Below are 993,019 nucleotides of genomic sequence, written 5' to 3' on the forward strand. Positions count from 1 at the left end.
CAGTTGAGTTTTATAAGTGCTTACTTAGCATTCTTATTACACATTCCCTGAGAGCCTTGTGTTAAGTTTCCTTGTTCAATGCTGTATCCTACTTAGTTTATCTTTTCTTATTTAAAACAAAAATTCAGTTTGGGCTCATTCATTGTTTGCAGTCTTTTTTCAAGTATTTCTTTCAGATTAAGCCTGTGTATGATACGCTTTCTTAGTTACTGCATGGCCTGGATTTTCTCTCTTTCATCCTGATTGGTTACCTTCGCTGGTAGAAGGTTCTTGAGTTGCAGAATTTATGTGAAAGTAGTCTGTAGACACTTTGGCTTCCAGTATTGCAGGTGAGAAGTCTGATGTCTGTCTGATTTTGGTTTTCTTTGAAAGTGAAAAATTCAAGGGCGCTTTGAATTTTTATGTTCAGATCTTTGCTCAGTTCAGTGAAGTTTGTTTTAATTTTTTTCCTCGTTTGTTTTCTAGGCCATAATTTCTATTACTTCATCTGTTCCTTTTTCTCCTTTTGCATTATGTTGTGCCTGTCATCTAAGCCTCTTAGTGTTTTCCATTTGCTTTTTTGTTTCCTTTTTGTTTTATGATTTGAGATACTTCCTATACTTGATCCGCCAGGTCACTAACTGTAATTACATCAATCAACTCATTCTCATTTTTAATTCTTTTACTGAATTTTATAGATCAAAAAATCATGTGTTTAAGTTCCATAAGCCTTTTGAGAATTGCACTTGAATCTCTATAAGTGCCTTTTTTATTTTGCCGTTCAGGTGCTCATCTCTCTGTTCCAGGAGCGCAGGTTTACGTGGCCCACTTCTCTGGCTGCTTGGCTTCCCAGGAAGGAAGGTATTTTTCTCTCTGGACTCATTGGGACTCAGGTTTCCTTGTTGGAATATTCTTAATTGTAGAAATCCTGTATGGGGTAAAAAGAGATTTCTCGCCTTGTGGGTGTGGGATTTAGGGACAGGCGGTTACATCTCTCTTACCGCAATCGTGAGAAGCTGTTTTACAGCCTAGTTTCCCTTCGTGCTGCAAGTCATGAGAGTAAAGGAGACGTATCGCCTTCACGTAGCCCTGTCCTGGACATTTAGAGCTCAGGGAGACTCAGCATTCTCAAAAGGGTGAAGTTGAACTCGCCTCAGCCTGCTCTGCTGGATTCTGTAGATCTGGAACACCACGCTTTACATAGGGCTCTGAAGCTCTCTGGTCCTTGCACAGAATTTGTTTCAAGTTCTCTCCATAGGGATTTCACTGATTCTGAGTCTTACTAGACATTTGATGGCAGCTGCCGGCTTAGAGAGGTAGATAGATGGATGAACGGAGGTAGGAAGACAAATAGTATATAGGTTGTGTTTTTGGAACACTTTCTAAGTTCCTTTATAATAATAATAGTAGTAATAATAATAATATTTAATAAGCTGTAATTTACCACATTCTGCCAGTCATATATTCCATTATATAGGTGCTAACTTAGAATTAAGGAGAAAGAATTCTGGAGACTCGGATTCAAGTCATGTTTCTGACATTAATCATCTGTGAGATACTGGACAGGTGATTCAACCCCTCTGTGCCTGGAAGATTAGAACAACTGTAATAATGCCCTTTTGGAGTTTTTACACTCCAAGGTAGGGGCATCTACCTTGCCCACTACTCTCCCTTCTCCCAGCCTCGTTTCGTAGAACTGCTTTGCCAATAAGGCTGTGTAGGCAGTCCTGCTTGTACCGTCTGATCTTGTTTCCCCAGGTACAGCTGACAGGGTCAGGTGTAGATGGTTGACCGTGACTGGGTTAGATGGAAGACCTTTGCTCAGAATTGAGAACTTAGAGACTCTTTTCAGTCCCAATAGGCCACTTGAACCGAGGGCAGGCTAATATAGATGCTAAGGATGCTATTGTGGGTAGCCAGCCATCTCAGCCCTCTGTGAAGAGAAGTCAGAAGAAGCCCGTTGGCACAGAGATGAGAGCAGGTAAATCTGAGATTGAGAGAGAGTGACGTAGGGAGAGGATTTCCTTGGTTCCTGACGGATTTCTAGTTTCTACTTTCAGTCTGGCTCCTTAGGTTTGACCGAATTTTCTCTTCTTGGGATTTATGAGTTTGCTTTGAGATTAGTAACAAATTCTGCCTATTTCCTGTGTACTTAAGTTAGTTTGAGTGAGTTTCTATTGTTAGCAACCAGAGTATTCCTAAGACCTTATCATTATAGCTGGCTAAGTGAGTATACAGAGAAAATGAGAAAGTAAAAATGTCTCAGAAGATAAGCAGAATCACGCTGACACATATGCTTTACGTATCTGTAGTTTAGGTATTTTCTTGTGTGTGTGTGTGTGTGTGTGTGTGTGTGTGTGTGTTTTGCTCTCTCTCTCATCTATCTTTGTATGTATTATTTTAAAGAAGTATAATAACTTCTATACTTTAAACCAGGGCTATTAGTACTGTATCTAAGTAATTCCAGTCAGAAGTTGGAGAATCTTTTTTTTTTTTTTTTTTTTTTTGCGGTACGCGGGCCTCTCACTGCTGTGGTCTCTCCCGTTGCGGAGCACAGGCTCCGGACGCGCAGGCTCAGCGGCCATGGCTCACGGGTCCAGCCGCTCCGCAGCATATGGGATCTTCCTGGACCGGGTCACGAACCCATGTCCCCTACATCGGCAGGCGGACTCTCAACCACTGCGCCACCAGGGAAGCCCTGGAGAATCTTTTAGCAACTATTTGAGATGGACTTCAGCCACATTTTGGAATCAGTCTCCTTTTTTTCACCCTATATTTCTAGAATTATAGCAAAGCTGGGGAAAAGACGTCAACATGCTGGCCCTTTGAAGTCCAGCCTGCATCTCTATTGCTCGTCAATGTTTTCTTTCTAAGGAAAATGAGTCTCCTTTGGGTGACTAGTGTATTTTTCCATAAAGGAAAGCATGTCCATGGGGGAAAAGGTAGTTTCAGCTTTGGCAGTTTCTTCTAACTTACATCCCTAGGAAAGGAAAGATGAAACAATTCATGTTTCCTCAAAAGTCACTACATTAGGTGACTTAAGCTACTACCAGCAGTGAAAAAACAATCCCTTCTTCTAGCTACTCTTTTCAGTCATTCATCCAAGATGAAGATAGGAAAAAACATCATCTCCCAGTTTGTGTTTGTCAGTGTCCAATCATGAGAACAGAAATTGTTCAATATATTTTAACAGAAGGGATTTAATGATACAGAAAATTCATTACATAGGGGATGAAAAAGCTAACAGAGCAGCTGGGGGCATGAGATCACCCAGGGATTAATAGGAAGCTGGGAGAGACAACATGAGGAGGGGGTATCATCAAAGCCCAGAGGCCAGAGTCATCAGAAAGCTATGAGACCATGAGCAGGGCTGTCCTGGCAGGAGTTGGGACCATGGAGAAAAGGGCTCTTGGACCATGAAGGACATGTGCCTCTGCCAGAGAGGAGATATTGCACAAGGTAGAAGGAGAGAGGAATAAATACTCTGACTTCTCCCCTTCTTGCATATTCTAGTGCCTCTTATTGGATGAACCCACCTAGAAGGCAGTTGGCAAAGGATCCTGGGAGATGTAATTCCCTGAGATGCAGAGCAGAGGAAGGAAGGAATGGGAAATGGATATGAGAGCTAGCAGGCAAACTCTACCATACAGCCCATGGAACTCTTGAAATTGCCCTCATCTCTGAACATCCGTATTTACTCTTTCTCAAGCTCAAATCCAGGAGGAATATTTTAGTTTGGGCAATGGTTTTTATCAGGTGATGGTACTGCCCCTACAGGGAACATGGGAAATATATGAGGGCATTTGTTTATTTGTTTTTGTTTGTTTCCATAGTGATTGGGGATTGTATGTGCTACTGGTATTTAGGGGGCTAGAGACAGATGCTCCGTGTCCTGTAAGGCATGAGGTGGCCCAATACAGTAAAGAACTACCACATCCAAATGCCAGTAGTGCCCCCTGGAGAAGCATGGTGATTTTCTATTACAAAGTCATCTGAAATGGAAAGAGCTGCCTTTAGAAGCAGTAAGTTCATGGTAGAGGCTGGATGAGCCTTGTCAGGGATATGGTAGCGAGTATAACAAACTCAGTTAGTGAGAACAGAAGATAGGGTTGAGGTTGGACTTAATGTCTTGGTCTCTGCTCTCCTTAAGATTTTGTAATACCTTTGATAATTATGAAAATAGCAATATTTTTTCTGTGCCTGTTATGTATCAGTCTCTGTGTTGAATGTGTAAAACGTTATCTCATTTATTTTACTATAGTAAAATAGTGAGGAAGATAATACTGTTGTTTACATTTTGTGGATAAGGAAACTGAAGCTCAAGGGGGTCAACTAACCTGCCTAAATTACCCTATTAGAAAGTGACAGAGGAGGAACAGGAACCCAAATCTGTCTTACTCTTAAACCCGTGTCCCTAGGTAGTATGTACTGAGGCTTCCTTGTTCCAGTTCCTACGCCCGCCTTGTCTCTCCAGGTTTGAATCTTCCCGTTGGGTTCTGTGTTACGCATTATAATTGTATCATCTGTGTGCCTTTCTTGCTACGGTTGCTGGTGCTCAGGCCTCAGCAGTTCCAGGAAGCCATTCAGGATAGACTCAGGCTGTACAACTCTCCCTTGGTCTCTGGAATGTTAATTCCTGACATATGACCCTGCTGTTTCTCCTGATGTGCTGGAGTTTATTACTCACTCTGAACATACTCATGACTGAGAGCCCTCTGTGCTGACCAATAGCAAAGCAGGAATTTTCTGATAGTCTCTGTCTTAGCGCTGTTATTTCTCATACCAATAGACTAAATCGAAGTTAGCACACCCTGGATCTCTGTACCTTTGTTCGTTGACACAAAGGTATATGGAACACCCACTGTGTAGCAGGCATGCATATGAACACAGATAGGACCCTTAACTCGCATGGAGTTTATAGTCTAGATGCTATGCTGCCCCGTAGAACTTCCTGCGCTGTACAGTAGAGTAGCCATTAGCCACACATGTCTCTTGAGCTCTTGCAATGTGGTAGTGCAAATAAAGAACAGGGTTTTCAATTTTATTTGATTTTAATTAATTACAATTTTGATTTAAATACCATACTTGAATAGTGGCTACTGAATTGAATAGTGCAGGTCTGGAGGGAAGAATAGAAAATTGTGACAAAGGATGTACAGTCATTTAACATTTATGAAGTATCTACAATGGGTAGATCAAGGGACAGAAGAAGATGACTTGGCGTGTTGGAGTTCACAGTCTAGGGAAGATGCAAACACTTAGATAGATATGTGTCTTTTGTATAGGTTGGAATATAATCTCAAGAGAATGTGGGAGGAAGAAAGTGAGGGAGTGACTGACAGCATGGAAAATCAGGAGCTGATTTAAGGAAGAGGAAACTTCTGAGCTGGACCTTGAGGGATAGAGGAGTGGGCCAGATGGAGAGCCAGCATTCCGGGTAGAGTGGGCCACTATTGGGGGCTAGATCATATTTTAACAATATATAGGTATTTTGGTCAGATAATTGTTTACCGTGGGGGGCTCTCCTATGTATTGTAGAATGTTGAACGACATCCCTGCCCCCTCCCCACTAGGGGCCATACCTAGCATCACAACCCTCATCTGTGACAAACAGAAATGGCTCCAGTCATTGCAAAATTGTCTCTGCGGAACAAAAGAGACTCTGGTTGAGAATCTCTGATGTAGAGGAGATGGTCTGCGAAAGCCACAGGGGTTTTGTATCGGGGAGTGGGTCACTTAGGGTGGGAGCACGGGCCGGGAGGATGTTGCCGGCAAGAATGAGCAGATGAGTGTGGGACCGGATATCAAAGAACTTCAAATACCATCTGTGGAGTGCAAACTCTCCTGTAAGCAGCAGAAAGCGGGTAGGGATTTTTGCCAAAGGAGGGTGACAGGATTGGTTTTGTTATTTTGGAAGGCAAACCTGAAGTGGGGTGTTCTCCAGCACATTGTGCCAGGTGGGAAACAAACCAGGTTGGGGAGCAATGGGAAGCAGACCGTATCGGGGCTGGTGCCGTGGCTATGCCAGGCAGATGGTGCTTGCTTGATCACAGGCTGTGACGGTGGAGATGGGGACCAGCATAGCTATTCAGCAATGCTTAAACAAATCGGATCTTTCCATTGATGTCTTGACTGGATATACTGACAAACACATCCTTGGAGTAACAGACTTTAAGATATTTACATAACTTTTTAAAAACTTCATATTCTACACTTTACTATTTTATTGGAAATAGGACTGTGTTCTAGAGTTTAGATTTTTATGTGTAGACTTATTGAATTAACAGTGCCAGAAAATATTGTGTTCCTACTTCTATGTGTATTGCTATATCGAGACAGGGAAGGTAAGAATATGATTTTTACCTTCATTTATTATATATCATCATGTGAATTTGAATATATGTACGTGTGATATACATGTATTTATCTGTCATGATGTTTGGGTATAGTAAGAAAAATGTTAGCTCTTTTCATGAGCAGAGTATTGGGGAGTAATGATTACGATTGCTTGCTATACACATCTTGAATCAGAAAAAACAGTAATGAAGAAATAGAAACGCTGTGGTTTTTAGGTCAGTGCCTCTTTTAGAAAACATTTTGCTGTTGTGTGACTTACAGGTCATTTGATTAGTTCATTTAAACAGGCTCCTGTAATTCAGAACATAGAATAGTTAGTGCAGAAGAGTTTATAAATTGAGGTTCTGAATATTCAGGACTAGATTGACCTCTAGGGCACAGGCTATGTCAGGATTCAAACTGCAGCAGTGAATGAGCAAGTGGATGGATAAATAATAACATATGCCTAGTACATAGATACATTCTATACACAAATAACAATGGTTGGTTTTTGAAGGTTATTTTAAGTGTAGGAAAGAAGTGTCCCTGGAGATGTTTCTTTTTTCTGAGACTTAAAGGTTTATTGGAACGAAGAGCAGCCTTCCCTGACTGAATTCCTATCACTAGCCCACTGGTCCTGGTGGTTTAGCTCTTTTAATTTTATTCTATCTTGTCCATTTAAGTCCTTGTAAAGTAAAACATGTACTGTATATATCAGTACACAAGAAATTGTGTTGGGGATCATTGTTTCCTTTAGTTGGTTTTTATTTCTACAGTAAGAGAGTAAGGTCCTTGAAGGCAGGGGCCATCTCCAGTATGTTTTTCTATGAGTTTTCTAGAAAAAATAATTGGGATTCACTTGCATTTGAATGCTTCAGTTTGTGGTTGGCATGCTTGAATGTTGGGCTGGCCAACAGGCTGTGTGTGTAAAAATTAAAACAAACCCCAAATGCCAAACTGGCGGAGAATTGTGTTTCTTATGATAGAACTATGATTCATTGCTTGAGATCAGTCCATAAATCTTAGAAAACTCTCCGTCCCAGATTTCTTAGGTTATTTTTCCTAGTGCAGTCTATAAACTCTGTCTTTGTCATTTCAAATATTTTTGTGCAAAAGAAAGTTTCTATTGTTTTATGATACAAACCATTTGGTGTATTCTTAGGGGGAACGGGTTCTTGTCTATTTGTTTACTATTTTTGTTTACAGTGGAAGGTGTTATTTCTGAACATATAGAATACCACATGCCACTCCAAGAGACCCTTTTCATGGAAAGAGGATAGTCTTATTTTCTTCCTGTTAGGCTTATCTTAGGGGTGAAGTAGAGAGGGTGTCATGTGTCAAAGATAGATAATTAGGAAAGGAAACTGCATTTATTACAAGAGACAAAATAGTACCTTATAGTAGCAGTAATAAGTTGGCTCTTTGGATGTATATTAATTGAAATTGTTAGGTCAGCAACCTGGTAAAAAATCATATTTCGATGAAATGAACCTGCCTTTGGCACTTGAGACCTCTTTTAGGTGTTCTGAGGGCTGTGTCTTGCCTTTATAATTTCATCTCCCTGACTTGTTTACAATCAGGCCACATATTCTGTGGGGTTCAGTATTTTCTACTCAGAGCAAGAACTAACAGTTGGCATCTTGACTCTGTGATTTATCCTTTTTTATTGCCCTGTTTTTGGCATTTAAAAGTTTTTCATTTATTTCCAAATCCTGTTACTTCTGACCATTGGAAAGCAACACCCACCAGCATGCTATTTTAAAAGGTGCTCGTATAACATAAGCAGGTGTTGGACAGTGAATCAATCTGGTTGCATTTTGTTCTCATTCAAACTTTGCACCCATCCCTATACGTAGAGTGGAGAGGAAGGCTAATGATGGCAGGCAGACGGAGGCACCGACACTCTGCCGTTGGGAAGAATCTGCAGTCTTCATATGGTAGCTACCAAGTAATTCTCTATCCTGTATTTTCTTCCTGTTTAAGAAAATCCAGTGGAGATTGGATGGTGCTGGGCAATCTGTCCTGTTTGTGAGAAATAGATGAAAACAGTGACTTCTACTTGACAAATGAAAGAAACGTTAGAGATTATCTAGCCAATGGGTTATCATTTTGATTTTGTTAGAACTCGAGCAAGTAAAATCTTTCACAAAATAGTAGTGTTTAAAACAGTAATTGCGATAGAAAACTTATGAGTGTTTTCCAGTGCTATTCTTGTTCATGTAAGAAACTGGAGGGTAGGAGAAGTAATGTATTTGCTAAAGTCACACAGTTATTGAGACAGATCAGGGTCCTTGATGGCATCATAGAGCCAACTTCACCAACCCTGAAACCTTCTACTTCTAAATTTCTTTATATACTAGGTCATTACAGGTTTTTATTACATTAGCTACTGCCAGTCAGGTGTCTTGTGTGAGCTGAACACCCTCTTAAGTACCTTGTAGGAGAACTGAGCTACTCAGTATAGCTGGTAATTGGCCAATTACCTTCAAGTCTCTGAACTGTTTCTGAGAGCCAGCCAGGCACAAGGCTAGGAGGTAGGGTGTAGGGTCTCTGCCATTCTCAATAAGTGTGTAGACTGGCGCCAGAAATGATGTGACACATTTTGGGATGAGAGTGGTTACACCAAGAAATGAAAGAGAAAAACCATGTTGAAGCATTTTTCTCCATGTCACTGTATTTTAGGCTGTTGAGGCTGCCATAACAAAGTAGTATAGAGTGGATGACTTACAAGCAACAAACATTTATTTCACACAGTCCTGGAGGCTGTGAACTTAAAGATCAAGGTGCTGGCCTAGTCGGTGTCTGTGAGGGCCTGCTACTGGTTCACAGATAGCTGTCTCCTCGCTGTGTCCTCATGTGGCAGAAGGGATGAGGGAGCCCTCTGGGATCTCTTTTGTAAGGGCACTAATCCCATTCATGAGGGCTCCACCTTCATCACCTACCTAATCACCTCCAAAAGGTCCCACCTCCTAATACCATCACATCAGGGATTAAGTTCAACATTTGAATTTTGGGGGAACACAATCATTTAGTTTATAGCACACTCTTAACTCTAACAGGAAAAGGACAGAACCTATCCTGGTTGTGTGCTTAAAATTATTAAGATGAACCAAGGAGATCGTCAATATAATGGGTTAATAAGGAAACTAGTCTGTTTGGAGATATCCCTGGCTAAACTTTGAGGTTTATCAGCAGTCATTTTCAGCAAGGATCGTAATATCACTGATTCTTGGAGTAACTGAACAAACTTGCTGATTTTCTCATCTTCCCAATGCCTGAATGTATATCATCAGTTCTAGGTTGACAGACAAGGAGAAAGAAAGAGAGTGAGGAGTGAGAGCAAACAGCGAAATGGAGGCAGGGAGAAAAAAAAAGTGACGAGAAGCAAGGAAGGAGGAGGATGGAGAAAAGGGCCCAGCATCTCCAACAGGGATAAGCATGTTGTGGAGAGTTCAACGAGGGATTGAAGAAATGAATGAAAATCTTGGGCCCTGAATAAATATCAAGTGTGCATAAACATGACAGCATATATTGATGGTTATTTCATGAAAGCATTATCTTTAATTCCTGAAGACTTTATAAATGAAAATATCACTCAGTCATCTGAGGGAAGACTTTCTGGAATGTGTCATCCTGGCAAGTCAATGGGCATCTTTTTTTTTTTTTTTTTTTTTTTTTTTTGCGGTACGCAGGCCTCTCACTGTTGTGGCCTCTCCCGTCGTGGAGCACAGGCTCCGGACGAGTAGGCTCAGCAGCCTTGGCTCACGGGCCCAGCCGCTCCGCGGCATGTGGGATCCTCCCAGACCGGGGCACGAACCTGTGTCCCCTGCATCGGCAGGCAGACTCTCAACCACTGAGCCACCAGGGATGCCCCAATGGGCATCTTTGAGCCTCGGTTGGCTCCTGTGTAAAATGAAAGGGTATCGTAAAATGGGCCTCCTTGTTTAGTGCTAAAATTCTCTTCTCATCTTTTTCTTTCACATTGGCTTAAATATTGGTCATTTATTGCCGTAACAATTATTTATCCACAGTTGTTACTTTCCTTAGATGTAATTAAAGAATGCATATGCTTTGATGTTTTTATTGTCACTAAAGAAAATGGGGATGTTAACTTAAGATTATACAATCTCCAGTAAAATAACCATTATAAATTTTAATGTTATTGCTTTAACTAAACCTTGTGTTCCCGTACTTTTGTTCCTTTTTTTTTTTAATCAGGTGGTCTTTCCTCAACTTACATTGTTCCTATGCAGAAGCAAATATTTACATACCTTTTAATAGTTTGGGCTTTTGTCTTTCTTTTTAAAAGTAAAGCAGAAGTGGGATTCCCTGGTGGCACAGTGGTTAAGAATCCGCCTGCCAATGCAGGGGACATGGGTCCCAGGAAGATGCCACAGAGCAACTAAGCCTGTGCACCAAAACTACTGAGCCCGTGTGCCACAACTACTGAAACCCGTGCACCTAGAGCCCGTGCTCCGCAACAAGAGAAGCCACCACAACGAGAAGCATGTGCACTGCAACAAAGAGTAGCCCCTGCTCGCCACAACAAAGACCCAACACAGCCAAAAATAAATAAATAAATAAATTTATAAAACAAAACAAAAGTAAAGCAGAAGCTTTGTAACATATTCCGCTTTTAGATGGTTGTATGTGCTGTTTCAGTGTTGTTTTCCTCCTTCTTCCAAACGCCAAGTCCGTTTTTTAGAAAAGCTTAAAGGGTTATAGATGGCATTTTATTTTATATTTATTTATTTATTTCATAGTAGCATAGGTATCTTCCTTTGACTGTTGTATCAATTATGTTAGTTGCCTTTAATACAGTTACAGTTAACCTTCCTGAGTTAAATAAAGATGAAATGAAGAACCAAATATTGATAAAATCCATCAGAAATGTTTCGTGGGAAAACATTAACCCGATGAAAAGTAGATGTCTGAAAATATTTGCAGTAAAGAGTAGATAAAAAGATTTGGCTTAAAAATATCAATTGTGGTTTTATGGGGCAGAGAGGTTTTCTCTGAGTAATTTTCCTTTAATGTCTGCTTTTCACTGATAAACTCCGTTCAGTGCTAGATTACAGGTACCAAGGAGCTACCAATAAATCATGTTTTCCAAAAATGCTCTTTCCTGTTTGTCATTTAACTGCTGCTGGATGTAATCATCATATGTAAAAGTATGGCATAGAGGTGTCTATTTCACAGAACAAAAACAATGTTTTTTTAATTAATTTATTTATTTGTTTTTATTTTTGGCTGTTTTGGGTCTTTGTTGCTGTGTGTGGGCTTCCCCTAGTTGCAGGGAGCGGGGGCTACTCTTTGTTGCGGTGCCTGGGCTTCTCATTGTCGTGGCTTCTCTTGTTTCGGAGCACAGCCTCTAGGCATGTGGGCTCGGTAGTTGTGGCTCGCAGGCTCTAGAGCGCAGGCTTAGTAGTTGCGGCACACGGGCTTAGCTGCTCCATGGCATGTGGGATCTTCCTGGACCAGGGATCGAACCCGTGTACCCTGCACGGGCAGGCGGACTCTCAACCCCTGCGCCATCCGGGAAGCTCTGAAGTTGGGTTTTTAAAACTAGCACCCAGTTCCTTGCCTGGCTATTGGAAGACACTTAAAAGATATTTGTGGAATTAACCTGGATTCTTATGAAGAAGCTTGTTCTTTAGAGTATAAACTGGGCCAAGAAAGAAGTACTGATCCATGGTCTCTTGTTCAGAGCTGCTCCAATGTCAATCTGACCTGCCCATGATAATTTCTTATTGAAGACATTATGCTGGAGACGAGCATCCTCAGACCATGTAAAACAAAGTAAACCACCATAGAGCTATACTCCAAAGTTATTGTCACTTCTTAATTTCCTCAAAAAATTTCCAGTCACCAAAAACAGTTATGCAGCTGAATTCTGCCTTCAGCATGTCCATAGAGAAATATAATTAATTAGAAGAGGAGTCTGTTTGAAACACAGGGTGTCCACTCAACACTGCAGACCAGTGTTTCTCGAAGTATCATCTTTGGACCATTTAAATTACAACAGGTGTAATGCTAATTATGCATCCAATTCCCAGGCTTTGCCACACTGTTTCATCACAATATTTGGGAGCGAGCTCAGAAATCTACATTTTTAACTGGTTCTCCCAGGATGTCTTTAATTGCATAAAGTTAAATAATTATCTTTATGGAGTACCATTTCTGTGGTTTTAGTTGTGCAGCCATTCTGGGAACAAACCAGGCATCATCAGAGTTGTACTTTGTGCAAGAAAATAACACTTTCAATGAGAGACCTGGAAGGTGTTTTTAGACTCCTATGACTCCTGTGTCTTTAGGTTTCTTGATGTTAAGTTATAGAGATAATTGATGGTAAGAATAAAAAGAAAATGAGAGGGAGAACAGAAGGAAGGAAAAAAGAATATATGAAAATGGTTGTCTTTGTCATTGCATCGAATAAGCAAAACAATGGCTTGATCACAGTGAGTATGTGGAGGGGGAGTGAGAAGAGGTTAGGCAAGCATGTTGGGCAGATGGAAGGTACAGACATTATGTGACAAGCTTAGAAGTTTTTATTTTATTCTCCTGGCAATGCTGAGCTACTGAAGGTGGAGCAGGGGAGTGAGATGATCAAAGCTCATATTCAAAAAGTAAAGAAAGAAAGGCAAACTACCAAGTGGACTGCAAAGGAGAGGGCACTGTGTTTGAAACTGCAAGAGATTTTTGTTTGCATACTTGAAAAGGTCTGTGCATACCTGAATTCAACTGAGAGCAAAAGACCAGGTAGAGAATAGAAACAAAAGTGATCAGAACACCCTGTGAGCAGGTCCTAGTCAAAGCCCTAAATCTCATCACATCTCATCACACTCCCAGGACACTGTTGGACACGAACACTTTTCTTCTAGATGTTTTTTTGTGTTGTTAAGCTGACACCCTGTTTCAGATTCTTTTGAAGCCTTGTTGGTTGACTCTGTAACCTCGAAACATTTGCTGGTGACCTGATAGTTTTCCAGGGAGATTTCATTGGAATCCTGCCCTGGCCAGACGGTTGCTTTGATTATGGAATAGTTCACTTGCCTGGGAGCCTCTTAATGTGCTCCTTTGGTCATCAGTTGCAATATATATATTTTTAAATAGGTAGTAAAAAGTAGTGCCTGGAATCTTTCCTCTCCTCTCTCCATTAAATCAGAGTCCTCAATAATTCAGAATCTCTTTATTCTTTGGATGGAGAGATGAGGGGTCATTCATTCTTTTAGTCAGTCATCCAACAAGCATTGAGCACTGGGCATCAGGTGCTCCCCAAGATCTTGGGACTGGGATTTTCTTGGGACTGTCTAATATTTAGAGACAAGCACCTACCTGGCTAATTAATGGTCGCGCTTGTTCTTGGATAAAAGCACAAATTCTTCATCTGGACTCTTGGGCCCCACGCCTCCTGCCCCTCTGTAGTTTCCAGCTTCATCCTGCTTCCCTCTCTTTGTATTAGTCATGCCAGCCACACTGCTCTTGGTTCTAACAGTGCCTCGCACATGCCAAGATCCTCTCCATCTCAGAGTTCTCCTGTTTGCTCTTTCTGTTTCCAGGAATGTCCTTCCGTCTCCCATTTTTCTGGCTAGCCCCTACTCATTTACCTTAAATTCTCACTTCTCCAAGGATGCCTACTTTGTCTTCTGAGATGAGATTTCTACCTTTTGTTATATGTTCTCACCACTCCCTGTATTTTCCCTTCCTATCATGTATCAGTAGTGTGATTGATTGTTTTTATATATGTTGCTTAATTTCTGTTTCCCGTTCTAGACTCTAAGCTTCATGGGAATAGGGAATAGAGGCTGAGTCATTGGTTGCGGTAACCTTAACACACTGCCTGGGCCATAAATGACACTCAGTAAGCATTGGTTGGACAATTGAATGAATGAATATAAAGTCGTAAGTAATTAAACATACATGGGAAAAAATACCATATTTAATTCGGAAGGATCAGGGTGGGCCCTGATACCAGTATTTTAAAAACTAATATCAACTTAGCACACAAAATAATGACCTGTATATCTTCAAGATCTTAAATCATCAACCACAAACTGAACCTCACTGACTGTATTTACTAAGATGGTAAATGCTACTAGTATTTTAGAAAGAGTTTCAACAAAAGTCAAAACAGAGTGGCTTTGTTTATAAATCTTAATTATGAATCAGTGGAATTTTCCTAGAGAGTAGGTAGAATAATAAATGATCATTTCTTATGATTCATCAGTTTACTCGATTTATGATTTTGAGTAAACCTCTACTACCTGATTTCATAACTTTAACACATTTCTTAGATTCTAGTGCTATTATTTGTTTCAGTTAGTCTTAACTTTGTATTAGTACACGTGCTGTAAGTTACTTATCTCACTTATTTTTTAGTTTATTTCAAACATATCTGTGTTATTGTCCACCAGCTCAAATCATATTCTAACCAGACTATATATTTAGGTTTCCGTGTTCTCTTGCCCTTTAGATTGGTAATGATCTTTGTCATTTTTGTTCTTTACCAGTTTTTGCCTGTTTGTTATACATCCTTTAAGGTAGTTCATAGAGAAAATTATAATCCACATTCATGAAGCTGAGACACATTTGGTGCTCTGCTTTCAACATAAAGTTAAAATCCATGGAGTCTATCTAGAGTATTAGTTGAACAGTGCATGAAACCATATACATGATGCATCGTAAAAACAGATTTGTTTGAGCCATTACTCCTCGTTATCACCGTTAGGTCAGTAATTAATAAATATTGGCAGCAAATAAAAACTGAGAAGCAGAAATAGAAGCCAAATGTAGACACATTTAGTGCCTTGGAAAACACTTATTGGTGGTTGTATTTACAAGCAAACGGACTAGAAATTCTGAAGTTAGAAAATTTAGGATTCAGTCCATTGAGCAAATTTACTGAGTATTCCCTGTGTGAAAACCTTTGTACTGGTCTTAATTGGAAATGATGAAAGAAAATTAAAAAAAAAAAGATGACTGGTCTTTTGAGAATTTGAAATTTGTTTAGAAAGACAAAAACACATATAATCTAACAATCGAATCATGCTTAGCACATGATGCATTAACTACTAGAAATAATTAGTTATTGAGCCAATAGTGAATAAAGGAGTCTGTGAGAATCACTGAAGGAGAGCTGCTTAGAGATGAGTTTGAGCAAAATGTTGAAGATGTAAGAGCTTATGAGTTTGCAGGGACCAGGCAAGGCTGTGACTTACTTACACTTACTTTCAATGGAGTAAGTTACATACAGGTCCCAATAAGCATATTAGCTTAGCTAATAAGGTAATGGTGGAAAATCAGGGAGAAATCATATGGGTTTGTGAGCAAATGGCTGGTGTAAAAGTAGCTTGGGTAGTAAAAATTCCTAATTTTTAAGAAGTTTTGAGGATTTATACATTTAAAAAGTAAATCCCTTATTAGCTTGGTGCTGGAACACAACTACTGGGCAACTGTTTTCATTTTTATATATTGCTCTCCAGATCTTCACTACATATGTATATTTTACACTGTTGCAATCATAGTGTATGTAGCATTTTGTATTTTGCATTTCTCATTTAACTGTATACCATACACATTTTCTGCATTTCTTTATAGTTACAGTAATTTAACAGTACGAATTCCATCATGATGATCTATTGCGATTTACTAAATCATTGCCTTATTGTTGCATATTTAGATCGCTTCCTGGTTTTATTTTATTCTTTGTAATGCTGCAGTGAATACTGCTGCTGTACATATGCTAGTTTTCCTTCAATTCTATTATTTTTAGAGTACATATTCACAAAAATAGATTTATTGGGTCTGAGGGTTAGAACATTTTTATAGTTCTTTTTTTTGCCATTCTCATTTTAGAAGGATTCTACCAATTTTACTCTGCCACTAGCAGTGCATATGGGAACTGCTGTTCTCATATCTGTGCCAACAACAGATTTAATTATTAGAAATGTTCTTGTTAATTTTACAGGCTTAAAATGACACTTTCATATTAATTTAATTAGGGGTTTCTTCCTAGGGAAGATGATCATTTTCTTAATTTGTTTGCTGATTATTTTTATTCTCACTCATGTAAATTATGTATTCCTCTCATTTGGCTTTTCAGCTAATGAACCCTTTTCTTTACCAAATATAAAAATTATTTAAAGAACATGAGATTTTATGTAGAGCCAAGGGAAATTATTAGCTCAAGAGCAAAACAGGAGAACATTTCTGTTCTTCCCAGATGAAGTCTGAGCGTATCTTAATACATACAAAATAGGTATATACGCTGTTGCCATGCCTGGTTGAATTAGCTGGCAGTGGGTTCACTCTTGGGGGCTTCTCACTCTCCTGGCTGCTGAAGCAACTCACAAGAATGAGCATGAACATTATCTTACTGTAGGAGATATGTGTCCTTGAAAAGCATAGCCTATGACCGACATTCAAATCGTAAGTTAGAGAAAAGCAAAGATGTTTTAGAATAGAGACACTATTAGGAAAGTTTCCCTGTAGATCGTCTAAAGAACCAGGCACACAGAATATGTTTTCCTTATTCAGTTCAGTAAACACTTTAAAAAGAGATGTTGATTGCTAGGAAGGACACAAAAATGAACCAGGTATGATTTAGCTGCAAACACGCTTTCAGTATAGCGGGCGAGATAAGATAATGTACACAAATAGCAATAAGATGTGGGATTAGGAGAAAATTCTCTACTGGAAAACAAGCAAATTTTATTTATGTATAAAGAGCAAGAGAATTACTCTATTGGGAGGGGGCAGAGATTATCTCAAAATATTAACAAGATTCCAACAGGCAGAACTTGGAGTTGGGAGGGAGATATTCCAAGAATAAACAAAGAGGCGAGAGGCAGGTCATGGCAACACGTGTGAGGAGGGACCATGGAAGGAATGGACAGAGTGCAGGTTAGGCTGGACCATCCTCAAGTGAGAGGGTCAAGGCTGCAACAGTCCTAGGAGGGCAGAGGGAGAGGTGTGTGGCTTAGGAATTTTAGACTTCTTGCTTTGGGAATGGAGATATTTGAGGGGGAGTGCGCCAAGATCAAAGCTATCTTTATGCTACTTCCAGCATATTTTTTTAAAGAGGTAATGCATTGTTTTGCAGCTTACATCTTTATACAGTTTTTCAACAATGTTCTATAAATTGTTTGTGGATATGAGAAAGAATCACATGATACGGTGGAAAGAGAGCTAGACTGAGAGTCAGGAAACTGGATTATAGTCACGGCATACTGGGTTATTTGGGGATGACTTCGTCTCTTTGGGGTTCATCTTTTCTACATGTAAAATGAGAATAATGGACTGGATTTTCAAAGCTCCTTCTAGCTTGAACCTTCTAAAATCTGAAGTGCGCTTCAAGAAACCTTAAAAACCTGTTTTTTTTTAAAATCTATCTATCTGTCTAATCTCCCCCCACCCCCCGGTATATATATCTCCTGAAATTTTATCTTGAGAGTTTAATTTCTTTGTATTTCAGCTTTTCAGTATTCAGTAGTCCTCTCCCCAGACGGAAATCACCCAGGGGTAATGTGCCAAAGCAGTTGGCTTTTGTAAGTTCAGCAGGATTTAAGTGTGTTAACTATCCTCACACTTGACAGCTGGAGGAGTAGGACCGTGTCATGTGAAAAGTGACTGTTCATAGGAGGGGATAACAATAATGGTATAACAATAGCGCTTACTGTGTGCTTTCCAATATATTAAGTCACTTAATTCTCACAATAACCCTACAAAATCTGTACTGTTATAATCCCCACTTCACAGATGAAGATGCTGGGCATAAAGACCTAATTACTTCCTTAAAGGCACACAGCTCATTAGTGGCAGAGCCAGGATTTGAGCCCAGGATTCCCGAGTGAGAGTCCATGCTTTTATCCACCACACAACATCTGTACAAGTGGGTTCTGTCCACAGAAAACACACAGATCTCAGTCTCCATGGGGAACGGGTAGAAGACCTTTGAAAGGGAAGATACCAATATGCCTGTGATACTCTTGTGACTTCACATTTTGCTTAGAATGTCACTATCAGAATTATACATTGTCTTGATAAAGACAATGTAAGCCTTTCCCTTACCTGAACAGTATTTTAAAGTGTAGAATTATAGTCATGCAGCTGTAGCCTGTGTTGATTTCACTTAGAGGGATTTGTGAGTGGATGGATTTGGTTGGTATTTTGAACAAGACCAGAATGCCCAAACACCATGGCTGTGAAGATGAACAGCGTCAGATGGTTTTTCAGTCCCTGGGATTTCCCAACACTGCTGTTCCAAAGGTCAAGCTGTAATCAAAGTCCTCATCTTTTGCCGGTTGCCTGTGAGTAACACTTTTCCCATAAATTCGTTAGGACTACTACTTTGCTTTTGTTTTCTTTGAGTTTGGATCTTTGACCTATTGCAAACAGGCAACAATGGAAAGAAGGATCTGTCCAACGATGGACAGAAGTGATTTGGTGATCAATTAAACTAATGTATGTGCATGTGCTTTGTGACCAAGAAAGTGCTATCCAGATAAAAGGGTTATAGTTATGCTGACCTTATAATTTTTTTACTTCAAGTAACCACTACTTGAGAGATTCCTCTACTAAAAGATAGCTGGTTGAGTGGTCAAGATCACACCTTTTGATAACAAAGGGAACAGGGCTTCAATGACTAGCTTTATTGTTAACATTTGTATGTCATGGACCAAATGGGATTAACAGCCACACTGGCCCCAGAGCTTGTTGTAGAGTTTAAATGGGATAGTGCATCCAAATTGCTGAACTCAGCCCCACAGTATTTGATAAATCTTAGCTTCTAGTGGTCATGGTAGTGATAGTAATAGAAATGTCATTCTAAGGAAAAAGCCAGAAAAAGCAATAAAACAACTCTGAGTAAATTACTCAACACATACCTGAAACCTAAACCTGTCACTTTGAAGCAGAAAAAAAACCATACAAGGTGAATTTGAAGAAAACACGTGTATCTTGAGTTTTTAAAAGCTCATTCTCTTTAACCCTTTTTTCCCCGCATCTAGGAATCTATTCGAAGTTAATGATCACAGATTAAGGCAAAGGCTTATATATAAGAACAGTCATTGAAAAATTTTTTAATGGTGACAATTAGAAAGAGTCTGAATGTCCAGCATAGGAGAATGCTTTAATACATTAGAGCACAATTTTAATATGATAGGATATTTATTTTGCAGAATATAAAAAATACGTTTCAAAATAATATATAATGACAAAACAATATTTGTTTAATATTTCAGAGAAAAGGCAAGATCATATTATGATTTTAATGCTATTAAATATATTAATATTATATTTCCTTAGATAAAATGGGATAAAAATAATAATGGTTATGCCTATTAACAGAGATTTTGTGAGGATTATATGATGATTACTACATGCCTGACATACAGCACATATTAGGTCTATAATTGGACGTAGGCTAAGTTTTTCTAAAATTTACTTATATGTCATCATACACTCACCATCCTTTAGTGAGAATCCGTTATCTTCCATATTAATATTTCCTTAGATAAAGTGGGATAAAAATAATAATGGTTATGCCCATTAATAGAGATTTTGTGAGGATTATATGATGATTACTACATGCCTGACATACAGCACATATTAGGTCTATAATTGGACGTAGGCTAAGTTTTTCTAAAATTTACTTATATGTCATCATACACTAACCATCCTTTAGTGAGAATCCGTTATCTTCCAGGCACTAAACAAGATGCTGGGAATACAGAAATGATTAAATAGGGCCCCTGAGCATACATTCCAAAGAGAAGGTATATAAAAATGAACAATTGGCTTAGGTCTAATTATGTAAATTCTAAAGTCATTCCTAAAATGATACCTCTCTGGACAAATGAATTGTAAAAAGGCACCTCTTCCTCCCAGGTGAATCAGCTAAACAGTAAGGCACAGGATGGATTTCTGCCCCTGTTGCCCTCTCAGCCAGACATGTCTGTGCTGGGTTCAACTTGCTCAAGTTTACCCAGAGGACCTGAAAATACCCTTGAAATGTCCTGAAATTGACCATGAAGCACAGTTAATAAGATTTGGTATCTATAACCCTGGACAGTGATTATTTTGTACACTGAGGTTTGAGAAATACTGAACTAGATTAAATGATGGAACGAAAGAAAAATCTATAGGCAGTTGTCTGGATAATCCCTAGCACTGAGTGAGAGATGGATGGAGAATTCTCAAGTGTTTCTGCTCAACTGCAGGGTTTTCTCCATTATGTTTGAATATTAAGTCTCTGTGACATGACTGCACATAGATATTTTTGTCCTTTTGGGCATTACGTAAAATAATATACAGGAAAGCGTCTAGCCCAGGGAGTGGCACATAGTAGATATTTACTATTAATCGATCTGGATCTCAACCTTGCTTGGTCAAATCCACAACACATTTTGCTTTGAAAAGTTAGTATAGAGAGGGGATTGCCTCTTGTGCTCAGTCTCTCCTTGTTGAGGTCCTGCTAAGTAACCAAGTAGCTGTCACTCCCAAGCTCTTGACCATCTGTCTCCTCCTTTTCCAGAGTTAGGGAATCAGCCCATGAGTTACATGGCATATGATGTAGCGCCATTGGGATACAGTGCATGTTAGCACAGGATTCCGGGCAAGCCAACTATAAGGTGCCCAGAGGAGAGGCAGAATCGTTTCTGGTAACTAGCTCACATTCACTCTTTTGCTATAAATTAAAAAAAAAGTAAGCAACTGCTGTAAATGCTGGCTTCAGTATGCTGGAAAAAGCATGGCCTGGCTCTTTGTTCCTGATGCTGTCATTATTCCTGGTTTGTCTGTATCTAACCCTCTCCTCCTGGGAGTTCAGAACTCTTCAGTGGTAAATTCATATTTGATGTTCTTGTTCTAATCCCAGATTAGTACACCAGTACAGCTGGAACAGATGGAAAGGGTGAAACTCTTAGGGGGAAGAAAATCATTAGCCTGTCCTGTGTCACCAGGACCTGATGAAAAGTCAGATTAGGAAGGGCTTAATCTGCTATGGAAAGCCAGTGATACCCTGCCCTCCCTCCGGAGCGTTAATCTTGAATACTTCCACTCCGCTAAACTCGCTTGGAAGTATTTTAACATTCACAAGAGATAGGCATCCCCCCTTCAAGAAATGATACCTTTCTGTAAAAAGAATGATGAATTGTTTGAGCACTGATAGTCAGTATGGACTGTAGTCCTGCATAGTAATTAAATATGTGGGGTGGTGAGCAGGGCGCTCTGGATTCCCATCCCAACATTTCACTTGACAAGTCACTTTACTTCTCTGTGCCCTGTTCCCTCAGCTGTGAAATGGGGACTATAGTAATTCCTACCTCCCCTGGGTTTTTTGAGAATGAATGGGTTACCACGTAAAATAGAATCTGGCGAAGGCTAAGCACTCAATAAATGTGAGAAACTTTTATTATTGTCATTAGTATGATGGTAGATAAAAGTTGGTAGGCATTGGTGGATATAATCATTATCAAATTATCCCCACTTATTAAAGTCTTTATATTACTAAATACTTGATAAAATACTTTATTCTTAAGGAGTCGTTGCCTGTAGGGAAGATAAATTTCATTTATTTTATATACACCATGATTTTGTTGTTTGAATTTTATTTTATTTTCTAAATTTTATAATGATCTGTCATAAGTTTACAGTTTATAGAATACCTCCACTTGCATTATCCTCTCCAAATTGTATAAGGATGTGATGCCAAGGCCCTGGGAAATTAGGTTATTTAATCCAGGATTCCTGAACTGGTGAGTGGTTGACTGAAGACTTGAAAGCGCATCTTCAGACCCCATGTTGATCACTGTAATTGCTATGCTGTGCAGAGGGGAGTCGAGGTAGTGAAAATGCACAGGCTTTGGAGTTGTTAGAATTTCAATTTGAATTGCATTGCTAACCTGTACTACAGCTGACAAATTGCCTGATTTCACTGAGCCTCAGTTTCCTTATCTGTAAAAGTGAGAGGACATTTGTTTTTCCCTTTCTAACTTATTTCACTCTGTATGACAGGCTCTAGGTCCATCCACCTCACTACAAATAACTCAATTTCGTTTCTTTTTATGGCTGAGTAATATTCCATTGTATATATGTGCCACATCTTCTTTATCCATTCATCTGTCGATGGACACTTAGGTTGCTTCCATGTCCTGGCTATTGTAAATAGAGCTGCAATGAACATAGTGGTACACGACTCTTTTTGAATTATGGTTTTTCTCAGGGTATATGCCCAGTAGTGGGATTGCTGGATTATATGGTAGTTCTATTTTTAATTTTTTAAGGAAACTCCATACTGTTCTCCATAGTGGCTGTATCAATTTACATTCCCACCAACAGTGCAAGAAGGTTCCATTTTCTCCACACCCTCTGCAGCATTTACTGTTCGTAGATTTTTTTTTTTTTTTTGCTGTATGCGGGCCTCTCACTGCTGTGGCCTCTCGCATTGCGGAGCACAGGCTCCGGATGCGCAGGCTCAGCGGCCATGGCTCACGGGCCCAGCCACTCCGCGGCATGTGGGATCCTCCCGGACCAGGGCACGAACCTGTGTCCCCTTCATCAGCAGGCAGACTGTTAACCACTGCACCACCAGGGAAGCCCGTTTGTAGATTTTCTGATGATAGCCATTCTGACCGGTGTGAGGTGATACCTCATTGTGGTTTTGATTTAACACATATATATGGAATCTAAAAATCCCATATATATGGTTCTGATGAGCCTAGGGGCAGGAGAGGAATAAAGAAACAGACATAGAGAATGGACTTGAGGACACAGAGTGGGGGGACAGGTAAGCTGGGACGAAGTGAGAGAGTAGCATTGACATATATACACTACCTAATGTAAAATAGATCGCTAGTGGGAAGCAGCCGCATAGCACAGGGAGATCAGCTCGGTGCTTTGTGACCACCTAGAGGGGTGGGATAGGGAGCGTGGGAGGGAGACGCAAGCGCGAGTGGATATGGGGATATATGTATATGTATAGCTGATTCACTTTGTTATACAGCAGAAACTAACACACCATTGTAAAGCAATTATACTCCAATAAAGGTGAAAGATGTCAAAAAAAACAAATGAGAGGACAATACCTTCTCTAGACTTGCTGTGTAGATTAAAAACCAACCAGATCTCCTGTAGGAGAGGTGTTAGCCCAGTTTCAGGTCCGTGGCCATGACACAGTCAAAGAGTTTCTTCCTTTATTTCTTTGGCATTGATGATGTGACAGGCACAGTGCCAAACTCATTTTTTTTTTTTTTTTTACCAATCAAATATTTCATCTATGAAAGCCTGAGTTTGATTCCTGTTGCCCCAAGGAAGACCCCCTGTAATCCATATGATTCCATCTCCAGCCATTCGTAATGATTCTGGTACTTCTGTGAAAAAAGAAGAGGCAAATTGGGGAATGAGGTAATAAGGAGCAGAAAAGAAAAGCCAACCTCCTCCAGCCTTAGATAATTTGTAGAATTCATTAGCCGCTAAGCAGCAAGGGGAAAGCTTCCCGACGATTTCATCTCTTTGCTCCTGTAAACTAGGTGTTCCAGACATAAAAACAGAGGGAAGGTGAGAACAAGTGCTCAGTGGGCAAATGGCTCACTAGTGATACCATCCTGGTGATGTTCTCTAATTTATTCAGTTAACAATTTGATTGTGAAACAACTGCTTGGTCTGGGGAGGGGTCTTTGGAGTAGACTCTATGCTCCTGCTGCTTCATGAATATATGGTGCTAGGATTTTAAGGTAAAATGATAGAAAAGGCAGGAGAATGTTCAAGTGGCTAGAAACAAGTCAGAGAGGTGCAAGAATTTGCCTGTTCTCACAAGGGGGATTATTTTGTACATTGAGTTGTTTGTTTGTTTGGTCTATCCGGGATGAGGGAATGCAAGTGAGACACTTCTCAACCACTTGACTTTTTAAATCACACAGTGAGCTTTAAAGGAAGCTGCACTGAAAAAGCTGAGTCCTCTTCCTGATATAAAATGCAATCCCTTAACCAGTCAAGCCACTGTAGCTCTAAAATATATCCCAGATCTGCCTATTGCTCTCCACCCAGTGCTGCGCCACCGTGCCAGCCACCTTTGTTTCTCATCTGGATCTCAGCTTTGGGCTCCCAACTGGGCTTCCTATAGCTACTCATTCAGCCTCATATTCCACTTTTTTTTTTTTTTTAACCCAGAAGTTAGAGGGATTTTTAAAAAACATAGATCAGATCTTCTTACTTCTCTGATTTAGGATCTTCCAATGCCTTCCCTTTTAACTTACCGCACTTGAGTAAAATCTAAATTTACTGTCACAATCTACAGGACCTCACAGACTCTGACCCTCCAATGTCTCTGACCTCTCCCTTCCCATCCCCACCCTGGCTCCATCGAGTCCACTCTCCTTCAGCTTTCTCTCTGATCCTAGGATCGACTAGACTTCCTTCTGGTTCACGTCTTAGCGTTTGCTGTTCTCTCTGCCTGAACGATTTGGTCCTTCTTGGCATACAGCTCTCAGTCCAAATGTCACCTCTTTAGATAGATCTTCCGCTCTGCCCAGGGTAAGGAACTTTATCTGAACAACCCTAAATGAAGTTAGGTTGTGCATTTATTCCCTTGTCTATTATCTATCTCTCTCTCAACTACACTAATGCAAGTTCCATGAAAGCAGGAATGATGCTTATTTTTTTTTCTGTTGCCATACTTGGTATTTAAAAGGTACTTAATCTTCGCTGAATGAACAGATGAATTAATATAACTAGACTGCAAGGATTCATGAATGAATGAATAGAACTAGTTTGCAGGACCAATGAATGAATGAATGAATGAATAAGTGAATGAATGAATGGACTGTGGCCAGGCTGCAGGACCCTCAGGTCTGGAACTGGGCCTTTTCTTGGCTTCCTCTCTCCTACTTTGCATATAGGTGCCCAGGCAGTATCTCTTGAGTTGGATGTAACTGAAAAATTTATTTTCCTGTTCAAGGTGAAAAAGTATTCCTTATGTAAGATGAAATGTAAAAATATGTTTTGATAATACTCCCCTGAGCGTGCTTTTGGGTAACCATTCCGGTTTGCCTGGAAGTGAGGGATTTCCCAGGATGTGAGGTTAGAAGGTTTCCTGGTTTTAGAGTCAGAAAGACCTAACCTGTCAGTTAGGAATTGTCTTTACCTGCTAGTATCAGAAGCCAGACATAACATTTTTAAACACTAAGAGCTTATTCTTTGACATAAAATGAGTTCAGAGGTGGACGCACGAGGGCAACATGGCAGCTTTAGGTCCTTCAGCGACCCGGGTTCCTTGTATCTACGTGCTCTTCGATCCTTAGTGCGTGACTTTCATCCTTAGAGCTACCTCGTGTTCTAATAAGATTGCTGGGGCTCCTTCAGCCATCACACCTACTATCTCAGCAGGATCTGTCTCTAAGAAAAAACGACTGGGTGATGAATAATAGACACTTAGCAGCATCTGCACCAGCTGGGTTCACCACTTACTGACTCAGTGACCCGTGAGGGTTGCTTCATTTCTCTGTCCCTGTTTCTAAATCTGTACTATGGTTATGAAAACAACAATAGCAGTGGCTCCCTGTATATCGAGTCCCACTATTTGTCAGGTGTTTTATACACATTGGGTCAACCTCACAATAATTCTGCAAGGGGTGTGTTAGTGTCCCCTTTTAGATGAGAAGAGTGAGGCTTTGCTAGCGAAGGTAAAGCCAGAACTTACGCCCAGAGTGGTTTCACTTAATACCCACTCTCTCCATTACTCTTTGCTTTCTACCTCATGGCTGTAAAGATTAAATGAGAAAATGAATGTAAACTGCTTGACATGTAGATTTTTTTCAATAAACCAAAGCAATATCTCTGTAAAGAAAATATTTTTGAGTTTTCTACAACAGCAGCCAAAAGTCCTTGGTAGATGCATATGGGAAGTGTTTTAGGATGTCATCTTGAAGTCACTTGAATCTGATGAGCAACCCTCACCCTTGCCAACCCCCATTGTCCCCACCCCAGCCTCTTACGGTATAGAAGAATTCTCCCTGCCAGGAAGTTCTCCTGTTCATCTGACACAAACCACTTCTGTCTTGTCCTTTTTTATTGGTTCTGTGCCCCATGGAGAGCTGGAAGACCTGGCCATTCTCTTTGAAATGCCACTTGAAGGCCATGATCAAGTCATTTATCATTCTTTTCTCTCTCAAGCCAATTTACAGGCGAAAAAAGTTGCCCTTGAATTGTTCAAAGGAGATGAAAATTCCCTAGAACTGGAGGCAGGTTGACCCATAGACCTTCCTTGGCATTTGCAATAGACATTCCAGGTAGTGTAGCCCATTCTTGGCATTCATGTGTCTCTGAGCCTATAGCGTAGCAGAACGTCTCTGCATCGCTCCATGTTCAAGGAGGTCAAGTTCTTTGAAAATTCATGATGTTTTAAAATACCTCCTTTTCTGAAACGTGCTACGGGCGTTCTTATCCGTCATGTCTTATAAATAGCTGATGCCAGACTCCTGTAAGTTACAGTAGACTTTTGTCTACTCTTGTCTCATCCCAAAGCCTTTACAATAGCTTTCCGCCCCCAGGACACAATGAATTCCTTTTCAGAGAGTGATGGCTGTATTTATTTCCAGGGAAGAATAAATAAGAAGAAAGCAGGGAGAATATTTACATCCTTGGGCCTTGAAAGAGGCTGCTAAGAGCCGACTTTGAGACACTTGGTTTTGTTAAAGTAACTCATGGCCTGTTTGGGAATCCACTTTGGAGGAAATTGAGTCAAGAAGCTAGAGTTGCAATTTCTATTTATCTTTTCATTGATCATTATTTTCCTTTTTTAAAAACTTTATGGTTTGGGAAAAAAATGTGGATGATACATAATCTTAGGGGATAAAATTTCATCCCCAAATATTACAGCATTGAGTGGGAAGAGCCATGGAATGGAGAGTCTGAGGTTGTATTACTGATACCGAACCATACCAATCATAAAGTTAACACTTACCGAGGGCTTCTTGTGTATCTAACATTGTGCTAAGATCTTTAAATACATTCTCTCACTTAATCCTCCAAATACCCAAAATAACAATCCATAGTAGACAGGGACATCATCTCTAGTCATAGATGAGGGAACGGAGGCCCAAAGTGGCTTACTATTTTGCCCCAAGGCACCCCAATAGTGAGTGGTTGAGACCCAATTTAGATTCACTTGTGTCTGCCAGGGAATTGCAGCATATTGGTCTGCTAGGGCTGTCATAACAAAGTGCCACAGACTGGGTCTCTTGGCAAACAAAAATTTATTTTTTCACAGTTCTGGGGGCTAGGAGTCCAAGATCAAGGTGCTGGCAGGGTGAGCCTCTCTGAGGCCTCACTCCTTGACTTACAGATGGCCACCTTCCCGCTGGGTCCTTACATGACCTTTTCTCTGGGCATGCACACTTGTGGAGTCTCTTCCTCTTTTTATTAAGAATACCAGTCCTGTTAGATAAGGGCCCACTGTAATGCCCTCATTTAACCTGAATTACCCCCTTGAAGGCCCTGTTTCCACATATAGTCATGCTGGGGGTTAGGGCTTCAACATACACATTTGGAAAGGGGGGCACAATTCAATGAAACAGTGAACTTAACCAGTGTACTAAGGTCTTGCTCTGATAACAGGAGTTTGATCAATATCATTATAACTTCTCTGGCCTTAAGTCTCTCATGGATTAAAAAAAAAGTTTCGGTTTAAAAATTTTTTTAATAGTTTTATTGAGGTACTATTGATATTCATTCATTTAGTTTTTAAAGACTTTTCCTCCTCTATAAAACTTACGAAATAAACACTGCATAATTCATCAACAGATTCATCATTATTGGTATAAAATCAAGATAGGGTCATTCTGTTACTCCTTCCTGTGAAGACCATGTGAAGTTCTTAAGCCACTGAGATGACCTGTTACTTGTGCTTTCACAAAGATTCTCTCATGCCTTCATGTGCTCTTGTGGTTTTGATTTTTTTTTTTCCCCATTGGCTTCCTCTCCTTGGTATCTGTGCTTCTCCTTTTCCCCTCCCTTCCCTTTCATTCTCTCTTGTACGCTATACACAATATGAAAGAGGGAGATCTGCCTCTGTTTTTACTCTCAAGCTTAATTGCATTGCCTCCTCTAACCTCTTGCCGATTAAATAGTGGCAAATGGAGAAATTATTGTTAGGTTTACAGGAGAAAACAGGTTGAGAAGTGCACTTGCTTATTGAAGCATGCTTTCCTTTTCACTGACATTACCTAGACTTTTGTATGCACTTGCTTTGTGCCTTCCATGATTATTATTTTTTTCATCTTTTCATGGGATGTCAACAGCTGTCAACAGGATATCAGTATTTTTAATTAATTAATTAACTTATGGTTGTGTTGGGTCTTTGTTTCTGTGCGAGGGCTTTCTCCAGTTGTGGCAAGCGGGGGCCACTTTTCATCGCGGTGCACGGGCCTCTCACTGTCGCGGCCTCTCTTGTTGCAGAGCACAGGCTCCAGATGCGCAGGCTCGGTAGTTGTGGCTCACAGGCCCAGTTGCTCCGCGGCATGTGGGATCTTCCCAGACCAGGGCTCGAACCCGTGTCCCCTGCATTGGCAGGCAGATTCTCAACCACTGCGCCACCAGGGAAGCCCTTGCCTTCCATTATTTTTAATTTCAGCTTACAATTAGAGTCTGCAAATTGAATTGCTTTCTCTGAGGAGGTATATTTGGCAGGTACCACTGTCCCCCATCCCCCATTGCTCAGCTGAAATTAACGTGGTTAATTTTGTTCCTTGTATTTCAAACTGGCCTGATGAGTAGAATCATGATTGCACTTAGTAATTGCTTCCCCAGAATCTGTAGGGAGAACAGATATGAGTGGTGCTTGGTCTGATGAGGAAGAGAATGGAGGTTCTCCCGGGAAGTACATGGGAGCTTTAGGCCATGATCTTGGGGATTAGGGAGCTGTCCTCTTTAGGTGCACTCAAAAGTCTTATGGTGTTTACAGAAGCCGTGAAGGGCACTGCTGCTGGAAGTGTCCAGTTTGGACTCAGGGTAAAATTGGAGACCTGGTTATTTGTTATGGCTCACAGATGCTGCAAAGGGAACCATATTAACCCTGGATCTTCTAGCTCAATGCCAGCTCAGTTCTGATTATCTTTTATTAGTGAAAAACTTAACATCTAGTTAGTCTTCAGCAGTTCCATCTCAAAAAAGTTGAATTGATTTTAGTTCCACAAATGAAAGAGGGATTAACCGCATATTCAGAGACCCCAGGGTGCAAAGTGGAAGCCAGTGTAACATCATGGGTGGCAAGTGTCAGACCACTGAAAGTGTTTGAGAATCCAGACCTCTAACATCCTTTCGAATCCTGAGATGCACCATCCACCGCACTCCCAGCCTCAGCTCTCAGTGTTCTTCACATGGTTGTACCCTATGCCCGTATGAACCTGGTGACACCGCCGTACCTCAGTGTCTTTTATGTCTGTATGCCTTTGTACCTCCTCTTCCCTATTTCTGGGAAACTGTTTTCTCTGGGCTTCTGAGTTGTTGATTCCTACCTAGTATCCTTCAGCATACAGCATGAGCATTACTACCCTTCTAAACACCAACCCCTCTATCTTGAGGACTGAGTTAGGGGCTCTACTCTTCTCCAAGTGCTTACCTCTATGAAAGTACCTATCACATAGTATCAGAATTGTTGGCTGCCTTGTCCTTTACCTCTTATATGAGATCCATATCACTGCCATATTTATTTTTGAAATCATGCGTCAAGGATATAGTAAGCGTACCAAAAAATGATGTTGAATAAGTCAGTGAAACAAAATAACAATTGATATACTTTTTGTGTGTGTACAACTGTAGAGTTGTTAAATATTTTTATTAGCACTTAAAGTTTCAATAATAATATTTTTTAAGCTTTACAGTACCTAATTTTTTATGTACCTTCCCAGCTATGCTCTTTCTAGGAATCATACATACTTTTCATAGACTACTGTCAATGAACATGTAGGTAAGTTTTTTTTTTTTCTTCACGGTACGCGGGCCTGTCACTGTTGTGGCCTCTCCCGTTGCAGAACACAGGCTCCGGACGCACAGGCTCAGCGGCTATGGCTCACAGGCCCAGCCGCTCTGCGGCATGTGGGATCTTCGCGGACCGGGGCACGAATCCGTGTCCCTTGCATCGGCAGGCGGACTCTCAACCACTGCGCCACCAGGGAAGCCCTAGATAAGTTTTTAAGAAAGCCAGAAGGTATTGAACTAAAATTTAATGGTTAATATAAAAAAGTAATGCAACAGTTATTTCTGTAGAAAAAGCAGATTTTGTATTATATCAAATACAATGGATAGGAAAATCTCTTCACTGGTGAATAGTCTACTGAATCATACAGAGCAATTACCCCTTTTATTTATAAATTGTGAAGATTTTTCTGGCAGCCATGGGTATTCAAGAGACCTCCTTTCCAATAGAGGGTGCTTGTACTCCATAAGCTATGATGGATACCAACAGATGAAGACACCAAAAGACTTGTTCTAAATGCATCACAGCTGGCTACATGAAATAATTATTTATGTTCAGCTGCAGCCCAATATGAAGAATTTTAAGCCAAGGGGGCAAAAGTCTATCTTCTCATTTTGCAAGCCCCGGTCTTGTTACATGCTGTTTTAGCACTTTTCAGGTTAAACGAGGAAACCATAGTTAGCCCAGAGAAGTGTTTAGAGAGACGCCCAAGTTACCCCCTGCATGATGTGTGAGTATCTTTGCCTTTCACGGAACCCACATTTGATAAGTGCAAATTTATTTCATTTTCACTTATAGAGAATTATTTCACTATTTCACTTTCTCTTTCTAATAATTTTAGATTAGGTCTACCTAATTGACCTCTGGCTACTTGAAAAGAGTGAATATGGAATGTAAGATGATTAATCGTTCCAGTGAATGGTCTGGAGAACTTGGTTTCTTAGAGAACTGATGCTGGGGTGTGGAAGGACCTCAGTCTTCCTTTCATGCCTCCTTGCTTTTGATCTCGGTGTTCTCTTTGCTGTGATTGCCTTTACTGTTTCTCTACTGATTAAACCCTCCTCATTCTCTAAAAGCCAGCCCAAACACGCATGTAGAATTAAATACTCGTTCCCTTTTACTCCCCCAGCTACATTTCTTGGAATTATTAATGGCACTCGCTTTATTTTGTCTTGTATAATTATTAGCTGTTTACATATTTGTCTCTCCTCGGAGACTGTAAATACCCCATGGCAGGAACTGGGTTGTATTAATCTTTGTGCTCCTCCAATACCAATAGGCTGCACATAAAAGGTGCCCAGTAAACATTTATGGATTTGAAGTGAGTGTTTCTTAGACCCATACTACATGTAAATATTGAACTTAAAGTAACAATCACAGCTCCCTGGGCTTTTTAGAAATGCAGTTGTCTATATGTGTTGGTAAGCATGAAGAGGATAAAAAGTATATGATAGGTGAAATATGATTAATTTTGTGGTGGGGATAGAGGGCAGGGTCCTGCTGAGGAGCTGGTCTTTTGTAGACTTGCCATAGAATGGTACTTAAGTGTTTTACTTGTTAATGTTTCTTCCTGTCTTTGTCAAAAATTAGTGTTTAGATGATTGTAGAATAGGCAGTACTGTGACATGTTTTATACACTATATAGCTCATGTCAGATACCTTTGACAATTCTTTAATTTTTTTTATAGTTACATCTTTTCTTCTTTGTGACAAGAAATGTCACCAGGGCTCCCGTGTTACTGTTTTCTCTGACACCACGTTTACGATGAAGACGTAGTGTCACATGGTAAACACACCGGGGCAGGTGCCCCACCAGTGGCCCATAGAACTGTTTCTGAGAAACTTGGGCTTTCATCATTGTTTCTTAAACAGAAAACCTTTATCACTAAAGTGATATGGGCTCAGTGTGAAAAACGGAAACAATTTACAGGAGTATAAATGCTGGTACAAGTGAGATTGTTCCTTCCTTCTCTGCCCTCCCCACCCAGAGAACCACTGTTTCTTTTTTAGCAATGTTTACACACACGCACATACACACACCATTTCTCTTTATAATTACTATTTTGATTGCCCTTTTGTGAAATGGCAGAAAACACAATTATCGTCAATCCCAGCAAAACTCTTCTTCAAGTTAAAGTCCTGACAATTAAGTTTCCCCTTGCTTGTCCTTCTTCCTGGTGGCTTATATAAATGCTGGGAATTTAAGGAGGGTCGTGGTTTCTGGAGTGAGGCGACAGCTGGACCCCATGAGGGCTGTTCACTCTAGAATTTTCTAGGGCGTGCATCGTCCAACCCACTTTAGCTATGCCCCCCTCCCTGGGCATCCAGTTAGGTACTGGCAGTCCCATTTGGTCCTTGGCCATAGTGTTTATGTTGCTATCTGCTGGTCCATGTGCGACCCTTCAGGTGTGTGGACTTTCTTCCTCCTCTGCTAATGAGGAACAATTCTTCAAGGACATGGAAGCTGGGGGGAGGGTACCTGGGAACTTCTGTACCTCTCATCTCCCCTCATCCCCCACATCCAGCTATCCCTCTTCTTTTTTTTTTTTTGCGGTACGCAGGCCTCTCACTTTTGTGGCCCTCCCGTTGCGGAGCACAGGCTCCGGACGCGCAGGCTCAGAGGCCATGGCTCACGGGCCCAGCCGCTCCGCGGCATGTGGGATCTTCCCGGACCGGGGCATGAACCCGTGTCCCCTGCATCGGCAGGCGAACTCTCAACCACTGCGCCACCAGGGAAGCCCTATCCCTCTTCTTGATAGAGTGAAATCCTCCTTTGGAAATGCTCACTGCCATTGTTCACAGGGCATTTCTGCTCTCAAACCTTGTGCTTATCAGAGAGCTCTCATTCTCCCATCCCCTTAAAGTGAACCTTGGGGGAGAGGGCACGGTAGAAAGCCCTCAGAGATTAAGACTAGTATGTCATACTGTTGTTTCCTTTTCTCTTGTTCTCCTATCCAGGGAGAGGTGTTCCCCTATACCCTCTTCTAGGACAGAAGACAACAAACAGGAAGTGTTTTGCAAGGATTTTACATGTGGATCTCAGCTTTTAAAAACTGAAATGTCCAGAATTAGACATCTTTTTCTGTCCCCAGTTCTGCTGTGACATCTTTACCTTAAGGGGAATGATGTACCTGAGGTGAGGTTAGAGCAGAAAAAGGAGTTTGGGGGAAAGCATACTCATTTACTGTTCACAGAATCATCCAGAACCATGTAATGCACATATGCACACATAGGTATTGTTTTTATTGCTTTGTTTCTGTTTTGTTTGGTCTTTGCATAAATGGGATCATATTTAGCATATTGTTTGTGACATGCTATGTTTTTCCTTAGCAATACGTGACAAACATATTTTCATTACTACATAGTGTTTCTTAGTGTATTAGTCTGCTTGGGCTGCCATAACAGAACACTATAGACTGGGTGGTTTAAACCACAAAAATTTATCTGTCATAGTCCTGAGGCTGGAATTCCAGCGTCCAAGTCTTGCAGGGTGGTTTCTCGTGGGAGCTTGCTTCCTGGCTTGCAGAGAGCTGCTTTCTAGCTACAATCCTCACATGGCCTTTCCTCTGAGTGTACATAGAGAGGGAGCTCTCCGGTGTCTTTTCTTATAAGTGCAAGAATTGTATCAGATAAGGCGCCCCCCCCTTATGACCTCATTTAACTGTAATAAAGTCCATATACGCCCTTCCTCCAAATATGGTCACATTGTGGGTTAGGTCTTCTCCATATTAGTTTTAGGCAGGACACATTTTAGTCCATAGCGTGTAGTATGGAGCATGATAAATGCTATTTATATTACAAATATCAACTGTTTATTACAGATGTTATACATACACTCTTATGTTACTTGATTAAATGTATTTATGGTATTTTTCACTATATAGGAGCTTTACATATGTAATTTCTTATTTGGCATGAACATGATAAAATGTGTTTATAATGCAGTGCCTCCCCAAATTTACCCAGAGATGAGTATCAGTCATGGCATCCAGTAGCCCCGCTTCTTTCCATGAACCTCTCATACCGACAGCCCCTTTCAGGTCCCAACTCCTGTATTGTAGCACAGAACAGAAAAGCTTAGAAGGCCTGTTGTCATAAAAACAATCAGAATAAAAGCTCACTTAACATAATTCAGCCTGCTTTCCTTATGCAGAAATCAGCAAAAACCCTTTCATGTCTCCTTGAATAGTCGTTTCTGAGTCAGTGGCTATCCTGTGGTGTGTTGTACTGGCCTCAGCTCTCATGTTCAGAGTGCATGTGGGGACTTCAGAAAGGCATTTGGCCTGCTGGGCACTGAGTTCCCCTGCACCTATCTGGAGACCTCAGCTTTTTTTTTCTTTCCTTTTTTTATTATGAAAAACTTGGAACATTACAAAATTAGAGAAAATAGTGCAGTCAAGTGTGTGAACTCATTACCCAACCTCATCTCTTATCCACATTCTCTCCTCTGTTCTGTGGATTATTCTGAAGCGTCTCGAATATTGTATCATTTATCTGTAACTATTTCAGCAAACTAGGCTTATATTTTAAAAGGTAAGCATTTTTTGTAAAAGTAAACAGAATGTCGGTGTCCCACTTAAAAGATCTGAACAATTCTTAAGTATTATAAAATATCTAATTAGTGTTTAAATTTCACCAATTGTCCCATAAATCCTTTTTAAAATAATGTTTGTTCAAATCAGGATTTAAACAAGATCTTCACTTTGCACTTGGTGAATAAGTCTCTTAAGTGTCTATCTATTCTGTTTTCTCATAATTTACTTGTTGAAGAAACTAGGTCATAGTCCTGCAGTTTTCCATAATCTGTATTTGGCCATTGGTCTGCCTATGGTGTCATTAATTATGTTCCTCTGCGTATCTTGTAAATTGGTAGTTCTAGACTAGCAGTTCTCAAAGTGTGGTCTGGGGACACATGACAGGGCATCTCTGAGACACTCTCAAGGGATCCATGAGATCAAGACTGTTTTCATAATAATACTAAGATGTGAGTTGCCTTTTTCATCCTCATTCTCTTATATACAGTGGAGTTTTCCGGAATCTGTTTGACAAGTGGTATCACCACAGATTGCATGCAGAAGCTTATAAGAGAATCAAGTTCTCTTCTATTAAGCCAGCTATTAAAGAGATTTGCAGAAATGCAAAACAACCCAGTCTTTTCATTACTGTTTTTTAGTTTTGGAAAAATAGCTATTTTTCATAACAATATTTGTGTTAATGCATAATGGGTTCATTATTATTTTTAAATGAATTGTTAAATAAATATTCAAAATGTTTCTCTTTCTGCTTCCAATTATTAATTTATTCAATTATTTTTATATCAGTATGGACTCATGGATATTTATTTCATATTTTGCATTATAATCCACTACTATTTTATATATTTTGGTTGTTCAAATTTTTCCAGCTTTTGAGAGTTCTTTCAGTTGGCTCCTATGTCCCCTTGGCATATCCCCATTAAGTTAATTTTTTCAGCACTTCCTTACCATGGATTCTTTAGTCTCATGTGTTTCCTGACCTAGCGCTAGAATCAGCCATTTCACTAAAGAGTCCCAGTTCCTTTGATTGAGGATTGATATTAAAAACCAAGATCTGGGGCTTCCCTGGTGGCGCAGTGGTTGAGAGTCCGCCTGCCGATGCAGGGGACACTGGTTCGTGCCCCGGTCCTGGAAGATCCCACATGCCGCGGAGCGGCTGGGCCTGTGAGCCATGGCCGCTGGGCCTGCGTGTCCGGAGCCTGTGCTCCACGGCGGGAGAGGCCACAACAGTGAGAGGCCCGCATACTGCAAAAAAAAAAAAAAGATCTGGGTTCTAGGTGTGCTCATTGCTATTTGGGTGTTGTTTCTTTTAGGCCTCTCAGCTAACAGAAGAAAGAGATGCATACTAACCTGTGTATATACACATAACTATAAATACTTCTACATGTAACCATCTGTATCTGTATTAAGCTAAACCTGAGTTTATACTTATGTCTCCAACTCTAATCTATTCCACATGGATCATTCTAACCGCTGCCCCTTGCTTATCTGTAGATTTCTACTCTAACAGTGAGAAACTTGTTTCCTAACATCCACCATCCATTTACTTAATTGTTCAATTCTAGTAAACATGTATAGCAGTACCATAATTGTTTGCTCATATCCTCTTGAGAATCAACTTTGTCAACTACAGTATAGTGTACTCCATTTCCAAAATTGCTCACATCAGCACCCTTTTCCCCAACTACCTTCAGTGACGTTGTTTCATATATTTGTATTATGGTTAGATTCTCTTGTTATAGAATGCATTGTTTCTTGGGATCCCCCAATTTCCTCTGTGATTTTTGAAAATGTACATACATTAAGGTTCACTCTTTGTGCTGTTCGTTCTGATAAATGGATAGCATATATCCGTCATCATAGTATCACACAGAATAGTTTCACTACTCTAAAAATCCCCTGTGCTTTAATTATTCAACTTTCCCATCTCTTGTTTATCAGATACATAGTTTGCAAATATTTTCGCCAAGTCTGTAACCTGTTCTTTGATATTTTGACAGTTTTTCACAGACCAGTAGATTTTAATTTTAATAGAATGGAAGTTATTAATTTTTTCTTTCATGCATTGTGCTTTTGGTGTTGTATCTTTATTTTTTTTTACATCTTTATTGTAGTATAATTGCTTTACAATGGTGTGTTAGTTTCTGCTTTTTAACAAAGTGAATCAGTTATACATATACATATGTTCCCATATCTCTTCCCTCTTGCATCTCCCTCCCTCCCACCCTCCCTATCCCACCCGTCTAGGTGGTCACAAAGCACTGAGCTGATCTCCCTGTGCTATGTGGCTGCTTCCCACTCACTATATATTTTACGTTTGGTAGTGTATATATGTCCATGCAACTCTCTCACTTTCTCACAGCTTACCCTTCCCCCTCCCCATATCCTCAAGTCCATTCTCTAGTAGGTCTGTGTTTTTATTCCTGTCTTACCCCTAGGTTCCTCATGACATTTTTTTCCCTTAAATTCCGTATATATGTGTTAGAATACGGTATTTGTCTTTCTCTTTCTGACTTACTTCACTCTGTATGACAGACTCTAGATCCATCCATCTTATTACAAATAGCTCAATTGGTTTCTTTTTATGGCTGAGTAATATTCCATTGTATATATGTGCCACATCTTCTTTATCCATTCATCCGATGATGGACACTTAGGTTGTTTCCATCTCCTGGCTATTGTAAATAGAGCTGCAATGAACATTTTGGTACATGACTCTTTTTGAATTACGGTTTTCTCAGGGTATATGCCCAGTAGTGGGATTGCTGGGTCATATGGTAGTTCTATTTGTAGTTTTTTAAGGAACCTCCATACTGTTCTCCATAGTGGCTGTACCAGTTCACATTCCCACCAGCAGTGCAACAGTGTTCCCTTTTCTCCACACCCTCTCCAGCATTTATTGTGTGTAGATTTTTTGATGATGGCCGTTCTGACTGGTGTGAGATGATATCTCATTGTAGTTTTGATTTGCATTTCTCTAATGATTAATGATGTTGAGCATTCTTTCATGTGTTTGTTGGCAGTCTGTATATCTTCTTTGGAGAAATGTCTGTTTAGGTCTTCTGCCCATTTTTGGATTGGGTTGTTTGTTTTTTTGTTATTGAGCTGCATGAGCTGCTTGTAAATTTTGGAGATTAATCCTCTGTCGGTTGCTTCATTTGCAAATATTTTCTCCCATTCTGAGGGTTGTCTTTTGGTCTTGTTTATGGTTTCCTTTGGCATGCAAAAGCTTTGAAGTTTCATTATGTCCCATTTGTTTATTTTTGTTTTTATTTCCATTTCTCTAGGAGGTGGGTCAAAAAGGATCTTGCTGTGATTTATGTCATAGAGTGTTCTGCCTATGTTTTCCTCTAAGAGTTTGAAAGTTTCTGGCCTTTCATTTAGGTCTTTAATCCATTTTGAGCTTATTTTTGTGTATGGTGTTAGGGAGTGATCTAACCTGACACTTTTACATATACCTGTCCAATTTTCCCAGCACCACTTATTGAAGAGGCTGTTCTTTCTCCACTGTACATTCCTGACTCCTTTATCAAAGATAAGGTGACCATATGTGTGTGGGTTTATCTGTGGCCTTTCTATCCTGTTCCATTGATCTATCTTTCTGTTTTTGTTTCAGTACCGTACTGTCTTGAGTACTGTATCTTTGTAGTATAGTCTGAAGTCAGGAAGCCTGATTCCTCCAGCTGCGTTTTTTGTTCTCAAGATTGCTTTGGCTATTCGGGGTCTTTTGTGTTTCCATACAAATTGTGAAATTTTTTGTTCTAGTTTTGTGAAAAATGCCAGTGGTAGTTTGATAGGGATTGCATTGAATCTGTAGATTGCTTTGGGTAGTAGAGTCATTTTCACAATGTTGATTCTTCCAATCCAAGGACATGGTATATCTCTCCATCTATTTGTATCACCTTTAATTTCTTTCATCAGTGTCTTATAATTTTCTGCATACAGGTCTTTTGTCTCCTTAGGTAGGTTTATTCCTAGATAGTTTATTCTTTTTGTTGCAATGGTAAATGGGAGTGTTTTCTTGATTTCACTTTCAGATTTTTCATCATTAGTGTCTAGGAATGCCAGAGATTTCTGTGCATTAATTTTGTATCCTGTTACTTTACCAAATTCATTGATTAGCTTTAGTAGTTTTCTGGTGTGTATGATCCTTTTAATATGCTGTTGGATTCTGTTTGATAGTATTTTGGTGAGGATTTTTGCATCTATGTTCATCAGTGATATTGGCCTGTAGTTTTCTTTCCTTGTGATATCCTTGTCTGGTTTTGGTATCAGGGTGATGGTGGCCTCGTAGAGTGAGTTTGGGAGTGTTCCTCCCTCTGCTATATTTTGGAAGAGTTTGAGAAGGATAGGTGTTAGCTCTTCTCTAAATGTTTGATAGAATTCGCCTGTGAAGCCATGTGGTCCTGGGCTTTTGTTTGTTGGAAGATTTTTAATCACAGTTTCAATTTCAGTGCTTGTGATTGGTCTGTTCATATTTTCTGTTTCTTCCTGATTCAGTCTTGGCAGGTTGTGCATTTCTAAGAATTTGTCCATTTCTTCCAGGTTGTCCTTTTTGTTGGCATAGAGTTGCTTGTAGTAATCTCTCATGATCTTTTGTATTTCTGCAGTGTTAGTTGTTACTACTCCTTTTTTGTTTCTAATTGTATTGATTTGAGTCTTCTCCCTTTTTTCTTGATGAGTCTGGCTAATGGTTTATCAATTTTGTTTATCTTCTCAAAGAACCAGCTTTTAGTTTTATTGTTCTTAGCTATCATTTCATTCATTTCTTTTTCATTTATTTCTGATCTGATCTTTATGATTTCTTTCCTTCTGCTAACTTTGGGGTTTTCTTCTTCTTCTTTCCCTAATTGCTTTAGGTGCAAGGTTAGGTTGTTTATTCGAGATGTTTCCTGTTTCTTAAGGTAGGATTGTATTGCTATAAACTTCCCTCTTAGAACTGCTTTTGTTGCATCCCATAGGTTTTGGGTCGTCGTATCTCCATTGTCATTTGTTTCTAGGTATTTTTTGATTTCCTCTTTGATTTCTTCAGTGATCACTTCGTTATTAAATAGTGTATTGTTTAGCCTCCATGTGTTTGTATTTTTTACAGATATTTTCCTGTAATTGATATCTAGTCTCGTAGCGTTGTGGTTGGAAAAGATACGTGATACAATTTCAGATTTTCTTAAATTTACCAAGGCTTGATTTGTGACCCAAGATATGATCTATCCTGGAGAATGTTCCATGAGCACTTGAGAAAAATGTGTATTCTGTTGTTTTTGGATGGAATGTCTTATAAATATCAATTAAGTCCATGTTGTTTAATGTATCATTTAAAGCTTGTGTTTCCTTATTTATTTTCATTTTGGATGATCTGTCCATTGGTGAAAATGGGGTGTTAAAGTCCCCTACTATGAATGTGTTACTGTTGATTTCCCCTTTTATGGCTGTTAGTATTTGCCTTATATATTGAGGTGCGCTTATGTTGGGTGCATAAATATTTACAATTGTTCTATCTTCTTCTTGCATCGGTCCCTTGATCATTATGTAGTGTCCTTCTTTGTCTCTTCTAATAGTCTTTATTTTAAAGTCTGTTTTGTCTGATATGAGAATTGCTACTCCAGCTTTCTTTTGGTTTCCATTTGCATGGAATATCTTTCTCCATCCCATCACTTTCAGTCTGTATGTGTCTCTAGGTCTGAAGTGGGTCTGTTGTAGACAGCATATATATGGGTCTTGTTTTTGATCCATTCGGCCAGTCTGTGTCTTTTGGTGGGAGTATTTATTTATTTATTTTTTTTTAAACATCTTTATTGGAGCATAATTGCTTTACAATGGTATGTTAGTTTCAGCTTCACAACAAAATGAATCAGTTATATATATACATATGTTCCCATATCTCTTCCCGCTTGCGTCACCCTCCCTCCCACCCTCCCTATCCCACCCCTCCAGGCGGTCACACAGCACCGAGCTGATCTCCCTGTGCTATGCGGCTGCTTCCCACTAGCTATCTACCTTACGTTTGGTAGTGTATACATGTCCATGCCTCTTTATTGCTTTGTCACCGTTTACCCTTCCCCCTCCCCATAGCCTCAAGTCCATTCTCTAGTAAGTCTGTGTCTTTATTCCTGTTTCACCCCTAGGTTTTTCATGACATTTTTTTTTTCTTAAATTCCATATATATGTGTTAGCATACGGGTCTCTTGCAGACAGCAAATATATGGGTCTTGTTTTTGTATCCATTCAGCCAATCTGTGTCTTTTGGTGGGAGCATTTAGTCCATTTACATTTAAGGTAATTATCGATATGTGTGTTCCCATTCCCATTTTCTTAATTGTTTTGGGTTTGTTATTGTAGGTCTTTTCCTTCTTTTGTGTTTCTTGCCTAGAGAAGTTCCTTTAGCAGTTGTTGTAGAGCTGGTTTGGTGGTGCTGAACTCTCTCAGCTTTTGCTTGTCTCTAAAGGTTTTAATTTCTCCATCAAATCTGAATGAGATCCTTGCTGGGTAGAGTAATCTTGGTTGCAGGTTTTTCTCCTTCAACACTTTCAATATGTCCTGCCACTCCCTTCTGGCTTGCAGAGTTTCTGCTGAAAGATCAGCTGTTAACCTTATGGGGATTCCCTTGTGTGTTATTTGTTGTTTTTCCCTTGCTGCTTTTAATATGTTTTCTTTGTATTTAATTTTTGACAGTTTGATTAATATGTGTCTTGGCGTATTTCTCCTTGGATTTATCCTGTATGGGACTCTCTGTGCTTCCTGGACTTGATTAACTATTTCCTTTCCCATATTAGGGAAGTTTTCAACTATAATCTCTTCAAATATTTTCTCAGTCCCTTTCTTTTTCTCTTCTTCTTCTGGAACCCCTATAATTCGAATGTTGGTACGTTTAATGTTGTCCCAGAGATCTCTGAGACTGTCCTCAGTTCTTTTCATTCTTTTTTCTTTATTCTGCTCTGCAGTAGTTATTTCCACTATTTTATCTTCCAGGTCACTTATCCGTTCTTCTGCCTCAGTTATTCTGCTATTGATCCCATCTAGGGTACTTTTAATTTCATTTATTGTGTTGTTCATCGTTGCTTGTTTCATCTTTAGTTCTTCTAGGTCCTTGTTAACTGATTCTTGCATTTTGTCCATTCTATTGTCCATTCTATCTCCAAGATTTCGGATCAACCTTACTATCATTATTTTGAATTCTTTTTCAGGTAGACTGCCTATTTCCTCTTCATTTGTTAGGTCTGATGGGTTTTTATCTTGCTCCTTCATCTGCGGTGTGTTTTTCTGTCTTTTCATTTTGCTTATCCTACTGTGTTTGGGGTCTCCTTTTTTGCAGGCTGAAGGTTCGTAGTTCCTGTTGTTTTTTGTGTCTGTCCCCAGTGGCTAAGGTTGGTTCAGTGGGTTGTGTAGGCTTCCTGGTGGAGGGTACTAGTGCCTGTGTTCTGGTGGATGAGGCTAGATCTTGTCTTTCTGGTGTGCAGGTCCACGTCTGGTGGTGTGTTTTGGGGTGTCTGTAGACTTATTATGATTTTGGGCTGCCTCTCTGCTAACGGGTGGGGTTGTGTTCCTGTCTTGCTAGTTGTTTGGCATAGGATGTCCAGCACTGTAGGTTGCTGGTCGTTGAGTGAAGCTGGGTGCTGGCGTTGAGATGGAGATCTCTCGGAAATTTTTGCTGTTTGATATTATGTGCAGCTGGGAGGTCTCTTGTGGATCAGTGTCCTGAAGTTGGCTCTCCCACCTCAGAGGCACAGCACTGACTCCTGGCTGCAGCACCAAGAGCCTTTCATCCACAGGGCTCCTTAATTTGGGATGATTGGTTGTCTATTCAGGTATTCCACAGATGCAGGGTACATCAAGTTGATTGTGGAGCTTTAATCCGCTGCTTCTGAGGCTGCTGGGAGAGATTTCCCTTTCTCTTCTTTGTTCTCACAGCTCCCAGGGGCTCAGCTTTGGATTTAGCCCCGCCTGTGCGTGTAGGTCGCCGGAGGGCGTCTGTTCTTTGCTCAGACAGGACGGGGTTAAAGGAGCCGCTGATTCGGAGGCTCTGGGTCACTCAGGCCCGGGGGTAGTGAGGGGCACGGAGTGTGGGGCGGGCCTGCGGCGGCAGAGGCCGGCGAGAAGTTGCAGCCTGAGGCGCGCCTGTGCGTTCTCCCGGGGGAGTTGTCCCTGGATCCCGGGACCCTGGCAGTGGTGGGCTGCACAGGCTCCCCGGAAGGGCGTGTGGCTAGTGACCTGTGTTCGCACACAGGCCTCCCGGTGGCGGCAGCAGCGGCCCTAGCGTCTCATGTCTGTCTCTGGGCTCCGCACTTTTAACCGCGGCTCGCGCCCGTCCCTGGAGCTCTCTCAAGCAGCGTTCTTAATCCCCTCTCCTCGTGCACCAGGAAACAAAGAGGGACGTAAAAGTCTCTTGCCTCTTCGGCAGTTCCAGACTTCTCCCCGGACTCTCTCCCGGCCAGCCGCGGCGCACTAACGCCCTGCAGGCTGTGTTCACGCCGCCAACCTCAGTCCTCTCCCGGCGCTCCGACAAAAGCCGGAGCCTCAGCTCCCAGTCCCGCCCGCCCCGGCGGGCGAGCAGACAAGCCTCTCGGCTGGCGAGTTCCGGTCGGCCCGATCCTCTGCGCTGGAATCTGTCCGCTTTGTCCTCCGCACCCCTGTTGCTGTGCTCTCCTCCGCGGCTCCCAAGCTCCCCCACTCCGCCTCCCGAAGCCTCCACCCGCGAAGGGGCTTCCTAGTGTGTGGACACTTTTCCTCCTTCACAGCTCTCTCCCGCTGGTGCAGGACCCGTCCCTATCCTTTTGTCTCTGTTTAGTTTTTTCTTTTGCCCTACCCAGGTACGTGGGGGGTTTCTTGCCTTTTGGGAGGTCTGAGGTCTTCTGCCAGCGTTCAGTAGATGCTCTGTAGGAGTTGTTCCATGCGTAGATGTATTTCTGGTGTATCTGTGGGGAGGAACGTGATCTCCGCGTCTTACTCTTCTGCCATCTTCCCGGAAGTCCCCTGGTGGGAGTATTTAATCCATTTACCTTTAAGGTAATTATCGATATGTATGTTTCTATTCCCATTTTCCTAATTGTTTTGGGTTTGTTATTGTAGGTGTTTTCCTTCTCTTGTGTTTCTTGCCTAGAGAAGTTCCTTTAGCATTTGTTGTAAAGCTGGTTTGGTGGTGCTGAACTCTCTCAGCTTTTGATTCTTTGTAAAGGTTTTAATTTCTCCATCAAATCTGAATGAGATCCTTGCTGGGTAGAGTAATCTTGGTTGTAGGTTTTTCTCCTTCATCCCTTTAAATATGTCCTGCCAGTCCCTTCTGGCTTGCAGAGTTTCTGCTGAAAGTTCAGCTGTTAACCTTATGGGGATTCCCTTGTGTGTTATTTGTTGTTTTTCCCTTGCTGATTTTAATATGCTTTCTTTGTATTTAATTTTTGACAGTTTGATTAATATGTGTCTTGGCGTATTTCTCCTTGGATTTATCCTGTATGGGACTCTCTGTGCTTCCTGGACTTGATTATCTATTTCCTTTCCCATATTAGGGAAGTTTTCAACTATAATCTCTTCAAATATTTTCTCAGTCCCTTTCTTTTTCTCTTCTTCTTCTGGAACCCCTATAATTCGAATGTTGGTGCATTTAATGTTGTCCCAGAGGTCTCTGAGACTGTCCTCAGTTCTTTTCATTCTTTTTTCTTTATTCTGCTCTGCAGTAGTTATTTCCCGTATTTTATCTTCCAGGTCACTTTTCCGTTCTTTTGCCTCAGTTATTCTGCTGTTGATCCCATTTAGGTTATCTTTAATTTCATTTATTGTATTGTTCATTGTTGCTTGTTTCATCTTTAGTTCTTCTAGGTCCTTTTTAAATGCTTCTTGCATTTTCTCTATTCTATTTTCAAGATTTTGGATTATCTTTACTTTATCATTATTCTGAATTCTTTTTCAGGTAGACTGCCTATTTCCTCTTCATTTGTTGGGTCTGGTGGGTTTTTATCTTGCTCCTTCATCTGCTGTGTGTTTTTCTGTCTTCTCATTTTGCTCATCTTACTGTGTTTGTGGTCTCCTTTTTGCATGCTGCAGGTTCGTAGTTCCTGTTGTTTTTGGTGTCTGTCCCCAGTGGCTAACGTTGGTTTAGTGTGTTGTGTAGGCTTGCTGGTGGAGGGGACTAGTGCCTGTGTTCTGGTGGATGAGGCTGGATCTTGTCTTTCTGGTGATCAGGTCCACGTCTGGTGGTGTGTTTTGTGGTGTCTGTGGACTTATTATGATTTTAGGCAGCCTCTCTGCTAATGGCTGGGGTTGTGTTCCTGTCTTGCTAGTTGTTTGGCATAGGGTGTCCAGCACTGTAGCTTGCTGGTCGTTGAGTGAAGCTGGGTGCTGGTGTTGAGATGGAGATCTCTGGGAGATATTCACCATTTGATATTATGTGGAGCTGGGAGGTCTCTTGTGGACCGGTGTCCTGAAGTTGGCTCCCCCACCTCAGAGGCACAGCACTGACTCCTGGCTGTAGCACCAAGATCCTTTCATCCACACGACTCAGAATAAAAGGGAGAAAAAGAAGGAAGGAAGGAAGGGAGGGAGGGAGGGATGAGGGAGGGAGAAAGGAAGGAAGGAAGAAAGAAAGGAAGGAAGGAAGGAAGGAGATAAAATAAAATAAAGTTATTAAAATAAAAAATAATATTAAGAAAAAAATTTTTTTAAAAAGAAAAAAAACAACGGATGGATAGAACCCTAGGACAAATGGTGAAAGCAAAGCTATACAGACAAAATCTCACACAGAAGCATACACATACATACTCACAAAAAGAGGAAAAGGGGAAAAAATCATAAATCTTGCTCTCAAAGTCCACCTCCTCAATTTGCGATGATTTGTTGTCTATTCAGGTATTCCACAGATGCAGGGTACATCAAGTTGATTGTGGAGCTTTAATCCGCTGCTTCTGACGCTGCTGGGAGAGATTTCCTTTTCTCTTCTTTGTTCACGCACCTCCCAGGGGCTCAGCTTTGGATTTGGCCCTGCCTCTGCGTGTAGGTCGCCTGAGGGCGTCTGTTCTTCGCTCAGACAGGACGGGGTTAAAGGAGCCACTGATTCGGGGGCTCTGGGTCACTCAGGCCAGGGGAAGGGAGGGGTGCGGATGCGGGGCGAGCCTGCGGCGGCAGAGGCCAGCGTGATGTTGCACCAGCCTGAGGAGTACTGTGCGTTATCCTGTGGAAGTTGTCCCTGGATCCCGGTACCCTGGCAGTGGTGGGCTGCTCAGACTTCCCGGAAGGGAGGTGTGGATAGTGACCTATTCTCTCACACAGGCTTCTTAGTGGCAGCAGCAGCAGCCTTAGCATCTCCTGCCCATCTCTGGGGTCCGCGCTTTTAGCCGCAGCTCGCACCCGTCTCTGGGGTCCGTGCTTTTAGCCGCGGCTTGCGCCCGTCTCTGGGGTTCGCGCTTTTAGCCGCGGCTCGCACACGTCTCTGGAGCTCCTTTAAGCAGCGCTCTTAATCCCCTCTCCTCGCGCACCATGAACAAAGAGGGAAGAAAAAGTCTCTTGCCTCTTCGGCAGGTGCAGACTTTTTCCCGTACTCCCTCCCGGCTAGCCGTGGTGCACTAACCCCCTGCAGGCTGCGTTCACGCCACCAACCCCAGTCCTCTCCTGGTGTTGTATCTTAAAACTCATTGTCAAACCTAAGTTCATCTAGACTTTCTCATGTTTTCTTATAGAAGTTTTACATTATTACATTTTATATTTAGGTCTATGATCCATTTTAAGTTAACTTTTTTGTGAAAGGTGTGAGTTCTGAGTATAGATTCAGACCTTTGTATATGCACATCCAGTGTATCCAGAACGATTTGTTGAAAAGACTATTCTTTCTCCGTTGCCTTCGCTCCTTTGTCAAAAATCAGTTGACTATATTTGGTGTATCTATTTCTGGGCTCTCTTTTTTGTTCCATTGACCTATGTGTCTATTCTTTCACCAGTACCATCCTGTCTAGATTACTGTGGCTTTATAGTAAGTATAAGTAGTTGAAGTTGAGTAGTATCTGGCTTCCAACTTTTTTCTTCTTCTCATTGTTTTTCCATGTAAACTTTAGAATCAATTTGTTGATATCCACAGAATAGCTTGCTATTTTGAGGTGATGTTTTTGTAGTTAAAAAATAACAATTTGTACAGTCACATGATGCAAAAGTCAGATCTAGAGAACACCCATTTTTGTCCATTTCATTCTTTTTTCTCCCTGCCCTGAGAAGATAAATTTCAGTACACACATACATACATGTATATTTGTGTGTGTGTGTGTGTGTCTGTGCACGTACGTGGAGGTCAGTGGCTGTTTCCCTACAACTTTGCCAATAGCCTTTTCAAACTTCTGAATTTTTTGCAATTTGATAGGTGAGAAAACAGCATCTCAGTGCAGTTTTTTTAAAATATAAATTTATTCACATTTTTTAAAATTTTTGTCTGTGTTGGGTCTTTGTTGCTGTGTTTGGGGTTTCTGTAGTTGCTGCTCTCGGGGTTTCTCTAGTTGCTGCGAGCTACTCTTCGTTGTGGTGCACATGCTTCTCACTGCAGTGGCTTCTCTTGTGGTGGAGCACAGGCTGTAGAGCACAGGCTCAGTAGTTGTGGCACGTGGGCTCAGTTGTTGTGCCTCGCGGGCTCTAGAGCACAGGCTCAGTAGCTGTGGCACACAGGCTTAGTTGCTCCGCGGCATGTGTGATCTTACCAGATCAGGGATCAAATCCATGTCCCCTGCGTTGGCAGCTGGATTCTTAACCACTGCGCCACCAGGGAAGTACTCTCAGTGCAGTTTTAACTCACATCTCTCTTATTAGCAAAGTTGAACATATTTACAAGTGTTTAAATGCTACTTGCATTTTATTTTTTTGTGATTTTTCTGTTCACATCTCTACCCATTTTTCTATGTTGATGGCTTTTTCTTCTGTATTTCATGACTCTTTATATATTAGGGATGTTAACCACTTGTCAGTCAGATGTACTGCAAATATTTTTTCCCATTGTGTCAGAAAGTTCAGAAACTTCAGAAAGTTTATGTTGAAACTTATATAGCAAATATGATTTTTTCATATTTCATGTAAGTCCTGTGGGAGAGCTATCCCTTTATCATTTCTTAATAATCATGTGTAGTCCATGTGTTTTGGGAGTATGAGACTCCTCTTTATTCCTCAAAGCTTGGGGTTGGGGGGAAGAAAGAAACCCCAGAAATCATGGTTACATGAGCCAGAAAATGCCTTACTTTTGCTTAAATTAGTTTGAGCGTTTTTTAAATAACCAGAAGATCACTGACTAAAGCAAAGTTACATGTTTTCAAAGGATGCTTGTTAGTGTCTAGCAGTGGTGGGTGTTATCAGTTCAGATAAGCAATTATATAATCGTGAAAATGGACTAACACATAGAATTTTAATAAAATTAGTACAGCATCACAGAAGAATCTTCCAATTAATTAATGGGTAAAAGTATCTGATTGTGTTTGGCGTTAATTCAGTTTTTTTTTTTTTTTTTTTCACGGTATGCGGGCCTCTCACTGTTGTGGCCTCTCCCGTTGCGGAGCACAGGCTCCGGACGCGCAGGCTCAGCGGCCATGGCTCACGGGCCTAGCCGCTCTGCGGCATGTGGGATCTTCCCGGACCGGGGCACGAGCCTGTGTCCCCTGCATCGGCAGGCGGACTCTCAACCACTGCGCCACCTGGGAAGCCCTGTGTTGTTCCTTTTGACTTTGCATTCCTGCTTTGCATGCAGCCCCTGTCCCTTCAACTGGCAGCTTCCCACCTTTCTGCCTTTCTAAAGTCTTGTATTTTTTTTTAAACTTATGTTGTGCTATATTTCCCCTCCTCTCTGTACATCCTCCATTTTCCGTAATTAAGTTCTTCCTACAATTAGTGAGTCAAAACCAGTCTTAAGCAAGTTTGTTAATTGCCAGAGGGCGTTGCTAAGGCTTAGTGTGTGGTTTTATTTTTATAAACAAGGCTGTTTATAACATATTAGAAGAAAGTTGTGACTCAAGGATACTGGAAGGAGGTGTCATGCATTAACAAAAGCCTTCTTACAGTGATGGAGGGAAAGTAGATTCTTTAGTAATGAGAGAGAGAGAGGGAAATAACCTTACAGCCATTGCATCCAGTCACTTCTTAATTGCCTTCTACCAAAACGTCATTGAGGAAGTTCGGTGCCTCCATCCCTTACATTATAAATGCTGCCAACAGCACAGCATATAAGCTAAAGAAGGGCAGTGACTAACCTAAGTTCACATACTCAGTTAAAAACATTATCCTAAGATAAATTAAGCTTTGCTTCTATAAGTAAACTGTTTTTTTTCTGCTCAGGGCATTTTAAAAAGATCATCCTAGGAGCATTTTTTATATATTACAGGAGTATTACAGAACTCCTGGTTAATTCTGGGTTATCCATTCTATGCTGCTTGATGACAGCAGTTATTTTACCATCCAGTGCCTTCATCTTTAAAGTGGAGTTAACTTGCTTTGACTTCAGTGAGATGAGGCATAGGAAGCACTTGGCATGTTCATTTCACAATTTATAATAACTATTACCAGATTTTTATCCACAAATTCCACATACCTGCTGCCTTTTATGTAATCTTTGTAGTTTAGTAATTTAATGACTGTAGTAGAAAGGTGTGGGGTATATGCCTTCTCAGTGGATTGAGAAGAAAAATTAAGGGGTCAAGTTATAAGGCCCATGACTGGTTTTACAGATGACCTTCCCTTTCATTTTCATTTTGACCAAAATGAAGTTATAACAATGAACAATATTATTACCATCCCTTTCCTCCATGAATGTTTAGGCTTTCACCCTACTTAACCTTAGACTAGAAAATAGAGAAATAGAGCTTATAGAAATTTCATAGTTGTAACCATCCTGATGATAAGATGGGAAACTTTTAGGAAGATATCAGATGACTTTTTGTATTTCATACAACCCCCTGGGAGATAGAGGCTAAAAGATCCTAGCAAAACTAATTCATTATCTGCAGACCCATCTTTCATGCCAAGCCAGGGTTCATAGAGGACCAGGAAAGACTCTCATCTGAATTATGGCGACTCTTCAGGGCATTGCTGTCTGTCTCTTATCTTTGATGTCCTTCTGTCCTAAGGGCTCACTTTTCTTGGCTTCTTGCCCATGTGCTTTCGTCTGAATAAGTTTGCCTTTTTAAAATTTCACATATAAACCTGGGAAGAATGGAACTTGGAGTTTTCTTGGTTGGTAAAGTAATTAGTTCTGTGGCCAGCCATGAAAGATAATGCCTGAGGGTGAAGTCCACATTCTGGGGGTCATCCCCAGCATGAAGTCATAACTACAACTTTTGAACCTCCCTTAAGAATGTTACTGATGGTAACTTTCAGAAATTGGAGGAAAACTTAAGAGTGTTTAACCGTATCATGATGTTTTTCATGAATGTAGAAATTTAGTGATGTTAATTTTATTATAATTTCTAACTCAATTGGAGTACATACTAGATAATCTATTGACCTATTGCCCAGATAAGTCAGTATAAAATCAGAAATCAGCCACTTTGTAGTGGTTTCCTTTAGATTTTTGTTAAACAGATTTTTAAAAGTGAGTAAAATTCTAAAAAGAAGGGAATATTCTTTTCTCACTCTTTGAAACTTGTATGTGTTTATTGTGCTAACGTATGCACTTGTAGGTTGGTGGAGACTTTTCCGGCTCTATCTTCTTTATGTTTTACCCATCCTTATCCCTTGTGGTTTGTGAAGGACTTTCATACACATCCTGTTATGTTCTGATTCTCTATAAAATTTTCAGGTGATTTTTAAAAGTCATTGGTCTTGAATCACCAATTTTCTCTTTGGTTCTAAGAGTTTACACTCAAACTTTGCCCACAGACCCACCACTGCTATCTTATCATGCCATTTCTTTATCTCTAAGGGAATTCGCTCAGAATTCTCTGTGTAACACAGAATAAAGAGATATGAAAATAATATTCTCCTAAAGCTACTGCCTGCTTAGATCTATTCTGTTTCTTCTAGGACCCTATCATGTAGGTAATTATTTTCTTGCCTCATTTCTTTTTCTTTTCTGTTCAACCTTTTAACCTCTCCTTCTTGAGCAGCTGATAACTCAGTTTGATTTTTTTTGCTCAAGAAGAATTTCCATTGTTCCCAATCATCTTTGTAGATGTGGTTACTTCAAAGGCACATATTTGAAAATACGAAGAAAAAAATTATGGAGACATGAAAAAGTCATTTTTATGTACTTTATTTATGGTACAAACAACTAACATTCTTTGAGTGTTTGCCATTTCCTAATGTTTGGACGGTGTGTGTGCTCTGTGTGTGTGTGCTTGTGGGTAGGTGTGTGTACATGTGTGTCTGCAAGTTCAGGTGTTTGTGAGTGCATGTGTGTATGTGTATGAGTGAAATCTCATTTCATTTTCAAAACAGCTCTATGAAGTTGGATATAGTTATTATCCCCTTTTTATAGATGAGGAAACAAAAATTCAGAGTGGTTAACTAATTTATCCAGTGTCACATACCTAGTATGCAGTGGAATCAGGACTCAAATCATGTCTGTCAGACAACCAAGACTTGCTTTTGATGATGACATTGCTGCCTTATCGGTGCTTTCCATTTTGCTTCATGACACAGTTGTTTGGGGACAGGTTTATCTCACTGTGGTGGATTAAAGATGCTTTAAATTCTTTGACACTCATCCCATTGAGAGGTTGGATTTATGTCCCCTTTCCTCCACTCTGGACTTGCCTGTGACTATGGAAATGATGCTAGGGCACTTCTGGGCCTCACCATTAAAAGGACTGGCAGCTTCCACTTTGATCTCTAGGAGTTTAGGGCCAGTGTGTTGAGGTCCAAGGACCCTGAGGCATCCTCGCTGTGAGGAGACTTCAACTAGCCACATAGGAAGGCCATGTGAAGAGAGAGAAAGCTGACCAGTCAGTCCTCAGTTGTTTCAGACCCCAGACTTCATGGAGCGGAAATGAGCTTATCCTTCTACGGTTTGTCCTAATTCTTGACCAGTAGAATTGCAAAATATAATAATAATAATAACAACGTGTTGTGTCCAGCCACTAAGTTGTGGAGTAGATTGTTATAGAGGAATAGATAACCAAAACACTCACCTTTGTGAATGACATACTCTTTAAAAATAGGGATGCTGTCTCATTATTTTGTATATTTCTAGCTTCTAACACAGTATCATTCCTGCAGTTGCAGCTTGATTCATTTTAATTGATTGAATGAGTAAATGAATGAATGGAAGGAAGCTATTGAGAAGACAAGTACACCAGTTTCATGGAGCTCTGTTCTAGGTGGAGCTGGTGGAGACAGACAGTAAAGAAATACTCAGGTGGTCGTGAGTGCAGTGAAGCAAAGTAAGGTAGGAAAAGAAGACATTTGTGCAGAGACTGTGTGAGGTAACTTGAGTGAGTCGTGCAATACCTGGATGCCATGTGGACTGTGGTTTTGATGCTTAAAAACCAAGAATTTGGCATCTTTGTTCTGTGTTTCCATATACCCCTGGATCAATGGCAGTATTCCATTGAAAAGGAATGGTACCAGAACAAAAGGGAAGTCTGGGTGGAAAAGGCATTGGTTAGGATATCACTCAACAAAATCATTCCCTGAACATGGACATTCTCACACTTGCAGGTACTTGCAAGTGAAGTCCCCTCTACCTTGAATGTTCTTTGCTACTGAAAGCTCTCTTATCTTTTTCTTGTCAAGTTAAATGTTCCATTTCCAGACACATAAATCTCTTCCTCTACTGTGTTACAGATCTTTGCTTTAACAGTACCTCTCTCTAATGCTTGCTCATCCTCCCTAATATAAAAGCTGTTTATATAGTTTTCCCCCAGCTATTTGAGAAATCAGTGGAAGTGAGGAATGTGTGTCTTACCATCATTTCCAATATAACACTTACTGTAGTGTTTTGCAGTAGAAATGCTTAATACATGCTCGTTCAAAGCAAGAAGCAGAGGAAAGAAATAAGGAAGGAAAAGGCTTCCTTAACTCTATTTGTGTAGATCTGGCACATAGAACATACCCAATAAATAAATGATGAATGGGTGAATGAGTGTGTGAATGAATTAATTAATGCATGGCTAGCATAGCACCATTTTCAGTATTTTGAGCACGAACAAATTCATTTTTTTGGTCATAAAATCCCATATTAAATTCCTAAAGGCAAATATATTTCTGCAAGTAGTGAGTAGTCCACATGAAAAATCTGGGCATCATATTTTTCATAATTTATGAAAAAGACCCAATTACCCAGTGTTGTAAAAAATGGTCACCAGATCATGTCCTCAAGTTTTGTACATTCAGTTTAGTTAATGTTATTTTTTTTAGCATCTTTATTGGAGCATAATTGCTTTACATGTTGTGTTAGTTGCTGTTGTATAACAAAGTGAATCAGCTATACGCATACGTATATCCCCATATCCCCTCCCTCTTGAGTCTCCCTCCCACCCTCCCTATCCCACCCCTCTAGGTGGTCACAAAGCACCGAGCTGATCTCCCTGTGCTATGCAGCTGCTTCCCACTAGCTATCTATTTTACATTTGGTAGTGTGTATATGTCAATTAATGTTTTGATGGAAACAGGTTCTTCCAGTGTGAGAGCTGCTCCTGGGGAGTAACTGAGGGGTTTTGAGAAGCTGATTTTTATTCTCTCATTTCTTCTCCTTCTCTTCCTCCCCTTTTCTCTCTCTCTTCCTTCCTCCCTCTCTCTCTGTCTCTCTCTCACATGCACCATCAAGACACAGCCTATTACTATTTAAGTGCATTGACTACTGACCTGAAAGTGCTCGTTTTTAACATTGAAATTTTTAACACTGAAAGTGCCCAATTTATATCTAGGAAGCAATTTATGCAGTGAGATGCCTTAATGTGAAACTCTCTATCTTTCTTTCATATCTGTCTGGCCCTATATCTATCCATCTATCATTTCTCTGCATGTCTGTCTTTCGATCTGTCGATCTATCTATCTAACTTATTTAGGTACAGTCTAAATAAAGAATTGCAAAAACACATTTTTGTGACACATGCCTGTGGTCTCTTTATAGGTAGCAGCTTACTTAAAACTTTGCTTTCTCCTGTAAGTTTCTGGAAAGTATTGATTAATTAGGAGGATGTAATGGCATTAACTGTGCAGTTCTTATTTGAATAGCAATTTAGATTACATGGTGTGAGATGTAGAGTATGCTAAAAAGACATCAGATATGTTGTCCTTGACTTACAATGGAAATGGATTCTATTCTGTTTATGTCATTCTGTTATGTCAGACGGCACTGAATAGTGTAGATATATTAATAGATACCCCAAATGTCCCCTCTCCCTTTTGAATATCATAACTGGCAGAAGTACACGTTAGTAAAGGTACAAAGCTAATTTCTGATTGAATGGAAAAAATGACCTTGCATGAGTTGACACAGTTAAAAAAATTAATGATTCTGATTCAATGAATTTGAAGAATTAAGCCGGAGACTTTAAGCTGGGACATTAGAATGAATGACCATTATCTTTTGCTATGTAAGTATCAGGAATTGAATGCTTGTTTGTTGTTTGTTTAATTGGTTGGTTTCTGGCTGTAAAGAGGACATTGTGCTCATCCTAACTGATTAAGTACCTTGTTTCCCCATATTCTTTAATTTTTGATTCAAGGCTTGCGTGTAATCCATTTGATGGTTTTATTTGCTTTTTTCAGTAATGCAACTTTGCTGACTAGGAATTGGTTTACTCTTTCATGTCTGAAGGCTCTGATAAATTGAGGAGCTTAGGCAGACAGCTCTTTTATCCAAGAGCCCTTACTGAGCTGGTGATATTGCTGAAAACTGCCTAGACTCAAAAAAAAGGCTCAGGGAGGGATAAGAGTCTTGCAGGGAGGAAGAAACAAGGGAAATTTTTTGCAATGACCTCAAGGAAAAAAAATGAATTTACTCACGGAGAAGTGTGTGCCAAAATAAGAGGATGAGAGTAGGCCGGTTCCGCCTTGGCTGGTGAAAGGATGGTGAATTGAAAAAATGATCAAAAGTGACATTGTGGGCCACCTAAGAAATATCAAAGGAGACTGTACTGCCCATCAGTCACGGAATTCATTGTCCACTGGGGAGCGGTTCTATGAATATTTGCTGAATGATTATGTGGAAACTGTAGTAGGTGGCGTGGCAGCTGCAGCGGTGACACTTGCTGGGCACATCTTCCCCTTGCTGTTCTCTTTGCCTTTGCCTTTGTGCTTGTCCTTCTTTTCCATGGATGGAGCCATGTCAGGCACATTCTAAGGGATACAGAGATGCCGAAGATACACCTCCGGACTTCGAGGAAGTCTCAATCTGATGGAAGACACAGAAGTAGAGTTGGAAATGTTCTACTTCTGTATTTTTCCTTTGCTTGAAAGCAGATTCTGATAAAATCATAGGAAATCCATGGGGTGGGGATGCCTTGTGACATTAATAAATGAGCTGTGATTTTTATTATTGTCAAAAGATATCTGTTCTAACTGATTTCTTCTATTTTTAGAGCGCCAGTGAAAGCTTTGCTACTTTCAGTTACAAGCGACTAGTATCTTTCTCTTCCTGAGAAATTCATTTTGCACCCTGCCTTTGCCTTAAGTTGATACGTGTGACTAAGGCATTGACTTACAAATCTGACATGAATATGGCAAAACACAGTCTGTTCTTCGGGATTAATCTGTAATATTTTTAGGATCCACATCAGTTAAATGATCTGGGCTTGTGAAGAGACGGTATCATCAGCTTTCTGGAGGAACACAAGTGTACCTGGGGAGTTCATTGGGTTCTTGGATGAAAGAGATGAAAGAGAAAGGGGTTTGTTGTGGGGTTAAAAAAAGGCAGTTTCATTTGTGAGCTGACATCTTGGTGTTTTCTTTTCCTGCTGGATGCTTTGAGCAGTTTATTATTAGAGGGTCCCGTCAGTGCTTTTGGCCTTTTATATGTCAAGACATATCAACCAGTGGAGGAATACAATGTTAATGACCAGTGCTAATGGTCAGTGGTGACTTCTGATGGTTTTGGGGTTCTGGTCCTGGCAGCCTGCCTACATGTCACTGAGAAGTGGCCCCAATGCTACTGGTGCACAGGGACAATTCATTATAAGGCACTGTCTCTTTGCTTGGAAAGCTCTTCCCTACATTTTCCCCATGAATAAATCCTTTTGGCCTCACAGATATCTGCTGATTTTGCCTGCCTAGCCTCCATTTCTCCTTCTTTCTTTACCATCTTCATTTTGCTTCGGAAAGTCACTTCTCCCTCAGTGTGAACCTGGGAGGAAACAGGGTCATGTGGTGTTGAACTTGGATGGTGTCTAGAGGCAGATTTCTTAGGTTTGAATCCTTGTTCCATCAACGCTAATCCCATAGCATCCTGTACTCTTGCCCATCATCTGTAGTGACCATACTCATTTGTTCTTATCGCTCTCCCTGTGTCTGCTCCCAATCGACAGAGCTCCTTGGGAGCTCCTTAGGTTGTCATTTTCATCTGGCCAACCTCAGCTTCTAGCCCAGGCTCCGGAACAGGATAGAAGCTCAGAGGATTAAGTGAAAGGGCCCCTGTCCTGTATAATCACACAAATTGCTGCAGAAAAGGTGTGGCATCGTTCGTGCTCCATCTGTATTTTTCCAAAGTTGAGTGAAAAAATATTTTGATAGTGTGATGTTTGGAGAACTGTGTCTGCTTCCACCTAAAAATTATCTTAATCCTTTCTCAAGCTGCTTTTTCCTTGTAATATTTTTTTCCCCAATGGTGCTATACCTTGGCATTCAGATCATTAAATGAATGGAGGGGGTTTCAGGAAGTGCAATCCTTTGGAGATGGTTAATAGGTTTGAAACTGTGGTGGTGCTACCTTATTAGTAGTAATCGAATGTTTTGTTTGGTGTAGATACGGTCTTTTCGACAAGTTGAAAACTCATGAACTCATATCCTTCATGTTTTTTGGCATTTGCATTTGTGATGAGGACTTCTTGAAGGTATTAGTGGAACAGTTATCATTACTTGTCTACTGTAAGTAAGATTATCTTAAAGAAGTCGTTTTTCCTTTCCCTATTAAGCACTAATGTCAAAGAGGAAGGAGAATGGGACAGATATGTATATGAATTTTTCTTACACTAGGAAAGTTAAAATATAGTTAATTGAAAGCTGTCCTGGTAAAGTGAATGAATATTGACTTCAGGGAAAAAGAAAAGTGAAGGTGAAAGGAATTTAGAAGAAGTATAATTTATCCCTTTAATGTGGAGGGCTGATAAACTTTCTGCATACTTCTTTTCGTCGTTGGTTATAGGCCTTGATCTACTGTTGTTTTACATCATAGACACTGAATCATGGCCCTGCATTTTTAAGTGCTTGAGGCAGAGTTGTCCATGTAAAAGAGGAAAAGTGCCGGCTCATACGGTCTGAATCTTGATTTCAGAATAACAGTTTTCTTCTCGCTGTTGTATACATTTTGCATGAATTGACAGATACTCCTAATAATTCTTTCTTCTCTGACTTGAGTGAGGTGATTTCATCTTGGATTTGGTTATGTTAAATGTCCAAGAGTTAAGACTGAAAGGATTCCTTTTATAGTATAATGGATAGAAACATCAAGGAAATGAAAACAATATTAGTACTGTTAGCCAAGAGTTTATTATTAGCATGCATTAATAGATATTTAATAAATTGAAAACTCAACGGTTAGATGCTTGAATCTCATCTTATTTAGCTTTTATAGAGAAGAAAATGTGTTTTGAACTCTTCAGTCTTGCTACAACTGTGCTGTAACAAAGCAATTTTAGTAGAAAAAATGGATTTGGAGCACAGTTTCTTGTTGAGTTTTACAGAATTTGTTGGCTAGAGAAAAAATTGCCTTGCTGAAAATGTGTTTGCTTCTCTGCTTACAAGTTCTCATCTCGGTTCTGATGTTATTTGAACAGTTGTCGACATGCCTCTTTACCTTCCAATAGTTAGGAGTAAAAATGTTCATTCTCAATTTTTGTTTTGTTCTTTTGCCTTTAAAACTTGATTAAAAGTTGGCAGATTGCTCAGAGGTCTAAGTGAATAGACATTGTCATTAGCTCTTCGGTAATGTTCTCTGTGTTCCATAAACCAAGTAATCAGGTTTAGCTTGTACTTGTTGTGTCAAAGTTCCCAGAGGGTTTACTAACGAAAAGCAAAAAGGCAATATATGTTGTTATAAGAATCCAGCGTTCTGTCTAAAATAATTTGAGAATGAAAAATTTAGCCCCATGTGCCTCTGACCTTAGAATCCCTGGGTTACTCTCTGTCATCATTTCAGCTATTCCAAGTCAGGGTGAATTAACCAAGGTCATGTCTATATCAACATTTTAATTACCTGGCTTTGTTGTTGACTTGTTGAAATTGCTTTCATCTGGCAGGTTGAAACACAGCAAATTTATAGTAGGGATAGCAACCCAACACTCAACAACTTATTGATGTACACTTCTTGTCATAGGAAGACCTTTTTTTTAACATGTATAAAAATACATTATATTTTATAATTAAAAAACACTGACACATCAGAAGGAGTTTTTATTGTTTGGAAACTTCAGTGGTTTAAGGCATTATAACATATTCTCCAAATCAGGGTTCCTTAATTTAGGCCCAGCCCCAGTTGTGGGAGGCTGTTCTGTGTACTGCAGGATTTTTAGCAGCGTCTCTGGTCTTTACTCACTAGATGCCAGTAGCGCATGCTCTCCCTGCCACACCCCAACTGTGACGATCGAAGTGTCTCCAGACATTGCTAAATGTCCCCTGGGGACGTGGGGGGAGAATCACCCTGGGTTGAGAACCACAGCTCTAAATTTTATCCAGATTTTATTTTATTATTTTGTGTCATTTTTGTTACCCTTTGTTATGATATAGATAGTCAAGTTTCATATAGTTTTCCCCTAAGAAGTTATTCTTTCTCTTGGATGCAAAAATAAGTTTTAATCCCTACTGATGGTTTGTCTCATAGCTCTCAGCTTCCCATATTTATTTAAGCTGGTTTGATTGTAGGTAGATTATGCTGACTCAGCTTTTTTGGACAGATGTTTAAGCTGTTAAGAACAGAACACTAAATTCTATATGGATGGTGAAAATTTTTATGTAGTGCATTTATTAATATTTGAACTGGGACCCAGAATAAAGGTGCCCTAGTGAGGACCTTCCCATACTGACCTCTCCTTATCTCCTAATATGAATATCATGTACCACAAAATGTCATGATTTTAAATATAGCAGTAAGGTTCATTATTATAATGATGGCAGATATTCACCAAGCACTGATTGTGCCAGGCAACACGGCAAAACTCTACCTATACTGAGTCATTGAATTCTTGTAAGTACCCCGAGGCAGGTATTATTGTTGTCACTATTTTATGTAGAGAGAATAAAGAAGCTTTAGAAAAGTTCAGTCACTTACCTGAAGTCAACTACTGTTCAAGGAGGGCGCTAGGACTTGAATCAACGGTTTCCTACTCTTGAAGATTCTGCCGTCAACTTCTGTACTGTTCTCCGGGCCACTTTCTGTTCTTCACTGTAGCTTTCCCTCAGGCTTACCGTTCTGGTACATTCTAGAACACCTTTAACTGCCAGTGTGTACATGTCTGCCTGAGGGTTCTCTCCTGAACCCTCTGAGAGAGCCCTACCCACATTCAAGGCAAGAAATTTCAGAGAATTAACACCCACTGCTCCTTCAGCAACTTCCAACTGATGACTGATGGGCGTGGTTGATATGTACGTTCCCTGGGTCCCCCAAGCCGAAGGAAAGATAGCTCTGAGGCTTTTACACTGGATCCCACAGTTTCCCAGGAGGCTTAAACCCATGATGATAGTGTGTTCACTTAATACAATACCCTTTATTAGCTGCCTTCCCTTTCCTCTCTCACTCCCCTACCAGTATTTCACTTCCCAAGTCAACTACTTTCACTGAAAACCTTATCTCAGGGTCAGCTTCTGGAGGAATCCAAGCTATGCTGGTTATCTTGCCAAAACTTTACTTGGATGGAGAAAGTATTATATGGTTGATTTTGAACCCCTACTAGAGTTCTACATTAATGGAAAAAAACCTTAAAAATTTTTTTTTCTTAACGTTTTTATTGGAGTATTTGCTTTACAATGGTGTGTTAGTTTCTGCTTTATAACAAAGTGAATCAGTTATACATATACATATATCCCATACCTCTTCCCTCTTGCGTCTCCCTCCCACCTTCCCTATCCCACCCCTCTAGGTGGTCACAAAGCACCGAGCTGATCTCCCTGTGCCATGCGACTGCTTCCCGTTAGCTATCTATTTTACATTTGGTAGTGTATATGTGTCCATATATACAGACATATATACACTACCACTCTCTCACGTTGTCCCAGCTTACCCTTCCCCCTCCCCGTGTCCTCAAGTCCATTCTCTAGTAGGTCTGCGTCTTTATTCCTGTCTTGCCCCTAGGTTCTTCATGACCATTTTTTTTTTTTTAAGATTCCATATATATGTGTTAGCATACGGTATTTGTTTTTCTCCTTCTGACTTACTTCACTCTGTATGACAGACTCTAGGTCCATCCACCTCACTACCAATAATTCAATTCCGTTTCTTTTTATGGCTGAGTAATATTCCATTGTATATATGTGCCACATCTTCTTTATCCATTCATCTGTCGATGGACACTTAGGTTGCTTCCATGTCCTGGCTATTGTAAATAGAGCCACAGTGAACTTTGTGGTACACGACTCTTTTTGAATTATGGTTTTCTCAGGGTATATGCCCAGTAGTGGGATTGCTGGGTTATATGGTAGTTCTATTTTTCGTTTTTTAAGGAACCTCCATACTGTTCTCCATAGTGGCTGAACCAATTCACATTCCCACCAGCAGTGCAAGAGTGTTCCCATTTCTCCACACCCTCTCTCCAGCATTTATTGTTTCTAGATTTTTTGATGATGGCCATTCTGACCGGTGTGAGGTGATACCTCATTGTAGTTTTGATTTGCATTTCTCTAATGATTAATGATGTTGAGCATTCTTTCATGTGTTTGTTGACATTCTGTATATCTTCTTTGGAGAAATGTCTATTTAGGTCTTCTGCCCATTTTTGGATTGGGTTGTTTAAAACCTTAAAATTTTACATTTACGTACAGCAGTGGAACAGTAGTTCAGATATTTTCAGCTAATATATTGCAATATGTTTCTATTGTTGTAATATATTTATATATTACATTGAAATGTAATCTGTGAAAGTGTATGGCCATATGTTGAACCTAAATAAACAGCCGTATGGAGACTCAGTCTTGTTAACAGTCACTTCCTCAAATTCCAGAAGGTCTTTGGTGACTTTGACATTTTTTAATGGAGCTTTGTTTGTATATTCTTTCAGCCCATAGTATCTGAATAGATACTATATTTTCTTCTATTGATACTTCCTTAAAGGACTCTGCTGGATATCGTGGGCTCCTTACTCTTGAGATGATTAAAACCAATTACAGGAAACAAAACATGTACTCTTGAAGCAAATTGAAGAACAATATAAATAATAATAACATGATTTTTCAAAGTTTTACATTTTACAAAGCTTATATATTGTGTTAGAGAAGCTGACAGTATAATGGAAAGATTGTTAGGCAGAAAACCTGGTCTGTTAGTTTCCTAGGGTTGTCATAACAAAATACCACAAATTGGGTGGTTTGAAACAACAGAAATGTATTGTCTCACAGTTTTGGAGGCTAGAAGTCCAAAATGAAGGTGTTGGCAGGGATGCCTTCTCTTTGAAGCCTCTAGGGGAGGATCCTTTCCTGCCTTTTCCTACTGCTGGTGGTTTGCCAGTAATCCTTGGTGTTGCTTGGCTTGTAGCCACTCCCATTTTTATCTTCACATGGCCTTCTCCCTGTGTCCCTGTCTTCACCTGACCCTCTTATATGGACACTAGTTTTATTGGAGTAGAGACTCATCCTACTCCATAGATACCATCTTAACTAATTTTATCTGCAACACTTTTCTCAGTAAGGTCACTCTTTGAAATACTGGGGGTTAGGACTTCAACCCCTCTCTTCTTTTGTGGGGGACACAATTCAACCTATACTACCTGGTTTGTGGTTCTATGTTTGTTTTTAACTGGCCACAGATTGTCTTGGGCAGATCCATTAGCCTCTCTGGGCCTCAGTTTCCTCATCTATAAAAGAAGAGACATGGTTAGAGTTTCCAGCTCAGAGATTTTTTTCTTATTTCTCCTAACCGCCTTGAGCTATAGGCAGAAAAATTATTATTATTATTATTGTTTTGCTGTCTTACACATTCAGATCTAATAATGTCAACGGACTTGGCCAAGGCCACACTATTTCTCGATTGTAAATGGTGGATTAGAGCCCACTAGTACTCTTTCCCTATGTCAAGTAGTTTCTCTATGTGACACTCTGCTCAAGTAATTTCTCTACGTGACAGTCTTCTTTTAAGTGTAAATGATACAAATAGGAACAGCTCTCATTCACTGAGCACCTACTAAAATCTAGATCTATGCATCTTGATTTTCGACGTGTGGCTAAATCACCTGGGGACCTTTAAAAAGTACAAGCCCCAGGCCCGGCCGTAGAGATTGTGATTCATGTGGTTTGAGGTAGGGCTGAGGCATTAAAACATTTTTTTAAAGTTCTCCTGGGGACACTAATGTGCACCTAGAACCGTTGAGCTAGGTGCTGTGCTAGACGCTTTTTATATGAATTAGATATAATCTTTGCAAAAATCTTGAAATATGTTTGTTTAAAATCTTTTATCTCAGTGGTCCCCAACCTTTTTGGCACCAGGGACTGGTTTCGTGGCAGACAGTTTTTCCATGGACCGGGGCAGTGAGAGGGGCGGGATGGGATATGATGGTTCAGGTGGTAATGGGAGCAATGGGGAGCGGCAGATGAAACTTTGCTCACTCGCCTGCCGCTCACCTTCTGCTGTGCGGCCCAGTTCCTAACAGGCCATAGACCAGTACTGGTGTGCGGCCCAGGCGTTGGGGACCCCCGTTTTATCTGATATAATCAGATTGATGAATTAAATAATCAAACATGCTATATGGATAAATAAGCATTTAATTTAACTTAAACCATATACATGTACAAACACTCACCATTCTTTAGTTATACAATTAAAGCCTTTTCTTTGAGGATATATCTGCTTATCGGGACACAGTGTTCTTTCTTGCATCTACCATATCCAAAATGAATCATCTGTGATGTTCGGCTTTGGTTTCTTAAAGTGGAGCAAGAAATTAAGACAATTGCAAAGAGTTCTACTACCAGCCAAGGTGGGGTAATAGGACTGGGATTTACTCTCACACTTGAGACAGCTAAGAAACATATAAAATATATGAAACAGGGGTTTTCAAGACACTAGATATTAGGCAATAAATGATGATGATTCCTAAGAAACAGGAAACAAGTTAGCAAGCCCTACCATTGTTCCACTTGTCCCAAAGTACTACCTGGAGTGTTTCCAGGCTGAAGTTCAGGGAGGGAGAAACCAGGTAGAGTCAGCAGTCTACCAGATTTGAGGAGATAGAACAGGGTGTCCGGTGAGGCCATCGTAGCTAGAATTTGTAGGGTAGAGCACTGGACAGAAGAGAGCTGCATAGAGAGGGAAAATCTCCAGGGATCTTCAGTAGACCATGAGGTACATTAAAACAGTTGTAACTGTACTTTATATTTTCAAGAAACAAGAGAAAAAATTGATCATGTTAAGACATGGAAAAGATTTTATATATATAATATACATCTGTAAAATATATCCAAAACTTGTAGACATAGAAATTGAAATGGTGATAGTAAAAAATATAATGGATGCAGTTAACTTACACATTGCAGAAGAAAATATTAATGAACTTAAAAATATAGCAATAAAAATTCTATCAAAAATGAAATAAATATACTAAGAAATCAAAATACATGCACACATATACATATACTATACATTCTAAAGAAACCACTAAAATATCAAAGAGTTAGAGTTAATAGGCAATACAAGAGATAAAATAGAATCATGAAAAGTTTTCAATCCAAAAAGAAAGCCAAAAAAAGGAAAAGAATAATAAAGAACAGATGGCACAAACAGTAAGATGTTAGATTTAAACTCAACCATATTAATAGTCACATTAAATGTAAGTTGTCTAAAAACTCCAGAGACTAATTTGAATTAAAAACGATCCAGCTTCGTGTTGCCTACAGGAAAACCACTTTAAATATAAATACACAAAAGGGCAATACAAAAAAGAAAAACAATGATAAACTAAGCTTTATCAAAATTAGGAACTCTGCTCTTTGAAAGACACGGTTAAGAGAGTGTAAAACAAGCCTGAGAGGGAGAAAATATTTGTAGATCATTTATGTAATAAAGGTTCTGTATCCAGAATTTATAAAAATTTCTTAAATCTTAATACTAAGAAAACAAAACACAGTTAAAAACTGGGCAAAAGATTTGAACAGATGATTCACCAAAAAACATGTAAAGAAGACAAATAAGGACGTGAAAAAATTTTAATTTAGTCATTAGAGAATCACAAATTAAGAGATACCACTACACACCTATTAGAGTGACTGAAATGTAAAGAAGAATGACCATACCAGTTATCGGCAGTGACCTATAGGAATAGAACTCACAATAGAACTCTGATATATTGAAAATGTAAAATGGTCCAAACTTTGGAAAACAGTTTGGCAGTTTTGAAAGAACTTATGACTCTGTCATTGTTTACTCAAAGGGAATCAAAATATATGTTCAGACAAAGAGTTGTACACAAATGTTCATGCCATCTTTATTTGTTACAGACAAAAATTGAAAAAGAACTCAAATGCCCAGCAGTACGTGAATAAATAAAAAAAGTGTGGTGTAGCCTTAAAATGGAATACAATTAGCAATAAAGGAAATGAATTATTATACAGAAAAACATAGATGAATTGCAAAATGATTATGCTGAATGAAAGCAGTCGAAAAATAAGTATATATTTTATGATTCCATTTATTAAAAAAAAAAAAAAAAACCCTAGAAGATGCAATCTGTCGTAACTGAAAGCAACCCACTGGATTGCTAGGAAATGGAAGAGATGGGGAGGGGTCCTGGGAGGTGGAGGCGGGAAGGAGAGATTACAAAGGGACACAAGGAAAGTTTGGAGTGCGATGGATAGGTTCATTGTGTTGCTTCTGGTGATGGTCATGCATTGATCCATATGTCTAACTTATCAAATTGCACTGTTTAAATATCTGTAATTTGTCTTATGTCAATTATACTTCAGTAAACCTGTTTTTAAAAACACAATTTTGAAGCAATCTGTGTGCAGAAGCCTCCTAAATTTATAGTCTTTTATAGTTGTCTACATCTAATTCAAGAGTACCATTTTTTAAACTCACCTTGATTGAGTCTTTACGAAATATTCAACTTAGTTTTTGGCAAATCAGCTCTTTTCACACTCGAAATACATTGCTTCATGCAATAGTTACATTTTCTAATTAAGATAGCAAGCAAAATTTAACATACGCTAGCAAAACTGGCATAATCTATGTTGAGAACAAACACAGTCAATACATGGGAAGCAGTCAAAGCTTCTGATAGCAGGAGAGGCTGTGGGTCTATTAGAGCCTTGTTCAGAGTGTCTATCTATGGACCAGGAACATTAGCATCCCCTGGGACTTTTTAGAGACGCAGAATCTCAAGCCCGACCCCAGACTGAATCAGATTTCTTAGGTGATTCCTGTGCCCATGAAAGTGTGCGAAGTGTTGCATTTAAGTATAACCTATTAGCTTTGAGAATTCAACATGTCATGGCCATCTGGCGATACATTATTTTCTCATTGAAATGGAGGGTTTTAATTCCAAGTATTAGTTTAAATAGAAAGTGATGCACTTATTTTCTACTGTTATAATATTTACTTTTCTCAGATCAGGCCTTATTAAGGTATAATCCACATTTATTAATAGTCACCAGTTTTATGTGAACAAGTTAATGAGTTTTGAAATACATATATATAGTCCTGTAACTGCCGTTTCCACAGTCAGGATGCAGAATATTTCCATCCCTTCGTAATGTCCCCTTGTGCCCCTTTGAAGTCAGTCCGTTTCCCCTACCCTTTGGCCTTTGCGATCACCGATCTGCTTTCTACCACTACAGTTTTGCTTTCTCTAGAATTTCATATAAATGGAATTATTATACCTTGTATGTGGTGTTTTGTATTTTTTCACTTTTGAGATTTATTCATGCTGCTGGATCAGTAGTTTGTCCCTTTTATTGCTGAGTAATTTTCCATTGTGTGGATGTACCTTAGAATTGGTGGTAGGAGGTAAGCCCGAGCCTAGTGTTTAGGGGATCCGTAGATCACCGTGAGACCCTACGTGGCTACAGAGGCTACCATGGTTGTGACTTTAAAAATGGTCCCCAAAGGGGTTTCCCTGGTAGCGCAGTGGTTGAGAGTCCGCCTGCCCATGGAGGGGACACGGGTTCGTGCCCCGGTCTGGGAAGATCCCACATGCCGCGCAGCAGCTGGGCCCGTGAGCCATGGCCGCTGAGCCTGCGCGTCCGGAGCCTGTGCTCCGCAACGGGAGAGGCCACAACAGTGAGAGGCCCGCGTACCGCAAAAAAAAAAAAAAAGGTCCCTAAAGTTAGAAACATGGATCCTGGTGGTGGTTATAAACATTTGCCCCTACCCCCCAAATCCAGGTGCTAGTCACACCTTACAAGAGGGAGCCGACCAGATCATCCACTTATCCCAGGGCCCTGAGCCTCCAGAAGGTTCCCTGAAATTATCAAAATCCCCATATTCCTGGCCACTATGAGATCACTTGAGGCCCCCCACCATACATACAGTGCTCTTTGGAGAGGAATATGAGGAGGGAGAGACAGAACAATTTACTTGTAATGCTGAATATTTACCTAAAGTTCTTTAAAGATTATTACATGGGGCAAAACCAGTGGTTTTCCTTCTCCCTGGTACCCTGTGTGTAGATGTATGTGAGAAGGATCAGGACAATCAGTAGGAAGACAGAGATGTGACATTTTCTCAGGAATCCTGTCACACAATGTCAATTTTGGACTAATTTGCTTCTAATAAAATTTATTTTAGAAGGTTATCTGAAAACTCCAAATGGTTATTTCTTGCATTTAACTGACAATCCCAACCTTTAAACTTTTTTAACCTATTGGTACATTTCATCATTTTAGAAAGGTTGCGTCTTGGTTTCTTCATGATTTTTAGTTGAGAAAATTAGTCAAACCTCATTTCAAGTCTGAATACGTTCTTATTTATAGTTACTTTTCCTAAACCCTCTCTTGCAGTGATTATAATTAGCCACTGGACAACCATATCAGAGCTAGCAGTTCAGTACCAAATAAAGATAAAAGTAATCCGAGGATTTGCAAACAATTAGGATACTGCATTTCAGGTGTGTCTTTGAAAGGTTCCCTTTTTTGTAAGTCACTGAAATCTCATTTCACTAGGTACTTTGCAAAGTATTCTTGATGAAATGAGTGCTTCATGGGAATCATTCTTTTCCATGTATTTGGGTGTACTGAGAGGCTCTCAAGAGATTCACTTAAGATGTTCAAGATTTCTACATTAGATATTTTTAAAGAGTAAAATAAAATCCAGGAAATATATCTTCAGAAGTGGAAAGTCTGAAACAAAAACAATTTGATGACTGTCACAGACAAAGCAACTAGAGCCCTGAAGTATAATTCAAGGTTTTTATAAACTCCAAGTTGTAGGTTACTCTTTGGCAAATAAAAAATGAGTTCTGAGTCTAGAAGTGGTTTAATGTGAAAACTTAAGCTGAGGAAAAGGGCAGAGAATCTGAAGGTGTGGAATAGCTAATATATGTATACATTTTTGGGTATACACATATAACTACGCATGCAAAGATAGATAGATAGATAGATAGATAGATAGATAGACAGACAGACAGATAGATAGTCATTGCCCTTACTGAACTTACAGTGTAGTGGGCAAGACTTATAATAAGCAAGTAACTAAAACAATTTTCTTCAGTATTAGGATCGCAGTGGTACCTGCTAGTACAGGAATATATATCAGGAGGAAAGAGTTTAGGGGGTCAACGAAGACCTCCCTGAAGAAATGATGTTTAAATATATTATTCCTGCATAATATATTCATTTCATTTAATGTTCAACCTTTTGGGGGGCAATGGGGAGGGTAGTTCAGGGCTCCATTTCCTGCTCCTGTGCGGTCTGTAGGCCATGTGGAAGTCCCAAGCCCTCCCTCTTTTTTGTCAGGGTCTTGCTGCCTGACTTTGAATTCCATGGGAAAAAGATCTGAGAACCAGAAGATTTTACCCGCGGATGGGGGTTTCTTAAGTTCCTGGATGGAATGCATGATTTCCTCTTTTCTCCTGGGTGCCCCCTGCTGATTGTTTTTCCACTAGCCAGAGAGTCACTTCCAGGCTCCCACAGATTCCGTGAGTCCTTATGTGGCACCCCGTCATCCCCACCCCAGCCTCATGTTAAGTAGTTAAATAACCAGAAACAGTAATGAATAACAATGGCTAACATATGGAGTGTTTGCTTTATACCAGCCACTATGCTGTGTGCTTTACAGAAGAGTACCATGGTGTATGCATTTCACGCTATGGACTTGCTGCTCTCCCTCAGCTCTTCCCTCTGAAGAAAAGGAGACACAGAGAAATAAAAATGTAAGCCTCATGGGTGATGCTGCTAGCAGTTCCTCTCAGTGAGTCTTGGCCCCAAGAGAGACGTGTCTTAGGAGGCTTGACACAATTCCTCTGGCACTTGCAAAGTTTAAGCAACTTGCTGAGAACCGTGTGTGGTTTCTAGGGTGCAAATGACATTTTGAGCTTATGCAAGTTTTCACTTGATTAACTAACTTTTGAACATAGCCCTTGATGTTCACACCCCACATACTTGCCTTATTTCTGGTAATTCTTCCAGAATTTCTCTAAGATGGAGATATGTTATGATCTCTCTTTTAAGGGGCAACGGTACTGTGGCAGAGAGGTTAAAGAACTTGTCTGTATATCTAGTAAGTGGCAGGGGGAAGAAATGTACCCCACAGATGTCCATGGTGTGCTCCATGTGATACCGCCTTCTTGCTGTCAGCAGTTCGTTAAGGAGCCCGGAGATTTTGGGTTGGAACCCGAGCTAACACTGCTTTTCAACTAATGGAGAGAGAAAAATCCACAGGGGAGGCGCCCTTTGGTACCATTTTAGGAAATGTTATCAGGGAAGCAATGAGCTCTGTCTCTGTTGTAGAGAAGGTTTGAAAGAACCTTGGCGAGATCTGAGCGTATCTTGGAGCGGAGTATTGGAATACTCTGGCTTGACTGAGGGGGGCTTTGCCAGCTGAAGCCAGGAGCCAGATAAAATATAACAATATTAAGCCCGAGTCATTCCCCCAGGGCATGGGGGCTCCGTCCAGACACAAAGCTGTTGTCAAGGCCACTCGGTGCAGCCTGGCCTCCCACCTGGCTGCAGTTTGAGGCGGCAGGTTCTCATTATGCTTTACTCGCCCTCTCTCTTTTTTAGTGTGTTCTCGAAATTGAATTAAATTTGCTTCCTTCGTGGTGCGTGTTGATTTTTAAATGACTTCCTGGTGGGTTTTCTCCAAGCTCTTCAGCCACAGCGCAGAGGTTCTCAGGGTAAAATGAGGGATCTAATCTAATGAGAAAACAATGTATTATTTTCTTACCTTCAAGTTTAACTCAAAGATGCTGCATTTTGACCAATCATAGTCTTTATTTCCCCAAGTGGTTTTGCTTTCCCTGCTGGGAGGGCCTAAGTCAATTACCCTCCTCTCCCTGAGGTGTTGTTAGTCTTTTCTTGGAACAAAAAATTCATACTCTCCTTCAACAAAATTGTCAATCTTTTCGAAATGATTGCGTTTTCCATGGATACTGAAATACACTCTCCATGGGAGAGTTGGAGATGAGGTCAAGATCCCCTGTAAATGTTTCCCAGGGATCTGCTCAGAAAAATACCTTCTTCCCTTAAGTTCTTGAGAAGGGATTAGAATCGGTAAGGTCTTAATAGTTATTTGTTTATTCATTCACTTATCCATTCAACAAATATATATTGAGCATCTACTATGGGTCAGGAACATAATAGAACAAAGAGACAAAAATCCTATCCTCACCGAAATTGCAGCGTCAGTAGGGCAGACAGACCACAAACAAATAATAAAACAAGATGTATGTTAGATATTGGTAACTGCTAAGGAGAATACGCACAGAGGGAGTGGGGGGTGGAGGCGGTCAGGTGGCATCTGCGTGTGTGGGTATCTGGACTACTGGCTGCTAGAAATTTTAAATAAGTTTCCAGGGAAAGTTTCCCTCCTGAAAGAAATGAGGGCTCTCTGGAGCAACCTTTTCCAGAGATGAAAATAATAAATGCGAAAGGTCTAGTGTGTCAGGAGAATAGCTCGGAGACCAGGATGGGTGGCACAGAGTGGCCTGATCAGGAGGGAGAACAGTGGGAGGTGAGTTCAGAGGGGTGATGGGAGCAAGATGCGGTGGTCACGGCAAGGATGCTGGCTCTGCTCGGAGCTAGGTACAAAGCGAGAGGAAAGTTCTGTGCAGGGTAGAGACATGATCTCCATTATTATTTAACACGGTGACTCTGGCTGCTGTGTTGAGTGCTGAAGAGTGGCAAGGGTGGTGGCAGGGAGGTTGTTTAGCAGATGGTTGAAATAATCCAGGCAAGAGATGGTATCGGTTTGGATTAATAAGCTGAAAAAGTGGTTTCCAGGGCTGGGTTATCGGAGTGATTTAAAGTATCACCTTTAAAGTTAAATGCAAATGTCTCTGTATTTGAAATTTACTGTTGCATCTTGACAACTGAAGCTTTTAAAAATGGAATTTGTGTACATATTTAACTGCATAAATCATTACTTAAGCACCTATTAAATACCCAGCTAAGTGATTGGATGCTAGAAGATCTTCTCCTGAACAAGTTATTTTAATCTCATTGGGTGAGCTACAAAAACATGTGAACATATATTCTGGAACACATTATGCTTAAATGTTTGTAAGAAACCTATTTATGAAGCATCCATTAGCCACCAGAGTTTGTGCTGGGCGTTTTATATAAGGAAGCACACTTAACCTTCAAAACAATTCTGTGACAGCAGTTTTCAAAATTCTTGGTTTCAGGACCCCTTGAGACTTTTCAGATTCCTTGAGGATCCTAAAAAGCTTTTGTTTGTGTGGGTTATGGATATATATATGTGTGTATGTGTATCTATATATACATGTATAGCTAGGTAGGTAGATGTAGATATATACATATTTACTATATTCAGAATTAAAATAAAACACTTAAAAATTATTAATTCATTTAAAATAATAAACTCCTCAGGTTAACAAATAACATATATTTAATGAAAATATCATAATTTATAAAATTTTAAAATGCAGTAACAATAGCACTGATTTACATTTCTGCCAATCTCTTTCATGTCCAGCTTAACAAAAGATATTTGGATTCTCGTATTTGCTTCTACATTGAATCTGTTGTAATATATTGTTGTGGTTGAAATTTATGAAGAAAATCTGATCTTGTACAGATATGTAGTGGAAAAGGAGGAAATATTTTAATATCCTTTTCAAATAATTGTGGGTATTGCTCTTCGATGCTAAACTAAAACTCAACAAGTGGAGGTGTCTAGAAAGTTAATTGTAATGTGGAATCTGAGGTATATTGTTTAACAGTTTTACTGTATTAACTTAAAATCCATTGATTGCCTTTCACATACCCATGCATGATACTGTCACATCATACGTTGGTCATTTGGAAAACGTCGACTTATGAATGATGCAGATCTCCAAATGTGGACACATTTCACTATATAATATTTTTTTAAATGCCACATGTGCTCCTCTATCACCAGTCTCCTTAGAAGAGCCTTTATGTTTTAGGAAGCTATCAGACTCAGAGTGGAAGATGCAGGTTTTCCAAAATTTTAACTTGATCAAATTTTATCATTGGTAATGAACGTTGTCAGTCATTTTTCTTGAAGTGACAGGCTTGCTTCTCTGAGTTTCAGGCAAATGCCTACCACCTATGCAAGTCCCAGTAACCATAGTTTATCTCCGTCGCCATTTCTAGGAAAAATGGTGCCCCTTGAAAAAGACTTCTAGTTCAGCACACGACTCAAACAATGGAACGAACATGTTTCCTTGAGACAACCATGCACTTCAGCGAGCAGCACAAGTGCTTTATGTGGACCACCCATTTTGTCACAGAGAATATTAAAAAGGTGAGCATTCAAGAGTCAAGATTTAATATTATCAATCATACTGCTTCGTTCAGGGCATTCTTATGCGAGACAGACCTTTTCTTCTTCTTTCTTCTCCCTGTCAGCGCTGAGTGAGGAAGAAAACAATGACTACAACGACAATTTGGGGCCAATGCTTCGATTCACGCCGAGGCATGAGCACTTTTACCCCCCATTACTTTTGCGCCATTGGTGCACATGTCAACACAATGACAGAGGCAGACAACATCTTAGTGTTATTATAAAATAGTTTTGTCATTGTAAACGCGTTAATAGGATCTGAGGATACTGTGCACATTCCACCCCCAACACCCTCACCCCCATCCTAGCCTCATGGGTCTGTAGACCGCAGTTTGAGAATCGCTGCTCTGTGCAATAGGTGTTTTAGGAATGAAGAAACTGAGCCTGTGACAGGCTAGGCACCTTGTCTCAGTTCACATGGCTCGTCCGAAGCAGAATCAAGACTCGAACCTGGACTCTCAGACCCAAAGTTAGTCTCCCCTGCTCCCCTCCCCTTCCAGTCACATACAAAATGGCAGACTTTATGTAGGACCTTGAAGGAAGTGTAAACTTGATTATTCAAAAGGATGCAGGGGGGCTTCCCTGGTGGCGCAGTGGTTGAGAGTCCGCCTGCCGATGCAGGGGACCATGGGTTCGTGCCCCGGTCCGGGAGGATCCCACATGCCGTGGAGCGGCTAGGTCCGTGAGCCATGGCCACTGAGCCTGTGCATCCGGAGCCTGTGCTCCATAACGGGAGAGGCCACAGCGGTGAGAGGCCCGCGTACCACAAAAAAAAAAAAGGATGCAGGGATCTGGATGATGAGAATAAAATAAGCTCAACTATGAGGACTGAAATGGGCACAGTTTATGATGCAGGGAGATAAAAGATGCAGACTGAAGTGGAGTATCCCTTTGGCCATTTCTAAACACGACGTTGGGTAGAGAGGGTGGCATGAACTGATCAAGGACTTGAATGTCAGAGTAAGGACGCTGACCTTAATTTTAAAAAAATCAATTTTAAGTTCCAAAACATAGCACATGTGATGAAAATAGCACTAAACTGGCACTGGTTGTGGATTTATCATCAAAGAAAAGAGAATAGGGGCAGAAAAAATCTTGGAGGTCATTGTGGTTATTCAGCATGTTGTAATGGCTTAAAGCACAGCAAAAGGGGGAGAAGAATCAGAAAAATAAAGCAAAGGTAAGGCACCCAGAGTATGGTAATTGGTAATGAGGGATGCAAAGGAAAAGGATCCCCGAGAGCGGGTGGCTGAGGGCTTATCATGGAAGGTACCTACTGTTAGGATAGAATGAAGAAGAAGAACCAATTTAGGAAAAAGAGGAGTGGCTTAAGAGGTGGGTGCACATTAGTAATAGCAGCAGCAGCAGTTGTAGTTGTAGTCATCCTCATAGTGGTAGTAATAGGAATCATGATAATGGCTGGCCCTTACTGAGATCTTATTCTGTGTCTGGCTTGACATGCAATAATAGGTCATTGAATTCTCAGAACAATTTTATGGATGAGAACAGGTTTTAGTCCCCCAGTGTTTGAAGTGAAGAAAACACAATTTAGAAACATGAAATAATTCGTCCAGGGTCATTCAGCTAGCACGTTGCCTGAGCCAGTCCTGGGTCCCCAGTCTCTCTGACTCCAACAGCTCTCCTCCATCTTATTGCAGTCTTAGGAAAACCAAGGAGTTGAGTGTGTTCAAAATGTGCTATGTCAAATTCACAAGTGAAGCTGGGGGTTCTGGGAACAGAGGAAGACCGTCTTAATAGGGCTTCATGTGAAGATTCAGCAGAGAGATAGTGTTGGAAGCAGGAGGCAAAAAGTGGTGACTGTGTCTAAGGCCATGAAGGGGCTTAGCAAAAGGACTGCTTGTGGGAGAGATTTGTGAATAAAAGGGGGGAAAAAACCTAAAATAACTTTCGGTTAGCATGGATTATTAACTGAATTGGTTTAGAATTTAGGTGAAAGGAGGCTTTAGTTAGTTGAAAGTGGTTAGGAGTGGTGTGTCAGGTGACAGAAAGGAAAGCATTTCCATGTGGATGTGGTGGGTGATGGATATCAGAGAAACAGGCAAGGGCAAACAGGATTCAGGGTTTGGTAGAGGAGCAACTTGGGCGCAAAACAGTGACCTTTCTGAAACAGCAGGGAACGTGAAGAATAATTATTATAGAGATTGAACTTTGCTCAGATGGATAGCAAAGTGGCTGGTAATCCTAGGCTGGTGGTCGCAGTGAATTAAGGAAAAATAGAGGTTATCTCTTGTTATGAAGCTAAAAACTTTTAAGTTGTAGACTCTCAGGGTTGAAGAGGTCTTTGGATTCCAACACTTTAGATTATCCCACTATATTGTAATGAATTATTTCATCATATACTTTGAAAAGATCTGCTCATTAATGAATGTGACTTTCATGTCCTTTGCTTTCTTGTCTTTCCTTTGTTTGCCAGGAGCCCTACTTGAAGGCAGGGACCCTCCTAATTGTTTCTGAGAACTATTGGGTGCCTAGCACCTAGGCTGTTATACCTGATACATAGCAAGGGCTCAAAAATAATTGTTGCATGAATGAATGAATTTAGTCTATCTTAGTCATCAGATGCTTACTTTCCCTTGGTTACTCCACTGTCTCCTTACATTTGTATAAAGCTTTGCAATTTGTAAAACGATTTAATTTTTTTTTTTTTGCGGTACGCGGGCCTCTCACTGTTGTGGCCTCTCCCATTGCGAAGCACAGGCTCCGGACGCGCAGGCTCAGAGGCCATGGCTCACGGGCCCGGCTGCTCTGCGGCATGTGGGATCTTCTCGGACTGGGGCACGAACCCGTGTCCCCTGCATCGGCAGGCAGATTCTCAACCACTGCGCCGCCAGGGAAGCCCTGGGCTGCTAATTTCTTCTTGACCATCATTGGTGAATCACCAGTTAACTCCCCAAATCTTATTTACATTATCAGTTTTTGCCTCATCCCTCACCAGATACTTTACAGAGAGATCTGTTAGTTAATACACATAACTTTCATGTCCCTTTCTGTCTTGTTTTTTCTTTGTTTGCCAGAAGAAACCCCAAATGTCTAGTGATGGGCAGAAAAGGAGAAGAATCAAGGATCTTAATATTCTGATGATGGTACCATATGCTCCATCCTTATAAAGGATACCTTAAAATGAAGTTTTCCCTTCAATACCACTTCATTAGACTTCTTCTCCACCTGCCCCGAACTCTTAATACTAAGAAATCTACCACGGAGGTATACTGCTCCCATGTCAAAAACAAAAAACAAAAATGATTTCGGAGTAGCCATGTGAAAATGTCCTCTTGAAGTGCTCTCAAGACGATGTCTTTTTGCAGGTGACCCTTGTTCCATCTCTGCTGGTTCTGCTAAGAGGTCACTGAACTTGATTATTATTCTAGCTTATCACTATCAGCAGAATGAATAGAGTCCATTTTCACAGTCGTTGCTTTCAAAGCAAATTACTTGGGATGAACATCTTTGCAGGCTCAGAAAATAGATAAGTAGTCTCGGCAGGGGTAAAGGTGGGGATGGAGCGTATTGCACAGTTGGTTTAGCTTTCTCCTTCGGCAGAGCGACTTGTAAGGAAAAGTTTTGGAGTTAAGGAGAGAACCCAACAGAGGCATTTGCTGTCAAATCCCACTATAAAGTATGAGGGGCTGTTTGTGCTAATCAGCGTGACATTCCTCTTGATATTTGAGGCCCTAGCTTACAGATTTATAACATTTTGGAGTAAAACTATTTTAATGTAATGATTCCCCCCTGTATTGATGAGATGTCCATTGTTAAAGACCGTTGATGAAACTGCAGGGCTCTGCAGGTACTTCCAGAATGTGGTCCAAGAGATCTAGAGCCTGCTCCTTGTGTCTTTAGGATGTGCTGCCTCTCTGCCAAAGTCCTTATTTATTCAGAAAACCTTCACTGGGGACTGTTATATGCCAGACCTTATGCCAGGCAATGAGATATCAAGAAATGCGTGGATGGGGATCTCTGCCCGGGGAGCTGGGTGAGAGAACTAACGGTGGTTAAAAGGAATGTCAGTGCCATAAACAAAATGCTGCAGGACCACAAGCAAGGAAGATGAAAAGAAGAGGCATTGCTATATTTTGAGCATCTACTGTGAGCCAGGCATTGTGCTGTGGAGTGGGGGACTGAGGGGAAAACAGGAAAGTAGAGAATCGCGCCTTTGGTAGGTAGATGGGTTATGATAAAAATTTCATACCTGGAAGTGAACATGTTTAAAGAATGGCTGATCAGGGCATAGACTGTCAAGGGAGGAATGGTAGCAAAGGGATGGGAAGGAATCTGAAGAGTTTGGTCATTGTGGTGCCTGTAAGTGGGAACCACCCAAGTCTCAGCCACAGAAGAAGTAGATCATTAGATTTGCCATGTCGAAACTCTGAGCGTAGCATGAAGGATGAGTTGGAGAGGGGAATCAGGAGAGTTAGAAAATCTGGTTAGGAGAAAATGACAGTTGCCAAAGAAAGTAATATTAAGAGCTGGACAGTTGTGTTAGAGGAGAGAAGAGGCAAGTGGACAGTTGATTGAAGCAGTGGGAGTTGCTAGTCCTTGAGGAAGGCTGAGGGCAGTCTGCCTTCTCTGGCACCCATAACTCTGTGCATGTGATGACACAGCTGCTTATGAAAGATCAGGCTGGGGAAGGAGAAGGGAAGTTAATGAGTTACTATTTCCCCAGGGGGAGTAGGTACCTGCAGCCTTAGTTTCCATCTGTACAAGAAGAATGAGAACATCTCCAGTCAGATTGAATGAGAGAATTTATATGAAACTCCAGCACAATGCCCAGGACGTCACACACACACACACACACACACACGCACACACACCACACACACACCACACACACACACACACCACACACCACACACACACACACACACACACACACAGAGAAAACTCTATAGCCTATTGACATCTTTAAAATCCTGCCCCACATTTAATCATATTTTTAATGCTAGGAGCATAATTTTAAAAGTCCAATAACTCTGTGGTTAAAATAGAGAGGCAGCCAACAGAGAAAAGACTTTGAATAGAATTCTTTCCCAGAATTGTAGATGAATGTTAAAGGCTGCTATGCGTTTGTGAGGAAATGGTAATGTACATCGTGTACATTTCTTTTGCCAACTATTGAGTAGTTTGGCTCTCTTCCTGTTTGTCCTAAATTTTTTATTAAGTACTTCTCTGAGTACCATGTAATGCCAGATGCTATACTGAGAGGATTAACTGCCATAACTGTGAAATACTTTCCCTGGTCTGTTAGTAGACCACCATTAACATTGAAAACATGGCTGGTCTGGTATGGGCAAGATTTAGGTTTATAATGTAGTCTAGGAAAATGTTGATATCCAGCACTTGTTGTTATTTGAAATGTTCTTATAATCGGAGCAACAAATCTATATCAAAACTTTACAGGTAAAAAAATCTGTCCTGAAAAGAGCTTGGACATCTTTTTCCAAACCAAGCAGATACCCCCTTCACAGAAGCCAGACTCTGGGAAGATCTCTAAGAGCTTGCAGCTTCATCAGAGCCTGTCGTTATCCAGGACAAAGTGACGATGATGATACCCTGAATACTCCTTCAGGTGCCTGAGCAAAGGCTATGGTGCCTCTAGGGCATTTTCTGTGGTTTCAGCTGTTGGAGGCTGAGTTCTCCTTCTGCAGGAGAAGTTGAAGCCTCACTTGGTAGCTGTCCAAGAGAGTTACCACCATGCGAGCAGACCTCAGTTAGCCAAACTTTCCGTTAGCAGCCTTGCTTCGCCACGCAGGAATGTTAATGCCTACCCTCTCTTCCCTTGGGACTTCTCTCTCAGCACCCCATATTGCCTGGGTATTCAGGATTTTGTCGAAATGAAAATTAGAGTAGTATAATGGCAAAAAATTCTTTAAGAGTCATAAAACCTGAATCCTAATGAGACTCATTAGCTGTGTGACCTTTGCAAGGCAAACTCCTCTGAGTCTCAGTTTTATTACCTCTACAATGTGGGTAATGATGCCAAGTACTCAAGGTTGTTGGGAAATTTAAATGAGATGACTGTATGTAGGAGCTCGTAGAAAAATCCTGGTACACGTAGTTGCTCAAGAAATGTCGATCCACAGAGACTTAAAAATTCTTATCAAAGGATTTGCATGTTAGAGAATCAAGGTGAAAATCCATTCCGAGTCTTCTGTGTGATGAATGTAGATTTCTTTGGAAAGAAGGCTAAATTCAGAGTTCATGCGTCATTTGAGTTGGAGACTTCTAAATATTCATTCAGTTGTCCTTTGGGCCTCAAGAATTTTCACTTCGTAAAATGCCATGCTGGTGAGGCAAAAATGCCTTTTATGACAGCAAATTCAGTAGTGGAAATACCTTGCTGATTTTTGGCAATTTATCCATCAATAAATGTACTTGAAAATAACATGCACAAGAGTCATAGCAACTGCCATTTTTGAGAGGCTTTTCTGCTCCAGGCACCATGCTAAACAACTCTTTACATACTACTTGTCACTTGTTCCTCTCTGCAACACCGTGAGATGGGTTTTCCTCTCCCAGTTTCGCAGAGAAGGAACCTGAGGCTCAGAGCGGCTGAGTAAATTATTCAAAGGGATACAGGTAACAAAAGTAAGACTTGAACATCAGTGTGTGTGATCCTTTTCCACCTGTTGAGCCTCTGCCTCGTATCCGTAGGATAGGGGATGCTCAGCCTGGGATTTCAGCCTGTTAGGTTATAGATGCTAGCAGGGTCAGGGTAGCAGCTGAATGGAACCAGATGCTTATAAAGGGTTTGTGAAGGATGGCTGAATGGAAGACAGATTAGGTTGGCGATCACCCCCCAACACCTTCGTGGAGGCTGAGCATTTGCTCTGCCGAAGGGCCCTTAGTTGATTGAGGGGGGTGACAGGTATTGAGTCCTGCCGTCACTCTGCCCACTAGGCTGGGCACCTGCAGGGCTGTGGCTGCTGCTGGGAAAGGTGCTGGCACCGTATGGGCTGACAGCAGCCCAGGCCTCCTTTATTTCACAGCCAGGCCTGCCATACTCCTCAGCACAAAGAACCACAAGGGGTGGGAGGGAAGGATGTCAGAGAGGAAGCACAGACCCATTCCTTAGCAAGTGGAGTTCAAAGGAAGGTCATGATCAAACAAGATATTTGGAAAAGAAGAATCAAAGGCAATTAGGTGTCTTCAAAACCCCACTGAGTGAATATTGATCTACTTTTTGAAAGGCCCATGAAAAGCTAGGGAAAAAATTGCCCCGTACAGTAGAAACATGCTTAGATAGCCAATAAGTAGCCACCAGCATAAGAGAAAATGTAAATATTAATGAAGTGACAGGGCAAGGCATTTTAAAAAGGAGGTTTTTTTCTTTGAGTATCTTTTGTAGAGGGGAAAAAAGTCTTTCAACTTTAAAAGGATGTATTTTTTTTCTACTGTATACTGGAATTTTATAAAGCACTGCCTCCTGTCAGACTCCATGCAATGGACTTTATATTCTTTTGGAGAGAAGCATTTGAGAATCTATTAAGGCGGGTCAGGCCTAAGGTGTTATGAATTTATAATAACAAAGGAAGGAGAAAAAGACAGAGACAAACTGAGACAATAGAAGATGAGTTAAGACTGCCTTATTTTATGACATGATGAAATTATCAGGGGAAAAAAATGGAAGAGTGGTGAGCTGATGAAGCTGTGGTTTGGGGACTCAATGATTGTAAAGCCTGGACTTGTAAATGAAGAGATGCTTAAAGGAAAATGTGAATTCATGTTTTGTATTCTAACGCTTACTCAAAATAATCTGCCTGTGAGTGATTTCTGACTCTTTAAAATCAATTCTTAAGACAACATTCTAGGTAATCCGCTAAGTGAATCTTTCTTTCTATGTCTATTTATTTCTCTGTATCTTTGAAAAGTACTTCTGTATCTTGACCATTGTTTTGGCTGCCACAGTACATATTTTTAACCGTAGGATTGTCCAGAAATCAGCTTGCACTGTAAATGCATGATTTCCGTATATTCATTGACTAAATGTAACATCCAAGATTTTGAGCTTCAGAAAAACATTGTTCAAACAAACATGTTAAATGACAACAATTATATGATCATTTAAGCCTGCTTTCTCCTTGGAGTTGTGAGATCAGATGGCATTGTAAACTCATAAAATTTTACAGCTGAAAGAGACCTTTTGGTTCTATACTGTAAGCATGACAAATGTGAGGTACTCTTAATTATCTTCATCAATATGACATGGCCATACTTCTACATATTTGCAAATTAAAATAGTGAGTGGTAAATGGCTGTTAGCCAGGGCTCACTGAGACATGCAGAAATCTACACTTGTTTCTGAGCTCTGTTCCTCGGGCATTTCCTGGTAGCAGTTCTTTTGCAAAACTTGTCACTAGGAGATGAGTGAAAACAGGCAAATCTACCTAAAGTATAAGTCCCTATGCGGGGAGTAAAAACCAAATTCTTCCTGCTAACAATGTTTGATTACTTTGAAAAAAGTGTAACAGATTAAGATATAACTCATATACCCAATACAGTTCACTCATTTAAAAAGCATACATTTCAGTGGTTTTTTAGTATATTCACTGTTGTACAACCATTGCCACAATCAATTTTAGAACATTTTCATTACCCCAAAAAAGAAACCCCAAATCTATTAGCAATCACTCCCCATTACCCTCCTCCTCCCAGCCTCTGACAACCACTAATCTACTTTATATCTCTGTAGATTTGCCTGTTCTAGATATTTTACATAAATGGAGTCATACAATGTGAGGTCTCTTGTAACTAGCTTCTTCCACTTAGCATGATGTTTTCAAGGTTCAAATGTGTTTTAACAGATATCAGTACTGCATTCATCTCCATGGCTGAATAATACTCCATTGTGTGGATAGAACACTTTTTATATGTACATTCATGAGTTGATTGACATTTGAGTTGTTTCTCGCTTTGCCTACTGTGAATAATACTGTTATGAACATCTGTATACAAGCTTTTGTGTGGACGTACGTTTTTGTTTCCTAGGAGTTTAGTTGCAGAGTCAAATGATAACTCCATGTTCAACACTGTTTTCCAAACTGGCTGCACCATTTAATACTCTTGCCAGCAATATAGGGTCCCATTCTCCATATCCTTGTCAACACTTAATATTATCTGTCTTTTGGATTATAGCCATCCTAGTGCATGTGAAGTGGGATCTCGTTGTGGTTTTGTTTGCATTTCCCCGGTGGCTAATATTGTTGAGCATATTTTATGTGTTTATTGACCATTGAATTACTTTTAAACTTTCAGAGCTCGGTGAAAGAATACCAAGGGTTCTCAAGAATACCTTTGTAGTTTGTTAAGACTTACTGAAAAAATGACCAGAAAGATTCAGAAAGAGAATCAGGGGAGTAAAATTCTGGTAGAGATGTAGAAGAGTGTTATTAGCACAGTGATAAGTCAGGAAGGATGGGCAAGGGCTACGTTCTTCTCCATAAGAATATGGGAAGCGTATCTGTAAGTATCTTCCTGCAAATACAGCCTGACAAACAGTGAAATTAACATTTAAGCTGTGTTGTTCTCATATTAGTAGCATCGGATAGAGAAGTGGTGACTGGCATTGATTTAGCTGCTTGTCAGAGTCAGGGGATGGTCGCTACACTTCCAGACACCATGTGTAGCTTCAAAGTAGAAGCAAGAGTTGGAGTGAGGGACTGTCCTAGTTGGATATATTTCAGTTTTATTTGTAAAGTAAGGGCTTTCCCCAGAACCCAAGATACTCTACTCACATCTCACTAGCCACAACTGTTTCACATGATCACATGAATTCTCTAGAAAATAAAAAAGCTATATGAGGATTTAACATTTTTAGTTGGTACTAAGACGTGATATGAAATATAAGGCATTTGAGACCTTTATTAAGACAATACTTCTTTCTTTTTTTAAAGCTTTATTGAGGCGTATAATTGACACAATAAGATACATGTATTTAAAGTGTATAATTTGTTAAGTTCTGACATATATCTGTATGCACTCATGAAACCATCACCACAATCAAGATAATAAACTATCTGTCATCCCTTTGTTTTCTTCGTCAGTCTAGTTAGGGATTTTTCAATTTTACTCATGTTCTTAACAAACCAGTTTTGATTTTCTTATGTCTATTTCTTTCTTTTTTCTGCTTTATTAATTTCTGCCCTTTTAAAATTTATTTTATTATTTCCCTTCTTCTGCTGACTTTGGGTATTATTTGCTATTATTTTCTCTAGTTTATTATGATGAAACCTGAGGTCATTGATTTAAGACCTTTCTTGTTTGCTGATATAGGTGTTCAGTGTTAGATTTCCCTCTCAGTTATATTTCAGATGCATCCCACAAATTTTGATATATGTTTTTATTTTCATCCAGTTAAAACTACTTTTTAAATTTCTTTTTTGATTTCTTTTTTAACCAAAAGTTATTTAGAAGTATGTTATTTAGTTTCCAAATATTTGAAGGAATTTTCAGTTATCTTTCTGTTATTGCTTTCTCATCGAATTCTGTCTTGGTCAGAAAATAACCTTTGTATCATTTAAATACCTTTAACTTCATTCAGACATTTTTATGGCCCATATATAGCCAATCTTGGTACATATTTTGTCTGCAGTTGAGTGTATGTATTCTGCTATCGTTGTGTGGGGTATTCTATAAATATCAATTAGGTCAGGTTGGTTGATAGTGTTATTCATGTCTTCTGTAGCATTACCAATTTTCTGTCTACCTGTTCTATCAGTTATTAAGAGGGGAATGTTGAACTCTATGACTGTAATTGTGGATTAAGAACAATAGTGTTCTTAAGGTAGAGATAATATTCATTTATTCATTACTTCATAGTACCAACTTCTGGGAATGTAAGGACGAATAAGGAAAATGTGGCTCCTAATAATCATGGAACATATAGTGAAGCAGAGTGCATCATTCCTTAAAATAGCTCTGATTCGCCCTTTTTTTTTTAAATTTCCACTGGACCTTCCTACCTAGCCTGGTCACCCTCCATGCAAAATATATACATGCAAGTGTATTTTTTTCTTTATTCCTTCTTCTCTCTGAGCCATTCTTCTTACTATTGTTTGGCTAATCTTCTAAGGACAGTTTTTAATTGTATTCCTCCATCCTTCTCAATCCAGGCTCTAGCACAGTGACTCACGGAGTTGCCATGCATACTTGTCATTCACGCTTTGCATCTGATAAAAGAACTCTTTATTTGACCTCCTTGTCTTCTTAGAGTTTCTTTTGAGATAATCCCTAAACTAACCATGCTCTGTTAATCCTTATTCTCTACCACTTCTTGATATAAATGATTTTTTTCTGTTCCCTCCAGGCACAAATCATCTCTGCATATCCTGACCTCTTCATTAGGTGTGGATTACATGAGGTTATACATCTTTTCAACTAATAGGACACCCGTAAGTAGTTAATATTTTAAATGACAGATTTCATTTATTATTCCACTTTCTGTCTCTTCATGGCCAACATTGGTACTTTGTTTGGTTATACACATAGTAGGAAACCAACATTTTGTTGAATTTAATTGAAGTACTATTCTTTCCTATTTTAAATCATTTGCCTCCATTTTGCTTTGAAAAATTATTATGAAAAGAATAAACACATAATATTTATATTTCAGTAAGTGCATACCTCTTAAAAAGTTAAGAAAGCACACCACTTTGCAGTTATAATGTCATAACTCACCAGGGGAAAAATACTTCTTAAAGGAAGGCAGGAAGCAACTTATCCAAAGTTTTAAAGTATTTAGTCTTCAGTTGTAAATACTGTCTCAGAAGATTGAAAATGGCATCTTTTTTTTTTTTTTTTTGCGGTACGCGGGCCTCCTACTGTTGTGGCCTCTCTCGTTGTGGAGCACAGGCTCTGGACGCGCAGGCTCAGCGGCCATGTCTCACGGGCCCAGCCGCTCTGCGGCATGTGGGATCTTCCCGGACCGGGGCACGAACCCGTGTCCCCTGAATCGGCAGGCGGACTCTCAACCACTGTGCCACCAGGGAAGCCCCCATGACATCTATTTTTAATCTTTGAAATCTTCTTTCTTTTCAGCCAGGATCAATTTTTATATAGTCCCAACACACTTTAAGGAAACAATGCACTATACCCTAGACTTCTTTGAACGTTTACACCATCGCTTATATCAGCAGGAGGTTTCTTGGAATTCAACAGTAATTTTTATGACCGTACACGCTTTATACAGTGTTGCACACTTTTTTCTTATTCTGAATTAGTTTTTCAAAAGAAGGGGATAAGCGCACTCCTCATGTAATAAAAAGTGAACAACACCTTCTGGCCTTACTCAGTTGTAGGGAATGGGTGTTCATGAAGATATGAAAGAAAGGAAAGAGCAGTTTTTACCGTAGTGTGAGGACATATATATATTAAAAATAACAGCAGCAACAACAAAAACTATTGGATTTGTAGCAACTTCTTGAAGAATAGGAGAAAAAGCTTAGTGATTTGGGGTTTGTCAAAGATTTTTAACAAGACACAAAAAGCAAAAAAACTTTAAAGGAAAAAATTGTTTTTGCTCTTTTAGAAGCACAGTTAAAAAAACCGAAAATGCAGGATGCAGACTGGGATAAAATACTTGCCAAACAGATAGCAAACAAAGGACTGTATCTAGACTATGTAAAGAACTTATGTAATTCAATAAGAAGAAAAGTAACCCAATGGAAATGGGGTACAGATTTAAACAGATGTTCCACCAAAGAACATACACAAATGGAAGATAAGCACATGAAAAGATGCTCAACATCATTTTCATTGCGGAAATGTGCATTTAAACCACACGGAGATAGGCACATCCCCTAGAAAACTTAAATTAAAAAAACCTGAAAATACCAAGTGCTTTTGCGTATATGGAACAACTGGGTCTCATATATAACTGGTGGGAATGCAAAATGGTACTGCTGCTTTGGAAAACAGTTTAATAGTTTCCTAAGAAATTAAACATACATTCCTTAACCTATGGCCCAGCCACTGTATTTCTAGGTGTTTACCCAAGAATAAAGAAAGCAGCGTATGTCCACACAAAAGAACTATACATGACTGTTCCCTGGAGCTTTATTTGTAATAGCCCCAAAACGGAAACAACAAAGATGCCTGGCAACAGATAAATGGATAAACAAATTGTGATATATCCATACAATGGAAAACTACTTGACAGTAAAACAGCCGATGCATGTAGCATCATGGATGAATCTCAAAATGGTTATGCTGAGTGAAGGAAGCCAGACGGAAAATGAGTACATACTATATGTACTCATTTTCATGTATGTAAAATCCCAGAAAATACAAGTTAACTTTCTAGCAGTGTATAGTTCATGTCAGTGGTGTCTGGGTTGGAAGAGGGTGATTGGAGAGGCATAGGAGAAAGAGATTAGAGAGCGATATAAGGAAACTATTGGGTCTGATGGATTTATTCATCATCCTCATTGTGGAGATTCTGTAGGTGTGAACATATGTCGAAAGTTATCAAACCATACCCTTGAAATATATGCTGTTTAATGTATGTCGATTATAACTCAACAGATCTTTAAAAAAAAGAAAATAATATAAATAAGGTTGATAGAAAAGAGCAGTTTGCAGAGCATTTGTCTTGGGAAACTTATCTCAAACTTAACCTGGTACATGTGCTCTTAAGGGCTCTTGCAAAACTTGTGATATTTCTCTAGGTCTCCAGCTGCCTACCGCCAAGCTGCAACACCTTAAAGGTGTTTCTGTTTCTCAGACACCAGTATGTTATTTTTAAGCAGAATTTGGATTTTCAAGTTGGCTTGACTTTTTTTTTTTTAAAGTGGTATGGCTTTTTTACTTTTCAAAGCTGTAATGGCAGCTGTCCAGCCCAGAGGCAAGGATGTCTGGTGGTCCAGTGACAGTTCTGTCATAGCCTTCTGAGGAGTGGGCAAAATGTCCTAACACTGACTTCTGTGAGCAACACTTGTGTTATACATTGATAGTTGTGTTATACATTGATGATACTTCAGGGGGCCTGCTAGGATTGTAGAGATGTAGCTGTGAAGGAATGCACATCATTTTAATGTTTTGAGGATTGATAAGCAAATAAAAGTTGAAGACATATCAGATATCATCTGCAAATTGGATCTGATAACCTCTACCCCTTCCCTAGCCTCCAGCTTAATTCTGAAAGATGTTTTGAGGCTTTCCAAAACATCTCCCTCTATATTTAGAATGACATCAGTACAAGAACATCTGTATGTCTTCCCATTTTAGCAGCAGTATCATACTTTTTAAAAACAAAAAAGATGCAAAACACATTGAAAAGAAAAAGGCGTCAATGGAGGTGATTGTTATATTTATGTGCTATTTACCTGCCTCCTAAAGTACCTTAATACAATATTTTGTGTGAAGGAGAACATTAGAATTTAACTTGAAACATAATACACTTTTAAGCCAAGCGTTTTGACCTAGAATAAAATTTATATATTTGTTGTTGAGTTACAATTATGGTTTCTTCATCTAAAACTTAACTGTCTTTCTTCCTTGACAACGTCTATTTATGTTAATGGAAGTACATGGGGAAATGTACTTATAGCTCCATCAAACTCCATCGTGGTGTTTGGCTGTGTAGGTTTGCTTAGGGTATTAAAGGACATTTCATCACTTGATTGCTAGTCAAATGACAATACTTTAAGGCATTGTAAGGACATAGATATTCTACCTTTATTTGATGATCTTCACTGTACTTAACTAAGATGTATTTCTGAGGCAATGGATTTACTGGTTAGAAAGACTATTGAAAAATATGGAGCAGTAGAAGCCAGCTGACAAATGTTTATCTTTATGCCCACTGTGTACTCAGCATTTTGGAATACTTCCGAATCTTCAAGAAACACACTGTGTTGAGATGCTTAGAAACCTTTTAAACTTCAACTATCTTTTCTTTTATTCATGAAAGATGTGTCAAGGTCCTTGTGGGCTTTAAAAAATTAAAACCTAAACAACTCCAAAGGATTTCTACAAATGCAAATGCTGTTAAGAGGAAGACTGTAGCTGTTTGTGTCAGGATTAAGTAACTACAACTGTGTTTTTAATTAGAAGTGTCTTCAGATCATATCAACACTGCCACATCCTGGAGCCATCAGCCCAAGTTTTCAGATGCTAGTTGACACTGAATTCCCACATGGTATTCTAAGAGGGTTTACCAAGTTACCAGTAGCCAATGTCAATCAGTGCAAGGAACACATTTCTAGCAATAGGATTTTGCTCATAAGTGTTAAGTGTAAGATAAAGTTCTTCCTTTTCTGGAACTGTGAAGAGTGTGAGTGTTATAAGTCAAAGGATAATAGGGCCTCTTGTCTTTCTGTGCCTCTTTTTCTTCATGGGTTAAATGAGGTTCTGCAACCGAGTATCTGCAATTCGTGAGTTAAAGTGACTCTGACAAGTGCCCCATCCAGAGTAAGCATTCAATAGTTGTTAGTTATTCTCACTTAAAAACATTTTACTACAGCTAGGGAAACTTAAATGATGAATTTTTTCAATATATTTTGTTCCGTTGTATTGAAGTAAAATCTCTTAGTGTAAATTAATGCTTCTCGAGGTTGTTTTGAGAAGCATTCATTCTGCTGGATCACTTAATATGTTTAATGTAAAGACAAGGGGATTCTACAATTAAATAAGGTTGGGAAACAAACCCGTGATTAAGTACTCTAAAGTTAATGTGGTTTTATTGCTTAAAGACTTCTCATAATATGCATTATGACTATACAAAAGGGTTATTATGGAGAACTTACATGTTAAGAGCAAACTCTTTCCGATACCATTTGTCTTTCCTGATATCTTAATAAAGTAAAAATCACCTTTTGTTTAGCAGACAAGGTAAAATTCCCCAAAACACTATATCTCTTATGATACAAAAATGTTTCTCTAACCATATGACACAGAGGAAGCCGTTAATGTGGGTGACTGAATTATTTTAAGACTGTATATGTTCATCCGTGGGCTTATGGCAGAACTGGAATTTTTAGTGTTGGGGGTGGACTTTTATAGTAGTCAGAGTGCTTTGGGTGGCAAGTAACAGGAAAAAAAAATTTAAATGACAGCTGCAAGAATATTTGTTGTCTCATTCTATAAGAAATCTAGAGATAGATTCCCAAGTTGGTTGATTCAGCAGTTTAGTGACTTGTCGTGGACCCAGATTTTTTTCCATTTTCCTGTCCTCTTATGTGGGCTGCCAAATTCAAAGCAGTTCAAAGCGTCACAACCACAAAACAGTGACCAGTTAGAAAATTGGAACATCCAGTTTTTTTCCTTTATTCAGAATGGGAATATATTTCTGGAAGTCCCCAAACAGATGTTGCTTTATATTTCACTGGTCAACATTACATCACAAGTCCACGCCTGAAGCAATTTTTTGCAAGGAAAATAAAACCACTCTGCCTGGATTAGAGTAATGAAGATTTCCCCCTGCAGCTAGAGAGTAATCCAGCATCCCTGAAGGATGTTTCCACCTGGTGGAGGGTAAACAAATTGGGATTTTCTTAGCAAGAAAGAAAGGGAGAAATGGCTGTTAAATTTGCCAACCAATGGTGTCTGTCACACGTTGCATAGGACTCAGATTCTTGTTAACCCATATAACATTGTGGGTGCTATTTTCAGATCAAATACAATTAAAATAGTCACATATAAGAAAAATATATATAGGACTTCCCTGGTGGCGCAGTGGTTAAGAATGTGCCTGCCAATGCAGGGGACACGGGTTCAAGCCCTGGTCCGGGAAGATCCCACATGCCATGGAGTAACTAAGCCCGTGCACCACAACTACTGAGCCTGCGCTCTAGAGCCCACGAGCCACAACTGCTGAAGCCCATGTGCCTGAGCCTGTGCTCCACAATAATAGAAGCCACCGCAATGAGAAGCCCCTGCACCACAACGAAGAGTAGCCCCCGCTTACCGCAACTAGAGAAAGCCCACACACAGCAACGAACACCCAATGCAGACAAAAATAAATAAATAAAATAAATAAATTTATATATAAAATATATATATAAAACTGGACTCTGTTACATTTGGAGAGGCAAGAAGCAAGTTCAAAACTCAGCCTTATTTTATATCTTAAGCTGAAGAACATGTTAAGTTTTGTTACTTCTAGCAAGTTTGACTTGGTTTTGGTTTGTGACCACTAACAAATATAATTGAGTTTGCATTTTTATAGCTAAGTTTTTAAGAATAGTAAATTTTGCATTTCACACCCAAACAGTCAGTACTCAAAACGAAGCAACTATGATCATGTACCACATATGTAAAACTTAGAAATAAATAACCAAATACTTTTTCTAAGTATTTGGTACTGGAGGCTAGCCAGATTGAATTGACCAATCTTTTCCTACCTGCTCTAGAAATTACCCAGGTTTTAGACAAAATCTAGCCTTTTTTTTTTTCATTCTGAGGATCAACTTTCCTATTATGTATAAACTTCAAAGTTAAAACTCATCACACGTATTTAATGAAATATGTCAGACAGCAAACTGTATTTCTAAAAGTGTCAACTGCTTATTTTGTACACCAGAGTGATTTCTCTTTTTCTGTAGCCAGATTCTTCATGCTTCCCATCTGGGAGGTGGGCGCTAATGGGTGCTAATGCTCACTGCTTTGTGAATTAGGCATTGCTGGTTGTACCATTGACAGGGTCAAAATGATGCTGATAAAAAACATTCTTGACAACTTCTGTTGATAGTGTTGTCCCCTCCAAGATGGGTGATTAGAACAACTGAGTAATCATAGAATTTCCTTTGGATGCAAATGTCCCTTCTGGCAAAGTAATCTTTCAGGCTTGTAAAGTCCGTCATCATATGAGATAGTTGTAAAGGAAGATATTTTTAAAATAAAATATAGGGAGTAAAGGATTTTTTTTATCTTTTCCAACTACTACACTTTATCTTATTATGTTCAAATGATGTTGAAAATAGTGCAAACAGATTGTATATACCTTTGCAATTTTCCAGGGAATTTTTACATTTAAAAAAGTCACCCTCAACACATCTCTGTAGAATCAGGCAGTTGTTTTAACAAATTGATGGATTGGAAAACTCAGGCATGAAAATGGAAACTGGCTTGCCTGTACTCTCATAGGCATTGCAGAGTTTGGTTTAATTTATATTTTTATATTTTATGTTGTCCTTTATAGTAAGAAACACAGAGATTTTATTATTGTATTTGTTTCCATTTTCTAGCTGGAAAAGCTGAATTGGGGAGTTTTGCATAACACATTCATGTTTGTATAGCAAGTAAATAGAACTACAGGAGCTCTGAGAGACCAGCAGGTATGCAAGATTTAAGAGCTCTGAAGTTAGCTGCGCCTCAGTTCAGAAGCCAGCCCTGCTGCTGAATGTATGTATGACCTGAGGCAAAGAACTTAACCTCTGCGTTTCAGTTTTCTTACCTTTAAAATGGGAGCAAGTTCATATTTACCCTGTAGACGGTTGTGAGGATTTAATGAGAACATGCCTAAGAAGTGCTTAGCATCCTGCCTGGCTGGCCCATGGAAGTATCTATAAACGCTAGTACCGCTAAAGTTTCCAGTGATACCATTGCTTTCAAAATTCTTAGAAAGAATGTTCTTGAAATCAGAATTGTCTTAGTAGCTTGTACTCTGACTTCAGTATTGAGTGGATGGAGTTTCCCACAGATGTGGAGATGGTGGTGTGTGCATCAATCTTGAATTTTGCTATTTAATAGGCTGTTTGAAAATTCACTTCGATCCTTTAACACGTATCTCCCTTGGCATGTGTCACAGGGCACTGCCAAAACCCGTCAGTCAGAGATATCTAGGTATGTTTTAAACACATCAATACACACACACGCTATTTCAAGGCACCGTGTTATGGGAGAGGAGATGGTAGGATAAAGAAATGTTATGATTTACATTGTCAGTATGCCTGAGTTTGCACCCACACAATTGTACCAGCAGTTCTGACCTTGTGACTCCACACAGCTGAACTCCAGCTAGCAAACCTGCATTTGCATTTGTATTCTCACCAGGAAAGTTTTGGAAATGTTCTTTCTGTTTCTGCCTGTAAAAATCTAGCCCGTACATTTCCCCTGCGGTTAAGGACATAGATTTGTTAGTGTTGTCAGAGCCTGACGTATCCTTCTACTGTTTTTATTTCAGAATTTTACTTGTATTTGACTCCTGGGTGAGCAGAAAGTATTCCTTCCTCTTAGAGGCAAAAAGATCACCTTTGTTATTTCCTAAAGTTAGTATTGTGAGATTAAAAAAATACAGATTCAAAGACCTCTATAGCTCAAAGAAGCTTTGGAGACCATTGAATAAAATGTTTTAGAGATGGGGAAACTGAGGCTCAGAGAGGGGAAGGGAATTTTTCAACTGGGCAGCCAGCCTGGAACCCAAGTGTCCTGACTTCTTTAAAATTAATTTTTATCAGAGTATAGTTGATTTACAATGTTGTGTTAGTTTCTGCTGTACAGCAAAGTGAGTCAGTTATACATATATCCACTCTTTTTTAGATTCTGTTCCCACACAGGTCATTACAAAGTATTGAGTAGAGTTCCCTGTGCTATACAGTAGGTTCTTATTAGTTATCTATTTTATATATAGTAGTGTGTATATGTCAATCCCAATCTCCCAATTTATCCCTCCTCCGCCTTACCCCATGGGAACCATATTTTTTTTTTTTTCATCTGTGACTCTATTTCTGTTTTGTCAATAGGTTCATTTGTACCATTTTTTAGATTTCACATATAAGCGATATCATATGATATCAGTATTTGTCTTTGTCTGACTTCACTGATTTTCAACCTACACAATTTCCATAAATGACATTTCCACCTGTAATCAATACCAGTTAAAAAAATTAAGAACTAAAGTGTTCATCAGCCAACCACTTATTTAATAAATAGGGAACTGAAGGCTCAGAGCATTTCAACAAAATCCTATGGGATAATTCGTGGCAGAACTGAGAGTAGAATTCAGATTTCTCAGCTCTCGATTCAGCACTCTCTCCAATGACATGATGTAAACGTGCCCATTAAGGGAATTCACTCTCATTAATCCTTTTTGGATGTTGTTATTGCCCTGTTCTTCTTGGCTTCTTCCTTTTGTATCTCTGATATAAGCCGTCTTGCAAACAGCTTAACACTTCTGTTATGACCCAGGTGACACCTAAAGATGATGAATCCTTTACCAAGGTGATTCATAGCTCTCCCGTGCGGGATGCGGGAGCTTGAGAGACTCTGCTTCCGTTTACTTTCAAGCCACTTGTTTGTCCTTCTGTGTGTCTAGAAGAGTCAACAGTAATCACTCCGCTGATGTATGATCTGATTAGTGGTGCCGGGGCTTCTGCTCTCCGCAGGAACAATAAATCCCACACAAGGCCTGCCCCATTCTCTGCCATGATGCCTGGGAGCCTTCCAATTTAACCTTTGGCAGTAAATTTGGGTCATCATCAAGCTTTCAACTTCTATAGAAACTGTTGTGTACCATTACTTAAGGGCTTTTCTTAAGAGAGATTACTTAGAAGTTCTGCAGTTTTACAATACGCCTAAGTCCAAATAAGGATGCTCAGGTTGAAAGATTCTGAGATCTATGAAGGGTTGTTTTTTTAAAATCCTGCTTCATCCCACTCTCCCTTCTCTGTACTCTTTATACCGTTAGAGTTGGTGTAGTTCTTTCTGGCATCTAGTTAGGTATTAACTCTAAAGATAGGCAGACTTGAGTTCACAGTTCTAGTCTGTCACGTATTGTGATCTTGAGCAAATAACTTAAAACTTTGTGAGCCTCAGTTTCTTAATCTGTATAGTGGGCTTGGTAATAGCACTTCTTGTATAAGGGCTTGTGATAATTAAATGAAATAATGCATGTAAAGAACTTAACAGAATGCCTGATATATAATAAATGATCGATAAATAAGTTGATGATGACAGAAGTCGTGACATGTTTCAAAGGGTACAGGCTTTCATTTATAAGATGAATACGTTCTGGAGACCTAATGTGCAGCATGGGGACTATTGTGAATAGTAATGTGTACTTGGAATTTGCTAAGACAGTAAATCGCAGATGTTCTCACCACATACACGTACACACAAGAGTAATTGTGTGAAGTGATAGATATGTTGATTAGCTTGATGGTGGTAATCATTTCACAGTGTATATCTTTATCAAAATATCACATTGTAGGCCTTTAAGTTTATACATTTTTTATTTGTCAGTCATAGCTCAGTAGAGCTGGAAAAAATAGTCATGACGTTTTGTATAAGTACTTTCTCTGTAACCTTTATTGCAGTAAGAATAATGTTGTATGCTTTTTCCTCCACTTTCTCCTCCCCATAGCATTTAGCATAAATGCATGTCATGAGGGAAAGAGTATGTGCTTAGTTAATAAACATGAATTGATACCCACAGAGTCTAAAGTGACATACTCTTTGTCCTTGAGATATATGCTCACTTAACATCCATCAAATAGTTAATAATTGCTCATGAACTAGATGTTGTACTAGGGGCTGAGAATACAGAGACAAAGGATAAATTCCCTACCTTCAACAAGTTCCCAGCCTAGTAGAGCTGAATGGATATTAATGCAATATGATATTTGTTGCAATATAAGCAAGCATCAAAAATCAGGTGTTACAAGGACTTCCCTGGTGGTCCACTGGGTAAGACTCTGCAGTCCCAATTCAGGGGGCCCGGGTTCGATCCCTGGTCAGGGAACTAGATCCCGCATGCATGCCTCAGGGAAGATCTTGCGTGTCACAACTAAGACCTGGCACAGCCCAAATAAATAAATATTTTTTTAAAAAATCAGGTGTTACAGAAGTCCAGAGAAGTGAGTGGGGAGAGGGGAAGGGCAGTTGATAGGTGGAGAGAAACTACTTGAAAACATAACAGATTATCGAGTTAGGAGGTGCAGTATTGTGTCTAGACATGATCAAAGTAAAAAAAGATAGTGATAACACGATGCATACATTCTTGTGCTCTTGCAGGTATGTTATGAACAGAATGCTTATTTTTCATACTTTGAACTTTGTACAGCCAGTAATCTTGCATATTAAATACCAACTCTGGTGTTTAACAGCATAAACAGCCACTCTCCAAAAGGTAAAGTTGAATATGTTATTTTCACTGTAAGTAGGTTCAGAGGACTTTAGCTATATTACTTTTAAAAAAGAAAAGATCAAGTGGTGATGAGCCTTTCATAATCAGTGATCGATCCATCTCAAATATCGACCTCAAATAACACTATAAAGTTTCAAACCAATTATTCCAAACATGACTACATGGAAGATCCAGGAATGCAAAACAAGTTGGGTGAATGAGGGTATTTTTCTGTGCTTCAGTTTCACCATCTACTAGCAGAGTCTGAAATGCCATACCAACGGTCCTGATTAAATAACATAAACTAGTACACACACTTGGAAAAGTATAAAGAATTCTGGTTTTCGTCATCATTGTTATTTTTGCCTAAAAATTTGTTGCAGAGAGAGAGGGCTCACTTCTGCCTTATCTTGCGTTTCTGGAGAGTGAAATTTCCAGCAATATTGCATTTATATCAATTTCTTTATTGCGTATCTTAGTGGCGGCTGTTTAGGTTACAAGTAACAGATACTGATCCCAACTAATTTAATCCAAAAAAAGTAATTTATTGGAAAAATACAGGGTTATTTCATAAAATTTTAAAGCAGGAAGCTCAGCTAGGCCTTGGAAGGGACTGGAAGGAGGGTCTGGAGCTCTCTGTGTGTCTGCTTTCTGCATCAATCATTCTACAGCAAAAAGAGGCTCCCCCCAATGGTGTCCTTAGCTCCCAGACAGTATTAGCTCAAACCATTCAGAGATTCTAAATTCTCAGATGAGAGAAGCTGATTGATAGACCTTGGGTCACATGTCTACCCCTTGTCCAATCAGAACCAGAGAATTGGGTTGATTTGGCACAAACTAGACTAGAGAGGGGCGTGTGTGCACTAGCATGCAGCTTCAGAGAGGGTCAGGCAGATTACCCAGATGTTATCTTCTCTAGAGGAAAACATTCCAGGAACACAGGGTAGTTAGAAAAGGATGCTGTCATGCACAGGATGGAAGGAAAGTGCGTGGGCATTCAAGCTTAGTGATACATGTAGGATGGGGAGGGATTTATAAGGCAAGCTTCAGGCACTAGCAGCTGATTCCACCTTCCCTGCAGCCTTCTGTCAGGGAGTGTTCATTAGAAGGACTCACTGGTTCAGGTTCTTCCCCTCAGAAGCGACTGTCAAGTGAGCTCTCTCATTCAGAACCCTACCAGGCATGCTGGCTGTAGATCTCCCTGAAGCCCTTGGTGGGGAAGCCACATTCTTCCTTTCTCTGCCATCTGAGATCTCCTGATGGGCAGCCTCAACAGGAAAAGTCGTGGTTTCCCTTTTATTTCATTGAGACAGCACTGTTCGAGAAGCCACACAAGCCATGTGAATCTCACAGCTGACATTGGGGATGTAAATGCTGGGAGAATGGCGTAACACATATGCCTCTCTCCTTCACACATGGATCGCTTCCTGAGAAGTGTGCACAGAAATCAAGCTTGTATTATTCCAGTCGTATTTTCTCTCTGCCTTGCAAAGTCATTTTCCAGGCACTTCTGCCTTTCTGATTAATCTTCTGCTAGCAATAGCGCTTCATGCTTTACTATCTCAAGTTCTCTGTTCCTTGGTCTTTCTTTTGAGTAGAAAAATGATTTATGAACACACCTGCCTTTCCAACTTTACTACTACGTTATTCCATTTCAGTGTATCTGAGCATGTTAAAGACTCCAGCTAGCTAATACTACCTCTCTCTCTTCACCAAGGTCCCTTTACCCCATCCCAGAACTTCCCTTGCCTTCTCCGTGCACAATCAGGCTCTTGAATCAAAGTGTCTACGTTCCTTTACTTATTAGCTGTGTGACTCCAGCTACTCAACTTCTCTGTGCTTCAGTTTTTGCCTCTGTAAAGGACGGGCGGATAATAATAGCCGGGATTCTTGTAAGGATTGAAGGAGATTTGTGTATGTGAACCTCTTAGAACACTGCCAGGCATATGTTAAATTCGCAGTAAATGCTTGCTCTTATAGTTATTGCCTAGCTCTGTTAATGGTTAATGACATTTTTATTTACCAGACTTCCAGGTGTGATAGTGATTTCTGATGCCCTCCTCTGCCATCTCTCTCAATCAGTTATTCATTAGAATATTTGTTATAATAATGATAGTAATCGTACCGGCATTCAGTGAATGTGAAGCATTTATTCTATGCTAGGCTTTCATTTATACCAAGTGCGTTACACCATTAGCTTGTTTAATCCTCTCAGTAACACGATCTTCATTTTAAAGATGAGGAAAGTGACGCTCAGAGAGATGAGATGACTGGTGTCACGTTACACAGTTAGTGGGTGGCTGAGCCCCAGTTTATCTTCAGGTTCATCTGACGCCAAAGCTTATGCTGCTAACAGCTGTGAAACTCTGTAAGCAAATTCAGTCCATTGTGTCTCTGGAATAGTTCCCTCCTCTCCATCCCCGTTCCTGCAGATCTCTCTTGTGATCCTAAGGCAATTTTCTCTCTGGTCCTGTGCCCCCAGCTTCTCCCTACTCAACCCATCCACTCTCCTCCTCTCAAAGTTACTTTTCTAAAACTTTCAGTGGATGACAAACTTTCAGTGGTTCTCCATTTATTAAACATATCTGTCCTTCACAACAAATCTTCCCAATTCCACCCTTGTCGTCCAGTCTTAAGACCTTGATTCTCTCCTTCATTTCTGTACCTTTGCACAGACTCTTGAGTCTATCTTAATCAGCCTCCACTCTCCTCATCTAGTTACCTTGCTGATCCTCTCAGACCCTATTCAGACGCCTGTCTTTTCTCTTTCCCAACTCCTCTAATCACAGAACGACTGGTTTCTTTATAATACAGTCTCATAACACTGTATTCATACATTGGTTCATTAATTCTCCTTGTGTATTATCTATTCTTTTTTTATATCTGTCTCCACCGCTAAGCTGTCGGTTCCTGAAAGGCAAGGAACGTATCTTAGGCATCTTGTGTTCCTAGCTGAGTACCTGGCCCATTAGATGCAGAAAGAAGCTAGTAAATGAGCTCACCTACCTAGAGACTGTTTAAATAAATTCCCAAAGTAGATATTTTTTGGTCTTAATTTCTTAAAATGAGAATGATTCCTTTCTCATATGTAATTTTTGGAAGTTTGGGCATTGTTGGTCATATGTTTCCTTAAAAATGAGACTTACTCTAGTACGCTAAGACCTAGTTTTCTAGAAAGAAGTTTAGGGCTCCACAGGAAAGCGTTACCATTCTCTGAAGAGGTAGGGTTCTTTGAGTTTTTGCTGCATAGAAGATTCAGAAGGTGGTAATTAAAGTGATTAGCAAGAGAATATGGATGTTTAAGGAATCAGCCTTCCAGTTATTCATTAGAGGTCTGTACCTCCTGGGTAGGTGAATTGTTCATTTAAACACATTTCTTTAAACCTTGGATCTTATTTTCAAAGGATGAATCAAGTCAGAAAGGCCTTCTAAATGGTGGGTGGCTGGAGGAAGGAGTACTGGAAAGGTAGTCAGGAACCTGCTTTCTCGCTCAGGGATCTTGTAGCATCAAATGCATTGCCTGTCACTCATAGCCTCTGGTGAGGAAAACTGCACCACAGACCCTACTTCAGGGCCAGCTTGGTGTGAACTGCTTGACTCTGTTCCTCACTCCCCCCCCCAAATCTCATGGCCAGTGCACAGAGAGTGGTCACCTGAACCATTCCACAGACTGGTTGGACCTGGCACGTGAAGAGGACTGGGGCCAAACGACTTTTTCTCTCACAAATGTGAGCTACGAAATACTGAGAGAAGAAGGTAGTCATCCAAGTGGGAGCAAATGTTGAGAGTTTTTGATATAGAACAGCATATTTTAGGGACAACCGACATCAGAATCAGTTGGAATTCATATTAAAATGCACATTCTTGGGCCCCATCTCCTGATTTCGGATTCATGGATGACACAGATGGAAAGGCATGTTTAAGAAACACTCCCTCTTACTCACATTAAGATCTCCTAATCGTGGCTATGTAGTGAAGGCTCAGAAAACCACGATGAGCCATGGGCAAGCTAAAGCTATCAGAGAACAAGCGCCGTGAATGAGCGGAAGCTCTGTGGAGACAGACAAACCTCCAACACAATTGACTGGCGTAGGTTCTTTGGATTCGGGAAACCTGGTGTGGCCAAGCTTAAAAAGACAAGTGATTTGTTGGAGGGATGTAAAAGTTCACAAAATAGAAGGATGGAGAACCAGGCTCGAAAGAGGAAAGGACACAGGGAAACTGTGGAGTAGCCGTGGGATAGCAAGAACTAATGGTCTTACCAAGGCTGTCTTCGCTGTGGGTAGGAATGAGCCCCAACCTATGGTTTCCCATCTTTGCATCACTCAGGTCAAGATGTATCATCTGGGTGGTGTTGATGGTAGAGAAAGAGTCCAGGTGGCCTAGCTTAAGTCATATATCCATACCACTGGCAGAACAACATGATTATCAGCCTCGTATGTCTGCTCACCGTGCAGGAGGGGAATTCCCAAAAGGCTAGGGTGTCCCAAAAGCATGAGAAAAGGTTGCTAGATATCACCCCAAACAACAAATATCCTGTGGAGGATTAAGACTCATGTTGGAAGAGAAAAGAGAAAAGTTAATATGTGGGGAATAATATTGGTGAGCAGAGGTCTTCAAACCCTTACTGCTGATGGCCCTAGATGGACTCTGGATATAAAACCAGTTCTTGGAGCCTTCTATTCTGGAAGCCCAGCTCAGTTTTTCTTTATTTCTCATGTATGCATCTCAGTCTGGTCACCACTCACTCAGCCCAAGTCTGTCCTTTCTGTTCCTTGTGGCTAAAAGTGAAATAGAACTTTTGAGCTCTGTCTCAAAGAGCTGAGTGGTCTTGGCTAGTAAATGTCTATCTCCTTGGGCCTCAGTGTTTCTTCTTTGTAAAATGAGGGGGTGGGCTTATTAAACTGCCTATACTCCAATGTATGCAAAAATAGTACTCATGTCCCCCCTTTTTTTCATCCTGCTAGTGATGATAACTATAAACGCAGTAAAGGAGTTGCCAAATTCCAGAAGAAAATAATTTTAAGAGTGTTTTGTTTTCAATATTAGTTTGCTGAGCTATTATCTGGTCACCCTCTTATTTTGTCCAGCAAAATAGACATGAAAACAATTATGACAGTGCTCCTAGCTAACCTTAGGTTCTTTGGCCTACATGCTCTGTGTCTAGCAGATAAATGATGTTTCGGTTGACTGCCGATGCAGAATTCCCATATTGGAGAAGTGCTAAGAACTATAACCCCTTTAGTCACCCCAGTGGTACGGCTTGATCCACTTCATGCAAGGCCCACCTGTGTTTTTCTAGTTAACAAGAGAAAACTCCTCAAACGTGTTTTCCCCTGCTTTTAATAACTGAGAAGCTGTGGTGACAGAATTGGGACCTACATCTGCTTCTTGTGTTTCTCTTGAGAATTATAGAAGTAATCTATGAAAAGAGGTAATACCCTAATGTGTATTATTTCCCCTATAAGAGATACATTTGCTTAGGGGACTCTAAGATGAGTCAGCTCACTTACGTTTGCATATGGGTCATTGCTTCTTTTGAGTTGTATTTTGAGTTTATTGGAAGAATGAGGTAGACATAGAATCTGTCTTGGGTCTAGGCCACAATGACAAACTTGGATGCTTCCAGGGGCTAGGCAGGTCAGGAAAGAGTGAAGTAGTTGGTGTTCCAGGGAGTGGACAGGTGGGTGGAGGACACCTGCAGCATGTAAAGACTAGAGATTCAGCTCCAGGCAATCGTTGCCCTTTGGGAATGCAGGTTTTGTATAGCCCCACCTTCTGATTTGTCAAGATGGCCTAGAATGTGGGATATTTGTATAAATTCTTTTGATTTTTTAAGTCTTAGCAACTAGTTCACTTTGAAAAAGGAAAATATTTAGGTCAAATAATACATATTTATGGTCTGGATGTCACCAACTGTAAACTAAAGTGTCCCTAACATATGGAATAAAACAATGAAAAAAAAATTCAGTCTTCCAGATGTTGAGATAAATGATGCTGAAACCTTAACTCTATGATTCTCTGGCTACTCAGCATGATGGAGTTGAATTATAAGAACAGTTGACTCCATTTTTTTTTTTTTTTTTTGCATTTGATTACTAGGATCATTTATCAGAGAGAGGAATAATGAAAGAGAGGCATAGATTGGTCTCCGTCATTCAGAAAGCTTGGATTTGAGTCCCAGCAGACCACACATTAGCCAGAGGAATAAGGGCAACTTAACATGACTTCATTAATTTTTTCTTTATCTGCAAAATGGGACACTAGTTCAAACATCATAGACACAGGTGAGTATTAAATAAGATAATGTACGTGGAACTGGTATACCGTGTGAGCCTCCTTGCCCTTGGCCTGACTCCATTTCAAGGCCTGGGCCAGCTCAAACCCTATCCCCAACCCAGTTCCACCTGGGATTGTCAGACTTCACTTGCGCTTCTTTTATTCCAATAGTTCTGCGTCCTTATGGCCTTTTCCCTCTTAGACATACATTATGGCCAGACAGAATCTGACATTTCTACAATTTCCATTAAAAAGTTCATTCATACTGAACATTCTGTATACTGATAAGTTTCATATAGATTCTTAGAGGTTCCAGGCCAGAGATCACTCATATTTCCCTATTCCTCTGTCTCTCCCTTACTCCCGTCTCATCCACCTCCCTAAGACTTGCTCCTTTCCCTTGATTCACCCAACCATGTGCAAATCCTGGGAAGTATGATGCTCTCTTCCCTTCTATTTCTTATACATGAGGGGCCTCACTTGGCCAATCTGCCTTCCCCAAGCCCCTGTGGATCTCTGGTAAGTAAAACGTTTCTGCAGGGCTTCCCTGGTGGCGCAGTGGTTGGGAGTCCGCCTGCTGATGCAGGGGAGGCGGGTTCATGCCCCGGTCCGGGAGGATCCCACATGCCACAGAGTGGCTGGGCCCGTGAGCCATGGCCGCTGGACCTGCGCGTCCGGGGCCTCTGCTCCGCAACAGGAGAGGCCACAGCGGTGAGAGGCCCGCGTACCACAAAAAAAAAACAAAAAAAAAAACAAAAAACGTTTCTGCATCTGACCCTTGATTGACTTCCCAAAGTTCTCACCATTCCTACAAGGCTCTGCAGAGTCTCCTTTCCCATTATGTCCACATGTTTTTGAGCTGTGGATTACTGGGTTGTCTGACTACTCCCTTTTCCCCTGAGCCATGCTTGGATTTTTGCTCACTTCCTTAGTGCTCTCATCAGTTTCATGGTTTTTATCACAGGTCTACATGCTGATGACTCCCTCCTTCTGATCTCCAGCCTGGACCCATCCCCTGAACTCTAGACTGCTTACGTAATGTCTCCCCTTGGCTGTCTAATCGTATACATCTGAAATGTTACTTGTCCAAAATTGAACTGAACTTCTGATCTTTCACACAAAACCCTTCCAGTGTTTCAGTAAGACAGGATGTCAGTTAGTGTCAAACTGCTGCTAATAGGTCAAGTTTTATGGTGACTGAGAATTGACTTTAGGATTCCTGAATGTGGGAGGCATTAACCAATAGGGAAAGAATTGAAAGCTTGATGGGATTTAAGAGAAAATGGGAGGGCAAGAATTGGAGACAACAGTAGAGACAACTTTTAAGAGTTTTGCTGGAAAGGGAAGTAGTAGCTGGAAAGGGAAGTGGTAGCTGGAAAGGGAAGTGGGCTTAAGCGATTAAAAGAAAGCATTACTGATATAACAGCATGTTTTCGTATGCTGATGGAATTGATCCAACAAAGAGGAAGAAATTGAAATCAGAAGGAAGAATTGCTGGAGTTGTGTCCTTGAGTAGGTGGGAGGAGATTGGATCTAGTACACAAGTGTAATGCATTGACCTTAGAAATACAAGCAGTTTTTCTCTTGCAGCAGGAGGGGAGGTAAAGGATATGATTATGTCCTTGTAGAATGAGGATAGAATTTGAGGGAAAAGTGAGATGGCTTTCTGTGGAAATTCTCTTCCAATTATTCCAGTTGTTTCAGGGTTCTTTTTTTTGTTTGGTTTTTCAGGGACATAGTAGGCAAGGTCTATCAGCTACGAGTGAGGATGGAAAAGGAAGTGTTGACGGTTTTAAGAGTGAAACATGTTGAGAAATAAATCACTGTCCAGGAAGGTTAGCGAGTTATCATGAAGGGAAATATAGAATGTTTGCCTTGCTGTGCTGAGGGTCCTTGAGATTTCTACAGTAGAATTTACTGAGATCATGGTTGTATGCTTTTCTCCATCCATGACAACCTGGGACATATGTCCACACTACTTCTGGGGATTAATTAGGAGACGAAGGGAGGACTTGAGAGTAGGGGGCTTCTTATGGTGACAGATGTAAACAGGGATAAAGGCATAGTGAGATGTAAACAGAGATTCATGCTGCTGGACTTGGGTCAGATGGAAGTAGGTGAAAGCATGAGTATTGAGAGTTTGAGGATTTGGTTGCCCTTTTGAACCCTAAAGATGGAGGCAAGGCAGCCTGAGTCAGGGCACTTTGAGAATAAGGGGCTTCCCTCCTGCCTCCTATTCAGGATATAAAGGGCCTGGGGAGGTACGATCTCAGGTGCTGAGGTCACTACATAGAGGCAAGAGTCAGTGGAAGCCGAGTCTTATCCAAGCTCATGGATTCCCTCCTGTCTGTCTACTGCCATTGGAGGCATAAAGGGGCTACAAGACCTTTGAAGCTTTACAGGAACATAGTCTTCCTACCCCTACAGAATAAGGTGCAAGAGCAGTGTCCACATGAGTGGACACTTTTCCCAAGTAGGATTGACATTCTATGTTCAGTTCACAGGTAGCAACGCTCTGAGGGCAGTTTTGAGATCTGATTGATTAAGTGCTGCCTGATTGGGTCCTCTGTCTTCAAATACATTTTCAAAACCTGTTCTTAGCAAAAGTTTCTCTTTCATTCTGAAATGTGATTACTAAGGGAATTAAATGGACTTCTTTGAATAACTGGAGGGAGAGATAGTATTTGAAAGTTCTCTTTAATGGGCTTATTGTTTGAATTTAAAATATTTGAGCTTGGCGATCCGTGGTTGGGGGTTCATGAAATAACAATAGTGCAGACATCCGAATCTGCTGTCATCTTTCAGTCTGCACAGATGTCCTGGTGGTAAGTGAAACCTTGCATTTTTATAAATACATTTGGACCTAATTTCTCCCTTTCTTGCTGTGAAAGAACTGTCAAATTTGAAGTGTAATGACTATATGATTTCTTGTAATGGCACCAAAAAAACCTGAAAAACAGATTTGAATGTCATCTAAGTGAATGCTCTGTGGGATGCAGACCCATTTAGAGATTACTTCCCCTTTCGGCTTTTATACAGCAAAGCAGGAGCACGTTGCAAGGAAGCGAGTATAAAGTGGTATATCTCAGGGAGTAATAGGCAGCGTGAGGCCTCACAGAGCCCAGAAAATGAAAAACATTGACATCGCTCTAGTTAAACTTCCCCACTTCCATGAGAGAACTGACCTACAGCCATTGTCTGAGAGGTATGGCCTTTGACCTAAACACACTGTTTCTCTCACACTTTGCCTTATCTGGTGAGACAAAATGAACCCTCTGTTTTCCCCAAGCTGATGGGTTTTCCTTCATTCCACTCCTTTTTTCCTGTGATACATTAATATGTTCCAGAAAAACATCTAGATCCTTAGTCCTTTACCAAATTTCTCTTGGCTTTCAGTATAGGTCAGTTGATCATGGGATAGGAGAGAATGTGCTGGAAAGGAGAGGCAAAGCATCTGGGTTCTAGTTCCAGCTCTGTTGCCGGTTAGGGGTATTCACTTGAACATTCTAGACTTTGGGACTTTCCTGTCCTGCTTTTGAAATTAAGGAATTGGAATAAATTTGTCATTTTCAACCTATGGTCCTTTGAGTCCCAGGGTCTTCGGAGATGCCTCAAGGGTCACTGTGGGGTTTGCCAGCCTAGGAGGCAGGATCTGTCCTCCCATCCATCACATAAAGTCATGTTTGGGGAAAAAAAATAACCCCCAAACCTAACATGTGGGATGCAGACAGTATCAGTATTTTTGATAATCTAGAAGAATTTTTTTTCTGGGTTCAATATCCTATCACATGTGTGACTCTTTGTTTCCTCTTGAAAGCAATTTTTAGCAAAACTACATATTGTTATTCAAATATGCATTTGAACAAAATGCTGATAATGATGTATGGTGCCTTTCCTAGTTCTGTGAGGGCAAGGTTCATATCTATCTGAATCGTGCAGAATCACTAGCAGCTAGCCCATAACATAATACACAATACATAGCAGATGCTCAATAAATTCTGGATAGACGAATTGGTAGGTCGATAAAAGAACACAAATCCCATCTTGATACTATTGCTTTGGACTCTTAAAATTCAATTCTGAAACCTGTTCCATTGAAACTTTATATCATCACCTTTTCCTCCTGTTCTCTTCTCAGTTGCTAATGTTTAAGAAATTTGTGCCAGGGATACTTTTGAGCAGTTAACCTGTGGGTGAATAGTCCCTGATGTTCCAGGTGAATATCAGAAGATGCCGGAACCACTGTAAGCTACAACTTGGAGAACATTTTTCTTTAATAGAGAATCTGAAAAAAAGAAAAAAAAAGAATAGAGTAGTAAAAGTGATATGAACAGCATCTGGTTCTTTTCTTATGCCTCTGTATTTGCTTGTTGATTCGTCTATTTGTTTATTCATCCATTTATTTATTCAACAGACTTTTATTTTCTGCTCTTTGGTTGATCTGATGATCCTAGGGGATGGGGAGTTTACAGTCTTTATTTTTTAATTTATTTTTATTGAGATATAATTGGCATATAACATTGTATTGGGTTGGCCAAAAAGTCTGTTCGGGTTTTTCCATAGGATGTTGTGGAAAAACTCGAACGAACTTTTTGGCCAACCCAATATAAGTTTAAGGTGTACAGTATGTTGATTTGATCCATATATTGCAATATGATTACCACTGTAGTGTAGTGGTAACACCTCTATATCTCCACATAATTTTCTTTTTCTTTTTTTGTGGTGTGAACAATTAAGATCTAGGCTCCTGGCAACTTTGATGTTTATAATACAAATATAGTACATTATTGTTGTCTTTGATCACTATGCTGTGCGTTATATCTCCAGGACTTACATATCTACTAGTTGCAAGTTTTTACCCTTGCAAGAACACTGTCTTCCCAATTCTCCCACCACCCCCTGCCCAGCCCCCAGCCTCTGGTAACCATTATTCTACTCTCTGTTTTTATGAGTTCAGCTTTTTAAGATTCCATGTAAAAGTGATATCATACAATATTTGACTTTCTCTGTCTGACTTACTTCACTTAACGTAACGCCCTCAAAGTCCATCCATGTTGTCACAAATAGCAGGATTTCCTTCTTTCTTGTGGCTGAATAATAGTGCATTACGCATACATGTATATTACGTATGTTTGTTGATGGACACTTAGGTTGTTTCTATTTCTAACCTATTGTGAATAATGTTGCAGTGAACATAGGAGTGCAGATATCTCTTCAGTATTCTCTTTTTATTTCCTTTGGATGTATATCCATAAGTGAAATTGCTGGATCATATGGTAGTTCTAGTTTTAATTTTTTGAGGAACCTCTATACTGTTTTCCAGAGTGAATGAGCCCATTTACATTCCCAAAAACAGTTCACAAGGTTTCTTTTACCTCTACATTCTTGCCAGTGCTTGTTATCTCTTTACAGTCTTTTAAATGAGGCACACATTTGAAAAGATGTTATACCAACACAATATGCATAGATGCCGTGAGAGAGAGATCGTAAGAATGCTTTGGGAGCCATACCAGGGAGTATTGCCCCTGGTTAGGCCTATCCGTTAGATTCTCTAAGAAGCAGATAACCAATAATGCTTAGATAATTCAGGCCTTGTAGATAGACGATCTCAGGGTTGGTACTGTATTCAACATGGTATCATCAAGATGCATTCTTCCCATACTTCGTCTCTGCCACCCTCACCATTTTAGCAATCTCTTCTCAGAGTTGCAGAACGGCACCTCGGGCTCAGAAATCACAGGCTCATAAGGTTGCTTTCAAAGAAGACAAGCAACCAGGGTGGTCAGTGAAGGAGTTCTCTTAACACTTTTTCTTAGGATGGAAAATTGCCCCTAGATGCCTCTACGCAGGTACTGTTCATGTCTCATTGGCTAGAACTGGGTCACATGACTACCTCAAGCTGCAGAGGAAACTGGGAAGATAAGTATCTAATTTTTAGCTTCTGAAATGGGAGGCTGGCAGGGAAGAGAGAGATTGGAAACGGCTGTTGCGGAGACAACCAAATTAGGGGAGACAGGAAAGATATTACCAGAAAAGGTGATATTTGATCTATGCTTTGAATGACTTGCTAGAGCTTGCCTGAGGGAGAATTGAGGGACATTCTAGGCAGAGAAACATGGAGAGACAAGCAAGGACATGGGGTTATGGAAAAGCTCCATGCGTTTGAGGACCAGACCAAAGCTTAGTGTGCTTATGGGAACGTGGCGTTAGACAACACTGAAAAAAGAGATATAGGTAGATTTGTATGTTATGCTAACGATTGTATACACCATTTTGATTATAACTTCAGAGTGAAATCTGTTCCTGTTGATAACACTAGAAGATCTTTGGGGGGAATTATGTGAAGGAGAAAACCCATCACAGCTTGCCTACTAAGAAATCAGTTTTGATGAGAAGTAAATGATTGCACTAGTTGACACAGAAGTACATGTAAATAATATCTGTGTAACAGGTGATTTTATTTTAACCAATCAACGTATCTTAGCAGGAATCCTAGGGCTTTGAGAAAGTTAACTAACATGACAAAGCGTTGTTTCAAAAACCCTCTATTTTTAGAAATGCTATTAGCGGAAGCCTCAGCTCTAACCTTTTTCTTGTTCTGTGTCACCCACATTAATTGACACTTCCACCCTAAAAGAATGTGTTTCTTCCCATGCACTGGGAATGACCTTTTAGTAACATTAGAATCCTTGAGAAAAATAAATAAGGATGATTTAAAACTGCTTTTTGCTGTGAGTAATTTCCTGTTTAGACTTTTCTTTTCAGATCACAATGAGTTAGAATTTATGATATGCTTTATGAAGGGCAATGAGGTTGAAACTTACCTTTGCAGGATCTTCCGAAAATAATTTGATGACCAATTAAATGGTACATGAAGACTGAAGGAGAGCTATTACAAATGCTAAGGAAAATAAAGTTTAAACACTTTGGAAATTCCCTTTTGCAGGCAGTTCACATGGAACTTAGAAGGAATTCTTAACTATTCACTAAATCAGGATTATCCAAAAAAGAGCTCTAACAAGGAAAGCACAGCATGGTAAAACTGCTATTCATACTTGAATTGATGAAACGATGCCTCTTTATAAAATTTATGACCTATCTTTTACTAATTTAGGCTGCCTTTCCCTATCTCAACAAAAACTGTTTCTTTGGTTACCCACATGTAATCTGCTAAAGGTAAATTTGCATTGTTCATTTGGGTCTTCCATGATATTAGAGATTTTCATTTGGTATTAATATTCCAGAATAATCTGTCTTCCCCAGTCTTTGAAAGCCAGTAATTAAATTTTTCTACAAGATTCTTGCAGTTTGAGGCCTTGTGGACACTCCCTTTCCATATCAATTTATAAAAACACCATAAAATAGAGTACAGGGAAAGCTGATTAAAAACAATAGGAGGAAGAAGATAACAATTGCTTCCCCACCACCAACCGCACACACATGTTTTATCTTTTTGCAAGTAGTCTTTCAGTAGATGTTGGAACCTGTCCTAGTAAAAATTTCAGTTCCAAGTATAAAAAATAAGGATTTTGATAGGGCATTTTACAAGGGTATACAAAACCCTTTGCAAATGTGACTAGTAGGTAAATTATGTTTTCTCTATTCAGTAAAGGATTGAACGATGTATTTATAATTGTACTTTATCATCTAATGCTGGAGTTTCGGGATACATCCCATGTTTCAAAAGTTGGTATAAAATACAAAGGAAACACAAAAATTGAGTTAGTTTTTTACATCTAGCTAGATATGCTAATCAAGAAGTGACAGTGTGAATTAAAGTACTGGGTTTCTGGAGCCCCTGAAACTGAGATTCAGAAGTGGAATCAGAAACTCTTTGGGCTGGGAGGAGACTAGGCTCTCAGCTCTGACCTGGGAAAGTAGTGCCTTGAGAAGGTCAATGATTTGCCTGAGTTCCTTGAATAGTAAATGCAAGTCTGGATCAAGGACCAAGCAAGTCTGAATTTCCTGAGAAAGTTAACTAAGTCCTGTGCTCATTTTATAAAAACACCTGGTAAGGGAATACATTCCCATTTCGTTTTTAAAACAGTCCTCACCTCACAAGTCTGAAAGCTTCAGGAGCCTCTTACTTGGCGGCTCTCGAGGATGACGAACCTCTTAAAACATTCAAAAAGATACCTTTGCATGTGTATTGCACTATGACTCTCAAATAGCTTCCATCTCTACTTTACATTTAACCTTTTTACTTAGGAACCTTATTACCTACCTGTATGCTGAGAGTCTGTCCCCACTTTATGGATCAGGACCAGAAATGAGACAGTCATGACTTAGTGGAATTTTACCCTGAATAACAGATTTCCTATTCATAACTGTAGATTTCCTGAAATCTATCCTGTCTCTCTATTTGTTCATGGGTTGGTATAAAAATTTTTAAACAATCCTATACCAAAGATCAAACCAACTTGAAATTGTAGACTCCTGCAGTTTTTATCTTTTCAGTCAAGTTCCAACATTTTGATTTGAGGCTTCTTGTGTTGAAGCTACTTTGTATCACTTACTGTGTGCCTTGTAAGCAAGTCACTTTTTCCTCTCTAAGGCTCAACTCCTGCATTTGTAAAAAAAGGAATAGTAGTGATAACTCAGTCTTAAAGATGTGAAGATATAATAATATGTTTAATAAGGCTAGTGTATGTTTCTTATTCACTCAGCTAACCTTTATTGGTCGCCTACTATGTGTCAGACTTTGCTCATAACGAGGACTCATATAAATGTTAGTTGGTGTTGGTAATAATTGTGTCCTCTTTAAACTCAAAAGTTACTTATCCATACTTTTGGCATTTTCAAGCCAAATGTAATTATGGTCGTTATCTATGCCAATATTCTTTTTTTTTAATTTCAATCTTACACCTTTATTGCTGTCTTATTTTTTTCAATTTAATTTTATTTATTTTTACAGCAGATTCTTCTTAGTCATCAATTTTATACACATCAGTGTATACATGTCAATCCCAATCGCCCAGTTCAGCACACAATATTCTTGTTTTACAGATGAGGAAGCACAGGGTAGTTAATTGGTTTCTCAGAGTCATACAGTAAATTATTGGCAGACGAATGTAACCATTAAAATACAGTCCTTATAGATGTACAAACCAGGTCAGGATCCCCTCATTGGCTTCTTAGTTGCTCTGTGACCTGGGCTGCTGACTTTACCTCTTGACCCTCAGTATATTTATCTGCAATTTGGAGATGAGAATGATACCCAGTGGGATTATCATCAAGATTAAATGTGGCAATTTCGCATAGTTCTTGGCATATACTATGTGCTCCATAAGCATTTACTGCTTTTCTGCTATACCTTTGTTTTCTCAAAATTAAACATATTACCATTGTTCATGTTGCAGTAGAATTCTCCAGGTAGGTGCTCAAGTCTGCTTTGTTCTACATACCTAATGCATAAGAAAGCTTCCCTTAATGCTGGGCTCTTTGCTAGCATTTTGGAGAAAGGAGTTAATATACAGACAATTTTGTTTCTCCCCAGCCGTATATCTATAGTTCAGGTATTTTCAACCAAGTCTTTGGACTATGATTATGTATGTAGTTGGACGAGCTAAGCATTACTAGTACATGAAACATAAAGATTAGAATTTTTCTCACAGTCTAATTTTGTTTATTATGTGAGTTCATGTGTTCTATGTTGCACAAAACAGAGAAGGGGTTTCTATAAGGACGTCATGCCAACTCTTCCCAAGCAAGCTGCAAGCTGTGTTTATCTGTGCTTTCCCTGGGCTTTGCTGCGTTTTTAGCCAGACACTCACTCACTCTTTCTTTCTTTCTCTCTCCCCTTTAATTTCTTTAGTTTCTCGTTTTATTATCAACTGGCTGGTTCCTTCCATATATTTTTATACAGACTCCAAAGGAGAAAATCTTTTTGGACCAGCTAATTACCATTGTTTTCATGGGACAGAGTTTTTGTTGTTGTTTGTTTGTTTTGTTTTGTTTTCAACAAGTTCTCCTTGTAGGTCTCTAAACTACCTGTCCACTGGTTGACCTTGTGTGAGTGGGTTAAACTCCATTGGTTTGTCCACGGTCCAGCCATTGCTCAAAAAGAAGCCTGAGTGCTTCTTCACTAAAGCAGGAGCCTCTGGGTGCAGCAGCTTCCCACCCCAGGGACAAGGAATAATGCAGGGCCTCTGATAGGCATGGATTACATACTTACAAGTTAAAAACAAAACTTTTGGACTAGCCAATGGATTATAAATTTGTTTCTAATTGTCAGTAATGGTAGAATAAAATTTAGTTTAATAGGTAGCTGATAAAACACCTACTAGTATGAGCTTCAGGGCTACAAAGAAGGTGTGGAGAAATATAAATCCTAGGCACAGTGTGTTTGTTTCTCTCACTTAATTCAGCTTCAGTTAAATATCTAGTTTCTCCCTGGCTTGCACAGAAAACAACTTTCGACTCACTGGGGATGTTCTCTTAGAATCAAAGGCGTTTGAGAGCACAAAGACCCCAGCAGAGCTTCAGAGTTTCAGCTTTGTGTCAGGAGGTTTTTTGCAGTTGACTTCATGCCAGCCTTGACTCATCAGCTATCAGAGAGAAGGTGTCCTGAGTGATCTCGGTGAATTTCTCACTCTGCCTCACGTGCGTGCTAAATGTGTGACGGTGCACGTGTGTAAGAAGGTGTGAAAATGTGTATATGTATGTGCCTTTGGAAAGAATAGCTTTCTTTGTCTCTCATGACTTGGCTTAAATCACAAGAAGGAAGCATTTGGGGAAGTGTGCGTGATATATTTCTACAGCTGTTGGATGTCTTCTTCAATGAGGAGCCTATTTCTCTGGCAACCGTATTGTAAGTCACTCCCTCATGGCCTTGCCCAATCTTGATAGAATAGAACTCATCACTAAGATGTGGAATAGGCTGCTTTTCAGAATTTCAACCGCCCTTTTATTGTAGTAAAATCCGCATAACATAAAATTAGCCATTTGACTAACCATTAGCCATTTGAATAGCATCTTATCTTTTGATCTAATGTGCATCACTTATGTGTTGAGCACCATTCTTCATTTTAATTAGTTATAAATTACGTTTAATCTTGTGCAAAGAGCACCCACTCACAGGTTAGGAAACTCTGTCACTTACTAATTGGACAGCCTTGAACATGAAAGTTTCGTTCTCTGAGTTTCAGTCTCCTCATGTATAAAATGAATGGGATTTAGCCATTCAACGAGGATCCTGTTGTGTGCCTGGCATTGTCCTATAATGGAGATACTCTGAAAATAACAGCATCTTCATTGTCTTTCTTGAAGGATCATGGAGAAAATAGTATATTATAATGAATGAATTTCTTCATATAGCATCGTGTCAATACAAACTATACTGATCATCATTGTTATTATTACCTCTGTAAGTTTCAAGGTAAAAAAGAAAAACATAACAACAAAAAACTTTGCCCTAAGACAATACAGATGACACTCTTCAGTCTAGCCACCTATTAAAAGAGAGGATAGACATAATCAGATGACTGTCACACCCACTTGGGTGGCTATAATCAAAGACAGATAATCAATCACAAGAGTTGGTGAAGATGTAGAAATAGGGCAACTCTCGGGCACTGCTGCTGAGAATGTAAAATGGTGCAGCCACTTTGCAAAACATTTTGGTAATTCCTCAACGTGTTAAGCATAGTGTTACCATAAAACCCAGCAGTGTCCCTCCTGAGTATATATACTCAAAAGAATTAAAAACGTACGTTCACATAAAAATTTGTACATGAATGTTCACAGCAGCATTATTCATAATAGCCAACATTAGAAATAGTCCGGATGTCCATCAGTTGAGGAATGAGTAAATAAAATGTACATTTAGGGCTTCCCTGGTGGCACAGTGGTTGAGAGTCCGCCTGCTGATGCAGGGGACATGGGTTCGTGCCCCGGTCCGGGAAGATCCCACATGCTGCGGAGCGGCTGGGCCCGTGAGCCATGGCCGCTGGGCCTGTGCGTCCGGAGCCTGTGCTCCAGAACGGGAGAGGCCACGACAGTGAGAGGCCTGCGTACCGCAAAAATAAATAAATAAATAATGTACATTTATACAATGGAATGTTATTCAGTAATAAAAAGAAGTGACTGCTGATACGTGCTACAGCTGGATGAACTTTGAAAATATTATGCTGAATGAAAGAAACCAGACAGAAAAGGCCATATACCGTGTCATTTCATTTATATCCAGAATAGGCAAATTTATAGAGACAGAAAGCAGATTGGTGGTAGCCATGGGCTGAGGGGAGGGAGAAATGGGGAGTTCTGCTAATGGGGATGAGGTTTTGGGGGGGTGATGAAAATATGCTGAGGTTAGATTGTGGTGACGATTGTATAACTTGGTGAATATGTTAAATACCACCAAATTGTATACTTTAAAGGTAATTCTATGGTGTGTGAATTATATCTCAATAAAGTGTTTTTTAAAAAAACATTAAAGGATAGAGATTCATCAAAGTGGCTTTTTCCTTAGTCTCAGGAACTTTGAAAGGAGGACAACTGCCCTTAGAGAAATAAGGTTTGAAATGAGCATTGTATCAGTCAGAGAAGCAGAAGCTCTAGATGACATATGTAGGATTTATATAGAGATTCAACTTTCACAATAGTGGGAGCTGTAGCTTTGGTGTCTTGAGCTGGAGTTTGAAGTCAGCCAAGCATGTAGTGTCAGGAAGGAAAAATGGATGTGAAGTGGAGGAAGAAAGGGCAAGCTGGAACCTGCAAGAATGGGCCCGAGTCCTTGGGGACAGATGAACCCACACAGGTGTCACTGCTTTTAAGCTTCCAACTGCATTGTTAGAAGTAACCTGCAGGAGAAGCTGGTGACCTTCATCCAGCAACTAAACACAGGAGCTGTAACACTGCCTCGTGCCCCGTGCACCTACCTTTCAAGTTTAAAAAGATGGCAGCTGTTTCACTTTTGTCTTCCAGCTCTCAGGCGAGATGTCTCATGTAGACAATGCTGCAGGGATGGGAATTCTGGAAAGTGTAGTTCCTGTTTAGCTAACTTGGCACATTAACAAATATGCTACACATACTAACTGGATTAAAATAAAACAGATGGAAAAATCATGTTAGGGAGAGGACCAGATCCCTAGCCAGAGTAGAAATAATTTTAAGCACAGAGTATGTACTCAGTTATTATTAGTTAGTATTAGCTTTCTGGAGCTCTATGTTGAGTGCAGCTGTCAGTCATAAGGGACTTTGGACAACCAAGGAAGCCTGGAAAAAGGATTATAGAGGGAACCTAGGCAGAACCCACACTGCTCACCTGACAGGTAATGCCCACTCTGACTACACCTGGCGCTAAAGCATGTGGCTAACTCTCCTTGTACTGGTGGGCATCAACCTTCTCTTCTACTCTTTTGCCTCCCAAAGCCCTTGGAGCCATTGTTTGATTCACTCACTGCTGTGTTCACAGTGTTTGGTATGATGTCTGGTACACAGTAGGTGCTCAGAAAATATTTTTTGAATTAATCTGTGATAGGTACTGCATAAAGGTTCTTCACTTAATAGCAACAATTTTGTGGAATAAGGTATGATTGCCCTTTTATAGATGGGGACATTGAGGGTCTAAAGAGTTTGCTAAACTTGTATAAAGTCAGACAGCAAGTGACAGAGTTTGAACTTATTTCTACGTAATTCTAAAGAATGTATTGGTTGGGATACACTGTGTAGATCCCTGGTCGGCGTTGCAATTATTTTTCTCACTGGTTTAGCCATCCGTTTCTTATGAGCTTTGTTTCTGTAACTCAGCATGGACAAGGGCAGATAAACCTAGGAATTAGGCAGCATCGTTTGTGAACTCCTTTGGGCTGAGAGCCACAAATTCTATCTTGTGACAAATTCACCAAACTGATCTTCTTATTGGTGTCTGCCTACATTGTCAGATGGCAGCTCTCTGTCTACAAACTTCAAAAGATGCAGTCTGCCTTACAGCGTAGTAGGGGCTCCATAAATACTTGCGAAATGAAGGAAGGAAGGCTAGATAACTGACTTTGTACATGTGTTAGAACACGTGCCCTCCTGATGATAAGTCATTAGTAGCCTCTTCATTCGTGAGGAACACAGGAAACATGATTTCAGGTTTTAAATCATTGATTAGCTTGAGGACAATCATCTAGTGAATGTTAGGCTCTAAGAAGGTGGGGTATAATCTGTCTGCAGTTGTCTGCAAATCTCCTCCAGATGCTCTACACAGGTCCCCTGCTGAACCCTTTAAAGGAACAAAGTGCATTTTCTACTCTCCTTTCTTTTTTTTTTTTTTCGGTACACGGGCCTCTCCCGTGGCGGAGCGCAGGCTCCGGACGCGCAGGCCCAGCGGCCATGGCTCACGGGCCCAGCCGCTCCGCGGCACGTGGGATCCTCGCGGACCGGGGCACGAACCCGCGTGCCCCGCATCGGCAGGCGGACTCTCAACCACTGCGCCACGAGGGAAGCCCACCTCCTCTCCTTTCTTAAGGGAAGTATAGTTTCAGGCTGTGAATCATTAAGTGCCAGTAATACCCATAGCTATTTTATTCCAGTAAACCTTAAAAACAGTTGGTTTGCTTAGCAAACATTCAGCAGATAGAAAGCGCGCATTTTCCAAAGGGATCTTCTTTAGTACTTGATGATAAGTGAGGTCCTGATGGAACAGTGCTGTAAGTATAAATGACCGTCATTTTCTTCTTTATTCACCTGCTCTTCTACAGCGCCTTTATGCAGAGAGCATTTTCATGTTATTGAGGAAGAGCTTTATCTGGTGACTAAGTGTCTGTCTGCAGATCACAAGAATGTCACTTCTAGGATGGCATGCATTTGAAAAATAAGATTATAGGAACCAAAGCAGAGAGTATAGAGCCTTTTTGACTGGGATGAAAAAATAATAGCAGTTGCTTCCAAGGGCAAGAAAAGAGTGTCTCTTTTTAGAGAGATCACAGATGCTTCAGCTTCTAAGAATCGCTGCACAATTCTTCCAGGTTTCTCCAGACCCTTAACAATGTGAGAGGCACTTGAACTTTGCCTTGAATCTTTCATGGTAGACCTTAGCCAAAAATATTATCATTCTTACCAGTACCGGACATATAAAGTTCTCCAAACAGTTTAGCAGATGAAGGCAAATTTTTGAACTTTTTCCCGGAATTCAAGATAAAATCTTAGAATTTACAAATTGTTACTAGAGAATGAGTGTTTTTAGGATTAAATCACACTATAATGTTTTAATAGTCTGGGAGTCAAAGGTAAGTGATAGCCATACTTAGAATAGGTTGATGATATCATGTATGTTCATTTTTTTTAATGGAAAATGTCTCAGCATTCTTTAAAACAGGAATCTCCATAGTATTATGAATTAGTCATTTTCAAATTTTGTATTCTAGAAGATACAGAGTGGGTCGTTGGGTGAAGATGGGAAATAACTGTGGATGGGGGTCTAGCTCCAAACTCTTTAGCTGCCCAGCCTCTCTCTCCAGGATACTCAGCTAACCTAGTGTCCCTTTTTACCCATTTTTAGATTGAGGTTCTGCCTAATATGTCATTTTATCAAAAGGTTCCTCTACTCAATAAGGAAGTTTAAGAATTAGTGACTGAGAGAAAAATGCAAAAGACTTAAATCTTCTTTCTTTCTCTTTTTTAAAATACTAGGATTGCAGAATTCTAGTGACAGATTTTAGTGAAAGAAGCAGTGTAAGAAATCCAGCAGACAGAAGTTAGATGACAGCCAAGTGGAATTAGGGAAGAAAGCCGGTCTTGGGCTTTGGTCCCAAGAAGGTCATTAGATCTCCCAGCTCAGGGACTTTTAGCCACGATAGTAGCTTGGTGGTTGCATATCATGTCAATTCTGATAGTAAAACATATCCACAAAGGGCCATGAAAAAGCACAACACCAGGATGACAGATTTGATTGAGTCAGTGCAGAAGAACTGACTAAAAGACAGACCATACTCTTGCCTATGGATAGAATGATTTTTCCTCCTCGAGGGAAAAAGGAATAAATGGTAGCTAATTCGTCACTTCGCAGGGAAAGAGAAAATGAATCATGTACACAAAATATTTCCCAGTTTTAGGGGAGTGTGCTGTCAAAATGGAAGATACCTCCTCAGCCGGATGATTCATTTGCATTCTGTTTCTTCAGTTGCTTTATAACCTGCTGTATAAATATTTGGTCTTTGTTGCTCAGAAAGGGGAGCTGTACATCTTCTGCATGAAAACTGTGAGAGGATGATTCGAGGTTCTAATTTGGTATTTAGCTGCTTATTCCATCGCAGAGCTGACTTCAGTGGCTCTCATATCAAAGATGAGTAGGATGAATGTTAGCTGAATAGCAATGCATTATATGCCCTACCTGTATGATCGCAAACGTGATGTTGCCATTTTTAGAAGGGCCATGCCCCATATCAGTCTACGAAATCCAGGATTTCTAGGGTCTCAGAAAGTCCAGCTTCTTGAATTTTGACCACCATTTTGAAATATTGCTTATTGCATGTGAATTTAAAAACCTTTTCCACCAGCTTTATATCTCTATTTTATTCTTTAAGTTTATAGAAGGTAATCTTTCATGAGTGTGCTAAATATATTCCCCCAGGAGAGTCCTTTACCAGGGCCTGCCTAAGATGACCAAATCATAAGCAAAGATAAGTGGAATGAATCTAGACAGCCTCTTGACTTCAGTAGCCTCTGGGTACAGATAAGTTCCCAGTGGTATTTGTATTTCCCACACTCTGATTCACCAGCTCAGACCTGCTGGTGTCCAGCATCGCACCCACTGGACAGTCTTCCAGAGAGTACTGAAAGTGTTGAAGCGGCTTCTCTGCCAGCCATATTCACGATGTAGTAGCCACCGTGATTTTCTTCTCTTGCTCCTACTCCTGTGTTGATGTCTTCTGCTTATGAATTCATTTGTTAGTGCCGCCCCGCTCCACTGCTGCCAGCACCCACCATAAGAACACTAAATGTTAAAAAAGTGATACGTCCTGAAACTCTGAAAGTATCTTGTCAAGGGATTCGATCAGAGATGTGTGACGTTAAAAAAATAGAGAGGATGGCCCTGCTCTCCAATCGGTGTCACTTTTGTCTCGTAGGCTGCAGCTCTGTTGTGCTCTGCATCTCACAGGGTCTCATATGAGATCAGCCTCTTCTGCTGCTTCCTGCAACCTCTTCTCTGAAGGAGTGGCCCCAGTTTTCGGAGGTGGGTAGCCTTCCGCACACTAACCACTCAGTCTCTGGCCCAAGGAATTTGTGCATAAAACCTTCCTCTTTCCAAGTGCCTGTCCTCTCCATAACTGGACTTAGATGGAAACTGTGATCGGTGATTTCACTTATTCTCAGCTTTGACAGAGCAGATACCTCCCTTGGTTCCAGAATTTCAGAAATATGTGATTTGAGGGCTCTTGAGCTCACCATATTAGAGGGCTGAAAGACACCATACTTGGGTAAAACCCCAGGTGTGTTGAAGCATCGTGTTATCGCTACAGAGGGGGTTTAGAGGAATTAGAATTAACTTGGGAAGCTTCAGAAAGGTAGTAACAAGTACCACTGGTGTTTATTGCAGTGCTTCATATTAGCTTTTGTTCACCTTCAAAGCATTTCTCCGTGCTGGCAATAACATTGAGAAATTACACACCGACGTGGAAACTGCTTTCCACGTTTTTCTTTTAACGATTTGTGCTTCTCATTGGGGCATGAACACCTTGGGTTCTGTCCAAATGGTGCTTCGGACAAGTTTCTTCAAACAGTGCCAGGATGAAGTGTACAGCCTGCTCAGCTGTGCACAATAACCACACAGTGAGTCATTTTGTTCCAACTCACATGGCTTTTGTGGCTGTATTTAAAGCACAACTTGGAAGCCAGATTGTTGTGCTGAATATATTTTATCTCATTACATGGCCTTCATTTGTTCACACTAATTTCCTTTGGAAGGGGGTATGATAACCAATTCATCTTAGTCTTGACTGGCCTCTTTTGAACAGGAATAAGGGTGGTGAGGAGAGATGGGATGGGTCCAGACCAGACTGGTTCATGTAAGAGAAATGGTAGAAGGAACTGGGAATGATTACCCAGGTGGAGGGACCAGTCCAGTATGAGCCCTGTCTGTAAAGGACTGAAGAGATTTCATTTGGAAGACAGATTCCACCTAATCTGTGGAACTCTAGAGAGCAGGATATGGAACAGGAGATTAGAAGAAAATGAAGAAGAGTCAACTTGAGGTCAACATAAGGCAAACTTTGTATATTAAGGGTTGATTGAAAAATAAATGGACTATCTAATGAAGTGTTTGCTGCTCCATCAGTAGGAACATTTATCTAGCAGCTAGATGGTAAAGGGAGATGAAGTGCTACAGGAAGAATGGTTTAAGTTACCTCTAAGGTAACTTAGTTGCGTTAGTCCAGGATGCTATCATTCCGAGGCACCACCTGCTTCACTGAACCTTTCAGAAATTCTGTTAACATCGATCCCTTCCCAGTTTGACCACTCTTCACACTGATTAGTACCTTATATCTTTGCTGTTGAGCACATTCGATTAAAATTTTTAATACATATTATACCTTCTTGTTATTTGATTGTTTTATATGCCTAGTATTTGTTTCTTCAATAATTATAAGCACCTTGAAAGTCAGGAAATTGTCATTCCTTTCTTTAGGCAAAATTTGTACTTGTTACATTGCATTACATTTGAAGTATTATTCCTTTTTTTTTTTTTAAGATCTAAGGCCATAATATTGTAAAAATGTGGTTGAATTTAGCACACATGCCATGAGTGGACAATTTTTGCATAGTCTCTGTTCGCCATGCAAAATTCAGAAGCAAAGATACTAGGACCGTTAAAACAGCTTCCTTGGGGCTAATCTTTGTTGGGCTCAGGAATATAGGTTGGAAATTCAAATCCAGGACAGATTCCGAGACATTGCTGATAAGCTTTTAATGAGCATAAACCTCACAAAATTTCACAGTTAAAATGTTGGTCTTTTAGGATCACTTATCCAGTGCCCTCATTTTATTAGGAAATCAAGGTCCAGAGACATAAGCGGCTTGCCCCAAGTCTCAGTGATAGTGAGTGGAAGGAAACCTGAACTTGGATCTTCTCATGCCTTTCCCAGAGTTGTGCCTTGTATTACTGTTGTGGGAGCCCGTCACAGGCTTGGCATCGTGAAGCTGTAAATGTATGTCTGTAATAAATGGGGATATATACTGTCATCACAATAGGTATTTGGTTGCCTTTCAGCATCCAGTGTTATTGCACTGCTGTGACCAAGATTTTATATCCATTTAACAGATAATTCATTTTCATTTCTACTGTGTGCCAAGCACTAGGCCAGGTGCTGAGATCCAGTGTTCTCGATGGCATTAAGGCGTGCTTCTTGGCTGTTACTTCTGCTGACTGTTCCCAGTGCTACATGTATCATGAAGTCTAGTCAAATCACTATCCCACATGACAGGTAGCTCTGCCACAGTGATAGCCGTATCCTTAATTACAGGCAATAAAGAAAAATGAAGATGATAATTTAATGGCCAAAACAGACTCTGCTGTATAACTTTATGTGTAATAGTTACACAGATGTTTTCAAACATCTCCATACTTACTTTTTATATATGTATAATTTATATAATTGTAAATCATATATAATTATATATACATATATAATCATTGTAGTTATGTATTGAGTTCTTGCAAGTATTCTTCAATAGATTCTGATATGACAGTTCATTTTATTGGAGAGAAGTGTTCCTCTCCTTCACATAATTTGTTCCCTACAAAAGATGGAAGGAATTTCTATGCCTACAGTGCTACCACCTGGCCGTCAATTCAATTACCTATTCGTGTGGCTTACCAGCTTTGAAACCCAGGCAATTCTTGGGAAATGTTTAGTTTGAAGGAATGTGCATTATTTCACATTTTGAACCCTGGGTATTTATTATGACATTCTTTCAAATTTGCATAATTCAAAGTTCCATAAAATTAGACTACAATGTTTTCTCAGGAGGGTGGAAAACAAAAAAAAGTTGGAACCTTTGAGCAGGTGGTGTAAACATTCAGGAAAAGTAGAAGATGTAATCCTTGTTCTTAAACCGCTTCAACTCTGTTAGGAAAATCAGACAGATGCGTGTAAAGTACATGAGTACAATCCAAAGCAGTGTCAGCCTTTTTGCCATTATTCTCCCCAAGAGCTTTTTTAGAAAGTTTTTCTCATTGCCCCCCACTCCATGGAAATTTTATACCACAGATCTGCTGTATATCTGCCTATGTACTGTCTGTGTATCTGTGCTCCATACACAATTAGAGTAAGATTTTTCATTCCCCAAGAACCAGTTTTCATCCCCTTAGGGGTATTATTTCCCCCATTGAGAATGCATGATTTAACATAATACATGTCTAAATATATGGTAATAAAATAAAACAGGGATTAACTACATCTAAGGCCCTGAAAGATCAGAGTAGTAGACATAGGACCTGGATGAAAATATATAAATCCGTGGCTACAGATGAAATCTGCAAAATCGAAATTAACCAATATTTAATTAAATATCTACGAAACAAAATAGTACCAATTTCATGTGTTGTTCCCTGTTAAGCTCTGAAAAATTGGATTACATTTGAAAACAATTTGTAAGTTAGATTTTCTCACTCACTTCTTAATAATCCCTGAGCCTGAATCAGATTCTCAAGGAATGAGTCAATCTTGTATCAAATGAGTTACTCATAACCAAAGTTCAAAAGCTGAATTATTTACACCATTGCAAAAACTTCATAGCAAAAAAAAAAAAAAATATATATATATATATATATACACACACACATATTTAAAATGGGGCATGGGTGCATTTAATATGTGTGACATAATGTCGGGTGGCACTTCTAAAAATAGGCTTGGGAAGGCTTCCTGATGAGAGTGAAAGCTGAGTCACGCCTCGACTGCGCTGTGGGTACGATGCACCAAAATTGGTCCATGGAAGAGAGAGAGAAACAGGAGAAAAAGCAAAGAGGAGGCAGCTCGGCTTGGGCATAAGTGGTTGGTATCTTTATATATACGTTAAAGAAAAATACTTGACAGAATTAATTATCTTCAGTTAAGTAGCCCTTTTTACAAAGTCCCAAAGGCCATATGTCATTGTACAAACTGAGTTCTTAGCAAGTGTGGAACATACAGAGATGCACACATGGACCCACCCTGGAAGCAAAGTGCCAGCTTTTGCTGTTTCCCGACAGCATCCTGTTACTTCCCTTGAGCCCTTGTTTAAGGATATTTTTAATTAGGGGAGTTTTGGGAAGAAGTGAAAAATCTTATGATCGATAACAAAAGATAAAACAGAAGTTGAGTGTGATATAATTTCTTTCAGAAATAACTCTTGAGTTTATTCTGCTTATGTTTTAGTAGATTAGTGTTTGTTTTAAAGTTCCTAAAATCTTAAGTTATGATTTTTAGTATAGCTGGACATGAGGTCTCTGATCTTCACTTTTAACCGTAGGTTGCCCCAGTTCCCTGGTTATCATGGGTGGTGATAATCTTCTTTTTGACAGATGGAGTGTAGGAGTTGTCCCAAGTTGAACTTGGTTTTATTATGAATATCAGGTCTGTATTGATCTTCATTTTTCCAACCTCATTTCTTATTTCAAGTTGCCTCTGGGAGATCTGTAATATTAGAGCTAAGGTACAAAGGATGCATTGTTGTTGAGAAAAGTCTGGAAAGTTTACTGTGGTTATGTTTCAGTTTACATTCATGGAATTTCAGGGAAAGGAACTTAAACTGAATTAGAGCATTGGTACAGTAACACCTTGCACTTAAGGGACATTCAGACTTTTTCAGATTTCACTGTTTTCGCCTCATAGGCTTCTTACAAAGGCCCACAGGAGTAATTTGTACGTTCTAGAATCATTGAAAGGTAAGCAGGAAACTGAAATGACTTGCCTACAATTACCTAGCTAGCCTATCACTTGGCTTCCTTCTATTTTCTTTTGCTTAAACTGTGATCTCCTGCTCTTTTATAACTTCTCTTAGTGCTTTTGTCTAGGGGGAAGGGGGGGCATTGTTGTTATTTTATTTTATTTAATTAATTTATTTACTTTTTACTTTTCTCCTTGTCTTTTTAAAAAGTACATATATATATATATATATATATATATTTTGGGACACAAATCAAGCCTTGGTAAATTTAAGAAAATTGAAATCATATCAAGTATCTTTTCCGACCATAAAGCTATGAGACTAGATATCAATTACAGGAAAAAAACTGTAAAAGATAGAAACACATGGAGGCTAAAAAATATGCTACTGAATAACGGAGAGATCACTGAAGAAATCAAAGAGGAAACCAAAAAACACCTAGAAACAAATGACAATGAAAACATGACAACCCAAAACCTATGGGATGCAGCAAAAGCAGTTCTAAAAAGGAAGTTTATAGCAATACAATCCTACTTCAAGAAACATCTCAAATAAACAACCTAACTGTACACCTAAAGCAATTAGAAAAGGAAGAACAAAAAACCGCCAAAGTTAGCAGAAGGAAGGAAATCATAAAAATCAGATTAGAAGTAAATGAAAAAGAAATGAAGGAAACAGTAGCAAAGATCAATAAAACTAAACGCTGGTTCTTTGAGAAGATAAACAAAATTGATAAACCATTAGCCAGGCTTATCAAGAAAAAAGGGGAGAAGACTCAGATCAACAGAGTTATGAAATGACATGAAAAAGGAGAAGTAACAACTGACACTGCAGAAATACAAAGGATCATGAGAGATTACTACAAGCAACTCTATGCCAATAAAATGGACAACCTGGAAGAAATGGACAAACTCTTAGAAGTGCACAACCTGCCAAGACTGAACCAGGAGGAAATAGAAAATATGGACAGACCAATCACAAGCACTGAAATTGAAACTGTGATTTAAAATCTTTCAAAAAACAAAAGCCCAGGACCAGATGGCTTCACAGGCAAATTCTATCAAACATTTAGAGAAGAGCTAACACCTATCCTTCTCAAACTTCCAAAACATAGCAGAGGGAGGAACACTGCCAAACTCATTCTATGAGGCCACCATCACCCTGACACCAAAACCAGACAAAGATGGCACAAAAAAAGAAAACTACAGGCCAATATCACTGATGAACATAGATGCAAAATTCCTCAACAAAATACTAGCAAACAGGATCCAGCAGCACAATAAAAGGATCATACACCATGATCAAGTGGGATTTATCCCAGGGATGCAAGGATTCTTCAATATATGCAAATCAATCAATGTGATACACCATATTAACAAATTGAAGGAGAAAAACCATATGATCATCTCAATAGATGCAGAAAAAGCTTTCAAGAAAATTCAACACCCATTTATGATAAAAACTCTCCAGAAAGTAGGCATCGAGGGAACCTACCTCAACATAATAAAGGCCATATATGACAAACCCACAGCCAACATTGTTCTCAGTGGTGAAAAACTGAAACTATTTCCGCTAAGATCAGGAACAAGACAAGGTTACCAACTCTCACGACCATTATTCAACATAGTTTGCAAGTTTTAGCCACAGCAATCAGAGAAGGAAAAGAAATAAAAGGAATCCAAATAGGAAAGGAAGAAGTAAAACTGTCACTGTTTGCAGATAACATGATACTATACATAGAGAATCCTAAAGACGCTACCAGAAAACTACTAGAGCTAATGAATGAATTTGGTAAAGTAGCAGGAGACAAAATTAATGCACAGAAATCTCTTGCATTCCTATACACTAATGATGAAAAATCTGAAAGTGAAATCAAGAAAACACTCCCATTTACAATTGCAACAAAAAGAATAAAGTACCTAGGAATAAACCTACCTAAGGAGATGAAAGACCTGTATGCAGAAAGCTGTAAGACCTGATGAAAGAAATTAAAGATAATACAAACAGATGGAGAGATATTCCATGTTCTTGGATTGGAAGAATCAACATTGTGAAACTGACTGTACTACCCAAAGCAATCTACAGATTCAATGCAATCCCTATCAAACTACCACTGGCATTTTTCACAGAACTAGAACAGAGAATTTCACAATTCGTATGGAAACACAAAAGACCCCAAATATCCAAGGCAATCTTGAGAAAGAAAAACGGAGCTGGAGGAATCAGCCTCCCTGACTTCAGACTATACTACAGTTCTACAGTAATCAAGACAGTATGGTACTGGCACAAAAACAGAAGTATAGGTCAATGGAACAGGATAGAAAGCCCAGAGATAAACCCATGCACATATGGTCACTTTATTTTTGATACAGGAGGCAAGAATATACAATGTAGAAAAGACAGCCTCTTCAATAAGTGGTGCTGGGAAAACTGGACAGGTACATATAAAAAAATGAAATTAGAGCACTTCTTAACACCATACACAAAAATAAGCTCAAAATGGATTAAAGACCTAAATGTAAGGCCAGACACTATAAAACTCTTAGAGGAAAATATAGAAAGAACACTCTATGACATAAATCACAGCAAGATCCTTTTTGACCCACCTCCTAGAGAAATGGAAATAAAAACAAAAATAAACAAAGTGAACCTAATGAAACTTAAAATCTTTTGCACAGCAAAGGAAACCATAAACAAGATAGAAAGACATCCCTCAGAATGGGACAAAATATTTGCAAATGAAGGAACTGACAAAGGTTTAATCTCCAAAATATACAAGCAGCTCATGCAGCTTGATATCAAAAAAAAACAAACAACCCAATCCAAAAATGGGCAGAAGACCTAAATAGATATTTCTCCAAAGAAGATACAGAGATTGCCAACAAACACATGAAAGGATGGTCAACATCACTAATCATTAGAGAAATGTAAATCAAAATGACAATGAGATGTCACCTCACACCAGTCAGAATGGCCATCGTCAAAAAATCTACACACAATAAATGCTGTAGAGGGTGGAGAAAAGGAAACCCTCTTGCACTGTTGGTGGTAATGTAAATTGATACAGCCACTATGGAGAACAGTATGGAGGTTCCTTAAAAATCAAAACTACCATACGACCCAGCAATCCCACTACTGGGCATATACCCTGAGAAAACCATAATTCAAAAAGAGACATGTACCACTATGTTTATTGCAGCACCATTTATAATAGCTCCGACATAGAAGCAACCTAAGTGTCCATCGACAGATGAATGGATAAAGAAGATGTGGCACATATATACAATGGAATATTACTCAGCCATAAAAAGAAATGAAATTGAATTATTTGTAGTGAGGTGGATGGACCTAGAGCCTGTCATACAGAGTGAAGGAAGTCAGAAAGAGTAAGACAAATACCATATGCTAACACATATATATGGAGTCTAATAAAAAGAAAAAAAGCATTCTGATGAACCTAGGGGCAGGATAGGAATAAAGACGGAGATTTAGAGAATGGACCTGAGGACATGGGGATGGGGAAGGGTAAGATGGGATGGAGTGATAGAGTTGCACTGACATATTTACGCTACCAAATGTAAGGTAGATAGCTAGTAGGAGGCAGCTGCATAGCACAGCTCAGTGCTTTGTGACCACCTAGAGGGGTGCGATAGGGAGGGTGGGAGGGAGATGGAAGCAGGAGGGGATATGGGAACATATGTATATGTGTAGCTGATTCACTTTGTTATAAAGCAGAAACTAACACACCATTGTAAAGCAATTATACTCCAATAAATATGTGAAAAAAATAGTGCAGACATTTTGAGCAGTTCCAGTTCTCATATAATGAATGGAAAATCAGTCATTATACATAAAAGGCTGCTTGCATTTGAATTTTACATTTTGGCCATAACTTTCTCTTTTAACCCCTAGACATGCACCCCTGTTATTTGCAGTGATCTTTGGTTGGTTACACATCTCACCTCTAAACTCCGTTTGATCATGGCCAATTGGAGAACTTTTTACCCATTACTACTTGAGAGGGATTACCTTGTCTTCCTCCGGGGAATAGGGCCACGTGAGGGGCTGCCTTTGTTGTCCCCTTTTGTTAAATGAAGTTGCTGGTGGTATAGACCCACCTCGCCGTACTGGTGAGGAGAGAATGGAAGTTGGTTGCATGTGAAACATTGAACATAGGGTCTTGCCCATAGTAAGTAAACGATTTAATGCTAACTCTTCTCATTAGACTTAGATTTTTGGTACTTAGAATAATGTTATCAAGCAAAGTTGAGGATTGAGATTTGAGAATTAAGGGATGTATTTTTAATGGAAACATCACCTGCTGCCTAGGCAAGTGGAAAGTAAACTTTTCTAGATAGTAAATAAAATGTCCCTGGGAACTTTGCTCCTAGAAATACTGAGATACCAGGCTGAAAGATAGCACCTCAGGAGAGGACTCACCCTTCTCACACAGCAGAGAGCCTGTTCTGGTGGAAAGATGGCCAAAAGTGTGTGCCTCTGTGAAGGTTGGCTGTGAGATGCGTCTATTCCCAAAGGAGGCCTATTTTTTTTAAAGGGTCGAGCTGTTCTAACGTCCCCACTAATAGACTTTTTCAAAGAGCCCATGGGCTTTTTTCAGTGTGTCGGGTTGCAGAGGAGAATTCTCTTGAAGTAGGAATTAATGGTGTTATTTACTTTGTTAGGAATATCGTATGTTTGCGTTATATTTTTTGTCTACCTTTCTCTTGATCTCTAATGCATAGCTGATCTCTAATGCCTCAGGGGCATTTGCCAGGTGGCCACATGTTACAAATTGTCCAAATTTTTATTCAGGTGATTCTCTTTCATATTTCACCCCCCCTCAAAAGAATCAAAAATATATTAGCTCAGGAGATACACATTCTGACATGAATGTGCCTCTCTTTTAAACAAAAGAAAGAAAATAGTAATAATGGTCTTCTGAAAACTCACCAATAAGTATAGATGACCAGAATAGAGTTTAAAAGTGGATGAAGTGATATGATATAGTATATCCAGGAAATTGTGAGGCCACATACTTCTAGAACATCAAACTTGCCTTTTCTACCTCATCTCTACCTAATAGGAACAAAGTAGTGGAAGAGGGAGGTGAATTAATCCTTGGTTAGATCCAGTTAGTGCCTGCCAATAACCATTGGATTTCCATTTCTGATCTAGTTTCTGTCTCAGGCTTCCCTTCTGTGTGATGCCTAGAGTCAACAGTTGCCTAAGTTTCCACGTTTTATTTTCTCCCTTCTCCTCCATAGACTGGCTTGGTTAGTAAGTATATATGTTCTCTCATTATCTTTCCTGTTTGAAGCACATGCTTTAAGAGGTGAAGAAGAATAAGACTGAAGTTGGTTCCTGTAAAAAGCTTCTAGCTTGCTGACATGCATTGCTTCCACAGAGTAGCCTCCTGGTCACTGTTTTGAAGTTTATTTTTAGATAACGTTAATAAAACACTAGCCAGTTTGAATTCATTTTCTACTTTGCAAAAGAAACCACTGGGTTGGCAGGCATTGAGAGAGCTAAAAAGAACATAGGACAGATCAGAATAGAATTTTGGAGCTGGAAGTGGACCTAAACATCATCCAATCTAATCCTTTCTTACTGAAGGTGAAGACATGTAAGTTCAAAAAAGTTAAGTACCTCCCTCAAGGTCACATCACTAGTATATGGTTGAGCTGGGACATGAACACCTATTTTTCCACTTGTTGACCTGTGTTTTTCCACTGTCAAAAAGAATTATAATGCAACAGGCAGGACCAAGTGTATAAAACTTCCATTCCAGAGAGAGATTTGCCTCAGATGAAGTTTACTTAGCAATTCTAGTCTGTCCTCCTTAATTATTGTCATTAATTTGTATTTATTGATTCCTCTTTTGGGTAAACTGTTTCACTGCACAAGCTGGTATTATAAGCCCTCTTAGAGATTACACACTGAAAAGCGCAAAATGACAAAATGTGGCTATAATTTAAAACCCTGTTTTCCAGAACTTTACCAACATTCCTCTTACCTTCTAAAATAGATCATTCATTGTGGCAGTCAATGCAACACCAGGAACAAGAGTGTTGGAAGGATGAGAAACTGGTTTCTTTTCCTTTCCCTTTTTTCTTTTCATTATTACCTCCTTACCCTTTCAGACTCTGCTTCGTTACTTCTTTCGAAGGATGGATTGACTAGGTTACTGATTTATTCAACAAATATTTGGTGAGTGACTACTATGTGCCGGTCTTAGGCTGAACTCTGGGAAACAGAGAGAAATACTGAGTTCCTGCCTGTAAGGGACTTATCATCTAGCATAGGGAAAGGGAGACCCAAGGCAAAGTGACCAACTAGGACCAAGTGGCAATAGCAGTTTCCTGTCTTTTTCACAGCGTGACATACACAGAAAGTGATAATATTGTATGACAAATGGCAGGACCCTGTTGGTAATTTGGAAGCCTGGAGGAGTTATTCTTGGATAGATACAAATGAGTGGTATGTCCTGGCTACCTCACGCCAGCCCAAGGGTGAGATGATCAACTTCTAGCTCTGGCTTGCTGGTTGGGATGCACTGCAACAGTCTTGGGAGAGGAGTTGTTTTCCTGAACTGAGGAAGTTATAGTAAAAATGGAGGAAAAAAGGTGAACCTGAAAGATATTTGGGAAGTAGAATTGACATGACTTGGTGAGTGGCTGAGATATGGGGAAGAAGCCAAGGATGATTCGTAACTCTCTGACCTGGTCACCTGGGTGTATGTTGGTACCGTATACTAAGATGGGGAATATTGCAGGAGGTGGAAAAGGAGAAGGAAGAAGCCACGAAGAGCCTTGCATTAGGCCCTTGGATGAAGTGCAGCCAGGTTCCAACCAACGTGACTGGGACCAGAGCGTAGAGAGCAGGCTGTAGCCGGAGCTGGGATGAGTCTGGCCTGGTGTAAACTCTGCTCAAGCCTGACAAATTAAGGAAAAAACAGTCTTGACATGTCTATTTTTTATATGGTTTCTAATTAAAGAGTAAAGTTTTAAATAACGAAAAAATCGTTTTTATAAGTTTATAGGAGGTTATGGTGAGTTTTCTTTTGATGGTTCCTTGAGATAGAGACTCTGAGATGGAGAGTTGAGTGCAGAAGATTTATTGGGAGTTCCCATAGGAGATAATCCAGTAGAGAAGTGATGGGAGGAGGAATGGACAAAGGGAAGAGCAGATGTGAAATGAGAAGTCAGTCGATTCAGTCAGGAGCTCTGGAAGGCACTTTGTAGTACTGAACATTGAGGCAGGAGGGCCTGGTCTTTTTATCTGCACATTAACCAGTCCTTTTCTGTGGCTGCCTTCAAGAGGGCATAACCTTGAATGATGCAGTTCTCTGAGCAGGAGAGCAAGGTCCAGTGAGGGACACAGCTGTGAGCCGTCAGCAGCCGGTATTCTGAGTAGCTAAGGAGAGTGGGATAAAAAAAAAAAAAAATCCCGCAAGGACTCAGAGGCAAAAAATATACAAATCAATTATCACTGCAAAGTAAAGGAGCTGTTGCAGTGGAGGATTCCTGGACTTAATGTCAATATTATGACACAGTATGAGTGTGTTTTGTGTTTGGTAATTGCAATCATTGTTGCTTTTGGTGTGGTCATCCATTTACAATGCTTGCTGTCAGTTTATTTATCTCTTGTAAAAATAAAATACAGTCTGTGTGTGTGTGAAAAAAAAAAAAAAGGAGAGTGGGATAGCTAGGCCAACACTTATGAAGGGATCTGGGTGGAGCCCTGGAGTATCCACTACTCTGGTAAGGGAAACTTTCTGGGACGCAATCTATGGGTCTGAAGGTAAGAAGAGAAGTCTGGATTGGAGAGGTGAGCTTGGCGTTCACTACTGTGGAGAAGATAGTTGAGGTCATGGGTATGGTAACAGTGTAAAAAGAAGAATTAGAACAGAACCTTGGGCAATACCAAAACTTAACAGGTAAGCTGAAAAAGGGAGCCCAGGACATGAAGAAAGAATGTCTGAGGAGGTTGGAAACTCAAGGGATATTGGTCATTGGAGCCAGGGAAAAAAGGGCACATCCACAGTATACGGTATTGCAAATGAACCTATCTATGAAACAGAAACAGAATCACGGACATAGAGAACAGACTGGTGGTTGCCACTGGGGAGGGGCTTGGGGGAGGGATGGAGTGGGAGTTTGGGATTAGCAGATATAGGCTTTTATATGGAATGAATAAGCAGCAAGGTCCTACTGTATAGTACAGGCAACTATATTCAATATCCTATGATAAACCATAATGAAGAAATGTAAAAAAAGAATGTGTATATATATGTATACATATACATACATATATATATATATAACTGAATCACTTTGCTGTACAGCAGAAATTAACAAAACATTGTAAATCAACTATACTTCAATAAAACAAATATTGATTAAAAAAAATAGTGTTGCAGGAAGGCCTTGAAAATGTCAGGTGGATTTAACAACTAAGGACCCGTTGTGATTTGAGGGAAAGCAGTTTCTCTGGAGTTCTGGAGGCAGAAGCCAGATTGTAGTAGGTGAAGGTAAGAGCAGAAACTGAGAATGAGTGACGCAGTATGTGCAGACAGCTTTATTAAGAAGTTTATCTCTTGGGCTTCCCTGGTGGCACAGTGGTTGAGAGTCTGCCTGCTGATGCAGGGGACACGGGTTCGTGCCCCGGTCCAGGAAGATCCCACCAAAAAAAAAAAAAAAAAAAAAAGTTTATCTCTTAAGGAAGGAGGGTGGGGTGCAGCAGAGGGAGAGCACAGGAGGGAAAATGTTTCACCTTGTTTTACTTTATTTTAGGAAGGGAGAGATTTGAGCATGTGTGTGTTGATTGGGGAGTAGCAGTAGGGGGCTAGTGGGCTGAGAATCTGAAAAGAGATGGAGGCGAAATGAGGAGGTTGAAGAGCAGGCGGGAGTCAGGCTCAGAACGCAAACGGAGTGTGAAGCCTCAGAGTATTTTAGCAGCTTAAGTTAGAAAGAAAACTCACAGAGAGAGCAGCCCTTTTGAGAAAGATAATAAATGTTGGTTATATCAACAGATGGAATTTGATTCAAACGCCCCATAATCAGAGACATTGCTGAAAAGTATCCACACATGTATAAACCTTCTCTGAAGCCACTGGAAAATACTTAGAAAATTCACTAAGCTTAAAGGGGCAGGGATGAGAATGCAACCTATAGTAGCTTCTCAGTCGCCCTTCAGCTAGAACGATTGAGCTCATTTTAACACGTATGCTTTGAGCACCTAGCATGTGTAAAGACTACAGACAAAGACGTATACTGTGGAAAGATCAGTGGACTTGTAGTTGGGACACGAGGTACACTCCTAATTTTCCCTGAAAGTCCTCAATAAATTAATTTCTTTTGTGAAACAGTTTTCCTCCTTAAATCAAAACTCTCATTTCTAGTGTTTGAAAATACTAGCTCTATGAGTTTGGCAAGTAGTCAACCTTTCTGGTCCTCTGTTTCCTTATCTTTAATATGTTGTTTGATGACTGCTAGGCCTCCTTTGAGTTCTCATGCTTTCAGTTTATAAGAGGAGGTCTTTGAGGTATGACCTGGAAAGAAGACTGCTGCTAGACGTGAATTGTCCCCACTTCTCATTACATGAATTGATACCATTTGATGAGGTTTACAGAAGTTAAGTGGCCTGCAAAGGTCCCACTGTTGGACCTTGAGCGACATAGCAGGAACTTGGCTGAATTCCCATCTCCCATTTGAGTCCTTATCCGTTATTCTCAAGTTTCTGTACCTAGGTGAGCAAAATCCTGGGAATGCTGAGAATACCCACAGCAATAGAGTAAGCATGGGCTATCTCCCTAAGGGCAATTCATTTATGTGGTGTTCATGGTTTTAAAACATTATTTTTGTATTAAAATTTAAAATGGCTTAATAAAGAACAGAATATAAAATTCAAGTAAAAATGAAGTTGCCAAGGAATTTGGTAGTTTACAAAATTACACGTGGTAAGTACTTTCTGAAGTTTATATGTACATGGGTATTTTTCAGCACTGCCTTTCGGGTTACAGTCCCAGACTCTGGGTTTACCTCTTTCTCCCTTGCTAGTGAAAATATTTTGCTGCAAAAGCTTGCAAGTATTTTCAACCAAACTGCAGTATTTTCAGCCCCCAAGGAAAAGTAAGTTGTAGACAAGGAGGGCATGCGAGGTTGACTATTTCATCTGGAAAGACAGATAAATCACCAGAGGCTGCAGCCCAATCAATGCCCACTGAGAAATTTGGCCATGAGACAATGCCCCAGTGCTCCAGTGGGTAATGAACAAATGTGTACAGCGGTGACGAGATCGATTTCTTGATGATTCCTATTAGCATAAGCATACAGCATGAAACATAGTTATTATTTGGGACAAGACAGGGCACGGGTAGGTGATAAGACAACTCTAATGTGGGTTCTCACACTGGATGGAGGTAACACTATTCAGGTGCTCTTCAGTAAGGGCTTTGTATTTATATACTTTTATTTCATCCTTTGAACTTTTTGTATGTATGTATGTATGTATTTATTTATTTATGGTTGTGCTGGGTCTTAGTTGCGGCATGTGGGATCTTCGTTGTGGCATGTGGACTCTTAGCTGCGACGTGCAAACCCTTAGTTACGGCATGCATGCGAGATCTAGTTCCCCGGCCAGGGATCGAACCTGGGCCCCCTGCACTGGGAGTGCAGAGTCTTACCCACTGGACCATCAGGGAAGTCCCTTGTATGTTTTCTAAAGTGCATAATATAAAAATATAATAGTCCATGTGTAATTTACCACCAAGTGTGCATATTAGGGGTATATACTCAAATTTATTTTATTAATGGGATGCATTATCCAAAAGGTTTAAAGACAGATCTCTGAAATACCTTTCTGGGCTTTGACAGGAAATTAGTGGAGCCTCAATCTTTTGTCCAGTACTAATGATTAAGATCAGAAGTTGTTGGAATTTGAACCACAAAAACTGATTTCTTACTTCAGCAAACAGGGCTGGAGAATGGCAAAGCTGACCATTCATATTTATTTATTTCATGCTCTTTACATAATAAGCTCCTTGTGAATGGACATTTCCATTCACAGGCCCTTGGCAAAACCATCACTGGATTGGTATGTTAACGTGACAGGCCCTGCAAACTGAGGAATGTCATTGCTCTTTCAATTAAAGTTCCAGAGAAGCAAGAAAAGGCATCAAGGAAATTGGACAAACGGAGTTGGCTAATGCAAGCAATATCTCGTTACCAGGAGCACTTAGTATTTGTTTAGTACCTTTTATTTTAGCCATTTGCTTTTTTTCCCCCCTAGTAGGGAGTTATTTACCTGTTTTCACTAGTAAGCTGATCATTATTTTCTTTATGCAGCACCTTATAGGTTATAGAACAATTTTATGATATTTGATACTCACAAACACCCTTTTAGATAAATAGGATCAATTTAGAATCCCATCACTACGGGTGTGGAAACTGAGTCGTAGAGAAATTAAGGGCCTCATTTAAATTTAAACCTAAGTCCTTAGAGCCCTTGACTGGGGTGTTTCCCAGTGTATCACACACAGGGAAAGAGCAGTGCAGGTTAGATGATTAAGAAAGTATTCTCTGGTGAGACAAAAACAGCAACAACAGCAAAAAAACCCTCAGCTTTTATCCCATAGTCCATCCCTTCCTTTCCCTTGCTCTTCTTGTAAATTGTCTTCCTTTGGATATAGAAAGAAAACAGTATAGTTTAAAGCAGTCCGGAAAAACTTTCCCATTTTTATCCAACCCAATCATATATAGCCATAGCACACCTGGGAGGAAATATGAATCACTGATGCACAAAGGAAGATAAAACAAGAGTGAGGCTGCTGACAGAGGACAAGAGCCTGGGGTGTGAGGAAAGGACCTGATTTAGCTAAAGAGAGTTTTGGAAAGATGAAGGAAGGGACTTGCTACTTGCGGCAGAAGAACTTTGATCACAGCTGATCATCAGCCTCTTTATACCTGTTTCTTCTCTTCCACGTCTTTTAAACAGGTACTGAGTGCTTAGCCAGAAAGAGGCACATGGAGGGATACCCAAGAAGAGGTCTTAGACTTTCAAGAGAAGGACATTGAGTTGGGGAGATAAAACATGAAAAATGTGAAGTAGGCAGAAAACCAACAAAGGCAAAGTAGAGTAGTAGAGGAAAGAACCATAAGTCTGGAGTTAAAATATATGGTTTCAAACAGTACTAACTATGTTAAGCACTAGTTGAGTAGCTGGTCCTACGTCCTTCTGAGTAACTGAGCCTCTCTTTAGGTTAAGGAACAAATTGAATTAGGCTCTCCAGAATTTATTTTAGTTCCAAATGTTCATGATTTATTCTTCAATAAACCGAAATCAGTTGTACATGTAAAAATATTGAGAAAATGCAAGAGAGTACGTTTGATTTCTAGAAGGTTTGTAAAATGCTGGTATGTTTTGTGGGTCCCTTCCTATGTATGTGGCAATGACCCTCTGTAAGGAAGACTTTGAGGATGGTTAAACTTGCGAATAGGCTGGAGTTAGCAAGGATTTAATGAACCGGGAGTAGAGTTGTGCCGATCCCTGACTGAATTTTTACCAGTCCTTAGCAAAATGAAGAAATTATAAAAAATATATTTAAATTTTAATCATATTCTAAGTTTATTTCCAACCTACACTGGTGCTACAATATTCTTTCCTTTATAAAATGATGGTGAGAGTAATAAAACACACACACACACACACAACAGACATATAATTATTATTTCCTAGAAAATAAAAGAGGCATCTGTTCCCCGTCCCCCACTTTGAGATTACTGAGCTCCCTTAGGCTACTAACATCTTCCTGCTGAACTCGCTTCAGTGGTTTTTCATTGACAAAGTAAAGGCCAAACCCTCATGGAGTGTGTAAGTTTCATCAAGCTGCTGTAACAAAGTATCACACACGGAAGTGGCTTAAAACAGTAGAAATTTATTCCCTCACAGTTCTGGAGGCGGGAAGACTGAAATCAAGGAGTCAGCAGGGTCATGCTGTCTCCGAAGGCTCTAGGGGAGGATCCTTCCTTCCTTCTTCCTAACCTCTGGTGGTTGCTGACAGTCCTTGGCAAGCTTTGGCTTGTGGAAGCAGCACTCAATCTCTGCCTCCGTTTTCACCTGGCCTTGCGTGTGTGTATCTGTGTCTTCATTTTCATTTTCCCTCTGTGTCCAAATTTCTCTCTTCTTATAAGGATACCAGTCATTGGATTATATGCCCGTTCCCCCATCCAGTATGAGCTTACCTGAACTAGTTACATCTGCAGAGATACTGTTTTCAAATAAGTTCACATTTCAAAGTGCTGGGTAGACATGAACTGTGAGGAACATCATTCAACCCAGTGTATCTGGCATGAAAGATTCTTCGCAAGTTTGTGCATAGTCTCTTAGGCCTCATCTTCCAACCACTTCATCCGATTCATCATATATTTTTGCCACCTATTGCTGCTTCAGGGTGGATGCTAGACCTGGTTCCAAATGAAGTATTCCCTGAATACAGCAAATATTGAGATAACACATATTTCAGCAAAAGAATAGTCTTGAAACATGTTGTTCAGGGAGTTGGAAGAGAGACATATATTTTGTTTAATTATTTTAGTGGAACAAATTGGTGAGTAAAATGAAAGTAAAGGATATACCTTTTTTTCCTGAAGAAAATAAAGATACCCTGAGGCCTCATAATTCCTTTTCCTAATAAATGAGTCTAAGGAGAAAAGTCAGAGAAATAGAAAATAATTTGTGTGCTAAGGTGTTCTGTAGGGAATTATTTTCAATAACAAAAAATGGAAAACAAAGGAAATAGTCCATGGTAGGGAATGTGTAAATAAATAGGAGTGTATACATTTCTGTACCCATTAAAATTTATGCCTTTAAAATTTTGTTTTTAAAAAACAAGTCAGAAATAGTTACAATAAAATTTTAAATAAAAACCTAGAAACCTAGGATTAAATCCCAATCATTTAAGGCAGAGGTTCTCAACCAAGGGTGATTTTGTCTCCAGTGCACACGTGTGGTGTCTGGAGACACTTTTGTTATTACCGCTGGGGAGAGGAGGACCTGCTTCTGGCATCTAGTGGACAGAGGTCAGGGATGGTGCTAAACGTTCTGTAACGCACATGACAACTTCCCCAAACAACAAAAAATTATCCAGCCCAAAATGTCAATATTGCCATGGTTGAGAATCCTTGATTTAAAACATATAACTGCCTTACCTTTGCCTTTCTGTCCCTCTTCTTTAAAACAGAAATAATAATATCTACTTCATAGGGTTGTGGTAAGAATGAAGTTAGGTAATATAAGTAAAACACTTAGAACAGTGACTGGAGCATGGTTAATCATGCAGTAAGTGTTACTTATTGTTAGCTATTATCTGTCACAGTGCAAAGAAAGAGAGGAAATATACCAGAATATTGCAGTGATAACATTACAGGTGCTGTCACTCAAAGACCATTGGGATCACATCAGTAGCGGAACAAGTCACAGGCAAGGAGGACAGACACCATGGAGGATCATGGGGTGTCTTAGCAAGAGTGTTGTAGAAAGGATTATTGTAGAGTTTGGGTTTTGGTTGGGTGACTTGTGGGAGATTCTAGAGAACCAAAGGTGCTGTCAGAAAGTGCGGGCAGTACTATGAGCATCTTAATAACTCTTATCTGTAGGGAGGGCAGACGAGAGGGAGGATAGACATGTAATTGATAAAGAAGTAGCAGGCATACCTTTTGGCTGGGAGGGGGTGTTTGACATTTTGTGGGAGGCAGAGGGACCTTGTAATCATCTATGCTGGGGCAAAACGATGAAGTGGCCTTGCTTTGTCTCATTTTATTATGATCTCAGAGTGGTCTTGTCTGTTGGTCTTTTGTAAGATGGTTTATATCCAAAAGGAGAATAATATGGCCAGCAGTAAGTGGCAGGTCAGTTTCTGAGTGTCGCAGGCTACTTTTTCTTCCTTCCTTCCTCCCTCCCTCCCTCCCTCTCTCCTTCCTTCCTTCCTTCCTTCCTTCCTTCCTATCTTCCTTCCTTCCTTCCTTTCTTAGTACTTAACATTTTCATCACACTTTAAAGATATTTTCTAACCTTTCTACTTTCAGCTTACTTTACTTTTGTAATTAGGGCAAATACCTGTTAATTACAAAGTAATAAAAGGCATGCTCATGAAAAAAGGAGTCAGGTCTGCAGTATTCTAGAATAAAGTCTCAAGTCTGTAAAATACGCATAAGGAGACAATTGTGAATAGCTTGCGCTCTCGCCCCAGTAATATTTCATGACCCTTGCTGTTGAGGAGCTTGGGAAAGAAAAAGAAGGAATGTAGCTCTTTTTTGATCCCCCACTCCCTAGGTGATTCTCTTTAATATGGAAGTTGTAGGGAAAGGTTCTTTGTGGTAATGGCTTTTTAAATGAATTACACATAGAGAAATTGAGTTGATATCCTCCTTCTTCACAGGAGGATATCAAGTTTGGATGGCATTATGTATCAATCAATTGGATCTTGATTAATGGAAAACAAAATGTGGTTTGTCTGTACTGTTTAAAAGAAAAGAAAAAAAATATACGGTGCATGTGAAAGAAAATATGAATGTCTTCAGGATCTCAAATTCAATAACAAGCAAAGAAAATAACAAAAGCTTAGATTTTCTCTCCTTCAAATTTGCTAGTAACTTTCAGGACAAATAAATGTATCTTATACAACAACTTAAAGCAAGCATCTTCAAGGACATCTTTAAAATATACATGAATTCTCTTTATATTCTGAATCATTTTGAGATTGGGTTTGGGGGCATCTGTTGAAGTGTGAATGGATTTTTAGTTATTTTAAAAATTTTATTCAATTTTTAAAAGTTAAAAATAATATTTCCTCATTATAATAATTTCAAACAATACAGCAGGGTATAAAATGAAGAGTAATATATTATTTCTTTTCTAATTCTAATCCCCTAGTGATCTTCCAATTCATTTTTTTTTAACATCTTTTTTGGAGTATAATTGCTTTACAGTGGTGTGTTACGTTCTGCTGTATGACAAAGTGAATCAGCTATACATTCATATATATCCCCATATGCCCTCCTTCTTGCATCTCCCTCCCACTCTCCCTATCCCACCCCTCTAGGTGGTCACAAATCACCGAGCTATTCACAATTGTCTCCTAACTTTCAGTCTGTAGGTGTCCCTAGGTCTGATGTGGGTCTCTTGTAGACAGTATATATATGGGTCTTGTTTTGGCATCTACACTAATTATGATGACCTGAAATTAACATGCTTCCTGAATATCATTATTTAGGAAGCTGAGATAGATGTTCTGAAAAGTCCCTTTCCACTCACACATTTTGGAATTTCAGAGACTATTCTTATCCCGAACTATTGGGAGGCACTGAAAAGTTTAGGGTTAAGATACTCTTGCTCTCATTACTTGGAATGATTTTGAGGTGAAAGGTTACATTCAAATGAGAACCATCATAGTAATCATAATGTCTGACATTTGTATCAGATTTTTTGATAAGCCTTTTAAAATCTTGTTTTTGAGGCTATGAGTCTAGAGTTACTCATTCTTATTTTTCTCCTTTTTTCTCAGTTATTGTTGCCAAGGTATTCTCATTTTCCATGATGGTTAGAATAGCTTAACATTTGCAAATGGTTTCATGTGGAGTTTTTTTGTGTACTGATGGAATATGTTTCTAAACTGAATAATCATATAGTATTTGAAACAAGTCACATGAAAGGTAAAATTACTAAACAGCAACTAAAAGCTCTTCTTATTCTTTCTAGCTTTCTTAAAGGTTTTTAAGGGCAGAAGGCTTTTTTTGGTTATTTGCAACAGATAAAACTTATTATAACCCTCTATAGTCTGAGTTCCATGGGAGGTTATAAGAAAGTAGAAAGATGTAGAAAACGACTATTTTGTTCAAAATTGCTTCAACTCCTTAATGGTTTATTTTTTCTACTTTTATTGTAATATTATAAATACTTGTGTATGAATATATTTCAGTCAATCTAAACAGGCTCATTTACACATGCACCAGAAATATTCTGTTACCTTTGTAAATAGTTACCTTCCTTTAATGTCACTTACACAGTTGTTTCCATAGGAGACATAAAAGTTGTGGGGTTTTGGGTTTTTTTTTTTGGTATGCAGGCCTCTCACTGTTGTGGCTTCTCCCATTGCGGGGCACGGGCTCCGGACGCGCAGGCTCAGCGGCCATGGCTCACGGGCCCAGCCGCTCCGCGGCATGTGGGATCTTCCCGGACCGGGGCACGAACCCGTGTCCCCTGCATCGGCAGGCGGACTCTCAACCACTGCGCCACCAAGGAAGCCCAGGGGTTTTTGTTTTTTAATTTTATAGGAGCTCTTGAAGAAATGAAGCTAAATGATCCAGTTTTGTTGAACAGGTGTTTCTGGTATCCTGCTAAAGAATACATTCTCTTAATTAAACATAAGCAAGTATTGTTAGCTTTTTGGCACTGAATAAATTACAGGTTCATATTAAGTCTGGGAATAGTGTTAGCTATTCTTAGCATTTCATTTGGCAAGATGATGTGTAGCTTCAAAATCAGGAGACCTGGGTTCAGATTTGCTTTTAGACACTTACTATTTGTGTTTTGGCCATTCACTTCCTCTCTAGCTTGACACCAATGGAATAGTTTTGTCATCCTATCATGTACTCCCATGACACAATACTATTTCATTATAGCACTTTTCACACTTTTGATTTATATATTTAATTATTTCCTGACCGTAGGTTTTCTCTAGAGTGTAAGTTTCTTGAGGGAATGAATACATTTTCTTGAACTTGGACACCTAGCTTGACTCTGGGCATTATCTGTGCCTATACCTGTCAGGTAGCTACCATTGAAAGGCATTTTCCTAGGCAAAGTTTGTATCACTAGGAATAATCAGAAGAAATATATTGACGTTAGCTTTATATTCTGCATGGGACAAAATTTCATGGATTATTTTGATTCATTTTAATTCAAAGATGATTTGACTTACTTCTAAAATGGTCAGTCCTAGGTGCTATTTTTTTTTCCTGGAAAAATTCAATTCAATAAACGTATCCAATATCTATCTCACACTGAACCTTCATCAGATCAAAATAATTTCACCAGAGTGGTAGGGCATTGCACTGATTTTCCAAATGTTTTTAATTTCCTTGATTTAAATGTCAGGGGCATTTGGCTTATCTCTTTATATTTAATGAATCATGAAACAAACATGTTTATCAGATGAACCTACAGTATTTGGAAAGAATAGCTTTATTTATAAACCCTCACACTAACTCATATGCAAAAAAGATGGAGACGTTCGAGGTGACCACCCTCCCTCAGTGACTCAATTCATTATTCACTTTTTACCTTTTCCTTGTCATCCAGCATATTCTCTGTCTCACTACAGAATGTCAAGGCTAGAAAGGATCTTTCAGGTCCCCTGCTCCTACCTCTGTTATGTTCTCATTTTATAAGTAAGGAAATAGCCCAGAGAGCCTCCTAAGGATAAACCACTGTTAGAGATAGGACTGTAAGTGGCAACCAGACTCTAAAGTTCCCATATCATCTGGCCTTGATCTATCAGCCAGACTTTACTTCCTACTCCTTGTATCATCTCTCAGTTTATTCTAGCCACGCACATCTTCTTGTGGCTCAGCACACATCAGGCTCACCCCTATCCCAGGGATGATAACACTTGATATTTGTGTCTGTCTCAAATGCTCTGTCCCAGATGATTGCATGGCTTCTCGCTCTTTTACCAAATGTTAATACCACCCCTGTCTCACTGTATTTCCTTAGGCTTCTTTAGGCTCTGCTTTGTATTTATCATCAGCAAGTATAATGCTTATTTATTCGGTGTTTACTATTGTTGTTTGTCTCTACCATTGGAATGTAACTCCACAAGCACAGAGAATGTTGTTTATCTTTCACCATTTCTAGAACAGAACCTAGTACATTATAAATGTCCAGTAAATAATTATTAAATGAATGAGTGAGTGAATGAATGAATGAATCCCGTTCTTACAGTCTTGTGCATAGTGGTCAAGTGTATGGGCTTTGGCTTAAGATGGAACTGAGAGCTATGCCACTTCCATGAGTGCATCCTTGGGTGGGCAGTTAACCATTCTAAGCTGCAGCTTTCTCAGTTGCAAAATGGATAAAAAAATGAATACTTATCTTGAAAGTTTTGGGAAGGTTAAAATAATATGATGCCCATAAAGCATTTGCGCCAGAGCCTATGTTTTGTGTGTTTAATTAAACTTTGACCATTAATATTATTCTATCAGTTATCCTCAGATTATTTCCAGAGGAGGCTGTACCAGTTAAAACTCATTGTGGGAGTGACATCAGCAAAATGGTGGGATAGGAGTTTTCTACCTTCCCCCCCACCAAAGAACACCAATTTTGACAACCATCCATGGATAAGAATGACTTTGGGGAAGTCTGGGAGTCCTGCAGAGAAGGTCTAGCATACTGTTAGAGCAAAAACAATCCAAGATTAGACACATGGAAGAGGGTCAGAGGAACTTTTTCACTTTACCAGTGTCACCTCCCTCTCAAAGAGGCAGAGCTCAGTGTCAAGAGAGACCTGTTTGACTGGCGACTTCTTTCATGGGTTAAACTGAGAGTTTGTGTGTGAGCTTCTGGCTTCGCAGCCGTGAGATGCTGCCAAAGCGGCTCACTTTGTTCTTTCCCCATCCAGAATGCTAAGGTGTGCTGCATGCCTGGGGGCAGTGAGGGGCTAGGAGAACAGCAGCCAGAACCCTCAGAGGTCATCAAAGGGATGCGGGTCCTACTAACCACTTCACAGATTCCATCAGGGAGCCTGCCCGTGAGCAGCTGGGGAAAGCTGACCTGTGCATTCCCCCCACTGGCAGATGGTCATCCCCTATGCTCCACATGGCCCCCCATCCTGTGGCCAGCTCCTGTGTGTGCCCCAGAGGGTGGCAAGTGCAATCCTTTGCAAACTACTAGCCAGCACTGGCCCAAAGCTGCCCAGACTCTGTGGGATGGGGAGAAAGCACAGTGACCTCAGCATTAAGCACCACCCTAGGGAAAGCAAATGGGAGGGAGGCTATCAGCACCCAGCCTGGCTTTGAAGGATAGAGAGAAGGCAAATGATCATAAGGATTCCCACCTAAGTCCTCTCAGGGAACAAGAACTATGGAATAGGTGTATCCGTAGAAGAGGTCTGAGAAATCCTCAGAATCCCCAGCAGGGCTGATAGAAGATTTTTCTATACTAAAGCCTACATTAAGAAAAGAAGAAAACACTCAAATAAACAATGTAATTTTACACCTCAGGGAATGAGAAGAAGAACAAATTAGCCCAAAGTCAGCAGAAGGAAGGAGATAACGATGATCAGAGCAGAAATAAATGAAATCGAGAATAAGAAAACAATAGAAAAACCCTGTGAAACTAAGAATTGGTGTTTTAAAAGGATAAACACAATTGATGCACCTTTAGCTAGTCTTACCAAGAGGAAAAGAGAGAGGACTCAAATAGATAAAACTGTAAATGAAAGAGGAGACATTACAAGTGATACCACAGAAATGCAAAGGACCATAAGAGACTACTATGAACAATTATGTGCCAACAAATTGGATAGCCTAATATGGATAAATTTCTAGAATCATATAATCTACCAAGACTGAATCATGAAGAAATGGAAAGTAAGAACAGACCAACAATGTGTAAGCAGATTGAATCAGTAATAAAAAAAGAAAACCTGCCAACAACAACAAAACTGAGGACCAGATGGCTTCCCTGGTAAATTTAAATGGTAAACGCTGATAGGCTTAATGCCACCCCTTGTAAAACTGTTGCCAAAGATTTAAGAGGAGGCAACACTCCCACACTCATTCTGGGAGGCTGGCATCACCCTGATACCAAAGCCAGACAAGGACACTATAAGAAAAAAAATACAGACCAATATCCCTGATGAACATAGATGCAAAAATTCCCAACAAAATATTAGCAAAATAATTTCAACAGTACATTAAAAGGATCATACACCATGATCAAGTGAAATATATCCCCAAGGATTGTTCAGCATCCACGGCTCAATAATACACCACATGAATAGAATAAAATAGAACTATCATATGATCATAGCAATAGATGCTCAGTTAGTATTTATTAAAAATCAACATCCTTTCATGATAAAAACTCAATGAATTGAATATAGAACAATGTATCTCCACATAATAAAGGCCATATATGACAAGCCCACAGCTAACATCATACTCAAAGGCGAAAGGCTGAAAGCTTTTCCTCTGAGATCAGGAACAAGACAAGGGTGTCCATTATGACCACTTTTAGTAAACATAGTACTGGAAGCCCTAGCCACAGCAACTAAGAAACAAAAAGAAATAAAAGGCATCTAAATCAGAAGCGAAGAGGTAAAATTGTCTCTGTTTGCAGATGACATGATCTTATATTGATATACAGAAAATCTTAGACTCCACCAAAAAACTCTTGGAATGAATAAAAGATTCAGTAAAGGTGCAGAATACAAAATCAACATACAAAAATCAGTTGTATTCTACACAATAACAATGAATTATCTGAAGAACAAATAAAGAAAACAGTTTCATTTACAATAGCATTAAAACAATAAAATGCTCAGGAATAAATTTAGCCAAGGAGATGAAAGACTTATACACTGAAAACTGTAAGAGAAGATGTTGGTGAAAGAAATTGAAGATGGAAATATATGGAAAGAGATCCTGTGCCATGGATTGGAAGAATTAGTTTTTTTAAGATGTCCCAAAGCTCTCTCTAGGTTCAGTGCAATCCCTTTCAAAATTCCAGTGGCTTTTTTTTTTTTTTTCACAGAAGAGGCAGTCCTAAAATTCATATGAAACTGCAAAATTTCCTGAATAGCTAAAGGAATACTGAGAAAGAATAAGAGAGCTGGAGGTATCAAACATCCTAATTTCAAACTATATTACAAATCTATAATAATCAAAACAGTATGATACTGGCATTAAAAACAGACACATAGACCAGTGGAATAGAATTAAGAGCTCAGAAATATACCCATGCATGTATGGTCAACCAGTCTTTGACAAGGGAGCCAAGGGTACTCAATGGAGAAGAGATATTCTCTTCAATAAATTGTGCTGGGAAAATGATATTCACATTGAAAAGAAAAAAATGGACCCATCTTTTATATTACTCACAAAAATTAACTAGAAATGGACTAAAGACTTAAAAGTAAGGCTTGAAACCATAAACCTCTTAGAAGAAAACAAAGGAAAAACGCTCCTTGCTACTGGCATTGACAATGATTTTTTTGGATGTTATACCAAAAGAATAAGCACAAAATGCCAAAATAAACAAATGGGACCACATCCAACTAAAAAGCTTTTACACAGAGGAAAAAAAAATAACAAAATGAAAAAGCAACCTATGGAATGGGAGAAAATATTTGCAAACCATATATTTGATAAGGGATTAATGTCCAAAATACATAAAGAATGTATACAACTCAATAGCAAAATTACAAATAATCTGATTTTAAAATGGGCAAAGGACCTGGATAGACTTTTTTCCAGGGAAGTCATAGAAATGGACAAAGATGAAATGGTACCCAACATCACTAATTATCAGGGAAATGCAAATCAAAACCGAAATGAGATATTAAATCCCATCTATTAGTATGGATATCATCAAGAAGACAAGAGATAACAACTGTTCATAAGGGTGTGGAGAAAGGAGAACCCTTGTGCGCTTTCTGGGAATGTAAATTGGTGCAGCCACTATGGAAAACAGTATGGAGTGTACTCAAAAAATTAAAAATAGAACTACCATATGGTTCATCAGTCCCACTTTTGGGTATATATGCAAAATAAATGAAATTGCTATGTCAAACAGGTATCTGCACCCCCATGTTCATTTCAGCATTATTCACAATAGTCAAGACATGGAAATAACATTGTGTCCATCAGAGTTACAAGGATAAAAAGTGTAGTATAAAATGAAATATTATTTAGCCATAAAAATAGTAAAGTTCTGCCATGTTGCAACAACATGGATGAAGCTTAGGGCATTATACTAATTGAAATGTTAGATGGAGAAAGACAAACACTGTATGATCTCACTTATATGTGGAATCTAAAAAAGCCAAATTCATAGATACAGAGAACAGATTGATGGTTGCCAGGGACTTGGGGGTGGCTGGGAGATATTGGGAGGTGTTGGTTAAAGAGTACTAACTTCCACTTATAAGAGGTATACATTCTAGGAATCAAATGTTCAGTAAGGTGACTATCATTAAGTATACTATATTATATGCTTGACGGTTGCTAAGAGAATAGATTTTAAATGCTCTCACCACACACACACACACACACACACACACACACGATAAAGCTCATTGTTTAAAAGTAAAAGAATCTGACCCTGTCTATTTATTATTATTTATTTTCTATTTGAAAAGTTCACAGAATTAAGGAAAAGCTAAGATCCAAGCTCAAAAAGAGGAATTTGAGTGAAACCACGATCTAGGCACCAGGAACTTTAGGACACTAACATTGGGGGATATCATCTCTCTCTCTCTCCCCTCTCTCCTCTCTCCCCTCTCTCCCTCTCTTTTTTTTCTGTCCTGTATGACTCCTGTCAAGATTCATATTTCATTGAATGTATCTCTGATCAAACAAGTTTGCTTAGGAGTAGATGGGCATCTTGATTCTTAAATCCTATCAACGCTTCCTCAGATGGGATGGTGTGGGTCCAAACCAAATCACTAACTCATGTTAGAGAATGTTGCACAGTGCAGACACAAAGTCAGCAGCTGCCTCAGTAAAAAGTATTCGATTTCTGCATTTTTGTAAAGCAGTTGAGGATTTCTTTTCCTAGGTGAGCAGCAAGCCATGAAAATGCAGGCCATGAAAATGGCCTGGCTTATTTGGCAGTAAACTCACATCCCCAGAGTTGTGTTGGTGAGATACCTTGTTAACGATTTTTTTTTTTTTTTTTTTTTTTTTGCATAGCACTGAACTATGCAGGACAAGAGTTCCCTCAAATCAATACTCAAGCACATTTAATATCCAGCTAGTTGACAAACTGAATAACTCATGAAAAAGTTGTAAAATGTGTGTTTTCAACTCGATACAGCTTTAAAGAATTAAGCAGTAGTTTTCTGCGTGTCTTCCCTTTCCAAAAAATTGTCAGTTGTTTTATAAAAGAGAAGCTCGGTCATTGGATTGTTTTGTGGTTAATATTTATTGAGCACTGTAGTGGAAATTTGTCATTATTTTTGACTGTTCAGCATCTGAACCTTATTCCCATGTTTGGAGAATGCCTCACTCTATGACTCACGGTGGACATCACAGCCTTTTTCCCATTTATAGAAACTGAAAATGTTGGGCTGCTTGCTTTCCCCATACTCTTACAATACGCTGGGCATCTGGCTTACAGTCCTTCAGTTGGTTATACCTGCCCCAGACTTGCACTTTAACTAATTACTTGGTAAAGCTGGGTGCCTGGAAAACTGTTGGAGGTGCAAGATTCTTGATGTATTGATAAAATTTCTGAGCTACCAGTGTTCACTGCTGCTACTGTCCCTAAGCGTTAGACATGGTCGTTGTGCCAGCTGCTATGTCTAATGCTTGAGAACAGTAGTAGCAGTGATGTCCTCACATCATTCTGTGACTTGATTTGGGTAATATATTTGGTCCAAAGCCCCTACAGTTTTTGAATTCTTCCTGTAATTATTTGAGTTAACTAATTCTTTGAGTTAACTAATACCCTTTGATCAAATTCTTTTTATGCTTAAATCAACCAGAATTTGTTTCTGTTGCTTGCAACTAAGAATCCTGGCAACTAAGAAACGCAAGGCATTTTTACATGTTTTTGACACTTAGACTTTACCATACTTCAGTGACTTTTGTTTATTCATTCATTTACTCATGAAATAGTTGGATATTTATTCAGTTCATTTATTCAAAATATATTTGTTGAAAGGCCAATCTTTGCCAGAAATTGTCCTCGGGACTGGGCTACTGTGTTTAAAGAGATAGGAGAGGTTACTATCCTTATGGATCTTCATTGTTGTGGGAAAAGACTGATACTAAACAAGTACACAAACTAGATGGTATCAGCCAGCGATAAATGCTATGGAAGAAAATTAAAAGAATAATGAGTTAGAGAGTGATGGGTGTGGGCTTAGGGAAAGCCATTCTGAGGAGTCCTGTTTGACTTGAACCTTGAAAAGGAGGCAGCCAGGAAAGGGTCAGGTGAAGACCGTTCCAGGCAGGGGAACAGCAATTGCAAACTAGCTTAGTGCTAGGATTAGAGACAGGGTTAATGTGTCCACCACCTTGCCCAAGGTCATACCTCTAGGAAATGCTGGAGCCAAGGTTTGAATCCAGATAATGTCTTTACCAAGCTTATTTTCTCAAAAACTATACAGGCATCCCTTGTTTCATTGTGCTTTGCTTTTTGCACTTTGCTTTGTAAAAAGCAATTTGTAAAAAATGCTTTTTGCATTTTTCACAAATTGAAGATCTGTGGCAACCCTGCATCTAGCAAGTCTGTCAGTGCCATTTTTCTGACAGCATTTTCTAAGTCTTTCTCTGTATCACAATTTGGTAATGATTGCAATATTTCAAGCTTTTTCATTATTATTATGTTTGTTATGGTCATCTGTGATCTGTGATCTTTGATGTCGCTACTATGACTTGCTGAAGGTTCAGATGATGGTTAGAATTTTTCAGCAATAATGTATTTGTTAAATACTGTAAGTACATTGTTTTTTAAGACAATGCTATTGTACACTTAATAGACTACAGTATAGTGGAATCAGCTGCTGTATATACTTTTATATGCTCTAGGAAACCAAAAAATTTGTGTGACTTGCTTTGTGGCAATATTTGCTTTATTGCAGTGGTCTCGAACTGAACCCACAATATCTCTGGGATATGGCTGTAATTTGGAAAGTAAAGAAACAGAACCAGGGAAGCGAAAAGGTTAAACTGATTTACACTAAAAGAGGCAGAGGGATACTTGATGGAGAAGAGCCTGGATCTCTAAAAGAAGAGGAGAGAAAAAGGGAAGGAAAAAACCAGAAAGGGATGAGTTTTGAAGAAAGGACTTGGAGTAGTCTGGAGCAATCGAAATGAGATGTTTGTGGTGGCTGCTGTGCTGGGATGAGCAGATTGGGGAAGGTGAACGTGCAGGGCACTGGGGCTCAGCCTGATAATCAAGATGCAGTCTCTGCCCTCATGGAGCTTACAACGCGGTATTGAAGATGGACCTTAAGTCGATAAGCAGCCAACACCTGTCTAATTACAGATGTGATATGAACACCGTGTGAGGTGATATGAACACCGTGTGAGGTGTTACTCGCGTTGATTACAAGGAGAGTGCAATTTGTCTGGGAGTGGGAGTGATCAGGGAAGGGTTATCTGAGGAAGTGGCATTTAACTGCTGAGAATATAGAGAGGAGATGAGAAGGATGCCAGCTGAGGTTCACGGGTTTCTAACTTACCCTTGGCCCTATAGCAGTAATGGCCAAGTCAGGATTTGAACCCAGCTTTCCTGCACTCCAGGTCCAGTGCTCTTTCTTTAAACTGCAGTGATAGGAACTGTCTCTTTCCTCTTGCAAACACACACATCTGCATATACAGACACTCAAGGGCTACATTCTCTGTTGCCTTCTTGGCCTGTAGGGTGCTTTCTGCGGGGGAAGCAGTGATCGCTAATGACATCCTTGGTGCCTGTGATACTTAGATCACTTTATCAATCAAATGTGGCATTTGGTGGCAGCCCTGCCACCTGTCTCTTTCTATCAGTGTCAGAGAGTATTTCGCTGCAAGCCACAGGTGCCAGCTGTCAGCCTGAAATAAACCGGGGTTTGCCCCAGGATAAGTGTGTTTAGGGAATCACTTCAGATTGAATTTCTCATCTGACAGCCCCTTCTGAGTTTGGGACTCAAAAAAGTAAAAATAAACAAATTATAGATGAGTAAACAGACATGTGGCTGTTTATGTGGCATCAGGCTGGCTGTTCCCAGGGCTTCATTTATCACTCTGCCTTTTTCTTCCCCTCTCTTGGCCTGAGTATCATGTATGGTCCATTTGAAGTATACATGAATTTCATAGGCGTTTACTTAATTGGGCCACTAACCGAAGTGCTGATACTACAGCAATGATTTTTTCTCATAAGGTAGTAACTGTTCTCGGCAGGGAGTGTTTTGATTCCAGAGTTTGAGAAAGAAGGGAAAGGGGAAGGAAATTGAACTAACAGTTTTCGATTTCCCACAATGCCAGGCATTATATCCAGTACTTTACACGTACTATCTCATTTAGTCCTACCAATATACCTGTGAAGTAGACATTATTCTTCTCATTTCACAGATGAGACAACTGTCACACTGAGAGTTTAAATAATTGGTCTAAGGGCCCAACTAGTAAGAGTCAAAGTTGGGATTTTTACATCAAATCCTATTATTTTCTCCTCTTAATCACTGACCTCATGACCCTCACTGTCAGTCTTAGAGTCAGTATCACCATTATCACCCAGCTGAAGCCACACTGTTTGAGAACAAAAGAAGGTCAGTATGGTGTCACATTTAACAGAGGCAAAAATATTCCATGCCGCCAAACCACAAAGAATTTAAAAGCAATTTACATCTTTATCTCAGGTCTTGAAACTTGCCTGGAAGGAATACAAAACATGTTGTGTAACAACCAATCTAAAGAGCTTTGTTTTTCTATCCATCTTCCCCAAGTTTGCTCCTTCCCAAATGTCTCACCTTAAGTGCTGCTTGCTCCCCAAAGATCTTCCCCCCAAATTCATCCCTTTGTGTACTTTACTTTCTCCTCTTCTTTTACAGATCCAGCTTTTTCTCCATCACGTATCCCCCTCCCACCTCTTTTAGTGTAAATCCATTTAACCTGTTTACTTACCCAGTTCTGTTTCTTTACCTTCCAAATTATAGTTGTTGAGAAAGCAGACCCTGGTAACAGATCACCTGACTCAAACCTTGTCTCCAGCCCTGCCGAGGTGTCTAATCTTGGGTAAGTGATTCTACCAAGCTGAATCTCAGTTTTCTCTTTGGTAAAGAAGGTGTAATAGTATCTGTGTTATTGGACTGATTTGAAGACTAAATAAGTTTATGCACATAAACCACTTAGAGCAGTACCTGAGAAGCACTAAAAAATTAACTAGTGCTACTTTAATTCTTATTGCTTGATAAGTTCATGAGGAGTCCAGTACAGGAACCCAGCAAGGAGGCGCAGGATCCTTACAAGGTGGAGGGGAGGGGAAACTATGCATATTCTCATGTAGTTTGGGGGTGGGGCTCCTGTCACAGTTATGTTACCAGTAATAATCATTGATATTATTTAAGTCAATAAAAATTATAGTTACATTGGCATCAATAATTGTTGATAATTTTTGTCAACAATAGTAATATAATAATAAGATTTTTCTGAATGCCTGTATGTTCAGTGTCTCACACATTACCTGTATTGTGTTCTTTAATCCTTACAGGAACTCTTTGGGATGGATATAATTATTAGCCCTTTTGACTTACAGAACAAGTCAGACTCCAAGAGGTGAAATAACTTTGTTTAAGACAGTGTTTCTCAATCTTTTTTTTATGTTCCAGCACACTTAGAAAATGAAAATACTGTACATTGGGGTGAACTGTGGTGGAGGTAAAAGACCTTAAGGGCTGAGAAGTCACTTGTAACCTGTAATTAACACAATGGCTAGAATGCTCTGGTCTAGGGGAGAGTCAGGGCGGGGACTTAAATCTGCCTGACCTCAAAGTCCATGCTGTTGGTGGACTGGCTCCCACTGGATCACCCTCCTACAGATCATTAGAAATAATGGGGATGTGTGTGTGTGTGCGTGTGTCTCTATATGTAGATATATAATGAAAACAGTGGGAAGTGACATAAAGCAGACAGAAAATTGGAGGGGAGTCGATACTTGAAAGAAGGGAATGGTACTGGGTGGGTTTCCTAGTTATTTATGTTTTTTTTACTGCTGTGAGAGCTAACACCTGTAATCTTACTGGCATGAGGAATCTGAAGAAAGAATTTGGGGCTACTTGAGAGGCTGGAAAGTGTAGTAGAAAATTCTAGAAAGGAGAGCACCATAAAGGGAAGCCCCTAATTTTTCACATAAACTCTGCCCAAATCTCTAAATGACCTCCAAACTATACAAGTGTGAAAGCTAAGAGAATTAACGGAGATTTCCGCTGATACCGACTGCAGTAGAGGCAGAATTTGCACTTAAGTCAAGTTAAATGTCTGCTGAAATAAGCAAGTGACAACAACAAACGCACCTATTCAGAGGAACGTAACAGAATGCAGCCACAAACTGTCATGTACAATATCCAGGATTCTATCCCAAATTACTAGATTTATATAAATAAAAACATGTGAGCATATACAAGTCAATAAACAGAGATCACTCCATTAGCAGACAAGGATTTTAAAACAAGTGTTACAATTCTGTTCAAAGTGTCGAATAAAATTTGCTCATAATGAATAAGCACGATCCATGCCCTTCGTCATCATAATATGTTACCTTCCAGATTTTGCTTAGTATACTGTTTCCCACATAACAGATTTGAAAAATAAAGGACAGAGAAGCACCTTGCCTAAATTCTTCACACAGCTATGACAATGTTAAGACCAGAGTCCAGGTGACTATATACTTGCTCAGTAGAATTTAACATTGGGGTTAAGAGCTCACATGCTATAGTTGATTTGAATCACTTATTAGCTACATAACCTTGGTAAGTTATTTAATTAATCTAAGCCTCATTTTCTTTAAATAGTTGCTGTAAGCATTACTCATGCTATTACAAATAAAATGCTTAAAGTGCTTGACACACAGTAAGTGCTTAATAACATTTTCATTATCATCATCATCATCATCATCATCATTATCATCATTGTACCACCACCAATTCCTATATGGAATTCTACTTTTCTGATGTAATCGCTGTATCAAGCAGTGAAAAGGGAAAAATCTACCATAGGAGTTTGTGCATGTATTGCTCCATATACTTATTCAACGTTTATTAAGCACCTACTTTGTGCAAGAAGCTGTGCTTGATACAGAGGAAATAGAGCCATATAAGACATAGTCTTTGCCCTCCATGAACTATAATACCTAATTTTGAAAAGTAAATATTTTGCCTAGAGGGGGAACCGAAAAACTCCAGAACTGCATTTTTTTTTCTACTTTTTGATCTTTGGTATAGATGAGAGTATTAAAATTTCAAGAGTGTATGAATCCCCTTGATGTCAATGATGATAAATAGTCATTCAGTCTCTACTGGTTCCCCTTTATTTGGGGGTCACTGAGTCCTACAGGAAGTTGAAGCAGGTTATGGATCCACTTCTCCAAAAAAATATACACACCAACAAAGTTTGAACCTAATCTTAGGGGCCTACTGACCCCTGAAATCTATTCACAGATTCTCTGTTGCAGAAATCTCTCCTTCTAGGGATGTAGCACTGGCTGCTTCAAAGCAGCCCATTTTACTGTCAAAAAGCTCAAAGGAGGGAAAGAACTTTGAGCTGAAATTTACATCCTTGAGCCTTCCATCGTTCAGTGGTCCTCATTTTGCCCTGCAGAGGGCAGCCTGCTCCCTTCTGCATGACCACAGCTCTGTAAGTATTTGAAGACGGTTATTGTGTTCTGCCTTGGGCTTCTCTAGGCTGAATGTCTCCATTCTTTCCGTGGTTATTCATTTCTCATGGGATCCAGTCCCTTTAGCAGCCTGTTACTTTCCTCTAACTGTGCGATAGCTCTGTAAGTTGTTTCCTTTAATCACAAAAGGGACATATGCTTACTGTAAATTTTGGTAATACCAAATCAAAACCCAAACAAACCCCAAACTACACAGTTTTGTATGAAATAAAAAAGTGTGTCTATATACCCCCTTAGGCAAATTACATTCCTACAAACGACTGTTAAAATGAGTCTGTGGATGCCTTATGAGATGGTATCTAGGCATAGGCTGTACGTTTATCTGTAGACACATACATGTTTAACTTTTTCTTACTCAAATAGAATCACATGTGTACTGTTTTACAACTTTAAAAAAGTGAATCTGTTATAGACCTTGTTCTCTCTAAAACTATTGATTACCTCATTCTACCAAATGGCATCAAAAATGAGAGTCCAGAATAGGACATGGAGTTTTTATTATTTAACTTAGAGTCAGGGCTATCATGGTAATCATCATTGTCTCATTAGTTCAATAAAATTGTATTGAAGGCCTAAGTGCTGGGATTAAAGACTACACTGTGAAGATGTGAACTTACCCTCAAGAAACTTGTGGTCTCGTGGCAAAGATAGATAATCTGACAAAAAAATTATAAGGGAGTGTGATGAATCTATGAGTGCACTGAATTTGTCCCTAAATTTCTGTTACATTTGCCTCTCCTTCTGTCTTAGTAAACTCATATGTAACATATCTTTTTGAAGTTAGATACATTTTTAGACAGAGTTCATTTTATCTGCCCTTAAACATGCTATTGTAGGAACCATGCAAACTGAGTATGAATCTCACCATATTGACGGAAGCTCAGTTAACAAAGACGTATCACGAGTTTTTGTGACTATCATTGGGTTTATTCTCTGTGATTTTGAGAGCAAAATATAAGCCACATATACAAAGGGATAGAAGTTACAGAGAGATAAATTTCATAAAGTTCAAGTTCTTGTTTTGAAAAAGAATTCGTATCAGAACTATCTGCAAATGAAGATTTGTGGAAGTAATGAGTTCCATGTTATTGAAAATGTTCAAGCAGAGGTTGGGAAAGATTGTTAATACTCTCAAAGGGAGTAACTGGCATAAAGTAGACATCCAATAAATATCTGTGGAAGAGAGAGAGAGGAGGGACGAGAGGACAGGGAGAGAACTTCTATTCATTTGTTCAAGAATATCTATTGACCACCTACTCTAGGCCTGGCTCTGTGTTAGTTACCAGGAAATAGTAGCAAGAACAACAGAAATGATCCTTCCTGCCCATTGAATTTACAGTGTAGGGAGGGACGTGGGCAGTAAGCAAAGAATTACACAAACATCTAACTACAAGCCGTCGTAGGTTCTGAAAGAGAAGCCGTGAAGCCATGAAAGCGTGTGCAGAGGGCTGAACTAGCCTGAGCTATCAGGGATGACTTCTCTTACGATTTGAGGTGCATGTGGGAGCTGATAAATGGAGTGCTCAAGTATAAGTCCAGATCATGTGGCTGGAGAGTGCTGGGGACCCTCAGGCATACAAAAAAAGGCCAGTGTTAATGAAACCCAGAGAGTGAGGTGGGTGGTTTGGTCAGATGGGCTGGAGAAGTGGCCAGGAGGCAAGTTCAGGGAGAGCCTTGAAGGCCGTGTTGAAGAGTTTGGTCTCATCCTAGGAGTATCAGGGAAGCCAGAAGGGCTTAAAGGCAAGGAGGGATGTGCTGAGACTGTCTTTTTTTAAAAATCACATCGGCTGCTTTGTGGAGAATCATGTTGAGGGGAACAGGGGGAGATGTGGAGAGGCCAGTTCAGGTGGGGATAGTATAGTTCAGACATGAGAGCGTGGGAGCATGAAGGGAGATGGGGACAGGGGAGTGAAGTGAGGCGGGTGGATTGGAGAGATTTAAGAGACCCAGTGGGGAGGTCATGCTGTTGAAGGGAATGAGAAGGGGAAGCTATAAGCAGTAGGAAGGTGACAAGGATAACTCTTAGGTTTCTTGCTAGTGTGGGTGGGTGAGTGGTGGTGTCCATAAAGGCAGGAAGCACTGGATTGCAAGCAACAGGTTTTTAGGGAAAAAAATCCCGATTCCTGTTGAAGGTGTGTTCCTTTTGAGGTACTTTGAGTCATAAGGCACTGCTAGATGCTTTACATATTTTATTTCATTAATTCTCTTAATCATCTTACAAGTTAGATATTATTTTATGCATGTTCTAGTTAAAGATATAAAAGTACTAAAATTAGATTAATTAGCTTAAAGTTATATAGCTAATTAGGGCAGAGCCTGGATTTGAAGCCAGATCAAGCCAACTTCCAAGTCTCTGCTATTTCTACTCTATTTTTCTAGCTGAGAGTTTAGTCAAATGTTTGCCAAACAGTTATATTGTTGATAAATATAAAGACCCTTTCTCTGATGGTATTTTGAAACCTTAAAAAACCCTGTTTTATTTCAAATAGGGATATGCCCTTCCTGATTTCTTCTTTCTCAGTCTTTCTAGAGATTTAAATAGTCAGAGATTGCTACCTTCAGCTTAATCAAAGCAGGCCTTCATACCAAAACAACCTAGAGTCCCAGTAGTTTGAGAGATACTGTTTATATAACCATGCTAAAAATCATCTTGTGAAATTCATCAGCCACTACACAGACTAGTTATAGTTTTCTCCAAAATGTGTGGCTAGCCAAACCAGCTGGATCGTTAAGACAGAACTGCACATCATTTCATCCTCTGACCTATTGCTCTGGGAAACTGAACGTAGTTGTCACATAGGGTAGCGGTGTACTCTAACGATGATGCGCTTGTATGGATTCTGAGAATACTGGGCATTTTAGGGGTGATCCAGTAAAGCCCCTCATTTTTCAGATGGGGGTCACAGAACCTGGCAGAGAAGATAACTAGAGCAGCAGAGCTGGTAGCAGAGTTGGGCCAGGAATCCAGCTTTCCAGCTCATTACTCTTATTCTATCAGCAAACATGTGGTGGACAGAAGGAGAGATGAAGAGGTGGATATGTGGAGGGATGGATGGATGGATATAGAAAGATAGACAGGTAGGAATGTCTTCCCTTTAATAGTTGCTAGAGTGCTGATGCTTTACTTGCATTTTGTTTTGTTTTGTTTTTTGTTTTGCGGTACACGGGCCTCTCACTGCTGTGGCCTCTCCTGCTGCGGAGCACAGGCTCCGGACGCGCAGGCTCAGCGGCCATGGCTCACGGGCCCAGCCGCTCCGCGGCATGTGGGATTCTCCCGGACCGGGGCCCAAACCCTTGTCGCCTGCATCGGCAGGTGGACTCTCAACCACTGCGCCATCAGGGAAGCCCTTTACTTGCATTTAAAAAAAAAATTTAATTCTTATAAAAAATGTAGTGATACAGTATTATTACCCCCACTTAGCAGATGAACTGAGAAAGCAGAAGAAACTTAGCAGAAGAAACTGAGGCTTGAATTATTAGCTTAATATTAGCATTAATGCCTAAGTTGTATATGTAGATTATAGATGTATACAGGTTTTAAGGATCTTGGAAATTACTGATAATTTGTGTTTATTTTATACAGTTGTCTCAAGAAAAGATGGAACTTTCTATATAAGAAATGGGACTAGGGAAGGAACCTTAATGACTATCGTCAAAGTGTCTTAGAAACACTGTGATGTTTGGACCCAGATCTGGGTAAGAATAGGACTCACATATCCACTGGTTTTGGATCTTGAGCAAGTTACTTTACTTCTCCCAGGCTCAGTTTCTTTATCTGTAAAATGGATATAAAAGTATTAATCTTCCAGAGAGAGAGAAATACCCTGAAGATGTACTTTTGAAAATGAATGCAATCACGATTAAGTTAAAGAACCAGCACAGCAGAGGTGCGAGATGGGAAGGAGCATGAAGGACCCATATTTAGCTCTTCACCCACTGCCCCCCAGCAGGTGTCTGCAGGTTGGTGCTGAGCAAAGAGCGGTCCTTTGTTCACTGTTACTCAGTGATGGGCAAAGAGAGAGACTGAAGAAAGAGGGGGTGTTGAGAGCACAGGCCTTCAAGCTCTGTGAGCTTGGGTGAGAGCATGATTTCTCTAAGCCTCACTTTTCTCTTCTGTAAAACTGCAAAAATGGGTCACTGTAAAGATTTCATAAGATAATACCTTTAAAGACCTTAGTGCAGTGCCTGACATACAGTAGCTACTCAATAAATACACGTTGCTTATTAAGTGACTACCCAAGACAGAGGCAGGAGCAGAGAAAAATACACATCTGTTGCCCATGTTTATTGCTATTAATGTGGATCCCGATCTCTGACCTTAACAGATCTATTCAACCAAATTATAATGCTTTTTGTTTGCATCATTCAAGCAAAAGCAAACTCTCATTGGTTTCCCTGTAGCATGGACCAGAGAAATCACACTGGCTTGGTGTCGTCATATACAATGAGCTACAAACCTTCTGTAAGTCATCTCATTAGCTCCCCTGTGATATTTATGAAGCCTGGGATTTGCTAATGATCTTAAATGGGGTTAAGATCTTTAGTATGTGTTGGAGAGAGGAGTGGTGGAGAGAATCAGAGAACCTTAAGAGACCTTAAATGCAAATCTTTACTGAACCATTTTTTTGGGGTTATCAGTTACCCAGTGGGGTGTCTGACAAATACAGTATGGGGTCTTATTCCCCATCATCTGTGTGATGGGATACCGTCTGGGCTTGTAGAAAGAGACATAGTCTATAAGATTTGGTTGAACTAATTATTCAGTGAATAAATTATCAAAATCAACAAATGCAGTTCAAACCAGAAGTGACCGTGGGTTTTAAAATTTTTATTAGCTCAGCTGAGTCTCTGAAAAAACATTCATTTCTAAAGAAATTCATTACATGGGACTGGGAGCATGATTTCCCAAAAACAACAACAAAAATACCTGACTCCTTTTTTTGTTTTTTAAAACACTGAGTGCTGCACTGAAATGAAAAGCAAGATGCTAATAAACAACTGAGTGTCCTGAGCTAGGTAGATGGTACACATTAGGTCAATTTAAATAGGTACTCCTTTTTCAGATCTATCCTTGCGACAAATGCCTTTGTTAAGTTCCAAAGGCACAGCTCTGTATAAATTTTCTGCTCAGAAAACATTGATGGCTTTCTCTTATTAAGATATGAAGCCTAATATCCAAGGACCTTCCTAATCAATCATAAGAAAGATGGCTAGTCTTTATTGGGTGCTGTGTATCAGATACTTTGCTAAACATTTCTATATGGATTAGATCATTTAATTCTTGGAACAAAATTGTGAGTTAGGCACTATAATGATCCTTAGTCTCTCAGTGGAGTAACTGATGTTTAGAGAGATGAAGTCGTAATTTGTCCAATGGGTTGTAGCTAGCACGTGGTGGAGGAAGAGTATGAACGTAGATATTTTGTGTACGCTCTGCCTCAGGGGTCAGCAAATTACGGCACATCAGCTAAGAATGCTTTTTCCACTTTTAAATGATTGAGAAAATCAAAATGAGTACAGTATTTTGTGGTACATGGCAGTTATGTGAAATTCAAATCTCCGTGTCCGTAAATGAAGTTTTATTGGAACATAGCCATGCTTATTTGTCTACGTATTGTCTATGGCTGATTTCATGTTACAGCAGCAGAGCTGAGTAGTTGTGACAGAAATCATCTGGCTTGCAAAACTGAAAATATTTACTATCTGGTTCTTTACAGAAAAAGTTTGTTGATCCCTGATCTGCCTTAAGCCCTGCTTAATCCTGCCTCTCAGTCTGCTGTGATGCTCTTCTAGTCTGGGTGCTTGACCACAGATGCTCCTTGACTTCCTTCATTCCTACTGTGCTCGCTCTGGGAACAGAATTTAATGTCACCTCTACCTGTCGAATGCCTCATATATTTTCAGGTCCAGATCAAACATCACTTATTTCACTTTTTAAAGTTTTGCTTGGAGCACTAGAAAACCCAGTTCAAATTGGATGTTTTAGAAAGAGAATCCATTAGCTTATATAAGAAACATCGAGAAATTTGTCTCACTTTAGATACAGTTTCATCTGGGACAAAAATGATATTATCAGAACCTGTCTCTCTACTATATGTCCTATGAATTAACCCAGTCCTTGAGGTCTACATAATTCATGCCCCTCTGGCCATATCCTGCTTTTTTCTCCAAACCTCCTTTTTCACAGCACCTAGTCCAGAATGGACAAGTTAATAAAGTCTATGTTTCAGCCTTCTCAAAAAAGAATGATTCTCACAATGATTGAACTGTCTTAGGTCATATATCCTAAAGTCCTCAACCTAATGTCCGAGACCAAAAGAAGGAATTATACTGATTGGCTCAGAAGTGGATTAAAACTATCCCTGAACCGATCACTGTGGCTTAAAAAAAAAAAAAAAAAAAAAAAAGGACCACTTTGCTTGGATTAAATCAGTCAGTGTCTACCCCTAAAGCCACGGGTTGGTTCAGCAGCACTGCAGTCACATAGATGAGAAATTTGGGATACAGTTAAGAAGCAATGGGAAAATCATTCCTAGGTAGGCCTCCCCAAATACCCACTACATCTCCCTGCCCCAAAGCCTTCCAGACTTCCATCCACATGAGCCCACACCTGGCAGACAGAATTTTTCTTTCCTTTCTACTCCCATAGCCTTTCCCATCTGAAGCTTGAATTATAGTGAGTTTTATATATTCTCTCTCTCTCTCTCTCACTCACTCACTCACTCACTCACTCACTCAACAATTGCTGCTACTTGATACTCTTCAAATAGAGTCTGTTGTAATTATTGATTCCTGTGCTGGAGGCAAGAAGACCTCTCACCTAAAAATTTTTCTTTAAGGAATCCTTATGTGGTTTTAAAAGCATATGTTGTTGTCTCTTTTAGGAGGGCGATGAATATTGCATGTGAACTGTCGGGCTCCTTGAATGTTCATTTCTGTTCATATCTCCCCAATCTCAGCCTCTTGAACTAGATAGGATGGTGAGGGACAGGGGCAGAGTTGAAGAGGATGGTGGGAGGGTCAGAGACAGGATGTGAATCAGGAGTGTCTCCTGCATTCCTGACTCCAAGCGAAAGATGGGGATTTCACATTTTAACATGACAACTTTGACACAACCATGGCAAAATGCCACACCACCATTTTCTTTCACATCAGAGCGGCGAGATCAAAATCCGCCATGCTCACCAAAACAAATGTGTGGAGTGGAGTCTTCGTGGACGCATTGTTCTTGATAGCCCAGAACAGGAAATAATGTAAGCAACCGTCAATAGTGAAATAGATACATAAGTTGTAGTATATTCATGTAATGGAAATCTCTACAGCGATGAGAATCAACAGGCCACAACCAGACCTCATGATATGAATGAATCTCACATATTGAATATGGGCCCAGATCATCCAGACATAGTAGAATCTACTATATGATTCCATTTATACAAAATACAAACCATGCAAAACTACCCTATGTTGTTAGAAGTCAGGACAGTGGTTATTCTAAAAGAGGGTATGAGGGTAATTTCTGTGTGCTGGTAATGTTATGTTTTTTGCCTAATTATTGGCTACACAGGTGTGTTCATGTGACAGTCCATCAAGGTATACATTTATGATACGTACACTTTTCCATATATATTCTATTTCAATGTAATTGAAATTAAATGGAAAAAAAAATGTCAGGCAGGCTATCTCAAAAGTCCTACTGTGCTCTGGTTTTTCCCCATGTCTCCAAGGTGGAGCGCTACTCTCAACTGAATGCCTGAATCTGTAGGCGGCCTGGCCAGGGATGGGCATCCTTTCTGTATAAGGAATAGAATGAGGTCTTTAGTTTACTCTTGACTGGGGCTTTGGCTGAGCTAACCAGCCATGATTCAAGTAGTAGTGAACTTCCCTGGTCAGAAGCTCTTGTTTGGAATACCCACATGTACTCTGGTCATGAAACACAATAGTCTGCATCCTTGAACTTTGTTCAGACTCTCGACCTCGCAAGGGATGCTGCCGTTCCAGCTGCTGGCGGCTCTTTCATGGGATGAAGGGGTCTGTCTGGCAGCCTGAAGTTAAGCTTTCCTTCTCTCCTTGATGGTAACGAATGAATTAACAGGCATTCATTTTTTTACCACTCTCTCTCCTTTGAACTAATTGCTTCTCACTTTAGGGTCGGTGGATTCATAAAATGTGTGCTGCAGCTTCGTTTTTCAAGGTAAAAGACACAGTATTTGGGGAGCAGTGCTTCCGAGAGTTTCCAAGAACCGAGGGGAGAAGATGCTAATTTATTTGTTAAGGTCGCTTTCATTCCTTTATTGTGAATACCACCAGTATGCATTATACTGCCTCAAAGTGGGTGTTTTCTTACTCCTGATAACTTTTTTGAATGTACTTGAATTTGTCCATTGATGCTTTATGTTAAGTGGCCTTTAAGTGTTCCTATTCCTGTCTTCGGACAGGTCAGTTCCTCCTAGCTTTTCATCATTTTCTTGGCCACACTATCAATGTCCTCCATGTATCAATGCCTTCCTTGGTCTTAGCGGTCCAAAGGATGCATCCTGTTTCAAAATGTGGTTTCAGTGATGCTGAAAAAGGAGACGGGATGGCTGTTTGCTTTCTGATATTTGGTATTTCACTTCCGAGTGCATCCTGGTGCTGTAATGAAATATCATGTCGAGTTCCTACAGGGCTGTTAATCCACCCTCAGCCCCTAAAGATAGCTGTGTCTGTGCATTGCTGCTTTCCAAGAAAATCTGTCACTATGCAGAGTGTTATGCATTTCCTTTCAAACCTAGTCATTTGCATTTTTTGCCTTGGAAAAGGCAAATTTGCTTTGAAAAGTGTAATGAAATGTGCCCAGATGAAAAATGGGCCCTGAGCATGGCTGGTGCCAGCATTGGGCCTTTAATTAAATGATTAGATGGCAATTTGATATGACCGGCTTTTGAACTGCATCCTGTTATCATTTAGCTTTGGGAGGGGAAGCGCAGCTCGACCTTTAGACGCGCTGAAAGATAATACGAACTTTGCTTCTAACCACACAGAACTGTATGTACAAAAAGGCTTTTTCTAATTTTCTGTTCCTTTTTCTCCGACCCTGGTCTCCCAGTTCTCATTGTTCCTCACTTTTTCCTGAATAAACCGTGTCCTTTAGTGCTTCCATGACTTTGCACAGTCTGTTCCTGCTGCCCGGAGTTCCCTTTCCACTTCTTGTCTTTCTAGGGAGCCTAGTGTTTCTTCAAAGCACAGCTCACTTAGCCCCCCTGCCCCCTTCTTTATTGAAACCCTTCTTAATTCCCCTGGACTGGGAGTTAGTTGCTTTTTCTGCTATCCAGTGATCTGCAGACTACAGCCGGCTTGCCTCCTGCTTTTAGTAGAACAGAGCAATGCTCATTTATTTGCACACTGTTCAGCGCTGCCTTTGTGTTAAAATGGAAAATAGAATAGTTGCAAGAGACCACTACCTACAAAGCCTAAAATGTTTACTATCTGGCCCTTTGCAGAAAAATTTTGCCCAGATAAGCACTTCACACACTCAGGTGTCACCAGCTAGTTAGTGACTACAACCTCCGTGAGGCTGGGAACTCCTAATTTTGCTCAGCACTGTCTTCCTAGCACCAAACACAGGCCTGCCACACAGAAGCTGCTTAGGAAATATCAGCTGCATATAGTGGCTGTGAGAATTCAGTGGGCTGATGGAGCTGTGTTGTCTTTTAAGTGCCTGGTACAAACTAGGCACTTAGTAAATGCTCATTTCCTGGACCTCTGTGCTCCTATTCTAATACCTGCCTGCCAGGTCATCTTGTATTTCTCCCAACAAATTCATCTTTTTCTTGCCTGCCAGATTCAATATTAATTTTGCACATCTGCATTAAAGTACTAAATTGATGGTAAAGTTTAACCTCGGTATCTCTAGTCATCATTTTTACCTAATACCTAGTGAACATTTAAACTATCCTAGGAACTGTGCTCAGAGCTTTATATTTGTTGCCTCATCGAATGGTGGTGCCCTTTAGTGGTAGATATTCTTTTTAACCCCCCGCAAAGCCTTAATTTAACATTTATTTTTATTTTCATTTTTTATTGAAGTATAGTTGACGTACAATGTTGTGTTAGTTTCTGCTGTACAGCAAAGTGATTCAATTATACACATATATTCTTTTTCGTATTCTTTTCCATTGTGGTTTATTACAGGATATTGAATACAGTTCCCTGTGCTATACAGTAGGACCTTGCTGTTTTTCCATTCTCTATATACTAGTTTGCATCTGCCAACCACAAACTCCCAATCCAACCCTCCTGTTGCTGCCCCCCCCACCCCCGCCGGCAATAGAGGTAGATATTCTTATTATCCTTGTTTTACAGGTCAGAAATGGAGGTTAGGTTAAGCAGATAGGCCAATGTTGTAAATCTGGTCAAACCAAGACTTAAAACTATGTTTGTTGACTCCTAAACTTCTCTACCATATTGATTAAAGACCTCCTGTACCATTATTCTCTTTGTGAAGGAAAACAAAACATTATTTCAAAGAGTATCTGAAAGTATCTGTCTCATCAGTAATTATAGACAGGTTTTTGGAGAAGTTTATTGTTTCTTGAACTTTGACTCCTGAATACAAGGCACACTTTTCCTGCTCACCTCATAAATCAGTTTTCAGCTGAATTAATTGCAGAAGTATGCATACTTTACACAACACAACGTGGCACAGCACAACACGTGCCTACACATATAGATGTGCAGGGAGCATGTTGTAGCTAAACTGATGAGACCTGAATCAATGAAATCAAAGATAAAATTAACACTGGTAAGATGTACTAGATCTATGCAACAGCAACAGAAATCCATTTGGTTAGTGACCCAGGCTTAGGGTTAAAGCAAGGACCTATTTGTAGAATAGGTCTTAAGGACCTATTTGTAGAATAGGGCTACAAAACTGTTAGTAGGGGTACCTTACGTGTTTCTCTTCAGATTAAATGACTAGAACGTAAAACCTCCAAAACATGGATTTTTGGTCTGTTCTGTTTGCAGTGGTAGTCCCAGGACCTACCTTTACCAAGTTTGCACTCTGTATTAGTCAGGGTCCTCCAGAGAAACAGAACAATGGGAGATGTGTGTGTGTGTGTGTATATATATTCATATACAATCCCTATATAATAATCCCTGTATAAATATAGAAAGACATTTATTGTAAGGAATTGACTTCCATGATTCTGAAAGCTGAAAGTACCAAGATCTGCAGTTGGCTAACTGGAAAACCAGGAGAGCTTATGTGTAGTTCATTCTGAGTCTGAAGTCCTGAGAACGAGTAGAGCCAATGGTGTATTTCCTAGTCTAACAGGTAGCAGGCTTGAGACCCAAGAATAGCTGATGTTTTAGTCTGAGTCCAGAGACTGAAAAAGACTAATGTCCTCGCTCAAACAGTCAGGCAGGAGGAGTTTCCGCTTACTCCCTTTTGTTCTGTTCAGGTCTTCAAGTAATAGGATGACCCACCTGCATTAGGGAAGGTGATCTGCTTACCTCAGGCCACCAATTCAAATGTTAGTCTCATCCAAAAACACTCTCACACAACACCCAGAGTAAAGTTTGATCAAATGTCTAGACACCCCTTGGCCCACTCAGGTTGACACATAAAATTAACTGTCACTCCATAAGTATTTGATGATTTAATAAGTAAGCGAATTCAATGAATGTTAAGTTTTTAGAATAATGGCTAGACCAGAATAAATGCTAAATTAACATTATTAGTATGAATTTTCCCAGAAGTATTTGAAGTATTCTTGAACCAGGGTAGACTTATAGCTAATTATATACAATGCAACATGTACTATTTCAGATTTGGACATTTGACAGGAACCTTTTAGTTCTAATATTATTTATGCAAACAGTCCATTATAGGCTGCATGGGAGATACTTTCATCTTTCTCGTTGTCCTTTGTGAAAAATAATATCTAACCTATTACTAGAACACCTAGATGTGATGATAGTTCTTTCCAGAATAGATGTAGGATCAAATATTTCTGCGGCGTGTTTGTGTGTGTGTGAGGGGGTGTAGACACACATAGATGAGTATGCTGCCTATTTTTTAGATATACTCATACACTGACATACCAAAGTGTTGGTATTCATTAGTCAAAATAGTTATAATATTAGAACAGAAACTTATAACAGGAATATAAAGATAGATCAATTAGTAATTATCTCTTAATGCTCTCCTCTTTACTTGGCCCTGAAAAGAAACTGGGGTATAAGAGAAGAAAAATAGGAGATCATCTCTACCCTCAAAAGGCTTACTGAATTAGCTATAAAGACAGTTGTGTAAGAGTTAACTGGCATTGCAGAACTATAGGGAATCAAGTGTAAAATATGTAATATTGACGCTGAGCACCTTTGCAATTCAAAGAAGAAAAAGGAATAAGTATTACTTGTAACAGTCGGAGGAGGTGAACATTGAAATAATTGCATTTCCACTTTAAAAATTTGGAATATTCTTTTCAGCGTCCTCTTGAAATTGCCTCCTTGCTCTTCCTGTTTTGCCTCTCCCACCTTCCACAGCTGTGACATTCCCTCTGGTGCCTCTGGGGTGGACGTGCCACGGGCTGAAGGATTCCTGCACGTGATTTACTTCCTTCTTGCTGTTTCTTGTAAATCTTTCACAGATATTACTCGCTTGCAGGAGGTGATTTTATTGACTTGGCAGCTGGCTTGTTTAAAACTAGATTATTTTTGAAGTTAGGAATGTCTATGACCAATGAAACACTGAGTTTAAAACAACATCAGACTAGATTTAATCAGCTCTGAGGAGAAGAAATCAAAACTACAAATGCATGGAGATTCTTCTCTGACAGATGATGACTGCTCAGACTTTGAGCTTTCATGAAAGATAATGAAGGCGCTGGAGTTCACTTTCATCGTCCCGGGAACGCTTGCCATATTAGTTCCTTAGGGCTGCCATAACAAATTACTGCAGGCTTGGTGGATTAAAACAACAGAACTGTATTCCTCCACGGTTCTGGAGGCCAGAAGTCCAAAATCAAGGTGTTCACAAGGCCATGCTCCCTCTAAAGGCTCTAGAGGTGAATCATTCCTTGTCTCTTTCTGCTTCTGGTGGCTCCAAGTGTTCCTTGGCTTGTGGTAGTGCAACTCCTCTCTGCCTCTGTCTTCCCATGGCTGTCTCTTTGTGTCACTGTTTCTCCTCCTGTCTTCTCTTTTGAGGACATTTGTCATGGATTTAAGGTCTGTCTTGTTACTCTAAGGCGAACTCATCCTTCCCTTTATTATATCTTGCAAAGACCCTTTTTCCAAATAAGGTTATATTCACAGGTTAGAACTTAGGCACACCTTTTGAGGGGGCTACAATTCAACCTGGTTCACTTACCTTCCCTGTTTTTTGGTCCATTCAGATGTAGAGAGGAGCTACAATGTCAGATTACTAGCTTGGCATGGCTAAGACCCAGCGGTTAAAGGACATATTGGGGATAAAATGCGAGTGACTTGACAGAGTAATTTTCAGAGTATATTTTAAAATGTGTTATGTTAGTTGCTCCTCTATTGTTAGGGAAACCTCCATGTGAGGATTACACTGAACATGAGAAGCAAAAGTGTTTTCCGGTCTTTATAATTCAAATCATTCCTGTTAAATGAACATTTTATCAAGATATTCAGTGATTTTTTTCTACTTTTAGCTAGCATCTGGCCCAAATACTAGCTCTCTTCGTTACTTCAGATACCATCTAGAACGTGAGTTATGAAATCTGTACTTTTTTTCACTAGATATCGATCTTAAGAGGAAGTTTGATTTCAGATGAGTAGTAGCATTTTTCCACTTTGATACACATATATCTTATTGCCTGAATATATTTTACAGGATAAGGCTTTCAGAAGTCCAGGGGGTGACAGACATGTCTATGTTGTTTCAACAACTTTATTCCCAGAGCCTAGTAGAGTGCCTGTCAGGTAATGGATACTAAATACTTTTGCTGCATGAATAATGTTCTATAAAGGTCATATTTTCACATGGATTAAATGATGTATTTTGAGTCAAAATATGGCCACTTATTACTGATTATATTCTAATATTGTCTCTCCCTGCCCACCTAATTTTTTCTTCATTTGGGGATCAATAGTGCCATTTTGATCATTTCTTCATATTTAGTTATAACATATGAAGAGTGGTCAGGGAGGATACCCTGACTGTTCAAGGAGATTTTGGAGCACTAAACTTTGAGTGCAGAAGCTTGGATTTACATCCATAATCTCACTAGTTTCTCACACTTGGTATATGACCTTGGGTAAGTATGCATTTTCTCTAATTCTCTGCTTTCTCATCTGTTTATTCATTCAGCAAATATTTATTGATTATCTCTAGAGGCTCAGTGCCGTTCTGAGTGCTGGATGTGAGGCAGTGAACAATACAGACCAGAGTCCTCACCTTCAGAGGTTTCAGCCTAGTGTAGGGAGAGACATTATAATACAAAATAATAAAGTATTAACGTGTATCAGATAAGTGCTATGGGGGAAAAATAGATCTGGAAAGGGATAGAGAACGCTGAGGGTGGGGAAGTAATGCAGTTTTGATTAGGGTGATCAAGGAAGGTGTCACTGAGAAGTGACATTTGATAAAGGTCTGAAGGAGTTGAAGCAGAGAGGCTTGCCTGTATCTGGGGGGAAAGCATTTCAGATGGAGGAAGGAAGAGGTGGAAAGTCCTTGTAGTGGATGCTGTGGTGTGCTGCTCAGATTCCCCCGTCAGTACTGACATGTTCATTCCCTCAGCTGCTGGGAACTCAGCTGAATCCCTCTTTGGAAATTGCTTGCAACTGAAGAAAGCTACCTTCTCCAAGGTCACGTCTCCCTTGCGGCAGACTGCATCTAACCGTATCTAATGACCACTCTGTATGGTGGTATAAAGCCTGGCTCCCTGCCTCAAGGCAAGATTACAGTTCTGGAGGTCAGATGTCTGAAATGGGATTCACTGGGCTAAAAATCAAGGTGTGAGCAGGGCTGCATTCCTTTCTGGAGGCTCTAGGGGAGAATCCATGTCTTTTCCTTTTCCAGCTTTAATGGCTACTCTCATCTGCTTGCTTGCGGCCATCTTCTTTCACCTTCACAGACAGCAACAGTGGGGTCAAGTTCTCCTCCCATCAAATCACTCTGACCTGGCTCTTCTCCATCCCTCTTTCCCACTTTAAGGTCTCATGCAATTACATCGGATCCCCCCAAATAATCCAAATGAATCTCCCTATTCGTTTGAATAACAGCCTTCACTCTGTCTACTACCTTCTTTCCCCTTTGTCATATAAGGTTCTGAGGGTTAGGCTATGGGCATCTTTGTGGGGGGACAGTATTCCGCCAACCGCAGATGGGAACATGAACACTTCATCATAACATGGAAGGGAAGAACCAGCACAGCTGCAGACTGGTAGGTAGATTCCATGTTGGGAACTTGTGGAAGGTTTTCTTGTTTTTGTTTTTTCTGATTAATTCACTCTTCTCAGTGAAGTAAGAAGGAAGGTCAACAGCTGAGAGGTACCAAGGGCTTGAGAAGAGAGAAGAAGTTATGGAAGTCTCCTAAGAGAGTGGGGGATGAGTTTGCCAGGACAACATCATAGTATTGCTAGGTGATACTGAAGGCTCTCATCTCTCCTACCTGCCTCATAGAATTGTCATGAGGGTTGCAATGAATTATGTGTATATATATAATTTTATATATATATATATATGTGTGTGTGCAGATTTTTAAACTCTGACGCACTATATTAATAAAAGTTAATTTCCATTCGTTGCTCATCCTGTGCTAGTTCCCATTCTTTGTATTTGACATGTATGAACTAAATTAATCCTCGCAACAAGACAAGGAAATTGGTATTATTAGTATTGTCATCTCCATGTTACAGATGAAATAAGTGAGGCCTTAAAGGGGTGAACTGCCCAAGGTCCCACAGCTGGGGAAAGGCAGAGATGGGAAATAAACCAGGCACACACTCAGAGATGCCACTGTTCACCACTACTCTCTTCTGCCATTAACTTCATGCATCGCATTCCCAGCCAGATTTTGTGTTCCTTGAGGAGCAAGACCAGTGCCTTCTACTTAAAAGGAAATAGTGTTACTTATTGCATCTAATACAAACAGGCAGTGAATATCTCTGAATGAATTAAGCATGGTGACAATTTAAAAAATAGTTAAAAAACATAAATCTTGACTCAGAGCATCATTTGAGTCCTAGTTTAATCATTTACTAGGAATATTGTGCAGTTTGCAAGTCCAAGCCTCCATTTCTTCACCTGTGAGATGGAGGTAATAATGCGCTCCTCCTATGGAATCTAAAAAAAAAAAAAAAGGTTCTGAAGAACCTAAGGGCAGGACAGGAATAAAGATGCGTACGTAGAGAATGGACTTGAGGACACAGGGAGGGGGAAGGTTAAGCTGGGACGAAGTGAGAGAGTGGCATGCACATATATACGCTACCTAATGTAAAATAGATAGCTAGTGGGAAGCAGCCGCGTAGCACAGGGAGATCATCTCTGTGCTTTGTGACCACCTAGAAGGGTGGGATAGGTTTTGCTGTGAGGACTTGAAATCCTCTAGGCAGGCTTCCCCGTGCCTGTCACAAGAAGGCACACAGTAAGCATGAGTTGCTATTTTGATAAATAATTTTTTTGTTGAGAAGTAGGAAGGATTTCTCATCCTAACCCCAAGTAAAACTCTTCACATATCCTGCATCAGGACTTTGTTGTCGCCAATGCCCCCCAAATTCGGGAGTCTAATCTCCAAAGACCACATGCGTCACCCTTTTCTTCTCTCTGTGCCTCGTTTTCCACAATAGAACTTCCATGAACATAATCTAAGGTCAGCCAAAATACAAGTTCACTACCAACTGTGGAAATCTTACTGTACCACTTAGCTACAGGGAGGTCATGTATGGGTACCTACCTCATTTCTCAATTTAATGTGACATAGCTGAGCACGTTAATTAGCCTTTCACAGTCACCTGTAGTTTTTCTTCCTATTTCTTCATTCACTCGTTTATTTCACTCATATTTATGAGCCAGGCCTTTACCAGGTGCCCTGGGCCAGTGCTGAACTGTCTTCTCTTTCATCCTCTCTTCAGTTCCTTCCCTATGGTTTCTCCAGGTCTTAATCCTGAGTCCGGGCTGGAGAGCACGCTAAATGACATTGTTTAATATGTCCCCGATTTCATACAGCTTATAAAAGAAGGAGTCTGCATACTTAGTTTCCTTGGTGGAATCTTTCTCTTGGAATAATCTTTACTGTCCTAAGACCATCCAGCTTCACGGTTTAGAAAGATTTTATGTTTTGTTTCCTTGCTTTTTGAGCCTATTTTGTTGAGCTGCTTTTGGAGTGACTTTGAGTTGCTAGGATTTAAGTAAATGCTGAATTACATTTTATACTTAAAATCAATGTTTTAGGAGGTATTTTTTAAAAATATGATTTGAAATTGTTAGTAGTACCCGTATTATAGAGATATTTTATATTTTGCATGATGTACCACCCATGTGTCAGACAGTACACCGAACACCATACATATGTACTTATTTGATTCTCACAGCAGCTCCAAGAAAGGTGGATTTATTATCTCACTTGTTTCCATTTGAGGAAACTGAAATGCAGAGGGATTAACTGATCTTCTCAAGGTCACAGACTAGTACTGGGTTTTAGAAGGCTCTCATCTGGGCTTTCAAACTGTGACATTTGACTCCAAAGCCCTCATCCTAACCCCAGAGCTAGAGAGAGAAAAACATATTTTAGTAAACAAACAAACAAAAGTCACCAGTTGTGGATCAGAAACAGAGATTTTGCTGTACTTAGAGTTTCCCAGGGCATAATACAAAAGACTTGACTTCCTGTTTCTCTCCCCTCCCATCCTCTTTTCTATTCTTCCTTTCCCTCATCTATGCTCCCCTTCCCTTCCCTTCCTTCCTTCCCCTTCTCTCTTCTTCTTTTCCTTCTCCTCCTCTTCTTTCTTCCTCCTCCTTCCCTTCTCCCTCCTCTTCTCTCTCCCTCCCTCTCTCCCCTTTTTCCTCCACCTCTCCTTTGTTGCCCTGAGATAACTGATAGTGATAACATCCATTTCCTTCATGAGAAGCCCAGCCCCTGCCAGGGCCCAGGGGAGGCACTTCTAGGAGCTGACAGAATGCTGACTCACATCTGAGTTGCTCACTCGTATCAGAGGTAGAACACCAATATCCTGGCCCTAGCCCAGGACCAAGCCCAGGCCAGGTGTGCTTTGTGACTTTTACCCAGCATGGGGTGGAGAGTTCAGGTCTGCATCTCTCTCCTGGCAGGCTCCAGCTCTATCGTCTCTGAGCACATCCTTGGACAAAAATAGTTAAAAGCCTATATTATCCCCCCATCTCACCCAAAACAATAATTTTCAAGATAGTATAGTTAAAATTCATGTTCCAGAAGAAAATTAAATACAGCTAAAAGGAAAGAGTCCTGATAGAGATGAACCCGTTTTTACCTCGCCAAGCCAAACGCCTAACGTCTAGAAGTACATGTATTATGGGTGTTTTACAGATTTAAGACTTCCACAAGAATTGTCAGTAGGCACTCGCTTTATAATCTGCATATCTAAATGGACTCATACAAGAGATTCCTTACACGACAAAATTATAACTTACGCAAGGCTGCAGCTTCTCTCCCAGGACGCTGAAATAGACACACACAGAACAGCTAGTAGTTTTCAGTTTCTACTCTGAGTCCACTCTGAGTCTGAGTAATGTTATTCCATTACTGTAACCAGAAATTCCACATTTCACTTTGGAGAACTCAAGCATTATGATTATATGATGATGTGATATGGTGATGTGATTATGTGATAATTTTCCTTGACTGATGAATATTTACATTTCTCATTTTAATTCAACTGCAGCTTTAATTTGTACTTTATATGGGAAATAATTTAAAATGTTTCCCTGAAAACCAAGTATGAATCACTACAGACATCCAGGTAAGCAGTTGTTCCCTTTGGCATTTAATGGGCTGACAATTGAACATTGCAGCCAACAAATAAACATTGTGGGTATTCGTTGCTAAAGACTAGTGAAGATTAAAAATCCAATTAGCCTTGTTATCTGTTGCTCACCTGCTATCACCTGGCAAGGTTTAATCTCCACTGGACAGAAATTAAGACCAAGAGTTATCAGTTACTTCAGAAAGTAGGAAAGTAAGGCACTTATTAGACCAAGTGTGGGATGTTTTTGTTTTCGGTTTTTTGTCTGTTGCAGAATAATTTGTTAAATCCTTATTTAATCCAAGCCTTTATAGAATAATGCAGATGCTCGATGAAAAGAGGAATGTTTTTTAAACACACGAAAGCAGAATGGGATTTGGTATGGTAGAGACTTTCTGCACGTTTCTTAAGAAGAAAAACTCATGGAGTTGTTTGACAGGTTGATAGACGGCGTTAAGCAAATAGTTATGGTCTGAAGACTTTCTAAATAATAATCATCATCGTAACTACAAATAATTGTTAAGTGCTTACTATGTGTCAAATGCTTTATTGCATTTAATCACTGTAATATCTAATGAGGTGGGAACTATTAGAATCCCTGTATTACAGATGAGAAAACTGAGGCTTTGAGAGGTGACATGATGTGTACCTGGTCCCGTAGCAATCAGGGGTAGAGTCAGAATTTAAACTCGTCTGTCTAAGAGCTTATGTTCTTAATCACTATATTTGAATGATTATAAACCCCTGATGCCTTACTGAACGTAGGAAAATTGTCCTATCAGGTGTCTGTGAGAACTTTTCACGCGTCTGTTTATCTTTGGAAATGGTTCTGAGTCATTCCCTCCAGAGCCCTCACCTTAATTACTGGTCTCTGGTGTATGGGGGCTTTGGCATGCAAATGGCACCGACAGGACTCTTCCACGGCAGTGACAGGACTCTTCCTGTCCCTCCGCTCAACTGGATCGTAGTAAGGACTCCCAGTACCCTCTAGACACTGTTCCAGCAGTTTCTTTGCAGCTCCTGGGCCTCCTAGGAGCCCTGTGAACTTGCACGCTAGGGAGCTTTCCAAGGTAGGATCAAGAGGATGTACGGTAGCAGCAGAAGGCCATGGGTTGTGCTTCATTTGAGTGTGGCAAGACTGAAATAAAAAAGTGCCCGGAACCATTTAGAGAAATTAGGGGGGGCAAAGGCATGGGTCACCACCTGTGGGCCTCTTTCACAGTTGGTAGAATGGTAGAATAGGTGCTTGATTGGGCTTGGCCTGTGTGCGCAGAACACAGGACTAAGTGGCCTGGGAAGACACAAAGGGAGTAGAAAATCTGGGCCCTGCTGCAGCTCTTTTAAGAGAACTGGTTCCTGATGAAACCACCAGCCCTTAAATATTGAAATCTTAATGCTGTCTTTTTAAAATAGTCACCTGAGTGATACATGCACTAATTTCAGCAGTGCTGCCAATGCTCATTTGCAAAGAGCCCTTTGAAAAATTACTTTCAGAATGATTTTGAGGCACATGGGAGAACCTGACTCCAGAGCAGGCCAGAGTTTTATTACTCAGTTTAGTCACCTGCCGGCTCTTGGCCGTGCACTAATTTGAACTGTTTCCGATAATCAATGCTGACGTTCAAGGACAAAGCTTTTCTGTCATCGTGGGTATTGAAAAAAGTACGTTACGCAGCATTAAGGCAATTCCTAAGCTTGTCTTTTTATCCTCCATAGTGACCAGCTTATCAGCCTGCTCATCGTGGATGTTCAACAAAAATTTATTGACTTTAATTGAAAAGGAAAACAAACAAACAAACAAAAGTTCCACACACTGGCAGTATTGCTGGAATAATATAGCATCTTAAGGCACATACTCTCCATCAACAAGCTTTGAAATTGATATTCATAATTTTATTAAATCAATTATTTGATATCTCCCTGAAACACTTATCTAGTTATAACTGTGTCTGATTGAAATGAGTCGAAAAGTCATTAAATCTGCCATACCATGTATCAGTTTCCCTGAGTTTCTTTGTTTTGCTTGGGAGTTGCCCTCTTGGCTCACAAAATGATCTAGAAGAATAACGGTGGTGATGACATTTCTTGAGTGCTAACTCCATTTTAAACGTTCTAATTATATTTCGTGTGTTGTCTTATTTAATCCTCACACCCTCCCCGTAAGAAAAAAAACATCATTATTCTTATATTTCCATCCTGGAGGTGAGAAAACTGAGACTCAGGGAATCACAAAATTCTGTGATTGATAAAGGTGACTCGTTACTCAGGAAGAGCCCCAGCCTTCTTTATTCTCCTTTCCGCTCTTGCAGTGATATATTCAGTAGGTGCTCTGTTAAAATATAAAAGTTTAGTGTTTTGTTGTATTTTTCACAACTGATTCATCTTTTTCATATTAAATGAAAGTGATCCGAAGAAGTCAGAAAACTAAAAATCACCTGAAATCAAAGCACCAAAAAATTGATGCTTTGGTGCATGTCATTGCAGATATTCAGATTTTGTTCCTATTTCATAGCCCCATGGCACTCATTGCACTTGAACTCATTTCCATGGAGGCTTTTTGTGAAGATACCGGCACGTATGAATGACTACTTTCTTTTACAGTCACTTAATGCTGTAGTCAGAGTAAATCCCTCTACGTACATACTAGATCTGTTTTGCTTTTCTGTGATTTTATGACCAGGGTGGTGTTTTCCCTTAAGACAGTTGGGTATTTCCTTTTGGCTTAAACATCCTTCATCATTTTCCTTTCTGCCATGAAGGTAGGAAGGGAAGGAAAGAAGAGAAACACATTTTTCATGGGTATCTATGATGGGCTATCTTTTGTGTTCAGCACTGAATATAGATTTGCTAATTTCATCTATAAACACTGTATTAAAGTTCCTTGTTGCATAGATAAGGATGCTGGGCCTCTAAGAAGGGACTAGGAATGCACAGCCAGTCTGTGACAGAGCTAGGATTGGACTCCAAAATTATGACTCCAAAGGCCATGCAGTTCCCCTGTATCATGTGACCAGAACTCCTGCATCTCTACTGATGGGCCAGCAGCTGGTATATCTGCCCAGCTCTGCTAAGGAAAGGTCATTCAACTCCTGCCTATGCTTAACTTACCCCAGCTACTCACACAGATGAATGTCAGTGTAGATTCAGCGTTCCTTCTGAGCCCTGGGACAACCAACCCTGGAGCATAGTAGCGACCCTCTCTGTCCAAACAGGGAGATTCTTGAATTGTTCATGGCTGCCTGAGTGCAAGATGGTAAAGAAGGTTAAAGGCAAATTTCAGAGCATGGGGTCAGAATCCCCAGTGGTTACTTTAACAATATTCAGACAGTCTATGCAGTCTTGTCCTATACAAAAGAAGTTGAGTGTAGTGATCCTAAATATTTTCCCTGGTGTCTGTGAACCTGAGGCTACATCTTGTTGCAGAATCCTTTCCTTTGTTTTAAGTAGACTTTCACGGTACATGATGCTGTACCGATGTTTCAGAGCTCTCTCCTCTGATGCATCCTATCCCTCAGTCTACTTCATCAGTAGCAGAGGCATCTGCTTCATGACCTTGGTCCCCTCCCAGAAGAAGAGGAAGCTCCCCTGCTAGGGATGGTTTTCACCTCCATGTCCGTCATAGCTCAGATCCTGCCTGCAGTTAATGATGCACAATTGATAAATTTCTAGCCATTAAAATAGAGAAGTTCTTTCTTATATCTCACTGCGATTCTTTCTGTTGCTACATCTCTCGGCTAATTTTAATAAATATGGGTAGGAGGACTGGAAGAAAATGGAATTTCCCTGCCTAGTGCTCTCTTCCTGAAATTATAGTTTTGCTTCTTTGAGTTAAACCACTTTTTAAATCACGGGTAAATGTTTGCAAATCTGCTCAACCTTTTAAAACAGCACACGCTCACTTAAAACACAAACCTCGAGAAACTTCTTGATGAAAAGAGAAGTATCTGGACGTCTTGCATTGTATATACTCTTATCAAATCCAAATCGAACCGCCACCCTTTTAATAAATGCCCACCGGGGCTTCCCTGGTGGCGCAGTGGTGGAGAGTCCGCCTGCCGATGCAGGGGACGCGGGTTCGTGTCCCGGTCCGGGAAGATCCCACATGCCGCGGAGCGGCTGGGCCCGTGAGCCATGGCCGCTGAGCCTGCGCGTCCGGAGCCTGTGCTCCGCAACGGGAGAGGCCACAACAGTGAGAGGCCCGCGTACCGCAAAAAAATAAAAAATAAAAAAAAAAAATAAATGCCCACCCAGACATTGTGAGTTCACACCAACTTGACTTTAGCATCTTGAACGTCAACATGTATTCCAATCTCAGACCTACAGAGAAGGCAAATTTTGGTATCAAGCTCTGGGATCAGGTTCTGTGTCTTCCCTTGCCACTTGTGAAACTTTGGGCAAGTCCCTTGGCTTTATCTGAGTCTCAGTGTCCTCAACTGTAAATTGAGGGTAATCATACCCTTTCTTACGATTACAAGAGATTAGTAAGGCACTGTGCGGGGTAGCGCTTTACAAACACTAGCCAGAAGTCAGAAGTTTTCATGACAGCATTTTGAAAACATTCCCTTCAGCCACATCAGCAAGTTGCAGAACACCGTGGGATGCATCTAGGTGTGGATCACTGCCACGGTTTGAATCGCCTGCTTAGCCTCTTACAGGCTGTGTGACTTTGGGTGAGTATGAAACCTCTCTGGGCTTCATTTCTCTCATTTTTAAAATGGGAGTGACAGTAGTGGTCCTAAATTCTTGGAGTTGTTTTAGAGAATTCACTGACGTTGGTTAGCACAAGGGTACCTGCTCACTCAGTATTACTATTAATACTGCTTTGCTTCGGGTAGCAGACAGTCACCAAATGTTCATTAACCTCTTAAGGTTTCATTCCACCCATCAGATTTTAACCAGCTGTTGCTATTAGCTGCCTTGTGTTTTATTTATAGTTCTTTTACAAAGGATAGTTTAGTTTTCTAAATATGTACATATGTATACATACAAACACACACATATATTTTGTGCAGCTCCTTCTTTATTGTCTTGCATAGTGGAGATGTGTTGTGATAATTGGTGAGGTTTTTTTTTTTTTCCGGAGCGCTTCTTCTAGAATCCTTCTTTGTTTCACTCTTGTAGTTGAGAGAGTTTAATAATTCCATGCTAGCCTCAGCGCCTCGTGGATGTCAAGCTGCCCGGGGAACCGAAGCTGAGTTATCCCTTGGCTGTGATGAGTGTCTCTGTCCGTTTAAGGTCCATTTATCGCCTTGAGCTCTCAGCTTAGCGAGAGAAGAGTTGTTACACTTGGAGGGAAGTTTCCTGTGTCATAAGCGGAGGTAGAGGAGCATGTGTGAAACCAGCTGCCATGGAATTGAATTACGGGTGTATTCTTGCAGCCTTAAATGGCTCCATTTTACCATGGGCCTCTCTATTTGTTTGGAACAAATAACTGCAATTTACTAGGATGCTAAAAGATGACGGTGTAAGCAGTCAGAGGTGGTTTAAGGTTTCCATAATGATGGAAAATTACTCCTATCCATTTCAAGTACAGTTGCTCTCCCCAGCCACCACATTTAACTGTGAAGAGAGGAAATACCTCACTTTTTAATACTCTTCTCTCGGCACAATGCTCTTTAAAGGCGCTCCATGTTCCTTTAAGGCTCTTAACCACACACCAAATCACTTTTATTTATTAACCTCTGGAATATGTTCAGTAATGACTTCTGAGGCGGCCAGGAGTGAATGGACAATTTGCTTTCACTGCCTTGATCTCCTTAACCCATTTCCTCTTAATTTGGTGGAGATGGTGTGGAGCTTCTGGAAATAGGAGTCACAGAGATCCTTTAAGGAGGAAAGCTCCCAGACACCTTGTTTCTTCCTTATAAATGAACATTGTTGGAAGTGATTTCTGTGTCTCACCTTCTTCCTTCAATGTATTGTAGCTTTCCAAGGAGCATTCTTGTTTTCTTTTCAAGAAGGAATGTAAATAATTATAAAGTTTTTTGGTTTTTTTCCCCTGGGACTATTCACAAACAGATAAGCTGCTTCAGCCTGTGGTTGGGATGCGATGGTGGTGGTGGTGGTCGCCGTTTTTATGTGAAACAGGGGTTAAAGTGATCATCATTTTGTCAGAGCCAAGCCAAGGTAGCGTAGGATCAAAATGTGTATTTTCGGGCTTCCCTGGTGGCGCAGTGGTTGAGAGTCCGCCTGCCGATGCAGGGGACACGGGTTCGTGCCCCGGTCCGGGAAGATCCCACATGCCACGGAGAGGCTGGGCCCGTGAGCCATGGCCGCTGAGCCTGCGCGTCCAGAGCCTGTGCTCCGCAACGGGAGAGGCCACAACAGTGAGAGGCCCGCATACCGCAAAAAAAAAAAAAAAAGAAAAAGTGTATTTTCTGTGGATGTTCTAAATTTAAAAAGAAATTGCTTAGTTTCCTAAATGATAACTTTCTAATATTTGAGACATTTCTCATGAAAGGAAACTTGGAATTAGGTGGGAGATTTGCTTATATGTTGCACATGGCACATTGGTAGTTTCAGGCTCCACTCCTCATAGTTATGGTTTTAGTCATTTTTTACTATACAAATATAAATTAATAATTTTGGGGGGTAAAATGCCTATAATGAACAGAGGAATTTTACACTTCCATCCCCACCCTTCAACCTATTCCTTACCCCATTAACACTAGTTAGGTGTGTGTGTCTTGCAGATGTTTTGGCATGAATGCACACGTATAAATTGGGGCAGAGAACAATATATATGTTTTGCTTTGTGATTATTTTAAGTAAATGGGATCATATTTTATTATTATTTCTGTGGTTTTTGCTTTATTTTTCACTTAACACTCTACTGTGTAGATTGTCCACATCAATACACGTAGATCTAGGTCATTCTTTTTAAGTGCTGATTGGCATTCCATGATAATGGATGTACTACAACTTATTTAACGTATTGATGGACATTCAAATTGCACTATTTAGCTTTTACGAAAAAGCTGTAGCTGTGCACATCTGTGTCTAATGTCTTTTTATGCATACATGTGCTAGATCTCAGGATAGACATCTAGTTTTTATTGCAACCTTACATTATTAGAACCTCTTGACTGGTCATCCTAATGATGGACTGAAGATGGTTTATGTAGAGACTGCTAACTGATACAGATTTGCAAGAGCGTGTGAATTTCGGCCCATGGAGTTGTGTTGGGCAAAATTGATAAACCAGAATTAAAACCTAATGGTGATGTGTGTTTGTTTGCCTGTAAGAAACCCCGCAGAGGTGAACATGCATACTTCAAGATGGTGTTTTGCTGAAAGCCTCCTTTCGGTTTTAAGGTTCGTTGGATTCGCTGTCAAAATAACCACTCGTTTCACACAAATAAACAGCTTTAATCAATTCTTTAATGAAAGGTGATTTAACTTAATTTTAATATATAGTCATTAGAAGGAAAGGCATAAGAATATTAGAGAAACAAAACAGGGTATACATCACCAAATTGGGCTGACACCTACTTCCAGATCCAGACAGCAGCTGGGAAGTCCTGAGTGACAGCACTCTGGAGCCCCAGTTGGGAAGGGTCCCAGGCGGTGCGTCCATCCCACGGGTGAGACTTCAGGTTGGAGTTCTGGCTTCCGTTTATAATTCCAGGCCGTAAAAGGATATCATCAGTCTGCGTGCCGAAATGCAGCTCTGGATTTATTTTAACAATGCTGTTGGTTTCACCATGTGGGTCACAAGATTTTCCAGACCCTGGGGGACCGGCCAGGTCCCCAGGGCTCAAGAAATTCCAAGACCCACTCCCTTTCTGATCATAAGTGCTACTTCACTTGCTAGCAGCAATTGTTAGGTGTGCAAGCAGGTACGCCGTCCAGGCAGAGTCACAGGTCAGTCAGAGGCCTGCTTCTGTCTCTGAAGCCTGAACAAGATTAGTTTATTAATTTTCCCAACAGATGGAGAGGACTGTGAATTTTTTTTTTTTAAGTAAATTAAAGAATTCATGGTAATCAACTTTTGGATCATCTCCCATAAAAGTGAAAATGAATGTGTTCAAGAATGGCCAAGGGCTATTGAGTTTGGATTGTTTCGCTGTACTGTGCAGAAGACATGTGGGGTGAGGATAGCACACATGATGTATGGGATGATATTTGGAGTCAGACCAGCCTGGGTTTGAACCCTGGGCTTCTGACATAGGAGCCTTTGAGATCTCCGGTAGTGGGCTGTTCCTAAGCTTCCTTACAGCAGGGTTGACCATAACATATCTCTTGGAGTGGTCATGAGGATGAAAGGAGCTAGTGTGTGTGAGATGTCTAGGTCAGCACCTGCCACCCAGTGGTCCATCAAGAGTGTATTGTTCAGAAAGTATTATTACTCTCAGCAGTATCATTCAATATCTTTATGACCACCAAGTTTACTTATAATCTCACGAAGCCTGCTATTTGCTCCATAAAAGGGGAAGCCAAATATGATAATCTCAAAGGTCCTTTGCAGTATTTTCATTTCAACAAGTGGTTCTTCCTTTTGAAAAATGAAAGTTTGTGCATTGTCTTTGTAAGCCTTTTAGTTAACAAGACACACGCGCACACACACATATACAGTATATAGATTTGGTGGACAGCACCACAGGACACAGACTCTTCCAAGGCAGAGCCTCAAAACAGTCGAGGAGTGTCAGTCCCAATCTAGAGCAATGCAGGTGTGAAAGATCTCCTTTACCTAAGACAAGAGTTGATCCACAGAAAGAGCCTTCCCGTTCTGCTCTCCTAGACTTCACTGCATTCTGTCCATCCCCTGACTTATCCTCTGTCAGGATGAACACGTTATTCCATGATACGGATGTACCACAATTTATTTAGCACATCTGTGGACATTTAAATTGCGTTATTTTGCTTTTACAGAAGATGTGTTGCTGTGAACATCTGTGTACATGTCTTTATATACATGTGTGTGCTACATCTCCAAGGTAGATGGAATGACCTCTTGCCCTCAGGCTCTGTCTCTCCCAGTGGGTGTTGCTTGTGCAATAACCATTACTCACTATTTAGCTGTTTTAACAACAGCTAAACCACTGTCATTTATTAAGGCATTTATATGCTAAACATTTTACATACATTAATTTGTTCATTCAGTAGTTGATAAATATTTATTGAATATGATTTATGTGCTAAACACTATTCTAAGTGCTGGAGTAACAGCAATAAACTCAGTTTCTGGTCTCATGGAAGATTCATTTTAGTGGAGAGTCTCAGACAACAAGTAGAGAAACAAAAACTGATATTTTTTTTCTTCATACAAATTTGTATGAAGAAAAATAAAGCAGATAATGATGAGAGATGCTAATTACATAGAGTTTTCAGCTAGAGCCTCTCTGAGGACTATTGCTTGAGCAATGATTTGAATATGTGTGAATATATCACAGATTTTATCATATATGTTTACACAGATGTTGTGTATGTGTGTGTATATCACTGCAATGTAATCATTACTCTCCCCATTTTACAGATGTGTAAACTGACACTAAGTATGCATTAAAATGGTTTAGTATGCATTAGAAATGCTTTTCAGTAGCAAGTAACAGAACAGCCATCTAACAGTCACCTAAACAAATAGATGATTTTTTTCTAAAGTGAGAAGAACTCTGGGGAAGTCGGCAGCTCCTCACTCTGATTAAGCAACTAGGTGATGTTAACGCACTCATCTCTGTGATATTCTCAGCCTTCTCCTCTTAGACTTGGCATGGCTTCTGCAGGAGGCATGTCTGCATTCCAGGTAGGAGCAAGGAAGGAGGAGAGGCACCTGTTCCATCCCATCTATCTCTTATCAGGGAAGAAAATAGCCTCGACAGATTGCCTCTGTAGTCTTGTTGGGAAGATCAGTGTCCCCTGGCCATGCCTTTCTGTGAGGAAGACTGAGGAAGTGGGTATTTAGTTTTTGCCTTTTCTGTAGAGGAAGAAAGTAAGGGAGAAAGTGGACATGAGTGTTGGCTTGCTGTTGGCTTTGCCATGAGTTACGAACCCAACAGCCCATGTAAGCTGGGTCTATCTGGCAGCAAAGTTCTACTCTTCTAGTCTGTCTTTAGCGGATTCGTTTTGGATAGTTGTCGTCTCTTACAGGATCTGGAGGAGGTGACTAATGTCAGGACAGCTCCTACTAAAATTATAGCACCCCAACATGGGAGGTTACAACAAAGTTTTGAATGAGGTATGACTAATATGGGTAATATCACTCTCTGCTCTTTTAAGTTTAATGCCCAGACATTGGAATTTTTCTGGCCCATCTTTTCCTCTGATCAACCTATTGTTTCATAAGAGTTTGCCTATGATTGATGGATGATGTTGCAAATCCGGAGACCACAAGCATGCTTGCAGATGCAATTTAGATACTGGGTCACAGGGACAATACTAAAGTAAGTGATGTATCTTTTGAAGAAACACTCATATAGTATTACTTGGGAGTTGTCCATAGTTAAAGAATTCATCATACCCATTGAGTGTCCTTCAATTTACAGCTGTTTTTACCTATACGGACTCATTGGCTTTACACCGCTATCCTAAGAAGTGATGCAGGAATCATTATTGCCCTCTTATATGGCTAAACTGACACCTAGAAGAAATGAAATGACTTAAAATATTAAAATAAACATAATGTTTTCTCATCAGGTGTTCCTCAGTCTTACAGAAAAAACCCACTCTGTTAAAGTAGATTCAATTAAACCCCTTCAAACAGATGACTGCCTTGAATTCTGAACTGTCATTAGTTAGATACAGAATGATCATTCCTAGAATACACGTCTATTCACTTGCTCTAGTATATTCTAGAAGCCTTTCAAAGTGAAATGATTAAATCATCAAATCTTTAAAAAATATTTTCTGGCCATTTTCTAACTGAAGGAGAGAATAATACATGCTAATTGTCAAAGGGACAAACAATATGAAATGTTTACACTACACAGTGAAATTTTTCTTTAGTCACAACTTTATCTTTAAGATAAACACCATTAGCAGATTAGTTTATATCCTTTCAGACATTTTTCAATAACCATTTGCAGTGGTTATTATTTTGTAATAATTATTATTATCACTACTAATGGAATATAATAGTGTTTTACTTTTGTTGCCTAAACTATATTATGAACAGTATATTATGGTCTTTCCATACCAGTGTATCTACATCTACCTAATTATTTTTAATGGCTACATAGTAGTTTATTTAAGGATGAATTATGATTATTGCATCCCATCCTAAATGGCTAATAGTAGCCATTTCGTTTTTTCCCCAAATTTTAATATCCTATTAAGCATTATTGAAAATATATATGTATCTTTAAGCAGATATCTAGTATTTTCATAGCAAAACTACCCAGAAATGATGTTGATTTGTTAGAAGGTAGGTGTGTTTAAGATTTTGTAGATATTACAAAATTACCCTCCACAGTAGTGTAAAAGGTGCCTATTTCCCTACATTCTTACCAGCACAAGGTATTGTGCATTTTTAGTCATTGTTAATCTGAAAGTTAAAACAATTACATGTCTGTTTTACTTTTCATTTATTTTGCATTTCCTTAATTAACGGTGATCTCAATTATATTTTCACATGATTGTTTGTCACTAATGCTTTTGTCATTACATCTTTGTGCTCTTTGATCATTTTTTAATTCGGTTGTTTTGTTTTTTGATGAAATTCTTTAGATTTTATAAATATTTACCCTATTTATGTTACATATGTTGTCAATCCTTTTTCCCTCACTCTTAACTTGTGTTTATGGTATCTTTTGCCATACCAATTTAAACTGTTTTATATATTCAAATATGTCAGTCTTCTTTCTTAGTTTATGAACTTATTGCAATGAAAAGTCAGAAACTGATTATACAGTAGTTCAAGTTGGAAATCCACTCAGGGTGGAGCTTTGGCAATATGGGAGTTCTCGGACTTGAGTAGTTATCATTCTTTTTTTTTAATATAAATTTATGTATTTGTTTGTTTATTTATTTATTTATTTTGGGCTGCGTTGGGTCTTTGTTGCTGCACGTGGGCTTTCTCTACTTGTGGCGAGTGGGGGCTTCTCTTGTTGCGGAGCACGGGCTCTAGGCACACGGGCTTCAGTAGTTGTGGCTCGCGGGCTCAGTAGTTGTGGCTCGTGGGCTCTAGAGTGCAGGCTCAGTAGTTGTGGCACACGGGCTTAGTTGCTCTGCAGCATGTGGGATCTTCCCAGACCAGGGCTCAAATCTGTGTCCCCTGCTCTGGCAGGCTGATTCTCAACCACTGCACCAGCAGGGAAGTCCCAGAGTAATTATCATTCTATGGGTGATATTTACCCACACCCATTTTTAGTGTAGTCCAAACCAGAATTTAATAACCCATAGCATATTTGCACAGACTTTCTCATTTTCTAACCATTTAACATTAGCTCTGAAAGATGAATGACTCATTTTTTAATACAGTCCCCTTTGAATTTAGCTCTACTCTGAGAAGGGGAGAGTCAGGGGCTCAGTTACAAAAGAACAGGAGTAACTTAAATTCTTAGAAAGTTTCATGCTTTTGTTTTGCTCCAGTGTTCTCTCTAATGTATGAAATTGTAGGCTCAACCCAAACTTGTAAATGGTGATGGGTTTTCCAAATGAAAGTGATCTGAATAAAAATGATCAGGTGAGAGAAGAAAGAAAAGCCACGGTATTTGGCCATTCGACTAAATCTGCAACTTAGTGAGACAGTATGAATATAAATGACACATGGAAGAAAATGTGCAGAATCTGTACCTGAGTATTCTCTGGTTATGAGTGTGGAGTTTGAAATCTGGCCAGCCTGGCCTTGAATTCTGACTTCTCCACTTAATAATTATGTGAGACCAGTTGCTTAACTTTTCAAAGCCTTAGTTTTCTTACCTATAAGAGAGGGGGGTAGTGCCTGCAACTGCCGTTACCTAAAGATCACTTATTTTCTCATTTCTGACGTTCATTTCACTGTTGATTCTGAAGTGTGGGTGATCTGTTTTAACGTCAGTACACTCTGGCCCCAGGTGCGGGCACTATTTAAAAATCATAGCAGATGAAAGTGAGGGAGGTGAATAAAAACTGAGTAAAACTGCCATTAATTTGACGTTTTATAAGCAAGTTCTCTCTGGCAGTCAATTCACGCTGTCTGTTAAAGTAGCCCAACTTTTCATTTTTATTTTATTTTTTACATCTCAGTCTTTCATGACTTAAAACTGGTGACATCTGAATATTTCTCAAGCAGTTACTACATATTTATGGAGAACAGTTAACCTGTGGAAAAGTCGAGAGAGAGAAATCATAAAATTTTAGAGCTGAGGGATTTCGGGCTCACGTATAGTGGAGGAAATTGAGACTTAGGCAAGTTTTGTTACTTGCCCAGCAACAAATATTAGTCATCATGATAAAAAGCAACCACTACAAAATTGTAATGCAGCAATGTGGGTCTTGGGCTGGTTCTGTTGTATCCCGTGTAAGGGTGAGGTACGGGTACAAGGTGACTTTCTCATCCTCACATCCGCCTTCTCCAGGGTGTCAAGGGCCATCTAGATGTCCAGGAAGGCTGTTTTCCCAGGTCATGAAACATGAGGTATCCATCAGTGTCCAGGGCATGGATAGGTGTGACTCTCCCTGGACAGATAGCAGCACTGAGAATGTTGTCGAACCCAGTTCGTGTGCCAAACAGACTGACACGTCATAGTTTGGAGCAGAGAAAGGCTTATTGCAAGGAGAATGGGGCTGTTCGTGTTCAAAAGACCTGAACTCCTCGATGGTCTTCCAGGAAGAGTTTTCATAGGCAACCTTTGGGGGTAGGGCTGCAGGGTGTAAGACCTTCCTCTGATGGTTGGCGGGAAGGTAACTGGGTGGTGTCTCAGGAATCTCAGTCATCAGCCTTCTGGTTCCAACCAGTCTGGGGTCCACTGCTTGTGCTCAGCCTGGAGTTACCATCCCCCACCTGGGCTGGGGTGTTAGTTCCTGCAGAATAGCTCAGAGATACGTATGCACATCCCCCGAGGAGGAACCAGGCCCAGGCCCACGTCACCGCACTCTTGTTTCTTTCTGTATTCCCTCACCCCCCTAATTAGTAACTGTTTGAATCTGCCCTTTGCAAGTCACGGAAGGTCTGGGAGGCTGAAACCTTGTTCCTACAAACAAGAAATGGGGAACACAGAAAGGCTTTAGTACTTGGGAGGGCCCCTCAGGGTCCTGCTAGGTTTCAAGTGCACAGTGTGCTGGTGGTAGGTGTGGAGTTCCCTGATGGACAGAGCCTGCAGGTCAGCTATTGGCAGCCTCAGTGGGATGATAAGCACTGTTCATGTAAACACAGTAAATGGGGTGTAGGAGCTTGCCTCATTCCCAGGGATGTGGAAGATGGATAGTGGACCCTGACGCGATGCCCCACAGAAGATGAGGTGGCCTTGTCTGCCTTTGACGGGCCCTCCAGGTCTGACCCTCGTCTCAGGGACCCCTCTGACCTCTGATCCTCTTGGCAGCACTCTTTTTTTTTTTTTTTTTGCGGTGCGCGGGCCTCTCACTGTTGTGGCCTCTCCCGTTGCGGAGCACAGGCTCCGGACGCGCAGGCTCAGCGGCCATGGCTCACGGGCCCAGGCGCTGCGCGGCACGTGGGATCTTCCCGGACGGGGGCACGAGCCCGTGTCCCCTGCATCGGCAGGTGGACTCTCAACCAGTGCGCCACCAGGGAAGCCCTCTTTGCAGCACTCTTATCCCTCCTTTTCCCCTCAGCCCAGGACATTTGCTCTAGACCAGGTATAAAAACTTTCCACCATCACATCTTTCCCCCAAATCTATTCTGTTTGCCAGTGAGGCCACGTTTATTCCCCGAGGCTGGTAATTAGCTCTTCTGCATCATCTGTCCTGGAGGATATGACTGCAGAGGGCCTCTCTGACGAGTGAAGAGCAGCTGAGAGAGAAGGAAACCCTTAGAACAAAACCAAAAACATGCCTGTTATATTTCAACAATATTATCCTGCCCTTGTCCACATGGATATCACCATCAGCACCATCACCACGGCCACCATCAAGCAAGTACATTTATTGACGGCTTATTGGGAAACTGCCAGCACACATCATAAATATATCATGTTATTTTATTGCACAGATTCCTTATAGTGTTAGTCCTATTATTTTCTCCATTTTGTAAGTGAGAAAACTGAGTCTCATAGGGACTAAATAATTGCCTAACACTGTGGTTCTCAACCAAGTGCTATTTTGTCCCTAGGGGACATTTGGCAATGTCTGGAGACATTTTTGTTTTCTTAAAATTTATTTATTATTTCTTTATTGGCTGCCTTGGGTCTTTGTTGCTGTGCGCGAGCTCTCTCTAGTTGCGGGAGCAGGGGCTGCTCTTCCTTGCGGTGCACGGGCTTCTTATGGCGGTGACTTCTCTTGTTGTGGAGCACGGGCTCTAGGCGTGTGGGCTTTGGTAGTTGTGGTGCATGGGCTCAGTAGTTGTGGCTCGCGGGCTCTAGAGCGCAGGCTCAGTCGTTGTGGCGCACGGGCTTAGTTGCTCCGTGCGCGGCATGTGGGATCTTCCCGGACCAGAGCTCGAACCCGTGTCCCCTGCATTGGCAGGCGGATCCTTAACCATTGCGCCACTGGGGAAGCCCCTGAGACATTTTTGATCGTCATGCACAGGAGGCTACACATCCTACAATGTACATGTAGCCCCCACAACAAAGAATCTTCTGGACCAAAATGTCAGTAATGCCCAGGTTAAGAAATTTTGCTGTGACATGATACATTAGCAAGTTGAAGAGCATTTTATCATGAATGGGTATTGAATATGTGTCAAACGCTTGTAATATATTCAGGTAATTGTGTTATTTCCTTATTAATCTGTGTTACAATAAATTCTAGCAATAGATTTTCAAATGTTAAAACCATTCTTTCTTCCTGGGAAAAAAATCTGCTTAGCCCCAGTAGGATACCATTTATATGAAAATTTTAAGCATACCAAACAATACTATATATTATGATGAACATATACATATGTTGTAAAAGTATTTTAAGAACCTGTAGGAGAGAGATACACACCAATTTCAGAATAACGGTTACTTCCGTGAAGGGAAGAAATGGAAGTCCATGGAGAGAGTTCTTTAACAGGGTCTCACACCACTTTATTTCTTTAAAGGTAGGTGTGATGCATAATGCAAACATTTGTTAAATTTGAGAGTGTGTACGGGGTGCCTGATACATTATTTTCCATCGTTTTGGACATTTGAAAAAGTTTAGATTTGGAAAAAGAAATAAAAAAACAAACATAGGCCTAAAGAGAAATTTTAAAATTTCTTTTATTAATTATCAATACAAAGAAAATAGAGCTAAAATGATATAATGGCTAAATAGTACATAGCTAAAATTCCAGATCTGGGATTCAGAGTGAGGTATAACTGTTTCTAGAGCCCAGGCTCTTAACTAACACACCTTGTTACTTCTTCCACACGAGCCAAGGCAGGAAGAGGTAATAGTGACGGGAGCTTATGGGGTGCCAGACGCTGACCTCAGCAGCTGACGTGTATTAACTCATTTACCCTTCCCAGTGATGCCAGGCAGTAATTACTCTCATTTTCTTCGTGTTGTAGATGAAGGCATTGAGGGGTATGCAGAGCGCCTGTCATTTGGAATCTGTTCTCTTAGTGTCTGCCCCTCCTCCCCAGAGGAGAGACCATGAATGAGGGTTCACAAGGGAAAAGCAACGCGTCCATTCCCTGGGCATCACCCTTGACACCACCTTCTTCCTCATCCCATATTTTCATCAATTACCAAATTTTCCTAAATCCCCAAACTGCACGCTTCTTCCCACCTCCACTGCCCGCCGCTGTCCTCTCAGTTACTCTTGTCTTCCACCTGCCATAGCCTCTTGAAAGCTCTCCCTGCTGCCCCTACTTTCATCTTCTACATCTGAGCAGAGGGATTGACATGCAGATTGCATCCCATAAATCCCCTTCCCAGGGCTTCACATGGTTCTTAAAATAAGAAGAGAATCTTTAGTGTAAAGATCAGGCATGATCTAGGGTATCAGCCTCCTTTCTTACCAGTCTCTCCTTAGCTTTCCAGCCACTTGGTCCAGCACCTTTGCACCTGGGGTGTTGGCACACACTGCTTCCTGTGCAGGGAAAACCTTAGCATCACCCCAACCCCACGTTCACCCACCTCTCACACTCCTAGCCAAGTTGTTGACTCCTGCCCGCTGTGGAGTGTTTACATCAAATATTACTCCCCCAGAGACTTTCCTGTCTCTTCTATACTTAGGTAGATCCACTGCTGTATACCCCTCATAGAACTCCATAATCACTCTTTTTTTTGAATTGAAGTATAGTTGATTTACAATATTATGTTAATTTGGGGTATACAGCATAGTGAGTCAGTGTTTCTGCAGATTGTACTCCATTATAGGTTATTACAAGATAATGGGTCTAATTCCCTGTGCCATACACTATATCCATGTTGCTTATATCTTTTATACATAGTAGTTTGTATCTGTTAATCCCATACCCCTAACTTGTCCCTCTCTCCCTCTGTCCCACTTCTCTCTCCCTGTTGGTAACCACAGGTTTGTTTTCTATATCTGTGAGTCTGTTTCTGTTTTGCATGTACACTCATTTGTATTATTTTTTAGATTTCACATACAGCTGATATCATCTAGTGTTTGCCTTGCTCTGTCTGACTTATTTCACTAAGCATAATATTCTCTATAGTACTCACAAGTTTAATTAAACAGTTAACTAATTATTTTAAAGCTTGCTGAAATATAAACACCATAATGACTGCCAAGCCTGTTTTCTCTATGGCTGTATCTTCAGGGTGTAGTAAAGTGTCTGATGGGTAATGGGTGTTCAATAAATGTATATTGAATAAATGAAGGAATAAATGAATAAGTGAATGCATTTTTCTCTATTGATGTGGTGACTGGACAGGAAGAGAGCTCAGCTAGTCCACCAACTGTGGCCTTATTTTGTCTCTTCCTATGTCATGTTGCCTGGATCTGAAGGGCAAAAAGTTCACCCAGAGTGGCCATCAGAAAGAAAGGGAAATGTCAGGTTACTATTATGAGTCAAGGTGTGGAGGCCAAAAGACCAGGAAACCAAGGAAGTAAAGAGTGAAGAGCTGAAGGTCATGGTGGATGTTTTCATGGGGTGGGGGGCAGCCCCATATAAGTGGTCGGAATACGTACATCTGTGAAAGGACCAGAATATGGCATAGTTCATTTGTATTTGGGGGTTCCAATTGTGGTTTCACTTGTCAAAAGATTAGTTTCAAAACACTATTATGCATAACAATCACATTGGGCTTCCTAAAAACGCAGATTCCAGAGCATCTCTAGAAAACAATTCTGAATCAGTAAGTTCACCTACTGGTGTCCTACATCAAAATATTGTAGTGTCTGCATCAAAATAGTAAATAAGAGAGTGGGGGTAGGGTGGGGCACTGGAGGAAAGGAAAAACAATTTTAAAAATCCCTGGCCAATTACAACATTTTGATTTAATGAAGACACAAGTCATGGTGTATGTCTTCATGACATTATGGCAACTGTGATACTGGCTTCCCTTTAAGCAAGAAGGATGATGCAGAGTTATTACACCGATGAAATGTGCTAAATTATCTGTAGTACATGGTGGATTCTGCTTTTAACTCATACATGACAAAGATTCGTGTTGATTTTGCTTCCCTTATCTAGACTCAGCCTTCACCAGGTATAAATATCAACCCAGCCCTTTCATGCCTACGCCTTCTTAATTGAGCTCTAAAACAATACACATTGTTAGTCCTCAACCCTATAAATACAGGCATTTCATGTTATTTTTACAAAATTCATCTTCAGGAGCAGAACTATTTCTTTGGAGAGAATGGGGCAGGGGGGTGTTGGAGTTAAAAAAAAAAAAAGAAGAGTCAAAGTGGAAAGTGTTGGAGCTACAAAGCTGCCTTTAAAAGAGTATTTACAGCAAAGAAATCTCTATTTAAAGACCTGGTTAAAAAATCGGCCTCTCGGATGACCGATTAGATCATAAAGCTGGCCTCGTCCTGATTTCATTATCATGTAGCACAGTGTGTCTTCTTGGGGACTTGTATTTTCTTAGTCGTGCAGCGCTTCACAGCTGGGCTGAAAATGCTGCCACATTATTTGTGAATGCAGAAAACTTGCGATTCCATGCTCTCCTAGGATTTTAACTCTCTTGCCTGCACAGATTGACAGCAACAGATGGTCCACATTGGATCACTGCAGCTACATTGGATATTAAGGGTCAAACTCTTTGGAATAACAACTAGTGCGTTACGTTTTGTAGACAAGTTTCTAATGGATGGATATACAGCTGTGGGGAAAAAAAGGCTCCAAGTTCTATAGTAGAGCTATAAGCTTTTTCTAATTTTTGTTTTATATTGGAGTAAAGTTGATTAGCAACGTTGTGTTAGTTTCAGATGTACAGCAAAATGATTCGGTCATACATCTACATGTATCTATCCTTTTCAGATTATTTTCCCATTTAGGTTATTACAGGATATTGAGCAGAGTTCCATGTGCTATCGAGTAGGTCCTAGTTGGTTATCTGTTTTACATATAGTAGTGTGTACATGTCAATCCCACTCCCAATTTATCCCTACCCACCACCTTTCACCTTTGGTAACCATAAGTTTGTTTTCTAAGTTTGTGAGTCTGTTTCTGTTTTGTAAATGAGTTCATTTGTATCATTTTTTTTAGATTCCACATATAAGTGATATCATATGATATTTGTCTTTCTCTGTCTGACTTACTTCACTTAGTATGATAATCTCCAGGTCCATGTTACTGCAAATGGTATTATTTCATTCTTTTTAATGGCTGAGTAATATTCCATTGTATATATGTAACCACATCTTTATCCATTCATCTGTCAGTGGACATTTAGGTTCCTTCCATATCTTGGCTATTCTAAACAGCACTGCAGTGAACATTGGGGTGCATGTATCCTTTCGAACCATGGTTCTCTCTGGATATATATATGCCCAGGAGTGGGATTGCTGGATCATATGGTAGCTCTATTTTTAGTTTTTTAAGGAACCTCCATACTGTTCTCCATAGTCACTATACCAATTTACATTCCCACCAACAGTGTAGGAGGTTCTTCCCTTTTCTCCACACCCTCTCCAGCATTTACTGTTTGTAGACTTTTTGACGATGGCCATTCTGGCTGGTGCGAGGTGATACCTCATTGTAGTTTTGATTTGCATTTCTCTAATAATTAGCAATGTTGAGCATCTTTTCACGTGCCTCTTGGCCATCTGTATGTCTTCTGTGGAGAAATGTCTAGGTCTTCTGCCCATTTTCTTTTTTTTTTTATTGGGGTATGGTTGTTTTACCATGTTGTGTTAGTTTCTACCTTACAACGAAGTGGAGTTCCCTGTGCTATACAGCAGGTTCTTATTAGTTATCTCTTTTATACATATTAGTGTTTATATGTCAATCCCAATCTCCTAATTCATCCCACCCCCCATCCCCGCTTTCCCCCCTTGGTGTCCGTATATTTGTTCTCTATATCCATGTCTCTATTTCTGCCTTGCAAACAAGTTCATCTGTACCATTTTTCTAGATTCCACATACATGTGTTAATATACGATATTTTTCTCTTTCTGACTTACTTCACTCTGTATGACAGTCTCAAGTCCATCCATGTCTCTACAAATGACTCAATTGTGTTCCTTTATATGGCTGAGTAATATTCCATTGTATATATGTACCACATCTTCTTTATCCATTTGTCTGTTGATGGACATTTAGGTTGCTTCCATGTCTTGGCTATTGTAAATAGTGCTGCAATGAATATTGGGGTACATGTGTCTTTTTGAATTATGGTTTTCTCTGGGTATATGCCCAGTAGTGGGATTTCTGGGTCATATGGTAATTCTATTTTTAGTTTTTTAAGGAACCTCCATACTGTTCTCCATAGTGGCTGTATCAATTTACATTCCCACCAACAGTGCAAGAGGGTTCCATTTTCTCCACACCCTCTCCAGCATTTGTTCTTTGTAGATTTTCTGATGATGCCCATTCTAACTGGTGTGAGGTGATACCTCATTGTAGTTTTGATTTGCATTTCTCTAATAATTAGTGATATTGAGCAGCTTTTCATGTGCCTCTTGGCCATCGGTATGTCTTCTTTGGAGAAATGTCTATTTAGGTCTTCTGCTCGTTTTTTGATTGGGTTGTTTGTTTTTTTGATATTGAGCTGCATGAGCTGTTTACATATTTTGGATATTAATCCTTTTGTCCATTGATTTGTTTGCAAATATTTTCTGAAATTAGAACACTCCCTGACACCATACACAAAAATAAAGTCAAAATCGATTAAAGACCTAAACGTAATACTGGACACTATAAAACTCTTAGAGGAAAACATAGGAAGAACACTCTTTGACATAAATCACAAGATCTTTTTCAACCCACCTACTAGAGAAATGGAAATAAAAACAAAAATAAATAAATGGGACCTAATGAAACTTAAAAGCTTTTTGCACAGCAAAGAAAACTATAAACAATATGAAAAGATAACCCTCAGAATGGGAGGAAATATTTGCCCATTTTTTTAAACTTTTTATTTTATATTGGAGTATAGTTGATTAAGAATGTTGTGATAGTTTCAGGCATACAGTGAAGTGATTCATTTATACATATACATGTATCTATTCTTTTTCAAATTATTTTCCCATTTAGGTTGTTACATAATATTGAGTAGAGTTCACTGTGCTATACAGTAGGTCTTTGTTGGTTATCCATTATTTATTTTTTTATGTTGTATCTTATTTTAATTTAATTTAATTTTTTTATTGGAGTATAATTACTTTACAATGTTGTGTTAGTTTCTGCTGTACAGTGAAGTGAATCAGCTATATGTATACATATATTCCCTCCCTCTTATAGCTCCTTAACTACCCCTACCCCCTACCCTTACCCCCTGGTAACCACAAGTTCGTTCTCTAAGTCTGTGAGTCTGTAAATAAGTTCATTTGTATTATTTCTTTTTCAATTCCACAATATAAGCGATATCATACGATATTTCTCTCTGTCTGACTTATTTCACTCAGTATGACAATCTCTAGGTCCATACATGTTGCTGCAAATAGCATTATTTCATTCTTTTTAATGGTTGAGTAGTATTCCATTGTATATATGTACCACATTGTTTTTATCCATTCGTCTGTTGATGGACATTTTTTTTTTTTTTGCGGTACGCGGGCCTCTCACTGTTGTGGCCTCTCCTGTTGCGGAGCACAGGCTCTGGACACGCAGGCTCAGCGGCCATGGCTCATGGGCCCAGCTGCTCCACGGCATGTGGGATCTTCCCAGACTGGGGCACGAACCTGTGTCCCCTGCATCGACAGGCAGACTCTCAACCACTGGGCCACCAGGGAAGCCCCTGTTGATGGACATTTATGTTCCTTCCATGTCTCAGCTACTGTAAACAGTGCTGCAGTGAATATTGGGGAGCTGCCCATTTTTTGACTGGTTTTTTTTTTTTGATATTGAGCTGCATGAGCTGTTTGTATATTTTGGAGATTGAACCCTTGTCAGTTACATCATTTGCAAATATTTTGTCTCATTCTGTGGGTTGTCTTTTTGTTTTGTTTATGGTTTCCTTTGCTGTACAAAAGCTTTTGAGTTTAATTAGGTCCCATTTGTGTATTTTTGTTTTTATTTCCATTATTCTAGGAGATGGATCGAAAAAGATATTGCTGCAATTTATGTCAGAGAGTGTTCTTCCTGTGTTTTTCTCTAAGAGTTTTAATGTATCAGGTCTTACATTTAATTCTTTAATACATTTTGAGTTTATTTTTATGTATGATGTTAAAGAATCTTCTAATTCTTTTGCATGTAGCTGTCCAGTTTTCCCAGTGCCAATTACTGAAGAGATCATCTTTTCTCCATTGTATAGTCTTGCCTCCTTTGTTGTAGATTAATTGACCATAAGTGCATGGGCTAATTTCTGGGCTTACTGTCTTGTTCCATTGATCTATATTTCTGTTTTTGTGCCAGTACCATACTGTTTTGATGACAGTATAGCTTTGTAGTATAGTCTGAAGTCAGGGAGCTGATTCCTCCAGCTCCATTTTTCTTTCTCAAGATTGCTTTGATTATTTGGGATCTTTTGTGTCTCCAGACAAATTAAAATTTTTTTTGTTCCAGTTCTGTGAAAAATGCCCTTGGTAATTTGATAGGTATTGGCAGAGCTATAAGCTTCTTAAGGGAACACAATACCTGGCACACGGCAGTGTTCAGTAAGTGCTGGAGGTGTAAGGTGAATTCACTGGGAGAATCCACACAACTGTTTCTCCATTCTCTGGTTGGGGTAGATTAGGTCCCCAGGAACTGGACTCTGAGATTAATATGTATTACTTTAATTAGAGAGGGCTGTTGTGTTCAATACTTGTGGAAGGAAAGGGAAGGAAAGATTGAGCGGATGGAGAAGTTAGAATGCGATACAGTTTCAGAGAAGCCTCTGCCAACCCCTTGGGGAGTCCTGAAGCTGCGATGGCTCTCTGCCGTTGTCCCTAGGTGAGGTGAGGGAACTGAGCCCTGATGCCCCTGCTTGGACCAGTCATTGGATGTAGGAAGGCTCACAAGGGTAATTCTCAGAGAGGGTTTACAGTTGAGGGCTGTAATGGGCTCTGGGTAATGCCCATCCTGGTATTCCGTGCGCTGGTGCTTGGGGTGCCCACGGGGGCTGGCTCAGATGAGAGTTCTGTGAGCATGACGGGGACTCCTGGTGATGATGACTGATGTGGACTACTGAAGATTTCTTATCAGCTGCACAGACACCTGTCAAAGATCACTTAGTGCATGGACTGCGAATGTGATCACTAGTTCCATAACTCCTTTTTTTGTGTATAATAAAATATTGACCTTATTCATATTTGAAAAGAAAGCATTCATATGTGGTGGGAGGATGCAAAGATAATTCACCCCCCAAAATACACACGCAAACAGAATCATTGCCTCAGAAGATATCAGTACCATGTGCTGTGCATACTGGGGTACAGATGGCTTCTAAACTGAGAAAGAATGGTCAGTGGCGGGGACCCAGCAGTTAAGGATGGGACCGTGTGAAAATCCAGTGGTCCAGTTCACAAAATCCAAAGGGACACAGCAAACTCAGGCTCAGTCTGGATCCTCGTTCACTTTCGAAGGATTCCATCTGGCTCATAGGAGGTGTGTGACAGCAGGCGGACGTGGTCTCCGTGGTCCAGGGGATGGAGGAGAGGGAACCCAGCGGGGAAAAACCCTCCAGCCCAGTGACGAGAGGGTGGGGTGTCAGTACGGAGATTGACAGCAGCCAGGGGAGGGCTGCGTGGCCTGGAGACTGAGCCGCAGGCTGCTTGGTTTGGGTCTCTCCCATGCACTCTTCGGCACTGCTTACCATTTGTTTCACATACACAGAAGCTTTGCTGCACCCAACGAGATGAAAGCTCTTAAAAGGCAAGGACAACATGTCCCTGATTTTATTATCCTCCTTTTATCTCGAACAGTACATGGGCTGTTCTAAATCAACACTCTGAGGTCTGGTTGGAAGGAAGGAAGGAAGGAAGGAAGAATAGAAGAGACCTAAAGGAAACAGAGGACCCTGAAACCCTCTGTTCTCCTGGAACACCGTTCTGCTCATTCTTAGTATACTGAATGCCTCTTTTGCTTCCAGTCCAAAATGTAAATATCACTCCCTTCCACTTTCTTTGCCAATTAAAATTATTCACTCTGCCCCGAACCTACCTTTCATAGTACCCTGTTCTTTTCCTCTGAGGCACCTATCCATTTGTGGTTTGCTGTTTGATTCCCGTTTCCCCTCAGACTGTCAGTGGCACAAAGGGAGGGCTTTGCCTGTCTTTCCACGTCAAGGTTTGTGTCTGATGCATGCCCATTCTTAGTAAATATTGTTTGAACAAATGAATGAAATGAAAGAAGAATGTAAAGAACTTTTTGCACTGGTGAGGAAGTAAATCAGACGCTAGAAAGTTCCAGGTTCTTGGTTTTGTAGTATATTTCAGCTTTCTGGGAATGAACCCAACATAAATCTGTTTGGACACTGAAAACACGGTTTTCCAATCCCAGTAGACCCATTTGTACTTGTGGGGCTGGTATGGTTTCATATTCATAGAGGCCACATGAACATGGCCTCTTGCTGCCCTTCCTCTGGCCTTCTCTCTCTCCAGGTTACCGTTTATCTCCCAGCGTGTCTGCTCTGTCATTGTATGTGTAATTAACTCTGCCCATGATAAGAGTTCCTTTGACAGGTTTCCCAGCCAGTGGAGTAAATTTAGAGACCTAATTACCACATGCCTGGACTCTGAGCTTGCTTTGAGCCCTCAGCTGTGTTCCCGCAGATGAATGACTTGGTCTAGCTGCTTTCTGAGGGGAAGGCTTTTTTGAAATTTTGATGACTCCTATCTCCAAAGTATTTCAAATGCCAGCAGCTGAGATTGGGCTCTGAAGTAAGGATGTACTGGTTTCTGTACTTGACACAACCCTGAATTTTTGCAGTTTTCATTTCTGCCTTGAACAGACAACCCCCGGTGAAGACAAAGAGCTCAGCTAGGAAACCTTTTGTAGGCAGGTTTCAGTTTTTTTGTTTTTTTCTTTGTTTAGTAGTAGGGACAAAAGAAATAGACTGCTGAATAATTAGCAAGATACAGCTTGTTTTCTCAACATTTGTTTTCTGTCTTAAAAGAATTCACGCTTTAAGGCTCTCACACGCGATGTGGATCAGTAATAGCAATGATGATAATATATAGTATTTGCCAAGTATTTTTCTGTGCTGGCCACTGCGCAAAGCACAGCCATGTGTGTTAGGTCCTCTCACTCTTTTACTGATGGGGAAACTGTCTTAGCAATTAAGTGACTTTCCTACTAGCTGGCAGAGCTGTGACTCAAACACAGTTGTCTTGGACTCCACAGCTCATGCTTTTAGCAGTACTGTTTCCTCTCTGTGATGTGAAACTACTTAGGCTGAAAGTCTTGGCCAGAATGAAGATTTCAGAGAGCCCCCATAGAAACAACATTTTCTCAGGTTTCCAAGGAAGGGTTTAGGCGAACCTACAAACATTATGTTTTAAAAGAATGTCAAACTTGTACTGATGGCAATTTTGGGCAGATTTTTACTTTAATGATAACCGTGTGTGACATTAATAACCCCCAGGGTTACTGGGGCATTTCAATTGTTCTAGTTAGAGCAAGTTTACATAGAAACCTGGGGCCTTATCCAGAATGACTGCTTGTCCCTCTGCTGACACCCTCCTAATCTGTCCATGGCAGGTGACTGCTGTCCCAGGCATAAGTGGATGAAAATTCCATGACCTTTTTCACTGACCTGTTCCAGTCCATTTGTCAGCGTCATTAACAGAACTCTTATTTCTCTCTTTAGAAACATTAAGCAGTCTCTTGTATGAAGACATTGTCGCTTAATAATAATTATTATTCATATTTGTAAAATATATTCTGCTTTACAAAGCACGTTCACATACTTGGTTTTCATTTGATCCTGCGTCAGACAGGGCAGGAATTCATTCACTTATTTACTCAGCAAGTTTTTGGTGTGTCTTCTATTTGCATGAAAGTATCATTTCCATTTTGCTGATGAGTAAACTGAATCTCAGAGAGATTAAATCACCTTCTATGCATCTCTCAGTCTTTGAATGCCAAATTTGGGGCTTTCTCTAAACCTCTGGGTGAGCTGATGTTTGAAGGGCAGGCTCTGTACTTCATTTTTCATTTCCTAAGCTGTGGATTAAAATTTTGTAAGCCTGCAGCTCACAGGGGACAGCCTGAGTATCAGTTCATGAATACAACACTTTCTAGAATTATTAATCAACAAAGAATTCCTTTGCATTAATCAGTAAACGGTCCCTTTCCTTTTGAAGCATGGTGCATGTTTATATTTTCTTTATGGAAAATCCTTAGGATGGCTTATAACACCCTCCTGATCTAGCCATTGCATCCCTCTTCAGCCTAATCCTGCGACCCCAGCATTTTCACTTTCCATTCCCTCTTGCTTCAAAGTCTTCACTGCTCTTTCTCCCCCCAGATCTCTGCACCTTCACATCCTTCCTACATATACTGCCCATCTCAGCCTGTCAGTTTGTCAGGGAAGTCTTAGCTGACACACGCGTACCAGAGCCTCTGATAGAGACTCTCAGCGCCAAGCACCTCCCCTCCAATTGACTTATCACAGTCTACTATTGCATATGTATTTATGTAAATGTTGTTTATTTAATGTTTCTGTCCCCGAATGGACTGAAAGCAGTGGAGGAGATGCCTGCTTTTGTTCATCACTGTGAGCTTAATTCACGTACAGCGTACCACCAGGTGCCTGAGCAGAGTAGGTGAGACGCTCCCACAATAGATAGTTGGATGGATCCCACGTTGTACGGATCCAGTGTTGGATCGTTAATGTTCCTGGGTTGCTTGCACACAAATCCTCTATTAGTTTTCTATTGCCGCAGTGACAAATTACCCAAAATTTGATGGCTTACAACAGTACCTATTTATTGTCTTGCTCTTTCCGTGGGTCAGAAACCTAGGCATGGGGTGGCTCAGTTTGATCCTCTGCATAGGATCTCACAAGGTCAAAGTGAAGGTGTCGATAGGCCTGGGCTGTTATCTGGGGGACAATCTGCTTTTAGGCTTATTCAGGTTGTTGGGAGAATTCTGTGTGGTTCCTGGCTGTGGGCCAGGGGCTGCTCTTAGCTCCTGGAACCAACATCTCTCAGCCCATGGTCATGAATTCTCTTTGTGCTTATAATCCTTTGCCTCCCCCTTCTGCCTCATCTCTCTGATTCCTGGTTTTCCTGTTTCTTCTGCTTTTCAGGCTCTTCAGTAGCCTATCGGGATGCTCTAGGATAATCTCATCATATTGATGTATCCTAGGGATTAGGACATGCGCATATTTGGGGGACCATTTTCCTGCCTACCATAAGACAAATACCTATCGGTGTGTGTGTGACTTACCTTAATGCAGAGAATGGCATTTGTGATAGAGTGGCATTGGTGTGGATTTCTTCCACTTCTGCAGATGCCACAGAATCTGGTAGATAGGTTTCCTAGAAATGGAGCTAATGAAGTTGGGACTGCATGGCCTCAAACAATTTCAAATAATGGCATTCTCAGTCCATTACTTTCGAGTGGTAGCAGTTCACGTTAGTGCACTGGCTCCTTACAGAGCAGGAGTGCTGACTGAATCAGGTTCACAAAATGGACAAAGGAGAGAAGTGTGTTTCGTGGCAGACAGCTGCCAGCTTCAATAGATGGCTGTCCCTTTGGAGTTACCCCTCACTTACTTGTGAATGCTTTTCCTCTTTCACAGGAATGCCTCCTCTTGGGTGTTTGCCCAAGGTAATAGTCTTTCTGTAAAGGGGAGTTTCCTAAATTTGGGCACTTCAGAATTTCCTCCTGTGTTTTCAGACCCCTGATGTTCTTCCTCTTCTCTTGATGCAGTCAGGAATGGAGGGGAGATAATTATTTCAGAGAAAAAAAAATACAGGTAACTTTTTCCATCATTCCATTGACTTACTTTCTTCCTTTTTCCCCTCCCTCCCTTCCTCCCTTCCCTCCTTCCTTCCTTCCTTCCCTCTGTCTCTTTCTTTCTCATTCATTCATTCCTTCCCTGTATCTTATGACCAAAGATTTTTTAAAAAATTATTATTTATTTAGTTTTGGCTGCGTTGAGGACTTTGTTGCTGCGCTCGGGCTTTCTCTAGATGCAGCGAGCGGGGGCTACTCTTCGTTGTGGTGTGCAGGCTTCTCATTGTGGTGACTTCTCTTGTTGCGGAGCATGGGCTCTAGGTACGCGGGCTTCAGTAGTTGTGGCATGTGGGCTCAGTAGTTGTGACTCGTGGGCTCTATAGTGCAGGCTCAGTAGTTGTGGTGCCCGGGCTTAGTTGCTCCGCAGCGTGTGGGATCTTCCCGGACCAGGTATCAAACCCGTGTCCTCTTCATTGGCAGGCGGATTCTTAACCACTGCGCCACCAGGGAAGTCCATGAGCAAATACTCTTTGGTAATTGTGCTTAGGTCAGTTTACCTTTTCGTTTATCCATCCTGGAGATGTACACTCACTTAAAACATCCATTATCAGGTCAGTGTGGGAAATATTATGAAGGGTTTTCTGTTTCTGAACATTTTCAGTGCATATTAGCATAGTAAAAGGATCCATTATTTACCAGACTTATTTCACTGTGCCCATATTCCCCCAGCCTATGTGATGAATGTGCATGGAACCATGGTTCTAGAGAGCACATGGGAAATGTGAGTGAGAACACAGAACAAGAGAAGTTTGGGATGCGAAAAAGTACAAGAAGACTCCCATGGCCTGTGATGAGCATGGCATCAAGCTCGCCAGGATTAATGCAGGGAGCATGTGCACTGGAACAGCTTGTGACTCTGATGTACCATTTTGAACGGTGGGAGGGATGCATATTGAGACGAGCATGCAAAGCTGGGTCAAAGGTTGAGAACTGATCATGCATAGAAGCCCAGGGAAGTGTTTGGAACTCAGGCCACAGAATGCCATATTTTGTCTCTGGAGGAGTAGACAGATCACTGAGAGCCTAGATTCATGCTGACAGCTCCATGTTCTTTCCTTCTGAGACCTGCTTCCGCAGTTGTCTCTTCAGAGTTTTCACTGTGATCACTGAAGACTTTAAAGTTGACACTTAAGAAGTGTGATTTTCCATCAAATCAAAGTAACAACGCTTTGTTGAGCACTTACCGTTTGCAAGGCCCCACACTAGGCATGGCAGCAGCACGGTGGATAATAGGGTGTATGAGTCATGTTTCTTGACTGCGGAATCCTTTTAAAATTATCAGTAGAGGAGCTGGAAATCATCTTTCTCATTAAGGTGCCTTCACAAGCGTTCGTAACGGTTTGTTAAGAACGGAATGTGGCCAGTCCTTATTCCCATGCACTGATGTCACAAGACAAAGCAGGCTTGGGTGGCATTCAAGAAGAATTAGGTTGACTCTTGAGTGAGGACTTGACAGAAATATCTAACTTCCCAAAAAGACCATGTTCTTATAATTTGAACTTTCATTCATTAATATCCTTCCTGAACATTCCTGTCTTAGCTAATAGCATTTAATAGCCCCTCAACCCCACAATCAAGACAGCACAGAGTCAGTTTTGAGTCTTCAATTTTCTTAACCTTCTAAAACGCACTGGTCTCTAAATTTTGTCTTTCTACCCCCCAAATATTTCTAAAACCCACCCTCTTCCACCTGCTCCCTGCTCCAGTATCACTGTCCTAGCTTGGTCCCTCATTACCCTTTGGCTGGTTTGTACAAATAACCTTCTAATGGTTCTTGTTACTCAGGTTTCTACCCACTCCAGTCCACCTCCCATTCTGCTGCTAATTATCCATCTAGAACAGAGATCCGATTATGTCACATTTTTGCTTACAGTCCTTCAGAGTTTGCTCCTTGCTTATGGGATAAAGCACCAGACTCAGCCTGGTATCTATAAGGCTTCTCACCATCTGGCTGCAACCTGGCCTTTCAGTGTCGTTGCCTGCCAGTTCTCAGGGCTCATGCCTTTCCTCCATCTGCCCTCTCTGCCAAACACTGTCCCCCTAAGGCAGTTATCCGTGCTCAAAAGATTCCACTCTCCCTCTTACTTCTCTCCAGCCAACTCCTATTCATCTTTCCATTTCTAGCTGAAATGTCCCTCTCTCCAGACTGCCTTCTCTGGTTCATATCTGCCTTCTCCCATCCCAGCCGTTTTCCTCATCAACACTTAAATGTGTGTTGTTCATATCCTGGTATGCTGCTAACAGTAATAATGGCAACTTCCATTAACTGACTCTGTGGCAGGCTGTGCTGGGTACCACAGCTGCACAGTCTCACTTAATCGCCCACCGACCTTATCAGTGGAGATTATGATTCCCACATTAGAGGTGAAGAGACAGGCTCAGGAGCAAGTTAAGTAACTCTTCTAAGTGCTGCAGCTTGTAAGTGGCAGCATATGATTTCAAACCTGGATCTTTTTGACTCAAGAGACTGGATTGTTTATGGTTGCTTCGCATGGCTATCCAGAGTACGGTAACAGAAATGATCCCTGGCAATTAGACTTTCTGGTACCAAAGCCTTTCTCCTTTTCTGTGAGTTCTGAGGCCTTCTTTTCCTTAGTGTCTATAGATAACTGTGCCTGACCTGTAGTAATATGTTGTGTTAGTTTCAGGTGTACAGCAAAGTGAATCAGATAGATAGATGATAATCTCCATTCTTTTTCAGACTCTCTTCCCATGTAGGTTATTGAAGAACGTTGAGTAGAGTTCCCTGTGCTGTACAGTAGGTCCTTATTAGTTATCTAGTTGGTATATAATAGTGTGTATATGTTAATCCCATTCTCCCAACTTATGCCATCCCCCCCATCATTTCCCCTTTGGTAGCCCTAAGTTTGATTTAGAAATCTGTGCGTCAGTTTCTGTTTTGTAAATAAGTTCATTTGTATCATTTTTTTATTAGATTCCACATATATGTGATATCATATGATATTTGTCTTTCTCTTTCTGACTTACTTCACTTAGTATGATAATCTCCAGGTCCATCCACGTGTCTACAAGTGACCCAATTTCATTCCTTTTTATGGCTGAGTAATATTCCACTGTATATATGTACCACATCTTCTTTATCCATTCTTCTGTCGATGGACATTTAGGTTGCTTCCATGTCTTGGCTATTGTAAATAGTGCTGCTGTGAACACTGGGGTGCATGTATCTTTTTGAATTATGGTTTTCTTTGAATATATGCCCAGGAGTGGGATTGCTAGATTATATGGTAGTTCTATTTTTAGCTTTTATGGAACCTCCACACTGTTCTCCATAATGGTTGTACCAATTTACATTCCCACCAACAGTGTAGGAGGGTTCCCTTTTTTCCACACCTTCTCCAGCATTTATTGTTTGTAGATTTTTTGATGATGGCCATTCTGACTGGTGTGAGGTGATACCTCATTGTAGTTTTGATTTGCACTTCTCATTAATAATTAGTGATGTTGAGCATCTTTTCATGCGCTTTTTGGCCATCCCTATGCCTTCTTTGCAGAAACGTCTATTTAGATCTTCCACCCATTTTTTTGATTGGGTTGTTAGTTTTTTTGGTATTGAGCTGCATGAACCATTTGTGCAGAAGCTTTTAAGTTTAATTAGGTGCCATTTGTTTATTTTTGTTTTTATCTTCATTACTCTAGGAGGCGGATCAAAAAAGGCATTGTAGCAGTTTATGTCAGAGAGTGTTCTGACACTCCCTAACAACAAACACAAACTCAAAATGGATTAAAGACCTAAATGTAAGGACAGATGCTCTAAAACTCTTAGAGGAAAAAAATGTAGTAATAGATTCTTAAAAGGTATTTTTTGAGTGAGAGAATGAAAGATCAAATGAATGAATGTTGTGTTTTAATAAAGGCCTAGCTGGGATAAGTATAGAGCGTTTGTTTGTTTGTTTATTTAGAAATATCATAAGCATTTGAAATTTATTGTGTTGGGGACAGTTCATCCAGGAAGCAGGAAGGACTGAATGTAGAGATGAGTTAGATTTGTATGCTCTGCTGTGTAGCTCTATCAGTTAGGAATGGCTGCAGGTAATGACCTAAATGACCTAAAGAAATCTGGAGGTGGCAGCTGCTCTCATTGGTTCAGAAGCAGCATCTCTACAGCTCTTTGTTTTACTTCTGTGCATGTTGCCTCATGATCACAAGATGACTGCTGTAATTCAAGACACCACATCCACTTTTAAAGCCTAGAGAAGAAGAAAACAGGAGTGGTTCCGATCGTAAATTTTCCTTTTATTAGAACAAAATATTTTCCAAGAGCCCCCAACAGACCTCCACCTGCATCTCCTTGGCCCAGACCATGTCCAGGGTCACTCTGGCTGTCAGGGAGACTTGGAAAGGAATAAGTACAGATCCACCTTGAATGGAATCAGGGTCTTTTAACAGAAAAGAGGGAGCTAGGTAATAGATAGACAACTAATAGTGCCAACCCTCACATGTATGCTTTTCACCTTCATTGGTCAAACTGACTTTATGTTTTAGTCTCCATCATATTGTCCTTCCCAGTTTTTTATTGTCCAAAAAGAAAGGTAGATACTCAAAATTATTAGAAATGGAGTTAGTGATATTTTGAAGGTTAAATGATGTTTGCAGGGAGTAAAAAATAAGCCTTAATCATTAACCAGGCAAGTTTAAGCTTTTTAAGCTCCAGTTTCCTCCTCTGTAAAATGGGAATAATAATAATGACATCACAAGACTGATGTGAGGATTCAGTGAGATAATGCATGTTTCATTTCCCCAGAACACTGGAAGCATTGAGTAGATGTGGCTGTCCCTGTTCTTGTAATTATTATAGTTTCTCAAGAGCGCATGTTTCTTTGCAATTGGCAAGAAAGTATAAGAGTGAAAGATAGAACCAGTAGACCCATCTCCACTTTTGCTCTTTGTTGAACTCAAGCATGGGCAAATTTTTTTCTATAAAGAGCAGGTGGTAAGTATTTTAGGCTTCATAGGCTATACTGTCTCTGTTGTTGTCACATCAAAATAGCCACAGACAATATGTATACAGTCCAATAAAACTTTATTTATGGGCACTGAAATTGGGATTTCACATAAATTTCATGAGTTATGAAATGTTATTTTTAGATTATTTTTTCAACCATTTAAAGATGAGAAAATGTCTCTTAGCTCATGGTGGCTGGCTCGACTTGACCTGTGGGCCGTTGCTTGCCAACCCCTTGTTTCACTTAATACCAATGGCATATTTTCTGTCATACTAGGTTACAGTTATCACTCCCTCGCTCACCCCTGGAATCTACTTTCTAATCGAATATGGTGGATCTCAGTATTGGCAAGCGGAATTTTAATGCGCAAATTACCAGTTCCTCTTACTGGAATGACAGCACAGGATTCAAAAGCAATGAATTTTAGTTTGCATCCTGTAAGTAGACAATGTAGCTTTAAATAAATTTAGTTCAGTGTAATGAGAATGTTCTTAATTTATGAGGAAGCAAGAAATAGTATCACACCCTCAACAGGTGGTGAGTAAGATTCTTCTCATCAGCCACCCTCGTGTGTCCACCTCATCTCTTTGTGTCGCTAGGCTGGGCATGTATAATACAGGACGAATATATCCTTGCATATTTTGCACTATGAAGAATCATGGTTTGACTTGCAGAATTCCACCAGGAGTAAAGAAATTCCAGACTGATAGCTCAAGAGTAGGAATGAGACCATGTTTGTTCCTTCTTTCCTTTTGTTCAGTTTCTTCACTCTTCCAAACCAATTACTCAGGCCTCACCACCACTTCTGGGCAGCAGCCTTGAAGTCTTAAAACTCATTATGTCAGGTTGAAAATGAGAGACAACAGCTGTCAGAGTCAGCATTTGATGCCTTTGACTTGTTTCCACGTAGCAAAAAAGCATGCGTGCAAGCTGTGCAATTGGGAGGATTCGCCGTTTCTTAAACTAAGGGCTCTGAGCAGCTCTGAGATAGTGTTGCTTCCCTCTAAGCTGTTTTGCACAAAAACATACCTGTTTTATTTTTTCTGGAGCCACAGCAGCATGTTTAATATCAATAATGGTACTGAAACAAGGCAGCCATAGAATTTCTGGATGTAACATAATAAAGACTTGAAAAATAGCAGTACTATAATAAAATTGTAAAGATATGTCAATCTTTGCTTATTCTTCCTCCATCTGTTTTAGATAAGGAAAGCACATGGGTGATCTTATATGATGTTATCAGACTTTTTAAAAATTTATTTATTCATTTATTTTTGGGTACATTGGGTCTTTGTTGCTGCACGTGGGCTTTCTCTAGCTGTGGCGAACAGGGGCTACTCTTTGTTGCGGTACGCGGCCTTCTCCCTGTGGTGGCTTCTCTTGTTGCAGAGCACGGGTTCTAGGCCCGTGGGCTCCGTAGTTGCAGTTCGCGGGCTCTAGAGCGCAGGCTCAGTAGTTGTGGCTCACGGGCTTAGTTGCTCTGTGGCATGTGGGATCTTCCCAGACCAGGGACTGAACCCATGTCCCCTGCACTGGCAGGCAGATTCTTATCCACTGCACCACCAGGGAAGTCCCATCAGATACTTTTGTGATGCTTGTGGGGTAGGCTGGGATTTCCACAAGAATCAAGTATAAAAATAAGACTTAACCTTGCAGTGAATGCACGCATTTTCATTTTATTTATTTATTTATTTTTATTTTCTTTTAAAGTATAGTTTATGTAAAATATTATATAAATTACAGGTGTACAATATAGTGAGTCACAATTTTTAAACGTTACACTCCATTTATAGTTATTATAAAACATTGGCTGTATTCCCCATGTTGTACAATATATCTTTATAGCTTATTTTATACGTAATAATTTGCACCTCTTAATCCCCTACCCCTATATTGTCCCTCTCATTTCCCTCTCCCCCCTGGTAACTGCTAGTTTGTTCTCTATATCTTTGAGTTGGCTTCTTTTTTGTTATATTCACTAGTTTGTTTTATTTTTTTAGATTCCACATATAAGTGATATCATACAGTATTTGTCTTTCTCTGACTTATTTCCCTTAGCATAATACCCTCCAAGTCCATCTATTTTGCTGCGAATGGCAAAATTTCATTCTTTTTATGGCTGAGTAATATTCCTTTGTATATATGTATACCACATCTTCTTAATCCATTCATCATTTAGGTTGCTTCCATATCTTGGCCACTATAAATAATGCTGCTATGACCATTGGGGTACATTGTCATTTTATTTATTTCTTGGCTTCTACTCTTTTTAGTCATAGATAATTTTAGAATTTTCCTACCCTCTTGGCCTCAAGGCTTTCCCAACTTCCAGTCTCTCTATTTAATGGATCTGACCCATTCAATAATTGCTAATATTTATTGGATGCTATCCCAAGCACTTCATGCATCTTACCATTTAATTTTTGCAGCAACTCTTTGTGGTAAGTATTATTATTACTCCAGTTTTTGAGATGGGGGTTCTGAGACCGTGTCAGTGAACAAGTTGTTGAAGTAAGTGGAGGAGCCAGGTTTCAGCCCTAACACTTGGTGAGCATTTTCTGTGCTCTTCACCAGCACTGTACAAAATCTCCTATGCATCTTTCTCCAAGCCAGCAGTTGTCAAAGTTGAGCATGTCTCACAATCACTTGGAGGACATGTAAAACCCATCTCCAAAGTTAGGGAATCAGTAGTTCTGGGGAGGGCCCAGGATTCCGCATTTCTAACAAGCTCCCGGGTGATGCTGATGCTTCTGCTTCCAGGCCCATGTGAACTGTGAGAACCTCAATGTAAATCACTTCCCAAGTCAAGGATCGTATCCTCTTTGTCTAATTGTTTACTATCTGCACAAAGGCTTTGAAGGTATAAAATGCTACCTAAATGTAAAGCACTATGCTTTTTAGAGCTTTATCTGAGCAAAACAAATCTCATTTCATGAGTAAACACAGTATATACACAGTTATAACATACACACACACACACACACACACACGGGAATAAATGGTTGGATAGTTCAAAGTTCCATTTAAAGGCTTTCACTGCTTTGTATAGCTTGCCTGTGCCTGGCGGCTATGAGGCATCTTCCTGTGATTGGCAGGTTAATCTCTTAAGGACCAAGCTGTTTTTTCTTAAACAGCATACTGAGGTACATGGCACCGAGTTTGAATTCAGACTCAAAGGGATCACACTGAATGGAGTTCACAGCCAACAGCAGGTAGCTGCCAGCCAAGGTTGCTATTTCACAGGTGTAACCCCAAGCTCAGGAGGGAGCAGGTGGTGTGATCAAGAGACTTTAAAGAGATTGCTGAAGGGGAAAGGAAGCAGTGCCTAGGAAGAAACTCTTTTGAATAAAGATTATTTTTCGCAGAAAGAATGTGATGATATGCATTCTTTTGAACTCTCTGTTCATTTATAACTATCGTCTCCCTTCCTTCAGAAACTTTATTTTCTATATCTAGTTACAGAATGCTGGAAATACCTCTGAGATGGTTAGAAAAAGATGATTATATGCTTCACTGCTATTCTTTGTCTTTATTCTTGCTGCATACGTTAAAAATGTTAAGTGAAAGCCAAGACAGACAACTGTTTTGACTTTTTGACACTTTACATGTTTATGTTAAAACATGAAATGAGGTTCCTCATTTCCTACAGAAAATTAAAACCAAACTACTCAGTTTGGTGTACCAAATATTTATTGAGTGCTTACCAAAGTGTTTGAGATCCTGGCAGGCACTGCCCTTAGATAGACAGGCATACCCGGTTTTAGCACGCCTCACTTTATTGTACTTTCAGATATTGTGGGGTTTTATTTTTAAAAACTGAAAGTTTGTGGCAATCCTGCATTAAGCAAGTCTATCAGCACCATTTTTTCCCAACAACATTTGCTCACATTTTATCTCTGTGTCATATTTTTGTACTTCTTGCAATATTTCAGACTTTTTCGTTGTTATATTTGTTACGACGATCTGTGATCAGTGGTCTTTGATGTTACTATTGCCTAAAGATCACAACACACTGAAGGCTCAGATTATGGTGAATATTTTTTAACCATAAGTATTTTTCATGAGATATATACATTTTTTAGACGTAATGCTGTTGCACAATTTATAGACTAAAGTATAATGTAAACATTACTTTTATATGCACAGGGAAATCAGAAAATTTGTGACTCTCTTTACTGCATTGGTCTGGAACTGAACCCATGCTGTCTCTGAGGTTTGCCTCTATTAGATTCTTTTCCTACACTCAAAGGACTTGATCTCATGTAGAGGATTGTTAAGCAAAGCTTTCTAGAACCTGGGTAGCCACATGTAAATCAATGAAATTAGAACACTCCCTCATACCTACACAAAAATAAACTGAAAATGGCTTAAAGACTTAAATATAAGACACAGCACCATAAAACTCCTAGAAGAGAACATAGGTAAAACATTTTCTGACATGAATCATAGCATTGTTTTCTTTTTTTTTTTTTTTTTTTTTTTTTGCGGGGAACATGAGGCTCAGAGAAATTAAACTTTAACTTAGGAGCCATTATTGAGATCCATTTTAAACGATTTCACGCACAGTTTGCTTCTTGGATTGGAAAAGATTCTGGAATAACTGAAGTCATTGCAAGAGTGAATTCTGTAGTACAGCTCGCTGGGTTCCAGCTGTGGCTGCTCTGGGATTAGAACAACGAGCTGGGTGACCTCAGGTCCCAATCCAATGAGCAAAATGTGTGTGAAATCATTTAAAACCGCAAAACATTGGTTGTTAAAAGTTATTTACTGTAAATGAGCAACAGCTGCAGGATCCCAGGGACGGAGTGATTATTTCTAGTAGAGCAATTGGGAAAGACCTCGCAGAAGAGATGGCGTCATTTTCTTTTTTTTTTTCTTTTTTTTTTTTATACTTTTTTTTTTTTTTAAACATCTTTATTGGAGCATAATTGCTTTACAATGGTATGTTAGTTTCAGCTTCACAACAAAATGAATCAGTTATATATATACATATGTTCCCATATCTCTTCCCGCTTGCATCACCCTCCCTCCCACCCTCCCTATCCCACCCCTCCAGGCGGTCACACAGCACCGAGCTGATCTCCCTGTGCTATGCGGCTGCTTCCCACTAGCTATCTACCTTACGTTTGGTAGTGTATATATGTCCATGCCTCTTTATTGCTTTGTCACCGTTTACCCTTCCCCCTCCCCATAGCCTCAAGTCCATTCTCTAGTAAGTCTGTGTCTTTATTCCTGTTTCACCCCTAGGTTTTTCATGACATTTTTTTTTTTCTTAAATTCCATATATATGTGTTAGCATACGGTATTTGTCTCTCTCTTTCTGACTTACTTCACTCTGTATGACAGACTCTAGGTCTATCCACCTCATTACAAATAGCTCAATTTCGTCTCTTTTTATGGCTGAGTAATACTCCATTGTATATATGTGCCACATCTTCTTTATCCATTCATCCGATGATGGACACTTAGGTTGTTTCCATCTCTGGGCTATTGTAAATAGAGCTGCAATGAACATTTTGGTACATGACTCTTTTTGAATTATGGTTTTCTCAGGGTATATGCCCAGTAGTGGGATTGCTGGGTCATATGGTAGTTCTATTTGTAGCTTTTTAAGGAACCTCCATACTGTTCTCCACAGTGGCTGTATCAATTTACATTCCCACCAACAGTGTAAGAGGGTTCCCTTTTCTCCACACCCTCTCCAGCATTTATTGTTTCTAGATTTTTTGATGATGGCCATTCTGACTGGTGTGAGATGATATCTCATTGTAGTTTTGATTTGCATTTCTCTAATGATTAGTGATGTTGAGCATTCTTTCATGTGTTTGTTGGCACTCTGTATATCTTCTTTGGAGAAATGTCTATTTAGGTCTTCTGCCCATTTTTGGATTGGGTTGTTTGTTCTTTTGTTATTAAGCTGCATGAGCTGCTTATAAATTTTGGAGATTAATCCTTTGTCAGTTGCTTCATTTGCAAATATTTTCTCCCATTCTGAGGGTTGTCTTTTGGTCTTCTTTATGGTTTCCTTTGCTGCGCAAAAGCTTTTAAGTTTCATTAGGTCCCATTTGTTTACTTTTGTTTTTATTTCCATTTCTCTAGGAGGTGGGTCAAAAAGGATCTTGCTGTGATTTATGTCATAGAGTGTTCTGCCTATGTTTTCCTCTAAGAGTTTGATAGTTTCTGGCCTTACATTTAGGTCTTTAATCCATTTTGAGCTTATTTTTGTGTATGGTGTTAGGGAGTGATCTAATCTCATACTTTTACATGTAGCTGTCCAATTTTCCCAGCACCACTTATTGAATAGGCTGTCCTTTCTCCACTGTACATTTCTGCCTCCTTTGTCAAAGATAAGGTGACCATATGTGCGTGGGTTTATCTCTGGGCTTTCTATCCTGTTCCATTGATCTATATTTCTGTTTTTGTGCCAGTACCATACTGTCTTGATTACTGTAGCTTTGTAGTATAGTCTGAAGTCAGGAAGCCTGATTCCTCCAGCTCCATTTTTCGTTCTCAAAATTGCTTTGGCTATTCGGGGTCTTTTGTGTTTCCATACAAATTGTGAGATTTTTTGTTCTAGTTCTGTGAAAAATGCCAGTGGTAGTTTGATAGGGATTGCATTGAATCTGTAGATTGCTTTGGGTAGTAGAGTCATTTTCACAATGTTGATTCTTCCAATCCAAGAACATGGTATATCTCTCCATCTATTTGTATCATTTTTAATTTCTTTCATCAGTGTCTTATAATTTTCTGCATACAGGTCTTTTGTCTCCTTAGGTAGGTTTATTCCTAGGTATTTTATTCTTTTTGTTGCAATGGTAAATGGGAGTGTTTTCTTGATTTCACTTTCAGATTTTTCATCCTTAGTGTATAGGAATGCCAGAGATTTCTGTGCATTAATTTTGTATCCTGCTACTTTACCAAATTCATTGATTAGCTCTAGTAGTTTTCTGGTAGCATCTTTAGGGTTCTGTATGTATAGTATCATGTCATCTGCAAACAGTGACAGCTTTACTTCTTCTTTTCCGATTTGGATTCCTTTTATTTCCTTTTCTTCTCTGATTGCTGTGGCTAAAACTTCCAAAACTATGTTGAATAAGAGTGGTGAGAGTGGGCAACCTTGTCTTGTTCCTGATCTTAGTGGAAATGCTTTCAGTTTTTCACCATTGAGGACGATGTTGGCTGTGGGTTTGTCATATATGGCCTTTATTATGTTGAGGAAAGTTCCCTCTATGCCTACTTTCTGCAGGGTTTTTATCATAAATGGGTGTTGAATTTTGTCAAAAGCTTTCTCTGCATCAATTGAGATGATCATATGGTTTTTCTCCTTCAATTTGTTAATATGGTGTATCACGTTGATTGATTTGCGTATATTGAAGAATCCTTGCATTCCTGGAATAAACCCCACTTGATCATGGTGTATGATCCTTTTAATGTGCTGTTGGACTCTGTTTGCTAGTATTTTGTTGAGGATTTTTGCATCTATGTTCATCAGTGATATTGGCCTGTAGTTTTCTTTCTTTGTGACATCCTTGTCTGGTTTTGGTATCAGGGTGATGGTGGCCTCGTAGAATGAGTTGGGGAGTGTTCCTCCCTCTGCTATATTTTGGAAGAGTCTGAGAAGGATAGGTGATAGCTATTCTCTAAATGTTTGATAGAATTCGCCTGTGAAGCCATCTGGTCCTGGGCTTTTGCTTGTTGGAAGATTTTTAATCACAGTTTCAATTTCAGTGCTTGTGATTGGTCTGTTCATATTTTCTATTTCTTCCTGATTCAGTCTTCGCAGGTTGTGCCTTTCTAAGAATTTGTCCATTTCTTCCAGGTTGTCCATTTTATTGGCATAGAGTTGCTTGTAGTAATCTCTCATGATCTTTTGTATTTCTGCAGTGTCAGTCGTTACTTCTCCTTTTCCATTTCTAATTCTATTGATTTGAGTCTTCTCCCTTTTTTTCTTGATGAGTCTGGCTAATGGTTTATCAATTTTGTTTATCCTTTCAAAGAACCAGCTTTTAGTTTTATTGATCTTTGCTATCGTTTCCTTCATTTCTTTTTCATTTATTTCTGATCTGATTTTTATGATTTCTTTCCTCCTGCTAACTTTGGGGTTTTTTTGTTCTTCTTTCTCTAATTGCTTTAGGTGCAAGGTTAGGTTGTTTATTCGAGATGTTTCCTGTTTCTTAAGGTAAGATTGTATTGCTATAAACTTCCCTCTTAGAACTGCTTTTGCTGCATCCCATAGATTTTGAGTCGTCGTGTCTCCATTGTCATTTGTTTCTAGGTATTTTTTGATTTCCCCTTTGATTTCTTCAGTGATCACTTCGTTATTAAGTAGTGTATTGTTTAGCCTCCATGTGTTTGTATTTTTTACAGATCTTCTCCTGTGATTGATATCGAGTCTCATAGCGTTGTGGTCGGAAAAGATACTTGATACAATTTCAATTTTCTTAAATTTACCAAGGCTTGATTTGTGACCCAAGATATGATCTATCCTGGAGAATGTTCCATGAGCACTTGAGAAAAATGTGTATTCTGTTGTTTTTGGATGGAATGTCCTATAAATATCAATTAACTCCATCTCATTTAATGTATCATTTAAAGCTTGTGTTTCCTTATTTATTTTCATTTTGGGTGATCTGTCCATTGGTGACAGTGGGGTGTTAAAGTCCCCTACTATGAATGTGTTACTGTCGATTTCCCCTTTTATGGTTGTCAGTATTTGCCTTATGTATTGAGGTGCACCTATGTTGGGTGCATAAATATTTACAATTGTTATATCTTCCTCTTGGATCGATCCCTTGATCATTATGTAGTGTCCTTCTTTGTCTCTTCTAATAGTCTTTGTTTTAAAGTCTATTTTGTCTGATATGAGAATTGCTACTCCAGCTTTCTTTTGGTTTCCATTTGCATGAAATACCTTTTTCCATCCCCTTACTTTCAGTCTGTATGTGTCTCTAGGTCTGAAGTGGGTCTCTTGTAGACAGCAAATATATGGGTCTTGTTTTTGTATCCATTCAGCCAATCTGTGTCTTTTGGTGGGAGCATTTAGTCCATTTACATTTAAGGTAATTATCGATATGTGTGTTCCCATTCCCATTTTCTTAATTGTTTTGGGTTTGTTATTGTAGGTCTTTTCCTTCTTTTGTGTTTCTTGCCTAGAGAAGTTCCTTTAGCAGTTGTTGTAGAGCTGGTTTGGTGGTGCTGAACTCTCTCAGCTTTTGCTTGTCTCTAAAGGTTTTAATTTCTCCATCAAATCTGAATGAGATCCTTGCTGGGTAGAGTAATCTTGGTTGCAGGTTTTTCTCCTTCAACACTTTCAATATGTCCTGCCACTCCCTTCTGGCTTGCAGAGTTTCTGCTGAAAGATCAGCTGTTAACCTTATGGGGATTCCCTTGTGTGTTATTTGTTGTTTTTCCCTTGCTGCTTTTAATATGTTTTCTTTGTATTTAATTTTTGACAGTTTGATTAATATGTGTCTTGGCGTATTTCTCCTTGGATTTATCCTGTATGGGACTCTCTGTGCTTCCTGGACTTGATTAACTATTTCCTTTCCCATATTAGGGAAGTTTTCAACTATAATCTCTTCAAATATTTTCTCAGTCCCTTTCTTTTTCTCTTCTTCTTCTGGAACCCCTATAATTCGAATGTTGGTGTGTTTAATGTTGTCCCAGAGGTCTCTGAGACTGTCCTCAGTTCTTTTCATTCTTTTTTCTTTATTCTGCTCTGCAGTAGTTATTTCCACTATTTTATCTTCCAGGTCACTTATCCATTCTTCTGCCTCAGTTATTCTGCTATTGATCCCATCTAGAGTACTTTTAATTTCATTTATTGTGTTGTTCATTGTTGCTTGTTTCATCTTTAGTTCTTCTAGGTCCTTGTTAACTGATTCTTGCATTTTGTCCATTCTATTGTCCATTCTATCTCCAAGATTTCGGATCAACCTTACTATCATTATTCTGAATTCTTTTTCAGGTAGACTGCCTATTTCCTCTTCATTTGTTAGGTCTGATGGGTTTTTATCTTGCTCCTTCATCTGCGGTGTGTTTTTCTGTCTTTTCATTTTGCTTATCTTACTGTGTTTGGGGTCTCCTTTTTTGCAGGCTGAAGGTTCGTAGTTCCTGTTGTTTTTTGTGTCTGTCCCCAGTGGCTAAGGTTGGTTCAGTGGGTTGTGTAGGCTTCCTGGTGGAGGGTACTAGTGCCTGTGTTCTGGTGGATGAGGCTAGATCTTGTCTTTCTGGTGGGCAGGTCCACGTCTGGTGGTGTGTTTTGGGGTGTCTGTAGACTTATTATGATTTTGGGCCGCCTCTCTGCTAATGGGTGGGGTTGTGTTCCTGTCTTGCTAGTTGTTTGGCATAGGATGTCCAGCACTGTAGCTTGCTGGTTGTTGAGTGAAGCTGGGTGCTGGCGTTGAGATGGAGATCTCTCGGAAATTTTTGCTGTTTGATATTATGTGCAGCTGGGAGGTCTCTTGTGGATCAGTGTCCTGAAGTTGGCTCTCCCACCTCAGAGGCACAGCACTGACTCCTGGCTGCAGCCCCAAGAGCCTTTCATCCACAGGGCTCCTTAATTTGGGATGATTGGTTGTCTATTCAGGTATTCCACAGATGCAGGGTATATCAAGTTGATTGTGGAGCTTTAATCCGCTGCTTCTGAGGCTGCTGGGAGAGATTTCCCTTTCTCTTCTTTGTTCTCACAGCTCCCAGGGGCTCAGCTTTGGATTTAGCCCCGCCTGTGCGTGTAGGTCGCCGGAGGGCGTCTGTTCTTTGCTCAGAAAGGACGGGGTTAAAGGAGCTGCTGATTCGGAGGCTCTGGCTCACTCAGGCCCGGGGGTAGGGAGCATAGCATTGTTTTCTTAGGTCAGTCTCCCAAGGCAATAGAAATAAAAGCAAAAATAAACAAATGGGACCTAATCATACTTATAAGCTTTTGCACAGCAAAGGAAGCCATAAACAAAATGAAAAGACAACCCACAGAATGGGAGAAAATATTTGCAAACAATGCAACAAACAGGGGCCTAATTTCCAAAGTATACAAGCAGCTCACATGACTCAATAACAAAAAAACAAATAACCCAATCAAAAAATGGGCAGAAGACCTAAATAGACATTTCTCCAAAGAAGGCATAGAGATGGCCAATAGGCACATGAAAAGATTCTCAACATCGCTAATTATTAGAGAAACACATATCAAAACTACAATGAGGTATCACCTCACACTGGTCAGAAAGCCATCATTCAAAAGTCTACAAGTAATAAATACTGGAGAAGAGACCTTCAAGATGTCGGAAGAGTAAGAGGTGGAGATCACCTTCCTACCCACAAATACATCAGAAATGCATCTACATGTGGAACAACTCCTACAGAACACCTACTGAATGCTGGCAGAGGACCTCAGACCTCCCAAAAGGCAAGAAACTCCCCACGTACCTGGGTAGGGCAAAAGAAAAAAGGAAAAACAGAGACAAAAGAATAGGGACAGGACCTGCACCTCTGGGAGGGAGCTGTGAAGGAGGAAAAGTCTCCACACACTGGGAAGCCCCTTCACTGGTGGAGAGGGGTGGTGGACGGGGGGAATCTTCGGAGCCATGGAGTAGAGCGCAGCAACAGGGGTGCGGAGGGTAAAGCGGAGAGATTCCCTCACAGAGGATCGGTGCCGACCAGCACTCACCAGCCCAAGAGGCTTGTCTGCTCACCTGCTGGGGTGCGTGGGGACTGGGGGCTGGGAGCTGAGGCTTGGGCTTCAGAGGTCAGATCCCAGGGAGAGGACTGGGGTTAGCTGCGTGAACACAGCCTGAAGGGGGCTAGTGCGCCACAGGTAGCTGGGAGGGAGTCCGGGAAAACGTCTGGAACTGCCTAAGAGGCAAGAGACCATTGTTACGGGGTGCGGGAGGAGAGGGGATTCAAATCACCGCCTAAAGGAGCTCCGGAGATGGGCCCAGGCTGTGGCTATCAGCGCGGACAACACAGACGGGCATGAAACGCTAAGGCTGCTGCTGCAGCAACCAAGAAGCCTGTGTCCAAGCACAGGTCACTGTCCACACCTCCCCTCCCTGGAGACTGCGCAGCCTGCCACTGCCAGGATCCCATGATCCAGGGCCAACTTCCCTGGGAGAGCACACAGCATGCCTCAGGCAGTTGCAACGTCACGCTGGCTCGCCCTGCATTCTGTACCCCTCCCCCCGCCCTGGGTGAGCCAGAGCCCCATAATCAGGTGCTACTTTAACCGCGTCCTGTCTGAGTGAAGAACAGACACCCTCAGGCGACCTACACGCAGAGGCAGGGCCAAATCCAAAGCTGAGCCCCAGGAGCTATGTGAACAAAGAAGAGAAAGGGAAATTTCTCCCAGCAGCCTCAGGAGCAGTGGATTAAATCTCCACAATCAACTTGCTGTACCCTGCATCTGTGGAATACATGAATAGACAATGAATAATCCCATAATTGAGGCGGTGGACTTTGGGAGCAACTATACCCTTGGGGTTTGCTTTCTGCATCTCATTTGTTTCTGGTTTCATGTTTATCTTAGTTTAGTATTTAGAGTTTATTATCATTGGTAGATTTGTTTATTGATTTGGTTGCTCTTTTCCTTTATTTTAATATATATATATTTTTTTTCCTTTTTCTCTTTTTGTGAGTGTGTATGTGTATGCTTCTTTGTGTGATTCTGTCTGTATAGCTTTGCTTTTACCATTTGTCCTAGGCTTCTGTCTGTCTGGTTTTTTGTTTGTTTGTTTGTTTTTTAGTATCATTTTTATCTCATGTTACCATTGGTGGATTTGGTTTTGGCTGCTCTCTTTTTTCTATTCCTTTTTTTATTTTTAATTTTTTTTATTATTAATAATTTCTTATTTTAATAACTTTATTTCATTTTTTCCTTTCTTTCTTTCTTTTTTCCCCTCCCTTTTCTTTTTTTTTGTGGTACATGGGCCTCTCACTGTTGTGGCCTCTCCCGTTGTGGAGCACAGGCTCCGGATGCGCAGGCTCAGCGACCATGGCTCATGGGCCCAGCTGCTCCGCGGCATGTGGGATCTTCCCAGACCGGGGCATGAACCCGTGTCCCCTGCATTGGCAGGCAGACTCTCAACCACTGCCCCACCAGGGAAGCCCTCCCCTCCCTTTTCTTATGAGCCGTGTGACTGACAGGGTCTTCGTGCTCCAGCCGGGTGTCAGGCCTGTGCCTCTGAGGTTGGAGAGCTCAGTTCAGGACATTGGTCCACCAAAGACCTCCCGGCTCCACATAATATCAAATGGTGAAAGCTCTCCCAGAGATCTCCATCTCTGTGCTGAGACCCAGCTCCACTCAATGACCAGCAAGCTACAGTGCTGGACACCCTATGCCAAACAACTAGCAAGACAGGAACACAACCCCACCCATTAGCAGAGGCTGCCTAAAATCATAAGGGCACAGACACCCCAGAACACACCACCGGACATGGCCTGCCCAAAAGAAAGACAAGATCCAGCCTCATCCACCAGAACACAGGCACCAGTCCCCTCCACCAGGAAGCCTACACAAGCTACTGAACCAACCTTCGCCATTGGGGCCAGACACCAAAAACAACGGGAGCTACGAACCTGCAGCCTGTGAAAAGGAGACCCCAAACACAGTGAGTTAAGGAAAATGAGAAGACAGAGAAACACATAGCAGATGAAGGAGCAAGGTAAAAACCCATCAGGCCAAACAAATGAAGAGGAAATAGGCAGTCTACCTGAAAAAGAATGCAGAGTAATGATAGTAAAGATGATCCAAAATCTTGGAACTAGAATGGAGAAAATAAAAGAAACATTTAACAAGGGCCTAGAAGAACTAAAGAGCAAACAAACAATGATGAACAACACAATAAATGAAATTAAAAATTATCCAGAAGGAATCAATAGCAGAATAACTGAGGCAGAAGAACGGATAAGTGGCTGGGAAGATAAAATAGTGGAAATAACTACCACAGAGTAGAATAAGAAAAAACTGAATGAAAAGAATTGAGGACAGTCTCAGAGACCTCTGGGACAACATTAAATGCACCCATATTCGAATTATAGAGGTCCCAGAAGAAGAGAAAAAGAACGGGACTGAGAAAATATTTGAAGTGATTACAGTTGAAAACTCCCTAATATGGGAAAGGAAATAGTCAATCAAGTCCAGGAAGCGCAGAGAGTCCATACAGGACAAATCCAAGGAGAAACACACCAAGACACATATTAATCAAACTATCAAAAATTAAATACAGGGCTTTCCTGGTGGCACAGTGATTGAGAGTCTGCCTGCCAATGCAGGGGATGCGGGTTCGTGCCCCGGTCTGGGAGGATCCCACATGCCGCGGAGTGGCTGGGCCTGTGAGCCATGGCCGCTGAGCCTGCACATCTGGAGCCTGTGCTCCGCAATGGGAGAGGCCACAACTGTGAGAGGCCCACATACCACAAAAAAAAAAAAAAATTAAATGCAAAGAAAAATATTAAAAGCAGCAAGGGAATAAGAACAGATAACATACAAGGGAATTCCCATAAGGTTAACAGCTGATCTTTCAGCAGAAACTCTGCAAGCCAGAAGGGAGTGGCAGGAGATATTTAAAGTGATGAAAGGGAAAGGCCTACAACCAAGATTACTCTACCCAGCAAGGATCTCATTCGATTTGATGGAGAAATTAAAACCTTTACAGACAAGCAAAAGCTAACAGAATTCAGCACCACCAAACCAGCTTTACAACAAATGCTAAAGGAACTTCTCTGGGCAGGAAACATAAGAGAAGGAAAAGACCTACAATAACAAACCCAAAATAATTAAGAAAATGGTAATAGGAACATACATATCGATAACTACCTTAAATGTAAATGGATTAAATGCTCCCACCAAAAGACATAGACTGGCTGAATGGATACAAAACCAAGAACCGTTTATATGCTGTCTACAAGAGACCCACTTCAGACCTAGGGACACATACAGACTGAAAGTGAGGGGATGGAAAAAGATATTCCATGCACATGGAAATCAAAGGAAAGCTGGAGTAGCAATTCTCATATCAGACAAAATAGACTTTAAAGTAAAGACTATTACAAGAGACAAAGAAGGACACTACATAATGATCAAGGGATCAATCCAACAAGAAGATACAACAATTTTAAACATTTATGCACCCAACATAGGAGCACCTCAATTTATAAGGCAAATCCTAACAGCCATAAAAGGGGAATTCCACAGTAACACAATCATCGTAGGGGACTTTAACACCACCCTTTTACTAATGGACAGATCATCCCAAATGACAATAGATAAGGAAACACAAGCTTTACATGATACATTAAACACGATGGACTTAATTGATATTTAAAGGACATTTCATCCAAAAACAGCAGAATACACTTTCTTCTCAAGTGCTCATGGAACATTCTCCAGGATAGATCATATCTTGGGTCACAAATCAAGCCTTGGTAAACTTAAGAAAATTGAGATCATTATCACGTATCTTTTCCGACCACAGCACTCTGAGACTAGATATCAATTACAGGAAAAAACCTGTAAAAAACGCAAACACATGGAGGCTAAACAAAACACTACTAAATAACCAAGAGATTACTGAAGAAATCAAAGAGGAAATCAAAAAATACCTAGAAACAAAGGACAATGAAAACACAGTGACCCAAAACGTATGGGATGCAGCAAAAGCAGTTCTAAGAGGGAAGTTTATAGCAATACAATCCTACCTTAAAAAACAAGAATCATCTTAAGTAAACAACCTAACCTTGTACCTAAAGCAATTAGAGAAAGAAGAACAGAAAAACCCCCAGAGTTAGCAGAAGGACAGAAATCATGAAGATCAGATCAGAAATAAATGAAAAAGAAATGAAGGAAACAATAGCAAAGATCAATAAAAGTAAAAGGTGGTTCTTTGAGAAGATAAACAAAATTGATAAACCATTAGACTGACTCATCAAGAAAAAAAGGGAGAAGACTCACATCAATAGAATTAGAAATGAAGAAGGAGAGTAAAATACAAAGGATCATGGGAGATTACTACAGGCAACTCTATGCCAATAAAATGGACAACCTGGAAGAAATGGACAGACTCTTAGAACAGCACAACCTTCAGAGAGTGAACCAGGAAGAAATAGAAAATATAAACAAACCAGTCACAAGCACTGAAATTGAGACTGTGATTAAAAATCTTCTAACAAACTAAAGCCCAGGACCAGATGGCTTCACAGGCGAATTCTATCAAACATTTAGAGAAGAGCTAACACCTATCCTTCTCAAACTCTTCCAAAATAGCAGAGGGAGGAACACTCCCAAACTCATTCTACGAGGCCACCATCACCCTCAAGACAAAAAAATATCATATGGTATCACTTATATGTGGAATCTAAAATATGATACCAATGAACTTATTTTCAAAACAGAAACAGACTCATAACCATAGAAAACAAATTTAGGGTTACCAAAGGGGAAAGGGGGAGGGGGAGGAATAAATTAGGAGTTTGGGATTAGTGGATACAAACTACTATATGGGTGAGGGAAGAGGTTCCAGGATGAGGAAAGCCTCAAGACTTGAAAGAGCTTAGTGCTTCAGAGAAAGTCAGAGGAGGTCCATCCTGTCATAGGAGGAGTGGGATGAGGCTGAAGGGCAGGCAGGGACAAACTGGGCACCGGGGCCAAATAAAGCCAGATAATAATGTTAGGGAGGGTGAAGAATGAATGTCGGTTTGCAATCCTCAAGGGCCTTTTAGGTATGTGATAAAAGTTCCATTTAAAAAAAAATTTTATTTTTCCAGCTTTACTGAGATATAATTGACATATCACTTTGAGTAAGTTTAAGGTGTACAGCGTGTTGATTTGATCCACTTCTGTATTGCAAAATGATCACCACTGTAGCGTTAGCCAACACCTCTGTCCTGTCACATAATTACCATTTTTTTTCTTGTATTGAGAACATTTAAGATCTACTCTCTTAGCAGCACTGAGGTATATAATATGGTATCATTAGCTATAATCACCATCACTCCTTTTCCTTCCTAAAGCTTTAATGAAATATATCCTTCCTTGCTTTCATAGGGCTAACATTTTTATTGGGAGCAAAGATCTTGAAGTTGAATTGATATACATGTGTGTGTACTGACCACAGGCATTCTCTTCTGAAGGATCAGTATGAAGTTCTAACAGTAAAATAGTTATCAGATGTGTTGAAGTTAATGTTTGTGCTTTTAAAACTGCAATTTAAGATTTTTGAGAGCTCAAGTCTTTTAAAAATGATCAAATATAGTCCTTTATTCCTAAAAGTGCCTCTGAGGGTGAAGAGGGTCCCCAGTAAGACCCAGAAACCTTTGACCCTCAGCCGTGAACTTCACCACAGGTGCAGTATCTTGTGATTTAAAGATGTGTTGACAGTGAGATATCACCTCACATTTGTTAGAATGGCTATTATCACAAAGACAAAAAAATGACAAATGTTAGCAAGGATGTGGAGAAAAGGGAACCTTGTGCATTGTTAGTGGGAATGTAAACTGGTGCAGCCACTGTGGAAAACAGTATGGAGTTTCCACAGAAAATTAAAAAAAAGAACTACTATCTTATCCAGCACCCACTTCTGGATATTCATCTGAAGAAAATGAAATCACTGTCTTGAGAAGATATCTGCAGCCCCATGTTAATTGCAGTATTTGCCATACACACACACACACACACACACACACACACACACACACACTGGAATATAATTCAACCATAAAAGACAAAGAAATCCTGCCATCGGAGACGACATAGATGGACCTTGAGGGCATTATGTTACGTGAAATAAGTCAGAAAGACAAATACTGTATAATCTCACATGTGGAACCTTAAAACACACACACAGGACTCATACGTGCAGAGAACAGATTGGTAGTTGGCAGAGGCAGGTGGTGGAGTGGGAGGGCTGGGCGAAATGGGTGAAGTTGGTCAAAAGGTACAAACTTCCAGTTATAAGATAATTTGTGGTAATGTAATGTACAGTGTGGTGACTGTCGTTACAGATAACATGTTGTATATTTGAAAGCTGCTCAGAGAGTACATCTTTGAAAGTTCTCATCACAAGGAAAACATTTCTAACTATGTGTGGTGATGGATGTTAACTAAACTTATTGCGGTGATCACTTCACAGTGTATACATATAACAAATCATTATGTCCTACACCTGAATCATATGTCAATTATATCTCAGGTAAAAAATGTATTGAGGGCTTCCCTGGTGGCGCAGTGGTTGAGAGTCCGCCTGCCAATGCAGGGGACATGGGTTCGTGCCCCGGTCCGGGAAGATCCCACATGCCGCAGAGTGGCTGGGCCCGTGAGCCATGGCCGCTGAGCCTGTGCCTCCAGAGCCTGTGCTCTGCAACGGGAGAGGCCACAACCGTGAGAGGCCCGCGTATCACAAAAAAAGAAAAAAAAAACTATGTATTGAGCCAGCTGTCCCTGTAAGAAATGGGTCTCTCACCTTAAAGAGGGCAATATTTTTGTGATCGTTTTTCATATTTTTCCTTCACATTTTACTCTGTATCCCCACTACTGTGAGCAGTTCTACTCTTCACAGCAAGTTTTAAATACACATTTTTAAAATCTGATTAAGTAATGAGATAATTTACCACAGGGTCTCACATCCCGGTTAGTGGCACAGTCCAAAATATTTACGTTTTAAAAGGTCACAGATTCCATCATGGCTGTTCATTTCCAAGCTGTGATATAAACAACAGAAACCGATACATCTAGGTCAAAAGCACCTAAAGCACTGCATGCAGCCTCCACGTGGTACACAGAACCTCTCGGAGAGCAGTACAAAGCTGGTTGAAAGCCAACATTGAAGCCCAGTAACCTGGTCCCATCCCATCCAATTGTGTGAACAGCTTCCCCGCCCTATAAAACCCTATAAAAACAGGCTCAGGTGTTCAAGGAAAGATATCTGGTAATTTTCCAACTGACTTTTGCCTTTCAGTGCTTGGTTAACAGAGTGTCCCCGACAGACACGAAACTGGGCACCCAGAATTTGGACAATCAAGCTGGTGGCATTTAATAGCCAGAATGACTTGAAATCTGGAGGAACGTCACATCAGTCATACAAAGAACTTTCACAAACAGCTTTTGGCAACAATTTAGAACAGTGTTCATTGATTCCACACACAAAAAATCTACTGTCTTAGCAACATTCATGTGCACAATGCAGTGTTATTAGGTATAATCACCATGCTAGAAAGTTCTATTTTTAATCTAGGCTTTTGAATCCTACTATTTTTTTTACTAGTATTGTTACTGCTGCTGCTACTGTTGTTGTTGTCATTATTATTATTATTATGGTTTCCTCTTGATATTGAGGAAAGGTTTTTTGAAAATTGCCTCTCGTCTCATGTGTACTGAAGGAAACCACCATCTTTGCATAGATCTCTTTCAGGAAGACCTCCTGTTGATTCAGATGCTCAACCACAGTTTGAGAATGTCTGGACCTAAATAGTTTGGGCATACAGCAGGGTCTTCTTTCGTGGTTGTGAAGAAACAAATCAATGGATTCTTTTGGGATGAATTAGTTCCCTTAGTTCAAGAGAATAGCGTATACCCTGGGAAGTGTGCCTATGTTGTCTGAAGTGAACATCATACCACAGTGCCACGTGTATAGTAGGTTTCTATAAAAATTTGTTGAGTGACTATTTTAAGTATGAACAGAAATAGAAACACTTTGCAGTCATCTTTGACTCATCCTTTCCTTTTCTGAACCCAAAACAACTTCTAGATTTTATGACCAAAAATGATTATTAAATATAAAGTAACATATTATTGGGATAAAATGGAAGATGCATATTATCATGCATTTGTAATTACTTTCTGATGGGAGCTGCCTCACATGGTATAGATTTAGAAATTGCAGCTTGTCTCTTTGCTTTTTTTAAAAATTTTTTTTATACAGCAGGTTATTAGTTATCAGTTTTATACATATTAGTGTATACGTGTCAATCCCAATTTCCCAATTCATCCCACCACCACCACCACCACCCCTGCTTTCCCTCCTTGGTGTCCATACATTTGTTCTCTACATCTGTGTCTCTATTTCTGCTCTGCAAACCGGTTCATCGGTACCATTTTTCTAGATTCCACATATATGCGTTAATGTATGATATTTCTTTTTCTGACTTACTCCAATCTGCATGACAGTCCCTAGGTCCATCCACATCTCTATAAATAATGCAATTTTGTTCCTTTTTATGGCTGAGTAATATTCCATTGTATATATATACCATATCTTTTTTATCCATTCATCTGTTGACAGGCATTTAGGTTGCTTCCATGACCTGGCTATTGTAAATAGTGCTGCAGTGAACATTGGGGTGCATGAGTCCTTTTGAATTATGGTTTTCTCTGTGTATATGCCCATTAGTGGGATTCCTGGGTCATATGGTAATTCTATTTTTAGTTTTTTAAGGAACTTCCATATTGTTCTCCATAGTCACTGTACCAATTTACATTCCCACCAACAATGCAAGAGGGTTCTCTTTTCTCCACACCCTCTTCAGTATTTGTTGTTTGTAGATTTTCTGATGATGCCCATTCTAACTGGTGTGAGGTGGTACCTCATTGTAGTTTTGATTTGCATTTCTTTAATAATTAGTGATGTTGAGCAGCTTTTCATGTGCATCTGTATGTCTTCTTTGGAGAAATGTCTAATTAGGTCTTCTGCCCGTTTATTGATTGGTTTGTTTGTTTTTTTAATATTGAGCTGCATGAGCTGTTTATATGTTTTGGAGATTAATCCTTTGTCTGTTGAATTGTTTGCAAATATTTTCTCCCATTCTGAGTGTTGTCTTTTTGTTTTGTTTGTAGTTTCCTTTGCTGTGCAAAAGCTTTTAGGTTTCATTAGGTCATATTTGCTTATTTTTGTTTTTATTTCCATTACTCTAGGAGGTGGGTCAAAAAAAAATCTTGCTGTGATTTATGTCAAAGATGTGTTCTTCCTGTGTTTTCCTCTAAGAGTTTCATAGTGTCTGGTCTTACATTTAGGTCTTTAATCCATTTTGAGTTTATTTTTGTGTATGGTGTTAGGGAGTGTTCTAATTTCATTCTTTTACATGCAGCTGTCCAGTTTTCCCAGCACTGCTTACTGAAGAGACTCTCTTTTCTCCATTGTATAACCTTGCCTCCTTTGTCTTGGATTAGTTGACCATAGTTGTGTGGGTTTTCTCTGGGTATTCTATCCTGTTCCATTGATCTATACTTCTGTTTTGGTGCCAATACCATATTGTCTGGCTTACTGTAGCTTTGTAGTATGGTCTGAAGTCAGGGAGTCTGATTCCTCCAGCTCCATTTTTTCACTCAAGATTCCTTTGGCTATTCGAGGTCTTTTGTGTTTCCATACAAAGTTTTAGATATTTTGTTCTAGTTCTGTAAAAAATGCCACTGGTAATTTGATAGGGATTGCATTGAATCTGTAGATTGCTTTGGGTAGTATAGTCATTTTCACTATATTGATTCTTCCAATCCAGAAACATGGTATATCTCTCCATCTGTTTGTGTCATCTTTGATTTCTTTCATCAGTGTCTTATAGTTTTCTGACTAAAGGTCTTTTACCTCCTTAGGTAGGTTTATACCTAGGTATTTTTTTTCTTTTTTTTTGCAGTGGTCAATGTGACTGTTTCCTTAATTTCTATTTCTGATCTTTCATTGTTAGTGAACAGGAATGCAAGAGATTTCTGTGCATTAATTTTGTATTCTGCAACTTTACCAAATTCATTGATTAGCTGTACAAGTTTTCTGGTGGCATCTTTAGGATTCTCTATGTATAGTGTCATGTCATCTGCAAACAGTGACAGTTTTACTTCTTCTTTTCAAATTTGGATTCCTTTCATTTCTTTTTCTTCTCGGATTGCCATGGCTAGGACTTCCAAAACTATGTTGAATAATAGTGGCGAGAGTGGACATCCTTGTCTTGTTCCTGATTTTAGAGGAAATGCTTTCAGTTTTTCACCATTGAGAATGATGTTTGCTGTGGGTTTGTCGTATATGGCCTTTATTATGTTGAGGTAGGTTCCCTCTATGTCCACTTGCTGGAGATTTTCTATCATAAAAGGGTGTTGAATTTTGTCAAAAGCTTTTTCTGCATCTATTGAGATGATCATATGGTTTTTCTTCTTTAATTTGTTAATATGGTGTATCACACTGATTGATTAGCATATATTGAAGAATCCTTGCATCCCTGGGATAAATCCCACTTGATCATGGTGTATGATCCTTTTAATGTGTTGTTGCATTCTGTTTGTTCGTATTTTGTTGAAGATTTTTGCATCAATATTTATCAGTGATATTGGTCTGCAATTTTCTTTTTTTGTAGTATCTTTGTCTGGTTTTGGTATCAGGTTGATGGTGGCCTTATAGAATGAGTTTGGGAGTGTTCCTTCCTCTGCCATTTTTTGGAGGAATTTGAGAAGGATGGGTGTTAGCTATTCTCTAAATGTTTGATAGATTTCACCTGTGAAGCCATCTGGTCCTGGACTTTTGTTTGTTGGAAGACTTTGACACAGTTTCAATTTCATTACTTGTGATGGTCTGTTCATATTTTCTATTTCTTCCTCATTCAGTCTTGGAAAGTAATAGCTTTCTAAGAATTTGTCCATTTCTTCCGGGTTGTCTAGCTTATTGGCATAGAGTTGCTTGTAGTAGTCTCTTATGATGCTTTGTATTTCTGCAGTGTTCTTTGTAACTTCTCCTTTTTCATTTCTAATTTTATTGATTTGAGTCCTCTCCCTCTTTTTCTTGATGAGGCTGGCTAAAGCTTTATCAATTTTGTTTATCTTCTCAAAGGACCAGCTTTTAGTTTTATTGATCTTTGCTATTGTTTTCTTTCTTTCTATTTCATTTATTTCTGCTCTGATATTTATGATTTTCTTCCTTCTACTGACTTTGGGGTTTTTTGTTCTTCTTTCTCTAGTTCCTTTAGGTGTAAAGTTGGATTGTTTATTTGAGATTTTTCTTGTGTCTTGAGGTAGGATTGTATAGCTATAAAGTTCCCTCTTAGAACTGCTTTTGCTGCATCCCATAGGTTTTGGATCGTCATGTTTTCATTGTCATTTTTCTCAAGGTATTTTCTGATTTCCTCTTTGCTTTCTTCAGTGATCTCTTGCTTATTTAGTAATGTATTGTTTAGCCTCCACGTGTTTATGTTTTATACATATTTTCCCCTGTGATTTCTTTCTAATTTCATAGCATTGTGGTCAGAAAAGATGCTTGATATGATTTCAATTTTCTTAAATTTACCAAGGCTTGATTTGTGACGCAAGATGTGATCTATCGTGGAGAACGTTCTTGTGCAGTTGAAAAGACAGCGTAATCTGCTGTTTTCGGATAGAATATCCTGTAAATATCAATTAAATCTATCTGGTCTGTTGTGTCATTTAAAGCTTGTGTTTCCTTATTCATTTTCTGTCTGGATAATCTGTCCATTTGTGTAACTGAGGTGTTAAAGTCCCCCATTATTATTGTGTTACTGTCAATTTCTCTTTTACAGCTGTTAGGATTTGCCTTATGAATTGAGGTGCTTCTATGTTGGGTGCATAAATATTGACAATTGTTCTATCTTCTTCTTGGATTGATCCCTTGATCATTATGTAGTGTCCTTCTTTGTCTCTTGTAATAGTCTTTATTTTAAAGTCTATTTTGTCTGATATGAGAATTGCTACTCCAGCTTTCCTTTGATTTCCATGTGCATGGAATATCTTTTTCCATGCCCTCACTTTCAGTCTGTATGTGTCCCTAGGTCTGAGGTGGGTCTCTTGTAGACAGCATATAAACGGTTCTTGTGTTTATATCCATTCAGCCAGTCTATGTCTTTTGGTTGGAGCATTTACTCCATTTACATTTAAGGTAATTATTGATATGTATGGTCCTATTACCATTTTCTTAATTGTTTTGGGTTTGTTTTTGTAGGTCCTTTTCTTCTCTTGTGTTTCCCACTTTGAGAAATTCCTTTAGCATTTGTTGTAGAGCTGGTTTGGTGCTGCTGAATTCTCTTAGCTTTTGCTTGTCTGTATAGCTTTTGATTTCTCCATCGAATCTGAATGCAGTCCTTGCTGGGTACAGTAATCTTGGTTGTAGGTTCTTCTCTTTCATCGCTTTAAATATATCATGCCACTCCCTTCTGGCTTGTAAAGTTTCTGCTGAGAAATGAGCTGTTATACTTAAAGGAGTTCCCTTGTATATTATTTGTCATTTTTCCCTTGCTGCTTTCAATACTTTTTCTTTGTCTTTAATTCTTGTCCGTTTGATTACTATGTGTCTCAGTGTGTTTCTCCTTGGGTTTATCCTGCCTGGGACTCTCTACACTTCCTGGACTTGGGTGGCTCTTTCCTTTCCCATGTTAGGGAAGTTTTCGACTATAATCTCTTCAGTTATTTTCTAGCGTTCTTTCTCTCTCTCTTCTCCTTCCGGGACCCCTATAACGTGAATGTTGGTGCATCTAATGTTGTCCCAGAAATCTTTTATGCTGTCTTCATTTCTTTTCATTCTTTTTTCTTTATTCTGTTCCTTGGCAGTAAATTCCACCATTCTGTCTTCCAGGTCACTTATCTGTTCTTCTGCCTCAGTTATTCTTCTCTTGATTCCTTCTAGTGTATTTTTCATTTCAGTTATTGTATTGTTCATCTCTGTTTGTTTGTTCTTTAGTTCTTCTAGGTGTTTGTTCTTTAATTCTTCTAGGTCTTTTTAAACATTTCTTGTATCCTCTCGATCTTTGCCTCCATTATTTTTCCAAGGTCCTGGATCACCTTCACTATCATTATTCTGAATTCTTTTTCTGGAAGGTATCTCCACTTCATTTAGTTGTTTTTCTGGGGTTTTATTTCGTTCCTTCATCTGGTACATAGTCCTCTGCCTTTTCATTTTTTCTGTCTTTCTGTGAATGTGGTTTTCATTCCATAGGCTGCAGGATTGTAATTCTTCTTGCTTCTACTGTCTACCCTCTGGTGGATGAGGCTATCTTAGAGGCTTGCACAAGCTTCCTCATGGGAGGGGAGTAGTGGTGGGTAGAGCTGGGTGTTGCTGTGGTGGGCAGAGCTCAGTAAAACTTTAATCTGCTTGTCTGCTGATGGGTGGGGCTGCGTTCCCTCCCTGTTGGTTGTTTGGCCTGATGTGACCCAGCACTGGAGCCTACAGGCTCTTTGGTGGGGCTAATGTCAGACTCCAGGAGGGCTTACGCCGAGGAGTACTTCCCAGAAATTCTCCTGCCAGTGTCCTTGTCTCTTCTGTGAGCCACAGCCACCCCCCGCCTCTACAGGGACCCTCCAACACTAGCAGGTAGGTCTGGTTCAGTCTCCTATGGGGTCAGTGCTCCTTCCTCCTGGGTCCTGATGCACAACTACTTTGTTTGCGCCCTGCAAGAGTGGAGTTTCTGTTTCCCCCAGTCCTGTTGAAGTCCTGCGATCGAATCCCACTAGCCTTCAAAGTCTGATTCTCTAGGAATTCCTCCTCCTGTTGCCGGACCCCCAGGTTGGGAAGCCTGATGTGGGGCTCAGAACCTTCACTCCAGTGGGTGGACTTCTGTGGTAAAAGTGTTCTCCAGTTTGTGAATCACCCAATGCAGCAGTGATGGGATTTGATTTTATTGTGATTGCGCCCCTCCTACCATCTCACTGCAGCTTCTCCTTTGTCTTTGGATGTGGGGTATCTTTTTTGGTGAGTTCCAGTGTCTTTCTTTTGATAATAGTTCAACAGTTAGTTGTGATTCTGGTGCTCTCACAAGGGGGAGTGAGCACATGTCCTTCTACTCCGCCATTGTCTCTCCTCTTTTTAATAAGGGAAAATTTCATGAGAACACTGAAAAATTAGCATCACTGATCTGTGAGAACTCTTCCTGCAGGCAGAGGTAAAAATAACTTAAACACATTTTCATATCATTCATGAGCACTAATGGGTGAAAATATAATGCCAAGAGAAACGGCGTACTGAGGAATTCCCCCTTCCACAAGGCAAAATGAATGAGAGTTGACTGAAATTATCATCACTCAAGCCAAAACTTTGTATTGATTATCTACCACTACATAACATACTATTCTAAAACGTAGTGGTGTAAAACAGCCAACTCACTATGTTCATGGTTCTTTTGGTCAGAGATTCAGACAGGGCACACCCAGAATAGATTTTCTCTGCCATGAGATGTCTGGAGCCTCAGCTGGGAAGATCTTAAGTCTGGAATTAAGTTGGTGGCTGGGGCTGGAATCATCTGTGGAATCTGCCCTTTTATTTTCTGTATTTCTGATGATTTGACGTCTGGACCCTTTCTGATGCTGGAGAGACTGTGCTCTAAGGGTTAGCTAATTTTTAGAGATAGCGGACACATGCCCTTTCCTATGCAAAGCAACCAATCTACAGCCCATACCCCAACCGCCTCCTTTATCAAGTTCACATTGAAAAAAGGAGCATGTGGAATGAGAGATATTATAGTGATCGTCCTTGGAAAATACAGTCTGCCCTAAGGTTTTCACTCTGTGCATCTCTCCTGAGAGGTAAAGGAGACCATTCCAGAGGGAAAAAAACCAGAAAACACCACCACCACACACTAGAGTCATGCTAGACCCAGTTCGTTTTGGTTAAGAACTCTGGAGTCCAGAGAGACTTGGATTTAAATTTTGGCTCTCTGGCTGTGTGACATTGGGGAACTCATTAACCTCCCCAGTCCTCAGTGTTCTCATCTAGAAAATGGGCCTATTAGCAGTATCCATGTCATTGAGGTGTTGTGAAAATTAAATGAGGTCTCACAAAAAAGCATTTAATGTAACAACATATGTAAGTGCATGCTGTTCTTATGGTGCTTGTTGGTGCTGCATTCAAGTCCTCTTCTAGGACTTGACTTTGAAGAACAGTGAGACATCACTCTCTCCACTAATGGCAGGAAGCAAGGTCATATTTGGTGTAGACACAGTGTTATAGGTTTTATTAAGTAAAAGTTACTCTGAGTGAAAAGTTCTGGTTACATTCCTTGGAATTATGTTCTAGCCTTCCTTCTTTCTAGCTTTGGGGTTTCAGAAAATCAAACACCTGGCTTTTCTTATTTGGAAGACATAATCAATAATCGCTTTCCTGTCTTCTTATCTTCAGATGAACTGTGAATTTAGAAACATTTTGTGACTGGTTCCACAGTTGTTTTATAATTATGCTAATACAGATTGTCATGGGAATCTTGGTACAATAAGGACAACAAGCCTGCAGCAGTGTAGGTGAAACACAGGAATTCATATGGACACTGACTTAGTGCCAGGAGTTGTGCTGAGCACTTGACTTGATTCAGGTTGAACCCTTGTGATATACCTATGGGTACCATTTTCATTCACAGCCATGTGGGAGATCCTTGGGCATAGAGAATAACTTATCAAAGGCTGAACATCCCTTGGGAGATAGAGCCTGGATTTGAACCCAAGCCATTTGACCCTACAGCCCAACCTTCATCCTCTTCCCTGAAGCCTCTGATCCTGAAAATCCACACTGACGCTGGTCCTCAGCCAGACTTCTTAATGATAAATGCACTGGTAAGAGTTGGGCTCTGTAGCTGTAGTCCATCCCTGTTACTTAAAAGCCATCTGTCAGCACTCAGAAGAATGAGAATTCCCTCTGTTCCACAAGGCAGGTCAGGAGCACATTTCCGCAGCCTGATAAGGGTGTGGGATCTGCTGATTTCTTAACTGGCTTTATTTGTGTGGCAGCAAGCCATGCTCTGTCCCTCTATATCAGCGTTCAGTGATGAAATGGGTTCAAAACCAGCAGTGTCCTGTCTTCTGTCTGTATGTTTGTTTAATGTGTAAGTGGGGTTTGTTTTAATTTTATTTATTAGGCATTTGAAAATCAAAAGCTGACAAAAGATAAATTTTATATAGATATATAAAATTTATATATACTATATAATATATATAATAATATGGTATATATATAAATTTTGTATACATAAAATTTATCTTTTGGTAGCCTTTGAATATATACATATATATTTTTACATATATGCCTTTGTGTTATATTTCTGTATTTTTATTACTGTATTTTTTTTTGGCGGTACGCAGACCTTTCACTGTCGTGGCCTCTCCCATTGCGGGGCACAGGCTCTGGACGTGCAGGCTCAGCGGCCATGGCTCATGGGCCCAGCCGCTCCATGGCATGTGGGATCTTCCCGGACCGGGCACAAACCCGCGTCCCCTGCATTGGCAGGCGGACTCTCAACCACTGCGCCACCAGGGAAGCCCTCTGTATTTTTAATAGCAAGTTATTATATCCATGTTTTTGGAAGAAGTTAAAATTTGTCACTTCTCAAGTCTATTTTTCTTATTGAGAGGTTGTGTGAGGAGATTGATTATGTGGGAAAGTGGTCCTACTGAATGTAGTAATCACTGTTGAGCTATTATTGAGTGTTGGCTATGTGATACTCTAAGAATACTGCAGGTAATAACTAATTTAATTTTTGCAACAACCTAAGGGAGTGAACACTACTATTAATCCCATTTCACAGAAAGAAAGCTCAAGGTCACCCAGCTAATAAGGGGTGGAATTGGAGTCCCTGTTCTCTGTCACTATGTTATACTGACTCCCAGTACAGAGAGAAAGCCAGGCTACTGATCTATCAAACCCTGAGAGTTAGGAATATTCTGCATTTCATTGTTAAGCTTGGAAGACCTACATAAGTACTTCAGTGTTCCTCAATTTTTTATCCTAAGCCTGTTACGGAATACAGGAGTTAGAATAATGATCTTGGAAGTGAATATTTCATTGTGGATAACACTGTTCAACATGGAGCCCACTTCAACAACAAAGACAAAAAGTAGAACATAAGGGAATGCATTCCTCTCTCCATTTTAAGTGAACCCTTCAATCTTACCAGAGATTTTGCTTCCTGCCTGAAAAGCAGTTGTCTGTACTTCATGAGGAAGTCTTAACACTACCAGAGCTTGTCTTCAGCCTCCAAATGCATTGTGTTCCAAAAGATATGTCATTTGTTTGAATCTCAGAAGGCATTTCCCCATAGGGAGAATGCTATAATTTAAAATTAGAATATCAAGGATGCATACCTCCCCTAGTGCCCTCCAAAGACACTGTGGAGGGGTGCTCTTCGAAACTACCAACTTGTTATTGACTTTTAAGTTTGTGTTACAGGGAGTCCCTTTTTAGGTTAATAGTTGCACAAGTCTTACATTGAATTTGAACTTCCCCATCGTCTATGCACAAGATTTTAAAATGCACAAGATTTTAAAATGCACAACCTTGGGATATGAGGTTTGGAAGGAAACTTGTATGCACTGAGTGTTCATGTATCAGGGGCTGCCTATATCTAGGTAAGACTGGGTTATCTTGTGTGTTAAGAAGACAGCCTTGCCTTGGGCATGGGAGATGCTTCTCATAAGTATGAAGATCTGTGTAGCATAATAATTTTACAGTGATGAAGTTATTGCAGTTTAACATAATCATCAAACTTCATAAAAATAATTTCCTCTATCTAAAAAAAATAACAGGGGTTGGCCAAATGTAGAATTTTAAAGTCAGCGAATCAGCTCTGTGATCTGCAGTGACAGATCTGGTCATGTTACCTACACATGAGTTAAAACTAATTTCTAAAATATCTTTTATGATCAGGCAAGAAAATAACTTAGGAAAAGGCAATTTTTAGTTCAATTCAAAGCTTATTTAAAATTCCATGGAGGTGTTTCCTGAGAAAATTGCTGACTAGCAATTACCTCTGCTCTCTGGCTTCTCGTATTGGCTTACATTGTAGTCAGAAAAATGTGAAGAATTTTCACTGATGGCATCACCTTAAAAGATAATCCACTCATTTCATTGTCCCTTGGCGGCACATTTTCCTCTGTGGTGTAGATCTTTCTTGTCAGCCTTGAATTGTAGGTCTGGCCATTTGGATAACTGCACCTTGCAGGGCTTCATGTGGAAAAATACCTGTAATGTACAAATCAATGTATGTCAAATGTCTTTCTAATCTATAAAGCTTGCTAAGTCCTGGAATTTTGCAGGAAGCTTAGTAAAAACACTGGCCTATATTGTTTATGACTTATCTGCTGGGCTCCCCTGATGACAGGTCGTACAGTGGAGGGTGGCTGCAAAGTGGACAAAATGCAGACTTTGTTAGTTTTTCTTTGATGGTCTCATTGGAAGTGAATGTTCAAGCAGTGACCCTGTCTTATTTGCAGCTGTGGGATCACACACTTCTGAAAATACTAAGAGAACCAAATAAATCTAGTATGTAGAATTGGTGTATCTGAATTTCTGATACCTTCATCTGCAACTAATACCCCCCTCCTACTGCCATCCCACACTCAGAATGAGCATTGATCCCAGACTTGTGCTGGATAAAGAAACCTTAGTGTCTATGATGAGTTTGCCAACATTTAGGACCCTGCCCTTTTAATCCCTTTGGGAATGTTACCCCAGGGTTTTCAGTAAATTTTAGAGACAAAGACTGATAAACAATTGCCTTGGACAAACAGGATAAACAGCTGTGCCTTCACCAGCTCCCGTAGAAATCACTGGTTCATGTTTTTGTCTCTTCTGCTAAATAGTAAATGCTTCAAGGATGGTTTTGGTGTCCTCTCCATCTTGGGGTGCCCTGCCCAGCAGAGAGGTAATACGTGATTGTTAAGGTGGACGTAATGTAATTTGGTCCTTTTGAACTGGTTCTTCTGCGATTTGTTTTTCTTTCATTTATTTAAGAAACATTTATCAAGAACATCGCTAATCATCAGGAAAATGCAAATCAAAACCACAATAAGCTATCACCTCACATCTGTTAGGATGACTTAACTAGTCATCCTAACATCCTAGAGTTAAGAAGTGTTGGCAAGGGTGTAGAGAAAAGGGAACCCTGTGCACTGTTGGTAGGAATGTAAATTGGTGCAGCTGCTATGGGAAACAGTATGAAAGGTCCTCAAAAAATTAAAAATAGAACTAACATATGACCCAGAAATTCCACTTCTGAGTATTTATCCAAAGGAATTGAAATCAGGATCTTGAAGAGATCGCTGCAGTCCCATGTTCGTTGCAGGATTATTCATAATAGCCAAGATACAGAAACAACTTAAGTGCCCATCACTGGATGAATGGATAAAGAAAATGTGGTCTATACATAGCATGAGATATTATTCAACCTTAAAAAAGGAGGAAATTTTGCCATTTGTAACAACATGAGTTACCGGGAGAGCGTTATGCAAAGACACATGAAGCCAGACACAGTAAGACAAATACTTTATGATCTCACTTATATGTAGAATCTAAAATAGTCCCATCATAGAAACAGAGAGTACAATGGTAGTTGCCAGGGCCAGGAAGAAGGGGGAAAATGGGTAGAAGTGACGGTCAAAAGATACAAAGTTTTAGTTATATAAAATAAATAAGAGATCCACTCTACCGCATAGCATAGAGATATACTATACAGCATATAGCTAACAGTACTGTATTGTATACTTAAATTTTACTAAAACAGTAGCTCTTATGTTAGGTGTTCTTACCACACACACAAACAGTATAATAATATGAGGGGGTGACAGACAATGCTGGGAAATGATGGATATGTTTATGGCCTTGATAGTGGTGATGGTCTCATGGGTACGGGGGTATACTTATCCTCAAACTCAGTGAGTTGTATACGTACAGCTTTTTACATGCCAATCACATCTCAATAATGGTTTAAAAATGATGCTGAGAATGGATCAGGAGCAAGAACAACAGAAAAGATCTTATTCTGTGCCAGGCTCCTGGCTGGGCTCTTAGGATCTAGTGATAAATAAGACAAAATCCCTACCCCAGTGACAGAGTTTCATAGGTCCTCTGAAAAGCAGAATGCTTTATTGGAGCTTGACTTCAAAGCCTTGGCAACAGAAAAGTGTTTTTCTTCTTCCTTAAAGGTACCTTGGTACAGACTGAATGCAGAAGTGTTCCCATTTCTTCTAGATACTCACCCTTCCTGAAGGTAGGTGGGAGAACTTTCCACTACTTCATAAAAAAATGCAATACAATACAATTCAATACAGTACAATACTACTACAAGCAACCCACCTAAACACAATGACTTTTCCTACCCTCTAACCGGGCTCTCTCCTAAACTTTGTGGTAGCTGAGGCAGGAGTACAAATGGACGCCCACCTACTAGGGGTATAAGTTATAAATCAAGTGAACAAACTGTTAATTAGAGTAGGTTTTATCTCCCTACCTTGACAAATACACCTTCATAATGACTTGAATTTAGGTCTGAATTTAGGATCCTTGGAGCCCGAACATGGACTTGTTGCTTCAGCCCTGGGCTTCAGGCTGCTCTTTCCAACTTGGGTGCGTATCATACTGTGAGGGGCCTTGTGTGCTATGGAAGGAAGAAGTTAATTATACTTTCATGTGCCAGAGAGGGAGTCACCACATGCCCCTTAGGGTCACAGGGGAAAACACTATGGTGGTCAAGAGGCAGAAGGAAGGAGTGATAAATAGAGGCCATGGCCTTTATTGAGGTTTCCACTGGAAAGGCAAAGCAGGACAAGGTAAATGTTTAGAATTCACTGGTTTGAAAATTTCCGAGGTGTCTAAGCTATAGAAGTTGTCTCTGATCACCCAGTACCTGACCCTGGGATGATTTAGGGCATCGTGTGCAAGAGTTAGATAAGGCAGTGGTTGGGGTATAATCTCAGGATCGGGTGGCTTGCATGTCAAAGGCATACACCTGGCTGGGTCCTTTGCTGTTGAAGAAGCAGCTAGCCCCAGGAGGCACAGGCCGTCTCCAGCCAGAAAGTTGTGTGTTGTTGTTTAAGATGTTAAAACATCACAAGCTACCGAAAATTTAAAAAGTAAAAAATAAGATATAATACATGACCTCTTGGGCCTAGAGTACACACACATGGCATAGTCTACCCTCGAGATGGCTCCGGACAAGAGGCCATCAGCACAGGCCCGGGAAGCAGACGTGGGCATGTATGGGCTGGCAGTTCTGGTACCCCAAATGCAGAACAGAGTCTGGAAGGTCCTAGGCCCTAGTTGGGCATGTTCCCTTGTCCTTGTGGTCAGAGGAGGGCTGAGCAGAGGATTTTTAAAGCTCAAGGCAGTTCTTTCCCTATTCTAAGAGATGTACTGCCTGTAACAGCAGGTTTTTAAATTAAAAAACAATAACAGAAAAATGATTTCTTTTTAATGAAGCCATATATGAAGCCCTGATTTATGAAACAGGTAAAAGAAAGGTACTCATATTGATGTCAGTGCCAGAGCCTAAGGTGTGCCATGATTGGTTTTGCTCTTGGGTCCACATTCTGCCACTCCACTCCCCTGACATCATCTTCCCCCCACTCTCCTCGCCCCTCACTCCATCCCCATACTCAATGCAGGATGCACCTAGAGGAAACTTAGGACTCTGCCTTTGGACTAGACCAGTGGTTCTCAAACTTTAGCAGGAATCAGAATTGACTGGAGGACTTATTAAAACATAAATGGCTCCCTCGCCCCATGCCTAGAGTTTCCATTTCAGTGGATCTGGGGTGAAGCCTGAGAATTTAATTTGCATTTCTAATAAGTTCCCAGTCAATGATACTGCTGCTGATCCAGAGACCACATGTTAAAGATTACTGGATCAGAGGATGATGGCTGAGAATCCAACCGCTGCCAATTCCCATGCAAGCTTTTGGAGCTTGTTGTCTTTCACTGGAACCATCCATGTGACACATATCATTTAGATGCCATGGAGAAATCATAAGATAGGAAAGGGCTTTGTTGGCCAAGCTGCAAGGTCTACTGCTTGCTTGGTATTTGACATAACTTCCTTCTCATAAACTTTTTTGTGTGTGCCAGAGATGTGCTCTGGGAGCTTTTGTTTAAATGGTTACGTCTGGCAGTGAGGAAAGGCCACGGCATTATCCCACATTCTCCATGGGAGAATGAATGAATGGATGAGAGCTGAAACAGCTGTATAAATAAATTATTTTAAGATTAGAAAAAACTTTTCAAAACAAAATGCAGTTGAAATGGGTGGAAAGATTTTTGTCACTACTTTCTTAAAAATTATTTATTTATTTATTTTAATTTTATGTTATTATTTTTTTATACAGCAGGTTCTTATTAGTTACCCATTTTATACATATTGGTGTATATATGTCAATCCCAATCAGAAATTGGGCACGTTTGTTTTATCGGTAACTGGCTAAATTTCAGAACATTGTCAGTGATTCATTACATTTGGTTTTTCGTTAGAAAAAAGTGTTTTCTATTCCATTGATTAACTGAAAAATGATATAATCACATTTTACTCTCGTATTGAGAATAGCTTTGGGTCGGAATAGCATCTTTCTACCTCATATTCTCAATTTTGAACAGTTAATGTTTTCCATATAAACAATATTCTTGTTAATTAACAATTCAATCTCCAAATACTTATATTCTGTAAGAGGTATTACTGAACATCTAATTGGCTTGGGCTGAGTATTAATTTGCTATTAGATACATGTATGATCTTGAGCAGCAATTATATATATATATATTTTTTGTGTGTGTGTGGTACGCGGGCCTCTCACTGTTGTGGCCTCTCCCGTTGCAGAGCACAGGCTCCGGACGCGCAGGCTCAGCGGCCATGGGTCACGGGCCTAGCCGCTCTGCGGCATGTGGGATCTTCCCGGACCGGGGCACGAACCCGTGTCCCCCGAATCGGCAGGCAGACTCTCAACCGCTGCGCCACCAGGGAAGCCCAGCAGCAATTACATTTTTAAGTGAAATATATTAAGATGAGGACTAGATGATTATGAGTAAAGAAACAGTAGGAGTGACTGATCTATTTGAATTAAAATTTAAAAATAGCATGCCAGCACTCAGGCAGAGCCCCGCCCTCAATGACTGACCCAGAAGGACCAGTGAGGATGAAGGGACTATGAGAAAAGTCCCCCTCGGCAGTCTGTCAGGCCACGTAAAAATAGGTACTTCTGAGGAGCTTTAGTTAGGTCAGAAGATACGATTGGTTTGACTGACCGTGAGACCCAGAATTGAAAGAGGTGCCGAAAGATTATCCTGATATACGGGGTCTAAGCTTGAAATTCAGCAAAAGAAGTGTCAGATGGTGTTATGGGCTAAATTGTGTCCCTCCCAAATTCATATTTTGAAGTTCTAACCCCAGTACCTCAGAATGTGGCTGCCTTTGGAGACAGGGTCTTAAAAGAAGTAATTTATTATAGTTAAAGCGAGGTGATTAGGGGTGACTCCTGATCCAATAAGAGTGGTGCTCTTATAAGAAGAGATTAGGACACAGACAGGCACAGAGGAGAGACCATGTGAAGACACAGAGAGAAGATGGCCATCTATAAACCAAGGAACGAGGCCACAGAAGAATTCAACTCTGCTGACACCTTGATCTTGGACTTCTAGCTTCCAGAACCATGAGAAAATTAATTTCTACTGTTTAAGCCACCCAGTCGGGTGGTACTTGGTTATGGCAGCCGCAGCAAACTAATACAGATGGGTAGCCTAGCTGTTGTGTTTTGAGGATGAAATGTCCCGTGGGCATGCACCTTCTGTGCTCCTGGAGGAGAGCTGCACCACCCCGTCAGGTCCCACCTGGAGTCTTTATCTGCTTGTGCCCCCCTGGCTTCTGTTATATCATCCTTGTGATGCCAGCCTGCCCTGAATATGCTTTGCTTCTCAGTGAATCTTCTCTGTCCAACCCGTGGTGTAACTGCTGGATCCAGTACCTCTGGGTCCATGCCAATTTAGAGTATGCTGAAATTGTTCAGAGGGCTCCTTTACAGAGCAGATTTTTAGACTCCATAACCAAAAGATTCTGGTTCAAGGAGGTCTGCAGAAGACTTCTGCATTTCTAACAACTACCTTGGCTGATTCTTTTGCAGGAGATCTGGGACAAGGAACCACTCTTGATCAAACATTGCCTTATACCATCCAGCAAGAGGAAAAGCTGCACTCTAGAAATTTTCCAGGGCGGGGTGGGGGTGGGAATCAAATGAAACACTCTAGTATATCTAATATTCTAGAAAACTCTAGTCGATTTTTACCGTCTGTTTATTTTATTCATGTCACCTCCCTGCTTAAAATTATTCCCTTTTTACTTAGAATCAGCTCTGCAATCTTTGCTGTGATCCAAGGGAGCTTTGCAGAAGAGTCTGCACCAAAACACACTCATACTGGGATAGTGTCATCCCTCAGGAATCGCTCACGCCACCTGCTAATCGCTCATCACTAATCGCTCCTGACTTCTCCTGACTTCCAGTTTCCTGCCATACAGCTTCCCTCTGCCTGGACTGCTGCTCCTTTCTGGCTAAATCCCACTTACCCCCATAACTTAGCTTAAATGTCATTTCCTCTGTAGAGTCCCGCCCCATCTAATCAATTTCCCTATTACTCCTTCTCAGAGCATGCTATTATGATTTTCCTCCATAGTAGGTATCATAACTTGCAGTTATGTATTTATTTGTACAATCAGTTGTTTACTTTCTGCCTTCCCCAATAGCATTTAAGCTCTCTAAGGCTTTCTTTTGTATTGGTTCATCACCATAATCCCAGTACCTAGCAGCATGCTGGCACAAGGTAAAAGCTAGATACGTATTTGTTGAATGAAGAAAGGAAGAGGTATGTGTTGAAAAACGCTGGGAGTGTGAACAAGGGTTTTAGAGGTCATTACATCAATTGTAAGGAAATTTAATTCACACTCCCGCACCCCTAACCTCCACCTTGAAAGGTCCTTCTCGTCAGTTCTAATGATGTGTATTTTCAAATTCCTTTCCCTCCTCCTCAGAGCTGTCTGACCTGGGCTGAGACTGACTGAAGGGTTTATGAGAAGTCAGTTGGTTACCCAGTGGAAATGGGAACTCAAAGTAGCTTCATCTAGTATTTGATACATCTGGGCACGTTGCCAAGATTTTTGACAAGATAAATGACTTTATTTCCACCCATCCTCATTCCAAGTCAGGAGGATTGATATGGAGATGGTCAAAGCAGCTTTTGAATTGAAATCAATACTATTCAGTATCTAAATTTCATTTCTAAATGTGACTAAGGATAAGCCAGTGGATTTTTGTTAGTGGTAGAGTTATTTTTAAAGTAATGATCCTCAGGGCCCCCATAGATTTTCCAGTTACTGCTATAAGAGGGGAAAAAAACCTGCTGCAGATGACCCCGCAAGCTCTTGCCTTGATTTGCATATTAAAGATGTTTTGACATTTTTCAAGTGGAAGATCAAAGCATTAGGGTTCCATTAGTCACTATATTAGGAACAAAGATAGAAACATAGATTTTGTTTTCATTTGAAAGCAAGTGGCCTTATCTTATATTTCATATTATTAGGGTCTCAGGGAAATGCATTTATGTTTTGCATGCTTAAATAGATTGAGAAAGAAGAAGATTAAGCAATTCTCTTGAATTAGTATCTTCCAAGAATAAATAACTGGAAAGCATCTTAATTAGTTATGCTAGTCTTTATTTCAGGGTAAGATGCTATTTGATATTCATAGCTAGAGGCAATGCTTATTTAAAAATATACAAATATATGTAGTTTTTAAATATAATATTTGCATTTGGGGGGTAACTCTCATTCAAAATATAGCCAACACTTGTAACTTGCTCCTTTCTGTAACAGTACCGCTGCTGTTACTAATACTATTAATGATAATGATAATGATGACCCCTCCAATTTACTGAATGACCACAGTGTTCGTAGTATTATATGAGGTGCTTTTCATATGTTATCTCATTGTATAATCACAGCCACCCAGAAGATATAAGTACTAGTATTGTCTCCATCACCGACCTGGAGAGGGACAGAAGGCAGTAGTCATTTGCCCAAGATTACCCAGCGGGTTAGTGGTGGAACCTCAGCTCAAACGCAGATCAACTTCCCTAGAGAGTTTGAGCTCTTTCAACCCTTCTAAGCTTCGTCTTGATTAGGAAAGAAAAAATCACGCTTAGATAAAGCAAAGTTTGAAGTTGATCTTCTTTCATACCTTTCTGTCATGTGACCTGTTCAAAGAATTTTAAACCATTATGATGCAGTACAAATGTTCTGTAAGCTGGGGGAATGAGCCCACCTCCTTTATTTTTATTTATTTATTTATTTACATTGAAGTATAGTTGATTTATAATATTTTAGTTTCAGATATACAGCATGGTGATTCAGCTTTTTTTTTTTTGAAAATTATATTCCATGATAGGTTATTACAAGATATTGAGCATAATCCCCTGTGCAATACAGTAAATCCTTGTTGGAGTCCACCTCTTAAAATAAATAAATACAGGGCTTCCCTGGTGGTGCAGTGGTTGAGAGTCCGCCTGCCGATGCAGGGGACACGGGTTCATGCCCCAGTCCGGGAAGATCCCACATGCTGCAGAGCGGCTGGGCCCGTGAGCCATGGCTGCTGAGCCTGTGCGTCCAGAGCCTGTGCTCTGCAACGGGAGAGGCCACAACAGTGAGAGGCCTGCGTACCGCAAAAAAATAATAATAATAAAATAAATAAATACATACGTATTTCTTGGCTCCAGCCAAAATGAATTAATCCTCCTTTCCCAGATTGTACCCCTTCCTGTCTCTGGTTCTGTGACCACACAGGGCTGGGAGAGCAGTCATGGCACAGACCTAAATACAGATGAAAGAAAAGCCATTGCTTCCCAGTAGGGAAGGGACTAGGGAGTTAGAGGAACCACATAGCCTGGTCAGATGGCCTTCCATTGAGAGGTGAGCACTAACTAGCTGGAGGGCCCGGAGTCAGCGACATGAGGATAGGAGCCACTTTTGGCATAAACCTTCAAAGCCTTCAGGATAAAGCTGCAGAGAGGGGGATTCACAGGTGGACAGGGAAACTCAGTCTAGAGTCCCAGCATTTCAGGAAGCACCTGACACTGAAGACATCGGAAACACCTGAGAAGCATCCCGATAGTCTCTTGGCGTTGGCAGCGTTCAGCCACTTCCCCTTCATCCTTCTCCTAATGGACTTCTGAATGGTCTTGCTTTCCAGTTTGCATTTGGACAGTTTGGGCCAAGTCTGTATTTCACTGAGGGTATTCTAGCAGAATTAAGAAAGATCTCAAGGAGGGAAATCAAATCACACTAAAATAAAAATTAGGTAGCTTTCAAGAGCAGTCTTCAATTTTGGGTTGTTTGTTTTTTAATGTCAGGGGTAGCTTCTTGGGCTTACTCATTCTCTTGGACTTACAGTCCAGGATGCATCATTAGGTGGCGCCCCACAGATTTTTTTTGAGCTATTAAGTAATAGTCTGGCATAATCAATGTTTGAGATCCTGGGCTTTGTTATCAGATGGGCCTGAGTTTGAACTCCAGCTGCTCCATTTATTAATGGCAAGTTACATAACCTGTCATATCTGTACCTTCTTCATCTGTAAAATCAGGGAAGAATAAGTACTTCGGGTGGCTTGAGATCAATTGAGAGAATGCAGATTTAGCCCTTAGCACCATCTCTAGCAGAATAAACATTCAATCAGTGGGAACTGCTACTATTATTATCATTATATTGTTGTTGTTGGAATGAAGAACCCCTACTGATTGTGTGTAGGACCCGAATTCCTCCAGTGACTGCTAATATTTCACCCCATTTGCTAAAGAAGGTCACTGACAGCGTTTATATGCATCATGGCATTTTCTATCTTGGCATTGATTTTGAATTCAGAACCAAAGTCAAAATGACAAATCCCTTTTTTTTTTTTTTCCTTTGAGGTCAAAAGCTTTTCTTTCCTTCACTGACTTGTTCAAGCAGGGTGGATAGTTACTGCATTCTTGCAAGCAGTTGTAAGCTTGTTACAAATGAATTGTCTGGTGGATTTAAACCTCTCTTCCTACCAGGCAATGAAAACTCCACCACTATACTGAGCTTTGCTATGTATCTAATCATTTACCATAGCTGAAAGCCAGAAAAATTTGGTTCCCTTCACTTGACACTTGAAAGGAGAAATCATTCTCCCTAACTTCCACAACCTCAAGATAAAATATAAAAATGTACCCCTAGATTTTCATCCTTTATTTGGGCTGCCTTGCCTAGTAGGGAAAAATAAAAGATAAATTAATGGATTCTATTTTATTTTAAGCTTTAAAATGGAAATCGACTGTACTAGGGTGTCATGGATCATTCTTCCAGCTGAGGGGTTCTCAAACTTGTGCTCTCCAACCACCAGAAATACCTGTGTTCTGGAGAGTTCTGACACCCACTCCCCAAAAGCCAAGGACCCTAATAGCCTTCTCTTGGATTCTTGGTTGTCCTGGGATATCTGGGAAGTCCATCCTTTTCCCGTCTTCATTTTACCAAACTATTTCCTGTTCTGTTTCTGCTCAACCTTTATAATTTTTCAGGACCGATACTTAGCAGGTGCATGCTGATGCAGCTGTACCTTTTTAGAATTTATTGAAACAGTTTCATGGTGCTTAATCAGTGGCCTCTAAGAATCCCTCTCCAAGTGCCCCTCCCACTGCCCGCCCTGATCTGTTTCCCAGGATCCCTCAGTTCCCCTCACCAACCCCCAATTACTTAAGATGTTGACCCCGGGCATGGCTGGAGACCTCCAGACCCCCGCTTGTGTTTTGCATCACCAGCTTTCATGCTGCTTGCTAAGTTCTCTTGCCGCACTGCGTGTTAAATATGCTGAACAGACCCCCACCCAGGTTCCTTTTTCTTTCACACCAGACCTTGCTGGCCCATTCAACCTTGAGTCTAAATCCTTAGCAAGGTGGGATCTCTGTGTCCTTCCTTGGAAGGCAGGGTGGCCTTATTCTTCACACCCTCCTGGTAGATGAGAGAGAGTATTTCATTTCACCTTCTTCGTGCATCAAAGAAAAAGCAGTTACATTTTCACATTAAAATGGGCTGTACTTCCTCCCAGATTCTGTCACGAGGTCTTGCTGTTTGTTTCCTACTGAAATAAGCTACATCTCACTAAGCCTCCTGTCCACCTGAGAAGTGGACTAGAATTGGTAAAGAGCTAATTATATTAAAGGGGAGGAGCTTGATCATTATCGGGATTGGGACGAGAATAGAGTTCTGCGGGTGGTGGGCAGGGAGACAAGCTTCATCTGCAAGCAGTCAGCAGGTAGGTGAGTGGTGGCCAGGGTAGCATGCTAGTAAAACCCCAGATTCAAGGGGGGCAGGCATGTGAATAAGGGACTTGTCAAGAAAAATGGTGCAAATCTTGGGAATTATGTAAAAAGACTGGTGGGAGGAGGGGTGGGAGTAACTCCTTTTGAGGTCATATTGGAGCATTTTCAAATGGGCACACCAGTGGGTTTTCTAATTATCTAAGGGGGTATTACTTGTTTGGCTTGCCATATGCCATTGATTAAAGTCTCAGGCTTGGTGAAGTTACATGGTAACTTGTAGAACTTCATCCCGGAGAGAAAGTTTGTCTCCACCAAGGTAATGATTTTACTGCCCTCTAGAACGTAAACCAGTTTTGTTTCTTTGACAATGTTATTCCAAGATTCTTTTTTTTCCCCCAAATGGTGATAAATACCCAGTTTCTCAAATGCTCTTCAGGCCAGCTCTACCCAGGATATCACTTTTCTAGAGCTACCCTAACAGATTGCCACATTTGGGGGAGGTTAACACAACAGAACTTTATTGTCTTATGGTTCTGGAGTCCAAACTCACATTCTCATGGTCCAAAATAAAGGTGTCGGAAGGCGTGCTCCCTCTGAAACCTGTAGAGAAATCCATCCTTGCCTCTTCCTAGCTTCTGGGGTTGCCTGGCAACCCTTGGTGTTTCTTGGCTTGCAGCTACATCATTCCAGTCTTCGCTTCTGTGTCACTTGGTATTCTCTCTGGACCTTCAGGATGTTTTCTTATAAGAATGCCAGTCAGAGTGGATTTAGAGCCCACCTTACTCCAGCACAGCCTCACTTTAACTCATCACATCTGCAAAGACCCTATTTCCCAATAAGGTTACTTTGGAGGTACTGGGGGCTTGGATCTCAACATATCATCTTGGGGGACACAGTTCAACCCATACAAACCAACTTGCTTGTTCTCTCAAGAATGAGCTAAAGAAAACAGTATGTGTTCGCTGTGTATTTATATGAGAGTCATGGTTTTAACCCTTTGGAAATTACACTGGACCATCTTTAGAGGTATCTGAGGTTAATAAAGAAGTTGGAATGGAGGGCAGGTGTGAGATCAGCCTGAAACTTTTCATGGACATTGAATGTGTGGCCAATGACTGGAGAGAGGGAAGAAGTGTCTCTAATTTCACTACCAGGTCGGTCCAGCAGGTGGTGGAAGATGTGTCCCCTGATGTCACATACACCTTCCCCCCTATGAAACACTTAAAAATGCAGGGAAGGTTCTTTAACACCACCACTAGATTAGTACGTGAGATTTTCATGAAATATATGTTTGTGGACTTTTTCACAGGACAAATGACCCTGTGGGTTCCAAACAACCAAGTTCACAAATTATAATGCCTCACTCAGTTGCCCTGCCGTTCAATTCTCCAATCCCCACAGCAATGGATGCTAATTTAGCTTGATCTTTGCCATTATATACACCTGCATCTATGCAGGACCTTGGCCATGTGACTCAGATAATTTCCATGCTACTGGACTGCACTTCTGACAATTCTGAGTTTAGTCCTTAGCTTCCTCGCTCAGATCTTTGGGGATGTTTTAGTCCTTGGCTTCTGTGTTTGGCACCCATATTCTCTGCTCCCAGACCTCCTGGATATTCATTGCTAGTACAGTGTCCAGCACACATTAGATACACAATAACTATTTGATTAAAGGAAGAAACAAACAAGTAGGTTATATCCGGCCCAAATGCTGCCAACAAATCCACTTGCTTCTTCAAACTCTTTATCTTTGTCACAGATAATTAAGAATTGCCAGTTTCTCCTCTGCAGGCTTTTACAGCTCTCTTGAACTGTCTATCTCAGTGTGTCCTCTGAGTTACAGCTGACACCTTTTGAACCTTTGAATCACAGTCTATTCATAGGCTAACAACTGTCTATAATGTTAATCTACTACCTTTGAAATGAGGATTCCTCAGGCTTCTCTAAATGGGGATCTGTATTTTCAGAAAGCCAAGACTCAGCACGGACAAAAAGGCCAGTGTTCCAACAAATAGACTCCAACAAATTTTGACAAATTTTCTTCTTTAATGATCTTGCTTTGCATGAGTTCAAATATTTTACTCTTTGGTCCACTTAGAAGCTTGATGAGTTAGTTAATTAGATCCACATATATTATTATAGACTCTGAGAGATTTAATTAAAATGTGCTAATGTGTAAAATCAAATGTGTGTCTTTGGTTTCTTAATTTTTCCCAAGTTTAGATAGAGTGAGTAAATGGTACTTCCCATAACTTTGGGGTTGTTGTAGAAAATCTACGCAAAGTAGCAATTCGATTCTCTGCGTATTACATAATATCTTAATCTTCAGGTGAAGATTTAGCAGTTGGAAGTACAGTACAGTAATTACTTTGTGGCTTTTGGCAGACAAAATATTTACAAAATTATAATTTAGTGTGAGAATATGCCCAGTAGCTGTTAGGATGTCAACACATGTTAGGCAGCTCTCACAACCTGTTCGTTAGTGTAAAAACCCAATTAATGTATAAATTAACTTTATAAATATATTTTTACTCAGTGCATAATCAGATGTGGAACTGAAATGCTTTTTCATGCAGTTGATGCCTAATGAATCAAGGTGATTATAGTATCTAGTTGGCTGAAACTTTAATCTGTAAGAATAACAGCTTCAATTATTAAGTTGTTACTGTTACCACACAGTAAGATGACAAGCATTGTGCTAAGTGCTCTACATACATCATCTCATTTAATCTTTGGCACAAACTTGGGTTGGGGGCAACTTTAAATGCCTGTTTTATAGTTTAGAAAACTGAGGCTCGGTGAATTAACTTGCTTATCTAAGTAACTTACTACCTGTCATGCAGATGGTCGGAAGCAAAGCCTGGACTTGAACCCAGAGAGGCTTGATACCAAACCTCACGTTGTTAACTACATACGACTCATGACTGCCTTTCCCAGAAAATGTTGTTAGTGATATATATTGTTATGGCTTGTTTCATGTTTATAGCTCATTCACATAGTTTCATTATGCTCAGTTGCATTTCTTTACCAAACAGAATTGTGATTAGCTTGCATATCTTAGAGAAAGACATTAAAAGTTTAATGATTAAAAATATGCATTTTTATGAATCTTTACCATGGTGGCTTTCTTTTTAAGTGAGAGATTTAGGGATGAAGAAAGAGAGAGGAGGAAATGAATTTATTTTAGGCATCTACTCTGTTGTAGATGTTGAATTAGACACTTCATTTATTAAATCCTTGTAGTGATTTGCAGTCTTCAATCCCTTATCCAAACCCTACAAGCCAGATGTGTTTTAGAATTTAGAACTTTTTTTTTTAATTCTAGAAAGGCTATACAATGTACATATTCTGCTGGGATCTTGGGCAGAACACTGTCATCAAATCACGTATTTTTTTTTCTAACAATTAGACGTTGGATTTTATTTTATTTTATTTGGCCATGCCAGCACAGCATGTGGGATCTTAGTTCCCCGACCAGGGATCGAACCCGCGCTCCCTGCAGTGGAAGTGCAGAGTCCTGACCCCTGGACCGCCAGGGAAGTCCCCATGTGCTTTTCTGATGTCAGAAAAACATGTGGAATGCATACAGCATCATCCTAAATGGAATAAGTAAAGACTATCCATGGTCCTATGTTGGTTCAGGTCACACTTTACCACCAGTGAGTTCATGTCAGGTCAGGTTTGCTACCAAATAAGTTCTGAAAACCTTTCATTTTCAGATCTTTTGATTCAGAATTGTGGATTATGGATTGTGGATGCGTATTATCCACACACCATAGATCAGGAAACTGTGGCTCAGAGAGTTTAAGTGACTTATGGTTCAGTTACATAACTTACAAATAGTGGAACAATATTCACTAGTTTGCTTTATAGTTTAGATTCTACCTATAAATGATATCATACAGTATTTGTCTGTCTTTGTCTGACTTTCACTTAGCATAGTACCCTCTAAGTCCAACCATGTTGTTGCAAATGACAGAATTTCATTCTTTTTTATGGCTGAGTAGTATTCCTTTGTATATATAAAGCACATCTTCTTTTTCCATTCATCTGTAGATGGACACACAACATAGATTCACAGATACAGAAAACAAAGTAGTGGTCACCAGTGGAGAGAGGCTTGGTGGAGGGGAAATTTATGGGTAAAGGGTTAAGAGGTACAAACTACTGTGTATAAAATAAATAAGCTACGAGGATCTATTGTACAGCACAGGGAATATAGGCAATATTTTACAATAACTATAAATGGACCATAACCTTTAAAATTTTTGAATCAGTGTTGTACACCTGAAACTTATATAATATTATACATCAACTATACCTCAATTAAAAAAAATAAGTAGTGGAGCAAGAATTTGAACCTAGACCTTGATCAACTGAGAAAGTCCCCATTTGATTTCCACTGATGTCTTTTTGTAAACATCTTTCAGGATGAGAAGGGAAAGTGAATAGTTTCCTCCAACTATTAATGCCATTTTGGCCCTGCAGGAGCTTGAGAAGGAAATCCAGTCCTCACTCCAGCATGTGCAGTGGATTCAGTGATTTGAGCACAAGATCAATGATATTCAAATCCCTGCTTATCTCCTCTGGTCCTGCTCACCACCTTTAATAATCACCCATGGCCTGCTTGTGCCTCACCATGCTCTGTGCCTTTCTTGCTGTCAGGTCAATCCTGCAAGAACACCCAGGTGCATGGGCACAAATTAGATTCTTTAAATTATGGTCCAAACTTTAAATTAGATTGGACATTTAGTTAATAATTTTCCCCAGCTAAACAGTAAGGGCTCTGATCTCTGGTCAAGGTATTCTGTATCTCAAACACCCTCTCCCCCATTTCTCTTTCTGAGATAGTGCCTGGATATAGGAGTTGAGGGTGTGGCCTCATTCAGTACTTAAATTTTAAGATGCTTATGAATCATCTGGGATCCTGTTAAAATGCATTAAATAAGTCAGTAGGTGTGGAGCAGACCTGAGATGTTACATTTCTCACAAGCTCCTAGGTGATGCTGCAGGCCTATGGACCATACTTGCAGTAGCAATGACTTGGGTGACTGAATGCAGGTTGGGACAAGTAGGAGTCCTCTGTCCCCTTGATCTCCAAGGCAGAATTCCTCACTTAGCAGTTTGCTGTGATGCAGTCCTATCACTTATCTGGGGTTGGTGTTGGAGTCTTTGATTAGTGTAACTTGTATCCTGGTCTCCCTTGACTTGGTAAAAATTCCATGAAGCTCTGTGGCTGGATGGACCCTTATTGGCTCTTATTTGCTAAAGACCCCCAAGTCTCTGTGCTGTCAACTCATTCATGCCTTACAGAGCAGGCATTTCGCTCTACCACTGGCTCTCAACTTAGAGTTCATGCCACTTGACCAATGAGTATATCATTATTGGTTAAACTTTTATTTGCCATAACTGATATGAATATTTTTTTGAATTTTTTATGTGCTCTTAATTTCATTTATGGTTACATTTTTACATACAGCCATCTTTTATTTCTATATCAGAATAATTAACATTTTCCTTAATTTTATAATTTGTCTCATTCTTTAAAAGACATTCCTAATTCTTAAGTTAGATCTTTATTCTTCAGTATTTTTCTTTTATTGCATGTGTGTGTGTATTTTCATTTGTTTATACTCACTTATTTGTACCTGATATGTTTTCCTTATTTTATGAGATAAGGATCTAGCTTAATTTTTTCTCAAATCATTATAAAATTGTACCAGCATTACTTATTGAAGACATGAATTTTTTGCCAAGAGATAGAAATTTCAACTTTGACATATGTAATGATAGTGTCTTTGGGCGGGGGGTGGGGTGAGGGGAGCTTTAGTTTTTAGTTTTTTTTTTTTTGCGGTACGCGGGCCTCCCACTGCTGTGGCCTCTCCCGTTGCGGAGCACAGGCTCCGGATGCGCAGGCCCAGCGGCCATGGCTCACGGGCCCAGCCGCTCCACATGTGGGATCTTCCCAGACCGGGGCATGAACCCGTGTCCCCTGCATCGGCAGGCGGACTCTCAACCACTGCGCCACCAGGGAAGCCCCGGAGCTTTAGTTTTCTTTCTTTGATCTGTTCATCAATCCTTGAAGTGTAGTACACCTCTGTAATTTTTTAAAACTTTATTATGAGCTTTAATATCTGGTAGAGCATGACTATCCTTCTTAGTCTGTTCTTTCAGTTTCCTTGTCTTGTCTTACTGTTTATTTCTTCCAATGAAATATAGAGTCTTTCTTTTCTTACTTTTATTTGAAATAATTTTAAATCTATAGGAAGTTGCAAGAATAGCCCAAACAACTCCTATATATGCTTTGCCCAGATTCAGTTTTCTTGAACATTTACTGCGTGGCTTTATCATCCCTATGTGTGTACTATTATTTATTTTGAGAAACTGATGTTATGATTTATTTTTATTATTATTTTTCACATGAATGGATTGCATACATCACATCCCTTAATATTTCAGTATTTAACTTCTAAGAACAAGGATATTCTCTTATATAGTCACACTATATATTGAATAATTGATCAATTTCAGGAAAATTTATAGTTATACAATATTTTTATCTCCTCTACATTCCGTATTTCAATTTTGTTCCTATTTGTCCAATATTGTCTCAATAATATCCTTTATAGCATTTTTTTCCTCTAGTAGAGGATCTAGTCTAAGATTATTATATTTGTCCTGTTTAGTCTCCTTTAGTTTAGAACAGTGTTTCAACCTTTCTTGGCTTTCATGATAATGAAATTTTGACAAATACAGGCCAGTCATTCTCTGTAGTGTTCTGCAAACATGGTTCCTCATAAGAAAGATTCAGGTTGTGCATTTTCAGTCAGACCTTATGTAAGTAATGTTGTGTCCTTCCCAGGATATCGCATCCGGGGGCACACGATGTCTACCTGTTGTTCATGGATAATGTTAGTTGTGGTACCAGTCAGGGTGCTGTGCAGTTTCTTCCCTGCATTTTGAGTACTTTTTCCCTTGCAGCTACGAAACAGTCCTTGAGGAGATCATTATTTTTGATGATTCTGGTCTGAACCCACCTCACTTGGTTGCAAAATGGTGATTTTTCTAATTCCCCTACTCCCTCCGCATTCATCAGTTGGTTTTCTAAGATAAGGAAGAACCCTGACTTTTCTCTTATTTGTTTATTATTTTGTCCATTTATTTTTCAGTATGGATCCGTGGATTCTTATTTATTCAATAGGTTAAAATACCTTAGTGATCTTAGTTATTGTGATGCTAAATTGGTACCAGATGTGGCCAGTACAAGCCAGCTGAAAGTGATTCTTACGTCCTTTTGATATACCCATCATCCTTCGAGCGTGTATTTTCTTACTTTCTGACAAAAGATGTTCCAGCTCTGGAGACAGACATTTCTTCAAAGAGCCCTGGTTCTCTTAGTGGGGAATGGTATTTAGTAGCCTGAACCTGGGTTCTGAGTGGCTCATTACTACTGAGGCAATATTGCTTATAAGCCTGTTTAGCAGATGGAAAAAGGAAATACATATATTTCAAAACCAATTCAGTCCCAAAGGTTTCTTCCTTAACTTTGACAATTCACTGATGTCTTCTAGTACAATAACCTGATTTTTGAAACAAAGCAGAGAACTTACAACATGTTCTTATTTCACATACATTAATCTCCCTTCCTTCACACTGAGACCCTGATCCCAACATCAACACATTTACTTCTTTGCTTACTTCAGCAGTGCCCATAAAATAGTTTCAGAACCTTACCTCTATGAAAAACAAACCTCCCACAAAGAGCTCAATATTTCATTGCAGTTCTTTTTTTCACAGACTGAAGATATATGTCAAAGTACTGTGTTTAACATTTCCCTGGATTTGTTTTCTTTGCTCCCCTCAGTATTGCTGTTATTCACTTAAAACGTAGTTGAGTTCATTTGCTTCTGTTTGTATTTAGTTTTAGGTTTTATCCTTATCCTTGCTGTTTTCATTTTATTTTCTGCATACATAGAATATTGACGTGACTCTAAGTCAAAACTATATCAAAGAAGGTATAGTTTTGAAGGGTCACTCTATCCCTTAAAACTCATAACTCCTCCCAAGCCCTTGATTGGTTTCTGATTTACTTTTTCTGTATTTCTTTATGCAAAATAAGCAGATTTGTGTATGTTTTCTTAGTTTCCTTTGTTTCTCACACAAGGTAACATGTTATTTATAATCTCTTTTGTTTTGCTGTGTTTACTGAAATGTGTCTTGAACATGACTCTGCATGCAGTTCATAGAGATCTCCCTTAGCCTTCCTTATGGATGCTGGGTTCCCCACTTGTGTATATACCGTAGTTTTTTCAACTAATGGCCTGCATTTGGAAACTTAAGATAATTGCCAATATTTTGCAATTGCACATAGTACTTTAATGCATGACTTTGTGGATTTATATATTTTTTTATATCATTGGAGGTATATGTTCAGGTGTATTCTCATGTGATTTCTGGATCAAATAATCAAAACATATGGAGTTTATAATACACGTGCATATTCTGCTCCACTGGGGTGGTATTTTTGAATTTCCACTATAAATATATGAGAGTGACTGTTTTCCCATGGCCTTACCAATAAATTAGATAGTCAAGCTTTGAATTTTTGCCAATCCTATGGTTGAGAAATTTGCATTTCTTTTATTAAACGTGAAAATGAACACATTTTCATATGTTTAAAAACCATTCTGAAAACTTTTTATAAAATACCTTTTGCCTTCTTTTCTATAACTTTTTTGTGTTTTTATTTCCCCAATGTTTAAAAATTAAAAATGTTAAAAAATATTAGGGGTATTATTGCAAATATCTTCTCTTAATTTTTTATTTGTGTTTTGACTTTGCTTATAGTGTTGTTTTCTGTGCAAAAACTTTGTTTTCCAGCTTTATTCAGATATAATTGACACATTAAAATTTTTATTATTTTTATGTACTCAAATGCACTGATCTCTTATTTTTTTTTACTGCAACTGACTTTTGACTCATAAATAGGAAGCTGTTCTCTATTCCTAGGTTATAGAGGAAATAATCTACATTTTCTTCCAGAATTTGTATTGTTTCATTTTTTAATAGTTATTCATGTTTTCTAATTTTTTCCATAATATTTCTACCTATTTCTTTTGAGGACATTGCTAAATATTTTGTACTTTTAATTGTTATTATAATTAGAATATTTCCCATCAATTTTTTATAATTAGAATATTTATAATTTTATAATTAGAATATTATATATAATTAGAATATTTTCCCATCAATTTTTCTTATTTCTTCAATTCTGATATATAAGAAAACTATTGATTTTTATAGTTATTGGTATCCATCCAACTTGTCACATTCTCTTTGAGTAACATGTCAAAAACTGAATGCATCCATTTTGTTTTTCTTATTTTTATGCCCTCTATATCTTTTCTTGATTTATTGCATTAGCCATAATATAATTATATAGCATTTATGGTATTGAAGAAAACAAAACAACAAAAAAGAATCATAATTTCCTATCTTATGATTCATGTTGCAATTTAAATTAAGATACTAGTTGTGACAGTGGAAAGTTTCATCTTCTTTGTGACTTTCCTGGGAATGCCTATATTACTCCATCGTTAAAATAAATTTTATACCTATACTACCTATAGTATACCCCAGAATTAGCATTTATATATTTTTAAAAGATGATCTCTAACTCAGTGTTTTTTAAAGTAAATGTAGAAATAACTATATCTGAGGTGTTTTAATATGTGTGTCTTTAAAGAAAGATAGATGTATAGATAGATATATAGATAGATAAACAGGTGTTAGATACAAATATCTTATGAGCTTAATAGATAGTGTTTATTTTTTAAGCATCGTATTTTTATATTATATGTTTATGTACATGTATATTGGTGAATTCTTCTTGATGGGATGAAGGCCATAGAATGGAGTAGTACTCATTCCTCAATCCGTTATCCATCTCTGCATCGTCCATCTATCCATACATCCAGTGCGTAGCTCTCATTCACCTAGTGGTATTGAGCATAAAGCTAAGTTCTGGGAAACAAAGATTTTAAAACTCTTTAACCCACAGAATGGTAGAGTATGTGTAATTTTGTCAAATTCCCTTTTTATGGACCTAGGTCAGCATTCATACACAGACATGTACTTTTTTCCTCACCAAAGCACTGATGGCAATTTCTCAAGTGGTAATTGATAAATAGAAAACTTAAATCTCAGCAGTTGATGCTGTCTCATTTTTCTTAGAGTTTCATTGAGTTTTAACCATGTAATTTCATTTACCTATAATTCAAAAGGTTCATTGTCTTTTTTATGAAAACAATCTGTCAGACAGGGAAGTACGTAATGTCCACAGAGAGACATTACATTTGTCGCTGTAAAGACAAAATTGCTGCATATTAAGCCATCACTTATTTCCTAGCTCAACCTCATTTGACACATTTCATGAAAATCACTGATGGCTTCTAGTATAATAAACCTATTTCTAAAACAAAACAGAGAAGTTATAACACTTGCATATTTCACACTGAAAGAGTGATGAAAACTTCAGTCGTGACATTTCTTTTGTGATTTCAACAAAAGTAGTTAAAATTATAGCTAGGGAGCCGTAAATCACCATATGCTCTGTTACTTCTAGGTTTGGGCTCAGAACCTTGAATGTTGACAGAATTAACATACTAATTTGAGCTTTCCCTGGATGTTTCAGTTTAACTTTTGATATTTTTTTCCCAAAGACTCAAAAGAGCCTTTCATTTAAAATGCATTACTTAGGGAACTGTTTTAATGATCTCACTTCCTTTCATTTAACAGGCAGAATAACATTTCTTTGAAAAATGATATCTGCCGAGAATTTGATTACTGAATGGAGATCAGTAATTTTAGGTTGTGTAGAACATCTATGGGGAATTTTGGAAAGGAATCACTGACTCCCTTAATGTGGCTTTTTTCATGTGAAAGCAGCACATACATTATATTAGGAAGTAAAACTGAAGCTTCATCAACATGGCAGTTGTAAAATGCAGAGGGAGAAACCAGGCAACTTGTAGTTGCATCCTAAATGCATTACTTCATTCTTTGTTCTCCACTCCTTTCTACATACCCCTCCACGTGGGCATCGCTAATGTGCAACTCTGATCATATTATTCCCACTTTACAAGTCTACCATAACTTCCCAGTACCTACCTGACAAAGTCCAGATGCCCAGATCTGCCATTGAAAGTCTTACACAATCAGCCTAACTCTTGTCTCAAAGCTCAAATCTTGTTACCTGTGTACCTTCCCTGACCCTTTGCCTCTGGAATCTGCACACTCTTGCCTCTCTCTCCCTGTGCATGTCTACCTCCAAGTCTTTGTGCCCACACTTTTCTCAGCCTGGAAGTACCTTCTCAAGTTTTCCATCTCCAGTTGCCCGAATCCACTGTAAAACAGTTCTTGATTCTTCCAACTAGATGTGACCTACTATATATGCCTATTTTTGTATATTTTCATATACACAAGAGAGTTTATGTTATACCTATTATTTTATTGTTTCTTTTTTTCACTTAATAATGCATCTGAAGTATCTCTTTTTTTTTTTTTTTTTTTTGCGGTACGCGGGCCTCTCACTGTTGTGGCCTCTCCCGTTGCGGAGCACAGGCTCCAGACGTGCAGGCTCAGCGGCCATGGCTCACGGGCCTAGCCGCTCCGCAGCATGTGGGATCTTCCCAGACCGGGGCACGAACCCGAGTCCCCTGCATCGGCAGGCAGACTCTCAACCACTGCGCCACCAGGGAAGCCCCTGAAGTATCTTTAAATACTGAGCATGTATACATACCTCCTCTTCATTTTTTCATAGCAATGTCTTTATTGAATGATTTTGAAGAATAAATGAGGAATGCCATTGTTTCTTTCTCCTTAATTAAAGTTGAAACTAGAAGCGTTAGAAAAAATTGAGGGCGCTAAGAACAGGGCTGTACCCTTCCTCAGTTTTTAAACAGCTTGCTTTGTATTTTTAACAGCTACACTCTATCACATCATATGGGCACACCATAATTTAATTAACTGATCCTGTCTTAATGGATAGTTTAGTTGTTTTCAGTTGTTGCTTTTTAAAAGTCTATTGTAAACAATGCTGTTTGTTATAGAAAACTCTCAAATATTTATATTGGAGAACTTTTGCAAAGATTATTAGTAGAATTTATCCTGGCAAAGTGATTTTTTTTATCTTGAATTATATTATAATTATTTTAATGGTGTCTCTTCATCGCTATCCCCTCCCTCAAAGGCCTGCAGGCTTCTTGATAGCAGGGGTCATTGTCGTTATCATCATTAGCATGTATTCCTCAAGCTCTATGCTAACTGCTTTATAGATGTATCTCATTTTTTTTTATTTTTTAAATTTATTGAAGTATAGTTGATTTACAATGTTGTGTTTAACTTCTGCTGTACAGCAAAGTGACTCGGTTATACATATATTCTTTTTCACATTCTTCTAGATTATGGTTTATCACAGGATATTGAGTATAGTTCCCTGTGCTATACAGTAGGACCTTGTTGTTTATCCATCCTATATATTAGATGTATCTCATTTAGTCCTCAGAACAACCCCATGGAGTTGGGTATTATTATTGTCATCGTATTGATGAGGAAATTGAAGCTTAAAGAGGTCAAGTAGCTTGCAGAAGAAGGCGGTTATATTTGAATTCAATTTATGAGGCTGCATTTGAACTCATTCCTAACTGCTGTGCTCTCCTCTGCGCCCAGCTGGCCCTCTGGAGATACTTGCTGAGTGATTATGCCTAGAACAAAGCAAAGGGCAAACTTTCACAGAAAATAAAACAAACATTGGTCATATAAAGAAAAGACATTTCTTCTTTCAGCCACAAATTATCTTAACAACCCTGTTAGATATTTTCCTTGAGGAGATCTATCTTCTGGAAGAGGACATCTATCTTCTGGGAAAAAATAGATCTGTTTTGTATTTGGTTAATACCCATAGATCCATTAGTACATCCCTGAATACACAGTTTATTTGCAAGTTTTTAAGAGAAATTCTAACTACATTTCTTTGATAGGAAAACAAACAGGAGGAGAGGAAGGCCTTTTATGATTAAAAAAAAAGTTTAAATAAGAAGTCATTCATTTCTGAAATATTTACTGAGCATGTATTATATGCCAGGTGTTGTGCTACCCTCTGGAGGAAGCAGCAAGAGTAGAAACACCTTGAACAATACTGAAACCCTAAATAAATGTGTGGGTGCACAAAGAGATCATGAGTGCTCTGCAGGGATGATTCTGGAGAATCAGGGAAGGCTTCCTGTGGTCACATGAGAGTAGCAATGTGATGTTCCAGGGTGAGAGTTGACCCAGGTGTGGGCACCGGGTGATGGGTTAGAGGTAGCAGCAGAGGTGGAAGGGTGCAGGCTGAGTGGTGGGAATGGCAAGACTGGCCGGGCGTGGGTGCGATCCCCAGGAGCTGGAGGAAGGCGTGTGATCTCAGCACCAAGGATGAGAAAAGTGGTTCAAGGGGAGGCTGCCATTGGGCACTGTGGGTAATGATTTTTAATTATAATAGCTTTACTGGCATGTAACTCACATACCATACAATTCACCCATTTAAGTGTACAATTCCGTGGTTCTTAGTATACTCACAGAGTTGTACCACTATCACCTCAGTCAGTTGCAGAATATTTTCATCACCCCAAAAGGAAACCCAGTACCCATCACCTGTCATTCCTCATTTCCAGCTACTCACTCCCCCCATCCCTTCAAAGCCACTAATATACTTCCTGGCTCTATGGCTTTGCCTATTTCGGACATTTCATATAAATGGAATCATACAAGATGTGACCTTTGTGTCTGGATTCTTTCACGAAGTGTAATGTTTTCAAGATTTATCCACGTAACATGTGTCAGTACTTCTTTCCTTTTTTATTGCCAAATAATTGCTGAAGTTTATTGCCGAGTAAATGCTGGTAATGTTTTATCTTTGTCGTTGTGTAGTGATTTCAGCAGCTTCTAAAAATACCTCAGAGACTTTAAGTCCCCAAATAAGCTCACCTTTAGGCCAGTAGAAACGTGAAATTATATCCTGGTTATTGTTCTTCTTAGAACATTTAAATATCATGCAACAGAATTATTGTCGATGGCCAACTGTGACCTCTAAAATAAGATAATACATATTTTCTCCTTTGAAGGAATAATAACTCTAGAATTTCTCAAGGTTTAATTTTTTGCAATATTATCAGAGTATATAAACATGACACATTTTATAACTTCAATTATAGAATAAGTGGGTTTACATAGATTTGTTATACTTTCCCAGTAATGGATAGAAATTGGTTTTCAGGACGGGAGGTAGGGTAGGGATTTCTTTTGTGGTAAACATTTGGACCTATTCTTTTGAAAGAAATAAATGGGACAAAATTACCTTCCAGTCAGTATTTTTAATTGTTTTAAAACGTAATACTCAGTGCAATCTTGCCTTTTCTTTTTTTCTTTCTTCCTTGTTTTGTCATGCCAAAATAAAAAGATAGAGGTAGAATCAGATAGTAATTACTTTTTTCCTTACTATGAGAAACTCACTCTGGAAAATAATCTTTTGCTGTCAGATTACTATGAATTGCACAGTGAAAATATGGTACAGCAGTGTGCTTTTCTACCCCAGCTGTCACTGCTTTGTTCCCTGGCTTAAAAAGCTCATCGTTTTCCCCTAAGTGGAGCACAGTGGAAGGAGCACAGACTTAGAAAGAGCTAGGGAAAAACAGAATTTGAATTATGACTCTGTGACTCACATACTTTGGGCAAATTACTTAAACTCTCTGAGCCTGTATTTCCTCACCTGTGAATTAGGGATGATGACATCTCTGACCTGGGATTCTTAGAAAGATTGAATTAGAAAGCATATGTAAGCACCCACTAGTGTACCTGGCATACTAAATGGTAGTTATTAAAGAAGGAAGAGTTTGACTCCACGTGACACACATGGTTCTTTAGTTGTTTTATGCCTTGCTTTCCCCGTTAAAACAGTGTCCCAGTGTTGCCAAGAACCGTGCTTAATATTCCTCTCACCCAACCAATCAAATAGTAGAGTTATATTTTTAAAATTTCATTATTATTTTATATTTACATACAATTATACTTTATTTTATATTATTCTTATTTTATAAGACTATGAGCTCCCAAAGGTCAGAAACATTTCTAGCTCATTAAAAGCTGTCTGCAGCTGAGATTGAATAGGTATCTCTGTAACATTTCTAAAATTAACGAGTTGTGCATCTACTATGTGCTGAGCACAAGGGAGGACTTAGTAAGAGGACCAGCACCCAGTCACCAGGCTCAAGCAACTTGGAATATGAGTTTGGTAAGTACTGGCTAGGCTCCTTTAGGTGCCCAGGGATTGAGATGGGCTCAGTTACCTAGAGGACTTGTGAGAACATTTAGGCATCTGTTGCCACAGCAGGGATGCCACAGCAGGGAGCGGTGGAGCTCTGGAGCAGAATGACCAGCAGTGTTATTGACTCAGTACATCGTTGGCTGTCTAATAAGCTTGGCTTTTCCTTATGCATGTCTCCTGTCTTCATCTCAGCTTCCACTTGAATTGCAGTTGCTTCTTCTGTGGCTACCACTTGCCTGGCTATCTTTCTGACTTCGCAAGAGAGGAGGTCTAGCTGGGTTTCTGGTTGGAATACAGTGTCGAACATCCCAGTAGAAAAGGCTCTTAGCACAGGTCACCACGTGGATCTAGTTCCCCTGTGGTTTCCTGCTGCTACCATTGGCTCCCATAGTGATAATGTTTTAAGCAGCTGTGGCCACGGCCGGGCTTTCTGGGGTTCCCGATGTGGCAGCCTCAGTATTGGGAGGGGTAGGAAGCTATGACATTTCTAGCCTTTCCTCTGTAGAAGTGAATGGATGGCTATCAAGACAGGGCAGTTTGAGGTAAATGCCAAGAGACAGACAGACAATGCAATTTCAGTGGAGAAGATAGCCCACCAGAGTGAGTAATCAGGGAAGGCAGAGGTAAAGTGTCAATCACAAATTGTGTCTCAGACCATGCAGTGCCCTCAGGATGTATACAATGAATACTTGCTAAATGGATTGTTGAAAGAAGAAACATTGGGTCTGCAACACTGAGAAAGTTTGCAGGGAGGCAGAACTCTGGTTTTGGCATTTCCAACCCACGTGTCTGGCCTAGTACCTCTCCTCCACTTTTGAATTGCCTCTCTGAATTCTCCCTCTGTCTCTCTTTCAGGTTGGACTATATTTGCTCAAAATGCTATAGCCGTGGTTCCTGGGGAAAACAAAAACAAAAACTCTCTTTTAGGTATCATCGTGATTCCCAAAGTATTTCCCTGTAATAATTTTTCTTTGTGATATTATTTCTTTTTGTGAGAATAAAGCATTCTGTGGACAAATCAATTTAAGAAATGCTTGGTAAATTGGGATAGGCTATGCTGTGGTAACAAATGAATTCCCAAGTATCAGTGGCTTCATTGGGAAAAGGATTTTTTCTTGCTTTTTCAAAGTCCTGTGGTACCTGGGGAACTTTCCAGGGCAGCTGGCTTCCACGTGGTGACTTAGTGACCCGTGGTATTTCCATCAAATGGCTCTGCCTTTGGAATAACATGATGCTCATGGTTTTCTCGTAGGAAATAATAGAGCTGGAAGTTCACACAGAAGCTTTTCTTAGGCTCGACTTGAAAGTGACGCTAGTCACACACACTCACATTTCATCGACTGGAACTAGCCATAGGGTGCCGCCAGATGGCAAGGGGCTGAGACTCTTCCTTTGCTTAGGAAAGGTAGGAAAAACCCAGATATGGGTGAGCACTATCAATCTCTACTACTTGAGTCCAATTGTGTCACCTTCTAATAACTGTAGGAAATTTTTTGACGCTTTGAACATGGTCACACACTTTGCCCATCTTCAGAATGGGCCCATTCTTTGCAGTTTCCCCCAAATTCACTTGCTCATAGAGCAACTTACAGCATGACTATTCCATGGAACATATTTTGATAAACACTGAGATAGATAATTTCTACACTTCCTTTCTCACTGCTGCTACTAGCATCATTTTTTCTCATCTCCCTTGTGGTAGTCTTACTGGTAAACCTTTATTATCATGGAAATTGCTAAAAGCGTGCTGCTTGCCACTACCATTCCTAGCCGAATTCCAGTGTCTGCAAAGAGCACATTCAGAAAAGGCAAAGCAAACTGTTGGAAGATCGCAGAAGTGATTACTGGGTGACAAGGAAAGAACTGCTGTCTCATGGTAGTATGGTTCCTGCTGTTTAAACAGTCTACTAGCCCTTGATTTTAGAAGGCTAGGAGATGAAAATATTATCACTCATGTGAAATAACAGATAGGTTCATTTATGTTATATTTTAGATTTCACATATAAGTGATATCATATGGCAGTTGTCTTTCTCTTTCTGACTTACTTCACTTAGTATGATAATCTCTAGTTGCATCCGTGTTGCTGCAAACGGCATTATTTTGTTCTTTTTTATGACTGAGTAGTATTCCATTGTATATGTGTACCACATCTACTTTATCCCTTCATCTGTTGATGGACATTTAGGTTGTTTCCATGTTTTGGCTATTGCGAATAGTGCTGCTATGAACATAGGGGTGCATGTATCTTTTTGAACTATAGTTTTGTCCGGGTGTACTCCCAAGAGTGGGATTGCTGGATCATATGCTAATTCTATTTTTAGTTTTCTGAGGAACCTCCATACTGGTCTCCATAGTGGTTGCACCAACTTACATTGCCACCAGCAGTGCAGGAGGGTTCCCTTTTCTCCACACCCTCTCCAGCATTTGTTGTTTGTAGATTTTCTGATGATGCCCATTCTGACTGGTGTGAGGTGATACCTCATTGTAGTTTTGATTTGCATTTCTCTAATAATTATTGATGTTGAGCATCTTTTCATGTGCCTACTGGCCATTTGTATGTCTTCCACAAAGACAAGTATTTTTACTTCAGTTTTTTTTCTGAATCTTATATAATTTCTGGGTTAAGTGATTGTTGATGGCCACCATGGGAGTATAGAAGATGGAGTTGAATCTGTACTCACCCCAGAACTAGCCCTTGAACGTAGATAATATGTAAATGAATTAGTGTGGCTGTGTTCCAATAAAACTTTATTTATAAAATCAAGTGGCAGGCTGGATTTGCCCATGGGGATCATAGTTTGCAGACCCTTAGCTTAATTCACAGTCCCTGAATACCTGGTTTTATCTACTGTCAACCAGCCCATTTTGTTTCTCAGATGAAGAAAGGCATTTTGGTGACATCCTTTGGTATTTCAAACGGGCTCAGCAAATGCAATGCAATTATAAAAATATCAGAAAAGCATTTTGGCCCTTTCCATCAAAAGCAATCCTTATTCATTCCCATGTGATTTTTCAAACTCTCCTTCTGGTGCATAATCTGTTTTAAGTATTCAGATCCAAGTTGGATACCAAGCTTTCTAGAAAGGCAGGTACTTTATTTCAGCTTTAACACCTTAGTGTGAAGAAAGGCTTTAAGAATGTGTTTTGAATGAATGGAAAGGTTCTCTGAAGACCTGTCCACCTGGGGGCAAATGAAACAGAATGCTGCCAATAGGAGTATGCCTCCTGTCCCACAACTTTTATGGGTCTGATACTGATTCTAATTTTACTGGAATATGATGACAATTGAATAGCAGATATCATGATGATAACTATTTCAGTCTCTCCCTTAGATGGGAGGGATCACATTTTTAAATGTTACATGTTCTCCTTAAAACATCATATGTGATAGGTACTCAATATGCTGAGTATATATTTTAAAAATGAATAAATGAGTGAATTATTTAGAGCTAAGATTGTGCTACTTTTGTATTTTTGTATAATACATCAGTCAAGATTCATGTAAAAAAATAGTTGTACAGCTGACCAGCTATCTATCATCTATCTATCTGTCTATCTATCTAGTAGCAAATAAACTTGGTTGGCCACGAAGACAAGTAGTTGTGGCCCTCAGTCTCAGTAGTTTGTGGTGCACGGGCTTAGTTGCTCCGTGGCATGTGGGATCTTCCCGGGCCAGGGCTCGAACCTGTGTCCCCTGCATTGGCAGGAGGATTCTTAACCCCTGCACCACCAGGCAAGTCCCAAAAATCAGTTGATTTTCTTATGGCTTAACTTTTTCTGTTAAAAAATGAGTAAAATAATAATTCAGCAAATAGCACATAGGTTCTAGAGTCAGCCAGACCTGAATTGAAACCTGACTCCTTGAATTACTACCTATGTGCCGTTGGGCAAGTTATTTATCCTCTCATACCTCAGTTTCATCCTGTGTAAAACGATAGTAATCATAATTTTTAGCTCATAACATTATCATGATGATTAAATTAGGGAACTGAATGCTCTGCCTTAATGAGTATGGAAAACTCTGTCTAGTATATAGGAATTCTTCAACAAATACTTGCTGTGATGATAATGATGGTGAGTTCTATCAATCAGAATATTATTTTTGATTTTCTTAAGCTTCTCTGCATAACGAAGGTGGTGGTACTAGACGAGTCATTAAAACGTAGGTACCATACATTATGAGATCTGAGAAGGTTGGGGGGAATTTCTTTTCCTTGAAAGAGATTCAATATTTTGTCTAAATCACAAAATAAAAATTTAATACTCCTCCTTCCCAAGGAAGAGAATAAAGCATGATGCTGTCCCAAACCTACTGTTGCTTGTCAAAGAAAGACTGTCAGTGTTAATGCTACCCATTAGGAGGACATACGACTCAGCACAAAATCACAAACCGTATGTACTGCTTGTCTAATACACTTCAAGTGTGTATCCTGGAGGAAATTCAGGGGGAAACTAATATGCAAAATATCATACATTTTCCATTCATCTTTTAGGCTTTTGTGATCTTTTTACACCACAATTTAAGAATTCAATTTAAGAATTCATTCAAAAAGGTCACCATTTTCGACCTCATCATCTGCTTTGAATTTGAATACAAGCAGATTCTGCATTAGTGTTCTTTGGTGTATTTAATGTTGATCAAACAAAGCTATATTCAACTGATTATAAAACAGAAATAGAGCTTCCGTGGTGGCGCAGTGGTTGAGAATCTGCCTGCCAATGCAGGGGACACGGGTTCGAACCCTGGTCTGGGAAGATCCCACATGCCACGGAGAAACTAGGTCCGTGGGCCACAACTACTGAGCCTGCGCGTCTGGAGCCTGTGCTCCACAACAAGAGAGGCCGCAATAGTGAGAGGCCCGCGCACTGCAATGAAGAGGGGCCCCCGCCTGCCACAACTAGAGAAAGCCCTCGCACAGAAATGAAGACCCAACACAGCAAAAATAAATAAAATAATAAATCAACTATATTAAAAAAATAAATAAATAAATGCAAGTCCCGTCTAATGGATTAATAATGTAAACAAGTTTGGGGACTAAGCAACAAAAAATTGAGTCAAATAAGCAATTAACATTGCCTAGGAACCCAAGGCAATAATGGTTACTTTCCGGTCATCAGGAAGCTATAGTTAATGGAATGAAGTAACCACCGATAAATACACATACACATGTACACACACACATGCATGTATTGATACATGCAGACATTCTTATAGTTATCTTGTCATTCATTCAAGATACGTGTATTAAGCCTATTTATATGGCAGGCATTGGAGATACTACAGTAATGTAACCAGACCTGGTCTTTATCCTCACTCTCTAGCTTGCCCTCTAGCACAGGAAGATAATTAGTGTCAGGAGAATGAAGTCCAGGGTTCCACGGGCACATGTGGCTGCCAACTCAATTATCTTCTCTCAGAAATGGAATTTAGAATCCAGCTAGGGTATAATAAACAAGCAGGAGAAACAGAGGAGAAATCAAACAGTGATCACTGAACTAACAAGAACAAGCAATGGATTGTTTCGCATTTCTGCCTAGTGTCCACCTTTCATTCCAGATCTGCTTGCCAGGGCTCTGTTTCTATTGATACAGGAAAAAAAAAATAATTTCATTTTCCACAATCTTTTGTTCATACTGTTTTCCTATTGGAAATTTATACTCTTTTCTGTCTTTCCCCAAATCCTATCCATTCATTAAGAAGCCCCTCTGCTTCCAAGAAGCCTTTATTAAGCACTCCATCCCTCATAGACCCACTTCTCTGACTTCCCAATTCTCCGCAACTGAATAGACCACATCACACAATTTAGTGTTTAGTTACTAGTTAATGTAACTAATGCTTAGTTACCTTCTGCCTCCTGTCTTTAGTTTTCCATCCATTCAACCATAATATGCTAAAGGAGTTCTTTTTCAGAACAAGGTCCCACGGGGAGATTTGATGCAAGAGTTGGGGAGGATGCATAGGGAAGGGAAAATAGGAATGAGCTAGAGTACCTGCCTTCAAGGAGCCTACTATGAATGAGGGGCGCTATGTCATATATGCACCTTACTATGGGTTGAATTGTGTTCCCCCGTACGTTGGGGAGAATGTTGAAATCCTGTCAGTATCAAAGAACGTGACCTTATTTATAAATAGGGTCTTTGCAGATGTATCCAAGTTGAGATGAGGTCAATCCTAATCCAATATAACTGGAGTCCTTACAGGACGAGGAGAATGGACACCGAAACCCAGGGGAAGTACCATTTTGACTCCAGAGGCTGAGAGTGGAGTGGTGTGTCTGTGACCCAAGGAACTCTGATTACCAGAAACACCGCACCCCGAGAGAAAAGGCATGGCCCTGATAACACCTTAATTTCAGACTTCTAGTCTGCAGAACTGTGAGAGAATGCAGTTCTAATGTTTTAAGTAACCCAGTTTGTGGTAGTTTGTTATGGTACCCCTAGGAAACTAATGCATCATGATGATTCCAAGGGAAGAAATGAGGCAAGATTGGGCCAGTTTAATGCTTTGGATGTTCTGAGGAGAAAGCAGTCATCTCTGTAGGGGATTGGTTGTATAGTGGGGGAAGTTTCATGGGTGGGCACTGTGTCTTAAGGTTTAGTGGGGTTTAAACATCAAAGATGGGAAGGAAGAAGAAATTACATTACACTTTTAGGAATTCACATGAGTAAAGGCATAACATATATGAATAGAATCCTAACATAGATTGTGTCCAGGGAGAGTTAGGTGCTTTAGTTTTCTAGAGCATTTTGTGAGTGTTAAAAGTAGCTGAAGATGAGCTTGGAGAAGTAGACTGGGGCAAGATCATAGAAGGAAAACCTTCAGCAGCAGGGTAAGAAAATCTATCGCCATTTACTCAATGGGCAGAGAGAACTGGAGAGTAGAGAGTGACAGGAGTATGTATCCTTTGGGAAAACTGATCTGACAGTATCATATCCAGAAAAGGCTCTACAACACAGGTTACTGGGCTCCATCCTTACAGTTTCTGATTCAGTAGCTCTTTGGTGGAGCCCAAGAATGTGCATTTCTAACAAGTTCTCAGGTGATACTAGTGCTATTATTACTCTGGGAACCTCCCCTTTGAGGGCCTCTGGCATAGAGAGATGGGAATTTGAAGAGACATTAAGCCAAGAAACCCTTTGGAGCTTAATGCAATGAACAGACAAAAGATAAAAAAGAGCTGGAGGAGTGGTGGTGGGCGTGAAGATGAGGCAAAAGATTTCTACCACGTGGTCTTGGCATCTCATCACCTGTAAAGATTCAGGGAGAGAGAGGCAATAGTTAGTCCACATCTTTTGCTCTGGGTGGTTATTGTAATGCTTTCTTTTTGTTTCTTGTGTGTTAGTCTTATTATTCTCACCAAATTAAAAACTCTCTGAGGACAATGTCTATGTCATTTGGCAGGTGTATAAAAAAAAACCTCTCTTTGTATTTGGTGTAATAATAACTAACATTTATCAAATGTATAAGGTATGCCAGGCACTTTGCATAGATTACCAATTTTGAACTTCAGCACCAATCTGTGAGTTGGGTGTTACTGTTTGTTTTATATAAGAGGAAAGTGAAGCTAAGAGAGGTTGAGTAACTTACCTGAGGTCACACAGTAACTAAGGGGCTTAACCAGGATTTGAACCAGGCTGTCCAATTCCAGACCCCATGTCCTAACTCCTATATTACACTACCTCACCAGTGAAGATCTAGGAGCTTAATAGGTGCTAGGTCATTATATCTGTTTATATTATATGACAACAACATAATCATAGAGGAAAATTAGGTGATACAAATAATCATAAAAAAATAAACTCATCGATAAATCCACTACCCAGTGATAGGCACTGCTAACATGTTAGTATATATCTTTTCAGATTTCTCTCTAAGCCTGCACATTTGTACACATATGGATTACACTGTACTGCTTATGGTGTTTTATAACTCTTTAAAACATTAACAGTACCATGAGCAATTTCCTTGTCAATAAATATACTTCTATTGTATCAATGTCAGTGGTAATTTATTTTTCTATTTTATGAGTATGCCATAATATATTGTTTTTTTTTTAATTTTATTTTATTTTATTTTATTTTTATTTTTTAACATCTTTATTGGAGTATAATTGCTTTACAATGGTGTGTTAGTTTCTGCTTTATAACAAAGTGAATCAGTTATACATATACATATGTTCCCATATCTCTTCCCTCTTGCGTCTCCCTCCCTCCAACCCTCCCTATCCCACCCCTCTAGTTAGTCAAACCAACGAGCTGATCTCCCTGTGCTATGCGGCTGCTTCCCACTAGCTATCTATTTTACGTTTGGTAGTGTATATATGTCCATGCCACTCTCTCATTTCGTCCCAGCTTACCCTTCCCCCTCCCCATATCCTCAAGTCCATTCTTTAGTAGGTCTGTGTCTTTATTACTGTCTTGCTCCTAGGTTCTTCATGACCTTTTTTTTTTTTTCCCCCTTAGAGTCCACATATATGTGTTAGCATACAGTATTTCTTTTTCTCTTTCTGATTTACTTCACTCTGTATGACACACTCTAGGTCCATCGACCTCACTACAAATAACTCAATTTTGTTTCTTTTATGGCTGAGTAATATTCCATTGTATATATGTGCCACATCTTCTTTACCCATTCATCTGATGATGGACACTTAGGTTTTTTCCATCTCCGGCCTATTGTAAATAGAGCTGCAATGAACATTTTGGTACATGACTCTTTCTGAATTATGGTTTTCTTAGGGTATATGCCCAGTAGTGGGATTGTTGGGTCCTATGGTAGTTCTATATTTAGTTTTTTAAGAAAACTCCACACTGTTCTCCATAGTGGCTGTATCAATTTACATTCCCACCAACAGTGCAAGAGGGTTCCCTTTTCTCCACACCCTCTCCAGCATTTTTTGTTTCTAGATATTTTGATGATGCCCATTCTGACCAGTGTGAGATGATATCTAATTGTAGTGGTGATTTGCATTTCTCTAATGATTAATGATGTTGCAGATTCTTTCATATATTTGTTGGCAATCTGTATATCTTCTTTGGAGAAATGTCTATTTAGGTCTATTTAGGTCTATTTATTGGATTGGGTTGTTTGTTTTTCTGACATTGAACTGCATGAGCTGCTTGTAAATTTTGTATCCATTCAGCCAATCTGTGTCTTTTGGTGGGAGCATTTAGTCCATTTACATTTAAGGTAATTATCGATATGTGTGTTCCCATTCCCATTTTCTTAATTGTTTTGGGTTTGTTATTGTAGGTCTTTTCCTTCTTTTGTGTTTCTTGCCTAGAGAAGTTCCTTTAGCAGTTGTTGTAGAGCTGGTTTGGTGGTGCTGAACTCTCTCAGCTTTTGCTTGTCTCTAAAGGTTTTAATTTCTCCATCAAATCTGAATGAGATCCTTGCTGGGTAGAGTAATCTTGGTTGCAGGTTTTTCTCCTTCAACACTTTCAATATGTCCTGCCACTCCCTTCTGGCTTGCAGAGTTTCTGCTGAAAGATCAGCTGTTAACCTTATGGGGATTCCCTTGTGTGTTATTTGTTGTTTTTCCCTTGCTGCTTTTAATATGTTTTCTTTGTATTTAATTTTTGACAGTTTGATTAATATGTGTCTTGGCGTATTTCTCCTTGGATTTATCCTGTATGGGACTCTCTGTACTTCCTGGACTTGATTAACTATTTCCTTTCCCATATTAGGGAAGTTTTCAACTATAATCTCTTCAAATATTTTCTCAGTCCCTTTCTTTTTCTCTTCTTCTTCTGGAACCCCTATAATTCGAATGTTGGTACGTTTAATGTTGTCCCAGAGGTCTCTGAGACTGTCCTCAGTTCTTTTCATTCTTTTTTCTTTATTCTGCTCTGCAGTAGTTATTTCCACTATTTTATCTTCCAGGTCACTTATCCGTTCTTCTGCCTCAGTTATTCTGCTATTGATCCCATCTAGAGTACTTTTAATTTCATTTATTGTGTTGTTCATCGTTGCTTGTTTCATCTTTAGTTCTTCTAGGTCCTTGTTAACTGATTCTTGCATTTTGTCCATTCTATTGTCCATTCTATCTCCAAGATTTCGGATCAACCTTACTATCATTATTCTGAATTCTTTTTCAGGTAGACTGCCTATTTCCTCTTCATTTGTTAGGTCTGATGGGTTTTTATCTTGCTCCTTCATCTGCGGTGTGTTTTTCTGTCTTTTCATTTTGCTTATCTTACTGTGTTTGGGGTCTCCTTTTTTGCAGGCTGAAGGTTCGTAGTTCCTGTTGTTTTTTGTGTCTGTCCCCAGTGGCTAAGGTTGGTTCAGTGGGTTGTGTAGGCTTCCTGGTGGAGGGTACTAGTGCCTGTGTTCTGGTGGATGAGGCTAGATCTTGTCTTTCTGGTGGGCAGGTCCACGTCTGGTGGTGTGTTTTGGGGTGTCTGTAGACTTATTATGATTTTGGGCCGCCTCTCTGCTAATGGGTGGGGTTGTGTTCCTGTCTTGCTAGTTGTTTGGCATAGGATGTCCAGCACTGTAGCTTGCTGGTCGTTGAGTGAAGCTGGGTGCTGGCGTTGAGATGGAGATCTCTCGGAAATTTTTGCTGTTTGATATTATGTGCAGCTGGGAGGTCTCTTGTGGATCAGTGTCCTGAAGTTGGCTCTCCCACCTCAGAGGCACAGCACTGACTCCTGGCTGCAGCCCCAAGAGCCTTTCATCCACAGGGCTCCTTAATTTGGGATGACTGGTTGTCTATTCAGGTATTCCACAGATGCAGGGTATATCAAGTTGATTGTGGAGCTTTAATCCGCTGCTTCTGAGGCTGGTGGGAGAGATTTCCCTTTCTCTTCTTTGTTCTCACAGCTCCCAGGGGCTCAGCTTTGGATTTAGCCCCGCCTGTGCATGTAGGTCGCCGGAGGGCGTCTGTTCTTTGCTCAGACAGGACGGGGTTAAAGGAGCCGCTGATTCGGAGGCTCTGGCTCACTCAGGCCCTGGGGTAGGGAGGGGCACGGAGTGTGGGGTGGGTCTGCGGCTGCAGAGGCCGGCGAGACGTTGCAGCCTGAGGCGCGCCTGTGCGTTCTCCCGGGGGAGTTGTCCCTGGATCCCAGGACCCCGGCAGTGGCGGGCTGCACAGGCTCCCCGGAAGGGCGCGTGGCCAGTGACCTGTGTTCGCACACAGGCCTCCCGGTGGCGGCAGCAGCGGCCCTAGCCGCTCTGGGCGGCCCTAGCCACGTCCGTCTCTGGACTCCGCACCCCTAGCCGCGGCTCGCGCCCGTCCCTGGAGCTCTCTCAAGCAGCGTTCTTAATCCCCTCTCCTCGTGAACCAGGAAACAAAGAGGGACGTAAAAGTCTCTTGCCTCTTCGGCAGTTCCAGACTTCTCCCCGGACTCTCTCCCGGCCAGCCGCGGTGCACTAACGCCCTGCAGGCTGTGTTCACGCTGCCAACCTCAGTCCTCTCCCGGCGCTCCGACAAAAGCCGGAGCCTCAGCTCCCAGTCCCGCCCGCCCCGGCGGGCGAGCAGACAAGCCTCTCGGCTGGCAAGTTCCGGTCGGCCCGATCCTCTGCGCTGGAATCTGTCCGCTTTGCCCTCCGCACCCCTGTTTCTGTGCTCTCCTCCGCGGCTCCCAAGCTCCCCCACTCCGCCTCCCGAAGTCTCCACCCGCGAAGGGGCTTCCTAGTGTGTGGACACTTTTCCTCCTTCACAGCTCTCTCCCGCTGGTGCAGGACCCGTCCCTATCCTTTTGTCTCTGTTTAGTTTTTTCTTTTGCCCTACCCAGGTACGTGGGGGGTTTCTTGCCTTTTGGGAGGTCTGAGGTCTTCTCCCAGCGTTCAGTAGATGCTCTGTAGGAGTTGTTCCACGCGTAGATGTATTTCTGGTGTATCTGTGGGGAGGAACGTGATCTCCGCGTCTTACTCTTCCGCCATCTTCCCGGAAGTCTGCCATAATATATTGAACTATTCTTCTGTAGTTGGGCATCTAGAAATATATCCTGATACTGAGAATTATCTTATCTACAGATGGATTCTTAACCTGAAGTATACACCTTGGAGCATAAACTCTGAACTTTGGTGGAAGGTATAAAAGTCATGCAGTTAAATTCTCCCATTTAATAGATGAGAAAGCTAAGGTCCAGGGAGGTAAAGTAGCTGTCCTACACTCACAAATTAGAAACTAGGACTGTTATCTCCTTATCCATCCACTCATTTATCTCTTCATCCATCCATCCATCCATCCATCCATCCATCCATCCATCCAATATTAGTGAGTGCCTACTTTGTGTAAGATATAGTTCTGTGTACTGCAGTGACCAAAACAGTCCAAAGACCCTGCCGTCATTGGAGCTAACGTGATGGGGGAATTCGTAACCCAGTCTCTTTTTACTGCCCCACCTTGCGAATTTTGTAGACCACTTGGTTTTGTGTCTCCTGTAAAGGATGCCAGCGAAATAGAACTGCTCAGTGCAAGACACAGTCCTTCCCTCACTGGGTTTATACCAAGGGAAAACTGCATCTTTCTAATGGAAACAAGCTGGTGCAGTCTGCTGAAACCCCCTGCAGGGGCATTTTCCTCCACTGCCCAGAGGTATTTAGGTATGCCTTGCTAATTTTTAACAGTCACCCTCTCCTACCCTACTCCTTACCCCTGAAGAAACACAATTTGTCTCCCACAAAAGACTGCAGTCAAGCTGAAAAATGCTTTCCTTTGTTCCTGAGCCACCCACAGCTGCAAGGTGGGGATGGCAGAGGGTATGCAGTTGTTTCTTTTTCATGCATTTCCGATAGGGATGGAGTTGCATTCAGGATCCAGACCCAAGGGATTTGCTGTGAATTCTTTCTTTCCTTGCTCTGATGACTATTCCTCCACCAAACCTTTTGGAAGCATTTCATTAATTAGTGCAAGTCTAGATTTGTACTCTCAAGTTTAAAGTATCAGAAGATATTTCTTTGACTCAGACATGGAATCAGGCCATGTAATTGGGAGTCAGAACAACTGGGCTTCATATCCCTACTTTCTGTATGGGCATATTAACTTTTGTAAAGCTCAGTTTCTTCAACTGTCAAAGAGAGCTAATCATTCATCGTTCATAAACCCTGCAGTTCTTTATAATAGTGCTTACTATATTTAATTATATCTTTTGTCATTTTGCTAGGTGACCAACTCTCCTCCTATGCCCAGAACTGAGGGTGTATTCCAAGGATACAGATCTTTCAGTCTTGAAACCGAAAGTCCCAGGCAAACTGGGATGTGTTGATCACCCTAAGTTATGCAGTAAACATTAAGAAACTGTTTAATGTATGTCTTCCCTCCTAGATGCATGCTTTGTGCAGGCAGGTATCTTGTCTGTCTTGTTCTAAGCATAGTGGCTGATGCATTGCAAGCACTTGATAAATATTTGTTGAATAAATATGTCACAGGGCACAATGAAAATAAAATCAGTTAAAATGTCTGGTTCAGAGCCTAGCATGTCGTAAATGCTTAATAAATGTAAGCAAGTTTTGTTATTTTCTGTCTGTGAGCACTCCTTAGTCTCACATATTTTATTGGCAGTTTTATTTTTCATGACTTCTACATGTTTCCAGCATAAATTTCATAAGGTAATTAGGAGGACATAATGGATACCACTAGATAACCATTCTGTTATTTTGGGAATTGAGGTATTTCAAAGGAATGTCTAAGGTGTTTTTTACACTTTTTCTTTGTGAGTCTTCCTGTTTGCTTTCCTACTTTGAAATGCTGATATCATGAGGCTCTTTCATCTCCTGCATCTTTTAATTTGGGATTCAATTCTGCCATCTATCAGTACAACTTCCACCTGCTACCAAAACTTTAATAAAGTGGTTAAAGCAGGTGAGTTTATAAACCAGAAAAGTAGGATGGGGTGACTATTTGGGTGGTTCTGCAAGAGTGGAACAGAATGCAGTTTGCCTCTTTAGAAACCAATAAAATAGATTGTAAAATGATGATTTCCTGTCAGTTTCCACTGGACATGTGTTCCCCCGAACATTAATAAACCCATCTTCATTCTTGAAATAACATCATAGAAGGAACCCAAAGTCATTATCCCGAAGCATAGCATTTGGTGAGCAAAGTATCCAAATGAACTAAGGTACTGACAGGATAGCATGGCTAATTGTGTGAAGAACTGTTAGAACACTAAGAAATATTTTTTCAAAGGAGTAACGAAGCCATCTAGTTCATGCAGAGCATGACTGTATGCTTTCAGCTATGTTATTTAATCCCCTTGAAGGCTTTTGTAGTGAGGTCCCATTACCTCAAATGGATGAGGACTCTTAAGACTTACAGAAACTAAGTACTTTGTCTAAGTTTATAGAGCTAGCCAATCATAGAATTGAGATTTGAAACTGGATGTGTTTGACTCTGAAGCGTGTGTTTTTCCTGCTACCTCATGCTGCAGGCATGTGTTTAATAAATGCATACCAAGCATCTTTTTTCCTGCCAGGCTCTTTGCCAGACACCAGTGATTTAGGGTAGAGCAAAACAAACACTGAACCTGCCCTCCTGTCACCTGCAGTTTACTGGCGTGCCAGACATTGATCTAGTTGTAGCTCAGTCTCCTCAGAGTTTTATTTTGGAGACTGAATGAGAGGTACAGCACTTGGCACGTGGAGAGAGTGCCCAGAAATTGTTAGCTGACGTTATGGTTATTAATTTACAACACACATGTGTAATTATAAACTGTGTTCAAAGTCTATGAAGGAGAAGCACGTGGAATTGTGAAAGCATATGAAGGAGGACCTGACCTAGTCTGGTGGATGAAGGCTTTCCCAAGGAAGACAAAAAAGGAAGATGAGGAGGAGAGCTATCTAGGTGGAAGGAGCAGCATGTGCAAAGGCCCTGAGGCAGAGGAAAGCACCATGTGTTCAAGAAAGTGAAAGCAAGTGTGATGGAACTTTTAAAGCAGTACAACTGCAATAATTTTCTCTTCAGTGTTTCCCCTGACACCCAGCATTTCTCCAAGTCTTTGAGTTCACCTAATGACACCTTCACAGTTCTCAGATCCTAATTTCCTAACTCTGAAAGCAGGCAATTCTGCCCATCAAATTTACCTAAAGTCAAAGTTACCTGTACAAACTGAAAGAGACTTATCTTAAGGCACAAAGAAATCTTGCTTCTATTGTGTTCCAACTTTACAGATTTCCATCCACAGATTAGGTAGCACACTGATGGGTGCGATTTAAATCCAGGGAGACAATTCTGTCTTCAAGAGAAAAGATAATTGGGAATGAGTCATTGTCTTTTTAAAGAGCAAACAGTGAGGTCTAGAAAATTTGCAGGCACAGGTCTTGCACGTGCTAATTCCCTGCCAGTGTAGATAGACTAGGCTACCTTGAAAGAGATTTCCTGGGGGTATTAGAGACCAAAAATAATCACATTAAAAAGAAAACTCTTCTACAGAACATAATACTTACCTTGTCATTGTAGACATATTGCATCTGTAGTGGCTTCAAGGTACAGAGAGAAGGGAAAAATACAAGAAATGAAGAGGATAAATAATGTTTAAGGAGGGTTAAAGATTAATGAGGCTCCTAAAAGGCAAACTAGGTAGGACAGAGGACTTCCTGTGACTGTCTATCTTAAGCTTCCTTCAGGTCTGATGTGCAGATGATTCTGCACCTGGTAGAATGAAGACGAGGGTAGAGACCAGGGGAAAATGACTTTCTTATAAGTCCAGAGCTGTGCAAAACTCAAAATCATATGGCCAAGGAGAGAGTATTCTACCCCAAAATCCACATCCTCACTTTATCCGTGGGAAAACATGGGGAGAGGCATTCTACAAAATACCTAGCCACTGCTTTTCAAAGGTGTCAGGGTCATGAAAGACAAAGGAAGATGGAGAAACAGTCATAGATTGGGGAAGGCTAAGGAGATACGATGACTAAATGCAGTGAGGTGGCCTGAGCTGAGTCCTGGTACAGAAAAGAGGTGTTAATGGAAAAACTGATGAAATCTAATTAAAGTCTGCAGTGTAGTGAAAAGTATTACACCCATGTTGATTTCTCAGTTTTCATAAATATACCATGCTTCTGTAAGATGTTGATATTAGGGGAAGCAGGGTGAGGTATATACAGGGATTCTGTATTGTATCAATATTTACAACTTTTCTACACATCTAAAATTATTTCAAAATAAAAAGTTTAAAAAAATGGGGCCACACACACACACAAACCAATGGCGAAGGTTTCACTTTACAGATAAGGAAACCGAAATTTACAGAGGCAACATGCCCACCCCGAGTCTTACTTTTATTTTTTTTTTTATTTTTTTTTTTTGGGCTCTGCTACTGTTGGAGGGTGTGCGAGCGCCCCCTGCTGGTTTCCTGGCTCTATTTAATGCAGGTGTCTTTATTAATTTTTTACAAGCTCAACTCTTTTTTTTTTTTTTAACATCTTTATTGGGGTATAATTGCTTTACAATGGTGTGTTAGTTTCTGCTTTATAACAAAGTGAATCAGTCATACATAAACATATGTTCCCATATGTCTTCCCTGTTGCGTCTCCCTCCCTCCCACCCTCCCCATCCCACCCCTCCAGGCTGTCACAAAGCACCGAGCCAATATCCCTGTGCCATGCGGCTGCTTCCCACTAGCTATCTACCTTACTGCGTTTGTTAGTGTGTATATGCCCATGACTCTCTCTCGCCCTGTCACAGCTCACCCTTCCCCCTCCCCATAACCTCAAGTCCGTTCTCTAAGAGGTCTGCGTCTTTATTCCTGCTTTACCCCTAGGTTCTTCATGACATTTTTTTCTTAAATTCCATATATATGTGTTAGCATACTGTATTTGTATTTTTCTTTCTGACTTACTTCACTCTGTATGACAGACTCTAGGTCTATCCACCTCATTACAAATAGCTCAATTTCGTTTCTTTTTATGGCTGAGTAATATTCCATTGTATATATGTGCCACATCTTCTTTATCCATTCATCTGGTGATGGGCACTTAGGTTGTTTCCATCTCCGGGCTATTGTAAATAGAGCTGCAATGAACATTTTGGTACATGACTCTTTTTGAATTTTGGTTTTCTCAGGGTATATGCCCAGTAGTGGGATTGCTGGGTCATATGGTAGTTCTATTTGTAGTTTTTTAAGGAACCTCCATACTGTTCTCCATAGTGGCTGAACCAATTCACATTCCCACCAGCAGTGCAAGAGTGTTCCCTTTTCTCCACACCCTCTCCAGCATTTATTGTTTCTAGATTTTTTGATGATGGCCATTCTGACTGGTGTGAGATGATATCTCATTGTAGTTTTGATTTGCATTTCTCTAATGATTAATGATGCTGAGCATTCTTTCATGTGTTTGTTGGCAGTCTGTATATGTTCTTTGGAGAAATGTCTATTTAGGTCTTCTGCCCATTTTTGGATTGAGTTGTTTGTTTTCTTGTTATTGAGCTGCATGAGCTGCTTGTAAATTTTGGAGATTAATCCTTTGTCGGTTGCTTCATTTGCAAATATTTTCTCCCATTCTGAGGGTTGTCTTTTGGTCTTGTTTACGGTTTCCTTTGCTGTGCAAAAGCTTTGAAGTTTCATTAGGTCCCATTTGTTTATTTTTGTTTTTATTTCCATTACTCTAGGAGGTGGGTCAGAAAGGATCTTGCTTTGATTTATGTCATAGAGTGTTCTGCCTATGTTTTCCTCTAAGAGTTTGATAGTTTCTGGCCTTACATTTAGGTCTTTAATCCATTTTGAGCTTATTTTTGTGTATGGTGTTAGGGAGTGATCTAATCTCATACTTTTACATGTACCTGTCCAGTTTTCCCAGCACCACTTATTGAAGAGGCTGTCCTTTCTCCATTGTACATTACTGCCACCTTTATCAAAGATAAGGTGTCCATATGTGCATGGGTTTATCTCTGGGCTTTCTATCCTGTTCCATTGATCTATCTTTCTGTTTTTGTGCCAGTACCATACCGTCTTGATGACTGTAGCTTTGTAGTATTGTCTGAAGTCAGGGAGCCTGATTCCTCCAGTTCCTTCTTTCGTTCTCAAGATTGCTTTGGCTATTCGGGGTCTTTTGTGTTTCCATACAAATTGTGAAAGTTTTTGTTCTAGTTCTGTGAAAAATGTCAGTGGTAGTTTGATAGGGATTGCATTGAATCTGTAGATTGCTTTGGGTAGCAGAGTCATTTTCACAATGTTGATTCTTCCAATCCAAGAACATGGTATATCTCTCCATCTATTTATATCATCTTTAATTTCTTTCATCAGTGTCTTATAATTTTCTGCATACAGGTCTTTTGTCTCCTTAGGTAGGTTTATTCCTAGATATTTTATTCTTTTTGTTGCAATGGTAAATGGGAGTGTTTTCTTGATTTCACTTTCAGATTTTTCATCCTTAGTGTATAGGAATGCCAGAGATTTCTGTGCATTAATTTTGTATCCTGCCACTTTACCAAATTCATTGATTAGCTCTAGTAGTTTTCTGGTAGCAACTTTAGGGTTCTCTATGTATAGGATCATGTCATCTGCAAACAGTGACAGCTTTACTTCTTCTTTTCCAATTTGGATTCCTTTTATTTCCTTTTCTTCTCTGATTGCTGTGGCTAAAACTTCCAAAACAATGTTGAATAATAGTGGTGAGAGTGGGCAACCTTGTCTTGTTCCTGATCTTAGTGGAAATGCTTTCAGTTTTTCACCATTGAGGATGATGTTTGCTGTGGGCTTGTCATATATGGCCTTTATTATGTTGAGGAAAGTTCCCTCTATGCCTACTTTCTGCAGGGTTTTTATCATAAATGGGTGTTGAATTTTGTCAAAAGCTTTCTCTGCATCTATTGAGATGATCATATGGTTTTTCTCCTTCAATTTGTTAATATGGTTTATCACATTGATAGATTTGCGTATATTGAAGAATCCTTGCATTCCTGGAATAAACCCCACTTGATCATGGTGTATGATCCTTTTAATGTGCTGTTGGATTCTGTTTGCTAGTATTTTGTTGAGGATTTTTGCATCTATGTTCATCAGTGATATTGGCCTGTAGTTTTCTTTCTTTGTGACATTCTTGTCTGGTTTTGGTATCAAGGTGATGGTGGCCTCGTAGAAGGAGTTTGGGAGTGGTCCTCCCTCTGCTATATTTTGGAAGAGTTTGAGAAGGATAGGTGTTAGCTCTTCTCTAAATGTTTGATAGAATTCGCCTGTGAAGCCATCTGGTCCTGGGCTTTTCTTTGTTGGAAGATTTTTAATCACAGTTTCAATTTCAGTGCTTGTGATTGGTCTGTTCATATTTTCTATTTCTTCCTGATTCAGTCTTGGCAGGTTGTGCATTTCTAAGAATTTGTCCATTTCTTCCAGATTGTCCATTTTATTGGCATAGAGTTGCTTGTAGTAATCTCTCATGATCTCTTTTATCTCTGCAGTGTCAGTTGTTACCTCTCCTTTTTCATTTCTAATTCTATTGATTTGAGTCTTCTCCCTTTTTTTCTTGATGAGTCTGGCTAGTGGTTTATCTATTTTGTTTATCTTCTCAAAGAACCAGCTTTTAGTTTTATTGATCTTTGCTATTGTTTCCTTCATTTCTTTTTCATTTATTTCTGATCTGATTTTTATGATTTCTTTCCTTCTGCTAGCTTTGGGGTTTTTTTGTTCTTCTTTCTCTAATTGCTTGAGGTGCAAGGTTAGGTTGTTTATTCGAGATGTTTCCTGCTTCTTAAGGTGGGCTTGTATTGCTATAAACTTCCCCCTTAGAACTGCTTTTGCTGCATCCCACAGGTTTTGGGTCGTTGTGTCTCCATTGTCATTTGTTTCTAGGTATTTTTTGATTTCCTCTTTGATTTCTTCAGTGATCTCTTCATTATTAAGTAGTGTATTGTTTAGCCTCCATGTGTTTGTATTTTTTACAGATCTTTTCCTGTAATTGATATCTAGTCTCATGGCGTTGTGGTCAGAAAAGATACTTGATACAATTTCAATTTTCTTAAATTTACCAAGGCTTGATTTGTGACCTAAGATATGATCTATCCTGGAGAATGTTCCATGAGCACTTGAGAAAAATGTGTATTCTGTTGTTTTTGGATGGAGTGTCCTATAAATATCAATTAAGTCCATCTTGTTTAATGTATCATTTAAAGCTTGTGTTTCCTTATTTATTTTCATTTTGGATGATCTGTCCATGGGTGAAAGTGGGGTGTTTAAGTCCCCTACTATGAATGTGTTACTGTCGATTTCCCCTTTTATGGCTGTTAGTATTTGCCTTATGTATTGAGGTGCTCCTATGTTGGGTGCATAAATATTTACAATTGTTATATCTTCTTCTTGGATCGATCCCTTGATCATTATGTAGTGTCCTTCTTTGTCTCTTTTAATAGTCCTTATTTTAAAGTCTATTTTGTCTGATATGAGAATTGCTACTCCAGCTTTCTTTTGGCTTCCATTTGCATGGAATATCTTTTTCCATCCCCTTACTTTCAGTCTGTATGTGTCTCTAGGTCTGAAGTGGGTCTCTTGTAGACAGCATATATAAGGGTCTTGTTTTTGTATCCATTCAGCTAATCTGTGTCTTTTGGTGGGAGCATTTAGTCCATTTACATTTAAGGTAATTATCGATATGTATGTTCCTATTCCCATTTTCTAAATTGTTTTGGGTTCGTTATTATAGGTCTTTTCCTTCTCTTGTGTTTCTTGCCTAGAGAAGATCCTTTAGCATTTGTTGTAAAGCTGGTTTGGTGGTGCTGAACTCTCTCAGCTTTTGCTTGTCTGTAAAGGTTTTAATTTCTCCATCAAATCTGAATGAGATCCTTGCCGGGTAGAGTAGTCTTGGCTGCATGTTTTTCTCCTTCATCACTTTCAGTATGTCCTGCCACTCCCTTCTGGCTTGTAGGGTTTCTGCTGAGAGATCAGCTGTTAACCTTATGGGGATTCCCTTATGTGTTATTTGTTGTTTTTCCCTTGCTGCTTTTAATATGCTTTCTTTGTATTTAATTTTTGACAGTTTGATTAATATGTGTCTTGGCATATTTCTCCTTGTATTTATCTTGTATGGGACTCTCTGTGCTTCCTGGACTTGATTAACTATTTCCTTTCCCATATTAGGGAAGTTTTCAACTATAATCTCTTCAAATATTTTCTCAGTCCCTTTCTTTTTCTCTTCTTCTTCTGGAACCCCTATAATTCGAATGTTGGTGCGTTTAATGTTGTCCCAGAGGTCTCTGAGACTGTCCTCAGTTCTTTTCATTCTTTTTTCTTTATTCTGCTCTGCAGTAGTTATTTCCACTATTTTATCTTCCAGGTCACTTATCCGTTCTTCTGCCTCAGTTATTCTGCTATTGATCCCATCTAGAGTACTTTTAATTTCATTTATTGTGTTGTTCATCGTTGCTTGTTTCATCTTTAGTTCTTCTAGGTCCTTGTTAACTGATTCTTGCATTTTGTCCAATCTATTGTCCATTCTATCTCCAAGATTTCGGATCAACCTTACTATCATTATTCTGAATTCTCTTTCAGGTAGACTGCCTATTTCCTCTTCATTTGTTAGGTCTGGTGCATTTTTATCTTGCTCCTTTATCTGCTGTGTGTTTTTCTGTCTTCTCATTTTGCTTATCTTACTGTGTTTGGGGTCTCCTTTTTGCAGGCTGCAGGTTTGTGGTTCCTCCTGTTTTTGATGTCTGTCTCTAGTGGCTAAGGTTGGTTCAGTGGGTTGTGTAGGCTTCCTGGTGGAGGGGGCTAGTGCCTGTGTTGTGGTGGATGAGGCTGGATCTTGTCTCTCTAGTGGTCAGGTTCACGTCTGGTGGTGTGTTTGGGGGTGTCTGTGGCCTTATTATGATTTTAGGCAGCCTCTCTGCTAATGGGTGGGGTTGTGTTCCTGTTTTGTTAGTTGTTTGGCATAGGTTTTCCAGCACTGTGGCTTGCTGGTCGTTGAGTGAAGCTGGGTGCTGGTGTTAAGATGGAGGTCTCTGGGAGATTTTCGCTGTTTGATATTATGTGGAGCTGGGAGGTCTCTTGTTGATCAGTGTCCGGAAGTTGGCTGTCCTACCTCAGAGGCAGAGCCCTGCCTCCTGGCTGGAGCACCAAAAGCTTTTCATCCACAGGCTCAGGATAAAAGGGAGAAAAAGTAGAGGGAATTAGTAGAAGTATGAGGAAAGAAAGAAGGAAAGGAGGGTAGGAAGGAAGGAAGAAAGAAAGAAGCAAAGAAGGAAAGAAGGCAAGAAGGAAAGAAGGGAGGGAGGGAGGGAGGAGGGAAGGAAGGAGGGAAAGAAGGAAAAAAGACAGAAAGAAAGAAGATACAGTAAAAATAAAATACAGTATAATAAAGTTATTGAATTAAAAACTTCTTATTTAGAAAAAAAAAAAAAAAAAAAGGGACGGAAAGAACCTAGGACAAATGTTGGCAGCAAAGCTATACAGACAAAATCTTACACAGAAGCATACACATACACCCTCACTAAAAGAGGTAAATGGGGAAAAATCCTAAATCTTGCTGTCAGAGACCACCTCCTCAATTTGGGATGATTCGTTGTCTAAAGGAGGGAAGGAAGGACGGAAAGAAAGAAAGAAAGAACGAAGGTAAAGTATAATAAGGTTATTAAAATTAATTATTAAGAAAAAAATTTTAAAAAAAAACATGGACGGATAGAACCCTAGGACAAATGGTGGAAGCAAGACTATACAGACAAGATCTCACACAGAACCATACACATACACGTTCGCAAAAAGAGGAAAGGGGAAAAAATCATAGATCTTGCTCCTAAAGTCCACTTCCTTAATTTGGGATGATTGGTTGTCTATTCAGGTATTCCACAGATGCAGGGTACATCAAGTTGATTGTGGAGCTTTAATCCGCTGCTTCTGAGGCTGCTGGGGGGGATTTCCCTTTCTCTTCTTTGTTCTCACAGCTCCCAGGGCTAAGCTTTGGATTTGGCCCTGCCACTGCGTGTAGATCGCTGGAGGGCGTCTGTTTTTTGCTCAGACAGGATGGGGTTAAAAGAGCCGCTGATTGGGGGCTCTGGCGCACTCAGGCCGGCGGGGACGGAGGGGCACAGAGTGCGGGGCGGGCCTGCGGTGGCAAAGGCCGGCGTGACTTTGCACCAGCCTGAGGCGCGCTGTGCGCTCTCCCGGGGAAGTTGTCCCTGGATCCCGGGAACCCGGCAGTGGCGGGCTGCACAGCCTCCGCGGAAGAGGGGTGTGGAGAGTGACCTGTGCTCGCACACAGGCCCCTCGGTGGCGGCAGCAGCAGCCTTAACGTCTCCCGCCCGCCTCTGGGGTCCGCGCTTTTAGCCGCGGCTTGCGCCCGTCTCTGGATTCCGCGCTTTCAGCCGCGGCTCGCGCCCGTCTCTGGATTCCGCGCTTTCAGCCGCGGCTCGCGCCCGTCTCTGGATTCCGCGCTTTCAGCCGCGGCTCGTGCCCGTCTCTGGGGTTCGCGCTTTTAGCCGCGGCTCGCGCCCGTCTCTGGAGTTCCTTTAAGCAGCGTTCTTAAACCCCTCTCCTCACGCCCCAGGAAACAAAGAGGGAAGGAAAAGTCTCCTGCCTCTTCTGCGGGTGCAGGCTTTTCCCCGGACTCCCTCCCGGCTAGCTGTGGTGCACTAACCCCTTCAGGCTATGTTCAAGCCGCCAACCCCAGTCCTCTCCCTGCGCTCCGGCCTCAGCTCTCAGCCCCGCCCGCCCCGGCGGGTGAGCACACAAGCCTCTCGGGCTGGTGAGTGCCGGTCGGCACCGATCCTCTGTGCGGGAATCTCCCCGATTTGCCCTCCGCCTTACTTTTATTTTTTAAATAAATTTATTAATTTAATTATTTATTTTTGGCTCCATTGGGTCTTTGTTGCTGCTCGCGGGCTTTCTCTAGTTGCCATGAGCGGGGGCTGCTCTTCGTTGCGGTGCGCGGGCTTCTCATTGCAGTGGCTTTTCTTGTTGCGGAGCACCGGCTCTAGGTGCGCAAGCTTCAGTAATTGTGGCTCGCGGGCTCTAGAGCGCAGGCTCAATAGTTGTGGTGCACGGGCTTAGTTGCTGCGCGGCATATAGGATCCTTCCAGACCAGGGATCAAACCTGTGTCCCCTGCATTGGCAGGCGGATTCTTAACCACTGCACCACCAGGGAAGCCCCCAGAGTCTTACTTTTTTACTTACCTTGTTAGACTTGGGGAATATGGAGGTAAGAAACATTTTCCACCCTCGGGGATCTTTTCTCTGGGTTTGTACCAAAGACTTGGAAGATCCTAACAAGATCTCTTTCCATCCACCATACTACATGTAGAGGCTGTTTTAGTCTTTTTTTCTATCTGTTTTCACAAATGTGCAAAATGGCATATATTAGGTAAAAGGCTAAATCCTTGGTATGGGCTATAAAATTCTGCAAGACTTGGCCTCTGCCCACCTTCCCAGGCTCACCTTCTCTCTACAGTTCAGCTATCCTCTTCTTTCCCCAAATGCATCATGCACTTTCCTGCCACAGGACCTGTTTATCTGCCTGGAGAGTGGCATTCTTGCCCCCATACACACATAGTACTGGGATGCCATCTTTAGGTCATATGTACTCTTCCATTATGTCTTCCCCACCACCTACCCGTAAGAACTAATTAGTCCATCTATTTCCGCCCCCCCCCCGTAGTACCCTGTGCCTGTCTACTGAAACAACCAGCACACTTAGCCTTTCATGTTCATTTTTTCCCTACAACACACTAATATATAGATGCGTAACTGCCAAACTTTATTGCCCATTTTAAAAGAGCCTCTCAAATACTATTGTTATTTTTTTTTTTTTTTTTTTTTTTTGCTGTACGCGGGCCTCTCACTGCTGTGGCCTCTCCCACTGCGGAGCACAGGCTCCGGACGCGCAGGCTCAGCGGCCATGGCTCACGGGCCCAGCCGCTCTGCGGCATGTGGGATCTTCCCGGACCAGGGCACGAACCCGTGTCCCCTGCATTGGCAGGCGGACTCCCAACCACTGCGCCACCAGGGAAGCCCCTATTTGTTATTTTTAATCTCTGTATGCGCACCCCTCAGCATCCTAGTACCAAAAGTAGATGCAATATACCCACACTGATAAGGTGAGTGGTATGTTTCTTGGGGGAGGGTTTCTTTTTGCATGATGTTTAGGCATGTGCCTTTTCTTACAAATTCATGGCTAGATCACCTGCATCTAACAGACTACAAGCACATGGTACACATTTAAACTACCTATTGAATAAATAAATCATGAGATGAAAACTAGGTAGTTAAAGTATTTCTCTGAAAACCAACTAAGGAAAAGCAACATTTGGAAACCTAACTTAACTAGATTGAAATAATCATATGTTTTCTCCTTTCAGCCTTTACACCTGGGTATCTACTGAACCTCCTTTTACTATAGAGAAAATTGTCTTCCTTTTCTGTTTCACAATCATGAAAGAAAGAGAAGTAACATATCACAGGAGATATATTTGCAGAAAAACTTCAGTTGGCTTTTGTCATGACTCTTGTATAAAAGAAAAAGAAATCCTCTAAACTACTGTAGAAATGAAAGAGATTGATGTACAGGCCCCTCAGATTCTTCTGAATGGTGCACTGTGAAGATAAGTTATAGTGAATGTCAGGCCATTTGTTGGGGCCGCAGGCTCCAGACAAGGGGTTGTGTGTGGAAGAGAGTAGCAGAGCTGCTACAAGACAGTTGAGTCAGGAGAGCGCCGTCTTCTAGGCTTCTGATACGGAGTTCCACCGGCCAGTGGCAAGAGCAAGAAGCGATACGGAGATATGCTGTGTGTATAAATCTTCTTCTCTTCCTTCCCCTCCTTCTTTTGGATCATCATTTCATCATCATTATCATATTCATCATCTTCACCATATCTTCGTCATTATTATCATATTCATCATCATCTTCACCATCATTTGTGTTTCATCACTTGCAGAGTCTTTTTGGCAAGTATCGACCATACCATTAGCTAGAGGATTTTATTGGGACAAGGACTAAGTGCTATAACCGGAGGAGGATTTACTGAAAAGCTAATGCATCTTAAGCCTCAGTGTCTTGGCTTGCAAGAACCCCTTCCAAGAATGTCCACTTGATTTTGTGTTTATAATTTTGTATTCTTTTTCTTAAAGAGCATACTCTCCAATTGTATAAGCTTCAGGCCCCATAAAATCTGGATCTGCCCCTGATTATAATTATCCAGTAGAGGAATTCAAACAAAAATACCAGTATGGAGTACACAACAAGCTAGATGACATGTGTTTTGATGCCTAGGGGGATCCTGCTCTGCTAGCATACTGCATACCAAGCAGAAACTCATTAGATCCTTGTTGAATTAAAATTGGTGTCTGTGAAAAGCCACCACTTTACACTCTTCTGCATTTGCTATTGCGGTAAATGAATTCAAAGATGTGTTGTGTTGTGGTCAGGATCTGTCATCTAGTTGTGTGTAAACCTCCTATGAGTGTAGGAAGATGCATGCCTTTCTTTCCATTTAGATGACGTTTTTAATCTTTTATGGCGGGGCACCTACTATTAAGCCTTACGTCAAATTATTTTAGGACTTTTAACATCCTCTACTGAATATAGTGCCATCCTGGTGGAGCTTGTTCCAATGATGTGTAAGCCTCTAATTTAAGAATGCACTGGCTGGAGGCCCATTTTGATTTTGTAGTAGCCTATTAATGAAACATCATATTTAGAATTTCAGTTCAAAGAAGGGTTACAGCTTCTTGGGGTTTTTCTTTCATCCCTCTGATGTATAAACTGCAGAATATTCTGTTTTCCTTTAGAAATGCCATATTTTGAAATATTATTTCTTCCTGGTACCCTTCCCAGCATTAGCTCAATGTCAGGACTTGGAAAAGTATTATCAGATGTCTATATAGAGGCAGGTCATGCCCTTATCCCTCTATAAGTTGTGAACTAAGTGAAAAGTCCACACAGGACTCATGGGCAAGCTGGGTTAGCACTGATGGCCTAGACCAATAGTGCCTCTGAATCAGGCTGACTTACCCATATGGTGGCACGCTGAGCCTCTGGAATGGGTTGGTTGCCTGATACTTGGGCCCCTTTCTTTCTTTTTTATTTTAAATTTATTTATTTAATTTATTTATTTTTTGTCTGTATTGGGTCTCCATTGCTGCACGCGGGCTTTCTCTAGTTGTGGCAAGTGGGGGCTACTCTTCATCGCGGTGCATGGGCTTCTCATTGCGGTGGCTTCTCTTGTTGTGGAGCATGGGCTCTAGGCTCGTGGGCATCAGTACTTGTGGCACGCGAGCTCAGTAGTTGTGGCTCGCGGGCTCTAGAGCGCGGGCTCTAGAGCGCAAGCTCAGTAGTTGTGGCGCACGGGCTTAGTTCCGTGGCATGTGGGATCTTCCCTGACCAGGGCTCGAACCCGTGTCCCCTGCATTGGCAGGAGGATTCTTAACCACTGCACCACGAGGGAAGCCCTTGGGCCCCTTTCTTACCTTACTGGTGAGATATTTCCTTCTTCCTCATTTGGGCAGGAATGAGTGAGACAGGGTGGGAGGACAGACGGAAGTGTTCTTACCAATACTTCCAAAAGAGCAGATGTTGCTGTTTTATGGGGAAAAGTAGAAATACCAGAAGAAGTATGGTGGAAATTAGGAGGGGGGAGGATGGATGTTCCTCCTACAGAATAGATCAGGTTCTTTAATTGATTCAAAAATAGGCTGGAAGCTCTTCATCTATTTATTTATTCATCAGCCGTTTATTAAGCACCAATTATGTAAAAAGATCTAGACCCATGTATCTTTTTTTTTTTTTTTTTGTGGTACGTGGGCCTCTCACTGCTGTGGCCCCTCCCACTGCGGAGCACAGACTCCAGACGTGCAGGCCCAGCGGCCATGGCCCACGGGCCCAGCCACTCCGCGGCATGTGGGATCCTCCCGGACCGGGGCACGTACCCGCGTCCCCTGCATCGGCAGGCGGACTCTCAACCGCTGCGCCACCAGGGAAGCCCCCAGACCCGTGTATCTTTTTGCACTTTCTAGGTGTGAAATATACACATTTGCAGAGGGTGTACTCTCTGTAAAAAGATACATCCTTGAGAAATGAGGCATTTGCTGCTGGGGATGCAAAAAAGCTTGCCTGTTAAATAGATAATCAAATGGAAAATGGAATGAAATAAACGTGGAAGGGAAGTAATAGCAAAGTACTGTATGGAGAGGTTCTAGGAAAAAAACGGTAGCTTCTGTCTGTGGCTTACAGTTCCACAAAGACAGTGACTTGGACTAAGCCTTGAAGGGTGATGGGACTTGGCTATATATAGAGAATGGCAGCCAAGGACATGCTAGGAATAGGCAATAAATAGGTGACAAGGCAAAGGTATAAAGCGCTTGATCAACATGAGGAACAGCATAGCAACCAGTCTAGAGACTTGGAAAACTGAAGTGAGGTAACACTGAGAGCCTTGGGTGCAACTATTCCAATATACTCTGTTCTATACAGAATTCTAATATACTCTGATCTTCTGTAGAACTGCCTCGGGTAGACCGTTTCCTCCAAGGCTGGAAGTTCAGTAGACTAAGGATTTTGAATTTATAAGGATTTAAGAGTGTCCTTGGTGATAGTATAGAATAATAATAGAAACTCCATTTTTAAAGAAGTGTATGTCAGATGCCCTGAAAATTACTTGCCTTAGCCAATCATTGTGATGTGTGTGTACGTATGTGTATTATATGAGAGTGTCTGTTTCACAGATCACAAAATTAAGGAACAAAGAGAAATACTTGTCCAAGGCCACAGAGCTAATAAATTGCAGTTATTTAACACAAATCTGTGTAACTCCACAGCCCGTGTCTTATGGGATCAGCTTCTGCTGCATAGAAGAGTAGGTTCAAAATGTAACATACTCTAAGTGTCTTTCTGGAAGAACCAGAGTCAAGACATGAAGCTTCCCGTGTTTCTAATTGCGTCCTCAGAGTGTGGAACAGAGCCATCTCGTTGCTAAGATCCATTGCCTTCAACTAGATGGAAAATTGGGCAATTCCTCAATTAAATATCACCAACCCTCTCGCATCCCCAGTAGCAAATGCCTTATTTCTCAGGGGTTTGGCAACATGTCACGTCTTCAGTATTTCATTTTCCTGGCTCAGCACTGGAAAAGTGGGGGCAAAGACACAACTTTCAGCCTGGCTGTTTCTTGCTTCTTAAGATGCTCTCTTAGCAGAGAAAGAGCAGTTTTACTCCTTTGAAAAAGCTTCTTTCTTGTCACCTGGTGCATGACTGTGGAAACCTCCAGTTCTCATTCAGTTTTTCAACGCATCTGGCACAGACTGGAAGGAAGAGATTTCTTCTTTGTCTTGTAACTTAACACACCAGCCCTGCCCTTTGTAGAGCCAGTTAGAAAACAGGGTAAAATCCTAGACTCTTTAGAAAGGGATCACTGCTGTGTTTCGAGACCAAGAATTGGCATCTATTTCAACAGATATTAACTGTACTCTATCAGTTTTGTACTACAGTTTTGGACCAAGAGAAAGGCAAATCTCAGATCTGTCAGTTAATCAACAAGCATTTATTCAGTGTCTACCGAGTATAAAATGCTGTGGAAAACATTGATGATTTTTAAAAAGGACTCTACCCCACAGGGCCCTACAGTCTACAGGCCCTACAGGGAGAGAAGTTAAAAATATATTTAAATAACTGAGGGTTGAAGGCTTATATGGGCTCAAAGAGATATTATGCATCCTGCATTTTCAGACAAGTGGGATATTTGCTCTGGCCTGGAGAAATCAGATAAGACTTCTTGGAGAAATCTGGGTTAGGTGTTTTAGAAGAGGTGAAATTCAGATAAGCGGTGAGGAAGAAAGACTAAAACATTTCAGGTAAGAGGGAGTGGAGTGTTCCAGCCTAGAGCTTTGAGCACATTAGATACTCAGTAAAGGCTGTTGAATGGAATAAAATTAAAACTTTGTATTTCAGTTATGTCCCTCTACTGCCATGTCTAATGGTTTCCTGAATACTTCCATGTCAGAACAGAAGATGGTATTTACATACCTTTTTAATGTAAATACTACATTATTTAGAGGACTACGTTCTTAGGGAGAATGGGTTAATTCACCCAGCAGGTCTTGTTTGAATTAGATTGAATCATGAGTTGCCTCAACTATAAATGAATGGAAGCTTGGACCCAGTAGACAAACGACGCTTGTTGCTTTTCCTTTTTTATGCGGCAGGGTATCTATTAGCAGCTCTCCTTACTGACAGCTATTTGATCATAATTGTGGCTGGTCTGCTGGGAGAAAGATGGGACAGTGAAAATGGTTCCGTGTAAGGCATGAAGAAGATCAGAAACATTCCATAAATTGACAAGATTTTTTTTTTCCTAAAGAAGGACTTGGCATCAGTTTTTTAAATGGTATTTCATTTTGTATGGAAGTAGTACATATATATGGAAGAAAATTAGTGAATACAGACAAATCAACTTAAAAATTACTCACATTCCCACCACTGAGAGCTCCAAACTGTAATACTTTAATGTGTATCTTTCCAGATATATATGTATATATACATATATACACACACACACATACATATCTATATATAGACATATATATACACATACACACATTTTTGTATTGTTTCACAGCATGAGATAATACTATACATATTATTTTGTAATCTGTATATTTTCAGTTCATAAACTTTACTTTTCCATTTCTGTAACTTTTCATCTCATCTAATACCCAGACCTCATTCGGAATTCCCCAATTGAGTCAAATATGCCCTTTAAGGCTGGTTTGCCTAAATCAGTATCCAATTCAGGACCACACATGCATCTGGTTATTATGGTCCTGTCTTATTCAGCTCAGGCTGGCATAACAAAATACCAGAGACTGGGTGGCTTAACCAGTAGGAATTTATTTTCTCACAGTTGTAGAAGCTGGAAGTCCCAGATCGAGGTCCGACAGGGTCAGTTTCTGGTGAGAGCTTTCTTCCTGGCTTGTGGATGGCCACTTTCTCCCTGTCTGCTCACATGGCCATTCCATGTGTACTTACACAGAGAGAGAACCCAGGCACAAGCTTGCTGGCATCTCTTCTTCTGAGGACACTAACCCCATCCTTATAACATCATTAAACCTTGATTACTTCTTCAGAGGTCCCATCTCCAAATACAGTCCCCCTGGGGTTAGGGCTTCAATATATGAATTTGGGGGGGCGGGCAACACGTTCCGGCAGTAATAGGTCCTTAAGACTCTTTAATCTAACATAGTCCCCTCCCACTTTTATGTATGACCTGATATGTTGAAACATCTTAATCTTTAAAAAAACATAAAATTATGCTCTAATCCCTTTAAATCGTTTGTAAGGCCCTTTCATGATCAGTATAAAATCTCAGTGTGGAACAGTAATCTTGGAGCTATAGGTTGAGGGTCAGAGTTTTGCTCTTGACCAGCTAACGACTATCCTTGCAGCCTTGGGAACATCATTTCACTTTCTTGGGCTTCATTTCCTGTATTGGACCAGAATTCTTGACCAGTGTGTGGAAGGAAGGAGTCCTGGGTGTCGTGTTCACAACAAATGCCCCACATGACTCTGATCCCTAGGCAGGTTTAGGAGACAGCAGGGTAGATCATATGTCCTGGCTTTTTTTCACCTATGCTTCTGCTCTACACTCTATGTAAAAGCATAAACTATATAACTGTCCTTAATCAGAAGCCATATTAGTTTCCTATGGCTGCTGCAACAAAGACCGCAAATTTGCTGGCTTAAAATAACACAAGTGTACTATCCTACAGTTCTGCAGTGTAGAGGTCCTAAAATTAAGTATCAGCAAGGCTGCATTCCTTCTGGAGGCTCTAGGGGAAAATCCATTTTCTTGCCTTTTCTAACTTCCAGAGACTACCTCTGCATTCCTCGCTCCTGTTCCCATCCTCCGTCTTCAAAACCAGCAAGGTAACATTTTCCAGTCTCTTGTTTCTGGCCCTCTTGCCTCCCTCTTATAAGGATCTGTTTGATTACACCGGTCCAAACTGGATAATCTCCCCATCCCAAGATCCTTCACTTAATCACCTCGCAAAGGCCCTTTTGCCTTGTGAGGTGAAATATTCTCAGTCCCAGGGTTGGGATGTGGACATCTTTGGAGGACCGTTATTCAGCTTACCACATAAACCTTTACCAGAAACTAAAATAATAGCTGAAATAAATAGTGAACATTTTACTTAAAAAGCAATTTTATTTGCTTTCTTAAACTTTGTAATGAAATTTGAGGGATGGATATTCTGGACTATTATTAAAAACAAAGGAAAGATGGCAAGAAGGAAGGAAGGAAGGAAAAAGGGAGGGAGGGAGAGAGAAAGCTTGTTTGATTTTGAGTTTATCCCTCTAGGTAATTTCTGATTCATCTCAAAATTTAGCTTACTCTTTCCAAAGTAACACTGTGTTTCCCTTCTTCCGTGAAAACATGACTCATAGATACCCTAGTCAACAGTTCAATGATTGGGTTGAGACATAAAAATTAATGTGCAAATTTGAATTTGACTATATAGGGAGAGACAGGAGTTGTCTCCTTTGTGGTAAACTTAATAACTACACATAATATACCCAGGTTTCCAACTTCCGAAATGAATACACCAAATACTATAACTGTAATGAGTTTTTATTAATTTAATAGCTAATTGCTGAGTGCTATGCTCAAGTCCTCTGCTAGGTTCCTGGATAGAGATTGGTTGAGAAGACAGACATATTGTCTTCATGAAGCTGTCAGGAGGCAGGCAGACAGAAACTAGTTAAGAAATAGACAAACAAACGCCTCAATCAGCACACTTGACCTGAAGGGAACAGCATAGTGTAGGAGGAAGACTGAGGAACGACATCTGGGAGGTTCTGTCTGAGGATTGGCCTGTAGGCTGGAAGCAGCCAGCCCTGCCTGCACGCCCTAGTGCCTGCACCGTGTATAGGGTGGAGTTGGGAAAGGGCTGTGGTTCTGAGCAGAAGGAATGGGATGTGAGATGCTATGAGAGGAGGAAGGGGTCCTGGGTGGGAGGGGGGCAGGGGGTGCAGGCTGATGTGTTCAGGTGGTGGGAAGGAAGCAGAGTGGCTGGAATATTATGGAAGAGCGGGGAGATTTGGCAGGAACCAGATCAGGTAGGACATTGTAGGTCTTGAGTAGGACTTTGGACCTCCTACTAAGTATGATGGGAAGCCTTTGAGCCTTTAAAGTGACTTTAAGTTTTTAAAAGATCACTCTGGGTGTTGTGAGGAGACGTTAGAGGCCAGGCCTCGTTGGAAGGTTTAATGACATAGTGGAGGGGAGAGGTGCAGATGGAGAGATGTGAACATGGAATCTATTTTGGTCATGGAAACAGCAGGGTTGTAGACAGAAAATATGGACTTACAAATGATGACTCCTTGTAGGGCTGGGTGTATAATATGTGTGGCCCAGTGCAAAATGAAAATGTGGGGTTCCTTGTTCAAAGAGCAGGAAAAAAAGTGTCATTAAAAGTTCTAAAATGTAAAACTGTTGCCTTTCATCCATGGTCTCTCTCTTCATCTGTCATGATGCTTTTTTATTTGCTATTGAATGTCACTCTCCCTCGGGCATGGGGATACTTGCAGGACAAAGTCCACAACCTCACAGGCACCCCCGGTTTCTGCCCCACAGCTCGGTATGGGCTCAATCAACCAACTGCTGGGTTTACTGTCTCGCCAACGAGGAGCGGACGTGTTGTGCCCCCCACTGGGGACTGGGAAGTTAATCCCCCCTTCCACAGGCCTGCTGCCTCAACCATGGCCAACAGGCAACCCCCGAGGTGTTGTAGCCTCTGCGCCAGGATGCATTTGGTACCTGGATGCGAGGGTGGGCAAGAGGTGTCCCCGTGCCAGGTAGCCCGCAAATGCATTATGGCACTGCCAGCCCTGAGCAGTGATGGCCACTACTGTGCCCTGTTGAGACACCACTGGCTGAGTGTGCTTAACCTTGACTCTCCATATACCTTCCCTCAGGTCCCCACTGCAAAATGCAATGCCCCTGCCGGCCACCAACATGATCTGGTCACCGTCACGGGCAGAGGACAGCTGGGCGGTAACAGGAAGGGGGAGTCTGGGGGAGACTCAGGATGCCAGGGAACAAGAAACAGAAGACTGACAACCTGTCCTGGGATGCAGGGAGGTGGCGAGAGGCAGCTCCACATGTGAGTCAAAGCTCCAAGCCCTTGGGGTGCTTCACTGTTCCATCAGATTTCACTTACAAAATGCAAATTAGAAGATCAAATTAGAAGAAATGCCAGACAGCAACCACAGGGCATTAAACTTCAAGTGCAGGACCTTTCTGAGCGTGTGGCTCCGTGTGATTGCGCTGGTCACACGCCGCTGAAGCTGGCCTGACTCCTGGGTTTTTGACTTAAGCCTCTTGGTAAATATTGGGGCCATTTACTGAGATGAGGGAAGAGTGAAAACTATCCAGTTTGCGAGGGGAAATCAGGTCTTCGGTTTGACGATGCTAAATTCCAGATGCCTTTGATGTATCGGGGGAAGATGTCAAGGAAGAAATTGGAAATGTTGATATGAGTGTAGAGCTTTTAAGTTCTGGAGGCTTTGCAGTGTTCAGGCTCATAACCTGATTATCCTATTAACTCTTTCTCACAAAAATGAAGTGCAACTCCAGACATCTGGATGTTTGGATTCTAGGTAAACAAGGATTTTGTGTAGTGGTGTATCTCACACATCTTTTAGCATACCTTCGTATTTGTTTGACCAGGACATTCATGAATTTCCAAAGGCCTTTCTTTTTCATGTACTTGCCTATATTCATGATTCCGTTTCTTCTCACTTTTCTAATTTCCAAATAGTATTTTTGTTTCTCAAGTAAAAATTAGCTCTCAAATTATTCTGATTTGCAGTGTATGCAATTCTATATTATGTTAGAAATACAGAAAAAGAGGGACACTAGACTTCTTTTTCTTAAAATATAATCAAAATGTGCAGCTGGGCCAGATCCTCTTGCCTCAAATATAGTTTAAACTAGAAAACTCTGGCTAACATGCTTGTTATTATTTGTTTTTTTTCACACAGAGTTCATAAGTACGTTTCCAAATGAAGCTATTTTGACCACTCTCCCCCTTACCCTGTGAGGAAAGAGAAGGAGTCAAGAATAATTTAAAACCAGAGTTCTGTGCTCAGAGGAGTTACAAGATGTTTGCCTGCTGGTGGTATGTGAGAAAAACCTTTTTCCAGTGCTTTGCCTGTAGCAGTGCCAGCTTCCATTTGTCTGTTTTTCTCCCTAAGATGGATTCAGACCCTAGGCTAGTTCTGTTTTTCCCTTTTTTCTTTTCTTTTAAAGGACAAAGTAGAGTAGTGTCTGATAGACCCAGCAGAGATGTGTTATAACCGTAGCTCCCCTTTAAGGTGTGACTTGTGTCTTTGACTTCTACGCAGGACACTTCTAAATTGGGTCTCTTCCAAATGACGTCAGAGAAAACTAGAAACATGTTTATAAAAAGCTCTGGATTAAAAAGAAAAACAAAACTCTGTATTTTATTCGGTCTCCCCTTCCAGTTAATGCTCAAGCATCCCATTGAGAGCAGGGAGGGCTTCCCTGGTGGTGCAGTGGTTGAGAGTACGCCTGCCGATGCAGGGGACACGGGTTCGTGCCCCGGTCCGGGAAGATCCCACATGCTCTGGAGCGGCTAGGCCCGTGAGCCATGGCCGCTGAGCCTGCGCGTCCGGATCATGTGCTCCACAACGGGAGAGGCCACAACAGTGAGAGGCCTGTGTACCGCAAAAAAAAAAAAAAAAAAAAAAAAGCAGGGACATTATTAGAAATTATGTTAAAAAGAAATCGTTTCTTATACATGAATATGGATCTGAAGATTGTTACTTATGATCAACCAGTCACAGTGGCCCAGTTTTAAAGGAATACATCTCCAATTCTGAGGGTTGTCTTTTGGTCTTGTTTATGGTTTCCTTTGCTGTGCAAAAGCTTTTAAGTTTCATTAGGTCCTATTTGTTTATTTTTGTTTTTATTTCCATTTCTCTAGGAGGTGGGTCAAAAAGGATCTTGCTGTGATTTATGTCATACTGTGTTCTGCCTATGTTTTCCTCTAAAAGTTGTATAGTGTCTGGCCTTACATGTAGATCTTTAATCCATCTTGTTTATTTTTGTGTATGGTGTTACGGAGTGTTCTAAGTTCATTATTTTACATGTACCTGTCCAGTTTTCCCAGCACCACTTATTGAAGAGGCAGTCTTTTCTCCACTGTATATTCTTGCCTCCTTAATCAAAAATAAGGTGACCATATGTGCATGGGTTTATCTCTGGGCTTTCTATGCTGTTCCATTGATCTACATTTCTGTACTGTTTCTGACAGTGCCATACTGTTTCGATTACTGTAGCTTTGTCGTATTATCCGAAATCAGGGAGCCTGATTCCTCCAGCTTTGTTTTTCTTTCTCAAGACTGCTTTGGCTATTCAGCGTCTTTTGTGTTTCCATACAAATTGTGAAATTTTTGTTCTAGTTCTGTGGTAGTTTGATAGGGATTGCATGGAATCTGTAGATTGCTTTGGGTAGTATAGTCATTTTCAAGGATTCTCCTAATCCAAGAACATGGTATATCTCTCCATCTGTTTGTATTGTCCTTAATTTCTTTCATCAGTGTCTTATAGTTTTCTGCATACAGGTCTTTTGTCTCCTTAGGTAGATTTATTCCTAGGTATTTTATCCTTTTTGATGCAATGGTAAATGGAAGTGTTTTCTTAATTTCACTTTCAGATTTTTCATCATTAGTTTATAGAAATGCAAGAGATTTCTGTGCATTAATTTTGTATCCTGCTACTTTACAAAATTCATTGATTACCTCTACTAATTTTCTGGTAGCATCTTTAGGACTCTCTATGTATAGTATCATGTCATCTGCAAGCAGTGACAGCTTTACTTCTTCTTTTCTGATTTGGATTCCTTTTATTTCTCCTTCTTCTCTGATTGCTGTGGCTAAAACTTCCAAAACTATGTTGAATAATAGTGGTGAGAGTGGGCAACCTTGTCTTATTAGTGATCTTAGAGGAAATGGTTTCAGTTTTTCACCATTGAGGATGATGTTGGCTATGGGTTTGTCATATATGGCCTTTATTTTATTTTATTTTATTTTTTGCGGTACAAGGACCTCTTACTGTTGTGGCCTCTCCCGCTGCAGAGCACAGGCTTCTGACACGCAGGCTCAGCGGCCATAGCTCATGGGTCCAGCTGCTCCGCAGCATGTGTGATCTTCCTGGACCGGGGCATGAACCCGCGTCCCCTGCATCGGCAGGCTGACTCTCAACCACTGCGCCACCAGGGAAGCCCTGGCCTTTATTATTTTGAGGTAAGTTCCCTCTATGCCTACTTTCTGGAGATTTTTTATCATAAATGGGTGTTGAATTTTGTCAAAAGCTTTTTCTGCATCTATTGAGATGATCTTATGCTTTTTTTTCCCCTAAATATCTTTATTGGAGTATAATTGCTTTACAATGGTGTGTTAGTTTCTGCTTTATAACAAAGTGAATCATTTAGACACATACATATATCACCATCTCTCTTCCCTCTTGGTCTCCCTCCCTCCCACCCTCCCTATCCCACCCCTCTAGGTGGTCACAAAGCACCAAGCTGATCTCCCTGTGCTATGCAGCTGCTTCCCACTAGCTATCTAGTTTACATTTGGTAGTATATATATGTTCATGCCACTGTCTCACTTTGTCCCAGCTTACCCTTCCCTGATCATATGTTTTTTATTCTTCAATTTGATAATATGGTGTATCACACTAATTGATTTGCATATATTGAAGAATCCTTGCATTACTGGGATGAACCCCACTTGATCATGGTGTATGATCCTCTTAATATGCTATTGATTCTGTTTGCTAATATTTTGTTGAGGATTTTTGCATCTATGTTCATCAGTGATATTGGCCTGTAGTATTCTTTCTTTGTGGCTTATTTGTCTGGTTTTGGTATCAGGGTGATGGTGGCCTCATAGAATGAGTTGGCAGTATTCCTCCCTCTGCTATATTTTGGAAGAGTTTGAGAAGGATAGGTGTTAGTTCCTCTCTAAATGTTTGATAGAATTGGCTTGTGAAGCCATCTGGTCCTGGGCTTTTGTTTGTTGGAAGATTTTTAATCACAGTTTCAATTTCAGTGCTTGTGATGGGTCTGTTTATATTTTCTATTTCTTCCTGGTTCAGTCTCAGAAGGTTGTGCTTTTCTACGAATTTGTGCATTTCTTCCAGGTTGTCCATTTTATTAGCATATAGTTGCTTATAGTAATCTATCATGATCCTTTGTATTTCTGCAGTGTCAGTTGTTACTTCTCCTTTTTTCATTTCTAATTCTATTAATTTGTCTTCCTCCTTCTTTTCTTGATGAGTCTGTCTAACGGTTTATCAAGTTTGTTTATCTTCTGAACGAACCATCTTTTAGTTTTATTGATCTTTGCTATTGTTTCCTTCATTTATTTTTCATTTATTTCTGATCTGATCTTTATGATTTTTTTCCTTCTGCTAAATGTGGGGATTTTTTGTCCTTTTTTCTCTAATTGCTTTAGGTATAAGGTTAGGTTGTTTATTTGAGATGTTTGTTTCTTGAGGTAGCATTTTATTGCTATAGACTTTCCTCTTAGAACTGCTTTTGCTGCATCCCATAGGTTTTGGGTCATCGTGTTTTCATTGTCATTTGTTTATAGGTATTTTTTGATTTCCTCTTTGATTTCTTCAGTGATCTCTTGGTATATTCAGTAGTGTATTGTTTAGCCTCCATGTGTTCTTATTTTTTACAGATTTTTTCCTGTAATTGATATCTAGTCTCATAGTGTTGTGGTCAGAAAATATACTTGATATGATTTCAATTTTCTTAAATTTACAAAGGCTTGATCTGTGACCCAAGATATGATCTATCCTGGAGAATGTTCCATGAGCACTTGAGAAGAAACTGTATTCTGTTGTTTTTGTATGGAATGTACTATAAATATCAATTAAGTCCATCTTGTTTAATGTATCATTTAAAACTTGTGTTTCGTTATTTTCTTTTGGATGATCTGTCCCTTGGTGAAAGTGGGGTGTTAAAGTCCCCTACTATGAATGTGTTACTGTTGATTTCCCCTTTCCTGGCTGTTAGTATTTGCCTTATGTATTGAGGTGCTCCTCTGTTGGGTACATAGATATTTACAATTGTTCTATCTTCTTCTTGGATTGATCCCTTGATCATTATGTAGTGTCCTTGTCTCTTGTAATAGTCTTTATTTTGAAGTCTATTTTGTCTGATATGAGAATTGCCACTCCAGCTTTCCTTTGATTTCCATTTGCATGGAATATCTTTTTCCATGCCCTCACTTTCAGTCTGTATGTATCCCTAGGTCTGAAGTGGGTCTCTTGTAGACAGCATATATATGGGTCTTGTTTTTGTACCCATTCAGCCAGTCTGTGTCTTTTTGTTGGAGCATTTAATCCATTGACATTTAAGGTAGTTATCTATATGTATGTTCCTATTACCATTTTCTTAATTGTTTTGGGTTTGTTATAGTAGATCTTTTCCTTCTTTTGTGTTTCCTGCCTAGAGATGTTCCTTTAGCATTTGTTGTAAAGCTGGTTTGGTGGTGCTGAATTCTGTTAGCTTTTGCTTGTCTGTAAGGGTTTTAATTTCTCCATCGAATCTGAATAAGATCCTTGCTGGGTAGAGTAATCTTGGTTGTAGGTTTTTCCCTTTCATCACTTTAAATATGTCCTGCCACTCCCTTCTGGCTTGCAGAGTTTCTGCTGATAGATCAGCTGTTAACCTTATGGGGATTCCCTTGTATGTTATTTGTGGTTTTTCCCTTGCTGCTTTTAATATTTTTTTCTTTTACTTAACTTTTGATAGTTTGAGTGATATGTGTCTTGTCATGTTGCTCCTTGGGTTTGTCCTGCCTGGGACTCTCTGCGCTTCCTGGACTTGCCTGACTATTTCCTTTCCCACGTTAGGGAAATTTCAGCTGTAATCTCTTCAAATATTTTCTCAGATGCTTTCTTTTTCTCTTCTTCTTCTGGTACCCCTATAATTTGAATGTTGATGTGTTTAATGTTTTCCCAGAAGTCTCTGAAACTGTCTTCAATTCTTTTCATTCTTTTTTCTTTATTGTGCTCTGCAGTAGTTATTTCCACTATTTTATCTTCCAGGTCACTTATCCGTTCTTCTGCCTCAGTTATTCTGCTATTGAGTCCTTCTGGATAATTTTTAATTTCATTTATTGTGTTGTTTACCATGTTTGTTTGCTCTTTAGTTCTTCTAGGTCCTTGTTGAACGTTTCTTGTATTTTCTTCATTCTATTTCCAAGATTTTGGATCATCTTTGCTATCATTATTCTGAATTCTTTTTCAGGTAGACTGCCTATTTCCTCTTCATTTGTTTGGTCTGGTGGGTTTTTACCTTGCTCCTTCATCTTCTGTGTGTTTCTCTGTGTTCTCTTTTTGCTTAACTTACTGTGTTTGGGGTCTCCTTTTCTCAGGCTGTGGCTTCGTAGGTTCCGTTGTTTTTGGTGTCTGCCCCCAGTGGCTAAGGTTGGTTCAGTGGGTTGTGTAGGCTTCCTGGTGGAGGGGACTAGTGCCTGTGTTCTGGTGGATGAGCCTGGATCTTGTCTTTCTGGTGGGCAGGTCCACGTCTGGGGGGGGTGTTTTGGGGTGTCTGTGACCTTATTATGATTTTAGGCAGCCTCTCTGCTAATGGGTGGGGTTGTGTTCCTGTCTTGCTAGTTGTTTAGCATAGGGTGTCCAGCACTGTAACTTGCTGGTTGTTGAGTGGAGATGGGTCTTGGTGTTGAGATGGAGATCCTTGGGAGATTTTCTTCGTTTGATATTATGTGGAGCTGGGTGGTCTTTGGTGGACCAATGTCCTGAACTTGGCTCTCCCACCTCAGAGGCAGAGCCCTGATGCCCAGACAGAGCACCAAGATCCTGTCATCCACATGGGTCAGAATAAAATGGAGAAAGAAAGAAGGAAAATAAATAAATAAATGTTATTAAAATAAAAAATATTAAAAAAAGTTTTAAGTAATAAAAAAAGGAAGAAAGAGAGCCACCAAACCAAAAAACATATTCACCAATGATAACAAGCGCTAAAAAGTATACTAAAAAAACACAAATGGGCACGGCTTCCCTGGTGGCGCAGTGGTTGAGAGTCCGCCTGCCGATGCAGGGGACACGGGTTCGTGCCCCGGTCCAGGAAGATCCCACATGCCGCGGAGTGGCTGGGCCCGTGAGCCATGGCTGCTGAGCCTGCGCGTCCGGAGCCTGTGCTCCGCAACGGGAGAGGCCGCGGAAGTGAGAGGCCCGTGTACCGCAAAAAAAAAAAAAAAAAAAACGGGCAGACCGAACCCTAGGACAAATGGTAAAAACAAAGCTATACAAGCAAAATCACACACAGACGCATATACATACACACTCATAAAAAGAGAAAAAGGAAAAAAAAAAATATAGTTGCTCCCAAAGTCCTCTGCCTCAATTTGGGATGATTCGTTGCCTATTCAGGTATTTCACAGATGCAGGGTACAGCAAGTTGATTGTGGATCTTTAATCTGCTGCTCCTGAGGCTGCTGGGAGAAATTTCCCTTTCTCTTCTTTGTTCTCACAGCTCCCGGGGTTCAGCTTTGGATTTGGCCCCGCCTCTGCGTGTAGGTCGCCTGAGCGCATCTGTTCTTTGCTCAGACAGGACGGGGTTAATTAAAGGAGCAGCTGCTTCGTGGGCTCCGGCTCACTCAGGCCGGGGGGGGGGGGGGGGGGGGGGAGGGAGGGGTATGGATATTGGGCGAGCCTGCGGAGGCGGCAGACGCCGGCGTGACGTTGCAATAGCCTGAGGCGTGCTGTGCGTTCTCCCGGGGAAATTGTCCTTGGTTCACGGGACCCTGGCAGTGGCGGGCCGCACAGGCTCCCGGGAGGGGAAGCGTGGATAGTGACCTGTGCTCGCACACAGGCTTCTTGGTGGCGGCAGCAGCAGCCTTAGCGTCTCATGCATGCTTCTGGGGTCTGCGCTGATAGCCGCGGCTCACGCCAGTCTCTGGAGCTCCTCTAAGTGGCGCTCGTAATCCCCTCTCCTCGCGCACCAGGAAACAAAGGCAACAAAAAGGCTCCGGCGTCGTTGGCAGCTCCAGACCGTTTCCCGGACTCCCTCCCGGCTAGCTGTGGCGCACTAGTCCCTTCAGGCTGTGTTCATGCCGCCAGTCCTCTTCCTGCGATCCGACCGAAGCCCGAGCCTCAACTCCCAGCCCCGCCCGCCCCGGCGGGTGAGCAGACAAGCCTCTCGGCCTGGTGAGTGCTGGTCGGCCCCGATCCTCTGTGCGGGAATCTCTCCGCTTTGCCCTCTGCACCCCTGTTGCTGCGCTCTCCTCCACAGCTCTGAAGCTTCCCCTCTCTGCCCCCAGCAGTCTCTGCCCGCAAAGGGGCTCCTAGTGTGTGGAAATCTTTCCTCCTTCACAGCTCCCTCCCACTGGGGCAGGTCCCGTCCCTATTCTTTTGTCTTTTTTCTTTTGCCCTCCCCAGGTACATGGGGAGTTTCTTGCCTTTTGGGAGGTCTGAGTTCTTCTGCCATCGTTCAGTAGGTGTTCTGTAGGGGTCGTTCCACATGTAGATGTATTTCTGACGTGTTTGTGGGGAGGAAGGTGATCTCCACGTCTTACTCTTCCGCCATCTTGAAACTCCTTCGATGCGTGGCCTTCTCATTGCTGTGGCTTCTTGTTGCAGAGCACGGGCTCTAGAAGCACGGGCTTCAGTAGCTGTGGCACTCAGGCTCAGTAGTTGTGGTTCGCAGGCTCTAGAGCGCAGGCTCAGTATTTGTGGTGCACGGGCTTAGTTGTTCTGCGGCATGTGGGATCTTCCCGGACCAGGAACTTGTGTCCCCTGAATTGACAGGCGGATTCTTAACCACTGCGCCACCAGGGAAGTCCGAATGAACTACTAAACTTGTAGGTGAAATAATGGTATTAGATTATTACTATTGAAAAGCTCTTTTATTTTATAAAAATACATAATGGGCTTTTTCCAGTTGAAATGCTCTAACGTCCAGGATGGCTTCAAAATATCGTGGAGGAAGGGGGAAAGTGGGTAGGCTTATGGATGAAATAAGTTTAGCCATGAATTATTAATTGTGCAGAGTGATGTATGCATTGGATTCTTAACACTAGGCTGCCTACTTTTGTATATTTTTGCAATTTTCCATGAGAAAAATTATTTTATAAATATCTATCAGCCTTGCCTAGAAAAAACGATGAGCAGTGTATTCTACAAAATGTAACAGTGGTTATAGGTGATTTTTATTTTCTTCTTTGTGCTGCCCCATAGTTTCCAAATTTCTACAAGTGTGGGTGTTCTTTTTAAAATCAATAAATTTGTTGTTTTCAGGGAGATGCCACTGATTACTGACTCAGCTGAAAGTAACCAGGCTTAGCAATCAAAACCAAGCCTAAGCTAGAGGAACACAGGTTAATTAAATTAAGGTAGTTTCACGGTAGATAGAAGAGAGAAACCAGGAAAGGGAAGGCCCATTTATTTAGCTTCTTCCTCTGCTAAAGGAAATTTACCCTGTGGGAAGAGGCTTTGTGGTCCACCGCAAGAATGCAGCCTTAGAGCTAAGGACTTGAGGGGTGCGGGAGAAAAGTCTGGGAAATCTTGAGTCAAGCTATTTTAAACTTCTGTCAGAAAAGTACTTTAGATATCCACGCTTGCAGCAGACATCAGACTTTGCGAGATTGGAGCACCACCTGGATTTGGCTTTCTTCATACGTGTGTGTTGCCAGTGGCTGGCAAGGTAAAAGACTGTAATGATTTTCAGCCCCACAGGCTTCAGAGGCAACATGATTGGGTTTCCAATCTCAGCTTTGCCACTTAGCTGCTCTGAAGCATTGACAAAGCGGTTTGCGTTCTTTAAGCCTGGATTTCTCCATTTGTAAAACAAGGAAACAATAATACCACTTCACAGGCTTAGAAGTGTAGTGCCTAGAAAGAGTACATAGGTAATAAGTAGAAGTTATTCTTGTGGTTCTTGCCAGTAGAAAATAAAATATCCACGGCTGCCATTTAAACTAATCTATGAATGGTTTCCCACTTCGCTTTCTTTTTATCTTTTACTTTCTCCTTTTTAGCTGTTAATGGACCTCAGACTCGACTCTTTTTCCCAAAGGAGTGCTGACGTGTTCTCAGACTATCAGTTATCTTTATGCGTATAGTTGTCACTGATACAGTTCTTTAAAAATAGCATTGATAGATGGATATCGAATCATTATGTTGTACCCCTGAAATTAATAAAATGTTATGTCAATTATACCTCAATTAAAAAAAAAGAAATCTCATTGAAACCATTGTCTGACCAAGAACCTTCCTTTCTTAATGTTCCTCTCCACCTGCAGTGGTCTGAAATGCCTCTTCAACTGCAAAATTCCATAGGATATGGCCATAATGCCCCCACATTCCCTTTTTCTAATTTCATAAATGAGATTCAAGAGACTGGCTTGTAGAAAATTTCAGGAGGGTATAGATGGTAAAGTTAGGATGAGATGGCCTATCTCCTGTATCTCATCAGACCTCGCCTCCATTACATCACTTTACAGCCCAAGGACTCTATTCTACTGATACTGTGCAATGATAATATGACAGAAGAATTTCTGATTAATTTTGGTGGGTAGAAAGAAAAATGGTGATCAAGGGAGCCTTATTAAGAGCCTTTGTATTATTCCAAATATGAGGTAATTAAGATGGGTATTGGAGTGACAGTGGTATGAACAGTACAAAATGTTTGATAGAGCAAATCTCACAGAGGCCAAGTTAGTGAGATCTCATGGCTGGCCAGAATAATTTGAAGAGTCCATTGGATCATCTTCATTTTCATCATGCAACTCATCTCCAGATTTAAGCTGGTGACTGTGATGACAATCTGAATAGCAATTCAGAAGCTGTTGTAGGCTTTGGGGCTTCTAGGCAGACAGAATTCTATACTGATCGGTTTCATCTTTCAAATCTGAAATCTCCTCCAGATTTGTCCTTTTGCTGTGCAAAATATCATAGACCAGTAGGATTTATTTTGGCTTTGGGTGCTCGCTTTAAAATGAAACAAGCTTGTTTAGAAGCTCCAAGGATGGACAGAACTCTTTTGTGGTCAGTGTGCTGAAACATAGAGAGATTTAGGTCTCTTGGAAAATTAAAGAGGTTGTTCTGTGCCATCTGTGTTTTGTTGAGGTTGCTTCAAAACTCACAGGTTTCTTTTTGTATGCTTTTTCCTTCCTCCATGTATCTTCACTTCGATATAGGAGGAGGATTTTTTCCTCCCCTTTCACTGCCTTTTTTTTTTTTTTTTTTTCCTTCCCAAGAGCTTCTGGGAATAACCTTCATTTTCACTCTTCCAAATAGGTGTTTCATTTACCATAATTTTACGTAGTGTATAGCATAAAGCTTTACTGCCTTCTTCGGTTCAAAATAAACCTCCCAACACAACAGGGGGATTCAAAAGAATGCCTAAGAAATCTGGGGAGGATGGCGGTGAGAAAAACAGGCATTCTGCTGAAGCAGTGTCAAAGACTGAAACCAGTCCCCAGACTTTTTAGAATTGCTAGCTAGCTATGTGACAAAGTTTGGTTTATTTGGCATTTCTTGTTGATTTAATGTAGGTATTAACATCAGCAGTAAATAATCCTACTCTTCCGCAATTCCTTCTTACCTTTCGAATATTTTAATTTTATTCAAACTTTTGTAGGTTTTACAATAATGGAGCACTCTAAGCTTGGGCACTATGTATCTGGGTAATAAACTTCAAAATATTTTTAAAAAATAGGGTATGTCATAGCTCGCATTTGGGCATTTGCTGGAGACGCTCTGGGATGTATGTCCTGGGCTTCCATATAAGATGTCCAGTGACTTTACAGAGGAACCAGGGAATAAAATAACTGTCATCTATTGACTGTTTACCATGAGCTCAACATCAGGCCAAATGCTTTACATGTAATATCTCTTTTAAAACTTATAAGACTGTAGGGAAAATATAATTATTAATTCCACTTTATGTTTGGAGCAGATATGTTTCACGTAGGTAAAGGAAGTTGCTCAAGTTATATAGCTAGTTTCTTGGGCTGGGTTCTGAAAGCAGCACTGAGACAAAGGTAGTCTCCCAGGAAATGATTGCCTGGAGTGGAGTGACAAGGAGTGAAGGAAAGAACCAGTATGTGACTTGTTACTGAGTTGAACACCACGAGGAAGTCTGTTCTTTGAACTTGCTGGAAGGATAGTCTGAGGAGCTTTAGGAAATGTATCTTAAAACCATCCACCTCGGCGATGAAGGGGAAACATCTATTCATTGGTTGTTGTCCTACACTGACTTATAGATTATACATTTCTCAGTGCCAGGGGAGTTCCCACTGGGTTTTCCCACCACACTGTCAGTGAAGTCCTGGGACAGGTACTTGTACCAGATATATGTCAAGGGCCCAAGGTAAGATGCTGTCAGTTTGCATCACTGTGAAGGTTGATAAAGCCTGCTTGAAACTGATTGTTCCAGCAGTGGATGGAATAAGGGGTGAGCAGAGGTTGAGTAGTGGTTCAGAGCAGGAACCTGGTGCAGCTGGTTCCCAAAGGAACCAGGTTTCAAACCCAAGCCAATCTGATTCCAAAACCTGCTCACTTTACCACCATACATTGCTATCTTCAAACGTAATATTGGACTCAATATTGGATTTGCTCTTCTGGGGTCTCCTGTAAACATTTGATAATCTTTCTTGATGGAAAAGAGTGCCTTGACTGAAATGTGGCAGAGGTGAAGTTCGTCTTCAGCAATTCTCAGTGTGTTTGCCTCCTTTTCCCCTTTCTGCTGCTCCTGAGGCCCTGACGATGCACTATTTCAGTACACATTTGGCCCACTCTTGTTGTATAACTTGCATCACACCTGTAACCCATCCCTTCATATAATTAACATATCTTTTGCAGTCACAATATGATGGTGGTGGAAGAAGCCTGGAGTTTGGGGTCCAATCTGCATGTTAAATATTCTTCTACCTCAGAGGGTGTGGCCTTGGCCAACTCAGTTTCCCTCCTTTGAGTCTGAATTTTTTATTTGCCCAAGGGGAGATATAGTATCTACATGATAGGGTTATATATGAAAGGGAAAAGGTGGAAGGAGGAAATAATGTCTATGAAAACACCTGGATAACTGCCCTACTCTGTCCTCTCCCTCACTGCTTCTGTCCCGTTCTGGATCTTGAGGGAACTGAAGCCAATTAAGCAAATTTCAAGTAAGATCTATGGCTTACTGTGACTTCTCTCTGATAATATTTGGCTCCAGTCTCCTGAGCTGAAAAGATTATTAAAAATAAATCACAGTTGGCAAACTCCTTCCTATTCTTTTTTTTCTTATAAATTTATTTTATTTATTTTTGGCTGCGTTGGGTCTTCGTTGCTGCGCGTGGGCTTTCTCTAGTTGCGGCGAATGGGGGCTATTCTTGTTTGTGGTGCTCGGGCTTCTCACTGCCATGGATTCTCTTGTTGTGGAGCATGGGCTCTAGGTGCCTGGACTTCAGTAGTTGTGGCACACGGGACCGGTAGTTGTGGCCTGTGGGCTCCAGAGCGCAGGCTCAGTAGTTGTGGTGCACGGTTTTAGTTGCTCCACGGCATGTGGGATCTTCCTGGACCAGGGCTTAAACCCGTGTCCCCTGCATTGGCAGGCGGATTCTTAACCACTGTGCCACCAGGGAAGCCCCCTACTTCCTATTGTTTAAGACCCATCTCAGATGTCAGGGCTCTGTGATGCCCTCCCACCCCTGATTGATACCTCAGAGCATGATCAATTGCCCACTTCCTTCTTTTCCCAGTAACTTACTTTTCTAATCCCAGCCCTCTTTTCTTATGGGGCTGGAAGGAGGACAATTCAGCAATAAAATATTCCTGCAGTTAGCAGTAAGGCCCTAATAAATCCCAGTGGATACTCTGTTCATTCTTTTCTTTAAGATTAAAATTTCTCTCCAGACTCCGAGTCCAGAGCAGTAGGAATATGGAAGTGTTGTCTCTGGCCTAGTCAACTTGTCCCCACGTGCCATTCACTGCTGTGGAACCTTCATCTTCCACTCTTGGGCTTTATCATCTAGTGCTTCCTGCCTTTACACACACAGACAAGAAGGGCAGAGATTCTTCCTCTCACCTTCCCCAAAACATTCTTTAAATCTTCATTTGCTTTCCTGACTGCTCACTCCCCCTCCCCCCAGCCACTTCTACTTTCTAAGAATTGGCCTCTCTTGAAATCCCATCTCCCTTTGTGTCTTAGCCCTACTGTGCGCTTACAGTCCTTCTCAGCCAGGTCAGTTTCTGCTCCTAGACAGAGGGGCATAAAGGGAGATGGTTTGTGTTTTGACATGATGTCTAAGAATTCTGTGGTTTGACCTCAGAGTAAAGCATCTAAAAGACAACCAATATCTCAAAGTTATAAAGATTAATTTCTCACTGTCATTTTAACTATACCTTCTTATATGTAAACATCTGGTTATGTTTTCCAGCCTTGAGTGATGTTACCAAAAAAAAAAAAATACTCAAACCCTCCGAAATCCTCCTTTCTGTTATCTTATTCTAGGAACGTGCTAAACTCTAGGGAAAGCATTAGAAGAGAAAATTTTCTGGCCTTGTCTCTCTTTGAGCACCTTCCTATACTATTATCATTTACTTTTTTCCTTTAATTGAAAAATTTATTAAGATAACTATGAATTCACATACAGATGTAAGAAATAATGCAGAAAGATCCCATATGTACTTTTCCCAGTTTCACTCAATAGTAATATTTTGCAAAATTATAGTATTCATGTAATACACAAGAAGGATATTGACATTGATATACTCCAACAATCTTATTCAGATTTCTGCAATTTTACTTGTCCTCATGTACACCTGTGTGTGTGTCTGTGTGTGTGTACGTGTGCTAAGTTCTATACAGTTTCATCACCTAGTTCATGTATCACGTTTATAGGCAAGATACTTAACATTTTCAATCTCACGGTAGCTCTCATGTTGCCCTTTTATAACCACACCCATCTCTTTCCTCCACATGCTCTGCATCTCACACCTGCCAACCACTATCCTGTCCTCCATTTTCAAAAATTTTGTCATTTCAGCAGTGTCCTATAGATGGAATGATTCAGTATATGACCTTTTGTGATTAGCCTTAATTCAGCATAATTTCCTGCAGACTCATCCAAGTTGTTGCATGTATCAGGTGGTTCTTTTTTATTACTGAGTTATATTCCATGGTATGCATGTACCACAGTTTGTTTAACCATTCGTCCCTTGAAGGACAACTAGGCTGATTCCAGTTTTTAGCTATTACAAATACAACCATTATGAATATTCATGCACCAGTGTTTTCTGTGAACATAAGTTTACATTTGTTTGGAATATGCAAGGAGTGTGTAAATGGAATAAATGCCCAGGAGTAAAGTTGTTGGATCATATGATAGTTGCATGTTTAATATTTTTTTAAAAAAACTGCAGAGCTGTTTTTCCAAAGCAGCTGTGCCAATTTAAAATCCCACCAGCAATGTATGAGTCACCCACATCCTCAGCATCCTTGCCAACAGTTGCTGTTGTCACTGTTTTTTTTTAATTTTACAAATCTGTTAGGTGTACAGTGTTATGTCATTGTGGTTTTATCTGTATTTCCCTAATGGATAATGATGTTGAACATCTTTTCATTTGCTTGTTTGCCATCTGTATATCCTCTTTGGTGAAATCGTTTATCTCTTTTGCACTTTTTCTAATTGTACTGTCTTTATCTTACTGTTGAGCGATGAGACTTTTGTATATATTCAAGACACTAGTCTTTCAATGGATATGTGGTTTGCAAATATTTTCTCTCAGTCTGTAGTTTGTCCTTCAATCCTCTTCACGTGGAATTTCCAAGAACTAAAGTGGTTAATTTTAATGAGGCCCATTTGACCAGTTTTTCCTTTTGGGCTTGTGCTTTTGGTATAAAATTTAAGAAACTCCTGTGCTAGTCCTATTCAAAGATTTTCTCCTTTTTTTCCTAAAAGTTTTACAGGTTTGGTTTACGTTTCAGTCATTTTGAGTTAATGCTGGCATAAGGTGTGAGGTTTAGGTCATGATTATCTTTTTGCCTGTAGGTGTTCAGTTGTTCCAGCAAGATTTGTTGAAAAGACTGTCTTTCCTCCATTGAATTGATGTTGTATCTTTGTCAATAATCAGTTGAGGCAGTCTCTGTGGATCTATTTCTGTGTCTTGTATTCTATGCTGGTAATCTTTGTGTCTATCCCCCCAACAATACTACATAGTCATGATTACTGTAGCTTTCTCATAAGCCTTAATATCAGGTGGAATAACTCCTCCTACTTCTACTTCATTTTTCTTTGTAAGTATTACTTTAGATGCTCAAGAGCCTGTGTCTTTTCAATTCAGTTTTAGAATAAACGTGTCTGTGTTTACAAAACAAAAACAAACCAAAAAAAAAACAAAACAAAACACTTTGTGTTTGATAGGCATTGCCTTAAATCTATAGATAAATTGGGGGAGCAATGACACCTTTCCTATGTTGAATATTGCAATCCACGAATACAGTATATTTTTCCATTTATCTTAGACCTCTTTAATTTCTTCATCAACACTTTGTAGTTTTTAGTATATAGATACAGTACATAACAGTTTTGCCTATGTATGTCTTTCTCTAGAGGGATTGTGGGTGGTAATGTGTGTTTCATTTCAGTTTCTGTATGTAATTTGTTAGTATATAGACATGTCATTGATTTTTCTGTGTAGATCTTATAATCTATGACCTTTTGAACTCATTTATTACTTCTGTGGGTTTTTTTTGTAGATTCCTTGAGATTTTCTGTGTTGACAGTGCTGCCATCTGTAAATACAGATAGTTTTATCTCTTGCTTTACAACCTGTCTGCTCTTTATTTCTTCTACCTGCATTGTTGCAATATCTACAACTTCCAGTACTGTGTTCAACCTTTCAGGGAAGCATTCAGTCTTTACCATTCAGTCTTTACCATTAAGTATGATGTCATATATAGTTTTTTTGTAGATGTTCTTTATCAGGTTGAAGTGATTTCCCTTTATTCCTAACTTTCTGAGAGTTTTTAAAATCAGAAATGGATGCTGGATTTTGTCAAATGCTTTTCATCTGTCATTTGGTATGATCATGCCATTTTTCTTCTTTAGCTTGTCCATATACTTGATTACATTGATTTTTTTTTTTTTTTTTTGGAAAGTTGAACCTGCCCTGCATTTTTGAAATAAATCTCACTTGGTCATGGTATGTTAATTCTTTTTACATATTGTTAGAGTTGGTTTGTTAATATTTTATTTAGAATTTTTGCATCTAAGTTTATATTTTTGCATCTAAGTTTATGAGAGTTATTGGTCTGTAGTTTTGATTCTTTTATTCTTTTTTTGGACTGTCTGATTTTGGTATCACGGTGACAGTAGCCTCATAAAACGAGTTGAGAAGTATTCTCACATCTCTTTTATGGAAGAGATTGTGTAAAATTGATATTCCTCTTTAAATATGTGGTAGAATTCTCAAGTGAAACCGTCTGGGCCTGGAGATACCTTTACAGGAGCATTTAAATTATGTATTCAATTCATATGGTTTCGGGCTGTGCAGATAGTCTAGTCCATCTTGATTGTTTTGGTAGTGTATTAGTTTTCTATTCTGCTGTAACCAATTACAATAAACAGTGGTTTAAAACAGTAAAAATATATTATCTTATATTTCTGTACTTCAGAAGTGTGATGTGTGTCTCACTGGGCTCAGATAAAGGTGCTGCCAGGGCTACATTCCTTTCTGGAAGTCTAGGGAAGAATGTATTACCTTGCGTTTCCCAACTTCTAGGGAATGCCAGCTTTCATTGGCTTATGGCCCCCTGCAAAACTAGCAACACTAGGCTGAATCTTTCTCACACTGCCATATTTGTGGTTCTCTGACGACAGCTGGGAAGGGTTTTCCACTTTTTATAAGTTGATGTGATTAGATTGAGCCCACGTGGATAATTCATGGATCAATTCATGATACCCTCTCCATCTCAAGATTGGTCACCGTAATCATCAGAGCTAGTTCCCTTTTGGCATATAACATAACATACTCATAGTTTCCCAGGGATTAGGATGTTGACATTTTGGGGGTCCATTATTCTGCCTACCCTAGGTAGTCTGTGGTTTTCCACATATTGATCCATTTCTTCTAAGTCATCAAATTTTTGAGTATGAAGTTGTTTGTAGTATACTCTTTTTAATTGCCACAGGATTTGTAATGATATCCATTACTTCATTTTTCATATTGGTGATTTGTGTTTTCTCCATTTTTACTTGTATCAGTTTTTCTAGTGGTTTATCAGTTATACCGACTTACTTGAAGAAACAGCTTTTTGTTTCCTTCATTTCTTTATTGCTTTCCAGTCTTCAGTTTCATTGACTTTTTGCTCTTGTCTTTATTGTTTCCTTCCTTCTGTTTATTTTGAGGTTTTTTGCTCTTCTTTTTCTAGGTTCTTGAAATGAGAAGTTATGTTATTGACCTGAAACCTTCCATCTTTTTTTTTTTTTTTTTTTTTTTTTTTGCGGTACGTGGGCCTCTCACTGTTGTGGCCTCTCCCGTTGCGGAGCACAGGCTCTGGACGCACAGGCTCAGCGGCCATGGCTCACGGGCCCAGCCGCTCCGTGGCATGTGGGACCTTCTCGGACCAGGGCACGAACCCGTGTCCCCTGCATCGGCAGGCGGACTCTCAACCACTGTGCCACCAGGGAAGCCCCCTTCCATCATTTTTAATGTAAGCATTAATTGCTATAAATTTCCTTCTTAGCACTGCCTTAGCTATACCCCACATTTTGATATGCAGTGTTTTGCTTTCATTTAGCTCTGTTTTTTAAATTCCTTTGAATTCTTTCACTCATAGATTCTTCAGAAATGTATTATTTAATTTTCACCTTTTTGAGATTTTTATGTTATCTTTCTATTACTGATTTCTAGTTTGATTCCATATAGTCAGAAAATAAAGTCTATACATAATCAGTTATTTAAAATTTGTTGAGGTTTGTTTTATTGTCCGTTAAATGTTACATCTTGGCCAATGTTCCATGGTCACTTGAAGAAAAATTATATTCTACTATTGTTGGGTGGAGTGTTCTATATACATCAATTAAAGTCTATTTGATTGCATTGTTCAGATCACCCGTATCCTTGCTGGTTTTCTGTACAGTAGTTCTGTAAGTTATTGAGAGGGAGGTGTAGAGTGCCATAATTGTGGATTTGTCAACTTCTCTTTTTAATTCTATCAGTTTTGTTTTATGTATTCTGAGGCTCTATTGTTTGGTGCATACTCATTTTTAATTGATATTAAAATCTTCCTGGTAGATATTTTTCAAAAGGTATTTTCCCTTTGGCCTCTAGTAATTTTCTTTGCTCTGAAATTTACTTTATCAGATGTTGACATAGCCACTGTTACTTTTTTAGATTAATGTTGACACATTATATCTTTTTTCCATCCTTTCCTTTTAGTTTATCTTTGCCATTGGATTAGAAGTGAATTTCTTATAAGCAGTGTATAATTGTGCTGTGAACTTTTCTTTTATTCTACTCTACAAATCTGTTTAGACTGATGTATTTATGTCATTTCATTTTAGGGTAAATATTTACAAGAAGCAAAATGCTCTGTGTTACAAAAAATATTGATAAAGGATAAGAAAGTTGGAAGAAACAAATTTTCTGATTTCAAAATTTAGTACAAGCCATGGCAATCGAGAAAGTGTTCTTCAGGCTTAAGTATACACATCTAGATCTATAGAATTGAGAGTCTCAAAATGAACTTGCACATTTATGGGCAACTGATCTTTGATAGGGATGCCAAGGTAATTTAGTGGAGAAAGAATAGTCTTTTCAACAGATTATGCTGGGACAACTGGTTATCCATATGAGAAGAATGAAGTTTGAACCAAACCTTACACCATATACAAAAGTTAACACAAAATGCGTATAAATAGAGGTGAAACTATAAACATCTTAGGAGACAACATTGGCATAAATTTTCAAGACCTTTAATTAGGAATAGTTTCTTGGATATAACACCAACAACACAACAGTTAAAAAAATAGATAAACCATACTTAATTAAAATTTAAAATTTTGTGCTTCAAAAGATACTATCAAGAAAATCAGAAGGCAATCCCAGATTGGAAAAAAAATATATTGTAAATCATATATCTGAAAAGGAACTTGTATCTAGACTATATAAGGAACTGTAACAACTAAATAATGAAAATAATGTAAATGGATAAATTATTTAAATACATTTTTCAAAGAACATATAAACAAGACCCATAAGCACGTGAAAAGATGTGTATGAGATGATATATCATTGTGGTTTTTATTGCATTTCCCTGATGATCAATGATGTTGAGCAAATTTTCATGTACCTGATAGCTATGTGTATGTCTTCTTTAGAAAAATGTCTGTTCAGTTCTTTTGCCCATTTTTTAATCAGGTTGTTGGGTTTCTTGTTATTGATTTGTATGAGCGGTTTATATACTTTGGATATTAACCCCTTATCAGTCATATTATTTGTGAATATAATCTTCTCCCATTCAGTAGGTTGTCTTTTTTGTTTTTTATCAATGGTTTCCTTTGGTGTGTAAAAGCTTTTAAATTTAATTAGGTTCCATTTGTTTATTTTTGCTTTTCTTTCCTTTGCCTTAGGAGACACAGCCAAAAAAAAAAAATATTGCTACAATTTATGTCAAAGGGTGTTCTATGTTTTCTTCTAAGAGTTTTATGGTTTCTGGTCTTACATTTAAATATTTAATGCACTTTGAGTTTATTTTTTGTACAAGGTATGAGAAATGTTCTAATTTCATCATTTTACATATAGCTGTCCAGTTTTCCCAGCACCACTTATTGAAGAGAGTATCTTTTCTCCATTGTATAGCCTTGCCTCCTTTGTCATAGATTAGTTGATCATAAGTGTGTGGGTGTATCTCTGGGCTCTCTGTCCTGTTCCATTGATCTATGTGTCTGTTTTTATGCCAGTACCATGTTGTTCTGGCATAAGAGAGTCCGCCAGCCGATGCAGGGGACACGGGTTCATGCCCCGGTCTGGGAGAATCCCACATGCTGTGGAGCAGCTGGGCCTGTGAGCCATGGCCGCTGAGCCTGTGCGTCCAGGGCCTGTGCTGTGCAATGGGAGAGGCCACAGCAGTGAGAGGCCTGCGTACCACAAAACAACAAAACAAAACAAACAAAAAAATAATAAAATTGACTGTAGTAATGGATGTACAACTCTGAATATACTAGTGGTCATTGATTGTACAATTTCAATGGGTAAAGTTAATTGTATGTGACTTATATTTTAATAAGGCTGTTTTAAAATGTATGGAAACTACCCTCATACTATGCACAAAAATAAATTCAAAATGGCTTAGAGACTTAAATATAGGACATGACACCATAAAACTCCTAAAAGAAATCATAGGTAAAACATTCTCTGACATAAATTTTATCAATGTTTTCTTAGGTCAGTCTCCTAAGGCAATAGAAATAACAACAAAAATAAACAAATGGGACCTAGTTAAACTTAAAAGCTTCTGCACAGCAAAGGAAACCGTAAACAAAACTAAAAGACAACCTACAGAATGGGAGAAAATATTTGCAAATGATGTAACCAATAAGGGCTTGATCTCCAAAATATACAAACAGCTCATACAACTCAATAACAAAAAAACAAACAACCCAATCAAAAAATGAGCAGAAGACCTAAATAGATATTTCTCCAAAGAAGACATACAGGCACATGTGCCAATAGGCACATGAAAATATTCTCAACATCACTAATTATTAGAGAAACACAAATCAAAACTACAATGAGGTACCACCTCACACTGGTCAGAATGACCATCATTAAAAAGTCTATAGATAACAAATGCTGAAGAGGGTGTTAAGAAAAAGGAACCCTCCTACACTGTTGGTGGCAATGTAAGTTGGTGCAGCCACTGTGGAAAATAGTATGGAAGTTCCTCAGAAAACTGAAAATATAATTGCCATATGATCCAGCAATCTCACTCCTGCGCATATATCTGGACAAAACTAATTCAAAAAGATACATACACCCCTATGTTTATAGCAGCACTATTCACAATAGCCAAGACATGGAAATAACCTAAATGTCCATGGCTAGATGAATGGATAAAGAAGATGTGATACATATATACAATGGAATACTACTCAGTCATAAAAAAGAACAATATCATGCCATTTGCAGCAATATGGATGCAACTATAGATTATCATACTAAGTGAAGTAAGTCAGAAGGAAAATGACAAATACCATATGATATCACTTATATATGGAATCTAAAATATGACACAAATGAACCTATCTATGAAACAGAAACAGACTTGCAGACATAGAGAACAGACTTGTGGTTTCCAAGGCGGAGGGAGGGTGGGGAAGGGATTGACTGGGAGTTTGGGGTTAGTAGATGCAAACTATTACATATAAAATGGATAAACAACAAGGTTCCACTGTATAGCACAGGGAACTATATTCAATATCTTGGGATAAACCATAATGGAAAAGAATATAAAAATGAATGTATATATGTATATAAATGGGTCACTTTGCTGTACAGCAGAAATTAATACAACACTGTAAATCAACTATACTTCAATTTAAAAAAATATAAAGAATGTATGGAAACTTAAAAAAATGAATACATTAATGCTTAAGTATGCCATTTTATTACTTTTCACTTGGCTTCCATGTTTCCCTGTTTTTTTTTCTCACCTTACTACAGGTTGGTTCAACGTTTTATAAATTTCATCATGATTTATTTATATTGTTTTGAGTGTATGCTTTTTCCTTATTTTTTTGAAGTATAGTTGACCTATGAGTTTCAGGTTTACAACATAGTTGTTCGACATTTGTATACATTATGAATTGATTACAATGATGTGTAATAACCATGTCACCATACAAGATTATAACAGAATCATTGACTATAATCCTTATGCTGTGCTATATCCCCATGACTTATTTATTTTATATCTGGAAGTTTGTACCTCTTAATCCTCTTTACCTATTTTGTCAGAACACCTTACTTCTTCCTCTGTGGCTATCATATGTTGTTCTTTATACTTAAGAGTCATTTGTTTGGTCGTTTGTTCATTTGTCTTTTTTATAGATTCTACATATGTTCATTTGTCTCTTTTTTAGATTCTACATATAAGTGAAATAGTATGGTATATGTCTTTCTCTCTGTGACTTATTTCACTTAGCATAATACCCTCTAGGTCCATTCATGTTGTTGCAAATGGCAAGGTTTCATCCTTTTTAATGGCTGAATAATATTTGTATATACATATACACACATATATATACATGTGTATATATATATACATACATATATATATTCACATAAAAGTATATATATACACAAACACACACACACACACATCTCATATTCCTATCCATTCATCTGTTGATAGACACATCAATTGATTCCATATCTTGTCTATCGTAAACAGTGCTGCAATAAACATAAGGGTGTATATGTCTTTAGAATTAGTGTTTTTGTTTTCTTCAGATAAATACCCAGGAGTGGAATTGCTGGGTCGTATGGTAGATTTATTTTAAATTTTTTGAGGAACCTCTATATAATGTTTCCATAGTAGCTGTACCAGTGCACCAGGGGTGCACAAGGGTTCCCTTTTCTTCACATCCTCACCAGCTTGTCATTTGTGGTCTTTTTGATGATAGCAATTCTGACAGGTGTGAGGTGATATCTCATTGTGGTTTTGATTTGCATTTATCTGATGATGTTGGGTATCTTTTCATGTGTCTGTTGGCCATCTATATGTCTTTCTTGGAAAAATGTCTATTTAGGTCCTCTGCTCATTTTTAAAAAATTTTTATTGGGGTATAATTGATTTACAATGTTGTGTTTGTTTCAGGTGTACAGCAAAGTGAATCTGTTGTACAAATACATATATCCACTCTTTTTTAGGTCTTTTCCCATATAGGCCATTACAGAGTATTGAGTAGAGTTCCCTGTGCTATACACTAGGTCCTTATTAGTTATCTATTTTATATATAGTAGTGTATATGTGTCAATCCCAATCTTCTAATTTGTCCCTCCCCTCCACCCCTTATCCCCCGGTGACCATAAGTTTATTTTGTGCATCTGTAACTCTGTTTTGGTATTGTAGATAAGTTCATTTGGAGCCTTTTCTTAGATTCTGCATATAAGCAATATTATATGATATTTGTCTTTGTCTGACTGACTTCACTCCATATAAGAATCTCTACATCCATCCACGTTGTTGCAAATGGCATTATTTTTTTCTTTTTTATGTCTGACTAATGTTCCATTGCATATATGTACCACATCTTCTTTATCCATTCCTCTGTTGATGGACATTTAGGTTGCTTCCATGTCCTGGCTATTGTAAATAGTGTTGCAGTGAACGTTGCAGTGCATGTTTGTTTTCAAATTATGGTTTCTTCTGGATATATGCCCAGAAGTGGAATTGCTGGATCATATGGTAGCTCTATTTTCTGCTCTTTTTTTTTTTTTTTTTTTTTTTTTTGCGGTACGCGGGGCTCTCACTGTTGTGGCCTCTCCTGTTGTGGAGCACAGGCTCCGGACGCGCAGGCCCAGCAGCCATGGCTCACGGGCCCAGCCGCTCCGCGGCATGTGGGATCTTCCCAGACCGGGGCACGAACCCACGTCCCCTGCATCGGCAGGCGGACTCTCAACCACTGCGCCACCAGGGAAGCCCTCTGCTCATTTTTTAATAAGATTTTGTTGTTGTTTTGTTATTGAGTTGTGTGAGTTCTTTATATATTTTAGATATTAACCTCTTATCTGATATATTATTTATAAATATTTTGTCCCATTTATTATGTTGCCTTTTGCTTTTGTTGATGATTTTCTTCACTGTGCAAAAGCTTTTTAGCCTGATGTAATCACACTTGTTTATTGTTGTTTTGTTGCCCTGCCTGAAGAGACAGAGCCAATACAATACTGCTACAACCAGTGTCAAAATATAGCTCATTTACTGCCTATATTTTCTTCTAGGAGTTTCAGGTTTTAAGTCTTACATTTAAATTTTTAATCCATTTTGAGTTTATTTTTGTATATGATGTAAGAAAGTGGTTCAGTTTCATTCTTTTGCATGTAGCTGTCCAGTTTTCCCAATATCATTTATTGAAGAGACTGTCTTTTCCCCCACTGATATTTTTGACTCTTTTGTCCTAAATTAATTGAGCATATAAGCATGGGTTTATTTCTAGGATCTCTATTCTGTTCCATTTATTTATGTGTCTGTTTTTGTGTCGGTACCATACACTTTTGATTGCTATAGCTTTGTAATATAGTTTGAAGTCAGGGACCATGATACCTACAGCTTTGTTCTTCTTTCTTAATATTGCTTTGGTTATTTGGTTTTGTGTGTGTGTGTGTGTGTGATTCTAAACAAATTTTAGATTATTTTTTCTAGTTGTGTAAAAATGCCATTGGTTTTTCATGGGGATTACATTGAATCTGTAGATTGCTTTGGGTAGTTTGGACATTTTAAGACATTTTAAAACTAGTAATTCTTCCAATCCATGAGCATGCTATATCTTTCCATTTATTTGTGTTATATTCACTGTCTTTCATGACTGTCGTATAGCTTTTAGAGTAGAAGTCTTTCACCTCCTTAGTTAAATTTATTCCTAAGTATTTTGGGGATTTTTTTTGATGTGATTGTAAATGGGATTGTTTTCTTTATTTATCTTTCTGATAGTTTGTGATTAGTGTACAGAAATGCAACAAATTTCTGTTTATTGTATCTTGCAACTTTACTAAATTCAATTATTGGTTCTAATAGTTTTTTGGCGTCTTTAGGGTTCATATATATATATATATATATATATATATACACACATACATATGCACACATACACACACACACATATATATAATTGTATATATACACACACACGCACATATATGGTGTCATGTCATCTACAAATAGTGACAGTTTTACTTCTTTCTTTCCAATTTGGATGCCTTTTATCTCCTTTTCTTATCTGATGGCTGTGGCTAAAACTTCCGGTACTGTGTTGAATAAAATGATAAAATGGCAAGTGTGGGCATTCTTGTCTTGTTCCCAATATTAAAGGTAAAGCTTTAAGCTTTTCACTATTGAGTATTATGTTAGTTGTGGTTTGTCACATGTAGCCTTTATTATGTTAAAGTATGTTCCCTCTATGTCCACTCTTTTGAGAGTTTTTATCAAAATTGGATGTTGAATTTTTTCAAATGCTTTTTATGCATCTGAGATAATCATATGATTTTTATTCCTCAGTTTGTTAATGTGATGCATCACACTGATGGATTTTTGGATACTGAACCTTCCTTGTATTCATTTGATCATTATTTATGATACTTCTAATGCACTGTTGAATTTGTTTTGCTAATATTTTGTTGAGAATTGTTGCATCTATGCTCATCAGGGATATTAATTCGTAACTGTGTGTGTGTGGTGTCTCTGTCTGCTTTTCTTTTCAGGTTGATGCTGGCCTCATAGAATGAGTTTGAAGTATTATTTCCTCTTTAATTTTTGGAATAGTTCTAGATAGATAAGTATTAAACTCTTATTTAAATATTTGGTAGAATTACCCTGTGAAGCCACCTAGTCATGGACTTTTGTTGGGATTTCTTTGACCTCTGATTCAGTTTTATTACTAGTTATTGACCTGTTTAGATTTTCTATTTCTTATTGATTCAGTCTTGGAAGATTGTATATTTCCAGGAATTTATTTATTTCTTCTAGGTGGTCCAATTTGTTGGTTAATGTCTTATGATCCTTTTTATTTCTGTGATGCTAATTGTAAATTCTCATTAATTTCCTCTTTTATTTGGGCCCTTTCTCTTTTTTCTTGATTAGTCTGGCTAAAGATTTATCAGTTTTGTTTATCTTTTCAAAGAACGAGTTCATAGTTTCATTTATCTTTTATATTTTTTAAAATTCTCTGTTTCATTCATTTCTACTCTAATCTTTATTATTTCCTTCTACTAAATTTGGGCTTTGTTTTCTTTTCCTTTGTTCCTTTTATTCTAGTTTCTTTAGGGGCAAGTTTAGATTGTTTATTTGAGGTTTTTCTTGTTTCCTGAGGTAGACCTGTATCACTATAAATTTCATTCTTAGAACTGCCTTTTCTGTGTCCCATAGGTTTTGGAATATTATAATTTCATTTTTATTTTTCTCAACGTGTATTTTTTAAATTTCCCCTTTGATTTCTTCATTGACCCACTGGTTGTTTAGAAGCATGTTGTTTAGCCTTCACGTATTTGTGGGGTTTTTTAATTTTTAACTTGTAATTGATTTCTAGTTTTATACCATTGTGGTCAAAAAAGGTGTTTGATATGATTTAAGTCTTTTTAAATATTTTGAGACCTGTTTTGTGGCCTAATATGTAATCTGTCCTGGAGAATATTCCATTCTCGTAAAGAATGTGTATTCTTCTGTTTTGGGGTGTAATATTGAGTACAGTTAAGTCCATCTGGTCTAATATCTCATTTATGGCTAATGTTTCCTTATTGATTTTCTGTCTGGGTGATTCATCCATTATTGTAATTGGGTTGTTAAAGACCCCTACTATTACTGTGTTGCTGTCAGTTTCTCCCTTTAAGTCTGTTAATATTTGCTTTATTTGCTCCTGTGTTGGGTGCACAGATATTTACAAGCATTATCCTCCTGTTGGTTTGATCCCTTTATCATTATATAATGCCCTTTTTGTCTCTTGTTAGAGTCTTTGTTTTAGATTCTATTTTGCCTGATACAAGTATTGCTACCCCTGCTTTCTTTTTGTTTTCATTTGTATGTAGTATCTTTTTCCATCTCTTCACTTTCAGTCTGTGTATGTTTTTAGATCTGAAGTGAGTTTCTTGTGAGCTGCATATATATACGGGTCTTGTTTTTTAATCCATTTAGCCACCCTATGTATTTTTATTGGGGCATTTAGTCCATTTACATTTAAAAGAATTACTGATAAGTATGTACTTGGGGCCATTTTGTTAATTTTTTTCTGGTTGTTTTTGTAGTTCTTCTCTGTTCCCTTCTTTTGTTCTCTTAGCTTGTGATTTGATGATCTCATTTACTGTTATATTTGTATGCATTTTTCTTTTTTTATGTGTGTATCTGTTACAGGTTTTTGGTTTATTGGTTACCATGAGTTTCTTGTATTACAATCTATGTATACAGCATTCTAAGTTGTCTCTTAATTTTTAGCACTACATTTTTACTTCCTCCCTTTTTTTTTTTTTTTTTTTTTTTTTTGCGGTACGCAGGCCTCTCACTATTGTGGCCTCTCCCGTTGTGGAGCACAGGCTCCGGACACGCAGGCTCAGCGGCCATGGCTAATGGGCCCAGCCGCTCCGCAGCATGTGGGATCTTCCCGGACCAGGACATGAACCTGTGTCCCCTGCATTGGCAGGCGGACTCTCAACCACTGTGCCACCAGGGAAGCCCTCATTTTGTTTTTAATGTCATATTTTTACATGTTTTTATTTTGCATATTGCTTAACTATGTGTTTTAGATATGGATGATTTTACTACTTTTGTCTTTTAACCTTCATACTAGTTTTATAGTTAGTTGATCCAGTACTTTCACCATATGTTGGCCTTTATCAGTGAGATTTCTTTCTGTCCTAATTGTCTTATTTCTAGTTATGGTCTTTTAATTTAAAGAATTCCAGTAAACATCTCTTGTAAGGCTAGTTTAGTGGTAATGAACTCCTTTAGCTTCTGTTTATCTGGGAAACCCTTTATATATCCTTCAGTTCTGATAACCTTTGACATGTAGAGCACTCTTGGTTTTAATTTTTTTGTTTCTTTTGGTGATGTGAATATTTTGTGCTACTTCCGTCTGGCCTGTAAAATTCCTGCTGAAAAATCAGCTTATCGTTTTATGGGGCTCCCTTGTGTGTAACGAGTTGTTTTTCTCTTGCTGCTTTTCACATTTTCTTTTTATCTTTACCTTTTGACATTTTAATTATAATGTTTCTTGGTTTTGGCCTCTTAAATTCATGTTGTTTGTGGCTCTCTGTGCTTCCTGGACTTGGATATTATATTTCTCAACAGGTTAGAAAAGTTTTCAGACAAATAGATTTTCTGCTACTTTCTCCCTTTTCTTCATCTGGGACCCTATAATGCAATTGTTAGTATGCTATCCTCATTTTTAAATTTTTTATTCTTTTTTTTTCTTTTGTTCTTCTGTTTGGTTGATTTCCACTGTCCTCTCTTGCAGATTGCTGATCTGTTCTTATGCATCCTCTAATTTGCTATTGATTCCCTCTAGTATATTTTTTATTTGATATTGTATTCTTCAGTTTTGATTGGTTCTCTTTTATATTTTGTAACTCTTTGTTATAGTTCTCACTGAATTCATCGATTCTTCTGAGTTCAGGTAGCGTTTTTTGATGATTACTTTGAACTCTTTATCTGGTAAATTGCTTATATCTGTTTTGTTCAGTTCATTTTCTGAAGTTTTGTCTTGTTCTTTTGTTTGGAAGGTAGTCCTTTGTCTCTTCATTTTGCCTAATTCTCTGTGTTTGTGTCTGTGTTTTAGTTATGTCATCTATATCTCCCAGTCTTGAAAGAGTGTCGTTATGTAGATGGTGTCCTGTTGGGCCCAATGGCACAGTCCCTGCTGGTCAACACAGCAGGTGCTCCAGGTTTGTTTCCAGTGTGGGCTGTGTATGTCCTCTTGTTGTGTTTGTGCCACAATTGCTGCTGATGCCCTGGTGGTCAGGGCTGGTTCCAGCCTCGCTGTCTGTGAGGCCTGGCCATGTAATGTTTCTCTCTGGCTACTCTTAAGATTTTATTTTTAGTTTACACAAGTTTAATTATGGTGTATCATCTTCTAGATTTCTCTGTTTACCCTGTTTAAAATTCACTTAGCTTTGTACATAAGTAGTTTTGTGTTTTTTTACCAGGTTTGATTAGTTTTGAGCTACATTCAAAAAAATACTCTCCCTACCCTTTTTTCTTCTCCTTTTAGGAGAAGAAAATGATACAAATGTTAGATCTTTTATCATTACTCTTCTGTTATGGGTCTCTGAGGCACTGTTCTTTGTTATTGTTGTTGTTATTTAGTCTATTCTTTGTGTGGTTTTAAGATGAGTGAATTCTATTACTCTGGCCTCAAGTTCACAGATTTTTAATCCTTTGTTATCTCCATTTGGCTTTTGAGCCCATGAAGAAAGTTTTTCAGTTTTATTAGTGTATTTTTTCAGTTCTGTAGTTTCCATTTGGTTCTGCTTTTGTAAGTTGATTTCTTTGCTAAGATTCTGTTTTTTTCATTTGTAATTGATTGTTGAAGCTTATTTATGACAACTGCTTTAAAATCTTTGTCAAATAGTTACAATCCTGATTCACCTTGGTGTTAGCATCAGTTGATGGTCTTTCCTCATTCAAGTTCTGATTTCCTTGGGTCTTGTTTGATGGGTAATCTTTTATTTTATCCTGAACATTCTGTCTGTTATGTCAGAATCTAGGTCCTATTTAAATCTTTTACTTCAGTAGGCAGTCACCTTGTTTGGTTTTGGCGCGTAGGTCTTGGTCAAATTTTATGGGCTGTGTTTCCAATGGCAGTTTAGTTTTCAGATCCTTTCTGTTATTATTTTGATCTGCTTGGTTTATCTGGTGCCACAGGAATCCCCATGTGTCCCAACTCTTAGTGCCAACTGGGGCAGAGAGAGTTTCCCCAGATCAGGCTGCTTTACTACAGAGACTTATTGTGTCTTGGGGAGATAAGGGTTTTTGGTATTCCATTACTGGTACACCGACTCCAGTGTTTTTAGGAAGGGTAGGAGTGTCTTGGGTCCACAGTAGTAAAGCAGCTACTTAGTATGGCCCTCTTCCAGTGATGATTTCCCTTTATCCAGTTCTGACCACCCATCCTGGTGTTTCTGAGTAGGAGAGAGGTTTTCTGGACCAGGCTGCTTTCTAGAGAGGAGTCTCTCCTGCCTGCTCTGCATACCACCTATGTATATCTTGCTAGGAAGGGGATCTCAGGTCCATACCTCCCTTGGCTGCTTTTTTCTGGCTGGGCTCCCAATTTATCCTCCTTGCTTTTTGCTTTGAGTTCACCTCATGTTGTCATAAGAACTCCCACTCAATTCCAGGGAGGAATGAGCCTACCTGGGCTGCCTTTCTCCCCTCTCCACCCCCAAGTCGGTAGTTGTTGTAAATGCCAGATTCGGCTTGCTTTCCTCCTTTGGCTAAAGAGGAAACAAAACATCTGGCCACTGTGCTGTTCCTCTCGTCCTGGGGTCCAGTTTCCCACCTTCTTTTTACCTATTAGAGTTATCCTTCGGTTGTCTCTCATACCATTTCCAAGGTTTCTAGCTATGCTTAGTATGATTGGAGAGTGTAGAAATGGATCTATGTCATCTTGTCCTAATCAGAAATGTGTACTACAGTTTTTTTTTTTACATTTTTATTGGAGTGTAATTGCTTTACAGTGGTGTGCTAGTTTGTGCTTTATAACAAAGTGAATCAGTTATACATATACATATAGCCCCATATCTCTTCCTTCTTGCGTCTCCCTCCCTCCCACCCTCCCTATCCCACCCTTCTAGCTGGTCACAAAGCACTGAGCTGATCTCCCTGTGCTATGAGACTGCTTCCGATTAGCTATGTATTTTACATTTGGTAGTGTATATATGTCCATATATACACTACCACTCTCTCACTTTGTCCCAACTTACCCTTCCCCCTCCCTGTGTCTTTAAGTCCATTTTATACTAGGTCTGAGTCTTTATTGCTGTCTTGCCCCTAGATTCTTCATGACCATTTTTTTTTTTTTAGATTCCATATATATGTGTTAGCATACGTTATTTGTTTTTCTCTTTCTGACTTACTTCACTCTGTATGACAGACTCTAGGTCCATCCACCTCACTACAGATAGTTCAATTTCGTTCCTTTTAATGGCTGGGTAATATTCCATTGTATATATGTGCCACATCTTCTTTATCCATTCATCTGTCGATGGACATTTAGGTTGCTTCCATGTCCTTGCTAAATAGAGCTGCAATGAACATTGTGGTACGTGACACTTTTTGAATTATCGTTTTCTCAGGATATATGCCCAGTAGTGGGATTGCTGGGTCATATGGTAGTTCTATTTTTAGTCTTTTAAGGAACCTCCATACTGTTCTCCATAGTGGCTGTATCAATTTACATTCCCACCAACAGTGTATGAGGGTTCCCTTTTCTCCACACCCTCTCCAGCATTTATTGTGTGTAGATTTTTTGATGATGGCCATTCTGACTGGTGTGAGATGATATCACATTGTAGTTTTGATTTGCATTTCTCTAATGAGTAATGATGTTGAGCATTCTTTTATGTGTTTGTTGGCAATCTGTATATCTTCTTTGGAGAAATGTCTATTTAGGTCTTCTGCCCATTTTTAGATTGGTTGTTTTTTTTTGATATTGAGCTACATGAGCTGCTTGTAAATTTTGGAGATTAATCCTTTGTCAGTTGCTTCCTTTTGCAAATATTTTCTCCCATTCTGAGGGTTGTCTTTTGGTTGTGTTTATGGTTTCCTTTGCTGTGCAAAAGCTTTTAAGTTTCATTAGGTCCCATTTTTTAATTTTTGTTTGTATTTCCATTTCTTTAGGAGGTGGGTCAAAAAGGATTTTGTGGTGATTTATGTCTTAGAATGTTCTGCCTATGTTTTCCTCTAAGAGTTTAATAGTGTCTGGTCTTACATTTAGGTCTTTAATCCATTTTGAGCTTATTTTTGTGTATGGTGTTAAGGAGTGTTCTAATTTCATTCTTTTACATGTAGCTGTCCAGTTTTCCCAGTACCATGTATTTAAGAGGCTGTCTTTTCTCCATTGTATATTCTTGCCTCCTTTATCAAAGACAAGGTGACCATATGTGTGTGGGTTTATCTCTGCACTTTCTATCCTCTTCCATTGATCTGTATTTCTGTTATTGTGCCACTACCATGTTGTCTTGATTACTGTAGCTTTGTAGTATAGCCTGAAGTCAAGGAGTCTGATTCCTCCAGCTCCATTTTTTCTTTCTCAAGATTGCTTTGACTATTCAGGGTCTTTTGTGTTTCCCTACAAATTCTGAAATTTTTTGTTCTAGTTGTGTGAAAAATGCCAGTGGTAGTTTGATAGGGATTGCATGGAATCTGTAGATTGCTTTGGGTAGTAGAGTCATTTTCACAGTGTTGATTCTTCCAATCCAAGAACATGGTATATCTCTCCATCTATTTGTATCATCGTTAATTTCTTTCATCAGTGTCTTATAATTTTCTGCATACAGGTCTTTTGTTTCCTTAGGTAGGTGTATTCCTAGGTATTTTATTCTTTTTGTTGCAGTGGTAAATGGGAGTGTTTTCTTGATTTCACTTTCAGATTTTTCATCATTAGTGTATAGGAATGCCAGAGATTTCTGTGCATTAATTTTGTCTCCTGCTACTTTACCAAATGCATTGATTAGCTCTAGTAGTTTTCTGGTAGCATCTTTAGGATTCTCTATGTATAGTATCATGTCATCTGCAAACAGTGACAACTTTACTTTTTCTTTTCCGATTTGGATTCCTTTTATTTCTTTTTCTTCTGTGATTGCTGTGGTTAAAACTTCCAAAACTATGTTGAATAATAGTGGTGAGAGCAGGCAACCTTGTCTTGTTCTTGATCTTGGTGGAAATGGTTTCAGTTTTTCACCACTGAGGACGAAGTTGGCTATGGGTTTGTCATATATGGTCTTTATTATGTTGCGGTAAGTTCCCTCTATGCCTACTTTCTGGAGGGTTTTTATCATAAATGGGTGTTGAATTTTGTGGAAAGCTTTGTCTGCATCTATTGAGATTCTCCTTTGGTTGTGTCTCATACCATTTCCAGGGTTTCTGGCTATGCTTAGCATGAATGGAGAATGTAGAAATGGATCTTTGCCATTCTGTCCTAACCAGAAATGTGTTCTGTAGTTTTTCATTGTATAATTGTTGATGTGTCAGATTTTTCATCTAAATATATTTCTCCATATCTCACAAACGGATATTTTTTTATTATAACTCATCTTGTCATCCAGCCCTTTGCTAGTACCTAATATACTCTGGACTCACAGTTATTAGTAAAAACCTTTATAGAAGAAATTAGGAACACTTATGGTGTCAGTATCAGGCTTATAATTAGACATTTTTATGTATGGTGATGGGCAAACGGGGCCTCTTGAACCTATCTATCATTTTACCAGATTAACAAGTGCCTTCATCACATGGGTAGAACACTATCTACATTCTGTGTTGTGTAAAGTCTAAAATTCTTAGAAACAACAAGAAATGCCATCACTTCCCCAAGAGGAATGGGTGGCTTCCTCCTCATTTTTCTAAAGTTTTTTAAAATGTATGCTAGAATTACATAAAATAGATTTGTGGAATCACTGACTCTCTATCTCTTTCATGCTGCTTTTGTCACTCCTATAAAACTTTTAAAGAAATTAAACTTGACAAATGTTTGTACCTTTTTGTGATGTTTGGAGCCACACTATGTGTGTCTTCTAAATCATTAGTAAGTTGAAATAGTAATATCAACCCTTTTAAGCTTCCGGCTAGAACTAATCTTCTATAATCTGAAGGTATTAGACTATCTCCATTTTCTAGGGGCTGGAGATGAAAAGCCAAGGAAAAATGAAGAGGTCTGAAAAGATATGGCATAGGAAACTAATTAAATATATGAAATAAATAGTATATGACTATTTAAAAGAAAAAAGTAAATCTGTCTATGCTGGAATAGGAAGATGACCATGATATAGTAAGTGAATAAAACAGAGTCGCCAAAGTGCATATAGAAAATGAACTTCCATATTTGTTCACATATCCACTAAGATCTAAGACAACCCCTAATGATCCTACATTGTGTTTATAATTCCCACCCCTTAGGTATGGGCTGGCCTAGTGACCTGCTTCTAACCAACAGTATATGTCTAAGACAATGGAATGTCCCCACTATGATTAAGATACAAGAAATTGTTACTTTTGTTTTGCTAGCAGACTTTCTCTATTGATTGCCCTTTAATGGCTTTGATAAAGCAAACTGGTCTATGTAGAGATGCACATGGGAAGGAAGTCAAATAGCCTGCAAGAAACTGAATCCTGCCAATAACCACAAGAGCTTGGAAGTGGATTATTAACTCAGTTAAATTTCAGATGAGACCCCAATCCTGACCAACATCTTAATTACATTACAACCTTGTAAAAGATGATTAAACAGAGGAACCCAGTTAAGCTGTGCCTAGATCTCTGCCCAATTACAATTGTGAGATAATGAAAGTGTGTTGTTTTTAAACCACTGAGTTCGTAGTCATTTGTTATATAGTGATAGATAACTAATACACCCACCTGTTTTTTATATTAGTATGTACAGTGAGAAAGTTGTCAATTTTTACTTTATACTTTTCTATGTGGTAAAGATTTTCATAAGAATATTACTTCTGTGTCACAGTACATTTACATATGGCCTATTCCATGTATGTGTGTATTCTCCACTTGCCTCTAATCTGCATAGCCCTGTATTGAAGCAAAACAATCTACAAATGATGCCTTAACATAGTACTGCAGAATAATGGCAAATAAATGGGGGGGGGAGAATCTAAAAGAACAATTCTTTTTGCGAAGTTGTTTACATGAGAGTGTTCCTACCTTAAGTAATGGGACAACTTAGCGTGCTGACCAATCTAGAACCAAAGAAAAGATATTTATTGTTTTAATGCCTTAGGAAGCCAACAAAGAATAGAATTGGCTTAAAACAGAAAAAGCATGAAAATACATTTTGTTTGTTATACTTTATCCTAGTGTTATGTCCTGGGATTGTCAAAACATTAATCATTATATGACGTCTCTAGTATGTGTATATGTGAATGTTTGTATTTTTAAATTTATTTCTTTACCATAAATAGGTAGCATTAGGCATCTGTATATCTCATAGAATCTCTTCCTCTTGTCATCAGAAATCCAAGAATAACGATTATTCTGGTATCTAATTATTTAGCCTCTTCATTTTTCCTATTACAAAAATGATATTTATTTATCATATTTATTGAGCAACCTATAAGGGAGGGGTGATAGAAAGATGGGCTCTGCTGGGAATTGAGATTTTTTTCAAGAAATTCTTTAAATACCTTTGTTTTTTCCAAAGTGATGCATACACTAGTAGATAGGGCAAAGACTGCAACAGTCTACCTTGATTTTAGAGGCAAAACACTGGACGTCTAATTGCATTCAGAAAAATGATGATAGGTGGGTCCCTTGAGGCTTCAGCTGGACATTTTGCTATGATGCAGCATGCGTCATTTCCAGGTAATCAGTATAAGGCACACAGGATGAAATCTTTATATGTCCTTACAGTGAAATCTCTAATTTCGTGTAGGTCTTACCTCACAGCTGTGCCGTGAGTGGAACAGGAATATGTTCGAAGCTAGGGAAGGCTGTGGGTCTGGAGGAGGGAATCTTGTTTTAGCACAGAGATGTACAGAGTATAGGAATGTACCTGTTCCTGAACTAGAGAAGTTCTCCTTTGCTGAATCCTTATTTCTCCTTTGAGTTACTATAAATGTCTGTATCTTTTATATTTGAAAGTGAAAGTAAGTCTACCATTGTGCCATTTCAGTAAACGTACTTTAATTACTTAAATTGCACAGCAGTATTTTTTACCAGTTTGTCTCCTTCTTTGGCACATTTACCGAAAGACATTGTAGGTTGTAGCTGAAATTCAAACTGTAAAGTCCGATATTTTAGAGACGTTTTGAAAATCAGATACAAAATGTAATGGATAAAAAAGATTCAAAGATAATCTTAGAGTAGAACCATAATTTCTTTGATTAAGTTACAGTTTCTACAAATGTGCAGTATGATCTACCCTCTATGGTGCCTCCAACTTTCTCTCTCTTTTTCTTTCTCTGTCTCTCTCTCTGCCTCTTTCTCTCTCTGTATAAAAAAAACTGTGTGTATGAGTTGGTGTTGCCTATAGTGTAAGCAATGAGAGCTTATAACCTCACAGAATTTTTAGTTCTCTTCATCATATTCATAGCTCTATTACTACTAGGGCTTTGAACAGTCCTAGCCCATGTTCAATAACTATTTGTGGAATAAATGTTACAGAAATAGTTAAGTTTCTTTGAAAAAAATTTCTGTGGCCAAAATTAAAAAAAAAAATGTTGAGTGTCTTTCCTTGGTAGTCTAAGGTAGAAGAAAATTAGAATGTTGCTAATATATCAGAATGTTTACGACACCTTCCAGTTTACCCCAACTTCCATTGACTACGCTGTTATAACTCTATCCAGTGATGAATTTGCTCTCCAGATACAAATAAAGATTTCTTGATTGTTCGTTCATGTGAGAGAATGTGTGATATGCTGGAAAGGGCATGGTTTAGTTGATTGCCTGGAATTTGTCAACATTTTAGAAGGATTCTTTCATTTTTTTTTCATATTTTAAGCTGATATATATATATTTTAACATCTTTATTGGTCTTTCATGGTTTTTGATTTTTCCTAACTTGAGGAGGCTATTGTCTAGATGTCTTTTTTCAGTGAGATTGTTCTACATGTTGTGAGATGTTGGGTGGCTCAAGCCTGCCGATGTGTACATCCAGATCCTAGCAGTTTCTGAGATATTTTTCAGAAGTCACACGTGTAAAATAATGTTGATGTTTGTTTGCTCAGCAGTATTACGTCCAATTCTGTGGTCCCCTGCAATGCTGGTGCTTTGTCTAATAAAATAGACCGTTTGTTTTATTTGTTTTTCATAAAGCAGTTATAGTTTATATGGAGTAATACATAAGCTTTTAAATAACATTTCTTTCAGAAACTCAGTGAGAGCCCACTATTGTATATGTTTAATTTTTTCCCCTCTATCACAGTCTTCTCTTTTAAACATTTATAGTTCAAAAAAGAAAAGAACCATGTTGGATTAAATGGTATTTTTCCAACAGTGTTCAACATGTTTTACCAAGCAAAATGTGGATTATTAGTTCATACAAAGGCCATATCTATGCTTTAATTTGTTATAAGGTTTGTGTGCAATTCCTATTAGTAATCACTATAAAAGATTCATTAATTAGATTGGGTTCTCTAGATTTGGTAAATTTTAGCTACTTCTAGATAAATCTCAAGGTCTGACTGCTACTACAAATCTAGTTTCCCATGATGTCAGAATAATTAGCCGAGTTGGATAGAAAGTAATGTGTAAGCCTCCACTTCTATCCTAGCCTCCATAAATGAAAATGAAAGATTGGTCCATAGGATGTCATGACCAGTTCTGATGCTGAATAGTATTATTCTGCTGTGGGTGGTGGAAAGTTATTTTGATATTACAGAGAACTGTTTCGTTTGTAATCTCAGGGTTTGAAAATCCTTTTAATACTTAGCAGGCCATAAGTAAATGCTGTACACATTGATTCATGTCTTTATGTCTTAGTTTAACACAATAAAAAATTAAATGTTTTCATTTTAGTGATGGGATATAAAAATCTATATGGTCTCTTTCTCCTATGTAGAAATAGCCTCTGTCTTTTCATAGACAAATAATATAACATTGCTTTAATATTGAATAAAAAAGAACCAAAGTGTAATTTAAACCTAATCTGATGGTTTTAGACCCCATCCCTCAGCAAAACTCCATCATAATGAATGATATATGAAGTATTCCACAGCAGTCTTAGAAGATGAATTTATGATGATATATTAGGTTTGAAATTACTGCAGAAAATCTCTAAGATCATCCAGCCCATTTGGAAATGTTTCAGGGAATCAGCTAAGGTGGAATATTGTTTTACTTTCCGGAAGACTTGTAGACATTCACAGAATAATTTAAATCTCTCTTAGAAAGTGCACAGACTCGCTTTTCATTACATATTAATATGGCCCTAATTGCTTTATAACCATTAACAATTAAATTCTATTATTTAAAGTGTGCGTGCATAAATACATGCTTAATATTTTGATTTTTTTTCCTGTGTATAAAAACACTTGCTTAAAATATTAACAAATACAATGACCCAAGCCCTTTTGAAGGCATTCTTATTTTATAATGCATTATTGAGTATTAATTAAAGACTGTTTGCTAGTCATCCCTCGTTAGGTCACAAATTAATGGAATTTTTCTCTGGACAAGATACTGGTTAAACTTACTCCGTATTAGAGAAATTTTATAAGCCTTTCACGTTACATGAGAATACAGCTAAATTGTAGTCTGCACGAAAACTCAGAGTAAATTCCATGGGAATTCTTTAGGTGCAAATCAGTCTCATACTAATTGTACTAACTTGGATTTGCATAATGCTTGATCATTTTCATAGCTCTTTCTTATCCCAGTTTCGCATCTGATCTTCACACTATGCCCAAGAGGGTAGTAGCATGGGTAGTATAATCTTTAATTTGTAAGCCCCCTTGTTCAGTTGCAGTCTAAGAGGAATCTGCCTAATACTGAATCCCATTTCAGAGACAAGGTTCAAGTGTACTGGCTGGACTTTTTCCTTGTATTATTCTGGTTTTATGTCACACACTCATTGGTGACCTCTGTGCTTTTGATTGTGTTCTGTGGTTATTTTTATGCCAATATCTAAATGGAGTTATGAATAAATTTTTCATTGAAGAATTTGATTTTTACATTGAAGCAAGTCTTCTCTTTAAAGAATTGTATTGAGTCATCAAGTGTCCAATTTGCTGTGAATAACAGGTATTATTATAAAATAGTAAGGCATAAATGGTAACGTCTTGGTTCTTTCCAGAGCAAGTCCTGGATTTGATTGTTTTGCTCTGTGGCTTAGCAAATTTTCTATCTTTCTGAAAGTTGGTTTCTTCATCTTTAAAAAGGAGATAATGCTCATTCATGTTTTATTCAGTTCTGAGATTAAATGAGGTAATGCATATAACTATGATACAGAATAAACATTAAATAAATGTTAGCCGACTCTAATCCTTCCTTTTTTAAAATTAATTAAATAATTAATTTATTTTTGGCTGCATTGGGTCTTCGTTGCTGCGCATGGGCTTTCTCTAGCTGCGGCGAGCGGGGGCTACTCTTCGTTACAGTGCGCGTTGTGGTGGCTTCTCTTGTTGCAGAGCGCGGGCTCTAGGCACACGGGCTTAGCTGCTCCACAGCATGTGGGATCCTCCTGGACCAGGGATCGATCCTGTGCCCCCTGCATTGGCAGGAGGATTCCTAACTACTGCACCACCAGGGAAGCCCTAATCCTTCCCTTTTTAAAATGCATTTTAACCTAGGAAGGAAGAAGTAATGTGGAATATTGTACAGATAGAGAAAGTATTTTACACATTTTCATGTAGTACAATAAAAACAAGTAACCTGCCGAGAATATGTGTACCTTTCTAATATAAAGCAGTGAACAAACTTGTTTTTAATTTTTGGGCAGAGTTATGAAACCAATTAGCTTTGTAATATATATTCAGCTTTAATGGGCACATAAATAATTAATGTTATTGCCTTTGTAAATTTAGCTTTTCAGTTATAAATTAACGTAATTAAAACAGTAGTGTTTCAGTATGCATTCTAATAGCCAAATTTAAATCAAGCAATTAAACTGTAGGTTTTCCTCACCAAATGAGCTCAGCTCAAAATGAAATAGATGACAGACATAAATTTGTTTTTTCATGGTCAGGTTCATTACAACAACATGAAAGAAAATACTTGCAGTACGTGTAATCAAGTAAATTACTCTGAGCAGCACTTATATATTTTAAATTGTTTTTCTGGGTCTTCTACCTTACATTCAGAACTTAAACACTATCGTTTCTTGTTCTCTTCCTGAGGAATGATCTCTCCTTGTGAAGGATCACATAGGATTTCGTCAGAATGTTATTGTGCTGGTAACTACGTGTACTGATCCAAATCTCTGAAGATGATCTACTTGTGTGTAGGGACAGGACCTCAAAACCAGAGTTGAGATCATTTAAATGAAAGGTTAGCCATTTCTCGTGACTTGGACTTGAAAGGCTAGCTGTGTGAAAATTGAGATTGTGTGCAAGTGATGATGGAGAAAAAGGGCCGAGGGGAGCATGGCTGTTCTCTAGAATCTAGAATCTGTTCTCTAGAATCATTTAGAATTCTCTAAAATGAATGCAGAAAGGTATAAAGCAGTAGCTAGTATTCTCCCTGAGATGTGAAACAGGTGTATTTTTTTCCTCTTTGAAATCAGCTCTGTGGAGCACTATCAAACAGATTTTAATCTAAAACAATACGTTTTGCGACTACATTGTTCCAAACTGAATGAGTAGAAAATGGGACCTCCTATGTGGGAATAATTGAACTACAGATATTTTTAATCTTTGAGAAATACTGGTATGTAATTAAACACGCACTGACTAATGATCCATATTGAACTGTTCACCACTTAGAAAAGCAGTACTAAAAGTATTACAATTCTGGAACATATTAGAAGGGACACATGTATCCCATAAATCCCTTTTTTGGGGACAGATACTGCTGCTTCTCTTTCTTGCCCACTGACATGTCTGTAAAGTGAATCCCCCTTTTAGTGATGTTGAATACGTGAAAACACGATATTTTGGCATTTTTCTTTAATTTGTTCAGTCTTTCCTAATGCATTATTTTAGTGTATCCAATATCTTAAGGTGAAGAGACTTAAGTTATTTTTTAATAATTTTTAGAAAACGTGTATCCTATTGCTTATGCTTTTGGGGGGTGGTTTACAGCATGTATTTCTTAACCTTGACGTTTGATCTCTGAAGAAAGGGTTCTTGTTGGCCTACATAGAATTGAGAGTTTTTCTGAGATACGTGATCACCCCACTTCATTTTTCTGCCCAGAATTATTTTTTGTCTTTTCAAAGTCACTGCCCATTACTTGTGGTGTCTGTTATGAATACTTAAAAGCAAATAAAGCTGGTAGTTACAACTAACTTAGAATACTTATCATTCTAGGAGACAGGCAGTAGCTACCTCACTAGCCTAAGTAGCCTATCGGTTCACTTTGGAATAAGACTTATGGCTAGTGGTTCTAAATCTCTTTTTGTATTAGAAGCTGTAGGCCCTCTTCCTTAGGGAAAATGCAAATAACAACACATTTTTCATCAAGTGAACGGAGTCCATGGAACCCCTAGCAGCCCATCCATGGTTTCAGTTTGAAACCTCTGAATAATGAGTTGCCAAGACTGGCAGTTCTCACTTTATTATTCTGTTCTAATTCAGTAGTCCTCTGTCAAAATACGCTTCTAAATTAGATTCTGCCATTGGTCCCTATTTGGTCATATTAATTGAAATTTGTGTAATATCCACTTTCCAAAATGTAGTCATTCTTCAAAGTTAAGCCGATTACCCCCTCTTCCATGAAGCGCTCTGTCTTCCACGTAACCTCAAGTCAACCAAAAGTGGTTAACCTTTGCCTCTGTCATGCCCACTCTCGATCCCACTTTATGGATTATGGATGTGTCTTTTGTGCAAGTTAATATCTTCTGCCATATTATAGTGGTATTTGCACCACTATTTTTATGCCTTCCTGCCTTCGTCCCTCCCTCCTTCCTTTCCTCTTTACCCCCCTTCCTTCCTTCCTTCCTTCCTTCTTTCCTTCCTCCCTCCCTTCCTTCCTTCCACTCCTTCCTCTCTTTTCTTTTCTTTTTCTTTTTCTTTGTGGCCGCACCATGTGGCTTGCGGGACCTTAGTTCCCAGACCAGGGATTGAACACATGCCCTTGGCAGTGAAAGCACAGAGTCCTAACCACTGGACTGCCAGGGAATTCCTTGCACCACTATTTTTCAACTTACTCTATGAAAACAGCAAGTCCAGTTTTTCCACATATTTTTATTGATTTACATGGTGTTTATAATATTGTAGAAACAAGCACTTTTGTAAGCAAGAATAACTGAGATAAACAGGTTTGGGAACAAACATAGTTGCCTCTTGGTATGTGTACCGCTCAACTGATTGGGCTAGAAATGTACGAGATGTAAGAAAGTAGGCCATTAGCTTCAATTGACGTGGACGCTCATTATATATCTTGTAAAAAGTATGAAGAATGTTGTCTAATTTGGTAAATGGGTGTATTGTAGGCCACATGTTTCATTTTAATAATGTTAGTTTCAAAATTGTAACAATTACTTTGTACTGTCTGCATCCCATAACATCTAATAATGTTAAAATATCTTTGTGAGGCACTTATTGTAGGTTTTAAAAGTTTTTGCTATGGATTCAGTGGTTGAGAACTCTTGTCTCTTAATAATAATACAACTTTGGACAAGCTGTTTAACTTTTAAGGCTGAATTTTCTCAACTGTAAAATGGGACTAATACTTGTAACCAGGTGTAGTTTTTTATGTGATTGGATGCCTTACACATATAGCAAGCATTCAATAAATGTGATCAATTATAAATAATGAAAGTTCTTAGGTATTTACTTTTCATATACTGTCTGGAATATATCTTTATGGTATGTTCTTTTCTGTCTTTGGAACAGCCTTGTAAAACTCCTAATCTTACTTACTTTAAGGATATTGAGGCCACTGATGGGATCTTTGGCAGTGTTGAGATCCATAGATGGAATTTCTACCAAGCCTTGTTGCCTTTCTTAAGCAAAGGTAATGCTTTTATTCAAGAAATTTTGTAACGCTTTATAGCTACAAACATGGATAGAAACTCATGGATACGAGGGTTGATCATGTTCAGTATTTAGCTTCACTGAGAGTGAGACAAGCCAACACAGAAGCCCTTAAAATGCACCACACTTTACTTTGGGTTTGTGTTACCTTTTCCAATGCATGAAGAGTGCATGGAGAAATGGGAAACTTCAAAAATGGCTCCTCTGTACTGTTCTACTTACCTCCCTCCAATAACAGCAATAACGCTGCTAAATCCTCTGTGAGTATGGGCAACAGTGCGCTGGTAACCAGCTCTCAGAAAGGAAAACCCTTATTTGAAAGCATTTGCTGGTGTTCAGGGAAAAAGTATTCCCAACCTGCCTGATTTCAAGTTACCAACGATTTAACACCCAGCTCACAAAATTCCTGAAAATGGAACATGTAGCTCTCGCTAGCTGGCTTCGACATACCGCTGGAAAATCCTTTGATCTCATCGCTCAGAGGAGTCTCATCACTGTAGTTGCTTGCTTTCTTGGGAAGTAAAAAACTCCATTTTTTGGACACGTGCTTTCTTCCCTCTTCTCCCTTCACGTCTTACCTTCTGGCTTCATCTTCTTTTCAGCCCCTGTGCAGATCTCAGTCATTCAGTTTTGTTTAGTTCTTCTCTGATTTCTCTCTAGTGGGGGTGTTACAGTAGGCACGTGGACTGGGAGGGTAGGTGGGAGCCATGCCAGCTAGAAGTCTTGCTCTCTCCTTAATTCTAAAACTAGCTTTATCTGTTTAACTCTTTCATATAGCTTGCACAGCTCTGTGTAGTCTCATCCCAGTTGATTTTCCACTGTGATTGCTTATAATGTTCCATCCTAAAAACGTATATCTCATCCATTCATATGAGACTTCCTTAGGTTCCTTGAAAACGTAGCATTCTCTCTTCCAGGCTCTCCTGTGCAGTGTCTTCTGTGTAGAAATATCTTCACATCTCTTTCTCTCTTCTTATGCTTTATTCAGCTATATACTCTTCAACCTCAGATAGCAGCCCCTCTTTCTCTAACACCCCAGGTGGAGGTTATCCCTCCCTGATAACCCATAGGGCCTATATTTACTCTGCTAAATCACTTATCACCCACTGTCTGACTTATTGTCAACACAGTGACATGTGTTTCAAAGGCACTCCAAATGGGGAACCTTGGTTTGGGGGAATGCCTATGGGTTAGGAACTAGGAGATCTTGCATCATTTGGTACACGCCAGATCTCTAAGATTCAGTTTTCCTCTTTACACAACCTTGTGTGTGTCTATTTCTGCATTATCTGGAGCTACTAACTCCAGGGTGTTGGGGGGGGGTCAGTGGCACAATGTAATATTGAACATATCCCTTTGTGTCTGATTTAATACATGAGAAGCAGTTCAGTGCCGTGGTTATGAGGGTGGCTTCTAGAGCCTAATCGCCTTGATTGAAATCCAGCACTGCTACTTTGGGCAAGTTCCTTGTTTTCCCCACTTGTGAAGTGGAGGTTATAATAGAACCTTCCTAATAAGCTAGTTAAGAAGAAATGAGTCAATGCATATGAATGGGACTTTGATTTGATCATTACTTTGACTGATACTTCCTTTTTCCTATTCACAGACTTCTATAAGGCTTTATTTCTTCCCTTGCAGTTGTATATAATGGCCATATTTCCACGTTAACTTATTTGTCTCAGTTCCTATCCAAAAAAAATCTGAAATATCATCTCCAACAAGAATTAAGAAAATACTTTTCACTCACCTATAATGTCTGTTCATTACAGCACACTTTGTGTAATTCTTTCCCAGGGTTCTGGGAGACTGTACACCGTTGGGCTGGTTATTAGCATCAGCATAATGAATTTCAGAAAGCATGAAGCAGTTTCTTGTTCTCCTATTTCCTCCCCCAAATGAGCTTTTTTTCATGTACATTGGCAATTTTTTTTCAAATAAGTACTCTTTCCTCCATATCCAAGATAACTTTTCAACTTATTATAATGATTTGTTCCATTCTAAGAGATAATTATAAGTAATGTTTTATTTTTAGAGTAATATCCAGTCATTTTCAGAAGCTGGAACTTGTCATAAAATCATTGAAAGATAAGTAATGTTCTTCTGACTACTCCAGGAGAGGGGCTCAATTGATTCCAGCTCTGCTTGAGAAGTGAGTTAAGCATCCAGGTTGCCAGCTTGTATATGGGGTGAGGATAAATATATTGTGAACAGTCTTGAGATTTTGGGTGGGTGGTGGGGGCAGAATGAGAGAGAGAAAATTGAAATGAGAAAAAAGTATTAGAAAATATGATCCCAGCAAAGAGGATATATTTCCACTGTTAAAGGAAGGAAGGGAGTTAATATCCATGGAACATCTGGAACATTCCTGGACCAGTGAACCCAACTTCCGCATGAATGAGAAAAAAGAGGAGACTCCAAGTCATCCAGAAAATCTCTTTCTGAGGGTTTGTGGGGTAAAGATCGTACTTTGTATTTCCAATATGCTTAAGACCCTGAGGCCAGAAGGAACATGGCTCTTCACGGTAAAGGGAAGGCGGCCAGTATGGCTGGTGCACATTGAGTAGGTGGAAGTGTATGATCTGAGATGAGACTGGTGAAATAAGGGCCAGGTCTCAGAAAATCTTCTAAACCACGGTAAGGATTTGGTATTTTTTCCTAAGGGCAGTGGGAAGTCTTTGAAACATTTTAGGCTGAGTAATAGAAATGGTTTATCTTGAGAAGCTCATTCATGCTACAGGGTAGAGAACGGCTTGAGGTCAGCCAGAGATGAATTGATTAGAGACCAGGTAGAAGTCTGTTATCATCAGGCAAGTGAGAACTGTTTTCAGTGGCTTAGTCTGGAAGAGGTGAGTGGCTCATGGCAGATGGAGAGCTCTCCTTCCACGTGAGAGGCATTGTAGGTAAGCTTCTTGGTGGTAGCTTTGCTTGTTTCTTAGCAAGTTGATGTGTTGCTGTTCATGTGAAAGGACGTAGAAAGGAAGGCAACCACATTTTACCCTTTCCCAAGTGTGTATTATGTGTGTATACACCTGGGTGCATGCGTGGATGGGTAAAGTGTATAATTTGCCTTAAGTTTATTCATTAAAACTGGACGCTAGAGGTAGAAATTTCTTTAAGCTTTCCTGTGAGATTGCGAACGAGTTCAAGGATTTACCCATTTGTTTTCCTTTTGAATAAACCCTTTTCTCCTCTTAGAAATTTCGCAACTTAGAACCTTCAGTAAGTGAAATGTAAAGTTAAGATAGACTTTTTTTAATTTTTACCAAATGGTTCATGGCAGTTTGTGAGCAGCACTTGGTGCCAGACGGCTAAGAACTATCAGGCATTTCTTTAGACTTTAATGTTTTCAGAGAACCTTATGATAAGTGACTAATTTAGCTTCACATTTGCCTGGGAAGAAGGGTGAGGGAAAGCTAATAGCCTGCCATCTAAGGCATGTTTATGTAATTCATAGGGCTCCGTGGATTCTTAATAAATATTAAATAGTAGCTTAGCTTGCGCTGTGGTGGGAAGTACTGTGTTTGGGATGGCTTAGGATCAGCAAACCTGTATTTCCCAGAACTTCATATTAGATTTAAGGACTTGTTACTATGATTTTTTTGTGAGTTTGTTTTGAAAATTGAAAACCAGTGTGCTAGACCTGTCACGTATAGTTTTTCTCCTTTCAGTACCCATAGGTATTATTGTACCTCTTTTATGTCATGGGAAACTGAGGCCAGATGAGTAGGTGAATTGCTTAAATTTGAAGAGCAGGGGTTTCGTTCAAAGGTTTGATTGACTCCCTAGTCATTGTTTTGAAGTTAGATCACATCTTTCCTTTCCTGGTTTAGGTAACGAGGCTGTTTCCTTTCCTAGCCAGGTACTTTACTGGCCTGTGATGTGTATCTGTATTGTTTTATAAACTTTCTGTAATCTATTTCTTTTTTCTTTTCTTTTTAAAATTTATTTATTTTATTTTTGGCTCAGTTGGGTCTTCGTTGCAGTGCTTCTCATTGCGGTGGCTTCCCTTGTTGCAGAGCACGGGCTCTAGGTGCATGGGCTCCAGTAGTGGCGCGTGGGCTCAGTAGTTGTGGCTCGCGCGCTCTAGAGCGCAGGCTCAGTAGTTGTGGCGCACGGGCTTAGTTGCTCTGCAACACGTGGGATCTTCCTGGACCAGGGCTTGAACCCGTGTCCCCTGCATTGGCAGGCGATTCTTAACCGCTGCACCACCAGGGAAGTCCCCGTAATCTATTTCTTGATGGGGCCAAATATGTTTCTAAATCTAATTTAATCTTTCTGGTTTCTAATGTGATTTCAATGAAAGCTTATTTCCAATGCAATGGTTTTGCAATTATAGTGGAGCCTCAGCTTATGTGCATTTAATTTACGTAAATTCAACTGTACATGCATGTCAAGTGAAGAGAGAACTATTTAAATAATGCAGAAGATTCTGTCCCCCATTTCATGCAACAAGCACATGCCCCAGAGTAAGAGGCAAGGCTTCATTCTACTTTTTTCTCTGTCTGTTCCAGACTTTCACATCTCTTATAGGGTGAAGACTTGATCTGAGTGATAATCCATTGTTTAAAAATACTTATTTTTCACACTACCAGGCCCCTAAGATGAGTCTTCACTACACTTGTTTAACAAACAAACAACTGTGTGCTGTAAAACTGAAAGAAATATCTTTTTCCTTTGGATTCATCTATTCATTTAACAAACATTTTATTAGAACTTATTATGTACCATCACTCTTCTAGGTACTAGGAATACTATTGGGAATACAGTGACCTACTAAAAAATTCCCTTCCCTCACAGAACTTACAGCTTAGAGGCTTTTGAAATCTGTAATTTCAGCCTCAACATGCTGCCTTTCTAAGATATTTTTAGAATAACATTGGATATGCATGATTTTCACTTGAGGAGCTGATTTGTTAAACCCATTTGAAGACAGTCTGGCAGTTTCTTACTAAATGCACTCTTGCCTTACGATCCTGCCATCCATCGTGCCCCTCCTTGGTATTTGCCCAAAGGAGTTGAAAGCTTAAGTTCGCATGAAAACCTGCACGCAGATGTTTACAGCAGATTTATTCATAACTGCCCAAACTTGGAAGCAACCAAGATGCCCTTTAGTAGGTGACTGGATCAATAAAGTATGGTACATCCAGACAATGTAATATTACTTAGTGCTGAAAAGAAACGAGCTATCAAGCCATAAGAAGACATGGAAAAAACTTAAATGCATATTTCTAAGTGACAGAAGCCAATTTGAAAAGGCTACATACTGTATGAATCCAACTATATGACATTCTGGAAAAGGAAAACTTATGGAAAAAGTAAAAAGATCAGTGGTTGCCAGGGGGTGGTGCGAGGGAGGGATGGATAGATAGAGAACAGAGGATTTCTAGGGCAGGAAACCATTCTGTATGATACTATTATAGTGGATACATTTGTCAAAGTCCATAAAATGTACAACTTCAAGAGTGAACCCTAAGGTACACTCTGGACTTTGGGTGATTTTGATGTGTCAGTGTAGGTTCGTCAGTTGTAACCATTATACCAGTGTGGTGCAGGATGTTGATGGTGGAGGTGGCTGCGCATGTGTGGGGCAGGGCATGTATGGGAACTCTCTATACCTTCTCTTCAATTTTGCTGTCAACCTAAAACTGCTATAATAAAGTCTATATAAAAATAAACTCCTCCTACCCATCTCAAGCTCCCTCACACGAGGCACAACTCCTCCTGTGTCCTATATATTCTTACCAGTTTTCTGATACTAGATAGAAGGCAAGTTGTAGTTTTACCAGGATCATGGAAGTATTTAAGATGCCACATGGTGTGGCTTGGTCTTGAATTCTGGGAACTGAGCATTAGAGACCTGGGTGCTTATTAGCCACCGGACCCCACCCACTTCTGTGTCTCAAGCCACTCTCCTCTCATCTGCAAAATAATATGATTTAATTGGCTGATCCCTATGGCCCTCTCCAATTCTTTTCTTTGTATTCATCTCTAAATATTTCAGTATTCATCGCTAAAAGGTGACATCCTTTTTATCAATAGGACAATACCATTAGTACACTGAAGATATTCATGGTTATTTAGTATTATCAAATATCTAGTCACTTATAAAATTACCGATTTTATTTTTTCTTTGTAAAAAATAGATCCAAATAAAGTTTGTAAATCAAGATCCAAATAAGTTCCATCCTTTAGAATTGACTTGCATGTCTCCTAAGCCTCTTAATCCATGGGTTCCTCATCACTCTCCTCTATTTTCCTTGCACTTTACTTATTGACGACAACCGGGCTGTTTGTCCCGTAGACAGTCCCACAGTCTGGATGTTCTTGATCGTGTCCCTGTGATGTGTATAGCAAAGTTTGTAGTCACCCATATTTCCCATAAGCTAGCAGATCGAATTCAGGTTTTTCTGTTTTTGGCTAGACTACTTCACAAGTGAGACTATGTGCTTCCAGCACGAGGCATGTAAAATTTCTTTCGTTTGTGACCGTAGCAGCCACTGATAATTATTACCGATATCTACTGTTTCATTAGGGCTTACGAACTGTTGGTATTCAAATTTTGTTTTTATTTTTGCTACAAATGGAAATTTCTTTTTATCGGTATTTGATTATAGGTCACAAGGAAAGGCAGGACAAAAGCATGATTTTATTTTATTTGCCATTTTCAAAATATTGATTTGGTTCTCTATTACCCTCCACTTGTGACCCATGGGGTCCTTTTTTTTTTTCTTAGTATCACTATAAACTCATAGGTTTAAGTATATCTGAAGTGTTTTATTCCTTTGCAGTTATTATTCTCATTAATGTTCTAATTTTCCCATCTATAATTGGCATTTATTTTATGAGTGTTGATGAGTTCATAGGCTATTTGCATTTAACTTTCTTTAAATTTCCTATTGATATCCCCTGCCTATTTTTCTAGACAATTAATAGTGTTTTTCTTTTCTCTCTTCGGAAGATCTTTATATATTAGGAATATTAACTCTTTGCTCTTATGAAATGAAAAGATTACCCCTAAGAGAATTACATAAGCAGTGTAAGAATATAAATAACAAACTGGAAAAATCAGACTCTCAAAGGTTCCAGTCAACACTCTGTGATGCTGCACAAGTTACTTTAATACTCTGAGCCATCATCTTCCCCATACGCGATATGGCAATCCTAATAACATTATCTTATTCGTTTATTGGGAGTATTTCATGAGCAAATACAAGCTCAGCACAGTGCTGGCACATACAAGCTCAATAAATAATATCACTGAGACTCTTCTTGTTGATTACCAGTAATGATGGTAATCCGTTCTTTCGTTAATAGGATGGGTGTTGGGCTGTAATTCCCCCTCTCTTATTCGCAAATTATTTGGGTTTACCCAATACATTAGCGTGGGATAAGACCTGGTCATTCCCTAGGCCAGGCTTTCCTTTTGACCACCACAGTGGCAGCAAAGAAATGGAGTAGCTTTGTTTGGAAATCAGCCAGCAAAGAGTGTCATAAATGATTAATTTATGTCCACAGATGGATATGTCTCTGCATTGACTCTATATTGCATTCTTACTCTGTGCCTAAGAGAAATAAACAACACCCACAATGGAGTTCATGTTCTCAACGACTTGGTCCAGTAGGCAAGACATTAAATGTATTGTCACACATATTACTCTTTTTTACTATCCCAAATTCCTTTTAAGGGATGATGATCGAGGTATTATTTTATGTAATAAAATTCATAGCACCATGAATTAATAACGTACATACCTTGTATCAATTCAAATAGAGCATTAGTGTGTTAAAATTACTCCTCACCAAGAACCGTTTGAGGTAGGTATTGCGATTTGTCTTGCAGATGAAGCACTGAGAGGTTAAATAACATGTCCAAAGATACAGATAGTAGGTAGCTGAGCCAGGAAACAAACCTGAGCAGGGATCTGATACAGTATTACCTTTGGAGTTGATTGTATCAAGGCACAACTGTGTCCTGGTTGACAGCCTCCTTGTACACGTTTTTGCTGAGCAGCCTTCCATGGTGTTCACAGTGCTGTAATCCAGTGGATCTAACATGTGTGTGACCAAGAATAGGAGGTCAGGGGCCAGTGTTCTGGGGTTGAGGCAATGCTTTTTAATACTTTTCTTTATTGTATTACTATCTGGAGCTGTACGGAAAGCTGTTACTTAAAATGGCCCCTGGTCATTTTATCATTGATCCATCTAAGCGTGTGGTCCAGTTGTATCTCCAGGCTAACAGATAAGGAGGGTGTGATGAACTCAGCTGTTATCCGGGTTTAAGGCAGCACAGAACTCCCACTGTTTGGATTTGAGGTCATGTGGGGTAGCATGCTGCCACTGTAAATTTTGTTAGTATCTAAGTGGGATGTTGGTCCACAGGCAAGTGTGGAAATTTATGGGTAGTTGTGACCGAACAGGTGAATCATGCAAAGAGTGGATGTATTTAGGGATTTTATATGTATACTTGCTCTTAGACTGGGAGCAAAGATGGCTTCTCTGGCACCAAAGACCTATTTCCTAAAGCAGAGGGAGATCTGTATTTCTAGATATCTGAAAGAGCAAATGTCAGACTTGGAGGGCTAGTGGGCAGGTGCCAGTGGAGAGGGGTGAGGGTAGGCATAATGTCTTCTATGAACACTAACTATTAAGAAGTACATCTTGTGAGCCACTGCTGTTACTACCTACAAACCATCGGTGTTTGACCCACTTTATGAAGTTGGAGATAAATATTTTATTAACTAGCAAAGAAGAATACAGACCAGCAGTTAGCCCCGATGCTAAGAAATTCCCTGAAATTCCATGGTAATGTTTAGTGACTTTTCTTCAGACTACTTTTGGTTTCACCATTCAATTTAAAAGGCTGACCAGGTAAGGAGGTGAGGTGCTAATGCACTGGTAAGAGATCAGGTATCTAAAAGTCACTCGATGTGTTCTATACTCCTTAAAACCCAGGACACAGATTTTATTTTGCTATTCCCTAGCAGTTTTATTGTTTGGTGTCCAAACTACGGATGAATAGCAGGCAAGGTCTTCAATACGTAGCCAGCAGGGGGTGATTACAGTTACAGGGGAGCACCTAGATCCCCTAAGTGTATTACGTTGCATGGGCCCGACACTGTTTCAGTAATGTCAACTCGTAGAAAATATAATTAATATTTTACAAATTGATTTGGTCCCCTATCTCTGCTGCTCAGGAAGCAACTGTTCCAGTATGTGGTGGGGCCTCCTCTGACTTTGGAAGAAACGTGCCCTCTCCTGTACGTGTGCCTTTGCTGTCCTCGGCAGAGACTGAGCTGGGCCAGTTTTCACAGTTACATTCTTAGGAGACTGCATTCTTCCTTTGGGGTTCAAAATGGGGCATTTCCAAGTGTCAGAACTAGGTTTAATTGGAAAGAAAATCTAGGAAAGAATCGACTGTGATTGTCAGCATGCTTGGGGAATACCACTAAGCATCAGGGTTTGTTCTGAATTTGAATCCTGTCCCTTTCTAGTTGAGTGATTTCAAGCGAATTGCTTAATCCAAATGCCAACTTCCTTATATGCAAATGGAAGTCAGGGACATATTGCAAAGCATTGCTGGCAACGAGAATGCCGTGTGTGGATATGTGAGGCGCAGCCTTGGATGTGTGTGTGGTGTATGTGTAATCACAGTTCTCTCGGAAAGGTAAGTCTCTACAGCACTGCTTCTCTGATTTCCAGCAGGACCCAACCCTGCTGGTGTAGGTAGATTTAAATTCATAATTCATCCCTTCTCCGGCACCCTTCCGCTCTGAAGTCTTAATCAAGATCCATTTTAGAGTTGTCAGTACCCTTATGTCCCCCTCCTGCTTTCCCTGGCCCTGCCCTCTCTGGTTGCCTGCCTCTCTTGGAGTGTGTTTGGGTGCATTTGTGGATCGGTGCCCATGTGTATTCTGTACTCAAATTAGTCATTTTTAATGCACGCCCAACCATTAGGTGTGGTTCCCACTCTGCCACCGGAACAGCTACTAATTGATACCTCTTGAAAAATGAGATATTCCCTGAAGCGTTCAAGGCTGCCCGACAGGCAAACATGCCACCTGCCTCTATGATTCGCGTTCTAACCACGCAGACATTGGTGATTTAAGCATGTTGTTCTATCTTGACGTTTTTCCCTTTGACCATATTTCCAGTATATATACTTTCTCAGTTTATTTTTGCCATATAACAGCATTAATTTCATCACAGTTTCCAAAGATTTCAAAAAAGCTAATTTCTGAAGCTGTGTCGTCTGAGCTCAGTGTCCTGTATACCCTACCACCCACGTAGCATCTCGTTAATGAATTGTGTACTTGTGGATTTGGTGAACAGTTTTTTTTTTTTTTTTTTTTTTTTTGCGGTACGTGGGCCTCTCACTGCTGTGGCCTCTCCCGTTGCGGAGCACAGGCTCCGGACGCACAGGCTCAGCGGCCATGGCTCACGGGCCCAGCCGCTCCGCGGCATGTGGGATCTTCCCGGACTGGGACACGAACCCACGTCCCCTGCATCGGCAGGCAGACTCTCAACCACTGCACCACCAGGGAAGCCCTTGGTGAACAATTTTTGTTTCTTTGTTGAAGGAGGTAAATAAACCAGGATCAATTCAGAAGAGGGGTGTGTTGGGCGAGGAATGGGGAGCAAACTAAGGAAATGACATTGTCTCCTAAGAAAACCAAGAATTATAGAATTCTCTCTCTATATCAAGCAGAAATTAGGCTCCTTAAATCAGTACACTCTATCACTATGTCGGTGAATCATCAACTTTGTAGAGGGTTGCCATGTCTTACCACATCTGGGCAGAAGTTAGGAAATTGCAAAAGACAAAGAAAAGCTGCCGGAGTGAAAACTTTACAAGGGTAGCAGTAAAGTCTTTAATATTCCCTACCAAATCTCCAGTCCTTAACAAAACGATGGCAAATATTGTGCACTCAGTAAATATTTGTTAGTAAATGCATTTCCGAGCAAGCACTTCAATGACTTAGAATGGAATGTAAGTAACTTTTCCCTGCAGCATCTTAACTTTTTATTAGGTTGTGGTATAATGAAATCTGAAAGGTAGGTGACATTTTTATGTTGTTACCACCCAAACATAGACAGTTTCTTAGTATCAGGAAGAAAGTAAGTTGCATTTGGATAGACTGGAGACTTGAATTCTCAAAGCAGTCAGCACAATTTCTTTAATAACTCCATAAATCATTGTGCTGAATTATAGCATTGTTTGCTTTCATAGTTGTGTTTCTTGGCTTTGGAATGCAGAAATAATTGTAGACTGGGGCTGGACGATTATCAGCCCATTATCATACTAGGGCCAAGATGATCGTCAAAGTACTAGGCATCAGCAAGAGGACAAGAAGCGAACCAGAAAACTTGAGTTTCTCATGTTACAAAATTCTGTCATCTGCCCCCAGACTGTGAGGGCAGTTGGAACAATGATATCCACCTGAGCCTGAGGATAGTCCAGAGAAAGCTGCCCAAAGTCACATCCGGGGCCACAAAAGCAACCTCATGTGATCAAGGCAGGAAAGACTCAAACTCTGAGGGGCAGTGAGATAACAGGTAGATAAAATCATGAAATGTTCAGTATGTAAACCTGCAACCATAAAAATAAAACATTAAGAGCAGCAACCTTTTATTGAGTACTTATGTCATACGCAGTAATGAATGATTTATCTATGTTACCCTGTTTCATTTTCATAAACATTCTAAGGGGATGGGTATTTCTATCATTTCACTTTTACATAAAAATATGATCCTTAGAGAGATTGAATTTCTTAGTCAGGGTTTCATTCTGGTGGAACCAGGAGATGAGTTTTCTGATTAGCCCAAAGCCTCGTTCTTAAATGCTATACTCTATATTTCCTGACCAATCTTAGACTATGCAGAATAAGGGAGCCTTTTATTAATCAAAAAGGAAAATAATCATTTTTTAAAGTTGGAAAATCTCTGTACGCCATGTATTTTTGCCCAGTGAGCAACGGACTCCTAGGGAGGTAAAGGGATCACCCTAAAAGCACAAGGTGAATTGGTGACCAGTTAAACTCAGATCCAAAGTCCTTTGATTCCTGCCCCACACCTTTTCCCTAAACACAGATCTTCACATTTCTTTGTCTAACCTTGGATTCCTGTCCTCATATTTCCTCAAATAAGGCAGGGACTTAGATTTTAGGGAGGGACAAGAGATAAAGTCTTGGAGGAAAGGGCAGGGGAGACTGAGAAAGACAGGGAGAAAGTTACAGTGAAATTGCAGTGTTCGGATGTAAGCAGCTTCATCCCAGTGCATGCAGCATGTACTCTTCAGCTGTTTCTAGAAATAATTTGGGGCATTTCATCTGCTTAATCCACAAATACCTGTAATAATACATGTCAGACTCTACTGAATCTATTTCTGACACCAGCACCAGAAGTCATTAGCATAGTCACAGTTACATAGCATCAAGTCCACTGGAGACAGAATGCTTTCGGTTCAGATTTAGCTGGAGCCAGTGTTCATCTGAGTGACCTTGACAAGGTTTACTTAACCTTCCTGTTTGTTCATTCATTCATTCAAAAATATATAGTGAGCTCCTTCTTTGTGCCATGCTGTGGGGGAAGTGCTGGAAGATATAAAAGGATACTAGAGATTAAATTCCCTGCCAATATAGAGCTTATGTTTTACTGGGGAAGGCAGGTAGTAAATAAGTATAAACCATGTAGTATATCAGAAAGTCTTTTGCAAGTTTTAAACAGAGAAGAGGGAATGAGGAGATGCGGTCAGGTTTTAGAGTTTTATTTTGTTTTGTTTTTTTAGGAGTTTTATTAATTAATTAATTTTTGCTGTGTTGGGTCGTCGTTTCTGTGCGAGGGCTTTCTCCAGTTGTGGCAAGCGGGGCCACTCTTTATCGCGGTACGCGGGCCTCTCACTATCGTGGCCTCTCTTGTTGCGGAGCACAGGTTCCAGACGCGCAGGCTCAGTAGTTGTGGCTCACGGACCCAGTTGCTCCGCGGCATGTGGGATCCTCCCAGACCAGGGCTTGAACCCGTGTCCCCTGCATTAGCAGGCATATTCTCAACCACTGCGCCACCAGGGAAGCCCTAGAGTTTTAAATAGGGTGATTACAAGAGGCCTCACTGAAAAGGTACCATTGAAACAAAGATGTGAAATAGTGAGGCGAAAAAGAACACTCCAGGTGAAGGGAACTATGAAAGCCTAAGTCTCAAGCAGAGTTACAGGAAGGTTGGAGGAAGCGAATGGAGACCAGCATGGCTGGAGATGAATAACTGGGATAAGTGGGAGAAAGACAGTGATAACAGTGATGACTTTTTGTGATGACTTGACTCTTAGTGCGGTGGAAGGTTTTGAGCAGGGGAGTGTCAGTCACTCTCTTACTCAAGGGTCCATTTGAGAGTGACAGCCGTGGTTTGAGCACACCTGCTATGCAGCCCCGTAGGTCCATAATGCTGCCTTGGATCAGGGTGGCGATGTAAAGGAGGTGGCAAGGGTGATCAGCTGCTGGATTTGTTCTGAAGATAAAGCCACGGGAATTTGCTGATGTCGTGGAGGACATGGGGTGTGTATGAGAGAGGAGTCAAGGTTGACTGGAAGGGTTTGGGGCTGACAAACGGGTGAATGATATTGCCACTGACTGAGAAGAGTGTGGACCTTTCTTGTCTTCAGAAGGGTGACAGAATTATGACTTCAGTTTGGGCATACGATATCTGACATATCTATTCTAAGTAGAGTTTTTGGACAGTCCGTCGATAGGGGAATCTGGAGTTCAAGGAAGTATCTGGGCCTGGAGACACATTTCACAGTTGTGAATGTATAACAGTACCTTAAGCCACAGAACTGGAAGATGCCCCCTGGTGGCCGAGTGTGCTTCGACAGGAGGCCCAGGGTTGAGTCACAGGATGCTCTTCTGTTGCAAATTGGGAGACTGAGCAGATCTAGCTAACAGACATAGCCAACAGGGACTGGCCCTCTTAATAACAGGCAAGTTCGGTATCTCAGAAGCCAAGGATTTCAAGATGAAGAAGTGATGTATTTTCCCCTTGTCTCATTTTCATATCGACCACAGGGTTAAGTAACTTGCTTGTGTTTACTAAGATTTGCTTACTTCACTGGTTGAAATATGCCACAGGTAATGAATCACCACTGGAAAATGACGTTTCCTCTCTGATCGTTAGCTTCCCTATATGTTAAATGAGGAAATTTGGCTAGTCTTGTCTTCAGAAAACTTCCAGCCTTGATATACTATGACCTTTTCTGATCTTGTATGATTCTGTATGATCAAGACTGAATCCATTCCAGTACTATGCATTTTATGTCAGTCAGAATACAATGTGTCTTTTGTTTAATTTCCTCAAAGCAAATGATCTGGAATCTAATATCACTGTTGTATGTTTGTTGTTGTTATTGTTTTGAATATCTTCTTTCACTTGTGATTTTGTAGATCTGGAAGAAACCTCCGTCCTCAGGGGCTTAGAGAAGGCTATCCTGTAACTCACGTGGAGGTGAAGAAAACCATCCCTTTGGTGGTGGCCTGAGCAGATTATCTGAACCCCAATGTTGCTCTGAACTTTGTGTTCAAGACTCGAGAAGATTAGGACTGCTAAGGTATGGACTTGTGACTTTATCTTTTTGGAAGGCAAATACATTTTGCCTTCTGTTCTCCTCATCTACTCTTTTCTTTTTCTCTTTCCGTTTTCCCTTTCTCCTTTTAAGCAAAGATCTGCTCTTTTGTTACCAGCTTGTTGGATGTGGTGAGATGGATAAAAATACAATGGAAGAAACTGAGGGCTGCACTGTCGCAGTAATAGAGACACCTCAGTATGCCACCTCAGTCATAGAGGTGACCAGAGGAGAGTCAGTCTAAGGATGAGGAGACATTTGTGCAGGTGTCTCTGATAGAAAGAAAAGAGAAATTGAGGTTGTGCCTATGTGATAAGACTCCAGGTCGAGAGATAAGTAAAGAAGTGGTGCGTGTAATACACTGTATATTTCCATTTTCTACATCCACAGGAAACTTTTGGCAAAACCTTGTATTATATCTTAAGGTTTTTGGGGGGGTTGTCTTTATATATCTTTTGGATACATACCTAGGCTGGGATTAGACTCTTCTAAGTTGAGTCAAGAGGTCCCATTTGTTTTCTGGTTACAGTGATAATCATTCTGTATGTGTGTAGTGTATATATGTACACACATACTTACATGCATATGTATTATTTGTGTGTATATATATACACACACACACACAATTTGTTGAGTGGTGTATATGTGTGTGTATACATGTATATACACATCATATATATGTTACGTAGGTCATATATATATGATATGTAGATCATATATATATGATGTGTATATATGATCTATATATGTGGAGGGTGGTGGGGAGAGAGGGACAGATGGAGGGAGGAGACAGAGAATCCTCCAGAAACTACCACTCATGGTTATTGTGAGTCAGGCATTGTGCTATAAGGTTTGAAAAAAGAAGTCACAAGTACAACTGATAACAACCATCTGAAATAGATACTTCTGTTCTGGAAAACCAGAAGAGAGATAAGTAGAAAGGTTTTCTAAGGTTGTGTAGCAAGGAAGGGTTAGGAGCCAGACTCTTTACCAGACTTACTAGAATTTAAGTCTGTGCTCACCTATTGTGTAGAATAGTGGGATTGTGTATGTTGCTGGTTAAAAGCACTGGAGAAATATGGTTGAATAGCCTAGGACCACAGGGCATGTCCAAGAGAAAATGGAGAATGTCTCTGACAATTCAGCTGACAGCTCATTTGCTGTCATTTTAATTTCCTTAAAAAACAAAACGAACAAACAAACAGAAAAAACCCACTCGTAATCCAAAGGCTTTTGGCAACTGGGAGAGCAAGGTAGCTAAGGTGTTGCCCTGGGTCCCTTCTTGTGGCACCATAGACCTCCTATATGTCATCATGTGTACAAGGTGGTGGTCCAGAGCTGATGAAAGTCAAATGAGTTATAGTCACAGGCTTGCTTTTATCGTATCTCTGAATTACTCACTGCTGGAATAAGTGTGGTATATACTTCTAGTTGATCATGAACAGGCCTTCCTATGAGGATGAAGCACACATACTTTCTGTGTGGTTTATGGAAAAGCCTCCAGTGCCCATGCGTTGCATGTTCACGTTGCTCCTAGTACCTCTGACAGAGTGCTGACAGACAGGTGAAAATGTGAGGGTGGCATTTCAAACAAACTCTTCTCTGCCTTTTAATCAGGGAATTTTTATTTTTATTTTTTGTAAAGGAGGTCAATTATTTTTCACTCTTGGAATCAAAGGGCATCTTTAAAGCAGCTTAGGTATAAATACTATTTATGGATTGATTTTCCATTGACATGCTTTCAAAGGCCAAATAGGTAATTTAACAATCAGAAACAAAAATACCTACAGTGTACCTTTTTTGAGTCCTTGCGCCAAGTGTAAACATTCTACATAATAGATGTATCGCTGCAGTGCCTTTCTCTGCCTACACGTCCTTGATCTGTTGGAGAGGAAAGCTACAAAAGCTCTTCTCTGCTTGCCCTAAAAACCTACAGCAGTTGAGGGGTTTGGATTGGGATTTTGATGACTGAGTTCTTTGCTTTGAGAGTGTTGATCTTTAATTGAGAATGCCTGTGTTCTGTCAGGAATATTCACGTAGATGCTGGGTACTTAAAATATAAATTCAGCGGAGAAAGTTTTAAAGGACTTGGTCATAAAAATGTTCCTGGTTTAGAGGCCAATCAACCCTAAAGGGGAAAATAAAACTATCTGATTGTTGACAGAGTATAAGGGGAGAAGAAATTCTACTTTGCAGTGTGTGTTCATCACACGTCTGGATTCAGCTATAGTGTGTACATGCCCCAGATCACAGACCAGCACCCAAATTCCAGTAAGGAAGAAGGAAGTGAGGCAGTGTTGGTTCATCAGTTGACCATGATACTTCCTGGCTGCCGTGCTCCTGTGCACTGAACAGATTTTTCAGATGTCTTTTCAAGTGAAGACAGTATAAATTAGTGGTTATGGGCTCAGACTTTAGAAAGGCCAATAAGACTTCTGCCTGAATATTAGAAAAACCATTTAATTTTCCTAAGCCAATGATGTTCGGAGTGTGGTCTATAAGCCAGCAGCTTCAACATCACATAAGCTTGTTAGACATGCAGATTTTCAGGCCCTTCATCCCACTTATTAAATCAGAACCTCTTAGAGAGTGAGGTTCAGGAATCTGTTTTTAAACAGGCTCTCCAGGTAATTTAGATGCGTTGTTGAAATTTGAAGATCACTGCTAGGCCTGTTCCCTGATCGCTGAAAAAGTAGGGAGATTTTAAAAATAACTCCTGTCCAGAAACTAGGAAACGTTAAGAATATTAATGATTAATATATCTAAGTGTGGGTGTTTATATGTCCGTATAACCACATACACATGTATTTGTGAATATATATGGCATTGAAAGGGGGGAAAAACTTCTCAAATACCAGAAGTAAAGTTACTGAAGTTATTTTATTTTTATTTATTTTTAATTTTTTAGCATCTTTATTGGAGTATAAACGCTTTACAATGTTGTGTTAGTTTCTGCTGTATAACAAAGTGAATCAGCTATATGTATACATATATCCCCATATCCCCTCCCACTTGCGTCTCCCTCCCACCCTCCCTATCCCACCCCTCTAGGAGGTCACGAAGCACCAAGCTGATCTCCCTGGGCCATGCGGCTGCTTCCCACTAGCTATCTATTTTACATTTGGTAGTGTTTATATGTCCATGCCACTTTCTCACTTCGTCTCAGCTTACCCTTCCCCCTCCTCGTGTCCTCAAGTCCATTCTCTATGTCTGTGTCTTTGTTCCTGTCCTGCCCCTAGGTTCTTCAGAACCATTTTTTTTTCTTTCTTAGATCCCATATATATGTGTTAGAATACTGTATTTGTATTTCTCTTTCTGACTTACTTCACTCTTTATGACAGACTCTAGGTCCATCCATCTCCCTATAAATAACTCAATTTCGTTTCTTTTTATGGCTGAGTAATATTCCATTGTATATATGTGCCACATCTTCTTTATCCATTCATCTGTCAGTGGACACTTAGTTTGCTTCCATGTCCTGGCTATTGTAAATAGAACTGCAGTGAACATTGTGGTACATGACTCTGTTTGAATTATGGTTTTCTCAGGGTATATGCCCAGTAGTGGGATTGCCGGGTCGTATGGTAGTTCTATTTTTAGTTTTTTAAGGAACCTCTATACTGTTCTCCATAGTGGCTGTATCAATTTACATTTCCATCAACAGTGGAAGAGAGTTCTCTTTTCTCCACACCCTCTCCAGCATTTATTGTTTCTAGATTTTTTGATGATGGCCATTCTGACTGGAGTGAGGTGATACCTCATTGTAGTTTTGATTTGCATTTCTCTAATGATTAGTAATGTTGAGCATCCATTAATGTGTTTGTTGGCAATCTGTATATCTTCTTTGGAGAAATGTCTATTTAGGTTTTCTGCCCATTTTTGGATTGGGTTGTTTGCTTTTTTGATATTGAGCTGCATGAGCTGCTTGTAAATTTTGGAGATTAATCCTTTGTCAGTGGCTTTGTTGGCAAATATTTTCTCCCATTCTGAGGGTTCTCTTTTCATCTTGTGTATGGTTTCCTTTGCTGTGCAAAAGCTTTTAAGTTTCATTAGGTCCCATTTGTTTATTTTTATTTCCATTTCTCTGGGAGGTGGGTCAAAAAGGATCTTGCTGTGATTTATGTCAAAGAGTGTTCTCCCTATGTTTTCCTCTAAGAGTTTTATAGTGTCTGGCCTTACATTTAGATCTTTAATCCATTTTGAGTTTATTTTTGTGAATGGTGTTAGGAAGTGCTCTAATTTCACTTTTATACACGTAGCTGTCCAGTTTTCCCAGTACCACTTATTGAAGAGGCTGTCTTTTCTCCACTGTATATTCTTGCCTCCTTTATCAAAGATAAGGTGACCATATGTGCATGGGTTTATCTCTGGGCTTTCTATCCTGTTCCATTGATCTATATTTCTGTTTTTGTGTCAGTACCATACTGTCTTCATTACTGTAGCTTTGTAATATAGTCTGAGGTCAGGGAGGCTGATTCCTTCAGCTCCGTTTTTCTTTCTCAAGATTGCTTTGGCAATTTGTATCTGTGTTTCCATAGAAATTGTGAATTTTTTTGTTCTAGTTCCGTGAAAAATGCCATTGGTAGTTTGATAGGGATTGCATGGAATCTGTAGATTGCTTTGGGTACTATAGTCATTTTCACAATGTTGACTCTTCCAATCCAAGAACATGGTATATATGTCCATCTGTTTCTATCATCTTTAATTTCTTTCATCACTGTCTTACAGTGTTCTGCATACAGGTCTTTTGCCTCCTTAGGTAGATTTATTCCTAGGTATTTTATTCTTTTTGTTGCAGTGGTAAATGGGAGTGTTTCCTTAATTTCTCTTTCAGATTTTTCATCATTAGTGTATAGGAACACAGATTTCTGTGCATTAGTTCTGTATCCTGCTACTTTACAAAATTCATTGATTAGCTCTAGTAGTTTTCTGGTAGCATGTTTAGGATTCTCTATGTATAGTATCATGTCATCTGCAAACAGTGACAGTTTTACTTCTTCTTTTCTGATTTGGATTCCTTTTATTTCTTTTTGTTCTCTGATTGCTGTGGCTAAAAATTCCCAAACTATGTTGAGTGATACTGGTGAGAGTGGACAACCTTGTCTTGTTCCTGATCTTATAGGAAATGGTTTCAGTTTTTCAACACTGAGAATGATTTTGGCTGTGGGTTTGTCATATATGGCCTTTACTATGTTGAGGTAAGTTCCCTTGTGCCTACTCTCTGGAGGGTTTTTATCATAAACGGGTGTTGAATTTTGTCAAACGCTTTTTCTGCATCTATTGAGATGATCATATGGTATTTATTCTTCAATTTGTTAACATGGTGTATCACATTGATTGATTTGCATATATTGAAAATCAATCCTTGCATTCCCAGGATAAACCCTACTTGATCCTGGTGTATGATCCTTTTAATGTGCTGTTGGATTCTGTTTGCTAACATTTTGTTGAGGATGTTTGCATCTATGTTCATCAGTGATATTGGCCTGTAGTTTTCTTTTTTTTGTGCCATCTTTGTCTGGTTTCAGCATCAGGGTGATGTTGGCCGCATAGAATGACTTTGGGAGTGTTCCTTCCTCTGCTGTATTTTGGAAGAGTGTGAGAACGATGGGTGTTAGCTCTTTTCTAAATATTTGATAGAATTCTCCTGTGAGGCCATTTGGTCTGGGCTTTTGTTTGTTGGAAGATATTTAATCACAGTTTTAATTTCAGTGCTTGTGATTGGTCTGTTTATATTTTCTATTTCTTCCTGGTTCAGTCTTGTAAGGTTGTGTTTTTCTAAGAATTTGTCCATTTCTTCCAGGTTGTCCATTTTATTGGCATAGAGTTGCTTGTAGTAATCTCTCGTCATCCTTTGTATTTCTGCAGTGTCAGTTGTTACGTCTCCTTTTTCATTTCTAATTCTGTTCATTTGAGTCTTCTCCCTTTTTTTCTTGATGAGTCTGGCTAATGGTTTATCAGTTTTGTTTATTTTCTCAAAGAACCAGCTTTTAGTTGTATTGATCTTTGCTATTGTTTCCTTCATTTCTTTTCATTAATTTCTTATCTGATATTTATGATTTCTTAGCTACTGCTAACTTTGGGTTTTTTTGGTTCTTCCTTCTCTAATTGCTTTAGGTGTAAGGTTAGGTTGTTTATTTGAGGTATTTCTAGTTTCTTGAGGTAGGACTGTATTGCTATAAACTTCCCTTTTAGAACTGCTTTTGCTGTATCCCATAGGTTTTGGATTGTCGTGTTTTCATTGTCATTTGTTTCTAGGTATTTTTAAATTTCCTCTTTGATTTCTTAAGTGACCTCTGGGTTATTTAGTAGCATATTGTTTAGCCTTCATGTGTTTGTATTTTTTACAGTTTTTTTTTCCTGTAAATGATATCTAGTTCTATAGCATTGGAGTCAGAAAAGATACTTGATACAATGTTAATTTTCTTAAATTTACCAAGGCTTGATTCGTGACCCAAGATATGGCTTATCCAGTAGAATGTGCCATGAGCACTTGAGAAGAAAGTATATTCTGTTGTTTTTGGATGGAATGCCCTATAAACAGCAGTTAAGTCTGTCTTGTTTAATTTGTCATTTAAAGCTTGTGTTTCCTTATTTATTTTCATTTTGGATGATCTGTCCGTTGGTGAAAGTAGGGTGTTAAAGTCCCCTACTATAGTTGTGTTACTGTCGATTTCCCCTTTTATGGCTGTTAGCATTGGCCTTATGTATTGAGGTGCTCTTATGTTGGGTGAATAAATATTTACAATTGTTATATCTTCTACTTGGATTGATCCCTTGATCATTATGTAGTGTCCTTCTTTGTCTCTTGTCATAGTCTTTATTTTAAAGTCTGTTTTGTCTCATATGAGCATTGCTACTCCAGCTTTCCATTTGCATGGAATATCTTTTTCCATCCCCTCACTTTCAGTCTGTTTGTGTCCCTAGGTCTAAAGTGGGTCTCTTGTAGATAGCATATATACGGGTCTTGTTTTTGTATCCATTCAGCCAGTCTGTGTCTTTTGGTTGGAGCATTTAATCCATTTACATTTAAGGTAGTTATCAATATGTATGTTCCTATTACCATTTTCTTAATTGTTTTTGGTTTGTTTTTGTAGGTCTTTTCCTTCTCTTGTGTTTCCTGCTTAGAGAAGTTCCTTTAGCATTTGTTGTAAAGCCGGCTTGGTGGTGCTAAATTTTCTTAACTTTTACTTATCTGTAAAGGTTTTAATTTCTCCATGGAATCTGAAAGAGATCCTTGCTGGGTAATCTTGTTTGCAGTTTTTTCCCTTTCATCACTTTAAGTATGTTCTGCCACACCCTTCTGGCTTGCAGACTTTCTGGTGAAAGATCAGCTGTTAACCTTATGGGGATTCCCTTGTATATTATTTGTTGCTTTTCCTTTGCTGCTTTTAATATTTTTTCCTTGTATTTAATTTTCGATAGTTGGATTAATATGTGTCTTGGTGTGCTTCTCCTTGGACTTATCCTGTATAGGACTCTCTGCCCCTCCTGGACTTGATTATTTTCTTTCCATGTTAGGGAAGTTTCCAACTATAATATCTTCAAACATTTTCTCAGACCCTTTCATTTTCTCTTCTTATTCTGGGGCCCTATAATTCAAATGTTGTTGCGTTTAGTGTTTTCCTAGAGGTTTCTGAGACTGTCCTCAATTCTTTTCATTCTGTTTTCTTTATTGTGCTCTGTGGTAGTTATTTCCACTATTTTATCTTCCAGATCACTTATCCGTTCTTCTGCCTCAGTTATTCTGCTATTGATCCCTTCTAGAGAATTTTTAATTTCATTTAGTGTGTTGTTCTTCATTCTTTGCTCTTTAGTTCTTCTAGGTCTTTGTTAAACTTTTCTTGTGTTTTCTCCATTCTGTTTCCAAGATTTTGGATCATCTTTACTGTCATTATTCTGAATTCTTTTTCAGGTAGACTGCCTATTTCCTCTTCATTTGTTTGATCTTCTGGCTTTTTACCTTGTTTCTTCATCTGCTGCATATTTCTCTATCTTCTCATTTTGTTTAACTTACTGTGTTTGGGGTCTCCTTCTCACAGGCTGCATGTTCATAATTCCCGTTGTTTTTGATGTCTGCCCCCAGTGTGTAAGGTTGGTTCAGTGGGTTGAGTAGGCTTCCTGGTGGAGGGAAGTGGTGCGTATGTTCTGGTGGGTGGGGCTGGATCTTGTCTTTCTGCTGGGCAGGGCCACGTCCAGTGGTGTGTTTTGGCGTGTCTGTGAACTCATTATGATTTTAGGCAGCCTCTCTGCTAATGGATGGGGTTGTGTTCCTGTCTTGCTGGTTGTTTGGCATGGGGCATCCCTCACTGGAGTTTGCTGGCTGTTGGGTGTAGCTGGGTCTTAGTGTTAGGATGGAGATCTCTGGGAGATCTCTCGCTGATCAATGTTACGTGGGGCCAGGAGGTCTCTGGTGGTCCCGTATCCTGAACTAAGCTCTCCCACCTCAGAGGCACAGGCCTGACACCCGGCCAGAGCACCAAGACCCTGTCAGCCACACGGCTCAGAAGAAAAGGGAGAAAAAAAGAAAACTAATAATAATAATAAGTTTTAAAAAAAGTATTAAAATAAAAAAATTCGAAAGTTATAATAATTAAATAAAAAGAAGAGAGCAACCAAACCATTAAAGAAATCCACCAATGATAACAAGCACAAAAAACTATAGTAAGATAAACATAGAAATCTGTTCTGTTGTTAGATAAACGTATGAACATGGGTAAATCTCAGAAACAGTATGAGCGAAAGGAGCCAAACACCACAAAAATACTTATTTTATGTTTTAATTTATATGACATTATGTAAGAGAACTAATGGATGATGATAGAAATCAGATCAGTACTTGCTTCTGATGGTAGATTACCCGGGAAAGGTACATGAGGGAAATTTCTGGGGTAACGCAAATGTTCTGTGCCTTAATTCGTAAGGACTGATTGAATGGCACCTTCACTAAGCACTTCACTATATGTAAATTATGTATGTAAAAGTGCATGAAAGAAAGAATTTTTAAACTTCCATTTATTGAGTACGTTGTCAAAAGTACTATTCTTATTTTAAAATTTATTTTATGGAAGTAGAGTTGATTTACAATGTGTTCATTTCTACTGTAAAGCTAAGTGATTCAGTTATACATATATATATATATATATATACATTCTTTTTCATATTCTCTTCCATTGTGGTCTGTCACAGGATATTGAATACAGTTTCCTGTGCTGTACAGTAGGACCTTGTTTAAAAGTACTATTCTTTATGTATGTGGGCTCATTTAATCCTTGAACAACTCTGGGGTTGGTATTAGAATAATAATACTAATTTACCTAATTTACAGGTATGGAACTGATAGTGATAAAAGTAAGGTAACTGGCTCCGAATCGTACTGCTTGGTCACAGAAGCTGAATTACAGAGTAGGTCCATTTCACATATCTTAACCCTCATGTTACACTTTTGTCATAAGTTCCCTTGGTTCCATTTTAATTCAAGATCAACTGTGAGGCAACAGTCCCCGGGAAGAGGCTTCCAGGATGGGCAGTGAGGGACAGAGGTTATTAAATGGATGAATTAGGTATTTTCCCAGTAACTTTGGTGGTGGGGTGTGGATAAAAAGTTAGTAGCAAATATTACTACTGCCTTCAGGGATCATTGCTTTAAAGCATTCGGACACAGGTCTGTTTTCTCAATGTGATCCTTCTTGATTATAGAATATAAAATAAATAGTAGTATGAGAACTGTAAAGCATGCAGTTTAGAAAACACTGTGTGATGACCGGCAGAGGTGATATCATCTAGTAAAAAGCACTAGAAAGAGATTGCCTGGGTTCAAGTGTAGGCTTCTCCACTTTCTGGCAAGTCATTGAACTGCTTCCAGCCTCAGTTTCTTCCTTTGTGCGATGGGAATGATTCTCATGCCTATTAGATATAAAGTGAGGATTAAGTGAAATTATGCTTGTAAAGTGCTAGCATATGCTGGTTCCCTACAATTCCTGTGTGAATGTTAAGCTGCCATTTTGGAGCAGAGATTATAAGAGCGAGATTTTATGAGCGATGACATTCCTAAGCAAGAGAATAGCATTATATTCCACCTATGTGGCCTCTGAGTCACTGTGTATATCTATGCCTTCACTTAACTTTAGCTGAAAGCAAAATGCTGTCATTTCTTAAAAACCGTATCAGTTTCATTGTAAGAATTTGGAAACTGTCAAAGAAGTTGACCCTGTTTCCAAAAAAAAAATCATTTAATTAATATGCAGGAAATTGTATTGAGAAAAAACTGTCATTTAATGTAGATGTTACATTTTATCTGTCCAGAGTGATTGAAAGCCAGCCTGAAACTATTTAGCATGTTTAACCGATATCAGCAAGGTTAATTGTCTGGGTAATGGTGAAGAGCTGAATTCCTTTATGCGCCTCTATACTTTGCAGTACTGTCGTAACAGTTTTCATGAGACTTGGGCATAAGCTTTTATTTAATTGTTGTTGGTTTTTTTTTTTTTTTTTTTTGCGGTATGCGGGCCTCTCACTGTTGTGGCCTCTCCCGTTGTGGAGCACAGGCTCAGTGGCCATGGCTCACGGGCCCAGCCGCTCCACGGCATGTGGGGTCTTCCTGGACCGGGATAGGAACCCGTGTCCCCTGCATCGGCAGGCGGATTCTCAACCACTGCGCCACCAGGGAAGCCCTAGTTGTGTTTTTTAAAGTCTCAGTTTATGTAGTAAAATTTAAAAATCAGGGATGGTACACATATGTGCACGCTAACAGTGCTTTTCCTGTGAAGTGCAAGTTAGTCTACTACCAACCTGCTATGTAAGGTAGAAAAATCTCTGAACACCTCCAAAAAGGTTATGAAAGGGAAATTAAAAGCTGCTTTTGAGGCTAATTTTTGTCACTGTTTCTGATTGTTACCACTAAGTGTAGTAGTAATGGGTAGTGAGGGTCAGAACCCTTTTGATATTGTTGGGGTGTGTAGGGGCATGTGTGTGGTATGTCTGTTTCCTCCTTTGGAGTCTTATCAGTAAATTCTTATGCTGTTTTTGTTTTTAAATTGAAGGATAGTTGATTTACAATGTTACATTAGTTTCAGGTGTACAGCAAAGTGATTCAGTTATACATACAGCTCTCTTTTTCCTCATGCGGGTTTTATGCAAGTGTTAGTATTTGCATGGGTCATTTCTGCACTCGTCTGTTTCATTTGGATGTGGAAATGATGCTTGTATTTTTTGTGTCTCCCAGTACATCAGCAGGACAGTGGCTGACTTATCAAGTCTTAGGATGGCTCTTCTCTTAAGGTCTTTCTCAGCTCTCACTGAATTTACCCTGAAACTCATCATGCATTGACATTTCGTCTCAGATAATAAATATCTTAGTGTCAAACATTAAAGCATCAGCAGAACCGCTGTGTGAAAAGAGAAGACTCTTGCTGTGGAATCCAAAGTGTCACTTTCCACAGCTGGCTTGGTTTGTTTCTTTATTCACCTAATGTATGGTGAGAAACTGTCATGAGCTAGGGGCTGTGCCAGGGTTGCTACTTATTATCTGCATGACACCTGTCCACTCTTGGATTTCAGTTTCCTGGTGTGTGAGATGGGAATTTGGGTCAAATAAGCCTAGATTTCAGCAAGTATTGTTGCATTTAATTTCAAATAAGCTTGTAATTAATGTTAATACAGCAACATTCTCTGGACACGTTTGACAGTTACCTGTAAGGATCAATTCAGACATGGAATATGAAGGTCCAAGGAGATTGAGCTAAAGAAATTATAAAAATTCTATGTAAGACTTCTTGATGAATTGTAGCACTTACTCTACACCGTGAGATTTCAGAGTACCATTCAGAATGCCTCATTTGGGATATTATCTAATTGTTCCCTCTGTATATTCTAGAGGTCTTTTTTGTTTTCTTTCTACCTTCAGTAATAGCTCTTGAGAGACTATCTCATTATACAGATTGGGAAACTGAGGAACAGAGAGGTCAAGTAATTTTCTTAAAACCAGACGGGTAGGGTAAGAAACTTTCTTTGGGTTGGGCTCTTAAAATGCCTGTAATGAGCCCAGCTCTATTCACATTATTTTTTACCCTGCGGTAAAGCATACCTACTTACTAAAAGAAACCTGCTTTAATGTTCTTTGATGCTTTTAATGCTTCTGAAGGTGGCAGCACCCTTTTTGCCCTTAGTTTTCTAATTCAAACAGCTACCATTTTAGGAATAGTCTCCTTTTGACAGTTACTGGAGAGAAGATTTGTGTTTCTCCCCTTGAGTATTGTTTTCAGGTCTGTTTGTTTAGTTGGGTTGAATTTTACCCAAGGCCTTTGAAACGAACAAAATTTGAGTTGTTCCTGTGTTCCAGTCTTGTATAGCTTTAGGTCTTATTTGCCAGGTTCAAACATCCTCCCTCCCTCCCCCCTGCATTACCACCATCAATAATGATGACAAAATGGCCATTTGAAATTTCCCTGCAATTTGACGTATGTTAGTTTCATAACTAGGAAAATCTAACATCAGTTAAAAATCTGAACACTACAATTCACATCTAGAAGTGGTCTCCTCAGAAAGGTTTTCTCTTCAACTTGCTTATTGTTTCCCCTTTGCTTTGCTGCTAAACCCATCCGCACGCTGCTATTTCTTTTTCATGACACTTTTAGATGTTCATACCAGCATTTTCCTCAGATTCAGCCAGAATTACAGAGTTGATGTATGCCCATCCCATATATTTGTTGTGAGGATCAAATGGGAGTTTGAAAACTACCACCCCATTGCCTGAGAACTGTCCACACTTTCCCATTCCCTTCCCATTCCATTCTGACTTTTTACATCATCTCCTTCACTATTTCCCTTCCCTCTCCCCAACCCCAGCCTTTCCACAAGCTACAGTGACCCTCTCCCTTTGTCCAAAAACATTCCATGTTCTTTTAAATCACCACTACTTTGCTCCTGCTGGTCCTTTTGCCATCCCTATGCGTGCCCCACCCCAACAAATTTTTTGAAAAATTCCTCATCTTTTAAGATCCAGTTCACTGAAAGCCTTCTGAGACTCCATTGAGCCATATGTTAATTCTTCCCTTTTGACTTCATTGCTTTTTTTTTTTTTCAAACCTGCACTGTAACTCTTACTATGAAGAGAGGTTATTATAATTGTTTGTATAAGTCACTGTCCTCAGTAGAAAGCAAGCTCTTTAAGACAGACATTTCTATTTTTTTTTTTTTTAATGAATGTATCTTCTATTTCCCAGCTCTGCCTGGAACATAGCAGGTACCCAACAGACATTGGAAAGGGGAAAATATGCTTAAATATATTGCAGAATGGATTTAATTTAGAAATAAGTCATTTTCTCTTGGTTTATTGATGCTTTTTGGATTTTAAAATTCTTTTATTTTGGGTGGCTGTTTTTTATTTTGGTTTTGGTTTCTGTTTGCTTGTCCTTATGTTTCTTTCTATATAATCTATTTTAGAGGTCTTCTATCCTTATTTTCCTCCTGGCTACAATATCTATTGTTATTATCTTTTTTTCCCCTCTGCAGCACTGTGCTTTCCAGACTTTATTAAGTCCTCAACACTCTGACTAGGCAGGGTTAGCACACATCTAGCACATGTGCTACCTTCCACCTTTCCTGTGCCCTTGGCAGACATCAGTAGTCAATCCCAGCTCAAGAGTCCTAGAATCTTCCCAACACATCACTCCAGAAATGTCATGTGATCGAAGAATGATGTCAGAAAATTAGTGACCACAACAAATGGATTATATTTCTGTTTCTAGGGAATGGAGCTCTTAGAGAATAAGAAGTATCTCTTGTAAAATAAGTATTTTTTATTAATGAAAGGTTTGAAAAATAAAGTATAAATCTCTTAGGCCACAGAAAAGAGAAATTTAGTAGAAATAAAGAGTCAGATATAGTAGATCACTTCAGGAATCCTTGATCCCATTAAAAGGATAGCCAGAGGGAGAACTTCAAGATGGCAGAAGAGTAAGACGTGGAGATCACCTTCCTCCCCACAGATACATCAGAATTACACCTACATGTGGAACACCTCCTACAGAACACCTACTGAATGTTGGCAGAACACCTCAGACTTCCCGAAAGGCAAGAAACTTCCAACGTACCTGGGTAGGGCAAAAGAAAAAAGAAAAAACAGAGACAAAAGAATAGGGACGGGACCTGCACCACTGAGAGAGAGCTGTGAAGAAGGAAAAGTCTCCACACACTAGGAAGCCCCTTCACTGGGGGAGATAGGGGATGGTGAAGGGACGCTTCTGAGCCACGGAGGAGAGCGCAGCAATAAGGGTGCAGAGGGCAAAGCAGAGAGATTCCCGCACAGAGGATCAGTGCTGACCAGCACTCACCAGCCCGAGAGGCTTGTCTGCTCACCCGCTGGGGCGGGCGGGGCTGAGAGCTGAGGCTCAGGCTTCGGAGGTCAGACCCAGGGAGATGACTGGGGTTGGCTGCGTGAACACAGCCTGAAGGGGGCTAGTGCACCATAGCTAGCCAGGAGGGAGTCCAGGAAAAGCTCTGGAACTGCCCAAGAGGCAAGAGAGCATTGTTTCGGAGTGGAGGAGAAGGGATTCAGAGCACCACCTAAACGAGCTCCAGAGACAGGCGCGAGCTGTGGCTATAAGCACAGGCCCCAGAGATGGTCATGAGATGCTAAGGCTGCAACTGCAGCCACCAAAAAGCCTGTGTGGAAGCACAGGTCACTATCCACACCTCCCCTCCCGGGAGCCTGTGCAGCCCACCACTGCCAGGGACCCATGATCCAGGGACAGCTTCCCCGGGAGAACACATGGAGCACCTCAGGCTGTTGCAACATCATGCTGGCCTCTGCTTCTGCAGGCTCGCCCGGCATTCCGTACCCCTCGCTCCCCCCGGCCTGAGTGAGCCACAGCCCCCAATCAGCCGCTCCTTTAACCCCGTCCTGTCTGAGTGAAAAACAGACGCCCTCACGCAACCTGCATGCAGACACAGGGCCAAATCCAGGAGCTGTACGAACAAAGAAGAGAAAGGGAAATCTCTCCCAGCAGACTCAGGAGCAGCGGATTAAATCTCCACAATCAACTTGATGTACCCTGCATCTGTGGAATACCTGAACAGACAACGAATCATCCAAAACTGAGGCAATGAAAGTTGGGAACAACAATATATATATATTTTTCCTCTTTCTCCTTTTATGAGTGTGAATGTATATGCTTTTTTGTGTGATTTTGTCTTGTAGCTTTGCTTTTACCATTTGACATAGGGTTCTGTCTGTCCATTTCTTTTATTACTTTTTAATTTTTTTATTTTTAATAATTATTTTTTCTTTTTTATTTTAATAACTGTATTTTATTTTTTCTTTCTTTCTTTTTTTTCTCACTTTTCTGCTGAGCCATGTGGCTGACAGGGTCTTGGTGCTCAGGCTGGGTGTCAGGCCTGTGCCTCTGAGATGGGAGAGCCAAGTTTAGGACACTGGTCCACCAGAGAACTCCTGGCTCCATGTAATGTCCACTGGCAAAAGCTCTGCCAGAGATCTCCATCTTAACGCTAAGACCCAGCTCTGCTCAATGACCAGCAAGCTACAGTGCTGGACACGCTATGCCAAACAACTAGCAAGACAGGAACACAACCCCACCCATTAGCAGAGAGGCTGCCTAAAATCATAATCAGTTCACAGACACCCCCAAACACACCACCGGACTCAGTCCTGCCCACCAGAAAGACGAGATTGAGCCTCATCCACCAGAACACAGGCACTAGTCCCCTCCACCAGGAAGCCTACACAACCCACTGAACCAACCTTAGCCACTGGGGGCAGACACCAAAAAAAATGGGAACTAAGAACCTGCGGCCTGCGAAAAGGATACGCCAAACACAGTAAGTTAAGCAAAATGAGAAGACAGAGAAACACACAGCAGATGAAGGAGCAAGGTAAAAACCCAGAAGACCAAACAAATGAAGAAGAAATAGGCAGTCTACCTGAAAAAGAATTCAGAATAATGATAGTAAAGATGATCCAAAATCTTGGAAATAGAATAGAGAAAATACAAGAAACGTTTAACAAGGACCTAGAAGAACTAAAGAGCAAACAAACAGTGATGAACAACACAGTAAATGAAATTAAAAATTCTCTGGAGGGAATCAATAGCAGAATAACAGAGGCAGAAGAATGGATAAGTGACCTGGAAAATAAAATAGTGGAAATAACTACGGCACAGCAGAATAAAGAAAAAAGAATGAAAAGAATTGAGGACAGTTTCAGAGGCCCCTGGGATAACATTAAATGCACCATTATTCGAATTATAGGGGTCCCAGAAGAAGAAGAGAAAAAGAAAAGGACTGAGAAAATATTTGAAGTGATTATAGTTGAATACTTCCCTAATATGGGAAAGGAAATAGTTAATCAAGTACAGGAAGTGCAGCGAGTCCCATACAGAATAAATCCAAGGAGAAACATGCCAAGACACATATTAATCAAACTATCAAAATTAAATACAAAGAAAAATATTAAAAACAGCAAGGGGAAAACAACAAATAACATACAAGGGAATCCCCATAAGGTTAACAGCTGATCTTTCAGCTTTGAAACTCTGCAAGCCAGAGGGAGTGGCAGGACATGTTTAAAGTGATGAAGGGCAAAAACCTACAACCAAAATTACTCTACCCAGCAAGGATCTCATTCAGATTCGACGGAGAAATTAAAACCTTTACAGATAAGTAAAAGTTAAGAAAATTTAGCACCACCAAGCCAGCTCTACAACAAATGCTAAAGGAACTTCTCTAGGTAGGAAACACAAGAGAAGGAAAAGACCTACAAAAACAAACCCAGGGCTTCCCTGGTGGCGCAGTGGTTGAGAGTCCGCCTGCCGATGCAGGGGACACGGGTTCGTGCCGAGGTCCCACCCAGAAGATCCCATGTACCATGGAGCGGCTGGGCCCGTGAGCCATGGCCACTGAGCCTGCGCATCTCGAGCCTGTGCTCCGCAACGGGAGAGGCCACACAGTGAGAGGCCTGCATACTGCAAAAAAAAAAAAAAAAAAAAAAAGATACCTAGAAACAAATGACAATGGAAACATGACGACCCAAAACCTATGGGTTGCAGCAAAATCAGTTCTAAGAGGGAAGTTTATAGCAATACAATCTTACCTCAACAAACCTTACCTTATCTCAACAAAAGAAACATCTCAAATAAACAACCTAACCTTACAGCTAAAGCAGTTAGAGAAGGGAGAACGTGAAAACCCTGAACTTACCAGAAGGAAAGAAATCATAAAGATCAGATCAGAAATAAATGAAAAAGAAATGAAGGAAACAATAGCAAAGATCAGTAACACTAAAAGCTGGTTCTTTGAGAAGATAAACAAAGTTTTAAACCATTAGCCAAACTCATCAAGAAAAAACAGGAGAAGACTCAAATCAATAGAATTGGAAATGAAAAAGGAGAAGTAAAAACTGACACTGAAGAAATACAAGGGATCATGAGAGATTACTACAAGCAACTATATGCGAACAAAATGGACACCCTGGAAGAAATGCACAAATTCTTAGAAAACCACAACCTTCCAAGACTGAACCAGGAAGAAATAGAAAATATAAACAGACAAATCACAAGCACTGAAATTGGGACTGTGATTAAAAATCTTCCAACAAATAAAAGCCCAGGAACAGATGGCTTCACAGGCGAATTCTATCAAACATTTAGAGAAGAGCTAACACCTATCCTTCTCAAACTCTTCCAAAATATAGCAGGGGGAGGAACACTCCCAAACTCATTCTACAAGGCCACCATCACCCTGATACCAAAGCCAGACCAGGATGTCACAAAGAAAGAAAACTACAGGCCAATATCACTGATGAACATAGATGCAAACATCCTCAATAAAATATTAGCACACAGAATCCAACAGCATATTAAAAGGATAAAAAAAACAAAAAAGAAAAGAAAGCACACCGTGATCTAGTGGGGTTTATCCCAGGAATGCAAGGATTCTTCAATATATGCAAATCAATCAATGTGATATACCATATCAACAAATTGAAGGAGAGAATCCATATGACCATACCAATAGATGCAGAAAGCTTTTGACACAATTCATCCTTTTATGCTAAAAACCCTACACAAAGTAGGCATAGAGGGAAATTATCTCAACATAATAAAGGCCATATATGACAAACCCACATGTAACATCGTTCTCAGTGGTGAAAAACTGAAACCATTTCCTGCAAGATCAGGAACAAGACAAGGTTGCCCACTCTCACTATTCAACAGAGTTGGGGAAGTTTTAGCCACAGCAATCAGAGAAGAAAAGAAGTAAAGGGAATCTAAATCAGAAAAGAAGAAGTAAAGTTGTCACTGTTTGCAGATGACATGATATTATACATAGAGAATCCTAAAGATGCTACCAGAAAACTACTAGAGCTAATCAATGAATATGGGAAAGTAGCAGGATACAAAATTAAGGCACAGAAGTCTCTTGCATTCCTATACACTAATGGTGAAAAATCTGAAAGAGATATCAAGGAAACACTCCCATTTACCACTGCAACAAAAAGAATAAAATATGTAGGAATAAACCTACCTAAGGAGTCAAAAGACCTGTATGCAGAAAACTATAAGACACTGATGAAAGAAATTAAAGATGATTCAAACAGATGGAGAGATATACCATGTTCTTGGATTGGAAGAACATTGTGAAAATGACTCTACTACCCAAAGCAATCTACAGATTCCATACAATCCCTATCAAACTACCACTGGCATTTTTCACAGAACTAGAACAAAAAATTTCACAATTTGTATGGAAACACGGAAGACCCCGAATAGCCAAAACAATCTTGAGAAAGAAAAATGGAGCTGGAGGAATCAAGCTCCCAGAGGTTAGATTATACTACAAAGCTACAGTAATCAAGGCAATATGGTATTGGCACAAAAACAGAAGTTTAGATCAATGGAACAGGATAGAAAGCCCAGAGATAAACCTACAGACCTATGGTCAACTAATCTATGACAAAAGAGGCAAGGATATACAATGGAGAAAAGACAGCCTCTTCAATAAGTGGTGCTGGGAAAACTGGACAGCTACACGTAAAAGAATGGTCTTAGAACACTCCCTAACACCATACACAAAAATAAACCCTAACACCATACACAAAAATAAATGCAAAATGTATTAAAGACCTAAATGTAAGGCCAGACACTATAAAACTCTTAGAGGAAAATATAGGCAGAACATTTCTTCACAGCAAGATCCTTTTTGGACCACCTCCTAGAGAAATAGAAATAAAAAAAAAATAAACAAATGGGACCTAATGAAATTTAAAAGCTTTTGTACAGCAAAGGAAATCATAAACAAGACAAAAAGACAACCCTCAGAATGGGAGAAAATATTTGTAAATGAAGCAACTGACAAAGGATTTATCTCTAAAATTTACAAGCAGCTCATGCAGCTCAATATCAAAAAAACAAACAACCCAATCCAAAAATGGGCAGGACATCTAAATAGACATTTCTCCAAGGAAGATACACAGATTGCTAACAAACATATAATCATTAGAGAATTGCAAATCAAAACTACAGAGAGGTATTACCTCACACCAGTCAGAATGGCCATGATCAAAAAATCTACAAACAACAAATGCTGGAGAGGGTGTGGAGAAAAGGGAACCCTCTTGCAGTGCTGGTGGGAATGTAAATAGATATAGCCACTGTGGAGAACAGTATGGAGGGTCTTTAAAAAACTATAAATAGAACTACCATATAACCCAGCATTCCCACTACTGGGCATATACCCTGAGAAAACCATAATTCAAACAGAGTCATGTACCACAATGTTCTTTGCAGCTCTATTTACAGTAGCCAGGACATGGCAGCAACCTAAGTGTCCATCAACAGATGAATGGATAAAGAAGATGTGGCACATATATACAATGGAATATTACTCAGCCATAAAAAGAAACAAAATTGAGTTATTCGTTGTGAGGTGGATGGACCTAGAGTCTGTCATACAGGGTGAAGTAAGTCAGAAATAGAAAAACAAATACTGTATGCTAACATGTATATATGGAATCTGAAAAAAAACATTCTGAAGTACCTAGGGGCAGGACAGGAATAAAGACGCAGACGTAGAGAATGGACTTGAGGACATGGGGAGGGGAAGGGCAATCTGGGACAAAGTGAGAGAGTGTCATGGACTTACATGTATTACGAAATGTAAAACAGATAGCTAGTGGGATAGATAGATAGCCGCATAGCACAGGGAGATCAGCTTGGTGCTTTGTGACCACCTAGAGGGGTGGGATAGGGAGGGTGGGAGGGATATGCAATGAGAGGAGATATGGGGGAGATATGTGTATGTGTATAGCTGATTCAATTTGTTATAAAGCAGAAACTAACACACCATTGTAAAGCAATTATAGTCCAATAAAGATGTTTTTTAAAACAATGAAAGAAAAATATAAAAGCATATGCAGAGATGACAGGTAAATTTGAGGAGTTGTCGGTATTTGATTGTCAAACAAAGTTTAAAATACTATTCTAGAGAGACCATTGGTTGAATTTACACATTTTAATCCAAGTGGCATAAATGGGAAGTAAAAAAATGTTCCTGATGTATCAGCCTCAATTTTGAAAATTCTAAGAATAAAAGTTCCTTAAAAACCTCTGGAATGGGGAGAAAAGAAAACCTCTACAAAAAGAAATTATTCTAAAACTGGTATCAAACTTTTCATCAGCAACACTAGCCTCAAGAAGATAATGGAGCAGTTTCTTGTAATTTTCTCAGGAAAAACTATTTTGAGCCTTGAATTCAGTTCTAAGCCAAACTGTAACTGAGAACAAGATAAAGGCATTTTAAACCATCAAGATATCTAGACCTTTTATACACCCTTTCTGAATATATTCCTGCAAATTAAGAATGAAATTCTGGAAAGAATTTTTAAAGGTACCATGAAATCATGAAGCCAATGAAGAGCCCCTCCAAAAATTTGAATATGACAGTTGTGCATGTCTAGCAAGTTTTTGGTCAAAATTGGAGAAGTCCAGAAACTCTAAGAAGATACCTTCAAGAAAAAAAAAAATGATTACTACCGAGAGACAGAGTTTTGCCAGTGAGCTAAGTGATGGGATGTGAAGAAAGCATGTGTGTCATCTTAAGAAGAGAAGAGACAGACAATTCAAACCACAAACTCAACAAGAACAGCAACAAAAACAATGTAAGGAGGAAATCATGGTCCAAATCAAAAGCATAACAACAACAACGAATCCCTTTGACTTTTGTTGGTTAAGGGTTATAACATGAAATCCAAAGAGAAATAAATGCCATAATAGTATACTACCTGGCTGTCCAATGAACCACTTATATAGTCATAATAATCTCTTTTTACCAACTTCAGAATCAGCCTATAAAGCAAACACACAAGCAAGTTAAACAGATGATATAAACCTTGACAATGAAAGTAACGGCAACATTGACAGACAATGGTAGGTACAGAGTCAAAAGCTGAAGGAAAGGTAGCTGCATGAATATCTTTAACAAAATGGAAAGATGAGAATTTCCCCCCCCCAGAAGTTAATGAAACAAGACAAAGTTTAGGTATATTACTTAAAGTTATGAATGTAACCATAGAAGAATAAAATAAAGTTGGGAGAGGGAAGAGTAAGTGAAATCCTTATATTTCATAGAGTTAACAGATAATATCCTGAAAAGGTAAATTATGAGAGGGTGATATGAGCCTCAAAAGGAGAGTTAGTGAGACTACCACCAGAGGCCATTAAATATGATGGATGGCTTCTGGAAGCCCAGATGGGGAGAATGAAGAAATGCAACTATTGTGTTTCAACTTACTATTTTATTTTTTCCTCTGTACTTGTGTTCTTTTGGGGAAAACATTTAAAAGAAGCACAGGGAACTACAGTCAATATTTTGTAATAGCCTATAAGGGAAAAGAATCAGAAAAAGAACATATATATTTATGTGTGTGTGTATATATATATATATATATATATATATATAGGAATCACACATATATATATATAGGAATAGGAATCACACATATATATATATAGGAATCACACACATATATATATAGGAATATATATATATACACACACACACATATATATAGGAATATATATATGTATATATGTTATGTATGTATATATGAATATATATGTATATATGTACATATATACATATGTATATATGTACATACATATATATATGTATATATACATATATATGTATATATATGATATATGATATATATATGACATATATATAATCATATATATAGGAATCAATATAGGAATATATATATATACACACATATATATATACATATATATATATAGGAATCACTGTGCTATACACCTGAAACTAACATGATACTGTAAATCAACTATATTTCACTTAAAAAAATAAAGAAGGAATCCATTCTGGCTTCCAGCGGGATGCTTCCTGATCCTTAAAGACTCATTTTGTCAAAGTATACTGTTCAAAAATTATAAACATGACTCTCATCCAAATATGTAATGAATACATGTCAAAGGTTTTATTCACCTCATTAATGAATGAGCATAAAAGGAAAATAGAAAAGCTAGATCAAAGAGCATTTAAAGGAACAAAGTGTCTGTGTAGTCACCACAAAAGGTGTCTGTAAATGAATTTGAATTTGAGATAAAAGGGATTCATCCTATAGAGAAAGTGAAGTGTAACCTTCAAAGTATCTTTTCTCCAGGTTGTAACTCTGCATGGTAACCACTAGCTTCTCAAAGTCTGAGCTCTAGTGAACTCGTAAAATAGCGAAGTCAAACACTGGCAGATTCTCCTAGTGTTAAATAATCCTTCGGTGAGTTTGTTAAATGTCCAAGTCTAGCTTTGAAAGTGCACCATTTAGTCTCTTGATTGCCAAGTTGTAGATGACTTTTCTTTCTAAAAAATGTCAAATATTACCTCGTGAAAATTTCCCTGACCCTCTCGTCATCTTATTCTTCTCTCACCTTGTCTGTGTGTCCACAGCATACCTGTATTATAGCAATAACAACATTATGTCCATGGTTCATTGTTCCTGCTTGCTTCCCTCCCTCACCAGAGAGCAAGCTTTCTGTGCCCAGGCCTTTTCCATAGAAAATTCTCAAGATAGTTGTTGAATTAATGATGTAACTTTAAAAAGTTATTGGCTGTCTTTATAATGCAACGACAGGAAATCAGGGATGAGAACACAGGAGAGATCAGTAAATGAGTAGCTAGAAAGGGAAAACTTAAATCCCGGGCAAAACGTGTTGATGTGGCAATTTGCAAGTTGTCCAGTAAATGGCTGGGAGAAATTCTCCTGTTTTATAATGCAGTTACGTTCAGATGTTAAAGAAAATAGGATTCACATGGAAGTACTGTCAGGTTAAATGACTTATTGAAGCCCCATCTCTTTCTTAGATCTTTGTAAACCTTTCATCTTCATGCCAAACATACTCTTGAATGAAACAAAAAGGAAGGTTTCAGGGAGAAAATGTCCTCCTGTTTATTTCATACTTGGGGCTAAGAAATGGTGCCACTTGCATCTTAAAACCCATAATCATAACTTGTTTTTTCTGCTCTTAGAATGGCCCCTCTCCTACACATAGTATATGCAAACATTGCACTTGGAAACAGGGATGCCTTTTGGCTTGTCTTGTTCCAAAGAATACTTAAACCTTCTAACCAGCCTCAAGAGTCTAAAATCTTCTGTCCAATCAGGAGAAGAAGTTGAATACTCCTAGTAGCTCTTTGATATTTATATTTTTATCTGTCTTACTAGTGTATGTCACCCCCCCCCCCAAATAATCGTCTTTATTTGAAGCAGCTTAAATTGACTCCTGTTGATGTAACTGGACCATGGTCTTTCAAGGTAAGCTTAGCACATACTCTGGTAAACACACTGAATTATGTTTTGGATGGTACTGTCCAGATGCTTTTTTGCATGATTCTGGAATCAAGCTTTTCAGCTTATCTCGGGATGCCAGAGGTAGAAATGGCTCCTTGACTCTGCTTTCCCAGTGTTGGGCAGCCCAGGTGACGGACTTCTCACCAGTTTAGTTCTTGAAGCACAGGCCCTTTAACTCTTCCCCCATCTTGAGTTTGATGACTAGGTGGCTCTCTAGTGGAGGTCGGTTACTACAGTTTCTCAAGGGGTTTTGGTAAGGGGCCAGAAATAAGGTGTCATGGCGAGGTGGGGATCTTGAGGCGTGGGAGGACCTGGGCCCTGCCTGCAAGAGGCTAACACTGCTCAAGTCCAGCCAGTTATTTTTGGACACTTAACTGGGCCTGAAGTTTCCAAGGCTATCTTTCTTGGGATGCTGGAAATGCAGACTTGTATAGGCGATTGCCTAATTGTCAGCACGGCCTGTGGACTAAATGAGATTTATTGGCAGGAGCCGTTCACCTGGCAGCCAGTTTACCACCCAAGACTAGGCTTTGAAAACAAGGGCCTTCTTAGCTGCCTGATTAGTCTCCCTGAAAGCATCCCTCTTCTCTCATCTGTTCTCCACTCTGCAGCTAGACTGATCTCTTGAAAATGCAGCCCAAATTGCATCTTTCCTCTGTTTAAACCCTTAGTAGCTTCCTGTTAGAGTTAGGGTAAAGGGCCAAGGCTTTATCATGGTTTATGAGGCTCTTCCTGGTCTTCAGGGTTACACCTGCGTCCCCACACTTCACCTCATTCTTTCTATCCCCTCTTTCTGTGACTCCTTTTGGTTCCTCTAAACCAGTACACTGGCAACTCCAGACTTTGCCAGTGCTAGCCTGTCACCAGGGATGCTTCTCCACCCTGCCACCCATGTACTTGCTCTTCATTTAGGAACTTTTGAACACCTTTCAAGGTCCAACTTATGCTGTAAGAGACCTTCATTGACCCCCTCTGCTGGGCTGATTCTATCCCCTTCAGATGCAGACAACATGCACTGATCCTCTGTCATAATATACTTCAAACCCTAAATTATAGTCATAATTTCCTACTGGACTGTAGTTTTCCTGCTGGACTGTAGTTTTCCTTAATGGACAGGATGATGTTTATCTTGTTTGATGGTTTATCTTCAGCACCTGGTACAATGTCACCTATGTACATAGTACAGACCTTCATAAGTAGGCATTGATTTGGCATTGAATTAATGGTGTTTGTGGCAAGCGTGGAATATTGTGAGGATGTTAGATTTCATAAGTGGGGGGGGGAAACGTGGATTCCCCATAGTGGCCTTCGGACTGCTGTTTTCTCTGTTATAAGTCTGTTAAAATCCCTGACTTTGAGAGAGGAGGCAGTTGCACACCGCAATTTTGCTTTTTCTAGTAATGATCTTGTTTTACTTTCTGAAAGATAGATCATTAATTGTTCTCTATTTGTCCTGAAATACTCTCACTGATCTTTAAATTTCCTTCATGACATAATGAAGAGCTGGAAGGACTCTCAAAAACTCTAATACGTAGTCTAATTTCATGTAGCCTTAGTGGTTGAAAACTTTGGTACCCAAGGGCTCTTAATGTAACTGGAATAGAAAAATATGGTGCCTCCAGTAGGTAAACATTTTTTGAAAAGAAAAATGTTAAACATTTCATTACTCTGCATTTTAAGCTAAGAACAGAGAAGAATGTAAACCGTTCAGTAACACGATAATATAAATCTGGGTTCATAAAGCGCAGGCAATGGGGATAGATGGTCAATGGAAAGAAGGAGAGCCAGAGAGAGAGGCTGAGGAATAGATACAAGAAATTCCTGCTTTCTCCTCCTTTCTCTTTCCTCCCATGAGTGGCACAGAAGATGAAGGGCTAAAGTCCTGACAGTTTCAAATATAGTTTGCTGAGAACATTATGTGATAGAAAAGCGGGCTGAAGAGGAGATAGCCTAAATGCACGTGCTAGTTCCTTTGCATAAGTCATTGTACACGTGACTCATTTAAATCACATATCCAGCACAGTGCCCACTGGCCATGTGTGACTATCAAACACTTGAAATGTATGTGACAAGTCCAAACTGAGATGCACTATGAGTGTAAAATACACATAAGGTTTTCAAGACTGTTAAAAGAAAAAAAGGAATGTCAAATATCTCTAATAATTTTAACAGCTTTATTGAGATATAATTCACACACTGTAATTCACCTATTCCTAATACATTAAATATTACATGTTGAAATGGTAATAATTTGGATAGATCAGGTTAAAATACATTATTAAAAGTAGTTTCACATTTTCTTTTTAGATTTTAATGTGGCTGCTTGAAACTTTAAATATGTGTCTTACATTATAGTATTTCTGTTGGAAGGCACTGACTTAGATCATGACTTGTGGGGATATGCCTTGTTGAAGAAAATGTAATCAAAATACCTTTTGCCCAGTTAATACATATTCTTTTCAAAATTAGCAATGTTATGGGTCTTCTCCTCTTCTACGATTCACCAAAAATATGTTAGGAAATATTTTTCTCTCGGAGACAGTTAGAAAATGATCTTGGTGGGTTTTGATTAGCAAAAGTAGGGGAAGGAAATTGCTTTAATTTTCATTTCCCAAAGATGTTAAGCCTCACCTGGTATAAACACAGGTCAACCTGTATTCGTGTCAGTTAATTTTTCCTAGGCGATCATAGCTAAGTTGTTGGATTTTCCTGTTCAAATGTTTGAAACATTGTTTGGAAGCCCTGCTGGAGTACAACTTTCTCTTTGTTTTGTGAACTGAAATGTTTCACACTTGCCACAAAGTCTTGTATAAATAACCTTGGAAAGGAACTGTCATAGTGAAGTGAATCAAAAATTATTATTTTTTTTTCTGCCAAAAGGACTTCAGTTCCCTTGTTGACTGTATATGGGAATCCAGGATGTGATGACATTTTTTAATGTGGACCTTGGTTTTAAATAACTCTTTTCAAACTGCATTTACATTTTCTTTTACTATCTCCATGCAGGAAAGTAATTAGAAGTCAAGTTCTTCAAGGAAATAAGTAAACATCACTGGCATTCTTTAACAATCTGAACTATCCTGAAATTCTGCTCCTTATGGGATTTAATTTTTTATTTCGTTGTACTTCATAGGATCTTTGTGTTGAATAGACTGAGGGCAGACTGGTGGGTGACCTTGGGGCTACACGTCAAACATCTATCGGGACAAGGCAGGAAATGCTAATAAGAGAACCAGGTTACGTTTGCATTTTAAGTATGTGAGAAGGTCTGTGTCATCATCTGATTTCCCTGAAACATGCTGCTCTCTGAGGTTGGCCACCGTTCACTCCACCCTTCTGCCTTGGTTAGAAATGTAGCTACCAAAGTATTTCTCTACTATTTAAAAGACACAGAAATATATCAGGAACAAAGTAGTAAATGACCACAGGCATTAAACTTTAGTGTTTCTGTTTAGGGAGTGATGGAATCTGGGGTAGCCTGGAGTATACATGTTCCCTCTAAATGGCGCAGCTAATGGTTCAGCTCTGAAACATTGTGGGTGGTCTCATCTTGCTAGACCTTTACTGTTGTTCTGGAGAATCTGGAAAATTGAACTTCTATGCAAAAAAATTCAATTTTCCAATGTTGACTTAAGTGATATAAAAACTCTGCAGAGGTCAAACAAATAGTGTTTTTAATCTAGTTCTGATCTTGGAGAGGCAGCAGTAAGCGGTGGCGTGAAGTGAGATCTTAGTTCCCAGGAATTGGACCTGGGCAGCCTGGATTAAAAACCAGGAATCCTAGCTGCTAGTCAATCAGGGGCTAGAAGCAGAGTTCCCCTGGCTCCTGCCCCCACTGAAAAATGCATTTCTCAAGGAAGCAAAAACTGTAAAAACAGGTACAAAATTTATTATTAGAGACACAGTACAACAAATGGGAGAGCACGCAGAGAAACAGTTTGTTAAGAACGAAGCAAGGCAGATATGCACACCCGGAGCACAGTGAAGAGGTGGTTAAATCAGTTATACAGGGCAGTTCTATCGGGTCTTTGTTTACCTTTGGCCAATTATCTGGTTTCTTTTTCTACACCTGCCCTGCCCTAGGGCCTTCTTCAATATGCGTGCATAACTTTTTTCCAAGAATGCATTCCTGCCCAGAGGCCTAGGGGGAGGCCTTGGCATCACATATTGTGGGGTGGTGCCCCCTCCTTTTTGACCCCAAGGAGGCTTTCTGCACATGTGCAGTGTCTCCCTTGCCCCAAGGATGGGAAGTATGTGACCTCTTGATCCTTTACTCAAACAGAGTTTAGCCCGTCTCTGTTCCTGCCATGACTGTTATCTTAAAGTGTCCTCAGGAGACAAAGCCTGGCTATACCCTGTTTCTGTTGTTATTTCTATTTCAAAGTGCAAACAGGAGGCTGGTTGTAAGTGTCCGGCCTGAAGCCCATCTTTGTCTCACCCCAAGAAATGTAAACAGGAGGCCAGTTGTAAATGCCTTGCCTGGAGCCCATCTGTCTCCTGCCTCAGTTCTGGCTTTGGGCCTCCAGGTCACACCTTTTATTTTCAATGGGGAAGAAACGAACAAAGCCTGACTAGTGGAAAGCAGGACAAACCAGGAAATGTCCTGAGCTAGGCCTAGAACCAAAAGCACAGGGGTTTTGCTCCTGCATGATTTCTGCAACTTCTGGCCCATCAGCTTCCTGGCTGCTCTGTGTCGGTGTCAACAGGCAGCTGATGGAGCTAAGTGGCTCTCCTCCCTCTGTCTAGATTGACCTGCACAGCCTGGCCCATGACCAGGAGAGTTGAGGTGGCTGCAGCCTTCCTGCCAAGGCTCAGTTTCCCATTAACTTTAACTTGAGCAACACTTCAGCATGCAGGACACTGGCAGCCTTGCTGCAGAGGTGGCCACCTCCAAGATAAGCAGAAACAGAGGGGTGTGGGTAATGCATTTTTGCTTCATGGGCGGGAAAGCCTTCCGAGGAGCTTTTGAAAATTCAACTGACCTGCCAAAATGCTACCAAATGTGCCTTGACCTTTTCCTCATTTACTGGGGTATTTCCTCTTTCTAGCTATTTCCATCTGCTTTTAGCGTCCCAAGTAAAACGGCAGATTCCAGAAGAGATCTTAAAGATATTAGGAATGCAACCCCTTTGCATTGAAAATGTGTGAAGTGGGGCTGGGAGAGGAGAGAGAAGTTACAAAGGACACTCTGTAAAGTTAGAGTAGAACCAAGTCTTCCTGTCTCGTAGTTTATTTTCTAGGGATTTCCATGTCTGGCTGTGCAGGAGACTACCACAAAGAGCATTAAAACCCAGCTGTGCCGCCCACCCCAGGCCTACCGAATTAGAATTCCATGAGTGAAGACGACGCATGTGCATTTTTTCAGGCCCCTGGATTACTCCAAGACGGTTCCTCCCCCAGAGGTAGCTGGCAGTCACTGACTTCTGTCTGTGACTTCACACCCCGGTGGTTGTGAACTAAAAATGCTGCCTGCCATATCAGTAAACAAAGGATGTTGCAGCCATTACCCACTACCCCACCCCCCACCGCTCCTTGGTGAGCCCTGGGGGAATTCAGGATGGAAACATAATGCGCCACCAATTCATGAGCCACTGCAGTCACCCCCAGTGGTGCACCCTGAGGAGACTCAGGATGAGGAAGCACAGGACACTGGCCCCAGAGAGCTGAGGTGCACATCAAAGGAGTGATTTCAGTGAGCCCAGACTCTTGCATCTTCCCATATATAGAAAAGCACTAAATCCCTTAACATGAGATGTCTGGCTTTAAATCTTTAATTAGCAGTAATCTTTTCCTGATGTACCTGGTTTTTGTTGCAAAAACTCCTATATATCCTGGCTCCCCGCCTTGCCTCGTCGGAGCAGTCCCTCAGAGTTATCTGAGATGCTGTGTCCCGGGCTGAAGTCTTCAGTTTTGTCCGCTGAATAAAACCTAACTCTCAACTTCTAGGCTGTGTATTTTTTTCAGTCAACATGAGTCACAACTGAATTTTAGTGTAGACATTCTTAGTAGAACTCTGGATATTCACAGTTCTCAGTAATATATATATTTTTTTGTTTTTTTGCGGTACGCGGGCCTCTCACTGCTGTGGCCTCTCCCATTGTGGAGCACAGGCTCCGGACGCGCAGGCTCAGCGGCCATGGCTCACGGGCCCAGCCGCTCCGCGGCATGTGAGATCTTCCCGGACCGGAGCACGAACCCGTGTCTCCTGCATCGGCAGGCGGACTCTACAACCACTGCGCCACCAGGGAAGCCCAATCTCAGTAATATTTGATTGTAAGGCATGGTGGTTTACTTTTGCCTTCTAAGGCAAATTCAAGAAAGTAAAAATTGTTATACATTGTATAGAAATGGTTCATTGTCACAGATCCCTGATGCTTGCCAAATTTTAGTGACAGCACGCTCAAAGATTTATTGGGTTTGAGATTCTAAGTCATTATGTGAGTATCATTCCCAGGATCCGTCTCTAAGGCAAGAATAATGAAATATATACCCAACTTATTGAAAAGTAGGTTTTTTATAAGACGTTGAACTTGAGCCACTGAGGTCTTTAATGTCTTCTCTGGCTGAGAATGAATAGCTGTCAACATAGTAATAGTAATTAAACAGTAAATAAGATTTACTGCATCCCTTCTATGTGCTAGAACTGCTCTTACATACAGTATCTCATTTAGTGTTCACATGCACTATGAGGTATGAGTGTTCTTTTCAGCATTTTACAAATGAGAAGATCAAGACTTGGATTATAAAATCTGCCCTGGGAAATGTAGTTGAGAAGAAGCAAAGCCAGGCATTGAGCTCCAAAGCTTGCCCCTCAGCTTTTTACACTGGTCTCGTCGGTGACTCTCCACTCAACATTCTTTAAAAAGACCTTTAGTCTCACCTGCTCAGAACCTCGGTCCATCAGTATTCCCTCACCTCTACCTGGCCATGGACTCTACAAAAACTGGAAGGTAGCGTTTAGTCAGAGGAAGAACATTGTTCCGCTAAGTCTACAATCAGAAATACAAACTGCATCCCGTAGTACATAAACAAGAGGTTTCTTCGTTCTGGGTGACTTCTCATCACCATGCAAGCAAAGCATTGTTCCGTAGCTTTGTTTCACCAGCATATTTATAACTTGGATCATTTGTGCTGCAACACAATAGATTCTGAAATTGGAGCTTTTTTATTAAGGATAAGTTAAAGGTAACTATAATTAGTATAATAGGTGAGTGCTTTGACTGGGTCCTTTGGTTATATCATTTATTGTTTGATAGGAAATATGGTACAATCACAGTTTTTTGAGCGTTCGAATTTGGGGATTTTTAAATAATGTGTTATCAAAATATTAGCTTGGGAATTTATATTCAGATTTTGAAATAATGTGAATCACCCAAAATAATAGTCTTCAAGAAGTGCATCATATCAAAATCAGTGATCCAAAGGACCAGGAACCTGTATGTTTGTTATTTCTACATCAGGATACCAGTTTAACTAGTAAACCAAAAAAAAAAAAAATCTTGCCATTATTGTGAAGGTTAACTTTGAGTTAGTTGAGCTTGATTTTCATGAATGCTGCAGGTAGGCATTTCTCTTTGGGCACTTCATTGTTTATAGAACTTCTGAGGTTCCTCTCCTTTTAGCCTTAGGTTCCTATTGATGGAAAGGACTATGCATTGGGTGCTAGCAGTTCAGATACTAAAGCCAGCGATCTTTCCTGCATCACCATTTCCACATCTGTAGAACAAGGCTGTTGAATTTCATTGGATAGTCTCTGAGAATCCTCCTTTCTCTAACCTTCTGTGAGTCCCCACCAATCTTAGATACTGTTTGACATCCACCGTTTGGGAAAGTGACTTTTTTCTGTGGAGTTAAATTGGCCGGAAGACATACTTCAACTGAGAACGTAGGAGGGTTTAGAGAAACTCTGAGTAGCTCTGTACTCTGGGCCCAGCCACAGCAGGGAGCTACAGCCACTGCTAGTCCTGAAGGAACCAGGGGAGGGAGTGTTGGGAATAAGAAACTGTGCTCTACCCTTCTAGGTTCTTCTGGCTGTTCTAAGAATTAAACTGACGTGAGACTGATTAACAGGAGAAAATCAAACCAGAGTTTAATAGCATGCGTACATGGTAGAAACCCAGGAAAACTGAGTAACTTGCCTACATGTCCAGAGCCCTCACCTTCAATTCCATCTTCAGGTAAAGACAGAAGAGGATGTGGTGAGGTAGTGGTTTGGGACTTCAAAGGCACGAAGGCAAGTCATAGGAAAATGGGAAGCAAATGTTTGGTAAACATGACTGCTGAGCCACACAAGAGATAATGGGACACAGAGTGGACTCTGATCTCTAGGCTCTGTAGCGTTTCCCCCAGCACACCTACCCCATATTTTTTGCAGATGTATCTAGTGATAGCTCTGTTCTGGGAACACGTCCTCTAAATTCTTTCAGGCAGTTAGCGGGAAGGTCAAAGTTTCCTCCTTTGTCTTTTGGGGCTTGATTGTTTTCTGCTGGCAATAGTCTGCTTGCCAAAGAGACATTTCGGGGTGGCAGATTTTGCTCCCCTACAGGAGCCAGAGGTATAGGTAACCTAACGTCGCTCTCCTTCTGCTCCCCGACCTACTGCTAATGCCCCATAGTGACCAAACCCAATCAGAAGTGTTGAAGACCAAGGAGCCCAACGATGAAGTCCATTCAGATCAGCTCCCAGGGCACTGGGCACCACAGAGCAGGCAAGAGTCATTCTGAAAGGACAAATGGAAGGAATTCATCACTGTCTATTTGCTCTTACAAATCTATTTAGCAGACAGAATCAAAAAGCTGGTAGGGATCTCACAGACCTAGACTTGGGGCCTTCTGAAAATCACACAGCATACTAGAGTAATGGAAAGAACTAGAATTGAGGTCTCCTAGCTCTGACTGCAAATGTCAATTTCTACTGCAACGGCTGCCATTGAATTTCACATCATGTGTATTAAATCCACAGATGTGAGCGAAGCAATTTTTCCCTTTTTTCATTCTTCAAGGTGGAACCCTTCTCATCATGGTTGCAAGAAGCAGCATGCTGTCTGTGGAAGAGAACGGGATGTGGAGTTTCCATCCCAGTTCAACTTTTATTAGCTTATGTGACAGGCACTCTGAGCCTCATTTACACCATCATAGGGATGGTAATATCTGCCCTTCCTATTTCACAAGATTATTTGGAAGATCAAAGAAAGTACCCAAAGAGCCTTATAAAAGGTCATGTGCTATCTATACAAAAATTTATGGTTGTTAATCGTAAGAGTACAATCATAAATAAAGGCTGTGAATCTTCGTTAAAGAATAAAAATATGAGTTTTACTTAGTTTTTGACGCTTTGAATATCTGTTGAGTAGTTCATTATACTTTAAACTTTGTTTTAAAGAGCTGACCAATTTTTAGTTATCAGTTCTTTGATATTAGGTTTCATGCAAATGAAAAAAATCTAGCCACAAAAAATTAGAATCCCAACCACTATGTATATCATATGCTTTCTCTCCCAACTACCCATTAAAAATAAAAACTATCATACCTTTTGCTTCAGGAAGGATTATATTTTTTCAAGTTGTAATAACCATTTTTCTGGTATATTAATACTATTTATGAAATGTTTAATAGAATTTATTACTTCTAATCACAGATGGAATAAACATTGAAAAAGTAAAATTCATAAAATACAGAAAAGTATCTAAGGGAGAATAAAAGTCATTAATAATCTCCCAACTGTACAAAGCAGCACTGAGTGTTTTTAAGTGTATATACAGATGTTTTTCTTATAAAATGGGAATCCATTGTTATAACATTTTCATTTAATATATTTTTAACATATGTCCCATGTCACTAACTATTTTAACATGATTTTAATGGCTTTGTGAGAATACCTTAATTTCTTTAACCAATCTCATATTGCTAAATATGTCAAGTATTGGAGAGTGTTTTTGATTATCCAGAAAAGGTGACATTTTTCATTTATTAAGTACTTATGGAAGACTGAAGTTATAGAGACAATAGGAAGTTGTAGCTTTTTAACAGAGAAATGAGTTCTTCAGCAAATAGTTTTCAGTAAATATTTGAGTCAGTATGATTCACTGTATTAAATCAGCTGAGATTTATTTTTAATTCTAAGTCAGATTTTTCACAAGTGCTTCACAATAAGATATAATAATTACATAATGAATAAAACTATCTCAGAAAAGGAAATATATCATCATCTTAGATAAGCTAAATTTTTAAAAGATTATCATATGAAACTAGAAGGACATCTTTTTTTTAACAGGCATGTATCAATGTTCAGGTAAAGATCTGGTCCAACATCAATCTTATATATACTAATTTGACTAATACCACAAAACTGTACACTTAAAAATGGTTAAAATAGTAAATTTTGTTATATATATGCTATAAATATATAACATAAATATTGTATATTATATATAGATGCAATAAAAATATAAATAAAATTTTTTAAATAAAAAAATAAATAGTATAAGAGGGAAAAAATCTTATACATACTAGTTTCAGATTCTTAAATAATTGATATCTTTAGTTTTTCTATTAAAAAAGGCTCTACTTCCTATATTTTATTCCTTCAATTCATTTACTGAAGTAATAAAGTAAAAATGTCACAGAATTACATTTATTTGAAAATATTCTTTATATTCACAAAGATGTTTCTGTAATAATCATATAAATCAACAACATAACAAGTTAAATCCAATTATTGTTACATTCAGTTCATACAAGAGGTTGCCTCTTACCTATAGGTGCTTTTCTTTATATTTCCTAAGATGGAAGCACTTTCACTTTAAGACCTTGGGGGAGAAATACATGAATATTCTTGGTTTTAACTTTTATCCTTAAGCAGCATTTATGCCCTTAGACTTATGCTAACATTGAGCTTAATTTATTATTTCTGTGCCTGTTCTCTATTTGTACCCATCCTCACCTAACAAATATTATCTTATCATTTAAGCTACCTCATTTAATATTTTCTAACTCTTTCCTTCCAGCTTGTCTCTCCTGTTCTTGCCTCTTCCCTCAGTTTCTTCTCAGAGGTCAGCAAACCTTTTTCTCTAAAGAGCCAGATAGTAAATATGTTATTAGCCTTTGTGGACCATAAGCTTTCTCTTCATATGAGGGAACAGCGATAGATAATAGGTAAATGAATGTGACTGGCTGTATTCCAATAAAACTTTATTGGCAAAGATAGCACACTGAATTTACTTTGGGACCTTGTCTTAGATGTTGGTATAAAACATTGCTTTGTGCATTTTTTTTTTTTTTTTTTTTTGCGGTACGTGGGCCCCTCACTGTTGTGGTCTCTCCCGTTGCGGAGCACAGGCTCTGGACGCGCAGACTCAGCGGCCATGGCTCACGGGCCCAGCCGCTCCGTGGCATGTGGGATCTTCCCAGACCGGGGCTTGAACCCGTGTCGCCTGCATTGGAGGCAGACTCTCAACCACTGCGCCACCAGGGAAGCCCTACTATGAATATTTTTTAAACTAAGGGAATCAATGCCCAAACTTATCAAATATTGGAGTTTCCATTTTATCTTGAAGATGGCCTGTTGTCTATTTTACCACAGGGAAGAGTGGAAAAACTCAGGAGAATGATGGAGAATGATAAATACTTTATTTCTGTTTCTAATTCTCTAGTGAATATCCAACTTTGTGTCACTGAGATTCATTCTGTTTGTTAATTGAAGAATTTTTCAAATTTCATTGAAACAATAATGCGATGATAATGATCATAACACACGTTTATTAAGTGCATACACTTTTCCAGGCACAGTACTAGGAAATAATTGTACGTTTGCCCTCATAGTAGATCCCAGAGGTATGTGCTCTTCGGTGTATTTTATGGATGGGGAGACTGAGCGCTTCAGTCAATTACCCAAAGGCACAAAGCTGGGAAATTGCAGAAATAATACTAAGACTGGCTATCTTTAACACCAAAACCCACGCTCATCTATGTTAACTTTTTAGCCACTGCTTGTGCTCCCCCTTTCTACTGTAAAACCAAGAATGAGTGATACAGAAAAGGTGGGGAAACTACTATGTGTTTGTATTAGTATAGACATGAATATTTTCCTCTTTCCCTTTTTCCTGAATGGCCCTTAATTTTGAATCACAGCTGTGTGTTTCAAGGCTGTAGGCAAACGGTTTTTATGGAGTTTTAATTTTTTAGTGTTTCTGAATATAGCAACTATTTAATTCACAAGCCACAATTTTGGAGGTATAAAGATGTAACTTTTTAAAATACCTGTATCAACCTCCTAGTCTAGTCCTGTCTGCTAAATTCAGTCAAATTTAGCCATTTGTTGTTAATTTCAGGTCAAATTAAGGATTTCTTCCCCTCTTCTGTTCCATCCTGGAGTTAGTTTTAAGTACCGGGGTACCTTAGCCCAGATTCTCTAGGAAATGGAGTGTGTGAACAAGACAGGTTAATGACTAGCCTAGTGCGTAGTCTCAGGATGGTGCAAGTCAGGGGAAAAAAGAAAAGTGAGACAAGCAAGGAAATAAGCAAATAAAACTTGATAGATTACAGAACTGGCTGCATTTGACAAATAATCACAGATGGCTCCCTCCCATTGGTCAAAGCTCTGTCTACCGTCCTGGTTTTTGTCAAAACAGCATCTCTAGGCAACTGTTGGGAAATCTACATTCTATATCCAGTGAGAAGTGTCTCACTGAGTCTTGAAGGCAAGAGGTAGATCCTCTGTGATCTGATGGCATTAGGCTTGGGAGCCAGAGATGCTGGAGCTCCTCTTAATGTGGCTATGATGGGGGCTGTGCTACAGCCAGCCCTCATGTGGGGTGAGGTGAGGTGAGATGTTAATAAGTGAGGCCATGATGGTTGTGCACACAGCTGTGCATTGAGCAAATGGCCAATGCACAGGGAGCCAGGTAGGGCTGAGTAAATCTCATGGGGATCATAAGGCAAGTCCAATAAGCAGGGCTTTCCATATATCTTAGCATTTGCAGGGAAGTGGCCAAACTCCTTTTTAGACTTGACTTCTTTTTCTTTCTAGTTTATTATCCTGAGAGTACAGTCATCCTCTCAAGTCCTACCATGGTCTCTGAAGAAATGGTGCCTGTTACCCATTGCCATTCCCTCTTCATTTTGACCTTGAGGACTATTTGGACCTCAACTTATTCTCTCAACTGATGCCTCTTACCTGTTCAGAGGATAGAAAGTCTTTATGGTTTCCCTACGTTGCTGTGGATATTTGGGAGGTGATTCATATGTACATCCCAACACTGGTATAGGGCAGATCTAGAACACTCTGCCTCCCTAATTCTGAGAAGAATATGGACCACAATTGTCCTGTACTCTAAAATCCTTAAAAGTGAATTGGATTCTATAATCTCCACACCCAGGGCCTGAGGAGGAGGCAAGGCAGGAGTTTATTATCATGTTAACATCTAATTATCTTAATTTTTATCAAATTTCCCCCCTTCTCCTCAGCTAAGAGATTCACTTTACTATGTTTGGCTGGTGGGGTTTAGGGTGGGTACATAGTCAGACTTCTCTCTAGATTTTTCCTGTCATAAGGTGGATTGCAGACATTTACAGCCAAATATTTTAATTTGTCTTTTTTTTCTCTCACTGATCGTGATATGCTTTCTCCCATTTGGACAATGCTGTAGTCTTCTTTCCTGAATAAGGGATCATGAAGAAATACTAAGGTAATGGAAGTTTAGGGAGATGATGAATAGTTAAGATATGCATATCATTCTCACCACTTGTGAATGCAGATGTAGGAGTGAGACACATGGGAGTGAATTCCACTTTTCTTGAAAAGCAAGTCTTGGGGGGGGGTGGGGGTGGGATCAATTGGGAGACTGGGATTGACACATATACACTAATATGTATAAAATAGATAACTAATAAGAACCTGCTGTATAGCACAGGGAACTCCACTTTGCTGTACAGTAGAAACTAACACAACATTGTAAAACAACTATACCCCAATTTAAAAAAAAAAAAGAAAAAGAAAAACAAGTCTTGAGGAACCAGGTCAGGGCTGATGCCTTTATAAGTACTCATAAGTGTTTCTGGAGGAATCTATGACTAGGCAGTGACCCTGACTTCTCTGTCTCAAAGTTCATAACAGACACTGTCATTAACCACACACAGTCCCCTCCATAGGGAGATGTGTTCAGTCCTGATCCTTGCTTACTATGTTTTTGCCATCCAGCATGCAAGGCCTGTTGGGTCTGAGGCACTATATGGTGTTAGAATAATGGCTTTTTTTCATTTCTGCCTTGAGGTACTACACTCCTTTGGCTCCTTGTGTTGAAATTTATTCTCAGCACAAAGTCATGACCAGGCATCACTCACCAAGCTCTCAGAAATAAGCATGAACTGATCTCTGGGTTTGGAATCTACCAGTGCTATTATCAAAAGAAATCATTTACATTTTCTGCACGTCTGAACTTTGCCTGCCTTGGAGAATGGCAAGGTAAGAAAGCTAATACAATTTGATAAGATGGCTAAAATGAGTCTATTTACAGTCTTGCAGCTTTTAGAGCTGAGAATTTAAATATAGCCACATAGTCACTCATAAATGTAAATGTATGTGTATTTGGGCAGAGAATGGGAGCTGTGAGTCATGTTTGGACTTGAGGTTCAGTTTTCCTGTTGCAATAAATATTGAAGCTTAGGTTGACTGCATTGAAAAAAATTCTATCAATTGTTGGACTGGCTTCTTATTCTCCTTTCACTGGATTTTTAATCCACAGGATGTGAATGTCTGGGGTTTTCTCCCCCTTTCTTTTCTCTCAGCCTTTTCAGCATTGTCCCCCATCCTGCCTTTGCAGCTCCTTTCATGAAATGGCACTGAACCCTGGTGTCAGCACCATTGTTCTACAATAAGGGAGCCCACATTTCTGACTGTGTCCATCCTGCTCCTGCCCATGCTAGAAATACCAAGAGAATGGCAGACATGAAAATGCCTCCCATTTATATTCATTTGGTATTTGCTTCTAGTACTGAATGTGAGTGGGTCTTGAATTTTATTTCCAAGTCCATATTGAGCTCAAATGTCAGTCATCTTAGAGGGGACATTTTAAGTCAGCATTACCTTTCTAGTCTTTTCACTATCAAATCTAAATCTTAACACATTGGCATATGAAAGTACATGTGCACAAAACCGTGTGCTAGGCTTTCCAAGTGGCGTGGAATAGACAGATTCCAGCCTTCCAAGGTCTCAAGCTTATTTGAAGAGGTGGACAACTGTCTTCATAAATTCATAAATAACTCAAAGATTATAATCACTGATGAAGAAATTACCTTCCTCGATTTCCTCCTCTGGAAAACTAACATGATAATGGTTTCTGTTTCTTAGAATTGTTATGCCAATGAAATGAATTAAAATATTTGATCAGAGCCTAAAATAAAGTAATTGCTCAGTACATTTTATATGTGTGTATATATGTGCATGTGTGTGTACATATATATACACAGATGTATAATGCATTTGCAAAATTGTAAAATGTAATTTTTATAATTTGTATAATTGTAGTGTGTGTGTGTACACATTAAAAATTTTTTTTTATTGAAGTATAGTTGATTTACAATGTTGTGTTCATTTCTTGTGTAGAGGAAAGTGATTCATATATTATATCTATATCTATATCTATATCTATATCTATATCTATATCTATATCTATATCTATATATATGTTCTTTTTCAGCTGCTTTTCCATTACAGGATATTGAATATAGTTCTTGTGCTATATAGTATGGCCTTGTTTATCTATCTTATACATAGTAGTTTGTATCTGTTCATTCCAACTCCTAATTTTTCCCTCCCCCCTTTCCCTTTTGGTAACCATAATTTGTTTTCTATGTCTTAGATGCATATATATATATATAATATTTATTTATTTGGCTGTGCTGGGCCTTAGTTGTGGCTGGCTGGCTCCTTAGTTGCAGCACATGGGCTCCTTAGTTGTAGCCCACAGGTTCCTTAGTTGTGGCATGCAAACTCTTGGTTGCATATATTTTTAATTCAGGAGACCTCACCAGACTGTATACAGTCGACTCGAATTGTAATGATAACCAGGACTTCAGGAGGGAAGGAGGGGAGGAGTCTTTGAGGGTGTAGGTTTGCAAGTTTCCTTGAGGTGAAAGGAATTTAGTTGGGCCATTAAGAATGGTTTTCAATAAGAGGAGCAGAAAAAAGACTTGCCAATAGGCATTCTAAGAGATAGTACAACATTTCTTTGTTTCATCTGCTCTTTAATCTTGGTACTCAACATTGTATGGAATAAAAAGCCTTAAGCAAAAAGCTAAGATCATATTTCTTTTACAGATACCCAGCTTAGCAAAGGAATTGTTCAGCCTATATGCTCTAAGAAAGGTAGCTGAATCCCATTGTAACACATTTTTACTTGACTTCAGGACTTTATTTTTGTGTTGCCAAAAATGCAAGTTGCCGGAGCCCAGATGCTCCAATTTATAACACACTGACTGGAAATCTGTTGATTTTTCTGGTTGACTAGGCAAGCCTACAGGTGGATGAGATTGTGAGAGTGTTCCGAACCTGGATGATATTGACAGTTGCCTTCGGGTTTTGTATACAGGTTTTAGATATCTTTCAAATATTGGTATCTAAAGATAACTGCTTCAACGTGCTTGAAAGTTGCAGGTAGGCTATTTTAGGATGAAGTGCCACTATCTTTTCAGGTTTACTTACTGTTTTTTGTCTTAAGTATCCCCTGATTGTGAAAATTTAGTAATAGATATTTTTCAAAAGAAGGAGAAAAATCTTAGTTGTGTCTGAAGAATTTTAGACCAGTGCATCTTGCAAAGATTTTCTTGGAGATTTTAGGAAATAACAAAAATATTTTTTAGAGAGATGCTTGAAGTATAACAAGGCAGTATTTTTGTTCCTCCTTGACTTATTAGCTTGCTGTGAAAAATGTCTCTCTAGTCATCTGCCGTTGATAGATTCCTAATTTCTTAGATTCTAGGTTCTCATTGCTTCCTGGGTCTATTCTTTGTATTGACTTTTTGGGATTCTTAGAGGGCTCTGGAATTTAATTGGTGTTTTCTTATTACTTGCACCTCGTTTCCATTAAGATGTCAGCAAAGTGCATCACTGAGTATCACTTAAAAATAATACTAATTATTGCTTCATGGGCCATAAAGTAAACCCCTTAGGAGAGACTGCAGTGCCTACAGCTGCTGGGTGTATTGATGAAGCTCAGTTCGTCCACCGCCACTGTGGGGCGAAGCTGGCATACCATCTTTCAGAATGAACAAAGACCTATGCCCAAAACATCTACTGAATTAGGAAATAAAGCCTATATGAAGTTTTGGGGAAGAATTTTTAGACAACTTTGGGCTTTCTCTGCACTTAGTGCTATCCATACATTACTCAAATCCTTTGCACTGAAAAACGAACTTAGTCACACCCTCAAAAGAGTGTGCTTCACTGCCATTGTCTGCACCTCCCAGACTGGTCAACAGTTCTCAAACCTGCACGATGAAGACCATTACACCCCGCTGTACTGCAGCAATTTTAAAGTTTTTCTCTAGTAGCTTCTCTCTCTCTCTCCGATTCTCCACCCTGACTTTTTTTTCCACTCCCTTCCGCAGTCTCATTTGATTTCTGGTTTTGCTTCCCTCACTCTCAGGCCCCACTCTTTCCGCACCTCAGCGTTTCCATAGACATGTGGCTCTAACAGAACACATGCTTCTCACCTCAACGTTCATTCCCGTGACCCTTGCTGTCTTGTTCCCTCTCCGCTCTCAGGCCAGATTCATTGCACAGGATCTTTCCCTGACTGCTCTCCCTCAACTGACCATCCACATTTGCTCCCCAGCTACTCTTTCTTGCAGTGTTCTGTATTCTTACAATGCCCTGTAATTTCCGTTCCCGGCACTGATTGTAATTTGTTATTATGTGTTTCTTTGTTTACTTGTTTAACATTATTATCCTACGCTAGATTTCAAGCACTGTGAGGTCAAAACTGTGTCTGTTTTCTCCTTGTTGTATTCCCTAGCGGCTGCTACAGGGCTTTATACATGGTTGGAGCTTGTAGATTGTTGTTGAACGCATGGATGGGTGCATGCATGCATGGTTCACCCTGGTTGATTTCAGGGAGGAAGTATGGTGACATGTATGTCTCAAGTGCATGGGTTTGATTACCAGCTTCATTTCTTAGCTGTGTGATCTTGAACAAGCAGGTTAAGCTCAGAAATGGAAAAAGAAAAAAAAATACATGACAGAATGATTTTGAGGAACAAATGAGACCATCCAGATAAAGCATTTAACAAAGTGTCTGGCACATACTAAATTATCTCATGGTAACTAAGATAAAATAAAACCATTTTTTCAGGACTCTGGTTAGAACAAGTAAATACTCTTAAGTATTAGACTAATGTAAGGCAATATTATTAATTTTAAGTAGGGCTTTTTTTTTTTTTTTGCGGTACGCGGGCCTCTCACTGTTGTGGCCTCTCCCATTGTGGAGCACAGGCTCCGGACGCGCAGGCTCAGCGGCCATGGCTCACGGGCCCAGCCGCTCCGCGGCATGTGGGATCTTCCCGGACCAGGGCACGAACCCGTGTCCCCTGCATCGTCAGGCAGACTCTCAACCACTGTGCCACCAGGGAAGCCCCTTTAGTATGGCTTTTTTGTAATCAGATGGAGCATATTAGAATATATTAGAATACTAACTCCTTGGGCAAATGTAAATTTAATTTTCTTCCTTTCTTAAGTGTCACCCCTCTGAATGAATGAGTAGCTCTAACAAAAACCTGAACTTTTCCTTCTCCAAAACTGTGTTCCCTGACAAGTTCCATAAAGCCATGCCCCCTAAAAGGCTCACAACATACTTCACCTTTTAAAGTTGAAGAAAACCAATACATCTTGTTTGTGTTGTTAAAAAAAAAAGATCCATTTGATTTCATTTGTTGATCCTAATAATCTTTATAGAGAGCTTCACTGTCCCCAGTTGGCAGATTGGAAAACCAGGACTGCCCTGATTAAGTGAACTGCCAATCCGAGATAACAGAGATTCACTGCATACCCATTCTCTGCCAGGTTCTCGGGGACATGGAAAGGAGTCAGCCTCAGGCTGGGCTCTCAAGGAGTAGAGGTTCAGCAGGAAGAAATGGACGTGTGTAATCAGCAGTCAGTGGGCTGCTGACCAGGAGCCTTCCCGCCCACCCTCTGCATGTCCTGGAGGTGATGAGTGTGTTTATGGAGGAAGTGAGGCTTAGGGCATCAGCCCTTGTAAGGGGGAATCAAAACAACTGAGGTGAGAAACAGCTGATCTTGAGGCCTAATAAAGAACTTCCCAAACATGACAACAGTTCCTAAAACGCTGAGGCTTTCCCACTTTCTCACTGTCAAAACATTGAAACTAATTGCCCCCAGGCTCCTGGGTTATCTGCAGTACAGCTGCTCCTTTGACCACCTGAAAAATGAACAGGCCTCCCGAAGGAGGTTTGTTTACAGGAAAGGGCGGAATTATAGCTGAGTACTCGCTGGCTTACTTACCACGCTCGGTCAGGCCTTCTCTTGGGCCCCAGTGCTCTGGGATCCTGGGTAAGTCGTTGGCAGTCTTCTTTTCACATTCACTCCTTTACATAACTGCACATTGTGTATACTTTGGTTCTTCCTTGGGGTAGAAACACAATCTTTTTCATTATTTGCTTCTGCAAATCACTTTAACTCACTGAACTTCATTTTGTCCCCTGTACAATGGAAATGATGGCAATCTTGAAATCATCCTCAAAGGGTTGTTGATAATTAGTCAAAAACGGGGTATCTGCTTTTTATTTCTTTTGATTTGGAGCAGGAGAAACTGTAAACAAGCATATTACTGTGTAAGGTGTCAGATGGTTAGAAGTGCTGTGAAGAAAAACGAAGCAGGGGCTGCAGAGGATAGAAGTGGGGTGCTATTTCAGATAGGGTGGACGGAAGGTCACCCTGAGACAGCAGAGTATCAGCATGTGAGTTCTGGAGGGAAATGTTCGAAGTGGACTGAATAGCTAAGAGCCTGTGCAAACGCCCTGTGGTGGGAATATGTTTGGTTTGTTGGAAGAATAGGAAGGAAGCCAGTGTGGCTGGAACTGAGTGAGCAAAGGGGAGTTGGTAGGTTAGTCATCAAGGGAGGCGGTGGAGGGGTGTTTCTAGACCACATAAAGCCTTATAGGCCTTGGCAAGAATTGTGGGTTGTATTCTCAGTTCAGTGGAGAGCCATGGAGGGTTTGGGGCCGTGTAATGACATGATCTGATTGTCACTTGGAAAGAATCACTCTGCCTGCTGCGTGGGGTCTGTGTTGTGAGGGGGCAGAATGCAATCAGGGAGAGCAGTTTACATGTGTGATGGGGGTGCTGTTGCTGAGATAGTAAACTCTGTAGTCTGATGGGAATGGGGAATTTCCAAGGGCCTCAGCTGAAGAGGGGTGCAAGTATTGGCTGGTAAGCTCCCCACCGGTGGATGACCAGGGGCTTTGCAGCCAGGCCCTGGTGAATCAGCACAAGCAAGGGCTGAAGGGAGATAGATAGAGTCACAAAGCAGGAGCCTCTGGACCTAGAGCCTGTTAGCGAACAGTCCATGTATGACACCATTATAGTCACTGAGGATCCTGCAAGACCCTGAGAGGCAGTACCCTCTCTGCCATGATGTCAAGTAAGAATTCTTTTGGAGCCAGTCCGTAGGTATGGAAGAGCTCTGAAATATGGGATAATGCTTCAAGAAAACTAAGTTTCAAGCCAGAAGAAAGATATATTTCTCTCATAACACCAAGATTTTATACCATTCTTGGCGAGGAGGACTGGGAACGGGATGACATCAATGATAAAAAATGCAGAGTTGAATTTTCTTTTGCCCCCCCTGAGTTGTAGTGGGTAAATTTTGACCCTGATGTATTCGACAGAGTGTCTGGGCATAGTAAGTGTTCAGTAAATGTTCTTACTTTGATTCCTGCAGCAGTCATGCAAGAATGGAATAGCAGGGGGATGACAGCACTTGCCAGGGAGCCAGTACTTTTGTGACATCAGAACTTCCTGAATTAGGTCTTCTCAGTGTCCTCTCCCTCCAACTTCTGCCAGTCAGGCAGTGGCAGAAGTCCTATTTATAGTCCTTCTTGCTCCTCTGTGGCTGTGATGCAGAGCCAGGTGAAACGAATTAGGAGGAGGAGCAGTGAAATATCAGTCACGCCGGGAAAGTCATTTGTTAACATGGGCAGAGACCATCACCCTGTTACCCTCCTAGCCTGGCTGCGCCCCAGACTGTAATCACGTTCCATCTCCCCATAAATCCCCATGTGGGTTTTGCATGACAAGAAATTGCTGCTTTTCCATAGTTCTCCACAAGTGCTTTCTCTTTGCAGTGCTTGGAATTAGTACTTGGAAGAATATGGGCATTTATAAAATGTTGCCAGACATCTTCCATTAGGTACACTGTTAGTTCATTTCCAAGCTGGGGAATAACCTTCTGTTTCCTTGGTGAATGAGTGACCTGTTTTAGGATCTGTCTGATTTCTGTGGGCAGGAGTTTTTTCTTAATTTAAAGGATCTGTCTGTGGCTTGGGCATTAGAAACAGAAATATGTAATTCCCAAAGGAGGAAAATAGGATACCAAAGCATGTTAATCAGAGGTGCCCCTGTCTGCTGTTTTCTCTTGGTTTTTCAAGAACTTAATTTATAAATGAAAGATAGAGCATCTATGCTGTGCTAGGTGGATCCTCAAAGGTCTAATGGCATTTCATTTTTAATTGCTGGTGGGTTGGTTAACACAACGCTATAGCACTTACTGTAATGGATGAAGTGAATCCATCCACAATGTTCTCTGCTTACCTGTAAGCTCCTTGATTTTAATCAATAGATCTAAACAGGTACTTTCTTTTTTTTACAGTGTTTTTTAAAATTTTTATTAAAGTATAGTTGATTTACTCTACTGTGTTAGTTTCTGCTCTACAGCAAAGTGAATCATTTATACATATACATATATCTACTTTCTTTTAGGTTCTTTTCCCATATAGGTCATTACAGAGTATTCAGTAGAGTTCCCTGTGCTATACAGTAGGTCCTTGTTAGTTATCTATTTTATATACAGTAGCGTGTATATGTCAATCCCAATCTCCCAATTTATGTCCTCACTTTTCCCCCGGTAACCTATGTTTGCTTTTTACATCTGTGACTCTATTTCTGTTTTGTAAATAAGTTCATTTGTACCACTTTTTTAAATTCCACATATAAGCAATATCATATGATGTTTGTCTTTCTGTGTCTGACTTACTAAACTCAGTATGACAATCTCTAGGTCCATTCATGTTGCTGCAAATTGCACTATTTCGTTCTTTTTTATGGTTGAGTAGTATTCCGTTGTATATATGTACCACATCTTCTTTATCCTTTCCTCTGTCAATCAGCATTTAGGTTGCTTCCATGTCTCGGCTACCGTAAATAGTGCTGCAGCGAACAGTGGAGTGTATTTATCTTTTCAAATAATGGTTTTTTCCAGATACATGCCCAGGAGTGGGATTGATGGATTATGTGGTAGCTCTATTTTTAGTTTTCTGAAGGAACCTCCATACTGGTCTCCATAGTGGCTGTACCAATTTACGTTCCCACCAACAGTGTAGGAGGGTTCCTTTTTCTCCATACCCTCTCCAGCATTTATTGTTTGTAGACTTTTTGATGATGGCCATTCTGACCAGTGTGAGGTGATACTTCATTATAGTTTTGATTTGCATTTCTCTAATTATTGGTGATGTTGAGCATCTTTTTATGTGTCTCTTGGCCATCTGTATGTCCTCTTCAGAGAAATGTCTATTTTGATCTTCTGCCCATTTTTTGATTAGGTTGTTTGGTTTTTTGATATTGAGCTGCATGAGCTGTTTGTATATTCTGGAGGTTAATCCCTTGTTGGTTGGTTTGTTTACAAATTATTTCTCCCATTCTGTGGGTTGTCTTTTCAGTTTGCTTATGGTTTCCTTTGCTGTGAATAATCTTTTGAGTTTAATTAGGTCCCATTTGTTTATTTTTGTTTTTGTCTTCATTACTCTAGGAGGTGGGTCAAAAAAGATCTTGCTGTGATTTACGTCAGAGAGTGTTCTTCCTATGTTTTCCTCTAAGAGTTTTATAGTATCTGGCCTTACATTTAGATCTTTAATCCATTTTGAGTTTATTTTTGTGTGTGGTGTTAGGGAGTGTTCTAATTTCATTCTTTTACATGTAGCTGCCCTGTTTCCCCAGCACCACTGATTGAAGAGGCTGTCTTTTCTACATTTTATATTCCTGCCTCCTTTGTCATAGATTAATTGACCATAAGTTTGTGGGTTTATTTCTGGGCTCTCTATTCTCTTCCATTAATTTATGTGTCTGTTTTTGTGCCAGTATCATGCTGTTTTGATTACTATAGCTTTGTAGTATAGTCTGAAGCCAGGGAGCCTCATTCCTCCAGCTCCATTTTTCTTTCTCAAGATTGCTTTGGCTATTTGGGGTGTTTTGTGTTTCCATACAACCTGTAAATTTTTTTGGTCTAAGTCTGTGAAAAATGCTATTGGTAATTTGATAGGGATTGCAACAAGTACTTTGTTTTTTTTGTTTTTTGTTTTTTGCGGTATGCGGACCTCTCACTCTTGTGGCCTCTACCGTCGCGGAGCACAGGCTCTGGACACGCAGGCTCAGCAGCCATGGCTCATGGGCCTAGCCACTCCGCGGCATGTGGGATCTTCCCAGACTGGGGTGCAAACCTGTGTCCCCTGCATCGGCAGGCGGACTCTCAACCACTGAGCCACCAGGGAAGCCCCCCAGGTACTTTATTAATATGATTCAGATAAAGTCTAATTTAAGGCCTTGGTTATACTAAATGCAGTGTGGTATCCTGGATTGAATCCTGGAACAGAAGGAGGACAATGAAAGACAAATTGGGGAAATCCAAATAAATTCTTAATGGAATACATATACTTAATGGAAACATTTTAATTAAAAAAGTATTGTACCAGTGTTAATTTCTTAGGCTTGTTGACTGTAACGTGGTTATATAAGATGTGGACATTAGGACAGGCTTGGTGACAGATACACAGTAGCCCACTGTAATATCTCTGCAACACTATTGTAAATCTAGAATTATTTTTAAATAAAAAGTTAAATTAAAAATGAGTATAATATAGTAGGAGATGGTTTGGGGAATCCTTGTTGTGCCTTTCAAATCTAGTCCTAGAGGCAGTGTCCCAGTGTACATACAATGCAATGAGAAGCAACTGTGGGACAGCAGTGATGATGATGAAGTTATTAAACCCAAGCTATAAGCAGTCAGTAACTTTTGTGGTGGGTACAATTTGACATGCACTGTATAGGCGAGGAAACTCAGGCTTAGAGAGGGAAAATAACTCCTCCTAAATCAACAGTTGGTGATACTAGATTCAGAATTGTAGCCCCTGCTCGTTGATACACACATCTGCTCTCAACCAAGGAGTTGGAGGCATTCTTTTCAATTGTGGTCTTACCATTTATTAACTGTGATCCTGGGACTTCCCTAGTGGCGCAGTGGTTAAGAATCTGCTTGCCAATGCAGAGAACACAGGTTTGAGCCCTGGTCCTGGAAGATCCCCCATACTGCGGAGCAACTAAGCCCGTGTGCCACAACTACTGCTATGACTACTGAAGCCCGTGTGCCTAGAGCCTATGCTCCACAACAAGAGAAGCCACCGCAATGAGAAGCCTGAGCACCGCAATGAAGAGTGCCCCTGCTCGCCACAGCTAGAGAAAGCCTGCATGCAGCAACAAAGACCTAATGCAGCCAAAAATAAATAAATTAAAAATAAAGTAAATTAAAAACAAAACCAAAAACCAAAACACTGTGATCCTGGCCAGTTCCTCAAGTCCTCTGGTGCTCTGATTCCTCATTCATAAAACAAGGAGATTGGGTTTGATAGCCCTAAGGCTCCTTTCAAATCCAAAATCCTCTGACTTGGTAACCTACACATGAAGTTTGTTTTAATTGAAACCTTACCATTCAACTTTTCTATCCAGTGGAATCCTTTCAAGGCTTACAGAAAATTAACTTTTGGTCTGCAGGAGGCTTATGTGACATTTGAGTTGTCATCCACATTCCTTTCTTTCTCTGAATAATTCTCCTTATTTCTGGCTAAACATTTTCCAATCCCAGGAAGTATGAACACTTGTAAGAGAAATTTTATCATAAATAATAGTGTTTTTAACGTAGATTTGTATACGTTTATTTTATCTTCATACATATTATTAGCAGTACAGGAATGAAGAGAAATTTACATTGATAATCTGTTCTGAAATTTGTTTCATATCATAGGTTGGTTTGTAAGAGTAAAATCACTATTACCAAATATTGTATGACAAATCAAAAAAACCTTTCTAATTCATGCATTAATGTAAATTTGATACTGTTTATTTGATTTTAAAGATTAATTTAATAACCCATTAGCTATTTTTAAAACCTCTGACACAGGCAAATCGATATTAAGCAAAATAAATTAGTAATAAAAATTGAAATTTCTGAATATTGGAAGAAATTTAGCCAGTGTGAATAGATTTTTAAAAGTTCAATATGGGACTTCCCTGGTGGCGAAGTGGTTGAGAGTCCGCCTGCTGAGGCAGGGGACACGGGTTTGTGCCCCGGTCGGGGAAGCTCCCACATGCCGCAGAGCAGCTGGGCCTGTGAGCCATGGCCGCTGAGCCTGCGCGTCCGGAGCCTGTGCTCCACAACGGGAGAGGCCACAACAGTGAGAGGCCCACATACTGCAAAAAAAAACACACACACAAAAAAACAAAAAGTTCAATACGGCTTGATTATAACCCACTTTATTATATATAACCAAAATAAAAGGACAAAAAAGAATCATGCTCACTTGCTAAGAAAACATTTCCTGGTATGCGGTGTAAAATTATTTTAAAATGGTTTTTACTAACCTTCTTTGCAAGAGCTTGATGATAGCTATAGTGCTTCAATGCATTGGTGCATGCACAAATACACAAATATCCAAATTAATGGCATTTCTATTCTTGACAAAAATAAACAAATAAGTTATTCAACTGAAAGGAATAAAAATCAAAAGGGAAAATAATTGTCATTTTGCTGAATGCTGTTATATTCGGGAAAAAGAGGGTGGATAAACTCAGTAAGTACATAAGCATTTGCATTTGTTTCAATACACAAGGTTAACTTGATGTCTTTATACATTATTACTTTCATGCATAGAATCATTTTTGATTACTCCCATTCCAATGCCCTTTTAACTACTATTGATGCAGAAAAATCTTAGTGAAATCCTAAAATTTCCCAAAGCATATTAAATATCTAAATTTACTTCCTTTCCTTTAAAATAATGAAGTAATGACTTCTTTTATAGTTAACTTGACCTTTAATCATTATCCCTTTGATAGTAAATTTTATGAAAACACTGTGTCTATACTTTTTTAATGACGATCAATCATATGGAAAATTGAGTTCTTTGTGTTGCACCTGCAATTACTAGTTTTATGACTTGACAAAGTCAGGAAACCTTGTTGAGTCCCAGTTTTCTTATACATACAAGGAGCCTACTTATTCTTGCTGGGTTTACATCAGGCTTAAGGGATTTGAAAGCTCATTGTAAAGTATACACAGCTATATTCTGTGCAGTTAAAATAGTTCAGTCATTCAGTATTTATTGAGTGCTTACTGTGTGCTAGGCACTAAGCTCATGGTACCTCAGTGAGCAAGGCAGAAAAAAAAATCTGTACTCAAGGGGTTGAAATTTTAATTGGAAAAAACAACCAATGAAAAAATCAAGTAAGATACTTTCAAGTCGAGATAAGAATCAAGAAATATATTGAAGAGGTAATGAGTTGGCAGAGGGGAGAGGCCCACTTTAGATAAATGGTTGCAGAAGGACTCTTTGAGAAGGTGAACTTTGAGTTAAGAGCTGGCGGTAAGGGAATCTAAGGAAAGAACATTGCATTTGAGGCCATGCTATTTGGCTCTGGCAAAGTTAACTCAGTTTTAAAAGCACGCAAGCACTTTTTCTGTGTGTTGCTCTCTGTTCTATAACCCTCTATGCTTTTTTTCCTTACCTCTGAAAGGGAGATGGTGATGCCCATCTGGTAGTGGGATAATGATTGCCTGCATGAAGTGTATTAAAAATGGTACGTGGACTAAAAAAATGGTGCAGATGAACCGGTTTGCAAGGCAGAAATAGAGACACAGATGTAGAGAATGAACGTATGGACACCAAGGGGGGAAGGAGGGGTGAGAAGATTTGGGAGGTTGGGATTGACATATATACGCTAATGTGTATAAAATAGATAGCTAATAAGAATCTGCTGTGTAGCACAGGGAACTCCACTTTGCTGTACAGTAGAAACTAACACAACATTGTAAAACAACTATACCCCAGTAAAAAAAAAAAAAATGGTAAGCACAGTGCCTGGTGTAAACATACTAGTTACTAAATAAATGGTGGGGGTGACTCATTACTAATAACACTAATGTAATTATTAGGAAGCTGTACAAAGAATTGAGGACATGGTTTCTGCCCTTATCTGTGTATAAAAGTTAACTGGCAGCCTACCTAATTTTGGATTAATGAGTACCGAAATATTTTTAAATTTTGAGGTATTACAGGAATCCATAGAAGGGAAAAAGAAACACGCAGGGATGGGGAGAAAAGCAACAATGCTGATGATACTATCTGAGAAGTATTGAGCTCATATTCTGTGCCAGGATTAGTGCTCAGCTTTTCACATGGTTTATCTCATTGAATACTTGGAGTAAACCCCATGGTTGGATACTTCTCATACCCCTCTATCACAAATGAAGACTCAAAGCTCAGACAAGTCTGGTAATTTGCCCACCAGTCCACTGTAGGGCATGAGGGAAGCCAACTTTGCGATGCAGGTATTCTGGCTCCAGAACTCTAGCTTATAACCTCTTTGCTGTATTGTTTCTGCACAAGTATCCTGGAGGAGATTAAGATTTGACACAGGCCATGAAAAGATGTAAGAATTGAGCTGTTGTTAAAAAAAAAAAAAATCAGATGGAGAGGAAGGACATTTCATGTGAATGGAGGGATGGATAAAGGTAGGTGACAGGGGTGGGCATAGCAGAGGAATTGGAGTGATTCTGGGATGGCAGCATTAGAGATCAATCTGAACAGAACAAAAAGATAATATGAAGCAATAATGAAAACATGATTATCAAACGTTATCACTCAGGATGTCATATTCTGCCTAGACTCCTCTAGTAATATGGCTTTTACACTTGCCACTAAATATTCAATCCATTCTATAATCCCAGAGAAATGGGTCATCCAATGACAGCATTCTGAAAATATTGATGTCATACCAAAAAAGAATACTACAGTGGCTTCCTACTACCTACCTCATTGAATTAAAGGCTTTGTTCCTGTGATTGGGCATGCTTTTTTCATCCACCCATATTTTTCAGTATTGGTTTTGTCAGGCAAGAGGCTAGTGATAATTCAGGCCTGAGACAAACTGAAAGATTTAATTCAAAGTCTGAAATTTTGGAATTTATAGACTGTTGTTAGTTTTAGAGGGCTGCACGACATAGGGTTGTGGTACATAAAGTAGGGGGAATGGGAAAAGCAAGATCTCAACAGTGTTTTGAAGGACTCCCCAAGGGAACTTGACAAGTGCATATGTGAGTGGCAGGAAGATGTCAAAAACTTCACGGCTTCTCATCTGAAGTTCCAGAAGGACATTGATAATGGTCGTGGTTGTAAGAACAGAATAGGTTTCATGGGGAAGGAATGTAGACAGAGAATAAGTTACAGCTGATAATTGACTCTTAGGAAATGCCTATTGTTAGGGGTTTGAGAGTGAGAGTTGAAAAGATCAAAAAGTGATTAGGTGAACAAGAACAGTAAACCTACTGGGAGGGAGAAGTGAGTCCAGGGAAGATTTGGTAATGAGAAGATGACGTACAAAATGAAGCAACAGTATAAAAGTGGTTAAAGAGACACTAATACATTTCAGTGATACCAACATGATTGTTAGTCTAGAGTAGGTTTGATGGGTGAGTAGGGGGAAGACATTATCCAGGAACCAAGAGTATTTAAGGTGAATTGTATTTAGGTTTAATTACTAAGTATTTATTAAGTATATCATCCTAAATTTTCCTAATATATAGGCACTCTTTTAAGCGTTTACTATGCATGCCAGCTCTGAATGTACAGAAAAACAGTAGTAAAAAATTGACTGAAGAAATAAGAGAAAAAATGTATGAATGCATCTAGCTCTTAGTTTTTTTTCTTTTATTGAAGTGTAGTAGTTGATTTACAATGTTGTGTTAGTTTCAGCTGTACAGCAAAGAGATTCAAATATATATATTATATACATACATATATGCATATATATGTATGTATATATGTGTGTATATATATTCTTTTTCAGATTTGTTTCCATTATAGGTTATTGCAAGATATTGAATATAGTTCCCTATGCTGGCTCTTATTTTTTGAGAGCATTCTATTCAGAAAAAATATTTTGTGTATGTTAATATCACCAACTACACTGTTTTTTTACTACCAATATAGTCCCATTTCTGTTCTTCACACAAAGCCAGTTTTCATCAATCATATCCCTGTCCTCCTTCAAAGAATATTATCCAAAGATATAATAATTAACATAGGAAAATGTATTACTCTAAGAGACTGTGACTCAGTGGAAATTAAAAAGTAACAAGGAGTTTCTGGTTTTAATTTATCTTTTGACAAAATAAATACAGAGTCAGTAACAACTTGTGCATAAAAGAAAAATGGAAATAATGCTCCAAATAAATTCACTTGGAAGTCATGGGCTCAGAAAGATAAGCTGTTATTTAGACTTCCTACGAAGGTCAATTAATATAATTCTGATGGTACTAATCAATAATGAGGAAAGTAAATTAGGTTATATGTTAAGGATACAAACTGGCTGTGCTCTCACTTTGAAGAGGAAAGATTTGTGTTCATTTCAGTTGGACACATCCTTACCTAAATAAGCACTCATGGTGGCTCTTTTCTGTGGATCATTTGTCTTATTTTTTTAAAAAGTAAAAGAAGTTACTTACTGTCATAGTACCAATATAAGTAGAGTTACTGTTGGGTGCCAAGTGAACCACTTTCAGGAAGTGGTTCGAAAAGTCCCCGTCTTTTTGATTTCTCTTGGTTTTAGCTTAGTGTGGTGGAGTAGGGATTTCACTTAAGAACCTTTCATTGGGTGGTGGCGGTGAGTTCGGCGCTTGGTGGCAGCATGACTGAATCTACTGAATTCACAGACTTGGGATGTCATTGTGCATTCTCCTATTTTATCAACTCGGGCCAGGCAAAACTGTCTAGCTTTTATATTTTAATATGCTTGTGTCAGTTCTATGGAAAAAGGACATAGAATCATTTACTTGTAGGCTCTGTTCAAATAGCAGTATACTATAGATATGAAGAGTGGGAAGAAAAATAGGAACATCTCCAAGGACAATCTTATGCCATTTTTTTTATGTGCCAAGAGATAAAGAATCTTTGGGAAATAAAAAAGCAATTTCTTTCTGTCCCATAGCAAGATGTGTTCGATTTTTGAAATCCTAATTTCAATCTAGTTCTAGTGTTTTAGTTGTTTGTGATTTTTTATTTTTTGAAGAAATGATGTGTGTTATTTTTATTAACGCTGGTTGGGTAGGGGGGTGTGGATAGCTCCGCATGTTTATCCTTCAAGACTCAGGAATACCTTACCTGCCATAAAAGTCGTGATTATTCTGACTGATTTCACAAACCTTTAAAAATCTGAGGGCTTTCTTCATTCTGTATTGTAGGCTGCAGAAGATTCTAGCAATATGTGTTACTGCTAGATACGTGGAAAAATGTTGATTGTGGGTTTTTTTTCAGTCTAAATATGTCTCTCCTCAAAACATATTATTTCTCCTTCAATTCCCTTTTCTCTTTATTTGCCTTCAGCTTGAGATAATTACAAGGTGATACATTGTCAAGGATGAGGCTTAAAAGAAGATACTGGGACCTCTAATTTCTTCCTCTAAGCAATGATATATGCTACAAACAGATGTTTGAATGTCAGCTCTAAAACAAAAATGGATGAATTCTAGAAAATCTTTTTAAAATTGTGGAAATATTTAAAACAAAATATACCTTGATTGTTTGGAAAGTGGCTTTGGGGTCTATCTTATTGAACTAGAAAAATTGCAGATGTAAGCTTCAGAAAACACGGAAAGAGAAAGAGAGTTGCTATTTGATCATTAAGTTCTCCAGAGGGTATTTGTACAACAGTTATCCAGGGAATTTGTTGAATCAACTTTATTAAGGTATAATTTATGTACAATTCACTGCTTCCATTTTAAGTGTACAGTTCAGTTTTGACAGATGTATACATGTATGAAATTACCACTATCATCATTAACATAGAGAACATTCCTGTCACGTCCAAAACATTCCTCAAGCCCTTTTGCAGTCCATCCCCTTCCCCCGAAACTCTCTCCCAATTGCAGGCACCCAGTGATCTGCTTTTCCTCCATGTAGATTAGTTTGGCGGGGTAGTCTTTTATTTGTTCAATGCGGGACGTTGACTAATTTGACAAGACGCAGAGAAAAGAAATGGCATTAAGGGTGGGGAGGGCTTTAGCGTATAGTAACTGAAGAGAATGCTATTTCGATAATGCTTCAAGGGCATCAAATCGGTTAGAGGAGATTTATAAGGAAATCGCTTGACCTGTTGTATTATAACATCAATTAATCACTACCATGTCAAAAGCTTCGTTCTTTGAGTGCACTTTCAAAACAGGAGTAGATGAATATGAAAGCAGTCACAGCAAATCCTTTTATAAATTAGAGAGTTAAGGCTCTGTACATATACATCTCAGGTTAATTTTCTTTGATTTGCTGTATACATACTACAGATGCTGTAAGTGAATTTCTTAATATAATTTTATTTATATAGGTAAATGATAAATGTTCCATATCCAAGCCTTAGTTTTCCTCTTCTACAGAATGCTGGGGACAGCTAATATGTGCAAAATACTTAGCACATGGCAAGCCATATACGTGTTTCACAAACGGTAATCGTTATGACAGTTTGGTGGTATTAGCAGAGATCAGAGCCCGCACATAATTGAACTTATTAGCAATTGTCGCTATCCACATGCTGTTTGAGTTTCTAGCGGTGTCTAAAATTTCACACTACTAATATTTCCCCAGAGGGTCCAACGCTGAGTCACTTTGTTCAGAAATGAATACTTTAATCAAGGCCAAAGCTCAGTCTTAGGCTAATAAAAACAATCAGAATCAAAATAGAAAAAATGTCTGTTGACATGTGAATGACAATATTATTTCTTGCTGTCATCATCACTTTTGGTGCTATTTTTAGCACATGTAGAAGCATATGTACTATAGACATTTTGTGTGGTTTATAAAATGTTAGCTACTAATGTTTTAATATGCCCTTTTACACTTTAAATATGCATATATATACATACAGATTTTTTAACAAAATGGATTTTTCTCCATTTGTGCAGTCTTTGTTTTAACCTAATGTACTGATATAGTATTTGGCAGTTAATATAGTTATATTTATCCATTCCTCTATTGCTAGGTATTTGGATTACTTCCTTTTCTTTTTTAACTCTTAAAAAACAGTGCTTCAACAAATCTTATTGTACATACATAGTTGCATACTTATTGGATCTGGTACCTAAAAATATCACTTCTAAGAAAATATCTTAGGGTCAAATCATGTGCGTATGATAACGCTTTTGATGAATATTCATGAACTTCCCTCCATAAAGATTGTGCAGTTTATTCTCTCCTCTCCACCCCAGTGGATGTGTGTTAGTAAGTTACTGATTTTCCAGCTTTTACATTTGATGCTTCAGTTGCTATATGCAAGCATATAAAGAAACACAAGAGGGAATACTCTTTTTGAGAGAAATAGTAAAGGACATACCCAGAATATTTGGGTTGGAAGTGAAGCAACTTCCTTGCCATATGATCTTTAAAGAGTCAATTAACAAATGGTCCTCAGTTTTCACCTCTATGAATACATTGTAGCTCCTCCCCCCAAATGTATTTTCTAGTGATGGATAAAAACTCTTAAACTACAATTTCCTTACTATTATTAAAAATAGGTACAAAAATACAAACTACAGCAAATATAATACTTAACGGTGAATCACTGAAAGCTTTTATGCTAAGATAGGGAATGAGATAAGCATGCTAGCTATCACTGTTACATTTAAACATTGTGCTGTTGGTCCTAGCCAGAGCAATAAAACAATACTACAAAAAAGAAAACATGAGGACTAGAAAGAAAAATAAAAGAACTTGTCACTATTCATAGCATGATTGTGGATATGAAAAATCAAAAAAGAATCCATAGACAAACTCTCATAATTCATAAGTAATTTTAGTGAGATTACTAGGTAGGTGATCAATATACACTCTAGCAACAAACATTTAGAAAATTAATTTAAAAAAATACGACTATGATAATACCAGAAAAAAAATCTAATTAGGAATACAGCTAAGGAAAGAGATACAGTAAGTGCCCTACATACGAACAAGTTCTGTTCTGAGAGCTCATTCGTAAGTCCGCTTTGTTCGTAAGTCCAACAAAGTTAGCCTAGGTACCCAACTAACACAATTGGCTATATACCACTGTTTTTACACTGGCTTCCAGACATCCTGGGCTTGAAATAAAGATACTGTAGTACTGTACTCTATACAGTACTGTGCAGTAAAGTACACAAAAGCACAGCCACTTGTAGAGGATGCACGCATGTGACAATGTACACCAGACCCGTGAACTAACTTATGTGATTGGACATGCGAACACAGGTTCGCATCTTTGAAAGTTCTCAACTTGAAGGTTCATATGTAGGGGAGTTACTGTACATGCTCGCACTGCTAAAAAGTGTAAAATATCACTGGGAAAAATTAAGGAAGACCTAAATAATTAGAAGAGTATACTATGTTCATGGACTGGAACACTTGATGTTGTAAAGATATTAATTCTCCTCAAATTGACCTATCATTTTGTCAAAAAACAAAACAAAACAAAACAAAAAATCCAAATTTGGGTAAAGAGATATTTTTTTCAAAGGGATCATTAAAATAAGGAGAGGAAAACTGTTGCAGTAAGGAAAGGGGTACTGTTGCAATCAAGGCATCGCCTTGACAATAATATCTGCATGCATCTCAAAAGTCAGGCCAAAAAAAGCTTTGCTTTTACAGTGAGGAGTAAGCAAGACTAGAAAGGACCAGGTGTGGGGGAGCGGGGCAGGCAGGTAAGGTGAGCAGAGTAGCATGGTCAGATAGTTGTTCAGAAGGTTTTTCTGTGTAAATAGTTGATTCTTGGGAAAGGTGACCTTCGTTCTAGGTTCAAATGCTTGCTTAACCTAGGGGCAGATCAAAGTTCAGGAGTCCACGGGGAGGAGAGAAGCTTGACTAAAGTTTAGTTCAGTCAAGTTAGCAGGCAGGCATTCTGTCTAGATCAGTCAGTGAGTACAAAGGGATCAGCTAATCATTTCTGAGGCAAAGAATGGGAATTTGGAGGATCTGTGTCTGGATTTGTCATACGTAAACAAGGTGGGCATTTGTGAATCTTCTCTCAGTCATGTAACAGAGGGTAGTTCTTAGCAGGAAGCTCTTTCCTGGAACACAAAAGGTTGGGGGAGATTTCTTGACCTTTCCTGTTTCCAGGAGCCCATGGCTCAAGTAAAGTTCAGTATTGTCAGTTCAGTGCAATCACAATCAAAATCCCAACAGATCTTTTGTGGAAATTGACAAACTGATTGTAAAATTTATATGGAAATGCAAAGAACCAAAAACAGATAAGACATTCATGAGCAACAATAAATCTGAAGACTTAAAATTACAAGATATTAAGACCTATTATAAAGCTATAGTAACTAAGACAGTAGAATACTGGCACATGAGTAGAACAAATAGGTAAAGAGAACAAGCTAGAAAATCTAGAAACAAAACCTTTCATATATGGTCACCTAATTAATGACTGTAACCGACTGATTAAATTAATGGTCCTGATTCTTCATCCCTTCCTGTATCTGTACTTATCTGCAATGTGACTTTGCAGTTTCTCCCACCAAAGGATCAGAATATCAGAGTCTGTTTCTTTGTCCCTTGATTCTGAGTTTGACCATGTGCCCTTTCCTTGGCCAGTGAGATGTTAGCAAATGTAACATATGAAGAAGCTGGAAAAAAAAGTTTGCACATTTCTGCTTCTGCCTTTTTCTCTTGGCCATCGTGATGAGGGCTCATCCAGGCTAGCATATTGGAGGGAGCCACATGGAGCAGAGCCATGTTACTACAGTTGTCCCAGCTGAGGTCATCATCCTAGAGATGGAACACTGGCGTGTCTGGAAAGAGCCAGGCTTCAAAGAAAGGCAAATATTTAAAGAATAAAAGAGGCAGTTAGCTCCAGGAAAAATGAGAAGCTGAAACAGAAGGAAATTGAAATAGTACTTGGCTTAGCTTAGTAATGAACAGTGTTTACATAGTCATAATAATAATTTTAAAAACCACATATGGATTTAATTAAAACTGTGATGAAACTAATACCAAGTGGAAGAAGTAGGGCAAGCCAGTGGGGGTGGAGGTGGTGGAGAGGCTCTTGATATAAGAGTTAAATGATCATCTTTCTTAGTAGCTAATCAGTGGATAATAGCTAAATAAGGAAAATCAATAGCTTTGTAATATATAATTACGTTAATTGGAAACGTGAAAGCTAATACTAGAATGAACAGCTAAAGGGGTTGAAAATGTTGTTTCTGGGATGTGGGAGGCTGGGAAAGGAAGTTGAGGGGACAGATGTTTTTCATTTTCAGTCATCTTATTAGCTGATTCTTAAATGATGTACTAATAGTACTTTAAAAAATATTTTTTTAATAGTTTGAATTAGAAGCTATCACAGTCTGCCCTTCCTTTGACCCCTGATACTGTAATGCAGTCTCACATTTTCATTGATTTCCCTTTTCCTTCCCTGTCTAAAATTCATGAGATTTCCGTACCAAAACTGTAGAGTCCCTTACAAATGAGACCTTACTCGATTCAGTACCAGTAAAAAGCATAAAGCTGGTTCTGAAGACAATGCTGTCCCCATCACTTGAGTCCCTTCACCCCTGCTAGTTCGCTACAGCCAATCATTCATTCATTATGTCTGTAAGGCAAAGACAAGACCACCAGTATAAGGACACAGCTGATGTGAGGACCACCAGCCCCTAGTGAAACCAGTTATGTCAGAAAACACCTAAGTGACCCAGAGCTGCCCCAAGGCTGAGATTGTGTCCTGCCTCTTATTTCTTTGGAAGGGTTGATCATAAAAACAATAAATTCACAAAGTTGACTGGATTTGAGATGAGTACTGTAATATTCAGTATTCTTACGTCCTATTATAAACCTTCAAACACCATTCAAGGAGTGATCATACCCCATGGATACTCACTTTTCATATATCTTTCCTTTTAAATGTCCCTCTGAATTTTATTATATGTAAAATAATTGAAATCTAAGTTCGTTGCTTTAAAATGCTCCCATGGTGGTAGTGGTCAGACAGTAAAATGACTTGCTTTATTATTTCCTTTCTTTCATTTTTTTTTCTATCCTCAGTCTTCAACTATGTATTCCCGTTTTAATAAAATGTATGCATTGATATCCTTTTTTGCCCTTGATCAAAAATGAAGGCCTGCAGTTGTCTGATATGTACAAATTTACTTGAAGTTAAGGATAATCCAGCATCTAACTTCCCCCAAGGAAAACTTGCTGGAAACAGTGTGATTCGTTTTTCTTTTTTTTTTTTTTTTTTTTTTGTGGCACGCGGGCCTCTCACTGTGGTGGCTTCTCCCATTGCGGAGCACAGGCTCCGGAAGCGCAGGCTCAGCGGCCATGGCTCACGGGCCCAGCCGCTCCGTGGCATGTGGGATCTTCCCGGACCGGGTCACGAACCCGTGTCCCCTGCATCGGCAGGCGGACTCTCAACCACTGCGCCACCAGGGAAGCCCAGTGTGATTCGTTTTTAACAAATTTCACAAAGGCCCTCTCTGGTGGGACCTCAACAAATGTCACCTATTTTGTGAGTCTTTTAAGAACTCAGTGGACTGTGATTTTTATGAACTAAGATAAAATAGCCGTATCTGCCATGTGCTTTCTTTCTTGTGTCCATGACTCCTGTGTTCAGAACTCACTCAGGACTTGGGGATGTTTTTGATCTGTACCAAACATCTGTGATTAGACAGGGAATAACGAGCTATAATAGAAGCATCCACTTCTAAATTCTCCTAATTGGCCACTCTGATGACTACTGGTACCATTGGAGGGTTTCCCTGGCAAAAATTTCCATTTCCAAATTTGTGCGATTTACTCGACTTCATTCATTCATTTACAAATATGGATTAAGTACCTCGTTTGCCAGGGCTTGAACTAAGGAGTTGATCGTAATGAAGAGAAACATTCTGGTGCAAAGTGAAGGTAAAATCTAAATAGGGGGTGACTGTCAGAATTCTGAAGTCTTGGTTGGTGGGTGGCAGGTGGAGGAAATGGACTGGTCAATATCTGTCTATGATGATATATGCATATGCTACTCTTGTTGCCCTGCTGTCTGTTGTCCATTCAAGCGACTGTTGAATCACCCTTCATGCCCACAGTTCAAGTACAGCTTTCTCTCAGATCCTCCCAAACTGCTTTGGGGCATGTGAGAGCATCCTGTTGCTTAAATGCCACTTTAGGCTAAGAAAGCCTCTGTGGTGCTAAGACTCTGTCAGGTTTTATGCTACCTTAGGCAAATCAGTCATTTTATTGCTCCTGAGTCATGCTCTGACCGGCTGCATGATGTCCTCTCTGCCTGCAGAGACAAAAAACAGTTTTTCTTTGGAGTTCTGCTTTCTTGGGCCCTACCCTGCAGTTGATATACAGGTGCTCTCTGCTCTCCAGTCTCCCTAAACTAATATGAGTTTATCACATCTGCACTTGGAGAGCTCCCCTTTTTCATAAACCTAAAAATCTCTGCTCACTCCTTGCCTTCCATCTCCTCCTTATCCCAATTGGGAATTTTTATCTGGATTGGTGTGTGGAATGGAGAGTCAGCCAGACAACTCTGGCCTTTTCCTATCAAAAGTTTTCCCAAATTGGTGACCTTTGTTTGTGAGTGTATTCTTTTTTCCTAAGAGAATGTGCTGGACTTTTGAAACTCAAAAGCCAATAATTTATTTCTTTTTCTCTTTATGATGTTTTATCCTTCTCTAGAAGCCATGAGTGTAGAATGGCGTGGCCAGTGCTTTAATGAGGGAAGGGGACAATGGGTAAAAGGAGATATGGCTTAGTAAGGATTAGTATTTCAAACTCTTTAGTCACATCTGATTAGTTCTGCACCCAAACCTGATGTAGACAGAACAGTAGAGAAAACAAGATAAATGACCACAGTGAAGGGGAAGATGCTTCACATATGGGTGTTTGAAGATGGCTTCATGGAGGAAATGGGATTTTCCTTGGATAATGGAGAACGGGTCTGATTCCAATAGGAAGGATTTTGGTAGAGGAGCTACTGGAAAAGGCTTTCTTAGTAAAGAGAATAACCAGAAAAACGGAAGAAATGTGAGAGGATCTAGGACTTTCATGACAGCAGTTTCCTTTGAGGTAGAATGTTGAAAGCATTCGGTCTAGAACATAGTTTCTGGAGTAAGGCTACATGGGTTGGAATCCTGAATCTGCCCTTATAGCTGTGTGACTGCTGGTGAGTTACTTAACCATTCTGTGCCATTTCACTCCTCATATGTAAATGAAAATAATGATAGTACCTATCACGTGGTATTTTATGACAATTAGGTACATCATATACAGTAATGTTCTTAGAACAGTGCCTGGTGGTTAGACAACGCTGTGTGTTAGCTACTGTTAGAATTTTGTCAGGGAAAGCTAAGCTACAGAAAGGTTGTGAAGGGCCTTGAATGAGAGGAAGGAACTGGCCAGGGATGGTTTAGTGAATAATCCATCTTGGCAACACTGCTTAATTTAAAGCAATGATTCTCAAGTAAAATTGTGTGTAAGAGTGAGAAGTAGCTCATTAGAAACGAAATTCCCAGGTTGCCATCTCCCCACAGTGATCTTGATTCAGCAGAGACAGGGTGTGGTGAGACATCTGTGGTTTGAACAATGCTGATTCTCAGAGCTGGGTTTGGGTTGAGGCGAGTGAGATACCTAGTGGGGCACAATTTAAGGAGTCCTCCTCCCTCCTTATGGCTGTGCTAGTGAGTGTGGGCCTTGAGAGTGAGTGCCTCCTTAAATGTTTACTCTAGAGGCCTCATTCACTTCAGTCTGGCCTGGGCCCTGAGGTACTGATGCAGGTGGAGCAAGAGATCATTCATTCCATAATTAGACATATTTCCTGAGTATCTGCTCTGTAGCTGGCATTGTTCCGAATGCTTGGCACACATGAGTAGACACAATAGACAGAGATCCCTGCTCTTGTGGAGCTTATATTTTAGCAAGAGAGGCAAAAGTAATAGACATAGTAACTAAATAAATTGTATATTGTGTTAGAATGTGGTATGGATACGGAACAGGGTTCTTGGCCTTCCCCAACCAATAGAAGTTGATAAGAAGCCAGATAAGAAATTCAGGCAAGGCTTTATTGGGGCCCCTGCTGCAGCAGGAGGGGGTGAAAACAAGTAACAAGTTCCCTTGCTCACTCCCTGAGGGGGGGCAAACTGGCTCCTTATATGGGGTGAGGGTAGGGGTGTGTCCAGGGGCGGAGGGGTGGTGTAGAGTGCAGGGGCCATGTGCAGTACCCTGCCTTTGCTCTGGACACCCTGTTTTTGCTCCTGACTCTTCAGAAGTGGCAGTTGGGTTTTTTGGATCTTTTTGTATCTTGTTGTCCATAATTTGCCCCAACTGTGCATGCACGCAGTTATTTTTAGTCCCTTATAGCTTCTTTGTATTTTGTTGTTCAAGGAGACGTTTGTCCAGGTGCAAGCACTGCAGCACTGCAGCAAAGGGTCCCAGGTCCCAGCCCGTCTCAGTATGTTCTATGGAAAAAAATATAAGTAGAGCCGGATAAAGGTGGTAACTCATATCTGGAAATGCTCTGTTTTAAAAGAAGACTGAGGCCAGTTCTGAGGTTGAATTAGCAGGACCTACTCACATCTCTCAGGAGCGGTTTTCTAAAGCCTCGTAGGTTGTAAAAGTATTCTGAAACTACTTCCTCCCTCAGCAGAAGGGGTTCCAGGAGCACTGGCACTGTCTGTCATGGGTTCAGCCAGGGAGAAGGGGACTGTCCTTTCCATCACTTTGCCTCCTCTAACATATGATACACCAGAAGTTTTAGCTCTTTCAACACCTACTGTTAAGGCGGTTATGGAGTGTACTTGCCAGTGACACAGATGTTCTGTTTTTCTGGAAGCTCAAAAACCTTCAGTCACTGGAAGTGATTCTGTGAGGAAAATCTAAAGGCGAAGTGACTGTAAAATGTCACTGAAATGAAAAAGCAGGCTGTAATGCTAAAACGTTTAGAGAAGAGTGATGAATTCTATGATCTTCTTAGTATTTGTCATGCACAAATGTCATAGAATTTTAGAACTAGAAGGGGACCTTGCCGATCATCTAGCAAAGCAGATATGAAATGAGAGTTAGAAATGATGAGTGCAAAGATCATTTAATTAAGAATATCTCCTTTGTCGTGTGTAAAATAGCTAGTGGGAACGCGCTATAAAGCACAGGAAGCTCAGTTCAGTGCTCTGTGATGACCTAGATGGGTGGGATGGGGCGGCGGGGGGGAGGGAGGTCCAAGGGGTGGGGATATAGGTATACATATAGCTGATTCACTTCATGGTACAGTAGAAACTAACACAACATTGTAAAGCAATTATACTGCAATAAAAAAAAAAATATATATATATATATATATATATCTCCTTTGTAAAATGAGTGATAAAGGGAGAGAGCCTCAATTACTACCAAAAGGAAACCACAGCGGAGGGATTATCCATCGGAACCCATGGCAATTAGCTATTTGAAGACAGAAGGTGGAGGAGACTAAGGGCGGGAAAGGACAAGGATAGATCAGGAAAATAAATGAGGCCCAAAAAATAAATTAAAAGGAGCCATAAAGCGCTGGAGTTTGGAAGTTTGCTAGATTCTGCTTTATGCCATTGCTTGCATACAAACAGAAGAGCATGTTAGTGAGGACAGGGTATGTTACAGCTCCTGATGACGGCAATTTCTTTGAATACGACATTAAGCAAGAGAGCTACAATTAAAGGCCACTGATTTTGTGGTGGGGAGCATTGGGGGAAAGCATTAGAGAATAGACTATTCTCATTCATTCAATGGTTATTCATTAAGGAGCAGCTAGGTTTCTTTTGAAAGACATTGACACTAGATAAGCCTGGGAATAGTTGGTTTCCTCTCTGGTATTTATGAACAACCTGCATTCAGAATTTTTGCTATATTCTGTAATCTGGGGTGGAGTTGGGTTTAGGCAGCACTGTGTGGCCTGACTAGCTCAGTTATCTTACCCCAATGGTCCCCAGGACCTGGAGATATAAATCTGCTCTGTTAGTTGGAGCAACCTAGGAGTCCATACTCAGGCACAGCCAGAGAAAATGCCATCAATGAAATCATCTGCTAGAGGGCTTAGCACATAGTAGGTGCTTAATAAATATTTGTTAACTAATGCAAGAACTGGTGACTCATCTACCATATATTTCAGACAGATCCAAAAAAAAAAGAAAAAGCATCTGCCTGGAAATAACTCCTTTGGAAGGAAATAGGATTCTGGGGTCTTGAATGAAGGGAACCTTTTATGTTTTACCCTCTATAACTTATTGATATAAGTTATATCTTGGGGTAGATGAAAATTGTCCAAATCAATAGTATCTACAATTATACTTACTACACAGCTGCATTATTCCAAGTGCATGGCATGTATCAGTGAACACAACAGACAAGGATAACTAGTCTTGTGGAGCTTGACAGAGAACAAAAAATAATGAACAAAAAATAATGAACGTAGTTACTAAGTAAATCATATGTTATGTTAGAAGGTGATATGTACTATGAGAAAAAAAAGGTAAATAGGATAAAAGTAGTAGTTCACACTTCAAGATGCCCTGTTTTAAAGGAGGACCCAGGCATCCTTTAAAGGAGGTCTGAAAATTTGTCTGTGGTACCAACTCAAATCCATCAGGAGTGGTTGCCTGCTATAACCTTCCTTAAAATTTGAAACCTAATAGAGTTAGCTTCTGAAAAATGTTTCTTTAAATATGTGATAACACTTTGAATATGTTTGATCTTTATACTCTTCAGATGCATAAAATGAAGGATTATTGTTTTTGCAGTATTCCTGTGAATTAGATGGGCAAGTCAGAAGGTGAATTCACTTTTTTCCAATTTTTAAAATTATGGTAAAATATACATAACATAAAATTTGCCATCTTATTTCTAAGTGTGCAGTTCAGTGGTATTGAATACATTCACAGCGATGTGCACCCGTCAACACCATCCGTCTCCAGAACTCTTCACCTTGTATAACTGAAACTCTACATTCATTAAATAGTAACTTGCCATTCTCCCCTCCCCCCAGTCCCTGGAAACCACCATTCCACTTTCTGTCTCTCTCATTTTGACTATTCTAAGTACCTCAGATAAGTGAAATCACACCATATTTGTTCATTACTGGCTTATTTCACTTAGCATAATGTCCACAGGTTCATCTATCTTGTAATATATCCTAGAATTTCCTTTCTTTTTAAGGCTGAATAATCCTACATCATACATATATTGTCACATTTGTTATCCATTCATCTATGAGTGGACACTTGGATTGCCTCCATTTTTTCATTATTGTGAATAATGCTGCTATGGGCTTGGGTGTACAAAGATTTCTTTGATGCCCTGCTTTCAGTAATTTTGGGTGTATACCCAGAAGTGGAATTCCTGGATCATATGGTAATTCTGTTTTTATTATTTGAGGAACACATCATACTATTTTCCACAGTGTGCATACAATTTTACATTTCCACCAGCAATGCACAAATATTTCAGTTTCTCCGTATCATTTCCCACACATTTATTTGCTGTTTTTTTTTTTCTTTTTCCTTTTGGATAATCTCTATCCCAATGGTGTGATGTCGTATTTCACTGTAGGTGTGATTTGTATATCCCTAATGAATAAGTGATGTTAAGCATCTTTTCATGTGCATATTGGCCATTTGTATATCTTCTTTGGAGGAATGTCTATTGAAGTCCTTTGCCCATTTTTGAACTGGGTGTTTGTTTGAGTGCTTGTTTTTATGTTGTTGAGTTTTAGGAGTCATCTATTCTGTTAGCCAAAAAGTTCATTTGTGTTTTCCCATAACATCTTATGGAAGAACCTGAACGAACTTTTTGGCCAACCCAATATATATTCTAGATATCAATCCCTTAGCAGACATATTATTTGCAAATATTTTATTCTATTCCATGGTTGACTTTTTATTCTGTTGATAGTGTCTCTGCACAAAATCTTAAATTTTCGTGAAACTCAATTTCTCTATTTTCTTCTTTTGCTCTTGATGTCATATCTAAGAAATCATTACCAAATCTAATGTTGTGAAGCCTCTGCGATGTTTTTTTTTTTTCTCTAAGAGTTTTACAATTTATGAGCTTACATTTAGGTCTTTGATCCATTTTGAGTTAATTATTATATATGGTGTCAATTACAAATCCAACTTCATTCTTTTGTGTGTGGATATCTAGTTTTTCCACCATGGTTTGTTGAAAAGACTGTCCTTTCTGCATTGAATGTTCCTGGCACTCTTGTCAAAAATCATTTGACTTTAAATGTGAGGGTTTATTTCTGGGCTGTCTATTATATTCCATTGGCTAAATATCTATTTTTATTCTCATACCACACTGTTTCAATTACTGTAACTGTGTAGTAAGCTTGAAATCAGGAAATGTGGGTTTTCTGCTTTGCTCTTCTTTTTCAACATTGTTTTGGCTATTTGGGGTCCTTTGAGATTCCATATGAATTTTGAGATTTTTTTTTCTGTTTCTGTAAAAAATGTCAATGAGATTTTGATAAGGATTGCATTAGATCTGTAGATTCCCTTATGTAGTGTTGATATCTTTACATTATTAAGTCATCAAATCTGTGAACATGAATTGGTTTCCATTTATGTAAGTTTTCTTTAATTTCTTTCTGCAGTGTTTTGTAGTTTTCATTGGACAAGGCCTTTACTTCTCTGGTTAAGTAAGGTGAATTCATTTTTGTTTTGGGAGCTAAGTGGTGGGATCTTGCTTTTATAGAGTAGATGATGTTCAGGACAATAACTTAGCGCCACCTGATTCCTAGTCCAATAACTAAAGTTCTATCTTACAGAGATGACAAAAGGAAAGATCATCAGGGTACTGAAATGCAGATCCCAAAGCTGGGATCTTGATGACATCCAGGTATAATCCCAGTTTCCTGAAACCAGATTCTAGATTTTTGTCACTCAATCCAGTGATTGAGAGATGCATTTATCCATATCAGAGTCACAAAAGGTGAATTAATAGGAGTGACATTTTATCCATTCATCAAATAAATGCATATTTACATTTCTAGAATATATGTATCCAGAGTCCAGGACATCATCTTTCTGAAACTCTAAGTTATGTTTCAAAATATGTTAGGTATGTTATTGCATTGGGTCTAAAACCCATGGTTTGTAGGACATAAGTTTTATATGCCCAATAATTTGTTTTGCCTATCTTGTTCTCTCCTTTCCTTATCACTAGAGTTCCCTCTTTTCCTCCATCTTTTTCATTGAGAGAACACAAAGGAAACAAAACTTTGAGTTACAGCTCATGGCTCTTTCACTTGCAGTCTTAGTGGCTGTACAAGTACACTGCTAAAGGCAAGAAATCACAGGCAAGGCTCAAGGAGAGAGACAGTGGAGCTGTCAATCAGGATCACAGCTCAGTAGGAAGGAAGCAATGGGTCTTGGGGCTCAGTGGGAACCAGCCAATCACTTTCACAGCTCAGCTGCAGGAGAGCCTGACTGGCAATCAGCACCCAGCTGAGGGGTTTGGGATTCCCTGCTTAAGTTCCATCTGTCTCTCCTTCAGGAAACTGTAAAAATAAATGAAATGATATGCTTTAGTACAATTCATAGGTGAATTGTAATGACTGAGGAAGTTATCTGATTATATAAATTGTAGAAAATGACTTTGAATGATCCAAGGAAGAAAAAACAATAACCATCTCTAGTTTTCCTCCTTTTTCAAAAGGTGGTTCCTATTCTATAAGAAAGGGGGAACTGGGCTTCCCTAGTGGCGCAGTGGTTGAGAGTCCGCCTGCTGATGCAGGGGACCCAGGTTCGTGCCCCGGTCCGGGAAGATCCCACATGCCACGGAGCGGCTGGGCCCGTGAGCCATGCCCCCTGAGCCTGCGCGTCCGGAGCCTGTGCTCCGCAACGGGAGAGGCCACAACAGTGAGAGGCCCGCGTACCGCAAAAAAAAAAAAAAAAAAAAGAAAGGGGGAACTTAAGGGAGATGGTGAGGGTCCATATTTGATCACTTTGGGGCAGTTTTCCAAAAAGGAATGATCTTATAATCTGATGGTGATGCATTTGGATACTTAACAGATATCCTAGAGGGGATATATTTGTGAGATTTTAGCACACTCATTCAGAAATTTCTAATAATGGGTACACACCTTTAAGGAGCTCTATTGGTTATCTGTGTTAATAGGGGTTTGACAAACTTCTTCTGTAGTAGGCCCAATAGTGTATATTTTAGACTTTGTGGCCACGTGGTTTCTATCACAACTACACTGTCATTGTAAAAATGACTATAGGCTTACACGTAAACTAATGACAAAGGCTGTATTCCCGTAAAATGTGATATATGGACACAAATTTTATTTTCATGTAATCTCCCTGTCATGAAATATTCTTCATCATTTGGATGTTTTAACCATTTAAAAATGTAAGATCTGTTCTTAGCATTTAGGCAGTAGTTTGCTGATCCCTGCCTCACCCAATCTAATCAACACAATGAACTTGTTTTCTTAAGATAATCAAAGCCTGATTCTTCAAGCATGTTCATGAAGAAGGGCAGTCGGAGTTTTGTGCTTCAAGATTATTTTTCTAAGGGTTTCTCAAGTCACCATTGTCATCGCCATCTCTTTACTCTAGTCATTCAGGAGCATGTGGCTTCTCCATGCATGCCCTGTGACATATCTTAGTCCACATTTGAACAATTAAGCTAGACTTCATTCTCTTCTCCAGTTTTCTTGGTTAGTTTGTAAAAATGGATAATCTGTCTCACAAGCTAGTACATGTGTCTTTTGTTTAGTGACCTCCCTAGAATGTACAGCTCCCTCCTCGCTCTGTATGGCAAAAAACACAGTCCTCCTGCCCACCCAATATGTCCCAGGATGTCTAGCCACCTTGGAGGCCAGACATAATAGAGGGCAGCTCAGAGCGAGAGGGGAGTGTCTCCCCTTGGCCACCAGCACAAGGCTGAATTTCCAAGTCTTTTCACAAGACGCTCTTTTTACCAAAGACATGCCAGAATGTCCACTCTCTTTAGAGGAGACCCAGTCATTCGCCCACAGAGAAGGGGCATCATCCTTTGGTCTGAACATCTCAGAAGTTTCATCTTTTGTACTTTTTCAGATCAATCAAGAGTGCTTTTCCGGAACAATGTGTTACATATTGATTTTATTTTTTTTCAGCTTTATTGATTTATGATTGACAAATGGAATTATAATATATTTAGGGTACCTGTGCTGATTTGATACACGTATACATTATGAAAGGATTCCCAACATCAACTTACATATTAATCACACAGCTTTGTTTGGTGACATTTAGGTTCTACTTTCTTAGAAAATTTCATTTATACATTATAGTGTTAGCAATTTTGGTCACCGTGTTTTACATTAGACGCTCAGGACTTATTCACTTATAACTGAAAGTTTGTACCCTTTACTAGCCTCTCCCTATTTCCTCCACCCGCCCCACCACCCCAGCCCTAGGTAACCATCATTCGACTCTCTGATTCTATGTGTTCAGCTTTTTTTTGTTTGTTTTCTTTTAGATTCCACATATTAGTGATATGCTGTGTTTGTCTTTCTCTGGCTTATTTCAGTTAGCATAATGCCTTCCAGGTCTAACCATGTTGTCACAAATGGCAAATGGCAGGGTTTTCTTCTTTTTTAAGGTTAAATAATATTCCATTGTGTGTGTATAAGATGCATACATCATATATACATATACATATGATATATATCACATTTTCTTTCCATTCATCTGTCAACAGACACTAAGTTTATTTCCATAACTTGGCTATTGTGAATAATATTGAAATGAATGTGGGAGAAAAGCTATCTCTTGGAGATGGTGATTTTGTTTTTTGAGAGTATATATCCAGAAGTGGGACTGATGGGTCATATGGTAGTTCTGATTTTAATTGAGGAACCTCCATACCATTTTCCCTAGTGCTGCACCAATTTACATTCCGACCAACAATATACAGGTGTTTGCTTTTTTTCCACATCCTAACAAGAATTTTTTGTCTTTTGTCTTTTTTTTTTTTTTGCGGTATGCGGGCCTCTCACCGTTGTGGCCTCTCCCGTTGCGGAGCACAGGCTCCGGATGCGCAGGCTCAGCGGCCATGGCTCACGGGCCCAGCCGCTCCACGGCATGTGGGATCTTCCCGGACCGGGGCACGAACCCGCATCCCTGGCATCGGCAAGCAGACTCTCAACCACTGCGCCACCAGGGAAGCCTGTCTTTTTGATACAAGATATCTTATTTGTGAGATGATATCTTATTTTGGTTTTGATATGCATTTCACTGATGATTAGTGATGTTGAACACCTTTTCATGTACCTGTTGGTCATTTCTGTGTCATCTTTTCAAAAATGTCTATTCAGAGCTCATGCCTATTTTTGAGTTATTTGTTTTTGTGCTGTTGAGTTGTATGAGTTCTTGCATAATTTAGATATTAACCCTTATGAGATATGTGGATTTTAAATATTTTCTCCCATTCCATAAGTTGCCTTTTTATTTTATTGATGGTTTCCTTCACTGTGGAGATGCTTCTTAGTTTGACATAGTCCCACTTGTTTATTTTTGCCTTTGTTGTTTTTATTTTTGTTGTCAGATCAAGAAATAATCACCAAGACTGATGTCAAGTAGTTAACCTCCTGTGTTTCTTTTTCTGGGAGTTTTATGGTTTTAGGTCTTAGATTCAAATCTTTTTTTTTTTTTTTTTTTTTTTAACATCTTTATTGGGGTATAATTGCTTTACAATGGTGTGTTAGTTTCTGCTTTATAACAAAGTGAATCAGTCATACATAAACCTATGTTCCCATATGTCTTCCCTGTTGCGTCTCCCTCCCTCCCACCCTCCCCATCCCACCCCTCCAGGCTGTCACAAAGCACCGAGCCAATATCCCTGTGCCATGCGGCTGCTTCCCACTAGCTATCTACCTTACTGCGTTTGTTAGTATGTATATGCCCATGACTCTCTCTCGCCCTGTCACAGCTCACCCTTCCCCCTCCCCATAACCTCAAGTCCATTCTCTAAGAGGTCTGCGTCTTTATTCCTGCTTTACCCCTAGGTTCTTCATGACATTTTTTTCTTAAATTCCATATATATGTGTTAGCATACGGTATTTGTCTTTTTCTTTCTGACTTACTTCACTCTGTATGACAGACTCTAGGTCTATCCACCTCATTACAAATAGCTCAATTTCGTTTCTTTTTATGGCTGAGTAATATTCCATTGTATATATGTGCCACATCTTCTTTATCCATTCATCCGATGACGGGCACTTAGGTTGTTTCCATCTCCGGGCTATTGTAAATAGAGCTGCAATGAACATTTTGGTACATGACTCTTTTTGAATTTTGGTTTTCTCAGGGTATATGCCCAGTAGTGGGATTGCTGGGTCATATGGTAGTTCTATTTGTAGTTTTTTAAGGAACCTCCATACTGTTCTCCATAGTGGCTGAACCAATTCACATTCCCACCAGCAGTGCAAGAGTGTTCCCTTTTCTCCACACCCTCTCCAGCATTTATTGTTTCTAGATTTTTTGATGATGGCCATTCTGACTGGTGTGAGATGATATCTCATTGTAGTTTTGATTTGCATTTCTCTAATGATTAATGATGTTGAGCATTCTTTCATGTGTTTGTTGGCAGTCTGTATATCTTCTTTGGAGAAATGTCTATTTAGGTCTTCTGCCCATTTTTGGATTGGGTTGTTTGTTTTCTTGTTATTGAGCTGCATGAGCTGCTTGTAAATTTTGGAGATTAATCCTTTGTCGGTTGCTTCATTTGCAAATATTTTCTCCCATTCTGAGGGTTGTCTTTTGGTCTTGTTTACGGTTTCCTTTGCTGTGCAAAAGCTTTGAAGTTTCATTAGGTCCCATTTGTTTATTTTTGTTTTTATTTCCATTACTCTAGGAGGTGGGTCAGAAAGGATCTTGCTTTGATTTATGTCATAGAGTGTTCTGCCTATGTTTTCCTCTAAGAGTTTGATAGTTTCTGGCCTTACATTTAGGTCTTTAATCCATTTTGAGCTTATTTTTGTGTATGGTGTTAGGGAGTGATCTAATCTCATACTTTTACATGTACCTGTCCAGTTTTCCCAGCACCACTTATTGAAGAGGCTGTCCTTTCTCCATTGTACATTACTGCCACCTTTATCAAAGATAAGGTGTCCATATGTGCATGGGTTTATCTCTGGGCTTTCTATCCTGTTCCATTGATCTATCTTTCTGTTTTTGTGCCAGTACCATACCGTCTTGATGACTGTAGCTTTGTAGTATAGTCTGAAGTCAGGGAGCCTGATTCCTCCAGTTCCTTCTTTCGTTCTCAAGATTGCTTTGGCTATTCGGGGTCTTTTGTGTTTCCATACAAATTGTGAAAGTTTTTGTTCTAGTTCTGTGAAAAATGCCAGTGGTAGTTTGATAGGGATTGCATTGAATCTGTAGATTGCTTTGGGTAGTAGAGTCATTTTCACAATGTTGATTCTTCCAATCCAAGAACATGGTATATCTCTCCATCTATTTATATCATCTTTAATTTCTTTCATCAGTGTCTTATAATTTTCTGCATACAGGTCTTTTGTCTCCTTAGGTAGGTTTATTCCTAGATATTTTATTCTTTTTGTTGCAATGGTAAATGGGAGTGTTTTCTTGATTTCACTTTCAGATTTTTCATCATTAGTATATAGGAATGCCAGAGATTTCTGTGCATTAATTTTGTATCCTGCCACTTTACCAAATTCATTGATTAGCTCTAGTAGTTTTCTGGTAGCATCTTTAGGGTTCTCTATGTATAGGATCATGTCATCTGCAAACAGTGACAGCTTTACTTCTTCTTTTCCAATTTGGATTCCTTTTATTTCCTTTTCTTCTCTGATTGCTGTGGCTAAAACTTCCAAAACAATGTTGAATAATAGTGGTGAGAGTGGGCAACCTTGTCTTGTTCCTGATCTTAGTGGAAATGCTTTCAGTTTTTCACCATTGAGGATGATGTTTGCTGTGGGCTTGTCATATATGGCCTTTATTATGTTGAGGAAAGTTCCCTCTATGCCTACTTTCTGCAGGGTTTTTATCATAAATGGGTGTTGAATTTTGTCAAAAGCTTTCTCTGCATCTATTGAGATGATCATATGGTTTTTCTCCTTCAATTTGTTAACATGGTTTATCACATTGATAGATTTGCGTATATTGAAGAATCCTTGCATTCCTGGAATAAACCCCACTTGATCATGGTGCATGATCCTTTTAATGTGCTGTTGGATTCTGTTGGCTAGTATTTTGTTGAGGATTTTTGCATCTATGTTCATCAGTGATATTGGCCTGTAGTTTTCTTTCTTTGTGACATCCTTGTCTGGTTTTGGTATCAAGGTGATGGTGGCCTCGTAGAAGGAGTTAGGGAGTGGTCCTCCCTCTGCTATATTTTGGAAGAGTTTGAGAAGGATAGGTGTTAGCTCTTCTCTAAATGTTTGATAGAATTCGCCTGTGAAGCCATCTGGTCCTGGGCTTTTTTTTGTTGGAAGATTTTTAATCACAGTTTCAATTTCAGTGCTTGTGATTGGTCTGTTCATATTTTCTATTTCTTCCTGATTCAGTCTTGGCAGGTTGTGCATTTCTAAGAATTTGTCCATTTCTTCCAGATTGTCCATTTTATTGGCATAGAGTTGCTTGTAGTAATCTCTCATGATCTCTTTTATCTCTGCAGTGTCAGTTGTTACCTCTCCTTTTTCATTTCTAATTCTATTGATTTGAGTCTTCTCCCTTTTTTTCTTGATGAGTCTGGCTAGTGGTTTATCTATTTTGTTTATCTTCTCAAAGAACCAGCTTTTAGTTTTATTGATCTTTGCTATTGTTTCCTTCATTTCTTTTTCATTTATTTCTGATCTGATTTTTATGATTTCTTTCCTTCTGCTAGCTTTGGGGTTTTTTTGTTCTTCTTTCTCTAATTGCTTGAGGTGCAAGGTTAGGTTGTTTATTCGAGATGTTTCCTGCTTCTTAAGGTGGGCTTGTATTGCTATAAACTTCCCCCTTAGAACTGCTTTTGCTGCATCCCACAGGTTTTGGGTCGTTGTGTCTCCATTGTCATTTGTTTCTAGGTATTTTTTGATTTCCTCTTTGATTTCTTCAGTGATCTCTTCATTATTAAGTAGTGTATTGTTTAGCCTCCATGTGTTTGTATTTTTTACAGATCTTTTCCTGTAATTGATATCTAGTCTCATGGCGTTGTGGTCAGAAAAGATACTTGATACAATTTCAATTTTCTTAAATTTACCAAGGCTTGATTTGTGACCTAAGATATGATCTATCCTGGAGAATGTTCCATGAGCACTTGAGAAAAATGTGTATTCTGTTGTTTTTGGATGGAGTGTCCTATAAATATCAATTAAGTCCATCTTGTTTAATGTATCATTTAAAGCTTGTGTTTCCTTATTTATTTTCATTTTGGATGATCTGTCCATGGGTGAAAGTGGGGTGTTTAAGTCCCCTACTATGAATGTGTTACTGTCGATTTCCCCTTTTATGGCTGGTAGTATTTGCCTTATGTACTGAGGTGCTCCTATGTTGGGTGCATAAATATTTACAATTGTTATATCTTCTTCTTGGATCGATCCTTTGATCATTATGTAGTGTCCTTCTTTGTCTCTTTTAATAGTCCTTATTTTAAAGTCTATTTTGTCTGATATGAGAATTGCTACTCCAGCTTTCTTTTGGCTTCCATTTGCATGGAATATCTTTTTCCATCCCCTTACTTTCAGTCTGTATGTGTCTCTAGGTCTGAAGTGGGTCTCTTGTAGACAGCATATATAAGGGTCTTGTTTTTGTATCCATTCAGCTAATCTGTGTCTTTTGGTGGGAGCATTTAGTCCATTTACATTTAAGGTAATTATTGATATGTATGTTCCTATTCCCATTTTCTAAATTGTTTTGGGTTCGTTATTATAGGTCTTTTCCTTCTCTTGTGTTTCTTGCCTAGAGAAGATCCTTTAGCATTTGTTGTAAAGCTGGTTTGGTGGTGCTGAACTCTCTCAGCTTTTGCTTGTCTGTAAAGGTTTTAATTTCTCCATCAAATCTGAATGAGATCCTTGCTGGGTAGAGTAGTCTTGGCTGCAGGTTTTTCTCCTTCATCACTTTCAGTATGTCCTGCCACTCCCTTCTGGCTTGTAGGGTTTCTGCTGAGAGATCAGCTGTTAACCTTATGGGGATTCCCTTATGTGTTATTTGTTGTTTTTCCCTTGCTGCTTTTAATATGCTTTCTTTGTATTTAATTTTTGACAGTTTGATTAATATGTGTCTTGGCGTATTTCTCCTTGTATTTATCTTGTATGGGACTCTCTGTGCTTCCTGGACTTGATTAACTATTTCCTTTCCCATATTAGGGAAGTTTTCAACTATAATCTCTTCAAATATTTTCTCAGTCCCTTTCTTTTTCTCTTCTTCTTCTGGAACCCCTATAATTCGAATGTTGGTGCGTTTAATGTTGTCCCAGAGGTCTCTGAGACTGTCCTCAGTTCTTTTCATTCTTTTTTCTTTATTCTGCTCTGCAGTAGTTATTTCCACTATTTTATCTTCCAGGTCACTTATCCGTTCTTCTGCCTCAGTTATTCTGCTATTGATCCCATCTAGAGTACTTTTAATTTCATTTATTGTGTTGTTCATCGTTGCTTGTTTCATCTTTAGTTCTTCTAGGTCCTTGTTAACTGATTCTTGCATTTTGTCCAATCTATTGTCCATTCTATCTCCAAGGTTTCGGATCAACCTTACTATCATTATTCTGAATTCTCTTTCAGGTAGACTCCCTATTTCCTCTTCATTTGTTAGGTCTGGTGCATTTTTATCTTGCTCCTTTATCTGCTGTGTGTTTTTCTGTCTTCTCATTTTGCTTATCTTACTGTGTTTGGGGTCTCCTTTTTGCAGGCTGCAGGTTTGTGGTTCCTCCTGTTTTTGATGTCTGTCTCTAGTGGCTAAGGTTGGTTCAGTGGGTTGTGTAGGCTTCCTGGTGGAGGGGGCTAGTGCCTGTGTTGTGGTGGATGAGGCTGGATCTTGTCTCTCTAGTGGTCAGGTTCACGTCTGGTGGTGTGTTTGGGGGTGTCTGTGGCCTTATTATGATTTTAGGCAGCCTCTCTGCTAATGGGTGGGGTTGTGTTCCTGTTTTGCTAGTTGTTTGGCATAGGTTTTCCAGCACTGTGGCTTGCTGGTCGTTGAGTGAAGCTGGGTGCTGGTGTTAAGATGGAGGTCTCTGGGAGATTTTCGCTGTTTGATATTATGTGGAGCTGGGAGGTCTCTTGTTGATCAGTGTCCTGAAGTTGGCTCTCCTACCTCAGAGGCAGAGCCCTGCCTCCTGGCTGGAGCACCAAAAGCTTTTCATCCACAGGCTCAGGATAAAAGGGAGAAAAAGTAGAGGGAATTAGTAGAAGTATGAGGAAAGAAAGAAGGAAAGGAGGGTAGGAAGGAAGGAAGAAAGAAAGAGAGAAGCAAAGAAGGAAAGAAGGCAAGAAGGAAAGAAGGGAGGGAGGGAGGGAGGAGGGAAGGAAGGAGGGAAAGAAGGAAAAAAGACAGAAAGAAAGAAGATACAGTAAAAATAAAATACAGTATAATAAAGTTATTGAATTAAAAACTTCTTATTTAGAAAAAAAAAAAAAGGGACGGAAAGAACCTAGGACAAATGTTGGCAGCAAAGCTATACAGGCAAAATCTTACACAGAAGCATACACATACACCCTCACTAAAAGAGGTAAATGGGGAAAAATCCTAAATCTTGCTGTCAGAGACCACCTCCTCAATTTGGGATGATTCGTTGTCTAAAGGAGGGAAGGAAGGACGGAAAGAAAGAAAGAAAGAACGAAGGTAAAGTATAATAAGGTTATTAAAATTAATTATTAAGAAAAAAATTTAAAAAAAAACATGGACGGATAGAACCCTAGGACAAATGGTGGAAGCAAGACTATACAGACAAGATCTCACACAGAAGCATACACATACACGTTCGCAAAAAGAGGAAAGGGGAAAAAATCATAGATCTTGCTCCTAAAGTCCACTTCCTTAATTTGGGATGATTGGTTGTCTATTCAGGTATTCCACAGATGCAGGGTACATCAAGTTGATTGTGGAGCTTTAATCCGCTGCTTCTGAGGCTGCTGGGAGGGATTTCCCTTTCTCTTCTTTGTTCTCACAGCTCCCAGGGCTAAGCTTTGGATTTGGCCCTGCCACTGCGTGTAGATCGCTGGAGGGCGTCTGTTTTTTGCTCAGACAGGATGGGGTTAAAAGAGCCGCTGATTGGGGGCTCTGGCGCACTCAGGCCGGCGGGGACGGAGGGGCACAGAGTGCGGGGCGGGCCTGCGGTGGCAAAGGCCGGCGTGACTTTGCACCAGCCTGAGGCGCGCTGTGCGCTCTCCCGGGGAAGTTGTCCCTGGATCCCGGGAACCCGGCAGTGGCGGGCTGCACAGCCTCCGCGGAAGAGGGGTGTGGAGAGTGACCTGTGCTCGCACACAGGCCCCTCGGTGGCGGCAGCAGCAGCCTTAACGTCTCCCGCCCGCCTCTGGGGTCCGCGCTTTTAGCCGCGGCTTGCGCCCGTCTCTGGATTCCGCGCTTTCAGCCGCGGCTCGCGCCCGTCTCTGGATTCCGCGCTTTCAGCCGCGGCTCGCGCCCGTCTCTGGATTCCGCGCTTTCAGCCGCGGCTCGCGCCCGTCTCTGGATTCCGAGCTTTCAGCCGCGGCTCGCGCCCGTCTCTGGGGTTCGCGCTTTTAGCCGCGGCTCGCGCCCGTCTCTGGAGTTCCTTTAAGCAGCGTTCTTAAACCCCTCTCCTCACGCCCCAGGAAACAAAGAGGGAAGAAAAAGTCTCCTGCCTCTTCTGCAGGTGCAGGCTTTTCCCCGGACTCCCTCCCGGCTAGCTGTGGTGCACTAACCCCTTCAGGCTATGTTCAAGCCGCCAACCCCAGTCCTCTCCCTGCGCTCCGGCCTCAGCTCTCAGCCCCGCCCGCCCCGGCGGGTGAGCAGACAAGCCTCTCGGGCTGGTGAGTGCCGGTCGGCACCGATCCTCTGTGCGGGAATCTCCCCGCTTTGCCCTCCGCACCCGTTGCTGTGCACTCCGCAGCTTCGAAGCTCCCCCCTCCGCCTCCCGCAGTCTCCGCCCTCGAAGGGGCTTCCTAGAGTGTGGAAACTTTTCCTCCTTCACAGCTCCCTCCCACTGGTGCAGGTGCCGTCCCTATTCTTTTGTCTCTGTTTTTTCTTTTGCCCTACCCAGGTACGTGGGGAGTTTCTTGCCTTTTGGGAGGTCTGAGGTCTTCTGCCAGCCTTCAGTAGGTGTTCTGTAGGAGTTGTTCCACGTGTAGATGTATTTCTGGTGTATCTGTGGGGAGGAAGGTGATCTCCGCGTCTTACTCTTCCGCCATCTTCCGCCTCGGTCTAGATTCAAATCTTTAATGCATGTTGAGTTGATTTTCGTGTATGGTAGTGGTTGAGTTTCATTCTTTTGCATGTGGCTGTTCAGTTCTATCCTTCTTACCCATTGCATATCCTTGGATTATTTATATTAAATTCATTAACCATATACGCATTGGTTTATTTAGGGTTTCTCTATTTCTTCAGTTGATCTATGTGTCTGTTTTATGTCATTATAACACTGTTTTGACTAATATAGCTTCATAATATAGTTTGAAATCAGGAAGTATGTACCTCTAGCTTTGTTATTCTTTCTCAAGATTGCTTTGGCTATTTGGGATCTTTTGTGGTTCCACAGGAGTTTTAGAATTGTTTGTTCTATTTCTGTAGTAAATACCATTGAAATGGTGTTAGAGATTGCACTGAATCTGCAGATTTCTTTGGGTAGTGTGTACATTTTAACAATATTAATTCTTCCAATCCTTGAGAACAGGATATCTTTCCATTTATATGTGTCTTCTTTTTTTTTTTCATTAATGCCTTATAGGTTTTAGTGTATCAGTCTTTCACCTCTTCGATGTTAAATTTATTTCTAGGTATTTTATTATTTTTATTATTTATAATCCCAATTATAAATGGGATTGTTTTCTTAATTTCTCTTTCTGATAGATCATCATTAGTGTAGAGAAATGCAAATGGTTTTTGTGTATTGATTTTTGTATCTTTCAACTTTACTGAAATCATTTATTAGTTCTAACAGTGTTTTGGTGGAGTCTTTAGGGTTTTCTACGTATAATATTCTGTCATCTGCCAATAGTGACAGTTTTACTTCTTCCATCCTGATTTGGATGCCTTTTATTTCTTTTTCTTGCCTAATTTCTCTGGCTAGGACTTCCAGTACAATGTTGAATAAAAATGACAAGAGTAGGCATCCCTATCTTGTTCCTGATTATAGAGGTAAAAGCTTTTAGCTTTTGACTAAGTGTGACATTAACTGTGTACTAGTCATACATGGCCTTTAGTATGTAGAGGTATGTTCCCTCTACATACACTTCTTTGAGTGTTTTTATCATAAGTGAATGTTGAATTTTGTCAAAAGCTTTTTCTGCATCTATTGAGATGATCCTATGATTTTTACCCTTCATTTTGTTAATGTATTGAATTACATTGATTGATTTGCACATGTTGAACCATCCTTGCATCCCCAGAATAAGTCCCACTGAATCATGGTATATGATCTTTTTAATGTGTTGTTGAATTCCATCTGCTAATTTTGTTAAGGACTTTTGCATCTGTGTTCATCAGGGATATTAACCTGTAATTTTCTTTTTCATTTTTTGTGACATTTTTGTCTGGTTTTGGTATCAGGGTAATGCTGGCCTCATAGAAAGTGATTGGAAGTTGTTTCTTCCTCTTCTGTATTTTGGAATTAATTTCCCTTTCAAAGTTTGGTAGAATTCACCAGTGAAGCTACCTGTTCCTGAACTTTTGTTTTTTGAGGGAGGTTTTGAGTACTTATTCAATGTTCTTACTAGTAATTGGTCTTTTCAGATTTTCTCTTCATATTCAGTTTTACTAGGTTATATGTTTCTAGGAATTTATCCATTGCTTATAGGTTGTCCAATTTGTTGGCATATAATTGTACGTAGTAGTCTTTTAGATCTTTTGTACTTCTGTAGTATTAATTGTAGTGTCTCCTCTTTCAATTGTGACCCTGTTTGAGTCCTTGCCTTTTTTTTTTTTTTTTTTTGGTGATTCTGGCTAAAGGATTGTTTATTTTGTTTATACTTGCAGAGATTCAGCTCTTAGTTTCATCATTCTTTTCTATTGTTCTTTTCGTTTCTATTTTATTTAATCCCATCTGTTCTTTATTTCTTTTCTTCTACTGACTTTGGACTTACTTTGTTCTTCTTTTTCCAGTCTTCAAAGTGTAGAGTTAGGTTGAGATCTTCTTTTTCACTAGGCCTTTATCCCTCTGAAAATTCCCTCTTAGAACTGCTTTTGCTGCGTCTCACAAATTTTGGTATATTGTATTTTCACTTTCATTTGTCTCAGGATATTATTTTGCCTTCTCATTTGATTTATTCTTTGACTCATTGATAGTTCAGGCACATATTGCTTAATCTCCACATATTTGTGTATTTTTCAATTTTCTTCCTGTAATTGATTTCTAGTTTCATACCATTGTGATGAGAAAAGATGCTTGATATGATTTCTGTCTTGCAAAATTTATTAACACTTGTTTTGTGACCTAGTATATGATCTATCCTGAGAATGTTCCATGTGTACTTAAGAAGAATGTGTGTTCTGCTGCTGTTGGATGGAATGTTCTATATATGTCTGTTATGTCCATTTGGTCTAATGTATAGTTTCAGTCCAATGTTCCTGTGTTTATTCTGCTGAGAAGATGATCTATCCATTGTTGAAAGTGATGTACTGAAAGCACCTGCTCTTACTGTATTTCTATCTATTTGTCCCATCAGCTCTGTTAATATTTGCTATACATATTGAGGTGCTCCAGTTTTGGGTACATAAATATTTACCGTTGTTACATACTCATGATGAATTGACCCCTTTGTCATTATATAATGATCATCTTTGTCTCTTGCTACAGTTTTTGGCTTAAACTCTATTTTGTCTAATGTAAGTTTAGCTACCCCTGCTTTCTTTTGTTTTCCATTTTTATGGAGTATCTTTTTCCATCTCTTAACTTTCAGTATGTATGTGTTTTTAAAGTTGAAGCTAGTCTCTTTAAAGCAGTATATGATTGGATCTTGTGTTTTTATTCATTCAGCCACCTTGTGTCTTTTAAATGGAGGTTTAGTTCACTTACATGAAGTGATTTGATGGCTTTGGAATTAATATTGTCATTTGTTAATTGTTTTCTGGCTCTTTTGTAGTTCCTTTATTCCTCTCTTCCTCTCTTTCTTTGTAATTTGATGATTTTTCATAGTGGTATGCTTTGATTCCTTTCTCTTTATTTTTTAATGTATCTACTATAGGTTTTGACTTTATGGTCACCATGAGGCTTACTTAAAAGATCTTGTAGTTATAACAGTCTGTTTTAAACTGATAACTTAACTTTGAATACATATAAAAACTCTACATTTTTATACTTTTGTTTTTGATGTCACAATTTACATTTTACGTTTTTATATTGTGTATCCATTAACAAATTATTGTAGTTATGGTTATTTTTTAATATTTTTATCTTTTAATGTTTATATTAGACTTATAAATGTTTTACCTGTCACCATTACCATATATAGTATTCTGAAACTATATATGTACCTTTACTGGTGAATTTTATACTTTCATGTTTTTTCCAATTACTAATTACCATCCTTTTTTTCTGTTTGCCTAACTCCCTTTAACATTTCTCGTAAGGCTGGTCCCATGGTGATAAACTCCTTCAGCTTTTGCTTGTCCGGAAAACTCTTTATCTACCCTTGAATTCTGAAGGAGAAATTTGCTGGGTAGAGTCTTCTTGATTGATAGTTTTTTTCCTTTCTTTACTTTGAATATATTGTGTCACTTCCTTCTGACCTGTGAAGTTTCTGCTGAAAAAATCTGCTAATAGTTTTATGAGGGTTACCTTGTATGTAACAAATTGTTTACTCTTGCTGCTTTTAAGATTCTCTCCTTATCATTAATTTTTGATCTTTTAATTATAATATGTCTCAGTGTGGTTCTCTTGGATTCATTTTCTTTGGAATTGTCTTTACCTGGATATGGATGTCTGTTTTTTCTCTAGTGTAGGGAAGTTTTCAGACATTATTATTTTAATAAGCTTTCTATGTCTTTCTTCTTCTTATAGGACCCCTGTAATGCCTGTATTAGTCTGCTTGATTGTATTCCATAAATCTCTTAATCCCTCTTCACTCTTTTTCCATTCATTTTTTTCTTTTTTCTCCTCTGGATTAATTTCACTGCCCTGTCTTTGGGTTTGCTGATCCTTTTTTTATACTTGACCTAGTCTGCTATTCAACTTTTCTATTGAATTTTTTACTTTAGTTACTGTATTTCTTAACTCTATGATTTCCATCTGGTATTTTCTGTCTCTTTTAAAAAATTCTCACTTTGTTCATGCTTTGTGCTCCTAATCTCAGTAAGCATCTTTATGATTATTTACTATTATTTTCAACTCATTTTCAGGTAAATCACTTATTTCCATTTCATTAAGATTAGTTTCTGGAGTCATTACCTAGTTCTTTTGTTTGGAACATATTCCCTTGTTTCTTCATTTTCTTTAGCTCTGTTTGTTGTTTCTTCACATTAGATAAAATAGTCCCTCTTACAGTCTTGACAGGCTAGTCTCATGTAGGAGATGAACCTCATCAATCAGCCTGATCCAAACTCCTGGTTGCCTCTCAAACCTTTGTGATTCAAGCCACTGTCTTTGTTCCCAGAAGGATTTTTTCTATGTATAGCTGTACTTTCAGTGTGTCCTTGGGAGGAGGGAAATTCAGGAGCCTTTTATGTTGCCATGCTTGCCTCAAGTCAAGATCTTCTCCAAACAGGCTTTTATTTCCACCAGTATGTTTATCAGTTTATTGTAAAAGATACAACCCAGGAACACCTAAATGGAAGAGGACCATAGGATGATGTTTGGGGTTTGGGGCGCATTCTGTCCTCCCTGAACCTCCACGTGTTCACCAACCCAGAAGCACCACATGTTGATAGACTTTAAAGTCACAAGTGGGTTCTTTGGAAATGAGATCAGTGATTGGTTTTGATGGCTTCAGGGTGAAAGACTGACAGCATTCATGTTGTAGACATTTCAGTCCTGGCCTATATCCTCAAAAAACTGCTGGTATCAAAAAATAAGATGAGAAAAAAAAAAAAAGCTGCTTTCAGTTGTAGGTAGGGGCATACATAATAAGTACAGAACTTTCCCTGAACATGTTAAGATTTAAAATTTTAAGTAGACAATTATTTGAAGTATATTAATTGGGCATTTAATACTCTCTGTAAAAAGATAGGTTTAACACATGAATCTCTCCTATTTTTGTTATTGTTGAGAAATTACTAATCATATTGTAATTTAAGTAATATACGTTGGTGGGGGGGACAGTGAAAGAGATTACATTCTATTTTAGGAATTTAAACTATTTTACATATATGAACTACAGATGAAGTAACACAATGACAAAATAAATAACTGGAATTTGAATTGATTAATATAATATCTTGATGTGATTAATATTTTTATAATAGAATTTAAATTTATTAAGAATCTAATACTTTAATTAATTAATAATATTATAATATTGTATTAATATAATACCCCAAAGAAGTTAAGCTCCTTTGGAGCCTGGTTCTTCATTTACTATTTGTATGATCTTGGGCCAGGCAGTTAAACCATTTGTGGCTCAATTTCCTGAACCCCAAAGTGGAAATGATAGCACAAATCCCATTGGCTTACTGTGAGGAGTAAAATCAGATAACTGTATAACACATATTGATCATATAGTAGGTGCTCAATGAATAATAACTGTGGTGGTTGTGGAAGTGGTTTCGGTAATGATGATTATATTTATCAAGTTATAGGGAAAGCTGAAACAAGCTGCAGAAACAGATTAAGATAATGTCCACTATCGCTAAATTTTAATGTTCTTTAGGGAATGTTTATTTCTCTAATAATTATTTACCCTATTTTCACTGTAAATGGTGTTGCCAAAATTATTAACCAGATGATTAATACTTGTTTTTGATCTATTAACCTCACTTAAACCCCATGCTAGCAATTTCACAAAACCATTACCACGTTCAAACAGAGAAAGCTATTCATTAGTCTTGCCGTATGCTTCCATATGTTTAGCATTAATCATTATTGAGCTGGGTAAACAGGAGTTTGCATTTTATTCTTGATATCGTTAGGAAAATTAGTGTAAATGAGAAATTTTGTTCTAAAAAGCCCTGAAATATACCGGAGGCTTTTACATCCAAATGTTATATGATATCATTTAACATTCTTTTAATCAGAAGTCAGCTTTTGTGTATAATGTTAGAAAATTGTTATGAGTTATTTTGTAGAAGATTGGAAAATGAAGGAAAGTGCGAAGAAAATTAAATCATTCATAATCATCTCTCACCATCCAGTAATAACCACTGTTAACATGCTGATGCATATGCTGTTGTTTTTTTTGAGTATATGTACATGTTTTTTATTAAGGTCTTGTCACCCAACTCCAAACCTACTCTTCTGCACCTTGCTTTGTGATGATGTGGCTGGTACTGGGCAAACCATAATCCTTCTTTGTTGTTGGTTCCCTGGCAGGTCCTGCCAATTGGGAGAGTAAGAGAAAAATTAGAAGATGGTAGACTGGCAAAAGGAATTGCTTTATCTTTCCTCATTATTCCATCAGTAGCATTTTACCAAGAGCTCTACTAACAAGGCAGCCGTTGATTTCTGTATCAGTTGGTGTTAAATTCCATATTATTCCCATACTCCCAGAATGAAACTTATGCACTCTTTCCTGAGGGCTGTAGGTGTCAGCTTTTTGGAGCATTCCCCTGAGCTCTGAAGGCACCAGCAATTGGCCCGGAGGACCCTTCCTCAGAATTCTAGGTCCTAGGTCCCTTGGAGCTTCTCACTTCTGATCATTGCAATTTCATTTCTTTGTTACCCCAGCTCTAGGGGATGTCACTGTTTAGTGTAGCTACTACCATTGTGATGCCTAAATGTTTCCCTTTGCCTTTCTAGTGCACCTATATCTCTTGAACTATTTCCATGTATTAAATTCTATTTGTTAAAAGAATGGACGGACCCTGACTGGTGTGCTCAATATAGAGTTGATTCTCAGCCTTTTCATCAGGTTTTCATCCTCTTCTTGAACGTCACACATAGGACTCCAGTCTACCTTTCACAAACCAAATGTAGACTTTCTGCATCTGCAAGTACAGACATTTCAGACTGTAGTATCACGATTCTGCCTACCAGCCAAATGGTCAGTCTTTTCAGTATCACAGTCTTTGCACATCATGATTTGTATAGCTGTTTAATATCAATATTATAGGCATTTAGTTTTCATTTTATAAAAATGAAGGAAAAGAAAAAAATAAGTGTTGATACTGAACATATACACTGTTGGTCATGAATTTAATATAATTTGGACAAAATTCGGGGCTCAGGAAAATTGAAGGAGGGGTATTATTCACCACTTGTGGATACTTGGCCTTAAGCCAGTCAACACTTGTATTGTGTTATGAGGGAAAAGAACAAAAGTTAGTCATGTATCCCAAATGCTAGAAATATATTATAAAAGATGATGTCTGAAAGACTATTTTAGTTCTGTGGGACTAAAACCAGCCATAGAACACCTAACTGTGGCAAAATAGTTTCTCATACATGCATTCTGTATTTATCAAGCAAGGAACTTTACACAAACATTATTTTTATTAAACTGACATATGGACTATGCAGTGCTTTATAACCTTTGTTTTCACTTAATCTATTATGAACATCTTCACATGTCATTAATCACTCTCCGAATAAATGATTCTTAATAATCATTTGTTTAATCCCTCATTGTCAGATATTTATATTGTTTATAATTTTGCCATACAAATGTAAAGCCTTTTAAACTATCTTGTAGATAAATATTTGCAGAAATTCTTAATGATTTCCTTAGAAAATTTTCCCTAAAAGTGCACTTGAGTGGACAAACTATACAGACCTTTTTGTAGCCTTCTGATGTACCCTGCCAAATTGCCTCCAGAAATGGTGTCTCCGTGACATTTCCGCTAGTAATGAATGAGAACGTGCGTTTCCCAACCCTCACTGATTAATTTGAAACAACAACACAAAAAGTTTAAGATATTTTTCTCACCTAATTTATAGCCCTGTCTTGGTTAATACTTTTAAATCATCTGTTGAATTACTGTTTGTTCCCACATATTAAAATCTCAATTTTTTAGAATTGAATCAATTTCTTTCTTTTTTTCAGTAAATTACTTGGCTTTTGTGGCTGTACTAGGGTTGAAAGAGAGCAAAGTTAGTAAAAGTGCTTAATAAGAAAGGGAGAGTACAAAACAAAGGCCATGTCAAAGGATGAAGCACCATATTGTTCTATGAATTGTAAGCCAAAGCCTATGAGAAATTATGTTTTCTATTCACTTTCTTGCAGATCTTAATTGTATGTGCTTTTTTTTCCCTATGTATTTGGGCATGTTGGTTCTTATCTCTCCCAGGTTCTCTTTCTCTTTGGTTTATTCTTAAATAATCACCCTAGATTACCCCCAAGCCCCATCCAAAAAGGGAGGAGAAGAGGAAAGGGAAGGAAGGTAACACTGTTTAGGTGGGTCGTTCTAGCAAAGTACCATAGACTGCATAGCTTGTAAACAACATACATTTATGTGGTACAGTTATGGAGACTGAAAGTCCAAGACCAAGGCACCAGCATGGTTGTGTTTTCTGGTGAGATCCCTCTTCCTGGTTCATAGCTGGTGCCTTCCTGCTGTGTCCTCACGTGGTGGATGAGGCTAGGGAGCTCTGTGCAGTAGGTTTATAGGAACATTAATCCCATTCATTAGGGCTCCACCCTCATGACTTAAGCATATCTAAAAGGCTCTACCTCCTAATACCAACATTCTTGGAGGTTAGGATTTCACCATATGAAATTGGTGCGGGGGGGGGGGGGACGGGGGGGTGGGGTGGGGGTGGGGAGAGATCACAGAAGGGAGGGAGGGAGAGAGTGAGGGAGGAAGGGAGGAAAAGCCTATTCTGTTTTCTGACTCCAAACATGCTGGCCCTCACTTCTTCCCTCCTCACCTCTCTATCCAGCCCCCAACTTCATTCCCTCTTATCATCCCTTTGTAAATATAACGGAAATATTAAAATTCAGGGAGGTATTTTCTATGTTGAGACCACCAACATCTTTTCTACTTCAGAACTGTGTTCATCCATTTGTCCATTTTTTAGATACTGTGTTTGTGTGGAAGAAACAAAGGCAGCATAAAAGATGATCTTTACTGATAAGGACAGGTACAGATGGTGGATAAGTAGTCTAGGAGTTCTTGGAGCAAGTCCAAGTGCCTTGTGGTAATTGTGTATAGATGACTGTGTTTTTTGTATCCCATTAGAAATAATGTTTTCTCCTTCATTCATTAATAATAATTTACTGAGTCCTTGGATTGTGAGACACTATATTAGGCACCTTGCATTTATTAATTCATTTATTTTTCCCAGCAGTCTTATGGAATAGGTACTATTACGTTTCCCACTGTGTTGATAATGAATCTGAAGCTTGCGGTGGTTGGTAACTTAGTGAGTGGATGGTTGGACTGGGATTCTGGCTCTCGTGTCCCTACTCTCACCCTTTACTGCCTTCAAGAAGTGGCTCTTTGGGGCTTCCCTGGTGGCACAGTGATTGAGAATCTGCCTGCCAATGCAGGGGACACGGGTTCGAGCCCTGGTCTGGGAAGATCCCACGTGCCGCGGAGCAACTGGGCCTGTGAGCCACAACTACTGAGCCTGCGCGTCTGGAGCTTGTGCTCCGCAACAGGAGAGGCCGCGATAGTGAGAGGCCCGCGCACCGCGATGAAGAGTGGCCCCGGCTCGCCGCTACTGGAGAAAGCCCACGCACAGAAACGAAGACCCAACACAGCCATAAATAAATAAAAAAAAAAAAGAAGAAGTGGCTCTCTGGACCATGGCCCTCTAGATGTGAAAGAACTAATGATTTCCTCTTGGTGGTTTATTGAGGACTCAAATGGTACAAAGAATTTTTACTGGGATTTTAATGGACATCAGTAGGAAATCTCTCTCAGTACCCTTTTTGATAAATTAGAGGTGTGACAGAGTCATATTTTGTGCTTCAATTTTCAGAAAGTTATGGACTTGAGATACAGTGAATAGGGCAAATGTGTTTAGAATCAGGACTTTTTAGTGAATGGGTGTTCTGACAATTATCTTCTTGGCTTGAAGAAAAGGTGGCACGTATGCAGTAACCCCATTCCCACAATACAGGTGCACACGTGCACACAAACGTAACTTCTTGCCTTAGTGGAAAAAGAAACCCTAGACCTTCTTCCTGTGGGACTAGACAAGCCTTTGAAGGCTTTTCAATATGTAGCTTCAGAGTACATTGCTGTTTGAGTGGATCAGCAGCTTGAGATAACGCTGATCTGCTTTCGCTTATCTAGTCCAATCACTTTCATAGAAGAAGAGCAAGTTAAGGCTCAGTGAGACTTTTGACTTGCTTACTTTGGCTGTCAGCTCACAACCAGCCTTCTGTCATTTCTTGAGTCCAGAACAAAATCTTTGCCTTAGAGATTTTGGAAGGAAGAAGTTAAAAGAGGTAAGTACATTGTAAGTGCCCCACATTTAGTTGGCTTTTAGGAAATGGCAACCGTGAGACAAATGGCTGCCTCACCAACCTCAGCACCCATCTTTAGTAATGGTATTAGTCGAGGCGCAGTAGAAGAAAGAAAGAACACTGAACTGGGAGTCTGGGGGCTCCACGGTTCCAAGTCTGACTACCATCTTTGGCTTTCTCACCTCTGGCAAATTACTTAACCTCACCATGCCGAGATTGCTTCCTTTTTAAAATAATGACATTGGATTAGCGATAATTTCGAGTTTTTGTAGATCATTCACCCACCAAAAGTCTATAAACTTCATTAAGGCAAGGGCTCTCTCTCAGCTGAGCTATAGTATCCCCAGGGGCAGACTCGTAGTAGATGCTTTAGTGCTGAGTGAATAAATGATTAATTAATTAGTTAACGTCACTGATCTTTCCATCCCACTGCACAGAAAACATAAACTCAAAACGTGCTGTCTGTTTTCAAAACTTCATGGACTTCAGATGACTGGGTCTCAGGTTAAAAAAAAACATTGCCAGGCTTCCCTGGTGGCGCAGTGGTTGAGAGTCCTCCTGCCGATGCAGGGGACATGGGTTCGTGCCCCGGTCCGGGAAGATCCCATATGCTGCGGAGCGGCTGGGCCCGTGAGCCATGGCCGCTGAGCCTGCGCGTCCGGAGCCTGTGCTCCGCAACGGGAGAGGCCACAACAATGAGAGGCCCGTGTACCGGAAAAAAAAAAAAAAAAATTGCCTTCAAAATTTTGTTTATCTTTAACATTATAAGAATCAAATAATGACCCTATTAAAATGACATGATATAAAAGAAATCAAAGAAAATATAAATAAATGGAAAGGCAGCCTGTGCTCATTGTTTGGAAGACTTAACATTGTTAAAATGCCCATATTACACAACGTGGTCTACAGATTCAATCCAATCTCTCTCAAAATCCCAATAATAATTTTTGCAGAAATAGAGAAAAACATCCTAAAATTCATATGCAATCTCAAGAAACACCAAAGAGTTAAAATAGTCTTGAAATTGAAAAACAAATTTGAAGGCCTCCTACTTCCTGATTTCAAAACATACCACATAGAAACGGTAATCAAGATTGAGTGGTACTGACATAAAGACAGATATGTATAGTCCAGTGGAAAAGAATAGAGCACAAAAGTAAACCCTCACGTAAGTGATGTTCAGCAAAAGTACCAAGACTACACGATGGGAAGGGACGATCTCTTTAAATGCTATTAGGAAAATTAGGTATCTATATGCAGAAAAATGAAATTGGATCCTTACCTTATACCATATACCAATATTAACTCAAAATGTATTAAAAACCTTAATGTAAGACCTACAACTGTAAACCTTCTAGAAGAAAACATAGGGGGAATTTTCAATGTATTGGATTTGTCAATGATTTCTTGGACACGGCATGAAAAGCACAGGCAACAAAAGCAAAAATAGACAAATGGAGCTGCACAAAACTTAAAATTTCTTTGCATCAAAGGAAATATCAGAGAGTGAAAAGGCAATCTATGGAGTGGGATAAAATATTTGTAAATCACATATCTCATGAGAGTTAATATATAGACTAAGGAACTTTTGTAACTCAACAACAACAAAAATCCTCATTAAAAAAATAAAAGACTTCACATTTCTCCAGAGAAGATATATAAATGGCCCCAAAGCCTGTGAAAAGTTGCTCAATGTGACTAATCATAAGAGAAATGAAAATCAAAACCCTAATGAACCACCATGATCTCACATCCATTAGGAAGGCCACTATCAGGAGAGTAGAAAATAACAAGTGTTAGAACAAATAGATGTAAGAACTGTTGTGCCCTGTTGGTGGGAATGTAAATGGTGTAACAATGATGGAAAACAGTATGAGGTTTTCTCAAAAAACTGAAAATAGAATTACCATATGATCTAGAAATCTTGCTTCTGGATATATAGCCTAAAGAATTCAAAGCAGGGCTTCCCTGGCGGCGCAGTGGTTGAGAGTCTGCCTGCCGATGCAGGGGACACGGACTCGTGCCCCGGTCCGGGAAAATGCCACATGCCGCGGAGCGACTGGGCCCGTCAGCCATGGCTTCTGAGTCTGCGCATCCGGAGCCCGTGCTCCGCAACGGGAGAGGCCACAACAGTGGGAGGCCCGCATACCACAAAAAAAAAAAAAAAAGAATTCAAAGCAGGATATTGAAGAGATATTTTCACACCTGTGTTCATTGCAGCACAGTTCACAATAGCCTCAAGGTGGAAGCAACCCAGATGTCCCTTGGCATATGAATGGATAAAGAAAACATGATATGTACATACAAAGGAATATTATGCAGCCTTGAAAAAGAAGGGAATCTTGTAGCATGCTACAACATAGATGAACCTTAAGGACATTGCACTGTACTGAGTAAAACAAGGTAGTCACAAAAGGGCAATTACTGTATTATTCCATTTGTATGACATATCTAAAGTTGTGAAAATCATAGAAGTAGAAAATAGAAAAGTTGCCAAGGACTGGGGGGAAGCACAAGGGGGAATTAATGCTTAATAGAGTTTGAGTTATGTAAGATGAAAAAGTTCTGGAGATCTTTCGCTCAACAATGTGAGTATACTACATTACTGAATTGTACACTTAAAAATTGCTAAGATGGTAAATATAATCTTGTGTTTTTTACCACAGTGGAAAAAGTGCTATGACAGAGCATGGCACACAAATACGCAATACATTTCAACTATTATGGTTATTTTTAAAATAGTGTGTTTTATTTTTTGAAAAACTGAGGAACCCAAAGTACCATCTTTGTGCAAACTGTAGCCCAGAACATAGTTTCAGTAAACATGTTGACATGCCTTCTTCACTCCCAGTGTAGCAATGCACAAGGCTGGAATCAACGCCTAGTGCCAAGATGGCTCAGCGTGACATTACAGTATCACCATAGGAGGTTTTGGTTGGAAGCCCGTAGTTTAACAGGGAAATCACAGTCTGTTGGTAGATTTGCCAGCATCCTAGGACCATGGCTATTGCAAATGAGTCCAGTTTGGGAGGTAATGCAATGAGTGTTTTCTAATGGGAAAATGTGTTGTTAAAATCAAATAAGTGCTCATGCCGCAGGAGGGAAGAGGACAAGCCTATAGTTCCCAAGATTTTTTTTTTTAATCTAATAAGTGCTTTATCACTTTCAGTTTCCTCAGCCTGAGCCAGGGATGTTTGGGAGTTATTATAAGATTTGAAAGAATGCTGAGTTTTTGATCTTGTCAGGACTGAAAGTGCTTTATAAATGTCAGAGTTGGTGTGTAGGAATCTAGGACACTATTCCAGTGTATACCTTGTGAGAGCCAGCAAATGAAGCCACAGGAGAGCAGCCATCTGAGTGACTCCTGGAGTGGCCCTGACTTCGAAAACAGCTCTGGATCTGCTCAGTAAAAGAAATTCGCGTTGTTGTTGTTGTTGATGATGATGATTGCAAACAAGTATCCAGGTTTAAGTTAATTCATTCTAATCACCATTCTTTTATAACCTTAAAAACACTGCTCATACTCTGGCTGCCTCCTTGTTTGAGGGAAGACATCACATAGGGGTTTCTTTCTGGACCCTTAATATTAAAATGATCTCTTGATGGGGTGTGACCCCACTCAATATTGAATTCTTCTTGGATAAGTTTTCTCATACTGGATTAGTGTTGTTTGACTCCCCAGAACTTAGTACTCCTCTCAGTCCAGTTCCCAACACATAGTAGGCTTAAAATAAATTGTTGCTCAGTGAATGAATGGAAACCAAACTGGCTTACAGTTATGAGTTTACAGTATGATTCTGCTGTTGCTAATGTGGCCTTTGACTTGTAAGTGAATCTGAGCTTTATTATGGCCTTAAATCAATTGAAAGAGGTACAAGGCTAATGATAAGCTGTTGCAGTTGTGGTTTTTAGCACTGAAATTCCTTGACCCTCATTGATCAAACTAAGGCCACAGAGAAACATTAATATTGCAAGAGCCCTTAAAAGTCTCGTCTAAAGCATTCCATTTAGAGAAGATGCTTGTGGTTCCAAATAATAAGTTTACAGCTCCCAGGTTTTGAAGATGCAGATCAACTCTCTGCTTCATGTAGGGTCTCCCAGGGGTGTCAGGATCAAGATGCAATGGGGAGTGCTAAATGTGTTCATGGACAATACAGTTGAATAAGAGAGGTTCTTTCTGTTTGTTTTTAATTTGAAAAGACTGTAGTTTGAAATTGATTGACTTTAATGCCACTGGTCATGGACAAGGATGTGCTCTACTAGCTTTTTCTATGTCCCATGCTCAGTAACAGTGTTTCCACAGTATATTTTATTCAACACTGGTGATGTGTCTTAATTGATGTCTTCTATAAAAAGTGGATTCTGTGGTCAAGCAAGTTTGAGAAATGATGGATTTAACGAATTAAGATATCTGAAAGCTTTGATACACTTATGCTTTGGAAGCTCTAGCAAGGTGTCAAAGAATACACCATAGCCCAAAGATTTTGATCATAAAAACCTTTTTTTTATGAGAATTTTCCAGTATTAGTGTTTTATAGAAGCCACTTGGGGAAACCATACTCTAATTTTGAATGTAAATTCACATACACTTTTTTTGTGTTTTGATGTGGACCATTTTTAAAGCCTTTATTTAATTTGTTACAATATTGCTTGTTTTTTTGGTTTTTTTGGGTTTTTTTGGTTTTTTGACCACAAGTCATGTGGGATCTTAGCTCCCCGACCAGGGATCTAACCCACACCCCCTGCATTGGAAGGTGAAGTCTTAAACACTGGACTGCCAGGGAAGTCCCCACATATACTGTTTATTAGTTTCTATATTTTCTGTGGCATTCTCTCTACCATTTTGTTCAATTACATTATGTCTATACTCTCTTTTAAAAATTTTCTATTTGGAGATCAAGCCTAGATTTTTGATACTTAGAATTTAAATCATTTTAGATCACTAAGATAATTAAGACCACAATGTAACCATCTTCTGTTCATCACACAAATAAGGAAGTACAAAGGAGTAGTTCCTGTGTAGTTTGATGTTTAACGTTGATCAAGCGTGACATCAAAAGGAAAGCTTTTTGAGACATTTGCTTGATTATTTGTGAGACTGTACAGCTATAAATTCTTGAAATTGTAATGGTCTTTAGTGGTTATATATCCCAACCATTTGTTAACTTATTTGGTCATCCTCCATTTATTGAACTTGTTTTATGTTCCAGACATTATGCTTTATACTAGGAAATGAAGATGAATAAAACATAATCCCTGATCCCATCTGATACTTGAACTCCCTAAAAGAATATATAGAGAGTTTAGGAAGACTTCCAGTTGGAAGTGAGCTTTCCAGTTTTTTTGTGCAAATGTCAATTTTATCCATCAGAATAGCAAAAGGCCAAGTAATGAAATAACTTGCTCAATATCACAGTTAGCTAGAGGCAGTATAGAAAATGGAACCCAAATATTTGGATGGAGCTCAATGCTCCAGCTAGTGCACTCATATTATAATATAAAAGTGAGAGGTATTTTTTTAAATTTATGATTAAGTTTGTGTGACTAGAAAAGAAATTTCTGCAAGTTGGAAAAATATTGAGAAAGATCGCAATATATGATTTTATTAAATCAGTGAATATTTATCGCATGCCTATCATGTGCTAAATACTGTTCAGTGTTTTGAAGACTAAGTCCCCATTGAGCTCGCGTTCTAGAGGCATCCATATTGCTTAAAACTATAGCGTTTATTTAATCTCATGACCACATTAATGGCTAATCGGAGATACTCATAAAAGCAAAACGTGTGGTTTGTGGAAGTTGTCATCCCATTGTGAATTTCACTTCTGACTCTGCTATGTCATGGGCAGTGAGGTGGATTATCCTTCCAAACAATTGTGATTAGGCCAAATCTGCAGGAGATAAACCCACTTAAGTGTGAGGGGTTTAACCTGTCTCTAATAGCGGTGGCCAGTAGAGAACTTTCTGCTGTGTAGACAGAGTAAAAATACCATTTCAAAGATACGGTTATGATGATGACTTTATGGCTTGTGAGAATCATGTATGAGGCAGAATCACTTCTTAAAGGCTTGTGGTGTGATAGCAATTTGCTAAGCAGGGTGGGTGACATAAATATGTACATAATGTAAGGTATTATGTATATAATATAAGGTTAAAATTTAACCAAGGAGGTAACACACACTAACAATACAACATGAACTAGACTGTTTCTTGGATTGATAAACTATGATTACGTGCCAAGTGGATGGTGTAGACGGTAAATCGAAGTTAATTTCTTGTATTATTAAAACCTCCTATGTGTGTGTCAACATATGTGATCTTAGCAAGTTATATCACTCCCCTGAGCCTCAGTTTCTTCATCTGAGAGAAGGTAATGATAACAGTAACTACCTCAGGGAGTTGTTGAGAGGAATAAGTGCAGTTATGTGGATGCTCATACATGACACTTTAGGTAATTGGTGTTAAACAAACTTCGGTCTGTCTTTTCCTTTATCTACAAAGGAACGTACAGAGACAGGATCTCAATGAGATGGCAAGATATGGTTTAAGTAACCACTTAAAAATCAGGGGAAGAGACTTATAACTAGATTGGAAACTTGTGTCAGATGTTTTATTTGGCAATGAATGATATAGGAATAGAAATAAGTATTTCTAGCACCATGCTCAAAAGACCAGAGAAAAATTCCCAGAATGTATGGGAATGCTGTATCTTAATATATTGGCTACACACATGTTAGTTTCACCTAAGCAACATCCATTTCCTCTCTTCCAGTAACTGCACGTAGATTTTTACTGTGGTCAACTGCCCATCCCCCATGATAGCAGGAGGTAAAGCAAAAGCTCATAGTGTATACTCGGAATAGACTGTTCAGAACACCCAGACTCCCCAGACACCCTGGCTGTTTTCTTTCAAAAGCCTCGGTTTCTGAGAGCTACTTTATGACTTACATTCCTTTAGGCTGGCTAGAGTTAAGATTCTTCAGTTGGAAACAACAGAAACTAGTACAGGCTACATTTGAAGTAAAGAGGGAACAGCTCAAAGGCAAAGAAATGAAAAGTTACCATAGTAGATTGGGCTAATAAAGGATAGAGTTTATGCAGAAGAATAGTAGAAGGCATTGTTTAAAAGGTTGGATGGAGCTAGATTGCTTAGGACTTTTGAAGATAACCATACGGGCTCCATTGTATAAAACAGTACTGTACTGTAATGTCAGAAACCTACTGAGAGAGTAAATGTCTATAAATTTTACTTTTTTCCCCTAGTGTTTGTGAGTTTCCTAACCAACTTACAGGATGTCCTAGATTCTGTAGAATTATATCTTCTGAGATTGTAACTTGAATATACTTTCGTATAAAGGGACAGGATAGTCACTTCTACCCTAAATGAAATACATCAAATTTTAACGTTTTTGAAATACCAGTACCTTGTTAACTTCAATAGATCCTAATCCCCCTAAGTGCGGATGAGGGTGTATCTTGTGTGAAGGGAAACAATGGACCAGGAGTCAGTGGGATTCTAGTCCTAGCTCCATTACAGATGAACTGTGTGAAAAGGACAAGTCTTTAAACATCTACAGACCTCTGTTTCTTCATTTGTTCAAGGCGGTTCAAGGGGTGAGCTGTCTTGCCCTATCTTGATGAGTCATTGTGAGGCTTATGTAAGATAATGTGTGAAACTCCCTTAAAAACCATAAAGAGTTACTTTTCTCTGTATAGATGTGTGTGTGCACATGTATAAGTATAATACCGTATAGAGAATATAATTACAAGGTAATTTTGATTTCTCAGTATGGCTGAATTACCTTAGGAGACCTGATCTTATGGTTCAGAAACTGTTGAATGTGCTGTGTTATTCAAATTTCAGTTCCAGTAAAACTTTCTGCCAGAATACAAATAACAAAATAACAAATAACAAAACATATAACAAAACATAACTATACCAACATGTAATGTTCAGTGAGTGCTCACTGTCTTTGACATACTTGTCTATTTTTTTCAAATCAATAGCGTCTTCTATGTCAGGCATTATACTTAGTGTTGTACATACATTTTTTCCTTAAACTTATTATTGTAGAATAATTTTAGATTTATCAAAAAATTGTGAAGATATTACAGTGAATTACCGTATACTTCACATGCAGTTTCCCTTATTTTGTACATATATTTTTCATGTAATTTTAAGAACAAAACTATGAGATGGGTATTATGATCTTGTTGAGTATGATACACAATAAATGAAATTTTAGATTTCTTTGCAGTTCTTTTTGTCTTTAGAATATTTCTGACCAAGGAAGTTTAGCTACTTTTTAGATGTGCTTGTGTAATCAATTTGATATAGTGTTGTTTATTTTCTCTTTGTCGTTTACATTAGGTTTGGCTTTTTATCCATTTTAGTTTTTGAAAATATAAAATATTTATATGCTTAGAATTTAAACTATATGAAAAGGTATCCTCAGAAAAGTCTCAATCCCATCTTTACTTTTCTACCTTGTTCCTACACTTCCATTGGTAACCGTTTTATTATTTTCTGATTTATCAGTAGTGTGTATATTCAAACAAATGCTACATATGTACACACACACATATCCATATATTCCTGTGCATACATACACATGAATCTATGCATATATGTACAGTCATATGTATATTTACTCATATTTAACTTTAATTTTTACTCAAAAGGTAGATATGATATTCTTTCACACCTTGATATTTTTACCTGACTGTATATCTTGGAAATCACCCCATATTTGTTCATAAAGATTTTCTGTTTTTCTTTATATGGCTATATAATACTCCACAATGTGGTATTATAGTGTATTCAGACAGTCTCCTATGCCTAGGCCTTTTGTTCATTTGAAGAAAGACTTTTTCTTTGTGTATCACTTTTTCTTGGAGTATTTGTGTAGCATATAGCATATAGATTTATCTCCAAAAGGATCAAGTCTTTTTTTTACATGAAAATGCTTCATATTATTCAAAGATGACTCCCTAGCCTCGTGAAAAGTTTCATAGTTTTCTCCTATACACTCAGCCACATGTTTACAGGTTCCATTATTACGATGATTGAATGATAAGACCTAAAATGATACGTTTATCATATCAAAAATATTTTAATAAAAATACTTTTATTGGTGAACATATACCTTGGATTTTGCCAATTGTGTTTTATTTAAAGTGTATTTAGAAAGAATAATATAGATCAGAGAAGCACCTTCCTAAAGATATCCTTTGAAAATTTTAGTTTCCACCATTTTGAGAAAGGCAAAAATAAACTGAATCAGGTGAGTATGACCCCCTTCTACTCTTTTTCAGAGATCATTGCACTTACATTCTCATAGCTTTGAGATGCTTATGACTCAGTCAGTATAAGTTTAAAAAAATGAACAGATTTTAACAGGACAAAAAGTTAGTAAAATAACAAGGAAGGTGCATGGCTTTTGGTCCTAGCATTGTCCTTTATAACCTACAAGTCATTTTATATTTCTGGATTTCAGTTTTTTCCACCTCTACTATGTGAGCAGTTTGGACTAGTTGATCTTCAATGTCCTTTATAGTTTGAAAATGTATTCTTTTTTTTTTTTTTTTTTTGCTGTATTGGGTGTTCGTTGTGGTGCGTGGGCTTCTCATTGCGGTGGCTTCTCTTGTTGTGGAGCATGGGCTCTAGGTGCGTGGGCTTCAGTAGTTGCAGCATGCAGGCTCAGTAGTTGTGGCTCATGGGCCCTAGAGCACAGGCTCAGCAGTTGTGGCACACGGGCTTAGTTGCTCCACGGCAGGTGGGATCTTCCCAGACCAGGGACAGAACCTGTGTCCCGTGCACTGGCAGGCGGATTCTTAACCACTGCATGATCAGGGAAGTCCCCGAAATGTATTCTTGATTATAATTATACTATCAATCTTTGCTGTCTATGTTTAACCCATGGCACTTCCATAGGGAATAGCTGAGTCTATATCAGAATTAGTTCTTGAGTTTTCCAATTTTTTCCTAAAGTTATTATTTGAATGCCAACTGCCTATAGTCTATTGATTGTTATGTACCATGGAAGTTTGAAATTTTGAGTTACAGAGGCTACCATTTACCTAAAATTATAGGTAGAAATGAGAGGTAGGGAGGAAAAAAAGCTTGTCTATTAATTTATCTGCATTTGTTGTTGTGCTTATCACTATAGCAACTGATAGGTTGATATAAAGAAACCTATAGGTTTCTTTATCAAAGAAACCTTGATAGGTTTCTTTTTTCATTCAGAAAAATAAACAAGTGAGGTGAGAAGCAGAAGTGATCTGTGTGTTTACTTAAATTCTTTTATTCATTAAAGAATCATTTTTGAGAATCTTCTGTATAAAACCATGATTTTAGATATTAAGAAAATTAGACATAAAACAGCACTGTCAGTAAACATGCAATTTAACTTGAGAGAGGTAAACCGTAAATACATGAGAAGAATTGCAAGCATCAATCTTAAAAATACAGATTATGCTTATCGTGTTAGGGAAGACTTAGAATAGGTAGAATTAATGCAGAAAGACTTCTTGCATGAGAATAAGTTCAGTGCAAGATTTGAAGTGAATCAATCTGCTTCTCACTATAGACTGAAGCTCCATTTTTCCTCTCCTCTAGAGTTTGGCTATAATGTGACCCAGTAGAAAGCAAATGCAGTAAACTTCAGGCCTATTTTAGGTTTTAGTTATTATATGTTGATAAAATACTCAAAATAGGGTCATTTATGCTAGGTGACTCTGAAGCTTCTGTGTTAACCCTTTTGCAATTGGCTGACATAGCCAGCATTCTGACTAGCTCCCAACAATGATTAGAAGCACTTACATTTCAGGACCTTGGAGAGCTACCAGTGGCTGTGGGTTACATACCTGTTAGCCATTCAGAGGATTTGGGGCTCTCCGGTTCCCTTGAAAATACTGACTGAACTTCTTTTTTTTTTTTTTTTTTAATTTTTATTGGAGTATAGTTGATTTACAAGGTTGTATTACTTTCTGCTGTACAGCAAAGTGAATAAGTTATACATATACATATATCCACTCTTTTTTAGATTCTTTTCCCATATAGGTCATTACAGAGTATTGAGTAGGGTTCCCTGTGCTATACAGTATTGACTGGACTTCTTGAAGGGTAGTCTCTTTTGACTCTCTATACCCAACAACTGTAGATGTGCCTTAAAATATTTAACAATTTCTCTATTGATAAATAGCATACTCATTGTTTTTGCTCTTACAATTATTTCTTCAGTAGACAGCTTTGTACATATATTCTTCTGTCCTGGTGCTTTTACTTCTATAAAGGTAAACTCCTAAATCTGTAATACTAGATGGGTTTCTTTATGTAAACATCTTTATAATGCCTGGGCAATACTTATTTTACTCTTTTACTCTAAGCTGTCTCTTACACCAACACCTAAGAGGTCCCCTGCAGCATACTTAGCATCTGTGAAATTAAATACGAACTTTTTCAGAAGAGAATGGAGACATGCATTTGATATAGCTTTGTAATTTGTATCCTGTCATACTAATCTTCAGGCCTTTAATTTTGTTGTGGGGATGAGGTGAAAATACTTCGAGGAATTCCAGGAAAAAGAATACCTTAATGTGTGTTCTGAAAAAAATAAAGTAAGTTTAAGCAAATGAATGTAATGTGTTAATATTAAGGGTTTTATGGCCAAAAAAGTGTAAGCTTAGTTGAAAACAGAATGCATGGTTCTTTAAACAATGGCATCTCTGAAACTGGCATGCTGTTATAAATATGTTTCTGTTAAGTGTCTTGATGCTAGGCATAATTTATACAATCATGAAAAAAATTAATTTGTGTTTTTAATAATGAAACATAGTTTGTGTTTTAAAGATTACCTAAAAATCACATCCTAATTTTTTTAAAAGTATAATCATACCTTCACAGATCATCAAGGAACAATATTAGCCATTGATTTTCTAAGCTAACCATGAAATTATTAATTTAGTTTTCTTTTGGCTTTCCTTCTCCTATTGAATTTCTGGTATAAAGAATTGATGTGGTGTAACCTCACAACAGATTTTAAATCCCCTTAATCTGTATTTTAAATTGTATTATTTTTACACAAAAAAATCAGTTCTGCTTCATCTCTTTTTATCCTTAGGTAACAGCTAAGAAAGCCTTAACCTAGAGATGCTTGACATTTTGAACTCTTAAATTTTTTGACTGCCTCAATTTTTTTTTTCAGTGAGGTAGGACATAAATAAATTGAAAAGAACAGATGTTAATCTTTTGACCCATTTATATTGATCCACAGAGGGAGTAATAGAGCAATAGCTACCTTTAGAATGTACAAGTGAATCTTTGAGAGAATTTTTAAATTTCATTACTTTTAAAATATATTTTATATGTTCATCATAAAATTATGGCCAAAATCATGTAATGATTAGTTTAATCGAGGAAATGATCTGTTTTTGAATTTTAACATGAACAGTGTTACAGTTATTAAAATGGTGTTTTGAGATTGTCGTTAAAGCAACAGGAAAGACATCACATAAATCACCCACTTGGTGGGGGGCGGAAATGAAGAAGAGACAAGATGACTCACATTTACTTTAAGGCTGGCCAGAAAAAAAAAAAAATGCCGTAGATTTGCTAGCGTCTATTTTATAAGATGACAACAGTTAAATAGCATTTACCAACATCAGATTTTGAGTCTGGGATAGAACAATGTTAGAGCCAACAGTTTGTATTTGGCAAAACTTAATTTCGCCAGCTTCAATTTCCTAAATTGGGATTTTGCTGAAATGGCAGTAGTTTCCAGAGCCCTTTTCTGGGGTCTTGGTGACATTTACCTGAATCTTGAGCGAAAGGCCGGAGTCATGAGTTAGATCCAATTCTTACTCTGTTTTTTTAGTAACCGTTAATACAACTACCCACGGCTGTTTTTTTTGCAGTCTTTAAAACCCTGTCTACCAGTAGTTGAAAGAATGCTTCGTCCCTATTCTCTGTGTATATATTGTGTATGCAAGCATCCTGCCAATATAAACAGTGAATGTATTAGCATATTTTATAGTTTTCATGCTTATCCCGGTTAGAGAGTAAATTTCCTAAAAAAAAAAAAAAAAAGAACCATGCCCTGTTATTTTTCAGCTTTAGTGCAGTCTGATTGACATTTAACATTGTATAAATTTAAGGCATACAACGTGTTGATTTGCTACATGTATATTGTAAGAAAAGATTACCACTATAGCATTAGCCAACATATGGCTCACATCACATAGTAACTATTCTTATTTGTGCTGCGAAAATTTAAGATCTGTTCTCTTAGCAACTTTCAAATATATAGCACAGTGTTATTAACTATAATCTTCATGCTGTACATTAGGTCCCCAACTCTTTTTTATCTTATAACTGGAAGTTTGTATTCTTTGACCAATGTGTCACCATTTCTCCAAACCCTCAGACCCTGACAACCATCATTCTACTCTCCGTTTCTATGAGAAGCAGCTTTTTAGGATTCTATACTATAAGTGTTATGATACAGTATTTGTTTTTCTCTGACTTAACTTCACTTAGCAAAATACTCCCAAGGCCCATCCTTGTTGTCACAAATGCTATGTTCTCTTTATAATTAACCCTCTCTCATTCCCATCCCTGTTCCACAGGACCTAGCACAGTGCTTTCATGTAGCAAACTTACCCATCCACTCACTCATACATTCTTACTGTCCTGTCCTGTAATTAGCCTAACAATAGATGTTTCATCAAAAGAAATGAGACATTCATAAGCAAAAAATGTACTTTAAGCATATAAATGTTTCTGGGTAGTTTCTTACTCTATTTTTTGTAACACTATTTAGTTGAGATTTCCAAAGCTATAGATCAAGAGACCTAGATTCTCCCTTTGTGACCTTGTGAAATTCATTAGAACCTTATCTGCTTCAATTTTTTCATCTTTAAAAGGACACGTCTATTCAACTTACCTTATAAGAAGAGTAGTGTATGGATAAAACTAGGAAAAGTTCTGAAAATGTTGTGAGAAAGTAGATTTTTTAAAATGTTTGTTTAAATAGGTAAAATTGGAAGAATAAGCACATGGGTCATACACATATACATTATATACAAATATGCATATACATATGTGTGTGTGTATATGGGTGTGTTCTTTTCCTACACGTGTGTGTGAGTGTATATCTTTAATTGAGACAGAATTTCCATTCTGGTAGTCAGACCATAAGTTATACTGACTTGTCGTGTTGTGAAAGCATCCTGAATCTGATTTTTTTTTTTTTACATAATTCCTGCATTAAGAAAAAATATTTTCACATGCTTCAGGATCACCGACTCTGCTAAAATGAGACCTTGTGATTTGAATGGCTCAAGCTTCATTGAGAAGTGGCTGTAATTCTGTAATACTTTATTGAGGTCAGACTAAAAATAGAAGCCAAAGCCTTATGTATATTGCTATCTCTCAGTGACATAGCTACACATAGCTTTTCTGCCATCTAGACCTTAGTTGATTCAATGACAGCTGAGGTCAGCTGTAAGATTTAGTTATGGTGGAAATAGTTGATAATCTTGGTCTGTTTCTGTAGCTTTCAAAGTTTTAGCCCTGTATAAGAGAAGTATTTTAGATCAAAACATGCAGAGGTACACTTCACAAAAATACCAAGGCAACTAAGGCACATTTTGCAGTGGTAGCAACAGTGCCAATTAGAATATGATCTTTGAATTTAAATTCCCAGGGATAGGGTTACCATGACTGAGGTCTTAGGCTAGTTCAACCCCTCTATAGATTTTGATGAATGCTGCAGGCAGAATATAGGGAAAATAGCCACACTTTGCTGCTTTCAGTTAAAAATCGGTTATCATTTTGATAAGTATTTGAGACTTCACACATACTGGAGCTGTCATGGTGATTCAGGATTTGGGGAAGGAACGTTTCCAGTTTTATTCGTTCTTTACTTTGCAAAGCTCAGACTTTATGAGTACATGTGTCTGGAGTTGTATCTTTGTAGAACTGCTGCTCCTTGGGTTTTGGATTCACACTTCAGAGTACTGGCAAGATATGGGAGTTTGTTCCGTTTTGATATTGCAGGTGTGCACGCACTTAAACCTTGACATGTCCTGATGCTGTGAAGAATTCACTCCTGTATCCAACAGAGTCTATTAAGTAGACCAGCTTCTTCTGACGTTATCAGTTAAATCAAAAGCTTCAGATACAAGCATGAAATATCTGTTGAAAATAATCAGAAAACAGAATTGTATCTTAAAAGAAAGCATTAGTAAGCAGTGGTGTGAATGGTGGACTGGGTTTACCAGTTACATAGATGTAATGACATAATAACTGTAATCATAACAAAAAATAGTCATTCCACTGTGTTTATTATTCTCATTTTTAGAGATTTTTCAGATTATTGGGAATGACATCCCTAGAGATAAAGGTAAAACAAAACCATTAGCATGATAATAGCAAAACTTTTTTTTTTTTCTTAAGGAAGATGTTGGGGATAGGAGTTTATTAATTAATTTATTTATTTTTGCTGTGTTGGGTCTTCGTTTCTGTGTGAGGGCTTTCTCTAGCTGTGGCAAGCAGGGGCCACTCTTCATCGCGGTGCGCGGGCCTCTCACTATCGCGGCGTCTCTTTTTGCGGTGCACAGGCTCCAGACGCGCAGGCTCAGTAGTTGTGGCTCACGGACCTAGTTGCTCTGTGGCATGTGGGATCCTCCCAGACCACGGCTTGAACCCATGTCCCCTGCGTTAGCAGGCAGATTCTCAACCACTGCGCCACCAGGGAAGCCCAGAAAAGCTTTTTTGAAAGTGTTTATGTGTATTTTAAGCAACTTACATACACTATTTACCAATTATCATAACAAAATTGTGAACTAAATGCTGTTACTCACAGATAAAAACCTAGGTTTCAAAGGGTAAATCACTTGCCCAAGGACCTGCAACTAATGCAGGACAAAACTAGTACTGAGAACTAGATCATTCTGACTCTCAAGCTCATGGTTTTAATTCCTCTCAATTTTCTAAAAAGCGTGATTGGAACAACTGGTGGCCTACATAATGAAAAACTTTGAAGTTTGTGTGAAATGGAAGTATTTGAGGATCTATCATGTTAAGATGGTTAAGCTTATTCTGTGTGGCTCCATATGGCATAACTAGGACCAATGAGTAGACATCGCAAGCATGAAAATTTCAATTCTGTTCATTTTATTAAAAAAATAAAATAGAATCTTCTGGAAGGAATGAACGCCCTGTCATTGGAAATTATTGATCTCAGACTTCAGACAAAAGTCAAGTAGAAGAGTTTCTCATGGAGGACACAAAAAACGAGTTAGATTATTTCAAAAGTTCTGTCTACTGCTAAGATCCCACACTTCAGGTTTTAACTATTTGCAAGTGTTAATTTGTGGAGGCAAAGTAGAAAACATCAATAATGCTACTTTTTGAGATTACTGCATACCAAGATTTCACTTTATGCTATTCTATTGAATTTGTTAATAATTTATTTTGGAGGGCAAGGGAGGGGCAAGTTTTGACAAATTCTTACACTCAGGATCTTTCATTATTTCTTACTGGAGATTATATTGTGGTTAGTTAGGTAAATTTGCCATTTTTGGTGATAGAAAGTTTCAGGTAGATGTTGTTACTTTAAAAAGCCCTTACATAAAGTGGATAACTTTTGAGATGGGATTCATTCTGGACTTACACATTCCACATCTTCTAGGGGAACATAAGAATGGAATGTTCTCCTTTAATGTTATCTGAAATTTCAAAGTAAATAATGCATTTTTAAATACATACTAAGAGCAAGAAGGAGATGCAGTTTTTTGACTTTTAAAAATACATAATTTAAAATAATTTTTGATCATTTTGTTTCATTGGATATTGTTGGGCCTATCTGCTTGCTGAAAATATTTTTTTCCTACATAATGTGAAAGATAAAGCACCACAGAGGTTACCTTTATGTCAATCATGTTCTACTCACTTGTTTTTAAATGGATTTCCTCCACTTTGACAATTCTAATATGCCTCCCTGGTCACACCCTCTATTCCCCTGTCCCCCATATACTACTACCGAGATTCATTGCTCTTGATATAAATAATAAAATAATTATGGTACATATGAAAGTAAGCCTTATACTTAGATGAATGTAAAGGGGAGTGTGTAGTTGGCCATGGGCAGTTTCTTCCTAGCTTGAACGTATTAGTTTATCAGATGAGGGAGAAAGAGTTGATAAAGTTCATAAGAAGTAAGGAATTTTGACTCTTTGAATTGAAAATAATAGCATTCATGATACAGGATTATGAAAACTCAGGGCCACTTGGACAGATGGACTCTGAAGAAATTCTCTTAAGTGATTCGTGGAAACAGCTGGGTGAATGGTCACTGTGCTAGGAGTGTCTAGAAATTAGACGCTGTGAGAGAATGATCATATATTGTGGAAAGTCCCCTCTTCAGATAAAGAAGCCTGCTATGATGTAAGCAAACTGAGTTACATTGGTGTGGTGTGACAAGGGAGAACACACAGAATTCCAAAATGAGACTGTTAGGGGAAGTGAGCACATGTGTTCTGTTGATCGTGGTTTGAGTTGGAAGTTCATAGGGATTTCAGAAATTGGGCAAGACTTTGGTCCCATTGATTTCTTAAGGAAACATTTCATGCAAATTTCATGGGAAATAGGTGGGACTTAGCTTGAATTTGTGACAGCGGGGCTGGAATGCTATGTTTACAAGAATGGAGAGCACAGTGCTGACATTAATGATGCCATGGAAGAGTAAACAGCAGGATATGGTGACAGATTGAATGCATGGGGGGGACCTAAATGACATTACTGCCTTGTGGCTAATGTGACAACAAAACAGCAGGATATAGATTGTGTGACAATTGCTTTCTGTCCAACGACAACCACAAATGGAATAGTAATCACACCAGGAAATTTGTTTCTAAATAAATCAATATATGTGACCAGGTATGCATCTAATGAAGGTAAAATTAAAAATGGTCCATAAATTAATGAATCCAGTTAGTATCTATATCTTCTTTGACTTTTGCTTGATTTTTTTAGATACTTTATTTATTTATTTTAACATCTTTATTGGAGTATAATTGCTTTACAATGTTGTGAAATTGTATTAGTTTCTGCTTTATAACAAAGTGAATCAGCTGTATGTATACATATATCCCCATATCTCCTCCCTCATGCGTCTCCCTCACACCCTCCCTATCCCACCCTTCCAGGTGGTCACAAAGCACCAAGGTGATCTCCCTGTACTATTCAGCTGCTTCCCACTAGCTATCTGTTTTACATTTGGTGGTGTATATATGTCCATGCCACTCTTCTCACCTCGTCCCAGCTTACCTTCCCTCTCCCCATGTCCTCAAGTCCATTCTCTACGTCTGTCCTGCCCCTGGGTTCTTCAGAACCATTTTTTTTTTTGTTGTTTTTAGATTCCATAATTATGTGTTAGCATACAGTATTTGTTTTTCTCTTTCTGACTTACTTCACTCTGTATGACAGTCTCTAGGTCCATCCACCTTACTACAAATAACTCAATTTTGTTTCTTTTTATGGCTGAGTAATATTGCATTATATATATGTGCCACATCTTCTTTATCCATTCATCTGTTGATGGACACTTAGGTTGCTTCCATGTCCTGGCTATTGTAAATAGAGCTACAGTGAACATTGAGGTACATGACTCTTTTTGAATTATGGCTTTCTCAGGGTATATGCCCAGTAGTGGGATTGCTGGGTCATATGGTAGTTCTGTTTTTAGTTTTTTAAGGAACCTCCATACTGTTGTCCATAGTGGCTGTATCAATTCACATTCCCACCAACAGTGCAAGAGGGTTCCCTTTTCTCCACACCCTCTGCAGCATTTACTGTTTGTATATTTTTTAATGATGGCCATTCTAACTGGTGTGAGGTGATACCTCATTGTAGTTTTGATTTGCATTTCTCTAATGATTACTGATGTCCTTTCATGTGTTTGTTTGCAATCTGTATATCTTCTTTGGAGAAATGTCTATTTAAGTCTTTGGCCCATTTTTTAATTGGGTTGTTTGTTTTCTTGATATTGAGCTGCTTGTAAATTTTGGAGATTAATCCTTTGTCAGTTGCTTCCTTTGCAAATATTTTCTCCCATTCTGAGGGTTGTCTTTTCATCTTGTTTATGTTTTCCTTTGCTGTACAAAGGCTTTTAAGTTTCATTAGTCCCATTTGTTTATCTTTGTTTTCATTTCCATTTCTCTAGGAGGTAGGTCACAAAGGATCTTGCTGTGATTTACATCAGAGAGTGTTCTGCCTATGTTTTCCTCTAAGAGTTTTATAGTGTCTGGCCTTACATTTAGATCTTTAATCCATTTTGAGTTTATTTTTGTGTATGGTGTTAGGGAGTGTTCTAATTTCATTCTTTTCCATGTAGCTGTCCAGTTTTCCCAGCACCACTTATTGAAGAGGCTGTCTTTTCTCCATTGTATATTTTTGCCTCCTTTATCAAAGATAAGGTGACCATAGGTGCATGGGTTTATCTCCGGGCTTTCTATCCTGTTCCATTGATCTGCATTTCTGTTTTTGTGCCAGTACCATTTTGTCTTGATTACTGTAGCTTTGTAGTATAAACTAAAGTCCGGGAGCTTGATTCCTCCAGCTCCATTTTTCTTTCTCAAGATTGCTTTGGCTGTTCGGGGTCTTTTCTGTTTCCATACAAATTGTGAAATTTTTTGTTCTAGTTCTGTGAAAAATGCCATTGGTAGTTTGATAGGGATTGCATTGAATCTGTGGATTGCTTTGGGTAGTATACTCATTTTCAGAGTGTTGATTCTTCCAGTCCAAGAACATGGTATACCTCTCCATCTGTTTGTATTATCTTTGATTTCTTTCATCAGTGTCTTATAGTGTTCTGCATACAGGTCTTTTGTCTCCTTAGGTCAGTTTATTCTTAGGTATTTTATTCTTTTACTTGCAGTGGTAAATGGGAGTGTTTCCTTCATTTCTCTTTCAGATTTTTTTGTCATTACTGTATAGGAATGCAAGAGATTTCTGTGCATTAATTTTGTATCCTGCTGCTTTACCAAATTCATTGATTAGATCCAGTACTTTTCTGATAGCATCTTCAGGACTCTCTATGTATAGTATCATGTCATCTGCAAACGGTGACAGCTTTACACCTTCTTTTCTGATTTGGATTCCTTTTATTTCTTTTTCTTCTCTGATTGCTGTGACTAAAACTTCCAAAACTATGTTTAATAATAGTGGTGAGAGTGGACAACCTTGTCGTGTTCCTGATCTTAGAGGAAATGGTTTCACTTTTTAACCTTTGAAAACGATGTTGGCTGTGGGTTTGTCATATGTGACCTTTATTATGTTGAGGTAAGTTCTCTCTATGCCTACTTTCTGAAGGGATTTTATCATAAATGGGTGTTGAATTTTGTCAAAAGCTTTTTCTGAATCTGTTGAGATGATCGTATGGTTTTTCTCCTTCAATTTGTTTATATGGTTTATCACATTGATTAATTTGTGAATGCTGAAGAATCCTTGCATGCCTGGGGTAAAACCCACTTGATTACGTTATATTATCCTTTTAATGTGCTGTTGGTTTCTGTTTGCTAGTATTTTGTTGAGGACTTTTGCATCTATGTTCATAGTGATACTGGCCTGTAGTTTTCTTTCCTTGTGACATCTTTGTCTGGTTTTGGTAGCAGGGTGATGGTGGCCTAGTAGAATGAGTTTGGGAGTGTTCCTCCCTCTGCTAAATTTTGGAAGATAGGTGTTAGCTCTTCTCTAAATGTTTGATAGAATTCACCTGTGAAGCCATTGGGTCCTGGGCTTTTGTTTGTTGGAAGGTTTTTAATCACAGTTGTAATTTCAGTGCTTGTGATTGGTCTGCTTGTATTTTCTATTTCTTCCTGGTTCAGTCTTGTAAGGTTGTGCTTTTCTAAGAATTTGTCCATTTCTTCCAGGTTGTCCTTGTTATTGGCATATAGTCACCGCAGTGTCAGTTGTTACATCTCCTTTTTCATTTCAAATTCTATTCATCTGAGTTTTCTCCCTTATTTTCTTGATGAGTCTGGCTAGTAGTTTATCAATTTTGTTTATCTTCTCAAAGTATCAGCTTTTACTTTTATTGATCTTTGCTATTGTTCCCTTCATTTCTTTTTCATTTATTTCTGATCTGATCTTTATGATTTCTTTCCTTCTGCTAACTTTGGGGTTTTTTTGTTCTTGTTTCCCTAATTGCTTTAGGTGTAAGTTTAGGTTATTTATTTGAGATGTTTCTTGTTTCTTGAGGTAGGATTGTATTGCTCTAAACTTCCCTCTTAGAACTGCTTTTGCTGCATCCCATAGGTTTTGGATCGTCATGTTTTCATTGTCATTTGTTTCTAGGTATTTTTTGATTTCTTCAGTGATCTCTTGGTTATTTAGTAGTGTATTGTTTAGCCTCCATGTGTTTGTATTTTTTACAGATTTTTTCCTGTAATTGATATCTAGTCTCATAGTGTTGTGATCAGAAAAGATACTTGATACAATTTCCATTTTCTTAAATTTACCAAGCCTTGATTTATGACCCAAGATATGATCTATCCTGGAGAATGATCCATGAGCACTTGGGAAGAAAGTGTATTCTCTTGTTTTTGGATGGAATGTCCTGTAAATATCAATTAAGTCCATCTTATTTAATGTATCATTTAAAGCTTGTGTTTCCTTTTTTATTTTCATTTTGGACGATCTGTCCATTGGTGAAAGTGGGGTGTCAATGTTTCCTATTATGATTGTGTTACTGTCTATTTCCCCTTTTGTGGCTGTTAGCATTTGCCTTATAAATTGAGGTGCTCCTATGTTGGGTGCATAAATATTTACAATTGCTATATCTTCTTGGATTGGTCCCTTGATGATTATGTAGTGTCCTTCCTTGTCTCTTGTAACATTCTTTATTTTACAGTCTGTTTTATCTGATATGAGTATTGCTACTCCAGCTTTCTTTTGATTTCCGTTTGCATGAAATATCTTTTTCCATCCTCTCTCTTTCAGTCTGTTTGTGTCCCTAGGTCCTAAGTGGATCTCTTGTAGACAGCATATATACAGATCTTGTTTTTGTATCCATTCAGCCAGTGTATGTCTTTTCGTTGGAGCATTTAATGCATTTACATTTAAGGTAGTTATCAACATGTATGTTCCTATTACCATTTTCTTAACTGTTTTGGGTTGTTATTGTAGGTCTTTTCCTTCTCTTGTGTTTCCTGCCTAGAGAAGTTCCTGTAGCATTTGTTGTAGAGGTGGTTTGGTGGTGCTGAATTCTCTTAGCTTTTGCTTGTCTGTAAAGGTTTTAATTTCTCCGTCAAATATGCGTGAGATCCTTGCTGGGTAGAGTAATCTTGGTTGTAGGTTTTTCCCTTTTATCACTTTAAACATCTCCTGCCACTCCCTTCTGGCTTGCAGAGTTTCTGCTGAGAAATCAGGTGTTAACCTTATGGGGATTCCCTTGTATGTTTTTTATTGTTTTTCACTTGCTGCTTTTAATGTTTTATCTTTGTATTTAATTTTTGATAGTTTAATTAATATGTGTCTTGGTGTGTTTCTCCTTTGGATTTATCCTGTGTGGGACTCTCTGTACTTCCTGGACTTGATTGACTTTCCTTTCCCATATTAGGGAAGTTTTCAACTATAATCTCTTCAAATATCTTTTCAGTCCCTTTCTTTTTCTCTTTTTCTTGTGTGACCCCTATAATTCAAATGTTGGTGCATTTAATGTTGTCCCAGAGGTCTCTGAGAGTGTCCTCAATTCTTTTCATTCTTTTTTCTTTATTCTTGTCTGTGGTAGTTATTTCCACTATTTTATCTTCCAGGTCACTTATTCGTTCTTCTTCCTCACTTTTTCTGTTGTTGTTTCCTTCTAGAGAATTTTTAATTTCATTTATTGTCTTGTTCATAATTGTTTGTTTGCACTTTAGTTCTTCTAGGTCCTTGTTAAACGTTTCTTTTATTTTCTCTATTCTATTTCCAAGATTTTGGATCATGTTTACTATCAATACTCTGAATTCTTTTTCAGGTAGACTGCCTATTTCCTCTTCATTTGTTTGGTGTGGTGGGTTTTTACCTTGCTCCTTCATGTGCTGTATGTTTCCCTGTCTTCTCATTTTGCTTAACTTACTGTGTTTAGGGTCTCCTTTTCGCAGGCTGCAAGCTCGTAGTTCCTGTTGTTTTTGGTGTGTGTCCCCAGTGGCTAAGGTTGGTTCAGCGGGTTGTATAGTCTTCCTGGTGGAGGGGACTGGTGCCTGTGTCTGGTGGATGAGGCTGTATCTTGTCTTTCTGGTGGGTAGGACCGTGTGCAGTGGTGTGTTTTGGGGTGTCTGTGACCTTATTATGATTTTAGGCAGGCTCTCTGCTAATAGGAGGGGTTGTGTTCCTGTCTTGCTAGTTGTTTGTCATAGGGTGTCCAGCACTGTAGCTTGCTGGTCGTTGAGTGGAGCTGGGTCTTAGCGTTGAGATGGAGATATCTGGGAGAGCTTTCACCGTTTGATATTACGTGGAGCTGGGAGGTCTTTGGTGGACCAGTGTCCTGAAGTTGGCCCTCCCACCTCAGAGGCACAGGCCTGACACCTGGCTGGAGCACAGAGATCCTGACAGCCACACGGCATATGCCTGGCACAGTATTAGATGCTCAAGAGACAGGAGTCAATGAGAGACATGATGTACTCCGCCCTCCTGAAGTTTATATCCAGTTGTATTTATATTGAGCATGGCGTATAATTTCCTTGTCTGAATTCATCTGTGGAGGGAGAGGATAAAGCCACCACGTCCCACTCACTGCGCTTTTGGGGAAAGCGCTTTGCCTCCTCGGCCTCGCCAGGGCCTTGCACTGGCACGTGTAGGGCAAGTGTGGGGGTACCTAGTGCCCAGATGCCTGTCTCCTTGTGGCATTTGGGAGGTCAAGGGGGACCACTTTGCCTCCCAGCAGGAAACTCAGCACCCCCGCCCCCAGCAGAGGAACCGGCAGATTAAAGGCCACAGCCACACAGTGGGCGAAGGATGCTGCAGCTTGGCTCAGGACGCTGGCTGGGGCAGCGCCCCTGCTTGACTTTTTATAACAAATGTCAACGTAGAGAAGTTATGGATTTGTGTAAATGTAACAGCAGTTTTCATTTTTCCATTGCTGGCTTACTGTATAACACGCGTTACGCTAAGTGTTTTATATGCATCATTTTATTTAGTCTGTCTATGTACAGTTTTCACCCCCTGTGTGTAGATGGCAACATTGAGGTTTAGGAAGGTTGAGACTCTTGCCCAAGTTTATAGAGCCAGTAAGTGGTAGAGCTAGGATTTAATCTTTACCTTTCAGACCCAGACCCATTCTCTTAAGAGTTTGGCAGCCTACTTCATAATTAACTTTGAGAGCATGACCTACCCTGGAGGCAAAACCATTATTCCTCAATTAGCATTTGAAGTAGACAAAGCATGAAAGGAAGTGGCCCTGACAGAAGGGGGAAGCCAGAAAAGAAGCATACAAACAAGCAAATGCACAGATAGGTTTTTAGTAACCCAACCAACCATTTTCATCATCATTATTAAGAGCAACCACACTACAAAGAGATTGATGTCCAGATTGTGTTGTAGCCCGAGTTGGCATATTTTCATTTTGTAAACTGGCCATTTTATAAGAATCAGTATGTCTTAATGTAACTAGTTCATCTCAAATGAACTAAAGAAAGAGCCATGGGAAAAGGCTGGTTATGGAGATAGAACAAAACAAAAACCCATGACTTCAGCTCTTTGTAGAAATTAAGTGTGGCTTTGATATCTCTTAATGAATTGTAATTCAAACCAGAAAATAAGGATAAAGGTATATTTTATGTTAGGCTCTTTGATTTTACTGTGGGCAGGTCACTTCACCTCTTTGCACCTGTTTCATCATCTCTGAAACAGGAAGGAAAATATCTTCCTTATAGACCACCTTGTTGTGAACCTCCAATGCAAGTCTTTTAAAGCCACTAGAGACTCATACAGCACACCCCAGGTGTCAAAGAGGTCCTTAGTTTGAAGATTTTCCTTTTTCCCTTGGTGTTTCGGAGTTCAGAGTTAGTTAAACTTTAGTATGCAATACAAGACCTGATTCTTGACTGAAAATATCCCTTGAAGAAAAGAAATCTAGATATCAGACTACCTTGAAATATTCATTTCTGTTGGCACACTGTGAAGATTAATGTGGTGTTTGCCCAATACATGAAGCTACTTACAGAAAACTCTTAGGAGCAGATTTAAAAGACTGATTATTATTTTTATTAGTAGTAGTATTATAATCACTTATCCCAATATGATGTTAAAGAATGCGCACAGCCATTTGAGAAACTAAAGTGGAAGAATATTTTTTGCCACCCTCAATTTCATCTTCAGGACCACTTACTCAGCATCCTCAGTGCTTGCTGCTTCTGCTGGCTCAGAAATCAACACTTTGTTAAGGGAATGAATGCCACGTTTGCCTGTAGTTGCAAAATTCCAGTTTGATTTTTGACTCTTTCAACAGTATCTTTAAAATCTCTACTGAATAAAGGGATTGAGGATCAGTATTTACTGAAATTGCTATTGGAACTGACAGAAGAGATTTTTGATTTAGATTCAAAAATAGAAAGAAAAGCACAGATGATGAAAGAAAACTGGAAATCTAGGAGAGACGCCCTTATCTTTTGACTCATGGGTTTACATCAGTTTTGCAGAACAACAGTATTTATACTGCATGATGATTTACACAGTTGCATGGCTTCTACTTTTATAAGTGAAAGAAATGAAAAGGTGTTGGGCACAGAGGACATTTCTTTGAAATCATTTTGTATGCAAGTGATGGAATCAGGAAACAAGCAGCAACAATCGTGCCTTGCACAGTGCTGAACACGTCGTATGTACTTTGTAAATGCTTAGTGGTCCAATAAGTGAGTTCTGTAAGCCCAGGACAGTTACTGACCATCACCTGTACCAACAGTGTTCCTAATGATCATACAGGATATTTGGATATGCAGACATTCCCTAAGGTCTAAGTGTCAGCTCCTCAATATCCATCACACAAAAATAATCAGCTCTGTACAGTTTTCCTCACTGAAATGCGTTCAGAAAAACAGAAAGTAAGCTGAATTTGAACTTTTGAGAGGAATGATTGAGGATAAACAAGGAAACAAATAGACACCAGAAGGGCTGTTTCAAAAGGGATGACATAGTCACTAGGTCCATCTATGTTGCTGTGAATGGTATTACAGTAAGTCCCCCACATACGAACCTTCAAGTTGCGAAATTCCAAAGATGCAAAGCTGTGTTTGCATGTCCAATCACATAAGTTAGTTCACGTGTTTGGCATACATCGTCACGTGCGTGCATCCTCTACAAGTGGTTGTGCTTTTGTGGACTTTACTGTACTGTACTCTATACAGTATCTTTATTTCAAGCCCAGGATGTCCGGAAGCAAGCATAAAAGCAGCGGTGATGTAGCTGGTACTGCTGAGAAGTGCCAAGTGATAACGATGGAACTCGTTGTGCAACATGAGGAGCTTACTAATGAAGACCTGATGGAACTGGAGGCCCAGAGAAAGGACGAAGAGAGACAAGAGGAAGAAGAAGTAACTGAAGAACCGAAGAGATTCACGACGCAGGAAATGGCAAGGGGATTTTCTTTATTTGAGGAGGCACTGTTAGTTTTTGAGGCACAGGACCTGAACGTAGAACAGTACACAAAGGTTGTAGCAGCCGTTCAGAATGCAAACCAGTGCTACCGTGCCATCTATGATGAGATAAGAAGAGCCGCTACCCAGACATCACTGGATCATTTTTTCAAGAGGGTAGATAGAATTGAATCCAGCAAGGAACCAGAACCTGTGCCATCAACGTCAGGTGTGAGTGAAACTGCAGCTTGCCCTCCATCTCCTATTGCTGATGATCCTTCAGCTCTACCATCTCCCACCTCCTCTCCCTCCTCCAGTCAGTAACTCTTCTTGCCTGTTCACTCAATGTCAGCCCCAATATGCCAGCTGTTGTACTGTACTACTGTACTTTTCAAGGTACTGTACCATAAGATTAAAAATGTTTGCTTTATTTTTTGTATTTTTTATGTATTATTTGTGTGAAAAGTATTACAAGCCTATTACAGTACAGTACTATATAGCCGATTGTGTTAGCTGTGTACCTAGGCTAATTTTGTTGGGCTAATGAACAAATTGAACTTATGAATGTGCTCTCGGAACGGAACTCATTTGTATGTAGGGGACTTACTGTATTTCATTCTGTTTTATGGCTGAGTATTATTACATTGTGTGTGAGTGTGTGTGTGTGTGTGTGTGTGTGTATGTGTGTATACCACATCTTCTTTATCCATTTTTCTGTTGATGGACATTTAGGTTGCTTCTATATCTTGGCTATTGTAAATAGTGCTGCTGTGAACATTGGGGTTCATGCATCTTCTTGGATTAGAGTTTTCTCTGGATATATGACCAGGAGAGGGATTGCTGGGACATATGGCAACTCTATTTTTAGTTCTTTAAAATACCTTTTTCAATAATGGTTGCACTAATTTATATACCTAACAGTGTAGGAGGGTTCCCTTTTCTCCACACCCTCTCCAGCATTTATTTGTAGATTTTTAATGATGGCCATTCTGTCTGATGTGAGGTGGTATCTCATTGTAGTTTTGATTTGCATTTCTCTGATAATTAGCGATGTTGAACATCTTTTCGTGTGTATATAGGCCATCTGTATGTTCTCTTTGGAGAAATGTCTATTTAGGTCTTCTGCCCATTTTTTGATTGGGTTGTTTGTTTTCTTGTTATTGAGTGAAGTAAATCAGACAAAGACAAATATCATATGGTGTCATTATATATGGAATTGAAAATATGATACAAATGAACTTATTTGCAAAACAGATGCAGACTTACAGACATAGAAAACAAACTTATGGTTACCAAAGGGGAAAGGCGGGGGAAGGGATAAATTAGGAGTTTGAGATTAGCAGATACAAACTACTATATATAGAATAGATAAACAAGGTTCTACTGTATAGCACAGGGAACTATATTCAGTATCTTGTAATAACCTATAATGGAAGAGAATATGAAAAAGAATATATATATATAATATGTATAAGCAGGATCATTTTGCTGTATACCAGAAAGTAACATAATATTGTAAATCAACTACAATATAAAAAACAAAATTAAAAGTATTTAAAAAGGGATGGCATAGGAAAAATCAAGGAAAGGAAGGATGATGTACCTTGGGGGGGCATAATAAGCATGAGATGCTATCCTGATACACAAGGAGAACAATGTAGTAGGTGGTTGCTGATGGTTAGAACTAGCAATAATTATTGGAGGTTAGGTCCTTTCCATGGAAATGCCCTTACATGCCTTGTTGAAAGGTGGATCCTAGGAACTTATTAATAGAGTTGAACACAAGGTAATCCTGGAAAGTTGATTGAACCAGAGGATTTACTGACTCAAGATAAGTTGCTCAGATTATCTTGATAATGTGGACTAAGAATTAGAAAGTAGAACCGTAGTATAGGGTACTAGACCTATAGATTAATATGGAGTTGGGAAGAAAGTTGGTATCCTGAAAACCCCAACTATAGGATTACTTTTGTTTGGTGGGAGCAGGACTCATGTACCATATAGACCTGCCAATCAGAAGGATGGGAAGATTGCTTGAGAACTTGACACTTTTCCTCTTCCCATTTCCAGTTCTCATGGCTCACATGCATACCCTGGACTTCCTGCCCTTGGGTCTTTGAGATATCCCAATCTTTTCTTGACATAGATTGATTAACTAAGACAGCTTAAGGTATAGCTTCAGAGACACTGTCAGTAGCGTTAGGAATGTTCCTCAGAGGCAGTATCAGTAGGCATTAGAGCATTAGATTGGGCAACAGAAAAAAACAAGTTTCCTAATCTTGGCTAATAAGAACACGCTGAGAAAATCAAGAGATTCTGTCAAGGAAAATGAAAACCAAGAGTAGACCCAATACTGTCTACAACTAAAGTAGTTGAATGTACCCAGAAATTTCCTTTAAAACTTCCATAAGCCTCCATTTAACACCCTCATGCTTTGCTACAATTAGCTTAAGTGTTTATGCTTTTTTTTTTTTTAAATCAATAATGACATGGGTTAGAACTCTCTTAGATAAATGACCAACCTATCCAGTGAGTGAAACCCTTTAGCATCCCTGCTTAAATATCTCTGCTTGGACACTTCCAATATTTGATTCTAAGAGCTATTTAAACCTCACTTCCAAGTACTGGACAGCTGCCTAATATTGAGGCAAAAATCCATCTCTCTATGTACTTACCCATGGATTCTTGTCCTGCCTCTCTTGGGGCCACAAGCAGTTGAATGATCCATCTTATATTGGTGAGCCTTTCACGTTCCATCTCATGATTTAATGCTATTAACTCTGCTTCCCTGAGAAACTAATGGCAACAAACAGTGTTTCTTTAACTTACTTATGTAAGCTGTGTTCTGACATATGCAATACGTATCATTAGAACCCCACTCATTCCAAACTTGGAATGATTTGGCAGACTGTGACATCTTAATGGAATTGTAGCCCCTTCTGACTATATTAGCACGCCTATTAGTGTCTCCTGTAATAAACATATCGTGTTTTATTTTAGGCAGTTCTGGGACTGTGCATTGCCATTATTCACAATTCACTTCATGTATATATATAAGTAATATTGTCTGGGGTTCTTCCTGTATATTCCCCTAGCTCCCCAGTGTTTTCCCTTCCATTAAAAGGACCATTTATCCCATCAGAAAAGAATGGAGACAAGTATATAGGAGTTCTCTTTATATACACAAAAACTAAATGCCTTTTAACTCCTCTCTCATGTATAGTAGCTGGAGATGGAGAGCTGGTATGGGATTGGCTAAAAGGATTTTTTGATGCATAGTTTCCCTCCTTGGAGGATAATATCCCTCCTTGGAGGATAATATATATTTTTTCTTGACAATAGGAAATCAGAGAAAGATTGCTGCATTACAATTTGTTTTGCCTATCCTAATAGAACCAGGATAAAATTTGTATCCAAATTGAAAAATACTATGTAAGACAAATGAATATAGGCTACATCCATTGCCTATGTAAAAGGCCAAGATTTGCTTCATATTTTATCCAGAGAAAGACAATTATTTGTCCAGTGTGTTTGCAATAAAGTATAATAACATGGGGTAATAAATGTTACGTTTGAAAGCTCCTGTAACTTTCAGTAATTAAACATCATAATAGGAATGTTCTAACCACAGCTTACCTGTCAGTTATTCTGCATATGGATTTCCACTTACTTCCACTAAAACTGTTAGTGAACAAGGGTGTTTTCAAGAGGCAAGCATTGAAGAGCTAGGGCGTTTACTATTAGTGAAGAGAAATAATAGGTTGAGAGGGTGTTTAAGGGTACCTCTGAGCATTCACTTAACTTAAAGCTAGTTAGAGCATTGATAGGTGCAAGACACTGAGGGGAATGTATGTTGCAATCTTAGAATGTCTGCATGTGTATATGCAGTCAAAAGGGAACATGTGGTCATGGTTTGATACAGTGAAATGAGAACACAATCGCCGTGTTTCAGAGGAGTTTAGAAGTAAATGCTCAAGTTTTCAAAAGACAAGTTTGTTGCCTCCAAAAATGTTTTAAGAAATTGTGAAACTGTCTTCCAAAGTGACTCTGCCATTTTGCACTCCCACTAGCAATGAACGAGAGTTCTTATTGTTCTACATCCTTGCAAGTATTTTGGATCTTAGCCTTTCTCATAGGTGTGCAGCGATATCTCATTGTTACTTCAGTCTGTACTAACTTTTGGATTTTGGATTTTGGATTTTAGCCTTTCTGATAGGTGTGCAGCGATATCTCATTGTTACTTCAGTCTGTACTAACTTAATGACATATGAGGTTGAGCATCTTTTCATATGATTATTTGCTATCTGCACGTCTTCTTTAATGAGAAGTCTGTTCACATCTTTTGCCCAGTTTTTTTTTTTTCCGGTACGCAGGCCTCTCACTATTGTGGCCTCTCCCGTTGCGAAGCACAGGCTCCGGACACACAGGCTCAGCAGCCATGGCTCACCGGCCCAGCCGCTCCGCGGCATGTGGGATCTTCCCGGATCGGGGCACAAACCCGTGTCCCCTGCATCGGCAGGCGGACTCTCAACCACTGTGCCACCAGGGAAGCCTTTTTGCCCAGTTTTTAACTGGCTTGTCTATTTTCTTTTCTTTTTTTATAATTGACATATAGCATTATATTAGTTTCAGGTATACAGTGTAATGGTTTGATATTTGTATCTACTGCATAATGATCACCGTAATAAATCTAGTTAACATCTGTCATCATATATAATTGCAGGGTTTTTTTCTTGTGATGAGAACTTTAAAGAGCCACTCTCTTAGCAACTTTCAAATATGCAATGCAGTATTATAATAGTAATAATCGGTTTGTCAGTGTTCTTATTGTTGAGTTTAAAGAGTTCTCTTTTTATGTTGAATTCCAGTCTTTTATAAGATAGGTGTTTTGCAGATATTTTCTCCTAGACTGTGGCTTGTCTGTCCATTCTCTTAACCTAATATTTGGTAATCATTTCAAAATGCAGATTCTAACCCTGAAGCTTAAATTAATGCCCTAGAGTAAAGCAGAAGCGCGGAGTCCAGTCCAGCAGAACCCCTCCCCACCTTCTCCGTAGGGATGCCGTTAGGAGTTCAGTTTGGTAGCCATTAAGTGCTCTCTGGAGGTGTGAGGCTTGTGATGAGGAAGAACTTTTCAACTATCAGAAGAGCTCAAGGAAGAAACCGTCGTTCAGGGTAGTAGATAGGGTAGCCAGATTTAGCAAATAAAATACAGGCCACCCAATTACACTGGGATTTCAGATACACAACAAATATTTTCTTTTTGCATAAATATGTCCCATGCAATATTTGGAATATATTTATACTGAAACATTTTTCATTATTTATTTTAAATTCCAATTTAACCGGGCAGACTGTTTTATCTGGCAACCCTAGTACTAGATAAATAACTCTTAGTCCTGGAAGTGTCCAAAGTTGGGAGTCCATTTGGTAGGAATCTTGTTGAGGAGTCCCAAGTTGAAAAAGAGTGCTTTCAAGTGTCTTCCAAATGAGAAGTTCTATGATTCAAGATTGCTATGTGAAGGAGAGGGCAGGATTTTGTGGTGTAGGAAAAGTTATTTAAGAGTCTTTTCCCTCTATTCGTACATCCTCGATTTCTCTTGGAGGATCTCAGTGACCTAATAAATGGATTCAAGAAAGCAATCAAAAAAAAAAAACAAACAAACAACAACAAAAAAAGCAATCATAGTTAATGTGTCCCTACCAATGAGCATCTTTATTTAATCCAGAAGATAGCAGTGTCTTAATTAACAGGGGATTTTTAAACAGTTTCTGATATTTGGTATTATCAAGAAAAACTCCTCTGAGGTAGGCCTGGCAATTTAGAGAAGAGGAAACTTTCTCAAATCTGAAGTGTGGAACATTTATAAAATGTCTCCAGTGTCAGTTCTCAGTTTTTGTACCAATGCCTAATTTTGCTTTGCAAGAACCTCCTATCGGGCTTCCCTCGTGGCGCAGTGGTTGAGGGTCCGCCTGCCGATGCAGGTTCGTGCCCCAGTCCGGGAAGATCCCACATGCCGTGGAGCGGCTGGGCCCGTGAGCCATGGCCGCTGAGCCTGCGCATCCGGAGCCTGTTCTCCACGACGGGAGAGGCCGCAACAGTGGGAGGCCCGCGTACCGCAAAAAAAAAAAAAAAAAAAAAACCTCCTATCTCTGCTTGTGGTCCATGAGGTTCGTATGAGCATGACACTCACGTCTGTCAGTCACAATCACAGTGTTTAGTTCTACTGCTTCAATGATTGGCTCATAGATCTGGAGTCAATAGTAAGAGTCCAGAAAACTTGTAAGCACTGGTACATTTTTGTTGGATTTAGACCTGGGCAAATGTTATTATGTGCTTCTGGAATCCAAATGCTACCACTTAGAATCCGAGCATAATGCCAATTGGAGACAAATGCAAGAGATGGAAGAATTGCATAGGGTTATCATCATATGATACCTTGGGTCAACACCTGTACATGGGCTTTGTGTCACTTGCAACCAAAAGGGTCTTGATAGAAGCGTAAATGGATATATTCTACCAGTATATAATTCCTCTCTGATAGAGGATATTTACAGAGCTGAAGAGTGTTTCCTGTAACACCAGTGAGACTTGATTATAAATCAAAATCTGTAACCTGATAATGTATGGTCTTTCCCCATCCCAAACCTGTCTGGTGAGATTTACATAGAGAAGAGAAAACTACTTCAAAGAAGAGGAGGAATTCTCAACAGCGGTGAATAAAGCATGCAGTTAGGATAAATAACATAAGCCCATTATTGCAAGTCATATTGGGTAATTGTGCATGTGGCCTGGTTGACCCGGACTTCATAATTCCGTTTAGTGTACAGCTTTGTTCAGAGGCAAAAGATCAATCATATTGCAGCATGTGACTCTTTGATAATTTATATCAGTGCAAAAAAAAAAAAGGAAATGAGTAAGCAAGGGAACATAGTTACTCATGTCTTAAAAATGGTTTTCATCCCTTTGGTTTGACTACTCACCTCCACAAGCTACTTGCCTGCAGGGCAGGAAGAAAATGGGACTAGAGAAATATGCCAACCTTGATAGGTTTCTAACAGCCGAGTGTAAACCTGTGTTTGGTGAACAAAAATGTAGCTCAGAGCTTTGTCAGAAATCGAGTTGTTCTATTGATTATGAATTAACTTCATTTCTTAATGAAAGAGGCAGCTCTTTTCTTCTTCTCTCCATTACTGATAATTTAGGTTAAAATACAACACGGTCTGTCCTCCAGCTGAAACTGCTGAAATTAAATTATTCAGTCTTAAGGATTTTGATTAATCTGAATCTATTATGTAAAAGTTCATTGGAAAGCTGGATGTACTTCAAATAACAAAGTTATAATTGGATACTGTTTTATGTTGTTTGAGTAATTTATTTTCCAATAGGCTTTATAGATCTGAGAATTCAAAGGTCTATCCTGTCTCTCTTATTATGGAAATTGGGAAATGTAGAGAGAAGGAGAGAGATTTGTCATGAAAACAGTATATTCTACCTCACCTCCTCATCAAATAATTCTTGAAGTAAACAAACATAGTTTAGTAGATAGGACAGAGATATATTGTGAGATTTTTCTGTCTTATAAAAAAATGTATATACTTGTTGATATTGTAATGTACCCAATAACCTTTATAGAAAAATTATTTTAGAAAACGATTAAATGAGAACAGTCTGATTGATACTGTCTTTAGAAATAAGTTCTCTTCCCCCAACACACACAGATATTAACAAATGGGTTGATCAAAATGTTATTTTCCTCAAAATGTACTGTACTTAGGAGTGAGACAAGATCACAGTGTGCCTTATTATACACTCAAGACAAACCTCATATTTAGTTTGTCGTATTATCCCTTTGGGTTTAGCCAAAGGACATTAATTTCAGCTCTAGTGAATTCAGTCTGCATGAGTTAAGTTTGCTGCCATCTGAAGTTTAGAATATCAACTGATCATTTTATACCTACAACTTAGTTAGTTACCAGTATATATTGCTAATTTTATATACATTTATTTTTAATGCCCCCTCCCCTCCTGACACCAAAGAAACCAGGTTATAACCAGTAGAGTAATGCATATCTGAGCCAGAATTTTAAACAGAAAAAAATTTTAAGTTAAATTTGAATGTTTTGTCTCTAAAGGGATCACCTGTACTCTTAGATCAAATGCCGGACATGCAGCTGCACTGAAAGAGTTAACTGAAGTTCCTACTGTAGTTACTCACTCTGTTCTTACTGTTCTCCTGGCACCTTGGCTAGATGTCTTTTAAGCTGGAGTGACCATATAATTTATAAAACAACCTCGGGCACTTTTGAGAGAAAAAGAGGGTTCTATTCATAAATAAATACACTAGAGCAACTGGTATAAACTGAAATAGACGTGGCAAAACAGGATCTGTGTTCACCCTAATTATAATGCTTTTAAGGATAATTGTTAAGGGACTTCCCCTGGAGGTCCAGAGGTTAAGACTTCACCTTCCAGTGCAGGGTGGCACAGTCGTTGAGAGTCCGCCTGCCGATGCAGGGGACATGGGTTCGTGCCCTGGTCCGGGAGGATCCCACATGCCGCGGTATGGCTGGGCCCGTGAGCCATGGCCGCTGAGCCTGCCTGGTTGGGGAGCTAAGATCCCACGTGCCTCACAGCCAAAAAACCAAAACATAAAAACAGAAGCAGTATTGTAACATATTCAATAAAAACTTGAAAAATGGTCCACATAAAAAAAAAAAAAGCTAAAGATAATTGTTAAAGTCAACAGTCGTTCCATACAAAACATGCCAGATATTAGAGATACAATGTACAAGAAGAGTCATAGCACCTACCCTCAAGGAGATTGTAATCAGATGGGGAAGTTAAGCTCCCAAGGGTAGAAGGAAAGGCTAATAAAGAGTAAAACGAATGATTTTTCCTGTTCAATTTTGTATTTGTGACTTTGTGCTTTTGTTGGACTTTATTCAGTGAAGTATTACAACTCGCAGCCTTTTGCTCTAGATGGTGTTATAGCCTAGATCCTCTTCACTGGATGGGGCATCCATCTCCCCCCAATGTCAGCAGCTCGTGGCTCACAGGTGCCCCAGTCTCTGGACCACTGCCTTAGTCTCTTGGGATTGCAACTCACTACCCCTAAGGATGCAGAAGGCTGGTCCCTGTGGCTCAAGCCCTCTTCCTGTGGATCAGGCACAAGATAGATTTGATGTTCTTTTGGCCCTTATGGCCACTGAGTGTTTAGTGTGTCTAGAAACGGAACTTTTAATCTTATTGAATTTTAATCAATTTACATTTAAACAGCCATATGTGGCTGGTGGCTACTCTATTGAAAACACACTTCATGGTACAATGTGTGGAGCCAGGCTTCTCCACTGTCTGAAACAACCCCCAGGATCACTGAACGCCAGGAGCCCTGACTTAAGCTGGTACCCAGTTGTGACATTGATTGTCAGTGTGTGGTCCCAGAATGTTGGTGTCCTACAGTCAGTTCTGGAAGTTCGGCCTTGCTTCTTTCGCTATGATATTAGAGTTACGGAAGAATTCCTAGTCAGTGTTCTCCTGGAGCTTCTGAGTGAGATACTGGAGTCTGGCCTGAGTGGAAACTGATGTTTCTCTTGTTGGACCAAAGGCATTCCAAACAGTAACCTGGAACATTTTTCAACAAAAAAATGAAAATGTGAGGCCTCCTTTGATGACCTGATCTGTTCCTGGAACCATTCCAATTTGGTTTGGGGCCCAGTAGAACATCTTTGATCTGGAAATAAAGGATCAGGTTTGGTTAGTTCAATGAGGAAGAACAGAGTACAAAGTAGTACTCTTCTTTAGTTTCAAGCTAAAAAATATTGCTCTTATCACAGATCCACTGTGAAGTTTAAACAGATAAATATGAAGATAGATTTTGTACATTAGAGGAAAAAATCTTGTTTTTCATTGTAGTATGTATAGAAAATGCTTAGGAGATGAAACCATTATGTCTAGTTTGTGGGTGTGCAGTACATGCTATAGAGTATAGACCCTACGCTGCTGCATAGGGACATTGGCTCTGAGGCCAGGTCTTTTTACCTACTTGCTGTGGAGTTTGAAACAAGTTACTTATTTTCTGAACTGCAGTTTTCTCGCCTGTAAATGAGAACTTTCTATCCAGGCCCTCTCATGTGGTTTTGTGAGATTTCAATGGGATGACTAAATGTTTTGGACCTATAAACTTTTATGGAAACATAAGCTCCTGTAGTAGTTTGTTGGAGCTCTTTTTTGTGCTGTATTATTGTTTGTGGAGTCCACTGACCTCGACTTTATTAATCTCCATTAGCGGTTGTGATTTCAAAAGGCTAAAGTTTCCAAGCAGGTAACTTAAATAAGTAGATTAACCAAGTGAGACCTGTGGGGAGTGGAGAGGCTCACCCCATCCACAAACACCCCATGCCACCACCACACATGAATGTGGGCCCTTAACTTTAAGGAAGTTAAAGGACAACTTATAATAAATTTTGTGGGACAGAGTTCATTTGTTGTCCATATCTAGCCTGTAGGCCACCAGTTTGCAACTTGCAAAAAGGATTTAAAGTGTGTTATATTGAAACATAGAACGCAGTAGAGAAGAAAAGCCGAGGAGAGAATCAAGGAATAGAATAAGCTGTTTTCTGTTGATCAATAAGAATTTATTAGCGTCTACCAGGCTGAATGCTTTGGGAGATGCTAACAAAATAGAAAACATTGTCTTTGACCTCAAAGAACATGGAAGGTCCTCAGGGCGTTATGCAAATGCATGAAGTCTTAGAGAAGGAGAAGAAAGCAAGCTGTAATTAGGTGTGAGATGGCTCAGTATAGCCAGTGCCACTCCAAGTGTGGGCTGTAGCCCGGTGCCATAGTGCACTGTTAATCATCCCTGATGAGATAAAAAACCACCATTGAGAATAAGTCCTTAGAAACTTCCAGACCAATGTGACAGAGTGCTTCTTTGCTTGTGTAATTTAATTTTAAAACTTGAGGCTTATATTTTGTAGCTCTTTGTCTTTTAAAAATTTTTCCTTTCCTTATAATTCATATTTAGTGTATCTTACAAAAGTGTTTATCAGTGGTAGGTTTACTAAAAAAACAAAAAGCAAATAAACACCAACAAATCGCTGATTCTTCATGCCAACATATTGAGAGGCACTGGTAGATATCAGCAGTTGAAAAGTCGGAGAACAAATAACTTGCTATTAGATGAGAGTTGTTGGCCCTAGATTAATTTATTAGATGACTTATTCTTTAAAAGCTATCAGGAAAATCACTTTGAAATGGGTTTGCAACACTTCACAAAAGCTGTTTCACTGTGAGAGGCAGTCCATAAGCGGACAAACGTATAGAAGGCAGTTGACTGTACTTAAGGGAAAACTTAACCAATTGCTTGTAAACCACTGAGAAATTGAGATTGGCTGAAAATCAGAAATTTGAAACATGTGAGAATGGAAACTCAGCTCAGTGACCCTGATAAGGCCACAGCTGACTGGCCATTGAGAATTCATAATGAAATCAAAACTTGTTTTTTGGTGGGGGGGGCGGGAAGGGATCCGTAATTATTTAGCTAATGGATAGCTTGGAAAATTAATCATTCAGCAAGCTGATTTTCAGTGGCTCAACTTAATTCCAGAATTAAAGAAGCTTTGTTGAAAAGGTAAGATCGATCACAAATTTCTGTCCTTACCATGTTAGCATGCCGGTGGAATAGCTCATTGTGGGCTTACAGGGAACGTGCATGCATACAGTTATGCATGCATAGTGGAGGAATCAGCTAGGATAGAATCATGGGTTAGTTCCACGCTGCTGCCCATCCAATTTTTTCTTCTTTAAAAACTTTCCTAACATTTTCTTCCATTCCTCTCTCTTTTATGGCATCATTTGTTCTTATTCCTAATCTGAGGACTTAACATCCATCAATTACTAAATTAAGACATACTTGCTTTGTCTGTTGATGATGTGGATTCTCAAATGTGCCTTCCCTCATTCACAGACATTCATCGAATGCCTAGTTGGTGCAGCCACTATTCTACTAGGTACTAGAATTATGTTCTCTGAAGTAGCCTTTTCACGATGTTTATAATCACTTAAGCCACTTCGTATTTCCCTTTCATACTGTTCTGTCCTAAAATCCAGTAAGTAGGGTATATAGCAAAGAAGATATCAGTACTTGGGGTTGGGAGAGGTGGGCTGTGGAGAGCATGGTGGCTCAGAGTGGGTGTTGGTACTCAAACCTACTCTGAGGGTTCTTGTGTAGGAGTGTGGGCCACTGCAGGATGTCGGAAGCCAAGTAGGGTGTACACACAAAAAGCCTGTATGCAAACGTTCACAGGCTCTTTATTCCTAATAGCCCAAAACTAATTATAACTCAGATGTTCTTCAGCAGATAAATGGTTAAACAAACTGTGCTGCATCTATAGTTTGGAATACTACTCAGCAATAAAAGAGAACACACTACTGATGAATGCATCAGCTTGGATAGATCTCCAGGAAGTTAGGCTGAGGAAAAAATGCTAATCCCGCAAGGCCACACACTTGAAGATACCATTTATAGAACATACTTTGCTTGAAGGTACCATTTATAGAACATACTTTGCATAACAGAATTACCGAAACGGAGTCACATTGGTGGTTGCCGAGGATTAGAGGTGGTGGTGGTTGGTGGGAGGGGGTGCATGTGGTTATAAAAGCACACATGAAGGATTCATGTAGCGATAGGACTGTTCTGTATACTGAGTGGTCAGGTTTACATAAATCTATAACATGTGATGAAGTTGCCTGTAGCTAAATACATACACACACATACACACGTGAAATTGGGGAAATCGGAATAATATTGGTGGATTATATTAACGTCAATCTCCTGTTTTGTGATACTGTAGTTATGTAAGATGTTACGTTTAGGGCAAATCCAGTAAAGGCTATGTGGGACCTCTATATTACTTCTTAAACCTGTGTGTGTGAATCTGCAAGTACTTTTAAAATAAAACATTTTTTCCGGCTCTATTGAGAGATTACTGACATGTAACATGTAAGTTTAAGGTGTTCAGTGTAATGAGTTGATACATATGTATAGTGAAATGGTTACCACAGTAAGGTTAGTTAACACCTCTATCCACTAACATAATTATCATTTTGTTTTTGTTGTGGTGAAATTATTTAAGACTTACTCTCTTAACAACTTGCAAATATATAATCCAGTGTTGTTAATTATAGCCACCATGCTGTACATTAGATCTCCAGAACTTATTCATCTTACAGATGGATGTTTATCTCCTTTGACCAACATCTCTCTATTTTTGTCTACCTCCCAGCCCCTGGAAACCACCATTATACTCTCTATTTCTGTGAATTCAGCTTTTTTAGATTCCACATATTAAGTGAGAATAGACAGTATTTGTCCTTCTCTGTCTGACTTACTTCACTTAGAATAATGTCCTCAAGGTCCATCCAGCTGTTGCAAATGGCAGGATTTCCTTCTTTTTATATGGTTGAATAATATTCCATTTTACATATGCATTTACCACGTTTTCTTTATCCATTCATCTGTCAGTGGGCAGGCACTTAGGTTGTTTCTGTGTCTTGGCTATTGTGAATAATCCTGTAATTAATGTGAAATGAAATTATGTCATTTCCTTTGGATATATACCCACAGTTGGAATTGCTGGATCATACAGTAGTTCTGTTTTCAATCTTCAAAGACCGTCCAAACTGTTTTCCACAGTGGCTGCACCATTCTGCATTCCCACTAACAGTGCACCAGCGTTCCCTTTTCTCTACATCCTTGCCAACATTTGTTGTCTGTCTTCTTGATAAGAGCCATCAAATAAAACATTTAATTAAAAGCCAAACCAAGCCGAGGGCATTAATGTAGGAGGGCTACCCAGTGCAGGGTGTCAGAAGCAAGCAGGCTGTAGAGGGTATTGAACAGAAAGGGTACCTAGCCCATGGTGTTGGATGGAGCCTGAGAGGATGAGAGAGCTGTCTGTATTGGTCTGGTTGAGGGATGATTCTGAACAAGATGTCCGATCCTAAGAGGTAAGAAGAGGATGTGCACATGGGGTGGCCAGGATATCAAGGTCAGAGTGGAAGCAGGGTGACAGGTTTTTCCCTGTGAAGAGACATCCTGGGGTGGTGAGCAAGTGAGGAGGGTGTTCACACAGGTTGCTTCACATGTGGGGAGGGTGATGAGGATAACTGATCATGAGATGTCAGAACGTAAGCAGGGTGAGGGCTGTGTCCACACAAAAGGGCAGCCTGGCCTGGGGGTATGGAGCCTAAGCAAGACGGAGGGTGCGTCTGTGTGGGAAGGTGGCCTGGAATGGGGGGTCATGACTTAGGGAGGCTGAGAAGGGTATCCATGCACACAGTGTCAGGGCTCACGTGAGGTATGGAGGGCTTCCACCTGCTGCTGGGACACATGCCCAGGGAGGCGAGCAGTCAGGAAAGTAGTAGCCAGGTGTGGGGTGAGGAGGTAATCCATGTGAGGGAGAGACTTATGAAAGTGATGGGAGATTGGTTACATTCAGGGAAATTATCAAACAAGTGAATATGTTAAGAATAATAAGAACTAGATTTTTTTTTTTACTGTTGCAGACAGGAGTCCAAAATATGAAAAGAGTAAACTAAAATGAACCCATTGGTGTTGGATTAGAATTAGAAGTAAAGTTATAATTTATGCTATGTTTATATATATATATATATATATATATATACACACACACAAACATATAAAAGAACTCATAAATATTTGTGTATTTCCTATCTCTGTCTGCTGAGATGACGTTGAAGCAGTGACACCTCAGAAGCACTAGACACACATATCACCCAGGTCTGGCTTCTGCAGACGTTTCTTTGCTAAAAGAACTAGGGCTCTCTGAAGACATGGCTGATCTTAAGGCTAGAGCAAGGAAAATGTAAGATGAAACTGAAACATCTTCTTTTGAAATAAAGCAAGCAAGTGCTCAAATAATGACAGAGAAATGCCAAAAAGGTGCAGAAGCCAACTCAAAGAGCTGGCTTTGAGTAAATCTGGCACAACAGTAGCAAAAAAATAAATGACAGTAATGGGTTAAAACCCACTGAATTAAAAGAAAAGCTCATTCATGAGCCCGTACTGATATAAATGAGTAAATTATCAAATTTAAAGATTAATGAGGAACAAAATATTTACATTGCTTAACAGTATCTCGCTCTAAACTACTTACAGATCTTTAAAGAGTCACTTTACAGTGAGGAATCCTGGCAGAAACTACCCTAATTAAGTCAGTCAAGTGACCAAACAATGGGACAAATCAAAATTGTGTGTCATCTCATGGGATGCAATGATAAGAACAGCATTATTTCTATGATGTTACTGCCAAAGGTGCAAACCTCAATCTAATGAAGAGACGATATCAGACAAACCCAAGCTGAAGAATGTAGTCTTCAAACGATCCTGAAAGTCAAGAAAAAAAATGAGGAACTATTTCAGATTGAAAGATGCTAAAGACACATGATAACAGGGTTCCTTTGCTATAAAAGACATTTTGGAACAATCGGCTAAACTAGAATGGAGTGTCAGGATTAAATGGTAGTGATGTATCAGTGTGAGTTTCCTGCCTTTGGTCCATCTTTGCTATATTATAGAATATCCTTAAGTAATAGAATAAGGTGTAGGAAATACACACCAAAGTACTCCATAGTAATGGGATGTTGGGTTGGCAACTTTACTTCCTAATGGTTTAGTGGATTTTTTAAAGTTATTTCTTCGGTATTGGCAATATTTCTGTAAGTTTGAGATTGTTCCAATTTTAAATAACACATAAACAAAAATTCAAAAAACAGAATCACTTAGGAAGATTTTAACAGCTCAGTTCTTAGGTATTGAGAGTTATACATATTAGCATGTAAAACAAATTATTGAGAGTTATACATATTAGCATGTAAAACACAGAAACAAATTATCTGTGCTTTGCAATCGTGAACCTGCAACATAGTCGCTCATTTTAGACTGTTAGGGAGAATTTAAATTATAAGTATAGGTAGTAGTAGAATGAACCTCCATGCACCCGTAATTCAGCTTCAACAATTATCAACACGTAGCCAAATTCGTTTCATCGAAACCTTCTCTCTTCTTCTAAAAGGGTTGCTTAAAAACAAATTGAAACATCATACCATCAGTAAACACTCTGGTGTACATCTCTGTATAATAACATCTCTCGTGTGTTTTTCTACTTAACCACAATACTGCTATCACACCTTAAATGCAAGGGAGATTTCTTAGTCTCTTCAAATAAACATTCAATGTTAAAATTTCTTCATTTATCTCATAAATGATTTTTACAGTTGCCTTGTTCAAAATCATCAAGGTCTATACATTGCATTTGATTAATATATTACTTAGATCTCATTAATCTGTAATAGTTTCCTCCTTTTCTTTCTCTTCTTTTTGAAAAATTATTTGTTGTGTTCTAGAATTTCTCCCCTTCTGGATTTTTGTGGGTTACATCCCCGTGGAGTTATTTAATGTGTCCATTTATCCCCTGTGTTTCCTGTAAATTACCCTTGGGACTAGAGGCTTTCTCAGATTCAGGTTCCATTTGGGGGCTTGTTTTGAAGGTGCTTCATGTATTTCTTATTGCTCTGCTTTAGCAGATACACAGTGTCAGGTTGTCTGTCTTTCTGTTAAGATGAACCATCAGGCTTTTGTGTCATCTGTGAAGTCCATCCATTATAAAACTCCCCATGGGATTTTCACCTTTTGGGTTTATAAGCCATTGATTATTATTGCCTGGCTCCATTATTTCAATAGGGAATGCAAAATGATGGTATTCAGATTCTGTCATCTCTCACACATTTATTAGTTGGCATTTTTCTCTAAAGAATAACTTTCCCTGAACAACTAACTATTTGATTACCCTGAGATGCCATTCGAACAAGAAGGAGTAAGTGTTTGACTTTTCCTTTATGTATCATCATCAAAAATTGTAAAGATAATATGATGATAGGAAAATTGTTTAAATTGATGAAAATATACTAGAGGAAGCAGTGTAAAGTAGATGCCAGAGAGAAGACTATGAAAGGATGCTGAATGTCTGAATGTCTTTTTTTTATGTACTTAATATCTCACTAGCTACTCTCCCAGTATAGCCATTTCCCTCCCACCCCTCCACCCCTGATGTTAGCAGCTAGCCGTCACCTTCATTGGAGATACAGAGGTGAACCAAATGTGTGGCTTCCATCAGCTTTCAAGAAAACAATCGCTACACATGTTCTCCAAGTTAAATATTTAGAGGCTTTGGGCTTCCCTGGTGGTGCAGTGGTTGAGAGTCCGCCTGCCGATGCAGGGGACATGGGTTCGTGCCCCGGTCTGGGAAGATCCCACATGCCGCGGAGCGGCTGGGCCCGTGAGCCATGGCCGCTGAGCCTGCGCGTCCGGAGCCTGTGCTCCGCAACGGGAGAGGCCACAGCAGTGAGAGGCCCGCGTACCGCAAAAATATATATATATATATTTAGAGGCTTTGTTAATGTGAGACAAAATGGATATTGATAAAGCTTGGGGAAAAAACTGCAAACTACGTATGCAACCACAGTAACAGGATTCAGATTATAATACATTTATATCTGATACATTTAAATGGTGGCTGCCTTTGCAACATCCTAACTTTCTAGCTTTTTATTCCCAACTCTGGTTTGTCTCTATTATCTATAAGAACATTAGAGGATTACCGGCTCCTCGCTGTTACATAGATGATCTGTCCACTAAACGTAATTCATGCCCATCACCAAAATCGCTCTTAATGTGTCTGTGATCTAAATATTTTATGTTGTATTACGTTTGTTTGCTTTGCTTCTGTGGAGTGATCTCTAGTCAGCTGTACTTGCATAAAATCAGCACATTTTCATCTCTGCTGCACAGATACTGGCAGGAGACGGATGTTGGAGAGGGAAAAGAACCCTTAAAACAGTAAAATTCTGTTGAAAAAAATCAATAGTTTGTTTTCTCTTTGGAAAAAACAGGGTTATAGATTTCCCCCCCAACACACAATATTGATGGATTCTGTTAAAGCCCAAGAGAAATTTAGTTTTCAATGGAGTTGTTCTTTCACATATGCTGAGCTGATTGATTCAGTAAGTTGATATTCACACCAGTTGAAGGCAGGTGTAGAAACTGCTTCACATGAACAAGGAATATAGTAAAGCTAAGAGAAGTTTTTCAAACCCACAAGCAAAGGATGTAGTATCACTGTATTCCAATACATTTAAATATATGCAAATATATTTAAATAATTTTGTTTAGGAAAATAATGTCCTTTTTTTGTGCTCACTGTGACCCACTTGGTAATAAAATACCACAGCATAATTCAGCACATCTTTTCGTAAATGGCTTTGCACGTTCTATGAGTTTCATCATGCCAGACCCCAGAAATAGCATACAGTCCGTGGATATTGCCTGCTCACATCTTAATAATGACCACTTTAGGCCTCAGACATATAATTAGGTTCCCAGTACTGAGCATCTCATTGAAGGATACTGCTAAGTAACCAGTCTGCAGACTACTTAATTAGCATAAACAAAAAAAAGCACCACTTACACTCTCCATCCTGGGGCACCAGTGGGCCCCTTTTCATTTGAAGCACTTGATGAGTAATTTTGTAAAGAGGAAGAGGTAATGAAGATTATTACCCTGTTGCACTGTTAGCCACACTTAGCATTGGGACTGGAAAGAATAGGAAATTAGAGGATAATATTAGCCTTCTTTCATATGAATTTTGAAAGTCGTGAATTGTTAAGTACATTTTATTCAAAATATAATAAGCATTCTGTGGAGGCCTAATCACTAGAAATCATTTCTTGGTCCCTTCTTGAGCTTCTTCTGGTTTTGGAAGCTCACAGTGAGACCCAGTGTAAAAGGAGTCCCTGACTTTATTCAGTACGCAAGCTCTTCCAAAATTTCCTTAAAAAAACTTTGGCAAAAGAGATTACAGTCACCGTGTGTTCAATAACTTAATAGTAGTTTTTAGCACCTAATATGTGCCTGGCATGGTAGGTACAGATAGCAGTTGCTTACAAGTTGTTTACATCCTTGTCAGACTGGACAGAAAATAAATAATTTAAGGTGATGATAAGAGGAAGAAAATGGTGACATGATAGAGAATAATGGTGTTGGAGGAGATTTTTTTTTTTTAAATTCTAAAGGTTTTTAAACAGGGAATTGAAGTGGTCTAATTAACTTATTTCAATAATCATTCTAGGTTCTGAGTAGAGAAATAATTTTAGGAGAATGAGGGGGAAAGTAGGGAGACTAGTTAAGAGGTAATTGCAATCCCATCAAGAGATGTAGTGCCTCAGACCAGGAGATTTCAGTGATGCTGGAGAGAAGAGAAGTGAAGGGATCCTGGATGTATATTGGAGATAAATGCAGCAGCCTCAGCTGATATAAAGAAAGGAAGGAATGAAAATGATGTTTAGCCTTCTAACATAGACAGTGTGGTAGATTATAGTACTATTGGTGCAGTCAAAATACCCAAAGGGAGGTTAGTTATTTGAACTAATAGCTTTGGAAGCAATTAACCTTTTCTTTTTTTTTTTTTTTTGCTGTACGTGGGCCTCTTACTGTTGTGGCCTCTCCCGTTGCGGAGCACAGGCTCTGGATGCGCAGGCTCAGTGGCCACAGCTCACGGTCCCAGCCGCTCCGCGGTATGTGGGATCTTCCCGGACCAGGGCACAAACCCACATCCCCTGCATCAGCAGGTGAACTCTCAACCACTGCGCCAGCAGGGAAGCCCCAACCTTTTCATTTTTGGTGTTACTCATTATCCCTGGTTCTCTGGTAAAGCAGAAATTGATTCATTCACATTTATTGAGTACCTGTAATGCATTGTGCTTCAACAGGCCCTGGGGATCCAGTTCCAGCTTCATGGAGGCAGTGGACATTATACAAGTAGCCACACTAATGAAACGGTAATTATAAACTGAAATAAGTCTCCTGAAGGAATAGAACGTGGCTCTGTGTGTGTGTGTGTATGTGTACATACACACACACACATACCTATTGAATCTTACAGAGTCAGGATGAGGTGGGAATGTTGGAAAAGGCTTCCCTGAAGAAGACATGTTGAGCTTAGTTCTAGAGGATACGAGAGAAATAGAATAAAGGGTGTACCTGTGTGTGAGATGCACAGGAAAGAGAAAATGTGAGTGAGTGTGTGATGGGGAGGAATGGGAAATTCCACTTAGAGAAAACGGAATCTGCCAAGGCCCTTTGGCCAAAAGGAAGCCTGGCTTCTCGATTTTAAAATGAAGTTCAGTGAAGTACAGAGAGCAAGAGGAGGGAACTAGAAGAGGAACCTCAAAAGGCAAGGAGAAGCTACCTCTTATTGGGCTTTGCAGGACAGTTACAAAGATTTAGGACTTTATCCTAAGATGAAGCCCCTGAGGTGTAAAAATATGGCTCTGGCCACTGTGTAAAATGAAGTGGGATGTTGTGGGAGATCAGTTAGGAGGCAGTGGAAATCTCTGAGCCGGAGATGAAGATGGATTAGTCAAGGATGTTAGTCATCGAGAAGGCAAGAATACACTTGTAACAGGCCTTGGTATGGATGGGATATTAGGGTTGGTGTTCATCGTGATTCCAGACTTCCTGTGTAACAGAATGGGATAAAGTGACACTGCTCACCAAATTATTTAACCCTGGAAGGACACTGGGTTTGGAGAAAGAGACGTCAATTTTTTGAGACTTACTGCATTCTGACATAACTTTGAGATACTGGATTGAAGGTTTAAAGATGCCTTGGAGTATGTATGTTTCTAGGCCAGATAAGAGCTCCTGGGTGGGCTTATGTGGATGAGTAGAAATCAAAGCTTTGAGTATGAATGGTAATGTATGGGGTGACAGAGGGAGATAGTGGGACTGAGCCTTGTGGAGCATTACCATTCATGGCCGGACGGAGGAAGGGAGACTTGTAATGGTGAGAAAGATGGATGGGCAGGGGAATAGAAAGTGAACAGCAGATGAGATGTCATGGAAATAGGGAGATGAGAGTGTTTCAACTGGGAGACGGGTAACAGCATCAAATACTACTGAGAGGAGATCACGTAAGATTGACTGAGAGTATGTTGAATGGGAACAACTAAATCATAGTTTTGATGGGAATGGATGCCAGACTGGAGTATAGTAACAGTCTGCCTTCTGTAGTTCGTATTGGGCAAATGTCTAGAACCTTTGGTTTCCTCTGTGGTCTGAGACAAGTTCCAAGACAGACAGATGAGATAAGGCAAAAAGCTTAGGACGTGATGTTAGAAGACTTCAATTCAAGTCCTGGTATCTCTACTTGTCAGCTGTATTGACCTTACACGATTATTTTTTTATTTCTCTCTCTCTCTCTGTCTCTCCTGCTCCCTCAGTTATGCAATTCTGCAGGAATTGAAATGAAAATAAAAATTAGTCCATAAGTTTATTGTAATAGGACAAAATAGATACAGTATGTGCATTATCTCAGTGCCTGGCACATACATAGAACACAATCAAATGAAGGTATGTATATGTATATTTTCTGCATTTTTCCAAATTCTCTAAAATGGCTGTCATTACTCTTTTAATCAGAGAAAACCAGAATCATAAACTTTATTTTTAAGAAGGGGATATATAACAAAATACATCTGTGAAAGAATCTGGCCGTCCAATTGGTAAGAAAAATTCCCTGGCCAAGTGCTTGGATAGGTTGTTAAATTCCGTGCCCGTAGATTTTACACATTAAAAAATGATAAGATAAAGATGTGACTGTCTCTGGGCTCCCATAGAATTTTATAACTATAATGAATGTTGAAACTTTGATTCATTCTCCTCCTTGGATAGTCTCCTATGCCCACGAAAACCAGCAGTGTCGATTATGATTTCCTCTTTTTTGGCATTTACTGTGAAGCCAAACATAATTTATAAAGAAACACTGAAAACTACCTTTGTCACCACTGATATTTTCCAGTTAGTGAGGTGCCTTTTTAAAATGAAATCTGATGTTTATACAATGGAGAAGAATAGTTATTCTTCTTATGATCTATATTGGAAAAGGTGTGAAACCTATAAGGACCACTAAGAAAATTAATGAGGCTTCAATTTAAAGATGCCAAAATCCAATGTATAAAACTCCAAATAATTTGCTTTACCCAGAGGCAGGGGAGCATAGAAAGAATATCTTGGGCTGGGAATTCGTGTTCAGATACTGCCCTACCTGTAATGAGCTGTGAGTCCCTGAATAAGGCTCTCCTGCTTCATTCCCATTTGCTCTGAGAATAAAAAGATAAAAAAGAAGAAAAGAGGTTGAACCAGTATACATTTTGCCTATAAAATACACCAACTCTAGGATTCTGTAACAAAGTCCAGAAATACCTTTAAGAAAGACTCAGGGGCTTCCCTGGTGGCGCAGTGGTTGAGAGTCCACCTGCCGATGCAGGGGACACGGGTTCGTGCCCCAGTCCGGGAGGATCCCATATGCTGCGGAGCGGCTGGGCCCGTGAGCCATGGCCGCTGAGCCTGCGCGTCCGGAGCCTGTGCTCCGCAACGGGAGAGGCCACAACAGTGAGAGGCCCGCGTACTGCAAAAAAAAAAAAAAAAAAAAAGACTCAGCTAGGGTATTTTAGTGTTTGTTTACACATTATTACCTGTTTGACACAGAACTGGAAGTTGGGAGTTAGTGATCAGGGAAAACTAAAACTCTTTTGTTTGGAGTCAGTGCCAATAGAAAATGAATCTAGACCGAAAATAAAGCATATCTGAAATTACTGAGTAAGTCAGTGGGGAAGTAATGGTAATAAAGGGACAACTAAGTATCTTGCTGCTCTTTTTATAGACACTTAACCAAGAGCTTGAAAACAGGCATTGCTCTGGAGAGAGTTTAATGATTTCTTTTGCTTTAGTTTATTGAATTTAGCTCAATTTTATGGTTTGCCAAGTTATGCTTATCTTAGGAAACTTACGTAAAGACGTTATTAAAATATGAACACATTTTACATTAATAAATGTAGAAATCTTTTAGTAGAAATAAGAAAAGCAGATCATTAAAGGATCTTTTCATGTTTTAGAAAAGCAACCAAATATCACATTCTTCTTTTTTTCTTTTTCTTTCTTTCCTACCTCCCTCCCTTCCTTCCTTCCTTCTTTCTTTCCTTTCTTTCTTTCTTTCTTTCTTTTTATAGTTTGCACTTGTGCATTGTAGGCAACATTACAGATTTTTTTCTCTATTTCTTATTGCCCAAAACAGATCTGGAAACACTGTGGTTACAAAGTAATTGCTTTTAGAGAAGAAGACCATGTCTATACCCACAGGAATATGAATGAGATGTTAAAAGGCGCTCTGATCTTTCCTCTAGACCTAGATCTGTTCTCTCAAAGGTAACTACTGTTAGTCCTTTGGAGTAGATCTTTCCAGCGCTTTCGCTATGGTTTTCACACTCATAAATAAATACTCATGGGAAATATAGGAGTCACTGAGTGTCTTATACTTTTGTTTCAAATTGATTTTACATGACTCATACTGTAACTTTTCTTTCTCATTTTTTAAACTCAGTGCTATGTATTGGACATATACCGCTAAGATTTACCTTATTCTATTTACTCTGTATTTACTCCCCATTACCCTGAAACCATAGTTTATCTAATTTCTCCTCTAAGCAAAATCTTCATTTGAAAATGCCCTTCAGTTTAGATGTAACGTTAGTGATGTTGTTTTAACTCGTAATTTTAGTTTGAATACATTTACATCCACTAATATTAATTCATTTTTTATATTGGTATTTGGATCCAGTCATGTAAATATATAGAATGAAAGTAACTAGATAATGCAGAATGTTGCAGAAGCTATTGTGGACCTCCACATAATTTGTTCTTTAAAAAAAATAATAATGATGATGAGTAAATGAGAAATTTCATTGTGAACAGCATTCGAGACTATACACTCTGACAAATGGAATTACTTTTTGGACTGTTCTGATTATTGGTATAATGCATGAGTGTTGTTCAAACTTTTCTTCTGAAGGGCCCCCTAATGGCAGAGGAAAGCAGTGGGGACTCCATAAGGCTCACACTTAGCCTTAAGCAGTCTGCCAACAAGCAGAAAATTGCCTTGAAGTCTTGTATTTTATCTTAAATATTCATACAAAGTCTTAGTGTAATTTCTTTAAAAAAGGTATTTTATGTTATCTAATATCTAGTAAATTTGACACTACACGAAGATGCAGCATGTTTATCCTGTGGCTTTGAATGCCTGCTAGTGTACTGCTGGATGCCCTTGGAGTCCACGGGCCCTAGTTAGGAAAAGACACAAAATGCTGTTTTATAAGGTGCTCCTATTTAGAAGTATCTGGCAAAATAACTAACATCTGCTCTGTTAAAATAGATTATCCTTGTAATGCAATAGGACCTCAGTTTTCCACATATGTCTTTATCAAGCCTCTGTGCTTAAAAGTAGCAGAAACTCACAGGACTAACTTTATTTTTTTTAAGGGATGAAAACACTTTATTTTTTTAAGTTAATTTTTATTGGACTATAGTTAGTTTATAATGTTGTGTTAGTTTCTGCTGTACAGCAAAGTGAATCAGTTATACATATACATATATCCACTCTTTTTAAGATTCTATTCCCATACAGGTCATTACAGAGTATTGAGTAGAGTTCTCTGTGCTATACAGTAGGTTCTTATTAGTTATCTATTATATGTATAGAAGTGTGTATATGTCAATTCCAATCTCCCAGTATATCCCTACCTGCCTTTTCCCCCTTGGTAGCCATAAGTTTGTTCTCTACATCTGTGACTCTATTTCTGTTTTGTAAATGTAATAGGTTCATTTGTACCATTTTTTAGGTTCTACATATAAGAGGTATCATATGCAACAGGACTAACTTTAATTATTAACGGTGTGTGTGTTGGAGTGGGAGTGGTGATTAAATAGAGACAATGGTGTCTCACAGAACTGATGTCAGAAAGTAGAGTTGCACTGAAGTTGGGATCAGGAAAGGAGACAGAGGTCTGCAAGTGACTTGGGTTCTGTGCCTCTCCTAGCTGACTCCTTTCTTCTCTTGACTTTCCTCTGAGTGCTTCTCTATCTCTTTGCAGACCATGGCCCAATACTACAACCCCTGCAGTAATGGGTCATCTATTCCAATGACAGGATAAATGAACTAGTAGTTTTTGATTCCAATTTTATATTCTCAAGAAAGAGACTGTGCCAAAATCAGTCCCCAAACATGGGTATCCTTGTGCTGGGATGAGAATTCGAGACTAAGAAAAAAATTCAGCGATTAGAAATGTATTATGAACAAATGTCCATTCTCTTGTAATTGGCCTCATTGCGTTTTAGCTTTCCAGAGGGGCCTTCCCATTGCTGTATAACTTTCTATCATTCGAAATACTTATTCTGAGCACCTATGATGTATAACACCTAGTAAATTAATTCATCAGAAGCATGTCTGGCCCATGATCAGGTCCCTCAGTTAAAGTCAGTTAACCTCAGTTAAACAAGGGAAAATGTTGTAATTTAACTGCCCTCCACCTGAAAGTCAGATTCAGTTTGGTGTTCTGAATACAGTTCTGCAAATAATTATCACTTGTACTTGGACATTTATTCAAGGGTAAAAGCAATGTTTTCCCTAATTCCAAGAGAACCTAAACTTTTAATGGTTAAGCTGAATATAGCAAGATCGATAAAGTCACAGTTAGTGAGCGAATAATAAAAGCCACCTTCTCTTCTATAATTTTTAATGAATTGTCTTTATATTTGAGGAAGGAGAAGTCTATGTAAACTATTACATAATCTGCAAATAAAGTCAGTTTTATTTCCTTCTTTTCTTTCATCTCTAGTTCTATTGTAATGGCTAAGAGTCTTTATAATTGTTAAATAAAACAGTAATGTTTGACATGCATGGCTCATCCCCGATTTTAAAGAGAGTGCTTCGGGCTTCCCTGGTGGCGCAGTGGTTGAGAGTCCGCCTGCCAATGCAGGGGACACAGGTTTGTGCCCCGGTCCGGGAAAATCCCACTTGCCGCGGAGTGGCTGCGCCCGTGAGCCAGGGCCGCTGAGCCTGCGCGTCCGGAACCTGTGCTCCGCAACGGGAGAGGCCACAACAGTGAGAGGCCCGCGTACCGCAAAAAAATAAAAAAATAAATGAGTGCTTCAAAGATCTAACCATTTACGACAGTGTTTGTATAACTGATTCACTTTGTTATAAAGCAGAGGCTAACACACCATTGTAAAGCAATTGGACTCCAATAAAGATGTAAAAAAAAAAAAAAGGTACTGTTTATCAGGTTAAGCAACCTTCTGTTCCTAATGAATTAAGAAATTGTATGGGTTTTTTTTCTAAATAGGTACTAAATTCTATCACTTTTTTGGTATCAACTGGGATAATCATATTAATTTTTCTCTCTTTAAATCTGATATTATTGTGAAAAGTAGTTATGAATTTTTAAATAATAAACCATTCTCACATAATTGAGATAAACCCAGTTTTATCTTGGTTATTATAATATTAATAATATTGTTGGGTTCGCTTTGGTAAGTTTTTTAAAGCAATTTTAATTTGTATATTAATTAGTGTAATGGACTTCTAATTGTTCTTTCGCATGATGTGTTGGTGTCAGGATAAAACTAATTTGGTGTCAGGCTAACACTGACCTGTATCTCCTTTTCTGTTAAATGGAAGAAGATATGTGAAATTTGGATCTGTTACTTGAAATTTTGGTAGCACTCATCTGTGAAATCACGTCTGGTTTCCACTGGAGGGGTGAATTCTTAGGTCAGTTTTGGTAACTTATTTTTCTAGGTATTTCATTTAGGTTTTCAAAATTGTTGGCATATCGTCATTGATAGTATGCTTTTTGCTGCTTTCACAGCTCTACTTTTTCTGTCATGTACTGTCTTCACTCATAATAGTTTTTATTTATATTTTCTCGCTTTTCTTGATCAATCTTAACAGACATTTGTTTATTTTGTTTTTTCAAAGAATCAACTTTTGGCTTTATCGATCTGTATTGCATTCTGTTTTATTAACATCGAATATTTATTACCTCTTTCTACTTTCCTTGTTCTATATTATTATTTTTTGTAAATTTATAAGTTGAATACTTAGATCAGTAATTGAGATTTGTTATCTAGTATTTTTTTTTTTGCAGAAACATAAATTCATGAGGTAATGAAAATACCTCCAATACAAAGGAAATGCTGGTTTTACTCCCATGATATGTAAATATGCTTTTGGGTTTTGCACGCATCTATTCATTCATGAGGTATTTATAGAGTTCCCATTGTTTGTCACTTCTCTATTTTGCAGTTGAACAAGGCATAACCTAAAAATCTCAAGGAGTTAGTCTTTTTCATTTAAAGATAGAAACTGTTATTTTTGTTTCATTGAGATATAATCATTATACAATAAAATGTACAAATATGAAGCATTTAATTCATTATTTGAAAAATTATATATACTCCAAACAAGATGTAAAACATTCATCCCCCCCTCCCCCCAGAAATTTCCCTTCAGCCCCTTTCCAGTCCACCTCCTTGGGAACTATGGTTTCTATCATCATAGATCAATCTGGCCTATATTTGAATTTCATATAAATGGAACCACACAGTATATACTCAAGTATGTATTGCTTCTCTAACTTAACATAGTGTTTTGGACAAAAATATCCAGCTGTTGCATCTATCGTGTGTTTATTTTTCTTTATCTTCTAGTATCATTCCATTCCATAGATACATGACAATTCGTTAATCCTCTTTCCTGCTGATGGATACTTGTTTCATTCCCCCAGTTCTAAGTGATTTTTAATGAGGTTGGTATAAACTTACTTTACAATATTTTGGTCAGCATACTATTTCATTTCTTTGGTATAAATATTTAGGAATGTAATTTCTGGGTTGTAGGGTAGATATATGTTTCAGTTTTTAACAGTGATTCTCAGAATATGGTCTATGGATCTCTGGGAACCTTAAGACCGGCGGTGGGGAGGTTCCAAAGGTCAAAACCATTTTTGTGATAGTACTAACCAGACATTTACCTTTTTCACTGTGTTGACGTTTACAGTAACGATGCAAAAGTAATGTTGGGTAAAAAATGAATGAAGCCTTACAAGCAGTTGTGGTATGACTGTATTATACTCTCCACCACACACCTTCAGTACACCAGTTTTAATTAAGAATGTCCTTGATGAATCAGTAAAAATTATTAATTTTATTAAAATTGACACTTGAGTACTCATCTTTTCAATAGCCTGCAGAAAGCTCTTCTGCTACATACTGAAGTATGATAGTTGTCTCAAGGAAATGCGTTTGTGCAATTGTTTTGAGTTACAAGGTGAACTAGCTGCTTTTCTTCATGCAGCACCAATTTTTTTATTGACAAACTGATTATTCAGGCTTGTATAGTTGGCAGATACTTTCCTGTAAATGAACAAGATAAACCTGTCATTTCAAGGACAATAACTGACTCTATTTGTTGTTAATGATAAAATTTTAACTTTGAAGCAAAAATTAGAATTTCAGAAAACATGTATTAGCTACCGTGAGCTTAACAGCTTTTCAGTATTTCTGATGACTTTGGTGGTGATATTACCAAATGTGATATCAAAAGACTGTATAATAAAATTAGTCATCATTTGGAAGATCCACATAACTCAGAGAACCAGTGTTTTCCAAATGGTCATTCATTGCCTGGTGTTAAAAATCATGCATGAGGGGCTTCCCTGGCGGCGCAGTGGTTGAGAGTCCACCTGCCAATGCAGGGGACACGGGTTCGTGCCCCGGTCCAGGAAGATCCCACATGCTGCGGAGTGGCGGCACCCATGAGCCATGGCCACTGAGCCTGCGTGTCTGGAGCCTGTGCTCTGCAACGGGAGAGGCCACAACAGTGAGAGGCCCATGTACCGCCAAAAAAAAAAAAAAAATCATGCATGAGGTAAATTCAATTAATAATATAAGATGGACCAATAGATTTTAATGTAATTGAGTACACAAAATTTAATTGATATTGTTTGATACAACACTGCAACTCGCTTTCATGAATACTACTACCACTAAGTGTTCATTTAGTATCTACAAAAATATCCATAATTATCTGAAAAAGGCTATTAAAATAGTCCTTTCTTTCCCAATGTCTTTCTCTCTAAGACAAGATTTTCTTCATATACTTCATCCTAAACTGCATTAAGAGAGCAAATGCAGAGAAGGAGATACAAATCCAGCTATCTTCTTTTAAGCCAGATTTTAGAGATTTACAATAATGTGAAACAGTGCCACTCTTGCTAATTCTTTTTGTTTTGATAAATGTCATTTCTCATTAAAATATGATATTTTAAATGAATTAATAAGGAAATATTTTAAATTTTTCTCAGTTTTAATTTCTAGCATGGTAAATATTGATAGATAATACCATATAAACAAAATCTCCTTGGGCTTCTTAAGAATTAAGAGAGTAAAGGGGTCCTGACTAAAAACTTTGAGAACCACTGTTTTATAAAAAAACTACCAAATGAGTCTTCAATGTGATTGTATCATTTTATATTCTTACCAGCATTGTATAAGCATTTCACCTTCGCCAACATTTGCTCTTTTTAATTAAAAAAAATGAACCATTCTATTGGTGTGAAGTCATATCTTATTGTAGTTTCAGCTTGCTTTTCTCTGTAGCATCTTTTAATACCTAGCGGCCATTTCTGTATCTTTTGTGATTTGTATGCTTGAGTTTTGGCCTATTGTTTTATTGGATTATTCATCATTTTATTGTTTAGTAGAGCTTTTGTCTATTTTGAACACATTTTTTTCATTAGATATATCCTATAAATGTCTTTTTCCTACCGTGTAACTTACCTACTCATTTCCTTAGTGGTATCTTTTGATGAGCAAAAATTTTAAATTTGATTAAGTCTAATTTATATATATATGTATTTTTTAATGGTTTCTGTGTGTCTACTCAGAATTTGCAAATGTATTCTCCTTTATTTTTTCTAAAAGCTTTATTGTTCTGGGTTTTATCTTTAGATTTGTGATCCATATCGAGTTAATTTTGGTGTATGGAGTAAGAGATGGAGTTATTTTTTTCTTAAAGCTATCCAATCATTCTAACAATAGATTAAAAAGAAATCTTTTCTCACTGAATGGATGGCAATTTCTATTGACTACCCTATTCTTTACTTTTATATGCATCTACTTTATATGAATGCCACATGGTCTTGATTACTGTAGCCTTATAGCAAGTCTTGAAATCAGATAGCCTAAGTCCTTTAAATATGTTCCTTTTTAAAAGACTGTTTGGTTATTCAATATTCTTTGCATTTCCAAATTAATTTTCAAAGTCTTATTTAGTTCATCAAGTTATTGGATTACATTTGCAAATATTTTGTGAGGATTTTGTGTCTATAGTCATGAGGGATGTTTTCATTTCTTATAAGATATTTTTATTGGTTTATGAACAAGGCTATATTGACCTCATAAAACGAACAGGAACTTTTCTTCCTTTATTTTCTGAGTTTCTGTAGTATTAGTGTTATGGATTTGACTGTTTCTTCTTCTCCTAACTCTAAAAGTATTTTGATTTATGAGTTTGGGACCTCTGTTTTTAGATACGTACATATTATTATGTTTCTTTGGTAAATTGATTCTTCTGTCATTATTTCTATTAATACTCTGTTTTCAATCTACTGTGTCTGGAAGTAATATAAAAACACCAGTTTTCCTTTGCTCAGTGTTTGCGTGGTATATATTTTTTCATTTCATCTTAAAATTTGAATCTATCTGTGTCCTCATAATAAAAGTGTGCTTCCTATAAAGATCTAATATTTGGATTTTACATTTTTATCCAGTGTAGCAATCTATGCCTTTTACATGAGTGTTTTTTTTTAATTTTATTGGAGTATAGTTGCATTACAATGTTGTGTTAGTTTCAGGTGTACAGCAAAGTGATTCAGTTATACATATACATATATTAATTCTTTTTCAGATTCTCTTCTCATATAGGGTATCACAGAATATTTAGTAGAGTTCCCTGTGCTATACAGTACATCCTTGTTGGTTATCTATCTTATATGTAGTAGTTGTGTGTATGTTAATCCCAGCCTCATGATTTATCCCTCCCCCCCAAGTTTCCCCTTTGGTAACCATAAGTTTGTTTTCAATATTTGTAAGTCTGTTTCTGTTGTGTAAATAAGTTCATTTGTATCATTTTTAAAATTAGATGCCACATATGAGTGATATCATATGATATTTGTCTCTGTCTGACTTACTTCACTTACTATGATAATCTCCAGGTCCATCCATGTTGCTGCAAGTTGAATTATTTCATTCCTTTTTATGGCTGAGTAATATTCCATCACATATATGTACCACATCTTCTTTATCCATTCCTCTGCTAATGGACATTTAGGTTGCTTCCTTGTCTTAGCTATTGTAAATAGTGCTGCAGTGAACATTGGGGTGCATGTATCTTTTCAAATTATAGTTTTCTCCAGATATATGCGCAGGAGTGGGATTGCTGGGTCATATGGTAGTTCTATTTTTAGTTGTTTTTTTTTTTTTTTTTTTTTTTTTAGTTTTAGTTTTTTAAGGAACCTCCATACTGTTCTCCATAGTGGTTGTACCAATTTACATTCCCACCAGCAATGTAGGAGGGTTCCCTTTTCTCCACACCCTTGCCAGCATTGTTTGTAGACTTTTTGATGATATGGCCATGGAATGTTTTAATTATTTTCATTTAATCTAATCATTGATAAGTTGGATTTAAACATTATATCCTTTAATATTATTCCTTTAATTTTTTTCTTTCTTGTTTTTATCTTTCCATTGTTTTTTATGACTTTTTTTTAGTGATATATATATAGTATTTTATTTTTTCTTCTGTATTTATTTTTTTAAATTAATTTTTATTGGAGTATACTTGCTTTACAATGTTGTTAGTTTCTGCTATACAACAAAGTGAATCAGCTATACATATACATATATCCCCCTTTTTTGGATTTCCTTCCCATTTAGGTCACCACAGAGCACTGAGAAGAGATCCCTCTGCTATACAGGAGGTTCTCAGTAGTTATCTATTTTATACATAGTGTCAATAGTGTATATATGTCAATCCCAATCTCCCAATTCATCCCACTCCCCCACTTTCCCCCTTGGTATCCATATGTTTGTTCTCTACGTCTGTTTCTACTTTGCAAATAAGATCATCTATACCATTTTCCTAGATTCCACATATATGCATTAATATACGATATTTGTTTTTCTATTTCTGGCTTACTTCACTCTGTATGACAGTCTCTAGGTCCATCCACATCTCTGCAAATGACCCAATTTCGTTCCGTTTAATGGCTGAGTAATATTCTATTGTATATATGTACCACATCTTCTTTATCCATTCCTCTGTTTTAGATTGTTTCCATGTCTTGGCTATCATAAATAGTAAAAGTAGTATTGTAAATAGTAAAAATATGGAGCACTTCACAAATTTGCGTGTCATCCTTGCTCAGGGGCCATGCTAATCTTCTCTGTATCATTCCAATTTTAGTATATGTGCCGCTGAAGCAAGCACTGTATTGATTTTTAATATTTGTTTTAGTAGTTTCTCTAGAGCTTATAATATTCATCTTTAAGTTATCACAGTCAGCTCTTAAGTGTGTGACTTCAAAACCAGTGTTAAAATTTTATAACATAGCATAAATCCATTTGTTTCCTCTTGCCTTTTGTGCTCTTATTATCTTCTATTTTATCAGTACATATGCCAATAAATAAATGCTATTAAGTTGGCCAAAAAATTCATTTGGGTTTTTCCGTAAGATGTTTTGAAAAACCTGAATAAACTTTTTGGCCAACCCAATAGTTTTGCTTTAAACAATCAATAGCATTTTAAACAAATTCAATAAAATATATAAATATGCAAACGTAAATAAGAATTACTCATTTTACATTTAACCTAGGTATTCATATTTTCTGTTACTCTTCATTTCTTTCCAGAGGTCCGAGGTTCCTTCTGGTATTAATTATTTTCAACCTGAAAAACGTCTTTCTGCATTTTTTGTAGTGAGAGTGCTGAAGATCGTTTTTCACCTTTTGTCTGAGCATGTCTTTATTTTTCTTTATTGTTTAAAGTTAATTTTTATAGTATATGGAGTTGTAGGTTGACAATCCCACTTTTTTCCCCCACTCTCAACATTTTACTTACAGATACTGTTTTATGTCTTCTTGTTTTCCTTTTAGTATAGTGCTCCCAAATGTGTCTCTTTTCTTTGGCTTCTTTTAAAATTTTTTTCATATGTTTGTTTTTCTAGCATTTTGACTGCTAATAGGCTTAGATGTGGTTTTCTTTCTATTTAACCTGTCTGGGGTTCACTGAGATTTGTGGATCTGTGGGTTGATAGTTTTCATCAGTTTTGAAAAATTCTTGGTCATCTTTTCTTTAAATGTTTCTTTTGCCCATTTTCTCTCTCCTCTTCTGAAAATATAATTATGTGTAGATTTCAGCTTTTGATATTGCCTCACAGGTTTTGGTAATTATATTCTTAAAAAACTTTTTTTACTCTATTTTTATTTGTGTTTAAATTTGGATAATTTCTGTTCACCTGTCGTCTGATTCACTGATCTTTTCACCTGCTATGGCCAATCTGCCATTATTCCAAATTTAATGAATTTCTCATTTCTGATTTTTTTTTTAATTTCTAAAATTTCTAGTTGGTTCTTTTTTATAGTTTAATTTTCTGTATTTATATTTCTCTTCTATTCAGATGTTGTTCATCTTTTTTGCTAGGTATTTTGGCAATTTTAACATAATTTAAATTCTTGTTTGATAATTCCAGTATCTTGGACCATCTCTGAGTTTGCTTTTATTGTGTTTTAATTTGTTTTACAGTCTTTTTAATTGAGGAGCTTTATTTTACCCCCCTAAATTCCTATCTTTCATTATTTTTCTTTAGGGGGCCATAATTATCCCTATATTAGTATTTCTACGTCTGTCCTCCATATCACTTAACTTTACTTTTATATTTTATATTTTCTCATAATTTTCTCTTCTTCTGAAGAATTTCTATTCTTATTCTTCCAGTTTTCGAAATTGTTTCTTAGCTATGTCTGTCCTACTATTTATTCTATGTACTCCAGTCTTAATTCAATAGTTATGTTTTTCATACCACAGGCTAGGTCTGCCTTAACCACTTTTGGGGGTTAGAGGTGGATATTGCCCAAATTAGAGATATCCAGGAACCAGAAAACTTAAAATTACTTCTCAGTCCATGAAAAATCCCTTCTCTCAGCACCTCAGTCTGGGAACAAGACAGTTAAGAAGAGATGCTTAGATTGAAATTAACCAGCCATAGAGGCTTAGAGGGAAAGGAGTGAGGAAATAACTGCCCCAGTTAGTTTCAACCCATCCTCAGTTTTCAGCTCTTTACAAGTGTGAAACTTCTGACAGCATATACCTAAATTTTGTATTTCTTTTTTTATCTGTTAATATTTTTCTTTTAATGGAAGAATTTAGTCTACTTCTATCTATTGAAAATATGGCATATTATGACCTATTTCTAATAATTTGTTTCAGTTTGTCCCACTTCCCTGATTTTGTCTCTGGGCACATCTATACTAGAGATTTGAGTCATGGTAGGTGTAAGGATAGATACTCTTTGTTCTAAAGCAATGGTAGGGAAAAATCAAGAATTGAGCTCCAACCGTTTCTTTATTTTGTTATCCTTCTACATCCAAACTGAGTTCTTCTTGCCCCAGGTTAAACCCTCATCCCATATACACCATTGCAAAGTAGCCTGCTTTCATTCTAAGGATTTTCACAATTTTCTATGCTTTCTTTCGATAATCTCTCCTGGACTGATCTTGAAGAAAAGAGTCAGCAGTTATGAGTTCAGCAGCATGGTAGGATCTGGAGCTAGACCCTAGTGTATTTTGATGAATAATCTTATCATAACCACTTGTCTTTTGGAATTCCTTTCCAAACTGAAGACCTTGGCAAGTTACTCTTCAGTCTGATGGAGGACCTTATGTTTTATCCATCCAGTAGGTTATTTTATTAGCCACGACCTGGAAAATAAATGGATCATCATTGAAACCAGCAGCTTCTATGAAAAATGAATTTCAGTGAATGATGATATGATGATCAGTTTGTTTTTTTTTTGCGGTACATGGGCTTCTCACTGCTGTGGCCTCTCCCATTGCGGGGCACAGCCTCCGGACGCGCAGGCTCAGCGGCCATGGCTCACGGGCCCAGCCGCTCTGTGGTATGTGGGATCCTCCCGGACTGGGGCACGAACCCGTATCCCCTGCATCGGCAGGCGGATTCTCAACCACTGCGCCACCAGGGAAGCCTGATGATGAGTTTTAACGTAGGATTTCTGATCAAGCAAACCTAGTGAAATTCCTAGTGAATTCTCCTAGAATTCTACTTAGAAAGTTTTTTTTAATGAAAGAAAAAAGAGAAAGAACAGGTAAGAAGTGTAGAGGAGCTTGGAGACTCCATTATATGTATGAGTTAGAGAAGAAGAAAATTGAGTTAAATTTTGAAAAGTAACATTGAAGAGATAATAACAAAGAACTTTCCAGAAGTAAAGTCAAACATCCTAAGATTAAAAGTGAACTTCACTTTGGGATTGACATATATACACTAATATGTATAAAATGGATAACTAATAAGAACCTGTTGTATAAAAAAATAAATTAAATAAAATCCAAAAATTAAAAAAATGAAGGCAATAGGTTATCCAGAAATACACAGAGCATGAATATATATGTATTTATAATTTAGTATGAATAAAGTTATATCTATAAAAAAAAAAGTGAACTTCAAATCCTAAAGAGGTGAGACTAAAAATAAATCCTTTTCAGCCATTTGTAGTGAAACTTTAGACCATCAGGGAAAGAGGAGATCATATTCAAAACTACCAGAGAGAAAATACACATTACCTGTAGGGGAATTAAATTGTCTATTAGTATAAGCAGTTTCTCTGGAAAATATAGACATTGAATTTGCTGGGAGGGAATATGTACTAAGTTTTCATAAGGGTCTTGGAGTATAGCTATCATTATTATCAAAGTCTCTGGAATAATATCAAAGTCTCCAGTTTCAAATTCTAATGTTATCACTTCCTAGATCCTGAGACCTTGAACATATTATTCACCATTTTAAGTATTTCTTTCCTCTTTGGACAAATGACCAAACCTAAGATGCCCATCTCAGAGTTGCTGTGAAATTTACTAGATAATGCATAAAAAGTACGTAGCACAGCAAGTGTCACCTGGGAAGCATTAAAATGTCACCACAGATGCAGAGAGTAAGGTTTGGAAACCCCAACAGTTTGGACATTTTAACCAAGCACAAAGAGCTGCCTAAGCCTTCTACAATCTTAGCTCCACAAAGCAGGGAATTTTTTCAATTTTATTTGTTATGGTTCCCCCCACCACCAAGAACAGTGCCTGGTATATAGTAGACATCAGGTAAATGTCTGGTAAGTGAATGAATAAACAAATTCTTCATGTGAAATTGAAGCTGTAATGAAGAAAATAGAGAATACTAGAAATGAAGAGTACTTATTCCAACATACACAGTCACCTTTACCAAACCAAACTTGGGTCCTCTCACCCATGTGCAATGAAGCCAATCTACTGACACTGGGTTGTGGTGAAGGAAAGTACAGCGTTTACTGCAGGGCATCAAGCAAGGAGAATGGGCAGCTCATGCTGAAAAGACTCAAACTCCCTGAGGGCTTTCAGGGAAGGGGTTTTAAAGGCAAAGTGAGGGAACAGGCTTCAGGGTGTGTGATCAAGTCGTGCACAGTTCTTGGATGGGTTGGCATCAAGGTGAAGGTTCAAGCATCATCACCCTTCTGGTTTCAACCAGTCTAGGATCTATGTTTTATAGTCAGCAGTCTTCATCTGGTGGAGGTCTGCTTCCTGTGAAAACAACTTAGGAATGTGTGTCAGGCCTTTATATCTTTCAGGGAACTGGGAGTTCGGTAATTCTGCTCTGCAGCTGGTTTATAGTCAAAATTGTTACCAGTTTCCCGGCCCAACAAGTATTCTTAGTTTCTACACCCTCACATTTCCTAATCATTAACTCTTGATCCAGCCTTTAGAGACCAAAGGGAGGCCTGGGAAACGAAAGCAAAAGCCTTTTACTTCAAAGGACAGGGACACAGGGGCTTGTATATGTTTCAGTCCCCCCTTTTCTTTGATACTCCTCAATTTTGAGGGGAACAGGTTCAAGAAAAGAAAGGGAGTAAAGTTTAAGATAGAGAAGTCATTCATAAACTCAGCAGAGGAACTCAGTTTTAGGGGGACCTGGGTTTCATCACCATTATCATTCAGTGGATTAGACAAATGGGGAGAAGCAAGCAGCTAGATAACAACAGTGACAGGGCAGCAGAGGAGGACTAGAACCCAAGTCTTTTTGATCTTGGCTGATTACACTGTACCACAGAAGGCAAATAAGTATACGCAATAGCTTTGCAACAGTCTCTGAATTCCAGGCTCAGTCCTATCCCTTGTTAGAATTGGGAATTCTTTACTTCTTTTAAAAAGGTGTGTCAATCTGATTCTCAAGCTCCTGCTCCGAATAGCGTTGCTCTACTCTTAGTCTTTGTAGGAGAGACAAAAAAGTTTTAAAATGAAACCAACGTACAGTGTTGGCGATGGATATGAAAAAGTCTAAGATAATTTGATTCCCAATTGCTAAATTAGAGAGAGTGGATTTACTGGTTTTTTGGGAAGCTGACTACATTAAACACAATTAACCCTGTTCATCAGGTGTTTTCTTACAGCAACATGAAAATGGTTACACATGTCTGAGGTTTGAGATGTCTCATTGCTACTTTCTGTTGCCAGTTGACTGTTTGAGCCAAATAAATTGGTGTTTGAGCTTTCTCACTGGTGAAAAAATCTCCAGACTATTAAATAAGTTTTGTTTCTTCCCTTCATTGAACTTAAGAAAATTTATTAGTAATTATAGTAGTATATCATGCATTTCTCAAAGAGAATGTAGTGACCTTCCCATTTTTACCCCAACATTTTTCTTTGCTTCACAAATCACCGACTGCACAAGCATAATGGGATCAGAAGTAGACAGAACTGCTAGATAAGTGATCTAATATATTAATTCCTGACAAAAGAGAAATCCTGGGAAGTCTGAGGGTAATAGCTTGCAATTTTCTCATGAATCAGCTAGTATGTAAAAGCAAACATTTGAGCATTTATCTTATAAATAAAGAATATTATTGATAGGGATAGTTATCAGGAAGTAAAACTGACCAGGACTATGGCGCATATAACATTTAGATCTGTAAAATTTTGTCCTTGGAAAATTGTGCTTGATAGAAATATTTGAATCAAGAGAAAACTCAGAGTTAATGCTTGTTATGGTCAAAATGTTTAATAAAACCCTCCATGACGTTTACTCAGAAAGGCTTGATCGTGGTGAAAATAACTTTAACAAAATAAAAAAGAAATCAGAAAAAATAACTACTTTATAATTTTGGATAGAATATTGGTCAACAAATTAAATTGGCTTGATATAGTTCATACGAAATTATTTCTCAATTAAAAAGGTCATCTATGATGATATAATGATAATAGTGTATTCGCAAACGTGAGTCAAAACATCCTCAGGGTCAAATGGCAGGGTCCAAACTGGGGTTAAAGTGTTTTGGACTTGTGCAGGACATTCAAATATGAAATATAAGCTGCAAAACATTGTCAAGAAGCACTGCATACCATGTCTCTTTGGTAATTTGTTGCAAATATTCATTCCGTTCTACGCCCAGCTCTGTGTAAACTACAGCCAGTCATGAACTCTCTCAAGCTCGATTTCCTCATAAGTAAGATGGGAATATCACATGTCCCTGATTCACTGGGCAGAGCTAATTTAGTAACAGATAAGTTGGCACCTGATTAATCACTTAACAAATGATAGTTTCCTCAATCAAGGTAACTCTGTCCCATTCTGTTGTAAGTCTACGTGTTGTTGAGTAGTGGAATTCTCACCATTCTTCCCAGATTCTAAGGCTTCCCTTAAAACCCATCGTCACTTGATTTTCTTCCTGATCATGTCACATTTCAAAATTGATGCTCTGCTCTGAAGCCTTCACCCCTACCCTAAGTATTTGAAGAAATGTATAAAGTTATCACCAGTTACAGGGCAAACCAAGACATGAAACTCACTGGGAAATGGGTTGGCCTCTGTACCTAATGTTTCTGACCTCACCTTCTTTCCAGGTTTTGCAGCAGGTTGTCAGAGGCCAGCCTGAGACAAAGCTCTACTTCTCTTCCCTGGGAACAAAGAGGGGCACCCTACACAGTGATGCCGTGTGTTCTGGTGCCTTTTTCCCTCCACTCTGTCTAGCCCCAGTGAAGGCAGCTCCAGAGACAGTACCTGATACAAAGCTCGGCAGGAATATAACTGCATGTTGTTAGTGGTTTAGGTCTACTGCTAGAGTCTCCATCAAGTAAACTGACAAAACCTAATGGCATATGATAGAATTCAGATCTGAAAAATTGGACCAAACCAAATTTAGAAGTTCATATTAGAGTTTGGTCTTTTGAGCTGTCTTTTTTGTTTGTTTTTACCTGTAAATTATTGAAATGCACAATAATATAAAAAGTAAGCCAAGGCAATAGTACTATTAAAAGTAATAAAGGGCTTCCCTGGTGCGCAGTGGTTGAGAGTCCGCCTGCCGATGCAGGGGACACAGGTTCATGCCCCGGTCCGGGAAGATCCCACATGCCGAGGAGCGGCTGGGCCCGTGAGTCATGGCCGCTGAGCCTGCGTGTCCGGAGCCTGTGCTCCGCAACGGGAGAGGCCACAACAGTGAAAGGCCCGCATACCGCAAAAAAAAAAAAAAATGCTTGACTTAAAAGTAATAAAAAATCATACTTTATGAAATAAGTTAGCTGATAAGTATCTTGGAGGTCGTCTAGTTTCAACATTAAATTTTAGAGCTGAAGCCCCCCAAATTGAGTGATCTCTCCATGGTCCGCTAGTTATCTGTTATTTGTGGAGGCCGGGTTAAGACTTCTGCAGCATGTAGTGTGTTTGGTACAGATAAGACTTCAGAGCCTGCTATCTGAGGACCTGGGCTTGAATTTCCAATACTTACTGGTTACACAACACACAGAAAAGTCCCTTCCTGTCCCTAAGCCTCAGTCTCCTTCTCCTACTGTATAGGACTGTGAAAAGGACTAAGTCACCTCACACGATGAGAGCACATTATAAAGCAGTGGTTCCCAACCTGTTTGGCACCAGGGACCGGTTTCGTGGAAGACAGTTTTTCCAGGGACGGGGTGGGTGGGGATGGTTCAGTCGGTAACGCGAGCGATGGGGAGCGATGGGGAGCGGCAGATGAAGCTTCGCTTGCTCACCCGCTGCTCACCTCCTGCTGTGCAGCCCGGTTCCTAACAGGCCACGGCTCCGGGTTTGGGGACCCCTGTTATAAAGTACCTAGCACTCAAGAAATGTTAGCTATTGTTAGTGTTGGTCCACGGTCATATAGATGGTGGGAGAGACCATACTCAGGCCTCCTTTCTGATATAAACACTGAATCACTTTCTTTTTAACATCAGCCAAAGTCAGGCAACATTCAAATAAGGTTAAACATGTTGCGTCTACCATTGGCTGGCATTGATAAAATAGATTAAGCTAAGATAAGGAATTTCTAATGGAGGTAGCTCTTTGGAAGGAAGGAAAACCATCTCAACTCTTCTCAAGTGACTCCACAAAAATAAACAACTACTCTTATTGTCATCTCTGTGAAGAGTCCATGCATAAGTGCTTTGGGGAAAGATATTTCCAGTTTCAGGATGTTTTTGGAGAACATCAAGGGTAGGAAATTCGAATCAGTGAATGACCTTCCCAAGGAAGCTGGGGCACTTAGGGCTGAGCTTCCGTGGCCTTTCCAAGTGGGAAAAGGATCGGCATGCTGCCATCCTGTCTGGAGGGATCCTGGCGCTTGTGAGGAGAAGTGGATTGATCTCCACCTTTGCTCTGGTCTTACCTGATGCTAAGAAAAGTCATCATTTCTCTGAGACAGGAGTTTCTTATGCCGGGATCTAGGCATAGGCCTTGGAGGACGAGGGTGCAGGTGTTCAGAGCCTTTTAAAATCATATATAAATGTGCATGTATTTGTTTTTCCCTGGCATAGTATATAGCTTTGAGGTCATTCCCTAGTTTGAAAATATTAAAAACGACTGCTTTGGAGTACCTTTTAGCTTAAGAGTAAAAGAGATGTGTGTGTGACTTTTTATTTGCCAAGGAGAGCAGTCCTTGGAAGCTATTTCTGTGAAGAGACCATGATCCAATTACTTACTGCATTTGTAAGGTTGTCATGTTCTTGTTTGGAGCATAGGTAAATGAGGACACCCAATTCTGCCCTCCCCGGGGACTGAACATAATTCCAAGAACATGATGGATTCCTGCTGTCCCCTTACTGACAGTCTGAAGTCAGCTGGCTAAATGCAGCAGTGGCCCAGGCAAATTTTGCAACAGGTGCAGTGGGTACGCCCATGAGTTGCCATATTTTCCAGATGGGTCACGCCTAGGCAGCACACCATCACTCTGGTAACAGAATATGACTTCTGGCAACTTATGTCTTAAAGCTCATGTCTAAAAGAGAGAGGATGAAATCCCATGCTAAACTTTGGCTTTCCTTTCTTAGCAGAAGCAGAATTCCACTTGTCTTGGACTTTTCCATTCAAATGAGAGTCCTGGGGAGATCCAAAGATAAGGTCCCCATTATAACAACATCCATGAGAAGAGCACAGTGCACTTAGTTCCAAAGCTGAGGAATGCCTTTTGTTCTTGCAGAGAACTGAGTCTTCTTCTTTCTGCTCAAGACTGTATATTTTCTGTATCTTGGCAGTAGAATTCTTGCTTGCTTCTTTGTTTTGAATGCTCAGGAGCCAAGGGGGATTCAATGGCAGTTGCCTTTTAGATCAGGGGAAGGCAAACTGTGGCCCACAGCCTACTTTTATAAATAAAGTTGTATTTTTGTTATAAACACAGACATGCTCATTTGTTTATGCATTGTCTCTAGCTGCTCATTGTGAGTGCTAAAATGGCAAACTTCAGTAGTTGCAGAGAGATGGTATGACCTGAAAAGCCCAAAATATTTAATACAGGGCTTTACAGAAAAAAAAAGTTTGTGGGCCTTTGCTTTAGAGGGTGAAAGACTGACCTGCAGAAATTGGACATTTTCTTTCCTTATACCTTCTGTAGGATGAATTTAGCTGCATAAAAGAGAGAAATAGAAGTGGGGTCAATGAGGGGAGTAATAAGGAGGAGAGGGGAGACAGCAGGACACATTGAGGATCATTTCCTTCTTTCTACCCAACTGCCATCCTCCACAATGACCAGTCCCAGGATCCCCTTCTTTCCTTAACGTTCTCTTAACTTGAGCAAATGCAAAATAATTGGTCTGCTTGTTGTGTTTAGAGTAAGTCCCCTACATATGAACCTTCAAGTTGTGAACTTGCAAAGAAGCGAACGTGCGTTTGCATGTCCAATCACATAAGTTAGTTCACATTGTCATGTGCATGCATCCTCTACAAGTGGTTGTGCTTTTGTGTACTTTACTGTACAGTACCGTATAGAGTACAGTAGTACTCTACCATCTCCCACCTCCTCTCCCTCCTCCAGTCAGTAACTCTTCTTGCCTGTTCACTCCATGCCAGCCCCTGTACGCCAGCTGTTGTACTGTACTACTGTACTTTTCAAGGTACTGTACTTTAAGACTAAAAATGTTTTCTTTATTTTTTGTTTGTTTTTTATGTATTATTTGTGTGAAAAGTATTACAAAACTATTATAGTACAGTACTATATAGCAGATTGTGTTAGTTGGGTACCTAGGCTAACTTTGTTGGACTTAACGAACGCGCTCTCAGAACTCATTCGTATATAGGGGACTTACTGTATTTATAGTCTGTCTTTCCTCAGATACTGGAGAAAGAACAAAACACCAGCAGGCTGATTTGAACTCATTTTTCTTGCACATCAACAGGAAACAATGCCAAGATTAGTGAGAGGGGGAGATAATGGTGACAACATGAGAGTTTCGCTTCCAGCACATTGTCAGCTCTCTGCTGGCTGTGACTTCTCTCACTTGGGATCGATAGAGCAGTCTCAGCACCAGCATAACTTTCTAATCGGGCTCCAGTGTAACTCTATAATGGGATCTTTCCATTTTACTTCCTGTGCTAAATCTATTTCTCCTCTGACCTTTCAAAGGGTCTCATCGTCTAGAAGAAAAGAATTTTTAGCACCCCTTCTGCCATGGGAGAAGAGGAGTCTTGGGTATTTGCTATGCAGGACACTTTGAACATTTGGCTTTGGAATTTTTAAAAGTGGGAAAGTCCTCACTGCTGGCGAATGGAGATGAGTCACTTGGGGGTTATCACAGGATCTTGGAAGAGTGAGAAAAGTTGGTAAAAAAAATTTTTTTTAAATAACTCCGTATGGCTAAAATTAGTAGTGTGAGAGCTACTGCTGCATTTGTAAGGTTGTCATGTTCTTGTTTGGAGCGTAGGTAAATGAGGACACCCAATTCTGTCCTCCCCGGGGACTGAACATAATTCCAGGGCCACATACAATGTGGACCAAGCATGTCTTGCAGGAGGCCCCCTCAGCATCCACAGGGGGCTGCAGTGGCCTGAGTGTGGGGATGATACTAGGGGCCACCCTTGAATAAGGTAAAAAAACCCTAACCTTGAGAGGGAGGCCTGGTACTAAGGGCAGGCTAGAGCCACGGGGAGGGAATGAGGCGTTCACTCCAGGCACAAAACTTGGGGCGATGCCAAAACCTTCAGGGAATGCCATCCAGATAAATCCTATTTCAAAGTCAGATTTTTTTAAAAAATCAAAAGTAATGCAACAATTCATGATTAACAAAACAGCAAAATTTTAAATAAAAACAGGTTGTTTGTTTGCTTTATGACTCCATTATGGAGCAGTGAGAACAGTTTATCAGTGGTCCTCAGCTTGGGTGGCTGTCATACCCGCCCCACCCCGGTCCCCCCAAATGGCTAATCATTAGGCAGCATGGGACTTTATATACAGTCATTTTGTGCATGTGTGAGTGTAGAGCTTTTACTAACCTTTTGTACTTGGTTCAAAACATGGGAGGTTCTGTCAATAAATGTTCCTAGGAGGGCACGACTTTCCTTAGCCTCAGGCTCCCATGTGGCTCCAGTGCGCTGTGTGACGCTGTTGTGACGAACAGGTCCTGCTCTTAGTCGGGCAAGCACAAACACTAGATCAAGAAGAATATTCACATAGCCCTTTAAGCTGGTTTCACTGGCAGAGTAAAATGAATAGAGATCACAGTGGCTGAAAACCCAGGATGGCCTCTACGTGATTCATCACCGCCATGTTCCTGCTTCTCCAATAGATGCAGAGTCTTGGCGAGTCAAGAAATTCCTCCCATTTTAGACATGTTCCTCCTCTTCTCCTATGGCCCAAGGCTCCCAGAGTCTATGAGCTGTTGCAGACTCAAATACTTACAGAGTTAGAGCAGGTTTGGCAAGTGAGAGAAACAAGTTTGACAAAGACTGTATTAAAGGGTAGTACATGGCCGACACTCAGGTACAGCCAAATACTAGTGGACACAGGGACCTGATGTTCTGGACTTGCTAATTCTTTAGGTCAAAGAAATGTCCTGATTGTGAAACGCTGACAACTAAAACAAAAAACAACTTGAGCCACTTTGTGTGAGAGCAGATTTGACATTTTGTCTTAACCCTTTGCTCCCCCAGCTCAGCCGCCTCTGCTTTGACAAGGGTGAGGTTGTGGGATCCTCCCCATCCTGAGGGTACAAAGGTCTCAGAGGGGATTATCTAAAACAGTGTTCTTCACTGTGGGACCCTCCCATTCCAGGATATGCACAAGCCGCCCATAAGTACAGAATAAAGTGTCAGGATTTGTATTGGATTCTTTTTCTCATCCCTTTCGAATGTCTATTTTAAAAGTTTATAGTGTATATATACTGTATTAGTACAGAGTACATGTGTATAATTTATAAATATTCATATAGTAGCGATATATGCTTAAAATATTTTTTATTAGAGTGGTTACACATAAAAGAAGCCCAGATTATAAAGTGAATGAAATTCGGATCTTCACAGTACTTCATGCTGGCTACTGCTCGCCTGCCTCTTGTACAATATGCTGCTTTAAAGAGTGTCTCTCTCCTTTTCTTCATTGGGTAGCATTACCAAAGGCCCTGTTTCATTGTTCTAGCTTCAGTGTTGCCAGGTTCTAGGATGGAAAGGAGGTGAGGATTGAGAGGCACAGAACATTTTCTTCTAGCTGGCATGCTTTTAATTATTTTTCACAAATGAAAATAAGTTTGAAAGAGCTGTCCTTACCCCTGCCCATGTTGGCCCCTTCTTTGTAAAATATGTCATTACTGAGGTGCCGTATTGGTTCAGAGGATGACTTGAAAATGTATCAATGCTACGTGTACCCTCGGAACGTGAAGCTCCTTGTCAGAACCTCAAAGCCACATAACTATCATATATTCAGCCAGGTGCCATCCTGAATTCCTTATGTAAATAGGCAGTTCTTAAAATGGTACTGTGTTAGTTTGAGATATTATGTCCCTTCTTTAAGATGGTGACACTGACCCTCAGAGGAAATAAATGACTTGCCCAGGGTCCTGTAGCTACATCAAGTGGTTTCAACCCAATTTGACCAGAATGTTGAACCTATACTCAGAACCATTTTATTCTGTAGTCTTCTGTGTCCCAATCAGCTCAGAGTGCCAGGCTTGCTTGTTCTCTCTCTCTCTCTCTCTCTCTTTCTTTCTCTTTCTCTCCCTCCTTCTCCCTCCCTCTCCCTCTCACGCCCCTTATGTGTATGTGTGTGTCTCTGTCTATCTGTGTGAATACAGCATCTCTCTGCTTACAGGGATGCTCAACATCTACTGGGTTTGTCCAATTTATTCTAAAAGACACCTTGGTGTTATCATTAGGTAGCAAACAGCTCACTCAAACGCAGGTCAAAATTTTGAAAGAAGACTGTGGCAGTATTTCTTTTATTTTATAAAAGGCTTTGGATTTCAAAACCTTAGCCAAGGTTTTGAACTTTCCATCTGAGTAAATAAGTTCACCTTGTGAAGTGCGTGGTAATTGGGCATTCAGTATCAATTTCCCCTCTTTCTATTATGTCCTTCAGTGCTGCAGAGGGGGCATATACCACACACCGCCTGTATTTTTTTAAACAAATAAAAGCAGTTTTAAAATTCTCTCTGTGTCAGTTCGTGTGGATTTACTGTCCTCTTTTAGTGGTGACATAGTATTAATTTATTCTTCATGCATTCAACAAACATTTATTGTGTGCCTGTTATGTGCCCAGAGCTATTTTGGGCATAGGGTCTCTGCCCCCATGGTCTCACATTCCAGTAATGGAAACGGACCTTAAATCCACTTACAATGCATCATAGATATGTATCAATAATGATAAAATCACTATTGATCATTATACATGCAATGTCAGATAGCAATCATTGACGTATAAAATTAATGATAGTCATGTAGTAACATTCCAAGGCATGAATGTGCCAAAATTTACATGACATCCCTCTATGATAAGCATGTAGATTTTTGTTATTAATCCACAAAGCAATGAACATTCTTGTGGATGCCTCTTTTCTCTCATGTGCAAATATATTGTCGTGAAAGAACTTTGTAAAGCTTCAAAATGTTATTTGTAAGAAATAAACACCTTATGATTGTTTGACCTTAGGACGTGTAAGGCCCTGCCAGGCTATGAGAATTTTCTAATTCTAAGATTCAGTATCTTGAAGGATTTCAGGCCAGTGGTTTAGGGGATGGAGAGTGAGATGGGTCACAGTGCTGAGCTCGCCAGGTAACCTTACCTGACCATCTACCCCAGGACAGTGTCGTTGCTGGGTTCCAAGGAGCCTCCTTCCCCTCCTAATCCCTGGAACTGGATCTCCCTTGCTCCCTCTTCCTGCTATTATTAATGGCACCCTGGCTGCAGTACAAGCACTGTTATTGTTACCTCTCTTGGCCCTTGTCATATTTTATTCTGAGCCTGAGGTTTTGCCAAGTGTTAGCAGCTAACAGGTATAAAAATAACCCACTTGTAATGAAGGACATAAAAATGCACAGAGGGTTGTGGGCTCTCTGAGCTTGCCTGTTCCCCTTTGCAGCATTTGCTGCTGAATATTGACCACGGTGTAATAGAACTCCAGGGAGTAAAAGAAGGATGGAAGAGACTGGGTGACAAATGATAGATCAGTTTTGCCCTTTGAAGAGGCCGGGAAGACCCCAAGTTGTTGTGCCATCAGGCTCTCATTTATCCCCCTGCCTCTACCTTGAGAAATAGCAGTCTGGATCTTCGCTTTCCTTTGGGGTAATGAGGTGGTTTTAGCCTCGTGGGGGATGTTTAGCTTTACAGGGAAGCTAATTTTTTCTATTGTGCTTACGAGATGTGAGGGTGATTGAGGGGCAGTTGATCTTCTGCATCTCCAGTTATCTGTATCTCATTTGTGTTGTACGTGAGGCACTGTGTTGTTACCAGACACAAACAAGACACATGTGGTCCCTGATGTCATAGAATTTTAATTTGATCTGTGAGATGGATGTTAAGCATACAATTGTATATGTAGTCGATGAAACATTGAACTGGGATGTGTGTTACGTAGGAAAATAATAGGTTGGTATAAGAGGGGGAAAAAAGAGAGGAAACCATCAGGTTAGAATATCAGGGAGGGTGATGCTGGAGCTGGAACTTAAAGATGAGAAGGAGCTGGTCATGAGAATAGAAATAAGAACATTTTGGCAGAGGGAGGAGTGTGTATAAAGAGACTAAGGTGGGAGAGGAACAGAAAGAAGGTCAGTGTGACTGATGTATAGTGAGCAAGGGAAAAGGTGGCAGAAAATAACATGGCTGGGTGTAGTCTGAGCCCTTCTTCTGTAGGGTCTTTGAACTATGATATGAACTTTGGGCTCATTCTCAAGCAATGAGACATCAGTGAAGATTTAAGACACAAGACTGATATAATTGGAGTGACATGTTTTTCAAGGTTCCTCCGGCTGCTCTTGCTTATATAGATTGGAATGGAACAAAGGTAGACTCAAGGAAAATACTTAGGAACCTTTCGCCGCATACGAAATGGTGAGGGCTCCATCTGGTAGATGGTGAAGGACATGGAAACAAAGAGGATCAACTCAAAATATTTTTTTCAGGCAAAACCCAAGAAGTGTTGGTGATGGATTGGAAGTCAGGAGTGAATAAAGGGGGGGCCTTGTGGGGATATGGAATTCGAATCACTGTTATTTTAGTGAAGTAATTCTTGATTTTTTTTTTCTTATTAGTCATCCATTTTATACACATCAGTGTCCATCAGTGTCAATCCCAATCCATCCCACCACCACCACCACCCCCCGCCGCTTTCCCCCCTTCTTGTCCATACGTTTGTTCTCTGCATCTGTGTCTCAATTTCTGCCTTGCAAACCGGTTCATCTGTAACATTTTTCTAGGTTCCACATATATGCGTTAATATACGATATTTGTTTTTCTCTTTCTGACTTACTTCACTCTGTATGATAGATGCATCCATGTCTCTACAAATGACCCAATTTTGTTTCTTTTTATGGCTGAGTAATATTCCATTGTATATATGTACCACATCTTCTTTATCCATTCCTCTGTCGATGGGCATTTAGGTTGCTTCCATGACCTGGCTATTGTAAATAGTGCTGCAGTGAATATTGGGGTGCATGTATCTTTTTGAATTATGGTTTTCTCTGGGTATATGCCCAGTAGTGGCATTGCTGGGTCATGTGATAATTATGTTTTTAGTTCTTTAAGTAACCTCCATACTGTTCTGCATAGTGGCTGTATCAATTTACATTCCCACCAACAGTGCAAGAGGGTTCCATTTTCTCCACACCCTCTCCAGCATTTGCTGTTTGTAGATTTTCTGATCATGCCCAATCTAACTGGTGTGAGGTGATACCTCATTGTAGTTTTGATTTGCATTTCTCTAATAATTAGTGATGTTGAGCAGCTTTTCATGTGCTTCTTGGCTATCTGTATGTCTTTTTTGGAGAAATGTCTATTTAGGTCTTCTGCCCATTTTTGGATTGGGTTGTTTGTTTTTTTAATATTGAGCTGCATGAGCTATTTGTATATTTTGGAGATTAATCCTTTGTCCGATGATTCATTTGCAAATACTTTATCCCTTTCTGAGGGTTGTCTTTTCGTGTTTATGGTTTCCTTTGCTGTGCAAAAGTTTTGAAGTTTCCTTAGGTCCCATTTGTTTATTTTTGTTTTTACTTCCATTTCTCTAGGAGGTAGGTCAAAAAGGATCTTGCTGTGATTTATGTCATGGAGTGTTCTGCCTATGTTTTCCTATAAGAATTTTATAGTGACTGGCCTTACATTTAGGTCTCTAATCCATTTTGAGTTTATTTTTGTGTATGGTGTTAAGGAGTGTTCTAATTTCATTCTTTTACATGTAGCTGTCCAGTTTTCCCAGCACCACTTATTGAAAAGACTGTCTTTTCTCCACTGTGTATCCTTGCCTCCTTTGTCATAGATTAGTTGACCACAGGTGCGTTGGTTTCTCTCTGGGCTTTCTACCCTGTTCAATTGGTCTATATTTCTGTTTTTGTGCCAGTACCATTGTCTTGATTACTGTAGCTTCGTAGTATAGTCTGAAGTCAGGGAGTCTGATTCCTCCAGCTCCATTTTTTTTCCCTCAAGACTGCTTTGGCTATTTGGGGTTTTTTGTGTGTCCATACAAATTTTAAGATTTTTTGTTCTAGTTCTGTAAAAAATGCCATTGGTAATTTGATAGGGATTGCATTCAATCTGTAGGCTGCTTTGGATAGTCTAGTCATTTTCACAATATTGATTCTTCCAATCCAAGAACATGGTATATCTCTCCATCTGTTGGTATCATCATTAATTTCTTTCATCAGTATCGTATAGTTTTCTGCATACAGGTCTTTTGTCTCCCTGGGTAGGTTTAATCCTAGGTATTTTATTCGTTTTGTTTCAGTGGTAAATGGGAGTATTTCCTTAATTTCTCTTTCAAATTTTTCATCATTAGTGTATAGGAATGCAAGACATTTCTGTGCATTAGTTTTGTATCCTGCAACTTTACCAAATTCACTTATCAGCTCTAGTAGTTTTCTGGTTGCACCTTTAGGATTCTCTATGTATAGTATCATGTCATCTGCAAATAGTGACAGTTTTACTTCTTCTTTTCCAATTTGTATTCGTTTTATTTCTTTTTCTTCCCTGATTGTTGTGGCTAGGACTTCCAAACTATGTTGAATAATAGTGGTGAGAGTGGACATCCTTGTCTTGTTCTTGATCTTAGAGGAAATGCTTTCAGTTTTTTACCATTGAGAATGATGTTTGCTGAGGGTTTGTCGTATATGGCCTTTATTATGTTGAAGTAGATTCCCTCTATGCACACTTTCTAGAGAGTTTTTATCATAAATGGGTGTTGAATTTTGTCAAAAGCTTTTTCTGCATCTATTGAGATGATCATATGGTTTTTAATCTTCAATTTGTTAATATGGTGTATCACATTGATTGATTTGAGTATATTGAAGAATCCTTGCATCCCTGGGATAAATCCCACTTGATCATTGTATGATACTTTTTATGTGTTGTTGGATTCTGTTTGCTAGTATTTTGTTGAGGATTTTTGCATCTATATTAATCAGTGATACTGGTCTGTAATTTTCTTTTTTTCTCGTATCTTTGTCTGGTTTTGGTATCAGGGTGATGGTGGCCTCATAGAAAGAGTTTGAGAGTGTTTCTTCCTCTGCAACTTTTTGGAAGAGTTTGAGAAGGATGGGTGTTAGCTCTTCTCTAAATGTTTGATAGAATTCACCTGTGAAGCCATCTGGTCCTGGACTTTTGTTTGTTGGAAGATTTTTAATCACAATTTCAATTTCAGTACTTGTGATTGGTCTGTTCATATTTTCTGTTTCTTCCTGGTTCAGTCTTGGAAGGTTATACCTTTCTAAGAATTTGTCCATAGGGTTGCTTGTAGTAGTCTCTTAGGATACTTTGTATTTCTGTGGTGTCTGTTGTAACTTCTCCTTTTTCACTTCTAATTTTGATATGAGTCCTCTCCCTGTTTTTCTTTATGAGTCTGGCTAATGGTTTATCAATCTTGTTTATCTTCTCAAAGGACCAGCTTTTAGTTTTATTGATATTTGCTATTGTTTTCTTTGTTTCTATTTCATTTATTTCTGCTCTGATATTTATGATTTCTTTCCTTCCGCTACCTTTGAGTTTTGTTTGTTCTTCTTTCTCTAGTTCCTTTAGGTGTAACATTGGATTGTTTATTTGAGATTTTTCTTGTTTCTTGAGGTAGGCTTGTATAGCTATAAACTTCCTTCTTAGAACTGCTTTTCCTGCATCCTATAGGTTTTGGATCACCGTGTTTTCATTGTCATTTTTGTCTAGGTATTTTTTGATTTCTTCTTTGATTTCTTCAGTGATCTCTTGGTTATTTAGTAACGTATTGTTTAGCCTCCATGTGTTTGCATTTTTTATGTTTTTTTCCCTGTAATTGATTTCTAATCTCAAAGCGTTGTGGTCAGGAAAGATGCTTGATATGATTTCAATTTTTTTAAATTTACTGAGGCTTGATTTATGACCCAAGATGTGATCTATCCTGGAGAATGTTCCGTGCGCACTTGAGAAGAAAGTGTAATCTGCTGTTTTTGGATGGAATGTCCTATAAATATCAATTAAATCTATCTGGTCTACTGTGTCATTTAAAGCTTCTGTTTCCTTATTTATTTTCATTTTGGATGATCTGTCCATTGGTGTAAGTGAGGTGTTAAAGTCCCCCACTATTATTGTGTTACTGTTGATTTCCTCTTTTATAGCTGTTAGTAGTTGCCTTTTGTATTGAGGTGCTCCTATGTTGGGTGCGTATATATTTATATTTGTTATATCTTCTTGTTGGATTGATCCCTTGATCATACCTAGTGTCCTTCCTTGTCTCTTGTAACATTCTTTATTTCAAAGTCTGTTTTATCTGATATGAGTATTGGTACTCCAGCTTTCTTCTGATTTCCATTTGCATGGAATATCTTTTTCCATCCCCTCACTTTCAGTCTGTATTTGTCCCTAGCTCTGAAGTGTGTCTCTTGTAGACAGCATATATATGGGTTTTGTTTTTGTATCCATTCAGTGAGCCTGTGTCTTTTGGTTGGAACATTTAATCCATTCACGTTTAAGGTAATTATTGATATGTATCTTCCTATGACCATTTTCTTAATTGATTTGGGTTTGTTTCTGTAGGTCGTTTTCTTCTCTTATGTTTCCCACTTAGAGAAGTTCCTTTAGCATTTGTTGTAGAGCTGGTTTGGCGGTGCTGAATTCTCTTAGCTTTTGCTTGTCTGTAAAGCTTTTGATTTCTCCATAGAATCTGAATGAGATCCTTGCTGGGTAGAGTAATCTTGGTTGTAGGTTCTTCCCTTTTATCACTTTAAGTATATCATGCCACTCCCTTCTGGCTTGTAGAGTTTCTGCTGAGAAATCAGCTGTTAATCTTATGGGAGTTCCCTTGTATGTTATTTGTTGTTTTTCCCTTGCTGCTTTCAATAAGTTTTCTTTGTCTTTAATTTTTGCTAATTTGATTACCATGTTTCTCAGCATGTTTCTCCTTCAGTTCATCTTGTATGGGACTCTCTGCATGTCCTGGACTTCGGTGGCTATTTCCTTTCCCATGTTAGGGAAGTTTTCGACTACAATCTCTTCAAATATTTTCTCGGGTCCTTTCTCTCTCTCTTCTCCTTTTGGGACCCCTATAATGCGAATGTTGTTGCCTTTAATGTTGTCCCAGGGGTCAGGTAGGCTGTCTTCATTTCTTTTCATTCTTTTTTCTTTATTCTGTTCTGCAGCAGTCAGTTCCACCATTTTGTCTTCCTCGTCACTTATCCGTTCTTCTGCCTCAGTTATTCTGCTATTGATTCCTTCTAGTGTAGTTTTCATTTCAGTTATTGTATTGTTCATCTCTGTTTGTTCTTTAATTCTTCTAGGTCTTTGTTAAACATTTCTTGCATCTTCTCGATCTTTGCCTCCATTCTTTTTCTGAGGTCCTGGATCATTTTCACTATCATTATTCTGAATTATTTTTCTGGAATATTGCCTATCTCCATTTCATTTAGTTGTTTTTCTGGGGTTTTATCTTGTTCCTTCATCTGGTATGTAGCCCTCTGCCTTTCGTCTTGTCTGTCTTTCTGTGCATGTGGTTTTTGTTCCACAGGCTGCAGGATTGTAGTTCTTCTTGCTTCTGCTGTCTGCCCTCTGGTGGATGAGGCTGTCTAACAGGGAAGTAATTCTTGATGCAGTCATTTTGTGGCGGTTTCACAGTACCTTTCAAATCTATCTTCTTGAAAATTGTAGGTTGCTCTTTTTACTTACTTTTTCCATAGAAGTATAACCACAGAACACACTGTGTAATATAGTTAACTTTTCAAAAGTTATCAGTGGTATAGACACAACATTCTACTTTAGTGTTCCTTTCCATGGTCAAATTGCTTGCCTTTGATTTGTGTGTGTGTGTGTGTGTGGTTTTTGTTTTGTTTTGATTTTTGCATTGGGAAAAATTGCTTGCCATGGCAGAGACTGAGTTTCCATCTTGAAAATTATCAAAAATTTCTATGTATGAACCAGATTAGTCATTTTCAACTGGAGGCAATTTTGTCTGGAGACTATTAAAGATTTCTCTGTGTAAATTAGACCAGTGGTTTTCAAATGGAGGCAGTTTTGTCCTTGGGGGGACATCTGGCAATGTCTGGAGTTTATTATCGCAACTGAGGTGGTGCTAAGTTATTTAGTGGGAAGAAGCCAGATGTGCTGCTAAACATCATTCAGACACACAGGATACCCCCCACAACAAATAATATCCAGTCCAACATGTCCATAATGCCGAGGCTAAAAAAACCTGAGCTAGAAACATGTTTATTGGCTTAGGCTTCTGCATGTAGCTAGAGAGGGCTTAGCCTGTATCAGTGATGATGGTCTATTATGGGCAGGGTAGGAACGCAAAGGGTCCTAAGTTCTTTTAAATATCCAGAAACCTGCAACATTGTCCAGAGTGTTCAATTCTCTAGCCTTTACAAAATGTAAATTAAAAATTCCATGTGGGAAATCAAATATAGAGCTGTAGACTCTATTAATGAAATTTTAAATATTCAATTAATAACTTCTATTTAAAATTTAGATCATGTTGTTATCCTATCTAACACCTAGAACATATATCCAATAGATACTTCTTCATATGTCTCCCAAATTAGATCTCTGCTCTTTCCCTACTTGTTAACATGACATCATAAGAAATACTTCCCCCAAATAATCCAATGATGAAATGGACAAGATATATGAATAGAGAGTTCACAAATGAAGAGATGCAGAAGACCAACAAATAAGAAAAATGTATTCGAGAGCTTTAAAGTATAAAAGATGGAAAATGAAATAGTTTTGTGTGTCAAATTCACCTACACCTTCATAAAAAACAAAAACAGGGAGTAGGGAAGGATGCTGTAGTTGGGTTTTGCTTCTCATATGCACCAGAATCCATTCTCCTCTGAGAAAGTGTTGGAAAGTGCAAGTATCCTGGAGTGTTTTTCATGAGGAAGGACTATTCCATGGTATTTTCTAAGTCATCTTATCGTTGGGGAAAATGGTGGTAGGAAGTGATGAGAGTAAAGAGGGTGTACCTCCTATATTACTTCTCCTGGATGGGAATCTCCAAAAAGTTACAAAGAGGAGGGTGTAGCTGCACATTCAGGCAAAAGTGATGGCCCCAGCGGGACCGATTCACGATGGCTAACCCCTAAATAACCCACGTAGGAGTCTACTACTCCATGAAGTGGCTGGAGCCTGAGTTAATATACTAATGAATACTATTGAATAGTATACATAATAAGGATTTTTCTTCCTTTGTTGAAAAATATTTTACTGCTGGAATGTTCTCTAATGCACTGTCCAGTCTTTCCTTCCTCCCCGATAAGATGAGATATCCCATTGACTACTATATACAGACTTCAGCAGTGAACGCTTTTGTTCGTGTTTGAAAGAGAATGAAAAAAGAAAAAAACATCGGCCAACAACTGGCAACAGCCTTGTGCCCCCAGTTTGCCTCTTGTGATGCTGAGAACTGCTCATCCAACAGATTGGTTTTTCCACAGCACTGTATTAATAGGCATCCAATGCCATTATCACTGAACCCATCGAGTGTGTCTGATTTGGGAATAAGAGCACACACATAACAATGTGCAATTAGAATGGAAACTTTTAAAACCTTCACCTGCAGATTTAAGCTGGAAAGTGCCAAGTCCTGAGCCACAGAGCCTTTTGGATATTTTATATTTCAGAAGACCTCATAATGGCATTTTTGTTTCCTGTTTTTCAAGTTGACATTTATTCAGTCTAATGGGAAGCCAGATTTGGGAAAATATTCCTTCTCTCCTTGGCTTCTGCAATTACACAGAGCAGAGAAGAAACAGTTTTACTGCTCCACTGGATATTTACAGTTGGATGATATTTTTCTTGTTCAGGGGCTGAATATACCCTGGTGTGCTGCTTTAAAAATCAATCATAGATACATTTACATAGTTAGTACAAGCACAGGCAATCCGCAGAGGGGGTACGTTTCAGTGTTAGGGAAAATAGAATTAAGAATACAATTCCTGCCAGTAGCATTTTGGACCCAATCTCCTCCACCCTTTTTGCCTTTAATGCAGAGGAATTTTTACAGTGAATTAGTTTTCCCAGTGCATTGTATTAATTGGAATCAAAAGTCATTATTAGAGCAAACCCATAGAGCGAGATGGTTTAATTAGGAGGCGGGTTCCCAGAATTAAAGACATAGGCGTTAGTGAAAACTCAATATAGTGTTACAAAGTGAAATTTTAACCAATTATCTTACCTCTATTCAACATTCAGCATGCATCAGACATTTATTGAGTACGTACAGAATTCTAGAGACTATCTGGGTGATGTTGATAGAAAAACAGATGCGGGGGAGAGGGACGGGCACTTACATGTTGGTATTTTGGAGAGTGTTACATTTAGGAATATAAATGTCAACCTCTAATTCCAGCATATTCATTTAGGAAATAGGTTGGGTTATTAATTTAACTCTTATAAGGCTGGTTTTCATGATTTATGCAAAATAAAAATCTGGCTACTTATTTCTAATGTCTTTTTGTGATAATTAAGATCAAGGAAAAAATTTGAAAAAAAATTATAAATTGAATGCTAGGAATGATGATCCTAAGAGGATTTGGGGTCAATGAGTAGCAGGATTAGTGAGTGGGTCTCCTGTGTCCATGTGTGGGAAAGGGGGTAATGGTAATAATAGAAAGGAAGGTTAGGAACAAAATGGTTCCTATTTATTTATTTATTTATTTATTTTTTTAAGGAGGTGTTTCCTTTTATTCACCATCTCTAACACGTCCAAACCATTCCAGGTGAAAACAGATCACTACCCTTTCTCAGCTACTTAGTAACTAAGAGCAGTGAATAAAATCCACACAAAAGGTCAGAAAAATTCACCACATTACTATCAAATCAGAACACCTGACTATTGTCAGATTATTTAAAAAGAGTGATCAGAAATTAAGTATCACAAATGAGGTCTTTTATTTGTCACCATTAAAAGTCTGATTTTTAAACAGATTCCTGGACTGGTGGCTCATATCCATCAGCTCGTTCAACTTTAGCACCTGTCTCGTCCCCAGTAGCTTTTCCAGAACTACTACCTTCACCATGTAGCTCCATGAGTTTTCCCAATTCAAACTTGGGCTTCTTCAGCATTTTTACTTTTCTAACAAAGACATCATGGAGTGGATAAATAGATTGGCAGGCCTTTTCTATGTCTTTTCCAATGCTGTCTGGAATCAATTTATTGACCACCTCTTTCAAGTCATTTGTCTGCACCTCTCGGGTCATGATTTCCATCATCTTCTTGCGGATCTGGTGGACCTGCTGGTGCTGGGCATAAGAGGTCTTCCGAATCTGATTGTTGCGTTTTTTAGTAAAACCCACACAGAAGAGACGAAGCAAATAACCATCGGTAGTCTTGACATCAACATTAGCTTCAATCATGGTCTGCCATTTTTTGACCATGGAGCACATTTTGTCACGGGTAAGATCCATGCCATGGAAATTAGTCAGGCAGTTTTTGCCCTGAACATCCTCAGTAATAAGCTTGAATTTTCTAAATGCAACTTCATCATTCTGCAGATCAGCAAGGCTCACTTCAAACACACGACCCTTGAGGCCATCAGACGCGATTTTGGTTCCTTGAGTTCTCGTGACTAGTGTTTTCCCAATATTTCTTATATTGAACATAGCTGGTGCTTTCACATCATACCAATCTTTCTTAGAAAATGGGTCAACCACTTTCTTCTTGGCTCCCTTTTTACCGCCTTTCGTAAGGCGCTTGTTCTTTCCGACCGCCATGGTGCTGCTCCGAGAGCCAAAAGGCCCTATTTATTTTTGAAAAATAATTATTGAGTGACTGCTGTGTGCTAGGTCCTGTTCTATGCAGTGGTGAACAAAATAGACCTCCTCCCTAGGAAAAACAGGTCTTTGTGAACATTATAGTCTGTTGGTGGGGAGGTGGAGGGCAGGGGAAGGACCCTAACAGAAAATAAAAATGTAAAATATGTAGAATGTCAGATTAAAAAAAGTAAGGCAGGAAGAATGATATGGAGTGGGTATGTGTACCTTCTAATTTAAATCTAGAGGTAAGTCCAGCTTCAGGCATGGCTAGATCCAGGAAATGGATCAAATGATGTCATCCACACCTTTTGTTTTTCTCATGCTTGATTTCCTTATTCTACCTTAGGCTTTCTCACTGTAGTAACTCTAAGAGTTCCAGGCTTACATCATCTAAAAATCTAGCAATTTCAGCAGATAAAGCTTCTGTTTTCCAGTAGTTCTAACATAAATTCCACAAGTGAGTCTCATTAACATGGTTCAGGTCATATCCCAGATATGAACCAATCATAAGTGACGAGAATATGCTGATAGACTAGCCCTTGGTTATGGGACCATTTCCAGCAGCAAGGGGTGCAGTCAGGCCCAGTCAAACCAGGTAAACTGGAAACGGGGAAGGGCTGGATTTCCAAGCAAAATGAGAATTCTCCTGTAAGAGGAAGGCAGAATGAATGTTTGGAAGGCATAATCTAATACACTTTGATTTGTTTATTGTGACTTTCTTTTCTGAAGCAACACAAAATAGAGCTATAGTGTTTGTAGTATCTGTGTAAGGAGAAGGGCTTTTTATTTTATGGAACATCATATTCTCCATAGTTTGCATGGTCCCTGGGTTGCAGTAGGACCAAACTTTTGCTAAATGAGCAAATGAATAAATGAATGGCTTAGATACATAATCGTGGCTGCCCTGGTTAAATAATATTTTCTACCCTTGGTAGCAGAGAACATTGTAAAGCAGCTCTGTGTATTTAACTGCCTTATAGAATGAACAAGGAGGAGTGACTCAATTAGTTTTAATATGGTTGCATACTATTAGATACTTAATTGAATAATTACTGCTTTGAGCCAAGGGGTGTTTTTATCCTTTACTCTGATTCTCTAAGTCTGGCTTATATGCATTCTTAAAACTATTTTCTTTTAGAAAGGAATAGGAAATTTCCTTCTTTTCAAGAGGGAAATTAGTGTGCCTTGTATCTGTCTATATTGTCTGAGATATTCAGTTGAATATTTAAAATTTAAAATATTTAATTTTAATAAAAGTAGATAATCCAACTGGTAAATACCTTAAGTAAAGGAAACATATTCCTTTTGAAGATGAATGTACATGGTATCATCGGAAATTCTTAGCCCATTTATATACTTCAAAAATTATTCTGGGTGATTAAAATACTGTTGCTAGAAAGATGAAATGGAACACTTTCCATTATGCCCAATAACAGACTCTGTAGATCTATATTCCTTAAATTATTCCCCAGAAAACTTGGTATGTAAGAGGGACATTTAAATAACTAGAAGCAAATTCACACGTGGTGGTCATAGGGGAGGTAGTTAGTGTTTCTCCATGATTGTGTAATCCATTAAAGAGAAGATGGTCTTCATCGGTCCTGAAGGAAGAGCCACGCAAGCATTTCATTCATAAGTGGTATGTGGAAACTGAAAAACTGAGTTGTATTTCTTGGCCCCAAATTGAGTTCTACTCTGGTTCAACATGATGGACAGATCAGCCTCATGCCTCCTTCTTTAATATTTGTTGACACTTACTTGTTCTGGCTTCCATTCTTCCTAGCTTTTTTTTTTTTTTTTTTAAACCGTTCCCCACAGGACAGAGACCATGCGAAGCCTGTTACTCCGTTGTCTCCTACCATTGTGCTACCTGTTCATCTCATGAATTTCTTTCCCTGTGTTGATTATTGGTGACCATTGCTCAGTGTGCTCTTCCTGAGAAATAACTTTTCTATTTTGACAGCAGTTTATTGTCCCAACTCAGTGCTTTTCAAACTTGAGCCTGCACCGAAATCACCTGGAGCGTACGTTAAAACAAATAGTCGGGCCCCTCCCCGGAGTTTCTGACCCAGTAGGTCTGGAGTTGTGTCTGAGTTTTTGACTTTCTGACAAATTCTCAAGTGATGCTGATGGTGGGGGACCCCGCTTTGAGACCACAGCTCAACCGCAACGAAGTAGTTGGTTATGATGAAAATCTGTTTGATATTGTGAGGAAAGCGTTACCCGTGGAATGAACAGTGTTGAGTTCTACCCGGTTGGTTCTTTCATTTAGGGAATGGATTGCTAATTTAATGATTATGAGCTTTGGTTTCCTGAATTGTTAATTCATATGTATGCATGTGTAACTTCTTAGGGCATTTTGTAAGGATGAAAGTCAAGAAAGGATGTGAAATGCTTTTGAGCTGATGGTATTACATAGAAGAATGGTGATAAAAATGAAGGAGTATTTAGTGAGCTCACAGGACCCAACAGTAGATATCTGTTGGGGAGAGAGGTTAAACATAGAATGGTCCCATTTCCTTCATTTATTTATTCAACAAACATTTATCAATCACTTAATAGGTACTAATGGAGAAAGTAAGAGCAGTTAAGAAAAGAGAAAAAAACCTATGCTTCATGGATTTTACATTCTAGAAGGAAAATACAGCTGAGGGTAAACACATAGCACATTCTCAGGGAAAAAGTGAAATGAAGAAAAATAAAGTGGAGGAGGCTTGGCCATAGTGTATGAAGAGAAGCATTTTTAATTTACACATTGTACTTGGGCTTTTATAATAACTATAATAGAGGTTTTCAAACTTTGCTGTGCAAAACAGTCTCCTGGGGAGCTTGATTAAAATGTAGATTTCTGTGCTGTACCCCCAGGTAATTCTATTCAGCAGGCTTGGGCTAGAGCCTGGGAGTTACCCATTTGACCAAAAGGTGGTTCTAATGCAAATGGGCCTTTAAAAAGAATATGTTTAATCTCTGTTCTAAGAATTTACAAATATTAACTTATTTAATAAATAACATACAAAGTGGAAGTCCTTCACACCATTCCCCAAAGATGATCATGCTCAATGATTTGAGATATTTTTCTATAGCTTCTTATTTTTCTTTCCCTTCAACATATATTAATGTTTTATGTCAGGATCTCACTAAGAAACTATGAACTAGAGGATAGTAAGAAGGTTTAGAAATACAGCTAAGACAGAGTTAGAAAGGAATGGGGAAAAGGTCTGAAAGGATAGACACAAAGAGAAAAAAGGTGAAGACTAACATCTTCAGAGAGGGGTAGTGAACAACTGAGGCAGTCTGGCTTGGGGTAAAGACGGTAGGTGGTGAGCTCTGAGGGACCCCGGTATGATTCTGGATTCTGACTCTTTCTTACCAGCCAGATGCCTTTGAACATGTTACTTACCTTCCTGGAACCTCAGTTTTATACACATACACATACACCGTCCCCACAGCAAAGGATATAAGTGCACTCGTGTCTTCGTGTGTGCGTGCATGCAGGCATATATGCATCCTCTTTGTTGGTATTGTTTTTGTTTGTTTGTTTGTTTTCACATCTTTATTGGAGTCATTGGTATTGTTTTAAGGGTTAGAGATTTTATATGCCATACTCCAGGCCCTGTGTCTGCACCATGTGTGATGGTGGTGGTCGTCTTGATTTGCAGACATGTGAAGTTGACTTAAAATAAATTATTAAAATATTACATGAAGACTAAGAGAAACTGAAGCTTAAAAGTGAAACAAGGTGGATCTTGATAGTCGTGTGCTTCAGAACAACTTTTAAATACAGGCATATGCCGGGGAAGTTGTCATGACAGGAGATAGTTTGGAAACAGTCAACTGGATCAAAGAACTGCGGGGAGCTTTTCTGCCACTGAATTCTCTTCCCCTGTGTTTTCTGACTAGCTGTCAAAGACCTAAGGAAATCAAGAGTTCGGAGGCCATCATTTGGCACATAAAGCATCTAACATAGTGCAGCTAAGCGTTTTTACATGATTCTATGTGTACCGTTAGGGCTGTTTCCTGTTCCCTGCTGGATCGCAGAATGGAAGAAACATTTCTTTGCTGCCTGAAATTAACTTTATTTGGCAGCTTCTCTGTTTTGTGTGGCCTATTCTGAGTGTTTAGTGTTTACAATAAGTATGATGTGGTATACCCTGAAGAGCATTGTTATGTTCAGGGTTTGTCCAGAGGAGAACAAAGGAGGCTTTTTTTTTTTATTCCTGAGACTCACTGTATCTCCAACGTAGTAAAAAATATGAACTGGCAACATCACTGCGATAGTGATTTCATGGAACTGAAGATCAAAAGAAATGCCCTGGGCTTCCCTGGGGGCGCAGTGGTTGAGAGTCCGCCTGCCAATGCAGGGGACATGGGTTCATGCCCCGGTCCGGGAAGATCCCACAGGCCGTGGAGCAGCTGCGCCCGTGAGCCACGGCCACTGAGCCTGCGCGTCCGGAGCCTGTGCTCCGCAACGGGAGAGGCCACAGCAGTGAGAGGCCCGCGTACCACAAAAAAAAAAAAAAAAAGAAAGAAATGCCCTTAGTTCTTTGCCATAGATGAGTAGAAGATAAACTTGGATTCTGCAATAAACATGTCTTTAGTCCACTTTTTTTCTCAAGCATTTTTCAGGTTTCCAGCATCTGCTCCAGGAAATTTGTTTCATGCTTCACTTCTATGTCATTCCTTGATTACCTTGGTTGGATATAGAAACTGGCCCCTAGGATCCCACTTTCTGATCTTACACAATTATTCCTTTGCATGACATGTCCATTTTTCTGTCCTGCAGGAAAAGCCCTGTAGACAGTTTTCTTTCTTTCTTTCTTTCTTTCTTTCTTTCTTTCTTTCTTCCTTCCTTCCTTCCTTCCTTCCTTCCTTCCTTTCTTTCCTTTTCTTTCTTTTCTTTCTTTTCCCCTCCCCTCCCCTCCCCTTCCCTTTCCTTTCCTTTTTCCTCTCTCCATGGCTTTCTAGCACAGGATGGTCACATTATTAGTTCCAGGTAATTACTTGATGAGATTGCACTGATTAAAACAAGGAGAGTTCCTGTTAACTCACCTTATTTCTTCTGCATTGGAAGTTTCCAAAATGTGTTCTGTCGAACATTAGTCCTATAAAATGCTCCATTAAAAAAGAGGCAGTGGTCACATAGGCTTAGAAAATGTGCTCTGTGTTAGTCTCCTCTTGCAAGTTCACAATACATATTGGATACAAATCTCTGAAAAATCCAGCATCAAGTATTTTATTTCATACCATATAATTAGCTAGCTTCCCAAACCATTCTCAGGTTTCCCTTTCTATTGCTTCATTCTTTTTTGCAGTGAGAACTCTTTGAGAAACCTGCTCTCCTAGTGTTTTTTTTTTTTTTTTTTTTTTTTACGCGGGCCTCTCACTGTCGTGGCCTCTCCCGTTGCGGAGCACAGGCTCCAGACGCGCAGGCTCAGCGGCCATGGCTCACGGGCCCAGCCGCTCCGCGGCATGTGGGATCTTCCCAGACCGGGGCACGAACCCGTGTCCCCTGCATCGGCAGGTGGACTCTCAACCACTGCGCCACCAGGGAAGCCCCTCTCCTAGTGTTTTATTCTTTAACTCACTTCATGCTTTGCAACAACAGGCCAAAAAATAAAAAAAATAAAAAGTTTCTCCTTTCAGAAAACTTTTGAAAAACACTGATCTAATCTTATAGTTTTACTCAGTAGTATCTGGAGCCAGCTCTTACTTCTTGGCAAGAACTTGTTGAGCATCTGTCTTCACAACACCACAATGCTGTCACATAGCACCACCCCCTCCCTGCCAGCCAGTTTACCAACGTGTGGTTATAGATGGATGTGAAGTTTCAGTACCCTGTCACAGCTGCCTAAGAGCATGGTTGAAAAAAGATCCCAGATCTTACAACTCTGATTCAGGACTGTTCCCAGTTGGTTTTCTCCCCCAGGTTTATTGAGGTATAATTGACAAATAAACGTTGTATATATTAAGTTTGATATGCATATACTCAGGGCGTTTTCTGAGGTACCCAGTATCACAGACAGGTGAAGGAAATGTGCCTTTCTTGCATGCCTACATGTACCAAAGGCATTCATGCAGGTTAATTAGTTTTATTCTGAGAAAGGCACTGAAAAGTTAAAATTCTATCCCCATTTCTCAGGTGTGGATACTGAAGTTGGAAAGGTTTTGTTTGTCTAAACACATTCATTTAGTAAGTGGCAAGGCCAGAGTTCCCAGATAAATAGATAGAGGCAGCTGTCTCCCGTCCACCACCCTGACACTTCCAGCCCTGTGACCTAGAACAAGTCGCTTCTTTGATCATAAATTTTCCCATTGATATACTTAGGAGATAATCCTAAGCTACCTCATAGGGATATTGTGAGATGCAAGTGAAACATTGTGTGTGCAAATGCATTTTATAAATTACAAAGTGCTACTAAAATTACATTAGTCCATTACTCATATAAAATATTAAATTGTGACACCACTCTACTTCAATTTTATATTCATTAATAGGAACAGGAAGCAGTTTAGCATGACAATAAGGACACAGACTTCATCATTAGGCAGGCCTGATTTAATTCTATCTTTATTTCTTATCCACTGTTTGATTTGGGGCAGTCACTTAACTTCTCTGTACCCCAGATTCCTCATTTATGAAACAGATAATTCCAGCACTTAACTCATAAGGGTGTCCTACAGATTAAATTATAATGGAAAACGCAGTAGCTGGTGAAGAGTTAACTCTTAAAAAAATTAATTGGAATTATTACCATTTCCGTGTTTATCTATAGTAACTTAACTAGCCCTAGAAGAGGATTTTCTGAGATCCTTTTCCTCATAGACACTGGCTAAGGAACTACTGTTTTATTCCTTCACTCATTTCAAGCTTAATTTATTTACGAAGCTCTTGGGATCTCCTCTCTTCCAACCAGATTTGTTTTCATGTTTCTTTCCCCTCTCATCTGTTCTAAGCAATGTCCCATATCCATGTGTGTCTAAACTTGCCCCTTATGGCTGAGGCATCTGTTACTTCTCCTTTTCCTCCTCCATTTTCCCTTCCCTCCACTTCTCTTCCTTGAAAATTTGTTGACTGATCTCACACCCATTTTGCAAATAATAATGGTTACTGTTTGACTCATGGTGCTTGAAGTTTCTGATTGGAAAAACTCATAGCTTTTATCTTGGACGCTATAAGGACGTCTCTCTTAAATTTTAAAAGACTCAAATTTCAAAGAGAATTTTAACATGGAACGTAATTTATACTTGATTTCCTCCACCTTCTCTTCCTGGCTTTATCTCTCACCTGTTCTCCAGAAGTTGGCTTCAGCAGTCTCTAGAGTTTTTAACAACAAAAAAAGGTCATTTGCCAATTCTAGAATAAATAAATAAATAAATAGTGATGCAAAAACTAACTTGTTTTCATTATAGGGGCCAATGAGTAATTACAGGCGTAATTTATTAGTTTTGATTTGCCAGAACTGCTGCCCTTCCAAATGAGATAAAAAGCTCCACTGAAGGTAATAGACTATAATTGAATTTAGTTTTACTTGAAGAAGAAATGGGGGAGTGCCTTCAATGTGGCGGAGGAGAAAGACGTGCACATCACCTTCCTCCCCACAAATACATCAAAACCACATCTACATGTGGAACAACTCCTACAGAACACCTACTGAATGCTAGCAGAAGACCTCAGACTTCCCCAAAAGGAAAGAAACACCACATGTACCTGCATAGGTCAAAAGAAAAAAGAAAAAACAGAGACAAAAGAATAGGGACAGGACCTGCACCTCTGGGGGTGAGCTGTGAAGGAGGAAAAGTTTCCACATACTAGGAAGCCCCTTCACTGGCGGAGATGGGGGGTAGAGGTGGGGGGAAGCCTCGGAGCCACAGAGGAGAGCATAGCAACAGGGGTGCAGAGGGCAAAGTGGAGAGATTCCCGCACAGAGGATCGGTGCAGAACAGCACTCACCAGCCCAAGAGGCTTGTCTGCTCACCCACCGGGGCGAGTCAGGGCTGGGAGCTGAGGCTCAGGCTTCGGAGGTCAGACCCCAGGGAGAGGACTGGGGTTGGCTGCGTGAACACAGCCTGCAGGGGGCTAGTGGACCACAGCTAGCCGGGAGGGAGTCCGAGGAAAAGTCTGGAACTGCCTAAGTGGCAAGAGACCATTGTTTCAGGGTGCACAAGGAAAGAGGATTCAGAGCACCACCTAAATGAGCACCAGACACGGGCGCGAGCTGTGGCTCTCAGTGCAGACACCAGAGATGGGCATGAGACACTAAGGCTGCTGCTGCAGCCACCAAGCAGCCTGTGTGCAAGCACAGGTCACTATCCACACCTCCCCTCCCAGGAGCCTGTGCAGCCCTCCACTACCAGGGTCCCGTGATCCAGGGACAACTTCCCTGGGAGAACACACGGCGCCTCAGGCTGTTGCAACGTCATGCTGGACTCTGCTGCCGCAGGCTCGCCCTGCATTCCATACCCATCCCACCTCCCGGGCTGAGTGAGCCAGAGCCCCCTAATCAGGTGCTCCTTTAACCCCGTCCTGTCTGAGCAAAGAACAGAGGTAGGGCCAAATCCAAAGCTGAATCCCAGGAGCTGTGCAAACAAAGAAGAGAAAGGGCAATTTCTCCCAGCAGCCTCAGGAGCAGCGGATTAAATCTCCACAATCAACTTGATGTACCCTGCATCTGTGGAATACCTGAATAGACAATGAATCATTCCAAAATTGAGGCAAAGAACTTTGAGAGCAACTGTAGGCTTGGGGTTTGCTTTCGGCATCTAATTTGTTTCTGGTTTTATGTTTATCTTACTTTAGTATTTAGAGCTTATTATCACTGGTAGATTTGTTTATTGACTTGGTTGCTCTCCTACTTTAGTTATTTTATACATATATATACTTTTTTCCCCCTTTTTCTTTTTGTGAGTGTGTATGTGTGTGCTTCTTTGTGTGATTTTGTCTGTATAGCTTTGCTTTTGCCATTTGTCCTAGGGTTCTGACTGTCCAGTTTTTTTTGTTGTTGTTTTTTAGTGCAGTTTTTAGCGCTTGTTATCGTTGGTGGATTTTTTTTTTTTGGTTGCTCTCTTTCGTTCTCTCTTTTTTTTAATTACTTTTTTTATTTTTTTAATATTTTTTTCTATTTTAATAACTTTATTTTATTTATTTATTTCTTCTTTCTTTCTTTCTTTTTCTCCCTTTTCTTCTGAGCCATGTGTCTGACAGGGTCATGGTGCTCTCGCTGGGTGTCACACCTGAGCCTCCGAAGTGGGAGAGCTGAGTTCAGGACATTGGTCCACCAGAGGCTCCTGGCACCATGAAATATCAAACAGCGTAAGCTCTCCCAGAGATCTCCATCTCAATGCTAAGACCCAGCTCCACTCAATGAGCGGCAAGCTAGACACCCTATGACAAACAACTAGCAAGACAGGAACACAACCCCACCCATTAGCAGAGAGGCTGCCTAAAATCATAATAAGTTCACAGAAAGCCCAAAACACACCACTGGACATAGTCCTGCCCACCAGAAAGAGAAGATCCAGCCGCATCCACCAGAACACGGGCACCACTCCCTTCCACCAGGAAGCCTACACAACCAACTGAACCAACCTTACCCACAGGGAGTAGACACCAAAAACAAGGGGAAATAAGAACCTGCAGGCTGTGAAACGGAGACCTCAAACACAGTAAGGTAAGCAAAATGAGAAGACAGAGATATACACATCACATGAAGGAGTAAGGTAAAAACCCAGCAGACCAAAAAAATGAAGAGGAAATAACCAGTCTACCTGAAAAAGAATTCAGAGTAATGATAGTAAAGATGATCCAAAATCTTGGAAACAGAATGGAGAAAATACAAGAAACGTTTAACAAGGACATAGAAGAACTAAAGAGCAAAAAAACAATGATGAACAACAACACAAATGAAATTAAAAATTCTCTAGAATGAATCAATAGCAGAATAACTGAGGCAGAAGAACAGATAAGTGACCTGTAAGATAAAATAGTGGAAATAACGACCACAGAGCAGAATAAAGAAAAATGAATGAAAAGAATTGAAGACAATCTCAGAGACCTCTGGGACAACATTAAACACACCAACATTTGAATTATAGGGGTCCCAGAAGAAGAAGAAGAAGAAAAAAAGGACTGAGAAAATATGTGAAGAGATTATAGTTCAATACTTCCCTAATATGGGTAAGAAAATATTCAATCAAGTCCAGGAAGCACAGAGAGTCTCATACAGGATAAATCCAAGGACAAACATACCAAGACACATATTAATCAGACTATCAAAAATTAAATACAAAGAAAAATATTAAAAGCAGCAAGGGAAAAACAACAATTAACATACATGGGAACACCCATAAGGTTAACAGCTGATCGTTCAGCAGAAACTCTGCAAGCCAGAAGGGAGTGGTAGGACATATTTAAAGTGATGAAAGGGAAAAACCTACAACCAAGATTACTCTACCAGCAAGGATCTCATTCAGATTCGACAGAGAAATTAAAACCTTTACAGACAAGCAAACGCTACGAGAATTCAGCACCACCAAACCAGCTCTACAACAAATGCTAAAGGAACTTCTCTAGGCAGGACACACAAGCGAAGGAAAAGACTTACAGTAACAAACCCAAAACACTTAAGAAAATAGTATAGGAACCTACATATCGATAACTACCTTAAATGTAAATAGATCAAATGCTCCACCCAAAAGACATAGACTGGCTGAATGGATACAAAAACAAGACCAGTACATATGCTGTCTACAAGAGACCCACTTCAGACCTAGGGACACATACACACTGAAGGTGATGGGGTGGAAAAAGATATTCCATGCAAATGGAAATGAAAAGAAAGCTGCAGTAGCAATTCTCATATCAGAAAAAATACACTTTAAAATAAAGAATATTACAAGAGACAAAGAAGGACACTACATAGTGATCAAGGGATCAATCCAAGAAGAAGATATAACAAGTGTAAATATTTATGCCCCCAACAGAGGAGCAACTCAATACATAGGCAAATGCTAACAGTCATTAAAGGGGAAATCAACAGTAACACAATCATAATAGGAGACATTAGCACTCCACTTTCACCAAAGGACAGATGATCCAAAATGAAAATAAGTAATGAAACACAAGCTTTAAATGATCCATTAAACAAGATGGACTTAATTGATATTTATTGGACATTCCATCCAAAAACAACAGAATATACTTTCTTCTCAAGTGCTCATGGAACATTCTGCAGGTTAGATCATATCTTGAGTCACAAATCAAGCCTTGGTAAATTTAAGAAATTTGAAATTGTATCAGGTATCCTTTCTGATCACAGTGCTATGAGACTAGACATCAATTACAGGAAAAAATCTGTAAAAAATACAAACACATGGAGGCTAAACAATACAGTACTAAATAACCAAGAGATCACTAAAGAAATCAAACAGGAAATCAAAAAATACCTAGAAACAAATGACAATGAAAAGATGACCACGCAAAACCTATGGGTTGCAGCAAAAGCAGTTCCAAGAGGGAAGTTTATAGCAATACAATCCTACCTCAAGAAACAACAAACATCTCAAATAAACAACCTAACCTTATACCTAAAGCAATTAGGGAAACAAGAACAAAAAAACTCCCAAATTAGCAGAAGGAAAGATATAAAGATCAGATAGAAATAAATGAAAAAGAAATGAAGGAAACGACAGTGAAGATCAGTAAAACTAAAAACTGGTTCTTTGAGAAGATAACCAAAATTGATAAACTATTAGCCAGACGCATCAAGAAAGAAAGGAAGAAGATTGAAATCAATAGAATTAGAAATGAAAAAGAAGTAACAACTGACACTGCAGAAATACAAAGGATCATGAGAGATTACTACAAGCAACTATATGCCAATAAAATGGACAACCTGGAAGAAATGGACAAATTCTTAGAAAACCACAAACTTCCGAGACTGAACCAGGAAGAAATAGTAAATATCAACAGATCAATCACAAGCACTGAAATTGAGACTGTGATTAAAAATCTTCCAACAAACAGAAGGCCAGGACCAAATAGCTTCACAGGTGAATTCTATCAAACATTTGGAAAAGAGCTAACACCTATCCTTCTCAAACTCTTCCACAATATAGCAGAGGGAGGAACACTCCAAAGCTTATTCCACGACGTCACCATCACCCTGATAACCAAAACCAGACAAAGATGCCAGAAAACATGAAAAGTATAGGCTAATATCACTGATGAACATAGATGCAAAAATCTTCAACAAAATACTAGCAAACAGAATACAACAGCACATTAAAAGGGTCATACGCCAAGATCAAGTGGGGTTTATCCCAGAAATGCAAGGATTCTTCAATATATGGAAATCAATCAGTGTAATAAACTATATTAACAAGTTGAAGGAGAAAACCATATTATCATCTCGATAGATGAAGAAAAGCTTTTGACAAAATTCAACACCCATTTATCATAAAAACCCTGCAGAAAGTAGACATAGAGGGAAGGTACCTCAACATAATAAAGGCCAAATATGACAAACCCACAGCCAACATTGTTCTTAATGGTGAAAAAGTGAAACCATTTCCTCTAAGATCAGGAACAAGACAAGGTTGCCCACTGTCAGCACTGTTATTCAACATAGTTTTAGAAGTTATACCCACAGCCATCAGAGTAGAAAAAGAAATAAAAGAAATCTAAATTGGAAAAGAAGAAGTAAAACTGTCATTGTTAGCAGGTGACGTGATACTATACACAGAGAATCCTAAAGACGCTACCAGAAAACTACTGGAGCTAATCAATGAATTTGGTAAAGTTGCAGGATACAAAATTAATGCACAGAAATCTCTTGCATTCCTAAACACTAATGATGAAAATTCTGAAAGAGAATTTAAGGAAACACTCCCATTTACCAATGCAACAAAAAGAATAAAATACCTAGGAATAAACCTACCTGGGGAGACAAAAGACCTGTATGCAGAAAACTGTAAGACACTGATGAAAGAAATTAAAGATGATAGAAACAGATGAAGAGATATAGCATGTTCTTGGATTGGAAGAATCAATATTGTGAAAATGACTCTACTACCCTAAGCAATCTACGGATTTAATGTAATCTCTATGAAACTACCAATGGCATTTTTCAGAGAACTAGAATAAAAAATTTCACAATTTGTATGGAAACACAAAAGACACTGAATAGCCAAAGCAATCTTGAGAAAGAAAAATGGAACTGGAGGAATCAGGCTCCCTGACTGCAGACTATACTACAAAGCTACAGTAATCAAGACAGTATGGTACTGGCACAGAAACAGAAGTATAGATCAATGGAACAGGATAGAAAGCCCAGAGATAAACCCATGAACATATGGTCACCTTATCTTTGATAAAGGAGGCAGGAATACACAATGGAGAAAAGACAGCCTCTTCAATAAGTGGTGCTGGGAAAACTGGACAGCTACATGGAAAAGAATGAAATTAGAACACTCCCTAACACCATATACAAAAATAAGCTCAAAAGGGTTGAAGACCTAAATGTAAGGCCACTCACTATAAAATTCTTATAGGAAAACATAGGCAGAACACTCCATGACATAAATCACAGCAAGATCCTTTTTGACCTACCTCGTAGAGAAATGGAAATAAAAACAAAAATAAACAAATAGGACCTAATGAAACTTGAAAGCTTTTGCACAGCAAAGGAAACCATAAAGATGAAAAGGCAACCCTCAGAATGGGAGAAAATATTCACAAATGAAGCAACTGACAAAGGATTAATCTCCAAAATATACAAGCAGCTCATGCGGCTCAATATCAAAAAAACAAACAACCCAATCCAAAAATGGGCAGAAGACCTAAATAGACATTTCTCCAAAGCAGATATATAGATTGCTAAGAAACACATGAAAGGATGTTCAACATCACTAAACATTAGAGAAATGCAGATCAAAACTACAGTGAGGTATCACCTCACACTGGTCAGAATGGCTGTCATCAAAATTTTAGAAACAATAAATGCTGGAAAGGGTGTGGAGAAAAGGGAACCCTCTTGCACTGTTCGTGGGAATGTAAATTGATACAGCCACTATGGAGAACAGTATGGAGGTTCCTTAAAAAACTAAAACTAAAACTACCATATGACCCAGCAATCCCACTACTGGGCATATACCTTGAGAAAACCATATTTCAAAAATAGTCATGTACCACAGTGTTCATTGCAGCTCTATTTACAATAGCCAGGACATGGAAGCAACCTAAGTGTCCATTGACAGATGAATGGATAAAGAAGATGTGGCACATATATACAATGGAATATTTCTTAGCCATTAAAAGAAATGAAATTGAGTTATTTGTAGTGAGTTGCATGGATCTAGAGTGTGTCATACAGAGTGAAGTAAGTCAGAGAGAGAAAAACAAATACTGTATGCTAACACATATATATGGAATCTAAAAGAAAAAAAAGTGGTCCTGAATAACCTAGGGGCAGGACAGGACTAAAGATGCAGACAAAGAGAATGGACTTGAGGACACGAGCAGGGCGAATGGTAAGCTGGGAAGAAGTGAGAGAGTGGCATGGACATATATACACTACCAAATGTAAAATAGATAGCTAGTGGGAAGCAGCGCATAGGAAAGCTCTGTGCTTTGTGTCCACCTAGAGGGGTGTGATAGGGAGAGTGGGAGGGAGATGCCAAAGTGAAGAGATATGGGGATTTATATATATGTATAGCTCATTCACTTTGTTATACAGCAGAAACTAACACACTATTGTAAAGCAATTATAGTCCAATCGAGTTGTTAATAAATAATTAAAAAAACAAGAAAAGAAGAAACCTATCAACTCAGGGAAAATCCACTTATTTGTCAGTCATTTTAAGTTCTTGGCTACAGGAAGAATTTAACCTTTGCACTGAGTATAAACCACGACACAGAAACACCGGAATCAAAAGCAGAACGGGCCTGAGAGTCAGAATTGGCTCTGTACTTTTTAGGAGCTGTGTCTCTCTGAGGTTCACTTCCCTGCCCTGAAATATTTAGATAGTGTAGAGGTGGGCAGATTATGGCCCCCTGGGCTATATCTGGCCTGCCACCTATTTTTATGACTCATGGGCTAAGAATCGTTTTTATGTTTTTAAATATTTGAAAACAAATAAAAAAGTGAAACAAAGGAAAAATCGTAGTTTATGAGGCACAAAAATGTATGTAATTCACATTTCAGTGTTCTTAAAAAGTTTTCTTCGAATGAGACACACCCATTGACTCATGCATTGTCTGCCACTGCTCTCAGCTCTAAGTGCAGAACTGAGAAACTGCAACAGACTGTGCAGCCTGCAAAGCCTAATATATTCACTCTGTGGCCCTTTACAGAAGGATGTGTGCCAATCGATGAGATGATACTAACCACACAGAGTTTTTGTAAGATGAAGAGAGCACCTGGCGCACAGTGGACACAATAAATGTTGGCTGCTAGGATTATATGTAAATATGATGTTAATGAAAAGAGTCTGCATCTTCTCCAATTCTTGTTACAAAACATAGTGTCTTATAAGGTCAAGTTTCCTGGAGTCCAGAGTACTTCAGAATGGCTGTGAGCAATCAGATTTGAGGTAGTGAAGCTACCTGAGTCTTAAGAGCTGCAGGATGTTGTTATTTAAATGATGTTTACAGGGCTTCCCTAGTGCCGCACTGGTTAAGAATCCACCTGCCAGTGCAGGGGACACGGGTTCAAGCCCTGGTCCGGGAAGATCCCACATGCCGCGGAGCAACTAAGCCTGTGCGTCACAACTACTGAGCCTGTGCTTTAGAGCCCACGAGCAACAACTTCTGAAGCCCGTGTGCCTAGAGCCCGTGCTCTGCAACAAAGAGAAGCCATCACAAGAAGCCCGTGCACCGCAATAAAGACCCAGTGCAGCCAAAAATAAATATATTAATTAATCTTAAAAATTAAAAAAATAGGGCTTCCCTGGTGGCGCAGTGGTTGAGAGTCCGCCTGCCGATGCAGGGGACACGGGTTCGTGCCCCAGTCGGGGAGGATCCCACATGCCACGGAGCAGCTGGGCCCGTGAGCCATGGCCGCTGAACCTGCGCGTCTGGAGCCTGTGCTCCACAACGGGAGAGGCCACAGCAGTGAGAGGCCCTTGTACCGCAAAAAAAAAAAAAGAAAAAAGAAAAGAAAAAAAAATCAAAAAATAAATAAATGACGTTTACAGTTGGTTAATAACATTTCGGGGTACTGGGAACATAGGCTGTTAGGATAGTAGCTCTCTCCATTTAATAAGTCTAAGAATAGTTTTTTCATTCCTAAATGTAGACTGCATTCAAATGTATGTCTTCCCTGCTAATGCAGCCCTTTCTTGAATTTGTAAATGCTGTTCAATTTGGCTTCTGTGAAAATACGCCCAAGAAATCCAGCACAGGCCATGGCATGCTGATTTTTTTTTCTTGTAAATATTTAGTCATCTAGTCTAACATTTTTTTGTACATCCTGGAAATCTTGGTTAACAGTTTCTGAAACTCTCCGGAAATTGCAGTTCAGTAATCATTGAGTTAGTGAGGTGAGATGTCTCGTTTCCCATAATTAGGGACAACAAAGAGTTTTTAGGGAAAAAGCCAGTTTAGTCAAAAATATAAATTAAACATAAACAAAAGGCTAAGTCTAGAGGTAGGTCGCTTATTGGTGAGTTTATTTCGACTGAACTTCTAGGATGTGGTATTCAAGGTATCAATTAACATAGCAGTTTAAAAGTTTATGTCAACAATAACAGTAGACTGGTTCACTTTGAAAGTAGACTCTTGCTACCAAAGAATACCGATGTTCTAAATGTATTTAAATACAAACTTATGGAATGCCTCAAAAAAAGAACAATCCTGGTGCAGAATTTATCAGTCCCTGGTAATATCTGAGCATTTCCTATGTAAGAGCTCAGTAAGTACTCAGTGACTGTTAGCTATTGCTATGTATGTTAAAACTACTTTTACTCAGATTATTTTGTTAAACCCTTGTGCAGTCTCATGGGATGGCTGCTGTTTCTCCCACTTTACGTATGAGGACTCAGGATAAGAGGGTTTAAGTATGTTTTCCTGGCTAAGAGTTAACAGTGCCAGGATAATAATCCCGATCTGTCCATCACAGAGCAGAGACTCTAACCCCTGCAGATCACAAACATGACGGCAAGTATTTACAACATTTTCCCCTCATTCAATTTTCCATACTTGGATATAAAGAATACCTTCAAGTTCATGCATGAAAACTAAAAGGCTACAGTTTCAAAATCAGGTAAAGTACTCATGAGAAGTCTTGGAATGCAGTGAACTCCAAAAATGTCTTCAGACCCCCAATACATTTGTTCAATGTGGAAGTGTTTTATATTTTGACTTAGGCTCCTTAAAAGTGGAGATTTTATTGATACTAATTATGTTACTACAAACTCGAGTTTGACTTCACCATTTACACTGAGCTTCAGTGCTGTTGTAGCTCATCTAATAATAGAATCTTTAAGTGTTTCTGTAAAATAAGATATCGATGTGAATATCTTAGTGAGAGAGGATTAAATGAAGTGGCTTAGCTTGCATGATCTCTTATAAATATGTTAAATGGAGTGGATAAAGGATTGACCCATTTCTCCAGCTATAAACGCTTGCCAATTTATTATTCTACACCCTAGATCTGGAAATTTATCATTGTTTTAGTGATTATTCATGGGCAAGTCCCTTTTCATAGAGTCTTAACGTTGGTCTGAGAAGGTGATTCTATCAGCTCGTCAAGAGAGGTTTTATTTCTCAATAGCAGACTCACACTAACTAACCTCATGAGATTGATTTCTACATTAGAAACAGCAGTTTTTAAATTTACAGTGATAAATACATGTTGCGTGGATAGAGGTAGCTACATCTACTCTCCCTTTAGGAAGATCTACATATGAAGAGGGAACTTAATGAGAAAAATAATTAATGTACTTGAAATCAAAACAAAAAGAGTGTGATAAAAAGAATCTCTTAACAGCATCAGGCTAAGTCATCCCAACAGAGACAGTCTTGTCAGTGGTACCAGAGGTACTCAGAGTCTTCCCAACGAAGACCATAAATGCCTTGAGAGTAATGAACCCCATCTGTTATATCTACTGTTTCTCTAATGCCTTGCACGGAACAGCCAAGAGCGGAGTCCAAGGCTAAGAATCCTTCTTTCAGTGCTTGAGTGAACTCTGCCTACTTTTTCCCTATTGTGACTCTCCTTTCTTTGCATCCATGGATGAGCTTTTGGATGCTACATTCTTTCCATTAGATGTGCCAGCATAGTATAGTTAGAGTTGAATATGCTGGTCAGGTAACCAATCTGTCTTTTTATGCTGATTTTTGCATTTCTCTTCTCATCCATTTAGTGTTTATGCTTCTCCTTGCTTCCTGATTTTGGGAGTGAGCAGCAATATATGTCACTACAGCCACTGAGTACATTTTACGTGAAGTCTGTTTCTAGGAATCTATTACATCAGCACTCCATGCTATGCTCTAAGATAGGATAATAATGCCATTCAGCCAGATTGGGCCCAGTATGTTACTTTTAACAGTTTCTGCTAATTACAAAAGATGAGGCTCAGGATATTAAAAGACTGTTGAAGTTGATCAAGATGGAAGCATTGGGGGAAATCGCCTTCCATTGAACCCTGTGGTGTGATCCACTGAGGTTACAAAATGTTTGACTTCCATACATTCCAGCAGATACTTAATGAGTACTTGCTTTGTTAAGGGCAGCATTAAACATATATATGACAATTTTTCTTGTATTTAACTTAAATGGTAACATTTTTCTTTGGACCTGTGCTTTAATTTTTTTAATTAGTCTTATCTATCTCTATTTAGTTTTTACTAACATATACACAGAAATACTAAAAAAGAAATTCCTGATTGCTTAAGAGAAGGGAAGGGGAAAAGTGGATAACCAGACAATGCATGTTAGAACAATAATTGTATTTAAGGAAGTGATTCCCAGCAGAAAACACCCAAGTGAGTGAAGAAGTGATACAATAAGTCATATCCTGCAATCACAGTTACTGGCCCCAGGAGGCAACATAGATATCAGAAAATATGAATCTGTTGTCCAGCTCCTATACTACCTCTCTATGGGACTCTGGCCATGTCACTTCAGGTCTCACTTTTTCATGGAAATAATGAAAAGTTTACCTTGACGACCTACTGTGTCATTCTAGATCAGAATAGCACACCATTTGTGAACTTTAATAATTATGTAAAATTCTCTCATCTTCAATCTACTGCAAAAATGATACCAGAATATTTTTTAGCCTGTTGATGTCGTTTGTGCTTTATTTTTTCCAGATTTATTGAAGTATAATTGACAATAACAATAGTATATATTTGGGACTTCCCTGGTGGTCCAGTGGTTAAGACTGCACTTCTACTGCAGGGGGTGCAGGTACCGTCTCTGGTCAGGGAACTAAGATCTCACATGCTGCGTGGTGCAGCCAAAACAAACAATTGTATATATCTAAGGTATACAACATGATAATATAGGTTATCATTTCACAATGTGTGTGTGTGTGTGTGTATGTGTGTGTGTGTGTGTGTGTGTGTGTGTGGAGAGAGAGAGAACACTTAATATCTATTCTCAGCAAATTTCAAGTATACAATACAATATTGTTAACTGTAGTCACCATGCTGTGTATCAGATCCTCAGGACTTATTCACCTTATGACTGAAAGTTTGTGTACTTTGACTATTATCTCCCCATTTTTCCCCATCCCCAAGTCCTGGCAACTACCATTCCACTCTCTGTTTCTGAGTGTTTGACTTTTGTAGATTGCACATATAGAAGAGATCCCATAATATTTGTCTTTCTGTGTCTGGCTTATTTCTCTTAGCATAATGTCCTTCAGGTTCATCCATATCATAAATGGCAGGATGTTCTTCTTTTTTGTGGCTGAATAATATTCCATATGTATGTATTTACACACACTCATATCATGTTTCCTTTGTCCATTTATCCATCTCTGGACACTTAGGTAATTTCCATACGTAGCTATCGTGAATAACCGTGCAATGAATACAGGAGTGTAAATATCTCTTTGAGATTCTGATTTAATTTCCTTTGGACATATATACTCAGGTGGGATAGCTGGATCACGTGCTAGCTCTATTTCTAAACTTTTATTGAAGCTCCACAATTATTTCTGTAATAGCTGTACCATTTTATGTCCCCACTAACAATGTACAAGGGCACCCTTTTCTCCACACCCTTCCAAATGCTCTTCAGCCCTTTTCTTTTTTCATAATATCCTGACAGGTGTGAGGTGATAACTCATTGTGGTTTTGATTTGCATTTCCCTGATGATTAGTGATGTTGAGCATCTTTCATACACTTGTTGGGCATTTGTATGTTTTCTTCGGAAAAATATCTGTTCAGGTCCTTTGCCCATTTTTAATAGTGTTATTTGGGTTATTTTGGTTTTGTTTTGCTATTAAGTTGTATGAGTTCCTTATATATTTTGTATAGTAACCCCCTATTAGATATATGACTTGTAAATATTTTCTCCCATTCCATAGCTTGCCTTTTCATTTTATTTATGGTTTCTTTTGTTGTGCAGAAGCTGTTTAGTTTGATGTAGTCCTACTTGTTTGTTTTTGCTTTTGTTACCTGGGCTTTTGGTGTCAGATATGTGAAATCAAAGACCATTGTCAAGGAGGATTTTTCCTTATGTTTTCTTCTGGGAATGTTATAGTCTCAGGTCTTAAATTTGTCTTTAATCCATTTTGAGTTAATTTTTTGTGTATAGTCAAAGAGAAGGCTCCAATTTCATTTCTCTGTGTGTGGATATTCAATTTTCACAGCACCGTTTATTAAAGAGACTATACTTTCCCCATGGTGTATTCTTGGCACTCTTGTCAAGGATTAATTGACTGTATAAGTGTGGACTTATTTCTAGGCTCTCTATTCTCTTTCATTTTTCTATATATCTATTTTTATCCTAGCACCACACTATTTTGATTACTGTAGTTCTGTAGTTAGTTTGAAATCCGGAAGTGTGACACTTCGAGCTCTGCTCTTCTTTCTCAGGATTGCTGTGGTTATTTGGAGCCTTTTGTGGTTCCCTGTAAATATTAGGATTATTTTTTCAATTTCTGGGAAAATGGCTTTAGAATTTTGATATGGCCTTCATTGAATCTGTAGATTGCTTTGGTTAGGATGGACATTTTAACAGTATTCTTCATATCTGTGAACATGGGATTGGAATTTTTCCATTTAGTTGTGTCTTCTTCAGTTTCTTTCATCAATGTTTATATTTTTCAGTGCACAGATCTTTTATTCCTCCTTGATAAAATGTATTTCTAAGAACTTTTTAAAATTCCTTTTTCTGATAGTTTGTTAGTGTATATAAATGCAGTTGGTGTTTGTATATTGATTTTTGTATACTGCAATTTAACTGAATTTTTTGGTGAAATCTTTAGGGTTTTCTGTATATAAAATCACATTACCTGCATACAGAGACTTTTATTTTAAGATAAAAATATGCTTAACTTTTTCCTTTCCGATTTAGATGCCTTTTATTTATTTTTCTTGCCTGATTGCTCTGGCTAGTACTCTCAGTGATATATTGAATTGGAGTGAGCATCCTTGACTTGTTCCTGATCTTTCAGCTTTTCACTATTTAGTGTGATGTTAGCTGTGGATTTGACATATATGGTCTTTATTATGTGGAGGTGCATTCCTCACATTGCTTCTATACTTAGTTTATTGAGCGTTTTGATCATGAAAGCATGCTGAATTTTCATCAGATGCTTTTCCTTTTATCAATTGAGATGATTATATGTTTTCTGCCCATCTTTCTGTTAATGTGGTGCCTAAGTTTCATTTATTTGCATATGTCAAACTATTCTTGCGTCTCAGCATCGAATCCTACTTGATCCTGGTGTATGATCCTTTTAATGTGCTCTTAAATTCAGTTTGCTAGTATTTTGTTGAGGATTTTTGCATCTGTGTTTATCAGGGATGCTGGGCTATAATTTTCTTTTCTTGTAGTGTCCTTATTTGCCTTTGGTATGAGGGTAATGCTAGCCTTGTAAAATGTGTTTGGAATTGTTTCCTCTTCTTCAATTGTATGGAAGAGTTTGAAAAGGATTGGCATTTATTCTTCTCTGATTGTTTGGTAGAATTCACTCCTGAAGCCATCTGGTCCTGGAATTTTCTTTGTTCAAGGTTTTTGATTACTGCTTCAATCTCCTTACTAGTAATTACTTTGTTCAGATTTTCTCTTTCTTTGTAATTCAGTCTTGGTAGATTTTATGTTTCTAGGAATTATTTCTCTCTTCTAGGTTGTCCAATTTGTTGGCATATAATTATTCATAGTAGTCTCTTATGATCTTTTGTATATCTGTGGTATCAGTTGTAATGTCTCCTCTTTGATTTATAATTTTAGTTATTTGTGTACCCTCTATTTTTTCTTTGTTAGTCTAGCAGAAGTTTTTTCAGTTTTATTTATCTTTTCAAGAAAAAACAACTCTCAGTTTTGTTGTTCTTTTCTATTGTTTTTCTGCTATTTATTTCTTTTCTAATCTTCATTATTTCCCTTCTTCTGCTTTGGGCTTACTTTGTTCTTCTTTTTCTAGTAACTCGAGTATAAAGTTAGGTTGTTTACTTGAGATTTTTTTCCCCTGATGTAGACATTTATCACTGTAAAATTTCCTCTTAGAACTGCTTTGCTGCCTTCCATAAGTTTTAGTGTGTTGTGTTTCATTGTTGTTTGTCTCAAGATGCTTTTTGGTTCCCCTTATGTTTCCTTTCTTGACCCATTTGTTGTTCAAGAGTGTGTTGTTTAATTTCCACATATTTGTGAATTTTTCAGCTTTTCTCGTATCATTGATTTTTAGTTTCATAACATTGTGCTCAGAAAAGATACTTGATATGATTTCAGTCTTCTTAAATTTGCTAAAACGTGTTTTGTCGCCCAACATATGACCTATCCTGGGAATTTTTCTGTGTACACCTGAGAAGAACTTGTATTCTGCTGCTATTATATGGAATGTCCTGTGTATGTGTTAGGGCCATTTGGTCTATAATGTTTTTCAAAACTGCTGTTTCCTTATTAATCTTTTTGTCTGGATGATATATCCATTGTTGAAAGTGAGGTATTGAAGCCCCCTACTACTACTGTATTGCTGCCTATTTCTCCCTTTAGTTCTGTTAATACTAGCTTTATGTATTTAGGTGCTCCAATGTTGAGTGCATGTATATTTACAATTGTTATATCCTGTTGATAAACAGATCTCTTTATCATTTACAATGACCTTTTTGTCTCCCGTGATGGATTGTGACTGAAAGTCCATTTTGTCTGATATGAGTATAGTTGCTTCAACTGTCTTTTGGTTACCATTTGCATGGACTATCTTTTACCATCCCTTCACTTTCAGCCTCTGTGTCTTTAGGGTTTTTCATTTTGTGTTTACCATGAAGCTTACATAAAACATCTTACAGTTATAATGGTCTATTTTAAGTTGATAACTGCTTAACTTTAATTGCATACAAAATCACTCTACACTTCTACTTCTCCCTCCCCCATTTCATTCTTTTGATATCACACTTTGCATTTTTCAATATTGTTTATCCATTAACAAATTATAGTAGTTGTAGTTATTTTTAATACATTTGTCTTTTAACTTTGAAACTAGAGTTAAAAGGGACTTATGTACTACCATTACAGTGTTAGAGTGTTCTGAATTTGACCCTATGTTTATCTTTACCAGTGATTTTTATACTTCTATTTTTCATGTTGTTACTTAGCATCCTTTCATTGCAACTTGAAAAACTCCATTTATTATTTCTTATAAGGCAGGCCTAGTGGCGATAAACTTCCTCAGCTTCTATTTGTCTGGCAATGATGGAATATTTCTTATTACTAGCAATGTTCATCATGTTAAACATTTATTAAGCATCTATTATATGCCACACACCATGGTCGTTGTGGATTTGCTCAACTATGTCTTTGTCACATGTATAAATGAACTCCTTTTGAAGAACAAATGATTTGAAATATATTTTCTTTCCTTGGCAGCTTTTAATTTTTTTGGTGTACATTTGTCAGGTTTTGAGACTTGGCTTTTCATTTGAAGCAACACTACTTGTTCAGAGGGCTTATAACTAGCTTGGGATTCCTGAATCCAACTGTTGTATCATTGAGCACTGATGTGATTGTAAAAATAAAGATGAGTGATGCTATCATTTTTTTCAAGTACAGGTTTTATTTATTTCTGCCTATCATGGAGTGCCTATCATGGAATCTGGCCCCTTTTTATTGATCAATAAATTTTATTTCCCAATAAGCATGTATTTCAAGAGTTTTACTTTCAGCAAGCTGTAATACAGTGAGAAATTGTGAACCAGAATGAAATTTTGGAAGACTTGATCAATGTTTTGTGCTTAAAGGAGAGAATGCCTGGAACAATCTATACCAGTATTTGCTTTGCACTGTTCAATTAATTTCTTTAGAAAAGATATATTTACAATGTGTTTCATTACTAGTCACATTAAATTATCAAATGTGTCAGTTCCTCCTCAAAGTAATGACTTAGCTTGAGAATCCTTCACTGTGTACTATGCATATATTTGAATTTCCAAACAGAAAATGACTTCAGCTTAGACATTGTGTCTGGCTAATGGAGATTTCTGAAAAATGTGGGTCATTGATTTGTCCCTGAGCCAAACTTCCTGGTCCAGATTCCCTCCAAATAAAAGTCTCTTCAAAGCCAGCCAGATAATTTTGCCCTTGGCCATTGAAAAGCAGGATTGGATTTGCTCTCTCTGTTTTGAAGAGCCAAAGCAGGGTGAGTGTCATTTCCCATCAGGTATGATTTGTGAAATGAACCCTTAAATGAAAGGTTGGCATAATGTTACTGTTCTAATTGTCTGCCATTAGTTTAATTCAGCTGGTTTGGGCTTGTATATAGCAAATACTGTTTCTGTCCTTTGGTTAAATATTGCCTCTTAATATTTCTTAAAGAATATTCTTTTGGGAAGATTATGAATATATCTTGAGTGCCCTGTCATCCATAGTTTACAATGAACTTTTGTTTGCCTACTACTTTTTCTCAATTCCTTAACTAGCCTACTCAGTTCATTTGGACATGGAGTTGATTCCTTCCCTTTAGTTGCCAGTGTTGTTCTATGAACCAGATACAGCCCACAGGAGGGTCTCATACCCCTGGTCAGAGGAATTTGTTCAGGGATAAACATGCGGCTCAAGCTGGAATACCTACCATTGTTTCTGGAAAAGATCTTTTATTTTCCCTGGGAAAGTGAGCTTGGGACCACCTGTGGACAGTTTACTATCCAATGGAGAGAGAAAAACTGAGAATGAAGCCTGGACGAGAAGGAGATAGAGCCTTGATTATATTTTAACTGCTACATTCCATCCCACCATAAGATCCACTTGGGGTTAGAGTAATATGATTTAGGAAGCTCCACTTCTTTTTCTATAGGCTGATTTGAATTAGTTCTCACTGCTGTAACCAAAGGGGTCCTGACGAATGCGTCTCTTTAGGCTTGTGCCATAACTACTTTGTGCCTCTGTATATATGACTACATCTCCACTCAGCCTGCCCTCTCAAGTGACCAGCACAGCAAATCCTGTACTCAATAATCCTAAGCATTCTACTGTAACAGAGAAGAACAAACCTGACTCCATATTGGATCTATTTATTTACCTCTAACCCTTGTGCTCTGTCGCCTGTGTTTAGTCATGCTGGCTCTGCCCCTTTGTAGAAGAATGTTGCCTACAGCCTAGAACATACATGGTAGCCCATTCTCAAGGCTCTGCCCTTTAAAGGTATAACATTTTTCCATTTCTGTAGAGACAGAAAATTTGAGAACAGAGAACAACCTTTGTCTTGTTGGAGGTTTAGAGGAATATTTTCACCAGACCTAAGAGAACAGCAGCAAGAACAAAGGATTCTGGCACCAAAAGTTTGTAACAACCTGCCACACTCCCTTCCCTTTTAGTACAAAACAAGTTTGGACTCTACTTTGGGTAAGATGGTTCTTTGGGACACTAGTCCGTCATCTTCTTGGTCTTCTGGTTTTCTGAATAAAGTCAGTTCCTTGCCCCAACACCTCATCTCTCGATTTTTTCACCCAACATGTGGTTAGCAGTACGAGCTGGGACTTGGTAACACTACCTTGTACCTCAGGCCTTACAGGCTTTGCCAGGTACCTGACTTGGTAATTTCTCATGGTCTTTTAGATAAACATGTGAATGGCTTATTAGTTTCTGAAAATGTTTACATCTTATAGGAGAACTCAGTATTCTGAGTACAATACATTATTTTAACATGTCAGAAGGATTAAATTAAGTTTGAAAACTCAAGATTGTTTTTTAAAAAATGGTGTTACATGCATGTTCCTGCACTTGAATTAAAAAAAGAAAAACTGCATTCACTTACTTAAAAATATCTTTTGTACACTTCCTACAAGCTAGGCGTGGTGCAAGGAACTAGGATACAGTAGTGAGCAAGCAAACCTAGTTTCAGGCCTCATGGAGAATATTCATTTTCTATCAAGAAAGATTAACATCAATCAAATAAAAATACAAATAAATATATAATCAAGTCTATCATGAGTGCTAGTTTGGGGTTATATATAACAGGGGATTGTTGGTTCTGGGGTTCAGATACCTGAATCCTAGAAAAAATGATAACAGAGTATGAATTTGAAGGTTGAATAGGAGTTAAGTAGAAGAAAACATAAGAGTGGAGGTAGCATCCAGGAAAAAGCAATGTATTTTCAGGAGAGTAGCTTTTTTGTAGATTCTCAAGTGAAAAGATACGTGATTTCTTTGAAGCACTGGAAGAAGCGAGACTGGTAGCAGATGAGACTGAAGAGGTAGTCGAGGGACCAGATCAAGCCAGGCCTTTCAAGTCTTAGTGATGGTGGCCGTCTTTCCCTTTCAAGCAATGGTAAGCCATCTAAGGATTTGAGCGCACAGAGCGACACAATTAGATTTATGTTTTAAAAGTTAAGCTATCACTGTAACTTAGTGATTCTTAAGTCTGGCTCATGTTAGAATCATTTTGGTTGGGGGTGGGTGGAGCTGAAAACAAAATTACCATTACGCCGATCCCATTCCAACAGAATCAGAATCTCTAGGGTGGGCTCCTAGCTCTGGTTATTTTAAAAGCTCCCCTCAGATGATGCTTACGTAAATCTAGACTGGAGAATTTCATATGTGAATAAACCATACAGGAGATGTAGCTTAATAAGAGTACCTATGCGAGAGAGGCATTTGAAACTGGCTTCTCAGTGTGACTCACAGTGACTGTGGCCAAACCTAATATTATCATGAATCGCATTAATAGAAGTGTTCTTCCTAAATGTGAGAGGGAGTTGTTCCTCTGCGCCCAAATTAGCACACCTGCAAAGTTTGTTCACCTCTCAGCACCAAATTTTAAGAAGAAATTAGCCAAACTGAACCATTCCTAGAAGAAACCAAACCGGATGTTACAAGGAATCTAAGCCATAATGAGGATAAATGATCCACTGGTACCAGATGTGTTTTTTTTAATTTTTTGGAAAAATATTAATTTTTTAAATTTTTAAACAATTTTTCAAGGTCACTTTCCATTTACAGTTACTACAAAACATTGTCTGTGTTCCCCATGTTGTGCAATACATCCTTCAGCCTATTGTACACCCAATATTTTGCGCCTCCCGATTCCCCTCCCCCTATATTGCTCCTCCCCCCAACTAGTAACCATTACTTCTCTATATCTGTGAGTCGGTTTCTTTTTTGTTATATTCACTAGTTTGTTGTATTTTTTAGATTCTACATATAAATTATATCATACAATATTTGTCTTTCTCTGACTTATTTCACAAAGCATAATGCTCTCCTCGAAGTCCACCCATGTTGCTGAAAATGGCAAAATTTTATTCTTTTTTATGGCTGAGTGAGTAGTGGTCAGTTGTGTGTGTGTATCTATATATCACATAATCTTCATCCATTCATCTGTTGGTGGATGTTTAGGTTGCTTTCATATCTTTGCAATTTTAAATAATGCTGCTATGAACATTGGAGTGCATGTATCTTTTCAAATTAGTGTTTTTGGTTTTTTTGTTTATATACCCAGGAGTGGAATTGCTGGTTCATATGGTAGTTCTATTTTTATTTTTGGAGAAACCTCCATACTGTTTTCCACAGTGGGCACACCAATTTGCATTTCCACCAACAGTGTACAAGGGTTCCCTTTTCTCCACATCCTTGCCAACATTTGTTATTTGGTTTTTGGGGTTTTTTGATGATAACCATTGTGACAGGTGTGAAGTGATATCTCATTGTAGTTTTGATTTGCATTTCTCTGATAATTAGTGATGTTGAGAATCTTTTCATGTGCCTGTTGGCCATCTGTATGTATTCTTTGGAAAAATGTCTATTCAGTTCTTCTGCCCTTTTTAAAATTCGGTTGTTGGGGTTTTTGTTACTGAGTTGTATGAGCTGTTCATATATGTTGGATATTAATCCCTTATTAGTCATATCATTTGCAAATATTTTCTCCCATTCAGTAGGTTATCTTTTCATTTTGTTGATGGTTTCCTTTGCTCTGCAAAAGCTTTTCAAATAAGTTGCAGAATACAAAATTAATATACAGGAATCTGTTGCATTTCTAAACACTAACAATGAACTGTAAGAACTAGAAATTAAGGAAACAATCCCATTTACCATCACATCAAAAAGAATAAAATACCTAAGAATAAACCTACCCAAGGAGGCAAAAGACCTGTACTCTGAAAACTGTAAGACACTAAAGAAAGAAATTGAAGATGACATAAACAGATGGAAAGATATACCATGTCCTTGGATTGGAAGAATCAATATTGTTAAAATGACCATACTACCCAAGGCAATCTACAGATTCAGTGCAATCCCTATTAAAATACCAATGGCATTTTTCATAGAACTAGAACAAATAATTTTGAAAGGTATATGGAAACACAAAAGACCCCAAATAGCCTAAGCGATCTTGAGAGAGAAGAACAGATCTGGAGGAATCAGGCTCCCTGACTTCAGAGTATATTACAAAGCTATAGTCATCAAAACAGTATGGTACTGGCACAAAAACAGGCATTATAGGTCAATGGAACAGGATAGAAAGCCCAGAAATAAACCCACACACTTATGGCCAATTATTCTATGACAAAGAATGCAAGAACATACAGTGGAGAAAAGACAGTCTCTTCAATAAGTGGTACTGGAAAAATTGGACAGTTACATGTAAAAGAATGATATTAGAACATTATCTAACACAATACACAAAATTAAACTCAAAATGGATTAAAGACCTAAATGTAAGACTGGACACTAAAAAAACTCCTAGAGGAAAACATAGGCAGAACACTCTTTGACATAAGTTGCAGCAATATTTTTTTGGATCCATCTCCTAAAGTAATGGATGTGTTTAAATTGTAATCAAAACAACTCTTTAAAAAAGGATGATTTAGCGTCCTGTTTTCAAATAAGTCAAAAGGTTTTATTTATCCAAAGTGTAAATATGAGGGCCAAATACTTACTCATCCTAGATATTGGCAAAAAGGCAGGAGATGATGCAGACAAAAACCCATGTCTCTGTGGAGTTTATATCCTGCTTTAGAATGAAGTTTTCTCTTTCATGCAATCCTTATGATCAGAATTTCTAACTGACCTTTATGATCAGCAGTTGCAGCATCGGAATGTGCTACAGGGAGATATACTTCAGTTGTTAGTTTTAGAACATTAGAAGTAGAAATCTCTGAAAAGCAGAGAGATCAATATCTATAAAAGAATTCCAGCCGGAGTGGCCATTGTAGAGAGGATTCAGAATCTAATGGCAAGGATTAAAAGGTATAGGAGGAAGGAGACTAGTCTAGTGATCTAGTGTAGTCTAGAGTCCTTTACAAAACTGAAAACCAAATAGACAGTATTAAATAACAGCAGTACCGATATAGTCTGAGCACTTACGGTGTGCATTACACTTTGCTGAGTGGTTTATTATGTGTTATCTCAGTTAAGCCTTATAATACTCATTATACAGATGAAGAAAGTGAAACAGTGTCAAGCTGTAACTTTTTGAAGTTAAATACATGGGTCCTACAAATATCAATATAAAATGAAAGTATGTCGAAGATTTTATTTGACTCATTAACTATGAGGGAATCAGTATGATGGTAAGACTGATTCTGAGACCATTTAAGGAGCTCCTTGTTCATAGGTACATTAATAAAGAATGTTAACAAAAGATCGCTAGACTAGATACAAAACCAGTGAATGTCCTATAGGGCAATAGACTATAACATTTGGGATTATATTTTATTTTTTCAGCATTTTATCAATGATTTATTTTTTCTTCTTTTTTTAAAATTTTTATTTTATATTGGAGTATAGCTGATTACAGTGTTGTGTTAGTTTCAGGTGTACAGCAAAGTGATTCAGTTATACATATGTGTGTGTGTGTGTGTGTGTGTGTATATATATATATATATATATATTCTATTTCAAATTCTTTTTCCATTTAGGTTATTACAGAATATTGAGCAGAGTTCCCTGTGCTATACAGTAGGTCCTTGTTGGTTATCTCTTTTAAATATAGTAGTGTGTATATGTCAATCCTGAGAAATACTGTGTATCTTTAACAGGCAAAACTCTCCAAGGTAACTTGTAACTTTACTATATTTGGGATCTTTATTCAGTTGTCAACAGTGAATCAGACAAAGCACATTTCCCTTAAATAATTCCTGAGAGGGCACGTTAAACAATTGCCACGCATGACTTTGATAGAATGTGACTACCTTTTGGTCTGATTTTCAAGTTTTGGATAATTTTTCTTAACATTAGAAGATGTAAGTAACTTTTTAGGATTTTCCAGCTAGTAGTAATGAATTGAGTCTATACGGAGGTATCCCTCTTCAAATATCCACGCTGAAATGAGCCATGTAGCTAGTTTACGGAGAGACATCAAAGCAGCATCCTTTGGATTAATCACCATTTTTCTGCCTTTATATAAAATCTGACCTTGTTTTTCCAGTTGTTTTATGTTTGGGTTGTTTTTTTTGGCTGTTGTTTTTTTGTTTACCAAAGCATTTATAAACCACTTAAAATTAAGAGCTACCCCTCCTCTTTTGTTTTCCCAAAAGAACCCGGGCACCCCAACATGATGAATAAGTAGTGTGTGATTCATGAACCACTTGCTATGATTGCCTCTGAAACGAAGGCTCTGGAAACCCAGAGAGAAATCTGATTCTTTAGAATTTGTAGCCACTGTTTCCTCAATAAGACTTCTTCCTTGACCTACAGGATTTTTATTTTGTAATTGTTGCTGTTAATTTAGGACATTGCAGTTGCCAAACCTGGAAATTGCCATTGTTAATGGTCTTCTATTTTTAGAATGGTAATCTTGAGCTCTTAAGGTTTGGCAGAAGCTCCAGTTCTCTCTGAAGGGCACTTTGTTGAGCCTCATGTAACTGACTGCAGATTTGGTCTGACTGTTTACCTTGCTGGTGAGTTAATCTCGAGGAGAGACTTCAGTGTTAGGTGTAGTGAATAAATGAAAAATAGCTGTGTGGTTGGCTAATGTTCCAATAAAGCATTAGCACACCTGTCTATGTTTAAGGGGGTAGGCCCCTATTGTGTAAAGGTAACTTGGCAGAAAACTTAATTAGCCAATCAAATAGTTGATTCTAGGAACTCAAACTAGATGCGAGAGTACAGTTGTGCTTTTTGTTGAGAGAAAGGGTCTGGTTTTTGCTGGATTCAATAAAAGGAAAAGTAAACCAAAATTTATAGGCACTATAATAAGCACTTTGCATGGATTATCTCACCAAATTCTGTGAGCTGGATTCTGTTTTTACCCCCATTTTACAGGTGAGGAAACAGGTCCAGAGAGGTCAAGCGAACTAATCAGAATTCACAGCCAGTAAGAGACAGAGCTAAGATTAGACCCAGGCCATCTGATTATAAGCCTTCTCTTGTGAAGGTTAGATGATATGGCCTTTCCCAAATGATGCTGGGAAAGAGAAAGCACATGGAAAATTCACCCAAATCTTGCTTTCTAGCATCAGTTCTAACATTAAGAGTCTTTGCACCTCTGAACATCTCATCTGTGTGGACCTCCATTTCCCTTTGTAAAATAAAGGGTTGAAACAATTTGGATTGGATGGTCTCTGGGGTTCCCTCCTCCTCTAAAGTTCTTTGATTCTATAATTGTGTCCTGACCTTAGAGGTGCCCATGCTCCCTTCCCCACAGACAGACACACTGCTTCCCAAGGCAAAAATTGAATCCTCCTTTTGCAGTTTGATGCTGAACTCCGGATTCTGCCACATCTATTATTTACAGCAGTCCCTCAGGAATACACAGTACTTTTAAAATCTGGCAAGCCAGTTCTTTAAAATAAGTTGCTAGCGGGATATGATTTTTGGAAGTAAAATATGAATACCCCCCAAACAGAAAAGAATAAAACTCAAAATAAATGAGGCTTTCTCTTTAAATCATCGTTTTCTACAATGTTACCTTGACAACTTAGCTTTGGCTCTTTAGAGAGGGGGTTTTCAGTGTAGGAGAAGAGGGGTGTCCTCTTTGTATCTTTAGAAATTTCCTCTACGTTTTATGGAAAGAAGAAATCTCAGAGGTAGACTACACGATCCAGCAGCATGTACGTGGGACATCCTGATGGAGGGTCATCCAGAAGTAATCTCAGGTGCAGAGAATTATGACATTCTGATTAAAGTTACCTTCTTTTCTCCTTTCTATTTCCTGTAACCACAGCACACACTGCAACAGCCTGCAAAATGTTACATTTGGGGACCAGCGCACTTAGACAGCAGAGAGCCACAAAAGTGCCTGAAAAATAATTGCATTATTTTTAGTGGCAGCAGTAAGAGATGCACACGTCAGGTTGAGGGGACAACTCAGAAGTACTGAACCAATCTGGAAATGCCAAAAATATTGTTCCCCCTCCAGCAATTGATCCTTTGAGCAAAGACAGAGGCACTGGCAGGGAGGAAGATCAAATGAGAATTCCCATCTCTCAGCTGTAATAGGCTCGTTATCAGGACTGGCAAGAGTTGGGTTGGGGTGAGGGGCTAACAGGGGTCAGCTGGGGGCTGTCAGCACAAGGAGGAAGTTGGCAAAGGGCGGCGTGGAGCGGGGGAAGGAGACTCAGCTCCAGCATCGAGCGCCACAGAGCAGAGGCCGCGTGGAGAATGACTGAGAAATCAGTATTAGTTCTAGAAGCCGTTGCCTTTGTGGTTGTGTGAGCCCAGCAGCCCCCATGGGCGCTGGGGCAGGGGAGCGAGTCTGTGGTTGACACACGTGTTTCCCATTGAGAGCTGAAGCCGGCCCAGTAGGTGGGAGTTGGCCTGACAAAGGCGTATTGAAGTACAGGCAGAGTACGGTTTCAAAGCAGTCCGAAAAAGCACGGGAATGCTGTTCAGGAAATTCTTCAGGCATGGGCAGGGACTTGGCTCCAACTCTGCAGTTGGAAAATCTGGCTGGGGCAGCTTCTGAACACAGGCTGGGCCTGCTCAGCCTCTGCAGGCCGAGCGGCCGCCCCCTTCCGGCCTCCCCACACGCGCCTGGATCGCAGGGGATTCTCTTCAGCCGCTTTGTGAAGCAGAGGAGAGGTAGGGAACTGCTCAGTTCTTGCATTTTTTGCAGGCTTTCTCTTCGCTTTCTAAGCCTGCTGTTTGTTTGCAAGTACTCTGTGTGTCTGTGTGTGTGTATGGGGGGGCGTGGGGAGTTTGTGGGTATGTGTATGAACAAGTTAGAACTCCATCACTTCAACATTTGGTGTGGGGTTGTCTGTCATCTTTTCTTCCCTCAGCCCCCTTCAAGAAGTGATTTTCGGCAGTACGCGTTGGAAAGTTAGGGTTAAGCTGGCGACACGACTGTGAAAAAGCAAAGTATGTGAACTCTTGTATTGTCACCCTGCTCCAACAGTCTGCAACTTTTCTGTGGGGAAGGACACTTCGTTGGCAGGAAATATAATTTTAGATGAGACTGCCTGTGTTCTTTGCTTTATGAGAATTTGGAGAGGGACGTTTTTAGCAGAAAATGGCTCTCATTTTAGAGGAAATCGGCGTTTGAAGTTTCTATTTTGGATCACACTTTCAGAGTGTAGGAACAGATACGTGTATGTGAGTTCCTGGCATCTTTTATTATTATGTGGGATTTTGACTGTCATTAAGGAGCTCAGTGATATATTTGCCTAGAAATATGCTGGATACAACATTTGTAATTCTGTTTCTAGAATAATTTTCAATTTTTTCTGAATTGTAGAAGTAACTGGCAGTTCTTCCCTCAAAAAAAAATACTTCTGTGTTTTATGAAGTATAGACAACTAAAGAGTCACAGAAAACAGTAATTTAGTCAAAATCATTGTTAAAAGACAGACATATAATAATGTGAATTTTATTTCATTGATCAATTGATGTTATTTTACACCTTACTGAAAAGAGTGATTTTCTTTAAAAAATCAAATTGTGGATAATTCTTTTTCATACATATCAACTATAATGCAATACAGATTTTTACCCCTTCCTCGAAAGCTATATCTTATTCTATACTTAACATTTGGAAAATACATAGCATAATATAATTGCACTTAAGAACACTGTTCAGTTCTGAAAGAGCTGGACTCGATCTCACTACAGCTTTGTGATTACTGGCAGAACCATCAGCGACAGCAATGGTGTTTTCTAAAGGGGCCTTGGCCAAGAGTCTGGCTGGGGAAACAGATGAATGAATGGGTTCTTGGCTACTTCTTGAATAGCAGAAGAGTGGCTAGAACTCTCACGGTGGACCTCAGTAAAATAGGTGTGCATTGACTTTGGTTCTCAAATCTCTCAACAAGTAGCTGATAGTAGAGAGTTAGATGAATGGGTGAATAAAGAGTGGGGGGGCTGGACTTTTTCATATCTTTGTCTGCGTAAGACCTAGGATAAGTGCGCAGGCATTGTGTTTTGTTGGTTGAAAGTCAGCCCTCTCGGCCAGCAATTTTACTTTCTCCACAGTTTTGCACTTGGAGGAGAGAATTAGGAAGAAAGTGACTGGAAGCAGAAATTCTTCTTCTGAGAGATGGCACACAAATATTTTCTTCATGAGTGTCATCTTTGGGTTGGGTTGGGATGAAGAGGGTTTGGGAACTGTTGGACATGGGATAAGATAGGACAGACAGTGACTACACTTGGGTTGCCTATGGAATGAGCAAGATGCCAAGAGATTAGGAAACAGCATGAACCACAGCCAAACACACTGCCAGTGAAAAAGGAGACTGTGAGCTCCAATTTCATACTCCTCTAAATTTAGTGTGCGTTGAGCCTTGAGCAGAGCAGGCGTGAAATAGCAACTTCAGGTTGCAGGGGTACGAACAGCATTGCCTGAAACTTGGAAGAAAGTCTATAGTTGCCCTGTTTTAGAAGTATACGAGGGGAAAATCAAGTTCCCTGGACATTTAAAAAGGAAAAACAAAGAGGGGTGTGGGAGGGTAGAGAAGAAGAAATCCAGGGCAGAGGTAGAGGCTACAGGGAGGGAGGAGTGGCCACACCGCAAACTGGGCAGCAGGGGCAGAGGGAGATCTGTGCACAGGAATGAAACATACATACTAGAATAGCAAAGCCCAGCGGGCAGTGATTGGTTCACCTTGAAGTGTGTGGCTAAACTGTGGCCTCAGTGAGGAGAATGGTTTTACCCTCTTCACAATAGAAGACCCCACGGTCAGTCTGCCCCACTGTGCCTTCTGGAAGCAATCAGAAAGCACATTTTGTAAGAATGGCATCGCCCAAGGGTTCAGATTTCGTAAGTGAGGAGGGAGCAGGCTCCTGAGGCCTTATTTTTAACCCATATTTATTCCATCCAGAGATATTCTGCTGGGAGTGATGAGTGAAGGGACCAGGTGGAGATGGGGGAGGGATGGCAGTGAGCATAGCTTGTTCTAGGCCCTGCCCGCATACACTTCATCTTTAAGACAAACATTTGAAAAGGAATATAGAATGATACGTATGCTTTATTTTAATGCATGAATTTATTGAATTTTATTTCTTTTTTTAATTTTTAAAAACCTTCAGGGGCACGTGCCGCATTGTTGGTGGAAGTATTTAATATTAATTTCATAAGGTGAGGAGGTTCATGGAATTATGGATTTGACCATCTGGAAGGGATTAGGGCCATCCTGTAGTCCAGAATTTCTTGAGTTGGGTAATATAAAGATTCCTTTTAACAGGGTGAGGGAAAAGATCCACGCCCCCATTGTTGATTTAACTGCTTTTATTATACTGCAATTTAAATATGTACAAACCAAAAATACCCACCTAGGTAATCACCTCTCTATTTTAATCATTCTTTAGCATCTATAAGACTACAATAAATTTATGAATTAAATGCCAAGTAAAGTAATAGTATTCAGATTATCAACATTGTTATTTTAGGTAGAAGATGCTTTACTGAAATTTAATAAGGCCTCACCATGAACATGGGACTGACAGTTATCTGGAGATTATTTTGATTCTAGACACTCAAACTCTTATATCCTGGATATAGACTTGATTCTTCCATGACTTTTTTTCTCTTCAAATGTACCTTCATTTGCATGCCATGATGTCCCTTGATCTGCACCTTTGAAGGAATGTTTCATTTTGTATGATATTACACTCTGCTCCTTTTTCTATTCATGACAATTAGAATCAAATCACTTATTGCCAACATGATTGTACACTGAATACAAATGCAGACACCAGAACTGCATGGTAGTAGTCATAGGTCATGAATTGGATCTGCGTTTCCTAGGACAAAATTTGGGTAAATAAAATAAGTACGTCAAAAGAAAAGAGAAAGAAAAGCACAAGAACAAATTTGGCAGAGAACTCTCAGAGTCCTGAGAAAATCTGAGAATCCCTGGTGCCTTGGAGACTCTACCTTAAGAGGTGCCGATTTTGGCCCGTTCTGGTTCCATGGAAGAACCTCTGCAGGAAATAGGAAGGAATGGCTCTGGAAACACTCCATCCATTTTTCTAAATAGCACAGCCACTTTTATTTGTTTCATATATTGGGATTTTGCAAGAGATTTCATTTGAAAAGAGAGTTTTAATGCCCTATCAGTAACGATTGCATTTGGCTGCAAGTAATAGAAATTGTGCTCATAGAGTCGGAAAGTATAAAGCCTTACCTTTTGTGCATATAGATGTGGACTACACCTGGACAGTCCAGGACTGTTGCGGCAGCTGAGCGACGTCCCTAAAGACCAGTTTCCTTCCTGCTCCACTGTCCATTTGTTCATCTCCATGTGTCATGTTCAAGTCAGGACAAAGGTGGCAGGACATGAAGGGGAAAAATACTTCTCCTCATGAGCCTTTGCCCCTTTAATCAGGAAGGGACACCCTCCCACATAAAGTTCCCCTCACCTCTCAGAATCCACACCTAGAACTGGGTCATGTGCCTACTGGCCCCATGCAGTTTCATTACCAGGATGGGTGGAGGTCCTCTGGGTATGGAATAGGAGCCCACAGATCCAGATCAAGAGTTCTAGCACTGTTCTAAGAGTCCATTGCTTCTATTTTAAAGAAGTGAACACTGAGACTAGAAAAGATGTGTTAGCTGTCTAGAGAACACAGGCGTTCAGAGACAATGGCAGTGCTGCTTGTTCCTTGACTCTGAGTCTGGAGTGGACTACTTGTTATGCGTGTTGGCTTAATAATGAGAGCTGAGTGATGCTTTGGAAGCCGTGCTACAGAAAGTAACGTCATGGAGTCTTAGTATTAGAAGGTCCCTCAGAAATCACCTGGTTCCATGGTTTCTCAAAACCTTCTGAATCAGAATTTCTGAGATTAGAGTTGGGGAATCCCTCTGTTTTTAAAAACTCCCCAAGTTATTCTGTTGAAGCCAACCAGACACTGGTCCACAGAACTGAGTTGCTTTAATACTGTTGGAGCTAAATCATTATTTACTACAACAGTGCCATTTATAGCATCACTGACAGATGTCAGCCAGATGTGTCAGTCATTCATTCAGTGATGGAAAACCTCACTGTGCTGCGAGGCAGCTTGGGGCATTGTTTCTCATCTCCGGCCTCCTCAGATTGGGCCACATTTGCATCTCTATACTTTGTAACCCATGGCCATTGTCATATTCTCTTAAGGCACATTTGAGGGTGGTAGGAGGACCTGGTACAGGAGTGAGGTGAAGAGAGGGAGTAAGGGTAGCGGGAGTCGGAAGTCTTGGGATAGGCTCTGAGTCCACTAAGAGCTGGCTCTCAGTTTTTCCATCTGTAAAATAGGATGAGATGCCTGTAAAGTGTTTTCTCTTTCTCATTTTCTATGGTTTTGTTATTCTCAAGCTCTCCCGTTTCTTTATGAATGTCTTGAACTATTTCATCTCTCCCTTATCTTTTCCTGTACTTTTCTTTTTACCCTTCTCTGAACACATTCCAAGTAACCTCCTCCTGACAAAAATACTGTTCCCTGAATTCAATTCCACTCATCTGACAAGGGCGTGTTCCATGAATAGGACACTCTACATCTGTGAACCAAAGGGGCAGAGGGTGATTGTAAGTGAGAAGCAGCCCAGTAAGAAAGAAGAGTGAAAGGTGGGATGATCTTGTAGCAGAAGGAGAGTGATTACATTGTGAAGTGAGCCCAGGCTGCGAGGCATACAGACCTGCACTGTGACCCTGGCTGTGTGACCTTGGACGAGTTACATCCTCTTGATGAGCCACAATTGTATCATCTTTAAAATGAACATGGTAGCATCTACCTCGTAGTATGTTGTGAGCTTGTGCTTAGACTGCCCTTAGCATGGTGCCTTGCACACAGTAAGGACTTAAGTATGTCAGATGTATATGCTTAACATCATCTCAGCATGAGGCAAACTGACAAAGAATGAAATAGGCAGATCAAATGATAAAATGAAACATTGAGACAGTCAGCAGAGGAGGGTTTTATGCTGAGTGATCCAGGTTACTTTTTCTTTGTTGCCTTAATTTCTCTGAAGATTCCACTGTCCTTTTTCTTTCACCTTTGCTGCCACACAGAAAGGTGGTCATGCTTCTTATGGTTTCAGATTCCTTTTGTCAAGTGTGAACTGCCTTCTGTAAAGGAAGCCATGTAAGCTGTGGCCTATTGAACAGGTCTGCAGGACTGGGGGAGGGACGTGTCACCACGGTTCACTAAGTGTATAAATCCTGTGAGATTGATTTGCTCAAAATCTTTGCTGGTGGTTGTCCTAATGGAGCTCCGGGTGCGTAGGTGGATATGGAAGCGATGGCTTTATTCTTCTTTTTAACCAGTAATGCAGTGGCACCTGTTACAGTGAACACAGTTTCCTGATAAAAACCATTTTGCCGGGGATTAGAAATTTCCTCCTTGTTCAGACCACAGTCCTTTGCCAAGGTGACAGGATCGGACTCTCTAGTGATTTCCCTGACTTCTAAATAATATTTCGGAATTGCTGGAAACCCTGACGTTATTTCCCAGGGTCAAAATATTTAAGCACTGAAACTACTCTCATAAAGCTCAGATAAGTAAGTAAATAAACATCAGAGAGAGCTCCTTGCTCCAAGCAAGTCATTCCACACCACGCTGTTGTCTCCACTCCAACCGGGTTTGTGGTCCTGGGCCAGTGTAGTCAATGAAAGAAGGTGCTTCAAGCCTAGAGATGCCTGTCCTTTGCTTCCTTTTCTTACCTGTAGTTGTCTTCTCGCCTCTCTAGTGTTCTCTACTCTTTCTAGCTCTTTCCTTCTGTGTTTTTATTCCATGCCCTCTTCCTGTTGCCAGTTTCTTTTTTCTCTTATATTTGTTCAAGATGTTTACCAAAGTCATTGGCTTCCCTCAGTGGGCAGGAGGGTTGGCAGTAGACCAGAGTCTGGACAGCAGAACTTTTACCATGTGATGATAGACCTTACCTCCTGGGCTGGCTGTGACCTTCAGAGGTTTGTGGCCTCCTTTCTGTTGCTGATGAAGCTAATCCTGGTGTTTCCCAAGCCGAGGATGCAAACACCTGGTCACAAACTGGCAATCCAGGGCTGGCCTGTGGACACATTTTGACTCATGAAGTGTTTTTTAAAAATCGACTTAGTTACAAAGCATTTACATGTACTGAGATATTATGTACAAATTTAGATATATAGATTATCTAGAAAAAACTGCAGAAGGGTATCCCTGGTCTGATTTCTCATAGTGTAGCAGTTGGGGGGATTTGGGCAGCACCTGTTGCTTTAAGAGGGCACATGTCCGCTTCATTCAGTGACCCCCCACCTGCCTAATCTGATATCAGTAAGCTCTCAAGAGGGTGTCTCATCTGAACCACAGGATATAGAAAATGATTCGAGTGACCATTTTTTCAATTCTTCCAAGGGTGGTACGTATAGTACCATTCTAGATGGATAAGAGAGAAGTTAGGACATCATGACTGAATTCTCTCAGAGGGCACTGTTGAGATGGGCTAAGTGTCCACTAGGAAGAAATGCAGTAGAACAGTATGGTGGCCAAGAGCATGGGTCTCAGAGTTAGACGTTCCTTGGAATCAGCGCCTCAGAATTGTACTCAGGATTAAAATTTTCAAATGTGCTAGAAATCAAAACAGTCACTGCCTTTGGGGTTGGGGATTGATGAGGAAGGGGCATGAGGGAACTTTCTAGGGTGATGGAAAGGTTCCCTGTCTTGACTGAATATTTTTTACACAGATGTACAGATTTGTAAAACTCGAGCTGTGTAGTGAATATCTGTGTATTTCAGTAGGAGTAACTTATAACTCAGTAAACATATACATATGTTCATGTGTACATACAGACATATGTGAAGGCATGCAAAGTGCATAATAACTTTTAGCTGTTATTGTTTTCCTGCTTTCTGGACACTTTAATTTAAAAAAAAAAAAAAAGAAATAGGGCTTCCCTGGTGGCACAGTGGTTGAGAGTCCACCTGCCGATGCAGGGGACACAGGTTCGTGCCCCGGTCCGGGAGGATCCCACGTGCCGCGGAGCGGCTGGGCCCGTGAGCCATGGCCGCTGAGCCTGCGCGTCCGGAGCCTGTGCTCCGCAACGGGAGAGGCCGCAACAGTGAGAGGCCTGCGTACCGCAAATAAATAAATAGGTAGGTAGATAGATAGATAGATAGAAAGAAAGAAAGAAAGAACATGACTAAAAATGAGATGAAGAGATTTTCCCTTCAGACCACAGATTTCCCTTCAAGCATTTGAGAGCACAGGTAATAGCTAAAGATCCTTGCCAAACACAGTTGTCAAAGGAGAATCTACTGGATCAATGCTAATTTTATGGAACTATTGAATCACTATAGAAGGATGTGCTTAATTTGTTGTAACAGGTTTTCATGATGCTGTAAAAATTTATGGGTTTCAGAGACATATCAAAGATGGTTTATTACCTGGGAAAAAATGCCTGTACTTAGAGTAACATGCACCCTGGCTGAAATACAGTAGTCCCTCAATAAGTATATGAAGAATTGTCTTAAAATTACTATCCATGTTGAGAAATTCTAGCTAAAACTGTTACCAAAACATGTTCCTAATTAGTAATCACACTATTCTGACTAAGTATATACACATATCTGGAAACATTTAACACAAGAATTGGAACAGAGTTTTCACCCAGGCACTCTGGGTTCAAATTCTTGCTATGTCATTAACAAGCTGAATGACTTCGGGTAGGTTGCTTAAGCTTTCTGTTTCTCAGTTGCCTCAACTGTAAAATCAGGATAGTACTAGCACCTGCCTCATAATTATATGTCTGTGACAATTAAATAAGTTCAGTATAGTGTTTAGAACAAGGTCTGGCACATGGTAACCACGACACAAGTATTTATCAACAGTTTTGTATTCTTGGTGGTTTTGTTGTGATTTGCCTTTGGGTATTGTTCAAAAGGCATGTGTATGGTGGTTGATGAAAGTGGTGTCAAACAGGAGTTTCAGTTGAAAAGACTGAAGCCTGGAATTCGTGGGAAACGCTGTTTTTCAGTTTTAGCAGACTTTGGTCTTGGGACTAAAGTCTCCCTGAACCTAGTTTTCTCATCTGTTAACTCATGACTTGATATTGTCCATGTCCTCTTCAAGCTTTGTGTCTCATTCTCTGATCTTAAGTGTTGGAGTCGTGTTCATTATTATTTTATTACACAGCTTGGTCCCCAAGTCACAGAAGCACTGTAGAGGCCCGACTGCGATTGTCATCATCTGGTTCTGGGCAGAATCATCCATGGGGACGTAAGAAGCCCCGGTTTTGTACAACACAGGGTAGCTGAAAACAATCTGTCGCTCCTATTGAGAAAGCTGGTTATAGACGAGGCCACAATGGGTAGATGCAGTGCCCTTTGCATGTGAAAGTGACACTATTAAATTTGCTCTCAGTGTTTGAAATTATTTTTCCTGTTCAGGGTGTTCAGTTTACATTCTTTCCTGGTTTTCAACTTACAGTGTCAAGGACCACGTTTAGAACGATGTCTGAGTGTTATGCAAAGCCAGATCTCCCTGACTCTCCAGGTTCCTTCCAGTCTGCTCAGATATTATTGTACTTTCTCCATGAGGTCAGCCTCTCTCATGCTCTTAAAGGTGGAACCTGCCCAGCTCTTCACCTGCTACCACTGCTGATCTGCCTTTTCCTGTCTTTTTTGTTTTTTTGCTCTTTTACCCGTAGCCCCCATTGTCTTATGACAGAAGTTTCAAACATAGTTTTCATGTTGATTATCTGTCTCTCCCGTCGCTGCCTCCTGTCACTGCCATGAGATTAGGGACCGGTGGCTTTGCTCTTTGATGTGTCCAAATGCCTGCAATAGTGCCATGAGAAGACCTGAGGAAAACAGAGTTATCAGGTGGTGGCAGTGTATATGCCCTTTTTAAATGCATCTCATACTAAATATACCTAAATGGTCATTCTAAATACCTTGCATCTTTTTTTTTTAACATCTTTATTGGAATATAATTGCTTTACAATGTTGTGTTAGTTTCTGCTGTATAACAAAGTAAATCAGCTATACATATACATATATCCCCATATCTCCTCCCTCTTGCGTCTCCCTCCCACCCTCCCTATCCCACCCCTCTAGGTGGACACAAAGCACCAAGCTGATCTCCCTGTGCTATGCGGCTGCTTCCCACTAGCTATCTATTTTACATTTGGTATTGTATATATGTCCATGCCACTCTCTCACTTCGTCCCAGCTTACCCTTCCCCCTTCCTGTGTCCTTAAGTCCATTCTCTACATCTGGTCTGTGTTTTTATTCCTGTTCTGCCCCTAGGTTCTTCAGAACCCTTTTTTTTTTTTAGATTCCATATATATGTGTTAGCATACGGTATTTGTTTTTACCTTTCTGACTTACTTCACTCTGTATGACAGACTCTAGGTCCATCCATCTCAATGCAAATAACTCAATTGCGTTTCTTTTTATGGCTGAGTAATATTCCATTGTATATATGTGCCACATCTTCTTTATCCATTCATCTGTCGATGGACACTTAGGTTGCTTCCATGTCCTGGCTATTGTAAACAGTGCTTCAATGAACATTGTGGTAAATACCTTGCATCTTATTCAGCGAAAGCTAAGTCTTTGTCTCATTCTGTGTCTACTGGAAGGAAAATTGGGCCTGAATTTGAGTCCAGACCCTAACCAACTCACTACTTAGGAACCCTTGAGAACATCCCTTCATTCCTTAGTACCTCGGTATCTTAATTTATGAAATAGTTTTAATAAGATTGATCCCCCAGAGTGCTGTCAGGAATGTGTGAGCTAATGTATGTGAAAATGCCTAGAACAAATATGTATGTGTGTTTCACAAAGATATTTCTGTCTGAAATGACTACAGCTGACACCTCACACATCTAAATCTCTAGGACAGTGAGAATTAATGTTTGTAATTATATTGAAATATTTTCTAATTCATCAGAGATAAATATTTTGAGTTTAAATAGAAGACATATTAAACTTTGGAGGAGAACTTTGATAATAACATCTATAAAACACACACACACACACACACACACACACACACACACACACACTCATGCATACCTTAACCTAGCAATTCAGTGTCTCATGGCTTCTCTGAGCGCTCTGTTTGGACATATGTGAAACTTATATGCCCCATTCCTGTGGCTTTAAATAATACTCATATGCAGAAGATTTACACATTTCATTTCTAAGCCGTCTTCCCCCTGAATTCCAGCTTCATTTCTATGTGCCTTTGTGACACCACCCCCATGGATTCTTCTGTGCATTTCAAAATCAGTGTGACTTAACAGAGCTCTCTGTCTCCTCTCCTCACACTCCATTTGCCTCCTGCCCCATGAGCCACTATCCTCTCAGTGTTCCCCATCCTGATAAATAGCACCATCATTCGCTCTGCTGCTCATGCCAGAACACTGGCATTCTCCTTGACTCCTGTCCTGCACACACCCTAGGTCTAGGGAATCAGCGAATCCTGTTAGCTCTACTTTCCAGACAGATTCCAAATACAGCAACTGGCCACCTTCTCACTCAACCTCTACCCAAATCTGGGCTACTGTCACCTCTCTTTGGGTGACTTCAGGAGTCACAGGCCCCTGCTTTCTCTACTGGCACTCTTGGCCCCTGCAGTCTATTCCTTACAGAACAGTGAGAGTGATTCCAAAGTGAAAATCTGATCACTCCTGCACCTTGGTTCTCTAATAGTTACTGTCACAATCAGTGTCATACCTATGGTTTTACTGTGGCGTATAAGACCCAATGTGCATTCCTTCTGCCTGCACTTCCAAGCTTATTTTCAAACACGCTCCCCCTTGTATGCTCTGATCTAGCCACACTGTTCTTTGAACATGCCAAGTGGGCCCCTACCTCAGGGCCTTTGCACTTGCTGGTGCTGTTTCCTCTGACTGGAGTGCTACTCCCAGATGTCCTCATGCTTTACTGTCTTGCTCGTTCATGACTTTTTCTCAAATATCTCCACCACAGAGAGGCTTTCCATGACCGTCCTACAGACAGGAGCCTCCCTGGTCATTGCCTGTCCCCTTCTCTGGCTTTACTTTTTTTATTCATAAGACTTATCCCAAGAATAAGTATGACAAACTAGATGTTTGTTTATCTGGTTATCATTTCCTCCACTAAAATGTAAGGTCCAAGAGGCAGGGAATCAGTCTTTTACCACTGAATGACTAGTGCCAGCACATGGTAATACCCGTAAGTATTCATTTGTTTAAATGAGCATTGGTATGAGAAAATTAGTGGAAACAACCTGTGTTCACCACTAAAGAGTTGATTAAGTTAAATATCCTGTGCACATACAATTTAAAACTAACTTTGAGAAGAAACAGATTTCTGTATTTTTTGTGGGACTATCACTGAGCTATGTAAATGGACCAACTTAGATGAAGAACAATAAAGAGTGAACATATGCCCTTCTTTCTGTGAAAAAGAAAAATTTAAATGTGTGTATGTATGCTTTGAATGTATATATTGGATAAAGGCTGTATGTGTATTGAACATTTCTTTAGGGTTAAGAAGAAGGCTGGTAATAGTTGCCTCTATGGAGAAAGGCTGAAAGTGTAAATGAAAAAGGTTTTCTTAACTGTATCTTCTTCAGCTCTTTTAAATGCATGCACTTGTCTAATTTTTTGCAGTAAAAACTCTTCAACATTTACATATTCCAATTCTTAAAAAACTAAAAGATGAAATACCTCACTTTTAAATTAGTCCAAATATTTGTTTAAATAGAGCATGCCACTCCTGGACCATTTCATACAAATAGGCATTTACTTTTCTGGATGATTGTTATATCAGAGCTAAAAGTGAGGAGTTTATTACCATTGTCGAAATTGTGCCAAATGTTAGCTATCCAAGACTGAAGCCTTGTATGGCTGGGTGAATGAAAACAACCCTTGAAAAGCAGGTAATTTGAAATCTGAGACCTCAGAATTAACCTGGTAATGGAAAACTATTCACGTGCCAAGATAATCCAAAGTGACTTAGATTTACAACAAACTCTAGAAACTGTAATGAACCTGGGAGAGAACTTCTTCCTGCTATTTATATAAACTGGTTACAGTTGTAAACAGTGATGTAATTCATGTTTACTTTTAAATGTTCTGGAAGTTGTAAGGTGCCGCAGCAGCGTTAACAAACCCTAGCTCAATTGATTTGTATCACTTGTCTTATTTCTAAGTAAGTGAATGTATTTATTAGCCTAGCCATGTTAATTCTGTACTCTTCATAATGTAGAAGGCAGAGTATAGTTAGTCCACAGCTTCTCTCTGCAAAGCCCTCCTTTACCCTTTCCTGTGAGCTCATTCAGTGCCCACCCTGCTGGCCATCCTGCTTAACTTGAGGATGCTCTTAAGGTCGAAATGCTTGCTCTGTCCTCTGCTGGAAAACTTGTTCTACCTCTAGGTCTCGCCTTAATTGTCATTTGGTCAGAAGGGCCTTCCATGACCAGTGTGGTTCACTCTCTACTCTCTGTCATGGAACCTTCTTTGTTTCTTTCCCCCCACCTAACTTTAGTTCTAATGGTTTCATCCATTTACTTGTTTACTGTCCATGTCTCTCATTAATACACAATCTTGATGAAAACAGAAATATCTTACTCTTCCTTTTGAAGACCTAGATATACCCAGGATCTGCTGTGGTACCTGGCACATAGTAGATGGTCAAAGATTTTTTTTTCTGTTTAAAAAAAAGATTGAGATCGGGGTTTCCTCCACAGACAAGTCTGTGCTTTGCCACGTTTCTTTGCCCCATGGTATGTAACTGTACAGAGAATTGCAGTCGTCACTCCCAAAAGTCCCCTTACGGAATAAGACATTATGAAGCCTAGTGGGTAGAAGAGTCTAGCAAGCCTTAATAAAATGCCTGCCAATGCTTCCTTGTCCTCAACCCTATTAGTGGAGTGGATCGTGGCCCATAAAATTTTATAGGCTCCAGAGAAAAATCATCAGGAAACTTGGTAGCATTGATGTGTCTTTGGAAGGTTTACTGATTATTTTTTAATCATCCCTCAAAACATAATGCATTCTTGCACAGCAGACTGATAATGCAGGTACTGTAACTGGTTCTAGATACCTCTTTTATTTGGGGGGGAAATAAAGGAAACATGTGTTCTTCTCCTGAAGAAGAATCCAGCAGAAACAAAAACACAACGCAGACAGAAAGTGCTGGTTTCTAACAGTATTATTCTAGAATAGGTGTTCAGCCTCATGAAATGTGACAGCTGTATATGTTTCTGCCCCAAGACCTTCCATCATCCTAATATCAACTGGTAAAATGTAGGAAGGAGGGCACTAGAAGATCTTCCAGTAACTAGTTGGTACCTACCAGATTTAGGAAGGGGAGTGAACATGGGTATGACCACTTGAGTATGACGAGGCTGGTTTCTGTGTTAAGATGTCAAAGTCGTGTCAAAGTAGTGGGATTTAACATTCTGAAAGTCAGTGTGGGAGAGCCTTAAGCTGGGCATTTAATGTGACTTCCTAAATTAGAGGGGCAACAGCTACAGGGTCCGGGTACCACTTAGGCTGGGCTTGGCTCAAGGATCTTTGTAAACACGTTATAGAGAGCATGGGCTTTGTACAAATTGTATGGCTTCTGTGATGTTGGACATTTGTGAGGCCGTTGGAAAAACCTTCAGGTAGCAGAGTCACTGAGGTCTTGGTGGTGTGAGCAGTGACAGAAGGGGAACCAGGCCACACAACCTAGGAGGAAGTTCTTCACAAGTCCAAGTCATAAAAATGGATCCTCTCCTTGAGATTGTCACATTAAGTTAGTGTCAAGGCCTTGATTCTGTAATGCTACATGATCTCAGGTATGAAGATTTGGATGCATGAGACCATGAGGTTACAGCTCAAAGCCATGCTTTTAAAATGCCCATCCAGAACAACCTTCTTTGGAAACCCCATGTGTGTTATACTTGGCAACTTTTTAATTAGCCATGGTTATGGTGGTTATTATATTATGACATTGCCTTGATGATTGGTGATTCCTCCGTATTAATGGCAAAGCAACAGAAAGTTTCACTACATTCGTTCTCTGGAAAATATAATCCTATTGCATTTTGTGTGCAAAAAAACAGATTATCTTTAAGTCAACTGGATTTGTTTATGAACAGGTGAACACTGAAAAGAGCCTCATGAAGGAGCAGAGTAATGCTTTGTAGTTAAGCCTACTTAATATCAATATATCATAGTTGCATGTGCCTTAGGAAACAGAGGCACATTGTGTAAGTTTTCGTTCCTTTGCTTCTGATCTTATAGCTGTTTACTTATTACCGGAGGATATGCTCTGCAATTTAGCATTGGCTTGATTTTTATTCATTCACTGAACAAATATATGCAATTGTGTGTGTATATGTGTATAATTATACATACACATGTGTAATTACATATACTTACATAGATGCATACACACACACACGCATTGTTTAGGTGCTACTAGAGTTCAAAGAAGTTTTAAATACTTGGAAGAGTTTGGGATATATTCAGAGAGGTGACATATATCACTGTAAAATATGTTGCATGACACTGTAAGAAGTTCCCAATGACTGATGGAAAATACCGTTGTCTTGTGATTCTTAAGAAGAGAGTGTATTTGCTTAGAAAGATTCTGTTTTCAAATTTACATGCCTGGTGCACCGCCACAGATAAAAGTAGGCCTCTTGGGGAGTATATTATACTGATCAAGGTTCACTTTTGCTAAATTATTCAATTTTTGAGAATGCTTTGATGCATGATTGGTATAGAGGGAGGGGAAAAAATAAGAGTGTTAATCACATCAAAAGAGAAATATTTATTCTGCACCTGTTGTGGTCTAGGCATTGCTATACTCTTATAAATCAGATTATCACTCCCTTGTTTCAGATTCTGCCATGGGTTTTCAATGACTTTTCAGTAACATCTGAACTTCTTACTATAATCTCCAAGGCCCAGCATCATCTGACTCGAGTCAGCTTTTCAGCCTCATCTCACTCCCATCTCTGCTTCACTCATTACAGCCAGTCCCACAGGCCTTGTCTGTGTTGGGACACTTGCCTTTGCTTTCCTTCTTCTGCCTGAGATAGTTTTTTTTTTTTTTTTTTTTTTTGCCCCTACCCTCACCTTGCTGTCTTTTTCTCATCCTTCAAGTCTCAGCATAAATGTTACATCCTTAGAAAGTTTTCTCTAGATGAGTGTATATAAAATACTTTTCATCCTGTGATGCTCTCTTGAACATTACCAGATATATTTCAGTGTAGATACTTCACGTGTTTCATTTTGTTTCTAAGCATTTACTGCACATAGTCCCCCACCACCCAGCCTGTGAGCTTCATAAAGACAAGTTAACTCTTCTTCCTTGTGGTATCTTGAGACCCTTCCCGCGGTATACGGAATTTGATTGACCATCAATAATTATTTGATGAGGGAGTAGACGGATGAAAGACACTTAGATAGGTCCAATTTGAGATGGAAACTGGAGTAAAAGTGCTAAGTTGAGTTTAATTCTCATAGAAGTACAAAATGAAAGTATGACACTGGACATTGTCTCTGAGATGGGAGCAAGAGAACGCTAACTCATAATGTGAACTTGGGAGAAAGAGGCAGAGAGGAGAGTTTGGGAAGACAGACAGTAGTCAAAGATAGAGGGAAGAAGCCAGAAGTGTCATGAATATCAAAGAAGGACAAAATTTCCAGGGGAGGAGGGGAAGTTGGCAATGACCAAACACCCAAGGAAAATGGGTGTTAAGAAGAGTGCATTGAATTTTGATCAGGGACATCACCAGTGATTTTTGAATGGGCCATTTCACTAGATAGATGAGAGTATGAAGTTTCTAGCCTTTGCCAAGCACCTGGAAACCTGGGCATTAATAAGAGTAAAGTTAGGCAACATGTGGAGAGGATTATAAAGGTAAGCTAAGATTCTGTTTAATGCCAAAGAGATTTAAAAACCAAGCGCCAAAGTCTGCAAAGAGCATAATATTCAATATACTGCTGAAAGAGGTTAATGGAAATGAAAGCTCCAGGGTAGGAATGCAGTGAAAAAGTGAGGGATGGCAAAGCATACATTTAGGATACGGGAGGAAGGTGGGTAATCCTGTGAGAAAAAACACAAGTAGAGGCAAAGATGGCCCAAGGATGCTTTTTTTGTGTTGGATGTAAATTCACGTTCTTAAAACGTGGTCCTTGGGCTTTTTATATCCAGAATCAGTTTTGGTGCTTGTTAAAAGCACAGATTTCTCAGATGCACCCCAGACTTACTGAATTATTCCTTGGCGTGAAGCCTAGGAATCTGCATTTATTGCACTTATTGTTTGCCTGGGTGGCTCTGACACATTCAAAAGTCTGAAAATCCCTCCCAGTGGAACACAGATAAGTGTACCTCTCATTGAGCCCAGCTAGGCAGTGACGTCTTATGAGGATGTTCCACTGAGGTTTTGATGTACACTTGGGGTTCTTTATGGGAGGGACCAGAGGACTCTCCAGGTTTGGTGAAGCCCGAAGCTTGAACAATTTGTGGGGCTGTTTTAAGGAAAAAACTGAAAAAATTAGAAATACAAACTCAAGAAAACATGACTATGTACTTAGAACGAGGAAATTAAATTATTAATTTTTGAAAGCTGACCTATCATAAAATCCAGAAAAAATAATATTAAGTATCTGACATACTTTTCCTACAGTTTTTGGTGGCATATCCTTTGATTGCCTCTTCATATGAAGGTGCTACCACTTCCTCTGTAGACAATAGAAAGATAATTGTCTCCTATGCTGATTTCAATAAAACTTTTTTTAAAATTATTGATAGTTGTGAAGCATAAAGCATGCAATTTTATGTACAGAATTCAGTCACACGGTGCACACAACCTGAAAACACAAGAATTCTGATTAATTCTCTTTTCCATGATTTCCATAAGAAAAGAAAAACTGTGGGGAACATTTATTTTCTGTGCTGCATTGAGTATATTCTTGACAGGAGAGAATTTCTGTTTTGACTGGGTGTCAATGAGAATTGAATTCTACACTTGAAATTTTACGTAACTGATGATTAGAAAAAAAATTTCCACCTAGCTTCTGGCTCCTCTAGTATCCACGTATTTCTGGTGCTGGCCATCATAGGACGTGTTTACATGGCAATGTGTCCTTTGGTCATGTACCTTCATGACAGCATGCTTGTTGAGTTGGAGCCAAGGATGGAAGGAGAATTCCTGGAAGACATTCTTATACGAGGGGAGCTAGCATAATGGACCTCTACAGGGAGGTGTCTGCAAACCATGTAAATACATACCACTGCACCCGAACTATGCGAGCCCCCAATTCAACTTCCTCTTATTCGGACCTTCAAGATGCATGTAAATCCTCCAAAACCACGCAACATAAGGGGAAGGTGAAAAAGGGTCTTTTTCATCTTACTTTAGTTGAGTTTTACAAAAATGTATGATGGCTGTTAATACACTACTAGGACCCCTTCCGGGGCCATGGAAGGGACTTGGATGAGGGAGGACCTGAAACTTCAACTTTATTCCCTATACAGCAGATTTCTCCCAGGAAGAACCAAAAAGAAACACAGATTGGAGTCTGTCTTTCCTCGTAAGTTTTTCTTATTTCAACATGTTTCTGTTTTTGACTAGAAAAATTAATGTACTCAGCTTATCTAAATTTTCTTTTTCTAAGCAGGATTATTTATAACAGATGTATCTGTTACCATATTGTTTGGCTGGCAACACTTTGTATTCTTTTTTCTTTTTTTTTAAAATAATTTTATTGGAGTATAGTTGACTTACAATGTTGTGTTAATTTCAGGTGTACAGCAAAGTGAATTAGTTATACATATACTTATATCCACTCTTTCTTAGATTCTTTTCCCATATAGGTTATTACAGACTACTGAGTAATAGATTACTTTGCTTTACAGTAGTTCCTTATTAGTTATCTATTTTATATACAGTAGTGTGTATATATCAATCCCAATCTCCCAATTTATCCCTTTCCCCCCCACCGCCCCCGGTAACCGTAAGCTTGTTTTCTACATCTGTGACTCTATTTCTGTTTTGTAAATAAGTTCATTTGTACTATTTTTTTTTTTAGATTCCACATATAAGTGATGTCAACAGTTTGTATTATAATCATTTGTACAACATGGCCTCCTTCCTCCCTCCCTCCCTCCTTCTGTCTTTCCTTCCTTCCTTGAATTGCAGACTGGAATGTTTTGTTTGATGTGATTCCTTAAAGTAGGCAGGAAGTATGGTGCTGGTGGAAGAGCCCTCATGACATACAGAATCAGGCACTACACCATGTATCAGAGGATCTGGGTTCTGATCCCCGCTCAGCTTCTAATTCACTGTGTGGCTTGAAAGGTCACTACTTCCCCTTACTGTCTTTGAGCTCCTCAGCTGGTCAGTTAACATGGGGGGAAAAGTCAGTGGTTTCTAAGAATCCGAAGGTTCTGTAGAAGTGCTTCAGGGGTGGCCAAGCCCTCACTCTTGCTTTAAAAAGGAGCTCTGCTGGTCTGCTTTATACTCTAGAATTTATTTCAAGATTTTTGCCTTGAAATGGTTGTATTATGGAAAAAAAAAAAAGGTATAACTGATTCATTTTGCTGTGCAATAGAAACTAACACAACATTGTAAATCAACTATACTTCAATAAAAGTCAATTAAAAAAAAGCAGCAGCAGCAGCCAGGGAGGTATCTGGCTTAATAACAGCAACAGCAAAAAAGGCATTTTAAGATAAGCTGTCCCTAATGCCTGGAATGACCTGTGGAGCTTTCCAATTCCATTGTAGAGCTCAGAATTTGATTTTGTATCTGTTAAAAGTTTGGGGTTCTGCTGCATAGTCAGGGTTGAGACATTATTCTAGATCAGTGGTATGCAACCTTGTCTACACTTCAGGATTATCTGGGGGACTTTTTAAAAAATTCCTTGTGATTATTATTTAATTAACCTGAGTGTAGATGGTTTAAAAGCTCCACAGGTTCCTCTGATGTACATCAGGATCGCAAAATCCGAGTGGAGATAATCATTGCATCTGTCAAGTTCAAATCTGTGTATGAAAAAAAAATCACATGTATGATGTCCATATCCACAGCCTGATAAATATTTATTGACCATGTCATTTCTATTTTATAGCTAAATTATGTAATGCCCCCATCGGTTGGGATAAATGTCAGAGAAAAGGCACCTGGTGTGCTGGCAATATCGCTAGCTTCTGTACACTCATTTGTCAAGAATTTCTCACTGTTCTTCACACCTGCAAAGGTCAAAGACTACAATTCTTGTCCTTGCCCTGCCACAAACCCTGGAGCCGTGCACAAGTGTGTCAGCTTCTCTAGTCTTAAGTCAGCTGACTCATAGAATTAATTGATTAGAATCAAAGGACTTTGCAGATAGGATTCTAAGATTTTGTGATTATTTCCTTAATTTACAGAATATGATTTAATGGAAAAGAAAGGCCTAATTTCCTTCAGACTAGTAAGACATTTATTTTCCCTTCTTATTGATCTTGGTGTGTGAAAAGGTCAGTGAGAGATGACATTGCTGTGTTCCCGTGTTGTTACAACACAGCTCTGGTCTGCAGAATTGTAAGGGGCTGAGTAATACAACTGAGATCCCTTCGTAGTGTGAAGCTCAGTGCTTGGTTGGGAAGCCAGGGCTTTGGGAGACTGAAGTGGAAATTTGCAAGAATACAAACAAGAAGTTCCCCCTGGTGTTTGGCTTGGACTTTTGTACACACCCAGATGGCAGCAGATTTCATAGTGGATGGGAAATCATTCATTCATTCATCATTTATGCATTCATTTTTTTCATGTATTCATTCCACTCACATATGTTCGAACACATACTCATATTAGGGCCTGATTTTGGTGCTAGGGGAGTGTTTACAATGACATAGATGTATGTAGATCTTCACTGAGCATTTGAGTTGACCTTAAGTAAGAATTTACTTGGTTTTTCAAATGGAATTCCACTGATGCCTAAAGGCCATGAGTCCTCTGGGGAAGTTTTAGATTTTATGTGTGCATTTTAGTGATTATCTAAAAACCGTACAATAAGTATATTCTGAACCATCTGGAAGATGACCTCATAACCAAGGGTATGATTTTAGGGCCTACATTTTGTTTGTCACCATGGTCCCTCTGGCACCATATATCACTAATGTAAGTGCTATTGACTAAGATGAAAATAAGCAGAGACAGACCTTATTCCTAGAGAATGCAGTCTGCCTACGTGAGGGCCAAGTGAAGTAAAAATCCCAAAATAAAGCTTGTGCAGTAATTTGAAAAGAGAAAAGCAGTGGAGGCCATGTTGTCACCTGGCTCGCGGCAGAGGAGGGATGCTGTGCTCAGAAGATGCTGTGCTAAAGTCCTTGTACCACATTACGCTGTTTAGTTTTGCAAGTCATCATTCTTCTCAGTAGTCAGTCATTTCCCATTTTGAACGATACGCGTTGGCAGCTTTGTTTGTATTTAATTTTAAAATTTGTTTTGGTTGGAGAATTTTATAGAAGTGATAAGTTTACTTAGATTTGTGTTGGTCCCTAATTAGCAGTGCCAGTATAAAGATAATTTGTGTCAACAGCGGGGGTTTGGGAAAGCTTCCTTACTTTAAAGGGGATTCGAATATTACTTAATATTGGCAGATTTTTTTTCTAATTTATCTCACTCTGCTATTATCACTGTTTAACTAGTTTGTTCTCCCCGTTAGCCTGCAAACTCCTGGAAGGCACATTCACACCTTACTTGACTTTGAGCCTCTTTTATGTTTATAAAATAAATGTGTTGATAACAATTAGAATTGTCTAACTCATAAGGACCACTTGAAAAGGGTAGTGAGATCTCTGTCAAGGGAAGCATTTAAGCACAGGCTATCTATCACCTTTTGAAGATCCCTGAGTCAAGTGAGGCTTAATCTGTGTGCCCATCAGCACCCCTTTGAACTCTGGAATGGAGGGAAGATCAAATTTGTTACTTTTGCCACTAACTTTTTGGCAATACAGAATGATTGCATTTGAGATAATTTTACCTCCCCCCTCCCCCAAATCAGTTGCTAAGTAGTAGTATTATACCACCATGAAGAACTGCTGGGGTTAATTTATTTTCTCAGGTGAATTCTATATTTCACCCTGAGGACTTTGTCTCCCTCACAAAGATGTTGGAATTCTAAGAATCATTTGGAAAATGGCTTCCTACGGGTCCCTCTCCTCCTGTGATACATATATGTGGCTGTCTCAGTGCATATCATGAGAGATGTCTGCATGAAACGGGAGAGCTCATGCAAGCCTCCAGAGGAGCCACTTTTGTCCAGGGGAAGCAGATTTTTTTAGAGTTGTCAGGAGGGTGGAAACATATAGACAGCAGTCAGCCATATCTCTTCATCAGGTGATTTTTTTCCGTTCTTTTTTTTTTTTCCTCTCTCTCTCTGAGCAGTTTAATGTGAGTGCTTCTCTCTCACCTCATTTATTTCAGATGCCTCAGGAACAGTACACCCACCACCGGAGCACCATGCCCAGCTCCGAGGGACCACAGGTATACAAAGTGGGGATTTATGGCTGGCGGAAAAGATGCCTGTATTTCTTTGTCCTACTCCTGATGATTTTAATACTGGTGAACTTGGCCATGACCATCTGGATTCTCAAAGTCATGAACTTCACGATTGTAAGTAAAACCACATGGTTTTCTTTAGCTTTCCTTGGGGGAAGGGAAAGCATGGGGCAAGAAAAAGAAATGTGGAAAGTGATGGCAATAGGATTCAAATAACCTGTACGCTGGTATCTTGGTGAAAAAACATTGCTGTTCAGATTACACGTGGGGATTGACTTCTTTTAGATCTCAATTCTTCAGAGGCTGGTAATCCACTTTTGCGGCACTTTCCTTCCTTTATGATCCATCGTGTATGCTTTCCTTCTATTTTGATAACTGTGTTTCTGTAATCTGTAGCTTACGAGTACTTTGAGTAAATAATCCAAGGAGAAAGGTGTGGTAGAGTCCAAAGTAGTAAGTTTTTCCAAATTTTAATGGTGGTTAAGAAAGTTTTTGTGAGGTAGGGATTGAAACATCAGAGTAAAATTAGTCTTTGGGGATTATCTAAGAATTTTCACTGTCTGTTTCCACCTGGTAGCTCATTACTATGGTTCGTGGGGCATTTCCTCAGTTTTCAGGATGGCAGTTCTCTTTCCTACTGCTTGGGTAGGATGGAGACGAGAGTGTAGCCATGTTACATTTTTTTAAAAGAATTTGTGGTTATGCTTCTTTGAAGAATTTCTGCACTTAGGACCACCCTACAGATTGGACATTTACTTGTTGAAGTTCAAATGAAAAGAAAATCCTGGCAAAATGATTTCTGGAGTTACTCTGAGGTTTTTCCCTAGAGCTTTTCTGGAGATTATAACAGTACAAATATTATAATTTCTCTTATTAGTGATGGCATAGTGGGCAGTAATCTGCTGCCCTGAAAACACTTGCTTTTCCTCTTGTGATGGCAGACGTAAGTAATTACATTGGCAGTAAAAAGAACTCCTGTTTGATAAGGAAACGTGACCATAACACAATTAAGAGTAAGGTTTTCATGTGAAAATTCAAAATAGAATAGAAAATCCAAATATATGCCTTTCCTGAATTATAAAGTTTATTTTTATCCTTAACACCCTGTGCATAGATAGACTTTCTTGCCTTTACTCAGGCCATTTCTTCTTCTTGGGCTGCTTTTCTCCATCTTTTGTGCCTGGTACAACCCCTCCTTCATGCTTCTGTAGCCCCGTTAATGTATTTATTATTATACTGATCACTCCGGATAATACTTTTTATGTGTGTTTCCCAGGCAGAGTGAACTTTGAGAATAGCAAGGGCTGCATCTCTTTTCCGTGGGCCTCCATTCATCACTCATGGGAGGTGCTATCGGTACTTGACTCCTGAGGATTCTATAAACCATGGTTAGAAACAATGCATCCGAATGGCTCATTTTTTTTAATTGAAGTATGGTTGATTTACACTGTTGTGTTAATTTCTGCAGTAGAGCAAAGAGATTCAGTTATACATATATCTATGTTCTTTTTTATATTCTTTTCCATTGTGGTTTATCACAGGATATGAATATAGTTCCCTATGCTATACAGTAGGACCTTGTTTTGTATCCATTCTGTATACATTCTGTTTATACTAGTTTGCATCTGCTAACTCCAGTCCATCCGTCCCCGACTCCCTTCCCCTTGACAACCACAAGTCTGTTCTCTACGTCTGTGAGTCTTTTTCTGTTTCATAGATAGGTTCATTTCCATCATATTTTAAATTCCACATATAAGTGATAATATATGGTATTTGTCTCTTTCTGACTTCACTTAGTATTATAATCTCTAGGTCCATCCATGTTGCTGCAAATAACATTCTTTCATTCTTTTCTAAGGTTTGGTAGTATTCCATTGTATATATGTACATCTTATTTATCCATTCATCTGTCAGTGGACATTTAGGTTGTTTCCATGTCTTAGCTATTTTAAATAGTGCTGCTATGAACATAGGGGCACACGTATCTTTTTGACTTATAGTTTTGTCTGGATATATGCCCAGGAGTAGCTGGATCATATGGTGACCCTATTTTTAATTTTTTGCTGGACCTCCATACTGTTCTCCATAGTGTCTGTACCAACTTACATTCCCACCCACAGTGTAGGAGGGTTTCCTTTTCTCCACACCCTCTCCAGCATTTATTATTGGTAGGCTTTTTAATGATGGAGAATGGCTCACTTTTTAATACTTGCAGTAAGCTCTAGGAAACTAAGCTTCTGTTTTGCAATATTAAGTTTGGAAGATGATACAGGAACAATTTCCATGGGATTGTAGGGTTCTGAGATAATATGTTCTAGACTATTGGAGCACGTCAGCTTCTACTTCTGAATCAGAGTAGGTAAACACTTTTTGAACTTGGACTTACTTTATAGACAAGCAAACTTCAGAGAAGTATTTTAAGCAGTAGAGAGAGAAAGATATGATCAGATTTGTAGTCTAGATACTTGCTCAGGTGAGGATGCAATATAATGGAGAAAGTTTCTCAGAGTTTGGGCCTCTAAAAGGTGTCCTGAGTCTGTTTGGTCTTAAATCCAAGGGACCATAGTTGTCTTTTGTCGATATGCATGTTCTGTGATGTTTTTATTTTGTATTTCAAAAGCTTTAAAGTATAAAACCTTCTGTATTGTAATATAAAATAGGAGAAGACTGAAGTTAGGGCAGTAGAATGGAGAGTAAAGATTCAAAAAACATTTAAAAGATGGAAGCAACACACCTCAACTACTGCTTGGATATAAGAGTTGAGGGTTTGGAAGACACTCTGGAATACCCCTGGGTTCTGGCTGGTGAGATGGTTGGATATAAGAGTTGAGGGTTTGGAAGACACTCTGGAATACCCCCGGGTTCTGGCTGGTGAGATGGACACCTCAACTACTGCTTGGATATAAGAGTTGAGGGTTTGGAAGACACTCTGGAATACCCCCGGGTTCTGGCTGGTGAGATGGTTGGATGGTAGGACCAAAATAAAACAGGATAGAATTCATTACCTTCCCACGGGAACTTAGCTGGGACTCGTGAACCCCCCTAATTCCCTGTTTGGGGCTCTTTTTGTTTTTAGCTAGTTTGGGGTAAAGTTAATTTATAGAACCCGAAAGAATTGAGGGTGGATGTGGTGGAGACTATGAAGTCAAACCCTGACAACCGTGATATGATACAGATATGGCTTCTCGAGTGTGCTTTATCTGTCAGGCTTAATAGTGAGAGGTCTATGTAAATGTATACTGAGTGACAGTTCACTCTGAATGTATGGGAGCTTGGGGAGCAATATGATATTAAGGTCATAATCTCTATGAAATAGGCCATTTCCTGTAGTTAACTAAATTGATTGCCAAAGTTGAGAGTTCTTAAAGCTTTACGAAACCAACTACTTACTAAAGTGAGAATAATGCCATGGTTAGCCATAATTGGTGCTTTATAGCAGTAATGCTTTGAAGCAAATAGAGCTGAAGTGTCAGAAAATTGGTCTTTCCCTGTATGTTAAAAGCATATTCTCTGTCAATTACAGTATAATACACATTCTTTTAGAATTATAATTCTTTTCCACAAATAATAATTTACTGATAGTGAAGATCTTGGGAAAGAATGAGGTATTAACCAATGTTACATTGGTGATGGTGGGGTGAACGAACATAGGACATCAATGTGACAACAGTTAAGCACTTTATGCAAGAATTGTCAATAGGAAACGGTGATTATTTTGTATACCTGGAATGTTTGATAATTTGGAAAATCTCACACTGTAATCAAACCCTCTGAGTAATGACAAACCAAGACAGTGACATCATCTGAAAGTGTTTCTGAGGACTTGGCAGTTTATCCAAGATCGGACATCCAGAATTTTCTTTTCTGTCAGACTTACATTTTCTGCCATCCCCAGGGGTATATGCTGGAAGAGTCCTTACATTATAACAATCTGGAAAAACATCCAACCAAGTTTTCTTTGTCCCAAATGTAAATCAGAAGAAAAATGAATTTTCTCTCCTCTGCTTTCAGCAGATTATTATGGTGTTCATTATTAAGCAGGACAGCATTATTCTCTCCTACTCTTCTCTATTATTTTTCCCTACTTGAAGGAGTGTTTGGTTTACGTATGTTATAAACACCTGTAGGTTAACCTGTCCTAGTTTATCACAGACTGTACTTTACAAGAGGACTAGAATTTATTAAGTGTGTTCTGTGCCCGTCACTGTGCTTGGCAGTTAAAAAATCTCTCTTTTAATTTTCCAAACAACTCTACAAATTAGGTATTATAATCTCCATTTTAGTAGAATAAAACCCAAGGCTCAGAGAAGTTGAGTGGCTTCCTAGAAGACAGAGCTAGTAAGTCAAAGAACGTGTGCTTGACTTCAAAGCCCATCTCTTTCCACCACACTTTACCTGCTCCTGCTAACTGCTACAATGACCTGGCTTTTCAACAAAACTCTGAAGCTGCCAGAAAGGTTCATCATCTTCGTTACCCACCCTGTGTCCTCCGATCACACATTTCCCTCCCAGCCGAGACATCCACTGACATTTCCTGCCTGGAGTAGTTTGCAGTAGTGCTGGCTTTTCAGTCCTTAACTCAGTTCTCTTTGCACTACAGCCGATGCCCCTCTCCCTTCACTGCCTTCACCTTTTGTTTTAGCCCCTTGTTATGTTTATGTAAACATTTAATATAAACTTAATAATACTATCTGTGGCATAGGTTGGTGTGTAGACTCCATGAGTTAATGCACGTTAGGCGTGTACGTATAGCAGCCACTCACCCGTAGGAAGAGTCTGTGCCGGCGACAGAAAGTCACGGGAGACCCCATACCACATGGCAGTGGTTAGGGGCTCAGACTCTGGACGCATGCTCTAGGTACACATCTAGGTTCTGCTACTTACTTTGGCAAATTTTACAACCTCTCTGTGCTGCGATAGACTGGGAGTAATAGCAATACCTACCTGTTCATAGGATTGTTATGAAGAATAAATGAGGTGATGCATGTAAAGTGCTTAGAGATGGAGCTTGGCACACAGTAAGTGCCTTATGTTAGTGTCTGCCATTATCATCATCACCATCACCATCATCATCATCATTTACTGAAGGCTCATTTTGCACCGGACTCTATGCCATAGCAAGTTATAAGTATTATGTAACTTAATCCTTAAGTGGCTAGATAGCAACTTCACAGGGAGGAGAGAGGCTCAATAACTGGATTTGGGATCACAAAGCTAAAAAGTGGCAGAGTAGGGATTTGAATCCAAGCAGTCTGAGTGTGAAGCCTGGTTTATTAATCTGTGTGACGTATTGTTGGGCAGTGCAGAAAGCCCTAGGACAAGTGTCAAGGAACTGGACACCTAGTGGGCCATGAACGACATCACCTTTTCCCTCTGAGGCTCAGTAAAGAAATGAATGCATTGAAGCAGGTGTCCTTGAGGACTGCAAGACATCTTCCTGTTTGAACACTACAGTTTTGTCTTTTGAACTTTGCCTTGACCATGTGAGATCTCACTCTCTAGAGGGCTGATGCTTCTGACAAAGCATTCCAGCAGCCCAATCCAGATACCTGGGCCTCAGAAGACCTCCCCAAATACTGCAGTATTGATCATCTACACTATCATTTAGCACAAGTGGTCACTGAGTGGAAAAACTTAAAAGGCTTGGGGATTTTCAATAGGTGGCATGATCTCTTAGTCCAGTGAGTGTGAAATTATTCATCATTAGATGAAGTAGGAACCTAAGGAGTCACTTGCTCACACATCCTCATTTTGCAGATGATTGAACCAAAGTCGATGCGAGGTTGCCTGACCCAGCTTCAGCACTCCAGCCGTGCCGGGAACTTCTCAGGAGCAGGGATTACGTTCTATTCATCTTTGTAGGCATGACCCAGTGCTTGGTATGCAGTCAGCTTTCAATATGTGTTTGTGAATTGTCAAATACATTTGACAGTTTTGTGCAGACCACATTCATGAGATGATGGATGTCAAGCACTCGGTCAGTGCTGGGCACGTGATAGGTCCTTGATAAATTATAGCTAGCTATATCTGTGTTTAGTAGATCCCCTAACTTCTCTTTCTCTTGCCATTCATCAAAATTACAAAATTCAAACCACTGTATTTGTGATTATTTAAGAAATGAATGTCTACTTGTTTAATAAAAACTTGTACAGAATTTTAAAATTTTCCTGTATAATCCCCATAAAACCCCTATGAGGTAGGTACCACTGTTACCCATATTTTACAGATGGGGAGTAGGAGGCTCCACGAAGTGCAGTAACTTGTCCAAGGTCACGCCGTTAGTGAGTGATGAAGCTGGGATAGGGTCGCAGGGAGTCTGGCTCTTGAGCCCACGCTCTTTTTTTTTTTTTTTGGTGGTACGCGGGCCTCTCACTGCTGTGGCCTCTCCCGTTGCGGAGCACAGCTCCGGACGCACAGGCTTAGCGGCCATGGCTCACGGGCCCAGCTGCTCCGCGACATGTGGGATCTTCCCGGACCGGGGCACGAACCCGTGTCCCCTGCATTGGTAGGCGGACTCTCAACCACTGCGCCACCAGGGAAGCCCCAAGCCCACGCTCTTAATCAGTACACTGTGTTGCCCATTTTCCAAGTGCTATTTTTCACGAAGACAAATAGAATTTGTTCAGTGCAATGTCTAAAACATGATTTATTTACCCTAAAGTAAGATAAAGATCCACTGAGGGTCAGAGGAAGGCATTCTAATATTTGTAAATTGGACACATTGTAGAACAGTAAAAGCCAGGGAGAATGGGCGGTGTGTTCCATAACTCAGAACACTAATACACCATCTGTTTGGAGAAGGCTCAAGGAACCGTTACCCAGTCAAACTAACTCTAATAGAGGGGAGTGAGGATACACATGCAGAGGGAACAGGAAAGGGGGTCTCCTGGGTGCATGAGTGGACCTCACAGCCTCACTGTCAGGAACCAAAGGCAGCTCTGGGGATGCCCACCTTCTGGCTTTCCTGGACCACGTGGCCTTGGTCTTGCCCTGGACCATTTGTTTCTGTTGGCAGACCAAGATCCCTCTACCTTTGTGGTGCTACCAGTTACCTCCTGTGTTTATTCAGGTTTCCTGCTTCCTTGCATCTTCAACATGCATGTGCCTTTGACCTTTTCTCTGTAATGACTTTCCCCTTCAGCTCCCACCTCTACCTGCCCCAGTCTGTTGTTACCCAGGTGAAATCCCAGAGAGGGAACTGCACTGGCTCAGCAGATTGTGCACACCACATTGTACTTGCTTATATGTCATGTGAGATGCCTTATCAGCTGTGACCTGAGTGGGCAAAATCATGGAGTCAGAGTCCTGTTCGTTGAGCAGCCAGGCCAGAACTTCCCTCCCGCTAGGTCAGAAATTCACTTGAAAATCACACCTGCACTTGATCTTTGATAAACATTGCCCTTTTTAAGCTTTTCTCTTATTTCTTATGTTTTCTCAGAAGTCCTCCCAGGTTAAGGTGAAGACTCCCTCTTTTGTATTTGCTGTACCTGGTGTCCTGCAGCGGGGGGACGTGCAGTATGGCGTTATTTTATTTTCCTGTCTGTTTCCCCTACAGGGACTGTAACCTTAAACTCTTCATTTTTATATCCACAGCTTTAAATATGTTGCTTAGCATGTAGTAGATATTTAGAATATTTATTGAATAAATGAATGGAAAAATAATTATGAATAGCCCGTCACTTTAAATTAAAGTGTGTAAAGATGGGTTAATAGAGCTTTATATGGCTTTTAAAATGAAGTATTAATAGATTTATTAAAGTAGACAGATCATAAATAAGATGAGTGCTTAAATTTGATTATGAAAAGGTATTTTTATTACAGACACTCCTTCCTGTGTATCAACGGCCTGCTATATTTTAATTACATGAGTCAGGAGTGTGAAATAGAAGAGAAGCAGGAGACACCATCCTAGTTAATATACAGATTTGCTCAGCAAATGGGAGCAAATGATATTATTGGCTTTAGTTATACTTTTCACTCAACACTGTTAATGAATATGTTGTGTGTGTGAGTAGCATTTGCTTCAGCTCGGATGCCAGCGTCACTTGGAAAGGCTTTTCATATTGAGAACACTGTGCTTTCCATCTCTCAGTGCTCTGTCTCTGACAGTCACTTTTTCATCCATTAGCTCAAATTCATCAAACTGAAAAATGGCCAAAAATGTTATTTTTTAAGCCGGCATGAACATTGTAATGCAGAAAAACAAAGGACAGAAATCCATTCTGTTCCATGAATAGTCCCGGGATACAGCTCTGTCATGTCCTGTTTCGTTTGAAGCTTACTGTGTTTTATACCCTTTGCAAGAGTGCAGATCCTCAAGGATGATTTTGGTCCTTACAATTGCTGTAAAATGCTATGAACCAAGCTTGTTACAAATTTGTACAATTGATTGGGCACATTTGCTGCAATTCAATTGGTATTAAGCACACTGTACAGTACACTGGTTTGTCTGGTCATTAAAGATTATAATAAAGAAAATCCTCTACTTTAATAGATCATAATTTACTAGGAAGAAAAAGTAATACGTCCCCCCAAATGACAAATCTTTTAAGGGAGTGTGAAAGAAAAAATTAGCTAAAGCTAAAAGGCCTTGGAAGACTCCTTGGGTTGAGTCTTAAAGGATGGAGAAACCCTTTTGAGTGGTGACTGTAGCCTGGAAGCATGGGTGTTAAACTCTGATGGGATGCCTCAGACACTGTGCTTCCGTTGTTGAGAGCCCAGCGTCTGGAGAGAAAGGACAGGGTGGGGAAGGAGGAGAGTGGGGTGCTGACCCTAGTCGAGTTCAACAGGATGCAAATTGTGGACACTCTTGAGAGGTCACACTGGGAAACTTGAGTGCTAATTATAAATAACACTATGCAACGTTAGCCTATTTGGATAACATTCATGACCTTTCCCACTTGCTATCCTTTTCATACACTCAAAATTCATTTTTTGCCCTTTGCCTCCGGACTTCTCTGGGGCCAGCAGCCCACCGACCAGGGGCCCGGGGCCGCGCGGACTCAGCCGACTACCATGAGCTCTGTGTCAGACCAGCAGTTTGCAGGTGGCCGGAGGAGGAGCAGGAGGACGCGGCCCGGGCGGACGAGGAGCCACAGCTGCTGCGCGGAGCTGGCATCTGCAAGTGGTTCAACGTGCGCATGGGATTCGGCTTCCTGTCCGGGGTCACACTCGACCCCACCCTCACCCCGGCGGATGTCTTTGTGCACCAGAGTAAGCTGCACATGGAGGGCTTCCGGAGCCTGAAGGAGGGTGAGGCCGTAGAGTTCACCTTTAAGAAGTCTGCCAAGGGCCTGGAATCTATCCGAGTCACCGGCCCTGGTGGGGTGTCCTGCACTGGGAGTGAGAGGCGGCCCAAATGGAAGAACATGCAGAAACGCAGATCAAAGGGAGATAGGTGCTACAACTGTGGAGGTCTAGGCCATCATGCCAAGGAATGCAAACGGCCACCCCAGCCCAAAGAGTGCCACTTCTGCCAGAGCATCAACCATATGGTAGCCTTGCGTCCGCTGAAGGCCCAGCAAGCTCCCAGCTCCCAGGGAAAGCCAGCCTACTTTCGGCAGGAGGAAGAAGAGATCCATAGCCCTGCCATGCTCCCCAAGGCCCAGAATTGAGCCACAGTGGGTGGGGGCTATCCGTGTGTGATCAGGAAGTTTTGAGGAACAGGCATCCATCAGCAGAGTGGAGAAAGGGGGGATAGTGTGGGTAGGGGGCAGCTGGCACTGCCATATATCTCAGGCCGGGGGCCAAAGTGTCACCCCCTCTTCCCTCTTGGTGGAGGGAAGGGGTGAGGCAAAGAAACTCCAATCATGTTTTATCCAAATGCACGTGAGGGCTTTGGGGGTAACCCTTCCTGCATGCTTTATCTGAGTCTCCACCCCCAGAATCTCCAGCTTCTGAAAGTGGCCTGGATAGGGAAGTTGTTTTAAAGGATATGGAATAATATTTCCCATGCCAGAGTGAAAAGATTAAGCATGAGACCAGATTGATGGACCCAACCCACAAGCCACTACCTTCTGTAGGAGGAAATATCTCAGGGGTAAGCCAGGGTTTTCCACATCCTGTCTCCTCATAACCCCCTCCTGGGATAGAGTGCTGACCACTGTCCCAAGCAGTGGGCTGTGATGATAGGCAGAAGGGGTGGTTGAGGGAACAGCTGCAGACCTGCTGCTTCTAAGCCCACTCCCACCCCATTCTGGGCCAATGCAGTTTTATTTATTTGCTCCCTTGGATGACTGTACCTTGGGTCCCACTTTCTCCAGGATGCCAACTGCACTAGCTGTGTGCGAATGACGTATCTTGTGCATTTTAACTTTTTTTTTCATAATATAAATATTCTGGTTTTGTATTTTTGTGTATTTTAATCTAAGGCCCTCATTCCTGCACCGTGTTCTCAGGTACATGAGCAATCTCAGGGATAAGTCGGCAGCAGCTCCGGGTCTGCACAGCAGGAATACTTTCTGTTGCTGTATCACCAGAGAGAACAACTATTTGGAGCGTATAGCCTATTGAACTCCTCATTTTTGCCAACTAGAGCTGGCTTTTCTGCCATAGTGTCCTCTTGAAACCCCTCCACCTTCAGTGTTTCATGGGAGACTAGGTTTTAACTGGGTTGCCTCATGACTTGGTCTCCTTCTACTGAAAGCTTGGAAATTGGTCTGAACAGGAAAAGGTGGTACAGAGAGGTTAGGAGAGGCTGGGCCAGGTGAAAGGTGCAGAGAGGGGAAGCCAAGATTAGGCCGAGGTCATCTGTATGTGTGATAAAGGATTCCTGTTCCGGACCTCTAATCCCAGGGCACAGAACTTGCTTTACATACCAGGTCCATCCTTCACTGGATTGGGCTAGGCCTAACACACACAACAGGGTGTATTGTGTATGTTTTTGTAAAAACTGTGAGCTGGTAAGGATGGGTTTTAAGAACGATTCCTCTGTACTCATCTTGAGCTGCCCAGAGATGGATATATGAAACAAGGATAAGATCCTTAATCTTTAACAATTCTGAGAGAACATCAGCTTCCAGAGAGACCATCAGCGATGGCTTCTTGGTGGTTCCCAGAGCCAGTATCCTGCCCTGCTGCAGCAGTGATTAGTGTCATGGTAGCTAAAGGAGAAAAGGGGGTGTCGTTTACGTGCTGTGAGATCACTGCAAACCGACCTCACTGTGTTGTAATGGGGCAAATGCAATAGAATGCATTGGGTGATGTGTGTCTGATCCTGGGTTCTTGTCTCCCCCAAGTGCTGCCCCCCTCTAGTTATTGTATTTGTCTGGGCTTTGTAGGACTTCACAAGTAGCTGATTTGGTGGTTGCTAGGTGGCCTAGTTTGCGTAAATACAATGAGTTGGTCTTCTGCATGTTCTTTTGAGGTTTTATTGTTTACAAACTTCTTTTTATATTGAGAAAAATAGCCAAAGCATCTTTGACAAAGGGTCTGCACCAGCCAAAAAGATCTGAAACATAGCTTGGGGGCCCCCCTTCTTGAAGTGGGAGGTCTTGAACTACACTTTCTTTTGTGTCCCCCTTCCCCTGTTTCCCATTTCAAACAAGATCTTCTGTCCTAAAAACTGGATTCCTACCCACTCTCCTTTCCCCCTTTGTGCCTCCCCAAAATAGTCCATATACCTGTACGTTTAATTTGTGGGGTGTCTGTGGTTAAATGACTTGTGCAAAAATCCTGAAGAAGCTAAGAACTCTCCATCCCTTGTTCCCAGTCTCCTGAGCCATGATGTGATTCATGCCAGACAGACTGCTGTCTTTGGATGGATTAAAACCTACTTTAATCTCTAATCCTAGGGTAGAGAGGAGCAATGAAGGGGCCTTCCATGTAGAAAGTGGGGTTGGGAGACCACGAAAGGAAAGATGAATGTTTAGGCAAGTCACTCAGGAACTTACATGCAGGTGCAAGAAACTTAAGTTGAAGTGGCCACAAGATTGTTTAATAGGAGATGGACGAATGTAATTCCATGTTTACTGCTAGAAACCAAAGCTTTGTGTGAAATCTTGAATTTATGGGGAAGGAGGGAGGGTAGAAAAGCATGTACCTTTCCCTCATCCCTTCCCCTCATTACTGCAGGAGACTGAGCCCCCTTGGGCTTTGGCGACCCCATCTGGGCAGTGTTTATTTGATGGTTGATTTTGCTGTGCCAGGTACTTCCTTTCCCATTTGCTATCATTTTGTAACACACATGCTGACCCTTTTCCCTTCCCCTTCTTTTCCTTGGGAAAATACAATGAATGCACACTTACTGGTACTGAAAAAAATTTTTCATTTTTTTTTTGTGATTCTAGAATTGAGAAAAATAATGTCAGAAAATCTCCCTGAAAGTATTTCTGTCTTTTTCCATCACACTTAGCTGCTCACACGTGGAATTTTTAGGTATTTTGGGTCATGCAGCTGTGAACTCTGAATGGCTCTCAGAAATCGGAAGTTGTGACCACATCTTGGGGATTTCTGCACTCTTACTGAGGCATTAAGCAATAATAGGAGAGAAGTTCTGAGTCCTAAGAGGCATATTACCACTGTGAACTTAAGGATCAGTCCTTCCACAGCAGACATGACCTTATTCAGACTGTAGAAAGAGACACAGTCACGAATATGAAGTTTCAAGTCAGTTGGGTTGCCTGTGTCACTAGTTAGAATTTCTAAGTTTAGAGTGGCTTTGTAAATACTTTGTCTAGAACTGATTGTCTAATATGGTATTAAAATTAAGTCACATGAAAAATTCAGTTCCTGAGTCACACGAGCCATGTCTCACACAGTCAATAGCTACATGGGGTTAGTAGCCACAATCATCATCAGAGCAGATAGAAAACATTTCCACCATTGCAGAAAGGGCTTTGTTACAAAACAGGTCTAGAATCCGCAAGCCTACCTCTTAGATAGGTCTTGGAGAGCATGAAACGCCAACATGGACAGAGAAGTTTTTCATTTCCCTCTATACAACAATTTGTGCCTTTTCTTTCCATGCCCTGGACAGTTTTTAAGACCTGGAGCCATAGGCTTAAGGTGGGAAAAACCACCTTAAAAACCTCAAGGCCCCAAAAAACCCTCAATTTAACAGAAAGGTTCTCATAATCTGATGAACAGATGGCCGCAAATAACTACATTTCTAGCAGCTTTGTTCCTTTTCCTCATACCCGTTCTCTTGCTCCTCTCCTCTTTTCGGTATTTCTTCTCCAGTAGGTAGTGAGGCTGTGATAGATTTTTCATCTTCCCAGTGAGGAGCAAGGTGGACCTTTGATGGGTGAAGGGCTGTATGGAGCAGGAAGGGTCAGGGACCGCTTCTGAGCCTTATTCTTCAAACCTGTAAAATATGCAGTTTGACCAAATGATGCTCTACAAATGGTCCTCTACAGCTTATATAGTTTCTAATTAAGGGATCCTCCTATACTCTTGGACTCAGAATGAGAGGCTGAGTTGCTTTTTCCTCTAAAAGTGTGTGTGTATTTATGTGTGCCCACACTATATTTAGTTAGACAAAAATCCAAGATGCTAAATACCAGGAAGTATATCTCATGTGCTGTTTTTTTACTTTCTCATCTTAACCCATTCAATTATTTAATGAGTAATTAGTCTCATTATCTATTGCTGTGCAGCAAACCACCCCAAAACTTAGCAGCTAAATATAACAGTAATAATTTATTTTGCTCAGGACTCATCAGTTGGGGCAGAGCTCAGTGGAAATGGCTTCCCTCTGCCCCCATGATGTCTGGCACCTGAGCTAGGGAGACTCCAAGGCGGGGGTTGACTCAACAGCAGGGGCTAGAATCATCTAGAGTCTTGCTTACTTATGTGTGGGCAGTTGACGCTGTCTGTGAACTGTGACCTCTGTAGGCCAGAACACCTACACGTGGCTTCTCCATGTGGGCTAATGTGGGCTTCCTGTTCTCATGGTAGCTGGGTTCCAGGATGCATGTTCCACTTAAACGAGGTAGAAGTGCCTAATGCTGTTATGACCTAGACTTAGAAGTCAGGTAGCATCACTCCTACATCACTCTGTTAGTGAAGGCAGACACAAAATCCTGTCTAGATTCAGGGGGAAGGCACACAGAATCCCCTCTACATGGGGGAGTTGCAAGGTTCTAGAGGAGCTTGTAGGATGGGAGATTGTTGTGGGTTGAATGGTGGCCAAAAGATAAGTCGTCAGCTTAATCCCTGGAACCTGTGAACGTTACCTTCTTTCACCTTTACTAGGTTAAGGATCTTGAGATGAGGATATCATCCTGGATTATTTAGGCAGACCCTAAATCCAATGACAGGTGTCTTTATAAAAGTCAGGCAGAGAAATATTTGACATAGACAGAAGAGGATCAGGCAATATGACCACAGAGGCAGAGCTTGGAGCGATGTGGCCATGAGGAATGCCCACAGCCTCTGGAAGATGGAAAAGGCAAAGAAGGAATTCCCCTCTGGAGCCTCCAGAGGGAGTGGAGCCCAGCTGACACCTTGGTTTCAGACTTCTGACATCCAGAAATGTGAGAGAATGAATTTCTTTTGTTTTAAGCGATCAGTTTTTGATAATTTGTATGGTGGCTTCTGGAAACGAATGCAGAGATAGGGTTCTGGCCATCGTTGGAAAGTACAGATGGTCCCCAACTCAGGATGGTTCGAATTACGATTTTTCAAGTTTATGATGTTGCAAGAGTGATGTGAATGCAGTAGATCCAGTTTTTAATTTTGAGCCTTTCCTAGGCTAGAGATGTGTGGTACGGTCCTGTCTGGTAACACTGACCTGCAGCTTACAGCTCCAAGTCAACCATGCCATCACAAGGGCGAACATCCTATATAGACTTGCACCCATTCTGTTTGTCACTTTTAGTGCAGTATCCACTAAATTACATGAGATATTCCATACTCTATTATAAAACAGGTTTTGTGTTAGATGAGTGTGCCCCACTGTAGGCTAGTGTAAGTGTCCTGAGCACATTTAAGTTTGGCGAGGCTTAGCTGTGATGTTTGATAGCTTAGGTGTATTAAATGCATTTTCGACTTAAGATATTTTCAACAGATGGTGAGGTTTTCGGAATGTGACCCTATTGTAAGTTGAGGAAGATCTGTACTATGTGCCACAACACCACCACCACCAACTGCTACAGACCATGCACACACCACACGTACTGAGCGCAGTGCTGAGTGCCCACCTGAGTTCTCTCTTCTTTCCTCGCAGTGACCCTGTGAGGCAGGGTGCTATTATCTCCCATTTAGCTATGAGGAAACTAAAGCCCAGAGCTTGATTAACCTCCCCAACTTCTTCAGCTAGTGAGTAATAGGGTTAGTATATAGTTTTTATGTCTGCATACATACTACGTATACAAGGACATATTACGTGCACATATACACGCATGTGTACAAATATGTCGAACTCGAAAATTTATGCTTTTAACTTTATTCAGAAATGTTTACTGTCAAAAAATAAAAATGTGTCATAACCAGTAATGTATTTACTTGCAGAATTTTCAGTGGCACTGCTGGTCATTGTGTAGCTAGGAATAACAAGGAGTGGACATTTTAAAGCTACTTCAGTACTGGTTCAGTCTTTGACTACTTCAAGCAGTTTTAGTTTCTTGAATACTTTAAGGAGTCACACTAACTACAGAACCAGCACCTGTGTTATAAGAATCATGGTTTGGTTGCCTTTTGAATTACTTTTCTGCCTTTCCTAAGCCACATGTGAAATCATCTAACTAAATAAGGAGTTGCTTTGATAAATAAGGATTTAAAGAATGGGAAAAAAAATCCTCGGTAGGATCATAGCCTTTCTATATTTAATAGAGAAACCTTCTAACTGGAATGCTTGTAGTATACATAAAAGTACGCGTATTAGTCAGCCTTTAATTATCGGTCAGCTTTATTAAGTGGAAAACTTCTTAGCATCTCCTAACAATTGATTTGCTAATAGTAGATGCTCTGTGTTTATTGTTACAGGAGGAGTTAGTGAGTGGAACTTGGGCTCAGCTTAAGCCTTTTTCAGTGGAAAACAATACAGTTTAGAGCACTGAGTCATTTAATAGCCACTTACTAAGAACCTAATGTGAGCAGACACTGTGATGGAGCCCCGACATGTGGTTCCCGCCACAAAATCTAACAGTTAAAAAATCCATAAAATCATTATCATCACCATGTGGGCATAATCATCACTTAATTTCAACAAGCATTTTTAGGTGCCTACAACTTACCGAGAGACACAATAAAAGAAAAAAGAACTTCATTCTATCCACATAACATCCCTTAGGTTTGTAAACGTTCTTGGCACCTTAGAAAGTTGGTTCACATCTACTGTATTTTGTGATTCTCTGCAAGCATCCCCATGGGAAAGATATGGCAGGGGTAATTTAATTTTACACTTTTGACTGAAGGGGCAGCTGGGGATCAGTGATCGGTTTAAGGTCTCATGCCTAATAAGTACTACAATCAACCCCCCATTTTAGAAAAAATAAGAATGAACAGTGAGCAGTAGAGCTCAGCAGCAAATACCTTTTGCGGACTCAAGGAAGTCGTTGAGCCAGGGCCTGTGGATGTGTGGTAAAAGACTCGGCACATTTTCGTCCCTTAGCTAGCCGTCATATTTGGGTTGCCCAACAGCACGGAGTTTTGACCATTAATACACTGACTGTAATCGGCCATGTTAAGCAAGCATGTTTTCTCTCTCTAACAATTAAAAAAAAGTACTCTTCCTAAAATCCAAAAATAGAGGGAAATGATCATTTGGGTCACTCATTGGGTTAAACCAATTTCATGCCATACATAATTGGTTGCTATTTTAGAAGTGAATGGTTTATGGCTCACATAAGCAATTTTATATATTCTTAATTGAAACCTGCACTGCTGTTGTTGGCAAGGAGGGTTCCACGAGAGCAGAGATAATTTGTGTCTTGTTCATTCACTGGTGGAGAGCCTTGGGCTTCTGACTTTTGTGGTTGTTTTTGGAAAAGAATTTTCTGGTCCCAGTTAAGTGACTGGTTTCCGTTTGAAATCTTCAACTCTGCAAATCTCTTGTTAGTCTAGTTACTATCTGTGACAGCCTAATGATGAGTAACAGTCACTTACTCAACAAACGTGTGTTGATTTCTTCCTGTGGGCCAACCACTGTACTGGGTACTGGAGGTACAGCAGAGAACAAAAGTAAATGCGGTCCCTCCTCCGAGAGCTTGGCGTCTGGTGGGGAAACTTGATAACATGATCAAACAAATAAATGTAAAAATGCCACTATGCTGAGTGGATGCTGTATGAACGTATAGAGGGGTGATTTGGCATAGCCGAAGAGGGGGCTTCCAAGACAAGATGATTGTATAACCGCTAAAAGTGAAACTGAACAACAGAAAAAGAGATGGTGGCAATCCAGTAATGTTGGATGTGGATTCCTAGAACATCTGATGATAGTAGCTTCCTTTGGGAGAGGAGTTGGGTGGGGGGGTGGGGGGAGGTGGGATGGGAGGACAGATGGGAGAGGCCAGCAGAAGGCAGCTTTCCCTTGCTTTACCATTTTCTATTGACCTTTTGCAAGGAGAATATACTTATGTAATAACTTGTGAGATTCAAAAAAGTAAAAATAATGAGCTAAAAGGAAAAGAGAAGAAAAATCATAAATAGAAAAGAAGTAAGGGTGTATCATGATAGTTGCTCTCTTTAAAGACCCTTTGACTACATTGTGGTTGAATTAGGGACCTCATCTGTAAGGATAAATACAGACTGGAATTCCTCACCCTTAATTACAAGCACTTTCTGCGTTAAAAAAAGGGAGGTTGTTTAGAATGTCTTCTGCTTTTTTCATTGGCGCAGACAGAATTTGGCTGCTCGTAGGTACATTAACTGCAGGATTTGCAAATAGATTATTGTCATTAGTAGGATGACTTGTATTGAGAGCTTATCCTGTGCCAGGCATGGTACTGAGCAACTAACAGTGGGCGTATGATTTCATCCCTATTACAAACCTGGAAGATGGTTCCTGTAGTTATCTCCCTTTCCCAGATGAGTGAACTGAGGCTTAAAAGAGTGGTCAAGTCACTTTTCCTACGGTTTCAGTAAATGACAGAGCTGGGATATGAAGGAAAACTGAACCTAGAACTCCTAACAACTGTGCCATACACCCTCCCATGATACTCTGCAGGCTGAGGCGTCACTGTTCCTCAGAGCCTCCAGTCCCCATGCTTGTGGCATTATTGGGATGGTTCAAAGAGTCAACAGCAAGGGCACATGAAGAAAGCTGATGGTCTGTAGTATCTCTCCACTGATTTCTAGAACCTTCTAAGTATCCAAATATTAGGATAAATACTTCTTACTCCCAGCTGGTGGTATGCCTCCTACACAGTATATTGAGAAATTGTCTTCTCTTTGTGTTTTCTAATGGACCTTACTGATTCTCTTCTCTCACATTGGACGAATCACTTACTGAGCTTAGAGAGGTTCAGACGCCTCACATCAGCAGACTTAATTACATGGGAGCAAGTCCTCCCAGTCTAGACTGCCCAGCTTCTTGGCTCATTTCCCATCACACTCTCATTGTCCAGAGGTGTTCTGAAGCCATGCTGCCAACTGATGCTTTGGAAGGATCCTGATGTGTACAAAAAAAGTGATGTTAGAGAAAGCACAGGTGTGGTTTACAGGCTTCAGAGAAGACAGACCTGGGTTCAAACCTCAGCTCTGCTACTGGTGAGCCAAGTGCTATTGGAAAAGGAGCTTAACTCCTTTGAGCTTTGCTTTACTTGTTTGTAGTAATGGGATTCGGAAGTTGTGTTAAAGATTGGCACTAACCAGAAAGTAGAGCGTGGTAGACACCCACAAATGCTTACTATTATTATTGTCAACTTGAACACTTGGAGAGTCACCTTACAAAGAGGAGAAGAGGATTCATTTGCTAAAATTCAGCACAGAGTCATAAGCTCACTTTCAAAGAAATGACTAATGGAGTCTTAAAAGCATATTTAATGTGGGTGTGGCTGAAAAATCATCATTGCTACAAGAATTACAGTCACTCCAATATTTTTTTCTATACACATTATTGCTGATTCAACTTGAAACAGAACTGTGTGAAACACAGGAAACGATAACCATGTCAGAGGATGAGACAGCCAGAAAGAAGCAAACTACTAAATAAACAACATAATTATGTATTCTGATATGTCCTTTGAAGGAAATAAAGAGAGAGATGTGATACTTTGTAATTGGCCATGGCTTGCTTCAGACCCAGATCAGCATATGCATCTCTGGAGAGGTGAAGTTTAGTAAAAGCCTGAAGAATGGATTGTGACAGCCATGAAGAGCTGATGGAGATTCCAGGCATTGGGAGAGGCAAGTTCAAAGGCCCTGATGGGGAGAAGGCATGGAGTAGGCAGTCCCCTATGGAGGTAGGAAGACGGAGTCACTCTTCAGTATTCACTGTAGGAAGGTGCACCCTTGAGAGAGGCAATGAAGGAACAACACACTTGCACTTGGGCCCCTGCTCTGCCCCATGTCATCTACGAGAGGCCATTTGACCTTTAATGGCTTGTTCCTGATTTGTATGATTTGATGCTTACTCAAGGTGGTTCAAAAGTCTCGCCCTTTTGGAAGCCCTGTGCCTTTGGCTGTTCTATTCAGAGGCAGTACCCGCTGTCTGTCCGGAAGATTGATTGTCCAAATGCCCTGGAAATATTGGTGATGGCGTGATGGCTGCTAACGTCATTGGCCAGCCTCTGAGATGGCACCATCATAGAAAACTCTTCAAGAAGGAACACGTTGGAGAGCAATTTATGAATATACATTCCATTTGGTTTATTGCAGAGTCCACAGCAACCTTAAAGTATTGTAAATGGGCTCCGCTATCTAATCAGGGAATGCTAACAGTCTATTAATTGTCATTTCTGATTATTTGCATTTAATTAAGGGGTACTCTTGAGAAAATGAAGGACAGCCTAACCTCAAACTATGGCTTCACATCTTGGATAATTGAGTATAATTTCTGTCTTTGCAGCTTTCCTAAATGATTTATTTCTCCAGATGTTTCCTAAAAACTATGATCTTACCTCTTTCCTTTCAGTGGATGACCAGGGATTTCTCGTAAAAGCTTATATGGTTTAGTTTTCTCAACTAAATTAAAGCTTAATTAGCCAAAAATCCATATCTATAAATAGTTTATGAAATTTATACAAGCATAATTAATTTCAGTTAATTGCATAAATAGCTTTTCCATGCAGACAGTAATCTTTTCTCTGCTGACCTCTAAACATCAGCGTTCAGGTTATCTATGTTTCTAGGCATCCCTGGTAATGCTAAATCAACTTGCATAATTCTAAAAGTATTACTCTCTCCTTTGATTTATGACTTTTATCATGGAAGTCAGTGATTACCTCGGCAACTCATGTTTCCTATTTTGAAAATGCAATGAAAAAAGTGCACTAGAATAGCATTGCTTTTGTTTTGATGGAAGCCCAAAAGAAAAATTAGAAAAATGATTTTGATAACATTCTCCTAAGGCCACTGGTTCTCATAAAGTTACCTAGGCTTTTTTAGTCTATTTGAATGACAGTTCAAATTACATTGATCAGCGACATGTCAAAAAGAGTAGCTATTATGTTTTAAATCTCCTGATATTTCCAGGATTTCTCTTCCTGAGAAGAATGATGACTTTACCATACACTGAGGCTGATTCTCTTGCTGCAGAAGCTATTCCCTTTGCAGAAGTCTTTAGAAAGCCATTTTTAATCTTAAAGAATTATTCCCTAAAAACATAACCTTCTCACTTGACTGGAAATTAAACTTTCTTATTAGTTCCCTCATTATTTCCTTAAAAAGTCTTGCATATACATTGAGGATGGTGAAATTCTCCCTTTTCCTCTCTTCCTTCTTCATTTTCTGTAACGGAGTGGTTATTGATTTTGGAGCTCTTTCAGAAGACCCAGAAGCTTCTTACCCAGGAACACCCAGCAAAACTTGCCATCTGTCTCACTGGCCTGAATGGTGTCACATGCCCATCTCTGGACCAGTAACTGTGGCCAGAAGGCATGATTATTATCGTTCGCTTGGACATGAGTCACAAGTCCCATGCCTAGTACCCAAGGCCTGTGCAGAGAGGTATGAAAGCAGAATAAAAATGAGGGTCATCCCAAGTGAAGTGATGGGGATGGTTGGAAGGTAATCACAGGTGCATCTCACAGAGCTGAATTTACTGCATTTTTCTGCGATGATAACAGCAGAAGCCCGGGGAGCCTCTTGACTTTAGAGTGACTTTTGCTTCAAGATGGTCAGTGTATGTGAATTTCGAATCTGAAAAGTGCTATTCCTTGCTGTATTTCTCCAAGGTTCATTAACAACCAGTATTATAGAACCAATTCAAAAGGAACATGTGTTCAGTGACTATCTTATTATTAGCTTCAGGGCTACATTTTTTTAAAAATGCATAATGAAATCCATGGAATATTTCAAAAGAATGTGGCACTTTGCAAAATTGGCTTTGGGGGCTGTGCCTGGCTTAGAGTTGGAAGGAAAAATGTCTGGCAGTTGCATGAATTGGAAAACCTTTGGTCTGTCTCTAGGCTGCAGTTAGCCATAAGCAGTTGAAAAAAAGAGAAATCCAGAATGTGCATGACTTTCAGAGGATCTGTAGAGGTTCAATACCTTTTTAGTCTTGTACACAGACTCTAGGAAGGTCGTTTTCCCCTGTGGGTATGAAGACACCCTCCCTACCTTTGTCGGGGTTTTGCTCACTTCAGAGGATAAGAAATGGGAAGTGGCTATTGTTAGTGACAAGATAGTGCTTCAAGAATAGCAAGGGTCACTATTCCTTCTCCCTAAAGATTGGTAAAGCACAAGTACACACGTACTTGGTAGCTTTTCCTAAATACCTATCATTACCACTTTCTTTCCAGAACCATGTGGAGTCTCATCATCATTAAAGTCAGGACACTTGAGTTATGGTCTGGGCTTCGTTACAAGCTTTGGGACCTTGGGTACACTACTCGTCCCCTCTGGGCATCCTGGTCCATGCTGATAAAATGGAGACTCTCAAAGGTACACAGGACCAAGTTATATCTCAGGTAGCTTTTATCTTTGGAGTTGTAAACATCTGGAAGGGGGAAATGTAGAAGAGGGACTTGTGGTTTAAAAAGTGCATCTTCGGGGCTTCTCTGGTGGCGCAGCGATTGAGAGTCCGCCTGCCAATGCAGGGGACACGGGTTCGTGCCCCGGTCTGGGAGGATCCCACATGCCGTGGAGCGGCTGGGCCCGTGAGCCATGGCCACTGGGCCTGCGGATCCGGAGCTTCTGCTCCGCAACGCGAGAGGCCGCAACAGTGAGAGGCCCGCGTACCGCAAAAAACAAAAAACAAAAAAAAAAACACTGCGTCTTCCTTAGCTTCTCTGAACTATCTACTTAAAATGTCTAAGATAAAAAAAATTAGGAATTATTCCATCAACAAACTAGGGGTGACAGTCAATCTCTCTGACCAAACTCTTGGAGGAGTTTTCATGAACCTTTAAAGTTTATGGAACTGCATTAAAGGACACAGTTAAAGATACTGTATGTTAAGTCATCAGAAATAGAGAATTCCTCCCCTTATTAGAAGTTTCTTAGGAGATGCTTTAATTTTGGACCTGTATTTGTGCCCTGGATGCAAAATCCACTATCAGTAGCACCTGGAAAGATGAACATTTCCTCTTCTTTTCTTTGTGGTTGCTGATTTTGAGTCAGTCTGCTCTCAGTTCTCTAACCCCACAGGGAATACACACACACACACAATTACACATGCATGTGTACATGAGACACAAATGCATACATATGTGCACGAATACATGTATATAGACATATATACATATACACGTTTATACATACACATACATGTGTACACACACATACATACACACATATGTATGCATACAGCTATATATATACACACAGACATATATACATAGACCTACACACAAACTAGTAAGAGGCTACAATCCCCCAAAACAACCTCCAGAAATAGGAAAGAGCCAAGGCCTCCTGTGTTTTGGGAGATGCAGTTCCCATGTAGAACGAGGATTCGTGAGTAACCAGGCAAACTGGAAAAAGTTGTCCTTTATGAATTTCCTCTGTTCGGAGTGTGAGAGATGAGAACCTTCCCGTCACCTGAAGGAAAGTTGAAGCTATGGATGTGAGAAGGGCGTTCAGTCAGTGTCCATGGGGACAGAGTGTATACCCGGGAGCAGCATCGCACCCAGTTAGGTCTTTCCCCTTGGTGTGAAATCAGGCGATATGGAGCCTCTGGAAGAAACTACATGATAAAGAATAGGAACACCATCCTGAAGATGTGAGAAAAAGCACCCTGCTGCAAATGATGTACTTTACAAACCAGAAGGATTTAGAAAACTGAGGGGCAGGTGGTGGTAAACGGCGGAAAGGTCATTGTGATTTCTCTGTGGCAGAAGAATGGAAATGTGTAAGGACAGGTCAGGCAGAGACAAAAAGGTCGTAGAATCAGGGAAAATGACATAGAAAACACTGTAAGGGCAGTAAAAGGGCAATAGTGAAATTAAAACCCACCGCAGAGTCAGCAAAGAATTCATACTGAGAAAAAGTAAACCAGCTAAGTGAAGAATAAAAATGAAGTGTTTTCCCAGAATGAATAAGGAAGGAAAGTGACAAAGTCAAATAAAATAAAGATTATTACGTAGTGAATAGAGAATAGGTTACAGAAGATTTTTCCAAGAACCGGAGAAATTCCCGAGGAGCAGACGAGAACTGAGACTAACATATCGAAGACATAACTGAGGAATGTTTTTCTTAGCTGGACATATTTAAAGGTTTCACTGAGAGCCAGATTAAATAAAAGACAGCCCCACCCAAATACGTCCAGGCAAAATAGATATTTCCAGTGTAAAAACAGAAAAATCTTAACAGAAGAACAAAAATCGTGCTGATCAAAGGCTTCTCTTTTAGGGTAAAGCAGAAAACAATGGAATATCTAGACATTTCGGAAGGTAAACATGAATCCCAAGAATGTATAGTCAGATGAGTTGTTTACCTTATAAGAAGAAAACTGAGATGCTTTCTGACTAGTTCTTTCTGAAGTTCAAACTTCACAAAACATACTTTGTACCTTCTCTGTTTGATCCAGCCAACTTAAAACTAAATACAAATGAAGAACCCCTAAATGAGAGAGTTCTGATATAAAATAACTGATGGGTAAGTGTTAAAACCATTTACAGGTGAAATATTTCTAAATGTTTTCTGAAAATTGTAAGATACAATTATAAGCAGGTAAAAAAAGATGTAATATTTAAATAATCTAAAAACTTGTATCCAAGATGTCAGAGTACATCTACAAAGACCCGAAAGCAGTAGATAGGGGGTGTAGGGAGGGGACAGGAAGATGTAAATTTGGGCAAAATTCTGTGTATTACATAGGCACAATTTTAAAAACTACCATTTCTGTCTTCACTTTGACAGTAAGCAAAACGTGAACTTAAGAATGTTACAAGACATCTTCAGTGTGTATTTCTTCTAAACCTGGGGCAGGCGGGGAAGAAATTGTAATTCAAAAGCCACGGATAGAAAGCACTAAACTGACAAACAAGCATGAAGGTTATTCAGATTAATTTAAAAGACTCCTCAGTCTAATTAAATTGCTAACTGTAACATGGAAACAATCATGTAGCTTCATGGCATATCTGAATACGCAGAACACCATTTAGTCATAGACCTTTGATGAGAGAGGGTCATTTAGACATTCTGCATGGCTTCCTCATACAGTATGGATGCCCCCCCCCCAGCCCCGGATTTGCTGTGCAGCAGCCCTGGTGACTGGTCGTAACCATAACCGGGTAAGATAGTTAGAGGCAGGCTCGGCCGTGGTGGAGCCACTGCGGCAATAGTGTCTGGTGTGTTCCACTCTACTGTGGTTGCTGTTATAAACTAAATAGTTTCTGGTGGTGCCACTTGGGCTTGGTGACGCAGCCTGAGCATTGTGCCAGGGATAAATAGCGTGGCTTATCTGAGCGAAGTTTGACCTTCAGAAATGCTGTGGAATGTGTACCCTTATGTGGAAACAATTGTTCTTAGTTCTTTGGCACTTTAAATACTCTTTTTTTTTTTAATAAGGAGCTTCTCAGGAAGCACTAAGACTCATTCCAGCTTTTACTGACCCAAAACTGGGATTTCTCTTCAGTGGCTTCCACATGAATAATCTGTACTATATGCTTTAGTACATAATTATATTTATTATTTTTTATTTTCCCATATGAATTGTCTCTTCCAGGGAAAACCTCTCTCCTAAAAAGCAAGAGGACAGGCTTCTATTTTGCCCACAGAAATTTTCTCATTCTTTCGGGGCCTCGGGAGCATCATTTCTGAAATGGCAGAAACACTTCATCTGCCTAAGGCAGCGGGGTGGACCAGCGTATCCCCTGGGACTCCTTCTAGCGCCCAGGTCTTAAGTGTGTGTGGGTGGCTGTGGGGAGGAGAGAGGGTTTAGGTTTAACAAAAGAGGTAACAGAATATTACCTGCTTCATGACAAAGGCTATAAATGGATGATTTCTTTACCCGGCCACCCTGCCCCAAGGCCTTAGAACTGAGTTGTGAGCATAGTTGATGCTCTATAGAGACTTGGGTTTGTGATATTTTATTTCCTTATGCCACCTAAGGACACAGGAGTAAATCGAAGAGGAAATTGGGGGCTTTGGATTAGGAGTCAAGAGATCCCACTGGCAGATCTGTATCTAATGTGGCCTAAGACAGTCCACTTAGATTCCTCTGGGTTAAATTTCTGTTTGTGAAATGAAAAGTTTGGGTTAGATCAGGAATTATGTGCTGGTAGTTGACCAAACTGGCTAGCCAGGTGTGTTATTGGGCCTTCAGGGTGTTGTCATTTGTTGTTGTTTTTGTTGCTTGTTGTTAATATGGGAAGCCTTCAGAGCAGGTGCATGTGCCTTGTGTTCCCCCACAGTCCTTTCCACCCCCGTCCATGCCACTCATCTCTGTTTGCACTGTTAGCCCTTATAGACATCTGATAGTCATCTAAAAAAACAGGTTCTGTTTCTAACATTAGCTTTTCTGCTCTGCAAACTCCGGTCAGTGTGCAAAGGTATTTTTAATAGACTTTGGAGGTTAAAAACTATTTGACTAATTAGAATGGATTGATATGGAAAAAAATGTCAACCTAGGATGACATAGCAGAGAAATTCCAAATAGGTTTTAAAATGGAAATAGAAAAGCCAAATCCGTCTACTTGTTTTCAGGTGCCTTCTCTTCATAGTCATTAGTTTGGCCCGAATGACACCAAAATGGTCCTAATGGCCCCCGTCACAGGAGCTATATTACAGGTTTGTGTAACTTGGTTAAATTCTTTTCTGATTTAAATTGTTAATGATTCAGCATTTCACGGTCTGAGTCAGGTGCTCTCAGAGGGCGCCTTCCTTAAAGGTCAGTCATTCTCCAGAAACCTGCCTCCAAGATTAAGATTGTAGATTCTGCTCAGTGACCTTGGGAGAATAATGATTTATTAGAAACAGGACTCAGGAAGCACTGCTCTATGGCAGGAGACCCCTGGTTGGCAATGCCAGGAAAAGCAAAGAGGCTGGTGAGAAACAGGATTGCTGGGAGGGGTGGGCACTATGGGATTGAGGATAACTCTCTAACAGAGGGTTGCTAATGAAGAACGTGGAGCATTCCTTGTGTGCCAAACACAGTTAAGAGCTACCTTGAAAGAAGCCTAGGAAGTAAACGCTATTATCACAAAATAAAGGATAAGGAAACTGAGGCTTGGAGAGGTGAAGTAACCTGCCTGTGTAAGAGTGCTTTCAGAGTTTGCATAATATTTCATGAAGAACATATAACTATTCTCTGCACACCAGTGCCTGATGAATGATTTATGCATTTTATTCATTTATTATGATGTTATAAAACTGAAAATAAGTTTCCAGTAAATGTTGACATGAGAACCCTTTTGTCACCTGCATGGGATTGTCAGTATGAAATCCACAAGGCTGAAACATACACATTCCAAGAGGGAGTGCAGGTGGATGCATGATGCCTTTTTGTTTTTGGACTTCTTAAAGAGAGATCATTTTATGACATTAATAGAAACCAAAACAAAAACAAAAAAAGGAGGGGGTAGATTTTGTGAACCAACTGAACAAGAGTGATGAGAAAGTGGAATATTAATGTAGTCAGCAAACCGGTATGTATTTAAAAATAATTGGATTCTACTTCCTAATATTCAGTGGAAGGCCAATAGAGGATTTATTGTATTTTTTTCCCTACTTGCAAACCTCAAGTGGATGATTCATGTACTGGAGGGAAAAAAACAATGATTTTTTTTTAATGACATGAAGTTACCAGTTTAGATTTCTATTTTTACCCTACCCTAGTCCCTGAGCATGTTTTTCCCTTATTTAGGAAACCTACAACTGCAAATATGTTCAATTCATTTTCTTGCCTTTCTGCTAAATATAGAGAACAATGCCTATATTGCCATGCCTGGAGATTATTTCAAGCAGGACTGAGATCAATTCAAACAGATGGTCCTCTGCTGTTTGCATCATACAAAAACAGATTTTTTTTTTTTTTTTTTTTACTTACACTGGAAGATGTTTGTTTTGGGGAATATTTTTACAATGTAGATTGATTATTATATACTAAGACAAATATTTTTAGGGTTGATATAGGGAAACACTGTTAATTCCTTTCATGTTGCTTGTAAGGGGTGGAAAAGGAGAAGGGCTGTAAATCTAGGACATGTTTGGCTTGAGTTAAGGTTTCCCCTTGGAGCCCATTTTTATCCAGGATGAGAGCTACAGGCAGGAGAGAAGAGAGAGACGGAATCGTCAGGTGTATCACATCCCTGCTGTTGAAATTGTTCCTGTAGGGAAGCGGGGAGGTGAGCCTGGAATCAGGACTCCAGTCTCCTTTTTTGGTCCCTAACGAAGTGCCTCCAGAACCCAAGGTTTGTAGCGCTGACTCTGAGTCAGCATTTTGTCTCTCCTAGCACTAGAAAATTTATCTCCTTTTAAATGGTCCCCCTGTCTTTCTTGCCTTCCTCCTGCATTTTGACTTCAACCACGGTCACTCAGGCCCCCTTTAATCTCATCTAATTCCTATTGGCCTCTGCAGGCTTGGCCTTGCCCAACTAATCCTTTTTAAGTGCCGCTTTACTGTGTCACTCCTCTCCTCAAATGGTCATCAGTTCCTGATTGCCAACTGTATGAACATGAAATTCCTCTGCCTAACTTGGAAGGCTTCCTAATCAACCTGCCCCTCCTGTTGTCCAACTTTTCACATTCTCCAAGGAATGTTCCTCCATCCCCTTCGGATGATGTATTGTGCCCCTGTGATCTCCATGCCTTTGGGCCCTATGCTTAGTCTATCATTGAACTTTTTTTTTTTTTTTAATGTGGGAACATTTTATTGATTGATGTGTATTGGAATCCTAGACAAGCATATTACAGTAGCATTATTTAAATAGTTATTTACTTTGTAATGTTTAAAATATTTGCTAGAAATTTAAGAATTAATATTTCTTTTAAAGAATACCTAGAATCATGCTTACTTATACTTCTATGTATTCTTTTAAAAATATTTTATTGGAGTGTAGTTGATTTAAAATGCTGTTAGTTTCTGCTGTACAGCAAAGTGAATCAGTTATACATATACATATATCCACTCTTTTTTAGATTCTTTTCCCATATAGGTCATTACAGAGTGTTGAGAAGAGTTACCTGTGCTATACAGTAGGTCCTTATTAGTTATCTATTTTATATATAGTAGTGTGTATATGTCAATCCCAATCTCCCAATTTATCCCTCCCCCCACTTTTCCCCCTGGTAACCATAAATTTGTTCTCTACATTTGTGACTCTGTATCTCTTTTGTAAATAAGCTCATTTGTACCATTTTTTTAGATTCCACATATAAGCAATATCATATGATATGTGTTCTGTCTGACTTACTTCCCTCAGTATGACAATATCTAGGTCCATCCATATTGCTCTAAATGGCATTATCTTGTTCTTTATTATGGCTGAGTAATATTCCATTGTATATATGTAGCACATCTTCTTTGTCCATTCCTCTGTTGATGGACATTTAAGTTGCTTCCCTGTCCTGGCTATTGTAAATAGTGCTGCTATGAACGTTGGGGTGCATGTATCTTTAGAGTGATGGTTTTCTCTGCATATATGCCCAGGAGTGGGATTACAGGATCATATAGTAGCTCTATTTTTAGTTTTTTAAGGAACCTCCATACTGTTCTCGATAGCAGTTATACCAGTTTATATTCCCACCAACAGTGTAGGAGGGTCCCCTTTTCTCCACACCCTCTCCAGTACTTATCGTTTGCAGATTTTTTGATGATGGCCATTCTGACTGGTGTGAGATGATATCTCATTGTAGTTTTGATTTGCATTTCTCTAATAATTAGTGATATTGACCATATTTTCATGTGCTTTTTGGCCATCTGTATGTCTTCTTTGGAGAAATGTCTATCTAGATCTTCCACCCATTTTTTCATTTTTTTGAGGGGTGGTGGGATATTGAGCTGCATGAGCTGTTCGTGTATTTTGGAGATTAATACCATGTCAGTTGCTTTGTTTGTAAATATTTTCTCCCATTCTGTGGGTTGTCTTTTCATGTTGTGTATGGTTTCCAAACATTAAAAGCATCATACACCATGATCAAGTGGGATTTATCCCAGGGATGCAAGGATTCTTCAATATACACAAATCAATCAATGTGATACACCATATTAACAAACTGAAGAAAAAAGCCATATGATCATCTCTTTTCTGCATAGATGCAGAAAAAGCTTTTGACAGAATTCAACACCCATTTATGACAAAAACCCTCCAGAAAGTAGGCACAGAGGGAACTTACTTAGGTTCCAACATAATAAAGTCCATATATGACAAACCTGCAGCAAACATCATTCTCAATGGTGAAAAACTGAAAGCATTTCCTCTAAGATCAGGAACAAGACAAGGATGTCTACTCTCACCACTTTCATTCAACATAGTTTTGGAAGTCCTAGCCATGGAAGTCAGAGAAGAAAAGGAATCCAAATCAAAAAAGAAGAAGTAAAGCTGTCACTGTTTGCAGATGACATGATACTATACATAGAAAATCCTAAAGATGCTACCAGAAAATTACTAGAGCTCATCAATGAATTTGGGAAAGTTGCAGGATACAAAATTAATATACAGAAATCTCTTGCATTCCTATACACTAACAATGAAAGATCAGAAAGAGAAATTAAGGAAACAATCCCATTTACCATCGCATCAAAAAAAGAAAAAATACCTAGGAATAAACCTACCTAAGGAGGCAAAAGACCTGTACTCAGAAAACTATAAGATACTGATGAAAGAAATCAAAGATGACACAGATGGAGAGCTACACCATGTTCTTAGAATGGAAGAATCCATATTGTCAAAATGACTATACTACTCAAGACAATCTACAGATTCACTGCAGTTCCTATCAAATTACCAACGTCATTTTTCACAGAATTAGAACAAAAAAGTTCACAATTTTTATGGAAACACAAAAGACCCTGAATAGACAAAGCAATCTTGAGAAAGAAAAACGGAACTGGAGGAGTCAAGTTCCCTGACTTCAGGCTGTACTACAAAGCTACAGTCATCAAAACAGTATGGTTCTGGCACAAAAACAGAAATATAGATCAATGGTACAGGACAGAAAGTCCAGAGATAAACCCACACACATATGGTCACCTTATCTTTAATAAAGGAGGCAAGAATATACAATGGAGAAAAGACAGCCTCTTCAATAAGTGGTGCTAGGAAAACTGGACAGCTACATGCAAAAGAATGAAATTGGAACACTCCCTAACACCATACACAAGAATAAACTCAGAATGTTTTAAAGACCTAAATGTAAGGCTGGATACTCTAAAACTCTAAGAGGACAACATAGGCAGAACACTCTCTGACATAAATTGCAGCAAGATCTTTTTGATCCACCTTCTAGAGTAATGAATATAAAAGCAAAAATAAACAAAGGGGACCTAGTTACATTTAAAAGCTTTTACACAGCAAAGGAAACCGTATCATTGACTTTTGTAGAACAAAAGATAAAAGACATGTTGATTATACAACCTATCTTTCATATGTTGAATTTTGACTTTCGTATAGCCACCGACTAAGATTTCAAGTTATTTTATGGTGACTGCCAGTTTCATGTCCCCATCAGTTTTGCACCATCATTGTAAAAATACACTGTCTTTAATTCTCTCAATACTTAGAAAATAAAACAGCTAGTGTGAATGACGGGCAGCCAAGATCTCAAGACCTTTGAGACACAGTTGGGCACTGTAGGTGTGTTGACAGTGGTGAACTTGTATTCTTTACCGGGGCCTTTTTAAAAAAATAATTAATTTATTTATTGCCTGCATTGGGTCTTCATTGCTGCACATGGGCTTTCTCTAGTTGCGGCGAGTGGGGGCTACTCTTCATTGTGGTGCATGGCTTCTCATTGTGGCGGCTTCTCTTGTTGTGGAGCATGGGCTCTAGGCACTCAGGCTTCAGTAGTTGTGGAGAGCTGGCTTCAGTAGCTGTGGCTTGTGGGCTCTAGAGTGCAGGCTCAGTAGATGTGCGTACAGGCTTAGCTGCTCTGCGGCATGTGGGATCTTCCTGGACCAGGGCTCAAACCCATCACTGCCTTGGCAGGTGGATTCTTAACCACTGTGCCACCAGGGAAGTCCCTACTGGGCCGTTTTTGAACTTAGTTAGCTGGTTGTGTGAAGTTATAATGGAAAAGAGAAAAATTAAAGAACATGGTGAAATGTAGGGAATGTATCATTGAAGAATGTTCAGAAGATATGGCATAGTGGGATTTATGTTTTGTAGTATCTTTATGGTGTGTTTATCCATTATTTGAGTTGCTTGATTTACTTTGACATCTTTACTTTTAACAGATATGTGATGTAATGAGGAAAGAAGGTCTATAGTCATCAAAAATGGGGAATATTGTTAATATTGTTCTCACCTGTCATCTCACCACTCCCTTCAGTTCATGAAGAAGCTATTAGTCAGGGCTCATTTGATTTACCTTCTCCAAGAAGCTGTCTTCAGTTGCTTTTAGATTTTGCCACCTTCTCAGTTTTGGCTCCTCGGGACTGATAGTAGTATAGATCAGCACAGTTAATATTTTCTTATGGACTACTTTGTATATATTTCTTGTCAGTGATGTATACACATCAACCAATAATTTAATTCCTTGGACATGGGGATAACAATTGACCCGAAAGATGCCTGCTTTGGGGAAACGCAGGGCTATTTTAGCTTGTTACCTCAGAACTGTGGGTCTTAACTTTGTCTCCTATGAACTAAATATTTTGAAACTTTAAAACAGCATTCAGCATGTTGTCAGGGTACTGAACACCTGCAGTTTACTACTCGTTGGGTATTGAAGTTTATTTTGTTCATTTTTGGCGCATCTCTTTCAAGCTTCAAGATCTTTGAATGGGGTTTTGTGTGTCCTTATTCTGTTCCCTTTAGGGAAGTCTAGAAAGATTTCAGTCATGTATCATTCTTTACCCTCGTGTTTTCAGCCTGAGATACCCTAATGAAGATGACACTTCATAAAATGTAGAGAATGCAGTGATTTGCATCTTCTTGTACCAGCCCAGAGGGATGGAATAGCGATTCTTAATCATTAGAGATATTTGGTGTTTAAATGCACAGTTAGCAGTCAATCGTAATTTAGTTGTCCAGACATGAAAGTAGAATTCATTTATGTTGGTGTTAGTGTTCATGTCTTTCAGATGATTTACAGAAGATAATTTCCTCTCACAGATATCTGTAAGGGAGGACACTTGCCAATTCAATTATATTTCCAATTTCCCATTTCTTTTTCTTTAACCTCCAATAATTCTGCGGGAGTTTTAAAGAAAAACATGATCTCATATTATTTTTATATCTATCGTTAGTCAGTGCTAATTTTAGTTTTAATGTTTCCTCTTTAGCGTCTCTTCTTCTATTGATCTGGTAGGAGTTACCTTTAATCACTTAAAAGTAAGTAATGCATTAAGACCTCCCAAGGCTAGTCTATATTTGGAAAAATCACTCCATTTAAGAATTAATTCAACAAGAGCCTATTACACTTTTCACTTTGGAAATTCACCAGGAATTTTTTTCCATCTCTGTGAAAGCATTTACTGTCCAGAAGAAATTAGGCCTAATTTTAGAGAATGCCACAGTGAGCAAAAGTCCTTTAAATTTCCAGAAATCGCCAGGACTCTGACTGTAATGTTTAAGATTCACATAATTTCAGTACTGAAAGAAAATGAGTGGACAGCAGTTGTAATCAGAAGACTCCCTCTTCACTTCAGATATCTTAAAGCCATGTAAACAGTAAAATGAAGCACAGGAAGTGGGGGTGGGCTGTCGTTAACTGAGGCCAAGAGGTGTCATCCTTTTGTGGATGTTTTTGTTTGGGTTTGTGTTATGTCTGTCTGTAGCTGTCAAGAACGCATCCCCCAGTGGTCAACGTGGAGAGGTGGGCCTGGAAAAGACTACTCAGACTGTGTTGTATCGGTGAGAAAGTAGAAAGCAAGAGCTTAGATACCTCTTTCAGGATGCTTTGCTGAGAAGGAGACTAGAGAAATTGAGTAGAAGCTGGAGGAGATGTGGTACCACCTGACCTTTTATTTTTGTTTGTGACAGGCAGAAACTGATGCAAATGGTACCATGTGGAGAATAGTGATGTGAGAGGAAGAGTGAACAAAGGCCTCAGGAGGCAAGAAAGTGTTCATAATGCAAAAGGGCCCATCAGCGACCTCAGGGTTCAGGTTGTTCATTTCACTCCCTAGCCTGAAATCTCTTTTTGACTCTCAGTGGCTTCCTTACCCAGAAACAGTATCACAGAAGATGTCTTTGGAACAAGCCCACCCATGCCTGGCTTGGTAACAATAATTGGCACTTGGAGATCTTTAGATCTGTGGAAAAAGTGATAAATGACCAAAGCAAAAGTAATCTGTGGGTTAATTACCGCCAGTCACCTTGACTAGGTGGCAAAATATGAATGCTTTTCTTTTTTCTTTTTCTTTTTTAAAACATCTTTATTGAAGTGTATGTAATTGCTTTACAATGTTGTGTTAGTTTCTGCTGTATAACAAAGTGAATCAGCTATACGTATACATATATCCCCATATCCCCTCCCTCTGGTGTCTCCCTCCCACCCCTCTAGGTGGACACAAAGCACCGAGCTATCTCCCTGTGCTATGCGGCTGCTTCCCACTAGCTATCTATGTTACATTAGGTAGTGTATATATAAGTCCATGCCACTCTCTCACTTCATCCCAGTTTACCCTTCCCCCTCCCCATGTCCTCAAGTCCATTCTCTACGTCTGCGTCTTTATGCCTGTCCTGTCCCTAGGTTCATCAGAACCTTTTTCTTTTTTAGATTCCATATATATGTGTTAGCATATGGTATTTGTTTTTCTCTTTCTGACTGACTTCACTCTGTATGACACACTCTAGATCCATCCACCTCACTACAAATAACTCAATTTCGTTCCTTTTTATGGCTGAGTAATATTCCATTGTATATTTGTGCCACATCTTCTTTATCCATTCATCTGTTGATGGACAGTTAGGTTGCTTCCATGTCCTGGCTATTGTAAATAGTGCTGCAACATTGGGGTGCATTGGGGTGTCTTTTTGAATTACGGTTTTCTCAGGGTATATGCCCAGTAGTGGCATTGCAGGATCATATGGTAACTCTATTTCTAGTTTTTTAAGGAACCTCCATACTGTTCTCCATAGGGGCTGTATCAATTTACATTCCCACCAACAGTGCAAGAGGGTTCCCTTTTCTCCACACCCTCTCCAATGAGTGCTTTTCTTCATCAGCAGCTATTGAGTTTTCATTCTCCTCCTAAAGCAACAGAAACCTAGCAAATTGTTTGTGACCTTTGTTTTTCAGTGGTTGGCCTATTCGTGGATAGAAAAAGAGAGAGAGACTCTTTCTGATTTTTGCTAAAAACAAAGCAAAATTAGATATTTTTTAAAGTCTGGGTTGTTTCTTAAAGTAGAAGCCTCCTGTATGAATAAATAACACGAAGCAAGCAACACTCTTTTTGCCCACCAAACAGTGACTACATCCGGTATAAGAGCCATTTGAAGTCAAAACTCACAGATTTTCCTGCTGGTGGCATTCATGTCTGAGAAGGCCAATTTTAAATAACCATGCATGGCGTGTTTGAAATGAAACACAGCCACAATGAATACTGAACCCACATACTATAGGACATCCCTCTTCACACTCTTTTCTGGAAATCTTTATGTGTACGTGTTCATGTATGTGTAAAATACCAAATTTAGAGCACAGTGGCAGGCAAAGTTTCTTATCACTTCCCCCCCCTTCCCTCCCATTCTTTTCCTCTCTCTTTCTTCCTTTCCCTCCCCCTTTGCTTCTCTCGACCCCCTATGTGCTTTTCAGAAAAAAACAGTTTGAGAGTGAAGCGAAGATACCCATGTCCCTCTCCTTTTAAATATTTCCGTGTCTATTTATTAAGAAAAAAGATATTTTCTTACATAAGAGAGTAAAATAATCAAACTGCTCCAATTCTATTAAAATTGCTCCCATTCTATTGTCTAACCCACAGTCCATATTCAGACTTTATCCACTGTCCCAGTAATATCCTTTCCATGTTTAAGCAGTTTCTAAAGTATTAGTAATGTTATCTGTGGTCCCCTAGTCCCCATTATAGTCACTCAGAAACTTTGAGAGAACACAGGATGGTCACTCTTCTGTAATATCCATCTTGAGACTAAAGGCATGCTGTGTTAGCATTCTCCCAAGTGTGCTTCATAAAAGGCTTGCTCCAGGAAATACTATAGGAAATAAAGATTTTGAGTTCAAAGTTGGGGAAAAGCTCATACAGTACTCACCCCCGCTCATTCCGTTTGCTCCTTGGAGATTTATGCAGTGCTTTGACTTATAAAAGGCTCTGAGCGCTTACATACTTATACCGTAATGAAACCTCATTATTTGTTTAACCCAGAATTTGTCTAATTTAGCGATCATCTGACCAGTGTCTTCAACTACCTACATCATTTAATATGGGAAATCCTGTTCTACATTTTCACAATATTTATTTTACTTTAAAAATGTATTCCTCTTTTATTGTTTAATTGTGGGCTAGTCAACTTTCTCTTGGAACCCTGAAAATGACTGTAATATTTTATAACAAAAAGTGTAAGATCTAGATTTAAAATATTCCTGATTTATCCTGTATATACAATCATAGATATAAGATCCATGACTTCACAGCAGTGCCTTGCTGTGAGAGACAAAATCTAGAATATTAAACAGATAAACCCCATGTTAGTGAATAACAAAATTGTTTGTTTCTCACTCACCGGGAATACAGTGCAGAGTGGGGTGAGTGCTCTGGTCCTTACAGTTACTTAAGGACCCAGGCTGAAGGAAATGTCGCCATTTTTATTGCAACGGCTTCCCAAATCACCTTGGGTGTTGCCTCCACCCAGCAAAAGGGGAGCGAGTGAGCACAAAGAATCGTGAGGGAAATTTGCCTGAGACTGGCCTGTATTATTTACACATGTGTTCCACTGATGAGAATCCAGCCACCGGACCGTGACTGTGGAAGAAAGCTGGCTGTGCTATTCCTGGCTGGGTAGCTGCTTCCAAATAGCAGCTCCAAAATAGGAAAGGTGAACCTAAGTTTTTGGTGGAAAAACTAGCTGTCTCTACAAACCTGCATTTATGCGTATATAATTTGTGATTGTTGCATATCTCTTGGTGCTGGAACCCTTTATCCTTTGTTCTTACAGCTGTCCACCTAGGTCTGGTCTCAGTGTTCCTATAAACGTCCAACAAGACAAATGTTACTCTCTATTATGCAGTTTTTTATCTCTATGTGAATGGAAAAGTGTTGTATCTTGAAAGGTCAGAGCCTTGAGAATGGGCTATCCTGTATATTTCAGGCTATAGGCAACATTCTTTTACAGAGGTGGAGAGCCAGCAGGACTAAGCACAGGCAACAGAGCACAAAGCTTACTGGTAAAGGAATAGATTCAATATGGAGTCAGGTTTGTTCTTTGTTACAGGAACCGTGTGGCCTTTGACTCTCTAGGTTTTACTTTGGTCACATATTGGCCAGGTATGAGATGAGAACCGAAACTGATAATCATTGGAAAATAATGACAAAAAGAAAAAAAGATAAAGCTCACTTTCCCAACTGTTTCTCATAAGGTATACACATCTTTAAACTACTGCAATAGAAGATAAAACATTACAGAAGAAAATAATTATATGTAAAATCCCAAACCACTACTTTTTTTTTTTTTTTTTGTGGTACGCGGGCCTCTCACTGTTGTGGCCTCTCCCGTTGCGGAGCACAGGCTCCGGACGCGCAGGCTCAGCGGCCATGGCTCACGGGCCCAGCCGCTCAGCGGCATGTGGGATCCTCCCGGACCGGGGCACGAACCCGTGTCCCCTGCATCGGCAGGTGGACTCTCAACCACTGCGCCACCAGGAAAGCCCCAAAACACTACTTTAAAAAATAAATCAGTGTTATGGGGATAATGAAGTTAATAGCTACTATTTAATTAAACTTCAAGTTAATTAGTTTAATTAATTCTTCTGATGAGCATCTGAATATTGCCAACGTTATTCTGAATCTTCGGAGTATGGTTTTAAAATTTGGAGGGAGTAATCTAGTGATGCTCAACATTGGTTGTTTACACTGCAAAATAAATTTGATATTTAATGGGTGCTGAAATCCCATTTACATTGTAAAACTTACCCTGATTCTTGGAGAAGGCTCCTCTGTGCACCCACCACCACAAACCAAAGACCAGCCTTCTACAACACATTGTATTTTCTCATTACAGCACATATCACAATCATAAAGTAATGATTTGCTATGATTTATGTAATAATATCTGCCTCTCTCCTCTAACTGGTGGTAAGCTCCATGAAGGCAAGGACTCTTTCTGTCTTGATCGCTATTGAAGTCCCAGAGCCGAGTGCATGGCAGACATTCAGGAATGGTGGGATCCACGAATGTCTGTTCTCACTGAAAATAAAGCCTGAATGCACTTTGGGATGGAAATAGTGTGTATCGATGTGTTCCTGTGTTCAAGCCCAGTGAAGTGTAGGTTTAAGCACCTCTTTGGCAATAATGTCTATTAGGTACCCTCATTCTCTGTTATAAAAATTAATTTTTAATTACTGTATGATCCTACAATTTCACTTCTAGGCATGTACCCCAAAGGAGTGAAAGCAGGGACTCAAACTGATATTTGTACACCAGTGTTCATAGTAGCACTATTTACAATAGCCAAAAGGTGGAAGCAACCCAAGTGACCACTGACAGATAAATGGATAAAACAATGTTCTATATATGGGCTTCCCTGGTGGCACAGTGGTTGAGAGTCCACCTGCCAATGCAGGGGACACGGGTTCGTGCCCCGGTCTGGGAAGATCCCACATGCCACGGAGCGCCTGGGCCCGTGAGCCATGGCCGCTGAGCCTGCGTGTCTGGAGCCTGTGCTCCGCAACGGGAGAGGCCACAACAGTGAGAGGCCCGCGTACCGCAAAAAAAAAAAAATGTTCTATATACGTACAGTAGTATATTATTCAGCCTTAAGAAGGAAGGGGATTCTGACATACTGCAACATGGATGAACCTTGATAATATTATGCCAAGTGAAATAATCCTGTCACACAAGGACAGATCTATCTGGTTCTGCTTACATGGGGTACCTAGCATGGTCAAATTCATAACTGAAGGAAAGTAGAATGGTGGTTGCCAGCAGTTAGGAAGGGGGCGGAAATATAGTTATTGTTTATTGGGTACAGAGTTTCAGTTTTACAAGGTGAAAAGATCTCTGGAAGTAGATAGTGGTGAGCTGCACAACAGTGTGAATGTACTTAATACTACTGAACATATACTACTTAAAAAGATTAAGATGGTACATTTTATGTTAAGTGTATTTTACCACAATTTAAATTAATGAATGTTCTTTCAGTTTTGTGTCCAGCATTATATAAATCCAGCTTCAAGTCTAGACCTCTCTAACATTTTTACTAGGACATCAATGAGCTCCTAGTGTGTAGAAATTGATATAAGCCTACTTGTTTTCCTTTTTTTCTTTTTTTTTAAGATTTAATTTAATTTAATTTTTTTTTTTTTTGTCTGCGTTGGGTCTTTGTTGCTGCGTGTGGGCATTCTCTAGTTGTGGCGAGCGGGGGCTACTCTTCATTGCCCTGCGTGGGCTTCTCATTGCGCTGGCCTCTCTTGTAGGCATGCGGGCTTCAGTAGTCGTGGCATGTAGCCTCAGTATTTGTGGCACACGGGCTTAGTTGCTCCACATAAGGCTACTTGTTTTCAAAAAAGACTTTGCCTATTATTTTCCCATCACTTCACATAAACAAAAGAATCAATCCCTTCTTACTTTTCAGTCTTTGTCACTTGCTAGCTGTGAGCTCTGTGGTAATCAGTTTATTTTCTCTTGGCATCGGTTCTTCCCATGTAAAAAGGGAATTTAATCTATTTGGTGTACCACCCTGAGGATAAAACAAGATGTGGTATGTGGGAAAATCTTATAAATTAAAGTTCTATACAAGTGAAAAATAATTTATACTTTATCATATATAAATATGATAAAATATAGATAACCCTAAAGAATAAAATAAAAATCACCTGTAATGCCACTATCCCAGATACTACCGATTTATAATTCATTCATTTTTTAATCCATTAAGTCCTCAAGTGCGTACTTTGTGCCAAGTGTTTTCATCTACTTCCGTTCCATATACTTATTTATTCGCCCACAAACCTGTACGTTAATTATTTTATTCAGTTATTCTTTTAACATTCAGTTATTAAGAGTACCTATCATGTGCCAGGCACTATTCTAGGTTCTGAAGATGCAAAACAAAAGACAAAAAAAAAAATGTGCCCTAAATAAAGCTTGCATTCTGATGTGATATCTGACATTAAGAAAGATAAAAAGAAACACATTGTATTTATTTTTTAAATTAATTTATTTTAATTTATTTTTGGCTGTGTTGGGTCGTCGTTGCTGCACACGAGCTTTCTCTAGTTGTGGCGAGTGGGGGCTACTCTTCGTTGCGGTACAAGGGCTTCTCATTGTGGTGAGAAGGGCTTCTTATTGCGGTGGCTTCTCTTGTTGCGGAGCATGGGCTCTAGGCACGGGGGCTTCAGTAGTTGTGGCACGTGGGCTCTAGAGTGCAGGCTCAGTAGTTTTAGCACACAGGCTTAGCTGCTCCGCGGCACGTGGGATCTTCCCAGACCAGGGCTCGAACCTGTGTCCCCTGCATTGGCAGGCGGACTCTTACCCATTGCGCCACCAGGGAAGCCCACACGTGGTATTTTAGATATGGATAATTGCTAAGGAGGAAAACCAGATGTGGGTTAGAAAAGGTCAGTGGTGGAATGGAGTTGAAATTTACGTAGTACAGGAGAAGCCTCATTTAGGTGACTTTGAGTAAAGACCTCCAAGAAGAGGGGGAGTTAGGTATGCTGATGTCTGGGCAAAGAGCATTGCATCAGAGGGACCAACATGTGCAAAGGCCCTGAGGTGGTATGTGAATAGCATGTTCAGGAAACAGAAAGGAGTGTCCTGTGTGGCTCAGGCAGTGTGGTGATAGAATATTAGGGACAAGATCAGAGAGTTAGCAGGAGCCAAATCATGGAGTATCTGTAAAGCAGAGCAAGGTCTGAGCTTTTATTCTGAGTGACAAAAGAGGAGTGGCCAGATTTCTTATTTATCAGCATGGCTATGGCTGCTGTGATGAGAATGCAGTGCAGAATGGCAGGGGAGAAATAGGGATGAGGTAGGAGGCTATTACAGTAATCCAGGTGTGAGACGATAATGATGTGGACCAGCCTGATGACAAAGTAGGGAGGAATTATTTTTAGAGTTGGCAGGATTTGATGCTGAATAGGATGCTGGTTTTGAAGGGGGGGGAAGGAAAAGAGCAATCCAGGATGACATCGGTCTCTTATTTAGTAGATTTCTTCAGAATTGAGGCCATTATCTTAGATGTAAAGAAAAAAGCAAATCCTGGGTGCAAATGTTGGAAGAGCTTATTTTAGGCTTAATGTATCTAGTATTGTTTTACATCATTTTCCTGTGTTTGAACAAAAGCAAAGAGTTACAAAGTTTGGTCTAACCCAGGTCTAGAGCCCATTCCAGGTGCCACATCTGTGGGCTTGCGTGTTCCCTACAGCTGTTGGTGGTTGGAGCTTGAACCCAACCCTTTAATTTTATTCTCAGAGGATATCACAACGGCAAATATCTGCTTTAGACCATCTTTCCAGGATCCTGTGGACTCATCTGAGTTCCCTCTGGGTATCAGAGGAATTGCTGCAATAGTAAAGCAGTTAGTATTCTATTGATACATTGACTTTACCCAAATCACATCTACATATTAAAAAATGCTATCCTACTTAACCAAATCTTAGAGAGCCCTAACTTGATCAGCACATTATTTATATTTTATATTTACTTTTCTTATTTAAAAAAATATAAACACAACCTTCTTTGTCTAGCTTACAGTTGATCAGGCTAAGGTTATAAAAGCTAGAGACGTGTGCTCTTCAGACACTCATTCATTCGTTTAAAGAAAATCTTAGGAAGTAACTTTCATGGAGCTTTGTGATTTCTAAGATGATAAGGTTTAGTTTTTTATTTGTGTTTTGTAGTGCTGACACCTGAGAAGCAAATAGTAGAATATATGGTGTAGAAGTTAAGATTGATGTGGGTTTAATGCCATTTTGACCACTTTCTAGCCACGTGGTATTAAATATATCTCTAAACGTCTCTGAACCTCAGTTTCTCATCTGTAAAATGGCAACAGTAGTAGTAATCTCACAAGAGTTTTGTGTGAAGCAAAGACATTACTATAAAGGAAGTATATAGTACAGAGCCTGGAATTGTATATAGACAGGTTGAGGTTGTTGTTCCAATCTTAAAGTTTGAGAAAGCACGTGAGGGCAAAGCAAAGCAAAGGGCTGTGGTGGAGTGGCCTTTGCCTCCCACAAGAAGAAGCAGTGCACTTTTCCAGCCTTGCATGAGCTGAATCACTGGGATTTGAGGTGCAGTTTCAGTGGTATAGGTTACAGAATAAACTGAGAGTAAATAATAAAATTCTCCAAATAGTCTCTTGTCTTTCTCTCCCATGATATCAGCTAAAAATAATGGCACTTGAGAAACCACAGACACAAAAATCTCTGTGTTGAATTGAGCTGGAGGTATCAAGAGAAGCCAGGGAGGAAGCCAAGGTAATCAGGATGGTGAATTGCCTACAACTTTGTAGCAGTTCTGAGGGTCTCTGAATAAAAGTCATGAGGCTATGAAGTGAGAAAACAGCACGCTGCAAAGCAAAGCTAGCTTGAACACTCCTCTCATCTGGGTTAAAACACGTGCGCGCGCGCACACACACACACACACACACACACACACACACACACACACACACACACACACACACACACACACACACAGCCCACATGGATAGAAACCTCACGGATAAATGGAAACTGAAGGTTCCTGGTGCAGAGAATAGGTGTCCTCTGAGAGTCGTAATCAAGTTGGAGTATCATTTTTCACTCTTTGGGCAAGGAAAATCAAATCAGTCTTCAGCTTTCACACAGAATGTGAATATCCATCTCTACCTTGGAATTGGTGTTTGGGGGGCTGGGCACAGGGCATGGCAGAAAAATTTAATTACAATTCACCCATAAGCATTAGGTCCCAATGTGAGTGTAGTGCTTTGTTCAGACAGATAAATGCCTTCATGTAAGGAAGGATACGTCTATATATTTATCATCATGAAGTATTTTTTAACATTTTTTGCTGCTATATGCCACAACTAGTTAAGCTGTCAGTGTCTGTATTAAAAGTCATGCTTTGTTATAGAAGTCATAGAATCAGCATCTTAGAGCTGAAAGGGATCTGTGAAGAGTTTGGTACTTACAGTTAAGGAAGTTCAGTTCATAGTTAGGATTGTGGTTCTAGAGGCAGTCTGCTTGGGAGTAGATCCCAGCTCTGCCATTTAAGCCTCTTGGACTTTGGCTAAGTTACTTAAACCCTCTCTTCCTCAGTTTTCTCATCCATAAAGTAGAATAATAGTGTATTCCTCCTATAGTTGTTAGAAGGACTTGTTACCTAGTCCAGGCTCATACTGCTTACCACATGACCAGCCAATAAATAGAAAGACTAGAGAGACGAAGTGTTGGGGCAAGGAATAACGACTTTATTCAGAGAGCCAGCAGATGGAGAAGATGGTGGACTAGCGTCCCAAAGAACCACCTTACCTGAGTTAGAATTCAGACTTCTTTTATACTAAGAGGGGAGGATTGTGTGGTTGGTTGTTGCAAACTTCTTGGTGCTGGAATTCTTTGTACTTTGTTCTTGCAGCTGTACATGTAGGTCTGATCACAGCGTTCCTGTAAACCTCCAACAAGACAAGTGTTATTTTCTCTTCTGCAACTTTTTATCTCTACAGCAATGGAAAAGTATTATACCTTTAAAGGTCAAGCCTGGGAGGTAGAGCCTTAGAGAATGGGTTATCCTGTATATTTCAGGCTATAGGCAACATTCTTTTACAAAGGGGCAGAGCCAGCATGACTAAGCACAGACAACAGAGCACAAAGTTTAGAGCTAAAGAAATAGATCCAATATGGAGTCAGGTTTGTTGTTCGCTGTTACAGACTGAATGAGATAATCTATGTAAAACAGCACACAGTAAGCGTTCAGTGTATGTGTTTTATTATCATAAGCATTATTTTTCTATTCTCTCTTTCAACTCTCACAACTTGATAAAGTATGCATGGTTTTTATGCTTACTTTGCAGCTGTTAAGCCAGAGGGTCAGGAATGTCATGTTAGGGACTTCCCTGGCAGTCCAGTGGTTAAGACTCCACGCTTCCACTGCAGGGGGTACAGGTTCAACCCCTGGTCAGGGAACTAATATTCTACATGCCACGTGGCACAGCCAAAAAAAAAAAAAAAAGGAATGTCATGTTACATAAGTAATACTAGTGAAACAGGAATCAAACCCAGGGGTGTGTCATTCTAAAACCTGTGCTCTTAGGCAACATGGTGCTTGTTGGTCATTCTCTAGGTATTTACTCAATGCTTTTTAGATGCTCATCTCACACGTTTTCATGCCCTTCTCAGTCCTCAAACTTGCCTCTGCAGAAAGGAGCCAACAGAAAGATGACAAAATTGATTTGCAGGCTTCAAAGACTTGCACGAGCTCTCTCGTGTTGCTTTTTTGTCAGAAACAAAAGTAAAAAGCCTATCAAGATATATACAAATGTAAGAAGCAGGACAAAGCTGAGGGCCAGGTTTAATGGAGTAATAGGAAGGTCACTTTTGTGTCTTGAGATTCTCTTGCAAATCAAGGCTAAATTTGACTAAATGTTTCTCATTTTCACTCACATACCAGTAGGTTGTTATTCGACAGTAAAACCTAAAAACTGTGGTTTTCAAGAGCTGTGATGGGGAGTTAACAACAAAGAGTAATAAAAATTAGGAACATTCGGGGCTTCCCTGGTGGCGCAGTGGTTGGGAGTCTGCCTGCCGGTGCAGGGGACACGGGTTCGTGCCCCGGTCCAGGAAGATCCCACATGCCGCGGAGCGGCTGGGCCCGTGGGCCATGGCCGCTTTGCCTGCACGTCCGGAGCCTGTGCTCCGCAACGGGAGAGGCCACAGCGGTGAGAGGCCCTCGTACCACGTAAAAAAAATTAAGACTAAGGTACTCTGTTCATGGCACATAGCTGCATTTAGTATAATTGATTGCATTCTGCGCAACCAGCAAGCTCGTCCCTGTAGGTAAGAAGTCCACCAGGCATTTTTGTCAGGATGTTTTGTAGAGTTGATAAACATTCATGAGTGTCACCTACTTCAAAAGACTGATACTGTAGTAAAAAAAAAAAAAAAAGACATGGAATCTGAAAGGTTAACTGTGATACGGTCATGCAACTTGGAGCCAAGAAACTGTGTGTTGGCACTGGAATTCATCAAGATGAGAAATATGACTCTTGGGGTGTTTACTGGAAAAACAGGATTCCTGGGGCTGTTCTGCCTTGGTCTTAGGCGGGGCTTTGACAAGTCACTGTTCCTCTTAGCCACCTTGATTCTCTTGTCTTTAAAAGGGAATCTTTCATTGGAGTCGAAAGTGAAATTGATCCAGGGTCCATAATGCAAAACGCAGATGTGCTCAAAATGACCCCTTGGAAATCCCTTCGCATTAGAAACTTATATGTCACCTCTCCAGGAATCTGAAACGGCCAGTTTATTCCTCCAGTATTAAAGCAGATCATGGTTTTCTGGATTAAGCACCAGATGCCGGGGGTAGTAATGAGCTTATGTTTGGGGGTAGTCATATGAAAAAATACATCTATCATTAAATGCCAGAGAGTCGTACGAATCTGGCAGACGTTCAGTGTGTGAGAAAGATGTGGGGACTGAGATTATGTGAGTATCACATCTCCTCTCTCTTGTGTTTGCTGTAGAATCCATGCTGTTTTATGTGTGTGTGTGTGCACGTGTGCGTGCATGCATGCATGTGCGTGCATGTGCGTGCGTGTGCGTGCGTGCATTCATATGCCTGTCTCTGTGTACATATTTAGTGGCTGAAGTTGAGTTGTTGGGTCAAGTAAATGCTGTTGAATCTATATAAGTTAAATATATGTACCTGCAACAGAACACAGAAAGAGGCAAAGAAGAGGGACCAAGGGGAGTGGTTGCTTCCAGTACCCAAATGGACCATGCTCTTCCTTACCTCCCAGCCTTTGAGTATATGATCTCTCTTCTGGGAACACTGCTCTGCTTGACTCTTTCTTTACTTCCTTAGCTCTTATCTTTCCACTATCTTTTAGCATAGATGTCCTTTCTCCTAGGAAGCCTTCCTTTGACCCCTTATATCTAAGTTAGATGCCCCTCCTGAATGCTTTCATATCATCATAGATGTTTCCTATCAAAGCCTTTATCACACTGTAGTGTAACTGCTTGGTGACTTGGCCCTTTGCCACTAGGATAGGAATTCCATGAGAATCAGGATCTTATCTTGTTTACTGAGCTTCTCTTGTATGCCCGACACTATTTGGGACGGCGGAGATAGAACAATTAACATGTGTTTAGTAATTGAATAAGTGCACAAATAGGTTAAAAAAAAGTGTTAAATTCTAAGAGACAGTAACATCTTCGGTGTCTTAATCTATGGAGAAAAACACTAAAAAGGATCCCTTAATAAATACAGAATTTAAAAGGTCGTATCTTAACAAGATGCCCAGGTTTGTTTTTTTTTCTTCAACTATTATAGTCAGTGGCATCAGATGTGCTTTAAGGTAATAGATTCTCAGGGAGTCCAAGAATTCTGGATTCTAGGCTAATGTTGTCTAATATAGGCTATAAAGACAGACTGTGCCATGTTTCTGTGCAAACTTTGTCACTCTAGGCTTTGGGTGATTAGAGAAGGTATCTGGCCTGGACAATAAGTCAGGCTGGAGTAGACAGGCTTGTAAGCATTGAAAAACCAGTGACCCAGAGGTGCGGCTGGAATTGTCAGGTGAGGTAGGAAGAGAAGTCAGGGTGGGGATCCAGGCAGGGTAGCTGGCAGGTAGGGCAAGACCGGAAGGCAGGGAGAGAAAACACGTTGTAACTCAGGGCCGACAGAATGCCTTTCGGTTCCTGGTGAGAGGGTTCAGGAAACCAGCCAGAAAGGTAGGCTATTAAAAATACCAGAAGCCCCTGCAAAAGTCTGGGTAGTCAAGGATCTGCACTCAGATAGTGAGCTGCAGTGGAAAGAACAAGAAACCCAGGAATTTGAAGACCTGAGCTCTACTTCCAACTCGGCTAGTTGCCAGTCCTTGGCAAGTCACCTCTCCTTTCTACCTTCACTCCCTCTACCTGTAAAATGGGGGGATTGGGTCACCCCATAAATTTAAAGTCTTGATACCTCTCTAGACAACAGGCAGCAGGATCCCATGGTAGCTTGTTGGTCAAGGCTTTGAAGCAGGGGTCCCTGCACATCCATTTTCTATTTATGACCCAAGTCAGTCTCAAGTGTGGGTGGTCTGGAGCCTAGAACAGGGAAGAATAAAGAAAACAGAGAAGAGGGGTAGGGGAAGCAGTGACTATAAAGTAATAGTTCCTCAAAGGATGCTACATTTGAAGTCAAAATGAAAACCACTGGGGGGAAAGTTACTTTAAATTGAATAATTATTATTGGTGTTTCATTTTCACAACATACTTGGGCCAAGGTCTGGAAGGGGTTCATAAAAGTGTTTGGAAATATCAGAGTCAGCAAAGGGGTTCAACTTGGGCTGTCGGGAAACTGTCCTTGGAGGAGGTGAGATCGTATCTGGGTCTGCAAAAAGGAAAGGACTTTGACCAATGCTTATAAGATGGGAACAGAGGTGGACTGGGTCTTCCAGGCTGAGGGAGAAAATACCTTGAGCAAAGAACCAGAGCCTTATATACTCAGACCGATGGATTTAGATGCATTGTTAAACTTTTTTAAATTATCGACATTCCCATTCACTGAGCACTTGACAATTACCAGGCGCTGTGCTAAGTTTACACGGATGATCTCCTACTGTTGCCCAAACTACCTACAGGTCTTTTCCATTAGTACCTCCATTGTATGATGGAGGAAAAGTGGAAATTTAGGGAGAGTAAGTGATATACCCACCACAAGTATACAGCCCGTTAGAGTCCGTGTGAACTCCATATCCTTAAAGCCAGAAAACCTTCTAGCAGGTAATGACGACTGAAATTTTTCTTATCCTATTAGGTACAAAATTGGTCACAAAGTCTTCCAACCTGTGTTAGTAATATACAGTTATTTGTCTCTCCTTAGTTTATACATTCATGATTATTCTTGAAGCGCTGAAGGCCCCCTGTTAAATCTGATTGTCAGGACAGCAATGTGACCTGGGGGACCATGTGGTGGCCACGGTAAAGAGAGTGGGCTCTGCAGCTGTACTGGTGGGGGTTACCTTCTCGCATCTGACTGTGTGACTCAGGGAAAATTCTGCGACCTGTTGAGTCTAAATTTTTCCATCCATAAAACAGAGTGGTGAGGATTAAACGAGTAAACGTATTTAAAAGTTTAATACAGATGTTACGTAGCACATAGTGAAAATACAATCCACACAAACAGTTGTTACCATCCTCATCCACATTATCACCTTTGATAGACTTAAGCATAGATATCTGAGTTTGACTGCAACTTTTTAAGTGTGCCTTGTTTAAAAAGTCACATAAAATTCGGGAAATTAAGTATCTTCAACTGTAAATAAAGGTGTCATAATCACCCCTGATACATGTTGTTATGTGCCTATGTGAAATGAAGTATGTGGAAATGTTTTCTGAAACACAAAGCCCCATACAAATGTGGGTGGTATTTTGCTGCTGCTGAGCTGTCCAGGGCTCCTTCCGTATCTCTGACTTGAGAATGCTCTAGATACCAGAGGGATGCAGTGCTCCCATAATGCAGTGTTGCTTGCCCAGTACTTGATTGGCATTACCTTGGGATCAGCCGAGACACTCTTCGGCTCATCTTAGTATTTTTAGCACACCCAAAAAAGTATTTCAGAATGGTCAACCAAGTTGAGGTATGTTTATCCATTGTTTCTTGTTTTTGTTACGTTCGGAGAAGTACACAGCAGTTAAAAGTGTGCTTTGAAAATAGTGCCATCTATGAGCAGTCAGGAATGAACATTCCAAACTGTCTAACAGATTCTGGGATCTCACAGCATTGAAGACCCGTCAGGCATAGACTCTTTCAAATCAAGAACACCTCTGGGAATGAGCTCATCTTCCTCTTTCCTCTTGTTCATGCTCAGTAACAAATGATCTTACTGTGAAGTGGGTAACATGAAAGCACACGAGCTTCATGCATTTGGGTAGGGGAAAACTCCAAATGATGTTGTTTAAAAAAAGGAGCATGCTGGGCTTCCCTGGTGGCGCAGTGGTTGAGACTCCGCCTGCCGATGCAGGGGACACAGGTTCGTGCCCCAGTCCGGGAGGATCCCACGTGCCGCGGAGCGGCTAGGCCTGTGACCCATGGCCGCTGACCCTGCACGTCCGGAGCCTGTGCTCCGCAGCGGGAGAGGCCACAACAGTGAGAGGCCCGCAAACCGCAAAAAAAAAAAGAGCATGCTTTTTTTAAGTGTAAGTATAATCAATGTGTGTTTATAGGTCAAGGTTGTGGAAATTCAGATTCTGTTTCCATGTGTTGTGTTAAGCGTTGGGTACAGAAACATCTGCTGTCTCTATTGTCCTACACCCTGCCAGATTATTAATGTGCTTTAGCTTAAATAATGGGGAGGGGTGGCACCTCCGGGAATGCTAAACATATTTTTAATTGCTGTATAAATATGTCAGTTCCTTGCTAATTCAAGTTATGCATGGGAGGTTATATAATACCAGAGGGCCTCCAGACATGATGTATTGCACCTGTGAGCTGACTTGAAGGATTAACAGGGCCCAGCTGAAGACGAAATATTCTTTGCTAACTCTGCCTTAGCAGATGAAGATGTTGAAGCCTGACATTGCTTTATAAGAGCAGAATTATTGTTTGGCATACAGTATGGTCGCTAAATAATTTTCTGGGATGTTAGAAAGAAAATACATGTTCTGTAACCAAAAATAGTGCCCCAAAACAATCCCAAGAAAATTGTCCTTATTTGGGAAAATGCACATGGTGAAGGAGAAATGAGCGTTGAGTTTGGCATGAAGCAAATATACAAATGGTGGAGCACATTAATTTCCCACTGTGCCCATTCATATTACAATCTAAAACTGACCTAGTCCATTTTGATATCTCAGAGCAAAGATTCCTTTAACTACAGTTCTTGTGCTCTGCCCTTTCCATTCTGACTCTTCTTCTTAGAAAAGGAGAGAAAGAAGGGAGAGTCTAAGTAAGACTCAAAGGTATGAAGCTGTGCGAAGTCATCTTTGCAGGATCAGTGGATATTGGTGGTTTTTCTAGCTATGTAAGAGCTATATAAGTTGGATTTCACATTCTGAGTCTGCAAAGAAGTCATATTTAAATTTTGGTGTGAAGCTACTTTTTGTTGACAGCACCACCAACCTGTGATTCTGAATTACTATCAGAAGCAACTGTGTGATAGAGAGGTGAGGTGACTATTGAGATATTCAAGATGTGAGTACAGGAACCATTTGCTCTTTTAAAAAGCCTTCTGATGATAGTTTCCTTGAACGCTTCTGCCTGTGCCACGGACCCTGGTTCATTAACAGAGAGGCAATCGAAGGATTAAATACAGTGGGCAGACTCATTCAAGGACCAGGTGGCAGTCCTTGGCAAATCCAGTAGTGTGATATGGACAGCAATCAAATTGCTATCAGATGTGCCCAATCACTGATCATTATTTTATTTGCAAGGGCCTGGAGCTGTCCTTTAATTTAAAGCTGAATAGAATCAGAAATCAATTAATGACTGATTGCTGTTTCTCCTACAAATTGATCTTGGATTTGGCAGTCTGAACGCCTCATTGTGCCAGAATCCATCCGTGGGCTACGTTAAAATACAGCTAAGAGTTTAGATCAGTTAATTAGACCAGTTGCTCCAACTTCTTCAAAAAAGCCCTGCTTTTTCTTAACCAAATAAGTTTAACTTCTAAATTTTCCTCATTCCCATTCTTGGTGACCTTCCATGATTTTATTAATCTATAACTTTTAGCAACTGAAAAGGAATGATGGAGCTCCATTTGTATTTTAAATATCTCCCTAAGTATTTCTGAAAGTGAAAACCTAATAGAGATATTATTTTGAAATACGCAATATTGAAACCAGAAGGTCCCAACACTAGCCTCATAAAAATCAGTTATTTGGGGCTTCCCTGGTGGCACAGTGGTTAAGAATCCGCCTGCCAGTGCAGGAGACGTGCGTTCGAGCATTGGTCCAGGAAGATCCCACATGCTGCAGAGCAACTAAGCCCATGTGCCACAACTACTGAACCTGCGGTCTAAAGCCTGTGAGCCACAACTACTGAGCCCCTGAGCCACAACTACTGAAGCCTGCGCACCTAGAGCCCGTGCTCCACAACAAGAGAAGCCCCTGCAATGAGACGCCTGCACCACAACGAAGAGTAGCCCCCGATTGCCGCAACTAGAGAAAGCCTGCACAGCAGTGAAAACCCAACACAGCCAAAAATAAATAAAATAAAATAAATAAATTTTAAAAAATTTAAAGAAATAAAAAAAACATGCCTTAAAAAAATCAGTTATTTTTGCATCTACTAAAATGGCATCACATACACATACCTGAAATGTTGGTTTGACTTTGTGATGGGCATGGGAGAGGAAGGAAGGTAAGATCCTTCTGTAGAGTGAGGCTGTCACATTTCCCTCCTTGTAGATTCCCTCCCACCACCCTCTCACAAATACGCACACACAAACATTCAAATGTTTGAAGAGGCACAAATTTCTGAAGCTTTTTCTCCCCAAACCTCTTCAAAGATAAGCTTCCCTTGTGTCTTATTTTCATGATCCATCTGTTGGCTACCTAACCTGAGAGGCTTAGCAAACTCTTCCTCCTACAAGACATATCTCTATTTGAAATGATGTCCTAAAGCGTTTACCCAAAGGTAGGCAGATGGCAGGAATTCCTGATCCTTGTTCCACTGGTTAATAAAGACATTCATATGTCCCTAAACTTGAGTTGTTCCTCATCTCATCCAGAGACTGGATGTCTACCCCCAGAGAGCTTCTAAGAAGATTAAAACTCTTGCTTATGACAAATGGGACTGACTCCAGATGGATAAAGCTCCAAAGACATTCTAGACATTCTGGACATTGTTTGTCAGCTGTACTATAGCCCAATGATTAAGAGCAGATACTCTGGAGCCAGACTGCCATTACTTTCTAAGTATGTGACCTTGGGCAAGTTACTTAAATTCCTTGTATCTCCAAAATTAATGCACAGAAATCTCTGGCATTACTATACACTAATGATGAAAAATCTGAAAGTGAAATCAGGAAAACACTCCCATTTAATCATTGCAACAAAAAGAATAAAATATCTAGGAATAAACCTACCTAAGGAGACAAAAGACCTGTATGAAGAAAATTATAAGACACTGATGAAAGAAATTAAAGATGATACACATAGATGGAGAGATATACCATGTTCTTGGATTGGAAGAATCAACATTGTGAAAATGACTCTACTACCCAAAGCAATCTACAGATTCAATGCAATCCCTATCAAACTACCACTGGCATTTCTCACAGAACTAGAACAAAAAATTTCACAATTTGTATGGAAACACAAAAGACCCCGAATAGCCAAAGCAATCTTGAGAACGAAAAACGGAGCTGGAGAAATCAGGCTCCGTGATTTCAGACTATACTACAAAGCTACAGTAATGAAGACAGTATGGTACTGACACAAAAACAGAAATATAGATCAATGGAACAGGATAGAAAGCCCAGAGATAAACCCACGCACATATGGTCACCTTATCTTTGATAAAGGAGGCAGGAATGTATAGTGGAGAAAGGACAGCCTCTTCGATAAATGGTGCTGGGAAAACTGGGCAGCTACACGTAAAAGTATGAGATTAGATCACTCCCTAACACCATACACAAAAATAAGCTCAAAATGGATTAAAGACCTAAATGTAAGGCCAGAAACTATCATCTCTTAGAGGAAAACGTAGGCAGAACACTCTATGACATAAATCACAGCAAGATCCTTTTTGACCCACCTCCCAGAGAAATGGAAATAAAAACAAAAATAAACAGATGGGACCTAATGAAACTTCAAAGCTTTTGCACAGCGAAGGAAACCATAAACGAGACCAAAAGACAACCCTCAGAATGGGAGAAAATATTTGTAAATGAAGCAACTGACAGAGGATTAATCTCCAAAATTTACAAGCAGCTCATGCAGCTCAATAACAAAAAAACAAACAACCCAATCCAAAAATGGGCAGAAGACCTAAATAGACATTTCTCCAAAGAAGATATACAGACTGCCAACAAACACATGAAAGAATGCTCAACATCATTAATCATTAGAGAAATGCAAATCAAAACTACAATGAGATATCATCTCACACCAGTCCGAATGGCCATCATCAAAAAATCTAGAAACAATAAATGCTGGAGAGGGTGTGGAGAAAAGGGAACACTCTTGCACTGCTGGTGGGAATGTGAATTGGTACAGCCACTATGGAGAACAGTTTGGAGGTTCCTTAAAAAACTACAAATAGAACTACCATATGACCCAGAAATCCCACTACTGGGCATATACCCTGAGAAAACCATAATTCAAAAAGAGTCATGTACCAAAATGTTCATTGCAGCTCTATTTACAATAGCCAGGAGATGGAAACAACCTAAGTGTCCATCATCGGATGAATGGATAAAGAAGATGTGGCACATATATACAATGGAATATTACTCAGCCATAAAAAGAAAAGGAAATTGAGCTATTTGTAATGAGGTGGATGGACCTAGAGTCTGTCATACAGAGTGAAGTAAGTCAGAAAGAGAAAGACAAATACCGTATGCTAACACATATATATGTAATTTAAGAAAAAAAAATGTCATGAAGAACCTAGGGGTAAGACAGGAATAAAGACACAGACCTACTAGAGAATGGACTTGAGCATATGGGGAAGGGGAAGGGTAAGCTGTGACAAAGCGAGAGAGTGGCATGGACATATATACACTACCAAACGTAAGGTAGATAGCTAGTGGGAAGCAGCCGCATAGCACAGGGAGATCAGCTCGTTGCTTTGTGACCACCTAGAGGGGTGGGATAGGGAGGGTGGGAGGGAGGGAGACGCAAGAGGGAAGAGAGATGGGAACATATGTATATGTATAAAGCAGAAACTAGCACACCATTGTAAAGCAATTATACTCCAATAAAGATGTAAAAAAAAGAAAAAAAGAAAATAAATTCCTTGTAACTTGTTTCCTTATGATAATAGCAATCCATACATTGGAGGGTTGTTATATGACAAAATGCATTAACAGTGTGTGGCACATAGTAGTGCTGTATCTCTGCTTGTTACTTTTTTTTTTTTGAAATTACACAGGGCAGAAAAAGAATTCAAGTTTCATATGTTCTTTAGTGACACTTTTTTCTTAAACTGTGGACAAGAATAAGATACTCTTCTGTGCAGTATTGCTTTAGTTTGCTTATTAAGTTGTTATTCGCTGTGCTTCTTTCTAGTTCATAGTTAACATCTAGTACTTTATATAAACTATTGGAAAAAGCAATTGACCCCTATTTGCAACCTTGGTCCTTTTAGCACACAAACACTGAGTGTATTCTCAGGGATTTCTCAAATGCAATCAACATTAGGTCACACTGAGTGAAGACTTAACCCTTTTTTTTTTTAACATCTTTATTGGACTATAATTGCTTTACAATGGTGTGTTAGTTTCTGCTTTATAACAAAGTGAATCAGTTATACATGTACATATGTTCCCATATCTCTTCCCTCTTGCGTCTCCCTCCCTCCCACCTTCCGTATCCCACCCCTCTAGGTGGACACAAAGCATCCAGCTGATCTCCTTACCCTTTTATGGTTCCTGTTTCAAACCCTGTGTCCCTTGACATCTGTCTTGCAGCATTACCCCCATCATTTCCATGTAAAAGTGACAGAGTGGCAACAAGATGCTCACATATCTCCATCCACACATTCAACGAACGCTTATTGAGAACCTGACAGCAGAAGTACAGCAGTGAAGAACAGATAAGGTCTTCCACCTCTTAGAGCCTACGGTCTGGTGGGAGAGGGAGGCACTGCACACATAGGGTAAAAGGGACCTGTCACAGCCAAGCACAGGGCAGGGACAGGGAAGACCTGCCTAAGTAATGAAATATAATCTAAGCAGTGCCTTTACTCTGTTGTTGATGTAAACTCTCAAGTGCTCTGGGTATTTATTTTCACAGCATCCCTCTAGGCTACATCCAACCCTGCTTCTTGCTCTCTGTGGAGCACTGGAGACAGCTTGTACTGGTCCACAAGAGCCAATTGTTAAATTTTCAGGAATTTTGCCAATTGAGTCACACCCATTATTAAAATTAAATTTATTTATAAATTTACAGTTAAATAAATTAATTAAAGGTAATAATAAGTACTCAAACAATCATCACTTCTTAATTATTTTTAGTGCATTGTGTGGTTATTTATGTTCTGGAGGTTGTTTAGACTATGGCATCTGTGTGCTGGAAATACTACATAATGGGGTACCCCAGGCCTCTCTTCTCAACTCTTTGTTCAGTGAAGTCAGCATGATAGGTAATAGCTTGAAATTGGCCATGGTGGGGATATTTACACCACAGCAATTGGCAAATGCTAAGAATCAAGAGGGTTGTTTTGGTTTTGGTTTTGGTTTTTTCCTTGGAGAGACTGTTTTTAAATATTCATTAGCACTGCGCTGTTTTACTTCAATTCCTGACATCCAGAGCATTCATCTGCCTCCCTGGTGTAGCTGGATATTATTAGGATGTGGGATGAACTAAAAGAAGGCAAAACCAGGAAACTGTTGACTTACCTTCTAATACCAACTTTGCTGCTGGTGAGTTTTGCATTCTGGGCATGTCACTTAATAAATGTCAGTTCTTGGCACTCAGAAACTAAAGAGATAAGATCTGATTCCTGCCCTCAAAGAGGCCATATTCTAAGATCAACATATATCTAATTACAGTCATTTCTGATCTAGTGGTGCTTTGGCAGTAAGATGAGGGAACATCTCATATTGGACACTTGAGAGGATTTCACTGAGAATACGATTTGTGAAGCAGGATCTTAGCAGAATGTACTGGCTCTCACTAGGCAGAGGAGCATCTTGGCAGGTATGATGTGCTCCTGCCTGAACCAAGGATGGGGAACTTCTGGACGTGGCAGTAGTGGGTGAAACAGAATTATAAATTAGGACCAGATTGTGATCCTAATAATGTGGGAGGCCAGTAAAGTTTATAAATGATTTTTTCCCCAAGTTGGGTAATGAGCTCTTCTTTATTGAACAGATTAGCTTTCGTGCTTGCAGAAGGAATGAATGGAAAGTGTCGGCATACCAGAAGATAGCTGGAAGACCAATTTGAGAATTACCAGGATGTGGAAGAGAGACTATGGGTGGGCCATGAGCCTGAAATAGATAAGTGATAGTGAACATTGCTTTACTTATCCACAAAGGACAAATATTTCCTCTGATCCGGGCCATACTATGACTTTTTTTTTTTTTTTTTTTTTTTTGAGGTACACGGGCCTCTCACTGTTGTGACCTCTCCCGTTGCGGAGCACAGGCTCCAGACATGCAGGCTCAGCGGCCGTGGCTCACGGGCCCAGCCACTCCGCGGCATGTGAGATCTTCCTGGACCAGGGCACGAACCCATGTCGCCTGCATGGGCAGGCGGACTCTCAACCACTGCGCCACCAGGGAAGCCACGTACTATGACTTTTGCAGACTCCAGGAACTTTTGCCTTTGTGGGCTCCTTCGTCCACAAAATGTATTAAAATTATACTCTGCAGCAGTGTCGGTATAAAAACCAGTATGCAAATAATATGTATAAATTATTTTCTTTCACCTAACAGCTCATCTTTTTCCTTATGATTAAAAAAGAAAAGAAACCATTTTTATGGGCCCTGGCTTTGTGCCTTCTGTGCTCAGTGTAGCAGTGAGCTCTACCTCTGCTCCATCCATGAAGTTAGTGAGCACATCAGGGAACGGTTGGGTAAGCTCTTGGAAGATCAACGCAATGCAAACTTAGTCTTTCTAGAATTCTCTTTGGATAGAACAAGCTTGAGTCATCACACTGTGGGGATGACCTCTTTGTTCATTGGCTTCATCAATGGATTGAAAATCGCAACACTCTCTTTTCAAGATGTTTATCTTTTCTTTATTTACTGTATGAAGACGTGTGTGATTGTGCAGGCGATGGGCAGGGTAGGTGTGTGTACATTGCGGAAGTAAAGGAAGACCAAATGGAAACAAGCAAAGGCTGTTCATTCAAAGCTTGCTACAGCAAGGGAGTTGGCCACCATCACTTGTGTTTTGGCAGAGACTCAAAGGCAGGCAGAGAAGTAGGAAAGCTTCTGATATCCCTGCTTTGGAGACTGTTGGCATGAGGAAGTTGTAGGCAGACTAGCTGAAAGCTGGGCATGTATGTGATTGGGTAGGGGAGCTTTTTTGGCTTTCTTTGGTTTGTTCTAAGTTGGAAGTGGGAACACAGTTAGGGAAGCTGTCAGTTGATCAAGTCCTGGCCATGTGGGGCTGATTGTTAAAGAAGTCATTGTTTCACCTCCTTCATTGTCACTAGAGATAACAATCTGACTTCTTACAAATCTGATTTACAGCGGGGCTGGCTTCCAGAGTGGGTTATTGTAAACAGGGGGTTGGTTTCCTGGGCAGCTTGTCTTGATTGTGGGTCACAGCTGTCTTTGTGTATATGGTCTGGCCACTGTCTATTTGTATATTCAGTCTTTCATCATGTACTGAGCCCTGGGCTAAACTGTGTCTCTCATCCTCTTAATACTTCTGTGAAGAAGGTAGCATTTGCAGAGAGGAACTGGATGGTAGAGAGGTTAGGTGATTTGGTAATGAGAGGCAGAGTCTCACATCCACGTGTGTCTGTCTCCAAAGCCCGTGGGTTTACAGCTTCCTCACTTGCAAAGTGAGGAGGAGACTGACTAGATGATGAGTCTCTTCTAGGTCAAATTTGCTGATTCCTGGGTCACAGGAGTATCTCTTCTCAGTCATACATAACCTTTGTTGGTCCTCCAGAGCAACTATTTCCTGCCAACCCAATGACATCATGACTTTAATTTAGGCATATCTGCAAGACCTTGAGTATGTTCATCTTTCTTCACCTAGAATTTGTGAAACTCAAAAGAACTGAAGTCCAAGTACCTGGCCACTTCCCAGGAAGCAAGAGCTGTGGAGGAATTATGCTTCCATACTTCCCCAACCACAGCAAGACATTTTCCCCTGGAACGATTTAGTTTCATGCACAGAGAGAGATTCGGCGTGGGTGAAGAGAATACACTATCATGTCATTCAGTCATGCCTGCGATTTCTCAGCTTCTCCCCAGTGCTGGAAAAATGATTAATTCCTTGGGACGGAAGCCAAGAAAATCATGAAAATAGCAAAAAATATTTCGACTGCAGTTGTAGAGCTCATAAACTTGTCACTGGCATGATGAGAAAACTGCTGGCTTGCCTCTCATGAGCAGCACAATATTTTATTTATATGTGTGGTTTTGTGTGCGTTTTTATTATGGCAGCAAGGAGGGTATCTGGAGGGCTTTGGGCTTAGGGAAGCGGGGTGATGGAGTGAAATTCAGGGAAAATATTTCACCCCCTTGTTGAGCTTCTCAACTGTGGGCTGCTCAGCCCTTTGCCAACTGTATTGATTGGTTAATATATATTGAGTGTCCCTCGATGTGGAGCATGGTAGGTACTTTATGATATGGGATTTGTTGACCTCTGAACCGCATTGTTAAAGCTGTTGCAAGAGGCAGGCCTGTGTGAGAGACAAAGAAAGGAAGAGAACGTTCTCACAATAGTCATGAGAGCTTCTACTGATTGATATCTTTGTAGGTTGCCAGACCTGCTAAATGCTGTCCACGCATTATTCGATTTAACCTTCACTGCAGCCCTAGAGGTAGGTTACTCTTGTGGTTCCTATTTTGAGGTAATTGAGGTTTAGAGAGGTTAAGTAATTGACCAATACCTATAGATAATAAGAGATAAAGCTAGGACTCAGCCCAAATACTCTGACTCCCACTCTTAAGCACTAACCACTATGCTCTATTGCCTCCCCCAAAACAAAGAATGCCTGGGCCAAAAAGAAAAAGAGGATTTACGTATCATTTTTGTCTGAGGCTTTCAAACTGTACTGTAGGAGCCTGAGGGGTTTGCTAAGGACTCTGGAGGAAAGGATATTGGCCAAGCTCCCACCCTTGCGTCACCGCTGTCACCGTCACCGTCACCGTAGGCAGCTTGGCACTTGTGTTATCTATTTGCTATCTGGACTTGTAAATTCTTTAGAGAGATGGTTCCTTTGGAGGGTGGAGAGCAAACAAAATTTAAAAGAACAAAAGCATTTGTTCTAGTCTATTGTCTTCATTTTAGAGTAGGGGTTGGCTAACTTTTTCTGTAAAGGGCCGGACAGTAAAAAAAATTAGGCTTATGAGGCCCCTACATGGTTTCAGTTGCATATTTTTCTTTGTTTTGTTTTTTACAGACCCTTAAAAATGTAAAAAAAAAAAAAAAAAAATCCTTCGCTCACAAGTTGTGCAAAAATAGGCCACAACTTTGAACTGGCCCACAGACTGTAGTTTGCCAAGCTCTCTTTTTAGAAGATAAATCCAAAGTTCAGAGAGGGAAAGTGATTTGCTTAAGGCCACACAGCTAGACCAGAACTCAGATTGTCCAGAATATCTGTGTGGGCCCCGCTGGCCAGACTGAACAGGTATATCTTCACTGTGAGTCACGGCTCCCCAGACATGGTACTCAGGGCTTCAGGGATTCACATGCTTGAATGAGGTAGGTCTCCGCTAGCAGCTGAGAGTCTACGGAGAGACAAGACTCAAACACGAGATAAGTTAGCCAGCAATATGGAATCCTCCCCAGAAGAGTGCATCAGTCATTGCTAGGAAAGTGCCTGACATTTCAAATGCTGAGTTCCAGTGAGGCAGGGTGAAGTGATCTCTGACAGCTCCTAACCAAGGGCAGAAGTTCCTTTGATGAATTTCTGGGCAAAGGGATCTTTTATTCTCCTACTCTCCTGCCTGTGGAGGCCTAGCTTGGAAACTATCCTGTCGCTGGCAGAGGAAGGATTAATTGACACAGTGCCCTTACTCTTTTCAACCAACATCCAAATCTTTTTAACCCCTTTTTACAAGTGTTCCAGGCCTGTTGAGAGCTGGCACTACGAGTTAGGTTAATATCTCCCCAAAGGCCCTGCCTGAAGTTCCCTTATCAGTCATTCCTTCTGCTCAGTCATTAAAGTTCTGAGTTTAACATGCAGCTGTGACATCTAAGAGACTTGACAGTATCAAGTGGTAGGATTGTGGGTATTCTTATTCACATGGAAGTGTTAATTGGATTAATATCATCATCCAGCCAGGCTGTAAGAGAAAATGCAGTTAAGTTTGATTTGAAGGAACAGAGAAATTGAAAAACTGGAGTGAAGGATGTGGTGAGACAGAGCAGGCCTTCCTCCAGGTCAGTTTGGGAACCTGTTTAGCACAAGAAGTCCTGTCTCAGGGAATGTTGCAGCGCCAACAGCCTGAACATCTGATCAACAGTCATGCTAGCCACATTTCAAGTCCTCAGTAGCTACATGTGACTAGTGGCTGTCATGTCGGACAACACAGGTAAAAAACATTTCCGTTATTATGGAAAGGTCTATTGGATAGCTCTCCTCTGTTGTCTTTGAGCTTTTATATATTTTGACACTGTTTTAACAATTAGCCTCCTCTTACTAATACATGGGTCAGCACAAGATTGACACAGAGGGCTTGCTGAACCACAAAAGACAAATATTTCGTTGACACCTACTGTGTGTCAGGCAGGCACTGTTCTAGAGCCTGGGAATATGTCAGTGAACACAACTGACAAAATCCCCTGTTTTAAAGGAGCTCACTGTACTTGGCAATGTTACTTGGCTATAGATTTCTCAAGGTGCAAATCCAGGCTATTGTTGTCTTTGCAGCAGCAATATCATTCTCTTTCACCAGTTCCCCAAACCTTAGCTACATTCCAAGCAGCAGGCCCATGGTGCCAGGGGCCTGACTTTGGAAGTTCAGAAGATCCAGTGGGTAACAGCAACCTAAGAGGAAACAAGCCTTTTGTGAGCACGTGTATGGCAGCTCCACTGGCCAGCTGTCTTAGTCTGTTTGGGCTGCTATAACAAAATACCACAGCATGGATAACCTAGAAGTGGCAGAAATTTATCTCTCACAGTTTCGGAGGCTGGGAAGTCCAGGATCATGGCACCAGCAGATTTAGTATCTGGTGAAAGCACTCTTCCCAGAATGCAGACAGCCAGCTTCTCTCACTGTGTCCTTCCATGGTGGAAGGGGCAAGGGATATCTGCAGAGTCTCTTTTATAAGACCGTAGTCTCCTTCATAAAAGACTTAAGCACCACATGACCCGCACTTCTCAAAGGCCCCACCTATGAATACCATATGGTTTAGGAGGTTAGGACTTCAACATATGGATTTTGAAGACCCAAACATTCAGACTGTAGCACCAGCTTCATTGATGACCATGACCTTTCTAAAGCCCTTGTATCTTGGGACTTCCTGAAAGTGTGTCTGAGTAAAGTAGTCAGATTATATCTGCTTGGGGCAGGTGCTTTAGTCTCCTTGGCCAAGGCAGTGAAGACAAGAGGAGGATGAGAATAGCTTGCAAAGCAAATTAATGACCCAAGTCATGTTGAGTTGTCCATTGTCCCTGTTCATTTGCCCTCACATGTTCTTACACAGTGTGCAGACTTCATATATAACTTTCCCCACATGTTCATTGTTGATCTGTCTTCCGTACTAGACAGTACATCCTGAGGAGGAAGGGATTATGTCTGTCAGATCTGCCATGGTATTCTTGGGGTCTAGCGCATGGTATCATGCAATAAATAGTTTTTTTGGTCATTGTATGTTGCCAACTGTGCAATTAATATATTTTGATTTTTCAGAATCTGGAGTGACAATTTTTTTTATATTGGAGTATAGTTGATTTACAATGTTGTGTTAGTTTCAGGTGTACAGCAAAGTGATTCAGTTATACATATACATATATCTATTCTTTTTCAGATTCTTTTCCCATTTAGGTTCGTTCTGATGTGTATCTCATCAACTATAGATTTCATGGGAGTTGATAGGTGTTACATGGAAAAGGGGTCTGGGGGCAGTTGTGTTTGGCTAATACGGCTTTAAATAAGCATGTTTCATTACTGCAGGCTTCTAATACAGTGGATCTCAAACTCTCGTGAGCATCAGCCTCAGCTGGAGGACTGTTACGACACAGATCGTAACCGGACTCCACGCCCAGAGTTTCTGCTTAGTAGGCCTGAGAATTTGCATTTTTAACAAGTTCCCAAGTGATGCCAATGTGACTGGTCCAGTAACTACACTTTGAGAACCACTGTAGAGATGTGTTTTTGACTCTCGGAGAAAAGATACTGTTTTCACCATTTCCCAAAAGTGTTTAACTAAAGGTCATCTTAAACATAGAGTTCTGACTTTAAGTTATGCTGACCTAGTTCACACTCAAGAGTCAATGAATTATAAATTAACGTACTCACATTGTAAAAGGGACATCTGGGCAGAGACCTATTTTAAGCACAAATGATGTGTTGCTGCTGGTAAAATTTAGACATCATTCCAAAATAATAAGGGCGAGATATCAAAATTTGCAGGAGGAAATATCAAGAAATAGTACCTATTCCTTCTAGTTACAAAATGGGCTTGAGGGACTTCCTGGTGGCACAGTGGTTAAGAATCTGCCTGCTAATGAAGGAGACACAGGTTCAGGCTCTGGTCCTGGAAGATCCCACATGCCATGGAGCAGCAAAGTCCATGGGCCACAACTACTGAGCCTGCGCTCTAAAGCCCACGAGCCACAACTACTGAAGCCCGCGTGCCCTAGAGCCCGTGCTGCACAACAAGAGAAGCCACCGCAATGAGAAGCCCACGCACCACAACAAAGAGTAGCCCCTGCTCGCTTCAGCTAGAGAAAGCCCGCACGCAGCAACAAAGACCCAACACAGCCAAAAATAAATAAATACATAAAATAAATGTATTTTTTAAAAATGGGCTTGAGCACAACCTATATGTTCTGGAAAAGTACTGTTTTATAACTCAAATCATTGGCATTATTATTGTTTAAAGCAACTCTGATGCTTTTTCTCTGTGGCTGTTCTAGTTTAAACACACACTGCTTGGCCCTGGCAACTTACAGCTTTTTGCCTCTTGGACTCTCCTGTGATTTGAAATGTATTATTCATAAGTCTGCTGAATTCCAAGTATCTGAAAGAACAGATGTGGACGTAAAGGGATAATCAGCCCTTGCTAGTATTGCTCTAAAAGGCAACATATTTATAAATATTTATATTCATATATTTTGCTGCATTAGAATGAAGAGCTGCATTTGGGTCTGTGGGTTTGGAGATGGTGGAAGGGCAGAAGTGGCTGTAGAGGAGGGCAGCACTATGTGCTGTTTTCACGTTTACAGGGAGATTCATCAGTCACCTCACACTTACTAATCTCCTAGATGCTGTAGGTGGTATACAAAAGATATAAGGCATATGTCTTGCCCTTGTGGAGTTTATCATTTGGGAAGCGAGACATACTCATCAAGTCATTAGGGCAGAGGTTTTTCAACTTATTTGTACAGCCGCTTAAGCAAACCGGCAGATAAAAAGCCAGATTCCTGGTGGGGGGGGATGGATTGGGAGTTTGGGATTAGCAGATGCAAAGTATTATATATAGAATGGATAAAAAAAAGTCCTACTGTTTAGCACAGGGAACTGTATTCCATATCCTGTGATAAACTATAATGGAAAAGAATATGAAAAAGGATATATATATATATATATAAAACTGAATCACTTTGGTGGACACCAGAAATTAACACAACATTGTAAATTAACTATACTTCAATAAAATAAATTTTTTAAAATTCCAGATTCCCAGGGCCCATCCTAGACTAACTAAATCATGTGTCAGGAGGGTGATACCAGAGAATATATATTTTTAACAAACTCCCTACTTGATGCTAATGACCAGGCAGGACTGGAATCCATTGGATATCTTTAAATTTTTTGAATAATTAAAAGTGCTCTATTGTATACTGTTGCAATACGTAGCTCTTAGTATCGATGACCTATTCTGTATTCATTCAGTAATTTAGAGTCTGTCCTATCCAATCGCGTTCTTTTATGGGTTGATAGGACTGAAAGGTGGGGAAGCTGGGCTGGGCCCTTGTTAGCGCAGCTGCAGAGAGCTGCCTAGTCTAGAGAGGGCATCTCTAAATCAGGCTAAGAGACGGTGACTCAAATGTCTGAAAGCACAGCCCTGTGACAGAAGGAACCACGGGTGGTATCACTCCACAGTAGTGCGCCAGGGTTGGTTTACTTACTTAAATATTTATCTAGAACCTACTATGTGTGACGCTGTTCACTGTGCACTGGTGACATGATAATAAGCAAAACGTGATCTCTGCCTTCTTAGGCCCTACAGTCTACTGGAGATTATATTATACATAGAAAATCAGTATTCACGGTCTTCTTTTCCCCCTTTTAAAAAATTGTGATAAAATACACAACATAGAATTCACCATCTTAACCATTTCCCAGTGCACGATTCAGTGGCATTAAGTAGATTCACTTTGTCGTGCACCCGTCATCACCATCCATCTCCCGAACTTTTTCATCAATTTAAACTGAAATTCTCTGCCCATTAAACAATAACTCCCTATATCCCCTTCCCCCCGCTAACCCCAACCCCTGGGAACCACCATGCTGCTTTCTATCCCTATAAATTTGACTACTCTAGGAACCTCATGTAAGTGAAATAATACAGTATTTCCCCTTTTGTGACTGTCTTATTTTACTTAGCATGATGTCTTCAAGGTTCATCCATGTGATAGCATGTGTTGGCATTCCATTCCTTTTTAAGGCTGAGTAGTATTCCATTGTGTGCATAGACTGTGTTCATTTATCCATTCATCCATCAATGGACACTCGAGTCATCTCCACCTTTTGGCTATTGGCCATAATTTGCTATGAGTATTTGTGTACAAATGTCTGAGTTCCTGCTTTCCATTCTTTTGGGTATATGCCTGGTTGTGGAACTGCTGGATCACATGGTAATTCTGTATTTAATTCTTTGAAGAAAGATGCGCTCGCCCCACACTTTCCCCTGTTCATTCTTGCATCCATTGTGTCTGGTGAAGAAAAGCCAGGGCACTGCCTTTCAGCCATCAGAATAAGAAACTGAGACAAGAGGTTTCGAGCGCGGGATCAGGCGGCCTCTAATGCTTCCCACCGAGTCACAGTTCCTCCAGCCCTGGTACAGTTTTCCATAGTCCTATTGCCCTGCCCCAGAGAGAAAGCTGCTGGTTTTTGAGAACTTGATCTCTGTTAAGGTTTTTCAAAGGCCCGGGGCATAGGCACTGGCAAGTTCTAATCTCAACTTTGCTCCATATTGCACGGCAGCCCCAGGCAGGTCATTTAACCTCCACAATTCCCTGTATTTTCCGACTCACTGAGATGGTTGTAATGACCTCCCATCAGAGCTAGTGGTAAGGAATACATAACGATAGACGAAGCGATGTTTGCAAAGCCCTCTGTCGGATGTTCACTCGGCTGCAAGGGACCTTGGCTCTCTTGCTCCCCTGTCTTTGTGTCCACATCTAGAACTGTGATCCCCACGGTCAGCGCTCTCAGATGAATCCCTTGCTGCTTCATAGAGACTGATCTAGTTCTCCATGTTCATCTGTAGTCTTTGCACTTAAACTTCTGTTCTTTGAAGGGTTTGTTCTTCCAGGTCCTTGGGGCGAAGATGGAAAACTACTTAGAGGGGAAGGGCTTAAGATTTCCTACCATCTCTCATTTTCTCCGAATATTCAAAATTGAGCTCAAACTGTATTAAGAATGTTGCTTCCACTGCCTTCAACTTACCTGTGTGTAAGTGTGTGAAGTGTTGCTGTCTTCATCTGCACTTCTGTGTGTTTGACCCACACCATCTTTGATGCAGAACTTAGCACTTCTTTGCATTTGTCAAGGAAATTCTAGACACGTGGAGAGTCTTAGAGAGGATTGTAGATTCTACTGAAGATTTCATGGGGGGAGCCAGAGCAAGAGCATCTCCTGTAGCAAAGACCTTGACATTTTCATCAGCTATGTCTTCCCTCCTAAGTCAAATCACATTGGGGACTGTCCCCACTCCTCTGCCTTTCTCCCCTAGTACATCCAGGATCTTTTTTCTATGTTTTTCCCTCCTGCATTTCCCCTCTTTCATCTTAAATTTCCCCTCCTCCCACTCCCCAAATCATACACAACAGCATGATCACCCCAGCTTGCCCCACAAAGGGCTCTTCCATCTGCACCCTCCCTCAGAAGGCAGTGGTAGATTGTATATATATATATATTTTTTAATTTGAAATAAATTATATTTTTTGACTTAAAACACACATTTATTATTTAACAGTTGTTGTGGCTTACATGGGTCCTCTGCTTCATGGTGTCTCACAAAACTGCAACTCTGTATCTGCCAGGGCTGGGGTCTCATGTGAAGGATCAACTGGGGAAATACCCACTCCAGGCTTTTTTCCACATTGTTGGTGGCAGAATTTATTTATTTATTTATTTTGCAAAGGTCACTTTCCATTTACAGTTATCACAAAATATTGGCTCTATTCCCCGTGTTGTGCAATACATCCCTGAGCCTATCTTATATGCCCAATAGTTTCTGCTCCCCACGCCCCCACCCCTATATTGCCCCTCCCCACCATCACTGGTAACCAGTAGTTTGTTCTCTGTATCTGTGAGTCAGTTTCTTTTCTATTCAGTAGTTTGTTGTACTTTTTAGATTTCACATATAAGTGATATCAAATAGTATTTGTCTTTTTCTGTCTTTATTTCTGTGTTTTATTTGTCTTTATTTCACTCAGCATAATGCCCTCCAAGTCCATCCATGTTGTTGCAGATGGCATTGCAGATGGCAGATGCAGTGTTCCATTGTGTGTGTGTATATATATCTATCTCACATCTTTGTCCATTCATCTGTTGATGAACACTTAGGTTGCTTCCATATCTTGGCAGTTGTAAATAATGCTGCTATGAACTCTGGGGTGCATGTATCTTTTCAAATTAGTGCTTTTGGTTTTCTCAGACATATACCCAGAAGGGGAATTGCTAGGTCATATGGTAATTCTAGTTTTAGTTTTTGAGAGCCCTCCGTCCTCTTTTCCACAGTGGCTGCACCAAGGTACATTCCCACCGACAGTGTAGGAGGGAGGGCTCCCTTTTCTCCACATCCTCACCAACATTTGTTGTTTGTGTTCTTTCTGAAGATAGCCATTCTGACAGGTGTGAGGTGGTATCTCACTGTGGTTTTGATTTGCATTTCCTGCTGACTAGCAATGTTGAGCATCTTTTCATGTGCCCGTTGGCCATCTGCATTTCCTTTTTGGAAAAATGTCTATTCAGTTCTTCTGCCCATTTTTTAACCAGGTTGTTTGTTTTTATGATGTTGAGTTGTATGAGCTGTTTATTTTTTCATTAATTTTTATTAGAGTATAGTTGCTTTACAATGTTGTGTTCATTTCTACTGTAGAGCAAAGCTATACATATATCTCCTCTTTTTTTAGATTTGTACATTTTTTCTTTTACTTATGTAAAAATAGGTTTTATACAACAATATAAAACCTTTCTCTGTTTAAGACTTTTTAAAGCTAACTTTTGTAATATCTTGATATAAAATCGTTGCTTCCTTTCTTAGAAGTAGAAACCCGTTTCCTCCTAAGATCCTCACCCTCTGATATTCACACCTTATATAATTTCCTCCATTTCAGTGAGAGAGGAACTTGTAAATATGATGAGGTATTACCCCCGTGATTGTGTTGTGTTATGTTACGTTACGTTACATGACCTAAGGGATTTTGCAGATGTAATCCAAGTTACTAACCCGTTGGCTCTGAGTAAATCAAAAGGGAGATTATCTGGATGGGCCTGGATCACATGAGACCTTTACATTCAAGTACAGCGATCGAAGACTGAGGAAGTCAGAAATGGAAAGCGCATAAGAGGAGATAGAGGGGACCACATAGCAAAGAACTGAGTAGCTTCTAGGACCTATGAGCAGCGCCCCAGCAGTCAGCCAGAAAGAGAACGGAAGCCTCAGTTCAACAGCTGCAAAATGCTGAATTCTCCCCCCAACCACCTGAACTTGAAAATGATCTGAGGTCCAGAAAAGGACGCAGCCCAGTTGAAACTTTGATGTAAGCCTTCTGCGATCCTGGAAAGCGAATCCAATTCTGTGCCTGGACTTCTGACCTCCAGAAACCATGAGATAATAAATAGGTGTTGATTTAAGCCACAAACTCATGGTAGTAATCCATTACACAACAACAGAAAATGACTATTTGACTTTTATTCTGGGCTTGCTTTCCTTTCATTGTGTATATTAGAATATTCTTGCTTTTTTTGAAACAGTGGTGCTAGCAGAGAGGAGGTTTTTCTATGTTTAATGAAATGGTCTTACTTTGGAGAAATACAAAGTTTACAAATCCTTGCAACTCTCACCTGCCTTATACGGTTTGTTTGGCAATTTTAGTCAACAGTGAAATCACCAAGTCTAGAAATCACAGATTGAAAATGTCCTTTCTCCCCTTGTCATTAAGTGTTTCCCTTCTCCAAAACTTACTTCAAATCAACTTCTTCCCAAGGGTTTCTAGGTATTTCCTTTCCCTGAGAGATCTCCTTCCTCCCCCTGAGAAATCTCCTTCCTTTCAACAGTGAGTTCTTAACATCTGTGCCTGAGTAGTAACTTTTATCTTCTTGTCCAGGTAGTTTTGAATCCTGTGTAAAGTTCCCCACTTTTTGTCTTGCCTCCTCAGCTAGAGGCCTGCAGACAGGACCATGATGTCTGGCTCCCGTGTCCCCCACTGAGACTCCCCTTGTGCCTGTTACACAGGGGATGCTCCCATATAAGTTTGGATTGATTGCTTTTACAAGTCAGGGACCAAAATGTACTACTAAGTAAAGCCAATCAACTCACCTTTTGATTCTTTATCCACTCCTGTGTTTAGACATCACCTGCTATATTTGGCCCCATTTTTGCTAAAGAAAAAAAAAAGGACCGCTGGGCATACATCCCTCTTTCAGAGAGAGAAATAATTTGAGCAGTAGCTGGTCCGTGGCATTAAAGATTGAATGACTGTAATGTGTCCAGCCCATGGTCAGCTTGTTAGGAATTCTTTGCAAGGCAAGAAATAACCCAAGAGCCAGAGACCTTGGAGACAGCAGGGAAGAGGGTTGTCAGTGGTGGTGTCCTTTCTGGAGACATCCTGTTACAATTCCTGGGCTGGTAGCACGGACACCATTCAGTGGCTTCTCCACCTCAGGGAAACATCCAGCATCTCAGGGCACATGAGGCTCTCAGTCCCTTCCAGCCTCATCCCCGCTGCTGTCCCTATGCAGCTTCTGATTCACTTTTACTCACCTGCTGGCAGCTCTCCTGTGCCCCGTGGTTGCCTGTTCTGGAGTGAACTTTCCTACTGCCTCTTCCCCAATCCCATTCATCCAATGATTTCTCCGTTTATCCTTCAAGCCTCCAGTCCAGTATCACTTCCACGCAGACTCCCCTGAGCCGTGGACTTTTTCACAGACGTTTACTGAGGGTTTTCCCTGTACTGAGCACTTTAAACAAGTTATCTCCCATAATGCTCTCGGCAGCCCGATGAGGCGGACGTTATCCCTATTTTTACAAAAGATGAAACCACAACCTAAGAAGGTTACATTACCTGCCCAAGTTTTTATAGCTCCTAAACCAGAGCTTAGTTAAGCCTGGGGCTGTTTTCATCCAAAGCCTGTGCTCATAATGTCAAGGTCCTTCTCGTTTTTTTTTTTTCTTGGTACGCAGGCCTCTCACTGTTGAGGCCTCTCCCATTGCGGAGCACACGCTCCGGACGCGCAGGCTCAGCGGCCATGGCTCGCGGGCCCAGCCGCTCCGCGGCATGTAGGATCTTCCCGGACCGGGGCACGAACCCGCGTCCCCTGCATCGGCAGGCGGACTCTCAACCACTGCGCCACCAGGGAAGCCCAAGGTCCTTCTCTTGACCTCCATGCTGTGTTGCTACCTGGCACCCCACAGCTCCTTCTGCATTAACTCTGGGAAAGTTCTCATTTCTTCCTGACACTGTTTTTTCAAATCTGTCTCTGTCATTGGTCTGTGAACCTCAGCGAGGCCGGGATCGTGTTCTCTTTATCTTAATGTATATTCTCAGTGCCTCAGTGCCTGTTGGACACACCTGAGCTTAATGAATGAGCAATTAAAATAATAGCAAAAGGAAACGGGGATGGAAGGAAAGAAACATCTAAGAGAAATCCTAATCTACTCTGAATTAACTTTTCTATGGTAAGGCCAGTAATGGCCTCATTAGGAAGGCCTTGAATTCAGCTTTTGTTTCATTGAAGGGGAAAGGAGAATTGCAAGGAAAAAAATCTAACAGAGTTCCACAGAGTGGGGGAAATAAAGGAGGGAGGAGAATAAGTCTGTTTCTTTCTCGGTCACACAGGGATTTTATTGTATCATTGATGTTTAATTGCACTTATTTTATAAATATTGGATGAAGTCTGCTCTGTGCCATTGTGTAGCATTTTTTAAGATATTCCACTCCCAAATCTCATTTTCACAAACTTACCACCTTATGGCATCATATGTAACACACGTGGAAAAGAAAGATCTTTCCCTTGAAGCAGAGAGTGGTGGCATTTAATACATGGTTTGGGGAGTATAAATGGCCACCTCAGGGATGGTGATGTGGGGAAAGAGAGGCTGTACAAGGTAATATTTACTTTATATCAGCACTGAATATGTAATTTGCGATTATAAAATCATACCACGGCCTAACAAAAGTTCATCACTGGCCCCTTAACCTTCTTATCCTTTCATCTTTAAGTATGAAGGTTTCTCGATGATTTAAGCATTTCCCAAGAGGTAAGAGGCAGCCAGTAAAAACAAAATAACGCAGCCACCCTGCATGCTCCAGACTTGTACTACAAGACTTACAACCAAAGCAACCCTGGAAGCTTCGTTTTACCTCATCAGTTTCCTGAGCAGGAATCATGTTGGTTTTCGTTTGCTCGGCACCCCGGTCCTGTGCCAGCTTCCTCTTTGTTCCCCTTCTTGCTGTCATCACCGCCTCTTTGTGTCCTCAAAGCACCTCTCTGTCTTTAGTCATTCTCTTCCTTTCCATAGCAAAGGAAGGTGTGTCCCTCTTTTCCAAGGGTAAGACCACTCTGTCTAGGGAAGAAGTACAGTGAACATTGAGAGCCCCAGGGTCAGGTTTGCTGCTTGCAGAAGGTGATTTTAGGTGAGTTGCTGTGTTCTCTAAGCCTCCATGTCCACACCCGTAGATAACGGGGCCTCTCTGTTGCTTACATCTCTGGTCTCTGCCATCGCAGAGTTTCTCCCCAATGAATGGAGTTTGTATTCTCTTGGCAGTAGGAAGACAAACATTATTACACAGTGCCAAAATAAAAAAATACCTAAAAACATACTTAATATTCCTTTCTCCTGTAGAAAGAAATGAACTTTCCTTGACTCTCTGAGTCCTAAAGCCGTGATTACTTTCTCACTTTGACTACATTGCAAGAGAAAACCCTTTTTCTCTGTCTCCACTGCCTCATCACCTATTCATCCACCCCTTAACCCATTACAAATGCCATTCTTCCTTCCTCTGTCTTTGGATGACCCATGACCTCATACCTAAATCCAATAGCTGTTGTTCATTTTTCTTTGCCTTTGATGTCACTGTAATATTTTACCCTGCAGTGGGCAAATTCTTGTTTTGAAACTACTCAGTGTTGTTCTGTCTTGTCCAATTGGGTGTGTCCTTCCTGTTTTTATTAAAGATAACACACTTCTTCTGGTCTCCCAAGCTTCAGAGCATAGCATAAACTTTGAGTTAGCATAGCTTTTATTTACTTACACCCAGCCAGCCACCAGGCCCTGCTAAGTCCTCATTTGCTGAGTTTTCCTTGCCTCACCCTTCCCCATGCCTCCCATTCTGAAAACAGTTTTGTTGTGTTGACTTTATGCCCAGCCTCTTAATAGTTTTGTGGCCTTTGACAAACTACTTAATTTGTCTAAGCTTTGGTTCCTTCATCTGTAATAGGAATAATTAATAATAATGTTTTACTTCCAAGGGTTATTGTGAAGATTAAATGAAATAATAGTCCTATCTATTCATGTACTAAGTAGCCCATACATGTTAGCTATTAACTGCTCCATACCACTCCAGACCCCAGATAGGTTGTGTTTTTTGTTTTGTTTTTTGTTTGTTTGTTTGTTCACTGGAATAAGAGGCAGTCATCCCTTTTTTAAATTTTATTTTTGCAGTATGCGGGCCTCTCACTGTTGTGGCCTCTCCCGTTGCGGAGCACAGGCTCCAGACGCGGAGGCTCAGCGGCCATGGCTCACGGGCCCAGCCGCTCCGCGGCACGTGGGATCTTCCAGGACCGGGGCACGAAATCGTGTCCCCTGCATTGGCAGGCGGACTCTCAACCACTGTGCCACCAGTGAAGCCCAGTCATCCCATTTTTAATTCTATTATTATGCCTTCCTCCAGCTTCCCCCCATGTGGTACTCCATAGACTCCAGGCACAAATACTAGATCAGTCTGAATACTGTGCAGTTGTGAAGGTTTTGGAAGAGTATAGGCTTTGGAGTTGTCAGCCCTTAGCTTGAATCCTTATTCTGGTACTAATTAGCTAGGTGACTTTGGTCTGGCTTCCAAACCTCTCTGAGGCTCAATTGCCTCAACTTAAAGATCACAGTAGTCATAGATACCATGCAGGGCTGTTGAAGGAATGAAAACTATCCAGCCCATAGCTTAGTACCTAGCGCAGAGTTCACGCTCAGTAAATGATAATAGTTGATATTATATCATCCCCCGACCCCTGCTGTCTTTAACCCAGGGAATGAAATTCTGACAGTCTTGACGGACAGTCAAACTCACCCACAGGTCAGCCTCAGCCTGCCCTTCCAGCTGCCATCGCTGTCTTACTTTCTGGTTATCTCCTTACGTAAACTGCTTGACCCATGGAAGGGACCTCATTTTTCCCCAGCCTCTGTCCTGCAGTATTTTCCAACTCCTCCTTTCTGGAATCCCAATACCCTCTTCCTCCTTCTTGACCAAACCCTCTTGTTCTCCCAGGACCAGATCCAGTCTGACTTCATGAGATGAAAACATAAGAGGGATTTTAAGATTGCTACTAATCTACACCTTACTATGCCCGTCTGTAATTGGAACTCTGACACATTTAGTGTAGAAACACATCATATTAGCAAATGATTTTACAGTCCTTGTGTTGTTTTAAAATGGCATTCGTTGTGTGTGTGCGTGCACGTGCGTGTTTATTTATTTACTTATTTTCTTGATGACTTTTTCTTTGTTGCCTATGTTTCTTCTGTAATGCTTAGATAGATGTTGAGCAGCTACACACTGAAAGCTTACTAAACTCTTACTGATGATTTTCTAGATTGATTTTCATGGAATTTGCATCTTATGCACCATCTGATTCTTAGTTTGCCCCATTTATTTCTTGGCTCCCACACAGAACCTTTTTCTCCAAGAGGTTCCATCTGCTTTGCAGAAATGAGCTCATGAATCATTTCCTTCCCCACTCTCTTTGTAAACTGCAAAAACAGGCAGGCAGCCCTTCTGGGGTAAGTGGAAGTAGGGATCAGATGAAACACCGCAGTTGAAAGTAGGCTCAAGTTTGTCAAGTTCTGGTTCACATTATTAACGCATGGTGTGTTGAGAAATGAAGCAGGGACAGTTCTGTTCAGTGGAAGGAACAAGGTGCTTTGGAGCCAGGCAGGACTGGGCTCAGATCCCGGCTCATCCTGTTGTGTGCGTTCGTTGAGACCTGTGGAGAGTCAGTTAACCTCTCTGAATCTTTGTTTCTCAATCCATAAAGCGGGGGTGACAGTATGTGCCTACCAGGACTATTGCGAGATGAGAGAGATTGTATGAAGAGGCCTAGCATAGCTCCTGGGACAGAGTAGACATTTAATACTACTGTTCTTCAGTTTCAGAGGTGTTTGGCTGCCTCCCAAAGAGAACACTGCCAAAATTATTGATGCATATGCCACAGACTTTGCAAAAATCTTCTCATCCCCGCTCGAGCTGGTTGTAAAGTTGTTTTTTAGAAGTTGATTATTTTGCTATTCTTGCTTCACAGAAGGAAAACTTGATAAAATTGTGAGTTAGGGCTGTTTTTGTTATTTCTGACCTGACAGCCAGCAAAAAAAGTCTGAAAATTACCCTTTTCCCTTTACTTCGAATTTTCAAGAACTGATCAATTTCTAAGTTCCCTAGAGAGAATTCAATACGGCAGTTTGGAGTTCGGCTAATACTTTTTAGTCATACATTCGCAGGTGGACCTTGGTAGAATGTTTGCTTCACCTTTGTGTTTTATGTTCGCTCTTTTAAAATGACTTAGGGAAACAGAATGTTGAAATGGTGGTCTGGATAGAGGTCAGGGTAGCACCCAACTTGGCCATCTCCCAGCTGGGTGAGACAGTTTGATGGCCTTTAGCTTCCTCATCATTTCCACTCGAAATGATTAGCGTAACACTCAGTTGACCACACTTACAAGAATTTCTTAAGCATACAATTAGTCTTCATGTATAAAAGAGCTTCCAAAGACTGTAGTTCTATGTGCATACAAAGAATATAATAGTTTTTTTTTCTACTCATGTTTATAAATTGGAAAATAACACAATTATAGAAATAGCAACAAAGGATAGATATTTTTTGAGGACATTCTTTGTGCCTACTTAACTAATTCAAACTCCAAAGAATCCTATGGATTAAGTTCTGTTAATAGTTTTCCTTTTGCTAATGAGGAGGCACAGGGATGGGAAGTTACTTTTGACTGAAGCCTCATGTTATAAACAGAGGTGCCAGTGTTCAAATGTGGGCAGTCTGTCTCCAGAGCTGATGAACTTAATGGCCACACAGAGAAATTCCACATCCTAGTATTTTTTACTGTAGCATATTTAGTAATCACCTATTATATGTCAGGTGATGCAAATCATAGGGGAAGCTAGCATAGACCAGACAGGCCTGATTCTTGCTCTCATGAAGTTCATGCGATAGATAGAAAAACATGTGAATGAGGAAATAAATAATTGCACGTTGTGATAAATGATGTTAGTAAAACCAACAGGTGCTGAGATGGAGAATAAAGGTTCAGGGGAGGCCTCTATTTGAATTGGACAATCGAGGAAGGCTTCTTGGAAGGGGTGACATTTAAGCTAAAAACCCAAGAGATGAGAAGGAAATAGCCTTACACAACTGGGACACCTCAACTTAGCCATTGAATAGACACGCAGAGCACAAAGAAGACCAAACATAACACCTTATTTTAGACTAAGAAGGCACTTCGCCTTTTAAACTCAGAGAGTCGGACAAAGCATCTCCCAGAAGTTGAAGGGTCCTTTTTCATGGTTGAAACTTTGAATTTCTTAGAGCAACTGCTGAGTTACATCACTAGCATCTACCTGATTCTTGAGCCTTCTCCTCATGTAAAACGGACGTTGCCTTTGCTGGCAGGACATTCAAAATGGATTTCTTACAGGTTAGCCTCCTAGGACTGAGGCTAGAAAGGAAGCCTTTTTAATCGAAGCAAATACCTCAGCAAAAAGCTTGGGACTTTGAAATGGAGGACACAGTGCTTAGCCTTCGAAGATGAGAGTCACATGGGCTGCTTTCCTTACAATGGTGCTGCATAAGAGAGAAAACCATTCATTTGAATTTAGGTAATCAAAATTTCTGGGCTTTCAAAAACCTGAATTTCAAACTTTGCATCACAGCCCATTTCCTTGGTAAGAGTATAACGTGGTAATGCGGTGTCCTGACAACCCTTTCCCTACTGCCAGGATTGCTGGGAGAATACTTAAGATACTTCGTGATACTCAGTATTAAACTATCTCCGAACACTCAAGGGAAAACTCATTATCAAGTGGTTCCACAAACATTTTAGTATAGTTTTCTAAGGCAAGTTGCTTGTAAATTTCTACCAAGCACCACTTTCAGAGATTTCATTGAATCCCTGTATCTTGAAACTTACAAACCCAACCCATAAAAATAATTTAAATGCCCATCAATAGGGTATCCGTTCATTTATGAAAATTCTATACAATTCAGTAATGTGTATCTTTTCAAAAGAATGAGGTAGATAAGACAAAATTATCATAAAAGGATATTCTTGATATAACATTGACAGGAAGGAAAGGGTATACAGGAGGGGTTGGCATACTTCTCCTGTAAAAAAAAAAAAAAAACAGTGAATATTTTCGGCTCTGAAGCCATATGATTTCTGTCACAACTCCAGGTCTCTGCTGTGTTAGTATGAAAGCAGCCGTAGGCAGTACATAAACAAATGAGTGTTGTGGTATTCCGATATGACTCTTATTTCCAGAAACAGTCAGTGGACCCACAGGCTGTAGTTTGCAGGCTTTTTTTTTTGTTATAAACTATGGAGAGTGTGAAATAATGTGTTATTAAGTAACAATTAAATATTTGGAAGGATGTATACCAGAGTGTTTAAGGTTGATTATATTTTAGGAATGGAATAATGGAGTGATTTTACCAGCACTTGTTATAATGAGCAACAGTTGCCTTTATAACCAGAAACACAGTGAAGATACTTCCCTATTTAAAGGAAAAAATCAGACTTTGCACTAATTCTGGGTGGCTCATTCCAAATAAGTGATGTTTATATTTTTACTGTGCCTTTAGAGCCATTGCTGGCCTTGTATTCTTTGGAGGCAGCAGCAAGAAGTATAGAATTAAACTAATTAAATGTATGCAAAAACAGTGCGTAATTACCCTCAATCATGAGCAAGTTTTTAGTCTGGAAGCGTATCTAAAGTGAAGGTCCAGCTTGAGTTATACTCTGATGTCATATTCTAGAAGAAGATGAACCTTCATGCAAATCCTTAGGGAGTGCAGATTTTCCAATATAATAAAACCTCAGGGCTCTAACTGGTCTGGTATTTCTCTGCCACCTGAATTTTGCATTATCAGAGCATTGGACTTCTTCTGCATGATATTGTGCTAGATTAGAATGTGCCCTGAATTTTTTTCTATCGTATGGTATTAATAAACACAACTGAAAGGAGAAAGTAGATTGTCCCAAAGTCTGTCTGCATGGTTATCTCTTTTGCCTAATGACAGTGGTGATGATGGGATGTGAGCACTGGATCAGTGGTTGGGAATGACTGACTCTGTAGGTCTCACGTGATCCTGAGGTTCTCTAATTTCATGATTCAACTGTTAATCAGCCTGAGTATTTTCTAAGGTTCAGATCCTTGACTGGACTTGAGATGAAATGAATGCACATGATTTGTATTTGAGATTCATCATCCAGGTCCAGTTGACGGAACAAAAAAATAATATGTAGCCCAGGTTAGATCTTATTTTAACAAACATGGAAGCAGAAACTCAACTGTTAGGTACTGAATGGCCTGCCCTCTGCTCGACTCCAGAATACCAGGGCAGACATTTCCCCCACCTTGTAACATTCCTGTATCAGTGAAGTCTGTAGTCCCTGGATTTCAGAAAGCAGTTAAAGGAAGCCAATCTATGGTTTTTAATTTACTCTTAATTAGAGAAAAGCCTCCTGACAACTTTCAACTAAAATAGGGTTTGGATTTTCAAATACAGAATCATGGACTGACAAATATATATTTAGGAAATACGTGCCTGATGGTTCATCAAATTGCTAGAAAAAAATTAGTTAAACCGTTTTTCTATTTTAGAGAAACGATAATTATTCCATTGTCTCTCCATAGTCATAGTGAACTCCCCAATGAATTTCACTGGGCATATAAGCTTTTCCTCCTTTTAACTACCCTGGAGAAATGTCTCGGGGGGATAAAATGCTTTAACATCTAAATTTCTTTGTTTGCTCATTCACAAATATCTGATAAGGGCCCCACAATATGACAGGTCCTGTGCCATGTGCTAGGAATATAGGAGTCACTTAACTTGCCGTGTGATCTTGGGAAAACTTTCTTCATGTTTCTGCTCTCCTTTATCCTGTTGATCTTGTAAGAAAGTCACTTACAGTAAGTTCTCAGCCTTAGGCAGATCCAAAACTTTAGGCAAATTTGCAGTGCTATCTGCAATCTTAGAGCACACTAATGACACCAAAACTTTACCAGCAAGGACTATGTGTTCTTTTAAAAATTTAGTCATTTAAAAGAGTGAAAAATAGCACCCGATTGTTTTATTCTTTTTCTTCTTATACTATTAGTGAGTTTGAAGAATGCACACTTTGGGCTCTAGGTCAAATGCAGTTTCATTTCCTTATCATGTTCTGAGATTTTCTTTGCTAAGGAAATTATTCTGTAGTGGCACGAAGTAAAAGAAAGGGCAGGAGAAAACAATCCTTTTTTAAAACCTCATTTTAGGGAACAAAACTATTTGAGAAAACTGTTTCCACAACACATTGCACGTTTATAATGCAGTGATGCTGCAAACGTTTCAGTTGAATTCCTTCATCTCATTCCCGAAGGAAAGTCCTCAGTTTCTCTGTTTTTATCCTTGTTCCAAATGCCACAAGTTTATTTCCATCCTTATTTCACTTTTGGAGGGAGTATCCCAAGCAGCAAGGCAGGAGCATACCTGTCTAGTCATTAATAAATGATCGTGGGCGCTTCAAAATGCAGGACATATATAAATACTTTGGGATAATGCTGACAAGAATACCTCACAGGGAAATGGGGAAAGCAAATGAATTATTTGAAGTTTGCTTAATATTTTCAAGCAATTTTCAGAGAGTGTCTTGGGCATTGTCGTAGTCTGTTCAGGCTGCCATAACAAAATACCACTGTCTGGGTGACTTAACAGAAATTTACCTGCTCATAGTTTTGGAGGCTGGAAGTCCAAGATTAAGGTCCAGCAGGGTTCACTTTCTTGTGAAGACTCTCTTCCTGGATGCAGATGGCAGCCTTCTTGCTGTGTCCCTACATGATGAGGGAGGAGCAAAGAGTTTCTGGTATTTCCTCCTCTTCTTCTTCTTTTTTTTTTTTTTTAATAAGGGCACAGGTTCTATATGGTCAGGGCTCTACTCTTGACTTCATTTAACCTTAATCACCTCCTTAAATGCCCTATCTCCAGTGCAGGAGGGATGGGGCAGGTGTTAGGGCTTCAGCATATGAATTTGGGAGGAACACAATTCAGTTCCCAGCAGTAAATATTAAGAAATTGAACTATTGCTGGTCTAGAGCTTAGGTGTCAATTTTACCTTATGATTTCTTGCCCTCACCCTTTGTCTTAGTTGTTCCAGGAGCATCAGAAGTATTTCTAATCCTCTCCCCTCTGAGAAGCATGGAATGGATGGAAAAATGCAAGACAGGGATTGGGTGACTTCTGCCCATTGACTTGTCAACATGAAAGACAGTTATGAGGATCAAACAAGATTGTCGACTCAGAGATCTCAGAAATCACGCATGCTAAATCTTATATCCAGGTTTTCCGATGGAAAAACTAAGGTTCAGAAAGATGAAAAGCTTTGTTTGACCTTCTGATAATCAATTACTGATGTCCTGGAGGTCTTCTGACACCCATCACAGTGCTCAGTGTAGTAATGGATGTGATTGTGCTTTCAAATGAAAGGTCATATGTTAATGAGTTCCAACTTCATGGGATAAGTCAACATCAGTTAAGATATTTGTGGCTGCAAACAACATAAATCGATGCTGATCCTAATCAAAAGGCTATTAGGGGCTCACAGAATCAGTGAACAGGGTAGGGGGCACTTGGTTGACCGGACAGGGTCCTGTTGGCCATTCTAACTGCCACAGAGTAGGAAGTACCCTGAGCCTCATTTGCAGGATACCATCCCTGCTGCTGGAGGCATGCCTCTACCACCATCACCTGGAGTGAATTTGAACAGTTCTATGTCTTTGAGGGACCTCATAGGATGTCACAGTGCCAGGAAGAAGATTTCTAGTCATCCGATTCTAGTTCCTGCACTTACGCCTTTACTGCCTGAAACTGATAAGGGAGGACTTGACCCCTTCATCTTCCATAAAGCCTTCCATAAGCCCTGTCTTTACACATAAATGGGGTATACTCCAAAACAGAAAGCAGTTAAGCACAGGATATTCAAAAAATAAGGGCTAAAATCTGCTACCACCTCCAACCTAAGAGCTTCAACCGTTGAAAATGATTAGTGCCATGGTAAGCTCGTTTCCAGTGAAAGTTTCACATTTCAGCTTTACCTTGAGCCCTCTGGTCTACTGTTAGACTAGTGTACATTTGGCATTATCATTTATTTTCCCATTCAGAATGAAATCTAGTATTGACCTCTCTTCTTTGATACATGTTGATTTCGGCATCCTGTTCCCATTGTGTTTCTAGAGATGCACTGTCACTTGGGTGCTTCACTATGGAAGTGAACTTTATTAACCTACTTTGTTAGCTTACCACAATTAAGAGGCATATCTCAATGTACTCTTGGGGGTGTTTTACAACCCCCTACAGAATTCAGGCATATTTATCATTCACGATCTGGCTACCAAGAAATTATATACACATTTGAGTATTTGACCACGTAGGTACCCTTTTTCATTTGTGGATTCAACTAAAATAGAAGTAACAATCTCAATTACTTTCCCCTTAAACAGCAAGAGATGTATCTGTCTTAACTAAAAGAATGAGAATTTGTTACCAGCAATATTATGGCCCCGGATTACATGTCTACAGAGAGTTTTCAGTATCCTACATTCTGTTCTCCGGAGCATAGCCACAAAAGGAAGTTTAGGAACTGAGATTCTGTTGGTGAGAAAACACATGGATCTTTATTTAGTCCCTGACACCAGCACCTCCATCACTTTCTTTTTAAGAATCAGATTTATAGTTTTTGTGAAACAGGAACACTGCCTCTCAGAATGGCATCTGGATGCTATTCATGTATCGATTCTAAGTATGTGATAAAATTGTCCTTCTAGTTGCTGGCAAGCCATAAGGGTGAGACGGTGGTGGGTAAGCACCTGGCTGGTCCTTGAGATGCAAGGGCAGATGGAGGTTGGTGTCTATCACTTGCCACATGTATTGGTTTCCCAAGGGGACAAGAGAACAGAGAGCACTGTCTTGAGCCATGATCTTGGTCTTTTACTGAAACATCGTTTAAACATATGTCTATGGCTAAGACCTAGCTCCTTTCCATAGTTACAGAGCAGAATATTTTTTTCTATTTCCAAAAGTGATAGTTGCCAAGGTGAGTGTGTGTTTATGTGAATGCAGGCGAAGCACTGAGAATGAATTTGTAGACTAATACAATGGACTGTTTTTTTCATCCTTGCCCAGGGTAACTCCACACCACGAGACAGCAGAACTCTTAGTTCTCTTAAGGTTGTAGAACTCGTGTGACGTGCTCTACCCCCATCCTCCACCTCAGTCTCTTCCCTCCCAAACACTTGAAGACAGTCCCTTGGCCCTGGTGTATCTGGCTTTAGCTTCCTCAACCTCTTCCCATGGTAACATTGCAAAAATATTTTCTTCGATTTTGCCCTCAGCTTGACAGTCTTTTTTTTTTCTTCCGAAACCCAAGTCTTCCTTCTCTAGGTATTACTTACATCCTAGTTCAGTTTGAGTTCAGAGCACTGATGGACCGATCTCTATGGTTTGAATGGATTCAGATTTAAAATGTCCAATTAGTTCCTACCACGTGATTTGACATATAAAAATGTTGAGTATGTCATAAATGGAAGGGAAGCTATTTTGAATGTGAAGTGGATAATATATACATGAACCATGAGGGAAGTAACAATTGAAATTTGTTCTTATGGCATTTTTAGTAAGCCCAGCCCATTAGGAGGTTAGAGAATATTGGAAGAATACTCCATAATGTTCCAGTGAACTCAAGTTACTAATTTTGTGTGAATTTCACAGGGCTGTTTCTTTGCCTGATATTTCTATACAACTTACGTAAAAAAAAAAAAAAAAAAAAAAAAAAAACGATTTCAGCTGAAGCCAATTTCTAATTTCAATTTCTCTCTTACAAAGAAACTTATTCTGCCTCTTCCCAGCATGGCCGGGCAACCGTGTTCAGGTTTCTGCCCAGATAAGAGATCAATGTGGTATTTCCATGGTGGCTTTTTAGAGAGATTCTTTGCTGTGTAATTGCCAAGACAGTTAGTTACAAGCTCCGGGTAGTATCTCTTAAAACTGAAAGCTCCTTCCCGCTGTAAGAATTGTGTTCCTCTTCAGTAGTGTCGACAAGATGGAGAGCCGTTTGGGATGTTATGAGTCTGAAATGGCTGTCTGTTGGTGATCCATGCTTCAAAGTGGTTATGATTCAGTTCTAATCAATTGACATTTATGGCTTTTAGGATCTAGACAGGGGCTTTCAATTCAGCTCAGTCAGGGGTCCTCAAATAAGCATCTGTTATGTTTGTTTCCCGATGTCTTTCTTTCAAACCTGTTATTTCCCCTAAATCAAAGGCTCAGTTCAGTAGAGCCTGAAAATTAAAAAAATAATAATAATAACAACAACTCCAAATGGTCCCAATGGGACATTTTACAGAAAACTGTTACAAAGAGGCACAAAGAAAGTGCACAGGGGGATTTAGAATCGAAATGGCCTAATTCCTCTCAAGCCCTCTAAGCTGTTATTCATAAAGAGGGTAATAACCCAGCTTAGATTACATAGTATATTCATGGGTTCTCTCCTACGTCAGCTCAGTTGAAGCATTGTAATAACCAAGTTGCAGAACTTTTGGTGGTACGGCAGGAAGCGTAACACTTTGACAGCATTGATTTGCATCCTGACCCTGAATCTACAAACTCTCTAACCTTGGAAGAGTTGCCGATCTCAGATTAGCACTGGTTTCTTCATCCATCAATTGAGAAATTGTTTTATCCATACACAGATATTTAGTGAGCCTCTACTATGTGCCTGGTACTGCACAAATGGTTGGGACTGCAGATTTTTTAAAAATCAGGCCATATCCTTTCCCTTATGAAGCTTATCCTCTAATACGGCTTAACTGCAATTAGTATTTTTATTGTATCCCAGGCGTCTGCTGAGGCAAACTACCATTTGCTATTAAAATGAGACATAAACCTCCTATTAGGCACTCCTGGAGTAATTCAGCAGCCCCCTTGGTATCTTCATGAATTCACGGAGGAAAGAGATTTACTTTTATTCTTTCCATTTCTCATTCCAAATTCTTGCCTTTGCTATCTATATTAGTGCAGTTTATGAGTGTTCTCACTGATAAACCATCCCGGTCTGTAAACTGGTCATTTTCCAAACCATCCATCCCCAGAATTCCACCGACACGAGGCTATGGGTCCAGCAAACTATTATATGTGATTTGGGATGACAGAAGTAGCTTGCATCACAAATTCCTTAAAATTTAAATATATTGTCTTGTTAGAAGGCCTTTGGCTGTGCCCCATCCTCCCCAGAAATTTCTAACTGGTTCCATATCTCTGCACAGTCTTCCCTCCCCGTATTGCTAAGCCCTTCTCTCCATTAGTCCAAGCGCCTGAAGCCTACCTGGCCACACACAGCAGTCTTCTGAGCATCCACTCACGTACACATACCCATCTTGTTTGGAGGGATTCTGGTACTTGTTAAAGTTACATTTTTCCCGCCCTCATTATATGGCCCTTGGTGTTTGGTACCCCAAGCGATTATCTTTTTTTTTTTATTTCACAACTGCTGACAGCTTTCTTCACCACAGTCAATGAACTTTACAAACACAGCTCAGCAGGACTATCCCTGGGACAAAAGAAACGCAGCCACACATGTGATCTTATAGTCCCCTGGCATCATCTTCACACTTGTGCAAGAGCCTCCCAAGTGGAGACGTAGTCTGGACGAGAGAGTGAGAGACCACGTGAGCAGACAGGTCACTTCTCAATAGCCATAGAGTTTGAATTACTTAGGTGGCCCTTAAGTAAACGAGAGTCTTCAGCAGTAGGCACTTGAGGTTCTCAGTTGTGGCTAGAAAAGGCTCGTCATGAAATCACAGATGCTCCTTACAAAACCCGGGGAGTTCCGTCACTTGCTCTTTCTTGCCTTTGGAGAGTTTTCTGATTAGGCTCTGGTTCGAGGATAAATCCTAACACCCAATGAGCAAGGCTTTACCTGGCCCAGCACCTGAGATAAATGTGAAATCACAGTGAGTGCCCTTCAGAAATTACAGAGATAAATACAGCCTCATATTATGCTGGGCCAGGGAGTCCATGAAGTGCTTGGACTTACACCTTCCACCCGCCAGCTGAGAGTGTTTCATCAGCACTTCACTGATGTGGTTCCCAATGAAGGTCAGAAAGTTAAACGTATTGCCCAGCAGCCAGGGTTGATAGTTCATGTCTTGATCTTATCACCGGGCCTCTTTTTCCCATTCCAATTGCTTTTTGAGGACTTAGAACTGCTCACATGGGGGACCTGTTTGCAGTGAGTAGGAACCTAAGTAAAAATAAAAATCAAGCTGTGTAAGGCAGAAACACAGCATTTGAAACACAGTTTTGCAGTTCGCTCCCCAAATATGGAATCTAACCCATCCGTTTCTGTCAGAATGATGTGACCCAATAGCAAAGTCGTTATTTTCTTTTTTTTCCTGTCTTTGGTTCCTCTTTCTCAGACATCAAAGTCTAGCCTGTTTTCAAACAGGCGCCTGTCGAAGGGATCCACTTTTGCTTTCCCACCTTCCCTTCAAATAGAATGATGGCAGCAGCTGTGTAAAGGAATCCACACGTGAAATAGAGTCGCTGAAAGCGAACATGTGTCTAGATCCTTCATCTTCGTAAGCAAGATAACACAGTATGTTCTCATATCTCCAAATTCATGAACACCATAGTATAAGATTTCTTTGATTTCCTTATGTATAAAGCAGAGGATCTCAACAACAGCATTATTGATATTTGGGGCCAGGTAATTCTTTATTGTAAGGGTTATCCTGTGTGTGTAGGGTGTTAGGCAGCATCCCTAGCCTCTACCCCACTAGATTTCAGTAGCACAGCCCCCTGCCCAGTTGTGATAAGCAACGATATCTTCAGACATTGCCACCTGTCCCCTGTGGAGTCAATGACCCCCTTGTTCCGGTTGAGAACCACTGATGTAAAGTGAGGCTCACGTGTCCCTCTGTAGGGTGCTAGGAGGATTAAAGGGAGTTGTGTGCTAGTCGAGACCAAGAAATCTGCAAGTCGTGAAAACCGGGAGGTCGGCAGCATTCACCCACCAACGGATCGACCTGACTCAAACACCAAAGTCATGACGCAGGATTAGTCTTAGCAAGAGTACGTTAAGTCCATTTCACAAAGGTCCTTAACAACAGTTGAACCAGGAGCTATCACACAGGCAAAGAGTACAGGTCTCCTAGTGTCTCAGGTACTCTGGATGTGCAGGCGTGCCTAGCATCTTACATCATTTCCTTTTTGAATGTCACAGTTTGGATTGTATACATGTGCTAAAAAATAATGTTGAAGAGTTGGGGAAGAGAGAGGGAGGACAGCCTCTCAAGGGGAGAGCCCCAAGACACAGGGGTCACCTAGGCACGGGCTGAACCTCAGCATCCTTATATGAACTCCCTGGTTCTACCCCAAGCTGGGTTTGCATCTTGACTCTGAGAGCCACCTAACTGTGGAAACTTGGCAGGTTGCTTTACTGTTCTGTGCCTCAGCTTCCTCCTCCGTAAAGTGGGGATATTAACAGTACATCTCTCATAGAATTGTAGTGAGGATTACATAAAATAACATGTGAAGAGTGTGTACCTGCTCCATGTCACTCAATTAACCTTAGCTAATAGGATTATCATTGTCATCATCATCGTCATTGTCATTATAATGAGAGTGTGAAATAGATTTATTTTGGATGGCAGGTGCAGAATGTTGAGTTAATCACACTGTTCAGGTCGTGACCCGTTTTTATGATGGATCTGTACAAGGTTCTACTCTTCAGTTTGTATTTACTTCCTTTCATTCTCGTATCCTACGTCCACCACCCTTCCCCCCACCATAGAAAATCATTCTAATGTATTTATTGAGTATCTTTTTCTGCACGTGTTCTTACAAAATACATATTGTTTTATATGCACGTATCTTTAATTTACACGAGCAATATTATGCTATGTCTGATTTTTCATACTCTCTTCACTCAGCCTGTTGCTGCTTGTTCCTATAATCCTTCGCAGTTAACATGATGGTCCGTGATGTACACCAAGCATTTTACTTTTGTATTCTCCCGTTGATAAGAACCCAGATGGCCTCCAGCTCTCCACAAGTAACACAACAGTGAATGTCGTCATACATAAACCCTTAAGGTAACATGAGAGGATTTACTTGGAGTATACACTGTTCGCCCATTCCTGTCAAACAGAAACCGAAATACGAAAGCATTCCAAATTTTCAGTCTTACCACACTGATATCACTGTTGCCTGCGGTTTCATTCAGAGCAATCACGTCAGTATATGAAGAGGACGACAGTGATAACTGCATCTGTTTATTGCGTGTTTTTTATATGCTGGATGTTTTATATGTTGGGGGTCCCCCAAACCGCCCTCAGGTTCGTTAAGGCTCTAAGAGAACTCCCAGGAAGGACTCAGCGTATAGTCACACTCATGGCTGGACGTTAATTCAGAAAATGATACCAAACGCAATCCACAAAGCAAAAATGTGCACAAGGGGAAGTCCAGAGGAAACCAGATGCACACAACCAGAGTCCTGTCGCCGTGGAGTCGCACCAGACGCACTTCATTCTCCCAGCAACGAGCTGTGACAGCCCTTGTGAAATGTTGCCAAACAGGGAAGCTCATTAGAGACTCTGCGTGCAGGGCTTTTACTGGGGCTGGTCACGTAGGCAGCCTGTGCCTGGGAGGCACCAGAATTCCAGAAGGAAAGCAGCTGTACAGCATAAACCGTGCTGTTTATACAGTTTGGGAACAACGAGCCATTCTTATCAGTTCTGGGAATGGTGGGAAGCCCCTCACATTGAAGTTCGCAGATGCCAGCCAAGGGCCATCCTTACAAGCGGGCCTGTTAAAGGATAGCAGTCAGGCCCAGCCATGTTAACTCTTTTCTGCCCACTTATTTTCATTACCTGCCAGTGCACACAATGGCAGGAAAGCAGATGAGAACATTCCCTTTTTAAAATGAGGACGCTGAGGCTTAGAGGAGTTAAGTAACTTGCTCCAGGTCACTGAGCTAAAGAGAAAAAGAGCCAAGATGTACCCCAGTCTTCCTCGAAAGCCATCTCGTTTTTCAGCTGCTTTCAAAAATTGACAGGTATCTCTGCCATTAATTTAGGCTTGTCCCTAGTAATTAGACACACCAGATTTGACAGTCTGTTTCTTTGCTGAAAATAGCTTGACCTGTTATTTCTTATTTTGGAAGCCATTTCTGGGAATAACCTTAAGTAAAATTGACATAAGTACAGGGCATAGCCGTTGCTACAATCCTGAGTAAGGACCACTTTTCTTTAGACTACTTAGATGATGTGTATCTTGAACCACAGAGAGCAAAAGCTAAAATATTTCTAAAGCAACACATAAAAAGTTGGTTTAGGGTTTCCCTGGTGGCGCAGTGGTTGAGAGCCCGCCTGCCGATGCAGGGGACACGGGTTCGTGCCCCGGTCCGGGAAGATCCCACATGCCGCGGAGCGGCTGGGCCCGTGAGCCATGGTCGCTGAGCCTGCGCATCCGGAGCCTGTGCTCCGCAACGGGAGAGGCCACAACAGTGAGAGGCCCGCGTACCGCAAAGAAAAAAGTTGGTTTAATTTCTAAGTTGCAGTCAATTTAGAAAATAAATGGTGTCTCTTTTCTGGTTGAGAAAGAAGAACTACTGGCCAGATTCTAAGCACTCAGCATCCACTGTCCTCATCATAGATGCGGACCCCAATGCGTGCAGATGTTAAACTTGCCAGATGCTACCTAATTAGTAAATGGTGGGACAGGGATTTAATCCAAGCAGATGCCAAAGCCATGTCTTCCTACCATGTGCTTTACTACCCTCCCCCAAACACTATTCTCGTGGTGATGCAGGGCAGACCAGGATGGAGAAACAAATCACCATGAAGTAAGCAGGAGAACGAAGGACCAAGTTGGCAACTGACCCACCTTAAATCCCAGCTCAGCAGTGGCGTGGCGAGTGAGCGTTTATGCCTTGGTGCTGTTGTTTCTGAAACGAGGCTAACCTTCCCTGCGCTACCAACTGTACAGTATTGTTGTGGAGATCAAATAGGACAACAAGTGTAGAAGTGATTTGAACATTTTAGAAGGGCTTATATCAGATATGGTTCCTTTAGTTGCATGTGTCTTTGGGCACAAAGGTCTTTTATCGGCATAAAACTGAAAACTCTGGGAGGAGGTCTGTCAACGTGGGAAGCTGCATAAAAGCGCTGAAACAATGCTAACACAAGTTCCTTTCTCCCTGGCCAGCTTTCAGGCTCCTTTTTCCTTCATGGAAGCCCCTTTCTCAAAAGCATCTCCCCTTTTGGTTACAAGGTGGGCATAGCAGTCACTGACCTTGCTGTCTCTGCGTGCCAAATATCTCAGGAAAGACAGGGGCAGTTTCTGATAGAGCTCAAAATGAGATGCCCAGATTTAAGTCTTATTGCCTGTGATTGGCGTCAGTTGGGTAACACGCTGGGTTTTAAACCATTCACTGGTACCAGGAGATGCCTAATGCTCATTGACTATGCCCAGGCCACGATCCCACCCTTGTAGCTGAGGGTGGAACCAACACCATCAGAACCACTTAGAAAGGCAGTGTAAAAGGGTTGGTCTCCAAGTGGTGATTACACTGATAATGAAATCCAGTGACATCCTAGCAATGCTATATGCACATAATCTTAAAACATCATAGATCTAAGAAAGCAGTGAATCCCACAACCTGGCTGGTATGTAACAGGCAAAACTGAGATGCTCATTTCTGAACATTGCATTTAGGGCAGAGGGACGGCTCCCCACAGACTCACACCATTGATTAAACATGCAGACGGAAATGCATTTCAGCAGTGCAGGAACTCCCTCTTTCTCCAATCTCATTTAAGTCTTTATTTTTCAGCTCTTGTCATATTGGCCCACTTAGGAAAGGGTAACTATATAAGGTAATTACAAAGATAGTATTTAATTAGTTTCGGTTTCGAATCAAGGTATTTGCTGCAAACCTGGCCAGCCACGCTGATGGACAGTAATGAATGAGCCTGAGATTAAAACATCTGTCACCGTCAAGCAGGGTCGATTCAGGGTGGGGATTGGCTCATCACCGGGAACGTGATGATGGCCACAGAAAGCCAAATTAGCCAAACTTCATGTCCCCCTAATCATTAGGCGATTGAGCTGACAGTGATGGGTCGCAAACATGCACCAGTGAGCAGTAATGAAGTTGCTACCAGATCAGTTCAGCATAGGTTTTTCAGGCTAATTAGCTAGACAAAAATGTTAATTTAATCAAAGAAACATGTATTCATTAAAGGTGTGTAAGAGCTGGAGGAGAAAATGGGCTCAGTCATTGAGGAGGTAAAATTATAGCTGCCAAGGAAGTCATCTCGGCTTTAAAAAATCATTCCTCAATTTACTGTATCTCTTTAGAAAACAGTCTGGTTGCACTTAAAGTGTTGTCACGTGGTCTTTTTTCTTCAGATCTGATTATTGTAAAGGAGAGATCATCCACAGAGCAATGTATAATAAAAGGAAATGCTTATCTCATTTTATCCCCAGAGGATTAATTAATTCCTCTAGAAATGTTCTTTTACTTTGATTCATAGACTGTCAGAATCGAAACAGTTCTTGGGGATTATCTGATTCAGGCCATTCTCTTTTCAAGAAGAAAAATGACACACAGAGAGGCTCTATCACTTGCTCAAAGCCACACAGCTTAGCACCTTTTAATTTGTGCCTTGTGTAGTCGATGGAGTGTAACATGTGAATTAAGTATTGCAAGAGGTATTTCCCTTCTTTGTCACTAAGCTAAGGACATCCACAGACATTTTTACAGAGAGACGTTTATCTCGAAAGATTATGATCTAGCTGTACTTATAATGGTGAGGAAAATGAAAAATCTATATGATGGACAGATATAATTTGACTTTACTTCTTGGCATAGGAGGATACATGTGAAAGGGCTAGAATTAATGAGTGCTGTTTAGATATCAGCTCTTGCTACATCAAGTACTAAAATGATTTTCTATGTATGATCTTGAATATGTCTTTGGCAAGGGATATGCTGATATAGGCATTCCTTTCCAAGTTCTATGTCCTATTACCAACATGTGTCACCGGAGTCCAATTATGCTAACATCCATGGGTTATGCACTGCTTTATAAATTAATTTATCCATTCCTCCATCCATTTATTAATCCTACAGATATTTCTGAAGTTGCTTGAGGTGGGAAACATTGTTCAGTTTAAGTCTTTGGAGAATTCTCTGTGGGTTGAGAGGGAGACCCTTGGCTCCCATTATTTGCCTAAGGTATTTTCTGTCCCAAAGCCTTCAGTCCTCCTCCTGAGGTGCAATTCTGTTCATCTTCCAGTACTTATTTGAAGATAAGCACTGGAAGATGAATACTTAGAAGAAATAATAAGTAGCCATCCCAGGCTCCCACACCAAGTAAGAACCCCTCCCATGTGCCCACCCCAGCACCATAAGCCTATATTTATCATGGCAGCTGTCACTCAGATTTAATCTGCCTGATTTCCTGCCTCTCTCACTAGAATACAGTTTCTCAAAATGTGATCCCGATACCACTCATATCCAAATCACCTGGACTGTTTGTTAAAAATTCAAATTTGTTGGCTGTTCCCCAGAGTTAGTTAGAGGGGAAGAGGTTTAAAGTGCATTTCAGCAAGTTTCTTAGATGATTCCTATACATTATGAGGTCTGAAAGCACGGTCTTATCCTCTCACAGCTCCTTTAAGAATGGACATGCATGTAAAGTACTCAATATGCATTTATGGAATGAATGAATTAATAAATAAGTGAATCCTGATCATAAGAAGTAAGTAGTGAGGTCATGTAGCAAGAACATTCCTAAAGACTTTCACTTCTAGCTTTGCTAGTATATGATCCCATTTCTTATCTCTGATGCTGCAGAAGCTTATTTAGAAGTAATAAAATTCTGAAAGTTAAAAGGTTCTTTGAAGATCCTCCAATCCACCACTGTGGCTGAGATAGCAGATTGAAAGAGACTTGCCTAAGATCACAGAGCACATTAATGGCAGAGGCTGCATCAGAGCCCATGCTTTCACTGAAGTTCATCACCTTTCCTATTACACTGTGCTCCCACTGCTGTGGTTTACCCAGTGAAGGAGCAAACTCTTCTTGTTGCTGTACCTCTCAAGGAGAGATTTAAACTCTCTCCCATTTCATAAAGAATTAGAAACTTATGAAAGTTGTGATAGTTCCCAGATAACTAACATCCATCCCTCCTAGATATTCCTCCTTTATAGCTAAGCAATGCAGCCAAGTCTAGTTTATGGAGAGGTTCTTACCAAAATGTCAGGGTGCTGTTGCTTTCGAGCTGTAACAAACAATTGGGAAGTCGAGTTTCATGGAATGGGAGCACATCGTGGTTTGAACTGCCACTTATTCCACTGTGTTCCGTATTTTATTCACTCCCGTTCAGGCATCACGATTTTTGCTACAGTCAAATACCAAACATTTTCGTTTGAATGAACTTTTATAAGTTGGATTCACCCTGAATGGTAGTATTTATGGACTCTCAAGTTTGATGTACTCGTTTTTTCTCATACCTATTTTAAAGTATTATTTTAAATGCCATCCTTGAATGTCATCTTACGTATAATCAGTCATCCATGCTTCACACTTTGGGATACGACATCCTCATTATTTTAGTTGGGTTCTCTGATCTCCCATTACACGCCAAAGAGGACTATTCCCAAACTTCGGGAAGAAATTTTTATGGTCAAATTTAAGTGAAATTAAATGAAAGAGTCATCTTAAGTCCTTTGCAGTATTGTGTCTGTCAAGGCACATTTGACAGTCTTCTATGTGAATATCATGCCCAGAGCTATTTGGTTATTTTTAAGAAATGACAGATGACACAAAGGTTGCTAAGGTAGAAATTAAAGTTTCTTTGTATGTCTGGCAAATTTTATAGCATATAAAGGCTGTTTCATTGCTGTGATTAAACAGTGCAAACTGTTGCATTAGCGTCTAAATTTTACATCATTCTTAAGAAAACAAAGTCCTGGTAACAGATGGAAATGATTGATATTTATCTAGAAACAAAGGGAAATCCCAGTTTTACCAGTAGATGTTTAAATCTGACCAGAGACGGAGGGGCAATTCAGGGAAATGAAGGAGGTATGTATATTCCACTTCCAAGAGTGACATTAGCTATCGTCTCTCCATACACACAGACACATACACACACACACGTATACATGGAGAGATAGGTGTGTATATATATATATATATAGACATATAAAGATGTATAGATAGATATAGCTAGAGATATATGAGTAAAAATAGGTGTGTGTGTATAAACACACAATGTATTTTTTTAACTTCTGGAAATGATAACCTAGTTAAAGTTTTGGAATCATCTCTTTGGACTTGTTACAAGGGGGTGTTTGAATAAGCACTCCAGATTGTTTCTAGCTGCACATTTTCTAGGCTTGAAGCAGAGAAGCTCTGAGAAACCTTGCAGCCTAAAGAAAATTACATTTAGAGGGACCGGCACCTTATGCCTAAGCGTGCTACCTAGAGGATGCATCGCATCGGGAAGGCGGGCTTTGCAACCTGCAAATGGTAGCACACTCGAGTGGGAGCTTAAGGACCTCCGTGAGGGTTTTGAATTAGGAGAGCGTATTTGTCAGATTTAGGGACAGTAGGAAATCGAGCATTTTTGGAAAACCATAAATGAGTTAATGTAGTGTTGAGGACAAGCTGTGAATTGGCCTCTCACAGGAGGTTTGTAGTAATAACCTGCTATAAAAATTACCACTGCCTTTCCAGCAGTTTTCACCATATGCTTCTGCTCCGAGAGCTGGCATTCTCTGGCAGTCACTGTAGCTTCAGGACCTATTATTCTGTGAGGTGGACTTTGGCTCCGTTTTCTGTGTGCTTTCAGGTGGGCAATTTGCAGCGAGGGAGGGAAGCCTGTGGGGAGGTAAGTAAAGGTCGGAAAGATCTTGTTCAAAAGGTAGTTTTCATGGGTAACAGCAAGGCGACCATAGCTGGAGAGGCGTTGATACTTCTGAATGACAGAAAGGAAAGTCCCCCTCAACTCCTACCCCTCCCAGGAAGCTTTCTTTCACTCCTCCAGCTCGCGCTGTGCTCCCCTCTTTATATAATTCTGGAGTACTGTAATCTCTAGTGCAATACTTAGCAATTAGTCCCCTTCTACCATGTCATTTGTCTTCTGCATTCCTCACGGGGAACCCTCATCAAATGGTGAGGGTTCTCTACATTTTTAAAAGTCTTTTGTACGCTTTATAGCACCTCGTTTAATTATGACAGCTGAATAGGCTCATAATAATGATAGCTGCCGTGGAAATCACAGTAATAATAAGGGTCATAACAACTTACATTTATTGAATGCATTTTAGGTGGCAGACACTGTTTAAGCTTTCCAGGAATTGACTCCTGATTTAATCTTTCAACAACCCTAAGGGGGTTACTTTTATCTCCTTCATTGAGGACAAGAAGTGTTAAGTAAGTTGCCCAAAGTCAGAGTGAATCCTCAAGCCCAGGCGATCTGCCTGCACAGGCCCCGCTCCTAACCTCTGGGCCCTCTTTCCGCGGGTGGTGGAAACTAAGGAACAGCAGCTGACTCTGCCTTCTAGAGAAGGTAGGCTGCTTCAGGCACCGTCCCAAGTACCTTCAAGGTATAAACCCATTTAATACAGTAACCCAATGAGATGGGCACCCTTCCCCGTCCCCATTTCCACTGGAGGAAACTTAGGTTCAGAGAGGTTGTTAGTGACTCAATGTCATGCAGCTAGTAAGTGGAACACCCGGGGAGCCTGTTCTCTTAACCACTGTTAAGACATTGTCTTCAAGACATATTTGAGATTCACCTGGGTGGTTTACACCTATTATTTACTTGAAGAATCCTCCTTGGGGAGGCTCGCCCCTTTCTCAAGACGAATGGATTCTTCCTGGTTTTCTTTCTTGATCTAGGGTAGTGTTTCCCAATCCTTTTTTCATTATTGTCCCCTTGCGGATCCTGCTTCTGTCTTTATTCATCATCATGCCCTCCCAACCAGGAAGTGTTACTACTATAGATATACTATGTATCTGTTTATATGTTATATGTATATCTTTGCTTTAGGCATGAAAAGAAGAAATTTTAGCTACCAAGAACTTATTTTCATCCCTATTTGGGGGTGATATACTTTACAGCCCCAATGGTAATCCATGGGTGAGTCTTTCTGGGGTCCCATTTTAAGCTGTTCGGCCGGAGCTTTTGAAAAGCGAAGGACAGTAAAATGTTGATTAAACTAAGAGCTCACTGTGTAGGATGCTACACTTAATTAGCCAGGAATCCTTCATGTCTGCATCCTTCTTGAATACCGTGCCTGGTTGTATCAGATTGCTTGGGGAGAGATAGAAATGAGCAAGATTTGCCTTCCGTGCCTTCCACGCAGTCTTTTGAGGCCCGGAACTCATAGAAGACCCATCCTGCAGAACATCAGTTGCCCTTTTTGTTGACATAAAATTCACATCAACTAAAATTAAGCATTTTAAAGTTAACAATTCAGTGGTATCTAGTATATTCAAAATATTGTGCAGCTGCCCTCCCCCTGCCCCAGAACATTATCCTCATCCCAAAGAGGAAACCCTGCACCCAGTAAGCAGTCACTCTCTGTTCCCTCAGTCCCAGCACCCACCAATCTGCATCTGTTTCTATTCATTTGCTCTTTCACATACTTCATAGAAATGGAATCATATACTAAGTAGTCTTTCGTGTCTGGTTTTCTAAACCTAGCATATTGCTTCATTCATGTTATAGCACAGATCAGTACGTCATTCCTTTTTATGGCTGGATAATATTCCTTCTTATGGCTAATGCCACGTTTTGTTTATCCATTTATCAGTTGATGGACACATGGCTTGTTTCCACCTTATGGCTATTAGGAATAATGCTGCTATGAATAATTTGTTTGCAGATTTTTGTGTGGGTATGTGTTTTCAATTTTCTGGGGTATTGAGTGCAATTGATGGATCCTATGGTAACTCTAATTTTAACATTTTGAGAAACTATCAAACTCTTTTCCATAGTGGCTGTACCATGTTTCATTCCCACCAGCAACATAAAAGGGTTCCAGTTTTCCCACATCCTCACCAACACACATCATTCATCTTTTATATTATTGCCATCCTACTGTGTGTGAAGTGATATCTCATTGTAGTTTTGGTTTACATTTCCCTAAAGACTGATGGTGTTTAAGATTAATGATGTTGAACAGCATTTCATGTGTTTATTGGCCATTTGATACATCCTCTTTGGAGGAATATCTTTTACAATCTTTTCCTCCAGCCTCCCATTTTAAAAATCAGGTTGTCTTTTTTTTTTTTTTTTTTTTTGCGGTACGCGGGCCCCTCACCGTTGTGGCCTCTCCTGTTGCGGAGCACAGGCTCCGGACGCTCAGGCTCAGCGGCCATGGCTCACGGGCGCAGCCGCTCCGCGGCGTGTGGGATCTTCCCGGACCGGGGCACAAACCCGTGTCCCCTGCATCGGCAGGCGGACTCCCAACCACTGCGCCACCAGGGAAGCCCCAGGTTGTCTTTTTAGTGTTGTAAGAAGTCTTTATATATTCTAGATACTAGACCTTAATCAGATATATGATTTGCAAATATTTCCTCCCAGTTTATGAATCATCGTTTTACTTTCCTGATGGTGTCTTTTGAAGCACAATAATTTTTAATTTTGGTAAAGTACAAATCACTGACTCTTTTCTTGCATGTGCTTTTGGTTTCATATTGAGATACATTAACATTTTAATGGGCTTTTTGCAGCTATTAAACTCTTAACCCTAAAGGATTGAAACTTTAATCGATTTCGGGCCCTGTAGTAGGAGGGGTCAATACAAGTTTTGGTGGGAGTGGAATGTCTTTTGCAGGACATCTGCAGGAATATCTTTCAAGTCAACACATCATCAGCCACCTACTCTGAACATAGTAAAGCCACTCTGAGAACACAGGAAATGAACCTCTAACAAGTATAGCATGCTGGTCATAGGTATAGCTTTGGAGGCAAACAGACCTGAATTTGAATCCATCACTTACTTGCTAGCTGTGTGTCCTTAAGCAAGTTAATAAACCTCTCTTAGTTTTCTTGTTCTGTAAAGCAAAGATGGTAATACTCTCCTTCATAAGGACGGTTTGTAAATAGCTTAATACAGCATGTGGTACATAGTGCATACTTGATAAATGCAATTGTTGGGTATGTTATTAATAATTATCACTTTATTAATTAGTATATATGGTACAAAACCAAAACGAATGATTATTCCCACATTCAGTGCTTCTGCATTATCTACGCAACAGTTCTTCTTTTAATGTGACTAATTGAAATATGATTGCACAGATAAGCCTGCATTTGCAGTCGCAATTTGCCACTGCCGTGTAGCTCAGTCTTTCCTCATGGGTTGTATAATGAGAGACCTATTGGTCACCTGTATAAATGCAGGGACAGTTCCCCTAGAAACGTTTGTGGAATCCAGCCAAGGCGGTTTCCTCACCTCAATCCCGTGCAATTGATTACTAGGACGTCATTAGGCCTTGGGGTTAATTTCATGCACTCTCTGAGTGCTGCAAATGGGTAAATCGCTGACAGTCACCCAAGTTACAAATGGCTGGTTTGGACGGAAGGAAGGACTCTTGTGACTCTGTGCACTGTCAGAAGAGCACTTTCCTCACTGTGAAATTAACTCCTTATCCAAGGAGGGAGCTAGCAGGTTGTGTGTGAGAGTTGGAAGCTTCTAAATCTGGCAGTCCACTTCAGCCCCAAATAATGGTGCACTTTCTGGGGTGGCAGGAACAATTTAACAGGGTTCAGTAGGACAAAACACTAGATTTAGCTCAAACGGTGGCAGCAGCATTGTTTCTTCGGAGGCAGGGGTGATTGAGTGTAATTCTTCTAAGAAATGGTGTATTGTGTTTCTTTATTCTCTGAGCTAATGAAATTTATGCTGATCAGTTGAGTGTGTTCTGCAGGTGTGACTGCGTTAAACAGTAAGGATTCTAAAGATGCTCTTAACCCTAGGAGTCAGGCTAATAGCATACAAAGCATTGAAATGGAATTGGAGTACCCTGTTTTAAACCTCTGCCATACCCCATCTCTGGACCTTCCAAATATCTCTGCATCTCCGGAAGTCTGTTTTCATAACTGCAATGGGAAGATTGGAGTGAAAAAATTCTTTAGGTGGTTGTTAAATTATTTCATTTTTCAACAGCAATGCATATGCACCGTAGGAGAAAATTCACAAGTACGGATACAAGAGTATTTTTCAGCCTGCGTTATACCTGCAGCTTTGCAGCCTTCTCCTTTCTCTTTCCACGATATGTTACGAGAGAGTCCCCAAGTTTTCAAGCATCTTTATGACTATCATTTATAATCTTGCCTAATAAGCCCTCATTTTCTAGTTATTCATCTGGGTAAAAGCCCTTTGCCTTCTATTATAAATGCTCTGCATTGTATTTTAAGTTAATAAACGGAGTTTAAATCCTTACCTTGTATCAAGTACCATGCCACGTGTTGGGGATATGATAGAGACTAAGACAGAAAATGTTCCTAGTGGTGGTGACAGGTAGTAAACAGAAGAACAAATAAGACAATTTCAGTATGTAGTTGGCATTGCTTTATGTTTGTTTTTTTTTAAGGACATAGACAGCTTGTGTTCAAGCAAAAGACGAAGCGGATCTACTTTAGGGGGGATTATGTTTCCATGCAGGTAGCCTTCTTTCCATCTTGGTGGCTTATTTGCTTTTAATATATGCTCAAATTTGAGATTAATCCTGTAAAGGGTAATAATAATTTCACAGACCCTTGGTAGAATGCATGGCTACATTCTTGTTGGAAACAGTTTTGCCAACACGAGTCAGCCACAGCAACGCATAGTTCTTCAGTGGTCCCACCCCAGGAATTAGTAGACTGCATCTCCATCCCCATTGTCGGGAACTGTTAGTGTTAGAGGTTGGATTGGGCTGACTAGAGGCTGAGCGCTTGCCCATCTCTTGCAGTTTTGTTTTCAGGTTCATGTTTTACTAGTCACTGCTGATTGCATGTAAATAACGCTCTTGTAAAGACTCCAGGACCAGGGAGGGGGAACACAGGATCCATTCTAGTCTCTGGCACTAACTCGCTGTGTGTCATTGCGAGAGTCACAAAACTTTTCTGAGATCCAGTTCCTGAAGCTGTAAAAAGGAGGGGGTGACTTGGCATGCCAGGGCATCTAGATTTCACCCCATGTGCCATGTGTAGTATCGAGCACTGAGTGAGGGCCCAGTGAGAAAGGATGCCACAGATGATCATGTCTGCCATTGGTAAGGCGGGGGGGAAGTTGTGGCTTCCTTGACTTGCATCTGCCAACCCTGAATTAGACCATCTTTCTAGTTCCTCATCTAGCTACAGAAATCTTCTACCTTGATCAATAAGAATCTCAGCTGGTTGAGATTATCTGCCTTCTGAAGGTTACCTTTAAAAAACTGATTCTTGCTGATTTGGGATGTCCCACCAGGTTTTCAAAACTTTTTCTGTGTGTGTGTGTGTGTGTGTGTGTGTGTGTGTGTGTGTGTGTGTGTGTGTGTGTGTGTGTGTGTGTGTGTATGTGTGTGTGTGTGTGTGTGTGTGTGTGTGTGTGTGTGTGTTTGCTTTTCCTTCTAGCTCTCACCTAATCATCATTCAAGGAATGACTGTCGGGCTTTGTATATATCCTCAAGAGCCTGAGAACCCTGCTCAGAAAATAACATTTCTGTCTTCGGGGATAGACAGGCTGCCTCTGCTGAAATGCTGAGCTTAGACTGTAGTTAGGCTACCAGATGTGTTGTGATACAAGAGACAGTTTGAACTTTTTCCAAACGGAGCCTCCAACGATGCCAGTTGACAGAGCACAGCTGGCCTCGTGCTCCGAGGCTTGCTTCCTTCTGAGAGATGGTTTAGTTGAAAAGGTTGACTGTCCCGAGCATGGGAATCTTTCTGTGCCTCCCCCACCTCTACCCCCTCCTCCAGAGATTCCTGCCACCCGAACAAATGTTCCCATTAGAGAATGGTCCTCCTCTTCAACTATCCTAAATCGCTTTTCCGTTCTATAGAGATTGTGGTTAATTTCATTATAGTATATAATGGATGAAGCACATTCAGCCCGAAAATGTATCTATCCACTGTAATTACATCAACATTTTTAAGCTTAAAAAATTGTTACAGAAAGAACTCATTTTGCATCTATAACTAAGAATGCTCCGTGTGTTTTTACAAGAGGATAATAAAGACGTAAATGGGATAGATGGGGCTAAGTAGTTTTACAGATGGTGGTTGCATATTAAAGATGAAATCGCTGTCTGTAGATAAAACCACTTTTACAGTAACTAGGTTACTGCTTTATCTCAATTTAGGTGTAATTGAGAGCATTAGCGTTCTTCATATTAGCCCAATGAGTGTTCCTGCAGACTGTAAACAGGGCTGCATGGAATGCTAACTGATGAATTTCCTTTGCCACTGATAGGCCCTAGCTTAAAAGGTCACTCTAGAAACTCTGCTGGTTTCCAGTTCTTCACTTTGACTTCTCTGACCCAGAGGATTTTAGAAAGATCTTATGGGGCTCCTTCTGGAGGTGGCAAATATCTCAGTTTTCATTGTCGTGTGTTGTGCGAGTGTGTTTGTATAAGGCACTGATGTGTTTTGGTCTCCAGTGTTGGTTTTTCCTTTTCATATTTTTATCAGAATGACTATATTTGGCCCCAACTAAAAATCTCTAGATCTTGGCCTTCCATCTTCCTGGTAAAATGAGAACTGTAAAGTCAAAATGATTACAAAATAGGAATCTATCTTGAAGTGCATTCATTTGATTTGAGGATGAGAAAAAAAATTAGAAAGTAAAAAATATCACCTTTCACATGGCAAGGGAGAAGTAAAACTCTAACTTCCCACCTTTATTGTACCATCACTTCCCTCAGTCTGGAGTCCATGATGGGAAAGAGGCAACACAGTAGCATGATTAGCAGTGAGGTCTAAGGAGCTAGACTGCTGGGTTTAAGTCCTCCCACTACTGTCTGCTGCCTCGGTGACCTTGGACAAGTCCCTTGATCTCTTTGTGCTTTGCTTTCCTTCTCTGCAAACTGACGTCGTCATAGTATCAATCACATAGGATTCCTGTAAGGATTAAGTGGACTTATTCGTGTAAAACTGTGGGAGCAGTCCTAACACAGTGATAACTCCATAATGTCACATTCCCATATGCACGCACGCATGCACACGTGTGCGCACGCACATATTATGTTTTCACCATCACATGCTCTTGAGATACTTTTATTTATTAATTCCTTAACCAAATTTTGGGGGTAACATAGTGTGTGCCACGTAGTATGTCAGTTGCTAGGGACGGTAAGTTGTAAAAACACAGTTTCCAACTCTAGTAGTTCTAAAGCAAATATAAGCTCCGAAAAAGCAGGGGCCTTGTCATTCTAGACCAGCATCCTCAGCGCCTGGCACATGGTTGGTGCCAAGAAAGAGACTTGGTAAGTGGATGAATTGGCTCAACCGAGGTCCTGAGCTCCACCCCCAGAAGCTCAGGAAATACAGGCACAGAAGATTTTGCCCCCAAAGCAAAATGGTCTTACTTTTGTCCAAAGAAGGCAGAATAGATGCTCAGCCTCAAAACTCAGTGTCCTCTGCAGACACAGGAAAAGTTAAGGATGTTTGGGGGAAGCTGCCATAAGACAAAGTAAGTCACAAAGGCAGTTGCTGTGAGCCAAGAGGGTAAGAGAAACTTGCTGTAGGAATGAAAATTCTGATGGACCTGAAGGTGTGGGGAGGGGTTTGATGGCTGAAGACAACTGGGACAGCACTGTTATTATAAGGTGAAGAAGAAGGAAAAGCCAAGACATTTGGCCAGCTTCAGAATTGCAGAGGAAATCAAATCGTATTCAAAAGTCCCTTTCATCTTCTGGTTTTGCAGTGTATTTTGTGATTTCCGCCAACAGGTTTACTGTCCTAATCAAACGTATTCTAGGCAACCATTCAGAAATACAGTATGTAGGAGAAGGGGACAGATGGCTGGAGTTCTGTTTCCCTTCACTGGCCCAAAGAGCTGGGTCCCGGAGAAGGCCAGCTGGGTAGGAATAATTGTGCAAATTAGCCCTTGGTAAAATTCTTGGAATGGAATGATTTTCTGAGGATGAGATAATGTGGGAAAGAATATGAATCCCGGGCCCCTCTCATTAGAGCCCAGCTATAGAATCATGGAATTTTAGGGTTGGAAGAGATCTAAAAGCCCTCCACTCCAACACCTTTATTGTATAGATAGGGAAACGGAGACCTAGGCAAATTAAGCAAATATCTTAAGGTCATGCCTCAAACAGTGGCAGACCTAGTGCTTGAGCCCTGGTCTCTGCAAGAGATGATAGAGACCATAGGTACTGGGCCCAGGGTGCTCAGAACACAGGGGGGTATTGAACAGACACAAACAGAACTCTAGAGATGGAACAAAGCAACTTTTAAGAAGTCCACAGAGAATTTAACAGCATCTTATTGGGAGTCCTATAGAATTACAGAGATAAATATTTTTATGACATGAATTTACACTACTTCTAACTACCATCAAATCTTTCCTTAAAATATAAGATGGAGAGGTATGATTTGGGTCATATTGTCCCCATATAAATAGAACGATATAAAATCGCCAAGATCTGACCATTCTGGACACACTGAAATGGAAATTTCTGTGATATTCACGCTAATGCAATATAACACACGAATGAGTGCTTATTTGATAGTCTAAGAACCTAGCAGTGTGACCAGGAATAATTTATACTTCCTGAATCCCCTAACCAAATTTTCTAGTCCTGCTATGGTCATGTTGCCTTAATCGAAATTCATCTTTCTGTGGTAATCTTGGCATGCCTCATAAAATATAAATACAGTAATGGGGAACCTGGATGCTATAAAAAAATTTTAAAAAAGTCATAATATTACTAAAATGTTTAATAATAATCACTATTTGTTACTGAGTACTTACCATATGTCAGGTACCATGCTAAATGTTTTGTCTACATTATCATATTTAATTTGCATTGCTGCCCTATGAGGTATAGACAGTGTTTTTTAAGACCTTATTTTTTAAAACTGTTTAAGGTTCACAGTGAAATTGAGTGGAAGGTACAGAGATTTCCCCTTACATTCCCTGCCGCCCCCAATGCATATCGTTCCCCACTATCAACATCCCCCATCAGAGTGACACATTTGTTACAATTGATGAACCTACAGTGAGACATCATAATCACCCAAGGTTCACAGTTAACATTACAGTTCACTCTGGGTCTTGTACCGTCTGTGAGTTTGAGCAAACGCACAATGACATGTATCTATCAAGTATTTTCTCTGCCTTAAAAATCCTGTGCTCCTTGTATTCATGCCTCCTCTCTTCCCACCTCCAAACTCTCGCAACCACTGATCTTTTCCCTGTCTCCACAGTTTTGCTTTTTCCAAAGTGCCATAGAGTTGGAATCATATGGTATGTAGTCCTTTCAGACTAGCTTCTTTCACTTAGTAATTAGTATGTAATGTTCTTCCTCCATGTCTTTTCATGGTTTGATAGCTCATTTCCTTTTAGCACTAAATAATATTTGTTTGTCTAAATGTACCACAGTTTACTTATCCATTCATCTACTGAAGAACATCTTGGTTGCTTCCAAGTTTTGGCAATTATGAATAAAGCTGCTAAAAACATCCATGAGCAGGTATTTTGTGTGTGTGTGGACATAAGTTTACACTCCCTTGGGTAAACACCAGGAAGCAACATTGCTGTTTCCTATGGTAAGAGGATGTTTAGTTTGGCAAGAAACCACTGCACTGTCTTAAACATTGGCTCTACCGTTTTGCATTCCCACTAGCAGTGAACGTTGCTTCACATCCTCACCAACATTTGGACCTGTCAGTGTTCCAGATTTTGACCATTGTAATACGTGTGTAGTGATATCTTATTGGTGTTTTAATTTGCATTTCCCTGATGACATATGATGTGGAGCATCTTTTCGTATGCTTATTTTTAATGTGTGTGTGTGTCTTCTTTGGTGAGGTGTCTGTTAAGGTCTTTGGCCCATTTTTTAATCAGGTTGGTTGTTTTCTTTAACACTATTTTTAATATCTAGTTTAAAGGAGAGGAATATGAGGGTCAGTGAGATTAAGCAGGTTTGCTCAAGGTCAAACCAGTTTTCAAACTCAGAAGATAGAATTCAGTCACAGGTCTGTCTGGATCTAAGTCTGTACTTTTGATGCCTGCTCTATTTTACCTTTGTAAAATGCCATTCAACAGCATCCTCAAGGTTAGTCATCCTTTTCTCTGTGTGAAGCCCCCCAGTGACTGGAACCCAGAACCTCCTGCAGCACAAGTATCATTGAACGATTTCAACGGTTCAAACATGTATTCTAATTCGTCACACCCCCAGATGCGTCCCATTCACTTTCCTGCTCTGTGCACTGACTGAGCCCTGTGCTGTACTTGTTGCATAAGACATCAGTTTCAATGTGACCACCTGCCTGCCTGAGTTTTCACAAAGTAAAATGAGATCGCATTAATTAGAACACTCTATTGGGGATGGAGTATATTGATTTCTTAATCAGAGCATGATGATGGAAAGCAGTTATTTAATTTCTTTATTAGTGTGGTCTACGGTACGGCACTGAACAGCAGCTAGCTCTCCACGGGGCATCTTTGGCAATCCTGTCGTTTCACAGAGTACAGCAGCCTGAGCTGGAAAGACTTAAAATATCTTAAAACATCTCACATTGCCTGGAAATTAGTTTTCGGGACATTTCTGCAGATACACAAACTTACAGTCTTGGCAGTTGCCCATTCTGTGGACAGGCAATGGCCCGTGGTGATATATTTCAGCAGGAATAACCTCATTCACAGGAATGCTTAAAGTAGGCAAGAAGGTGCCTAGCCCTTACGTTGCTTTTCTGTAAGGGCTTTAGCACAGCTCTCGAAACGTTTGGTCCCTTTTTTACGATGGAGTCTGCACTGCCTAGTGGTGTGTCCTTCAGAAGATCAGTTCAATAGGATTGAGTAGGTTTTACTCTAAAAAGAGTTCTGGGACCAGATAAGTTTATGAGACACAATGCAGCAGGTTTCGTTACTTCTTCTCAATGTTTGATTTATCTTCATTTGTCAGGTCATTTGGGTCATGTTTGTTTCACACTGGACCATGAGCTTGGAAGCTTTGTAAGGGGAGAACTCAGTCTGAATTTCCTCGCCACTGAATCTCCAGTAACACCAGGCGTATTCAGTATATGTTGGCAAACTGAATGAATGAACGAGTGAGTAAAGGAATGAAGTGAAGGTGATTAGGCAAATAGGGATAAGGAGGTGGCCTGAGACTCCTCCACGAGGCGGGAAATAGGAAGACCAAAAGAATAAAAAAGAAACTAACCAGAATTTCTCCAAAGCTGGGCTTGCTATAAACTCTGTGTGTCCAAGGCTGGAATTGTTTAGGTTTGTTAAGATGGATGGTTATATTTATTTTTATGTTCTGAAAGCCTGAAAGTGTGTGTTCTCCAGATGGGAAGGAGGGTGGGAGCATCTGGGAGCAAAGTTATTGTGAGCGCCCTCTTTTCACTAACCTTCACACCCTGGCAGCTGGTCCAATGAGCTCTGTAAACAGTTGCTACTATATATCAACATCATTGTCTTATTACTCTCAGAAAGCTTCAGTGGGCTGCAATTTGGTTGCCCATTTTTCCCGGAGATTGGATTTTCCACCTTTGCTAGCAGCTTGGCTGCTCTGATTGTCCAAAACAGTCCATTTTTCATGTCTGCACCATCAGTGGGAACCCAGGTGCAGTGCAATGAGATGTGGACAGGTATTTGAACGCTGCCTGGGCTCTTGTGCACTGTGCTTTGCACACTGGAGGGGAAACACTTAAAATATCTGAAAACATCTCACATTGCTTGGAAATTAGTTTGGAGAATTAGATGAGAATTAGATGAGAATAGAGCTGCTGAAGCCAGGACATCTGATTCAGAAAGAGAATTCTTAAAGCTGTATTAGAAAGTCATCCAAAATTCACTCTACATCATTCCTCTAAATGTAAATAAGTCAGATAACAAGGAAGAATATAGAGCAAGCTGAGACGTTCCCTGAAAGATCACTTGGATTGACTGTGAAGCCTCTTGGGAAGAATTTTTGTGTTCCAGATTAAGAGATTAGGAAAAACAGTATTCTAGTTGTTTTCTATTATTATTTGAGGGGATAGGGGGAATCTCATTGCTCACAAAGCACTGGCATTCATTTTCACATCACTTAATTTAAATATCAGGTAGAATTTCAATTACTTTTAAAATGAAAACTAATTAAGAGGAGTGTGTAAAATAGATAGCTCGTGGGAAGCAGCTGCATAGCACGGGGAGATCAGCTTGATGCTTTGTGACCACCTAGAGGGGTGGGATAGGGAGGGTGGGGGGGCATGTGGGGAGTGGATATGGGGATGTGTGTGTGCATGTAGCTGATTCACTTTGTTGTGCAGCAGAGGCTAACACAGCATTGTGCAGCAGCTGTACTCCAGTAGAGATGTTAAAAAAAAAAAAAAAACTAAAAAAAAAAAAATGCACCACAACAGTGGGAGCTATGAAGGTGAGAGCTTCAAGCTTAATAATAGCTGACCATTTTTTTTTAACATCTTTATTGGAGTATAATCAGTTTACAATGGTGTGTTAGTTTCTGCTTTATAACAAAGTGAATCAGTTATACACATACATATGTCCCCATACCTCTTCCCTCTTGCATCTCCCTCCCACCTTCCCTATCCCACCCTTCTAGCTGGTCACAAAGCACTGAGTTGATCTCCCTGTGCTATGCGGCTGCTTCTCACTAGCTATCCATTTTACATTTGGTAGTGTATATATGTCCATGCCACTCTCTCACTTTGTCCCATCTTACCCTTCCCCCTCCTGTGTCCTCAAGTCCATTCTCTAGTAGCTCTGCGTCTTTATTCCTGTCTTGCCCCTAGGTTCTTCATGAATTTTTTTTTTTTTTTAGAATCCACATATGTGTTAACGTACGGTATTTGTTTTTGTCTTTCTGACTTACTTCACTCTGTATGACAGACTCTAGGTCCATCTACCTCACTACAAATAACTCAATTTCATTTCCTTTTATGGCAGACTAATATTCCATTGTATATATGTGCCACATCTTCTTTATCCATTCATATGTTGTTGGACACTTAGGTTGCTTCCATGTTCTGGCTATAGTAAATAGAGCTGCAAAGAACATTGTGATACATGACTCTTTTTGAATTATGCATTTTTCATGGTGTATGCCCAGTAGTGGGATTGCGGGGTGGTATGGTAGTTCTATTTTTAGTTTTTTAAGGAACGTCTATACTATTCTCCATAGTGGCTGCATCAATTTACATTCACAAAAACAGTGCAAGAGGGTTCCCTTTTCTCCACCCCCTCTCCAGCATTTATTGTTTGTAGATTTTTTTGATGATGGCCATTCTGACCAGTGTAAGATGATATCTCATTGTAGTTTTGATTTGCATTTCTCTAATGATTAATGATGTTGAGCATTCTTTGATTTGTTTGTTGACAATCTGTATGTCTTCTTTGGAGAAATGTCTATTTAGGTCTTCTGCCCATTTTTAGATTAGGTTGTTTGTTTTTTTGATATTTAGCTGCATGAGCTGCTTGTAAATTTTGGAGATTGATCCTGTGTCAGTTGCTTCATTTGCAAATATTTTCTCTCATTCTGAGGGTTGACTTTTTATCTTGTTTATGATTTCCTATGCGGTGAAAAAGCTTTTAAGTTTATTAGGTCCCATTTGTTTATTTTTGTTTTTATTTCCATTTCTCTAGGAGGTGGATCTAAAAAGATCTTGCTGTGATTTATGTCATGGAGTGTTCTGCCTATGTTTTCCTATAAGAGTTTAATAGTGCCTGGCCTTACATTTAGGTCTTTAATCCATTTTGAGTTTATTTTTGTGTATGGTGTTAGGGAGTGTTATGATTCCATTCTTTTACATGTAGCTGTCCAGTTTTCCCAGCACCACTTATTGAAGAGGCTGTCTTTTCTCCATTGTATATTCTTGCCTCCTTTATCAAAGATAAGGTGACCATAGGTGCGTGGGTTTATCTCTGGGCTTTCTATCCTGTTCCATTGATCTATCTTTCTGTTTTTGTGCCAGTACCATACTGTCTTGATTACTGTAGCTTTGTAGTATATTCTGAAGTCAGGGAGCCTGATTCCTCCAGCTCCGTTTTTCTTTCTCAAGAATGTTTTGGCTATTCGGGGTCTTCTGTGTTTCCATACGAATTGTGAGTTTTGTTCTAGTTCTGTAAAAAATGCCATTGGTAGTTTGATAGGGATTTCATTGAATCTGTAGATTGCTTTGGGTAGTATAGTCATTTTCACAATGTTGATTCTTCTAATCCAGGACATGGTGTATCTCTCCATCTGTTTGTATCATCTTTAATTTCTTTCATCAGTATCTTATAGTTTTCTGCATACAGGTTTTTGGTCTCCTTAGGTAGGTTTATTCCTAGATATTTTATTCTTTTCATTGCAGTGGTAAACGGGAGTGTTTCCTTAATTTCTCTTTTAGATTCTTCATCATTAGTGTATAGGAATGCCAGAGATTTCTGTGCATTTATTTTGTCTCCTGCTACTTTACCAAATTCCTTGATTAGCTCTAGTAGTTTTCTGGTAGCATCTTTAGGATTCTCTATGTATAGTATCATGTCATCTGCAAACAGTGACAGCTTTACTTCTTCTTTTCTAATTTGGATTCCTTTTATTTCTTTTTCTTCTCTGATTGCTGTGGCTAAAACTTCCAAAACTATGTTGAATAATAGTGGTGATGGTGAGAGTGGGCAACCTTGTCTTGTTCCTGATCTTAGAGGAAATGGTTTCAGTTTTTCACCATTGAGAACGATGTTGGGTATGGGTTTGTCATATATGGCCTTTATTATGTTGAGGTAAGTTCCCTCTATGCCTACTTTCTGAAGGTTTTTTTTTTTTTTTTTTTTTTTTTTTTTTTTTTTTTGCAGTACACGGGCCTCTCACTGTTGTGGCCTCTCCCGTTGTGGAGCACAGGCTCCAGACGCGCAGGCTCAGCGGCCATGGCTCACGGGCCCAGCCGCTCCGCGGCATGTGGGATCTTCCCGGACCGGGGCACGAACCTGTTTTCCCTGCATCAGCAGGCGGACTCTCAACCACTGAGCCACCAGGGAAGCCCACTGAAGGGTTTTTATCATAAATGGGTGTTGAATTTTGTCGAAACCTTTTTCTGAATCTATTGAGATGATCATATGGTTTTTCTCCTTCAATTTGTTAATATGGTTTATCACATTGATTGTTTTGTGTTTACTGAAAAATCCTTGCATTCCTGGGATGAAACCCACTTAATCATGGTGTATGATCCTTTTAATGTGTTGTTGGATTCTGTTTGCTAGTATTTTGTTGAGGATTTTTGCATCTATATTCATCAGTTGTATTGGCCTGTAGTTTTCTTTTTTTGTGGTATCTTTGTCTGGTTTTGGTATCAGGGTGATGGTGGCCTTGTAGAATAAGTTTAGGAGTGTTTCCTCCCGCTACTATATTTTGGAAGAGTTTTAGAAGGATAGGTGTTAGCTCTTCTCTAAATGTTTGATAGAAATCACCTGTGAAACCATCTGGTCCTAGGCTTTTGTTTGTTGGAAGATTTTTAATCACGATCTCAATTTCAGTGCTTGTGATTGGTCTGTTTATATTTTCTATTTCTTCCTGGTTCAGTCTCAGAAGGTTGTGCTCTTCTAAGAATTTGTCCGTTTCTGCCAGGGTTTCCATTTTATTGGCATAGAGTTGCTTGTAGTAATCTCTCATGATCCTTTGTATTTCTGCAGTGTCATTTGTTACTTCTCCTTTTTCATGTGTAATTCTGTTGCTTTGAGTCTTCTCGCTTTTTTTCTTGATGAGTCTGGCTAATGAGTTATCAATTTTGTTTATCTTCTCAAAGAACCAGCTTTTAGTTTTATTGATGTTTGCTATCGTTTCCTTCATTTCTTTTTCATTTATTTCTGATCTGATTTTCATGATTTCTTTCCTGCTGTTAACTTTGGGGTTTTTTTGTTCTTCTTTCTGTAATTGCTTTAGGGGTAGGGTTATGTTGTTTATTTGAGGTGTTTCTTGTTTCTTGAGGTAGGATTGTATTGCTATAAACTTCCCTTTTAGAACTGCTTTTGCTGTATCCCATAGGTTTTGGATTGTTGTGTTTTCATTGTCATTTGTTTCTAGGTATTTTTTAATTTTCTCTTTGATTTCTTCAGTGATCTCTTGGTTATTTAGTAGCATATTGTTTAGCATCCATGTGTTTGTATTTTTTTTACAGTTTTTTTCCTGTAATTGATATCTAGTCTCATAGGTTTGTGGTCAGAAGAGATACTTGATATGATTTCAGTTTTTTTTAATTTACCAAGGCTTGATTTGTGACCCAAGAAATGATCTACCCTGGAAAATGTTCCATGAGCACTTGAGAAGAGAGTGTATTCTGTTGTTTTTCGGATGGAATGTCCTATAAATATCATTTAAGTCCATCTTGTTTAATGTGTCATTTGAAGCTTGTGTTTCCTTATTTATTTTCATTGTGGAGGATCTGTCCATTGGTGAAAGTAGGTTGTTGAAGTCCGCTACTATGATTGTGTTACTGTCGATTTCCCCTTTTATGGCTGTTAGCATTTTCCTTATGTATTATGTTGGGTGAATAAATATTTACAATTGTTCTATCTTCTTCTTGGATTGACCCCTTAATCATTATATCATATCCTTCTTTGTCTCGTCATAGTCTTTATTTTAAAGTCTATTTTGTCTGATATGAGAATTGCTACTCCAGTTTACTTTTGATTTCCATTTGCATGCAATATCTTTTTCCTCCCCTCACTTTCAGTCTGTATGTATCCCTAGGTCTGAAGTGGGTCTCTTGTAGACAGCATATATACAGGTTGTTTTTATATCCATTCAGCCAGTCTCTGTCTTTTGGTGGGAGCATTTAATCCATTTACATTTAAGGTAATTATCGATATGCTCCTATTACTATTTTCTTAATTGTTTTGGGTTTGTTTTTGTAGGTCTTTTCCTTGTCTTGTGTTTCCTGCCTAGAGAAATTCCTTTAGCATTTGTGGTAAAGCTGGTTTAGAGGTGGTGAATTCTCTTAACTTTTGATTGTAAAGGTTTTAATTTCCCCATTGAATCTGAATGAGATCCTTGCTGGGTAGAGTAATCTTGGTTGTAGGTTTTTCCCTTTCATCACTTTAAATATGTCCTGCCACTCCCTTTTGACTTGCAGGGTTTCTGCTGAAAGATCAGCTGTTAACCTTACGGGGATTCCCTTTTATGTTATTTGTTGCTTTTCCCTTGCTGCTTTTAATATGTTTTCTTTGTATTTAATTTTTGATAGTTTGGTTAGTATGTGTCTTGGCATGTTTCTCCTTGGATTTATCCTCTGTGGGACTCTCTGTGCTTCCTGGAGTTGATTGACTATTTCCTTACGCCTATTAGGAAAATTTTCAACTATCATCTCTTCAAGTGTTTTCTCAGTCCCTTTCTTTCTCTCTTCTTCTTCTGGGACCCCTATAATTCGAATGTTGGTGCAGTTAATATTGTCCCAGAGGTCTCTGAGACTGTCCTCAAGTCTTTTCATTCTTTTATCTTTTTTCTGCTCTGTGGTAGTTATTTCCACTATTTTATCTTTCAGGTCACTTATGTGTTCTTTTGCTTCAGTTATTCTGCTATTGATTCCTTCTAGAGAATTTTTAATTTCAGTTATTGTTTTGTGCATCATTGTTTGTTTGGTCTTTCGTTCTTCTGTGTTGTTGTTAAACGTTTCTTGTATTTTCTCCATTCTATTTTGAAAATTCTGGATTATCTTTACTATCGTTGTTCTGAATTCTTTTTCAGGTAGACTGCCTATTTCCTCTTCATTTGTTTGGTCTGGTGGGTTTTTACTTTGCTTATTCATCTGCTGCGTATTTCTCTGTCTTCCCATTTTGCTTAACTTACTGTGTTTGCAGTCTGTTTTGCAGGCTGCAGGTTCGTAGTTCCCATTGTTTTTGGTGTTTGCCCCCAGTGGGTAAGGTTGGTTCAGTGGCTTGTGTAGGCTTCCTTGTAGAGTGGATTGGTGCCTGTGTTCTGGTGGTTGAGGCTGGATCTTGTCTTTCTGGTGGGCAGGACCATGTCTGGTGGGGTGTTTTGAGGCATCTGTGAACTTATTATTATTCTAGGCAGCCTCTCTGCTCATGGGTGTGTGTTCCTGTCTTGCTAGTTGTTTGGCATGTGGTGTCCAGCACTGAAGGCTGCTGGTCTTTGAGTGGAGCTGGGTCTTAGCTTTGAGACAGAGATCTCTGGGAGAGCTCTTGCCGGTTGATACTACATGGGGCCAGGAGGTCTCTGGTGGTCCAGTGTCCTGAACTCCGCTCTCCTACCTCAGAGGCTCAGGCCTGACACCTGCCCAGAGCACCAAGACCCTGTCAGCCACACAGCTTTTGGGAAGTCAGAGTTTTCTGCCAGTCTTCAGTAAGTGTTTTATGGGAGTTGTTCCACATATAGATGTATTTTTGATGTATCTGTGGGGAGGAATGTGATCTCCACGTCTTACTTCTCCGCCATGTTGAAGGTCCTCTTCACGATACCTTAGATATGCCCATCTTTTGGGGCTGTGAACGTAGGTGAAAGTAAAGGTGGAGTCTGAATATCTGAATTGGGCCAGGGTGTGGTCATGGCAGGGCCAAGGGTGCTCAAGCTTGTGTCCTTTTAAGAAGAGAAGTATGCTGTATGAAGACAGAGGTGCACAGGGAGAATGCCATGTGACAACAGAGGCAGAGATTAGACCGATGCAACCCTAGGCCAGGGAGTGCCAAGGGTTAGGCCCACCACCAGAAGCAGAGAAAGATTCTACTGAGTTTCAGAGGGAGCACAGCCCTGCTGACACTTTATATTGGACTCTTAGTCTCTAGAACTGTGCAAATAAATCTCTGTTGTTTTTAGCCACCCTGTGTATATTACTTTGCTCTGGCAGCCCTATGAAACTAATACATATTTGGTCGCAGAAAGTGGAGCTACAAATATGTAAAACTGCAGAAGTGGCTTTGAAATCAGGTAAGGAATAGACGCTGGAAGAGTTTTGAGGCACTTGATAGAACAAGCCTAGACTGCGTTGAAGAGATTGTTCGTAGTCATATGGATATTAAAGGCGATTCTGGTGAGAGCTCAGAAGGAAGAGAGAGGAGCTGCAGAGAAAGTTTCTCTTGTCCAAGGGAATACCTGCATTATCAGGAGCAGAATGTTGCTAGAAATGTGAACATTGAAGGTGCATCTGGTAAGGTCTTAGAAATGAGGGACAAGTTACTGGGCCCTGGAGGAAAGATGATCCTTGTCAAAAGTGGCAGAGAACGTTTCTGAGTTATGTTCTGCTGTTGGGAGGAGAGGAGAACATACAGGGGACGAACTTAGATATTTAGGTGCAGAGACTTCCATGCAAAGTGTGGAAGGTGCAGCATGGTCCGTCTTTGCTGCTTAAGTGTAAAATGCAAAAGGAAATCAATTGAGGAATGAACTGTTAAGCAAAAGAGAGATCCTAGGGTTACAGGAAGCCAGAAGAGGCAAGGAAGGGTTCTCCCCTAGAGGTTTCAGAGGGAGCAGGGTCCTGATCGCACCTTGATTTTGGACTTCTAGCCACCCCCACCCCCCACCCCACAACGTTGAAATAATACATTTCTGTTGTTTTTAGGCATCCAGTTTCCCTTACTTTCTTATTGTACCTTATTTTCCCTTACTGTCTTACCTAAGACAGCCCTGGGAAATGAGTACACTTCGCAAGTTTCATTCATTCATTCAAATTTTGAATGAAAACACTTTTAGTAATTATGTTTACTTGGTTGGTTAGAATATAGACAAAATTGTATTTTATATATTGTAATAAGAAATGATATTAATCCAAAAGTAATTTGGGTTCAGTGAACATATCTTGATTGAAGAAGCCTCTGCCAGAGGAAATATTTTTAGTTTCTGGTTTTGGGCATCGTTCAGTTATCGGCATTTGACTGGAACACAGACCAAAAGCACATTTGTTCTGCTAACTTTCTTTTTTTTTGAGAATTATGTTTTCGTTTTTTTGGTTTTTTAAATTTATTTATTTTATTTTCAGCTCCGTTGGGTCTTCGCTGCTGGGTGCAGGCTTTTCTCTGGTTGCGGCGAGCGGGGGCTGCTCTGTTGTGGTGGGCAGGCTTCTCATTGCAGTGGCTTCTCTTGTTGCAGAGCACGGGCTCTAGGCACACAGGCTTCAGTAGTTATGGCACGTGGACTCAGTAGTTGTGGCTCATGGGCTCTAGAGCGCAGACTCAGTAGTTGTGGCGCATGGGCTTAGTTGCTCCGCAGCATATGAGATCTTCCTGGACCAGGGCTCAAACCCATGTCCCCAATCTGCATTGGCAGGCAGATTCTTAACCATTGTGCCACCAGGGAAGCCCTCTGCTAACTTTCTTATTTGCTTTCCCATGTGTGCAAAATCTGTGTTTAACTATTATACTCTCTTCAGAAGCTGTATTTATTATAAAGAGTAAAGATTTCAATATGGACACCTTATTTTTCTTTATTCATACAAATAGTTCTGAAAATAGCCTTTTTTAAAAAAAAATCTGCGCTGTTTCTTCAAGTTAGTCACTATTGTTACACCTTTGGTCCCCTAAAAATAATATCTGGCATGTATAAAATGCTGGCTTGACATTTACTGATTGAACATGCAATAGTTATACACAGAAATTTTAATTTCTTTTACAACTTTAAAAAGCTTAATAAGAAATCATTTCAATGAAAAGAACAAAAGTAAATATTTGACACATTCATTTAAAAATGCATCAAATATCATGTCCCTAAATGGGACCTTTGGGTGTGTTGGGATATCCACTTGGGCACCAAATTTATACCATTGTTTTTGGCTCACACTAAGAAAAACACAGAAGCAAACTAAAATTCTTTCTATTTTAACCCCACTGTCATGTCTTTAAAGCTGCCTGCCCAGTGGTGTCTGAGCCTGGGGCACAGAGTAACCTCAGAAGATTCGAAAGCAGAATCCTTTCCTTATGAGTCTCTTGGGTAAGGAAAGGAAAGGGTAAATGTCCCTCATGCCCTATTCATGGTTGTTTGGGAGACTTGCCTTCCGCATTTGGAAGCTTGGAAGATAGGAGGCCACTGAACCGCTCTAACGTTGTTTTCTCATTTGGGGTATATGTGTTCAAGTGATGGAGTTGGACCTTGCATTCAGTCCAGGCTCTTCTACAGCCTAGCTGGTTGACCTTTGGCACTTTGATTATTATCTCTAATCCTCAGGTTTTTACTTATAATATGTAACTTAAATTTTACCTTCAGGCAGATGTTGTATGAATTAAATGAGATGACTTACATAAAGGATAAACCCAGTTACCTTTGAAGAGTTCAGTCATCATCAACATTACCATCGTCATCTTTATCACCTTCACGTGTAAGATAGAGACGATGGTGGTTTCTCCTGAAGGGTATTTTGAATATAACATGAGAGAGAGCCTATGTAAAGTGTTTAACTCTGTGATGGGCACATAGTAGGTTTTCAGTAAATTTTAGTTTCTTCCTTTCCCTCAAACCTTGAAGCCACTTAGGAAGATACCCATTTTTGTAGGAGATTATTAGAGGCTAAAAGTAGTGGCTTTTTTTTTTTTTTTTTGATGGTATTCAACCTGAATAATGAAGAATAAAAGTCTTTAAAAAAATATTGAGATTACCTTATTTTTCCATTCAAAAGGTAGCATATAAAAGTGGAGAGGATTCGTGATTGGATGCTACACTCAAGAAAAAAAAAAAATGAACCTGTCCAAGCACTCTGAATGAAATACTCTCTTTTTCCCTGTCTCCCTCCCTCCTGTCTTCCTGTTCTCCCTTTCTCCTGTCCACCATTTTATATGTATGTAATTGTTTACACATTATATATGTCACACTATTCTGAATGCTTGAACATATAGACAGAAGACAAGTTTCCTGCGCCCAAGTGTTCTATTTTCTAGAGGAAAGCTTACTAATTGGAGAGTTTATAGTCTGTTTTACTCTCGTCATCATTCTAATTCCTTAAAGTAATGCTCTCAAACCTCAGTGTGCATGAGAATCACTTGGAGAGTTTGTTTAAAAATGTCGTCTCTTAATTTAAGAAACATTGAGCTAAGTGAGAGTCAAGAGAAGTGGCAGCTCTTTCCCATTTCGCCTGTGGGTCCTTGGAGGGATTGTTTAGCTTCCCTGAGTCTCAGAAACCTCAAGCTCCATGGTTCCATTTTGCAGAAAAAGAAACTAAGAACCCTTTGTGTTTCTATAAAAATCTTATATTTTTCATGTCTTCTCCTAGCAATGTCTGTTCTAAAGAACCGTTGGTTAATATTAATTAACAAGGTGATAAGTACTTAGAGACTTAAAGAAGTAGATATAATGCATTTAATGCTCTATCAGTACATTGAGAATTAGAAAAGGCCGGCTAACATCTTGACAGCTTTTTTTTTTAGTGAGGCAATTTTCCAGGATTAACTAAACTCATTTGGAAAGGCCTAGGTCCAATTGTAGACGTTTAGCTACTTCTGTTTCCCTCACAAGTTAGCTTGAATTTCTTTTCTATGTTCCCTGGAGATTTGAACTCAAGCAAGAAATAAGTGTTGGCCTGCAAGTTTCCCTGCTCATTTACATGGGAACCTTTTTTACAGATGCTGAACTGACCCCCGCCACCCAGACTATCGAAATATGTTTCTTTATTGCATATGGCACCATTGTAATGAAACCAAAGGCACCACTAATGGATTGGTACCATCAGTAAAGCCTCTTATTTTACTGAGGTCTTTCTTTTCAAGCCTAAGCTGAAGGTCAATTAAGACAATGATGGAAGGCAGTTAATTTCCTGTTTATAAACACGGAGTAGGAAATGCAGTATTGATTGCTGCATTTCAGGGAAGGGACAACTGCTCTCATCTGCGGGGCAGTCCGGGATGATGTAATTTATTAGAGTACAGTGTTGCTGCATATGTCAAGTGAACAATGATTTATTGGACCAAGACCACATTAGGGCTATGAGTCTGAAATATAGGAAATAGAGTCCCTGCCTTGTAAGAGCTTGAAAGAAGTTAGGCATCAAATCAAGACCCAGACATATTAAAATATTTAGAAATCATTTTCATAATTGTGGAGATCCTAAATGCTTTTGGAGCTCAAAGAAGGGAAAGATCCATTCGATCATAGGCACTGCAATAGAATTCACAGAAGAAATGGGATATGACCAGGACTCTGAAGAATGGGAAAGGTAAGGGGTACAGTCTCAATAATACATGCCACAGACAGATCAGAAGGGTATGGTGTGGAGAGTCTTAACCAGAATGTGTGGGGACAGTATTACTGAATGAGTGAATAGCTGTTCTGGGGATTATTATCTCTAAGTCTGTTCATTCCATAGTTTGAAATGATTAAGGCAAAGGATTGCTCAGTCAAGGACACCACAGCCCCAGATTTCAAATTAAGAAGTAGTTCATGATAGCACTTCCTGCAGTGCGCTCTATAGGATGTTAAAAGATGGCTTATGAAAAGGAGTTCCCTAGCCAAATAAGTTTTCAAAAACACTGGGATAAATAAAATTAAACTGATTACTTTTTGATTACAGGCTTCTCAGAATCTTGAACAAACTACCATAACTGTGTCATTCTCTAAGAAGTTAATAGAGTATATAGCATTTCCCAAGATGATCTGGCCACAGAAGGAAGGAAATTAATTACATGTGTTGGATATTTACACACAAATATATAAACAGATAGATAGGTAGGAGGATGAGTAATAGGTAGGTAGGTAGGTGGGTAGATATATAGAGATACAGATCTTATTTTTCCGGAGCATGTCATAGAGAAAGTGTTTCCAGGGCATAGTTTGGGAAGGACTCACAAAAACAGGTGGGCTTTTTTGTTTGTCAGTTTGTTTTTTAACTAGGCTTTTACCTTTCAATGTGAGATTTTGCCAGTCTCCAGATTATTCATTTCTTATGACAGCTATTCCACTTCATAATGTCAGTTCTAAGAAGCGTATGAAAATGTCAGAATAAATAGCATAAGATGTGCATTGCATTCTCAAAAACATATTTTAATAGTAAAGAAAAATTACATATTAGGTAATTTGATGTATCTGGTCTTTCTTGTCTAGTTAACCCAACAAATGTCAAAGTGAACATCCAATTCTCATAGGAGTTTCTGTAACAGGATAGCATTACTAGAAGTTCTGGAAGAAAGAAAATAAGAGCTTTCTATTACTATTAAATGAGAGTAAACGTTAATAGGACAACCAACCAGCTAAAATAAAACAATGTTAATTTTTGGCCAAGACAGCTGTAATGAAATCCAATCCAATTTTCTTAGGAAAGAAAGCCTCCATCCTACAAATTATTTTTCATATATGAGATATTGTTAGGAATTTATTTTTGTCGTATGTTTTCACTCTTTTTTTCTTGGTCCTTTGCCCTCTGATGCCCCAGGAAAGACAAGGACTCTACTCTGAAGTTAATTTTCACAATCTTATTTCAAACAATTAAATCTCAAGACCTTTATGGCAATATTACTCAAGGAGCAATAAACCTTTGGGAGGGAGTCATGCAGTGGGAATCCTACACTTACTCGTTTGACTTTCTTCTTTTGAAAATAGCCTTAGTGATTGACCAAGTGCACTTTTTATCTCCTTCATTCCTGGATAAATCAATTTTGCATTGTCCTTAGAGCTCTGTGCTAAATCAAGAATGTTTAAACCCTAATCATACCTTGAGACCTAGAGCTTCCTACCTATATAGATTTTACAGATATTACAGATGTAGGCCATGGGTAGACTATGGGTGAAGGACGAAATATATGAAAAGCTGCATATAATAGAATAGTGTCATGCATAAATTTTATATAGCCATGTTCAATTATATGCCACAGAGGGAGAGAGACAGGGTTGTGAGAGGAGGGGGTGAGAAGCGGGAAATGACCAAATGTTCTGTATTCTTCCCCGTGTTCAAATGAGACCTTGCCCTTTGTACTCCCGTGGATACAGCCAGAATGCAGATAGAAATAAAACAAGCCAATTCTGAACTTTTATATTTCTAAGAGTCCAGCTCCTGGCTTTAAGGGACAATTAAGAAAAAAATTTCAGAGTTAACTTAGACTGTGTATGTGTATATTTTATATTTTCCCTTTATCTGCTCTCTTCCCTACCCTACTTAAGATGCTGAAATTCATAGGATTACCTAACTTTAGAACTGAAAGAAACCACGGAGATTATTTAGCTTAACCATCCTTATTTACTGTTAGGAAAATCAAGACCCAAAGAGAGGAAATGAATTAAGTTTACTGAATTTGAGAAGGGCAGATAAAATTTTGGTCCCTTTAATTCTAATGTAGTATCTTTTCCACTGTGTTTAGAAATCAGATAACTATGCTTGTTAGAATTTTGCATAAAGGGAGATTAAGTGGACTTTGAGTGGCTGGGTGTAGGGGTGGCAGCAGAGACAGTAGTGAGGAATTTTTTATGAATAAAACACAAGTGTTCAGAATATAGACCCTTTTCTTTATTTTTACAGTAATATTCTTAAAGGAAAGAAGGCTATAATGTAATTTTTAGGCTATGAGCTTATGCAGAATTGTTCAGAATAGACAATTTTGATTAATATGAATTCTGATTAATTATATCCTGATTCATCAAGAGTTTATTATTTTTGAGAAAAATTAGCCTTGAAGTAAGCCCATTCTCTCTTCTTTCAAATGATTCCGTATACTTGGAAAGATTCGGACTTTGGAAAAATGTGACCATCCCTGGGAATCATCAGAGTAACACATGATTAACAGCAGCAAAGAAAAGGTGTTACCTTTTCCCAACGAAGTTGAGGGGCCGATATACAGTTCTTGGTTCTCTAGCAAATGACCAATTTGTAATAAGGGTCAATGACCATTAGGCTTTGAGGTATAATTTTTCACCTGGACTGTATATTTCTTGGGATGAATTTACATGGAGATGGTGTGGTTTGCATTGAGGTCAGTGGAGTGTTTACTAGAGGGAACAACAAGGAAGAAATGAGATCTTTGTTTTCCACATCCCAAAAGCACATGACCTTACATGAGTCATTCAACTTGTCTGTGTCTCACTTCCTCCACCCAAAATGAGTGTCATAAAAACTGCTTAGCAGATGATGATGATGATGATGGTAGGTAAATTTTAGCTACCCTTATTATGTGCTAGGTACTGTGCTAAACACTTTATATGTACTGTCTTATTTAAAATTCACAACACATGTACGAAATAGCTACTACTATGATACTTATTTTACAGATAAGGAAACTAAGACTAAGAAAATTTGTATAGTTTTCCCCCAGATCATACGACTGGTAAGTGGAAGAACCAGATTTGAATCTGTGTTCCCAACCACCATTTTATACACAAAAGCATTTTGAGAATAGACATATACAGAAAATATAGGGAATTTTTTTCTTGGTTGCATTCTTAAATACTCTTGTAGAAATCAAAGCAGTGGCAGGAAAGAGTACTTGATGAACCAGATCCCTTTTTTTAGAAGCAAACTGGGAATAATGCTTTAATTCCTTCCCCAGCTATCTTTTCCCACTGAGCAAATATGGCTTGTACAACACATCACAGTTCATGAATATTCCATGTTATATTTGTCAAATAATGTAATGACATTTAGGATTAGGCAGAGTATAGCAGAGGTGTTTTGGCCCCAAAATAATTAAAGTCCTTTGTATTGCTATTGATTTTTTTAAAGTCAAAGTTCCAACAATTCCCTGGCTCTAACATTAATTATAGCATTTTTCTGCAGTTGAACTGAAATGCTATGTGGGAAAAGGTCATTCTGCACATTTTACATTTGTTGAGCTGTATTTAAAGCAGAGTCTCCAGTATCTTAGCTGCAACTTGAGAATAAATTGGATGTTACTGGGTGCTGGTTACTGGGTGCTGTGACCAGGAAGCGATATGTTTATCAGAAGGGGTCAGGGTTACTACCTGTAGGACGGGCCCAGCCGCTCCTCAGCATGTGGGATCTTCCCGGACCAGGGCACGAACCCGTGTCCCCTGCATCAACAGGCGGACTGTCAACCACTGCGCCACCAGGGAAGCCCCCACCTACCTTTTAACAGGTCAGTGCTTCAAGTGTGTCCTTAGACAGTGCTTCCCAAACTGTAATGTATATGTCAGTCACTGGAGAGCCAGTGAAAATGCAGATGCTAATTCAGTAGGTCTGGGGTGGAGCCAGGTGATGCTGATACTGCTGGTCTACCTAACGTACTTTGAGAATGGAGACAGTAAAGGATACTTCTGTATCCTAGTGGAGGGAATTGATGCAGCATGTCAACTTAGGAAAAAATTAGGAGGCAACTTGCTACAATTAGTGGTGGTAACATTCATAGGAACATTGTGAAATTGGGAAAATTTATGTCTAGACATTTCCTTAAATACAAGTGTACACTATGTTGCCATCTTTCCTTCTGCAACTCTTATTCCCTGAGTCATGAAGTGTTCAAGCTATTTTCCCCCAGAGGGCTCCACGAGCATCTTTTCACCTTTCCCATTTGTCCCATATCTCTAAGACTGCTCCCTCTTCTTTCTCTCTATAACCCACATCAAAAGTTAACTGTGGGCTTCCCTGGTGGCACAGTGGTTGAGAGTCCGCCTGCCGATGCAGGGGACACGGGTTCATGCCCTGGTCTGGGAGGATCCCACATGCCGCGGAGCGGCTGGTCCCGTGAGCCATGGCTGCTGAGCCTGCGTGTCCGGAGCCTGTGCTCCGCAACAGGAGAGGCCACAACAGTGAGAGGCCCGCGTACCAAAAAAAAAAAAAAGTTAACTGTGACCTGCCCCATACTCTCACAACCTTACCCTCAAGCTGGCACCAATATAATCAGTTCAAAGCCTTGATCCAAAAACAAATAATTCAGAGAAGTTGGATGGAGAGGGATTTTGGGGAGAGGACATTCCTGGGATCCTTGAGATGATGGCACTCAGATACTGGTTAGTGTTTGCAGTGACGAGACTGGCTGAGCCCTAGCACTTTCTGCAGCAGGTGGTCAGTCCCTTGTACTTGCCCCTCTAGATGCTCAGGCTTCCATGCTAAGCGACATTTTCTTTTTGTTTCAGAAGCTCTTAGTTTGTGTGTGTTTGTAAAGAAAAAGAAAGTAATATACTTACTCCTTTCACTTTGGGACAATGTCTTTCCCATCTCTCATTTCCGTGCAGCCTCCCGAGCTTTTTCTGCAGCCAGCAATGTCCTACACAAGTTTTAGATAACACAGGAAGGCAGCTTAAATTATTTTTCAATATTTTCTGAGAGTGAAAACGCCAAGTCATATATTTTAGTGAACAGATACACCTAAAAAAAATTCAGTGTTTCCTTAACTGGGTGGGGAACTACAAGAGAGGAGTAAATGACAAAGTCAGTCATTTCATCTAGACTCTTGGTAAAGACTCTAGGGAGAGAAAACATTCCAAGAAATAAATATATTTTACCCTTGTCCACAACTAGTTATTTTCAGAACACTTGACGAACACTAATTAAACTGCCTACTAGCTTTAAGAATAATGAGGACCATAAGGCAGTCAGTTAGCCTGAGTGCTTTCATGGAAAAGCTTTTCTTTCATTTCTGGTGGTTCTGGAGTCATTTAGCTAACTCTTCCCACAGTCACTTCAGGACGAGGCAAGGCAGAGAAAATGTATGCCAAATTAAGAGTCTGATTAAGAGTTAACCTTCCTGGGCCAGGCAGGACCTGCGTCTGGGATCTCACTAGCTGTGTGGTCTTACATGAAGAACTTCAGATGCTCTAAGATTTGGTTTCCTCTTGTTTGGAAGAGGGGCTGCGGAGGAGTATAAATCTTATGATGCAGGCAGCGCTGATTTCCTTCCAGTCGGTGTGGTGCCCGTGATACTCTTGGAGCGCCATAAGAATATTTTAATTTCTTTTAAAATGAGAAGAAAAAATGAAATTTAAAGCCAGAGAAGATATTTTAATATGTTTATGTTCATAACAATGCAGTCATCAAATATAATTTTGAATGCTTTTTATGAAAAAAGGGGCGACAAGGGCAAAAGTGCCTAGGACGCCACAAAGTCACAATGGACCTTAGCGTATATAAACCACTTAGCACAGTGACTGACACTGGGAAGCATGGTGGGGGTTGGCACACGTTTTCTGCCTAGAGCCAGATAATAAATGTTTTAAGTTCTGCAGACCAAAGTGGTCTCTGTGTTTTTGTAACTACTTGAATGTGCTACTATAGTGTGAAAGCACTCATAGATAACATATATACCAATGGGCATGGCTATACGCCAATAAAACTTTATTTACAACAGGCAGCAGGCTGGATTTGGTTCCTAGGCCTTAGTTTACTGACTCCTGACTTAAACTAATAATTATTGTTATTATTGAAATGAATTTTAATTTTATGCACTGACTTCCATAAACCATCCCTTAGAGAATGTGAACAAGTGGGAAAAGAGATAAGTGATAGCCTTTGGGGTATTCTAGATAGCCAAATAGAAGAACCCCTTAAAGTCTCAGTTATTCAGGATTCATCTCATGAGAACAAGTCATCACATTTTTCTGCACTGTACAAAAGAAATAAGTCAAGCATGAGATAACAGAATGCTGTGGTCACACCTCGATGTTCTCAGAGACCACCTTGTATGGAAAAATGAAACACTCATAAAGCAAACAATCTCTATTGAGGATCAACATGTATACTTATACAAATCCATAAACAGAAATTGCACATGGCAATGTACCTAGTTATGCTCTGCAACGCTCCATTGAAATTTGAAGCTGTAGAAGGTCTTTCCCTGTGATTCCTGGGCCCAATCAGGCAGTTGCCTAAAGACAGATGATATTTAATAATTATGTAGGGGGAGCAAAAAGATCTTCCAAAGACTAAGCCTCAGCTCAGTACAAAGAACTGTGAGCCCCTGAAGGGGTGGGCATGACCCCATGCATTAAAGGTCTGTACATGACTGGAGAGGAAGGCCCTCTTCAGTCTCCTGAAGCCAGAACTTTAGTTCTCATTAACTTTGGCCTAGGAAACAAATAGCTAAATTGCTTGGCTGTGTATATAAAATAGTGGCTCCTAGAAGTAAGAGGAAAGAGAAAGACAGCCTGTAGTGTTACAGAATGCAAGTTCCTGTGCCCAGCGCACAGTGAGGCCAAACTGAAACGTCATAGTTTGGAGCAGAGAAAGGTTTATTGCAGGGCCATGCAAGGAGACGGGTGGCTTCTGCCCCCAAAACCCCGAAATCTCCAAAGGGTTTCAGCAAAGCACTTTTAAAGTCAAGGTGAAGGAGGGGCATGGTTGGTTGTTGCAGACTTTTCGGCATAGGAATCCTTTGTTCTTACAGCTGTCCACATAGGTTAGGTCATGATGTTCCTGTAAACCTCCAACAAAACAAGTGTTATTCTCTGTTCTGCAACTTTTTATCTCTATATGAATGGACTAGTAAAGGTCAGAGCAGGAGAATAGGCTCTCCTGTATATTTCAGGCTATAGACAACATTCTTTTACAGAAGGTGCAGAGCCAGCATGACTAAGCACAGGCAACAAAGCGCAAAGGTTAAAGCAAAAGAAACAGATCTAATATGGAATCAGATTTGTTCTTCCCTATTAGTAGGAGTAAATTTGGACTCAAATCCAGAGTCTGATACTTATTTTCTCTATGGTGTTAGGAAGGTTGTTTTCATTAGAGTCTCAGTTTTTGTGATGATCAAAGTAGGGTTAAAAATAACCTATTTATACACTGTGCATGGCAACTGAGAGGATTAACTGAGATTCTACATGTAAAGACCCTATATCATTGATAGACATGAAATAGGTGCTCAATGAATGGTTACATTTTAATTCCTGTTAGAAGTAGGAATAATCACTCCTGGGAATAATGGCAGCAGAGAAGGGAGGGCCTAGAAAACATAGGCGCTGAAACTTTGGGCTCTAGAATTTAAAACTTCCCTCTGTTCAATCGTTAGCTGTATTACATTGCACATTTTTCTGATCTTGAGTTTCCTCATCTGAAAAATGGGCATAAATAGAATATACTTCCTAAGGCTGTTGGGGATGTTAAATGTGGTAATGCATATGAAGCTTGGCATACTGCCTAGCATAGGGCAAACTGCTGGCATATTGTAGAGGTTTATGCCCTTCCTCCTTATCACCATCATTATTGCTTAGTATGAGGCATGTGTTTTGGGGGTCTTAGACATATGGTGTGACCTATAAGAGCACATGAATCTTCTTAAAACTGTGTGTACCAGAGCTTGTTTCTTCGTTTTTATTTTTTGTCCATATGTGCATTTTTCTGGAGTAAAGGTTCGTAGCTTTTATTCGCTTCTCAGAGGGATCCACAACCCAAATGGCTTTACAGGCCACGTCGTTTGACAAACAGTCCATATGCTTTGAGGACATCTTTTGTAGCCTGAATTATAATTGCTTATGATGATAATCCAAGTTATCAAGAGCGTGTCCCCTTAAATTAGTGTACCATATTTAAGGAGATAGCCAGAACTGTATGGTAATATATTTTAGTGAGATTTCCAGATACGAAAGAATTGATTTTCACATGAAAGGATGAAATTAAAGATGTGAGTTTCAATACTTGGGAAAATCAATATATGTGAAATAACTTATTCCTTAATGATTCTGGGTAGTGATCACCCAGTTATGGTAAAAAAAGAGCATGCAGTAGCTAATATGTATTTATCATTTTGCAGATAATTTTCTAAAGAGTAGCTTATGTGTATTATGTCATTTAGTCCTCTCCATAACCCCAGGATAATTCATAATTATGCCTGGTTTCTTAATTGGTTCAGTCCTTTCATGGGTTAGTATCAAGTGACACCTAGACATCCTTTTGGTGGGGACTGAAAGCAGCTGCAAAAACAGAAGTGATTCTATTAGCTATTGCTAGTAATGAGCACTTGACTCACTTGCTGTAAGGAGAGATGCTGTGAGTGCCAGCTCTGTAGAAAAACACATTCAGAGAAGTACGGACATGGCAGTTCAAGCAGAGATCTCTAATGCCGCTAGTTCTGGAGTCTCCCAAGTTCATATTGTTTAATAAATTCAGAAAGTATGCTGGTTATAAAGAGAGGCATATTTTCTGAAGTAATCAGCTTTTACCAGGGAGTTACCTATAAATTACATACAGTACTTCCAAGCCAGGCTAGGGAGCTGAGAGCCTATGGAAAAGAAATTGGTGTATATGGGGAAATAGCCTCTTGCTGGATGTGAACAAGCTCTCTCCAAATTCAAATTCATTTATTTCTTGAGCACCTTGTAAGAAAGAGGAAATACGAAAATACTTGTATGCTCACCATGAACTTCTCAGCTCACTTCTGGGATATTATTTGAAAAGAATATTAAAATAGAAGATTTATTCCACAGGCTATGTCTCTAATTAACTGAATGATTACTATACAACTCATAAAGTGACTGATGTTTTGAGGTTTTTTTCTATCATTTCTGTTGCTCTGAATTTTCTCAAAAAGACATTTTTGCCAAGTTACAAATATGTATCGTATCAAAACATTTGAACATGAACCAACATAGAGTATCTCAAAACAATCACAATAAGGATTAATTTGATTCAAATTGTGTTCATCCGTAGCAATGTTAAATGTTGCATTAGAGTTTTTTACTCTAGTGTAAGAAGCAACAGTTTGCCTTACTTAAGGCAAGGATATTGGGTAAATTACTAAATTAAAAGAAAAGCTTAACAACTTAAGTCTACAGAAATGCAGGAGCTAGATTATTTCCGGGGAGCTCAGTAAAAAACCCTAAACCTTATTTTCTGGATACTGAATCTGAAGAGCTCAGCTCTTCAAATTTAAATTCCTCAGAGGGAATTAATCGGGTGATATTAAGTGGGTGACTTCTTGCCCATTGTTAAGGTATGAGTATCAGTATGATAGACAAACACAGTAGGACCTGCATGGGATGAAAGAGAGACTATTCTTTAGAAGAGAGAGATTTTAAAAGACATAATTAAATAGAGATATACCATATTCATGGACTGGAAAACTCAATATTACTGTAATGCCATTTCTCCTCAAGTTGATATGTGGTTTTAATGTAATCACAATCAGAATGACAGAGGCTTTTTTTGTGTTTGTTTATAGAAACTGACACATTTTTGAAATTTATATGAAAATGCATAGGAGTAAGAATTGCCAAGAGAATCTTGAAAAAGAAAAAAGTTGAAGAGCTCATATTACCTAATTTAAAATAAAACTTCAGAATCAAGACAGTATAATGTTAGCAAAACAACTGAAAAATTGAATGATAGTACAGAATAGAAAATCAAAAAATTGACTCAATCATATATAGTCAACACATAAACAGTCAGTTGATTTTTGACAAGGGTTTCAAGGCAATTTGATTGGAGAAAAGAAAGTTTTTTCTACAAATGGTACTGAAAAAACAAACTTGTTTTTTTAAAAAAAGGAACTTCAGTCCCTACCTTGTAGTACACACAAAAGTAATTTGAAATGGATCATAGACTAAAAATTAAAAGCTAAAACTGTTAAACCTCTAGAAGAAAACATACAAGATTATCTTCATGAGTTTGGGATAGGTAAAGATTTCTTAGGACATAAAAAGTACCCAACATACAAGAGTAAATGATTAATTGGACTTCATCAAAATAAAAACTTCCACCTATCAGAAGACACCATTAAGAAAATGAAAGAGCAAGCGTGAGACTTAGATAAAATATTTTCAATACATTTATTTTAGAAAGGGTTTATATCAATAATATATAAAGAATGGCTACAGTTAACAATAAAAGACAACTCAATAAAAAATAGGTAAAAGACTTAAATAAATGTTGCACAAAAGAAAGTTTATGAATAGCCAATAAACACATGGAAAGGTCCTTAACGTCATTAGTCACTAGGGATATCCAAATTAGAACACCAATGAGATAGTATTCCACACATCCTAGGTGGCTAAAATTAAAAGATTGATTACACCATTTGTTAAGGGTATGCAGTAAGTAGAACTATCACATGGTGCTGAGAATGTAAATATCACAACCACATAGCAGAATTGTTTTGTATTTTCCTATAAAGTTAAATATATACGTACTCTATACCCAGAAATTCTACTTCTAAGTAGCTGAGAGAAATTAAAATACATGTTCACAAGGTGCTTTTAAAATAATATTTATAGCAGCTTTTTCATAATAACTGAAAAGCAGAAATAATCAAATATTCATCAACAAAAGAATGGATTTATTGTTATATATCTATATACTCAGTAATTAAAAAAAAAATACCGAACTTCTGACGAACATTAACAATGCAGATGACTGTAAAAAAAATATTAAGTTAAGTGTAAGAAACCAGACACAAAATAGTATATAATGGATGATTCCATTTATAAGAATTTTAAGAACAGGCAAAACTAATCTATGTGATAGAAATCAGAACATTGTTTGTCTGTAGGAATTGACTGAAAGTTAAACCTGGGGACTTTGGGAGTGAGAGTTTTCACTGAGATGGTAGCTTCATGTGTCTGTATGTTTGTCAAAATGTGTTAAATTACAAATTTATAATCTCTGCATTTCACTGTATATAAGTGTTCTTGTAATAAAAAAAGAAAAGGAACTGGTTGGTAGGATTCAAATAAAGTCATGTAATATCATGAACTTCGCTTACTCAGTGCTTAAACTGGATAATTCCACCTAGGAAGACCCAACTAAGATCTCATTGAAGATTTGAGTGACTGCTTCTGCCATTTCCTCCCCTTATCAGAAACTTCGCAGCACTTATTAGCACCTTTACTTAAAGTTTTTTTTTGTTTTTAGGTTTTTACAGTTTTTTTCTGTGCAAATAATGGTAAATTCCGTGGGAGTATCATCTACATCAGTGCTTCTCAAACTTTAATATGCACAAGAATTACCCAGGGACTTTATTAAATTACAGATTTTCAGGCGTTATCTTGTAGATACTCATTGGAATTGGTCTTGAGCTGAGGAATCTGTATTTTTAAGTAGCATTCCAGGTGGCGGTCTGCTGACCACCTTATAAGAAACACTGATCTATATCACATTTGAACCATTTCTGTCATATCCACAAGGCTTTGAGTGCTGTGTGCTAAGAAATAAGCTGTTTAATAAATAAACTACAGCTTCCCTGGTGGCACAGTGGTTGAGAGTCCGCCTGCCGATGCAGGGGACGCGGGTTCATCCAGGAAGATCCCACATGCCACGGAGCGGCTGGGCCCGTGAGCCATGGCTGCTGGGCCTGCGCGTCCGGAGCCTGTGCTCCGCAGCGGGAGAGGCCACAGCAGTAAGAGGCCCACGTACCGCCAAAAATAAATAAATAAATAAATAAACTAGATGAGTTTGAATCTCTCGGACACCAGTTTTCAACTGTGGGTAGATATTTTTTGTTGTTTTTTGTATTAGAAACTTCATAAACATTCTAGGAACAACCCCAGATTTTTCCCAGCTCCTTCAGTTTTCAGATGTGAAAACTGAGGCCCAGAGAGCAACAGTGACTTTCCCAAGGTCTTTTAGCTAGCGAGAGCTCCATGGAGGCTGGAACTCACATCTCCTGACTTCTAATCTAACTCAGCTCTCCCTATCACACCATGATTTTGTCAAGATCAGAAAGTGCACTGGTTCTCACGTGGGGGTCATTTTGTCCCCCAAGGGGTATTTGGCAATGTCCAAATCTGTTTTTGGTCATCTCAATTAGGGGAGGGATGGGGGAGCGGTATGTGGTAGCTATTTAGTGGGTTGAGGCCAGGGATGCTGCCAGACACCCTACAGAGTACAGGACACAGCACAGCCCCTGCCACCAAGAACTGTCAGGCCCCAAATGTCCATAGTACAAGGTGGAAAAACTGTGTGCTAGTCACTGTGGAATTCAGTGGTCCCAGCTAACTCTTCTTGGAGATGTTTCAGCCTCGTGCAAGCACCGTGTGTCAGGATCTCCCTCAAATACTCTGGAGGCTGCCCTGTGTGCTTTTGTGCTCATCCTGGCTCTAAACCTGAGGCCTGGCTGCAGACACTCCTTTCCTCTAGGCTTCTTGGACGGACTCAGCACTGCCATGGCAGCCTGTGTCATTTCTTTGACACAGCATTTGCCAGCAGCCAGCCAGGGAGTCCTGAACATGGGCCACCCCAGCCCTGCCAGCAGCTCTCTGGTGGGCCGGGAGCTGCTCCAACTGGTCACAGAAAGAGCAGCCAGCTGGGTTTGAAAGGAAACATTTAACTTGGGTCCTGATTGAAGCAGAAACCAGTTTAGAGATGTGCCCTCTCCAATTTGAGATTTTTTAAAGGAAAATTGGGGTAATGAGTAGGAAGGGAACCTCATAACTCAGGATATAAGGAAGGAGGGATGCTCAGTGTGTGCCCAGAGTCCATTTGGCCAAGTTTTATTGTGCTGTTAGGGTAGCATTAACTTGATATACACACACTGGGTCTCAGGGTTTCAGTACTTCCAAACTATTTGACCTCAGAACTTTACTAAACTGCTCCAAGTCAGTTTCTCTGACTACAAAATACTGATGATAATAATAGTGCTGATACTAGAGAGTTGTTATAAAGATGAAACAAGCTAATGCATGTAGAGAAAGACTGTAGTGTAGTGATTGGTATGCAGTAAGCACTAAATAAATGATAGCTATTAGCTATGATTTTCCCACACCATTAACTTGCAAAATGTGCCAGGTTCCACCTGCCTCTGAGAATACAGCAAGCCCCCTTCTTCCTTTTTACACCAATAATATATTGGGCAGTTTCTCTATGCCTTAATTACTGCAAGCTAGCTCTCTTCACAGTATCCCCATCAGTTAACCATCCACAAACAGTTCCCTCCCTTGTCCCCACAAATCAGCCTTTCAACTGCAGCCACTGTTGCCCCGACTGTATTCCTTCTTGACTGAGCTGACTTGCTTGGCCCACAACCCCATTCGGAGGTGTCCCTCCTGTGTCATGGCATGTCTTCAGCATGATGGTGGGGTATGAGCTTTCCCAAGGCTGGTGGTATCAGAAGAGGTCAGAGCACATCTGGGAATCCACATGGAAGAGGAAGAAAAATCTCTTTGCTGCTCTGTGCCTTCTTTTTTTTTCTTATGGGCTGCAAAGCAGCCCATATCTGATTTAGAAATCTGTTCTGACTAGTTCTATCAGCTTATTCCTCTAGCCCGTCTCTCCAAAAGGACTTCAATCCATCCAGAAAATAGGAGGAGACAAGATACTCTGTGACTCCCATTTTCTTCCAGTCCCTCCCCCAAGCCAACACTTCTAGCAAGTCCTGCTGTAACAAAGCAAACAGTCCCCAAAATAGCAGAGCTGCAAACAACTCCTGAAGGCCTCTGCAAGAGTGTATATTTCTTTGGCAGCTTCAGGCACCCGACTCAGTACGTCAGTTATGAGGAGACCTGTTTGAATCCTAGAGGATTGGGTTGGGGGCATAGAAAGAGGAGCAATGAAGCACTTGGTGGAGGAAGTGGCCAAACATGAGAAAGGCAGAAAGAAGGAGAAAAGAAAGATGTGCAGAAGGGGTAGCACATTTCTTGGAGTAGGATGCACTGGGGCTTGAAGGTGAAAACACCCAGGGATCTGAGTGAGCATGAGAAAGCAGAGAGGCAATCCATTTGCTTTGTTGTGATTTGCGCGGACTGAAGGCAGCAGTCAGCTGTGGCCTCTTCCTCATCACTAAATGCCAGAGAAGGCTTGGCTAGCCCAGGTCTCCATGGGATTTATCAGCAAACCAGTCCAGGAACTGGATCACTTCCAAGTAGTCCCCTGTGCGGCTGGTTCTTGAACTTGGGGTACAGGAAGACGACGCAGGATTTGCAGGGATATGCAGGTCTGCCCATCTGTTGGCACCTTCCAGTTACATTTCTGTGGTTTGCATTTTAACACAGTAAAAAATGGTTTTGAGTTAATCTTTGAAAAATTCATAAAATCCATACGATAGCGAAAAGAAAGCATTCCAGATATGAACTAGGTGTGCATAGCCAAAGTGGAAGCAGAATAAAGGTGATAGAAGAGCTGAGAAAGGGAGTGATTAGAAGAGATAAACAATGCAGTAATCATTATTTCTTACCCCTGACATCCAGAAAAACTAAATTCTGGTGTAATCATCATACTCAAACATGGCCATAAGGAGAGTTAAAGTTTAAAACTTTTCAAGAGAGGCGGTTGGAATTAATTTTGAGATTAGGGCATAAAAGAACCATATCTTAAGCTGGAAAAAAAAAAAAAAGGCTTCAAGAAAATAGGGCATATTGTAATGCTTCTGTGGCTAAATGTTGTACGTGGGGGAATTGGAACGCAGTGAATAGGAAATCCCCAACTTCTTCAGCAGGATTGTTGTGGGGGAAAATTGTCACCCTAGGGAGGAACCCGTCCTGGCAGCTTCATATAACGATGACTCTGGAAATCCCAATCAAGTACTGTCTGATAGATAAACTAAATCCTTTTGTTTTAAAAATATACATCCAGGCCAGTTGGTGTCACCAATCTAAGTAACAGCTTTGTCCCAAAATAGATGTTAGTACTGTGATCTCAGCAGGGATTTCTTTTTTTAGAGAAAGATATTTTAAGGGCCTACAAGAAGGTTTTTTGGAACTTCCAATATCCTTGAACTGCAAACAACAGCAATTTTAGACATGGAGTGTTAGTTCAGTGAACTTAAGAAAAAAAAGAAATAGAAAAAAAAAGAAAGGAAACCCATACAATTGTCAGTGCTAAGTGAGCTGAAAAGTAGTTTGAGAGAGTGTGTTGGACTCAATTCTTTCTGTATTCTGTTTTTACTTTTAAGGAATCCTTCAGTACTGTTGAGCCCCATTGAGTAGAATGGAACCAACCGAATATGGCATTTGTTTAATATGTATATGTTTTTGTGTTATACTGTGGTGGAGCCAGTACATTGAACAAAGCAAGTGAGACTCATAAGATGCTATCAGACAGCAAGGTTATTCTCCCAAATGCAATATAACCCATTAGAACGCACTCAGTATACCCAGTGTTTCCCCTGACCTTGGATGAATGTAGGGCAGGCCCCATGGCTTTTCTGGTCACTCTCAGATAATGAGTCATCTGGACAAATCAAGTCACAAAAACAATCTCATTTCAGTAATTCCAGGGAAAAGAGGGAAAAGGAGAGAGGAGTCTTCCTTGACCAGTACTATTTTTGTTGGTGCCAGTGTTCTCTGCCCTTGGCCTGTGTTATGGGGACTTTATCTCAGGAGGACTTTGTAGGGATCTCTCACTAGCTGTTGCCTTGATACTGACAGCTGCCTCTTCCAGGCTGATGGCCGTGATTTTCTAAATGTGTGTTGTTCGATTTGTGTATTTGTCTGTTTGGCAACCATTTATCACAGAACCAACGATATTAACTATAGTTTCTTATTTTCTCTATTCTTGATGGTCTGGCATTTGGGGGCCTTACAGACCCAGGAAGAGACTGTCCCTCCCAAGGCTATTTACAGACCCTTGAACAACACCAGAGTTAGGGGCACCAACCCCTGTGCAGTTGAACATCTGCATATAACTCTGGTCGGCCCTCCCTACCCATGGTTCTGCCTCTGCAGACTCAACAGTGGTGACTCATGTAGTACTGTAGTATGTATTTATTGAAAAAAAAAAAAGCCACATATAAGTGGACCGGTGCAGTTGCAGTTCAAACCCATGTTGTTCAAGGATCAACTGTCATTTATAACGATACAACAACAACTTGCCTAGGAGCACAACTTTCACATGCAATCCCAAGTCTATAGTCCCTACCACCTCCTTATCTGACTCTTACACACCAGTTCAATATTTCCCCTGCCCGAAAGCATCCCAGAGTCAGGTATCAGACAAACTGAGGCCACCCCTATAACCCAAAGCCCACTGGAATTATGCAAATAGCCAATCCTAAACTGTTTACTCTGCTTTACCTTGCCTTTCCTGGGGAAAACCCAATAAAGGCTCTGGCCTAGGCTACCCCCTCACTCCTGCTTTTTTCCCTGACCAAACCTGGTGCTTCTCCATGTTGCCTTGCATGGTGTGGCAGGCCCCCTTCTCTCAGGAAATAAAAGGAAAAATTGCTTCTTTCAGTGGCATTGGCCTTTGGTGTCATCACTCAGTCACCTGCAAAGATGAGGCAACTTTGCAGCAATTTGGGTACACATTTTAGAGCACATAGTATTTCACAATTTGAAAAAGCTTTTTTGGAAAGTGGTTCTGATTACATAATACCTGGACTCAGGATTTCATAGGACGCAGTTTAAAAATATTTAAGAGCAACCAAAAAATGCAGATATATAGCCATAGACACTTCATCTAAATTTTATTTTAATGAACAGAACTAATCATAATGGACGTAAAATGGGAAGTGAAAATTTACCTTTAAATCACATATTTTCTATGTCATTAGCTGCATAATGCAGTATTTCTCAAAGACTGTTCTCTGGAATAATCATTTCTGTAGACAGTTAACAGATAGTAGAGAAAAAAGTATTTTAATCAAATGCTGTTGGAATCTCTGGATCAAACTGCCACCACCATCTAGAGAGTGTACAAAAGAATAAAGAATAGGAAACGGGGAACTACAGGGAATGCTGGGAGAGGCAGCATGGATCAGTGGAGACTTGAGACTGGAGTCTAGGGTTCAAGTGTAAATGTTGCCCTTTACTAGCTCTGTGAACTTTGAGTGTTGAACAGCAATTTTAATCCTCACCTCAACCATCAGGTGGAAATAACTGTTTCTGTAGTAACAGCTATGACGACTCCATGGCATATCAGATTTCTTTATTTTTGTTATACCTCTTTCTTTAATTTCTGAGTGGACCCTCACTGAGATTGATGAGCAACGTACGTATATCAGGAATATGAGTGGGCTCCCTTCCTCAAGCCAGGAGGTGGCTTCAGCCACAGGCCCTGAGGATGGTCACTAGTGATGTGTCAACCCTCTTCCGGCGAGGTCCTTATGAGATCCGGTAGCTGTGCAGGCAGCTCCGCTCCCTCACTGCTACTCTCAGCCACAGAAATTTTGTGGAAGCTCCCAAGACTAGTGAGGTGAGCTTCAGTCCTGAGAGGGATCTATGTAGCCACTCATTGGAAACCTGTCCCCTGAGGTATCTGTGTTCAAGCCATTCACAGGAACTGCAGTCCTCCAACCACCTTCCGCATCTTGCTCAGTCGCTCTCCACTTGCCATCCTTGGGAGCAAACAGCTGCCACCTGTTAGTCCTTTCTGGTAATCCAGCCAGCTCCTCAATGATCTTCAGCCTGAGAGTCAAATCCCGCCCCCCCCACTCAAGTGTTTTATTCGATCTTCTCAGCGTGGAGAGAGAGAGAAAAAAGTTTAATAAAATTTTACATCAAAAAAACAAATTTAAAGATTCTTCTTAAAAAATGCATGATGGAGCTAAGCAGCTACGTCCCTGTCAGGGTCTGCACTCTCTCCAGGCCTCCACCTGTGGGTCCATTTCATTCATTAAATTCACCCACCCAGCGTCTTTGGGCATTTGATCTGGGGACCCCTGCCTTTGACTTTAAAGCACTAAGACCTGAGGAGGATGCACTCTTTTTGCTTACATCCATTGTAGTATCTTACTCAAGCTCACAACCCTAAGAACCCCTACAGCTCCCTTTTCACCCCAACACAATGGCGTAAAAATAGACAAGACAGAAAAGGCACTCAGAAACAGTCAGCCCTGGCTTTTCCAAAAGTCTTGGCATGACTTCACTCCTCCTCTTCCTTTGTCTACTTGTGTTCTTCTAGAGAAGGTGGAAGGCACAGTTCATGCAAACCACCCACTCGTAGGTCACTGACTGATATTATATTAAGTGCCAGAATCTGGTCTCTTGGTTTTCCCAGTGCTCTCCATGAAGTAGTAACCTACTCTGACCCAAATGTATGAAGTTGCCAAAACTTGAAACCAAAGCAGACACCACCAGCTGCTGTTGTGATGAGTGTAGTGGCCTAGCAGAAGCACCTGTGGCTGGAAGGGCCAGCCTTCCAGCTATCTTGCCTGATACTTCTTCTCTACCCGCGCTGGGATGGCTGAAGCAACAGCAAGACAAGCTGCTGACACAAATACTCTTGGCAGTCAGTAGGGAAGCACCATAAGAGTGCTTTCAACTGTACACAACACTCTGCCGGAATTAGAGAGACTGTACTTGACTGATAGGTAATAGAAACATCCAGAGAAAGTAAGGTTTTGATTAAAATTTTGATTCCGTTCTTCTGGGATTCCCTCAGTGGTTCTCTTTAGTTGGCGTCTCTTCAAATGGTTTCACACATGATGGCAAAATGGAAGCAGCTGTTCCAGGCATCACATTTGCATACCACACATTTACAGCATAAAAGAGCTTCTCTCCCCTCCCCCACTTTGCTTAAAAACCCTGGGCTTCGCTCTGACTGGACCAACTTACTTCTCAAGCCCAATATGAGCCAATCACTGTGCAAGGGGAATCAGATGACCCTGACCAGTTTGAGTCGGTCAGAATCTTCCCTTGGAACAGAGAGGAATCAGTTTTACCCAAATGGCACGGCTTCTACCAGGTAAGGTAGGTGGATCATTACCATAACTTCTCTACTAGCTTATTTAGTTAACTAGATTGGAGGGGAGAAAGAACGAAATCAACATTTTCTGAAACTACTCTCTCCTAGGAATAATGCTGGGTGCCTTACTCTCCTCGCAATTTCCACTACTGAAAATCACTTGTGCTTTTTAGGAAATTCCGAAAGCTAAATCTGAGAAGGTTAAGGAAGTTGCTCAAGATTTAAGAGGCCCATTAGGTATTAACACTCAGATTTTATTGCTTTGAAAGGCCATACCTACAAAACACTATGTATGTAAAATGTCACAATATTCCCTGAGAATTGGGTGAGAGGAATACTATCAAGTAATAGAAAGATAGCTTTAGGAGCTAATTCCAGCTCTTCCACTAATAGTGTTATATGAGTCTTTTTTTTTTTTTTTTTTTTTCGATACGCGGGCCTCTCACTGTTGTGGCCTCTCCCGTTGCGGAGCACAGGCTCCGGACGCGCAGGCTCAGCGGCCATGGCTCACGGGCCCAGCCGCTCCGCGGCATGTGGGATCTTCCCGGACCGGGGCACAAACCCGTGTCCCCTGCATCTGCAGGCTGACTCTCAACCACTGCGCCACCAGGGAAGCCCCTATGAGCCTGGTTTTGAACATATCTCTAAATCTCTTTCAGCATTAGTTTTGTCATTTGACAAATCGAATACTTCATAATAGAATGGATTCCATGATGCTGGGGAGAAGATTAGGATAATGGATATAGTATTGAAGTAAAGGGAAGATGCCTAACAAAAATAATTATTTTTCTCTCACCTAGAATATTGGTGTTTGAAATTTCACTGTGAGGCCCTTATTCCTATAGCCTAAAGTTTCCTCCACTTAAAAAAATGTACACACTCTTAAATTCTGATGCATTAAGCTAAAGCCGCAATCTTTAAAACCTATAAGGACCGGCCAGTAGCAAATGGATAAAGAGAGACAGGGATAGGCTGTTAGTGGTCAGGGAACTGTGATGATCTGAGCCTGGAGCCTCTTGACCACGTGAAAAGGAAAATGGCTACTCAGCTTTAGCCAATTGTAATCAATTAGGAATTTGAACCTTTTTGCTAAATCTTAGGAGTTTTCCAGAGAAACCCACAATCTGAATGGCTTGGTTTTTGTTTTGTTTTATGTTTTATTTAAAACACTACCTGCATCCAGAAAACTACATCTGCTGTCACGTAGTTTGAAACTTCTTCTATTATGTGTCTCTTGATCTACATGAGCCTGGGGTTTTCTTATCTACATCTGTCAAAAGAGGGAGATAATAATAGTATTTGCCCTCACGGGAATTTAGAGAAGAAGAAGAATGGAAATGTTGCTACAGTGAAGTTCAGATCCCTTCCAAAGTCAAGTTATTAAAAAAGACTGCTAAAGAGGTGTATTTCCTAAAAGCACCTGGGAGGAAGTGGCAAAGCTGGGTGCAGAACCCAGGGTGGGGATCCAAGTTCAGCTGTCTCTAATCCCCTTGGTCTCTACTAGCAAGTCTGTGAAGAGGCCCTGTGCTTCCTTTTGCCTCTTTAAGCCCGACTTATCCCGCATACCGCCTGCTTGGGCCTCCTGCTGGGGCCACTGTGCCTGCTGACTCAGGAGCCACACAGCCCACAGAGCAGGTCATCTCGTCCCAGGCCCCTGAAGGTAGAGACTTCCTCCTTTCCCACTGCCATGCCTAGCCGTCTGACTATTGAGGTTTTAATGGGATGCTGAATTGGGGAAATCATGGCTGCTGTGATGCCTGAAATATCAGTCTCTGAGCCAGGACCCAATCCAAGGGATGGTAGTATTAGATTCCAGTACTGTGAGGTGAAAGAGATTGTGCAGGTCACCACAGCCCGAATGATCACAGTGACTGGGGTTCTTGTTGGAAGTTTTCAGAAATTAGAATTCTGAAAGAAATGCCAGAGGTAGAAAAGGCTTCAATCTGCACTTGTCTGAAACAGTAAATATGATAACCACGGGCCACATGTAAAGCTATGGAGAGTTTGAAATATAGCTTATCTACATCAAGATGTGCTGTAAACATAAAATATACACCAGAGTTTGAAGTCTTAGCACCAAAAAAAAAAAAGTAGGTTACATGATGAAATGATAGTATTTCAAATATAGTCGATTAAATAAAATATTCTTAAATTTAATATCCCATGTTTCTTTTCAATTTGTAATGTGGCTATTCAAAAATTCCAGATTACATATATGACTTAGACCTGTCTATACAGAGAAATTATTTCAAATGTGCTTTTAAATCACGCCACTTCCACTATGCAGACTCTCTTGTAATTAAGAATAATGTGCTCAATGATACCTAAATAAATAAATTAAAAGAATATTCTAAAAAAGTAATGTTCTCAATACTTTCTTATGTAATCTTTATAATATACATTACTGTAAGCATCATAAAATTTTATGCAGATATGTATGGCATCCTGTATAAATGCTGTGTATTCCATATTTTATGGGCAATTTAAGAGATTTTTCAAGGGTATTTTTACTTTTTGGACTTAATTTCTCTTTATGCATTGACTTTAGAGATTAACTTCACTCTTGTCCATTTGAAAGAGCACTGTGCTAGGTATCAAGAGCCTGTGCTAGAAAGTCTATGAATAATATTTTTAAAATAATGTTTCCTGACCCTACAGGCCCACCTTCCAAAAGCACGCTCTTGAGCAGTTTTATCCAGTGTTGGGGATGAATTTGAAGTGACACATACATACAGTCTCATACATGGCCTCCTCAGGGCTAAAAGCACATGTCACAATGCAGCTACCCTGCATTAATCTCTATTATCATCAACACAAATCCTTTATTCTAAAACACATGACCTATATATTACATTACTTAATTATCCTTACATGAAGAATTATGCAGCAGCATTCTTGTGTGATTGTGTGCCCCTCCACCAAAGGAAAAAAAAAGGGATGTCTCGTAACTAATTCTAGCCTTCCCTTTTTTCAAAAGATGACAATGATAATACCTAATAGCATTTCCCTTTTTGCCATGGCTGCCAGGAAACGTGGAGGAAAATCTAGTCCTCAGTTATAGTAAACTCTCTTGTTAAATTTAATGTAAAATCACCTTCTGCTAAAAGGATTTGGACCTCTCTTTTGACCTTCATATTAACTGTCATGTCTCAGGGCCTCCATGATGTTCAGACCCCCTGCTTTGCCTAATGCTGTTTATATCCCACCTACAAATGTATTTTGTGGGTGAGGTATAACATACAGGTAGAAAAAACCTAGAAAGATGAAATAATTTTCATTTTGTATGCCATCACCTCCATTAAGGCCTGGAGCAGAGGGTTGAGAAGGACTCTGAGGCTTTCCCCAACAACACAGGAATCAGTGCCACGGCCTATTTATGGCATTTGCTCTGCATTTCAGAGGAGGGGTGGCATCAATCACGACCACATTTGCCATCCTTGGTTGAATCTATGGCCATGGATTGTGGCAAAAGAAACTTATCCATGGATGAGGTGACCCAGAGGCTCTGGTCTTATCATCACAATGCTCTAATCAGTATAGACTGACCTGTCAGAGTTGAGAGCAGTTCTATAAATACTCAAAGTAGTCAAGCATTGTTCTCCACTTGAAGAACCCACTTTGCCTGGGCACCTCCTTTCCATTGCTTTATTTTCTCCCTAGTTCTGATTTCAATACTTTGAATGCACATGACTTATGTTCTAAATTTTAGAATCCCATTCTGGATTCTAAAATTCGTCCATCTTTAACACTTACTTCTGTCTCCCTCCATGTTCAGGTCTCCTCTCCTCCAGGAGACAGCTAGCTAATGAGGGCAGCCTTTGTGGCTGATTTGCCTTTTTTGTTTTTCTACTCCCAACCCCTAGAACATGCATTCAGTGCCAAGCACAGTATGGCATAGTGTTTAATAAGAGTCCAGCCATTAGACTTTGACACACTTGATTTCAAATATCAACTTCATCATTTACTAGTTATTTGTCCTTGGGCAAATAACTTGTTTCTAAGACTTAGTTTTATCATCTACATATGTGGATAATAATGGGACCTGCCTCAGGGGTTGTTACAAGCAGTCAGTGTATATTGAATATTTAGCTCATTGTCTGGTATATTGTAAGGGATTGGTAATATTTTTTCATTGTGTTTTACACATATTATCATCAAATAATGATTGTCGAATCAGTGAACAAAGTGACTATACCTCTCATTGTTTTCTTCTTGATGAAAGTGTCAGATGTTCCTTCCGCCAATTATTTTATCTCAAAACACGGACAGTAATGCTTGCTCACTAGACTTTGGTAAATAAGAAACTCTGTGTTCTCTTTAGAATACATATCCTCTCTAAAGTCAAATACAAAGATAATATTGTAAATGAGTGAGATTATAAGTGCTTTTAATCCTCTTTGTATCATTTGAAGAGGTATCAAGAGATAAAAAGAAAAGTAAATTTATAAAATACTTTTCAAAACACTTACATGCACGTTACCAATCTGTCTTCCCTATAAGATAGTGAGTTAGGCAGAGAAGGTAGTATTATCCCTTTAGTCAGTTGGAAAATGGAGACCTACAACGTTTGAATGGTCTAGGACAGAGTTTCTCAACCTCAGCACTTTGAACCAAGTAATTCTTTATTGTAGGAGGTTGTCTTGTGCATCATAGTATGTTTAGCAGCAACCCTGGCCTCTGCCCACTAAGTGCTGTTAGCTCCCCCTCTCTCCAATTGTGACAATCAGAACTGTTTCCAGACATTTCCAACTGCCCACTTAGGGAGCAAAATCACCCCTGGCTGAGAACCATTGGTTGAGGACCATAAAACAGTAAAGCAGAAGACCTTGTCATAGAAGCCTGCTCTTGTTCCTTCAGTGCTCACAGGAGTAAAACAGGGTGAGGACAAGAAGGCAGAAAGAGTACTGGCATTTGGGCCTGGTGAGCTAGCAGAAGAGATGTGCAGGTGAATAGGAGGAGTGTTTCCCAGGAAAAGAGGATGGGTGGGGAAGGGTTGACTTCCTGCAGATGCCACTGAGCTAAAGGATAAATGCATTTCTGTTAAAAACTTGGGCTGGAGGTGTTCGTATCTTGAGTAGTGTTTTACAGACCTTCAGTGACAGCTAGATGGGTATAAGAGGCAGGAGTTTGGACCTGGAGTTTTATTAACATTTGTACCCACGTATGATGTGAGTGGCCTCTAGAATTTGATGGAAACCGATTCTTAGAGGATTGTCTCAGTCAGTCTAAGTATCCACTCCTGACATCACCATCTAGTTGACCTACTCTGAACCTTCTGGCTCATCCACAGTAGTTTATGCCACAACTGCTTTTTGCTCCAGTCTTGGTTTGATGGTTACCAGGTATATTCAGATAGCACAAAAGTTGGGAAAGGATTGCTTATTTATCCAGAACTCTATAGCCAGAGACTAGTTAGACCAGTTAAAGTGATTTCAGAAAACCTGGTCTAAAGTGTGACTTTTGCAGTCTATTCATTCCCTAAGAAGGATGGTTAGATTACCCCAGCAAGATTTTCATTTGTTCCCTTTTCACCCCAACCCCTTCACACCCACTATATAAATTTTTACTAATTTAGAAACCTTATTTCTTTATTTGAACCACTGATTCAACTTGAACCCCTGGTTTGGAGGCACCCTTGAAGGTGCCTAGCTTGGGGTCTTTGGGTGCTGGTCTGTTGTCATGTCCAGTGTTTGTTTTAACTCTCAGCTTCATGAATCAAAGCTATACACTTGGCCCTTCCATAGGCCTTTTATTTACTCCGTTCATTCACTCATCCATCTATCCACCCAACAGGAATTTGTTAGGTTGTCTACTCTAGGTCAGGCTATAGGCAAGTCCCCACAGTGCTTTGAACCCCATATTAAACACTGGTTTGGAGAACTGCCTTTGACCCAGGTATATTTCACTTGTTGGATGAAAAATAGAATTGTTTTTCAGTTGTTATAGAGTGACATCACCTCTAGAGTGCTTTTTCTGGGTGCTAGGTGTCCTTGGCTTCCTTTGTACTGTTTTCTGCTAGCAGGTCCATTTGGTTTGATTAGAATGATAAGGAGTTTCTTCAAAGCATTCCTGGAACACATATTCTCAGACAGTTGCAACCACTTGTACAGAATAGTATAAAAATTATTTTATTAAATCATTGGGTCTTCATTCTGACCAACTGTGTGATACTGGGAAAGTAACCTCTCTGTGATGTATTTCATCATCTGTAATATTAGAGAATCGTAGTTAATGATTGCTAAGGCCTTCTGGCTCTAAAATAAATTCTAAATAATTGGAAGAATATTGAGATTTTTTAAATATCTGGGACGTTCTTTCTGATGACCTAAATTTTTAGGAGTCTGCAAACACAACTCTGGAGTGAGATAAGGTCCCTGTTTTAATTCATTGCTTGACATTTTGTATTGTTCTGTTCCACACCAACTTTCAGAAGGTCTGACTGATTTGGGTATTGTTCAATACTAACAGAAAGGTAAAGTGGAAAGAGCACTGTGTGAGGGGTCAGGAGACTAAATCATGGCTGTAGTCCTGCCACTAACTACTTGTGTGACTGTGGGCAAGTCACACCAGCGCCTTAGCCTCCATTTCTTTTTCTGTTAAAATGGCTAAGTTAACTTACGTGATCTCTAATGTTCCTTTTGCTCTAAAATTCTTTAATTTTAAATGTAGATGTGTTATCAAACCAAAACTTGGGTCTGCTCGCCCGTGCACAGTAAAGCCAATCTACTGACACCAGGTTGTGGTGAAAGAAAATGCAGCGTTTATTGTAAAGCACAGTACAAGGAGTCCAGGACAGCTAATGCTCAAAAAGCCCAAACTCCCTGATGGGTTTCAGCAAAGCATTTTTAAAGGCAAGGTGAGGGAGAGGAGTCCTAGGGTTTGTGATCAGCTCATGCACAAAGACTTGGTTTTAGTGATTTGTCAGGGATAACGCATTTATTAAAAAAAATTTTACTGACTTCCTATTATATGTCAGGCCTTGTTCCAACAATAAACAAAGCATTGTCCCTCTCTCCATGGAGCTACGATCTAGCTGGGGCACCAATCATACACAAGTAAATAAAAGTGGAATGTCAGATATTGAGCAGTGCATGGGCATAGATGAAGCGAGGGGTACTCTGTTGCATGGCATGGTCAGGAAAGGCCTCATGAAGGATGTCATGTGTGAGAAAGACCTGAATGAAGTGAAGAAGCCAGCTGTGTCAAGAGTTTGGGGGAGATCATTCCAGGCAGGGGGAACAACAAGTACAAAGGCCTTGAGGTTGGACCTGTTTGATGTGTTCAGAGCACAAGCAAAAAGGCCAGTGTGGCTGCTGTGAAGTTGTGTTCTTCTGACTTTGCCTCCAAGCCCTTGGACTAGCCTTCAACAGAATTCTTCCTTTTCTTATATACGTGCTTGATATTTAACAGGAATCATCCCGGTGACATTTTAGAAGACAACGAATCTTAGATGTCTGACTGTGAGGGAAAAGGGATCACCCTGAGGTTGAGGAAAGAGAATTGATACAAATTGCAGTTGACACAGTATGCCCATCTTAAATGCTTGCAGACTCCTGATGCTCACAGAGGTGGTTCATGTTACCTCTCTTCTTTTGTCTTTGCCCACCAACAGCTGAAAGGAGGGGGAAGTATAGGAATCTTGCAGCTTCATTTCTATGTGTAGTCAACCCCAGAGGGAAGTTTAGGTTCCTCCTTTTCTTCTGTATTTCTTAACCTCTCTCCTGAGAGCAGTAGCCTCTGTAAAGCCCAGTACTTCAGACATGATGTCTGGCAAGTAAAGTATGTTGTTGTGACCCTCAGAATAAGAGCTGAAGGCCACTTCATCCATTTAAACTGAGATGAGCTCTTCTCTGCCTGCCACGCTAGCCAGGTTGTTTAAATGTCTGGTTTTGATCTTCCTTTAAAAAAAAATAATGGATACAGCAAGCACATTTCTAGGTATTGAATTTCAGTAAAGCCCTGTTATTCATTATAGTGTTTCTCTATTTCAAGTTTGCAAAGTGGACATCATCCAGGAGATTAGAACCAGCTATGGGGCATCTCCACTAACATTTTTACCCACATCAGACAGAGCTTAGAGTACTATAACCCAGACTTTGGAGCTAAATCCAGGTGAGAGAGGGAGTAACCTGATGCCAGTTAGAATGGCTTTCTCTACCAGGATGTTATTTTGCAGGATTTGAAAGCTTAAATCTATGGCAACAGAAAGAAACTTTGTGAATACTTCCATGAGTCTGAAATTGACATCCCAGAAACCAGGTTTTTCCAACATACAGAAACTAAGTCAGGGGAGTCCCACATGTCAGGTCTGGACCTAATGGAAATAAGTCCATGAGCTTTAGTCTGAATCCACTAAAGAACTCATTCCCTAGCCCATGACATTATTATGAAAGAAGAGGAAAATCTGAAATACTCCTAGACGTGAGAATCTCTCTCTACCCATAAAGAAGGATTTCTTTTTCCTAAAAAGATGGAGCAGGTTAAGGCCAAACCCTCTTTCTACTTTCAACTAAAAGAGGGGAAATAACATTGATAAAACACCTACAGCTTGCCACTTACTATGCCAGGTGACTTAAATATTTGTTAAATACTCACTACCATCCACCATGGTAGCTTTTTGATTTTTTATACAAGAGCAAACTGAGGTGCAAAATTTTAAGCAATTTCCTTAGGTCACATAGATGATAAAGAGTAGAACTGGCAGATGAGAATGAGTCTTTTTGATACTAAAGTTGTTACTGCCCTGCTCCATAAAAACAGACATTTTAAAATCTGAAGTTAACCTGATGGTGGAGCTGCCTGCACATATATGCAGGAACTGAGCATCTGCGTGCTCAGGGAGGTGGAAAGTCAAGCCCAGTTTTAAGACACAGGCAAGAAGGAAATAGCTGTCCCTGGGAGAAGGAAGATCAACAACCCATGGGCACCTCAAAACCATACTCACAAGAGTCTGGATTGGGAAAGAAAAGGACAATGTGAAATGTTACCTTCCTTTCTCAACCGAGCAATGCAGAGATCTTGGAGAGCTGACCCTGCATCAGTTACTTTGGATAAATGCCCACCTCTGCACTGAGTAACTCTGGTAGACTGCCAACCACCAAACCCACAAGAGACCAAAAGGCTTAGAACAGGAACTGGCACAGAGCAAGCAGCATACTCAAGTATCAAGCAGATTCTTATTGGGAAGTACCAGCAAGATATTAGAAGCCAAGGTATCTCCATGCTCCTTTTCTACATCAGAGCAGCCATATGACACTGCGAAAAGAGCCTAAACATTGGATGGACAGCAAGCGGCCTGCCACGTGGCTGACAGGGCAAAACCCACCAGACCAAAGAAATGAAGAGGAAATAGGCAGTCTACCCGAAAAAGACATCAGAGTAATGATAGTAAAGATGATCCAAAATATTCGAAATAGAATGGAGAAAATACAAGAAGCGTTTACCTAGGACCTAGAAGAACTAAAGAGCAAACAAACAATGATGAACAACACAATATATGAAATTAAAACTTCCATAGAAGGAATCAATAGCAGAATAACTGAGGCAGATGAACAGATAAGTGACCTGGAAGATAAAATAGTGGAAATAACTACTGTAGAGCACAATAAAGAAAAAAGAATGAAAAGAATTGAGGGAAATCTCAGAGATGTCTGGGCCAACATTAAATGCGCCAACATTCGAATTCTAGGGGTTCCAGAAGAAAAATAGAGAAAAAAAAAATGGACTGAGAAAATATTTGCAGAGATTATAGTTGAAAACTTCCCTAATATGGGAAAGGAGCTAGTCAATCAAGTCCAGGAAGCACAGAGAGTCCCATACAGGATAAATCCAAGGAGAAATACGCCAAGACACATATTAATCAAACTGTCAAAAATTAAATACAAAGAAAACATATTAAAGGTAGCAAGGGAAAAACGACAAATAACATACAAGGGAATCACCATAAGGTTAGCAGCTGATCTTTCAGCAGAAACTCTGCAAGTCAAAAGGGAACGACAGGACGTATTTAAAGTGATGAAAGGGAAAAACCTACAACCAAGATTACTCTACCCAGCAAGGATCTCATTCAGATTTGACAGAGAAATTACAAGCTTTACAGACAAGCAAGAGCTAAGAGAATTCAGCACCACCAAACCAGCTTTACAACAAATGCTGAAGGAACTTCTCTAGGCAGGAAACACAACGGAAGGAAAAGACTGACAATAACAAACCCAAAACAATTAAGAAAATGGTGATAGGAACAAACATATCGATAACTACCTTAACTGTAAGTGCATTAAATGCTCCAACCAAAAGACATAGACTGGCTGAATGGATACAAAAACAAGATGCATATATATACTGTCTACAACAGACCCACTTAAGACCTACGGACACATACATGCTGAAAGTGAGGGGATGGAAAAAGATATCCCATGCAAATGGAAATCAAAAGAAACCTGGAGTAGTAATTCTCATATCAGACAAAATACACTTTAAAATAAATACTATTACAAGAGACAAAGAAGGACATTACATAACAATCAAGGGATCAATCCAAGCAGAAGATATAACAATTTTTGCACCCAGCATAGGAGCACCTGAATACATAAGGCAAATGCTAACAGCCATAAAAGGGGAAATTAACAGTAACACAATGGTAGTTGGGGACTTCAGCACCCCAGTTTCACCAATGGCCAGATCATCCCCAATGAAAATAAATAAGGAAACACAAGCTTTAAATGACACATTACACATGATGGACTTAATTGATATTTCCAGGGCATTCCATGCAAAAACAGCAGATTACACTTTCTTCTCAAGTGCTCATGGAACATTCTCCAGGATAGATCATATCTTGGGTCACAAATCAAGCCTTGGTAAATTTAAGAAATTTAAGAAAATTGAAATCATACCAAGTATCTTTTCTGATCACAATGCTATGAAACTAGATATCAATTACAGGAAAAAATCTGTAAAAAATACAAACACATGGAGTCTAAACAATATGCTACTAAATAACCAAGAGATCACTGAAGAAATCAAAGAGGAAATTAAAAAATACCTATAAACAGATGACAGTGAAAACACGACGACCCAAAACCTATGGGATGCAGCAAAAGCAGTTCTAAGAGGGAAGTTTATAGCAGTACAATCCTACCTCAAGAAACATCTCAAATAGACAACCTAACCTTACAGCTAAAGCAATGAGAGAAAGAAGAACACAAAAATCCTGAAGTGAGCAGAAGTAAAGAAATCATAAAGGTGATATCAGAAATAAATGAAAAAGAAATCAAGGAAACAAGAGCAAAGATCAATAAAAATAAAAGCTGATTCTGTGAGGAGATAAACAATATTGATAAACCAGTAGCCAGACTCATCAAGAAAAAAAGGGAGAAGACTCAAATCAACAGAATTAGAAATGAAAAACGGGAAGAACTGACACTGCAGAAATACAAAGGATCATGAGAGATTACTACAAGCAGCTACATGCCAATAAAGTGGACAACCTCGCAGAAATGGACAAATTCTTAGAAAATCACAACCTTCCAAGGCTGAACCAGGAAGAAATAGAAAATATAAACCGACCAATCACGAGCAATGAAATTGAAGCTGTGATTAAAAATCTTCCAACAAACAAAAGCCCAGGACCAGATGGCTTCACAGGGGAATTCCGTCAAACGTTTACAGAAGAGCTAACACCTATCCTTCTCAAACTCCTCCAAAATTTAGCAGAAGGAGGAACACTCCCGAACTCATTCTACGAGGCCAGCAGCACCCTGATACCAAAACCAGATAAAGATGTCACAAGGAAAGAAAACTACAGGCCAATATCACTGATGAACAGAGATACAAAAATCCTCAACAAAATGACAGCAAGCAGAATCCAACAGCACATTAAAAGGATCATACACCATGATCAAGTGGGGTTTATTCCTGGAATGCAAGGATTCTTCAGTATACGCAAATCAATCAATGTGATACACCATATTAACAAATTGAAGGAGAAAAACCATATGATCATCTCAATAGATTCAGAAAAAGGTTTCGACAAAACTCAACACCCATTTATGATAAAATCCTCCAAAGAGTAGGCATAGAGGAAACTTACCTCAACATAGTAAAGGCCATATATGACAAACCCACAGCCAACATCATTCTCAATGGTGAAAAACTGAAACCATTTCCTCTAAGATCAGGAACAAGACAAGGTTGCCCACTATCACTATTTTTCAACATGGTTTGGGGAGTTTTAGGCACAGCAATTAGAGAAGAAAAAAAAATAAAAGGAATCCAAATCGGAAAAGAAGAAGTAAAGCTGTCACTGTTTGCAGGTGACATGATACTATACATAGAGAATCCTAAAGATGCTACCAGAAAACTACTAGAGCTAATCAAGGAATTTGGTAAAGTAGCAGAATACAAAATTAATACACAGAAATCTCTTGCATTCCTATACACTAATAATGAAGAATCTGAAAGAGAAATTAAGGAAACATTCCCATTTACCACTGCAACAAAAAGAACAAAATATCTAGGAATAAACCTACCTAAGGAGACCAAAAACCTGTATGCAGAAAACTATAAGATACTGATGAAAAAAATTAAATACGATACAAACAGATGGAGAGATATACCATGTTCTTGGATTGGAAGAATCAACATTGTGAAAATGACTCTACTACCCAAAGCAATCTACAGATTCAGTGCAATCCCTATCCAACTAGCACTGGCATTTTTCACAGAACTAGAACAAAAAATTTCACAATTTGTATGGAAACCCAAAAGACCCCGAATAGCCAAAGCAATCTTGAGAACGAAAAACAGAGCTTGAGGAATCAGGCTCCCTGACTTCAGACTATAGTACAAAGCTACAGTAATCAATACAGTATGGTACTGGCACAAAAACAGAAATATAGACTAATGGAACAGGATAGAAAGCCCAGAGGTAAACCCATGCACCTATGGTCACCTTATCATTGATAAAGGAGGGAAGAATATACAATGGAGAAAAGACAGCCTCTTCAATAAGTGGTGCTGGGAAAACTGGACAGCTACATGTAAAAGAATGAAATTAGGACACTCCCTAACATCATACACAAAAATAAACTCAAAATGGATTAAAGGCGTAAATGTAAGGCCAGACACTATAAAACTTTTCGAGGAAAACATAGGCAGAATACTCTGACATAAATCACAGCAAGATCCTTTTTGACCTAGCTCCTAGAGAAATGGAAATAAAAGCAAAAATAAACAAATGGGACCTAATGGAACTTCAAAGCTTTTGCATGCCAAAGGAAACCATAAACAAGACAAAAAGACAACCCTCAGAATGGGAGAAAATATTTGCAAATGAAGCAACTGACAAAGGATTAATCTCCAAAATATACAAGCAGCTCATGCAGCTCAGTATCGAAAAAAACAAATAACGCAATCCAAAAATGGGCTAAAGACCTCAATAGACATTTTTCCAAAGAAGATACACAAATTGCCAACAAACACATGCAGGGATGCTCAGCATCACTAATCATTAGAGAAATGCAAATCAAAAGTACAGTGAGTTATCATCTCACACCAGTCAGAATGGCCATCATCAAAAAATGTATGAACAGGGCTTCCCTGGTGGCACAGTGGTTGGGAATGTGCCTGCCTGTGCAGGGGGCATGGGTTTGAACCCTGGTCTGGGAGGATCCCATATGCCGCGGAGCAGCTGTGCCCTTCGGCCACAATTGCTGAGCCTGCGCATCTGGAGCGTGTGCTCTGCAACAGGAGAGGCCACGATAGTGGGGGACCTGCGCACCGCAATGTAGAGCGGCCCCTGCTTGCCGCAGCTAGAGAAAGTCCTCGCACAGAAGCGAAGACCCAACACAGCCAAAAATAAATAAGTAAATAAATAAATAAATTTTTTTAAAAAAATATACAAACAGTAAATGCTGGAGAGGTTGTGGAGTAAAGTGAACCCTCTTGCACTGTTGCTGGGAATGTAAATTGATACAGCCACTATGGAGAACGTATGGAGGTTCCTTAAAAAACTAAAAATAGAACTACCATATGACCCAGCAATCCCAGTACTGGGCATATACCCTGAGAAAACCATAATTCAAAAAGACACATGCATCCCAATGTTCATTGCAGCTCTATTTACAGTAGCCGGGACATGGAAGCAACTTAAGTGTCCATCGACAGATGAATGGTTAAAGAAGTTGCACATATATATATAATGCAATGTTACTCAGCCATAAAAAGAAACAAAATTGAGTTATTTGTAGTGAGGTGGATGGGCCTAGAGTCTGTCATACAGAGTGAAGTAAGTCAGAAAGAGAAAAACAAATACCATATGCTAACACATATATGTGGAATCTAAAAGAAAGAAAAAAAAAGTTTTGAAGAACCTATGGGCAGGACAGGAATAAAGATGCAGACGTAGAGAATGGACTTGAGGATGTGGGGAAGGGGAAGTGTAAGCTGGGATGAAGTGAGAGAGTGACATGGACATGTGTGCACTACCAAACGTAAAATAGATAGCTAGTGGGAAGCAGCTGCATAGCACAGGGAGAACAGCTCAGTGCTTTGTGACTGCCTAGAGGGGTTCGATAGGGAGGGTGGGAGGGAGACACAGGAGGGAGGCGATATGGTGATGTATGTATATGTATAGCTGATTCACTTTTTTATGCAGCAGAGACTAACACACCATTGCAAAGCAATTATACTCCAATAAAGATGTTAAAAATAAATAAATAAAATCTGAAGTTAAGAAAGAAAGTATTGTTACTCCCTAACCTAACATCTTCATTGCATGATTACTTGTTAGGCTGTGTATTTTTTCAAGCTATTCACGCTCCCTCTTATTCAACCACTCTGAAATGGCTTTTGTATGTTCCTGGACTAGATCTCATTCTCAGACATATATTAGTTATGGTGGCAGAGTATACTCTTCTTTTTTTTTAAAGCTCGCCCATTATAAGGTATTATATGATAAAAAAAGGTGGCTTAGATGATAAAAAATGGTGGGAGAATTTTCCTAGCACACTCTGGATGCAATGAATAACACAAGTTGGTTTATGTTGAAGGAGTTCCTTTTACCTGAGTTTGGAAATTACCAGGGGCCATCTTGGTTAAATTAGATTTTAATTCTGAAATATTGTTGCTGGAAGTGTTCCCACTGGCCAGTTCATATCTCTTGAATAATAGGATTTGAGCCAGAATTGAAAGTGTGAGGAAAGTGAATGAGGAGTATCTGTCACGTAACCTTTAGGAAAAAAACGTGTTCCTAATACAGAGTTTTACAAGTGCAATAAGTGTTACCGTAATGCATATATCTGTTGTTCCTGAGGAACAAGAGCTCTTTAGACGAATGGTTTCTCGTTAACTTGATGTCTCCTCTGCTATACCTGTTGAGCATGGCCTGAGAGATACTGTGTTCCTTTTATTCGTATTTTATGCATCTCTTTTGTTCTGCCATGTTTTGAGTATAAGAGGAGGAGCTCTCTTGCTTGTTAACCTCTCTGACATACTTGGGCTGTAGAGAATATAGGAAAGAGTGAATCTTTTTTTCTATGTCTTCCTTATACCCAAAGGTCTTAGAGAGAGCCATGAATAAAATAAAGGCACATCTCTCAAGATCCTTCTATATAAGCGCATAGAACAAAAACAGAACGTGAAGAAGCACCCTACTTCTAGTTGGCTGCAGTAATTATAAACTCTTACGGAACTATTCCCCACAAGGTTACATTATATTAAGGGGTTGATTTCCCAGTACCTATGATAGCCCAGGTTCCCATCAAGGTCAAGATTACCATAAGCTGTTTGTAGTTGTGACACAGCTCATTCTTTCCCTATCACATTATAATCTTAAACCTGGCATCGTACTCTGGGAGAGAACCAAAGCGAAGTTCTAACTGGGTGCCTGATAACTCTTAATACTGTTATGTAATGGGGCTTCCCTCTCATGGGAAGCAGAAGTGGTTAACAGTCTATGACAGTGGTGACTGTTGTTCCCAAGCAAGGGCTAAGAAAGTCTTAACGTCTCTCCAAGAGTGTGGTGTGGTCACATCTTTAAGGCGTGTGTGGTGGCTGTGGAGATTATGTAATGTGGATGAATCCTTTTTGAAAGTTTCTTTTAATTCAGAGTTATGCTCACTTGCTTTTTTGATACACTTCTCTTTCTATAAACTGAATTTGGGAATACACTTCTCTATTATTGTATTAGCCAGGATTCTCCTGAGAAACAGGACGAATAGGATGTGTGAACATAGGTATGTATAACGAGATTGATAATAAGGAATTGACTCATATGATTATGGAGGCTGACCTGTCTCAAGGTCTACAGTTGGCAAGCTGGAAACACAGGAGCACCAATAATGTGCTTCCAGTCCAAAGGCCAGAAGGCTCCGGATCTAAGAGCCATGCTTCAGTTTAAATGTGGAAAAATTCCCACTTACTAGAGAAATGGTCAGCTCTTTTGTGCTATTCAGGCCTTCAACTGATTGGAGGGGGGCTGCCCACGTTAGGGAGGGAAATCTGTTTTACTAGGTCTACCTATTCAAATGTTAATCTCATCCAGAAACACTCTCACAGACACACCCAGAATAGTGTTTGACCACATCTGGTCACCCCGTTGCCCAGTCAAGGTGACACATAAAATTAACCATCACAACTACTATCCCAAATAAGGTTTAAAAAATGGTTGTGATTGGGTTTGTGATGGGTTTTTAATCTGTTCTGCTGTCTGCTCTTCTTGCCCAGAGAATTACCCCAATTCTGGGCCTCTGAAACTGCTCGGACTATTCAAGATACCCTTCTTAAGGGATGGATGGGGGTATGAGTAATACTGGCATGGTAATTAAAAGGGAATAACAGGTAAATAAAATCCCTTTAACCTGCTTCAGCCCCTTAAAATTTGATGATTTAATTCTTTACAGTTGAAATTATTAAAGTACTTTCTTGACCAGAGAGGAAGGCAGACTCAGTTTTGGCAAACCCTAAAACATCCTTCCTCCTTTCCTTTCCTCCTGGATTACTAGCTTTAAGATGTTGGGTGAGCTCTAATCCTTCACTTTGTACTAGGAACTGTATGAGACAAATTTAGTGGCAGACTCCTTTAGCTTCTTCATAACTGCCCCTTATCTCCTTCATTCTCCATCCTCTTGACACTGGCAGCTCCATTATTGACCCTCTTTCTCCTCCTCTTACCGAAGCCTCTCCAAACATATCAAATCAAGTAAGTGAAATTGTGTGTTGAAGAGTGTGGCTGCCATAGGAATTCAGAGGAGGCAGTCAGGAAAAGGAAGGAAGGAGGGGATGGATGTGGGAGCCAAGGGATTGGGTGATGCATGGTTCAGTATAGGGTGGTGTTGAGTATTTACAGTGTTCCAGGCTCTGTGATTAAGCATATCAAATACACACACACAGTCCTGAAGGAGGGATAACGTGATCCTCATTATACAGATGTAAAAAGTTCAGGGAAGGTCTGTTGACTAATAAGTGGTGGGACCTGAACTCAACAGTGGGTCTTTCTGATTCTAAAACTCATGGTCTTGATCACTGTGATCTCTGAATTTGTCTAGGCAAAGAAACTGGGGAGTACATTCCAAGAAAAAAAAATGATTTAAGTTGTATAAAAATCACAGAATCTATTATCAGCAAGTTGTTTTTTAAGAAAAATTTTGAAATTAATTTGAGGTAGCGAATTCATCAAAGTTGTGTCTAGTCCTTTCATGGATGTCTTGTTGGAATTTATCTGAATTAAAATATGAGTTCCCAACATTCCTTCCTTAATACATCCTTTGGCACTGATCAGATAAAGAATAAATATCCAGACTCCTTCGTAGCATCTTCTGCAAGATCTGGTCCCTTCCAACCTGTGTGGATTCAGTTCCTACTTCTCTCCATCTTATGTAGAGGTAAGTATGACTCCACCATAGTCATAGTGGCTTTCTTGGTGTTCCTCAAATGTGCCAGTCTCATTCTCTCTATCCTCAGATCTTCCCATGGCTGGCTCCCTCACTTCATTTGGGTTTCTTCTCAGAGACATCTTCTTGGACCTCCTATCGAAAATTTGCATTCCCCTCCCTCCTCACCCTCTACTCTCTTTGCTGCCTCTTTCCTCTTCACAGTACTTCATAGCTCTGGCTTGTGTAATCCTCTGAGTAAAAAAAAAAAGTGCAGCCTTTGTTGACTGAGCAGACAGGATTCTCTGAGCGTTCAGCGATTCCCTTATGCTGTATTCAGTTGTTCCACTGTTTTGAGAACACGTACATGAAACGTGGGAAGAATATTAGGCCTTAGGGGTGCACGCAAGGGAAGTAGCCAGAGACACCACCCCTGGATGACTGCTGCTTCTCCTTAGTTTAAAATAAAGGGTAATTGTGGAAACTGGCCACATATCTGGAAGACTAGGAATACATCCACTGCCATCCTTTGGAAGGCTAATTCGGACATCAAAGCTTGAACAGAAGGGCCAAATTGATAGGTAACACAGCTCTAGTGCTGGGACAGCACGTATTAGCCTTCCTGTTTCTGAACTTATCCCTCGAAAGCTTTCTCACAAGTATCAAAAAGGCACTGGACCCTTTGAAGCTATAGCTTGAAGTCTCATAAAAGACACCGTCGTGTACAACTGACAACTTGTCCTAATGAAAATAGAGGGAAGGCAGTACAGGTAGCTCCCTCAGGGTGTATACCCTGGTGAAAGGATCTATTTTGGAAGAGATTTTCACAGCATGTGGATTTTGTTTTTGCGGTACGCAGGCCTGTCACTCTTGTGGCCTCTCCCATTGCGGAGCACAGGCTCCGGACGCGCAGGCTCAGCGGCCATGGCTCACGGGCGCAGCCGCTCCGCGGCATGTGGGATCTTCCCGGACCGGGGCACGAACCCGCGTCCCCTGCATCGGCAGGCGGACTCTCATCCACTGCGCCACCAGGGAAGCCCACAGCATGTGTTTTTGATATCGCTCAGGCCAGTGTCTTAATCAGGCTTTACTGGCGGGGAGTGCTCACGGAGCAGCAGGGATTGCCGCGGTAGGCATTTAATCTGAGTGCTTGACGTAGGTCTAATCATATTTCACTTATTTTCCTTTATGTGTCTGCTTAAGATAAATGAGTCCCCTCCTTTATCAACAGTAGCTCAGGCTTCATAAGCTCACATTTTTCACCTGGGACAGGGGATGTAGCAACTGGTACTTGATTATCCATCTCTCATTTTCTTCCCGTCAGTCGATAAATTCTCTGACGATGTCTCTTTTTAAAGGTTCCTTACCAGTTTCTGTTTCAGAACAGTGTGCTGGCATTGGTTTTTATGCCTAAATCCTCCCTGAATCCAGGTGTACATTTGGAGTGATTTGTAAGAGTTTTTGCAAGAATGTCTTTAGCAAAACTGCAAGTCACACAAGACACGCTAATTGCAGCCTCTCTGGGTTGCGGGCACTGGTTCCCAGTGACAGCTGTGACTTGTTGTCCAGAGAGCATCCCCTTCCTGTGCCTCATAGAATAAGACTTTTTAAAGTGGACAAGACCTTAATGATCATACTGTCCATCTACCCATGATGAAGTGGGAGGAAACAGATGCAGAACGGCTAGGCTTATCCACGTCTGCACTGAGGACTAGTGGAAGGGTCAAGGCTAAGCCCAAGTGCTGTGCTCTTCTCACGATTCCGTGGAATGTGCTTACATTTCCTTGTAAACATTCTTTAAGGATAATCTTTAACCCATGTCTCCAGGTACACAGCAATCCACATGTTGATTTCGCTGTTTTCCTAGATGGCCAGCAAGCACAGTACTAACCTGGGTGAGTGCTACCCAGGGCTTATTGACTTTTCAGCCAGACTTGACTTCATTTGTAATCTTACTTGCAGTTCTTGACAGCTGACAGAAGAGTTTTTATCTAGTCAGTCAAAATTTACTGTCTACCTACTCTGTGTCAGGGATTATGACAGGTAATTGGGATCATAAGACAGCTAAGGTAGTATTCCTGCTGCTAGAAGCTTGCAATCTAGAGAGAGAGAGAAAAAAAAATAATAAGAGAGCATGGTGGAGCATGCCCTGGCTATTACAGCATCTGCTCCGAATTGACTTATGCCCACATTTCACAAGCTACAGCATATCTCGTGGCCAAACCCCTCATAAGCATGTTGGGAAATATAGTCATACATGTGCCCGAAGACATAGAGAGCAGCAGAGTGTTTAAAGTGGTGTCTGCTCTGTCAGCCTGTATCCCTCATTGACTTCACCATTAAACTTCTGTGGACATGTAGCTTGAATGAGAAAGAAATCTTTATAATTTGAAGCCACTGGGATTTTGTTGTTGTTACCATGGTATAACCTAACCTCTTTTGATGGATACACAGGAATTGTCTGATTTAATCCTCTATTTAGAAGGTACAGTTATCTTCTAAGTGTTCATATAAGGGGACTGAGACTTAGAAAGGGTACCAGCAAATTAAGTGGTCAAGCCAGAATCCTAACTATGCAATCTGATTCTAGAATTCATATTCTTAGCCAGTATACCATAATGCTGTGTGTGTGTATCTGTGTGTTCTAGTTACTGAGGAAAGGTAGTTTCTAAAGGATTGAGGAATATCAAGGAAGACTTCTCAAAGAAACTGAGAGATATGCCTTAAAGGACAAGTAGGAATAAAATCATTTAGAAATAAAGAGAATTAGGCTTATTCCCTGTGTGTATGTGTGGGGGAAGGAATTCCCCCTCTTGGGCCAACTGACTCATCCCCAGGAAAATTATAGAGCAAAGAGTGCCCATCCATATATTACTACTGGCATCCAGGAAATCTAGAATGCTTCAAATACCATGGCCTTGGATCTATAAATCATTAAAAGCAACTTTATGAGATGTTATAAAACATAAGTGAGAAATCACAATTCTCACCCACTGAGGCAGCAAAGCAATCTGACAAGATACATGTGTCTTATATCCCCCCGGTTTCTCACACCCACAGACACACACTCACACACACACACACACACGCTCTATTCTAACCAATCTTTGAGCTTTAGCTTTGTGATAACTGGGAAGTAATAAGAAGAAGAAAGAAAAACTATATAAGTTGATATCAGTGGTAAAAGGATGAACATATGAATAAAGTTGAGATTATACAACAACTGAGACGAAGGATCAGATGCTGTGACCCAGACACTGAGGGTTCATCTGGTCCTTACTGTTGTATTGTCACCCAGCTCTGATGATGGCCCGATTTTTAATGCTCCCTGGAAAAGATGAGTAGTTACCTTCCTAGACTATCCCTCAGTGTAGTTGACTTGATCGCAAAAGACTTCCTGGGTCTAACGCAGCTCTGTCTTCCTTCACACTACTCCTCCTTCCCCAGGCATGGTCCTTGATGGGAACAGAACGCTTGCCAGCATCCTCCTCTTATCACTCCACACCAGGTATGGACAAATAATAGAGTTGTCACTTACCAGGTCCCTCTCAAACCTGCTACCTCTTCCTCCAGCACACATCTCTGAACCCATTGTCTTTACTGATTTCAGGAATTCCAAAGCACATAATGTCATGTCTCCTGAACTGGATTTCTCTTTTCTGGGAATATTACTGCATGTCTATTACTCTTTTTTTAAAAAAAACAAACTTGTTAAGGTTAAATTTACACACTTTAAGATTCACACTTGTAAGTGTGATTTCACTGATTTTTGGTAGATTTACTGGTTTGGCCACTATCACCACATTCCAACTTTTGAGCAGTTCTGTCATCTCAGTAAAATTCCTTAGGCCTTTTTACAGTCACTCCTCACTCCTAATCCAAGACTACCACTAATCTACTTTCTGCCTCTATCAATTTGCCTCGCTGGACATTATATACAAGCAGACTCATACAATAGTGGCTTTTTGTGTCTGGCTTCGTTCACTTAGCATAATGTTTTTGAGGTTTATCTGTGTCGCAGCATGGATCATTTTGTTTCGTTTTTATTGCTAAATAGTATTCCATTGCACAGATATAGAATATTTTATATATCCATCAGTTGGTGGGTATCTGGGTTGTTTCTGCTTTTTGGCTATTAAGAATGTTGCTATAATGGACACTTATGTTCAAGTCTTTGTGTGAGCATAGGTTTTTATTTATCTTGAGCAGATAGCTAAGAGTGGAGTTTCTGAGTCATATGGTAACTCTGTGTTTAACTTTTCAACAGTCAAACCTTTTCTCAAAATGTCTGCACCACACTGTGTTCCCAGTAGTGCTATATGAGAGTTCCTGTATCTCCACATCCTTGCCACTGTGTGTGTTACTCATGTTTTGTCCTTTAGATGAGAAGCTCCTAGAAGGCAGGGATTCTATCTTCATTCCTTGTCACTTCACATTTAACACAGGGCTGGGCAAACAGTTGTAGCTTAACTGTGCAGCATGGAGTGTGGTAATGAAGGACTTAAGTTTTGCAGTTAGACCATCGGGGTGTCCGAACAGCAATTTTCTCAACTGTGGAATGGGGCTACCAGTGCCTACCCTCTAGAGTTATCATGAGGATTCATGGATGTGTCAGTCAAGTGCTCTGTCTAGTGGTTATGGAAATGGTAGCTTTATTATTGTTTTTAATTTGCATTAAGTTACACTTTCTGAACAATCTCTAGCTTATTGCTTTTTTGCTCTTACACTCAGACACTTAGTTATAGTTAGTGTACTTGGCCCGGAAGGTTGAATAATGAGTGATGCACTGTCCCTCACCTCAAGGAATTTGAACTCAAGAGGAAGGACACAGATGTCAATGGACCGTTGTACTGCCATGTGATAAATGCTATGACAGAGGTGCTCGTAAAGTGTGAGGGCACCTCAGAGAAGGACCCCAGACCCATAAAAGACATCTGACCAGAACCAAAGGACTGGAGAAAGGGCCAGAAAAGTTGGGAAGAGCATTGCTGGCTAAGGGAGGGACATTTGTGAAGACTCAAAATGGGAAAGAATTTGGGGAAACTGCTAGCCTGCTTTGTGACAGAGTGAAGGGAGACTGACAAGAAATGAGGCTGGAGAAGTGGCAGGTGCCAGGTGAAGAAGGTGTTAAATATTACATTAAGGAGGTTGCTCTTTACCTGTGCTGCTACCATGCTGAGAAGCTACAGAGACGATGGTTCAATATGGGAATGGCAAAGGTGCCCATTTATAGATTAAAGACCTTTAATATAGAAAAGTTGGAGCAGTCTCAAAATCTATAACATTCTGGTGGAATATTTCTCAACTTTTTTTTTCATTATTGCCACCCCTTCCCCTGAGAGCATTTTTAGAACATTTTTCCCCTAATTGTTCCACACCCCTGCCATGAAATTTTAATTCTACAAATATGCTGTGTATGTACTCTATACATAAGCATACTTGTGCTTTATATACAAAAAGAGTACGATTTTTTTTCACCCTCCCCCAATCACCAGTTTTCACCCGTGGGGGACTGTATCACCCTGGTTGAGAACACTTGCTGTAATATTTTGGCATCTGCTCAAGGGCTGGATCTAGGTTTTAACATCTTTGTAATTCCCACAGTACACCTTTCAAAATGCAGCTTTATTTGGAATGAAGACATTCTAACACTTCACAAGTATTTGCTGAGCACGTACTATGAGCCAAGCAATGTTGTAGGAACTGAGAGTATAGCCAACAAAAATCCCATCCCTTCTGAAGCTTGCCTGCTAAAGCAATCTGTGTATAGATACAATTGTTTCACTCTGATCAAAATCAAGTAATGCCTTCCGTTGAAACTGCTCCAGCAAGAGCTCATGTTGAGACCTGCTTACTAAAATAGAACCTAGCATTACTTCAAGCTTGAAAATATGCTGATGGAATTAAAAACCTGTTCCATGCTGATGCAGCAGGAAAATGAAAGGAGGAAGAAATAACACTTTCTTTAAATGAGCATAATACTCATTCTCAGCCCTTATCCCACAAGGGCCAGCAGGGCATCCCACAGCACTCAGGATTTTTTGGACACCTCAGTGTTTTGCCCAGCACTAATGGGAAGGCCCTTGGGAGCAGTAGTCACTGTCATTTATTGGCAATGGCTGGGAGATCTGTGGTCTCTTTAGGTCTAGAAAAGGGATCTCTCTGCCACTCCTGGAAAGGAAAAATTTGGAGAGGCTGGAGCCCTGCAGCCATTTCTCTCTGTGGTCCTAACCTCTCCTAGGGACACTGGCAGGGCAATAGTCTCTAGAACTCATGGTAACCACAGATCTCTTGTGCATCCCCAGTTGAAATATACCTCTTCTTCTTCTTGACTTCCTGCCCAACATGCCTGGCACAGTCCATTTAATGAGAGTTACCTTTTACAAAAGATAAGAAACCTCATGGCTTTCAGGCTGCCTCTGCTGCTTTGCTCTCAAAATCTCTAAGCCACAAAGCCCAAAAACCTATTTGAATCGGTGATGGAAGGGGCTGGGGTCCGGCCTGAGAGATATGAAGAAAGAAACAAATTAATATTTCAGTCTATCGTCCTGCCACTCTGAAATCTCTATTTATTCTAGACTCATCTTGCAGGAAACTGGCCATTTGAACCAACCAACCAGACAGTCTGGGCCAGATAAAGAGCAAATGTCATCATCCTTGGACCAGCCCAGAGTGTGGAATTCCCTAGATTCCACCCACCTCTGCCCCTGCCCCCAGGCCCTGTCTCCCCCAGAAGACCTTACAGGGGACCCCTCTAACTTTGGCCTTGCAAAATAATGGGATTTGCTCCTTGTATGTCTGTGAAAACTCCTGTGTGCTGGTCTGGGGGTAGGCACTATACAGGACAGCAGAGATCCTGCCCTCACTGGGATGACAGTGGGTCCCTGGTTTCCCACTTGTGTCCCAAGTGTACTTTGTAGACTTTGGGACCATTGGCTGAACAGTGCTGGCTCAGTCAAGCCAGCTAGCCAGCTGCTAGAATCTTCATGCTTGCCTTGAAGAGTAAAGTGTTACCATTTGAAGAGAAAAAAAATGGTCTATTTCTTTCTGATTACCTTGGGAATGACTGTGAATCTTCTAAATGCCTCTTCTGCATCTTACTGGGAGGGAAGTTTCCAAACTGACCTAAAACTCCTATCTTAATAATACCCACAGCTTCTTATGCACTTAAAGGTGGAATGGTTTCAAATAAGGCTGTTCTCAAGCTGTTTCAATGTGAATACAATCCAGTGTGATTGTTCCAGAGCTATAAAAGAGATTCTAAGGTGAGAACATATTTAGTTGGCTACTCTAGTCTGCATTATATTATATTTTGGAAATAGAGGCTAATCATAATAATTGACACTATTTGAAAGACCTTTCCCACCACATACCTTGGGCAGACCTAGGGGCTGGGATGGAAAGTGGAAAAATGAAGTGATGAGGCACAAGAGTGGGAAGCGTCTATAAATGGAAGAAATGAAAGGCATTTGGTAAATTGGTAGTGAGTTTCTTAAAAAAATGGTTTTGAAGCAAAGGTTAAATTACTGTTACAAAGGAGTTAATTGACTGTTGGATTAGATGAGCATTTCTCAATGTTGCTGCTTGTATAGCCTTGACTGTTATTTGGCTATCTGCCACCTGTGTTACAAACAGCTCAGAGGACGGGCTGGAGGGACCGTCCCTCTTTCTCCTTCCTCACGGCTCACAGCACGTACTTATGCACACAGTCGGCTTTCCAGAAATAGCAGGTGATTCATTCTGCTCATGGTCCTGGGCATGGGAGGCAGTTGGGTTATAATAAAAAGCCTTTAGACTCTGGGAAGGTGGAACAAAGGTGTTTGACCATAAGAATGGATGGCGTTAGTCTTGGCGTTAGAGATCACCCTCTCTGTAATCGCTGAGCACACTGACCAAATAAGTGAAAATCAAAGTGGCATTAAGAAATCCAGCAGATAGCTTAAATATATTATTTTTGCATACATTAGATTGGGTTAGCATAATGAGTAAGAGAATATAGTCTGAATTAGAAAGTGTTGGGTTTAAATTCCTGATTCTGTCATTAACTAGCTGTATAATTGAGTTACTTACCAGTAAATTTTCTCATGTGTAAAATAAGGAAAATAATGAGTATCTCATAGGATTATTGAGGAGATGACATGAGATAATATAAGTATAGCATTTAGTATATGACATAGTTTAGATTTTTGATAAAGGTTGATTTTTAAAATAAATCAGCAAAAATGTTTTATAACTTTTTAAAATATAAAAGGTGATTATAGAAAATTATAAAGTACAGATAAAGCAAAAAGAAGAAAATAAAAAGCACTCATATTTTAGGCATGCAAAAATAGTTAACCTTAACATTTAAGATTATGTTTTTGTAGAATTTTTCTCCTAGGACATTTCCTTTAGAATTTTTCCTGTTAAGTGCATGTATGATTGTATGTGAGTATGTATATGAATATGTATATATAGTTATGTAAGAGTGGCATGACATATACATATATATTCATTTGTTAATTGTTTTTTTCACTTAATAATGGATTATGACTATTCACCTGTGTTCTTAAATGTTCCTCTGCAAAAGCTATATCATATTCCATTATAGCATATTTACCCTTTCTACATGAAACTTTTAGTTCCTAAGTTTTCATGTTTTTTTATTTTATAAAATGACACGGTGATGAACAACTCTATAGGCAGATACTTCCACGTTTATATGATTATTTCCTTATGATTAAATTCAAGAAGTAGCATGGTAGTTTCAGTAACGATAAAGAAAATGAGATGAAAGCATGAAAAGCACAGAGTATAGTATGTAATCAGCACATAGTAAGTCATCAATAAATACTAAGAATAGGGGATTCATGTGTGTACTGTAAGAGGGGAAGGAGATTTATTTGAAATCAGGTTGCTAATTACCCCAAATATAATCTTTTATTTAAAAATATTTAGGGGTTCTTGTTTGTTTGATAAAGACACATCACAAAAAATAAACCAGTTTAGTTTACTTATAGATGTAAGTAGGATGTGTTTCTGTTACTGAGTCCAAGCTTGTACTGCCACCACACGACAGGCCAAGAAATTGAGAGAGGAGTTGTTGGGGCAAGAAATAGTGACTTTATTTGGAAAGCCAGTCAAAGATGGTGGATTAGCGTCCCAAAGAACCCTCTTACCTGAGTTAAAATGCAAGCTTATTTTATACTAAAAGAGAAGGGAGTGTGGCTGCTTGTTGCAAACTTTTTGATGCAGGAATCCTTTGTTCTTGCAGCTGTCCATGTGGGTCTGGTCACAATGTTCCTATAAACCTCTATCAAGACAATTGTTATTTTCTGTTCTGCAGCTTTTTATCTTTATATGAATGGAAAAGTGTTATAGCTTTAGAGATCAGAGCCTTGAGAATGGGCTATCCCATATATTTCTGGCTATAGGCAACATTCTTTTACAGAGGTGCAGAGCCAGCAGGACTAAGCACAGGCAACAGAGCACAAGGGTTAGAGCTAAAGGAATAGATTCAATATGGAGTCAGGTTTGTTCTTCTCTGTTATGTTTCTGTGAAAAGATCTGCTGGTCCAACTAATGGAAATCATCAAGAATAATCCAAAACATAATAATTGATATAGGCTTTGTGTGTGGGGGGGGTGCTGGGTGAATATTTTTCCCACTCTTGTGGGTACTACCTGCTGCTAGTGTGATATGGACATGCCCTCCGGCATACTGCCCCTCACACTAGGTTTAAATGCCCAGTTTAGGGCTCTCTTGGCAGAAATGTCCCCACAAGTAACAAAAATAGAAATATAGAGATGGCCTGCTATCCATGAAACAACAATATTGACTGGAAAGTTCTGTTCTCCTCCAAAGGCTGAAGTGCTGTTATAAAGGAAAAATGGAGGAAAATGCTCCTTCTCCACTTGGTCATTCAAAGCCCCTCCCCTGCCCCAGCCATGTTGTGTCTGTACTGAATGTATTGAGGTACAGAGCACATGGCAGTGCTGGAGAGAAGACATGATAGACTCAAGTGAGAAGCTTCAGGAGTCTGAGAAAATGTAGCTTAGTGAAATAGGCTGGGTGAAAACTGTGGTGAGCTGGAGAGCATATGGTTCAGGGTGCTCTCAGGGTGCTACTCACCTCCAGCCAATGGCGGCCATGTGAGAAGGCAGGCTCAGACTGGCCGTGGCTTTCAGTTGTCATGAGATGCTGAAAGCCTGGGTTTTTCATTCAGATCTTTTCAGTTTCAAATGTTTTGGGGAAAATGTAGGAATAAATTTTTAAATGTATTTTATATATTTATTATATTTTATATTGCCTTATATATTTATATATATTTTAAATCATATCTATATACACACATGTATATATAATATATGATTCATTTAATTACACTGAGTCCCCAGCTTGCTGACTGCAGATCTGGGGTTTTGTCAGCCTCCCTAATTTCCTAAGCCACTTCCGTAAAATGAATGAGTAAATGTGTGTGCATGCATGTGTGTGTACATACATACATACATACACACAGACATATTATTAGCTCTGTTTCTCTGGAGAACCCTTACTGATACAGATACGTATGCGCACACACACACACACACACACACCCTTATTTGGAGAAGAAAAAACATGGGGATGGGACTTCCCTGGTGGCGCAGTGGTTAAGAATCCTCCTGCCAGTGCAGGGGACCCAGGTTCGAGCCCTGGTCGAGGAAGATCCCACGTGCCACGGAGCAACTAAGCCCGTGCGCCACAACTACTGAGCCTGCGCTCTAGAGCCCGCAAGCCACAACTACTGAGCCCACGCACCACAACTACTGAAGCCCACGTGCCTAGAGCCCGTGCTCTGCAACAAGAGAAGCCACCATGATGAGAAGCGCACACACCGCAACGAAGAGTAGCCCCCGCTCGCCACAACTAGAGAAAGCCCGCGCACAGCATCGAAGACCCCAAAAATTAATTAATTAATTTTTTAAAAAACATGGGGAAACAAGGACAGAATCTAGACTTAGTTGAATATATCTTGTTTTATAGATTTGACTTTGGTTCCATCTAAATAGTTTGCAAACTTATAACAAAACACTGAAGTGGGGGGAGGGGGCGGATGAAACAATTGAACCTAACTGGACATGAGGTTGGTGGCATGACCATTCAGACCAGAATTATTTCAAATGACTTTAAAACTCAGCCATTTGACTATACCTTCCTAATAGTACATACTCAAGATTTTTTTTTAAAGACAAATTTTAAATTGTTTTTCTTAATCATACTGTTAGTATGGTAGTGGCATTGGTTTTTCTGACACTGCTCTTTGTGTCTTGTGGGTTAAATCAAATGAGTAGTCATATTGGTGTTATTAAAAACAGGGATTTTTTGGTATGGAAGAAAGGTAATAACATTGTAAGATCCATGAGGCTAAATGAAAACCTTCAAGGCCTGAGTTTGAATTGAAATTTCATGTGAACTTATGGTATATTCCATTTAAAACATATATACAATTTATTTTCTAGCTCTGTTCACATAAACAAGGGCCAATCCAGTAGCAAGGACCACCCAAAGCTCTCAGCTTGTGGTCTCTAAGTACCATTTCCCACTAAAATGAACCCAAGTTCTTATAAGAAATGGCTAGTTCCAGGCCTGGGGCAGGACATGTGTAAGATAACCCTGGAACATCTTGTCATGCCAGAAGCAAGAGGGCCGTTAAAGACTACTGGGTCATAATAAAAGGACTTGAAGAGGCCCCCACTGAGCAGGAATAGAACAGTTAGAACTTCAATAGGAATAAAAACTGCACTGGAATGAACAAATCAAAATGTTCATAATGATAGTTTTAAAAATAAAAACCTCATGGGTTATCTTTGGAGAATATTAGGTAACCAGTTCAATATGTTGAAGACCAAGTCTTCAACTTGGTCTATGTCCAGACCAAGTGCCCGAGTTGCTGCCTGCACTGTACTTCCTCTGATAAAGCGTTCTCCCATCCCCCCAACAACAACAACAACAACAAAAGGGCTTCCCTGGTGGCGCAGTGGTTAAGAATCTGCCTGCCAATGCAGGGGACTTGGGTTCAAGCCCTGGTCTGGAAAGATCCCACATGCCGCAGAGTAACTAAGCCCAAGCGCCACAACTACTGAGCCTGCGCTCTAGAGCCCGCGAGCCACAACTACCGAAGCCCGCGCACCTAGAGCCCGTGCTCCACAACAAGAGAAGCCACAGCGATGAGAAGCCCACGCACCACAACAAAGAGTAGCCCCCGCTCAAGGCAACAAGAGAAATCCCACTGACAGCAACAAAGACCCAAAGACCCTTTATTAATCAATAAAGGAGGAAAAATCAAGCATCTATCAAGTTCCTATATAAACTATAGTTTAGGGTAAACATATAGTTGATGACATGCAATTTCTCTTGATAGAATATCCCAGCTAATAAATTAAGAAGAAATAATTATTTTATCCCCAGTTTGAAATCTCTAGTGAAATAACAGATCCTCTAGGCAGAGATAACCAGTGGCTGATGACATCACAGCAAAAGATGTTCAGTGCATCCTGATCGAGCATGTGGTAGGCAGAAAAATGCCCCCTACTCCAAAAACATCAATATCCTCATCTCAGAACCCATGAATATGTTACATTACTTGGCAAAGGAAAATTAAGGTTATGATGGAATAATGGTTGCTAATCAGGTGATCTTAAGATAGAGAGATTATCTTGGTGTTCCCAGTGAAATTTAAGGGTCCTTAAAAGTGAAAGAGGGAGGCAGATGGTTCATTGTCAGAGTGACTGGATGTGAGAAAGGTTCAACCGACCATTGCTGCCTTGAATATGGAAGGCGCCACAAGCCCAGGAATGTGGGCAGCCTCTAGAAGCCAGAAAATGTCAAGAAATAGGTTCTGCCTTAGAGCCTCCTAAAAGGAGTGTAGCAGCCCTGCTGGCACCTTGATTTTCCCCCTTTGAACCCTGGGTCTGACTTCTAACATACAGATAATAAACTTGTGCTGTCTTAAGCTGTGGAGTTTGTGGTTATTTGTGATGGTAGCAATAGAAAACTAATATATTCCGTTCTAGGATATATTCTTTCTAGACAACTGAGCCTGAATCTTATCAAGCTTCTTGATCTGTTGACTTACACAAAATACAGGGGACAAGAACACGTGACATGAAATTATGGGAATGTTCAGCAAATCTAAACTGTGGGAAGTGCTATTGGAAAAATGATGTTTTATTTATCAAATAAAGCATGTTTATGTGTGTGGATGTGTGAGAGAGAAATTGACTGAGGAGATTTAAGGAGATGACCTAGTATTTTACGTATCAACCAGTTGCAATAGGGAACTTGATTCAAACAAGCAGATACAAAGAGAAAAATATTGAGATTCGAACATTGACACTGGGTATTTGATAATATTTATTAACTATTTTATTTATTTTTTTGGTGTGGTAATGGCATTATGGTTATATTTAACCAAAGGAGATGGGTGTAGTAGCTATAGTAAATAAGAGTAGCCATAAATTGATAATTGTTAAAGATGAATGACAACTACTTAGGTGTTTGCTATTCTTTCTATTTTCATATCCTTTGGTATGTATTTTAATATTTGCATAATAAAATATTAATAAAAATATTAGTAAATAATTTGGCTCCTTAAATATTTTGTGAGCCAAAGACACCATGTCCAAAGGTTGAATTAGACCAACAGACTGCCAGTTTGTCATTTCTGCATAGTTTCAGAAATCAGATCTTTTACTTTAACCTGGGAGATCATCTTTTTTCTTTTCCCCACTCATCTCCTGCCTCCAGTCTCTCGCCACTCCCTAGTCAAAAGGGCCTCCTTCATCTGTGCTAGTGAATGACTAGAGGGCATTACTTACATTTTGCTTCTTTGGAGAATTTGCTCAGTTTTCCAAGATTGCTTGGAATAGATTTTCTCAGAATAAGTGAACAAAGAGGGTAATATTCATAATCACACTGAAAAATGCCTCCTAGTATATCATGTCTTCATTGGGAGCCCCCTCATTCTACCTTCTCAAAAAAGAAAAAAAGAAGGCAATAATTTTGTTTCAATTTTTGAAAACCTAAGGTATTTTGAAATTTGGGCTAATCGAATTTTCCATGTTATCTCTGTGCCTCTCTTTCAGGATGGAATGGGAAACTTGAGAATCACAGAAAAAGGTCTAAAGCTAGAAGGAGACTCCGAATTCTTGCAACCTCTTTACGCCAAAGAAATCCAGTCCCGACCAGTAAGTTTCTGTTGCAAGAAGAAGGAATTGTTCTTTCTCTGAAATCTAAATCTGGGGGAAATTATCTTGCTGTTGGCTGTGTACAGAAGGTTGGGGGCAGGGGTGGCAATGCAGGTAAGTGAGATGCTTTGGAATATGAAACCTTGGGTGTCATCACCACCGTGGTACTGTAGCAAATGAGATGACCTCTCTGAGCCTCTTTCCATCCCTGCCAAATAGAAGGTGATAACCTTTATTAACAAACTTTCTAGATTGTGCTGCAAAGAAAACAAGAAAATAAATGCGGAAATGCCTTCAGTACTGTACAAATCCAAGAAACTCTTGCTGTTGCTTTTAATTGTCAAGTAGTTCGAAGGCATCTTTAGAAATAGTCCTAAAGAGCTAGAAATTTATTTTTTATGAAGACTTTGGACAATGTAGCCCAGGTTGATTAGAATCAATTTACTATATTGCAACTATGCTCAGAATGGTATCTAAATGATCACAGCAGGGTGTGTGCTCTGCCCCGTGCGCTTTGCTGCTTTGATGGGTTATCATTATCTAATATAATTCATAGATTAGTCCACTGGGGTGGTGACTATTGTTGCCTTCGTTTTACACATTGAAGAACTGAGGCTTAGAGAAGTAGTTTGTCCAAAGCCACATTCTTATGAATCAGTAGAGCAAGGATTTCAACTCAGGAAATCCAATTCTAAAGCTTCTCTGTTAACCCACAGCCTCCTACCAAAGCTCCTTCTCTCATTCTGTTGTTTTTTTTTTTAAAGTCATGATGGAAGTGATTCCTAGACGCCTTGATTTTATTAACCAGTATTATCAAAATTAATTTTTGTTTTTGAGTATATTTTTGGGTTGGTGGTTCTTTGGCTTTCAATTTTGCTTTTGGGTGGGGTGGTGAAGTATGCTGGTTGAAAAGTATTATTAATGTATTTGCTCTGCCTGGGACTGGTTCGCGTCCACCTGTGAGCGAAGAATAACATGGATGTTCCCCAAAGCATCATTTCTATTGTGTGCATCGATTGATGCAATTAATGAAATTCAGCAACTTGATGCAGTGGGTAATTTTATCTGAGTGCTATCTAAACTACCGAATTGCATGAAACTGAGTGCAACTACTGAATTGCCAATAAGTTTACTTTCTTCTGTGCCTGGTGAAAGGGAGGGAGACATGATGTTAAAATCAGCAAGAAGAGCAAATTATTTCAGCTACCCAGTCAGTGATTATGAAATTTAATGGGGAACCCGTAGCATATTGACTTAAAGTACCAAGACTATTATTATAAACTAGTATTAAACTAGTTTATCTCACTAATTTGGACTGGTCATTTCTTTCTTATGGTGTTGGATCTTTCTCCGTAAATATTTTCAGCTTTTCTTTTTCTTCTTTTATATAATTCTTTAAAAATGTAAAACCCATTTTTATCTCAAGGGCCACAGAAAACTAGGCTTCAGGCTGTAGTTTGCCCTCCCCTCTAACCTATATGAGCGATATTTCCGTAAGTGTGTAAATGCTCGGGCTAGATTCCATGTGGTACAAGATCGGGGTAGAATAGTTGATATGTGTTAAGTAAAATATCCCGAAATACGTTTCCTTGGTGGAGAATCATAGTCATATAAAGGAATTGAGACACGTGTCTTAGAAGACTTGAAAAAGGGTACCTGGTATATCTCTTAGGCCCATATGCAGGAATTGGACTCTTAGAAAATATGTCAGCCAGCCTATCTGAAAATCAGTAGTCATCTGATCCCAAGTCAAAGATACACTTGATTAGAAGCTTAAAAAGTAATGATGATCATGAAAAACTTACTTGAATATCGAAAAAGCAGTGAGTTAAATCCAAGGCTTTCAAATCCTTGTTTAAAGAAAATTGAAGGGTTAAAATTCACTATTTTTTCGTTATTCTTCAGAAAGTATTTTTCCTTGCAAAAAATAAATGGCAAATGCGTAAAGCTTTTAGCCTTATATGTTTCTGATAACAAAATAAATGTGTTCTAAATGAAGAAAAGAAGACATGCATATATGTTAAAATCCACCAAAAAGTCTTGTGGCCTCTACCTGAAACATGTGCCCATATCCATCCACTCTTCTCCATCACGTCACCCCCCAGTTCAAGCCACCATCCTCTCTCACCTGCACCATTGCTGTAACCTCTTCTGTCTCTGCTGCCTTTCACTCTTAGCCGCATCATCCAAATTGTAGCCAAAGTCGCCTTTTCAAATATGAAGTCTCTCCACCCCTTTGCAAAGGATTCTCTGTTAACTTCCCATTATACCTAGAATAAAATCCAAACTTCTCACTAAGGCGAGAGAACAAGATTAGAAGCTAGGGATTTAGTCTGTAGGGCTCTCCTTCCCTCAAGCACAGGGATTATTGTCTGCTGAACAAAATGGGGGTTCTGGGAGCAATGACGGTAGAGGGAATGATTGGTGAGCAGGTAACCAGTAGAATTTGCCATGCTTCTTGAATCCTAGCGTCATATGATGCTTATGAGAACCTCACATGTAGTAGCTTTCTATTCTCTACCCTGGCATCTTCAGCTTACTGTTTTGTTGTTGTTGTTGTTTTCTGACGTTACCTGACCATTGCTTACATGCCACCTCTGGAAGACTCTTCTCTGTAGAATTATGTGCACTATCACTTTGCCATGGATCACAGCTGTTTCTCTTTCATGGGATGTCTCCTTCTCTTTTTCCCATTGAAAAGAGATCAGCGTCCGGTGAACAAGATTACACAGCTCTTCTAAGTGAGGATAACTAATGAAGCAACACTTGACTTCATTTTGGTTTTGTGTTTCATTGATCCGAGAGGAGCTGAGATTGTTTAAGCAAACCACACCATGTTCGATACAGTATCCATTTCATTATTGAAGGTTGCAAACTTGGTAAAGTCACTACAAATTGATTAGTGTGATAGCAATCTCTTAGGAAGATAAATTAATGAGAAGATGTTCATCTCTATAAAAACTCCCATCTGGGAATTCAGTGAAAGCCCTGGGATTCTCTAGCTTTAACTACATGGACGCATAGCTTCTAAGTGGTAAAGTATCATGTCACTCAGGAAATAGATTGAAAACGACACACTAAATTAAATATTCTACTATTACATCCAAAGACCACCCTGTCCCTAGTAATTCTACTTGAATGCGTTAGCACAGAAATTTGTAAAGTTAAGGGATTTAATGCCATAAAACTCTATATTTAAATCCCATTTCAGTGTGGTAGGCATCTTTATACTTGCAAAATACAACTACAGATTTCTGACAGAAGCTACTAGTAGATAGATTGAATGCATGAGTGCTAGGAGACCTTTCATCCCAAAATATCAGTTTGGACAAAAGTGGCAGATCCCTGCTTCTTCAGAGAGGCATCTTCCCTTGCTTCCCATGATGCTGGAACTAGATGGTGCTTTTGCATAACTTAATGTGAAGTGACAGGAGAAGGGAAAGCAGCATTTATTGAGCACATACTAGTGCCAGGCCTGCAGAAATGGGGAAGTTGCACAGTGCATTTATCTCCGTACTCCCCTCAAGCTATACATGGGGTGGGTATAGGGGTTCTAGCCCATTGCTATATTGAACTTAGAAGTTTAGGAGAGAAGAGAGTAGAAAGAAAAGTTGTAGGAGGGATACAAAAATGAGTTTACTTTAACAGAATAAAACAGAAAATTATTATATAAAATTTAAGATTATGTCTTTCAAACTTTTTAGTCTATAAAAACTCACATATTTTAAGATGTTCTACCTACGAAAAAGCTGTGTATAGAATAATGAAATCATATGTAAATGGGATTCTTAGAAGTTGTCTGTACCAAGAGACAGTATAGTACCATGGTCAAGCTCATGTGCTGTATCACTGGATTTGGGTGGCAACCAGTGCTACTGTTTGACCGATGAGTGATCTTTGAACAATTTCTTCGTAAATCTTGTTTTCTTACCTATGCAACTGAGATGATATTAATACCTATATCACAGGTGGTTGTAAATAAGTAAGATAGTGTTTAAGTGCTTAATACAGAACTTGACATGAAATGGGTGTTCCAGAAATGGCCCCTCCCACTCTCACCTCCATGTCTTGATGACGATGATGTTGACGATGGCAGATGATGATTTGATTTCAAGGACAATACTTTTCACCGTCTACATCTTCATCATGTAGTGCACATCTCATCTGATGTTTGAACGTTGAATGTTTGATGAAATGGTCTTGCATCCTCTTCTTGCATGTCCTCTTAATAATAAACTCACAAACTTAATCATAAACTCAGTGAAAATCTCTTAGGAAACCCATTTCATATTCAATAGCTTTTAGTTTTCAGTTTTTCTTTCACTGAGTTACACTCTTCTAACGTTCAACTTTTTTTCTCATTCTTCTGCTTAAAAATTTTGCTGGCTCTGGCACTCATAGATTACTGGTAGTCTTTCTGAAAAAAATAGTTTTCGATATATCTTAAGTACCTTAAAATGTTTATACCCTTTGATCCAGGAGTGACGTTTTCACTCATTTTATGATAAAAAAAAAAAGCAAACTATAATAAAGATTTAAAGATTAGGGCTTCCCTGGTGGCACAGTGGTTGAGAGTCCGCCTGCCGATGCAGGGGACACGGGTTTGTGCCCCGGTCCGGGAAGATCCCACATGCCGTGGAGCGGCTGGGCCCATGAGCCATGGCCACTGGGCCTGCGCGTCCGGAGCCTGTGCTCCGCAATGGGAGAGGCCACAACAGTGAGAGGCCCGTGTACCGCAAAAAAAAAAAAAAAAGATTAATACACACATATGCCAGTGCTTTTTTATAAACACTAGTCTGAGTGTTGGTTCCTAAAAAAGCCTGAATTTCACCTATAAAATGGATTTTGAGGGTATCCCATTTTGTCAATGTTTATGAAAGTTGAGAAACTGCTATATGCTTGTTGAAACTCTGAGCTGGTCATTCTCACCATGGATTTTCACATTTATGTCTATCATCTCTTTGTTTTATGGAAAGCTGAGTTTTAAAATTCCATTTTGATTTTAGTATGATGTGAATTGAGACTTATTCTATCAGCCTGAATTAACAAGCCATATCTATTCTGGAAGTTGAAAGTCCCTAAGAATTTAATTAGACCAGTGACTTCATTTAATGTATGGGACCCTCAGGCCCGGAAAGGAGGTTGAACTTACCCAAGTTATGCCCAGCAAAGTCAGAACTGAAATCCAGGATTGCAGTATTTTCTTCCACATCAACACACAGTGTATGTGGTAACTAATTTTCTCATGACACTGTCTTTAGTACGGTAGGTTGAGTTATACATGGCCATTTCCCTCTCATGGGGAATAACTTACTGCAAAGCATATTAAGTTCCTGAGAGAGTTCACAAGCATTAAAAAAGGGAAACTGGAAACAACAGGGGATAATGCAGGAGGACCAAGCTTAATGATGGCTGACCTAATCACTGAGATGATATTCTCTACTTTATCGAGTTACTGTGAGGGTTAAACGAAGTAATTTAAATGGCCCACCTTATGCACTATGAGGTTAACTATTGATATGAAGGCTTATGACAGAAGTTGCAAACTGAATCCGGCCTAAAGATACAGTGTATGTGCCTCACACATTGCTTTCCTTTGAATGTGAATTCGTTTCTAATATTTAAATATCTGAAGATTTGACATTTTAAAAAAATCTGTATTTTTTGATTCTCACCGAAAATTTGGCAGAGTGGTTTGATATTCATAAGGACTGGAGCTAAGTAGACAGTGCCTCCTTTAGCTGTATATTTGTTCTTCACTGCACCACAGCATCCATCAGTCACCACTGCCTCATACCCCACCTGTGTAGCTTGTTTCTATAATGGGCCCCTGAAATCCCTTGGGGGTGCACAGCCCCTGGCTTATGGTATCGAGAATGTATCTATCTCATCATGCAGGAGTCCAGAAATTAGGTTGACTTCTTAGAATTCGTAGTCACTCATGACTCACTTCTCCTCACTTCCTGTGTCTCTCTCTTTTACACCAATTTCTCCTAGTCGTCTGGCTCCTGTGGGTTTTGACATAGTGTACAAGCTCAATGGCAAGAGAGAGCCGTCTCAGAGCTTCTGGAGGCTGAGTTTCTGGCCCACCAGGGTGGGCCTGAGTCTCCTAGAACACGCCTCTTTTTTGTCTTTCTTCCTTTAACCGTAACAGAGCACGACTGGGGAAGAAGCAGACAAGGGGAAGAAAGTTGAAGTTTTGGATTGGGCATGAGGCAACATAAAGTAAAGTAGGATAGCAGACAAGCAGAAGTTTCGTCTGAAGAGGCTCCATTGACAATTTAGTCACAACGAGAGGAGCCGTGTCTCTGGTTGGTTTAGAAACCAACCGAAAGCCGTGGTGTCTTCTCCTCAGCTTCAACTCCCAGCTGAACCCACTGCACACAAAACAGTGTTTTCCATGCCACTTGCATGGAACACGAGCATCCTGCTGTCTTTAATTAGGAAGTTAACTGGACTATGAAGTATTGCCCAAGTAAATAAAAGTGATTTGTACTGAGTCAAAGGGGCGCACTAGGCATCTTTGCATTTCTTAGCTCACACATAAATTATGGAGATTATTAAAAATTGGAAGAGTCATCTATAAGCCCATCTGTACTGTGAAGCAGATTGCCATTCCTGAAATGTATTTGTCTTTTTACGTGTCATCATTTATCATGGACAACAGGGTGAAGCACTGCTTGCTTTTTTCTTTTTTGTTGTTAAAAAGAAAAAACCAGACGCACAAACTTTGAATAGGCCAGTGTTTAATCCTTTGGTCCTTTTGTTTGTTTATCCTGGGAAACAGAGATAGTGATTCAGAGGTTTTTGGTTGCCTTAGAATTAAAATGGGCTGATGGGGTTTTTGTTCTTTCTTTCATTTTGGAAAAATTGACTGTGTGCGCTTTTCTTGAATGAATATCATGCTGGAAATAGACGAGTTACTGAGGACTTTGGTTAAATCTCAGTTGTAACTCTATCAGCTGGAGTTTTCATAGAAGAGGTAGGTCTGAACTTCACTTGAGGTTGAGAATGTCTAATTATATTGTTTGAGGGCCATTGGGCAAGTCGACTGCACCCCACATTTTCTTGTCTGCTGTGGTGACCACAGTTCCACCATTAGAATCTCAGTTATTTGAAGACTCAGAAATTTGTATTCATGCCAGCCCCCTACTGCAAGTACTCCTTCCCCTTATGCACGTAGACATTTCCACAAAGGATCTGAAGTACAATAGCTTGAAAGAAATATGTACAGGGACAGAGTAAGAAAAGATATAAGAGGTTAAGATCAAGAAAAATATAAAGTAGAATAAGAGGCAGAGGTAGGCGCACTTTAATAAATACAGGAGACAGGCAAGAGCATGTGTGCAATTCTTGATAAGCCTGGAGTTTGGTTATGAAGTTTCCAGACAGAGAGGCACAGTCACTTGGATAAAGCCTTTTTGTCTATACCTTCTAGAGATGAACACAATGTACTGAATGGGAGGAGAGTTACAGCTGACGGTTCGGTGTTCTAGAAGGTACACTAGATTCCAAGTTGGGGAATCTGGATGCTCTTCTTGTCCTGCTGGTATCAGCACCAGCTCTGGAGCAAGTCGTTCCTCTTGGCTCTCAGTGTGTCTGACGTAAAGAGGTTGGGCATGCTTAGTGGTTTTCTACAACATTGTTTTTAAAGCCATGGAATCTTTTTGGAGTCAGATTTTACTTGGAACCCTAAATCTGGACCAGATGGAAGCTGAGCTCCTGTGGTTGGGCAGGGACTGGGGTGCTGCAGCCCATTGCCCTGCCCACCCAGAGTCTCCCTGTCACCAGCCACAGGATGCCCAGGCCCTGGGTGGGGGGCCCATGCACCACAGTCCGAAAACACCAGGCTGGATGAAAACCTAGCCTCGCTCCATCCAGGCCTCTGCTCACATGGCATCTCCTGATGGACAGCTTCCTCGCCCACCCATTGAAAATATATCCCTTACCTAGTAGCTTTATTTTCTGCCACTATATTATATCATGTCATATTACTTAGGTATATTAATTTCTATTTATATATCATACGTATATATTAAATGACTAAATATTTATGTACTTACCTGTTTGCTTCCCATTATTCCTGCATAATCTCCATGATGGCAGGGACTGAGAAAGGCAGTTGTTAAGTGATGTATAAGAGCAGGCTCTGGAATGCCACCTCCCTGGATTTAAATCTTGGCTCCACCATTTACTATCTGTGTTGCCTCAAGCAAATTACTTGACCTTTTCTGTGCTTCATTTTCCTCATCTGTAAAATGGTCCTAATAGCAGCACTACCTCATAAGCGTATAACAGGATTGTAAGAGTTAATTTATTTTACATAATTACGTAAAATTTATTAGGTAAGTGTTACTGTTTGTAAAATATTGCTTTGAGTATAAAGCACTATATAAAATTTCAGTATGATAATTTTTGATCATTAAAATTTGTTAGTATTATTATTTGCTTTGTTTATCACTGTTTCCCTGGTTTCTAACTAGTGCCTCTCGTATGGAAGGAAAGCAAATTGTTGTTGTCATTGATTGTTTGGCTCTTTGAATAAATGACTGTTCTCTTAGGATCCTTCTAACTCAAAGGTTCTCTAAGAGCCTCTCAGGTGGGGAGATAAAGACAAATTTCTCTTTTATAGGAGCTTTCGATTGAATAAGTTTCTTTATCAGCCTCATACTAAGTATTGTGTTATGTAGAAGGTGGCGTGAGTAACTATGTGGTGGGAGACCATGGGGGAACAGGACAGACAAGGTGGAAGAGGTAAAAGTGGTACTAAAGGTACTGAAAGCCCATCTTTCCCTACCTTGCTCTTTTGTGCTGCTCTAAGACTTTATTTGTGCCATCCACAGGCTAATGGAAACTCCAGAATATGGAGCTGTGTGTTACAGACAGGAAAGGTGAAGATAACAAAATTAGCACTTTCCAGCCCTTCACATCTTTGAGATTCTCTTCATCATCACTATGGCATGTCAGCATCCTCTCACTCTTTTGGTCTCTGGAACATCCACTATGTGATGTGAGACTGCTTCTCGCTTATTTCATAAATAACATTGAAGAAGCAAAAGTACGTACCAGAGTCTATTGTCATTTGGTTTATGTTCCTTAAATGGTCAGAGTAAGTAGGAATAGTTTGGTTAGGTGGCATCTCACAGCCAATAATACTCGTTGAGTATTGGGGGAGAGTAATGGAGAGAGAATCTATAGCTTTAAGGAAGAAGGGCATTTTAATACATTCTTAAATATTTTGTTGTTCTTCACTCCTAAAGCCTTGGCAAAAAAAAAAAGATTTTCTTAATGCTTCAATCAAAAAATACTCATCTCCTAGAAACTCTTGCTGCACCCAGCACTTTGTAATTGCTGTGGGTGTGTTAGAGTTAGTCTTAATTTAAAAACAAAAAACAAAAAACTTGCTCATTGTCAAAAAACACTGATGATTTCTCAGGAGATGTTATTTCAGAGGCTGAAAAAACACTTCCTTGCTCTGTGAAATTATAAGCAAATACTTACTCTTTAATTTTGTGATCTCCACCAACAGCTGAGCATAGCCTTTTGACGCATTGCTCTGTAATTTATTACCAGTGATGTTTTAAATGGCAGTTGCCTAAATTATGAGTGTGGGACTTTCCATCTCCATGAATGATTCTGTTTTTATCGGCAATGATTCTGCCTCCAGGCAAATACCACATGGTCCACAAAGTAAATGAGACTTTTAAGACCGATAAATATTTTGCATTTTGTACTTTTTGCATTTTGGAGGGAGTTGAAGAGGGAGAGGTAGATGGTGATGAAAATCGCCACGTGGAAAGAATAAGACAAGCACATTACCCAGTGTCTTTCCTTGCTTGGTGCAGTATGGTAAATTTCTCCACCTAGTAAGCCACAGCTTCCATGCTGTAACATCAGAATCATGGAAATAAAAAGTAGCATCTCTCTACAGTAACAGACAAGTACAGATGGTACGATAATTGCAGTTTTCTACTAACAAGCTGTGTAGATTGCTTTTAGGCCTCAGTTAAGGCTCAGGCAGTTACGTTAAAAAATACGAGAGGAATTTTATGGGAAGATGAATTATCCTTAGGTAATAGCTCATTAATCGATGAGACATGGAGCTGGCTTTATTTTTAAGTTGTTAATGCATAAGTAGTCATATCACTGGATGGATATATAGTCCCCATGTTTGTTTCTGACTATAGTTGTTAACAAACCAAGGTTTTTCGTTTATTTTGTAGCAGTCTTGAATTTTTTGGACTGGTCTTACCGTCTGAGTTTTCTGAGATGTGGAATGTACCCCCATGCTTTCCATGGCCGCCACAGAGAGTTGGCTAAATCGCAAAGTGTTTCTTTGACCGTATCTTAGCAGCACTCTGGTTAGGGAGGTACAGGAAGAAGTTTAATGAGAAGAGAACACAATGAGACTACATTACAACCGAGTTAGTATCAAAAGGTGGCCGATGCCAACATGTCTTGGATCGCGCAGGTCAGTTGCTCGCTCTTAGTGGGTGAAGGAAACGAGGACTGTTTCTATTAGGGCTCCTTCCACCGCAGCTCAACACAGGGCTCCTGATCCTGCGGGATCCAGCAATGTTGACTTATGGTAATGTTACATGGGTTTGATTTTTAAATTTGGCCCTCGTGGCCAAAAGCGCACGTGTCTTTAAAATTACCCTTGTAAAGTCCTTATTACATCACCACAAAGTATAGTAGCCCTGGCTTTATGTGCACAACCTGGTAGAGTAAATGTAATGGTCAGGAGGACCAGTGAGGCAGAGCCAAGGAGAGGAAGAAAAGATGCTCTGAAGATGCCTGGACCATTCTTTTCCTGAGATAACTAGCAAATGGCAACCAGGAAATGGGGAATGGTTAGAAAACGTTAAAGGGTTGCTAAGTGCCTGAGGGTTTGGCTGTTCTCATATGGAATATCTTTAAATCATCTTAAAGGGTTTGTTGTTATGGAGATCAAGTGAACTAATAGGTTCTAAATCACCTGACAGAGGGCCTTGCTCATAGTAATTGCTCAGAAATATTTGCTGAATTTGAATCAAAATAATATGAAATTAAACCCTCGTGTTGTAATAGCTAATAGCCACAGTTCTCATGTAAAGTTATTTCATTCATTCCTTAGAGTATCACTAGAAAGGACCTATCATTTTGATCTTCCATTTAGAGAGAAGCAGTGAAATAGAAGGGTTAAGGAAAAACATGCATCTAATATTCCAACTCGTGTTGACACACATTCTTAACTGGAATGCTGTATTATCTCAGGACAGTAGACACTATTTATGTGTTGGTCTGTGCTGTTTGTCTAACTTGCTTTCCCTTCAACCCAAAGAAACATGTAAGACCCTTACTGGTTTCATGAAGAGAGCATCTTACTTCCTTCCTTCTTTTTGCCAATTGCTACTTCTCTGGCCATTCCCCACCCCGCTCTGTTCTATAGTTGCATAGGCCTCACACAGTCACAGCTTCCTGTAGAGGCCAATTTTTCCCCATTCCAACCACAGATCCCCTAAACTGTACCATCTGCCACTACACCATTACTTTTCTCTGGTCATGCCTTCTATTAGAATTGTATTACAGTATCTATCTGGAAATAATCAAAGGTCCATGTGCTAATGAAGTCTGACTCCAGAAAAATATCATGATATTCCAGAGATCTTAGGCTCTGCAGATATGATTTTGTCCAGAACCTCAGACTACAAGTTACTGGTTTCTCATTCTAAGCCCACCAAAGTGGAGCTAATATGAAGTAATAAAAACCTATAGAAATACCAAATTTCCAAAGACCTGGCCTTTGTTAACTCTGGTTCCTTATCTGAAACTACAGAACATGGAAAATATGAGTGACCATCTTCTTAATTCTTCCAGTTCTCCAAATATCCAGTACCATTGTAGATTCATAAAAGAGAAGTTAACTCATTATGTATAATGTATGCCTTAGGACATCGGGGCTTATTTACCTCTGGGAACCCCTTTGAAGAAAGGATTCTGTCTTCTTCATTCTAAATTCAGCTTCTTTTACAAGTTCTTTAAATATGTTACTTACAAGACCCCACTACCATTCTTATCTCTTGAACTGTTTTTTTCATTTCTTAGCAATATTGTTAAAAATACAGTAATACCCATAATGCAGCAAGTCATCCTGGATAAAATTTTCTTCCTCTTTTAAGATGAACACTTTTCCTTCATCTCCTTCAGGTATCATGGTAGATGTGCACGTCATGCAGAGCGTGTGCATGTATGTGCATGTCATACACTATTAATTAGTGTATTTTCTTGGTCCAGTAGTCATTAATGGCAGCCTAGGGAATAGCTGAATGTTTTCCTGATCATTTGTATAAGTTATAATTAAATGCAGACACTATATTTGGACACCATCTATATGCCCATCATTCTGGGTTTTTTACAGTAAAGATTTATATGATGAGCTTATCTGGTCCTACCCAACTCCATCAAGCCATCAGATGTGCCCTGCCTGTGCAGCCAGCAGGGCACAAAAGCAGAACCCTAACTTTTCCATGTGGTCTCCGTCTTAGTGTAACACTGCTTGCCCTAGCCCCTCCCCTACTCCATTCTGTTCCCAGCTGTCCTCACTCTAAGTCAGCCTTCTGTGTGCGGCCTTCTCCTAAGGTGGTTTGTTACCCTCAGTTCTGCTTTTCCAACTTCGATGTGTGCTTTCTCCCTTGACTGTGGGGTGAGTTCTCCCTGTTTGACTCTCTAGCCTTCAGCTATCCTGGATCGTCACCCTGCCTGGTACCCTCTTGTCCCCATATGAAAAAGCTCTCTCTAGATATCTGCATTCCCACGGAAAGACTTGCATCAGCGTGATTGTGAAGGCAACATAGCATAGTAGAAAAGTATCCAGGGACTTCCCTGGCGGTCCAGTGGTTAAGACTCTGTGCTCCCAATGCAGGGAGCACGAGTTTGATCTCTGGTTGGAGAACTAAGATCCCACATCCCGCATGGCGTGGCCAAAAAAAAAGAAAGAAAAGTACCCATGATTTAGAGTCAGACTAAAACTGGGTTTAAAGCTTGGCTCTGCTACTCACTAGATTTGTGACTTGGGCCATATTACTTTATGTCTCAAACTTTAGTTTCTCTATACATAATCTGGGATAGCTGAAAGCATCATAGAATTGTTTTGAAAATTAAATGAGAAAACATATACATTGTGCCTAGAACAGTGCCTGGAATTTAGCCCTTATAAATGGCCACTACTGTAATTAAAGGTTTCATGGTAGAAGAAACCTGGAAACTGGTCTTGAAGGATTAATAGTTTGGGCACCACTGTGTCACTGAAAATATAAATAAAGTTTCTTATAGTCATCTCTATTTATTAATTCCAGTTACAGTTGTCAGATGACTGATTTTGAATCCTACCAGAATTGCACCTTCTGAGCCGAAGCAAATAGAAAGGGAAATCTCTCTTTCCCAGAAGCCAAAAGCCATTTCCCAAGAGGTGTCTGTTCATCCCAGGCATGCAAATGCTGCTGTGATGGTTTCATCAGAGGAGGTTCAGGACATCACACACCAGCATTAGCCTTAAAGAATGATACTGGGACTGCTGCCTCTTGGTCCACAGGGTGTACCCACAAGGAAAATACAAACAAAAGCAAAGGTAGGTAGCCCCACTTGGCACGGTTGATTGACTTTAATAGGTCCTGATTATGCTGCTCAAATTCCATGAAATTAAAAAGCTTACAAATGTTATGAGCCATTACCCTTCCATCTAAGGGAGCTTATGATATGTTAGCAACATTTAATGAAATTCTTTTCAAAATGCCGTCGGCAGACTCAATGAGATTCCATGTTGAAATTCAACTTGAAGCATTGTTGGCGAAAGTTTGTTCTGTACCTGCCTGTCTTTGTCATAGTGTGTGGAACCTCAAGGCCAGAAGTTTCTCATCAGAGGTGATTTGCAGGCATCAGGAAGGATTTCTGCTTTGACCCTGAGAGCGTTTCCCAGTTTACGAAGCAATGACAAAGACCGCCCTGTTTGTGTTCGGGCTTACAGTGGCAGCTCGGAATAGCCTGCATTTTTACACATTGGCACATCTTAAAACTTACGTCTTTTCTATTCGGTTCTGTCATATATCTGTTGAAGATCTAAAACATTGTAGCAAATAAGCAGCGTATTATTGCCTGCCCTGTCTTCAGTGAGCTCTTACAATATAATTTGGGAGATGAAACTTTGTACAAAACAGACAATTAAAGCATAGGAAGTGAGATGAGTGAATCCTAGATTATATGGCACTGATTGTATAATATATTATTTATTATATAATAAAAGCCCAGGAAATAAAAATATTACAGACAACCGAGTGGGGATTTTTAGCAAGTATTAGAAAGATGAGTAGGGAGACGTAAATTATTTAAGAAGAATTAATACTTTCTGTTGAATCTTTCATTTTAACTTTTATGATGGAGATATTTAATGGCAATATCCGTTTATTTTATCTGTTTGATTCTAAAGGCTTACTACTCATATCGCTATCTTGTTGGTAATGTCCCCTACTAGTTTTTGAGATCTTACAGGTCAAGTATACTGTGTGCTTTCTGTACATTTTCCTTAAATCCTCTTGGCAATCTTAAAAGGTAGATTACATTATCTCCATTTTGTAGGCGAGGAGAACTGAAGTGTAAAATAGTTAGGTAATTTTCTCCAGCTCATCTAAGGAGCAATAGGAATTCAAATCCAGGTATGAACTACCCCAAAGCGTGTGCTTTCTATCTCTGTATCAATCTGTCTTGAGAACAGATTATGTCAAGGAAGCCCCCATTCTATCCCATTGCTTTGCAAACTCTGTACAGGAGTACAGAGTTCTGTTGTAGTTCTGTTGCAGGAGTCCTATTGTAAGACTTATTTGTATTCATTGTCTATCACGGTGATTGGCATTTAACAAATACTTGTTGAATAAATATGTAACTTGTATGTTCAGTAAGCACAACTCATGATCAAATGCATCTTTATTTTTGTCTTCACTATTCCTTTGAAATTTGAGTTGGGAATGGTCTTCCCCTATCTCTCCCCCATAAAAACTTGGGCAATTCCTAGTGGATTTTTTGGCCCACTTAAAAGTTAACAGTGTGGTGGTATTTAAGGGACAAAGTACAGGTCACTTCAGAAATTTTAGATGTCTCATGTGAGATATTTATCACTTCAAACCTCATTCAAAGTTAAGTATTTGTTTCTTTTCCCTAGATACAGCATTTGGTTGGTGACTCCATACCTTTGGGAGTAGGGGTTGGATTTATTTCAGCTGTCTCTGCTCTCATCTCGTGAGTTGCTAGCTGCTGGCTAGAGTTTAAGACCCTACCAGGGTAGTGGTTATGGTAGAGGTTGGAATATTTGTTACTCGGCTGGGTGCCTTTGTGCCCTCTGGGACTGGTAAATAGTTAAACTGACTTCTTCCCTCATGAAGCATTTTCTTGAGCCTTTGGAGATTCCTGGCCCTGGAGGTGTGATACATCTCCTACAAATCCTATAGAAAAGGGAGGCAAAGCATTCCATTCCTGGACAGGATGCTTCATCCCTCCTTGCATTCCACATGAAAACGTCTTGCCTCCCAGGAAGCCCCCTTCAGCAGGACTTCTGATGTCTCCAGGACAGCTCTCTTTCCCACTTGGCACACCTCTGTTTTGTGAAAAACAGTCATCCATCCCTTCCTAGGCAAACTCGGAGAGCACACAGGGTATTTCTGAATTAGTAGCCCTCTCCTGCCTGCAGTACCCTTTAGATTCCCTGCTGGGGAATCTGTGATGGCTTCGGTGACAGGAAACACATGTCAGGATCTCAGAGTGGATTCACTGATGCCTCTTCTCACTGGGCTTGCGATTAGAAAGTAGCAGACCCCTCCCCGCTACTGAAAATATATACTCACACATCCCCTCACCTCCCCATGCTTGATCCTTATTACATCTCCTTGAAACCGGTAAGGATGTTCTTGGTTATTTCCCCTGTCAATTCTGCATATTTTGATGTGATATCTTACTTTGGAATTTTTCATCAATCACATCTCAGTGCCTGATGGAAACCTTGTTTTTACTGTCCTCCTGAACACTTCCTGTGATTGGCTGACATTCAGGGTAAAATGGTTAGGAGTGCTGCCTTAACCAGTCCTACCCTATCTTGTCTATAAAGTTCTTAACTCCATCATGGAAGCAAGAAAATGTTTATACCCTCTCAGGCTACTCAAGGGAGTAGAAAGGAAAAAAAGGACACTGCTGGGCTGGAAGAGAGATTCTGCTTTTATGACTTTCCTTGCCATCTCACTGCTCTGGGCCTGGAGAAACACGCTGACTTTCCTTACAGCAAGAGTTAACTAAAGGAGAGATGATATATTTTTCCTTGCTGCTGAGCTTCTTTCAGAAGATGTCTTGGCTAATAAATCTTTCTCAGAGCCCCAGGGTCTTTAGAATAATATATTAGCAAAAACAAACATTGAGTGAAGTAAGCTAAGTGTTTGGCTGAAGGTGCTTCCATTGCATACTATGGTGATGTCATTTGGAACAATTCACTTAATTTTTTTAAAGGAAGAAGGCAAGTATTTGAAGAGAAGATGAGAAAAGCTGCAATGAAAAGATGTTGCTTCCAATGAAACTGGTCAGAATTTCGAATTGAATATGTTCTGTTTTTGCGTTTGTTTTTTTCTTTTGATGCCTTACTTTCCTGACTCTGTTATTTTGGAGTATTTGAGGAAGAGGGCCCAGAATGACTTTTATGTCCTATACCTAGAGACTTCCCTCTCGTGATGGATTGGAGATACTCCTGTGAGTTCATTGCCATTTCAGGTGCTCATCTCTGTTCTCTGTGGGTTCTCTGCTCCCAGTATCTTATACAAAGCAGACACTTAGTGTTTGTGGCATTAATGTGAAATAAGCCACCTTCCTTTCTTCTTGCCCTGTACTGCTTGTTAGGTAACACTTAAAAAAAAATCTCTGAGCTATTCTGTTTGTATAGCGTTGTATTAAACATTTGGCTACATTGTATGGCATGGAGCAGGTGCTCATAAATTATTATTGAATGGATGGAAGTAGGTAAGGAGAGAGAGAGAGAAGGAATGGAGGAGGGGGAGAGAAGGAAGGAGTTTGGGAGAGAGGTGTGTCGTTTCCTGGGATGTCTTGACCTGGCCCAATTTTGCAAGGTTTTCACTATCCCTTCATCTTTGCACATTTCTCTGTTCCGTTCTTTTTTTTTTTAGAAATTTCATGTAATATCTGAAACATTTATGTTAACATATTTCCACACAAATAACTGAAAGAAAGTTTAGTATTAGTTTTTTTTTTTTTTTTTTTGCTGGTTGTTTTTTTATACTGCAGGTTCTTATTAGTCATCAATTTTATACACATCAGTGTATACATGTCAATCCCAATCGCCCAATTCAGCACACCACCATCCCCACCCCACCGCCGTTTTCCCCCCTTGGTGTCCATACGTTTGTTCTCTACATCTGTGTCTCAACTTATGCCCTGCAAACCGGTTCATCTGTACCAGTTTTCTAGGTTCCACATACATGCGTAAATATATGATATTTGTTTTTCTCTTTCTGACTTACTTCACTCTGTATGACAGTCTCTAGGTCCATCCACGTCTCAACAAATGACTCAGTTTCATCCCTTTTTATGGCTGAGTAATATTCCATGTATATATGTACCACAACTTCTTTATCCATTCGTCTGTTGATGGGCATTTAGGTTGCTTCCATGACCTGGCTATTGTAATAGTGCTGCAATGAACATTGGGGTGCATGTGTCTTTTTGAATTATGGTTTTCTCTGGGTATATGCCCAGTAGTGGGATTGCTGGACCATATGGTAATTCTATTTTTAGTTTTTTAAGGAATCTCCGTATTGTTCTCCATAGTGGCTGTATCAATTTACATTCCCACCAACAGTGCAAGAGGCTTCCCTTTTCTCCACACCCTCTCCAGCATTTGTTGTTTGTAGGTTTTCTGATGATGCCCATTCCAACCAGTGTGAGGTGGTACCTCATTGTAGTTTTGATTGGCATTTCTCTAATAATTAGTGATGTTGAACAGCTTTAAATGTGCTTCTTGGCCATCTGTATATCTTCTTTGGAGAAATGTCTATTTAGGTCTTCTGCCCATTTTTGGATTCGGTTGTTTGTTTCTTTAATATTGAGCTGCATGAGCTGTTTATATATTTTGGAGATTAGTCTTTGTCCGTTGATTCATTTGCAAATATTTTCTCCCATTCTTAGGGTTCTCTTTTTGTCTTGTTTATGGTTTCCTTTGCTGTGCAAAAGCTTTGAAGTTTCAATAGGTTCCATTTTTTTATTTTTTTTTTATTTCCATTACTCTAGGAGGTGGATCAAAAAAGATCTTGCTGTGATTTCTGTCAAAGAGTGTTCTTCCTATGTTTTCCTCTAAGAGTTTTATACTGTTCGGTCTTACATTTAGGTCTCAAATCCATTTTGAGTTTATTTTTGTGTATGGTGTTAGGGAGTGTTCTAATTTCATTCTTTTACATGTACCTGTCCAGTTTTCCCAGCACCACTTATTGAAGAGACTGTCTTTTCTCCATTGTATACCCTTGCCTCCTTTGTCATAAATTAGTTGACCATGGGTGTGTGGGTTTATCTCTGTGCTTTCTATCTTGTTCCATTGAACTATGTTTCTCTTTTTGTGCCAATACCATATTGTCTTGATTACTGTAGCTTTGTAGTGTAGTCTGAAGTCAGGGAGCCTGATTCCTCCAGCTCCGTTTTTCGTTCTCAAGATTGCTTTGGCAATCGGGGTCTTTTGTATTTCCATACAAATTGTGAAATTTTTTGTTCTACTTCTGTGAAAAATGCCAGTGGTAGTTTGATAGGGATTGCATGGAATCTGTAGATTGCTTTGGGTAGTAGAGTCATTTTCACAATGTTGATTCTTCTAATCCAAGAACCTGGTATATCTCTCCATCTGTTGGTACCATCTTTAATTTCTTTCATCAGTGTCTTATAGTTTTCTGCATACAAGTCTTTTGTATCCCTAGGTAGGTTTATTCCTAGGTATTTTATTCTTTTTGTTGCAGTGGTAAATGAGAGTGTTTCCTTGATTTCTCTTTCAGATTTTTCATCATTAGTGTATAGGAATGCAAGAGATTTCTGTGCATTAATTTTGTATCCTGGAAATTTACCAAATTCATTGATTAGCTCTAGTAGTTTTCTGGTGGCATTTTTAGGATTCTCTATGTATAGTATCATGTCATCTGCAAACAGTGACAGTTTTACTTCTTCTTTTCCAATTTGTATTCCTTTTATTTGTTTTTCTTCTCTGATACCCGTGGCTAGGGCTTCCAAAACTATGTTGAATAATATTGGTGAGAGTGGATATCCTTGCCTCATTCCTGACCTTAGAGGAAATGCTTTCATTTTTTCACCATTGAGAATGATGTTTGCTGTGGGTTTGTCGTATATGGCCTTTATTATGTTGAGGTAGATTCCCTCTGTGCCCACTTTCTGGAGAGTTTTTATCATAAATGGGTGTTGAATTTTGTCAAAAGCTTTTCTGCATCTATTGAGATGATCATATGGTTTTTATTCTTCAGTTTGTTAATATGGTGTATCACATTGATTGATTTGCGTATATTGAAGAATCCTTGCATCCCTGGGATAAATCCCACTTGATCATGGTGTATGATCCTTTTAATGTGTTGTTGGATTCTGTTTGCTAGTATTTTGTTAAGGAGTTTTGCACTTATATTCATGAGTGATATTGGTATGTAATTTTCTTTTTTTGTAGTATCTTTGTCTGGTTTTGGTAACAGGGCCTCATAGAATGAGTTTGGGAATGTTCCTTCCTCCGCAATTTTTGGGAAGATTTTGAGAAGGATGGGTGTTAGCTCTTCTCGAAATGTTTGATAGAATTCACCTGTGAAGCCATCTGGTCCTGGACTTTTGTTTGTTGGAAGATTTTTAATCACAGTTTCAACTTCATTACTTGTGCTTGGTCTGTTCATATTTTCTATTTCTTCCTGGTTCAGTCTTGGAAGGTTATACCTTTCTAAGAATTTGTCCATTTCTTCCAAGTTGTTCATTTTATTGACATAGAGTTGCTTGTAGTAGTCTCTTAGTATGCTTTGTATTTCTGTGGTGTCTTTTGTAACTTCTCCTTTTTCATTTCTAATTTTATTGATTTGAGTCCTCTCCCTCTTTTTCTTGATGAGTCTGGCTAATGGGTTATCAATTTGTTTTATCTTCTCAAAGAACCAGCTTTTAGTTTTATTCATCTTTGCTATTGTTTTCTTTATTTCTATTTCATTATTTCTGCTCTGATCTTTAGGATTTCTTTCCTACTTCTAACTTTGGGTTTTGTTTGTTCTTCTTTCTCTAGTTCCTTTAGGTGTAAGTTTAGATTGTTTATTTGATATTTTTCTTGTTTCTTGAGGTAGGCTTGTATAGCCATAAACTTCCCTCTTAGAACTGCTTTTGCTGCATCCCAGAGGTTTTGGGTTGTCGTATTTTCATTGTCATTTGTCTGTAGGTATTTTTTGATGTCCTTTTTGATTTCTTCAGTGATCTCTTGGTTATTTAGTAACATACTGTTTAGCCTCCATGTGTTTGTGTTTTTTACGGTTTTTCCCCTGTAATTCATTTCTGATCTCCTGCGTTGTGGTCAGAAAAGATGCTTGATATGATTTCAATTTTCTTAAATTTACTGAGGCTTGATTTATGACCCAAGATGTGCTCTATCCTGGAGAATGTTCTGTGTGCACTTGAGAAGAAAGTGTAATCTGCTGTTTTTGGATGGAATGTCCTGTAGATATCAATTAAATCTATCTGGTCTATTGTGTCATTTAAAGCTTCTGTTTGTTATTTATTTTCATTTTGGATTATCTGTCCATTGGTGTAAGTGAGGTGTTAAAGTCAGACACTATTATTGTGTTACTGTCGATTTCCTCTTTTATAGCTGTTAGCCTTGTCTTATGTATTGAGGTGCTCCTATGTTGGATGCATATATATTTATAATTGTTATATCTTCTTCTTGGATTGTTCCCTTGATCATTATGTAGTGTCCTTCTTTGTCTCTTGTAACATTCTTTATTTTAAAGTCTATTTTATCTGATATGAGTATCGCTACTCTAGCTTTCTTTTGATTTCCATTTGCATGGAATATGTTTTTCCATGCCCTCACTTTCAGTCTGTATGTGTCTCTATGTCTGAAGTGGGTCTGTTGTAGACAGCATATATATGGGTCTTGTTTTTGTATCCGTTCAGGAAGCCTGTGTCTTTTGGCTGGAACATTTAATCCATTCACGTTTAAGGTAATTATCCATAGGTATGTTCCTATGACCCTTTTCTTAATTGTTTTGGGTTTGTTTTTATAGATCCTTTTCTTCTCTTGTGTTTCCCACTTAGAGAAGTTCCTTAACATGTGTTGTAGAGCTGGTTTGGCGGTGCTGAATTCTCTTAGCTTTTGCTTGTCTGTAAAGCTTTTGATTTCTCCATTGAAACTGAATGAGATCCTTGCCGGGTACAGTAATCTTGGTTGTAAGTTCTTCCCTTTCATCACTTTAAGTATATCATGCTACTCCCTTCTGGCTTGTTGAGTTTCTGCTGAGAAATCAGCTGTTAACCTTATGGGAGTTCCCTTGTATATTATTTGTCGTTTTTCCCTTGCTGCTTTCAAGAATTTTTCTTTGTCTTTAATTTTTGCCAATTTGATTACTATGTGTCTCGTCATGTTTCTCCTTGGGTTTATCTTACCTGGGACTCTCTGCACTTACTGGACTTGGGTGGCTATTTCCTTTACCATGTTAGGGAAATTTTTGACTATAATCTCTTCATATATTTTCTCTGGTCCTTTCTCTCTCTCTTTTCCTTCTGGGACCCCTATAATGTGAATGTTCTTGCATTTAATGTTGTCCCAGAGGTGTCTTAGGCTCTCTTCATTTCTTTTCATTCTGTTTTCTTTTTTCTGATCTGCAGCAGTGAATTCCACCATTCTGTCTTCCAGGTCTCTTATCCGTTCTTCTGCCTCAGTTATTCTGCTATTGATTCCTTCTAGTGTAGTTTTCATTTCAGTTATTGTATTGTTCATCTCTGTTTGTTTGTTCTTTAATTCTTCTAGGTCTTTGTTAAACATTTCTTGCATCTTCTTGATCTTTGCCTCCATTGTTTTTCCGAGGTCCTGGATCATGTTCACTATCATTATTCTGAATTCTTCTTCTGGAAGGTTGCCTATCTCCACTTCATTTAGTTGTTTTTCTGGGGTTTTTATCTTGTTCCTTCATCTGGTACATAGCCCTCTGCCTTTTCATCGTGTCTGTCTTTCTGTGAATGTGGTTTTTGTTCCACAGGCTGCAGGATTGTAGTTATTCTGGCTTCTGCTGTCTGCCTTCTGGTGGATGAGGCTATCTAAGAGGCCTGTGCAAATTTCCTGATGGGAGGGACTGGTGGTGGGTAGAGCTGGCTGTTGCTCTGGTGGGCAGAGCTCAGTAAACATTAATCTGCTTGTCTGCTGATGGGTGGGGCTGGGTTCCCTCCCTGTTGGTTGTTTAGCCTGAGGCGACCCAACACTGGAACCTACCTGGGCTCTTCGGTGGGGCTAATGACAGACTCTGGGAGGGCTCACGCCAAGGAGTACTTCCCAGAACTTCTGCTGCCAGTGTCCTTGTCCCCACGGTGAGCCACAGCACCCCCCCTCCTCTGTAGGAGACCCTCCAACAGTAGCAGGTAGGTCTGGTTCAGTCTCCCCTGGGGTCACTGCTCCTTCCCCTGGGTCCCGACGCGCACACTACTTTGTGCGTGCCCTGCAAGAGTGGAGTCTGTTTCTCGCAGTTCTGTCAAAGTCCTGCAATCAATTCCCACTAGGCTTCAAAGTCTGATTCTCTAGGAATTCTTCCTCCCGTTACCAGACCCCCAGGTTGGGAAGCCTGACGTGGGGGGCTCAGAACCTTCACTCCAGTGGGCGGACTTCTGTGGTATAAGTGTTCTCCAGTCTGTGAGTCACCCACTCAGCAGTTATGGGATTTGATTTTACTGTGATTGTGCCCCTCCTACCTTCTCATTGTGGCTTCTCCTTTGTCTTTGGATGTGGGGTATCTTTTTTGATGAGTACCAGTGTCTTCCTGTCAATGATTGTCCAGCAGCTAGTTGTGATTCTGGTGTTCTCGCAAGAGGGAGTGAGAGCACGTCCTTTTACTCCCTCATCTTGGTTCCTCCTCCCTCTATTCCATTCTTAATTCTTTTCTAAGTAATTCGTAATTGGAATTTCATTCCAATCAAGCTATGGGTAACAGCTAACAGTTTCATATATTAAAATCAATGAATGTATGCATTATGGGAAAGGGCTACTGGGGATTCAGAATTCAAAATAGCAGTTTTTGGCCCTTTGGCAGAGCCTTTGGAAAGACCCTGTCAGAGGGTGCCTTGTGTTTGTAAAATCATGGCAAAGAATACACCACTTACTGTGCACATATCTGTGTCTGACCTTTGTGTGCTGAGCGGTGCCTCTGAGAGCTGTAGGGAAAAGGGAAGTGTGCCTGCTGAACTTGGCAGTCTTGGTTCTCCCTCTGTATATGAGTTTCAGCTCGGACACAGTTCAAAAGATGGATTTCATCAGAAGGGCAACCGGTATACTGGAAAGACCACAGTCTTTGGGACCACATGGGTCTCGGACAATGCCGAACCTGTCAAAGTGATATTTTCCTCAGTTGTAAAATGGGAGTATGAGCTCATGGAGTCAGGAACCTTATAAGCACTGTTCACAACATTAAGTGAATAATAGATTTTCTATTTTACATACACAGCACCTCCTCAAACTACGAATGATTGCCAATTCTTTTTTTAGGGATGGAAACAAATGGGTTCTGAGAGGGTTTTAATTTGTCCAAAGCTTTTCAGGCAGTTAGGACTTGAATCCTAGACTCCCTGACTCCAAAGTCCATATGCTTGACCATGATGTTATACTGTCTAATTATCCCAAATTTGCTATGGCTAGAAGTAAGGTAGAAATAATGTATGTACAGCACTTAGCACAGTCCCTAGGGCATGCTACATACTCGAATGTAGAAGCTATTATTATTCATTATTTATTTTACTGATGATTTCTCTCTGTATTTAATAGCAAGTTATTTAAGGGAGAGTAAAAATTACAACTTTCTGTCTGGGGAAGGCAGTTGATATCCCAGATGTTTTTTGTTTTGTTTCGCTTTTCTCCATATTTATATCTGTGGCAGGACTTCAGTGTCTTCCAAAAGATGTCTTCCCTTTTGTATGTATAACCCTAGCTAAACCACATCATTAAATAGGAATTTTACTTCTGTTCCTCCCTGAATATTTACATGAGAATCCTGAACCTTAAATTCTCCTGTGCCTTGGTGGAGACCTTAAACTCCTGATTAATTTAACAAGCATTTATTGATCCTTACTTTGCATCACAGTTGGCTTCTTTGTCTCACCACATTCCAAAGTGCACATCAAATCCTGATGGCCACGTTCTCCATGGTAGAAGCAGTAATGAATAAGTATAGTATTTACCCAGTTGCCTTGCTGTCAACATGGTGGTCAGGCATAAATTCGAAGGCAGTCAGTTATTTACTTCTTCAACAAAGTTGTATTGAGCATCCCCAGTGTGATAGGCAGGATACTATGAGCTAGGGGTACAGTTTTTCAAAAGAGAAATATTTTCCTGTTTCTATGGAGTCAGTAGTCCAGTGGCGGAGGGGGGGTAGGGGATAGACAACAAAAAACAAGTAAGTAGCAATTGTTTTAAGATTTATGAGGAAAACAAAATGAGATGAGATGGCGAGAAATTACAGAGGAAAGTCTAATTTAGATATTGTTATTGTAGAAGCTGTTTCTAAGACCTAAAGAAGCTAGCCATGGCAAGAGCAGGGAGGAGGATGTTTCAAACCAAAGGGATGTGGATGCAGAGTTTCTAAGGCAGAAAGGTTGATATGCTGAAGGAGCAGAAAGAAGGCTAACACAGTTGGAGGAGTAAGGAAAGGAGAGAGTTGTACAGGCTGAGCACAACTTGTACTCAAGTACAGCGTGTTGAGTACAACACCTACAAGCGTGTCTGAATAGGTAATATTCATGGCCTGGGGTTTTATCCCAAATGAGCTAGGAAGTCAGGGAAAAAACTTAAGGTGGGAGAGACTATATATTGGGTTTTTTTGTGACTGATGTGTAAAAAATAAATGGACCATATTAGGGAACAGCAGTGGGAGCCGGGAGATCACAGAGGGACCTGCTCAGGGGTTTGAGTGACAGATGATGGCAATTCCGAATGGGATGGTGGTGGGGAAGATGGAGAGGTAAGAGACTGGGAAAGTGTTTTGGAGGTACAGTTGGCTGGAGCTGCTGAGACAACTCTTGGGAGCAGGAAGAGGAAGAGAGAGAGAAATCGATGATGATTCTTGGATTTCTGTTGGAGTGCATTTTTTAAAAAAACATGTTAGTCTTGCCAAGATCATAAAGTAAGTCCTTAGCATGGATGGAGGGTGGTGGAGGAATGCATCACAAGAAGGAAAAGGAAATGAGACCTAACGTGTATGGAGCCCCGAAAGTATGTCAGGGACTATGCTAAACTTGCATATACTATTTAATCTACTTGATAGCAATCCTATAAAGTAAATATTATGACATACACATTTTACATACAAGGAAAAGCCTTAGGGAAGTTAAATAACTCACCAAAGGTCATAGAGTTGGCAAATAAGGGAGACAGCAATTGAACCAGATCTATTTCTTTCTGAAGTCTCATCTCTTTCTACAACAGTGTGCTATTTCCGAGAGCTAAGATAATGCCACAGAGCTCAATACTTTATTCCTTGAAAAGTGACTAGCATTATGCTAGGCATCTGTTGAATATTCATTACATACTGGTTAAGTAATAGATTTGAATCATCAGTGCAAACATTTGCCTTTACTGAAATGCCAAAGGTTTCAAAGGCTATGAACCTAAAATATATAGTATATTTCAAGATGGGTTGATCAAAACAGTAGACAGGGTCTTCCCTGGTGGCGCAGTGGTTGGGAGTGGGCCTGCCGATGCAGGGGACACGGGTTCGGGCCCCGGTCCGGGAGGATCCCACATGCCGCGGAGCGGCTGGGCCCGTGAGCCATGGCTGCTGGGCCTGCACATCCGGAGCCTGTGCTCCGCAACGGGAGAGGCCACCATGGTGAGAGGCCCGTGTACCTCAAAAAAAAAAAAAAAAAAAAAATTAGACAGAATATTAATGGCAAAGTTAGAAAAAATTTATTTCCTCCCCTCGCCAAGAAACTTGGTGGCATAAAGCATGTGTTCTCCCGAATCCCCAAAATATTTGAAACTTTAAATACAAGGCACGCTAAAAGATGCTAACAGACGTTCCAAATCGTTGGTGTTGGAAGAGTTGAGAGGAAGGGAGAGAATTCCCTGTATACTCAGCTGGTCAGAGGATTACATGATGTGTTTGGAAAGATGACTTCTGTTGTATTTAGCTTTGTATGTCTTTGTTTATAGCATGCTCTGGGGCATATTATTCTGAGTCTAATACACTTAGAATTTGAGCATCTTTACCTTGGACAAAGAACTACATGGAGCTTATATGGAAAAGAGGACACCTTCATAGACAAAGTTATTAAAACTCTGGGGAGGAGTTTACAAATTGTAAAACAACAGGTCCAATTTGCAGGGTGTGTGTGTGTGTGTGTGTGTGTATTTATGTGTGTGTGTGTGTGCATGTGTACACACATACATATGTAAATATATGTGTTTGGGGAGGGAGCAAAGGATGTAATTTTTTAATGTTTTGGGGCAAAATATATCACTCCCTAGATTGACACAGCCTCTGCCACTCCTTTTTGTCTTAATACAACCATTTCACCTACATATAATAACGTCTTGCCTTTCAAGGTGGTTTAGTTTGCAATGGATGTATTACACATGGTCACCTTTGATTTCTACATCTAACTGCAAGAGTTTATCAGAATGATTTATCTGCATTATATGAGTATGACCTGACTTTCTGGAACCAGTTTATATGAGTGCAGTCAGCTTTCTGGAAAAAATTAAGTACTCTTTCATATACTGTCAGGTAGTATGTACGCCTTATACATATTAATTCACATAATGCTCCTAGTAACCCAGTGAAGTAGGAACTATTATTATCCCTTTATTACAGGTAAGAAAACAGTATAGTGAGCCTCAGAGATATGGAGTAACTTGTCTTCAAGCTAATAAGGTGCACAGCCAGCATTCCCACTTAGGCACTCTGCGTTTCAAGCAAGCCTTCACCTGTTGTTTGTATTGTCTTGTTGTAATAACAACCCCCCTCGTGTCTTCTGCTTGGCAGCCTTGCACTGGCATAAAATAAAGAATTGTCCAGAGTATCACAGCAAATCAGGGGCAACTACAGAACAAGAAATCTGAAACAGGAAAGCCAGGTACTATTCCCCAGTCTTTTGAGATTAGAACTTGCAGACCATGTAACCTAGGTATGTGAATTCAAGAAAATAGAGGCAGGTATCCGGGTAGACACAAGCCTAAAGTCCAGATGGTGGCAAGGCCAGGTCATGGATCTAGAAACCAAAGGGGATTCTGGTTCTAAAAAACTTCTCCAGGCAGAAACTGCTTTATGATATCAGCAGGAACCCTGGCTGGCTTTATCTAGACCAGGGTTTCTAAGCCTCAGCACTGTTGACATTTTGGGCTGCAAAAGGCTCTTCTGTGCCCTGTAGGATCACTGGTCTTTACCCAGTAGATGTGAGTAGCAACCCACGTAAATACCAGTTATGACAATCTGAAAACATTTGCCAAATGTCCCCACTGACAACCACGGATCTAGATGAAGAAAGGATGCAAGGGAATCCATTCCTTCATTCAACAAATGCTTGCTAAGTGCTACTCAGTTTTCAGTATCATGCAACTTCAGGTCTTTCTTATAAACGTTTCAGTAAAAGAGGACTCTTGAATTACAGCATTAATCTGGAGACTTCAGACAACATGGCGCTGTTGAGGAAGGCATGTGCTCTGGGTCTAATCCATTTCGGGTTTGAGCATCTCTACCTCGGGCAATTCACTACCTACCTTGAACCACAGATGTCCCTCTCTGAAAACTAGAGATGATAGTAATAACGCCTAACATACAGGTTTGTTGTGAGGATTAAAGGGGATAATAAAAGTAAGAGACTGGGCCAAGTGCTAGACACACAGGAAGTGCTTACTCTGACCTTATGGTAGGTGATGTCTGTCATATCCAGGGGGACCCAGAGATACTCTTTGGTGCTCTGAAGCAGTGCTAGCTGACCCTGTTTCTATGGCTTTACTCTTAGGACAAGCGTCAAAAAGTGGCCACTGAAGTGATCATTCTGTGATAGTAGGAAAACTTCCACAAAATCTGGTAGACCCTGTGGGTGGACTGGCTTCATTACCACCACAATTTTGTTGTTAAAGGATTTAAGAGATTAACAGCATCTCTTCAGGAAGCAGCTTGGAAAGCTCAGCTGGGTGTATTCCAGTGAATAGGGATTTTCTGAATTAAATCTCTTCTTTGAGAAGCAAGAGATATGTGTAAGTATGAAGTAAGGAGGGGGACCTCAGTTTCAGGTTAACAAGGAGTTGGTTACTTAGGCTAAGTGATATCCACCAGTCTAGGAGGCATTAGCAAGAGTGTCAGAGAGAGGCAACAGGCAGGTCGCGTCATTATCCTTCCTCTCCCTAGTCAGGGGAAGCAATTTGAATATCTTGCATTAAAGAGCTAGCCTAGTTAAGGCTGGCTTTCTGATCCTCAGTTCTGTGAGTAATTTCCTGGGGGAACTTGGATGGGCCACTCATCTTACCCGGATATCAGTTTACCTCTCATGTAATTAAGAGAAATATTTGAGAACTGCCAGATTGTGAAATTCAATTTCCAGTCCTTTCTTTCCCTGCAAGTCTGGAATGCCTGACCATGGGTCTTCTGTATCCCACATGTCTCAGTCTGAACCTTCCAAACAGTCCACAGTGAGAGCTCCAGAGGGTTGCAGATGAGGGGTGAGCTGTGGATGACCAGAGGAAGCCCTCTTTTCATTCCCTAAAAGTAGAATTTTCTGAATTATAACCACCCACTACAGATTGGGAACAGGACAGTATAGTAATAACAGTTGTCTGGATACTGAAGGAAGAGTCTAGTTTGGGAGAAAAGAAAAGGACATTTATCTAGGGTGAAAAGTAAAAATAACTTGCTTTGCCTTTTGGGGCATCTCGGGTTCAGCCCCTACAGGAGGCCCTCATAGGCAGTGTTCGCCGTCCCTGTGTCTTCAAAATGTTGAATTTGAAGGTTTTTAGGTAAACGTGTATAGTCCCATCACTTCTAAGTATCACCACTCACTATTGTTTGGCCCATGAAGACATTTGAGTTTTGTTTCCACTGAGTTTGAAATAAGACCAGTGCTAGCATGTTGGCAGCAGCAAATGAACTAGCAAAACAAAAAGAAAGGTCACAGTGGTTTTACTCTTGGCCAAAAGGATAAAAAGCAGCTTTTTCAAAGGTGAAGGAAAAAGTAACTGCACTAGACAAGGACAACATTTTCTCCATAAATATGGGCGTTGCGATGTTTTATCAGGAAGTGATAGTGATAATTATTAATATTATTCTGCATTATGAGCTTCAACATGTATGCGCATAAAACTAATAATAGGAATAACTATAATCATTACTATTATCACTGACCATGTTAACTAGCCTTTACTTTGTTTTCCTTAATCTTAACACTCAGAGCTAGATATGAGTAGTCTCACTTTTTAGGAAAGGAAACATATTAGCAAGATGAAGTGACTTGCCTAAGGTCACACAGCTGGTAAGGGAAGACGTCTAAGTCGTCTTCTGACTGGGTGACCGATTCAAACTCTGGCTGTGCCACTGAGTTTTGTGTCCTTTTAAGCATGTCAGGGTATTTGACTGAAATAAAGAGGTTGGACCAGATAGTTCTTCAAACGTCTCCTTGCTTTAATATCCCATTATTCTAGGTAGTAAATTTTTAAGTATGTATATCCCATGAAATGAAATACATAATAATATAAAGAGACTTCTGTGAGTTTGAACTGAATGCCAGGGGCAGCAGATTATACTTGCCCACACTCAAGCTTTATCAACAAGTCATGTCCGTGGCTACGGTGAAAAGAAAGAGGAAAGAAAGAGGAGTAGGTTAACGTGGAGTCAGGAGCCTCAGGGTTCCTGTCCCAGCTTTGCCACGGCAACCGTGGCTGTGACCAAGACACTGAGCCTCTCTGAGGCCTCAGTTTTATCATCTAGCAAATGGGAATCACACATGCCCAGCTTGTCACACGGTTGTTTGGAGGCAGAAGCTTGCGAGTATGGGTTGGGGCGTCCAACCCTGGGGGATGCTGAAGGAGTGTTGAGGTTACAGAGTAAATGGAATGAAGAGGGAGTTCACTGCAGGAAACCTGGCTTCGGCTTCTGGTTCTGTAACTAATTAGCAAATGTGTCATGCAGGCGTCAGTTTCTTCATTTGAAAAATGGATGCATCATTCTAGATCAGCATTTCTAAACTATCTGTCAAGGATGAGTATCCTTCCAAAATGTCTGAGAGATATACATTTGGAAAACAAAGCATACTCTATTCCCCTCTTCGATATTAGCCTCGGCATAGTCTGAGATGCTCTGTAGTAAAGAAACACATTTAATTTTATAGAACTCATTTTCCAAATTAAGTTGACCGTGCAGCTCTTTTCTCTGGAATACTTGTTAACATGTCATGAAGCATAATTGGGAAATTCAAGGTCAGGTGGGTGTAGTTCTCTGAGGAATTATAAAGAGAGATTATGATTTATCTGTTATATCTATATCTACAAGGGTCAGGGACCACTTTTCTTTCTTTTCCTCTTTTTTGTATCTCTGTTTATAAAATTAAGTTTGCCTTCTTAGTTGGCAGGCCGATGGGCATGTGTATATATATGTGTGTTTGTTTTATCAGCAAGTATTTTGAACACCATTGTGTCTACTACTGTGGTAGATTCTGTGGATAATGGAAGAACAATATAAAATAGAGTCCTTTAACCTCCATTGTGGACTTTACTGTCTATGAAGGAAGTCCAGGTGCTGAATAGTTTTCAGATTATTTTATTTCACTGAATTCTATGGCACTAAATGTGATAGAAGGCAAAAATGGAGATTTTCATGGGCTCAGGTAATTAGAGAAAACTTTATGGAATAAATGGAATTTTGTCTAGACTTTGAAAAATTGTGACATGTGGTGTCAGGTAGAAATAATGTGGAATAGTCAGGAATGGAGCCAGGATCTGAAGGGCATGAAAAGTATCTGCACTCGTTACAGTGAACCCTAATAGCCATCATTAGTTATTGAGCAAAGAAATAGCAAGGAGAAAATGAGGTTTAGTGGAGAGTCATCTGGGAGGTGAGATGAGCAGGGCCTTTGGTGTAATCCCAGGACAGGTGACTGGATATAGTAAGGCATTGTCATGCAGGAAGAAGTACGTTGGATTTCAAACAAGAAAAATTGCATTTGTGTCCCAATTCTTTGATTTAAAAAATGTCCTCCCCTTTATAAATATTTTATAATTTAATGATTTATTTTAAAGTAATAGTTTCACATTTTGGTCCCCCTTCTGCTTCAGCTACCCATTTCCCCTCCAGAGAAGCAATTATAATTACCAATGTCTTACACATCCTTCCAGAGAAAGTTTCTCAACCTCAGCATTGTTGACATTTGGGGATGGATAAGTCACTGTTGTGGGGCTGTCTTGTGTGTCGTAGGATGGTTGGCAGCACCTTAACCTCTACCCGCTGGAGGCTAACACTCCCTCCTCCTCAGCTGTGATCATCAAAATACCTCCCAACAATGCCAGATTCCCCCCCGGGGGACAAAATGACCCTGATGGAGAACCACTGTTCCAGAGGTGTTTTATAATGAGGAATCACTGTACTAAAAGGTGGAGGCAATGTTGATAGGATTTTTACACCAACAAAAGAGTGAGAAGATGGAAAATTGTCTTCAAGGACTCCAGTCTGTGTAAGTGGAAGAAGACTAAAATCTCTGTCAGTTACGATGCTTTGGGCTGCAAGTATCAAATATGCAGACTTAAACTGACGTGAACAAGAAGGAAGCCTATTAGCTCACTTGACATGTGGTCTTGAGATAAGTCAGACTCCAGGTTTGATTGATGCAGTAGCTTTCAGGGTCATCATGGACTCAGTTCTTTCTGGGCTTTGGCCTGTCACCCATCGCATTGGGCTGATTCCCCTCCGGGCTGTGAGATGGCTATCAGCAGTAACTGTGTCTAACCACTTCCTTATTTGTGCCCAGAGGTAGACACACAGCCAGATGCACTGAAGATTAGCAATGCTTCTTTCCCAGGAACCATCGGAAATCCTCTCTTCATGTGTTCCTGGCCCAAACTAACTTAGTACCCTGCCCTACACCCCATTCCCTGAGCCTCTCTGACCACATAGATAAGATCTGTTTTGTAGAGTGGATATTGCATTCTTAACCACAGTAGCCCCCATACAGTCTTTGGAAGGAAAAAAGATAATCAGGCAAGCATGGAATACAATGAGTTCAGGGTAATACCTCATGCATTTTGAGCCAGTCACCATTCACATAGATGTAGTGTTTGGGTCAGTGAGAATACTGAATTGAATATAAGCCAGATCGTGAAAACTCTCAAAGGAGGAATGTACTGAGCATGTGTGCAAAGAGAAAAGAGCACAGAGGGCCAAAGACCGTAATCTTGGAGGAAATTGGATGTTGATAATTAAGGCAAAGGTGTGAGAGATACAGTCTTGCTTGGAAACAGAGCTGGCGCAGCCACCTGCTGGGCGTGTGATCTTCGCCGATTCACTTTTCCTTTCTGTTTTGTTTTCCTTATTTATAAGATTGGGAGAGTAAAACCTTCCTCATAAGACTGGTGAAAGGGTTAAATAAGGCAGTGCACACACAGCACTGAATCAAGTGATGGATGTCAGGGAGCGTAATGACCCGTCACTGGTGATGGTAGGTGAGGTGCCTGTTACTGAGCTGGGAGGAGTAAAAGGAGTGAGGAGGGGGGAGTAAAGGGGGCTCTGGAAGGGCAGGGCAGGTGCCTGTGAGCTTGCAGGAGGGGACGGCTGCTGCAAGCATCCTAGAAGAACTTTAAATAACACTCTAAAATACCCTATATCTGGGTAAGCGTTACAGAACTTTAAATTTTAGCTCAGCCCTGAGCTATATAAGGTCCTGCCAATTTACAAAAGTTGCCAACTCAGACAGGAAGTTATTTTGACCATCTTTCTCTTCCCACTACTCATTCCCTTTCCTATGTCAACAGAAAATGTCCACAATTTTTAAAAATATCAACTTAAATCTGGGAAATACATTCCGTGTTTTTAGAAATGTTCAATATTCCATGATCATTTAAATATTTACCTTGCCCAAAATACAGTATCATCTTTGATCACAGATTGGTACTAAAGGAAAAAACATCTGTTGCATGTTTGTTTGTTTGTTTTTTGGGGTTTTTTTGTGGGTTTTTTTGCGGTACACGGGCCTCTCACTGTTGCGGCCTCTCCCGTTGCGGAGCACAGGCTCCGGATGCGCAGGCTCAGCGGCCATGGCTCACGGGCCCAGCCGCTCCGTGGCATGTGGGATCCTCCTGGACCGGGGCACAAACCCGTGTCCCCTGCATCTGCAGGCGGACTCTCAACCACTGCGCCACCAGGGAAGCCCTGTTTGTTTGTTTGTTTCAGTGAAACAGAGTGTAGAGTATGTCCGTCGTCAAAGCAGGATAAGCTCAGATTGTCAGCCTAGATACAAACGTGGTGGTATTTTATAGCCTTGGATTTTGTAAACCATTTAAAAATGTGATTCTGCTGATTAGCATACTTGTCTACAAGTATTCGTCCATTCCATCACACACACTTTTCTCAAGCACCTGCTCTGTGCAGGGCATGGACTTGTTTTGGTGCCTGTACAGAGATTCCCAGGTAAGGTAGAGGATAGGGACCTAGAAGGACTTAGCACTTACAAGGCATGTGTTCTACTCCAGTAAATGAACAGGGAAGAGGCTATACTAGATAGAAGGGTGTGGGTTATCTTGTCTAATTCACTTAACCACCTTGTTGCACTATGCCACGTTTACTGTGTCTACTATTAATGGGGGCATCAGTTTCTCTTTGGTTACATGATTTTTAGGTACTTTGTTTAAATACTGAGTGTTCATTAATAGCCTCTCAAGCTCTTGGCTTTCCATGCCGTTGCCTAAACTCAGAGCTAATAGGTGGGTGAACTGAAATTCTTGTCTAATTCTGACTGTGGTACCCAAACCCTTTCTGCAAGTAACTCTACTTCAGAGGTGGACAAGAAGTAATCACTGCCTCCAAGAAATTTACTGCCTCATAGGCAGGTGAAAACAACACAGATAACCATTATCATCATCATAAAAACAAAGCGTACTGAGCCCTTACTAGAAAACAGGCACCATTCCAAATATTCTACATACATTAACTCATTCACAGCAAGCCCCATGTGGTTTCTACCATTATGAGACCAGTTCCACAGAGGGGGGAAATAGAGGTACAGAAGAAGTAAGTAAAAGCTGATACCCAGAGTTAGAAAGAGGTGAATCCAGAGTTTAAAACCAGTGAGTCTTTGTTAAAGCTCATTACCGCCTTGCCACCTCTCATAACCATACTTCAAGGTTACAAGTACATGGCTGCTAAGAGAAGTACAGATAAACTGTATTTCTTACCTGAGTAAATGGGGAAGGCCTGGCGGGAGGAAGTGGGATTTGATCCAGTCTTTAAGGAACAGGGAGGATCTGGTTGTGTAGAGCTAGGGAAATGGGCATTCAAGGGTAAGGGCTTTCCAGCTTTGAGCAAAAAGGGAAGAGATGCTGGTGTCTATGCGAGGTAGTTGTTTCACACTCTGGAGGGTTTGGTGATGAGATACAGGCTGGCTTTGCTCCCCTCCCACCCCCAGCCTCACTGCCACCATTTACGCCTGTGCACTGCGAACCTGGGACACGCTGGCAACCCCGGGAGAGCTGACTTTATGTCCATTGATTTATCCTCAGACGCCTCTGTCCAAAGATACATCACCAAGCACTCCTGCTCCCAGAGTCAGTGGACGGAGGTTTATGACTTAATTTTACTGGTTCGCTTGTGCAGACAAGTGGCTTCAGTTGTGGAGGAGTCATTTGAAATGAAACATCATTATTAGATTCCCTCTCCCTGAGCCCCCTCTATTGGCCCGTGGTTCCCTCTGAGTCAAGGGTCAAACCAGAACCTCCTGGAGGACTTTTCCTCTGTGGACTAAAGACGGTCCTTTATTAGCATATAGAAATTTAAGAACTGGGCACACTTAAAAGAAATTTAAGTATGTTTTCTAATGTGGTGTTGAAGGATTTAGGGATTATCCTGCTGCACAGAGATGGCACTGAATTTTTCACTTTGTTTTTTCTGCCTTGGTAGGTCATCTCCTTTGTTCCAATGAAGTAAACAGTTCTGAGATAGAGAGAGGCAGTTTTCAAGAGGGGCACGTCACTTAGTTCCTTCATGACACGACTGTCTTGCTCTTCCAGTATTCCTTCTGTCATCAGCTATTATCCTTGTTCCTCATACCTGAACATGATCATGCCTCCAGATCTCTTCTGACCTTGTCCCCATAGTCACCAAAACCCTTGCCTCCCGCGCCCCAGTAACACAAGCATCCTCCAACTCAGGGCCTTTGTGCTTACCGCTCTTGCTGCCTGGGAAGTTTTTAGCTGAGGTATCTGTCTTATCCTCTCTCCTTATCCAGATCTCTGCCCACATTCTCAGGACATCAGAGTATCATTCCAATGAAAAATTTGCCATTCCTAACACTTAAACCTTGTTGTATTTTTCTTCTTAGCACTGATCACTGCTGGACATGTTAATTATTTGCTTTCTTTCTGTCTCATTACACTCGGTACCTACACCACACACACACACACACACACACACACACACACACACACACACACACACACACACACACACACACACACACACACACACACACACACACACACACACACACACACCGGATCTTCAGAATACTGGTCTCACAATGTCACAGTCAAGTCTATTCTTTTTGGCGGCTCCTCCTCTCAAATGTGTTTGTCCATAGGAATTGGGCAGGGGCTTTTCTGTTTTGTATTCTTTATCTTCTTTCTTTCTTTTAATTTATTTTTGGCTGCGTTGGGTCTTCGTTGCTGGACGCGGGCTTTCTCTAGTTGTGGCGAGTGGGGGCTACTCTTCATTGAGGTGCACAGACTGCTCATTGCAGTGGCTTCTCTTGTTGCGGAGCAGGGCTCTAGGTGCACGGGCTTCAGTAGTCATGGCACGTGGCTCAGTAGTTGTGGCTCGCGGGCTCAGTAGTTGTGGCACACAGGCTTAGTTGCTCCGCGGCATTTGGGATCTTCCCGGACCAGAGCACGAACCTGTGTCCCCTGCATTGGCACGCGGATTCTTAACCACTGCGCCACCAGGGAAGTCCCTGTATTCTTTATGTTTAATGCCTGACCCACAGTGAAAACTTGATAGTCATTGAATGAACGGAAAGAATGTGAAATGGAAGAAGTGTGAAACGGAAAGAATGAAGGAGAAAAGGGAATGAAGAAGGAAAGAAAGAGGAAGGAAGAAAGAAAGAAAGCATACACAATTCTGCTCGTTCCACGTTTGTTAGGTTAATCACGTCGCAGTGACATCTGGTTCTAAGAGATACCTCTCCTAGTCTAGCACCGTCTCCAGCAATACTTGCTGTTATACCCCTTGATCCAGAATTCACCATTTCCTCGTTATTCTATTCCATGCTTTCCTACATTTTACTTTTCCTCATAACTTCTACCAACTTTTTCCCATTCTTCAAAAGGCTGATGAAAGTATCTCACCATAAATAAAGCCTTTCCTGACTAACAGAAATGAATCCTGTCATGGAGGCATTTGATTTGGCCTGTTTCCCTCTAAGGGATGGCATCTCTGATGCACTGCCCAGGCCTTTGTCCACAGCATGGACAGCTGTAAGCAGATCATCCCCTCTGTGGATTTGCCATTCAGTATTGAGAATCAACTAGAATTCATGCTACAGACAGATAAGTGTATGTTTCTCTCACACCTTACACTTCCCTCTTCATTCCCCTGATGGCATCTGGGTGAGAGCCTGTAGGACAAATGTGTAAATAGGTTTTCTCTCAGTTTCCAACTCAAATAGCTTGGTCCTGTCTGCCTGGAATACTGTGTTAAGAGAAACTGGGAAACTGAATCTGAGCCCAGTAGAGAAAGTGGGTGTTTATCGATTAGCAATGCCTGCTTTAGGCACAGGGTGGAGAACTGGTGGTACCACAGTTTCCCGTTTGCCATCCGTACCCTAGTAGGATCTCACATTCTGTATTTTTATTTCTGATTAACTAACTCAGAGCAAGCATGCTTCTGTTACTCATTCATCTTTTAATAGAATCAAGTGTAAACAGAAGACTTTTTTTTTTTTTTTTTACCATATATGGTTCAAGTTTAAATGGGTTTGGAGGCCCTGTGAATGGGGAAAAGCAGCTGACCTACTAAGAATAAGGATCAGCTCATTTAAAAATAAGAATTTTTTTCCTGGAGTCAACCTGGAGTATCTCCATCTGTTATTTCTGAGATAGCAATAATATTATTAATGATAATAATAACACTAATAATAATATAGGCCACTTTACAGTAGAGCACAGCCATCCTCTGTGTTTGTCATCAGCCCAGAATACTTTTAGATTTTTTTTTTCAGAATCCTCTTTCATCTATAAATTCATCTAAACCCTTACCAAACCTAATTTCTTATTTAGCTCATTGCCTCTTAAAGGATACCAATCCATACAAATGTATATCTTCATTCAGATACCCTAAAATCACTTGTTGGCATACTTTGAAAAAGGTCCCCTGATTTTATCCCTTTGAAGACAAGTCATGATTAGTTGGACTTGCAATAGGGATTGCATTGAATCTGTTGATCAGGTAGGTGAATACTGCCATATTCACAGTATCAAGTCTTCCAATCCATGAACACAAGATGTTTTTCCATTTATTTCGAGCTTTAATTTCTTTCAACAATGTTTTGTAATTTTTAGTGTACATGTCTTACACTTCATTGGTTAAAGTTATTCCTAAGGGTTTTTTAAAATTCTATTACCAATGGAATAACTTTTCAAAATCTCTTAAGGTTTAGATGTTTCTCCTTTTGAAGATTCATCTTTTCTGCCTGTAAATTCCCATTCATACCTTCATAATTCTTCTTTCTATAGAGCTATAATTCATATAACATAAAATTTTAGCTTTTAAAGCATATGCTTCGATGGTTTTTAGTATATTCACTGTATTGCATAACAATTACCACTGTCTATTTCAGAACACTGCCATCACCCCAGAAAGACACCCCACACCCATCAGCAGTCACTGTTCATTCTCTCTTCCCTACCACCGTCCCCGACAATCCCTGATCTGCTTTCTGTACCTATAGATTTGCCAATTTACATGTTATATAAATGGGATCATATGTAATATGTGGCTTATCGTGTCTGACTTTTTTCACTTAGCATCATGTTTTCAAGGTTCATCCACATTGTGGCATGTACCCGCACTTTATTCCTCTTTGTGACTGAATTAAATATTCTGTCATTTGGATGTATCCCATTTTGTGTATTCGTTCATCGGTTCACAGACATTTGAGTTGTTTCGTGTCTTGGTTATTATGAATAATATTGCTATGAATATTCATGTCCAAGTTTTTGTGTGAACATATGTTTTCAGTTTTCTTGGGTGTGTACCTCGGAGTGGGATTGCTCAGTCATATGGTAGTTTTATGTCCCTGCCAAACTGTTTTCAACAGTGACTACACCATTTTACATTCCTACCAGCAATTAAAAGTGTTCTAATTGCTTCATGTCCTCACCACTACTTCATGTTTTCTGTTTTTTGTTTCTGTTATAGCCATTCTAATGAGTTTGAAGTATTATCTCACTGTGGTTTCTATATGCATTTCCTGGATGACTGATGATGTTGAGCATCTTTTCATGTACTTATTAGCCATTTGTATATCTTCTTTAGAGAAATGTGCATTCAAATCTGTTGTCCACTTTTTAATTGGATTATTTGTCATTTTATTGTTTAGTTATAAAAGTTCTGTATGTAATCTGGATGCTAGACCCTTTTAAGGTATGTAACTTGGAAATATTTACTCTCATTCTGTGAGTTGTCTTCACTTTCTTGATAGGGTCCTTTGCCACCAAAAAATGTCTTTATATTTTGATGAAGTCCAACTTACCTATTTTTTTCTTTGATGGGTTGTGTTTCTGGTATCATATCTAAAAAGCTTAATCGCAGGTCATTCATATTTATACCCAGATGTTATGGTCATATTTGGTAGTTTTAGCTCTTACATTTAGACCTTCTGTCCATTTTTAGTTAATTTTTTAATATGGCATGAGGCGGGGGGCAAATTCATTCTTTTGCCTGTGGACATCCAGTTATCCTGGCACCATTTGTTCAAAAGACTATTTTTCCCCCACTGAATGCTTTGGGTGTCCTTGTTGAAAATCAACTGTAAATGTGTGGGTTTATTTCTGGACTCTTGATTCTATTCCATTGGTCTCTATGTCTGTTCTTATACCAACACCACACTTGATTTCTGTAGTTTCGTAGTAAGTTTTGAAATCAGTAAGTATGGGGCCTCCAAACTTGTTGTTGTTTTTCAAGATTGTTTCGGCTATTTAGAATCCATTGCCTTTCCACATGAATTTTAAGATCAGCGTGTCTATGTCCGATAAAAAATCAGTTGGAATTTCAGTGGGGATTGCACTGAATCTGTTGATCAGTTAGGGGAATATCGCCATGTTAACAGTATCATGTCTTCCAATCCCTCAACACGAGATGTTTTTCCGTTTATTTAGATCTTTAATTTCTTTCAACAGTGTTTTGTAATTTTCAGTGTACCTGTCTTACACTTCTTTGGTTAAATTTATTCCTAAGAGTTTAAAAAATTCTGTTATCAATGGAATTGTTTTCCAAAATCTCTTAAGCTTTAGGCATTTGTCCTTTTGAAGATTCATCTTTCCTGCCTGTAAATTCCCATTTTCTTAAGTCAATGATCACAGCTCGTATGTGTGTTTATTTGCCTGAACAGTGACTTGAATGTGTGATACCTAAACACTTTCTGATACAGATGATGAGGGAAAAAAATAAACAGATGCCAGGAATGGGCCCAGGATCAGGCTCCATAAACTCATTTACCTCCCTCCAGATAAGCTAAGCCCAGTCAATCTTAGTGTGTTCCCTAGTAGAGCAGGGGATACCTTAAGAAGATTAAATTACTCATGGTTATTTGTCACCTAAAAGCTTCCATATCATTTTTGTCATAGTCTCTCCCTTTTTTTTTTTAACATCTTTATTGGAGTATAATTGCTTTACAACGGTGTGTTAGTTTCTGCTTGATAACAAAGTGAATCAGCTATACAGATACATATATCCCCATATGTCCTCCCTCTTGCATCTCCCTTCCACCCTCCCTATCCCACCCGATATAGTCTCTCCCTTGAAGGATCCTTTTTTTAGAAGTTATTCTTTCCTGTGATTTTCTAGACTCCCACTATCCCGATATCCAACTCAGATCTACCCATCCTTGTTACTCTCCTACTGCCATATTCTGGAGTTTTTCTTCCTTCACTGTATCCCTCTGTGTACAGTAGAATCTACAAACCAGGGAAATCATCCATGGTTAGCAATGGCTTAAAATGGCTTCCAACTAATGCTGAGATCCTCGTGGGTTGGAAACTTTATTTAATTAATTTTTGCATCCCTGTAGCTCCTCTGTTTTGCTGGAGTCTGTGCTAGATAAATGTTTGTGAAATGAACAGGACAAGAATCTTTAGACCCAAGCTAGTTTAAAGTAGGGTAAGAACCAATGTGAAGTCAAATTATATACATTTTACTTTTGGCTTGGTTGAGACATATATTGGACCTTTCTTAAACATTTTCTTTTTTGATGGAAAACTACATAAATGAGGACATAATGTGAATATTTTTGCAGACTTACAGGAAATAGCCACTTTTCTGTAATGGTGGTTATAGGTTATACACCAAAGGACCATATTTACAAATACAGAGCCGTATGTCCTACTACGTAATAATTTCTATTGTTTAGAGACATAATGTCACAGAATTAAGAGGACATTGATGATGCGGTCTTAGTGTGTCTACTCTTAATTGGCAGTGCTTTCCCCACTTTTAGTGATTTTTCTGGCTGTGGAAGATGAGTGCCTTTGATTTCCCCTTTTTTTTTTAACTAGTGGGTACTCTTTATTTGAAAAACTCAACTGTGGCTCTGAAATTCCCATCTGCAGAATATTTCTATCTTCTAAATATTTTCCCAGGAAGCCATCAGTTGGTTGATCATTTCCAGCCTGCAACCGCATAGTTACATCTGCAGCTGAGGAGGATGTTGAAGACTCCGTAGCAGCACCATCTGTTGTTCGCAGAATGTTTTCTTTCAGATAAAGATGGGGGGTGTTAGTCATAATTAGGCAAGTTGCATGCTAGGATCAGAAGCTGATAGGATTTACCAGATTTCTGCACCAGTAAGTACTTCTGGCCCTATGGGTATTCATAAATTCAGGGGGAGTTAAAACTGACACTGCTATTGTTGGTTATAATTTTTCATACTAGCACAGGAGTCAGCAAAGTACAGACCCTGGTCCAAATCCAGCTGGTGGTCTGTTTTTATAAATAAAGTTCTATTGGAACACAGCCACACCCATTCCTTTATGTATTGACTCCGACTGCTTCCACAACAGAGCTGAACTGAAGAGTTACGACAGAGATTCTATGGCCTGCAGAGACTAGAATATTTACCATCTGACCCTTTACAGTTTTCTTGCCCTTGTACTCGAATATTATTAGACGATTTTGTGTTGTCAGTAGATTTGTATGACTTTCGTGTTAAGTACATGACCATTTTAGATTCGAAAACGTTAACGTTAAGAATATCACCACCTCCAGGAAGCCTTCTGTAATGCTTCCCCTGTACTCCCTATCAAGCTGGGCATAATGGTCTTTTCCTGGCCTCATCTAATACTGAAGACAGGTCTCAATTACTGCATATATCTTATTATTTTTAATAACTTAATATCTAAACTGAATAATTTCTGTGCCTGCTGTTTCCTGTAAGCCTGTGAGAATTCTCACATTATGTCCTGTTATTAGATAGATGTTCATAAACTAAAGGAAATATTACTGTTCTTGAGGAAGGAGGCTGCCTTATTTGTATTCTTAGTGCCTAATAACAGTACCTAGCGTGAGGAATGCACTTGAAAAAAATGTTGAAGGAATGGATTGAATGAGTTATTAATTAAAAAGAAGGTATTATTCAACTCTCTTTTAAAGGCTGTTTGGGATAGAGGTTAGGCGTGTGGTCTCTAGACTCCAATCTGTTGATGTGAAGCTCCATTTCCGCCACTTACAAGCTCTTAGTCTTTGGTCAAGTTACTTTCTCTCTCCTGCTTCAGCTTCCTCACCTGTAAGGTGGAAATAGCAACATAACCTCCCTCCTACATTGTTGTGGAGGACAAAACTGTATCATCCATGCAAAGTTTCAGCACAGCACCTGACTCGTACTAAGTATTCGACATACCATGGTCATTACTGGTGACTCATTTCTTTTAATCAAAAGTCAGTTCCCTATCATGTCACCATTAGTTTTGTCACACTTCTGAGTTATTACTTGCAAGGGTCCATGAAGATATCCTTTATACAAAGAGCCAATTTTTTGGTCTCCTACTGTGTATCAGACTGACTGCACTAACCACTGGGGATAGAAAGTGGATCAGATGTCTTGATGATCCTTAAGTATTTCATAATCTAGTACACTGAGCCTAAACCTGCCACTTGGGAAAGGACGTGTATAGCTCAGTCACAGAGGAGGTCAGAGATTGGTCATCACTGAGGACCACTGCCCTTCCTGGTACTTGTTTATGATGGGAGAACAAAACCCTAAATGAATGAAATGAGGTTGTATCTTAGGAATGTCAGATACCAGCCAAGGAGTCCAGTTTTGTGCGCAGAAAACCTTCCAGATCTTCAGTGTGCCTCCAGACACCATTTCTGTCTGTACTTGCAGATGGCCCTAGTTAAAAACAAAACTAAACTAAAACCAACCAACCAACCAGACAAACAAACAAAAACTCAGATTGTTGAGAAAACCTGAGAAAAAGTTCTGTGCTCATTAGCGTTCAGCTGGGTGAAAAGGACTGGCGGTACCTGGAAGGCAAGACAAGACATTTGGTGGACGAAGTGCCAAGGCCATTTGCTACGCAGAGAACGGGGCTAAGAGCTCCTGTTCTGGAATCTGACAGAGGTGATTTGAATCCCAGCTCTGCTATTTGCTAGTTAGGTGATCTCAGGCAGGCCCCTTTCCCATCTCTGTTTTAGTTTTCTGATTGGTAAAACGGGATGGTCATAGTATTAACTTCATCCAGTGGCTGTGGGATTAAGTGAGATGACATAAAGTGTTTGACAGTGCCTGGGGTATAGTAACAACTCAATAAACATTAGCTTTTCAATGAGAGTGGAGGTTACATACAGAGGAAAGCAGAGGCCCATCTAGATTTTGTTTAGTTATCCAGAGGAGGAGTGTGTGAAGGTAGGTCTATTTCTAGTGGGAGGAAGATGAGGGTTTTAGCCTCCAGCCTCAGTGACACTGATCCGTTTTCAAAAGCACCCCTCAGTCTCTCAGACCAGGAGGTTTTCCATCATGAAGCCAGCAGGCTGGGATTCCCTCATCTGCCACTGTCCTCTTCCCTGGGCTCAGCCTCTGCGTGGTGGCTTCTTCACACTGTGCAATGCAACAAAGATATACGCGGGCAAGGCATCAGAGTCTCATTGATACTAGTAAGCTTGCAAAGGGAGACTTGGGTTCAGTACATGTTGGAGCACTGAAAACAAAAACAAAATAGTAAGTGCTGTCTAGATAGAGATTGAGGCTACTTCTGACTTTAAAAAAAGCTATGGTGGCAGATTTCCACGAGAGGCAGAATAGAAAAATAATTTAAAACACAGGCTCAGGAATAAAACGCTTCAAATTTGCCACTTTGTAGCTGTGAGACCTGGAGTGAGTTACCTGATTCTCCTCAGTTTCTTCATCTGTGAAGTGTGAATAATGATGGGTACACCTCTGGGACACTGGGACAAATGAAAGGTTTTGCACAGACCTCAGTAACAGTGGTCATTAGGCAAGATGCTGAGTTCCTACACCTCCACAGGAAACGTGTGTATCCTCTAATCTTGTGTATTAGAGACCTGGACCTGTACCAGGAAATTTTCCTTCCCGAATATGTCTCGAGAGGATTTTAGACTCTAGATTCTAAAGGTAATGAGAACACTGCATTATTTTAAAGCAGTGTAATTTTCTGTCTAATGATATTTATCAATCCTAGGAGGTAAAAAATTATGGGTATCTTCATATTCTCTCCAATAGGAGAGTAAAAAGGTCACTCTCAGAAATTTTCATTAAACGCCTCCAGTGGTAATAGAGGTCAGAGTTGAGAAATATAAATATGCATTGCCATGGTGATGGAGTTAGGATTCTGTTATGAGCTTGTTTTATTTATGATTAGTTATTTCTATCAGTTTTCTTTCATCACCTTTGTTTTTTCTTTTTTCGCAAATTACTAAACAATTAAAGAATTTGGCAAGGGAATGAGCCAGATGTAAGTCTCCTCTTATATCCCTTGATGGAAGCAAACACGCTGTAACGTAATTTTTCTTTCCTCTGCCAGAACTGCTTCCCTCCCCCGCCCCCGCCAAATTCTCAGCTTTAGAGCAGTTACAGAACCCCTTGGAAGTGGAAAAGCCCATATTCTCAGTGGAATGTAATTAAATTTAAATACTGTTGCATCAGCCAGTTGAAGAGAGGAATCTGGAGAAAAATCCTCCCATTTCTCAAAGTTACTTTGGGCTACACCCAGAAAGCCTGCTAAGTGCTGACATGAGTTTCCATATGGTGGTGGCATTAATGAAACTGTGGGCTGTATTTATGCCATGATGGAGGAGGCTCACGGAATCTATAAAATTGAAAGACTTTATAACAGAAAACAAAGTTTAACTGAAGTTTAATAAGAAACAATACAGTGTAGTAAGGTAGTTATGAACGCTGGTTTTGGAGTTAGACAATTTTTCGACCAGTTTAAGTTTGTCTTCTGCCTGTGGTTCTCTGGATGAACTTAGATCAGTCAACATACCTGATCTTTGGTTTCCTCATCTGAAAAACAGATGAGGAATAATAATGTTCATACTTAATGAGATTGTTGTTGGATAGAAATGGTCCAACATATATAAAGCTCTAAGTTTAGCACAGAGTATATACTCAATGATAATAGCTGCTAGTGCAATTATTTATTAGCCACGCAGTTTCCATAACAACCATGTTAATTAGAATTCACTCCATGTGGAAGAGAGAAATGCACAGGTAAAAACCAGTCTTAATTTAGGATAAGACTGAATCAAAGAAAATGTGAACAGATGTTCCATTTTGTAACTCCCGCCTGCACGTAGAACACGATGTCCTTCTCTTGACAAGAGCTGATTCTTCTCCTACGCCGTGGGCCATTTCTCAGCTCTGGCCCTGAGTTTTCCCCCTCCGCAAATAAGGAAGTCAGGAGAGATGATCTTGGAGGACGCTTCCGGGTCTGGCTTTCTGAAGATTCTTCCAGGATTGGTTCAAGCCATGTTTAAGCTTTGAGAGAAATATTCATCCTTGCCTGAAAAACAAAGAAACGTTCTTCATTTGAAAGGAATTAATGAGCAAGACAGTAGCAAGAGACTGTCTGAAATGTATCCAGCCTTATGTTAGTCCAATAAGCAAAGCAAAGAAACTCTTAGGAAGGTTCTTCTGACTCTTCAGGCTTGGATAACTCAGTTTTGATGGGTTAGAAGCATAGATCAGAACTGTTCCTGTTAAGGTAGGGGTTAGTGTCACCTGCTTCTCTGAAGGTACAAAGAATCAACCTAATGGTACTGAATGGGCAGAAGTGGTTTTCCCGTATCTGGGCAGGTTCCTCAGGTCAGTCCTTCCAGTAGGGGTGCAACCTACAAATGGGCCACGTTATTTTTTTCATTGACATACTAAGATGTGGTATTATGGAAGGAATGCTACATTTAGAGTTAAGGACTTGGGTCTGAATTCCAGGTCCCACATCCATGATCTTGGATAAGTTACTTCACTTCTGTCATTGAATTTCAGCTACCTTCTTTTTACAAATAGGGTCAGTATTAATCATATTAAAGGATCGTCAGGAAGATTAAATAAGATAACTTATGCAGAGCCCCAGGCACGTATGTTGTACATGTCAGGCACTTGATAAATAAATAAATGATATCTATTCTTCCATTTGACAATTATCTCCTGAGCACTTGCTATGTACCAGGTACTGTTACATTAGAGACCAAAGCAGACCAAGATCCTGTACGTCTGGAGTTTAATTTCTAGTGGGGGAAACATAAAATTTTGTACAACACAGGGAATATAGCCAATATTTTATAATAACTATAAATGGAGTATAAACTTTAAAAACTGTGAATCGCTGTGTTCTACACCTGAAACTTATATAATAATGTAAATTAACTATACCTCAATTTTTAAAAATTTAAAGAGAAAAACTTAAAAACCCAGTAAATGTAGTAAAGTAAGTAAATTATGCACTATGTGAGAAGGTAATAATTATTGTGAGGAAAAAAGAAAAATATAGCATGATGTACAGGACTCCAGGGTGAGTGGGCAAGGTTATGGAATTAAGTTGGGTGGTCAGGGTAGGCCTCCTGAGAAGTTGCCATTTGGGCAAAGACATGAAGTGGGTGAGGGAAGTAGCTATGAGGATATTTGTTGGGAGAAGGTTCCAGGCTGCGGTGCAAAAGCCCTGAGGCAGGATTATGTGTTTCATGTTGAGGAACACCAAGGAGGCCAGTGTGGCTGAGGCAGACTTGGCAGACCAAGGATGGGCACAGCAGTAGGAAATGAGGTCAGACAAGTCATGGGGACCAGACCCAAGTAGGACCTTGCAGGCCCTCGTAAAGGCTTTAGCTTTTACTCAGGGAAACGAGGAGACACCGAAAGATTTTGAGCAAAGGAGACACATTATCTGACTTACATTTTCAAAAGGACCACTTCGGTTGCCATTTTAGGACAGCAGTGGTGCAGAGAGTGGGGAGGGGAGGCAAAGATAAAAGCAAGGAGACCAGATGGAGGCTGTTCAGAATTCCAGGGAACAGGTGATGCTGATCTGAGCCATGGGAGGTAAGCAGGGATCAGATTCTGAATATCAGGCGAAGATCCTTCTTTCCACCTGCCTTTAATTTCTTGGAGTGTAGTAACAATATTTACCTAATTCCCTTAAAGAGCTATTAACAGGAGGAAGATGGTGATGACAGACAGTTATTAACACTGACTCTGAAACAGGCGCTGTGAAAATTACCCATCAACCCTATGAGATAGGAATAATTAGTAACTGTTTTTGACACATGATCTGAGGCACAGAGAGACCGAGCAATACACCCAAGGTCTCACGTTTCCAAAGCGTTGCAGCTGGGAGTCGAACCTGGTCCGTCTGCCGCTGGAACTACGCTCTGAGGATATGGTCAGTGCAGTGAGAAGAGTTTCTCTAGAGAATCTCGAGACTATGCCCTCCTCACTCCCTCAAGGTTTTCAGACAGAGTCAAAAAGAGATTTACCATACTCAGTGTCTTCCCTGTCTGGAATCTTTATCAAAGAAAGAGGAAGGTAAAGATGATGCTTGATGGTAGCAGAACTTTGTCCTTTGAGATGGTGGTTTGTTGGTTGGTTGGTGAATTGATTTATTGGAAAATAAGAAAAAGAATGAACAATTATATCAAAACACTTTTTTTTTTACTCTCCCAAGGTCACAATGCATTTTTAAAAGTTTTTAATTGTGGTAAAACACACTTAAAATAACCTAGTTTTACGTGTACAGTTCAAGTTAAGCGCGTTCAGTTTTGTGCAACCATCTCCACTGTCCATCTCCAGAACTCTTTTCATCTTGCAAAACTGAAACTCTGTACCCACTATAACACTAACCCCCCATTCCCCTCTCTCCCCACCTGGCCCCCACCACTCTACTTTCTGTCTCAATGAATTTGATTTTTCTAAGTATCTGATGTAGGTAGAATCATACAGTATTTGTCCTTTTGTGACTGGCTTAACTCATTTAACATAATGTCCTCAAAGTTCATCTGTGTAGTAGCATGTGTCAGAATTGAATTCCTTTTTAAGGCTGAATAATATTCCATCGTGTGTATATACCACATTTTGTTTATCCATTCATCTGTTGATGAATCAAAACACATTTTAAGAATCTTATAGGGCTTCCCTGGTGGCGCAGTGGTTGAGAGTCCACCTGCCGATGCAGGGGACGCGGGCTCATGCCCCGGTCCGGGAAGATCCCACATGCTGCGGAGCGGCTGGGCCCGTGAGCCATGGCTGCTGAGCCTGTGCGTCCGGAGCCTGTGCTCTGCAACGGGAGAGGCCACAACAGTGAGAGGCCCGTGTACCGAAAAAAAAAAAAAGAATCTTATAACACATTAACTCCTTGAATTTTAGAAATCACATCATTTTATAAGCAAAAAGAAACTGAAAAGTAGAAATTCTCTTCTGTGCTCCTAGACTCTAAAGAAGGGAGATCCGAAGGCTCAGTGACTCAGAACTGATTTGTCTAAATTAACAGGACAGTCTCACAGTTCACAGAGCAGAAATTTCTGTTGACATTTCTTCCATAGAATCATAAATGTGGAGTGTTTCCTACCATACATTTTCATCTCATTTATTACGTTTCATTTGTCCTAAATTAAGCTGATCATTTTGTTTGCACAACAGTTTGCTTTTTGGGTTGTATTTGGGTTCTGTGAAAATTTTACTTTCCACAGTAAGTAATAGATTTGTTCAGATAATAACCTTGGGGAAATGTGATTTGACAGTTCTTCAAAGAATGTATAAAACTAATTATAAGTGAAAGTCACTTCAATTTCAATAGTTAAAGAAAAAAACCTGCCAGTGCTGGATTATTCTCTTTCAACTCATAGATCCGTCCATCATTATGGTCCTACACATGTTCGTTGACCAAACTGCATGAATCAAAAGAAGTGAAAACTTAAATTTTCTTTTCATGTTTTATTCAGACTATATTTTCAATGAAATGCGCATAAACTCAGTTTTAAAAAGCTAATAGATATCTACCAAAATGAAGACATTTCTGGTGTTTACTTCTGAAAGTCACTTACATGGTTTACTTTACCTGTTTTAGATGGTAGACTATTTTATTATTGGAATATGGTCATACCAGCTTTAAAGGGCCCAGCATGTTATAGATTCATCAAACCTCAGGATGGATGAAACTTATCCTAAAGCTTCTCCAGTCCCCACACCCAACCTCGGCTGAGTCCACTGGGTGGTCTGTGGTCCTCTAGCCTTTGCTTAAACACCCTCTATCCTGTGTCACCCACACTTTAGTCATCTGTGTACCCGTGGCATAACAATGTGTCCTCCTTACTAGTTTTACTTAATATTTTCCTTTTACAGGAGTCCTGTGTTTCTTTGGTGCTTTAAAAGAGAAATTAAATACTACTCTATGTGAAAAACCAGTGTGATTTCCCATGGATAGAAGGCAGATGTAAAAAATAACTACAGATAGCGGGGTAGTAAGCTTGAGGCCAAGTCTGCCTTTGGTAAAAATGAAAATGTGGAAGTGTTGCAGAAATATTAATGTCATTGCAGGCTCAAAATGAGATAGTATGTCCAACGTCATGAAAGGTAGAAGAGAACTGACAGGCAGTGACTCTCTCCTATGTAATGCTATGCTCCATGCCACCTAAAATCATCTTGAATACTACTGAGTCTCAAACCTTGGGAAACAAGGTGTCTTCCTCTCTTTCCATTGTTCCGAACAGCTTGGCGGTTAGAAAGTTCTCCTCTCATCAGCTTGACATCTGTCTGTATATGTGGTTCACCCACAAATTATCCCTCTCTTCAGAGCCATCCAGATCAAATTCAGTCTCTCTTCCCCATGGTAGCCCTTTGATTATTTGAAGACAGCTCTTACATCTAAGCTAGCCTTCTCTTGGCTGGACTCCCTCCGTTCTTCGTATCTTTTCTCATATGAAATAATTCTGCAGTAGTATTCACCCACTTCTGCTCTTTCACTATTTTGACTGCCTATATTAGTCAGGGTTCTCCAGAGAAATAAAACTAGGTGTGTGTGTGCGTGCGTGTGTGTGTGTGTGTGTGTGTGTGTGTATGGATGGATGGGTGGATGGATAGATAGATAGATAATTTTAAGGAATTTGCTCAGGAGGTTATAGAGGCTGACAAGTCCAAGGTACCCAAAGTGCGCTGGCAGGCTAGAGGTCAAAGTGCAGTTCAAGTCCAAAGGTCATCTGCTACAGAATTCCCTCTTGCTGGGGGAGGTCAGCCTTTTGTTCTATTCAGGACTTCAACTAATTGGATGAGGCAAACCCACATTATAGATAGCAATATACTTGACTCAGAGTCCGCTGATTTAAACACACATCTCATCCAAAAACACCCTCCAAGTTGACACATAAAACTAACCATCACAGGACCTTCCCTGGCCCTCCAGTGGTTAAGACTGTGCTTCCACTTCAGGGGGCATGGGTTCGATCCCTGGTTGGGGAACTAAGATCACACATGCCACACGGCGTGGCCGGAAAATAACCAAAAATAAAGCAAACCAACCATCACACAGCCATTGGTATAGCATCATGCATTGTGTTATGATTAACAAAATAAGCTCAGAATTGGTAATTTGTCCAAAGCAAGATATAAAACTTATTGGAACGTGTAGACCCTTCCATGAGACAAATTCAATATTCTTCTTAAATTTTTAACTAAGCAGCCCAGAGATTGTGGTCAGTGAGGGATAGGTGGTGGATGATGATAATGTTATTATGATTATGATGATTAGCCCTGTCAGCAGCAGTGGCTAACATAGATTTGCAGCATGCTATCTGCTAGGCATGGTTCTCATTGCTCTTCTGACATTATCTAATCCTCATAATAACCTATAGAATAGGATCACTTTTATTCCTATTTTATGGAGAGAGAACCTGAGCAATAGAGGAATTAAGTAATGTGTCCAAGTTTATATAGAGCTTCCGCGAAGTAGGGACAGAATTCAAACTCGGGTAAGTCTAGTTCCAGAGTCCTTACCATAGCCATCACGTGGCCCCAGCCCCTTTTCTTCCCCCACTGAAACATTGAAAAGCATGGTAGAATATATAGAGTGACCGGAAAGTCTGGAAACATAAGTGACTAGTTGACATATTTGAATACATGCGTGACCAGTTAATACCCGTACTTGACTGGCTAGGAGTTTGCTCGGAGTGTTCCCACCATTCCACACCAGAGTGGTGAGGGTCTGCTTGCCTGATCATCTCTAGACCTGCTTTGGACATGTGAACACGTGTAGGGGGCTTCCTGTGTGCCAGATCTGAACCCTTCTGACATGCTAAAAGTGCACGTTTGTTCCGTAATAGACAAGAATCATGGTAGGCAATGCATCATAGATTCTATGCACAGTTGAGGAAAGTTTGTTAATACACCACATTTACTGCAGTTTCTCAGTTCATTGAACTATGTATTGCCAATGAGAAACAACACATTGAACATATCACATAATACATCATGCATTGTAATATAATACCATGGAGCCATTTTTACGTATGTACACCAATGTTTACAGACTTTATGGCCATACTGTATTTACCATCTTGGTTGTTCACCTTTTTCTGTCTCCTTTAATGTGTAGGGTCTAGACTGAACACAGTATTCCAGATGTGCTCTGACTATACATAGTAAGGCAGAGCCATCTTCCCACTCTTCATTGTTTTTGGTACTACCATCTAAATCTTATAGACTTTCCTGGAAATCAGTTCAACAAGCTCAAGTTGACTTTGATTTTCATTCATACGACAATCGTTTTTCGTATCTACCTTGTACGAGACACTGTTTTAGGCACTGGGGACACAGTGGTGAACAAAACGAAGTCCCTGCCCTCAGTGATCTTCTGTTGTAGCAGGAGGAGTCATTAAAAAAAACACAGTCAAATAATTACATAATACATTTATGTTGTGCTAAGGTAAATGGAGAAAAAGAAAGCTTTTCTGCTCCGTCTTTAAAGGATATAGAGAATGAAGAGGTTACTGTGCTAGCCAGGTGCATATCTGGGAGAGGACATTTCCAGGTGCAAGGAACAGGAAATGCAAATGCCCCAGGCGGGGAAGAAGAAAAAAAGGCCAGTGTCCCAGCCTAGAGTAGAAATAACAGTGGGGAGAGGGGCCTGGTAAGGAATAAAGATTGGAGAGATAATAAGAGACCAGATCACATAGAGTCTTGTAGTAAGGAGTTTGAATTTAAGCCTAGTTGTGACAGAGAGCCATTGGAGATTTTTTTCTTCTCACGGGAGTGACATAATCTGTGTTGAATTGTAAAAGGATTACTCTGTTTTGGGATAATAGACTTTAGGAGGGCAAGAGTGGAAGCAGGGAAATCAATATGAACTACAACAACTATTTTTATATGTCCAAGATAGATTTTTTGTTAATTATCTGTCTTACTTGATTTACAATTTAATTGCACTGCAGTCGGAAAATGTGTTTTATATGGCACTGGTTGTTTGAAATTCCTTTGTGAACCAGCACCGTGTCAACTTTTGTAAATGCTTTAGTGTGTTTGAAAATTATGGAGAGCCTCAATTTGTTGGTTGCAGAGTTTACATGTCCATTAGTTCAACCTAGTTGAATATTGTTAGTTCAGATCATTCACATCCTTGATGTTATTTGGTCAGCAGAGTCTGTAATATTCTAATAGATTTTTGTTCAGATCTCACGCTAGGGTTTGCCAAATTTCCCTCACACTTCTGACAACTTTTAATTAATGTTCTTAAGCTGCATTGTTAGTTAAGTGTCTAGTCATGATTTGTATAACTTCTTGTTAGGGTTTTTTTTTTTTTTTTGCGGTACGCGAGCCTCTCACGGCCGTGGCCTCTCCCGTTGCGGAGCACAGGCTCCGGATGCGCAGGCTCAGCAGCCATGGCTCACGGGCCCAGCCGCTCAGCTGCATGTGGGATCCTCCCAGACTGGGGCACGAACCTGCGTCCCCTGCATCGGCAGGCGGACTCTCAACCACTGCGCCACCAGGGAAGCCCAGGGTTTATTTTACGTGTAGTTTCTACTTAGGCATTAATACCTTTTGCCTTAAATAATAGTACTTGTCTGATGTTAGTTGCTGCGCCAGCCTTCTCTTAGTAAGTATTTGCATGGAATATCTTTTTGCATATCTTTATTTTCAACCTTTCCATGTGGTTTTGTCTTAAATGTTTCTTTTTTTAATTGATTTTTCTTCGAGTATAGTTGCTTTACAATGTTGTGTTAGTTTCTACTGTACAGTAAAGTGAATCAGCTGTACTTAAATGTTTCTTTTATAAAGAGCATTTACTTCGACTCTTTATATATATTATGGATATTTTTTTACTTCTACCATCTTGGTTTGTGTTTCTTCTCTACTAGTCTGTTCCTTTGCTTTTTAATTTATTTAAAAAATGTTTTATCTTTCCTTCTGGTGGATGAATTTTTTTTCTATTCCTTCTCTTTCTCCTCTGTTGGTTTCAGACCATGGATTGTATTTCAGTTTGTTCAATGACCACTTTAATTTATAACACGTATACTTATTAAGTAATTATATCTTCCCTCTTATATATGATAGAGACATTGGTCTACTTTATCCACTAACCTCCCCAGCACACACTCCTCCTCTTCCCCAATGCCAACACACAAACTGTTACCAAACTAAGGTTCAGCTGCTTGCTACTCGAAAGAGACAAGTGCTGGTAGGAAGGGAAAGGTTGCTTTATTCAGGCGGCCAGCACCTGGGGAGATGGTGGACTCCTGTCCAAAAACTAGCACCTGGGGAGAGGGTGGACTCCTGTCCAAAAACTAGCACCTGGGGAGAGGGTGGACTCCTGTCCAAAAACTAACTCCAAATATTCTGCTTGACCGTGAAAGCTTCTAAAGGGAGAATCATTGAGGGAGGAGGTCAGAGTCTTCCTTATCTTCCACTGTGCAGATTTCTTGCGATTGGCTGGTGGTGAGGGAACAGGGTGGTACAACAGGAATCTTGTGCTCAGCCTGAAGTTACCATCCTCCACCACGGTAGGGGTCTTAGTTCCTGCAGAAGAACTCAAAGGTATTGTTATGTATATTTGTTGAGAAGGAACCAGGACCCTGCCCCACAGCTGTACTGTTGTTCCCTGACTGTTCCTCCTTTGTTTCTGCATCCCCTCCCTTCCCTGATAAGCAACTGTTTGAATCTGCCCTTTGGAACTCTGGGAAGGTCAAGGAGATTGAATGAAGTCTATTGCCTACAAACAAGAAATTGGGGATACAAATAGGATTTGTACTCAGCAGGGCCCCACAGGGTGCTGCTCCATTTAAAAACCTCCCAGCAGGACGTTCTCTACCTCACAGAGAACTCTTGAGGTTCCCTTTACTTTGCCTGATCTTAGTACACAATCAGTATACCCTCCTTCTAGACCTTCCTGGCTGCAGGCCTTTGTCTATAGCCCATATTCCACTCAGTGATTTCTTTTTCTAGTCCATGCACAAGGTTGTCCGTTTTTTGGTTTTTTTTGTCTTGTGGGAAAATACACATAAAATAAAATTTACTTTTTGCATCAATTAAAAGTGTGCGATCCGGTGTCATTAAGTACCTTCACAGTGTTATGTAACCATAGGCCGTCTAGGTCACAATCTTTTTTTATTACCCCAAACAAAAATCCTGCATCCATTAAGCAGTCACTCCCTGGTACCCTCTCCCCCACCTCCTGGCAACCACTAATCTGCTTTCTGTACCTGTTCTGGATGTTTCATATAAATGGAATCATAAAGCATGTGGCCTTTTATGTCTGGCTTCTTTTACTTAGTATAATGTTTTCAGGGTTCATCCATGTTGTGGCATGTATTGGCATTCCATTCCTTTTCATGGCTGAAAGACATTTCATTATATAAATATACCTCATTTTAAATGGTACGGAGGAACCGGTTTGCAGGGCAGAAATAGAGACACAGATGTAGAGGACAAATGTATGGATACCAAGGGGGGAAAGTGGCAGGGGAGGGGGTTGGTGGTGTGATGAATTGGGAGATAGGGATTGACATATATACACTAATATGTATAAAATGGATAACTAATAAGAACCTGCTGTATAAAAAATAAAATAAAATTCAAAACGAATATATATATATATATGTATATATATATATATATATATATATACCACGTTTTTTTAATCCATTTATCTGTTGCTGGGCATCCGGATTATTTCCACCCTTTGGTTATTGTAAACAGTGCTACCATGAACATTTGTGTAAAGTTTTTGTTTGTTTGTTTTTTTAACATCTGTTTTCAGTGTTTTGGGGTCTATACCAAGGAGTAGAATGGCTGGATGATATGGTAATTCTATGTTTCACTTACTGAGGGGCTGACAAACTGTTTTCCATAGTTACTGCACCAATTTTCGTTCCCAATAATACATTTTTATATTTTATATTCATGATATTCCTGATTATGAACATATTGTATATTCATGATTTTTATATGGATGTGAAAATAATGCATGCTCATTTCTTCCTTTTTTTTTTTTTTTTGAGCAAGAAAATTAAAATCACATATTATCTGCCGCTTCTTAAGAGCTGTAAGGACTCAGGGAGTACGACGTGAAGGTCCCAACACTGCGTCTAGATTACGAGCCTGGGTTCTAAGTCAGGTTCCACGTGACCTGGGGATTATTACTGCTTAACCCTTCTGTAAATCTGATAATTAGATGGATACAAAGTGCAAACAGTGCCTCAAGTACGAAATATCTTGTTTTAATGCTCCCTTTCCTTTTCTGCCTACCCTTCATGAATTACCCGTCCAGGTGGACCTGGTCTCAGATCCCATATGGAATTAGTGTTCATGTCCTCCCTTTGAATCAACAGTTAGCTACCCTGTCTCCATTCTCCACTAGCCTAGTTCTCCGTGGCAGCTGGTGAGGCAGGCTTACACGGTAGGAGCAGTGTCAACCATGGGCCCTTCAGGCCCCTTTTGTGGTCTAGGTGCCTTCCACGCCTCCTTAATCACTCCAGAGAATCACCTACTCTGCCTAGACACACATGCTATGCAGGACACTCTTCTTATCCTTACTGTTTCTACATGTTGAGTTCTTACTGTTTACTAGGCACGGTGCTGTATGTCTTGCATATGTTATTTTACTAGTCACAGCAACCTATGAGGCAGGTACTTTTCTCCCTCCACTTTATAGGTGAGGTGACTCAGACACAGAGAGGTTAAGTTGCACACTTGCGTTCACCCCACTGGTGAATAGAAGAGCCATGGTCAGCTCATCTTCCTAAAGTTAGGCCCTTAACCACCATGGGCAAGCAGAAATGTTTCACGTCCTCATAACTCTGGCACTATGTTGGGGCTGACAGAGCTCATCAGCCATCAGCATCAGTGACCTCTAATACCCTTTTAAATATATATATGTTTAAAGGTACAAGCATGATGCTAAATTCCTTACCTGTGCTATTTTAGTTAATCCTTCCAGCTCTGTAAGGGAGCTACTGTTATTATCCCCATTTTTCATGTAATTAGCCCCATTTTTCCGGTTGAGAAAACCCAGACTGTGTGGTCTAGGGCTCCTAGCTCAGAAATGTCAAAGCGAGGTCTCAGCCGACGGCTGTGTAGCCCCAAAGCCAGACACAACCACAATAGCACAGCACAAGGAAAGGCTCGCGTGACCCAGGGTTAGGAGTCTGGAGGTGGTTGGATCGTTTCTATGTCACTGGGACTGATTTGTTCAGAGGCAAAGCCTCCGTCGAGTCCATCAGCATTGGGCTGGGCATATATCTTCCAACACAAATCACATCGCAACTCTCCTACTACATAAACTGGGCGTAAAAAGCAACTGGCTTTCTATCCATGTCAGCGACGCCAGCCCCCCTTGCGCTCGTTTCTCTCTGAAGGGCTTACATCATCTTTACCCGGACTGTTCCTCAGAGATGCTTATTGCCTCCTTAGCAGGCCTCGCACCGTTCTGTGAAAGGCCAAGGTCCAAAGCAAAAGGCCCCATTGTTGGAGGGAGGAACTTACAAACAGAGCTAAGGAATGTGTGGGGACAGCCATAAAGCTGGACTTGTTTTTTCTTTGTTTTGTTTTTTAACATCTTTATTGGAGTTAATTGCTTTACAATGCTGTGTTAGTTTCTGCTTTATAACAAAGTGAATCAGTTATACATATATCCCCATATCCCCTCCCTCTTGCATCTCCCACCCTCCCTATCCCACCCCTCTAGGTGGTCCCAAAGCAGTGAGCTGATCTCCCTGTGCTATGCGGCTGCTTCCCACTAGCTATCTGTTTTACATTTGGTAGTGTATATATGTCCATGTCACTCTCTCACTTCGTCCTAGCTTCCCCTTCCCCCTCCCCGTGTCCTCAAGTCCATTCTCTACATCTGCGTCACAAAGCCAGATTTGCGCTCCTAGGTCTGGGGATGCTCTTGGGCCACTGCAAGGACACCACGCGTGGAAGAGACCTGTTTGCCAGTATGACCCAAAGCCAGGCAAGTTTGGCCTCCAGAGTTTCTGTAGCAAAGAACAGGAGTGGAAGAGTTTTTACGTGCTGCTTTCTGTGTTAGGAAAAACAAACTTCCGTGAGAAAAGCTTATCCTAACCTTGGTGCTTGTTGGGTTTTAATGCTGTCGTATTGGAATCAGCTTGACCTCTTGTGGAAAAGATGGAGCTGCTTCTTTGCACTGCGGGATCTTTGTATTTATTGGGTTTCTCGGAACCCTGGTCATGTCTCCCTTCCCCTCCATGAAGATTGCCCTACCTATGCCAGCCAGTACTGAAGACTTTCTTTAATTACAACTCTTACACTTTCTGCTTAGGCTACACCTCCCACAGCAATAGAACAGGGGGAAAGTGCTCAAGTCTACAGCCCTGAGTTCTCTCCTTCTGCCATTTACCGGCATGCAAGCCTGGGCAAGTCATGCCCCACACCTAGCCTGTCTTCTCATCTATAAAGTGGCCAGAACACCTGCTCACTAGGACTATCAACATTAACCAATCCAGCAGGCATTATTGAGAGTCTATCATGTGTCAGCTTCTCTGCTAAGAAGCCCTTTGATGGTTTTTACAGAGATAAAGGGAGAGATATCTAAGTCCTAACATATGTTTGTAAAGCAACTAGTAACGTACCGTTTCCCCGCATGGGTCCTCCCATGTTTTCTGTCAACATGTATTTTAAGAAAAATAAAGTTATAGGATTAAGTAGATTTTAAAACTCCTATAGGTACACAACAGTAAGCAGATTATGTTGATGTGGGACTTCTTAGAGCTGATGATAGACTAACAAGTACTTGGCAGCTAAAAGGTAGAGGAAGTAATGTTGAATTTCCTGAGTTTTTTTTCCCCCCACAGAACCTTTTTGGTGCAGGTTTTTATTTTATTTTGAAGAATGGCTACTCACCTATTATGGAAAAATTTTCTGCAGAACACTAGGAAATACCAGAAAGGAGCTTCAGTCAGTTACTGAAGCTAGCATCGTGTTATGTACTGTGAAGATGAAATTGTCACCTGAGATAATGTTAGGAGAGTGCATTGGACATTGTCAGGTGACCCTTCACAGTCTGTCTCTGATGTCATATTGGTTTTGGATTCTTACTTGAATCTTAATGGTATCTTTCCAAATACAGCAAAGGCTCTGGATTACCTCCTACACTGCCGTTACAATTTCTAGCCCTGTGTTGGGCGCATAAAAGGGTAACCGGTTGAGCTCTGACCTTGGCTTCCTCAGCCTAGCAGGTATAAAACATCTGCCCCTTTACGCATCCCCAAAGCAATCTCTGCAATAGCTATACTCCCTCAGAATTGAGTTCAGGTTACAATAGGTCCCTTTGGGCTCTTTGGTTGGAATGTGGAAGAAGTCATTCTTAGCCAAGGTATCCCAGTTAACCCTCAGATCTGACCTTACCCCCAAAGAGGAAAATGTATCATTTTCTTTTCTCCTATGGAGATAGCTACATTTCAGGAACCTTGAGTAGCAAATTCAATTAATTCATAATTTTATGCCTCCTGCTAACTTGTTTATTGTATATGTAATTAGAACCCCTTCCCTCCACCAGCCTTTGGACACACCCACACACATACCCATACACACAGACCAGAAGAACCACTGACTTTTCCTGAGAAGTTTTGTTCAATTCTTTGTAACCTTCAAACTATGAGAAATTTAACTTGAGATGTTACCTTTAAGTTAACGACTGCATTATATGTCTCCCTCTCACAGGCTCCCCAATGATGATTTCTAGAGAAAGTAGAAAGCAAAATTTAAGCTGCCAGAAAGAATCAACTTGAAAATGCACAGATTTCCGTGTGAGTTTTGTCAGCTGAGATAGTTTGTGAACATTTTTCTAAAGGAGCTTTTAGTATTCATTGCGGATGTGCAGTGGAACTTAAAAGACAGGATGTAGGGTGGAAAGAAAGGCCAACTCTACACCTCAGTGTATCAGACTCTGAAGCAGTTCATACTTAGCATGTCCCAAGCTGAGCTCTTAAGTCCCCAACCTCCCTCCTACCAGACTCTCCCCTCAAATATTCTCTCTCTCCCCCACTGTTCTCTGTCTCAGTAAATGGCCTACAACCTCTCCAGTTGCCAAGAAACATAAGAGCCATCCTGGACTCTTCCCCTTCCTTGTTACCAACCTCAATCAGTCACCAATTCTAAGATATATATGTTTAACCTTTCTGCTCATCTTCCCTACTCCCACTGCAGTTCTAGCTGCCATCCTTTCTCACCTGGATGACAGCAGTAGTTTCTCACCTGGTTTCTCCCATCAAGCGTTGCCTCTTTCTTGTCAGTCCTCACAAGGTAGCCAGAGTGACCATGTTTAGATGAAAATCAGCTCCAGTTACTGCGCTGCTTAAAACCCTTTGATGACTTCCCACTTCTGGAGAAAGTCCAGTATCGTTTAAATGGCATCTAAGAGCAAAGAAGGAAGACGGATCTATCAGATATTTAGATGTACCATAGACCATAGAAATAGAAGAGTACAGTATTGATGCCAGAACAGACAGATGGTAGAACAGACTAGAAGGCTCTGACACAGACTCGTGTGTATTTGGAGAGTAATATAGGATAGTGGCGGCACCACATATTGGCAGGGAAAATGACAATCTCTTGGTAGAGAGCGTTAAGGAAAATGACTTCCATTTGTATTCCCACCTAAACTGTATACAAAAGTAGATTCCAACGGCAATGAAGACTTAGTATGAGAAGTGAAACTCAAATGTGAGTAGAAAAGAATATGAAAAAAGAACTAAGGCAGGAAAGGATTTCTTTATGAAACCCCAAGGAACCATCCTTAAGGAGAAACAAATGAGTTTTCTTACATCAAAGTCAAACATTCCCATTTATCAGAGGACAGCATGGGCTGAGTTAGCAAAGCTGATGGCAGACTCGAGGGACATGTTTTTCCCTCTCCTCGTTGATCTTTAAGCTCCATCTACATTTTCCTTTCTCTCTGTCCCTTAAATATACCAAGCTCCCTCCTGCCTCAGGGCCGGTATACATGTCTGTCACTGTCTGAAAAGTTCTTTCTCCTCTGGTTTAGTTAATTCCCATTCACACCTATGATCTCAGCCAAAATGCCTCTCCCTTAGGAAGACCTTTGTTGACTGCTCAGATTAGGACAGGTTTTCCTTGCGCGTGTGCTCATTTCAACTTCTACTTCCTGTTCATTGTACTCGTTGTAATCGCAATTATATAATCTTTTATGGAACTCTTAACTTCATGTCCATCCTCCCTACTAGGGGTGGTAAGCTCCAGGAGAGCAGAGGCTACCTTCTCAGTACATAGCACAGTGCTTTATGCCTAGAAGATATCTTTAAAATGTTAATGGAATGAACAAATGACAATTGAAAGAGGGCATATTCCATACCACGTGCCAGATGGGTGCTACAAGCCCGGGGAATGGGCTTAATTTAACCCTTAGGTCAGCAAGAATTGGGGATAACGATGTGTGCCCCTGCTTCTCCCTGTTGTGTGAAGTCTCAACATCTCAACTCTCATTTGTATCACCTACGGTTCCTTGCACTCAGTAGGTGGTGAACAAGTATTTGTTGACTACAGGTCTATACTGCCTCCTCCCAGCACTCTCAGTTTTCTGTGTTTACACTATCACATCAGCCATGCTTAATGGCTTGCCTTTTGAAAACTCTCTTTGAGAGTTGATGTCAGCCTTCATTTATTTACTTCTTTTGTTGACAACTCTCACTCTCAGTTGACTCTTAATTTGATCTGAGTATTCAGTTATTCAGCAAATATTGATTGAAAGCCTAGTGAGTGTGCCAGGAATGTGCCAGACACTAGGAAAGCTGGCAGTCCCCTTCCAGATTTTTTTTTTAATATTTATTTATTTATTTGGCTGTGTCAGGTCTTAGTTGTGGCGCGTGGGCTTAGTTGCTCCGCGGCATGTAGGATCTTCCCGGACCAGGGCTCGAATCCGTGTCCCCTGCATTGGCGGCGGGCGGATTCTTAACCACTGTGCCACCAGGGAAGCCCTTTGTCATGTTTTTAAAAGTATCAATTCAGAGACAACTAAAGCATCCTATTTAAAATAATAATGGTAATGGAGACATTGGATGCCTGCTGAGGATAAGCTTACAAACTACCTTTTGGGATGATTTTAATGACAAATATGAGTTTGTGTCGGTTTGATTTTTCTAGTCATATCAAGAGTTACTATTAGAAGTAGACTCACAGACATAGAGAACAGACTTGTGGTTGCCAAGGGGGCAGGGGGGAGGGAAGGATTGGAAGTTTAGGGTTAGCAGATGCAAACTGATATATATGGAAGAGGTAAACAATAAGGTCCTACTGTATATCACAGGGAACTATATTCAATATCTTGTGGTAAACCATAATGGAAAAGAGTATAGAAAAGAATGTATGTGTATGTATAACTGAATCACTTTGCTGTGCAGCAGAAATTAACACAACATTGTAAATCAACTATACTTCAACTTTAGTGAACATTGATCACTACAGCCAGTACATTGTGATTCCTACCACAAAGAAGCTGGCGACTTCTGATTACCCTATTTTCTGTAAGCTGACCAGGGGAGAATGATAGCGTATAAAGAGCCGTGCATAGAGAACTGGCTGGGAGAGGCCCGTGCACTCTTGTTTATTTTAGTATTCCTAAAGATAGAATCCCATGGAAATAAATTTGTTTAGGGGAGAATTTTCTAGTAACATGATCCACCCCAGAGTGAAATCACATGTCCATGATGTATTAAGCTTCCTGCCTTCGCAGAGATGAGTGCCTTTCTGAGGTCTCTTCCTAAAGTTCTAGATCTTGGAATTTGGCAGCCTAATATAGCTTTCCAAAAAAACACTAAAAAAATTTTTTGAAAGGTTTAAATATACAGACAAGTTGTAAAGATCATGCAGAGCATTCTTGTATATCTCGTAGCCAGTCTTCTCTATTACTAGTATAGAACATTGGTATGGTACTTTTGTCACAGTTGATGAACCAATACTGACACATTATTACTAACTAAAATATATCCTTTTTTCAGATTTTTCTTAGTTTTTATGTAATGTCCTTTTACTATCCAAGGATCTCATCCAGGATACCACATTATGTTTATTTGTCATGTTTCTTTAGGTTCTACTTGGCTGTGACAGTTTCTCAGACTCTCCTTGGTTTTGAAGCCCTTACCATTTTGAGGAGTACTGGTCAGATGTTTTGCAAAATGACCCTCAATTAAGATTTGTCTGATGTTTTTCTCATAATTAGATGAGGGTAATGGGTTTTTAAGAGGAAGACCACAGAGGTACAGTGTCCCTCTCTTCACATTTTTCAAGGGTGTATACTATCAACATGACTTATCACTGTTAATGTTGACCTTCATCACCTGGCTGAAGGGGTATTTGTCAGATTTCTCCACTGTGATGTTCCTATTCCCTATTTCATGCTGTATTCTTCAAAAGGAAGTCACTATGTGCAATCCATCTTTAAGGAGTAGAGAATTAACTATGAAAATTGTTTGGAATTCTTCTACATAGGAGATTTATTTTTTTCTGTTCCATTTATCTATTTAATCATTTATGTATATCAGAATGGACTCATGGATATTTATTTTATGTCTTGGGTTATAATTTAGTGCTACAGTATTTATTTTGTTGTTCACATTGTTCCAGCTTGGCCATTGGGAGCTCTTTAAGTTTGTCTCCTGTGTCCCTTTGACATGCTCCCCCATAATTGTGGGGTGTTTTTCTGTTTTTTTTTTATTTGTTTTTGAGGACTTCATTCCTTTCTGGCACCACAAAATGTTCCAGGCACATCTTTCATATTTCTTGCCCCTGTCCTAGAATCAGTTGTTTTCCAAGAAGCCCTCCTGCTATAGGTTTTGTCTGTTTCCTTGTTATAGTTTATGTAGCATTTTAGTAGCCACTGTGCTAGGCCCTTGACATATACTGTCTTTTTTAATTCTCATATCAACACGATTAGGTAGCCTTTAACTTCATTTTGTAAATATAGAAAGTGAGTCTCAAAGAGTATAAATGATTTACCCAACACCACACAGTTACTAAAAGTAGAGTTATGATTCAAGCCCAAATCTGACTCCAAAGCTCACACTCTAAACTGTTACTCCACAGGCCAGGCTCCCCTGTGTTCTCAGTCAGCATTAGGTGGATACTATGCTATTGTGAATTGCTGTGCCTTTTTGTTAGGAGGATAAGGCAGAAGCCAGCAAAATTCTCTGGTGGCAAGATGGCTCAGGATTCCAGCCCTGCTGATCCCTTCCTTCTCTGAGCTTCATTCCCACTGAGAGTTGAAAGCCTTCCCTGAATGTGGAAGTTGTTTATGTGCTGTCTTGGGGTTTTCTCTTGTTATCTACATTCCCAGATCAGACTCTTAGCTCCTCAGAGGGCAAAGAAAATATATGAAGGTAAGTAACTTCAGAACAGGCTGTGTTGATGTGGCTGGCATCAAAAGCAAATATTAAAATCTGTGCCCTTCATACCAGGAGAGCATAGATCTTGATGGAAGGAATGTTGCATTGTTGTCATGGTTATTTTCCATTGACTCAGTCTCCTGCTGGTCAAGGAGCTACTCCAACACAAAGGTCGTACCTTTCCTATTCTCCAGGGCCAAGGACAATATATAACATGTTCTAGACACTCAGTATATACAAAATGCGTAAGAGAAGCTCTTGGGTCCTGGACTAGACACTATTTGCTCTTGAATTACACACAAGTTTAACCTGCTTTTTCCACTTAGGAAGGCAGAAGTAAGAGGTGGCTCTAGAGATAGACAGATTGATGGCAGTGAAAAATGATAAGTCTGCTTCATTCAGAAACCCCATTCAAAAAGACAGTAAATGGAAAAGAAAACTGAAAAGGAATAAACTTACATGGTCATAGAGAAAGAGAAAAAACGATGGAAAGGGCTGATGGAAAGTGGGTCGATGAGAGGGGGCTGACCTGGCAGAGCTGGAATCTACAAATGTGCAGTGAAGGAAGCAAAATAAATAAATAAATAGAGTGAGAGAGGATCCATGATACAGAGCCCTGGAAAGGCTCTGGAAATAGATGTCCCTGATGAATTGAGAGCCAGTGTCCAGAATGAATGGAACAGGGTTACTTATCCACAAAGCACTTGAGACACAGTGCCTAGGTCCAACAACAGTCATGATGCACTCTGGAGTGAGGCTGACATAAAGGACTGGTTGGAAGATCTGCATAAATAACAGTTAAACTCAGCATCTATACCCAGATCCCATCCCCAATTGACCCAGCTAGGAAGTACCTCTTCCCAGCCTAGCAGAAGATAGGAGGATTGTTATCTACAAAGTTAAACCATCCAGAAGTATTGAAAAGCCTTCTCTAAATAGAAAGGAGGCAAAAATCTGTAGGAGAGAGAAAATTGCAACTGGAAAATAAATCACTTAAATGAGTCAGTACATAGATTTAAAAAAAATTTTGTGTGTGAAAGTGATAATTAACTGTTTTGATGATTAACTGTTTTGATTAACTGATTTGCTGTTCATTAACAATGAACAGCAAAAGGATAAACATGAAGTTGTTAAAGAGGAAATAAAAATCATAAAATGCTGGGGAGGGTAGTAAGAAAATGTAGATATTTTAAAAAATGTGTTTGAGCCTATATTACTATCAGTCTAAAGCAAGTAAATATAATAATGGGTTAACATACTTGAAAAACAAAACTACAAATCAAAAACATACAACAGATTCACAAAAACTAGAAAGAAGAGAACTCAAGTATAATACAGAAGAAAACCATCAAACCACAAAAGGAAAAACAAAAAGAAAGGAACAAAGAAGAAATACAAAATCAACTGGAAAACTGGGTTCGAAATGGCAGTAAACACATACCTATCAATAATTATCTTAAATGTCAATGGACTAGATGCTCCTATCAAAAGACATAAAGTGGCAGATTGGATAATAATATTCTGTCTACAAGAGACCCACTTTAGGGCAAAGGACACACGTAGATTGAAAGTGAAGGGATGGAAAAAGATATTTCATGCAAATGGAAATAACAAGAAAGCAGGGGTAACAATACTCATATCAGACAAAATAGACTTTAAAACAAAGACCATAAAGATAAAGATGGACACTATATAATGATAAAAGGATCAATATGAGAATAGGGTATTACAGTCATTGACATATAGCACCCACTATAGGAGCACCTAAATACATAAAACAAATACTAACAAGCATGAAGGGAGAAATTGATGGGAACACAAAAATAGTAGGAGACTTTAACAGCCCACTCACATCTATGGAGAGATGTTCTAGACAGAAAATCAGTAAGGCAACAGAGATCCTAAGTGACACAATGAAACAGTTAGACTTAATTAATATTTTCAGGACATTATATCAAAAAAAAGCACCCCACAATACATATTCTTTTCAAATGCATATGGAACGTTCTCTACTATAGATCACATACTAGGACAAAAAACAAGCCTCAAAAAATTCAAGAGGAGAGAAATTATTTCAAGCATCTTTTCTGACCACAGTGGCATGAAACTACAAATCAACCATAGAAAAAGAAATGAGGAAAAAAAAAGATTATTTAGAGACTAAACAACATGCTACTGAAAAACCAGTGGGTCAATGATGAAATTCAAAGAGGAAATTAAAAAATACCTTGAGGCAAATGACAATAAAAACACAACCAAACAAAAATCTGTGGGTTGCAGCAAAAGCAGTACTACGAGGGAAGTTCATAGTGATACAGGCCTTCTTCAAAAAGCAAGAAGAATCTCAAACAACCTAAACAACCACCTAAAAGAATTAAAAAAAAGAAGAACAAACAAAACCTAAAGTCAGTAGAAGGAAGGAAATGATAAAGATCAAAGAGAAAATAAATAAAATAGAGATTTAAAAAAATAGAAAAAAATCAATAAAACCAAGAGCTGATTTTTTGAAAGGGTAAACAAAATCAACAAACCTCTGGCCAGCCTCACCAAGAAGAAAACACAGAGAACCCAAATAAACAAAATAGGAAATGAAAGAGGAGAAATAACTAATAACACAGAAATACAACAACAAAAACCTGTAAGAGAATACTATGATCAATTTTATGCCAACAAATTTGACAACCTAGAAGAAATGGGCAAGTTTCTAGAAACACACAGTCCACCGAAACTAAACAAAGAAGAAATAGACTGATCACTAGAAGTGAAATAGAATTTGTCATTAAAAACAAAAAAACTCCCTGAAAACAAAAGTCCAGAACCAGATGGCTTCACTGGGGAAGAACTTACACCGTTCCTTCTCAAACTCTTCCAAAAGATTGAAGAAGAGGAAGTACTCCCAAAGTCATTCTATGAAGCCATCACCCTAATATCAAAACCAGGCAAAGACGCTACAAAAAAGAAAATCACAGGCAAATATCTTTGATGAACGTGTTGGGTTGGCCGAAACGTTCGTTCAGATTATTCCATAGAATGTTATGGAAAAACCTGAACGAATGTTTTGGCCAACCCAATAAATGCAAAAATTCTCAACAAAGTATTAGCAACAAAATCCAACATCACATAAAAAAGATCATACAGCACAGTCAAGTTGGATTCATCCCAGGGTCACAAGGATAGTTCAACCTATGCAAATCAATCAGTGTGACACATTACATCAACAAATGAAAAGACAAAAATCACCTGATCATCTCAATAGGTACAGGAAAAGCATTTGACAAAATTCAGTATTCATTCATGATAAAAACTCTTACCAAAGTGGGTATAGAGGGAACGTATCTCAACATAATAAAAGCTATTTATGACAAACCCACAGCCAACATAATACTCAGTGGTGAAAAGCGGAAAGCCTTCATTCTGAAATCTGGAACATGATAAGGATGCCCACTCTCACTGCTTCTATTCAACACAGTATTACAAGTCCTAGACCCAGCAGTCAGGCAAGAAAAAGAAACAAAATGTATTCATTTTATTTATAGTGAGGTGGATGGACCTAGAGTCTGTCATACAGAGTGAAGTGTCAGAAAGAGAAAAACAGATACCATATGCTAACACATATATATAGAATCTAAAAAAAATAAAATGGTTCTGAAGAACCTAAGGGCAGGACAGGAATAAAGATGCAGACTTAGAGAATGGACTTGAGGACACGGGGAGAGGGAAGAGTAAGCTGGGACGAAGTGAGAGAGTGGCATGGACATATATATACTACCAAACGTAAAATAGAGAGCTAGTGGGAAGCAGCCGCATAGCACAGGGAGATCAGCTCAGTGCTTTGTGACCAGCTGGCAGGATGGGATAGGGAGGGTGGGCAGGAGACGCAAGAGGGGGTAGATATGGGGATATATGTATATATATAGCTGATTCACTTTGTTATAAAACAGAAACTAACACACCATTGTAAAGCAATTATACTCCAATAAAGATGTTAAAAAAATAAAATGTAAAATTGTCAGTATATGCAGATGATGTGATACTATATATATAGAAAACCCTAAAGACTCCACACAGAAACTACTAGAACTGATAGACGAATTTAGCATGGTAGCAGGATACAAGATTAACATACAGAAATCTGTTGCATTTCTTTGCACTAACAATGAAATGTCAGAAAGAGTTTAGAGAGTTTAGGAGTTTAGAGAATTCCTCTCTGATGAAACTAGCCCACAGTTACTGACTGCCCACAGATACTGACATTTAGAGGTTTTCCATTGAATTAGCCAGTTCCCCAATTCCCTGTGGCAAGATTTACTCTTCCAGAAACCCAGAGTTTCCAAAAAGCATTTTTATTTCGTCTAAGAGAGGGTAGTGTGTCAGTCAAACATAGAAGGGATGGTATAAAATGAAGTTTCAAAAAATAAGAAAATTACAAGTACTGTAGTCAAATTTTTTTTAAAACTCAGCAGAAATATTGGAACTTAAAGCTGAGGTTATTTCCCAGAATATAGAACCTAAAGAAAAAGGATTCAACATCAGGAGGAAAAAAACAAAAGTAGAAAATAAAGCATTTTTTTTAAATGAAGCATTTATTGACTCTACGAAAAGAAAAAAAAAAGTGTACAAGAAAGAAAAAGGAAATGTAATCAAAGAACATGACTTCGCTCAGCTGTGGACAGTATTATGCATAATCATAATAATGTAGATTCTGAATATTGATTTGACCAAAATTGCATGGAAGAGTCCATACCATTGGAGAAATTCAGTGGATAACGTCTAAAGTTGATAGATAAGTGATAGCACAGAAGTATATTTTGGGCCATGGGGAGGGAAGTACCTGAAGGAGAATCTTGGCAAGTTGAAAGCTCTTGCTTTCAAGGTGGTGAGAGGTATGAACCACTGCTCTTCAATATAAGCTTTGTAGTATTTGATGTTTATATGGACTGCCTTCATATGAGAACAAATAATACATTTCAAAAAATCAGATACACTAATTTTAAAATGTCAGCATGATGGAGCCATTTAGTGTTCAAATAGCCACATGCATACAGTAGTCCCTGGAAAGCATTGTGGGATAAATAACGTTCATTGCAGTGGTCTTGCGTCATCAAGAAAATGTGTGATTCTGTTCTGCATGTTCTGCTCTAGAGAAACAGATACGATGGGGGTTCTTCTCCATCCAAATGCCGCATGCTTTAGTTGTTTGGGGAGAGTCCTGATGTGGAGTGTCCTAATCTCCCAAAGTGGGAGAAATGGTGTGTGTCCCCCTTCCTCATGTCCCAAGCAGCCTCACCCCGTGTCCAGGAGAATCTGGGCTGATTGGCCACAGACTGACTTGCTGCGGTCCAGAGCTCTGATAACCATGATCAAACACCCTCGGGTTTGCCAGACTCCTTCCTTTCCGCCAGGCGGGGCTGAGCCTCCCTCGGGTTCCCCGTAAGCCCCTTGTCCTTGGATGGTTGCCTTGAAGTCATTTAGTGAAAGTCACTGGCCCCAGAGCAGGCTGTCCTGTGGCAGAAATTAACCTCCCCAGGCCCAGAGGCTGCAGTGGTGAGTGGGAGGGAGACAGGAAAGAGAAGCAGCTGAGAGAGCAGAATTTAGCCTCTCCTCATAAAGTGTTTCCCCTACTGGTTCTGATACCACAGAGACTGCAGAGGATGCTTCGCTTGGCTGCTGCTTCCTGGTTTAACCTCAGTAAAGCGAGCCAGAGAGCCAAATAAAATGGCCCTGACCCAGCTGAGTCAGAGTTTGTTAACTGGTGGTTTGTGCTTTTTTCCTGGTGATCTTTCTGTTTTCAGGTACTGTATATGGGAGGGTTATAGCAAGATGTCCCAGGCTAGAATGAGGCTCTTTGTTTAAACCCTCATGTAGCAAAGACTGTTTCCCAGCGTGTTAAGCATCACAGACCAATTAATGCTGTATATTAATCTTTTGATCTAGCAATAAAAGGGAATGGCTGGCTTTATTTTATCTCTTGCTACAAACCTTGATCAAAGCTGTAGAGGTTTTTTTTTTTTCCTCAATAGAATTTTGTGAATATTAAGGGCAGGCAGATACGTTTGAAGATACTGGGATTTGAAAGATAATAGGGAACCGGCCACTAAAGGGAGATCCTTTGAAATCTGGAGACAGAATATTGGATGTAGAGGATACCCCTGACTTAGTTCACAGATAGGTTATAAGGAATAGGTAATACAAAGAAAGGTCAGCCTTTTCCTCCTCCATCCTTTCCCCCTCCCCCCTCCTCTTCCTCTCTTTCCCCCTCTCCCTCTTCCTGCCTCTGTCACTAACCTGCCCTGTCTGCCCCCTCCCCTAACCCTACCAACTACAGAGGACTTAACTGTGTGCCTGGAACACAGTTCATTACCTAGAGAATTTAATAATTTTAATAAGATGTGTCTTTTAATAATTTAATAATAATATGTGCAACATCACATATCAAGAAACTGAGGCTTACAGCACTTAAGTTACTTGCCCAAAGCCACCCAACTGGGAGGTGGTGGAGTGGAGCTCGGAAACTAGGTAGCTTGACTCCAGGGCTCCTACTGTGTGCGTGGCTCATAGAGAGGCTCAGTTATGTCAGCCCTGAGCTGCTGCTGCTATCGATGTTGCAGAGAATGAACCACAGAATGATGAAGTGATTTGCTCAAGGTCGCACACTGGTCAGTGGCCATGGAGTTTATCCAGTTGTCTGATTCCGGGTCACCCCTCTCTCTGCAGTGCCAGGTTGCTCAATATATGAAGAGTTAGTGCTTTAACTTCTAGAAACCTATATCCTCCTAGGCAGGTTCCAGGTTCTGAATTCTCACATTGCTTGAATTGTTTGTAAGTTTGAAGTAGCACAGTTAAGCCCTGCCAGAAGCAATGGCAAGGAAACTATTTTAGGTTAATATCTTGTTTCCTAATGGATGGGGAAAAAAAAACTGTGTCAATATTAGATTCAATGTATTTCTTCTTCCCTGATCCAAGTAATAAGCAAAAAACAAAACAGAACTAAAAAAACCTTTATTCATCAGGCAAAATTTTAATTTCAAGCTACGGGGGGGTGGGGGAGGGGCACAGTGAATCAGTGGTTGCCCAGATGTGGCAGAAGTTCTCTCTCTCCTCAACAGTAGGACAAGAGCTCTCACCCAAGGTTAACTGGTTTCTCAGGGCTTGAGCGGGTCAGTTATCCATTTTATCAGTTAACCTCGGGTGAGAGGGACCACGGCTCTAGACCATCGGTGTGTGGAAAACGCCTTGGTGGTGGCCTCCCCATCCGTCTTCTCCGCTCGTGAAAACTACCTCAGACCTTGGCCCGAGCTGCCTGTCAGCACAGCTCTGCCACTCCACCGTCTGCAGGCCCTGGGCTGGGCCCATGAATCACCTGTTTTCGAAGAAAAAAGACATAAGACAGTCAGCCCACAACCGTCCTCGTTTTCTCATTCCATCTTCGGAAAAGCCTATCTACATTCTGTTCCAGGTTCAGCTCAGCACGATCTTCCCCTTTGCGTCTCACTCCACAGCCTTAAGCCAGGGACAGTTTCACCCTTCAGGAGAGTTCCTGCACACTGCTGCTGTCTTATCACCCTTACGGTCCTCTGCCTGGTATTGTAGGTGTGTGTGCTGCGTCATTGTCCCCACTGGAATGTAAGACTTTGAAGGTGAAGAGGGTCTTTCCTATCTTCATTTTCCTGGCAACTCATGGCGCAATGGTTTTTCTGTATTTGGGACTCAATTCATAGTGGTTTAACTGAATTTTCAGGCAGGTACATGCCATGTGGTAATGAGGGTTTGGAAAGACAAGGATGACTACCTACATTCTTCTTCCTAATAACCATCTGGTTACTGACACGTTTTGTCAGAGATTCGTCCTTTTGTTTATGGCTTTAGTTTACTCCAAGAAAGGAAGAATGTCTAAGCTGGGGGTTGGCAGAATATGGCCTATGGGCTACATCCAGCCCTCTGCCTGTTCTCATCTGGCCAGTGAACCGAGATAGTTTCTACATTTCTAAATGTTTGGTGGGGGAAAGACAGGGGGAGGAAGAGTAATATTTTATGACAAAATAAGATTATATTAAGTTTAAAATGATATGAAATCAAAATGTCATTATCCACGAAGGAAGGTTTACTGGAATACAGCCCTAGCTGTTTGTCTGCGTATTGTCTATGGCTCATTTGCACTAAAGCAGAAGATTTGAATAGTTAACACACAGATGATATGTCCCACAAAACCTAAAATATTTATTATCAGGCCCTTTATAGAAAAGGTGTGCCAGCCTGTGTTCTGAGTCATTCTCAGAAATGTCTGCCACCATGTGGAAGGGGGATCAGGTGCCCTTTTTGATTAAAGGGAGATGGGTTGAAGGCACAGGATGCCTGGAGGAAAAGAAATCTGGAGAAAGAAAAGGAAGAAAGGGGAGGCAGAGGCCACCTTGGAGATGCTGGATCCTCCTGGGGTTTGTATCCATGCGTGGCAAACATTCTACAAAAAGATTTCCATGTTTCTGAGGAGCACCTGGACTATCACAGCCAGTGGACCTGCTGGAGGGGGAAACCTGGAGTGTTTTCCACAAGCATTTTCCTCTCCACTAAGAACTCTGCATAGTTCTTTGGAGAAACTGTGAACTAGAAAGGGTGAGAGTAGGAGATGATCATTCACTCCTGATCATTCCGTGTACCAGAGCTAACTAACATCTACAGTAAGATCTAAAGGGCTCTGTGTCCTTGTTGTCTTTGATTCAACAAACGTGTGTGTGTGTGTGTGTGTGTGTGTGTGTGTGTGTGTGTATGAAATCTCTTTGGAGTGTGTCTGTCTATCTGTGTGTCTCTTTGGGGAAAATCCATTCTGATTGAATGCCAATTAATTATCATGTATGTGGGGATCGTTAAGCATTTAGAATTTTCAGAGAAAGATACATCAATTAGAACTTGGCTAAGATCAGCTCAGCCCCGTGGGGAGTGGGGATTACAGTTTTGTTTAGAAATCTGCTGCCACCATATATAAAATATATAAACAGTAAGACCTACTGTATAGCACAGAGAACTATACTCAGTATCTTGTAATAACCTATAATGAAAAAAAAAAATCTGCTGCCATTTTCATATGTTTCTCTAATTTTCTTATTACAGGGTAACGCCCTGTACTTCAAATCTGCCAGAAATGTTACAGTGAACATCCTCAACGAACAGACTAAAGTCCTAACTCAGCTGATAACAGGTAAGAAAAGAAAGAACTTAGCAGTGTCTGGTCCACGGTAAGCGCTCAAAAAACATACAATGGAAGGTTGAATGAAACACCACGTGATGTATCTAAAGAAGGGAAAGTCTGCTCGCACAATTTACAGTGTCGGAAAAGAGAACAAAGCGTGTGTTCCCTGATGCTACTCAAGGGCAGAGTCTCATCCTATACACACATTTAACTTATGCAAATCTGATGATACTCGTTTAGGGGGTGGGGAAAAAGAATAAACTATTTTTCATGTAGCATGGCCCCTAAACACCAGCTGCTCAACCACAGGAAAGCTCTCTGCTCCAGTGCCAGAGGAAAAGCTGGCTGTGTCGTATTAACTGGAAGCGAGCACAGTATACACAGAACCATGCACATCGTACTTTATGGGTTGTAAAAGGGATTTGTAATGATAGTTTGAATCCATGCCATATTTGCCGAACGTGCTGACTTTGAACCTAGCTCAATTGCGAGATGCAGATGTACCCCGACTGAATATGTTTGTGTAGTTCCTTTTCATAGCGCAGATCTGCTCCTAACAGCCGTGGAAAACACCCAGTGGGGTTTAAGCTGCACAGTGCTGAAATTTAAACAAGAGTTGGTTATTCACCATAATGACTCTAATGATGAACATGGGCCTCATGGTCGCGGTAACACGCTGGGTGGTATGACCGGTGCCCCTCTGTAGGTTATGAGTAGCGGTAAATAGGAGCTGTCATGCACCTCCACGGCAGAAGGGGAAAGGGGGGCTATGTCTGAACGGCATTGTTACACTTGCAGGCAGAAGATGCCATTTGTTTGGCTTCAGGGCTGAAAGAAATGTATACAGATGGACATTTCGAGAAGCCAGTTGCCCAAATGTCCTGAAACATTACTGGCACTAAAACATCTGGAGCCCCACTAATCCCAATGCCACGGGGAGGCAGATGCCTTTGTGCCCAGAGTCTCGCTGGGGAAAGAGCCTCACTCTCCTGCCACCAGATGTGTACGTCTGGAGAGCCACAGCTGGTGGGTGACCTGGACTGGCTCCCACTGGAGGAACAGCTGTGGCAGAGCCCGTAATCCATAAAATTGCTCTTCCAGCGCGCGCCCAGCTCAGCGGCCTCACTGCTCTAACATGTGGCCCGCAGTCACGATGCTAAATAATTAAATAAACAGCTTCAGTAAGCAATGATTTAAGCAGTGTGCGTGAAAATTGCCTCCAGGAGGGAAATAAATCCGACCTCCAGCTCCCAGATTCCCGCGTTCAAAAGGGACCTTTTTAGCCTGATCATTTGATCATTTGCCATCTATTTGCAGTGGGAGATTTGGCTGACTTGAGAGATTTTGTTTTGATAAAGCTGGAACCGGACGAATGACTGTTACTCAGGAAAAGAGTCTTTCTGTCCCCCTCCTTCTTCCCCCACCTCCTCCTTTTGCTTCTCTCTTCCGACTCACCCTTTTCTCCTCCTTCACCCCCTCTTCCTTCCCCCTCTCTCCATCTCCCTTTGTCTCCCTCTGCCTCCCCCTTCTCTCTCGCCTCTTTCCTCTTTCTCTCTCTCTTCCTCTTCTGTTGTTCTCTCCTCTCTACTGCCTCTCTGTTTCCCCATCTTCTTTCTGTCTCCCCTGACCAGGGCAGGCCCCTGGAGCTGAGACCCCATCCCTACCTCTTAAAGTAAGGCACAAGGTAGCTAATATTAAACGAGATGGGCAGAAAGCCATCCTAACACCAGCCGGCAGCAGCCTTTCAAGATGCCTTCTAGAGAGGATAGTACGTACGTTCAAATAGAATTCCCAGTACATACACCCATGCACGATCATCCCTAAAGTTTCCCTTCAGGGTTCTCCTTTTACATTGATGCACATGGTGGAAAGCACAGAGCAGTTCCAGGAGAAAGTATCCTAAGGCCCGGTACACTTAGTGGTGGACTTACCTGACAGCAAATCATTTTGCCTAAGCGGCCGGGTTTACTATGGCAGTCCTGAGGATTCAAGAGTTCTCCTGCTTATTACCTAGTGATCATGTCTCAAAAGCCCAGAAGAAATTCCAGTGTTAGCGATTCAGGTAATCTTTTCACGGGAAACAATGTTTTAAATGATGGTTAAGTTCCCAGGCCAGGCGACACAGGCATACCTGACTCATGCTGCTGCTGATTTACTATCATCTCAGTAGTAGGTCCAAACAGGGAACCCTCTGACCTGCAAGGAGGAAAGTTGTAGAAGTCTTACACGACATCTAGCCAGAGTGGGGAAAGTCCCCAGGATCAAGGGAGTTGAGGAAAGAAATTAGACTGCATGGCCCCCAGGTCCTTCTAGCTCCCAGATTCATGGCATTGGCAGGCCTGGGAGATGGCCAGTGCATCCTGATGGAGATTAGATAAGGAGGTGCTTCACACGTACACTACTGTGCACAGAAAGGGATTAATTGAAGATTAGTTTCAGGTTACAAATAACGATCTTTTCCATCCTGGAGAGGAAGTTAGCTCACCAAGAGACCTCCTGAGCAAACGCAGGTCTCCAGCTCCATTTACATTTCTTTGTAGAATCGATTTTTTTGTTTGTTTTTTTTTTTTAAAGATTTCATCATGTCCAAGGAGCTTTGGCAGCCCCAGGTGAAATCAACAAAAGGACAAGCCATCTGCACCATGGAGCCAGCAGTTGCTCTGTGGGGTTTTGGCTAAAACTACCAACTACTGAGCTTTATATACCCAAATGGTTCCGTCCCTGGTAAAGTCCATGTTGTATTCCCAGAAGCCTTGAAAAGCAAGATAACTTAATGGTGTCTTGTGTCCTCTGATGGCTGCAGTCTCTTCAGTACACGCTCCTGTATCTCACACACCATTCGTAAGTTCAGAGTAAACTTAGTTTACACACAGACCAGTGTTCTTGATGCCTCAGGGGTGTGTCTCATGGTATTTCCCAAGTCCATGAAAGCAAAGTCCAAGCATTTGTGTCCACAAGTCATACCGCCATATCTGACTAGATCCAGAGTGGGCACATTGTGCTCACCCCATGGCCATCCTGAGATCATTCATTCATTCCCTCATTCGTTCATTCATTCATTAGCACTAGACCTCCTGATCTCCAGTCTCCCCCCTAAAAAGAAAAGGTAACAACCTCAAAGCATTGCCAAGTAATACAGATTTTACTGAAGGTTTCTTGTGACCAAGAAGACAGCTACATCTTAGCCCTCACTGCACCTGTCTCTTCTTTCAGGATTTCTCTCTTCCTTGTCTCCAGCTTCCCAATCCCTTTCATCCTCCAAAAGTTCCTCTCCTAATTGCCCCAGCATCCTTTTCCTTTCTAGACAAATAAACATCCCTTTTCTGCTATGGAATGATTCCTAGGGCACAGTTCCAGATGCAGATCTGCCATTAGCTCGCTGGGTGACCTTGAGGGAGCCCTTGGCTTTGCTTTCACCTGTTCTCACGTACAGTGTGAAGGCAGTCAAAGAAGACAATGTCCAGGTCCCCCACCATTTGGAAATGTGTGCTCTGTCTGCTGTTTCCATCCCCCACTCATTAAAGAGCCTTTCCAGTGTGCTTCTTTTTGTCAGAGGGCCAGTGTGGATGTACTGGCAAGAGATCAGTTTTGCTGAATTGACATGATGATGCGAATGAGGGAAGTTCACTCAGAGATGGTCACCATTTGTTCGTTTCAATGTGTTGTGACCATTACATTAGAAAAATGGCGATGGTTATGATCCCAATGGCGATGATAATCACAAGATCAGTCCCCTACATTTCACAACTCTTTTCTGCCTACAAATTTCTCTTTATAAACACAGTATAATTCAGTCCTTTTAACCTTTCTATGCGATAGATAGAATCGATGGTAGTAGCACAGTTTTGCAGATGCAGAAAATGAGGTTCAGAAAGATCAAATGATTTGCCCAAAGTCACATTACCAGAAAATGAGAGAGTTGGGACATAATTTTTGTCTTCTGATTCTTAGTGTGATAGCCTTGCCAAAGAGGAAAGCGGCCCCAGACATCCAGGGGCTGGCCGGGCTCTAGCAGCCAAGCGTTGGTGTTCTGTGTGGACATAAATAATTTCACAGAACATCAACACCAGACAAGGCCACTCATGGCCATGAAGGATGGAGAAAAAGCAAAAAGCAAACACCACCCTGATCATGTCTGAACATAGATGAAAAATAGAAACTTTTATCCAAACCACAGGAATCACCAGACTTCCCCCTCTCCCCCTATAATATGAATGACTACTGTTTGTTTATCCATTACAGTTTGGCGTTGCTCTGGTCTTCCCTACTCTAGATAAGATTTACTAAGATGCTAATCGTAAAATTACTCCCAGTACCTGACAGCATGTAATCCAGAATGAAACCTTGCTTCCTTAAACCCTGCCTCCGAATAACCTATTATAAGGCCAGATCCTGTAATAAGTTCTTTCTTCTTATTGAGAAGCCCTATGGTTCCCCACGGGTGTGTGTTCTCTCTCACGGCAATGAGTTGAAAACCCAACTTGTTCAACTCCAAGTGTGTTCCTAGTGATCTTTGCCTAGAAGGCACTGAGGGCCCTTTCACTACTACTTTTTACTAATAAGTGACACTGCCTTGAAAAATAACTAGAAGGAAACAAAAATGCTATACAGTCGGCCCTCCATATCCACGAGTTCCACATTCCTGTATTCAACCAACTACAGGTAGAAACATATGGGGGAAAAAATTCCAGAAAGATCCAAAAAGCAAAACTTGAATTTGTCCCATGCTGGCAACTGTTTACATAGTATTTATATTGTATTTGCAACTATTTACACAGCATACATTGTATTAGGTATCATAAGTAATTAGATAATTTAAAGTATACAGGAGGGGCTTCCCTGGTGGCGCAGTGGTTAAGAATCCACCTGCCAATGCAGGGGACACGGGTTCGAGCCCTGGTCCAGGAAGATCCCACATGCTGGGGAGCAGCTAAGCCCGTGTGCCACAACTACTGAGCCTGCACTCTAGACCCTGCGAGCCACAACTACTGAGCCTGAGTGTCACAACTACTGAAGCCCAAGCGCCTAGAGCCCGTGCTCCGCAACAAGAGAAGCCACCACAATGAGAAACCTGCACACCGCAGCGAAGAGTAGCCCCCGCTCGCCGCAACTAGAGACAGCCCGTGCGCATCAACAAGGACCCAATGCAGCCAAAAATAAATAAATTAATTAATTAATTAAATTTATAAAAATAAATAAAGTATACAGGAGAATATGCATAAGTTATATGCGAGTATCACACTGTTTTATGTAAGGGACTTGAACATCCATGGATTTCGATATCCGAGGGGTATCCTGGACCTAATCCCCCACAGATACTGAGGGACAGTTATATCAGAATCTCCTGGGCAGTTTTGGAAAAAATATAAGCTTTCTGGACTCTACCCTCAAATATTTTTCTATGTGAATTTCCAGTCCAAAAGATAAATTCCTTTTTGATCTCAGCTATTGTCATTGAGAATGATGACACCCCCAGGTTATTCTGATGCACTTCTGTGGTCTAGCTTTTTGGAGCCTTCTGAACTTCAGGTATTTAGGTAGCTCTATGTTGTTGTTGTTGTTGTTTTAAGAATTCTAACACTAACCTGTTCTACTTTTTCCATAATACCTAAAGCTCTCTGCAGTTTTCTGGTTGATTTATTAACACATGTTTAAATGTCTGTCTGTCTGTCTCTATCAGCAGGTAAGTGCTAAGGGATCAGGGACTTTGTCTTCCTTTTGCCGCTACTATAGCCTCAGCTTCAAGAAGAGTATCTGTTGTGATATGATAAAACCTCTAAAATTTATTTTTTATTGAATGAAATTCTATCATGAAAGATTCAGTAACTTTCAAGGCAATTAATAACAAGATATTATAGCCTCTTCTGTCAAGAAATGACTTATATACTTGTCTGGTGTCAAATGCAGCCAGCGGGTCAAGGGTAGAAAGAGTGAGGCAGATTTCAGCTGAATTTAAAGGTGCCCTTTCCAACAGTAGGGCTGGCCAAAGATATGCCGGTCCTTCAAGAGGTGGTGAGTATTTTGTGCTTTCATAAATGCAAGCCAAAATCTACAAGTATTTGAAAGTAATTTGCTGGTTAGCTGAGGGAAATCTCACTCAAGCATTAGTTTGGAGGAAGGACAGAATGGTTTTTAAAATCCTAGCTGGAGAGCGTATGATTAAAAGTAATTGACAAGACATGGCTAGAGTCATGCGGCTAATTGTCACAGCTAGCTTCTGAAAACCAATCCATTTACATTAAAGTCCAATACAATCTTGTCAGATGTATCTGTTCTGCGAAAAGCTCTTTATAATGGAATGCAACGGAACTAACGTATTCCCTCTCTCCCCCTTCTAGGGCCAAAAGCTGTAGAAGCTTATGGCAACAAGTTCGAGGTAAAGACAGTTTCTGGAAAATTGCTCTTCTCTGCAGATAGCAATGAAGTGGTAGTAGGAGCTGAGAGGTTAAGAGTTTTAGGTAAGTAAACTTCAGTCATTGAACTGGTTTAATGCTACTGTGTACATTTTCGAGGAAAAGTTAAATGGTGTCTATAAGAGTGATTTTGGCTAATTACCTGTAAAGGTAATTTTACTCTCTCAAAGCAAGGATGATGAACCTCCCAGGCCCCACCTTAAAAGTTTCTCAAATCGTGAGTCTTTGTGGCACGTCCGCCATCATCAAGCTTCAGGTGGCGATGTGTGTGCTCATACCAAGAAATGTACTAATCCTCACAGGTTGGCAGTCCTGCAGTAAGCAGTCAAGACTTGTATACGTTGTTACAGTGATTACTAAACCTGGCTGTAAATTAAGAATCATGTAGGGAACTTCTGAAAAGTTCAGGTTCACGGATCCAAGCATGACTTAACTGAATTAGAAGTTCTTTTGTAAGGACCCAAGGATTTATTTGTAAAAACAGGAATTTCTCTGTTGCTTCCACTATTGGAATCATTGAATTTGGCTGGACACCGAAATGGTCTAGCAGGGTGGTTTAAGAGTTCTGGTACTGGAGCTAACTTAGCTTTTCATCCGGCTCTGTCACCTACTAGCTGTGTGATTTTAGACAAATTACCAACATCACTGAACCAGTTTCCTTTTCTGCTCGGTTGGGCTAAGAACACCTACCTCCTCTAGTTCTCCCTAGGGCTCAATCAGATTGTGTTAGGTCATGTTATACATACTTATCACAGTGCCGAGCACAAAACAGTACTCATTCAGTGCTGCTGCTGTTAATACTCATGCTACTATTAATACTAATCCTGCTTTTCCTTCTCTTGCTCTCTATGAGTACCAGTTAAAAGCTCAGACTCTGGAATTAACCCACTATATTTTTAATGCTATCTCTGTCCTTTAATAGCTGTGTGACCTAAAGCAAGTTAGCTAACCTCTCTACATCTATGTTTTGCTCATCTATAAAATGGGGGTAATAGAAGTGTCTACCTTCTGAGACTGGAAGGATTGAATGAAATAATCTATGGAAAGTGGTTCGTAAGTTGGCTAAAAATAGGAAGTGTTCACTAAGTGCTAGATGTTATTAACTTAAATTATTATGTTATTTGTACTTGAACTTATTATTTGCTGTGTACATTATTAGTTGCACCCTGCATCTTCTTTCTTCTCTATTAGTGCTGTCTTCCTTCTGTTCATCACCTCCACCCTCAGTCCATCAGCTTGTCTGGTCTGTCTGTCTCTCTATCTGATATAATACACATTCATATCTAACTTTCTTGCTAGATGACTCCTAAGTTTCCATCCCCAGGCCTGGCATCTTCCCTGAGTTCTAGGTCTTGCTTTTCATCTAGCTGTTCCACCAGCCTCTCATACTTAGTGGATCTTGAGTGCCTAACATAATAACACACGTGAACATGCACGCACACGCACACACCCCGCACACACACTCACCCTCTACTGTCCCACCTGTATTTACCCCTGACTCCCCTATCACTCTTACTGGCCCCATTATGCTTTCCTCTGTCAGTGTCAAAACGTCAGCATCGTTCTGACCGGCATCAGGCTCAGCACAGTCAGAAGATGGCAGTGGCCATCCTGACAGAGCTCAATGGCATGGGAGGGCCGGGTGCAGAGGCAGCGAGCCAGGGGCGGTCTAATCGCTGGTCAGGTGCTCACTGGGATGGAACAATTCCTTTGTCTTTCAGGGCCTTGCTTTTTCCTATCCGTAAAATGAGAGCTGTCTAGAGCAGAAGTTTCAAACAATTTTTTAAAACTTAGCAACAGAAACTTTTACAAATAAAATTTCATACCAAACCCCAATCAATAAAATGTATAAAAGAACAGCACTGGGCTTCCCTGGTGGCGCAGCGGTTGAGAGTCCGCCTGCCGATGCAGGGGACACGGGTTCGTGCCCCGGTCCAGGAAGATCCCACATGCCATGGAGCAGCTGGGCCCGTGAGCCATGGCCGCTGAGCCTGCGCATCCAGAGCCTGTGCTCCGCAACGGGAGAGGCCATACCAGTGAGAGGCCTGCGTACCGAAAAAGAAAAAAAAAAAAAAAGAACAGCACTGCTCTGGGTTGTGGATGGGGATTTTAAGGCATAAAGGTTAAGCTGTATAGCTTCTTTCTCCCCGCCCCCCACCCTGTCCTTGGGAGACCTCTTAGAACTTATTTTTAAAACCCCTTAAGTAGATAGTCTTTAAAAGAAAAAAAGGTAAAGTCTACTGACCACTTGCCATGATCCAAGTAGGATGCTTTAGGTGCATTATTGCATTTAGACCTCACCAACACCTTGTGAGGCAGGCACTGTTTTTATCATCCCCATTTTACAGATGACGGAACTGAGCTATGGGGAGAGGTGAGCCATAGTAAAGGGTGAGAGCCAGGATTCCCAGCCAGGTATTTGAATACAGACTGCTTCACATTAAAGCACTATACTTTGCTGCCTCCTCAAATTGGTCCCATTTTTAGATGAGTACACTAAGGCTTGAAAAGGTGAAGAAACTTGCCAAGATCAAGTACCAGTAAGTGGTGGGACTGATGTTCAAATCCTTGCCTATGGGCTCCACCCTTCGTGCACATGGCTACACATAAATGTAGTTCTAAGACCTTTGCCAACTCTCACAATGAATGTTTTTCTCTATTATTCGTAGAAATGGCACTTTCTATGTTAGTTCTAAGTTTTGGGGGGAAAAAAATGCAGAAACGTTAAGCTATCCTCTTAGTCAAGAGTCTTTTGCTCTACCAGTTCTAAAATAACTGCCCAGGGGAAAAAGTGATGGTACCTCATGCCGAGATCATTTTGTACAAATGGTGTTTGGCACTTCCCATCAGTCTTTGGGGCTTCGTGAGTCACCTCACTGCTTTACAATCTGACTTTGCAAAGATACAGATATTTTACATGTCCAAACACTGTGGTTTCATCCCAGTGTACAAAACTCTATGATGGTATCATTTAAGAACTTCCCCCCCTCCCCTATCGTGACAAAAACTAAGGATTGGAAGACGATTGTAGCATTTGGTCACTTGAAGGCAGGTGGATAATTTTGCTGCTGTTGTTTCTTGTGCTTGTGACATTTCACTTACAGAATGATTTAGGATAAAATCTGTCTCTATCCATCATCAGAAGCATTTGCTTTTTTGTGTAAAAATGTAGAAAGGAAGCATCATAATAAATACCACTGCTGCTACCGATGCTGAAAAGAAGAGGAAATGACCACCCCGCAAATCTCACATCAACCTACTCAGTGAAATGAGCCTAGTGTGTTGCAGAAATGAGCTTCCTGTCATCTGGGATTCAGCCATATGGTGTCGAAGGAGAAGTTTAGGCAATTTCATTTTCAGCTTAATGAGAAGTTTGTCTTTTTGAGTCATCAGACTGCTCAAACTCTTGGGAGGTTGGAATCTGGTTGCATATTTCGTGGTGGAATCTAACATAGCTGGGTTTGAATCTTTGCTCAAGCATTTACAATCTGAGTGACCCTATCCAAGTCTATTTTTCTCTTTAAGCTTTAGTTTCTACACGTATAAAACAAAGAGAGAGGAATACAATAAAGAATGGAAGTAAGAATGAATGAAAACAGGAAGAAACATCTGTAAATAAATCAGTAATGTTAGTTGATAGCTGAGTAAGAACATGCAGTAGAAGATAATAATAACCCTAAGGAGATAATGTCTCTTGGAAACAGTTGCTTAACCCATGGGATCAGAACAATTGTTTATACTCCTCTCTGGATAACCACACCCACCTATTCAGTTTTCAGGATAATGACTACCTTGGGCACACTCCAAGGACATTGAATAGTCTGGCTAAAGGACTAGTAGCCATACCTCATAAAAACAGTTCGATTATCTGGAAACTTTTATCCTGGAAAAGATATGGAGGAATCATGTAGGCAGACAGCAGTTTCTGACGTTTCATAATGCACATGTTTCCTGGGGTAAAAAGAGCAGGCAAGAGCTGTGTAGTTGAGTGGTCGAGAGAACAGGTTTAATCTCGGTTTCTGTCATTTGTCAGCCAGTGCCTTGGGATATGTCACTTTCCCTTTCTAGGCTTCCTTCTACTCTGTGACATGGTGTAATAATGCCTGACTCTCTCAGGAGTTCGGAGAAGTAGATGGTACAGTATATGTACCGATTATCAGCACAGTGATTGGTACAAGGTCAGCACTCTACGTGCTGACTGTTGTGTCAGTGATGGTTTTCGCTGTTCCACTTGGACTTCAGGGAACCCATCAAGTTCTAAAATTGTACCTAGCCCTCGTATGTTCATAGAAGAAGGTACTCAGAGATTGGCTTAGGACTTGTAGGAGTGTTCAGATATCAGTTAAGTTTGGACTGGTAGATTTCCTGAACACAGCTAGGGTCAGAAGAGAAAATACCTTTTGAAGATAGGGATTGAAGGCCTGGGTTGAATTCCCAAAATTGTAGGGTCTTTCCTTCCACTCAAAGACAGTGGTTCTCAGAGCATGGTCCTTAAATTAGGAGCATCAGCTATGGTCTACTAGTTCGACATGCAAATTCTCAAGCTCCACCCTAGACCTATTGATCAGAAACTCAGGAGTAGGGCCAGTAAGCTGTAGGTGATTCTGATGTAGGCTAAAGCAGGGGTCTCCAACCCCCGGGCTGCGGACCTCTACCAGTCCGCAGCCTATTAGGAACCAGGCTGTAGAGCAGGAAGTGAGCGGCGGGCAAGTGAGCCAAGCTTCATCTGCCGCGCCCCATCGCTCGCATTACCCCCTGAACTATCGCCCCCCTCCCCAGTCCGTGGAAAATTGTCTTCCATGAAACCGGTCCCTGGTGCCAAAAAGGTTGGGGACCGCTAGGCTAAAGAACACTGACCTAAGACAGTCACAGCTCAATCATTTTGCCACCACTTTGCTGGTAGCTCTCATTTGAGTTCAGGTTCAGCTTGTTCCACTTTGCTCCAGAAAAGCTACAATATAAATAGAGCAAACACACACTGAGGGCTTATTCTGTGCAAGATGCCGGTCACTTGCCATGAGTAAATGCATTGGATCCACAGCACAATCTTAGAGGAACCTGGCTCATCACCTTGATTTATAGAGGGGCAAACTGGGGCACAGAGTGCTGTGAACTTTGTCCTCAGTTCCGCAGAGGGACACTGGCAGAGTCAGGATCTGAATCCAGGCGGTCTTACCCACTGTGCCTGATGACCTCTGTCACAGTGAGCTTCAACTTCCCTGAACTCCATAGCACGTTGCGTCATACTGAGCGGCAAAGAGAACTGGACCACAGTTGTCCACTTATTCCCCTCGTTTCTGGCTTCTAGAGACGCCGCTCTTCCCACAGTTTTCCCACATCTGTAACTGTTCCTCCACTTCCTTCGCTACCTCTTCTTTCACTTACTCAGGGACGTGGATTCACTCCCGGCACCACATATGGACTTGCCCCTGGGTCAGTCCTTAGTTTTCTTTTTTCACGTTTCTATGGAAAATCCCATACTTACTTACAGTTTCAATAGTTGCCCTTTTCAGGTGACCCTCAAATCTGTATTTGCCTTGAACGGTCTTCTCATTTGTAGTTCCACATTTCCAAAAACCTGGACTTTTCTGCATGGATGTCTCTCCATCACTTTCACTTCATCACTTGCAGCTGAACTTACCAATCGCCCTGTCACACTCCCCACCTCTCCAGCACCTACTTCCCTAACTCTCCACACGGGGCCTCCATGCCCCTAGGCTTCAGGGCCTTGCTTTCATTCAGGTACCAGGCCCTGTCTTTCTTCCCATGGGCATCAATGTCTTTGTCAACCTTAGGTTTTCCATATTACAAAGGTATCTATTTAGGTCTTACACAAGAGAATTTAAGTTTATAGCCAAGCCCGTTCATTTAATAACCAAAAAGGTGTAAAATTAGCATGCAGGATGAGGCATGGTATAGTTTAACTTTAATTACAGAACAAAGGTATTAAGTACCAGTCAGCAGTGGCCTTTAAAAAGCAGCAAACGTAGGCAACATAAAAGCCAGTGCATCTAAGAGGCATCTTCATGGAGACGCCAGGGAAAACATAATTTTGATCTTCATTAGTGACCAGTTTCATTGAACAATGAATTGGACATTATAGCCCCTATAAACAAAGCATAATTATAAAATGTTATTCTGATTGTTAATTAGGTCTCTTTATACTCTAGATTAGTTTTTTAAAATATGTCCTCTAGATGCCACTTGATGTTAATTATCCAAGTTACATTACTATCAATTGAAAAACATTTTTAATTAAATCTAAAGCCATTTAAATTAACATAAGATTTATAGAAATTTAAATGTGGTCTGATGCATTTAGCCTTTTGAATTAGTTTTTGATGAAACCCTGTACTGCAGCCTGGTAATTGGTAATTATGATGAAAAGAGTAGGGTGTTCTTAGTAGTGTTTATTCATTAAATATATGTGTGTGTGTGTGTATACACACACACACACACACACAAATGCACATGTACATTTATATATAAGATATCTTTACTGTTATTGGAGTCATGGAGATATAGAGATGAAGTGGTTAATGTTCCTACTCTTTCAGGGAGGTATCTTATCAGGGAGATGAAACACACATGCCAATATATGAGAGCCCAAGCAGAAAACAAGCTTCTTAGAAGGATAGAAGCAAAGGGACTCCAGAATTACAGATTCTAGATGTAGTAGGGTGGTATCCCAGAGAGAATTTTGAAAGCTTTGTAAATGAAGGGAGTATTTGAACTAGGTCTTGAGTATGGATTGGGGGAAAAAAACACATGAGAGTGCTTTCTTGGCAAATGGAATAGCACTTGTTTATCTGTCAGGACTCATTTGGTTGTGATTTCTGTGAATCCAACTCAAAGCCAGAGGCGGGGAGATTTATTGCCTTGTGTGGTAGAAAAGTTCAGTGGTAGCCAGCTTCAGGCTAGATTCAGTGGCTCGAATAATGTGACCAAAATTCAGTCTCTGTCTTTGTCTTACCATCTCTTAGCTCTGTTTTCCAGTCTTGTATTTGGTCATCACCTCTGCTGGTGAACAGGAGGAGGGCTTACCTTCCGAATATAAGTCCTTGTTTTTACTCTGACTGGACTGACTTGGGCCATATGCCCATCCTTGAATGAGTCATCATGACCCGGATGATGGAATCTGCTGGTTAGCATGGCCTGGTTCATATTCCACTGCTGGAGCTACGGTGGGAAATGCCGGGGAGTGAGATAAAGAAGGGGTCAGTTCTCAAAAGGAAAACTGAGGTGGTGTTACTGGGAGGGGGACTGGGTGCTGGGCAAAGAAAAATAGCAGCTATTCATTATATTTTTATTATAATAATCAAAGGCACCATCATGAAAACTCATGACTGTTGTACATGCAACAGTGGAACCCAGGCATTATGAAGGGTGTCCATGGAAGATACTCTGTGAGCTCTGTCCCCCTTGCTTGCTCAGCCCCAGATACCCTGGCTTCCTTGTTTCATCACCAAGCATGTTTTCACCACTCATCGTTAGTACTTATGCTTCCCTCTGCATGGAATCCTCTTTCACAGTCTATGCATAAAGGGTCTCTTTCTTTATGGCTTAAATATCACTTCATCAAAGAGGTATTCTTAGATTCCCTTAAAAAAATAGCATGTTCCTGCTATCAAGTCTATACCAGGCGTTGGCAGAGTATGGCCTGTGGGCCAAATCACACCACTACCACTGCTTGGTTTTGTAAATAATGTTGTACTGGAACACAGCCAGGCTCACGTGTATTGTCTGTGGTTGCTTTCACACTACAACAGCAGAGTTTAGTAGTTGAGACAGATCATGTGGCCCACGAAGCCTAAAATATTTATTATTTGGTGCTTTACAGGAAGTGTTTGTTGATTCCTGGGCTGTACTTTTACCTGCTTTATTCCTCTTAAGAGCAATTATCACAACATGACATAGCATGTTGTGTATATATGTGTTTAGTTTCATCCTGTCCACCTCATTAAAATATAAACTTCATGACAACAGGAACTTCTGCTTTTCAGAGTCTAGAATGGTGCCTGGTGCCTAGTAAGTGCTCACTAATATTTGTTGCATGAAAGGATTGAAATTTTTGAACCTTGGAATGTTTGATAACCAATCTGGATAGTACAGAGAAACAGAGGGAGTGAGACCTTGCATCTAAGTTAAGAGATTATTATCATATCTTTGTTGAGGATTCATGAAGTCCTAAACTAGGATAGAGAGAGAGAGAGAACACATGGGAATGATCATCTTGAAGGAGAACTGATGAATCTTGGCAACTAATTGGACGTGGAAGGTCAGGAGGGAGGGAAGCTGGGATGCTTCTGGTCTTGTGCACCTTGTCAGTCAGACAGCTGTGGCACGGTTAACAGAAATGTATAGGAGCAACGGCAGGTTTAGGATTGAAGATGAATAGTTCAGTTGTGGAGGCACTGGATCTTGCTACTTGAGCACCTCTCTAAGGGGGAGGCCAAGTGTTTGGTGGGAAATGCCAGCCCAAGAAAAGGCCCACAAGAGATGCCCCACTGAGCAGCTGAGCGGAAGGGCCAGAGAACCATTGACACAGATTGAACAGGTGAACACCAGAGAGGTGATGGCCTAATAGGGCATCCAGGAGCAAGAACTTAGAGAAGCTCTTCAAATAGAGCATCACTGAAACAGCTCCCAGGTCCAGGCCATTTCTTTCTCTGATGGAGGCTCAGGGCTGGCTTACTGGGGCCATGGCTGCCTTGCTGGAGGCATCCTTAGAATTTGAGGGCCTCATCCTGTGTTCTTACACTTGTTCTAATCCGCTCTGCCTTTCTCCACGAGAAGGAACTCAAGCTTTCGAATGTGGCATAACTGGGTTCTGCCGTACCTACCAGCTACCTGAAGTTGGCTACGCTACTCAAATCATTTAGTCCATGTATGTGGGTGCTAAATAAACAAACTTTCCCCTTTTCCTGTTTCTTTGCCTCCATCTTTTTCTCTTCTTTCTCCTCCTTTCTGAAGTATCTCATCAGTGAGTAGAAGGAAGCATGAGAGAGGCTACAGGATTATAGTAAAAAGTGGAACATACTTCCTCTTCTGTGATGGTAAAAACTGAATAGTCAGACATTGCTCCTTGGGAGAGAAGGGCCTACCAACCTAACAGTAACATTTGGGTAACAAATCAGAGGAACCCCGAAACTTGCCAGGGCCCTCCTTCTCTCTGTTATCCTTAGCAGAGATCATCTGCTGGGGATTCAACTATTTACAGAGAACTGCCGGTCCTACAGTTCTTCTGGCATCTCATCCCAAAGTTGGTTTATTATTTATAGGCATACAGGAATACTGTATTAGATCATAAAGATACGTTTCTCATAAATAATGTAGCGAGAAAGCCACATATAAAAGAGTCTCAGATGAACAGTTCCAACCTTAATAAACCAGAGATACTAAATGAGAAAAAGCACAATTTTACAATAGAGAAATAATAATGGGGTTTCATCGGAAAGGTTGCTGGAAGTACAACTCTTATCATTCTCCAAAAAATAAAAAAGAGCCAGTCCCAAAGCCTGGTTGATTCTACCACCTGGTTTCACGTGTTCACCCACCCACGTGCACGGGCATCTTAAGCTGCCTTGGTCAGCTTTTTCCCCCACGCTTAGGGGTTGATCCCTGATGCGGGAGGAGGATGCATTTGCCGGGCCCCATGCGCTTTTCCCTTGGGCAGGAGGGAGATGTGATTTCATATCAGCGTGATGGATTAATCATTCTGTGTCAACATCCCCCGCTGTCCCAGCAGTGTTGCCTTAGCCAACCTCCCCCGTTGCTGAGCCATTGTCTTCCTCATGTGCACGTGGGGATGGGGAGAGGAGGTAAAAAGGCAGTTGGGGACATTTGTCAGCTTTCTAGTTTGATTGAAGAGTTGATGAGGTTCACTACTTGGCTGCTTGCAGGAGAACCAATTCCAGCACTTACTAAGGGAGGGCCATGTTTGGTTTTGTGTCTGTGGAACCGAGACGACTTTAATTTCTCTATCAAGCCACAGCTAATATGCTTTCAGGCATCTGTTGGCTTGTTTCTATCCTCAAAGTTGTCTTCTTCCCAGTTAATGCCAAAGACAGAGTATTTTCAGACAAGGAGATTAACTTCTACCAGGCCATCTTCAGTGGCAAGAGGCTTGCCAGAGAGTTTGGCTCTATTGTCTCCTTTCTCATTAATCGTATTCACTGTTGTAGAATATTCTTATGCAACCAGAAGTTACCTGAGTTGGATTTTTTTTCTTTCATCCCAGCAGAGGCCAAGTAGAATGTTGGTATTCCACGGTGACACTAGGAATTTAATGAGATGACAGTGTGAATAAGAAACTCTCAGTATGCAGAATAAGGAAGGAAATTAACTTTATTCTCCTCTAAGGAAGGGACTTGAGTTTAATTCTGCTCATTTGAGTGGGAGGAAAGAGCGCAAAACATACTTGTATTGTGCTTTTCCTCCCACCTTGCTCTAAGCTTTACCAGTCTTTGAATCTCAACTGCTTCGGCACCCTGTCTTCCCAAGGAGTAGTGGGGAAAGGTGGCGAGGGTGAATATAAACAAAAGAAATAAGGAGAGACAGAGGAGAAAATATCCAGAACCCTTCAGGACACAAGATAGAAGCAAATGCCTAAGTTTGTTCTTTGAGGGACAGTAGTATCGGACAGCATAATGGTTACCTGGGTAGGGGCTTTGGAGGCAGACCAACTGGATTCCACTTGTGGCTCTAGCGGTACAACCTTAGGCAAGTGCCTAAGTCTTGGAAAGCCTCAAGTTGCTCATCTGCATAATGAGCGTGATAAGAGTACCTACACGATATACGTCAAGTCCTTGGCATGGTGCTAAGCACAGCGTAAGTGCCCAGTGTATTGATGCCTGTTCCTCCTATAAATTCCGATTGAACAGCATTTGTGCAGCTATGACCAATCGAAGTTCAGTGCAGGGGTGGAAGGACACAGCACAAAAGTTCCTTGATCCCAAGTCGGTTATAGTCTAGTTAGGGGTATTAAAGCACATACCCAGTGAAACATGCAATAGCAGCAAAAATGGTTTTTAAAAAGTTAAACAAAAAAAATGTAAGATAACCCTTGGCTGCAGTTTGTGCTGGAGACGGGGGTAGGAGACCAAGCTCGTGGAGGTGACCTGCAGAACTCCCCAGAGGAGAAGTCGAGGGGAAGTGTGATGGGTGGGGATGGAGGTAGACTTCGCAGACATGGGGGAGTGAGCACAGCCCCCAGACAGCAGGGTCACGGGAAGCATGAGCCCAGCTCTACGGGACAGAGGAAGTGGGATGAGCCGCCACTGGTTTTTTTCCAGCAAATAAGCACATTTGGATTTAGCTTTGGGGAAGGGCTTGCCATTATCAGCATAGAGTAAACAGGAATTGCTTTCTTCTCCAAAAGCCTGAGTTAAGACAACTTCTCAGGTTTCTGTGAGAGCCTCCCAGGGATTTTCTCCTTTTGGCAGTGTCCTGGACGGGATGTGGCTGCAATGTTCATGGAAATATTTGATAGGATCTTTATTCTGTAAGCCAAAGAGAAAAGTTAAGTAGAGTTGGACACTTAGAAGTTATTTATGATGCAGGAACTTTCACGGGTCAAAGAAGAAAGGAAGTGACTTCAGCAGGAAGGTTCTTGGCATTATCCAAGCCATAGTGTAAGCAGTTCTCACTACAAAAATGACAAAATTACAGAAAGAAATTCAATCGCATTCAGCCAATATTAGTTGAGTGGTTCTTCTGGCCAACTGCTGCGCAGACCAGAGGGACCCCCAGGGCCCCTGTCTTTCTGGAATGAGCAGCCGAGCAAGAAAGACAGATGTTTTAAACATTTACGAGAGAAGAATGTGTCTTATGGGAGAAGTACAAGATGTATAGGAACATAAAATTAGGAGATTTTAACCTAATTTTGCAAGTAAGGAAAATCTTCCTTAAGGAAATGATGATTAAGTTGAGACTGGCAAGATAAATAGGAGTTAATCAAGGAAAAGGGACTTGGAGGGGCTGAGACTGGGGTGGCATCTACGAAATCCTGGGGAGGCATGACCTTTCTGGAAAAGTGTAAAAGTTCAACACAGCCAGAGGGTAGAGGTCAAGGAGCAGAGTGCCCAGACATGAAAAGAGACAGGCTATAAATGTTAATAAATTAACAGTTTATTAAATGCTTACTCTGTACCGACTACTGTTCAAATCTCTTTACGTGTTAGCTCAATTCTCACCATAGCCCTCTGAGATACGTTTTATTATTCTCACTTTACATACGAACAGACTGACAAATAGAGAGGCAAGTTTCCCAAGGTTATGTAGCAAATTAAGTGGCAGAAGAGAGACGCAAACCCAGATAATCAGACTCTAGAGCATATATTTTGTTTTTTTAATAACAACTTTGTTGAGCTATAATTCACATTATCTTACAATTCACCTATTTAAAGTGTGCAATCCATTATTTTGTTATAAAGAGCCTGTGCTTTTAACATATATCACATACATGTAGCTATACATATACATTTCTATATATGTTTCATATGTATGTATGGTATATGTATTCGTTGTGTATGTCGTATATGTGTATATGTTATATGTATACACATTATATAAGTTATACAAAATATAGATGACTATCACAAATACCTGGATACTTACGGAGGGGTGTGTGTGTGTGAATATATTATAAAACCATAATATAGTGTGTACTGTGTATCATACTGAGATATAGATTTAAAAGTAGTGGGGAGACACTGAAGGGCTTCAAACTGGGGAGTGACAAGATCTGATTTGTGATTTACAGGGTGCTGTGAGGACAATCAACCGGTGAGGGGTAGGTTGGACAAATCTGCTAGTCTTGGGACCAAATGCACCCATGAGGTCTATGGTTGGTAGTTTAATCCAAAAAGAAAGTCATGAGCCTGCTCTACAGGGCTTACAGTCCCCACGGACAGTTCCCATTGCTCTTTTTCACTCTCAGCCCGAAGGAAACAGGCTGTGCATATGACAAAGGACAGGATTATGCCGGTTGGAAAGAGCACAGGCACGGCTGGTGATGTCTGGACACAGTGCATTTCTTCCCGCTAAATTGCTTGGTGGGAGCCGATCAGAGGTCAGAGCACATTTAAAGTTGTTGTATCGTGGGCTTGTGGAAGAGACTGCATTTAACCAAACAGAGAGCTGATATGCAATTAGTATGCAGGGTGCCTATGAGCTATGGATAAAGGTAATGTGCTTTTCTCCTTTGGCTGTTAAATGCGTCTCAGCTGCCAAAGAAAATGACTTTCCCTCTCGACTTCCTATCTGTCTAGCTGATTGGCTATTGGGGAGTTTTCAGGCTCCAGTGCTTCAACTCTATGTTTAATGAGGGCATCCTTGCATGAACAAGTTCCTCTGGCCTAACTCTTTCTCCCAGGACTCTGAAAATATGTCTCTCCTTAGCGTATTCTGATCAAAGATTTCTAGTGAACCAATGGAAGGTGCCAGGGCATTGGATTTTTAAGGCATGGTCTCTACCTGCCTTTGGGAACTTATGCTGGAGGATGAGATGTGAGAAATGCACCAGAGAAATGTACCCTAAAAGTGCCCAGAGCATTGGGGGCACAGAAATTCCAAAGAAAGGCCTTCACTGAGAAGTGGAGATTTGAGTTAGCCCTTGAAGGATTTCATTGGGTGAAGTTAGGAAAGGCAGGAGAAGTGCTTCCTGCTGGAAGAAGATAACATAGAAGACCACTGTTACTCTTGTGGTCCAGCCTGGTAACTGAACACGAGTTCAAAACCTTCGTCCTTTTTTTTTTTCTTAGATTCCATATATATGTGTTAGCATATGGTATTTGTTTTTCTCTTTCTGACTTACTTCACTCTGTATGACAGACTCTAGGGCCATCCACCTCACTACAAATAACTCAGTTTTGTTTCTTTTTATGGCTGAGTAATATTCCATTGTATATATGTGCCACATCTTCTTTATCCATTCATCTGTTGATGGACACTTAGGTTGCTTCCATGACCACCTAGTTGGGTGGGATAGGGAGGGTGGGAGGGAGGGAGACGTGAGAGGGAAGAGATATGGGAACATATGTATATGTATAACTGATTCAGTTTGTTATAAAGCAGAAACTAACACACCATTGTAAAGCAATTATACTCCAATAAAGATGTTAAAAAAATAAATAAATAAAACCTTCGTCCTGTCACCTGAACAATGGAGGGATAAAAAATGAACCGTGTGGGCTTCCCTGGTGGCGCAGTGGTTGAGAGTCCGCCTGCCAATGCAGGGGACACGGGTTCGTGCCCCAGTCCGGGAAGATCCCCCATGCCACAGAGCGGCTGCGCCCGTGAGCCATGGCCGCTGAGCCTGTGCGTCCGGAGCCTGTGCTCCACAACGGGAGAGGCCACAACAGTGAGAGGCCCACGTACCGCAAAAAAAAAAAAAAAAAAAAAAGAACTGTGGGAGAGCAGCTGAACTGACTGGTGTTTAAGACAATTCCTTTCCTCGTTCTGTCTCCATCTTTGTCCTGCTCTCCCTTCCTTCTTTCCTTCCGTGATTCTCAGACAGAACAATTATATCAGTGAGTCTGGGGGAATGTCTGTGCTACCACAAATCACAGGTGGGCTAATGCACAAGGGCTCATGAAATCCTAGGAAACTGAATGTATAGTCACCCTCTGCATAGTAGTACTGAGTTAGATCTGAATATTTGCTGGCATCTTATTTGATTGTCTGAACTATCCTTAAAGGTACTCAGGATGGAGAGAAAAAAAAAAAAGAAAGGAAAGGAAATTTCTAAATCTCCATCTTAGAGATTAAGAAGAGATTGAAGCCTAGGGAGGTAAAACAGCTTGCCTAAAGTTTCTCAGCTAGTATGTGCTTCTGCCCTGAGGTCAGACCTTGACTCAGGTGAGATACAGTCACCCACACCTCACAATAACAGTGGTTAGACCCTGCTGTGAGTATGACCCTCCCCCAAGCACCTCTGCGGGTGATGCAGAAAGTTCTGAGAGAGGGACTGTGATCTCTGAACACTTGCCTGGTACTCATGTTGGATGGTCATCCGAAAGCAAGCGTTCTTCTCCTTCTTTCTGCCATGGAGGCTTTTGTCGGGCTGCTGAAGATCTCTTCTCAGAACTGTATTTTTAACCCATTATACAAGATGCCCAAGATTACCAAACAAAGCCAATATTAGATAGGTATCAACATCTAAAAAACAATTGTTGCGCGTATTATGTGCAATCTCTGTGTTAAGTTGGGGATTCAGGTGGAATGTAACAAGTATAAGACATGACTCCAAACTCTGAGGTGTGTCTATATCATTTCATGTTTAATATCGTGGAACAGATGAAAGGGCCTCCTTTTTCACATGGAGCTAGCTCTGTGGTTAAATTCTGAGGATGGGGTTGGCTTGGAGCTGTTAGGATGAGGATGTTACAGTGCACTGGGACCAGATAACGGTTCTCAACAGGGATGATTCTGCCCCCCAGTGGAAATGTATACAAATGTCTACAGATATCTTTGATTGTCACAACTAGAAGTGAAGGGGGTGGGGGCCCTGCTACTGGCACATAATGGCTAGAGGACAGGGATGCTCCTCGCCATCCTACAATGCACAAGACAGCTCCCACAACAAAGAATTACCTGGCCCAGATGTTAATAATACCAAGTTTGAGAAGCCATGGACCAGAGGGAAGGTGTACAGAACACTGAGTGAAGTCCCTCTATAAATAAACTCGAGGGTCTCTGGTTCTCTGCCCTTCATCCCCTCAGAAGGTTGCATGTCCTTCTTTCTGATTTCTCAAGGTTGTCGATTCCGTTCTTTCCCCCTCTGTAGTGCCTGACGTCAGGCCACACACACAGCAGGTACACAGTGAATGTCAGTCACTGGTTAAGGGTGACCCTGCTGTCTCTCCAGCCTGGGGCTTGACCCTAAAGTAGTGGCAGAAGCAAAGAATTCAAGGTGACAGCTCTGCAGGAGATGGCTGTTTGGAGTGGGGAAAACAGAAGTGACATGAGTAGAGGTTTGAATCTCTGCCTCCCATTTGGAGCAGCGTGATGCCCTACTTTTGTCCATGAAGTAAGGAATGTAGCAGCCTGGGCAAGACATTTCTCATGGGAAGTTCATTACTTCTCGATACAGCATATATTATACCTGTTGTATAGGATGGATATCCATTCCCTTATTTATATAATCTTATAGTTGAGATAGACCTAAAAAGGCATTCATGACTTTACTGACATGTTAAGGACCTCATATGCATTTAGCTCCGCTTTATATCTTTTACATTTATTAAATCACTTGTTTGTGACGCTTCCCCCCAAGTCCCTTTCCATTGAGAACGAGTATTGTTTCCTCAGTACAAAAATCTTCTCTTATCGGAGCAAAAGATAGGCTGCACCTGTCATCCCAGGCATTTAAAATGGCAAATGCTAAGTTGTATATTAGATGCATGCCTTGAAGACTACTACAGTAGCACTCATAACAGCTCATAGTTGGATCTGTTTCTTTATAATTCTGAGATGTGCTGAAATTGGTAGCATTTTCTTTTCTTCCTTTAGGGCTGATTTGGCCCAATCTTGAAGTTATGATCAATCGCCTGTTGGGAGGGTGGTTTCTGTGGGGTCCCTGGGTCTCTGAAAGTTCTTTGCTCTAATGGATTAGGGGGGATGCCAGTGTCATCCATTTAGTGAGCCTCCTCCTTGAGCTGTTTCCATTTGTCATGAAAATCTGGAAGGAGTTTTTGCATTGCCTGAGTAAGAAGATTCAGAAAAATGAGACTGGGCTTATTGATTTATTAGTGTCCAGTGTCCCTAAAATTGGACCTTGGGTTGGGACTTTTTGAGAGCTATAAAAATGTATAGAGTGAGTTTAGCAGACCTAGATGGCAGTCTTGCCGTTCGTCTTACATATTTAGCTTACTTATCTGACTTTAATGGGACCTACTTATATAAGGGGCAGTTTTTAAAGACTAAAAGTGGGACTTCCCTGGTGGCGCAGTGATTGGGAATCCGCCTGCCAATGCAGGGGACACGGGTTCCATCCCTGGTCCAGGGAGATCCTGCACCAATATTCAAACACATTAACCAGAACTATGCTACAACATACAATAGAAAAAGAAAAAAAAAAAAAACCTGAACAATGAGTTAAAAGACCCAACTTGTAGTATCCACACTACTATAAATTAAAGCTGTATTTCTGCTTGGTAAAGTATAGAATCAAAATGTGCAATATGGAAAGACTATATCCCTTCACCTACAAAGATGAAGTGTCAAGAGCCCAGAGTGGCTTGGCTCAGTTATCAAAATGTAGGGTTTGAAATTCCTTGTACCTTAAAGATCTGAAGGGTATCTCTTGGGAATGTCTTTAGTCAACTTCAGTAGCCCATTGACAACTTCTCATTTAGAGCATATATTTATTAATGGACAGAAGTTCCAATATCCATCTTCCATTACTGATGAGTACTGGGACTAGGGTTCACTTGTAAAATAAGAGATAGTAAAGAAATCATTAGAATTAGGTATCCTTGAGAGCTTAAAGCTGATACTCATTTGATTTGAAAGCATCGCCATGACAGATTTTGTCTTTTCCTTCTGCCGTTCTGATCGCCAAACCACAGACAGGAAATACCCAGAACATTTTAAGGTCATTGCTCAATGAGGGAGCTGCATGTAGGTACCACATCTGACTCAGGGGGGAGGTAGAGGGAGGAGATGGATGTCCTTGTGAGTGAACCACAGGATAGGTTTTAAGTGAGAATCCCCAGAACACAGCTTCCTGACCTCAGTCAGATTTCAGTATTAAGTCGTGCTGCCCCCGCTTATTTGCGGTGGGATCCTAAGCAAGTCAGCAACCTGACTGAGCCTTTTGTGCCTAATGGAAGCATCAGTACTGCTTTCCTAGATAGTCATGTTGGGAATTAAATAAGACCTACATGTAGAGCTTACCACAGTTCCTCAGATATACTAAGTTCTCAATAAATTGACTATATTTCAGCATTTTAAACATTAATTTCCTCTCTCAAAACCTCAGTTTCCTCATCTGCAGATGGAGATGATAACAGTGCCTAACTTGGGCTGTTAACAATGATTGAACTACATAATACACTAAATGTGCCTGGATTCAGGTAAGAGTCAATCATTGTTCTCGTTAGAACCTTGAATGTTTCCTATAAGCCAACAGTTACATATTTAAAATACTCGTGCAAAATAATATGTAAAAAAGAAAAATTCTAACTGCCCAACAGCATATCAAGCAGCATAGACTTCAGCAGTAAAAGCCAAAGTAATGCTGATAAAAAAAAGAATTCTAGCAAAGAAACACAAGAATGGTACTCTCTGCCTAGTGAGTCCACATAATGCAAAAAATTGGGCCAAACATGATATCATACGGGATCCAAGGATAGCTGAAAACATTTGGGGCATAATAAGGAGAGAGTAAAAAGGAAGAGAGCGGTAGGACCACAGAAGAGTGAGTTCATGCTTTGGAAGAATATTTTCGCAAAGTTATCCAGCCACCTATAGAGGGCAATAGAAAGAAGTCCACTGGGAAAATCAGTAAGGCCAGAATCATAAAATTCTTTTCTGCATTTTGGGCATATCATCAAATATAAACAAGCTGATTGGCCCATATAAGTAAACCATCACTGTTTATTTCTTCAATTCCATGGGATGATGAGAGAACAGCTACAAGAATGCAAAGATATAGGAATCTAGGCCAGGACTCTTTATTTCTGTAAAGGGCCAGCTAGCAAGTATTTTAGGTTTGTGGACCATGGGATCCCTGTCACAGCTATTCAACTCTGCCATTGTAGTGGGTGAAACCTGATAGCAAATACTAATGCCAAAGACTGAAAAATCTGTCTGTAGACTGAGAGGTATGGAAGCTTTGGCTTGTTCAACACGGAATCTCAGCAGTTTCGCCGTTCCTCATACACAATAAATGGTGGACAGATGGACCAATGGACGCTCCAACCCACAAACGGACAGGCAAATTGACTGTGGCAGTGGCTTTATGTCTGTTTCTAAACAAGAGTACCGTCATCATCACAGTTAGCATTTATTGCATTCTTACTGTGCGCCAGGCCCTGTTCTGAGTGCTATACCTGTGTTAATTCATTGAATCTCTACAGCAATCTGGGAGGTAGATATCATCATAGCCATCAGGTATCTGTAGTATGATATAGTCCTGGGCTTGTCAGATGCTTGACCTTAAATGAGTCACTTACGTTCATCTCCTCTGCTCCTTACAAATGGGTGTTTATAAGAATTTAAAAGTATATGTGAAAATCCCCATAAAGTGATATTCAGGGATTAGGTCATTGTTGTTTCAGTCCAGCTCTGGTATGTATGAACAGGCTGAGATGGTGCAGGATAGGAAGGCTCGACCCTAGGTGAGTATTGGCTTAGTTGGCTGAGGATACATTGGAAAATAGGGCAAATTGTTGGGTCTGTAGATATTATTACTATTGCTCACCGTTATTATTTCTGGTACCTAGGACATTGCCTAGCCCACCTCAGGCACTAAATAAATACTGACTGAGGGAAGAAATGAAGGTATAAACAAACAGAGGAAAAACAAAAAGAAAAATTCATCTGCACCAGCCCAAAAAGGGTACTCTGTCCATAAGATATTCCGGTGTTAATGGGTTCTCCCAGAGACTGGGATATAGATCATAATATAAAATGATGGGAAATGTCTGATCTATTTACTATTGCCTTGAAAGCTGAAACATTTTCATAATGCATCAGAAAGGCATTTTTCAGGACAACTTGGTAATTCATCTTTATCTCCTTGTATATGCAGTGCATTCCATTTAAAAAGAGATAATAATGTATTTACTTTAAAGCATATAGATTTACAGCCTGGGATAAAATATATTCATAGGTAGTATACCTTAATACTGTTTAGATAAAAAGAAGAATCAGCTGGCATCAGATTAGTATTGATTAACTGTCATTTGATTGACAAAGCAGTGCACAGTACACTTAGCAAATACCCAAATCGAGCTCTAAAGCTCTACAGATTTGGGTTTTGTCACTTGCTTTTTTTTTTTTTTCTTCCCTTCTTTAAAAGAAAATCAGTTGAACATCCAAGAACATACTCTTTGGAACTGACTAATTTAGACCTCATAGACGCTGTTTCTTATCTTACTGTGTGACATTGGCACTGTTTATAGGAGTAGAGGAAGAAGCTATAAAAAACTCACAAAATGCACTGGCTCCTGGCTTGTTAAATAGAGAGAGACGCTAAATGCCCTCAAAGGCATCTTACACCAAGTCACACCAGAAGGACACTTTTCGAGCACACTGGCTTTCACAACTCTTGTCTGGTAGTGAAAATTGACTGACTTTGTTGCCCTGTGGATTTCCATTTTGTATTGAGCAGGTGTTTGAAGTGGAGTCGTACAGGAATAATGATCTCTCTCCAAAGACAGACTTGTTTGTGGGCTCCAGAGAATAGTTCTTCTCCTTGCTTTAGTGATGTGGCTTGTGAGGGACAGTCATGACATTGACTCCCCCACCCCACGAGGAAAATTACACATTATTCAGGGTGCTTCCAGTTGTGACAGAAAACAAAATTAATCAGGCTTAAAATATTTTTTTTAAAAAAATACAAAAGATAGGAATGTGCTCACTCAGTAGATAGTTAAAAATTTCAGGTAAGACAGACTCTGGTGCCTTTAGCATCTCTCCCCCTGCACAGGTTTCCTTCAGGCAACTCCTTAGTGGACCTCATGTCAGAAAGAAAGAGACGGGAACACCGTTGTCTAGGCAGCCATAGCAACCCTTGAAAAGAACGGATTGGCCCTACTTAGGTCACACGCTCTTAGAGCAAACTCTCTTTCTGGGGAATCAGATATTCTGATTGGTCAGCCTGGATCACGTTCCCTTCTGTATGTTTGGAGGTGGTGGGGAGGGACATGTGATTATCAGCCCTAGCTGTTTTCCCCAAAGCAAATAATTGCTCTGATATCAAAAGGAAAGTGAGGGAATGTTAAACAGAGTAAGACATTGTCACCATTCAACCCTTCCCTTGGTCATTGGCACATGTGGTGTCTTCTTTTGAAGTTCCTTCTCCAGACTTCGTTTGTTGCTAAGTCTTGAAGATTTGCAGTGATGAACACAGTTGAAGAAGAAACTTCATTTTTTTTTTACTGCCCTTTTTTCTGTAGTTATATTCCCTAATCCAAGTTGAATACCAATCCAGGTTTTGATGCCTGTTATGAAACACTGGAGGCAAAGGGAAATGGGAACTCAAGACTATTATAGTTGCCATGGCTTGGGTTTAATGTCAAAAAGGAAAGGAAAGGGAAAACCTCCACTTTCATTTACTGAAGAATTGGCTACTCAGTTGTATTTTCTCTTTGAAGATGCCAAGCTCACTTAAGGCTGCTTACCCACTTTCAGTCAAGTATTATGAGATCAGCAGGGAAACTTCTAGAATGCCAGTTTTCCCTCTGCCCCTTGGGGCCACATGACCGCTTTTTTCTGTGCTCTGCTTTGTCACATTTTCTCATTGAGATGCTACTTCTTGTGCACCTTTCAACATGGCTGCCAGCCCCAAATCTATGTTTGATGGTTAAAAATGTGGGCTGGGAGATTAGTTTGTTTGAGTTCTTCTCCCAGCTCTATTACTAAGTAGCTTTGTAACAGTGCATAAGTTATTACTGAACCTGCCTGTTCAGTTCAGTATTACTGAACCTTTCCCAACTCATAGGATTGCCAGGAAGATGAAAAAGACTATGTCCATAAAAGCACTTAGCATGATTCTAAATTCTCAGTAAATGTTGGTTGTCATTGTCTTGTGTCTGTCACTCACCGACATTGCCCTCTCTGTTGCTTAGTTTCAGTTCTCAAGCTAGCATCTGAGTAGCCAGGTGTAGCCAGGTAGCATTTCGAAGAGGACCACCTAGATGACCCTTCAGCAGAGAAGTGGCTATGAGTAGGATGTGGCTAACCGAACATTACTACTCTGGGGTGGTCTGTTCCTGCAGGAGGAGATCTGGGGAGTATGACTCTTAATCACCAAACTCACGATGGAAGGCATAACAGGTTCAGCAAGGAGTTAAGAACATGGGCTCTGACCATGTTTGTCTGAATTCAGATTCTGGTCGCCACACTCGCCCTCTGCGAACCCTTTCTGCACTTCAGTTTTGTCATCTAAAAATAGGGAGGTGATATCGTGTACCTCATAGGGGTACAGTGAGAGTTAAATGAGTCAATCCAAGTGAAGTGCTTGGAAAAGTGCCTGGCAAAGAGTAAGCACTTAATAGATGTCAGCTCCTGATAGGACTTTTCTTCTCTAAACATGACTCTGAACTCCTGCAATGGTCTGGTAGGAAATTCCATCTCTGTCATTACTGGGTTGCTCAGGAGTTGAAGAAGCATGTATGGTATCAGGAAAATATGGGCAAGCCTACTAATCCTTGGTCCGTTAAGCTCACCTCTGATATTTTCATTTTCCTGTATAGTCATTGAAAGTATGTCGACTCTCAACTTTCATGCCATAGAGAAAGTCGAGGAATCTTTGCTGAGGCTCTGGGCCCCTGTGCAGGGGGTCCTGCCTTCAAGGGACGTGACCCCGCTGTCCCTTCTGAGAGTGTGCCATCTCCCTAGGGGCGACTCTGGCCTTCAAAGGACCTTAGATGTCTGAATTCTTATAAATCAGGGGAAAAATCTGCCTCCCCGCCTTGGCTTCCTTCGAAGGCACTCCTCTCTTTCCCCCCCACTGTAGGAGAGCCAGCACACTCTTACTAAGTTTAGGCCTGTGCAAAAGGCAGGAATAGCCGCTGACTTCAGGCAGCTCTGCCTTTGACCCACTGAAAACCTTCCAAGATGAAACTCAAATTCATTTTGCTAAGTTAAAGCCAAACCCCAAACTCTCTACTGAATAATTCCGTTAATATGACATCCTAAAAAAGGTACCACTACAGGGCCCAAGAACAGTGGGAGCCAGGCGTTAGGGCTTGAGAGAGAGATTGCCTCCAAAAAGGGAGCCCAGAGGGATTTAGAGTGAGGAGATTGTGCTGTATTTGCAGATGGTGGTAGATACAGGACTCTATATATTTGTCGAAACTCATGATACTATATACCACAAAGAGTACATTTTACTTTGTGCAGACAAACAGCAAAGCTATGCAAAGGGTCTGGCTATGTGCTTGAAATGTAGGGAAGACAAAAATATGGGGATAGCAAACATAAATCAGTACTTTAAAAAAGTTATCAAGCCTCAGACAAAGCTAAAGAGGTGAGTTAAGCCTGATCACGTCATGTTAAAAAGTTGGGCTTCCTGTTGTAGGAAACGGGAGCTCATTGCAGGGTATAAACCAGACAAGAAAGCTGCCACAGGTGGGCTCTGGGAAGTGGCACTGAATGCCGTAAATTGGAGAGGTTACGAGAGAGAGCCAATAGAAAGAAGAGCTAGTAGCAGCCTGCCCCACTGAGACCATGTAGCCATTTCCTTTGCTGGACAAAAAACTGTAAGGCTATCACAGTATAGTATAGCTGATACTGGCCAGCTCATACCTCTTTCCTCCAAAAGCTTCTTTTTCATTCTGCAGCTTTTCCTGCTTAAGTGAAATTAAATTCGAAACCTTTAAATTTTTTGTAGCCACCTATCTAGAAAAGCCAAAGACTCTCAGGACATTGTTCTTGACTTTAAGTAGCTGACATTAGAATGAGGGCAAAACACACTCAATGAACCATCTCACAAGATAGAGGGAAATGAGTGCTCACCCCCGATACTAGGTGTGCATTATGGAAACACAAAAGAAGGAGCAATTAGTGATAACGGAGAGAGGACCAGGGAAAACTTCATCGTGGAGATGGCATTTGAGCTGGGTCTTAAAGGGTGTGATACACTGAAAAGGAAAGAAGAGTACTTCCTGGCTGAGAACATCATGAGCGAAGGCAAGGGAATGGGAGAATGCAACCCCACTCAGCAATCCATGAAAAGATACTTCAGTATAGTATGAAGGTACAGTAACAGTGGGTTCCAACTTTTGGTCCTTTGGTTTATAGCAAAAAAAAGATCTAGGTGAAGAGTCTGACCCTCTCAAAGGGTCAGTTTGCTTCTCCCTCATCGGTCTTGGGTCAAATAGTATTGAACCTTAAGGGTGAGTAACAGGATTCTCATAAGGATTCTCAAGCAGATAATAAGTAGGGACTTGACAGTTGCTGGTAGCTTAGTGGTCTGGGGCAACATATCTGAAATTCTATTGGTCTTCGTCTCATGGAAGGGAGATGGCTCTTACAATTCCAGATATGATGTTGATATTCAGGTAGAAAGAGTGGAACCAGCTGCATCTATACTTTCCTATTAGGACAGTCAAAGCTTGCCCAATACCCCACCCTAGTAGACTTCTACTACATCTCATTAGACAAAATCATGTCATGGCCACCCCTAGCTTCAAGGGAGTCTGGGAAAGTGATTATTTAGCTGGGCATTTTGCTTCCATGAAATACTGGTATTTTGTTGGCAGGGGAAAATGGGTGTTGATAAAGTAACACGCTGGCCATAGTAGTGATAAAGTCAGTTGATGGGTCAAAGTCACACGGTCAGAATTACCATGTGAGTCACCTGTATCGTGTGTCCATTTTGAGGCTTGCTTTCATAGTAAGATTGTATTCTGAAGTTTAATCAGTCTAGTGTTTTAATGCTCTCAGATGTTCAGCACTTTCATTAAGATTTCAACTTCCTGGGCTTCCCTGGTGGCGCAGTGGTTGAGAGTCCGCCTGCCGATGCAGGGGACACGGGTTCGTGCCCCGGTCCGGGAGGATCCCACATGCTGCGGAGCGGCTGGGCCCGTGAGCCGTGGCCGCTGAGCCTGCACGTCCGGAGCCTGTGCTCCGCAACGGGAGAGGCCACAACAGTGAGAGGCCCGCGTACTGCAAAAAAAAAAAAAAAAAAGATTTCAATTTCCTGGTTTTGCTTTTCAAGTCCTCATCCTCTCCAGCACCTGAAAATGACTCTGTTTCTCCAATTATTTTTTAGACAGTGTTTCTTCATCGTCCTCAGTTAATGTTTCAATTCCCTTCTCCATAGGAAAGCGTCACCCCCAACCCACTTGGCAACAGGAACAAAGTGTTCTACTTCTTTTTCAATGACCAGGAAACCCTTAAAATCATGTACATGTTGTTTTCCTAGGTCTCACAGGCATCCGTTGACTCTCTGAGTCGTGATTGGTCTCACACTGTGAGAGACAATTGAGAACTGAGATCTGGACAGAGGAAGCAGTGTGTTCAAGTCTCCCTTCTTACCCTTATTTCCAAGTGGAAGGGCAGGCTTTCCTTCACTTGGTCACACAGTTCATATCCGTTCTCTCCCTTTCTCCCCTCACTGTTGGCCTGATTATGGCTACCGGTCCCACAGAGACCTGGAGGTGACTGCGAGTGGAGTGCCACATTCATCCCATTCATGGGACGCACAGTACCTCGTTTCTGAGAGCCAAGGAGTCTCTCTCATGCCCAGCTCTGCATTTCATGTCAAGAAGGCTTCTCAGCCTGTGGCTGAGGCTCTGTTGTCCATGTACTGTCCTAACTCAGAGGTTGCCTTATTCTGGTGTTCCATCAATGTAATACAAAACCAGTGAGTTGAGATTATTTGTTTTATTGTGTGGTTTTATTTACTATCAAAAATAATGTCGTCATAAGAAACTGAAACGAGGTTGCTTGCTGCTTGGCTGCTCCCTTTTATTTTTTCCAGTTTGGGCTTAATGATACACCAGGCATGAGCTCTGGTCTGTTGCTTTCTAGAGTAGAGTTTGTTTAATTAAACTACTTGTCTCTTCATATCTTGCCAGAATATTTCTGTACATGAACCTTAAATTGCGCTGCGGTTTCACATTCTACACAATTATTTAAAGTGTGCACCTTGATGGTATGGTCAGTTCAGTTACACTGTTAGAGTACTTGAAAGGAAACACGTCTTATTTTCTTCTTCTCCATTAAGATTCAGATTATTCAAAGATTTTTTTTGTCATTCTGGCCTTCTATCATTGTCATCGACATCATCTTTTCTAATACATAATAATAGATAGATAGATAGATAGATAGATAGATAGATAGATAGATAGATAGATCTGCCATTGAGCAGACTGGTACCCCTATCAATTTTGGTTACTAACCATAGCTGGGTCTTCAGTATCTAATATCCAATATCTAATACTCAGGTGTCTTAATTATACTTCTCTTGTCACCAAGTGGGAACTCTTGCTGTAACCATTTCTCCACATCCCACTTTCTCCTCTGCCCACGAGTCCACCTCCAGCTCTTCATAGAATGGCTCCTATGATGTAAATGACCCCCATGTTGCTAGATTCCATGGACATTTAAATTCCTCTTCTTAACTCTAAGTACCAATTAAGCACGTACGTAACTCCTCCCACCTTCTTGGAATACTTGTCACTCCTGACTTCCTATGTTACACCATTTCTGGTCTTCTTTCTGTCTCTCTAGCCTCTTCTTTTCAGTTTCCTTTGATGTCTCATCCTCCCATACCCAAACTTTAAATGTTGGAATCCCTTAAAATTCTGACCTTGGCTGTCTGTTGACATCACTGTAACCATTTCTTGGATAATTTCACATATTCTCTTGGTTTCGATGATCGTCTGTATCCCAGTGATTTTAAGTTTATATACCAGTGGTTTAGAACTCTACCTTGAGCAATATACCTGTACATCCAGTTGCCTCCATAAGCATCTTAATCCGGGGACTCCACAGATACCTTAAATTCAACAGAGCCGAAATTAAACTTGTCCCCCCCCTGCAACCAAAACCTGGACATCTCTTACTCATCCACCCCTCATATCACTAAGTTCTTTTAATCCTACCACCTCAATCACTCTCAAGTTCATCCTTCCCTTTTTTTTCACCATAAGTTCTTTACTCTAGGCCATCATCATTTCTCACATGACCTACTGAAATAGTCTTCTAACTGATTTCTATGCGTTTGCTCTTGACCTCCTATAATGCGTTCTACAGGGTGTACTGGCACACCTTGGAGGTAGTATGGGTTCAGTTCCAAACCACCACAATAAAGCGAATCTTGCTATAAAGCAAGTCACACGAATTTTTTTGTTTCCCAGTGCATATAAAAGTTATGTTTACAGGAACCTGTAGTGTATTAAGTGTGCAATAGCATTACTATGTCATCAAAAAACAGTATACTTACCTAAATTTAAATAATACTTTATTGCTAAAAAAAATGCTGACCATCATCTGAGCCTTCACTGAGTCATAATCTTTTTGCTGATAGTAGCCATCAACATTGAGGCAAGACCCTCTGACTCATTGGGGTGGTGGTGGCTGAAGGCTGGCATGGCTGAGGCAACTTCTTAAAATAAGACAATGAAGTTTGCCTCATCAATGGACTCTTCCTTTCATGAAGGATTTCTCTGTAGCATGCAGTGCTGTTTGATAGCATATTATCCACAGTAGAACTCTTTCAAAATTGGGGTCAGTCCTCTAAAATCCTGCCGCTGCTTTATCACCTAAGTTTATGTAATATTCTAAATCCTCTGTTGTCATTTTAACCATCTTTCACAGCATCTTCACCAGGAGCAGATCCCATCTCAAGAAACCACTTTCTTTGCTCATCCATAAGAAGCAACTCCTCATCCATTAAAGTTTTATCATGAGATTGCAGCAATTCAGTCACGTCTTCCAGCTCTACTTCTAATTCTGGTTCTCTTAATATTTCCTCTACATCTGCAGCGACTCCCTCCACTGAAGTCTTGAACCCTTCATCCGTGAGAGTTAGAATCAACTTCTTCCAAATTCCTGTTAATACTGATATTTTGACCTCTTCCCATGAACCATGAATGTTCTTAATGGCATCTAGAATGGTAAATTATTTCCAGTGGTTTTCAATTTACTTTGCTCAGATCCATCAGAGGAATCACTATCTATGGCAGCTATAGTCTTATGAAATGTATTTCTTAAGTGATAAGACTTGAAAGTCAAAATTAATCCTTGTTCCAGGGGCCACAGAAGGGATGTTGTGTTAGCAGGCATGAAAACAAGATAAATCTCCTTGTACATCTTCATCAGAGCTCTTGGGTGACCAGGTGCATTGTCAATAAGCAATAATATTTTGAAAGGAGTAGGTCTCACCAGTGAACTTAAAATATTCAGTACACCATGTTGTAAACAGATATACTGTCATCCAGGCTTTGTTGTTCCTTTTATAGAACACAGGCAGAGTAGATTTAGCAAAATTCTTAAGGGCCCTAAAATTTTAAGAATGAGAAATGAGCATTGGCTTCAGCTTAAAGTCACCAGCTGCATTAACCCCTAAGAGAGTCAGCCTGTCCTTTAAGCTTTGAAGTCAGGCGTTGACTTCTCCTCTCTAGCGGTGAAAGTCCTAGATGGCATCTTCCAATATAAGGCTGTTTCATTTACACTGAAAATCTGTCATCTAATGTAGCCACCTTCGTGAATTATCTAGCTAGATCTGGATAACTTGCTGCAGTTTCTACATCAGCACTCTGCCCCACCTTGCACTTCTGCGTTGTGGAGATGGCTTCTTTCCTTAAACCTCATGAACCAACCTCTGCTAGCTTCAAACTTTTCTTCTCCAACTTCATCACCTCTCTCAGCCTTCATAGAATTGAAGAGAGTTAGGGCCTTGCTCTGGATTAGTCTTTGGTTTCAGGGAATGTTGGGACTGCATTGGTCTTCTCTCCAGAACACTAGAACTTTCTCCATATCACCAATAAGTCTGTTTGACTTTCTTATCATTCGCGTGTTCATTAGAGTACCATTTTTAATTTCCTTCAATAATTTTTCCCTTGCATTCACAACTTGGCTAACAGTTTGACACAAGAGGCCCAGCTTTCAGCCTGTCTTGTTGGCTTTTGACTTGCCTTCCTCACTAAGCTTAATCATTTCTAGCATATGAACTGTGTTCAGCTGAAACATTGGAGTAACCAGAAAATTATCTTTCACAGAAGGCAATGTTCATTATTCATAGAATTATTACATTATTCGTAGTGTTTTTTTAAAAATGCTTGTAAACACTGTGAGAGACTTAAACTTTTCTGTCATGTTGCCTGTACCTTCACAGGAAAGATAGAGCTGGATTCATAGCGGCTTCTTGTATTAAGTAAAGGCAATTTCAGTTGAAATTAAAATATCAAATGTCAAAGAAGCTAGATTTTATTGGAGAAGTGTAAGGTTGCCATGGGCACAGCTGGCTTTGGGTATTAATCACTTGGCTTTGACCTCAATTTCAGATCTTCCCATGGGCCCTGTGGTCATTCTCAGGGCCTGTACCTTCACAGGAAAGATAGAGCTGGATTCATAGCGGCTTCTTGTATTAAGTAAAGGCAATTTCAATTGAAATTAAAATATCAAATGTCAAAGAAGCTAGATTTTATTGGAGAAGTGTAAGGTTGCCATGGGCACAGCTGGCTTTGGGTATTAATCACTTGGCTTTGACCTCAATTTCAGATCTTCCCATGGGCCCTGTGGTCATTCTCTGTCTCCCTCTTGTCCAGCACATCACTAGATCCCATTGGTTTTCCTCTTAACATATTTCCTAACCCACCTGCACTTCTCCGTCCTGGCTGCCAGTTCTTTAGTCCAAGCTGTCATCATGTCTCCTCTGCTTCGCCTCATTTATCTTTGCCCTCTTCAAGTGTCTTTTCCACAATACAGTGTCTCAGACAGCTCAGGCTGCTGTAACAGATACCACAGACTGGGTAGCTTAAACAGCAGACATTTATTTTTCACTATTCTGGAGACTGGGAGGTCTGAGATCAGGGCACCAGCATGTTCTACTTCTGGTGAAGGTTACAGTTGGAGCATGTGACTTTTAGGGGGACACAAATATGCAGACCATAACATACCGCCACAGTGATCTTTGAAAAATGCCACTTTGCTCGGGTCTGCTTAATACCCTCACTGTGGGACTTCCCTGGCAGTCCAGTGGGTAAGACTCCGTTCTTCCACTGCAGGGGGCGTGGGTTTGATCCCTGGTGAGGGAACTAAGATCCTGCATGCCGTGTGGCACGGCCAAAAGAAAAAAAAACCTTCACCTTGGCTCTGCATTACCTGGGCCAACCCACCTCTCCAGTCTCATCCCACAATGCTCACCCTTGCTAAATATGGTCTGGCCACCCCAATCTTCTTTATTGACCTCAGCTTCCCAACCCTGCCACATTTGCATAATCTCTTCTACCGTTCCTTCCCCCTCTTAACTAGGTTGTTCCTAATCACTTAACAAATATCAGGAAAACTTCACTTTTTCAGGGAAACATACCTGACAGACCAATCTATGACCCCAAGTATTATACTTTCAAAGACATGTTTGATTTTCCTTTCAAGTCTGTATCACCATTTGTCACTATTGTATGTTATTTCTGAGTTTATTTCATTACTGATTCTTTGAACTAGCCAGTGTACCCTACTGGAGAGTACTACATTCTACTGGTCTATAAGCTCCATCTCTCTCTGGTTCACCTCTACAGTCCCCTGCTCAATACGTATTTGTTAAATACATTTAACTTTGGGTTTATCAAACCTACCGTGCTCCTCTCCTGGTCCGTTGGGTTCATCCAACCAGGTTATCTGGAGGTTCCTAAAACATCAGGGCTGGAGGTGGCCTCATGGACCATCTAATCCCCACCCCCGCTTTGTACAACAAATGGGTAAATAAGACCTGAGGGCAAATGGCCAACAGTCAGCTATAAGCTTGTGCAAAATCAGCACTAAAAATCAGGTCTTTGGTTTCCCAGTTCTCTGATATTTCAGGAAATTGAATCATTCCTTCTCCCATTTTCTTTTCTTTAACATCTTTATTGAAGTATAATTGCTTTACATTGTTGTGTTAGTTTCTGCTGTATAACAAAGTGAATCAGCTATAAGTATACATATATCCCCATATCCCCTCCCTCTTGTGTCTCCCTCCCACCCTCCCTATCCCACCCCTCTAGGTGGTCACAAAGCACCGAGCTGATCTCCCTGTGCTATGCGGCTGCTTCCCACTAGCTATCTGTTTTACATTTGGTAGTGTATATGTGTCCATGCCACTCTCTCAATTTATCCCAGCTTACCCTTCCCCCTCCCCGTATCCTCAAGTCCATTCTGTACATCTGCGTCTTTATTCCTGTCCTGCCCCTAGGTTCTTCAGAACCAGTTTTTTTTTTTAAGATTCCATATGTATGTGTTAGCATACGGTATTTGTTTTTCTCTCTCTGACTTACTTCACTATGTATGACAGACCCTAGGTCCATCCACCTCACTACAAATAACTCAGTTTCGTTTCTTTTTGTGGCTGAGTAATATTCCATTGCATATATGTGCTACATCTTCTTTATCCATTCATCTGTCAATGGGCACTTAGGTTGCTTCCATGTGCTTCCTTCTCCCATTTTCTTATCACCATTTTTTAGATTGACATCCTTTCTCTGTTTTATAATCTAATATTGGTATGAAAATAGAACCTTATCTTATCAAATAAAATATGGTTGTTATTAAGGACTGTCATTCAGGATATACCTACCCAAGCAACAAGAATTGGAAAACTTAGAACGTTGACTTCAAACAATGGTCATCAGATATTTTAACTCACATATGGAACCTGTTAAACATTTTAGCTCCATGGTTTTAACCCAAAGATGATTTTTAGTCTATTTTCATTTATACAAAAGCATTAATCATAATTATGCCCATGTTAATGAATGTATGTCTAGAAATAATTTACCAGAGCAAACTCCATTAAGCTAGTTTAATTCCATCATCAATTTTCTAAACAGTAGTCTTAAACCATGTCTGCCCTTTTTAAAAGCTTTTCTTGAAATTAGTGTCTGTAAGAGTAGTTCTTTTCTGTGTACTAAAAAGATTTGATTTATCATAACTTTCTTAAACTCCAATGTTACTAATTATAACTTCTATCATGGTAATTTTTTCTTTTGTGTCTTATGTTTCTCTGGAGTCCAATTTTCCTGTATCATAATTTGCATATCTAAATTTTTCTTCCAGTATTTAGTGCATGGCTATTTTCAACAGGTACAGATTTAGGCACTTTAATGTTTCTTATTTTTATAAAATTGAATTTCCCCAGATCAAAAAGAGTTACAAACAGGTTTTTGGGTTTTTTTAGTTATTCTCATCTACAGTAAATTTTGTTCTTCACCATTTTATCGCTTATGAGGTTTATTTTCTGGTGATTATTTCTACCAATTAATTGTAGTTTGAAATGGACAAACGTCTGTCTGCTTTAATTTGCTTCTTCCTTAGACACTGAGAACATTTTTAACATTTTCCTCTGATATCCCAGGGTTGCTCTGTTTTCCTGGCAGGGATTGGAGGTGGCTAAAGATAATCTTCTGTTTAGATTAGATTGTTACCTTACGAAATTTTAAATTTGGGGAGAAAACACTGTAGCTCTGACACTTCTCATCCCATCCCTCATTTTACAGTGAAGGAAGTCAAGGGCCAGAGAGAGTTATGTGATTTGCCCAACATCACAGAGATATGACTGGATTTCAGGGCTCTTGACGTCCAGGACACTCTGAGGGAAAAGCATGACCAAACTGACCTCTGAACTTGAGCATACTTTCTGGAGAGGAGAAACTGGCTTTTTTATTACTATGGCAACAAAGTGCATTAGAGATTTTTTGACGAGTTTACTTCCTACCTGTGCTAGTCGGAAAAAAGAGCCATTGAGCTGATCTTTATGATGATTCAAAACACTTTAGAAAGATCCTGTCATATGCTTTATAAGTTCCTGATTGATTGTGTGGAATTAAGTTACTGGGCAGAGAACCAGCTAATGGAAACACATTGATGAAATCATTTCTGAGGGACATTAAATGGAACTTAAAGCTGAAATGGCTTTATGGATTTTTTCACACAAACTGTTTATGAACATTTATTGCCAGTAAATTATATTGTGTTAAAAGAAGGAATCAGTAGGCATGGCTTTAATAGAAACCTTTTTGAAATAATAAAATTGAGAATAATTTATTATCTAAGAATGGATAGAGGATGGGATGGGGGATTTCATCCTGATGAATGATTGTCCACTCTGCAGCTTTTGGGAAAGTGAAAAATGGTGTGGAAATCAGAAATCTGTTAGGACTTGGAAAGAAATGGTCTTTTTGAAATGTATTAATATCTCATTTCATTGTACGTGGGAATCAATAGTTTTTAGAAGAGGAGTGATAGGGGATTTAGCAGCTGTTACCTGAGGCTATAAACATGGGTATTTGTTCATGTTTCATAAAAAGATGAACAAGTAGAGAGTTACTTAATCTGCTGAATGAGGGTCTAGAGTAGGGTCAAGGGCATCAGTTTCAGAGCTGAAATGCTAGAGTTCAAATTCTGGCTCCCCCTCTTCACTGTGTGACCATAGAAAAGTTTCTTGACTTCTCTGAATCTCACACTCCACAACCGTAATAACAGAAATTAATAGTCCCTCCCTCACAGGGTTATTTTCATGATCAAATGAAGACAGTTTCAATAGTTTCTACTTTGTAGTAAGTGCTTTTAAAATGTTATTTTTTAAGAGTCATAGAGGACCCAAATAAGAGGAAGAAAGAATAGGGTTCATGAACATTTTAGTACTAGCAGTAGTATTTTATTAATTGTCATTTGATGATTGCTATGTACCAGAGATCTCATTTAGTCTTCAAAATCCCTGGGAGATGAGGGTACTACTCATATCTCTTCTTTTCAGAGAAGGAAGCTGAGTGTCAGAGAGATTCTTGCCCAAGGTCACTCAGCTACTGAGAGATTTTGATAAGTTCCCCTGAGAAGTCACATGCATGAGTCTGTCCTCCAGTATGTATGGGACATGTGGACCCTTGTGGCCGAAGTCCAGCAAAAAAACAATCAAAGGGCATCTGGTTGGACGATGGAAGCTAAAGGAGCATGAGCGTCTTGCCCTTCACTTTCATCCACCACCAGAGCCTGTCAGTTACCCATCTCCTCCACCTGTCAGAGCCCATCCCCTCTGGATTTTGCTTGCTTGCCATTTAATGAGTGCCACATTGGCCTGTCTGAGAAAACAAGGCATTAGGGCGCTGGGTCTAAATGTGGGTTCTTTAGTCAGATGCCTGGATGTGAATCTCAGCTCTAGTGCCCACTGGCCATAGGACCATGAGCCCCACACGTCTTTAGCCCCAGTTCTCTTATCTGTAGGTTAAGCAGGTTCCTTGGTCTGGGAAAGAGAACACAAGCCTTCTGATCTTATTCTACTTTAAAGAGATATTTCTCTTCAGCCCCAATAGCATTCCTTTATAAGCGTACTCCTTTATGTTAGTGGTATAGTTAAAATGCACCGGGGTGTGATTTTAGACATTCATTTAATATGTGAGGTATGAGGAATTTTATAGCAGTAAATTAGTACTCCCATAGAAGTGGTAGTACTAGTTGAATTGAGTCCAGGAGGAGTCTTGGGAACCTAAAGTCAAATCTGGTTATATTCTATATAAGACCTTGCCCCTGCCCACACAGAGCTTACAATCTAGTTGAAGAGATAAGATGAATGTCTGCGAGGTAAATCCCAATTAGTGTGTGCTCAGTGCCTAATGAGTGTACGTAGTCATCTTACAAGTATTTGTTGAGTGCCTGCGCTGTGCTAGACAACGAGGATAGGACAGAGAGCAAGACGCACTCCTAGCCAGGAGCTAGGAGCCAAGCGCACAGCAAATGCGCTTGCAGGTCAGAGAGCTGAGGATCCAAGCTCAGGTGTTCAAAGGAGACCATGTTCTTTCCACAAACACAGATAGTGAGCATCTGTAATGTGCTGGATGACTTTATTGTCACCCTTTTTCCCCCTTGGCCTTGCTTTCAAAGGGTGGCAGAGCTCAGCGCCCCCAGCTGCAGTGGAGCCGTTCCCTCTTGAGCCTAGTATAGCCAGAAGTAAGAAGTAAAGTAGCAGATGAAGTTTTCTCATGGTATCTGACAAAGAAACAGGCTCAGTACAGAGTTTGGATGGGATAAAGAAAATGGCCCGAGCTTTTGAGGTTCATTTTTCATAAGAGCCAGTCATTCCTCATTTTTGGACAACTGTTCTGAATAAGTGTAATCTATGTCTTACTGTGTGCACCTACTTGGTACAGTCACCAGAGTTGCAAAATAGATCTTCTTTGACTTCAGAGATCTTACAAAATGATGGAAAGAGTGGGCATGAGAAAGAGGTGAAACATTAAGTGTTACAGCATTCTAGAAACAATTCAAATAATGAAAGCTGTCCATGGGCAATACTCATTGTCATTTGGGTGAGTCAGACAATTACGGCTGATTTGGAAAGAGGTAATGCTCTTTCTGTTGCAGCTTTCATGGAATTCTCGGTAGAGGAAGAGGAGATTTGAGCTGACACTAGAGAGTAGGGACAATGTAAATAAACAGAAGTAGCTCTCCTCTCCTTATTGAGATATATAATTGTTCCTTTAAATATGTAGATATAGATAAATAGAGCTCAAATGGCTAAGAACTAAGCATCTCTAAGAATGTCAAAGAGAAGTCCCTGTTAACTACAGTAGCAGCAGATGGGAGTTGTTCAGTGACAGACAAGATGGCACTGGGAGATGGCTGAGGGCATGGTCTTGGGTTTCACACAGCTTAGAGCCACCTTCCGATGTGTCAGTCCCTGTCCTGTGACTTCGGCAAGCCTGTTTGATCCACTTGGCAGCCTCCACAGTGCCTTTGACCTAGGTGCTCCTCAAAGGATCCCAAAAATGTTGGAGAGGGGAAATGGATATTCTTCAAAACCAGATGTAATACATATGTAACAAAAGCTACAGTATAATTTGTAATCCACCCCATTCTTACTCAGTTACTGTATTAGTCAGAGTTCTCCAGAGAAACCGAACCAATAAGGTCTATACAGAGAAAGAGATTTATTGTAAGAAATTGGCTCACACAATTATAGAGGCTGAGAAATCCCACACTCAGCTGTCTGTGAAATGGGGACTTAGGAAGGCCAGTGGTGTAATTTAGTCTGAGTCCAAATGCCTGAAAACAAGGGGAGTCAATGGTGTTGATTCCAGTGTGGGTCGGCAGGCCTGAGAACCAGGACCATGGACAGCAGGAAAAGATCAGTGTCCCAGCTCACAGGGTGAGGCAGGAAGGACGGAATACTTCCTCCCTCCACTTTTTTGTTGTATTCAGGCCCTCATCTGATAGGATGATGCCCACTTACATTGGAGAGAGCAAACTGCTTTATTCAGCGCACCTATTCAAATGCTAATCTCATCTGGAAACACCCTCACAGACACATCCAGAAATAATGTTTAGCCAGATATCTGGGCACCTTTTGATCCTGTCAAGTTGACAGGTACAATTAAGCATCACAGTTATCAAGAACACAGTAAAGTTTCAATCACTAGAGCAAAATAAATAATATATACTTAATAAAACAGTGAACATTCTTATGAAATTTACACCAAAAAATGTATTTAACGGGGCTATGGGTACATTTTGAAAGGTACCTGTATATTTGAAATGATGTGATTTAGGATCTTGGAAAGTGAAAGTGTCTACGGGCAGAAAATGATCTTAAAAGTCCCCACGTGGAGTGTCTCTGTGCCAACTGGAACTGTCAGTTTTATGGGGTTGTTGCAGGGAATAAATGAGATATATCTATGATGGTATCCAGCAATGTGGTAGTCACTCAAAAATGTTAGCTGAGAATAATAGCTATTATTCACCAGAATGTTCTTTTAGTGACCATATATGATGTTAAGGCAGAAAAAAAATTCTGATTTTACTTACAGTGGTCTATTACTCATATCAGAAAGATTAAATATTTGCATAGTTGCTACAAAAGTCAGGAAATCACTTCATTCTCCTAGAGTCATTAGTATGTCGGGATAAACCTGGATTTGGAATAACAGTGGTTAGTAGAGGATTTCTAGACATTATACCAATGCAGGAGGATTCTAGAAATTCACACATGAATGCAAGATATTATTCCATCCCTTCTTACAGCATCAAAGAAGCACACTGAGCATATAAAAATAAACACCTTTACTTCAGGATAATGCCTGGCTAAGTTTAATTGAAAAACAAATATCCAGTGCAATTGTCTGTGATAAACTGAGGCTTAAATGATGTGAAGACACTTTGGGAGCAGACAAATTAGATAATCACAATCTTTACGGCTGGAAAGGTTCAGCTGATGTTGACAAGTTGTAAAGGTAAAAGCTTATATAGCAAAGTCAAGAGCTAAATGTCTAGATTGGGTCGGGGATCAATGTTAATACTCAAATTGTAGAAGCACTGAACTTCAAATGATCCCTCATAGTGTTCTAAGTTTTCAAGATTATCGTGTAAAACTTGATTTACTGAAAAACTTTGGCCTAATCGTCCTTAGGCAAATACCTTACAGTCTTACAGTATTCTCTACCGTCTAACCCATTTCTTAGATGTTGTATGTGTTATGTGATTTGTGCCCCATGCTGCAGTAACAGAATTTCAGCTGCTGGTTTTCAAAACACTTCCAGTTGGGTGACTGTTAATAGTTTATGAGAGACATGAGTCAGACCGTGCCGTTTCTAGGCATCTTGTTTTGTTTTTTTTTTAAGCCAACATGGAATTTGCCTCATGGCCTCACTCTGATCTCAGCAAGAACACATTCAAAAGAGTTCCTTGTTTTTTCAAAGCCTGTTTGCATGAGTTGATTGAATGCTCTCCTAGCACGGAGACCTGCCCTAGAGCCAGTGGCAGAATACCTGTGTACTGGGTTGTATAAAAGATTCACTGCCTTTAGCTCCATTCATTGTGCTGACTGTGCCTCCCAGTGACACATCCAACTCTCCAACCTCTGTTTGCTTTTTTCTTTTGTTTACAGGAGCAGAGGGCACAGTGTTCCCTAAATCTATAGAGACACCTAATGTCAGGGCAGATCCCTTCAAGGAACTAAGGTAAACTTCTGAGTATGGTTTGCATTGATTAAGTGGCTGTTTGCTCTCTTTGTGCAACTGGTTGATGATCCATTTTGAATATCTATGATGTAACAGTATCATGAGTGTATGAACTGGGAGAGATTAGAAAGGATGTGAAGCTAAGCTACAACTAAGAGAAGATTTTCTCTGAGGACTTAAAGTTGAAAGTTTGGAGGAAGTGGTTGCCAGTCTTGGAGTTGTGAGATTTGCAGTGTGTATTTCCTGATGTATTTTGTGGTACCAAAATCCTCTCCCGTTAGAGAACTAATCGGTAATTTGTGCTGATCAGCCCAAAGAAAAGTGGTGTTTAGAAGAAGCTGAGCTGTAAATACAATACTTTTTTTTTTTTTTCTCTATCTAACAAGCTCCCCATTTTCTGTAATGATATGGTGCTAGAACTACCTTCTGTGCGTATTCCATGTACTGGTATTAATCAGATATCCATAAGCCTGCTGCTTTTAGCAGAAAAGGGCTCTGCGATGCCGTGTACTTACCAACAACTTATGGAAAGCAAAAAGGAACAATAGACATACTGACGGACAAATAGACAGAGATGTAGCCTAAAAACCATTCCTGCCACTAAAGAGCTATCCCCAGCCCTCCAAATGAAACACATATAAAATGGTATGATGATACAAATATAACTTTAATTTTCACTATGGAATTAGAGCCATGAAGAATTCAGTGAATATTGGCTTTCTTCATTTCTCACCGTTCTTTTAATTAAGACCAATCATAAATCCTCATAAACATCCCTGAATAACTCTTGCATAAAAACATCAACTGTAAGCAAACGCACCTGTATTGCACAAGTCATACCTTCTCTTTGACAACCAGCCCCGAGATTTCTGTTTTGCGAAAACAGCAGCAGCCACGTTGGAGCTTGCATTTCCCTAAACAGAAACATGTCCTCAGTAAGTGGAGAATATATCACCTCATTACAAAACCATAGCATTCCTGCCAGGCCTGTAAGTCTTTATGAATATAGGGAAATAAATCGGGCAAAAGGAAGAGGATAATCGGTGGGGAGTGAGAACCTTTTCTTAGCAAAATCCCGTACACAGTGGGCTATATTTTTAAAATTACATACCACACTGTGACGTTTTACGTGTTACTGAAATAACCATTTTCACCAGGTCTTCCAGAGGCCAGAAGTTGCCTGACTCTCTGTCAATTAGATCCTGGGTTTCATATTAATGTGCCAAAGCTGGAATCTTTTAAGCAAATCCACCCAAGGAAATATGCATTTTAGGTCCCTGAGAGAGCTCATTCTCTGAGAATGCACTGCATCCTTGTGGCCATGATGTAAGAACTCTTTCATGCAGGCTAATGGGTGGCCCAGTTCCCTGTCTTTTCACAGTCCTCTTTAGGAGCAGGGGGTTTTAGTTGGGGGGGAGGGGGGTTGTTTTTTACAGAACTAGTGAATGATTTGTGCTGATCAGCCCAAAGATAAGTGATGTCTAAAAGGAGCTGAACTCTATCGTTTACCACAATGTTCATTGCAGCTCTGTTTACAATAGGCAGGACATGGAAGCAACCTAAGTGTCCATCGACAGATGAGTGGATGAAGAAGATGTGGCACATATATGCAATGGAATATTACTCAGCCATAAAAAGAAACGAAATTGAGTTATTTGTAGTGAGGTGGATGGACCTAGAGTCTGTCATACAGAGTGAAGTAAGTCAGAAAGAGAAAAACACTGTATGCTAACACATATATATGGAATCTAAAAAAAAAAAAAAAAAAAAGGCTTTTTTGGTCAGAGATTCTGCCACAAAGCACCATTAAAAAAAAAGGTCCAGAGGGATGGAGAAGCTAAGTCATCACATTCTAGGCTCCTGACTCAGTTCAGGCTATTACGCATCAACACAGTGTGAACAGGGGCAAACAAAAGACCAACTTAAGAATTACATATTAAAGTCTTTTTGTGCTGCCCTTATTTATACTTAGACTGACTTCTCAGATAAACAGCTAAAACTTAAATATCCATCCATGTCCCTCGGCTACTCAATCAATCAAACATGAGAAAAATGACATCTATTTTAGAGACCTTCTCTTTGGGGATAATTTTTGTTTCCTCAAACCCCTTTCTTGGCTGCTGGAGGGTTTTTTTGTTTGTTCTGCTGTTGTTTTCTGTTTGCTTGTTTGTTAATGAGAAGCAAATTTTAGGCCTCTGACGTGTCTTCCTGGAATATCTCAGCTCCCAGCTAAAGGAATGGTAGCTTCCTCTCTGTGAGCATTTTGGTTCACTGCGTTTCTTATTAGAGTTACTATAGTTACTATATTTGCCGTATTTGCTTAAGACATTTGTAAATAATCCAGGGTTGAGCTGAAAATCACAAGAGAGGGTTGTTTCTCTACAGACAAACAAGGAGTGTTGGTAAGGTCTGCGCCCAACACCCAACTCAGGCGTATTTGTAGACTCTGCTGCTGCAGGGCAATTCTGAAATCATGACGTATGGCTCTAGATTCAAGACTATACTTAAAAATGTACCAGGCACCACCCCCATCCCTCTAATAAGAAAAACTAACTTTGAATAGAAACTAGATTTGAATAAATTCATGACTTAAAATTTGAATATTTTAAATGTTCACACAGTTTTGTTTTTTGTTTTTTTTCCCCAAAGTCTATATAAGACAAATGGAAAAAATCCCTGATCCCAGGCTGTGCCTGATCTGGGACTGGAAATAGGCCATTCAGTTTGACATAGGTATTTTCTGTAAGAACAGAGACTACCTTTGAATGACTACCTTGCTCTAAGCATTCTTTTCAACTGTGAAGTTTCCTTGTAGGATTCTGATCCTACCAGAATAGGAAATGAACTGTGAAATCATATTTCCCAGTTGTATGCCATGACAATTGTAAAAGAAAGGAAGAAGGTTATATGGACCAATGTACACAGACAGCCAACTCTGTTCCCCTAAATATCACTAAAAGCTTGGAAGGAACCACAAAAAAGCAAGAAGCCAGAAGGTCTTCATAAAAGGATTCTTCATCAGCAGCCGGGCTGATACGTTTTTACTCTACCTTCAATTATAACAAGGGTGGTGACCTGATTTTCCATTTCATTGTCTGTAAGGAGCTGTTTCCCAAGTGGTTTTTTTCAGATTCTTTTCCCATATAGGTTATTACAGAACATTGAGTAGAGTTCCCTGTGCTGTACAGTAGATCCCTGTTAATTATCTATTTTATGCATAGTGGTATGGATATGTTAATCCCGAACTCCTAATTTATTCCCCACCCCCAACTTGGTAACCATAACTTTGTTTTCAAAGTCTGTGAGTCTTGTTTTGAAAGTAAGTTCATTTGTATCATGTTTTTTCGATTCCACATATCAGTAATATCATATGATATTTGTCTTTCTCTGTCTGACTTACTTCACTTAGTATGATAATCTCTAGGTCCATCCATGTTGCTGCAGATGGCATTATTTCATTCTTTTCTATGGCTGAGTAATATTCCATTGTGTATATGTACCACATCTTCTTCATCCATTCCTCTGTTGATTTAGGTTGATTTAGGTTGCTTCCATGTCCTGGCTATTGTAAATACAACTGCAATGAACATTGGGGTGCATGTGTCTTTTTGAGCTATGGCTTTCTCTGGGTATATGCCTAGGAGTGGGATTGCTGGGTCATATGGTAGTTCTATTTTTAGTTTTTTGAGGAACCTACATACTGTTCTCCATAGTGGTTTTACCAATTTACATTCCCACCAACAGTGCAGGGAAGGTTCCCTTTTCTCCACAGCCTTTTCAGCATTTATTGTTTGTAGACATTTTGATGACAGCAATTCTGACTGGTGTGAGGTGATACCTCATTGTAGTTTTGATTTGCATTTCTCTAATAATTAGCGATGTTGAGCATCTTTTCATGTGCCTTTTGGCCATCTGTATGTTTCCCTTGGAGAAATATCTATTTAGATCTTCTGCCCATTTTTCTGATTGGGTTGTTTGTTTTTTTGATATTGAGCTGCATGAGCTGTTTGTATATTTTGGAGGGGTAATCCGTTGTCGGTCACTTTGTTTGCAAATATTTTCTCCCATTCTTTTCATTTTGTTTATACCAAGTATTTTTTTGACATTTTATTAAGAGTCAAGGCATGTGATAAATACTTGAGATGTAGAGTTAAATGAGTACTCAAATAATTTATAGTTAAGGAGAAAAAGACAGAAAGGAACCTCAGAATACAAGGTAATGAAATGTAGGATAGATGTATGAACCAAATCAGAGGAAACACAGAGAATTACAAAAACCTACCTAAGAGAGTTAAATAAGGCTGCCCAAAGGAAGTGACATTTAGGTTGCAAGAAGAAAAAAGATAAAACCCAAAAGTACACCTCAGAATTCAAAAAGTGTGGTTCTCTACAGCCATTTAATGTAGGGGAAAGTACCCCAACATATTTCTCTAGCTCCCAAGAATGTTACTGTGTTATTGACAAACATGAGGGATCGTAATTTCCTCATGACAGTCGTCTTCTTTAAAAAATTGTGCGAAGGCAGTTTCAAATATGGTCGCAAAAGACTAGAGATTGTTACAAGCTTCAAAAATCAGTATGTGGGCTTCCCTGGTGGCACAGTGGTTAAGAATCTGCCTGCCAATGCAGGGGACACAGGTTCGAGCCCTGGCCTGGGAAGATCCCACATGCCACAGAGCAGCTAAGCCCGTGCACCACAACTACTGAGCCTGCGCTCTAGAGCCCACGAGCCACAACTACTGAGGCCACGTGCCACAACTACTGAAGCCTGAGCGCCTAGAGCCCATGCTCCACAACAAGAGAAGCCACCACAATGAGAAGCCCGCACGCCACAACGAAGTGTAACCCCCACTCGCCGCAACTAGAGAAAGCCCGCGCACAGCAATGAAGACCCAGTGCAGCCATAAATAAATAAATAAATTTATTTATTTAAAAAAAGAAATCAGTATGTAATTCAATTCAGAACTGAAAGATTCACTGATAGCAAACCCATTCTACAGCCCCAAATAAATAAGGTATTACTTTGTTACTGTTTATTTTTCTCCATAATATTACCAGGGTTTTAATGACAAAACTGAAAAATGATGATACATCTGTTACTCCCAATAATGCACTTGAACGTTTTGCAAAAATTTTTTTTTAACTGGGTAGGTACTCAGTCTGGCTCCTTTGGAAATATGGGAATTTACAGTTTGTGTGTCTTATAGGGAAACAGGGATTAGACAAGCCTCCCACAAGTTGACAAAAATGAATTTATTCATTCTTTAATTGTATTTTAAAATGTCTATAGCCAGCTAAGTGTTTATTGGCTCTCAGTGGTTTATAAATTTAAGTGGCAAGAACAGTCTGTCAGAGCTTCAGGGCTCATTTAATTTGGGGCTTGGCAGTCCTCCTCCACTTCTTTGTCCTCTTCAAAATTCACAATACCAAAAATAATGGCTCGACAGTCTGATTTTTAAAAATGTACACACACAGGTAAAGAGAGAGAGACACACACAAAGACAGAAATACAGAGAAAGAACAGGTGGGAATGGGGGAAGGGAGAGAAGAGGCAAGAAGCTGTGTATTGAGCTTTTAGCTATGGTACATGGTGAAAGGGGGAGTACCATTGTAGAAGAAATCTTTAAATTATCTCCCTTTTAAGCATTTTGCAGACATGTTCTGTAATTTTCTTCCCTCTCTTCTACCTCCAACTCCAAATACTTAGACTAAGTTTTTTTAGTTGTGTTTTGCATGTATGAGATTTAGAATTATTTGATCATATAGCACAAATATTGAAGTGATTCAAAGGAGAAATGAAAAAAAAATGTAGTGGACCAAATAATAGCAGTTACTTACTCCATGGCCTTAAGAAATAGAATAATGGTGAAGCAGTGTCCCTGTTGGTCAAGAGCCTGTGCTTTGAAGCTATCCTGCTCTGGCTTTGAATTTGGTACCCATGCCTGTGTGCTTTGTGAACTTGGGCAAGTGTCTTAAGCTCTCCAAGCCCCAGTGCCTAGAATGGAGGAAAAGCTCACTGAATACTAATTCAACACATGTTAGCTATTGGGAGAACAGGCAAGCAGCTTTCTCTCTCACAGGGACACAAGAACTCAGATGGGAGGGGAGTTCCCAGAGTTTAATATTTCTTTAACCCCTAAAAAGTTTCCATCAAATCATGGTGACCAACAATTATTTCTCAATTAAAGACAAAAGGAAAAAATCATTGAGTACTTCCATCTACTATTAACTGCATTTTATATAAGAGAAGGGATATAAGAAGACATAATATAGAATAAAAGACAGTCTCATAATTGAATACAGGACAATCTCATTTAACTATATTAACATGTCATTGTATTGCCTCCATTTTCTCATTTTGCCAAAAATGCTAGTGACTACCTTACAACTCTTCTCTTCACACATTTAGTAGTGCCTGCTGAGGAAAAAAAAAATAAGATCTGAAAGCCACAGGCTAGGGCTTAATGAGGCCCACTTGACTTTAATATTGTCCTGTTTGAAATCCCAAAACTATTACATCTTGCCCATCTTCCAAGACCAGTCAACATATATATGTCGCTTTTCTTCCTCTTCCTCCTATATTCCAACATGCCATCATTATTCTCTCTTTTTTTTTCCTGTTAGTATCAGTACTAGAGTTTGAATTTATCACTGTATTTCACTTTTCTACCTTATCCCCAACCTTTCCCCCCCGGGTGCCTTTCACCATGGTTCTATTAGTAAATATAAGGAGAAGCACAAGAGGTAAAGTAAAAGGGATACTTCCGTATTTGAGTTATCGCCACCTTTCCCTTTGCCTTGTTTATCAAAAGCTCTTATTTTGCACATGCAATAGAAATTACAGCTTAAAGAAACTAAACCTATGAGTCTGTATGCATCTCCTCTGTACATTATGATTCTACCATTAGAGACCAGAGAATGATAAGATGGCAGATAACATCACAGGGAAAGCTGAGGCTAGGACATAGGGGAAGTCCCATTCAGACAGGAAGAGGAAGTAGAGATCTTCTATGTTCTGGTCTCTGGTGAATTGTGGGAAGAAGAAGACAGGAAATGTAGGAAAAGCAGGTGGTGAAATATATGTCCTGATGACCTTTCTTCTCTGGGTCATAGAGAGAAGAAACCAATTAAGTAGATTTTAAGGAAAGGCAAAAGCAAAGGGTCATTGTACATTTTCATGTGGGATTCTAGGAGGAAGCCAACTTGTAGGGTGGTTTCACAACCCCCTGGAAAGAGAGGAAAAGAGGACCTGGGTCAACACTCTGGAATCTCCGTTAATTCCAGGGGTGGGGGAGGAGGGAAGGCAGTTCGTAGAAGTGTCCATGTGGTATGTTGAGGAATGCACATGGATAACTGATGGTGCAGGCTGACTGGTCCTGGGGAGCGTCCCTGCAGTGGGGCTGAGGGCTCCAAAGAAGACAGTCCAGTTTGGTGCAATGGGAGACCTGCCCAGGTCTCAGGGTCTACCAACACCATTCAGTCCCGACTCAGTGGATACTGCTGGAGCCCAGAGAGGGTTTATTCAATGAGGACTTGGGCATAGGGGTCTAGCCTGATGCAGATCAAAACAACATCTCCTGGAATCTAAACTTGCTCTGTTCCTGTCACCACACGGTCACATAAGCCTCCTTCTGCGGTATCCATAATGATATCTGAAAGAGGGAGAGGAAAATTTAGACTAATTATTTATCCTAATGGGAAAGTTGAAACTTTTCAATTACAGAGGGGATGCCAGAATAGATTTCTTTTTTTCCCAACAATCCATAAGGATAAGTTTGAGAGAAAAATTAAGTCAGGTAAAAACAATAAAGAAATGCCATTTGTTTTCGTGGATGAGCATGGTTTGAACATTGGCCAGCTTGCAATACAGGGCATCATTCCAGTCACAAGTCATCTTACATGACTTTGCCTAGCTTCCAAATCTGTGAGTCTTGCCCTCTGTCTTGCAGGGACCACTGAGTATGAGCAAAAGGAAAAGGTGCTTTCAGAATCCATCATCAGATGCCTGCGATTAGTGTTCATTTCTCTGCAGGTTTTGAGTGAGCATTGATTGGAATTGTAGTCCAGATCTGATGCTCTCAACATACTCCCCAAAAGTGGTCCTGGATTTTTAATCTTTTTAAACCAATAAGATATTGGGGGAAATGCCTTAATAACCAAAACATTTCACAAGCCTCTCTCTCAAAATCATTACTGGACTATCTACGAAAGCTAGAGCCATCAGCCTTGTTCAGTGAGGCACCTGATGGTCCATTAATGGCCGGCCCGTTTTTGTCTGCATTTGAGAGAGGCCCACGTTTATCTGAATTTGAGAGAGGCAACTCGACACATTGTTAACATTATCTAAGACAAGTGGCTTTTATTTAAAAATTAAAATTATATCCTTTCGATTGTTTAACTTAAGGGTTTAAAATGTGAAAAAATAATCATTCAGCAGGTAAAACCATAACTGGCAGGGGTGTATAAAATTGCACTTTTATCCGTGTTGTCAGGGCAGGCAGGACATCATGAAAGAAGTGCTAACAGCCTTCCAGCTGTTTAGAGCAGAATGGGCATGTGTGTATATCTGCCCAAATTCCAGAGTCGGGGCTCCTTTCTGCCTGAACACAGAGCATCTTGACTTTATTATTGTTTCTATCTTGATTAAAATGTCAGCAGCTGCCATGTATTATGTAAGATGTGTGGGGTAGATTGGTCTATTATTCTTGAAAAACACACAATTGCTTTAGAATCTCTCTTTTTCCCCCCAAGTAGGATTGCCCTGCTCGGTGGATAGACAGAATATCTTGTTTAATTACACCCTTCATGATCCTGGCTTGAAGCCAGCCTTATTTTATTCCAATTATAACCTTTTCAAAACAAAGAGTAATGGGAGTTTAGAGGAACAAGCTGACAGTTTTTACCTGAAATAAGCTGGGAACTAGAAGTAAATTAAAAAAAATTAAAAAGCCAGCCAGAAGATTCTTAGTCCAGAATTTTCCATGGTTTGTTAAAACATACAGTTGACCATTGAACAATGCAGGGGTTAATCTGCGTATAACTTATATTTGGTCCTCCGCATCTGCAGATTCAACCAACCATAGACCGTGTAGTGCTGTAGTATTTACTATTGAAAACTATTCACGTATAAGTGGACCTGTACAGTTCAAACTTGTGTTGTTCAAGAACCAACTATAATATAAATGAAAGGAAGACCATCTCAGAAAGAACTAAATAAATCTGCCTGACTTCTGGCCTTGAATTATGTGCCAAGTTGTGTTAAAGGTCACTTCTTTGTTTGCTATCCTTCATTGGCTCCCACTGACTTGAAGATAAAAAGACTCACGTACCACCTTAAAGTGGTTGATCTGGCCCTGCATGATGGGCCCAGCCTCTCATCTCCCATCACCCTTTCCCCTCCTTCCAACCTTTTGTTATTTTTGTTTCTCCCTCTGCCAAGACTTTCATTGCCACAGGCAGATAAGAATGGTGTAGTGAAAACAGTGTCTCTGGTTTCCCATGAGGACGTGAGAAGCCTCCAGTCCCAGACCCGCTAATCTGTGACACCAACCAGACGCCGCTGGAATGGGACCTGTTTCGTACTAACAAAGCAACAAAAGTTGAAACAGCAAAGGCCCCTTATGGACCAGGACCCCCTATGACAAACCCCCCTGAGAACCAGTGTTGTTGAACACAAGTTTGTGTGCCCGGTGCACAGTGAGGCCAAACAAACTGAAATGTCAGAGTTTGGAGCAGAGATATGTTTAGTGCAGGGCCAAGGAAGGAGAATGGGTGGCTTGTGTTCAGAAACCCTGAATTCCTTGATGGTTTTAGGGGAGAAGTTTTTAAATAGGCAAAATTTGGGGTGCAGGCTGCAGGGTGTGGGACTTTCTTCTGATTGGTTGGTAGCAAGGTAACAGTGTGGTGCTCTAGGAATCTTGTGCTCAGCTCTACCTGTGCAGGGAAACTTAGTTCCTACAGAGGAACTCAAAGATACTATTAGGTATATTCCTTCAGAAGGAACCGGGACCTTGCCCCATCGCTGCACTAGTGTTGGGGGGAGTGCTGTGCCCACAGGTTCCTGCTCGGTTTCAGTAGCAAAGTTGAACCAAGAGAATACTGCTTCTTGGATTCACAATCTATTTGGCTGTCCTCCAGAGGTATGCCTGGACGTGCATCCTCTGGCTGGTGAAGACCAGGGGGAATATTCTCACTGGTCACAAAGCCAGGCTCTCAGGACACAGAACAAGACGAAAGGAAAATCTCCTCATACCTGTGGTTCTCCTCCTTGTGACAAGTGGCACAAAAGATAGAGACAAGAGAAAAAAAATGACCACCTGTGGGAGGAAAAGGAACAGTAGAAAACAAGAGTTCTCATAGTAAATCTTTACCAAAGTTGCTACACCGAAGGAACTTATTCACACATATATTTTCTCCTGCTAATCTAAACTTGAAAAGGGACAAGAAATTTTTACCTTCCTCTCTCAACCTACAGAGTACTGCAGAGTGAAATCCAGGAGAGCTGACTTTGGTAAAAATTATTAGCTTTCTGTCACTTCTGCAAGTTTTCTAGGATCTCATCTATAAGCTCCAGAACAAGTGTGGTATCTCAGAAAGTTCTATCTGGGTTGCCAAAACTATGGGAAAGGAAAAATAATTTTTCCGCTATCTTTCTAGGTTCTTGCCTGAGACACTCCTGTAATAAAAGACAGATTAATACAGAAAAAAATGTTCAGCGATGTGTATACCTCCTATGTACATGGGAGATACCCAGGAAGACTGAGTAACTCCCTGAAATGGCCCAAGCCAACACCTTAAATATCATCTCTAGTGGAAAAACAAAAGGTTTGAGGGGAGGGGTACGGGGGAAGAGGCCAGTTATGGGAAGTTATCAGGAAAAGCACAGTAAGCAAAGGTAAGGTTATTCTGCAGATTTAAGTCATTGCCTTCTGCATTGATGAGAGTTTCTAGAAATTTAGTCCTCCTTCTCTACCTGGTACAGAGAGGGAAACCCCTTACAAATGGAGATTTTCCTTATAAATGTAAATGTCTCTTACAAAAGAGTAACATCTGCTCATTTTTCAGAGCTTCTCCCACGTCTGCTATTTCTTAAAAATAATCAGCCTAAAATAATCCTTATGCCAAAGAGGCATATTTTGGGATGGTATATTCTGCTCCCATTCACTGCTTTTCTTTTTCTTTATCTTTGTGGGTGTGGGTCTTTTTTGGTCCATTTACCGTAGTTGTGTTAGCATGTCAGGAAGAAGCAGAGGTAGACATATGTGTTGAGTTCACTGTTTAATCAGAAGCCTCCTCAATTTGCAGGCTACAGCCATTCTCCCTTGGTTTCCTCTACAGTGCCATAGAGGCTGCACTTAGAGCCTTGCTATTCCCTTTTCTTGAAGCATTCTTCTCTACTCTTTCTGAATCATCCTATTCATCTTTTAACTCTCCGTTTAAAGTTCACTTCCTACGGAAATCCTTTTTGGCACACCCCAGGATCATACTGGTCTCCCTGTTAGCCCCTATACATAGGCCCTGCACATCTTCATTTTCAGATGTCTTCCACATTTGCCATTGCCCAAAGAGGGGTTTAGGTTAGGTGAATCATCACAAATTCATTCCCTCCAGAAATGTGTGCTCAGCCAGCAAAATGATGAGTAACTGACTCTTTGACATTTGTTTGTAAAGGAGAGCCGTTAAAGTCTCCTGGAGTCTCTAATTTTGGCCATATGCTTATTTATCCCTTTTCTTTCTTTCTTCTATTCATCCTAAGGCATTTCCAAAAGAGAATACTCTCTTCTTTCTTTTACAAGCAGTTGCAAAACTTTAGATTTCTGTCTTGCCCAAGCGTTCTGCTCTAGTCACACTCCAGTAGAACTTTGCTTTAACGTGAAGCCTCTGACCTACAATCCCTATTCATTTCCTCAACCATGGTTATCATAATTCATAGAGGAATCAAGTCCTCTTTCACCCGGTTCTGCATTTCATCATTGCTTCCTATTCACAAAGGAAGATTAGTTTCCAGGTCTTTGGATTTTTTTCAAAAATACAACCTGACTCATTAATGATAATTTTCCTTGCCTGGTGTCTGAGTTCAGGCACACTCACTCTGGAATAACAAAGCACAGATGAATTTGAAATCCTTTGGCAATCCAAGCGCATACCCCTAACCTTGAATAAAAAATAGATGCTAATAAATGCAGGGTCTTAAAAATGTGAATTATAGTCATTTCACACTTCATGGCAGCTTCATGCTGAAGAAATAGCTTAAAACTTAATTACGTTGCTTGTCCCTTCATTAAGTGCAGATGACATTCCGCGGATAAATTTTGGCAATGACATCTGAGGAAGGGAGTTGAGAAACTCATTAGTTATTCATGATGGAGAATATTGACTGTGTACTGATTAAAGGAAAGTGTTGACACCCTTTTTAACATGATGCATCTGTCTGTTCATTTATGGTTCTCTCTGTGGTCCCCATGGAAAGCTCTTTGGGAAATGAGGAAAATGCCCTTCAGCATTGGAATGCAGATGTATATAAAATGTGCATGATGAGTGAGATTCAAATGGAGAGCGGGAGGCCCTGGGCTTCTGATTACCCGCCCCTGCGAATGACTGGGCTGCTCTGTGAGGACCGTTTGGGAGATACACGACCACAATGGATTGAATCCATCCTCCTCTTGGCACCTGAGGAGCTATTATGCTACATTCAGTATTTCAGTGGCTCATTCTAAAGCTAGAAGTCAGTTCTCAGTGAATGATGCTTGGAGGGTTTTGCCTCCTGTCACATAATAATCCCATAGCTTGAGCCAGGCAGTGACTAAGTTAAGTGAACCGGTGAAGGCACAACCGCCCTCTCTTTGTGTGAGGGGCGATATTCTTACAGAAAGCTAATTTTGCTCTTTACTCTAATGACCCAGAATGGCTAAGAAGTGAGGGCAGCAGAACCAAAAGTAAGATATTGCACCATAAAGAAGTGTTTTCGAATTGTCTGAATTACCTCCCTTGAGAGCCATGAACTTCCTGTCACTGAGAGACTCAAGGGAAGGGGAACTGTCCAATCAGGACTGCTATAGAGGTGTGTCAGGCATCAGAAGGAGGGAAGGTTTTAACTAAACCACCTTTCAGATCTGCTCTAATAGGAAGATACTAAGATTCGGGCTTCTAAGTGCTATTCACAGATATGATTTTACCAGGGACCTCTCATTAAGTTGAAATTTCTCGAAAAGTTCTATTCATTGAGTCGTTGAAGGTTAGAATCTGTGACCAGTATTGATGGATTCCTTTTCACTTTTCCTTGCACTGTGGGTGTTTGAAGAACAATTCAGATTCTTTCCATGCTTTGTAAATTTCAAAGTGCTTTCACAAATACCCTCTCCAAAACTCCCCTAAGTGTGATGAGAGGGATGGACTTCATTCCTGTTGTGCAGACGGGGAGACTGAAGGGTTAAAATATAACACTTGGCTCTTTGGCATAAAGAAGAGATCCTGTCCTTTCCCAGGGCTCAGTCAGATTTTGAGGTTTATCAGAGTCTCTGACACTGGTGGCAGCATGGAGTCAAGGTTAGGAGCAGAACTTTCAAGTCAGACCGCCAGACCCTGGATCCTGGTTTTGCCACCTGCCAGCGTGTGCCTCTGGGCAAGCTTTTAAAACCTCTCTCTGTCGCCGTTTCCTCCTTTATGAACAGGCGGATAAAAACAGTACCAACTGAGAAGGACTTGTGAGCTGTGAATGGCATGACGTATATGAACTACTTCCCACATCACGTAGAACCTAGGACTTAAATGTTAGCTCTGGGGCCTCTGTTGTTGAAGCAACCAATTATTACTCATTCTTTTTTTTTTTTTGCAGTACGCGGGCCTCTCACTGTTGTGGCCTCTCCCGTTGCGGAGCACAGGCTCCGGATGCACAGGCCCAGCGGCCATGGCTCACGGGCCCAGCCGCTCCGCGGCATGTGGGATCTTCCTGGACCAGGGCACGAACCCATATCCGCTGCATCGGCAGGCGGACTCTCAACCACTGTGCCACCAGGGAAGCCCTATTACTCATTCTTGATTATGGCCAAGGAGTCTGTCCAATGATAGGGTGGTTTTGCTATATCATATGCCTCACAGATTATGGTCAGCAGGTTAATAGCCTATTTTGTACCAATCAATACAGTCAAGACAACAGTGAAACAAGTATGAGTTGATGAAATTGGCCAATTTTAAAAGTGAACTCTAACCCTGCTTTTGAACTTTTCTTATCTCAAAGGCATTTGCAGTCTATATTCAGCCATGAGAGAAGCAAACTTTGTCCTTAGGAAGAGAAAACTGAGACTTAAGCATTACACAGACAAGATGAAGTGGAAAGCATTATGGTTATGGATGAAAAGATTAGTGTTTTAAAAGCACATACAAAGAGCTTTGGATCTTTTTCTGAATTTAATTGCAGTGTGGTGAGTGACAGTTGTGAAAATGTGGTTTAAAAGGGAAAATAATAACATTTAAGTATCAAAATGTTTTAAAAATCCACTAATTCTAACTGTAATGTAATTCTAACTGTAGTGACCAAATACTCTCTCCCTCCTGGCTCCTTCAGCCATATTCGTAGGAGGGAGAAAGTGGCTTAGACCAGCTTCCCTGGAAGACCTGACCAAGCAGAAAATCCCAGAAACAAGATGCCTCATCTGGGGACCTTTCATCCCATTTGCCAGCTGCCACCAGGAATCAATGGCTCTTTCATAATCCTAGCAAGAAAGTGAAATCACAATTAAACTCTTATGAGATTTTGGGTTTTTTCTTTTCTAATTTTCACATTGACTCTTGCCGTTTATATATATATACATACATACATACACACATATATATATATGTATGTATGTATGTATATCCTTAAAGTTTTTGATCCTCCATTGCAGTATACCATTAAGAGTTATGTTGTTTTCTTCCCCCTGAAGGCCACAACAAGTGCTTGTTTTTCATGTGGGTTGGATGGATTTTTTGTTTGTTTGTTTTTTTGTTTTTTTGTTTTGCGGTGCGCAGGCCTCTCACTGTTGTGGCCTCTCCCGTTGCAGAGCACAGGCTCCGGACGCGCAGGCTCAGCGGCCATGGCTCACGGGCCCAGCCGCCCTGCGGCATGTGGGATCCTCCCGGACCGGGGCACGAACCCGTGTCCCCTGCATCTGGATGGATTTTTATCTCATAACCACAGGCTGCTGCTAGTGAACCTTTGCTTCCTGTCTGCAACCTATTGCTGGGCAAGATTTACCTGTAAAGATATAGTGGCTGCTGTGGCTTTTCTAGTAGAATAGAAATAATTCTCTTTGGTAATAACAGTTAGTTAGACACCCCTATGATCATGAAAAGCAAACCCCAGGAGGATTTTCCAAAGGGCTGGTGTCACTTGACAAGACTCTCGGAATGAGGTCTAGAGGATGAGTAGCACACAGGTCAAAATGCTGATCTGAGCATCCTTCTCTCCCTGGTACAGGGAGGGATGACCCTTACAAATGGGGATTTCCTTTATAAATCTAAATGTCTGTTACAAAAGGATAACTTCTACTTGGTTTTCAGAGCTTTTCCTGTCTGCTATTTCTTAACAATAACCAGCTAAAAATAATCCTTAGGCCAGAGAGGCATATTTTGTGATGGTATGTCTGTCCCCCTTCAGTAGCAGGACGAGCCCCAAAATTCAGCTTTCTGGCCACTGCCTTACTGATATTTTGCCACAGGGAAACGTCTGTTATTACAAACACAACCACAGTATGAGAAAATGCACGAAAACAGATGAATAAAATCTACTCGTCAGTCACAGCCTGCTAACCTTTGGGCCTAATCTCAGAATGGAGATTTGCTAGAGCCAACCAGAAAGCATGAAACACTGCTCTGTGTGGCCTTTGGCATCATTTGTTCACTTGTTTGCTGTTTATCTCCCTTACTGGGTTGGAAACGCTAAGCCAGTGAGTCTCATATTAGAACCACTTAAGTTTAAAAATAATTCTGATTCCTAGTCCCTGTTCCAGAACAATTCAATTAGAATTAGAGGTGCAGCCCAGATGTTGGGATTGTTTAGAGTGTAACCGAACGCAGGTTCGGCTACTTGCAGCTCAACAGCCAATAAAATCGAAGGGCAAGCTTTGGCAGAGAAGAAAGGTACTTTATTCAGAAAAGCCAGCAATCTGGAGAGATGGTGGACTTAATGTCCAGAGACCAACTCCGAAGATTCTGCTCAGCCATGACAATCTTTAAAGGGAAAAGGGGAAACCATCTCCGTTCATCATTAAGGCAGGTGGTCAGATGCTTCGTCATTTTTCCATTGCGTGCAGACCTGCTGATTTCTCCCCATCTTCCTTGGGATGCTGTCTTGCCCACATGGTCCACCTGCAATTGGATGTTCTCTTGCCCGCATGCTCTGCCTGCAGATTTACTAAGGGGAAGCTAGGGGTAGAGAGTCAGTCATTGTTTAACTACTTAATTCTTCATTCTTACTCTTTCTAATCCAGGAAAGGAATCAACAGGTTGGGTAAGGTGTTGCATATATTTAGTAAATCAGAAATCCGGAGCTAAGTTAACTGTTGCCTAATGATCTCATCTTTATGATTAAGGTCTAAAGAAAACAGGGATGATTAAAAAGGAAGGAGGCAAAGGACCTGCTTACAAGAACATGCCTGCTGATTCCAGGGTGTAACAACAGTTAAAAATTGGGTTCCAAGAGGATGGGTACCATGTCACACACCCTCATGGCCATATACACACCGACTGTTGTAAACTCTGAAGCAGTGCCTTGCACATCATTGGATACTCAGTAAAAGTTGAATAAGTGGGTGTCTGCAGAGATGGAAGGATGGGCGGGTTGAGTAAGCGAATGAATGAAAAGAAAAAATCAGTGATTATAAGTTACTGGAGTTAAGTTCTTAAGATAATTGTTATTAGATCACTGTTTACAGTTGACCTTATAATAGTTGAGATTCTACGTACCACCGTGCCAGAAAAGATCATTAGAGGTTTTAGATGAGTATGTAAAAAAGTAAATAGCAAACTGCAGGGTACACACATCATCTAGAAGTGGAATTTACTCTGCCTGCCTTAAGGCAGCATTCATCTCCCATCTTGGCACACTCCCATCTCTACAGAACAGGCAGCCGCTACATCAAAAGTAATTGTTCATTATTATTTCCTCAGTGAATCATGTTTGTCTGAAGGGAGCAGAGATAACAAAGAGGAAATTATAGTTTGTGTGGAGTGATATGATTGCTTGTAAACCTAGCAATGAAAGAGAAGTGTATGCAAGCAATTGAGAACTCTGTCTCTGTCCTCCAAATGCAGAAAATGGGCAGAGTGAGCAGTTTATGCCCTATTCACGTTTTAATTGGAGGTGGGAGAAAGACACTTCACTGTCTTCCACACCTGGGCAACCCACAATTTCCTCGTTACAGCGTTGATTACACCCCTGGATAATTCTGTGGATGCCAGTGCAACGCTGCACACATCGATGTTTATTCCAGCTCTTATTCATGTAAAAGCACAAGCGAGTCTGTGTTTATACTAAGGAACAGTGGAAAGACCAGTGGAGAAAGTAGCATTTGTATAGATTTCTGTTGATGGACCTAGTACTGCTTTGTCCCTATGTTACTTAGATGCCAGCTGAGATTATTCTGTCCCCTAATATCTACCTAATAGTGATTGATGCAAAACTCTTTTTGCCAGATTGAACAAAAAGTAATGTCCTTCCTACAGACCACCTTCTAGTTTCGTGATCACCTCTGACTTTGGCTTTTTATTCTGTGAATGTGTTCAGTTTAAGACTAACAACCACCACTAGACCATATACCCGTTTTGTGCAAATTAGAAAGAGACACCCCTTCCTTGGGTCACTTCCATCTATCAGAAAATTGTCATAATATAGTGATTTTTTAAGAACAAGACGCTTACGGCATGTACTAGAAAATTATAAGTGCACAAATTAATGATACCTAGGATGTGAATCACCCCTCCACACACACACATACACATGTGCATGACCTAGATAACGATGTATGAGTCCCTGAAAGAGCATCTTGCCTTTCTGCTCAAGTTGTCTGTGTATAGCACATTAGATGGAACTTGGATCACAGTATTTTTCTTTAATTTAATTTTCATCAAAAAGACTTACTCATGCAAAGCTCTGGTGTATATGGAAGATTTTATGAAAGTTTTGAGAGAGGGAAACAACCTAAAATTCAATTATAGCTTGAATATATTGTAATATATGTAATATATATTGTAATATATTTACAAATGCATTTCAACCCGGATTTTCTTACTTTGCTCTTAGCATCCCCATTTTGCAAATGAGAAAATGGAAACTCTGAGGGCTTAAGTCCTTGGTAACAAGGAGCAGAGCTAGGAGTACCTGACTCTAATGTCAAGATTCCAATGGTTGTGATACCAGGCTGGCACGTGAGTGAGCAGAAAGTACAGATGAAACGCTGTAGGAGATAGTCTAGTACTAACAACTGCCCAGGCCTGGGAATTAGGAGACTTCGTTTGCAGGGCTGAGCACTCCACTTAGCTCTGTGCCTTGAGTCAGGTCACTCTCTCTCTACAAGAATATTTACAAGAATAGGCTCGTAAATATTCTTGTTCCGCGAATTCCCTAAGCCACATTGCCTGGTCCTCTGTCTGGTGCGTTGTCTATCTGGCACCTGTCCCAAGACATGAGTTACCGAAAATCAGATATGAAACATGTTGCTCACTTATTTGAGGGTATCTAATTTTTTTTTTTTTTTTTTCGGTACACGGGCCTCTCATTGTTGTGGCCTCTCCCGTTGCGGAGCACAGGCTCCGGACGCACAGGCTCAGCAGCCATGGCTCACGGGCCCAGCCGCTCCGCGGCATGTGGGATCTTCCTGGACCGGGGCACGAACCCGTGTCCCCTGCATCGGCAGGCGGACTCTCAACCACTGCTCCACCAGGGAAGCCCGAGGATATCTAATTTTAAAAAGGGAAAGGATAATGTAGAATGTCAGTTGAATTAAAAAAAAAAAGATGTAGTGCCGTGGCTATAATGGCATAAAGACCTGAGTAGTAAGTTTGTAGATCCCTTGTTATTGAGAAATAAAATGCTATGTTTTCTCATAGGATGTGATAGGCCTCTGAATATTTTTCAAATAAAATTATAGAAAACATATGTAGAAAACTAGATGTTGAATAGCTTCTACTGTGGGCAAGTAGCAAGAAAGGGATTCTTTAGAAAACAGTCATGCTAGAACAGTAAAAAAACAAAAAAAAATTGTTGACTTTTGCTTTACCCCTGTCCTCCCAAATCAAACTGCATAAGTACAAAAATCTTTTCAGCTCCTGCCAAAAAAGCAGTATCTTCAGGCTATACAATAGCTGATTTACAGTTGAACACGGTGACCAAGTTAAAGAAAAAGAGTGCAGTATGGGTAAAAGACATTAAAGCACTAGGAAGAAAATTAATTGGAAATGTAGGGAGAAACCAGCATGTCCACCTGTGAAGAGAGACAGAGGACATCATTTGATCAGCAGTGGCTGGGTCCTCTGTGGCTTTGAGGTATTAGGGGTCAAGGACTGGGGGAAGCTTAGTTTAACACTTGAGAGCACTTCATAATGACTTTGGGTGCAGAATCAGCGCCGAGGGTCTCCAGAGCATCGACAGAGGATGTGTCCACGAGCACAGTGGGCTGACGGATGATTGACAAAGGTGATGTCAGTGTTTCCCTTCCCCATGTGCCATTTACATGGGAAGCTTAACTTGGAATCCCCAAGAAAGCAAAACTATTAAAACAGTTGATGCATTTCAGTGCAGAAGGGAGGCGCCAAAAACTGTGATAAAAGAAGGGAAAGCCATGTTTCTCTAAGAGCAGGAAGTGGGGGTATCTGAGTGAGTGACAGCCAAGGAAAAGTTTTAAAGGGACTGATGCCCAATTTATCAAGATGTGTAGTTCTACCAAGGGAACCACACTGGATCATGGGAAATATCTGAAGGTAGGACTGTTCATTCTGTAAGACTGTAATGAGTTGATAAGCTCTTTGAGCTAGTGAAACAGATACAGACCTTTCCATCAAAGACTTCATAGATTCCCTCCCTTTTGCCCAATTAAATTCTGTATGGAGCTTAAGCATCACTTCCTCAGGCTCCACCTCGTGCCCTGAGCTCTTACAGCCCCACATTTCTCCTCCATAGCATTCACTTCCATGTCCTATTGCACATTCACTTGTAGGCGTGTTTTGTTCATGTTTGCATTCCTGATTAGCCAGAAGAACTGTGAAGGCAGAACGATTTTCTCTCTTTTTTATGCCTAGTGTCTAACACGGTGCCTAACACACAGTAGTTATTCAATAAATACTAGTGGAATGAGAGATAAACAAATGAGATTAAATCAGAGCCAACTAGGATGGTTAACTCTGAGAGGAGATGGGTAACCTGCAGACACAATTATATTTTGCTGGTGAGAGCACCACTGTCCCCTTCATTGTGCCTGACATAGTTCTAAATGTCTCTACTCAACCCCAAAACCCTACTCCCTGGGAATTTAATTAACAAGAACCACAACGTCAGCACTTGGTAATCATCTAAGCACCTACACAGGACCCCGAGCTTTGGACTCACGTAGACCTGAGTTGAGACTCTGGCTCTGCCACTTACTAGTCATGTGATCGGCAGCCCATCACCTACCCTCTTGGATGCTCACTTGCCTTATCTGTAAAAGAAAAATCAGAACGCATTCGTTTCATAAGGCTTTCTGTGAAGTTTGGTAAGCAAACCAAAGTGCAGGCACAGAGAGACATTTAATTATCCTCATTCAAGGGAAACTTTAGAGAGTTTAAGATGGAGTCAGTGACATGGCACAGAAAGAAGAGACCAAACAGTAAAAATGACAGTACAGTGAATTGCAACTCATTTGTTTAGTAGTTAATTGTGTCCTGCACAAACGTGTAAGATTCATAACCCAGGGATAAACTTTGTTTTGTTTACTACCATGTGCACAGGGCTTGGCACACAGTAGGTCATTAATAAATATTGGATGGATGCATAAGTAAATTCCAAGGTAGGACATTATGACTTTCCAAACTATGTTCTGGTTAAAGTACTTAATGGCCTACACGAGAGTACTAGTTAAAATACCAGTTAGAGCACTTCATAGGCTACACTAGAGTTCAGACCATCAAGGTTAGCACAAGAAAGGGTGATGGCATTCTAGGTAAAAAGGGTGAGGGAGATGATGAAGTGCAAATGCTGTGACAAGAAAGAAAGCCTAATACTGTGGACTTCCATGGCGTCATGGCCATAGGTACTTTTTTTTTTTAACTAGTTTTTTTTTTAATTTTTGAATTTTGTTTTTTTTTTATACAACAGGTTCTTATTAGTCATCAAATTTATACACATCAGTGTATACATGTCAATCCCAATCGCCCAATTCATCACACCACCATGCCCCCCTCACCCCCCCGTGGCTTTCCCCACTTGGTGTCCATACATTTGTTCTCTACAACTATGTCTCAACTTCTGCCCTGCAAACCGGTTAATCTGTACCATTTTTCTAGGTTCCGCATACATGCGTTAATATACGATATTTGTTTTTCTCTTTCTGACTTCCTTCACTCTGTATGACAGTCTCTACATCCATCCATGTCTCAACAAATGACCCAATTTCGTTCGTTTTTATGGCTGAGTAATATTCCATTGTATATATGTACCACAACTTCTTTATCCATTCGTCTGTCAATGGGCATTTAGGTTGCTTCCATGACCTGGCTATTGTAAATAGTGCTGCAGTGAACATTGGGGTGCATGCGTCTTTTTGAATTATGGTATTCTCTGGGTATATGCCCAGTACTGGGATTGCTGGACCATATGGTAATTCTATTTTTAGTTTTTTAAGGAACCCCCATACTGTTCTCCATAGTGGCTGTATCAATTTACATTCCCACCAACAGAGCAAGAGGGTTCCCTTTTCTCCACACCCTCTCCAGCATTTGTTGTTTGCAGATTTTCTGATGATGCCCATTCTAACTGGTGTGAGGGGATACCTCATTGTAGTTTTGATTTGCATTTCTCTAATAATTAGTTATGTTGAGCACCTTTTCATGTGCTTCTTGGCCATCTGTATGTCTTCTTTGGAAAAATGTCTATTTAGGTCCTCTGCCCATTTTTGGATTGGGTTGTTTGTTTCTTTAATACTGACCTGCATGAGCTGTTTATATATTTTGGAGATTAATCCTTTGTCCGTTGACTCGTTTGCAAATATTTTCTCCCATTCTGAGGGTTGTCTTTTCGTCTTGTTTATGGTTTCCTTTGCTATGCCAAAGCCTTGAAGGTTCATTAGGTCCCATTTGTTTATTTTTGTTTTTATTTCCATTACTCTAGGAGGTGGATCAAAAATGATCTTGCTGTGATTTATGTCAATGAGTGTTCTTCCTATGTTTTCCTCTAAGAGTTTTATAGTCTCCGGTCTTACATTTAGGTCTTGAATCCATTTTGAATTTATTTTTGTGTATGGTATTAGGGAGTGTTCTAATTTGATTCTTTCACATGTAGCTGTCCAGTTTTCCCAGCACCACTTATTGAAGAGACTGTCTTTTCTCCACTGTATATCCTTGCCTCCTTTGTCATAGATTAGTTGACCATAGGTGCATGGGTTTATCTCTGCGCTTTCTATCTTGCTCCATTGATCTATGTTTCTGTTTTTGTGCCAGTACCATGTTGTCTTGATTACTGTAGCTTTGTAGTATAGTCTGAAGTCAGGGAATCTGATTCCTCCTGCTCCGTTTTTTTCCCTCAACACTGCTTTGGCTATTTGGGGTCCTCTGTGTCTCCATACAAATTTTAAGACTTTTTGTTCTAGTTCCGTAAAAAATGCCATTGGTAATTTGATAGGGATTGCATTGAATCTGTAGATTGCTTTGGATAGTATAGTCATTTTCACAATATTAGTTCTTCCAATCCAAGAACATGGTATATCTCTCCATCTGTTGGTATCATCTTTAATTTCTTTCATCAGTGTCTTATAGTTTTCTGCATAGAGGTGTTTTGTCTCCCTAGGTAGGTTTATTCCTAGGTATTTTATTCTTTTTGTTGCAATGGTAAGTGGGAGGTTCCCTTAATTTCTCTTTCAGATTTTTCATCATTAGTGCATAGGAATGCAAGAGATTTCTGTGCATTAATTTTGTATCCTGCTACTTTAACAAATTCATTGATTAGCTCTAGTAGTTTTCTGGTGGCATTTTTAGGATTCTCTTTGCATAGTATCATGTCATCTGCAAACAGTGACAGTTTTACTTCTTCTTTTCCAATTTGTATTCCTTTTATTTCTTTTTATTCTCTGATTGCCGTGGCTAGGACTTCCAAAACTATGTTGAATAATAGTGTTGAGAGTGGACATCCTTGTCTTGTTCCTGATCTTAGGGGAAATGCTTTCAGTTTTTCACCATTGAGAACAATGTTGGGTGTGGGTTTGTCATATATGGCCTTTATTATGTTGAGGTAGGTTCCCTCTATGCCCACTTTCTGGAGAGTTTTTATCATAAATGGGTGTTGAATTTTGTCAAAAGCTTTTTCTGTATCTATTGAGATGATCATATGGTTTTTCTTCTTCAATTTGTGAATATGGTGTATCACATTGATTGATTTGCGTATATTGAAGAATCCTTGCATCCCTAGGATAAATTCCACTTGACCATGGTGTATGATCCTTTTAATGTGTTGTTGGATTCTGTTTGCTAGTATTTTGTTGAGGATTTTTGCATTTATATTCATGAGTGATATTGGTCTGTAATTTTCTTTTTTTCTCATATCTTTGTCTGGTTTTAGTATCAGCGTGATGGTGGCCTCATAGAATGAGTTTGGGAGTGTTCCTTCCTCTGCAATTTTTTGGAAGAGTTTGAGAAGGATGGGTGTTAGTGCTTCTCTAAATGTTTGATAGAATTCAAGTGTGAAGCCACCTGGTCCCTTACTTCTGTTTGTTGGAAGATTTTTAATCACAGTTTCAATTTCATTACTTGAGCTTGGTCTGTTCATATTTTCTATTTCTTCCTGGTTCAGTCTCGGAAGGTTATACCTTTCTAAGAATTTGTCCATTTCTTCCACGTTGTCCATTTTATTGGCATAGAGTTGCTTGCAGTAGACTCTTAGGATGCTTTGTGTTTCTGCGGTGTCTGTTGTAACTTCTCCTTTCATTTCTAATTTTATTGATTTGACTCCTCTCCCTCTTTTTCTTGATGAGTCTGGCTAATGGTTTATCAATTTTGTTTACCTTCTCAAAGGACCAGCTTTTAGTTTTATTGGTCTTTGCTATTGTTTTCTTTGTTTCTATTTCATTTGTTTCTGCTCTGATCTTTATGATTTCTTTCCTTCTGCTAACTTTGGGTTTTGTTTGTTCTTCTCTCTCTAGTTCCTTTAGGTGTAATGTTATATTGTTTGTTTGAGATTTTTCTTATTTCTTGAGGTAGGCTTGTATAAACTTCCCTCTTAGAACTGCTTTTGCTGCATGCCATAGGTTTTGGATCATCGTGTTTTCATTGTCATTTGTCTCTAGGTATTTTTTGATGTACTCTTTGATTTCTTCAGGGATCTCTTGGTTATTTAGTAATGTATTGTTTAGCCTCCATGTGTTTGTGTTTTTTATGGGTTTTTTTCCCTGTAATTGATTTCTAATCTCATAGCGTTGTAGTCACAAAAGATGCTTGGTATGATTTCAGTTTTCTTAAATTTACTGAGGCTTGATTTGTAACCCAAGATGTGATCTATCCTGGAGAATGTTCCATGAACACTTGAGAAGAAAGTGTAATCTGCTGGTTTTGGATGGAATGTCGTATAAATATCAATTAAATCTATCTGATCTGTTGTGTCATTTAAAGCTTCTGTTTCCTTATTTATTTTCATTTTGGATGATCTGTCCATTGGTGTAAGTGAGGTGTTAAAGTTCCCCACTATTATTGTGTTACTGTCGATTTCCTCTTTTATAGCTGTTAGCAGTTGCCTTATGTATTGATGTGCTCCTATGTTGGGTGCATATATATTTATAATTGTTATATCTTCTTCTTGGATTGATCCCTTGATCATTATGTAGTGTCCTTCCTTGTCTCTTGTAACCTGCTTTATTTTAAAGCCTATTTTATCTGATATGACTATTTATTGCCACTCCAGCTTTCTTTTTATTTCCATTTGCATGGAATATGTTTTTCCATGCCCTCACTTTCAGTCTGTATGTGTCTCTATGTCTGAAGTGGGTCTGTTGTAGACAGCATATATATGGGTCTTGTTTTTGTATCCGTTCAGGAAGCCTGTGTCTTTTGGCTGGAACATTTAATCCATTCACGTTTAAGGTAATTATCCATAGGTATGTTCCTATGACCCTTTTCTTAATTGTTTTGGGTTTGTTTTTATAGATCCTTTTCTTCTCTTGTGTTTCCCACTTAGAGAAGTTCCTTAACATGTGTTGTAGAGCTGGTTTGGCGGTGCTGAATTCTCTTAGCTTTTGCTTGTCTGTAAAGCTTTTGATTTCTCCATTGAAACTGAATGAGATCCTTGCCGGGTAGAGTAATCTTGGTTGTAGGTTCTTCCCTTTCATCACTTTAAGTATATCATGCCACTCCCTTCTGGCTTGTAGAGTTTCTGCTGAGAAATCAGCTGTTAACCTTATGGGAGTTCCCTTGTATGTTATTTGTCATTTTTCCCTTGCTGCTTTCAATAAGTTTTCTTGTCTTTAATTTTTGCCAGTTTGATTACTATGTGTCTCAGCATGTTTCTCCTTGGGTTTATCCTGTATGGGACTCTCTGTGCTTCCTGGACTTGGGTAGCTATTTCCTTTCCCATGTTAGGGAAGTTTTCAACTATAATCTGTTCAAATATTTTCTCTGGTCCTTTCTCTCTCTCTTTTCCTTCTGGGACCCCTATAATGTGAATGTTCTTGCATTTAATGTTGTCCCAGAGGTCTCTTAGGCTGTCTTCATTTCTTTTCATTCTTTTTTCTTTATTCTGTTCTGCAGCAGTGAATTCCACCATTCTGTCTTCCAGGTCACTTATCCGTTCTTCTGACTCAGTTATTCTGCTATTGATTTCTTCTAGTGTATTTTTCATTTCAGTTATTGTACTGTTCATCTGTTTCTTTGTTCTTTAATTCTTCTAGGTCTTTGTTAAACATGTCTGCATCTTCTCGATCTTTGCCTCCATTCTTTTTCCGAGGTCCTGGATCATCTTCACTATTGTTATTCTGAAGTCTTTTTCTGGAAGGTTGCCTATCTGCACTGCATTCAGTTGTTTATCTGGGGTTTTTTCTTGTTCTTTCATCTGGTGCATAGCCCTCTGCCTTTTCATCTTCTCTGTCTTTCTGTGAATGTGGTTTTTGTTGCACGGGCTGCAGGATTGTAGTTCTTCTTGCTTCTGCTGCCATAGGTACTTTTGATGGGGACTAAATAGTCTTTCATGTCCTGACCTCTATTTTGTCTTCCTGCCGTATAGACTCCAGCTAAGGTAAATTATTTCCAGTTTCTCGAATTCTTTCTCTGCTCACTTGATCTTTCAATAATCCTCTGCCTGGAACACTTCTGTATCCTCCTTTTGCATGACTGTTCCTTATTATTTGGGTCTGAGTTTAGGCATCATCTCCTCCTGTAAGGCTTCTGTGAACCTTCAAGCTAGTTTGTCTTTAATACAATCATAGTAATTATTCCTCTGCATTGTGTTTCCTTGCTGAGATATTCCTTTCCCCCTGGTAGGCTGAGGAAGGACAGGGACAGTCCATGCCTCCTTCACACTCACCAGCCCCTGGCACATTTTGGTATTTATTGAATGAATAACATCATTTTAAGGTGTAAAGCCTAAAAGAATCATAGGGAAATATGTCACTAGAGAAATAGGAAGCTTGTAGGGCATGGTTGGGGCTTAAGGCTGAATAATTGGAGTTTTTAATTTTCTTTGAAGTAATTAAGAGCCAGATGAATAGAAATACCCAGGAAGCAATAGAACAGGGTGCGAAAGAGAGGAGGCGGGGCTACCGTGGATGGCATCTCAAGAGAACAAAAAGTGAAAAGACAGACACGCACCAGGACCAGAAGGAAGAAAAGGAACTGACAAAGGAGTTAAGTTACAGAAGCCAAGAAGGAAAAAAAATGTTTCTCAAAGGAGTAGATGTGGTCAAACCCTGCAAGTGGAATTTTGAAAAGCCCTTAAAACGGAGTGAAGATGCTGAAAGGAAGTAGGTGGGGTCACCTGTTCTGGCGCTCCAGCGGGGAGAAGGTGGGCCAGATAAGAACTCACATGGGCTACTTGGCCAAGCACAGCGGTTATCAAAACAAGTTAGAACTATGCCTGTGAAAGGCAGTGAAAATCGAGAGATGGAAGATGGCAGAGGAAAAACTGAGGGAGGTGGATCTGACGTGGAAAGTCATTGGTGTTATTCTGTTCTGTTTCTAAATCTTCTTTGTTCCTAGGCCACTGCTGCAGGGAAATGGGCTCAGGCACAGTGCTGTGCAGGATGCTTTAGCAGGTTCCCAAGCACTTGAGAAAACATACCATGGAATAGTTGGAGAACTATTGGAGTTAGAGAAAAGGGCCATCTTGAATATCTTTGCTTTGCTTTGCTTTGCTCTGTAGCTCCGAGGGATTTCACTATTTCAACATCCACAGAACCTCCAGCTTGCTTATGTGCTGCCTTGGACCCATTCCTAAGTTTCCTTCGTGTACGCATGCCTTATCAAGAAGGTTATGGTACAGTTGGGAAGACAACGGAGATACTGTCATTTCCTTTAGTGTCTTGGCAGTAACCTCTGTCCAACAGCAGCTACTTAACATGTGTTCATTGAAGTGAAGTCACGCTGGGCTGGTGTTCTTTGATGACACAGGGCTTGCCTTGCCATTTGAACTTAGGTTTGTCTAAATCCAGAGACCACTAGGCTAGACTTGCTCATATGGTCCACTTTTCTCTCAGCACCTTCATAAGGCACGTGACCAGAGAATGTTAGGAGCATAATAGTCACCTACAGGGCACTGCTTTCCAACCTTTTCCCTCATGTGCCCTCCAGTCCCGACAGAAGCCAGGGTTGTCGGTGTAATTAGCACAGACACCGTCTCAGTTGGAGTAGAGCCCTGATGGCCCTGATGGATAGTCCGTCTAGGCAGGCTAGTATCTAATCCACTGTGGGTCCCAGCCTTCATACTGGAACAGGATCCCTGCTGAACACAGAACAGCCACAGTCCTTGGTACAAAGTTTCCCCAGTTGCTAACAAGATGGTAAATGTCCAGGGGACAAAGCTATGGCTGATGGTTAAATTTGCTTTAGATTCATCTAATGATTTGATCATGGTGCTTCAAGGTCACCAGTTTCACTCCTTTGAGTCATTGGGGATGGTTCTGCTTGAATCCCTGATCCACTTTGCTTTGGGGAATCCTATGGGCAAAGCCAAAGCCACAGGGAATTTGATCTTGAGGACTTCCCAAGGCCAGTCCTTAAAACTGACCATTTCTCCTTCTCATTGTGAGCCTCTGTCAGGATTTTACAACTGCGTCTGTGATTTATTAACTTGTCTGATTCCCTCCGGGGGCAATCCATTTTTCAAAGCTATCCCATGCTGGAGCGTCTCTTCACACAGTGGCCGTCCATCAGGGGCACCTGCTTCAGCAATCAGCAGGTCCAGAGACACTCACACCTCACCCGACAGTGCAACAATCCCTCGGGACCCGGCACACAGACAAACAGTGGATTTAGAGAAATACACTATTGTGACAAAGTGAGAAGGCAGATTAATAGAAAAGGTAGGGCAGGCCAGAGGCTGAGGAAGATGGTGACAAAATTCCAGAAAGCTAAGCCCCACGGTAGTAACAGTTGATATGGCTGTAGCATCTCAGTGTTCCCCTCCTACCCAACCAGAGGACCTGGCATTTTGAGCAAATGGAGGGTCTCCACGACTGAGACGTGGTCTCTGTTCTGGATTGAGGCAGTCTGGAGATCAGAATATAAAGACACACATTGAAGTGGAACAAACTTTCCTTTGCATCTTTTCATGCCCTGTGATTTTCTTTTCCTCTTTGAAAACGATTTAGTAAGGGTCATGTAACAGAACATAGAGAAGGAGGGAGGGGAGCTAGTGACTGGAGGTAGAAAATTCAGCATGTGCTGGCGTTCTGTCACTGAACTGAAGAGCAGTCGGAGACTCTTTTTCCTCAACTTTGAATGAACCCCAGATGTCACTGTTATCCTGGCAGCCTCAGCCAGGAAAATATACAGCACTTCCATTCACTGACCCTCCTTTCCCTCTGCATCAGCTGACGACGTAAATCGCTATTCGCTGACAAGTTATGCTGTTAGGAATTCAAGCCTGGTTCCAGCGCCAGGGAAACGTGCCATTCGCCTAGTGCCCGTGACCGTCAGTCATGCTTCTCCCAGGCTGAGCACTGTGTTGCTGCCTGCTGGAGAGAGGAGAGGTCATACCCACCATCATCGCGGGACTAATTCCCAGATATGCACTTTAGCACATTAGTGACCAGAAGAGAGACAGAGATTCGCCCACTATAGGATGCTGGAGGAGTGATGCTGACGTCTACTCCCACCCCTTCCTGATGCCCCCACCCCCGCACCACACACACACCTCCCATCTTGTTGCAGAACAGGAAGAACTGCAGAACGCTTCAACATTGAATCACCTTGATAATTATTTTTAAATGCCTGTTATTTTTAGCAGAGTGGCTGGCCCATGTAAATACTTGGTATTTAAAGCTATGCTGAATGAAAAGGTGACCTAATGGATTTTATCTACATAGATTTATTAACTAACATATTCAAAGGAGTCACTGGTGGTCATGGATTTTCATAGATATTAGCTTATTTGATCTTTACAGCAAAAGCAGCACCTGCTGTACCTGTCCTCTTACTTAGGGTTCTCCATTAGTAAACAAGAGAAACACATTCTGCCTTATTTACCTAAAAGAGGGTTTTTCGGAAAGGATTTCAAGAAGCTTCCAAAACCAACAGGAGGCTAGAAAATGAGGCCCAAAGACAAGAAAGAACTAAGGTGGTGTTAGAAAGCCAGGAAGTAGAAATCCTGGGAACTGGAAGTGTAGGATCAGGAAGCCACTACTAGGATGGACAAACTCCACCTGGTTTCCACCTCTTTGTCCTTCCGCTTCAGAGGCATATTCCAGGCAGGCATGCCCAATCGTCCTGGTCTCCATGCCCACCCCTTGTCTCAGGGAGTGTGGGCCCCAGATTACAGCTCCATTGAACTGTGTGCAGTGAGAAGAAAATCCCAAAAGGAACTCAAGGTTCTGTGAGGAAAGGAAAATGGATTCTGGGAAACCAAGCCAGCCTACCAGTTCTACCTTTACAGGTAGAAACACCGAAGCTCAGAGTTTGTTTTTCTTTCAAAATCACACACATGGTGCTTCAAAACATGACTCACATTTGGATTTTCTATCTATTCTCAAATACTACCTCCTTTCCTTCATAACACAGTCATACAATATGTTCCTTTAGACCTCAAGACAAGGCACTAAATGCTATGTCGTGTCCTGCATTGGCTCCTGAATAGGAAAAGGACGTAGGGAGAAACTGGCAAGACCAGAGACTATAGTTCAGTGAACTGTATTGAACCAATGTTAATTTCTTAGTCTCGACACTTGGTTATGTAAGATGTCGATATTAGGGGAAGGTGGCTGAAGGGTATGTAGGAAGTATCTGTCTTATTTTTACAACTTTTCTTGAAATCTAAAATTAGTCCACCAAATATAAAGTGTTTTTAAAATGTCAGGCATATGTCTCTCCTCAGCTTCTTTGGGACAAAATGACACACATTTATTGATAGCCTTCTAGATTCAGGGGACAGTAGAATTCCCCAAACTCTCAAAATCTCAGCCTCTGTACCAAAGGAAGAAATCGTCCAGGAAGAGCAGTAAGCATCCCAGAAAGGAATTTGAGGGACAGGCATCATATTCAGAAGACTCAGAAGAGGCAAGGAAATTTGAGGGCAGGGTTATAGGAAAGGTGGTACTTGATTTGGTCATGAAGGGATGGTGGAATTTGGGTCTCCAAGGAGAGAGAAGTGTGAAGCATAATCCCTAGATGAAGGAGAGAATGAGACTGAAATGGGGAATGCAGTAGGCACATGGAAGGCCCCACCATCCAGACCGAGAATTGGGGGTTTCTTCCTCTCTGTTGGCAGTTGGTTGAAGTCCTCAGAGCTGTTTTTGGAAAGGATACTCCAACTTGATGTGTAGGAGAGATTCTGAGTAGAGCAGCAGGAGGTAGGAAATATGGTGGGAAGATGATTCAAAACTCAAGAGATAATTCAAATCACTTCCATGTCCAGCAGGGAGAGGGAAGGGGCAAAATAGGGGAAGGGGATTAAGAAATACAAACTACCATGTATAAAATAAATAAGTAATAAGGATATATTGTACAGTACAGGGAAAAACAGCCATTATTTTGTAATAACTTTAAATGGAATATAATCTATAAAAATACTGAATTACTATGTTGTACACCTGAAACTCACAGAATGTTGTAAATCATCTGTACTTCAATTTAAAAGTCATCAAACTAAAAAAAAAAAAAAATCAGTTCTGTGTCTTAAGCATCGGAAATAGTCACCACTGAAAGCCTTCCTTTGTCCAAATATCTAGAACTATCTGATAGAGGTACCAAACGCTTGCTGTTCTTCATGGCAGCCTGGAGAAGCAAACTGGATGTGGAAGTTGGCTCATTGCTTGTAGTTGTCTGTGATATCTCGGTAAAAGATTACCATCCCTTTCATCGTATCAAACAGCTGTTATCAGGTTCAGAATATAATTTTCATGTTTAAAAAATATGACATTCTTGTTTAAATGCATATTTAAAACATACTGTCTGCCAGGCATGGTCCTAAATGCTTTACAAATATTAATTCACTTAGTCTTCATATTTCTCACTTTTGTGAAGTTAGTACTATATTAACCCTGTTCTACAGATGACGGGACCAAGGAACAGGGAGGTGAGGTAACTAACCTAAGGTCACAGAGATAGTAAAGGGTAGAGCTGAGATTCCAACCCAGGCAGCCTGGCTTGAGACCTTGCTCTTAATCAGCACCCTCTTTTGTTTTTGTTTTATTATTTAAAAATTGTGACTAAAACAAAACAGTTGATGTTGAAATCGCAGTGGGGCTAGAGAGGGGGGATGAATGGGATAGACGTGTATAGAGAGGACGAAAGGATGGCAACTCCTTGAATACAGCTGGGGATAAAGAAGACTAAAAGTTGATTCCAAGCGTATGAGCCTTGCCACTGGAAGTTTTTCTGAGAAATGAAGAAAAAAGAGATTGCTCAGGGGGATGAGAGGGGGGTGGCAAAAGACAAGCTTGCGTTTATGTGTTGGTAAGTTATTTACGTAAAGACGCACAGCAAGCGTTTATACTTGCGAGAATGCTGCTCAGATACGAAAGCCATCTGCTTCGTCGTGACAGTTGATGCCGCAAGAGTAAGAGTTATTGTCAGGAAAACAGTTATAAATAGAAGACATGGCCAAGTCATTAGTAAATGCCTACTTTTACAAGGAAGAAGAAGAGCCTGCAATAAATCGAGATAGAAAGAAATCTCCGAAGCACAGGAAGGAGAACATATGTGTTTAATGTGGGGAAAAAATGCCAAGCAAAGTGAAGATCAAGAATGGTACGCTGCAAAAAAAAAAAGAACAAAAAGAATGGTACCCTGCATTTGGTAACTTGAAAGTCAGTGGTTTGGGGAAAAATAGGATGAATAGTAAAGTCAGAAGGTTAAGGACGTGGCGGGATACTATACTCTTCGAAGGTCAAGTTTGGACCCAAATTGCCATTATAGACAGACAAGAATGGTACTCTTGGCCAGGTACATGTGACTATTTAAATTTAAATTAAGTAACTAAAATTAAAAATTCAGTTCCTCAGTCACATGAAGCACATTTCAAGTACTCAGTAGCTACCTATGGCTGCTCTGTTGGACCACACAGACAGAGAGCATTCCCATCATGGCAGGAAGTCCTACTGCACAGAGTTGAGCTAAACTAAGGGTCAGGAAACTTTCCGTAAAGGGTCAGATAGTAAACATTTTAGGCTTTGCAGGCCACGTGGTGTCTGTCACCATTACGGAACTCTGCCATTATCGCTTGAAAACAGCCATAGAAAGTTTGAGAACAAATGGGTTCCCCCAAAAAAACATTATTGTTGGACAGTGATATCTGAATTTTATATGATTTTCACTTCATTAAATATTACTCTTCTTTAGCTTTCATTTTAACCGTTTAAAACTTAAAACCCATTCTTAGCCTGTGTGCCACACAAACACAGATGTCAAGTCAGATTTGAGCAGTGGGCTGCAGTTTACTGACGTCTAGACTAGACTTCTGTGGATCTCAGCAACAGAAGCAGAATGTGTCTGAGCACCTGTGTGTGCTAAGTGGACTGGACAGGAATAAAAGTAGAAAATGAATATATGTTAGCACTGAGCGTCATCTGCTCTTCATCATCCACATAGATAATGCAGGTCAGATAAAAGTACCCATCAAAATTACATGAGCTGTGTTAGACTGTTAAAAGGGAGGCTGTTAATATATAATGATGAAAAGGAAATTTTCATGTGTGGAGTTGACATTAATATGCTAGAATCTCAACTTGTGACTAGGTAACTAGATTTGTAGCTATATGAAAATCAAACGAGATGCTCACTGTAAGAAAAATTCCCATATTCAGCCCAATTTCCTGAAATATCAATATTTGCAATCCTGAACACTAATCATCCCAAGATTCTACAAGGTCCTCCAAGAAAATGCAGTTAAGTGCAATAATGACCTTCCTGGTTTACCAGACATTGGTGGTAAAGAGTTTTCTTCTCATTTACCAACTTCCTAATTGACAGTAGCTGCCCAGAGTCCTGAGATGAGGAGTCTCATGATTGACTATTAATGTCTGTATGGGTGAGAGTGTGGGAACACATGGCACAAGTGCTAGAAATTTGCTCTCTCTGTATGTGCAGTGTGATACAATGGCGGGGGTGGGGATTAGATGTTGAACCACATGAAGATCTGATTCCACTATACATGGGCTTTTTTTTTTTTTTTACCTTTTATTATGGAATATTTTAAACATATACATACAAGAGAATGGTATAATGAGCCCCCATGTACCTATCACCCAGCTTCAACAATTATCAACTCGTAGCCAATCTTCTCTTTCCTTTCCCCACATTATTAAGAAGGAAATCCCAGACATCATAGCATTCACAAGCCTTTTTTGGAACAGTTTCTGACCCTACCTAGGATGTCTCTGTTGTTATACAATAAATGCTTTTAAATTGTTCGGTGTTTTTTTCAGTGTGCAATATTAAGGCACAGTCAGACTGGGCTCTTTTTGAAAGGGTCTATAAATGGTTGATTAAAACAAGACCTTCAGTTAACTACATTGTAATCTAATAAGCCTATGGCATTGGTATGTACGAGCTTGAAGACATGATTTATAATGTATGCATACCCTCAGGTTCAGCCAGCAATTGCCACGTGCCAGCCATGTGTCAGACACCATACTCAGCATAGTCACCTCTTTTTGTCTGAGCCCTGTAGGACATTGTTATCACAAGGCCAGCTGAGGCACACGTGTGCTAAGTGATGGATCTGAGGCCAGTCAGACAGAAGGGGAGGGCAACTGAGGAAATAATTTGCTGTTTTAGTGAAACATGACTTCCAAGACGCCTGAGCTTCCTCTACCTTATTCAACATAACTCTGATGTTCCCTTTGGTAGATTTCACTTTTTCTAAAGTTGTCATTGAAACCCAAGTCCAGTAACTACGTGAAGTTTGGCTAGCCTGACAAAAACCATGAAGAGACACCTGGAGGGGAACATGTGAGTTTAGAGCTAATATTTATGACCATGCAAATAAGGAAGGCAAGAAATGTTATTACATGCTCTGACTGCCAGCGTGTCCTTTATCCCCAGACTTTATAGAAGAAGGGCATGATCTGATATCAAAACCATCTTTAGGATCTTTTGCAGTAGTTTCATTTCTACCTTGAGAAATGGGTGGGAAGCTGGAAATGAGAATGAGAAAACATTCCTAACTTCACGAACAGTTGGAGGCAGTTAGACCTTTAGGTTGAAAAATCCACATGCCGGGGACACCAGTACATCTGCCAGCATAGTATGATAATGCGAGGAGGGAGAGGCGGGAGGACTTGACCTCTAACTGGCTGGTGGCCACCTCCACCCCCGTGACGTCTCGCGGATCTTGTTTCCTTGTTAATAAAATCAGAAGGGTAGACTCTCAGCAATTTCCGTTGACAGCACGTGGATGTGTGCTTTGGCATATGGATTGTGCTCTTGTTATTGTTGCATTAATTTGAATCCGCTGCCAATAATGAAACGTTGGGACACTTCCCATCTTTTCTGGACCCCTATTTTATTTTATTTTATTTTATTTATTTATTTTTGGCTGTGTTGGGTCTTCATTTCTGTGCGTGGGCTATCTCTAGTTGCGTCGAGCGGGGGCCACTCTTCATTGCGGTGCGCGGGCCTCTCACTATCGCGGCCTCTCGTTGCAGAGCACAGGCTCCAGACGCGCAGGCTCAGTAGTTGTGGTGCACGGGCCCAGTTGCTCCGCAGCATGTGGGATCTTCCCACACCAGAGCCCGAACCCGTGTCCCCTGTATTGGCAGGCAGATTCTCAACCACTGCGCCACCAGGGAAGCCCCATGGACCCCTATTTTAAATGGCAAGAATTTGGAATCTCCAAAAGAGCCGCTGCCTTCAGAAAGGATATATGGTCTCTTGTTCTCCGCAGTCACCACCACTCCTTATTGTCTCCCTGACAGTCTGAGGGCCGGTTGCCATTTCTCACTGTACTTGCAGTGACTTCTGACATATTTCACTCTTACATTCCCTGCCTGGTCCCTGGAGACTTTTGCAGTTACAAGCTGGACTTTTTGAACTCTAAGGTCTCGGAGATTCCATGGTTGTCTGGTTGTCTGGTAACATCCCAGATGGCTAAGGTTGCAACATGTTGTCTAATTAAAGGTTTCCAGCTTTGGGAGCTTTGGAGTCCAAACTGCAGAACTAACTTTTTCACCCAGGTCACTGTAATTTTCAGAGGAAATGCTGACTCTGGATCTGGGAGATGAGGTGAGAGCATTGGAGTCCTGTGTTCTGTTTAATTACATCTCCCTACCTTTGCTGTGCCTTGGTTTTCAGCATTCACTGAGGTTGATTTTTTGTTTTTAACTTTTTGGCTCCTGATACTCAAATCTGAACTGTGGCCGACTAGAGTGTTCTGGACACTTGTTTTATCATCATCTATTGGCATAGTCTTTTATAATTTTCAGAATTCTCTCCTAAATATAATTTGCTTTTCACACTAACCCTGGGAGAGATAGAGCATGTATTGCTATACCTATTCTACCAAAGTGAGGACAGAATAGGACAAAAACCTTATTAACAAAGGTTTTTACATTTCAGCCTCTTCCCTTAAATCAGACCCCAATACTTTGTTTTTAAAGCTATTTCCTAAATACAAAAATAAATACGTGTTTATTTAAATAAAGCATCATTCTCCAAGGTCTGAAGACTTTCAGACTGCATCATTCTCCCTCCCCACTGAGATATAATTGAAGATAGATATGATACATTTTATTAATTAGGCCTGTCTGGTTTTCCCACAGAGAATAAAGGAATGTGTCATCTTTTATGCCAGCCTATTTAAATAAAAATCCACTTGGATTTAGCCTTTTCTTGCCTGGTGCTATACCAAAATGACCAGGGTGTGAAATGTGAAGTATTTACGTTTATCATTCTCAGGGAACAAGTATGAATTGTTGTAGCAAAATATATTGTTTCTCAGAGCACTGAGGATCTGAGTATTATGCAAGATTTGTCTCTTCCAATTGACTGATTTAACTGCAAACTAATCAAAATGAGTTGCGTGAAATCATTAAAAGACATACAGAGAGCAGGGTGTACTCTCCTTGCTTTCAGAGAACATTGCCCTGTGTGTGTGTGTGTGTGTGTGTGTGTGTATGTGTTAGTTAATTTTATGTGTCAAGTTGACTGGGCCACAGTACCCAGATACACATTATTTTAAATGTTTCTGTGAAGGTATGTTTTTTTTAGTTGGGATTAACATTTAAATCAGTAGACGAATAAAACAGTTTACCATCCATTCAGTGGGTAAACCTCATCTAATAAGTCAAAGGCATTAATAGAAAAAGACTAACTTCCCCAGAAGAAGAGAAAATTCTGCCAGCAGACTACCTTTGGACTTGTATGGCAGCTCTTCTCCAGCCTTCTGGTCTACCTGCAGAGTTTGGACTTGTCACTGTCCATAATCTCATAAGCCAATTCCTTAAAATAAATCAATCAGTCTACCTATCTATTTATCTATCTATACATATATATACATGTTTTTGGTTCTGTTTCTCTGGAAAAACCTAACTAATACAGTGTGTGCGTGTGTGTTAGAGAGACAGATTGTGTGTGCGTTATATCCTAAAACAATTAAAACTATAAACCAGGAGTTGGCAAACATTTTCTATAAGGGGCAAGAGAGTAAATATTTTAGGTTTTGAGGGACATATGATCTTTGTTGCAACTACTCAGCTGTGTTATTGTAGCTCAAAAGCAGCCGTAGACAGTGTGAAACAAGTGGGCATGACTGTGTTCCAATAAAACTTTATTTATAAAAACAGGTGGTGAGTCAGATTTGGCCCATAGGCTATAGTTTGCAGACCTCTGCCGCACACTCCAAACATGTTGTCTAATGTAGTCATTGCAACAGTTATTGGTTGATAGATAAACTATTGAGCATTTACCACATGCCCAAGCATTTTGTGGCATGTAATGTGTACACATTTCAACTACAACTCAAATATGCAAGATATAAAATCCTTTTTTTAATGTAGCAACTTAATATCTAATTTTAGCTCCTATTCTACCAGAGTGACAAAACTTCACATCTTCGGCTTAAGAAGGCAACAAACAGAAAACGAAACCCTCTCTCAAAAGATCAGCTCTTGTAATTAAAAACCTCTGCTTTCAAGAGCCTATTCTAGAGCTAAAAGCGAAGCTTCTGACTCATTATTCTAGGGCCTCTTGGAACCCTCTTCCCTCCCCTGGCCCCTACCCTCCACGCACATATGCCCGCACACAGATTTCACCACTGCAGCAGACATGGAAAGCCATCCTCGATTCCAGAAGTTTAGGTTTCTGGCTGTTGGTAATCTGGACCTATTAGATAGCAATTGCAAGTTATGCCTTTTTTTATACCCGAAGGCGACGTGCAGTTTTAAAAACCGATTGCCTTGTGGGGTAGATGGCTAAGGAGCATGGGATTTCTTTTTGGGTGATGCAAATATTCTAAAAGGGATGATGGTGATGGTCGTACAACTCAGTGAATATAATAAAAGCCATTGAATTGTATACTTTAAATCAGTGAATTATATATGGTATGTGAATTATGTCTAAATAAAGCTGTCTAAAAAAATACTTAGATTAAAAAAATAAAAGCAGAAATGGCCCAGCTCTCCAGGACCCATGACTGTGTGTCTGAGGAGGTCAGTGGAAACTCCTATGAGATGTTCCGTTTCCCGCACACTGTACTTTGTTGACTTCTTCACGTTTCCTATACTGCAAAACTGTGTCACTCTGCTCCTCTCCTGTAAATGTTATATATACATACTTGACCTAGAGAATTCCAACTCACCCTTTGGGAAACAGTTCAGACATTAGCTGTTTCCATGACGTTTTCCTTGACCGGTCGAATGCAAGTTAAGAGCCTCTGCCATGTGCTCGTACTATGTCATGAAATCTCCTTATCACAGCCTGTTTCATTCTGTATCATAATTGCCTCCTTACCAGACTGTGAGCTTTGTGAAAGCAGGAGTCACTTTCATCGTGTTCACTATTATATTCCTAGTGCTCAGAACAGTGCCTGGAAAATAATACGGAGTAGATTGGTGGATGGATGAATGCATGCATGCATGTTTAGGATTTTTCTATACAGTTTAGGATTTTTCTATTATGAGATAAAAACGGATGAAAGGTACAATATAAAGAAGGTGTTTTTCAACTCTGAGGTGAGGAGAAAGAGAGAGGTGGGGATGTTACCATTCAGATCAGTCATTTCATTTTTTCAGAATCTTAATTTTTTTTGAGTGGTGTGTAATGAAGGCTTTCTCTGGGGATAGTGGCTCTTGCACCTTTGCTATTATAATTGACCTAGTTCTATCCCGCTGTTCTTCCTGCTTGTCTGTAAATTAGAGAACATCTTTCAACTTGATGGAGGTGCTGTATTCTAACACAGGAGCAGCAGGATGGCATATGTGTAGGATAATTGAGAGACATCACTGCAACTCAAATGGGATGCCCCACACTTTCTTTCAAGGCGTGAAATCACTCACCAGTACAAGACCAAATTGAATGAGAGTTAATCTGCAGGACCAACAGTTTTTTTAATCGAAGTATAGTTGCTGTACAATATTATATAAGTTACAGGTGTACAATATAGTGATTCATAAGAACCAACCATTTTTAAGCAGGCCAGGAGCAGGGTTAACGTGTTGAAAAAATGAAGAATTTTCTGGGTGACCACCTCTTTCCTGTCCATCTGCTCCCTCCCTAATGGCACCTACAATGGTCTAACATGGCCACCAACTCAGCATCCCAAGCCCAGCTTTAAAAATATATCAACCTTTTAGCAATATGTAACCATCAGTTGGAAGTTGACTCAGGGGCCACCTGGTCCAGCCTCCTACTTAATGCAGGAATCCCTTCTGCAGTTCTCTGAACACAGCTTGTTCTTTGTGCATCCCTGGCGACAAGTACTCATTACCTCAAGAGACAACTGATGATGGCATAGAAAGTTTGTTTCAGAGGAGCAGAGTCCTAAAGGGCACAGTTTGGAGGCACACCAGCCTCGGACTCATGACTCTGCTCCTGACCAGCTGGGTGCCCTTGGGAAAGTTACTTAACCTCGATAAACCGTATTTCTCTATGTATACAAAAGGTAGGTCAGAATTATCTGATTCATTATATTATTAGGATTAAATGAGAAAGTGTGTGCAAAGCATTTAGCGTATCACTTGGTTTGTAAGAAATATTTAATAAGTAGTAGTTTAAAAATAAAACCAAAGCAAGTTTTTGAAAGGTTCTAAGAGTAATATATTTGCATGTAAAAGTCAAGAAGAGAATGAGCTACAGTTACCATGATTGTTGGTCTTGCCAATACCTTACACGAACAGGTATGGCATCTTAGGACTCTACTTGGATTTGAAATGAAGGACTCTGAACTCATTCCTAGTTAAATAGACTTAGGAGTAAAGTATTGCTAAGCAGAGACAGTAATGCATGGAAAATGGCTCCGTAGTTGTCTAGATATTGAGACACTCCATTTTCATATGTAAAAACTCCTAGGGAGTCCTATCTTTGCCCCTTGGTCACCTTGCTTTGCCAAGCCCTCTGTTCCTACTGCAACAGCTAGTGACTACCTTTAGATGACACAAAATCACACAGATCAATTAATTTGGAAGAAAGGGCCATTTCTTTACTGTCAGTACCCACATGCAGAATTTGATGACTCCAATTGTGATTTCAGTTAATTTCTTTCTATTTGTAAAGCTTGAAATTACCTAGCTCATCAAGGTGCTAGCTGGAATCTCTGCCTGATCTCTAAAAGCAATTGGCTGTTGTTTCACAAACAAAAGACCATTGTTCTTGATTTTTCTGAATTACCTTGCACTATAATCAAGAGATATCCTTGCAAGTAAGAGGGTCTTGCATTAGGGCCAGCTCTCAGTTTAGCAAACCAAAAAAGGAATAAAATTTGTAATGACTCTTCAAGAGCTACAATCACCAACTTTCACTTCTTAAAGGACGAGTCGGCACTAGAACCTGTTTCTTCAAAGTGGCCATGAGATACAGGGCACAGAGCTAATCAGAAATATTCAAGAGTACTTCTCAGGTGACCAAGGACATTTCGGCATTTCCCACAATCCACATCTCAGTCAGACTCACCTGCCTCATTTACAGCACATCTTGTGCACGTGGACTGAACGTAAGATTGGCCTGAAATGGCCTTCCCAGTAATTAAGAACAAGGGCCTCAAAGTTTCTTTTAGGACCATAAGGTCATTACTTTATGGTCACCAACTGCCTCCAACTGCAGGAAAACATGTGGGTCTCATTATTCTGGATGCAGATAGATATCTTCAAGCTCAGGAAGAAGATGAAGGCTTTTTCTGAATGAAAGAACTTTAGGGAAATCCACGTGTTTTCCCTTCAATGAATTTCGTGCTCAACAATTCCTAGAGGAACTGCAATGGCTGATTTTAGTTTTCTTAAACCCTGTGCTTTTGAACCTATTACTTCTTCACCAGGCATACACGTAGTCTCACCCCCTGATTCTCTTTATCAGGTTAACTCCTGCTTAACTTGAAGCATCACCCATCCCTGGACATCCCCCAGAATCTCTGTATCTTTGTATGAAGCCTGCACTGTTGTCTTGTAATTTACCTGCTTGCCCACCTGTTCCCAGAACGCTGTGCACTCCACCTTTGTAACCTCATGGTACCTAATAACTTCCCAATAATAATTTTGTTCAGTAGCTCGGACAGAAAGCAAACTACTCTAATTGAGATATTTATTTTTCTCATTCAACACATATTTATTGAGTTATTATACCTAAGGAAGAGCAAAGTATAGGGGAAAGAGGTTCTCAAGTCAGCAGGGCTGAGAGAACAAATCATAGTTATAAAAAGTTACCTTTGGAAATATCTTAAATTGTATCTGTAGTACGTGGTTTTATATGTGCAACCCTGTACAATAATTCTAATGCAGTCTAAGGTTTGATAGCCACTGAGTTAAAACAAGGAGCAAAGGGCTGCCTAAATGCATATATTTGGGCAGGCAAGTCATTCTGCATTTAAGTAACTTAAGTTCCTATCTGTGAATCAGAGTGTGGGTGTAATGTTCCTATTCACCTGAAGGTTTCTTTTAATATTAAGTCCCTATCGTCTTAACACATAAGAAGATGTTTGTTTTATGAGCTAAATGAGACGATTACAAAAACACATAGCATAGGTCCTGGGGACCTTGTGAAAACTCCATAAACATTTGCTCAATTGAAATTTATATCTTACTTGATTGAAGCCACATACACATTTGTTTTTGAAAATTACAGAGAAGAAGTTAACCACCTCTTTTTTGGTCGTTCTTACTATGGCTTCACTGACCGGCTGCCACTGTCAGTCCTGAGTCTTGGCATCCTGGAGCCCAAGAAGCAGAGAGTTTAGTTCTCATGACAGTGTTTGCATCGGATGTGTGAATCCTGTGACTGCGCTGCGTGTGACCATGCTCTGCCAGCCACCAAGTAAGACGGGTAGGGGAGACAAACGTGTCCCTGACCCTGGGGAAAGCCATGTCACGTATGAAAGACATAGATTGAACAAATAACGACAAAGGGGCATCTGTCACGGAAGAGGGAAGTGAGAGCGGCCAAGAAGCCTATTACAGTCTAGTCTGAGGGTCAGTGAAGACTTCCCTGAGGAATTGCTATTTAAGTGGTAATTAGCTAAATGAACAGTAGGGGGCAGTGTTAAGTAGAGGAACAAAAGAAGATCCCGAGACAAGAGAGGCTGAAGGAATGAGAGAAGTCCAGTCTGGTTGGAATGTGCAGGGTGGGCTTAACCATTGCCTGCACCCCAGCTGTGTGCCGTCCTTGGTTAATCTGATTCTCTGCCCACCCTCTTTCTTCCCCAAGGCAGCAGACCCTCTGCCAGAGAAGAATATACAGTCACATTAACCAGTCTGTCTCTAAGGTCACGAGCCCTAAACTCAGCTGGGTTATAAGTACAGAGCAGAAACCCTCGGACATGTCTTTAGTCTGTTCCCTATCATAGTCCTAGAGTTACTGCATACCACTCCTTTCTCTTAAGACCTTTCATAGCCCCCTCACTATGCCTCCCTCTCTTCTGATGGCTTTGCTTCCTTTTTTCATATTAAAAAAAAAATAGACCACTCCTTTCTCTTAAGACCTTTCATAACCCCCTCACTATGCCTCCCTCTCTTCTGATGGCTTTGCTTCCTTTTTCATATTAAAAAAAAAAATAGATGCAATCAAAAGAGAATGTCCACACATTTCAACCACTACATCTACTTGTGTGTTTTTCACCTGCCTTCCTCCAGTTACCAGGATCAACGGTCCATGCTTCTCATTAAAGCAGCCCCTCTGCTCCTGCAGTGGATCCCATCCCCTTGCACCTATTCGATGATATTAGTCCAACAATTGACCACCCGTCCCCTGTATCTTCAACTTTTTCCCTCTGAATTATCCCTATGAGTGGTCAAATATACTCTCATCTCCTAGCCAAGAAAAATGAAAGAGAAGAAATAGAAGAAACCTTCCCTTGACCTCTATGTTACTCCTGGCTACCCCATTTCTTCCCCCCCTTATAGGAAAGCTCCTTGAAAAGGTCTCTACTCTCTGTCCTCCCATTTTTCCTTGCTCCCCTCCAGGTAGTAGGCTTTCTCCCTCCACTCCAGAGAACACTTTCCACAGTCATCAGTGACCATCACCAGAGGGGAATTTACCCTGAAACTAATAAAGCTTACACTTCAGTGATCCTCATTTTCACAAGCCCTTTCAAGACCATAGCCCTAAGTTATATGCTGTCTCTCAAAGACAGTCTCCAAATTATATAAACCTTGGACCCCACAAAACCTGGATCTGCCCCTCACTTCCACATTGACATATCCAATGGTCAGTGTTTCTAGTCCTCTTCTTCTACATCTATCAGCAGCATGTGACGTTGTAGATCACTCCCTCATTCTTAAAAATGTTTCTTCCCTTCAGGTGCCCTTTCTCTAGATTGCCCTCCTGGTCTGCTGGCTCTCCTTCTCCATGTCTTTGGCTATTTCTTATCTCCCTGCCCTTCTAATCATTGTTATGCCCCAGGACTCAACGCTGGGACCTTATCTTCAATCATCCCCTAGATAATCTCATCCAGTTTCATGGTTTTAAATACCATCTCTATGCTGATGACTCACTTATGTACCTTTAGCCCAGGACATTTCTCCTGAACTCCAGATTTGTATGCCTTTGTAGTTACTCACTCTCCCTGTTGGATGTCTGATATCTTAAATACTAACTTTGAATTCTTGATTTTCCACCAAACCTGAATTCCTGTCGTCTTTCCTGTCTCAGTAAGTGATAATTCCATTCTTCCAGGTGCTCAGGAAAACAAAACAAAACAAAAACCTCTTGCTTTCATGTTTTACATCCAATTTGTCAGAAAATCCTGTTGCTTCTCTCTTAAAAATAATATCCAGCATCTGACCACTTCTCATCATTGTCGGCTACTGCTCTCTTAACCCCATCTTGCCGTCCTCTCTTGCCTGGATATTGCAGTCACCTGCTAACTCATTTTCCTGCCTCCACAATTGACTGTTTATATTTGTTATATTTTAGTCAAAGTCAGATCATATCACTTCTTTGCTCAAAATCATCTAACTGGGGATAGGGGCTAAATATAGAGGGAGGAAGTGAGACAGGGATACTCAGGGAAGACCAGATGGTTAAAGGACCCGTGAGTGCTTTTAAGGAGTTAGGTCATCATCCTCGGTGAAATGGAAAGTATCTGAAGAGATTTAAAAGGGGACTTACCCAGATTTTCTTTTTTAAATGATGCTTTGCTTTGATAATACATTCTTCCCTGGAAGAACAGAGTTGTAGGCTTTCTAGTACCCTGTAGAATTTGAGAACTTGGACATACGTGATAACCAATATTGTCATTTATGTTTACAAAGAAAGCTAAAAATGATAGCGTCTCCATGCATTGACTGTGCTTGTTTGTTTTCTAAATAAGGAATTAAATAAATTCACTCTAAGTTCTTTATACTTTTACAAAACGGTAAAATCCAAAACAATTTCAGATAAGTAGATGGGAAATCCATAGGAACAATGCAGCCGTTTTTCGTTCTTCTTTTTTTTTGAGATTATATTGATATGAGGGTTGTTTCTGTGATTTGATTCTCAAGAATTTCAATGATCTTGCTCCTCTGCTTGCCTTATGTACGGGGCATATGCAGGTAAAGATTTTATCAGCCAGTTGAAATTTCCTGACCATTTTCTAGGTCTAGTTGCATCTGTGTTGGGTATTACAGGGTACTGTTAGTAATGAAATGTTAACCTAGCACTTCAGCTATTGTTTAAAACAGTGTCTAAGGGCTGGGTGGCTAAAATTTGCTTCATTCATTCCAATGACCCTCTGCTTGGGGTTAGCTTTCCTCTCCTGAAACTACAGATCTATGTTCCCCATCCTTTTAACAACTCATCTCTCAGCTCAACATCCTTCTCTCCGTGAACCCCTTTACCATAAATTCTACCTACGCATCAAGTTAATGGTCCAGCAAAAATGTGGATATTTTCCCTCCCTAAGTCATCCCCAAACAAACTCAGGAAGAAATGTATTGAGACTCAACCTAGTGAAACCAAAGCCAAAAGAATCTTTCTTTGGAAAATGATTCTCAGTTTAAAAAAAAAAAAAAGCAATCAGGGTTTTGCATCTTATACTTCAGGAAGCTCCAGAGTCAAATTGACTTTATACAGCTTCTCTTTCTGATATGGTGGGAGTTCTATTTGAAGGGAAATTAAATATCCACAGTTTAACAAGTCAGACTGTAGGGCTTCCCTGGTGGCGCAGTGGTTGAGAGTCCGCCTGCCGATGCAGGGGACACGGGTTCGTGCCCCGGTCCGGGAAGATCCCACATGCCGCGGAGCGGCTGGGCCCATGAGCCATGGCCGCTGAGCCTGTGCGTCTGGAGCCTGTGCTCTGCAACGGGAGAGGCCACAACAGTGAGAGGCCCGCGTACCACACACACAAAAAAAGTCAGACTGTACTATTTTAATTTAGGTTTTCTGTTACTGTTGGTGGGAGACAATTCTCTTGGGTCTCTTGTGTTTCTGCGTGTCTTGTGAGTGAGGCACTAGCTTCCTTTTGTTCCAAACTCTCTTCTCAAGGATGTTTATATGGTGAACAGCTTTAGGAAATAAAGAAAATGTCTCCTGCAGAACATAGGGCAGCCAGGCTTACTCTCCAGTATAATAACTATCTCCCCGCCAGAGCAAAGGACAGGCAAGTTGCTGCCCATTAAAAACGATTTGGGTTCCTTAAGTTCAGGGTTGCTCTCCTGTAACACAAGCCACTGCATTTGCAGACATCCATCCGGACCCATGTATGTTGCCCCCCCTGCCACCCATGGGATTTGGGGTAAGGGAAATCGACAGTGGTAGGACGATGCTTGTGCTCCTTGCTATGCCATCAGCGAAGGGCCCTTGTCTCTGACAAGGAATATCATGTGTTTTTCAGGCTACCTTATTAGCGTGCAAGTCAGGTGAAATCTCAGACTCTTCAGCTATTGACAACTATGAAATAATGTCAGTTATTTAAATAATGTTTTAAACAGGAAAAATATTGCTTTAAAATCTATACTGAGTGATTCTGTAACATGAAATATATGCCTCTGAGTTTGTCCACACTTTTATCTTTTTTTTACTCAATTTATTCCCTCTGCGTGGAATTTCATACCCTCCACATATTTATCTAAGTCATTTAACAGCTGTTATTTGGAAAATTTTCTGAAGAGTGTCACTTTTTAATATCTAAAGAAGTCAATAGCTCATGTTGCAAAAACTGATTGAAATAAAAGGATATGACTTTAATCCCATTTTGTACTATGGTAGGCAACAATTTTAATAAGGAATATTCTTTCATTCCTTTGTTCAACCGTTTGTTATGTACCCAGTTTGTGCCACGTACAGTGTTGGATCTTGAGGACACAGAAATAGGGAATTCTTAGTATAATGAAGCACAGGAGGAAAGGAACATAAAATAATGAGATAAAGATGAGACAAAATCCATGCCAGTATGGATTTTATAATCTTCTCCCAGCATTGCAAACCATGGCTTTGTACAGCTTTTGTGATTTATTTAGAATTATATGGTACCCTATGACTCTGACCCACCTCTCCTTCTTAGACCATTATCTTATACCACAGAGGGAGAAATGAAGTATGTCTACCATGTGGACAAGTGTATTAGTAAGAACTTTGGTTGCAAGTGAAAGAACGCCTAATTCAAGCATATTTTTCTCAAGGATGTAGGGATGGTAATGACTGGCTCACATAACTGAAAAGTCCAGGGGGTGGTATGCCCAGACATTTCTAGATCCAAGCACTCAATTGATAGAACCCAATATCCACTTTACTCTTTCTATTTCTGAGTTCTGGTTTCCCCTGTGTGGATTCCGTTCTCCAGAAGGCTCTCCCATAGTTCTGTCAAGATGCCTCCTGGGCTTCCATTCCATCCTTTAATTTACTCAAGGAAAAAAAAGAAATAATCTTTGCTCAGAATTTCCAATATAATTCCCGGAATTAAACCCCAGCAGCCTGACTTAGATCACATACTTATTCCTGAACCAGTAATGCCAAGGGAGTACAATGCTCAGATTGGCCAGGGATGGGTCATGTGACTCTCCCTGGAGTTGGAGGTAAAGATAGATAGATCCGCTCAAACCATATTACCTGAATATATGGAAGGGATGGATCCCCAAAGAAATTCTATTTACTGTAACTAGATGAATGGGGGACACACAAAAACAATATATGTCTCTTGTTAACCTAAAGGTCTTTTTTTAAAAAAAAAAAAGACTAGGAGTCCTTTCTTTTTTTTTTTAATTAATTAATTTAGTTAGTTATTTTTGGCTATGTTGGGTCTTCGTTGCTGCGCGTGGGCTTTCTCTAGTTGCAGCGAGAGGGCGCTACTCTTCGTTGCAGTGCACGGGCTTCTCATTGCCGTGGCTTCTCTTGTTGCGGAGCACGGGCTCTAGGCGTGTGGGCTCAGTAGTTGTGGCTCGCGGGCTCTAGAGCGCAGGCTCAGTAGTTGTGGCGCACGGGCTTAGTTGCTCCACGGCATGTGGGATCTTCCCGGACCAGGGCTCGAACCCATGTCCCCTGCATTGGCGGATTCCCAACCACTGTGCCACCAGGGAAGTCCCTAAAGGTCCTTCTTTTAAATGTTCAAATATAGAAACTATTTATAAACATTTCTTGAAATGATCGAATACGTATAGTACAATTGGAAAGTAGGTTACTCAAGTCTGTTGCTAAAGCAGGCATCAATTAAGCAATGATTGCCAATATACAGAACAGTATCTTCATGTTTATGTTGCTTTAAATGTTGGTCTAAATTGCATAACATCATTGAAATATAGTGAAAGCTTAGCGGTACATTTTCCCACATTGTTTTAAATGCAGGGAATAGTACCTGTAGGATGCCCATCTAGTCACCCTCAAGGTACCACCATTCACCTGGTGGTAGCTTACCTAGGTTAAAAAGAATTCTGAAGTGCTAGCCTCATAAACTTACCTGCTATTTTCTCCCTGTTAACATCAACCCAAGGAACCAAATGTGATGTAAGAGTTGATAGGTTGGAAGAAAAGAAATGACATTTTTACTCTTCCTTGAAGGGCTTTAATTTATAATAATCCATGCATTGTAATGACTCAGCAAAGTTTTGTTAAAAACTTCCGCATATCATAGGCATCCTTAATATCATAGTTAATCAAAGTAGGTCTTTCTTTCTCACAAGTTAAAGTACAATTTCTCAATTGAGCCATCTTCTTGGTACAATAATTTTACAGGTAGCTTGCTAAAGAAATCCACTTGTGATAATACAAATAAGAATATATATGGTAAATTGCGTTATCGTAACAGATATTTGTTACCCTGCCCTGGAGACTTACACTGCCCTGCCCGTGTCAGGAATCACATGATTTGAGTTGACCAATGAAGTGTGAGTAAAAGGGACCGATGCTACTTCCGAGCAGAAACTTTAAGAGCCATTGCTTGGTTCTGCCATTTTCTCTCTTCCCTTCTGCCACAAGATCAGCAAATTGTTTTTGTTAGCCATTGAAATTCTGGGTCCTTGATACTGCGGCATAACTTAGCCTAAACCCACTGATACAAATCCAAATAATTAAAAGGGTATTGCAGCCGCTTAAATGTGATTATGCTCTCAGTTTAAACATAGCTTTGTGGGGGGGGGGGGCACCTTCAGGATGGCGGAGGAATAAGACGTGGAGATCAATTTCCTTCCCACAAATACACCAGAAATACATCTACATGTGGAACAACTCCTACAGAACACCTACCGAATGCTGGCAGAAGACCTCAGACTTCCCAAAAGGCAAAAAAATCCCCATGTACCTGGGTAGGGCAAAAGAAAGAAGAAAAAACAGACAAAAGAAGAGGGATGGGACCTGTACCACTGGGAGGGAGCTGTGAAGGAGGAAATGTTTCCACACACTGGGAAGCCCCTTTGCTGGCAGAGACAGGGCCTGGGCAGGGCGGGGAAGCTTCAGAGCCACGGAGGAGAGCGCAGCAACAGGGGTGCAGAGGGCAAAGCGGAGAGATTCCTGCACAGAGGATCAGTGCCAACCAGCACTCACCAGCCCAAGAGGCTCATCTGCTCACCCGCCGGGACAGGTGGGGGCTGGGAGCTGAGGCTTGGGCTTTGGAGGTCAGATCCCAGGGAGAGGACTGGGGTTGGCTGCGTGAACACAGCCTGAAGGGGCTAGTGTGCCACAGCTAGCTGGGAGAGAGTCCAGTAAAAACTCTGGACCTGCCTAAGAGGCAAGAGACCATTGTTTCGGGGTGTGTGAGGAGAGGGGATTCCTTCCCTGTCTGCCCACAGAAGGCAGAGCACCACCTGAACGAGCTCCAGAGACGGGTGCAAGCTATGGCTATCAGCTCGGACCCCAGAGACAGGCATGAAACGCTAACACTGCTGCTGCAGCCACAAAGAACCCTGTGTGCAAGCACAGGTCACTATCCACACACCTCCTGCGCAACCCCCTCTGGGAGCCTGTGCAGCCCACCACTGCCAGGGTCCCGTGATCCAGGGACAAGTTCCCCAGGAGAGAACACACGGTGCGCCTCAGGCTGTTACAGTGTCATGCTGGCCTCTGCCGCTGCAGGCTCGCCCCACATTCCAGTCATAACTGTTGTACCCCTCCCTACCCCCAGCATGAGTGAGCCAGAGCTCCCTAATCAGCTGCTGCTTTAACCCCATCCTGACTGGGCAGGAACGGAAACCTAAGGGCAACCTACATGCAGAGATGGGGACAAAACCAAAGCTGGACCCCAAGAGCTGTGCGAACAAAGAAGAGAAATGGAAATTTCTCCATGCAGCCTCAGGAGCAGCGGATTAAATCCCCACAGTCAATCAACTTGAGGTACCCTGTATCTGTGGAATACCTGAGTAGACAATGAATCAACCCAAAATTGAGGTAGTGGGCTTTGGGAACAACAGTAGACTTGGGGTTTTCTGTCTGCAGCTGACTTGTTTCTGATTTTTATGTTTATCTTAGTATAGTTTTTTTTTTTTTTTTGCGGTACACAGGCCTCTCACTGTTGTGGCCTCTCCGTTGCGGAGCACAGGCTCCGGACGCGCAGGCTCAGCGGCCATGGCTCATTGGCCCAGCCGCTCTGCGGCATGTGGGATCTTCCCAGACCGGGGCACAAACCCGTGTCCCCTGCATCAGCAGGCGGACTCTCAACAACTGCGCCACCAGGGAAGCTCTTAGTATAGTTTTTAGCGCTTGTTATCACTGGTGGATTTGTTTATTGGTTTGGTTGCTCTCTACTTTTTTTTTTTTTCATTTTACTAATTTTTTTAATTTTTAATTTTAATTATTTTTTTTTAATTGTTTTTTTTCCCTCCCTTTTCTTCTTTCTTTTTTTCTCCCTTTTTTTTTCTGAGCCATGTGGCTGACAGGGTCTTGGTGCTCTGGCCTCGTATCAGGCCTGAGCCTCTGAGGTGGGAGAGCCGAGTTCAGGAAATTAGACCACCAGAGACATCCCGGCCTCACGTAATATCAATCAGCGAGAGCTCTCCCAGAGATCTCCGTCTCACGCTAAGACCCAGCTCCACCCAACTGCCAGCAAGGTCCACTGCTGGAGGCCCCCGGCCAATCAACTAGCAAGACGGGAACACAACCCCACCCATTAGCAGAGAGGCTGCCTAAAGTCATGCGAAGTTCACAGACACTCCAAAACACACCACCAGACGCAGCCCTGCCCACCAGAACACAGGCACAAATCCCCTCCACCAGGAAGCCTACACAAGCCACTGAACCAAACTTACCCACTGGGGGCAGACACCAAAAACAACGGGAACTACAAACCTGCAGCCTGCAAAAACAAGACCCCAAACAGTAGGTTAAGCAAAATGAGAAGACAGAGAAATATGCAGCAGATGAAGCAGCAAGGTAAAAACCCACCAGACCAAACAAATGAAGAGGAAGTAGGCAGTCTACCTGAAAAAGAATTCAGAGTAATGAGAGTAAAGATGATCCAAAATCTTGGAAATAGAATGGAGAAAATACAGGAAACGTTTAACAAGGACCTAGAAGAACTAAAGCGCAAACAAACAGTGATGAACAACAAAATAAATGAAATTAAAAATTCTCTAGAAGGAATCAATAGCAGAATAACTGAGGCAGAAGAAGGGATAAGTGACCTGGAATGTAAAATAGTGGAAATAACTACTGCAGAGCAGAATAAACAAAAAAGAATGAAAAGAATTGAGGACAGCCTCAGAGACCTCTGGGACAACATTAAACACACCAACATTCGAATTATAGGGGTCCCAAAAGAAGAGAAGAAAAAGAAAGGGTCTGAGAAAATATTTGAAGAGATTATAGATGAAAACTTACATAACATGGGAAAGGAAATAGTCAATCAAGTCCAGGAAACACAAAGAGTCCATACAGGTTAAATCCAAGGAGAAACACGCCAAGACACATATTAATCAAACTATCAAAAATTAAATACAAAGAACAAATATTAACAGCAGCAAGGGAAAAGCAATGAATAACATACAAGGGAATCCCCATAAGATTTACAGCTGATCTTTCAGCAGAAACTCTGCACACTCCCCTATTTCCATCTATTTCTTCTCTGATTGCTGTGGCATACAAACTCAAAATGGATTAGAGACCTAAATGTAAGGCCAGACACTATAAAACTCTTAGAGGAAAACATGGGAAGAACACTCTTTGACATAAATCACAGCAAGATCCTTTTTGTCCCACCTCCTAGAGAAATGGAAATAAAAACAAAAATAAACAAATGGGACCTAATGAAACGTAAAAGCTTTTCCACAGCAAAGGAAACCCTAAACAAGATGAAAAGACAACCGTCAGAATAGGAGAAAATATTTGCTAACGAAGCAACTGACAAAGGATTAATCTCCAAAATATACAAGCAGCTCATGCAGCTCAATATTAAAATAACAAACAACCCAGTCCAAAAATGGGCAGATCTAAATAGACATTTCTCCAAAGAAGATATACAGATTACCAACAAACACATGAAAGAATGCTCAACATCACTAACTATTAGAGAAATGCAAATCAAAACTACAATGAGGTATCACCTCACACCAGTCAGAATGGCCATCATCAAAAAATCTACAAACAACAAATGCTGGAGAGGGTGTGGAGAAAAGGGAACCCTCTTGCACTGTTGGTGGGAATGTAAATGGATACAGCCACTCTGGAGAACAGTATGGAGGTTCCTTAAAAAACTAAAAATAGAACTACCATATGACCCAGCACTCCCACTACTGGGCATATACCCTGAAGAAACCATAGTTCAAAAAGAGTCATGTACAAACCACAGTGTTCATTGCAGCACTATTTACAGTAGCTAGAATATGGAAGCAATCTTTGTTTCCATAGACGAATGGATAAAGAAGATGTAGCACATATATAGAATGCAATATTATTCAGCCATAAAAAGAAATGAAATTGAGTTATTTGTAGTGAGGTGGATGGACCTAGAGTCTGTCATACAGAGTGAAGTAAGTCAGAAAGAGAAAAACAAATACTGTATGCTAACACTTATATATGGATTCTAAAAAACAAAAAAAATGGTTCTGATGAACCTAGGGGTGGGACAGGAATAAAGATGCAGATGTAGAGAATAGACTTGAGGACATGTTGAGGGGGAAGGGTAAGCTGGGCCGAAGTGATAGAGTAACATTGACATATATACACTACCAAGTGTAAAATAGATAGCTAGTGGGAAGCAGATATATAGCACAGGGAGATAAGCTTGGTGCTTTGTGACCACCTAGAGGAGTGGGATAGGGAGGGTGGGAAGGAGAAGCAAGAGGGAGAGGACATGGGGATATATGTATACATAGATCTGATTCATTTTGTTATACAGCAGAAACTAATACAACATTGTAAAGCAATTATACTCCAATAAAGATGTTAAAAAATAAATAAAATAAAGTCCACATCTAAGGCATAAGTCACACACACACACACTAAATAAATAAATAAATATATAAAAATAAAAATATCATTGTACGCCCCTGCCCCCTGAAGGTCAGAGAGATATAGCCTGTACTAATTAGGAAAAACTCAGTATTTTGAGTGTTGGTAATGAGCTGTGTGTGACTAGCTTGCATCGTTTCTGCCTAGACATTGCATAGTTCTTTTGTCATGACTCTGTGATCACAGGTATTGAATAGTCCCTTCTTACTTTATTTTAAATAACTCTAATATTTGATTTTGTGTCTTAGCCAGTCCTTCCGTAGTGATGTGACTTAGGTCTTGCCCTTCACGACTATTGTGTAGTACCTTGTTTTTATTCACAGTGAGTTCAACTGTGTTTACTAAAGTACTCCAGTCAACGTGGTGCAGTCATATTCAATTCGGTCAGAAATTTTAAATTAAAAGTCACCTGAAGGATATATTTAAACCCTTATTTTTTTTCCCATTTCAATGAAAGATACAGTAGTATAGTAAATTATGTGTCTTCTGGATATATAATCTCAAATTATATGTATGTGTAGCAGGTACAGTTTCCAACCTGGAATAAAAAGCAAATGGACATTTTGTTTTCACTTATGTAGAACATCTATTCTTATGGATAGCCTAAATCTGTTATTTAATTCAGGATCTCACTGTCTTCCACCGTGCTCATTCTGGTTTTATGTCTCAATTATGGGAGGAGTACTAATATCATGACAAGCCTTCTGGGTAGTGGCAGTTGAGTCCTTGTCATCCTTCACCTACACTGACATCTGCCAAGATGACTTTATTTTTCCTGATCCTCAGTCACTGGTGCTGGCAGGATATTAGCACACCCCCTAATCCTGGCAGTAAGACCTTTACTTTGTCCATTCTCTGTGTCACTTTCCTGCTGCCCTTAGGAGGTAGAACGAATTGCTCCCTCTGGAGTCACGCTCAGAGGTTTCAATGGTCTGCCCCTTCCTGCACTTGGACTTTGCTGGGGCATGAAATAGGTACAAGGGAACATTCTCAGGAATTCCTCATTGTCTGTCCTTCTCTTGTGACTTACCCCTTTCTTCATTTATCCAGGATATTGTTGATTCAGTCTGGTGATAGTTACTTTGACTCTTCAACTGGTCTTTGAGACCCATTGTTTATACTCAGACTAATCCTTTTGAGATCCAAAAGCTAAGAACTTGACTGTCTTAGGCCTGCATACGGCCATGTCATTCCTTACTTGAAGTAGTTTGTATAGAATACTGTACCTGTTACCTAAATAGGAAAAAGGGTTACAGAATAACAGGAGGTAGCATGTGTTCCAAAAACGCACAATCATTATTATATCAAAATACTATTCTATCACAGATGTGTATATATATAAAATATATATATAGTCATAGATTAAGCAAAACGCACAAACTTTAGGCTCTTGGTACAGCATCTTTTCATCAAAGGCCAGATATTTGGGGGGAGAAATTAATATTTGTTTTCACGGGTCCTCCCATCCATTCCTGTCTGCAGACTAGGGTGGTACTGAAGAGTATGTTACAAATCTTTGCCACCCAACGTGTCAAGGAACACATTATCTTGTTTCACACTTATTCTGTTCAATAAAAGTATTTCCTTAGATTCACATCCTTTTCATTTACGTATTTTAATTATTACTCTCAGGAAAGAGTCCCTGAATACACTCAAATTTTACATATTTTAGTGCACTATCAGATCTTACAATGAGGACCCGTCTTTTTTAACAAGAAAAATTTCATGGTTATTCTAGATAACAGGTGTTATGGGTTATTCCAGATAACTTAAAAGAATAAAGCCAAAATGAACACAATCAAATGAAAGATCAAAAAGAACACAACGAACTGAACGTGAAATATTTGTTCCTTGTTTATGAATATTAGTTTATATTTTATAATAAGCAGTTATTTCTTTCCTCTTATAGAGAATCTTTTTTTTTGAAGGACTACTGCTGCCTCCATTTATTTATTTTTTATTTATTTATCTAAAAATTTTTTTCCAAACATCTTTATTGGAGTATAATTGCTTTACAATGTTGTGTTAGCTTCTGCTGTATAACAAAGTGAATCAGCTATACATATACATATATCCCCATATCCCCTCCCTCTTGTGTCTCCCTCCCACCCTCCCTATCCCACCTCTCTAGGCGGTCACAAAGCACCGAGCTGATCTCCCTGTGCTATGCGGCTGCTTCCTACTAGCTATCTGTTTTACATTAGGTAGTGTATATATAAATCCATGCCACTCTCTCACTTCGTCCCAGTTTACCCTTCCCCCTCAACGTGTCCTCAAGTCCATTCTCTATGTCTGCGTCTTTATTCCTGTCCTGCCCCTAGGTTCTTCAGAACCATTTTTCTTTTTAGAATCCATATGTATGTGTTAGCATACAGTATTTGTTTTTCTCTTTCTGACTTACTTCACTCTGTATAACAGACTCTAGGGCCATCCACCTCACTACAAATAACTCAGTTTCGAAGTACTTTTATTTTGTTAGAGGATGACCCTTTCAGTTAGCATCGGTAATTGCTGTACTTTACCTCTTGCTGAGACTTCAGCAAAAGGTTGTCCCCAGGCCCTGACCTGGCTTTGCTCAGTGAGGGATTCCTAGAAGCTACTATTTTAGCTTTAATCCAGTATGTGCATTATTTTTTTAATTTTTTTTAATTTTTATTTATTTACTCTTGGCTGTGCTGGGTCTTCGCTGCTGCGCGCAGGCTTTCTCTAGTTGTGGTGAGCAGAGGCTACTCTTTGTTGTGGTGCGCTGGCTTCTCTTTGCGGTGGCTTCTCTTGTTGCGGAGCACAGGACCTAGGCGCACAGGCTTCAGTAGTTGTGGCTCGTGGGCTCTAGAGCACAGGCTCAGTAGTTGTAGCGCATGGGCTTAGTTGCTCTGCAGCATGTGGGATCTTCCCAGACCAGGGCTCGAACCCGTATCCCCTGCATTGGCAGGCGGATACTTAACCACTGCACCACCAGGGAAGCCCAGTATATGCATTTTTTTAAATCAGGTTTTATATTTTAATGACTTCCTGAAACTCCCCAAAGTGAAATACATCATAAATAAGTATCTCTGCAGAGATGTGATAGCCTAATAGTCTGGCCAGTTGTCACAGGAGGAGGTAACACTACAGGTTTGGCAGATCTCAAGAGACGTTTAAGATGAGCTGTTGGTACTCGCAAGTGTTATGGGAGACAAATAAGATAGTCATTATTTATCAACTCATTTTTGATAAAGTTTATTTTCCCAGCCAACATAATGTTCCCACTTACCTGTTCCAGTCAACTTTCGTATTATGTGGAAAGCGTTGAATGCAAATATAAGAAACTAGACAGACTCATGTTAAGAAAAATAAATAATTAAAAAAAGGTATTATAAGGTTACTGGGTATCTCACAGAAGCTAAGGCCCAGCATGCAATGCTCAAGGGGCTCTCCCTGCTCCTCCTTCCATGTGGTGGGATGAGCCTGTGTCGTCATGGTACATACCACGTCCTTGTTTTTGCACGTGTCCATCCCTTAGGCTGGCGTGCCCTTTCATGGGTTCCTTTGAATACACATCCCCATCCCTTTTTCCACAGTAGCCTGGTTTTCCACTCTATCCCCTCACTGCTTCCTTCAGAGCATTTAAAATAATGGGAAACTATCTTGTTTACTTGTTTATTACCCCAGACTTGAATGTAAGTTTCATGAGGAGCTTGTTCACCTCTATATTCCCATCATCTAGACATTGCCCCCACACAGTAGGTACTCAATAAGTGTTGGCTGGATGAATGTAGAAATACAGGCTCAGCTGTTATGATTAGGGGTCACCAGGCAGTTAAAAGGGAAAGGGGGCCATTGTGAGCTAGGAGAGACTCCCCAAAATGTCCATAAGCACTTGGCTACCTTAACCAACCTCTAGTATTTTCTCAGCTAAGCAACAGGACGTGCATCACATGCTGGCCGTAGGCTAATCCCTTCACCAGTTTAGCTCAAGGAGCTAAGTCACTGCACCATTCATAGAAGATCAGGGTGTGGGTCCTGAATCCTGTCAAATCACTGCTCCAGTTACCTCCTCACGCCAACATATATGAAAGGAATCTTAAAGCTTGAGATTAATTAAAGTTTAAGATTCAGATTAATCTTAAAAGCCGATCCTCGTTATTCTTGGATCCCCTATTTGTGAATTTGCCTACTCACTAAAATTTATTTGTAACTCCAAAGTTAATACCTGCTGTTGATTTCATGGATGTGCACAGGGTGGTGAAAAATTTAAGTCACTCAGATGCACATGTTTCCAACTGAGGTTGAACTAGAGTAGTCTCTGCCTTACTATTTCAGCTCTCGTGCTAGCAACATGTGTCCTTTGTGTACTCTCTTTACTGCAGCCTTTTTTTTTTTTTTTCCTGTTTAAGTTGGTCCCCAAACATAGTGCTGAAGTGCTATCTAGTATTCCTAAGTACAGAAGGCTGTGATGTGCCTTATGGAGAAAATACATATGTCAGATAAACTTCATCAGGCATGAGTTATAGTGCTATCCATGAGTTTAACGCTAAGGAGTCAAAAATATATATTAAATAAAGTGTCTTTAAACATAAAACAAGATGATGTATCGATCGGTGGACAAAACTGTTATGATAGGAGACTTGCAGGAACCTATCCTGTATTTCCGCTAGGAGCAGTGGTTCAGTGTTTGTTATTTCAGCATTCACGGTGACTCTGCAGAACGAAACTGTCATGAATAATGAGAATCGACTGTGTATATTAATCTAGTGAGCCTTGCTTCAAGGAACTTTCATACCTTCTTTTATTGACTATATCAAGTAGCCCTTCCAGATGTTTGCTTGAAGCACATCTTTGTTTTGTTTTTTTCACATCAAGCCATTCAGCGCACAGATCTTTGATGAAGATTGTGCACCCTTTCAATGACGTTATTTGTTTTTCTTGGTCACTTATCTAAGTTCATCTCAGGTAATTGGTGTCAGGCTCATGAGAACTGTATATGCATCTGTGAATACTTGGGGCTGGACGTCTATGCTTTGCTACTGCTGACTAGAGAAACAGAGATTGTATTTCTTAGAGTCCACTGTTGACAGGCCCGGGAAAGAGCTCACTGAGCTGTGAAAGTTGACATTTGGTACACAGCCACTCAACCTGCATGGTGGCAGAGCTGCATGTTACATTCTTTCTAACGTGTCTGGTCATTCCTCATATTGCCTGTCACTTGTCTTGGACCTAAAAATAATTAGGAAGTAATAATGGGAAGCGGAATGTCGGAGATAGATAAGATGAATAATGAAGATTAAGTTCAGTGGAATCATTATAAATCGACTGACTAGAAGAAATGGAAAGGACAGGAGATTATAGCCTTTAAAGCTGGTAGAGGCTCATCAGTGAAGGGCGATTTGGTTGGTGAAGTCAGATTTCAAACTCAATGAGGTTTATGCAGGGAACAGCCAGAAAGAGTGATGGACGTGTCATGCTTGCACGTTTAGGATTTACACATTGTCTCCTTCAGGGGCCCAGACTTGGCTTGCTCGTCATGCTGGCTTCTCTAGAACCTGAGTGACTAATCTGTGTTGCCACTTCCTCATCAATCTGGCCTCACCCAATAAACATCTACTTAGAGCGGCTATGGGAGCCAGGCAAGCTCAAAGTTTGGGGATGCCAGAGAGTAAAGTTTAAGCGTTTGGACTGTGATGCAATAATGCCTGGGTTTGAATTACCACCCTGCCACTCATTAACTGTGGTGTCTTAGGCCAGTAGTTAAACTGTCAGGGCCTCAGTTTCCACAACTGTAAAGCACAGATAACACTAGCACCCACCTCATCAGGGGGCTTTGAGAATTAAATGAGATAATCCATGTATCAGTCCTTTGCACAGTGCCTGGCATAGATGGAGTACTCATCTGAGATACGGAAGTTGGGGGGACCACCGCGCCAAAGTGGTGCTTTGCTTTACCACTTAGCAAAGCAAGAGCAGTATGAGATGAGGTAGGTGGGCCAAATCCTGCAGGGCCTCAGAGGTAGCCAAGGTAAGGATTTTAAAACTTATGCTTAAGTGCATTTAGGGAACTTTTGCATGGTTTTAAGTAGGACACTGACAACATGTTTAGAAGAAAACGGTGTTGGTTCTAATATCATTTCTGTAATATACTCTTCTTAACTAGAAATATTTGCAACATAGCCTCCAACCTTGAACTCCCTTCAGTTCAGATTGGTCTCTGAGCTACCCCACCGAGCTTCTAAATACCCCGACATCAAAGGGACCCACTAGATATTGATGATGACCGCACAGGTAGAAGAAAGATTTACGGTAACCGGTACCTATGGCGTGCTCACCCATGTCAGGTTCACATGCATTATTTTATTCAGACCTCACAACTACCTTGCAAGGTTTTATTAGCCCCTTTTTAGGGATGCGAAACTGACGCTGCAAGTCTCACAGCTGGGATTCAAATGCTAGTTTTCTGCCCCAGGGCTCCCTGGTTTCTCCCCGATTTCCAGAGGGAACTTGAGTGTGATGAAGTGACAGGCCTGAAGTCAGTGCCTTAGCTCTGCCTCACACCTCTGTGCCTCAGTGCCCCTATCTGAAAAATGGGACTAACACCACCCTGTCTCACATGGGGGCTGTAAGGAATCACTGCAGTGTTCCTGCAAAGTGGCCAGCACAGAGCTGGACCCGGAGGAACCTCTCCATCCGAGTTGCACGTTCATTTGCTGGCTTGCCGGTCTGCTGGTGTGTTCTCTGCGTCTGCACTGAAGTAACAGGAGGTTTTAAGTTGTTTCCTGTAAAGGCAGGTCCTTATCATTAAGCAGCTCCCTCATTGTCTCTGAGACGGTTTGTCATGGGTGAGGAAAACACAGGCCATCTCTCTACACAGAGCTGTTTGTACCATTCCAGCAGCTGCCCCTCCACCCTGGATGGAGGGAGAGCAGGGATGCTCTGAGCACACGCCTCCAGGAAGCTAAACCCCAACTCCTCCTAAATGAGTTCCCTCCAAATTGTGCTTTTTATTAATTAAACCTTTCAAGGTTTAATTAGGAAACGATATGAGTCATCTTTCTTTCTGAAAATGTATTTGTGGTTTGGCTAATTATGTAGTGAGATTTAATATGATTTCCCCTCATGTGTGAAATTAATACAGTGGATATTTTAGGAAGGAAAACATCGAAAGCATTTACCTGGGTGTCAGGTTGAGAGCCAGTATACCCGTTCGAAAGAGTTCCAGTTAAAGCTATGCTAGGAAAAGCTGGGCTGGTTACCGATGAGTCACTTTATAGGGGATGCCTCAAAGACACGCACTCTGTCTCTTAACCAGTAAGTCTAATTGTGCAGCCTTTAATGGTACCTCATTACCGGGAGAAAAAAAAATCTAGGTTCCTCATCAAGGTACTTCACTCCAATTCCAGCTCCCACCCAACCTCGTGCATGTTCTTCTCTGACTATATCCTGCTCTGTCATTCCCCCAGACCACCAGGCTCCTTTATGCTTCAATGGCTCTGTGCAGGATGCAGCCCTCCCTGCAGTGCCTGGTCCTCTGCATCTGCATTAACCCTGTCTTTCTTTTCTGTATTCTGATGCTTTGACATCCCTGGGCCTTGCTGGGAAGGACCACCCCTCCCAGGGTTAACTAATTCCTAGAGATAGGATGTAGCTCACCTGCCTGCAAGCACACCTTTCCTGTGCAAAGTGACCAATCTAGAGTCCATACCTGCCCCCCACCCCCTTCCTTTGTCAGACTCTTACATTCTGGACTACTCTTTGCCTGCTGCCATCACCCAAGGGCCGGGTGCCAGAGAACTAGAGACAGCTCCCATACCCCAGGGACCTGCTGAGATTATTCAGACTAGCCACCCCTCCCGTCTTGCCCATTTCTTCCCATGGAAACCCCAGTAAAGACTCTTGCGCGTGTTTTTCCTTCACTCCCTCTGCCTCCCGACCGACTCTTATGCTTCCCCATTTGGCACCCCTGTGTGGCATGTCATGCCTCCCATTTCTAGGGATCTGTGAATATAACAAGCATCTTCCTTCATGACAACCATTTCTGTATCTGCGTGGCTCACTGTATCTGATTAAAACAAATCTCGGGGACAATCAAAACAGCATCTTCCAAAATGCAGCTCAAAGGCACTTCCTCCGTGACGCCTTCCCTGTTCCTCTTGCAGAGGTGGTTCCTGCCTCTGCAAGCCGTGTTGTAACACAGACACATCTGTCTCCCTAAATTCCCTGTCATGTTCATCTCTGAGTGCCCAACATTTAGCACAAGACCCAGTGTGTTTATGTTTGGAGTAGACATGAGGAATAAGTGAATGAACTGGAAATAACACCACCTTTCAAGCTGCATCCATGAGGGGATGAGTCAGAAAACGGTACAATGTGGATGTTTCCCTACCTCTCCTGAATCTGCATGGTGGTTCAGAGAACAGGCTTGGAGTTAGGTTAGTCCCCCAGTTCCAAGGTTAGTCCCCAGTTCCAGCGCTGCCACATCCTACCCACATGGCTTTGGACAGGCTGTTTCACCTCTGTGTGCTTTTTCATGTATAAAATAGGGGTGAAAATAGTATCTATCCCCAAGTGCTAGAAAGATTGAAAGGAAGAAGGCCACAAGTCTTCACAAACTCTTGCCTATAATCCTCTTTCCTGCCCCTCCTTCACCTCCTGACTCTCCTTATCCTTGACACCACAACTCAAGGGCCACCCCTTTAGGGAAACCTTCTCTGACGTCCCTAACTAGGGCAAATCTCCCTAATGCAGACTTCTTTAACCCTACGCAATTCTCCTTAGTAGTATTTGTCGTCATAATTTTTAATTGACCGTCGTGACTTTTGAAGGTATCCTTCCCATTAGACTGTGTATGGGGTGCCTTTCTCCAGAGAAGCAGAACCAAGAGGATGGGTACACGGTATAGAGAGAGGTTTATTTTTAGGAATTGGTTCGCCCAGTGGTGGAGGCATGGCAAGTTCAACATCTGCACGGTAGGCCGACAGACTGGAGACCCAGGGAAGAGTGGCAGTCAGGGTCCAAAGGCAGTCTGCTGGCAGAATTCTCTCGTCTTCCAGGGAGGTCCATCGTTTTCTCCTATTAAGGCCTTTGACTGATGAGATGAGGCCCACCCACATTATGCATAGTCGTCTCCTTTGCTCAGTGTCTACCGATACGTTAACCCTCGTCTAAAAAATACCTTCACAGCAACGTAAAGAATAATGTTTGAGCAAGTATCTGGGTGCCTTGGCCTAAGCAAATTGGCACATAAAATTAACTGTCACAGACTGTAACCTGCACGAAGGTAGGATTCCATATAACACTGCTGTTTGGTGAACCTAGCACGTTGTATGCCCTACTAAATTATGAGCGAACACGAAACACTGCAGGTCGCAGCACCTAAGTGCACAGTTAGTTAGTGGAAGATGGTGTTAATGTTTATAAGTGAACATTTTAGGAGTGTTAAGATGCAAGGAGGAGATAGCCAGGAGCCAGGATTTTAAATGGTTCTTATAGATGAAAGGAGAATTCTCAGAACATCCACTAGTCGTGGCCATCCTCATAAGGTCTCTAAGCGGGAGAGTGGCCCTGCAGTGGAAGCAAGCTTTGTGTGGTTAGCAAACAGCAAGGTAACTGATGTGGCTAAAACAGAGGGAGCAAAGAGAGGACTATCCAGCAAGGAGGGGGCAGAGGCAGCAGGTGGCCAGGTGCTGTAAGGCGTTCTGTATGGTTGTGAAGACTGGCGTGTTTACCCTGGGTGACATGGTGACCACTGTGGGTTTTGAGCCCAGCAGTGAAACCAGGGCTTTCAAGAACTAAAGGGGATCCGGTAGAGGGCACCCTGCAGCACACGGACCCAAAAGTCCATTCTTCCAAAGAAAGGTTTCTTTTGTAACTCACTCAGAGGTACCTTTTGTTCATAAGGCCCGCCTTCTAAGGATTGCTCTGGCTCCAGCGTGCCATCTTTAAAGAATTTTGGCTTCTGTGAGGAAAAAAGCAAGGAGACCAGTTAGATAGGTTCTTGCAAAATCCAGGGAAGATAAGATGGTAGCTCAGACCAAGGTGGTAGCACTAGACCTTTCGAGAAGTGCTTGGATTACAAATATATATTGAAAGCAGAGACGGTGGCATTTTCTGATATAATACTGTGTGAGTCTAAGAGAGAGGAATCAGTGATAACCCCCAATGATTTTGGCCTCAGCAACTGGAAAAATGAGGTTGCAGTCAACAGGGATAGGGAAAGTTGCAACAGGGTCACAGGCATGGGGGCTGGGGCAGCAGAAGTTAGGAATTTAGGTGGAATGTGTTAAGTTTGAGATGCCTATGGCTATCCAGATGGAGAAATTCAGTAGGTAGTTAGAGATACAAGTCTGGAGTTCAGGGCAGAGCCCAGACGGATGTCAGTGAGGGAGTCATCCAGGTAGAGATGGCCAGGAAACTGGGTAAAGTCACCTGGGTAGTGAGTATTGATTGAGGTCAGGGAAATAAAGAGGAACTACCAGTAAGATACGAGAAGAATTAAGAGAGAGAGGTGTCCCAGAAGCTCAGCGTTGTAAGTTTCAAGATGGAAGGAGTGATGAACGGTGTCCATTACTGCCCAGATTGGCTAATGAGACTGATACTGGGCCATTGGGTTTGTCTCCATGATGGAAACAGAGTAAAAAAATAATCAAATCTTTGAAGGTTGTGATATCAAAGGGAGAGATATTCAGCAGTAGCTGGAGGGGTATTTGGGTTCAACAGAGATAGTGCAGCAAGTCTGTGTTGATGAAAATGATGTAGAAGAGAAAGGAAGGGGACGGAACAGAAGAGAAGAGAGCGTGCTTAAGGGAGAGAAGATCTAACCCTGGACGCTTGGAGAGTCCGTGCCTAGTGGAGGGAGAGAAAACAAAATATAGATGCAGGTCGATTAGGTGGTGGGAACATATGGAAGTTCTCTTCTGACGTCTTTTTCTTAGTGAAACAGAAGCAAGGTCATTAGTAAAGAAAAAGAAGCCTATCACTTTCTCATTTGATCCCAGCATCTCCCAAACTGGACTCCCAAAGAACGGGAGCAGTTGATCACAAAAGTAGTAGACACTTGAAAAATAGGAGTGACTGATCACAGAAGCAACTGATTATTATTGTTTGAATGACTGAGTAATCCTTATAAGGCTTGAACGTACTATAGTTTATTCCTAGAGTGGGATCGCATTTGATAGGCAAAGGTAACTGAGAAGACATTCTATTCTTTGCTTACGTTTCTCAAAGGACATAATGGGGACCCATCTCATGGCGTTAGCGTCTCATATTGTTACCCCCCGCTTCTCCTCTTAGTGCACCTCATGGGGCAGCTATTCCACACCTCTGTTTCCAAACCCACTCTGCCAACACCACAGCCCACATGGTGGTTGGCACCCCTCTTTGTCTGGATTTTATTAGGTAGACCAAATTCCTCTTAAGTTTTGTCTCCCCATTCTGAAAGTTCTAGAAGGAAAAAAAAAGCAACAAAGACAAATTCTTTGGGAAGAGAACAGGGCAGGCAAGGCCAAGTTTATTTGGGGGCTGACATGGAGAGAAGGGAAAGCTGTGAACGCTCGCACATTAATAATTTTTGTCCTGTCACAACTGAAATCAAAGCCCCGATGACAGTGTTGTCATAAAATCTATACAGCCCCCTACTCTGGGCTTTGGGCGTAGTCTGTGTTCTGGGCTACAGGCTAAGAATTTACCACAGTAAATTCTTCTGTGGCTGTCCAGCTCCCCTTATCATACTGTGTTTTACTGCCTCTTCCCCAGCTTAAAATGCAACATTTTATACCAAATATAGAACCTCAGAGAAGGAAGCATGGAGGTCGTCTTGTCCAGCATTACATCCAGTTCTGGAATGATTCTTATAACTTCCCTGACAATTAGCCTTTCTTCCGCCTCACTACATCCTAAGGCAGCCCATTCCATTAATGGAATGTTTTACACTACAACCAACTAAAGCTCTCTACTTCCAACCCCTGATTCTCTGACTAAGCCCTGGGGCTATACAGAACAAACTGATCCAGTTCCCTTTGTGGAGGGGACTAGCCATCTTCTTTCCTCCATCTTGCCTGCTAAGTGTTCAGTCAGCCTCTGAATCACAAATCTATCCACACTGAGAATGAAAGCTTTTTGCATAGCCTTTACCTGCTAGTAGATTAAACGTTAAAGAAAGAGAATATACCTACTTAAAGCGGAGTTTCAAATAGCCTTTTGCTTAGGGAGGATTAAAAGCTCCTTTAATGCCAGCGCTATAAAAGCTAATGGGGGCTTCCCTGGTGGCACAGTGGTTGAGAGTCCGCCTGCCGATGCAGGGGACACGGGTTCGTGGGAAGATCAGAGGTGGATGAAATTATATTTTTAAATGATATATCTTGCACGACTACTACAAGGCGTGAAAGCGAAGGGGCACCATGATTATCTGAAGTCAAGAGGCAATAATATGAGGGAAAGAGTCATTCACAGGCATCCCATTGAACTGTAATCTCAATCCTGCTCCTCTACATTTTTACTCAGTGTCTGCACATTCCAGTCATTGAGCTAGGTGTTAGGGTTGCAATGGTAAACATTCCTTCGCTTATTCATTCAACAAATATTTCCTGTGGACCTAGAAGCTGCTAGCACCACCCTGCCAAAGGGATATAGCAGTGAACAAAACAGTAAGGAAAAAAAATCTCGTTTTCCACTTAATATTCTAGGAAGGGGAAAATAAATAACTTCACAAAGAAATATAAAATTGTAATAGTTACAGACGATGACAGGAAGGTAGCATGGAGGATTGAGGTCAGCGATGAAACTTGAGGGGCCGGGAAAATGTAGATAATGTAAGGATTTGTGAGTCATGTAAAGAGTTTCCATCTTTGGCATAGAAGGAGTGAGGGTCCACTGAAATGTTTTAAGCTAGGTGTGTGTATGTGTGTATAAAACGATATAGTTTATATTTAGAAGAGAATGGGTTTAATGTAGAGAATGGACTGGAGGGGACCATGGTGAAGATACAGTTAGGAAATTATTGCAATGGTTCACAGGAAAGATTTCAGTGACTTGGACCAGAGTGATAGCAATGGGTGTAGTAACAAGATGACAGATTTTAAGAGAGCTAGAAGATAAAACCAATAGGTATCATGTTTGATTTGAGAGGCAAGGAAGAGAAAGCACGTTTTTTTCAAACATGGAAGTTAATGGCGCTGTATTTTTTAAAATAATTTTATTGGAGTACAGTTGGTTTACAGTGTTGTGTTGGTTTCAGGTGATTCAGTTATACATATGGCCACTCTTTTTCAGATTCTTTTCCCATATAGGTTATCACAGAATATTGAGGCTGGCTCTCTATCTTATGTATAGTGGTGTGTGTATGTTCATCCCAAGCTCCTGATTTATCCCTCCCCACCACGTTTCCCCTCTGGTAACCATAAGTTCGTTTTCAGTATCTGTAAGTCTGTTTCTGTTTTATAAATAAGTTCATTCATACCCTTTTTAATTAGATTCCACATATAAGCGCTATCATATGACATGTGTTTCTCTGTCTGACTTACTTCACTCAGTGTGACAATATCTAGGTCCATCCATGTTGCTCCAAATGGCCTTATTTCATTCTTTTTTTATGACTGAGTAATATTCCATTGTATATACCCCATCTTTATCCATTCCTCTGTCAATGGACATTTAGGTTGCTTCCACGTCTTGGCTATTGTAAATAGTGCTGCTGTGAACATTGGGGTGCATGTATCTTTTCGAGTGATGGTTTTCTCCAGCTATAGGCCCAGGAGTGGGATTGCCAGATCCTATGGTAATCCTATTTTTAGTTTTTTAAGGAACCTCCATACTGTTCTCCATAGTGGTTGTACCAATTTACATTCCCACCAACAGTGTAGGAGGGCTCCCTTTTCTCCACACCTTCTCCAGCATTTATTGTTTGTAGACTTTTTAATGACAGCCATTCTGACTGATGTGAGGTGATATACCTCACTGTAGTTTTGATTTGCACTTCTCTAATAATTAGTGATGTTGAGCAGCTTTTCATGTGCTTTTTGGCCATCTGTATGTATACCTTCTTTGGAGAAATGTCTCTTGAGATCTTCTGTCCATTTTTGGATTGGGTTGTTTGTTTTTTTGATATCAAGCTGCATGTGCTGTTTGTATATTTTGGAGATTAATCCCTTGTCAGTTGCATCATTTGCAAATATTTTCTCCCATTCTGTAGGTTGTCATTTCATTTTGTTTATGGTTTGGTTTCCTTTGCTGTGCAAAAGCTTTGCAGTTTCATTAGGTCCCATTTGTTTATTTTTGTTTCTATTTCCATTACACCAGAAGGTGGATTCAAAAAGATCTTGTTGTGATTTAGGTCAGAGTGTTCTGCCTATCTTTTCCTCTAGGAGATTTCATAGTGTGTGGCCTTACATTTAGGTCTCTAATCCATTTTGAGTTTATTTTTGTGTATGGTGTTAGGGAGTGTTCTATTTCATTCTTTTGCATGTAGCTGTCCAGTTTTCCCAGCACCACTTATTGAAGAGGCTGTCTTTTCTCCATTGTATATCCTTGCCTCCTTTGTCAAAGATAAGGTGACCCTAGGTGTGTGAGTTTATCTCTGGACTTTCTATCCTGTTCTATCGCCAAGATGGCAACCTCCAGGACAGCTTATACTGATCAAATATTCCCTGTGATCTCTGCCACCATTGTCGTAGCCCCCGCAGTGAGCCATAGCCAACCCCCGCATCCCCAGGAGACCTTCCAAGACTCATAGGTAGGTCCAGCCCAGGCTCCTATGGAGTTACTGCTCTGTGCTGGGTCTCAGTGTGTGTGAAACCTTGTGTGCACCCTCCAAGAGAGGAGTCTGTTTCCCCCCGTCCTGTGGAGCTCCTGCACTCAAGCCCTGCTGGCCTTCAAAGCCAAATGCTCTGGGAGTTCCGCTGCTCACAGGTCTCCTAGGGGTGGCTGCAGTCCATGTGCTCCTGGGACAGCGGGGGCTGGGCTTGGCGCCTCCTCGCGTCTCTCATCGTAGTGACTTGTGCCTGTCCCTGGAGCTACTGTAGGCGGCGTCTTGTTGCCTGGGAGGGCTCACAGGGAAAGAAGCTCTTATGATGATCCCGCCCCTCTCCTCATGCCCCCCCTTCCCCCCAGTAATGGTGCCTTGCCTCTCTGGCCAGCCCAGGCCTCTTCTGAGGGCACACAGTCCAGTCTCTTCAGGCTTTCTCCGTGCCGCCAGTCCTCTCCCTGGGTCTGACCTCCGAAGCGTGAGCTTTAGCACCCGGCCCCCACCGGCAGCAGCAGAGGAGCATCTTAGGCTGGGGAGCACGTTACTCTTCGTTTTGCCCTCTGCAAACCCGTTGCTGTGCTCTCCCCGTCGGTGAGGAGACTTCCCAAGGTGCAGGAACCTTTCCTCCTTCACAGCTCCCTCCCTGGGGTGCAGGTCCCAACCGGATTCCTTTCTTTTTCTTTGTCCTACCCAGGTACATGGAGGTTTTCTTGCCCTTTCGGAAGTCTGAGGTCTTCTGTCAGCATTCAGTAGATGTTCTGTGTGAATCGTTCCTCTCGTAGGTGTATTTCTAAATATTTTAGTGGGAGAAAGAAGGTGAGCTCCCCATCCTACTCCTCTGCCATCTCGATCCCATCCTCTATGCTGGCATTTTAAAGTGTTAGTTTTAGAGGGTATAAGTATTGGTTAAGCCCCCATTTGTGGCTTTCTGAAAACTTACAAGACCTCACCCTGAACAGAGTAATCAACCCAAGCCCATCCTTCAGGAAGGATGTGGAGAGACTTGACTTGAGAAATCTCTCTCCTTACATCTCCTCCAGCTTGAGATCTCCCAGCGAGCTTTGCTGAGCATGTGTCTTTTGTGTGTATTGTAGTACAATAGAACTACTCTAAGATTTTTCTGCTAGGGTGCTCATTTTTAATAAGCCTTTCATACAGGCCTTCTGCAGTATCACGAATGCATCCTAGGTAGTGATTAAGAGTGGCAGTGCCGCTCACTGGGACGGCAAGCACTGTAACAAAGCCAGACCTGGGGAGGAAACTGGATGTCTGTCTGTCTGAGATGAAACTAATTGCAGGTGTCGATAAATAACATGAGTCTGGAATTCTAAGGGATTATCTAGAATGATGACACTAAGAATGACTTTGGCTATTGCAAAGAAGGGTCTCAAGCTTGATTAAGGAGCGTTGCATAATTTATCCAAGGAAAGCTGGGCTAGAAATTCCCTATTCTTAGCTGCTGTGATTCACTAGTAGATGATGGTCTTAGAACCATTTGGGCATCTGATTAAAGCTGTCTTAGCACAGAATGAATTGGTTATAAAGAAAGAGGAATATCAGATAGAATCAAAAGGCACGTGGGCCTGATGGGCTCCATCGGGAAGTAAGGCAGTTACCCCTTTTTCTGTACATGAGTGTTCCCTGCTTCTGTTGTAGGTGAAACAGAGACTGGCTAGTCCCACAATCAACTCCAAGTCTCCAGGGGAAAAAAATCCTATTGACACATCTTGGCCAAGTGCGCCCCCCTCCTAGTGCAAACATGTCAGTACAGGGCGCTTTCCTACAGCCCACTGCAGAGGCTGTGGTAGCAGAATTTCTGAGAAAGCACAGAGGTAAGCCTGACCAATTGACTACCATGTCTGCAGTAAAGTATAATTAGTGCTCATCCAATCTGTCTTTGAAGAAAAAAAAGCTCTCTACTTTGCAATCAACTCAATTATCTTGATGGTTATTAATTTGTACATCCATATTTCTCCTTGGTTAATTATTAATCTTATGCTTTCTGTCTGTCACTTTCCTGGCATCTAATAAAAGCCAGTACTGGATCTTCATATTTCCTTTTCAAGTTCTAGTCACCTCCCAAGAATTTTACACTTCTCAATTGTATCTGTGTCACTGTTTGATCTTGTTTTGTGCCTAAGTATTATTTTTATGTAATCCATCTTGAAGGTGGCTATACCTGAAAATATTTTAGACAGCTTTCCATCCTTATTTCTTTTTCAAAGACCTGTGAGGGTGGTGAGCCTCAGACCCTGATACAGCTGCCCTGGAAGACGCTCATCTTTCCTGAGAGTGCCACAGGCCAGCCCCTTAACCTGCCTGCCATCACCCCCCTGCAATATTTTAAGCCAGAGGGTCTATCCAAACACACTCCCACCATGTCACTCCCTGTTAAAGGCCCTTCAGAGGACAGATTCCACACCCCTTTCCTTGGTCCACAAGGTCCTGAAGGCATTTTCTCACCTCTTTAGCCCATGTTTCACCTCCACCCTATTCTCCTTGCATAACAAACTCCTTATGCCTGCTCTGCCTGGAGAAGCTGCCTTCCCATCTCCTGTTACTTTCTCCTTGGGAGACTTTCTTAAGCTCCCCACTCCCAGCTCATATCCTCTACCTCTCTTAAAATAAATGTTCTTTCTTCTATATTTCAGTTTACAGGTGTGTCTGTCTTCTCCAGGAGAGGTGGTACAAAGAGCACCAATTATAGACCCAGAGTGCTTGGGTTCCAATTCAAGTCTCGCTACTCTTAGCTATGTGAACGTGGGCAAGTTGCTTAACCTTTCTGTGCCTCAATTTCCTCATATGCAAAACAGGGAGAGTAATAGAATCTCTTAAACAGTACTTGATTATATTCTCAGCACTTAGTACAATGCCTAGCACATAGCCAGGCCTCAGCAAGTTTCTGTAGAACAGCCAGGGCTCAATATTTGACTAATACAGGTAAAGGCCGATGTGATAGAATGTAGCTAGACCAATACTATCCTCTAGTCAATTCTTTCTTTAAGCCATTCACAACTCAAGAACACTGAAGTTCTTAGAGTGATTCAAAATGTTGGTAAAAATTCAGCAGAAATTGACAAAATAATGTCAGAATATTGGTATTTCCAGGTACATAGGTGCTAGAAATTAAGTTCTTAAGCACCCTGCAAAGAATACGAACTTTGAAGTCTGATTTGAGTTTGCATCCTATCTCTGCTGCTTACCTGCGTAGTCGATAAGGTAAATCCCTTTTTTCTCGGTCCCAGTTACTTTATAAACAATACCAATCAATATTATATATTTTAAGTCATGGACTATAAATAAGATTATATGTATAAATTACCTACCTCAGTGGCAAACAGGGAAGGTAATCAATGTATTTCCCTTGATAAATCTCCTTCTGTCTTTTACAGACGTTTCTTTCCAAAGTAACAACACAGAAGGTAGTTGTGAGGAGATAAAAACTTTTTTTCTCATGAACATTAAGTTACCTGGCTCCATTAAATAGCTTACATCTTTGAATTCAAAATGTTCCAGGCACTGTTCTACTCGTTTTACATTCATTTAATCCTCCCGCAACTCCTATAAGGTCTGTACCAATATTATCGTCAGATAGCAGTGAGTAAACCAAAGCTTGGAGAAGGTTTTAAAGACCAATGGATAATCAGAAAGCAGGAAAAATGACTTCCTGGCAAATACCGAGGTCTGTTCTGAAACTCGTGATTACCTGTTACCACAGAATGGGAAGGGAGCAGTCAACCAAGGTCGGTAGATTTTCCTTTGCACAGAACCTGGACTTTTTTCACAGTAATGGTACTTTCTTCCTGTCTGTCTCCCCTCCTAATTCCTTACTAAAATAATAGCCCATAAGGACAAAGTTATTGTAAGAGGTGGAGCCCCTTCAAAGACTTGGCCTTGGAAGAAGCCTAGTTCTTCATCAGCAGCCCCCAGACAAGGCTCTTTGAAATAGTGGTTGTTATTCATTTGTTAGCCAACAGATGGCCCACCAGTTGCTTAAGAGCATTAGTTTTTCAACTTCACTGTGCATAACGGCTATGTGACTTCTTCCCCGATTACCCCAGGATTCAACCAAATTAGTAAACATGCTCTAAAATCAGCTGGGTTGCAGAAACATCCCTTTTATAATAGGTTTGCACCGTAACTGTTGGAAAGTACCTGATGATTAATGTTGTCTAACCCAGGGAACTACACTGCAATGAAGTTCAGGATTTATTGATAAATGTGATAATAATCCTCTATCTTTGTTTACATTAGCAATTAATGTAGTTCAGGAGGGGGCCCTTGAAACCTTGTGTAAGTAAGATTTACCACCACTGGAATAGATTGCAGCCACGTGTCACCATTCAAAAGGTAATTGGTACATTTCATTAGAAAGTAATTGAAAAAAGATTTATTTTAATGCCTTGTAATAAATAATCTGGATAAACACTATTGTTAGCAGAGATATCTGCACCATGTAAAGAAGTTACATCAACATATGGACTATACTATATATCATTCTTGGATTTTTCTAAGAAGTTTCTGCTTATGCTTACTTTGTTGTGACTCTGAGGAAAGAATAGCCCATTATATTATACTATCATCTTTCCTGTGGGATCAAGACCTTCTCTTTATGGCCACATGCCTTAAAAGTTCTAATGATTTGCCTTACAGCAAGACCCTGGTTTATTCTGTCTCCCTCAACTGACAGTCTCTGACACATATGGACAGAAATGTTTCTAGCAGTGGGTTGGAGCAAAGGCCTAAGAGACTGGGCTGTGAGGTCTGTCACTGTGGCTAAATGGACATGCTGACAGACATAGGTCTTAGGATTGTAGCAAGCATTAAATGGGTTCATACACATAAAGACTTTAAGCAACTTTTTGGTATACAGGAAGCACTCAATGAATATTATAATTCGTGCCACGATTATGATTACCATCTCTCTCGGTGTCTTGCTACCCTGATGTTTTAAGGAGACATCCTGAGTTCCAGGGTGAGCTTTTAGTTACGTTGCACTGTAAAGGCAGCGGTAGTTTGTACGAGCATTTTTTCCTCCATTTCCTATGTGGTAAAATTAACAAGCACATGAAAAACAGTGAAATGTGCACCCTTCTCAACACTAGCTGTAGCCATGACTAAATAGGACTTCTCACTCGCCCCAACTAAAGGCTCTGAAGTGAAAACACATCAACAATTATTTCGAGAGTTTTACGACTCTGTGCGATACTATAGAGTAAAACCATTCCACTGAGTTCTTCATCTCAGTTTGTTGAAGAGAAAAAAAATCCCCAAAATATTTTGAACTATTTCAAAATATTGAAAATATTTCAGTCTACAGATTGAAATAATATCATGCTTTTAACAGGGAACCATCTGAAATAGCAAAACAATGGCAGAAGGGAAGTGAATGAAATAATTTTCATTCTACATCTCCAATGATCAAGCCGTGTTTGAGAGCTTTTCTCTGCCTTCTGTGACAGCTGTACCATGATAAGTCCAGATCTGTGTTCTATAAACATAGCTCTGTAAAGTGACTGTTAGAATCCTCATTCCCTTTATTTGATAGATGAGGAAGGTGAGCTCTTACCCGCGTGGAAGTCAGGCCCCAGGGTCTGCGTTTCCTCGCTCTGCTTTATTCCAGTGCTGTGCTTCTCGAATTAGGATCCAGAAGCCCATAGGACAAACCTGACACATCTTCCCGGAGAATATTTTGCCTAAAGATTTTAAGGTAGAAATCAAATAATTTAAGTGTATATGAAATCACTACTTTTTCATTAAATCGGGATATTTTATGCTGCAAAGCACACTAAATCGTATTACTTTCGAAGATAAATACAAGGGATTGCAAAGAGACAGACACTGGCCTTTTAGTGGGTCCGGTGCCCCACGGGAAAGCATGAATCCTCTATGATAATTGATAATTCAGTGGAAGGCTCTGAGAGGGCTACTTTGAAGCCACATGGTCCTGGTTACCTGAGTCCCACCACTGTGAGTCAGTACCTGGATAGCCTTGGGCAAATCACTCTACCTTACTGAACTTCATCTGTTTAAGAGGGGTTCTACCACCTACTGTGTAGGAAGTCCTGAGGATTTTTTCCCTGGACCATGTGAAAGTCCAAAAACACAGTAGGTGCTTAGTACCTAGTAATCATTATTAAACATGCACAAATCACTCTCAAAACCTACCCTCCGGTTTGCTTAGCCACTGGCTCACAGGTAATCCCGCAGCTAGCTACGCTGAGCCCAAGACAGAACCACTGGCCTCTCTCCATTTTGCTTTCAAAACAATTTCCAGCTTCCTATGGTACCATTTTCACTAAAAGAGGATCCTAAAGTGGGTTGTGAAAAATTGCAAAGTATATAAACTAGATATTAACTAAATTCTTTATTTTATGGCTGGACCCAAGATAGAAATATTCAATTAATACCCAACAGAAAACCATTCACTTTCGTTTTACATGGATACATCCCTGTAATAATGTAATACGTTATCCAAAATGTCTTTCAACACAAATAAGGTGCTCCTTAAGTTTTGATTATAATTTACTTTTACTTTTCCCCTTGAGCCCTAACACTTCATCCTGTTACTCTAACATTTGCTCATTCCCAGTAAACAGAAGTAGGCGTTCTGCAGCTAGAGCTGTGGTTGGAACATCCTTTCTGCTTCTTCCTCCTAGCGATGTGACCTTAGGCTTAACATCCCCCTGAGCCTCACTTGAAAATGGGGATCATTAACAATATTAATAGTGTAATGACTTGCTTCTAGAATTGTTTTACTGAGTGCGGTGCCTGGTACATAGTAAGTATGCAATAATTTTTAGCTATGATTTTGTATAAAATAGCTTTTACAAAATTAAACTTGAAATAAGCACAGTTATTCACATATGAGCCATTAATTTCCACTTTTCCACCTTCTTAGAACTCTGTAGCTCACGTATCTTGGTCCCCACAGAGAGAGGTTCCTGTATAACATATAAACAAACAGATGCAGGGTACTCTTTAAGATGTCTACTGAGTGTTAGCACTGAGGATGAAGAGATCATGACCACCTCACTCAGGGCAGGAAATCTCTTTCATTATAATCATACGGCAGGCAACACACTCACTTGCTATTCATCTTCCAAAATCTGTAATGAGGTATATTTTAGGGTTGGGAGAGGCACCCTTCCATTCGCTACCGCAGCCTCCTCATTGTGTAAAGGAGAGCAGGTCCCCAGGGCCGCATGGCAAGTTAGCGCCATGCGGTTGAACCGACTTCCAACTCTGATCAAAGCTAGCAATTTCATTTAAAGGAGAAACCTAAATAACAAACATTTCTTATTCTTAATTAAAATAATTGACGACCTAGCTGTCTGTTACACATGGAGTCAGGTTAGCTGCATGGGTCATTAAATGTTCTGAGAGTATTACGTCTTACTGAAAAGACTTGAAAGTGATTACTCTCATTAATTGTGTGGAAATGTTCATCATTCTTTGATATTCAAATCAATTATTTAGTTTTTATCTCGCTTGAGAAAGAATCTCCAAGTGCGAAGAATGTAATAGTTTGGAGAGGGTAGGGTACAGAATGGACTAGTGAGGGTGTTCCTCTGGAAAGAGCAATTACGATGTCTGTAGTTTTATATGCAGTCACCTTGGAAACCTCAGGTTCTGAGAAACACGGTTTGCTACAAAATCCAAGCGTCTAAATCACCATTCAGAAGTCCATGTCAGACTACTAAGCACAATGTTTGTTTGTGATCAGTTTTCACCTCTATTCTACCCAGAACCTGTCAAGATTTTCCCCTCACAAAGTCATTGACATTTTAGTAAATCTGGTAACAGTAAAAACAGTGTGTGGAGGAAGAATGGACTTCTAAGGCCACTTACCTTTGAAATTTTTGACATTCAGGCTTTTTGCAGTGTCTGCATGTGGCCACTATGTAAATCAGGATGCCTCTTGTGGATAACAAAATGTTACAAAAGCCACAGGGGATTAGAGAAGGGAAGAGAAAAGAAATCATCCATGAGTGGGAATGAGTGCAGTAATAGAAACTATCACCTATCACCACATCCCAGATACTTGATGAAGGCTTCATCTACATTTCCACATGCCAGCTTCCTAACAGTCTTGTGAGGGGGGTACTGTTATCCCTCTAGAACACGAGAAATAGCTGAGCCTCAAAAAGGCTTAGCAGCTTTTCCCAAGTCAAACATCCAGCAGATGGAGGTGCTTGGACTCAACATCCTGACTCTGGAGCTCAAGCTTTAAACCATTATCTGCCATTCCCACCCAAGAAAGTTAGACTAAAATATTTAAGAGGGGGAAGCTATGGCCTTCATGAGCAATCTAAAAGGAACATATTACATGGAGCAAACTACGGCCCTAACAGCACAAATACAGAATGAGGTAGTTACTAGCAAAATGGGCTACAAACTAAGGGAGATACAGATAGATGATAGATATATAAAATTGGGTTTTGGTCTAAACTCAGTAAGAGATAACACTAATGTGATGTCCAATTTAATGTAATTAGACTGCAGTAATAAATTGTCCAGAATCATACCAAGAAGGTAAGGGGAGAGTTTTCTTTAGGCCTAGATCTTACTCAGAACATAACAGGAGCACTGTATTCAATGCTAGGTAGCAGAATCTAAGAGGGACATTGATTCAACAAATACTTTCTGAATACCAGGTAACATCCTCGATGCTGGGCATACATCTAGTGTAATTACCGCCCTTACACAGTTTATTCTAGAGGAAGAAAGAGATTAAAAGAGGGAAAGAGACCAGTAGTTACACATTGTGTTCAGCGGCATGCAGGAGCGTTGCCGAGTGATAAATAGAAGGGGTGGTCAGGGAAGACCTCTCTAAAATGGTGACATTTAAGTGAGACTTGAAGGACGAGAAGGGAACAGACATACCAAGAAGCAGATTAGAGGATGGAAACAGGTGGACCTACCAGGTGTCCAGGGGGCACAGAAAGGTCGCTCAAGTCCACAGGAAGGTCTCGTTGAAGATCCTCATTAGCCTGGATAAAGGAAACCTCAGAATAACTAGGATGCTTGTCTTGATAAACGTGGAGTACTACTATGGAAGCTCAAGATTACATAGCAAGTTACAGGATGAGACTTCCACCCAGTACATGCAACTAATTTTCAGTGCCCCAAACCATGGAATATTATAAAACATACTGGCTAGGAATCGGGATGCTTGGGTTTTATCTACAGCTGTCTAGGTATGTGGCCTGGAGCATGACATTTAACCTCTCTGAACCTCCCTGGGGCTGGTAGTGAATACCAGATGGGATAAAATACATGAAAAGCACCCAACCTGCAGGGCTGAAAATAGGCACTCACTGATGGTATGTGAATGTCACTGTGTCGCTGAAACTTGAAACTGGGCTTTCGTTTGAGGCCGCTGAGGTTCCTTTGAATCAGGCTGTGTAAAAGCCTAACTCAGAAATACGGGATGAGTCACAGGGGTTTGCAGGAAACTGACGTCAGACGTCGCATTATGAATTTTCAAGTTGAAAACAGAATGAGCCACGTTGTTTAACATGATGGTACCCAATACCATGCTCTGAAAGTTGTCTAGCATCAAAATCTCACTCAGCATTACTGTAAATGGCCCATTACACTGATACAAATCAGGTTCTTCAGAATGGCTGTTGGTTCATTAGTGTTTCTCAAACAGCCCAACTAAAATATGGGAGCAATTTTTAAAGCACTTTTCTTGAAAGAGGAATTCAACTTTGAGCTCTTAGAGATTCAGTGAGAGCTAATGAACTTCAGATCAATGAAGAAATTGTTCGATAAGTATACACACTTTTTGAGGAACGAATTCCACCGAGGGACTTACCTGGTGGCACAGTGGTTAAGAATCCACCTGCCAATTCAGGGGACACGGAATCGATCCTTGGTCCTGGAAGATCCCACATGCCACAGAGCAACTAAGCCCACGTGCTGCAACTACTGAGCCCACATGCCACAACTACTGAAGCCCGCGCACCTAGAGCCCTGCTCCGCAACAGGAGAAGCCACCGCAGTGAGAAGCCCGCACACCACAATGAAGGGAAGCCCCCGCTCGCCACAACTAGAGACAGCCCACACGCAGCAACAAAGACCCAACACAGCCAAAAATAAATAAATAAATAAATTTGTAAAAAGAAAAAAAAAAAAGAATCCCACCAATTGGCTAAAGTTCTATAGCTTTAATATCACTGGATCAGCAACACAGAAATGCAATTGGCCCGGATAGTACAATGGACCCCTTAAGTAGGCACTGCAGATTTTCATTTATCAACTAGCTGCCCTGGTCACAAGTTGAGTTACTATTCTGTTCCCATCAGTAGGATGGTAGGGTTCCATAGAAAAGCTTATCTATCTACAACTCACACGTAGATCTGCTAAGTCAGTGCTTTTCAACCATCACCACGTAGATGCCCCAGCATTCTGATTTAGTTTGTATGGGATGTGACCCAAGCTTTGAAAGCTCCCCATGTGGTTCTGACCAAATTGAAACTTCCTAGCCCCTGACCTCAGCCAATCCAAGAACTCCCTAAAGCAGCTACTTTAATGGACCTAAGCACCACGAAGTTTACAGCCTCTCCCACCCGTTTTTTCTAAATTGTTTTCCTATTATGACTTTGTATCATATTTTTCCTCAAACTTAGAACATGCACAGTCATCTTAGGTGTTGGTGTCAGTGTGAATCTGCTATTTCCTAAGAAGGACAGGTGCTAACCTTCTATTTCAGTTACTGCATATATTACTCGGTTTTTATGATATTTTGAAGGTAACCAAGTAACAAAAGCCATTGTCTCCAGTCTTTGAGGATGGGAGCAAAAACATGATCTAAAAACTTGTCTAGGTTTGGAAGTGATTCATGTACATTCTTATGATGAAGGAAATGAAAGCGAGAAATCTGGATAAGTAATCACTGTTTCAACAAAAACAATTTCAACAGAAAATGAGCTTGAAACAGAACAAACTGATAATGCCAACAGCAAATAAATTACTCTCTGAGTTTTAAAAACAGACCTTGTGATAGCATTTAAAGTTTTGAGGAGGTTTCTGATTCATGACAGTCCCGAGTATCACCGCCCCATGTTCCACAGGTCCTTGAAATGGAATGTGAGCAGAGAAGCAGAGGTTTCACATGCATGCAGAAATGTGCCAGGAAACAGTGGCTTGATAGAGGAAACATCTCTCCAGGGTTTCATTAAGCTAGGAGACACAACCAGTTTTTCCCCTTGTCGTATTCCCTGGGCCACACCGGACTTGGGAAACCGCCTCGGAGGGCAGCCAACAGACTCTGGGCACTTTGGACTGTGGTCAGGACTTTTCTTTGTCCCCAGCTGTAGAAAGAGATGATTTCAGAGGATACCACCAACATCGTGACTTGGCCAAGCCAAGTCAGCTGCCACTCCATGGACTCGGACTTGTGTTTTCAAATATGTCTTCTAGATTGTACAGACAACAGTACCATTGCCACAGCAGTACAGAAATACAGCACCAACCATGATCGAATATGCCTCCCACTTTCCTATCTCTAGCCCTGTATGGCCACATTTCCACTTGACGTTCTCAAACACCTCCAAATCGACTTCTCTAAAACCCAACTCACAGTACACTCTGTAAGTGTTCTGTTTATACTCTTCCCTATCTCAGTGGCTGACCCATACAGTCTACCACTCACAAAATCCACAACACTGGCAATCATCCTTGATGCTGACTTGGGTTTGGTGATGGAAAGAGTTTTCTCCCACTTGCATAACCACAGACTCCTAGCTCCTTTTCTGGCAATCCTCTTGCACCCTCTCATCCACTCTCTACTCTGTAGTCAAATACATAAGTAATATATAAATGATAAGTAAATACTATAGAATAAAATTTATATGTATTGTATACAATGTATTAGGGTTGTATAATATACAGTATAATATACAATGTATTATACATTGTATTAGTCAAGGTTCTCGAGATAAAGAGAACCAATAGGAAATATATATCCATATAGATTAAAATACTTATTATAAGGAATTGGTTCACATGATTATGGGGGCTGAGAAGTGTATCACAAGATTATGGGGGCTCAAGATGTACAGTCAGCAACCTGGAGACTCAGGAGAGCCAATGGTGTAAGTTACAGTCTGAGGGCAGGAGAAATTCCCTCTTACTCAGCATCCTTGTTCTCTTTAGGTCTTCAGTGGATTGGATGAGGCCCCACATTAGGGAGGGAGGGCAGTCTACTTTACTGAACCCGCTGATTCAAATGTTAATCTCATCCAGAAACACCCTTACAGACACACCCAGAATGTTTGACCAAAAGTCCGAGCACCCCATGAACCCAGTCAAGGTGACAAAAAAATAATAACCATGGCAGTAATCTTTGCAGTGTGGACGTCAGATCATGCTACCCATTATCTTCTTACCCCTCTACACCACTTCTCCATTTTAAATCCTTTCTAGTCTTACCGTATTCTGCAACATATTCTGACTAACCTCTTCTTATGAATACCACATTCTCTATCAACCTTTCAATTCCTTTTAACCCACAAAACTATTTTCCTCCTAAAATCAAACACTTCAGGCATGCTGCCCCCTCTGCTTGGGACACTCATCTTTCACATGTCACCATAAGCATTCCCAGACCCCAACTCTTCCCATGGCCCAGGCCCCAGTTACAAATTTTTATAATCCCCTGTACTTCTCCATCAGGGACTCCTCACCACCATATGCAAATAATTGCTTAATATATCTTACCCTCAATAGCAGATAAACTCACTAGGATAAGGATCAGGTCTATCTTGTTTACCATTAACACCAACATTTTGCATATACCAGGATTTCTGTAAATGTTTGATAAATAAATAAATGAGCCAATTCCTAAAGACTGTACCATTCTGGGGTCTAGGCCACCTGTGTCCCCTTAGCCTAGTATAATATGTTTATTAAATAAATCAACAAGATCTACCCGGGGAAAGAAGGGTTGATGCAAAAGAATATTTTGTGATGGTCTGGCTTGCCTTCATAAAAGCAAACTTCAAAATGGTTTTGCTCTAGATGAGAGAATATCACTGCTTTTCTGATCTCTAGAGTACGGATCTTTTTTTAAATCCTGAGCTGAAAAAAATCTAAACAGTATTCTAGGGTTCTGCTCTAAGGATTTAAGAGATGGATTGGATATTCTCATTTGAAGGCCATTTCTCTCAGAATCTAAGCAATGATATGCTGTCCTCTAGAGCAGATACAGAGTACAGACTTGTGGTTGCCAAGGAAGAGAGGAAATGGGGGAGGGACGGACTGGGAGGTTGGGGTTAGCAGATGCAAATAATTATTTATAGAATGGATACCAACAGCTCCTACTGTGTAGCCCAGGGAACTATATTCAATATCCTGTGATAAACCATAATGGAAATGAATATGAAAAAGTGTTTATATATGTATAATTGAATCACTTTGCTGTACAGCAGAAATTAACACAACATGGTAAATCAACAATATGTCAGTTTTTAAAAATCTCTAAAAAATCAGCAGCTTCATTCATAAAATTTAAATACCTACTGCAGATATGAGGGGCTTGAATTTCAAAGTAACACTTGCTTGTCCAGCATTTGTTGTTTGTAGATTTTTTGATAATGGCCACACTGACCAGTGTGAGGTGACACCTCATTGTAGTTTTGATTTGCATTTCTCTAATAATTAGTGATGTTGAGCATCCTTTCATGTGTTTGTTGGCAATCTGTATATCTTCTTTGGAGAAATGTCTGTTTAGATCTTCTGCCCATTTTGGATTGGTTTGTTTTTTTGATATTGAGCTGCATGAGCTGCTTATATATTTTGGAGATTAATCCTTTGCCATTTGCTTCATTTGCAAATATTTTCTCCCATTCTGAGGGTTGTCTTTTCGTCTTGTGTATGGTTTCCTTTGCTGTGCAAAAGATTTTAAGTTCCATTAGGTCCCATTTGTTTATTTTTGTTCCTATTTCCATTTCTCTAGGAGGTGGGTCAAAAAGGATCTTGCTGTGATTTATGTCATAGAGTGTTCTGCCTGTGTTTTCCTCTAAGAGTTTTATAGTGTCCAGTCTTACATTTAGGTCTTTAATCCATTTTGAGTTTATTTTTGTGTAAGGTTCTAAAGAACCTAGGGGCAGGACAGGATTAAAGATGCAGACGTAGAGAATGGACTTGAGGACACGGGGAGGGGGAAGATAAGCTGGGACAAAGTGAGAGAGTGGCATGGACATAGATACACTACCAAATGTAAAAAAGATAGCTAGTGGGAAGCAGCCACATAGCACAGGGAGGTCAGCTTGGTGCTTTGTGTCCACCTAGAGGGGTGGGATAGCGAGGATGGGAGGGAGACGCAAGAGCGAGGAGATATGGGGATATATGTACACATATAGCTGATTCACTCTGTTATACAGCAGAAACTTACACACCATTGTAAAGCAATTATACTCCAATAAAGATGTTATGTTAAAAAAAATAAATCCTATAAAATTAGAAAAGCCCAAGTTTTTCCTTACTTTTTGCAGGTGCTTATTTTATTTCAACCAGTCTTTACTGGAAGTTGGAGTTGCTTCCACTGAGTACAGTGTATTCAAGTCAAAACAGTCATTTAAAACAGGATGATAGGGATAGATATGTATCATATGGACTTAGCTAAGCTGGAATGATATTTCCTGAAAATTCCCTTCACTGAGTTAAGGCTGCGTGAGGATTGGAAGGTGGGAGTAAAGTGGCAGTCATACTCCTTTGGCATTGGAAGGTCAGTGCAGAGGACCAGGCTGTTGGAGATCACCTGTTGGCTCCCCTTGTTAGTGTGGGCAACCTAGGTTCCTTCTCTCTTCCATTGCCTGAGCCGTGTACATGCTTAGTTTCATGAAGAAGGACAGCAGCTTTGCCTTCACTGAGGCAGAGACCATCACTGCTACCAGTTCACCCTGATGGATTCTCACTCATCCTCACTCTCTTCATTTCACACCCATCTTCCCATCCAGCTGCCTGCCCTGCTGACTCCAGACTGCAGCATCAAACACAAAGACAACAGCCTTACACAGACTATTTAGCCAGCTCCCATAACCGTATGAGGTTCTGTTGCTTTAATGAACCTGTATACATCTCACTCATAGAGGCTCTCTTTATCTGACTGAATCCTGATCGAAAACGGGCAACTCTTAGGCCAGATCTGGCTCTCAGAAAGTTAGCCTATTCATAGTTTAAAGTAATAATAAGTTGCCAACACAGCCGCCTGATAAACACACCCCTTGCCATGGCCCTGCCCACCACTGGAACAAGACCCAGCTCCACCCACCAGTGGGCAGGTACCAGTCCCACCAGGAAGCCTGCACAAGCCTCTTAGACAGCCATGTCCACCAGGGGGCAGACAGCAGCAGCAGAAGTAAAACTCTGCAGCACATGGAATGGAAACTTGCAATCACAGAAAATTAGACAAAATGAGACAGCAGAGGAGTATGTCCCAGATGAAGGAACAAGACAAAACGCCAGAAGAACTAAGTAAAGTGGAGATAGGCAATTTACATGAAAAAGAATTCAGAGTAATGATAGAAAAGATGATCCAAGATCTTAGAAAAAGAATGGAGGCATAGATTGAGAAGATACAAGAAATGTTTAACAAAGACCTAGAAGAATTAAATATAAAACAAACAGATTAACATACAATAACTGGAATGAAAAATATACTAGAAGGAATCGATAGCAGAATAACTGAGGTAGAAGAATGAAAAAGTGACCTGGAAGACAGAATGGTGGAAATCACTGCCGTGGTACAGAATAAAGAAAAAAGAATGAAAAGAACTGAGGACAGTCTGGGAGACCTCTGGGACAACATTAAACTTACTGACATTTGCATTATAGGGGTCCCAGAAGGAGAAGAGAGAGAAAGGACCTGAGAAAATATTTGAAGAGATAATAGCTGAAAACTTCCCTAATATGGGAAAGGAAACATTCACCCAAGTCCAGGAAGCACAAAGAGTCCCATACAACATAAACCCAAGGAGGAACATGTCAAGCCACAGATTAATCAAACCAACAAAAATTAAAGACAAAGAAAAAATATTAAAAGCAACAAGGGAAAAGCAACAAATATCATACAATGGAATTCCCATAAGGTTATGAGCTGATTTCTCAACAGAAATTCTTCAGGCCAGAATGGAGTGGCAGGATGTATTTAAAGTGATGAAAGAGAAAAACCTACAACCCAGAATACTCTACCGAGTAAGGCTCTTATTCAGATTTGATGGACAAGCAAAAGCTAAGAGAATTCAGCACTACCAGACCAGCTTTGCAACAAAGGCTAAAGGAACTTCTCTAGGTGGAAAAGAAAAGGTCCCAACTAGAAACAAGAAAATTACAAATGGAAAAGCTCACTGGTCAAGGCAACACAGAGTAAAGGCAGGAAATCATCCACACACAAATATCATAGCAAAACCAGCAATTGTTCAAAGAGCAGAGCACAAATGCAGGATATTGGAAATTAAAAGACCAGCGACTTAAAACAATCTTGTTTATATATAGACTGCTATATCAAAACCTCATGGTACCCACAAACCAAAAAACTACAATAGATACACACAAAAAAGAAAAAGCAACCCAAACACATAACTAAAGTTAGTCATCAAATCACAAGAGAACAAAAGAGGAAGGGAAGAAAACAGACCTACAAAAACAAATCCAAAACAATTAATAAAATGGCAATAAGAACATATATATCAATAATTACCTTAAAAGTAAATGGATTAAATGCTCCAACCAAAAGACATACACTGGCTAAATGGATACAAAAACAAGACCCGTATATATGCTGTCTACAAGAGACCCACTTCAGATCTAGGTACACATACAGACTGGAAGTGAGCAGATGGAAAAAAGTATTCCATGCAAATGGAAGTCAAAAGAAACCTGGAGTAGCAATACGCATATCAGACAAAATAAACTTTAAAGACTGTAACAACAGACAAAGAAGGCCACACATAATGATCAAGGGATCAATCCAAGAAGATATAACAATTGTAAATATGACTGCACCCAACCTAGGAGCATTTTAATATATAAGACGAATGTTAACAGCCATAAAAGGGGAAATCAACAGCAACACAATAATAGTGGGGGACTTTAACACCCCACTTTTATCAATGGACAGATCATCCAGACAGAAAATCAATAAGGAAACACAGGCCTTAAATGACATATAAAATGAGATGGACTTAACTGATATTTATAGGGCATTCCATTCAAAAGCAGCAGAATACACATTGAAGTGCATATGGAACATTCTCCAGGATTGATCACATGCTGGGCCACAAAGTGAGCCTCAGTAAATTTACGAAAACCAAAATCATCTCAAACATCTGTTCCAACTACAATGCTATGAGATTAGAAATCAACTACAAGAAAAAAACTGTAAAAACAAAAACACGTGGAGGCTAACCAGTATGCTACTAAACAACTAACAGATCACTGAAAAAATCAAAGAGGAAATGAAAAAATACCTAGAGACAAACAAAAACAAAAGCACGATGATCCAAAACCTATGGGACACAGCAACAGCAGTTCTAAGAGGGAAGTTTATAGCAATACAGTCTTACCTCAGGAAACAAGAAAAACCTCAAATAACAACCTAACCTTACAGCTAAAGCAATGAGAGAAAGAATAGACAGAACCCAAAGTTGTAGAAGAAAAGAAATCATGAAGATCAGAGAAAAAAAATAAATGAAATAGAGACAAAGAAAAAAAGATCATTGAATCTAAAAGCTGGTGCTTTGACAAGATAAAGAAAGTTGATAAACCTTTAGCCAGACTCATCAAGAAAAAAAGGGAGAGGGCTCAAATCCATAAAATTAGAAATGAAAAAGAAGTCACAGTGGACACCAGAGAAATACAAAGGATCATAAGAGAGTACTACAAGCAACTAACTATATGCCAATAAAATGGACAGCCTAGAAGAAATGGACAAATTCGTAGAAAGGTACAATCTCCCAAGACTCAACCAGGAAGAAACAGAAAATATGAACAAAGCAATCACAAGTTCTGAAATTGAAACTGTGATTTAAAAACTCCCAACAAACAAAAGTCCAGGACCAGATGGCTTCACAGGTGAATTCTATGAAACATTTACAGCAGAGTTAACACCTACCCTGAAACTATTCCAAAAAATTGCAGAGGAAGGAACACTCCCCAAACTCATTTTATGAGGCCACCATCACCCTGATGCCAGAACCAGAGAAAGATAGTACAAAAAAAGGAAATTACAGACCAATATTATTGACGAACATAGATGCAAAAATCCTCAATAAAATACTAGCAAACTGAACCCAAATCCATTAAAAGGATCATGAACCATGATCATGTGGGATTTGTCCCAGGGATGCAAGGATTCTTCAGTATCTGCAGATCAATCAGTGTGATACACCACATCAACAAATTAAAGAATAAAAACCATATGATCATCTCAATAGATGCAGAAAAAGCTTTTAACAAAATTTAACACCATTTATGATAAAAAAAAAAAAAACTCTCCAGAAAGTGGGCATAGAGAGAACCTACCTGAACACAATAAAGGCCAGATATGACAAACCCACAGCAAACATCATTCTCAATGGTGAAAAGCTGAAAGCATTTCCTGTAAGATCAGGAATGAGACAAGGATATCCACTGTCGCCACTTTTATTAACATAGTTTTGGAAGTCCCAGCAATCAGGAAGAAAAAGAAATAAAAGGAATCCAAATTGGAAACGAAGAAGTAAAACTGTCACTGTTTGCAGATGACATGATTCTATACATCGAAAATCCTAAAGATGCTACCAGGAAACTACTAGAGCTCATCAGTGAATCTCGTAAAGTTGAAGCATACACAATTAATACACAGAAATCACTTGCATTGCTATACACAAATGACGAAAAATCAGAAAGGGAAATTAAAGAAACAGTCCCACTTACCATCGCATCAAAAAGAATGAAATACCTAGGAATAAACCTAGGAGGCAAAAGACCTGTACTCTAAAAACTGTAAGACACTGATGAAAGAAATCTAAGATGACACAAATAGATGGAAAGATATACCATGTTCTTGGATTGGAAGAATCCATATTGTCAAACTGACTGTACTACCCAAGGCAAGCTACAGGTTCAGTGCAATCCCTATCAAATTACCAATGGCATTTTTCACAGAACTAGAACAAAAAATCTTCAAATTTGTATGAAGACACAGAAGACCCTGAATAGCCCAAGCAATCCTGAGAAAGACAAGCAGAGCTGGAGGAATCAGGGTCCCTGACTTCAGACTATACTACAAAGCCACAGTCATCAAAACAGTATGGTACTGGCACAAAAAAACAGAAATATAGATAAGTGGAACAGGATAGAAAGCCCAGAAATAAACCTATGTACCTACGGTCAATTAATCCGTGACAAAGGAGGCAAGAATATACATTGGAGAAAAGACAGTCTCTTCAATAAACAGTGCTGGGAACACTGGACAGCTACATGTATAAGAATGAAATTAGAACATTCTTTAACACCATTTACAAAATGAACTCAAAGTGGATTAAAGATCTAAATGTAAGACTGGATACTATAAAACTCTTAGAGGAAAACATAGGCAGAATGCTCTTTGACATAAATTGCAGCAATATCTTTTCAATCCTTCTCCCAGAATAATGGAAATAAAGACAAAAATAAACAAATGGGACTAATTAAACTCAAAAGCTTTTGCACATCAAATGAAACCATAAACAAAACAAAAAGACAGCCCACAGAATGGGAGAAAATATTTGCAAATATGCAACTGACAAGAGATTAATCTCCAAAATATACAAACAGCTCATGCAGCTCTATATCAAAAAAACAAAGAACCCAATCAAAAAATGGGCAGAAGATCTAAATAGACATTTCTCCAAAGAAGACAAACAGATGGCCAAAAAGCACATGGAAAGATGCTCAACATCACTAATTATTAGAGAAATCCTAATCAAAACTATAATGAGGTATCACCTCACACTGGTCAGAATGGACATCATCAAGAAGTCTACAAACAATAAATGCTGGAGAGGGTGTGGAGAAAAGGGAACCTTCCTACTCTGTTGGTGGGAATGTAAATTGGTACAACTATTATGGAGAACAGTATGGAGGTTCCTTAAGAAACTAAAAATGGAGTTATCATATGATCCAGCAATCCCACTCGTGGGCATATAACCAGATAAACCGTAATTCAAAAAGATACATACACCCCCCGTGTTCATTGCAGCACTATTTACAATAGCTAAGACATGGAAACAATCTAAGTGTCCATCAAGAGGTGAATGGATAAAGAAGATCTGGTACATATATACAATGGAATACTACTCAGCCATTTAAATGAATGAAATAATGCCATTTGCAGCAACATGGATGGATATGGAGATTATCATACTAAGTAAGTCAGAGAAAGACAAATACATGAAATCGCTTATATGTGGAATCTAAAAAAAAAACAAAAAAAGATACAAATGAACTTATTTACAGAACAGAAACAGACTCAGAGACTGAGAGAATGAACTTATGGTTACCAGGGAGAATGGGTGGGGGGAAGGGATAGATTGGCAGTTTGGGATTGACATGTACACACTGCTGTATTTAAAATAGATAACCAACAAGGACCTACTGTATAGCACAGGGAACTCTGCTCAATACTCTAATAACCTAAATGGGAAAAGAATTTGAAAAAGAATAGATACATATATATGTATGACTGAATCACTTTGCTGTACACCTGAAACTAACACAACATTGTTAATCAAGTATACTCCAATATAAAATAAGAATTTTAAAAAAAGAAACATTGAGCAACCATACTCTCTCTTGACATGAGAAATGAAAAAAAATAATAATTTGCCAAAGTTTAAAGGTGAGTTGATTTTACTGTACAATTTCCAAATCCATCTTTTGAAAAATCAGAAACCTGGACCTCTAGAGAACAGCAGTACAATAGTCTAAGTATCCTGACCAGTTGTTTTAGTTGAAAAGAACAAAAAATTGGTAAAAATATTTTTAAATATTTTAAATGCATCAATGAGCTGGAAATTAGTTATGATTAGTCCAAGAGGTAAAATACCATAGGAACCCAGAGAAGTAACCTGAGCATTGAGGCCAGCTGTAACTTTACAGATTTTGCTAAACTAGATGAAATTCAGCTTCAGTTTTATGATCTGTTGGGTCATGGGAACAAAGCAAATCTCAGGGCTCACTGAAAACAGGTAGTCTATCTAAAGATCCCACAGATGTAACTGGGACCCCAGTGTACCAAACCTTCAGTGTATGGATGAAATAGAATATACCTACCTGGTCTTGCCCTCCTCTGACCTTTCCACCCAGAGGATTACAAGGGAAATGGCCTGTCTTGAACATCAGCACTGAATGGAAGGAAAAGAAAAAAATTTCTCCAAGGCCTGGTAACTTCAAACTGGCCCTCCCTCTGTCTGTAGCCTGAATTCATATTACCTGGTTGGTCCTAAGACATCCAGCAAAGAAATTAGTTTACACTTGACCCAAGCTGAAGGTGGCACCAGTGATTGATGGAAACAGACACAAATCCTCTCTAGAAAAAAATCACCTTAAAAGTAGGTCTCAAATAAGTTCAGCAAATAAAGACCCAAGAGATATGAACCCACAGAGGCAAGAAATATGAAGCATACTCAGAAACAAGGCACCATGAGCAAGAGAGAAGCATGGAAACAAGGCAGCCAGTTTAGGTGCACAGAGGCTTCAGATATGGGAATTAGCAGAGAAAGAATATAAAATAATATGTTTACTATGAGTTGAGAAACAAAAGAGAATTGAAAGAGTAAAAACCAAAGGAATATAAAAATGGCTAACAAATTAGAAATGCACAATAAGGAATTTCTAGAAATGAAAATATAATCTCAAAGAGGAAAACTCCAATGGATGTGATGAAAAATAATACAAAGAAAAATTAAACGAACATGAGACTATATCTACAGAATCATCCAGAAAAAAGAGAGGCAGAATAACAGGAGTTCTGGAACAGGAATGCTAGGATGAGAATGTCTAATCTAAGTTTCAGCATGAAAAGAGAGAGAATGGAGCAAAAACAATTTTCGAAGACATATCAGCTGAGTGTTGTCCAGAAGTGATGAAAGACACAAAAGTACAAATTTAGAGAGTCAAAAAAAAAAAAAACAAAAAACCTCAGGTAGAGTAAATAAAATGAAATCTACATCTAGGCATATCAAATGACATTTCAGAAAATCAAAAGCATCAGGAGAGACTAGAAGAAAAAAGAAGTTCTAGAATTGAAGTTAGACTGAGAGCTGACTTCTTAACCACAAGTGAGAACCAGATACAGAGGAATAATATCTTCAGTTCCTGACAGAAAATAACTGTCAGCACAGCATTCTGCATCCAGAGAAAATCCCTTTTACAAAAGAGGGCAAATTAAAAAATTACTCCAGAAAAAGAAAACTGAGGATTTGCCCCAGCAAACCCTCACTAAAAGAACATGTCAAAAACTTCCTTGATTTTAAGAAAAAAGGGAGGTGTATGATGACAGAAGGAATAAGTGGACAATACATAGATATAATATGTAAATAAACACTGAATAAACAACAATCTTCCCAGATTAAAAAACACAGAACCAAAGTACCTAACAGTACAGATAAATCAAAAATAGTATATTTGAACTGTTACATTTTAAAAGAAAATCCATTAAAGATTTAATATTGTTAAGGTATTGACTTTCCTCAGAATTGATCTATGGATTCACACAATCCCAATCAAATTCCCTACAAGCTTTTAAGACTTATATGGAAAAGGAAAACATCGAGAAGAGCTAAACCAATCTGTTTTCCTTTTGCAAAAGCTAAAGGAGTTGCTCTAGCTGATTCTGACTTCTTATAAAGTTATGGTAACCAAGACAGTCCGGTATTAGCATGAGGCTAGGCAAAGAGATAAATAGAGAGTTTAGAAATAGATCTGTATGTACATGGTTAATTGATTTTCAAGAAAAGCACCAGTGCTATTCAATAGGGAAAGGATTATTTATTCAATAAATGGTGCTGGAACAACTCAATAAACCTACTGGTAAAAAAGTGAACCTCAACTCTATTCTTAAAAACTAATCAAGATGGATCATAAATCTAAATGTAAAGCTAAAACTATAAAGCTGCTAGCAAAGACATGAGAGACTATCTTTGTAACCTTGGGGTAGGTGATGGTTTATTAGGGAAGGTACAGAAATACTAAACGTAAAATATATGATAAATTGACATTCATCAAAAGACACTGTTTAAAAATGAGGTAAGTCATGGATTGGGAGAAAATACTTGATATAGATAGATATATAGATAGATTTCAGGTATATGTATACACACAGAGATATTTATATCTGAATTTTCTGAAAATATATCTGAAATTTCAGAGATATATACACACAAAATTTTTCACCTAGAATATACAGCAACTCAGTAACAAAAATACAAATAATCCAATTGTTAAAAAAAAAAAAAAAAGTTGGACAAAAGATTTAAATAGATCCCTCCCAAAAGAACATCTTTGAATAGCCAATAAGCATGTGAAAAGCTGCTCGAGCTCATTAGTCATCAGGGAAGTGAAAACTGTAATGAAGAACCATTTTATAGCTACTGGAATAGTTTTAATTACATCAATATTGGTGCTAGGAATGTAAAACTGCACAACTACCTTGGAAAACAGTGTGTCAGTTTTCTTATTGTATTAGCCTACAGCAGCTTAAAAAACCAGACATTTGTTATCTCACAGTTTCTGTGGGTCAGAAATCTGGGTGCAATTTAGTGATGCCTCTCACTCAAGATCAATTATCAGGTTGCACTTAAGCTGTTGGCCAGGGCTGTGATCTTTTCAAATGCTTGTCTTGGGGAAGATCTGTTTATAAATGCACTCCAGTGGTTGTTGGCAAGACTCAGCTTCCTGTAGATTATTGGAATGAGGGCCTTAGTTCCTCATGGGCTAATGGGATCCCTCAGTTTCTCAGACATCTCCATAGGGCAGTTCCCAGCATGGCAGCTGGCATCCCTTTGAGTGAGGGAATGAGAGCAGGAACCCAAGATGGAAGCCACAGTCTTTTTAAAACCTAGTCTTGTGAGTGGCATCCTATCACTCTTGCAATGTTTTACTTGTGTAGAAGCAAGCCACTATATCCAGCCCACATCTAGGAGAGAGAATCACCTAAGAGCATGAATACCAGAAGTCAAGGGTCATTGAGGATTATTTTAGATACTGCCTTACCACGTTTATTAAAGACACACCTATGCTACAACTTAGTAGTTCTATTCATAGCTACTTATTTTAGAGAAATGAAAACTTTATCCTCATAAAGACGTGTGCAAAATAGCCCCAAACTCAAAACAACCAAATATCTACCAACAGGAAACTGGACAAAGGGTACAAACGTGCAGTTATAAGCTGAATGAGTTCTGGAGAGCTAATGTACAGCGTGGTGGTGACTATAGTTAATAAATAATAATGTATTATATATTTGAAATTTGCTAAAAGAGTAGATCTTAAATGTTCTTACCACATGGAGGGTAAAGGTAAATATGTGAGGTGATGAACAGGTTAATTACCTTAATTTGGGGAATCATTTCACAGTGTATACATGTATCAAAACATCATGTTGTACACCTTAAATATATACAATGTTTACTTCTTAATAAAATTAAAGGATCTGTGCATTTCACTGTATGTAAATTTTTCCTCAGTAAAGAGTCATCTGAAATAAACAAGTAATCCAATTACATGAGAGACACATCTAAAATATAACCATACAGAATGGATGATAGTTAAAAGAGTAGAAAAATGCGTTCAAGGAAAATACAGAGTGAGAACAACTATACTAATAGGCAAAATGGATTTCAAGGCAAAAACATTATAAGAAATAGAATCATTATACACATTGATAAGAAAAGACAATACGGAAGACAGAACAATTCTAAGCTGATATGTATTTAATAAAATACCTCTTTTAGTAACTGATAGATCAAACAGATATATATATATATAAATTTGAACAGAACAATTAAATATCTTGAGTTAACAGATACACATAGAGCATGGCACCAACAACTGCAGAACACACACTCTTTTCAGACAGGCATGAATATTTTAAAAATTGACATATACTGGGCCAAAAACCTAGCCTCAATTTTTAAATAATTGATTTTTTTAAAGAGAATGTTTTTTAACTATCATAATATTATCAGTTTGAAACTGATGAATAAAATATACACTAGAAATAAATCCTAGAAAATCTTACATATTTAGAAATTAAGGAAAATCCTTCTGTAAAACTTACCACAGGAGAAATTATGCTAAAATTACAAAACATTTACATCTATATTAATACTCCTTTGGGCTGCTGCCAAAAAAATACACGTCCTTAAATGAATATATTAACTAAGAAGGCAGAACATTTTAATTAACTAAGGTGGCAACACATTTTAGAACTTAGATTAGGATAATTCTGCAGTTGTTCTATTTAGAACAAAAGACAGGGAAAATTTAAGGACAAGAAATAAACATAACATAGGATTGACAAAAGCAAAAGTTAGCTCTTTGAAAAGATGAATAATTGACAGTACTGCTAAAGAGGAAAAGAAGACATGAATAAAAATATTTGGAATAACAAAAGACATAACTACAAATGTTGGGGACATTTTTTTAAATGAAAATATTATGAAAAGCTTTTGCCAAGAAGTTTAAACCTTTGTATGAAATAGAAAAATACTAAGAAGACATAACTCACCAAAATCAACTTGAGAAGAAACATAAAACCTGTATGATCCTATAATTATTTTTTAAATGGAAATAAGGTGTCATTCCATGCCCAGGTTTATGAATAATTTAAATATTCAAGGAGTAAATAATTCTAATCTTTCATTAAAAATTCCAAAATATAGAAAACTGATAGAACCTGACAAATATATTGTAAGACAGAAAAATTACAGGATAAACTCACTTACGAACACAGGTGCAAAATCCTAAAAAAAATTAAGTTTCAGAAATTGATAGAAAAGATGATACGTAATGACAATGTTGAACTAATACCAAAAAATTTAGGAGTGGATTATTATTGGAAAATTAATATAATTCACCACATTAATATATTAAGGAGAAGTATATTATCTCAATATATGAAGAATAAAATGGTACTTGATAAAATTCATAGCAATGAATGATAGAAACTCTTAGCAAAATAAGAATAGAAGGGGACTCTGTCATCACAATAAAAAGTATTTTGGGAGAAAATAAAAACCGTAGAACGAAAGAATCTGAATGATAATTTTTTTTTTTTTTTAGGGACAAAGGTGGGGTTTGTTTTTATCATAAAAGAAAAAAAAAACTCCTAAGGAATCTTAACAAAGGAAGGGAATATTTCACATTTCACACTCAGAGAATAGACACCAGGACACAAAATTACAAGTGTTTTTACTCCAGACCTGTCCTCATCTCCTCCAACAGCAGAGATGGGAAGGAGACAGTTGAAGCAAACAGGCAATTCTGTAAAACAAAGACTTAGAAACCCTACAAATATGATTAAAATCTAAACTTCTGTTTTGCTTAAAAATAAAATTTTTTTTAATATATCAGAAGGCCTGCTTTAGTGACATGCTAGTCCCACCAGAAAATAACCCCAAAACCCCATGTCAGTAACATGCTCAAGTTGACCAGCCAACTCGTATTTCCAAACCCCTGTGTGTGCAAGTACGTGTGTGTCTTTTAAACCAAAGCCCCAGGGCTCAGGTGACTGCTACCGCTATCAATTCAGGAAAAGGCAAGACTGCTGTTTCCTTACTTTTAGTCAACACTGTATTGGACAGTCCTAGACAGAACAGTATGAAAAGTAAAAGAAATAAGAAGTATAAGAAATCAAAAGACATAAAACTGTCAAAATAATTACTGCCTACCAAGAAAACCTAAATCAACCTGCGTACAAATTGTGAAAAATAAGATAATTTACCTAGGTGTTAACTATAAGATCAACATACCCAAAACAACAAACAAACAAAAACCTGAATCTCAATACAACAGGAAAAAGAAATAGGTGTAAGAGAAATACATTTTTACTGAAATACCATTTTCAATAGCCACAAGAGAGATGCTGAATCGACATGGAGAAGACTAACTTTTTTGAAATACATCCAAGAAAACATAACAAACTAGTGACAGGTGCAATGATCATGAAGTGAACATAAATCCAATCAAAATTCCAACAGGTCTTCCTTCAGTTGAAACTTCAGTTGATTCTGACATTTATTTGGAAGACCAAGAATAGCTAGGACAGTCTGGAAAAACAAGGCAAGAGAACTTGCCTTATGAAATGTAAAGAATTTAAAAGTCATAGTAAGCTAAAATATTTAATTAATTATTGTCACAGGGATAGATGAATAGAATAACGAAACAGACTAGAAAACCCTGAAAGAGGCCCATAAGTGTATGGAAACATCATTTATGACAGAGCTAAATATGGGCTTTTCAATATATGATGTTGAGATCCTTCATCTGCATCTGTTTTGACCCCAACCTCAGACTACACACAAAAATGAATACCCATGAATTAGAGACTTAGAAAAAGCAAAACATAAAAGTTTTAAAAACCATATTGAAGAACTTTATGGTTTCAGTGTAAGGAAGGATTTCTCAGACAAGACACAGAAAGCACAAACCCTAGAGGAAAAGATAATAAATTTGTTGACATTAAAATATAAAACTTTTTCACCCCAAAATGCTAAGCATAGAGTGAAAAGATAAACTACAGCCTCAAAAAAAGAAATTATCAATACATAGAACTGCTAAACAATTATTTTTCAGAATATATAAAGCATGACTATAATTCATACATACAAAATCAAAAAAAAAAAAAAATGAAAAGAGACAAAAGACATTTCACTGAAGAAGAATCCCAAATGGCTTACCAACAAATGAAAAGAGCCTTAACTCCATTACTCATCTGGGAAATGCAAATTTAAAAGACAGTAGCATCCCATTTCACACTCACTTCATAATAAACAATATCAAATGCTAGCAAGAAAGCAGAAAAAAACAGAACTCTATACATTACTAGTGGGAAAGTAACAAAGCTGTAGATTAGCATACCTTAGGAGCTAGCAATTCCACTCTTCACCTATGTGTCCTAAAGAAAATTTACAAGTGAACACCAGGGTCCACATACAAGAATGTGCAGAGATGACTTCGTAGAAACAAAAACTTGGTATCAAGCCAAATGTCCAACAAAAGGATGGACAAAGAAATCATGATGTGTGATAACCTCAGGGGAACAGAATAAATTACAGCTGTGCTACAGCATGGATGCATCTCAGGAACAGAATGTTGAGGCCAAAAATAAGTAAGTCACTAAAGAATACATAAGTGGAATTATTCTGTGCATAAAGCTCAAAAACACATGGTAGTAAACAATTTATCATTTAAGGAGGCAAATGTAGTAATATAATATTATAAAGAAAAGCAAGAAGACAGTAAACAAAATTCATAGTAGTAGTTACTCTTGAGAGAAGGAAATGGTTAGGATTAGGAAGAGCTCAGGGAATTACAAAGGTAAGAATTTTCTTTTTTTAAGAAAAAAGGATGGGGCTTCCCTGGTGGCGCAGTGGTTGAGAGTCTGTCTGCCGATGCAGGGGACATGGGTTCGTGCCCTGGTCTGGGAAGATCCCACATGCCGCCGAGCGGCTGGGCCCGTGAGCCATGGCCGCTGAGCCTGCGCGTCCGGAACCTGTGCTCCGCAACGGGAGAGGCTGCAACAGTGAGAGGCCCGCGTACCGCAAAAAAAAAAAAAAAAAGGATGGTGACTATACAAGATTCATGTCAATGTCATCCTTTATAACATATTTCTATTTAGAGAAATCTTTTGCATCAATTCCAAAAATGTAATGATTTGGAATAAAATGTTTTTTCATCAGAAGCCCTGGCAGTAATCGGCCAGGTTAGAATCGCAGCTACCTCCTGTCCAGAGCATCTCCATCACTTGCCATATATGACTGTGCAGAGCCTCGTTTTCCTTATAGCTTTCTTATGGGTCACTCACTGACATCACCTTTCCAGTCTTTGTGGGCATCTGATATGACGACGTTGTTTTAGAGCAGTGGTTCTCAAAGTGTGGTCCCCAAACTAGCAGCTTCAGCATCACCTGTGACTTGTCACAAGTGCAGGCATTCAGGCAACACCCTTAACCTACTGTATCAAACTCAGGGGTGGAGCCCGGCAACCTAAGTTTTAACAAGCCCTCCAGGGGATTCTGCTGCTCCTGTTTGAGAACCCCTGTTCTGGAGGGCATGGCCCAGCCTTGGACCTCCTTTCCTAGACTTTCTTCCATTCTCAGATCCTTCAGTCCTCCCAGACTGGAGTCGCGTGTGCTCCTAACGGGAGCAGTATTCATTTCCAAGAGCCAGCAGGACCCTCCATTGTCACCAGCGCCCCCCAAATCAGGAGGAAGCCTCCCTCCGTGTTCCTTGCTCAACACTATCTAAGCGGTGGTGTTTTGGTTGTTCATCTATGGTCAGAAATTGACTGGCATCACTGCAAGAGTGCTTTGTCTGCTCTTTGCAGGCCCCACAGGGCTCTTGTAGGAGCTTTTTTTTTTTTTTTTTTTTTTTACAGTGGAAAGATTTAGCATGTGAACAAACTATTAAGTCTGCCTGAAGGACAAAGGGCGTTAAGATGAGGTATGAAACACAAAGCCAGTTACCGTTTTGTCCCTGCTGCCAGGAAATTCTCATTTCTACCTTATCTTAGCCTCTCACACTGGGAGACAGTTTCAGAGTAGCCCCCTTCCTTGTCATCCTGGTACTTCCAAGGCTGTGAGAGGGGAAAAGGCAGCAGTCATTTCTGAGTCCACTTCTCTGGCCTGGGAGCCCTCCTGCTGATTTCAAAGCCCATGGGAGGCGGCAAGGATAGAGTGAATTCATATGACTGAAATGCCAACACTCTATCTGATAAAGTTCTCCCAGCTCCAAACTTTTTTTTTTCTATTTTGAGTTTTTCCCTCTCAACTATCTTTTTGTATGAATCATCCACTTTGAAGGCTACATACCAAGTATGAACACATTCACCATATCCTGAATTTGATGTCACTGATGTCAACCTTTTCAGTAAGTTATGAGGACTGTTGTAGGGAAGGAAGTATGTCTCACGGAGCCATATGTAGTACTTACCCTTATTTATGGAGGCTAGTTTTGGAAATACAAGTGCATATTCCATGAAGATAGATTTGACATTTAATTACGAAGAATGGCGTGAAGATATGAGAGACAGGAAAGGCGGCCAGTTTTTCTGGAAGTGATACGGAATACTGGACCACATGCTTGGGTTTGAATCTTAGTTTTGCCCTTTTACTAGGCGTGCAACCCTGAGCAAGTCATTTACCTTAGCGTCCTTGCTTGTACAATCAGGACTGAAGGAGTGCCAAAGGCATAGGATTTTTGTGGGGATTAAATGAGAGAACACATATAAGGCACGTTCCACAGTGTCCATCACCTCGTGAGTATTCAGTAAAGCATAGCTGATGTTTATGGAAAGAAATAAGACTAACAAAATAGGTCAGATCAAGCTCTAAATGGGCAAATAAGTCCAAGAGTTCCTATCTTTTCTTAGAAATGTGTGAAGGTTTTGATAAGAGAAGTGACATGTTCAAAACTGACTTCAGGTGTGTGTGAAGTACACACACCTGACTTCACTTTGTGTCAAGTACACTAGGGAAAAAAAAGGAAGAATTAGAGACAAAACTTGGGAGGTTTCAACAGTCCAGGTTAGAGATGAACTAATGTATTAAGTAGGGAGAAGTCGTGAGTTAAAAACTGCGTTAACTGATGCAGTGAGGGAGGGAGAGAGGGAGGGAAGAAGGGGAACAGAGAAGATGGCGTGAGGGCTCTCCCCTGGGGAAGGTGGAGGATGGCAGTGCCCTGGAGAAGAGGGTGAACAAATGTGGAAGAGAGCTGGCAGTACTGTCAGAAGGGAAGCTTATGCCATGAGGGGAAAGGTCTCAATAGCAGTGAAAACAGAAGGTGTTAAACAACACTAGGATAAGGGGTGTGAGTCAGCCAGACCTTATAGGAGAGAAGCAAAGAAAATGGCGGAAAACCATCTTCAGATTTTAGACGTGAGCTATAGGAAGAGCTTGATGCGTTGGATTAAGGTCCTAGACAAGGCTGTGCTGCACAGACATCATTCCCTGCCACTCTAGCAACAAGACCCCCTTCCTCGAGCTGACGTTATAGTGAGAAAAACCACAGGCAAAGGAAGTCAACCACAGTTCGAGGTAGAACCACACCCGGCTCAGCACCCGCTTGGTGAAGGTCTTGTGAGGATGAGATGGTAGGATAGGGGATTTTTGCCACACACAAAGGGGTGAGGTCCGAATGGAAAGAAGGAGTGAAAGAGAAGCTCAAGCCAATCCTTTGCTTAGGACTAGACACCTGTTGTTTCTCTTTTAGACTCTGGATGAGCCACGGCAGGGGGAGCACAAAAATCAGTGGAGAAGCCTGCTCTCTGAAGCACACCTCAGGGACCCAGACCTGGGAAGTGGGGAAGAGCCCTGCCTCGGCACCTGTGGAATGTAGCTTGGGATGGCTCAGGGTGGCGCCCCACAGATCGCCTTGCTCTGCCCGCCACTTACTGATGCCCGTGAGGGTGTGTCCTACCCGTGGGGGCTGGTAGAAGCAGAACATGGAGTCAGCAGTTGGCAGAGAAGATGATGTTCCTTTTAAACACGTTCAAAGTGTCTGAAAGTTAGGAGTGGAGAAATAAAATGCAGAAAATCGGTCTGATTTAGAGTGGCTTGGTGGCCACTCCTGAGGTCCATGCTTCCTAAGTTGGGATACTTTCTTTATAACAGAGAAGGGGATCTTCATTCAGTTCAATTTGGTGATAGTATTAAAATCTGGACTATTTAGAGGATGGTTGGGTTTTAGTTCATATTTTTTGCATAAAACGAGTTAGGCAAAAATCTTTCTGTGAAGCATTATCCTCTTTTGCCCTAATAATTAGCATAGAATGTGGCTGATTCTCCTTCTCTCAACTTACTTAATTTACATACAATAAAATTCACTCTTGGGAGGTATAATTATGTAAGTTTGCATAAACACACGGAGGCACCTAACCACCACTGCAGTCAAGATACAGAACAGTTCTATCACCAGAAAACATCTATTCTTCATGCTGTCCCTCTGTAGTCAAATCACTCCCCTCTAACTTATCTGTTCTGAGTTTTCTTTTGACAATTGCCTATTTGAGTAAGGCCTGAGATTTCTTTACGATTTCTTTACGATAACGACAGTAACAGCAGTAATAGTAATATTTAACACATATTAATTATACATTTCCAATGTGCCAGGCACCATTTGAAGCACTTTAGAGATGAAGAAACTGAGGCTTTGAGAAATTTTGGAAAAGAGAGGAGGGAAGAAGGACTTGCCCAAGGTCATACAGTGGCAGCCCCATGGTTTGAGTTAGCCATGTCCAACTCCTAGGTCTATTTTCTTTTTTTTTTTTTTTTTCTGCTGTACGTGGGCTTCTCACCGCTGTGGCCTCTCCCGTTGCGGAGCACAGGCTCCAGACACGCAGGCTCAGCGGCCCTGGCTCACAGGCCTAGCCGCTCCGCAGCATGTGGGATCTTCCCGGACCGGGGCACGAACCCGTGTCCCCTGCATCGGCAGGCAGACTCTCAACCACTGCGCCACCAGGGAAGCCCCCTAGGTCTATTTTCTTAACCTCTATCCAGTTCTGCTTCCAGGAAGACAAAGAAAGTAGGGCGACATGGAAAGAATATCTGCTAATTTCAGGAAGCTCAGTTTAGACCTGAGATTGCCTTACTCTAGAAATAAACAGAACTTATGTAAGAATTTGGTTAATCATGCTAATGAAGCAATAATTGACTGGGTGCAAGATAGAATGAAGCCAGGATCCTAGAACACCTTCCGTACAATCTTTGTGATATGCAGTGAAGATAAAGCCCAGATACGTTATGTCCACCCTCATAAAGTTGATCAGGCATGCAAAGCTAGAATTCCTTGATCAGATGCTGAAATGTTGTCTCCATGCTCAGAGCACCAACTTCCTCCTAACTTTACTAAAACAGTGAAATGGGATCTTTGATCTTAGTCTTGTGCATATTTCAGGTTGGAGTCCCCCACCCGGTCTCTGGTGATGGAGGCCCCAAAAGGAGTAGAAATAAATGCAGAAGCTGGCAACATGGAAGCCACCTGCAGAACAGAGCTGAGACTGGAGTCCAAAGATGGAGAGGTAAGCATGAGAGGAACAGAAGCCCAGAGAGACACAGCTCCAACGGCCCAATGTTTCCTAAGACGCATCACTCCCTTTGCCTCTGAAGTTTATCCCACAGTGTAATGATCCTACAGTGTGACAGCAGAAAGTGCCAATCGGAAGGTTTTATTTCTGGAACAAATATGTTGAACGGCACGATTAGAAGCCAAACCCACAACACATAAAAGTTATAATTCATTATCCGTAAAAGTGCTGAGGTAATAGTATGTATCGCAAGAACAGAATTATAAGGACATCTGTAAAAATGAATGCTATTTCCAAACTCTCTCATCACCTTAAAGTAAGATTTAGTTGGCTGGTATAATTAAACTGCATATCACACACATCTATTTAAAGAGGAACTTAGTTACTGGTAGACATTTTTTTTTTTTTTTTGCGGTGTGCAGGCCTCTCACTGTTGTGGCCTCTCCTGCTGCGGAGCACAGGCTCCGGACGCGCAGGCTCAGCGGCCATGGCTCACGGGCCCAGCCGCTCCGCGGCATGTGGGATCTTCCCGGATCAGGGCACGAACCCGTGTCCCCTGCATCGGCAGGCGGACTCTCAACCACTGCGCCACCAGGGAAGCCCTGGTAGACATTTTTAAGTGTACATTGTATGTTTCTACTTTCACTGAAAATGGAAAAGTCAGATCCAACAGCTATCCCAAATAAGAACAAGCCAAACTTAACTAGGCAGCAAGAGGCTAAGAGATGAGAGACTGCACACATTCATTCTCTTAGCCCAACACAGTCCCGCCTTGGTGAACAGAATAGCTGTTCGTGCTTTTGCAAGCAAGGTAAGCCAAACCCCCAAGGAAAATATGATTCGAATGCAAACTTTTGAAAGTGGCTTTATCGTGTTCATAAGTGATTTTTTCTACTTAAGATTTTATTTAAAAGAGAAAAAATGTGTTTTTAAAGCAAAACTCTATTCCACCTTCCATATCTACTTACAGGTTATCAGTCTCCACCTGCCTCTGTATACCAAGCCTGCCTTTTGATTGGTTTGGCATGTGCTATATTTGTTTTAAAAGAGCTAGTCAGATAGAGCTTTCAGTTATCGAAAGTGTCTCTGTAGACAGCTGCAGACTCCAAACCACATACATTTAGAAGTAGCGACTACATCACAGATACAGTTGAACAGCTATCAGAATGTGGACCCTGGAGGAATCAGTTATAATCTTGACCATCATTTAAGACTGGAAGTACTGCATATTCTTGAAGGCCCACCGTGCACATAGATGCATTTAGGGTCTGAGAAGTCCCATACTAAAGAAAATTGTTACCCCGTCATTTCCAAGTTTACTTCACTCTAGGAATCCCTTCACGTTCTACATGATACACTTTTACGAAATGCTAATATATACATGACGTTGCCAGTGCAACGCTGTCTGGCTAGAATACAAGCTTCTGGGAGGGTAGAGACTTTATCTGTCTTGTTCATCCCTGAATTCCCAGTGCCAACAATTCTAAACACATAGTAGGTGCTCCTTTGATTTCAGCTGAACATTCATCCCCTGTTTCGGAATGTCAAGAGGATAAATGACAGGCTCTAACTCTTCCTTCCTGTCTCTTCTCTTTAGATTAAGTTAGATGCTGCGAAAATCAAACTACCTAGACTGCCTCATGGATCCTACACGCCCACAGGAACAAGGCAGAAGGTCTTCGAGATCTGCGTCTGCGCCAATGGGAGATTATTCCTGTCCCAGGCAGGAACCGGTTCCACTTGTCAGATAAACACGAGTGTCTGCCTGTGAGAGACGATGCATAGTGGACATTGTTGGCAGCATCCAGGCCTTTTTCGGCTTTAGACCCTGGCTGCCAGCTATTTTTACTAGAACACAGAAAGCCTATCAAAGACCTTTTGTGTGTGTGTGTGTGTGTGTGTGTGTGTGTGTGTGTGTGTGTGTATGTGAGTTTGCGTGTGTGGGTGATATAAATATATATAAATATATATAAATAAATATATATATCCTCTGTATAAAATGAGGTTTCAGTACAAAAGGAACCATGGGTGACCCTGTGATATCCACTGTCATTGCCATCCCAACCCCACCACATACATGATAAAATCAAAACACTAATTCGGGCCCCATATTCCCCAGACCCTGCAGAATCACACAGTGTATCGACACTTAGTGAATATTCGCCTACACGTGTGAGTAACAGCCTGTCTTTTCCTCTAGTGTCATTACAAGGCAGTGATGGCGGGAATTTGCAAGTCACACCCAAGGGCTGAGACCCTTGTAGTAAAAGCAGACACTTTATTAGCTTTTGTGCAGCTGGCCAACTTCCCCCCCTTCAAGTCAGGGGTGGGGCAGTGCCGTAGAAGTCAGACAGAGGAACTCAACATGGCTGTGCTACTTTTGCATCCAAATGTATTGGGCTCTTGTGGTTGGATGAACTAGGAGGATGGATTTTAGCAAAGTTTGAAAGGCTCACCCAACTCCTGTGAGCTTATGACTTCCTTCAAACTCACGTATTATCCCACAGTCAAAACAGGAGCTGTGAGTCAGCACAAAATAGGAAAACAGTTGCTCCTCAGTCGGCTAGAAGCTCCTCGATGGCCTGACAGACTAAGAATAAATGGGCAATAGGTCTCTGTTTGAAGTGAAAAAATGGCTCAAAATCTGTTACATCCTCACTCCTGTTGACTTTATCCAACAGACTGCTACCCAAAATGATCACGTCAATCCAGATCTTTAAGAGTGGAACCCCTACCCCCAAGAGAAGCTATTGGGAGACGGAAATCAAAGAGTGGCGAAGGAAACCAAATTATTTTAAAATATGTTTTTGGGGACTGGTAGGTAATTTAGAGGCATGCGTTTCATTTCTAAATGTATGCACAAACTCTCTGCCTTCAATCTTCTTATATATTTGTTCAGTATTGGGATATTCATTTTCCTAAGTTGACCATTGTCTTCTCTAAGAACAGTGACCCAAGAATCACAGATCTAAAGTACCACATGCCCCCAGAAATGCTCGCTGAAAATTAGTATAGACTGAGTCAAGTGTCTTTATTAGAATCACTGTGTCGCCGGGGGGCCCAACGGTACCCACTGCCCCGTATGCGGAAGCAGCTCCCTAATTCCCGCCATCAGCTACCTCCCATCACCCCACTTTCATCATCGTGCTCCAGGGTCACCCTGGCCAGCTCTTGTGCTGGGACAGGGGATTACACTATCTCTGTTCAAAGAGGGGGATACGTGCCTATGCCTTACGACAATGCACTCAGCAAGGAGAAGCACATCCAATATTTATCTTGTGTTACCTGTAGTTTATTTTGAGTGATTGGAGGGGAAGGGTTTCACAATGACTGGGCATCTCAACAGCTAGTAGGCAAACCAAGTGGCTGACAGATGTGGACGCCCAGGGGCCTGGAAGGGAGACGTAACTGCTTTCGACCATCCTGGATGCCACTTGGCAAGCAGTAGCCCCACAGTCCTAAACGAAGTCATATTTGTAGGCCTGAATGGCATCTGTTTGTTGTTGTTTTTTTTTCCTCAACAGGGTTCTGCTTTTTCTTACTTCACAAGCAGTGGGGAGATGTGCTATAGGAAATGAATAAGAGGTTTGGTATTTTTGAGATGACACTGAAGCATCGGGCTGAGTTTTGCACGTGTGGAAGGTAAAAGCAAGCTGTGTGTTCCTTAGTCACTTAGAAGTGGGGGGAGGAGGGATGGTTCCAGCCTGACCAGTGGCCCTGCTGGCTCCCGGACCCCAGGGTCCCTCCAGTCACTCCTGCCTAATATCCGTACAGAAGAATTGGGTTGCTCGAGGGTGAGACCGTAAGATTGCTTAGTGTGCAGCACTAGGGTCTAAAAAGGAAAACCATAAAGAGATATGCAATTGCTCTGGCTCAGTAGTATTTATATCCTGTAGGATCACACCGCCAGAATCTGCATGTACCACACCCAGAGTTTTTCCAAGCCAGGAAAGGCCCTCCTTGGCGTCTGGGAGCATCTACCCCATATCTTTCAGATCAACAGTAGTACCTATAAGGTCCTTTGTGGCTAAGTACCTGAAGACAGAGGTTTTTGTTTGTTTGTTCTGTTTGTTTGTTTTTTAAGCAGACAGACCGTCTTTGCATTTTGTCATCTCAAGTACATATTCTAAGGATGACAAAGAAACGGAAGGTTCCCTGAACCTCTTTCATCTAATTTTGTTCTAATCGTTAAATGAAAGTCTGAGATCAGCACCTTGGAAATTTTATGCCAATAAAAAAGACTGGTGTGATGCCACTTGCAAAAATTAATCCTAAATATACTCAGATCACAAATAGAATAAAATCAATAGCAACCACGAATAGAAATCAAGCACCTCTGGGGACAGACATGATAGAAAATTGTGATTTTCATTTGTGCTAAGTGACTACGGTCTATCAGGTAATGAGCAGGCAGTTTGGCGTGGATTAAATTATGTATTTCAGTTCAGACTTTAGAATTCAGTAATTGCATATTAAGTCCTTCAATGTACATTTTTTTCCTCCCAACTTCCTCCAACTAGAATACCTGTCCATGGTCATGAGAAAAAGTTTTACCTGAATTCTGGAAAAAAAAATCTCTTTTACATTAAAGTCTGATACCTTTAATTTATAAAACTGAGATCCTTTCTAATCTTATATACAATATCTTCTAGAAAATCACATCTCTCAGTATATTAAGCAGTGGGTGGCATAACAAAGAGTTTACATGAATTTTCAATATTCTAGAAGTTCCAGTACGTTAATATTCTTCAGAAAAGTTTTATAAATTAAAAGTTGATCTCCAAATATGTTTAGCACCTACTTCTACTGGATATCTGCTCAATAAGTTGTTAAAGTTTAGTCTTAAGAGATTTTCAAAAGCCCTTTTGGTGACATCAGTCCAGGTGGAAACTTGATACAAAGCTGTATCTTTCTGTTACCCAAGAGACAGAGCCTATAAACTTGAATTGGCTTTTAACTTGCTTTAGGTCGGTTTTGCCTTGGATCATTTCCATTGTATATCCAGCACCATAGACCAAAGATTGCTTGAGGCTTGACTCTAGCACAGGGGTCAACAAACTCCGGTCCCGAAACCACATGGGACTCATCACCTGATTTTGTGAATAAAGTTTGATTATAACACAGCCACATCCGTCCACTCACTTGTTATGTATGGCTGATTGCATACTGGACCAGCAGGGTTGAATATCTGTGCCAGAGACCTCTTGGCCCACAAAACATAAAATGGTTACTAATTGGTTCTTTAGTAAAAGTTTGCTGACTCCTGACATAGAGGTCATTTGTAGCCTCATTTGTGTTGGACACAGCAGGAGAGAAAGCAGCACTACATTTCCATGCACGCTTGGGAATATAAATATGTGGTTATAGAAAAGATGGTCCGCCTTACACTGCATGTAAAAGAGATCCACTTGTCTGAGAAACACAGGCTCACAGGATTCTTGCAAACAGGGAAGACGGAATTAGGGAAGGGTTTAGTGGAAGAGGAAAGCTGTGATCCTCCAAAAGGTTCTTCCTAGAACCCTTCATATATAAATATAAGGGGTTCCTTCAGTCAGCATCACTGTGTGACAAGAAGTGAAGCAGGGGTCCTTTGATTTAGATTCTCTTTCCTGAAGAGACTACTTCTGCAATCTCCGCCTAGAGGTTTTCATCTCACCTTCCCATATTCCAGAAAGATGCCCAATCCATGGTCCCCTGAAGAATATTTTTGACTTAACCTATCTTTTTGGCATCCATCACCTCGGTTATTCACACCCACAGAGGACTCGCTTTCCTACAACCACATCAGGCCTGAAGGGCTGGTGGGACCAACAAATAATTAGAAATATTCAAAGGAACATCTGAAAATATGTAGGACAGAGAAATGTAGAATTATTTCATGAATCTGTTGCTGGGATTTGTGGAGGGCGGGGACCAGATTAATGCCAGTTTGATGTTGTTTCCAAGGATCTGGGTCTTTGTTCTTTGGCGTAGGAGATTTACAAAAAAAAAAAAAAAAAAAAAGATCTATGTTGAATTCCAGCATCACTGCCTCTGTGTGGTAAGGCAGGTTCCTACCAGAGATTTGTCCCTTCACTCAGCATCCCTATTGCTAATCCAAAGCTTTATACTCATATTTAATATCGTTAAAATAGCATCAGTTATGAATGATTCTTTGTAAGTATGAGTATTCCTGTTAGGGAGGAAAGGTGTTTTTTTTTTTTTTTTTTTTTAAATAAAAATACCATTTACCAGACCCTAATCAGCATTAGTTAAAGGAGTCCTTCAGCATTTTATCTGTATTCAACTAAAAGAGGATCAAATTGGCCTTTCACAGGAACAGCTACATGACAGTGTCTTGCATTTGTTTATTTTAGGCAAAAGGTAGCCTGATGTTTAGACCAAGGAGGTAAATACCCATCTAAGCACTTGATCCTTATTTTTTAAGGCTCTCTGAAAGGTGAGAATCTAAGTTGAGTTGTAAACAAAACCCCTTTCCTCTCTTTCCTCTGCTCCAGGAAATCTTAGGCACAAAAAGGATAACACAGCAGTTCCTGGAATGATACATTTGCATGGCGCCCCAGTAGCAGGGGCGGAAAAGTCATAATAAAAGAAACAACCATAGGAAACAGGCCTTTTATCTCAAAGATAAAATGTCTTTCTTTTGGTCTTTCATCACTTTCTCCTCCTTGGAAGGCTCCCCTAGTCCCAACGTATTTCCATTAAAGTAGTCAAAGCTGGGGCTTCTCTGGTGGCGCAGTGGTTGAGAATCTGCCTGCTAATGCAGGGGACACGGGTTCGAGCCCTGGTCTGGAGGGTCCCACATGCCGTGGAGCAACTGGGCCTGTGAGCCACCACTACTGAGCCTGAGCGTCTGGAGCCTGTGCTCTGCAACAAGAGAGGCCGCGATAGTGAGAGGCCCGCGCACCACCATGAAGAGTGGCCCCCGCTTGCCACAGCTAGAGAAAGCCCTCACACAGAAACGAAGACCCAACACAGCCAAAAGTAAATAAATAAATAATTTAATTTAAAAAAAAAAAGTCAAAGCTACTGCACTGGGATGTCAGATGCATCTCTTTCTTTGTGGTAATCAGAATTTAACATTACACAGTTGCCTCTGAATTTCTCATTCACAAAGCCAGACCACTGATAAGAGATAAAGCACTCTGAAGCCGCTGCTTCAGCCGGCAAGGCACACCGCATGCATTAGCACTTTCAAAAGCAATGTGATTTCTGTGGTTCTTAAAAGCTTTCTTCATAATAGAGTCCTTGAAATTTCTCAAGACAGGTCTGAATGGCAAAGGGAAAAGAATTAGTTGTGGGAGGTCCTCCTTTGAGCATTGTTAGAGCACAAGGATAAAAGAAAACATCCCATGTGGGGTGACCCATGCTCCATGGGCTAGTTTCTTTGGTTTTATCCCCCCCCCTTTCTTTTATAGATACTAACAGAGTAGGAAGTTAGCATCTTCCCTTGAAAAAACAAGAGCTGACAGGAGGTGTGATGTCGGAACAGCATTAACGATGTTATTAAACCCATCAGTAAACAGTCTCAAACACACCGACAGCAATGCTGTCTCCTTAACTTCTGCCCAACAAGTAGTGATATCAGTTCCACTTCCGTGAGGTTTGCAACCGAACAGAGGAATAGTTGCTATAGGCAAGAAGTATTTTTAGAGTCCAAATCCAGCTGTCGCAATGGGAAACCAGAATAGTGTTCCAAAATGCCTCATGAGACGTTTGGACACCCTCACTAGGGACTGAAGGGATTTGCTTCATCGCTGAGCATCAGCTAAGGTCAGATAAATAAAACGAGCATGAGGCTGCCCTCTTTGGGAGAAGAGAGAAGGAAACATCTGTCTTACATAAAATCTACTCTGCACTCCTAGACTCGCCTAGTAGTCCCACTTCTTCCACTGTCTTTGCAGCCTACTTCTACATTTGGGTTATTTTGGTGAAATCAGAGAGAGCTCCGATTTTCTAAATCCCAAGCAGATCCGTGAGGTTACACAGCAGCAGTAGAGCAGAGGACTGTCTGAGGGCAGGAAGGTGATATTCGTTGACAAAGAAGACATGGGTGCTTCTTTAGTCCCCATAGTCATATAATTCGTGAGGTCCTAACATTTTGGGGGTCATAGGTTCTTTTGAGAATCTGAGCAAAGTTCTGAAACTTCTCCTCAAAAAGAATCACACCCATGAATTTTGCATAAGGTCGAAGAGGTCTCCTTGGACGCAAAGCCTCCACGAAGACATGGCAAGAGTTGGATTCTATTTCTCCAATTATAATATTTTATTCACTAATATTCATTGAGCACTTACTGTGTACTAGCCACTGTGCTAAGTGTTTTATACACAGTCACTTATTTCATCCTCAAAACAATCCTTTGAGTTAGATTCCATGATGGTTCCAATCTACAGATGTGGAAACTGAGGCTTAGAAAGGCTGCGAAACTTACTCAAAGCCACTAGCTAGAAAAAGGCAGAGCTGGAATGCAGGTCTAACTCCAGGCCACTGTGCTGTGAAGTCACCAACGTGTCAAACTATTTTTCGAGCTGTTAAGAAGTGTCTCCTACCAGTTTTTAGAAGAGTCCTTCTTGGGTGGATCAGGCTATAAAACTTTGATCTCCCTTCTTTCTATTGTTTCTCTTCTGTGACAGCATATAGTACTGAAAGAGAGATACCTACGGTGAAAATATAGAAGATCTGCCTGAGTAATAGAATCTGGAACCAAAAAAAAAAAAAAAAAGTTTGGTCTATGATTCTTGTTAAGTAAATCAGGCTTCTTGTCCTTACAAATTTGAAGATGCCTGGGCTGTCAGCCTTACATTTAAGAGAAAACTTTAATACTCAGTGATCTATAGTTGCGGCTAAACAAATCAGCATTTCTGCTCACATACCTCTCCTTCCACTATACCTCACTTCGAGAGACAAATGTCTTATTTTAAGTGAGGTCTTTGATACCATTTGGTTATTATTCTTCCCTACTTTTAGTTGTGGCAAGACTCCAGGAAAGAATCAAATAAATAGAAAGGAACTCGATCATCCCTATTTCCCTACAAGAAAATAAGACTAGAAAGAATTCAATTAGCATTAGGCATTCGGGACCCAAGCTGGCCACTGTGGGATAATCATTTGAATCCCATACCGCATACCTTGTCAGTCATCATTAATGGCCTATCACCCTCCCCGTGTGCAGAATTTTTCTCACCAAAGCACTCAGGCCAACACTATCAATTGATCTGAGTTGGAAATGGGACCCACCTGCCAATTCTTGTTGCAACAGTGGCGCCCTTTAACCTTGAACCTGTACATTTGACACTTGGTGTCCTAGTTTCAGAAAAGAGGTTTGTGGCATTCCAACGACTGAGGGAGAAGATGAGTGCATCTGAAGTTCCTTACAACTTGGTGGCTTTAGGGCACTTTCATCTTCTAAGCCAAGGGATCAGGGTTTGATGTCTAAGAGTTAAAAGAGAAGATCGTTTTGAAGAATTAACTCAGCCAAGGACCATCCAAACAGGTTAAACCAGAATGCCCTCCTACAGGTCCTGCTGTCAACCTGCCCCCATCCAGAGCCGAGTGACCACAGCAGCAGAGGGTGGGGTCCAACCTGGCTTTTCTGTGCTTTCTCAACAGCACATGTCTGATCCCCTAGGGGGCTGTGGACACAGCCCCTCACTGCTCCTAACACAGTCAACCCCAGTGCCAACCAGGGTCCTGTCATGCTCCTGTGGCTCAGCCACCCCTTAAACCTTAGTAATGGCACGAGCTAAAAAATGTCACATCTCCTGCTTCAGGGGAAGTCTTTCGGGGATTTTCTTTTACTGGTCTATGTGTCCAGATGGCAAATCAGGAAGGGGTACCTTTAAAGGGTCTCATGGAACTAACATCACCAGAGCCAGCAATCAGGTTCCCTAGTAGAGAGGAGAGATCCTGGCAAAGTTGAAGGAAGAGTCGGCAAACCTGAATTTGGGGTGGACACAAAACTAACCTAATTTATATCCAGTGTTTGGTGATGGGGGGAACAGAGTTTTCCATCTGTTAATCACCTCCCCAATCAAGTTCCTCTCTTTTTGAGGCTACGAAGAAGCAGAGACACATTTCTTAAAGAGGTCGTGTTTGAGAAAGGAAAGGTAGGGGACCGTCCATCATTGCACTGGCTAAATGCACTCCTGGAGAAGCCAGGTTCTGGTGCTTTACCCAGTAAAAATAAGGTCATACAAGTCCCATTTGCTCGGAGCTTTTGAAAAAGGAACCCCATTCCCATAAAGCACTTGAGTTCAGCCTTTGGATTATTTTTTTATTTGATTTGGTTGTTTTTCTCTGGGTTTGGGTGTGATGTAAGAAGAGCTTTTTAGTTTTGTTCTGAATAACATCAATCCTTGCACACTCTATGCAAAAATTTTGTAAGCATTGCAATAATGCTATGAATTACAAGGAACTATTTTAACTTTATTACACTTTCTGTATAAAAAAATTTGTATTTAATATTATTTCAACTGCAGTCTTGTAAAATATATTAATAAAAATAATGATTGGTAAGAAGGAAAGCACCCTTGTCCACTTCTTTAGGGAATTCCACTTTCACAGTTGATAAATCAGTTACTCCCATTGACTCTGCCGCAGAAATAAATTTTCAGGTTAACTTCTCTTCTGCATCTCTTTGATCAGTGGCCTAACATGTTAGTTAAGCCACTGTGGTTCTTAGGAAGAGAGTCACACAGGCTGCTTTATAAAAGAGAGCTTATTATAAGGTAATACATGGCCTGGAATTGGGGAGTCCCCAGCACTTGGTGAAGGTAAGGGAACAGCCATCCTCTACTGCTTTCCTAAAGACCTGGACAGGCTCCTTTTGCTATAGTTTACCACTCCCGTCTAAATCAGTGAAGAAGCCAATTTGCTTGCTCTTATCAGGTAAAATATTTTTAATCAGGCTACCTTAGCATTCCTGGTCAGCCTATGGATGAGACACCTTTTAAGCCCGTTGCCCATCCCTGGTCCAGTTTTCATCCTCTTCCACACAATACCCTAACCCTAATCCCCCCTAACCCTAATCACAATACCCTAACCCTATCATGGCAGAATACACCACACTCAATCCTCCATTTCAGCCTCTCACCTCTCCTGGCCTTCCAGAGTGTCATGTTTTTGCACATACTATTCCGTCCACCTAGAATGCCCTTCCACGTAGCACCACCCTATCACAGGATATCATCCTTCAAGATCCCATTCTCATATCATCACCCTTATCATTCTTCCTTGAACCCTCCATTAATTTGTTCTAATTTCTTATATAATCCTACATTGTATTGATACTATGATTTACCTACTTACATATCAGCCTGGGACTCCAGAATGCTGTTATCCATTTTTGAAGTTTATAAAGGAGTAATGACATACCTCAATAGATTCTCATAATTACATGATAAGGTAGAGAGATCATTTCCTCACCTAGGAAATCGAAGACTAATTTTACATCTCCAGTACACGACACAACCTGTGTGCCTTCTCAATTGTATTTTCACCGTAGGCTACATCCTGTCAAATTTAACTCCTGACTACAAATGATGCTGAAGCAGCATTACAGAATCCTCAAAGGTAAAAGGCTATGACAAAAATTTCATTCACAGGCAGGGTGCAATTTATCTCCAAAGATGCCATAATTTTATTACATGGTTTCATTTGGGGGGAAAACTTACCAAAAAAAATGTAAATCAAAGAGAATGAAATCAGAGAAATCACCTTTCAAGGTGCATTGGTGAAAAACATGTGGAAGCAGAGCTAAAATGATAAACACTAATGAGAGGGAAAGCCTGTTACTGATGAGTCAAACTAATTGACATAATTGTTACTACAAAATTAGAAAACAGATGAAATACCAGGCAACTAAAAAAGAGCTGTATTCATTTTCCTCCATGGAAGGAAATTTTTTTAACAGGCAAGTAGGTATAAATCAGCAACTTTTACATTTCCTCCAACTTGACTCCTTTGAAAAAGACGTAAAAACTCTGTAGTTCGATTAGCAACCAAGCCCCACTTTATCCAAGGAAAAGAGCCCAGGATACAGAGCTGGGGAACGGAGATCAGAGTGCAGAGAAATAGACACATTTCAGAAAAAGCTTGTGAGTAGCATGTATGAATTAGCTTCTCCAATTAAGTCCAATGACAGGTTAACTTTAGTCTGTGGATGCTGATTTTAATTATCCTCAATAACACTAAACGTTTGTGGTTCAGGATCAATGTACAGCCCCCACTGAAGACCCTCCTAACCCATCAATGGAGAAACAGCAGATCAGCCTTCGAGACTCCCTGGCACAATTAATTAAACATAATGATAGAATCCTTGTGAGATATTTCAAGGAACCTGTTAGAATGTAAAATGCGTATATAAAATGTGAGAATAGGATCTTCCAAATTATGGTATATTTTAATTGGAAGTAAGATTTTGGAATGGCAATGTCTAGAATAATAGATACTAAATCAAGGTAGAAACTATAACATTAAACCATCTGTTTTAATCTATTAAAAGACCAAGTCAAGAATTGCATTGAAAAACTTGGTGGGCAAAAATTAACCTATAAAGCTTGAATAAAAAGAAAATCAATATTTTAAAATAGACTTCATGGTAAAAAGTATTAAGGGAGATTACGATTAATAATATATAATGATGAAGTTCCTGTCTTGCTGATTATACATAATTAAACCATTATACTGAACAGGAGAGTAACAAAAGCCAAAAATCCACAACTTTGAAGAATAAGGAAAAAATTGACAAACGTAATTGCTCTTTATCTTATAACTTACAGGTTGGAAAAGCATTAAAAATAATCACACACACACCCCTACACATGGCATCAAAGAAACTTCTCTTTGTCCCATGATCATATAAAAGAAAGAAATATAATCTCAAAATGAAAACATTAAAGAAAACTTTTCCGACTATATTCTCTGAAAGCAGAAATGGATGGTATGTTTTATATTAACATAAAACCCCAGGAATTTCAGATTGAAAAACACTCCCCTAAGTAATTAGTGATTTGAGAAAGGAACCCAGCCTATTTAAAGAATTAAAAACACTACAAATTATGCAATTTGGCCAAAGCAGTCTTCTGTCATGATAAAAACTTACCATAGATAAATGAACAAAGCATTCAACTTAAGATTTCAGAATAATCAACGAAAGAGCAAATATCAGTAATAAATATAAGGTGGCCTAAATAATTTTAATTTCTAAATTTTACATCTTAAAAAGTAGAAAGCAAAAATCTAAGACAAAACTGCTGATAAATATTGAAAAACATGAGAACAAAAGTTTGAGACACATATAAATTTTTAAATGTTATAGCAACATGTTATTTCCTTATAACAAAAATAGAAAACCTCAATCACGTACAATGTGAAATTAGCCCAAATTAACAAAGCAAACATCTGTGCTTGTTTCTTAAGTAAAAGTAAAATAATTTAGGAAATTCTATTCAAAACATACCTTTTATGACATTAACCCATATATTTTACATATAATGCACATGCATGCAGACATTCACAAATTTATGCATAAAGAAAAACTATCAAGAGATCTGCTGTAACCTACGCTAAAAAATGTAAAATTTTGAGAGATAAATATAAAATGAAGAGACTAACTCTTAGCTGAACCGACTAAAATTGATTTTTATTCCCTTCAAGTTAATTTGCACATTTAACAAAATCCCAACAGAAATTTTCTAGGAAGTAAACAAAATAATTCTAAATTTTATTAGGCAAAATAATTGTTTTTAAAAAGGCAAGGAATATTCCATACAAAAAGCCACTAAAATGATAAAAACCTAACAGACTATTTAAAGGCACAACATAGCAATAATGAAGATAGTAATGTTTCAAAAACAAAAATACAGATCAATTGTACTTGGCATTATTTCCCTACCTAGAAAACACCCTCTCTTTTCTTTGACTGGCTTACCCCTGCTCACCCACTAAGATCTGGCTCAGACATCTTCCCTCCCGGAAGGTTTCTCTGACTTGCACTCTCGACAGAGCGAGCAGCCCTTTCTCTGTACTCTTAGGGAACCCTGGACATACATCTATCACAGCTTACATTGTACTGAAGCAACCTATCAATTCTTCTGCTCACGCCACTAGAATGAGGGCTCAAGAACAAAGGCACAGCTTCCTCATTATTTTATCACCTAAGCCTAGCCAAGTGCCAGGCACCTAAGTGGAAATGCTTGAACAGACCAGAAAACCCAGAAATAGACGCAAGTGCATTTACGAATTTGTTTTATATCAATGTATCACTTGAATCTACCATTTATTCTTAAGTACCTCAGAACAGAAAGCAAGAACAAGATGGTGATCCCTGCATTCATTCAGCTCACAAGTGGGCAAACGTGACAATGAAACAAATAGCTGCAGATATGAAATAAACAATAACGAGCTGTACATGGTGCCAGGGAAGCAGGTAGGTGGAATGCCATTACAAACCAATAGAAAAAGTACTGATTATTTGATAGTTACTAGGAAGACTGATCGGCCGTTGTTTTGGTGAGAAGTTTCAGATTCCCACCTTAAAATACCTCCAGTGGATCAGAGTTAAATATTTTTGTTCATCTAGTGTCTACTGAATGTTTATTCTCTTCTAAATGAATAACACACACTCCTTGCCCGTGAATATCTCAAGAGTCTAGAGATGGACAGAAATGTAAAAAGGCCAATTACAACATAATATGGAAGAGCTGTGGAAAAGATTTAAAAAAAAAAAGGAAATTGACCAGCAACCTACCTATGATTTGAGGAAGAATGACAAAAGAAATTGCCAAGAAGAAAGACTAGCACATTCAAACAGGCAATTCTCTAAGTTCTTGCTTCTCTCACACCACGCCACACAGAGAACTCTTTTTAAAGTAGTAGCAGTAAATAAGAGAAACGGTTAAAAAGTATGCGCTCATAGGAACTCATGCAAATTAATAAGAAAACCATCAAGACATCACTAAATAAATGACCCAATAATAAGCATGTAATCCACACAAACAAAAATATACACTCTTTTTTCCATTCTAAGACACTGGAAGATGTAACACAGAATGAATAACTGCTTTTCAAGAAAAACAAAGGAACTTGCCTACCTTTTCTATCAAAAAGGAAAGGTGAGACAAATACACATCTCTGCATTGGTGCAGTGGAGTGGACACTGGTATATGTTTTTGGAAAGTAATTGGTCAGTTTTAAAGAGTCATAAAAATCTTCATACCCTTTGGCCCAGTAATCCCATCTTCAAAATTCATCCAAGCAACAATCTTTGAATAGGAAAAAGTTGTTAGCGACAGTGATAAACATTGCAACAGGATTTAAAGATGGGAAAAATTAGCAGCACTACCTAACCAGTTTAAAGGGAAGGCTACTTAGATCATGGTTAGTTCAACTTTATGGACTAGCGTGCTGTCTTTCAAAGGGTTGTGAGGATTTTACAGTAAAGCAAATTATAATGTTGAGTGTGTAAAATGATGTATACATCTGAATCAAGACTTCTGGGGAAACTGAAAATGACGCAAGCTGATTTATTTGGATGGTGATACTGTAGCTATAGTTTTCTTATTATCATTTTTGTGTTCATGTTTGTATAATAAACTTTTTCAAAAGAGACTAGTATCTGCTCTTTTTCTGTAAAACAGAATTAATAACACATACTTTGACCCCATAAATAATCGACAAGAAGGAAAACGTATAGACCCAAAATTGTTTACTGCAGTGTTATTTTTTTTTTTTAATTTGGAATTTGCCTTTTTCCCAACAGTAGGGCCAATAGGTAAATAAATCATGGCCCGTTCAATCAATGGAATATTGTAAACGTTAAAATAATTTTGGAAACCATAGGACAATATCACATTTAAAATAAGTCAAAAAGACCTATAATTACACGAACGCTAACTGCAGCTGTGAAAAGATATATATGTATTGTTAAGGATGAAAAGGAACCACTAATAATTTTAAGTTACACTGTTAAGGTGATATGAATATCGTTGCTTATTTCTGTTTTCCTAAACTTTAAGTATAGTGACTTTTTAATAGCTAATTTTGTAAAATGGACAAACAGAAATCAGTTTCAAGCTTAGCCAAAGAAGTTATTAATTTTCAATTTTCAGTCCATTTCTTCAAGTCTACCAACGGGTCAAATTTGAAAAAACCTCTGAACACAGAGAACCCTGGGGATTTAAGGTGGTCTCTCCTTCCATTTCACATATTCTCATTTTTTCATGAGATCTTTGAAAATGTTCTTCTGGGCCCTGTGATGGTTACAGAGCTCGACTATGGATTTGACATCAAAGAACAGACCACACATCTAAGACTTATTTGGGCACCAAGACTGTAGGAACTTGGCTCCCCTGCTGGACTTCATGTAAGGACCAGGTGAGGAAGGGTCCAACCCTTCCCCCTTTTAAGAGATTTGAAGGGGGAACCCAGAGAAAACTTTTACCACAACTTGAAATTTATAGCTACCTTAAATTGTGAGGATAATAATGATACAGTCCAGTCCTGGAGGCTCTTTCTCATCACTGCTCTCTTCATTTACTCTCATCCCTCAAACTCCCCCAAATTCCTCCTGCCTCAACATTCTAGGTTTGTTTGTCAAGTTAGACCTTATATTCTCTGATTTCAAGTGGTTTCATACAGCCTTAATCCATCTTGAATCCATCCCTCCCATGATTTCTAGGCTTCATAACCCACCTTCCTTAGCTCCCATGATACGGCAATTCATGACTCCTCCTTCAACATCTGACTTCTCCTCTCTGAAATAGACTCCATCATAGATAACCGACCAAGGTGCTCAGAGCCCGATAATTAATCCCTTCCCCAGTACTACAGACAGTTACCACAGGGGTTCTTCTCTACTCTTTAAAAGTGAATTATCTCTCATACACTATAATCTGACCCAACTAGTTTATATTCCTTAATCTTTCCCTCTCTAGCCAAATAGGTATTCTCCAATTCCTATAGGTATTCTCCAATTCTCCAAATATAAGAAATTATATTTCTTAATAAGAAAAGAGATAAACTTAGAGTGATGGGTACAGATACAGAGGAAGGGCATTGGTTTGGCTGTCAACTAGACCTGTGTCTGAGCTAGACCGGTGTCGAAGACCAGGTTCCCTCATAAAGAATGCCAGTGAATTCTGATCTCAATCATCTTATCCATCCCCAGTCAGTTCTTTTCTTTAGATTTCCTTAATATTGTGTGTATAGTTTACTCTTTTCCTTGAAGGAAAAATATTCCTTCTCTTGAGCCTCTTCCTTTTTTTCCTAGACTTTGCTATATTTTGCCTGCCAACACAGTCAAATCTCTCCTGTGTCACGTACAGACCCAAATGTGTTCTCTCAACCCTGCCCACCTCAGGAAAATTCACCACCCAAATTCTTGAAAACAGTCTATATTCACTTCTTCAGTTTGCACACTTATAGTCTTCAATCTAATTTTATTCCCTAGGTCTAATATGATGTTGATCTCTAAAAAGGTCACCACTGACCTCCTAGTGGTCAAATCAGGTTTTCCAGTGGCTATTTCTCCATTTTGACCCCATCCAGTCCTGAGTCCACACTCTTAACACCATGATGATGACTACACAGCATCCACTTACCCGTCTTATTTCCTTCCAGAGCCCCATGTGGCTCAGGCACCCAGCCTGCCCCATGACATCCACATGACTCCAGGAAACAGGAACTGTTACCAATAAATAATGGATAAATTAAACCAAAGCACCTACAACTCCTTAGTCTTTGTTTTCCATTTTGATGATTTCACAGTATCCCAGACAGATCTCTGACATAAGTTTCAAAATTTGCACTACTGATTTCATTCTTCTGACAGCTCTGTCAAGATTCTGAGCTACAAAAACATTTCCACAGAGAAACAGAAAGGGGTCCATGCCCAAGTTCTTCACCACAATGTTAAGTTTATACCACCAGCCTCTCCTCATGCTTTCTCCTTGCCTTTGACTCTTTCTTTAGCTCTTGTTTCTCTTTGGACATCAATCTTTCTTTGTCTATACAATGAGTACAGTTGGCATAAAGGCAGTGACCTTTCTTTTAAGCTTGTTTTTTCCTGCCTCTGCCAAACATGGTCTTCACATGAATTGCCAAATAATTCTTTTAAATTATCCAACTTAACTGTCACAGTAACCTTATAAAATAAGCAGGACACATATTTCATCTTGCAAATGGGGAAACTGAGTCCCAGAAAGACTCAGTGACTATCCCAGTTTACATGCCCAGCAGAGGAAGATCTAGACTCTCTTCAGTGCATCTATATTTACTGAACACCAACCATGTGCAAGGGGTTCCAGGCCCAAGTACCACTGCTCCTTCACAACGTGGCACATCAACCTTGTTTCCTGTCTGGCCATTTGTTAGTTATGTGACTGTGACAAGCCTTGAGTCTTGCCTCCTTCCTCTGTAAAATGAAAGTGTCCATTGAATGATCTCCACTAGCCCTCCCGTCTAGTGATCTCACATAGTGCTCTGTATGCTATTTCTCATCAGAGTGGCCAGTTCTGAATGGGACAGGACTAGCCCATCCATTCACCGGCCAAGTAATTAATGAATATGTGCTAAGTGCTGGCCATGCTTCAAGGTGTTTGGGGATTATAATAAACAAGACAGGCATGGCCTCCACCATCATGGAGTTTATAATCTAGTAGGAAGGGGCAATGCCAAAATATGTAATACAGATAATTTCCAGACACTGGAAATAGTAACAGTAATAGTAGTAACAGAATTAAACTCCTCCCTGAGGAAGGTCATATCTGAGCTGAGATTTCATGAGAAATCAGGCACACAAAGAACTAGGAGAAGGGCACTCCAGCAGAGGAAACAAAGTTCTTAGAAAAGTGCAGCAGGTCATTAATTTCATTACTTAGAAAGACTGAACATTCAACTACTTTGCTCTTCTTCATTTTCTTCTGTGAATTAGACATACAGAATGTAATGACTGTCTTTTACTTGATGGAAGAGTATGAATATTATCTTTCCCTCCAGGACAGAACAATCTTTTTAGGTACTAAGGATGGCTTCTTTAATTGACCATCAAGGACTCTAATGAAAAAAAAACAAAGGGTACAGGGAGTGCCTTTGAGGCCAACAAGAAGGGAGAGTACAGAGATTCTGTGAGGTTAATAAGAAGAGAACAGAAGTCAGAGATCACTTGTAGCAGACCCCTCACACTACACCATGCCAAGGAGAGGCCAAAATTTCCAAAAACACGTTACGCCATACCAGGGATTGGAGGCTGGACTCCAGGGACCAGAATCCCCCACTCCAGCCAAGATTCCTATGCTTCAACATCCAGTCAAGGTGATGTACTGAGCTTACATTTTAATGCCCACACTCTGATCGAAACACATTTCAAGTGAGATCTAAAACAAGATAAACATAGCGTAAAGCAGAAACTGATGGAAATTCAAAGCATGGGAGGCTAAAGCTTTGGAGTTGCTGATGCCCAGGACCAGAAGCAGACAGAGGCTGTCTGTGGGCAATATCCTCACTGCTTAAAACTAAGGAAGGAAGGATGAAAGAAGAGGGGGAAAGCTTGCAGCATAAGAGGCAATGAGAAGCTTCCTGACTACAGCATAAAGAGAATTAGATACAGCCTCATTACAAGCACCTGGAAGTATCAAAAATTTCCCTGATGTTGCTCTCGGGGAGAAGACTTAGCAAGTAATGGAAAACTTAGTTCTAGACTCAGGTCCTAGACAACTCAGATAAAAAAATCATTTCAGTCAAAGAAAACCACCAAAACAGAAATCTGAAGCTGAGGTGGGGGGCGGAGGGTGGGGAATCAAAACATACGAATGAAACTAAGAGTAAATAGGTAAGCAATAAGCCAACAACTTAAAATTTTCAATCTAGATGAATTAATATTATAGAATAGTCTGGAAAAGATTTTCATATAAGTAATTATCTTCAAAACAAAAACATCCTTAAAATGGAAAAACAGATATGAAGCTAAAATGAAAAGACTTCTATGAAAGTATCAGATAGAACTTTTGGAAATAAAAATTAGTCACCGACTGAAATAAAAAGTTAATGGAGAAGATAAACTCTGGAATGGACACAGTCAACAAGAGAGGCAGCAAATTGGATATTAAAGAATTCAGCTAGAGTGCAGCACGAAAAAGGAGTAATTCTTAAAGTATTAAGAGGGATGGAGATTAGATGCAGAAGTACAAATATACACTTAACTGGAGTGTCAGAAGAATAGAAGATTTGTTGGAGAAGGAATATTAAAGAAGATACACTAAGGATTTTCTAGAATAAAAGATAAACAAGAGTTATCAATTTTAACATACACTCAGAGTACTGAGAAAGATAAATAAAAATAAATTTATAGACATTTAAATAAAACTGCAGAAATTATGTATAAAGAGAAAATCTTAAAAGCTATCTGAGAAGGGATATCTCTCCACAAGAGAGATAATACTAATATAAGCACAATCAGCCTGTATCATTTAAAGTGCTGGTGGAACATAATTATCAAGATAAAATGGTTTACACAGTTAAACTATCATTAGACATAGAGCAGGAAAAATGTACACACACACTATGTATGTGTATGTGTATGTATGTGTGTGTTTGTTTATATACATATAGGATGATGGGAAACCCTCTAGAATAGTGGTCTCCAACTTTTTTGGCATCAGGGACCAGTTTCATGGAAGACAATTTTCAGATGGACGGGGGCAGGGGGATGATTTCGGTGGTAATGCGAGCCATGGGGAGCGATGGGGAGCGGCGGGGAGCGGCAGATGAAGCTTCGCTCCTTCGCCTGCCTCTCATCTCCTGCTGTGCGGCCCGGTTCCTAACAGGCCGTGGACCAGCACTGGTCCACGGGCTGGGGGTTGGGGACCCCTGCTCTAGAAGACTTTCTGGAAAAGCTACCAAATGGTGGACTCATAGAAGAATAAAAGTTATCATAGGAGGATAAAAAAAAAAAGGCAAGAAAGTAGAAAAAAAAGGAGCAAAGAATAGATGATTCAATTACAAAATGGCTAAAGGATTCAAATAAACATCTCTCTGAACAAGATATAAAAATGAACAGTAAGCACTTGAAAATATGTTCAATATCATTAGTCATTAGAGAAATGTAAACCAAAACCCACAATGAGATACCATTTCACACCTAATAGAATGGCTATAACAGATAGACAATAGCAAGTACTGGTAATGATGTGGAGAAATTGGAACTCTCATATGTTGCTGATGGGATGGCACCTTGGAAAACACTGTGGCAGTTTCTCAAAATATGTGATATATATTTGTACAAGGGAATATTATTTGGCAACAAAACAGAATGAATTACTGATACATACTACAACGTGGATGAATGATGATAACATTATGCTAACAGAAAGAAGCAAGACACAAAAAGCCAAATATTGTGATTCCATTTATATGAAAAGTCCCAAATAGGCAAATCTATAGAAACAGAAGTTAAGTTAGTCAGTGGTTGATAGGGGTTAGGGGAAAGAAGAAAGAAGAGAGACTGCTAATGTATATGGAGTTTCCTTTTGAGGTAATTAAAATATCCTGGAATTAGATGGTGGTGATTGTTGCACAACTGTGAATGTACTAAAAGCTACTAAACTGTACGCTTCAAAAGTGTGAATCTTGTGCTTTGTGATTTATCTCTCAATAAAATTATGATTTAAAAAGTTTGAGAGTGGTTGGCTATAGGTAAAATAGTATTTATACAGAAATGTATAATCTTAATGGTGTATAATAGAAAAGAAATCCAGAAATCTAAATATGTGAGCATCTATCTCAAGAAGTTAGAGTAAGAAAAGCAAATCAAACTTAAGACAGACACAAAGAAAAACAGAAATCAGTAAAGTAGATACAAACATACACAGAAAAAAATCAGAAAAGTTTTTTCTCTGAAAAGATTAATAAATTGATAACCCCCTACAAAATTAATTAAAGAACAAAGAGAGAAAACACAAATTAACAATATTTAAAGAAAAACGGGTTATTACTACAAGTCTTCAGACATGAAAAACTTCACCAGAGGATATTATGAATGACTTTATACCAATAAATTTGACTATCTGGATGAAATGGGAAATTCCTCAAAAATGCAATTTACCAAAGCAGACAAAAAGAAATAGAAATTTTGAATAACTAAATATCTCTTAAAGAAATTGAATCCATTATGTGAAAGCTCCCTACCAAGAACTCTCAAGGCCCAGAAGTTTTCACCAGTGAATTCTAAACATCCAAGGAAGAAATAACTCCAATATTTTGCAAAACTTTCTAGAAAATATTAATGATAGGAAGGTAACTTCATTTTTTTTCTTTGAGGCCAGCACAACTTATTATATTTCCAAACTACAACAAGGAATTTACAAGACAAATAGTTACAGACAAATCCCTTTCAGGATGATAGATGCAAAAATTCTTAGCAAATTATTTCTAATTCTTTGCCACCAAAAGCATAAACTTCATCAAAATTAAAAACATTTATGCAAAGGACACTATCAAGAAAGTGGTAAGACAACCCAAAAAACAGGAAAAAATGTTTATAAATCATAAATCTAATAAGGGCTTAGTACCCAGAATATTTAAACAATACCTACAACTCAAAATCAACAAACCACCAACCTTATTTTAAAATGGGTAAACACTTGAATAGACATTTCTCTAAGAAAATAATAAAGTTGCCAATAAGCACATAAAAAGATGCTAAACATCACAGTCATTAAGGATATGCAAATCAAAACCACAATGCAATATCACTTCATACCCACTAGAATGACTATGCTCAAAGAAATAGAAAATAACAGGTGTAAGTGAAGTTGTGAAGATATTGGTACCATCAGGCGCAGCTCAAGGGAATGTAAAATGGTGCAGCCACTGGGGAAAACAGTTTGGTGGTTCCTCAATACTTTCAACATATACTGACCATACAAATCCTAGGCACATTCCAAAAAGAATTAAAGAGGTGTTCAAATAAAACTTGTACACAAAAAATTGATAGCATCATTATTCATGATAGCCAGAAGATGTAAACAACCTAGGCGTCCATTAACTGATAGAGAAACAAAATGCAGTATATGCATACAATGGAATATTACACAGCCATATAAAGTATGCATACATGATACAACATGGACCAACCTTGAAAATGGTATG

General features: G+C 39.9%; 2 protein-coding genes, 1 non-coding gene and 1 pseudogene across 3 annotated transcripts; 2 read left to right on the plus strand and 2 right to left on the minus strand.

Annotated features, from left to right (window-relative positions):
- The first annotated feature begins 353,688 nt into the window (after positions 1-353,688).
- SGCD (sarcoglycan delta) lies at positions 353,689-971,722 on the plus strand. Its single transcript, XM_060295488.1, has 8 exons — positions 353,689-353,806; positions 583,414-583,602; positions 750,974-751,075; positions 824,224-824,311; positions 830,641-830,760; positions 868,469-868,541; positions 969,744-969,867; positions 971,471-971,722. Exons 2-8 carry the CDS (start codon positions 583,414-583,416, stop codon positions 971,642-971,644), a joined length of 870 nt encoding a protein of 289 aa, XP_060151471.1. The 5' UTR covers positions 353,689-353,806; the 3' UTR covers positions 971,645-971,722.
- LOC115840837 (U6 spliceosomal RNA) lies at positions 502,949-503,055 on the minus strand. Its single transcript, XR_004034595.1, has one exon. It is a non-coding gene; the product is annotated as a U6 spliceosomal RNA (small nuclear RNA).
- LOC115840816 (small ribosomal subunit protein eS1-like) lies at positions 527,124-527,998 on the minus strand. The gene has a single exon (XM_060295487.1). The coding sequence runs from the start codon at positions 527,975-527,977 to the stop codon at positions 527,183-527,185; it is 795 nt and encodes a 264-aa protein (XP_060151470.1). The 5' UTR covers positions 527,978-527,998; the 3' UTR covers positions 527,124-527,182.
- Positions 592,504-593,102, plus strand: LOC132597022 (protein lin-28 homolog A pseudogene; annotated as a pseudogene).
- Positions 971,723-993,019: the final 21,297 nt, after the last annotated feature.

The sequence above is a fragment of the Globicephala melas genome, chromosome 3 (genome assembly GCF_963455315.2).
Source record: "Globicephala melas chromosome 3, mGloMel1.2, whole genome shotgun sequence".
In the NCBI taxonomy this organism is placed as follows: domain Eukaryota; kingdom Metazoa; phylum Chordata; class Mammalia; order Artiodactyla; family Delphinidae; genus Globicephala; species Globicephala melas.

What these genes read in the sequence shown, in the direction of transcription:
- LOC115840816 (XM_060295487.1), bottom strand. Translation starts at nt 527,977, where the DNA reads ATGGCGGTCGGAAAGAACAAGCGCCTTACGAAAGGCGGTAAAAAGGGA.
- SGCD (XM_060295488.1), top strand. Translation starts at nt 583,414, where the DNA reads ATGCCTCAGGAACAGTACACCCACCACCGGAGCACCATGCCCAGCTCC. An exon ending in AAGTCATGAACTTCACGATT is followed by an intron (nt 583,603 to 750,973) that starts GTAAGTAAAACC and finishes CCTCTCTTTCAG; the next exon opens with GATGGAATGGGAAACTTGAG. An exon ending in CCTAACTCAGCTGATAACAG is followed by an intron (nt 824,312 to 830,640) that starts GTAAGAAAAGAA and finishes TCCCCCTTCTAG; the next exon opens with GGCCAAAAGCTGTAGAAGCT.